The 1,153,433-nt window shown below is 34.3% G+C and overlaps 2 protein-coding genes across 18 annotated transcripts; both read left to right on the top strand.

Annotated features, from left to right (window-relative positions):
- The first annotated feature begins 420,084 nt into the window (after positions 1-420,084).
- PCDH15 (protocadherin related 15) lies at positions 420,085-1,132,494 on the top strand. Of its 17 annotated transcripts, XM_061195791.1 has the most exons (37): positions 420,085-420,175; positions 552,195-552,260; positions 678,251-678,411; positions 692,034-692,189; positions 723,986-724,105; positions 736,012-736,122; positions 754,373-754,543; positions 818,430-818,538; positions 827,336-827,448; positions 844,267-844,473; positions 853,466-853,600; positions 855,075-855,224; positions 865,266-865,459; positions 873,571-873,703; positions 904,718-904,797; positions 914,364-914,457; positions 919,588-919,716; positions 962,710-963,015; positions 965,841-966,065; positions 978,551-978,667; positions 996,698-996,838; positions 998,556-998,668; positions 1,022,112-1,022,221; positions 1,024,172-1,024,312; positions 1,044,598-1,044,725; positions 1,068,489-1,068,704; positions 1,078,281-1,078,369; positions 1,091,507-1,091,683; positions 1,107,619-1,107,837; positions 1,110,024-1,110,032; positions 1,110,905-1,111,057; positions 1,118,037-1,118,102; positions 1,120,680-1,120,698; positions 1,122,362-1,122,400; positions 1,127,498-1,127,568; positions 1,128,435-1,128,543; positions 1,131,946-1,132,494. In XM_061195791.1, exons 1-37 carry the CDS (start codon positions 420,085-420,087, stop codon positions 1,132,492-1,132,494), a joined length of 5,217 nt encoding a protein of 1,738 aa, XP_061051774.1. The 17 variants fall into 17 exon arrangements, with proteins under 17 accessions (XP_061051774.1, XP_061051782.1, XP_061051766.1 ...); XM_061195799.1 differs by lacking the exon at positions 1,118,037-1,118,102; XM_061195783.1 differs by lacking the exons at positions 1,118,037-1,118,102; positions 1,120,680-1,120,698; positions 1,122,362-1,122,400; positions 1,127,498-1,127,568; positions 1,131,946-1,132,494 and adding exons at positions 551,665-551,679; positions 849,706-849,726; positions 1,113,261-1,113,266; positions 1,129,558-1,130,418.
- Positions 682,434-683,021, top strand: LOC133094940 (myeloid leukemia factor 1-like). Its single transcript, XM_061195683.1, has one exon. The coding sequence runs from the start codon at positions 682,434-682,436 to the stop codon at positions 683,019-683,021; it is 588 nt and encodes a 195-aa protein (XP_061051666.1).
- Positions 1,132,495-1,153,433: the final 20,939 nt, after the last annotated feature.

The raw sequence follows: 1,153,433 nt of genomic DNA, 5'->3' as shown, positions 1-1,153,433 counted from the left end.
TTTACAAAGTAGGTCATCAAAGGCTCAAATATTTCTAACATCTGATTAATGAGGAGCTGCAAAAAGACAATGTGTGTACCACCTAGACATTTGTCTCAAAAATGTGTAGTCATTATCTCATTTAATCTGAATACGATACCATGCTTCATGAATTATATGTAAATACACCTTATTGCATCTTATGCAGCTGCATGTGTTAAATCTTTGTTTTAGGGCATAATCTTATTAGTATAGCTATTCACTTCTGTAATTAGTGCTACTGCTTCTTTAGCAATTTTATCTTCTACTTTGCATGCAGCCAATGATAAAATACAGTAAATGCCAACAAACACTGTATGCAAATGACATCAACTTTCTTGGGAAATGAACATCTAGTTCCTTTTCATTACATATGTACTTTCGGGGGGTTGGGCTGTTCATTGCTGCAGAAAGGATTTCTGGTTAAAAATTAAATAAACACTAAAATACTAAATCAATAAATGAACATTCATTGTAGATTTACACCAAACCATAAATGACAAGTCTTGTGCAGTAAGAAGCCTCAGGCTACTCTCTATATGCTCTATGGCAGGACCGTTGCATCTGTATTTCCCATGCTTATTTCACATCTACCAAAACTATAATTCTCTCATTTTCCCACTAACCCCACCTACTACCAACTGTGCCTTGCGATTTCATGTATCTCACAGACTATGGCAGAGCCCATGTCCCAACTGCCCAGTCAACTAAGTGGGGGGCCTTGGATAATATCTTTGAAGACTTCTCCCACTATATTCTTTATACCAGTGGAGGGCTGTATGTGCTGTCTGTGAAATATTGGTTGGAGTTACCTTGTCTGGAAAGGACCAGGAAAAGAGAGATGTGTCTTATAGCTTATTAATTATTTTTTTAACCATAGTTAAAGTGAGAACATTGCTCTTCACCCATTTGTGTTTTCGCAGCTGGCAGTACAAAGTTGGGATCTATCAAAATAATCCTGACATGTTTTTATATATATACTAATAGTAGCATTTTGTTAAATAATGAGAAATCTGGGACAAAGGCTAAACAAAAGTGATGCAAGAAAAATAGGGGACTAGGACTGACCAGGACAAACAGAATGTGTGGTCTTCCCAGATATAATATACTTCACTAGATACCAAGAATGTCTTAACCATTCATGTGATACTATAGATCACATTTTTTCCAATTAGAAAAGAAAAATATAAATTTAGATTTTGCTATTATTACCTTTTTTTTCCTGAAAGAGAGCACTGTAAAGGTTTGGTTTTAGTATTAGTTTTTGAGTTTAACTTGTTTTCTTTAGCTAACTTATTAGGTGTTCATAGCACTTTGTTTTAAAAACTACATGGTATACATGTTTCAGGGATATTTCTGTGACTTGTCTCAGATTTCTCATTTCATCGATGATAACTTAAAATGCGTATCAAGATTTGGAAATACCTACTACAATTCTTATCAATGTATAGTCTTAATCACAGTGTTATCGCTGCTCCTTAAAACATTTGACAATATTTCTTAAATGAAACATTCATAATAAATGGTATAATGCAAAATGTGCTATATTAAGAATGTGAAGAATTGGGTTCTAATACTAATTCTATAACTGAAAAGATTTTCACATTAGGTAAGTTATTTTTCTAAAAGCAATTATAAAGATGCAATGTATAATATAATAACAATGACAATAATACAATTTACAATAATAATACAAATACATACTACATCTATATCGCACAATGCATTTGGCCATCAGATGAGAATAAAAATAGGCAAGTATGACGAAGGAGCCCATATTTAGATCAATCAAAGGTAGCACCTGTACACTTCTCTCTGGGCTACGTAGTTTCTGCTCACCTGGGTTAGATGCAAACCAAGTTTGCTTTCTTTTGAGAGTGGATGAAAATTTAATACTTATAAACATTACAAATGGTAGGTGTAAATTGGAAGTGACCCCCTGTCACTGGGAATGGCAGAAGAGACCCGGGTCAGCAGGAGGCAGCTGCTGTAAACACACACTGAAGGCACTCACACAAGGGAAGGCCAGGTGCTCTGGGCAGTGGTTCATCACATGGTCTCATTTCAACCTCAGGGCAGCCCTAAGAGGTAGGTGTCTTATTTCATCTTACACATGGGGAAATAGACCCAGAGAGATCAGCACAGCAAAGAGCTAACACAGAGGCAGAGGGACAGAGCTAGGATTCAAACCCAAGTGCTGCCACGTGCACTGATCCCTGGGGCCCAGCTCTGTCCGTGCTCACTGGGCCCGGCGAGGGTAAGGCTCACACTCCCTGCCCTGGGTTGAGTATCAGAAGCACATGGAGAGCTCGGGAATAGGCCCCACCCCATGCCCAGGATGAAGGCAACCAAGTAAAGCGAGTCACCCACCCCCAGCACAGGGGAGGACAGTGGAGGCAGCAGGAAGAACAGATAGAAGGAGCTGAAAAGCCAGGTCAAGGGGCCTCTGAGTGACAAGCCCTGAGATTCTCATTCCCACACCCAGATGTGGCCTTCAGACATGCATTAGCCATCATCAGACATCATCAGACAGTAAGTTGTTTTTGTTTGGTTTTTTTAACTTCTTTATTGGAGTATAATTGCTTTACAATGGTGTGTTAGTTTCTGCTTTATAACAAAGTGAATCAGCTATACATATACCTATGTTCCCATATCTCTTCCCTCTTGCATCTCCCTCCCACCCTCCCTATCCCACCCCTCTAGGTGGTCACAAAGCACCAAGCTGATCTCCCTGTGCTATGCGGCTGCTTCCCACTAGCTATCTGTTTTACGTTTGGAAGTGTATATATGTCCATGCCACTCTCTCACTTTATCACAGCTTACCATTCCCCCTCCCCATATCCTCAAGTCCATTCTCTAGTAGGTCTGTGTCTTTATTCCCGTCTTGCCCCTAGGTTCTTCATGACCATTTTTTTTTTCTTAGATTCCCTATATATGTGTTAGCATACGGTATTTGTTTTTCTCTTTCTGACTTACTTCACTCTGTATGACAGACTCTAGGTCCATCCACCTCACTACAAATAACTCAATTTTGTTTCTTTTTATGGCTGAGTAATACTCCAAAATTTACAAGCAGCTCATGCAGCTCAATATCAAAAAAACAAACAACCCAATCCCAAAATGGGCAGAAGACCTAAATAGACATTTCTCCAGAGAAGATATACAGATTGCCAAGAAACACATGAAAGAATGCTCAACATCATTAATCATTAGAGAAATGCAAATCAAAACTACAATGAGATATCATCTCACACTGGTCAGAATGGCCATCATCAAAAACTCTACAAACAATAAATGCTGGAGAGGGTGTGGAGAAAATGGAACCCTCTTGTACTGTTGGTGGGAATGTAAATTGATACAGCCACTATGGAGAACAGTACGGAGGTTCCTTAAAAAAACTAAAAATAGAACTACCATACGACCCAGCAATCCCACTACTGGGCATATACCCTGAGAAAACCATAATTCAAAAAGAGTCATGTACCAAAATGTTCCTTACAGCTCTATTTACAATAGACAGGATGTGGAAGCAACCTAAGGGTCCATCGACAGATGAATGGACAAAGAAGATGTGGCACATGTATACATCAGACAGTAAGTTTTGACAATGACATAGGAGAACAGCCAGGCATATAGGCACCTTTCCTGAGCCTGCACAATGGTGGGGCGGGGCTGCTACTGGCAGGCCCTCCCTGGGGTGGTCGGGGAGAAGGCCTGCCCTGCAGACTTCAACTCCCTGCTCCCTCTTCTCCAGGAGCCCTCCGGGATTTCTACCCAGGGTTGAGTACAATCTGCAGCTGTACTCCCATCACAGCACTGTCCTGTCACCTTGACCATCTCTCTCACTAGTCCATGATCTTCACCAATCATGAGGATACATCTTATGCCCCTTTGCAGTCCTAGTTCTAGGGCCCAACAAAACTCCCCTAACCAGGGCACAACCCAGAATCAGAGGAGCCAGTAAGTGGCAGTGCTCCAGAATGGGTGCTCTGGTTGTCCTCACTGGTAGCTCATCGACCTGCCACAGGTGGACCTGGATCTTGCCAATGGTCCTGCTCAGAAGAACCCTGGGGAGTGTGAGTGAGGTGAGTGGCTCACAAGCTGGGACAAGGAAGAAACAAGGCTAGCTTTCATCGGCTCTGAAGCCACATCTGAAGATCTCTCAGGAAGGAGCATGAAGAAAGGGCAATCCTTACAAAACACCAGCTGGCCTCCTGAAGGGTCTGCTCTGAAAGGGGCACATTTACAGGTGGGTCAAGATGCATTTTCTTGAGAAAGAATTAACTTCTCTTATGTTGGACCCTGTCTGGGATCTGCTGGAAGCCTGGGGAAGCTGCCCAAGTTTGGGGAAGGGGAATTCTTCAGAACGCTGAATCTGCTTCCACTACTTAAATTTCAGCTGAGGAGACCAAAGAGACCAAGGAGAAGGGACAAGCCCAAAGTCTCAGGCGGTAAAAAGTACAGGCCAGCACTGCTTACCCACCGTACCCCAGCTGCCCAATTTTCAGAGCAGCACATGGGCTTGGAGATTCTACCAGTGGTGGCACTGTTCTCCCACTCTTGTCAGCGAGTCCGGATCTAACACTACCCACAGGGACGATTGCGGGAGAGTTAGGCATGGACCCACTCTCCCTAACCATTCCCACCATTCCAAAAGCCTGTCCCTGGAAAGAGGTCCCAAACTTGACTTTGAAGGTTCCTCCCAGGAGAGGCCAGCTCTAAGTTGCCTGCTCCTTCCAGAGAGGTCCTGGCATCCCAAACTTGGGCTGTGGCATCGTCACCTCTGAGCCAGCAGTTAGGGGAACAGCTAAGCTGAGACAGGACAGGTCCAACCAGCCTAGTCTGGGCAGGGGCTGATTCCCAGCTGTGCCAGGCTTTACCTGTCAGCTGGTTCCTGCCTGTACGAGTGGCCCTCTGGGTTTCTTGGTGGCGTCCTGAGCTTTCACGGATGTTCCTGCTTGACCTTTTTGCAACTGAGTCTGCGCACACAGCAGTGCGGTGAGGGAGGATATCCTCTGGGATAGCTATCCTCTGGGATAGCAGGACTTCCTGGGTAAGGCTCAGCTTGGGTTTTCCATAGATGCTGCTGCTTCCCCAGACCCGTGGCCGGCCCTTTGCTCAGGTGGCACGGTCAGAGGAGCCGACCCCCGAGAAGTCCAGGTAGCTCCATGGTAGTTGCAGTGGCCGTGTAGTCGGGTGTTTGCACTGCAGGGACTCCGTCTTTGCCGTCACTGGCTGGTCCAGTTGTCTGCATCTTCCAGTGGTCCTACTGGTAGGGCTTCCTCCTGGAGCTTCTGCTTCTCCTCCGCCGTGCTTGACCGCCTCCGCCGTTGCTTGACGTCCTGCAGGGCTGCCGTCTTCCGCTCTCTCTTCGGCGTGGGGAAGCCTGGCAGGTGCACCCGCCGCTCCTCCGCGTGGATGCTGAGCGCTTGCCACTTGCCGTGCGGGGGTCCCAGCATCGCTGTCCCGCTGCTTCCGCTCTGGCCGGAGATACTGCCCCGTGGCGTTCCTGGCCTCCCGGACGTGCCTCACAGCTGTGCTCCTGCTTACTTTGCCTTTAAAGTCACAAAAAGTGAAATGCTTTTTAGTCTCTTTCTCGCTGTCTTGTCTGCTTTCTGATACACAGTCTTGCTGCATGATTTCCTAACTTGACTGAACTCAATACATTTCTACTAACGAAAGTTAAATCATTCTTTTCCTCCCAGTAAAACCCCAGTGATCTCCTGATTTCTCTCCCAAGACTTTCTGCTGCTATGTATTAAAATAGTAGTGGTAATGATATCCTTTAACATTTGCTTAGCCATTACTATTTATGAGGCACTGTTCTAGGTGATTTCCATATACCAATTCATTTAATTCTACAGCAATGTGCGTTGTACAGCTTTACAGATCTGTTTATGGATGAGGAAAGTGAAGACAGAGAGGTTAAATGACCTGCCCAAGTTTACAACTATTCAGGGACAGAGCCAAGATTTATTCCAGGTAGTCCGATTCAAGAATCTGTGTTATTAAGCACTATATGTTGTGTACATGTGTAAGCATACGTGTATATGAGGGTGTGTGTATGTGCGTGTTTAGGTGGTAAGAGAATGTGTGTATCTTAATGGTAGATTCAGAGAAGGAAGACATAGGTAATTTTACATTCTAAGTCAGGTTTAATTTTTGTGTAGTCATTTTTATTCACTAGATATTGGTATAATTTTGTTTCCACATATGTAAAAATAAAATACCTCAAATGGTAGGGTTACTAACTTTCCTTAGAGCCTACGTATAAAATAAGTGTCCCCATGCTAGAAAAGTATTTGAACCTCATAATGGCAGAGATTATCTGTCTTTAACCAGATTTCGTTATGTGTTACATAAGACCCACTTGATCAGGCCAAAATTCTGGACCCTCCCCTCAGACAACAAAGAATTCTGAGGGAAGGACAATCCTTCCAAAGAAAGTGAGATGATAATAAATTTAAGTCCAGTGAGGGGCAGATAGTACACATGTAATAATATTATATTCCAAAAATTTTATTATGATGTCTAAAATTTGTAAATGATAGAATACTATTTAAATACCTATTTAATGAAAATTATTTTCTTTCATAAGAAAAAAGACTTAGAAGAATATTTAGCTTCAAAAATTATAAAATCATTTTTAAACTAATTTTCATGCAACCTGTCCTTAAATGGTTCTACAGGAAATATAATATAAAAATAATTATAATGCCCTGTATACATTTATAGTACAAAATAACATTTGGATTCATGTAGGGTCCTTAAATTTTAGCCTTCTGAAATTTAAAAAAATGTTTGTACTCTCAGACAATTATTGTCAATAAATTTAAAATAGTCCTTAAACATTGACATATGAAAAAGGTTAATGATTAAGGTCTTGTTAACCAGGACTTATATGCAGACAAATGCACAGTCTGATATAATTATGATTCAAGGTCCCAATTTTGTCCTAATGCATAACTAAGGCCCACAATGCAGTAACACCATAAATAGAAAAGAATCATCAATTAGTATGTTTTAATAAGAGCATGCAAATTAAACACACAGTTTAAATGGAACTCAGTAAATTACTGTGGAAAACCCATTTGTTTAATGATCGTAAGATAGAGTCTGGTTAACTCAATATTGTCAACTATTAATATCTTACATACACAAAATTAATATAAAATACCACTTAGAAACTAATTACTAGAATAGAAAGCATGTTATTTTTTGAAGTATGTTACCATTTTTGTTTTCTATCTTGTTTTTGTAAATACATTTTAGAAACCTCGTCTTATCAGGTTTCTCTGTTTCAAAGACTAGCTGCCAAGAAACTATGATATAAAACATTTTTGAAACCATTCTTTCAAAATGATTTTAAACTTTCAGTATTAAAAATAAATGCAAACAATTATTTAAATGTGCTTACCAAAATCAGTGAATCATAAAGCATAGAATTTGAGACTATTTTTTTTTACAGCATGGTTTTAACTTGTCTTATTCTCGTTGCCTGAACTGCTCTTTCTCTTAGATGTCTATCATCTTCACATACTTGAGGCCTCAGTTTAAATATCACTTCACCAGACTACTCATCCTTGACATATTATCTAAAGTAAGTCCCAGTTCCCAACCGGAATCTCTATCTTAGGCCCTAGTACAATCTCTTAAAAGCCAATTTCCTTCAAAGTTTATAAATGGTGTTTTCTCTATTTTTTTTCTGACAGAGTATGTTTCCCCCCACTAGATAAGTACTCAAGAATAGTTACACAATAATGTTCCATTAGCATCCAAGCAACAAAATGTTCCCCGTGGGCTAATATAAATCTGGAACAGAATAATTTCCATATGAATGTTTACTGAAAACAAATTAAAATTTTTTTAAGTACCTGGAAAGGGTAGAGAGGGGCCTCTTATCAATACTGTAAGACAGAGTGAGAAAAACTTGAATAATTTGCCCATTTGTTTATGATGTAATTAGTCTTATTTATCCACAGGGATTTTTGGTATTTTAGGGAAGTAAACCCTGGAACTGAAATATGAGTTGTACATATTTTTTGCAGCATGGCATTTGATTTACTTTCAAGATGTTTTACCCATGAAGCCAATTTTATAAATGTGCACCCAAATTTACAAACTGTTATTTTATGCTTTCTTTGTGCTTTTGTTGTTGTTGTTGTCATATTAGAAAAACATCTTCACATCCCATTTATGACAGGTAAATCTTAACAAGTTATTGCAGTCTATTAATTTCTGTGGGTGCAAACTCAGAACAATGCTTAGTTTATAGCAGGTACTTAATAAATCACTGCTGAATGGATGAACAAGTGAATAAATGGATGAATGAATGCAATTGCCTCTGAACTGTTCTCCCCTTTTATAATAAATTTGCTTTTCTGCTAATAACTTAATTTCCCGGTTCAATACTGATCGATCTCTTATCGGAAGCAATCAACTTAAAATCTTCCATCTCAAAGTTATAGGATCCAGGTTCTTAGGGCATTGCAGGTAGGCCTTTTATGATCTGTCCCCCAAACTTTCTACAACCTGTACAGCTGGAGTGAAACCACATTATTTGAGAATTATTAAATAGGTCTCAAATTTTCCTGGCTTTGGTGTTTATTGATTCTTATTTCCTCTTTCTTTACTGCTCTTGTGAATCTTACCATCTGCCAAAGTCGTGTCCAACGTCTCAGTGTTCTTTGAAGCCATCTCATGACTTCTTCCTGACCATTTCCCTCCCTGATTCTCTTCAGCGGTCAAGTGTTCTAATTATTTATCGTAGTCTGCCTTAAATTATAAATATATGTGGGCAAGAGCCTACTGATCTCCTCAATTGGTAAACTCTCCAAGAACAGGGATTTGTGTCTCTGATTCTTTATATCTTAGCTGAGCTTTAGATATTTGAAGGATTTTGACTGGCAATATCTAATTCAAATTGGTAGCACTTTTCATATCTAATAACAAACTAAAATGTACCCTCTAAAAATAACAATAAGCAAGGATCAATTTTAAAGTAGATTTATTGTCATGGTAGTCAAGAGTAGTTTCACAGTAATATTCCATTAGCAAAGATTTGAGAATACAATTCTACTTTTCTAACAAAGATCAAAATATTTGTCTGTGAAATTGGTTGTTAAGGTTTCCATGATGAGTTGGCGAATTATAGTGCAACGTGTGAAGGAAGAAAATTTTGAATGTAATAATTCATACTTTTGCACCCATCAACACCTTACATCAAAATCAATTTCAGATGTATTAAACAATTTGGTATAAACTTTTCTAATATAAAAATAAATAGAAGTGAACATCAGATTTCTGTACTAAATAAGTTTTTAGTTTGAAGGAAGAAAATGAATGCAAATATTTTCAGTGTATAATCATTTAACATCTATGTCAAATGCTATAAGATGAAGGTGTAGGGGAGGCAAATTTTTGCATCTACCTTCTTAGGGTTATTCTCCTCGGCAAAACTTACATGCCTTTATAGTAGGTTGAACAAAGAGAGGCATGTGTGAAAAAGTAACTAAACCATGTGGAGAGGCTAAAGGAAGATAAGAATTATTTTTTTTCAAATTGTACACTTTATTTTTTTCTGGGTTATTCAGTAGCTTTTCATTTTTTTAAAATTTTATTTTATTTTATATTAGAGTATAGTTGATTTACAATGTTATGTTAGTTTCAGGTGTACAGCAAAGTGATTCAGTTATACATATATCCCTTCTTTTTCAGGTCCTTTTCCCATATAAGTTATTACAGAATATTTTGTAGAGTTCCCTATGCTATACAGTAGGCCCTTGTTATCTATTTTGTATATAGTAGTGTGTATATGTTAATCCCAAACTCCTAATTTAGGAGATAAGAATTATTTTAACAAGGTCGTTTTGTATAGAATTCTCTTGGTCTCAACTTCTCTCTTTTGATAATAAGAATGTTACATTCTTATTATGTAACATTCTTATGGAAAGCAAGAATGTTTTTCACATGGGAATTTTGTCTCTTGTGTTTAAGAAAAAGAAGAAAGATTAGAGTGTTCTTATATTTGCAGTTTTTCTTAGTGCCTTTAGCTCAAAAGTGGCATATCTTGAGGTGGTGTATTCTGCCACCTTCAAAGGCATGCTATGAACTGAGAAAATGAATTTACAAAAAAATATAACCAATATAATATGGTTAGTGCATAAAAAAGTTATAAAATAGATAAAAGCAATGGATAGAAGACAATTTTAAGAAGGAATCTAAAAAAAGAAAAAATGGTTCTGATGAACCTAGGGGCAGGACAGGAATAAAGACACAGACGTAGAGAATGGACTTGAGGACACGGGGAGGGGGAAGGGTAAGCTGGGACGAAGTGAGAGAATAAAACTGACATATAAACACTACCAAATGTAAAACAGATAGCTAGTGGGAAGCAGCTGCATAGCCCAGGGAGATCAGCTCAGTGCTTTTTGACCACCTAGAGGGGTGGGATAAGGAGGGTGGGAGGGAGACGCAAGAGGGAGGGGATATGGGGATATCCGTATGCATATAGCTGATTCACTTTGTTATACAGCAGAAACTAACACAACACTGTAAAGCAATTATGCTCCAATAAAGATGTTAAAGGAAAAATGAAAAAATAAAACAAGCTAATTAAAACCTTCAACTACTTATGTATTTTAAAAATACAAATTAAAAAATGTCATGAGTTTTTTAAAAAAATAAACTGAGGAATATTAAATTTTTAAAAAATTTATTTGAGCATTTATTGATTCACATAGGGCAACACCAAACTGGAAATGGTTAGGAACATTCCACTAACAGGAGCTTGAGGAGAGAATTTTATGGAGGAAAGACATATGCAATGTAAGGACATTATTGATTGGCTATAGCTTAAAACCTCATTGGCTGTTTGTGATTGGTTATCCTTAGCGTTTTGATTTTGTAACCTTGAGGCATTTGCAGGCTTAGATTTTGGTTTGCTTATAAGCTGCCTCAGCATTAGAGCCATATCAGTCTCAGTCTAATGGCTTCCTTGTTTAATTAATTTAACAATTTTCACCTATGAATTTAATTATGCTTTTCTATGAGACTAGCTAAATCTAGGAAGGCTGGAAAACAGTGGATGGCATGTAAGTTATCACAATTGTTTAAGATATTCATATATACAGTCTCCTTCACCGATATCACTTTACCTACACATAGTCATACACATACTCAAACATATGATCTTTCTAACACAGAAGCAAACTTGATGCCTATATTGTCATCTTACCCCCATAACATAAAATATTATAGTTCACTAAGGTCTTACTAGAGCTTTGCCAATTTAAATACAGAGATTCATTGGACCACTGGAGATAAAGAAAAACATTAAAAAGGTAGCTAGGAATTCGACAGTGTTTTTTCTGTTGTTGTTGTTTGGGGGTTTTTTTTGTTTGTTTTTTCTTTGCCAGTTATAAAGCATAATCAATTATCTACAGGAATTCTTACTTTTCCCCAGCATTTGTCAAATGTAATTATATGGCTGTTTGTATGATAAAGTATGAACTGGAATCTGAGTGAAAGTAAGCAGCTACTGGTCTCTGCAATATGTCTCAGCTGACTTTTGCTTAAGTTTGCATAAGATAAATCTTTTTTGTAGATCTTTGTGTTTAAAAGGTTTCTGGAACTGTGAAGCTGTTTCCATCTTGCAAAAAACAATGCCTCTTTCTAATAAAAGCTCTCTTAAGCAAAGGCAATCTAAAAGAAAAATGTCTTTTAATATTATGTATGTTTAAATCCTGCCTTTGTTTTAATATACATAAACTTGATTTCTCCTTCTTGCACCTTTGAATTTTTTCTTACATTCTAATGATACCATAAATATTCTATAAAATGTAATTTGAAAAATGGTGTGTTCTGTGTGAGCTCTCTCAGCAGGAAAAAGTAACGACGAGATGCACACTCTTGAACCATGCCAAAAATAATTTCATGGAGTTATTGTAGCATGCTGAGTATTCAGAGGCCTTTTAGATTTCAAATTGGTATTGTAATGATTTATAATATCCAAATGCTCTGAAGTGGCCATTCATTGAACATCTTGTTATGCAAAATAGTCACTAAGCTTTCTGCAAAGACATAAACTAATCACTTTGGTCACAAACGTAACCCTGTTCACTTAGCAGCTGTTTCTAGGATTCTATGCCTATCTTTGACTAAGTTAAAACTATAAAAAAAAAAATTAAAAACCATGCCTTCATTTGAACATATTTGTGTTCCTATTTTGAAAGGAAAAAGATCAGAATATTTTGATTAGATATGTCCTTAGGTTTAAAAATGACCTTGATAAATATAGTGACTAAGAATTTCTTTTTTTTAAGAATTTCATAAAAAGTATTATTTTTTTGTCCATTCAACTTCTCTATTATAAGCTGGCATTTTTTTCTGAAATATAAATTTATTCTTCTGATTAACAATACCTATTTTATATTTCTTATGTCACTAAAAATACATTTTTCTAAGGGCTTTTAAGGAAAATAAGTGCAATATTTTAGATTTTTTTTTGAGAATCTCTAGATTTTTAAGCAGGTAAATGGTCATGAAATCCATTCCATGACAACCAGGAAGAATTTATGTTATCTTCTCTAAAAGGTTTGATATGTAATATTCAAAATAGTTCTCCAATTTAAATGACTTCTATCACTTGGATTCAAGAAGGTCTTTTCTATTACTGCGAGATTCTTTAACATTTTCTTTTTCTTTCTGGTTAAATCTACTGCAGATGTGACAATTTTGTGACACAGATCACCACTACTCAGCCATTCCACATCCTGAACACAGCATCCTTTCCCAGATCAGTAATCAAGTCCTCATTCACATAAAAATCCACTACCAAATGACTGCTATTAATTCTTGAGTTGAAGCCAGTGTCCACTTCTGATTTTAAATTGCATGGTCTTGAATCACAGATCTGTATGACATGTTAGAAATCATCAGATCCAACATACCGACTTTATAAATTAATAAATTAGAGTATAGCAGCAAAGAACTTTGTCAAATGCCAAATAGCAAAGTGAGCTGACACCCTCCCTCCTTTTTTTAAACTATAGGCACCTCCATTGTATTACTCTGCTTTACTATATCATGGCTTAAAATATGCGGAGATTTTCTAAAGCTGGATGGAGTTGTTAGGGTGATGGTAAGAAAAATGAAACAATGACATAATTTCATATTTTTGTCAATTTACACTTCTTTACTGTTTATAGTGGATTCAAAATTCAAAATATCACCCTATTGTGAATGATGTTTTCAGAGACTGAAATTCCATTCTTGAAACATGAAGTCTTTTACCTTAATAAATCTCAAACCACTTCCTTTTCAGGTATTGTCAAGGTGGAGTGGTTGCTTAATTAGATCACACCATAAATCTATGGTTGTACATTTAATAGCACTGTTAAAGAGCTGAAGTGCGGTTAAACTATCTCATTGATTAAACACTGCATTACTACATCGTAGAAGTCAATCATGAATAAGATTTTATAAAGCAAACAATTTTTGTAGCTAGTGATTCTAACATTAGTTTGAGTTCATCAGATAACACATTTCCAAAGAGCTATGTGGAGTGGCGTGGGGTAAATAAATAGAATCTCTGCTTATGTTACTTATTCTAGCTAATATTGGGGCAGTTAGAAAAGCTTGGGTTTACTCTTGGTACTACACAGCACTCTAGAGGAGGTACTGTTGAAGTATCAATCTAGAAAATTAGGTTTCTCAAAAATTTAATAGTCAAAATAAATGAAATACCTCAGGAGTTGGTATTAACCTCAGATGTCACCTTTATCCTACCTCTCAATTTTTGTAAACATATAAACTGTTTTTTGAAATCCTTCACTCTGGATATAAGTTCTGATTTCTAACTTCCCAAATCTAGGATTGATGATATGTGTTAAAAAAAAAAAAAAAAAGTAAAAATTTAAGTCATTATTTGGTCTTTGAAAGTATAATGATAATGTATACGTACAGTCACATAAAATTAAGTTTTTTTACATACAATTTACATTGCTGAAATTGTACAAACTTCTGTTTCATTCATCTTTCATTCCGTCAGTCTTGAGGCATTAAATACCCTAAATATTAATTTGCAAATCTTCTGCAGTTTCTTTTATATTTTATAACGTGTAATCATTACTCGGAGATCATGGTGAGTAACCCCACTGTATTACCAAATAGACCCAAAGTACAGTGCAATGTGGCTTATTTAGAATGGAATTAATTGAGGGTTCAGCACTATTCAGAAATGTAGAGAACCCCTAGAGAAAATCTAGCCATTTCTCTTCTTTGGAGCTATACTCAGAGCCCATGTACTTTCAGGAAGTCACTAGAATAATTGTCCTCTTATTATGGTCAATGTTGATTAAATCAAATACAGTACCATATCCTTTTTTATAGTTGTTATTAAAGTCTGTGAAGAAATTATCTATGTCAGGAGTTTCCAAAATGTGTTCTATGAGACCGTAGAGTTTTAAAAAAATGTCCTTGATGCTACCAAAGGGCCGGAGTGGGCCTGACAGGTAGTGGTATAAATTTTGAAGATCTTATCAAGCCCCATCCATAATTTGACTATAAAGATTCAACTGATATGTTTTATATATTGATGTTAAGCTTACATTTTATTGTGGAAAAAAGTGAATATGCTGCTTAATTAAAAATGATTAAAACTGTCCTATTTATTTTTTCCTTAAAGTTAGATATTTCCTAGTCCCTAAAGAGCTATAAAAATTCACTTTTATGCATTTCTTTTTATTTTGTATATAAATCTTAATATATTCATGTAAACATACTATTTTCAAATTTTCAGTTGTGTGTTCTAAATTTTTATAAAGAATTATCTCCTTTTTCATGATGTTATTCTCTTTCTGCTATTTAATGTAGATCATTTTAGAAGTACTGTTTTAAAATATAATTTTTGTATATTTATCTCTACTTACTCAGTAGTTCACAAGCAAAGTTTAGTTTTGAGAAACAAATGACTATTTTTGTTTTTCATAAGTTAAGTGCATCTGTCAACCTCATATATTCTACAGAGCTTCAAGGGAACATGTTTAGGTGTTTGAAACAAACTATAGCTATTTCCATCTGTATCTGTATGTATTTCCTGATATGTATATACTCAACGCAGCACTAACTAATAGAACTATAAGAATTATGAGTAATTAAGACAGAGTGTTCAATTTTGAGGAAGATTAAAACCTAGTAGCAGTAATAGCAATACCTAAATTGTCTTAGGATTTTTTATTACATTATCATAAAATTATCCATTTCTCCTTTGATAAAGCATAGGGGCAAAATTTGTGAACCTAAGGAAATAATGGTATGGTATAACATTCTGAAGGCTAAAATTGCTATAGACTCAAAAGTAACCTTCAATCTATATAGTTGTCCTTAATTGTCTTGAATCTATTTAACATATTATAAAACACCATATTTTTAAAGTATCATTGAAGGAGACTTTATACTGTGCTTCCTTGTTAACACTCTGGTCAAATGACATAAAAATTTGCAGGTGGTAGTGAAATTTTGTTTTCTAAGTAAAGAACATTCATGGAGCATTTATGATGGTATGCATCCTGGGAGTTAAGTTTTCCATCAGAATATGTTGCTTCCATAACTTACAGTTATGATTGCAAGATTTGCTTTTCAGAATTTGCATTAAATCATTGTAAGCATAAGTATAATCTATAAGAAAATGAATTGCTTCTATGTTCTGCACCTGAACAAAGTGTTTGCTTTTGACGTGGCATTGATGAATAACTCTGTTCTATAGGAAAATGGAAGCATCATTCACTACAAACAGTTGAAGTTGCCGGAACCACTGGTTGACAGAGGGACAAGACACAAGGGTGAGTAATGTTTATGTTTTTCTTAAAATTGTGTCCTTCATATAATATTTTTTTTTCTCCTTTGGAGAAAAACAATACATAGCATCTGTATTTTATGTTAAGTTCATTACCTATATATGGAGTTTAACTTCCAGGCATTGCTCAACTTCTTTAAGCGGATATATGTAGGTCTGATTCATCTAAGCCAGAAAGAGAGAAAAGAGTTAATCACAGAGTTTATAAAAGTCTTTCCCCAAAGAAGTGAAATACCAGTATTTTCTCTTTTAATACATTTAAAACAAGCAAACCATCAGTCCAGTTTAGATTTATTATTCGTCATTGATTGTCTCATTCTCTTGGAGGACATTCTGGCAGTAAAGCAGTAGACACATTGCATCCATCATCATGTGTCAAAGGGCCATCAGGTTGATGTCTCTTTTTGAACTTTGCTGTTTCACAAAACCATAGCTGAGTATTATAGGCAGAAGTTTGACATTTTCAGGATGAAAATCAATTTTCTTTTATGTATTTGTGAAGTGAGACTTGTGCTTTGATTGCAGAAGAAATGGCTTTTGGAACTTTGGAGTAACAAAATAAGAATTAAGATAAAATTTGGCTAATAATAGCTTCAATGAAAGCAAGGAGAAGTATATTTTGTGGTCTAATAATATTTTAAATCCATGGAAATAGAACCAGAAATGGAAACTTATGGAAATAGGCACAGAAATACGTAATTTCTTCCAAATTGAGATAGCAATGGGTGAAATTTATATTTAAGGAGCTCACTTAAAAGTGGAACATGATGTTTCAGAAAAACAAATGCTTTTAAAGAAGAAATACATAATTGTAATCTGCAATTCATAAAAGAAAATAGTGTGTATATACATGCCTGCTTAGTTTTGAATTCCTCTCACTCCTAGCAGAATGTAGGCTCCTGAAAGATAAAGAACCTGTCTCTTTTGTCCACCATTGTACTTAAAGTATCTATCTTAATGCTGTGGCATAGTAGACACTGCATAAATATTTGCTATCTCAATATTTTAAAATATTAAAAATAATATATTTACAATGGTATATTTTTATTATATAACTATAAATGTGACATAAAAAGCAGCTTTGTGGGGGATTTATAGAATTTTGAAAATAAACAGTTGAAGTAATTTTCTCTTGTCAGTAATTACGAATTCATGTTTTAAAATATCTACTTAAGTTTTAAAAGTGCTACTCTAGGTATTTTTTTGTATACATAAGATATGTCTGTGTAAGTGTATTTAAATATACATGAGGCATTGTAATTCCAACAATAACTTTATTCCTCATATATGCATATTTAAATTCCTGTGGAACAATGTATTTCAGATAATATATTTTTCATACAAAGGAACATGTACATTTAAAAAAAAATCATGATTGCATTTTGTTGATGAGTTCATAAAAGCATGAAAATAATAATTGAAAAGAGATTAATTTCCTGTCCTAAAGTTTCTTGCTGTTTATAGTTCAAGATAAATTCCGATGAATTTTCTCTGACTATTGAAAGAAAATGTGTAAATAGCTTATTATTGCAGAATTATTTTTAACATATGTTATTAACATACCAATTCATGTGTTTGCATATGTGCGTAAGTAAAAATAGATAGACAGATAGTCTTAGAGCAGGATCAACGTTTCCAGCACAAACACTCTCATATGCAACATTTCTCAGTTCACCACCTTTCAGTAAAATAAATTCCTTGAAGCCTGAGAATAATTATGCTTGATGTGCACCTCCCTACCCCATTTGTATAGTAAGAGTGTGTTCAAATATTGAATAATAAAAATGAGGCCATTATAACTCTATTTTACTAGAGGTAAAAAGAGTATCCTTGAAAAATATAGTAAAATATAGTATATTTTTGCTTTGCCTTTTTGAGATTTTAGGGAAATTCTTTCTTTGTGTGTGTATGTGTCCTGACCTTAGTATAAAGAATATCTGTTTCTCTTCTTGGGTAGTCGATACACTGTTGGCACTGTTACGTAACAAATTACCAAGAAAACAATCAAGTTGGAAAGGAATTTAGTAATTTTGCAGAAACATCCTCAATATGTATTTCAACTACTTAAGTTTTATAAGCTGTTACCTTCCCTATGCTCTGATTTTACTACTTAATATTTTATCTTAAAGCATTGTGTGAACCTATTTCAAATCATTTTTGCAATTAAGTATCATATCAAATAAATATATTTAACAGCTAAAGTATCAAAGAAATATTTACATTTATAGGTATTATTAATAGTGTTCTCAGTTGTACTAATAGGGCAAGGAAACAAAACATTGACCAAAGAGAGTATTTTAGAGACCATCAATGAAGGAACTTTATGAGGAATAGGTGAAGTCAAATAATACCACTGCCAAACTGTGGGATAAAGTTCCCTGAGTACATTAGTACTGAGTGCCTAAGTACTCAGGCTTTACTTGTCAGTTGATTTTTGCTCACTTAAAAGCTTAAGTTGGAAGGACAGAGGAACTGAGGCTCAAACCGGGGTCTGACTCTAAAACCGGAAGAGTGTCTACTACACCTTGCTGTCTCTCCTTTGATAATCGGAAGGCATCTGGTCTGGTTTAGAGTAAATGAGTTGCACGATTTATAAATCCGAGGCCGTGGATCTTTATATATTGAATTTACCTTTGTGAGATAATCCTAGATAGTCTCTTTGGAGTATACATGTGTCAACTTAATTATAATTATTTTTGTATCGACTATTAGATTAAATGAATGGAATAACTAAATAAACTGTGCACATTTCTAAGCCTTTGGGAAAATAATGTATTTTGAGTTAGCATCTCTTTACATCATCAACATCTTTACTTCAGTTGAAGAAAAAACGTCTAAAGGAATATAAGTGAGGCAAACTATATTTTCTAAGGGAAGAATTGAGATTGAAGAAAGCAGTAATATAAGAACTAATAAGAAAACACAAAGTAGTTTCTACGTCTAATGGGGCTATTGATTGTGTAGTCAATCACATTAATGTACCTACACCTGGTATTACTGGCTCCATTTATATTAGATTAAATAATTTTAAACCTGAGATCGAAGATTTTCCCCTCAAGTACATTTGCAGCTGTTTCGATATTTAATTATCCATGTCACTGAGATAATTACTGCCTTACTTGTTTATAGTACGAGGCATGTTTTAACTTTTACCTGAAGGAAGCTTAAGTGGTCCTTTTATCAAGGGTCAGGGAAGTTTGCTAAGGGGCTTAATTATATTAGAAAAAATCACTAGAAGAATAAGTGAATTCACAGAGAGTTAAATATTATCAGATGAGGGCAATACTTTAATGGAAAAACTGCAATTCAGTTTTTTTCTTTTTTTTCTTGCACTTCCCTAAAGCAGCATTAGCCAAACTGATGATCCTCAGGTAACTGGGCCTGAGATACAGTCCATTAAAAGAAATTCCATTGATCAAAAATACTTGGGAAGTCAGAGAAATGACATGAAAATTAGTAATACATAATAGGAATACAAGTAATATTTAATAGGAATCACAGGTTCAGAGAAGGTCTGCCTTATGAAAACTGTTAAATTTTATTTCTCTAACTTATTTGACCATTGAATTATTGTTGCTTTTGACTATTTTAATAACAAGATTTAAGCAAACTTTTCTGTAAGGGGCCAGATAGTAAATATCGGTGGCTTTGTGGGCTTATATATAATATATGGTCTCTGGGGTAACTACTCAGCCTTTGTAGTACAAAAGTGGCCTTAGCTCATACATGAACAAATCAGCCTGGACGTGTTCCAACGCAACTTCACCAAAAGAGCCAGTGGGCTGGATTTGGCCTGTGTGCAGTAGTTTGCCAACCCTGCTAAAGATACGCAGGGGTTCCTTTTGGGAATCTTTATTCTTGAGATCCTTCTTTATTTATAAAAACAAAACTCTCTAAATATTAAGATTCAAGGAGATAACTCATCCTCTCTTCTGACTATAATTTTTGACAAGTATGTAGCAGTAAAGAAGGACATCATGAAGATAATCACTTTTTATAGAGAAATCAACTCTATCAACCCCTGGTATCCGTGGCTATCACACCAATATCAGGATCTGTGCCAGGTACTGTGTGGCTAAGGAAAATGAATCACATACTCTCCCTGCCCTCAAGGAGCTTTATGCTCTACTGGGAGTGATGGTGATAATTTTGCAGAGGGCAGGGAATGGAACTAGTACACTCAAAAAATTAATAATGTGTGTAATATAAATGTCACATGAGAAGTAAAACGTTTTCCAAGGAGATTAAAAGGAAAAAAATGGTTTGGTTATAGGTATAAGGCAGGCTCTGTATAAGAGATATTGTTTCAGACAAGCTTGAAAGACTGTAACCAGACTTCAACAGGCAGTGTTACGGAAGAGAGGATAATGAGAAGGCGTTGTTGCTAGATGGAAGGGCGTGAATAAGGGAAAGGTGGTGGCAGTGGGGAAAGCGAGTTACTTTTGCAGCAAATATTCAGGAGGCAGGAGTATATGACATAAGCCTGAAAAGTAAGTCTTCATCAACAAGATACTTAATCCAACAGAAATGCCAACCCCCTGAAGGATGTTAGCATGGTAGAGACAAATTTGTTCTTTGATTAAGGGGTACCTATGTGCCCTCAGGCAAATGTGTATGATGAATATGTGTATACTGCCTAATGATGCTGCTTAGACTGTCTGTTCTAAATTGTGACATAAAGCATACTTAACATGCTTTAAGTAGTTTTGAGGGTTTCAGGGACCAAAAAACATTATCTGGATATTTCAAGATTGATTGCTGCTGTGTTTGCAGTCATTGTACCCAAAGTTAAAGCAAGAAGGGAAAAGATGCACCAAATGTGGTAACTCTCTTTACTGGGGGGAAGTCAAACTTTCCAGAAGCACCAACCAGATTTTTCCACTTATATTTTGTGACCCAGAAATGGATCAAATGGCCACTCCTTGATCTAAGGGATATGGGGAAAACAACTATTTGGCTTTTCTAACTTTCATGTAGGAAGTGAAGGGGTATCAGAGGATTTAGAGTAGCTTTAAAGATGCGCACAGAGTCAGCTATAGGAATTCTTAAGTATTTTATAAGAATTTTCAAAAGATGATTTTAGCCAAACTATACCTTATAGCTATTTCCAAGAGTAATCAATATAATCTGATAAATTTATTGAGAGAGAAAGGGAAAACAGTCTTTTGAAATAAGAAGGTAAGCAAAGATACATCAGAGCCAAGCAATAGAGCTGAAACCTGTTAGACTAGGATATGACAAAATATTCAAAGCTTTTCCATTTGAAATTATATTAGCATCTTCTTAGACTTAATACTTATTTGTGGTTTATGAGTGGTGTATTATAATGTAGAATTGGTATAAAACTTCTGAGGATTTGCCGTCAGAAGATCTGAAATATAATCCCAAGTCTACCATCTACTAGCTATTTGGCTGTACTAAAGTCATTTAGCCACACAGGACATCAGCCTCCCTTTCATCATTTCTAAAATGAGGATGATAATAATTGCCTTTCACACCATGTAGGTTTGTTGCAAAACCCAAATGAGGTGATATTTTTTAAATTGCTTCATCAGCAGCAAAACACGCTAAGGCTTCTCTCTCTCTCTCTCTCTCGATCTGTCGCTCCCTTTTTTCCTCTCTCCCACTCACATATATTCATACATAAAACTCTCCCCCTTAAAATCTTGAGATTATAAATGCCATCATAGAGATATATTCAGTGCATCTCCAATAGCTTCTGTCACTCCATTTGTTTTTTTCTGATTAGACCAAATTGAATCATGCTATTAGGTGCTCCTTCTTTAATGATTACGTCTATTTCTCACTTCAAATGCTTTTATCTCTGACCCCAGCCCCTCTGAAAGCCTGTCAGATATAAACAGCTATTATTCTGTTTGTTTGTACATTGAGGTTCATATATCAAGAATAGGGAAGCTGGTAGTGGAGGCACTTCTGTCTTGGAATATCATTAATGGCTGGCATGATTTTGAATCATTAAGAATGAGGAGAGTTTCCTTCTTCAAGGTAACTGAGGACTCGTGAACCTTTGAAATGTGTAAGGTCAATGATATTTCCTCTTCTCCACAATTACTCCTGTCTTATATCTGTTTATCACATCAGTAAAATCCCACAGAATTTGTATTCACATATCAGACCAGAAATCCAAACCTAGCACTCATCACCACTAGTTGTATTAAAAGCTTTAAAAATTATTGAGTGTACTCTCTAGAAGACAATAAGAAATATATACACTTATTTATATATGATTTTAAATATAAGTGCTTTTAAAGTGATAGACTATGATTAATTTACAAAAAATTTTGTGTAATATTTATGTGTAATAAGTTTTTAATGATTTTCTATACACACATCCCTGTCTATAATTATGAATACCTTCACATATGTGTTAAGATTCTTTATAGTGAAAGTAACAAAAAATACAACTCAAATTAGCATAAACAAAGTAAGTTTATTGACTTATGAATCTGAAATTCTAGAATTCATCTTTAGGCTTCAGGAAAGGATTGATCCAAGAGCTTAGTAATTTTAAGCTTAAATTTCAAGCTTTGATTTTAAGCTTAGTGATTTTTCAGCTTTAATTTCATTGGTGATAACTTCATTTTAAGACAGGCTTTCCTTATATCTCAGTCTAACCTATCTATTCTCCATGTTCTGTATGCTTCCAAATTAATATCTGTAGCATTCCCCCCAAAGTCACTAATCCCTTCTGTTTAGCCCATTTTGTCACATGCCCACCTCTGAGCCAACCAATCACTGTGGCCAGTGCTTACTGCCTTAGCTTAGGTTATAAACTCCACCTCTGGAATAAGGTAACTGTCAGCATGCCCAGATCACAGAAATAGAAACTCTTGAAAACAGAAAGAAGGATGCCAGGGTGCCAATAAACAAAGTGCACTCTACTTCCATGATAAGAGAGTCAATTTTAACTATGCATATAGGTATATTTAGTGTCTGGATTCTAACTCCTGATATAAAGAATAAAGACAGATATTCTCCCAGAAGGATAGGAAATAATTTTGTTATCATGAACTATTAAGTTGAACGACATAATATCGCCACTTGGAGGGGTCAAAATGGTAAAAATCAGCGACTTCGTATAGATTAACAAATATCAGCTTTAATGGAAAACTGGGCATGATTGCCTCAGCTATTCCAAAGATCACAATCATTAGTCAGTACATATTATATAATATCTTCCAGTGTTTAACTAGCTTATTTATTAGTATATCTTTGCAGTAATGAATTTCATTAAGTTTCCTAGAGGTATATATTTTCTCAATTTATTTAAAAATTTCAGCAAGACTGGAACTTCTTAAGCTTAGATATTCATTGGATACTGTAATGGAATATTTGAAGCTCAAAAATGACCTATAGTATAATTATCTTTAAATATATATCCAAGATAGAAATGATTTGGCTGTGTTCATGAATTGGAGTGTGGATCCCTGATCTTCTATTTTTATATGCATGAAATAAACCACTTTATTTGTAGAGAAGCATTTACTCTCTTCATGGGTTTCCTGGATTTGTATGTTTTTTATATCTATGCATGAGTCCTCTCTGGACACCTCTTGATGAGTCAGTCTTGACTTTGTCTTGGTTAACTGCTGAACCATTGGGATGGGGCCTTACTGAAAAGTATCTATGTTCAGATCCTTGTCAGAAAGCAATAATATCTGATCTTTATTCACAAATACATATCAAAACTTGCTTTTACAAAGCATTCTTTAAGGACTTTTGCCTCTTCATTTTATAGGCATACTAAGTGCACTGTGGCAACAGCTCATGCCCTCAGGGAATTGGTGGGAATTGCCACCATCCTTGAAATACCTACATGTGGAGAAGTTCTTGAAGGAAAAAACTCCAAAATCACGTTACTGTTTCTACCAAAGGGAAGTTGTTAAAAATGTTAGTTACAACACAACCTTAAACGACCTCACTGAGAAATATTTTTCTTTGCCCTCTGAGGCCTAAAATAAGTTTTGTGTTTTTGATCAGTGATTTTCTTGATTATTAAATACACATAACTAAAATTGTTACATCTTGTTTTTGCTAATTGCTAGAAAACTCAGAGCCAAATCTGTGGTCACTCTCTTAGAATGCCATGCGAGACCTTTGGTGTTCATTTAATTTTGCCCATCCTTCTCCACCCTCTTCCTAAATTTTTGGCCAAAATAACACTTTTCTTAATAACCAAAATGAGAATTAAATGTAGAACATAAAAAACAATAAAATTATATATCAAAAGAAAGAAAAACATGAATAAAAATTAAATAGAGACAATGCCTATAGTCATACTCCACTACAATAACCACTTTTAACATCTCTAGTGTCTCACTTATCATTTTATTTATCATTTACAAATTGGACCATGTCACTGTAAGCTTCCTAGAATCCTCTTTGGAACGACATGGTATCTATCTGCACTTCTATATTTATCAACATCTATACGTTGACATTCCATCTTTCCGCTCTATACTGCCTAAAGAAACTTGCCCCTCCTTTGGTGGCTGTAAGAAATAAGGACAGGTGTGTTACAGCAGCAGGCTGTCACTACCACAACAAGCTCAATTCAAATCCTAAGCATGTCAAGGAAGTGAAGTCCCTCATTGTGCAATCTGAGAACCACTTCCTCAATGATACTGAGGGGTACAGGAGGAGGCAAAGCAGGTATCACCATTAGTTCAGGCTGATTTACCTGATTTATTTAGATTTAGTGGAGGAGAATTGGTCAGAAGTAGAAAGAAGATGTCAGTGATATCCTAGAAGTTCTTAACATGCATGCTTCAATTTCTGTATTTATATGGGATGAAAAAATCCCTCCTTTCTATATTTCCTTTTATGCTCTATCTAATTATCCACTAAGTATCTTCCTCATAGCGGTCGACAGCAATTTCTGAGGGATTCCTGAGTGCTGCTTACTTCCTAAAAGGGGGAAGTAGTGTGGTATTCTAGACTTTCTCTTTGAAGCTGCTGCACACCTCCCTAAGTGATAACTTTAATAATAGTTGCTTTACTTCGAACCAAGTGCTAAGCAGTTTAAGCTTCTGTAATCTAAAATTTGCAAAAAATAATACACTGATTTTTATTATTTTAAATTAAAAGTCTATTTTTTTGGTGTGAATCTATTTTTACTAGTTTTTGAAAACCTTTTCTCTAAGGTACCATTAGTCTCCTTGTACATTTTATTCTGTATTTTCCTCATTATACTCTTCATATGCGTATATACACACATATAAATGTAGACCTTATATGTACATACAAATGCACATGGAACTTTGCAACTGTGTATTTTTAAAGTTGATTTGCTTTGACTAATACTGCACTTGTTTTCACTTTAATATGAAATATACGTATATCTATCTATCTATCCCTAGAGGATTTCTGGATAACTTGAAACACTGACACTTGAAAGGTTTTCACAGTTATTAAAAATAACTCTTACTTAGTAAATGCAAGAAAACCTTTAAGGTCTTTATTTCTCATAGACATGCTATTTTAATTTTAAAGTGACTTCTAACACCCTGAAAAATAAAATTTATATTTTCTTATGTACTTAGGTGCTATGAAAATTTTCTTCATATTAACATTTCTGTTTAACTCCTAGTGGTCTCATTTTTTTCTGAGCATATATAACAAATAATATACTTCAAACCCAAGCCAGAAATTAGGCTGTATTAAAGGAAAATGTATACAGTAATGACCCATATAATGAGTTTTTACATTGTAATTTCTCACTCTGTGTGTACAAATTGAATTATAGATTTAGTCATTTTCAGAACATAACTCAGTTTGTAAATGTTTGAATGTGCTTCTCTCTATAAGGATTTGACAACTTCTGGCTTAAGTCCGTAGTCACAGCAGTTCTTCTGATGACTTGTTGGAGCAGAACCTGACTCCTTATCTTCAATGTGTGTACATCTTGCCTGAGGGCAACACTTAGGCTATAACGTGGCAGATCCAGAGATGTTTATGTTCTTGAACCTCAAGAAGCAATGCCCATGTAGGTTTCACTACATGAAACCAGTTAGGTGGAAGATAAATTAGAAAGGAGTGGTTCTTGATATAGTTAAATCTGATACGACAGTAAGCAGGTGAAGGGTGACTTAGCACAAGGCTAACTCTAGGTACTGGCACAGAGGGTCCTTTGAGAATTTGTAAAAGATCCTTCTCTGAGAAGAAAACTTAATCTCCCTCACCCCAGTAATGATTACAAAAATTCAATCACTGTGCAGAAAACAATTTAGAGAGGTGAACGCTTACTCCAGACTGACGTAGCCCATGCCAAGGTGTACAGCCTGATGAAAGAAAGAGCAGACTGGATTTTGGCCTTCCACTTGGGTAATCTTCTGGGGGCACTGATGGGCAGGATGCAGTGTGGGCAGCCTTAGGATAGTCTCTGTGTTTAGGTCCTCAATCTCATTCTGTATATCTGGACTAATTTTTTTTTACTGATAGAGACATTTCAGATATATGAGACATATATGTGGGTAATCAGATAAAGTTGATCATTTAGATGATACAGATGAAAGATAACTATGCTTTCAAAGCAAAGTATTAAAGTCATTCATTATTTTTGATTTTAATCTTATTTTGTATTTTTTAAAAGATCACTTGTATTTTGACTATCACTATATGCTCCTCTAATCATAAGGTTAAATATTTCAATTAAAATAAAGAAATCATGGTGATGGGAGGAAAGTGTATAACTCTGACCCTAAACAGCTCACGGAATTTATATAAGTATTGCATGCATGTATATGTATATGTATACAGAAACACACAGGCATACACTCCACACACACACACACACACACACACACACACACACATACACACATATATAAAATTAGGAAGACCATGCACTTTTTATTTTATAATATAGTCCTTTTATTTAAGTTAAAATATTGCAATTATTTTTTCCCATTCAAATACTAACTGCTTTCTTAGGGCAAGTGTGAATTGCTCTTTAAAAAATCTAATTAAGATATTCAACTCTTCTTATTTCTTTGAACCTGTCTTCTCTGTCATAGTTCAAGTTTTCATCATCTTTGATTGGAATTGTTTCCCCTAAATATCTTTCAGCTTTTAGGTAGTCCTTCATATATGACCAGGGTCATTTAGCAGGGAAGATGGACCTGAGTGTTAATCTCATTCATTTTCAAATCTTTGCTCTAACATCTATGAGCTTTATGATCTCTAACCTCTGCTATACCCTCCAACTTATCTGTTGCAATTCCCTCTTTATTCCCTTATAAATTATCACCAATTAAGCATGAATTGAAGAATTATAGGTTTGCAGTCCCTTATTTACAATTTTAAAATTTAAAGACATCCTGAACAATTAATTTTTTTGTAGTTCATCAGGTGACAAAACCAATCCTGATCTGTTGTGAGGCTCATATTGACTCTATGTACCCACTTAATGTAGATATTCATATTTCACTATAGAAATATTAATGTATTTGATTATGAGATGCAGCCCCAGACCCCAATGAAATGTTGCATAATCTTCTATATATGGACTAAACTACTTATTATAAAAAAATCTGTATTTTAACACCCACCTGTTGGCAAGGTTTTCAGAGAAAAGATGTGAATTTATAATTGCAGCAACACCTGGTATAGCCAAGCCTTTGTGTACTTGTCCATTGTTGGAATGGTTCTACCACAACCGTACCCTCTTTGTACAATTGACCCTTGAACTATACAGTTTGAACTGTGTGAATCCACTTATACATGGATTTTTTTTCAATAAAGATATTGAAACACTCTTTGGAGATTTCTAAAAATTTGAAAAAAACTTGCAGATGAACCGTGTAGCCTAGACATATTGAAAAAAATTAAGAAAAAGTTGTGTCATGAATGCATAAAGTATATATAGATACTAGTCTGTCTTTACATAGGCATAAGGTGAGTGATATTTAATATAAAATTAATAGTGTATTTGTTTTCTTACTGTTTTATAACTTTGGTTTCAAAGAATTACAGTACTATACAGTATAACTCTCATAATTGGAGAAAATGCATATAAGCCTATCATCACAGATAAGAGGTTTTTTAAAAAAAGTAACAGTTTCCAATACTGCATTGTAAATATGACTGTAATACTGTATGCCATAAAAATTTTATAATGATTTATTCATTAGTGTAGAGGGTGAGGCTGTTGTGAAGCAATTGTATGGATTACACTAGGCTACCATAAAGCAATCATATGTCTGTTTCTTTGTTGTCAGTGCATAGATCATCAGACCTGTAAATAAATACAAATTTTGCTTATCACATTGTCTTATTTTTTATGCCTAGTGTTAGTAATATGTATAATATCTACAGTGTTTTATATCTTATAAGACAATATTGATGTAAACATTGACAGACAATTCTTGTAAACAGATGGTGTAAACTTACCTTATTGATAAATACAGTATAGTACTGGAAATGTATTTTCTCTTCCTTATGATTTTCTTAACATTTTCTTTTCTCTAGCTTACTTTATTGTAAGAATATAGTGTGGAATGCATGTGTTAATTGCCTATGTTATTGGTAAGGCTTCCAGTCAACAGTAATCTATTAATAGTTAAGTTTTGGAGGAGTCAAAAGTTATACTCAGATTTTCAACTGCATGGGGGTCAGGGCCCCTAACCTCCACATTGTTCAAGAGTCAACTGTACTCCCTTCTCTCCCATCCTCTTACAAAAATCCCATATATCCCTCAAAATCCATCTTAGTCATTACTTCCCTGACTCACCTCTCATCCTTGTTGATTATTGAAAGACATCGTTTCTATACCCTGTCTTTATTCTTGCCACCCAGTATTGTGCTTACCTATTTACATGTGTCATTTCTACTAAATCCTAAAATATGTGAGAATTAGAACTGTGGCTTTTTTGTCTTTATATCATTAGTTCTTATCATTATCTTAATAAATAGCAGGGTCAAAAAATGTTGGGTTAATGCTTATTGAAAAATACTTATGGGAAATAATCTTAGCAAGAATAGAAGTCTAATTTTCCCCCCCAAATATTTAACCACATTGTCCTCTGAGACAGGGCTCTGTGGGGTCACTAACAAATTTTTACGTCAGGCTATCCCAGAATAAATTTAAAACAAATAAATAAATTTAAAACGTTCTTGTTGAATGCCTAACATATATTTTGACTGCTTATTAACTGCTACCTAACTCACCCACACGGAAAGAGTGAATAACTATTATTCACATCCTCATGTATTTTTAGATAACTAGCATTTATTAGTCATAACAATAATATGAACAAGAGACTAAATTTTTAATACTCATTAAAATTGTTTAACAGAATACTTACTCTCACATCTCTGCCTTCTTTTTAATTTTGAGAATACTTAGCGTACTCAAATTTTTTGAAGAAAGTAGTCAATTGCATTTTTCTGTCACTTGAAGGAAAAAAATGCTACTATCCTTAAGTATTTAAATGTAAATTATCAGTGGTATCAAAGTGCATATCTTCTAGATTTGCTATATGATAGGAATTACTCACTACCATATAAGGCAACTGAGAGAGAAGAATTTCGCCCAGTTTGACATTTGTTTCTCCTTCTGAGTTTTCTACTTAAAAAGATATGCTAGGATCTTATGGAAGGCAAAATGGCATGTATGTATCTTTGCTGAAAAGGTAGATGCTTGGCTTTGTTCAAAAGCACTATCCTACTGTTAACTGTGATATTCAATTTATCTGCTTCAGAAGGATGAAGAGATAAATTGACTGCAAATGTAAAATTGTAATTCTGAAGAGCCTCAGTTACCATCCAAACATACATTGCATTTGATTTTCTTATTTTAATATTCAACAACTTCAGAATATAACTGAGAGCTCTTGGCTTTTTATTCCTGCTGTGTGAAGCATTAGCAATATTGCATTCACTGCTTGTATTTTTTTCTGAACAACTATTAGTAAAACTTGAATACCAGTGATAGTTAACATTTTTGAAAGATACTTTTCTACCATCAAGGAGTTACCCTATTTAAGTGAAATATCATGACATTCTCATTTTTAAGATTTATACTCTCTTTTCAATATTATGTGGCTATGTAAGCTGGTTAACAGGCTATGTAATCCCCAATTTGTGATATCATATCAAATATATAGCTTTGTTATGTGCATTAATTGAATCATTTGCCTATGGCATGTTTTTGTGCAAATAGACTGTAACTATAAAATAGGAGCAGTATATTTCTTTGGGAACACTTTTATATCTATATTTTGAGATTTAAATGATTAAGTTTTCAGCTACTGTTTATCTTGACTTTGCTGCTGCCAAAGAGCAAACAACTTAAAAATTAGAGGTAAGGTTAATAGTATTTTAACTTTCAGAAATTTTAACTTTCTTGAACTTTCAGAAATTTTGTTTTAGCAGGCCTTTTAGTTTGTGTAGAATTGCCTTTAAATTGTGTAAAATTGGGTAAAGTTCCAGTAACTAAAACATTTTTGTCATTAAAATACTTTCTTTTTTGTTCTAAATGCCTGTGGATTGGCAGGTTTTAGTAAATATCTATAGCCTCTCCAGCATCCATTCAGCTCCTTTTCTCTTTTCCTCTCTCCTGCCCTGCCAAAATTGAACTCAGCTTTTCCAGCATGTACTTTGGGTGAGAATGCTCCCAATGTTTTGTGTGGGCTCTGAGTAGTTTAACCACTTAGAGTAATTCAATATGTGCCCAACATCCTCTTGGCCATAATTCAAGAATGAGAACATGAGGCCTTTCAGGTCAGTCAGAACCAACTGGACTCAATTCTGGGGCTTTGAATCTAGAACAGAATGTAAAAGTAACTCAAGGAACTGTCAAAGTCCTTTTTGGATGTTAATACTACAGAAGCAGATCTGAAAAAAAAAGAGAAATGTACTTTTCCTGGGTCACAACTTGAAACTACTTGATAAATAGTAATCTGATAACTTGTATCTGGAACCTTTAATTATGTGAAACTATAAGTGGCTGTCCAAACCAATTTGAATTGTTTCTTTCTGTCACTTTCAATATAGATTTCTAACTATTACAGAGCGTATTGAGTTTTTATTGCCTAATAATGTTTTTCTTATCAGAAAGTATTCATAAAATGATTTTACTTTATAGCTGTACTTTGTAGCTTCTGACACTTAACTTGAAAATTAATATAAGTGTGTACCTGTTGATATGTTATACCGTGTCTTTAACCAGGATTTTAAGACTTTCATTGAGTACAGATAAATTAATTTTTTACAAGAAAAGTATTGAATAAGTACTAGAATTGTTTTTAGTATTTTTGAATTTATTTACATTTAGTTTCAATCAATTAAGAAATACTCTTGAGAGGCTGCTCCATTTTAATACTTTCAAATGATCATGAGTTTTTCTGCCATTTAAATTAGTATAAACTAATTAAATACACTGAAATATGTTTAAGCAATATTGCCTATTTTTTAAGCATCATATTTTATATTTGTATGTATTACTTCTAGTCTGAGAAAATTAAGGTCAAAAACTAAAGTGAACCCTGTATTCCCATCAAGAGATAATAAAGCTCATATTAATGTGATGATAACAGACACATTTCCCTAAGTTTTATTCTTATTTAGTTCCTAAAATTTAATCATAACTTATCTTAAAATTCTGTCATTAACTGCACTTGAGCTTTTCAAGAATTCTTGTTGAGAACCCATTGTGTATGTCTTAGTAGAAACTTATTGAAAGAGGCTGCTTTATAAATATTAGTTCATGTTTTGTGTATATTATATGACTTTTGAAGATTTGCTTAAGAAAAATAAAGGCTAAAGTGAAATCTTAAGAGGGGATATTATTTCTCTGCCCTTCAGACAATTTTCTGAAATTGATTTTCCAATAAAATGCTGGAAAACATTTTCAATAGTGAAACTTTATATGCTAACCAAATTTAAGGGCTGTAATTTACTTTTAATTGTAGATCTAAAAGGTTAAATTTTTTTTCCTAATTAAATTCATATTTATTTATTTATTTGTAATAGATTTTTATTGGAGCATAATTGCTTCACAATACTGTGTTAGTTTCTGTTGGACAACAGAGCGAATTAGCCATATGCATACACATGTCCCCATATCCCCTCCCTCCCATCCTCCCTATCCTCCCTATCCTACCCCTCTAGGTCGTCGCAAAGCACAGAGCTGATCTCTCTGTGCTATGCTGCTGCTTCCCACCAGCCAACTATTTTACATTCGGTAGTGTATATATGTCGATGCTACTCTCACTTCACCCCAGCTTCGCCCTCCCATCCCATGTCCTCAAGTCCAGTAATTTTAATACTAATCTTAACCAGGTACTGTGAAATCATGGGGTTGATCCTGCCAAGAAGGTCAACTTTTCCTTGGGTTATAAATTGAAATGTTCTCCATTAATTTAAATGAATTAATATGATGTTATATATCTCTTGAGTAATGGATGTATCCTGTAGGAACTAGTTCACCATATCTGAAAAATATTAATACTTTTGTCACTGTGATTTAATCTTTATTTGATTAATATAACTCATTTTTGGGTTCATTTGTGATTTACTATTTTCTGGGTTAGTTCATATATGCTCTTATTACATTTTGACATAATCTCAATTTGTTAAACATTATGACCTCACCTCAGATACCAACACCTCACCTCAAATGAAGCATTTTGTCATTATTTTCCTAAAATTTAGTAAAGAATTGTCTTTGGGAGGATGTTGAAGCTGAAGACACAGGGATAATAAGTAGCATTTTCAGTAATATTTGCAGAGTGGGAGTGGAAAAGCCCATCATTATCTGTAGGAAACAGAGTATTATTTCTGTCAAGATACTTTCTTTAGCTTTAAACATTTTAAAAGGGTGAGAGTAAATGGAACGTAAGAGGACACAGGTAGACTTGGAGAAGAAACTTTATTTTTTTTCCCTTTGGGAAATTATATGTCAGAAAGCAGTAATTACTTTACTAGTTCTGAGTTACCAAGGGAGAAGCAAATGAAAATCTTCTCTTAAAGTTAAAGAGCATCTCATGAAAGAGAGAGACAAAGACAGAGACAGACACAGAAAGAGAGAAAAAGATGGAAGAGGATGAGAAAGAAAATAAGAAAGAAAAAGAGAGATGGGGAGGAAAGGAAGGTTAGACAAACGAGGGAAAGAGAGGAGGGAGGAAAGGAAGAGGAAGTATATGAATTTATTTGAATCTGTCTACATCACCTAGAAACAACATTTTTCTAGCACTTTGTATTTTCTAGCTAAATGCAAAATATTTTTATCCTTAACATAAAGTTATTTTATTTTGAAATTAGATGCTATTTAAAATTATAGAAAATATAATATTTAACATCTGTACATGATACATTTTATTACAATTAATATTTTATTGTCTATTTTTCCTCTTTTATACAATGGTGTAAATCATTATGTGAAGTTTTTACTCTGTAATAACTATCATGAAAATTCCTTATTTCTTTTGATCTTTTTATTTGTCAAATGAATAGGCCATGGATTACTTATCCTCAACTGATAGCAAAACAAAAAGGTGCAATTTACCACTGTTTATTTAAAAAGTGTAGATATATCAATCATATAATATCTTCTGTTAAATGTTTTCTTTTAATTCTATAATTAATTTTATTTTCACTTAAATTTAAATTGATAAAAAACAATTGTTAAATAATATACAATTAGATAACAAATATATTTATTAGAAGGTTCTCAAAATATTTCAGATAAAAACCTTACAAACCAGAATTCATAGCATTTGAATACCCAAGCACAAACGCTTTATAAGTATCTTGGTTTAAAAGGTATTTGTGTGTGTGTGTGTGTGTGTGTGTGTGTGTGTGTGTGTGTAAATGCTGAGAGGAAAAAAACCCCAGTAAACTGAACTTTTCCTTGAATGCTATTTAGTTAAATTGAGTACATACATTATTATAAACTAATATTTATTATTCGCTTTCCAAAAGAGATTTTCTTTTTACCAAAAAAGGCTTTTCAAAATTTTGACTTTATTAAATATATACCAAGTATTAAGTGAAAATTATGCATCTAATTTGAAATGATGTACCTAGAACACTAGTTAACTTTCTCTCTCTACAAATGTATACATTTGGTAGACATCTTTTCAAGTATTTTGTTATTCTTACAATAGTATTTTTATATTATTTAAATTTGTTATAATTACATGTTACATTTCATTAGGTCAAAGTAATTTACATGGCTATTGTGATTCAAACAGTGTCCATAAGTAAAATAGCAGAGACTGAGAAGGCCCATAACAAATCATTTGAGATAAGAATAGTTTCTTGAATGGACAAATTATTAGAAGGTATAACCTTCTAAGACTGAACCAGGAAGAAATAGAAAATATGAACAAACCAATCACAAGTAATGAAATTGAAACAGTGATTAAAAATCTTCCAACAAAAAAAAAAAAAAAAAAAAATCTTCCAACACACAAAAGTCCAGGACCAGATGGCTTCACAGGTGAATTCTATGAAACATTTAGAGAAGAGCTGACACCCATCCTTCTCAAACTCTTCCAAAAAATTGCAGAGGAAGGAACACTCCGAAAAAGCATTCTATGAGGCCACAATCACCCTGATACCAAAACCAGAAAAAGATACTACAAAAAAAGAAAATTAGAGACCAATATCACTGATGAATATAGATGCAAAAATCCTCAACAAAATACCAGCAAACAGAATCCAACAACACATTAAAAGCATCATACACCATGATCAAGTGGGATTTATCCCAGGATGCAAGGATTCTTTAATACATGCAAATCAATCAATGTGATACAGCATATTAACAAATTGAAGAATAAAAACCATATGATCATCTCAATAGATGCAGAAAAAGCATTTGACAAAATTCAACACCAATTTATGATAAAAGCTCTCCAGAAAGTGGGCATAGAGGGAACCTACCTCAACATAATAAAGGCCATATATGCCAAACCCACAGCAAACATCATTCTCAATGGTGAAAAACTGAAACCATTTCCTCTAAGATCAGGAACAAGACAAGGATGTCCACTCTCACCACTATTATTCAACATAGTTTTGGAAGTCCTAGCCACGGCAATCAGAGAAGAAAAAGAAATAAAAGGAATACAAATTGGAAAAGAAGAAGTAAAACTGTCACTGTTTGCAGATGACATGATACTATACGTAGAGAATCCTAAAGATGCTACCAGAAAACTACTGGAGCTAATCAATGAATTTGGTAAAGTTGCCGGATACAAAATTAATGCACAGAAATCTCTTGCATTCCTATACACTAATGATGAAAAATCTGAAAGAGAAATTCAGGAAACACTCCCATTTACCATTGAAACAAAAAGAATAAAATACCTAGGAATAAACCTACCTAGGGAGAGAAAAGACCTGTATGCAGAAAACTATAAGACACTGATGAAATTAGAGATGATATAAACAGATGGAGAGATATACCATGTTCTTGGATTGGAAGAATCAATATTGTGAAAATGACTATACTACCCAAAGCAATCTACAGATTCAATGCAATCCCTATCAAACTACCAGTGGCATTTTTCACAGAACTAGAACAAAAAATCTTAAAATTTGTATGGAGACACAAAAGACCCCGAATAGCCAAAGCAGTCTTGAGAAAGAAAAACAGAGCTGGAGGAATCATATTCCCTGACTTCTGACTCTACTACAAATCTACTACTTGATTACTACAGTAATCAAGACAATATGGTACTGGCGCAAAAACAGAAATATAGATCAATGGAACCGGTTAGAAAGCCCAGAGATAAAACCATGCACCTATGGTCAACTAATCTATGACAAAGGAGAAAAAGATATACAATGGAGAAAAGACAGTCTCTTCAATAAGTGGTGCCAGGAAAACTGGACAACTACATGTAAAAGAATGAAATTAGAACACTTCCTAACACCATACACAAAAATAAACTCAAAATGGATTAGAGACCTAAATATAAGACCGAACACTATAAAACTCTTTGAGGAAAGCATAGGAAGAACACTTTGACATAAATCACAGCAGGATCTTTTTTGATCCACCTCATAGAGTAATGGAAATAAAAACAAAAATAAACAAATGGGACCTAATGAAACTTCAAAGCTTTTGCACAGCAAAGGAAACTACAAACAAGATGAAAAGACAACCCTCAGAATGGGAGAAAATATTTGCAAATGAATCAACAGACAAAGGATTAATCTCCAAAATATATAAACAGCTTATGCAGCTCAATATTAAAAAAACAAACAACCCAATCCGAAAATGGGCAGAAAACCTAAATAGACATTTCTCCAAAGAAGACATACAGATGACCAAGAAGCCCATGAAAAGCTGCTCAACATCACTAATTATTAGAGAAATGCAACTCAAAACTACAATGAGGTATCACCTCACACCAGTTCGAATGGGCATCATCAGGAAATCTACAAACAACAAATGCTGGAGAGGGTGTGGAGAAAAGGGAAACCTCTTGCACTGTTGGTGGGAATGTAAATTGATACAGCCACTATGGAGAACAGTATGGAGGTTCCTTCAAAAACTAAAAATAGAATTACCATATGACCCAGCAATCCCATTACTGGGCGTATGCCCAAAGAAAACCATAACTCAAAAAGACAAATGCACCCCAATGTTCATTGCAGCACTATCAACAATACCCAGGTCATGGAAGCAACGTAAATGCCCATCGACAGACGAATGGATAAAGAAAATGTGGTCCACATATACAATGGAATATTACTCAGCCATAAAAAGGAACGAAATTGGGTCATTTGTAGAGACGTGGATGGATCTAGAGACTGTCATACAGAGTGAAGTAAGTCAGAAAGAGAAAAACAAATATTGTATATTAACGCATTTATGTGGAACCTAGAAAAATGGTACAGATGAACTGGTTTGCAAGGCAGAAATAGAGACACAGATGTAGAGAACCAATGCATGGACACAAAGGGGGTAAGTGGTGGGGGTGGTGGTAGTGGTGTGATGAATTGGGAGATTGGGATTGACATATATACACTAATATCTATAAAATGGATAACTAATAAGAACCCGCTGTATAAAAAAATAAATAAAATTCAAGAAAAAGTAGTTTCTTGGAGTGGAGGAGAAAATATCAAAAAAGAATAAATTGATTGAATTAAATAATATATTTCTAACTGGAAATGTTGGTAGACAAAGTGGACCACATTAATTAAAATGCCACATTCTTCTTACATGTGGAATTTAAATATATTGTAATAAGAAATATACTTGCTTAGAGGTACTAACTTCTAGTTATAAAATGAATAAGTCATGGGTATGTAATGTACAGCATGGTGACTATAGTTAATACTGTATTGCATATTTGAAAGTTGCTAAGAGAGTAGATTGTAAAAGTTCTCATTACGTACACACACAATATTGGTAACTATGTATGGTGACAAATGTTAACTAGACTTGTTGTTGTGATCATTTCACAGTATACATAAATATTGAATCATTGTGTTGTATACCTGAAACTAATGTTATATATCAATTACACCTCAATAAAAATGTATATTTGCTTCTATGTGAAATTAAAAATATTCACAAATATTTTTAAAGTATAATTTTTATTACAAAATGTATTGTGCTAAATATTCATTTATAAAGAGATAAATCCACTATAAATGTCCTTCCAACATAACAGATTGACTTCTATAGGTTTCTCTTTGATTTTAATGTTTTTCCATTCTGATACTGTTATTCAGATATGACAACATAGGTAGGTCATAATTTTGAAAATGGAATGTAATTCTAGACTTCTTTTTTTAACTTGTGTGTAATTTCAGAGTTTACTTGTTTCTTCTGCTTTTATTTTCCATATTTGCAACTGAATCCAGAGCAAGTGTGCCTGACAGAGTCAACAGTCAGGTAGTTGTAGAATTAGGACTAGAATTCAAAACTACTGATTTCCAACTAATTACCTCCCAGTGATCTAATTGATGTCCTCATTGAGATGTATAATTGATTGTTATCACCAATTTTGGGACTTTATATTATTGTTTAATTAGACTTTTTGCTTTCTCAAAACAAATGTTGGAGATAATATTAAAAATCCTTTGAAATACCGGGCAATATCATTTAAATCTTTAGTCTCTTGATACTGAATGGTATACATTTTAATACATATTTAAAGAAAATAATCTTTAGTGTAATTTAGTTTCTTATAATAGTTAAATTTGCATACCCAGATATATGTGGTTAAATGTTTGCATTTAGGTAGTTGATAAATAGATAGATAGACAGACAGAGATATGCAGTAGTCTTTCCTTATGTGTGGTTTCACTTTCCATGGTTTTGGTTACAGTCAACCACAGTCTAAAAATATTAAACAGAAAGTTGCAGAAGTAACCAGTGCATAAGTTTTAACTTGAGCACTGTTCTGGGTAGCACAATGAAATCTCCTGCTGTCTAGGGATATGAGTCATCCCTTTGTCCATCCTATTCAGGCTGTATAGGCTACCAACCTGTTAGTCATTTAGTAGCCATCTTGGTTATTAGATCAACTGTCATGGTATTGCAGTGCTTGTGTTCAAATAACCCTTATTCTACTTAATAATGGCCCCAAAGCACAAGAGTAGTGTTGCTGGCAATTCAGATATGCCAAAGAGCAGCTATTAAGTGCTTTCTTTAAGTGAAGAGGTGAAAGTTCTCCACTTAATAAGGAAAGAAAAAAATTAAATGCCGAGGTTGCTAAGATTAACAATAAGAACGAATCTTCTATCTGTGAAATTGTGAAGAAGGAAAAAGAAATTTGTCCTAGTTTTGCTGTCACATCTCCAACTACAAAAGTTAGAGCCACAGTGCATGATAAGTGCTTAGTTAAGATGGAAAAGACATTAAATTTATGGGTGGAAGTCATGAACAGAAAATATACTCCGACTGATAAGAAAGTGTTGTGCCAGAAAGAATGGAGCCTTTAGAAGGTTCAGCAAGACATTCCCCTGAAGCAAGTGGCACCAAGCCATTTACTGCAAACCATAACATAGGTATGTATGTACAGGAAAAAACATAGTATGTATAAGGCTTGGTACTATCCTTGGTTTCAAGTCATCTACTGGGGGTCTTGGAATGTAAACCCTGTGGATAAGAGGAGGCTGCTGTGTGTGTGTGTTTGTGTGTGTGTGTGTGTATGTATCTTCTGTGAAAGATCCACCGATATAAGAAAAAAATGGTACAGTAACATTTTGAAATCTCCTAACAATCTATAATGCGTAACATAGGGTAGTTTTCTATCTGTCAGTGAAGTGCATTGGTAGAAATAATGGTGCCACACTGTACCAGTTGGTCAGGGTTTCTTAACCTTGACAGTGTTTACATTTTGAGCCAGATAATCTTTGTTGTGGGAAGATGTCTTGCATATTATAGGATGCTTAGCAGTATCCCTGGCCTGTGGTCATTAGTTGCCTGTAGCATAATACCCTTTCCCTAAGTGAGACAAACAAAATATCACCAGATATTGTAAGATGTCTTCTGGGGAACACAATCATCTCCAGTTGACAGTGACAACAACAGGTGGAAGGAGGTAATCTATCTTCCAAGGTACATTTGTATTACATTAAGACAACAGAGATCCAAATTGCTTTTAAAATGAAAAACTGCTTAGTTTTAATAAGGGCCCTGGAGTATGAAATACAAATTTTGTTAGAAATAAGCAAAAGTGTGTATTTAATATGAATCTTGTAATAACAGTGGCCTTTGCTTTTTATGAACAAATACTATTAGGTAATAAAGTATATTATTTAAAAAATATTTTTCCTAATATAGTTGTTTTTCATTTTAGCTATTGACTCATTTGTGTTTAGCGTACATATGTTTGTTTAATTTTTTTTGTGTGTGTGGTGAAGGAGGGTGCGGGGTTTATTGCAGGGCACCAAGCAAGGAGTCCAGGCAGCTAGTTCTTAAAAGACCTGAACTCCTGGGTGGCATTCAGAGAAAGGTTTTCAAAGACAGGGTGAGGGAGAGGGGGGTTGTAGGGTATGTGATCAGCTCGTGGACATTCTTCTGATTGGTTGGTGGTGAGGTAGTCAACATCATCACCTTCTGGTTCCAGCTGGTCTGCGGCAGCATACAGTTAACTTCTTCCACCGGTGGGGGTTTCACTCTCTGAAAAACAGCTCAAAGGATATGGCTCAGAGTATTGTCTATAGCCCTTGAGGAGGAACTGAAAATAAGCCATATATTGTTTTCGCACCTGGGGAAATGGTCAAGGTAAAAATTGAAACAAAAGTTTGAATAGATCAAAAAGATAACCATTAACAGCATTCTGTAGTTTCTGTCACTGTATTTTTCTTTTTTAAAATTTAATGTGTATTTTCTATACAGTGAAATACTCAGGCTCTAAGTAGACAGTTTGTACAGTTTTGATAATTGCATCACCCCTAAAACTCATGCCACTACCAAGATATAGAACATCACCATGTCAATACTCTCCTCTTGCCAGGTAGCACCTATTGTGATTTCTTCATATTGTATAAGTTTTGCCTGTATTAGAATGATGTATAAATGCAAACATTTAGTATATACTAATTCTGGTCTGAATTATCTCAGCATGCTTTTTGAGATTCATTCATCTTGTTTTATGTATCAGTCATCCCTTCCTTTTATATGGCTGTATATTATTTCTGTTGTATCAACATACCACAGTTTGTTTATACATTCTCAGGTTGATGGACATTATGGTTTTTCCAGTTTGAGACTATTACAAATATTGGTGTAGAACAGTCATGAATAAGTCTTTAGATGGTCAATTTTTTCCAATTTCTCTTGAATTGTTGTGTCATAAGGTATGTTTAAATTTATGAAAATGGTTAAGTTTCCAAAGTGGTTGTACCATTTTATATTCCCATCACGAGTGTATGAGAGTTCAGGTTGCTACATATCTCTGCCAGAAAATTAATTTGGTCAGTCTTTTTAATTGTAGCCATTCTAATGACTGTGTAGTGTAATCACATTATATTTTTAATTTGCGTTTCCCCAGTGACTAAAGATGTTGACCACTGTTTCATGTTTATTAATCATTAACATATATTCTTTGTGAAGTGCCTGTTAATGCCAAGCCCATTTCTAACTGTTTCTTTTTTCTTTTTTATTATTGATTTGAATGGGTTGTGTACATAACCTAGATATAAATCTTTTGCCAGGTATATGTGCTAAGAAAATTTTCTCCTGGTTTGTGTCTTACTTATGCACATTTTCAAACTTGCTCTTCATGCAACTTCCTTCTCTCTTGTACCTGCAAATTTCAGCCTTCTTCCCCTGGAACCCTAATTCCTACCTCATCAAATTACCCAGCCCCTCCCCACTGTGCTTTCTTTGAGCACCCTCTCCCTATATCCCAGTCTGGAACGAATGTACCTCCAGGCAGAAAATTAGCGTATTGTGTGGTTCATCTCATTTGTTTTTCTTTTCTTAATGTTCACAATGTGTGCTGCAGCTGCCTTGCCTTTTGGTGAGAAGTAGTCATTTGACAATTTTTTCTTATTTTATAATTGTCCAGGGCAGACAGGCTATCTGGTATGAGGTTCTCCTTAATAACTAAAAGCAGAAATTCCCTTTTATTTTTATCCTGGTATTTTTGAATAGATTAATTTCAAAAGTGATTGCATGAAGGAATGAATTAAGTCAGTATTTTTAAAGAATTGTATTTACTTTAAAATACACATGTTGTTCAAGTGCAGATTTAATTAGATAGTGATGATGCAGAATGTTCTCATGTATTAATACTTGGGAATTCATTAGAATTACCATGAAAATTATTTTAGGCATCAATAAATCACAGGAAAAAAATTAACTTTCTGTAGACTCTAGAGACCTATACTGTGAATAAAAATAGAAAAATTAAACTCATCTTTTATCTTGTTCAATTTTTATGACAGAAATATACCAATAATTCCATAAGAGAAATTCAGTCTATTTGTGGATTCTCTGGTAGAATGATTTCCAAATTCGGAAATCATTCTACCAGAATGAGAAAAATTTCAGAATTTTAAACCATTCCATAGTTTACTGGAATGAATTGATATAACTGGAATGCTTGATATTTAAAGTGTATGAAGGCTTACTTGATTCAGGTTTGTCATAGAATAGAGCTTGAATTCTAAGTATTGTATAATTAGAGCTGCTATTTGAATTCTCTGTACAGAAAAATAAATTTTATTTTCAAAATAAAAATTATTAAAAATATGATTTTTTCATAGGTAGGTTAATATAGGAGTTGATTATAAGTACATGATTCTTATATTATTATTTTATGGGCATAATTATATTTAAACCATTGAACATAAAGAATTTTTAAGATGACAAAATTGATGCTTTTTAAAAGAGATTGTTTCTTTTGTTTTCTGGACTTTTTTTTTTTCTCCAAGTAGCTTGGAAGAATGACTTTAAATTCCTATTTAAAATACTGTTCATATCATCTTCTAATTATAATGAATACATATGTACACTTGATCCTTTGGGATAATTGCTTATTTGTAGGTTTTCTTTAGCCACTGATAAATTGCTTAGAATATTTATACATCTTATGTTATAAACACAGTATAAAATTTAGTAAAAATATGGCTTTATTTTAATAACAGTTGTTTATGATCCTTTCATTTAGTTAAAAATATACAGAAATTAAAGTGCACTTTTGACCAATATGCCATATTATTGGGGTACCTTTTTGTGGTTTTAATTTACATTTCTTTAAACTTCCATTGTGTTTATTAGCATTCATGTATCTTTTCTGATGACATGCCTACTCAAATATTTTGATAGTTGATAAACTCAAGATGCTTAATGTACAACTTAATACAAGTATTGTTCTGTTAAAAGTCTTATTACAAATTACCACTGTGTTACAGATCACTGAGTTCAGGGACTAAACTGAGTATAAATTAAAAAGAGTTTGTGCTCTTTTTTTTTCCCTCAAGTAGCAAGACACCTAAATGTAGACTGCCACTGAGAACCCATACTCCTTCTCCCTTTGGCTCTCCCACCGTTAGTGTGTACCTTTTTTTTCAGATTCACAAGATACCTTCTGTACTATGAAGTGTTACTTGTGAATTCTAGATATAAAGAAAAGCAAAAGTAAAAAGGCAAAATCTTCCTGCCGGCTGAGCCCATCTCTTTTATTGAAAAACAGCAGTATTCAAAAGGACTTCTGCTTAGAACTCATTGACCGGGTGAGTCTTTTGGCTAAACTAGTTGCAAGTAGTCTAGTTTGTTAGTGCTGTTAACCAGGTGGGCGCCACATATAAAAGCAAGGTTACATTAATAAGTACAAGTTGTATAATGGATAATGGTTAGAAAAGAGTATGTCTGCCACAGAGAGCCAAAAAAAAGTGAACTTTGCTGTGAATCCTTTCTGTGTCAAGTGGTTACACAGAGAAAGATGAGTTAGATATTTTATTTAGTTTGCTAAGGGAAATAAAAAAGATATTCCTGTCTATGGTGTTATGATTTGTAGCTACTCTATATTTCTCTTTCTTCTTTGGTCAGTATGTTTTGTTTAGTCTATGTCTTTCCATTTTGCTGTGTGATGACAGGGTGATTTACAGTCTTAAGGTTTTGCAAGACTGCATACTTAACCAGGTTATTTTTTTTTTTTAATTTCTTAAAATATCAGTGGTTAATGTTATAAAGAAAGTAGAAAAACTGTATATTCTGTCCCCATTTAGAAAATTGTCGATATCTTGGCTAAGATATTTAATCATTTACTGGAATTATATATATATTAGCAATTTAAAAAAAAATTTTTTTTATTTATTTATGGCTGTGTTGGGTCTTCGTTTCTGTGCGAGGGCTTTCTCTAGTTGCGGCAAGTGGGGGCCACTCTTCATCGCGGTGCGCGGGCCTCTCATCATCGCGGCCTCTCTTGTTGCGGAGCACAGGCTCCAGACGCGCAGGCTCAGCAATTGTGGCTCACGGGCCTAGCTGCTCCGCGGCACGTGGGATCTTCCCAGACCAGGGCTCGAACCCGTGTCCTCTGCACTGGCAGGCAGACTCTCAACCACTGCGCCACCAGGGAAGCCCCAATTAGCAATTTTATTTAAGGAGATTACTAATATAATTGTCTACCAATACTCCAGGAGACAAAGGATGTCATTTGTTTCCAAAACACAAAACAGTTTGGTTCCCCTTCAGCAGAGATACATTTTTCTCTATATTTATAAATTTGAGAGGGTTTATAACCCCAAGATTATTACTCTACATACAGTTCTATCAAAATTAAAGAACATACTATAATAACTAATATGCAATTTCATAATGAGCATGCTCCCTTAAATACCATGAAAGGGATACACAATCACCTGCAATACTTTTTTTTAGATCCCATTTTTTTCTCCTATCTATCATATAAACTCCAACCATTTTATTCAAAATCCCTAAGGAAAGTTCTTCGTGAGCCCTAGCCTGCTTGCTTCAGGGATACCCTCTCCCTTTCCTCCTGAGTCTGCATCTGCTTATCTGCATATTCAGTGAGGTACCTGGTATTCCTCTGAGCAGTTGATGGCAGATGGTGTTTTCAGGTTGGGGATTAGAGAAGGGACTGAATCTAAATATGCTTTACATGTCCAGAAGAGGAAATAAGCCAGGAATGGTCATATGTTAAAATGTCTTAGTGTATTATAATTTGTCCAAGGTCAGTTGTTTTGCAGCTCTCCACAAAGAGAGGCCAACTATTAATATGTGCCATTTCAAAATAGGATTCTTCTGCTTATTATCAAAATACATTTTTTTCTTTTTTTCTTCATTTACTAAGAATGGGTCTAATTTTTCTCACATGCCTCTACATATACTTTTGGGGAAAGAAATGTTGAGTCTATTATGTGCTCTTCTTGTCAAACTTGGAGTACTGTAATGAATGCCCGAATTAGAAATCACTTAAGCAGCATAGTTAATATGAATTGTGGCAAATAAAAATGTTTGAGACAAGTAACTATTTATATATCCTTCTCTGTCAAAATTAAAGCATGTAAGAATGTCGACAACCTCCCAAAGATTTGAATTTTGTTACATTTATAGTAGGATCTGCAAAAAGACAATGACTGAGTAATCATTGACTATAGCAATTGGTCTTAGGATCTATATTACACAATATTAACCCCAAAACCTATTCTGGTTCTGGCGCTCTTCTCCAAGTAGACTGATTCCAGGAGAGGAGCCATATCTGCAATCATCCTGTTTTTATTTGCTTTTTTTTTTTCAAGTTGTTTTCCTCTAGAAAGGTAAGAATCTGATTAGGTCCTCCTGTGGATAAATAGATTCATCTTCACCTTAAATTTAGTCCCAATAAGACTTCCCAATAGTGAGATTGCAGAGTAGCAAAAATTTTACTAGCATTTGCCAATTCTAGATTTTATATCACTCCCATTCAGACAAGGTTTGGATGCTTTTGAGCTTTAAGGACTTGTTATATGATTTCTCTTCACAGAACGTCTATTGTAATAGATTTTTTTTTCCCAGTCATAATAGAAAAAGCAGAATTTTCCATATTGGATGTTAATCATTTCCCAAGTTTGCATATATCCATTCTTAGGTTGTGAGTCAGTCCAACACACACAAAAAAATCAGATACCTTGTCTTTGACTACCTACAGTTGGAGACTTGAAAATTGTCTTATGCGTAACGATATTTCTTGGCCTGTGCATGTGCCCATGCATCTATCATCCCCATGGAATGCTGTATCTGCAACACAGAGTTTTTTGTTTGTTTGTTTGTTTGTTTCCCCTACCTCCAAGACAGAACTCTAGGCAATTTCTCTAGCTCCTAGTGAAAATTTGTGTCACTAGTTCAAATATTGATATTTGTTTTACTTTAAGTCATCAATAAGGCCCAAGTTCGCAGAAACACTGGTTTAAATGTGTGGAATATGAAAAATTTTTGAATTAATTCCAACATATCTAAACTAGTATCTCCTCACCTACCCACCAGATAGGACTTTAAATTCTTAACAAATTGGGTTTGATTCAGGATTAAAAAGAAATATCCAGCTGAAAAATTTAGTGTTCTGCTTAGTAGGCTACAGTTAGTGAACTCCAAAATGCCATGTAATTATTGTTCTCTATCTGAAAAATACAGCTGTCACATCTGTAGTCTTCTCAAAAACAAAATTCCAATATCAATGTGATCTCCATATTTTCTCTTTGCCAATGCATTTTTATTTTAAAACATCATGATAAATTACCAGTCATGGTGAGAATGAATTACCAATACAAAAGTAAATGTTAATAGAAAATATTGATAGATGGATGAGTTATGGTACTATTTGAGTGTGTCAAGAAAAAAATTCAGTAAGCAGAAACTAACTCATGTTATTCAGTAACCCAAAATAATTCAGGTTTCTAAAAAATATTCATGAAAGTAGAACTTCATCTCTAATATGTCTTTAAATCATTCTTTTGCTCTTCTATCAAGCATGCATGCATGTATCCTGCACTTTCACTCTCACTTTGCTTTTCTTCCTTCTCAGTTACACTTTCTTCACTCCCACTCTCACACCTCTTTTCCTTCTCCCATACACACAAAAGATTTGGCATACCAACAAACTAAAAGAAAGCAAGATGCTTCTCAGATGGTTGATAGGTTAAGAGACTTGAGTATGCCAAGCCTAAGTCCTTTTCATTGGGCAAGTTGACAAAAATCTCTAGAAACATTCACATGTTAATAATATAAAATTATCTTTGTCCATTTACTGATATATTTATGTGTTAGCACTTACATAATTATGAAACTGAGTATAAATCTACAAATACATAAGCATTACTATATACACACAATGTAATCATCTACAAAATTATAAATCTTTACAATTACATTATCAGCATTTTAAATAACTGTTAAGAATATGTGCACATATATATATATCTAACTTACATGTGCATGCATCCTCATCTATATTGCTGTCCATGTATCTACCTATTTGTTTAATTTATTATTTATTAATAATTATGGGAGAAGATATACTCTGTATTTGATAGAGTCTAAAATAAGAATATATTTTTATTTATTTGGAAGCCTATCTAAAATGTGAATGTTATCCATTGCTAGCAATGACTCTGGGTCTAGTGGATTCAGTAGTATCTGTTCCCCTCATCTCTATGATAAGATAGAGTGACAGTTAGAAGGATGGGAAGTAGGTGAGATGGGGAACGAATCAGTCAGTAAGGTCTAAGATAAAAATAATGAGACAAAGATAATAATTGCTTTGCTAATGGTTTCTTTTTGCATTCATTGCTCTGGACGTAGTTACAGTGAGTGTTTCCAAACAGTGATCTTATTCTCATAACTCTAACAAAAACAGTATGCCATTTCTCATGTTTATCATGAAGTTTTAGGTTTATGTGCATAGAGTAAACCCTCTGAATACAATAAAAGGTCAGAGTGTGGCCTTCTTGAGTAATTGCTTCCCTGTGTGATGCTATTAAAACTGGATTTGTTGTTCACAAAAATGCATGTCCTGAAAAAATATTAGGGAATATAACGAAACCATAGATCTTTTGCTGTGAAGAGCAGGTTTCTCCTCTAAGTTGAATACCGTTTTTTTTTAATGAGTTTAGCTTTGCTCAAAGGCATTTCCTTTTTGCAATTTACATAACCACTTATTTCTTCCTTTTAATGTTGAATGACTTACAAAAAAATTAATCCAGTGTATTAACAGTTAAGGTGCATTTATTTTATTAGTTATTTTATTTTTAGAATCTGTATTAAAATACAGAAGTCATTTCACTGTCTCATACTGGAAGAACTTTTTAAACTTTCCAGGTAAATGACAGTGATATCCAGCATTGTAATTTGAAATTATTTTGATGAGTATTATAAAACACTAACAATAAAAAACATTTTTCTGCTTATGCCAAAGCTGGGTTCAGCAAAAGTCACTGTGGAAGAGAGAAATCTTCTAAGTCACTTCTTAAGATTCTTAAAAAAAAAAAAAATAAGTCACCTCTTAAGGGAGAAAATGTCTACAATACCTGCTTTTTATAACAATTTGACCCTAACTTGTTTCTTTTTGTTTATCTGTTTGATTTCTGGTTTTCTGGGTTTTGTTTTCATTTGGCATCGTTCTGCAGGGAGTTCTAATGTCATTCAGCAGTTCATAAAGGTCATATTTTAGCATTAGAAAAATAGTTATAAACATGAGAACACTAAATAAAGCCTCAGCAGTTTAGCCCCTATGTTTTGGCAGTATTTTTTACTTAGTATAAAACCTAGCATATGACTGGTTTATCAGAATAGGAAATATTAAGAGTACCTTTGTATATTTATTTTAATAAATATTCCAATTAGAGTACATTATAAAGAAATTCAGAATCCAGAATATGAAGCAAAAATATTTATTAAGTAGTACCATGAGGTTGTCTTTCATCCTATAAAGACTTCAACCATAAAAAAGAAGGAAATTGTGCCATTTGCGTCGACGTGGATGGATCTTGAGGGCATTATGCTTAGTGAAATAAGTCAAACAGAGAAAGACAAATACTGTATGATCTCACTTATATGTGGGACTAAAAAAATCAAACTCATAGAAACAGATCAGATTTGTAGTTATCAGAGGTGGAGGGTGGACAAAATGGGTGAAGGTGGTCAAAAGGTGCAAACTTCAATTATAAATGAGTTCTGGGGATGTAATGTATGATATGATGACTATTGTTTATTGTATATTTGAAAGCTGCTAAGAGTTGATTTTGTAAGATCCTATAATGAGGAAAAAACTTGTTACTAGGTGAGGTGATGGATGTTAACTAATATTGTGGTAATCATTTTGCAACATATTCATATATCCAATCATTATGTAAGACATCTTAACTCTATACGATGTACTATGTCAATTGTATCTCAGTAAAACTAGAGAAAGACTTCTCAGAAAGATACGCAAAATGCCCATGGCCATCCTTCATAGACCATATCTTCCATCTTCTTCCCTCTGTGATCTAGTACTTCTATTTCCCTCTATGGTTTTGGCCTTTGAACTTACTCACCCTTTTATTCTGAGACTTCCATGATCGTATTTCTATCAGGCTGGCACAATCCTCCATCAGTGGGTCCTTGAATTATTGAGAATGGAGGAAATAAATCTGTCTAGTTAATATTGACTATTAATGAGTTAATTTGAGTTAACAATTGCTAACTCAAAATGGAGCATGGACTGATAGACAACTTCATATCCAACACAAGATTAATACCTAGAATATGTTAAAACATCTCAAAACTCAACAGTTAAAAAATAAATATTCTAATTAAAAAATGAGGAAAATACATGAAGAGGCATTTCATTGAAAAAGATATAGATGGCAAATAAGAACACGAGAAGATGTTCAACAGCATGAGCCCCTAGGAAAAGGCAAACTAAAATTACAATCAAATATCACTACATACCTGTCAGAATAGCTAAAATTAATAAAAAAAAAAAAATCAAATGCTCTGAGGATACAGAGAAATTGGAAAACTCATTTATTACTGATGAGAATGTTAAACGGCACAGCCACTCTGGGTAATAGTTTGACAGTTTAAAAACAAAAACAAAAACAAAAACAACTAAACCTATAATGATGCTATGATCCAGAAATTACACTGTTGGATATTTATCCCAGATAAATGAAAACCTACGTTCACATAAAAATCTGAACATGAATGTTTATAGAAGCTCTGTTCATAAAAACAACCAAGATCTCTTTCAACAAGTGACTGGTTACGCAAAGTGTGGTATATCCATACTAAGGAATACTACTCTGAGATGAAAAGGAATGAACTATTGCTACGCACAATGACCTGGATGAATCTCCAGATTCACTGAGTGAAAAAAAGCCAATATCAAAAATTACACTGTAGAATTCCATTTAAACATTCTTGAAATAATAAAATTAGAGCAATTGAGGAGAGAATAGTATTTACCAGGAAGGGGTGGGGACAAGGTCAAAGTGGATATGTCTATAAAAGAGCAAATTGAGGGATCTTTGTAGGGATGGAAATAGCTCCTCATCACTTAGAATGAAATCCAGAATTCTCACGAGGCCTGGAAACTGATGTTATATGCCCTAGATTCCCTCAGTCACCTCATTTATCACAACACCCACCTTCTCCTCTCTTCTTTTAGCCCGTGTTCTTGCTGTTTTCTTTGAACATATAAAGCTTGTTCCTACCTCAAGGTGTACTCACTTGCCATTCTTTCAGTGAATTACATATATTATTTTCTTATCTTCAGCACATAAAACCATATTAGATTTGTATAAGCTAATTAGTACATGCTTGTTGATTGAATGTATCCATTTTTCCATTTATATTCCTTAGGATAAGCCATTAATGAGAACTTCTAAGTCCTTGAATCCATTAATTATAAAATTAATTTTAAAAATGTCTTTGGACTTTGAGAGTATTTTTTAACAAGAAGCAAAGTTTTGTTTGTTAGTTTTCACATTTTCTAAAAGACTTTGGAGAACTAAATGCAACAATTATTAAGATTTCAGCAAAAGTTGTGTATTAATTCTTACAAATACAGTCAAGGCTTCAAGATGGCTCACTTTATTTTTTAAACCATGCTGACATTTTTCTGAAGATCTGAGGGGTTTTGCAGAACTTCATGAAGGAAAGTGAGTCTCTGACCATCTTCTCCAGTTTTCTTATTAAATGTTTACTTGTTTAATTTAGCTTGTATAAAAACTTTCTGTAAAGAAAGATGTGACTTGTTGAATTGATTACAATTTTGCTTGAATCATTATATTTTTCTTCCAGTGTTTTGCCTTTAGATTAAAATATTTCTTAGTTTCTTTCAAGTGCTGGAGTTTTTCTTGATATTGGGCTTATAGGATTAGCTGAAGCACTTAGTTATAAGTTGAATTCCTTTTAAACTTGTAAGTCTGAATGCCAACTAGGAACTTACTTATCTCACTTATTTCCTCTAGTCCTTTTTGATTTGTTGTATATCCAACTCAATCTGGTTCAGTAACATATTAAACTACCTATTTTGTAAACTAGATAGAACATCTTCTATAGTATTCTTTCTCCTTTGGAAAGGAAATACCACCCTCATTCTTTTTTTTTTTAAATTTTATTGTATTATAGTTGATTTACAATGTTGTGTTAGTTTCAGGTGTACAGCAAAGTGAATTAGTTATACATATATACACATCCACTCTTTTTTTAGATTCTTTTCCCATATAGGCCATTGCAGAGTATTGAATAGAGTTCCCTGTGTTATACACTAGGTCCTTATTAGTTATCTATTTTATATATAGTAGTGTGTATATGTTAATCCCAATCTCCCAATTTATCCCTCTCCCCCCTTATCCCCTGGTAACCGTAAGTTTGTTTTCTACATCTGTGACTCTACTTCCCTTTTGTAAATAAGTTCATTTGTACCTTTTTTAGTTTCCACATGTAAGCGATGTCATATGATATTTGTCTTTCTCTGTCTGATTTACTTCACTCAGTATGACAATCTAGGTCCATCCATGTTGCTGCAAATGACATTATTTCATTCTTTTGTATGGCTGAGTAACATTCCATTGTACATATGTATCTTTATCTTCTTTATCCATTCCTCTGTTGATGGACATTTTGGTTGCTTCCATATCTTGGCTATGGTAAATAGTGCTGCAATGAACATTGGGGTAAATGTGTCTTTTTGAATTGTGGTTTTCTCCGGGTATATACCTAGGAGTGGGATTGCTTGGTCATATAGTAGTTCTATTTTTAGTTTTTTAAGGAAACTCCATATTGTTCTCCATAGTGGCTGTACCAGTTTACATTCCTACCAACAGCATAAGAAGGTTCCCTTTTCTCCACACCCTCTCCAGCCTTTATTGTTTATAGATTTTTTGATGATGGCCATTTTGACCACTGTGAGGTGATACTTCATTGTAGTTTTGATTTGCATTTCTCTAATAATTAGTGATGTTGAGCATCTTTTCATGTGCTTTTTGGCCATCTGTATGTCTTCTTTGTAGAATTGTCTTTTTAGATCTTCTACCCATTTTCTGATTGGGTTGTTTATTTTTTTGATATTGAGCTGCATGAGCTGTTTGTATATTTTGGAGATTAATCCCTTGTCAGTTGCTTCATTTGCACCACCCTCATTCTTTAGAAATTTGTCTTTTCTCAATATCCATGGCCAAGAGTATTTTCATTGTCAGTATTGCAGGAGGTTTTTGGTTTTTTTTTTTTAAAGTGTTCTCCTTGAAAATAAAAAGCACATCTTCAAATTGTAAGATTGAAAAGAAACTCGGTATTAGTTCGGTCCCTTGTTTAACAGAAAACAAAACATTTGCTAGCATATGTAGTACCTTGCCCAGATCACATAGCTATTTAGTGACAGACAGGTTTTTTGACTTACAGCCTGCTGATCCTTCTACTATAACAGAATGATGCTAATTTATTATATTTACATAAATGCATTTATGTGTTATGTTAGAATTATTATTTTCATATCACTCATTCATTTTTGGTTTGCTTTGTGGTTGTTACTAACTTAAAAGCTCAGATATGAAATTCACCAAGAGCATTTTCTTGTACTTCACTATTGTGCATTTTGCCTCCTGTTGTGGTCATGCTGTGAAGAAGGGATAGACTTGGACACCCCTACCCCAATTTTGTTCAGATTTTGAGATGCTATGCCTTTACTAAAAAAAAAAAATATGAAGAAGGCTTATTAATAGCACAAAAATAGGTTTCTGGGGAGAACAGGACAGCCTCCCAAGCAGGCAGGTCTGAAAAATGGCTTGAGAGAACAGGGAAAGAAGACTGACTTCGTTTTTACTGTGCTTAGGGAAGGGGCTGGGGTGAGGATTCCTACCTGCATGTGGGCCAGGGCTTTCATAGTTTGAAATTAATACCAGATATAGTAAGGCTTGCCCAGATATAAGGCAGAAAGAAAAGGTAGAGTGGAGGGGCAGTGAAACATCAAACATGGAGTCACATCCTTTATTAAACCTCTGATTATATTCTTTATAATCATTAATATTACAGTACTAGTTGTTCAGTCTTTAAGATAATATAACAATATTTAAATAATGGATATTTTAGTAATGTATTGTAAAGTAAATTAGTAGGCTACAAAGGATGAAACTCAGTGGTTGTTCCATATGTTAGGTGTCTATTCAAAATAACAATGTCTTTTTTTCCATGTGACACAAGTTATTGTATATACTGTATATTTAAGCATAGTTTAATGTACATTTTTAAACCTTTGAACATCTCCATTATAGACTTTAGCTAATACTGTTTTTTTCTTGATTTCTAAATACTTTATTGTCAAACAGTATAATGATGACATTAAATAATATTGAAAAGAAAACACAATACCCATATTAAAATGACCTTTTTAAGTTTTGTTCATTTCTTTATTCCCCCACAGATAAGGAACTTTATTACTCACAGCAGAAAAAGCAGCAAAAACTTCATGTACTTGCCAATTCTCCTTGCCCCCCAAGACAACGAATTGTTATTGTTAATGTGTTAAATCTAAAAGAACAAAGAGAAAAATTTCCTGATGGCACTTATTTAGGAGCGACCACATAAATAACTACTGTGTAAAGCTAAGATCTTGTCCCTTAATTAACAACATGTAGAAACTCATACTCCTTATTAAGCTTTCTAAAGAGGCTGGTAAACGTGCTAAATCTACCTTACTTAAGATTCTGCAGTTGTATTATAAGTGTCATACCTGAGAGCTTTAGAAATCCTACCTGTGGTCTTCTCAGCACAAGTTACATTCTAAGGGTGATTGTTCTAAAATTAAAAATGAGCACAGACAGAAACAGTCTCTCAATCACTAGGCTGATCATGGAAAGCTCTTTTGAACTAAGGTTAAGTCTAGCTAACAGTTTTTTTTTTTTTTTAAATAAATTTATTTATTTACTTATTTATTTTTGGCTGTATTGGGTCTTTGTTGCTGTGTGTGGGCTTTCTCTAGTTGCGGTGAGTGAGGGCTACTCTTCGTTGCAGTGTGCGGGATTCTCATTGCAGTGGCTTCTCTTGTTGCGGAGCATGGGCTCTGGGCACGCAGGCTTCAGTAGTTGCAGCACGTGGGCTCAGTAGTTGTGGCTCACAGGCCCTAGTGCGCTGGCTCAGTAACTGTGGCACAAGGGCTTAGTTGCTCCACGACATGTGGGATCTTCCCGGACCAGGGCTCGACCCGTGTCCCCTGCATTGGCAGGCAGATTCTTTACCACTGCACCACCAGGGAAGTCTTAGCTAACAGTTTTTAAATTCTCACAAAACATAAATATCAAATGATAACCTACCTAATGCTACCTGTAAATTAAATAAAATACCAAATCAGAGAACAACAGATGACCAAGAACCAGAGGATCAAACTATATTTAGAAAAATGACATTAATCTTAGTTAGAGAGGACATGCCAAGATCCCAGGTGCATGATGATTAAAAAATAAGTAGGCACAATATACTGAGTCTGAGACAACAGATATTTCCTTTCTACAACCATGATAGGTATCACTAATAATTTTTCCTTTGAAAGCATGACTTGGCAACTCATAATAATGAGTAAATGATCTGCTATGAGGTAAATGCTATGAAAAGAGAAAGAGTAAAGCAGGATATATGAGATCAGGCATGGGTAGAACGTGGGGGTGGAGGTGATTTATTTGTGTCATTAAGAAATTAACATTTAGGCCAAGACTTGAAGGAATGGAGGGAATTAACTGTACAGGTATCTGGAGAAAGAGCTTTCAGGAAGAGTGAACAACCAGTTCAACATCTTTGAGGTTGGAATGTGAACTGGTGTTTTAGAGGACTATTAGAAGGCCTTGCAGCTGGAGTATTGTTAAGTGTCTGGGATAGTAGTAGAGGAAAGACAGAAAGGAATGTGAGAAAGTATCATGTAGGAATTTATAGACCATTAATGGAATTTGTCTTTATTCTTACAGAAATGGGGATGTATTGCAGGATACACAGTAGAGGAGTGACATGATCTTATGTTGATTTTTAAAGCATTACTTTAATTGCTGTGTTGATAATATACTGTAAGGAAACAAGGGCAGAAGCAGGGAAACCTGATGAGAAGTTAATGCTTAAATCCATAGGAACCATGATGCTGGTTGGATAGGAGGTCAGTACTGCAGGGGCTAAGAAGTGGTAAGATTCCAGATAACTTTGAAGATAGAGCCAATGGGCTCTATCAGGATTTCTTGATGAATTAGATGTGGTATGTAAAAAACAAAACCCAAAACAAAGAATGACCAAGCTCTAAGGTTTTGCACTGAGCAACTAAGGGATTAAAGTTGCCAAAAACTAAGATGGTTAAGGCGGTAGGTGGAGCATGTTTGAGGGAAGAATGTCCATAATTCAGTTTTTGATAATATTAAGTTTTAGCCACCTACTGGATATCTATTAGACATTAAAGTGGACATGACTAAAAGTTAGTGGTATATATGGATCTAGAGTTTGGGGAAGAGGTCAGGGCTGGAAATTTAGGGTGAATTTAGGGTTCATCAGTATAGAGCTGTGAATGCAGATAGAGAATAGCAGAGAAACTCTTTGTCAGGGAGATAAAACACCAGAAAAGAAGTCTTGGAAGGAGTGGTCAGTTAACTAGGGGAACATAAAGAGGGTATGGTATCTTGGAATCCTAATAAAGAAGAGGTTTCACAGAGGCAGGAGTGATCAACTGTATCAAAAGTCACTGATACTTCAAATACGATGAAGACTGAGTATTTACCCTTCCATTTGGCAACAGGAAAGTAATTGATAACCTTGACAAGAACAGTGACCTTGACCAGAGCTGCTTTTCTGTACATTACCTCATTTGATCTTTCCAACAACTGTTACTGTTAATTCAACTTAAACTCCAGTGGCTTAAGGTTCTTTTTCAAGGCTACAGAGTGATTACATGATTAAGCATCAATTTAATCCAGATCTGTGTGTTCCCAAAGCCCATGCTTTTCTCATATGCCAAATTCTCTCCTAAGAGTAGCAGAGTATTTTACATCTTATTTTTCCCAAGTATGTTTTTATAATATATTATGTTACTTGTCAACATTTGGCTTAAAGAAAAACAGCAATGAAACAATAAAATCAGCCTAAGACATTTAAAAGTATCTTGTAGTCTCCCTCCAGACGGCATTAACTCTCCTGGCCTCACTCTGGAAAGTAAATGCTTACAGTCTTAACCTAATTACATGTGAAATGAAGATGAATAGAATATGTCAGAGCATTATTTATCAGTAGAATTTAGTACATCTATCTATTGATACTTCAGTATAACTAGGAAATAATTTGTATGGATATATTGTCACATACACTGAGGTACTATCAATCTTTATATGAAATACTATAATGATCCAAATTTCCATTTTCCTTCTGTTTATTTTTATAATATCTATTTTAAGAAAAACTTTTAAAATATGGACCTCATTTTTCAAACTGGCGTAGAAATTTATAAGTATGAAATTGTGGATGCTAATGCTGTAGATTTCCAAGCTGTGTAAGAGGGTGGTTTTGCAGGAAACTGCCTGAGTGCTCTGTTACAGTAATCAGTAGGCATTATGTGTGTGTGTGTGTGTTTTTTTTCTTTTAAAATTTAAAATGCTACTGCTCTCTTGCATTAGGCAATGGTGGAAATTACTTTTCTACGGAAAGCAGAACGACATTTCTTCTGGTGGCACTTCACCTCCTCACTTATAGTCATCAAGGGATATAGTATTCTTTTCTGCCAATGTTTCCAAACATGTAATGCAAAAAATCAGTTTTATGAGTATGCAGTATAATAGAGCCCCTTTGGTTGTTCTGGAAACAAGTAAGGGTAAAAATTTAGTCAGATATATGATCAAGCAATTGTGTTTCTTGGAATTTACCCTATGAGCTGAAAATATATTTCTACACAAAAACCTGCATGTGAATGTTTATAGCAGCTTTATTCATAATTGCCCAAGCTTGGAAGCAACCAAGCTGTCCTTTGCTGGGTGAATGGACAAATAAACCATGGTACATCCTTAAAGTGGAATATCATTCAGCGCTAAAAACAAATGAGTTATCAAGTCATGAAAAACATGGAGAAACCCTAAATTCATATTACTAAGTGAAAAGCCATACTGGAAAGGCTACATACTGTATGACTGCAACTATGTAATGTTCTGGAAAAGGCAAAAATATGGTGACAGTAAAAAAGTTCAATTGTTGATGGGGATTAGGGAGGAGGGAGGGATGAAAAGGCAGAACACTGAGGATTTTTAGGGCAGTGAAACTATTCTGTATGATATACTGTACTAGTGGATATGTTTCCTTTTACATTTGTTCAAACCATAGAATATACAACATCAATAGTGAACTCTAATGCAAACTAGGGATTTGGGGTAATTTTAAATAAATTTAGTTAAGAAATAAGGCTGTTGTTATAAATTAACTTTCTCATAACTGTCTTTGAAAGAGTAAGTATGAATTTTCTTTGCAGAGTTGAATTCACTTAGGCTGGTCCAATATAAAATCTATATTTAGAAGTCAGTTAAGGTTTCTTTATAATCATTCCTTCTCCTCTCCCATAAAGAATAAATCTATTTTTAAACTTATTTTTGACTAGTTTGAACCGTACAAAAGAGCCTGTCAATGACTACAATTATATCTATAAAAAACTTATATATATTTATATAAGGGCTAATATCTATATATTTATTGAAGTATAGTTGATTTATAATATTGTGTTAGTTTCAGGTGTACAACAAAGTGATTCAGTTATATATATTTTTTCAGATTATTTTCCATTATAAGTTATTACCAGATACTGCATGTAGTTCCCTGTGCTATACAGTAAATACTTGTTGCTTATCAATTTTATGTAAAGTAGTTTGTATCTGTTAATCCCATACACCTAATTTATCCCTTCCCTTCCTCTCTTTTCCCTTTGGTAACCATAAGTTTGTTTTCTATGCCTGTGAGTCTGTTTCTGTTTTTGTATACAGATTCATTTGCTATTTTTTAGATTCCACATACAGGTGATATCATATAGTATTTGTCTGATTTACTTCACTTAGTATGATATTCTCTGGGTCTATATATGTTCTTCAAATGGCAATATTTCATTCTTTTTATGGCTGAATAATATTCTATTGTATATATAGACCACATCTTTTTACCAGTCGTCTGTTGATGGACACTTGGGTTGTTTCCATGTCTTGGCTCTTGCAAATAGTGCTGCTATGAATATTGGGTGCATGCATCTTTTAGAATTAGAGTTTTCATTTTTTCCAGATATATGCCCAGGAGTGGGATTGCTGGATCATATGGTAGCTCTATTTTTAGTTTTTTAAGAAACTTCCATACTGTTTTCCATAGTGGCTGCACCAATTTATTCCCACCAAGTGCAGGAGGGTTCCCTTTTCTCCACACCCTCTCCAGCATTTATTATTTGTAGACTTTTTGATGATAGTCACTGTGCCTAGTGTGAGGTGATACCTCATTGTGGTTAGTTTTGATTTGCATTTCTCTAATGAGCAATGTTGAGCATCTTTTCATGTGCCTGTTGGCTATCAGTATGTCTTCTTTGAAGAGATGTTTGTTTAGGTCTTCTCATTTTTTGATTGGTTTTTTTTTTTTTTTGATACTGAGTTATATACACTGTGTATTTTGGATATTAACCCCTTGTCGGTTGCATCATTTGCAAATATTTTCTCCCATTCTGTAGGTTGTCTTTTTATTTTGTTGATGGTTTCCTTTGCTGTGTAAAAGCTTATAAGTTTGATTAGGTCCCATTTGTATATTTTTGCTCTTATTTATTTTGCCTTGGGAGACTGATTCTAAGAAAACATTGTTATGATTTATGTCTGAGAGTGTTTTGCCCATGTTCTCTTTTATGAGTTTTATGGCGTCATGTCTTAAATTTAGGCCTTTTAACCATTTGGAGCTTATTTTTGTATATGGTGTGAGAGAGTGTTCTAATTTCATTGATTTACATGTAACTGTCCAACTTTCCCAGCACCACTTGCTGAAAAGACTGTCTTTTCTCCATTGTATATTCTTGCCTCCTTTGTCATAGATTAATTTGACCTTAGGTGTGTGGGTTTATTTCTGGAATTTCTATTCTGTTCCATTGATCTACATAAGACTAATATATTTTTTTAAATGTTTTTTCATCACCCACTTTTAGCAGTGCTTAGGTATGGCTCCTCATGTGTGTATATATGTGTATATGTGATTTTACACATATGTGTAGTTTCAAATACACATATGCAATATTATGCATAATATATATTAAATTATATATATATATTTTAACTTTTATTGATGTTGGCTATCTGGTCAATGATCCATTTGATGATTTTAACTTCTAAAATATCTGTACCCACCTACTAATTATAGAATTAACCAATTAAATGAAATCCATTTGACAATTTTTTTTCAAAATTATTTTTTTACCTTCTTTTAAACACACTACTACTGTTGTCCTAACTTTAAGGTTTTTAAAGCTTGATAGTATAAACACACCAAATATAGGGGAATCTTTATATTATCGTATTTCCATTTGACCTGTAAAGGTGCTGATGTGAAATGTTGTCTTTCCCAAGTTCTAGAAGGTCCTTTAGGATCTGGCTCTTGGATATTAATTATCATAACTTTCACTGAGGACATATATACCACAACCTTGTTTAAAGGACAAGACATGAATGAATTAATTTAATCCTCTCAATAGCCCAAAGATTTAGGTACCTTTTTTATGTCCACCTTGCATATGAGGATATTACATCACAAAGAGGTTATTTTCCCAACATTATGCTCTATAAACTGACAAAGCTGGGCTTTCACCTCAGGCAGTCTATCTCCAAAAGCCGTGACTACTAATCAATACTATTTCACGTGACTTACTCTTTTATCTTCTTACCTCTGTCATAACTAGCCACAGTGGCCTCTTTGCTCTTTCTCCTATATTTTTAGCAACCTTTGTGTTGAAGGCTTTGCTTTCACTGTTTGCCTTAGGACTTGACTGCTCCTTTTCAGATATGAGCATGACTGGCACATTTATATCCTTTCAAAATTCTTGTATTTCATGTTTCCCTTGACCACCTACCTAAAATAACATACACCCCCATCCACAAACATGCCAACCACTCCTTACCTTCCCCAAAGTGCTTGGTTTTTCTTCATAATACTTACTGCAATGGTTCTCAACCCTCACCTACAGCTTGATAAAATGGCAAAATTATGCACAGTCAAACCCAGAGATGCCAAATTATTTACTTTAGGATGGTGTCTGAACAGATGGAATTTTTTTGAGTCACCTGTAATTCCAATTTTCAGCTAGGAATGCCCCTCACCTTTATTGTATATCATATAACATTATACATGTATTTGTATATTGTCTGTCACCCCAGTGGGTATATGAACTCTAGGTATAGAAGATATTGTTTTACGCACTTTTATGTTACCAGTTCCTGGATCCAAGTTGGACACATAAATATCTGTTAAACGAATGAATACATATTTATTATATAAATAAGTAAACAGTGCACAAGAAAATCAACTACAGCACCATTAGCATAAGTCTTCTTTAAAAATGTCAGATGTGACAATACTTCAAAGAAACACCCTAACTTGCAGGAGGAGGTGAAATATTTTATGGGACTTTAGCAGGAGGGGTACCATCAAAATAAGCTCAGTTTGGAAAAAAAATTAGGTAAGGATTATTCTCAGAAGAGGGAAGAATTGACTGTGCAGATTTGCCGCCTTTGATTGGTCAATTTGAATTTTATCAGGAGAGATGAGAGGATGTGTTAGAAGGTAAAGTCATGTGCAGGAGGGGTTAGGGGAAGAGTTGAAATGCTAAGGATATGTGGAGATCACCATGGAAAATTCTCAGTCCTTCATTGTCTCTCACAGTCCTTTTCTCAGTCATCAGGGAAAGTGAGTCTCATTATGTGACCTCCATCTCAATTTGTTCAGTTCTCTAGATTTACACCTCTCATGTCTGTGAAGAGACAATTCTTCATCAGTTTCTCCTGCTTCTGTACATCTTACAAGTCAAGTATTGAATGCATTTGTTCTGGACAATCTTTTAAAGAATGTTTGTACAGAAAATAGCACTGGAAGAGAGGGATAGTGTTTCCTTTTGGAGCAAAGAGCAAGCATGCTTACCATCCATTTGTAAAAGATGAGGACTCCCTAATCTGAGGTTTCTTCTCTTGTAATGGAACTATTAATCGTGCAAACTTCCATGTGAGCCCATCTGCCTTGATCCCATGGGACCTGGGGCAAGAGGAACTGACTTGAATATCCTGATATGCAGACTACTGCTATTGATTTAAGTAATAAACTGTCCTTTCTTCCTGACCCAGGAGTTTTGTGTTTTCTGTCATCATTCTTGACACTGTGACAGGCTAACTTGTAAGCTTGTAAGTAGGGTAGAGTCTCATACCCTTCAAAATTCTTGAAAGTGTTGGTTGCAGTCTTAGACTCTTTAGTGATGACTTCTACCACAGCATCCCATGAATTTTGCCTTTATAACTGAATGTAAATGATTTGTCAAGTGAGTGGCTGCACACACGCATTTACAATTCTATAGACAACAGAGTTTAAACGAGATCAGAGTGAGACAAGGAAAATTCTGAATAAGTGTATGACAGTCATTGAGGTTTCCGTCTTTTGGGAGATGGAAGAAAAATAGCAGTTTAAGATATTGCAATGATAGATATAAATATACATGAGTGAAAAAAGAAGTATTTCACAGGCCATTTTAGAAGCATAAAAATGGTAGATGTTTCTAGTCAAAAGTAAGGTCTAACCCACATGAGGGACGTTGAGGTTAAGCAGGAATTAAGTACACAGAGACTTCAGTTAACTCTGCTGTTGCTACGGCTGCTGCCCCTGATAGCAAACAAATAACGTAGTCTTTTATTGCAGGATCAAGTGAGAGACTGGGACCCATAAGCATTGGGTCTGTGATGTCCACTGTGCTGTTGAATTAGAATCCCCAAAGCTTGTCCTGATCTTAAATATCTTTTGATGTTTTTGAAAAACTTGGGAGGTAGGTGCACGCACCTCCCACACAGTGGAAAACTCATTACTCTCAGTGAATAACTTTTGACTCACCCAAAACTTAACTGCTAGCAACCTACTGTTGATCAGAAGCCTTAACAATAACATGAACAATCGATTAATACATATTTTGTATGATATGTGTATTACATACTGTATTCCTACAATAAAGTAAGCTACAGAAAAAAGATGTTATTAAGAAAATTATAAGGAAGCGAACGTACATTTACAGTACTGTACTGTATTTATTGATACCCTAAGTTTATGTTGTCTGTTTACAAGATGAATTGTCTGTCAGTACTATATCATTATTATCATATATGATACAAAACACTGTGGTTGTTACATGTGTTACTAACACTAGACATCAAAAATGAAAAGATAATGTGAAAGAGAAATTATTATTTATTTACAGATATGATTCATGCATTGATAATAAAGAAGCAGCATTATGATTGCTTTATGGCAGCCTACCCTATACAGGAATCATTATAAAAATTTTATGGCATACAGTATTATAGTTATATTCATAATACAGTATTGGAAACATTGTTGCATTTTGAAAAAAAGCACTTACCTGTGATGACAGGCTGATATGCAGTTGCTCCAATTATAAGAGAGAGACATACTATATGGTAATGTAATTCTTTGAAAGCAAAGTTGTAAAACAGTAAGAAAACTAACACATTATTAATTTTAGATTTAATATCACTCACCTTATACCTATGTAAGGATAGACTTGTATCTACATATATTTTATGCATATGACATATCTAACATTTTCTTAATTTTTAAAATATTTTTAGGCTACACAGTTCATCTTCCAGTTTTTTTAAGATTGTCACAAATATCCAAAAAAAATTGTCCATTGTATTTATTAAAAACAAAATCTGTGTATAAGTGAACCTGCACAGTTCAAACCCTTGTTGTTCAAGGGTCAAAAGTGTAAATAGAAAGAAAGGTGGATGGTAGTTAGAGCGTCTAAGTATATGGTGTGGGGTGAGGGTTGAGGGCGGCAGCTTTAAGTTCAGAAGACAGTGTTAGTGCATCTGTCAAGGGCAAGGTATAAGTAAGAATGTATGTAATTTTGTATGTTAATTTTGTCAGCAAATAGCGGGAATCAAGTCTGCAAGATTTTCAGACTGGAGAGTATAATGGAAGATCATTGTAAGCCTGACAATTGGCTTTTCTTTTCCTAATACAAGTACCTGATTTAAACTTTGATTTCCCAGGCATCCACTTCAAAGATGGTTATCTCTGATAAACACACTGCCAGCCACAGACTCAATAAAGAGCCAGGCTTCAACCTCCCTCCCCACCAGGCTCCTTTGTTTCTTAGAGATCTTGGTTAATTTCACTAACTGACAATTTGAGCTGCTTGTATTTTTTCTCTTCCACACTTTAAATTTCCCCGCTTATATTTGAAATTCACCAATCAAGAGTGAGCCCCTGAAACCTTAGGCCCCCACTCTGGACCTCAATAAAAGCAGAACTTCTGGCCTGCGTGTCCCCACTCCCCACCCCCCAAACCCAGGATGCCATGTAATTTCCAGGACCTGTAGTTAATAAACCTTTTGTTTTTTTCAGTTTCCTGATGGTTATTGCTGAGGGTGTGTTGCAACCATAATAAGAATCACAAGGGCCAATCCAGCCACAATATTGGTTATCTATAGGCTGAGACTGGCACAAAACAATCATCCACATATTGTATGAGATTGGCATCGTAAACAACAAATTTAATGTTTCTAAGGCCATGGTTAAATAATTGCAAGAAGTAAGAGGGCATGTTTGTAAAACTTTAAGAGCATAAATATCCAATTGATTTTCTCAACTGAAGATAAATATATATTACAGTCTGTATGCAAGAGAATATATACCATGTAGATCTGCCACTATTTCTGAGGATGAAGATAGGAAGCTATTAGGGAGACTACGCAGAAATGAGGAAGAGTGATCTTTTCAATGGGCCTTAAATTTTGTACAAAGCAGTAGCAGTGACTATCTTTTTGATGGGTAGAAGGGCTGTTCCAGTCAGTCAATAGAGGATAATGAATGCATTTGAAAATATGTAAACAGGTGGCAACAGTTTTTTAAGAAACTCATTTTTCTTGGGTTTGGGGATAGTTGTACTAAGAGCATACCCAGTCACCTGGTTCAGCCTCCACCATGTGTCCCATATCTGCAATATATTCGGCCCAGAGTAAATAAGGAGCCACTTAGAGGTATAAAATGTTGATAGGGGAAGCACCAGGTAGTGGTTAATTAATCTGTGTCATCATCAAATTATAATTTTTTCTGGAAGTGCCAGAAACAGGATGTTCTGACTATATCTAAGGCTAGCATCCCATCTACAAGGTATATCTTGCTTCAATTGATTCCCTGGAATGGCATAACCAAGCAGGAAAGCATGTGAATAATGAGAGTGTTGAGTAGTGATGAAGAAGCTAAGACAAAGGCATAGTCAGAGTGTCATTTGAAATGCCCACCACTTAATTTTTTTGATACCTGAAAGGAGGAAGGAATGGTGGAAAGGTGACTGTTGGAAGTGTAGCCCTGGTATCAACTAGATACTAGTTGATCTACTACAATGTATACTAGAAATAATACATTTCTTTGCAGTTGCATGAAAATTTCTCCCTTTTGTGTTAAGGGAAATTGCAGGAAAACCACAGTGGATAGATTTACTCAGAGGGATGCCATGTCATGTAAAGTTTGTCTTTTGCATTTTAGATGACATATTTTCTAACTGAAGCAGGATAATTATTCTTCTGATTTTCCTTTTTTTCCAATATCAACAGGTATCTTTGTCTAGACATATCGTTCTTCTTTATCTTGAACTTATCTATTTGTCTAATCCAAGGAGGTATTAATTTGGTCTACAATTTTTCTTAATTTTGGTCAAAGTATCTTCCATTTTCTCAGCAAGTTCTTTGAATTTAGAGATTCCTCAGTCTGCCATTCTATTTTCTGTTTTCTAAATAAATGTGTTATTTCACATTTAAGACTATCGATAAAGGAGGACGATAAGACTGTGCTAGCTTCACCTATATGGAGACCTGAGTATTTTTGGAAGTTTCTTGTTAAGCAGTTTCTGCAATCAGTGATAGGGTCATTTTTTCCAGTTTGCAGGATTGGATTCCTCACCAATCAGTCTTGAAGGAAAGTCTTCAGGAATAGCTGCTAAGAAATTTTGTCCTACCTTTATACTCTTTTGTTACGCAAATGTGATCTTGACCAAGGTTTGTAGGCAATAAGACGATTAGGTTGTTCATCATCACTACCTACTTTACAAAACTTTAGGAGGGAATTTTGTCCAGTGAGAAGGATGTGTTTAGGAGGGGGTGGAGGGAAGAAAGGGAAGAGGGTCCTGTGAAGCTGTAAGAGGAGAGGGAGTGAGTAGGAAAAGAGAGGAAATCAAGGTACAAGGGACCAGAATGGAAGTTGACAGGGAAAGGGAAAGAGAGAGATTAGATTTTTTTCATATCGAGGCAAAGATGACCATGTTTAGAATACAGGGTCTTCATTAGGATACCTCTTCCCTTGCTCAGAAGTCTTGGTCAATGAAAAAAAACACTTCAACTCAATAAAGAAAGAACCTCTAAGCATATTGTGTGAATTGAGATTTGGGTCATGATACTAGGTAAAGAACACCTTCTAGCCAAGGTACTGGTCTAGAGGAACAGGAGATGTGTGGTAGAATATGGAAACTATGCCTACCAACCTAAACCATGTAACAAGCTGTGGAAGCAGAGATTGTAGCAGTTATGCTTCATTAATTATGGTGACTTCTAATCTTCCATTTCCTCCCTGCTATTCTTAAAGCCAAACAAACAATAACATGACGTTTTAGTTTTCAGGGGTGAGAATGAGATATAACCAAATTAACACCACGATGACATGGTAGCTGTTGGATTTTGTTTGTCTTCTTTGTTGGAGGACACAAACTTTTCATCCAAAAGAAAAGAGCACTGGTCAATACTGGACAGCATCTGTGACTCCTCCAGATACGTTCTACAAGCCTTTTCCATTCTTCTCAGGAAGCTAATCTGTTTGGGTTACACCATCAGGTTCCCTTGCCTTCTGACTGCCACTTGTGTTGGAAAATGGGAAGACTTTGCAGGTGATTAGAAGAATTTCTGAGAAATTCAGAAATTCAGGAATTTCTGAGAAATACTGAGAAATTTTGAATTGAGTACTTTCCTGAGGAAGGGGTGTCATCATGGTCTGATGTGTGTCCCTCTAGCTAATATCCTAACTCTTCACACATTCTGTCTGCTTTGGGATTTCAGTAACTATTACCTTTAATAACTTCTGGTGTAGTAATGGTGCTTGGGGTACTATATTATTTCTTGTGGATAACTATACTTTGCCTAACACATATTTTTAAATCATCCCATTAAAAAAAAATTTTTTTTAAAGTATACTAATTTGATTTTGCCATCTGTTTCCTGCTGAGAAATTGGCTGATATTGTGATAGCCATAGCTATGTCTAAAGTTAGTTCCCTTAGTCTCACTTCTAGAATCTGTCGGTTATTTGAGCCAATAATTCCCTTTCTTATGTAAAGGGTTTTAAATAGGCTTTTGTGTCACATGCAACCCTGGAGTCCTAATTCAAATACCTTTTAATGAAGAAATATGAATTATTTTGGAGATCAGTCTCCATTGTGCTAATTACTTTTGACCTGTCACTCAATCTCTGTAAACCTCAATTTCTTCATCTGCAAATTGCCACAACTGAAATATATCCTGTCCAAAGATAGAGAGAGTTTTAACAATGATTTACCATGTTAGGCATTTTGGAGCAGATAAAATAAACTGAAAATTTCTCTTAATTCTTTAGACTATTATCTCTAATAGTATTTGAGGTCTAGCAACTTAGTTATTATTTCTTACACGTTTTTGCCCTAAATATTAGGGAAGCTGCTGACAGAAAAGAAGGTGATGCTCTGATGAAAAGAACCTATGTCTTTTGAAATTTTAGACAAAATAAGGAAAGGATCAGAGTTGAAAGAGAAAATGATCAGTGTCAAAAGTCCTTATTACAGGTCACAATGTTATTTTAAGTGGTATGAGTTTAGCTCTGTTTTATTAAAGAAAAACAATTTTAATACATAAAATATGTGCATTTTAACACAATTCAAAATAATAAACTATTTTACTTTGTAGATCTTTACACTGTAGATCATTAAGACTCTATCTTCATATAACCTGTGAATGGCTATCATATCCATCCTAGCTTAGTAGGATCCAGAACATCAAGTAATCTGTGACCAGGAGAGACACTGTAATCCTTGTAATCCTGTGCCTTTATTAAAACTGCTCCTGTGAGAAAAGGGCCGAATATAAAGTAGCCATTTCAAATAGAACACATTTTATTAAAATGTCTATTTTAATATTTGTGTGTCATTTGCATATTTGGATTCATCTTTGGAAATGGTGGCTAATAATAGTCCCCAGTTATGATTTGTATCAGTATCATCAGGGATAAAAAAAAAGCCAACCATGACCAATTTATGTAAGAGGTACAAAGATCATCTCTTATCCTAGACACTGCTATGGTTATATGTTCTGCAGTCTCCAGTCGGCTCCAGGCTCTATGCCTTTCTTCCTGTCCAGGGCTTCTCTGTTGATGCCAAAAGGAAACTCACTTTTGGGATGCCAAGTCCATACCTAGAGGTCAGAAGTGTTAATAATCTGTTGAATGAAATTTTGACCAATGAAGATCAGGAGTTAATAACTGTTCCTCCCTTAATTTCCCCGGAAAGAAGGTTCTGAAACATATTTCATCTGGCTCTGTGTGTGTTCTAAGGGGTTGATCTAGCAGGCATTCCTATTGATGTCCAACTCAGTAATGCATCTTTGATTGGCTCCCCTCCTTCTCTGCTTAGCTCTCCACCCTACACTCCATCTCTCAGAATCCTATTCCCCAAAATAAAACATTAGCCGTTCAGCATTTACCTCAGGTTCTAGGGCAGGGGGCTTTAAAGTTATCCATGAACAGAGTCTCTTCTTTTGATTATAACGATATAAAATGCAGTCAAATATATATACTTACAATACTCTGTTCAGTTGATGGGGAAACATTTTTTTATAAGGACAATTTTGAGCCTTAGTTAAAACTACTTTTTCTCACTGTGTAGTATTTTCTGTACTAAAGTTACCAGATTCTAAAATTCATATTCAGGAGAGAGGAAGGTCCCTAAAAAAAAAAAAAAAAAAAAAAGAAATGTTGAGAAAAAGGAATATATATTAATTCCTATTATTATAAATATAATGCATGCTTATAATTTGAATAATATGAAATATAAGGCAGGAAAAATTTTCTATTTTAACCAAAGATAAAGTATATTTAATTTTATATTTTACTTTAAATATATTTTTAAAAAATGAAACATTGTTTGTGCCCATAGGTATCCTGCCTTTTCCCACATTTCATCCATGAGCATTTTCTCCTTTTGTAGAATAGTATAGAAAAATGTGATTTTTAAAAAAATGGTAAAAAATCATATGATTATATGATTTTATCAAAGTTTATTTCATTAGTTCATTTTTGATGAATATTTAAGTTTATGTGCTTTTCTAGGTATTTTCTTATAATTTTCTGGAAGTTGAGGTACTCTACCAAGGTCTAAGCATCTTTTATTTTGTATGCATGTGTATTTCTCACCTATTCTTTTTCAAAAATTATAGTTTCTCTTTGCATGCATTTAAGAATTGTTCAGCTACCAACAAGTACCCTATTGTTATCATCCACCTAACTTTTGTGATTCTACTTGTTCATGGATAATTTTAACACATGACACTCTCCCTTTATTTTCACCATTTTTTCCTATCATTGACTTTATTGATTTCAATGTTCCTGAAGATCATACATTCATAAACTTATCAATTCACAGTATTTATTTTCATTCTCTGCAATACTCAGTCCTACATAATGACCTTCAACTCTCAATTGTATGTTTATTTTAATACTGAAATCCAGCCCAGTCAATTTACCCAATTATACTTTTACACTCAGTAATCCTCATCATGCCTGTACTTCTGTCCTTACTCAGCTTTACCTATTAACTATCTCCTTTTGGGAAAAGTCACTTGAACATCAGAATTTCTTATACAAACTTCTCGCAGGAAACTGGACTTCACAAGGCCTATATTTGCATAACTAAAGGAAACTACTCAAGGCACTTTTTTTTTCAGCATTAAGAAACACTGGGGAAATCTGCTGCAAAGTGATTTTTCTGTTCCTTCTTAGACATAGATCCAGCTGAGCACTTGTCCTACCAGATGAGACAAAAAATCAAAGTTGACCCTGTAGAGCAACCCATTTATGGCACCCTATTATGGTATTTTAATGCTTCTTCAGCTTTTGATGCCCTATTCGTTTAGTTTTTCCGTGTTTGTTAGGTTCTACTGCCTAACAGCCTTTACAAATTAGCTCCTTTACCTCCTTAGAAACTCTTTCTGGTGTCAGGTACTGATGTTTGTGCCAGACTGATTCTTGAGTCTGAATGGTGGGAAAAACATTTTGTTTCCCTCAGGACATTGAGCTTCAAATGAGGACACTGCCAGAATGAAACTGGACAAGCTATTCACACCTCCTAGGAAATGAGAGGACTTTGCTTTTTGGAGCCCAGAAAATAGTACCTCTATGCCACAGTAATTGGTCTATAACTTCAAGGACCCTTGTTTTCTTTTGTCCTTTAGAGCAAAACATTGGGTATTTTGGTTGACAAATTGAGGCTAATAGCTTTTGCCTGTTTAAAAAAAATACTACAGATACTGTTAAAGATTTGTAGGACTTAGCTGCTTTTTCTGTTGACTACCATAGAAGGCTAGATTCTCTGCAGATTCACCACAATAACAATGATGATTTTTTATTAAATAAAGGAGAACCTGCATTTTCCTTTTCCATAATTCTATTTTGACAGCTAGTGAGAATATCTACAGCAGAATTACTACAATATGTATTTGGTCTGTACCATGCCTCTTTGTCCACAACCAATTCTTTTTCATTATCACCTTGACTTTTACCTTCTCTTTATGCGTGCCTTTCCACTTTTCCCCTGAACTTTGGTACTGAATCTTTGCAGTGTACCAATAGATTATTAGACACATTAGAATAAATTTAGGGATTAGAAGAGAAAGATTTTGCTTGCATATTAGATTGACCCATGCGAAACTCCTAGTATTTGAATATTTTGGCATTCAAAAATGACATTTAGGGCTTCTCTGGTGGCGCAGTGGTTGAGAATCTGCCTGCTAATGCAGGGGACACGGGTTCGAGCCCTGGTCTGGGAAGATCCCACATGCCACGGAGCAACTAGGCCCGTGAGCCACAATTACTGAGCCTGCGCATCTGGAGCCTGTGCTCCGCAACAAGAGAGGCCGCAATAGTGAGAGGCCCGCGCACCGCAATGAAGAGTGGCCCCCACTTGCCGCAACTAGAGAAAGCCCTCGCACAGAAACGAAGACCCAACACAGCCATAAATAAATAAATAAATATTTAAAAAAAAAAAAAAAAAATGACATTTAAGTATTGACCAAATAAGCAAACAAATAAATAAATAACATATTCTATTGTAAAGAATCTTACTAGATTTTAGCTACTGAATTGAGGATAGATAAAGGGTTATTTTTCGTTAAATAAAATAATAATAATATGTAAGGCATTATTTATTTATCCACATATCTTAGTCACTTGGTTATATTTTGGCTCACAATCCTATAGCTACTTCATTTGTCCATCATATCTTTTTTGATTATCTTTTCATTAAGTCAGTGGCCCTGACCAATAGAATCCTTTAGATTGTAACTTCTGCTAATTATATTTAAATAGGGCAGAGGTTAGCGTACTGTATCTGGCTTTGGATACTTTCTACGTTGAATGGATACTGTTACCTGTAAGAATCTTTTCTGAGAATCTGAGTGCATTTGGGAATATGAATTGGATATGGGATCTAGTAAAATTAGGCTACTCTGCATATACTTGAGCTTAAAGGGAGAATGGAGTTGCTGGATTTAGGCCATTTAGTCTACTACATGATCACTTTTTTAATTCCCACAACTCTTTAAGAATGTGATAAAACTCAAAAAATATAATTGGATTGCTTTTGAAAACTAGAAAAAGGACTGATATTCCTCGTATGGTGACATGGCAGATGGAAGATTAAGTCATAGAAGCAGAGTAGGCTCAGTATTATATGTCCCTAGAAACAAGTAGATGATGGGGCTTTGCACAGCCAATAGAATTGGGTTTTCCATCTCTCCAGGGAGTAGGACCCCCCTAACTGATACTTGAGTTACACAACCCATTAAGTAGCCTCAGGGATGATGCCAATATCAGACTAACAAAGAATTTTTTGGTGATCCAGCTGCAATACACAGTCAAAATACACAGTCTATCAAATAGTTATGCACAAAAATACCCTCCATTTTTATGCTCATTGTTCCAAGGCTGAATTCTTTCAACTATTGCTATATATGTGAAAAGTAAATATTTAATGAAGTAACAGGAGATTTTTTATTCCAGACTGCATAGATTCTTTCAGTTTTGAAGGTCTTTTCTTCTAAGAGTATCTCTTGTCTTAAGATCTTTTTTTCTAAGAGTATCTTTTACTTTAAGTAAGATAATGGCTTAGAGTAAGGTACTTTCAAGTTAATTCCAAAAATCAAGGCATTTTTGGAATCCATTTCAAAATAAATCTGTATTTTATACATTTATAGTTAACAATAAGAGAAAAATAACAAATAATTCAAGTATAAACTTCCTCACTTGTAGGAATAGATGTATGAAGTTCTACATAAAATCAATTTTTCAAAGCTTTTCAATTGAGCACTCCAAAATAAGTGATATTGATACAACTTAACATTAACTATTCCATTTTTGGCAATATTCTAGTACTTTCAAATCTAATCTTTTTCATTAGTGCATTTAAAATTTGAATTTCTAACCATTTAGTTTTGTACTGTATCAGTTATGGTACATGATAAATTATTATTATAACAGAGACTCAAGATTATAAGGGTGTTAATAATATCAAAGTTTACTTCTTTCATTTATTTATTTATTTATTTAATTTATTTAGGCTGCACCACGTGGCACGTGGGATCTTAGTTCCCTGACCAGGGATCAAACCCATGCCCATGCATTGAAATCACAGTCTTAACCACTGGATCACCAGGGAAGTCCCTACTTCTTTCCTTTACAATGGCCCAGCAGTCAGTAGTATAGGGCAGATGGGATAAGCTCTGCTCCATGAGGTTATTGAGAGATCCAGATCACTTGCATCCTGTTACTCTTCCATCTCCTAGATTTGTGGCATTCATATTGAGTGCAGTGAGTGAGCTCATAAGCCCATGGAAAGGAGAAGGAATACACCTAAGCATGAATTTGAAGGAGGTGACCTAGAAGTTATTTCAACATTACTTCCTTTCACATCACATTGGCCTGACTTAGTCATATTGCTTTACCTAGCTTCAAGGGGGCTGGAACATACAGACCCTAGCTGGGTAGCTGTGTGTTCTGCTGAAATTCGAGATGTTTTCTTACTATATGGAGGGAGAGAATGTAAATGAGGGACAGCTAGTGGCCTTTGCCACCCTAATCATTCTTTCTTACTTGTTGGAAGTATTAGTATATTAGCTTGGGGATTTGGGTACAACCTTCTTCCATGTCTTTCAGTTATTTTGCATAAGAAAGGAGAATATAAGCCTTCATGTTTTTTAGCATACAACTCACATGTAAAATGTGGGGCCTTAAAACTAAACGTGCATCACAAGCAAGAGGAGCCTAAGGAGACGTGATGACTAAATGTAATAAAGTGTCCTGAATATAATCCAGGAAGAGAAGAATGACAATAAGAAGAATAGGAAAGAATAGGGGAAGAATAGAAAATACGAATAATGTATGGAGTAATAATAGTGTACAATATTGGTTCATTAATTGTGACAATGTGCAATACTAAATGACTAAGATGTCAATAATAGGTAAACAGAGTATGTGGTAACACAGTAAATCTCTGTACTATCTTTGCATTATTCTATAAATCTAAAAAAGTTCTAAAATAAAAAGTTTATTAATAAAAAATAAATGTGTATTATTGTATACTAAATGACTATTTACATACTTTATCAAATGCAGGACATAAGCACAGGTAACAGTGAAACAGCAATTTGAGAAAGAACTAGTTTTAGATAATATTCCTGGACTCCAAATTGAGTTAAGTATAAAATAGCAAAGGATAAAATGAAGTGAAGATTTCATACAATGATGAAGTACCAATTGATTGTTAGCCTGAGTTTCCCCTTCAAATCAGTTTGCTTTATTCACCTGTGCTATATTGGGGACAGGAGTTTATTTTGCTCATTTGTGTTAGTAAGAAAGTCTGTCTTTATTTAAAAGTTGTGTGGTTAAAATATACTTCCTCCATTAAACTAGATGTAAATTATCTAATTTGTTGTAAGAAGACTTGCAGTTTGCTTTAATAGCTATTAATTCTTCTGTACCACCTTCCTAAGATGACTATAGAGTCACATATATATGAAGAAAAAAATTGCCAAAGTGCTCAATTACTTTCTTATTCTAGTGGATCAAGTGAACTTTCAAATGTCGCATATTAGGAGCAAGAGATTTTTATTTCGTGAAATCATTTTAGAAATGAAGAGACTATGTTTTACATTAATTTTATTACCCCATTTAAGATAAAAAATTTGAATCCATTTAAATTTAAATTAGATTTAGATTTAAATCTAATCACCATAAGAAAAGCAAACTAAATTTTGTTAGATCAAAATGATATGGAGTGGGTTACCTTAAATAAATAAGGAAAGAATCCAGGACCTGCAACAGCACTCATAATTAGAGAAGGGAATTTCTGACAGTAACTTATATATTCTCTACATGCCGTTCATTTTCTTTTCCAAGTTATTTTCTCATTTCTTGGAGCAGTAATGGCATGTATTTTCTTCAAATGAATGACATCAAATCCTTACTGAACTCTTTTTAGGTAAGGATTACATTTTGGTTAAGCTGTTTTTGGTTTTAAGAAACAGAAGCTCTTTAAAGTTATCTTATTTAATTGAGGGTATATTGATAGATATAAATATATTCTAGACCTCACACAAGAGCAATTAACTTGACCATTCAAAGTTTAGAACCATAGATAAATCTAATTGTCATGGAATTAGAACTGTTTGCAAGCAAGCCTTGAAGACCTTAGAATCAAATTATGTGGGACTCAGTTCTAGCAAACATGCAATAAGGCAACTAGCTGTTTATACTAGCTCACTCTCACTAATGCCACTCAGCTATCATTTATTAAATGTTCACAATGTGCCAGACTCTGTTCTAATATACACTAAGTATCTAATTAAAACTTCACAAACCCCTATAAGTTAAGTCCCCGTATTATTATTGTGATTTCTGTGCCACTGTAAATTGTATTAACTTGCCCGAGGCAACTGAGTATGGAAGAAGGTAGAGTCAGGACAGGAAACCATAAAGTCCTTATTCTCTACACTCTGCTGGTCCCTTAAGGAATTAAGAAATTTTGTCAAATATCTTGTAATGTTATGCAGGCACTGGAAATGTTATTTAAAATATTTAATGATAGAAAATGTATGCTATAATGTTAATGAAGAAGTACAGTTAATATATTGAATAAAATATGTACATCTGTATGCATAGATTAAATGTGTGAAAGAACTGCATTAAATGTTTACAGTACCTATGTCTTGATAATTGATGTGAAAGTGCTTATTTTTTTCCTGCTTATTTGATTTTGGTGGAATTTTCCTTCTTTATATTAAGTATGTAATTTTGTAAAATTGGGAAAAATATAATAATTATAAAACACAATCTGCTTTTTTATTTAAAAAATTTTATTGAAATATAGTCAATGTACAATATTATATAAGTTACAGATGTATAATACAGTGATTCAAAATTTAAGATTATATTCCATTTATAGTTATTATAAAATATTGGCTATATTCCCTGTGTTGTACAATATTTCCTTGTAGCTTATTTTATACATAATAGTTTGTACCTACTAATCCCCTCCCACTATATTGCCCTTTCCCCCTTCCCTCTCCTCTTGGTAACCACTAGTTTGTTCTCTACTTCTGTGAATCTGTTTCTTTTTTGTTATATTACAAAAAATATAATTTGTTGTATTTTTTAGATTCTACATATAAGTGGTATCATACAGTATTCATCTTTCTCCATCTGACTTATTTCACTTAGCATAATATCCTTCAGGTCCATCCCTGTGTTTTTTATTTTTATGGATATATATTTAGAATATTTTATGGATACACACATACACACACACACACACACGTATATGCAAATAATTATTTCTCCTGAAGGTCTATACTACTGAATGAATTAGAGATGGAAAGAACTTCAAGAATTCTCTACTTTAAAGCAATAGCATTAACCTGGAAAGCTGAAGGAAAAGGAAGACACGTATTTATTAGATAGTGAAAAATGGTTTAGGATTTTCACTAACCTCATAACCTTTCACTGTTTGAGGTAGAGTCAGATTATTTTTGTAGTAGAATTGAGGGGAAATGAGCAACCTTCTATCCATTCCAGTGAGATATTTTTGTTGTCAATATTGATTTTCTTTTTTTTTTTAAAGTTAGCTGATATGTCTGAAAATGTATCTCTAGATTTGTAAGCAATGGAGTTGAAAAAATAATGTGGAATGTTTCCAGTCGTAATCACTTATCATGCTTCAATCATGTTTATTTTAGAATTAAATAGGAGTCAGTTCAAAGTAACAAGATATGTTTTATTGTGTGAAATTGGACCCTGTGAAGAAGTTATAAATGCAAGCTATTAATAAGCAAATGTTTAAATATGTAAGAAATTTGCAAAGCAAATATTTCGGAGATAAAAGTACTTCTGCAAACTACAGATTCTCTGATAAACTCTATGAAGTAGCATGAATCTTAGTCCATAAGCACCAGTATTCAATGAATAACACATTCATTTTTTAAAACAAATTATTTAAATCTGAGTGAAGCTAACTATCATTCTTGGCTCATGGAAAATTCAGTCTCACTCATTCCACACAATTTTGAATATGGGCTCTGGAGTATTAAGTATGCAACAAAGCATCAGATGTCACTGGTCTTTGTTTATTGATTAACACACTGAAAATCATAGTCTGTTCATGTCAAAGATTCTGCTGCTTCTGTGAGGCACTTGAATATGGAAATCATCATAATAGGGACCTCTGTCTATCTTCTAAAATTCATTCTTTCCTCTTTTCTAATAATGTAATTATAGCTGGGGACATTGCAAAATTTCCAGACATTCTTTGAATATATGTATGACTATATGACTAAGCTCTCTTCAATGGAATGGGAAAGGAAGTAATATTTTAGTTCTGTACTTACGGATTGATGATGATTTCTCATTACCAACATTTAACTGGTATTTCAGTAGAAAACTTAGGCAATTAAAAATGCTTTACATTTATCGATATAATAATTTGAAAAATACTGAAAATTTAACTTTACCTATAGTTTATAAAGTTTAATTCCCAGTTTCTTTGGTTTAAAAAAATTATGTACAGCAGTAAAGTATATTTTCAGAAGAAAAAAATCACACCTGACTGCAACATCTTAATACTATCCTCAGTATAGCAAAATGTCCTTCTAGCCCATGTCCCTATTAAACAAATTGAATAGGAAAAGTGTAATCAGAAAGCAAATTTCTTTTTTCACATCACTGTGAAACATGAAACATTAACTTTTCTCTATACCTCTGGATATTTGTGGTAAAAATCCATAGTTTATCTGGCCTTACACAAATATTGTAAAAATTTCTCATGTATGATCTAATAAAGTATCCTGATAAGCCTATTACCAATGTTTCGGTCTCTTTTCCAACCATGCCTCTCTCTGTCATCTAATCAACCATCAGCAGACTGAAGTTTGGCACTCATACTCTTAGAGAACCCAACATTGATAATTAGGCCTGTATTTAATCAACAATCAAGGTAATCTCCAGGCTTTCAAATTCAAACAAGCAGCAAGTATTTTAATGCTAATGGGCTGCAGCCTATAAAAGAGAATCCTTTCTGATGCACTACTGAGGGGTGGCCATGGAATATACCTGATAAGAGATACCTTTCTAGGAAGCAAACCTGAGCAGTGAAATTGACTCAAAATCCATTGCAGAAGGCAGAGGGTAGGTGCTTTCTATGTTTAAAAGCAATCAGTCTGTTTTATGGACTAGAGATTACTCTATGTGCTTTTAACTTCTGTTCTTTACTACATGTATGTACTAACATTTTCCATTTCCCCCTACCGTCTCTTACTGAATTTGTTGGGGTAAATTAAATTGATCAGTTAACCACAATGAGCTAAATCCATACTTGACTAAAAGGAATTCACAAAGAAATCCTAGTCTTGGAGTTAGATTTAATAATAGGATAAGACTCTGGAATGTTCTCTTTTTGTGGAGGGAATTAGTATGCTTTTTTTGTACTTTGGACAATTGCATTATAGTTGAGAAGGCTTTTTAAACAATTTGTATGTGGAATATATGTTCATGTTTGTCTCACTTCTCTTTATCATATAGTTTAATTATGTCTGTAGTTTCCCTGTAGTTTAATTTTTTGTCTAACAACAAAAACCTTTACTCTGTTTTTTGTGTGGACATATTAATCAGGGCTGATTTGTGGCATTTACTGATACACAGGTGGTGAAATTGTCCCACCATGGCTGATTCCAAGTTAATAAGGTTTTAATAACAAGTGTGCAAAATTCCTGAAAACTTACCAGTCAGCTCTTAAAAATCAGCACTCACCCAGGGTTCCTAGGATTTCTTCTTTTCATATCCTTCAGAGAATGTCCATTCAACAAAAATCATTCTTTCATGGGTTGATTGTATTTCAGCTAAAAAATGACAAACTGCTTCACGTTATCCAATATTAAATTTCCTGTTACATATGCAGATAAGCATACAACAAAAGGAGATCCCTATTCTATTTAGTAGATCCATAATAGATAAAATATTACTAGGCTTTCTGCCCATTTTTGGACTGGGTTGTCTGTTTTTCTGATATTGAGCTGCATGAGCTGCTTGTAAATTTTGGAGATTAATCCTTTGTCAGTTGCTTCATTTGCAAATATTTTCTCCCATTCTGAGGGTTGTCTTTTCGTCTTGTTTATGGTTTCCTTTGCTGTGCAAAAGCTTTTAAGTTTCATTAGGTCCCACTTGTTTATTTTTGTTTTTATTTCCATTTCTCTAGGAGGTGGGTCAAAAAGGATCTTGCTGTGATTTATGTCATAGAGTGTTCTGCCTATGTTTTCCTCTAAGAGTTTGATAGTGTCTGGCCTTACATTTAGGTCATTAATCCATTTTGAGTTTATTTTTGTGTATGGTGTTAGGGAGTGTTCTAATTTCATTGTTTTACATGTAGCAGTCCAGTTTTCACAACACCACTTATTGAAGAAGCTGTCTTTTCTCCAATGTATGGTCCTGCTTCCTATATCAAAGATAAGGTGACCATATGTGCATGGGTTTATCTCTGGGCTTTCTATCCTGTTCCATTGATCTATATTTCTGTTTTGTGCCAGTACCATACTGTCTTGATTACTGTAGCTTTCTAATGTAGTCTGAAGTCCGGGAGCCTGATTGCTCCAGCTCCTTTTTTCTTTCTCAAGATTGCTTTGGCTATTCCGGATCTTCTGTGTTCCCATACAAATTGTGAAATTTTTTGTTCTAGTTCTGTGAAAAATGCCATTGGTAGGTTGATAGGGATTGCATTGAATCTGTAGATTGCTTTGGGTAGTATAGTCATTTTCACAATGTTTATTCTTCCAATCCAAGAACATGGTATATCTCTCCATCTGTTTGTATCATGTTTAGTTTCATTCATCAGTGTTTTATAGTTTTCTGAGTACAAGTCTTTTGCCTCCTCAGGTAGGTTTATTCCTAGGTATTTTATTCTTTTTGTTGCAGTGGTAAATGGGAGTGTTTCCTTAATTTCTCTTTCAGATTTTTCATCATTAGTGTATAGGGATGCAAGAGATTTCTGTGCATTAATTTTGTATCCTGCTACTCTACCAAATTCATTGATTAGCTCTAGTAGTTTTCTGGTAGCATCTTTAGGATTCTCTGTGTATAGTATCATGTCACCTGCAAACAGTGACAGCTTTACTTCTTCTTTTCCAATTTGTATTCCTTTTATTTCTTTTTCTTCTCTGATTGATGTAGCTAAAACTTCCAAAACTATGTTGAATAACAGTGGTGAGAGTGGGCAACCTTGTCTTGTTACTGATCTTAGTGGAAATGGTTTCAGTTTCTCACCATTGGGAATGATGTTGGATGTGGGTTTGTCATATATGGCCTTTATTATGTTGAGGTAAGTTCCCTCTATGCCTACTTTCTGCAGGGTTTTTATCATAAATGTGTGTTGAATTTTGTCAAAAGCTTGCTCTGCATCTATTGAGATGATCATATGGTTTTTCTCCTTCAATTTATTAATATGGTTTATCACATTGATTGACTTGCGAATATTGGAGAATCCTTGCATTCCTGGGATAAACCCCACTTGATCATGGTGTATGATCCTTTTAATGTGCTGTTGGCTTCTGTTTGCTAGTATTTTGTTGAGGATTTTTGCATCTATGTTCATCAGGGACATTGGCCTGTAGTTTTCTTTCTTTGTGACCTCTTTGTCTGGTTTTGGTATCATGGTAATGGTGGCCTCATAGAATGAGTTTGGGAGTGTTCCTCCCTCTGCTATGTTTTGGAAGAGTTTGAGAAGGATAGGTGTTAGCTCTTCTCTAAATGTTTGATAGAATTCGCCTGTGAAGCCATCTGGTCCTGGGCTTTTGTTTGTTGGAAGATTTTTAATCACAGTCTCAATTTCAATGCTTGTGATTAGTCTGTTTATATTTTCGATTTCTTCCTGGTTCAGTCTTGGAACTTTGTGGTTTTCTAAGAATTCGTCCATTTCTTCCAGGTTGTCCATTTTATTGGCATATTGTAGTAATGTCTCATGATCCTTTGTATTTCTGCAGTGTCAGTTGTTACTTCTCCTTTTTCATTTCTAATTCTATTGATTTGAGTCTTCTCCCTTTTTTTCTTGATGAGTCTGGCTTGGTTTATCAATTTTGTTTATCTTCTAAAAGAACCAGCTTTTAGTTTTATTGATCTTTGCTATTGTTTCCTTCATTTCTTTTTCATTTATTTCTGCTCTGATCTTTCCATTTCTCTCCTTCTGCTAACTTTGGGGGTTTTTTGTTCTTCTTTCTCTAATTGCTTTAGGAATAAGGTTAGGTTGTTTATTTGAGATGTTTCTTGTTTCTTAAGGTAGGATTGTATTGCTATAAACTTCCTTCTTAGAACTGCTTTTGCTGCATCCCATAGGTTTTGGGTCATTGTGTTTTCATTGTCATTTGTTTCTAGGTATTTTTTGATTTCCTCTTTGATTTCTCCATTGATCTCTTGGTTATTTAGTAGTGTTTTGTTTAGCCTCCATGTGTTTGTATTTCTTACAGGTTTATTCCTTAATTGATATCTAGTCTCATAGCATTGTGGTCAGAAAAGATACTTGATATGATTTCAATTTTCTTAAATTTGCCAACAAACACATGCAAGGATGCTCAACATCACTAATCGTTAGAGAAATGCACATCAAAACTACAGTGAGGTATCACCTCACACCAGTCAGAATGGCCATGATCAAAAAATCTACAAACAATAAATGCTGGAGAGGGTGTGGAGAAAAGGGAACCCTCTTGCACTGTTGGTGGGAATGTAAATTGATACAGCCACTATGGAGAACAGTATGGAGGTTCCTTAAAAAACTAAAAATAGAACTACCATATGACCCAGCAATCCCACTACTGGGCATATACCCTGAGAAAACCATAATTCAAAAAGAGTCATGTACCATAATGTTCATTGCAGCTCTATTTACAATAACCAGGACATGGAAGCAACCTAAGTGTCCATCAACAGATGAATGGGTTAAGAGGATTGTAGCTTATATATACAATGGAATATTACTCAGCCATAAAAAGAAACAAAATTGAGTTATTTATAGTGAGGTGGATGGACCTACAGACTGTCATACAGAGTGAAGTAAGTCAGAAAGAGAAAAACAAATACCATATGTTAACACATATATATGGAATCTAAAAAATAAAAATAAAAAAATAATGATTCTGAAGAACCTAGGGGCAGGTCAGGAATAAAGATGTAGACACAGAGAATGGACTTGAGGACACGGGGAGGGGGAAGGGTAAGCTGGGATGAAGTGAGAGAGTGGCATGGACATATACACACTACCAAATGTAAAATAGATAGCTAGTGGGAAGCAGCCGCATAGCACAGGGAGATCAGCTTGGTGCTTTGTGACCACCTAGAGGGGTGGGATAGGGAGGGTGGGAGGGAGATGCAAGAGGGAAGAGATATGGGGATATATGTATATGTATAGCTGATTCACTTTGTTATAAAGCAGAAACAAATACACCATTGTAAAGCAAAGCAATTATACCCCAATAAAGATGTTAAACAAAAAAAAAATTAGTAGGCAATGGGCATTTTGTTGTGAGCTTCGGAAATTAAAAATGCCTCCTGCCTAAAACTTGAATTAAGTTTTCCCAAACAGCCAGATGGCCTGAAGAGAATCCATTTTCCTTGTTAATGGAAATTAGCAGATTAATACTGATACTACGTACTAAATACTCATAAGGCATTTAAAAATATTCTGCAACAAAAGCAAATGTGGACTTTATACTCATGATGCAAAACATCTTAATTTTTTCATCAGGTAACATTTATTTTTTAATTTTGTGTTATTTTTATACAATTTTAAAGGTTATTTTCCATTTATAGTTATTACAAAATATTGGCTATATTCTCTGTGTTGTACAATATATCCTTGAGCCTATCTACACCCAGTAGATTGTACCTCCTACTTCTTCACCCCTATTCTGCCCCCTCCCTCCTCCCCACTGGTAACCACTAGCTTGTTCTCTATATCTGTGAGTCTACTTCTTTTATCTTATATTCACTAGTTGGCTGTATTTTTTAGATTCCACATATCAGTGGTATCTTACTGTATTTTTCTTTGTCTGGCTTCTTGCACTTAGCATAATGCCCTCCAAGTCCATCCATGTTGCTGCAAATGGCAAAATTTCATTCATTTTTATGGCTGAGTAGTATTCCATTGTATTTATATACCATATCTTCTTTATCCATTCATCTGTTGATGGACCCTTAGGTTATTTCCATGTCTTGGCAATTGTAAATAATGCTGCTATGAACACTAGGGTGCAGGTATTGATATCTTTTCGAATTAGTGTTTTTGTTTTTTTCCCATATATACATGGGAGTGGAATTGCTGGGTCATACGATAGTTATATTTTTAGTTTATTGAGAAACTGCCATGCTATTTTCCACAGTGGTTGCATCAGTTTACATTCCCATCAACACAAGTGTTCCCTTTTCTCCACATCCTTGCCAGTATTTGTTATCTGTGTTCTTTTTGATCATATCCATTCTGATAGGTGAGAGGTGATATCTCATTGTGATTTTGAGTTGCATTTCCCTGAAATTAGGGATGGTGAGCATCTTTTCATGTGCCTGTTGGCCATCTGCATTTTCTCTTTAGAAAAAGTCTATTCAGTTCTTCTGCCCATCTTTAATCGGGTTGTTTGTTTTGCAAAATTCTTATTTTTATTAGTATTTACTATAGTAGAAAATAAATGCTTGGCTTGTATAAAAAGTCTAGAAGTAACTAAAATAAGTGAACACAACTGAAATGCAAAGTCAACGGCTAAGATGTTTATGGTCGAGACAGATAATTTTAAGTGAATATCCAAGGAAATATTTTTTTAATTAAAAAATTAAAAATTAAAACCCCTGAATTTCAACATGAAGAAAAAAAAATATTGAAAACAACAATTGTTGAATTGATAATGTAAACTATTAAGAAAAATTAGAAAAATATATATGTTTAATTATGCTTTTAAAATGATTTATAAACATGACATCATAAAATGCCATGCTCTACAAAATTATGTTAAAGTATAACATAGAGAAGATAAAACTAACATTATAAGAATGTAAAAGCAATTGAGTAAGAAACTTCATATTCGTAAATTGAATATATAAAAATAAATAGATGTATACCATTTTATGGTACATTTCATACTAAAAATGTAAATATTATTTAATATTAATAAAGCTAACTATATAAATAACTACATAACTTGCTCTAAGAAAAAGGTAGATCTACTCCAAAGATGGTGAAAATACGTTTAGTAAGGTAAAATAGTTCTGTGTGTCCTAGTAAGTGGAATAAAGTGTGAAAAGTAATAGAAAAACTGTAAAAATATATATATACACTTCACTGTTACAGTATATTGTGTTGTTTTAACAAAAGAAACTCTGGGAATCAAGTTTATCTTTTTAAACAAGAGCTAAAGTTTAATATCCAGAATTTAAAAAATTTTTAAGGAAGTGCTAAATATACCAATTCACAATCCCTTTATTTTATATCAATTTTGATGGCAAAGACTGAGAATTTGCTGTAGCCTGTTGGCCTTTTTTGTGTGGCCGTGGAGGAGGTATATTCATTAAATATCACTCATGTGTTTTAGTGGATGAAAGGAGTGACATGTAAGCATGATTTTAATCCCAATATTTGAGTCATAAATTAAAAACTTAAGAAAACAAATTGAACAGAGGTGATGATTAGCAAAACTTTCAAAACTCTCAGACTGAAGAGACTTTCAATTCCTAGGAAAAAGATACATAATACACCAAGGGAAAGGAGGTAGTTTCTTTTTTATGAGTTACCATGAATTATGCTTTTTTGTCCCACCTCCCTTATCCCAGATCATGATTTCCTTCTGCTTTTACAGAAGGGAAGATCCTTTAAAATTGTAGTTCCAAGAGTACGGTAATAATTGAATTAAAAACACCAGGTAGGAGTCATGTCTTTGAATAAACACTTATCACTCAATGTTTAAACATTCTTAAAATATGTATTTAACATCTAAAGAGACTTCCATTTAATTATATTAACTTTTTTGAAAAATATAGAAACGTTGTTCAGGGTCTCTAAAACCCATGACTAAGAAGGGACCTAAGTCATTTTGCATGCAACTTTCTCATTTGAAAATATATGTTGAATAAGAGTGTAAAGTAGATCATATTTAGATAATAGCTCTTTATGAAGCACAGTGTCTATTTATCATTGTATTTTCTATCTAAATGCTCTTAAATATTCATTAGGCATATAGTAAATTAATTTAGGGGAAATTGTGTTGAATCTGTGTTCTTTGCCTGTCATTAAGGACAGCACACTTTGCTCAAGGGGTTGTAAATTGAGGAATGTGAATTTTACCTGGCAAGTCATTTCAGAATATTTGAGGAAAATGATAAATTGTCTTTGCTATTTGGTTTACATTTCACTTAGGATTTGCTCCTAAGGGGTTTGTGTATATCTACTGTTATGAGTAACTGAAGAAAGTTGATAATGAGAAAGATAATAATAATCATGTGTTTCTTTCAGCACTTAAAGCTTATTTGCCTTGTTCTTCTCTTGCTTCCCACTTTATCAGCTGGAAAAGCAACTTTTCTCATGAACACATTTTTCACAGTAAGCAAACAAATATTATGGATATTGCAGACATAGTTCTGTTAAGCTGCATGCATGTTACCAGGGGATATAAGTAGGAAGTATTCTAATTTTTATATGTTGTAATGAAGATATATCATTCAAAAGTTGATGCCTGCTGTGATTGAAATATATTGTAATCACATGATGATACAGTAATAATTCACCAAGTGATGAGGCATATTGTACAATTAAAATTCTTCATTGTTTTCCTATGACACTACCTGTTCAGTTCAGAATCTTTTGTAATTGTATGTTAGTAGCAGCTGCTTATGATAGACAAGTCCAATTTCTTAAATCTACACTCTTTCCCCAAATGCCTACAGATATCCATAACAAACATTTTCCACTTGTGTGTGTTTTAGACAATCATAAATTTGGAATATGAGGAATGAGAAATATGTACATAGACTTACTTAACAATTAATGAATGGCCATTTATGGCAGGTTTTCTGCATAGAAGAAGGCAGCATAAAGTAGCTGTTAAGAATTCTTGAAGTTGAATCTTGGTTCTGCCACTTAACGGCATATGGCATTCGACAAATTACATAAACTCTATGTATCTCAATTTCCTCATCTGGAAATGAGGATTATAATATCTTCCTCAGATTTTTGTGAGGATTAAATTAGTTACATAAGCCATTCTTAGTACACAGTGAATCTTATATATGTGTTTGTTAAGTAATATATAGATGTGGTATCAGTGTAACCCATAAAAATCATGTAATGATTTTTTCCTTCCAGTTCTTCCTCTCTGTAAAATCCTTTGTCATGAATGACCAGGCAGTGCCTCTATTCTTTTCTTGGCACTTCCTTTTCTGCTTTCATCATCTTGTTCTGCTTTTAAGAGTGATGTCGAATACTCAGGTCATATCTAGGGTGTTGCAAGTACACATATTACCAAGAACTCCATTTCTCTGTAAATAATGGAGGTCAGTTTTTAAAGTACAGAGTGCCTCTCTCCCAACTACAAGTTCAATAACCACTATTTTCTATTCAAGATCCTGTCTAGCAGAAAAATTTTGGATGTGACTCTTCCACATCCTGCTATACTTCATTTCTTTTTTTTGAGACTACTCATCTCTTCTGCAAAGTGGAATCTTAAATGTGCTCTGGATTTTGTATTATAGAAAGGAAACTTCTGGCAGAGTCCTGTAAGAGATGTGTCTTTTGTTAGTTATCCTGTAATTTATAGAATATTATCTTTTCTCACTACAAAATCCCTGCTGCAGGGGACTAACAACTCAGAGGCTGTGCCATGGCTTGATCTCAGCATGGGCTTGTATTTACAGTTTAATGGTTCAGTGTTGTGCACTGTGTCTGGAGTCTAAGAATTCACTTTCACTTCCCAGCTCCGCTGCATCCCAGTTGTATAACTTTGGGCAGGTTACTTACTTCTTAATCTCTAGTTTCTCATCAAGCATAGTGATTTAAAAAATATCTGGCCTCATAGTGTTATTATTTGAATTACGTTGCACGTAACACTTAGCATATTGATAGTATATAGCAAAAGCAAAATAATTTATACTATTAATTTAGAATTAAAATCATATGGTTTACACTTCTTTAGTATATGCACATCTTATTTCTAGACTATGCATGTGGATTACTTTAATGGTTCATTTTATTTAGCACAGTATTGGGCACATAATAAAACTTTACACAACACTAGTTGACTTAATTTTTCTAAGAGATATAATGAAAATGCCTAGTTTACTCATCCCTTACAGTAGAACACCTAATGGCTTAGTTTTTAGTGAAATAGTAATGAGATGTGTATTATCTTCTGAGAGAATACTTAAAATATCACCTTTCAACATTGACTTGAGATATATGAGCTGTATGGTTGAAATATTCATTGTATTTACATGTATAAATTAAACAGATATTGAAAGTTAGCTAATATTCTACAATTTATATGTTTTTAAAGTACTAGACAGAAAAAGGCAAGAGATTTAAAAGAAATAAATTTTAAAACTATATTTGTTGAGTATAACTAGTATATAGCCAAAGAGCTAAACTGAAACAAAAGAGTGGAATTCACAAAGATTGATTTTAATTAAGAAAATACATGTGAATTATAAGAGTTGTTGGAAAACAACTGCTTTTCTCCATGGGATGGAGGTTTCCTGTCACTTGAAGTGTTCGGTCAGGATGGAAATTTCTATCAAGTTATCCTAGTTTGATATGAGGTTCGATATGAGTCGAACCTAGTTGATGTCTAAAATCAGATCCAAGATTTAACGCAAAAATAAAAAGAGGCACATGACATTAGCACTAGCTAAAAGAGTTTCATAGATACTAAAAACACTGAAATGTATTACAGCTTGCTAATATATATAAGCCATCATTTAAAACTTTTGTTAACTGTAATATAAAACATACTTATTTCCCTCTTTCCAATACTACCTAATTTAATTTTTAGTGTCTTCTAACATCTTGACTAAAACTTTTCATTTGATTTTTAGGCAAAGTGTAAAACAAAAGAAAACTATTCATGATTGTAATTTGCCATACATTGTACTGTAGTAGGGTCACCAGATAAAATACAGGATGTCCAGTTGAATTTAAATTTCAGATAAACAACAAATATTTTTAGTATACGTATATCCATAGTATTGTTTGAGGTTTTTATTTGTTAAATCTGGCAGTCCTAACTATAGTGTATATTATATATATATCCTTCGTATTTGAAGATGGTTGAATATCTCACATTTTTACATTTGTGTAGTATATAAAAAAAATTTTTAGCAAGATTTTCTTTAGTACCACAGTTTATCCTCCTTGGGTTGTCTAACTGTAAGATTATGTTTGCTAATAGCATGTGCTATCCAAAGAATGCTTTGTTATTATTTTAAAATTTTTAATTCTCTATATTAAGACATGTATCAACATATTAGCAGTGAATACATCTGCATGGAGAAGAGAATGCTTTTCCCAGTACCTAGCTTATGTATGTGTACCTGTGTGTGTGTGTGTGTGTGTGTTGTTGTTGTTGTTTTAATATATGACTTGACTTTATTCATTTTTATTACGTGAACATGTTTTCTAAACTTAGAGTACTGATATGTGTAAATACACAGCCCAATAAGCATGTTTCCTAAAACAAATCTTCGCTTTAGATTTTTTATTGGTGCATTCTAATGTGTATTTTATCATTGATTTCTTTTGTTTTCTTGTCAGTTAATCTCCTGTTGAACCATTTTCTTCTAAGATAAAACAGACAGTTAATTCAAAATGCTTATATAACTTTCTGAACACTTCTATTATTACTACACTACTACTATGACTGTCTAAATATGTCAGTCATATTTTATGCACTATTGATTTAGAATTCAGATTTGCTTTTTAAGATATATCTGATATTAATATATAATTCCTTAAAGAATAGCATGTTTTCTTCCAGTTTTTGTGAAAGTTAAGTGAATTCTCACAACTACTTATTAAAAAAGTTAGTGTATAGGGTTTCTACAGAATCCTGAGAAGACACAGGTTTATCATCCCTGGTTATGAAGCTGTGCTGTATTTGATTGTTAAAGGCAATGGTGTTACGTTGTGAGGGGTGTGTTTATATGGAGGGAAGGGTATTTTCATTTTTTGTCGGCATAATCTCTTTTGGGTTTAATATTAATGCAAGGAAAATTAAGATAAAATTAGGCTGTACTGGTGATATACATTCCAATTTTAGTAACTGTGCTTTTCCAAAGATTACATGCAGTGGAAAATTTTATTTATCTGTACTCTGATAAGCCATATTAAAACATAATGCTCTAAAATATGGGGGAAAGTATAATGACATAAAATTATTTTCATATTTGAGTATCGAATTACAACGTAGTAAAACTAAACACTTTGTTCTGGCTTGCTGTCTCTCATGCGCTGACAACGACCCCTAGTGGTAAAATATAGACTGTCCATTAGGCATTCATTTCTCTTCTCAGCTATTTTTTAAAAAACTAAGGATTTGAATCATAATTAGAGGAGTAATAAGCAAATTAGGTTATTAAATGAGAAAGCGAAACAAGAATTTTAAGAATTAAATTTTGTTTATGTTGCTTAGTATCCCTGAAGAAATATGTAGTAAAAGTAACTGACAAAATTGCTGAGTGAGCAAATTAGTCTGTACAGCCAATACAAAAAATAGCATAAATACTTCTATTTTCCTACTTTCATGTAAGCAGGGAAATTTTAAAAGACTTAGCACTTGAAGCTGTCATTTGAAATGAAGTTATATTTGCTTTAGTGATTGTACCCTTTGCAGTTTATTTTAACTCTCAAAAGATATGCACCACTGAGTGCTTAATCTACTAAGTCATTACCCATAAGGATTAATTCACTTTATTTATTTATTTATTTTTTCATCCCACCACCCCCCCCACCCCCCCCCCCCGCTTTACCCCCTTGGTGTCCATACGTTTGTTCGCTACATCTGTGTCTCTATTTCTGCCTTGCAAACCGGTTCATCTGTACCATTTTTCTACATTCCACATATATGTATTAATATACGATATTTGTTTTTCTCTTTCTGACTTACTTCACTCTGTATGACAGTCTCTAGGTCCATCCACATCTCTACAAATGACCCAATTTCATTCCTTTTTATGGCTGAATTATATTCCATTGTATATATGTACCACATCTTCTTTATCCATTCATCTGTCGATGGACACTTAGGTTGCTTCCATGACCTGGCTATTGTAAATAGTGCTGCAATGAACATTGGGGTGCATGTGTCTTTTTGATTTATGGTTTTCTCTGGGTATATGCACAGTAGTGGGATTGCTGGGTCATATGGTAATTCTGTTTTTAGTTTTTTAAGGAACCTCCATACTGTTCTCCATAGTGGCTGTATCAATTTACATTCCCACCAACAGTGCAAGAGGGTTCCCTTTTCTCCACACCCTCTCCAGCATTTGTTGTTTGTAGATTTTCTGATGATGTGCATTCTAACTGGTGTGAGGTGATACCTCATTGTAGTTTTGATTTACATTTCTCTAATAATTAGTCATGTGAGCAGCTTTTCATGTGCCTCTTGGCCATCTGTATATCTTCTTTGAAGAAATGTCTATTTAGATTTTCTGCTTATTTTTCGATTGGGTTGTTTGTTTTTTCAATATTGAGCTGCATGAGCTGTTTATATATTTCGGACATTAATCCTTTGTCCGTTGATTTGTTTGCAAATATTTTCTCCCATTCTGAGGATTGGCTTTTCGTCTTGTTTATAGTTTCCTTTGCTGTGCAAAAGCTTTTAAGTTTCATTAGGTCCCATTTGTTTATTTTTGTTTTTATTTCCATTTCTCTAGGAGGTGGATCAAAAGGATCTTGCTGTGATTTATGTCATAGAGTGTTCTGCCTATATTTTCCTCTAGGAGTTTTATAACGTCTAGCCTTACATTTAGGTCTTTAGTCCATTTTGAGTTTATTATTGTCTGTGGTGTTAGGGAGTGTTCTAATTTCATTCTTTTACATGTAGCTGTCCAGTTTTCCAAGCACCACTTATTGAAGAGACTGTCTTTTCTTCATTGTATATTCTTGCCTCCTTTGTCATAGATTAGTTGATCATAGGTGCATGGGTTTACCTCTGGGCTTTCTATCCTGTTCCATTGATTTATGTTTCTGTTTTTTTTGCCAGTACCATATTGTCTTGATTACTGTAGCTCTGTAGTATAGTCTGAAGTTAGGGAGCCTGATTCCTCCAGCTCCATTTGTTTTCCCTCAAGATTGCTTTGGCTATTTGAGGTCTTTTGTGTCTCCATACAAATTTTAAGATTTTTGTACTAGTTCTGTAAAAAATGCCATTGGTAATTTGATAGGGATTGCATTGAATCTGAAGATTGCTTTGGGTAGTATAGTCATTTTCACAATATTGATTCTTCCAATCCAAGAACATAGTATATCTCTCCATCTGTTTTTGTCGTCTTTGATTTCTTTCATCAGTGTCTTATAGTTTCTTGAGTACAGGTCTTTTGTCTCCTTAGGTAGGTTTATTCCTAGGTATTTTATTCTTTTTGGTGGTAAATGGGAGTGTTTCCTTAATTTCTCTTTCAGACTTTTCGTCATTAGTGTATAGGAATGCAAGAGATTTCTGTGCATTAATTTTGTATCCTGCAACTTTAGCAAATTTATTGATTAGCTCTAGTAGTTTTCTGGTAACATCTTTAGGATTCTCTATATATAATATCATGTCATCTGCAAACAGTGGCAGTTTTACTTCTTCTTTTCCAATTTGGATTCTTTTATTTCTTTTTCTTCTCTGATTGCCATGGCTAGGACTTCCAAAACTATGTTGAATAATAGCGGTGAGAGTGGACATCCTTGTCTTGTTCCTGATCTTAGAGGAAGTGGTTTCAGTTTTTCACCATTGAGAATGATGTTTGCTGTGGGTTTGTTGTATATGGCCTTTATTATATTGAGGTAGGTTCCCTCTATGCCTACTTTCTGGAGAGTTTTTATCATAAATGTGTGTTGAATTTTGTCAAAAGCTTTTTCTGCATCTATTGAGATGATCATATGCTTTTTATCTTCAATTTGTTAATATGGTGTATCACATTGATTGATTTGCATATATTGAAGAATCCTTGCATCCTTGGGAAAAATCCCACTTGATCACGGTGTATGATGCTTTTAATGTGTTGTTGGATTCTGTTTGCTAGTATTTTGTTGAGGATTTTTGCATCTATATTCATCAGTGATATTGGTCTGTAATTTCTTTTTTTGTAATATCTTTGTCTGGGTTTTGTATCAGGGTGATGGTGGCCTCGTAGAATGAGTTTGGGAGTGTTCCTCCCTCTGCAATTTTTTGGAAGAGTTTGAGAAGGATGGGTGTTAGCTCTTCTCTAAATGTTTGATAGAATTCACCTGTGAAGCCATCTGGTCCTGGGCTTTTGTTTGTTGGAAGATTTTTTATCAGCGTTTCAATTTCATTACTTGTGATTGGTCTGTTCATATTTTCTATTTCTTCCTGGTTCAGTCTTGGAAGGTTATACCTTTCTAAGAATTTGTCCATTTCTTCCAGGTTGTCCATTTTATTGGTATAGAGTTGCTTGTAGTATTCTCTTATGATGTTTTGTATTTCTGTGGTGTCCATTGTAACTTCTCCTTTTTCATTTCTAATTTTATTGATTTGAGTCCTCTCCCTCTTTTTCTTGATGAGTCTGGCCAAAGGTTTATCAATTTTGTTTATCTTCTCCAAGAACCAGCTTTTAGTTTTATTGATCTTTGCTACTGTCTTCTTTGTTTCTATTTCATTTATTTTGCCTCTGATCTTTATGGCTTCTTTCCTTCTACTAACTTTGGGTTTTGTTTGTTCTTCTTTCTCTAGTTCCTTTAGGTGTAAAGTTAGATTGTTTATTTTAGATATTTCTTGTTTCTTGAAGTAGGCTTGTATTGCTATAAACTTCCCTCTTAGAACTGCTTTTGCTGCATCCCATAGGTTTTGGATCATCGTGTTTTCATTGTCCTTTGTCTCCAGGTATTTTTTGATTTCCTGTTTGATTTCTTCAGTGATCTCTTGGTTATTTAGTAACGTATTGTTTAGCCTCCATGTGTTTTTGCTTTTTACATTTTTTTCCCTGTAATTGATTTCTAATCTCATAGCATTGTGGTTAGAAAAGATGCTTGATATGATTTCAGTTTTCTTAAATTTACAAAGCCTTGATTTGTGATCAGGATGTGATCTATCCTGGAGAATGTTCCATGTGCACTTGAGAAGGAAGTGTAATCTGCTGTTTTCAGATAGGATGTCCTATAAATATCAATTAAATCTATCTGGTCTGTTGTGTCATTTAAAGCTTGCATTTCCATATTAATTTTCTGTCTGGATGATCTGTCCATTGGTGTAAGTGAGGTGTTAAAGTACCCACTATTATTGTGTTACTCTCAATTTCCTCTTTTATAGTTGTTAGCATTTGCCTTATGTATTGAGGTGCTCCAATGTTGGGTGCATATATATTTATAAATGTTATATCTTCTTCTTGGATTGATCATTTGATCATTATGTAGTGTCCTTCCTCGTCTCTTGTAACATTGTTTATTTTAAAGTTCATTTTATCTGATATGAGTATTGCTACTCCAGCTTTCTTTTGATTTCCATTTGCATGGAATATCTTTTTCCGTCCCCTCACTTTCAGTCTGTATGTGTCCCTAGGTCTGAAGTGGGTCTCTTACAGACAGCATATATATGCGTCTTGTTTTTATATCCATTCAGCAAGCCTGTGTCTTTTGGTTGGAGCATTTAATCCATTCACATTTAAGGTAATTATCGATATGTATGTTCCTGTTACCATTTTCTTAATTGTTTTTGTAGGTCCTTTTCTTCTCTTGTGTTTCCCACTTAGAGAAGTTCCTTTAGGTTCTGAATTCTCTTAGCCTTTGCTTGTCTGTAAAGCTTTTGATTTCTTCATCAAATCTGAATGAGATCCTTGCTGGGTAGAGTAATCTTGGTTGTACGTTCTTCCCTTTCATCACTTTAAATATATCTTGCCATTCCTTTCTGACTTGTAGAGTTTCTGCTGAGAAATCAGCTGTTAACCTTATGGGAGTTCCCTTGTATGTTATTTGTCGTTTTTCCCCTGTTGCTTTTAATAATTTTTCTTTGTCTTTAATTTTTGCCAATTTGATTACTATGTATCTTGATGTGTTTCTCTTGGGTTTATCCTGCCTGGGACTCTCTGTGCCTCCTGGACTTGGATGGCTATTTCCTTTCCCATGGTAGGGAAGTTTTCGACTATAATCTCTTTAAATATTTTCTCGGGTCCTTTCTTTCTCTCTTCTCCTTCTGGGACCCCTATAATGTGAATGTTCGTGCATTTAATGTTGTCCCAGAGGTCTCTTCAGCTGTCTTCATTTCTTTTCATTCTCTTTTCTTTATTCTGTTCCATGGCAGTCAATTCCAACATTCTGTCTTCCAGGTCACTTATCCGTTCTTCTGCCTCAGTTATTCTGCTGTTGATTCCTTCTAGTATATTTTTCATTTCAGTTATTGTATTGTTCATCTCTGTTTGTTCTTTAATTCTTCTAGGTCTTTGTTAGACATTTCTTGCACCTTCTCAATCTTCACCTCCATTTTTTTTTTCCGAGGTCCTGGATCATCTTCACTATCATTATTCTGAATTCTTTTTCTGGAAGGTTGCCTATCTCCACTTCATTTAGTTGTTTTTCTGGGGTTTTATCTTGTTCCTTCATCTGGTACATAGTCCTTTGCTGTTTCATTTTGTCTGTCTTTCTGTGAATATGGTTTTTGTTCCACAGGCTGCAAGATTGTAGTTCTTCTTGCTTCTGCTCTCTGCCCTCTGGTGGATGAGCCTATCTAAGGGGCTTGTACAAGCTTCCTGATCAGAGGGACTGGTTGTGGGTATAGCTGGGTGTTGCTCTGGTGGGCAGATCTCAGTCAAACTTTAACCCACTTGTCTGCTGATGATGGGGCTGAGTTCTCTCCCTGTTGGTTGTTTGGCCTGAGGCCGCCCAGCACTGGAGCCTAGAAGCTCTTGGGTGGGGCTAATGGTGGACTCCGGGAGGACTCATGCTAAGGAGTACTTCCCAGAACTTCCACTGTCAGTGTCCTTGTCCCTGCGGTGAGCCACAGCCACCCCCCCCCACGCCTCTGCAGGAGACCCTCCAACACTAGCAGGTAGTTTGGTGCAGTCTCCTATGGGGTCACTGCTGCTCCCCCTGGGTCCTGATGCACACGCTACTTTGTGTGTGCCCTCCAAGAGTGGAGTCTCTATTTCCCGCAGTCCTGTTGAAGTCCTGCCATCAAATCCCGCTAGCCTTCAAAGTCTGATTCTCTGGGAATTCCTCCTCCCATTGCTGGACCCCCAGGTTGGGAAGTCTGACGTGGGGCTTAGAACCTTCACTCCAGTGGGTGGGCTTCTGTGGTATAATTGTTCTCCAGTTTGTGAGTCACCCACCCAACGATTATGGGATTTGACTTTATTGTGATTGTGCCCCTCCTGCCATCTCATTAAGACTTTTCCTTTGTCTTTGCATGTGGGGTTTCTTTTTTGGTGAGTTCCAGTGTCATCTTGTCGATGATTGTTCAACAGTTAGTTGTGATTCCAGTGCTCTTGCAAGAAGAGGGAGTGAGTGCACATCCTTCTACTCTGACACCTTGAACCAATCCAGGATTAATTCACTTTAGACCTCTGTAGCATTAGCATTTTTTAAAAGTACATTGTAAGACTTTCTGTATGGGAGCACTATAGGAAATTGTAACAGATGTTATCAACAAACTATATAGAATACGAAACTAAGCTTATTTTTTCCCTTTCTGCTTTCACTTTAGAAACCCTAGATTGAAATCCTAGATTGTCTCTTTCGAATTATACATAACATGAGATTTGTCAATATTCAGTGCAATAAACAACAGTCATGTAAATAAAACTTAAGATCATTAGCTTTTTTATCCACTTAAAGTATAATTGAGGGTCATTATGTTTTATTACAATATCCTGGCCTGCTATGACTCTTTCTGAAAGAACATTGTAATACTATTTCATTGTTTAAAAATATCCACTGCATTTAAGTTATGAGACCATAGTAGGAAGAATTAATACCATACATTGTAAAGAAAATATTATCTATGATGATCTCAGAGATTGTTCCATGGAGAGCAGGTCTGTGGGATGCTATTAGGTGTTCCCACTATGAAGGAGTGTATTAGTAAAAAAAAAAAAAAAAAAAAAAAAAGAGAGAGAGAGAAATATTAGATTTAAAATGGTTGAAAAGGTTTCTTTATTATAGATGCCTTAATGTCTGACTCTCTGAGAAAGGGTTATAGAATACAGTGTTTTCCAAATTAATTTAATGCAGACATTTTGCATGCAGAGTATAGTTGAAATAATGTGGAAAATGCTGACCTCTGTGTTTCTTCAGATTCTTCAAATGTTTTATTCTCTGCATTGGTTTTTTGTTGATATATATGTACAGAAGTGTGTAAGGTCAAAGAGCTGGATGTGGGAATAGAATAAGGCAGTTTTTTTTCCCCCCAATTACATAAAATGGGAGGATCTCTCCTTGAAGGTGGATAGTTCTCATCTCCTACAGTTTATGGAAGACATTTATATCACTTTAATGTGCCCCTTTAAGCTGCTACCTACAGTCACAAAAATTTTACCTGGTGTTAAATACAGATATAGCTCCAGGGCAGCATCTGAGGGAGAGTGTGATCCTAGCCCTCTAGGGCACAAGATGTCATTCTTTTTTGTTAAATGGCAACAAAAATATATGACTTTATTATTACAGAACTTCTCCCTAAACCTCTACTCTCTTCTGAAATGAATGTTGCACTTCTTTTTATATATTTTTTAGTTGGATATCCCAGACTCCAGTAACTGATAAAAAAAATTTAAAAGCTGATGCTTTTCTATGGCAACTAATGAAAGTTTCATCATTCCTATACCATTTATTTTTTATATTGGAAGTATTTTTCAAATGAATTAAGCCAAAATAATTATTCAGAATATCAGAGCTCAGCATTACTTACATAATCTGCTTGCAGAAATTATTAGTTATTTTTCTAAAAAAAAATTAATGATTTTTTTCATGCCTTTAACAGCAATATACCCTTACAGTTTTACCCTCTAATAAGATAATGACCTACATTATTAAATATGGGATTTACTTTCCATCTTCCATTGATAGGAGTTTATTAAACGTTTGAATAGTTACTTCCAGAGTTGTGCTGTGAAAAAAGAAATGTTTATTATTTTTAGATTATCAGTAATAACATTAACTTTCTGAATAAATATACTTTCAGGGAACTGATCCCTTGGAAATGCATGGGACTTTCTTCTTTGGTGAGCTAAAGACTTTGCCATTAAGGCAGGGGTCCCCAACCACTGGGCCACGGACCAGTATCACTCCATGGCCTGTTAGGAACCGAGGTGCACAGCAGGAGGTGAGCGGCGGCGAGCGAGTGAAGCTTCATCTGTATTTACAGCCACTCCCCATCACTCACATTACCGCCTGAGCTCCGCCTCCTATCAGATCAGCGATGGCATTGGATTCTCATAGGAGAACCCTACTGTGAACTGCACATGCGAGGGATCTAGGTTGTATGCTCCTTATGAGAATCTAATGCCTGATGATCTGAGGTGGAGCTGAGGCGGTGATGCTAGTGCTAGGGAGCAGCTGCAAATACAGATTATCATTAGCAGAGAGGTTTGACTGTGCAGAGACCATAATAAATCAATTGCTTGCAGACTCATATCAAAACCCCATCAGTGAGTGGCAAGTGACAATTAAGCTGCATCTTACAGAGTAGATTGAACATAAGCAACACACTTTGGGTGTCACTGTCTGTCATCTCCCCCAGATGGGACCATCTAGGTGCAGGAAAACAAGCTCAGGGCTCTGACTGATTCTACATTATGGTGACTTGAATAATTATTTCATTATATATAACAATGTAATAATAATAGAAAAAAAGTGCACAGTAAATGCAATGCACTTGAATCATCCTGGAACCATCCCCGCCTCTGGTCCATGGAAAAATTGTCTTCCACAAAACCGGTCCCTGGTGCCAAAAAGGTTGGGGACCGCTGCAGTAAGGTATAGACTAGAGCTCAGTTTATAGTTCTGTTCTGCAGACTCTGCACTAAAATTACTGTGTTTTCCAAAGGTTTTGTTTAAATATTCTCTTATTTTATTTTCACAGAAACGCAGTGAGGAAAGTAGACTCCCAGTTGCTTTTGATTTGGAATAGTATAAATTCTTCCAATTATATTTAAGGGGTAGGATTTGTTTATTTTATTCAAAATCCTCAATCCTGGGGAAATACAAAAAAAAAAAAAAAAAAATATTCTAGAGCCATAGGGTTATTTTCAGACTTCAGATTGTAGCTGTGTGTTTTTGCTTTTGTTTTTAATTGGAACTTTTGCTAGACACTTGGAAAAAGTCAGTGTGGTAACATTACTTCAGGGGAATATTAAGAAGAAAAAGTATAATTTTCCTCATGTTTTGTTTTATTTTATTTATTAGTGTAATTAATGTCATTTAACTTACTGTTAATATTAAAAAGTGACAAAAGAGTTGACTTTAAGTCTCATAGGACTGTATGTTTCTCTTTCATAAATTATTTTTTAATTAGGTTCATGTTTTATTTAATTGATTCTAGTTTCAAAATAATGTACTTTAACACTTAGACATTCAAATCTTATGAAATGAAGAGAGTCTTTGCCTTTGTGAAGGACTAAACTAGTGGGCAACATAAAAAGACTAGAAGAGAATTGACATTTTAGTCATATAATCTTATTCAAGGTCCTTAACCTCTTTACTCTTCTTTCCCCAGGATAAATACCTAATTGGAGTAAAATAATCTTCTTTTTAACTGAAGAGTTATCAATTTCCCTAAATATATATCTTTCAAAAATACAAACTTAATAAACGATTTAAGGTTTGCATACAAATTCAAAAATACTTGTTTTAGGGTTCTAAATATTTAAAATTCAAACTGATATGAATATTAATAAGCTGACTTCTAAGTGGAAAGTGATCCCCTTTGAGAAATTGGACATAAAAACCATTAGAGTTCTTTTGGACATTATACATCTATGCATGTATTCTTTAAGTTGTGTGTTTATATATTAAACACTAAATAGACTCATATAAGTTAAATGTATAATATAATGGATATATAAACATACACACATATGTGTGTATATATATATGTTATATATATGTATAAATTACAGTTTTACATTACTCTTGTTTTGTGGCAGTCTTCTTCAGTATCTCACCATCTATACAAAATCATTTTAAAATGTATGCTTCTGCAGCAGTTTTATCAATTTACACCACATCATTTATTTGTGTAATGATAATGAAATGTGTCATTACAGTGAGCTGAAATAGCTCAGATACATTTGTGTATGTAGGTACATGTGCACATAACTCATGTACTTTATCAGATTTTTTTAAAATTTATTTATTTATGTTTGGCTGCGTTGGGTCTTCATTGCTGAGCCCAGGCTTTTTCTAGTTGCGGCGAGCAGGGGCTACTGTTTGTTGCAGTGCGTGGGCTTCTCATTGCGGTGGCTTCTCTTGTTGTGGAGCACAGGCTCTAGGCGGGCGGGCTTCAGTAGTTGCAGCACGTGGGCTCAGTAATTGTGGCTCGTGGGCTCTAGAGCTCAGGCTCAGTATTTGTGGTGCACGGGCTTAGTTGCTCCGTGGCATGTCGGATCTTCCCGGACCAGGGATCGAACCCATGTCCCCTGCATTGGCAGGAGGATTCTTAACCACTGTGCCACCAGGGAAGTCCCTAGATTTTTTAAATTAGACATGGCAAGTGGAATTACTCCTTGAATTTGTTCATTTTTCCTACAACTGTAAAGTATTTCTGGAGTGATAGACTATGTTCTGATTTCCAGGGTTCAGATATCCTGTTGTGATCTACTTACACTTCAGCTCAGTCATCAATATCTTCTAGTTCTATCATTGAAGGATTGAAAATTTACTCTTTCTTTTCCCTTTGAGAGCCATTACCACCTGCTTTCATCTCCCCGTTATCTGTTTACCATAACTGACTCTAACTGTTCTCTTCATTAGTCATGTTAACAGTAATTAAACAAGCCTACATGCAGCAGAATAAAAATGTCATTCCCTTACTAAAACACTTTCCTATTAGTGGTCTCCAAACTCTGCATAAACAATGCCTCTTCATCTGTCTCTTCCATTGCATCTCACTAAAAACAGCCCCTGACAAGTTGGTATGTCTCAAAGTTATCTGACCAGTCTGCCAAGCATTTGACATTTTTAACTTCTGTTCCTTTATTTATGCATATATTTGTTCTTTCTTTCAAGTTATCCTTAAAGGCATAGATCAACTAATTCCCTTCAGAAATCCTGATTAATTGTCTTCAGCTATGGTTCAGGGTGTTAAACCAGTGTATAATTTTATGTGTGTACAAATTATTGACTTAATATTTTACTGTTTTATAAATGAAGATACTACAACTCAGGGAAGAGCAATAAAGGTATTCATCCAAAGTCTCATACACCATCTAAAATAATTTGCATTGTTTTAATAAGTATATTTTTAATAGAATTAGTATTCAAATAATTTACTAACATATATTACACGGGACCCCAAAGAATATTTTAACCACTTGAGGAATAAGTTTGTTTCTGGTTGGTAAAATCTTTAATTTCCTAATGACCTAAAACTACTTAGAACAGTACAAAGAACATTTTTATTTCTGAACTGTTTAAGAAGTTGCCACACAATGTCCCCTTACCCTAGGATACTTAGAAGGTATTTTCTATAAACAAGTACATTCTTATGCATAACTACCAAAAGACCCACCAAGGTTAGGAAATGAATATTGATATATTACAACCATCTAAACATCAGACTTCTATTTATAAGATATATAATATGTATTTATTTTTCTAAATTAAATTAAGTGTGACCTAGTCTTGCATTCACTAAGGATAGCAGGAAATTGGATGTCAGATATTTTAGAAAAGACCCGCTCCATCTTCACAGCATCCCATTTGAGTCTAGGACCTTTCAGTTAGCCTTAAAAAATTCTTGGTCTTTGACTTTTCTCAGTGTTCTTTCTCCTGGCTTCAGCCTTTGAAGGCTTACTGCTTCATCACACAGTGGGTTTAGGGTTTGTGTTGGTTCACTCAATGGCAAATTCGTCCATAGCCAAGTGTAGTTGAATATTTACCTTAGAATATGCAAGCTTAGGGGAAAAATGGGGAAGGGAACCTAAATTATTGGACAGTGCCACCTTTTGACTATGGAAAATTAACTTTATATTTCTTACTTATCTATCACACTTTCCTGATCATAGTACTATGCAAGCAGCAAGAACTTAATACATTCTTATATATGCTTATTTTCTTATATATGTTGTACAAATGTTTACAGGATATTTAAAAATAGTTTTCATCCAAAAATGGGTTAAATTATACTTCAAAATATGACAGTGATTATGAGCTAAGTACAATGCAATAATTGTTTCTCAGAGTTTTACCCCTGATGTTCTCCTAGATAAGTAAGTTAAATCAGAACTTTTATGATCTCTAGTAATGCTTGGGGGAAATATCTTCCAACTTCTTCTTTAAGAAAAAAAAGAAAAAAATAACATTAACTCTTCCCCCCAAAATTATAATTTTGGTAGATTACATATTTGCATAATTTAAGAATGTTTGCATATTAATAGGCAAGGCTAACAAGTAATAGTCACATTTCTTGACAGATAATATAAGAATAAATATTTATGTTTACTCATATTAGTAAACATATATGTATTCATTGTTATATGTATGTTATATATGTATCTTTAGTCATATAAATTATTTCAATCTTTATGTGTAATTATCTGATTTTAATTAACATTTGATATAATTGTAATAGATTGTCAACTGAATTCAGTGGTATATATAAATAGGAAAATGATAGACTTTTCATCCATAACTGCTTCCAAACTTGCTCTCACTTTGCTCTGATTTTTCCCACATAATTTGACAAATCTATCTCATAGATTTCTGATGACTTTCAACTATAAGAACAGTTTCAATTTGATCATTAAAACTATCTTTTCTGTATTCATAAATCCAATCTGGTAGTTCCGTCTTGCATTCATTTATTGATTCTCTTCTTCTTCTACTGCAGACCTCATCCATGGCCCAGAGACCAGCTGTGGAAATTTTGTCATGATCTCTTTTTTTCTTTTCCGTTAATATTTTGTTTCTGAGCCTCCTTGATTATGGCCAGGGGAATGGGATGAGATGAAGAGGGACTAGGTGCAGTTGTATTCTGGCTCTCGGTGCCTCTTTTATGGCAGGTATCCATTATAAAATGTGATAGAGAGCATTGCATAAGAAATTTATGTATAGTGCTACCTCTAATCAGAAGCACATACCTAATTTTAAAAGAATAACTAAATATATTATCTTCACATTCATATAAAGAGCTTAGAAAATAAAACAATCCCAAGAGAACAGAGAAAATTTGGGTTAAAAAAAAAAAAAGAGAAATCAATTAATTAGGAAGGAAACAGAATGGATTAATCCAAGAAATGATGCTTTGGTCAAAATTTAAAATAAAATGGCACACTTCTAGTCTGATCAAAGAAAGAGATATTAAAGGACACATAAGAGAGAAACACTCTTAAGAACATCTCTAAAAAACAAAAATGCCCTTCATGCTAATTCATAATAAAATGGTGACTTTGTGATAGGTAAATTGCATATAAATAAAACTAAAAAACTTTGCTGACAAATATAAGTGAAAACTGACAAATCATGAAAAATACTGTTTTTGAATATTCATATGTATAGGTGACCTTTTTCTCTCACAAATCAATCAATAATAGTAACAGAAATTGAATAACAATCACAATGGAGTTGTTTTTAACCTTAATTTGATCAAACTATTCTTAATCAATCTGAAATAACATATGCTTGGGAGTAATCTAGAGAATTTAAGGATTAAGAATGAGAGGAAAGAGCTGAAGAATTAATAGAAAACTAAATAAATAGCATAGACTGTAAAGAAACTAACGTAAATGTCCTAATGGAGCTTTAATTTTTGTTAGCAGCAGGCTAAGAATTTACTGTTTTTATTTCACTTGCTTAACTAACATTTTTGAGTTCCTATAAGTACCAGGGACTCTTCTAGGTGATAGTCAGAGAGAGCAGGTAAAGCCCCTGCTCTCTTGGGTTTTAAAGGACAGTGGTGAAACAGCTAATAGACAAATGAACAGATACAAGTGGTCTTGAAGAAAGATAAATCATAGGGATACATATGAGAGAGAGTGACTGGAAAGCACTGGGGTCACTTTAGCATTGAGTTATCAACATGACCTTTTTGTGGAGGTGATATTGGAGCTAAAACCTGAATGATATGATGTCAGCCTTAGCAAGATTGGGGAGAGTAGTGGACATTATGCTTTCCAGTAAGAGGAAAAGGGAAAAAGAGCTTGACATACTTGAGGGACAATTCACGCCAGTATGGCTAGAGATGAATGAATGGGAAATGGAGTTGGATGGTAGGAGGTATGGTCAGAGTTATAGGGAATTTTAGGAGTAGATAGGGAATTTGAACTTAGTTAAATACAGCAAGAAACCAGAAACCTGGGGAGTGACATGATTTGACTTGTATTTTTAAATTACTATTCTTGTTTGTTTGATGTCTCACGTTTTTATCTATAGACATATCCAGTTGCTAAGCTTCCTATGGACAGTCCTTTCAATTAGCTTCCTGAATATTTTCACTTTGCATCCAGATGCCTTGCTATTGGCATGCAGGGAGAAGATGGATGATAGAGGAAAATATAACTCCTTGAGATATTTTTTAAATTTCTGTTTATTCTGAGGATAATTTGGGAGTCTGTTAAAAGCCATCCAAAAATAAGCACTGTACTTGTGCTATCTCAAATGAGAATAATTTAGCACTTTTGTTATTTTCACTCACAGTTAAAATGTCTGTTTTCATTTGTTTCACAAGTATAAATTGGTACTATGAAAATTATCATAAAGCTTTGTTGCTGAATAGAATCAGAAGTAAATGAAAACTCGTGACTGTATTGTGCTTGATTGCTTTTGACATCCCAGGTCTTTTGGATCATAGTATATTTTGGAGAAAAATATGCTCTTAACAGCTTTAGGTTGTATTTTAATACTACTAGGTATCTACTCAGTGGAAAAGGCTCTATTTTAGGAAATAGACACCTAGAAGCTAAGCACTTGTTAACCAAATTATACTGAACTTAATTTTTTTCTCAATTGTATGAAAGGGATTATATGATCCAGCTTTGTGTGTTCGTGTGTGTGTGTACACATAGGTGATTTTCATTGTGCCTGTGCATGCTTGCAAACATGGTATTTGAAGCAGACAATGCAATTGTCTACAGAACAGGAGGTAGTCTTGTAACTCTGTATAAAGAAAAATTAGTCCATTAAGTCCTTTAGAAGGATAAGTCCAGTCACCTAAGTAAGTATTATTTTTTAATTACTCCTGTCATGCCCTAGAAAGAGTCAAAGAGAATCTCTGATGGAGTCCTTACTTTCGAGTATCTTTCTATAATATGCATAATGTGTATGTTTATGGTGACCTACCATATTCTTAGTGGTTTCTCAAAATGCTCCTCTACTTGGATCTTACCACTTTAGAAAGTTGGTAAGATAGGAACTATTACTTGCACATGGCGTGATCACCATGTTGCATCACTTAATTCTGGATTGCATCATCTAAAATGTGTGAAACTTAGACTATTTAAATATTAAAATATCCTGACTTGTTTCCAGCAAAACATGAAATATTCAAGCCAACAGCCTTTTGTGAAAAATAGCACGTTTTTATCAGTTGTTTACTTTCTAATATCTTTGAAGTCCCAGAAGCATGACTCTTTCTGTTTGAGTGTCAGATTATGAAGTATGTGTGAATATAGAAATAATTTGGACAGCTTTACGGGGAGCTTGACTTGTAATGTCATAAAATGAAATAAACAGGTTGATTTGAACACTTTTAAAGTGATTTATAATGTTTATACACATCTGTTGGTTCTGCTTTTCAGTAAACCTGCCAATTAATTTTTGTAATATAAGAAATATGACCTCTTCAAAAGAAGCATATGCACCCATTTATATTACACAGAAAAAAGGTAATTCTCCCCATCTTAATTCTTTGGTGCCTTGTAACTAGTACAAGAGAAACAATGGCACAATAAAATTCTATTGAGTAGAGTTCTCAGCGTTGTTAGGAAATTATATTCTCACTACCAACATGACATGTGCCGGATATATTGCTTCAGAATTGAAATATGAAAGGAAAGGACAGAAGAATTAGGGATGTCCAGACATACTGTGGTATCACTTATAATAATGAGTTTACTGGCTAGGAGAAAGGATGTATTTATAGCACACCTGGATCTCTTGAGTTGTAGACAGTATTATTCAGAAAATTATTAGGATTGACTATTGCTATACCTTCTTACTTAATAAATAAATATATACCGACGTGGTAAATCATAATTAAAAGTATGGACTTTGCAGTCACACAGGCCAGGTTTCAATTGACAGTTTACTAAGTGTGCTCTTGCACAATTTAAATAAACACTTTGAACCTTGGGTATTATAACTTTAATATTGGGCTCATAATTATGGGGTTCATGGTAGTGTGCACTTCATTGGGTTGTTTTGAGGATCAAAGAGATTAGGCACATAAATATCTTACTACAGTGTCCACAAATATTGGCTATTATTTTATGAAAGAAACAAGTTATTAAATATTCTTAGTCCATCAGAAAGCTCTTGGCTTCCAAAATCTTGTTTCTAAAAACAGTTGTTAGCCCACAATTTCCTTATTATTTTTTACTTCCCCTATTTTCCATTTTTCTCGTCAAATTTATTCATTAAATCCATTTTTGCTGGTATTTTTGTGCAGATGTATGTGGAATTCAGAGAAGTATGAATTATCTGTATTTTCTAAATTTTCACACTCCATATTGTATATGTGTACATATTAAAAATATTTAAATAGCAGATGGCCCTTTTACAGCATTATCTCATTTGACTTTGAATATAAACCTGAACTATATTTTGTTTTGCATTTCTGTTTACTGATGTGGAAACTAAGATATTGTCTTAGGTTATGCAGATAATAAGTGGGCCATAATCAGAGTAGGGCTTCAGATTTCAAATCCAAGGCCTTTCTAACATTACAAACCAAGTCAGTATAGGAAAAATGCTATTTGAGTAATGAAGTCAATAAATACTTGCATGTACCTTGAATAGAGTAATGATTCATACATGCCTGTGCTTTTGTTACCTCTCCTTATACAGATCGATTAACTGAGATGATTTAATACTGTAATGTTTGAGAAAATTGAAAAGGAAATTTCCAAAAATCTTGATATCTCTAGTAATCAAGTGAGACTATTAATGCTTCATTTTATGGGTATTCTATTATTTTTATTATTACATTAAGCTCTGTGGTAATACAATGTGCAATAGAGCTGAAGACTGGAAATATGGAATAAAGGAATAAATTGTTCGAATTTACCTAATTGTTTTTCACTTTATTGTATGGCACTAAACTCAAAAAACGTCTGCTTTACAGAATAAAATTTGAGCAATAGTTTCATGATGATTATTATTGTTCTATTCTTTTATCTTTTATTGTAGACATCATTTCAAAATGCAGTTACTTTAGATTTATATGCAATATTATTATTATAAGTATATCAACAAAAACATTAAATATCATTTATTAGGTGCTTATTGTGTGTCCAGCAGCATTTATTAGGTGTGAATATGTGAGTAGTTAAGCATTTTACATACATTCTTCATCCTCGGTATAGCCCTCTTGGATATAGATTATTGTCATTTATTACTAAAAATACAAGCAAGAAAATTTGAGACCTAAGCAAGTTATCTAGCAGTCCCAAGGTCCTCACACAGCTGCTCAGAGACATAATCTAGCCTTAAGCCTTCTATATAACTTTGAATATTTAGATTTTAACCAGTTCATCTCTTATACATGTGACCCTCTTCCTTCCTCATCATGTATCTCATTTAGCACGGTTGGTGCTGAGTAGGCAACTATAGTGGATTAAAATTCAACTAACAGCATACTATGATTCATTCTTTTGTCAGATAATAATTTAGCACCTATTATATTTTATGCATAGACTTAGTTCAGTGGCAGATAAAAAAAAGAAACATGCATAAATACTGTTTTTGAGAAACTTTTAGTATTAAAGCAGAGATAAAATATGTACATTAAAAGTGACAATATAAAATTTACAGTGGTAAGTTTCTTCATAATTACATGGGTGAATAGGAAGATTTCCGAAGTACTGTGGACTCCTTTCATCAGTGTGGCCATGTTGCCCTCAGCCACACCTTTCAGAACTCCCCATACATAACTCTTAAAAGGCTTTTAACTCGGGGAAATCCAGTGTTGACTTTATTCCTGTATTCCCGTGACCCTTTGGCAGCAGTAGCCACAGAAAGCAGTAACTTTCTCCAGCTCAGGCACATGATTTCAAAGGGCAAGATTTAACTACCTTCTGGAAACTCCTCTACTCTGTGGATTTATGCGATTCAAGTACCAGATTCAGTATGTGATTTATATTCCCCAGGTCAAATGTTCTCATAGGCAGGCTGTTCTAGGAGACAAACATCTATCACAAAGTTAATCTTGTGTACAACTAGAGGAAAAAGCCTGAAATTGTGTAAGACTGAGGATTTTGTGAGGTTAAATCCATCCAATATGGGGCTAAAAGAGTGTTCGTCTCATGCTTCCCAAAATGAATACTGGTTCCCATGGGTGACCTTTCTAGAACATACTTATGAAAACAATACAACATAGGAGATACGTTCTTCATTTTAAGGCCTGCCCAATGTGATAAGATCATGTGATAAAATTAGTAACCATGTGATAAAATGAGTACGAATTTGTTTGAAATGTATATAACTACACAACAAGAAGATATACAAATATATATCATGTGTGCATATGTACTCTTTGAGTTGCATTTGTGGGTGTGTGTAAGTTGCAATATATTATGTAGGATACATTGGAATAAAGAAATAGTGATAAGTGGATGGTCAAAGTTTAAAATAGACTAAATAGAATACAATAGGATAAAAGAAAGTTGTTAAAAAACAAAATTACACCCACAGGCATTTGAATAGATATAAGGCTATACATACAGATATAGATACAGATATCTGTATCTGTATATATAGATATACAGTTATCTGGCATCATTCTGAATGCTTTCTATAAATATTAATATGTTTGAATGATTAAAATATTAAAATGTATAGAACACCAAAGATAAAAAATAAAGATATAATTAAGATAGAGGAGATGTAAGATCCAAGTTAATAAAACATTTAAAACTCAATAATTAAAATGTAAAGTTTAAGAATCTGTAGGTAATGAGATACAAAAATGTATAAATGTTAAAGAATGAAAGATCATTTAAAAATGGAAAAAAAAATAAGAATAAAGTAGGATTAAAATAAGGTGAGGGAAGATAAATATAACCAGTGAATACAATTTTAGTTCTTTTGGCTTGAGTCTCTACAGTAGGAGCATTGGAAAAGAAAAGGATAATAAATGTAAGTTAGCTTGCAGAGGTAGGACAAGGCTTTAACTTCATGACTGGAGGCAAAGGGGGTGGAGAAGAAAGGGAATCTAGAGCTTGGGAAGGTGGAAATGGTTAGGAAGAGAAAGAGCTGGCCTTCAGGCCTGAGAACAAGTCTACCATCCTCTCCGTATTCTAGCCTTCGTTTTCTCACAGCTGCTTTTAAGGTCAGCTGTCAGGAACTGTGGAAGAAAATCAGGGCTCATCTTGTCGCTTGGGTAAATCAAATTCCTAACAAACATAAGAAAAACTGCTCAGCCTCATTAATAACTTGAAAAATGGGAATAAAAATAATGACAAAATTCAGATTTAACCCCAACTAGTAGTATTGTAAGTACAAAAATACCTGTTTGGTGGTTGTTTTGGGGGGTATTGTTTGTTTATTTTGTTTTTGATTTGGACTTAACAATTTCATGGCATACCAGAATACAGAAATAATGGAAAGGGAGCTGCAATTACTAAAGAAAAGAAACAGTTCAAAGGTTAGAGACTAAATGGTGAATTAGAACAGGAATGATCTGGGACCTTGTTTGGAACCAGAACTCTCCACAATGCAGGACTTTATCTAATGATAACACAGGGTAGAGAACAATATAAAATCTATTTATCTTTTACTCATTTCTGTCAGACCCATCTGTTTATTTCATTCATTTGACAATATGTTAATTGAGCCTTACTGAGCAACTGTGATCAAGTACAGGGAGATAGTGTGGTGAACGCAAGGAATCAGATGATAAACAGTTTCTTGTATAGATATGATCATTTCACATAGTGATAAAAAACAATGTAGGAGATAAAGTAGAATCTTGTTGGGATGGACAGAGAAGGGAAAATTATATGGTGAAGTCAGGAAAAGTTTTATGAGGATCACCTACTTAAACTGCTAAGTGATGATTAAGAGTCAATCATGGGAATTTGGTGGGGGGGGGGATTTTTATAGCATAGAAAAAGTATACAGGCTTAGAAGCTGGTGTGAGGAATGGAAAGGTCTGTTTGGCTGGATTATAATGATTATAATGGAATATAACAAACTAGGAGGAGAGCGGTATGAGATGAGATCAACTAAATAGAAAGGGATTGATACCAATAGGGTTTTGAAAACCTATGATTTAGAAATGGTTTCATCTACAGTGGCATTATTAAAACAAAAATATATTTACTAGTCTATATTTTAGTTCTGAGCCAACCTCCTTTCATGCAAGAATAAGACTGTACAGTGTATTCTACCAAAATGTGTACTGACGCTAAGCAGGTAACTGTATATAAGGTTTCATATAATTCTCTTTCCAAACAGCAGGGGTCGCTCTTGTGTAAGTCCTCTTTACTGTCCAGTAAATAATGTTATCCAGTGACCTGTCCTTCTGCAAGTATACATTAGTCTGGCAACTGACTTCCTCCTGCTGCATACATCTTCATGAACTGAGCGAGTGATCATAAACCACTAGAAGCTTTATTTTTTTCCCTCACTGCTTGTCGTGTTTAATTTTGTCTCCTTTTCTGCAAAGATTAGAAAAACAAACAAACAAAAAATCCAGGTAAATCGAGAAACAAAGAACTTCTGAACAGAAACAATGATTCTTCCTTTTACTTGAAATTGTTAAACATCTTTATCATAATAGTTAATCTGTGCTGAGCACCAACTCTGCTTGCAGAGCCCTTTGCGTGTGCTTTCTTATTTAGCCCTCATCAACTTGTGATTACCTGTACTGTGAACATAAAGAAACTGAGGCCAAGAGTGATTAAAAACCTGTCAGTTGATCAAACACCTAATAAAAAAGCCAAAATTCAAATGCAAATGAACTGTAATACAAAGCCAGTGGGCTAGAGTCCATGGCATCATCATGTGAGAACTCAGTACTTTAAGTATTTATAATGTAGTTTCTGTTAATACACATGCATATGATTGCAGCATTTCTCTTTCTTAACAAAGACATTTCTGTCCTTCACCTCATGTTAATGTTGAAGTCAAATGCCTTCCACACATACTTTGAATCTGTCTCCTGTCAGAGGGTTTATTTGAATCCTACTCATGTACTGTCTTGATGTAGCTCTACTTCTGTCAGTGCTGGATTAGCACGCTTTTATACAAGAGGAATTGAAAATGAAATGCTATGAAATTGATAGACCTTCTAGACCTGCAGAGCACTGCTTTGTACTAAGATATCTATCAGATGAACTTCTATGGTAGTATCCATTTAGACTGGCAGTCAAGTGTGAGCTCTTGAATAAAAAATCATGTTGAAAAGATTTTTTTATCATGTTAGGTTATATAGTTCAGAAAGGTTTGGAATTTGTTAGCCATTTATAATAGGATTATAATGCCCTTTGGTGAGTGTTGTTTGAAAGCTAGGTTATCATCGTGTACCATTAGAGATGAGGGTCCTTGTACCTCTGACCAACTTGAGAGTTTACATTTAAACAATGTCAAAATTTATAAATAGCCCCCTCCCTAAAATATTCAACTTAAATCTTTGCTGCCTTATGTAAATTTCATCCTTTGTCAGTTGAGACTAGCCTGAGAACACAATGCTCTTTCTATTCAGGCAAATGCTCCCATAGTTACTCATAGCTTTGTCAACATTAAAAGAATTGTGCTCTTTTCTGAGGTTGAAATCACTACAGTTAAACAGGCTAAATGTTATTTGGGATGAACCACTACAGACTTTATCTTGGAAACTGTTTTTTCAATATGTTTTGTAAACCCAACTTATTTTGATAAAGTCACTATTCATTTCTCCAGTGACTTTTTTTTCTTTTTTAACGTGATTTTTTTCTCTTACACTATAGAGTATCCTCACATTTACCTTTCCATTTGATCCTCTCAATCACTATAAATCTCTGAAGCAAACTGACTGAAGCAATAGGCTATTTCCTTAAGGCTAAAAAGATAATAAGAAACCAGACGAGTACTAGAACCCAAGTATGCTGGGTGTGTGTTCATATGCTTAAATCCTTCTTATTGTTAATGAAATGATCACACCCAAGCATAAAAAATAACTGAATATGTCTACAGGAAAAGCTTGGAGCTTTGTTGGCAGTTGACTTTAGGCAGTACACTCCATAGCTGGGACTCAGGGATAGGAGAGATTAATTTTGAATTTAATACTCAGTATCATTCTGTACCTTGTACAGATGGGTGAAATTATTTAAGTTATAATGATTTAAAAACAAAGAGACTGGTAGAAAGAAAGAATGGTATTACTACTTTTTTCCATATTAAAAAATATCATTGCAGTCACGAGAGTTTTCATGAATTTGATTCTCTGATTTGACTAAATACTTCTACATTAAAGATAGCTATTTCATTGCTCTCATGCTTTTATGCAATGAAATAGGTATCCTCTTTAATGTGTAAGTGTTTAAACAATTGAGCTTTAAAGAAGATAATTATTTCTTAAATTATTTTGTTTGTATTATTAAGTATGGCATTATTTAATATGTATAAGTAAGGTTACCATCAATTTATTGTTCAACTCACAATATTATTGGTAGGTAATTAGATTGTATCGGTGATACACATATGATTTCAAGCAGACTAGGATGTATGATCATTATAAATTTATTGAGTATTATATTCAATTAATGATAAAGAGTTACTTGGCATAAAGTTCTAGTATTGTGCCTTTTCTTGGAGTGAAGATTACTGAACAAAATTACTGAATAAAACACTTCTTAATATCACTGGAAACATTGCTTATGATTAAAGCATTACATGTTGGCAATAATACAAATATTAATGGCTAACAGAGTAAATAGACTAATCCCTCCCCCCTCGTGAATTTACAATTTGAAAAGTTCTTGAAAACTTGGATTTATTTGAATCCTTAAGATTTTCAGATTGCCTATTTAAGGTCTGCTAGTCATTCCTTCTGGCAATATTTAGAAGAAATAATAAGGGATTTGAAAGAAAAATAAGTAAAGCAAAAAGCAGACTAAATGTAGAGGATTTGACAATGCAGCTTTGGGAGAAAAATGGGGAAATAAAACTCCTAGTACAGTGTGTTTTGCTTTGTTATGATATACTTTTACATAAATTTATCATAACTAATATTAATAAAAATTACTAACATGCATCGGAAACTTAATGTGCAAGGTACTTTGCTATGCACTTTACCTGGGTTATCATATTAGAACATCTAATTAGATACATTTATAATTCTTATTTTATAGTTAAGGTGACTAAAACACAGAACAATTATGAAAGTTGGCCAAAGTCTCACAGCTTGTAAGTGGCTATGCTGAGAATCAAACCTAGGACATCTAACCCTGACCTCTTACTAATTACTTTGATGTCATATTGTCCCTATATATGTTAACTGTATATCCCCATGCATTGGAGAATGGTTTGTTAAATATTCTTTATTGCTGTAAAGTGTTCTCCTTCAATTATGCCAAACTGAATAGACTAAATAAAGTTTACACAAACATTTTGTTTCCCAAATATTGGGTAAATAGCCGTATCTGAATCATTGTTGGGAAGTAGGTCAACAATTGTAAGGCATATATTCAAAAGTCATTAAAAGTTCCAACTAAAATTCAAAGGGAGCGATAAAGAGTTTTTATCATAAGTGGTTCAAAGCAAAATAATCCTAACTGCTCTGTGTAAAACTGACAGGGATGTGGGCATGTCAACAGATTTTCTGGTTGATGGAAAACAGTTTTACAATTAATATTGTTAATTATTCAAGATACTCAAATGTTATTAACATTCTCTTTATTAAATATTCTTTTAAGTATCGTTTTTTATTTTATTGTAAGGTAAATTTTAAGTTATGGCAACACTTTTTCATAGGTTGACTAAACTGTAAGTTTTAGGAGTACAGACATCATGTCTGCTTTGCTCAAGTTGTTATCTCATTACCTAGTATAGTACCTGCCAAATAGCTGGGAATCAATAGTTGTGGTTCAATGAATGGATGAATGAGTGAATGAGAGAATTGTCTATTCATGTCCTTTCTCAACCCTTTATTTTCCTCCATGAGATTTTAAATTATATGAGGAATAGTTATAATCTTAAAATTAATTTTGTCATGAAAACAACTTGCATAATCATGAAATAATTATGCTATTGCTTTTTATTTCCTGAAAAAGAAATACAGCTCAGCAGTGGTTTTTCTCCTCTATCTCTGAGAAGGAAATGCCTAAGCTTTCATATTTTCTAAAGGTACAGTCTCAATAAATGAAGTATACTTTTTACACTGTGTTCAAGAAAGTGAAATACACAAAGAAACCAGTACCTCAATGCCCCCGTTACATAGGAAAACCAGGATTCTTAGTGCTCTGTTAGAATTTACTTTGCAACTCACAGACAGAACAACAGCTTGGGTTCTTTGAAGATATAAACAGCATCAAAAATGTAAGACTTTGTGACCACAGGACTAAGAGATTCATTTGAAAATTCATTCTGATCATTTGAAAAGTAACTCTCAAAAGAATGAGGGAGTGATTGGGTGAGTGAAGGGAAGGCTTCCATCTTATGCTGTTTGTCAGCACTAAGGGTAGCATGGCAGCATGTAGCAGGTGTTCAAAGTTATTTGTTAAACTGCTGAAAGAGAAAACAGAATCACAATGTATGCAGATAAGGTAGAATGGAAATTTCTATTTATAGCCTCCAAGATCTGGTTATTTGCCTTATGTATTAAAGGAATCTTTCTCTGCTGAGCTGAATAAACACTAAGCTGTACCAAAACTGAATTAATGAAAGTGTTGGAAGGTAAAATAAATACCAGCTCTAAGTTTAAAGACATTTCTATGAAAATAAGTCAGTACAATGATAAAAATTATACTAATGAATAGAGACATGTTATAGCATGAAAAGGGTGATTTCTAGAGTGGGCTTGTTGTGCATACCTTATGGAGTTGACTGTTTTGAGACCCATATGCTTTAGATCAGTGTTTCTCAAACGTTAGCTTGCGTAAGAATTACATGCATACTTACTGAAACACAGATTCATATTTCTACCTCCAGAGATTCCAATTCAGTAGTTTTGAGGCAGGGGTGAGATGTTGCATTTCTCAGAAGCTCTCAGTTGATGTTGATCATGCCAGTTTGAAGACAAGACTGTGATTAATGCTACTTTAGATAATTTTAGACTCTTCAAATGTCTACTTTATTGCAAATTCACATGTTATAGATGTGGTGTGTGTGTGTATAATTTTTTCCTATAAAACAAATTTTCTTTTTTCTCTTACAGTTTTTTCTGTGAAGAGGGTAGCTTTGTTCCTCTTAGAATTAGGTAATAATAGGCATTTTAAAGTAAACACAATAGAATGATTCCTTCTTAAAATGGAAGCAAAATTTTTTTTGTTTTTTTAAAAAGGTCTTTTCTCACATCCAATAGATATCTTAAACTGCCGACTTAGGCAATGTTATGAAGTAGAAAATAGTCACAAAGTGGCAATATGGTATGTTTGTGTATATATAAACAGTTTATTCAGAAGTGACACATTTTATTGGCCAAAGCAAGTCTTATGGCCACTTCTGACATAACTGGTAGAAACATATCACTTGCCCATAGGGAGAGGCATCACAAGCCACTAGCCAAGCCAGACGTCAACTGAACAAGGATGTAAAATTCTCCCATGGGGAAGGACAGTTGATATTTCTAATGCTTCTCTTATTGGAACAAATACTGAACAATTAGTTACTTATCACCTCTGTTTTTTAACCTCTCACTACAGAATTTGAATCGTATATAAATATTTACCAAAGAGGAGTCATACTTAAGTATGACTGACATCTTTGCAAATAATCTTTCCCAAAGATCAGATATTTATATTTAAAAGATATATTAAGTTTGCTTGAAAACCATGCTCTTTATTTTCCTAGATTTATTGGGAAGAAGAGAATGCTAAGCTTGGAGTCAAAGACCTGGATTTGATTTTGATTCTAATACATAGTGTCTCTGTGACTGTAAGGGAGCTAATTAACTCAGTTTCTGCTTTTGTTTAATATGATAACTAATAAATTCCTCAGTGTGGGGCAGCTAACACAGAAATAAAGGAGACGATATAAATCACATCACAAACATTAATGACAATATAAATTCTGGGTCTGATTAAGATTGTTGCTTTGTAATGTCTGATGATTTTCAAAAATCACTAGTTACTGAAACTTCAACTTAGATTTCTTAGGAGTTTTAATGAATCTTGAACACTACGGAAAGTAAAGTATAAAAACACTGATTTAAATTAAAAACACTTAAGGTTTAGTTCATTAAAATGTCTGGGAATATGATTTTTAAATATAATTAATTAGGAAAAGGACAGGTTTGACTTAAAAATGGCCATGTCACACTATTTGACAGTTCATAATATGAAATTATGATACTTTACATTCTGGGTTACAATGTTGTGTAACTAGTCTTTATAAAATCAGTGTTATGAGAGGCATGAATTTTGCTATAAAGTGTTTGCTCCATTGAACATTTTATTTTATCATATCATATCTATCTATCTCTGTATTTTTTGTTTTCTTAGAGTTCTTTCTTCAAGTATTTGTTTGCCCTGGGTATTTATTTCTACTGAACAGAACTCAAGTTGAATATTTAGTGCTTTGGACCACGTGTTTACTTATTTATCTTTAAACTGTTACCATTTTCAAAGCTCTCTTGTGGAAGAGTGATTTCTGCTTTTCATAATTCTCACCATTCTTTTTTTTTTTTTCAATTAATTATTTATTTATTCATTTATTTATGGCTGTGTTGGGTCTTCGTTTCCGTGCGAGGGCTTTCTCTAGTTGCGGCAAGTGGGGGCCACTCTTCATCGCGGTGCGCGGGCCTCTCACTATCGCGGCCTCTCTTGTTGCGGAGCACAGGCTCCAGACGCGCAGGCTCAGCAATTGTGGCTCACGGGCCTAGTTGCTCCGCGGCATGTGGGATCTTCCCAGACCAGGGCTCGAACCCATGTCCCCTGCATTGGCAGGCAGATTCTCAACCACTGCGCCACCAGGGAAGCCCCTCACCCTTCTTAAGTATGCTAAAAGTATCAGGGCATTCAGAAGGCTAGTGAAAATGACCACCTGTTGTTTAGTGTACTTTTCTTCAATTAATGTGTGAAATATTCTTATTTGTCCAATAACCCTGTGTAATACTGATAAATCTGTACTTTTAAGATGAAGATTTATCCATTACTTACCACTTTTCAACTTGGTAACACAATAAATATATTGTTTACTAATTAAACTCTTGCCCAAATTCATGTTTCTAATATGAGAGAAAATAAGTCTCCTACTAAATTTCTCTGATAGCTGAAATTATGATGAACCTTCAATGTAAAACTGTAAACCTGAAAAGTGAGGTAAAATACAGGTTTAGAATAGATTCCATTAAAAAATGAGGAGGAAAACGTTTCTTTTTTGAAGGATAGGGGTATTATATGCAAAAAATTGTGACCTATGATTCATTTTTCCTCAGTCTAATTCTCCATGAATATTTTCTTAACCATGTACCTCCCTGGATCTCTCAAAACCTTGTGGAAATCACTTTTTTTCCCTTGATTCCCAAAGGACATTATATATGCAACTAATATTACATTTTCTAGCTATATTTTAATTAGTTGTTTATTCGTCCTTCTTCCCACTTTACTGAGTTCTCCAAAAGTAGGAATGACTCTCATTCATATAAGAAAATATCTGAAATACAATAAATAATATGTAAATTCAAGGTATAATCTGGTGTAGTTAAGATATAATCTGATGAGGTTAATTCAGACTGATCATAGTATTTATATTTAAGCAATAGTTCTGAAACATTCACAAATTTTCATTATTAAGAAACAGTGTAATGGACATTTTTTGCTATACTTGTGATACTTCAACTCATAGATAATTTTAATAGTTCTGAGTAATCAAATTCATTTGTATTTAATGTCTCTTTCCTTTTACTGTATACGAATGAATCTGTGATATGTATTTGTAAGATAACAGCATTTTTCAAGTATTTCAACTAATAAAGCTCTAGCTTCTCAAAGTTTAAAGACAATGGAGCGTCACACTTTTGATGAATATTTATCATATAACATTTTGTTCCTTCATGTAATTTACTAAACCATTTCTAATCAATCTTAAATATTCAACTGAAGCAGGAGACTGTCTAGAAGGTAAAGGAGGGAGAAAACAATGCTGCAAGCTGTCATGGTTTTACTAACAAGAACAACATGGAATATGGATGACATTGTAATTTTAAAAGAGCCATTTTTCTTTGCTTTCAACCTTATTACTTAAACTAATAACGTTTGGGGATGTAATTTATATTACCCTAGTCATTTAAGACATCAGGAAATCACAGTGATGTGGTGCTTTAGGAAGGTGATGAGGCCATGTGATAAAACTGTAAAAAAGCTGACTTTATGCACTGCTTCTTCACATTATCTTCACTTCTGTAACTTTTTAAATTAAATTTCAACAAAAATGTCAAATCCAAAGTGGTTTCCAGTTCCTCATCTGCCTTTTATAAAATGATTCAGTCTGTGTGCTTTGGGAACTACTTATTACAGTATGCTGCTGAGTCTGCAACTCCAATGCAGTCAACAGTCTGGAAATTTTCTCAGATCTAGATCATTTAACGTAATGTTTTTTGCCTTTTCATAGCCCTATTTTTTATTAAGTGATTGCTAAACTTTTTAGAAGCCAGTTAAAAGGGGGTTCTATTATAATTTGTTCTCTATTTAAAACAGTAGTACACACCACTTAGATATTGCCCAATGGGGTTTGTGAAATTTCCGAGAAATGTTTTTATTTTTCATATATCTGAGCAGCTTTGAAGCTCCTGTTTTTGGCCTGATAAACACAGAATTTTCCTCACAAACAGGTTTTTCCTCTTAAGGAGGGTAGCCTGCTTATTCTAAACTCTCTTACGGCAAAAATGAAAATGATTATCTATATGAGCATAATAAAAACTCTGTTACTTCAGAGGTGGTTCAAGATGGCAATGTGCCTAAGGAGGCACTCCCAGCGAAAGGAAGCAGGGAGACACCATGCTTGAGCACCCCGTTGGCCTTGCTACAGTTCAACAAGACTCCTCAGAAAGGGAAGCCCACATTTGTGCAACTATCACCCAGGGGGCACATCCAGATCTGGTCTGGAGGCCAGTGGGAATTATGACTGTGGCCCCACAGGACGGTATATATCTGCAAACTTTTAAAGCTGCTGCCTCCTGAGGATCTGGCATTCAGTCAGCCTGAAACTAGGTGTTAAATGAGATTCCTCCCTTTGGACCACTGACAGGTCTTGGCACACCCTCAACAATAAGGCCATACCAAGAATAAATCATGTATTATAGACAACCAAAAAGATTCAGGAGATAACCAAGAGCTAGGGCAGGGTTGATCAAGAAGGATCATCACCTACACAAGGCCACTCCTAAAGACTGAGAAAGATAGCAGTTTTGCCTAATATACAGAAACAAACACAGAGAGCCAAGCAAAATGAGGAAAAAGAGAAATAGTTTCCAAACAAATGAATAAGACTAAACCTCAGAAAAAGACCTTTTTTTAAAAATTAATTAATTTTTTTATTGGAATATAGTTGATTTACAATGTTGTGTTAGTTTCTGCTGTATAGCAAAGTGAGTCAGTTATACATACACATATATCCACTCTTTTTTAGATTCTATTCCCATATAGGTCATTACAGAGAATTGAATAGAGTTCCCTGTGCTATTCAGTAGGTTCTTATTAGTTATGTATTCTATATATAGTATTGTGTATGTGTCAATCCCAATCTCCCAATTTATCCCTCCCTGCTTTTCCCCCCGGTAACCACAAGTTGGTTTCCTACATCTGTGACTCAACTCCTGTTTTGTAAATAGGTTCATTTGTACCATTTCTTTAGATTCCACATATAAGGGATATCATATGATATTTCTCTTTCTCTGACTTACTTCACTCAGTATGGCAGTCTCTAGGTCCACCCATGTCACTGCAAATGGCATTTTTTCGTTCTTTTTTATGGCTGAGTAATATTCCATTGTATATATGTACTGCATCTTCTTTATCCATTCCTCTGTTGATGAACATTTAGGTTGCTTCCATGTCCTGGTTATTGTAAATAGTGCTGCAGTGAACATTGAGGTGCATGTATCTTTTTGAATTATGGTTTTCTTCAGACATATGCCCAGGAGTGGGATTGCTGGATCATATGTTAGCTCTATTTTTAGTTTTTTAAGGAATCTACATATTGTTCTCCATAGTGGCTGTACTAGTTCACATTCCCACCAATAGGGTAGGAGGGTTCCCTTTTCTCCACACCCTCTCCAGCATTTATTGTTTGCAGATTTTTTGATGATAGCCATTCTAACTGGTGTGAGTTGATACCTCATTGTAGTTTTGATAGAAAAAGATCTTAATGATATGGAGATAAATTACCTACCAGATAAAGAATTCAAAGTAATGGTCAAATCTCCTTACCAAACTTGGGAGTAGAATGGATGAACATGGTGGGAACTTCAACAGAGAGTTAGAAAATATAAGAAAGAACCAATGAAAGCTGAAGAATACAATAACTGAAATAGAAATACACTAGAGGGAATCAACAGCAGATTAGATCATAGAGAAGATTAGATCGTGATCTGAAACAGTGGATAGCAGAAATCACCCAATTGGAGTACAAAAAGAAAACCAATTTAAATAAGGATAGCATAAGGGACCTTGGAGACAGCATTAAGCATACTAGCATTTGCATTATAGGGGTCCCAGAAGGAGAGGAAAGAAAGAAAGGAGTAGAAAACTTATTTGGAAAAATAATGGTTGAAAACTTCCCTAACCAAGGAAGGAAACAGACATCCAGGTCCAGGAAGCACAGAGAGTCCCAAACATGATGAACCCAAAAAGAACCACATCAAGACACATTATAATTGAAGTGTCAGAACTTGAAGAGAGAATTTTAAAAGCAGCATGAGAAAAAAAGCTAGTTACATATAAGGGAACCACCATAAGATTATCAGAGGATTGTTTTTCACACTTTATTGGAGTATAATTGCTTTACAATGTTGTGTTAGTTTCTGCTGTACAACAAAATGAATCAGCTATATGTATACATATATCCCCATATCCCCTCCCTCTTGAGCCTCCCTCCCACCCTCCCTATCCCACCCCTCTAGGTTGTCACAAAGCATCGAGGTGATCGCCCTGTCCTATGCAGCAGCTTACCACTGTATGACAGACTCTAGGTCCATCCACTTCACTACAAAGAGCTCAATTTTGTTCCTTTTTATGGCTGAGTAATATTACATTGTATATATGTGCCACATCTTCTTTATCCATTCATCTGTTGATAGACACTTAGGTTGCTTCCATGTCTTGGCTATTGTAAATAGTGCTGCAGTGAACATTGTGGTACATGTCTTTTTTTGAATTATGGTTTTCTCAGGGTATATGCCCTGAGAAATCCCAGTAGTGGGATTTCTGGGTCATATGGTAGTTCTATTTTCAGTTTTTTAAGGAACCTCCATACTGTTCTCCATAGTGACTGTATCAATTTACATTCCCACCAACAGTGCAAGAGGGTTCCCTTTTCTCCAAACCCTCTCCAGCATTTATTGTTTCTAGATTTTTTGATGATGGCCATTCTGACCAGTGTGAGGTGATATCTCATTGTAGTTTTGATTTGTATTTCTCTAATAATTAGTGATGTTGAGCATCTTTTCATGTGTTATTGTCCGTCTGTATGTCTTCTTTGGAGAAACGTCTATTTAGGTCTTCCACCCATTTTTGGATTGGGTTGTTTGTTTTTTTGATATTGAGCTGCATGAGCTGCTTGTATATTTTGGAGATTAATCCTTTGTCCGTTGCTTTTTTTGCATATGTTTTCTCCCATTTGGAGGGTTATCTTTTCGTCTTGCTTATGGTTTCCTTTGTTGTGCAAAAGCTTCTAAGTTTCATTAGGTCCCATTTGTTTACTTTTGTTTTATTTCCATTACTCTAGGAGGTAGGTCAAAAAGGATCTTGCTGTGATTTATGTCATTGAGTGTTCTACCTATGATTTCCTCTAAGAGTTTTATAGTATCTGGCCTTATATTTAGGTCTTTAATCCATTTTAAGTTTATTTTTGTGTATGGTTAGGAAGTGGTCTAATTTCACTCTTTTACATATAGCTGTCCAGTTTTCCCAGCACCACTTATTGAAGAGGCTGTCTTTTCTCCATTGTATATTCTTGCCTCCTTTGTCAAAGATAAGGTGACCATATGTGTGTGAGTTTATCTTTGGACTTTCTATCCTGTTCTATTGATCTATATTTCTGTTTTTGTGCCAGTACCATACTGTCTTGATTACTATAGCTTCGTAGTATAGTCTGAAGTCTGGGAGCATGATTCCCCCAGCTCCGTTTTTCTTTCTCAAGATTGCTTTGGCTATTCCGGATCTTTTGTGTTCCCATACAAATTGTAAAATTTCTTGTTCTTGTTCTGTGAGAAATACCATTGGTAGTTTAATAGGGATTGCATTGAATCTGTAGATTGCTTTGGGTAGTATAGTCATTTTCACAATGTTGATTCTTGCAATCCAAGAACATGGTATATCTCTCCATCTGTTTGTATCATCTTCGATTTCTTTTATAAGTGTCTTATAGTTTTCTGCATACAGGTCTTTTGCCTCCTTAGGTAGGATTATTCCTAGGTATTTTATTCTTTTTGTTGCAATGGTAAATGAGACTGTTTCCTTAATTTCTCTTTCTGATTTTTGTTGTTATTGTATAGGAATGCAAGAGATTTCTGTGCATTAATTTGTATCCTGCTACTTTACCAAATTCATTGATTAGCTCTACCTAGTAGTATTTTGGTGGCATCTTTAGGATTGTCTATGTATAGTATCATGTCATCTGCAAACAGTGACAGTTTTACTTCTTCTTTTCCAAATTTTATTCCTTTTATTTCTTTTTCTTCTCTGATTGCTGTGACTAAAACTTCCAAAATTATATTGAAAAACAGTGGTGCGAGTGCACACCCTTGTCTTGTTCCTGATCTTAGAGGAAATGGTTTCAGTTTTTCACCATTGAGAATGATGTTGGCTGTGGGTTTGTCACATATGGCTTTTATTATGTTGAGTTAGGTTCCCTCTATGCCCACTTTCTGGAGAGTTTTTATGATAAATGGGTGTTGAATTTTGTCAGAAGCTTTTTCCTGCCTCTATTGAGATGATCATATGGTTTTTCTCCTTCAATTTGTTAATATGGTGTATCACATTGATTGATTTGCATATATCAAAGAATCCTTGCATTCCTGGGATAAATCCCAGTTGATCATGGTGTATGATCCTTTTAATGTGCTGTTGGATTCTGTTTGCTAGTATTTTGTGGAGGATTTTTGCACCTATGTTTATCACTGCTCTTCACCTGTAGTTTTCTTTTTTTATGACATTTTTGTCTGGTTTTGGTATCAGGGTGATGGTGGCCTCGAAGAATGAGTTTGGGAGTGTTCCTCCCTCTGCTGTATTTTAGAAGAGTTTGAGAAGGATAGGTGTTAGCTCTTCTTAAATGTTTGATAGAATTCACCTGTGAAGCCATCTGGCCCTGGGCTTTTGTTTGTTGGAAGATTTTTAATCACAGTCTCACTTTCAGCTCTTGTGATTAGTCTGTTCATATTTTCTATTTCTTCCTGTTTCAGTCTTCAAAGTTTGGTCTTTTCTAAGAATTTGTCCATTTCTTCCAGGTTGTCCATTTTATTGGCATATAGTTGCTTGTAGTAGTGTCTCATGATCCTTTGTATTTCTGTGGTGTCATTTGTTTCTTCTCCTTTTTCATTTCTAATTCTGTTGATTTGAGTCTACTCCCTTTTTTCCTTATGCGTCTGGCTAATGGGTTATCAATTTTGTTATCTTCACAAAGAACCAGCTTTTAGTTTTATTGATCTTTGCTATTGTTTCCTTTCTTTCTTTTTCATTTATTTCTGATCTAATCTTTATGATTTCTTTCCTTCTAACTTTGGGTTTATTTTTGTTCTTCTTTCTCTAATTGCTTTAGGTGTAAGGTTAGGTTGTTTATTTGAGAATTTTCTTGTTTCTTGAGATAGGATTGTATTGCTATAAACTTCCCTCTTAGAGCTGATTTTGCTGCATCCCATATGTTTTGGGTCTTCATGTTTTCATTGTCATTTGTTTCTAGGTATTTTCTGATTTCCTCTTCGATTTCTTCAGTGATCTCTTGGTTGTTTAGTAGCATATTGTTTAGCCTCCATGTGTTTGTATTTTTTGTATTTTTTACAGTTTTTTTCCTGTAATTGATATCTAGTCTCATAGCATTGTGGCCAGAAAAGAGGCTTGATACACTTCATTTTTCTTAAATTTACCAAGGCTTGATTTGTGACCCAAGATGTGATCTATCCTGGAGAATGTTCTGTGTGAACTTGAGAATGTGTAATCAGTTGTTTTTGGATGGAATGTCCTGTAAATATCAATTAAGTCCATCTGGCCTAATGTGTCACTTAAAGCTTGTGTTTCCTTATTGATTTGTTGTCTGGATTATCTGTCCATTTGTGTAAGTGGGGTGTTAAAGTCCCCCACTATGGTTGTGTTACTGTTGATTTCCCCTTTTATGGCTGTTAGCGTTTGCGTTATGTATTGAGGTGCTCCTATGTTTGGTGCATAGATATTTACAATTGTTATATCTTCTTCTTGGATTGATCCCTTGATCATTATGTAATGTTCTTCCTTGTCTCTTGTAACATTCTTTATTTTAAAGTCTGTTTTATCTGATATGAGTATTACTACTCCAGCTTTCTTTTGATTTCCATTTGCATGGAATATTTTTTTCTATCCTTTCACTTTCAGTCTGTATGTGTCCCTAGGTCTGATGTGGGTCTCTTGTAGACAGCATATAGATGGGTTCTGTTTTTCTATCCATTCACCTAGTCTGTGTCTTTGGTTTGGAGCACTTAATCCATTTACATTTAAGGTAATTATCAATATGTATGTTCCTATTACCATTTTCTTAATTGTTTTGGGTTTGTTTTTGTAGGTCTTTTCCTTCTCTTGTGTTTCCTGTCTAGAGGAGTTCCTTTAGCATTTGTTATAAAGCTGGTTTGGTGGTGCTGAATTCTCTTAACTTTCGCTTGTCTGTACAGCTTTTGATTTCTCCATTGAATATGAGTGAGATCCTGCTGGGTAGAGTAATATTGTTTGTAGGTTTTTCCCTTTCATCACTTTAAATATATCCTGTCACTCCCTTCTCGCCTGCAGAGTTTCTGTTGAAAGTTCAGCTGATAACCTTATGGGGATTCAGTTGTATGTTATTGTTGCTTTTCTCTTGCTGCTTTTAATATGTTTTCTTTGTGTTTAACTTTTGTTAGTTTGATTAATATGTGTCTCAGCATGTTTCTCCTTGGGTTTATCCTATGTGGGACTTTCTGTGCTTTCTGGACTTGATTGACTATTTCCTTTCCCATGTTGGGGAAGTTTTCAACTATAATCTCTTCAAATATTTTCTCAGACCCTTTCTTCTTCTTCTTCTTCTTCTTCTGAGATGCCTATAATTCGAATGTTGGTGCATTTAATGTTGTCCCAGAGGTCTCTGAGACTGTCCTTCATTCTTTATTCTTCTTTGAGGCAGTTATTCCCACCATTCTGTCTTCCAGCTCACTTATTGTTCTTCTCCCTGTTATTCTGCTGCTGATTCCTTCTAGAGTATTTTTAATTTCAGTTATTGTGTTATTCATTACTGTTTGTTTGCTCTTTAGTTCTTCTAGGTCCTTGTTAAATGTTTCTTGTATTTTCTCTATTCTATTTTCAAGAGTTTGGATCATCTTTACTATCATGACTCTGAATTCTTTTTCAGGTAGTTTGCCTATTTCCTCTTCATTTATTTGGTCTTCTGGGTTTTTATTTGGCTCCTTTGCCTGCAAGGTATTTCTCTGTCTTCTAATTTTGTCTAATTTACAGTATTTGAGGTCCCTTTTCCCTAGGCTGCAGGGTCGTAGTTCCTCTTGTTTCTGTTCTCTGCCCCCAGTGGTGGGGTGTGTCCAGTGTCCTGTGTAGGCTTCCTGATGGGAGGGACTGGTGCCTGCATTCTGGTGGGTGGAGCTGAGCCTTTTCCCTCTGATGAGCAGGGCCATGTCAGGTAGTATGTTTTGGAGTGTCTGTGAGCTTAATATGACTTTAGGTAGTCTGTGTGCTGATGTGTGGGTTTGTGTTCCTGTCTTGTTTTTTGTTTGGTGTGAGGTGTCCAGCACCGGGAGCTGCAGGCAGTTGGGTGGAGCTGGGTCTTAGATTCAGATAGAGGCCTCTGTGAGAGCTCTTGGTGATTTATCTTCCCTGGCGCAGGAATTCTCTAGTGGTCTAGCATCCTGGATTCGGTGCTCCCACCCCAGAGCCTCAGGCCTGACTTCCGATCAAGGAACCAAGACCCCGCTAGTTGCTCGTCCTGGCAATAAAGGGGATTAAAAAAAAAAAAAAGAAGACTAACAAAACCCCTGAAAATGGTAAAAAGTAAAATCAAACAAAAAAAGAAACATGGAAACACACACACACACCCACACACACACACAAAAGAAATCAACAAAATGATTAAAAGCAAAAAAAGAAAAAGAGAAAGGGGAAAGAAGACAGAACAACAGAAAAGTAATATAGAAATAGAAATATAAAAAAGTAAAATAAAAAATATATTAAAAAAAGAAAAAGAAAAAAAGGAAGACAAACAAAACTCCAGAGAAATGGTAAAAACAAAATCAAACAAACAAAAACAGAAACAAGGAAACACACACACACACAAAAGAAACAGAAACAGAACAAAATAAAACAAAAAGCAAGAGAACAACCAGACAAACAGAAGAACCCCAAAATAAAATCAAACAATTAGAATCTGAACGAAGAAAAACAGAAAACCTAAAAACAAAACCAAAGCAGTGTGCCAAATGAAAAATTGAAGCAAGGAAGCAGTACAAACTGATTAAAAAATATTTAAAAATAAAATAAAAGAAAAAGAAAAAAACCAGAGAACAGAAAAACAAGGTAGAAATGGAAATATAAAAAAATATTTTAAAGATAAAGAAGAAGAAAAAAATAAGGGAAAAGAACACAGAACAAGAGAAAAGCAAAGTAAAAATAGAAATATGTAAAAAAAATAAAAAATAAAAAAAGTTATAAAACAGGAAGATCACAATAGACTAAAAAGAAATACTAAAACAAGAACAACAACAAACAAACAAACAAAAAGCTAGAACCAACAACAGAATGAATCAAACATAATAAAATTAATAGTCATAATTATGCTTTCCTGGGGTCTCAGCTTTAAGTGTGCTTGCACACACCATGAGCCACAACCCCCCTCTACCTCCCCAAGAGGCCCTCCTCTGCCTCTGGGCTGGTCTCTGGACCTGCTGAGGGCCCTGTGGGGATCACTCAGACCCTGATCTGGCCCAATTCCCGCATGTGTTTACCCGCAAAGTCCACAGCTGCCAGAGCTAGACCGTTTTCTTTCTTTTTTTTTTTTTTTTTAATTTAATTAATTTATTTATTTATTTATGGCTGTGTTGGGTCTTCGTTTCTGTGCGAGGGCTTTCTCTAGTTGCGGCGAGCGGGGGCCACTCTTCATCGCGGTGTGCGGGCCTCATCGCGGCCCCTCTTGTTGCGGAGCACAGGCTCCAGACACACAGGCTCAGTAGTTGTGGCTCACGGGCTTAGTTGCTCCGCGGCATGTGGGATCTTCCCAGACCAGGGCTCGAACCCGTGTCCCCTGCATTGGCAGGCAGGTTCTCAACCACTGTGCCACCAGGGAAGCCCCTAGACCGTTTTCATTTGTGGAAACACTCATTGTCTACTCAGACACTCCATAGATGCAGGGTCTACCTAGCTGATCATGGGGATTTAATCTGCAGCTTGTACACCTGATGGAAAGATTTGCAGTCCTCTTCCTTAGTCACCCCGTCCCTGGGGTTCAGCTTTGGTTTTATCCCCACCTCTTCATGTGTTCCACCCAGAGGAGTCTGGTCCTGAGGTTGCCTTGGAGCTCTTGGGTGTGTCCCAGTGAGGACCGGACGCAGAGGTGGTATGACTGCTTGGATCGCAGGAACCCCAGCAGTGACAAATGTGCAGGGAAGCCAGTGGCCATGGGCGCAAGAGATATGGCCCTACTGAGGGCCTTTTCTGGCACCTGGCATAAGGTGCATGAGAGCCAGCACTGGCCAGGCTTTTTCTGGCACCCGGCAGCCGGCATGTGGGGACCAGCCCTGAGAGGCCTTTTTTTTTAATTGCCCTGCAGCTGGCACATGAGGGCCAGCCCTGAGGGAGCTTTTTTTTATGCCTGGCGACCAGCGTGTGAGAGCCAGCCCTGAGAGGGTTTCTTTCATTGTTCTTCGGCAGGCACCAGCGTGTGGGGAGAGAGAGGCTACAATAGTGGCCCCTCCCCCAACGTGTGACTCTGCAGTAGTGCTCTGCTTCCATGGCAGTCCAGTCTTCTTCTGTAGGCATTCCCTGCTGTGAATTTCCTCTCTCCTGTCCCCTCAGTCTGTCTCCCCACAACCGACAGCAGTTCTCACTCTGGGCCTGTTCTCCAATCCCCACACTCCAGCTCCCATGCCCCTTGCAACTTGTAAACACACGTCCCAGTGCAGGACACGTAGGGCCAAGGTACGGACAACTGTGTATTTCTCACTCTGTCCTGTCTGCCACAGATTGGCCACTTTGCCCTCTTCCAAAAGCCTCAAATGTTTCCCTTCTGTCCCAATTGATTTCCCCGTCAGAGAGGGGGTTTCCCCAAATTCCAGAATCTCTCCTCTGCTTCAGCTCCCCGCCCCCCACCCCCAGGGTTCAGGTTCCGTCCTGCTTCCTCTCCTCCACCTTCTCCCTTCTTTTTTTGTCCTACCCAGTTATGCAGGGATCTTTATAGTCCTTTCTGGTGTCCAAGGTCTTCTGCTAGTGTTCAGCTGGTGTTCTGTGAGGATTGTTGCACCTATAGATGTATTCCTAATGCAACCGTGGAGAGAGATGCACTCCACATCCTCCTACTCCTCCACCATCTTAACTCTATTCAAGGATTTTTCAGCAGAAACTTTGCAGGACAGAAGGGAGTGGCATGATATATTAAAAGTGCTGAAAGGAAATAAAAACCTACAACTTAGGATAGTCTATATGGTCAGGGTATCATTCAGATTTGAAGGAGAGGTAGTTTCCCAGATAAGCAATTCACTACTAAACCAGCTTTACAAAAAATGTTTAAGGGACTTCTTTAAGTAGAAAAGAAAAGTCCATTACTAGAAATAAGACAATATATGAAAGAAAAAATCTCACTAGTAAAGACAAATATATAATAAAGGTAGTGGATCAACCCCTTATAAAGCTTGTATGAAGGTTAAAAGACAAAAATAGTAAAATCAACTATAACTACAATAAAGTAAGATGTACATAAAATAAAAAGATGTAAAATATATCAGAAACATAAAATGGCGAGGCTGAGTAAATACAATGCTTTTAGAATGAGTATGAATTTAAGTGACTTACCTATTAACTTAAACTGTTTTATATATAAATTGTTATATATAAACCTCATGGTAACCATAAACCAAAACCTATAATAGATACATAAAAAATAAAAAGAAAGGATTCCAAACATGACACTAAATAAAATCATTAAACCATAAGTGAAGAGAAAAAGAGAAGAAAGGGATAGACAAAAACTGCAGAAACAACCAGAAAACAATTACACTATGGCAATAAGTATATAACTATCAATAATAACTTTAAATATAAATGGATTCAATTCTCCAATCAAAAGACATAGGAGTGGCTGAGTAGATAAAATGCCAAGATTCATCTAAATGCTGCTTATGGGAGACTCACTTCAGATCTAAAGACACACACTGAAGGTGAGGGAATGGAAAAAGATATTTTATGCAAACAGAAATGAAAAGAAAGCTGGGGTACCAATACTTACATCAGACAAAATAGACTTTAAAACAAAAACTAACAAAAGACAAATAAGGACATTACATAATGATAAAGGGATCACTCCAACAAGACGATGTAACACTTGAAATATTTATGCACCCAACATAGGATCATCTAAATATATAAATCAAATATTAACAGGCCTAAAGGGAGAAGTTGACAGAAATACAATAATAGTAGGCAAACCTAATATTCCAATTACATAAATGGATACATCACCCAGAAATAAAATCAATGAAGAAACATTGCCCTTAAATGACATATTTGATCAGATTAATTTAATAGATATATACAGAACATTCCAAAAACAGCAGAATACAAATTATTTTCAAGTGCACATGGAACATTCATCAGGATAGATCACATGCTAGGCCACAAAAATATTTCAGTAAATTTAAAAATACTGACATCATATCAAGTATCTTTTCTGACCACAAAGGTATAAAACTAGAAATCAATTTTAGGAAGTAAACTGGAAAAAAATCACAAACATGTGGATACTAAATAACATGCTCCTAAATCCATCAATGGGTACATGAAGAAATCAAAGAGGAAATCAAAAAAGTACCTTGAAACAAATGAAAATGGAAACACAACTTTCCAAAATCAATGGGACATAGCAAACAGAGTTCTAAGAGGGAAGTTTGTAGTGACACCTCTGAAGAGAATGAAAACACTAACTCAAAAAGATATATGCACCGTATGTTCATTGCAGCATTACTTGCAGTAACCAAGATATGGAGGCAACCTAAGTGTCCATCAACAGATGAATGGATAAAGAAAATATGTTGTGTATGTATTTCACACACAATGAAATATTAGCCATAAAATGATGAAATCTTGCCATTTACAAAACTAAGGATGGACCTAGATTGCATTATGCTAAGTGAAATAAGTCATAGAAATAAATATACCATATGGTTTCACTTATCTGTGGAATCTACAAAAGAAAGCAAATGAACAAACTAAACAAAACAAAAACAGGCTCGTAAATACTGAAAGCAAACTGGTGGTTGCCAGAGGGAAGGGGGGTTGGGGAGTTGGGCAAAATAGGTGAAGATGATTAAGAGATATAAACTTCCAGTTATAAAATAAATAGGTCATGGGGATGTAATGCACAGCATAGGAATATAGTCAATAATACTATAATAATTTTGTATGGTGTAATAACTTTGTATGGTAATAAGTTTGATAGTAACTTTTTGTGGTGACCATTTCAAAATGTATATAAATATCAAATCACTATAATGTATACATGAAACTAATATGATACTGTGTGTCAATTATATTTCAATAACAAGACAAAATGAAAACCATAAAACTCTATTGCTTAATTTCAGGCAGCTATAATGAGAAAATCCCTCCCTGTGCTTAGAAATATTAAACAGAATCTAGTAGAATTTGTGGATAAAGGTTACACACAAGTACTTCACAAATATTAAATATACTGTTTGATGCAGCAATATAAAAGTTACCTGTCTGGGAAAGTTGCACGCATATTTTGACATATCTTATTGGAATGCAGTATTTTACAATAATCTTGTGTATTTTATCTTTTTCTAAGAGAAAGGAAGAAAAAACACATTACTATTAAGGTAACAGGGTATTACAGGCTTATAGAGAGAAATTATAGCCAGTGTTCCCCTGAATAGTTCTCCACTTTCAACTGAAGTTAATGGAGGTTACTTTTTCTGCAGAGTGCTCTAACATCAGCTGTTCTGCATATTAACATGCATTAATTTTGTCATTCATTCATTCATTCATTTGTATGTGCCATGTTGACACAGTTTTGTTCTCCCAAGGAGTTTATTTGAATAAAATAAAAAGATATATCATAATTGCCTACTCGCAAGGAGCTGGTGACTCTGATCAACTTCTGAAAGAATTAAAAGCTTCTCCTCTTCCTTATATTTCTATGGCCTTATTATGGTACCTAGGACATGAAGTTATTTGATTTATTATTATAGATGATATGAACATAGCAAGGAAGCATAGATTTTTCAACAACACCTGACACTTATATCTAAGAAAATATTTGTTGAATGGAATGAATAAATGTAGAACAAAATCAATGGTGCAATATATATTGAGTTACCTAAGTTCTATATGATGTGAGGCTAGGTGCAAAGGAAATGTAAAGATTAATCGAGCATCAACTATGCCTTTGAAATACAGTCAAAATTGGGAAGGGACTAAACTAAATATACAAATAACCATTTTATCAGAAAATTAAAGGCAAAATATTATATGGTTTTACATTTGAGTGGCATTGTATCTAGTAGATAGAGTACTGAACAGATTTTGTTAAAAATGTGTCGCTTGAGATGTGTTTAAAGAATGAATATTATTTGTAAGTCAATATAGGGCAGGTGGGCCTGCTGAGAGAAAAATGTATTGTCTTCCTAGTAAAGTTCTGCTGCCTGACACTGATAAGGGTGGAGCTGCAGTAGCTCCCCAGTGTTACTATTGGAGGATGAATCCAATGAGGGCCAGCACTGTGACTGTCTTGCTCCCTATATTTCTAGACCACTGCATAATACTTGGCATGTGCCAGGCCCTCAGGGAATATTTGTTTAATGATGAAATGGATAAAATGTTGGGAAATTTATAACAGCAATTCAAAAAGTGTAGTTGGAAGGATCCAAATATAGAATCATATATGTGAAAAATAGTGAGCAATAGACGTAACATAATTATGTTCTCAAGTATATAATGCGATTATATAGAAGGAGATCTTTCAGTGTAGATCTCCTGGGAATTGAGCCTTTTCAAGTGGCTCAGAGTATAGAGAAAGGGGAGGCAGGCATTCCTATGAATTGATATAAAATGGAAAATATAATTATTTAGTAGGTTTTTGGTGTGAATTGCTAGACTGAAATAAATCAGTTCATTTTTGAAATACTGGAATGCAAATGGAGGCACAATTTGGAAGACTTTGAATGTCAATATATAGGTAAGGTATTCTATCTAATAATAGGAGTGTAGTGTAAATTGTTCAAAGGAGAATAACACATTGAAATATGCATATATTTCAGATTAGAAAAGTTTAAGACAAGTTAGGTAAAAATTAAGGACACCAGAAAGTAAGAATACAGTGTTTCTGGTAACTATGCAGCCGTGGTGGATCCCCACAGTTGCTCTGGGGAGATTGTCAAATACTTCTGGACATTGCCACCTTGTTTAGGGGACAAGATTTCCTTTCATGTCCATCCCTATGTAAGGTACTGAAGTCCTACACTGATCAGGGGTACTTTTAAGTATCATAGCTGATGGATCATAGGTTGTCCACATGGATTAGTTACTGGAACATCTGTATTCTGAGTCTCTTTCATTCTCATCTCTGGTCTTCAAATCAGTCATTCTTACCCTTTGTTTTTTGATATACCTTATCTCTTTATGCTTTTCTAACTCATTCAATATCATCTTTTACCACCTCTTTTTCTGCCCCCCCCCACCCCCATGCTATTATTCTTCGGTAGCAGAGCAACTGGCTCCATATGCAACCATCCAAATATTCTTTGACCTGAAGGCAAGAGGTTCCTTTGAGGTTTATTTATTTATTTTTCTCCTTTTCATGTAACCAGAAGAAGATACCCTTAAGGGATTGGTGAGAGAGCAGAGAAGTGAAGTAGTCAGAAAACAGATTAATGCTTCCAGATATAATCCTACAAGTCATCTATGAAAAAGCATAGGTGACTTCAAGATATAAACCCTGTAGATATATTAAGATAAGATTTTAATGAAGAAAGAGAAGGAATTTGGGTGGAAATTTGGGAGGAAAATATATTGGCTCACATGTGAAATTCTATTCCCCTTTCCCCCCAGAAAAAGAGAAGAGAAAAAAAACTCTGCTTCCCCCAGAAATGTTCTGAAAACTCTGCCAGAGCAACACATAGGATATTTCAGATCACCAGCAAAGAGGTTAGAGAATGAGAATGCAATACAAAACAAACAGAAACATAAAACAACTTACTTTTAGCTTATGCATATAGACCCACCACAAATTTAACTTTCATACAAATTAAATATGGCTTCTAGTAGTCTTCAGGAATCAAACTGCAATTAGTAAATTCATACTGAAACACTAGGAGGTAGGCTGCACCTTGATTTGTACAATTATATCAAACCATGGTTGGCTTCTACTCTGGCACTGTCTTGACCTAGCGCTTCATTTTCTCATCTAGCTATTGTTTATGCATGAATTCCCTGAGAGACATGGCTTTGAATGACTTAATTTAATAAAATTAAGTCTTTGACTTTTTTTGGTCAAAACAACTACCATTAGCACTAATGCATTTTGAATTACTATGTGGGAGTGTGCCCTAGTGTTACATGACTAAAAAGCATGCCTCAGTACATAAGTAAATAAATAATCTTGCTTTTACTCTGTGTATACAAAATAAATCTGTTGGAATAAAATGTGTATCACTAACTCTTCCTCTCTGTTATGTAATTTCTCAGTATTGATGGCAGTGATCTCACTGTGGCCTATATGATAGTCCGTTCTCAACAGCCACTTTATTATTACTTTTTCTTAAGCACCATTTTCAGTTGCCATTCCTACCAAGACTTTTCATTTACTAGCTTCTATTTCGTACTTCCCTAATTTTTCAAGACCCTCCCCAAGCAGCCCACTCTCTATGTTTACAATATAATTTTCTCCTGCTTTGTGGAGCCAATGTTGTCACCATCTCACAAACTCAGTATGCTCATTTCTGCCTGGAGAGATTTATAAGCTTATTTTCCTTTGCTCTGAATTCCCAAGAGCCTTACCTTCATGTTTATGAATCTTACCACTTTTTAATACCTAGCTCAATTCTTATCTCAAATACTCAAAGGGAGCTTTGGCTTACCACACTAGCTATAGTAACTTTCTCTTCTGTCTCCAAATAAGCAAACTATAGAGGAAGGGCCAAATTTAATAATGACTGGTCATACAGTGTGTACTGTTATTTTGGGTGTATTAGTTTAGCTTGTTCATTGGATGTGACAGTCTTGGGTAAGGACCAAGATTTATATATTTTGCTTTCTATTTAGGGCCTGAGGAATGAGTGCTCACTATCTGCTCAGTTCCTGTGTGGAACATGCTTATAATTTAAAAGGGAAGAAGGGTAGAATATGGTTTCCTGTAAGAGTTCTCTTCTTCTGAATTCCAACAGAAGCAAAATTATTTTGGAACAACACAGAATTAATCCAACTTGTTTATATTCTCAGACAAGATGATAGATCTTTAGACAAAGAGTTTTGTTTAACCAAAACACCAGGCTCAAATGAACAATAACAAAATCCATGTTGCTATTCTGTTTAGAATAGATTTGCGTGCTGTCATTCCTAAACATCCGTGATTAGGAACACTGAAAGAAAAATAAAATGCAGGACGTTTCACAAAATTGTAATGGGTTAATATCAGAAAGCATAAGAATTCTATTTCTCCTGTTGCTTTTGGAAGTAGGGTGTTGAACACAGCCAAAGCAATTTCAGTTGCATTTAGAGTCAGAACCATTTAGATTACTCTTATATTTTGCTAAATGTTAGCTCTGGTCACAAAACTACATGGAAACTTCCTTGAAAGAAAGAAGTGGATGTATTTTTTACTTTTTTTACTAAAACTTTTGGCACTGTTCCTGATAAGTATTAAGATTTTCAGTATAGATTGATGGTGGCTGCTTGCTTCACTATCTTTCTGTTAGGTTCAAAACAGTGAGAACACATAAAGTTTTACTTAAGATATTAACAAGTTAAATAGAAATACCTTTAATCATATTGGTTTCTATAGGATGGTAGACTTAGTGTTAGGGTTAAATATTAGTAGAACAAAACATTTAAAACTATATTATACATTTTTTAACATCCAGCACAAATATTTAAAACTAGGTTTAACACTGTGAAAATAATGTTTATGTAGTAATCACTAGATTGCTAATTAATATGATCAGGTAATCTACTGGCATTTGTTCTCTATGTGTTATTTTGAATTTCTTATTTCAAATTCATAATGTAAAGAACATGGTCATTGTTTCACAACATTGATCCAGTCATTTCTCTATGAAGATACAAATAGAGTAGAAGTAGAATGGGGAGAAAAATTCATATAAATAAGATGATACAGAGAATAATATTTAATTTTCCTTTACACAACATGAAATTAAAATGAAACTATGTGTTGAGCTTTTGAAATATTTTTCCTTAAGATATTATTGTCTAAAGGAGTTTTTTTTGTCTTTAAGAGTAGCATTGTTCTTAAAGATTATGTGTATGTAAGTGCACATGTAAATGTTTAAACCGTAATTTTCAAGGGTATATAATATGACTTGACTCTTTTTCTATGGAAAACAAAATAAGAAGAATGGTGTGCTAATTCCTCTTATTCTTTCTTTCCTCCTAAACTTTTTTTTTGCATCTATATTATTCACCTGCTTCTCAAATCTCTGCACTGGAAGGTTTCACTCTTTCTTAGACATTTAAAAATAAAAGAAGGAAGAAAAGTCGGTACTGCATTTCCAATTCAACCTCATTAGAACCACCAAGAGAGTGTACTCACCATTTGCATCCTTGTGGATGCCCTTCTGTTTCCTTTATACATGGACACAGCTTGGATGTGTATAATATTCTTCAGTTATATATTAGACTTATATTGCTGCCATAACAAATTACAGCCAATATAGTGGCTTTAAAGAGTAATATTTATTATGTTACAGTTCTGTAAGTCAAATACTCAGTGTTGGTCTCACGGGGCTAAAAATCAAGATGTTGACAGGAAAGTTTGTATTTTTCATTTCCTTGTTCCTTCTGGTGTTGGCAGAATTTAGTTCTCTAAGACTAAAAGACTAAGGTTTCTGGTTTCCTTGATGGCTCTCAGCTTGGGGTCCACTTACCTCCTAGAGGCCTGTCTCTACTTTTTGTACATTTTCCCCAACATCTCAGAATTGGCAATGGGGCATTAAATGCTTCTCCTGCTGGCATCTCTCTGACTCATTCTTCTTGCCTTCTTTCATTTTTAAGGGCTCATGATTAGATGTTGCTCACACGGATAATCCAAAATAATCTCCCCATATCATAGTCCTTAATTTAATCCTGTCTACAAAGCCCTTTTTGCCATGTAAGGTAGCATATTCATAGTTTCTGGGGATTAGGGCATGGACATCATTGAGGGGCCATTATTTTCATTCCCAAAGGTTATATTTTCAATTCTACAAAACTTGGGGACATTGTTCCAATGTTTCATATTATTGAATATTGCTGTGGCGATCTTGAGAACACCTTGATTTTCTTACTCTTGAAAGATTTGTTTTTTCAATCAGGATTCTCATAGAATTATTTCTTCATATTTTAGTTTTCCTAAATTTGAAATTATCATATTTTAGCTATTTTCCATAAAATTCTATCTGTCTATTGACCCATCTATTATCTAAGTTTTGGACATTGTATGAAATTTTCCAACATTTCAGGAAAATTTTTTATTATATATTTGGATATATTTTGTATTTCACTTGTTGAATTTTCTAACTTCAGATCACCATTATTTTTATTTTGTATTATTATTGTCCTCAGATCTTACCTTCTAACAGTTGTTTTCAACCGTAGTAAGTATAATGATGTAGAAACAAGAAATAATTATTAAGAGAATGAATATGACCATTATAATCATTCCTTACCTTCATTAATACGTCTATTATGTCATGCACTGTGACCAAATAATTATAAAAATACATTGGATATAAAAACACTAGCTACCACCTTTGTCCATTAGTTTCCTCTTCTGTTTTGTTTTTATTGCCATACATGTGCATACAATATATTAAAAACTTTCTCTGTGATGTCCCTGCTCAACCAAAGTTTATGTAATGCCTTTGATTGTTTGCATAATTATTCATGCGTCATTAATTGAATATGCATTTATTGAGCATCTACTCTTTTCCAAGTAGTCTGTGAGATAAAAAGAATGCAAAAGCAAATGTAATCTTGCTCCTGGATTTTGTCTCAAGGAGCTCAGAAAGTAGAAGAGAAAATGGACCATTAACAGCTAACTCTGTCATAAAATGATGCATGGTATAGTAGCATTAATGAACATGTTGGAGGGAGCAGTGATTTTTATTTGGGTTACAAGAGAAGTCTTTACAGACTGCATAATATGAACTGGGCCTTTAATCAATAGGAATTCAAAAGATAGAAAAGAGCCAGAAGGACATTCCAGAAAAATGGATCACTAAGGAAAGACAGGACAGTGTATATCCAGCAAGTTTTTATTGGATGGCGGAGTGTTGGTTGGGGGAATAGCGTGAAGTATAGTCTAATTTTAAAATGGAATGCTAATGGTGTGCAGGAATAACGCTATGAGCACTTAATTCAATTATTTTTCTTCCGTATCAACTAGGCATGCCCATGTTTATCATGCATTTTGAAATTAGGTTTCAATCAAGACCTTCTGACTTAAAGCAGAAATTCTTCTGGATAGTATATCTTGATCATTATATTAAGATTTCCTTTGTTGCAATTAATTTATAATTTCTAATAGATGGTATCTATATTCTGTGTAAAGATATGTAAAGACATTTCTTTTTTCAAGAAACTAGACATTAAGGCTTTGTGACTAAAGGAAAGAAAATGTATCCTCCTAGTTCTCGTCTCCAATGCAACTATTATTTTCAATCAGCCTCTTTGTTCATACTCCTCTCTCCAATATCCTTTTCATTATAGTGGGTTTAATTTAGACTCTAAAAGTTAGATCATTATACATAGTACTAAATTTAATTCACATGTATATACACTAGTAAATATGAACATTTCTTTGAAAAGTATGTTTATCAAAGTGACATAGTACAGGTTTCATAAAATATAATTTTGAGTTTTCTGTAGTCTTCTGTAAAAAACTTTCTTTGGAAACTGTGTTTCATTCTAGAAATAAAATGTAAATGCGCGGTTTTATTTATTCTAGTTGATTTTACATTCTTGTCAACTTCTAAACATTGCAGACAGGAATTGACCTACTCAGTCCTTATCTTCAATGCCCACTTGAGTTTATACCTAAATATAAATGTCTTCATAATGGTTGGTGTATAATGGGTAGTCAATGAATATTTGCTTGGTAAATAATAGATTATGACGGAAAGAAAAAAATATCCCAAAGTAATCTAAGAAGATTGCTATACATTTCTCAAGTTCTTAAGTTCTTAAATCTGCTACAGTATCTGCAATTGGTAACTTTAACAGTGTCAATGGCAAGGGATGTACTACCTCTCTACTTCATGAAACAGCATTTCAATTGTTAGAAAAGCTATAGAAATGCTTTTTCATTCAGCGAAAATAAATCTCTCTCTGTCGCTCTCTCACACACAGACACACACACACACACACACATATACACAGACACACACACACAAGCAAAACAAAAACCCCAGATCATTTTTATGCATTACAATCCTTCATTGTTGGTCCCTGGGTAAGTCCCTTGCTTCCCCAAAAAGTAGTTTAAGAAAAAGTCTAATTCTTTCTGTGGACACATATTTCCTGAAATTGACACCAAGTCCTAAAGTAGCCCTTTTAATGCCCGTCTGACTCATACCTACAAATCTGAAAGACTGACTTTTGATGAGATTTTTGAAACAACCAATTTTTATACCAACCATTCCTGAAGGCTACCCTGTTTCCAGTTTTATGAGATAATGGCTTCTGTATATTTTGCACTAATTTTGTCAATTCATTCTCTTACTTTTCACCTGGATTATTCTAGCTAATATAACATCTATCAAATCCAATTTATTTAGATCTTGAGTTTATACACAGAGTTATAAAATGTATACCAGTGTATTTCTGGACAAATCTTTAAACATTTTTTTTCCTGATGTGGAAGATTATGATAAATGTACCCATTCAGGATCCAGTGTCCATATGAAATACTAGACTAAAAAATAGATTTGGTGGTGCAGTGGTTGAGAATCTGCCTGCCAATGAAGGGGACACGGGTTCGAGCCCTGGTCTGGGAGGATCCCGCGTGCCTCGGAGCGGCTGGGCCCGTGAGCCACAACTACTGAGCCTGCGCGTCTGGAGCCTGTGCTCCGCAACAAGAAAGGCCGCGATAGTGAGAGGCCCGCGCACCGCGATGAAGAGTGGCCCCCGCTTGCCGCAACTAGAGAAAGCCCTCGCACAGAAACGAAGACCCAACACAGCCAAAAATAAATAATAAATAAATAATAAATTAAAAAATTAAAAAAAAGTAGAGATAGACTTCAAACCCAAGTCTCTCTGCCTTTAACCTCTGTAGATGGCAAGTATAAACAATTCTTATCACTTCATCAGTTTGTTTAAAATGCAGGACCTCCACTAGACAAGGCCTTAATGTGTCTACTTTGAGTCATTTTATGTGGCTGAAAAAAAAACCTGTATTTCTTTTAAAGGTATGGTATATGTTAGAGTTTCCTCTAATTTTCACTGGCCTTATCATAAATTATATTCATTCAGTGTATTTTTGCATTATCTTGGAAGTTTAAATTTATAATTTACCTTTTGTTCTAATGGTCATTTTCTATACACATGTATATAGTTCTGTCTTCTTCAACTTCTGCAAACACTACAATTCTAATCCACCCATTTGATTTGCTTCCATTACTTCTAATGGAGTTATTCTATCCCTGTGGGAAAAAAAAGAGCAGGACATTGTTTTTTATGCTGCCTATGGCAATTAGTGATTTATTTCAAACAATGTTTATAAAAAAAAGGAAAAACAGAACTCTCTAAGTTTCTGATATGATGGTTTATTTTAAAATATAAAATTGAGAATTATAGTGTTTCTAGGTTAGTTGATTGATCTTTTTTCCTTAAAGATTTTCTTCAAATGGTTCTTTAATGTCTTTTCTGGTTTTTTTCTGAGCTCAAAGTTCAACTTGTTTCTCTTAAGTCATTACTTGATTTGCTAAGCCCTATATTACTCAGGTGTCCTTTGTGCCTCATTTTAATCTTTGGAATGTTTTGAATTCTGGAGTTATTCCTGAAGATACCCCTCAACACAGTGGTGAAACTAGAAATCTCTAAGAGAAAGTGAAACAGAAGGGTGATTTGAGGAACCCACAGTCCTGCTCTCTGTATCAGTCCTGAACCCTCTTGCACCATTTGCAAACCTGCACATGGTGAGAATGACTGCTCTGTGGTTCTCCTTTGCAATAAGTACAGCATTGCAACGTAAAAAGAGGCACATGTTGACACCCACCTGCCGGTTTGTACCAGCTGCCTACGTATTCACTTTATATTTTTGGAAGGAAGCTTAATTCCTCTGTGATGAAAACACTGCCAAATCGTAACCAGCTTATCAGCCTAATTTCTGTAAGACAACATATTTTCAACTCACAGTCCCTCACTATTTCTAGTAGAATGGTTGAACAAAAAAATAAAATTATACTTGGATGCAGACTTTTAGTCACTTGTTTGGAATCTTATGTGTAACTCAGTTACCATCCTCCTGTTCTAGGATTAAGAAAATTCACTTTTGTTTCAGGTGTTAATCATTACTGGCAGTCTTTTCTTACCAGGAGCCAAGTTCTTTTAGACCTTGGGGCACTAGCTGCTTCAGCTGTTGCTGTTCTTTAGCTAGTCTCTCATCTTTCCTCAGCCACATTCCCTTAACCCCCATTGTCTTCAAAGAGGTGGCAAGAATAAAGATAGGGGAAACCTTGTGCAGCACTTATCTGAATTACAAGTACACAAAAACAATGGGCAACAAGAATACAAGAAAGGCAATTACGATTTATGATTGAATGATGCCCTATGAGTGTGCTTTCTAGTAATTAGGGTTTTTTCCTTAATGTTCTTTAACAAAGTTTTCTCCATCTCTCCAGTATTTCCTCTGTTGTTTTTATCTCTATCTACTCCACTTCATCCCAGCACAGAAGTATTATTTTTGAGTCTAGCATGCATACAGATAACTTATTCAAGTACGCTTACCTTCAGACTACTGTGCACCATTTATTAAAACCTGATTCCTAGCACCACTCTAGATTTGCTGAAACAAAATTACCAGTGGATAGGACAATTCAACGTACACACACACACACACACACAATTTAACATGCCAGACACTATTGTAGTATTTGAAATACATAAAGGAACAGTCCAACATCCTTATCCAGTGGATCTTTGTTCTAGGGACAGGGACAGGAAACTGGTTGGAAATTCTATTTGGAGAACACTACTGGAAGTAAGAATGCTGACCCAAAACAATTTATTATTAATTGCAGCTCTCAATTTTCAAAACTTGGATGGCTTAGAGGAAGTTACTCATACACTCAATGCTTAGAGGAAGTTACTCATACACTCAAAGTCTCAGGTCCTTATCAATACAATGCAACTTTAATTATACCATCCTAATTACTTTACAAGTACTTGTGAAGATTAAGAAAAAAAAAAAAAACTTGAATAGAACTTTAAAACTGTTAAGTACTATACTTTACCATGACCACATGAAAAAGAACAAGTTTGTCAAAAGAGAATTTGGATTTATGTTTCATAGTGTAAACAAATATGTTAGATGAAAGTTGTGGTAATGGAGGCAGATATAGCTAGAAGCAGATTAACAGGTGGGTTCTTGTTTTGAAGTTTCATGGAGCTCAGGATACCAGATAAAAAGAAGGTAAAGGCAATTTTTCAGAGGATCTTAAACATGGATATGGTTACATTTGCATGCATTGTCGATCCCTTTTACGTTCAGATGAACAGTAGGGAGTGATCTTCAATGATTACAATTTCAAGAAAAGAAATGGGAGTCATGATATTGGTTAGCCTATATGTTTAATACTTTTTGCTTTTATATCTAAAATTAAATGTAGCACTTTTTATAAGGTCATGATAAGTTGTTGAACTTCCAGATGCTCAACTTTGTCTTTCATATACATATAAATGCTTTGTTTTTCAGGCAGTGTGAGTGTGTGTATCTGAGGGCATTTTGTTTGTTCACTTGCTTTTAGTTTTAGATATGTGGTTGAGCTCAGATATTATCTTTCTTCTGAGGCATTATTTTTTTTTCTCTCCTTAGCTTTCTTTACCTTTCATTTTCTTAAGTATTAAATACCTGTTTTGGACTTACAAAGACCTTGGTTCAAGCTGGTTCTATCATTTTTAGCCTTGAGCAATTACCATCTTTATGTTGGTTTCCTCATCTATAAATTGGGTAAAATAATAGTACTACCTACTAAGTTTAGCCTGAGAATTAAATGAGGGACTGGATGGGAACAATTAGCTGAAAATATGTCAAGTCAGTGATCAATAAATGAGTTCAATTACCTTTGTAAATATTGGTCTTTGCTTGGAGTTTTTTTTTTTTTTTAACATCTTTATTGGAGTATAATTGCTTTACAATGGTGTGTTAGTTTCTGCTTTATAACAAAGTGAATCAGTTATACATATACATATGTTCCCATATCTCTTCCTTCTTGCATATCCCTCCCTCTCGCCCTCCCTATCCCACACCTCTAGGTGGTCACAAAGCACAGAGCTGATCTCCCTGTGCTATGCGGTTGCTTCCCACTAGCTATCTATTTTACATTTGGTAGTGTATATATGTCCATGCCACTCTCTCTCTTTGTCACATCTTACCCTTCCCCCTCCCCATATCCTCAAGTCCATTCTCTAGTAGGTCTGTGTCTTTATTCCCGTCTTGCCACTAGGTTCTTCATGACCTTTTTTTTTTTTTCCTTAGATTCCATATATATGTGTTAGCATACTGTATTTGTTTTTCTCTTTCTGACTTACTTCACTCTGTATGACAGACTCTAACTCCGTCCACCGCACTACAAATAACTCCATTTTGTTTCTTTTTATGGCTGAGTAATATTCCATTGTATATATGTGCCACATCTTCTTTATCCATTCATCCGATGATGGACACTTAGGTTGCTTCCATGTCCTGGCTATTGTAAATAGAGCTGCAATGAACATTTTGGTGCATGACTCTTCTTGAATTATGGTTTTCTCAGGGTATATGCCCAGTAGTGGGATTGCTGGGTCATATGGTAGTTCTATTTTTAGTTTTTTAAGGAACCTCCATACTGTTCTCCATAGTGGCTGTATCAATTTACATTCCCACCAACAGTGCAAGAGTGTTCCCTTTTCTCCACACCCTCTCCAGCATTTATTGTTTCTAGATTTTTCGATTGCTTGGAGTTTTTAAGTAAAATCCGGCACAAATTGAGTTTTTTGAGGTTGCGTATAAAACTGATATTTATAATCATTGTGAGATGTCAGACATCCTGCTTTTTCATTCCCAATACTTAATAAAGTATTGGATGCAAAGAAATGCATTCAATAATTATTTGCTGAAAGATCAGTAAATTGAAAATATATATGAAAATATTGACAAAATATTATCCTACGTCAACTTCTTGGATGATAAAGATATTATGGTAAATGGAAAATTAAATCTATTTGAGCAAGAATTATTAATACAAAAGTATACACCCTAGTGTTAGTTAAAAAGTACTTTCCTCAAATAGAGTCCTATCACTATTATAACCATGATCCATACGTGTTGAATACCTAAAATGACTTGGGAGAGAAATTATGAGACTCTACTATATCATATTGCTGAGCTCATCTCTGAAGACTCCTTTCTACATTTCTTATAATGCCTCTTACAAATCTTTTCTACCCTACATAAGCCCTGATGACAGTCCAGCTCCATCTTCTCTTCTTATTTCCAAAAATTCTGCCTAAGTTGGTGATGACATTCAACAGGTGTGTCTCTGCATTCCTCCCTTGTCCTGATATATCTTTGACTATACTCTTTTTGTTTCAGAAAATGAAATTGAGCATTTGTTTAAATCAAGACACATTGACTCTGCTCTTAATCTCACCCACTTCTCTTCTGGGATCTTGCTCTCCCAATTCTCTATTATTTCTCTCTTTGCATTTTTAATATTCTCATTACCAATTTATTATTTTTGTAACCATAAAAATATGCCCACATCCCTATCTTATACTGAAAAAAATAAAAGGGAAAAAAACCTCCCTCAAACATTTTTATCTCTAAAGTTACTATATTATTTCTTTTTTTTTTCATGATTTAAAGAATTCTTAAAAGTGTTCTGCTATATCTGTTTCACTACTATCACTTAGCCTTTAACCCATTGTATAATGACTTGCCTTTCAGCTTCCTCTATCTTTCTCTCTCCCATTCTTCAAATTCAGATGTTCCTCAGTAATCTGTCTTTGGTCCATACCTGTTTTGTTATATGCTCCCTCTCATAGACTACAATAGCTTTAATTAACATCCCAATATTTATACTTCCTAAATCAAAGTCTGTAATAGTAACCTGTCATTCCTTTCCTTTCAATCCTATCATCTTCCACATCTTTAAATTCAGGTATCATATTGTAAAACTCTTCTACCTGGATATTCTTTTGGCATTTTAAACTGAAAATTAGTCATGCCATCTTTCTTTTCACAAAAATATTCTCCAGATTTAATTCCCTCTCCTTCAAGCTTCAGGCATCAAATCCTCCCCTCATTTTCTTGCTTTAAAGCCACCAATAACCAAGTTTTATCACTTTTATCATCTATTAAATCTCGTCCATTCCTAAGGTTATTTTTGTAGCCCAGGGTTTACATTGCTTGGGCTATTATTATACCCATGCTCCCCACTATATTTCTATTCATATTTTTGTATTTGAGTTCCAGACAAGTTGCAAAGTTGCTGTGTGAACTTGTCGATAATCCAGCTAATTCAGTGTTCTATCTGAAAACCAGTGAGAAAACACTAATTCTTAGGGACTTTTAAATAATATATATTATTATATAATATATGTCATATAATATATATACTATAATGTATGTGTCTCAGGCAGTATATATTATATATATTTTAGCATACTGCATATGGCATACTTATGCATTTGATAAATGTTATTACTTGTTATTATCACAGAATAATTATAGAATAATTATCAGTCACATCCATAAATCTGCAATCTATTTTATACATAATTTATGGGTTTCATTTTCCTATAATACAATGTTAATTTTGTCATTCAATAATTGAAAATATTGATGTGGTTTATATTGTTCTATAGAATAGTGTAAAAGCTTATTAGTTTGAAATTCCAAGTCCTCTATAATTTGATTTTTCACAAATTACCAGCTTATCTCCTACTTTTAATTTTTTCCCTCAAATTTTATTCAAAATGAATTAGTGATAATTCTGTACTTTGTATTATGTTTTATCACTTCAAAGGAAATGTTTTGCTCAGGCATTCCTTCCATTTAGATATTCTACCAGTCTAACAAAGACCTGTTGAAATGTAAAAGAAGGCAAGGAAAGAAGGAAGGGAGGCAGGGAGGGTGGGAGGGAGAGAGGGAGGAAGGAAGGAAGGAAAGGAGGGAAAGGAAGGAAGGAAGGAAGGAAGGAAGAGAAAGAAAGAAAGAAAGAAAGAAAGAAAGAAAGAAAGAAAGAGAAAAAAGAAAGAAAGAAACTAGATGTAATCTATATTGACTAAATTCCCATTACAATTGATTTGTACCTCTATTGTGTAAATTTTTCTGTTATGTCGCAGAGCACTTATTTAAGATATACTAAACATCAAAACATGAATTTTAAATTCTAATTACATTGTATTGGATAAAATATATTAATGAAACTCTTTAATAAAAGCATAAATAAATCATATTTGGCTGCTATTGAACTATGTGGTATTTAATAAAAGATATATCTTATGACTCTTCTAAAGACGTACAAATAAGTGATAATAAGCTATGATTAACCTACATATTTTGTTTCAAAGTCAATATTTATTCACTGATGAATTATGTTTGATTGTAAAATAAGAACCTTGAAATTCTACAAGTAGCCAACTACAGTAATTTCCAAACAAACAAAAGTTAATTTTTATATGATCTTAAAGGAGGGCTCTAAAATATGTGAGTTGAACTTTATGATTAAAAAAATAAAGTAGTTTAGAAATAGTTCTTGAGCTGTGTAAGTTTATATATATACATATATATGTATATATAATTTCTTTTTTTTCAGCTTGTAAAACTAACATAGTTTTTGTAGAAATTTTGAAAAACAGGAGGGAACACAAAAAAAGAAAGTAAAAGTCACCAGAAATCTCATGAGCCAGATAAAACTACAGTGACGTTTTGGTGTCTGTGATTGTCCATGTCTCTTCTCTTTCTCTTTCTCTGTATCTTTCCATCTCTCTTTCTCTGTTACTTTCACTTTCTCTCAACACACAGATGCAAATACACACACACAGGAAACTATGGAATTACTAAAACTGGGATATGACTAGAGCATAAAATATGAAAAGTGGCATTGTCAAGAGAATTTGCAGATTTAGGGAGGGAGGCTTACATGCTTCCTAAAGAGTTTACATTTTTCCTCCATGGACACTGGGGATTTTCAGTAGAGAATAACATAATCTGATTCTGCTGTCAAAAAGGCGTTTCAAAACTCCCATATTGATATTTGCAAAAAAAAAAAAAAAAAAGTGTTGCCACAGCCTGGGGAGTGAATTGAACAGGAACAGTAGTGACTGTTGGCAGGCAGCCAAGTTAGAGGTTGTCACTGCAATCTAGAATAGGAATAATGAAAGCCTGGAATAAAGCAGAGTTAGTGATAGTGGGGATGGCAGGAGGGAATCACATTTGTGAATTTATAAAAGTAGACCTAATGGGATTAGATGCCTATGAGATGTGATCTATAAGAAATATTAGGAAGTTCAGACAATTGCCAGAATTCTGGATCAGTTGACTGAATAGATGATAATGTCACTTAAGATGGGGTACATAGAGGAAGAAAGAAAGAGGAAGATGAGTTCAGTTCTAAACCTGTTGAATTGTATGTGCCTGTGAGATAAATAATGATGATACAAATTTGGATATGTGGATCTGTCATTTATGTCTGATTCATAGACTAAGACTACACCACATGCATACACACACACACTATTTTATATATAATGTATATATTGGTTCCAAATATATACACACACACAGAATACTTGGAACTAAGTCCGTGAATGCAGTTAACCAGAGAATATTCTGGTTAATATTGTATTCCTTGTAACAATAACTAAATAGCTTTCTAGAAGGCAGGAAACAAATAGGTCTTCCATTTCAAATAAAGAGATCTATATAGCAAAAGTATTACCTTTCATCTTAGCACTTGATAGTGTGTGTGTTCGAGAAGGGAGTGAGTAATAGTTTACTTAGTTTTTTTATCCTAGATGTTTACATTACAGCATCTTTAAAGAATATATTCTCATTTGTTGTAATCGTGAAATATATTTACCCTTTATATGTAGAAATGCAATATTTCAAAAAGAGTATTTTGTGTCAAAATAAAATATTAAAATGTCCTTAAATGGTCTTAGATTGCAATTGGAATTTTATGCATGATGATTTTGATTTGAATATTAGTTCCCTTCACAAAATTAGTGGTATGTACTTAGTTATCATTTAGAAATTTATTAAAGTTATAACCATTATCGAAATGAATTGTCACTTTAAGCCATCAAATCTCCTATTAAAATGTGGATAATTTTTTCTAAGCTTTGAAAAATATTCTTAGGAACATCTTGGGAACATCTTAGGATGTTCCTTCTCCTTGAGTTATTGATTTTAAAATATGTTCTAAATGGACTTGGTTTAAACTAATTTACTGTAATATAAGAACAATTAGAAGATCTATAGACTTATTACTTCTAAATGTACTTTTCTTCACATGTGATAGTTATTTTTAAAAGCATTGTAGATGTTTAATATATTTACAGAAATGTACACAGATTTATGTAGTTTACTGAGTTTTCACAAACTGAACATGCCCATAAACTCAACACCCACATTACTAAACAGAACATTTATGTTTTTATTTTGAAAAAAGAATCTGATACTTTAATTTGATATATATTTTTAATTTTATCATATTCTGCCAGTAGTTTTAAAGGAAAGAGGACTTCTTTCAGGGGTAATCAAGAAAAGTTCCACTGAGAACACTTGAAAAAAGGTCAAATTCTGAAAGATGGTGTTGGAGAGAAGTCTCCCCAAACACATCCTGTATTTCATCCTTATGGCTTGTTCCCCTCAGTCCGTTCTTATCTCCACTCCATCTTCTAATTTATTCATCTTATTCAGTGACTTTGTGATGGGAAATAACAGGAATTAATGTTAGAAAGGTAGGGAGGAAAGTAATTTTTGGGGGTTCTAAATGTCCCTCTAAAGAGAGTAAAGTGTCTGTCATTTGAGAAGGACCGTTTTAAGGTTTCAAGGAGAAAAATAATACCAAAAGCTGTAGTTCAGGAAAATGAATTTAGTGCAGTAGTATAAGATTAAACTGAACAAAGGGGATTAGATATAAAGAATGGCCAATTAAAACATTGTTGATATTATCCAAGGATAAAATAAAAAATGGAGAATGGAGAATCAAGCATATCCTCTGGCCTTAGATTGGTGTTTCCCTTTCTGTCCCATGTCTCTTTCTCTCTTATTACGCCAATCTCATTTGATTATCTAACCAATGCTTTCAAAGCTCACCTCAAAAATTACTACCTATATTCCAGTTGAAATCCAGTCTTCTCTTTCTGCATCCTCATTGCTTAATATTTATGTCTCATGTTAGCACTTATTATACTGTGTATTTCAGTTAATCTTTAATACATGCCTGAATCCCCTCATCAGGTGCTTGAAGGCAGGAATTGTCTGTTATCTTTGTTCTCCTAGGTCATTTGCATGGAATATATTGCATAGTAAAGTTTCAGTAAAAGCGCTTGAATTAAATGTTTATTCAAATTAATGTATTAAATACTATAATATAGGGTAGAATGGAAAAGATTATGGAAGAAAGAAAAAAGGAAGGAAGGGAGGGAGAAATTAAGTACCTGACTGGACTATGGTACAAATGAAAGTTGAATATTGTTGGTGTCATGGTGTCATGCATCATTTAATGTATATACTAATGAACAAGACTGGTCATATCAAAATACAATTTTATTTTACTCTCATCAGTTCTTTAAAATTTGTTCATTAGAACATGACCGTTTGATATCCTTAGATAAAACTGGCAGGCCCATTCATTTTCTTGAAGCCATTAGGTAAAAACTTTCTTGTGCTTTCAAGTCATGAATGTGATTTTAATTTGAAATTAAGAATATCCGATACTGTGTCATAATTTTTAAATATAAAATTTAAATTAACATTAAATCTCCCTCCCCTCTTGCCTCTTCTACTGCCAAATTGGATGCTCTCTCAACCAGAGATGTTAACTTAAAACGAAAGCTCAGCCCTCATTATTTTCTTTCTGTCTTGCATCCCTCTAAAATGATTGCAACTTCAGCCCCTTTGGAGATGCATGAAGGGAGAAGGAAGGGAAAAAGTGATAAGGAACATTCTTCCTTGCTGACAGCTGGGTCTGGGTCTCAAGGAGGTTTGTATGGTTTCTTCCTTTCTTTCGTGGGACACTTTTGTGAATTATTTAGAGATTCTCATCACAGGAGATTCTGAAACGCTAACTCTCATGGTTCTATTGTTGCATCCCTTTCCTGTGACTGGATTTGCACCCTCACATTTGGTTCACTGGTGATCTATCCCACAAAGGCTCTCATTGTGTCAGTCCTTTATCTGCCCAGAAAGTTTTGTTGGGAAATGTTTAATTAAAATATATGCAATCTGACTTCCTCTTTCAAGAGGTCCAATTTTGATTCATGAGAAGTAGGCAATTGTCTCCACAACTCCAGAAGTACAGCACTTACTTTCCTCTGCCAAACAAACAGTTAGTCAACCAGCTTCTCAGCTGATTTCAGATGTCTTCTGAGGAAGGGGTCAGACACCTTCTGAGAGTGTTCCTAAGAAAATCCAAACAACCATGTTTACAATAGCCTTGAATTAGAAGGTAGCAATGCACTACCCTTTTCTTTGAGGCAAAGGAAGGATTATTAGAATTGCTTTCTCTAAGGAAGTCTTCCACAAATCTTCCACATTGCTTTTTGGTAACCACTTTATATATCCTTAATTTGGCTGGGGTCCAAGAAAAGTGGAAAAGGTTCTCTGACTTCTCTCCTGGTTATGCATTTAATGTTCAGCTTACAGTTATTTTGGTCCTTAATATCTATTTTATTGACATTGCACTGAATATCAGAGCAGGCATTATTCCACTTCAACATGCTATTACAGATAACTTTAGTTTTAAGATTATAAGACTGGATTGATTTAGGGAAGTGAGGAGATGTGCGAAGAACTGTGAAGGGTCTGAGGTAACACACTGCTTTCGAGCTAATAAGTTTGTCAGCCCTAGCTTCATGGGTGCTGGTAATAGACACAGGATCTCTAGGTCAGAGACTAAGGGTGGTTTATCACTCACTATGGCAATAGTAACAGCATCAGAATTTTTGTGCTAGTTTCCCAAACCCCAGTTTCCAAAGGGTGACACAAATGGCCAGATAGCACTTGCACACATAATGGGTTATATTATAGAAGATGAACAGGGAGTTAAGGGAACCCATATCTTTTATAACTGGCAGTAGGCATGTTTGTCATCTGCTCTAGAGGGAGATACTATCACTACTATACTGGCAAGTAAACATGTCTGCCTATTGTCACAGAGCTATTTGTTATGCAAACCAACCTGAAAAATAGTGAGGATGAAAGGGCAGTCAGTGCCCATTTGCAAGTTATGCAAATTACAAGAGAGCCATGGAGAATTATCTCCTAAAAGATAAAGGAGGTTTGTACAAAAATATGAATTCAATTTTTGTATTATATTTGAATTGGCAGTTAAATACCTAGATGTAAATTCTGTGTAAGCAATTCGAAATTTTACAATTAGAGTTTATTGCATCAACTTATTTATATAATTTAACTTCAGTAGAAATCAATTTATCAGTCTTTAATAGCAAGGACTTGGTCCTTAGGTCATATATAAGTTTAAAATTTCATGATTCTGTGTTAGTGACAGATAACATAATATTATAATAAAAGGAATATTTGGAACATTTCTTTTAAGGTGATAAAGACATGAAATAAGTTTTTTAATTAAGGGGATAAAATTACTTATGGGATCTTGTGCATCAATAATAACATTGTGGGTTTTGTATAATACTTGGTAACTGACATTTTCTGCTGAGTAAGAAAAATATTAAATTATGTCATGTTTTTGTTCTAAAATACACTTAGAGAAATCCACAGTGTTCCATTCAATATGAAGTCTATATTTTATCACTGAGATAAAATACTTTGGAAATTCCACAAAGTTTAGCATCACTAGCCACAAAATGTTCTGAGTTCTCTTGAAAAACAAATTACATTTATCATTGTATTCTAATGGCTATTTTGGAAAAGAATTTAACTTCCAAGTCTGAACTCTTTAGAGATAACAACTGTTTCATTTCTTTAAAGATTGCCTTGAAATCATGCTACCTTCCACTTCCCCCATTTCATTCTCATTCAGGCACATTTATTTCCTTATTCATAGACTATTATAATAATTTCCTAACTGTTCATCACCGATAAACTTTTTCTCATGGATTTTTTCACCTTACACTACACTGTCAAATCAGTCTTAAAATATCACTGGCCCCCAACTTCAGTGACTTAATGGATCAAAGAAAACCCCTATTTTTTCATTCTTCTATGAAGTGAGGCTATGTCATCAACTTCCCTTTGCCTCTGTCTTTCCTGGGGTGCATTGGAACCTGATCACTTAAAATTTTATCCCTTACTATTCAAAATGAATTTCTATTCACCTCAGGTTTACTTCAGTATAAGTTGCCAGTTTTCCAGGTTCTCCTCTGTACTGTTCATTTGGAGTACAAACATAAGTGCTACATTGATGTTTCCTTCAACGTTTGTCTTTTGTATACATTATTTTGGCAATTAAAAGTTACATTAAAAGTGCTAATAGATATCAGCTAACTCAATGTTGACTGTCAGCTAAGTACTGAAGTATAATTAAAATTTGATAATTGCTATGACATTTTCTTCCTCCTCTATCAAATCACTGAACTATCAGCCTAAAGACCACTCAGTGCTTATTTACTTCAAATTGGCCTTTGGGGTACACTATTCTGCTATAATTTTCCTCTTAAAATTTTCATAATGTTACACTTTTTTGATTCTCCCCCAATACCGAGATACATGTTATAATTACTGAATAATTATTTGTTGATTATTTAATGTTCCAGAAACACCTTATTAGCTAATTTCTCTTGGTCATAATAGAGAATGGTCTGTTGTTGAACATGGTTATTCAGTAATACTTATGATTTTCATATATGTATTTAAACACCCAGATATCATGCTGTCAGGCAACAAAATGTGTTTTTTATATCAGAAAAGTTTCCAGTTATTATGTTAGTTAGCACTATTTTCTTCTGCAGTCTCTAGAGAATATCAAATTTTAGTCTATTGAAAAAACATCGGAAAAAGATGTTCGATATATATAGATGAGAGGATCTATGTGCCAGTTTTCCAAAACTGCATTTTAGACAGATACTACATTCTTCTTAGGGTCATCATCTAAGTTAAACCAATTTGGAGAATTAGAGGGAAAATGGAGCAATGGGAGAGATTAGAATGAGACATAATGGATTTTGGTATGGAATATAGGTTCTCCTTTGTGCTGAAGGTGTTTTATTTGCACCTTTGCTCTGTGGCTAACTGCACAAATGGGTCCTCTTGCCTTTTGGAATTCAGTTTTCTGAGACAGAAGAGAGTGAAGTTGAGGTGTCTATTTCCCTTTTCCTCTTGGAGGCAGACTCAGGCTCATGCCTCCTTTGATTAAATATTAGGGCTTCTATCTAACAGTTTTAGGCACCCAGTTCTCTCTCTCTGTGAGTTCTTGTAGCTGTTCTCTTTTCTTACATTTTAGAGCCCCTGAGTGTATCTTAGTTTTGTTTCTCCCACAAAGACGTGAGTTAAGGGCTTGGGTATAGGTAATTTAATCAGGAGTTATCCTCAAATCATCAGGGCAAGACAGGAGGAAAATTCCAAAAGTATATTATTGAGTTTGTTAAAACTTTGAGCAACTGAGTGGGGCTCAAGCCTGGTGGAGACTAACTAAGGAACTATGTAGAATGTTCCTCAGGATTTTCTCCCTGAAGATCGGAGAGCTTGGATACCTATCCATAAATTCCCACTCCAACTTCATTGCTCCTAGAATGTGAACTCCCCTGCACTTCTATGCAGTTTCTACCCACACAGGCCACCTGTGACTTTAGAAGAAAAAATCTGGAAGCACCAAAGAAGAATGGCTGGCAGTGTGCACAAAACTGTCCACCATACCTGGGTTGAAATCAAAGGTAGGCTAAGGTGATGTAAAACAAGGAACCAAGCACATCTGCTGCAGGATGATGAGAACTGGGCCACTGTTACCAGCTTTGGGGCATAACACCTACCCCTGTGGTTTCCTTACTCTTTTCCCATATCTTTTAAATAGTATCCTTATTACACTTTTCTCAAATTATCCAATTTGAGTGTACTCTTTGTTTCCTGTCAGGACCCTGCCAGATACTCCCTTTGTCAGTAGTGGTTGCCATAGGACAGTGTTGCCAAATAGCCAGCAGTCAGTCTGTTTTTCCTCACTTTTGACCAGACTTCCCATGTTGTATCAAACAACATTCAGTACTCAAATCCACCTCCTAAACCCACTACTGAAAAAAGTGGGTTGATTATATATATTTCATTGAAGTATATCTGTATTTGCCAGGTTTTATGTCTCTATAAGGGATAAATAATGTAGATGTGTTTAGTGGAGCACTGAGATAAAGTAAGCCCCTCTAGGAGGAGAAAGACAGAAATAAATATCCTCTACAGAGCACTCTGGCCAAGAAGAAATGGATAGACAATTTATCTCTGACACTGTACAACTGAGGACATGAAACATAATAGTTTTAAGTATTTCTTGTAATAGCAAAATTTTATATAGTATGGTTTTTGGAGGTCTAATTTCAATTATAAAAGCATTTCTAAAGTTGTGTAGTTATTAAACATAGCAAAGTACTATACATCTCTGTCAAGTTATCTGATCAAAGTGTCTTGAAGAAAGATCTTTTAAATAAAATCAACATGAGGATTGCTTTGTTATTGAATGAATTACAAAGGACAGGACTACAAATTGTGTACGGTAGTTTGTGGCAAAGAAAATATAACATTATATTGAAAATAAATTCATTCTGTCACTGATATTTTTTATTTTTGTCACTGTAGAAAAATGCTATTCACTAAAAGAGTAATTTATTAGAGAGTAGATACTTGGTTTGGTTTTATAAGCATAATTTCTTTATATATTTTATAAACAAGAGCAGAACATATTTGCAGTATGAATTTTTCCCATAGAGATGGAGTGAGAGACCCATAGATCATAATGGTAAATATTGTAAGGGTGGGGACACAATTACCAAAGCTGAGGAAATAAGTTACATTGCACCATACTTTTTTTTCCTGTGTTATAAACAAGTATTTATTTTTCTTTTAAGCAAGTTCTAGCACAAGTTATTGGTGTTAAAAATTTTCTTCATAATAGAATAAAATCTTATCTCAAGTTGTTTTTCCCCTTTGGGAGGGCTAGTAGTATCCAATCAACTTTTAACATACTGAATTACTCTCTCATTTATGCAAAAATGGAAATGTATTTTAATGGGTTATATCCATTTTTTTATTGAATTATAGTTGATTTACAATATTGTGTTAGTTTCAGGTGTACAGCAAAGTGACTCAGTTATACACATATATGTGTTTCTTCAAATTTTTTTCCATTATAAGTTATTACAGCATATTGACTATAGTTCCCTGTGCTATACAGTAAATCCTTGTTGTTTATCTATTTTATGTATAATGGTGTGTATCTGTTAATCCTATTTATCCCTTTCACCCTACTTTCTCCTTTGGAAACTGTAAGTTTGTTTTTTATGTCTGTGAGTCTGTTTCTGTTTTTTAAATAAGTTCATTTGCATCATTTTTTTAGATTTCACATATGTGATATCATATGATATTTGTCTTTTTCTGTCTGACTTACTGCACTCAGTATAATCTCTATGTCCATCCATCCAATTCTTTTTTACTTTTGTATTTTGCTTTAAGTGATTTTACATTATAAGCTCTTAGGTTTATTTCCATATCATAATATCTAAATGAGTACTAAAATCTGAAAGAAAATTAAGTGGTGAGACTAAATTCATAGAGGATAGAAGATTCAGTGAGATTTAAGCAGCCAAAATTTTAGAAATATAATGAATAGGTTTACATTGTTCTAAGGTTGAAATCTGATGTTCTTTCATCCAATGTCTCATTCCTTCACATACTCATTGATTCAAAAATATTTGAGCCCTTATTTTGAGCCAAGCACTCTACTAGTTGCTAAGGATGCAAAAATTGATCAGACCTTGTGAATCTGACCTCAGGGACCTTGCAATTTAGTAAGGAAGACTGATTTTAATCAAATAATAATCTAACTATTTAATTACACATTAATAATTTCTTTATAATAGTATAAGAAAACATGCTACAAGGAGGATTGAAATTCTCTATGGGATCGATGAGCTGAGATCAGGTGGGCTAGTACTGTAGTTAACTAAGCAAAGGGAGTGGGAACAAAGTTGCTGAAATATTCTAATTTAAGGAAAAGATTTATGAAAATATTCTGATGTGTGAAGAATCATCATCACAATGTTGGGAGTGTAGAGATTGACAAGAAAAGGTTCAAAGTACCTGGAGAAGTAACCAGGTGCTGATTCTTATAGAAACTTTAGATTCTGATAAGAATTATATTCTTTATCTTAAGAAAAATTAGGATGACATAACCAAATTTGCATTTTCAAAGATTTATTTTAGGCCCTATGTGCTGACCCATTTGGAGGGGCCAATAGAGGATGAATATTTGTCCATTATGGTGCAGTTTCTGGACCATGTGGAAGGCCACATCCAGATGGAAAATCAAGACAGAGGCTACAAGATTGGATTTGTGAGATACAGTTAGGAAGTAAAATCAAAGGGACCTAGTGATTAATTATATAAAGAAGAAATCAAATGTGATTCCTGCCTTTTCATTTTGGGGAAAATAAACCCATCCTGACTCTATATATTAAGTTAAAGAACACTTGGAGATGATTCAGTTCTTGGAAGGGGATGAATTATATGTTTAATTTAGGACACACTGAGTTTGAAGACATTTTAACAAGTGCAAAGAGATGTTTAATAGCAGTTGGTTATATTGGTCCTTAGTTTAAAAGTCTGGGCTAAGTCCATATACTGAAAAGATATCCATGGAAATATTACCATTGTGGATAATTTTTTCTATGGAGAGAGTCTGGAGAGGAAGGACAAAGAAGTTTTTCACTGTTTCTTGAGCTATGTCAACATTTAACTGCTGATAGAGGTAAATGAGTCTTTAAAGAACCAGAAACTTGAGAGGAATTAAAAAAAGACATGATTTAGCAGAATCGAAGGAAAGTGTTTCAGAAAGGAGTAAGTGATTGGCTCTGACAAACATTGAATGAAGCACAAGATGACAATATTTAAAAACACCATTGAATTTAAAAACACAGAGGCCATTGATGACATTGGCAAGAAGCGTTTCCATTGGGTCTAATAAGTTACCAACTACATTGGAGCTGAAGAAATGAAATCACTAATTACCAAGAAATCTTTTAATATTTGGATCTATAGAGAAAAGATATACTTGGATGGCTAAATTACATTTGACAGATACTTGAATGGCTAAATTACATTTGACAACAGTACCTTTCAAAACAACTCTTATCATAAAAAAGGACTTCTATAATTTAAAAATTCAGTTATAGCCACATTCCCTAATTTTGAACATTTTTGGGAAAAAATATATTGTAATATTGTATTCCCAAAATATGTGTGACTGAGTTATTATATGACTGTATATAATTTTTGACCTCACAGCTTTTTCAACCATAAGCACAACTTATAACTATAAATAATAATGCAAGGAATAAAATAGTTAACAGATATCAAGCTATTTTTTAGATAAAAGAGGAACTGATACAATACAAAGTAACTTTCATAAAAATCAAGGTGTCCAAGGAAGATGGGGGTTTTTCAAATCTAGTTTCAGAAATATACTTTGTGCCAAGGGAGAAATAGTTTTGAAGAGGCAATTTGTAATTGGCTTTTCCTGTTGTCAGTAATGGGCCAAAATATTCAGTGTTGTTTGGAAGTTCTAGAAGTGTCCAACGTTGATTTCTCACCTTAGTTTTGAGTGCCACATCTGTTTTAGTGTGTTTTTCATACACAATGGTTAAGACTCTAATCATACCACTTCTTTGAGTTAATCTCTAATATGATTCTCCATTCTACACTAGTATCATTTTCTTGATCTCTATCATTCTTCATTTTATTTCAGATTATGTTCTTTCCTCCCTTCCCATCCTCCCTCCTTGAGGTCATGATCTGTCTTTACTAATATAGCTCTAATTCTTCCTTATTACTTTCTAAGTATTATGTTTGTTTTGTTTTAATTGAAAAATTGAAAGAAAAGGAAGAATAATTAATTCTTAAGCTTTAAGGAGTTTTTCAGTTTTAAACCATGCATTATTTAAACTATTTAGCATTTTAAGATAAACTTGAAGTCTCTCTATATAAATCTCTATAATGATTTAGAGTACCAAAATCATTACAATTAGAAGAGATATTAGTTTTCTATATATCAAGAAAAATAATTCATAGCTCTACTTATTAACTAATCTGCACGTTTAAGTATATTTACATTTAGAAATTTCTTCCATATTTGAAATTCATAATTTCTCAAGCAGTTTTGTTCTAAGATTATATACTATCTCAAGTTGAGAAATAGAAGCATTGATTATCTATACAATATCTCTTCAGGTCTGAGATCTTATTTTCACATTTCCTAACAATGTCTTCTCTACTTTTCATACTCCTAATAAATTGAAAAATGTTTTCATTAAGCCTGCTCTTGCATCTTTTTCTATATCCTAAATTAGTCATATGGTAGTTCCCTAAAATATACGTGTACACGTGTGTGTGTGGCAAGAAAATCTATTGAGATATTTGATTGTGTTGTCTTCTGTTGTATTCCCTCCTTCCCCTAATTTGCTCTTTCAAAAATTGTGTAGGCGTTTTGCATGTTGTTGATTCAAGGGAAGAATATCCTTTAGTGTTGAAGGTATTCACCTTCCATTCCTTGCTTTTGTTTCCTTTGAAGGCTGAGTATTTTGTATGGATTTTGCTCTAGAAGAGAGAACTAAGTAAGCTCTTTGAGGAACAGCCTAAAAGAAAGGAAGATCCCTGAAGCCTAGAGAGGAGACGCAGGTCTGATACTTTGAGATGGATGGTGATATAAGCTTCACTCTTTTGCTGAGTTCCAAAGAGTTAAAGGCATCTAGGGCCAGTGTCATCAGGTGGCTACAGAATATCTAGGGAGCTTATAACCTAGGCACTGGTTTTCCAGGCTTGGCAAAGATACCCATGCCTTTATATGGCAAAGAAACAAGTCACTAGACCTCAAGGGGCCGTCTGCAACTTGAACAGGGGGCAACTCAGTGGGAACCACTGAGAACCCACCTTTAGGAACCTCACTGAATGTATTGGACACCTCAATATTGATAGAGTGAATTTTTCATCAGCCAAGTGAAATGGAGGACAGGGAGTCACATTTAATTACAGTTAATTTTTGAAAAGTTAAGTGTTAGCTACTATACTTATAATATTTTAAAGAAAGTAATAGATGGATTGACAACATAATATTGATTAGATAATTATGAGTCCTCTTCCTCTCATTTGCCATGCATCAGCAAGATTACCCTCCTTCTGTTCTGATTTTCACTAAGATTGTTTCTGCATTAAGCCTGTGTACTTACTGTCCCCTCAACCTTAATGGGTTAATTGGAGGCCTAAATGCCTGTCTCCACTGGCTTACTAGTTATTAGGGATATTATGCTATAAGTCAGATATCAGATGGCATTTTACAGTGACAGGTTTGGGATAGTTACTCTGTCATACTGCATTACTGCAGCTAGCAGGACTGACTCAATAATTAAATCATGGCATCTCATAAAGATCAAGATAGATCTTCCTTGAAGCTATAGTGAGAGAACAGAGAAATACAGAGGATTGCACAAACATCCAGATGACCTATAACTGTATCAGGTCATTAACATACAGTCGAAGGGAAGAGAGAACCAGTATATTCTTGTGACTCTCCACAGGAAACTATCCAGTTGATCTGAAGGTCCTGCCCACAAATTCTACCTCATGGTAGTTCTAATACTAAGCCTATTACTGACTTGAGCCCATAGAGTTACATATCAAAAGACTGTGAACATTGTTTCTAAGAGATTTATCTATAGCACAATTCAGAATATATCAGCAGAATATCCATGCTTAAATTATCTGATTCCTCAAGTAGAATATTGACCTAAGTATTCCAAATTTAGAAACTTAGTCTTTAAGAAATTTACAGTTATTTAAAATCAGCAGACTTTTAGACTTTCAAATCTATGGCAAATATTCCTTCAGGTAATACAGTGTTTTGCTAATATTAAGAAATTTTGGAAAGTAGTTATAACTTTAAATATCACCATTTTTGAAAATGGGGAATGCTTACTTTAGAATCAGTAAAAGTATTCTAAAATGTCTTTTAAAGTTTTAAAAAAAAAATAATGAAGCACAGTCTAATCTCATAGATACAATCCGGGTTCATGTATGACATATAGTTTTATCTCTTTAGTCCCATGCCATTTACTTTTTGAAGAAAGAAGCCCAGTTGTCTTTTAGAACATCCCATATTTTAAATTTGTGTAATTGCTTTCTTGTAGGATTTTTCAACTTGTTCCTTCAGAACAAGGGCCAGTAAACTATGACCTGTGTGTCAAATCCATCCTGTGACTCAATTTTATATGGCATTCTAGCTAAGAATGGGCTTTAATAAAGGTTACTGTTAAAACTGAATGAAGAAACAAACAAATAAGAAAAAGAATATGCAATAGAGGTAATATGTGGCCCAAAAGCCTAGAATAGTTACTATGTACCCTTTAGGCAAGAATGTTGCTGACCAATCCCTGCTTATATAATTATGTAAAACATTATGACAAGATTAGTTTATTAGTTAGATGGGCACTGTACATTATATTACCTCAGAAACCAAAGTTGTCCCACTATGAAATATGCTATTTCTGAGAATTTGGTTAATTTATCTTCTTTGAATTAAGAAGTCTTTTGATGGTTGATTTGGATGGCTTAAAATAATATCTAGGGAAATTTAAGTTAACTATATTTTCCCCAATAAATTCCCTATGGTAAAAATAGAGATTCTTAATCTTTCTCTGTTTTTTCTTTTCAAAAATCCTTTGCAGAATCTTTTACTGGAAAGTGTTAGAATTTGATTTCATTGAGGTGTATGAACAGTTTTAAGACATTAGACATGTCACTTAAAGTCTATAAATTCAGTAGGTAAAGCATTGAGTTAAAATAGGTGTTGCTAAATAAGCAATTCTGGATGAGGAGAATTACAAAATACAAAAAGAGCAAAGAAGTTCCACTGTAGTTGCCATTTTTTTTTTTTTTTTCCTCTGTGACTAGTCAAGCTAGATTTTAAAGTTGTGGTAAAAATCTTAGTCTTTGTTTCTGATTGAATTGGAATCTGTTTCCTTGTTGAGTTATCACGTATGACACAGCTTTAGAAATGATGTTATGATATTTAGCAGGAAAGATGATTAAATCAGCATTAATGACACAGGGTGTTTAATAAGGAATGAAATAAGTAAAGAATTGAAGATAAAGAAAAAAAGAAAAGAGAAAAAATTTGGGAGTCAGAGTAGAGAATTAAAATGCAGTTGGAGTAGCTGGGCAACTGGGAAAGAATAAATCCGTGAACTAATTAGAGATAAGGCCCTCCGGGAATGGTTTGACTCTAGGAATCAATCAATAAGAGATGCATATCCAAGTATATACTAAATGGATCTCAGAATGAATTCCTTAATAAACACAAATTTAAGGATCCCAAAGTTACTAGAATTTTTATCTTCTGTTGAAATAATTCAAATTTATCTTACTCTGAATTAAAATAATTGACTTATTTTGAAAATGTGATAATCTACTATGGGAGAGAATTTCTCTAAAAACATGATTCCCTTGAATCAGAGAGTGGTAGTCATATAGTAATGGGCAATTTGGGATAGTGTGGGATAGAAATACAGTTCTAACAAGAAGCTCCACTCATTATTATTGATGAACCTGAAAAGTGGCTTCCACACTATCTTCTTCATTGACCTGTTATCAGTTCTGAAAATTCCAGTATTTCTATGATTCAAAGGTTGTATAATGTGGAAATACCAATATGTTCATTGTGAGGGTCAACAAATTTAAACTTCACCACCCATCCTGACATAAAAATACTGCCTCATTTTGCTATAAAAGCCTGGATGATGCTTATACTCTAACTTCAAAATTGATGTCCCTAGTATACAGGGATAATGAAAATTAAGACTGACATCATTTAGCTAGCAGAATATTAGAAGGTTATCATGGGCCCCATGGCGCTTCCTAAACTGTGAGATTTGTGCGATATACCAGGTCAAAAATCTCTAAAATCTTCACAAAGATTTTATCCTTTACAAAATTAAGATAATTACTAAACCTCTTTCCCACGGTATTCTATAACAGTAGAGCCTACAGAACTCTAACCATCTACACCATTATATCTTCAGATGTGGGTCATTGAAAGCCTACCCAACCTTAATTTTTGCTTAGTTCATAGAAAAAATATATGAGCTTGAATATAATTTACACAATTACTCTTTTATTTCTAAATGATTAATTTATATTGCAACACATTGAAATACCAGTCATCACATATAATCTATAGAAATTAAATCCAAGAAATGAAATGAGAAAGACAGTATAAGAGGGTCAAACACCAAAGCTTATATAATGGTTACAGCTTACATTTTTTTCCTTCTTAAAAAATATGTACCAAATAAATGATTATTATAAATGTGCTTAGAGTGATAATGGCTGTCCCCCCAAAGAAAATTTTATGTATGCTTATAGGTTGGTGTGAAATACCAGTTGTAATAATAATTGGGCTCATGTAAATTCTATTTTTCACAATCTTAAAATAAGGAAATGAATAAATTTGTAAGAACTCATAGAGATCTTCACTAATTTTAAAGTATTCATAAACTATGAAGAATATTTATACTTTATATTTTCTATATAATTTTTCTAATGTTTTTATTTTATAGAAAAAAGTCAGTCTGTTTTTAAGGGTTCTTTGTGTCTACTGCTTTGTAGATGCCAGAATGCTATTTTTGACATCTGAAGTTAAGGCCCCAAATTCACAGTTTAAAGAAATGTACTTGCTTTTATAGGTTTGCCTTTGAAAAAATGAAATTCGTTGTGCATATTTCCACGTAATTAAAAATAACAAAGGGTCAGGTGAAGCCACATCGGGTAATAAAATATTCTTATGAATAAAGAGAAAACAGGTTTTTTTAAAGCTACATATTTTTATATTTTGAAAAAACCCAACATCAGAGGGTTCTTTGTTTTTTTTTAAACATCTTTATTGGAGTATAACTGCTTTGCAATGGTGTGTTAGTTTCTGCTTTATAACAAAGTGAATCAGCTATACGTATACATATATCCCCATATCTCCTCCCTCTTGTGTCTCTCTCCCATCCTCCCTATCCCACCCCTCTAGGTGGTCACAAAGTACTGAATTCAAATTTCTTTGAAATTTGGTATATTTTTGACATTTATGTTTATAACTTTGCTCCTTTCAAGTGAATGTGAATTTAATAACAGCAAAATTATATAGAAGAGGCCAGTTAGATTTCAGATGGAAGTGTTTGAAAAAATGTTATTTTCAGAATACCTATAAGTAAGCAACATTTTTCAGTTATTGCTATAAGTTCTGATTAATTTTGTTGAATGAGGGATGGTTGATATTTTCATGACATTAAAGTAAAATTTATCTTATTCATTTACAAAATTCAATATATTTTTTATGTAGATTCTCTCATTTTTGTGTTACTGATCTCTCCCTACTTGACCATTCCCAGCTGCTTTCAAGCATGTTCTTATTCCTCACATTTTAAAGGCTCCAGCCTCTCTTCTCTTTTTACCTTCATGGCACAACTCTTCAAATGTGTTTTGTGTATTGCCTATCACCACTTTCTTACCTCTGGTTCATTCTTCAGGAACTCAAATCTGGTGTCAGTGCCATTTTCCCAGTTATGTCTATATTGTCAAATACATGAGACACTCCTCTGACTCCTTACTGGAACTCTCAACAGAATTTGACAGAATTGGTCACACTTTACTTCTTTAAACACTGTCTTATAATGGTTTCCATAACACCAGGTATTCCTGGTTTTCTTTCTCTGTTGCTGATAAAAATTAGTCTTCTACACTACCTTAATTATTACAATTCATCAAGGTTTTTTCCTAGACTCTCTTATCTGTTCCTTTGAATTCTTATTATTCTAGTGTTCTTTTGTTCCCTTTGAGACATAGACATTCATACAAACATATCTAGCTATGTCTTTATCAATTGATTGATCAACTATTTAATTTCCAGTTCTCAAACGTAAATTCCTCCCCATTGTTAAACTTACTCCTTTATGTGGTTACAATATCTTCTGTATGTGCAGTGGAGACCATTTTCCATGATAGTCTTCTGGTTCTTAGACTGTGGACAGATGACCTTTGAAAGTAATTTTGATTTGCCTTAGAAAGTCACAGCAGGAATTCATTGATCCAGGACAAGTTTTTATATGGAGCTTGTATTCCCTAGATTTATACTTTATTTCCAGGAGTGAAAGAGGCATGGAATTCCTCTGCAGAGAGGAATCACTCTATTTTTACATGATTCCTTCATACTTTCCTATGCTAGTAGGCAGAATGTATCAAGACTCTACTTCACAGGAGACAAAGACAAGCAGCCATTCATTGCATCTGCCTTATTGTAGATCATTCAGTTCCAACTCTCATGTAAGGTTGTTAAAAGATAACAGTTTTATTTTCAGCTCTACTGCTAAACAAGTCATGTAATTTTAGGCAAGGCTCCTCAACTATCTGATCTAACACCTGTTGTTTGTCCCTAATAGATATATTGGGAAGGTCAACATACATATTACAGCTACTTTTTTTTAAATGAAATAATGCCTGAGACATGTAAAACATTAGTATCATTGTGATGAAAAAGCACAGGACAGGAAACCGAAAACCCATCTTCTGATCAATCATCTTTTAATTAGGTCTGTGACCCTGTGTATACGAAATTAGTAATTATTTGCAAGGCCAAGATAATCTTCAATTTCAATTTTTAAGTCAGTTTACTTTCTATTGACCCATTAAACTAAAAATATTTGCTTATATATAGTAGTCAGTATGCCTGCCTTTTTTCTTTTTGCAATGACTTTCGATTCTAAGACTGTGAAAAGAACTTTCCCTGGTATAATTATATCTATCTACTCAATGAGTGGAATAATGTATTATATGAATCCAGTTATCATTGTTACATTAAGTTAATGCTCTTGAAGACAAATTGCACCCATTTGTTGATAATAATTTTTTTGTGCAATGAATTAGCACTTTTAGAAAGAGAATGGCCGATATTACTGATTAAACAACATATTCACAAATAATCATCCATGTTGAGCATGCATTCAGTACAGTGTCTTTCCAAATCATGTTCAGTAGCATTTAAAATGCAAAATAAATGAAAATAAATTGAGACTTCAAAGCAAGAAATAGAAACTTACAAAGAGTATTGTGAAGCTTTCTTATTTCACAAATGATTATTGCTAGGAATTGGAGTTTGTTTTTCTTTTAAAATTTTATTCAGGAAGCTTTGAATTGCCATAATAGTTTAGAGCAGGCAACTGGAACCACCTAATGTTCTTTCTTAAATTACCACACACACACACACAAAAATTAAACAATACTGCTATCCCTAGGGGATTTTTTTCCCTTTCTATTTAATATTCAGATCTAAACATTTGTCATTCACTTGACTGGAGATCAATCCAGTGTAACACTAAAAGGATGAAGAGAGTTTTAAATATTGCCAGGAACCTTGAACAACTTGACTAAAATGGTAACAGATTGGAACATAAACATCATGTTTATCGTCTCAAAATTTCTAATTAGTAATGATGGTTTATGTAAATATGTACTATGTGTTACCTAATTTTTAAGATATTTTTTCACAAACAATACTGATTAAAAAAAATTCAGAGGAGGAAGAAAGAAAGAAGCTTATAAAACAGACTAAATGGAAAAGTCATAAAAGGAACTAATGAACTAAATTCATGAGTTTATGACTAATTACAATAAATGCTACCTTTATGATGTTTTAAAAAGACTTTCATAAACCTGAGGGCACAAATTGTAAACAATAGAATAGGCAATGATATTTTATGCAAATACTAGAAGCAATCTGCTTTAGCCATGTAATATCAGAAAATATATATTTAAAACAAATATATGTACACATATTGCCTTCTTTAAATATTGTACATAGGTCCTTGCTCTCATAACATGAAAATAAACAAATGAGAGGGGAAAAAAGGCTTGATAAGCTATATACCAATAGTATAATGGTTAAGAGCATGGGAATTTGAGTAAGAAAATTTAATACTTGCCTTTGTCATTCATTAGTTGTATGACATTATGCAAATCACTTAATCTCCCTGTATCACCTCAATCCAATTATTAAATAAGATCCATAATAGTAAGTACTTGATAAGGTGACCAAGTGTTCCATTATGTCCTACTTAGAAGTTTCCTGGAATGTAGGATGTTCAGGGCTAACACCAGGACAATCTGGGGAAAAGTGAGAAATTTAGTCACTGTAACTGAGGAATAAATAATTTAAAGCACCTTAAAGTCTTCACATATTTTTTTGGCAGAATGAGTAGTTCTTATTACTACAAACAACGATGTAAACATTTGAGTTCTTATATTTTCATTCATTCATCTAGTCATTGATCATTTATTAAAAATATATCATATCCTATATCCAAATGTAACAAATTTTAGATTGTCAAACTTGGATTTCTATTCAATTCTGTTTTCTTATTATCTCCTGCCGAAATCTCTTTGAGATCGTCTACTTGTTTTTCTGGTTCACTATAATGTATCTAGGTGGGGAAGTATTTATACTTATTTTGTCAAAAAGATGAATAATGGAGGATTCTTAGTTGAAGAAAACAGATATATTAACAAGTACATACAGTAAATTGTTTATGCTGTTATGCATATTGCAGAGGAGTAACCTACATGGAAAAAGGGAATTGCCAATTATGTCTGTGTATATTGTCATGAGGGTAAGGAAGTGTTCAGGGAGAAAACAAAAATCCTCATATGTAAATTAAAACTTGAAACATTTGAATGATGTGTAGCCTTTAGCCAGTTGAATTGGATGGAGAAGTCCTTAGGAAGAGGAAACATCTTGAACAAGCTGTGATCTTCCACAAGATTCCAGCTTCTTAGTTATCTCCATTCCAAATCTCTTGAACAGAGAAACAAACAAATGCTATTTTAGAAGCTTAGCTTCCATTACACTTTTATTGCATAGACCTGACCTGAGTATGTGTTTGCAGGGAGGGTTTTGATGTCCAGATGTTTAAATTGAGTTTTCTAGTTACCCAGAATTCATAAGATCAAAGAAGAGGATTTGGTTCCTATTCTCCAAAACCAGCTTTTGTCATCCAAGAGGTGAAAGCAAAGAAAAACGCAGTAGATTCAAGCACAGAATTGACAAAGGGATACAAAATGTAATTAATTTCACTAAAGCTTATGGGCCAGTTCCCATATGGGCCAAGATTGTTGAGTGATTGAATATTAATTATTTGATATTTTTGGTTACCTGAAAACAGTAATAAAAAACCAAAGAGTATTGAGTCTATGCCAAAATACATTCCAAAACACATTTAAATGATATGAGCTTAGAAGTAAGAACATACTACTTTCTCCATGTTCTTTTCACAACTGTGCAAGTAGCTAGCTCCATGTTTAACGTGTTGCTTGCAGGTTCAAATAACGTAACCTCTCATAGTCTTAATTTCTGATCTAAATTGGGAATACCAAAGATGTTTCATGTTATTGTGAGGCTCAGAATAATAACATATGTGAAGTCATTTTCTTGGACTAGATCAATAGTTTTCCACTGAAAACTTTTAAGATTTGCTAGAAGTACCTAAAAGGAATGGAAGGGATAGAATTCAGATTTCTTCCACTCCCTATTATTTTCCACCAGGACAGTTGATTCTTACTTTATTTTTTAAAGAGTTTTTGGCAAGTATTTTAAAAAAGAAAATTTCAGAATCTATGGTCCATATCTCTGTATTAAATACTAATTAATTAATTAATTGTTGAATTAGCATGGCTATAACTTCTCTTCTCCAAAGAAACATAATAAATCTAAAATGATGCAAATGACTGTTAGACAAATTTACTAAGAAGCACCATATGCTCTGAAAAATATATCCAGTTTGCTCTGCTGGAAATCAGTTAGAATTGGATTTCAGGGGAGTTGTACCATATTGTATGGAACCTTTTTCCCAATTCAGAAAATAATATAAACAACTGTGAACTTTACTATGGGTTTTTTTCCTTAAACACACACACACACACACACACACACACTCTTTAAAGAAATATAGCTGTAAAACAAAATGTCTCAACATTCCTTCTGGCCAATTTTTATAAACATTAAAGTTCTGTAAACAGTAGATTTACGTTATCAATTATTGAGTAGCTCATTATTGAATTGAAAACATGTTTTTCACAATATCTATTTAGTTCTTAGACTTCTTACAAAAACATTGCAAATGCTTATCCAACCTTTGCTAAGCTCCCATGCTTGGTCCACCCTAAGTCCAATGGGTCAAAGTGCTGCTTCTGATTAAATCTGCCTTGCTGCCTTGTAGGCTGTTTCATGTCAGTAGTTAGGTTGCTTGATGTTCACTATCTAACAAGAATAGACATATGTCCTAGTGTATTTGAGTTTTTAAAAATTGTTTCCCCATGAAAATCTAATTTTGAATGAATTATCTCTTCATTGTGGTAGAGGAGAAGTTAAAATGTGAATGGAAGTTTTGTTTTCAGAAGAAGATAGATTGCCCCATTTTAAAAAAATTATGTAAATTTGAAACCTCAGGCCCATATCATTCAAATTAAATTTTATAACTGAACTGTATTGAAATGCATTTTTCTTTCATCTGTTTGTGTTTTCCAACTGCAATACATTGTAGTTTACTTATGTATTTTTAGAGAGTCTACCTTTTAGGTATTTTGGGTGTTTTGTTTAATCTTTTCCTTCAACTGCATTAATAGCTTCCTCTCTGCAATATTTTGTTAATGAATGCGAAACAAGATCTCATAACAATAAAATTGATATGTATTATATAATCTCAATGATTTGAAAGTTGTCTGTTTTCCATAAATTATGGTAATTTAAATGCTGGTTAGGTCAGCATTAATTTAAAAAGGGAAATTTGATTTACATAAGGGGAAACTATATTTTAATTTCTCATAATCAAAAGGAAAACAAAATAAACCTTTACTCATATAATCTCTTTCTGTATTTACTTGGCTGATTCTTGATTGTTGTCTTTCTTTCCTACCAATCAGTGAATTCCTTCATTACAGCTTTCTCAGCAAATAGTACATTATTTTACAAATAGTAACTACTCAGTGAATATTTTTGAATATTGGGAAGAAGGAGGAAAGGAAGATGGGAAGGTTGGAAGGCCAGTCTTGAGATTTTATAGGTCTATGAAACATGCCAGTGAAGGATCAAAATACTTTTTTTGTAACTACACAGATGATGTAATTAACTGAATTAGAGGCTTTGTGTTTTATTTATCTTCAGTTCCAATTTAGCATTCTAGTACAGAATAACATTCTAGTATTAAATTAGTTTATTTTTTTAATTGACTAATCTTTGATCCAATTTAGACAGTATTTCAAGGCTGAGATTCTCGTATATAAAGAACATTAAATTGGCCCTTTAAAATGCATTGTTAATAACCTTGTTGTGGCAATCATTTTGCGTTAAATATGCATACCAAATCATCTTCTTGTACACATTAAGCTTATATAATGTTATATGTTAGTTATACATCGATAAAGTTGAAAAATTTTTAAATGCATTAGTAAAGTTTTTTTTTGCATTGAACATATATAATGAAATTGCTTGATATTAAGATGAGGCCAGCTCCATTTCTCAAATTTTTTAAAATATTAAGCCTTCAGTACCCTTAGTGTTTCTTTTCACACTTATGGTTGCAAATAGTGTAAGACCCAACAAATAGGTTTAAAAAAAAAAATTACATTGATTCAGACAATTGTAAAGGTCCAGAATTTGGGTAGATTTCAGAGACCGCTCGATTAAGGATCTGACTCAAAATCTCTGAGTTTTTCTTGGTTATACCTTTTCTGGGAGCTCACTTTGACATCAGGCTACCTTCCTTCATGTAGAAAAATGGCAGTGTTAGTTTCAGAGTCATATCTGTCCACCAGAAGTTCAATTGGAGAATCAAGAAAGACTATATATGTTCCTGACTTTTCAGCAAAAGTCCAAAACACACTCTAAGTAGACTGAGATCATGTGATCATTGTGACAGGAGAACAGCATGTACTGATTAGCTGAGCATCGTTTATTCATTTATCTAGAACTGGATGTGGTACATACCTCTCCCAATACTCATGATACCAAAGAGAAATCAGGGTCCTGGGGAAAAGTCAAATTGGAATTGATACTGAGGACACAGAAAATGTGGACAACATGCTCATAACTTGTTTCCTCTCATGTTTTGAATATTTCCATACGGTAAATCCTTCCATATTTTCAGTGCTTCCATACATTGAATCTTTTTATAATCTTAAAAGCTTCAGAGACACACATAAATGTGTGATTAGTACAACGGTGAAAATAATGTTTCAAAAATAATGAAAAATATGAATTATTATATAGGCAAAAGGAAGATAGCTGTGTAAACAAACCCAGGTCATTCGTATGTAGATTCAGAAAACTGAGAAGTGATAAGATCTCTTTGCAGAAAACAAAACAAAAATACTATCATGACTAATTTTCAAACAGTTTCTACATTTCTGGGATAGGGTGGTAAAATTTTTGAGAATTTTCAATTCGTTGCTTACCCCTTTTACATGCATACATATGTGTATATTGAATGAACCATACATATGTATATTATATAACATATATACCTAATATATATGTATGTAAACACACACACATACATATGTGTCTCCCTTGAGATATAAATACTTCTAGGGGAATTACAGCTTGTTGCTTTCTAGCTCTAGGGATGGCAAGTCTTACTACTTGAATTTGACATCTGTATGAGAAAAATACAGTCTATTATTCAGGCACTTCAATAAGATGTTATGAAGCAGTAGTTATAAGCAAAACTCTGGATTTCAACTGCTCAGGATAAAAACCCAGCTTCATCGCTTCTTATCCATGTTACTTTGCCTAGGTTTTTTGAGCTTCAGTCTCCTTACCCATGAAATTAACATAATCATGATACCTTTCTCACATGATTTTTGTCTTCACAACAATTAAGACAAGTTATCAGTTAAGATAACTCATGTGCACCTAAACTTTATCTACTGTATATAATTGCTCAACATATTTAGCCCATTCTATATTTATTAATATGATTATGAATTTATCACCCCAACAGTGATATTGAAACAGACTCTCACTCCTAAATTCGGATGTATTTTGAATTTTCAGAGTTTTGTCTAGTAAGAAAATTCAATGGAGAAAGAAAAGTACAAAATCAGGTATAAATAATATACTAACTTTCATGTTTTCCCTCTGGAATTCTACTTTTAAAAACATATTTCATATTAATTTTCTCAATAACGGGTGCCTGATGAATTTGTGGCTGTATTTTGCTCTTGTGCAGTATTATCTATCTCAGGTTTTGCCAGTTTACTTATCTGGCTTGGCAGAAAGCAACACTGTAACCCCTGAGAGTCCCTGAGAGCAAAGCCTCTCCCCCTCACACTTTCCCTTGATGCCTTTCTTCAGCTAGGGCTAGAGGAACGTGTGGTCCAAGGTTGCACTCTTTTAAAAAGAGCATACAGAGCATCGCCTGTAAGCATAAGACAAAAAGATGTTCTTCCAAATCTCTTCTTCCCACCTGTCAAACCACTGAGGAAAAGAAATTCCACAGAGGATTTTAAAAATAGGTAGCTGCAAACCACAGATTGAATTTTGCCTTATGTTATTTTAAATCAGTTGCTCCTAAGACCTAACTAACATCATCTAGAGTCAAACTTTAATGAATATTCAAATAAGGCATTTCCTGTCTTTTAAGTTGTGAGATGGTGAATGAGTACCCACTCTATTATTTTTAAAATGTAAATATACTATTTATATGTGTGTGAAATCCACTACACATTAAATATGTATATGTATACGCACACATATATATGTATATGTATGTATCAAGCTTCTATCCCCATTTATCGGAGGCCCTTACCTCCTTTCAATTCCTTAAAAGGTCATTGAGCTTCACAAATTGTATATAGATGCCATAATTTACTAAAGGCATGGGAGTAATGACAACAATCTAATATTGAACATCAATTTATTAGGTTAAGTCATTTAAAATTGCTAGTTTTGGAAGTCAAAATATAGTTGAATATCTGCTATTTTATGTAGTTCAGTCTAATGTTTAGGTACTGTGTTGTTGGTAAAAGCCTCTTTATAGCAACTGATTCTAGGCACGTTCCAAAGTCTCCACTTTTAATCTCCTCTCTTATTTCTCTTTTTTTTCCCACTTTCTAGGCACCTTCTTCCCACTTGCTCCGTCCTTGGGCTTCCAGGAACCCATGAGCAAATGGCATTTCTGCTACTTTCTTACGTGGCATACTTTGGAGTACTTTTTATGAATTTTCTTCTCTCCCTTTATACAGGGCATGGGGAGAGGGTAGGGAGTTGTAGGGATGTTTAGGGGGAGATGCACCTTTTCATAATTTATAGCCAAACTCGCTCCCCAGAGGGATTTGATCTAAACCAAAGTATCATCTTCCTACCTGAAATCAGTCCAGATGATCAACACCAGCCGGCATTAGTAGCATTTTTCCCAAATTACATTATAACTAAGAATTACATTAACATGAACTGCAGATGTTATAATTTAGTGAAATTAACAATAAATTCAGAATTTTTTATTGAGATGAATTCAGGGATAGAAACTAAATTTATTGAGTGACCCCAGGTTACTGTATTTATTCACACCTGGTTATTCCAAGAACACTGAATTAGTTTTCAGGACAAATGCTTTGCTAAGTTTAATTCCCTCCTGCCTCATTTATTATAAAATCACAAGACAGTCACCATGCACAGTGTTTATTCTTTAATAAGTATTATCAGGATCTTCTCAAAATATCTTCTTTGTGAAAAGTTTTTCACATCATTACTGTCTTCAAATTATTTCAACCTTGACATAGAACCGAACCATCATATTGTTCAGAAATAACAAGCTCAATCTACGAACTGCCTGATTGTATTTTTATTCTTGTCTAATTATTCTAAGGTGAGAACTACCTAACAACAGTTGCAATAATAGTAGCCCTAAATTTTAACAAGATTTGATATGTAAATCAAGTGTTAATATTTATAATACTTAAATTAGTTTTAGCATATATTTAAATAGGTCTTCTATTGGTTGCATTTTTTTTTTTTGATGGACACCTAGTCAGGAGAGCTTAATTCATAGCTTGGTTGTTCAAAATATGATTTGTTAAATCAGACTGACTATTGTAATTTGACTTGACAACATAGAAGTCTTGTGATCTGGGGCCAAATTACAGCTTGAGCTGCTGGAGTCTTTGTTTCTCTATCTGTAAAATGGGGATAATAAAATCTAGCTCTAGGGATTTGGAGAAGATTGAGTTAGATAATGTGTCGATATTCAGCACATATTTATTGGTACCTATTAGATATTATCATTGGTATGCTTAAATTTTGCGGGGAAAAATAAGCTGGTTGACCAAAGATACAAATTATTCCTCAATTAAATAATTGCCATAAGCAAAATTCATGCAGACAACCATAGATTATTACTGAATAATTTTAAGAAAATAGATTTTTTCCTGAATTTCGTTAAAGCCCCAATTCTTCTTCCTTCTTACCTCCGTATTTTTAGAAACTTCTCCCCACATTTTTATTATTGTCTTTTTAGGATCTCACCAAAGCACTAGGAATTTTCTCATATATTTTCAAGTGATACCCTGATTTCCAATCATTATCAGAATGTAATTAATACATTGCATTTCTCTCTTCTGAAGCACATTTCCTTTGATTCCCATCTGTTTAAATAATATTCCTTCTTTAAGGTTTATCTCAAATGAAATATGTTTCAATGATGTGCTTAATTTACAAATGATATAGAGTTTGTCTCTTTTTGAAGTTGTATTGTTTTGGAATTATGCTATTTATAAGCTTTAGTTAATTATAATTTTCTGTGTATTGTTCCGTCTATCCACCCTGCTTTTTAAGTGCCCTAACACTAGGACTATGTCTACAGTGCCTTTAATGTTTGAACAATTATCTTGTACATATGAGGAGTACAATAATGTTCAAGGTTATCATGATTTTATGGCTTTTTATTGAAACATATCCTCTGCATACCTATGCCATGAGTTTATTTATTTATTTTTTTGAAACAGCACTGAAGTAAGGAGAAGTCCATTTGTGGCAAAAAGGCTGGGCAAATTGAATAAATGTATAAGCAAACAATTACAGACAAACTCCAAAACTTTTCACCAATTGCAGTATTATACCTCATGATTCTGTGGGAAGAATGGAGAATTTATTGACACAAGAAATATTTCTTACAGTTAGAGCGGGTTTCCAAAAATGAGCCTTTTGTTTTATATCTCTTAGTTATCAATTATTTTGGTATTCTGGCTTGTTCTAGAATAAGCCCTATCACTTAGAAACTTTAGCGTGTATTGCTTTGGCAGATACTGACTTGTGTGTCTCTCTCTAACTAGTAAGAATATTATAGCTATTTTCAGGGCATAAAAATAGCTGAATTCCTCGTGGTAACTTGCAAGTACCTGTTATAGAGATTTATAAGGTAAAGAATGTTATCCATCCGAATTTGCCAGGCAGTGGGGTAGTGGCAAGGTGAATGAGAGTAGAGGCATATATACATCATAATTTAGGTGAAATAGTGTGGCAAAGAACAAAGGAATTTAACTCGTGAACGACACATCCAGAAAGGGACTCCATTGATGACAGTAGGAGAGGAATCTGAGATTTCCCCACCTGCTATGAGTAGGAAAGTTTGGAAAGAGGACATATATGTAAAGAAGTTTTGTTTGAAGTTTTTATTTGATACATTGTATAATTTCCTTTCTGTTCCCCATTGAGGACACCTATAATGTAGATACATTTTTTTCTTCAAGGTATTAAATATATTTTATTATTTATGTTTTGAAAACCTAGATGGACAGAAACATGTTTTAAGAAGGTCCAACTGGATTTGGGTTATAATTAGAGATACAAGTTTCATTTCGTATTTGAAGAGAGTTTACTTTGTTTCTATGAGTCCAGTAGATTTTCACTTATTGGAATATATTATTTCCTTACTCTGAAAAAGCAAACTCAAGGCCCTTATGGTATGTCATAGTAGAATTTTAATATGCATAAATTATATAAATTACCTGTTAAATAGGCAGCTTAAAAGTGTTGCAAAACACAAAAGACTGAAAGAGAGAGGAAAATACAGAGAATAAATAAGAATTTTCTTTCTTTAGGGCTAACTCATATTTCATGATGAGATGTGGAATAGAATATGGAATGTTCTGCTTGGTAATTTTTTTTAAACAAAAAAAGAGCATGAATTCTTTATCTTCATTAGCTGAATTGAAAGTACATCAAGTAAAATTAGATGTAGATATATGCAAATATTACACTTAGAGCATGCTAATTGGCTTTTTGAGCACTTAAATATCCCTTTTGAAATGGATTGCCAGTTGGTATTAAGGTTTCAGATCCATAATGGATGACCATATTATCACCCATTTAGAGGCTAAGGAGAGCAATTATGGATGTTCACAAACATTAAATATACTACAAAAATATTGTCACTATTATTGAAGATGCATTTATCTACACTTCATCCCCTGAACTCTGTAATTCTGTAATTTTATGTATCATTAACCAAAACCCATCTTAGGTAGCTATTACATTATAAAGTCTTTGTTTTTGTTTGTGTTAAAAATATACCTCTTTCTGTGTCCTAGTATTCCCTTGGTGCCCTAGAAACAAGTCCAGCCTCTTTCCCAAGAGACCTATTCAGAGTTTGAAGTCAGTTATGTACTTCAGTAATTTCTTCTATAAGGTTTTATCTCAATTTCAAGTATCAATCCCTCATTTAACATTGTTATCACCATAGCCTATCACTCCTGAATTCTCCTTTTACCTTTTAAAAATGTAGTGTCCTGCTTAAGAGTAGTAATTTTGGAGTCAAATTGTTCTGTCAGTTATTAACATGTGATTTTGGGCTGTTATTTAATCTCTTTGTGCCTGTTTCTTCCACTGTAAAATGGGAATAATAATAATAATTACATCATAAAGTTGTTGTGAAGATTAAATAGGTTAATTTTACTATGGTACTTAGGCAAGTGTCAGGCATTATTGTTATTATTATAAAAAGTATTATTATACTAAAATTATCTTCACCTTCATTCTAAATACTCATTTAGCATGCAAGATTTTCATCCATTATAATACATAGTTAACTCGTTGACTATTACTGAAATGCCAACTTGAATTTACATTCTTACTTCACAGGCACAATTGCTAATCCAGGATTCCCTTATGCACTTCCCTTATGCACTTATTGAGCTGAGTGTGGAACTTTACATTGGTCTGTATTACATTTAATTTTATTAGTTTCAGCCTATTGTTACCTTAGCAAATTTGGTTGGATCCTGACTTCATCATTTAATGTGTTTAGGTTTTTAAAAAATATTTTATCAAAATACATTCACATATATGATTAATATGCTTTCTAAATTTTAATTCAGGTCATAGGTAACAAAAGTTGAGAAGAACTAAGCTAAGGAGATAAATTTAGTAAATGCCATGAGAGGCTTCTCTACAGATTGAAGTACATTTTTTAGATACTTTTAGATATTGTCCTCCTGAAAATTATTGATCTAAATGTCCTTGCGCTAGCCAACATGTACCTATACAATTATCATGTTTCTGTAAGAATTTTTCAAATACCTTTATGATAAATACACCATTATGAATATCATATACATAAGAACCATTGTACTCACATCATCTTCAGATCTCTTAACCCTATTTAAGAAATAAATGAGTTCATTCTGTAGTAACTTATTCTTAATGAAGCGGTGCAAGTTCTCAGTGAATATTTTTCTGGACAGTCATTTAATATCTCTTAAACAAATATTTCTAGAACCAATAGTGGGAGTGATTTTAAGACTAGCTTTGGTATGTGGGCTTCTTTTGTTGAAAGTCATAATATTTGCCATTTCCAGTATTCTGGCACTTTTATTCTAATTCCTCAACTATCAATATTAGTTATTTAGTAAAATTCTGACAGAGTTTTCCCAGACTCTGAAAAGATAATGACTGGGTTAGCAGACTGCTCAATTCAAAGGAACTGGGTATTTTTGTACACTTCAGGAGTTCTCAGGTGCAGTTTGAGATGGAAGGAATGGGTTTGGAGATACAGAATTATCATGTACAACTGACTTCAACTTAAAGACAATGTCATTCCAGAAAACTTGGATTCTAAGCCCTGTATCTGACAACATAACCAATTTTAGTAATTTGGAGATCCCCAAGGTGCTAAATTGCAAGGTATACAAATCTCAAACTAATTCATGATAGAGCCATATTGTTTTGTATATATTTTCCATTTATCTGCTCTGCACAGTGTTTTCCAAGCCATACTAAACTTTCAGATTAATTCTCCTACATATGTTATATACCATATTTCAAATAAGTAAGAGACTTTGCCATACTGTTTCTTGTTCCTCTTTTTAAAGGAAATTCTTCTCCCTCTTCCTCTCTTCTTCCTCTCCCTTTCCATTTACCTTACTAACTTCTAGTTATCTTTAATGTTTATCTCTTAAGTCAGTTAGTTTAGGAAGCCTTCTCTTTTTTTTAAAGAAAGAAATGGAACATTTTATTTTTTTAAATTGAAGTGTAGTTAATTTACACTGTTCTGTTAGTTTCAAGTGTACAGCAAAGTGTTTCAGATTCTTTTCTATTACAGGTTATTATAAGATATTAAGTATAGCTCCCTATGCTATATAGCAGGTCTTTATTGTTTACCTATTTTATATAAGTAATGTGTATATGTTAATCCCAAATTCCTAATTTATCTCTCCCCCCACCCCTGCTATCCACTTTTGTAACCATAAGTTTGCTTTCTATGTCTGTGAGTCTATTTCTATTTTGCAAATAAATTCATCTATATCATTTTTTTAGATTCCACATATAAGTGATATCATGATATTTGTTTTTCTCTGACTTACTTCACTTAATATGATAATCTCTAGGTCTATCCATGTTGCTGCAGATGGAATTATTTCATTTTTTATAGCTGAGTAATATTCCATTGTGTAAATATACCACATTTTCTTTATCCATTCATCTGTCAATGGACATTTAGGTTGCTCCTATGTCTTGGTTAGGAAACCTTCTCTTACACCACAACTTTTCATCCCTCCATCCACCTAACCTCTATTAACTGTCACTGCTATGTGCTACCATAGCTCTCTGTTTGACTTATATAAAACACTTATTACACACTATTTTAATAGCTAGTTCACACATCTGTAACTCCACTGGATCCTAACAACAGTAAGAAAAATAATAGCTATGAGTTATTAAGTGCTTATTATGTACAAATATACATATAAACATATATATAAATGTATATTTATGTATTGATATACAGATATAGATATGTATCCATTTAACATCATCTATATGAAAGAGTTATATAAAAATAATTGAAACAGTTTAAGTAACTTGTGCAAGCTCGCACTACTATCAACCCAGAATTTTCTGCTGTGGGTACCTAGTATTAATATAAATTAGTATAAATTAATATCTTTAAAAATATCAAATGAAAAGAAGTTCCCAAAATATTAAGATATGAAATAACAATACCCCCTTTTGCAATTATTTTCTGAACAAGAAGCAAATAGACCCAATGATAATATACTGGAGACATTGCTAATTTTCACACAAAAACTCACTGTTGTATGCCCAGAGGAAAATGCCCACATGTACTGGGTGCTCAAAATATTTGTTGATGAAATTAGTCATTTTTAGGGGATATCCAAAGGAAGAACTTGCACTTGAGGAATTGCGTGTTTTGCTTGCCTTGTGAGGTTTGAGCTGATGTCTCACTTAGCTGTTCTCTGACACTGCATACCTCTATTTTGGCTGTAGGGGTAATTTTATCAAACCTTAAAACCCCTATAAAAACAAGGATTAGGATTTACCTGAAAACCAAATAAATATGCATGAAAAGATCTCTCAAATTCATATTTACTTTCCATATGCATTAAGAGTACAGCATTAACTTTAGTATTTCTAGGACAGTGCATTACATGGTAAAGGTAAAACTACATGAAAGGATATGTTTTTGGTGGTGGCTCAGAATTCTGAACTTATTCAACCTTTTACAACTCTGAAGAATTTTGATGGGAATATATATTTATATTAGTGCATTCAAAAGAATAATTTTATTAGGAATAGAAGGCCAGGGTATTTCAGTGTTACAAAAGAAATAGGGTACATGGAAATATTATTTATGTACTGTTTGAGTATAAAATATTTTCAGGTTTTATATATATTATATATACATATATACACACATATACGTATGTATATGTATATAAAATATATATATTTCACACTAAAATATCTACAAATTTTGCATACATAAAGTATCAATATCCATGGAGTTTTCCTAGTTGAATATGCTACGCTGAATTGTATAATACTTCTTTAGCTGGATTGCATTCACTGAGTTTTACCAAAGATTGTTAAATCAGCATGTGTGATTTTAATTTGAAAGATTCGTTCTAATCTCATAGGCTATGCCATTGTCCTTTTATTACGTGTGTGTGTGAGAGAGAGAGAGAGAAATTTAGGAATTTCTCTAGTATATTATCATTGGGTCTATTTGCTTTATTTTCTGGTTTAGAAGGTAAGTGCAAAAGTGGCATATTTATCTCATAACTTCATCTGTTGGGGACTGGTTCTCATTATGGATTCTTAGAGATATTAGTTTAGTCACTAGGGGTATTTAGTGTGTTTTTACAAATATATATGTGTTGTGTGTGTGTGTGTATCCCTCAAGCCAGGATAGTGTGTATGTGTGTTTACCTGTTTGAACTATTTGTTCCACTATAGAGTGTGCTTCTCTCTTCAAGATCTAGCTTGGTGATCTAAAGCTACTCACTCCCTTAAATAATTGTAACTGTCATGATGTCAGTAAAGCTCATACTTCCTTCACATGAGGCATGACACACATTTCATTTAAATTAGTCCTAATCCTGTCACTTCAGCGGTCTGTTCATGTAAGCAGTGGTGAAGCTTGGCTAGTCACCCTTGTTTCCTACACTTACACTGAGCAGTTCTGAAACTACTGTCAGTAGACATGATAAGAGCATGCTGAAATAGGAACATCAAATAAGGATATTTCAAAGCCCTCAAGAGATAACTATACAAAATAGTAACAAATTACCAGAGTGTTCCTTATGTCACAAGCATATATGCAAATTAAAACACCCTTGGGTTACAAATGTGAATAGTTTCATATAACCTAGACAAAAATTTAATATTTAATTTCATACATAAACAAAGCATTTGAGAGAGATTTTGAGGAGTGAAAACTGATTTCTTATATCTGAAAATACGACCCAATTAAACCCAGCTTTAAAATATATATATTTGATGTAAAAACAGCATTTTTTCATAGCAACTCCTTATCTAAAATGTATTTGTCTATAAAGAATTGTTCACCATCTACTCACCTTATCACAGTCTTTTTCATTTTTCTACACTTTTTTTGAATTCTTACTCATGTGCAAACATATTTTAGCATAGCATCATAAATTCATTTTCATATTCTGTACATTTTTACTCAGTTTATTAATCACAACCTTTTTCCATGTGGCTGCAAAGAATTTACAATTATAATTTTAATAATGGAATACTATTCTATTACAAATTCTATCATTTTTAATTTATCATTTTTAATTCTATCATTTTTAATTTATACCAATTTTTTTTGGATCTGTCTCCTAAGGCAAAAGGAATAAAAGCAAAAATAAATAGGACCTAATTAAATTTAAAAGCTTTTCACAGCAAAGGAGACTCTCAACAAAATGAAAAGACAACCTATGGAATGGGAGAAAATATTTGCAAATTATATGACCAATAAGGGGTTAATATCCAACATATATAAACAGTTCATATGACTCAATATCAAAAAAACAAACAACCTGATTAAAAAGTGGGCAGAAAAACTGAGTAGATATTTTTCCAAAGAAGACATACACATGGCCAACAGGCACATGAAGAGATGTTCAACATCACTAATTATCAAGGACATGCAAATCAAAACCATGTAAGATATTATCTCAGACCTGTCAGAATGGCTATTAATTAAAAAGTCTACAAAGAACAGTGTTGGCAAGGATGTGAAGAAAAGGGAACTCTAGTACACTGTTGGTGGGAATATAAATTGGTGTAGCCACTGTGGAAAACAGTATGGAGGCTTCTCAAAAAAACTGAAAATAGAATTACCATATGATCCAGCAATTCCACTCCTAGGTATGTGTCCTTAAAATGAAAACCCTAATTTGAAAACATACATACACCCCAATGTTCATAGCAGCATTATTTATAATAGCCAAAATATGGACGCAACCCAAGTGTCCATCAACAGATGAATGGATTAAGAAGATGTGGTATATATACACAATGGAATATTATTCAGCCATAAAAAAAAGAATGAAATTCTGCAATTTGCAACATTGTGGATGGACCTGAAGAGTATTATGCTTAGTGAAATAAATCAGTCAGAGAAAGACAAATACTGTATGATATCACTTACATGTGGAATCTAAAAAATAAAACTATTGAATGTATATAACAAAACAGAAATAGACTCCCAGATACAGAAAACAAACTAGTGGATACCAGGGGGGAGAGGGAAGGAGAGTGAGGCAAAATAGGGGTATAGGGTTAAGAGATACAAATCACTCTGTATAAAATAGATAAGCAACAAGGATGTATCATACAGCACAAGGAATTATAGCCATTATTATGTAATAACTTTAGATGGAGTATTATATATAATATTGAATTACTATTTTGTATACCTGAAACTAATATAATATTGTAAATCAACTATAATTCAATGAAAAAAAGATTTAAGTTGTGTGAAATCATGTTAATTAGTTTATTTTACTGTAGATTCACAGGAAAAGTTGTTTTTAATTAGGACTCCCCAGTAAGGAAACTTTTTAAATTGAAATGCGGTTGTGTTAGGGAGCAACATTTGTGTGGCTTTACAAAAGACACAGCAAACCAATGTACAGGTGTATGTAAATGGAGCAAAATTTCACAAAACCATAGTGTGTGAGTTGCATGCTGATATTTTCTATCTTAGTGTATAATATTTTGTTCAAAAATACAGTAAATTGATTCCTTGTTCACTAATGGGTCAGTGAATATGCTGAGATTTATTTGTACATATTTCATATGTGTGCTAATAGCTGGTATTCTCTTGGCTAGACCTCTAGCCCAACTTGACTTTATCAAATATAGCTGAGATGTTACTTCAAATATTCCTAATCTACAAATAAATAACACCTTTCCTATGTGTTTGCAAAAGCTACAAAAATTATAACAGATTGTCTCAGAGTTGGCTGTTCATTCTGACTACTGGGAATAAATTATCATTCATTAGTGCCTTCCTAGTGGTCTCCAAGGCTGTTAAAACTTTTCTCACCTTGTGGTTAAAGGGAATGGGAATTAAAGGCTTTACTTCCTGTCAGAACTTGACCTCAACAGAAAAATAATGTAACTTTAAGCCCTGGAGGAAATGCTCTTACTTTCCAAATTCCCTTGCAAATCCTATCAATGATATTATTATCATGATTTTGTCTTCTACATGTTTCAAAGCATTTTATACACTTTCGTATATTTGCAGTGTGATGGATTAGAAAGGGACCAGGCCCTCTTTGTTTCTAGATCTTCATGTGGACACAGTGAGGCCACATCCTTTCTAAAATCTTTGGAATATGTAGTTTAGTAATGAGTATGTGGTGTCATGGGGACCACTGAAAAACCTGCATATTTTTCTGGACCGACATCATTCCCCTCTGCAAAAGTGTTCTCATAAAAGCAAAGCGGAAAAAAAAAAATAAAGTCACATACTTTCTAAGTGTTTTGGGGGCCTGAGGGTCAAAGATTCACTGACATTCTAATTTTTTTTCCTGTTCTTCTGTGCTACTAAACATTTAGAGCTAGCATTGCTGGCACTTCATCCTACACACACATTAATGAAGGATCAGATCCAAAAAAGTGCAGTATGAAAAGATAAACTCATCTGTATAGGAGAATTAGAAGAGTATTAAATTGGAAAGGGAAATTCTAGCAGCCCAAATAGATTGGGATTCTACAGAGAAGTGGCTGGTGATGACCTTAACTGGTAGCTAAAGGATTTTTTTTTAAAATTTATTTATTTATGTATTTATTTTTGGCTGTTTTGTGTCTTCGTTTCTGTGCGAGGGCTTTCTCTAGTTGCGGCAAGCGGGGGCCACTCCTCATCGCGGTGCATGGGCCTCTCACTATCGCAGCCTCTCTTGTTGCGGAGCACAGGCTCCAGACGTGCAGGCTCAGTAGTTGTGGCTCACGGGCCCAGTTGCTCCGCGGCATGTGGGATCTTCCCAGACCAGGGCTCGAACCCGTGTGCCCTGCATTAGCAGGCAGATTCTCAACCACTGCGCCGCCAGGGAAGCCCTAGCTGAAGGATTTTTAAATACAATGTTGCTGGGGCTTCCCTGGTGGCGCAGTGGTTGAGAATCTGCCTGCCAATGCAGGTTAAACAGGTTCGAGCCCTGGTCTGGGAAGATCCCACATACCGCGGAGCAACTGGGCCCGTGAGCCGCAATTACTGAGCCTGCGCGTCTGGAGCCTGTGCTCCGCAACAAGAGAGGCCACGATAGTGAGAAGCCCGCGCACAGCGATGAAGAGTGGCCCCCGCTTGCCACAACTGGAGAAAGTCCTCGCACAGAAACAAAGACCCAACACAGCCACAAATAAATAGATAAATTAAAAAAAAAAAAATACAGTGGTGCTTAATATTCACTTTTATATTGTTTCTTGTGTTGCATGGTAATCAAGTCCTTTACCTGAAAGTGTTGAGTCAAATACCTTGCATGAATTGTTTTTGGGAAAAACGATGAATATTGGTTATTTTCCACAAAGAGTTGCCACAGAATAAAAGAAAGAAAATATTGTGGGAGGTAAAATGTTAGGGAGATCTAGAAACTCAGAGCAAACATGTCCATTTAAAGGTAATATTGGAATAATATGCAGGAATTTTAGTGAGAATATGGGATAAGGAATTCAACCCAGTCTATTTCAGTTAAAATGCTCAGGAAAACACTATTTTATATCTGGATTAGTATATATGTATTTTACTAATGACTTACACTTCAGTCCCGTATGTGGCTTGCCAAAATAGCAAATCTCAGATGAGAAAATGAATAGCATCGAAATCCCATAATCACTTTCTACTTCTGCCCTAGCCAGCACAAACATCTTGGTCAATGGCATTCCTTTCTCCTTTCCTGCTCAGTGCCAGGGTGGATATGCTGATATTCTAACCCTTTCTTGCCCCTGGAGCTTTCCAGTAAGATTTGCTTCTCTAACCTAAAACCATTGGAAATAGAGGTTGGAATTAGGGTGGCAGCCAAGGAAGGAAGTGATGTCAAAAATATCAAGGCTGAAAAAAATATTCTGAGAACATCCTTAAAATACTAGATTCCTCAGACATTATCTTGATTCCAAATAAGCCAGGACCTCCACTGAAAATCACTAGTTAGATTTGCTGAGTACTGGGAGCTACAATTTACCACAAAATTCAGAGAATCTATTTCATAAATTACATGGTAATCACTATAGGGTGAAAAAAAGGTGGTGTTTACAACCTCCCTTCCCTAGATTTGTGACATAAAATTAGAGTTGTCATCCTAGGGTAAAAATGCACATTCAGAAGTATTTGTTCTGGAATTTAATATTTCAAGTCCAGATCTCTCTCAGATGTTCAAGCATGCATTTTTTTATGGACAAACATCAGTTTGATTTTTTTTCCCTGTAACTTTGATACATTATTATATTTTTTGTTATTTTTACTCTTCTTTTGTTGATTTGTTTTAAGCACAAGCATATCATCAGAATCAGGGCTGTTTTGAATTCCAGGTGACTAGCCTGAAATGTGTGTGCCTTTGTTTTGTAGGATGCTCTGTGGTCTGTTATTCTCAAATGCACCAGCCTGTAGATATATAGCCTCATAGATATAGCCATCTTTTCTGTACATACCCAGGAAAATTGGCTCCATATACGTTTTTAATTTTATGATAACTGAAATTACTGTAAAGGAGCAAAGGTTTTTAAAAAGCATTCAGTCTTGTATTTCTACTGCAGATACAAGGTTCAACTGTACAGTTATTTTTCTGAAGCTATTTTGTCATTGCCAATAACATCATTCTAATAGTGGGTTGCCAAAAGACATTTCTTTTTTATTATTTAATTTACTTACGGGGGGAAAAAACAGGCTGGGTGTTACTTATCTTCCTTGATTATGCACATATTTACTCAAACTGGAACCACAAATTACAGTGGAACTCAAGAAAATAGCATGGGTTGCAAGTTCAACAATATTAATTTTGTTTATTAGCCCTCTGTAGAGGTAGTTTGCTTATTGGCACCTTTGTGAAATAGTGTCTACCTCAATGAGCGAAATTTATAAATCCATATGCCTAAAGGACCACTGAGTAAATTATCTTAAGTACCTTATTCTACAGATGTCATAACCTTTCATATATTCCCTTATTCGTTTATTAGAATAGACTTATGAGATAGATTAGTCTGGTATTTTTATTCCTACACTATAAGTAATAGGACTAACACACACATTAAATTACTGGGCAAAGTTTGCCTAGCTAGTCACCGACAGAGATGATATTAGAATTTAATGATGTTTAGGTGAATAGTCAAATGTGTAAATAAAAAATTCAGAATCATTCATATTCAAGGAATCAATTAAGTATAAGAATGGAACATTTTCCAGAGGAAGTGGAATGAAAGAAGAGCAAAGGTCATGGAACTATGCACTGCGAAATTTGGGTCAAAAGAAGTAAACAACCAATACCAAAGAAAACAGACTACCATGGTCATCCCAGCCTTTTTATACTCATTGTCTCCAAATATCATTCATTGCTCACCTCTTGGCCTGAACTAATACATATCAGGAACAGAATCAACAAATTTGTATGATGTCTTCTCTTTAGCCTCTTGTTTTAAAGCAATATCTTCACTTAATTTTTCCATGACATTTTCACAAGACTACCAGGCAGTTTTTCCTGTAGGATACTTTTTATTTGTCTGTCATGTTTGTCTATCAAGTTCCTTTATTTTCTGTGTTTTCTATTGTTGGAAGATAGGTCTACAAGCTAGATTAGACTCAGATTAAGCTTTTTTGGGAAAAGCTATTTCATAAATCATATACACACTTCATAATTCATCTCATTAATGGGCACATAATATTACATTGTCCCACTCTTAGTGATGTTAATTTTCATTACTTGCTTAAGAAAGTATTATGAGACATGTCCATTTTAAAGATAAGTTTTCCCATAGATATTAGCAAGTAGCCTGTGCTGTTTTATTTTGTCACCTTATAATTGTCCTACTCCAAAAGTTAATAGATGTGATATCCGTTAGTGACTCTCACTTGAATCATTTACTTGATCACTGGTTACAAAATGGTGATTTGTCTAATTCTATCATTCCTTCTAATATGTTAGTTGACATTCTTCTGAGAAGTATTTTCTCTCATTAACTAGGGATAAAACAAAGTTCTTCCAAAAAAGACACAGTAAATGCTTAATTCTTTCCCATTAATTATCCATTTTTCTGTTAAATGGTTAGAAAAATAGTCACCTCCAGCGGTGGCAAATCTGGTTTTTGTTTTCTTCTTCTACCTCCTCCTCCTCCTCTTCTTCTTCCCCGATCATGTTTTAATATTATCACTATGAACTCATGGATTTGTATTTATCCAGTGCTTTACACTCATTTACAGTTATTATTTTGTTCAAGTTTTTCCAATCTATTCTTCATTGAATAAAATGTATCCTTTAGTTAACTCCTTTAGAGGACCTCCTGTATGTACAGTATTTTCCCATGTTACTGTTCATTTATAACTTTTTTCTATAACCAGTAGAGTTATGTCTAGGTATAAACTATTTTGGATCCATTTGACCAGGAACATAGTGTATCATTTTAATATGCCTATCCAGAACATCTTTTTTATCATGAAAATTTTCTGGAATTTAGCTTTTAAGATTTTTTTATATTGGAGTATAGTTGATTGACAATGTTGTGTTAGTTTCAGGTGTACAGCAAAGTGATTTAGTTATACATATACATACATCTAGTCTTTTTCAGATTCTTTCCCCATATAGGTTATTAAAGAATATTGAGTAGAGTTCCCTTACAGTGGGTCCTTGTTGATTATCTATTTTATATATAATAGTGTGTGTATGTTAATCCCAAACTTCTAATTTATCCCTCTCCCCCACCTTTCCCCTTTGGTAACTATAAATTTGTTTTCTAAATCTGTGAGTCTGTTTCTCCTTTGTAAATAAGTTCATTTGTGTCATTTTTTAGATTCCACATATAAATAATATCATATGATATTTATCTTTCTCTGCGGAATTTAGTTTTAAGTCTGTTCCTTTTGGGGGTTGGGAAATTTTCTTCGTGCTTTTCACTGACTCCTTTTATCACATGCTTTGTTTCATTTTCATGGTGTTGGCTCTATTCTTTTTTGTACATCCGGTTGTACTATTCTTGACAACTTTGTAGTTTCGTCATAAATTCTGAGTTGATAATATCTTTTCCTTCAGTGTCCTCAACGTTTGTTTAGCTTCCACTTCTAATCTTCCTATTGTTTGTTTGTTTCTATTTTCAATATTTAAATGTTTGGTTTATAACCACAAATGCTTTCTATAGTTACCTTAATTCATGTGGGAGAGTCCTGTGACAGTTTTCTTCTGTTTTATTATTTTGTTTTGGGGTGGTTTTTGTCTGCTTGAAGTTTAATTTTTATATCCTACTTTCTTCTTAAGGTAACTTTGTATGTATTTGTTTTACCACGTTATGGTTACGTTTGATTTTTTTTTCCCTTGAATTCCAGGAGACACCCTGATATATTTATCATGTATAAATGATAAATACCTTTTTTTTTACCTTTTTTTACTTATGCAAGCCTAAAGTGGCTTCTGACTGTCGGATCCGTTGGAGATCTAACTCAAATACATTTCCTCATTTTGATCCTTGTGCTTTCTGGCCTTTCCCTTCTTTTTATGGAGAGAACTCCTATTCCACAACTTTTCCATTTGAACTTTGTGTGCCAGATGCAATATTTCTTTCCTGTTTCTGTGTTTTAATGATGTCGTCCTCAAGACTTCAATATTGTGACTGCAATATTGTGACTGCTAATGCCACTTTCAGGGGTTTCTGCTCTTTATGCCCCCTGAAATGCTACTCAGCCACTTTGTTACTGCTCTAAAGCAGCTCTGTTGAAGTGGAGGGAGAAACCTTTTATACTACTAAACACATTTCTTTGAAATACTCTCTTTCATATTGAACTCAAGGAAGAGTTCAAGCCTTGTGCTTTCCAGATCTTAAATAAATTGACTGTTATACGAATACCACTCTTTCAATTTCCGCTTGCATTTTCCTCAGTGGGATTCTACTAACCTCAATGCCACCCTCTTTTCTTTAGTACTGCTTCTCCTCTTGCCAAAATCCTTCTCCTGCCTCTCAGTTCATCTACTCTGTGTACACGAGGCATGTGCTTTACTTTGAAGTTTCCTCTGCATTTTCATATATCTGTGAAGTAGTGAACATAGGGGTAATTGTCCCCACAGGATAGTTGAAGGGACTGAAAGTTACAGATGTTAAATGACTCATTAATTGAAATAATTATTAGTTTGAGCCATAAAAAATTCCTGAAATTCAACTGTTTTTACCTAACTAATGGCAAATATATGGTGCGTTCTAAATATTCAATGTGTGCTGGGTGTTATTATCAAATGATCTTAGGTCATTGCTGAATAAGAGTATGCTAATGCTAACAACTTTTAAGAAGATTTCCATCTCTTAGATAAAGAAACAGGACAAAGTGTTATAAAATAGCATTAGTTTTTATATATCATTATTAAACATACCTCATTCTTTCCATTTAAGACACTATCTTCTTTGGAAAAGTAGAATTTTCTATCTTTTACTCTTTACAATGGAATATGATCTGTGATAATATGAATATTCCTAGTGCTTTTAATATTTTAAGTGTATTTAAATGCATTTGGAGTTGTTATGAGTTTGTAAATTTGAAAGTCAGTGCTATTTCTTGGATTATTTATTGATGTAAATGAATCTCCCACTCAAGAGAGAAAAAACATTAGTTATAAAGTACATTGCTTACCACATACTATAGCTTACCCATGATTTTGCTCTGATTTCAGCAAATTTGAAATAGGAAAGCCCTGACCAAGAAACAATTTCTGATGGGCTTTACAATTTTAAATATTATTTACTATTATTATATTATATACTATTATTATATATTATATATTATTATATATTAGTATTATTATATACTATTACTATTATTTACTATTATAATATTATTATTTATTATTATTTTAAATATTATTATTGAATATGGGGCATGTCTACCTATATCAGAGGCCAGGTCAGCAAAACTTTTCTGTAGAAGAATAAATGGTAAATTGTTTTTTGGAGGGGGGGGGGATGGGCTCTATCATGATATTTTTAGAGCCAAAACTGCCATTGATTATATTTAAAAGAATGGTTGTGGCTGTTTACTTACCAACCAGGCAACCAGCTAGATTTGCTACACAGGTCACGATTTGTAGACCCCTGGAGAGAGAGGAAAGGTTCCATCTCTTTGGATGAGAGCTGATAAAGATAATAACCTGTATGGACTGTGAAACTAAGGAGGGTAAAAGTATGGGAGTAGCTAGGAACTTAGTGACACTTTAGGTAGGAAAAGCACTAGAGAACAAGTGTATGTAAGGGGCATCCATCGTCGGTAGAAACTCTACATAATTTTGGTGATGGAATGGGGTGAAGCACATGCGTGGCATGAGGCTTTCAGAAATCAGAGTAAACTTGCCTATTTAAGGAATGTGCTTGAGTCTTCATTTAGTTAGAGTATGTTGCTCACATAGTCAAGGTCATAAATGTGCTTCTGGAAGCATCATCTGTATACAACTCTTGAAAATCCACAGGTTTAGTTTCAAGATGTAAGAATGATTTTATATTGTAACTGATGTATAAAATTAGATAAGAAAAATCATTTTATTTCATAACTGACCTATAAAATTACATTTTACTTACAAGGTTACATGCTATATGAAAAGGAGAAAATCAAATTGATTTTATAGATATGAGCACATATTCTATAAATGGTTCAAGATATTTTTTCTCTTTCCCATTTAACACAGCTACATTTGGAAAGGAGCACTATGTAAGTGAATATGGGACTAACAGACCTTGTCTGTTGGCATTTTTAATCTATTTTTCTTTACTAGAACAATGTGAAAATCAGTTTAAAAGTTTTAAAATTGTATATAAACAAAGCAATCACTCTTTGTAGAAATAATTACAAAAACCAAAATACTTTTTAAAAAATATCTGAGATAATAATGGTTTGAAAATATTGGTAAAATTTTGTTATAAGGGAAAAGGAAAACATAAAAGAAGAAAAAAATCTCTTTTTTTAAAATTCTATAAATTGTGGCACAATAGGATTCTTTGATATGTTAATTATACCTCTATGTTTCAGCATTCAAGGTTCCCAGTAATTTGTTAAGTATTATTTTAATCAATTCAAACAGCTCTAGTGCCAGTGTTTGATTTGGTTCCTGTTGCCAGTAAGTTTCTGAAACTAATTAATGCTGAGAATTCTTTATTAAACAATAAAGAAAGGAATGAATAATATTAATAGTTTATAAAATTTGAAAATGATTCCAAACCAGAATCCACATGACTTTTCTGGAGCATCTTTCATGCATATCATTAAATTAGGTAGGTCCATGTGTTTATATATGTATAAAACATATGCAGAAAACACATATATACTTTTAAGTGTATTATCCTCTAAATTAGTAATTAATTAGTGATTAATTAGTGATTCCTAACTGCGGCTTTAAGGATCTGTCCAATGTAATTGCCCCATGAAGTAGTAAAATCACCTATAAAGTGCTTAAATTTACTAAAGAAGTCATTATTTAAAGGTAGCGTATACTGAATCATTCTTCAAATTTAAGAATCACTTTTGTATTTAGGCATTTATCCTATAAACCAGCAGTTTAAATTTTGGGAGATAAGTTGATTTTCCTGATGGCTGGTCACAGCTGTGTTTCTAAAGTGACCCATTGATCACAGTTACATAGCTATTGGTAATTTTTTGTGTCACAAATGTAAAAATGTAATTCTAGAGTGTTGTTCTTTCCCTGTGTTCTTTATCCCAAGGAGCCCCATGAAGGAGTGAGGAGACTCCAACTTTGGGATCATTGTTTAACTAGGGAAAAAATGCAAATGACTAAAGCATTAATGTAAGAGCAAGAGAAGTAAAACTTGAAAGGGAATACCCAATGTCATCCAGAAAAAGAGAACTTAGATGTGGACTATGGCATTGTTCATCATATTCCACTGATATCACAGTTTTTGGAGATGAATTCATTTTTCATCATCCATGAGGTCTTTAGTCATTTAATTTATGTAATGAATTTCCCTTACTGTGATTCTATACTCACTAAAAACATTTTCAATAATAATATTGGCTTCCTATATAGTTGGTACTGAGAGAGAATTGGGTAATCAGAGGAGACTTGGGTAATGTATTTCTCAAGGTAAACTAATGAATTGGCATTTTGCTATTTATTCAGTATGTCTGACTAATTCATGAACTGAGGAAATTGAAGCACACATTATACTTACTTGAAAGGCAGAGGTCAGGCATTAAACCAAAGAGTCACTTTGTTCTGCCATTGCTTTATAATGAGTCTTTAGGTGACAATACTTGCTGACATTCTTAGTCTCATCCATATGAACCTAATGCAGCCACTGGATGAGGTAAAGTTGAATCCTAGAAAATGGATGAATAATGGCGCTTTTGGCATCTTACAGACTCTAATGGCTGCTTGGATGGCCATTTTTAGAAAGTCTAGTGTTCAGAGTAGAAAAAATTCTTAGCAATAATATAGCAATAAAGTTCTGTTTGATAACATAGTACTCAAATTATAACTGTTGATATTTACCAGCAAGATTATATATTTATATTTTTGTCAAATAACAGTCAATAGAATTTCTCAGGCAGAGGGAAAACTGAAGCACAACATTAGAAAAATCTCACAGTAAACTTTGCCAGGTTTTTACAAGTGAGGAAGGCATTGCCCAGTTGTCTGACTTAGTCTAGTTCTTTTCTGGGTTTTTTTTTTTTTCCTTCTTTTCTTTTCTCTTTTCGTCTTATCTTTATGTTAAATGTCTAAGAACAAAGATAAGACAACCCCTTTCATTGTTTTAACTCAATGTTTTGTTGCTTGAATAGTTGTTCAGTCTTTTCTTCCTTTTGAAATGCTTTCATTGTTATTATCACACTTCCCTGGTAATGGAGAAATATGGGAAAATATTTCTTTTCTATATACTTTTAAACAAAAATGCAGTAAAACTTCGTGCTGCAATAAAACTGAAAAGAAAGGAATCCAAGGAAGGTTCTACTGATGCACAATATGTTAGAAGCATTGCGTCTCACGCAGCCAGGTGTCAGACTTTACAGTGATACAGACGTGAAAAAAGTAACCTTTTCTGTTTTCCATGAATGAGCTTATCTATCTCTAATGCCCCAGATCTGATAAACAGTGTAAAAGTAAAAATAAACACAAATATAATAAATAAACTTATCCATTCAAGTTATCTCAGTCTTTTCTAGTTTAACATGGTCTTTTTAAGGTAAACTCAGTTTCATTTAGATAAATGATTAAGCTTTCAAGGTTTCTCTATTCAGTCCCTTCCACCATAACCACCCCTCTCCCTACATGCACACGTCCTAGTCCCACCTACACCACATCAATGATTTTTTTCCCTCACCTAATAGTGCATGGACCCAAGGGAAGCTCATATTACAACCTGAGCAGGGAAAACAGGGATTTTTATTGATGTTTTTTGCTGGCTTCTGCTGACCTCTGATTGAAATGTGGACTTGTGTTTAGTCAACAGCTTATCTGTGTTCATGGATTAGCTACTAAAAAGGCATAGTGAGTATCAACTGTGTAGTCTCTGCTTATACAACTCCTGGCTTTTCATCCCATAAAGCTGGACTGTTCCTCTGCCTGGCCTTCAGCTGGTTCGGCTGATCCTATGCTTCTCAACCAAGTCATGCCCATTGCTTTTAACTTATACTTACTATGGGCTTGCTATCAGTTTGCCTCTTAATACGGGAAGTCTGGTGACAAATAATTCACAGAAACCTTTTGCATCCCACAGTGAACATAGGAGCATATGGATTTTTATCAGTGTCACACGCTGGCTACAGGGGAACAGACTTGACATTCTATCAGGCTGCTTCTCAGCCTAAACAAATGATACCACATTTATACTCTGCCAAATCACCTCACGTGGTCATAGAACATTCTAGAAGATTAGAGATTTAAATTTTTTTTTGTTATTGTCAACCACCTCTTTCACTTGTGTGGCTCTCTTTAGACCTTGGCCTAGTTGGGTAGGTAATAGATTCTTCTCAGAAACATAGGCAGAATTTTCACCCTGGTTTTATCCCCTCTGAATATTTCCTTTTGGCTAAACTACCCACTGTCCAGAAAGGTTTTGCTTGTTGCTGTGGAATAGTAACTCCCTTTACACCATACCCTTTACCCCCTCTATGCCAGGGCTTATAGTAAAGTGCTTTACTCAGACTTCTATGTTTCCCTCTTTTCTAGGCAAGGGAAACTCTTTGGAATTTAGAGAAATTATTTTATTCTCAGAGAAGCCTGGTTCTCAAGATTGTGCTCTTGCTTAAGATTCAAAACATCTGATTTGAATCTCAACCTGAGTAATTATGCTTTTATTCTAAATTGTAGTTATTTCCATAAAATGATGACTGTCAGTGATACAAAGAATGTTGAGTCACAGACAAGCAAGATTTACAGGATAATAAAAATATACTGGCTTTATATTTCAAATGCATGATACCTACTACAATATTCTTTCACCTACTCTATAGTCATATGATGGCAGTTTTCCCAGTAGCATTTGATATCTAATTATCTGATTTGTCATTGGATGAAAAGCATATATTTTCAAGTTGTGCCATACCACAGGCAAATCATTAAACATCTCTGAGCTACGATTTTGTTATGGATTAAATGAATATAAAGATAGTACATACCTCCTATGATTTTTGTAAGGATTACATGAAATAATTTATGGAAAAAAATAACATATTTCATGCCACATATTTCTCAATTAAAAAGGTACCAGTTTTACTGGTTAGAGGTGATAATGATGATGATGGTGATTACATAAAACAAACCCTGAATCATTATGAATTATATTTGTCGAGATGGTGGAACTTAATTAAGAGACGATTTAATTTTATTTTTTTCGCAGAAGTCGCATTCAACAAAGTGGTTTAATCGAATCATGGAGAAAAATCTGTGAATGCACTAATTTGTGCAAGACTCTGAAAATGGCAAAATGTAGAGTCATAGCCAACTAATTCTAATTTAATGTAGGGATAGAAAAATATTTCAAATAATGATTCATCTGACAATGTTCACTAAAGCAAGCTTAAAATCCAGAAGTTAAAGTACATTAGGAACTCTAGACATTTGAAAAAATATTGACAAACTCTTGTAAAAATTTTATTTATGATATTTATAATATCTACCTGCAGAATTATTATGCTAAGAATAACTTAATTACAGTACTATCAAATCTATAGGTGAAATCTAGAATCCAGGACAAATTTCCCTCATTTTTAACACGATGGAACAACAAGTTCAACATAACACAATTTCTAGAGTATCTGAAGTAGGCAGAATAATGGCCTCCAAAAGATGTCCCATAGCCTAATCCCTGGAATCTGTGAATATGTCACCTTATAAAAGAAACAGGAATTAATCTTGGAGACAGAACTAAGGTTGCAGGTCAGCTGACCCTAAAATAAGGAGATTATCCTAGATTAATTAAGTGGGCCCAAGGTAATCACAAGGGACTAAAAGTTGGAAGAGAGTAACAGAAGAAAATGTTAGAGTGATATGATATGAGAAGGATTTCACCTGATGTTGCTGATATTGAAAATGTATTCTGTCAGCCAAGGAATACAGGAAACTTGCAAAAGTGAGGAATGGCAATTAAATAGATTTTTCTCTTGAGCTTCCAGAGAAGAACACAGCCTTCTCTGATGACAACTTGAGCCCAGTAAGACCACTGTTTGACTTCTAACCAACAGAATTATAAGATAAATATGTACCATTTTAAACCACTAAATTTGTGACTTTTTTTTTTACAACAGTAATAGGAAAATAACACAGTATCTGAATCATGGAACATGGTGAGCAATATTCTCCCTCAGGAACTTTGTTTTACTCTCTTAGTGACTCAAAGAATCAATTTAACTCATTCTGACAAATAAGGCACCACATCATGCATTGTCATACAGTATCTTTGACACTCTTTAATATGCTTCACAAAGTAAAGTTTCCAGTTGGGTGTTTGCTGATGACAATAGTGACAGCAATATTTTTGCTTGACTCACATTTTATTCAGTGGTTCCCTGACATTCTATTAAACTGAATTGACAATAAATTGCAATAATGATTAGAAATTCTCTTTGAGGGCTCAGCCACTCTTTAAGAAACCAGGAAATTGTTCCTATGCTATACATTTACCTTTGATCCTGTGCTACACATTAACTGATAAAACACGCATTGAGGTGTTATTGTGTGCAAAGCACTATGGTAAGTCTTCCAGGTGTAAAAAATACAATTAAGGCATAGTAGCCACCCTTAAAATGCTTATAGTATCCAAAGATCTGTGTAACAACAAGGAGGTTTAAAATGTGTTATGAAAAATCTATGAGAAATGACTTCTGGAATAGTGTTGTGAGGAGCTTGATGGATCTGGTCCCCAGCAAATCAACCCTAACTCATGAAAATTATTAAAAACAAAATCAAAATCAGTCATTTAAAGTCTCAGGAAATTTTTCAAAGGGCATTAAACACACAGAAAAATAAATTAAGAAAATCTACTAACTATTGATAAGAACAGCAAAAGTCTGTGACATTTGAGCCACAATGTGCACACACCCCTGACCCCAGTGGGACAAAGTTCTGCTTTGGATGGATGCAGAACTCAGAGTTCTTGCTCTCCAGTCTAGGGTATGGTATTCCTTAGGAAAGGCACACTGTCAGCATTTCCATCCCGTTCTGCTCCATGTTGCAGAAGCTGTATTCCAGCCAAGAGTAATGAGAGGACTGGGATTTCCTTCCTTCACCAAGCCTGCATTTTTGGGTGTAAGCTCTATCCTAGGTATGACAAAATGAAGATACTGAGCTCTGATTGTCCTCACCCCTGGTGCTGGAATGGTAGAAGTCTCATGCTGTGTTGCAGTCTGGAAAGACCAGAGGATAACACCACTACTCAGCACACCATCCATAAAACAGAAGAGGAACAATGTCCATGTCTGTGGTTTCTGAGCAGTGACATAGAGGCTGGTTAAAACAAAGAGCTTTGTATATCATCCCAAGGGAATTGAATTTATTTGGTGCAAAATGTATGGAAGTTCAAGCCTAAGAGCACTGTCAAAACAATGGAGATTTTGGCGGTAAGCAGTTAAAAGGGGGCTAGTAGCTCCATGAGAGCAACAAGTTAAACCATAGACCAGCTAAAAGTTTATTAGAGAGATAAAGGAAAAGAAAAAGCTAAAAAAAGCCTTCCTAGTGTCAGAAACAAGCATCAGCTTGCCTTGACTGCCCAAGAGTGGCCTGAATCTAATTGAGTCAAACCATGATGCAATATCAACTCTTAGAGTATTGCCCAAAAAAACAGAGTAATCAGGTAAGAATTAGTTGCAAGATAACTATTGGATGTGATGCCTACATTAGAAGACAGATTAATGGAGAAATCAGGGAAAGAGACAATCAAAGAGAGCCTGACTAAAACATTGCAACCCAGAGTGACTATGTGCATTCCCAGGACTGCATCATTTGAGGATCAGTATCAAAGAGTATATACTATGGAGGAAATAATCTTCACTAAAGTAGTAAATCCAAATCAGTAAAGAAATAAATATGCAGACAACAAAAATAAAGCCTAGTAAGCAGCAGGGAATCAGTGTCCAGGTTTGTTATAATATATTATTTAAATTCTTCAGTTTTTAACAAAAATCTTACAAGATACGCAAATAAACAATACAATATGACCAAACAAAGGTTAAAAGAAAAAAATCAAGCACAGAAACTACTTTGAGAAGCCCCAGATGTTGGATTTAGCAGATAACATCTTCAAAGTATCTGTTATAAATATGTTCAAAGGACTAAAAAAACCCATATTTCACAAACTAAGTATAGTAGGTTGACAATATCTCATCAAAGAGAATGCCACTAAAGAGATAAAATTTATTTTTAAAAGAACCGAACAGAAATTCTGGAATTGAAAAATAAAAAATTGAAATGAAACATTCAGTAGAAAGTCTCAACAGTAGATTTGAGCTGCTAACAGAATCAGGGAACCTGAAGATAGATTGGTAGAGATTGTGCTATGTGAGAAACAGAGGAAAAAAAAAAAGAATTAAGGAAATTAACAGAACTTCACAGAAATGGGGTTAAAGAAAACAACATAAACGTATGGAAGTGCCTATAGGAGAGGAGAGAGAGAAAAATAGCAGGGGGTGAAAAAAAAGAAATAATGACTGAAAACTAATCAGATGAAATGAAAACATTAATCTATATATCCAAAAGGCTTAAAAACTGCAAGTGAATAAACACAAAGAGATCCATACTCAGTTGCATCATAGTAAAAATGTCTGAAGTCAAAGATAGAGAAAATATTGAGAACATCAAGATAAAATGACTTGGTATATGCAAAGGAACCAGATTAAATTAATGGTTGACATCATCAAACACAGTGGAGGTCAGAAAATAATGGGATACCATATTCAAGGTGCTGTAAGAAAAGAAAAAGTCAACCAAGTAGCTTATATCCAACAAAACTACTTTCTAAAATTCAGGAAAAATAAGGATAGTTTGAGACAAACAAAAAAATGAGATAATTCCTCACTAGCAGATCTGCCTCACAAGAAACATTAAAGGACGTTTATCAAAGGAAATTCATCAGGTTGACAGAAAAAGACCTCAGATCGTAATTCAGATACACACACACACACAAAATGCCAGTAAAGTAATCATATAGGTAATTATAAAAGACTTTGGTTGCTTATTTCATCTTCCTTCCCTTAACTGATTTAAAAAGCAATCATATGTCAAATATGTATATAAAGGTATTTTGGGTCTATAAATTATAGAAATATAATATATTTGTAATAAGAGCACAAAGGAGGTAGGTGGAGTGAAGCTGTACCAGATGATGATTCAAATCCATAGGAATAAATAATCAAAATGTTAAATAAGACAGTTAACAAAACATACTCTATAAATATTTTCTTGCTCTAGTTTCTTCACTCAGCTTCTTGAAAAGTAAGACACTTCTATAAAGTAATGATTATAATTAACAATTTTTAACTTTAAAAATTATAATGCAATAAGTATAACAATGTGTTAAAGGGTACTAACATATGTATATGTAATATATGACAATAATTGCACAAAAAAGGAGTGGAGAAAATAGGGCTATATGGAGTAATGTTGCTATATTTCACTGGAGATAAGTTAATATAAAGCTGAAGCAGTGTCTAATAAAATAAGATGTATATTATCAGTACTAGATTGATCACTAAGAAAAATTTTAAAATATAGTGTACATATCATTAAAACATTGAAATATGGTTCAACCAGTGGATCAAAAGAGACATCAAAAGGGAAACAAAAAATCTGTTGTGACAAACAAAAATGAAAACACAACATAATAAAATTTATGTGAAGCAGCAAAAACAGTTCTAAGAGGAAAGTTTATATTTGCAAACCATTTATCTGGTAAGGGGTTAATACAACTCAATAGCAAAACAAAAACGAAAGAATGCAAAATCCAACAGACCCAAATACTCAAATTAAGAATGGGCAGAGTATCTGAAGAGACATTTTTCTAATGACAACGTACAAATGGCCAACAGGTATGTGATAATGTTCTCAGCATCACTAATCATCAGAAGAATGCAAATCAAAAACCATAGTGAGTTATCACTTCACACCTGTTAGAATGACTATTATCAGAAAGATAAAAGATGTCAAGTGTTGACCAGGATCTGGAGTAAAGGAAACTCTTGTGCACTGTTGGTATGAATATAAATTTGTACAGCCATTACAGAAAACATTATGCAGGTTCCTCAAAACTTAAAATAGAGCTACCATATGATCCAACAATCCAACAGAAAACATGAACAAAAAATAATAGATACATCATACTTCATCAAAATTAAAACTTTTGTGCTTTAAAGGACATCAGCAAGAAAGTGGAAGCACAACAACAGATTGGAGAAAATATTTGCAAATCATATGTATGATGAAAGATGTATACTGAGTACATAGTAAAGAACTCAGCTCAATAATACAAAGAAAATAGCTCTATTAAAAATATGCAAAGGAAAAGTAGACATTTCTCCAAAGGAAAATAAATGAAATGTTTAAGAAAAACTAAAAATGACCAAGAAACTCATAATAATATTCTCATAATTAGCCATTAGGAAAGGCAAATAAAAACCACAGTAAGATACAACTTCATATACACTAGGAATGCTATAATCAAAAAGAAAGATTGAAAGCAATATTGGTGAGGATGTGAAGAAATTAGAACCCCCATACATTGCTAGTAGGAATGTAAAATGGGGCAGACATTCTAGAAAACATTTTGGCTGTTACTCAAAATTTTAAACTAAGAGTTACCATATGATTTAGCAATTCCATTCAGGTATATATCCAAGAGAAAGAAAACCATATGACTATACGAAAACTTGTACACATTATTATTATTCATAATAACCCCAAATGGAAACAAGCCAAATGTCTATCAACTAATAAATAGACAGATGTAATGTGGTATATCCACACAAGGAATATAATATAGCAATAAAATAGATGAATATGCATGCTACAACATGAATACATCTTTAAAACATTATGCTAAGTGAAAAAAGCCAGTCATAAAAGACCACATATTGTATGAGTCCACTTATATGCCATGTCCTGACTAGGCAAGTCCATAGAAGCAGAAAGTAGATTTGAGGTTGCCTGAAACTGAAGGAGGTGAGGGGGGATAAGGAATGACTGCTAATGGGTATGAAATTTCTTTTGGGAATGAAAAAAGTGTTATAAAATTGATTGTGATAATGGGTGCAGACCTCATGAATATACTAAAAAACATTGAATTTTTATATCTATAAATCTGTTTAAAATGCTCTGAGAACATAAAAGGAGTAGTTTTATCTTTTTGGGGGTATGGGATTTAAGAATAATTTAATTTAACTTAATAATTTTAATTCTAGTTACATTAAATAATATGAGCCAAAATGTAGAGGTGATAATGAGCAGGAATTATGTGCTAAGTAGTGCGCAATCCTGATGAGAGAAGGTAGGAGACATGAAGGAAAATAGTGAAATATAAGTTCAAGAAGTTAATATGTGAGTAAAATTTGGATAAAGCTGCCAAGGTGAAAGAGTTAATGTTATAATGTGTGCATAATTTGGAGCAAGCAAAGGTTTCTGAGGAGAGAAAAATGGTGGTAGCAGATGTGAACACTCTAGTGACTTTCAGAATCCAATTCAGTTTTAATAACGCTAATGCATTTGAAGGTTGTATTTTAAGCAACTAAACTCTTATAAAATCCATCACCCAAAGTGGTCTTAATGTCTGGAAACATAGGCAGATATAGCTAATGAATGGCTCACAATAAAAGATTCGGTTGATGTATTGTCCCTTGGCACCAACACATAGTTTAGTGTACTCGCAAAAGTTACATTGAACATAGTGCATTAATGCAGGATTTTCATCTATCTCTGTGTAAACATCTGTCATACATTACCTAAGATGATTTTTGTCTTTGATTTTTACTGAATTCACTGTATATTTAACATATCCCAGAAGGAATGAGGAGAGTTCAAAAAGTTTTTCTACATTTCTAGACTTTGTAGCCACCCGTTCAATAACATATCACTATTAATATAATCTCTTCATATAGCTCTTCATATATCTCTTCACACAACTATTTTATGATTCTCTCACACCCTGTATTTTTAAAATTATTTTTAAATTTGAGATAAGTTTAAGTTCATATGAAGACAAAATCTGTGTCCTTAGTAACAGACATACAAGGAAACCATAAAGAACAGATAATGGAACAGAAAATATCTCACAAACCTTTAAATACTATAAATATCACATTGCAAGTTTATTTACTAGTGGCAAATTGATTACCTAAAAATCACTTACCGTTCTTTGCTGTAAAATCATATTTTGATTGTCTTTGATTGTCTTTTAATTCTTTGCGTTCAGGGTACATTGGAGTAAGAATGCAAATAAATGGACCTTATAATTTATATTCACAATGAGTAATATTAGCCTAACCTTGATACTTCCTGAACACAAGAACAAGTGCTAAAGTAATTGTCTATGGATAAGGATTTAATTTTACTTTACATAGTTTTCAGAGTTATTAACAGAGTCAATTTAAAAGTAACAGTGCTACAATATAATAATAGTTGTTCACTGATGAATCCATAATTGAAATATCCAATTAATATTTCAGTACATGAGTTTAAAAGAGGCTAGCTTTGTAAAGGATTTTATCAAGATTTCCTTAGCAGGAAAAGGGTACTAATTAAGGGAAGCAAGTAGGTTTGTTAAATCTGAAGCTGGCAATTGGCTTGATGCTGATGAATTCCTATATCAGAAAATTTTTCAGGAATAGAACAGTGTGATACCTTCTTTTCTCTTTTCTTTTCATGTGTCAGGTTGTGGGAGATGAACTTGAATCTTTCTAATCCACCCCTCAAGAATAATCAAGTTTTTCTATTTCATACCTGCTGTTCTTAGTAATTGGTGGGAAAAAGAAAAGGAGAGATGTCAGGACCAGAAAGCAACATAAAACATTTTATATAAACATTGCTACTATCACCAAATACATTAAAAACTTCAATTCACAACCACTTGGAATTACTCAGCTTTTTGTGAGCTTTTTATATACAGTTAAAGTTGAGTGTGAAGGCAGAGTGATCTTTAAGGTGCTGCATTTCCTGTCCCAAGACTTGGACTGCAAATCCTAATTTGCTCTGTACTGAAAGATACTGGACAATGTCTTAAGCCTCTTTGAACTAGGGAAAACAAATGAGACAAGATACATTAACTGCTTTCTGAAATTACAAAGCACAATGCAAGTTTATGTGTTACTATGATACTTGCAAAAAATGTAAATGCTGTATAATCACCCAAAATGGGAATTTCCTAACAGTTGCATCTTTATTTCTCTCTCAATGTCAGTGCTTCTCAAAACCTGGGAATCGATAACAGTGATTCTCATCCACTTAGAGATTGTGGTATACATAGAAATGATACTATTTGTAAGGCATGTTGAAGTAAGTGAGCAAGGTTGCTTATACCCAAGTTGACTATCTGCTCTGGGAAATTGAGGGGATTAACAATTCAGCACAGCTAGAATCCATTTGTGACCCACTAGTGTGAGGCAGAAAACTCTCCCTGTGTAGAAAAATATCCTGGGTATCCTAATTTTACATATTTATTGTAGGGACCAGAAACCTGCACTTCTAGTGTTACTCCATGGCGTTTGAAACAATATTTCAAGGGACATATGTGCTGACCTAATTGTTCCTACTTAATTAAAGAACAAAGAGTAGAGTTCTTTTTGGAACCCAGTTAAGAAAGTAGTTCCAGACTAATCATGGTTGAGAACAGTCATTTGTCAATATCAAGTTAGAGTAGTATGCAAAAAGGAATAGCAACTTTAAGGTCAGAAGACCTGGTTTACTTCCCCGTTGCGAAAATTACTATGACCATAGGAAAATCATTTAACCTGTTTTTGCCTTAGCTTCCTTGACCATCACAATGGGGATAATTTAAATCCTTCGAAGGGTCTTGGTGAAGATCAAGAGAGAGAATATTTGTGCAAACACGTAAGCCACTCAATTCTTTACAGCTGTCAGAAGTTGTATTATTCTTATTATTATTGCATTTACTTTGTAATGTAGAGATTAATTTCTTATCTGAGTTTTGGTGATTATTTTAAAAGTAACTGCAAAGTTACACAATGATTCACTTGAAATAAATGACTTGTTTCTGCTCAACAGAATGTCTTCCATAAAACATTTGCAAAATGGCAAGCAGAAATCTATCAGGAAGATTGAAGTCATAGGATAATATAGCTCATCACTGTAACTTTTCATAACACTTTTCAAATACTCATAAGTGTGATTTTGAAATAATATTATGTATATAAAATAAACATTAAATTGTGATTTGATAAAGCAGACCTGTAGTTTGAAAATAAAATACTACAGGAAAATGGAATGCCGTTCCAAAGGAAGTTAAGTAAATATATCATCTATCCATCTTGCCAATAGTGTTGCTAATTCATAATTCTGACAGCAACACATTACAAGTTATTCCTAAGGGAAAAAATTGCCAAAACCTTCTATTGCTCAATTAAAGAATCTATATACAATTGATTACATCTGTCTTATTAAATGTCTTTTTAGAAGATTTGTTCATTCAATCATACAACAAATATTAATTGAAACCCTACTCTTTATCAGGCGTATGGAGGATAAAGAGGAACTCAGGCTAGGACCTCAGAAAGCCTGCTGTATTGATGGAAGATTAATATAAGAATAATAATCTGTAAATATAATATAAAATATGATAATTGCAAGATAAATTTCTATGAGAATGATAAATAATGTACTAGATACAGAGTCATGAAGAGGACATTTAAACCAAGTGAGGGGGATCAGGGTAGGCTTGCCAAAGAGGTCAAACTTGTGTTGAATTCAGAACTTCCAATAAAAGGAAGACCAAGAATGGACGAATGGTGGAGCAAGCCAGAAATTGGAAAGGAATGCATGGGGCAGGCCAGATATTGGAAAGTAGAAGTGTTTGAAACTGTGGTGAACTGAAGAGTGGTTTCCTCACGCAGCTCCAGGTGATTGTTGCCATGTAAGTTTTCAAAACCAGTAACATTATATATTCTTTGATTTTCCAGAAAAGCCAGATAGATATTCAGAGTTTTGTGTAAAATTTCCATATAAAATATGGCAACTAATCTAATTATTTTATTAATCATTTTAAAAGGGCCACACAAGACATACCTGCTGACCAAATTTGGCCCGTGGGCCACACTTTTCAATCTCCCGTAGTCATAAGTCATGATGAATCAAAGAATGTATATAATAGTTTGGGATATAAAACCAATCAGAAATTCTAAATTGATTATATAACTATTAAAAACTCATGTCTATACTAAAATCTCTCTCCAACTTCAGGAAATCAAAAGTGTATTTAAGAAAAAAAAATACATGAGGTTATATGTTTGGGGTATAAAACTAAGAAAGAAACATAAAAGTTAACTGAAAGGATAACATGAATTTGAAAACCCCAGTACTCAAAACGGCAAATAAAATTGAGAAGGGTTAGGTACAAATATTAAACTTCTCTAAGTTATGGATAGGAGTTCTTTAAAACTTAGAAATATAGAAAGGGTCATCCACTGCAACATGAATCTCAACACAAGGTTTAAATTACACATAAACATATTAAATGAGGGGCATAACAGAAAAGGAAACATCACAGATCCACTCATGAGAATAATGAGACTTCAGTGGCAGGCAGCATGCTTTTAAGGCACTTATATTGGTATTATTGATGATATGATAGTCATCATTAAATAGACTGTGAGCTACTTAATCAAAAAGTAATTTACCATTGAATTGGCAAAGATAATGCCCCATATCTGCTTGTCAGTTTTCAACCACCTCGTGTTTGGAGGACAATTCTATATGTTCCATTCTGGTAAAACTGTGCACTTACTAATAGATACACTGGGTTTACTCTGAGACTCTTACTTATCAAACTTGTTTCCAAAGTAGAAATTCACTATTGTCAACTCACATTTGTTAGTGAAAACTTGTCTGATGGACTTTGCAGGGTGTGTACTTCGTTTCCTTGTTGAAATAAATAAAATTTCAAGGGTGTAATTCTTTGAGAAGACCAATACTGATTCTAATTTGCATAAAGCTCTTTTTAGTAATGCCAAAGTCACACATCCTTATTTTGTTAATATGGATGCTCCCATCATCTAATACATATATACACTGAGGGAATTTTTACTTTATTTTCCATTGTCATGTTAGTCTGAAGGAATGGGTGACTTTAAAAAATTGGGGAGAGGGTAGAAAAGATGAGAAAAAGACAAATACTTTATTTAAATAAAAAAATGAGAAGAGTATCGATGTTTGCTAATTGTGGATTAGGTGGGGGAATATATACATTTACTCCTTCATATACTTCTAAAGAATTAGGGCTAGTTTTTCCCTTAAGAAAGACAAGGGTGAAAATAGTGCTGGTGATAACAAGAATCAGAATGAACTGTTAAATATTTCAGGAATTTTATTTTCTTTTTGAAGTTTGTAGAGTTTATGAGCATTCCAGTGGTATCCCCAATTGTACAAAATTTGTAACCCTGCCTGTTTTTCTGGAGGAAAATATTAGTTCACATTTCACAAAAAGTAATGTTTCAACTTGAAACTATTGGGTTACATATACTTGAGGGGACTCACCAGAGAGAAATGTAAACATGTCTGCAGTCTAAAGTTATGTCCAGGCTATTCAGCCAGCATGTATTGGGTGCTTTCTAAGTATCAACAGTATAGACACAGAAAGACACAGAAAACGAAATAGAGAATTGTACTGTAATGTGGTAAAAGTAAAGATGAACATACACATGAGGTACTCTATAAAACTTGGAGAGATTTTTTATTTAAGGGTTCATATTTTGTGGTTCATAGAAAGTGCTTTAAAGACAGTATGGTTTGAAGTTGTTCTTAAAGAAGAACTGAAAGTAAATCAGGCACAGAAGGTGAGTGAAATTATTCCAGGTTACCAGAATTTACTTCAAAATGGAGCAAACATTTTCCATAAAAGAATGTTCAGGGAATATGGATTTATAGACGAGAACAAAAGGTTCACACTGAAATATATTTGAAAAGGTGACTGTTAAGGAAAAGAATTATACACATTCTATATACTCATAAAATGCAAGTATATTTATTTTGCCTTTTATAAAGAGGGGAGAATATTGGAATATAAGAGAACAATGTATCTACATATCATTAGAAGCAAAGGCTGAATATGGATCATACCAGAGTTAGTTCAATGACCATATTAAAAACAGAGAGTAACACTCTCCACCAAAAAACCAGGATACTGAAGTTCAGATACATCACTTGTTAAATGAAAGTGTTGATCTTGACTCTAAATTATTTGATAAATTTAACATTCTATAAATCTTTCTTTATTGAAGTATAGTTGATTTACTCTATGATTCTTTATAGCAGTCCCCCCCACCCCAACCCCAAGCAGAATAGCTCTCCATTGTAAGATATCCTTAAAGGGAACTTTAAAAACCCTGTAATTTAGACTATGCTAATATTTTCTGTAACTTCTCCTGGCTCGTCTTACCTGACATCCCCTGAAGGGATATGACAGATCTGATTTTCTGTTTAATTTCAGATAATGTCATTTCACTGCTTTCCACTCATAGACGGGTCAAGGTCTTGAAGACTTGAAGCAGAATCAGTAGAAGTACGGTGGTACTTCCTCAAAATAAAGGCCTGAAAATCTACGAAAGTTAGAAAGTAAATATGAATTTTGAATAGCCATTTTTTGGATCTTATGGCCTTTAGTGTAAATAATGAACAAACCAGAATCTTAAAAATGTAGGACTTCCCTGGCAGTCCAGTGGTTAAGACTCCACTTCCAATGCAGGAGACGAGGGTTTGATCCCTGGTCAGTGAATTAAGATCCCACATGCGGTGTGGCACAGCCAAACTTTTTTTAAAAAGTCTTTAAATAAAAGTGTAGAAGAAGAGAAATTTTTTGAGTAAAACAAGGGAGAAGATCAGCATCATGGGTGAGAAAGTTTTAAGTATAAGTTTGCCCCCGCAAAAGCCATAGATATATAATAACCTCGTGGAAATGTGTACTGAGGAAATTAGTATTGATATCAGCCTCCATACATAAGAGTGAAAATTTATCACATTATTTTTAAAACCATTTGAATATGCCTCAGCTCACCATTCTGTCAAAGAAACAAAGACTCAGTCACATTCAAAGAGAACACTCCCCATTTTCATGATATTCTATAGGAACCTTGAATTTACATCATTCAAAAATTTGGGAAACCACCTCTCATGTTTAGTTCTTCATCATATCAGGTTCTGATGTTCCTTGTTCTTTACAGGCAAGCTTGGACACACTGAGTATTCAAGTCATCAAGTACAGTATAGTTCTAGCCTTCCCGGAAGCTATCTTACTTGAGCTACATTCTTTATTTGTGCTTGACCCAATAGTGCAAAATACAGAGACAGCAATCATGGCACACTAATCAAGTGAGTTCAATTTCAGGTTATGACGTGATGAATTTGTATGTGGTTTGTTTTACTATTTATTACGTTGTTGGTATGAGGAAGGAGTCTCTTAATGAAGTCATCTAGGAATGAAAGATGTCCTTGCCATTCTGTTCTTAGTAGAAATATTTGCCTATTTGTTCAGAATTCAGTTATGTTCTTTGCACAATTAACTCTTACAGTTTCAGGAAGGTAGATTCTTCCTTGTATCTTGTCTTCATAACAAGGAAATTACTTGCTAAATCATCTAAATTGATATATTGTGTGTCTAATAAATTAAGAAAGTATTTCCTCCCATGCATATATAACTTCTTGATTATACCTTACACAGCTCCCGGTCAAATGCATGTTATATACTTATTGTCAACCAAACACATTAACCTTGTCCAGTAGAATAGGCTTTCTTTCTGATCAGTTCTGTTCACCACTCTTCCACTGGCAGCATGAATCTTCAAAATATCTTACGTCCTGATTGAAAAGAAGCCCACTCTATACTTAACCTCTTTCTACTTTTCTGGTTATCACTTCCTGTCACACACAGTCATCCTATCAAGACTCACCTATGTGATAACAAGCAGGATGCAAGCCATCTACCAGTCCCATCACTTGAGAAAAATCTCAAGAATCACTCCTTATCCAGTTTTAGCAAATAGAATAAATCAGGGGGTTCTGGCACTCTCCATTCAACCAGATGACCAATTTTCATCTTCTTTTCACTTGGCAAAAACAAGTTTGAATCCTGTCCATGAACTTAAAACAAATTAATTACATATTCGGAGGAGAAATGGCACATATATGACTCATAAGGTAATCTGAGATTTTTAAGATATATAATGATGACTTCTGCTCCTCAGAATGGAAGAAGAGAGGTAAAATGGATGAATTATTCTTCCTTTATAGATTACTGCCGTGGCTTCCAAAAAATAGACTTTTTTAAAAAAATAAATCACCCTATGAAACTTGTTATTCACTTAAGGCAAACAAGAGATTTGGTAGAGATAGCTGTTTATATAGCTATCAGTTGAGGAATGGTATTACACTCTATCCTTATTTGAACTAGAACTCCACTTTTGCTATAGTACCTGTATACCAAAAAATGTATGAAAAAAGAGGAAGTTTATAGAGGCAAAATTGTTTAGTAATTCTGTAAGTGCACTTTTGGGGAAAGAATAAATGTTTTTAGCTAAATGCGAATGAATGAAAAATTGGTAGTCTCAAGGTATTTAATGTATACAGATTCTAGCACCTTGAAAAATGATTTAGAGTGATTCAGGACGGGATAGAAATACTGATAATGCAGGTAATTTTGGCTGAAAGAAGAAAATTTCCTGCTGGGTTTTGAGGCAACTTGTCCTTGAAATATATTTCCAAAATGTATTCCAATTACATATTTTCTGTATAAAATTTTCTATCAGTGTGTACACTTTATGTAGACACTAGTCTACAATTCTGTTAGACTTTAGTAGATCACAGTTTCCTACTGGTCAGTGTTTCTCAAAATGAGACTCTCAAACCCACCTGCAACAGTACTACCTACCAACATATCAAGGAAGATGTGTTTTTACAGAGCCCACTGCTTCATACATTATGGATTCTCGTTTTCTATGTAACCTATGATTTAATTAATGAGTGCAAGATATCCCGTTCTCTGGCAGAAGAGAAACTTCAAAGTTTCACATAAGATCTGTATCTGTGAAAGCCTTCTTCTGTCTGATGGACTCCTTTATTCTATTCAGTTTTAAAGGTTTTTTCTTACACATATTTACATCCTTAATATCTGAAACAGAGTCTGGATCCACAAAACTTTGTTGACAAAATAAATAGATTAAAATGAAAACGTGAAATGACAGTGGAGAAATTTAATGATTAACTTTTTATAATTATGTGAGAAAAATACAGATTGGGTGACATGTTGAGTTGGATGTGTTATCAAATTAAGCATTATTAAAAGTCCAGCGATCAGTTCTTCTGCAAATCTAATACATGATTTTCCAGTATCTGTTTGATTATTTCTGGTTGTACCTTACAACTTCACAAGACAGACAATTCAATGGTAGAGCATGTCTCTTAAAATTTTTCTTCCTTATAGTTAGGTTAAATTTACTGCATGATATCTAATTTTCTTCTACAGAGTGACACAAAGTAACTCTTCATTCTTTTGACAATATTGCAGACATTTGGAAACACCTGTCATGAGTTTTCATATTATTCTATCTATCTAGGTATTCCTAATGCTTTAATTATCAGTTATATTAGCAAATCAAAATGCCTAAAGACTGTCTAGTCTTACATGTGACTAGTCTCAGAGAAGATAAATAATAATTTGCTGCTATTTATATACCTAAATAGTAAGAGTTGAAATTAGAAACCAGGTTATATCCTTCAGGAATAGCTTTAACTGAAAAAAAAAAAATCTCTTATCTCTGTCTCTATGTATGTTAACTACAGTGCCTTAAATATTCTAGAGTTAGACAGTTGCTGGCATTGGCTTGTGTCTCTAATATGAGGGCTGAAGCTTGCATGATTCTTTCGGTTTTTATTTCATGGATACAAGATGACTGTTACAGCTTCTACCGTTAAATCTACATTTAAGAGAAAGTTGTAGGAAGGAGAGAGGATCTTGCCTATGAAAAGAAATAAAAGGCTCACTCAGGAATCACGAAGAAGCCTTCCACTTACTTACCATTTTCACTGAAAATTGGAGCTGTGGAGTGAGTGGGTTATTGGTCAGTTGACCACCCTTGTATGCCACATGTATCTTCAGATCTTAGACATGAACCCTGTTTATGAAAACATTCTGTTCAATTTATTCCTTATATGTAATGCATTCCTGAGTGATAAGCATTCTGGTCATCTTTTTATGCACATAATTCTATATTAACAATAAAAATGATAACAATTGAATACTGATAAACTGTATAATTGTTTCATATTATTTGATGATCATGCTTGTGACATCTGGCTTGTCTAAATGTCTTGCTTTGGCCAGTGATATGGGGTCAAAAGTGACAAATGCTATATCCAAGAAAGCCATCATAAGGTCCCATCTTTACTTTTCTTCCTGTGCTACAAGAATGGCATGTCCCAAATAAGGACTGCTCTGCCAGCATGATCCCTGAATGAAGACAACAGACGGAGAAAAACAGCAGTCAGTATCTGTTAACAAGTATCATGAATGACATATCTTTGTTGTCATAAGTTCCTGAGATTTGAGGGGTTTTAGTTATCCCTCAAAATCTGGGAAAAGCTGGCTATTCTATGAATAGTTTAATAGGTACTTCATATAGTTTTTCTAATGTGATATTCAGCATAGATCTATGAAGTAAGCCTAGTTTTTGTGTGAGACTCGGAGAGATTTAATCCATTTCCTAATAGTCCTACAGTGGATAATTAAGCCTCCAGAATAAGACCCACTATTCCAGATGTGTTCTTACTATTAAGAAGCTCCATGGAAAATAAGCAACTTTGATCTTGATTGTATAGATGTACTATGGAAATCTCAGATTGAATCGCTACTTTTTTACCACATAATTGGCTCAGATGGAGGTAAAATAAAACTTTCTTGTCTTTTCAACATAAATATTTTCAAACTATGACATCATAGTAAAATAAGTAAAGCAATAAATATCTTTTAAATTAGATGGCATCAATTTCTTTAATTCTACCACATAGATTTTCTAAAATAGTTTATTACCAAATTTGAGTTTCTGCTCTAAAAGCTACTATTTCTTTCAATCTATTTTATAGTCAGAAGGTATGCAGATAAAAATTTAATAGAAATTGATACACCTTTGTATCAATTCAATTAAAGGAAATTTTACACACAGTGCACTTTCTCAGAGAAATATAAATTTTCTTTGTAATTGCTCATATTTGGATTTCCCAAATGTGCCAGTGAAAGGGCCTATCACTGTGACACTAATTCATACTTTAACATGTTTTTCTGTAAATCAAATGTTATACTCAATAGTTTGGAAGGTTTCTTAGACAAGTGGAATGCTCCAGAGTTTCTGAATGTACTCTTAACTGTGATTAGTGGAAGGAAGATGATATAAGTGCTTCAGAGAACAGACATGGATCATGTGCTGTTTAATAAATTTTATTTTCACTGCCTAATTAAAAGCTGCTGTGAACAGCATGGGGCTCCTACCCCCTCAATTTTCTCCATTAATTTCTGGTCATTGAATATAAAACTATTACAAAAGATGGGGATACGTATCCTCTGTTTCCCATAATTTGCAGTTCTCTCACCCGGATTCTACCCCAGGGCAATGTGATTATAGAATTGTCTAATTGAGACAGCCAATTTAAGGATGATGAAATACAGAGAATAATTATAAGCAGGATTCATTAGACAAAATTCAGGCAGGGTCTACAGTAAATCTCATCCCCTACATAGCATTTGACTTTTGAGACTATTTTTATGGATTTTTAACTGCCATATATTTTCCTCCAGTGCTTTATTAGAGCATAGGACTTTCCAGTGATGCTTACAACAAAGATCATTCAAAAGTAAACTGATAAATCCTCTCTAGATTAGGAATCTTGTCAAAGATAGGAAGCTTATCAATGTTTCTACTCAGCAGACCTGAATTCTTTATCTAGGTACGCACATTCTCTCTCATTCTCTCTTCTGGCTCTCTCCCTGCCTCTCTCTCTCTTTCTCTCTCTGTCTTTGTGTCTCTCTGTCTGTCTCTCTCTCTCTCTCTCTCTCACACACACATAGACATACACACACATACAGACACAAAACCAAAATGAAACTCACCACACATAACAGTGCTCCACCTCAAATGTTGCCTAATCTCATTTAAGAATTAAAAACTCGGTGTATTGATATTCAAATAATGGGAAGGAAATAGTGTGCAGATAGGTAAGCTAAGATGCTAGATAGAATTAGATTTTTAAGTTTACATATGTAACAATTCATCTGCATTCTTCATGTATTAGAAAACCATCTCATAACCTTAATCTCCTCAAAGTGGACAAATTTTTTAGGGATAACAATGGGCAGACGTTTTTCTGCATCTCTAAATTTATTGAATTGTGTTTGTTGGCTTTTGTAAGCAATAATTATCTTTTTATAAATAATGTGGTAAAGCCCCTTGTTTTACAAATAGCATTTTAATGCAATATTTTAAAAATCAGTATTAATGAAGAATATCCACAATGAGCAAATTATCAAATTTTAAACAAAGAGAGGACTGTGTGACTTACTTGTTCTATTATGTCAGGCACCAGTCTCAGCATGGCACTGTTTTTGTGTTTTGTTTTTGAAAACCTATTGGACTTTTTTGTGGTTCTTATCTTTTTCTGCCAGCTTTATTGAGATACAACTGACAAATAAGGTTGTGTATGTTTAAGGCATACAATGTAACTCAACTTTTTGAATCATTTTTAAATACATATTTTTAACTAATATAGCATTTCTGTTATAATGTTTAAACATATTACGATGAAAACCCTTAAAATTTTAGTGCCATGCAATGGTACTCAATGGATCATGACAGACAAAACAGGAACTCAGAAGGGGCCTGGACAAAAATAAAAAGAAATTAATGTTTTAAAAACTTAGTGTCAATACATCTTGTGTTCTCTTCACATCCTGCACTAATTTAATTAATAATAATTTTAAAAAATCATTGCTTGCTACAGTTAAAGATCTATGGATGATAGAGTAAAATCTGGCAGAATTTGGCAAAAACATTTAAAATTTGTTTTTATTATATTCTTATTTTTAAATATTATAATTAATTAAGATATTATAAAATTTCACTCTGTCTCCCTCTAGCTACTATGCTTCTTCTTTTATTTACTGTATTTGAATTAAACTCTTTATACTCATTGTGTATATTTATTTTTGTAGTTTATTGGCTTGCAGATATTCTTCACTCAAGATACTGTCTCTAATCTTTTCTGAAACCTCACTTACTAAATATACTGAAGCCTTCTTTGAGCTTTGGCTTCTGAGGTATCATCTTGCTTTGTCTTATTTGTCTCTGGCTATTGTTCTTAGTTAGAGTATTTCCTTTCCTCTGACTCCAAATTTCATAATCAGTTCCCTCTAGTTCCATCCTTGATCATTTATGTTTATTTTTAGTTCCTCAAGATATTGTGGACTGGATTATTTTTGTGCTGTGACCCTCCTTTTTTTCCCATAAGAAAATATATAGAATCAAGCACAGAATAATTAGAATAATTGGGAAGTACAATTGTAGGATGTAGTGAGAGGAGGAAGGGGTTAAATTTTTCTCACCAGAGGAGGTAATGACTGATGTCTGAAGGTAAATGTTTCTACGGTGGGGAATACCATGATCATTCTTGTGTTTTATTTCCTATAATCACATTTTCTCCATGTCCTCATTTCTATTACTCATTTCTCTTATTTTTGTTTCATGTCCTTCCTCTAACCCCTTAGTAAACTTAAGGTGATATAACTGAAAGAATGAGTAGGGATTTGTAGAAAGCTCTACATTTCACTTCTGGCTCATGTAGTAATTATGCAAGTCAGAGCAGTGGGGTGGTTTAAAGACTGTACTCTGATTTGAATCTTGGCTCTGCCATTTTCAAGCTGAGTAATGCTGCCTAACTTAACCTATCTGTTCTTAATTTTCGTCCACCTATGAAATGGGAATGTAAATTATAATTATCTTACAGTTTTATAGAGAATATTTTAAAGTTCATGTCTGAAATTCCCAATATTTTTCTCTCTTCTGGCCCTCTTTCAATTGTTAGTATTTTCTCCAAGGGGAGTAGAGTAACCAACACCTGGTATTATCTTTTGAAACTGTATCTCTAGCTATGTCTCGACTTTTATTTATATTCATCAATCAATCTCTTAAGTCAGTATCATTTTAGGATTACTATAACTTATAACAGAAACTAGTCCTAGCTGATACTAGATCAGCTGAAGTCTAGCTTCATTAGACAGTTTTCCTTTTCCTCCAAAAGTAACCATGTTGAGAAATGCGGTCCTTTTATAAAATCTGTGCTTATCCAGTGGAACTGTACCATAAACCTGAATGATCTGCCTCAGAATGGAGCTGCCAGAAAAAAAAAAACAAAAAAAAAACTGGAAAAGTAACTTGATAATTAAAGGTACTAAAGCAGATGTTTTACTTCATCCTTCCCTGATACACCTTTTTTTTTTTTTCTTCATTTCATGTCACTTAACCAGTCCTGTCCTATTACCTGAGCATTCTTCCCATCCCTGTCAAGTCTTTGTGTTTCCTTCTCTCTGACTGGCCTGATTCACCCTGTAATAATTAGTGTTTGCTGACTGGCCCCAATTTCCCCTGGACTATGAAGTTTGGTGAACCCTGCTCATATAACGCAACCACATTTATTACTGAGAACCGACCTCCAAGAATCCTTTCTTTGTTGTTACTATTTTATTACTTGTTTTATTACATTCACTTATTTCTTCAATAGATAGTTAATAGTTTATTCATTTATTTATTCAATAAATATTTAATAAAGACCTGTTCTTTTGCATGCCCTGTGCTAGATACTGAGAACAAAATCAGCAAAAAGAATGACATGGTACCTACTATCAAAAGGGTTCTAGTAAAATGGAGGGACAGTCAACTAATGGGGATAAACATAAGGTCCACAGGAAGCACGTAGAATACTGATCTCAATCCTGAGGGTCAGGATTGGATTGTCAAAGGTGACATCTCTCTTAGTCTGATCAAAGAGTAATTTATTACTTTCAGTGATGAAACTAAGAAAAATTTCATGTTTTTCTAAGCAAGCAGACTATTTAAGCAGAGAACCTATATGTGTGAATACGAGGAAAACAGAAGATACTTATACTGTCACCTTCTCCTGACCTTCAGAACTACAGTAAATGAAAAGTGAATCAAGGACTTTTCTCAAGAAGGTACAACTCTCCACACTTGGTGCAGGGGAGACTATGCTGATGACAGAGGCAGGCATTAGGGATATCTTCGTAGCCTTCGGATCCTTGAGGAATTCTGGATCTGCCTCTTCTAGGCAGGGGGAAGAATAATTCTGTGAGAGAATCCTAGCAATGCAACAGCAGGCTTCTCCAGAAAGAGGATTCAGGGTCCTTCACTTCATGAAGCTAGCTCAGGGGTGTCCTGCCTTTCATTGAGAATGCCCAGTTCTCATAGGGTGTGATATAAATATACAAATTCCTCATCGAGTCTTGAAAATTATGTCATTCTGAATTCAACAATTTTTATAATATAAAAAGCAATTGTACCTAAATCATACTATTGCATAATCGTAAATACACACAATTGTTTGAGTTATTACAATTTGGGGAGCAAAGCGTGTAAATTTCATATTCTCTTGAGGGGCACCAATTCCACAGAAGCAAGTGTTCCCAGGGTGCCTTAACAATAATCATAACAACAACCAAAACAATGGTGAGTGTTCATGTGCACCAAAGGGCAGAGACCAGTAGACCAGATAGTGAAAACACAGGTAAAGACTTTGAATAAAGATTGAGTTTGGTATCTGAAGTCTTTATCATATGACAATGCATTGTGGAAGTAATTGACAAAAGTGAAAATGCCAAAAAGTGTTTGGAGGGGGGGATTTAGTGTGTGTGGAGGAAGGGTTGTTTCCTCATTCATTTTCTTCTCAATATATTACAGAGAATGAAAGAAAAAGGAGAAAGACATGAGAGTTAGTCTTTCAGAAACATACTTGGAATATATGCAGAATATATTTAGCATGCTATATAATAATTCTAATAAATTTGGGATTTTGTTTGGTAATTATATTCTATTTTACACAGAGAAAAATATTACTTATATTATAATTGAGTAGCCAATGTTATACCAATGTACACTCATAGGAGAGAGTCATCTTTTCTCTTTTTTCTATGCCTTTTGCCATGAAGTAGGAATACAGAGTGATGGTGTACCTATAAAAAGCAGAACATGAAAGGCTACATGGTCCCCTGTGGATCCATTACATTTGTGGCCTATATATTGCAATTGTACTCATATTTATTGGATACTTGCTATTTTCTAGGTGTATGACAGGTTCTGAGGAGATAAAGATTATTTAGGGCATGCCCTCTGCACCTTAAGACCTAAGAATTTTATGAGGATACAGATAATCCTATAACTTACTGCCTGCTTTACTGGAAATATAACCTAGAGTACAAGATCCTGCTTCAGAGATGGAAGGATTAATGGTGGGATTTTGAACATATCTCAGCAAAAAGAAAAGTAGGCATTTGAATTTTTCTTATGTATATACACAATATTCTGTCCTCCAAAGGAAAAATTATCTAATAACATTATTCTAAGTAAAGTTATCGATCACTTCATTCTTGCTGTCTAGTATTATATGATATCAGCGTGTGCCTTTATAAATCAATGCTCTTTATATTTTGTATTTCCAAAAATGTTTCGCACTCTCTCTAACTTTTCAAGTTATTTGCCAAGCAAACTGATAAGGAGATGATGAAGTAAGATCATCTTTGAGAATTAGTTCAGCGCCTATCACTGTGCTAAATATTTTATGTACATTATCTCTCACAATTCTCACACAAATCCAGTAATCTTAATTCTGAAATCAAGCAAGGAAAAAGCCAAAATAAAATTCGGTCTTTGATCTCTGTTTTATATGTATACATATACATTTGTACAGGCATGTGTTTATTTACTTTAACTTGATCTTGGTAAAAGTACTATGTTTTAAAATGGAAGTATATTTTAATTGTTGCAGTTGAAACTAAGGTGGAAAGGAAACTAAAATGATCTAATCAATTTCTGCCCCCTCTATACAGGGTTGTATTTAAAGAGCATGTCCAGAAGGTATAGACCCCTAAGTCCTCCACTGTTGATAATTCTTGTGCAGACTTCAGTGATGTAGCTAATAGTCTGGCACTATTTAACAACAAATTGGGCATTGGATTCTCTTTGCTAACTGTGAAATTCCTGTACTACCAGCTTTTGATTTCTCTCCCCTGTTGCTTAAGGAGTATCAGGTTTAATTCTTTGGTAGTTTAATGCTGGTAGAAGCTTAGTCTAACCTTATCGTGAAGTAAAATATTTTGCGTCTCATATCTTTGTCTTTATTAGAGACTTGCCTCTGTGTAAACCTCTGGATTGTACATTGTTACCACGTGAAACAGAATGGGATTAACCAAATTAGCTTAATCTGAGGTATATTTAGAAAGTAAATCTGAGTATATCTAGAAAGTAAATCTGAGCATATTTAGAAAGTAAATCTGTTAATCTCCTCCATTAAAAGTGGCTTATTATATTCAAAATGAAATGTGAAGAGGGAGCAAATTCTGTATTCATGATACACATGCAACATAGTTTTAACAGAACAGCTTTGCCTCAGCCAGAGATTGCCACACATTACTTCCTATAGTGTGGAATTGAGCTTCATATTCATGTAGGAAAAGGCAACCCTATCCAGCTTCTAAGGATTATAGTAATACTCTTTCATGACCTAGTTTCCTTGAAAAGCCTTGCCTTCTCAGATTTCCTGTAACTGTCCTAGGACCTGGCATTTATTATGTTTGCAAGTAATCTGATATTGTATGAACCATTGCAAACCTTCAGAAATGATCCAGAAATCAACTAATTAACTTGTTGCATTAGAAATGAAGGATGATGTGGAAGAATTTATAAAAGCATGATTTTCTTTCTTTGGCAGCATGTTTGGAAACTGCATTAGCTGTGTTCATATCATAATTTCTCAGCTGAATTCATAGGTTATGCTAAGATTTTATGCATTTTTGGTGAAAGGAATACAACATTATTTGTAGACATTTATGATGATAAAATAATGGCTAACAGAATTTAAGTGATTAAAGCCTGTGCCCAACTTCTGATGTTAACTGTTTGTTAAATCATTGCTTGAGGAAAAGGAAAAAGAAATACTTCTGATATTGTTCTTCTGTTTTAGTGTGTCAACATCTTTATAATGTAACACTGTACAACTGAGAAAAGAACCTGGACTTCAAGGCCAAATCTGGGCTTCACCATTTATTCATTAACTGTGAGACCTTGAACAATTTCTGTGAGATAGTTTGAAAGGGTGTTAGCAATTTCTACTTCCTAATTGTGGAGCCAAAACCAAAATAGGCACCACACTGTGCTTAATATATAATAGACGTTCAATAAGCAAAAGCTAATTTAAAATATAAATGTATTTTCCCCATATTTTATTTTAATCCTCTTTGTATTTTTTTCCTTCACACCCACCCTCTTGCCTTGTCTCCACTCTTTACCTCTTGTGCTTCTGAGACACAATACACAAAATGGTACATAGAAATTTATCAGAGCTAAGAAAGTGGTATGTGGCTGGAGTGGTATGATAAAATGTGAGAATTGCTAGAAAATCAGTTTTTGTTTGTTCATTTGCCTGATTGGTAGTTTATTTTCATTGTTTTTTTAATTTTTAATTCTTTAAAAATGTTAAAACACCTCAGTGCCATGGCCTGCTTTGATGATGGAGAAGGACAAAGAACCTATCTATGTTCTGATCCATTATGCTGTTATACAGCTATATCATTGTACATATAGCTTCATAGAAGTTATACATAATTGGAATATTTATGAATCTATTTTGCCAACCCATTATGTAGGTTTTGTTTCAACCTGTGATTTTTAAAAAATTCGCCATATTATTAAACCTAAACCACATAAATTTAGGAGGGGAAAATATTTAGAATAGACAAAAAAATAAATTTCTGGCTACTACAATCAAAGATACAAGTAATTAGGTAGTATCTTCTTCTCTGATTATATTTCAGTGGAATATAAAATTCTGTTGGATACGTTGTCTAAAGTATAACCTTACATGAAAGGACAGAGTCAATTTTTTCAGTTTCTTTCTACCTTAAGATTTAAAATTAAAATATAATAATTCTAAGAAAATAACATTAAATATACTTCCATTGCAGATCATCTGCTAATTTTCAAAGCTTAAGTTATAAAGAAGAAGAAAAAAGCTCCAAAGGGCAAGAATTTCTAGTTTTGCTTTGCCTTTATCTTTAATTTCAGAGCATGAAATTACTTTTTGACATATATCAAATACATAAAAGTGATAAACTGAGGTCATCAATTGCTTGTTAAAAGAAATAGAATAATATCATAATTAAAACCAGACAAAACATATGTTTAAAAAAAGGCAATTATTATTTGTGCCATAATAGTACTACTATTTGATTGGCTAAAGTGTACTGAGAATAAATAACTCTCGTGTTACCAATTATACACGTTGACTTGGTGGCCTGTTGTTTTATTGACATCATGGGAGGGACCAAGTTCTTCATATTGTCCTGGCAAATGAACCATATTGTTCAAATAACTGATGAAACACTGCCATAAAATGAAGAGGTACAGAATGTTGTGTTTATGCAAACATGACTTTGCACAAAATCTTTTTTGTTTTTTGTTTTTATTTTTATTTTTAGATTTCATTTTTATTTTTGCAGTAACAGTACCATATTTAGCCTATTCAGAGAAACAGGGAGAAAACAAGCTGATCATTATATTCTTAGCTGCTTTGTTTGGAAGTCTGAATGGTCATGAATTCTATACATTTTCATTAACCAGTGAATAAAGAAGTTAGCTTCAGCTTACATACAGGTAATGAGTAATGCCCTGCAAGCACCTAGTTAAACACTTGGAAGATGATAGAATTTGACATTTTACTTTCAGAAGGGTCACATCTTCAGTTGTTTGATGATGTAGCCATTTCCCTCTCAAGATACACTGTAGTGTTCATTTTATTGCCGGTGATACTCCTTCTTTCACACCCATTCCTCTTCCTTTGTACCACCTACCAGTATCTTTGGGAAGGACAATTTTTTTTTTTCTGCATCTGAGTAAGGGAAGGGCAATGAAAATACTTATTTAAATATTTGGCCAACAAGAGAACAAAGTATAATTTGAAAAATAAGAGATACAAGTTGTTACTGTTGAGTGAGCCAGGCTCTGTATTACATGTGTTGCAAAGATAATCCCCTTAATAGAGAAAAAGGGACCTTCTACTCAACAAGGTGAAATAGTTCACCCAAGTGCACAAAGACAAGTGACTACACAAAAGTGTCCATCTGTGGTTGTCTTTAAAGCCCAAGCTTCCTTTCCCTCCCTCTCCTCCATTTATGGAAATAAATATATAGTTAATGATAAAGTACAGCTGAGCTCAGACATGCAAGAAACTTATAATGTTATATATTAAGAGGAGATTACAACCATTTTGGGTGGGGTGGGGAACTATGCTTGCCCGGGAATGGCATTTGATATTTTACTGTGGAAGTGCTGCATCTCCTGGTTTGTGGTGTCACTGTATCAGATCCTACAAATAAGATAAAATAGCATGCATCCACATTTGTTTTTCTTACACTACATGATGCTGCATGAAAACAAGTTTGAAGTTTATTGATTAAGCCCAGCAACTCAATATTAAGATATAAAACATAATCTATTTCTGGGATATAAATGAGAGAGGCATTTTCTGTTTGTTTGTTTCAGTTACATTAAACAGTTGTTGGTGACTTTGTGACTGGGATTTTATCAGCTTTTTGGAGAATGTGCAGTATTATGCTATCAAAAAGATTTTGTCTGTGTTTATTAATATGGATATCTGGTAAATTTTTTTAACAAATACTTATCTTGAAGATCTTCTGATACATAATTATAAAATTATAACTTGTTGCTGAGAAGAAATTGTTATTCCTTCTTAAAAAAATTAAATATTTTCTAAGTATGTTTTATATAATTTATTCCTGGAACTTTTGATTATACATATATTAGATGTAAAGAAATGACTATAAATATTTACTCTTACTTGCTGAAACCAATTCATTAGAAAAGGTGATAAGGATCTTTATGTATATGACAAATATTATCAAGTCATTTTCAGTGAGATTTTCCTGCAGAAGCAAAAGTAATGATATCAGTCATATAAAACTTCATAAGAGCTTCAATGTAGGTGTCAGGTAAATTACAATGACTAGATTTTAAAAAAAATATGACATTTAAGGAGGAAAGAATGTCTAAGATTATGTGCTCACAAAATACATAATATGTGTATGTGTATGTGTTAATTGCTGAAAAGTGAGGGAATGATATTATAATCTACATTCTTGAATAAATCAGATTATTGGCATGAACGTTATCATTAGATGATGAAATTATCTCTCTTATAAACACCAAAATCTAGATTCAAAAGCAGAACCAGAGATATTTCATAGAATCTTGATACTGATTGATGAGACTCTGCAATAAAATTTTTACAAAATAAACAATTCAAGAAAAATTCAACTTTGATGCATTTATTTTGTTCTCTTTTAATATCTACTTGATGGTTATAATCAAAGGACCTAGAGCACAAATGATATCTTAGTGGATGCCAAAATCTAGTGCTGTGTCTTTTAATAATTAATCCCTAAAGCAAGCAGAATATTACCTGATGACGGATACCATTCTAATTCCCTCATTACAAGATAAGGGGAGTACTTTTCAGGAGCTTTGCTTGGTTTTTCTCAAAGCAAAATGTTTTCTGAATGGAACTTTTCCACACTGGGCCTGACACGAACTGAGGCACTTATACTCAAATTCTATTCTGTTTTTATACAGCGGTGAATCTGATACATAGAGCAATTTGTTGTCATTTTATCCCCTTCCGTATGTGCCTTTTTTTGTTAAAGCAGATGGGGATATATCTTGGTAATGTGTCTATGTTTAAAAAAAAAGTGACAGCCTTGTTTTTAATGTCGAAAGCAATCCGTTGGAAGTCTGTAGAATGCAAAGTATCCAGATATTTCTAAGTGCAAAAGTAATGAAACAAACTTAATTTCTTCCTTTCGAAATTCAAGCAAATTCAGTTTTTTCACTAATTTTGATATTGCCTTAACTAAAAGCTAATAGACGTAATCATAGACTCTAGATAAATTAGACAAAAATTATTAAGACTTTGTTCAAATTTTCCTTTGGTTTACCCTGTTCAATACCACAAGCTGGTACTATCCTACTCACAACCCCCTTTCCCTCCCCTGACCATTTTTCACCCTTGAAACTTACCACCTTCTAACATTATATATGATTTACTTGTTTTGTGCTTATTGTGTATTGATTATTTTCTGTGTATTGCTATATTGTAATTGCCAGAATAAAAGTTTAGTAATTTATATATTGATATGGTCCAGGTGCCTAGAAAAATGCCAATTTACAAAAGAGAAAGAGTGATCAATAAATGTGTATCAAATGAAATAAAATGTTTAAACAGTGAGCAACAACACAAAAATCTTAAGAAACTGAAATTTGTCTATTTTCAATCAGATTACATATTTGAAATATATGTCACTCCTTTGACAAAAAATTATAAGACAAGTACAAATAGATAATATATTGTCTCTAATCATGAACTGAAAGTAAAACAATTCCAGTGATAGATTTATAACCTTATTAATCTATTTTCTCACTCTTAGTTGCAGCTGAAGAACAAAGATAGCACCATTGAATCACAGATAAACATTTATTTTTGTAACCTTGTGATGAATAATAAAATTGGAAAATATTAAGCTAAAAGTTAAAGATATTAAAAACATCTTAAGGGGGAACAATTTAAACATCAGATCTTTGCAGCATCTTAGCATATTAGGACATAAATGAGATTCACTTCATATGCATCTGATTTCCACAAATAAATATTCTCTAAGTCCATCAAGTGAATTATTTATAGGAACCTCATACAGTTGAATTTCTTTGCATGTAATTTTTTTTAAGTGACCGTGGTTTCTTTTATGATGGGTTCTAATGTCAGTCCTGTGCAAATGTGCTGCATGACCTTAAATGGTACACTGTCTTACAGGACATCATTTTATACCCCCAAAATGTGGGGTTCAATATACATGACCTCCAAGTTTCCTTCTGCTTCTATGATTGTGGGCCTTTGTGTCTTCCGTTTCTGTGATAGTGTGTCTCTTCTTACTTCCCTATATGTGATTTTGTTTTTATGTTAAAACACTTATTATTTACAAATATATCTGGATCTACTTTTAATTTACCATTTTCACATTAAAAAAAAAAGTGAACATGTTATACTGAAGCAATGGTTAGTTTTAGAATTAGAGTATCTTATGCTATATATTATCTACATATTAAAGATATACTATATTATACTATGCTATACACTAAAGATATTTTTATAAAATATATTTTATGTCTATAAATACAAATTTTATATATTAAAGATAGAAAATATTTCTGTTATGTTTTCCTTGGAACTATAATTTAAAAAAGAAAGTGCTCTCGTATTTATCAGGAGTCTGCCTTTTTCTAGGTACTGAATTAGGTATTTTACTTCTACTACCTCACTTACTTAGAGAAGTTACAGTTGCTAAAAAAGAAACCTGACAAGTTTAAAGACAATATAGTGTTAACAGACAGGCAATTTATAAAATTACATCAGTATCAGAATTTATAAGGAAATATTTGATAGTTAGATTTCCCTTAATTACAAAACTGTTGCTCAGATTCAAATTTGAAAATGCATTTGACTCATCACTTCTTTTTATTTACAGGAATTTGCAATGATATTTCTGATTACCATGCACAAGACCTACAAATAAGGTATAGGGTATTTTATTTTATATTGAACTTTACATTTCAGCCTCATGTCAATAGTAACCAAGAGTTGTGTCTCATAAAGAAAATCATAAGTAAATTCTTGATCTTGAGATCCAACTTACAACCATCATCTTATGTTGACAATTACCTTGTGATTGTTCTTTTGTTTTGTTAAAAACCCTCTTGTATGGAGAATATGATGCTTTTTTCAAGTATTGGTTGTTTGCAACAAAATACAAATGTTTGATTGACTTAGCTTCTCTGCCATCCAACAAAGATGTTTCTTTCTAAACATCATGAAGCAACTGTGACACTGCAATTGATCCACTGAAAGGACCTCATATAGAAACATTTGTCCAAGTCCAACTACCACAAGGACAAAATCATGGGAAGCTTGAATTTATCAATGTCAGGGAAAACATAAAATCAAAAATCTGAGTGTGGAGAGATGTTAAGAGACTAAAAGAGTCCTTTTTAAAAAAAATACATAGCTCTTTATTCTCTTCATACAATGCTTTATCTGAGTCATTAAAAAGCAGCTAATGTTAAATTGAATTTGCATATTGTCTGAGACTGTAAAATAATGGTAGAAATATTGTTTATTATTACTGCATATATTCTGGGGGAAAATTTTGTGTTTAACAACAAAAGCATCTTGATATGCAAATCAATTTACTTGCAGTTCTTTTTCTCCCCGAAGAGACTCTTCTCAATGTATTTTTGGCTGAGTGCTCCTTAAAAGGAAGGAAGGAGGGTAGGAAGGGCAAAGATGTTAAAATATGAAAAGTAAATGCCAATCCTCAAGGCCCTGGTTTTTAGGAAAGTTGAATGACAGGAAACACATTTTTTAAAAGGTCTTATTGGAGTGACTTGAGGTTCAAATTACAAAGAAAAATCTAGTTCAAGGAGGTGAGCTGCTTTTTTGTTAAGAAAGCTAATTACTTCTTAGTCTAGGAAATAAACCAAGGAACAAGAATCACGTTTCATTATTTTAGTCGTGTTTTCATTCTTAGTTTCTCACCAGAACTTTGAAAAAAGTCAACAGCTGTGTAGAAGAATTTGGAATCTTTTCAAGCTTCATATTTCTCAGCTGTTTCTCCTCTGGTTTTGGAAGAAGGCAAAATCAGATGTGAATGCGTTATGAGTATAGCTCTAAATGTGTATTTCTAATTGAAAATAGTAAAATAAACTTAAAGTTAAATGACAACTGATTTGCATTTATACTCCACTGTTTTGTTTCTTAAAAAAATACCCTTTGATACCCTTAGATACTTTTCAATTAATTTATCACTGATGGTAATACAAACTTTAAAATAACAGATTAACATGTGTGATTAAAAAATATCCCTGAACATATTCAGCTTGTCTTTTCTAGTGAAATATACCTCAAAATAATAGTAATTTATCATTCCTTTAATCCCTGACATAATTGATAACAAAATTAGAAAAACATTTTCAATAAAACAATCCCAAATTAACCAAAATAAGGTTTTACAGAAAAAAAGTCTTGTCTTCTTTAGGAATCCTATTACTTGGCATAAGACAGTGAAATTAAAAAAAAAAGAAATGACTACTGTGAAATACAGCAAGTAATGCAAAGTGGTAAAACCCTCTTCTCTAATATGTTATTCAGAGAACAGTAGTTATAAAAGTACAGTAGTGATAAAAAGAATTTACTCAAATACTGAACTTTTCCCTTGTCTTTGAAGTATTTGTCTGAGTACAATAAAGGCTCACTGGGACAGTCAGCTCAAGAATTGCTATGATTTCAAAAGTCTTCTGTGTGTTTGAACTAATATTCCCAGTGCCTGAGTGGCAGTAAGGTATGAGTAATCTGTAGGATTATAATGACCTAGACAGTATATCTAAGATATCTTATAGATGGGCTCTTTGTTACTGACTTTTAGGAGAAGAATGAGGAATTAAGAATATCCACAACCCAAATGATCAATTTGTACCATTTTTCTATGCTTATCAGGGTAAAAATGAAGATACTCTGTGCTTATTTTTACTGTTCATTATAAGAAGCTGTCTTTGTATGTCTATTTTTATGTATGTCCCATATTTAAAAGATAAAGCAATGCACATCTTGTTTTCTTATCTGAATTTTTATTCTTGATTCTGCTGTCAGAGTGATGAATATATATAGATAGACACATAGCAAGAGAACTTCTGAAAGTGATGGAGATAAGAAAATACTGAGAATAGTATTCTCAGTAGCAGATAAATGAAAAGAAAATCTGTTGGTTACATATGGTATTCAATTCTTTTAATCAGTCCTTGTAAGGCAGGCTTACAGAGCTTTTTAAAATATTTCACATTCGCTACTTCTTACATACAAGCCCATAAGATGTTAATAAAACAGAAGATGACTGCTTTGTTTAAATTTATCCCATTTCTATAATGCTTTATTATAAACAGCTTCCTTCATCCAGGTGTCATATATTTTATTTTTTATAGACCTTGGTTTCTTGTTGGCTGTTAGGATAACTGGATTTTTAACATAGAAATAAAAATCATCATTTCATGTGAGTTACAAGTTACAGTACAATCAAATACCAGATATTGAACTCCATAATGTTTTGACTTTGCAGTTTAACTTTCAAGTTAATCTGAATTACCTGTTGATTCTGTGTCTCATTTTTCCTGTGTTTTATCCTCTACCTCTAAGTCTGGCTAGCCCACATTACCTTTGCTTTGGCTTACGTTGTTTATATTGTGACTTCTAGATTCCTCTATACCTACACTACCCATTACTTAAGGCTTCGTTCAAGCCTGACTCCTATAAATTCTTCCCTACACATTATAGCTTTGCTAACCCACAGTAATTTTACGCTTACCTTATATGTATACTGTATAAATAACCGCACATTATAAATCCCTTGTCTTCTAATAGCACTGAATAATATATTACTTTATTAATGCACAGTACTGTTCGTTGACTTCATATTGTATTAGTGTTGTTTCCCCAGCTAAATTGCAAGTTTCTGGTGGGATTGGCCATGTTTATATGAGAAGAGAGAGATGCAATAAAAATGCTTTTGAATCCAAATAATCAAAATGGCTATGTCATATGCATATGTTTTACAAAACTAGTTGTTAAGAAATTATTTGATAATTTATGAAAAGGAGTGTCTTCTAATGAGAAGCAGAGGTTTTCATAAATGTTGCTTTTGCAGTGAATATGCAAGACTATAGTGAGAGGAGAAATGTTTGACATACCACAACAAAATAACTTATTTATACTTCTTTTTTTTTTTTTTTTAATTTATGGCTGTGTTGGGTCTTCGTTTCTGTGCGAGGGCTTTCTCTAGTTGCGGCAAGTGGAGGCCACTCTTCATCACGGCCTCTCTTGTTGCGGAGCACAGGCTCCAGACGCGCAGGCTCAGTAATTGTGGCTCACGGGCCCAGTTGCTCCGCGGCATGTGGGATCTTCCCAGACCAGGGCTCGAACCCGTGTCCCCTGCATTAGCAGGCAGATTCTCAACCACTGCGCCACCAGGGAAGCCCTATTTATACTTTTTAAATTGGTTCTCTTCTCCACAAAGTTACATTCTAAGCATCTGTCAAGAATAAGGTTTGGGGACTTCCCTGGTGGCTCAGTGTTTAAGAATCTGCCTGCCAAAGCAGGGGACACGGGTTCGAGCCCTAGTCTGGGAAGATCCCACATGCCGCGGGGCCACTAAGCCCACGTGCCACAACTACTGAGCATTTGCGCCGCAGCTACTGAAGCCCACGCACTGTAGGGTTCGCGTGTCGCAACTACTGAGCCCGTGTGCCGCAACTACTGAGCCCGCATGCTGCAACTGTTGAGGCCTGCACACCTAGAGCCTGTGCTCCACAACAAGAGAAGCCCCCGCAACGAGAAGCCTGTACACCACAACAAAGAGTAGTCCCCGCTCGCCACAACTAGAGAAAGCCTGTACACAGTAACAAAGACCCAATGCAGCCAAATAAATAAAAAAAAATAAGGTTTGACTGCTTGTTTGGAACTGTATTCATATTTAGAAATTCCATAACGTTTTTATCTGTAAAAATATGGATTATTATATTTTATATAAACAAGAAAAATTTTCACTCGTTACTTGATAAGATGAAGAATAGAGACTGTCTACTGCACTCCTTCCTAGTTTTTAGAATTTTGAGATTATAAACTTCATTTTTTCTTCTAATATTTATAATTTTTTTCATAGAAATACACACATACATACATACACACACACACACACACACACACACACACACACACACACTAACCAAAGAAAGTTATGCTGCTCAAGGAGACATAACATCTGTTAAGTCATCAGTGAGAATATTGGGATAGAAATTGGGGGCAAAGATATTTACCACACACAAATGATCTACAGAGTAACTATATTTTTATAATGAAAGAGCTTGACAAAATGTCTAGCACTTAGTAAATGCTTGATATAAAATATATTCAATTAATAGCAATCACAGAAATATTAATTGTTAAAATTCTCATTTTCAGTGCATTTATAATACCTATTTTCTAATTAGTTTAGAATTCGTGATTATTATTTATCTTTCTTGATCTTCATGTGGATTTTTTAGAAAGGAAACCTTGTTTTTGTATTCTCTGTGTCCTTGTATATCTCAAAATGTCTTTCTCTAAGAGTATAAAAATATATTTGTTGGATTAGGATACATAAGAACATATTTGTTGGAATAAAATTTTTAAGCTGAAATGTTTTTCCCTTATGATTTCTGTAGGTGGTGGCCTAATATGTTTCAGTGTTTACTGATGTAGACAGCTTAGAGGCCAATCTAATTCTTATATCTTTGGGTGTTTTTCCCTCTCAAGCTTCTATCTTTGTCATTAACATTTGAAAATTCCAGGAGATTGTGTCTCATGTAACACTTTTTATTAAGTTTGTCTGGAAACTCTCAATTTTTAAAATGTGATCTTTAAATGAGGAAAATTTTCTTTTATAATTATTATTTTCTCCATGCTCTTTCTGTACTTCTCTCTTTTCCTTTGCTTTCTTTAATTCATAGATTGAAACTTTCAGATTCTTCCATCTCATGATTTTTTATTTATTGGTTTATTCTCTACCCTTTTCCATTGAATTTCTGGGAAATTTCAGTGCATTATGATTGTGTCCCTTCTACCAACTGCTCTTCATTGCTTTTTTTATTTTTAATTTGACAATCTTGTTTTTTTTTGTCCCACTATACTTCATGAGTTTACATTATTCTTATAACTAGATCACACAATTTTATTGACAAAATTAAACCTTGTATCTACAGAGAAAATCACATTTCTTCTCTTTAGTCTGTAACTAGTCTTACCTACATCTCAAGCCTCCATAATCTTGTTAGCTAGAGGGAAGAAATAGATAAATAAACCAGTTCAAATTGTATTAGCCTAACTATGTAGCATTCAGTCTCTCTTGGATATTAAAAAACAAAACAAAACAAAAAAAACTCAGTGTTTTGGTGATGCCAATTCCTCCTCTTACTTCACCCCAATTCCTCCTCTTCACCCAGACACTTCACTAAAGAAGTGTCTCGGTGTGCATATATGTGATGGTGTGTGGGACGACAAGTGTGGAGAATAGTGTAACTGAAAAGATCTCATGATGTTAAAAAAAAAACTGTGGCTTTAAGGACTCTGCTTTCTGTAGTCTTTGATATGGCTTTCCTTGTGTCCCTGGGTCTTTTCATCTGAAGTCTGAATCTCTGTATGGTTTGGGGTCCTGATTAGGGCCCGTAGTGACCTCCACCTTGCTCTGTGATGAAGTCATGCTCTGAGTTTCATTGGCTATGATGAATGAGACACACTCTATAGAAATAGACTCACAGATACAGAGAACAAGCTAGTGGTTGCCGTGGGAGAGTGGGGGCGAGGGGATGGGTGAAATAGGTGTAAAGGATCAAAAGGGACAAACTACCAGTTATAAAATAAATGTTACAGGGATGTAATGTACAGCACAGGGAATATAGTCAAGAATATTATAATAACTTTGTATGGTATGTAATCTATAAAAATATAGAATCACTATGTTGCACACCTCAAACTAACATAATACGTCAACTATACGTTAATTTAAAAAAATCTATCTGGGATAATTGCAGTCACCAAAGGCAACATTTCATTCAGTTTAGATGATCACTTGTGCCAGGCCAAGCACTTTATATTTTGTATAATGCTGGGGGATTATGAATATTTTTGATGGATAAAGACAAATGATATCTCAAGTAGTATGTTACCTCCAATCTATCTTATGGTCTTTTGAGGTGTTCTGTTCTTTGTCCTTGACTTCATAAGGATCTGTGATGTTCAGCTGTGTAACCTGAGAGAAATGTTCTCTCAATAAGCAGTATTGTACATAGATCCTCAAAGCCTGCCTCTAATGCTTTCCCCATCCTCATAATAACCAGCAGAAATTCCATTCATATGTGTTAAGAGGATATTGCCATCCATAAATTAAGCTCTAATGTACAATTTTCATCTTTATTGAATTTTATATTTTATTTATATATTTTTTTGCTTTGTTTGTTTTGTATTACTTGCCAAACTCAGTGTTAAGCTCAGTAAGGTATCTCACAGTTCTTGAACATTTTTGGAATTCTATGACCTTCATCATACTTCTTAAACATTTATGTTTAGAAATATATCAGTTTTCCTCTTTTGAGCTCTATTTATATAAAGCTGTTAAATTTTTTCCAGGCTCACTTAATAATGGGCAACATTATTTTTATTTTGAAATTCTCTACTAAGGATTCATAATCACATTTAGTGTATATCATCTAAGTTTATCAAAGTGATCTTCCCAATTCAAAGACCAGAGTCTGCCTTGAGCTGAGTTTGTGCAGTATCCGAGTATATGGCACATTTCTCTGAGTATGTGCATTCTCTCAATGTAAACAATATTGCCAAGGGCAATATTTCTAAAATGAAATTTTTCCACTTTAATAAATTGTTTAATAAATGAAGGGTTAAAAATGATGTGACCTGGGCTCAAAAGTTAATCTTTTTCTAATTTTGTTTGAAGATACTCTGGGTGCTGTGAAGTTTGGCTATGAAGTACTTTGCCCATATATATATATATATATATATATATATATATATATATATATATATATATATAGTATTTCAAAACTTTAGCAATTTTCCTCTCATAATAAGTAAAAGTGATTTTTCATACCGCATTCTCTTTAAAAAATTGTAGGAACTATTCATTCAATATAGTTAATATATTGAAACCTTACCTATGCTGTCTCTTATATTTGCCTCTCAGGTTTATCAGGATCATGTTCTATGACTACATTATTGCAGATAATATATCACAGAATTTTTAGAGTCCTTGACAATCTCAAGTAGTCATATTTATATGCTAGGGTGGATGGACTTATTAGGCTTTTCTCTCATATGTAGGAAGAGGGTTAGGGTGTCCCTATGCTATCCTGATTTGATATACCCAGATCATGGCTGAGCTCCACAATCAGCTATTCAAGATACTTTGACATTCACATCTGTCTGACTTGTATTTTCTTATATGAATTCTTTCTTTGTGTGTGTATGTTTGGGGCAGGGGTGAAATTTCAATATCATCATCAATATGCTATTGATAATAGTACGTATTGAATACTTACACACATTACATTATTCAGTTCTTCTAAGAATACATAAAAGAGGCATTATTTCTCCTTCTAGGCATGTGAAAATAGTACACAGAATTGTACATCATTAGCAGAACTGATGTTGCACAAAGGTCTGTCTCACATCAAGGACCATTTCTCCCCAATTTTACTTTGCTGCTGATTAACTGTACTAGCAGTAAAAATATGGGCGTTCTTAGATTTTGAGAGTCATCAGTTTTTCAGTGAGCCAGTCATTGATGCATATTACACATAACTTGGCTTCTCTTTTTGATGTAGTTATATTAATATGTATAGTTTATTGGAAACATATTGTGTCAAGTGCACCACGTGGAACATTTAACAAGATAGACAATATTCTAATTATATTCTCACAATACAATTAAAAGGATTCAACTCAAGCCAGAGTCTGGAAGAAATTATTTTCACATTACACATCTGATAAAGGACATGTATTCAGAATATATAAAGAAGTATCAAAACTCAATAATAAGAAAACAACCCAATGAAATAAAAACAAAATATTTGAACAAATACTTCATCCCAGAAGATATACAGATGGTAAATAAGAACATGAAAAGATGCTCAACGTCATTAGGGAAATGCAAATTAAAACCACAATGAGGTCACACTACACACATATTAGAAAGTCTAAAATTAATAAAATGGTACAACTGTTTTTGGAATCGGCGTGACAGTTTTTTGAAATCATTACATATACAACCACCACATGACCCTGTCATTTTATTCATAAATATTTACCTAAAAGAAATAAAAGCATATGTTCATGCAAAGATTTGTATGTGAATGTTCTGAAATAGCATCAAACTAAACCAGCCCAAATGTCCATCAACAGATGAACATATAAACAAATTGTGGCATATCAATGCAATGAAATATTCAACAATAAAAGAGAATGAAATATTGATATAACCAACAACATGGATACACCTCAAAATAATCAGGCAGAGTGGGTGAAGCCAGACAAAAATAAAGTGCATACTCTGTGTCCCAGTGGAGCATATAATTCCAGAAATTACAAACTAATCTGTAGTGACAGAAAGGAGATCAATGTTTGGGAAGGGAGAGGGCAGAGAGGATAAGAAGGAGGGAGGGGTTACACAGAAGTATGAGGAAACTTCTAGGCGTAATGGCTATGTTCATCTTCTGGGTATGATGATAATTTTGCAGTGTTCATATAGTTAAGCTTGTCAAATTATGTACTTTACAAAAGTGAAATACACTGTATGTCGATTAAAACTGAGCAAAGCTGTTTAAAAAGATTTCATTGTGGACAGTGTTTAAAGAATCAGTGACAGCAACAAAATCTCTGAAATGGAATCTTGGTTTTTTTTTTTTCCAAAAATGGAACTTTTGAATACCAAATCTTATTAGTAGGAGAGCAGAATATGATTTCTAGTTGGTAATTTAAAAAATATATAAGATAAAGCAAAAATTATTTATCTCCCATTGTTGAATGGAAACAAGTTGCCATTTGCCTAGAATATGTAGTTTTATTTTCTTTCTATAGTTCACTGAAGAAAAACCTAACACTGAAACCAAAAATAAGAAGACCAGCCCCTTTATTCTTATATATGAAATCCATCACTTTTAAATAGAATAGCATGATAAGAATTGTAAATATTCAAATGAAACTATTAATTTCTCCCAAATGAATGACTTCTTAGTTATGTTTAATATTTAGACAGAATTTTATAATTTATTTCCATTTAATTTAAAATTATATTGCATTATATTTTTGATCTATATTTTCTTTATATTCTGTTAAAATAGTGTTGGCTTGGGGATGATCAGAACTGATTGTAAATGGATTTGCATATGAATCAATTGGGGGTGAAAGAGGGATGTAGTTGGTTGGAATTTCAACTTTTAAACTTAAACCCTTTATCTCAAGTTCTTTAATGTAAAGCTATGCACAATAAGAACCGTAGATATGTATATTTAAAAAAAGCTATCTCTTCACCATAAAAATGTTCACATGATTTCATTAATAATTACAAAGACCTGTTGATGTGATCTGTTCCCAAAAGAGACAGTAGAGCAGGTATACAGCCTTCTGATTCATCAATTTTAGATGTTTTAGCACACAATTGGATTCAGTCCTTAGTTCAAATGAAATGGCATCCTAATTGACTTTCTGCCTATTTCTAGTTGTCTGTTACCTCTCAGTCAGATGTGAAGATTGGCTGAGCTCTACCCCATCCTACTGCCTTCATAGGTCTTCTTGGGAATTTTGTTAGCGATTTGACGTTACAAACTAACAAGTGCAGTACAAAGTACATCTGTACTTTTTAATAGAGCAAACTTTTTAAAAAGTCTTGTTCAAGAGATTTATAAATATATATGAATATTTTATAATCTAGAATACATAAAATTATATGTTTTTGTACATACAGAATTCAGCATTTAAGATACACAATTTCCTGTTACTTTAGAAATGTAGACAGAAATAGAAAAAACCTGTTTATTGTCCCAAAAGATCTGTCTTTCCAAAGTTAGTAGAATATAGAAGAAGGAAAACTGGCAAATATAATAGCCACATCATTCTTGAGGTAAATAGGTTACTGGAAGAAGTAACTGCAAACTATCCAATAATTCTTAGATATCTTTTCTGCTACAGAACACTAAAAAACAGAGTTTGATATTTCTCTTAAGTCAGATATTAGACAATTAGAAAAGTCAAGTGTTAATTCTATAAGCATAGAAATCAATTTATTTAGAACTTTTCATGGATGATGAAAAATTTTAAAAGTAAAATAAAATTAAGGAATATGCCACATTATTAACTATTAGTGAATTGTCATATTATGTAGAACTTTTAATATAATAGCATTCATGTGAGTTTCACTTAACTTACAGTGTAATGACCTGTCTCTCTGCAATATATAAAAACAGTGACAGAGAATGTAACTCATTAAACTATTTATTCTGAAAATAACTTCTTAGTAAATTAAACACACTGATTATGATAGCAAGAACAAGAGATTGAGGTTGATTGGGTGTATGTATTCTTTTCTTGGGTATGTTCAGGTGAATTTAGTCAAGTCTCTCAAACACTCTAAACTGTCGATAATTTACGAGTCTGACATTTCTTTTCGCTATTTATAAGGTAACTATAACTAGAAGTTCCAGCCTTACCAGCCAGAGAGAAAAATTACATTTCCTTTAACACCCAAACTATTATTTCCTTGAGATCTTATTGTTCCTTTAAGTAGGAACTTAGTCTTCGCTGGGGTTCTTTCTCTGAGTTTTTCTCACAGGATCCTACTGTCAATATACAGAATGCACGGAATAGTGGGAACAAAACCCACTACAAAAAGAACTCTATCTCTGTCTTGTACATAGCAAAATACAAACACATTTAGTGTTGAGATGAGCATGCAATTATTTTAAAATTTTATTATTTATATATTATTATTTTTACTGTGTTTTTAATACCTTCATAAAGTACCTGGAACGGTCTTTTTCATGACTTCTCCCACTCCTCTCTCCTTTTTTCCCTCCCTGCTGGGTTCTGTTTTCATTTTGCCTATTTTCTTGTGACCAAAGCTAGCAAAATTCCATATATTCTAAACCATCACTTTCATCCCAGTGGAACAGTTACAAAACAAATATGTCTTTTCTCTGCTAATATTGATAGCTCCTTACAGCATGATTTTGGTGTGGCAGTATTACATTGTGGTAAAATTCAAGTTTTCCAAATAGCCTTTGTTGTTCCTATCAAGATTTCAGTGATTTCAGTGCTGCATGAGAGTCAAGCACTCAAATTCAAGTTAATTTTCCCTCCTCTTTCTTGAAGCCCTTGCAAGTATGAAATTTCTCTCCAGCACCTAACCCAGGAATAGGACCATTACTGGCCTAGTGCATTATTCTGCTGTTAGTCCAAATATCAGTGGCTTTTCCTTGGTGATATCCACTCACCTATTTATTTCCAGTTAATTCATTCATTTTTTATGTCAGTTGCTGGCAGTAAGTTTCTAAGTAAAACAAATAGAATCCGTGCTCTTAAGGGATTGTCATTCTCAGAGGGAAGGGAGTAAAACAATCAATCAGTGTCATAATATGTATGTATATATACATATACATAAAACATTCATATATAAAAATATTCATATGTGTGTGTGTATATATATATATATATATATATATATATATATATATATATATATATATATATACAAAATATATATAATTATGAGAGCTATTAGGGCAAATAAACAAAGTAGATAGAGACCAAAGGGTGCTATTTGGCATTAAATTGGAGGTGATCAATACTTCATTTTAAACCAAATTGAATCAAGACTCTTCAATATATATGTAAGAACACTGGAAGGGAAAAATGGTAAAATAACTCTATTGATATGCAAATAACATGATTTTGCTTTAGTTCTTAAAGTACCAAAATTGTATTTATTTAAAATTCTTATTACACTGAGAAAACTCTTACTTTCAAGACATTTCAAATAATTTGGTTAATAACTTCAGTGCATCTCTTTGTAGTCCCACAAGCTCTCATTAAATCCTGTTTCTCTCTTCAAACTGTTTGAAACGTGGAATTTTTAAACCTTGGCCCATCACTGATTTGGATCTATGGAGGTAATTTATTCTCTTGAGATTATGGTCTTCAGGGATTAAGTATGTCTAAGGACTTTCTGATAAAAGTCATAAATATTCACACACACAAATGCCCATTTTAATATTCTATCCATTATGGCTCTTTATATTTGTTTGTTTGTTTGTTTTTATTTCTACTGTTTGTATTAAGCAAAGTTATAAAAATCACTGGCACTTTATTGGTTTCGGCTTTCTTCCTCCAAACCTCATTATAAGGTAGAATATGGATTAGTGTGGTTATTTGATTTAATGTGTCTCTTTACATTTAGTGTCAAGCCTTTCTTTCTTTATTTTTTTTTCAGATTGTCATTTACCCCTCACACCAGCAATGTACTTATCTGCCACCTAATTGCTTAACATTCTAACATAGGAAATTTCATAGATATAAGAATACTACTCATGAAAAAAAAGTGGTTTTCAGGACATCTTTTCCTGCTGTTTTCTTGTCATTCGTAGACTTAGGACCCCAAAGTTCAAGCTGTGATCATAGTAACAAAACTGCTTTGAGTTTCAGTTATACCTTTTGAGCCACACAAGATAATAAATCACTTAATGCTATCTCATATTTAATCCAAATAATGTGTAACCAGATTATCCATTTTATTTTTTCTAGTAATTAGTAATTTTCTTCAAGGTAATAAATTAAGCTGAAACAAAATAATTTTCCACCAATCAGGACCACTTCTTACACATTTTCCACTTATATAAAATCATTATGCTTAAAACAGAACCATATTGATAATTTACTTGTTTTGTGCTTCCTTTTAGAATCCACAAATATGAAAAATTGGCAGTCAGTTTTATTGATTGCTGGAGAAAGTCATGGTTAGGAAAAATAATTTGAAAGTTGTATGTAACATTCTATTTTAAAAACATTTCTTTTCCAAATTGAGAATTTCTATGGTATAATGAGATTCCTTCAATAACACATTAAAATGCTAGAATCCATGCTTTATCCATTACTCTTTCCCTTCACCTGAAAGTAATTTTCTCAAAGGTATATATGTGGTAGGATACATAAATATGCAGGTAATGGTCTTTACATAGCCGTATTTTCTTCAGGATACCTTCTGTCATCCAAGTATAAAGTTTAGATTGAAAACATTATTCCTCTTTTTCATATTGCCTAGAGAAAACCCTCCAAATTTAACTAGATTAGATTCCAGTGTACTTACACTAAAATCTTAGAATATATACATTGAGAGCATTCATCTTATAAAAGGATTCAGTAGAAATTTATTCTAAGATTCCTTTTCTTTAGAATAGTAATAAAATGTGTATGATAGAAATTCTGAAATTGATTTTGCTTCTATTTGAAGTAATATTTTGAAATATTTATTTTATTCCAAAGCTTTTCATCAAATGAAGCTTAAGTGTTTCTTAAGGGCTGTAGTTTAGTTTTAGAGCCAGAATAAATTCAAGAAGGTAACTGTTAGCTTCAGTCTTCCCTGATGAATATTTGATTGAAAGATAATTTTGGGTACTGATAGAAAAAACAATTTCTTTGTAGCCTTAAATTCCAACTTAGAAAGTCAAAATATATCACAGAGGGAATTCCCCTGCCAGCATCATTTGCAGCTGGTTTTCTGTGGGTTCCCTTGCATCTCAATGAACTAGATTATACATTATATCAATTTGGCATGAACTACATTCACTCTGAGGACAGCGGTGCTCTGAAGCTCATACTCTGGTTAAACATGTAAATTGATTACCTATGGCTGTGATGACAGTACATCCTACTAATTCACTTTCAGTTCCATCGTCCTCTTATGGCACTAACTGCCAAGACTGCAACAAGAGATCTTTAGGTTGCTGTATTTGTAATTAGCTAGCTGATCATCTCACTGTCCTGAACAGGATTGTTTCTTGAGGACTTTGCTTTACATTTTGACTGTAAAGCAATAAAATGGGAAACTTAGTATAGTTGCTGAACAACAGATTCTTAAACCCATTTTACATCTATTTTTAATAAAAGAAAATCTTATCAGAAGTATTTGAAATATAATTATAGATAATATATCACTGGAAAGAATATGATTCCTAATACTAGATTGCTTATATGAAAGTCTAATCATTTTTTGGAATAGTGATGGGATTTTCTTTTATTCCTTGCCTTCTTGAGACATTCGGAGAAATTTGAAGTTTTGCAGTTTTTTGTTGTTTTTAAAAAGTAGATTTTTTGGATCCTTTTCTGGCTTTTTAAAACATCACTTAAGAATGTTAACTGAGGGGATGTAGAATTTATGAGACTATGGGAAAAATTCAACATTTAAAACATGGCTCCTATAATATTACTTTTAAAGGTAAAAATAAGAAACTATAATAGGCTATATGAAACAATTTTTAATTATATTAGTTGAAAAATATAAAAATAATTATCTAGTATATCTATTTGCAACACTTAGAAAGGTGATATTGTTGAAAGTCCATTTCTTAAATCTATTACTAATGAAGACATAAGACCCTTTCTCTCTTCTTTAATTATTTAAAAATTCTTTTTAATGCTAAAATTAAACTTTGTTTTGTAGGTTTGGTATCAAAATAATGCAGATTCAGTCATTCTACAAGTGAACACTGCTAGGGGCCAGGCACTGTTCTGGACTCTGATGATATAGTCATGAACAAAACAGAAAAGAAACTTAGTCTCATGGCACTTATATTTAAGCAATACTGATATTTTCTAATTTACATTACTAATGTATTTATCTAATTAAAAACATTTAACTGGTAATATTTTCTATTACTTCAAAACACCTTTGAGAGAACTTTTACAAGTAAAATGATATATTATTTTTAAAACGTTGGCTTTAAGACAGAGAGGTAAAAAAACACCGCCAATCAGTTGACTTAGAATTTACATTATACTGATAATTCAAATTAATCTTTAAAAATCGAGGTGAAGCCTAATCCATTTCTATTATTGGTTATTAGGCTTGTATTTACACTGGCTTTTGACGTGGAAAATATCATCTATCACTATAGGTTTTTCATGGTGTTAATTATGGTGCCTCATTTAGTGAACTAACATTGAAGTCTTTCTATCAGGAACCCAAATTTGGGAGGTAAGAGATAAGAAGAATTTATAAAAAGAGAGAAAAAGGAGGGAAAAAAAGTTATTTTGCTAAACAGTATTTGAGACTCTTTATGCTATTTCTATACCCTAATATGTGTGAAGCCCTCAAATTATTTTATTAATAAAGAAAAGAGAAGCATACCCTTTAAGATTAACTCAGTAACTCAATACGCATGCTTCATGAACTCAAAATTGAAAGCGAATCAAATATTGCTTCTGAAAAACTTTATAGAGACCATATTCCTATGCCTTAAGGCTTAGAGGAGGCAAAACCACCTCCTTAATTTATTCTCCCAGAGGGGATGCGACTCTATTTGTCACTCCTCTTTGATTCCTCCTGACCCTGCTGAGTTATTCCTCAAAGTGCCCCCGCTATGAAGTTTCTCAGCCCACATGGCAACCAAACTATGTTCTCATTTTACCCTGGAGAAAAAGCAAAAGTATCAAAGACCTTTAAAATCATCACAAATCTCAGAGACCTTCCTTCTTCATTATTCAAGTGCCCTTAAAAGTCAGAAAAGATGCTGGAAGTCAATGCTGTATTTAAATTCCACCCTGCCTATGTATCTCCATCTGAAATCTCAGTGGCACTTTTATCTCAGATACGAAATATCTGGTTCTTGGTGAGAACCTAGAGGATTTTTCTGTTTTCTTCAGATATAACATCTTTAAATTACATACAGAAAAAATATAATTTTACAGCATCAACAGGAAGTCAACCAAATGTGACATATTTTTAATTATGTATTTTATCCCATTAAAGACTAAAAATTTTCATGTATGTCATTTTAACATCAATATTACTAAAGTCTAGTATGCACCTTTCCAATTCCTTATATGGAAATGTATAGTTTAACATTTTTCCTCTTGATTTAGGGCCATCATTACAAATTTTGATAATTGTACCCAATTTTAATCTGTGAGATAAGAAAAGATAAGCCAGTCTATTCAACACAGCCATGTAAGTAGCAGTTTGAGGATCTTCTCACTGCACCTTCTGTTTTAGCTGCTCTTGGTTGCTGGTTATGAGAGGTGCCGTATCCGAGGTATTTAATATGGAATCTGGGTCTAAAAATATTGAATAAGGATTTGGTATTTATCCTAAATGTACATGGATCTACTTCGTACATTAAACTTCAGGAAAGGGGTGATCACTGGAGAGATGAAGAAGTGAAACTTTAGCTGAGTCCGTAATGTTTTCTTTGCTTCTTTCTTTTGTTTTTAATGATATCTGAATTCAATTTGTAAAATGTTCACATTAAGAAATCATGGTGTCTATAATAGTAATCTGCAAACTTTTCTCAAAGAGCTATTGAAACTCTATAGCTTTAAATTTAAAATCAGTATATTCATATTCATTAATGGTTTTGTACAAGTAGATATTAGCCATGTTGGATATATATAATAAGGTATAAATCTTCATTTCCTTATGAATTATATTGTATAAGTTAAAATATTAAGATAATTAATTAAATGTTTTATATTAAAGATGATACCAACATTTAGTTCAATTTTTTTCCAGCATCAACTTCTATAAATCACTCCAATAGCACTTTTCTATTATAGTTTATGTCACTATATATTGTACTACAGTTTTCTGTTTTCATATTTTATTGACTAAAACATATCTTTAAGGACCAGATGGCTGTTAGTTTGAACACAGTCTTTACCACTTTGTAAGTATGTGTCACTGAAAGAGCCAGTTAAGCTTGGTGAGCTTCAGTTCCTTCAGGTGTAAGATAGGGTGTGGTAATATCTACAGGACTTTTTGTTGAAGTGTTTTGGAGATATTCTAAATAAAATGCCAAGAACATACATGTAATATATCTTGAAAAATGAGGAGTTATTGCTACTCTCTCTAATGAATGTTTCCATTACACCTGAATGCAACCTAACCACACACGTACATGCATATATGTATGTAGCCTGCTCTTTGCTTTGTACCCTAATATAAATGAAGTTGTTTAAGTAAGTACATTTGAATCCAAAATTCTTAATCAGAGACTCTTTTATTGTGATTATAAAATATTAATATAATGCTATAATCTGTTTGTCCTTCCTCATCATCACCTGTCATTTTGATGTTAGGATGTAGTTTTACAATAAAAAGAATATTGATTCAGAGTAAAATAATAGAAACACATTAAGCATTTAATGTGTGTGAGGCTCAGTAATTATGAATGCATAGTTTTACCTACAACTCACATCTCTATGATGTAGGCACTATTTTCATAAACATTTTAGAAAAGAGGAATCTAAGAAATAGGAAATTTGAGTAATTACCCAAAGTCAAAACTGTGGTTTTAAAGACTTGAGGGATTCTTTAATCCCCCAAAATGGCAGCAATGGAATGAGATCTTCTAGCATAAATAGAAATGGAGGATAGTCCTAGGCTGATCAATTCATGTAGTTTCTGACTCTCTCCCTATGGAACATCTTTGTACTTGTAAATATCCATAGGGACCAATACAAGGTACAAGTGATCAGTGTGTCTAGATGGTAAACATTTTCTTAATCATTTTGCCCCTAAAATTGCTTGATTAAAAGCTCTCTGAGGTAAAGATTCAGTATTTTATTTCATTATTTTCTCTCTCACAGAATAAATGCTGCTCACTATGTTTTGGTTCTTACACATCACTTTAAAAGTTGTTGGTATAATTCGCAAGAAACTATTACAATGTTGCCTTTGAGGAAGGAGCTGGTGGCTGAAAGGCTGTGAATGATTTTGTCTGTTGGTCAAAATATAGATGTCTTCTCCAATACTTCTCCCCCACACCCTGTGTTTGAATTAAAAATGCACGTTTCATGTAAACTGGTTTGTACATAAGTATATGCTGCTATCTTTATCGAGTAGTAATACATTGTGTTTTTTTTGAAATGCTGAGTGTTTAATAGTGCAGGAAATTGTGTTATTGAAAATTTCAATCATATTTTGATCTCATGGATATAATTCATCAGGCAGAGGTTCTTTAGCAGCAAGTAAATTGGTTAAAAGACTAGACATTATATCCATGGGCTAATATCATAGAACTTATATTTTAATTGGTTTTATAGAAGTTTGATAATTGTAACCTTTATCTACAGGTAGATAATTTTCATTAGGTGCTAAATTTGAAAATATGTAGGCTATAAATCAGCTTTATTATCAGTTAGCTATTTGCAAATCTGACTATAATATCAAATTGAGTACCTAACCAGAAATTTTCAAGTCCATTTCAATAAACAATGAGATTTCTCACAGCTGTGGTTTTATGAGGAGGGTAAAACATAAATCATATAAATAAATTATTTCAAACTGTAAAACATCAATTGATAAGTGGCTAAGGCTGTGAATAAATTGTTTAAGTAAAATAATACACTGAAAATGTGGATGATCACTATTTCTATTAGATGATGATTTTATTGTCTAAGATACTTTGATTTTCATTTTAAATCTTAAAATTTCCGGTAACATTTTCTTCTTTTTTTCTCTAGTCATTTTATTTAAAGATAACAACACAGTGAGGTTATAATTTATTTATTGGCATAAAATTTTCAAATTTATTTATTGCCTAAAATGTGCAGATGATCACTTGGCTAATACGTCAAATGCCCACTCAGTTAACAATTGTTCTTTTACTTGTATCAGCAGAGACAGCTTATATTAGAACAAATTAAGAGGGTTTTCTTTACACTTCCATCAGAAAACTATCACCTCAAGATAATTTGCAGGGAACATATGGGAGGATTATACATTTTGTAGAAACTACTTAACACAATTACATTTAGTCCTTGAAACGATTTACTAAACTATTTCACAAGGTAGTCTTTGTTTAGGTAGACTCCATTGATTGGTTATCCCCATTAAAAGTTTATAAATACTCATGACCTCCTTAGGTGATAATATAAATATACAATGATTTTAGACATTACCAAAATATTCAAAAATATTATAAAAATCTGCACATTTATATAAAATGTATACCTTAAAAAAGTGTTTAAATTCATTTCAGAGTTTGTAGAGTTTATAATCCCTAAAAGGTCAAATTTACCATTTGTTCCAGACAAAGCTGCCCAGAAAATTGTTGTAAGTTATGGATTTCCTCACCTTTAGAAAATTGTTTCATTCTTTTTTTAATGGTTAGTAGCTTTTAGAATTTGTAGAATGGTCCTGGAACATTTCCAAAGTGACAGGTTTATCTTTTGACACCTTTGTTTGGTTCCTCAACACTGTGAGCTCTGCTTGGCTAGGAATGAATTCTAAAGTGTTTCTCTTCCATAGAGTTCTTAGAGATTAGACATCAAAGATGAAATTTTATAGACTGTACTTTCTTGGGTATATCTGACCTGTTAGAGATTGATGTCTTGCTCCTGTGATTGTTTTCTAATCCCAATAGTTGCAAGACACTTTGTGACTCCAAGACTAGTCCACCAGTAACACATTCTAATAATCTAACTATACCTACCATGATGCAAAGATATTTGTTGATGAGAGAATCATAGTTTGTACCATCTTTATCATAAGGTTAAAATGGTGAGTGTTAAAACCTCTTCAGGAAGCTCTAAGTAGTATTCCTCAAAATATCAGATGATTAGTCAAAGTATCAATATCACTTAATCAGATGAAATGCTCTAGAACAAATGAATGGAGAGTTATATTAAAATACAAATTTTCATTATGCCAAAATACTCCATATAGAAATCTACAAATACCCCCAAATTACTTATTCACTGAATATATTTTGACAAATAGATCAAGTAGATATAGACTGGCTTAAGGTACATTGAGTAGATATAGATTATCTTTGAAAATTTTACTTGTAACCTCTGCTTTCAGAATGTTTCTATGTGGTCATCCAGGTGAAGTTTCTCTGAGATAAAGTGGGTCTTTTCCTTGTAATTAGAAGAAATTAATGAAAACATTAGACAATTGCTTTCTTACCATATATGACAAACATTTATTTCTCCCCCTTCTGCTTATTGATTAAAACTAGTAAATAATCATGTATTGTTCTGGGTAAAAAGTAAAATTATGTAAGAATAACAACTTCTAAAATAGATAAAAGATTTAAAGACAGTTTATTTCAAACCTTCCTAAACTTTATTGGAACTATTAGATTGGGGCTCTAATAGTTCTTCCTGACACACAGCCATGCCCACGTCTTGCTTACTGCAGTTTGTTGGAGCAAGATCAATTCTCTTCTCATCCGTCTTACCTTGAAACTGCTGTACTCAGAGTAGTTTATCACTAGCTCTTTTTTCTATTCAGGTGCTCTCATGGAAAGACATGCAAGGATATATGTGGGCCCTGGGGTCATTTTTCAATCATGATAGACTTAACTGTTTAATCATTCTGAGGATGAAAATATGTAGTTAAAAGTAGGAACTAAAAATGATTTATAAGTCTGGGTCTCACTGATTATCACAAGGCAATATTGATTCATTTAATAAGAACGATTTATTTTAAGCCAAAATGTATTCAGTATCTAAATCTCAACATATGGAATATGACTTTTTTTTTAAAAAGAAGTTTCCTATTTTAACTTTTTTTTTCTGTTAGAGGAGAGGTCTCAGGCAGCCTAGAGCTCTGTTGAAGTTTCTCTTTTTCAACATCTGCTCCCATTCTTCATGGGATGTTAAGCTTTTCTATGAGGGTTATAGCATTTTCATCCTCATAGACTTCTTCTGTAGTAGGCCACTTTTGCCCAATCCTTTGTTTCTGAAATTTGGAGTGAACACGAGCTGCTAATCTCATTGTCTACAGTCTCATGCTTATACACCTACTCTGTGAAGACTCCTGATGTTATATAAGTTCCAGAAAACCAGATGGTTCAGAATCACAGGGATTTTCTTCTTATTGTCAGGCAGAGATATTGGTCACATAGCCTCTGATAAATCTTCAGTTCAAGCAGTGGTTCTCAACCCTGGCTGCACGTTAGAATGAATTTAGAACTCCCTATGCCCTGGGACTGAACCAGAAAGTCTGATTTAATTTGTTTGAGGTGTGGATATTTTAAAGCTCTACACGTAATTCTAATGTGTAGCAATGGCTAAGAGCCAACCTTAAAATGGGGCTTCAGAAGCTAGAGCAGATCCTAAGATTGCCATGTAACTACAAGTAAAACCCTGAGCTTAGAGGTTTATCTCCAAATTATACTTTTTGCAAAGTAACCATGTGGATAACAGTTTGAGGACCTTTTGGAGGTATATCTAATTTAACTAAATGGGGGATGGGAATGTAAGAGTGGTATGTGTGATATTTTTATGTGGACTTTTGATCTAAGAACTTGAAACCAAAATGGGTGATGTTAGGTATTAATACCTTCATATATTTTTCGAAAATATCCCTAAAGCAAAACTGTTAGGTTCCAAGTAGATGACTATTTCGTACAGACCAGTCTTTCTCAAAATGTGACTTCTAGACTACCTGCAACAATATTACCTGGGGAACATGTTGAAATCTCAGATTTCTGGGTCCCAACTCTGACTTTATGAATTGCAGACACTTGAGGCTGGGAGCTGGGCTTTCCAGGTGATTACTAGATACACTTGGTTTAGGAAACACTGATATCAATCAGCTCAAGCTCTGATGGCCACTGGAGAACTCTTCCTGCTTCTTTATCGTAACATCTCTGAGTAATGGTAGCTTATAGATCCTAATTTTGTGTAATTTTTTTTTCCTGTTTGATAAATAATTGAGATTCAATTGTTTGCAAGGCAGTGTGCTCACTGGGCACATGCCCATATAGATCAGAAAAATAAACAAATCTTGTGAATTTAATGGTGGTGTTACTGCAAAGGGAAAAAAAGGTGAAAAAAAGTTATTAACTTCCCTCCAAGCCCATTCATATATGATGTATTATGTAACTTCCCATTTTCAAGACAGAGTGTTGCTGGACAGAATTATATGCATCTGGGCAGTGCTGCAATGCTGGCTGTTGGGGCAACTTGATGTGAAAATGTGTCAGTGTGCAGAGCAGCATGCTCATATCAGAGGTGCCAGCTATTCTGTGGGAGGCAGCAAAGAAACTCATTGGTTACCTTTTATATCTTAAGTGTTACTTCACTGTGTGTGCCTCTGACCTTTAGGGGCACTCTTATGGGGTCATTATATTTGAATAAATCTACAGGTAATAGTTACAGAACTCCTACAATATGCCAGACAATGTGACATGTGCTTCATGTGCATTATCATGTTTTCATGCTATAAATGAAGATACAATTTTTATTTCATTTTTCACAGGAGGAAATTAAGATTGATGAGGATAAATAACTTGCCCAAAGCCACAGTACTTGGTGGTACAGCAGAGACATAAGCCCTTTTTGATTCAGAATGTGAACCCCTGTCATTTAGATATTCTATATACTCTTCAGTATAGAATGATTCGTGACACTTGTATTAGTTTCCTAGGGCTGCTGTAACAAACTCCTGGCTTTAAGCTACAGAAATTGATTCTCTCATAGATCTAGAGGCTAGAAGTTTGAAATCAAGGTGTTGGCAAGACGATGTTCTCTCTGAAGCCTATAGGAGAGGATCCTTCTTTGCTTCTTCCAGAGTTTGGTAATTTACTGACAATTTTTGGCATTCCTTGGTTTGTAGCTGCATAATTTCAATCTCTGCCTTCACCATCACATGGAATTTTCCATGTGTTTCTATCTGTGTCAAATTTTCCCTTTTATTATAAGAATGCTAATCATTGGATTAGGGCCCACCCTAATATACTATGACCACATTTTAACTTGGTTACATATGCAAAGAACCTATTTCCAAATAAGGTCACGTTCATAATTTTTTATGGGAGAAAGAGGGCAGGAGGGATACTGTTCAACCCAGTAGATCATTTGTCAATGCCTTGTGGAAACACAAGCCAAATGACAACATATTTTGGAATTATCATGATGAGTGGACTTACATTTCTCCTACTCACCCTTAGCTCCAATTTCACATTTCCATTGAAATCTTGGTCTTTTTTCCATGCCATGCCTCCCATGATTTCTGTCACATTTTTAGGGGGAAAGGAGTGGGGATCACTCACTGTATATTAGAATATGTCTCAATTCTTTTACATCTTATAGATCTACCATGGCAAGGAAGTTCTGTATGGCAGACTTTCACTAACAGTTCTAATTAATAGTATAGACAGTAATAACATTGATTGTGCAATAGCTGTTTCCTGAATTCCTGTTCAAGTTTTTCTACTAAGCCATGCTGCCTCTGTGATGCACTGATAGTGATAAAAATACGGGGAATAATTTTGCTGAGTAAGAAAAATTTGGAGAAATTTTGGAGAAAAGGGTGGCCTGATTTACTGTATAAAGGAAGAGAAGACAGTCTGATTTACAATTTTGGGTGGAGAATTGAAAGATGGTGAGGTGAAGTGGAGAGGGAACGGAATCAAAATGGTTCAAAGTTGGTCTAGAATGTGGAATGTGATCTGATGAAGAAACTGGGGTTTTAACACCCCGACATGGAAAGAAGGAGAAAGGCTACAGCTCATCTAGAAGCAAGGGACAGAGGGAGAGGGAGAAAATTCAAGGAAAATGGAATTAAATTATTTCTCCAAAGATGTTACTTATCTAAGAAAAAAGTAGTCTAGGTGCTTTAGAGGAAAATGAGTCTGTGCATAGTCCTCAACACCTGAAGACTGCAAGTGAACTGCAGTGATGCTAGGTGTTCAGGTACATTGGAAAATGTTGGAATAACGTACATTTATAAGTTGGGAATTAAGAGCTTTGAGGAACGTAGATGAAGATGGCCATTTGCAGTGTACACCATACTCTTGAGCTAGAGGACAAGTGTGTTAGTCTAGCCAGTAATATAGCTATTAGTGTGCAAACTAGAGAAAAAATAGCTTAGTTATTTTTTCTTTTGTACTTTGTTCCACAGTCTAGTATGTTTGGTCAGGAATGAGTAGGGAGATATAATTAACTGTAATATATAAAAAATACCTGGTATTGTATTAATAACCATTATATTTATCCCTATTAGAGTTAATGTGCTACGTAAAGTCCACATATCCTTGGGAATAAACTATTTAAAGTTAAATTCAGACTCCCCTTGCTATACTCTGTTTAGATCATTGTCAAAAATGAGTGTGTCTATTAGATAACATCAAATAAGATGAGGGTAAACTACAGCACAGCAAAATGTGAGATGCCTGGAATTGAGATGCATCTATTGTAGTAATATGCACATAGTAGACCTCCAATAACTGTTTGTTGAATGGTTGAAAGCAATCTGAAGTTAAACAATCACTGACAGAACAGCAAACATGAGGGCCACTAGTGATAGTGTTTGGAGAGATGACAGTTCAAATTCTCCAGAGGTTGAATCCCAATGCCCAGAACTGTACCAAGCAAGCCTGAAGTGCTTTGGAAAGCATGCTGTTTATTTTCATTCCCACATTGCCATCAGAATTGGGTCCCCAATATTTCCCCAGCTCAGTATTTTGCCTCTTATATTAATACCAGGGAATTAATAGTGGGTAGCTGCAGTTGTTGCTTGATGCTATATCATATTCCACAATTTATTTTTGATAGGCAGAATGCCTGAACTCTGAAGATATCACAGTTACTGAAATAAGTGTTTATTTTTGTCTTTCCACAAACAGAAAGCAAAATGACACTGTGTTCATTTCTTGTCAAACAAGAAATATTCCTAAGAGACCTTTTCCTTGTTCAGTGCAATCTCTAATAAAATTTGACAGCAAAGAATGTTTTTCTTTGGGTAAATGTTTGGCAGTAAGTAGATACCTGCTACAGATGCCAAGTTGTTAATGTCATACCACCAATCTACTGTCTTTCCATTGTTGAATTTCTTTCTCTATTTAAAGGTTAAAGGGATGTAACATAATTTTTCTGTCTTGCAAGAAAAGAGAAAAAACTCTTAATACATCTAGGGCTCTATTCAATATTTTTCCTTCTAGAATTAGTGATAAAGAGAAGGAAAGATAAGTAACTTTAAATAAAAATTCTGGGTTTTGGCAAAATTGAGAATTCATGAGGTATTTTCATCTTAGACCAAAATTATTCTGAAAGTATTATAATAACATTAATAATTAGAAAAGAATTAGCCATCTTTGGTGTTGAGCACATCCTTTGGCTAATAACACAGTACTTACAGCTTTTCTAAAGCATTATATGCAAACATGACGAAATCCAGCGGAAGAAGACACATCTTGTTTTTCCCACTGACTCTCTCTCAGAAAAGAAAAGGTCTGTTCCAGATGACTGCAGTAGACTTCCCACAAATCATTCTCCAAAAATGGATCATAACCCAGTCCTGAACTGATTGTCAGCAAAGGAGTTTGGAGTTATGATAATTGGCTTAAATTAATCCACTGTAATAATGGATGTTAGGAAGTTGAACACAATGTCTTCTTTAATAACACTCCTCTGAATTAATGTTCTAATTAAATGAGAAGCCTAAAATATTCAAAACTATGCCTGGAACCTCAGGGCTCATGCGTCAGGTCTCAATGCATGACATGTAGTCTTAAAAATGTTCTTTGATTCCCAAAATTCATATCTCATTGACTGCCAACTTCTGTCTTATTGACTCATATTTTGAGAGAAGTTTCTTATTTATCAGAATCTTCATTAATATCCTGATCATATCCAGTTTGTCCTACTTTAGTTTTTTATTCACTGTCTTCCTACTTCCAGTTTCAAGCCTTGTTTCATTAAACAGAAGTGTTATTGTTTTACAAAAATTCTTTTCCCTTGCCTCACAAGTATGCAGTGACATTACCTTTCATTGGTTACTTCAGAATAACTCTAAATTTTCTTCTTTCCTTATCCCATGTGTCTGACACATGACATTATTGGACTGAATCTACTTAGCTTTCAGTTTACTTTTCTAATTTAACATTCATTATTCTCTCATGTGCTACCCACATTAATATATTTACTTCCTTCCCTATCTTTGGTTCTCCCCTTAGTTTTAGTGATTAGATTGTCTATAGTATAATTCAGAGATACTTACTAATGTCTATCATGAAAGGCAGCTCTATGATAGCTCCTTATGATCCCTGTCTCGTGTACTTACACTATGTTTAATTCCTTCCTCTTGGATGTAAGCTGGACGTATTGAATTGATTCTAATGAACAGAATACAACTGAAGTGATGGAATGTCCTTTTTGAGATTAGTTTATAAATGGACCATGGCATCCTTCTTGGGCTCACTCACTCTCTTGCTCTTTCTCAAATTGCTCACTCTGCGAGAAGTCAGCTGATATGTTGTGAAGCAGCACAGTAGAGCAGCACAGATGGTAAGAGAACAAGACCAATAATGTGAGTTTAGAAGCATCCTCTCCACCACCACCACCAATCAAGCCTTCAGATGAGACTGCAGCCATAGTCAACAGCTAGACTGCAACCTCCTGAGAAATCTTGATACAGATTTACCCATCTAAGGATTCCTGGTCAGCAGAAACTGTGAGATAACAAAAGTTTGTCATTGTTAAAGTCACTAAGTTTTGGGGTAATTTGTTACATAGCAGTAGACAATTAGTACAACTATCCTTGCCATAGAGTTTCCATGTATTTTTTTCTGTAGCATCTCCATATTTAAATCCATTTTTTTCATTTCTATTTATGTTAGTCTAGAGTTGAAAAGCACTTTATACTTTCCTTCAGCAATTCTATATATGATGTTTCATATGAAATCTGTCTTTCTGTTAGGGAAAAAAAAATGATTTAGGCTTTCTCTCTTTATTGTCCTTGGTCTACTTTCTCCTAAATGCCACTTCATACTCTGCAGTCACCTATATTTTCTCCTATTTGCAAGACCACTAATTTTGTGAGCTATTAGGTTTTCTTTCTGATATGTTTATACCTTATATGCAAAAAACTTCACATGTGTGAAAGTATCATGGGCAAGCCATTTCTTTGTATTTCTAAATAGCCTCATATATTACTGAATGTCTGAAACTTTCCTTTGTTAGACTTTATGGAAGTTGCCAACTCCTCTAAATAATCTTTTCTGTGGATTTGCTCTGATTTATATGGCATGATAGATTTTTAAAAAGACTTCATTAAGAAGAGTTTTAAATATGATAGCTTCTTTAACCGATTAAGTCCAATTAGGCAAGTGTTCAAACATAACTGCTACATATTTGACATCATTAAAAATTATTACATTTGAGGCACTATCACTCAAAACTTAGTTATATCCTGCATACAGCCTCCCTAAGCAACTTCATGGCTTTCCTTTTGACTGGAGTTTTGATTGGAGGTTCCATACCTATTCTAACCCTGACTCTGACATAGCCCATCAAAAATAATGAAGCTTGACAGATACAGCTTCAAATCTCCCTCTTCTCTTCCTACAGTATTTGCAGCTCCAATGCTTCAGTCTCCTCTAGATATAAACAGCAGCTATTCTCTACTCTGGCTCTTAGTTTCTGATTAAGGAAAAGGGATCATTCACTTGTATAACTTATATAAAAACATTCAATGAAATATGATACTTTTATAAATATAAATTTAAAAAACGGGGACTCTTTTTCAATGTCAGCCAGCTATTGATAATAGGAAAACAATATTATTGTAAAATTAGTGAGAGAAATATTATTATAACTTTGATCATCTATAAAAAATTAAAACAGGATGAAATTTTTCTGAAATATGTGGCTTAAGCATGTCTTCATGAACATTTATGATAAGAATATGGGAAATTAGAATTTTTAAAAAATAAGTGAAATACTTCAGATATTTCTATTATAATGTATATATAATTACTATAATCAATACAAGCTTATTTCTGCCCTTATCAAAAATGGCTGAATATAATTAAAATGGGCATAAAAATTACTCATACCTTCTCATCTGAAATAAAAGTTTTCTCCCCTAAATTTTCGCCTCCTTTCTATTGACAAGTAATTTGAGCCTGAAATTTCTATTGTACTTTACTTGTTATTTTTAGCCTTTTACCAACATATGCTATAAACTTTCAAATTATTTTAAATCTTGCAGTTCCATCTACTCATGACAAAAAAGAAAAAAATTAATCAAATATTTTCTAGAAATAGTCATGGATGCTGATCCCAATACTTGCATTTTCACTGTACTTGTCTGTAATTATCTATACTTATTGTTTAAATCCTAATTTCTCACAAAAGCAAATGAATTATATAAAGACATATTACTGGTACAGAATTTTTTACATGTTCTATCTCTGAAGATTCCTTAAAATTTGTTACATATTTAGTTTTTGGGCAAACTGACACCCTAAGCTACTTGACACTCATATAAGTTACTGTTAATGTAGCCTATCAGGGTTATTCCTGAAGTTAACTAAAAGTGTATTTAACTAGTAGCTCCGTGTGATATCCTAGAGATCCACACTAAAATCTCATTTCCTGAGAGGAGAAACTGCAAAGAATGTTTAAATCTGCCTTCGCTTCAATTCTATACATCTGTTCCTCCAGAATACCAGGAGTTGAAGATTATAGGGGAGGATTAGTTTCAAATACTTTAAGGAAAAATAATATTAAAATTATAGTTATTTCAGTCATTTTCTCTATATTAAGGAGAAGGGAAACACAAAATTTTCAATAAATATTATAAAATAAACAAATCAGATTGATCAAATTTGATTATAATGTTAGAATATAACACTTAAGTGACAAAAAAATCATTAGATAGAAGATTCTATATTTGTGCCTAATAAATCATTTCTTTATGGAAAAGACTAGGGAGAATTGTTTTAATAATCATTTATGTGATAAAAATACCCAGAAAATTCAGTTACTCATAGGTTAATGTAAAGAAATAATGTTATGAGTCTGCAAATAATCACTATATTAGACAAAATATCAATATTTTGACAAAATAAAGCACTAGGTGAAATTGATAAAATCTGTTTCAAACAAGGAGCAAGGTGAGAAAAAATAATGGCAAATATATAAATAAATGTATATTATCCAAAACTAGTGAGGAAACACATGTTATTTATGCCCTGCCCTGATCAGATCATAGAGTCATGTGTTTTGTCTGAGGTGTCATAGTTTATAAATCTTGCGAAGAGTATGACCAGTTTAGAAAAAATCCAGACAATCACATTAGTTGGGACTTAAAAAACTGAGACCTTTACATAAAAAAGAGAGATAAATATGAATAACGTTACAGCTTTATGTTACTGTATTCAGTATTTAGACATTTGTTGGTCAGGAAAACTTGAACAAAATACTTAACCTTTCTGAGGTTTCGAATTACTTAACCTTTCTTCATAAAATGAATATGTCTGCCTCACAAGTACGTGAGAGACAAAACTGTAGCTCAGTAAATGTTATGTCCTCTATATTAGATTGAAATATGAAACTACTAATATTGAGAACTAGATAAGATGGAGGAGGGAGGTGAACTGCAAAGGAATACTGTGGAACTTGGCAAATTGTTTTTCAGTTACGTTCACCTACAAAATGAGATGAATTTTAACTAAAAGTGTTTTAGGGAAAAAAGACAACTCTCACAAGGGTTGAAAAGAGTTTTCAGAAAGAAAATGGAAGTCTTATAAGAAGAAATTTAAACTCTGTATCTAGGGACAAGAATGCTGATGGAATGGAAAGGAGAAGACATAAAAAGTGTGGTTGAGAAAGACAAATATGGAAGGATTATGCTCATTGTAATGGAAATGAACTATTACTAGTTAGATGTGGAATTTATGAATATTAATGTGGAGGAAAGTAAGATATATAAACAAAAGTTACTAAGGTGTCTTTATAAACAGAAGTAGTTTCATGTTTCTTCCCTTGTAAGAAAAATGAGGAGGCGAGGGAGAGCCATAAAGAGAAAATGTGGGGATATGAATTCAGTTGACACTTAGCTAGAAAAGGATAATAAAAAGAGGGCTTTACTCTTAGGAATAACGATACACTCCCAACCTGTGGCCGTGCTGATTTAACTACCATATTAATATCACATAATACATAAAGCTGCATGTATATATCTCTTTTAAAACTAAGGGGAAAATCCTGAAAGAGGAATTATCCAATTATGGGCCTTTAATTTTCTTTTCTTATTCAGTGTATGTGAAGTTCTCCCGTAATTATTGTTTTCAGGTAAGCTGTTCCATTCTGAAATTAAAATCCATGGAATAATGTCATGCCACTCACCACAAAAGATGTTTTTATCTACTGCAAATTATATATTTAAACAGACATTTATGTACATATACATAATTATTTTATCAAAAAGGGTTAAAGAACTAAACTAAGTATAATAAATATATATATGTGCATATATACATATATATATATATATATATATATATATATATATATATATATATATAGTTTGTAAAAGAATAACAATGTGAGGATTACATATACACCTGTTAGTTCCAGTATCTGTTGCCATCACAGTCCCAAGCTGATGTTCCGAGAAGGGCTTCCATTCAATCAAGGGAACTATAATCCTATAGAACATCAAAAAGTAAACTTTAAAAGTACACTGGAGCTTAGAAAAATTGTTGAAATTTGCTGGGCATCCCCATTTTCAGAGCCCAAACTCATATCTGAAAACTAGGGCACTAAAGAAAGGGACAGAAAGTGGATAAGTGGATTTAAAATGGTTTCATGATAGCAATATGAATAAGGAAAAGCAAGTATGCTCTCAGAGTGAAAGAATTATTTGTAAAATAGAACGTGAAAAGATATTTATATCAAATAAAATAATCAACATTTTATGAGGAATCACTAGAGTTAAGATTTAGAAATTTTTAGATTATAACCCTGATTCAGCTGGGTTATTTGCAGAAGGCGCCTATCTATTAAGATGTTATAATTTTTTATTTTCTGTGCAATTCAGGGGTTGGATTAGCTTATATCCATGATTTCATTTGGCTTTAATAGTATTATGATTCTAAAAACTGTTTTCATGACTTCTTTTTTATCTAGCAAATTTCTAGTGCTTATTTGGCAGATGATAATGTAAGTGATAGCGATGCAGAGGGGAATTCATTGTCCACTAAACTCACAGTGCAGAGGCAGTGAGTGGGTGACAAGCATTGTACAGAAATTGCACACTTCACATCTGGTGATTAGACCTGCCATCCCTCCCCTGGTAAAGTCCTCTGAGGGTTCTGTCAGCATCTTTCTTCAGATTCAAGGATGAGAAGGGAACATTCAGAATTAGGAAAAAAAAAACTTTAAGAGAAGATGTTATTCAAACCCATTAGGATAAAGTCCAGGTTCTGCCACAGCCATTCTTACCATTATTTCTTGGGATGTTGATCATTCTTATGATAGAGACACCTAGGTGTTGTAATACATCACAAAGGTCCAAAAACACCACTTTCAGACACTTGAAACTTGTGAAAGTATGCATAGGATCACCAGATGGGCATTTGATGAAGCTGCTATTAGTCCTAGAACTAGGAATCAGAATTCTGCAATCAAAATCATATGGATTTGTTAGGGATGAAAGGAAAGAACAACCTGGGGTGGAAGGTCAAGGGTCAATGCAAAGAGATCAGTAAGGATATTGGCATAAACTGTGAGGCAAATTATGTTGTCAGGTCTCAACTGCTCATGTTATTATTATTTTTAAATGTGTTTCCAGGGAAAACTAGATGTGCTGTGAACAAAGGCTCTGGTTCCTACAGGGTTGAAGAGTAAGGAAGCTAGGAACTAAGGGCAAAATCTTCTATAATTGCCACTTATGACCATATCATTTTTAAAATATATTTTGAAGCTCTGTAAAGCCCATTTGGGTTTGAATCTTTGGGATATTTTCTATCAGTTTTACAGGGATGAAGTTTTAGTTTAGGTTTTAAGCAAATAATCTTGTGTGCTATTCTGTATAGGTGCCTGCCCTGCACTGCCTCCTGAGTTAGAGTTAAGATGTTGATGTGCCTTTTCTACTGAAAAATATTGATGTCAAAAGACCTCTCTGCCCCCAATCCTCATTTAACAAAGTCCCAAATCATTGCATATGAATATCAATTACTCTGTTCTGAAAAAATTCATGAAGCAGTTTATTTGCCTAGAAAAAATACCACTCTTACAGGGGAGCAATATTTTTTTCCCAGAAAATAGTCATTACTTAATATTGACATATCTACACTCAGTATGTCCAGGGTTCATGTCTCCTTTCAAGAGCCATATATTGATTCAGATATTGAGAAGTATGTATAAGAATGTACCCTATGCCAGGCTATGCAGTAAACAGAAGGAAATAGACCAAGAAGCCTTGGTTAAATTTACATGTTAATGTTCTGGGCCTGTCTCAGTGGAATATATTTCTCAGAGTGGAAGATTTATTCTTAGAATGAAGTTTTAAATTCTTTATGTCTCTTACTGCAACAATCAAAAGTCAGGGCTAATGATTTGCAATAAAAAGATCCTCAGATAGTAATATTTGTGCTATTTCATTTGAATTAGTCTCAGAGTAATTTAGGAATTCTGTGGGCTGGAAACTCAGTTGAGCCCATCATGCTTCAGCACATTTGAGAAAATATTTTGGTAGAAGATAAAGATGACAAAGGGTGCTTTGAAGCAGGATGCTGTGGTGTCATACAAGTCTATAATCTCTTATCTTAAACATTTGCTGCCAAAACTCAGACTTAGGCAAAAATTGTAAAGGAAACATGATGTATATCCAATAAATTATGTAATGCCCTTGGTGGGTTCTAGACAAATATTCCATCATCAAACACATTAATATTTTTCCAAAAAACATATCTATTTAGTTCAAGTTCTGCTGCCAAATGCATTTAAAACAATCTTAGTGAAAAATGAAAACTTGATTTTTCAGAGATTTTTAGATTTCAAGAACAGAAATAAGGTATTATTGTTATAGTGGCATCATTATGATTTTTATTTATCTATATACTAAGTTTTCTAAAATTCATGAAACTAAAAACTTATTTTGAACACTTCATCACAATATTTTTTCATATTTTTTTGATAGGAATTATAATGGAAAGCTCAAGCATCATTTTCTCTAGGAAACCGTCCCTATAACATCAGTGTATAGCCTGGGGTAATTTCACCTCCTCTGTGTTCTCATATCCTCCCTCTGAGGCACTTTTCACCTTCTGTCATAGAAGTCTCTTTATGTTTGTGTCTCTCCGGACTGTGTTGCTGAAGGGTCACAGTTTGGGGAGGGGATGAGTCATCACCATGTCAATCAGTTGATAGACGTTTCCTTGAGAACTATTAAGCAAGGGCAGACCGTTAGCAACAATTTGCTTAACACAAATGATATGCTTTTTCATTCACAATTTGTGATCTCACTAGAAACCAGAAACAATTCAGTGATCATTTCTCTTTGTATTTATGACTGCTGGCCTACAGTGCTTATTTTTCTACATCTGCTAATATAATAGAGCTCTGGAAAAGAGTAAAATAAATGACCACCAGATTAACAGCAATGCATGTATTCCATTTAAGCTCTTGTTATATGCTGCATTAAAAAGGGGAATTAGCTCAGTATGAGAGCAGGCCAATTCACAAAATGACCAATTTACCAATTTTCCAAAAAAAGTGGAATATTAAAATATTCATTTTGGTTGCCACAATTTGTGTTAAATGTATATAATACTCAGAAAAATATATTGTGTAATCATTAATAAAATAAATTCAGAATATCATAAGGGAATATGTTAGTTTTCATTGATTATTATTAAATAATCTCTAAAGACAGTTTCTATAATCCTATTTTATGCTTTTTTTCTGTTATACCAAGGATTCTTTTGCCAATTTCTCAAACAGCATATCAATCTTAATTTGTCTTTTATAATAACTAGTAGTCAAAATTTACTATGATATTCCTCTTGTCATTTTCTAATTTAACTTGCCTTTTTCTTGTATTTTCAGCATTCTTATCCTACTTAATTTTTGATTCTTGCATCATAAGATTATATTTATGCATGATATATTACAGATTATAAAGTAATACTTTCTAGATTTTCTCACTTCTTTTTTTCTGCTTTGATCATCTTACCTTTCATGCTAAATTCTGCAGTTAGCTACCAGGGGCAATATATTCCAATTGCTCCTTGTTAAAAATCAACATTTTAGCATTTCATCTGACATAGGGTTGTTTCAGCCACTTCTGCTTTTTTCAGATGTTTTTGAATATCATTTTCTTGGAATCTAAATGTAACCACTTATATCGTACTTTGCCAAATCCTCAAGTAGCGTATCTGCCTTAATTTTATACTTCTAGAGATGAGTAACCAAACATGGCATTTCAATTTGATATGGTGATGATGGAGCCTTTTTGGTTTTATATTTTTACTTTCTTATATTTTCTCTCTCTTTGTGGAAATTCTCACTTTGTTCATGCATTGTTCTCCTGACCTTGGGGAACATCCTTAAGAGCATTATTTTGAACTGTTTATCAGGTAAATCACTTATCTTCATTTCATTAAGGTCTGTTTCTGGAGTCTTGTCTTGTTTTTTTGTTTGGAAAATATTCCTCTGTTTCTTCCTTTTTCTTGACACTCTTTGTTGGTTTCTGGCATTAGATAAAACAGTCTCTTCCAATCGTCACAGAGTGGTCTCATGTAGAAGATGAACCTAACCATTCAGCCAGACCCTAGCTCTTGGTTGTGTCTCAACCCTTTGTGATTGTCCAAGATGCCTTCTTTGTTCTTAGTGGCTCCCAGCAGTGGTGGGGCAGAGTCCCAAAGGGGAGGTCTCAGTCGGCACCTAGTTGCAGGCTGATTGGAAGCCAGATCCTCAGGCAGCAGCTTTTAAAGTATGCACATAGACCTCTTTCAGGGAAAGACTGGGAGCTGGGTGTTTCTGTTGCTCCTTTTATGCTGACTCCTAGGGACATAGCTGGTTAACAACCGTTTCTTTGTTTGCTACACTCCTGCGGGACTCACGAGCTCAAGTCCCACTCGCCAAAAGAGCCAGGCAATCTTAGGGTTCATCCCCTGGTGAAAGCCTCAAAAGTCTGAATGCCAGATGCACCTATGCAGGAGATACTGGTGATTTGGAGTGGGCTACAGGGAAAATACAGAGATGGTGTCTGCTGGCTTCCAGGTCCCGAGGAGGACTGGGAGAATCACAGTTTGTCTCTAGATGCACAGTCTGCAACTTTTAAGATATACAAATAAGCCTCTGTCAGGAAAAGGCTGGAAGACAAGCATCTCTGTCTGCTCCCTCCAGGCTGAGCCCTGGGGTGTTAGACACAGTGAGTCCTCAGAAGCCAGCCAAGAACTTTTTCTTTCTATAATCTTGTGGGTCTCATAAATATAAACCCTGTTGGCTTTCAGAGGTAGGTGTTTTGGTTGCAGAAGTCTTAAGTGTTGGGGTGCTAGATGTTGGGTCTAAACCCTTATCTCCTCAGGGAGAAGCTGGCAGTTGTGAGTTTCTTTCCAATTGTGTATTGCTATGCCAGGGGTGGGCTTAAGGTGAGAATGTGTCTCAGTCTTTCCTACTCATTTCATTGTGGGTATTTTCTTGTTCACTGGATGTGTAGGAGTCGCTCATGGATGCCTTTCAGAGACAATTTAACCCATGTGTAGTTGTAGATTCAGTGTGTCCATGGCGGGAGGTGAGTTCAGGGGTCTCCTATGTCACCATCTGGACCAGAATCTGTCTCTTCAGTTTTATATTTATAACAAATATATCCAATTTGGGGGGGGTGCCAATCTTACACAGAATTTTTGGTTACACACATTATGAAATATACATTCTCAAATATTAAATATATTTATAAGAAAACTAAACCACCTCATGATTTTTATTGTTCCACAAATGGACTATTCATACAAATGCTGCTAAGAAGATTAAATAAAATCTTGTCAACAATAAATTGATAGATACTATTAAAAACCATTTAAACCATTTTATGCCACAGGAATTAGTTTACATTTTCAAGCACTTAAAATATAGTTTTGGAAAATTGATAAATTTTGAACATTTAAAGAATTTACTATCTACGGATTTTTAGCTAATTGGCCTAGAATTCCTAGGAACGTCTTTTATTCTCTTAGTATTTGATACCTCTCCCAATTCTACCATATATTTTAACCTAACACAGACCATGTCATGATAAGTCCTATAAAATTGTCATAGAATCATTTAGTAATTAAGGATATCAAATGATATTAATTGAAATAAAAACACATCACTTCAACCACATTATAAATATTTGATAAATGTTAGTGATACAAAGATATGTGAATTAAGGCTCCTACTTTTGAAGAACTTATAGTCAACTTCATTTCTATCCCAACTAATATGATTTGAAAGGTGTCTGACTTTAAGTGAAAATGTATACACACATGATCTAAAGCAGTAATTAAAAAGTCATTTTTACTTTTAGTATTATATGGATGGCCAATGAATCAAAAGATACAACTGATATAGCACAGATTTTTTGGAAAATATCCAATTGGAGAAAGGGCAGAACAACCCTGCCAAGTGACGACTTAGTAGGTGCATTGGCTATTACTAATGGCCTAAATTAAAGCTTCACATTTAGTCACAGAAGGAACAGAGAGTAACAGCCAAGAGACTTGGCGAGAGGTTGGGGAAGATATAACGGAAGCAGATAAGATAATTAAGCCACCATTTCTTATAGAGACTTGACTCAAACAGTTCAGATCCCAGGGCTCAAATGTAAGCAGAAGACATAGAAAGATCTGTGTGAGGATTTAAGTGCTTGCTAAAGACCAAGAATTTCCAAGGTGGAAATTAAGCAAGTGCAGTTTTTCTCATTAAAAAAAGAAGGTAAAATTTACTAAGCTTTACTATACATTTCACTGAGCATCATATTAAAAACAACAACAAAAAGGCACTCCTTAATGTACCTATTAATATGCAAAGGAAAATATGTAATTTTGCAAAATAAATTACCCAACATAATTTGGATTTTTTAAAAAATTGTAGATAACAGCAAATTAGGATATTTAGGTAGTAAAAAAAAATTTATACTCTGGAGGTATCAATGTCATATGACTCATTAAATAGCTTTTATTCTCTCACGGAAATATATTTCTCAGTTTTCTTCAGTCTTGCCTTGGCTAAATCCTAACAGTGCTTTGGAACTCAGCTTAAATCTTACCTTTTCAGCAAGATCTCCTCTAACCTCTCTGTCTAAATTAGTCCTGATGTCTCAGTTTTACAACAGATTTCTGAAGCCTGAATGAGAAAAATGTATTTGAGGTTTGTGGGATCATGCAAGCACAGAATGGGTGCTAAAAGCATTTTGTTTGCAGTAGTAGTTTTGTTATCAGGATCAGCATTGTATCATATAAAGTACATGGCTTTGGTATCAGTAGTGTATTCAAATCTTGACTGCCATGGGTTAGCAATCTGCCACTTGAGCAAGTTTCTTGAATTTTCTGAACATTAGAGTTCGCGTCTGTAAAGGACTCAGGGAAATTATACCTAATTCTACAAGGCTTAAATTAAAGTGGAAGAAATAAATGTAGGTGCTTAATAAATATTTATTCACACACACCCTTCTGCTAGTCATCTCTACCATTTGCTTAAATGGTTTCTTTTGTGTAATTTGTTGCAGGAGAGTAAAGATTAATATACTTTTGGTATGCAACTTACTAAGAAGTGGAAATAAGAGTATACGTGAGCATGTTTTATGGTGTTCAATGTTTATAACACCTTGCATATTCAATTTCATTCCAGGTAAATTACCATCTGTTCCTCAGATTTCAGGTAGAGGGTATGAACTTGTAGAACAGGGTAACTCTGAGTGTAGTTTTAACTCTTTAGAGTGAAAGTAAACTGCAAAAACAAGATTGGTCTTAATGGAAAAGAGAAGATAAAATGTTAATAAAATTGGGCAGCTACATGTAAAAGAATGAAATTAGAACACTCCCTAACACCATACACAAAAATAAACTCAAAATGGATTAAAGACCTAAATATAAGGCCAGACACTATAAAACTCTTAGAGGAAAACATAGGCAGAACACTCTATGACATAAATCACAGCAAGATCCTTTTTGACCCACCTCCTAGAGAAATGGAAATAAAAACAAAAATAAACAAATGGGACCTAATGAAACTTAAAAGCTTTTGCACAGCAAAGGAAACCATAAACAAGACGAAAAGACAATCCTCAGAATGGGAGAAAATATTTGCAAATGAAGCAACTGACAAAGGATTAATCTCCAAAATTTACAAGCAGCTCATGCAGCTCAATATCAAAGAAACAAACAACCCAATCCAAAAATGGGCAGAAGACCTAAACAGACATTTCTCCAAAGAAGATATACAGATTGCCAACAAACACATGAAAGAATGCTCAACATCACTAATCATCAGAGAAATGCAAATCAAAACGACAATGAGGTATCACCTCACACCAGTCGGAATGGCCATCGTCAAAAAATCTAGAAACAATAAATGCTGGAGAGGGTGTGGAGAAAAGGGAACCCTCTTGCACTGTTGGTGATAATGTAAATTGATACAGCCACTATGGAGAACAGTATGGAGGTGCCTTAAAAAACTAAAAATAGAACTACCATACGACCCAGCAATCCCACTACTGGGCATATACCCTGAGAAAACCATAATTCAAAAAGAGTCATGTACCACAATGTTCACTGCAGCTGTATTTACAATAGCCAAGACATGGAAGCAACTTAAGTGTCCATCAATGGATGAATGGCTGAAGAAGATGTGGCACATATATACAATGGAATATTACTCAGACATAAAAAGAAATGAAATTGAGTTATTTGTAGTGAGGTGGATGGACCTAAAGTCTCTCATACAGATTGAAGTAAGTCAGAAAGAGAAAAACAAATACCGTATGCTAACACATATATATGGAATCTAAGGAAAAAAAGAATGGTCATGAAGAACCTAGGGGCAAGACGGGAATAAAGACGCAGACCTACTAGAGAATGGACTTGAGGACACGAGAAGGGGGAAGGGTAAGCTGGGACAAAGTGAGAGAGTGGCATGGACATATATACACTACCAAATGTAAAATAGATAGCTAGTGGGAAGCAGCCGCATAGCAAAGGGAGATCAGCTCCGGTGCTTTGTGACCACCTAGAGGGGTGGGATAGGGAGGGCGGGAGGGAGCGAGACGCAAGAGGGAAGAGATATGGGGATATATGTATATGTATAACTGATTCACTTTGTTATAAAGCATAAACTAACACACCATTGTAAAGCAATTATACTCCAATAAAGGTGTTAAAAATAAATAAATGAAAATAAAATAAGAAGACTCAAAAAAATGTTAATAAAAGAACACAATATAATTGTAGAAAATAAATTCAAATATAAGACATTGAAAATATGTATTAAAGCTATAATGTACATGTGAAATAATACATCAAAATAATGCATTATTGCAACACTTTTTGTAAGACTACATTTAGAAAATGTAAAGTTTTGGTTCCAGACATTGCTTAGATTAAAAGTATAGCAGAAGGCAAACAAATTGATTTAGTTTTCATGATTATGAATCATGAAGGTCAAGTAAAGTCTCTGCATTTTTAACAGATTCAAAAAAATCAGAGGTGGGGAGCAGTTAGTAAAATCCTGAAAGGGTAGATCAATGACAAATCTATTTAGGAATATTCGCTAATCTGAAGATGAGACTGTAAATTTTAAGCAATAAACTTTACACAAATTATCTTTCAAACAGTTAACTTTAATGTGGAGTAGGATAAATGATTAAGGTGATAAGTTAAATGAAGTATTGCATAATATATAGGTGGTATTCACCTTAAGTATTATATCAGACCTGAATGCCCTGTAGCATCCACAACTGTTCTGGTAACTTTTAACTTAATTTTATATCTTTTTTTTTTTTTTATCCTAGAGGGGGTAGTCAGGTTGGGCAGGGATCATTTAACAGACCTGTCACCTAAAGCAATTAGTGTATTGGCAGGGAAGGGGTTTTGGCTTAATAATTGGACACAGGTAGAAGAGAAGTAATACCAAGGTCGATTCATTACAGTGACAATATATCCTTGCACAGCTCTTCTTTCCTTGCAACCCCTATTTAAAAAGAAAAAAAAGAAAAGAAAAACCTACACTGTTAGAAACCAAATGATAAGCAAAATCATATTTTTCATATTTTGAAAAGAAAGTTGAGTTTGGAATGATGACCTGGTGTCAGATTGCTGGAGATTACTTTCTTGCTAATCTTTTCTTCCCCTCCTGTCTCAATGACCCTCCTCGTAAAAAAATACGAAAGAATTAGATCCTAATATAAGTGAAGTGCACCGTTACCTTCAAGTTGGAACAGAAATGTTCTTTCATTCATCATTCATTCATTCATTAAAGCGTTAGCAAACCCTGAGGAATCTGCAGTTGAACAGGCCACCAACACACACAAACACACGTTTACATATTTTAAATAGTTGACCTTGCAAACTTTCTCTATTTGACTGTCATACATTTCTTTCAACATCAGAGTAATGAAAGAGAAAATGTCAATAACACGTATAGTCTGGATTTAAGTATATTGCAGCTTTATATTACAGTATGTCAGGTTGAGGTAGTGCTGGTATTATAGATGCAGTTAATAACAGCATCAACAGTCAAATTAGAGGAAGGAACATTTTCAGCCATGACTAGATTTTCTTTGGTGTTGACACATACTATGCAGTAAAAATAAATTAGTATAATATATTATTCTACAATATACAGAACTGTGTAGAATGTTTCTTAGAAAATATATTATGTGCTTGATTGTTTATGTGACTGCTACACAGTCACTGACCTCCAAATACATTTTAGGTAAGATTTCTGCGGTCTGGGAAAATTCCTGTTTCAAGTTGCTTACCTGGTACTTAGGCATTGGAAGAGGTTAAAATATAATATCGAGGAAGTTAATTGTTTCAGGTCAATTTCCAGTCATTTTGAACTTTCAAAAAGATATTGTGTTAAAGACAGTAACATATACCCTTTATTCTTAGACTCTGTGCTGTTTGTCTCATTTTTCTCATGGTTTACATTCTACCCCTTTTACTTTTTGTGTTGTACTTTGCTCCATCCACCTGAATGTGAACTCCAGCAGAGAGAGAGTCTTTCTCTCTATTCAACATTTCATTCTGGGCAGCCACATAGAATTCTTTTGAGACTTCATAAAGAATGCAAACACAATAAATAATAAATCCTCTCATAAGGTCCTGGCTATTCAATAACCCCTCATATGCAGAATTTTGACCACATTATTCAGTACAGCATTTAGCATCAATAGCACTTTTGGTTAAATTTCAGAAAGGCAAACCTTTGGTTAGACCAAAATACAAAAATGCTCCAGTCTCTAACTTGACTCATCCTTGATGCAGGGAGCAAGCACTGGGGAGTGGACTTCCATTTAAATTTCAGTATGTGCTTGCCCTCTCAGCCAGTCCTTGTTTGGTACACACACTGCCCTACACACACCAGAGAATCCTTGTTTTCCTCACAGGTGTTGTATGGCAATTCGGAAATAGTTACTCCATTTTGTGTCTATTATTTTCTTGCCACAATGAGTCAAACATCATTTAAAACTATAAAATTAACAAAATACACATTCTAGGAGGTAATTAAGCACACTGGGGAAAAAAAAAAGATTTTTTCCCTTTTCTAAAATATTTGATTCAAAGAATCCCTTAAAAAAACCCTATTCAATGTGATTTTAAATTAAGAATATAAATCTTTTCCAAATATTTTTTAATTAAAAATAATACACAGAAGCAGACAAAATAAGAGAAGAGTAGTAATTTGAACCCTACTCTTCATCCTGTTCTTTGAGGCTAAAAACTAAAAGAATCACCCTGACACATTTAAATTCGGCTAAGTTTAAAACAATAATTATTATTTTAACACAATTTTCTGGAACACATCAAGTGCATTAAATGATAGTCATTAGGCTCATAGTGAAAAATTTTTGAAAAGTTTCCATGGAATTTATAAACTTTGTTGAGTATTTTAATAATTAACACTGATGCAATAAGATTGAAATTTATTTCTTAACTTTCTAATGTTAATAGTGTTCTCACTATTCCTGGAGGTGGGTATGTCTTTCTACAGATGTTACAAATATTCCTCAAAAAAATCATAAGGAAGCCTTTGTCTAGCCACAGATGCTTCCACCAGAGGGAGAATCAGTGAAAGCAAAGGTGGGTAGGCATTATGAAGACACATGTCTGAATTTCTGTTAAAAGAATAAGGAGAGTAGTATATAAATGGAGGGCTCCAGTTCATAAGAGATATTATTCTTGAGTTCCATTATCTCCTCAGACTGATTTTAACATCTTGACTTCAACCAAAACAGTTTGTTTTCTCTCTGCCCTGCATTGCCTTCCCTCTCTCTCTCTCTCCACACACACACGCACACACACACACACACACACACACACACTTCATAAAAATTAAGATTTCTGACACATACACACACACATCAAAACAATTAAGATTTCTGACAACACTATTGTAGCTCTCTAAGTCATCTAAATTATATAACACCTCTTCTAACCTAAGTTCATTATATGTGGATGCCAGATGGAACTGACACTTTATATAGAATGCTTCATCATGTATCAGCTCTTCTTAGTGGCAAATGGTTGAATATATAGACTTACTTTTACTTCTTTTAAATTGTGCCTTTCTTATCTCAGTGGAGTAACATTGAAATATATATGAATGGTTACCTCAGCCATACTCTGTATTATGTTATGAAACAAGCATACTAGATTCTGTACTAAAACAATGTTCTTGTTTTCATAGTCACAAGACATACTAAATTTTTTTTTTTTTTTTTTTTTTGCTTATCCTCGCTTTAAGTGTATTTTCAAATTAGGAACTCATAACCCTGATCCTCTTGTTTTGAGTCAGTGATGCATCAGGGAATATTTCTGAAACTTCAGTTGCTTATCAGGTAATTTTACTACATTTACTGAAGCAAATTTGTTTAAGAAGCTTTGTCCTTTCAACAATCCTCACAATATTTTAATGAAATTCACTCTATGTTACAGAAATGCTAAAATATAGGGATTAAGTAAGTGTATATATACAGAAAAGCCTACTAACTATTAGAATAGTATAAAATTGATAAGCAAAACCTTCCATTTGACTTATATCTTTCAGGACATAAAAATAATGTTAAGCCAGTGAAAGAGTAAGTAAAGATCAAGTGTCACCCTGTCAGACACCTATAAATCACAATTAAGTTGCTTTTTAATTATAAATGCATTTATTGGCATTCAACTCCATCTCTAGCATGTCAGAAAGAAATGTTAATATTCTGACCCAGAGGTCTGGCAGCATTAGGCTTGCCTGATTGCTAAGCTTACATATTAATGTAGGATGTACCTTTGTTTGGCTCAGATTCATCTCCCTTGAAGCACGATGCCAATTATTTTCCTTGCCATTTTTTTCAACTGGCAGGACACAACTCTACTTGTTCAGTTCTCCCTGAAGTTCATGAAGCCAAACAATGCAAAAACAGTGAAAGGAAGGCTTTATTTAGACTACCTGTAAGGGCCTTCTGGATATTGCTGAGGAGATAGGCTCCAGTATTACATTTCAAAAGCTATTTGAAATGTATGTTAGATTTCCCTGGCTCTGTAAGGATTATAAAAATTGGTAATGAACTATCTTTCAGCTATGCTATCTGTGTTCCTCTTTCCAATTATCAATTTTCATTAAATTTACATGTCAAGTCATAGCACTTGTTTTTTGTTTGTTTATTTTTGTTTGTTTTTTCCCCAATAGTGTCTGCCTTCCTATTTCTTTAGCAATATCAAACCTCATTTACTCTGGAATTTCCAGATGACAACTGCTGGCTGTAAAATAGTTAAAATACTCTACATCCTCTGGACTCATTCTGTACTATGAAAAGTAAAAGAGTTTAATTTATCCAAAAGAAGCTTTAGTCTGTTTTAAAGATATTTGTTTAGATAACATCATATAAAATAAAATTTAATTTTACTGATTATATACAGAAATAAACAAGAGATTCTTTTGATGTAGTTATAGAAATTGGGTCAGGGATTATAAACAGGCTCACAACTGCAAAGTCCATATGTATATTAAGATCAGTTTGATTTCATATATAGTTATAGCACTTCACATTATTCCTAATCTTTGCTGACATCAAAAATCTAAAAAGAGATATCTTCGTTGAATTCCATAACATATATTTTAAAACTAGAACCTTAGATGAGTCCTTACAGGACTTCATGACTAAATTTTCTCCTGGGGTTTGAACCTTAATGCATTAGCAAAAATTCATTGCTTTAAGACGTGCAAATAAAGGGCAGACCACAAATTACTAAGCATGAGTTACTAGAACCAGAGACAATTATGTTCAGAAAGGCACCTGAAGAAAAGGTATCTTGTAGAAGGAGAGGATGCTAAGAATAGGCCTGGATGGAGAGAAACTATAAAATTAAATGATTCTCGTTTGTTCATTCTCACTCTTTCTGCCTCTCTTTGTGTCTCTCTGTTTCTGTCTGTCCTTACCTCTCTCTCTCCCTCTCTCTCTCTCTCTCTCTCACACACACACACACACACACACACACACACGCAATTCTCTGTTCTCTTTTTGGCTGCATTAGAAATTTGAAATTACCAAGAAAGTTCATGAATTTTGTAGTAACATAAAGAGATTAAGTCCAAGTTCCTTGGTATAATTAAAGCTCTTCACCTGTGACATGATTTATTCTCTTAATTCTGACCTTCTCCCTGTGGTAAAAATTATATATGCTCATTAAAATGAGGTCAAGCAATGCAGAGCTAATGTACCATCATATCAAAATAAACATGGTTTACATCAGATAATTTTCAGTCTAGATATCTCTATAGTTATATATGCAGGTAGAAAAAGAGATGGCTACAAGATTAGCTGGTTAACTAGAGTGACAAATATGTTTTTGAAAATGCTTATAATATGCATTCTATATTTAATTAAAATATTAAATTTAATTCTGTTTTTATTTAAGAAAAAAAGGAAGTTAAATGAAAATTGAAGCAATGATGAACTTGAGATAATAGTTAGGATTCATTTAATATTGATAAGAAGATTGCAAAAGTATTATTAAGTTAAAACCATTGTGTTTTGAATTACATTTTAATATTACATAGTATAGATTGACTCCTTGATATGAAAATTTGAGAAGGTAGTCAATTATCATTTCTCCTAATTTTGTGAAGCACATTATTTTTTAAAAGTGTTGTAACAGTTTGCAATAATTACCCTCAGTTTTTTAATCATATTCCCACAGTTTTCACTCTTATTTAATTGCATTCAATTCTCACTTCTCATTCTTTATACACAGTTCTTCCAATACTGCCTGAGTTCCTTATTTTTCTTAATTTTTAATTGATTCAGTGTTTGTGTGTGTGTGTGTGTGTGTGTGTGTATGAAAGACTCATGGTAGTTGTATTAGCTAGTTTTTTTTTTTTTTTTCAAGTCTAAGAATGTTTTCATTGTTTTTGTTTTGTTTATACATAAATAGTATCTTGGCTAGGTATATTTTTAGGGCATACTTTCTTTCCTTTAGAAATTTGTAGACATTTTCTGCTAACTTCTAGTTTTGATTGTCACTTTGGAAAACTCAAAAGCTGGTTAAATTTCCTTTTCTTAGGGAGTTTGATTTTTCAGCCTGGATAAGTGAAAAAAATTACCTTTTATCCTTGATGTTTAATAACTTAATGTGGATATGTTGTTGTACTGGTCATTTATATCTACTTTGTCCAGAATATGATTTGTCTTTTCAAACCTTATATTCATTCTTTTCAGAAAATTTTCCCTGAAATATTTTGACCATCTTTTTGATTTATGTTTAAGAGTTTTTAACCTATGTGATAGCAATTATTCTTATATTGGACTATCATTGTCCTATATCTATTATATTTCCTCTAAGTTTTTGACATTCTATTTTACATTCACTTTGATTATCTCAAACTTTTACTCTATCAGTAATTTAATTTTCAGTTTGCCATACTGTTTATTAATTATTAGTCCTGCAATAGTATCATTTTAGCCATTTATTAGCTCTTAAATTCCCTCTTTATTGCAATCTCTTGTTATTATTTTTCAGTTGATTTATTTAATTCATGATATTACTAAGTTGGTCAGTAATGTGAAAAATACTGGTGAGATAATTTCTTTTGTCCCAAGAATAATGTTTTATTCTGTACTGGATTCCTCATATGTCTCTTGAGATACATATATCATTTTCAAGGCTTTTATTTCATTGCTTATATATCACCAGTGTCTAACTGCTCTCATATAGGGTAGATTACTTTTCCTGTTCAACAAATATGAAATATGTCTTCTCTATTTTGGAGATAAAGTTCACCTGTAACTGTGCAGTTTGGTGTGTGTGTGTGTGTGTGTGTGTGTGTGTGTGTGTGTGTGACAGAGAGAGAGAGAAGGATCATGTTTCTTTTCTTTCTTTTAAGATTTTATTACATGTACTATAAAAAGTTCCTCTCAACCTTGGCATTTATTCTACCCAGTTTGGGAATACCCTCCATTTCTGATCATTCGGTCAATTGAGTTTGAAGCCATGGAATTTTTAAATATGTCAGACTGAGTCAACCACTCAAACTGTTCTTTAATTTTCACTTTAATTATCCCTCCCCATGAACTCTAATTTCCTTCTCTCCAGATTTGAGGAGATTGGTAATGAATCTCAGAAATTATTTGAATTTACCAGAATTATTTCTGAGAAGTATGAATGGAATTCAAAGCTTCTTGTGCTCCCCAAACATCCTTAGTTTCTTGCACCAATCGATTCCTCTGTTTCTTTGAAGAATATCACATTAGCTTATAATCTTGCCTTTGTGGGCTGTCCCTGATGGATTTTAAAGAGGTTTTGGTTTATTTAGTTCTTCTTTTTTTTTTTTCCACTCTATTTTTCTTCTCTTTTAAGTGACAGTTTATTTCACCATGTATAGGGGAAGAAGATTCTATGACCTACCTACATTCAAGCATCTTTACTCAAAATTTTCTTCCAGGTGATTTAAAAATATGCGTGTGATTTTTATATAGAATTCTATGATAACAGTATCTTGATGAGTTTTGTATGAATGCTGAAATGTTGTGATTCCTTTATAATTCCTTCTGCTTTGTAGTGAGTGGGGGCTATGTGAGCATTGGGGTATGTGTGCATGACAGGTGTTCATGTTGGTAAAGATGTGTGTGTTGTTGGCGTTATGTGTAACTTGGGGATAAGTATGGGGGAAGTTTCTTTGTGTGTGGGAGGATATGTATATTTGTATGGGAACTATGTGTGCATATGCATACACAGCTATGTGTATGTGGAAGATTGTGTATGTGTCTGTATGTGAGAGACAGAGAGAAATTCTGTGTGAATGGGAGCTTCTAATATAGGCAAAACCAAAGAAGATTGAGAGGCAAATTTCATGTCATAAATGTTGGATTTATAGGTTTGGAGATAAATGTTGATGCTTTTAACAATGCTAGTATTAGCTTAAGAGGTAGTTAATTTTGACCATGAAGATATCCTTGTTTCCCTTTTGCAATGTAAGTCTACTGATAGTGATCTTTGAATTTCTTATTGTCTCTGTTCAACATAATATTATAATTCGGTAGCTGACTAAGCTATCATTCTTTTTGCTCTTTAGACTGTAGTAGCACTGAACATCACCAAGATAGTTATTCTCTCCTAGTTGTATCTTAGCATCTTCAGTAAGAAGCCACTGGGCATGAACAATGCAGTTAATTGATCTTCAACTCCCACTTCATGTGCTGCATGAAATAAAGGTCCTCGGCAGATTTTTTAAAAGTTGAAAATACAACGGGTTTTCTATCAGCATGAACCTAATATGATCAGAGGTTAACATAATACATGCTAGAATAGAAAAAATCAAGCACTTGTAGAACCAACACTGCAGTTTTTAAAAAGTTCATTTTCACAAATAAGCAGGACAAATGCTATAGTATCATATTTTCAATGTTTCAATCATTATTGATCACTAAATACTGTCTAAACAGCATATAAGCTAAGCCATTTTATACATGCATACAGCCTATTGTATATAGCCTTTGTTTCAATATAACTCCTTAGAAATGCTAAATATCAATATTCTCTCTCTAAGAACATATAAGGACAGAGAATCCAGTTTAGTGTTTAGATTTTTCCTAAATTAACTCTCTTTATTTCTTCCTTCCTTCCTTCCTTTCTTTCTTTCTTTCTTTCTTCTCTCTCTCTCTCTCTCTCTCTCTCTCTCTCTCTCTCTCTCTCTCTCTCTCTCTCTCTCTCTCTCTCTCTCTCTCTCTCTCTCTCTCTCTCCTCTCTTTCTCTTTCTCTCTTTCATTCTTTTTCTTTCTTTTCTTTCAAGAGCTACCGTGCATATTGTAAAGAATATGAGTTTGGGGAATTATTAAGAATCTGAGTTCTTGAACTTTAGATGGACAGTAGGTACTGTGTTAAGCACTGGATATCCATTATAGTATTTAATATATGAGTGTTATTAATATCTCCATCTTATAAATAAAGAAATTAAGACTCCAAGAGGTTAAGTAACCTGACCAATAAGTGGCAATTGAAGAGTAAAAGCAGGTTTTTCTCATTCCAGAGCCAGAGATTCTAACAATTTGGTATATTGATTATTAAAAGATTTTAGTACTAATTAACAAATAGTTAATTCTCCAGGACCTCAAGAACACCCAGTCTCTGCACAATCAAACACTAAATGGGGTAGGTCTGTTCTGAAAGGAAGTCTTCAGGAGTCTCATGAACTAAGCCTGGAGTCCATTCTGATTAGTTGGTGCCCACAATACATTGATTGCTACTAATTTTATATTACCCTGTGTAGTAGTCGGGGTTCTCTAGAGGAGAAGAGACAATAGGAGGAAGGGAGGGAGGGGGAGAGAGAGATTGAGATTGAGATTGACTTTAAGGAATTGGCTTCTGTGATTATGGGGGCTGGAAAGTCCAAAAAATAAAGGGCAGGTCAGTAGGTTGGAAATTCAGATAAGAGTTGATGTTGCAGTCTTGAGTCTGGAAACCAAGCACAGGCCAGCAGGTTAGAAACTCAAGCAGGATTTCTCTATTGTAGTCTTGAGGCAGAATTCCTTCTTCTTTGGGAAAGCTCAGTCTGTGTTCTTAAGGCTTTCAACTGCTTGGATGAAGCCACTCACATTATGCAGGGTAATCTGCTTTACTCAAAGTCTGCTGATTATAGTTATTAATGGCATCTAAAAAATACCTTTGCAGCTACATCTAGAGTAACAACTGGGCAGCGTAGCCCAGCCAAATTGACACATGAACAGTACTACTTTGTAATATCTGCATTTTAATAATGATGCAACCTTGAGACAGTTATTTATCACTTCTGAGGCTCTGTTTCCTATCAATAATGTGGGGCTAATGACACATGTTTCATAGCATATATACTATATATACATATATATATATATAGTTTCTTATTCCATTTTTCTTGTGTGAATATAGAACTTCCACTCATTAGCTGTGAAATCCTAGTAATTTTCCTTTATTAATCTTCATTTTACTCACCTGTAAAATGTAGCACATTGGGGTAGAAGTTCTTGAGTTCTTTTCCAGCTGTAAAGTTTAATCAGCCTATGATGTCACCACTTCAGTGACATTTGTTTATCTCATCATTTGTAAAACTCGTAAGTGATCTCTATGTTTATCTGTAGAGAGAAGGAATGTTGCCATCATATAGCACTAATGATCAAACAAAAGAAGGTCCTTATTTTTCTATTAGTGAGAATAGTTTTGAGCTGGACCATTCACATTTTCTTGTCTGTTTGCCCTGGTGACCAAAGTCATACATTTGTAGTAAATGAGGTCAGTACCCAGGGAACACACTTTTTTATTTCAGTGCAAATGTACTGGCCAGGATTGGGACTGAGTAGTATATTATCCCTTTAGGATGGGATGTATCTGGGCATGGAAATGTATAAATAACAGGAAAATAAGCTAAATCTTTCATAACAGTATTATATTGCCAATGCAGTGGTATACCACTTCTAGTGTTTTCATTTTGCTGGTGAAAGCATATCCATACAATCTCTCCTAATTTATATGTCTAAATAAAATTGGCATTGGAAATAAATATGTTACAAAAAATGCCAAGTGGTGCCTAATTTGCATATTCCATTGACTATTTGTGCTTAGAATTAATTCAGGTCTGACTAGTCCACTGTGACCGATTCAGATGGGCAGTAGTGGAATTTCATTGCCAAAGCTTCTCCTGGGGTTCCTCAGCCTGTTCCAAATCAGTCTCTTTATGTTCACAGCCAAAAGGGACATCAGCTGTGTGAACAGGTTCTTCGTGAGCCAGCTTTGGCATCAAGTTAGAGAATGGGAACATAAAAGAAGCTTTAGAAACATAGATACTTCAATAGCAATAAAATCTGTAAGTAAGTTCAAATTTCCTGAATTAAGAGATTTACATCCTGAGGAAAATACACCTAAATGAACATACAAATATCCACGCTTCATTTTGTGCATTAGATAACTGTTTTGGGTTTTTTTTCCCCCAGCCAATATAAGTTAATGTATCTGTCGTAGCTTTGAAGTTCTCTAGGAAAATCCTTATACTTTGTCTTTTGTCTGTTAATGGGGTTTAGTGAAATACTACACCTGGTTGACTGCTTAATAAAATAGTTGTTTTATGATCATAGAAGTCCCCAAATCTTCAAACTAAGAACATTTAATTTCACTTTTCTTTCAAATGTAGGATGTCCCCGGAAGTGAAAACATATCCATTGACATGTGGAGTTCAAGATCATTTCCCTTTTGTGTGATTTAGCTTTTGATTATATGCTGTGTTCCCAGAATGCCAGTTTGCTTCTTAACCAGCAATTCTGTTTCTAAATCTACAGTATATGGTTCACAAAAGCATTGAAAATTTTAGTTGTGAATAGACCAGATCTTCACTCAGAACAAGTTGTAAAATTATTCTCACAAGCTAGCAGACATCACCCTGTGAAAAACTGGTAAAATGGAAAAAAAGTGGCTGTTTAAAAATCATCCAGGGGGTGGGCCTTCAAGATGGTGGAGGAGTAAGATGTGGAGTTCACCTTCCTCCCCACAAATACATCAAAAATACATCTACATGTGGAACAACTCCTACAGAACACCTACTAAACGCTGGCAGAAGACCTCAGACTTCCCAAAAGGCAAGAAACTCCCGATGTACCTGGGTAGGGTGGAAGAAAAAAGAAAAAACAGAGACAAAAGAATAGGGACAGGACCTGCACCAGTGGGAGGGAGCTGTGAAGGACGAAAGGTTTCCACACACTAGGAAGCCCCTTCACAGGCGGAGACGGGGAGTGGGTGGGGGGGGGAAGCTTCGGAGCCACGGAGGAGAGCGCAGCAACAGTGGTGCGGAGGGCAAAGTGGAGAGATTCCCGCACAGAGGATCGGTGCTGACCAGCACTCACCAGCCCGAGAGGCTTGTCTGCTCACCCGCCGGGGCGGGCGGGGGCTGGGAGCTGGGGCTCGGGCTTCGGTCGGATCCCAGGGAGAGGACTGGGGTTGGCGGCGTGAACACAGCCTGAAGGGGGCTAGTGCGCCACAGCTAGCCGGGAAGGAGTCCGGGAAAAACTCTGGACCTGCCTAAGAGGCAAGAGACTGTTGTTTCAGGGCGCGCAAGGAGAGGGGATTCAGAGCGCTGCCTAAACGAACTCCAGAGACGGGTGTGAGCCGCGGTTATCAGCGCGGACCCCAGAGACGGGCATGAAACGCTAAGGCTGCTGCTGCCGCCACCAAGAATCCTGTGTGCAAGCACAGGTCACTCTCCACGCCTCCCCTCCCGGGAGCCTGTGCAGCCCAACACTGCCAGGGTCCCGTGATCCAGGGACAACTTCCCCGGAAGAACACACGGCGCGCCTCAGGCTGGTGCAACATCACTTCAGTCTCTGCCGCCGCAGGCTCGCCCTGCATTCCGTACCCCTCCCTCCCCCCCGCCTGAGTGAGCCAGAGCCCCCGAATCAGCTGGTGCTTTAACCCCATCCTGTCTGGGTGGGAACAGAAGCCTGAGGGCAACCTACACGCAGAGTCAGGGCCAAAACCAAAGCTGAACCCCAGGAGCTGTGCGAACAAAGAAGAGAAAGGGAAATTTCTCTGTGCAGCCTCAGGAGCAGCGGATTAAATCCCCACAGACAATTTGAAGTACCCTGCATCTGTGGAATACCTGAATAGACAACGAATCAACCCAAAATTGAGGCAGTGGACTTTAGGAGCAACTGAAGAATTGGGGTTTGCTGTCTGTGACTGACTTGTTTCTGATTTTTATGTTTATCTTAGTATAGTTTTTAGCACTTGTTATCATTGATGGATTTGTTTATTGGTTTGGTTGCTCTCTTTTTTTTAATTATATTTTTATTTTTTTATTTTAATATTTTTTTTTAATTTTAATTATTTTATTTTATTTATTTATTTTCTTTCTTTTTTTCTCCCTTTTCTTCTGAGCCATGTGGCTAACAGGGCCTTGGTGCTCTGGCCTGGTGTCAGGCCTGAGCCTCTGAGGTGGGATGGCCAAGTCTAGGACACTGGACCACCAGAGACCTCCCAGTCCCACATAACATCAATCAGCGAGAGCTCTCCCAGAGATCTCTGTCTCGATGCTAAGACCCAGCTCCACCCAACTGCCAGCAGGCTCCAGTGCTGGGTGTCCCATGCCAAACAACTAGCAAGACAGGCACACAACCCCACCAATTAGCACAGAGGCTGCCTAAAATCATACTAAGTTCACAGACACCCCAAAACATAACATTGGATGCAGCCCTGCCCACTAGAAAGACAAGATCCAGCCCCACCTATCAGAACACAGACACCAGTTCTCTCCACCAGGAAGCCTACACAACCCACTTAAACAACCTTAGCCACTGGGGGCAGACACCAAAAACAACAGGAACTACGAACCTGTAGCCTGCAAAAAGGAGATCCCAAATTGCAACACTCTTTACAATAGCCAGGAGATGGAATCAACCTAAGTGTCCATTGACAGATGAATGGATAAAGAAGATGTGGCACATATATACAATGGAATATTACTCAGCCATAAAAAGAAACGAAATTGAGTTATTTGTAGTGAGGTGGATGGACCTAGAGTCTGTCATACAGAGTAAAGTATGTCAGAAAGAGAAAAACAAATACCATATGCTAACACATGTACATGGAATCTAAAAAAATGGTTCAGATGAACCTAGGGGCAGGACAGGAATAAAGACACAGACATAGAGCATGGACTTGAGGACATGGGGAGGGGAAAGGGGAATAGTAGTTGGGGTGAAGTGAGAGAGTAGCATTGACATATATACACTACCAAATGTAAAATAGATAGCTAGTGGGAAGCAGCTGCATAGCACAGGGAGATCAGCTCGGTGCTTTGTGACCACCTAGAGGGGTGGGATAGGGAGGGTGGGAGGGAGGTGCAAGAGGGAGGGGATATGGGGATATATGTATACATATAGCTGATTTACTTTGTTATACTGCAGACAGTAACAAAACTTTGTAAAGCAATTATACTCCAATAAAGATGTTAAAAAAAAATCATCCAAAGCTATACTTTATTGAACTTACCAAGATGTTGGTGGTTCTTTGAAATGTATTTGTTATTTGAACTGCATGAATTATTTCAAGTGTTGAAAATATCTTTGGTATCATTTCATAATCTTTTGTGTTCCCAGAAATCTCACAAAAAATAAAATCTTAAGAGCATGAAAAATGTCAACATAAATAATTTTTATTAGCTCAGGAATTTTTAAAAAATACATTACAGTTATCTTTTATCCCAAATGTCTATTGTCAGGAATTCAAATAAAAGTGCTCTGTGAAGGGTTATATTTATTAGAATTTACTAAAGTAAACACTGGGTACATATGCATAGTGATAACCTACTTCTTCTAAGAATAAATTAGCTTTCCATAAGGACAGTCACCTTCTGGAAAGGTATATAGATTTTTTCATATTTGTGCATGATTATATTGATTTTGTTGGTAGCTGCTCAATTACTCGGCCCTTGCCTATTCATTTTGTGATGTATTAGAAATTGAGGAAAAGCTGGCAGTTTATTTGCTGGATTTATTCCCATTATTAGAGAATATTTTTAGGTGTGTGTGTGCTGATATGTACAGCAAAACTTGCTGTTTGCTTTGAACATTTTTTTCTGAGGTAATAAGCATTATTATAATTTAGAAGCAGAATAGATTTCAGTGTTTCAATGTTGATAGCAGAATTGGATGACCTGAATTAAACTGATAAAAGTATCTCCCTGAGAGCCTCTATCTATGCGGCACTACAGATGCTGGAGCAAAGTAACAAAGGAATGTCTGCAGATAAATGGAGAGATTTCTCCACTTTTAGAAGGTACACTAATAGGTGTACTCCATCTTTTGATGGAACAATACACAACTGAAAGTAAAAAGCATCTGGCAGCTTTGGATACAGTGGCTATATAATTTAGGATCAAGTTGGATATTTTTGAGAAGAAAGGGAAGGCTTTGTTAATAATTGGGAATAAACCAGGACTGCACAACTTGTCTATATTGACTTCTTTGCTTTAGACAACTAAGAAACACATGGACATTTGGAAGTCTGGTGATGAGATGCACAGGCAGCATTTTGTATCAGAGACTAAGTGCTCAGTTCATGCCTTTTGAGTTGAGCACAGAAATTTAATTTGGGTTGCCTAAATTTAATTTCTGGTTCCACCACTTATTAGATATTCAACTCTGGACAAGTTATTAATGTCTTTGTCCTTCAAACTTCTCATTGAATAATGGGGATAAGAATAGTACCCATCTCCTGGTATCATGGGGTAGTTTCATAAGATTTAACACATAAAGCACTTAGAACAGGGCAAAGCATCAGTTATTTGAGTAACTATATTTCCTTTTACCAGAAAAAAATTTTGGTGGTGTTATTACTGTTGGTTACAGTTGTGTAATTAGAGATTTAGTCTGAGAATCTAGGTTACAAATTGACCTCACAAGTTTCTCTGATTTCACTTTTACCACTATTACTATTCCACTATTATTCACTAGGACTTGCTTTTCACTGCAAAACAGACAGAATAATTCTCTTACAACCTTCCAATGCCTATCCATCATATTGAAGTAAAACCTGTATTTTTACCTACAAGGCCTGTGTACAAAAGTTATCCTTGGAAATCTAATTTCTAATCCTTCTTTCTGTTGTTCGTCTCTGCACATAATACCTTGTCTTCTTGCTTTTTTTTTTAAAAAAAAAAAAAAAAAAACATGCTATATTCAAAGACCTTCAGGGCTTTTGCACTTGAAGTTTTCTCAGACAGGGATTCTCTTCATCAATTCTCCAAACTGGTCAGTACATTCATGTCTCTGCTTAAATCCCCATCTGAGAAAGAACTTCTCTGACTCCCTTCTGATCACCCTCTGTTTCTTTACCTTGCTTTATTTTTCCTTGTAGCACATGCCACTATCCAATTTTATGTCTATTTTCTGTTTCTACCATTTAGAATATAAGTTTCAATATGTCACATATGTTTTAATGTTGTATCCCAAGACACAGAACTGAGTCTGGTAAATAGGAGTTACTGAAAGGAATTGTTTGTTTAATGAAGGCCTGAATGAATAATGAATTAAATAACTGAATGAATGAATGCATTCATAGAACTCATGTTAAAATTTGCTTAAACAGATGAAAAGGATAGAAAATACATTATCACCAGCAGTTCCATTAATGACTAGACGGTTTTCAGGAGGAAATATATATTTATATTTATTTATATACATACACATGCATATTTTATGCAACATCAGTAAGAATAGTCGATGGAGTAGTTAGATTCTAACTTGAGAAGAAAATTTTTTTCAACTAAAATCTATAATTATAAGTAAGTAGAAGTTAAGTATATGCTGAAAGTCAGAATGTAGGTCAAGTGCAATAAACCTATAGAACTCACAAACTGAATTATAATGGATTTATAAGCTTGGCAGTACAGATTATCAGGATCCTAAATTCTAGTCCTAGTTCTGCCATTACTTGTTTTGAGTGCCCCTGGGACGGCTGTCTCCTTTCTCTAGGTCTTTTCAATTGTAGAATATTATTTTTGGACTTTATGATCTGCCTCACATACTCTATGAATAGATAGAGTCCAAGCCAAGATATGTTAATGCTTCTAATATACTAAATATTTTACTGAGAACTGTATCTAAAACCTGCATCTTTCTGAAAACTAATTGATATTTAATCCAAGGCATCATTACCAAAGGTAGTTGCCCACGCAAGCCACAGCATTTAAGAAATATCCAGAACACAATAAAGTTAGTTTAGGATTCCAGATAAGCTATTCAGTTTTACAAATGCACCCCCCCACACACACACACATATGCATATCTATATTCTTTAAAAATGTAGCTTATTTGGGGGAAGTATAATTAATTCATATGAAAGCTTCTTTCATCACCTGCAGCAAAGTTGTTTGAATCCACATTCCAAATCACTCATATTGAAAATTTGCATTCTTATACATTGTTGAGCATTAATGTTTAGAGAGCGTGGAACATGGTAGATACAGTAAATATCTGTTGTCTTTGCCAACTAAATGAAAATTGCGATTAGATCTATAATCATTTTAAAGGTTTAAATAAGCCCAACAGGCAATTTAATAAGACGCAGTTGTTTTCGGCCAGGTCTTCCGTGCTGAAAATCAGGACTCTGATCCCAGTGGAGAGAAAAGGAGTGAAATGTAGTTGATTTAAATGTCCGTGTACTGAAAATTGCTTTTCCTCTCACTATCTTGCAGGCAAGATAATTAAATAATTAAAGCTAAAAAGTGCATTATTGCAGATATAACAGAATGAAGACACTATTAAGACCACAACTCAGGAAACGAATAATGAGATTTTCAATGGGTCATCTTCTAGTCACTGGTTCAAACACTGCCCAGTTTAGGATCATTGGATGTTACCATCTGTTGTTTGTTTAACAGTTCATAAAAAAAAAAGAAGTGTTCACTTTACTGTTTCTTGAGTAAACATTTGAAAACCAATATAAATATTTGTATTCTGGCTAGTGGACTTGAGAGAGACTGCAACACTTTCGTACTGAGTAGCTGTTTTTTCAGAGAGTACTTGAGCTCTATCAATGGCATTGCTAGTTATAGACGTCACTCTCCTACTAGAGAAGTCACTGTCATCCAGAGGTGAATTGGCTATCTGGCCATATGCTACCATAAGACATTTTCTGGTGTCCATTCCTCACAACACATATGTATTCCCATATGTGCACTTGGAACCCAGTTCTGAGTGTGCCCAGAAGTCCAACCAGAGTCTTCTTAGTTTGTTTTCAGTAGGAAAAGCAAATAGTTTTCATCTCAAGAGACAAGTTCTAGTGATTGCTTGTGTTTGTGTAGAGTGCTGTGTCCTGTGTCCAAAATCCTGAGTCTGCATCTAAGCTCAGTAGAAAAGAATGCTAGAGTTAATTAGTCACATCTTTTCGGGAGGGAAGAGTGCTCATCTACTTGCTCTATATCTACCTTCTCTGGTATAGGTTATCCTATCTTTTTAGGATTAGCAAATGAGGAAAATGAGGACCTTTTAATGCCTCCTTTTTTCACTGATTAATTTTTTGATTCAGTAGTCAAAATTTTTCCTCTTTGCAGTTTTTTTAAAAAATTTTTATTGAAATATAGTTGATTTACAATGTTATGTTAGTTTCAGGTGTATAGCAAAGTGAATCTGTTGTACGTATACATATATCCATTATTTTTTAGATTATTTCCCATATAGGCCATTACAGAGTATTGAGTAGAGTTCCCTGTGCTATGCAGTAGGTCCTTATTAGTTATCTATTTTATATATAGTAGTGTGGATGTGTCAATCCCAATCTTCCAATTTATCCCTCCCCCCTCTTACCCCCTGATAACCATAAGTTTATTTTCTACATCTGTAACTCTATTTGTTTGGTAGATAAGTTCATTTGTAGCCATTTTTTAGATTGTATATGTAAGCGATATCCTATGATATTTGTCTTTCTCCGTCTGACTTACTTCACTCAGTCTGACAATCTCTAGGACGATCCATGTTGCTGTAAATGGCATTATTTCATCCTCTTTTATGGCTGAGTAATATTCCATTGTATATATGTACCACATCTTCTTTATCCATTCCTCTGTTGGACATTTCAGTCTCTTTGCAGTTTTTTTTAATTGTCAACTTTTTCCAGTTTTATTGAGAAATAATTGTCATACATCACTGTATAAGTTTAAGACGTACAGCCTGATGGCTTGATTTACATATATTGTGACATGATTACCTCAACAGGTTCAGCTAACATCCATCTTCTCACATAGATACAATAAAAGGAAAAGAAGGAAAAAGGAAAAAAGATTAAAAAAAAGCTATCCTTGTGATGAGAACTCAGGATTTAGTCTCTTAAGAACTTTCCTATATATCATAAAGTAGTGTTAGCTGTAGTCATCATGTTGTACATTACATCCCTAATACCTATTTATCGTTTAACTGGAAGTTTGTACCTCTTGACCACCTTCCTCTATTTCCCCCTCCTCCAACCCTCTGCCTCTGGTAACCACAAGTTTGATCTCTTTTTTATGAGTTGTTTGTTTTTGTTTTTAATAGATTACACATATAACCGAGATCTTTCAGTATTTGTCTTTCTCTGTCTGACTTATTTCACTTAGTATAATACCTTCAAAGTCCATCTGTGTTGTGGCAAATGGTAGGATTTCTTCATTTTATGGCTGAATATATATGCCACAGTTTCTTAATCCATTAATCCATTAATGGACACTTAGGTTGTTTCCATGTCTTGGCTGTTATAAATAATGCTGCTATAAGCATGGAGGTGCATATATCTTTTTGAGTTAGTGTTTTTGTTTTTTTCTGGGTCTAGTCCCAGAAGTGAAATTGCTGAAGCAAATTAAAGCCACAGTGATATATCACCTCATACCTGTTAGAAAGGCCATCAACAAAAGACAAGAGGTAAATGCTGGTGTCGATGTGGAGAAAAAGGAATCCTTGTGCACTGCTGGTAGGATTATAAATTGGTACAGCCACTATGGAAAACCATATAGAGGATATTCAAAAAATTAAAAATAGAGCTACCATATGATTCAGTAATGCCTCACTCTTATATTTCTAGTGTGGATTTTTTTAAAGTGTCTTGACCTGCTTAAAATTTTGTAGGGTATTTGTATGATACAATTTAAAATTATGACTCATTGCTTACTTGTTTTTATCCCAACATAGCAATTTTGTTTTTAAGTGTAAATCAAATTTGATTTTACAATCCTTTTTTTTTCCACTTTCCTTATACGTGCTTCATAATTTGTCGTAGTGTTTTAATAGATCTACAGATTATTTGGGGGGAGTGGGCTAATCTCATTTCAGATTTTGTTTCAGCTGTCTTCCCATTTTATATTCTCCTCACATACCTGCCATTCTATGTTGAGCATAATTAACTCTGATGTGATTAACCATACTTTTATTAAACTCTCTGAATGTCAGGAAGAATTTCCACAAAGCAATCTAGGCTGAATAAAAGTTCCTAGATATCATATTTACAGATTGATTGATTAGCTTATTCAGTCAAAAAACATTAATGGAGTCTCTAATAATGAAATTAGACCCTTTTCTAGGTTCCTATGATACAAATAAAAGGATAAGGTCTCTACCATGTAAGGGGTAAAGATTTCATACAGTAACATAGAGCATTCAGAAAGAATCATCTGTAACTCCATCTGAAGGCATTAGGCAATGTTTTACTGGAGAGAACTACTCTGCCATGGAATAGAATTTTTATTTAAGAGCTGTGAGTACTCAAACATTTTAAACTGATGCCATGATGGACTTAACATGTGGAAATCATTCAATATTAGAGGCTATAAGAACAGGCTCAGTGCTTAGTGAATATATTATGGAGAATATGGTGTTTCCTGATGTTTTGTATGTTCAGTGCCCTATGTATCATGCCTGCAACATCATTGATTAATTCCATGTTCTAGTACAAAAAAGAACATATTAAGTGATAGTTGCTTATTAGTCAAGAAGGAGGGGGTTAGGATCTTACAAGACAGGAAGAACATTTAAATTATATAAATAGAGTATTAAACATAAAAAAAGTAATGTTTTTAAGGTTTGAGGGGAAAAACATGTGATATTATTTCCACCCATATATTCCCTCCCTATGGATTTTCTCTGAGATTTGTAGTTAAATGAAGATCTATTGTTTGTTTGTTTCTGATGGAGACAAATAAAAGCCTATCTGAGCTGCTAGAACATGGTCAGTTATGTCCACAAGGCCAGGTAAGGAAGGCAGAACCACATTTGATACCTTCTTACCTCCCACATCTTCTCTTTCCCATTTCTTCCTATTCTAAGAACTGTCAGTTGACACACATGATAGGAAATATTGGAGGCCTTTGGGGCCTCGTTCTTTAGACCAGAGATCACAGTAATGGGTGGAGAGTGCCTCCTGAGGTACATGTGAGGCCACGTTGTTCTTGTTCTTTCTTCAAGGTAACAGGTGGGAAAAAGCCCAGTTAACCATGGTAGGCACTTAGCTGCCTGCCCTATTTTCCACAGTTGTTGCTGTTGTTCTTTTTTCTTCTCTGATGGACCTTGAAAAATGACAGTAACTGGGATCATGCAAGAATGTTTCCTTCTGGTTTCTTGCTCATTATATCAATTACAATTTAACAATCCCTGCAATAGTGGGCTTTACTACATGTATCCATATCACACATTTTTTTAAAATTAATTAATTAATTTATTTATTTTTGGCTATGTTGGGTCTTCGTTTCTGTGCGAGGGCTTTCTCTAGTTGTGGCAAGCGGGGGCCACTCTTCATCGCGGTGCGCGGGCCTCTCACTATCGTGGCTTCTCTTGTTGTGGAGCACAGGCTCCAGACGCGCAGGCTCAGTAGTTGTGGCTCACGGGCCTAGTTGCTCCGCGGCATGTGGGATCTTCTCAGACCAGGGCTCGAACCCGTGTCCCCTGCATTAGCAGGCAGATTCTCAACCACTGCGCCACCAGGGAAGCCCCCATATCACACATTTAAATCCTGCAGCAACACTTTGGAATCCATAAACAAATGATAAATTTATACATGGACTGAGAGAATTGGAAAAAGGAAATAAAACCTCTTGAGTTTTATGATGGCATAATGGAAACTGTGGAAACTCTTCTACAGGCACTTACACAGAAGATGTATGGTTTTCCTTGGAAACCTGGGAACAATAAGAAATAGTACTAATATACTTTGATAGTAGGAATATGGTGGGACTTGATAGTATGCTAGACAAACTGTAGATTTATAAGCATGTAAGTAAATTCTTTTGTCTTTTCTGTTATAACCCTGGAAATGTAGGGAAGAAAAATTGCACAGACCGTTCAAAAAAGATTCTACAAAATCTAAATCAAATATCATTTCTTTGGTTGTATGAAGCTCTTTCAAGGAAAAAAAAGTTATTTTTAATCTTTTATCTGAAACATAAACAACTTGTGTTAGATTTTTCTAATTTTAAAATTATATGCAAGAGTAAGCTTCCATTGCATAAAATGAGGTAGAATAGTAAAATTTGGTCCAAGATTTGTTATCATGTGGCTTAGTTTTCACTGGAAAGATAGATTATTAAGATAACAGGATAGTATAGCGATTAGTGGCTCTGGTTTTAAGATCAGAGAAAACTGGACTCAAGTCTAATATTTTCTACCTATGATTACTCAGTCCCTTCTATGCTTTATTTAATCTAACATAAAAAATGAATATAAAAGGTACTTACTTCATGGTGGTGTTGTAGGAAGTGGTGCAAAACAGCTCTGAAGTGCTTAGAATAGAGTTGGAATGTTACTGGTGTTATTAGCTTTTACGATTACTTAACCACTCTGTTTCTCAGCTATAAAATAAATATAGCAATATTATCTCTTCAGAGGTATGTTTAACAAGAGGCTACCGAAGGTGAGATGTCAGAGCATCTTATTCTTATGTAGTGCCATGCCAAACCACATTGGTTTCTGAGGTAAAATGAAAATGTGTGTATGTGCACACACCTATCTGGTTTTTAAAAATGTTGTATTTAAATATGGTTATCTTATTATTTGTCTCAGCTAGTGAATTATTTGAGGGCTCTCAAATTTTATGCTCAAGGCAAGCTGCACTTGCTTCACCTACTCGAGGCCCTAATCTCATGGACCCTTCCAGGGATTGTAGAAAATGGTTGATGGATATCAATAATTCAACAAATATTTAAGATTAATTATCATGCCAAAAAACCCACTTTAAATGCCCTAAAATCTTAAAATACCTTCAAAATAGAAACTTGATAGAGAATTTACCAAATCTGACAATACTCAAAATTTATAGCTGTGAATCTAAGGAAACTTCTAAGCTATCAATAATAACAGCAAAAAGATAAATTGTATTAGCTACAAGAGCAAATTATCTTCCAATTATCACTTGAGATATTAATATTACAAAATTGCTATCCTATTACGAAGAAGTCAAAGATGATGAAGCCAAAACATGTAAGAGAAATAAGCATTATAGTTGTGTATCGTGTGTGCTCATTTATTTTGAAAAAAAATTTTTTTCTGGATATTATAATGCTAGTGGTATATGTCAACTATTAAAAAATCTAATGAGTTATGGTTTATTTTCTAATGTTAAGGGAATGTTCACTTTTGCTTTTAATTTTACATTTGTAAACTTGTATTATTTTTCTTAAAGAGAGTTATAAAATTGTACAATATTTAGACCCTACAAAAATGGAACTATCACACTGAGGTTCTAATGTACCTTCTTAGGACAGTGTTTGACACAGGGTTGTGCTCAACAGACAACACATTTTGATATTCAGCAGTAACTTTGATTCTTAGTCTAGAAATCCAATGTAAATACTTACAGATAAAACTTGAAAATACTGAATATGGCCTAGTCTTCCTCACAGATCGGCAGTAGTCAGGCTTCTTACATGGCTGTTCAGAATTCTAAGTGAGCATCTCAAGGGAACTTGTATAGCCTTTTATCACCTAGTTTCAGAACTCACATAGTGCCATTTCCACTGGAGCCAGAGTAACAGACCAGCATAGATTCAAAGGGAGAGATCATTCACTCAACCTCTTAGTAGGAAGAGGTCCAAAGACATATTATATGAGGAACATGTGTGATGAAAGATACTGATGTGTCCATTACTAATTTGCCACAGTTAGTAAGCATTAATAATTTTACTGAGCAGACCCTAATAGTCAATCTTATTCTCTTCCTAAACAAATAAAACCTTTCCCTTTAAAATGTTCCATTATAAATGGAGACTCTGTCACATTAACTTTTAAGCTAGGTATTAATCAATGCATTATGATGGATACGTAGAGTAAACTAAACAGAAATAATCTAGACTACATGGATAGATGGATGGGTGAAAAAATGAAGAAGAGGAGAAAAAGAATTATGGGATGTGAATTAAAGATTTTGATATGCCAAACTTTGGAGTAGCAACTATATACTACGCTGTATGCTAGGAAATAACATGATATAAATAATAATGAAGCATGGTCCTTTCCTTAAAATAGTTTATCATCCTCTGAGGCATTTAGGCACATAAATAATTATAATTCAAGAGAGAATGAAATGTATACTTTTATTTATCTTTTTTTGAAGTTTATTTTATTTATTTTTTTATACAGCAGGTTATTAGTCACCCATTTTATACACATCAGTGTATACATGTCAATCCCAATCTCCCAGTTCATCACACCACCACCCCCACCCCCCAACCCCAGCTGCTTTGCCCCCTTGGTGTCCATACGTTTGTTCTCTACAACTGTGTCTCTATTTCTGCCCTGCAAACTGGTTCATCTGTACCATTTTTCTAGGTTCCACATATATGCGTTAATATACAATATTTGTTTTTCTCTTTCTGACTTACTTCACTCTGTATGACAGTCTCTAGATGCATCCACGTCTCTACAAAAGACCCAATTTCGTTCCTTTTTATGGCTGAGTAATATTCCCTTGTACATATGTACCACATCTTCTTTATCCATTCATCTGTCGATGGGCATTTAGGTTGCTTCCGTGCCCTGGCTATTGTAAATAGTGCTGCAATGAACATTGGGGTGCATGTGTCTTTTTGAATTATGGTTTTCTCTGGGTATATGCCCAGTAGTGGGATTGCTGGAGCATATGCTAATTCTATTTTTAGTTTTTTAAGGAACCTCCATACTGATCTCCATAGTGGCTGTATCAATTTACATTCCCACCAAAAGTGCAAGACAGTTCCCTTTTCTCCACACCCTCTCCAGCATTTGTTGTTTGTAGATTTTCTGATGATGTGCATTCTAACTGGTGTGAGGTGATACCTCATTGTAGTTTTGATTTGCATTTCTCTAATAATTAGTGATGTTGAGCAGATTTTGATGTGCTTCTTGGCCATCTGTATGTCTTCTTTGGAGAAATGTCTATTTAGGTCTTCTGCCCATTTTTGGATTGGGTTGTTTGTTTTTTTACTATTGAGCTGCATGAGCTGTTTATATATTTTGGAGATTAATCCTTTGTCCATTGATTCATTTGCAAATATTTTTTCCCATTCTGAGGGTTGTCTTTTCATCTTGTTTGTAGTTTCCTTTGCTTTGCAAAAGCTTTTAAGTTTCATTAGGTCCCATTTGTTTATTTTTGTTTTTATTTCCATTACTCTAGGAAGTGGATCAAAAAAGATCTTGCTGTGATTTATGTCAAAGAGTGTTCTTCCTGTGTTTTCCTCTAAGAGTTTTATAGTGTCCAGTCTTACATTTAGGTCTCTAATCCATTTTGAGTTTATTTTTGTGTATTGTGTTAGGGTGTGTTCTAATTTCATTCTTTTACATGTAGCTGTCCAGTTTTCCCAGCACCACTTATTGAAGAGATTGTCTTTTCTCCATTCTATATCCTTGGCTCCTTTGTCATAGATTAGTTGACCATAGGTGTGTGGGTTTATCTCTGGGCTTTCTATCCTGTTCCGTTGATCTATATTTCTGTTTTTGTGCCAGTACCATATTGTCTTGATTACTGTAGCTTTGTAGTATAGTCTGAAGTCAGGGAGTCTGATTCCTCCAGCTCCGTTTTTTTCCCTCAAGATTGCATTGGCTATTCGGGGTCTTTTGTGTTTCCATACAAATTTGAAGATTTTTTGTTCTAGTTCTGTAAAAAATGCCATTGGTAATTTGATAGGGATTGCATTGAATCTGTAGATTGCTTTGGGTGGTATAGTCATTTTCACAATATTGATTCTTCCAATCCAAGCACATGATATATCTCTCCATCTGTTTGTATCATCTTTAATTTCTTTCATCAGTGTCTTATAGTTTTCTGCATACAGGTCTTTTGTCTCCCTAGGTAGGTTTATTCCTAGGTATTTTATTCTTTTTGTTGCAGTGGTAAATGGGAGTGTTTCCTTAATTTCTCTGTCAGACTTTTCATCATTAGGGTATAGGAGTGCAAGATATTTCTGTGCATTAATTTTGTATCCTCCAACTTTACCAGATTCATTGATTAGCTTTCATAGTTTTCTGGTGACATCTTTAGGATTCTCTATGTATAGTATCATGTCATCTGCAAACAGTAACAGTTTTACTTCTTCTTTTCCAATTTGTATTCATTTTATTTCTTTTTCTTCTCTGATTGCCGAGGCTAGGACTTCCAAAACTATGTTGAATAATAGTGGCAAGAGTGGACATCCTTGTCTTGTTCCTGATCTTAGAGGAAATGCTTTCAGTTTTTCACCATTGAGAATGATGTTTGCTGTGGGTTTGTCATATATGGCCTTTATTATGTTGAGGTAGGTTCCCACTATGCCCACTTTCTGGAGAGTTTTTATCATAAATCAGTGTTGAATTTTGTCAAAAGCTTTTTCTGCATCTATTGAGATGACCATATGTTTTTTTTTCTTCAATATGTTAATATGGTGTATCACATTGATTGATTTGCATATATTGAAGAATCCTTGCATCCCTGGGATAAATCCCACTTGATCATGGTGTATGATCCTTTTAATGTGTTCTTGGATTCTGTTTGCTAGTATTTTGTTGCGAATTTTTACATCTATATTCATCAGTGATATTGGTCTGTAATTGTCTTTTTTTGTAGTATCTTTGTCTGGTTTTGGTATCAGGGTGATGGTGGCCTCATAGAATGAGTTTGGGAGTGTTCCTTCCTCTGCAATTTTTTGGAAGAATTTGAGAAGGATGGGTGTTAGCTCTTCTCTAAATGTTTGATTGAATTCACCTGTGAAGCCATCTGGTCCTGGGCTTTTGTTTGTTGGAAGATTTTTAATCACAGTTTCAATTTCATTACTTGGATTGGTCTGTTCATATTTTCTGTTTCTTCCTGGTTCAGTCTTGGAAGGTTATACCTTTCTAAGAATTTGTCCATTTCTTTGTGATTGGCCATTTTATTGGCATAGTGTTGCTTGTAGTAGTCTCTTAGGATGCTTTGTATTTCTGTGGTGTCTCTTGTAACTTCTCCTATTTCATTTCTAATTTTATTGATTTCAGTCCTCTCCCTCTTTTTCTTGATGAGCCTGGCTAATGGTTTATCAATTTTGTTTATCTTCTCCAAGAACCAGCTTTTAGTTTAATTGATCTTTGCTATTGTTTTCTTTGTTTCTGTTTCATTTATTTCTGCTCTGATCTCTATGATTTCTTTCCTTCTGCTAACTTTGGGTTTTGTTTGTTCTTCTTTCTCTAGTTCCATTAGGTGTAAGATTAGATTGTTTATTTGAGATTTTTCTTGTTTCTTGAGGTAGGCTTGTATAGCTATAAACTTCCCTCTTAAAAGTGCTTTTGCTGCATCCCATAGGTTTTGGATCGTCGTGTTTTCATTGTCATTTGTCTCTAGGTATTTTTTGATTTCCTGTTTGATTTCATCAGTGATCTCTTGGTTATTTAGTAATGTATTGTTTAGCCTCCATGTTTGTGTTTTTTACGTTTTTTTCCCTGTAGTTCATTTCTAATCTCGTAGCATTGTGGTCAGAAAAGATGCTTGATATGATTTCAGTTTTCTTAAATTTACTGAGGCTTGATTTGTGACCCAAGATGTGGTCTATCCTGGAGAATGTTCTGTGCACACTTGAGAAGAAAGTGTAATCTGCTGTTTTTAGATGGAATGTCCTATAAATATCAATTAAATCTATCTGGTCTATTGTGTCATTTAAAGCTTGTGTTTCCTTAATTTTCTGTTTGGATGATCTGTCCATTAGTGTAATTGAGGTGTTAAGGTCCCCCACTGTTATTGTGTTACTGTCGATTTCCTCTTTTATAGCTGTTAGCAGTTGCCTTATGTATTGAGGGGCTCCTATGTTGGGTGCATAAATATTTACAATTGCTATATCTTCTTCTTGGATTGATCCGTTAATCATTATTTAGTGTCCTTCCTTGTCTCTTGTAACATTCTTTATTTTAAAGTCTATTTTATCTGATATGACTATTGCTACTCCAGCTCTCTTTTGATTTCCATTGGCATGGAATATTTTTTCCATCCCCTCACTTTCAGTCTGAATGTGTCCCTAGGTCTGAAGTGGGTCTCTTGTAGACAGCATGTATATGGGTCTTGTTTTTGTGTCCATTCAGCAAGCCTGTTTCTTTTGGTTGGAGCATTTCATCCATTCACGTTTAAGGTAATTATCGATATGTATGTTCCTATGACCATTTTCTTAATTGTTTTGGGTTTGTTTTTGTAAGTCCGTTTTTTCTCTTTTTTTTCCCACTTAGAGAATTTCCTTTAGCAATTGTTGTAGAGCTGGTTTGGTGGTGGTGAATTCTCTTAGCTTTTGCTTGTCTGTAAAGCTTTTGATTTCTCCATCCAATCTGAATGAGATCCTTGCTGAGTAATCTTGGTTGTATTTTCTTCCCTTTCATCACTTTAAGTATATCATGACACTCCCTTCTGGCTTGTAGAGTTTCTGCTGAGAAATCAGCTGTTAACCTTATGGGAGTTCCCTTGTATGTTATTTGTCGTTTTTCCCTTGCTGCTTTCAATAATTTTTCTTTGTCTTTAATTTTTGCCAATTTGATTACTATGTGTCTCGGCGTGTTTCTCTTTGGGTTTATCCTCTACGGGATTCGCTGTGCTTCCTGGATTTGGGTGGCTATTTCCTTTCCCATGTTAGGGAAGTTTTCGACTATAATCTCTTCAAATATTTTCTCGGGTCCTTTCTCTGTCTCTCCTCCTTCTGAGACCCCTATAATGTGAATGTTGTTGCGTTTAATGTTGTCCCAGAGGTCTCTTAAGCTGTCTTCATTTCTTTTCATTTTTTTTTCTTTATTCTGTTCCACAGCAGTGATTCCACCATTCTGTCTTCCAGGTCACTTATCCATTCTTCTGCCTCAGTTATTCTGCTACTGATTCCTTCTAGTGTAGTTTTCATTTCAGTTATTGTAGTGTTCATCTCTGTTTGTTTGTTCTTTAATTCTTCTAGGTCTTTGTTAAACATTTCTTGCATCTTCTCGATCTTTGCCTCCATTCTTTTTCTGAGGTCCTAGATCATCTTCACTATCATTATTCTGAATTCTTTTTCTGGAAGGTTGCCTAACTCCACTTCATTTAGCTGTTTTTCTGGGGTTTTATCTTGTTCCTTCATCTGGTACATAGCCCTCTGCCTTTTCATCTTGTCTATCTTTCTGCTAATGTGGTTTTTGTTCCACAGGCTGCAGGATTGTAGTTCTTCTTGCTTCTGTTGTCTGCTCTCTGAAATGTATACTTTTAATATGTATATGAATATAAGATGGATTATAATATTAGTAAAAGATGTAAATAAGTTTGGTAAAATGAAAACACCTTCCAGTTGTCAGTGTCATTGTGTCAGTGTTTTAACACTTGGTGACTTTAGTGTTTCATATATGAAAATGGGATGATAAACATGTTTATAAAAATACATTGTGTAAATGGTATATATGTGCCTCATAGTAACCCCAAAGGCATAATGTATAATTCATTTTAAGATGGATTCAGTGCAAATGAATTGATTGAAATTGCCATAAGTCTCTCATGTTAGCACTATTTCACTCCTAATTTTACTGATAGAATTATCTTGGTAAAGATCCAAGACAGCAATGTTGAAGTGATATGCTGGACCAAGGGATTTATCTTTCCCTTTTTGACAAATGAACACTCATTTTGTATTTCTTTAACATTGAGGCAATTAATAGAGATGATTAAGAATGTGGGTTATAGAGACAGGCATATTGATTATCTTGTTCTGCCTTTTAGAAGCCATGTGATTCCAGGAAGTTATCTTAGCATCATTAAGGCTCAATTTCCTCATTCTTAGATTGGAAGTGATAATATTTACTTAAAAGGATTCATGGTAATTGTTCTATGCAAGGTAACTCTGCCATTATTATTATAGCTTCTAAGACTATTCTTCAAAGGTAGTATACTATGAATATTTTCACCCAACAAAGTTTCATTACATTTTATTCTTAGATTATTTTTTCTGGAAGTTCCTTTTAACATATTCCAAATATTTACTGTTAGGACTTTAATATAATTTCATAGTATATTAAATAGTAATTTAATGAGGTAGATCACAACAAAGCCTGGTTCAAAGCTAAGATTGAATGATAGCCAAGGGTTAGGTTGTTTTTGCTTTAGTTAAGTACAGAGGAAGCAACAAGTTAATTGGAAGAATACACAGAAGGAATGGCTTACTTATATTAAGATAAAAGTAAATGTATGATCTTCCCTTGAGTAGCACTGCATCCCAGGAAGTAGGAGGAGGGACCTGTAAGGTCAGGGTAGCTCAGAACTATCAAATTACTACATTTTCTGTCATTTGATTACAGTAAAGCCATGTAGAGGCAGGGACGTCATTATTTAAGAATCCCTTCTGTAACAATATAAGGAATATTTCTGGACCTTTGCTGTATATTTCTGATTCTATTTTTTATTGCAGCATTGGTCCTACAGCAGATCTGCTTAAGTCTACCCTATGCAGAGGTATTCAGATTTACTTATAATTAATTTCATGTTTTATTTTTTATTTCATTAATTTTGGACTAATAGAAGTGAATAACTTTGGCTTTTTAAATTTTCTCAGGAATGACCAAATAGATTGTTGAGTTAAAAACACATTTTTGCTGCCCACATAAAGGGCAGAAAAATACCTTTGTTTCTCATTTCCCTTTGGAAAACGTTTTCCACAAGCATGGCTGGAGTTTTGACACCAGCATCAGTGAGCATCAGTTCAGAAAGGTGCACAGGAGGAGCATGAAAATGTCATAATTTTTACTGTCGCTGAGATGGAGAATAAAGGATAGCTTTGAGATATGCTTATGAGTTACAGTTAATAACATATGTGTGTTTGGAAGTGAGGTGAGAGAGTATTAGGTATCAAGAATGGCTCTCAGATTTTCAGTTCAAGCAGATGTGTAAGTGGGAGTATCTTTTGTGGAAAGGAAGAACACTGGACCACATGAACATTGTAAGAGATAGTGAAGGAGGAATTTCAAACTTCTTTTGAATTTTTGGCACATCCAAATGGAGACATCTAATAAGCAGATGGTGTATAGGAAGGGAGTTCTGCATTAGAGATGAAAACTTGGGGGTCATTTGCTTCACTGGTAAAATCATTTACTGGAATGGAACAGAGGCCTGTGGGGGCGTGGGGGGGGGGTGGAGATGAGCTTCAGTACATTGACAAGAGTGCCTAGGATAGAATCTAAGTGTTTTCAAACTTTAAAGAAACTAGAGAAAGAAGAGCTACTAAAAGAGACTAAAAAGTAACAGTCACAGGTAGAGGAGAAAACCAGGAGAGTGTGTTTTCTGGCAATCCAAGAGAATAGACTCTAGTAAGAGAGATTGTCAAAGGTTCTGAAAAGTATTGAAAGGGCAAGCAAAGGGAAGATTGAAGACTAAGGCACCTCTGAGATACAGTGAGATGTTTGGTTGGTTATGGAATCCACATTCAAGTGTTTGAGCAGTAAGTGGGAGGTAAGGACAATCTTCTTGAAAGAAGTTTGATATTTAAGGAGAGGAAGGAGAGAGTGATAGCTGGAAGAAACCAATTTTTTTTGTCATATATTTTTGTTTGTTTTGGGTATTTTGGTATTGGGAGAGAATTTGTAGATTGAGAGAGAAAACATATTCTTCTTGGCTGAGTACTGTTGTTGATATTTGGGACTGTGTTATGGAAACATTTTATAACTGATTTCTCATAACATTTTCATCATTTCTGTTAGTTACCTACCTTACAGCCTTAATGAATTAAGAATTGTGAAGATGTACTTCATCTTTGGAGAAGGACTTATAGTTAAGCTACCTTAGCAATTTGGAGTCTGTTGAAGTATGTTTATAAATGCCAGACAAGATTGGAGGTGAAGTTTTTTAAAACTGAAAAAAAAAAATCCTATTCTGAAGAGATCATGGTTTCTGAAACTACCATTTTGAAAGCAGCTCATTGCTTTCATCTCTTTCAACTCATACAACTATCAAGATTAGTTATTTTTTACTGAGATAACTCTGAGTACCAATAAATTTTTAAAATTCAATCATTTGGCTATCACTGAGTTCTTACTGAATGCACAGTTTCAAAAAAAATTGGCAACCTAGCAAATGTTAAAACAGAACTGCACAGTTAAAGGATCTCAGAATCAAATTTTAGTTGATGAAATCAACTACACTAAACACCCCATCAATGTTTGGGCCCCTGGACAATATATATGTGTTTTTTCTCCCCATGAGTGTTTCTCAGGTAAAAATATAATTTCATTTAATTAAGTTAGAATGTTATTAGAAACAAATCTCTGGAGAAAATGTTCAGATTTGTTTATGTTGCACTTTTTCTATATATATTTTTATGTTTGACAGTTCCAGTGTATTTCAGAAATTCCACTTATTAAAAAAAAGACATGGAGCAACTGCGAGGGAAATTTTTATAGAAAAAATAGCTTTCAAACTTGTAACTATAAATGCACAGTTGAGTAGCCCTGCTTATGTATTACTACAGATTCTTTTTTTTTTTTTTTTTTTGATTTTCTATTCCTTATTGCCTTACGCTACAAAGTTATAATCTTATTAAGAATGGTCAGGCTAATTTTATATTGTCTTTAGGATTAAAAAGAATTATTAAGGTAGAAGATCACCCACAATTTACATTAGCCAGATCTATTTTCTCAGTAATTGACCTGCATTTTGAAAAAATAACATATGTGATTCAGGGTTTAGTTTGGTTGAAAATTCAAAATTTAGTTATATTATTACAATTCTAATTTCTGTTAACAGTGCAAAAAGAAAATCAACTCTCATGCATATTCTCATATTAATGTCTTTATTAATACAGGTTTCCAAAACGTATTCATTGTCATTCTGGGGCTGACCCATGATTATTTTCCTTGATGCTGTTTGACTTGGTTGAAGGTAAAATTAGAGAAGAAAATGTTAGGCTCAATTCAAGAAATTTGGGTGCCAACAAAGTTAATAAAATTATATGATTTATTATGGCATATTTTAATATATAAATCATGTGATATATTATGTATTTGTTCCTTCAGAATGGGGGATTGATTGAATATGTATTAATGAGCCTCTTCTAATAATGACAAATGCTGATCAAATATATTTTTAACACGTGTAGGAATCTGATTCTAGATCATGTACCAGAATTGTGATAATAGGTGGACTAATTCTCAGGTATGTGAAGTAAGAAATAAAAAAAATAACAATAATGCTTCTAAGATGAAGGATGATGATCTGAGACTTATTATGCCTCAGTAGTGCACACAGATCTTTTTCTCACAGGAGGTCCCGGGAGTGATAATGAAGGGAATCCATATCTGTGTTCATCATTCATGTTTGAAAATTGATTAGAGGTTCCTAAGTGCCCATTTTTGGGTGGAGCATTTTGGGATTATTTAAAAGCACACAGATTGGGAAAACTTTCAACAAATTGTTACTCTTCAGTAGAAAAAATATATATTATATATTTGATCAGATTGAGACTGAGAAAGATATCTGCTCTGAATATGAGTTGTCTCCCTCAAACTGTATTTTCAAGTCTTACAACTACTAATGGTTGGAGTTAACATTTTCTCTCTAACAGCAGAAGTGACTGATTGTAAAATTGTCCCAACTTGTTCTAACTATTCAAAGGGAGAATTCTGGCTTGAGCAAACTGACAATATCATCAACTTCCTTGTCTACCATATTCCCTTCTTTTCTTTTCCTCTTTCTGTGACCCAGACACATTTTGATAATATCTGCTCTTTTATACGCTTTGTGCATGCCAGTCTTAGTTACTACTGTGTTGCCAGTTCCTGTAGCTTTGCCTGGCACACTGTTGGCACTCAATATTGAGTAAATAAATGTACAGCACTGCTTCTTCAGATAAAGTATCTCTGGATTAAGAGATGAGAGTTTTGAAAATGAAACGATAATACTATGTAAATATAGTGTCCAGTAAACATACCTTCATACAGAAGACTGGATTCTCACTATAATTTTATTGAAGTGTGTTTGCTGAGCTTACAATTTCTTATTGACTACGTTGGCATTTATCATAGCACAGAGTGGGAGACCCACTTGTTCTGTAGGATAATGGGAGAAAAGAGAGGACAGTGGGGACCTGAGATAATTATGCAGGAGGAGTGTTGGGTAATTGAAGACAAGTCGAGTTGCAGTTTAAGTATTGGAGGGGGCAGTGTGGGGATCTAGCAATTTGGTCATTAGTAAGCAGTGATTAATTGGTTCACTTTTGCATACCAATTCAACACTAAGTATTGCAGCATTCACATATTTTCATTGCTTGAAAGTCCCTTATGAACTTCCCCAGAACTGTCATTCATTAATTCATTCAGAATTGTGTGAAAATTACAGAGGGAATCAATGAAGTTAGATTAGATTTTATATTTCTTTTATTTTCACCTATCAGTTTAAGTAGAGACAAATCTAGGAAGATGTTACTAACGGAGAATGTTGATAAAAACTCGATTAAGATTGCAGCATTCTCTGACTGTTCTAGAATCTAAGAGCTTGCCGAACATGCTACAGCAAGAGACTCTGTGGTCAAATAACTTACAAATAATATTCCACCTTAACAATGTGCAGAGTATTTCCCAGTGTAATTTATGCTTTTTTTTACTATGGTCATACTTGTATCAGTTTTTATCATCTAGATCAGGAAGAAAAACATTGTTTCTCAGGCTGTCAGTGTTAGTATTTTTTAATACAATTTGTTTGTTTTTCAATCCCTTAAATTCTCTTTAGGGCTGAATCAACATAAAAGTGAACATGAGTATAGTTAAAGGCATATGCGTCTTGGAAAGTATCCCTGCTTCTGTATTTCTACATGTTTCCACTAACTGCAGAATTATCCAGTCATATCACTTTGTGTCTGGAGTGGAACTTGGCCGTGTTCCAAAATATGTGACATGATAATCTGTTGCTCTAGAAACTATGAAGCTCTTCTAAATGAAGCTACAAAGCAGTTATAAATTCCTTCAGTCCAGCAGGATATGGAGTTGAAGGAAGACTATACATTTTGGAGAGATTTGAATAATTGCCAAGAAATAAATCAACTGTCCATAATCCTTTAAGATCCAGGTGGTGGCTCTAAGAGCTGGCAGTTGGAGCTACAAGATGAGACTGCCTGGGCTATTGACTTGTTGATACAGTGCAAGTGAACAAAATGCCTGCCTCTCTCCCACACTTTTTAACTCATTTCAATCTGCTCTGCCATGTGAAGAAGAAGCCTGCTCGGCTCCTAAGTAACTCAGACTCTGTGTTCCCTCTGTGTGTCGGGTTTTGTTTGGAAAAGCCTGGCAGAGGTACTTTCTGCTTTGAATGAATGGTAGCTTTCCTTCAACACACTGGTCTATGACTGCTTTTGGAGGAAAAGGCAAGTGGCAGAGAAGGACAGAGTAAATTGATTTACAAATTTGGGGGACAAGTTTGTCTCCCCATTTTCTGCTCTTTGAAATGAACTACAATAGTGATTATTGAGTCAAGAGAAACCAGTATAAATCAAAAAGTCAAGTAATATAAGTCTCAGTTATGGTAGACATGGGTGATTTGTCTTATTTCATCTGAAAATGCATTTAGAGTCTGGTATAGAAAGTGCCAACTAATACTTGCCGAAACTGGGGTTCTAGGAGGACTGTAAATTTGTATAAAATTCAGAGTTATGATTTTAGAATTAGAGATAACTGAGGGCATTTTAAATCCAGCAAAATATTATGTTGAGGATTTCTTCATAAGTCCTCAATGTAGCAGAGTGATGAAGGTGATTCATAAAACTCTTTTTTCTTCGTTACCTAATTCTAATAATGAAAGCTCTAAATGACCAAAGTAATTCCACCATTTACCTATTAAATAGCTCTGTGTGTGTTTATATGTGCATTTATATAAATAAACATATTTTTAAATATATATTAAAATAAATATATATGTCTATATTTGTTTATATTTATATAGATACATATATACATATCTTTCTCTCTTATATATATATATATATACATATGCATATATATATATATATGAAACCTGTGTTTAGTAATAGGCTTTAGGCTCAAGAAATCTAAGATATTTTCTTGGTAATCTTTCCTGGGTTTTTTTATTAAAGTCAGGAGACAACACAAAACTGGATCAAATTTTATTTTACACACTAATAAAAAAAAAGTCCTCAATCTTTAGAAATTTATATAAAAGTACAATTCATAGTAGGCACTATCCTACAATATGTGATCCCTAAGTACCTCTGGTGGATATAGCTTAAGGTTACATTGAGATTTTTTAAACTTTTTCCTGTATATTTTTTGAAATATTTTCCTCAACTGCTCTGGTTTTAAGTATGTCAACTAATTAATCAGAGTGCTTGTAGCTTTAGTGAGAGTTTCATCATTATTTTTTTTTCTGTAATGAAATAATGTGTAATTTTACATATAAAAAGTTCTATAAGGTTTTCAAACATATTGAAAACAAGTTTTGATTGTTCAGAATCTTCAACCTTATTAAATTCCTGTTTATGCATAGATAGATATAATTTGGTGTCTAACTGAATATATTAAATACATCAGGAGTTAATCCAGTGTGGAAGGCAGATTTCTAAAATAGCCCCATGACCCTGCCACCTGGTGTTATGTCCTGCATCATCCTCTCCCCTTGAATGTGGAAGCAACCAGTAACTTGCTATAACCAATGGAATATGGCAAAGGTTGTGGGATACCAAGGTTGTGATTACGTCACAAGAGAGATGTAAGATTTTGTTTTCCTGGTACACATGGACAGCTTCTCCTGCTGGCCTTGAAGAAGTAAACAGCCACGTTGTAAACTAAGAGGAGGGTCATGAGACAGAGAGAACGATGAGCAGCCTCTAGCACCTGAAGACAACCACAAGCCAGTGGTCAGTAAGAGGTAAAGCTAGGTCCTGGGCCCTCAGTCATAGAGTCACAACCAAATGCAATCACCTGAATGAGCTTGGAAATGGATTCTTTCCTAATCAAACCTCCAGAATAGAACTCAGCCCAGCCATCACAACCTTGATTACAGCTTTGTGGAGTCCTGACTCGAATCTGTGACCCACAAAACTATGAGATAGTAAATGTGTGTTATTTTAAGCTGCTAATTTGTGGTGATTTGTTGCACAATAATGCAACTAATACATCCAGCAGATAAGAATTAGAATTGAGAAGAGGTAGCATAAGTGATACTTTTTTAAATATTTAAACTAATTAAACTATTTTGTAAGGTCTAAATTTCTCCCTTTAGGACAAAAAAAGTATCCCTAAGGCAACTATGAAATAGCTAAAGATTAAGCATGGGATTTGGAAAATATTTTATAACAATTATTATCTATATTTCTTCTTAGTTTTATTTTCCTAGGTCAAAAGATTTTAGATTATATGAAAGAGACAAATAATTTGACTTTTTAATGTTTAATCTCATCCAAACTTAAAAATAGTTCCTGGATTTCAAAATCTGTCAGATAAATTTCTCATTGTAAATTCAATACTCTTTAAGAATTAAATTTTTAAAAATGGTGTGCATAGTTCAGCATCTTCACATATTTTACTTAGTCACATTGTATATGTACATACGTAACTATATGTTTATAAAATTATTTATTCCTCTCACATTGTCCTCAAACTACTGTATGATATCCCCAAACTGCTCTTCTAAATAATAGTCTGCCTGTTTTGATACCTCAGCACAGCTAAGTATTAAATGAAGATTATGCTATCCCTTATTTCCAAAGCTGTCACTATAAAACAGGCAAGTGCTGGGTTAAAAAAAAAAAAAAATATATATATATATATATATATATATATATATATCTGGCAAAAAAAACCTGTGTTAACTATAGCTGCCTTGAATCCTGACAATAAAGAGGTGTCAGAATCAAAAATAAAGTCATTCTACATGAAATCACGACAAAGACTTATTAATGCGAATGCAGATGACTCTCCAGCCCCAGGTCCCTGATTGAGGTATTATTGCATAGTTATACCCAACAGCTTTGAATCTCAACTCTAAATGACCACTGACAATAACAAGCCTAGAAAGGCTTGATCCCAGGCAACTTGGTGAGACACTGCCTGTAATGAGCAAGGCTATTTTGATATGTTGAGAAAGCTTTTGCTCACTAAAGCTTTAATCTGGGTTAAAAAAAAATGCCTTCTCTGCTTCTTTACTTCATGGTTTCTACTGACTCAAGGACTCCGTCCTCATTCTGGAAGGATAGACAAAAATCCTCTTATGTCTTGCTTTCTCAATGAGATATATTTGACAGTAATATATGGGTTAGTATTGGTTTGCTTAACTTAAATCAGATCCTCTGAAATTCTTCCTACCAGCAGACTGGAGTCTAAAGCCCATAGGAAACATTCTATTTAGTTAGTATAAATTTGCCAGAGATAGTGATTGGAGTAAGCAGCATTTTAAGTCTCTTGCTAACAAGAGAAGTAGCTTTGTATTATAAGCCTACTGTCTGTAAGTATAATATAAACCTATTGTTAAAATAAGTCAAGATTTCAAAAATTAACTACAGAAAATAAAATTTGTATTTTTGACCAGCTGTTTGCTTTTTATTGTTCATTAAACACCAGTGCACAGATGAACTGGCATGAATACAAAAGTTTATGGTAATCTTCACAACTGTATGTAGGATGTAGCTGATTTTTGGCATACAGCTAAAACATTATGTGTTTCTATTCCATTGCTCTGTAAAATGTGTAAAATTCATTTTTATGAAAAATGTCACAAAATGCTAAAGAATTAGTTTTATGAAGGTTTAGAATAACACACAATATACACATTTTTGCACAAGCACAAACAAAAATACATGTTAAACATATTCAAATGGTTATCTATGAAAGGGGGAGAATGAGAATAAGAGGTGCTAAAAAAAGAATTTAAGAAATAAAAATACATTGAAAGAGACCTGGGGGTGGGGAGAAATCCACCACTGTCTCTGCAGTGATAGTCACCAAATTTATATTCTCCATGATATTGCCAGTATAGGTTTGAATACAGTCTTTAAGACAGTATGAATACTATTTTTCTTCAGCTTTAAATATTTGCCATTTTGCCATGTTTTGTTTTTAAATAATTTCATGATTAGTACTGTAAAGGCTGCATAACTGTCCTTAAAGTTACTTAATGTAATTTACATATCCACTTCCCTATTATTGATAGACTTTATACTTAATGATTCATTTCTTAACTGTATATATGACGCTTTTCCCTTTTATAAAATAAATGAAATCCTAAGCTTTCATGTTTAAATGTTTTTAAATGTTAAAAATGTTTTCAATGTTTAAAATCTTTCTAAAGCATCTAATGTAACCAATTTCTTCTTTAAAGTAAACCAGTTTCACATATGTGTCATTGACTGCTATGCTTTAAAGAATACATCTTCTTTGTTAGACTTTGTGCTATGCACTTTATATATTGTATCATATTGGATCATATAACTCCAGCACAAGCAGGATATCTAGCCCACTAATACCTCCATGAGATTTAAAAAAAGGTACCTTTGTGTAGATGTGGACTGTGGATAACACAGTGTTGCCTTTGTGGGAAGAAAAATGTGCCTCTTCTTCTAGATAGACACAGCCCCAAACCAGAACACAAGGGCTCACAAACTGAGCACATTGAATTTTGCCTCAAATGACTCCTCTTCAGGCACCTTTACCCATGACCTTGGTTAAAGATAGTAAAATGGAAGCTCAGGAAGTTGTGTCCAACCAGGAATCAAAACCAAATCTCTTTAACCTTTAAGACTCTTTTCTTTTCCCTATTCCAAGGAAAGATTTTCATCACTATATGATTAACATTTAATGGGCACTTCTATGCTTTATATGCACACAATATATGCAAGACATCCCATAAAGTAATGCCTTATATGCACATTCTATTTAATCACCAATTACTAATCCTGTTACTGTTTTACATATGAGAAAATTAAAGCTTAGAAATCAAGCAGCTTGGGTAAGATTAACTGACTGGTAAATGTCAGAATGGACTTTCCAGTTCCTATGGTCAGTTTCAAAGCACAACTGCTTGACCACGGCATTGTGTGGCATCACTGTGAACCTCGTGAGCTGGGGTTGTGAACCAGGGGTCTTGCTGTACTACCGTGACATAGACTTAGCTTCAGTTGGCCATTCCCAGGCCCACTCCAGATCTTTTGATTCAGAGTCTCCCCAGGAACCTTTATTTTAACAATCACCCTATAACCCTTAGGCAAATAAAAACTTAGAACACATGACATAACTGATTACAGGACCTCCTGGACTGAAATTCTATAGTGACATGATAAAAATCAAACTTTAAAGCTTTACATTACAAGGGTTTGCTTTATCTGGAACTCGTCTATGTATGTTGGCTCTTTCTTGTTTGCACCTATAACCTAATCATATCAAACTTTATGTTAAAAATGATAGTACTAATACCTAAAAATTACCAAATATATACAATATTCCTTTACTGTTTTAAGTATTTGTAAAAATATGTCACATTTAAATATTGCAATAAGTGTGGCTAGTTGTTATTACTATATTAATATCCAGATTAAAAATTAAACTCTCATAGAGGTTAAAGAATTAGTTCAAGGTCATATAATTAGATCTCAGGCACTTGCATGCCAGCTCCAGCACTTAACATGCATGCTGATATGTCTCCCAAATTACAGACATGATCACAGAAGCATGAGAAAGTATAGTGTGTTTACAAGAATAGCAAACTCTTTAGTAACATAATTCTCTGTGATTTTTTGTTCACTATAAATAAGGATCCTGACTGAGACTTAAATAAGTCAGCTTATTTGCCTAGCTAGAACAAGCAGAGCCAGAAATCAAACCCATAGCCCCCAGCCTCTCCATTTTAGGTTCTTGACACAGCCTAGTACCACTCAGTCCACTTTGCTGGAAATCTCCTCTTTTGAATGAGTTACATGTTTCCATGGTAGTGTTCTAATCCTGAGGTTTATCCTAAATCACAGTTAAACTGTGAAAATACATTTATCTGAAGTATAAATATTTTTTTATCCTTTTTGGATTCTCCTGATAGTAACTGGTGCCTAATCCATAATGATTCTTGTTTCCACGTAGATCTCTCCCTCAGTCTTAATTTTCACGGACTCTCTTGTTCTCTATTTTGAGAGCTCTGTCTGGTCTTCTCTTGCTTGTCCTGGATTATTGTTTCTGGCCCTTTAAAATATGCCTCCTTCAATCTCTGTCCACCATGAGCGCCACCATTCTTTTAAATATTTGTAATGAAAGGGGAAGATTCATATTCTGTATTATGGAAGGAGTATTTTATAGTGTTTAAAATCATTTTATTTCAAGGGCATATTAGGCAAACAAGGTATTGGAGCTGTATGTGTGTACTTTGTCAATAGAACAATTCATTAAACATGTACTTTATATGTGAGACTCTTGGCTACAGGCAGTAAGGCATACAAAGATAAATTAAACACGGCCCTGCTGTTATGGAACTTATATTATTAGGGATACTAAGACACACACCAAAAATCATCAAATGTCATCTGTGAGTTTACCTGATAATAATGAAAGATCAACTCCCTTAGACCAATTATTTCTATTCCTAGAAAGTTATGCTGATAACTAGAATAGAATAAAATATATTTCTACAAATATATTAAAATTAGAAACTACCTAAATTTCAAAATATAACTTTTGGTAAATAAATTGTATATATGTACATATGATGAAACATAATAACAATCATTTAAATCTAGATTTATTGACAGAAAGAATGTCCGTGATATTTTGTTAAAAGAAAAAGGAAGTTGAAATGTAGTGTGTAGAGCAAAAATCAATTTGGCTTTAAAATGTAAGTGGGGGAGAGAGATCTAAAGAAGTCTAGAGTATTATACACCGTATTTTTAACAGAAGTTATCTCAAGATTTTTTAGTGACTTTTTCTCTTTTGTTTATTGTGTTTTTAAATTGGTCCCCTACAATTCACCTATACTTATCTTATAGTATATAGGGTTTTTTGCATCTTATTAAATATATATTTTCCCAAAATCTAAATATGGAGATTTCTTTTAAAAAAGAAAGAAAAGCAGCTATTGTCATCTACAAGAGTTCAATTGATAATGATCTAATTTCTCATAGGACATGAGGAAGGGATGAAATTTTCTGCATTCTAGCTATCATTCTGATGTGTCATCAAAATTATAATTGGACATCACCAGAAATGAGGCTGACTTTGTCTTTAATAAAAATTACGTTTAATAATTCCTATTGGTACTGGAACAGTCTTCATAATGCCAGATACTTTATTTAACCAACAATATCAATGTATGAATTATTCCATATGTGTGCTATTTCCTGAAGTGAAAAAAAGTCTTCTCAAACTAAATATACACAACTTTGTTTAAATGTTTATTGGTAAAGGCATCTTTATTAACATATCAATGTTTAAACTTTTAAAACATCAGTTCTTACAACTATAAAATGCATCTGTCTCCTATAAATTCTCACCCCCAGTCTTTGTTTTGAAAGATGCAAATGCTTTCATTTGTTTGAGTTGTATATAAAATAAGGGCAACGAGGTTCTGACTGAAGGTTCTAAGGGTTCACCTATTATTTATCTATGGTTTACCTGCACACATTTTACTGCTTGACACTTATGACACATTTGACTGACCCTGGATTATTTACACATTCTTCAAAATTTTTCCCTCTCTGGCAAATTGAACTTGCAAGATAAGTGACTTTTGTACTAAATGAGATGTTACTCCCTGAGAATGAATGTGTATAAATATGGCAACACTCTAGAGGCATTGAGTGTTATTTTCTTTTCTTAAATAGGATGAGTGTATTATGATAAATAATCCACCTTAGCTATGAGGAAGACATTGCTGGATTTTGTCTGTGTACTCTTCATCTTGTCACTCTTAACCAACTTCAGGCTGTTTGCTCTGTCACAACCACCCTTCTGAAATTGCTTTCATTTTTCGATTCTTCCTTCTCAGAGCCTCAGATGAACATGTGGGCAAAATTTGATATGAACTTGCATAAATCCTAGGCAAGAAATGGTATACTTGATTTAGATAACAAATAACTGTTTTTTCACTGGTTTATGTGTTCATTTGCAAAATGTTGTTGTGAGGTTCTCATATATCACAATATTTAAGAAATAGGCTGTATCTTTTCTTATAGTATGTTTCTGTATAACACCGTCAATGAGTCATATGTGCCTATAAGAACCTAGAAAAAAATTTTTTAGCTTCTATAGAATGTGTGAAGTTTCCTTATGCCCAAAAGATATGAAGATGTGGTGGGCTTGATATAAAAGGGTGGAATTAAAGGGGAGAGAGAGAGAGAGAAAGAAATATGAAAGGAGATTAAGAGATTATTTTGACTTGTCAGTAATACTGTCACTGAATGTAAGCTGCTAAACTTCTTAGTACTGATGAGGTAAGACAGTAAAAACAACCACACAAAAGAGAACAGAGAATCAACAGACAGGCTGACAGGACACAGTACAGTAAAGTAGCCAGCCAACACCGATGATCAGTGGGGCATCAATTTTTCTAGCGGGATGTAGCACCTGCTACTAATTGGTGCAAAGAGCTCCCCAGTCGCTGTGTGGGTTAGCGCATTCAGCTCTTCCCTGCAAGTGCTGGAGCAGGACAGCTAATTGATGTTGCTTCAGTGCCAGCGAATCAACATGCTGAGCTAATAGCGACAGATAGAGGGCAGGCAGATTCCTGCTAGCAGCTCAGAGTTAGTTGCTTGTGATAACTAAGGCAGTTGGCATATATCTCAGAACGGGGAGAAGGATAGTATGCCTTCTGGGTTAATACGCTGAGGTGTTTTTGTTTTTTTTTTAAATCTCTAGTAACATTTTCTTGATGATGTGAAACTGGATATTAATGCCTCCCAGAAACAAGAAGTATGGCGTGAGAACAAATCGTCTTGGACCTAGATTATGAGCATTGGTTGTTTTGAAAGGAATGTGCAGGAGGCAGCCTTGGCAAGAAAACTTGCTGCATGATCTTACATGGGCTAAAGATGAAACTTTAAACCGGCAAGTAAGTTCTTTTATTTCCCCATGCCCCCCCCCCACCTTGATCTTTCAAATTTAAGGCAACAGTGAAGTACAGAGAAAGTTAAGACTTTGTTTCAGTACAGAGGGTCTCTGTCATGGTATCACTTTCTGTCATGCATGTTCAAAGACTAGAGCAGTAGTTATGTACACATAATTTTCTGCTAGAAGAATAAGCACAACCCCTTGTCCCCTCAGCCTTCCGGGTTGCTGTGTGGTATTGTAATTTTGTTGAGAAGTCAGTGTAATGTTTAGAAAGACACGTGCTTTTGAATTATGACTCTGTGTGGTTTGTCATTTTTAAAAATTATAATCTTCAGCCGCTTCTTTTGCTTCCCTCTCCCTGACAAAATATAGGAAAAGGGTGTCAGTACTGACATGGTATGTTCGGTTTTTGCATGTTCAAGTATGCCTGCGTGAGGTTTTGTTTTCTGTGTGATAGCTGCAGGAGGTTAGAGTTACTGGGTAAGTTACGTGGCTAACTGTTTCACAATTATATTTTGTGTTTTGTAGTCATATAGAGTATCCTGCTGTTTACACATAGATGTTTTAGTGTATTAGAATATCTGCTCCTTTACAAAAGTATCAGGAGCATTAACCATTTAGAATTTGAGTTCAGATGGACTTTATCCTTGTAATACAGAATTAGTACTAGATAGTACTAACAGCTTTCCTGCTTCGTGGTGTGGCCTTTACAGTAAAAACATAGTTTGGTAACTATACAGAAGGTGGGCCTGAGTAGCAAGTCTCAGACCCAGTCTGCTGGTCCTCTCATGTGTGTCTCTAGCATGCACAGATGGTCATCGATGTGATGGAGTTGTAGCACGGATGCAGAGACCCATTGTTAACTAGAGTATAATGTGACAGCCTCATGTAAGGTTAACTCCAACTCCATACTCATTTGATTTCACAAATAGAGCTAATTGTCAAGTCTGGTAACCAAATACTTAAGGCATAGAGTTATTGTGTTGCTTAACATCAGAGAAGCAAATACTTTGTGAAAGAAGCACATTTTAAACATAGAATGCTTCCTGTAGTTTTCACACCTAGTTTGAAACTTTTTATGCATGCTCATGGGAACTTATTTTTCACCGCAAATGGTTCCTCTGTTAGTTTCTTTAGTTTTCTTTAGTTGTGGATAAGTGTGAGTCTGTGCATTGATCTGTACGTGTGAGTCTTCAAATTTCAGCAACTTGATCCCCCTTGACTGTGGACTCATTCTCCTATGAAATAGAAGTGCAATTGAATGTGTGCCCCGTTGCACTGAGTGGGGACATCCTAATCTCTCAGATGTTGCAATGATGTGCATGTGAAACAGGGAATGTGAATCTCCATCACTTTGCCACAAAAATGACCCCTAAACATTAACCATTCAGGGACTTGAACAGATCAGAGTGTGTGCTATCTTACTGTTAGCTGCTTGTGTGGAATATTATGGGGTAAAGTTCTGAGTATTCTTTATAAAGAGGTTTCAAACCTTTCACTTTCTAAGAGATTTTTTAAATTATAATATATCCATTTATGAGATTATTTGATGAGCTCAGTGAGTGCCTGAACTATAAAAGTAGTTTAAAAATAAACACTAATAATTATAATTTTAAGAAGAAAAAGCTCAAGTTAAATGTTCATTACAGACTTTGTTTCTTAGTCTTTCCACATTTAAATTTTGCATAATATGCATTGTGCCTTTTCATCATCCAACTTTAAAGGCAGACAGGCAGAAATAAATTGAAGCCCTTTGCAAAAATTCCCCAATGTTTTGGTACACAGCTCAAGTTTGAAGTTAAAAGGTAATTATTATTTTTCTTGTCAAAGGAAATCACAATTTTTCTTTGATCGCAAAATGTGTGTCAAGCAAATGTACATTGAGTAATTAATGGTTCTTTTCTGTACTCACTTGATCATGTGGGCTTTTACTTACTGAATAAATAATGAGCCTTTACAATAGCAGTACAAAGTAAAATAAAAAAAATAAGGTAATCCCCTAAATGTGAATATTTTTAAGGATAGATCAGTATATTTCCTCTGTTGTAAATGTACAGATATAATTTCAGACAATAGGAACTTTTGTTCCTATTTACATGTGTAAAATAATACAAAACTTCTCTCATAAACCAGCTGTTACCTCAACTTTTTTCCTAGCGCTGTATACATTTACATTTTATTGTAGCCTTAACACTGGGGAGAAGTATATGGTTTTAAGTTTTACTCAGGGTCCCAACCTAAGAATAAATTCAAGCTGGCAGAAATAATAATCTCAACAAAGAGACCATATACTTTCTAAACGGAGTGGATGTGTCTATTGTCTAAAAGTTTAATTTTGCTTGGGATTCTAAGAGTTGGTTATAGTCATTTTATTTTTTTCTTTTTCTACTTTTTTAAGGGTTGTTCTTACTGTTGGGATCACTGGTGTCTTTGAACCATTTTGTCAGTCTCTGTAGCTTCCACATGTGTCCATGGGGAAGGCTGTACAATTGTATAATATGGGAAAAAATAGTGTTACTCAACCAGGGTGATTTTCTAAAACTATTTTTATTACTTTTAACTAAAACTTTGTTTGGATATAGATATGTTTTCTTTTGTAATGGGATTTTTATTTGTTATTAGTTTATAATACGGCAGACTGTTGATTCCAAACTAATGATGACATATGGGGCTTCATATATTAGTTTCATACTCAAATATCACTGGTTGCATGAGGAGATATTGGAAGGAAATGTGGGAATTCATTAGTGCTCACAGTCAGTTTTGAGTGAGAAAAAGAGCTACTGTGAGTAATTTATGGCAAAATTATGTTCTCTTGGTAGAGTCTACATACAGATTCCAAAGGTTCAGAGCACTCAGACGCTGAATTAATGTGTAACTTTTATTTGAATTGAATACTAGAGCCACTTAGATTGAAATGGTGATGGAACCAGAGAATATACACAGAAATTCAAAATGTAACCATTACTTTCTTGCACATATGAGTGTGTGAGGGGAGGAAGAATGAAGAGGTAGTTTTGAATGTGAGTATGAACAGTATGGCCTTGAAGTAGAATCGCCACCTGCGACGTATAAACAGTGCCAGATTTTCAGGACTGTTAAATGAATGTGATTTGGTCTCAGCCTGCAAATAAGTCAGGCACTAATGAGCAAGATAGTCTCTCTCTCCCTCTCTTTCTTAATTGATATAAGGAGCACAGAAACCTCAGATTCTAGCACAAAGACAGCAATAATTTTCCTTGGAAGCCTTGGCACATTCCCTAAACATATGTAAAACTTAGCCTATCAGAGTTTTTGTAAGGATCAGCCACGGTAATGAATAAGAAACCTCTATGTTGCTAAATAATCTAAACTAATCAATTAACTGTTAATGATTCTGATTTTCTACCAATTCCTCAAGATGTTCATATCTGTGTGTGTGTATATATCTATCAACAAGCAGTAACAGCAGTGAGATAATTTCCACTCGAAAGAGTAAAATTTTCTACCTGAGCAATGTAATGGACAGATTTCCTTTTAGCTCACAAGCTGTTTATAGGTTGTACTCCACCTTTAATATCAGATCATGGCTATTGAAGCTATAAATGTAAAAGGCAAAAGCAGTCATTATTTCAAGAAACTAAAGAAACTAAAGCCTTTCTTTCTTTCGGACTGGCAAATGGAAAAATTCAAAGCTTGTTTATTGTGCTTCTTGATGGATAAGAAATTGACAGGAGGTATACATTTCTTTATGGCTTTTAGAGTGTAAGCAGTCGCAGGCCATGGCAGATGTGTAGTTCCTATTACTTTGAAAAGTCATTCATTCTAATGCCTAGTGGAAGGGCGGGTTTCAGACAGAATTAAGTTGTTTCCTGAAAGGGGGAGGACAGCGGTGTGTGCGATGAAGTGCATCATTCAGAGGGGAGCCCAGCTAATGAATGCTCTCCCTGTTATTTTCATGGAGGTGTCAGAATGAGCCTTTTCCGATTCTGCATCACTGAATCCTTATGGAAATGCAAATTGTTTATCCAAGGACAGTGACTTTCCTTTTTGCTTTATCCTTTAAGGGACTGAGTTCGTCAACTTTGTAGCGCATCACTGGAATCCAGAGAAGGTTCATTAAAACTGAATGAGAGGTTGTTATTTCTTTAGAACCTTAAGTCACTGTCTGAGAGACAGACAGAGACACAGAGAAGTCACCAAGAGATACTCATAGAGGTACACGCACAAAGAGAGACACAGAGATAGCTACATGAAAAACAAGAGAAACAGAGAGACTCACTAAAAGAGAGATAAAGTAAGTTAGAGGCACAGAGTGAAAGATGGGCAAAAAAAGAATGGGGGCTGAGAGAGAAACTGAAATACACAGTGAGGAAAGAACAGAGAGAGAGGTGGAGAGAGAGAGAGAGGTAGAGGTAGAAACAATGAAGGAGCAAGACGGAGAGAAATGGACAGAAAAATACAAACTGTCTGAAAGGCAAATGGTAAAAAATAAAAGAAAGATGTATAGTGAAAGGGGAATAGAAACAAAAGTCTAAAAACAGAGGCAGAAAGGGAGATTGAGACAGGCAGACAGAGAAAAAGAGACAGACAGATAGACAGACAGTGAGAGAGAAAAACTGAAAGAAAAAGAGAGCCTTTGATCCAGAGATGTAGAAATGAGACAGACAGAAAGAATGGTGAGGAGAACAGATGGAACTGAGCTTTAATTCTGCTCCAGTCCCTTACTAGTGATGAGCTTGCTGTCTCGCTACTCAGCCTTGTCTGTAAAAGGCTGACAAAAAGGATGTAATTCACATATGTAAAGCATCCCAGCCAAGGACCTGCAACCAAGGAATGTCTCAGTAAATGGAGATTGATATTTATCACCATCATCACCATTTAGGTAGAATTTGGACAGTAAAGGCTTTGGAGTCAGAGCTCAAATCAAATCCTTTCTCATTCTTATTCTGCAGGTAAATAGTTTAACGTTGATAAGCTACAGTTGCTTCACCTGTAAAACTCTGATATTATTTTCTACCTCATAGTCTTGCTCTGTGAATTAAATGAAAAGAGCATATTTCATTTGGGGCTTTGCTTTGCACAACGTATTTTAGTAGTTCCACTAACTAGCTCAGTGTCCAGAATTTAGTAAGTGCTCAGTAAATATTTAATCAACGAATGCATATTTGCTCTGAATATTACTTTCCAGAGTAAGGAAAAGTTGAAATGATGTTTTGGAGTTTCAGTATGAAACACTGCAATAAAGTGGTCTCCTCCTATCTGCTTTGCAGAGACTGGTGGTATTGATTTGCACAATCGCTATAGTAGAGGTCTCCCTGTGTCCATTCTACTTTCTTAAGAACAATTAAAATAATAGTCGTGACCATGAACATTTGTCTCGTCCTGGTGATGGCTTTTGGTATTTATTTATTTATTTATTTATTTATTATTTATTTATTTATTTCAAGGACTATTTGTAGAAAAGCGGTAGGAACTTAGAAAAAAAGTGAGTGAATGTTTGCATTAAGAAGAGTAAAGATGGGCTAGGGACAAGAGAAGGGGACACTTAATTTAGAAAAAAGCATAAAACTGAGAAGTGAGAAGGAGAATTTTGTAAAAATGAGATAAACATGTGCTTACTTTTCTGAACTCCAAGAAGAGATGGGAGAAAGGAGCATGAAAAAGAATGTCTATGATTTAAAAATGAAAATGTATACTCTAAAAGCGCTAAAGTTATTCCTAGCTATAGGGTAGATTATCAGAAAATTAAGTACTTGGCCAGAAAATAATTGAAGTGCTCAAAATTTTAATTTCCATTTTATGTTTTCTCTTAACTTTTCTTTAATTCTTGAATTTTTAAATATTGAGCTCTCTTCTCTAAATAAAATTCTTATGCATGACTATTTTTGGAGGAAAGCAGTCTGAGAATGTATGCAGGAGTTTGATTTCACTGCTTTTTCTCTGTTTTCTTTGATGTGATGTTAAATTTGTTTGATAAATAAATGAAGAAAACAATAAATATTGAGTGCCTACTGTGTGCCAGGAACTATTCCTGGTGGTTTTGTCATCTATTTAACCTCTGCAAGGTAGATAATGTAGAACAGATTTTCCCTCCCTGTTTAATTTTATTTCTGAGTATCTCTGCATGAGTCCCTTCATGTAAGCCTCGTTGACAGTCTGTTAAACAGCCGTACTTTCTGATACTGTGAGCATGAACCAGAGTGCTCTGTTTTGGAACGTTAGCTATTGTTACATTGGTGTGCTAATATTTTACAGAAAATGATAGTTAGCAAGAATTTTAGACATCTTTATAAGGTTTATTGAGAAATTTTCACTCAGGATATACTGAGTTCTGAATAGTATACATTATATAAATTCTATTTTGTAATCATAAATCAGGGTTAAGAATAGAATAAAATTCAACAGAGCTTCAGGTAATAAGGCTTCGCTTTATTGTAGTTGAAAATAATTTTTTCAAATGATCGTAACTTCAGTGGAAAATTTTGTGTGAATGAGAAAGCACTAAAGCAAAGAGCATTTCTAGTATTTATGGAGAATTATACATACTTTGTAAACAGCTGCCATCTGGATGTAGATTACTTTTCCTTCTCAGTTTTTCATACACACACACACACACATACACATACACACATGTGTGTATGTATGTTTATGTACACATACATAAATCAAAGCAATTTCTTAGAGCTCATGTTTATTTTAATCAAAGCTGTAGGTGTGCATGGTTAAAAAAATCAAACTGTGTATATAATTAAATATTAGTTCCTGCTTCTGTAGTTAAGTCTCCTTACACAACTTTGTTCAACCCTCTATTTTGGGGGTGTTTCTTCTTTATTTATATCTACATTTCTAAATAATATCCTTATGATTCTATCTCTTCATTGATTATTTATCTCCTATTATAGTAGTTAAACATTTAGCTGCTTTATACCATCACCATCTTTTTTCACCATCTTTTTATCCTCTCCCAAGTTCCAAATAGAGTAATAGATCAATATTATAAATTCTAGTAACTTTAGTATGCTAATGATATACCAACAATAGGCTGTGATTTTATTGTCCAATTTTTGTCTTTCCATCGTGAATACATTGCATTTTTGTGCTTACTTTTCTGAATCTATCTTTATTTTTTTGCAAAACATTCCACAGATCATGGCAGTCAATAAATCTTCCCAAGTCTTCAGAGACATTGGTCTCTTGGTTCCATTTTTTTTCCAAGATGGCAGCCCTCCTTTCAATTATATTCAGACACAGACTTATACTGCCTCATTGCCTCTGAGTGGGGTATAAGATCACACTGGGATCCCACAGTCACTCAGATAGGGGGCCTGGGGAAGTAGAGGTCAGTTTCACACCAAGTTGTTGTTGTAGGCTCAGGATGGAGGCTCAGCTCCGTGGAGCCCTGCTGACTGTGGGTTGGGCAGGGAGGTGGGAGAGTGAAGTCTACAGGTTACAAGCTCAGCCTAACACTGCCTCCCTAATTAAGTCTGCCTGTTTCTGGTTCACAGTGGAGGCTCACCTGGCTTGCCTGGTGGAGGATCCCTCTGGCAGCATGCTGGGGGTGAGACTGGGGGAATCAGAACACCTCCAGCTTCTGTCTGATGGTGAATAGAAGATGAGCTCCTCACTCCACCAGGACTCAACCTGGCTAACACTACTGTATTAGTCAATGTTCTCTAGAGAAGCAGAACCAATGGAAGATATATGTATCTTCTACTGAGAGAGAAAGATTGCATATATATATATATATATATAATAGATATTATAAATATATAAAGATAATATAAAGATATTTTATTTATATATACATGGAATTAGCTCTTGCAATTATGGAGCCTGAGAAACCCCAAGACTGCAGTCAGCAAGCTGTAGACCCAGGAGACCCAATGATGTAAGTTCCAGTTCTAGTCTGAGTCCAAAGGCAGACAAGACCAATACCCAACTGGAAGACAGTGAGGCAGAGAGAGCCAATTCTCCCTTATTATTTTTGTTCTTCTGACCTTCAGTGGGTTGGATGAGGCTTACCCACATTAGGGAGGACAATCTACTTTACCCAGACTGCAAATTCCAATGTTAGTCTCATCAAGAAGCACCCTCACAGGCACCGAATAATGTTTGACCAAATATCTGAATACCATAGGGCCCAGCCAAGTTGACACACAAAATTAACCATCATGACTAGGGAAATTGGATGGTAGCTACCTTCTTCTCTGGGGAGGAACAGGGTTGTTAGTGGTGGGAAATCAACTTCCTACTTGACCCCACTGAAACCCCTGGGGAGAAAGAAGGGTTGCAATTTTTCCCCTGGTGTTTGGTTGGAGTAGGGCAGGTATTGCCAAAATGTTTATCTGTTGTACAGCCATCCTTTTCCCAGTGCTTTAGCTAGGAGGAAGAGACTCTACTTGGAGCTGTTTGGGTCTTCGTCTGTTGGCAATTCCATGTTGGAGGCTTTTCCCAGATATGTGGGACACAATAAGGAAATCTAGAGGATTCACTATCGGTTTATCTGCCTTGAGGATGCTGTGTGAAAATAGCCTACAGGTAAGCAAGAGCAGAAGCAAGGAATTAAGGTGCCAAAGCAATAATCCAGGCAAGAGGAAATGGTGGCTCAGACTAAGGTATTAGCAGTATGAGTGGTCAAAAGTGGTTTATTTTGGATATATTGTAAAGATAGAACCAACATAAATGTATTGATGGCTTGAATGTGGTGTGTGAAAGAAAGAGAGGGAACTTCTTGGATGAGTCCAAGATTTTTGGAGTTGTCACTGATATGAGTAAGCCTGAAATGTGTTTAGAAAGGCAAATCAATATTTGATTTTTCAGCATGTCATACTTGAGATGAATATAGTATATTCAAATTAGATGACTCTGCAAGTTTAGAGCTCAGAGACAATGTTGGGCCTGGATATAAACTTGTAAGAGAAGACGTCTGAGGATTGTGCTCTGGGGCCTTGGGAAGCCTAGAAGAAGGATCCATGTATTAAAGGCCATTGCTGATTCCAGGAAGATACGAACTGAGAAACATTGATTTCAAAAATTGGAGGTCATTAATGACCATGACAAGCAGTCTGGGTACTATGGTATTGATTAAAAGATAATTGGCCTGGAAGTATTTTGGTCATTGTTACTATTATCTTTTCCTGTTTGTTTTAATATTTCACACTTTTAAGAACTCCTTCTTGTTCACTGTTACTTCAGTCGCTTTTTAATGAACATATTCTCTTATCTCTGTGAGGATATTAATTATAGCTTTGCTTATTTATTTAAGTTTTGCTTGGCTCCTTCTGTAATATTTTCTTTCCCCATCCCCACCTTTTATTATGTGTGCTGCTTTGTTTTCCCTTTTTCATGTTCCAGGTTTTCCTCCAAGAGACTGGTTGATTGATTATTTATGCCTCTCCAATCACATCTAAAAATTTATTAGTTAGGTTATGTAGGCCATGGAAGTAAATATACTCTCACATGTAATTGCTCCATGTTTATTTTTTTGCTTATGTAACTGTCTGCAGGTGGTTTTATGTCAGTAGTATGTAAGGAGTCTGGGGAGTGATATTCAACCTATGGCTTCCAAATTCTCTCTGAGGGTTTGTTATCCAGACAACCTTCTGTGGAAAACAAATAGCATGCAAGGTGGGGATTATGTACTGGACTGGATGAGGCACATGTGACTTCCTCTCACACCCCTTTGCCTAGAACTCAGTCACATGGCCACTTTTAACTACAAGGGAGATTGGGACATGTAATCATGATGTGTATCCAGACAGAAGAGGGGAGTGAAATTTTGGAACAGATAAGTGTCTGTGTCACTAATGGCACGACACAGAAATGCTCTTTCATCACCCTCTGTGTATGACAGGCATAGGGCTTGTCAACAGGTGGGCTTTACTGTGATGTATTCAAGCAAAGAAGTGGACTTGTGTTTGATGACTCAGAGTGTGGGAGCTCTGTGACAGTGTCTCAGAAAACACTCTAATCTCTAAGCTGTGTGACAAGAGAAGACTTGAGGAAGACTGCTCAGAACCTAGTTATTTAACCAGGACCCTTGTGTAAGGTCTCTGAGCTAACACCAATACCCTCCCCTGTTTTTCATGTTATCTCCATTTACTGAGCTTTTCCTATGTTCTGCGGAGTCAATTGGCTGTTTTTTATTACCATGATCTCTCCACTTTTGCCATTTGCAATGTAATTATCTGTACTCAGCTAAATAAGTTACTTGTCTTCCATTTTCAAACTTCAACAAATTTGTTGAGAGCATGCATTTTCTTTTGCCACTTCTGTGTCCTTGTTGGCTAATATTTCTTTTAATTCCTATGGTGGAGGATAACAGATAAGTACTTTTGATCAAATTGCATCTCATTATTCAAATTTAAGTTAAGAAAAGGTGTTTTGTGGAATGATTGGTTAGTAAAGAATGTGTTTAAACATGGAATCTAAAAAATGTTCATTGAATATTTTTTCTTAATCATAAGATATCAGAAACATATCAATTGCTTTCTGTAAGATGGTGATTATTATAATTGCTTCTTTGGAAAAATTTGGTTCTGAATCTATTAAGTATATGTTAATTCCTTGTCAGTAAATTGTATTTGCAGCTATTAAGTCACCTCAAGCCTCTATCTTTTGCTTAAAGCATGTGTGTGTGTGCACATGCCCACTCATGCACACACACACACACACACACACACACACTCTGGGCCAGGCTTACTATCACACTTAATTTCTGCTTCAGTGCAATTTAATGTTGAACATGGATGTTGAAGACATAGCAGGAGGAAGGAATAAGCTGTTACCACAGCTCATCTGGAAATTCTCCTGCAGCTTTTCAGCAAGTCACACGGTGGGAATTTAACAAGGAACAAAATAGAAACAAGATTTTTGGATAAAGTACAGCTTTCATACAAAAAAATATGTCATAGGGTGGGTTTTTTTTTTTTTTTTTTTGGTCATAGCAAAGAGATTCTTGTAACTGTTATAAAATATCCTGGTTGTCAAATAAATTTTAAGTTACGAATGTTTCTGAAGCCACATACTATGTTAGAAGTCTTTATTTTGTCATTTAGGAAAACTCAGCCATAATTCCTGAGTCAGTCAATATTGCCTTCTATCCTGTGTAGTTAGGATTCTTCTTATGGGGAAAGTGATGTTTTTTAATGAGAGTCTCATATAGGAAATGACCAAGTTTCCAGGGGTCTTTGATTCTATAAAGAATTATATTTGGAAGTTTGAATTCAACTTTAAATTCATTGACCCTTTAAGTGAATTATTAAAGCAGTTTCACTGTTCCTATTGCAATCAGGCTCCCAGTCCCACTACTTACCTGAAATACCTAATGCCAACATCAGCAGTGACCTCCTATTTGCTAAATTCCATGGAAGATTTCAAGCCTTGTCTTACATTCATTTATCTGCATTATTCAGTTTTGCTGACTAATCCTTGATCTTTGAACTTCTTACTCTTTTCCCCTGGCACTTTTGTTTTATTGTTGTTGTTGTTTATTTTTAATATATTATTTCTCAAGACACGTTTCAGATTCATTTTCAGGCAATTCTTTTCCTATGCAGGTCTTAGATGCTAGTGTGCTCAGATGTACTTCCTTATATTTTTTTCTCTTCTCTTCTTTCATATTACTTCTGATTTAGTTCATCCACTATTAAATTCTTAACTAATTTCTGTTTGCAGATGGCAGCTAAAATTGTAACTCTAACATCTCCGAATTTCACTCCAAAGCTCAGATTTGCAAAACCAGCTGCCTCCTGGAACTTCCATTTGGATATTCCATGGGTACTTAAAATTCATTAAGTGTGAAACTAAGTTCATGATCTGTTGCCCACCTCTGCTTCCTAACCTCTCCTTTTTCTTCACCAAATTCTTATTTCAGTGACTGATGACAACCAACATCAAATTGCACCAGTTCAGAAACCTGTATATCAGCCTTTGATTTTTCCCTCTTCCTTTCTGCTCATATTTCACGAACTGCCACAATTTTCCTGTCAGTTCTACCTCCTTAATAGCTTTAGAATCAAACCCTCCTCCCGTCCTTTCCTTAAGGTCCTCATCATTTCTCACCTGATGTTCAACTTATCTGTTTCCCCTTTCTCCATTTTCTGTGCCACTCTCCTTCCTTCTCCTGCCTTCTTTTTTTCTCTACAAACTGCCAGTCTCATCATATCACTGCCTTGCAAAGATATTTCAATGTGTTCTCATTCTATTTATGCAAGCTCTCCCTTGGAGCCCCTCTCTCTCTGTCTCTCTCTCTCTCTGCCTAATCAGTTTTCTTCAAAATAAAGTAAAGGAAATGTACTGTTCTATGTAATTAAATGCCCAGATATGTAGATCTGACTTGCCACAAGGATTTAAGGCTCAAATATGGCTTTGAGATACATCTCTTCATTTGCTTTCTTTGCTAGTTGAACCCATTCTCAAAATCCATCTATTGGCTATTGGCAGCTTTGAGCTCATACCATTACAGCACCTAGTACTAGAGAAAATAAAGTTCATGCTCTGGTAATTGAACCCCATATCTCTATATTAGGTCTGCTTGGCTCTGATTTACCTGAATTGATTCATCTACCTTATGAGGGGAGGGTGAAAAATATAGACTGGCTCATTCTAAGTCATGCACTATACTCTTGCTTCCTGGAGAAGGGTCAGTTCTAGATAGCATAGACATAATATGACTTGGTTTGCAAAAGAGAATACTTGAAAATAGCTGAAGTGATAAACATTTTAATCACCCCTTACATTGAACCAAATTATTTAGTTTTTTGACACTGTGTTGGCTAACGCATAATTATGTGTGAGTCCTTAGATATGTTCTCTAAAATTTCAAATGCAAAAATTAAAAAATACATACTTTTTAAGCAAAGAACTGCACCATGCATCATACTTATCTATATAACAATCACAAATGGCATACATTAATAAGTATGTTATAGACTCATGTTTAATCATTCAGATTCTTGTGAAATAGATTGTTTTTGTTTTTTATCTTTATGTAGAATATTTTTGAAATCTTTTATACTTTGGTATATGATTTATAAGCTGCTTTTAGCATGTATTTGTCATCAGTTCTTTACTTTTTCTCATTTTAAAAAATACAGTTTAATTAACCAATTAATATGGTATGATTCACTTGTAAATGGGAGATTGAGTATTACTTTTTACATCAAAATTGACATTCTGTCTGAAAGTGAGATCTTCAAAGGCAATTTAAGGGCATCAGTTTTTGACGTTATTCTTCTAGGCTAGACAAGCAAAATCTAGAACAAACAATCCCAGTGATGTTACATAACAACATCAATATCTTTTCATAGTTAATCTTGAAAGGAGTTAGCAAAGATAATTTCAATGGGTACAAACTATAAAAGCACAATTTTAGTGATAAGATAGTATCAGGGCACGCCATCATTGTTTTAAAATAGTAATTGTTATCTTGGTAACAAATATATGGTAAGGGGAAGAAAATACCAAAGTCACACAGTAAAGAATAAATGATAAGAAATTATGGTTTGTCATTTCATTGTTTTGACATAGACTCATTAAGTTATAACTCATCATATTCTTAGAGTACCCTCCCGATTGGAAATTTTGCTACTCTATTTGTATTTTTCCTATTTATCTTCCCAACACCAGTGACTTGTATGGTGCCAACAAATGTTTGTTAAATGAATAAACCAGATTTGTTTTTCAAGACAACCTTTTCTTGTGACTAATCTATAATTTGTATCTTTGATTTCTATAAATGAGAGCATTATTATAGACATTTGAAACCCGACTTGCCTGAATTCTTGGAAAATATTTTTGAGACTATTTTGTCTATGTTTTCATCTGGTCTTTTGAAAGAGTCTTGTATGACGGAAGATATTTCTCTAGAAGCTCTTAGCTTAATTGGTGGCACATAGTGAAGCAATATCATAATCAAGTGCCTATTCTTGGTGATTACACATGTCATACGTGATTCATGCCAAAGCTACATTAGAAGGTTTAACCGTGGACTCTCAAATGATGTGATCCTCTTAAAATATCTCCTAATGCTGATATACTGATGAGAGCATGAGAGTCATGTTCTCATCTAGTTGCCAGTTTTGCTTCATACGTTTTAAAATCACAGAATGATGACTGATGGTGATGATGAGATTTTCACTTCCTGTAATCCCAGAAATCAGTCATTTTTTTTATGTTAATGTACTTAGAGGCATAAAAGAGCATATTATGTCATAAGGGTGACCACTCAGGACATCTGCTGAATGAATATATGAATAAATGTAGAACCTACAATAAGCCCTTCAGTCTACATGTCTAGGAACTCAAGAACAAAAAATAAATAGATAAGGAAGGAAATCTTTAACAATGTATTATCTACTTTTTACATATATTTCAATACTTTTTTTTTTTTTTTTTAAGTAGAGGGAAGGATTTTTTATTTATTTATTTTTGGCTGTGTTGGGTCTTCGTTTCGTGCAAGGGCTTTCTCTAGTTGCAGCAAGCGGGGGCCACTCTTCATCGCGGTGCGCGGGCCTTCCACTGTCGCGGCCTCTCCCGTTGCGGGGCATAGGCTCCAGACGCGCAGGCTCAGTAGTTGTGGCTCACGGGCCCAGTTGCTCCGCGGCATGTGGGATCCTCTCAGACCAGGGCTCGAACCCGTGTCCCCTGCATTGGCAGGCAGATTCTCAACCACTGCGCCACCAGGGAAGCCCTAAATACTATTTTTTTTTTTTTACTTCAATTAAAGTTTGAAGTTTTATTATTTATGGCCAATATTTATTAATATTAAAATATATCATTTTTTGTTTTACTGAATCAAAAATATAAGTATATATTTAAGAAGTGCTGTATAAATCACTGGAAAAGTTTGGGAAATTTACTTACTATTTTGATGTCTTTAGAAATACTGAATAGATGTAAGCATCTAAGGTAAGATGTCCTTATTGTGCAGTAGTACTTAAAAAAGGATCTTCATTAACAAGTTTAAAAATATATACTTTTTTTTCTGAGTCTCCTAGGTATGATAACTGAATGAATCTAATCTTTTCTAACCCACAAAAACATGGACAATCCATTTAAATGAGAATGATCTAATTTATTTCTCCCTATTTTACTGCTTTGCCTGCAGAAAATTCACCAAAGCCCAGATCAGACTTGTCTGGTGAAAATTCTCAAAGGAAAAACTGGGTTTTCTGTGTATATTCTGTTAATAATTTTCTTTGTAGATATGAGAAAAATAAGTATGAATAATATGCATCTCTATGTGAATGGAGATACTTATATTTACTGCAGCCAGTGATCATTTTATAATATCTATTAGCATTTTGGTTATTAGCATTATCATATGACTATGTCGAAATGAAAAAGTAAACAAATCTTGCCATAAATATGCTCCTAACTTCATTTGTTTACCCTGAATAATGTATAGAGTTAATACCCACAAACTTAACAAGTAATGGTTTCAGCTATAATTACTTGTCTTTATTCATTTTATCATTATACTGTTGTTTTCCTGTTTATGTATATTAATGTATTTAGATGGATAATTGCACACAATAGCTGGTTCTTTATATTTTCAACACATTTTTGGAGATTTTGACTTAACATGGTAATCAGTTGTCATTTTAAGGACTGTGGACACTGAAGTGAGATGGGTGATCAGATATTAAAAATCCATGTATGACTCATGTATAAATCATCTGTTGCTAAAATAATGCCATGTAACAAATGACCTGAAAACCTCAGTGTCATGAAAAAATAAGCAATTATTGCTTGGGCATGTGAGATAGTCAGCGTGGCAGGTCTGTTGACAAGACTGGACTCACCCTTATCTTAGTGTTGGCCATCTGTTGGCTGATGTAGACTGCATTTAGCTGAATATACTGGGGCTGCTTGGCTATGCTTCATATCTCTCTTATCCTCTAGGCCATCTGGCATGTTATCAGGTTGATTTTAAAAAAGGCACAAAACACAGGGCAAGTTCAAACGCTTGAGGGTTCTTCAGCATTTTCATCTGTTAAAGCAAGTCACATGGCTGAACCTGGAGTCGGAGTGGTAGGAGACTGCAAAGTTACACAGCAAAAGGAGAGGACACAGGGAATGGTGAAGAATAGGGGCCATTTGGGCAGTTTATTTTTACAAAAACATGTGGCTCTGGTTACCTCAAAATATCCCTATTAGAAGACTATTATAAAATTGTTTCAGAGGCTTATATGGTATTTTCATTCCTGGATCAAAGAAAGGAAATTCAAATGGTGGTTCATACTTGAAAGCCAGGTGCATAAAATGTCTAAGAAATCTCTCTGTGAGTGGAAGGACCCCAATAACTGTAGTTATTGGAATGAATGAAGTTCAGGATCTCATTCTGAAGGAGATACACTGTATGACCACTAGATGGAATTAGGGGCAAAGTGGCATTCTGGTACTCCAGAGTAGCCACCAGGAACTGGAGAACATGGAGAGGTAGATGTGGATTGCCAGAGACCACTCACACTGCTAGTGCCATGAGATCCAATTTCAGCAAGGAAAATTGAGGACAAATTAAGCATCTTGTCAGTTGTGACTCTGCCACCAGATTCTGGGGTGGAATGGGAAATTGATATCTAAACCCATGAGGGAGCCAAGGCTGTTGCTTTCTGTTGGGGTGATTTTAGTCTAGAATAATGGTGAATCATGTAGGACCCTTTTCCTGACTCACAAAAGGAATTGGGAGAGGGTGTGGTAGATGTTAAATTTACAGATAGGACAGGTAAGATTCCTTCAGAGTTTTGTCCCCATGTTGTTACCATTTCAGCTGTCTCTAGGTCCCTAATCACAGGAGGAAAATGTCTAATGTCTCCCCTTGAGATGGAAATGGAGAAATAAAAATGAAGATTTCTCCAGAGAACAATGTTGTTTTTTTTGGTTTTTTTTCTTGCATCAGCCTGAACTTACAAAGGAGTGGAATAGAGAGATTTGAAAGATGAGCAGCCATTTACATTTAGGTTGACACTCAAGCTGATTACACAGAGGAATTGTGAGATTCTGTCTTGAGGGATAAAGAACAGTGGGGAACCAGCACTTCTTAGGAACATTTGTTCAAACCAACAGGGGACCCAGTTACACTTATCACAAGTGTGCAGGGCATAATCCTGTCAGTTTCTTAAATAGCCTCTCAGGTAGGGTATAGGGTGCTTATTAGGCATTGCCATATCTGGGAACTTATTAAGGTGCTAGAAAATGAAGGTAGGAAAGGGGAAGGGAGTCAGGGGAGAAAGAAAAAACACTTTTTATTCAGGTATTAATTCTGAGGTATGGGGTTAGATAGAACAATAAAGAGGAAGAGATTGAGGCAGGCTCCTGTGGATCAGAAAAGATTAAACAGTTATTTTTCTAGCACGAAGGTTCTAGAATAAGCAGTTATTTCCCAAGGGGAATAAATAAGAGAAAAAGACACTTTTATAGAGTAGAACTAGCTTCATGCTGTCTTTGCTTCTTTTTTGTTTTTTTTTCCTTCTCTGGGTCTTTCTCTGACCTGATTTTTGGGTCACGTTTAGGTAGCTGAAGATTTGTTCTGTTCTGAAATGCAGACATATTTCTTTTTTTGGTCAGAGTTGTCTCAGGGCTTAGAGAAGGATTGACAACCAATGGGACAGGTGGAAAGTCATTAATGAATTCAGCATGGGGTTGGGAGGGAGCTGGATGAAGTCAGAGGCAGCAAATTAAAATAATATGTCAAGTAAAAAATTAATTCATTCACCTATTATCGGCTTCTAATTATCCAAGGCCAAAACCAGTCTGGTATAAGGATATAAGGAAAGTAATAAGCAATGCCATGTTCTAGTGTATACTTATACATGTTTATACACATACATTTCTACTACTTTTTGCCCTGTATCCATTTTCTCCTTCTGGTAGTAGCCTCCCAATTTTCCTTGGGAGATACCCCTCTCCCACCATTAATTATAATTCATATAGTTTCATTGGTGATATCCCACCCAACTGTTCCGTGTATGAACACAGGAACAGGCATGATGAAGCAGAAACACAGTGATTGGTCAGCACAGGTCATGTGTCCTAATTCAGGCTAAATAGAGCCAATGCGTATCACACCTGGGAATTTTGCTGTAACTGTCAGGAGGATGTCACTCTATTTCTACTGTAATAAATGCACATATATACCTGCATATACCATGTTTTTAAAAAAAATAATGTTTGCATTCTCTGTGCATAGTTATTTATTTTAAAATGTGTCAGAGCAGGGTTAAATTTGGTTAGATACAGTGCAACCAAGGTCAATGTCATAAACTCAGTATGTGTCCCCTATATGTGTCCATTAAATTTATGTTTTTCTTTGCCTAATCGTAAAGAGAACATAAGTCTGAGTTCATAAAGTTAGAACTAGATTTATTCCAGGTCTCCTGAGGCTGCCTTGGTCCTTAGGGATAGCTGAGTGTAGGTCTGAAAGAGAAGCACTAAGAATTGTAATTGTGAAGTCCAACATGGGACACTCTTGGAATAAATTGGAATTGAGAAAATGGGCTTTTTGTCCTTCAGAGAAAACTGGAGGTCCTTCCAGAGAACCGGACATCTGAAGCATCTTCCTAGAGTAGGCCAGCATCATCTTATCAGACCACGGTGCTCATCTCTGCTCGGGTGTAGGAGTTAGACAAATTCTCTTTTGGATTGCCTGAACTTCCAGGAGACTGGGAAAAATCCAGCAGGAAGGGGGAGACCAAATGAGGGATACCAGACCTCGCTGCTACTAGTGTTGATAAATTCTTCTGTAACTACTTGGAAATAGAAGAGGTTTGATGGTTTAGTACTCTTTCATCTTACTTTGTTTGACTTATATTAATTGAACAAAGATCTTTGCGAGATGATGGGAAAAAATGGCGATCATTTGGAGATTACAGTTCTGAGCATTTCACAAAATGCTTAAATAGGCATTATTAGCCTAATACTAAATATGTAGTACCTGAGGCTCACACAATTTAAGAAAGTGAAATACAGAGAAGGTAAATTGTGGAGTCAGAACTATAGCTCAGATATGTCTGGCTGCAAAGTCCACACTTTTTCACAGTATCATACTACTAGAGCATGCCATCATATGACATCCTCAAAACTGACCCTTGCACTGACTGTATAATCACTAGTACTGAGAGAGTATCAATAGTTCTTTTCACAGCAGGTGACTAAATCATCTGTCCTATACATAATACTTCCAAAGGCTGGTCCATTCTGTTTCATAGATTTGTTCCATAACTTCACTGGCTAAACACTCAATTTTGGTTTTCAAAACCCCTCATCTTTGAGACTTACAAGCTTGTTTGAATTATTTGTCAGTATGTTTTTCCTGCACTGCGACAAATCTAAATAACTTGAAGTTGCACAGTGTATCCTTGTAAGGTTTCTTCGGTATAAATGTAAACACACAACGCCAGCTGTTGAGAATTGAAAGAATGAATCTTGTGTTTGAAACATTTCTTCATATGGGTAATATTCTTTCAAAGCATTATCTTCCTTCTAGAAGAAAGTACATGTCCAGAGGAAGCAGATGGTAAAGATGTTTAGTGAGCTATCATATTTAAATCCAGTGGGAAATATAAAGATTTAGAGAGCTGATATCCAATAGTTCAAATATAGAAAAATAAGTAAAGTTTATTTGAAACAACTGATAATTTTTGTTCATAAATATGGTCCCTTGTGGGGATCAGAAATTCATACTCCATTTATTGGAAAATATGTTAGTGTGATTGCTCCATAAATATTACTTCATTTCAGTGAATAACTTTTCATTAGTTGTAAAATACAGTATCATTACAGGGAAAAATAAACTTACATTCAATGTAAATGTACTATGATAAGTACATCATTATTACAAATACATTTAAATAAGAAAGGGTCGCATTTTATTTTCAAAGAATTATGGTCAGATTTTTCCTATAGTTGATAACTATCTATATAGAATGTGTTAATTTTTGTGAGTGAAGTGTATGTCATGTAAATATGTTTGGCACTTCCCATATGGCCTAGATCCCAAATGTATTATATTGTAAACTACTGATAGCATTTATTTAAAAAGAGTCTCAGTTAGAAGCGAAGGAGAAAGTAGGATCTGAGGTGACTTTTCCACATTGCAGCTGTCACTATCCTTTACCATAAAGAGGCATGTGGAGTTCTCTCCTCCTGTATTTCTATATTTGGAACATTATGGCAGTGCTGCTTTTCTAAGGACTGTTCCATTTTGCTGCAGCATTTGGGGTTTCTGCTTTGACTTTGATCTATGTTGCCAATCAAGCATCTGTATCTTTCCGTGCTACTGTGATTAATCAGCTACCAAATGTCTCCAAATAGTTGGTTTTTATTTGTTAAAAGATATCTTACATTCCAGAATGTTCTTTTGCAATTGCCTTATCAACTCATGAATACAAATGAGGCCACATTTTTCCCAGCTTTGTTGACATATAATTGACATACAACATTGTATGTAAATTTAAGGTGTACAATGTATTGATTTATATACTATATATATTGGAAAATGATGATCACCATAGCATTAATTAGCACTTTCATTCCATCACATAATTGTCATTTCTTTTTTGTGGTTAGCATTTAAGATCTACTTTCTTAGCAACTTTCAAGTATATAATATAGTATTATTAGCTATACTCACCACGCTGTACGTTAGATCCCTAGAACTTGTTAATCTTATAACTGGAAGCTTGTACCATTTGACCCATATCTCCCCATTTCCCTCCATCCCCACAACGTCCCTGGTTACACTACTATGCTCTGTTTGTCTGAGTTTGGCTTTTTTAGATTCCATGTACAGTATTTGTCTTTCTTGGTCGGACTCAGTATTTGTATTTCACTTAGCATAGTGTCTTCAAGATTCATCCAAGTTGTCACAAACAACAGGATTTCCTTCTTGCTCGTGGCTGAATAATATTCCGTTGTGTGTAGAAATAACATATGTGTATAAAATATACACACATATATACACATATTTATGTATATATATATTATATATATATTATCTTCTTTATCCGTTGATTCACTGATGGACATAAAGAGATGTCTGCAGTTCCATGTTCATGGCAGCATTATTCACCATAGCTAAGACATGGAAAAGAGGCCACATTTTTGTTTACATCTCAGTTCCTGGTACCTCAAGCCCCTCTCCTTGACTAAAAGCTTCATAGTATTTTTCATAGGTTTCCTTCCTCAAAATATTTTCAAGAATACCTGATATCATAAGAAGAGCTCACCTTTGTCAGATTATGTTGATTATGATATGAAATTTCACACAGTTTATTAGCAAAGAGTTTAAGAATAATGCACATACACACACACACACACACACACACTTCTCAACAGAGATATTTTGGATTTCACGTCCCCCTGGTTCTCAACACTTACAGATTTTGCAGTAGATAATTGACGTGCAATCAGCTAATGGTGAGATTTCACCATGTCTCAAAGATTTCTATATTTACAGTGGAGATCAGATTGATAACTCTCCATTACATTCAAGCTATAACAACTGACTTACATTACCTCTATGTAGAGTGTGTTCACTTTTTCAAAAAATTTTTATTGTAGTATAGTTGCTTTACAATGTTGTGTTAGTTTCTACTATACAGCAAAGTGAATCAGCTATGCATATACATGTATCCCCTCTTTTTTGGATTTCCATCCCATTTAGGTCACCACAGAGCACTGAGTAGGTTCTCATTAGTTATCTATTGACATATATACACTATTGATAGTAAGTGTGTTCACTCTTTGGTAAGGGCTTTCTTGCTGTTGCTCAAAAATGATCAAGTATTTTTCTAGAACTAGTTTGTGGCACCTTAAGCTAAGGTCTTTCTTACCTATTACATAGATGACAGCATATCTGAGAACTACTTTGGTGAACAGGTCATAAATTTATTATTGAAATGAAGCAAAATGCAGTAAAGGGCTAAACAATTTATTTTTTCCGACTGCTGTGTATGAGAATAGTTGCAAATGTTTCTCATACTCTTGGTATACTCTGTTAATTATGATTATTTGGGGGCACTAACAAAACAGCACTAGCCAGTTTAATCATAAAAGGAACTTATTTGAAAGATATTAGTCCACAATTGATAGGAAGGCTTGAGAATAAAACTATTATATGAAAATGCAATAAATCCACAAGAATCTAAATAGCAAAAACACATTGACAGAGCACCACCAATTGAATGAATGAAGTCCATTCATTTTTCTGATTCCTGTGTGATTTCACTCCTAATTTAAATTATGGGGAATGAGAATAGGATCTACGTAAACTCTGCTAATTATCTGCTGTGTCCATCTTTTGGCTCGGTGAGGGCAGGCCTCTGGATTTATGTTGCAGCCAGATCATGACAGAGCAGAAGAGAGTCGGGGTGCTGTTATCAACAGAAAGTAGAAGAAATGTTAGTGTAGCAAAAAAGAAATGTTAATTACAGTTAAGTGTGATTGTGCTTATGACTGAATCCTGGTCCTAGTTGCTACCAACCCTGGCAGAGTTGAGATTTTAAAGTATGTAGCTTTATCTTTGATGTAGAGTTCTGCTCACCAGCTGAGGCTCCTTGTTTCTTCACTGTAAACTTTGGCTCCAGAGCACAGTTATCCTGTCCTAAATATGGGTTTAGGAAGCTGCAATGAGGTCTGTATTATTTTTAGAGTCCTGCCAGCCACTTAAAAGAGATTGGAATTTTCTATCTCTCCTGAATGAGTAGTTGCACATATGTAAGAATAGGGGGCATCTCTCCACACACCAGCAGCATATAAGACCCTTAAAACCGTTAAGTACACTGAGAGGCAAAGAGAGGATGAAACCCATCTACCTCTGGGTTACACCACTGGCATTGGCAATGTACTCTTTACATGCAGTTTTTCATTCTGATGTCTCAACTTAATATGAATCAAACGTTAGAGTCTTTGACCTCTTTATAAATTGAGCCAATTGTGACTATGTATTTGGTCTGCAATTATCAAGGACCTTTAAATGTATTTCAGTAATTAATAGGAAATTCAATCTGACCAATCAAGAGTAGAGAAATTTTAAGGAGAATTTCTTTTAGAACCATACTTAATGAAACCTGAAATAATTAATATACCTGGACGTATCCTAATTTTAAGGAGGATTATGTATTATTCCAAATTTAGGGTTAAAGCACCAAGCAAAAACCAAAGCATGAAGGAAATGAAACCTGACCTTACAACCTTTATAAAAGTAAACAAACCTAAGCTGTTCACATACTTTGAGGTTTCTTTATTCCATCATGCTTCCATATAGCAGAAAAATTTTAATGATACTTATCCAGGGAGACAATAGCTGCTAAACCTCCATGGAACTATTAAAGGGTTTTGAGACTGACATTTAATGGAACCACGATATCCTCAAAATACTTGGCTAATGTAATATAAATAGGGAATCTGCAGAAAATACCTGTCTCTCTACACTAGAAATTTACGCTGGTAAAGGGAATTCACCAGTATATCACCCCGAGATCAAATCCCCATGTTGAACTTACCCACACAAATACATGGCATTTGTGTTAGCAACACTTACACTTGCTTCGCCTAGTGTCAGTAGATCACTGCCAAAATCTATGGAAGGGAACTTATATCTTGCATATGGCAATTGAGGTGTTTCTAATGACTCCATCCTTATTTCACAGTGACTTGCCAGTATCTTCTGATCTTGTCAGTATGCAGATATAATTAGTAACTCTTTTCAGGGTTTTCCTTCTTCTCCTAGCTCAACTCTACCAATCTCCTGAACCGACTCCTTACTTCTAGCAAGATTGATTGCAATAAAGAAAAGATCTAAAACCCCATGCTACTAGCTGACACACTTTGGAAAACTCTTAAGGGACCCTCATTTCTAGCTTTGCTATAAATTACCTATATCTTATTTTGGCAGAAAAAAATGTTTTAATTTTCTCAGTTTTTTCCTTTTCAATTATGCTTCAAATAAGTGTAAAAAAGAGTTACAGAAATTATTTAAAATTAGAAATTCTGAATGAGAGCGTACGTGGAAATGAGCAATAGTAGAGGACAAAGAGCGCTTTGAAGCTGCGAAAGGATAAGTGTACTTAAAGTGTGTGTATGCTTAAACTGAAACAATTCAACTACCTTCGCTGTGTCTGCTTTATCATGAGGAAAGCCTTTATATCCTTGAAATTCTCCTCTAATCCAGATGAGGTGACCCTCTTTCAGACAGTCTTAACTCTTGCTTCAACACTACCTTGAGGTTCTGCTTGACCTTTTGTGATGGATACCTCCAAGATTGCTCTTTTTTTTAATTGAAATGTATTTGGCATATAACATTATATAAGTTTAAGGTGTACAACATGTTGATTTGATACATTAATATATTGCACTATGATTGCCATTGTAATGTTAACTAACAACTCTATCACATCACATAATTATCACTTTTTTGTAGTGGGAATAATTGAGATCTAGTCTTTTAGCATGTTTGATGTTTATAGTACAGTATTGTTGTCTATACTATGCGTTGGATCTTTGGGACTTATTTATCTACTAGATGCAAATGCATACCCTTAAACAATATCCCTTCTCTTCCGGACACCCCTGCCTCTGGTAACCACCATTCTACTCTCTGTTTTTATGAGTTTGGCTTTTTTAGATTCCACATATGAGTGCTATCATACAGAATTTGTCTTCCTTTGTCTGACTTATCTCACTTAGCATGATGTCCTCAAGGTGCATCCGTGTTGTCACAAATGGCAGAATTGTCTTCTTTCTCCTGACTGAATAATATTCTATCTTTTTTATCCATTCATCCATTGGTGAACACTTAGGTTTTTTTATAGACACATAGACCAGTGGGATAGACTAGAGAGCCAGGAATTAAACCCCCACATACATGATCAACTAATATTTACAATGGAGCCAAGAACACCCACTGGAGAAAGGATAATTTCTTCAACAAATTGTATTGGAAAAACAAGATGACCACATGCGGAAAAATGAAATTCAATCCCTATCTTACACCACTCACAAAAATTAACCCAAAACAGATCAAAGATTTAAACATAAGACCTGATACCATAAAACTCCAGGAAGAAAACACAGGAAAGAAGCTCTTCAACATTGGTCTTGGCAGTGATATTTTGGATATAACAATAAAAGCACAAGCAACAAAAGCAAAAATCAACCAGTGAGACTACATCAGACTTAAAAGCTCTGCACAGCAAAAGAAACAATCAACAAGATTGTTCTTTCATTCTCCTAAACTGTCAGCAGTGTCAACTGCTAACAGCTCTCGACTTATTCCTAGTCTAGAAACTGTCATCAGTTGAAGAGAGCTGCTGTGACCAAGATCACACCCACACCTGCCCAGCATCCAGCATCCAAGGACTGGTCTGGTTGTCCCACTGGGATGAGGTAGAAGGTGTTATATAAAGATCAGCAACAATTGCCTCAAGTTGAGACAACTCGTAGGTATTCGTTCTGAAATGATTGCAGGCAAATAGCTATCTTACAGTCTGTTTCCAGGGCAATCAAACTAAGTCATCTTTCATGGTATCTTCCAAAGCAAATCTAACACATCAACCAGAAAATGATATTTTTGTGAAGTTAAGCAAAAAGATTGAGATGAGGATTTATATCATACTTACACAGCATAAAGTTTAAACAAAGAAAATATTTATTTTAAAATATATTTCTTCTTTTTACTCCATTTCTTCTTTCTCACTATAGACCTCCTTTGGACATCTGTATCTCTCACACTGCCTCCAAACTCCCTCTATTGTTATAATGGGACTGTCTTCTGCTCCTCACCATGTCTGGTGGTAGCCTTACCTACCCATACCTGCAAGAGACGTATGAAAGAAACAACAGAACCTAGGAAATCAAGCCTAACATCTAACAATGTCAAGCCTTCTTTTAGGGGAAAATTCTGCTTGTAGGAATGTTTTGGCTTCTCCCCTTTTTTTGCATTCAGTTTAGCCTGAACTGAAAACTGAAACTTTCCATGAGGTATCCTCTCATGATTTTTCTCCACCAGAGGCTCTTCTTCTTCCCCACATGTACTCTCTCATCAGTGTTTATCATCATGCAGATGCTTTTTAAATTATTGGTAGAAAACCATTGTCCTAATATTTAACTAGAGTCTCTGCTGAAGTCTATGGCTTGAGGCTATGAGCTGCGATTGAATCTTTTTTCTTTTTTGATAGCATGATTGTAATCTTGTCCAACAGTAGGTAAATGAACTGTGCTCCTACATCCCAGATAACTTAAGCTGGGACTAGTCAATTTTATCAACCAGTTTGATGAGTCATCTCCTTGAGTTAAAATGTCAGTCGATGAAATAATTTCATTGTGTTGAGATCCTGTAGACTGAAATTGCAATAAAACCTCAGAATATAAAGTCCTTAATCTTGTTAGGATAAAAATATAATAATCATAGTAAATTAAATTATTTCTAGGATTACCCTTCTGCCCAAGACTTTGTCAGCTATTTATTATCAGGTTTTAGAGGCATTACTCTCCCTTGGATTCTCATAGGTTAAATGATGTATTTTTTTTACTAGACAGTAACAACATCTGTATATTTCCCACATAATTAAATTATACTTTTGTCCTGTTGAATTGCATTCAGGTTTTAATAATACATTAATGACACAGTCCAATTGCCTTTACTTATTACATAAAGGGCATATTACAAAGGTGATGCTTGGGTTTAAGTAAGCCTCAAAGAAAAAAAAAGCACTGTTTTCTTTATTAAATAGATTATCTTCAAAGCAGGAGGATATTTAATAAGAAATAAAACTAATATGAAAAAAGTAGTAAATGTCAGATACTGAAAGCAGTAAGCCTCTAATAATGACTTACCTAAGATTTCAAAAGCTGTGGTTTCTAATATTTATCCACTCATTAAACACCGTGCTAAGTTTTGACATTTAGATTTTGCCTACTAGTGGAATTTAAATAAAAATAATGGTCTCTGAGGCTTAGTAAGTAATACTGTGTGGAATATCTAACTATTGGTGAATTTAAGTATGTAAGGTCTGCTAAACAAAGGTTTCATTTAACATTAATTTATACGTGTGTATACATAAATATGCCTGTGTGTGCGTAGGGGGATGTATTATTCTTGGAGAAATGTGTATTTAAAATTTTGATTCTTGTTTCTCCTTCGTTTTTAGTTTCATGGTAAGATAGATACAGATAAGCTTATTATTCTAGATTTCAATCCGTCAGTTTATAGTAAACCCTGATTGTTTTTACTACCCTTAATGACAGTAATGTATCTGTAAGACTATGAAGAATGCCAGTTCATCTAGAGTTGACTTTTATGAAGCAGCAGGTGTTAAGGAACAGATGCCGGAGATAAGAAGTGGCTCTTCCACAGTTACAAACCTGACTCCATAAGAAATCAGCTTATTCGTATTATGTGATGTTCTTAGATTTTTTTCCCCATAGACATTTTTGCCAGAATTACATGTATTTTCTTGGTATTTTTGAAAGTGAAAACAGCTAGAAACAATCAGCAAAGAACTTTGCAAAACAGCATTTCAAATCAGAGGTGAGAAGGACAAGTTATTGACCTATTAGTAATTATCTAGCATATTTATAGAAGAATCGAGAACATGTTTTTATGTGACAATTATCCCTGCCATCTCCAAAACATTCATAGTTAAAAGATTGAACTAGATCTCTCTTGTCCTGGTATGACACTGAAAATGATTGAGGGTTGAGACTGCATCTGCAGATGTGGGTGATTAAAGACAAAATCCACTGAGGTGCTAGCAGCCAGGTGTTAGGGACATGGATGTTTAGCTGTACCTGCTTTGTGAAGAGGAAAAATTAAAATCTTTCGTTTATATTTTTTTGTGGCCTACATGTGCTGATTAGCACAGTTCTAATCTATAAGGGGAAAAAAATGCAGATTAGGAGAACTGAGCCTTTACGTACATTTGTATTTCATTTGTAATCCATGGCTCCTTTAAATCTAGTTTTTCCAAGACAAAATTTCTAAGCTATAATCATATTATACATTCTGAATGTAGTTATAAATACAAGGGATGCTTTAAATTATTTATTTCAGGAAGTAAATCTTTAATTATTAGAAAATATGCTTGAACAGGGACATTATGAAAAGTAAAGTATTCTTGAGAATGTGCATTTAATGTCTCATCGTAAATAAACTTGCTTAAGTTGTGGAATGTAGCTGAAAGACAGGTAAATTAAAAGTTACTACTTAAATTTAAATAATATGTAGCTATAAAAACATGTTGGATGTTTCATCGTTTCAAGTTCTTAAACTTCTATTTTTTTGTAATATTCCTCAAATATAAAACAGAGGAAAATACACTATTTGAATAGACTAACGGTGGCTTTTTCTGTTAGATGCTTTACATTTAACAGCTGACATTCATAGCATGGTTTGTACTGTGACACTTAATTCCACCAAATACTTCATATGCAGAATCCAAACCCCCTCTCTTTTGTAGTGTGGTGTGATAGGGAAGATTTTTAGATGTAACTTTGCCTGAATTTACATAAACCGATATTTTTCACTTATTAACTTATATTCATATGGTGACATAGACCAGTCTATATGTGTAAGTAAGGAGAAGGTGCATTTTGTAAACGTTTTAAGATGGATGTGTGAATTTAAATTAAACCTCAACCCTTCCTCTGTATCCTGAGTCTAAATGTCAGTATTGCGAATATTTATAATTATGCCTAATTTGTATCTATCAAAATAAATGTCAACTTGTTTGGTGTTATTTCACACTGACAATTTTGTTAATCTCTAAGCCCTTTTGAGTTTGTGGAATTATTGTTAGCACATCAAATTTCTCATAATGTGTGAACCAATTCAAGCCTATTGGTAAAATTTACTTACACACTAAGCCCTATAATTTCATCACTCCATCCTGATTAGTTTAAACCATTAGGTTTTAGAGTGATTTATAAGTTTTATGATAATAACCTTGAAAAGATAGTTCAGGAAAACATATTATCAAATGTCTAACTTAAAGGTATTGGATCACATGCTGATACAGAAAATGAGTTAATTATATGTTTTCTCCAAACTGATCACTTTGACAACATGGTTTCTTTAAAATCTCCAACAAATTTGACAAGGTGAATCTATCTAAAACAGTAGTTTCTTTTCCTGCCTTCTCTTTGCCAGCATCTCTCATAGCATGAACAGATAGACTTTTAACTTCAAATAGAGTTAACAGATGTGAGGAGATTAAAGCAATATTCTGGCAGAAGCAGGCAGAACTATGGTGGATAAATCATTCCTAAACAGCTGAATTCAAAGTACCTGTCTGAGCCATGGTGGGTGTTAACAACAGTGTGTGAAGCTACCATGGCAAAGGGCAAGGAAGCATGAATGGCATTTCAAAATCAAGTAGACATCCCAAATAGATTTCAACATGGGTACATCAATATTTAGGGCTCCCTCCAGCCCTAAGTACTTTCTCATAAACCAATGGCTATCTTTGAAGAAAAATTTTAAAAAAAAATAGAAACTTACAGGAAGACACACATTGAAAAAGAAGGTTAAATAATCAAATTATAGGAAGGACAAAGTGAGAACAAGTCTGGGGATCTAGAAAAGAGGAACAAATGAGGATTTGTTTCTGGTAACTGCGGTTGTAGTGAATTAATTCCATTTAATTATGCTCTTTGTGGTAAATTCCTGCAGCATAATCCAGTTGGTTAGCTTGTTTCCAAATTCAAGCACTAGACCAGGGGAGGGTAGGTAAGGCAGCTTGATTGACAGAAGAACAAAGGTTACAGAAACAAGGGGGATTTTAAATAATGGAGGGCCCTTAGCAAAAAGGAGAAGTGTATGCTAGGCAGGTACAAACAGTAAATGACCACCTCACACTGTATTTTAGGCATCATGAAACCAAAATGAACACTCAAACATAAGCCTAACATATCTTCTTAAAAGGATGAGTATCTTAGTGTCAGCCTTTAAATTTTACTAATGGAGTTTAAAATCATTCATGAGGAGGTAGCTGGGAGGAAGCCTTCAATGTTTGGTAATGAGTGCTAATGAGATTTGATTTTTGTTACTCTAAAATGAAGTGAGCCCTGTATCTAATTTGATCACTTGTAATCTCACTAGCAAAATCAAATAGAATAATGGAGTGAAGGATGAATATAATATCACATGGTATCAAGGTCATAACTTGAAATTGTTAACAGAATCAATCAACCCATTAAGAAAGGCTTCTCTAATCTAAATGTAGTCACTTATGTCCTAGTTAAGTTGTCTGTGTCTCAAAGCAGTGCTGACAATAGAACTTTCTTCAATGATGGAAATATTCTTTCTATCTGTGTTGTCAGATATGATAACTACTAGCTATGTGTGGTTATTCAACTCTTAAAATGTGTCTAATGTGACTGAAGAAATTCATTTTTAATTTTATTTAATTTTAATGAGTTTAACTTATGTAGCTACATTTGTATATTTCCTACAATATTGGAAGGCAGAGACTTTGAGTCTTTACTTCCATCTGAAAAGCAAACCAAAAGTAGAGACCAAAATAGAAGAAACTGTATTTGCTAAGGAATTCAAAAAATATATTCCTGGGATAAGAGAAGGACTATATCTGTCAGTGTTCTGAGTTGCAAACAATAGATTTCACTCTTATTAGATTATACAGGAAAAAAATATTATTGAGGGATACAGACACCACAGCTTGACTGCTGACTCTTGGGCACTGGACTCTAGAAACTTTGTCACAACTGCTTCCCAAAGGGGCATGCTTCTGCTGTCACCTTCACCAGAATGGATTCTGTACAGAACGTGCTTTCTCATGCCATTTTGTATTGCTATCTCCTGTGAATATGCCACATTTTTGGATCCCAGGTTGCATGCTAGCATCCTTCCTATAAAGAAATCTAGGTAATTGTGTTTATATCCTCTGTCTCTGGATACACAGACTCATAAGGCTCATTTACAAAGGGTGCTGGGTTTCTCAAACTTATTAATGTTCATAGCATAAGAATGAGTAAAACTTCATTATAACATCAATCACCATATTCTGAGAAACATCCCTACACATGTTGCAAGCAACTGTTAACTTACCAAAAAAAGTTCAATTATATATGCTTGGAAAAAAAGAAAAAGTAGTAGGGGATTTATATATGTATATATATATTACATATTCTGTTCACAAATGTGCCTGTCATTCTGTTCAAAAGTGTACATGCCCTGGAATGACTGGCAATATAAATCCACTGTTATCTTTATCTATGACTGTTTCCTGTAGCTCTCAATGTAAATAAAGTATCTTACAAATTTGATTATGACTAGTGTTTAAAAATAGATATTTTAAAAATTCCACTTGGTTCCTATACAGGAGCTAACTACTCACAGAAATTTCATTTATCTTTAAATCATTTGGTTGATTGAGAAAAATGATGAATTTGTCATTTCTCCAGGCTCAGATGATACAGGTAATCTGGGGAATTAAAATTAACAAATGTTTCCATACCAAGTCTCAAAGTTTCATCTTTTCCCAGCCAGAGTCCCATTCTTGGTATAGCAGATGATCTAGGATTCAAATTTTACCTTCTCTGGAGTTCTGGAGTTTTAAGATTAAATCCTAGTCCTGGTCTTTAACTTTCTCTGCTTTCTGGCTACAGGAGATGAACTCTTCTTTATATGCTTTCCGGAGGTTATCACACATGGTCTTTAGTCTTAAACGGATAATCATCTTCAGCCTGTCATTATAGTTCTCAATGCACTAGTTACTCCAGCAAGAACCATCTAGTTTCATTGTTCTTGTAGTTACTATTCTCACATGATTCCCAAACACTTGATTCACACCACCTTTGAGGGCATGTCCTTCCGCTAGTACCTTATCAGAGTTCACTACCGCCAGTGAAAATTTTACAATCATAAGCTACCTTGTTCCATGGGTTCTCTGTAATCTACACCCCAGTGATTGGGTCCTCATTGCCTGACAGACAACAGGTAACCCAGCTCCGGAATCTCATCTTCATGTCATTTTTCCCAGGCCATTTGTGTCCTCAGTAATGCTAACTTGGGTTCTCCTTAAAGAAGACTCTGTAATGGAAGTTGTCTTAGAGGATGTGTATTATTAGGAAGTGCTTCCAGGACCAATATTTATATTTGTTGGTCTATATCTGACTATCTTTGTTTGTTTTTGTTAGGTTGTCTTTTCTCCTCATGTGCCTGAGATGTGTGTGTGTGGATGACATAATAATTGTGAAACTGTTGTAGAGAGAAATTGAGGCTTAGAAAGATGATATTTGCCTCCAGAGAGAATTTACCTTTGCTTCTGCTAGTAAAATGAGACACTAGCAATCCAGGATCACATCAATCTAGTTTCTGGAATTGACAGAATTAACAGCTGAACTGCAGACTGTATGCAGTGCTCTATACCTCCATTTCACTCTACTTCGTGGGTGGGAACATTCAGATTCCCAGCTGAAAATAAAGAGTTCATCAGTTCCTGTTTATCAGGCTATGGGCTGCAATTTTTTCTCCCTAGATCCACAAGAATGATAAATCGCTCATTTCATCCTTTCAGCCTCTCAGTGCTCTCTGTGGAATCAGGAAATGTCCTCAGGAGTTGAGGACTGTCTCTCAGCTCACCTCTTTGGATTTCTATCCTACTTCATGGTCCCCAAATCCTAGCCTGGCAATTCTTCACCCTTTTATTAACTCTATGATGTCTTCAAGAAGATTTTTTAAATGTTTTTTCCAACTTTTAAAATAATTCTCAGAAAACAGGTTTGTGCAAATTATTTAATACACCATTAACAACAGTCCAATTTGGTATCTTTCTAAGTACCTTGTAACTGACCTTATGGGCACTAATCTTAAGAATTTTTAGATGAAAATATGTTGTATTTGTTACACAAACATTATAATGAGACAGTACAGATGTGAAGACATGCAAATTCCAAAGATTACAATCTGTACTGTACATAGTACAACTTTTCCTGGAACATTGTATGCACATATGTTTAATAATATCTAGTCAGAAAAGAAAAATATGTGAAACACGTATCTTACATGTATGTGAGATAACTATGATATAGCTATAGTTTGTTTTAGAAAACTAAATTGTGTTTGAATAGTTGAAAGAGATTTTGAGGAAGTCCAAAGCAAATAATAAGCAAATAATAAAAAGAGCTAGTAGGGAATTATCGCTCTCATGTAATGTTTTTCTCCATAAGAATGTAATGTGTTTCCCTCCCTGGATTAAGCTGAGGAGTGTTGTCTCTGTGAAATCAGTACAGGAAACATTATCAGTGGCATTTCTATCTTTCTTTGGTGCATAAAGAAAAAATATTTTGCTGACTTAAGGACAAGTTTTTGCTTTCAACTAATCTCTCTTACCTAATTCCTTCATTGAAACGGAATTTGAGATACAACCAAAGAAAGCTATATTTGGCTTGTAGGTCATAGGAAGGAAAAGGTCAATGAAAGTATAACCTTTGAGGAAGAACAAGACAAAGAATTAAACAGAAAATGTGTTCATTTAACTTCTGTGGTATGTGCTAGTTCCTGTTTGGTATAGTTCCAGAGAGGCTAAATAATGTAGATACTTGAAAGACACAAAGATTTAGAAAATGATAATATGAATGTATCACAGCATGATAGAGAGAGGGGGAAATCTCCATGTTTATCTATCTATCTAATATCCTATTCATCATGACTTCCTCCTTTGTGCCTCCCGTTTCTTTTTTTACATTAGATTTTGTAGGATAAACTCCCTCAGTTCAACTCTAACAAATATTTATTGTGCACATATATGTGTTCAGCAGACAAGTACAATAAAATAAACTTAGGGTCAGACAACCTGATTTTAATTCATAACTCAAATGCAGTGCATGACAGAAAAGCAGGCACCCAAGAAGAGAAGTCATTCTCAATCTTCCTCACCATCACTATTATCATCATCATTATCATTTGCTAGGTGTTGATTTAGATGTAAAGATTAATATCACAGGGTCCCTTTCATCAAAGGGGGAGAAGGAAGTTAGCCAGTTTGCAATGATGGATGCATTGCCTGACCACTGTGAGAGGCTAAATGAAGGTATTCTGTGCTCTTGATGGGAGGAAATACTAAAGGAAGGAAAGGGATTTTCAAAATGACAAAGTATCTAACATTATAGTTTATGCAGCGAACTTAAAGCAGCTCACAACTGCACTAGTGTAAATCAGTTCTTTGGCAGCATGACATGGGTTTGTGTGGTTGACAAGGGCAGGGTCGGGAAAGGTTGGGTATATCATTCAAGGAACTTAGATTTGGTACTATAGGTGATAATAAAGTGTTGAGGGATTTGAAGGAATGGTTTATCTCTGTCAAAACCTGAAACTCTGAAGTAATATGAGAAATTAATGTAAGAGTCAGATTCCAATTATTTTGGATATCGGGTGCCCTTCATCCATTATCCATCAGTTTTTCAAAGCGGTCCTTCAGTGTCACCACTTCTTAATTCTTTCATAAAGCTGATTTTTCTTGTCCGCAGAATATAAACACACAGAATATGACCTTAGCCTTTAGCTCTATTCCTAAATTTGATTTGTTTGGTTTCATTGTTGACAAGTATCCTTCTTTTATGGAGGTTATAATGTCTCCGAGGGTTACATTGTTTTATGGATACATTAATAGAATAGAGCTAGGTGGGGCTTTAGAACTCTTATAATTCTGTTCATTCATTTCAGAGCACAGGGGACTAAAGGGATTAAATGACTTATCTAAAAGTACACAAGCATTTTGTGGCAGAGCAAAAAAGAGAATGACTGCTTGTCACATTCTCTAGACTGTGCACTTTGTACTCTTTCCATGTCCCCCTGTTGTTATGCACCCCCATGTTGTTATGAGCTAACCACACTCATATTTAGAGTCACATCATATGAAGGCTACATACTGTCAACATGATTTATGACTGTTGATATCGACCTTGATCACCTGACTGAAGTAGTGTTTGTCAGAGTTCTCCACTGTAAAGTCACTCTTTTTTTACCCCTTTCCATACTGTACTCTGGAAGGAAGTACTGTACTGTACACTCACCATAGAGTGTACACTTAAGAATTGGGAGTTATACTCTTCTTCCTTTAGCATGGGCCATCTGCATAAATATTTGGAATTCTTCTTAGTGGGAAATTTGTCTCTTCTCCCAATTTATTAATTTATTCAATCACTTATTTATATCAGTATAGGCTGATATAAATCAGTATATCAGTATGAACTAATATAAATAAATATATGGATATTCATTTTATACTTTGGATTATCATACAATGTTAATAGGTTCTTTTTTGTTTTACTATTAGAATTAAAAGAATTTCCCCTAGTCCATTTTAATATCTAAAATAATTATTTTCAATTTTCTAAATTTTTATTCAATATTTTAAAATATTTTAGCATTTTTAGTGAATTTTGAGCCAATTAATTACATATTTTTCAAAAGCATGAAAAGATGTCTGCAGATCAGAGAACATGAAGGCATCATCATGTGTCTTGTTTAAGTAACAATGCTATTAAATCTAAAATGTTAAAAAATAGCGTTTATCTTCGCAAAAGTTAGTAAATATGATTACATGTTGGCAGGAAGTTTATATTAAGAACAAATATATTGTGTAATGGATAGATTTTTAAGTATGTTTTATAACCTTAAAATTAAATGATTTGTAGCAATTTAAAACATATTACTGATCCAGCAAATATTCATTAAATGCTCCGTATGGTACTTACTCTTGAAAAGTATAAGTATAGAGAGACCTAAAATAAATAACTTTTTATAGTGTGATAAATGCTGTAATAGAAAGATATTCGAAATCCCTGCTAAAAATGTTTAAACTTCTTTAAGCTGGGTACAGAGAATACATTAAGAAAACGAAATGTTATAAATGTCTGAAAATGATTTTAATCAAAGCAAAAGAGATTTGTTGTTACTTTTTTTCTTCTAAGTAGAACACAGATTATTTTAAATATTTGATCATTCTTCCATCAGTGAATAAGTGGATCGATGGGTCTTCATGCAATTGCATGCTGGATTTCAACTACAGTTAAAAATCGCAGTATATATAAAAGGCAATTGGCTGAAGAGCACACTAAATGCTTACATAGTAGTTTTCTGAAGTTTTTTTTTTTTTTTAACCTAACTTACTTAGCTCAGTTCTTTTGCTATTTTAAAATATTTTCCCCAAGACTACTTAATTAAAGCACTCTTCATTAATCCTTCAAACTCTCATACACACACACAGGAGGATTTAATCTTTGTAGTTCTCATTAAAATAAAAAAATTACAAGGAGATCTCATACTGTGTAATAATTTTTAACTTTAATTACAACCATGTATATAAATGATAACACACAAGATAATTGAGAGCCGAAGGGGATGTAAAGGAATTTATAATTTTATCTGGTATCACAGATCAGATAACAGCTGAGTAGGACTCTTATTTCACAGAGTTGACTGTTTCAGATAATAAAGCATGTTAATTTATCACATAATATGGTTTTAAACCCTGAGAAACCTTTTTTATATTTTAACCAAAATAACACAAAGAACAAAGATTATATAAAGATCCGTTTGCATACATATTTAACAAAAGTGCATGTATATTATTTTAAACAATGTATAAAGTAATGCATTTCACCATGCTGATTCAAGCAGAATTCCATCTTTCTAGGTACAAAATGAAAATCTTTTGTTATTCATATTTCCTGATCTACCACTGCAGATCACACAGAGGCTTACGTACTTTGTGAAATCTCCTTTAAAAATAGCAAGGTGATGTCATCCTAATTACTTTGAGACATGACATTATGGATTATTTACCTGTGTGATTATGGAATTAACTTCAGTTTGAAGTTTAAGTAAGATGTTTAAAATCCCAATAATATGTGTGTGTACCTGATTTCTATTGGCTTTCTTTTAAGAAGTATGGTATAGTGTTGAAATTATTGTCATGAAGGCCAAAAGAATTTCCAATTTTCTTATTAAATGAGAAAAGTTTCTTTGCTCAATACAAATATGAATCCAAGCTCCCTCTCTCACCTGGCTAGCACAGAACTACAGTAGGCACCAGAATAGGTGTCTAGAACTAAGCGTGGCAATGCCAGGGACAAAACTCAAATGGAATGGCCAGTCATGCCAGATTCACAGTCTAAGTTTCAATAATGGAGATACGATAATATTGCTATTGTTTTATTAGTAGTAGCCATTGCCATAACTTAATGATAGGAGTTAATATGTACTTAATGATAGCAGTTAATATGTACTTAATGATAGGAGTTAATATGTACTTAATGATAGGAGCTAGGTAGCCATTGCCATAACTTAATGATAGGAGAAAGTATTATGCATCAGGTACTTAGTTTTATTAAGAATTTTTAAGGCAATGTGATAAGGGACCTCACGCTCATTATCTCAGCTCCAAACAACCCTGGTAAATAGGGTGTGTTACCCCTAAACAATGGTGGATTTGAATATTTGATTTTTGTTTGGCCCTTCATAGCAGGCTGGGAATTCTCTCAGCTTTCTGAACTCTAAAATGGGGGAGATTTATGGATTAATGTAAATCAATGCTTGTTAGCTCAATTAATAATAACAGCTATTGTTATTGTTGAGAAAACTGAGGCTCAGAGAAGACAAGCAACATGCCTAAGATCACATAGCTATTAAGTGCCAGGGCTGAGATTTGAACATACCTATCTTCTAGGTCCAAAGTTAAATCCAAAGGACTCAAATACAAAGACCAAGTTTAAAATGAGAATGTCATAAACAAGAGTTGGAATCGAGGGTAAGAATTGTTTCGGGAACTTAATTGCTTGGGCCATGGTTAATCTGAGAAAGTAGAGTCAAAATCTGAACCAATGCATTTCCAGTAGGATTCTTTTCTAACTTATACTTGATACTCAGCAAGATACAGAAACTTTGAGAAGTTTAACATAAAGGAAAAAAAAAAATATTCTGTAATACAATATTTAAATTAAGATTTTAAAAGAAAATATTTTAAACTGTTTTTTACAGACAGTGTGATATTTCACAGTAGTAGCTGAATGAATTATTTTTAAGCTGTTTTAGAAAGTACATGCTCTCCAAAAGGCTTGTTAAGCTATCAGTCCATTGGGAATGTTTTTCTAATCATTGCTTGCTTACATATATTACAACAAATTACAATGTGTGTTAGTAAAAAATGAAAAGTAAAACTACCATAGTAGATTAGTATATAGATAGATTATATGATCTTTTATCTTTGCAAGTATCATACTGCTCATTTATATTTTATGTTTGTAGAATAATAATTTACAGTAACTGAGATTATTTTAAATTTATTATATAATTTCCTCATATACTTAATACATTTCCCTTCTCTTTTACTCATATTTTCATGATTTGCTTTACATGATTCCTTGGGAGTAATGCAGAATTATATTAAATTATTGAGAAAAGAATAGATTCCACTGGCAAAAATTCTCAAGTTGTTTAATTCAATGCGATTTATATTCTATGCAGTCAACAATACAAAAATGCACATGTTGAAAATCAATCTGTAGTGCTTGGATTTACTCCTAAAAGGATTATCAACACAGATTGTGTGTCCCTAAAGTCATTAACCATAAATCATTTGGGGAGAATTATTTGTAATACATTTTGGATTGATAAGCACACAAAGAACAAAAAGGAGAAGATGAATAGATTAATGATAGAATTAGTCAGTGTTCATTTTAATTTTGTTTTAATATTTTTGAAATTGTTATGAATCCTATCATTATTAGGAATATTTTGAAATTCCCAAGATTGGATATAGCAATGTGATATGGGGAATCAATACTCCTCTAAGATATCCACACCTTAAACCCCAGAAGCTGTAAATATATTACCTTACATAGCAAAAGGAATTTTGCAGGTGTAATTCAAGTTACAGACCTCAAATTAGGGAGATTATTCTGAGTTATCTGGGTTAAATCAATCTGATCACATGAGCCCTTAAAAGCAGAAGAATTTATCTGGCTGGGAGCAAAGGAGCTGTGGCAGAAAAAGAAATCAGAGAGATTCCAGTGTCAAGAGGATTCACTATGCTTGTTCTGAGATATAGGAGAACATGTGTAGGGACCGAAAAGGAGTCTCTAGGAGCTAAGGGCAGTCCCTGGGGACAGCCAGCAAGAAAACAGAGACCTCAGATCTACAATAAGAAGCTGAATTCTGCCAACAACCTGAATGAGCTTGAAAGCAGATTCTTCCCAGTGCCTCCTGGTAGGAGCCCTGCTGGCCAACACTTTAGTGTCAGCTTTGCGAAACCCAGAGAAGAAAAATAGGTAAATCTAACCCAAACACCTGACCTTCAGTACTGTTATATAATAAAAAATGTGTTGTAAGCCACTAAGTGTTTAGTAATTTGTTACAGCAGCAGGAGAAATGGAGGTAGCAAACTGCTTTAATGGAGGTGGCATCTACCTACCACCATTAAATCAGTAAGGTATAGTTACTCTTTTCAAAAGTTCCCTTCAAACAATCCCAAATGAATATATACTGTGGGCTATTTCATTTTTGTAATATGAGATAGAGAACACTTAAGTTATTGTGCAAATAAAATACATTTTTCAAAATTCAAACTTAAAATTCTGAAATAAAAATTACACACTCAATTGTCCATACTATCCAAATTACATACTCAATTATGTACCCAACTGCATATTCAATTGTACTTACTACCCAAAGCGATCTACAGATTCAATGCAATCACTATCAAAATTACAAGGTGTTCTTCACAGAAATAGAACAAATAATCCTAAAATTTGTATGGATCCACAAATGACCCTATATATCTAAAGAAATCTTGAGAAAGAAGAACAAAGCTGGGGCATTATGGTCCCTGATTTCAAGCTATATTACAGAGCTATAGTTGTCAAAATAGTATGGTATTAGCATAAAAACAGACATATAGATCAATGGAACAGAATAAACATCCCAGAAATAAACCCATCATTGTATGGTCAATTAATGTATGACAAAGGAGTCAAGAATATTCAATGGGGAAAGGATAATCTCTTCAATAAATGGTGTTGGGAAAACTGGACAGCCACAGGCAAAAGGATGAAACAGACAACTTTCTTATGCCATACACAGATGGATTGAAGACTTGAATGTAAGATCTGAAACCATAAAACTCCTAGAAGAAAATATGGACAGTAAGCTCCTTGATGTTGATCCTGGTGATAATTTTTTGGATTTGACACCAAAAGCAAATGCAACAAAAGCAAAAATTAACAAGTGGGGCTACATCAAACTAAACAGCCAGTTTGGGCAGGTACTTCGGTGATTTTTCTTTCTACTAAATAAGAGAAAAGTGAAATCCAGTATTTTACTTCAACACTATACAGCAATCTGTGCTAAATAGTTTTGATTTAGAATTGTTATTTCATTTAAAAAATCACATAATACTATTTCCAGTTTTGTATGCATCTGTGAAGTATTCATTTTTTTATATAAAAAAACATCTTTTTTTCCTGCATACTTGTGTGACAGGTATTATTTTAAGTTTGAGCACATGACAGTGAAAAAATAAGCAAAAAATACCCCACATAGAGTTTATATTCAACTCTGGGTCTGGTATGAAGTGGTAGACAAACAAATTAACAAGTAAAATATATAGTAGGTCATATGGTAGCAGGTGGTACAAAGAGAAGCAGAGCAGATAAAGTGTGGTGAATAGGATGCTATTTAAAATGTTGAAGTCAAATAAGACTTTAATAGTGAGGTGCCATTTGAGCAGATACCTGAAGAAGGTAAGGGATTGAGCCATGTTGATGTCTAGAGTATGTTGTAAGAGCTTTCTAAGAAAAGGGAAGAGAGGAAAAAAAAACAAAAAATGGTCCTGCGGTCTGAATATACATGGAATGTTTGAGAGGACATCAAAAAGACCATGTGGTTGTATCAGAGTATGATCTGACTTGTTTTAACAGAATTACTATGGATACTGTGTTGTGAAGAAAACTCTATGGATGGCAAAGGTAGAAGGATAGCTATAAAAAAAATTAATCCTAAGGGGAGGTCAGAAGATGTCATATGACTTGAGCCAGGGTGATGGTGGTGGTGGTGGGAGTGATGAAATGTGGTCAATTCATTGTAATTAAAGAGAGATTCATTTAAATTAAAGAGAAAACCAACAGTGTATCATTATGGATAGGATACAACATAAGAGAATGAAAGAAATCAAGGATGACTCCATGAATTTTAGCCTTAGCAACTTAAAAATTGTGTTGCCTTTGAGTAATATGAAGAAGATGACAGAAGGAACTGGTTTGAAGGAGATGATGAGGAGTTTGGTATCAGACATTATGCTTGAGATCTCTTTGGACATCCAAATGGAAATGAGAAGTAGAGTGTGAGTGTGAGTATTGACTTCACAGGAGAAGTTCAGATTGGAAACACAACCTTGGTAATCTTTAGATTATAAATGAGATTTAAATTCATAGGACAGGATGATATTATAAAGAGAGGGAGTGATACAGATAGAGAAAAGAATAAATCTAAGCACTGAACCCTTTGTACCCAATGTTTAGAGAGCAGAGACAGGACGGAATACCAGCAAAAGAGACTCAGAAGTTAGGTAGAAGGAAATTCTGGAGAGTGTTGAAGCTTGGAAGTACAATGAAGATTTTTTGTGTGTGTGCAGTTTCAGGAGTGTGATAGAGATAAGAGACTGATTAGAATGGTTTCAAGTGTGAATGAGTTGAGAAATATAGTATAGAGAGCTCTTGAAAAAAATATTATAGATAAGTTGTAGAGGTTGCTATAAATAGATTCTACGAAGTTTTCATGGGAATAAAGATATGAGACTGTATGTCAACAAATATGGTAGAATAGAGAAGGGGCATGTTATGCTGAGAGAGAGGAACAATTGCTGGAGTAGTGTCTTTGAATAGGTAAAAGTGATGTTAACTATAAGATCATTTGGAATAACTTCATATAAAATAATAAAAGACCAGAAAGTCCCCTATCCCTTCTTGCCAATTTTTTGTTCACTGTAAATTTAGCAGAGCAAATGTTTTGATTCATCTTAGTCTTCTCAATTTGAGTAAATCCAGCTTTTTAAAATTTCTTAGAAAAAGATTAATTTGGATTTTTTTCAAAAAATATAAAGCAAAGTACTTTCTTTAACTTTGACTGAGTCCATTTATAATGTGTGAAAAGCTTTTATGGTTGCGTGTTTCATTTGTATATAAAGAGACATCTTTTTTCTAGATTAGCAATATCAGTTTGCATTAATCACATTGAACTGGGTAATAGAAATTTATACTTAGCTTTTATGCTTGACAAGATGCTAACACTGTCAACAATTTACAAACTAACTAGTAATATGTTTTAAAAGGTAGTTAAGCCTTGAAATAATTGAAAGCAAAATCAAATCAAAGGATAATTCAATTCAGAATACTCTTTAACTCTTTAGTGTAAAAGTAAAAAAATATTTCACAGAATGCAGTGCTCTCAAAGTGAAACCCTTCCTTTACCTTATTTCATTACATTGAGATGTCTCTCGATAGATAGATACATGATTGATTGATAGATAGGTAGATCATTACGTTCCCACACACATCTTTTTTCCGTACTCCATCTCTCTTTCACCTGCTGTCTTTTGCACCTTTTTTCTGGCAATGGAAACTTTAACATATTGCTCATTTTTATTCTCCTATTTTTTATTGTTGACATAATTTTTCTTATTATTCCAGGTATATCACATGATTATTTTCCTTCAACTGGGAGATATACAAGGTGTACAGACTATATTTCACACAAAGACACTGCACATACCATTGCAGAGAGAAAGTAATGATTCTTGAATTACTATTTAGACAACAGACCATAGAGTACTGAGCATAAAGTTATGAATCCTAAAAGTGAAGTTCAGAATTTTCTTGCCATGTGAAGCATGGAAGGTAATGTGAACATGGCCTTCTCATGTCTTCCATGAAATTGTGCATTTCCATTTGCACTGTTTTCTCGGTACCATCACCCTCCGAGTAATGCAAAGATTCTGTACTTTGTACAGGATAGGGTTTGTACTTTGAAGTCAGCATGGCTTTGGACAACTTACTTAATGTATCAGAAACTCCAATTTCTCTTTTATAAAATGAGGTTAAAACCACCTTTCTCAGAGGTTTTCATAGTAAGTACACAGGCTAATCTGTATAAAATACTTTGCACAGAGAAAGCAGGTAGTACAACGTCATTAGGTAATGTATTCACTCTAATACAAGTTATTTTCAATCTTTTAAAAATTGTTCAGTCATTTGATAAATCTATTGAGTACTTAACTGTGCAAACATAATTCTGAGTAGTAGGGACACAGTGGTTAAAAAAGGCAAAATTTCTGCTTTCATGGAGCTTATATTCCAGTTTTTTTCTTCACATCATTTTGAATTTGCCCTTCTTTCAATTCTATTTGTGATTATTATCTCTGATCCTTTTAATTTTTAATCTTTTAAGTCATTTTTTGCTAAACAGGTTTGACAGTAGTTCATAGAAGTCATTATTACTCAGGGGTGTGTAATGAATTCTGAAGGAAAATAGATGAAAAAAAGCTTGCCAGTGGATTTAATATACCACAGCCCTGCATCTCCTCTTCCACTTATGTGTTCTTCTCATTCTTCTGTTTTGCATTAGCAAATCTCAAAAGTTCTGTATCTGTCATGGCAAGCTCACCCAGTGAATAATTTTTTGATTTGTCTGTACCTGGAACAAAGCTAGGTACTATGGATAACAAAGTCCATGAAATGCTTTGAAAATTTACTTATTTATTTTCCTTTGCCTTATTTTCCATTCCAGTTTGCTTTAATCATTCTGTGTTGAGGCAGGGCAAGGAAATCCTGGTAGAGGTTCTCTTTCTTCTTCAGGTTGATTTTAAAAACTCAATATTCACTTTTAAAAGTCAATAGGCCACCATGCAGCTTCCCAAGGAAATGTACAGTTTCTCTTGAAACTTAGAAAAAGGCTAAATATTCTGTATTAACATTTAAATTTAAATGCCACCCATTCACGTAATTACTTCCAAGAGCTCTTCCCTGCAGTTAGCAAAGTAAGCACAGGCACTTTGAGAAAGGGAGGATTTCATGGTAGTATTAGATTTTCTTTATTAAAATTTGAAACATCTTAACATCTGTGTTTTGAGTGTCTCATGGAATCTGAGCTACAAAATGTGAATCATATTCTGGCTTTGTACACATATATGACATAGGGATCTCAGTGGTTGCCACCTGTCGTAGTGCACAGCGATATTGCAAAGGTTTGCTGGCAAAGCCTAGGGTTTTTTCCCTCCAGTATCATTCTTTGTGTTTATCTGTACCAACCACCTGGCACTCTCCAGCTTTCACAAAAAGCCAGGGTGGGCCCTTCTTCAAAATGAGTCTCCCTATTCCCTGAGAGACAGATGAAATAACGTCCTCTCACAGATGGTCTATGGTATATACCTTAGTTGAATATCTAATCATGACAAGTAGTCAGAGATTAAAGGCAAGTTGCTAGCATCAACTTAAATTGTGACACCAACCTATACTCTAAAAGCATAGAGCAGGCGAGATTATTTCAAGATGACAACAGCGTTGGCAACTATACTCTATTTAAAATGTGTGTTTAGCAATTGCATTTCATTTCACTGCAGAACGTCTAAACAGCTCAAATTGTGTGAAGTGCAATTGAAAAATATGCCTGTTCCGTTATAAAACATTAGTTTGCATGATTGTACTTTTTTTTTTTTTGATTGTACTTTTTTTAAATGCTAGTTACAATGCTTAAGGCTTTCATAAATGCTTACTTTAAGAGGAACATTTTAACTATTAGGATGGTTTTGTATATATATTTTATATATATATACACATATGTATTTATATATATATATAATATATTTTTCTAAGGATTTCTTTTAAACCAGACAAACATAAACTTATAGCTAATATCTCAGAAGTATAGTGTTTGATTTGAGAGATTCAAGAAAGTTTTTGTTTTTGTTTTACTGAATGATCCATCATCTATGCCATGATACATAGAAATATCAACAGTTGGATTTGTGCTGTAGGGAAGGAATAAGTTTTCCTTAACCCTCTTAAGGTCCCTGGCTGGGTCTGAAAATAAACTGACAAAGAGAGAAAAGCATACAAACATGTCCAATATAAGTTTTACGTGACATGGGAGTCTTCATGAGAAAATGAAGACTTGAAGAAATGGACCTGAGTATTTTAATGCTAGGTTTGATGAAAAGTGGATAGTCATGAAGAAATATGATATAGGTCAAGGAGTATGGAGGTAAATGTAGTAAACTGGGAGAAAGTTAGCAAGGCCTGTTTGTTAGGGTTCTTCTCAGAATCTTTTTGTCTTCAGAGATAAGGACTCTCTGGGTATGGAAAGTATACCTCTCATATTAGGGTTTTATGACCTGTTTCAGGAGAGAAGAGTGGGGGAAGAATAATCTTCCTTCTTTTGCTGTTCACACAGACTCCTTCAGTTTGAAATATTCAGTGTGCCAAGGAGCTATACTTTGGATTATTTTGTTCTGACCCCCATCACTGAGAACATTTTAATGTCTTCATTGTCATCAGATAGCACTCAAGAGGTTATAATCTGACTTTTCTTTCAAGACTACCCTACTCATAACCATGTTCAACTCAGCCTAGACCAAATTCTTGCATTGTTTCGTGTTTTTTGTTTGTTTGTTTGTTTTGTTTTTTGAGGCAGGGGAGAGGGCAGGGAGTGTAACATGTTCTGCTAATATCTCCAGCAATAATTTTTCTTGAATTTAATTTACATGTAAATACTTTTTCAAGATGAATTTTACTCTAATTAGCATTTCAGCAGCCTAAAAGCAACAAGCTATGAAAGATTGGTCTCCTAACTACGGTCAAGCCCTGCCGTCAGTGGTGTGAACACTGTTTGGACCAGAATTAGAATATATCAATACATATTTTGTCATCATTGCCTGGCCTTCCATTTCCTTAACTGTTACTACTGTCTAGTTCCTGGAATGCTCCAATGGCTTATGAAGGATGTTCTCTGATAACTGTGACTAGTTTATGTCATAAACATGACCCAGGCTAGGAAAAATTAGAGTCAGTCTTAAGAGTTTTACTGGAAATGCCTGGAAAGTAGATCCTGTTTTGGAAGGCCATGGGAGGAAGGACAGGAGGTGAAGGATGTCAGTTTTGATGATCATCTTTGCCACCATTATTGGGAAAGCCAACCTGGAAATTAAGCCATTACGGCAGAGGCCAGAGAAATAGGCATGCTTTTTACTATATCTTAGCACTCATAAATTTGAACTTAGGTAGTTTCCCACCTTCCCCCACCACTTCTATTTTGTCTGGGAAAGAGAACTTATATTAACAAAGAGATCATAGGTACATGAGAATTACGCTTAGCAATTTTATGTAACTTTGCATTTTTCTGCCATCTAAACTCAACATTTAATACTAAACATCTTAAATTGTTTATGATGTTCACAGTCCTGATAAATAAACACAAAGGATAAATCATTGAATTCAGTAACTTCAAAGACAGAAAATGATCAAGAGTGTCAGCACCATCAAACACTGCTATTAAAAACGCAGGCTCAGGCAGCAGTTTGTGAATTGCTTGGATACTTCCACATTTACACTCCAATCTAAGTTAATTTGAATACTATATCTAGTAGTCACTTCTGCTCTTCTCATTATCCAACAAAGTGTTAAGACATAGATGAGGCAGGAGGTAGTATGTGTGAGAGGAGATGTTCCTCACATCAACAAGGTTATTGATTGAATATACATGTATATATCAACATATATACACATATATATGTATATTTATAAAAATTATATTGTTATTCATGTGTTCATCCCACCTGTTTTAAAACAGTTTTTCAAAGAGGCAATGAAAAATAGAACTTCAAAGAACTAGCAAGGTAAACTCACAGAGAAATGTGGTCAGTTATCCACTTCGGTAACTTATAAAGGATATTCTGGGAAAACAGATCAAGGTATTGTTCCCTTGATAAATTGTATATTAGCATTTAACAGTTCACAAATTATGATCAAGGTTTTTAAAACTCTCTAAGTGTGTACTCATGAAACCTCCTGAAAGTAAATACAGGCACTGGTCTTTTGGAGCGTTTTTTAGTAAATATATATTAGGCCCTGTAAGCCAAGTATCTATTTGTCTTGCTAACTCCTGAGCTCAGTGTGAACTGACTACCCTTCCTTGCCCTACATGTGTGAGGAGGTCATGAAATGAGGAGGGTCTCCTTTCAAAGAGGGAGTAGAGGAGAAGGCATTTTTTTATTCCTATAACTTAGGGATGTCTTTGCTTGGAGCATAGTAGTGAAAGGATCATTCTGGATGTAGCTACACAGAGGCATCCATATCCGCAACATATTCAAGCCCAAAATGAGATAAGTGAAAGACATATGAGGAAAAACTAAGCACAAATCTATTCCCTGGAAAAAATGTTAGGGTTTTTCAAAAAGTTGGGGGAAGTTTTATGTCTTAGTGGTTTGTATTATTGCTTGAAGGTGAGCACACATCTTAGATAGAATGTTGTCTATTTCTTCCTTTGTAGAGACTACAAAAATACACTGCCAAGAGACATATGATGTCCTAATTATGTTTCTAGGCATGGCCTTAGTGTTTTCTAAGTTAAGACAGAGAGAATGGGGTGATATATGGTTAAGGAATTTAAATGCATACAAATAAAATACATGTAAATTGTCTCTATACTTAGGGAGAAAGCAGAAATATCAAAGGGAAGTATGGAAATGCAAATTTCTTTAAGCATTTATATATTTTATGAAAGACCTGGATCTTTATTTCATATATCAATTTTATTAAACCAATTCATATTAATTCCTATTAAATTATTCATTCTTATTTTGAAAATTATGTTCTGTTTTATTGCTAAATTGACAGCAAATTGGGAAAACTCCCATTCTGCAACCTGAACAAAGGAAAATTCAGGTATTTACTTGATAGTATTTGAGTGGAATTGAACACTTCTAGAAATAATTTACTTTGAATATCCCGTATCATATTCTTCACTGTAAAGAAAATAATGGTAATAGCTTTTAAATGCCTACTTAAAATCTAATTTATTATATCAAGTGATTTTATTCTGTTTGTCTAAGTGTGCTGATAAGAAGCAAGATAGATGAAGGGAGAGGGAAAGATGGGTCAGTAATACAAGTAAAAGGAAAATGATAAGCAGTGAAAGAGATGCATGCCATGGAGATAAAAAAAGAGGAGAGTCAGTGGGAGATCAGAAAATGAGAGGGCAGAGGAAGCCAGACCTAGAGGAGGCAAGGATGAAAGAAAATTCAGGCACAAGTCAGGAAACTTGGGAGGATAAAATCATGCAGAGAAATAATATAACTAGGAAAGCCTCAGCCGAAGAGAAGACAAAGAATATAATCTAATATTTACCAGATTAAAATATATACATACATATATGTATATATTTTGTATATATATATATATATATATATATATATATATATATATATATGCATTATGTTATTGAAAAAAGAAGTTCAAAGCTCAAGCCAAAATTTCAATGGTTAGGTTTTTATTTGGATTTCCTTTGTAATATCATTCAAGCTTTGCTACAATTTGAATCTATTGATTCTGCTTACTTTATAAAGGAGAAAAGCATCCAAAATTTAAGTATAAAAGAAAGGTTTACATTATTATATGCAGACATTCAAAATTGAATGATTAAGAAATTTTTATTTGAGGAACTTTTAATGGACTTTATATTATATAAATTATAGATTAAATATTGCAATTAAGCACATTTGTATCAAAAACATATCCATGTTTTTATTTTACATATATATCCTCATCAATATTCTACTCAACTAGTATTCATTAGAGCGCCTTTGGTTGTAAGAGAAAGAAAACCAGCTCAAATAAGCTTAAGCAATAAAGAATGTTACAGGGAGTTCTTCAGCCATGACTACATCCAGGGACTCAAACAGATTTCTCTTTTGATGTCTTTTTTTCATGTGTCTCATGGTGTTGGGCTTTTATTCTTAGTCAAGTTTGGTCTACCCAGATGTGTGTTAAGGCTGCTGATAGCCCAATACTTAGACTCATGACTGCCGTTACTAAGGAAAGGAGGCCTTCTCTCTCCTGGCATGCATAAATAAAACTTCAGGGGATAATCTAATTTATCCTGTTCAGGTCCTTTAGTTGTTATTGGTGATAGGTATGGTACTGCAACTACCACAAAGAGGGCAAAGGAAGTGGTTGCCCCCCAAAATCAATTTAAAAAAGAAGGGATGCTAGGCAAGGAAAAAACAACAGATGATACATACATCTCAATTCTTGACCGCCTGGTTACATACACACACACACACACACACACACACACACATATACATATATATGTATGTATATATATACATATACATGTATATATATGTATATATATATATATGTTTCTAATAGAGACAATTTCAAATTGCCTCCTCCATACCTAATATAACACAACTATTCCAACTGTAAATCAAATTATCCTTGCCCAGAAGAACATTTAAAGTTGTGGTTTATACTTCTCATTTCTCTCTCATGTTATCTAAAAGACATTTGCCATCATGTTTATTGAGACTGAAAGTAATTCTATTGAATGAAATTTGCTTAATATAGCCAATACTTACCAAAGTATTCTGTCTCCACACAAAATAAAAGGAAGTCCAAATACTCAACACATTGAAACATCCCTCACTCCTGTTTATAAATTTTATTTTTTGTTAACCTAAATTTCACAATGCAAATATGAAAGAACAACTCAGAGACAATTAGTTAAAATGCTGAATATGTACTTATGTATACATGGGAAAACTGACTATGAAGTTTTTTGCCCTATCAAAGGCAAAGCTGGGTCTTACAAAGACAAAATCCAAAAAGTATCACACACAAAAAAGTGACTGCTTTGTTTAGGCAAATCATTGGTTTGTCAGATGAGTTGCATTGGAGCTCTGTATAAGCTCTTTACTGTTCCACCAATTCCATTAAACTGTGATTTCTTTCTAAGACCTGTGTGAATCCATCTGGCCCACTAGGCTGTAGGTTTTTAGTTTAGTTGTTGTTTTGTTTGTTTGTTTTGTTTTTAACATCAATAGCTTGTTCTCAACTTATGGCACAAAAAGTAAAATTGGAGCACTGAGTCAAACAAACCCAGAATCCAGTGCTGCAATCACGACCTTCCTCTGTATCTACATATTCAAAAAATGACTGTTGATGCTCTCCTATTATGTACCTGACACTATGTAAGGATGTAAGGGATGGGTACTAATAAGTAATAAGGTAGCTTTTCTTCTGGCACTCATGGAGTTTACAAAACAGGAGGGAGCAAGTAACATTAATTTAGCATCCACTATGTTCTATGCACAGTACTAAGTAAACACTTTACATGCATTTGTTATTATGAATAGTATACTAGTATGAATGATAACTCAATAAGGAAAACATTGCATTATCCTGATGAGCCAACAGACATCTTTACTTCATTCTTATTTATCTTATGCAGTAGATTATATAACTAACTTAACTGGTTTAAAATGAAAAATACACAGCTGGATCTTTATGTATGGGGCTATGTTTATACTGACTCATAAATCATGCGTACGTTTGATATGGTATCAGTAAGACCTATAATATCTTACCATATTTGTATCTTAATACCATATATCTTCCTCTTCCCTGTTTTTTTCATTCATATTTCTTTTTCTAAAATATGTCTGGGATTTTAAGTAATTTTATTCTCCAATTATTGTACTCTGCTCTAACGTATGACTAACTAAGGGATATGACTGGAGCTGGATGGAGCCTTAAGCATTTTAAGAGTGAAGCATATTAACTCAAGTAAATTTATGCAGTATTTTAGTTTGAATAAATTTGATTTATTTCACTCTCTAGACAAATCCATATACTATTTAGTTGTGTTTTTAACAAAAATTTCTATTAATCATTTCCTGTACTTGGTACCTCATGAGAAAATTAAATCAACATTGACATTACTTTCTACATAAAGAGAAAATATAAGCATGAACATGACAAATAATTTTACTTAATATATGAAAATATTGAAGATTGTAGCTTGAATCCGGGAAGAAGATACATAAATGAATTGTGTAATTTTTCCTGCATGTTTATAACAATCCAATTATTGTGTGAACACTACACTATAATTGGTTATTTTAATCAATGTTTTTGTTTCTTTAAAGAATTTTGAAAAGAGCTGAAATATCCATATGGAATACTATCTTTGAATTGAAATCTAAATTAATCAAATCTGATAAATATAACTTCTTGAAATTTGATAAACTGATAATAATTAAATGATGCACTATACATCAATGTCAAGATTTCTTTAGATTTTTTTCTAGTGAAAATGTATTTCTGTATTACCAAGCAAAAAAATAAGATACAGTTATTCTTTTGAAACAATTTGATGTGTATCATATTAATGGGGTATATTATTTTTAGTCTACCAAGATTTAATAAGAATTTAATTTTGATTAAATCATTAATTAGGATTTAAGACTGATTTAATTTTGAGCATCCTTGGCTCAAATTATATTTAGTTTGATATGATATTGCATATTTTTAATATAAATTGGAAGCCATGGGAAGAAAGAGTACATCCATTATTTGCCAAACAGTATTTACCAAGAATAACAATAATGCATCCTTGGCTCAATGTTTGTTGATTGCACTATCTCAATCCACTAGAATATCACTCTTAAACTAGAGTTTAAAATGTTTATAAGGAATTAGCAATTTCCTGGTAATTTTAACCTAAAGAATTTAACCCAAAGATTCTATCTTAATGAAGTTTGATGACCAGTCTTGTCCAAAACCACTAGTAAGTTACTCAATCTGCCACTTTGCTTGACAGTAAAGATCCACATAATAAAGTTCAAGTACAACAATTTAGGGAAGTGAGCCAGCACTCCACAGTGCCGAGGTCACCTTTCTGTGCTCAGGGAACAAGAGAGACCATTTTAGCCTCTTCTTAGTCTGAAGTGTATTAGTTTATTGTTTCTTGCTTTTAGGAGAGCTTTCACAAACATTACAGCATTTAATCCTTAAAATAGCTCAGTAGGAAAGACAAATACTGTTCTTAAGTCATGGTTAAGAAAGAGAAAATGAAGGCACAGAGATTAAGTGACTTGGTAAGATCAAATAAGTAGTTGGGGTAATAATGAAATTCAAGAAATATTTGAATCCATGCCTCTGTTTTATTAATTTATACCAACAAACATTCTCTGGTGCTAGATGTATCTGTGTAATATGTATTCTGTATATTTAACAGACATGGGTGAAATATTTATGTGGGTAACTCCTTAAATATCTGTATCTCTACTATTAATATTAGTCAGCATATGGCTGCTGAATTAAAAACGGGATTATCAGTGTTATTTATGTGATAGATTTTTCAAGATTCTTCTTCTTTCTCTATTCAGTTATCTCTGTTGCTAATTTATTTGAACCCAAAAGGTGGGCTTATTTTTATACAAATCACTGAGTTTCACATTGTTTCACATGTTCAGACTATGCACCATCCTTCATGTATTTCAACTGTGTACACCATTGATTACAAGGGATGATAGCTGGGAGAATCTAAAAGAATGCAAATCCCTCATGAATGATAAGCCAGCAGGACCATGCTTTCCTGTCTGTTAGCTATATAACATTTTCAATGTTTACAAATCCTAAATGTATATTGGCATCATTTTTTAGGAGCATAGAAAACACCAAAGAATGTAATAGAATCAGCCAGTTCAATGCATTCATTCAGGGACTTATATACCCCATAAAGACTGTAAAGCCAAAGGGATTTGTATGACACATAGAAAAGATTGTTTTATTCTTCAAAGTGTTTAAAATGGCATTAGCTGTATACAGCTTCTGCAACGATTGTTAGTTGTTAGTTGTTACATATTCCTGATAATACAGATATAGCTTGCAAAGCAAATTAGAAGTACTAGAAATGTTCTTTAATCTCCATTCATTTGGATAAAATATTTTGAATAATAGCTTCAAAATAAAACAAGCTTTTTCTAGGCATTTTATTAATTATCGATTTTGAAAGAGGCTCATGAGACTTATTGGTGCTAGATTTTTTTCTTAATAGAACTAACTATAAATGTATCATGATATCCTTCTTAAAATATTGGGAAAGACATTTAGACAAAAAGTTTTATAAATAAATGTTACCACTTTTTAAAAGTTTTTGCTAAGACCATGGGAGGTGATAACGGTATTGAATAGTCTGAATATTTTCTTATTTTTTTAATCGAGAATTAGCCTCTTTCAACTTTTAGATTGGGAAAAGAAACATTGTAAATATTATAACTATATATCAACATTCAGCTCTCTTCGCCCAAGTTTAACACAGAGTGCTGGACTAGACTGGTTTTTAAGGTTCTTACTAGGTGCAATATATTATGTTGCAAATTTCCATGCTCTTTGTGCTGGATACTCTTGAGTATTTGAAAATATCAGGATATTATTGTCAGTTATATGTTTAGCAGGTGCCATCTGTTTGTGCATATTTTATAAGCAATTTTAAAAACACACCTGTTTGAACAACAGCAAGATATACTGGAACAATCATGGACTTAGAATAACACAAACCTAATTACGGATCCTGGCCCTCCTACCAACTAGTTAAATGTATCAGGCAAATTTTTAACCACACTTAACCTCAGTTTTAATTCTTCAGCATAGTAGGGATAGTATTTTTTATCTGGCAGAGTTGTAAAGAAAAAATGAGCTAGTGTGTATAGTACTTATACTTGAAATACTTCCTACTAATTCTGAATGATGCTTTGAAAACTATCTATCTAATATAAATCTAAATAAATGTATGATATCTTAATATTATTAATATTCATGGTTTTCAAAAGTACGTAGTATAATATATAATAGAGACTGCATGCCCACTAAATGTTATTATCTTTCTTGGTATTTCTCTTCAATATACTTTTAATTCATATTTATTATAAAGGCATAAATTTTTTTACCACTATTGCCATTGCATGTAGTGCTGGTATTACTAAACAAATATAACCTAGATATAACCACCATCAATAAAATTGAGAAATTACTAAATTTTTATTGCTGGTGATGATGTTTGAGTTAGGAAGAACATTTTGAATTTTAGGTATCATTGAATTTGCTGCTGGCAATTCTTAAACAACTTTTTGTTCTGTAAACTGCCAAAAATTTAGATACAAATTTTTACCTGTGAAACAAATATAAGTCTGTAATATTTTTACCAAATTGCCTTATCTATTTGCACTTTATTCTGAGTACAAAAATATGAAATCTGCATTAAGTGCAGAAGAATAAGTGTATTATTGATTTAAAATAACATTAGAAAGATGGTAATTTATACAAAAGAATGTTTGACTTGTCTTCAAAAATTGTTTTCAAAGAAATTGAAATTAAAATATTAAAAAAATTAAAAATTTGAGGATGGATTAGATGACACAGTGAAATAAATTCTTTATGACTTGATTCATCACAGTAAAAATAGATTAACACTCTCATTACCAAATCTTTGCCCTAATTGGCCTGTATTAATTGAGGAGACTTTCCTTTTGTTGGTTTACTAGAGTGTTTAAAGAGGAAAAACTATAGCTATGGTGATTAGTTATTTACTCTATCTTTAACTTTTTTTAATCCTGTGGATAAGTTAAGAATTTCACATTAACAATATAAGTTATCTCTCTGAAATTTACCAATTGGCCAGTCTCTCAAAATTTACCAATCTCTCTCAAATTTACTCAAAACTCTTTTAGAATAAAATAGTTTTTAAAAGAGTGAAAATGAATAATTGTAAAAAGAGATGTAATAAAATTAGACTTGGGAGAACAATGAAATTAATTTCTCCAACTCTATTTTAAGTTAACCTCAAATAAAGGAAGACAGAAGAAAGGAAGGAAGAAGGGAGGAAGGAAAGAAGAACGGGAGGGAGGGAGGATATTACATCATTCTTAGTAGTAGGATCCTTGACAATGAGGTAATAATATTACTGATGAGAGCACTAACACCCTGTACTTCCCAACACACACAAACACACATACACACACACACACACACACACACACACAACTCTCTTTAATGTATGAGGAAACAGAACAGAGAAATTTTAAAAAGATGTTCAAAGTCATTAGTCTCATGTAGTGATAAAATCAGCATTCAAACCAAGATCTGTTACTCCAGAGCCCAAGTTCTTAACTGTATAGTGCAAGCTGGGTAAGTAGTCATTTACTTCAAGGAAAACAAAACCCCAAGCAAACACCTACATTTTTAACTTCAAACTCTGCTACCACACATTTGACTTTTCAATTGCATTGACCTTTGTGACCTTTGCTTAAAGGTACAATAAAATTGAATAATAAGCAAAAGTACTTGGAAGAAAGGAACTGGCTGATTTCTGTTTATATCTAAGAAGAATGTATGAAGCTAATTTGAAGAGCTTCCAAAAAATATACTATTAAGTGAGTAAATGGAGCTCTGGATTTTATAAAAGGAACTAAAGATGCTATAATATTAAAATATTTCAAGTATAAATTATCTACTTGTAATCAGGCCAAAGAATAGCTAGAATTTTGGATTCTTGTAATATGCTCCTTAGTGTTAATGAGGTGAACTTTTATCATCATTCAGGATCCATGAAACAGTTTATTTAAAACCAACTCCTTTATAATGTATTTCTTCTTAGTTCTGAAAGTAACAGGTTCTGCAAATTGTCATCATTATTAAATATATGTTTATACTGCCATGAAACTATTACATTTAGTTTAAATGTCTTGAATAAAACATTGTTATCTGAGTAGTCACTGAAGCACCTTTGCATATGGCAGCAAAACTTTGGTCTGGGAACTAGAAGGTTGGTTTTTATTGGCACAGCTAACTAGTCCTTACTTCCCGGAGCATTATCAAGTATGTTATGTTAACTCTGTGATCTCAGTCAAGGTACCCTTCCAGATATAAGCACTTGCTGATCCCTTTTCACCTTTTGGAAAATAATGGGTATGGAATATTTCCCTTAAGTTACAAATTTTCACAAAGAAACAAAACATAGCTAGCTCAACAGAGAGAGGAAGTTAGAAGGAATAATGTACAAACAAACTCATGGCCAGGGGCATGGGGCAGATGCATCTTATCTGTCTAACCAGGAATAATGGCACATTAAAAGGAACAGGGGCAGCATTTAAAAGCAAAATACTACATCTAATGAATGTTTTTCAACCCTGTTCTCAAAAATTGCACACACAAAAAATGATAATATTTGTATGGCACACGGTGGAAAATGTTTGTGCCTGTTTATGTCAGAGGGGTCTGGTACAGTGTTTCGGCAATCTAAGGCCTTACCAAGCCCCCAAGCCCTATTTAGAATCTTCTGAATGGTATCAAGGTCCACCCATTTTCCGTACACCTTAGAATCAAAGAAACAAATCCTATAAGGCATTCGGTTTTGTCTTTATGATGCCTTGTTTTTATTTTGTTGTTGTTGTTTATTTAATTCTGTTTGCCTTGACACTAAGTACCCAAAACACCCTGGGAACACATGGACTCTGGATCATGATCCTTATACATTTTTATTTTTAAATTTTCTTTTGGTAAATATTTGTTAAATATTATTTGCAACATTCTGTGCAAGGTGCTGGGAAGACACTGAGGAAAAAAAAAGAGCAAGAACTTTCTTCTTACTAGAGATTATATTCGCAGTGGAGGGGGGTGATGATCAGACAATAATCCAGTAATAAAACCTAAACTAACCCTTTGGACAAGTTATAAGGTGATGGGAGGTGTTTTGCCATTCATTATCATGAAAAGAGCAGTGTATTCTATTTTTTTTTAATTAGATGAAGCTAATTTTCTCAAACCATCCTGTTAATCTAGAACAGTTTGAACTGAAAAACAGTAGACAACTCAGTTATTTCCAAAAAAGAATGTAACCATTGAGGGATTTTATCTTTAAAACTGGCACAGGTTTCTTAGCAGAAAATGGTGGTTTATGTAGCCTTAGAGTCAATGTAAATTCTTCATTCTCTTAGTGGTTGCACTTGGAAATTATATGACTAGAATATTACCATATGCCATTTCCTTTTCACTGAAAATGGATTCCTCTGTGGCATATTGAATTGTTTGAAAAGTTTCTGGAAATGCATCTCATGTCTGGCACAATTACATTAACTAAAATCTTTTATTTAATTCTAAAATTTGTGATTATCCTTCATTGCCAGAAACATTTCCATCTATTTAGGGCTAAGAATCTCTAGGAACAATAATCTAAATAGGGAATTTAATGTATTCTTATGGAAAATATGATAGATTGATTACTTACTTCACTCACTTTTTCATTCTATAAGTCTTTAGGTGCCTAAAATGTAGTTGACCCTTTGCAAAACTTTGTGTAGGGAAGTGTGCAGAAAGGGTTAATCTTGCAGGCCTGAGACCACTATCCTTCGAAAGACCTGTTTTCAAGGTTGACCCCTGACTGGCATTTGGGAACTTGGATTTCTTGAGGATTTCCATCATTATCAACTGCGTGTGGCTCATGCTACATAAATTATTTGTAAAAAAAAACATGAATTTGGCTAAGTACCTGCTTCCCTTCTCAGAGTCTGGGATTTTCATACATGCTAGGCAATCAACATTAAGTCTCTAATGAGCTTCTCTGATGCACAACATTTTACACCTATTGTTACAATTCACTGCTGGAGGAATTTCTTGCATCTGTGTGACTCCAATGGGAAAGGGCTTCTGGAAGCTGGCACCTGGTTTCCTCTGGGCTTTGTCTCATGTGTCTTTTCCCTTTGCTGATTTTGCTTTGTATCCTTCTACTGTAATAAATCATAGCTGTTAATATGTCTATATGCTGAGTTCTGTGAGTCCTTCTAATGAATCATTAAACCTGAGAGTGATCTTGGGGAACCCTGTGACTCAGGAAGGATAATATATATATATATATATATATATATATATATATATATATATATATATATATATATATATATATATATATATATATATATATATACACACACACACACACACACACACACACACACACACACACACTAATTGTGATCTCTAAGATCAAAATCTTATTTGTACATGAGATAAATTTGTACATGAAAACCTTTTAGATCAGTGGTTTTCAACCAATGGTGATTTTGCCCAAAGGAGGCTGTTTGGCAAGGTCTGGAGACATTTTTGGTTGTCACAACTAGGGGAAGGGGAGTTATCCAGTGGGTAGAGAGAGGTCAGGGATGCTGTTGAACATTCTACAATGTATAGGACATCCCCCACTGCAGTGAATTATCTGGCCCAAAAGGTCAATAATTCTATGCTTAAGAAACCCTATACAAGAGTACAAGATTATATTGAATCAAATATCAAAACAAAGAATGTAGAAAATATGTATTAAAGCAGAATGCCACAAAGGAGAAATAATTTAACCTGAATTGAAGTTGCTACCAAGCCTAAACTTAGAATGCTTATGAAACTCATGGAGACTAAAAGACTCATATTCCTTTCCAGTAGTTTGTGTATCCACACCATCCCCAGTGTTTAATGAATAGATTGAAAAATAGAATATTGTTTTCAATAAGAACAGCATCAGAATTCCTTTCTTGCCAGATGTGTACAACTCCACTACTTTAAATGTATAATATGTAAATATTATGCATATATCCTATTGTTGCTACCAGGAAATGGATTTGGAACACAGAGTTTCAGATATCTATTATCTCTGCTGGAATTCTGGCTGTGCTTCTATAAATTATACTCCTAGTATTAACAAGAAATGGGCAATAAAAAGCTTACTTTATATTGGTCCTTCACTTCTTAAAATAAATTCTTACATTCTGTGGAGATAACAATGTAAATGATAATGGCAGCACTATGGGTTAAATAAATAAATGAGTCATTTAAACTTCAATCATGCCCACAAACTGAGACTATTCTCACTATATCAGTATGGTGAGTTTAGAGAGATAAGAAAGTGAGGTAAGGCTTCAGGGGGGCTTCCAGTTCAATAAGAACTTGGGCTTTATTGTTAAGCTAGCTAGATAGATGACAGGCAAATCTTAAGAAAATAGAAGGGAATAGGAATGCCTAGCACCAGCCATGGTTTTTCTCAAATAACTCTTGATATATAATATATATGAGCATTTGGGGGTATATATGTATCTCCATCCTATGGGTAATGAAATTGTGTCAAATTAACCTTGGGATCCATCCAGGGTATGGGAGAGCAGCATTATGTAAACTTGGTACTAGTCCAGGGTGAATTAGGCATTCTGGAATCAGATCTGGAGTCAAATTCCAGTGATCCTATTTATTGATTGTGTGACTTGAAGTAAATTATTTAACTTTATTGAATCTTCTAAAATTTTGGTGCAATTATGATATAAGCTTGATGTGGAGCTCAAAGTAAATGCTTAATTTTATGTTTAGCTATTGTTCTTGTGGTGACTTTTTCCTCCCAGAAGATGCACCGGAATGAAGGGAGCACTTCCTGGCAAACTGAGTTGGATGATTTATCTTTGTGGACACATGGGAGGGTGAGGACATGGCGTACAATGACATGAGGGTAACAGAAGCTGACAAAGACAGAAAGATAACATGTGGCCACCCCCAGTCACTCTTGTAGGTAGATTCCTCACCTAGAATGAGTGATGTGTTGAAATAGTCAAAGGTAGGATGGAAGCACTTGGTTTCCAAGAATCACTGTTTTCAGTAACTGAAAGCAGCACAGTCCTCTCCATTGCTGGAAATTAAGGACTCCATGAAATATTCCTAAATTAAGTTTTCTTTCATGTGGTATAGAGCTAACTAGTTTAAGTTTGAGGTTAAAGTGCTGAAAGGCCAATTTGAAGCTTAACATGTAAAAGAATATGCAACATGGTAGTTGGGGCACATTTTGAAAATGTTAAAAAGTAATAGTGACTTAATAGTGAAGAGTTTAAAGAGGAGGATTTAGTGTACGTGGAGCTATTTACCTCACTGTTCAGAGGAGAGGCTATTCTGACAACTATTTCAATCAGTTACATTCCTATTACCTAAAATAATACCTTGCTAGACTACCACAACTCCAAGAAAATAGTCCATAACAATAACTTCTATAATGTCTGGCTCACTCAACAGTATTGTAACTAGTGATTAAGCTTCCCAGACATGTGGAAACTGTTAAAGAAATGTGCTGGCCCATATTTGAAACCACTTGGGCCATCACAGCTGATTGATTTTACATTCTGTTTGTATGTATTAGCCAGTTTTTAAATCAGCAAGTTCTGCTCACCACCCCCATTTTTTTTTTAACCTAAACGGTCCTGTATTAACTGACAAAAAATAAGTTTCCGAACGTGCCAAGAGCATGGAAATCCCATGAAGTAATAGCACTATGTGGAATCCAGCCAGAAACCTCCTGCCAATCTTACTGATTTCAAGTTGAATGCCAGATTTGGTGTGCTGTGAAAGCAGCACATTCATCCAGCATGTGTCAATAGACACTTGCCCACTTAGAGAACTCGTTTACCCTTATGAGATATATTATATACTTGTTGATTCTTTTTGTTTATTTTGTGCAGTGCTTCTGATTAGATCACTTTCTTTTTTATGTTTTTTCACTATGTATAAAAATGAATTTGGTTTTTGTTTCACCATTCTTTGAATAGTATTTCCTATGGTTAAAGGCAATCAGCAATCTAAGTTTCATCTAAGCTCCAATCACATGCAATTTATAAAATCTTAGAAGAACACAGGCAGGTACTAAGTAGTGATCAACTTACTTTTGGAAGAACAATTTGATTTTTTTATTATCTGCAACAGTCATAAGCCCAGTGAGTTGATTTAAATCATTGAGGTATGATTGCTTTTGCAAGACTTGATTTTACCTCTTCTCCTGAAGTACTTATTAACAACAACAAAAAAAGTCTATTCAAAAATTAACATAATTCCATGTCACGAAGGAAATTTTACTTACAAAATTTAGTTAGTGATCAAATAAAAAAGGCTTTGTGAGGAATAGAGAACTTTGCAATTTGTTGGAAACATTCACAGAAGAAACATTTGTAAGCAAAGAAGTACTGAGGGATTATCATTTCCTATCCCTCATTAAGGAATAGGTGTCTGTTCACCTGGACTGTGTCTGTTGCTTAGACCTGCCACAAATTTGTTGCTCAGACATTTATTTATTATAATATATTATTAGACAAATAATTACTGACATAGAAGGAGATATATATATTTGGAACCTTTTACATTTTCTTTAGAAATATAAATTCTGACTTTGAATCTTTAAATATATATTTTTTATAACCACCTTCCATAGCCTCCCTGTTGTCTCTGTTTTTCTTAACTTCATAGTCTACAGGTTTCTGGAACATTCTAGTTTTCTATTTGAGTGTTTAACTAATTATAAGGAAAAGATACTTTATGATTTTTCACATGTTGTAATCAAATAATATGTTGAACTTTGATAGTTTATGGTCACTACATCTAGTTCCTGCATCTAGTTTTTTTTCCTCAAAAACTGTGTTCTCTCTTGTGTGTATATTTTTGTGCATTAGTTATATATTTCTGTTTAACACATTATCCCAAATCTTAGTTAATAAAGCAACAAATATTTATTATCTCACAGTGCTTAAACTAAGTCCTCTGGGTGTGAATACCTCACGAAGCTACAATCAAGGTCTCATTGAGGCTGTAGTCATCCCAAGACTCCATCAGGGAATGAGTGGGTCCTCTTCCACAGTCACTCAAGTGGTTGTTGTCAGGATTCAGTTCATCCCAGTCTATTGGAATGAGGACCTCAGTTCCTTGCTGGCTATTGGCCAGAGGCTTCCTTCACTATCCTGTCATGTGAATCTTCTTTATTCAGCAACTCACAACATGGAAATTGGCTTCAACAGACGAAGCAAGTAAGAGGGCAAGAAAGAATGAGCAAGAAAAAAGTCACAGTCTTTTGTTATCTAATCTTGGAAGCTATTAATCTCCAGCATGATTAATCTCAAACCCACTATCAAGGGGAGGGGACAGGACATGAATATCAGGAGGAAGAGATCACTGAGGGTCATTTCAGAAACTGCCTACCACGATGTGTGTGCGTTTGTGTATGTGTGTGTGTGTCTTTTATGGAATAAAGATTTCTTCTCTTAAAGCAACTTAATTTTACTTTCTTTGATTTTCTTATACACCAAATATTCTAGAACGCAACACAAGAGGATAAAGACAAATTCTAGCATGTACTTAGTCACTTGAAATATTTAGGAACAATATTTATGAGCACAGCATAAAGTATGTTATGTTAAGGATGCTACTTTTGCCCTATATTATTTTGGAAAGGATATATTCATCTCTCCTCCTTTTTCTCTCAAGTGCTAGTGATTTATAATGACTAGATTAAAGTATACTTAGAAACCAGATTAAGGGCTGTACTTTAGGGTATTTGTATAAGCTTATTAAAGTGTGAATAAGTGGTCCTGTGTGAATTTTCATAATCTTTAAACTTTTTTTCCCTGTTGTGTCATCTGTTTGTATTTGCATGAACCAGATGTGGCTTTTGAAATAGGATCTTCTGGATAAAATACGAATCAATAGTAGCATGCCACTATAAAGGAGTCATATAGCAACATGTAGGGAAGGGGGTTCGATTGCAAGACAAGCCCTAAATAAACTTTTAAGTCCTTCCAAAGTTGTATACCTTCTCCTTATATATCCAGCACATATGTCTCAGATTTCACTAATCTGAAATCATATTTTCCTCCAATGCCTGACTAAATAGCCTGACCCCAATATTACTTGATTTTATGTAAGAATTTAATCATTTACCGGGTATCCAGAGATTTCCAGGGACATGTATCTGTTCCAAAATCTTTTCTGGTTTTAACTTGCCACCTCTATTTGCCATCTTGTTCCAGATCAGAACCTCTAACCACTTTTCTGCAGGTTACCCATTTCTGATTTTTGTCATACTCAAGTAGCTCTTTTCTCAACACTTCAACTGAGTTGTGAACACCTATCCATCCTTTCTGGAAATGTAGTGAGAGGAAAGGCAAGTTTGTAATTTTTAACAAAATTATGCTGAAGATTTATGATAGTGATGAAAATGTTGACACAAAGACATTTAAAATTTAGTAGGCAATATGACTGTTGTCAAAGAACATAAATCCATAATCTCTATAGTTGTTCACCACTGGGTAATGTATAATCTGTGAAAGAGGTAGACTTCTTACCTAACTCCAGGCTGCCATCCTAATACAGGAGCTAGTGTACCACCCTACTATGAAAATGTCCTTGGGCATTTATCTCCTATCTAGAAAGCAGGCCTTAAATACAAGTCTCTGAGGAAAGAATATGTTTAGATCTCACCCCAGCATAAGGCCAGCCTCCCCAGCCTCATGTAGAAATCTACAGCAGACATTTACAATCTCTTCAGGAGAAAACCAGTGTTCCAGGACCATGGGTGGATAACCTTTCTCTGTGTCCCTCAACATGGCAAGGTCTTCAACATTCAATGCTTTGTATATTAGAATATTTTCCAAGTCTATCTTCTTCAGTCTTGAGTAACATCATCGTTCCTTTTAAGTAGGGACTTTTATCAGTTTATCGTCTAATGAGTGGTAGCAACTAGGCTTGCACACAACCTGTCTTTATGTTCTCTGTTCCCAATTTCCCTAGTCATCTTCTGAAAAATATCTCACACACATACACAATCTAAGGATGAGCAATATTAAACAGGTATTGGATATTCTAGGTTCATAATTTGGAAAGTTTCTTGCATAGACAGCTTCTTTCATGATCACACAGAGAAATGCGGTGATAAGGGTAGAGTGTTAGAATGTTAGTTGTTTTCTGTAAAGATCCAATGACTTTATAAAAAAATAATTTTGAGTGGAATACTCTTAAAATAAGTGGTCACATATACACTGCTACATACATTCAGATTGATTCTAACAAGTTATGATGAAAGGGCAAGATTTATTTAGCTTCCATCACCTTAAACCTATCCCACCATTTGTGGTAGGCAGAGTATTGGGCCCCCAAAGATGTTAATGTCCTATCGCCCAAGTCTCTGAATATGTTAAGGAACATGGCAACTGGAAATTAAGGTTGTTAATCAGATGACATTGAAATGGGGAAATTATCCTGGATTATCAAGGCAGGCCCAATGTAATTGCAAGGATCCTTTAAAGTGGAAGAGAGAGGCAGAATAAGTCAGTGCCAGAGAAGCTCATATTGAAAAAGACTCAACTGGCCATTGCTGGTTTTCAGAATAGAAGGGGGCCACAAGCCAAGGAAGAGGACCAGCCTCTAGAAGGTAAAAAGGCAAGGGAATAGATTCTCCCCTCGTGTCTACAGAAGGAGCACAGCTCTGCCAACATTTTTCTTTTAGCTCAGCGAGATATATTTTTCACTTCTTACCTCCAGACTAAAAGATAATAAATGTGTGCTGTTTTAAGCCCCCAGTTTTGTAGTAACTTATTACAGCAGCAATAGGAAACTAATATATCATTCTTCATATTTCTGCACTACCAATGATTATACCTCCTCCAATATGTAAGTCTTCTCTTTCAATTTCTATGTAACTTGACCATGTGACCTCCTCTGTTAATGGGGCCATTAATGATCTCATGACATTGTGAAGAATATATAATATTTGGACAGAATATTTTAGTAAATAATACAAAAATATATATAGTCCTAGTTCATCTCTCTTTCTTTTCTTTTCCTCATATTACTTACAGCCAAATGTCACTTGTCTGTAATAGTGGCATTTTAATTCTGGATCTCTGCAGAAAGTGATGTGGGCATCTAATCTAGTTTAAGATAGGTAGATCTTTTTAGCCACTCTGATGGTCACAACATAAAAAACCTAAATTAAAATATGTGGAGTCATTACCATCATTTCAGCCAGGTTATTAATTGTACAGACATTATTTTCAGATGTATCTTTTAGAAACTATTGTTTCCATATTCCTGTTTACCTCCTTGCCCCATGATAATCTATTCTAGCATAGCAACCAAAGAGATCCTTTTAAAAGCCCAGGTCAAACCACATCATTTCTCTCCTCAAAAATCCTCAATGACTCCCCATTTCATTCTGAATAAAAGCCAAATTTCTTAAATGTCCTGCGGGTGCTACATGGTCTGACCTCTTCTTAACTCTCTGGCATCATCCCCATAATAGTCTCCACTTCCATCACATGGCTCAGGTCACAGAGTTTATTATTTTCCTGGAACATGTGATATCTATTCCCTCTCAGGACACTTGCACTGTTCTCTCTACCTAGGATGCTCCTCCCTTATTATCCATTTGGTTGGATCTCTCACCTCAGCTTTTCAGAGGGACCTACCCTGGACACCATATTTAATACTGTAACCCACCTCTCTGGCCTCCTTATACACCTTCCCTTCTTTTTTCTCTGTAACTGATCACCTTCTAACGTACTATTCACTTATTTATTGTGCTTTGTGATTCCCTGCACTAGGATTTAAACATCAATGTGGCAGTTTATAAGTCTCTTTTGTTCATTACTGTGCCTTGTTAGCAAAAAGAGAGGTGCCTAGCACATTTCTGCTCATTAATATTTATTAAATTAACCTTTAATTACTAATTTGCCATAGATTCAAGATCTTAAACATAACAGTTTCGGAGTTTGGGAAAAAATCTAAGATGTCATCAAATTCATTCCTTTGACTTCACAGATGGAATAAATGAGGCCCAGAGAGATTTCACAGCTATTTTCACCAAAAGTAGAAACAGAAAGCTGCCCTGATTTTCTTAACTATTTAACAAAACTGAGTACAAGTCATTTACATAACTTTGTACTTACAGTAGTAGCAGCCTAAAACTCCTTCCAATCTTAAAGATTTAGAAATGACTAACCTATTGTGTCCACTGTAGTTTATTTTACTCTTAATGGAATTGTTCACTTCTAATATGACATTCACTCTTATCTTTCCAACACACTTTCTTAACACTGTTATTTATTCAGTAAGTATTTTAATAGCCATGATGTGTAAAATACTCCTGTACTACAGTGAGTTTTTCAAAGATGGATTGCAGTGAGTGTTTCAAAGGTCTATGATTGCAGCTTCATGATATGTACATACTAAATCAGACATCTCTTATGTGCCAGCTAAGATCCTTTCAGTCTCACCTGTCTCTAGGACAGATGGCCATTGGACAACAACTCTGGGTAGTCTTTGACCAGTTTCACAGGTGCAGCACCGACAGGGGCTCACTTTATGTCCTTGCTGTGCTTCTCTCACCTCCCCCTGAAGGGCTTCAGTGTTACCACTGAGGCATGTGATGCTTTGGGACCCTCTTAGCACCCATATGTATGCAGCTTAGTTGCATAGGGAGTTGTTGCTCCATTGAATAAACATTTGATCAGTGGGGAACAGGAGCTTGCCTATGATTTTGTCCTCCTGGAAAGAGTTTTTTTGACCTCTCTGAAGACAGTCCTTCAAAACTGAGTGTTCCATCACCCGTGACACCAGCAGTGACCAGCTCAGTAACAGGCTGTAATATTGGCTCTGCTCTTCCTTGCCTCACTCCCCTTTTCCCTCACTCCTGACTCTCTGGGGCTGTACTCTTAACAAAATTGTGGGACACTAACTTTTGTCTCAGGCTTATCTTTTTGGGAAAGGCTGACACACTGCCTTTAAGGACCTTGATACCTAGTAAGAGAAGGTCAATTCAGACCTACATAACTACTATAAAAAACCTTGTGATATATCTTACTAAACACACACTAAGGACTACACAAGTTCAGAGGAATGAGAGCTCTTTTTTTGACAGAGATATGGAAGGATGTTTGCTAAGAAAGTAAACTTAATTAGGTATTAAATTATAAGCTACCTTTTGCTAGAAAGAGAATGATGAGGACAACAAAATATATAGTGCTGGTAATGGTCATAGCATGTCCAGGATGTAAGTGCATGTGTTAAAAGTAGTTAAGTCTGATTACATTTCTAGATGCAGAAAGGTGTGTGTGTGTGAAATATGTTGAAATCATCTTCCAAAAGCTACTTTGTAGAGAATAATTCTAATGGATATTGATCATTTGAAATTTTAGATTGATAAAGTTACAACCCTGACTCTGAAGTGTGAATTTTATCCTCTACTAAATTAGGGATGACAGCTTTTATCAAGACAAGTGGCCACACTTTAGAGAAATAATGCAGTGATACCATTGCATAGGTTTCCATGCTACAGAGCTAGGTGCAATCCCCAGTGTGTCAATATCCAGGATTGTTGTGAGTTCTATAGACTCAAGGGAGATAATCTTAAAATGAAGTTTGACTTGGAAACTCAAGATCCTGACATTCAGAAAGCATGGTTCTGAATTTATGTTTATTTCTGCTACAGTATTCAATTGTATATTCAGTACTTCAAACAGAATTTTAAAAAAGGAAAACAAAAATAAGCAAACTTAACAGTCAGTAAGTCAGATAAGCCCTTTAATGCACTCCAATCAAATTGGACTGATTGCCATTCTCATATCTTTTAGTGGCTGACAAACCCATATCAATAATTGATTTTAAAGACTCTGAGGTCTGATGAACGAATGACTCTACTTAGACGTATGAGTAGATTTTCTTTATTAAATATGTTTGAAAAAACACTATAGGTATTTTCTTAAGAGATAGCTACATTGCTATTTTGATTCTCATTTCTGATTTACATGGTTTTTGTAGATCAATGCAACTTCATATTACTTTTGAATTTTATGTTCTGTCTCATTAATTTCTTATTTTTACATTATTTAACATTAAAGTGACTATGTCACATTCTGATTAAAAAGAGTCTTACCTTACAAACTTTCTAAAATTTCATCTTGAATTTTAAAATTTGAATAGTTGGAAGAATGAATAATTTATGGGTAAAAATCTCAGGAGAACTTTCAACCCATGTTATTTAAACTGAACCATTTGACTATTTTAATGAAAAGAGGCAAGAATCAGAATGGTTGCCCAAAGTAAGGTTTTAAAATGCTGCAAGTAGGTACATACATCTGTTAACTACGTTTAACATTGTCTTGAAATTCATACATTCTCTCAAAATCAGATCTGGGATTTTTGAATTACATTCTTACAATGTGCCCCTCTTAACCTCCTCCTTGCCAAAGTGTCTCTCCATTAATTGAGTGTGGAGATGAAGAAAACTAGTGGTGGATGAGAAAGTGATAATTTTATAGGCTGCTTGTTATGTTGTTATGGGCAAGCTACATTTCACATTATAGCTTTGGAAACAAGATAAGAATGATAGTATTTTTTTAGCTTATTTTATTTATCCAAAATCTTTACCATCTCTCCATTGTTCCCACCCCACCAAGCGTATACACTGCATACTCCTAGGATTTAAATCAATCAAAATATTTAAATATTTTTCACAACCTCTCAGTGATTCCATAAGACTATGGATGGAAGGATGTTGATGACATGTTGTATAACAGATACTTCTACTTCTGTAAAGTGAAACCAGATAAATAATTTCATAACATGGAAATCAGAAGAGATAGTGGGAAGAAAATTTTTTTGTTTTTCCGAAAATCAGGTGATAGTAAAATGCCCACCTAATAAAGGTACAGACAATCTGTGGGTGGCTTTCATGGGTTTGGTTCAATTTTAGTTGCATTATTCATATTATCTCATATAATCTCTGCTTCAATTCTCTATGATATGTGACATTATTACCATTTTACAGACTTGCTCAAAGCTAACTCAAGGCTAACTAGTTAATAAGTGGCAGAACTAGTTTAAAAACTAAGTCCATCTGAAAACCGTATCCATTCCATTCAAAATGCAATGAAAATCAGAGTATGGGAAAAAAATATAAATTTCTTCTTGTGTTTTTTTAAAAGTAATATTTGTCAATATATGTGTGGCTGTAAATAGTACTATTTTTAACTTAATTTAATTTTTTTTTACCTTTTAATTTTTTAAATGTGATTTATTGATAGTTCTCTTGAACATTCTCTGGGAATTTCCCTCCAAAAAAATATAGGGGACCTGAAGCCTACAAAGAATCATTAAGTGTTTATCCATATGACAAAATCTATTTTTTCTTGTAGATTTTTCTATACCCAAAACTTACATAGATTTTAACACAAAAATCCCTCAAAGAGGTAGTATAATAAAGTAGCTAACAATATATCAGACGTTTTTTAAAAGTCAGTTGTATTGAGGTATAATTTATATGTAATAAAAATTATTATTCTTAGATGTACGGTTAGATATACAGTTCTTTTAAATTGTGTTTTTAATTTTCATACAGTAAAATTCACACTTTTGTGTGAGGAATATTATGAGGTTTGACAAACACATAGAGTTTTGTACCTACCACCACAAAAAAGATACTGAAGTAGTTCCAGTACTCCAAAGAAACTATTCCATGCAGCTGCTTTGTAGCAAAACTCTCTCTTCCCTTATAGTTTTGGCTTTTCTTGAGTGTTACATAAATGGAATCATAAAGTATGAGCAACCGTTTGAGTCTGACTTCTTTCATTTAGGATAATGCATTTGATATTCATCCATGTGGGTAGGGTGTATAAATGGTTTATTCCTTTTTATTGCCAAATAATACTCCATTGTATGGATTACCATAGTTCATCTATCTGCTCACTAGTTGAGCATTTTGATTATTTCCATTTTGTCACCATTATGAATAAGGGCGTTATAGACGTTTGCGTACAGATTTCTGAGTGAACATAAGTTTTTATTTATTCTGGGTAAATACCTACAAGTAGGGATGCGAGGTCATTTTGTAATTAAATAATTCCCTTATAAGAAACTGCCAAACTCCTTTCCAAAGATGCTGTATCATTTTGTACTTCCACAAGCAATGCGTAAGTGTCAGTCGCTCTACATCCTCACCAGGAATTAGTGGTATCAGGTTTTTTTGTTTTTAAATTTTACCCTTTTTAATAGATATGTAATGCTATCACATTGTGGTTTAATTTGCATTTCCTTAATGATTTTTGTTGTTGAGCACCTTCTTATCTGCTTAATTGTCATTTATGTGTATTCTTTCATGAAATGTCTGTTTAAGACTTTGCCTGAATTTTTTTTCTTATTACTGAGTTTTGATAGCTCTTTACCTATCCTGGATGCAAGTATGTTGTCATATCAGTGACTGGCAAATATTTTCTGCCATTCTGTGGCTTGTTTTTTACTTTTTAAATAATTTCTTATACAGAGCATTTAAAATTTTTTTCATAAAGTATATTTTATCATTTTTTTTCTTTTAGTGTTTATCTATGAAATCTATGCTCTTTCCTAAATGACTGGTTTTCTTTGATGTTTTCTTCTAAATGTCTTATAGTTTTACATTTTACATTTAGGTAGAGGATTCATTTAAAGTTAAATTTTGTATAAATGAGAAGTATAGGTCAAGGGTTTTTTTGGGGTTTTTTTTTGGAATAAGGATGTTCAATTTTTCTGGCACCATTTATTGAAAATTAATTATTTTCCTATTAATTGCCTTTATATCATCTTCTTAAAAAATAAACATATTTTTGTGAGTCTATTTCTGTGCTATCTATTCTGTTGTGTGCCTATCCTTTAGCAACAAAACACTGTTCTGATTAGTGTAACTTTCTAATGTCTTAAAATCAAATTTCATGAGGCCTTGAAATATAACCATTTTCAAAATGTTTTGGTCATTCCAACTTTTTTCCTTTCTACAGGTTCAATTAAGAATGTGTAGAATATATAGATTAATTTAAGAAGAACTGATGTCTTAATAATTATGAGTCTTCCTGTCCAAGAACACAGTATATATACCCATTATTTAGACCTCCTTTTGTTTCTTGTCTTTGTGTTTTTATTTTTTCAGCATATGTCTCATGTACATATTTTGTTAGATTTAAATCTAAATAATTCATTTTTGTTGATATTGTACATGAAATCATTTAAAATTTTTGATTTATAGACATTCATTGCTAAGGTACAGAGATACAATTGAATTTTGTATATTGTCCTTGTATCCTGTGATTTACTACACTCCTTTATTATTCTAGGAGCTTTTAAAAATGTATTTATTTTTGTAGATTCCATGTGATTTTCTTTATAGACAGTCATGTCCTCTTTGAATAGAAAGAGTTTTATTTCTTTCTTTCTGAGCTGGAGTATTTTATTGATTTCTCTTGCCTTATTTTACTTGTTAGGACTTCCAATACAATGTTAGGTAGTATTAGTAAGAAAAAACATTCTTACTTTTTTCAGTCTTTCACCTATGGTATTAGCTGTAAGTTTTTATAGGTGACCTTTATCACATTAAGGAAGTATCTTATTTTGCTGAAAGTTTTCATCGTAAATGAATGTTGAATTTTATCCAATGTGTTTCTGTAGATCAATTGATTGTTCTTCTTATTATGATAATATCAATAATTATGTAGTCTGAATTTCTGATGTTAAAACAAGCTCACATTACTGAAATGAACTCCACCTGGCTGTGATGTATCAAATTTTGTATATGTTGCTGGGCTCATTTGGCTAATATTTTGCTAAGAAATTTTGCATCTATATTCATGAGGAGTTTTGATTTGGTGTTTTCTTTTTTCATAGAGTCTTTGTCTGACTTTGGTATAAGGACAACACTGGCCTTATAAAATCAAGTGGGAGGTATTTCTTCCTCTTTGATTTTCTGGAAGAGGTTGCATAGAATTGTTATTTCTTCTTTAAATATTTGGTAGAATTCCCCAGTGAATCCATCCAGACTAAAATTTGATTTGTTGGAAGGTGTTTTAACTCTGAATTTAATTTCTTGACTAAATGTAGGGTATATCTTAAGTTATCTATTTTCTTCTTGAGTGAGTTTGGCAGTTTTGTGTTTTTCAAGGAATTGGTCTATTTTATATTTTTGTTGAATTTATGAATGTAGAGGTTTTTCTTAGTATTTCCTTATCATGCTCTCAATATTTGTTGGTTCTATTGTTATATCCTCTCTTTCATCATGATATTCACCTCTTTCTTTCCCTCTCATCAGTCTGCCTGAAGGTTAATCATTTTTATTCATTTAATATGCTCCAGATCATTTAGCTAGATTTCAGCTGATAGGAATTTCAACTTAGGTTTGTCTGCTTTCTTAATCCATGCTGTCTGTAATATACTGTGCTGCTTCCTTAAATGTCTACTGTTTTACTTTAAACATAAATTCTGAAACCCCAACACTTTCTGTAGCATTTTTTCTTATCTACTTTTATATTGATTTCTTTCTATAGCTATTCATTGAATTCAAACACACACCTACATGTTATTACCTACATGGTAATAATAGTATAACAATAATGAGATTGATTTTGAGGAATGGTCTGTAGAATCAAGCTCATTATATTATAAGCATATCATATGCTTATCTCTTTTTTTAATAAGTGCTTACCTCTAAGAGTACTTATTTTCTTGGGAGATTAAACGAAATTGTTCTGTAGCATTTGCTTTCTTATTAGGTATTTCTGAGTTTTGTAGTCTGTTGTGTTTTTTTTTTTTTTTTCCTGTCTTAGAAAGGGATGTAAAAGGCTTTCAATATTGCCTTTCACCTCTACCCCTACAAAAGAATGATACAAAAAAGTGTTCAAAGATTGATAAGCTAGAAAGCTCTCATTCTGTAGCCTGATCTCGGGCAAGTGCTTTTTAAAAAGGGAGAATGATGCCCCGAGGTTTGGATGATTGTATTTTTTACTGTTGCCTACATGAGTTCAGACAGATTTCTGTTTAAGTCTCCTTTAGTTCACATGCTGACCTGTGACAGCAAGTCAGTGCATATTAGTAGTATTTGCTACCAAAATTGAATTCTGACATGCAACTCCTCGATTGAAAACAGTTGCCTCAGTATTCTAAGCCCAACCTTTTGTGTTTGTCTTTACTGCCAACTATTATTAAGCTCAGCCACTCACATGGATGCTAGCTATTATTCCCTCTTTCTCGGTTTTAGCTTAAGGCTGCTCTTTTGTGCAAGGAAAAAAAAAAAAAAAGCTATTAAAAAATACAATTTTCAAGTTCCTAAATAACTTCTTAACTGACATACAGTGAAGTATAAGCTTTAGACTATTTCTTTGTGAACGAGGCAGCTGCGTTGCCCTCTTAATTACATTTCTCCTTACATCAGAGAAATGAGCTGCTAAATTATAACTTTGAATAAAACTTCAATCCATTGCTTTGTCATAGTCCATTTAGCTCATCACTTCATAATTTAAACCTTTATTCATTTTCTCAGAACATACGCATCCTCTTCAATGTTTTTCACCTTAGAAGTATCTCCTTGCACTTTTATAATTTAAATACATGTTTGTAAATAAGTAATCCTCATTTATAGGGATTTTTATTAACAATGGTTAAAGTAGTAGTATCCATTATTTCTGTGATCTGTTTTTCACAATGAATCCCAACAGTTGGAATGTTCGGCAACTCAATGTGATGTGTCTTATTTTGACAGTCAAAGCACATAAAAATCATTTTTGTGTTTGTAGCTAGTGGGAGGCGGGGAGAGAGAGAGAGAGGAAGAGAGAGAGAGTAGTTTTCTTGTGAGTCCCCAGTCTTATTTTTTCTCTCTATAGTTTATTAAACCATATAAATTTTACCTATAATCTTTCAGTGAAGGTATACTACTGTCTACAACCAATAGTAATTTATTAATGGATAGGAAAGTCAAATCTATTCAAATAATTTATATAGTCACCCTATGGAAAGATAATTATTTTAATTAAAATTTAAATCAAGCATTGTACTAGGGAGAAAGTGGTGAACTAAAACAGTTATATGTCCTGATCCTGTGAGCTTCACGGGGACAGACCTAGAAAAAAATGGTTGGATTGCAACATTTTTCTTTAAAAATGTGCTTAATAATTTCTGTTATCTGAACCATGAAACATTGGGGTATTAACTTTTTAAGAAAATGTCTTCTCCCTAAAAATTGAATATAGAAGAATGCACTACAGAAATGATTTTAACATTTTTTTCAGACTTGAATGCATTTGTTTACATCACAAATGTAACAGTTACAAAAATGTAACAATAACTGAACAGAAAATATGAACACACATAAAAAGTTAATGTGTGTGACCTAGCAAGGTCATGGTTTGGGAATGATAAGAGGACATTCCTGCTATTGAAGAGGTGTCAAATGATTGCCTTGAAGGTTAACCCGCTTTGACATGGGCTTGAAGAATTAAACATCCCAAATCCTATATCTGATTAATGAAGCCAAGGTATGAAATGTAATGCTGTCTTTAATGAATTTCTTGTTATTTGAGAAACCTCCAAGATCTTTTTATTACATACTTGGAAAAATCTACTCAGTCAAAATGCACTTTCTCAAAAGTTCTGATTTCTATACTGCAATTAGATCATAATGCTATTAAATTCAGTGATTAAGGCTCTTGAGAAATGATTTGTTGAGTCTTATTGAGGATAAAGATTATGTATTTTACAAGATATATGTGTACACATCTGAACCTATACATAGCACATTGAATGCAAACACAGTCTGAGTGTATTCTATAAGTTATGTTATTTCATGTACCTGTCTCTCTGCTTGCCTCTCCACCACTGAAAAAGGCTGCCATTTGGTTGTGACTGGAGAAGCTATTTACAGACACGGGTGATGTTTGCGATAGACAGTTCACCCTCACAGGATACCTGACACCTGTCTCAAAAAGAGATCTCCTTCTCTGAGTACAGTGCTGTGTCCCACTTTACTGTCTGACATTATTCTTTCTAAATAACGTATAGCTGTGAAGTTGCAAAAGAAAATATAAGTGAAGAATGAAAGGACTGCTAAGTGGTCAGTTTCTGATGCGAAAATTGAAGCTCAGAGGAATTAAGTAACTACAGTCAGAGACATTAGCAACTTCACGGCCTCTATTCTATTCATCACACTATATTACTTCATTGACAAGCGTCAGACACAGAATTAAGATGACTGCTTGGTTCTTCTGGGGAACCAAAGCACAAAATATTGTTCCAAAGTTCATCAAATCAAAAGTCAAATTAGAGTTGGTAGGAAAAGAGCTTAATATTTTTGATAAATTTATTATGTTTTGCTTCTTTGAGTCTAGGGAAATATATTTGTTTGGCAAATATTTTTTAGTTAATTTCTTAATGTATATAAATAAAATTCTTATAGAATAGAATACAACCTGATAGATATATGGCCAAATAAAATTAAATGTTCTTAGAGCTTTATCAGGAAGTATTTGTTTCATAATAAAGTTTTTAGGCATGCTGATACTTTGCACAGAGACTGTATTCATGAGCTAAAATATGTACTGGGTTTTTAAATCTTCCATGGTCAGTAGAATTCTGAATAGTTAGTCAGTCCAGATTGTATTTAAACTGTCACTTCCTCAATTTTAGGAAGGCCACAACAAAGCAGATAGAAAGAATTAGCATACACTAGCAATCTGAGCAATACTTACTGTGCTGGTATACAAAACAGAAACAGTTTTTCACCCAATACCAGTCTTATTTACCTAAATACCCTGGTCTTCTGCTTCCATCCAGAGTGTTAACCTGCAGAATGACGTGTGTGACTAGTTTTGGAATTTTAACTGTGTTGAAATTTTTTCTTTGATGTGGACTACTAAATGCAAACAACTTTAAATTATTCCCTTTGTTTTTTTGAAATTTTATTCAGTTACAAATGGCTATGTCTAAGCACACATGCCAGATTGAATGAATTCATAAAACAAAATCTAAACAAACAACTGTTCTAAATGTACTCCAGTGCATTGAGGGAATGTTCAAATATATTTGTTATATTGCCAGTGGTTTATGTTACCCACTAACTAGGGGCATAAAGAGATAATCTCTTTAAATTTCGAGGTGGGAACTGAAAGCTATCTTTATACCTCTTATCCATGTTAACTTCTATCATACACATATTACATATTTTAAGCACAGAGTGCTAAAATCTGTTTTACTACATAGTGAAGTTCAAAGTTCATCTAAAATTCCCATCTATTTTATAATTATCATGATAAGTAAATTTAAGGATGTGAATTGTGATACAATATAACACAGAAAAATGATTAATTCTGTGTAATGTTTCAGTTTAGACCTATATTAATCCCCAACCCACTTGGTTAACTATCTCTATTCTCACCATTTTACTGGTGAGAAATAAATTACTAAATTTATTTACTAAATTACTGCTCCTTCAGATTTGTAACCCCAAAGCCCCAGTGAAACCTCTCCCAGCCATACAACATGTGCCACCCATCAACCTTGTTCTCCCTTATTTTTGCACTGACATACAGAGGTCTTTCTTTCCTCTACTATAAATATGAGATATTTTCTGGGATATTGTCTATAGTATTTGAACTTTTTCAAAACATCCCTGCTTATTGTAAGCCTTCTTAAAACACATCTTTTCCCCATCAGTTTCTCTTCCATCAATATAATATTTCTTTATATGTTTCTTCCACTGTCTGTTGTGTCTAAGCTGTTATAATTTTATCATTTTATTTAGCAATCCTGAATTGACATTTAAAACAATAAGTTTTAAAATCTTTTTTTGAACTTGAAGGACAGATTTTTTTTTTCTCTAAGCTTAAATGTTCAACAAAGATTTTAGCTCTTTTTTTCATTTTCCTACTGATAGGTTCTGGGTTATGCAGGCACAGTGTATTTTCTTTATGTCCTCTAAGACCTATGTAACAAATTGAAGAATGAGTGGAAAATATAACGGTTGATTTCATAATATCATGTAAAGAAAAAAAACCTAATTTCTATTCTCTCAACATTCAAATTAATGAGTGCCTCAGAAGACCTAATTATTCTGACAGTATATAGCGGAAATATCTGTAGGTATTTCAGGATTCAGCAATGTTTAACACATGCTTTCATAATCAAGGGCAGAAAAGCCAGAACCAGTTAAATATCATACAAATCTAAACACCATTAATGATGAAAGATCTGGAAATTAAACTATGAGAAATAATTATAGAAATGGGATATTGTATATGAAAAAAGACAGTTTATTGAAAATTTAGTTGTTTCCAATTCTAGAAGGTTAATTATTTTTTAATTATTTTTTACTGCATAGCCACAGACATTGGAACGCAGGTTGAAAAAATCACATATATTTGGGTTTTAATAAAGTTAAACTACATAATTCATAAATGTGTATATTTTTAATTGGGATTTCTTTTTAGGAAGTGATCTGATATTTCTGGACATTTATAAGCAGAGAAATCTTACTAGAAATCATGGATATTGTAGAGGTAATATTTTTAGTGTAATGTTGGCTATATAATAGATGTTTAGGTTTATACCTACTCAAAATTATTTGGTCCTTTAGTTTTCATACATGTAATAGCTGAGAGGTTTTGATTCTTTGTGTTTTCCTTATGTTATTGCCCTGGGAATGGATCTCTATGGCTTGTAGAAGGCCATATGAGTTCAAGAAATTCATAGTGACAATTTATTCCATTTCAATAAAGAAAGTGACTTGTTTCCAAGTGTTAAAAGTACATGTTTGTCAAATTAAATGTCTGAAAGGGAATGTCGCTAGACCTAGTCACACTGTCAGTATTCAAAAAAATGGTATTAGGGCGCCCTTCATGCTGCTTCGATAATATGTTGCAATGACTTGAAGTATCAAAGGAAAGGTGTTTTCTTTCTTTGGAGTGATAAATAGATTAATCAATGGGCCTGAACTCCTCTTGACTAGTTGTTCAGTTCCAGCAGGAGTTGTGACAACAGGCAGACTCTTATCTGTTTAGCAGGCACAATAAGTAGATGAGTCAAGGACGTGAGCTTTAAAAGAATCCTAAGGCTCTTCTGAATACAGTAGGTGCACACTGTCAAACACTGGAATGTAGTTCCTCAGGTACAGGTGATCCAATGTCCTGGTTTTCCCACATCAGGCATAGTTACACCTGCTCTACAATTATTCACAGCATCCCATTTCACTCTCAAAAGTATTCTAATTTGGAAAAAATTAAACAGCCATCCTACTGCTAATCATAAAATTTGAAATGAAAATAATTAGGTGGTAGATTAAGAAAACTGAAAAACCAGGTCATTGAGTAAAGAAGTAAGAGAAATAAGATTAAAACTTTTTGCTTTGTGTTTTTTATTGTTTGTTTTTTTTTTCAGCTCACATAAATGAAAGTTTCATTTTGTTCTAGACTAAGTATATCTTGCAACACCAGTCAGAAAAATACTTCTGCGTCTTCTACTTTGTGGCAGCAAGTTATGGCAGGGTGGGAGCAGAAGCTAGAGAGGAGGTATAATTCAAAATCTTTTTGACACAACATGTTGAACTTAGTCTGTGGCCATTACAGAGGCTGCTATTTTCTAGAGCAGCCAATAGATAATGAACAGGCTAATAATAACATAATATAGTCCTATTCCAAAGGTCTGAGTGGTGGGTAATATAGTCTTGAGAGAGGAATGTTTCACTCAGAAATTTAACCAACAGTGAGAATCAAATCATCATTGTTATTAAATAACATTAAACATGATTAATTTTGAAACTAGCAGTATCCATCACAATACCTTTCCAGTGCTATTTATTGATTTATCGGTGTTTGTAACTCTTAGAGGCAAGCTCTTGTCACTAGATAACTGATGTTTCATTTACTGGTTTTATAAAGAATCATCTCACGATCCTCCTCTGGAGTGGGTACTGACAGCATCGATTGGAATTAGTGCAATCAGAGGAAGAAGAATTACTCAGACTTTTGCTTGGTGGGGTCATGTTAATGTCTTTATGAATTGCTGTCTTATGCAAGATGTAATACTCAATTAGGGATTGTTAGTAATTGCTAAGACTTCTTGAATGTTTCCTTGTGACAAGCATATCACTAAGGGTTCTTTCTCATTTAATCCTCTAACAATAGAAGGTAGATACTATTATTTTTATTGTAATTATTATTATTCTTGTATCCATTTTACAGAAAATAAAATTGAGACCTAAAAAGATTAAGCAATGTTTCTTTTGAAGGAAATATGTATTTATTTCCTAATTTATAATAATGTATGGAGTAGGCTTGTTTCCCTCTCTCCTCTATCCATCCAAGAGTAAGTGCAGAATATTGGAATCAAGCATAACGTTCTTTATTTACTATAAACAAGCAAACAAAAAACAAGCTGTTTCTATAGCATGTGATTAAATTTCAGGCACCATGAGGAATATTTGCAAAGATCTTGTTTTACTGGTTAAGCAACTGGTTTCTAATTGGAGAGAAGGGTAACTTCCACATAGTGAATCGTTTGCCTTCTTCTTCTCTGGAGTAAAAGAAGATACTCAGTGACTGTGAGAATTTAAGGCAAAAATCTATAGCCATGTCTCCATAGTCAGCATAGAGTTATTCCTCCCCAAAACCATGGCACTTCACACCAGGATGTCTAGCTCAAGAGGTGAAAATTTAAAACTCAGGAAATTGTAAGAACAAGTGTTTATTTCAGAGATTTTGTTCCTATTTTTTCAGTGATCTTTAGAATTATTACAGTTCATTATCTGAGAGAACAGTTATGAGATTCCGTTCAAGAATGGAAGGTAACTTCACACACACACACACACACACACACACACACACACACACACACACACACGCTTTATTCTGGCCTCTATGGGGGTTGTTCTGACTGTCTTTAAAAGGTGTGTGATCAGGGGTTAAATATTTGAAGTAGTCCAGTTTTGAGCCCAGGAGGAAGCCAATACTATTAGAATTAGCAAAATAAGAGCTGAGAGACAATCTGGATACTGAAGCAAAATACTGATGATGGAAAAAGAAAAAGAAGAGAGAAATTTAAACCAATAGCAGCAAAATTCACAGGGCTGGCAGAATATCAGAAAGCAGAGGCAATAAGAATGAGCAACAAGTATATTAATAGTGGGAAGGAAAATTAGTTTTACATCTGAAACCTCCTTCAAAATATTTTAGATCTGAATTTTTTAAATGTGGATGCCCCCTAACTCTAGTTAAATATAAAAAATGAAATACATATATTGTCACCATTATTTTATTATACTACTAAAATTAATTAAGTAGACAGTCGTTTCTCAGAAATATTACCAAACTACTTTATTCCAAAGCTACTGACATTTCCACATCCATATCTTAATTATTACCTTGGTTTTACATGTTTTAATTTACTTGCAAGGTTAACTTTTACAGTTTTGATTAATTCTCTGTGAAATTTTAAGGTGTTGGTACATAATAAACATTTCTTTGGATGCAAACAAAACTCTTTCCTTGTCCAAAGAAATTCCACTCCAAGAATGAAGGTGACACATCACAGATACACACACATGCATGCACACTTTATTCTAGTAAATTACTTAAGAGGAAAAGAAAACAACTAGAAATTTGGTTGAAACACAATCTTGATTTAAGCAATCCTTTTTTTCTGTATAAACTCCTTGTAAGCTCTTTTTCAACATCAACCTCTTTTTCTGCATTTTGTATGTATTTATATAGATGATATTTATGCTATTTAATAAGTTATATATCATAGCATCTCAGTGAAAACTACTCAACTCTGTAAGATTCAGCATATTTGTCACATTTTAACCCAGGCTTACTCCCTTATTGGATGTAAATTGAATAGCATATATAAGCTATGTCCCTTGGCTTTATACCTTGCGTCCCTGAAAGCCACTCTGCACTGTTGCCAAGGTGATTTATCTACAATATAAAATTGAACTTACCCTTTCTGTTTAGCTTGTCTATGGCTCTATTGTGATCATCTATATGGCATACAACATGTCCTTTATATCACAGTCCTGGTCTGTTTCCCTGGCCTTATTCTCTAGCATGCCCCAACTTAATGTTCATGTTACAATAATATAGAACTGTTATTCGTTCCTCAAACACATCTATGTCTTTTACAATTGCCCGCATTCGCTTATACTTTTCCCTTGCCTAAAACATGATAGCCCCTAACACTTACTTATCTAGCTCATTACCTACATTGAAGGTTTATGTTAGTGTGTCCTCCAAAAAGACATTCTTGACCCACTGGGCTAGGATGAGTGCCCTTGCTCTTAGTTTATATCATGTTACTGCTTACCTTTCTCAGAATTATCTGTTTGTGTGTTTCTTTATTCCGTTAGATCGCAGATTCCTTGATGGTAGAGCACATGTGTTCTTCATCTTTGCATGGTCATTACTGAACATTGTAACATTGTATCTGGCAGACTTGGCGGTAAGCATATTTATTGAAATGAAGTAGCCAACATTTTCCATGAAATCAGAATCAGAATTTTGTCTCAAACCTGTATAGAGTACCTTGCTTTCAGCGGCTCCCTCACACTTTACACAACAATCAAGTCCAGGTGGTTTGTAGACTTAATAAGAATTCTGGAAGATACCGTAATAGAGTATCCTCATAAACTTGGGTAAAGAGTGATTTCTTATATGGGAGACTAAAGCACTAACCATGATGAAAAGATAGGTAAATTGTTCTACATTAAAATTTTAAATGCTCATCGCAATACATAATTAAGATAGTGAGAAGGCAATTCATAGAGTAGAAGGTTATATTTGTAACACATATAACTAAAAAAGAGCTAGTAGACATTATGCTTTTCTTGTTGATTTAGTGGAGTTTCCTACATATACCCCTGGAGAATAACAGGCAAGAGGCTTCAACTAGAACCTCACAAGGAGGCTAACCCAAGGGGCAGTAAACTTACGAAAAGGAGTCCAATTTTATGAGGAAAATGCAAATTAAAATTGCAACTAGGTACTTCTACACACCCATGAGAAGGACTAAAATTGAAATGAAAGGAACCCAAAGTAGTTGCAAGAGTATGAATCATCCAGGGTTTTCAAAGACTGCTTCTGGTATAAATATGTGAAATAACCTTAAAACATAGTTTGACATTATCTTCTAAATTAAATTAATACATAAACTGTGATCTCAAAATTTCCCTCCTACAAATATTGTCATCAGAATTGAACTATTTAAATACTGCTGCTAAGAGCATGCCCCAAACTGGACACAACTCGAATGAACATCAACAATAGAATAAATTGAATAAATTATGGTAAATGAATAATATATAGCCACAGATTACAGTATATAGCCACAGATTACAATATATAGCCACATATTACACAGATTACAATAATATATAGCCACAATACAATACAACTGCATTAATGTTTTACATCCTCCTGCAAGAATATGAATTGATCTAACAAATGTTGAGCAACATTAGCTGCCCCCTGCCTGCCACACACACAAATACTGTTTTATACCATTTTCATGACATTAAATAACAGACAAAATGGATTTTTGCTATTAGAAGCCAAAGGGAAGGAGGTGTGGCAGAGGTTTCTAATGATATTATTTTTCTTTACCAGCATGATGTTTTCATGGGTATGTTCATGCTGTGTTAATTTACTGACCTGTACTATTAAATTTGTACATTTTTGTGAAGTATGGTGTATTCATCAGAGTTCTCCAGAGAAACAGAACCAATAGGAAACATACACACACACACACACACACACACACACACTCACACACACATATGGGGAGAGAGGGAGGGGGAGAGAGGGAGAGAGAGAGAGAGAGAGAGATGCATAGGAGATTTATTATAGGAGTTGACTCACAAGGATATGGAGGCCAAGAAATCCTACAATCTATTGTCTGCAAGCTGGAGAACCAGGAAAGTCAGTGGTATAATTCAGTCAGAGTCCAAAGACCTAAGAATTGAGGGGGCAATAGTGTAAGTTCCAGTCTGAGTCTAAAGGCCCAAGAATCAGGAGTGCCAATGTCTGAGGGCAGGAGAAGATGGATGTACCAGCTCAATCAGAGAGTAAATTGCCCCTTACTCCATCTTTGTCTTCTATTCCGGCCCTCAGAGGTTTGGATGATGGCCACTGCACTGACCATCGTAGACTTTACTTAGTGTACTGACTTAAATGCTAATCTCTTCCAGAGACAACCTCACTGACACACCCAGAAAAGAATGTTTTACCAATTATATGGGCATCTCTTACCCCAGTCAAGTTGATATACAATTAACCATCACATATACTATACTTAAAATATGTAATATTTAAAATATTTTAGGGTCCAGTGGAACCAATATTATTACATGTAGTTATTATGATTTTTTTAATTTAATTTTTTTTTACATTTTATTTTATATTGGAGTTTAGCCAATTAACAATGTTGTGATAGTTTCAGGTGCCCAGCAAAGTGACTCAGCCATACATTTACGTGTATCCATTCTCCCCCAAACTCCCCTCCTGTCCAGGCTGTCACATAACATTGAGCAAAGTGCTATACAGTAGGTCCTTGTTGGTTATCCATTTTAAATATGGCAGTGTGTACATGTCGATACCAAACTCCCTAACTCTCCCTCCCCCCACCCTTCCCCCTGGTAACCATAAGTTCGTTCTCTAGGTCTGTGAGTCTGTTTCTGTTTTGTAAATAAAAGTTCATTTGTATCATTTCTTTTTAGATTCCACATATAAGGGATATCATATGATGAATTTAAGTTGGTAAGAATATTTATGAAGGGAAACTATGTCATGTGTATAATGAGTATAGAAATAGTATAAATAAATTCTACTAAGAATTTATCTAAAGGAAATGATCATTGCTATACTATTTATGACTAAGAATGTACATCACAGTATTACTTTATAGAGGTAAACATTCCCATCTTTAAAAATGACACCGTTGCCCACCTGGATTTCAAACTCTATACCTATCAATTTTTCAGTATCCCTCTCCTTCCATTAATCTCACATCTGATTCAATCCCAGAATTAGTCATTTTTTTTAACTGTACTTCTCGTTCACTACTCCAGTCTCTCATTCAAACTTCTCTGCTTCCACTCAACTTCTTAATATCCGTTCTTCAGAAAAAAGGTCTTTAAAAAGATGCATTAGATTATATCACTTTCCTTCATATATTCCTTTGAGTGAAAGGAGGGGGCTACAATTGAAAATAACCTTCTAGACACTCTCAATCACAGTGTCCTTATGTCTCTTATAGGACTTATTACTATCTGGATATTTATTTTTTATCTGATTTCTATTTCTGTAATAGAACATAGGCTCCATGAGAAGAGTATCATCCCAGTGCAATAAAATAGAGAGAAAAGATGAAAGTGACTTTAGAACAAATCTGAATGTCCAAACACAGTGTATTTAAAGTATTATGTAGCCATTAAAAAATATTGAAGTTGAACGTTTCTTCGCACAGAAAATGATTCAATGTATTATTTTCCTCTCTAAACCAAGATGGAAATTTAATTATTTAAGGCACTTACTGAGCATCAGTTGAAAGAATATATTTAAAAGTAACCTTAAAAGTAAAAACATATACCAAATAATCATTAAGGCATAGCTGATTTTTATACATTCATGTTGTCCATTTGTTTTCAACTATATAATGACTAATTTGCCAGTAAAATACCTTTATGAAATATTAAAAGGACAAAGAAATTGATGCATTTACCTCCATTAAGATGTTAAACTGTGTAACATTCCAAGTATATTATTAGAATACATTAAAATATACATATATGTGTATTTTCCCCTAGTTTTCAACACAGGGAATGCTAGATAAAATGATAGTATGATGAAAATTAAATCCCACTGCTTTTATTTCTAAGGCTGACATTCTCCCATCATTTTCCTGTCACCCCTCCACCTGCTTTGCTCTTGGTTACACATTAGAAGATGCAGAGAACTACTGAATTGTAGTTTCAAAGGTGAGATGGGACTGCAAAGTTATCATTATCATCATAATACAGTAAAAATTGTTTGCTAACCACACAGAAATCATGTAGAAATCCTTTTCTTCAGAACTCTTGTTACTACTATTTATATTCACTTAAGATAGGGCCTTAATAAAGAAATTTACATGGCATTCAGTTTATATCATGTTGATGACTTTTATTTCAAAACATGGCAACCTTTTTCTTCTGTGACATGATTTGATGGAGATATAGTGTACTAATTTTTCTTTTACATGTAACCTATATTTCAGAATTTTCAAATCTATTACAGAACCCTCACCTTTTAAAGGTGACAACATCATGGATAAAGATTTTGAAATATCATATAAATGTAATATATTGTCTGAAGCTTATTTTTTAAATCATTTGTCAACATGCAGTTACCACTTCAGACATCAGATCTTTGTCCTCTAAAGAGAAAGAAATCTTGAGCAAGCTTAGGCTCTTTTTTTTCCTTTCTGAGGAGGAAGATCTTCCTTCCATAAACATACTCACTTGATTAATATTGACTTTCCCTTTTAAATATGAAAGAGGGAGAGGAATTTTTCTGTTTATTTCTTTAGCCAAGGAGTCCTTTCTTGAGAACATGGAAAAATCACCACAATTATCAAAGGTGGCTTCAGTAAGAAACCTGTACATAAATGACAGTAGCAACAGTTAAAGAATGACTGCTCTCTGTATGCAAAAGATAAGATGGCTCAATTGTTGTGCAAGGAATAATAATAAAAGGTACTCCGTAAATGTTGGCAATTATGTGCCAGGCACCATGTTAGCATATTTATTTGTTTGTGATTTCTGAATTCACTGTATCTAGTCAGAGGAGCTATTATTATCTTCATTTTTCAAATGATAAAATTGAGAGTAAAGAATTAGAGAGGTTAGGTAATTGATCAAAGTTATACAGCTTTGACTTAGAGGAGATTTAAACCAGGTTCTGGCAGGCATCACAGCTGAGGATCTTTGGATGACAAAAATGACTTGGATGACAAATATCCCATTTCCCTCCCTTTCCTCTGGCAGATATAGCAAATAATTCATAACTTTTGTTTCTGCTCAGCAATACACACCCTTTAAATCCTTCTAAACACAGAAACTATGTAGCACTTACCTATTGAGATTTGACACCATGATAGAACCAAAGGAAACATTCTGTCCAAATGTGCCAAGTAGTCTGTTCTAATTTTCCTTGGGTGGCCCCATGTTACTGTATCTGAGTGACCTTGTAACTGTTTCAAGAGACTCATTTACATATTGCTTTATCCCAACCCTTCAAATATTCTATTCCCTACTAGTTTCCAGATTTGTTAAATTTTCTTCTAGCCCATGAAATCAAGCTGTCTGGGAGTGATTTCTAGCCAAATGAATGCCAACTCTGTTTTCTCACAATTTTCTATTTGGATGACTTACCCTTTCTTTAGACGGCTGTGACTAGGTTGAATTAAAGGATGATTGTTCCAGATAAACATGGACCTGTTTTTCCTCTTGATTCCCTCATCACTTATAAGCAGCACCCATCTCATATATTAAGGCATTCTCTCCAGATAAGTATTGATTTAGGAGTCTCCCTGCCAATTGTAAAGAGAGGTGCAGAATGCCACTCAATAGAGAATTTAGCAAGTGACTAAATTATATCTCAGTGTCTTACAGAATAAAAAAAAAAAGACCAATAAATTGAAGAGGATTTTTATATAAAAAACCCACCTCCCTCCCTCCCTCCTTCCCTTCCTTCCTTCCTTCCTTCCATGATATATCTTGAGAGCTTATAAATGGAATGAGCAAAATTAAGCGTAAACATTTATAGAGGGGTTGAAAATTGCAAGTGAGGGATAGTTATAGAAGGAAAAATTGAGGCAAAATAAAAATATAAGGAGTGACCATGCTGAAGTAGAATTTAAAGTAGAAATTTAGTGTAGAAATTAAAATACCTTAATAGTTATTTACCAGAAATAATCTGTTAGATCAGAAATGAGTAATGGGAAGGTTTTAGCTTTTAGCTACTGATGTTATTTTTCTTCTTACTTTTTTCTAACACCCATACCAGATTTAAAATGTTTTAATACAAATGTGTAATGTTTTGTAGCTAACTAATAAAGAGTATATGTTCTTGTAACTTACTTTATCTTAAAAATAATATATAGCATTTATTGTTAATATAACCTATTTGACAATTATACAGGTTGTTCTTAATGATAATTGTTTTCTCATTTTGAACTATTCTATTCATTTATTTTTAGTTAGTTAGATTTGGGCACACTCCTCCTCAGTCCATTTTCCTCACTTTGGGACAGAAACCACGTCCTCTTATAATGCTTAGCTCATATAACATAGTAGGTTTATTAATTGATTTTGAGGAGTCATTTAAAGTGACTCCACAGATTTAAGTTTCATTTAAAGTTGATTCCACAGATTTTGTAAACAAAAGAAATTTTCTTAGAACTTGAGTAAAATGTTGAGTATTATCTTGTCCCATTCACTCTTGACACTGTCATATTAAATTTTATAATTTGAAGTTATTATTTGACATCTTTATAGTGCATCTTGACATTTGACTGTTTCTATACCTTATTTGAAACAAATTCCTTCCAAAATTGACCACACTGTTTATTTCTATTCAGGTAATTTTTTAGTTGTAGTCTTAAAGCCTATCACAATAATGATATTAACACAAAAGTTAACTCTTATTGAGATCCTACGTGCTAAAAGACTTATGTGTATCATTTCATTTTAATCCTTTAACGGTTACAATTACCCATGATTTTATAGGTGAGACAGCTGAGAATAGGAGAGCTTATATTATTCACAATGGAAAATCCTGGACTGAAGCTCAGGCCTAGCTGCATCTAAATTCATGCTTTTAAACACCTTTCTTGGGGAAAAAGAATTCTTCTATTTTTTTCTTGCCTCTCTCATCAATCTCTGATAACCATAGACATTTCACTCCATAAATGGTGTAAGCTGACTGACAATCACTGAAGTGTGAAACTTACCCCCCTGGTAATTATTTTAGCATTAACTCCTATTCTTTTGAACATGGTCCCTCTTTCATCCAAGACTCTCTAATCTGGTCAATTCTAGATTTAAAATTTACACAATATTTCCCTATCCATTTGAAAATACTTCTTTAGGGAAAGGTGAGTGATATAAAATCATATATTTCACTGAGAGTTAAGTTACTGGAAAAGAATGCACTTTTGAAGCCTATTTTTCCTTCAGAAATCGAATTAGAGAGTCAGTAGCTCAACACAGCTCTGAAGTTTCCACTACTCTTAATACAATAGTGTCAGAAAAAATATTTATTTGTTTCTGCTCAAAAGATTAAGAAATCCAGATCTCAAAACTGCCACCAATTTAGGATGTGATCATTGCTTCTTAACATGTATGTTAGTTAATTCTATTTTATTATGTAGCGATAATCTTTTAGAACTTCAATGGCACACTTCATATCAAGAGCTCATTTATTTATATAAAGGAAGGTGTAACTAACTATAAGGAAAGAAACATAAAAAGAATCTCAATTGTCAAGATTATTATCATTCTTTCCAGTGCAAAAGAGAGATAAGGAGAAATGTCATGATGAGAATGACTATCATTTATCCGAATACTTATTTTGTGCCTGTACTTATGTTCAGCATGTGGCATCATTATCTCATTTAATCTTTACCATAACTGTTTTCATTTTGTTGGTGCTGTACCTGAGATTGGAGTTCTCACCTGAATGACAAGCTTATTATTCTGAGTTCTTTATCAGAGATGTTTGGAATTATTCTGTTTTAGGTTTAAGAGTAACTTAGGCATATGAATTAGTTTAGAAAACCATGGAACTTATATTTCTAGATCTTACGTAACTGAAATCACAAGCTTTAAACATTTTTTAATTTGTGGGCTATTTTCTATGCATGAGCTGGTTCAGGAAAGGGTAAATCAGAGAACAAAATGTTTAACCCAGTTAGATTTCATCTACAAAGCATCTGACTCAAGAAGAAATCAAAACTTAAATGCATGAGAAATTATATTGATTTTGAGAGTTTAAGCAGTAAGAGATAATTTAAATCTCTGAATTAAAATCCTGCTGGAAACAAATGTATACAAGTTTACGAGTTAAAAAGCAGTGACAGGTTCTATAGATCGATTGAATATATGATTGCTTTTTACCATATATAATACATATATAATATGACTATATTGGGCACAAAGAAGATATCACAGAGTAGATATGATCTTGCTTTTGAGGTATTCTTCATATATATATATATATGAATACTGAATATACAGTGAATATATTTAGCTTTATAAGAGGATGCACAGGTAAGAATTGGAAATATATCTCTTTATAAGTGACATATCCTGTGAGCTTGATCTAAATGAAGAAAGTAGCCTGTAAGTTCAGTTCAACGTATGCAAATGAAAATAATAAAGCTAAAAGATACTATGAACCATGTTTTATAATTAATATTGTTATTTTTCTCACAGAAGCACTTAATTTGGGAACAAGTAAAAATTATTGGAGACATTTTAAATTATCAGCTCTGAAATATAGTTATAATTAAATATTACCTTGAATTTCATAGGAATTTAAAAATATATCCTTTCTTTTTTTCCTGTAAAATGGCTGAAGAATTACTATTGTGCCCTAATTATGTGAAAGAAACTGTGATTTCTATCTCTAAAATTTGGTGGTGTCTCTGTTCCCTTCCCCCACACCCCAAAAAAGAGATTATAATGTCAGTAAGGCTAACTTTCTGAGTGACTTAAACTCCATAAGTAGAAAGCCTACAGAAGGCATAGGATGTTCTCTCCAAAGCTGTCAAACTGTTTCTGTAAGTCACATGTAAGGATCACAGGCAAGATATAAAGACAGTTCTTATTCAGAAATCCAATTTCCTTGAAGAATGATGATATCTACAGTGTTTGTACAATACAAAAATTCAGATGAAAGTGTGGTTGAAAAGCTTAGTGTTGTCATTAGCTGTTGTTTCAGTGCTCTCACTTCCATGTCTGAAAGCGTACTTTCCCAGCTTCTGCAGCAGAGAGCTTTCACAATTAATAGGTTGTTTCAAAAGATCATTCTTAACTCTAAATTTGCCAGTCATGAGGTTCATAATAGTTTAAACTGAGGCCGTGGTATTGAAGCAGAATTGTAGGAACACAATGGGTTCCCAGCTAAGGGGTTTTATAGCTGGAAAGTTACATCAGGAGAATTTCATGGTGAAAGCTTCTAGTGGCTATGGACTATACCAACCCCATCTAAAACTTCACACAGTAATGAAATATATAGTAGATCACCACTCGTTAACTATTTTTAGTAAACATAATTTTTTTGTAGGCTTCTCCTAATTACAAATAAAATAAAACATAAAAACAGGGAATTTAGTGTTTTCAGAGACATATCTACAAATCTAGACACTGAAGTGACTGCTTTTTCAACAAAGATACAATTTCTTTGTGGGTTCTTATATCTGAAATTTCTATTAAGAATATGTTGTTAATAAAAATTGATTAGAAGAGTTTGAGAAGGATAGGGAAATGCAAGAGGGAGGAGATATGGGGGTATATGTATATGTATAGCTGATTTACTTTGTTATAAAGCAGAAACTAAAACACCATTGTAAAGCAATTATACTCCAATAAAGATGTTAAAAAAATGATTAGAAAAACAGATTTCCCTCCATTATGCACTTTTATGAGTCTGCTGTACACAGTCATGAATTATTTTGTTCTTTCACTTTCACCATTCCATATACCAGCTCTCTTGGGACCGTATGCAAACCATAAGCATAGATCCCACCCTACCTGCTTAGAGGAACTCTCTCTCAGGGCATAATCTTGAGGAAAAATCCTGGCATTTTCTCACTGACCTTTGTCCCTTAAACCTATTATAATATTCTATAAAAGGTAATATCTTATATACCTATTGTAGTACTTGCTTTTCTAGGGAAACTGAGGTAATGAGCAGAGCTTCAAACATAATAGGTGATTTTAAAAGTTAGTGAATGATGTTAACAGACCTGAAGAACTTTAGCTGATCTATCATTATTATCATTATTATTATTATTAATAGTTTAGAGACTTCTCATAGCTTAAAATGCAAAATTCTGATACTCTGGCTTAGACCGTAACACTTTGATATTAGACCCCAGCACCATCTCCCCAAACTATTCCCCCACAGCTCCAGCCATGCACGCACACACACACACACACACACATACAAATTTTGGTACCATGAGTGAACAAAGCTGTTTCATGACTGCTTTTAACCACGTGTTTCACTTAAACCCCTGTATTAATGCTCTATTGCAAATTACCCCAAACATAGCAGCCTAAAAAGCAAACATGTATTCCCTCAAATATGCCATGATAGGAATTCTAGGAGGGGCCTAACTGTCAGGCTCTGGCTCAAGGTTTCTGACAAGGCTGCAGTCAATCTGTCAGTTGTGTCACTGGAGTAAGGTCTGCTTCCAGGCTCACTCAGGTGACTGTTGGCAGGCCTCAGAAATCTGCTTCCAGGCTCCTTTACTAGCTTACGGCACGGCACGCCTTAGTCCATTGCTGTGTGGGCCTTTCCACAAGCTGCCTCATGACATGGCAGCTGGCTTGGAACATAGTTTAAAAAATGAATTTTGTGTTTTGAGAAATTTCTCAGTAACTGTCTTCTCATTTCCATATATTATGATCTGGCCTCAACCTGCTCACAGCCAAATATCCTAAAGTTCATTGAAACATACTATTTTTTGATCATCCTGTGTTTTTTACATTTCCATGTTTTTGCATGGCCTACAACCTGTGCCAGGAATGTTGTTCTTTATCTGATGACCTTTCAGTCATCCTTCAAAAATATGCTCCAATACCACCTATTCTGCGAAATCTCTACCTACTGCCCTACCCCCATCCAGAAGAGTTGTTTACATTTTTTCCCGGACCCAAGGGACATCGTACCTCTTTGTATTATCTATTATCACACATACTCCATCACAGTTGATCCTAAGCAAAGAACGTGGGGTTCAGGGTGCTTACCTGAATGTAGTCAAAAATCTGCATACTGCTATCTCTGCTTCAAAAAAAAAACTAACAAAAAAACGGAATTGATAAATAACTCACCCAATGGCAGGAAGCTGAAACAGTTTGGATAGAATCAAGACTCAAACCCTAGTTCTTTTCATTCCATGTATTGTGGTCTCTAATCACACACAAATTTTCTCCCCATTTTTTAAAGATATGTAAAATGAAAATATAGTTACTATATGTATTGAAAAAAATCCACGTATAAGTGAATCCATGCAATTCAAACCCATGTTGTTCAAGGGTCAACTATACATTATTATTTACCTGTTTGCTTGTCTCTGTAGAAGTAAAGAACAACTCAAAAGAAAGAATATATCTTTACTGTTATCTGCTCTGTACCTAACATGGTCATGCAACTAGTATATGATATTTGCTTTTGGGATAGACATCATTATTGAATGTCATTATTTAATAAATGGATGAATGATGATGAAAATGTCAGAGATATCACAAATATGGTATATTTATCTCCTCACTGCTTTCTTCATTACCTAATTGCTAACTTATGTATTTTCCATGTCTGATAAGTTAATAAGGAAAGGGGTTAGAAGCAAAATGTAGGTTTGAACTAGAACTTTTCTCCTATTGTATATGAACATTCATGAATTGATGATAAATTATTGGTTTAGAGACCAACAATTTCTATGAACACTTTACATAATACATAAGCTCTTTGCTTCTGAGAATTTTAGAATTACCATTTCCAAAAGAGAGTGCTTTGTATTTGAATGTTTTAAATGAATAATACAGCATTTCCCATATGTATTTGCAGAATTGCTTATATTATCTTCACTTTGCTCATACTTAAAAATGACCTATTTTATACCTATTTGAATCTATCGATCATATATGTAGATAAAGAAATATAACTACTAATCTTAGCAGGAATTCTTCTATTAAGGTTTTGGTAGCTTTGACTACACAATTGTAATTAAAAATAATAAATGTGATTAGAAGAGAAGAAATATATTTTGAAAATGTTATTTGAGAAAACAGGAACACAATAGAGTAGATATAAAAATATTAAATTGCTCTTTTAGCACTGGAATTTTTAAGCAGCCTGAGATACCTTTATCAAATCATCTAATTTTTTTTTTTTAATTCATTAACTTTACTGTGACTTTATAAATGTTCTTTGTATAAATATTGACTGAACTGGTCCATATTTTCTCATTCACAATGACCAAGAATAAACACAAGCCTTGGTTCTTTTTTCTCTGGAAAGACAACTTGCTACTGCTACGTCAAATTTTTCTCATGAATTTTTCTTATTGAAAAAGTAACTGCCTTTCATAGTTGATTTAGAGATGCTGCTTTTGGAGTTTAACTTCTGTGCAGTTCTTGAGAATTTTAATTTTAATAAGGGTTAGTTTATCTCTGCATTATCACTAAATACCAACTCTAATTTCACATGCCTAGCTTTTCAAAACTAAGATGGAAGGAGAAAACAATGTAAGCACGCTTATCTAAGCACATTCTGACACAATGAGATCTCTATGTGTTTTTCACAAGTGTGTACACTTCATACAATGTAGTATTTATCTTTAACATCTGGGTCTATTAAACTTTGGATTCTGAGATGTAAAGTTTATGCTGTAATTCTACCTGTGTGAAAATGATGAAATTTTTTTTTTTTTACTTATTTATTTATTTATTTTTGGCTGTGTTGGGTCCTCGTTTCTGTGCGAGGGCTTTCTCTAGCTGCGGCAAGTGGGGGCCACTCTTCATCGCGGTGCGCGGGCCTCTCACTATCGCGGCCTCTCTTGTTGCGGAGCACAGGCTCCAGACGCGCAGGCTCAGTAATTGTGGCTCACGGGCCCAGTTGCTCCGCGGCATGTGGGATCTTCCCAGACCAGGGCCCGAACCCGTGTCCCCTGCATTGGCAGGCAGATTCTCAACCACTGCGCCACCAAGGAAGCCCTGAAATTTTATTAAATATTTATTCAGTGTTTAGCCAGAGTCGAATTGAACAGCTACTTGTTAGTAACTTTTAATATTGTCACAATCCTCTTGCTTTAGCATGATTAGCCCAACTCTAAAGGAATAAAATTGAGGCTTAGAGGGCTAGGTAATTTACCCAAACCTACCTAACAAATAATGCAGTTGTGAGGCTTAAACATAAGTTTTATAATTTCAAATTCTATCCTTCCCATTATTTTGCTCTTTCCACATTTATCCTCATTTTTAAAACCATGTCTTCATTGGGCTGACAATTTTCTTTTTTAAGTGTAATTGAAACCTCAGAAATAAATTCAAAATTAGTAATTTTTAATACTATGAAGACTTCTTTTTGCTAAAAAAAAATGGTTTAAAGTAACTCAGTGAACCATTCCCTATTATTTTTTCCTTAAAAAAAAAATCTAAAGCAAAACTCATGACATTAAAATTTTCAGTAATACCCCCAAAAAACTGCTAAAGTATGATTTTTGAAGTATAATTGACATACAATATCATATTAGTTTCATGTGCACATCATAGTGATTTGATATTTATATACATTTCAACATAGTCACCACAGGAGCCTATTATAGCCTATTAATAGTAGATAATTTTGATTTTCTAAACTATATCAACTCTGGGCCATTATTAAAATTGGACACCACCTCTCGGATTTGGATTTCCATACAAGAATTTAAAAAGGAGGGACAGTATAGCTTATGTATATGAAATATATGTATGTACACATACACACACACACAAATATGTATATACATATTTGTGTGTGTGTGTGTATCTGTGTATATATATACACACATATACATACATTCATGGTGGCTTCTTTGGAAATGGAGTAAAGTAGATGAGGCCAAGATGTACTTCCAAGGTGGAAACCACAGAATTTCATAAATAGATTGAATAGAGGGAAAAGATGGAAAGATGGATGCAGGGACATAGGGAGAAAAGAGGACCAAATAGTGAGACATGAATTTACATCCCAGCACTGTGACCAATGCAATCACATTGTAAATAACCGAAATTGTAATTAGCTTTTCCTATCAACTCTGTTGTTTCATGTTGAACAATTTAACATTAACATTTTTCAGTTAAAAAGTGCTATATAATTGTAAGCATAAGAACATGATAAGGGAATTGCTGAATTATTTATGCTGCTACTTTTTATAGAGATAAGATGTATTTTTTCTATTTCTCTGTTTAAGTGTATATTGACATACTATTCTCATACATACTTTCATTCTCTGAGGGAGTGCACTGTGAAAAATATTTGATTTGGGAATAAGGTGTAAATTATTGTTGCTGTTAGATTTTCTATAAAGAAAATGCAAATTTTGAAGATTTAATTTAAATATTCAGGTGGTATTGACCTAAATGATTTCCCTACCTCCTGAATATTTCTTAAGTATAGAAAATGAAACTTGGAGCACCTTTATTACAACTTCATTCTATTAAGTTTGACATGTTCAAAAGCTGCTTTTTCTTATTACATATTCTATGATGTACAGATTAAAGGAAGAAATAAAATTAACTTCTTCTATTATTATGTTGAGATATTAAATGGCATCTGTTCAGAGAATATACATAACGCCTGCTGGTGGAGTGTGAAAGAATTTTTGTTTTAACTGATCAGTGCCTGGCTTTGTAATAATTTCAACTTATGTCATTAAGAAAAAAATACAAATAATTTTTTGTGATTTCAAGTAGAATATCTCATATATGCGTCTATATAGAATAATCATGAAAAGACATATTTATGTATATTTTATCAAGTGGGGCATATAACTGTTATTAGATTATCTACCAAGAAGAGGTAAAACTTGGTCAATTCAACATAAACATCCAGGTTTTATTAAGCTAAGTGATTTCTTTACTTCCCTAACCATATGTCTTTGAAAGTTTTTCTATTTCAGAGTACAAATATGATTCTTTTAAAAAATAGATAGATACATATAATATATTCCAACCATGTTATAGAATTTCATCTATCTATTTATCTATCTATCTAATCCTTATCTGTGTACATTCTAATTGTTTCCAGTCTCTTGGTATTATAAATGATACCTCAGTGAATATCCTCATACCAGAAACAAAGTTATGTGGAAACTTATGTGAGTATATCTGTAGGATAGCTTTTAATATAGAATTACTATCTAACATGTGTATTTTAATATTTGATAGGTATTTCCAAATTATTTTCAATAGAAGTTGTAGCATTTACATTCACGTTAGAAATGTTTGAGAGAGTGCCTGTTTCTCTACACTTTCACCAACATAAATTACCCAATTTTATCTGTGGCGATCTGATTCATGAAAAGTCATATCTTCCGGGTTTATTATGTATCTTTCTCATTAATGGTATATTAGTGTATCTAGATAGATAGACACAGTGTATGCATATATATATATATATATATATATATACACACTATGTATATACATTGTATATATACTATATATCATGTATATATGTGTGTGCATGTGCACACGCACACATGCCTGAACTGAGGAGATTATTAACAAATAATCCCCAAATCAATCACAATGACTTAAAACAATAAAACTTTATTTCTAACACATGCAAAGCATTCTCTGTATCCTGTATCTATGATAGCCATACTTCGTCTAGTGATTCAAGAGACCAGACCTAATTTGATCCTAATGCTTAATATAAAGTTTCTTCCATGATTACCATCTATGGGCAGAGAAAGACTAGAAAGTTCAACTGGGACTTTTTATTTCCTCTGTCCAGAAATGACATATATCACTTCCTCTCATGGTCCCAAACGTCTTACATGGACCTGACAAGTGTGGGAAGCAGAGTATCCCACTTTCCCAAGAAGGAGGAGAAATGTATATTAGTAAATTTGGTATTTTCTACCAAGTTGAATTTTTTGTAACTCAGAAAATACAATCAAACTTATTTTCATAACAGGCCTTTAAAACAACATAGTCAAAGTCAGACTGTTTTGTTGTGGTGGTGGTGGTGGTATATGTATTGTTGGCATTAAAATTAGGTCATCTAAATTCCAGGGAAAGTCTCCATCACCAAATGGTAGCTATTGTAACAAAACTAGATATAAATCTTATAATGTCCTTAGATTTAACATTTTTATCAAAAACAGAAATTCAGTCAATGTACATTTTTCTCTATACAAATTTACATTTGAAAATGGGGTATCATATTTTGTGTTTTGATTATATTTATTCTAACATGAAAAAATAATTATATAGTTGGTAGATTTTTTTTTTTGGTAATACGTCTGAAGAAGATTAACTTTGCCAGTCTTTGATACCAGAATTCACTATCCAGAGGCTTACAACCCCGATTACTACCATGGACATTGTTGGCAAATGACTCTATTATCACTATCTTGAACTTATAAAGTACATAATTACTCACTGATTTAGCCTTTTATGCATATTATACATTAACATGTTAAAAACTCAAACTATAGAAAAAGTATAAAATAAAATGGCTTCCATCTGCAAGGTTGGGTGCCACTAAATATATTAAGTATTATCATTTATTTCATTTTGAAATACAAAAAAATAGTTTATTCAAAATTCTGGAAAAGCATTTTCATTTTGTCATCAATAGTCATTTTTTTTGTAGACCAGAGATTTATAAACTTTATGAATAATGAACACTTCAAAAAATTTATTTTAAAATAAATTAAATATAAAAATAAGCAAAAGAAATTAGTAGCATTTTCCCTACTCTAATCCTGTATCCCAATACCTGAAGGTGGCTAGGCAAAAGAAAGAAAAAACAAACTTCAAATGGTCTGTCGTTTCTGTGCAGTAATTATATTCTATTTTGTCAATTAATTCATGCTATTATTTTCCAAAAGAATACTTTATGCATTCTTTGTTTTCCTCAAACTTCCAACATACTTTTCTCATCCCCCAAATTTCACATATAATGAGCCTTTTCTCTAGAAATAATGAATGAAGTATGCATGTCTACTGGAACTCATTCCCTTTTACAAACAAAAGGTCTTAACTCTAGAAATTATACCCACTCTCACTTCCCTGTTCTGTCTGCACTACCCTCTCCCATGGATTATTCTCACAAGTAATAGCCCTGTCTTTAAATATACAAATGTGCACCCCTGCATCCAGTTCCTTGACTAACCATCACCACTCTTTTCCTGGCTCCACATTTTACTACTCACATGTACAGCAAAAACACCAAAGAATTATCTAAATTCTATTTCTTGAAACTCTCTAGGAAGCCTTCTGTTCCCACTACTCTACTGAAACCACTCTGTTCAGGACACCAGTGACCTCTGATTTGCCAAGTACCCAATGGTCAATTCTCAGTCCTTATCTTCCTTGTCCTATTCGTAGCATTGGACACATTCACATCCTCTTTTTGGACACCCTTTTTCACTTGGCTTCAAGGACTCCTCACTTCTTCTCAGTGGTTTTAGCTAGCTCCCCTTTATTCTTCTGACCACAAAATATTTGCAAGTGCTACTTCTTCTCCCTTTATACTCACTCCATAGATAATCTGTATCAGTTCTGTGATTATTCCATGACTGCCAACTTTATATCTCCCCTGACTTCCAAACTAATTGATATCAGTCTGTGGGACATGTTTATGAGATGATGTAATTGATATTTCAAACTTTCATTTTCCAAGCCAAACTCTTGATTTCGACTTCAAATCTGCTTCTCCTCCAGCATAACACATTCCAGTAAGTGACAGCTCCCCTCTCCTAGTCTCCTGAGGTGGCTTATCTCATCTACTACTAATTCCCACTATTGTGCTATGGTTAAACTGGACTATTTGCTGTTCCTTAACTATGCCTGGCATGCTCCCAGCTCAGAGCCTTTGAAACTGGTATTCCTGCTTCCCAATTGTGGGATTTTCTAGAACATCCCTTGCTTTATTCAGGTCTCAGTTCAAATGTCATTTTATCAAAGAGCTTTCCCTGAGTGATCTAAATAACTAGGAACTCTCTCCCTACTCCAACCTTCTTTCTTTCCCCTTCCATCTGTCTTCAAGACCTAACCCTGCCTACAGTAGATTTGTATATTTTATCTTTTCTCACAAAAACACAAGCTCCGTAAAGGCCTTTTTAAATAATACTGTTCAAACAAGGTGAAAAGAAGTTAAGAAAAAAAGACAAGTATCTGACCATTGTATTTCTAATACTTGATGTAAGAAGAAACACATCTCGGCGTGAGATGGCAAGTGTACACTAAGGTTTGTTTTCATAAGTTGTAGAATTTCACTGAAAAAGGGAAGAAAAATAACCGGAAACACTGAGCCTGAAGAGTAGCCTGAAAAGTATCTCTACAGACACACTGCTGAATTATTGATCTTTTATTTCTATTTTATTAAGGGTATCTCTTTATTTTCATTCATATCCTACCACTACATTTGCCACAGTATACAGGAGAATTAGATAACTCATCACTATTATTCTGCAAGAGGAAACCTAACTTGCTTTTTTCATAAATGAGCAAAATCTCTAGAGAAGGGAATATATTGAATCAAAGTTCAATAACATATGTTTTGATTAGATATACTTTACTTGGTAGTTTGGCATACATATATTAATATATCATGTACACAAATGCATACGTAACACAGATATCTTAGAAAATGTTCTTAATCGATCAATATGTGGTAACCGCAAGAATTAAAATTATATCCAAAATTCAGAAGTTTACAAGTTACTGGAAAATGATTGTCAGTTTAATTTGTTTTTAAGGAACTGAAGTAACAATAATATTTTTTAAAATAACCAACAGGGATTTATTTCAATTTGCAGTAGTATTTTACTTCTGTGTAGAAGTTTAAATAAAACTTTCTTTATCAGACCATTTTCATTCTTTTATTAGTTTTCTGTTTGTTCTATAAATAAATCATTATTGCCAGACTCTCACCCCCTCTGTAATTACTGTTGCTTAAGAAAGTGCCATTCAGAATGAGATTACAAGAAAATTATAGACATCAGCCCAACTTAAAGTTGTGTAATATGTCAGTTAGAATAGCTTTCGGTCTGTATGTGTTTAATTGGCTGGTACATGATACAGATAATACATGCTACAATTTTAGTTCTAACTCAAAGTAGTAAAATTAGTCTACTTCTCATGTGTTTTCAAGAAGTGAATTTTAGAGGCTAATCTCTGTACACAGTATTTCCCACTTTAATTAACGCCATTTCATGAAACAAAGTATGTTTTGCTAGTGCTTTTTGTAAGTATCATGAGATACAAGTTTGTTTTTTTTTTTGTTTTCAATGGAGTACTCTCCAGGGAAATTTTCTTACTAACAAATTTCACTATATCATGTAATTTGTTATCTATCTACTCTATGTTTTGAATTTCACATTTCTGACAAAAATGGTATGCAAATACTTCTGGAATTCCATCTATATCATTAGCGCTTTATTGTTCTTTTAAATTTTATGTCTGTATTATTTTCTCCATATTTAGATATTATTATTTTCAAAAAGTTATACTTTCCCCAAGTATAATACTATATATGCCTTCTCCTTCCATCTCCATGGTCACATACAAGATAACCTTCAAGGTTTTTGTTTTTAATTTTTTACTGAAGTATAGTTGATGTACAATATTATTTGTTACACGTGTACAATACAGGGATTCACAATTTTTAAATATTATACATTTATGGTTTTTATAAAATATTGACTATATTCTCCTTTTGTACAATATATCCTTGTAGCTTACTTTCAAGGTGGTTTTGATAGCAGTCTGAAACTCATTTAGGAAGCCTTCCTTTTAATCTAATTTATAGAAAAATAGAAAAAAAACTGCAGGGAACAAGTCTTATGATCACAATCATTTACTTCATTTTTTTCTTTTTTTCTGAGTGGAGGAGCAATATGTATAAACATAGAATCAAATATGGTCTCTCATTGGAAGTTGAAATGCCAGTATTAGTTACATTCACAAAAAGACAAGCAGCAGATACCAAGAGCAGGTTTAAATGATTGTCTAGAACCATTCTTCAACCTTCAAAAGAATATAAAAAGCATAGATAAATATCATCAATAGGCGTTTCATCTGGAATTTTGTATGATTTTTAAAATTGCTCACATGATTACCAAATGTAGAGCATAAATCAACAACTGAGGAAAGAATAAAATTTGCAATGATGATGACTGTACTTTAAAGGCATACTTACTTTGGTAAGTTAGATGTGAATTAAAAAAAAAACTTGTGAATATATGTGTGTATTACTTTTTAAAGTACCTTCCTCGCATTTCTGAAAATTCCTTTAGAGAAAATTCTGACAAAAGCAGTACTAAAATTTCTGCCTAGGAGAATCTGGGTATCCTGACACATCATCTTTATAGTTATTGCATGTATTACTGAGGCAGGTTTTTTTCCAGGCAGAAAGATACTCTGAACTGTTATAATTCTCAAAGAATGTGACTATGAAAAGGCATTTTGTGGAACATGATGATAGTACTGTAGTCCTATATTCACAGAGGGAGCTGTGATTATATATAACTGGCTGTCCATGACAGTCTCTAAAACCTGAGGGTTCAAATTGTTGCACCATGGTTGGACAGCACAAACACTTATATTTTCTTTGACTGATACCATATGTTAAAGATAGTTTAATTAAAACAATTTAATACTGCATAATTCACACTAAAATCTAGACATTCTGCTTTATCGAAAAAGTTGTAAGATAACACCAAAAACTGGGTCTGTACTTCTGCAAAGTAGCTAGTATCAGTTTAAATTCAGCAAAGTCTCCAGCTCCCCATTTTCTCTCTGCCAGTTTCACTTATTCATAGTATCTTCCTTAACCTTATAGTGTTACTCATTTGTGATCCTTTCTCTAAACAATTGTGGCTACTTACACTTAATAATGCATGCAGCCTAAAACACACATACACACACACACACACACACCTTCTTTCTCCAGTTTCTCTTTTCTACAACTTAACACACTTCTTCATCCCACCACAACTATATCTGATTATCTTTTAATCGTCATGTACCCACTGTTTACAAGCTATTAGCAAAATATACTTTTGACATGCTGACGGATTAGTGGGTATGGACAGAGGGATGAAATTTGGTTCTTCTTCGACTCTTCATTTCACTCTACCCTTATCATTATTAAAACTGCAGCTTCAAAATCATCCGTAATATCTGATTTCATCTTTGCCCATGGGCATCACATTAATAAGTTTCTAATCTTAAGACCTCTACTTCCTTTCATCCACAAAAGATTCCTGATTCTGATTTATTCAGCCATCTCTGAAACTGGAAAGTGGGAACACAAAAAGTTTCTAGCCATTAATTTACATAAAAGTTAGTACTCTTTAATGATATTTTCTCTAAAAGGAATATCTTGCTGATTCATGTTAAATAGGAGAGTTTTCATAGTTTTGAAAGTTACACTGCATGCTTTATGAGTAGCAACTAAAAACTTGAAACTTTGAACTTCAGCAATAATTCTAAGGGTAAAAATGTTACTTTATAAAGTGATTATTGTTTAATTGGACAAGAATGCTAATTAGGTAGAAAAACTATAGTTTATATTTATACATGCTTTGTTCTTTGTTTTTATTTTCTGAAAATTCTTCTTGAAACATTTTTCATTTTCCATTACTTTTGCCATTTCAAAAAAATATTAAAATAGTATTATATGGCTTATGTTCACTTCCTTTTAGGGATTTTTATATGAAAACTCATTAAAAATAGACATTACGATAGTTTATTGAACGCTCTGCTAATATCAGTGTATTCAGACATGGTAAAATTGGCTTATTTTATTACTCATAAAGTATAACCTGTATGAATAAAAGAAAATTATTTAAATTGTGTTTGCCTCTCAAACATAAAGAATGTAATAATTGTATTGAGTTGCCAGTGATAGATAGGAAAGAATTTTACAATTATAATACTCGTTATCTTTTATAAGGAATGCTCTAAGACCAGCTAATGTTGTTCCTGTTTTATCTGTCCTGCAAATATTAAGCAACTCTGCTAGATGTATTTAAACAGAGAATAAAACTGAAATAATTATAACATTCAATAGCACTTAGTCTGTCATTCACCTTTTCCACTCAAATCCATTCTACATACTTCTACCAAGTAAATCTACTTATCCTCTTCACAAGTCTTCTTTTTAAACATGTCAGTAGGTCACTATTACTATTAAAAAACAAAAACAAAAAACACAAAAAATTTGTCAGCCTAGATTTTCCAGTCTCATGTGATTTGATTAGTGATACATACTTTCAACTTGTCACCTGATACTCTGCTATGTAGACTCTATCTCTAGGTAAGGTTTATGTTTAATCCTTTTTCCTCTAATTTTGAACCTTATTTCTCCTACTTGAGTGATTTTGTCCCCTTCCTTTTTCCCATCTAGATCTTATTCAGACTTCAGTGCCCTGTGGAAGTTCCATTATATTCGTGAAATAATATTTGACACTTCAGTCATCAGTGACATTCCCACCCATACTCCAGTTGAAGAACCATCTTTACTCCTTTTCTATACTACATACTATTGTTTATGTTTTGATTTGCATATACTTTATTCTCCAACCTAGTCATTCTTAAATGGCCATCATTAAAAATAATCTGCCACAGTGCCTTAATGACCGTTAAAGAATTTACAATGTATGGATTGATTGAAAATACAATATTATTTCCTCTTGACAAAGTCTTTTCATAGTTGTAATTTAATTTGTATTCATTTTGTTTTCAACACAATAGTTAAATATGCAAAACTTAATATTCTCAACTCAATGCTGTGATTTGTAAACATCCAAATATACAAAATATTTTAAATCTTATATCTCTTTTCAACTCTTTGAGCCACATATAAATTCACTATATTTTGATATAAAATCGTAACATGATTATTTTTCTAGTCTCTAGAGAAATTGCTGCTTACCAGAGCTTCTGTACGATTAAATAAAACACAGCATTACATCGAAGTATTGTCTCTTTAGGAAAGATCATAATAACCTTGATGAATTTATAGCATAAATGAAGGACTTACATGACTCTTACATAATCAGTTATTTTTCTAAGTCAAATTATTCATCTTCACACTTATGCCAGTCGAGAAGATTGAGCACTTCTTTAATCATATAGATTTATAACATAAATAGTAAAAGCTTAAAATAATTGCATCAAAACAAAGCTTAGAGATATTTAAAAATACTTTCTTAGCTGTATGTCTTCCCCTATTAAACTATTATTTTACTGATTATTTTTGGGATGATATTTCTGCAAATACCCCAAACTATAAATTTCGCTTATAATTTCTTAGCACAAATAAGAAAAGCACAAAGTGAAATTAAACAGAACAATCTACCATTTGTTTATCTAAATTAGTACAGTATTTCTAATGGTTTTAATAACAGTGATATCTACAATACCCCAAATATTGATCTTTAAAAACATTTTTATTAGCATTAAACTTATAGATTTAGTCCTTAACAGAATATTCCATTTTTTAAAATTATGACACATGAAGTATTTTCAGTTCAGTTTGCTGAGGACCTTACTTAAAAATTCCTGCAAAGACAATACAAAGTAATTTATATTTAGTTTCTGTACCTGCATTAATATAGTATGCAAGTTTATGATCCCTGGTTAGCATGCTTATAATGTGAACTATAAAAAGAAGCCTAGAATTGGTGCAACCTTTAAGTCCATTATGGTAAGAAGAGAGACAATGGAAGATGAACTTAGTTTCATTTGTTCTACGTGTATTTAACTTAGCAAATTATTTAAAAGATGCCTTATCTAACCCATCCACATTAAACAAAAGCTATAAATAAATTTTATAAAGTATATATTGCAGCTACATAGTAAATAAAACATTTTATTAATTAGAAGTCCGGTTGTCCAATCAGTGTATATTCTGTTATCTCTTATATACATCTTAATATTCAAGTAAATATTACAAATGATGTTTCCTATTTTCATCAACTATATGTAATAAAAATGGCATGCTTTATTAATTGATTTTCCATGCAGATTTAGAAGAACAAATGAAAAATTTAAAGACTACCATTTGACATGTCATTACACACTTGCAATTATCTCTTAAAATTAGAACTGTTAGGAATCTTTCATCCTAAATCTGTCACTTACTTAAAAGACTATTATTTAATACCATATTTCCTACCAAGCCCTAGCAATAGCAAAAGCAAGTAAAATACTATGACTGGATTCTAGGACAAACTTTTTTCAATTAAAACAGAGGAAAATAGAGAGATTTATCAGGAATAAATGAATTTTATGTGTAATTGATTATATCTAAAATAATTAAAATATCATTTCAGTATTTAAATTTTTAAACTACATTACAACATACGACATGATTTTTAAAATATTAAGAATTACTTTAATTTTGTAATTTCCAACTTTATTTTCGTTCATAGTTACATTTAGTAACCATATCCGATTTTACCTATCTAAATAAAACATTAGTTTTTTTTTTTAATGGATAACCATTTTTATGTCTTATTTATTATTTTCTTTTTTTTCACACACACACACTGTATTTTATTTTTACAAGAGATAAATCAACTGACACCAAGCATTGTAAATGGATGACCACAACAAAAGCAACAATGATTACAATTACCGAACATGAAACACACTCATACTATGTCATAATATTGACATTCAGTCCAGTAATCCTCCACTGTAACAGCTCCTTTACTTTGCAGCGAAAATTGATTTGTATATTTTTTGCCTCTGAGTCCTTGTGGGATATTTTTTTTTTATTCAAACAGAAAGTCACAAAAATTATAATCATCCTCATCAGTTCACTCAGTCCCATGTAATTAATTTTTTTTCATCTTGATCTTTTGTTAGCACTTTTATGAATTCATCAGTTTTCCATTAGAGTTCTGAAAATGCTTATTCATTCAGTTCAGCAGTATAGTCAGTTACCAGAAAAGTTCTTTGTTTTTTAAAAGCAAACTGGATGCTCATTCAATAATCCAAAACACAATAGTAATTTCCATGCATTTTTTGGTCTAACCTTTTAGTTATGGCATATAGCTGTTCTTTGTAACTCTAGCACTAGGGAACATATTTGTGCTTCCTATTTTTTATACCTATAAATTTGTTTATGCTATCATTATAATTGTTATTATGCTAGTAATGTAAGTACAATTAAAATACATTTTACTGAGGGCTGAGGGCTGTTGTATGGAGGCCGCCTTCAGGAACAAGAGGTTACTCATAGATCCCTGGCATATGTTCCTCTCCATAGGCAGTTTACAACGTAAATAGTTGCTTCTTTTTTTAATTATTTTTTTTTTATTTTTTTAATGGTTGCTTCTGAAAGCTCAAATGGAAAACGTCCCTCTCCACTGTGCTAAGCGTGAGTCTTATATAACTTAACTGAATCAAGGAGATGACATCGCATTATCTTTGCAATATTCTATTGTTAAAAACAAGTCACTGATTTCACCTGCACTCTCTGAGGGGGAAGGATTGTATAAGTGCATGGTTTATTGTGGGGCACCTTAGGGTGTGACTCACACATCCTGTTAGACTAACAATTCCACATACACCTTCCTCCCTCCTGCCCTCTCTCCCTCCCTCCCTCCTTCCCTTCCTTCCTTCATTATTCAACCCTTCATTTTTTTCTCACACTACTGTAGTCTCCGTATCTTATAAAATGCACTTCCCAGAATCAGCACTCAGTAAACAGTTAGGCAGTGAATTTTAAAAATGAATATTCTTTAGTACTCCTATTATTTTTTTATTGTTCAAGTTTTCATCTGTCGACTATAGCAGAATGAGATGGATTTTATTATCCTAATTTTAAGTGGAGTCTCACAAGTTTTTACTAGTTTACCATTCATATGACAAAGAAGTGACAGAGCTAGGAATGCATCATAAGTCTCTCTCATCCCAAGTCAGGACTTTTATAATAATACATCAAAATTCACTGGCATTTTTACACTTTCAACTGCAATCTCTCTTGACTGGCTTAATATTTTTATTTTTGTTAATGGATTTACTCTAAGAAAAAAAGAATCTGTTCATTAATTTATTTGTGTTTCTTGGGATATTTAACATTCATCAAACAAGAATATTAGTCATAATCTGTTTTCTATGCAAGAGAATGCTATTACATAGAACTCTCCTGCAAGTTTCCTTTTAAAATCATGCATACTCTTGCCTGAGCTATAAAACTCAGTTTTAAACTTACTTGGTTATATTTTTAAGTTAAACATTCTACAGATAAAATAATGCTTGGGCTTTTTCCATTTCTTGGTGCTCATACCTCTCAAACTAAACTTTTTCCTGTTATTTTTCTAAGAAAGCTTCTAAACTAAGCTTTTTCCTGTTATTTTTCTTAGAAATTATATTTCTAAGAGATATATTTCAGGGAAATATATTTATGTCTAAGACTAGTATTTAGATGATACTGCAGAAAACACAGATTGAATGCAAATCCCTTACAACTAGAAATTAAAATTTAATATTCCCCTAATTTGGAATCATTTTACTAAAGTACTTTGAAATGATATATTAAATTAAAAATATGAAATATGGTGCTTGCTCAATAGCAAAGTCATTGTGAGAAAACTAAATTGATTTATTTCTTCAGTAGAAGCAGAGTGTCTGACATGCAATAAATATACAATAAATCCTTATTGAGTAAATGCGTGTATAAACACTAAAAAGAATGTCTAGTATGATAGCAGTAATGAACATAGGTATCGAAATCTACTCCCTTTTTAAAATTTGACTTATTCACATTTTATTAACCCAGCTAGATATGGCTAGATTATTATGACATATGTTTTATACCTGTTATGGATTAAATTGAATATTGGCTTTTTCTAATAGGATACAATCTTTAAATTTAAATTGAATAGGCTAGCTGTATTTCTCAGTAATTTGTTTCCTTGATGAGGCGTATTACCCAAAAAGGAAACCTGTGTCCCTCCTTCCTTCATTTAGAGTTTTATGATTAAAACTACCGTTTAAAAAGGATAAACCCCTACAGACATGTTAAGGTCCTGACTGAATTTTCCAAATGTCCATCAAAGTTTGTAGAAGAAGAATGTCTAAACTTAGACTTTCCTTATGTGTATCATGTGGTTTCAGGAAATGTATTTTGAATTAAACCAGGATCATTGAATATTTACAATTGTTGAGTATATATTTAAAATGTTTAAAACTGAAATGCAACACATCTTCTATAAACAATTACAGTGTTGGCAAGATAAGTTTGTATGCATTTCTTCTCTTCCTCACTTTTGAATTTATTTTTATCAACTTTGTTTGATTCCACCATATTGAAAATGTATTATACATATTGTGATGTAGAGAGAAAGAGGGAAGGAGGGAGAGAGGGAGGAGTTTTATATATATATGTGTGTGTGTGTGTGTGTATTATAAAACCTATACACACACACACAAAGAGAGTGTACACAAACAAATATACATTTTAAAGTAACAGCAGTGAAGGTACACTCAGACATTGTGGCATGTCAACAAACTGTAAGCTCCAGAAAAGATTAGGTAAGCCCGGTGTGTCTGAGCCATGCTGGAGAGGTGCCTTAGATCTCACAGTGCCCGATGAAAACATAGGTTACTTTGCTGCCCTCACTTAGAATTAGCTGCAATCTGGCCATTTCTATCCTTGAAACAGAACTCAGCTCATGAATAAAAAAAGATATAACTAGGACATAACATTAATATTCATCTATATGTACAGTATAAATTTAAATAAAATATATATTTACATAGATTTTATGAATAAAAATGTAATATGAAGTAATATAAATACAAATATCTCATATTTTATATTCTACATAAAATAAATTTTATATTTTACATAAATATATATTTTATTATACTTTCATATTATAAGGATAGTGTATTTTATAAATATGACATATTAATATGTAATATAAAATTATCTGTAAACATAAGTATATTTTTATATATATTTAATGAAATTATAAATTATAATAAGAGAAAAATATAACATGATCTAGAAAGAGGGTATAGATCATAAAGCCTCTCTGAAATTTTTTCTTGAAGTACATATTACAAAGAAAAAAGAAATAAAAGATGATTCATCAGGTCATGCTTATGAGTGATAACTATCCTCTGTGGTGATGAAAACCTTCTCGATGATTCCCCCTATGGTGAAGTAGAAGAGAGGTTTCCAAGCAGTCAATTAAGGAAATTCATATTTGGTGTGGTGAGATGTGGTGACTTTGGAAAACCTCATGTTTTCAATTTCATACTTGAAGCTGCTTTGAAAGAGAGTTTGTTTTTATTTTAGCAAGTTAATAGTATATATTTCTTGTAAGGAGTACAAGCGGTGTCAAGCCTTATTTTTATAGCTCTACCTAGATGTTGTCAGAGATAGGAAAGTACCAGAGTTTGACTGAGCAGACTGTTGAAGGGCAGATGCTTATGTACAGCTCCCAGTTTACCGAGAGATTCCAGTTTGCTTCCTGACCCAGTGTTGATATGGGATTTCTCATCAAGGTATTGGCAGTAGACTCCACACTTTGATACATCAAAGAAATTAATAGTCTTTCACGTAGCAGTCAGGGACAGAGCCTAAAAAAAAAAAAAAAAAAAAAAAAGGAAAAAAGGAGTTGACATTGTCAAAAATGTACCAGAGGGAAAACTGCTGTGATGTCAACCTTGGCTGCTTTTGCCATGTGTCACCACAACCAACCCAGACACAGGAAGCAGGGATCAACAGTTAAAGAGTAGAGCTTTGTGTATTGACAGGCTTTGGATTTATACTTGATTGTGAAAGGCCTTTTATGTATTCTCCCTCTAAGAGATGAACAGCAATCTGTTCTCAAGGCAGTAGATACCATTGAGGGTGCTTTCAGCTAGGGTTATTGGAATAGCTGTGCTTTCCTTGTCAAGTTCTTCTCTAGTTATGTTGCCAGAATGCATTTGGTTGCTTCATATAACCCTACTACATTTTCTGAACATAAGGCTCATGAAAGCAGAGATGTGAGTGAGTTTTTTTCATTGATATGTTCCAACTGCCTAGAAGAGTGAGTGGTACCTCATAGACCCTCCATAAATGCTTGTTGAATAAGTGAATTTCTGAGAACATTCAATGCCAGATAAATGAATATGAGCTTTATCTGGTAGCTTTATCATACAAATGATGTGAAATTCAAAATCAGTATATTGTGTCTTGAGTAATAGTAGTAAAATATTCTAAAGCTGGAAAATATAGAGTAAATATCATGAAACTCAAACCACTTATGTGTGAGATTATAACATAATTGGGAAAACTGCTTTTTTTCCCAATATTATTGACAGTAGAATACTACAATTGACCCTTGAACAACATGGGTTTGAACTACACAGGTTCCCTTTTATGTGGATCTTTTGTTCAATAAATATAGTACCTGTAATTTCATTTTACAAATCTTTAACTAAGCATGGGAAAAACTTTGTGTTTGATTAGGGATCACAATATATGGAATCAAAACAACTACAGTCTTGATTCTATCCAAACTGTTTCAGCTTCCTGCTTTCGGGTTAGTCATTGCCAAATCTTTTGTTTTTGATGCAGAGATAACAGTACTCAGATTTTTGGTTGGAGGGAGGCAGGTGATTGGTGCCCCTAAGCCCCGAGTTGTTCAAAGGTCAACTGTATTTCCAAATCACTATTGCAAAACCTTATCTTTATTAACTATACCAGAGTGTTGAATATGTCAATAAATTATCTCTGAAAAAACAAGTACAATGACCTTATTTATAGGTCAACTACATGTCTTTTTAGACATGCTCTAGGTTGCTAGAGCATAGCATTATTGGCCAAGGAGGTCTGGAGGGAAATTTTGTACTCAGAGAACAAGGAAGAGTTTAATATGGAATTTATAATAAAGGTACAATACCATGTTAGAGGTGTTGTTTGAAGGCATCTATAAGAACTTTGCCTGCAATTCTAGAGATTGTAAAACTAGTAATGAAAATGGATATTGCTGTTTAAAACGTTTTTTCTAATATCCTTTAAGTGTTTTCTCTTCGTTTTTAAATTGTAAAGACTACTTTCTGTTTAATGTTGTAACATTTCTTTAAAAAAAGAAAGAAAGAGGAATTGAAGCCATTATTTCCATAAATCTTAATAGGGCTATACTCCAGGTATGGGAAGAGGGATGCAATATTTCTCCTTAGGATATAGGAGAGAAATGCAGCAAGCTATTATGGGCCTCCATATACCTTGAAACCTGAACCAAATACTCTCTTGGAAATTTTCTTGTCCTTTTTTGTAATGGAATGAGCAGAAGTTTCAGACTTACAAACCACACCACTACTTCAGCCACTCATAAGTTTGTAACCTTGAGCCAGTGAGCATGACCTTTCCTCCAGAGTAGAGATGATAATACCTACCTTAGAGGTTATACTAAAGATGGATTGAGGAAATGTATGTTTAAGCCCTTTGAAGACTTCATAGATGCCAAGTCAGATATACTCATATTAAGCTTTATGGAGCCCTCCCTCTTAGGTACTCTTCTAAGCGTGCATTTGTAGCCATTTACCTAATCCTCAAAATAAATTTATGAGGTAGGTACTGTTGTATCTCATGTTAATGATGAGGAAAGTGAGACAGAGATGTTATTTAATTTGGTCAAAGTCCTAACTGGGAAGTTGAAAAACTTCAATTTAAAAAGAAGCCACACTCTAATCAACTGCTCTTAAAACTCCTAACATTAGTCAATTTTATTTTTTCCTTCCCTGCAATAAACATGTACCGTTATATTCTCTTGATATCTAATGATGGGCTCTTCTTTGAGCTATCTGTGCCTAGAAGTTATAAAAGCAGAGGCTGAGTTGTTTACCAGTTAGAAGGGGAAAATGTGTGAGGGCTAGATAAAAAGAAGCCTCCTTTTTATTTTAAGATAAAGAAACACAAGAAGAATAGATTCCATTTTTAAATATCTGTGATCTGGTGCAGTGACTTGAAATTTAAGGACTGTGTATCCTGTGATAAAAAATTTTGAGCTTGCACCTTTAATATACTTTTAAATAAATTATATATTTGTATATGCTATTGTGCAAATAAACTGTATAAAACACACAAAAATAAAACAGAAAGATAGATGAAACAAAATATATGTAAAAGCAGAATTCAAATTATTTCCTTTGTACATTCTGAAGAAGCTTACCCATGACTAGTTTAGCAGAGGGAATCCCAGGCAGGAGTTGTAAACTGGAGGGCCTCAGAGGACAATATGACCTGCCAGAAGCATTTAGTCTATAAGAGGGTTGGACAATTATCTAAACACTAGGCAGTCTCACGTGGAAATTTGGATTTCTACCATATTCTGGAAAATCAGAAAACTCAGTAATACTGGTTTGCATTCCCACATGACAACCTTGATGGAAGTCAAATACTGGGCTGGTTTCTTCAGACAAACCCTACACTTCACAATTTGTCACAGCCTTCACTGTCCCTATTGCGCCTTTAGGCAAATTCACTTTTTTCTTTTGGAACCTCTGATGTAGAGAAATGAAGTTCCAATCCCTGTTCTACATGATCTATATTCAGCGTAATTTGGAACAATTCCATGTGAATAATTTCTTCAGTTTACAAAGAAACTGAGAACATCATTTTTTCAGTAAGAAAAAATGCTCTGGTGTGCTCACAGGCCACTAATACCTCATCCAGTTTCTTTACTTACTGGGAGATTGCAAAGAAGAACAAAGGAATTAAAATGAAATTCATCCAAATGCTTCCAAAGACAGACGTGGTAAAAAAAATCATGGGTTAAAAAAAAAAAAGATGGGTTATCCTTAGTCTTACATGACATAGTTAAGTCAATCTCTTGTCCCTCTACTAAAAAGGAATTTGTGTTTTGATGATGGATTTTTCTACTTAATTCTGTTAGACAAATGTCCATTGAAATTTTCATGTAGGATACTAACAGTTGGTTTAACATCTTAAATTGTTGCAAAAGCTTACTCTTTATAATTGAACTATTCTATACATAAGATAAATTTAGTGAGTTAAACTGATTGGCATTTGATTCACTCACAGGGTCTCAATTTTAAAGCTGTGGTTCTGGTGTCATTAGTATGTTAAGTTCTCAACTTACTTGCTTACAAAGTAAATAACAGAAAAGATGTCTTTCCTTAGAGACTTGTCTGCAAATTCATGTAGATAAGTTCCAGCACATTAAACAAGTATGTTACTTTGTTAAAGGATAGTGTGGCACAGGTAATTAACTATGAAGTCGTTAAGGCTTTTCTATGCTGTGACAGTTGTGTTTACCTATAACAGATTAATGAACTTGTCAAATGTTCCTTTTTCCTCTTGTTATTTCAGCTCAGCCTTGAGCGGAATTTGACTGAAGATGTTCCAACAGTTTTATCTCTGGAAATGGTTAGCTTCAGGGATTATCTTTTGCTGTCTCTTCACAGTCTGCTTGGGCCAATATGATGATGGTAAGGATGTTTTTACTTTGACCTTTAGAGTTGGCCAGAATTTCAAAGGAACGTGAAACACACCATAGAAATGCGTAATACTAATTTGTAGTTCATTTTTAAAGGTTGGCGACTCTGTGCAATAATTTTCCTTAATTAAAATAATCTTACAAAAGTAGCACTCGAAAAGTAGCACTTTGTTTTTTAATAAGGATTGCAGTATGGTAGAAAATCCAGTGCTAGGCCTCTAAATGAACATTTACTTATACTCACTAAACATATGCTTAATTGTTATAAAAAAAATTCAATTCTATTTGCTAATCGTTGAACAAACACAAACAGTAGCCTTAGGTAAATCTTAGGAATGTAAAAGATACCAAAATTTCCTATGAGAAAAAAATCTCTGAAGGGGTCAAAGGTAGATGTCATAAGTGATTTTAGTGTTAGCACTTTAATTGGGGATTGCATTATTTCATCCCCCACTATTTTATTTAGAAAGAGTGAAAAAAATGTAAAAAACTTGGCATTAGATTTTCTAAGTCATTTCTTAATAGTAAATCAGTCAGTTGAGAAAGATATATTAGTCATCAAGCTCTGTAGGGACCATTTAACATGTTATATCTGCAGTGGCCCAAATGTGCCTGTCTTAGATATTTCAATATTGGAGGAATCTGTCTTTGAGTACGACATAATGCAAGTGTGGAGCATATGTATATATTATATATATACTACATAATGAAAGTATATATGTAATACTTTCAGTTTAAGAGAAGAAAAATGGATAAATTTTTCCCACCCTAGAAGTTGGTTATTCAAGAAAAATGAGTTTGTTCTTTTATTATTATTAATTTATTAATTTATTACATTTTATTATTTTTACTCGACATTTGTTCAGCATTCAGGGTACACAGGAGAGCAACCATCTCCTTACCCTTGTTGCCATGTTACCTACTTGCTCTTAGAGGCAACAAAGATTGTGAATTTTGTGTGTGTGTGCTTTGCTTGGCTAAACTGAATGATCTGAAGATAGATGGATTAATTTGACTTTTTCCCAGTGTTCAAATTGTGTACATATTAAGACATTCTCAGTCCTCCATAGTTAGGATATCATGCCTCTTTGGGGATTTGCAGAATAATTTACAATAGCAGCTATTTTCATAAAGTCACCAGCCTAAACCCTTGAAAAGTTCTGCTAATTAGCACAGTGTTTACTTCAAGTGCATCTGGATTTAATGTTCATGTCATCGCCATTTATGGAGATTGTGAATCTCCAGTCTAACAACAAATTTAAAAGTGCAGTAAGAAATAAATAATGTAACTGCTACTTTGAAGCAAAAATAAGAATCAGTGGAACTTAAAAGAGCATGACTTTAAATTAAAAGAATGCATTTTAAATTGTGCCCCAAGAATAGATGACAAATCAGTGTGTTGGTATTTCTTTATGCCATAAGGCATTCTATGTTTATTCATATTTAGTGTTCACACTGAGAGGGAAGGATTCACTGTCATTGCTCACATTAGACTTTCACAAACCCTGTACTTTTTAGCAATGCAATTTAGGTTATCAGAGGAAATCACTCCTGATTTAACCTGTAAAGCTATAAATTAGTTTCTTTAATAAGCTCATTACAGCTCTTGGTCTCTCTAAATGTGCTTGAATAGATAGCCTCCAAAATAAGATTATCAGGTCACTGTTGGCCATCAAGTAGTTACTTTCTGAAGCACAGTGCAACTTCACAACTGCCAAGTTACATTTTATAGTAAGGCTGCCCCCTCACTGAGCTCATGGAAGACCTCCTTCCAGCCACCGTTAGAAAGCCTTTTCAGTTCTCTCCTCCTGGAGAGAGGTTGCTCAGTACTTAGGAAGACTGAAGGGACTGGAACTGTGGCAAAGAAACAAAAATTTTGTGTAGTTTTTATAGAGATTTCTTAACTTTATATGCTTTTCAGCATTCCTTCCATACTTGCGTCCTCCAACGAGCGTGCCCCAGAGGTAATAACACATTCCCCTAGGTTGCCCTCAGGTCTTTACTTCTCTCTGGTCTCCTTCAATTAGGGACTCTGACATCACTTTTATTCTATTGTTCATGAAAATGGTTTTCATAGTTACTATTTTTTTTAAATCCATATAAAAGTTGAGCCTACATTATGAAGGAATTAAATCAGGAGTAAGCAAAGCCTGGCTAAAACACAAAATAACACTTAACTGGAATACGTGATATGAATTTCTTGAAACAATTTTTTTATCCAAATGTTTGGGGATGCAGGTATGGGTTAGACTGAAGGAAGACAATGGTGATAATCATAATCATGATAGAAATATGTGAAAAAAAGGAAAAATAAAAGCAGTTTTGCCATAGGTAATCCACTGGTTGGATTAGCCCATTTGATAGTTGACGACTGATTTCCATACATAGTTAGAAGCTTCGGATAGAGGAAAATGAAGGAGAAAAAATTGAAACTACGCTAAGGCTATTAGTATAACAGTTTAGGTCACTGTTATGTTAAAACACAGAATTCTCCTGGACTTGCAATTAAAAACAGTTTCCTGTGTTTTTCTATGCATTTCCTTGCTTAGGCATAAGGCAGTTGGAAGGGAAAAATACTGTTTATTCAATAAAAATTTTAACCTGAAATGAAATATTCTAGTATTACCCAAATGTGTGAATCTGCTTCTAAGAAAAGTATATTGCATAATTGTTATTTTCAATATTTTACAACTAATTTTTTTACTTGGGAACTTGGGCTAAATTTTGAGTCTTTTGATATTTCTCATTCAAATTGCTGGGGTAAGGTTTTAGGTTCAGTAATAAAATTCGCATATGGTCTATTCCTTAATGAGCATTTCATTTGTTTGATGACTACATATTTAAGCATGGATTAATAACATGAGATTGATAGTATGATATTACATTTTAAAAGTCAGAATTTAGCTAACCGACAGAATATTGGAAAACATAATTGATTTGTAGTTTATAGTAGCTACCCTCTTCCCAATAAGAGAGCATTAGGACTGATATTTTAGCTTATAGTTTAATGCATTATCAATCCTGACAACTTTATTGGAATGGGAACATGTGCCCTGATCCCACATTGAGTGTGGGGAGCCTGAAAAGGAGGTGCCATGGGAAGCAGAGGAAGCAAGGCTATCTGCTAAATTGTATGTTGTGTGGGATAAAAGATATAAAAAACATATTCCTTGTTCTACCATATTATTCACAGTGAGGTAAAGAAACCAAGTTGTCCACAGGGTTTGTGTTTTTGTTTATTTTGTTTTGATTTTGAGTTCATGAATAATTGATAAATGGGAGGCAAAGGGAGGAAGAAAGGAAAATGTTATATAGTTAAGGGGTATGTTTTATTTTCATTTTTTATTATTTCCTCTGCATTTTCAAATTGCCATATTGAGTAGATATTACTTCCATAAGCAGATAGGAGAAGTATTTATTTAAAAACAAAAACCAAAAATCAGTGTATCGTAACATTATAACTAACTTGGAACCAGAGCGTTAGAGTATTAGAGGAGTTTTAAAAGGGTATGTGTGCCAATGAGTGTGTGTGTATGTGTGTGTTACAGAGAGAGAGAAATTCCCTTGTGTGTGCAGATCATGAAAGCCAGTATCAGTTTTTTTAAAGAAAGGGTTCTCCCTGGCTGCTCAAGCATTCAGCCTGGAAGGCAAAAATCTTTCCTCTCGCCCTTGAGCTATTATGTAAACTAGCATATATCTATGATGTGAATGGAACACTTATATAGCGCACAACCAGAACAACTTTCTGAAGGGATCCTGTTTATAAGCTCAGAAAGTCACGAAACTTCCTTAGGCTCAGTTTCCTTATTAATGATAACACTCTGAAACTCAGTTTTATGCAGTTTTGCACAGTACCTGACATATGATCAAGGTTCACTAAAACTGCTTTTTATCTTTATTGCTATTATTACTTCTTATTTATAAATAATTATGCTTCTTTTTATAAATTTATGTGCAAATTACAATGAGTACTTTGTGCTCTTGTGCACTATATATACGTTCTTTCTTTATATCTCTCCAAATTTACTGAACACCTTGAAGATTTAACTTTGTTACATTATGTTTTATTCTTAAAAGTATTAATGACTGTATTCTTTCCTTGGAGAGTTTACTGATTCAAATGAAACTATAAGTGAAGTTTGAGGAACATTTCCAGGTGTATTTTCAAGCTTGTTAGGTAATCTATTAATCCATGGAAGGTCAGTGATGAGATAGACATGTCAATCAATTAAGGGTATAGCCATGTTATAAGGTCTGAGACTAAAATCTTCTGAGATCTGACACTAAAGCCTGGAAACTTCATTTTTAGCAAGTGCATCCAGAGGTCATAAAGTAGAATGCCACTAGGTTAATACTAATTAAACTTAAAAGAGAGCGACATGCAAATTACAATGCTAATAATAGCATTATAAGGAAAATGTAACTGCCCAATGAGCTGAAACACTTGTGTTTCCAAGAAAGATGTTCCCCCCCTTTAGATACCTTAAAAAGAAATAGTTATGTAAACTTAACAGCTCTGTGAGAAGAGTTAAATGATCTTAATGGTTCATGTGTCCAGACTATGATGGACTGTCACATAGGGCACTGTTATAGCAATATCCTTGCCTCATGGACTGCAATACTTTATTTGTGGGACACTCACGGTCTCCCCAGGATCATGCTGGGAATGTCTGTAGAATTTCTTATTTTTTGAGTTTGTTATTTCAAAGCTTAGTGCAGGTCATCTTCCTCTTGTTAACATTATATTTCTCTGAACATAGTACAATGCAGAAGTTTCTTTTGAGTCTGTTTCAGTTATAATTAAATTAAAGGTGATTATTGGAGACTATACCTAAGTAATTTTCAATGAACTTAATTGTCTCTGAAACTTCTCAATCCTTCATTTAAATATGATTTCTTAAGGCAGCACACATCGAGAGATATAGAGCAATATACATGTACACACTCATACGTAATAGATAGATAACACACATTTTAGACAAAAATAAAACCACATATAGCATATATTTTATGCAAATTTTAATCTTAATATAATATGGACATCTTTCCTTGTCTGCCCCTTTCACTTATTCCATCTTACAGAGTGTATTTTTATTCTGAGAGGTTAAATTCAAGTTTTAAGAGTAACTTTGTTGTTTTCCCTACAGGCTGATTTAAAATCCTGAGTATTTGTCTTTTTTTTTTTCTTGAAGCTTTATAAGCTATTAGATTTATATAAACTGTCTAGATTATATTATTATGGAACATTTAGAATGGTATGACAAGAAAGAGCACCTTCAACGCTTACTCCAGTAAAATTTTCCTAAACATTCTAAATTTCATCTCCAGATGAAAGCTTAGCTGTGTCCTCATTTTTAGATTGTATCCACACTTGAATTTCCTGTTTCCTCTTTTCCAAAGGTGAGTAATCTTGTGGATCCTGTAGCCCCAAAATGGATTTGTTTCAGAGCAGAGGTTTGAAAAAGCATATGTCTTTTCTTGTTTTGGCAGCAAGAAGTTTTTTTGACTTTTCTAGGCTCTGAACTTGGGCCTAGAAGGATTACTTCAGTAGCTTTTGTGTACTCTACTAATAGGCTCCCATAAAGCCGATCTGTACACCCTGGAAGGCCAGAGAGCTGAAGAGTCCAAAAAGTAAATAAATAAACTCTGAGAAACAGAAGACCAATTATTGTACTTAGAAGATTCTCTCTCTGCTAACACACCCACACCCACACCCATACCCCCCAAAAAGTTTATTTCCAAGGTAACTTAGAATACCTAAGTACTGATATTTCAGATACTCTCATTTGTCTCGTTGAGACAGGGAAAGAAGTAAAAGTTCTAATTCACTATCCAAGTGATGCAATACAATTAATAACTAGTAAGGTGGATGCTTCCCTCTCTGGTTCTAACAACCTAACATTTTTGAACCACTTGAAAAGAAAAATGCTCACATCCTAATTGTGTGAAAAGGCAGAATTCATTTTAAATGTTTTTAATAGAAATTGGAATTGAGCAAAAATGTAATTATAATCTTGCCTGGCTCTGAGTCATCAATGACTTATACAACTCATAATAGAATTGCTTTTCTTAGTTGGATCTTTTCCTGTTAAATCTTTGTGCTTGTTACCACCACTTCTTCACCAATTCCCTTAAGCTCTGCAATTTGGGTTTTCTCACATCTGTACTGATACTGCACTCTCTAAGGTCTCCAATGACTACTTTCTTGGACAAATCCTATAATTTTCTAGCGTTTCAGCAAACAACATTATTGATCTACTTTTCTTTCAACTTTTTTTTCCCCAGTGTTTCTTTGAACTGACTTTTCTGATTGTCTATATATCAGACATCGTCTTGCTGGTGAATATTCTACATTTTTCTATTCTGTGATTTTGAAATTGCCCACTCTTGTTTATATTTACATAAGGAGTCATTCTATAATGAGCCAATTTGGATATTTTCTGACAATTAAACAAGGTCCTCTCCTTGGTCATGTTCTATTTTCTCTAACTTCCCTTTCACAGTGCTTTCATCTAACTGCATATCCACTGCACATACTATCACTTTTTCTCTAGTCCACATTTTCACTTTTCTATAGAACATTTATTTGGTTTGCATTTTATTGAACATCAACTCCAGGAAAGATATTAGGGAAACAAAAATGAGGCAGTTGCTTCATTCAAGTATAAAAGTGAGGTATATAGTCAGTACAATGTAATTTATATAATAATAGAATTATGTATAGCATATGTGTTTTGGGAGGATACAAATGGAAAAACTGCTAAAGAATTTGGGGTGGAGAAAGTTGGAAAATGTTTGTAGGATGAATTTTGATTTTTCAAGGTAGAGATCTGGAAATTTCAGAAAAACTGAAGAATACTCAATTGGTGTTCTGATTTAAGAGGCACACAGATATCTCTGTGTAGAACTGAGGATTGCATATGCTGTTTTATGACATTGTTCAGGGAAGGTTAGATATTAAAGTATCCAAAGGTAACAAAACAACATGTACTTGGTTGTGTTCACCATCTATCCAAGGCTTATTTATAATTTCATCTCCTTCATAGAACTCCAGTTAACAGCATCTCTCTCTCTCTCTTTCTCCGATTCTTAAAAGCTATTTCTTGATTGCTTGTAGTTCTCAGTTTTTGTAATGAATTGTCTCTAACGCTTTCTTATATACTATTAAGAAGTGTTCCTACAAATTCACAGACATCATTTCTACAAGTTTCTTGAAATCGTAAATCGTATTGTTATGTATTTTATGTGTAAACAGCCTCTCTTTACAGTAAGCACTAACATTCATTTAGCATTTATTAACAAAGCCCTTCATATAGATTATTTTATTTAATCTTCACAAGAACTCCATGAGGTCCTTGTGATTGTCATAATGATCACATACCATTGCACTACTATTATGCCTCATATATAGATCAGGAAACTACAGAGGCACAGAAGGGTTAAATTGCTTTCCCAGTGTGATATTACTCCCACTACTGAGTGGCAAAGCTGAAACCAACCCATTATCTCAGCTCTACATGCAATAATTACATGCTGTGCTATTATATTATGACATCAAAATCTTAACCTTTCCTGAAGATTTTACTCAAATTCTACTTATTCCTTGATACTAAATTATTCATTATTCTTTGATGTTGTTACTAATGATATTCATTCAAAATTAAGTGCGGAGAGGTCGGTAAAAGGGTACAAACATCTAGTTTTAAGATGAATAAGTTCTGGGGATCTAATGTACAACATGGTGGCTATATTTAGTAATACTGTATTGTGTATTGTATACTTGAAATTTGCTAAGAGAGTAGATCTTAAGTGTTCTCACCACACTAAAAAAAAAAAAAAAAAAGGAACTATGTGAGGTGATGGATATGTTCATTAACCTGGTTGTGGCAATCATTTTACAGTGTGTTAAATATCAAGCCATATACTGTGCACCTTAAATATGTACAGTTTTTGTTTGTCAGTTAGACCTTAATGAAGCTGGAAAAACTTAATATCCACCTTCCCCTTTATATTATGTCATATAATGTTTGTTTTTATGTTTAGATTATAAATTCCTGAAGACAGAGACTGTCTAATTTACTTTTGTTTCCCTCAGCACCTGGCAAAATGACCCAGTTAGTGGTTATTTAAATAAGTAAGCCTTGTATAAAGAAAAATAGAATTGAGAGATGAAGTGTTTTTTTTAACAATATAGTAGCAAGTAGGTAAGCTTTGAGGATAGTAGTTGGAGTTCAAACAGCAATTCAAAAACATATTTAGTGAGAGTTTGATTTATACGATACTGCTCAACATTAACATAGGGACCAAAGCAATCAATAAATTACCTGTGCTATGGACGTATTACACACAGCATCCTTTTTAGCATTCTGCTGGAAAACAGAGTTTAGGTAAATTATATATAAATTTTTTTTTAGAAACTCAATATTTATCCCATTATAGGGCAGCATTTAGAAAAGTCTTTGTAGAAAACTCAAATTGAATCTGTCCTCTCTTCAGGTGTGTTTTCTGTCTTTTTCTGATTATTAGCTGCTGTTCTGGGCATTTTGTTCAAAATTTTGGTGGATCACACTGCAGCAATTGTTCCTGACATCAGCCGCTCTGTTCGAGATACTAATCTTTCCTACTCTTGTAGGATCCCATACTGCCCCTCAGGGCTGCTCAATTAGACTGCTCAGTGATGACTGTTCAGCTACTCTGAGTTTATTAAGTGTCTTTATTGAACGGTTGGAATACTGATGAGAGCTGTTCAGGCTTAGACTTAGATAATGTGTAAAAAGGACAATACTAACTCAGTCATCAATATTTTATGTGGTTATATCCAGGATTTGGCCATTGTTGGTCTGCTGGATACCTAGAATGCAATTCTGATGGTATCCCCATAGGGGGAAAACTACAGCATTTTAAGGTAACATGAATAATACATTATGCTGATTATTTTTATTCATTCATTCTTCAGGTACAGTAAGCATATGTAATGTCTATTATGTACACATAAATTTTCTAACAGTTATAGCTAATATTTATTGAGTTATTTCTATGTGCCAAATAGCTTACATATAGTACACACTCTCCTCTACTCACATTGTATATTTATACATAATATACATGATATATGTATCATTGCATTTCAGTTACACAAGCTTACATAGTTTTATACAAATATTTTTAAGTGGCCACTAGGTGTCAAGCCTTGTTCTATGTATATAGCAAACAATAAAATAGACAAAAAAAAAAATCCTTATTTTTATGGGGTTTGCTTTACATTGGAGGGAGACAGAAAATAATCCAAATCACTAAGAAAATTATATAGTATGTTAGTATGTGAAAGGAGTTATATCAAAAAATAAAGCAGGGAAAAGGGATACTTAGGGGAATACAATTTTAAATAGGAAAGTATGGGAAGAACTTACTGAGAAGTACCCTTGGAGCAAAGTTTTGAAGAGGATTATGGGAAATCTATGTAGATTCCTAGAAGAGCATTGAAAACAGAGGGAACACTGAGTGAAAGGGACTTGAGATGGGGACATGCCTAATGTGTTTGAAGAACACAATTGCAAGCAAGCTATGGTGGGTGACATGTTGAGCAGAGTGAGGGAGAGGGGACAGAGATAAGATCAGAAAGGTAGGGCTTCCCTGGTGGCGCAGTGGTTAAGAATCCGCCTGCCAATGCAGGGGACACGGGTTCGAGCCCTGATCTGGGAAGATCCCACATGCTGAGGAGCAACTAAGCCCGTGTGCCACAACTACTGAGCCTGCGCTCTAGAGCCCGCGAGCCACAACTACTGAGCCCGTGTGCTGCAATTACTGAAGCCCACGCGCCTAGAGCCCGTGCTCCGCAACAAGAGAAGGCACCGCAGTGAGAAGCCCGTGCACAGCAACGAAGAGTAGCCCCCGCTCACCGCAACTAGAGAAAGCCCTTGTGCAGCAACGAAGACCCAACGCAGCCAAAAAAAAAAAAAAAGATCAGAGAGGTTAGATGGGTGGAGGCAGATTGCACAGGCCTTGTGGGCAATTGTAAGGACATTGTCTTTTTCCTCTGAGTGAGAAGGAAAGCTACTGGAGTGTTTCAAGCAGGGGAGTGAAATGATTTCACACAAGTTTTAACAAAACTGCTTTGACCCTTATGTTGAGAATCATCAGTTAAGTTCAGTGTGACCAGTGAGAAATGTATTAACAATATTCCAGGCAGAAAATAAAGATAGCTTAGACCAGGTTTTCATGACAGAAGTGGTAAAAATGGTTGACTATGAATGCATTTTTAAGGTATAACCAACAGAGTTTGCTGGTGTGTTGGATATAGAGAAGACGAAAAAGATAACATTTAAAGTTTGATATCAATATATTTGGTCTAACCATCAGGAGAGACTGAATGACTGACCTCATCAAAGGAATAAATGTGGCTAGAAATGAGCCATAAAAACAATGATCATACAGTCCAGGAAGGTGAGGTAGAACCATCATCTTAGATGAGGAAGAATATTAATATAGAGAGACAGTTAATGAGAAGAAAACCAGAAGAGAGTGGTTTACTAAAAGCCAAAGGAAGAAGGCATCTAAAGGAGAAAGTGATCAGCTGTGTCAAGTCTGATCAAGTAAGGTGAAGTATGAGAACTGATTATCAAATTAGCAATGTGATGTTCATTCATGGCATTGACAGGAATAGTTTGGTGCAATGTTGCAGGCGAAAGTTTGGAGTGGTTTTAAGAGAGAGTGGAGGAAGAAGAAATGCAGGGAGTTTGAAGATATATAGTTTCTTTTTTCCTTTCTTTTTTTTTCTTTCTTCTTCTCTTTTTAATAGGGTGGCAGTAGTAATAGGGAAATAGGAATAAGTTTCAAGAACACATGCCCCACCTCAGGTCCTAGTGATATAAGGATATGATAAAACAGCCACCACCCCTGTGAGGCCCTGAGAGACCTACAGAAAAATAGCATCTTCTGGGAAGACCCAGATTTCTAGCAGAGCAAGAAGAAAAGAATGTTCAGCAAAGTATGTATTATCTTATTTAATCTATTTAATCTTCAGTAAAACCCCGTGAGATAAATTCTATTATTATTCCTGTTTTCCAGATGAAGAAACTGAAGCTTTAAAGATATCAAGCTATCTTGCTTAATGTCACACAGCTCCTGCGTCTAAGAGCCATGATCCTAGCTCAGGCAGCCTGGCTCAAGCTGCCATACTCTTAACCACTGTATTTTATAGCCTTAGTACAAAGTGCTACAGGACTCATGAAAGTACAGTAATATGGACCCAATCCATGGAACCTTAGGAGAATGATGGAAGCTTTGATCAATTTCTATTATATATTCAATTATTCAATATATATTTATTAGCATTTACCATATGCCAGTTTTGTGCTAAATTTGGGGGTTGAAAATATGACTAAGATACATTTCTTGACCTCATGAATGTTACTGCCTAGTTCATATGAAACGTCAGCAAAAGGGATTACAAGTATAAATCAGTGTACTGTATATAGATTGTGAGAGGCTGAAGTTAAAAGAATGGCATTTATGCTGCCTGCCTAGAAGTGTGCTAAAGTCTGTATCAATTGTAGTTAGTGGAAGAAAGATTTATAAGATGAGATATTTTGAGCTACTTAGAAAATGAATGAGGAGCTTTGATAGATTTAAATCTGATACATATAAATTCATATGCACAGTCAAAGCAAAAGGGAACATGAGAGGATTAATAGATGATAAAGCATTGGTAGTATGTGGATATGAAAGATTATCTATGGCACAATAGTTAAAGCATGAGCTTTGGAATCAGACCTTGTTCAAATCCTGGCAAAATCAGTATATGATTTTTGGTAAGTTATATAATCTCTCTATGACTTAGATCTCCATCTGTTAAAGAAGGATAATAGCAACTCTGATTTGATTGCTATTAGGATTAACTGATGGTATGTATGTCAATTGTTTAGCATGCTTTCTAGCATATAGGAAATGATAAAAACATATTTTTGGTATATTATAATAATTATTACTATTTTCAAATTAAAGTAAGATAGACAATGTTACATCATCATTAATCAATATTTCTTTAGGTTTCCTTTATCTGAAAACATTTACACAAACACACACACACAATCACACACTGTATACTAAACTGACAACTTCTTAGAACAATCACTATAACCTCTACATACTTATTCTGCGTACTATAATTCTTTGTATGATTTTCTGCCCACTTAGTCTGTGAAATTTTCAGCTGCATTTATTAATGGTGTCTGGCATAGAAAAGAAGCTCAGTAACCGTTTGGAATCTATACCTTTTCCGTTTTCTCCTATCTCTTATTTTCTCTACCTCCTTCAAGTTTTTCTCAATTTATATTAGTTTCACTTTTTTACAAAGGAACTTCCTTTAATTCCTTCTTATTTCTCTTTCTTCACTTATATGTGGATGCTTCTCTAATCACTTTATTCCTCTCATTTTTTAATATGTTTCACCCAACTCTGTCTTTCGTTCTAATTTTTATCTCTCTCTCCTGTTTCTTTGTCTTGTCTTCTCTCTGTCTCTCTGCCTCTCAACACTTGCTCAACTTTTGTTATCTTTCTACCTCGCTTTAGCTAATTTAAATTCTAGAAAGCACAATAAACATCTTCTTGGCTCTAGTTACTTCATATTTCTAACTAATGGGTCTACTTTAAAAAAGTAATCTTAACTGGACTTTTAGCCTCCCTGGTTACAGAAAAGAATTGGGATAGTATTGTAGAAAAAAGGAAAAAAATTTCCAGAGTGCATTTTCATTCTCATAATATAAAAATTACCAGAATGCACACACATATTTTAAAACCTCTAAATCTTCCTTCTATTATCAGATGAGGAACATTTTAAAGGAGATACCATCCGATTTCCTTCCCAATGATAGTGAACTTGGAAAAAAATTTCAGTTTATTCTCTAAATTTCTAAGATTGAAATTCAAACTAAGATCTTTGTTAGAGATCATTTATTAAATATCAATTCTATGGGAGTTCTTTTGAATATACAAATTGAGATATATTCCCAGAAAAAGAAAACTAGAAGGAATATCGTCCAATGATACTCAAGACTCAACTTAGAACTATTCTTTAAAAAAACAATTTAATGTGGCTAATTCCAGAATGATTTAGTTAGCTAGTCTGTGTTCTCATAATATTCTGTGAATGCCACTTTGACAGCCTTATGAGTTTTCATGTCTATGTCTATAACTATGCTGTAAAATATTTAAAGGATGTGTTAGTTTTCTATTGCTGTTGTAACAAATCACCACAAAATATGTGGCATAAAACAACACAACTTTATTCTTATAGTTCTGTATGACACAAATCTCATTGACCTAAAATCAAGGTGTGGACAAGGCTGTGTTTTTTTCCTGAGGTCTAAGGGAGAATACATTTTCTTATCTTTTCTATCTTCTAGAAACTGCCCACTTTCCTTGGCTCATGGTCTTTCCTCCACCTTTAAAATTAGTAAGAGTCAGATGAGTTCCTCTTACAGCACATCACTCTCACTTCTTCCATAATCACATTTCCCTCTGACTCTAAATTATTCTGCTTTAGGTTTCCATTTTTTAAGGACCCTAAATAATCTGGATAATCCAGGATAATCTCTTTATCTTAAAGTCAGATGATGAGCTAACAATTTTATTTGAAATATTAATTGTCCCTTGTCATGTAGTGTAATATATTCATAGGTTCTGAGAATTGAGATGTGGGAATCTTTTGGGAGCTATTATACTGTTTATCCCAAGGGGTATAGTAAATTATCTGGTGTGTGTCATGAGCTCAATAAATATGATATTGAAACAATCAAGTTTCAGGACATATTTAGCCTGGTTTTTTTTTTTCAGCACCACGGACAGCACAGGGAATATTAAATTTTTGAATGTCTGAAGCAGATGAGGACCTGGTATGTGGACAACGTATAGGTTTACTTGACTAATAAGTTTAGTACAAGAATCTCTTATTAAAGAATTCCTTTAAAGTTTTTTCTTTTTATGTAAGAGATGAGGGAACTCTGTCCCAGATAGTGGGAGTAAATTTCTCTTCAGCTTGTTGGTAGAATAGCTGAAGTTTATGTCCTCTCAAATTTTAGCCCTGCCATTCCTGGGATATCCTTCTCACAAAATAATCTTATATAACTGATCTCACTTATTGATCCTCTGCTCTCAAAGTCGCATCACAGTCCTACAGTTGTCAGGAAGTACTGTGTGTCATTGATACCCATGTCTTGAATAGGAGTAGGATAGACAGAGGCATATATGACAGAAGGAAGAAAAATAGCACAAAGGAAATAGCAGATGCTATGACATTAAGTTTTGAAAGACTTTTATATACTTGGGAGGGCCACAGTTTAATGAAGTCCTCATGTTTTACCATCAGTATGTCTCAATATAGCCATGGTTTATTTTTTACATGATTTTGGATGAAACAAACAGAAACATACATAGCCCTGCTTCCTAATATTAGAAAACAATAGGACTATAACATTTGGGGACTTAAGTTTCTTATTACCAAGTTATACAACTGAGGGCTTTAAAAATATTACATTGTATAGATTTGGGCCTCCTTGTATCTTTCTATCATTCCAGTTATTAATTCTAAAAGGTTGAATAGTGATGCTAGGCTGTAACCTGGCAACCTTACCCAGGTTCATCTATCAGATTTGCTCTTTTCCCTCTTCTTCCTGTTTTGTACATTTCAAAACATTTCACTGTGTAAAAATCTTTAAGCACACTGTAGACACTGTATTTTTTACCACATGTGACTTCTTGATAATATGTGGTTAAGATATCTTCATGATTTGCCAACATTATTCATAACATAAATTTCAGATCCCGAGGGAAAATGTGATATATCCAAATTAAACGCAATTTAGTTATACTGTGTGCAGAAAAGTGACCTGAGACTGCTGTCCTTGAAAAGGTCTGCTTATAAGGATGACCTTGTCTGGCATCTGAGAGAGTGATTACCTCTGGGGGTGGAGAGGCAGGGGGATGAGAAACTAGAGAGGTGTGTGCAGATGCAGTTTAATTGGTAATACTGTAGTTCTTGGATTAGGCAAATTGGTAATGTTTATTACATTATATAAATAAAAACCTTTTAAGAAAAGCACCATTAACTTGCTAATGATGATAGAGTATAATAAACTATTTATGATTAGTTTAATAAAGTACCTTTAAGATCCAATTAAAAATGTTAACAATGGGGGAAAAGGGCTTTGGAAACAGATTAGTATTTGATTCTTAGAATTACTGGTTTAATGACTTTATGTCAATTAACTTTTATCTCTTTGAGCTTCGGTTTCCCTGTTTCACAAATGGTAATAATGACTCTCTCAAACTCTTTTTTCCAGAGAGGTTAATCATTAGATCTATTACCAAATATTTCTTGTTCTTAGAGGTACAATATAGGATTGCACTTCTGTGAGGTTTTTGTTTTTTAAGTGATGCACAACTATGTTATTTGTAATTTAAAGTGAAGTTATGCAGGCCGCCTCTGAATGAAAACTTTAAGAGCCAGTGTATAATTCACCACATTTTCTTCTCTCTGCTGAGTGTGTCATCATTCACCACTGCCAACCTGCTTTCCTGGGCAGGTATGCTAAAAGAATCATTTGGACATGGAGAATGACCAAGAATATATACATTTTGTTGTCTTAAGCCTCTTATATTTTTTATTTGTTACCACAGCATACCTTTTCCTATTCTAACTAATAAAACTTTTATTAAATGAGATATAATATGTGATTTCAAATAATAGTACTTATATTTAAATGAATTCTACTTGTGTAACATAGCTGTGACAGAATACCACATAGAATGGGTAAATTTTAGTGAGAGAAAGATTAGAAAATTTCCCAGTATATGGAGATATATATGTTTCAGAATGATAAATCCAGAGACATTAAACATAAACTCTTCATGGTTTTTTGCCTGGAACTGTTTCTTATTACTTGAATTGTTAAAGGAAAGCTCAGCTAAATAAGTATAGTTTTACATGAATTTCTTTTTTTTTATTTATTTATTTATTTATTTATTTATTTATTTATTTATTTATTTTTTAAACATCTTTATTGAAGTATAATTGCTTTACAATGGTGTGCTAGCTTCTGCTTTACAACAAAGTGAATCAGTTACACATATACATATGTTGCCATATCTCTTCCCTCTTGCATCTCCCTCCCTCCCACCCTCCCTATCCCACCCCTCTAGGTGGTCACAAAGCACCGAGCTGATCTCCCTGTGCTATGCGGCTGCTTCCCACTAGTTATCTATTTTACATTTAGTAGTGTATATATGTCCATGACACTCTCTCACCCTGTCACATCTCACCCCTCCCCCTCCCCATATCCTCAAGTCCATTCTCTAGTAGGTCTGTGTCTTTATTCCCATCTTGCCACTAGGTTCTTCATGACCTCTTTTTTTTTTTTTTTTTCCCCTTAGATTCCATATATATGTGTTAGCATACTGTATTTGTTTTTCTCTTTCTGACTTACTTCACTCTGTATGACAGACTCTAACTCCATCCACCTCATTACAAACACCTCCATTTCATTTCTTTTTATGGCTGAGTAATATTCCATTGTATATATGTGCCACATCTTCTTTATCCATTCATCCGATGATGGACACCTAGGTTGCTTCCATGTCCTGGCTATTGTAAACAGAGCTGCAATGAATATTTTGGTACATGACTCTTTCTGAATTATGGTTTTCTCAGGGTATATGCCCAGTAGTGGGATTGCTGGGTCATATGGTAGTTCTATTTTTAGTTTTTTAAGGAACCTCCATACTGTTCTCCATAGTGGCTGTATCAATTTACATTCCCACCAACAGTGCAAGAGTGTTCCCTTTTCTCCACACCCTCTCCAGCATTTATTGTTTCTAGATTTTTTGATGATGGCCATTCTGACCAGTGTGAGATGATACCTCATTGTAGTTTTGATTTGCATTTCTCTAATGATTAATGATGTTGAGCATTCTTTCATGTGTCTGTTGGCAATCTGTATCTCTTCTTTGGAGAAATGTCTATTTAGGTCTTCTGCCCATTTTTGGATTGGGTTGTTTGTTTTTTTGTTATTGAGCTGCATGAGCTGCTTGTAAATCTTGGAGATTAATCCTTTGTCCGTTGCTTCATTTGCAAATATTTTCTCCCATTCTGAGGGTTGTCTTTTGGTCTTGTTTATGGTTTCCTTTGCTGTGCAAAAGCTTTTAAGTTTCATTAGGTCCCATTTGTTTATTTGTGTTTTTATTTCCATTTCTCTAGGACCTGGGTCAAAAAGGATCTTGCTGTGACTTATGTCATACAGTGTTCTGCCTATGTTTTCCTCTAAGAGTTTGATAGTGTCTGGCCTTACACTTAGGTCTTTAATCCATTTTGAGTTTATTTTTGTGTATGGTGTTAGGGAGTGTTCTAATTTCATACTTTTACATGTACCTGTCCAATTTTCCCAGCACCACTTATTGAAGAGGCTGTCTTTTCTCCACTGTATATGCTTGCCTCCTTTATCAAAGATAAGGTGACCATATGTGCGTGGGCTTATCTCTGGGCTTTCTATCCTGTTCCATTGATCTATATTTCTGTTTTTGTGCCAGTACCAAACTGTCTTGATTACTGTAGCTTTGTAATATAGTCTGAAGTCAGGGAGCCTGATTCCTCCAGCTCCATTTTTCTTTCTCAAGATTGCTTTGGCTATTCGGGGTCTTTTGTGTTTCCATACAAATTGTGAAATTTTTTGTTCTAGTTCTGTGAAAAATGCCAGTGGTAGTTTGATAGGGATTGCATTGAATCTGTAGATTGCTTTGGGTAGCAGAGTCATTTTCACAACGTTGATTCTTCCAATCCAAGAACATGGTATATCTCTCCATCTATTTGTATCATCTTTAATTTCTTTCATCAGTGTCCTATAATTTTCTGCATACAGGTCTTTTGTCTCCTTAGGTAGGTTTATTCCTAGGTATTTTATTCTTTTTGTTGCAATGGTAAACGGGAGTGTTTTCTTAATTTCACTTTCAGATTTTTCATCATTAGTATACAGGAATGCAAGAGATTTCTGTGCATTAATTTTGTATCCTGCTACTTTACCAAATTCATTGATTAGCTCTAGTAGTTTTCTGGTAGCATCTTTTGGATTCTCTATGTATAGTATCATGTCATCTGCAAACAGTGACAGCTTTACTTCTTCTTTTCCGATTTGGATTCCTTTTATTTCTTTTTCGTCTCTGATTGCTGTGGCTAACACTTCCAAAACTATGTTGAATAATAGTGGTGAGAGTGGGCAACCTTGTCTTGTTCCTGATCTTAGTGGAAATGGTTTCAGTTTTTCACCATTGAGGACAATGTTGGCTGTGGGTTTGTCATATACGGCCTTTATTATGTTGAGGAAAGTTCCCTCTATGCCTACTTTCTGCAGGACTTTTATCATAAATGGGTGTTGAATTTTGTCGAAAGCTTTCTCTGCATCTATTGAGATGATCATATGGTTTTTCTCCTTCAATTTGTTAATATGATGTATCACGTTGATTGATTTGCGTATATTGAAGAATCCTTGCATTCCTGGAATAAACCCCACTTGATCATGGTGTATGATCCTTTTAATGTGCTGTTGGATTCTGTTTGCTAGTATTTTGTTGAGGATTTTTGCATCTATGTTCATCAGTGATATTGGCCTGTAGTTTTCTTTCTTTGTGACATCTTTGCCTGGTTTTGGTATCAGGGTGATGGTGGCCTCGTAGAATGAGTTGGGGAGTGTTCCTCCCTCTGCAATATTTTGGAAGAGTTTGAGAAGGATAGGTGTTAGCTCTTCTCTAAATGTTTGATAGAATTCGCCTGTGAAGCCATCTGGTCCTGGGCTTTTGTGTGTTGGAAGATTTTTAATCACAGTTTCAATTTCAGTGCTTGTGATTGGTCTGTTCATATTTTCTATTTCTTCCTGGTTCAGTCTCGGCAGGTTGTGCATTTCTAAGAATCTGTCCATTTCTTCCAGGTTGTCCATTTTATTAGCATAGAGTTGCTTGTAGTAATTTCTTATGATCGTTTGTATTTCTGCAGTGTCAGTGGTTACTTCTCCTTTTTCATTTCTAATTCTATTAATTTGAGTCTTCTCCTTTTTTCTCTTGATGAGTCTGGCTAATGGTTTATCAATTTTGTTTATCTTCTCAAAGAACCAGCTTTTAGTTCCCCGGCGGCTGAGCAGACAAGCCTCTCGGGCTGGTGAGTGCTGGTCGGCACCGCTCCTCTGTGCGGGAATCTCCGCTTTGCCCTCCGCACCACTGTGGCTGCGCTCTCCTCCGTGGCTCCGAAGCTTCCCCCCTCTGCTACCCGCAGTCTCTGCCCACGAAGGGGCTTCCTAGTGTGTGGAAACCTTTCCTCCTTCACAGCTCCCTCCCACTGGTGCAGGTCCCGTTGCTATTCTTTTGTCTCTGTTATTTCTTTTTTCTTTTGCCCTACCCAAGTACGTGGGGATTTTCTTGCCTTTTGGGAGGTCTGACGTCTTCTGCCAGCGTTCAGTGGGTGTTCTGTAGGAGCAGTTCCACGTGTAGATGTATTTCTCATGTATCTGTGGGGAGGAAGGTGATCTCCGCGTCTTACTCTTCCGCCATCTTGCCCCTCCCTCATGAATTTCTTAAATAATTGTTTTCTTTCCAGCTTTGCCTTCCCTATGAATCAGAGAAGCAAGTCCTGGAATGATTTATTTCTTTATAAGATCATTTTTATGTATTTTAAAAACAGGCAAAACTAAATAGTTTATTGTTTAGGCACACATGTGATTGACTGATAGATTTTAGCAAGGAAAAGATAATTGTAAAATTCTGGTGAATGATTACATCTACCCATGAGTTCAGTGGTGAGTTCATGGCTAGAAATCTCTATCTGCTTAAAGAGGCACATACACTTAGGAATCCACTTAAAAAAAAAATTCTCTGTTTTGGGCTTCTTATCGAAAGTAGTGATGCAAGGTATTACACGGTATTTTAGGAGTGTAGAGAAGAATGAACTGCAGTTTTATAATTGTAAAGAAGCCTAATCATGTGTCTTTTCTATTTCACTGAAGTTCAAATGTTTGTTTTAGTATATCCACAGCGGAAGCAGTTGGGAATTGTCATATATGCAAAAGCATCTTTCAAATTAACTGTCTTAATTACCAAAGTTAAAACCAAACATATAAATTTTCTTTTTAGTCTCTTTTCCTGCTTTTCATTTTGATTTCCATTCTCCTCATCCTCTTTTAAGAAACTTTATAGAGCCCTAGCTCATACACTGAGAACACAGCCATCTCTTATATTAATGGATAAATAATTCTCCATTTTCCAAATGAAATTGTATATTTTTGGATAAAATGAAATAATTCCAGGGACTTATATAACCTTCAAGAAGTAAAATTAGTAAAATATTCTTTATTTTCCATAGCTATAACAAAGTGGAACTGCTGTTGACATCTGTGAAGGAACATTTTGAGATTTTAATTGTTTACATTTTTTTAATTTTGCTATTCGACAGAGCATATAAATAGCATTCCTAAGTATAGAAACAGTGTCCAGGTCTCATAGTTTCATTTGCAAAAAATTCCATTCTCTTGAAATGCAGTATTGTTTTTGTCCTTGATAACAAATGTTGCTCCTGACACAAATGTCTGAGAGTGAGGAGCCCTCATGAATTAATCTTAGTCATTTGGCTGTGGACATCAGGACAGTAAAAGTGTGGAAGGGATCTGTGATTCTGAGGAATGGCTCTCAGAGCAGGAGACAGATGCATGGCTGGTGTGTGAGTGTCTTGGAATATCAGAGGATGCATAGACTCATGGATTGTCTGGCTGTTTGCTTTTAAATTTTCATAAACTCTCTCTACGTGCCTAAACTCTTTTTTGTGATTTAGATTCCGTTTTTCTTTATTGTCGAGAGGTCTCCTCACAGTGAATATATTCATTAGCCTTGGGTGAGAGACATAATTGATTTATATATAATTCTTATTTTCTAAAACCTTGGAGATCACAGAGACTCCAAGGAGTCTAAACTCAGGCTTCAGTCTGGTAAGAAGAGCTTCTCATGGGGTTGTAATTTTATCTCTACAATTGAGAATATACTTTTCATTCCCTGCTTCCTTTTCAATATTCCCATTAGTGAGAGTACAGGCCATCTAGTGCCTATCCTAGTTGACCTATAAGTATACACACCTCCCCCAAAAAACTGTATTAATATTTTTTCTTGGAACGTAACAGACCAAATCCTTTTGAGGCGGGATCCAGGTCTGATTTTAGAATCTGTGGCATATTTTTGGATTTGGAAATTTCAGCTAAGTGATTAATAAACCTGTGACTACTCTCCTATTGATTTGGTTTTGGGGCAGCCCCTTAAATGCCTGTCTGAGAAAGCTCAACACTGCTGAAAGAATTTATTGTTTGTTCCAGCCAAAACCTGACTAAAGGTGCCTGACCTATCTCTTCTTAGATCATTTACTTTAGAAAACATGCAATTGTAAATACTTTTCTGTCCCTTTGAGATACATCTTCTACAACCTAGGAATATCATTCTCAAGGACCCTTTGAAATTTGATCATCAAGAAAGATAGGGGCCCTGTCTCCTAGGCTCTCCTGGAGGGTAGGAGCCTGACTTTGATAAGTGCCAGTTAACAAACACAGGTGGCCTAGACACATTGGCCACCCCTTTAAAGTCCTTCGGTATTTTTCCTTTAGCACACCTCAGCATTGAAAAAGCCTCCTGCCTTTTGTTTCAGCAGACTTGAGCCCAGTTTCTGAGGTCTTTCTCCCATACTGCAGTAGTCTGAATAAAATCTGTCTGGTCCTTTTAAACATGTCCAGCTTTGTTTCCTTTAACACTTTTAATGTCTGTAATTTGTCATCAGATAACAAACTCAAGATCACCAGCAGTTTTTTGTTTTGTAATATTTTTAATACTTACACTTTTAAAATATCAAGTAAACTCTAGACAAATCTTTCTAAATCTTTTCACCATATTTCTCTTCTCTCTTTTGTTCCTTCACTGTAAACCCCGGGTTTGAAAGTTGGCTTATGCCAAATCACATTTAGAGAATTATAATTAATTTATTTATCCTGTTTTAAGCAGCCAAACATCTACACAAATATCTCTATAGAGAAACAGTATTATAAAATTAACATATTTCCAGCAAAAAAAAAAAAATCTTTATCACCTTCTGGCTCTTCATATTCTAAACATTTTAATTTTAATTAGGCTTTTAAAAAAATTTTTAAATGCCTTAAACATGCACCCAACTTTTTGTCTTTGCAATCACTGTAATAGCTCCAGGCAAATTATTTTTCAAATAATTTAATTTCACAAGATATTACTTTGTACAATCAATGTATAAACCACAGATTGTTTCTAAATTTTCCTGTGTTTATGACAGCGAATACCAGAACAGGTAGCTAGTGGAACCCAGTGTATAACTATGAATCAACTGTACCAGCAATAAATGCTTTCACAGAAAATTGTTCATGAAGATTTTAATGGTTTAGAAACTAAAATATCTCAGCTTCATCCTGATTAAGAAGATGGATTTTTAATGTAGTTCACATTTTAACTAATGAGGGTCAACTCATGCATTTTAGTGTTCTAGAGAATAGAGGCTTAGTTTTAAGAGCCCAAAATATGGCATTGTTTATTTCTAACTAAAGAAATAAATGAGTCAACATTTTTCCACACTAATGTTAAATAAAATTTAATTATAATAAAATTATATACTATTATCTAAGACAGTATTACACACCCAATTAGATATAGTATAAATGAAGACAAAATAAAATTATGATTTTACTTTTAACCTGCTTCTTTGAGGTGGATGAGAAATTAATAATTGAAGAAAAGAATAATGGAAGAATTTGTGTCAGATGAATTTATAGGTGTGCAAGAAGAAAATACATGTGAATCCTCAAAAGGAACTTCCACATAATATTTTCTCTTTATCACTTAAATATGCAGACTTAAAGCCCTGCTTTGAAAGGTTAGTGTGCCTAATGCTCAGTTATTGAGTTCAGAATATTCATTCCCCATTGCTCATAACTCGTACATAACGCTGTGATAGACGGGGGCAAGCCAGTCATAATGGTATGACAGCCACTAGCAAAAATGTATGTAATTTTATGCCTCTTTTAGCTTGAATTCCCACAATAATATCATGAGTGAACCTTTTCTAATTATTTGAGTATGTTAAAATTTAGTTGTACCGAATGTTGTTTATCTATCGACCATATAATTTTTCTTTGACTGAATGCACATGTAAATAACTGATAAAGTAATATGGAACATTATATTTTTAGTTGTTTTCTTAGAACAGGTAATATGGCAGTACTTATCCACTCTAGTGATAGTTTCAATTCCTTGAAGTCAAAATAAATTATGGAATATGACAGAAAATTGAAGAAATACAGTGAAAATTGAAGGAATACAATCAATACAATTGATAGACAACCCATTAAAAAGCTTTGTGAATTGAGTGTATTAGACTTTTTTAATGTAAAATTATTTCTGCTTATTTTTGACCATTTGAAATTGTTTGTCCTATAGGTATTCAATCTAATCTATAAAATTAAATAATCATTATTCCCCCCCACACTCCCTTATCTATCCACCTTCTACCTAATTGCTCAAGCCAAATTTTGAGAAGCAACCTGGATTTCCTTTCTCTACTATCTCTCATATATTTATACCTATTCTGTATATTAGTTCTATTGATTCTACTCGTTAGTTCCTTTCTCTATACACCTTGCTATTTTATTAGTTAACATTTTCATGTTCTATTAAAATGACAACTATAGTAGTCTTTCCATATCCATGGGGGAATTGGTTCCAGGAGCCCCCACATATACCAAAATTCACAGATGCTCAGTCCCATAGTTGGCCCTGCATATCTGCAGTTCCACACCCAAGGATTCAACCAACCTCGGATTATGTAGTACTGTAACTATTTATTGAAGAAAATCAACGTATAAGTGGACCCACACAATTTAAACCCATGTTTTCCAAGGATCAACTGTACAGTGGTCTCCTAAATGATCTCACTGCCTCATTAAACTTGCACTTTTTCTTAGAGTACTCTTTTGGAAAATAAGGAAACACTAAAAAAGTAATTTTATTTTTTTTATTTATTTTTTAATTTTTATTGGAGTACAGTTAATTTACAATGTTGTTAGTTTCTACTGTACGGTAAAGTGAATCAGTTATACATATACATATATCCACTCTTTTTTAGATGCTATTTCCATATAAGTCATTACAGAGTATTGAGTAGAATTCCCTGTGCTATACATTAGGTTCTTATTAGTTATCTATTTTATATATAGTAGTGTGTATATGTCAGTCTCGATCCCCCAGTTTATCCCTCCCCCCTTTTTCCCCCTTAGTAACAATAAGTTTGTTTTTTACATCTGTGACTCTATTTCTGTTTTGTAAATAAGTCCATTTGTACAATTTTTTTTATCAATAGATTCCACATATAAGTGATATCCTGTGATATTTGTCTTTCTCTGTCTGACTTACTTCACTCAATGACAATCTCTAGGTCCATCCATGTCGCTGCAAATGACATTATTTTGTTCTTTTCTATGGCTGAGTAATATTCCATTGTATATATGTACCACATCTTTTTTATCCATTCCTCTGTTGATGGACATTTAGGTTGCTTCCATGTCCTGGCTATTGTAAATAGCGCTGCAATGAACATTGGGGTACATGTATCTTTTTGAATCATGGTTTTCTCCAGATATATGCCCAGGAGTGGGATTGCTGGACATATGGTAGTTCTAGTTTAAGCTCCTTAAAGAATCTCCATACTGTTCTCCATAGTGGCTGTACCAATTTACATTCCCACCAACAGTGTAGGAGGGTTCTCTTTTCTCCATACCCTCTCCAGCTTTTATCATCTGTAGATTTTTTGATGATGGCCATTCTGACTGGTGTGAGGGGGTACCTCATTGTAGTTTTGATTTGCATTTCTCTAATGATTAGTGATGTTGAGCATCTTTTCATGTGCCTCTAGGCCATCTGTATGTCTTCTTTGGAGAAATGTCTGTTTAGATCTTCTGCCCATTTTTTGATTGGTTTTTTTTTTTGATATTAAGCTGCATGAGCTGTTTATATATTTTGGAGATTAATCCCTTGTCAGTCACTTCATTTGCAAATATATTCTCCCATTCTGCATATTGTCTATTCATTTTGTTTATGGCTTCCTTTTCTGTGCAAAAGGTTTTAAGTTTAATTAGGTCCTATTTGTTTATTTTTGTTTTTATTTTCATTACTCTAGGGGATGGATCAAAAAAGATCTTGCTGTGATTTATGTCAGAGAGTGTTCTGCCTATGTTTTCCTCTAAGAGTTTCATAGTATCCGGTCTTACATTTAGGTCATTAATCCATTTTGAGTTTATATTTGTGTATGGTGTTAGAGAATGTTCTAATTTTAAAATGATTAAATCTTTTAGCCCAGCCTACAAAGTGCTCCATAATTCATCCTGCCTTCCTTATTCAAGCTCACCTACTCAACTTTTACCTGATTAACAACATGCCAAACAACTTAGATTTACTGAAACAAAACATAGATTTTATGCCTCAGTATCTTTCTCAGAGTTTGTCCAATATCTTACCTGTACATCTTCTCCTCATCCTTGAAAAACCAGCTGAAGCATCATTCTCTAGAAGCTTCTTTCCACCTTTATACCTGGTAGAGTCATTCACTCTCTGCTGTATGTGCTCTTGGTTCACAAACTGACCTCCATACAAGGAGGGCAGAGAGAGACCCAAGAAAGAGACAGACCACTCCAGATTGGTAGGTGGCAGGATTAATAAGCAAGGGGGAACTTATATATGAGGCTTATCTTGGGTGGTTGCAAGACAAGTAGATCTTCACACCTGTCCACGAGAATCTTAACATCTATGTAGAGCCTTAACTTGGCTCAATCATGTGTACTGTCCAGATGGTCTCAAAAACACCTTACTCTCTTGAGGTTATGTCCTTGGAACAGCTCCCACTGGGAGAATGGTGGGCATAACATGCATTCCAAAGACAGGGGAGGGGATGAAGAGCCCCTTGGAAAAGCCAGGGACATCAGATACCTAACTTCCCCTCCACACACACCTCACCATGCACTCATACACACACACATACACACATAAACTTCCTCCAGTAGAAACACACAGCATTGGCCCTGACCCCTATATACCCCCTTACAAACATAAAGAGTAATCTATCTCTTTTCAACAGAAAGATTACTCTATAATATTCTCCTTTTTCATCTACATATGTTTCCTATCCCTCTGAACAGAATCTTATCCTTATTTAGTCCAAATCATTTACCTTACAAGAAGGACTAGTGACTCAGTAAACAAATGATCACATAGAAAACTTAAATCCTCATTCCAAACTAAAGACTAACTTTCAGAGTTCAAAATGACTCCCCTTATGCAAGTGAAGAAACTATATCTCCTTTCTCTTTCCCTTACAGCATTTGACACCATCAACCAATCCCCTTCTCTAATTTCACTCTCCTTGGTTGTACCCGTTCCTTTCTTAAGGAATATTCCTTCCCTTCTCCTTCCCTCCCCCTACAATTTAGCATTCATTAAGTTTTCTGCATGAATCTTCTTCATTTATTGAGTCATCAGTCTTTCTTATAGGGTAGGTGATTCCAGGTAAGAAAGGATGAGATTGCTCAGAGAAGATTGGGATTTGAGGAGAAAAGATAAGAAGTTTGAAAACAAAAACAATGCTTAAGGACTATACTCTTAAAAAGAAAATATTCTTATTTTTAGGTTAAAAGTAAGACAAATGGTTAGGGAATGAGTTTTCACAGGCAGAAAAAATAGAAGATATTGACAACTTTTTTTATTTCTGGATAAGGTAGGTGGGATTACCTACTTAAAATGTCTGACTTTAGGCAGATAAGAGAACTCAGAAAAATAGGCCTCTATGAACTTCATATTTTGTGAAGTCCTAGTAAACTTACTGTTTGCATATATCATATTGATATTCTCTTATAAAGTAAACTTTTCTTACAAAATAATCTTGGAGAGATATGCAGAGATCAACATATTTAATAAATTGAAACACTTATGTACTGGGGAGGATTTTTTTATTAATAATAGTAATTATTGCTGCTAGCACAGGTTTGGAAGGTCTCTAATCAATAGATGTTCATTTATTTGACATAAAAGAATCCTAGCATTAATCCATTTTAAGATGAATGTTGTTTTTGTTATATAAATAATTACAGCCAAATTTAGCCTTTATGGGTGAATCAGATTTATGTCCACAAGGTTTATTTAAAATAAACTACAACTGTATTACTTAAATAATAATTTTCCCTACCTACACAGTAAACCTTAGGGGACAGGTTATACTTAAATCTGTTATTGTGGTGTTCTCCAAAGAGGAATGTATTTTCTCTTCATTAAAATTTTAAAGATTGGATATTTTTATTCTTACTTATTCAGAAAACAGTATTAGATCTTTTATATATTTTTTAGGAAAGCATGGTAGGGTGTTTTATGAACAGTCTTCCAGTAGCAGGGAATAATAGAAGCATCATATGGATAATATTTCCCTTGGAATGGCAATGTCATTAGTGTAGACTGCTTCTTTGTCTTTTGCAAACAGAATTCTATTCAAAATACAGGCAATCCTACAGGATATGTAGGAGAAATATATATATATAATAATTTTATAACAAAAGCTATTCTGTTATGATTGTTCTAATTATATACTAATAAGAACAATTTCTGCCTTAATTTCTCAGTGGCATCTATCATAAAATGTAGTTTTCAGCTTTCCTGAGAAAGCAGACAATGATGACATTCAAAGATTTAAATGTGCTGATATAGGCCTCTTTCTGAAGGTTCCCTGACATACTCATTGTCCTTGACTTTCACAGAAGAGTAAAAGGAATCAATTTCAGAACCCAACCCATATAATTTGTTTTACATCACCATTTTCCCTAAAAGCTTTATTTTGGCTCAGTTTATAAGACTAGAAATATCAGAATTCTTTCATCACTCTAATTCCTGCCTAATAGAATACTCCCACCTAATAGAATAAATCCATTGTTTCAGATTTTTCCTATATGGTATGTCATTGTAATGTAGCAAATGCATATTTTATCAAACTTTGCCTCAATAACTTTCCCATTATTCTATAATTATATCATAGGTTCACAATATGATTTTTCCCTCAATATATACAAATCTATGCATATCCAAAATAATGTCCTAGATCAAGGGTCAGCAAACATTTTCTATAAAGACCAGAGAGTAAATAATTTGCTTTGTGGTCCAGATTGTCTCAGTTGCAACTATTCTACTCTGTCATTGTAGCATGAAAAACATCACCAATATGTAAAGAAATGGACAAGACTGTGAACATTGAAATTTGACATTTATATAATTTTCACATGTCAATAAATAGTATTCTTCCTTTGAATTTTTCTCATTTTAAAAATGTAAAAATCCTTCTTATCCTATTGATTGTGCAAATATCAGGTGGTAGGCTAGATTTGTCCAGTGGGCATTAGTTTGCTCACCCTGTCCTAGATGGCACAATCAGCAAACCTACTCTTAGAAGTCCAGTCATGGCTTTAGAAGGATACAAATTTAGAAATGTAGAAGAATACAAAGATGAAGTAGGAGAATACTGTAAACTTGTTCCACACAGCAATGGCTCCAAAATTTCCATGAAGGGAAGAGCCTTAATTGTGTCAATCTAGAAGATTAAATATGGAAATCTACTTAGAAAAGGAGTATAATGGTATTAATGGCAGCTAGATCCTTGTTTTGGAGCCACTTTTACAAAGTACGCATACTTATTTACTTAGATCCTATGTTTGTTTAAGCTGTCTTTGGTGGAGGCCAATCCCTCTTCCTCATCATCCTTGGCCCCCCTCATTCCCCACTCCAAGTACTTACTTAAACATGATCAATCTGTTACAAGAGTACACAAGAAAGGAAAACTAAGGGGGAAACTGTGTATTTCTCGCTTCATTATGTGTAATAATTGTGTTAAATTCCTCAACCTCCAAGACTTATCTCAATGCCACTATGAAACCATCCCTGTTTCTCTTTCATTTTTTCTCTTAACCCAATCCATGAATCATCAACCCTCCTTCCTTTAAATATTTAAAAGTTTTTGGTCCTTATTAACAGATGCTAATTAGCAGTCTGCCATGCAAGAGAGTTGAGGACTTTTTATTTTAAGTCTCTTTAAATCCATAGATTCTGAGGAGATAGGACCCATCTTAGTACTCTCACGAGTTTCTCCAGGAGAGGGCTTCATTTTTCATTGTCGTTAAACACTGTATTTTTTAACTGAATTCTACCTGTAAGATAAAATGTGAAATTTTTTCAGGCTCTTAACAATTAATTTTGAAGATCAGTGCTTGGATTTCTTTTCTCTATGCAAAAGGGAACATTTCATTAAAAATAGTAGTAATAATTAAAAGTGATCAAAGTCAAGTTTTAAATTTTCATATTAAATATTTCCTTTTATTAAAACAACCATTTGATATTTTGATATCTTCCTGTAATACCCTTTTATCTACAGATTTTTTTTTCATGTAGAATAACATGCTACTGATATTTCCATACAAAGCAACCTCTGTGTATCTTCATATACAATTCCTTTAAAATGAGGTTATTTTAACACAAAAGACCTGAGGGTTTTTTTTTTTTAATTTTGTTAAGGCACATGCTTTTATAATGATAATTCAGCATAACCATGTATTCTAATTGTAGAAATAGATAACATGAGGCAACTCATGATTTTGCCCAGTCCACATCTGCGTGTATGCACACACATGCTCAAGTGGATGAAATTTATGTTATTAGAATATATATGTTTATTTACATACAGGGATAGCCAATGAAATAATATTAATGATAATCATCATAATCATAGTAATACGTTTGTTAAATTCTTTCTCTGTGCCAGACATTTTATTATGTACTCTACTTGCAATTTTCTTCTTTGGTACTCCCAAGAATCTTGTTGATGAAACATAACTTCATAATCATTGCTTCATTGCCATTAGGAATGACTTTACCTGAAATATTTCCCTGGTTCTTCCTCACGATATACGTTCTAGTACGAGGCTAGCCGGCCATGAATATCTGTATACAGGAAATGTACAAAATGAGGAAAAATCTGAACTCAATAGGATATTATTATAGCCTAAATATCACTTTATGAAGAATGGGTATGATCATTGCTTCAGCCAAACCGATACTTATGCTGTTATTTTGATAAATACATTTCAACCTCAAAAACTCATGTATTTTGTTAATATACATAATCTGCCTATAGCAAAACTAGAGATATCAAGATATATGTTACCTCTTCTCATACTATGCTAATATGTCAGGAGTTTCCCATATTTATACTGGGAAATAGCTTATACAGATGAACACTTGATCTTTTAATACCTCCTGAAAACTAAAAGTTAGAGTTGGGCTGAAAACTATCATTTCAGATGCTTCTTTAGATGATCTATAGCCCTTCTTCTAGCTCCCCATCCTTTTTTTTTCTCCTTCCCTTCCTCTTCTTGTTTTTCTCGTAATTCTGCTTTATTATAAATAATAATGGCAAGTGACATTGTATAGTGCATTGCTTAACAGTGACATAGGTTTATAATCTTAGACCATTCATAACTTCCATCAAATATTCATGTTTTTAAACTTGCAGTGAAATTGAATTTGCATTACTGATGTATCCTTATGAACTAAGTTTTCTTTTTTTTATGCTGAATTTTCTTTTTTTTCCTTTTAGGGATTAACAAAAACTAAAATTTAATTATTTAAAAAACATAAATTTGACATACCACTGCCAAATCTGTTTAAGAATGTCAAAAGTGAGGGAAGACACAAACCAAAGGGGAAATAACTAGATACAAAATATCATAAATGCCAATAAAGTTGAAAACTCAGATGAAGTGTAAAATGTCTGGGAAACCATCAAATACCAAAATTAGCCTGAGAAAAAAATAGAAAAATTGAATAATCGAATAAGCATTCAAAAAATCGAAATGGCAATTTCCCATATATACAAAAAAAAAGAGAGCCTAGATGATTTTAGAGGTAACATTTTACCAAATCTTTAAAGAAAAGAATAGTATTATCTCATACAAGTTTTTCTTTCTTTTTTAATTTTTGAATTTTATTTATTTTTTTATACAGCCGGTTCTTATTAGTCATCAATCTTATACACATCAGTGTATACATGTCAATCCCAATCACCCAATTCATCACACCACCACCCCAACCCCCCCACGGCTTTCCCCTCTTGGTGCCCATACGTTTGTTCTCTACATCTGTGTCTCAATTTCTGCCCTGCAAACCGGTTCATCTGTAGCATTTTTCTAGGTTCCACATATATGCATTAATATGCGATATTTGTTTTTCTCTTTCTGACTTACTTCACTCTGTATGACAGTCTCTAGATTCATCCACGTCTCTACAAATGACCCAATTTCGTTCCTTTATATGGCTGAGTAATACTCCATTGTATATATGTACCACATCTTCTTTATCCATTCGTCTGTTGATGAGCATTGAGGTTGCTTCCATGACCTGGCTATTGTAAATAGTGCTGCAATGAACATTGGGGTGCATGTGTCTTTTTGAATTATGGTTTTCTCTGGGTATATGCCCAGTAGTGGGATTGCTGGGTCATATGGTAATTCTATTTTTAGATTTTAAAGAACCTCCAAACTGTTCTCCATAGTGGCTGTATCAATTTACATTCCCACCAACAGTGCAAGAGGGGTCCCTTTTCTCCACACCCTCTCCAGCATTTGTTGTTTGTAGATTTTCTGACGATGCCCATTCTAACTGGTGTGAGGTGATACCTCACTGTAGTTTTGATTTGCATTTCTCTAATAATTAGTGATGTTGAGCAGCTTTTCATGTGCTTCTCGGCCATCTGTATGGCCTCTTTGGAGAAGTGTCTATTTAGGTCTTCTGCCCATTTTTGGATTGGGTTGTTTGTTTTTTTAATATTGAGCTGCATAAGCTGTTTATATATTTTGGAAATTAATCCTTTGTCCGTTGATTCATTTGCAAATATTTTCTCCCATTCTGAGGGTTGTCTTTTCGTCTTGTTTATGGTTTCCCTTGCTGTGCAAAAGCTTTTAGGTTTCATTACGTCCCATTTGTTTATATTTGTTTTTATTTCCATTACTCTAGGAGGTGGATCAAAAAAGATATTGCTGTGATTTATGACAAAGAGTGTTCTTCCTATGTTTTCCTCTAAGAGTTTTATAGTGTCCGGTCTTACATTTAGGTCTCTAATCCATTTTGAGTTTATTTTTGTGTATGGTGTTAGGGAGGGTTCTAATTTCATTCTTTTACATGTAGCTGTCCAGTTTTCCCAGCACCACTTATTGAAGAGACTGTCTTTTCTCCATTGTATATCCTTGCCTCCTTTGTCATAGATTAGTTGGCCATAGGTGCGTGGGTTTACCTCTGGGCTTTCTGTCTTGTTCCATTGATCTATGTTTCTGTTTTTGTGCCAGTACCATATTATCTTGATTACTGTAGCTTTGTAGTATAGTCTGAAGTCAGGGAGTCTGATTCCTCCAGCTCCGCTTTTTCCCCTCAAGACTGCTTTGGCTATTTGGGGTCTTTTGTGTCTCCATACAAATTTTAAGATTTTTTGTTCTAGTTCTGTAAAAAATGGCATTGGTAATTTGATGGGATTGCATTGAATCTGTAGATTGCTTTGGGTAGTATAGTCATTTTCACAATATTGATTCTTCCAATCCAAGAACATGGTATATCTCTCCATCTGTTGATATCATCTTTAATTTCTTTCATCAGTGTCTTACAGTTTTCTGCACACAGGTCTTTTGTCTCCCTAGGTAGGTTTATTCCTAGGTATTTTATTCTTTTTGTTGCAGTGGTAAATAGGAGTGTTTCCTTAATTTCTCTTTCAGATTTTTCATCATAAGTGTATAGGAATGCAAGAGATTTCTGTGCATTAATTTTCTGTCATACAACTTTACCAAATTCATTGATTAGCTCTAGTAGTGTTCTGGTGGCATCTTTAGGATTCTCTATGTATAGTATCATGTCATCTGAAAACAGTGACAGTTTTACTTCTTCTTTTCCAATTTGTATTCCTTTTATTTCTTTTTCTTCTCTGATTGCCATGGCTAGGACTTCCAAAACTATGTTGAATAATAGTGGTGAGAGTGGACATCCTTGTCTTATTCCTGATCTTAGAGGAAATGCTTTCCGTTTTTCACCATTGAGAATGATGTTTGCTGTGGTTTTGTCTTGTGTGGCCTTCATTATGTTGAGGTAGGTTCCCTCTGTGCCCACTTTCTGGAGAGTTTTTATCATAAATGGGTGTTGAATTTTGTCAAAAGCTTTTTCTGCATCTATTGAGATGATCATATGGTTTTTATTCTTCAATAAGTTAATATGGCATATCACTGATTGATTTGCGTATATTGAAGAATATTTGCATCCCTGGGATAAATCCCACTTGATCATGGTGTATGATCCTTTTAATGTGTTGTTGGATTCTGTTTGCTAGTATTTTGTTGAGGATTTTTGCATCTACGTTCATCTGTGATATTGGTCTGTAAATTTCTTTTTTTGTAGTATCTTTGTCTGGTTTTGATATCAGGGTGATGGTGGCCTCATAGAATGCATTTGGGAGTGTTCCTCCCTCTGCAATTTTTTGGAAGAGTTGAGAAGGATGGGTGTTAGCTCTTCTCTAAATGTTTGATTGAATTCACCTGTGAAGCCATCTGGTCCGGATTTTCGTTTGTTGGAAGATTTTTTATCACAGTTTCAATTTCATGACTTGTGATTGGTCTGTCCTTATTTTCTGTTTCTTCCTGGTTCAGTCTTGGAAGGTTATACCTTTCTAAGAATTTGTCCATTTCTTGCAGGTTGTCCATTTGATTGGCATAGAGTTGCTTATAGTAGTGTCTTAGGATGCTTTGTATTTCTGCGGTGTCTGTTGTAACTTCTCCTTTTTCATTTCTAATTTTACTGATTTGAGTCCTCTCCCTCTTTTTCTTGATGAGTCTGGCTAATGGTTTATCAATTTTGTTTATCTTCTCAAAGAACCAGCTTATAGTTTTATTGATCTTTGCTATTGTTTTCTTTGTTTCTATTTCATTTATTTCTGCTCTGGTCATTATGATTTCTTTCCTTCTGCTAACTTTGGGTTTTGTTTGTTCTTCTTTCTCTAGTTCCTTTAGGTGTAAGGTTAGATTGTTTATTTGAGATTTTTCCTGTTTCTTGAGGTAGGCTTGTATAGCTAGAAACTTCCCTCTTGGAACTGCTTTTGCTGCATCCCATAGGTTTTGGATCATCGTGTTTTCTCTGTCATTTGTCTCTAGGAATTTTTTGATTTCCTCTTTCATTTCTTCAGTTATCCCTTGGTTATTTAGTAACATATTTTTTAGCCTCCATGTGTTTATGTTTTTTACGGTTTTTTCCCCCTGTAATTGATTTCTAATCTCATAGCGTTGTGGTCAGAAAAGATGCTTGATATGATTTCAATTTTCTTAAATTTACTTAGGCTTGACTTGTGACCCAAGATGTGATCTATCCTGGAGAATGTTCCGTGTGCACTTGAGAAGAAAGTGTAGTCTGCTGTTTTTGGATGGAATGTCCTATAAATATCAATTAAATCTATCTGGTCTATTGTGTCATTTAAAGCTTCTGTTTCCTTATTTATTTTCATTTTGGATGATCTGTCCATTGGTGTAAGTGAGGTGTTAAATCCCCCACTATTATTGTGTTATTGTCGATTTCCTCTTTTATAGCTGTTAGCAGTTGCCTTATGTATTGAGGTGCTCCTATGTTGGGTGCATATATATTTATAATTGTTATATCTTCTTCTTGGATTGATCCCTTGATCATTATGTAGTGTCCTTCCTTGTCTCCTGTAACATTTTTTATTTTAAAGTCTATTTTATCTGATATGAGTATTGCTACTCCAGCTTTCTTTTGATTTCCATTTGCATGGAATATCTTTTTCCATCCCCTCACTTTCAGTCTGATTGTGTCCCTAGGTCTGAGGTGGGTCTCTTGTAAACAGCATATATATGGGTCTTGTTTTTGTATCCATTCAGCAAGCCTGTGTCTTTTGGTTGGAGCATTTAACCCATTCACGTTTCAGGTAATTATCGATATGTATGTTCCTATTACCATTTTCTTAATTGTTTTGGGTTTGTTTTTGTAGGTCCTTTTCTTCTCTTGTGTTTCCCACTTAGAGAAGTTCCTTTATCATTTGTTGTAGAGCTGGTTTGGTGGTGCTGAATTCTCTTAGCTTTTGCTTGCCTGTAAAACTTTTGATTTCTCCATCGAATCTGAATGAGATTCTTGCCGGATAGAGTAATCTTGGTTGTAGGTTCTTCCCTTTCATCACTTTAAGTATATCATGCCACTCCCTTCTGGCTTGTAGAGTTTCTGCTGAGAAATCAACTGTTAACCTTATGGGAGTTCCCTTGTATGTTATTTGTCATTTTTCCCTTGCTGTTTTCAATAATTTTTCTTTGTCTTTAATTTTTGCCAATTTGATTACTATGTGTCTCGGTGTGTTTCTCCTTGGGTTTATCCTCTATGGGACTCGCTGTGCTTCCTGGAGTTGGGTGGCTATTTCCTTTCCCATGTTAGGGAAGTTTTCGACTATAATCTCTTCAAATATTTTCTCGAGTCCTTTCTCTCTCTCTTCTCCTTCTGGGACCCCTATAATGCGAATGTTGGTGCATTTAATGTTGTCCCAGAGGTCTCTTAGGCTGTGTTCATTTCTTTTCATTCTTTTTTCTTTAGTTTGTTCTGCAGCAGTGAATTCCACCATTCTGTCTTCCATTCTTCTGCCTCCGTTTTTCTGCTATTGATTCCTTCTAGTGTAGTTTTCGTTTCAGTTATTGTATTGTTCATCTCTGTTTGTTTGTTCTTTAATTCTTCTAGGTCTTTGTTAAACATTTCTTGCATCTTCTCGATCTTTGCCTCTGTTCTTTTTCCGAGGTCCTGGATCATCTTCACTATCGTTATTCTGAATTCTTTTTCCAGAAGGTTACCTATCTCCACTTCATTTAGTTGTTTTTCTGGGGTTTTATCTTGTTCCTTCATCTGGTACATAACCCTCTGCCTTTTCATTTTGTCTATCTTTCTGTGAATGCGGCTATTGTTCCACAGGCTGCAGGATTGTATTTCTTGCTTCTGCTGTCTGCCCTCTGGTGGATGAGGCTACGTAAGAGGCTTGTGCAGGTTTCCTGATGGAGGGACTGGTGGTGGGTAGAGCTGACTGTTGCTCTGGTGGGCAGAGCTCAGTAAAACCTTAATCTGCTTGACTGCTGATGGGTGGGGCTGGGTTCCCTCCCTGTTGGTTGTTTGGCCTGAGGCAACCCAACCCTGGAGGCTACCTGGGCTCTTTGATAGGGCTAACGGCAGACTCAGGAAGGGCTCACGCCAAGGAGTACTTCCCAGAACTTCTGCTGCCAGTGTTCTTGTCCCCACGGTGAGCCACCCGCCACCCCACCTTTGCAGGAGACCCTCCAACACTAGCAGGTAGGTCTGGTTCAGTCTCCCCTGGGGTCACTGCTCCTTCCCCTGGGTCCGGATGTGCACACTACTTTGTGTGTGCCCTCCAAGAGTGGAGTCTCTGTTTCCCCCAGTCCTGTCAAAGTCCTGCAATCAAATCCCACTAGCCTTCAAAGTCTGATTCTCTAGGAATTCCTCCTCCCATTGCCGGACCCCCAGGTTGGGAAGCCTGACGTGGAGCTCAGAACCTTCACTCCAGTGGGTGGACTTCTGTGGTATAAGTGTTCTCCAGTTTGTGAGTCACCCATCCAGCAGTTATGGGATTTGATTTTACCGTGATTGTGCCCCTCCCACCGTTTCATTGTGGCTTCTCCTTTGTCTTTGGATGTGTGGTATCTTTTTTGGTGAGTTCCAGTGTCTTCCTGTCGATGATTGTCCAGCAGCTAGTTGTGATTCTGGTGTTCTCACAAGAGGGAATGAGAGCACGTCCTTCTACTTGCCATCTTGGGGAGATAATCTTTATGCTGAATTTAAACAAACTATAGGTCTAGAATGCCATTTTACAAATATATACTTGCAAATTACCAGTTTTATGCATAAAAATGAGAATCCAAGAAACATTGAAAGTAAGAATGAAAACTATAACACAATAAAAGATAGGCTTCGTGCATCTGAACACACATTAAGGTCATCTAGTTAAGCTTGTTATAGATATAGATCTCTTATGTCCCTGTCCCTGGATTCCAGTGAGTCTACATGGGGTTCAGAATCTCTAATTAAACAAGTGTCTTTGGTGGCTGATCTGTGGATCAGTGTTGAGGAGGCTGTGAATCCAGTTATATAATTCCAAACGTTTACTTTGTATTAAAAGTAAGTAAGTATACTTATTTAAAAATCCATATTTCTGTGCCCAAGCAAAAATATTCAATTCTGTAAATCTGGAGTGGTATTCAGAAACATACATTTTAACAAATGCACCAGGAGATTCCACTATTGGGAATCCATAGACATACTCTGACAAATAGGCTTATTCATTAGGACACACTTGGACAGACTTTTACTCAGTCTCAACCAGATTAAAATTAAAGGTTTTCCCAAGAAGAAGTTCTATGATTTCACACATTTAAAAGATTATTGTTTATCTAGGAATACTTCCTTTATTATTGACTTAATTTTGCATAGGAAATTTAAGGAGAGTTTCTCTTTCTCAGTGTTCTTTCTATTCTTTCAAATTTTTTATGGTTTCCACAAAGCTCTCCTGCACACTTCCCTTTTGTATTATAATTCCTTTAATTCAGGATCAAATACTGGAATCCTTGAAGTTAATTCTACCTATAGACATAGCTTTTTTAAATTTTTTAACATCTTTATTGGAGTATAATTGCTTTACAATGGTGTGTTAATTTCAGCTTTATAACAAAGTGAATCAGTTATACGTATACATATATCCTCATATCTCTTCCCTCTTGCGTCTCCCTCCCTCTCCCCCTCCCTACCCGACCCCTCTAGATGGTCACAAAGCACCAAGCTGATCTCCCTGTGCTATGCGGCTGCTTCCTACTAGCTATCTATTTTACATTTGGTGGTGTATATATGTCCATGCCACTCTCTCACTTTGTCCCAGCTTACCCTTCCCCCTCCCCATATCCTCAAGTCCATTCTCTAGTAGGTCTGTGTCTTTATTCCCATCTTGCCCCTAGGTTCTTCATGCTTTAGGATTTTTAAATTTTTATTTTTAAAGTTTTGCCTATTCAGTGTTTGTGTTTAAATTGAACCAACCATTAAATCCTTTGCACACACACAAAAATTCTAGCTTTATTTCCCCTCTTAAAAAATATGAGATAATTTGGCAATGCTGAGCCTGTAGTTGTATATGGCAATAATTTATGAGTAGAAGTCATCTGCTTTAAATAGAGTGTGATATATCTAGTTTACCATGATCTCTACCACTCCTTGTAATTTCTCTGACACTGAGACCAAATATCCAAGGCCATTTTTCATTGGGAATATTTTTTTGTTATTGAGAAACTTCTCTCTATACTCATGTTTCTATAAAAAATCATAGGCCATAAAACTGGGCAGAAAAGGCTGCATATTTCAAGATAGATGAGGGAGATCATTTTTTATAAAAGTAACAATATTTTACGTGTTTATTTTATAAACCTGAAATGCTTCACACATTTTGTTACCAGAGGCATCTGAGTTTGTAATTCCTAGTTTATATATGTTCTCTCTCACTAGAATGAAAGTCTGTGATATTTTTATGCAGATTCAGATTATCTCTTATTCATCTTGGTGCCCCAAGCATCAAGCTAACTATGAAGTACTTGGCTTAGAATAGATGTACATATTGTGTTTCACTGATTAATATCATTGTTTTTTAAACTTTTAATTAACATTATAGGTTGCCTAAGTCCAATTATTTTATTATTTCATGGCCATATTTTCCAATATATTGCACACCTCTTAGATTGTATTTAGAATGTTCTACTCTTTCTAGTCCTTATCCCATTCCATAATTTCCACGTATTTTTTAATTAGAGTCACACAGATTAAAAAAAAAAAAAAACTAAGTCCAGTATACTTCCACATGAAACAGTGTATCAAGCACATAAAAGTTACCTCATGTTCCACATACTCTAGGCTTATGGCTACCAATGGAAATCACCTACCTCCCATTTTCTACTTTAGGTACTCAATTTGTAGTATTTTACCACTTATCTAGTGCAAGTTTATTCTCACTTCATTCATGTTATCTAATTACTCACTGAATGCATGACTTATTCTTTTAGATAATAGCCACCTTCCAGTGTACTTTTATCCATACCTTTAGCAGGCATGATGAACACTTAGAAAACACTGTGTGAACGGATAAATACATATCCGGCACCCAATAAAAAATTAATTAAAATCCAAGCCCAAGTGAGCAATAGCAAAAACTATCACCATTTTCTGAGTACTTATATGTTAGGCATGAGAAATTTCTGCACAATATCTCATTTGATCCTCACTACAACTCCTTGACATGATTATTTCTCTTTAACTGAGGAGAAAAAAAAACACAGATTCAAGGAAGAGGTAATGACTGTCCGAGCCAGGAATGGAATGGCAGACTCTTAGATCCTAAACACTTGGCCCATAGTACTGTGCAGTGTGACTTGGCCTCCTGGTGGCAATGCCTGTGGAAAAGCATGGAGGAGGTCAGAAGACACCAGGAGAAAGTGGAGGGATGAGAAGAGACCCCTGACAGGATGTTCATTTGTAGAGACAGAGCACTTCATCAGTGCTCATTCTGTTTACAGCTTCAATATTTAGGTCAGATAGTGCCAAGTAAAATGGGAATGTAAAATCATTGTTTTGTGGTTATTTTGTTCATGAAAAGTATTGAAGTTTAAATTGCTTAAAACTTCCAAAAGGATAAAATTTTGACTTTGAAAAGCCTTAAAATTTAAGCTATTAAAATTTCTTTAAAGAGCAATAGTGCCTTAATAAAATTTTCTTAAAAATGAATAAAACTTTCTACATTTCCAACAGCTTTTACATATGTTTTTTAAATTCTGGGAAGAAGCAGATAGCATAGATTTGCTGCTAGCAGGAAGCTGTGAAATGCTTGAATGACCCAACAGATGGTAAAACTCAAAATCTCTTATGACCTCATAGCCCCACAGGCTAGTGATGCCTCAGTATTTTTTTGGTGACATTTGAGATATTTCAAGAATTGTTTTCTGTTATAATAATATATAGTTATAGTAATGTACATATAGTTGTATATTACTGTGTGTGTTGCTATATACTGCTCACTAATTCTTGTGCCAACGTCTTGTTATCCACTTTGTCTTTATGTATTGTTAGCATAGTTCTCTTTATTAAAAAAAAACCATCCTTCTTAAGAAAAAATAAATAAGCTGAAAACTGTTTAAAAACTATATAATCTTAAAGTTGGGAGTGGTCTTGGATTTTCTTATCTTTCCCATTGTAGGACTAATTTTTGCAATATTCATAGAAAGTCATTTAAGGTTGAGGCACTCACAAACTCACTTGTAAATCTGGATCATTGACATTTTTCTGCAGGACAGTTGCCAATAATCAATCAAGCCATTTTCCTCTCCTGTATCTTTTTTTGGAGGGGGGTGGTGCATGATCAGAATAAAACTCCTGCTTGTCTTCTTTCCTTTTAATCCTAGTTGAACTATGTTAATCTGCTGAAACATATATTAAAATTACCACAAATTTGCTCAGTTAGGTATCTTCTCAGATTATTTTAGAAAGCATCATACACAGAGACTCTCAGCTATAGTACTACACATTTCTCCCAGACTCAATTACCTTGTGTGTGTGTGTGTGTGTGTGTGCGTGTGTGTGTGAGAGAGAGAGCAAGAGAGACAGACAGACAGACAGACAGACAGGCAGATAGGGACAGAGAGACTGACTGGAGCTTTATATTTCTTCTTGAAATTGTGGTAGCACATTTCCCTGTTACTTATGCCACAAAGTAAATCACATTTGCTGTGAAATCATTGTTATACCACAAAAATAGACTCCTCAGAAAATAGTCTTTCTTTTTCCTTGTTCACATACTCCACAGATTTTAAACTTTGCCTTTAGGAGGTGGTAAACTTTCTTCTTCTTGAACTGACTGTGCTTTAGGGACATAGCAATTCCATGTTTACCTAAAACAAGCAATACAAAATAAAAATATTGTTTCTAGCTTTAAATCAGTATTTTTGTCTGATCATCTGCATTTCCTTAGTTTTCCCAAATATTTTGACTTCTTTACATAAAAATGTAAAATTATACCACACCTTTTACATGTTTAAAGTGTAATTAAAGGAAAACATACACTTTTTGTCTAATAGTGGTATTTTTATGTAACTGAGGAACATATAAGAAGCTAAAAAAGATTTAAATAGATTCATTTGATTTTTAAGTATCTGCTGCCATTTTTAAGGAAGCAACTAAGAGTAAATTAATAAATATTATCTCCAGGTGACTTTGTTAATAGCTAAATAGGATTAAATCCTTAACATAGAAATCTGATCATTTTGCATAGAACAGGTATTGTAGTTAAAGAGTAAATAAATATATATTCCTCATTGACTTATTTAATTAATTTGTATGAGCAACATTATTCTAGATATTAGGGATAGAGCAATGAATCTGACAAAATCTCCTGCCCTTTTTGGGCCAAAGAGCTGGAGTTTCATTTATTATTCTATAATGTGTTTGTCTATTCATGCAATTGCCTTTGAGGGTCAGAAAATTATTGCTAAATAGAAATATTAAAAACATGAATATCAAGATGGACATTGCAAAGTAAATCTAATTAATAGCAATAAGAAACTTGCTTGGAACTCATAACAGGCTTTTATTCTGTATAAATGAATACTTTAAAGCCCATCTCAGTACAACTTTTGCCAAACTGTTAGGTCATACCATACATAATATTAAAGTGTATTTCTGCAACCAGTTTTATTTACTTCACAGAAGTTAAGTTAAAGGCAAAAAATTCTTCTTATAGTTTAGAACATAAAAAGAACCACAATCTATATATTTTGCTGTTTGTTTTTCAAGTTTTTAAATTATGATTTTCTCTAAAGATTGCTCTCAGACAGTATCATTTATCCCCCCAGCCCAACTTGTTCTAAAATTATTCTAGCTAAATAGTCATTTTATTTGAAGGAAGAACAATAATTAGAAGTTTAACAATGCAAAGAGAAGAGTAGTTTTTCTGTTTTGTTAGTGAATAGCTGAGTTTAAGTACTTTTTCCCACACTACTCTCTTTAATACCAATTTATTTTAATAAATTAATAGAGCTTTAGAAATATATCCCTTCTTTCCTTTTTTTAAAATTGTTATTGGAGTATAGTTGATTTACATCCCTTATTTCATTATACACAAAAGGCCTTCACAAGGTAGTTATTTTTTGCTAAACAGGATTTTTTATTTTATTTCATTTGTTCATTTTATTTCATTTTTTGCCTATTCTGCTTTAGGAATTATGTAATTCTTCATCTCTGCTTAAAAAGTGATTGCTTTTAAACAAGGTGATATTCCCACTCTTCCAAAAACCACTAGAGCCACTGCATAGAAACAGCCAAAGTGTTTTAAGACCTGTACACTTTAAGAAAAGAAATTTAATAAAGGAATGGAATATTATTCAGCCATAAAAAGGAACGAAACTGGGTCATTTGTAGAGATGTGGATGGATCTAAAGACTATCATACAGAGTAAAGTAAGTCAGAAAGAGAAAAATAAATATCATATATTAACACATATGTGGAATCTAGAAAAATGGTATAGATGAACCTATTTGCAAGGCAGAAATAGAGACACAGATGCAGAGAGCAAGCGTATGGACACCAAGAGGGGAAAGTGGTGGAGGGGGTGGTGGTGGGATGAATTGGGAGATTAGGATTGACATATATACACTAATATGTATAAAATAGATAACTAATAAGAACCTGCTGTATAAAAAATTAATTAAATTTTAAAAAATTTAATAATGGAAGATGGAATTTATTTTTATTGATTTTAGTTTTTGTGTTTGTTTTTGTGGTTGTTTATACTTTTAGGAGAGTAGAATACTATAGAAGAGGGACATGAAGAAGAGGGATTATTAATCATATAATACCTTCTTTGGTCATTTTCTTCTTACTCTCCTCTTTATCGTTGGAGAAAGTTTTAAGCACAAAAGGAGTAGGATTGTGGCTAATCTAGGGAGGCTGATGGCAAATACACAAGCTAAGATGCTGATTTACTAGGCTAGCTAGGCTATTCATAAATCTGCTTTGAGTATAGTCTGGATTGCTGCTAAAGTGCTTGGATTAAATGCAGAGTAATTAAAGCCTTATCTGTTGGCTCTCCTACATTTATTTCATTGTCTCTTCAGATACCCAACTGCCTCCTGTGATCTATCACTGTGCAAAAGGTCTAGACCCCTCAAACTCTCTTCTCATTTACATATTTGTTCCTCATTGGCTAGTGTCCCATCATCTCAGCTTACAGAGTCAGCTGTTGCTCTAATTATTTGGGCAAAATAATTTTCCCAAGTTATGAATAAGCTACATGTCTAATGGTAATTTTTATTTTAAAGATGACTTTTGAAGTATATGCTAACAGAATTCTAAAGTAATCAGAGAAGATAGTTTTGAGGATACGTACTTCTGTATCCTTTGTTTCTATTTCAGTCACTCTCATTCCTTTGACTTAAATTACCTAGAATTTTTTTTAAAAACATAAAAACATCAATATTCCTGATACGTATCATCACTTCCTTGCTAATGTTTGCAAAGGGACCCCATAGTGTCTATAGACACATGACTTGAGAGAAAATGGGAGTTAGCACAGAGAATTACAAACATTCAAAGTGAGAATCACAAATATTCAAAATCAATTTTTCATCTCTTAATTTTAAGAAAAAATGTGATATTTGTTTTGTTTTGAATTTTATGCACTGTCCTTTACTGTGGTCACCTGTGTCTTATAGCTGCAGTTGTTTAGTCCATTTAGATATTTTATTAAAATGATATTTACAAAGATCTACTTAGAAGTCATGCATCCATGTTGTTCTATTCTGGAGCAATGTTTCTATTATCAAAGCAAACAGCTATGACAAAAAGCAGAAACAAAATGAAACAAAACAAAAAAAATAATAATATCGTGTATTTTACATGTATTTTTCCATTATTAACAGCAGGATACATGGTCTTAAAATATGCCTTTTTCATTTCTTTGTCATTTACTGACTGCTATCTTAACCCATTTTCTTCAATCCAACTCATCTTCAGAAAGTCTTCTCCCAGATCCCAAATCTGACTGCCTCTCATTCTTCTTATACTCCCCTTTTACTACTATGTATATTATTACAAAAGCCCAAAAGAACCAGTATAACAAAACATAACTCTACTCAGAGGGCAAAAGAATGGAAAGGTTAAATAGGCTAAACCAGAATATTTTACAGAGAGAGGAAGAAGAAAATCTGGGAGTGTTCTTGGCTAAAGAGACTAAAAAATGAGGCTAGGACAAGTATACAGTTAACAATATAAATTTTGGAATTAACACATACCTGAGTTTGAATACCTTACAATACACTAGCTATGTGACCTTGGAAAAGTTAGTTAACCTCTTAAATCTATTTTTTTTAAAAAAACATAAAATGGTTAAAATGTACCTATCTCATGGGATTGGTATACAGATGGAAGGAGATAATGTGAGTAAAAGGCTTAGACAGTGCACTGTATTATACACTCATCATAAGAAAATATTTTTGAGATACCAATTTTTTTAAAGGCAAGTTCAAATGTTAAAACATTGGTTAAATGCAAAGCCTATAGTTTTTAAGGCATCAGAGCTAATACCTAGCATTTCTGAAGAGATTCTTTGGAAGAACCAGGATCTGTCCTAATGGACAGAGCCCTGTTAGCTTCTAGGCTATGATCTGACCAGGTTATATTTACATTCCCTGGAAGGAGGAGCAATGACATTGATGGCTATGTTGATAACAAAACTGATGGAATAAGATAAATATGGCAATTTTATCCATGACACACCCTCAGTATCACTGATGGAACTATCAATAAATTCAAATTAAAATAAAGGTTTTAAAACAACATTTAGAGAAATTGTTTTAATGACATAAGTATATGAAAGTAATCAAACTACATAGGAAGTGTTAAACCAATATTTAGCTATCTAATAAATATAAATAGCTCTTCCTTTATGCACATTCTTTGTAGGGAACAAATAGAGTTATTTACGTTCTATAGAGATTCAGTGTTCTTCAAAGTGTCTTTCTTATAAAAATGTTAAATTAATTATGGGGCGGGTGAGGGAGAGGCTGTTAAGAAAACACACTGCTTTATACCAGCACATGTAACTATGTGATTTATATAATAAACACAACCACAGCGGCAGTATATTTTCTGGATGTTAATAGCCTGAAATTCCTTTCAGTGGCAGCATTAATCAGTCAAGGATGGGTTATTTTATGGTCTTTAATGGCCTTTGTTGATAGATGGAGATTTTATTTACAGATTATTCTTCACTGAACCACCATACATTGCAAGCTATGATTCTTAAGAGATGTTCTCAAAATACAAATTGAATTGCTGAGAAATCTGTTCACAGCTAAATTAAATTAGATAGCTGCATTCTTTATGAAGCATAGGTAATGGAGCAGTATGCTAAAAATGCCTTTTCCTGAGACATTAGTGAGGAATGTCTTAAACATACAATTTTTCCTTAAGAAATATTTCTCTGCTTGAGTGCAAGTTTATGAGCCAACTTGTTGCTCCAGAGTAATTTATGTAGAATACATAACACTTGAAGTTTACTTTATGATGCTTGGCTATTATAATGAATATCTGCCTTCAGGTCAGACATTACCAACAATTTTCATTTTTAAAAAATGAACAAAAACAGAAGTGCCCATTTATATTTTCCAAATGTTTTAATAATGCCGGATATATTGAGTGCAGTGGTGAGAGTTTTAATAATTGTCGCAATGTTTTGTTTCACAGAGAATAATTGTTTATTGTACCTTGTAATACATGACTATTGTTCATCTTGGTTCTAATAATATTTTGCTCACATAAGTCATATGGATTGAGTACAGAGTCTAAAAGTTTGGGTATGATTATATTACTTCAGAATACATTTTTATTTCCCAAGCATTATTGACTTTTAAAATCTCTACCTAGGGATTTAGTGTGTTTTTTGTTCATTTTGTTGTTGTTGTTGGGTTTTTTTCTTTATTGAAAGCAATACCTGTGGAAACAAATGGTTGTGTCTGACTGAACTACACTAAATAATTTAATTCAATGTAGCAGTTGGGTTTTTAAGAGAATTTAAATTCCTGGCTTCCTAAAGCATGCCATTTGACTAGATGACATCATTTTATTTGATGACTTCCTCCTTTTATTTTGAGTGACATTTTACATACAGTCCCTCACAGACCAGAGCTGTACTTGTCCCTCTTTTCACCTATATCATTTTTACACTATTGGTCAAAGAAAAATATTTCAACTTAATTTTATTTTGAAAATGACAATGTTTTTGCAAGTCTTCTCACAGAAAACAAATATAAGCAAAGCCTTTCCAAAGAGACATATGGAGTGCAGAAATAGCATGGTTACCAGTGTCTTGCCTCACTTAGTCAGTAGGCCCTATGGCAATGCATTTTTTTCTCCACCATCATTCCTAAATATCTGTAAGGATTCTTCACCCTCGACAGTAAAAACTTTTTAAAGTTACTATTGATTTATTGAGATGATCAATATTAATTCTAATATATAGTAAGATAATATAAATTTGAAAAGCTCTATTACCCTCTAGTCCATTGTATTTCCTTACTAAATTAAATGTTTTTATGCTAAGGCAATTCTAATGCTAGGGATCAGAAATTTTGTTTTGTTTTGTTTTGTTTTTTATTCTGAGCCTGAAATTGGAATAAATTTGGCATGCAGACAGATTGGCAAGTTGTGTAAAAAGTAAGCATATGCTAGGAATTGAGAGGTCCTTGAAGATAGGGATCTGCATTTCATGTATGTTTTCCAACTTTCTTCTCCCCATACCACTTATGCCATGCTCCTACACTTTTCTCATATTTAATAATTTCACGCACTATTATATATTATGTGGGGGGCAGGGGTACAAGGAGGATCAGAAAATTTGTCCCAGGATCCTCAATTTAAAAAAATTAATAAATTTAGATAAATTTGTATAGTTATATCCCATCATCACTAGTATAACACGTCATACACGTAAATTCTGTAATTAAATTCTGTAATTATATTGTGACTACCTCAGTTACATTGTATCATGTTTTATGATTTGCTGTATATAAAAATGTTAATTTATTAAGTATAAACTTTTATAACTCATTTTCACAAATATTTTTCAGCATAATTTTCATTTTTAAAAATTGCACTAAATCTTAAAAATATAAATATCCCCAACAGCTGAAAGACCCTATTACTGATTTTTCTCTTTTTTTAATTGACATATAGTTGATGTATAATATTATATGTTACAGGTGTACAATATAGTAAGTCACAAATTTTAAAGGTTATACTCTATTTATAGTTATAAAATACTGGCTATGTTCCCTGTGTTGTACAATATATCCTTGTAGCTTATTTTATTTTATTTTTTTAAATTTACTTATTTGTTTATTTTTGTCTGTGTTGGGTCTTCGTGGCTGCGTGCAGGCTTTCTCTAGTTGCGGCGAGTGAGGGCTACTCTTCGTTGCAGTGCATGGGCTTCTCATCGCAGTGGGTTTTCTTGTTGCGGAGCACGGGCTCTAGGCACATGGGTTTCAGTAGTTGTGGTACACGGGCTTAGTTGCTCAGCGGTATGTGGGATCCTCCTGGACCAGGGATTGAACCCGTGTCCCCTGAATTGGCAGGAGAATTCTTAACCACTGTGCCACCAGGGAAACCCCGTTGTAGCTTATTTTATACCTAATAGTTTGTACCTCTTACTTCCCTATCCCTATATTGCCCCCTCCCCCCTTCCCTCTCCCCACTGGTAACCATTAGTTTGTTCTCTATATCTGTGAGTCTATTTCTTTTTTGTTATATCCACTAGTTTGTTGTATTTTTTAGATTCCACATGCAAGTGATATCATACAGTATTTGTCTTTCTCTGACTTATTTCACTTAGTATAATACCAAGTCCATCCATGTTGTTGCAAATGGCAAAATTCTGTTCTTTTTTATGGCGGAGTACTATTCCATTGTATGTATGTATGTGTGTACACACACACACACACCCCCCACATATTCTTTATCCGTTCATCTGTTGATGGACACTGGACACTTAGGTCGCTTCCATATCTTGGCAATTGTAAATAATGCTTCTGTGAACATTGGGGTGCATGTATCTTTCCAAATTAGTGTTTTTGCTTCTTTTGGATATATACACAGGAGTGGGATTGCTGGATCATATGGTAACTCTATTTTTAGTTTTTTTTAAGGAATCTCCATACTGTTCTCCATAGTGGCTACGCCAATTTACATTCCCACCAACAGTGTAGGATTGTTCTCTTTTCTCCACATCCTCACCAATGTTTGTTATTTGTGTTCTTTTTGACAGTAGCCATTCTGACAGGTTTGAGGTGACCTAAATAAATCTTTCTAACTCACATTGGTATAATCTCTCTCTCTTTTTTTAATTCACTGTCTTTTCATAGGTATTTGCAACCACCCACCATTTAGCCACAGTGTGATGACACCTGAGAATTGTGAATTAAAAGCTTTAGACTAGTAGAATACAGCAGAAGACTGTAGAGGAGGTTTTTCTCTCATATCTATGTTCCTCTCTCCCCTTCACTTAGGAATCCTGCCCTACTCTTGGTTTTTAATTGGCTGAGATGTTACTTTACCTTGAGTTTTGACCATCCTTTCATAATCTATCTGTATTTTCCGCTCCATACTTTCTGAGGAGGAAGAAGTCTAACCTGACTTCGCTGCTTGCCTGATTTCTGATCCCTTCTCCTCAGCTTAGGCTCTTAGTTGCTGATTCTATTTGAGGGCATTCCTGATTTTCCTCTCTCAGATCTAAATCTGGTCTCCCCCCATAATCTTGATCCTGACCCATTGCTTGTATGTTTAAGGTAGCATAGAGGAACAAAAACGTTTCTTGTTACCTTCTGTCTTCCTGATAGCAACACCTACTAGGGAAGCATCTCTAGGCAGTATGTGAGTGTTGTCCAAGAGAGTTGTAATTACATATATCCTCTGTAATTACATGTATTCTCAGGTATCTCAAAATTGAAGATGATTCTTATACTCTGTAAAGGGTTTCTGTTAGTGGCTTTTAGAGTTTTCAGTTTGTCTTTCTTTATCTCCCCATCCATGGCAGGCATTCTCTGGCAGCAGTCTCTACCTGTCAGGAATTAAAACTGTCACACCTATGATCAGCTCCTGTGCAAATAAGCTAGGGCACATCAAGAATAAATCCCGCAAAAAAAAACACGAACTGCAAAATGAAATGAATACTCTTCTTTCTATGCTTTTGTGTTTTTAACTACCATCCTGAATATCATCCTTGATGTTTATTCATCATCCCTTCCTATCAACAATAGAAGAAAATAATTCACAATGTGCACAGTATTGTAAATTATATACTCCCCACTGTGTTCACAAATATTAAGATGCTGCCATGAGGATTTGATTCTCTTTAGAGTAGGCTCAAGTTCAGGTCATAGCTCTCTGTTTGAATATTCATTGTCATTGTACAGTCTGTGAAGCGTATGCTGTTAGATTTAAATTGGGTTCTGCGTTTTGTTGAGTACAGCTGGGACTGAGACATACTGATATCACTTTTTATAAGGATATAATGGTAGGTTAAAAATGTTACTTTCGGGTGAATGATGACTTGATAAGCTATTTGTTTCTTCATGTTTTTGAGGGTAGGATACTAATCTTCACTGCATTTTAAAATAATTCAAATTTCTTAAATTCTTAATAGAAAAAACCCTCTAAATATTTTATTTTTGTCAATTTTTTTTGTTTTTATACATCAGATTTAGCATGTTTTGTATTCTTTAATTTATTTAAAAACTATTCCCTAGCTTAGATTAATTATCTATTGTTGCTGTAGTAAATTACCACAAATTTAGTGGCTTAAAAGAACACAAATGTCTGTCCGTCACATGTTTGACACAGGTTGCAGGGGGCTAACATCAAGTTGTTAGCAAGGATGTGTTCCTTTCTGGAGGCTCTAGAAAGAATCTGTGTTCTTGGCTTTTCCAGCTTCAAGAGGCTATCCACATTTCTTGGCTCCAGCCCTCCTTCCTCCAATTTCCAAACCAGTAATATTAGATTGTCCTATTATTCTTCCACAGTTTACCTCTTCCTCTCTTACCACAGCCAGGAAAGGCTTACTACGTTTTGAGACTCATGTGATTAGATTGGGCCCACCCAGATAATCCGGGAAAATCTCCCCATCTCAAGGTTCTTAACCTGAATCATACCTGCAGAGTCCTTTTTGCCATGTAAGGTAACATATTCATGGGTTCCAGGGATTAAGGCATAGACATTTGGAGACCATTATGTGCCTACCACACTAGACATGTGGGTTCCAGAGCATTTAGGCAACTACCTAGTGGCTGGCTCCTAGGGCTGAAATAGAGATGAATACAGTACGTGGGCATATATGTATGTATGTATGTATGTATGTATGTATGTATAAATAAATAAATAAATAAATAAATTCCCCTCTATCAGCGAGATATAAAACTATCCACTGGTTATGCCATTGAATATTTACCAACTATGTATATCCATAAATACTATTCTTTCTAAGTTTTCAGCTATCTTCCCAAATGTAATAAGAGAAAGATGTTTTATGTTGTTTTTGTTTTTAGTTTTGTTTTTGTTTTTTATTACTGTATAGTCACATGGAAATATATGGCTGTACTGGGTGCAAAGTGCTTTCATGTAAATTAACTCATCAGATTCTTACAACAATACCTTGAGGTAGGCAAAGTAAGATTTAAAGTTTTATTGTGCTCTCCTCTCTGTCTTTAACAGATCAGGATCTCAACATATCTTTAACAGATCAGGAAATATAACTTAGAGTGACATAGCATCTAATGTTGTGGGACTTTTCACTGCTATCATTATATTGTAGCTAATTAAATTTCTTGGGAGAGACGACTTTCCAAAGATATTTGGCTGCCAGAAATATTTGAGCCATTTTTATAATGGTGACCCTGAATACCTGTAAATCTCTATGCTCTAAATAATAATCCTTTGTATATCAGAGCTAATGAATGATGGAACCAAAAAAATTACCAAAGTCACCCAAAATACCTAATTTAAGCAGAAGGTAATTTTTGGATCAATATAGCAAATCTAACAGATATTGAGACATGATGGAATCAGACCAAATTTTGGAGTCAGACAAATGTATTTCAATTTACGGTTCTATCACTTCTTATGTGAATTTGTGCAAGTCAATTATATTGTTTTTGACTGAATTTTTTATTAATAAGTTGGGTATGATAATATTTGGTATATGAACAAAATATAGTAAGTAAAGGCATTTGATTTTTTAAAATGTACCCTAAATGGCAAAAATTATTAAAATAATGCTTAATAACACTTAATGACATTTTTATCTGAAAATAAATAAATAATAACCAAACCAAATGGGAAAAGTGAATAGCAGCCGTTGCTGTTTTAGGACCCTTCTCATCATTTAGGAATGTATAACTACTGGCAACTGAGATAATAAAAAATGCGCTTTGCCATGGCATGTGTATTATTCTAATACGCAGAATTTCACCTCAAAGGCATGCTCCTTTGTTCCTTCATTCATACTATTGAATATTTGCTATATGTTGGAAACTTTTCTGTAATCTTGGAATGTTAGTGAAAGATACAGAAAAAGAAATCTGGCATCTTAGAGTCTACATTCTATTGAGAAACCTGGATAGTAAACACTAAAGATAATAAATGAGATAATTTAATAAGCAAAGAGCTTATATAAGATGCTAAGAGGTGATAGATGCTATGGATAAAACAAAAAGGAATGACCCAATGGGAATTGGGAGAGGGGGTAGGGCAAACTGGAACATTAGGTAAGGATTATCAGCTAGCCCTCTGTGAGAGTGAGATGTTTAAGTGCTGACTTGGAGGAATTGAAGAAATTAACTAATTTGATTTCTTGCAGAAATTTGTTTCCAGGGAGAGGGAACAGCAATATAAAGGTTTTAAAGTGTTTGTTGTGTTTGATGAAGAGCAAAGAAATAAGAATGACTAAAATAGAGGGAGTGAAGGGTAGACTGCTAGGAGATGAGATCAGAGAGAAATTAAAGGTGGAATCTTTGAGATAGTGGGGTATATCATATCTCAGTTTCCTTCAAATCATTCATTCAAAAAAATATGTATTGAGTACATAGGTTTGGGATATACCAGTGAGCAAAACAAAGATTCTACTACTTTCTCAGACTCTTGAAATGCATCTGAAAATAGTCCCAGGTTTCTAATATCATGATTTTCTCCCACTGGCAAGCAGCCATTCTCAGTTTTAAGAAATTGCTGATTCTTAAAGACATAGCCATATATTGCCTTCAAAATTCCCAATTTTAAACTTCTATGTTATAGAAAATGCCTACATTACTTGTGCAAATTAATATGAAATATGTATCTTAACGTATGATTACAAGAACACTGGTAAGATGACTTTAATCATGTAAGACTTTACAACAAGAACACATGGTAAGGTGAACAATGTAGCCCTACGTAACATATTTTAGTAATGTTTAAATCAACTAATAAATACACTGAGTCATTACTTTTACTGACAATGATTATATTCATCTCTGCTGGGATGACTTTTCCATGAACATTTCTAGCAAGATGATAGAAAAACATATATAATAAAAATCTTATCTTAGAATTAATTTTGTATTGAAGTCTTAAGTAATATTCTCCTACTGATACTAAACAGTGTGTCTTTCACGGTAAATAAACAGATAGAAATTTATTCTGGCAGTCCTCACTTTGTGTAGTAGTGTGAGACACAAAAATGACAATATAAGCTAAAACTGTGCAAAGTGATCTTAATAATTAATGGGGGAAATTAGATTGTTCCATGGCCTTTATTTTTTTTAATTAATTAATTTATTTATTTTTGGCTGTGTTGGGTCTTTGTTGCTGCGCGCAGGCTTTCTCTAGTTGTGGTGAGTGGAGGCTACTCTTCATTGCAGTGCGCGGGCTTCTCATTGCGGTGGCTTCTCTCTGCTGCGGAGCACAGGCTCTAGGGGCGTGGGCTTCAGTAGTTGTGGTTCGCGGGCTCTAGAGCGCAGGCTCAGTAGTTGTGGCACCCAGGCTTAGTTGCTCCGTGGCATATGGGATCTTCCTGGACCAGGGCTCAAACCCATGTCCCCTGCATTGGCATGCAGATTCTTAACCACTGCACCACCAGGGAAGTACGACCTTTAATTTTTTGTCTAAATATTAAAATATCTTTAATCATAAGTTGCAGAATTATAGTAAAATTTTTAAGTAGTATATTTAATATTCATTTAGCACGCTGTAATTTACATTGAGAATTAAAGAGTTAAAGTCTGCTATTGTTTCTATAACTTTATGTTCAACTCAAATTTTACTTCCAGCATTATTATTAGCATTATTATTCTTCATGTCTCTGCTACACTTTCATGTTTGCTGGCTAGTTCTCTCTTTTGATTACGTTGAAATGAAAGAATTAAAGTTTATTTGTAAAAAACATATTAAGAGCAGTTTGGATAGGGCTTGCATTCTTCTCTTATAGCTTATTATATGGAGTGAGCATCTTTTCTACGCTTTGACAAATTGTCATAATCGTTAAGTTTGGATCAGCTTTCTAAACTTACCTTTTGTTCTTTCAATGTTATGAAGTATCGCTGTGATTTCTTTTAATGTAAAGTTATTGATTTTTGTTTGGTTTTTTTGGTGTGTGCTGGCATCCTTTATCTGGTACATCTTCATCCTTTTATCACAAGCCCTTTCTTCATTTTATGCTGATAAGTTTGTCTTCACTAAGTTTCTCTTGCTTCAAATCTAGGGTCTCTAGAATGGCAGCAGTGTCAACATTCCCATGTCAACTGTTTTTCCTATAATTCTGTGTTCATTCTACTGAACTTCTATCTCCTTCATTATCATTTTTTGTCTTATCATATTTTGCTGTAATTTCATCTTCTCTAATTATATTAATTATTCATTTTTGAGCAATGTCACTTGGGTTTAGCAGTGGAAGACAATGAGACAGCATAACTGCACACTTCTCTGTGCATGAACTGAATAACAGATGTGCAATAATCAATCACAGTCTGATTTTGAAAGAAACGGCAGGATTAGTCACTGATCATGTGGCACTTCTCTTGTTTTCATGGTGATTTGGGGCTAAAGACCAAAGAGCAAACGTTGCACTTTATGTAATTACTCGCAGTTAATATACTGTAATAACTGAAATTTGAACTTTGTTACTAGGGAACTGGTGTAATCGAACTAAATCATGGTGCTTTAGTCAGCTTGAGCTGCCTTAACAAAATATCATAGAGATGGTGGTTTAAACAACTAAATTTATTTTTTCAAAGTACTGGAAAGTGTAAGTGAAACATCAAGGTGCCAGCAGGGTCAGGGTCTGATAAGAGCTCTCTTCTTGGGTTGCAGGTGGCTTTCCTCTTGCTGCATCCTCACATGGCCTGTCCTCTGTGCTCTCACAGGGAGAGAGGGAGGGAAAGGAACCAATCTCTCTAGTGTTTCTCATAAGAGATGCTAATTCCATCAATAGGGCCCTATTCTCTTCATTAGGGCCCCACAGGCCTCATCTAAACCTATTACCTCCCAAAGGTCCCATCTCCAAATACCATTATATTGGGAGCGACAGCTTCAACATATGAATGTGGAGGTAACAAAATTCAGTTCCTGGCTCATAGTAACTGAAATTTGCATTTATAGGAACTGTGAAAAGTAAGGACTACCTGTAGTTAGGAGCTCATGCTAAAGAGTCAGATCCTGTTCAAACCTTTAGCATTAACTACTTATGAGACATCAGGAAGAAACATAATCTTTCTAAGCCTTAGTTTACACACCTGTAACACGGAAAAAATATGGACTTTATTATAAGATTGTTAAAAAGATTATGTAAGGTGATGCATATAGAGCAAGCACTTAATAGGCACAGAATAAATATCTAATATATGTTAGTTCTTTTGACTACTGTATTCTCATTACGTAGCACAAGGGCTAAAATACAGTAGTTACTCAGTCAAGCTATTTTAAATGAATGAAACTTAGTTTCTTCAGTCTTGGAACAATACCATCAATAAATGAAACTACGTGACACTTTCTTTTCTTATCCTGTCAATTTCTTTTCAGGAAAATTTCAAAATGTATTGCACTCTCTTCCCTCCCCCAAATCCAATATGTAATGGAACAGCAATAACTGTTCTTTTTTAAATGAAAATTATATGACATGTGTGAGCATAATAGATACTACAAAACTGTGTCAATTTTCTTGAAAATTAGCTTTAAAGGAAAAACTGGGAGTAATTTTGTTTACCACAGGATTTAGCAATCAGTTTTATTAATCCTATTCTCCCTTCTTGGTAGGGCTATCTTTGCACAGATATATTGGGCTTTTCCAGATACCATCAGATTAACTCACATGTGCCTTTGAGGCAGAGATGAAGTGACTATTTTTCAAATCTCAAGTGTTCTACCCACAGGAAAGCAATATTATTTTTCATTTAATGAGCTTTAGAACATGAACAATTAAGAAGACATAATTGAATGAAGCTAGTCAGAAAAAGGCAAGAGCTTGCCTCTGGGAAGCTGCTGAAGTTGACTGCAGCTCTTATCTGTGGTGTTATCTGTTAAGCTGACAGTACCAATTGGTAGAAAAGTACTGACAGTAATTGTACAGTTTTGGTGCCCCCATGTTTTAAAATTGCTTTTTAAAAATACATATTGCTAGGAGGACTCATGGTGCTGATAATAAGAGAATGCCTACAACTGTCAGATTGCTATTAAAGAAGGAAATTTAAAAAAAAAAAGCTTTATCTGGTTATTAACAACTGCTCTGAGCTTTAATTACTGTAAGAAAACTTTCCTTATTCTAAGGTAGGGGGTAAGCCATTTAATAAAGTATAGATTGATTAGAAGTTTTATTAAAAACTTTAATAAAGGCTGAGTTTTAAGACATTCAGCTCTCTTTGTAGGCACATGGTAATTCATAAGGAATTGCTATATTGGGAGTGCCAAAATCAAGAACTGGAAAACCTCACAGGATTGATGTCCCAATTAAAGTAGTTGAGCTCACAACTGAGGTGTACACTGGGAGGCTTATTTAAACTAAACCTTTAGGGCAGCCAATTTCTTTGGGTCATTTATAGTTTTTAAGAGACTTAGAGAACCTATATATTTAGAGTTCCTGAAAAGTGGCTTTCTTCAACCAGGCCTTAGATTAAAGCGTATTTGCATGTTGTTCTTGAGATATTTTGCACAGTTTGCTATATTTTATATTTAGATGCTATAAAACTGCTCATTAGATTTTCATATAATGGAAGCAAACCTACCATTTGGTCAATACATTCTTCTATTTGTAACATTTCCCTTTTTGTATTCTTTTTTTTGTTGTTTTACTTTGTTGTTTGCAAATAAAATAATTAATTGGTAAAAGAAAAAAAGATACAAAAATACCTTATTGTGGATAATATATATCCCATGATAATAGATTTAGGGGATAATTTTATCAATATTGTAGCATTTTTAATAATTGTTCCATGTATCCTACTTCGAGAAAATACCATTAAGAGTGTTTGAAACCTTTTTAACAGGAGCAATTCTGCTTTTAAAAGCATTTCTAGTGTAATAATAGTGAGGTGATTGATAGACCATTAAACGTAGAAGCCTTTTTTTCTATTCTAAAAGTGTGTATCTTTATGTTTATGTGTTTATTTGAATATCTTTATATCCTAAAAAGAAGCACATATGATATACTGATATCTTAAGATCAAATAGCTTCCTATTGACAATTTAGTTGTCAATTTAAAATGATAAAATAGGTACTTACATTTAGGTGACAGTTTTTGTCTACCATTTTAATTTCAAGTAAATAGTTGTAGCTAAATAGATCTACCTTTGAATGGTTATTGTGCAAGTGTTGAATATACTTTAAGGAGTGTCTATTTTCACAATCCACTATGATAGCAGAAAAAATAAATTTCTTTTTCTTCCAGACTTGTAGATTGAGGTTTGTAATCAAAGTAACTGATGTGCTTAATTAGCATATGGAATTTTTTTTTTAGATAGTATTTGAGAGCTGATAATCTTACCTGCCATATGTGTTAGAATTTCTGTATGTGTGGATACTATTACACATATAGTTTTGCATGTCCCTTTCTCATCTGTAGGTCAGATGATTACACTGTAACTGTGAAATATCTTTAATTTTGACCTGACTGTGAAAAGGTAACATAAAAGAGTATTCCAATTAATGAAGTAAAATGGAGGAAAAGAGCAATGATCCACATAGCACAGTAAAAAATAAACAAAAGAAATTCTAGATAACATTTGCATTCTTTAACTGTTTGATATAATATCCTTTATATTACCCATTGGGTCAAATTATTAATTGTATAGATCGAATATTTCATATCAGAGTGTTTGGTCTGTTTGATCTACCAAAAGCATGATTTCTCTTATATAATGTCAAAAAAGCAAAACTAGCACATATATTGTTTGGGGATGCATACATTGTAGTATATCTATCAACTGACGCAAGTGATAAATAAAATGAAATTCAGGATAGTGTAGGAAAGGGTATGAGAGATTCTAAACTACCAGTACTGTTCTATTTCTTAAGTTGGGTGGCATAAGATATACATTTTATAATTTGATTTTTATTATTTAAATAGTAAATAGAAATATATAGCTTTATGTGTTTTTTTTTCACAAGAAAAAGTGTGATTAAAAGAGTGTATATAATTATGACAAGAAAAGTAATGTCTTGGTTGTCACTTGATGTCATATAGATCCCTAATCGGGATTCAGGTTTACTACTTAATCATTTCACATCTGATCAAAGGGAATTTAACAGTCTTTATGGGCATGAAATAGTGTCGTTTTATATGATTGTAAGGATATGCCTATATAATAATAAGCATTCTCTTTTTTTTATGAAGATAGAAAACAGAAAATGTATATTTTTAAAAGCAAACCCCTTTTTAAAAAATAATTTTAAGATATACTATAAACCACAAAATATGTAAGGAAAAATAAAATAATTGGAAAATACCCTAAGTAATGAGGTTTGTTAACATTATCTAAGTAGTTTGTAGTTCATCACTCTGCATGTGTGTATATGTATATATTATTAATGCTAAGATCAATACAGTATATCTTTTATAGATAAATCTTTTAATCCTTATTGCACAGATGACAAAACTGAGGTGAAGTGAACACCCTGCTATATATTGCAGGTAAATGGCATAATTTGAATGTAAAAAGTATTTCTGATTTCAAGTATGTTAGTCTTCAGAACACAATGATAAAAAAATATAATTAGCAAGTAATCTTTGAGTAACAGAATAAATGTTTACTAGACTTATTTATCTCCTTATATCTAAAATGAAGATCCTATACTTTAAAAGAATATAGAAATAAAATTTGAAATTACATGTTTTCATCTAACCAACCAAATCCCATCTATTTAACTCCACCTATCCCAAAACACAGACACTAGATTTCACAATGCTGTCTTAGATTCCAGTTTTTATAAGGAGATGTATTTTTCCTTAAAAACCCCTTGAGCCCCTTCATAGATGTAGATAGACCTTGCTATGTCTTTTGGAGAGATTACTGTTATAGTTTCAGTTGTGGTTGTTTTAATCTGACAACTCTAGACAGAAAACTTTTTAATACTGAACTATGACTCTTTTGATACCACCTTTTCAAAGATTAATTTATTTCCTTCTATGATGATTTATGTGCACAAACTAAGGATACTGTGGTCTTTGGGTGTTTGCTTTAGTTACTCGTTTATTTTATTAACTCTCATTTTCTAAACAATGGAGAGAATGGGAAAAATATAAAAAGACCAAATTGTGGCAATAGAGATGACTCCCAAACTGTTTAAGTCTCAAGATAAAGCAAGAATATAAACTCTGTAAAGGCAAGGATTTTTTCCCAGAACTTTATCTATAAGGGCTAGAATAGTAGGCATGCAATAAATATGTATTGAGTGAATTAATGTATAAACTAGATTAAATTATTCCTGAAAATGCAGTTAACTTTAGGTTTTCAAGAATTCATGAAAATTAATGAAATCATAAAGGCATTTTATTTTAAAGGCATTCCCTAGGTGATTTTTTTGTACTCACTCTCCTGAGTCAGACATGAAAAAAGTGAATTAAAGTTGTACAGAGAGATGAGGCCATTTGAGAACAAGAACTTGGGAATTGAAAGAGACCCGTACACTTCTCACATTTCACAATATATCTTCAATCATTAGAACTAATTTTTGTTTTCTGAAATCCAAACAAAAATGAGAAACATGTAATCAGTTTCTTTTAAAGAGAAAGTTCAGAAATTACTTTTTAACAGCTCTTTGTGAGGAGATAGTAGCTAAAAATAAAATAACTTTACATGTGTTTCAAATATGTTGTTTTCTGTATCATGACCAGTGTGCTATAAACTTCACTTTCCTCTAGTCTTTTCTATTTTAGTTCTTCGTGGTTCACTTAGAGGAAAAGAATAGTAAGATATAGCTGTGCATTGTTTACAAATGAGATCTTGGGTTATTACACTTTGACATTATTTTAAAAATAAATAAATATGTGTAGAGCAGCTAATAAAGCTCTAAGTGCATTTTCCTCCATAACTATTGCTTAGCATTTTTATACTACCAAAACAAGTTTGTGGAAAAGTATGACTATGATAGCGGCTAGAAGTCCCTGGGTACTTATGCTAAGATGGGTTGAGTAGCACCTAGGGACATTTTTGTTTCCGTCCTATATTTTTCAAGTAGATCAGCAATTTTGTAGTTACGTTTTTATGATTATACTATCAGAGAAGTCAACATTTATTAAAACTGCAGAATAGCAGTCAGTCGACTTTGTAAAATCCAATGTATCAACAGCAGGGCTATTCGTAGGGGGAGACAGAGGCAATATGATGCAATGTGAGGGTACATGTTCAGCCTCCCAGCTTCTGATTTCTCTCTTTGGCAGGTTATCTACTGCTCAATATTAACATTTTATTTCTTAATGTCTCATTGTTTCCTCAGGGTTCCCTGAAAATATTCAAATTTCCCTAAACCTTGTTAGTGAATTTTTTAATTGAGATTACTTTGTCATTCATCCATTCCTTAATTCACTCATCCATCTATTCGTATTTGAAAGGTGTTGGTCTGCTAGTAAGTGGTGAATTTGATTCATATATCAAGTCTTAGCTGAGTCATCTCTGTTGTGAAACCTTCTAAAGCTACCACTTTTCAATCTCAATGCCCCTTGAATAATCAATTAGTACCAGTACTATTTATAATGAGTTGAGTTTATATTTAAGTTTTCCTACTATTCACACTGTATTAAATTATTTGCTTACTTGTCTTTCTCCTTCAATAGAATTCAGTCTCTTCAAGGATTATGCCAGTGTCCATCTAGGTCATCTACAATATAATCTAACCAATGTAGTGCCTAGCACCTTGTGTTAATTGTTAAATGCTTGCTGATTAGCAAAATAAATGTATGAATAATTAATAAAAGATGAGTGATAGGTTATCTGCCTTAAAGGCACTGCTTTCAAGACAAAGACTTATTTCATCTTTGATTAGAACTTTAGTCAACAGAAAGTGAATCACATTGTTCAATAATATTTTCCAAAATAGGAATAGAATTGACTAGACAAATGGATTTATTACGGTCATTCAACTTTTTACGGCACTTAAAGTTCTCATTTTTGTATTTCCGAGTCATTAATGCCATTCTAATTTTGTAGAGAGGAGGGGAGGATAAATAGGATTTTTTTTAATGGTTTAGGTGAAGTTAAAAGAGTTTAACTGCTTCTCCTTAGCCTTCAACAGCTGAAGGAGCTACATAATCCTATTTATACACATTCATCTTTCTGACCAGAAAACCAACACCAACTGACTGGTTTGGAAGAACAAAATAAATTTGTTTCTTGGTTTGAACACTCAGTGTTTACTATTAATATTTTTAACCATGCAGGTTATTTCTTAAAACTCAGGTGACTATCCAATCTTCCAAATATCAGAATGTCATAAACAGATTTTTTTTTTTGTTCTTTTGTTTTTTTTCTTATTAATCAAGGGTTTGATATTCACATTTAGAGAAATGATTGATGGCATCACGTTAATCAGAGTAAAGGCTGATTTGTATGCCCACGACCAGTGTCTCTCAGTCTTTGGTGGGGGTAAAAAAACTGCTTTTAGAGATTTTTTATGAAACAATGCTCAAGTTTACTTCAGAGATTCAGAAAGCACTTCAGAAAGCACAAGAAACATAGGAATCAATACTTTAAAAATTTCCAGAGGTTTCTAATATGCACTAAGGTTGAGAATCATTGTGACCAAGTATAAAACTTTCCAAAGTGTCTATAAATCAGCCAAGGTAATGGATGAATCAATGTTGTACAATTTTAGTTTCTATTAATTTAATTTGGCTAAACTTAATTTAATTATAACCTGCTTTTCATAAGAACTCATCAGGGTTATGGGTAAACTGCTAGAAGACTCTTGAAAGAGGAATTGTTCTTGAGGCCAAAAGCCAAAGAATCCTTTCACCCACTGGAGCTCTTCTGAGTGTGTACCAGTACCCGGAGGAGAGGGCCTTATGCAAAAGCTGTGTCAGGATGCGTATGAGCTGTGTAATCTAATCTGTTTATTGGTTCCTGTAAGGCTATAACCAATAACTTGATTATGATGAGAAATCATTATAGGAATGGCTGGCCTTAAACTTCATCTCTGTTGAGAGTTCTATTATGGAATAATGATTGAGTTCTTGGCTTTCATGGAATAATGATATATGATGGATTAATCTCGACATTATTTCTGTGTTCCCTCCAGCATAAGCATATTATGATCAGAGGATACCTCAAAACACTTTTTGAGCACTGAGTTTCTAACAAGAGAACTCTTAACATTGCATTTTAACTTATCTCCACGTTAATCTTGAAAGCACTGAAATGCTTTAAACCAAGGAACAAGAGTGAAGAAAATGAACATTTTTCTTCAGATCTTCTAGGTTTTCTTTCTTTGTCCCCTTCTATCTTAGCTGCATCTCAGTCTCCCAGGTTTTCAAGCATCAATCCAGGTCAAAGATTTGTATGTATTGATAATTTGGAAATTAGCCATTGACTGGGATAATGAATTGACTCTTGCTCCTGCAGAAATGCTGGATTGATGACCAGGGGCAAAACTGTGTAGTTACTCTCTAACAAGTCCCATTAAAATCAGTGCTATGTAAATGTGTCACAGAAACTTGTGTCATTGCTCCAGGGCCAACCTCATGTTAAAATAAGCAAGTCTCATGTGGAATTTTCTGAGAACTACTTAGGAATTCTTAATGTAAGCAAGCAGCTGATGTCTTTTTTCAGTTTTTCTTTCTTTTTTTTTCTCTTTTTTCCTTTTTTTCTACTTAGGGATTATCAATAGACATAAAGATATTTGAGAGTAAACAAAACATAGCAAGGCATTTAAGGTGACTCTTTAAAACATTAGGGGAAATAGAAGCACCTAGATATTGTTCAGAAATAGATGAAAAAGATTTCACTTTCCAAGATATATTACTAAATCTCATCACCACAAGCATGAATAGAATACAGTTTCTTTATATATCATATTTTTAAATTATGCCCAAATATTGAGGCCAAGAATTTTTGGCTATAACATTTATTTTCAATAAAATAAAATAACTTGGTTAATATTTAGGAATTAGTTATAATGAGATTTGATCTAGGCTATTATGTCAGACAAAGATTTGACAGGAGAGATGAAATAATAAAACACGACAATTTAGGATATTTAAAGGGGGATTATTTACCTATTTATTTATAAGTAAGGATTTATTTATAGGTAAGGATAGAGTTTAGGGACCACTACAAAGGATGCTTCCATCAGTACCTGAGGCTACTGTTAGCAGGACACTGGTGCCATCCTTTAATCCCAGACTGTAATACAGAGAGGGAGTGGTTACCAGAATCTGGAGTCAGACAAAGCTATAAGGACAGAGCTACCTAATAGGTGCCATGACCTAGATATTGACCTACATGTTAACGAAGGCTGTGTTTACAGTGTTTTTACATGCCTTTTTAATTTAGAGAAATTCACTGTATGGCAGAGAATTAGGAACTATTTTTGAGCAAAAGTCTCAAAAATCAGAATTCACCTTCAGGGAATATGAACCAATGGACATTTTCCAAATTATGTGCTTTGTTAGATACAGAAAACAAACATTAATACTGAATATTGTATCTTTGTGGGCACCAAATTGGTATTACTTAACCTTATTTTTTTCCTTCTAAATGTGTGTGTGTGTGTGTGTGTTTGATGGTAGAGGAGAGATAGAAGAAACATAGCTTATTATATACCCAGCCTCAGCACTCATATTAAGTGTTTTTTATTAAAAATCATGACAAATAAATGAGATATATATATATATATAGCATTGGTTTTTACTAAACTAATGCTATGATTTCTTAAATTTGGAGTCTCTGGGGAAGTATTTTGGGAGGAGATTTAGCAAGAATATGGGTCAGGTTCCTTATTTATCCACTCTTCCTAAAACTGGGGGAAAATTTTATATATATATATATATATATATATATATATAATTATAACCTACACACATATGTGTGTGTATATATATATATACACATATACACTTAAAATATATATGTGTGTATGTGTGTATATATACACAATTATATATACATAATTCCAGCAGATGCAAGGCATGGTATAATTTGAAGAAAATGTAAGTAAATAAAATATTGATACATAAATATAGCCAAGTAGAATGTGATGTTGTAATTTTAGTCTTTGATTTGCAGATGAAGAATTTAAATGAAGAATTAAAACTTGAAAAGTTGTGTGATTTCCTCAAGGGTACAAAATTAGCACAAGGATTTAGCCTTTACCTGCCTCTTCTAGTTCTGCTGGGTCTAATCCCATGTACAGGAAAGATAGAAATTACAATAGAGAAGTGAGTACTTCTTTCTCTCTCTTACTTCTCTGGTTATTTGCTTGAACTCATTTTTTCTTCATTGTGAATTTTCAGAATGTTTCCCACCAGCCAGGGAGTAAAACTCATTAATTTATTAAGTAGTAAAGGAACTAGAACTCATTGTAATAATACTTGAATCAGCAGCATAATGGATTCCATTTGGAAGTGCCTACTAGGATCACTGTCATTATCAAAAACACATTTAGTTTGCTTCCTTAGGCAGTGCTGACCTCCAGGAGTCTACCTCTACTCATAGTTAAAGAGAACTTGACAAGATTAAGTATTTGTACAGGGAATGACCTCCATTTTTTTGCTTCCCTCTTTTTGCTTCCCTTTCAAATGTTATTTCATTTGTAAATATCTAAAAGTAAGACATTGAATCCTTTCATCTACTCTATAGAGATTAGGATTAATGCTGCTCTACTGTTTCTAGAAAGTGAACTATGAGATAGAGTCAGCTCTCTGTGACTTTCCTAGTCTTTGATGTTATTAACACCATTAGTAATTATAGCTAACGCCTTCTAGAATGTAAGTGCCAAAAGAGCAATGGTTTTGGCTTGGTTTTTTAGTGTTTTACCTTAATACATAACAGGCACTCAATAAATAATTGTCAATAAATAAATAAATTGATCACACCTTCCTATTTGACAGACATGACATTTTGTCATTTAATTTTCATAATAAACCTGAATAGCATTACTTTGCCACAGTTATTGATGAACAAAGGTTTCAGGAGTTGAAGTAACTTGTCCAAATTCCCCAAATAATGTTTCAGAAACTATTTGAGACTGGTGTGTCTTATTCCAAAGTCTTTGTTCTCAACCACTCTTCTTCAGCTCACACCCTCTGTTTTCCTATCTGCTGAGAAGTCATACCATCATTCACTCAGGAAGTTTTCAGACTTTTGATTCTTAAAATTGGTACATGGGTCCAGATCCTAAGAATTTTTGTCTGATCTAATACAACAGCAACTGTTGAGGCCAGAACCTGTAAAACGTGAACAAGGTGAAGTATTTAGAAAACTGTACCTTTTTATTTGGTAACAAGCTTACCCTCCATCTCCTTGAACCTGGCTATTAATGAATCCCATTTTATTTCTCACCCTCTGAAAAGATTTTTTTCAGAGCGTCCATTATTTCTCATTTCAGCATTTTTTTTTTTTTTTTTTTTTTTTTTTTTTTGCTCAGTCTAGGTCACTAAACCATACTGATGAGTTGAGTACTAATGGGTTAGTATGTTGCCTTTCCAGATGTTATAATTGTATTTTAATGAGGATATTGTGAAGGTTATATATTAATCTTCTGTATTACTTTTAATAATGAGATTCATCAGACACTAAAATATTTAGCAGAAAACCCATTGTATTTATTATAATCATGCTTTCCCCAGGAAACCACTTCTCTGCAGTTCTTTCAAATTTTGATTATTCTTTCACACCTCCTGCATCTCAGAGCCAGAAGGTCAAACTGGTATCCTTCTCCTCTACCTATTTGCTAAAATTCTCAATTTTTTAAGCCCTATGTTCCTCCATCCCTTGTTGTTGTGAGCATCTTCCAACTTCCCAGTAGTCCTTCTCACAGTTCTTCTCAAACTTCATCCTCTCTTCCTCAAATTCTCGCATAATGCTGATACCTTTACTATCTACATGGATAACCTGTAGCATTGGGCTCTCAGTTTCCTGATTTTATTCTGATGGCCTTCACTGATGGTACCCACAATTCAAAGTCAAACCTTAGAACTCATCACCAAGGTTGAAATTAGGGTGAGACAAATGAGGGGCCAATTTTAGATGCAAAATTAAGGGATGCCAATAAAACTCAATAATCAAGATAAATTATATTTTAATGAAGTATTTTTAAAAGTTTAAAAGCGCTGTACCAATTCCATAAGAAACAACTTATCAAAATATTAAAGTCAAGATCAATAAATTGAAGTTAATTAAAAGTTATTTAAGATCTTGGTTAAGAGAAATTGTCAAACATAGCAACTCTCAATTGAAAATGAGATTAGTAAGAGTAGATTTTGAAAATATTATTTATGAGTTTGCTTTCATGAGAGTCAGAAAGGTGAGATTAAAATATATCCTGACTTTGGTATAAGTAAAATATTTAAACTTAAAAATGATATTGTATGTTTCAATTTTTCATTATTTTTTCAACTATTTTAATGTTTTAGAAAAAGCAACCATTAAAAAACACACAAAAACTTGTGTATGGCAGCACATTTTTTTCTTTTACCTCTGGCTCTGATATAGTTGTACATGGCACTACCAAATACCATTTTTAATTACTCCATCATGTCTATGGATTTCTACCTTTTGGAAATCCATTGCCCACTCATGAGGTAGTGAGATACACACATAAACACAAAGAAACCCTTGTTGGATAGCAAAGAGATTCTATTGTTTATGAAAGATTAGCCAGACTGGGCCCTCATCTCCATGTAGTAGTCTGAATTACTACTCTTGAATTCTAGATCTGATCTAAAAACCCTAATGTTAGAACCAGCATAATCTCTGACTCCTAGTATGTATTGAGGTCACCAACTACAAGAAATCTTATAGGAAAAATTTTATGTGTCTTAACTTCTAGGGCAAAAAAGCTCTGAAAGAATCTTGTGTGTTGCAAAGTATTTCATGGCATAACTCTCTCATTTCCTCTGGTAGGTTTCTTATTTCAGTGTTACCAGCATATTGGTGTTCCCAGGAAGTAGAAATTATTCCAATCAGAACTATTGCCCAAGTCTTTGGCTTCTAACATGGTCTGGAAACCCCCAAAATCTAACTCTGGGCTAGAACAGTTACTGTATTTCCTTTTTTAAAAACTGCATTAACAGTTTATTTTGGCACACTTATCTACCCCAATTCCAACTTTCCCAACATCTGCTTACTGGAATGGAACACTTTAAAATAAATTAACTAAAATAATAATCATTCTTGTGTGCTATTGATATTAATGTGCTTGAACAATAAATCTTTTTTTTTTTTTTTACAAACATGCAAGAAATATTGACTTTAGGGAGTTTTGAGCCACAAAATTTTCCTATGAATTTGATAGATGAAAATTTGTATGACAATCGAGATCAAATAAAAATGAAATTAAAAACCACAGCTAATTGAATGGACTATTGTGCATGAATATTGCTGACAGGGGGAGGGAGGGTTTTCAGGGTCCCTACTGCTTCCTTTGTCTGCACTCTGTGGCCTATGACAGCATGAGGTCTTAGCGGAGGGCAGATCAAGGCAGCCAGAGGCAGAGGGGCCCTGGAACAGACTGAGCACAGCAGACCCCTCCAGCATGCCATCTTCCCACAGTGGCAGCCTCCAGGGGAAGCCAGATCCAGTTAGGAGGTAACTGGAAGGTGGTTGTGACTTTGAGGAGAGTCAACCATCTTTCCTCAGCATGTATGTATAGATTTTCTTCACAATGTAATTTTTAGTATATTTTCTGGTATTTTATATATATATAAATTTTTCAGCACTGTAGCAAATTATTCAACTCTACCTCAGCACATGTAGTGTTGTTTTTTTTTTTTTATTTTAGGATTAAAGCATGCTAAAGCATGTTATTTTCTACAAACATCATGATCATTCCAATATAAAAAGCAACTTAGAATTATAATAGAGGAATATGTTTTTACAGATTATTCTTTGAAACCCAAATTTCAAATCTGAGTCCCACGTGAAGGAAAAAAATATGTATTGCAAAATATAAAATTTCAATAGACATTTTTTAAAATGGTTTATGAAGTTTACTAAGATTTTAACTTGCATTGATGGTTGAGTTCTACAGTTTAGTGTAATAATGATGACTTTAAAGTATTCTATTTGCTTTTCTAGATCTCTAATTAAAATAGAAAATAGTATCAATAGAGGATATACATGTAGCAGAAACAGAACACATTGAACAAACTGTAAAATTCCATTGATATGAAGTTCTGCAACAGGCAAAAAGACTCTACAGTGAAATAAATCATATTAGTGGTATGCCTCTGTAAGTAGGGGGAGATATTGACTGGGGAGGAGCATGAGTGAAACTGCTGGGATAATGGATGTGCTCTGGGTCTTCCTAGTGCAGTGAGTTCCTCAGGTGTACTCATTTGTCAGAACTGTTGGACTGTAATAGTTAAGATCAGTGTACTTTATTGATTATTATAATATACAATAAAAGTAAGTAAATAAAACATACTCTTAGTTTAAGACTGTTTTACTGATATTTTTAGGTCTAAAAGTCCAAATTTGAATAAACAAACTAATATGTAATATTCAGGCAGTTATATGTAGTAGTAAATAAAACAGGAGGAGGATAAAACCTGAAAGAATGGGTAGTGGGCTATTTTAGACAGGGTGGCAAAATAGGCTTCTTTGAGAAAGTGACATTTGAGTAGAGACAGGAAGTAAACGAGGCCCTGAGGCTGGTAAGCACCTGGAAGAAAAGCATTTCAGGCAAAGAGAAATACAAAGGCCAGACTAAGATCATGCTTAAATGATAGCAAAATAGCTGAAGCCAAGAGAGCAAGAGGGGAAAAAAATGAGCTAAGTTTTGAAAATGTGTTTTTAAATGTAACACAGTATCTTATGAACCAAGGTGTACACATTAGCTATTAGATTTTAGCTTTCTAAATGGACACAAGGGTCTATTTCTTATGTGTGCTTATGTATTCAGATAAATGTATGTAACAGAGTTGGTTTTAACAACACAGAATCACTCAAAGTAGTTTCCGCAGATGCTAGAAACTGTGCAGGATGAAGACTTCTCTTCTGCTGAAAACACAGCAGGACTGCCTTTCATGATATAACTCTACAACTTCATCTTCTTCTACTGGTTGCCTCTTTATATCTTACTAAAATTACTTATATATCTTGATCTATTTTATCTTCCTTATTATTACCTCTAGAAAGGTATATAAGTAAAGTATGAAAAATCTTTTTGGAATAATTAGAAAATTCTGTAGTAAAATAGCAGTTTTGATATTAAAATGCTTAATTATAGTGTATAAAGTCTTTGAACTATTAAAATAGATACAAAAGGTTATGCTACTTCACTGTAGGATATTTTTAGATTTGCCATTGTGTTATAAAATCATTTGATTTTATAACACAATAGAAATAAGACCGCTTCAAAATTGTTTGGAAGAATTAAAAGCATTGATAGAAAATGTGAAATGAGAAATTATACAGTACATTTAATTATATTTCTCTTTCAAAAGCATTATGTTTATTAAAAACAATTATACTACAAATTACATAGTTTTTCTCCAAATCTTCAACAAACCATTTTATTTATGCATAAGAAATACTTTAGATTTCTCTACTGAATGAAGCTATTGAGGCATAGTTTAAAAAAATAAAATGCAAGAGATTTTTTCAATTTTATGTGTTTTGACAACTGCATATACCTGTGTAAATACTACGCCAAAGAAGGAATAAAACATTTTCATTCCAGAAAGTAGCATCATGCCCCTTCCCAAACAATTTTCTCTTCTATTATTATCATTACTATCATCATCATCCTAATCATTCAGAAATCTGTTACACAGCCATACTGATACTCAGTTTCTGTTTCAGAAACTTTTTTCAACCTATAGACATAGAGCTGCAATTAGAAAGACTGGCTACAGATGCTCTCTAGGAAGGCTAGGTGACTGTTCAGGCCAGGCCTCAATGAATGGAAGCCCCTAGGTGGGGAAATCAAGGACCAGAGGCTGAACCACATATCTAGAAATACAATTTTGGTCTGCATACGTAGTCATAATTGGACTCAGGGGAAGAGATCACATTAGCCAAACCCATTCCAGACGGATCCATGCGATAAAATGCCAATTTGTTGATCACAATAAGAGACATAACTGACAAAGGGGCTGGGATGTTTGAATCTATTAGATAGTACACTTTCTTCCTGTAGAAGCAGAGAGATGGGAAGCACAATTTCAACCCCCCAAACTGCAATTAGAATCAGAGTAGGTGAAATGAGTTTAATGTTGATGATGGTTTGGGTTCATGAAAGTTTGCTAGCGCAGTGAATGCATCCACTTGTGTTACAGGAATAGACATCTCAAGTTTTTTTCTTTAAAGCATCCTTTCTCTTGACAGTGCTGAAGACAGAGTGACATGTTCTTTCTCTTACATCTTTGTAGCTTTTTTCAAATATGTGGCATTTCTGTTAATATACAATATCCACATTAAAAAAATTTAATGTATAGTAATAAGTGACATTTGTAATAATATAGAAATAATGATGTGTAGCATGTTTTCTTTGTACTTGGTTCTATGCTAAGGACTTTCCATACATTAACTTAATCTTCCTGACAACCCAAAGAGATAGAAATATATTCCCATTTAGGTAACTAATGCAATATTTGCCAATCTTGCCCTAAGATATACTGAATATTCATTTTTCTAGATTTTACTGGCATCTAACTTTCTTGCTAAAAAGTAAAAATGAAAATAAATATTGGCTACCTAATTCCATATTGCGAGTCACAACCTCAATATGCAAGTAAGACTGGTAAATATAGGCGGTACGCTGGACTATAGCTTCTATAAAAATTAAAGTTTACTATCATTTTAGTCAGAACACTTTTTTGAAATAGGCTCTATCTATTATACTGAAGGTAAATATCTATTATACTGAAGGTAAATCTGGAAATAGCTTTCAAAAGATTGTCTTCTGCTATTTTTAACATGGCATAATTTTAATATAATTGTGTTAATGTAAAGATTATGCCAACTTTACACTCTTTGCTATTTAGCCATACTCTTGAGTCCTCTCGAGGTGATGCAAAACTCCACATTTGCCTTAAATTGAATATTATAGTTCTTTCAGATATAAATGTATAACTCAATTTAATATCTGTTTGGAATCTTTTCTGATACATATTTGAAATGAATAGATTAAAAAATAGCAAGCTTTAAGATTTGGGTGATAATTTTGGTGGATTCAATAGCATGTAGATACATATTAACTATACAAATTACTGTCAGTGTTTTCTTGTGGGTGACTCAGCATTAATTTGGTATTAGGCAATAGTACTCTTGTCCTCTCTATCATTTACTCTCTGTGTTCTTGAAAACAAGCCAATTAGCCTCTCTTGGGGTTTTTCATTTGTTTGGTTTTGCTTTTATTTATTTATTTTTCTTGTAAAGTAACTAACTGAATATTTGTTTCCCTCAACACTGACCAGAGGAAAAAGATCTGTTACACATTTAATTTCTTAGGGTGAAGGTAGCATTTTAAAGTATTTTGCTTTTGTAGGGCTGTGTTGCTTTTAATGTTGCAATACACACACCAGAACAGGAGGTGGATCTTATAGCTGCCACATTATCAACTCTCAAGCTGGAGCCCCAGTTTGACAGATAACTCTCTTGCTGGAGCACCTGATACTCTGTCTTTTCAAAGGTATTGCTAATTGAGCTGCATCTCACTGATGCAGTGACACCATCCTACAATTATGTCAAGAGAACTTTTGTCTGAGACTTTATCTACACTATTCAATTAATCTGTTACTCTTGCCAACTGAGCAAAAACTTGAACTGTAGCAGGCAGCCTGGTATCTCATTGGCCTAAGTATTTTCTTTGGCCGAAAAAGTAGCACTGTACTTTGAGCAGATTTTCATTTGGATTTGTTGTCACTGATACCTGGCAACTTCAGATCCTAATGCAATTACAAAAGGAAATCCATGGTTTTGTTCGACTGAAAGTAGAACCCCACCAGAATAAAGTGCTACGAAAGTAGAATTACCCCACGCCAGAGAATTGCAGGTCTGTGGCTTTATGTCCACAGTAGACCCAGCCTTAAGCTGGTGACATTAACAGTACCTGGGCTTACTTCAAAACCTGGGCAATGACAGGAGTTAAAAAATAATAATTTTTTAAAGAAATGTACAGATGATAAAAGAGGTATCACAATGGTAACCAATACGTAAATTGCTTTAAAATACATTTTGGTAGAACTTTCTTTGTTCATATAATTTGTCAATTTTGATAAATATCTTTAAGCTCAAAAGTGAGTTTCTAAACCCTCTGAGACCTAATTCATTAATCTTGTCTCTCTGACACAGGAGTAAATAATTCCTGTTAAGAGATATGCTGGTCAGTATCCCATGACCTTGCACACCATGAGAAACTTTTTGTAAAAGTAATCATTGTCTTCATCATACATGGTGTTGCATTTTTTTCTCATTTTTTGACATACAATAATGAATTCCTGGATTCCATTCTAATGCATCTCACTGAATCTTTACAATTTTTACAAGATTCATTGAAATGATATAATCTTTATATGATGCAATAAAAAAATTACCATCATTACCATCAAATAGATTTTTTTAAATCAATGATGTTTATTTGGAAAATGGATCACTGACCAAAGATTGACAAATACTTGATAATAAATACCAAACAATTTACTTATTATTTAATTTACTGCATAAAATGTGAATAAATTTTCAATTTAAATTGAGTGCCTTTATAGAGATGATAAAACCTAGCAAGTGAAATAATATTCATTTTGAAGAAACTTTTCTTCCACCCATTCTTTTTACCAAAGTTATCACCATAATCACTGCTCATTGGCATGTATATGGGGGTATAAATCAAAAACAAAACAATACTCTTAGATTCCCATGAATCTGATTCAATCTGACAAGCTGCTTTCCTTCTTTAAGCCAGATGTCCCTGCTTAACTAAAATAGTCTTTGCCACCAGATCTTTTCATTTTATTGATAAAGATTACATATCCTGCTTGTTTCAGGCCTTACATGCTTTTGATTCTTGGTCATTATTAGATTGCATTTCTACAATTATCGTTTTATAATATATAAATATTTTCAAGTTGCAAAATCCCACTTGGAAAATCATGGCCTTTTTTTCAAATGATGGCATGAAAATTGCATTGGGAATTATGACAGTAAACTTCGTGGTGACTTGATATTATGAGTGACCTCACTGATTATTCTCTGGTTTGTTTCTGTATTGACACATGGTGAGCAGCTAAAACAGGCCAGTTGGAATTTTAGTTAAGGTTTTTGAGCATCTTTAAATTTTTTTTCATAAAACTTAGCTTGTCGATTTATTTTCATAGGTTATTTACTTTTATCTTCTTACTTTTTACTAGCTCTTAGGTTCATTTACTAGCTCACATTGTCAGGGTTTCTAAACCAGTGAGGGAAAAAGTGATTCCAACAGTAGCTTATTCAAAAGCATTGTGTAGAAGATAATGGCTTTAGAGATTTTCCAGTATATTTACTAGTTGGCAGGGACACATAGGTAAGCCATCCAATGTCTTTAAATGGAAGCTCATGTGAATCAGTTTTAAAAATACAACATCCCTTGCTTATTTGGGGAATAAAAGAGATGGAAGTGATTTTAATTAGCATCCTAACATGTAAATTTTAAATTAAATATACAAGGCATATTCTTTCTAGCAATAAGTTAGAGCAAGTTTTTTTTTTATAGCATGAAAGAGTGAAAACTATAAAGTAAGTGTTTGTCTTCATTTAAATGGTTATGAAAATATAGGTGACACTTTCACACATTTATGAAAAATTAAATACGTCCATCCTTTTGAGAGGGAAATTTAGAAGATTTTAACAAAATTTATACCTATATGTTATTTGACATAAATAGCCCAGTTCTAAGAGTCTTTATTACAGAAATGCTTTCATATGATCATAAAGTATACATAACATATACTCCTTGCAACATTGTTTTAGTGAATAATCTGAAAAAACCTAAATACCCATCAATAGGAAAATAGTTCAATATTATGCAATGATTTTAAAGAATGAGCTTTATATCTACGTACTTTGCAAAGTATCATCCAAAACACTTAAGAACACTCACTTTTAGAAATCCCTGTCTAAGCCAAGAAATGGAAACAACATTAATCATACTTAAGACTTTGGAGAGGACATTGTGATAACAAGTGTTTTCTTATGGAGATTACTCCTCAGGTCATCCTGTGCAAAAATACTTTATGGCAGAAATCAGGACTATTTGAAGAGAAACTAGAGAAGAGGCCCAAAGAAGGTCACAATAGGTTACATGATGAGTCAGCCCAAATTCTAAAAGCTCAAGGCCACCAATTTCTAGCTCGAATGCAGTAATGCACTCACTTAAAGGTGACAAATTGAGTTACATAAGTGGATTTCTTCAATGGACATTATGACATAAATAATAACATACACGCAGTATTGCATAGAGTGACAAAACATTGCTTATGGAATTAATTGAACTTGCCTTAACACCATGGAATGAGAGAGTAAACAACAATTTTTCACTCTAAGACAACTAAGAATGTTGAGTAAACTTACTGCAGCAGGGACATAATTTTCATCTAAGACAATCATCTCTAATTCTGTCATCTAATTCTGTTATTCATGCTTGTTTTGTTTTGTTTTCAAGAAGAGGTCATCATTAAAATATGCAATATAAAGTGGTATTTCTCACTGGTGGTCTTGAAGGACATTCATTGTTAGACCAAATCCACATTAGTTTAGTCACTGAGGGCTTTAGGTGGAAAAAAAATTTTCTAATCTTATATTTCATTCTCTGAAAGGGATTCAGAAAATATGATCTCTATAATTTATCTTCAGAGTAATAATCAGACCACATACACAAACACATACTCAATGCCTTTCACTTGGCATGTTAAGAGCTATGACCTGTTCTTACTGAAGATGCATCATTCAATTTTTGTCAAATATTTTCAAAACATGACCTCTGCAGGTGGTTTCATTTATACAGAGATTATTTATCCATCTGGGCTCACAGGTGTATTAATATCAATAAAAGATTAATAGCTATGTTTAAGAGAGTACCTACTAGGAGCTGTAAACATTATCCTTTGGCCTCAGAGGAGCATTATGAAGTAATAAGGACTATTCTTGAGCACTTAGGATGTTTCAGGTCCTGTGCTAAGCTCTATCCTTGTTACATATTTTAAATTTCACATGTAATCTGTGTAGTAGATGGTAAAAATTCAAAGAAAAATGGAAAATTTCAAAGAACAAATGGACTAAATAAGCAAGTGAAAAAAGAAAATTTTATCTAAAATAGCATATGAAAATATAACCAAAAGAAAATAAAAGTATGGGGTCTTTGGAAATGTATGTAAATGAGAGAAACACTGCAGTTTTAGTGAGTAAAATATATAGAGTTTATTTTTTCTCACATTTTCCCAAAATAGTAAATGATGGAGAAATACCATAGTGCTGGTAATAAAAATAGAAATAATAACAACTATTTGTGTTTACTTTGAGGCAGAAACCATGCTAAGAAAATATAAATTTATTGGAACTTACTGTAATGGGCGTAAACACTACCCTGACAAAAGTTTACCAGTATCTCAGAAAGGGGAAGTCAGAAGTGAGATACTTGTGAGCTTTGAGGATTGGGCTAAAGTGATTTAATCCAGGTCAGTTGACTCAGGGAACTAACTAAGTTCATGATGTAATGCTTTAAGATTGGTGGGCACAGTGAGATCAGGGCCTTGGTAAGTAAATTTTTGTTGGATAAATAAGCTAATTATTTAGACTAGCAGAATGCTGTCTACAGAAAAAGAATCTCTGAGAATTTCCTAAAGCAAATAGTAAAGCAAAAAGTAAAGTAATAGTAAAGTGGATTATGATCTTATCTTTCCACGGAAATGTATTTTTCTGAATCAAAACAAACAAAGTTATGTTAACATAGATGATCTCTTGTTTCTCAGACTTTTATCTGGTCCAGTCTAAGCTAGAGGACAAACTATTTATCATCCAAACAATCAATCAAGATCCACACCACTGTTTGAAGGATCATGATTGCATATCAGGTTTCAGGCAGGGAACATTTCAACCATGATGTATATCTGATATTTCTGTTCTTTTGCTTTGTGATCATTTGTTGGATCATATATGGCACAGTGGTTACACAGAAACATTAAGACCATGGAGATCACAAATGTGAACGCTGAATTACAGATACGAACAGAAGGGTTATGAACAAAGTACTTTATACTTCTAAGCCAAGAGTGTCCAAATTAAAACAAGAGATATGAGGATACTAGCCAAATTATCTAATTTTATTATTCACTTTTCTTTATTGAAGTATAGCTGATTTATAATGTGTTTATATATACACACACACATTCGTTTTTATATTCTTTTCCATTATGGTTTATCACAGGATACTGAATATAGTTCCCTGTGCTATACAGTAGGACCTTGTTGTTTATTTCAGTTTTTATTCCTCATGTGTTTGTTAGTAGTTTAAAAGATGCCAGAAAGATCTCTGGGATGTGAGTACAATATTCTTGCCCTAAAATGCCTCACATTTCATCCTGACAGGCTGATGTTTCTGGGACTGCTCTGTTTTGAAGCATCACCTGCCCAATATTATGAAATTCTTAGATGATGAGTTCTATGTCCTTACTAATACTGTCCCGTGCCCCTGACAAAATCTGAGCCATAGCATGGTTTAAAGACAGAACAAAATTGTTCAGAATTATATATGAACTTTTTAATGAGATTCTACCTTTATGATACCCAAATTCTTAAGACATTTATTAAGCTGTTGATTACTTTTAGTTGGGTTTTCTGTTGAGGTCAAAAGTCCTGCTGTTTCCATAGCATTCCAAAATCATGGACTATCCCAAAGATATAACTGTATACTTTCTTAGCACTTGCTGACAAGTTCAGGTTGGTAACAGAATAAGTTCTGCACCTGAGGTGATTTTTATTTCTGATTGTTCAAGGCAAAGTCAGCTTTCGGACACACATGGACAATCAGGGAATTCCCCTTCTTGAAGGTGAATAGAGTAAGTAGCAGGATGTTCAATATTAGTGATGACTAAGCAGGGAAAAATTCATTAAAAGTTCATAGAAGGTAAGCCTGCATGGTGAAAAATGTACATTTTCAGAAAAAAAAAAAAGTATTTCAGAGCAAGAGAAATCAAGTCAGTAGAAGTCTCTGGTAGGATGGTTGCCTACATTATTGCCCTTAGATAAGGTGAGTAGACTTTTGCCACTAAGTCTAGGGAAAGGTTGTAGTAAATAATTGGTCTTTAAAAATCCTGATAAGGTTAAGTCAGGACACCAATGGCTTGTCCAGATTGCCCATGTACAAATTGGTAAAAAGATTCAAGGTAATTAGGAAGGCCAAAGAGCTAATTTTAAATTGAATGCGTATGTGTGTGCACACACACACACAGATCATGTTAGATCCAGGGAAGAAATTCAGTTACCAAAGGCTAAGTTAAACTTTGTAGGTATGGCAATTCCCAAAATGTTGGGAACCTATTGCATGTGCTATGAGATCCAAAAAAACCTCTTTAAAAAGAGTATTTTCTTAACAATTGCAGGAAAGTTTTAAATGGTTTGTAGTATCTTAAGAGTAATGGATTTATTACTCTGGGGTAAATTATTTCTTAGACATTCCATTTTCTTCCAACAAAAATGTACTTTTTCTTCAGAAATTTTATATGCTTTCTGAGCTATACATAGTAGTTGGAATCAGCCTCAAAGCTCTGTCATCCTTAGAACACAGCAAAAGTTTGCCTGCTTATTGATTAAGGGTAGAATTACAGAGAGATTCAAGGACCTTTAAATTCTGGCTAAGGACTTGTGAAAAATAGAAGGGTGCCCCAGTACATCCCTGGACTATAGGTGTATTATTGATTTTCCCAGGAAAAGACAAAATACATAAACTCAGGTGGCATGGAAATCAAAATAGTAATAGGGATTTGCTGTCAACAGAGGAATAAAAATGACTGTTTTATTCACAATCCCAAGGTCCTAAATGAATGGGTACCCCAGTCCTTTAGATTTTTTGGCTGGGAGAAGAGGACTGCTACAAGGTATGCTTAATTCTTTCTCTATTAGACTTGTACGTAGAGATTTAGATGGGTCATTTAGAATGTGATGGGTTCTTCCTCAATTATTCTGCCAATGTCAGTAGATTTTTCTTTGCCCACAAATAGTTGAAACCTCCTGGAGAAATTCAATTTGGGCTTGATTTAGACACAAAGCTACTGGTAAGCCATTGTCCAAATTAGGTATGCTCTGCTTGTGAATAGGTGATCATCTGGGCTCTCAAGACCAAGGTCCTCTGGAAAGCATTTAAGTTGATAATTCCATTTAAATAGTACATTCCTACGCATGAAAGACTAGGTGTTCTGTCACAAAGGATGAAATGATGTTAAAGGTATGAAGGTAAAAGGTATAGATTGACAGGGCAAGTGTTTGTGGATTTTTGGACATGCCCATCTATGTACCTCATTGACTCTGAAGGAGAGATTGTGAAACTGTAACAGGGTTTGTGGATTATATTTCTGAGCCTGAATCAATCAACTTCAAAACTGTCTTTTAATAGGTAAAGAAGTTTGTCCTTTTAAGTATAAGATGGGAAATCAGGCACATAATTACCCCTCAGATCAGCATCAGTTTCCTTAATCACGTCCTTTTTGTTTGTTTTCCTTTATTTTCACAGTTAGTACAGAATAACTTTTTTTTTTTTCAATGTCCTTTCTGCTTACAGTATCTACCAATGCCTTTATTCAGGAGGCTTCCTCCTCTGGTGCTTGATGAATTGGGTGGAAATGTCTAGTTGTTTTATCTGTAAGACTATTAATTTATTCTGAGTAGAATTCTGCTTTTGTTCCAAGGCTTTTTCAAAAGGTTGAGGAACTGGAGTTCTATCTTTCAGTGGGGCCACTTCCCATTCCAGTTGTTCTTGTATATTACATATCCTAATTTTGGCTTAGGTCTCTTTACAAAAGTTAAGGAGAGAATTGAAGTCTCATCTCTTTCAAGATCTATTTTCTAATGGTATTAAAGAAAGAGTCTATTCCTAAAATTTCCAATGGACTCATCCTTTCTTTTTTTTAGGACTAAATGAGAATCCAATTTATTTTCACAGGAAATTCTTGGAGGGAAACTCCAAAATATTTTCTTTTCAATGTACAGAAGTCCTATATAGTTCTTCTATAAAATTTAGGATCTTTCAGTCTCCTTAGGATTATCCTGACTCCATTTTTTCATACAATATTTTTTAACATCTAATTTTCTTACTGACATATTAAGCATTTATATAGATCTGGGAGCTGTAGAGTATATGTTGTTAGAACTATTCTAAATTTCTCTGTAAATTTTTATGAATCTTGTCTAGCCTTTCACAATGATTCTTAGTTCAGACTGAGATGAAAGCTAAAAATAAACTGTCAGGGGCTTGCCCATTTCTGAAGAAGATTTAACTTTAAGAGGAAATTAATATTTATGAATTTCAGCCTGGCCAGAAGGTAAGGGAGCAGGTCAGGAAAGGGGGTAAACGCAGCAGATGAGGAGGAACAAAGAATAGGAAAGATGAAAAGTAGGGGAAAGGCCACTGAGTTCAAGTTTACAAAGGAAACCAAAGTTCTGATCATTTCTAACATACTTCTCCATTTAACAATTTTGTTTATATCAAAGTTTGCAGAGTGACCTCTGTAATTTTAAATTGTCCTTGGTGAAATTATGCCTTTTAAAAAATAGTCTTGGGAATTAGATTTATAATGTAATACATGTAAAAAGGGTCCAGCATGCAGAAGGCAAAATTTTTAGATTTAGAAAGAGACAAAGCCATGAGAATTTGGCAACAGTTTGTTTAAAGTCTTTATTTTGCACCTTGTTCCTAAGGCACCCAAGTTAATGGCTGACTTTTTAAAAATCCCAGACCCAGTGATCTGAGATTATTGGTGAACAGAAACTTTTTACAAGATATTTCACATAGAACAAGACTCTCACAGACTAAATAAGATTCAGGAACATTCACATAGGTTTTGAAAAGTGACCCCAGGCAAAGTTTGTCCAAAAGATATCAGTCTGAAAAGGAATCTTCTGAACTTGTCTGCTGTAGGGCTGGCTCTAGGAACCAATTTATCAGGGTAAATGTCTGGCCAAAACTTCCTCTTATAGACATAAAAGTGATGAGGACAAGAGACAATGAGTGATGTTGGTAATAAGACAGATTTCCATCAAACATGAACATTTTTAAACTTGATCAGATTACCCAAGATGTCCTAAAATAGATCTTATTTCCTAATAGACAAAATTATCATTTAGAAACCTGATGAAAGCAAATCAGACTCAATATCAATATTTATACTCCACTGTTACGGTAAAAGAGATTTCCCCAAGGATTCCCCAGTGGAGCATGGTATTTCCAAGTTAAGGGTCAAGGGCCACAATAGAGAGGGGATCTCAACTGGATCACAGCCATGCTTCCAGGTTATTGATCTCAAATATCAGCAGATAATCTGTTTGTTAGTAAAGCCAAATCTAAATTTATTAGAATTTATAGTAATCAGAGAGAACATCACCTTGAAAGAATCTTAGCAATGTCTCAGAAGGGTAAGTCAAAGTAGGATATTAATGGAGCTTTGGGGTAAGGGCTGAAGTGATTTAACACAAGTCTTTGAAGGTTAGGAACTAATTGCTATTAGGAAAAGTTGACATAATAGTTTAGGATTGGTGGACCTGAGGCAATAAACTATGAACTGTTTGCTCAGATGAACAGACTATTATCTACAATAAACTGATCTGTAGGAATGTCAGGAAAAAATAAACAGTGAAGTTATTTATTGGTTTAAAATAAGTTTGTGGAAAATGTTTTCCTAACAACAACTAAATCACTGTCACACATACTTACCTGAGTAATGTTGACATAACTGATCAGCTGACCTCAACCCTCATAGTCTTATAAAATAGATATGAATAGTTAATACTTACATGGCACTTAGTTTGTGCCAGGTATTGTTCTCCCTGCTTCACAATTACATCACTTAACACTTGAAGCAATTCTATGAGGTAGGTTCATTTTTTTTTTAAATTGGAGTATAGTTGATTTATAATGTTAATTTCTGCTGTACAGCAAAGTGATTCAGTTGTACACACACACACACACACACACACACATATATATATATATATATATATATATATATATATATACACATTCTTTTTTATGTTCTTTTCCATTATGGTTTATCACAGGAGTTAAATATAGTTCACTGTGCTATATAGTAGGACTTTGTTGTTTATTCTATATATAATAGCTTGCATCTACTAACCCCACTCCATCCTTCCCCCCACACCCTTGGCAACCACAAGTCTTTTCTTTATGTCTGTGATTCTCTTTCTCTATTGTAGATAGGTTCATTTCTGTTATATTTTAGATTCCACATATAAGTGATATCATATGGTATTTGTCTTCCTCTTTCTGACTTAGTATGATAATCTTCAGGTCCATCCATGCTGCTGCAAATAGCATTATTTCATTCTTTTTCATGGCTGGGTAATATTCCACTGTATATATACATATATATATATATATATATATGTATATATACACACACACACATACACACCACATTGTCTTTATCCATTTATCTGTTGGAGGACGTTTAGGTTGTTTCCATGTCTTTGCTAATGTAAATAGTGCTGCTATGAACATAGGGGTGAATGTATTTTTTGAATTATAGTTTTGTCTGGGTATATGTCCAGGAGTGGGATTGCTGAATCATATGTCAACCCTATTTTTAGTTCTTTGAGGAACCTCCATACTGTTTTCCATAGTGACTGCACCAACTTACATTCCCACCAACAGTGTAGAAGGGTTCCTTTTTCTCCACACCCCCTCCAGCATTTGGTATTTGTGGGCTTTTTAATGAAGGCCATTCTGACTGTATGAGGTGGTGCCTCATTGTAGTTTTGATTTGCATTTCTCTAATAATTAGCAAGGTTGAGCATCTTATCATGTGCCTATTGGCCATCTGGATGTCTTCTTTGGAAAAATGTCTATTTAGGTCTTCTGCCCATTTTTAGATTGGATCGTTTGTTTTTTTGTTGTTGAGTTGTATGAGCTGTTTGTATATTTTGTAGATTAAGCTCTTGTCGGCCACATCATTTGCAAATATTTCCTTCCCGTCTGCTGGTTGTCTTTTCATTTTGTTTATGGTGTCTTTTGCTGTGCAAAAGCTTGTAAGTTTGATTAGGTCCCATTTGTTCATTTTTGTTTTTATTTCTATTGCCTTGGGAGACTTACCTAAGAAAACACTGGTACGATTTACGTCAGTGAACATTTTGCCTATGATCTCTTCTAGGAGTTTTATGGTTTCATATCTTATGTTTAAGTCTTTAAGCCACTTTGAGTTTATTATTCTGTGTGGTGTGAGGCTGTGTTCTAACTTCATTGACTTATATGCAGCTGTCCAACTTTCCCAACAACACTTGCTGAAGACACTTTTCCCCATTGTATATTCTTGTCTCCTTTGTCAAACATTAATTGACCATAGATGTGTGGGTTTATTTCTGGGATCTCTGTTCTGTTCCACTGATTTGTCTGTTTTTGTGCCAATACCACACTGTTTTGATTACTGTAGCTTTGTAGTACTGTCTGAAATCTGAGAGGGTTATGCCTCCTGTTTGTTCTTTTCCTTCAGGATTGCTTTGGCAATTCTGGGTCTTTTATGGTTCCATAAAAATTTTAGGATTATTCTAGGTCTGTGAAAAATGTCTTGGGTAATTTGATAGGGATCATGTTAAATCTGTAGATTGCTTTGGGTAATATGACCATTTTAACAATATAAATTCTTTCAATCCAAAAGCATGTGATATCTTTCCATTTTTTGAATCATTTTAAATTTCCTTTATTTAATGTTTTATAGTCCTCAGCATATAAATCTTTCACCTCCTTGGTGAGGTTTATTCCCAAGTATTTTATTTTTTTGGTGCTACTTTAAAAGGGATTGTTTACATTCCCTTTCTGATATTTCATTGTGTAAAGAAATGCAACTGATTTTTGTATGCTAATCTTGTATTCTGCTACCTTGCTGAATTTGTTTATGAGTTCTAGTAGTTTTTGTGTGTCTTTAGTTTTGTGTGGAGTCTTTATAATGATAATTTTACCTCTTACTTTCCAAGTTGGATACCTTTTTCTGTGTGTGTGTCTGATTGCTGTGAATAGGACTTCCATACTACGTTGAAGAGAAGTGGTGAGAGTGGGCATCCTTGTCTTGTTCCAGATTTTAGTGGGAAGGCTTTTAGCTTTTCACTGTTGAATATTATATTTTGGCTGTGGGTTTGACATAAATCACTTTTATTAAGTTGAGATATGTTTCCTCTGTACCCACTTTGGTAAGAATTTTTATCATTAATGGATGTCAATTCTGTCAGATGCTTTTTCTGAATCTATTGAGATGATCATGTGGGTTTTGTCCTTTTTTTGTTGATGTGGTGTATCACACTGATTGATTTGCGTATGCTGAACCATCCTTGTGAACTTGGGATGAATCCCACTTGGTCGTGGTGTATGATCTTTATAATGTGTTGTTGGGTTCGGTTTGCTAATAGTTTGTTGAGAATTTTTACATTTATATTCAAAGGTATTGGCCTGTAATTTTCTTTTTTGGTGGTATCTCTGTCTGGTTTTGGTATCATGGTGATGTTGGCTTCATAGAATGTGTTTCGGAGTGTTCCCTTCTCTTCAATCTTTTGGAAGGATTAGTATAAGTTCTTTGTATGTTTGGTACAATCAGCCTTGAAGCCATCTGGTCTTAAACTTTTGTTTATAGGGATTTTTTTATATCACAGATTCTGTTTCACTTCTAGTGATTTGTCTGTTCCTTATTATCTATTATCTATCTTTTGGGTTCTCTCTTTTCTTCTTGGTGAGCCTGGCCAGAGGTTTATCTATTTTGTTTACCCTTTCAAAGAACCAGCTCTTGGTTTTATTGATTTTTTTCTATTGTTTTTAAACCTCTATTTTATTTATTTCCTCTCTGATATTTATTATTTCCTTCCTTCTGCTGACTTGAGGTTTTGTCTGTTCTTCTATTTTCTAATTCTATTAAGTGGTAAATTAGGTTGTTTGAGATTTTTCTTGTTTATTGTGGAAGGCCTGTATCACTATTTGAAGCTGAGCTTCTTTTGCTGCATCGTATAGATTTTGTATGGTTGCATTTTCATTGTCATTTGTCTCAAGGTATTTTTAAATTTCCTCTTTGATTTCATCATTGCCCCATTGGTATTTTTAGTAGCATGTTGTTTAGTCTCCATGTAATCATTTTTTTTCTCATTACTTTTCCTGTAGTTGATTTTAGTTTCATGCTTTTGTGGTCAGAAAAGATGCTTGAGATTAATTTCTATACTCAAGTTTGCTGAGGCTTGTTTTGTGCCCTAGTATATGGTCAATCCTAGAGGATATTCCATGTGCACTTGAAAAGAATATGTATTTTTTGAATGTAATATTCTGAAAATATCAATTAAGTCTAACTGTTCTATTTTATCATTTAGGATCTCTGTTGCCTTATTTTCTGTCTAGGAGATCTGTTCATTGATGTGAGTGGGGTGTTAAAGTCTCCTACTATTATTGTATTCCTGTCAGTTTCTCCCTTTACATCTGTATTTGTTGTATGTATTTGGGTGCTCCTATATTAGGTGCATGTAGGTTGACAAGTGTAAAATCATCTTCTTGTATTTGTATTTATCCTTTAATCATTACATAGTGTCCTTCTTTATCTTTCTTTAAGGACTTTGTTTTAAAGTCTGTTTTGTCTGATATGAGTACTGCTTTATTTCCATTTACATGAAATATAATTTTCCACCCCCTCACTTTCAATCTGTGTGTGTCCTTTGCCCTAAAGTGGGTCTCTTGTAGGCAGCATGTTGTAAGCTCGTGTGTGTGTGTGTGTGTTTTTTTAATCCAATCTGCCACTCTGTGTCTTTTGATTGGAGAATTTAGTTCATTGAAATTTAGGGTAATTATTGATAGGTATGTATTTATTGCCATTTTAAACCTTGTTTTCCCATTGATTCTGTGTTTCTTCCTTTTTCCTTTTGTGGTTTGATGATTTCCTTTTATTTTATGCTTATGTCTTTTTTTTCAGTTTTTGTGAATCTATTGTATGTTTTTGATTTGCGGTTACCCTGTTTTTTAAGTATGTTAGCCCCTTCTTATATCTACTTGCTTTAGACTGATAGTCATATGGGCTCAAACACATTCTAAAAATGAATCTACATTTTCTCACTCTCCTCCCTCACATTTTATGATTCTGATGTCCTCTTTTACATCTTCAGGTTCATCCTTTTGCTGTTTATCGTGGTTATCATTGTTTTCACCTGCATACTTGGCTTAGTTAAGTGATTTACTTTCCAATAGTGATTTATTATTTCTTCTTATAAATTCTTTTATATTTAGAGAAGACCTTTCAATATTTCATTTAGGATAGGTTTAGTATTGATGTATTATTTTAGTTTTTACTTGTCTGAGAAATTCTTTCTCTCTCCTATTATAAGTGATAATCTTGTTAGGTAGAGCATTCTAGGTTGCAGATTTTTCCATTTCAAGATTTTGATTTTGAATATATCTTGCCACTCTCTTATTTCTGTAGAGAAATCAACTGATGATAGCCTTATGGGGGTTCCCTGGTAATTACCTCTTTGTTTTTCTCTTGTTGCCTGTAGGAGCCTCTCTTTAACTTTTTCCATTTTAATTATAATATGTCTGTCTTAGTGTGACTCTGTTTGGGTTCACCTTTTTTGGGACCTTCTGTGCTTCCTGTAGCTGGATATCTGTTTCCTTCTTTAGTTTTGTGACATTTTCAGCCACAATTTCTTCAAATACATTTTCAATCCCCTTCTTCTCCTTATGGAATCCCTATTATGCATAGATTGGCACACTATATATTATCCCATAGGTCTCTTATAGTCTCATTTTTTTCATTTGGGTTTTTGTCTACTCTTCTGATTGATTGGGTGATTTCCATTATTCTATCTCCAGATCACTTATTCAGTCTTCTGCATTATTCATTCTGCTTTTCATTGCCTTTAGTTCAGCTTTTGTGCTGCAAATGAGGTTTTTAAATTTTTTTGGCTCCTCTTTATAGTTCCTTTTTGAACTTACTTGGTGTCTATTAGACTGGAGAGGTGTGTGTGTTTCATTGTTCATTCTTTTAGGGGAATTCTTGGTTTTTTAACTGGGAGTGGTTCCTCTGCTTTCTCATTTTACTTATATTTCTCTTACTCTGTAAGTTTAGGAGTGATGACTATCTACTGTGGTCTTGGAGGGCTATTTATATGTGGGAGTATCCCTGTGTACCTTGTCTGGGTTTAATATTTTTTGGTGTGAGGGCTGCTTTTAGTATGGGTGCCTGCCGCCACTTTCCTCAGTGTGTGCTGTTCATTATCCCCTTGACAGGGGTTGGGCAGATGTGGCAGCTGGTGCCAAGAACCTGGGGTTCTTGGCAGTGGCAGCTTGTGACTGCTCCCAGAGCTCATGTAGGTGGTGTCATGTCACCTGAAAGTGCACATGGCAAGAGAGGTTGCTATGGCGGGTGCCAACCCTCCCCTTACATGCCCCCCAACAATGGCACCTCACCTTTAAGGTGGGCCTGGCATTCTTCCACATAAAACCTCAGTTGTAGTCACACCAGACTCCAGCCCGTCTCTATGTAGCCAACCCCAGGCCTCTCCCCTGGTCTGATCTCCGAACTCCAAGGTTTAGCACCCAGCCCCGGCGTGCACTGACCAGTTGTGCAGGCCTCTCTCCATTCTGTCTGCTGCAAACCAGTTGCTGTGCTCTCTTCTGAGGCTCTGAAGCTCCCCCTCTGTCCCTGCTGATCTCCTTACTGGTGAGAGGACTTCCCAGGGTGTGGTATACTTTCTTCTTTCAGAGCTCCCTCCCAGGAGTGCAGGACCACCGTCCTGAGTTCTTTCTTTCTTTTTACCAGGTTACATGGAGATTTTCTTGCCCTTTCAGAAGTCTGAGGTGTTCTGCCAGCACTCAGTAGATATTCTGTGAGACTCATTCCACATGAAGATGTATTTTTGATCTATTTGTGGGAGGAGGTGAGCCCCATGTCCTACTACTCCACCATCTTGATTGGTCCCCCTGAGGTAGATACTCTTATTTTCCCCTTTTTACAATAAGGAAGCTGAGACCCAGAATACCTAAGTAACTTGCCCAAGACAAAACGAGGAGTAAGTAAGTAATCAGCTGAACTTCAAATCCAAGCAAACTAGTACAGAGACTGTGTTCTTTATTAATATGGTTTAATGCCTGTAATATATTAATAATTACAGAAAAAAGTTTTTGAAATAGAGAACTGATAATGTCAGTAAAGGGTTTCTTGAGAGAGCATAGACACATATGTCAGATAGAGGCTTGACTTCTCACTCTGCCATTTACAATCATTGTAACAATGGAAAATTTGCTTCATGTGTATAAGCTGCCTTCTCTTGAACTATAAATTAAAAATAATAGTTTACTTTTCTCCAATTGTGAAAGGTTTTAAAATGGAGCTAGTACATAAAGAATAGACAGTTGCATTCTCTTATAGAGAGTAGAGGCGAGAACATTCTACAAGGAAAGAGTTTAATCAAATACCCAGAATTGTATACAAGCCAGAATCTTCAAAAGATTCTGAAGTATTTCTAACTTTAATAAAATATTTGTACTGGGGAATATGGGAGAATAGTAGTTGGTGTCAAAGTAGTCAAGTTACATGAGTCCTGAAATGATTTATTGGAAGCTCTAATTTATGTGGCTGAAAGGGAAAGTACAAATGATATTTTGTAACATTTCTTTCAACTTGTAAGCATACTTTATCTTTAATAGTATGCTGTGCAGGATTTGACAGAAATTTACAAATATTGAAATAAGTGAGTTCCTAATTTCTATTTGTGGGCAGTAGGTCAGCTCAAATTATTTTTGAGGTTCAAAATACATTTGTACTATATTCTTCTAGGAAACATACTATTTCTGAAGTGCCTGTAAATGAGGGAAATTGAAAGATATTCCTGACAATGGGGATGAAATATTTTTTAAAATCTAATTGAAGTACACACAGTAGTGAAAATCATAGCCTGCTGTGCTTTAAAGTCAAAGTCAATCAGTTAATGAACACTTTATAAGCAAGAGAAAGTGATTTGTGTTACTCAGGATGTTGAAGCATTGCAGTATACCAAAGTAAAAATTGAATTTTGGTGGCAAGATTTTCTAAAAGCTAGGTATTATATTTTGTCCCCAAGTTATTCTTTTAAGCCATCCTCTAATTGTTTTGTTTTAATTCATTTCAATGTTTCTCTATGGTTATGATTTCTAAACATTAACTTTATGCAATCATGCACAAAGCATAAATATATTAAAAGTAGCTGATATTTGATTTCTAGATTAACATCCTATTTATTTGGTTTAGTACATCTTTTTTGCAAACACAGTGCAAATTCTTTTATTCAACATGGATTCAAATTTGTCCCCACACTTCCTGTTTATATTTGTGTCCATATGTTGTTTTTTCTTTAGCATTTAGAGACTTTTGATGTTTACTACCTCTGTAATGTTAAAAACATTTTTGAGGACTAATGTTAACTTGTTCTAAACAGATAAATTTTGAATTTTCTCTTAAAACATGAATTTAATTGTACCACCCAAAACAAATTAGAGGCCGCATGTAAATTTGCATTGTATTTAAAGATGACTAGCATTATCCTTATTAAAACTTCATATACTTGAAAAAATGCTGATTTTTTTCTTAAATTCTAGGATAATTCAGCTATCCTATATTTTTAGGTACTGTCATAGAAAATTGATGTACTGAGCAATCTGTCTTTGCATCACATCATTAAGTAACTTTTACATAAGGCCATTTTCAAGTTTAGTTGCAGTTCAACAGAAAACAAACAAAAACACTGGGTACTGGCAGCCCCCCCCCCCCCCACACACACACACAAGGTGGATTGAGGTGGGGCTGAGAGCAGTATGAACAACAGTGTACTTTTGAGCCCACACAACAGGTGAAAGCTGACACAACAGAGCACACCCACAGGTGAACTGCTCCAGTGGAGGCATACTCAGTGGTTCCTCTCCCAGTAGGAGTGCTCCAATCCTGGTGACCTCGTACCACAGATCATAAACACAGCTCAGAAAGGGAGCTGGGGGCTCTACTCCAACAACTAGGGAGCAAACCCTGCCCTGGACAGGACAGTGATGATAACCATAGAGCAAAGAGGAGGCCCCACTCAATATCTAGTGCAGGCTCAGGTCACCACAACATCAGTCACACCTCTTATCAAGGGGATAATGGTCAGCATACACAGAGAAAAGAGTTGGTAGAGAAAATGTAATTTTTTTTTCTAGAATATGTTTGTTTGAGCCTATATGACTACCAGTCCAAAACAAGTAGATACAGGAAGGGGTTAACATACTTGAAAAATAGGGCAACCACAAATCAAAAGCATACAATTGATTCACAGAAATCAAAAAGAAGAAAACATAAGCATAATACAATTGAAAATCATCAAACCACAAAAGGAAAACAGGAAAAGGAGAAATATAAAATCAATGGGAAAACAAGGTGTAAAATGGCAATGAATACATGTCTATCAATAATTACCTTAAATGTCAATGGACTAAATGCTCCAATCAAAAGACAAAGAGTGGCAGATTGGATTAAAAAGAAAAAAAAAACAAGAGCCTACACTATGCTGCCTACAAGAGACCCCCTATAGGCCAAAGGACACACATAGATTAAAAGTGAGGAGATGGAGAAAGATACTTCATGCAAATGGAAATGACAAGAAAGCAGGGGTCGCAATACTCATATCAGAAAGTAGACCTTAAAACAAAGGCTATAAAGAAAGATAAAGAAGGACACTATATAATGATAAAAAGATCAATACAAGGGGAGGATATTACACTTGTCAACATATATGCACCCAAATACATAAGACAAAAACTAACAGACACAAAGGGAGAAACTGACAGGAATACAATAATAGTAGGAAACTTTATCACCCCACTCATCAGTGCATAGATCTTCTAGACAGAAAATCAATAAGGCAACAGAGATCCTAAATGATAAAATAGAACAGTTAGACTTAATTGATATTTTCAGAATATTACATTCAAAAAATACATATTCTTTTCAAGTACACATGGAATATCCTCTAGGATTGACCATATACTAGGGCACAAAACAAGCCTCAGCAAATTTAAGAGTATAGAAATTAATCTCAAGCATCTTTTCTGACTACAAAAGCATGAAACTAAAATCAACTACAGGAAAAGTAATGAGGAAAAAAATGATTACATGGAGACTAAACAACATGCTACTAAAAACACAATGGGTCAGTGATGAAATCAAAGAAGAAATTTTAAAATACCTTGAGGCAAATGACAATGAAAACACAACCATACAAAATCTATGGGATGCAGCAAAAGCAATTTTTAGAGGGAAGGTCATAGTGATACAGGTCTTCCTTAAGAAACAAGAAAAATCTCAAGTAAAATACTAACCCACCACCTAAAAGAATTAGAAAAAGAAGAACAAACAAAACCTCAAGTCAGGAGAAGGAAGGATATAATAAAGATCAGAGAGGAAATAAATAAAATAGAGATTTGAAAAAAATCAATAAAACCAAGAGCTTGTTCTTTAAAAGAGTAAATAAAGTTGAACAAACCTCTGGCCAGGCTCACCAAGAAGAAAAGAGAGAAGAACCAAATAAACAAAATAAGAAATGAAAGAGGAGAAATCAGAACAGATACCACAGAAATACAAAAAAAAAGACAGTATTATGAACAATTATATGGCAACAAATTTGACAATCTTCAAGAAATGGACTTTTTAGAAATATACAGCACACCAAAACTTAATGAAGAAGAAATAGATAACTTGAACAGACCAATCACTAGAAATGACACAGAATCTGGAATTAGGGGGGGAAAAAAACAATAGCCACCTCCTTACAAACAAAATTCCAGGACCAGATGTCTGTTCACTGGAGAATTCTACCAAACATACAAAGAAGAACTTACACCAATCCTTATACACAGATGAGATGTCCTTATACGCAGATGAGATGTCATTATACGCAGATGAGATGTCATTATATGCAGATGAGATAATATATAGAGAGAAAACTCTAAAGACTCCACACAAAAACTACCAGAACTCATAAACAAATTCAACAAGGTAGCAGGATACAAGATTAACATACAAAAATTGGTTGCATTTCTTTACACTAACAATGAAATATCAGAAAGGGAATGTAAACAATCCCTTTTAAAGTAGCACCAGAAAAATAAAATACTTGGGAATAAACCTCACCAAGGAGGTGAAAGATTTATATGCTGAGGACTATAAAACATTAAATAAAGGAAATTAAAGATGATTCAAAAAATGGAAAGATATCACATGCTCTTGGATTGAAAGAATTTATATTGTTAAAATGGTCATATTACCCAAAGCAATCTACAGATTTAACATGATCCCTATCAAATTACCCAAGACATTTTTCACAGACCTAGAATAATCCTAAATTTTTTATGGAACCATAAAAGATCCAGAATTGCCAAAGCAATCCTGAAGGAAAAGAACAAACAGGAGGCATAACCCTCTCAGATTTCAGACAGTACTACAAAGCTACAGTAATCAAACAGTGTGGTATTGGCACAAAAACAGACAAATCAGTGGAACAGAATAGAGATCCCAGAAATAAACTCACACACCTATGGTCAATTAATGTTTGACAAAGGAGGCAAGAATATACAATGGGGAAAAGTGTCTTCAGCAAGTGTTGTTGGGAAAGTTGGACAGCTGCATGTAAGTCAATGAAGTTAGAACACACCCTCACACCATACAGAAAAATAAACTCAAAGTGGCTTAAAGACTTAAACATAAGATATGAAACCATAAAACTCCTAGAAGAGATCATAGGCAAAACGTTCACTGACGTAAATCGTACCAGTGTTTTCTTAGGTCAGCCTCTCAAGGCAATAGAAATAAAAACAAAAACAAATGGGACCTAATCAAACTTACAAGCTTTTGCACAGCAAAAGACACCATAAACAAAATGAAAAGACAACCAGCAGACTGGGAGGAAATATTTGCAAATGATGCAGCCAATAAGAGCTTAATTTACAAAATATACAAACAGCTCATACAACTCAACAACAAAAAAACAAACGATCTAATCTAAAAATGGGCAGAAGACCTAAATAGATATTTCTCCAAAGAAGACATCCAGATGGCCAATAGGCACATGATAAGATGCTCAACGTTACTAATTATTAGAGAAATTCAAATCAAAACTACATTGAGGCACCACCTCATACAGTCAGAATGGCCTTCATTAAAAAGCCCACAAATACCAAATGCTGGAGGGGGTGTGGAGAGAAAGGAACCCTTCTACACTGTTGTTGGGAATGTAAGTTGGTGCAGCCACTATGGAAAACAGTATGGAGGTTCCTCAAAGAACTAAAAATAGGGTTGACATATGATTCAGCAATCCCACTCCTGGGCATATACCCAGACAAAATTATAATTCAAAAAATACATTCACCCCTATGTTCATAGCAGCACTATTTACATTGGCAAAGACATGGAAACAACCTAAATGTCCTTCGACAGATGAATGGATAAAGAAGATGTGGTATATATATACAGTGGAATATTACCCAGCCATAAAAAAGAAATAATGCTATTTGCAGCAACATGGATGGACCTAGAGATTATCATACTAAGTGAAGTAAGTCAGAAAGAGAAAGACAAATACCATATGATATCACTTATATGTGGAATCTAAAATATGACATAAATCAACATATCTACATAACCAAAACAGACTCACAGATATAGATAAATGACTTGTGGTTGCCGGGGGTGGGGGTGGGGGTGCTGGGTAGAGGCAGGAAGCACTGGGAGTTTGGCATTAGCAGAGGCAAAGTATTATATATAAGATGAATAAATAGCAAGATCCTATTGTATAGCACAGCGAACTATATTCAATATCCTGTGACAAATCATCATGGAAAAGAAAATGAAAAAGAATGTGTGTGTGTGTTCATATGTCAGTTTGTTGTACAGAAGAAATTAACACAATGTTGTAAATCAACTATAATTCAATAATTTTTTTTTAATTCATATACTTGAAAAATGGTGAGTTTTTTTCTTAAAAATTCTTGGATAATTCAGCTATCCTACATTTTTAGGTATTGTCATAGAAAATTGATGTAGCAAGCAATCTGTCTTGGCTTTGCATCATTAAGTAACTTTTACATAAGGCCATTTTCAAGTTTAGTTGCAGTTCAACAGAAAACAAACAAAAACACTGAGTGCTGGCACCCTCCACCCACCACCACACACACACATACGTACTCAAGGCAAGAAAAAGAGAAAGAGATCACTGGTTCTAAAGGAAAATGGCAAAAGAGAGTTTTCCAAATCTAAGTTATACATAATCTAATTGAATGCAACTGGCTTAACAGAAATAAGGTTTATATTCTAATACCTACAAATACTCTTTTTCTAGCTACAGAGAGTTCATATTGGAAACTGTAATAAATAACAGGGAGCTTTCTATTTCCAGGATTGTGGTTGACTGGAATTTCAGAACACTACTCAGTAAAAATGCTGATAACAAAAATGAAACAAAACTTTTTAAAAATGTGATAACATGAAGGAATAGATAAAATCACCCTAAGGCCAGATAAAATAAGAAAACACTGAGTCTACTAATGTAACCAACTTTGAAGTCCACATTTATTTTGGAGTAACTGCCAATGGTCTGGATTATGTGTTTTAAGATTTTAAGACTTTTGAGCATGGAGTTCAAGATGGCAGAGTAGGAGGCCATTGAGCTCACGTCCCCCTCCAAATACCAAAAATTACATCTACATGTAAGACAATTCTCATAGAAAACAAGCCAGAAACTGGCAGAAGATCTCTTATACAAACAAAGCTGCAAGCAAGATCCCCACATAACTGGGTAGGATAAAAAAAAAAAAAAAAGGCATCAGGATGGGACTGGCACCCCTGGGAGTGGTCTGTAAGAAGGGAGTATCCACATCAGCAGACCCTTCCTCTGTGAAACCCCCCTGTCTGCCAGAGGCTCCATGAAAGTGTATAGGGAGTGTATAGGGAGAGGCCTGGACTCCGCTTCTGAGGAGTGTGTGTGTCCTGGCTTGCTAGCAATCATGGTAGAAAGAGATGAGCACTGACAGCTTCCACCTCGCTGCACTTCCCAGACTAAAACACATGCCAGGCGGGGCTGCTAGTATGCACAGCAGCTAGGCACTGAAACTCGAGCAGAGGAGCCCTGGGAGAGAACTCAATCTAGCTTCACAATGGGAGCCCAGAGGGCCTGGAGTATGGTCCCGGTTGCCATTGTTAGTGCACTCAGGGCAGGGTGCAGGTCCACCATAGAAGACCCATTGTCAGTGTGCTCACTGCAAGGGCTTGGCTCTGGGGTGGGACTCATGTCTGAATCCATAATCATCCCACCCACAGTGGGGGCAAGTCCTGCAGTGGCAGACATTGTTGGCTCCCACACCAGGTGGTGGGCAGCATCACAGAATTGTACATCCTGGCAGCAGCACCTGGGGAGGAGTAAGCAGTTGTTCCTTTCCCAGTGGTAGCATTCCTGTTCCATGCACCTTACACCACAGCTTGAAGCCCAATCTGAGGTGGAAAGGCAACACAGCCACATTGATTCCTGCAGCCACAATACCTTGGCCCTCAGCGCCAGCCATGCACTAGATCTGGGATGAATACAGCAGAGAAAGGAACACAACCATGAGGTGCTTTCTGGGCAAAACCATGGTTGCCTGCGTGGGCAGCACATAGGTTCCCTGTGACAACACAGGCCTCACTTGGTTCAGAGCTCACCTCCTTGGAGACAGAGCATACACTTAAGAGCAATGGAGACTCATCAAACTTGACCCTCAAGGCTTCTACTCCAACAACTGGAGAGCATGAACATACCCTGCCCTTGATAAGGCTGCGACAGCCAAAGAACAAAGAGGAGGCCTCACCTAACAGCCAGGGCAGTCTCTGGACACACAACACCCTCTATATCAAGGGGATGATGGCCAGCACACTAAGAGGAAAGATATGGCAGGCATTCATACCAAAAACAGACTTCATATCAAAAATATTGGGCTTGGAAAAAAAAAAAAATATTGGGCTTGTCCTATATCTTGATTGTAGTGGTGGTTACACAACTGTACACAACTGAAATTTGTCAAATTTCATAGAATTGTACACAAAAAGGTAAATTTAACTGTATATTAAAAAATGTATCTTAATAAACTTTAGTAAAATGAAAAAATGTATATATTGGGCTCATACAGTCTACCCAGGGACCCTTCCACAAAAAAACACCCATTTAAGACCACAGTAGATAACTGTTTCTCCTAAATTCATAGACACAGAGAAATTTAAGTAAAGTGCAAAAGCAGAGGAACTACACCCAATTAAAAGAACAAGAGGAATACCCTGAAAGAATAAACAATGAAACAGGCCTCTCCAGTCTACTAGACCCCAAGTTCAAAAAGGAGGTAATAAAAATGCTAAAAAAAATTAAGAAAGACTGTTGAAAGAAATGCAAATCACTCTAGCAAGGAACTAGAAAATATAAAGAGGAATCAATCAAAATCAGACAACTCAATTGCTGAGATACAAACCAATCTAAAAGCAATGAATACAATACAGAAGAATGAATAAGTGATCTGGAAGATAAAACAATGGGAATCACATAATCAGCAACAGAGAGAAAGACAAATTAAAAAAAAATGAACACAACATATGAGATCTATTGGATAATATAAAACATACCAACCTATGAACAGGGGTTCCAGAAGGAGAAGAAAAAGGGAAGGGGTTCAAAAACATATTTGGGAACCTCCCTGGTGGCGCAGTGGTTAAGAATCCACCTGCCAATGCAGGGGACACGTGTTCGAGCCCTGGTCCGGGAAGATCCCACATGCCGCGGAGCAACTAAGCCCATGCACCACAACTACTGAGCCTGCACTCTAGAGCCTGCGAGCCACAACTACTGAAGCCCACATGCCTAGAGCCCATGCTCCGCAACAAGAGAAGCCACCACAATGAGAAGTCCGTGCACCACAACGAAGAGTAGCCCACACTCACTGCAACTAGAGAAAGCCTGCACACAGCAACAAAGACCCAATGCAGTCAAATAAATTAAATTAATTAATTAATTAAACAAAAATGTATTTGAAGAAATTGTGGCTGAAAACTTCCCCAACCTAAAGGAGGAAACATATCCAGCTACAGGTAGCACAGAGGGTCCCAAAAAAGAAGAATCTAAACAGACCCACACCAAGACATATCATAATTAAAACAGCAAAAGTGAAAGAGAATATTCTAAAGGCAGTAAAAGAAAAAGAGTCAGTTACTAGGGAACCCACACAAGACTATCAGCTGTTTTCTCTACAGAAATATTGCAGGGCAGAAGGGAGTGGCAAAATATATTCAAAGTCCTCAAAGGGAAAAACCTGCAACCCAGGATATTCTACCCAGCAAGATTGTCATTTACAATTGAAAGAGAGATAAAGAATGTCTTAGACAAGCAAAACTAAAATAATACATCAATACTAAACCTATCGTAAAAGAAATATTGAAAGGTCTTCTCTAAATATAAAAGAAGAATCTATAGGAAAGAGAATATCACAATAGGAATGGCACATATATAAAAGGATTGAAGGTGACTTAAATAAGCCAGTACATAGATTTTAAAAAATCAAACAATTTTTTTTGTAAAAGCATTTATGACTGCAATTAACAGCAAAAGGATAAACAAGAACATGTAAAATAGAACATCAAAACCACAAAATGTGGGGGAGGGGAGTAAAAAAATGTAGATCTTTTAGAATGTGTTTGAATTTATATGACTATCAGTCTAAAGCTAGTAGACGTAGTTATGGGTTAACATACTTGAAAACCAGGGTAACCACAAATCAAAATAGATATACAAAAAACAAAAAGAAAAGAATGCAAGCATAATACAAAAGAAAACCATCAGACTACAAAAGGAAAACAAAAGGAAGACATAAACAAAGGAGAACTACAAAATCAACTGGAAAACAAGGTTTAAAATGGCAATAAATACATACTAATAATTACTTTAAATGTCAATGGACTAAATGCTCTGATCAAAGACAGAGTGGCACATTAGATTACAAGAAATAAACAAGAATGTACAATATGCCCCCTACAACAGACTCACTTTAGGGCAAAAGACACATATAGGTGGAAAGTGAGAGGATGGAAAAAGATATTTTGTGCAAATGGAAATGACAAGAAAGCAGGGATAGTGATACTCATATCAGATAAGATAGACTTTAAAACAAAGCCCATAAAGACAAGGAAGTACACTAATATAATAAAGGGATCAATACAAGAACAGGATATTACACTCATTAACATATATACATCCAATATAGGAGCACCTAAATATATAAAACCAATAAAGGGAGAAATTGACAGGAATACAATACTAGTAGGAGACTTTAATACACCTCTGACATCAATGGACAGATCTTCCAAACAGAAAATCAACAATGCAAGAGAGATCCTAAATGGCACAATAGTACAGTTGGGTTTAATTGATATGTATGTGACACTACATCCAAAAAAAAACCCAAAAAACAAAAAAACAAAACCAGAATACACATTCTTATCGAATGCACATGGAACATTATCTAGGATAGACCGCATACCAGGACACAAAACAAGCCTCAACAAATTTAAGAGGATAGAAATTATTTCAAGCATCTTTTCCAATCACGTTGGTATGAAACTAGAAATAAACCACAGAAAGAACACAGGAAAAAAATTATCTCATAGAGACTAAACAATATGCTACTAAGAAACCAATGGGTCAACAATGAAATCAAAGAGGAAATCTGAATATACCTCAAGACAAATGACAATGAAAACACGACCTTACAAAATTTATGGGATGCAGCAAAAGCAGTTCTAAGAGGGAAGTTCATAGAGATACAGACCTTCCTCATAAAACAAGAAGAATCTCAAACAACCTAATCAACCACCAAAAAGAACTAAAAAAAAGAATGAACAAAACACAAAATCAGCAGAAGGAAGGAAATAATAAAGATCAGAGAGGAAATAAAATAGGGATAAAAAAAAAAGGTCAATAAAAAAAGAAGAGCTGCTTTTTGATAAGATAAATAAAATGGACAAACCTCTAGCCAGGCTCACCAAGAAGAAGAGAGAGAGGACCCAAATAAAATAAGACATGAAAGAAGAGAGATAACAACTGATACAACAAAAATAGAAAAAAAATTATAAGAAAATACTATGAACAGTTGTATGCTAACCAATTAAACAACTTAGAAGAAATGGACAATTTTCTATAAACATACAGCCTGCCAAAGTTTAGTCAAGAAGAAACAGATAATTTGATCAGATTGATCACTAGAAGTGAAATAGAATCAGTAATTTAAAAAAAAAAAAAAAAAACCTCCCTGCAAACCAAAGTCCACAATCAGACAGATTCACTGGGGAATTCTACCAAACATACAAGGAACTTATACCAATCCTTCTCAAACTATTCCAAAAGATTGAAGAGGAGGAAAAACTCCCAAAGTCATTCTATGAAGCCACTATCACCCTGATTTCAAAACCAGAAAAAGACACACACACACACACACAAAATTACACGCCAATATCTTATAGATGCAAAAATCCTCAACAAAATATTAGCAAACTGAATCCACCATACATAAAAAGAATCATACACCATGATCAAATTGGATTCATTCCAGGGTCACAATAATGGTTCAACATACACAAATCAATCTATGTAATACACCACATTAACAAAAGGAAAAACAAAAACCACATGAACATCTCAATAGATGCATAAAAAGCATTTGACAAATTTCAACATCCATATATGATAAAAACTCTCACCAAAGTGGATATAGAGAGAACATATTTCAACATAATAAAGCTATTTATGGCAAACCCACAGCCAACATAATACTCAATGGTGAAAAGCTGAATGTTTTCCCACTAAATTCAGGACAAGGACAAGGATGTTCACTCTCAAAACTTCTATTCAACATAGTATTAGAAGTCCTAGCCACAACAACAACACAAGAAAAAGGGGAAAAATTATCTAAATTGGAAGGAATGAGGTAAAAATGTCACTATTTGCAGATGACTTGATATTCTATATAGAGAGCCCTAAAGTCTCCACACAAAAACTAGTGGAATACATGAATTCATCAAGGTAGCAGGATACAAGATTACTATACAGAAGTCTGATGCATTGCTTTACACTAACAATGAAATATCAGGAAGGGAATGTTAAATATATATATACATTTTAAAATCAAATACTTAAAATAAAATATTTAGGAATAAACTTAACCAAGGTGGTGAAAGACCTATACACCGAGAACTATAAAACACTAATAAAGGAAACCACAGATTATTCAAAGTGGAAAGATATCCCATGCTTTGGCATGGCAAGAATTAATATTGTTAAAATGGCTATACTATCAAAAGCAATCTACAGATTTAACATGATCCTTATCAAAATATCTATGATATTTTTCACAGAACTAGAACAAATAATCCTAAAATTTATATGGAACCACAAAAGGCCCAGAATTCCTGAGGAAAAAGAACATAGCAGGAGGCATAACCCTTCCAGACTTCAGACAATACTACATAGATACAGTATTCCAAACAGCATGGCATTGGCACAAAAACAGACAAATCAATGGAACACAATAGAGATCCCAGAAATAAACCCACACATCTATGGTCAGTTAATGTTTGACAAAGGAGGCAAGAATGTACAATGGAGAAAAGTCTCTTCAGCAAATGGTGTTGGGAAAGCTGGACAGCTGCATGTAAATCAGTGAAATTAGAACACTTCCTCATACCATATACAAAAATGAACTCGAAATGCTTTAAAGACCTAAATATAAGACATGACACCATAAAACTCCCAGAAGAGAACGTAGGCAAAACATTCTCCGACATAAATTGTAGCAATATTTTCTCAGATCAGTCTCCCAAGGCAAAAGAAATAAAAGCAAAAATAAACAAACGGGACCTAATCAAACTTAAAAGCCTTTGCACAGCAAAGGAAACCATTGACAAAATGAAAAGACAACCTATGGAATGGGAGAAAGCATTTGCCAACTATGCAATCATCAGGGGGTTAATAGCCAAAATATACAAACAGCTTATACAACTCAATATCAAAAAAAAAAAAAATCAAAAAATGAGAAGACCTAAAGAGAAGACATATGGATGACCAACAGGCACATGAAAAGATGCTCAACATTGCTAATTATCAGAGAAATTTAAATCAAAACCACAATGATGTATCACTTCACACCAGGCAGGATGGTTATCATCAAACAGTCTACAAACAGTGAATGCAGGAGAGTGTACGGAGAAAAGAGAACCCTCCTACACTATTGGTGGGAATGTAAATTATCACAGCCACTATGGAAAACAATATGGAGGTTCCTTAAAAAACTAAAAATAAAGCTACCATATGATCTGGCAATCCCACTCCTGGGCATATATCTGGAGGAAACTAGAATTCGAAAAGATACATGCAACCCTGATGTTCATGACAGCACTGTTCACAATACCCAAGACATGGAAACAACCCTGTGCCCATCAACAGATGAATGGTTTGAGAAGATGTGGTATATATATTATAATATATACACACACACACACATACATATATATATATTCACACACACAATGTAATAGTACTCTGCCATTAAAAAGAATGAAATATTGCCATTTGCAGCAACATAGATGGACCTAGAGAATATTATACTTAGTGAAGTGAGTCAGAGAAAGACAAATACTATATGATATCAATTTTATGTGGAATCTAAAAATTAATACTAATGAATCTATATGCAAAATGGAAAGACTCACAGACACAGAAAACAAACTTGTCATAACCAAAGGGGAGAGGAGGAGGGGAGGGACAAATTAGGGGTATAGGATTAACAGATACAAACTACTATACATAAAAATAGATGAGCAATAAGGATTTACTGTATAGCAAAGGATATTATATTCAATATCTTGTAATAACCTATAATGGAATATAATCTGAAAACAAATAACTGAATCACTATGTTGTACATCTGAAACTAACACATTTTAAATCAACTATACATCAAGGTTTTTTTTTAAAAATGGAAAAAATAAATAAACCAGCACATTTGTAATCTGCACTACACAATTTAGCACATACCCTTTTGTATATTTCATTATTGTTTTTCCTCCCGACTAGATTGTGACTACTTGGGAAGTATGAATCGTGAATTATACTTCATATCCACCACAGAATTTAACACTGTGTTGGATATGGTAGGTAATAAAATACTTACTGGTATATTGACCTATGCTAAAATTAAGGTTTTCAAGTTTCCATAGGTATTTAGTTGTTCTAGTATTTCAAGATTTGATGACATACTGTTTACCTAAGTGCCCATCAACAGATGAATGGATAAAGAATGGAATACTACTCAGCCATAAAAATGAATGAAACATTACCATATGCAGTAACATGGATGGACCTAGAGAATATCATACTAAACAAAGGAAGCCAGACCAAGAAAGACAAATATTGTATGATATCTATTATATGTAATGATATCTCTTATTTGCAGAGTCTAAAAAATAATACAAATGAATCTATATACAAAACAGAAATAGAATCACAGACATAGAAAACAAATTTATGGTTACTAAAGGAGAAAGGGAGGGGGTTGGGCTAAATTAGGAGTATGGGATTAATATATACAAACCATTATACATAAAATTGATAAGCAACAATGGTTTACTGTATAACATGGGGACCTATATTCAATATTTAATAACTATCATGGAAAATACCTGAAGAAAAAATATATACATATGTATGTATATACATATATACACACACACATACATCTATATCTGAATCATTTTGCTGTACAAATGACATTAACACAATAATGTAAATCAACTATACTTCAATTAAAAAATAAAGATTTAAAGAGTTTTAAGTGCTTATAGGAGTCAGAAGATAAAATCTGGTGTTGACTAAGTTATGAAGCATTAGGCAAAAATATATTAGCCATAAAGATGGCCACTATAGAGTGATTTGAAATATACAACTTGATTGTCATAATCATTTCACACTGATAGTATACTAAATCATCATGTTTCACACTCTAAATATATACAATTTTAACTTGTCGACTATACCTCAATAAAGCTGGGGGAAAAAAGTTCAATATACTATGAAGGTGTAGCAATTCTAAACATGCATGAACTTAACTGCATGGCTCAAAAATATATAAAGAGGGACTTCCCTGGTGGCACAATGTTTAAGAATCCGCCTGCCAGTGCAGGGGACATGGGTTTGAGCCCTGGTCCGGTAAGATCCCACATGCCGTGAAGCAACTAAGCCCGTGCGCCACAACTACTGACCCTGTGCTCTAGAGCCCGCGAGTCACAACTACTGAGCCCACGCACCACAACTACTGAAGCCCACACACCTAGAGCACATGCTCCACAACAAGAGAAGGCACCACAATGAGAAGCCTGCACACCGCAATGAAGAGTAGCCCCTGCTCGCCACAACTAGAGAAAGCCTGTGCACAGCAACAAAGACCCAACACAGCCAAAAAAAAGAAAAAAAATTAAAAATTAAAAAAATATACATATATAAAGAAAATACAGAGAAACACAAAAAGAAATGAACAAACTGACCATCATAGTAAGAGATTTAAACACATACCTATTAATAATTGATAGATCAATTCACACTCTATCAATAGGATATAGAATATTTTAACAACATAAATGTCTAATGAACATTTAGAAGAGGCTGCACCCAGAGTTGTAGAACATATGCTATTTTTAATAATCCATGAAATTAAAATTAAAAATTGTCCATGTGCTAGGCATTAAAGCACGTCTCAATAAACTAAAATAAAATCTATTAGTATATCCACACTCTCTGACATCAACAAAAAATTTCATAATTCAGTAACAAAAGTAATGTAAATTAAATACACTTGTAAATTTTTAACCTATCTTCTAAATAATCCATGGGTAAAGAAGAGATCATAATTAGAGGATAATTACAACTAAATGATAACAAAACTTAATTTTCAAAACTTTTGGAATATAGTTTTAAAAGTATGTAGAGGGCAATTTATATACTTAAATACTTATCTTTGAAATTAAGAACATCAGAAAATCTGATGGTCTGAAAATGAATTAAGCATTCATCTGAAATAATGTGGGTGTATGTGTGTGTGTAATTGAGAATATTGCCAAAGAAAATAGAAATTTAAAAGACCAGAAAATACCAAAATAATAAGCCAAAAGTTAGTTATTTGATCAATTTATGACCAAAATGAGCAAGAAAAAAAATAAAGAGAAACAAAAGAGAAGGCAAATAATTAATAGCAAGAATTGTATGGGAGAAACTGTACTTTCAAGGGATATTAAAAGATTTTTAATTGAGGATATTATGAAAAATTTATGTTATTAATTTGAGAACATTGGGGGAATAGGTACATTTCTAGAAAAATATTAATTATAGATAGCAACATATGACAAAGTAGAAAACTTGAATTCTAGAACCAGCAGTTAAAACTGCCCTATGCAGAAAACCTCAGGCTCAAATAGTTTTATAGATGAGATGGAAGAAATATGTAGGGAAAAGAATATTACTGTGTGACACCAGTTCTGAAAGACACAGGAAAATATTATCACCAAATTCTTAAAAAGGCAGTATGAGAGAGAAAAAAATTAAAGACCAATCTCACAAAGAAAGAAATGAAAATTTTCTAACAAGATAATAATAAATGGAATCCAGCAATGGTAAAAAGAACAAAAAAAAACAAAAAGAAATCTGGACAAAGTTTGGTTTATTTAAGGGAGATATGTCATTTCATTATAAGACAATCTATCAACATAATATCTCACATTAATCAGTTAAAGAAAAAACATTGCTTATCCCAAAAGCTATAGTGAATGTCCTTGAAATAATTTAACCACTATTCAAAACCACACCAGGAATGAACAAACCGAAAAACTCTTAAGATAGAAAGGAACTTCCTTAACTTGATAACAAAGAGCCTAAATCAATGTAAGAATTATCCTCAAAATCAGGATGAAGAATAGGATGGCAACTCACTACTTTCATTCAACATTTTATTGGCAGCTAAGCTAGCACATAAAAGCAAGAAAAATCTAATAATTTGGTTTAAAAAGGAAGAGTAACTACTGACTTTTGCAGGTATTTTAAAAAACAGTAATTTACAAATTATAAGAATTAACAAACATGTGAAGCAAGGTTTCTGGGGAGAAAATCAATATGATAAATTCAATTGTTTGTGTTTTTTTACAGCAGCAACAAATATAACATGTAATAATAAGGATTACATTTAAAATACCAACCAAAGTATGAGTTACCAAAAAATAATCTAAGAAAATATAAGCAAGATCATTATTTGGAAATTAATAATGTTTATTGAAAGACATTATAGACGACTTAAATGGAGTATGAAGAGACGTACATAATATTTATACTGTCTAGGAAAAACTGATAGCTATCAGTGTAGAAAGGAATCTATAAATAAATTACAATTACAATCCAAATTCCAATAGCTATTTTTTCTGTAACTTGACAACCTGATTCTTAAATGTATTAGATAGAGGGGGAAAACAATCAAGATCCATCAAGAAATTTCTAAGGAAGAAAAATAAGATGGGCAGATTTTACCTACCAGTCATTTTTAAAGCTATAGTAAATAAAACAATGTGATATTCGTGCAGGGAAAGACCAAAAAGAAACCAAATGAAAGGTGCAAAAACTAAACCACACATTTACCATGAATAAATAAAGGTATAAACAGAGGTGGCATTTGCGTATCAATAGGATGTGATTAACTCTTCCATAAATTATTACAAATAATTGATTTCTCATATAGAAAATGAAAATTGTTCAACTTTTGTTAAACAATTACAAGAGTCAGTTCCAAATATATCCATTATTTATATGTGAAAGGCGAATATCTAAAACTGTTTGAAGAAATTTTAGGAAAATAACCTTGTGTTCTTATGATCAGGAAGGTTTTCTTAAGCCACATAGAGGAAAAGTGTATAAGTAAAATAGATTAAAAATAAGAATAAAAGCATATGATCATCCCAATAGATGCAAAAACACTTTGAACAGAATTCAACACCCATTTATGATTAAAAAAAAAAAAAACTCTCTAGAAAGTGGGCACAGAGGAAACATACCTCAACATAATAAAGGCTGTATATGACAAACCCACAGCTAACATCATACTCAGCAGTGAAAAGCTATCAGCATTTCCTCTAAGATCAGGAACAAGACAAGGATGTCTACTCTCACCACTTGTATTCAACATCGTTTTGTAAGTCCTAGACACAAAAATGAGAGATGAAAAAAATAAATAAAAGGAATCAAAATTGGAAAGGAAGAAGTAAAACTGTCACTGTTTGCAGATGACATGATACTATACATAGAAAACCCTAAAGATGCTACCAGAAAACTGCTAGAGCTCATCAATGAATTCCATAAGTTGCAGGATACAAAATTAATACACAGAAATCTGTTGCGTTTCTATACATTAACAACAAAAGATCAGAAAGAAATTAAGGAAACAATCCCACTTACCACTGCATCAAAAAGAATAAAATACCTAGGAATAAACCTACCCAAAGAGGCAAAAGACCTGTACTCTGAAAACTACAAGATGCTGATGAAAGAAATCAAAGATGACACAAACAAATGGAAAGATATACCATGTTCTTGGAATGGAAGAATCAATACTGTAAAACTGACTATACCACCCAAGGCAATCTACAGATTCAATGCAATCCTTATCAAATTACCAATGGGATTTTTCACAGAACTAGAAAAAATATTAAATTTGTATGGAAACACAAAAGACACCAAATAGCCAAAGCAATCTTGAGAAAGAAAAACGGAGCTGGAGGAATCAGGTTCTCTGACTTCACACTCTACCTCAAAGCCATAGTCACCAAAGCAGTATGGTACTGGCTCAAAAACAGAAATTTAGATCAATGGAACAGGATAGAAAGCCCACAAATAAACCCATGCACCCATGGTTAGTTAATCCATGAAAAAGGAGGCAAGAATACACAATGGAAAAAATAGTCTCTTCAATAAGTGGTGTTGGGAAAACTGGAGAGCTACATGTAAAAGAATGAAATTAGAACAGTCTCTAAAACCATACACAAAAATTAACTCAAAATGAACTAAAGACCTAAATGTAAAACCGGATACTATAAAATTCTTAGAGGAAAACATAGGCAGAACACTCCTTGACATAAATCACAGCAATATCTTTTTGGATCCACTTCCTAGAGTCATGAAAATAAAAACTGAAATAAACAAATGGGACCTAATTAAACTCAAAAGCTTTTGCTCAGCAAAGGAAACCATAAACAAAACGAAAAGACAACCCACAGGATAGGAGAAAATATCTGCAAATGAAGTGATCAACAAGGGATTAATCTCCAAAATATACAAACAGCTCATGCAGATCAGTAACAAGAAAACAAACAACCCAATCAAAAAATGGGCAGAAGATCTAAATAGACATTTCTCCAAAGAAGACATACAGATGGCCAAAAGGCACATGAAAATATGCTCAATGTTGCTAATTATTAGAGAAATGCAAATCAAAACTACAATGAGATATTACCTCACATCAGTCAGAATGGCCATCATCAAAAAATATACAAACAATAAATACTGGAGAGGGTGTGGAAAAAAGGGAACCCTCCTTCACTGTTGGTGGGAATGTAAATTGGTACAGCCACTATGGAGAACACTATGGAGGTTCCTTAAAAAATTAAAAATAGAGCTATCATATGATCCAGCAATCCCACTCCTGGGCATATCTTCAGAGAAAATCATAATTCAAAAAGATACATGCACCCCAATGTTCACTGCAGCACTATTTACAATAGCCAAGACATGGAAGCCACCGAAATGTCCATAGACAGATGAATGGATAAAGAAGATGTGGTATACATATACAATGGAATATCACTTAGCCATAAAAAAAAAACAAAACAAAATGATGTCATTTGCAGCAACATGGATGGACCCGGAGATTATAATACTAATTGAATTAGACAGAGAAAGACATATATCATATGATATCACTTATATGTGGAATCTAAAAAATGATACAAATGAACTTATTTACAAAACAGAAACAGACTCAGAGACTTAGAAAACAAACTTATGGTTACCAAAGGGGAAAGATGGGCTGGGGAGGGATAAATTAGGAGTTTGGGATTAAACATATACACGCCACTATATATAAAATAGATAATCAACATGGACCTACTATATAGCACAGGAAACTCTACTCAATATTTTGTAATCACCTAAATGGGAAAATAATCTGAAAAAGAATAGATATATGTATAACTGAATCACTTTGCTGTACACCTAAAACTAACACAACATTGTAAACCAACAATACTCCAATTTAAATAAAAATTTTAAAAATAAAATTTTAAAAAATCTTCTTTATCAAAAGATCCAAAAGAGGATGGTAGTATATTACATAATAGATAAGAGATATTTTCAACACATGTAACAATAATCAATTAGTTACCAGAATACATCAATTAAGAAAACAATATACTCCAATAAAGATGTTAAAAACAAAAGAAAACAAGATAAGCAATGCAACATGAAATTGAATATGCATTTCATAGAAGAGGAGACACTCATGTTCAGTAAAATGAACATTTGCCAAGTAGTCAAAAAAAATGTAAATGTCAGCACATGAAACACTGTCACAGCAGTCAAAATGACAAAAATTGAATATCAAGTGTTGTGGAGACAGGAGAAAGAGGAACTCTGAAATTTCTGGTAACTGAGGAAATGGTACAGCAATTTAGGAAAATAATTTGAGATAACTTAGTAAATTTAAATACACACCATATTTATGACCCAGCACTTCTGTACCTAAGAATATGCCCCCAAATCCTGTTCCAATTGCAAACCAAGAGAAATATGCCATAATATGCATTGGGACTTTGTTCCTAACATGCAAACAAAAAACTGTATCACAATAATAATCCTACAAATAGGATAACAGGTAAATGGAGTGTAATCTAGTTGTACAATGGAGTAGTCTTTAGCATCAAGTCCATAAAAGGTACTTGCATCAGTATGGATTCATCTCAAAAAAATAGTATAATATTTCAAGGGAAGAGGCAAGTTTCAGGATACATGCAATGTAATTCTATTATGCAAAGCACAAAAACTTGCAAAATTCTACCATAAGGCACAAAGAAGATTTATGAGGTGCTAGTAATATTTTCTTACTGTGGGTGGTGGGGACATAAATATTCATTTTATTGTAATATTATTGATTTTTAAATTCTAAAAATATATTAAGTACCATTTATTGTGTGTCTGGTTTATTAAACATTTCTATAAAAGGAAAACCAAAATAGTAAACAAAGAGAACAGTGACAGAAGATGGATGGCAAGATGGCTTGCTGTGTAAATAAAACATTTTGCTTGAGAAACATTAAGTAGTGATAAATGTCATGTTAAACTGCATGGTCAACAAATTTATTTTCTCTTTCAAAAATATTATTAGCTTACTCTGTTCACAGTGTGCATATCTCACTACACAATAAGTAGAAGAAAAACAGAATAGGAGTAGATGGAGAGTTGAATTGTTTGGAACAGAGTGAGTGCCAACATGTATTGAATGGATGATGGCTTTTCCCTGCTGTGTACTTGCCTTTGATCTGAATGTGAATCTCCTGCCTGTAGCTTTCTTACTACATCATGACAGCCTTCATGGAGCAGGGGACTAGCTTGGTTCCCTAAGTGAACACGAATTCACTGACACTTTGAGACCCTATCTGTCATGCTGCCATCAGTGCCATGTGCCAAATTTCAAAATCTGAGTTGACAGGGATAATGCTGAGTTAAAGGAGGCATTAGGGAATGACTATCTCTCTTGTAGCAGGTAAAATGGCAGCTTCCAGTGGTCTTCAGTGTGGCAAGATGACAAGAAGGCATCTCTCATGGCCTTAATGAATTTTAAATTTAAATGTGTTCTAATACAACAGATTTTGCCACATTATAGTGTTCTGCATTTTATATTACTTATAGGATTATTCATTCTATTTAGAATTTTTGTGTTATTTCCCATAAGTATTTTTCTAGATAAGTGCAGTTCCTTATTTTACGTTCCAAATTGTATTTATCATGTTTTCTTATTGTAAAAACAACAGATGAACAAATTTAGAAATTTTAAGCAGTAAGAAAGCACTAATAGCAAGAATAATAAAAATGGTCATTTATTAGCTTTTAATATTGAACATTTTTATATATACCAACTTAAAAATAAGATCAGAATTTACATACAGCTCTAAAACCTGCTTTTTAACTTCTTGTGATCATTGCTCATGACATCAGAATTTCTTCAACAACACGAATATATTTTTTGATGGCTAATTTCAAATTGTCAGATTTTATAGTACAAATGATAGAATCCAGATGGCCACTTTCATCTGAAATTGATTAACATGTATCAAGTGACTTAGAAGTAAAAGAAACTTAAGCTACATTGCTACAGAGGCAAGATATAGAAAGCCAGAGAAACACTCAACTGTAACTCTGAACTTGCTAGTGAAACCTCAGTGGTGCACCACCCAGCATGGCACCTAGGATACCCTGGGCCTGACACTAATTTATCTACCACAACTGACCTCAAAGGACCACACACTTCTTGTATTATGCTTACCGGAGTTCCCTTTGGCTCACTCAGTCCTTTTTTCCTTTAAGTGTCATGAGAGTGTGTTCTATTTAGCAGGTTATGAGGAAAGCCCATCTGCAAATGAGTCTGGGAAGGCAGTTTTAAGCTTCATAGCCTCTATGGTATAAAAAATCATGCTAAAAAGGGAATTGGAGTGGGTGGACCAGTCTACAATATCTGCCACATCTGTAGAGTATGCTCAAAGAATAATAGTTTAACAAAATTACATAATGTATTACTAGTACATGTACTTTTAGTATTAATGTGTCCATGTCTGATTATTTCTATATTACTGTATTCCCCAAAGTAAAATGTCCCTGTCAAATGGCACTTTCTCAAAATTGAAAGGCCTAATTGCCTTTCAATTTTTTCTTTCTTAAATACACACACATACACACACACAATTTATAGCCCCACCAAAATCACCTAATAATTTTTATTTTCGTACTCTCTAACTGAATCTGGCTATTATCTTTTTAATAAAATTTTTGACAATTTAATAGAACAAAAATATCTCATTTTAGTTAGCGTTTGTTTTTATTATAAGCCCCATGGATTTAAATCTTTCTAAATTATATATTGTATGTTTGCCATTATTTAAAGAGTTTACATAAATTAAATAATATGGTGCTGAGTTAAGATCATTAATATAATTCTTAATTAGCACAAAGTGTCATAAAGCCATGCTGGAGCTATTTTAGTACAGAAGGACATCATTTGCTCTAGACAACTATGCTTGGTAAGTTCTTGTATCTACTTTTTAAATAATTTTTACTCTCTCTTCTCTTGCTCTCCAACTGAAATTGTGCATTCCTTTAGACATGTCTCTTTTCCCTCACACCTTCTCTACTTTTATTAATGTTTTATAATCCATTTTGGATTAGGAAAGAAGAAAACAAATTTTATTATAATAGTATGGAAAAGAAAAGTAGGTTCGATTCTGAGTGAACATCTAGGGCTTTCTCTAACTGTCAAGTTTATGAGCATTAGTGTATAGACATTTGGGATATAGGGGAATGTGCTTATCTCATTATCTGGTTCTTGACTGATTATGATAATTGGAATTTTAAAAAATTACCTCCTGATAATAGGAATATTACCAAACTTTGTGGGGTAAAAATCTAAAAACAGAATAAGAAGTCCACTATCATATTCAAGTAAACTAATCTGAGGAGAGGTATAATAAGATGCTCTTAATGTAACAGAAATTCTGAAAAGATTGATTTCCTCTATTTGTAGCACTGTCCTGTTTTTTGAATATCATATAGAAAACTGCTATGTGTGTACCATTAGACATACAATACTGAGAATGGAAAGATGATTGTAAAATAAGAAACCATGTATCTTGGAAAGCAGTTATAACAATAAAGTGTTTTTTTTGGGCTCACTGCTGCAAAATGTGTTATAGGAGCAAACACAAAGATATAAAATATGGAATCCTACCCTTGAGAAGTTCTTTTAAATGGCAGCAGATCTTCAAAACCACAGGCATCTATATAGCGGATTGTCTAAAAATGAATCAACAAGTGGTAAACTCTGCAGGACATAAAACTTTCTTCCTCATATGTTGTACATGTGGATAGCAAACTGTCAGAAACATCATCTCTAAATGTCAAGGGTGGTAAAATACTTGGCTTCAGTTCTTTATTATTTTCAGTTTTTGAGAACTCTAAAGAAAACTTCTGCACCAAAAAAAAATCAATTTTTTCAATAATGTATTTTTATTTTTATGGCCATGGTCAAAACTGTAATCCTAGCTTCTGCAAATCCAGGCACTGGGTGGGCACCCACAAACCAAAGCTCCTGGTCAGGCCCAACACCAGGACAACTATCACAGACCCATATTTTTGACCCAGCCCAGTGCCAGATCAGCCTCCATGGATGTAGAATCCAGATCAGATTCAGTAAACCCAGGCTTCCAGACCACCCTAACACTGGGCTCCATTGCCTCAGCTTCCAGGCTAACACCCATAAAACTAGGTTCCTACCTCATTCCAGTGCTGGACTGGACCCTGTTGATCCAAAAGATATGCCCACACCAGTGATAACTAGCACCTGGTTAGCCCCTGTGGACCCAGAATCCAGGTCCACCCACACAGACCCAAATCCCAGGCTATCATTGAAGACTCAGGGGTCAGGCCTACCCCAGTAAACCTACACTCCAGCTTGCTCCCACAGCAAGAGGCACAAGGCTGGTCCCCATGTACCCAAAGGCCAGGCCTTCCCACCTGCTGACCCAGGTACCACTAGTGCCTATTTAATGACTCTAACAGCAAGCTTTCTTACAGACACTGCTAGACAGACCTGTCAGAATCTCTGGATGGGCTGACGTGTAAAGGGCTTTGTCTTACAAAGCCAGTATGCAACTAATAGAAGAAGTGCTTACTTCCCAAATGCACAGACACTAACCTAAGGTCACAGGAATCATGAATATGAAGAAAACATGAAACTACCAAAGGAAACTAATAAAACACGAATGACTGACCCTAAAGAAATGGAGGTCTATGAATAGTCTGACAAAGAATTCAGAATAACCCTCTTAAAGAAATTCAGCAAACTACAAGGAAACACACAGAGACAAGTAAATTAAATTAGAAAAATAATACACGAACAAAACGAGAAATTCAAGAAACAGAAATCATTAAAAAAAATAGAAGAGAGGGCAGACAGCAGAAGCAAGAAGAACTACAATCCCGCAGCCTGTGGAACAAAAACCACATACACAGAAAGATAGACAAGATGAAAAGGCAGAGGGCTATGTACCAGATGAAGGAACAAGATAAAACCCCAGAAAAACAACTAAATGAAGTGGAGATAGGCAACCCTCCAGAAAAAGAATTCAGAATAATTAGTGAAGATGATCCAGGACCTCGGAAAAACAATGGAGGCAGAGATCAAGAAGATGCAAGAAATGTTTAACAAAGACCTAGAAGAATTAAAGAACAAACAGAGATGAACAATACAATAACTGAAATGGAAAATACACCAGAAGGAATCAATAGCAGAACAACTGAGGCAGAAGAACGGATAAGTGACCTGGAAGACAGAATGGTGGAATTCACTAATGCGGAACAGACTAAAGAAAAAAGAATGAAAAGAAATGAAGACAGCCTAAGAGACCTCTGGGACAAAATTAAACACAACAAAATTCGCATTATAGGGATCCCAGAAGGAGAAAAGAGAGATAAAGAAACCAAGAAAATATTTGAAGAGATTACAGTTGAAAACTTCCCTAAAGGGAAAGGAAATAGCCACCCAAGTCCAGGAAGCGCAGCGAGTCCCATACAGGATAAACCCAAGGAGAAACACACCGAGACACATAGTAATCAAATTGGCAAAAATTAAAGGCAAAGAAAAATTATTGAAAGCAGCAAGGGAAAAATGACAAATAACATACAAGGGAACTCCCATAAGGTTAACAGCTGATTTCTCAGCAGAAACTCAACAAGCCAGAAGGGAGTGGCATGATATACTTAAAGTGATGAAAGGGAAGAACCTACGACGAAGATTACTCTACCCAGCAAGGATCTCATTCAGATTCGATGAAGAAGTCAAAAGTTTTAGAGACAAGCAAAAGCTAAGCGAATTCAGCACCACCAAACCAGCTCTACAACAAATGCTAAAGGAACTTCTCTAAGTGGGAAAAACAAGAGAAGAAAAGGACCTATAAAAACAAACCCAAAACAATTAAGAAAATGGTCATAGGAACATACATATCGATAATTACCTTAAACGTGAATGGAATAATGCTCCAACCGAAAGACACAGGCTTGCTGAATGCATACAAAAACAAGACCCATATATATGCTGTCTACAAGAGACCCACTTCAGACCTAGGGACACATACAGACTGAAAGTGAGGGGATGGAAAAAGATATTCCATGCAAATGGAAATCAAAAGAAAGCTGGAGTAGCAATACTCATATCAGATAAAAGAGACTTTAAAATAAAGAATGTTACAAGAGACAAGGAAGGACACTAGGTAATGATCAAGGGGTCAATCCAAGAGGAAGATATAACAATTATAAATATATATACACCCAACATAGGAGTGCCTCAATACATAAGGCAACAGCTAACAGCTATAAAAGAAGAAATCGACAGTAACACAATAACAGTGGGGGACTTTAACACCTCACTTACACCAATGGACACATCATCCAAACAGAAAATAAGGAAACACAAGCTTTAAATGACACAATAGACCAGACAGATTTAATTGATATTTATAGGACATACCATCCAAAAACAGCAGATTACACTTTCTTCTCAAGTGCACATGGAACATTCTCCAGGATAGATCACATCTTGAATCACAAATCAAGCCTCAGTAAATTTTAAAAAATTGAAATCATATCAAGCATCTTTTCTGACCACAACGCTATGAGATTAGAAATCAATTATGGGGGGAAAAACCATAAAAAACACAAACACATGGAGGCTAAAAAATATGTTACTAAATAACCAAGAGATAACTGAAGAAATGAAAGAGGAAATCAAAAAATACCTAGAGACAAATGACAATGAAAACACGATGATCCAAAACCTATGGGATGCAGCAAAAGCAGTTCTAAGAAGGAAGTTTATAGCTATACAAGCCTACCTCAAGAAACAGGAAAAATCTCAAATAAACAATCTAACGTTACACCTAAAGGAACTAGAGACAGAAGAACAAACAAAACCCAAAGTTAGCAGAAGGAAAGAAATCATAATGATCAGAGCAGAAATAAATGAAATAGAAACAAAGAAAACAATAGCAAAGATCAATAAAACTAAAAGCTGGTTCTTTGAGAAGATAAACAAAATTGATAAACCATTAGCCAGACTCAACAAGAAAAAGAGGGAGAGGACTCAAATCAATAAAATCAGAAATGAAAAAGGAGAAGTTACAACAGACACTGCAGAAATACAAAGCATTCTAAGAGACTACTATAAGCAACTCTATGCCAATAAAATGGACAACTGCAAGAAATGGACAAATTCTTAGAAAGGTATAACCTTCCAAGACTGAACCAGGAAGAAATAGAAAATAAGAACAGACCAATCACAAGTCATGAAATTGAAACTGTGATAAAAAATCTTCCAACAAACAAAAATCCGGACCAGATGGCTTCACAGGTGAATTCTATCAAACATTTAAAGAGCTAACACCCATCCTTCTCAACTCTTCCAAAAAACTGAAGAGGGAGGAACACTCCCAAACTCATTCTATGAGGCCACCATCACCCTGATATCAAAACCAGACAAAGATACTACAAAAAAAAGAAATTTACAGACCAATATGACAGATGAACGTAGATGCAAAAATCCTCAACAAAATACTAGCAAACAAAAATCCAACAACACATTAAAAGGATCATACACCATGATCAAGTGGGATTTATCCCAGGGATGCAAGGATTCTTCAGTATACACAAATCAATCAATGTGATACACCATATTAACATATTGAAGAAGAAAAACCATATGATAATCTCAATAGACACAGAAAAAGCTTTTGACAAAATTCAACACCAATTTATAATAAAAACTATTCAGAAAGTGCGTATAGAGAGAACCTACCTCAACATAATAAAGGTCATATACAACAACCCACAGCAAACATCATTCTCAATGGTGAAAAACTGAAAGCATTTCCTCTAAGATCAGGAAAAAGACAAGGATGTCCATTCTCGCCACTATTATTCAACATTGTTTTGGAAGTCCTAGTCACAGCAACAGAGAAGAAAAAGAAATAAAAGGAATACAAATTGGAAAAGAAGAAGTAAAACTGTCACTGTTTGCAGATGACATGATACTATACGTAGAGAATCTTAAGATGCCACCAGAAAACTACTAGAGCTAATCAATGAATTTGGTAAAGTTGCAGGATACAAAATTAATGCACAGAAATCTCTTGCATTCCTATACACTAATGATGAAAAATCTGCAAGAGAAATTAAGGTTACACTCCCATTTACCATTGCAACAAAAAGAATAAAATACCTAGTAATAAACCTACCTAGGGAGACAAAAGACCTGTATGACGAAAACTATAAGACACTGTTGAAAGAAATTAAAGATGATACCAACAGATGGAGAGATATACCATGTTCTTGGATTGGAAAAATCAATACTGTGAAAATGACTATACTACCCTAAGCAATGTACAGATTCAATGCAATCCCTATCAAATTACCAATGGCATTTTTTACAGAAGTAGAACAAAAAATCTTCAAATTTGTATGGAGACACAAATGACCCCAAATAGCCAAAGCAGTCTTGAGGGAAAAAAACGGAGCTGGAGGAATCAAACGCCCTGACTCCAGACTATACTACAAAGCTACAGAAATCAAGACAATATGGTAGTGGCACTAAAACAGAAATATAGATCAATGGAACAGGATAGGAAGCCCAGAGATAAACCCACACACTTATGGTCAACTAATCTATGACAAGGAGGCAAGGATATACAATGGAGAAAAGACAGCCTCTTCAATAAGTGGTGCTGGGAAAACTGGACAGCTACATGTAAAAGAATGGAATTAGAACACTCCCTAACACCATACACAAAAATAAACTCAAAATGGATTAAAGACCTAAGTGTAAGACCAGACACTATAAAACTCTTAGAGGAAAACATAGGAAGAACACACTTTAACATAAATCACAGAAAGATCTTTTTTGATCCACCTCATAGAGTAATGGAAATAAAAGCAAAAATAAACAAATGGGACCTAATGAAACTTAAAATCTTTTGTAAAGCAAAGGAAACTACAAACAAGACAAAAAGACAACCCTCAGAATGGGAAAAAAATATTTGCAAATGAATGAACAGCCCAGTGATTAATCTCCAATATATATAAATAGTTCATGCAGCTTCATATTAAAAAAACAAACAATCCAATCAAAAAATGGGCAGAAGACCTAAATAGACACTTCTCCAAAGAAGATATACAGATTGCCAACAGACACATGAAAGAATGCTCAACGGCACTAATTATTAGAGAAATGCAAATCAGAACTACAATGAGGTATCACCTCACACCAGTTAGAATGGGCATCATCAGAAAATGTACAAACAACAAGTGCTGGAGAGAGTGTGGAGAAAAGGGAACCCTCTTGCACTGTTGGTGGGAATGTAAATTGAAACAGACACTATGTAGAACAGTATAGAGGTTCCTTAAAAAACTAAAAATAGAATTACCATATGACCCAGCAATCCCACTACTGGGCATATATCCAGGGAAAACCACAATTCAAAAAGACACATGCACCCAATGTTCATTGCAGCACTATTTACAATAGCCAGGTCATGGAAGCAATCTCAATGCTCATCGACAGATGAATGGATAAAGAAGATGTGGTACATATATATAGAAGGGAATATTACTCAGCCATATAAAGGAACGAAATTAGGTCATTTGTAGAGACGTGGATGCATCTAGAGACTGTCATACAGAGTGAAGTAAGTCAGAAAGAGAAAAACAAATATCACGTATTAATGCATATATGTGGAACCTAGAAAAATGGTACAGATGAACTGGTTTGCAGGGCAGAAATTGAGACACAGATGCAGAGAACAAACGTATGGACACCAAGGGGGGAAAGCAGCAGCAGTGGGGTTGGTGGTGTGATGAATTGGGAGATTGGGTTTGACATTTATACACTGATGTGTATACAATGGATGACTAATAAGTACCTGCTGTATAAAAAAAATAAAATAAAATTCAAAAGAAAAAAAAATAGAAGAAACCCTAGATTTGAAGAATGCAATGATTGAACTGAAGATATTCAATAGAGAGCTTCAATAGTAGACTCAACCAAGCAGAAGAAAGAATTAATAAACTGGAAGACAGTTTATTTGGAATCATTCAGTCAGAGGAGAACAAGAACAACAAAAACTGGAAATTAAAAAGAGTGAAGAAATCCTAAGTGAATTATGCAGTACCCTTAAAAGAAACAATCTATGCGTTATCGGAGTCCCCAGAAGGAGGAAAGGGAGAAGGTGGCACAAAGCTTATTTTAAAAAGTAAGGGCTGGGAATGTTCCAAATCTAGGGGAGATTTATATATTGATGTTCAAGAAGTTAATAAATCACCCCCAAAATTTCAACCCAAAACATTCTTTCAAAAGACACATTATAATAAAACCATCTAAAATCAAAGACAAAGAGAATTTTAAAAACAGAAAAAAAAATATTTCTCACATATAGGGTAAATCCCTTAAGACTATAGATGGATTTATCAGCAGAAAATGTATAGGACAGGACAGAGAGGGATGATATATTCACAGTGCTTAAAGAAAAAACATGCTAACCAATAATACTTACATGGCAAAGTCTTTCAGAAATGAAGGAGAGACCACTACACCTACTTTACAAGAAATGCTGCAAGGAATTATTTGAACTGACACAAAAGGATAAATAATAATAAAACATAAATATTTTAAAACATGAGGTAAAGGTAAATATATAGTCAACTTCAGATTATTCTAATGCTGTAATATGGTGGTTTGATAATCACTTAACTCTAGTATAAACATTAAAGGACAAAAGTATTAAAAATAACTATAGCTACAATAATTAGTTAATGGATACACAATACAAAAATGTAAATTGTAACACAAAAAATGTAAAATTGTGGGGGTGGGAGAGTAAACATGTAGAGTGTATGCAATTGAAGGTAAGTTGTTATCATCTTAAAATAGACTGCTATATCTATAAGATGCTTTCTGTAAGCCCCATGATAACTGAAAAGTAAAAACTTTCAGTAGATATACAAAAGGCAAAGAGAAGGGAAGCAAAACACATCATTAGAGAAAATCAATAAATCACAAGAAAGGCAGCAAAGAGGAAAAAAGGAGCAAGGGAACTACAAAGCAGCCAAAAAACAATAAATGAGATAGAATTAGTAAGTCCTTACCCATCAATAGTTACTGTAAATCTAAATGGACTAAATTATCAAATCAGAAAGCACAGAGTGGCTGAGTGATTTAAAAAGCAAGACCGAACTATACACTACATACAAAAGACTCAGTTCAGCTTTAAGGACATATAGAAGCTCAAAATGAAGGCATTTCCATGCAAATGGAAACCAAAAGAGATCATGAGTAGCTATGAGAGCATGAATAGCTATACTTATGTTGAACAAAGTTGACTTTAAGTAGAAAACTCTAACAAGAAACAAAAGAGATTATATAATAAAAAGGGGGGCAATTCAAAAGGAAGATATAAAAATCCTAAATATATATGTACCCAAAATCAGAGTACCTAAATATATTAAGCAAATACTAGCAGATCTGAAGTGAGAAATAGATAACAATACAATAATAGTAGGGGACCACAGTGCTCCACTTTCAACAATGAATATCTCATCCAACCAAAATATTAATAAGGAAACATTGAATTTGAATTATATGTTACACTAAATGGCCCTAACACAAACATACAGTACATTCCACTTAACAGCAGCAGCATACACATTTTTTCAAGTGCGCACAGAACATTCTCCAGGGTAGATTATTCATTAAATCACAAAACAAATGTTAGCAAATGTAAGAAGCTGAAGTCATACCAAGTATCTTTTCTGACCACAATGTTATAAAACAAGAAATCAGTAATAGGAGGAAACTGGAAAAATTACAGATGTGTGGAAATTAAAACAACACTTGCCAGAACATCAATGGCTCAAAGAATAAGTCAAAAGAGAAATTTTTAAAAGTATCTTGAAGTAAATGAAAATGGGAACACAATATATCAAAACTTATGGGATGCAGTAAAAGCAATGCAACAGGGAAGGCTATAGCAATTAATTAATTATTAATTAATTAATGTTTAAAAGCCTACATTAAGAAAAAAGATCACAAATAAACAACCTAACTGTACATTTCAAGGGACTAGAAGAAGCCCAAAGTTAGCACAAAGAAGGAAATAACAAAGATCAGAGCAGAAATAGATGATACAGAGAACAGGAAAAAATAGAAAAGATCAATGCAACTAAGAGCTATCTTTTTTTTAAATCTAACAAAATTGACCAACATTTTACTAGACTAAGAAAGAAGAGAGAAGATTCAAATAAATATATCATAAATAAAAGAGGACACATTACTACTGACACCGCAGAAATACAAAGGATCATAGGCAGTTACACTGAACAATTATACACCAAGAAATTGGATAACCTAGAAGAAGCAGATAAACTCCTAGCAATACAATCTACTAAGACTGAATCATGAAGAAGTAGGAAATTTGAACATATCAATAATGAGTAAGGAAACTGAACCAGTCACCAAAACATCCCCACAAAGAAAAGCCCAGGACTAACCAGATGGTTTCACTGAATTCTATCAAATATTTAAGAAGAATTAATGTCAGTCCTTCTCAAACTCTTCCAAAAAATTGAAGAGGAAGAAACACTGCCAAACTCATTATATGAGGGCATCATTATTCTGTTACCAAAGCCAGAAAAGTACGCTACACAAGAAGAAAACTACAGACCAATATCCTTGGTGAGTACAGAGGCAAAAATTCTCAAGAAAATGCTAGCAAACTAAAATCAGCAGCAAATTAAAAGGATCATATATCACCATCGAGTGGGATTTATTCCTGGGATGCAGCATGGTTCAACATATGCAAATTATGAGATGGAGATGACCTAAGTGTCCATTGACAGATTAATGAAGAAAATGTAGTATATGTACAAAATGGAATATTATTCAGCCATAAAAATGAAGGAAATCTTGCCTGTTGCAAAAACATGATAGACTTTGAGGGCATCATGCTAAGTGAAATAAGTCAGAGTAAGTCAAATACATATCTTCTCACTTATACGTGGAATCCAAAAAAGCTGAACTCATAGAAACTTATGGTTGCCAGTGGCTGGTGGATGGGGAAAATGGAGAGATGTTGGCCAAAGGGTACAATATTCCAGCTCTAAAATGAATAAATTCTGAGGATTTAATGTACAGCACAGTGACTATAATTAACAATATTATATCAATATTATATACTTGAAAGTTGTTAAGAGAGTAGATCTCAAATGTTATCACCTCACACAAAAATGGGTAATTATACGAGAGTATGGAGGTGTTAAATAAACTTATTGTGGTAATCACTTTACAATATATACGTGTATCAAGTCATCATGCTGTATACCTTAAACTTACATATATGTCAATAATATCTTAATAAAACTGGAAGATGTAGGAAAACAGATGTGATGTTTACATGGATATGGTCTTTAATGTTATGAGTAATAAAATGCTTAAAATGTTTTCCTTATAATTTAGTCCACAGAGTTTGCTTTTTTACTGACAGTTTAGATACTCATAAGTGGATTGTAGCAAAGAACTTGATTTAAAGAGGCAAAGCAGACTGTATACAAAGAATTATTAAAAATCTTTGTTTGAAGAATGCAGTTTTAAACAGTGATGTTGATGCTGCAGCTTTTAGCTTTTGACCTCGTTGAGCATCTTATTAAGAATCGTGATTGAGAATTTCCTCTGAGCTACCTCATTAAGAGTAATTAGAAAATATTTGCAAATGAAGCAACTGACAAAGGATTAATCTCCAAAATTTACAAGCAGCTCAATATCAAAAAAACGAAAAACCCTATCCAAAAATGGGCAGAAGACCTAAATTGACATTTCTCCAAAGAAGATATACAGATTGCCAACAAACACATGAAAGAATGCTCAACATCATTAATCATTAGAGAAATGCAAATCAAAACTACAATGAGGTATCACCTCACACTGGTCAGAATGGCCATCATCAAAAAATCTACAAACAATAAATGCTGGAGAGGGTGTGGAGAAAAGGGAACCCTCTTGCACTGTTGGTGGGAATGTAAATTGATACAGCCACTATGGAGAACAGTATGGAGGTTCCTTAAAAAACTAAAAATAGAACTACCATACGACCCAGCAATCCCACTACTGGGCATATACCCTGAGAAAACCATAATTCAAAAAAGAGTCATGTTACTCAGCCATAATGAAATGGAGGTGTTTGTAATGAGGTGGATGGAGTTAGAGTCTGTCATACAGAGTGAAGTAAGTCAGAAAGAGAAAAAGAAATACAGTATGCTAACACATATATATGGAATCTAAGGAAAAAAAAAAAAAGGTCATGAAGAACCTAGTGGCAAGATGGGAATAAAGACACAGACCTACTAGAGAATGGACTTGAGGATATGGGGAGGGGGAGGGGTGAGATGTGACAGGGTGAGAGAGTGGCATGGACATATATACACTACCAAATGTAAAGTAGATAGCTAGTGGGAAGCAGCCACATAGCACAGGGAGATCAGCCCGGTGCTTTGTGACCACCTAGAGGGGTGGGATAGAGAGGGTGGGAGGGAGGGAGATGCAAGAGGGAAGAGATATGGGAACATATGTATATGTATAACTGATTCACTTTGTTATAAAGCAGAAGCTAACACACCATTGTAAAGCAATTATACTTCAATAAAGATGTTTAAAAAAAAAAAAAAGAGTCATGTACCACAATGTTCATTGCAGCTCTATTTACAATAGCCAGGACATGGAAGCAACCTAAGTGTCCATCGACAGATGAATGGATAAAGAAGATGTGGCACATATATACAATGGAATATTACTCAGCAATAAAAAGAAACAAAATTGAGTTATTTGTAGTGAGGTGGATGGACCTAAAGTCTCTCATACAGAGTGAAGTAAGTCAGAAAGAGAAAAATAAATACTGTATGCTAACACATATATATGGAATCTAAAAAGAAAAAAAAAATGGTTATGAAGAACCTAGGGGCAGGATGGGAATAAAGATGTAGACCTACTAGAGAATGGACTTGAGGACACGGGGAGGGGGAAGGGTAAGCTGGGACAAAGTGAGAGAGCGGCATGGACATATATACACTACCAAATGTAAAATTGATAGCTAGTGGGAAGCAGCTGCGTAGCACAGGGAGGTCAGCTCGGTGCTTTGTGACCACCTAGAGGGGTGGGATAGGGAAGGTGGGAGGGAGGGAGATGCAAGAGGGAAGAGATATGGGGATATATGTATAGCTGATTCACTTTGTTATAAAGCAGAAACTAACACACCATTGTAAAGCAATTATACTCCAATAAAGATGTTTTAAAAAAAAAGTAATTAGAAAATACAATAAATTAGCTTTCAGAAATATGAATGTAAATTCTTTAACTGCTTTTCATAAAGTGTTTTTTTTGTATAATTTTGTTTTCCTCATTGACACAAATCTTTATCCCTTTCTTTTTCCTTTATATGTTAATTGTAAAACATAAAGACAAATTAGATAATACGGTAAAACAAGCCAATGGAAAAAGCCTTTTAGGAAGAGTTTTGGAGTAACAGAAAGCAAGATCTTGTGAAGAGCTTTTAGGAGTACAAAATCCACTTTACATTAGATTACCAAAGCAGATTTTTTATTTTTATTTTAGTTATAAGCATTCCTGTGGTAATTTTAGAAAGGAGATCTTTTGCATGATTCAGCTATAACTACGTATCCTTAGCAATCTGTGGCCATATAATTAAATGTATTGTTGCTATTCCAGTACATTAAATGCACACAAAAAAAATGCTAACATATATGAAGCCTATTTTGTTCTGCTAATAAAATATGGCTTTCCTTTGACTGTTGAAAAATTTAAGAATCTACTTCTTAATTAAAAATATGTAAAAGTCACTGCTTTTAAAATGTAGATATACAAATTTTGTATGGGATTAGCTCATTTGTTTAAAATAGAATTTACCTAACAATAACTTATAAAGCACTTCCATATGCCAATCACTATTCCATACAATAATTTCAGTTTTACAACTAATGCAACTGAGCTACAGAGAGTTTAAGTCACTTTCAAAGATCTTAAAAGCTAACAAGTGCTAAAATGTGGCTAGTATTGAACCTAGGCAGTCTGTTTCCCAAGGCTATGTCCATAACCACAATACCATGCTGCTTCTTCTGATGTCAGTGGTGACATAATACCTTGGACCAAGAACTATTTCATTCATGTCAAATTCCTCAAACGTAGTTATGATTCTGTTTCGGAAGTTTATATGAGTAAGGAAAAACTGTCGCTATCAATGGAAAGAAAACTCAAAGAGCTTCTAACTCATGCAGTGTGAATTAAGTAAGAACATTACACTTGGGTACAAATACTAACATATTTGACAATGCATTTACATGAAATTATAAAATAGTGAATTATAGTAATATTCCCAGTGAACAAAAATAATTTTAAAAGTATTACTTGATCTTCTGATCAGACTCCTGGCAATTCAGTTCCTGTACTGCCTTCTTCCTGCAGCCCTTTACTTATCTTTCTTTTTATTACTTAGATCCATTAACTTCTTAAGAATGAGAATGGGTTTCTCTCACCAAATGCCAACCATGTAAAAATCTTAAATCTTACTGTTGTTGATAGACCAATTAGAATATGAAATAAACAGTAACTTTTGAAAAAAAATGTAGAGATTGAGGGAGCCATGGCCTCTATGATAAATCGTCCTAATGAAAGCAGTGATGTAGAACAATAATCATTAATGACTTCAGTGGGCATTACTAGACCATATTGTTGGAACATCATAATCAAATTATATAATCCAATTAATGATGACACTAAGGCATCATAAAATACACCTTCCTTCCTCCATGGTAATATTTGAAATCTATTAATGCTAATATCTTACTCTTGAATTGAAAATGACTTACTTGTAATGTCCTTTAGCTTACTCAGTTCATTTTGTTTTTCAGTTATGGTCTATTTGTTGACTGCAGTTTTACAACTTATAGTTCTATTGATCTTATAAATTTCAAGGTCAAACTCCTTTTCTTTTGGATGAGAGAGTCAAAATGTAAAACAAGGAGTTTTTGTATTAAGATTTCACTCCTATGTGTATTTTCCAGGAAATGAATATTCCAAAGATCAACAGAAAAATATAAGAATAGTCTCTCTGCTACTGCTTGTGACAAGCAAATTGAAAATAAAATGTTTGTGCAGCCAGAAATTTTGAGAGCGCAGTACTCCTTTGAATGAGAGGCCAAATTGCTTTGAACTAAGTGACTGATCCAGAGGGAGAGGGAGAAGGGAGAGAAAATGTGTGTGTGTGTGTGTGTGTGTGTGTGTGTGTGTGTGTGTGTGAGAGAGAAAATGAAAGCTTCTAGATAAGAAACACCAGATGACTTTGAATATCCAAAGTGATAATAGAGGAATGTTGAAAAGAGTAGAGTTTTCAGAAAATCTGTGACCCTTTCATGATCTTTCTACTTGATCACAGACCATCAGTGACATGTCATGTGGCTGCTTTTATTCTTAATGAGAATGCACTTCACAACCACATATGTAATAAGATCAGCCCTCACTGAGAATTTAGGGAAATCCAAGGGATTCTCTGCCACCTTTTGGTCAAAGGGAAAAAAATAGGAACGATTTTCCAAATACATTCCTTAAAATAATGATACTGTACAAATTAAGGTGCATCTATTCTGCCTGTACATTTTGCCAGGCAAAATGAAGTTATCATAGATTATCTCATTTATACTTGTAATAAATCTATGAAGTAGTTATACTTACTATTACACCTATTTACCTAAACTGAGGTATAAGAAGTTAATAATCTACTTAATTTACACAGCTATTAAAAGCCAAGGTTAGGATGTAAAAATTGGTTTTCTGACTCCAAAGCACATGTTCTTAAGCTCTATACTGTACTAGGAATCAATTCCTTTAACACTTTAAACACTCCCCAAAAGATCTGAAATGATGAATAATAATGATTTAATTGGTTATTTGTTTTATTCCTTTACCATGGAGGAAGATGTTCCCTAGTTCAACAAATATATTGAATGACTATAGTATGTCAAATACTCTGCTAAGTGCTAGAATAATTCACTGATAATCATAGGGAGCTGGTAAAGAAATGGCCGAGTAAAATTTCTAAAAGACTGACACGAAAGTATTTGTGATCTTTGATATCATGAGAGCTTTGATATCTGAGGTCTTGGAGTTTTATTTCTTTAAGATGCAATTTGATAAAATCATGAAGGAACTTGGAATGCATCCTTGCCATTAATAGGATATTGGAGTAAGTTTGCTCCGTAATAGTTCTTCAGTTCAGTCAGTTGGATGATCAGAGTGTAGAATTCTAATAGAAACTATAAATAATTGGAAACAAGTGAAAAATTTCTCCTTCTCTTTTCATTATTCCTCTTTATAATTCTGAGCTCTCTATGATCTTTCATAACTAATCCCTCAAAATCCTGAATTCCTACAAAAACTGTCTCTTTCTTTACTTGAATAGTGGCTTTTTCCTCATAGGGAAGGAAAAATTTTTCTTCTACATTTCTAGGTTCTTGACTGAGACCTCCCTGTAATAGAACAATTAACAGGGGAAAAACAAATTTAATCATGTACAAAAATATGAGACTCAAACACAACCAGGCAATTGAGGCTTAAATACCATCCTGAGCTAAGGAAAGGGATAAGTGGTCTGAGACTTCAAAGGGAAAGAGGGAGTTCACAGGAAGATGAGAAAAGGAAATGTTCAGTAAACAAATGTTTGCCCTGCATGCAGATACTTCTCTCAGATGAAAAAATTATCTCTAGTAATAGCTCTCTTCCTGGTACAGGCCCCCTTTCTAAATTCTTTTAGGCTGTTAAAAAGGAGGAGGAAAAAAAAAAAAAAAAAGGCTTTTGCTGAGTCTGCTGGGTCTTTACTGCCTTCAGCTCCACATGCCAAATTGACATATTTTCAGGTGGCATGCGGTGCTACCCTTCGCATTTCTGCTGAGGTAGTATCAGTGGTCCTGTCTTTTAATAACTAATTTGTTACACATTCTTTCCCCATTATTTTTATATGAAAATGACATTTCAAACATTAAAAAGAAAAAAGACTAAGTTATAGAGGGCTTTTTAAAAATTGTTGCAAATTTGGTCGAGGCTCTTCATTTTTGCATTCAAGAAATAGTTGCTGACAACTATGTGGCAGGAACTTTGCCCTGGGACCACAACTCTGAGGAACAGAAACAAGATCTAGATTATCACTGCATTTTCTGTCAGTGAGGAGTCAGATATTCATAACTTGATGTTAGAAGGCAGAATTAACTGAGTATATATCAGGGAACCTGGGGATTGGAAATGATTTCTTCGGAAAAGCGAAGCACAAGTTAAAATCTAAAGAATATATAAGTGAATAATGGGTTGAGTGTGAAGATTAGAAATGAGAAATAATGCAATCTGGAAAGATCTTTAGGTAGCTCAGGACAAAAGATAGCATGATTAAAGAAAAGAAAAGAAAAACCTGTCTGGAATGCAGAGAGCAAGTGAGAACATGGAAATAGATGAGACTGGAGAGGAAGAAGAAGGCGGTATCATGCAGGACCTTGTAGGCCATATATTTTGGTTTTCATTCTAAAATCATACTATACAGAGGATTGTAGACCATGAGAATTTTGTTTTAACATAAAAGCAATGGTACATCATTAACTGGTAAGCATGTTTTAATTTGTAAAAGATCACTGCGGTTAAAGATAGAAATTAAAAGAGTGGGGCAAGATTGACTGTAGGGTGAACAGTTAGGAAAACCTGTTAGACTAGGTAAGAGATTGGATTAGCATAGTGACATCAGATTGAAAGTTGTAGGTGGATATGAGAAGTTTTTCTGTAGTAATGAAAGTCAAGATTTATTGAGGGATTCAACATAGAAAAGCAAGGGTGATGGGCAGGCTCAAAGGTGACCCCCTGGTTTCTGGTTTATGCAACTTAGTGCAAAATTGTGCTATTCACTGAAATAGTACATACTGGAAGAGGCCAGGTATGGTCTGGGGGTAGCAACTAGAATCCATTTCGGAGTGTTACATTTAAGGCACCTTTGAAATTGCAAGTACAGATGTTGTCTGAGCTGCAGGACCCAGACTCAGAGGAGAGGTCTAGGCAGGAAATATGCTAGTCGTTGGACATATTGATGGCAATCGCCATGTTAATATAAGAAAAAAGTCAATATATTTGAAATTTTATTGAAAAGACACTGTTTGAACTTAAATGGAAGTTTTGAGAATAGGCTAAGGTGGAAATAGGGTCGACCTAGCTGTTCTCTCTTCCTAGTAAGGAATGAACATATTTGGACAATTCTGGATATTCCCTTTGTAGAGTAACATGATCTTAAGCTTCAGGTCATAATAAGAACAGCATATTACAGGTTCATTTCATTTGAAACCAGTCATTCCATATCTTGCTAATGCAGTTTTAGGTTTTAAATCTGACTTGTTGCATGAAATTTAAAAATATACAGAAAAAATATATGGCTTATTTTTAGCTTGATGACAAATTTGCGGAAATAAATCACACTGGGCATTCAGCTATTTGTATTCATATCCTGCACTTTACAACAAATTGGATATGGGAATCAGGTAGGGGCCTGAGAGGTTAGAAATCTGAGGCACGAAAAACAATGAATTTGTGATTTAACCTGGACAGTCAAGGGTGAAATTAAATAGATTACAGAAGTTTGTTCCAAGGCACAGGCATCATCAGCTAACCTGTCTTTCCTTGGCAGACAGATTATCCAAAGACCGTAGAGAACAGGATCACCCAGTCCCCAAATTGCTTTCTAGTTTTCACTTTGATCTCCATTTGGATATTTTGCATACATAATACATCCTGGTTACTCCATCCAAAATTACTTTCTTTCAAGACAGTTCTGAATATACCTGTCATTAAAAATATTTTTGTGCATTTCAAAACTAACTATACTTTCATGAACACATCATTCCAAAGCAAACACTTAGGCTGTTGTGAACCATGTTATTAATAGATTACTTTTATGTATCTGACTAACCTCTCTTCATTAGTGTTGTGAGTCAAAATTTTTTAATCATTTTTGTTTTGATTCAGAATAAAGAAAGTTTATTGGTTGGGCATGAAAAATATCTTATTGTGGGGTTTTGGAAGCTGCTAAAAGAATAAAGCTGAGTGAAAGTCATCTAAAGGGGTCTGACTGGGAGGAACTGTAGCTGCACCTATATTCCTGGGCTGTTTCTGTTGGCGAGGACATAATGAGAACAGTGACTTCCGAGCAGCATTCATGGAGGAATGTTCAATGAGAGACTGCAGCTGGGCTGACTGCAGTTCAGAAAAATTCAACAAACATTCTTTCAGGATCAACTCTAGTCTGATTCTGAGGTTACTTAGATATATGAATGTGACACAGACTTGGTCTGAAGGAGCTTTTATGAGAAGAAAATACTAATATATTTTTTATGAAGTAATTTTTCCAGTGGAATACAGTATATATTGAAGGAATGCAGAGAAGAGGCATTTAATCTAGACAACAACAAGGAAGATTTTCTAGAAGATGTGATGCCTTGCCAGGTTCTTGAAAGAGAAATAGAAGTTAACCAGGGGTAGAAGAGGAGGAAGGGCATTTTGGCAGATGGCACAGCAAACATAAATTTGGTTTGTTATGACTAAAGAATGAACTGAGAATGGGAAGGGTAAGGGAGGGAGGTAGGGCTGGAATATGGGGAGTCGTACTTGACTTAGATGTGTAGAAAAAGTCTACCCATAAATGTAATAGTAACCAAATGGTGAGAGGTTTTTGTATATGTATGCCTAGCTTTCTCCTTCTTTCCTTTCCCTTTATGCTGCCTGCCTATAAAGTTATTGATTAAATATCTAGTCCTCTATCAATATTCACATTCAGATTCACCACACTTTTTCTCTACTTTGCAGCTATGAGGATCTTAACTAAGGCAGTGACCTCATATATAAATATTATATATATATTATATGGAGGTAGGGAGGGAGGGAGGGAGAAAGAGAAGGAGAGTGAAGAGAAAGAAAATAGTATTGAAAGGTAACTACTCTTTGAAATACAAACAGAAGGCATGTTGGTAATCCAAGAATTGCATCCTGTAAGAACTGGTCATGTTTCCTTTATTCTTTCCACAGATTGCCTCTGCCTTCTTGTGTATCCCATTTCCACTCCCAGCAGGCATTCTCTGTATTTTAATTGTTTGTGTTGTTAATGAATTTATTAAAGAATTGACTCACATAGACCACACTGTGCCATACCTATGTGGTTGTTTATGAGTCTTTCTTTTATCTGATCACTCAGATCCATGAAGAAAGAAGTTGTTGGTTTTTAATTCCCATGTTCAGCACGTAGTAAGTTATCTACAAATTTGACTGAATAATTTTTGAATGCATAGATGAATAAAAAACTAGATGAACAAAGTATTATGAGAACATGGAGGTAAAAGATAAATTCTGACTGGGGAAATAGACAAGTTTCCGTGGAATAGGTGAAATCTAGTTCTACCAAGAGAAGCAGAGACTTGCCAGGCAGGAGTAGAGGCAGAAATGAATTTAGGTAACAAAACTTCCTTAATAATGCAAGATACGTTCTAGCAAGAGTAAGGGCTCTGATGTGACTGAAGGGCACAGTGCTTAATTCTAAGTAAACAATGTTAAGACCATGACATCCTTTGAATGATATCCTAAGACAATTTTCTTCACTCCAAAGGAAACTTAAGTTCTTTGGGCAGAGAAATGCCATAATTTTACCTTTGATTTGGGTGCATAAAATAATTCTCATGAAATGAATAAATGAATGCAGGATGAGAACAAAGCTTCTAGGAGATCAGTGAGGAAACCACTGCAAAAGTAGAGGTGACAAATAGTGAGGATCTGTGCTATGTCAGGGGGTATAGGAAGGAGAGGATGAAGTGTAATGAGGTATTTTAGATCTAAAAATGCTGTGACCTGAAACTCCTTGAATACTGACCAGGATGAAGAGAGAAAAACTGGAGATTTCTGATATTTTAAGCTTCATATGGGAGAGCATATATCTTACAATATAGAACACTGCTTGCCAAAGCCTTTTTTATTCATGCCCATGAACATAATAGCAGAATTTTAATAGATAAATAGTAAACCTTGAAATCATCTTCCAAATAGCACACATACTTGGACGGCTTTAAGCCAATTTATGTTGCAGTCACAGGACTGTGCCATGTACATTTAACTGTGTGACACAGCCCTATCAGGCTGACCAAGTACCTCCTGGGAGAGTGCTTTATGTCTCAGAAGTGTACTTTTGACATCTTCCAGGCAAAACCTTCACATTTTAATTATCATGGATGTTATAGCTCATGATACTATTTATATGTTCATTATCATGAGATACTTCGGTATTAGCATTGTTTGAAATAACAAATTAATCACTACTGATTGACAGGCACTATTCTTAAGGTTTGTTCAACACAGGGATAATAGACAATTCATAAGTAATTTTATTTACCTTTTCATAGGACACATAGGTGTACTGTATGTTATGTTCGAGTTGATCTATAATTTTTAAGATGTTAGTGACATACATTATCAAGTTAACTTGTTACTACTGTGTTAGAATTACAAAAATCTAAGGATTTTATATATTTCATTTCCAGAAATCATTAGGTGATTTATCTGTTATTGTATAATGCTATTTATGTCTTTAAATCCTCGCTAAATATACACATGTATTCTTTCTTCCTTTCTTTCATTTTTCTGATCTGCTTCCATTGATGACTCTATACTTTTGACTCCAGACTGGCAATATGAGGGTAAGATGACAAAAATAAAATCTCAAACAACCTCATGAACATTGCTTGTCTGTCTTTGTTTTATTCTCTTTAGAACATTATTAAAGATCTATTCACTCTTTTTAATTAGACCCTTTATCACAATTAAAGGCCAATTATGTTTGTTTCTGTTGTGATGCTTTAATTACAATTTATCCTTGTTAATCATCCCTTTATGTTATTTTTATCGGTTAAATTACCATCCCGTTATCTCTGTCCTGAAGGACCTCTGCTCTCCAGTGGTCTCTGCTGGTGTTTTCCAGTAAGATTTGAACAGTTTCATGGTATACAAAGTGTCTTTGTTACGATGTGGTAAGGAATCCATATAGCTCTTACGAGAATTTTTTAAAAATAAAAAATTGTTAAAAGTAATGATGCATATTAATTTGATTGTAGGATTTTTCTTTTTAAATATCAATATACATCTCAATGAATTTAATCTCAGGGTGAGTGCTCCTGCAGTAGCTACTTCTTACTTTGTCTTGTTTTCTCTTTAGATTGCAAACTAGCTAGGGGGGGACCACCAGCCACCATAGTTGCCATTGATGAAGAGAGTCAGAATGGTGAGTAAGCTATGTGTTTTAAAAATGACTTAATCTAAGAGGGATTTCTCATTTCAAACCTAGATTTGATATGTGTGGAAGTACTAAATGAAAGCTTCAAAGCAAATCCACTGAGAGTTCCTCTTTTATTTCTTCCCTGTATGAGTTTAAATTAGGACATTAACTGGAAATACTTTATTTGGATTACATTATGAGAGACTTAATGAATAGAATAGTTTAATGAATAGTTTTGATTGCAGAGAAGTCATCTGATTCACGATCAGTCTAAGAATGCATCTAGATACTGGCTAGAACTTTTCTTTGTCAATAGGTAGAGTTGACTATCACACATACTGTTACCTAGTGTATTTCTCCAAAAGAAATGGACCACAAGGTAAACTCTGCACTGCTAATTTAAATTTGCTACAATCTGGTAAGGATTAAGATCCATAATCTATTAGACATGGTGATTTAAGAATAGTTACTAGGGGGACTTCCCTGGTGGTCCAGTGGTTAAGACTTTGCCTTCCAATGCAGGGGGTGCAGGTTTGATCCCTGGTCACGGAGCTAAGATCCCACATGCCTCGTGGCCAAAAAAATCCAAAAAACATAAAACAGAAGCAATATTGTAAGAAATTCAATAAGGACTTTTAAAATGGTCCACATCAAAAAAAATAAAAAATCTTAAAAAAAAAAAAAGTTACTAGGAAAACAAAGTGTTTGGGAACAGAAAATTGACAAAAGGTCTAGAGCAGAGGAGGAAATCTGAATTTTCACTCAGTCTATCTGCCATAATTAACAACTAATTCCTAATTTATATTACAATCTTCAAAAATTTAATTTTCCTTAACAAAAAATTGGCACTTTTGTTCCCCAACACTCTCCTAGTCTCTCTAAACTTTACAGATATTTAGAGATTCTCCTCCTCTATTAGGTAACAATAAAGTGGAAATCCCTTGGGTCTTGGTTTCTATTTCAAACTATTCTAAATATGAGAATGTTCTGTGGCTCATTTTGTCTACTAATTCTGTAACAGACTTTCCACTGGGTTTGATTTGTACTTTCTGTCTAGGCTCAACACTGTTTTGCCAGATTGATGTCTTTTGAAAAAAGAATGTCAAGTGGTTTATTGGAAAGTGACTTTTCCCTGAAATTCAACCTACGTGTATTTTGAAAATTTCTATAGTACACATAATACCTGTGTTGGTTCACTTTATCATGTATCAGTATTTATTATGCTGTACTAGAAACATTTCTTTTACTTCTTAGAATAATTGGCATAAATTTTTATTCTTGAACATCTTTCACTTCTTTGGAATCAGCCAAAAATGTCCACAACACTGCTGGCCTTTGTTTAAACAAATTTAAGTGTTTATACTAAATTATAGAAATATTATAAAAATTACACAGGTTTGTTTATTTTTAAAAAGTCCCTATTGAGCTTGAAAGTATATGAAGATAATGAGTTATTAGGATGCATTTAAATAAATTAGAAATAAGTCCTATATGTATCTGCAGAAAAATATATATATAAAAATACTATACCAGAAAAATTTCATCTCACATGTAAGATTATGGTTTATCGTTAACTACTTTCCTGTCAACAAATCTGTTTTCTAAATGTCCTACAATAAAAAGTTTGCTTTTTAACCAGAGACAAAAAAATAAACGTGATAGAAAACCAATCTATATTTTCTCATTGTTCACCAATTCCCTTGAGCATATAAGCTGAGCTGAACTAAAGCATTTAATTTTACTAAATAGTTATTTTAACATGTAATTCTATACAGAGCTTATTTTGCCAACCAGATAATTATAGCCACAATAATGATATTTTACCTTTCCTTGTGTTGATTAGATCCCACTTTTTAAAGGAGCTCAGGAAGTCTACAAAGATGTTGTCATAGCAGTTCTGCAATGATGGCATGTGGTGAAAGTTCAATATTTATATTTTAGAAGAATGTGACATGATGTAGTTGCTGTGCTCTTTAATTGGCATATTTTGTAGAAACTGCCAACTACTCAGAATGCTGCCAAAGTTATTTGAGTGTCATCATAAGGAGTATAAATACCAATCTAGAGATTAAATGTTTTACATTTCTCTTTCACATTAAATTTCTAAAAATATGGTGATCAAATGAACCTCTGCCAGATATTACAATGTAGTGTGCAATCATTCTTGCCTTAAAAGTCTAAAGGAAACAATCCATGAAAGTGTTTTCATATTTTTCTTTAGGCAATCTAGGAAACTTCCCAATAGGACAGTTAATTCTAGTCTGGCTCTTAAACTCTTGGTTTCTTTTTTCTTGCATCTTTTTAATTGGTAGTAACAAAACATGTGGGTATCCTATTTTACCAGAAAAATAAGCACCTATTTTTAAATGTTCTGTGGCTTCTTAAAAGTAAGGCATAGCAAATCCTTTATTAAGCCAAACTAGTAAGTTTGGGTGTCAACTTGCTTTCGGCTTACTTTATTGATGTCTACAGCTGAACAATCTCCATTGCCAAATACATCCTCTACTATACTACTATAGTATAGCTTTTAAATAACTTGGGTATTTTTTTTTAACTCAGGTATTTTAAAATATATACTTAATTTTCTTATATAAGTCACTAAGGTACATTCATAGAATGTCCATTATTTGTCACATGCATCTGCATATTTCAAGATTTTTATACTCTGTGGGATGGAAATATTTCCTTTTTATGAATATATATGCTAAATTAATTTGCACATCTGTATATGTTTGAAAGAATTAAAAATTTAACAGGTAGAGATCCATAAACTTCTTTCTCACCCTGGGACCTGTTAGATTGTTCCTCTCTTTGGTCCTTGTCCTCAGTAGTATATTGATAACAGATTCATTATATCACCCTCGATCTGAACCAGGAGTTTATTTTCATCACAACTACCAGAAAATCAAGCTTACGTGGTAAGAACACAAAGTCAACCCATTAAGAGAATCACATTGGTTCCTGACCACCGCCAGAAAGCTCTAGAACTAGTATGTAGAAAATGTTTAATGAGTATTTGCATTTAGAGAGGAGAATGTGTACCAAGAAACAGATTATTTTAAAATATCTAAAAATTTTTTCCAGAAAAGCTTATGTATACACAAAAACCTGCACATGGACATTTATAGCAGCTTAATTCATAATTGCCCAAACTTGGAAGCAAGCAAGATGTCTTTAGTAAGTGAATAGATAAGTAAACTATGTACATCCAGACAAATACAGACTAAAAAGAAATGAGCTATCAAGCCATGAAAAGACATGGAGGAGACTTAGGTGCATTTTACTAAGTGAAAGAAGCCAATCCGAAGGAAACATGTACTGTACGATTTCAACTATGACATTCTGGAAAAGATAAAAATATGGGGAAAATTAAAATATCAGTAGTTTCCAGGGGTGAGTGGGGGAAAGATAGGCAGAGAAAAGAGGATTTTTAGGGCAGTGAAAACACTCTGCATGATATTCTAAGGATGGATATATGTCATAATACATTTGTCCAAACCAATAGAATGTACAACACCAAAAGGAAACCTAAAGTAAACTGTGGACTTTGGCTGATTATGATGTGTCAATGTAGGTTCATCCTTGGTTAAAAAAAAAAAAAATGTACCATTCTAGTGAATGATGTTGATAATGGGGAAGGCTATGCATGTTGGGGGGAAGGGGACCAAGGGGTATATGGGAAAACTCTATCTCCCTCTCCTTTTCACTGTGAACTTAAAACACTGCTCTAAAAAAACTAAGTTTTAAAAAAATATTTCTGGAAATACATTTTTAGATTCACTGGACTCAGAGTTGCCTAATGGCATTGAGTCCTTACTGGAAGGAGTGAGGTCAGGAACAGTTACACTGGAACTATTTAAAGCTTGCCTCTGGGTGCCAGCCAAGTCAGGGCCCTGGCTGCTTTACAACAACTATGGAATGGCATTCAAAAAGACTTTGGGGGCTTCCCTGGTGGCGCAGGGGTTGAGAATCTGCCTGCCAATGCAGCGGACATGGGTTCGAGCCCTCGTCTGGGAAGATCCCACATGCCGCGGAGCAACTTGGCCCATGAGCCACAACTGCTGAGCCTGCGCGTCTGGAGCCTGTGCTCCGCAACGAGAGAGGCCGCGATAGTGAGAGGCCCGCGCACCGTGATGAAGAGTGGCCCCCACTTGCCACAACTAGAGAAAGCCCTCGCAAAGAAAAAAAAAAAAAAAAAAAAAAAGACTTTGGAACAACTGGTTCAGACTAATTCTTAGAAACTGGGTAAATACATAGGCACTTCTGAGTCAAGGGGACAAGAAAATGATTTGAAGTCATGGCTTGAACATAACACCATAATTGTACAAAAATAAACAGGCTCAGAGGCAAAAGGATATCACTATGTAGGTGAGAGATTAGGAGGCTCATCCTAAATGTTCTTTATGGCTTTCCAGTTAAGATATTGTGGGCTCACAGCAAATTTGAGAAATGAAAGATGATGGAGTGTCTTCACATTATGAAAGGAGCTGCCAACAGAGGATGCCACAGCTGATTCAATGAGAATGTGTCCTGGTCAGGGCACATGGCAGAACCAGGTGTGAACTGGGTTGAGTATTACAGACCCTCCTGTACTTCTAGGGAGGTAGAGGAGGTTATAGAAAGGAACAATGAATTCAGTTGGTCACTCCTTCTGTGGGGTTTCTCTGGCCCAAGCATGGAGCTAGGGGAGCGAAGGGAAGTTGATTCTTCATTAGAAACAATTATGTTGTTGAGGGGCATTTGCAAGTTGCTCGTCATCATCCTTTTCCTTTCATTGTCAAAAATCACTAAGCTTGGAAGAGTAGAAGATTAAAGTTTTATGTTGATGTTCTTCTTTCCTTATAGTTGCCAATTACATATCTTAGATTTATAGCAAGGGAGTTCGCCAAACTCTGCCTTACACACCTCCAAAGGGTTGCAAGTAGAGTTTCACATACTCCTAGTAAAACAGGTCTTGCATTCATGGAAAGAAAAGTCTTAAATAACCGATGTTTCTTTATGAATATTCCCAACGTTTAAACAAAGTGTAAAAAAAAATTAAAAGTGTAATGTGTTTTTTTTTGTTTTTTTTACATCCAAGGGTTCAGAACCCTCCCTTTTTGCCTATTTATCTTCATTCTTCTCTTTCATTCTCTAAAGAGAGCAATGTCTAAACTGGCGGAAAATTTTTGCAAGAACAACTATAGTGGAATAAGAATAAACTCTGTAGAGTACCTCATAGTAGATGATGACTAGAACCCCAGATGAGAGACTGCACAAGATGCTGAGAAGAGAGCAAACTGAGAAACCAAGATGGCAAGTTATCAGGCAGACTGGATGACAATGTTCTATTGGGATAAACTGAAAGTGGTTGAAGATGCCACCAAGAGGTTAAAGGTGCTAGAAATTATATAGTAGGTGGAAAAATGTTTCAATATAGTTGCCATAGACAGAGTCCTCAGCTCATGTAAATGTTTGGGAGAAATGTTATTAAAGATAGAAATCCTTATCTGGGCCTATTCTTAGGCCATGTTTCTTTCAATGTGTCAGGACAAAGATACAGCTTAAGATCTGGATTTAATTCTCTCTCTGTTCTATGATAACGATCCTGGTTATTTCAAATATGACATATAACAAAGTGTTGCCAACATAATTTACATATTAAATGAAACCTGAAGTATAGAACATGTTCTTAGATATTAAGCTTTTGAAAATTTGTATAGAGCTTTACTCATGAAAATAAAAGCGAGAGAGGGATCTAGTATATATGTCCTATGGGAGGGATAGTTCTAAGGATTTGGTTTTAAACAGTTACTTTCTAAAGCACTTTTATCCTACCTCTATTCTGCATTGTTGCCTTATCACTTAGGTAAATAGTGTTTGTCTCTCTAGTGGTTTTCATCAACAAATCCTAGAATTCTATTTGAAACAATAATTTTAAAAAAATAAGTGTATAGTCTGCTGCATAAAGCCTTATGAAACACAGCAACTCTAACAATAGAAGTTCTATACAGATGAAGGTAGATTAATAGATGACTGTACAAGCTGTTGAAGTATTAAGACTAAAACTTTGTTCGGGTTATACAAGATCATCCGCATGGACATCAAGCAAATGACCTTTAGTGCAATATGAGAGTTTTGTTTTTCTGGATAAATAGGGAAAAATATATTCCCATTGTTCTATAATTTTATAACATCCAAACTTGATTCTTAACTGCCAAAATATTAAATATTTTTATAAGACATTAGTGGTCTTCTGGCTAGATTGCTGTGGATGTTGCATAGCCCCAAAATCATGATTACAAATTTCTTTGCTATTCTATTCTTTACTTTTCCCAGTCATCATTAAGTCATTCTGAGTTCTTTCTAGTGAAAGGCATACACATTGATGAGGAAATTTAACTTTTTGTAAGTTTTGAAGAAGTTAAATGAAACTATCCAAAATACACTTGTCAATATTAGACCTAAGTTGATGTAAAAAAATCATGTCCAATTCCTCATGTATTTTAATCCTCTTGTTACAGTGACTAAGACAATTGTCCTAGAAGAAAACAATTTGGCTCTGCTCATTACTGCTGGAGGAGCTACATATGCAATGCTGCATTTGCTTCTTTTCATTTGTGCCAAAGTATTATTTTATGAAAGGTCAGCAGCTGCAAGCTTCTGAATATATAACTGTGAAATAAGTAAATTGAAAACTTTCTAAGAATTAGGGAAATAGGTTATTTATCTCAAGTTATCTAAAATTATATTGACATTTAATCATATTTCATTTTTGATATTCCTTTTCTCATTTGTTTACTCTATAGCACCTAATAACAATGGTATTGCTGGATCTAATGAAATGATCATAAAATAAGGGACAGGAGAAGTACACAAAGCAGACAGAAGTCAAAAATTATACAAAGCAGACAGAAGTCAAAAAGGGCAGCAAGCTAGGGTGTTTTATACAAGGAAAACAACTCTGTTCAAGATAGTGGCTCTCGTTTACTGTTTAAGTTTCAGAATGCTAATGTTAATGATGATGAAAAGATTAAGTTGTGCAAAGTAACCCTTGGCTTCTAAGGAAATGAAAAACACACTTAAGAAAAGAACATTCTATTCTATTTTTCCTTTTTCTTTAAATCCTTTATTTTAATCTCATGTCTAATAGAAATAAATCTGAATAATATAGAATTAAATTATGCCACACATACACACACTTAATCCCAAATGATGCTGTTATAATGAACAATTTTTCTGTAGAGAGAGTATCTAAATCCTGTCACTAGGGCAGACAATTGAAGCTAGTATTGGTTTCATCTGTATAGACTATTGGAAGATGGACCATGGGTCTTGGTGGGCAATAAGAATGGGCCTGTGTGCTGCAAGAAAGGAAGACCTATTAGGTTCTCTCTACTCATAACCACGTAGAAAGAAACCTTCAATTTTTTTTCAGAATAGGAAATTCTGTGTATTAAAGATAAGTCATTCTAATTTAAATTGTGATTCCTATTATTAGCCAAACAAAATATATCTGTGTGGCTCCTGTGGCTTGCAAGCCACCAATATTTTGACTCCTAATTTAGGCAACAAAGATGAGAGAAGTGCACGGTGGAAAGGACATCCATAAGATGACATTGTTTTGGGAAGGGCGTGAAGGGACTTTGCTTTGAGTTTTCTTTGCATATCCAGCACACTGTTTACACTTACGTTGTATAATTTGAGTTTAGTTGAGGAGTGAGTCTCTGATAGAAGTTTAGGAACTCGGGGATGGGAGAAGCACCAAAGTTCAATTGCTTGTTTTAACATCAAGCTCCTGGAGATTCTGTCTACAACTGCTCTTTCTTATGCATGATCTTAGATTCCACTAAGATCCTGTCCCCAATGACTCTTTCCCCAATTCCTGTTTATCATGAGTGGTTTTTCACTTCTGTTCCTCATGATCAAATATTGGCTGCTAGATTATTGATCTTTGTTGTCAGGCAACAAAGGTATGACTTTTCTGTTAGGACACTGGAAATCTGAAATGGAAATCTGAAATGGACCACTACTGTCACTTTTGACTATAGTAAACAATGGTGTAAATGTTCTCAGCAATCCCTGGATGAGAACCATAACCCTCAGATGATTTGAAACTGTTCTTGGACTTAAAATACCTCCTACAGCAGCTTTCAAAACAAAGGGTCAAATGCCACATATTTCCACCTGGAATTGCTAATGTAATTCAACTAAATATGCTTAAGTATGCCATATGGATTAACGAATATGAAAGTACTTGGTATCCCTTCATCTATCGCTACTTCATGAAACTGAAGGATGCACTAAAGCTAGATTTTGTATTCATATCAGATGGTACAATTTCAGTAAATAGTATATATTTATTCCTTAGAATAAAAATGAATCTCTTAACTGTACTCAATAATAAAAGTTTTGTGGAATTGTCATAGCTACATACCATTGAAGTACATTCAGCTTGGTTAAAATACAAATGGGTTTACTTAAGTAGACTATGGAGATATAATATATTGTAGTGTTCCTTTTAACCTACCCAAACCACTTGCCACTGGTGACCACAGGCAAGGTTTTTTTGTTTGTGTGGTTTTTTTGTTTGTTTGTTTAGTATCAGTCCTCATTTTTGTTTTCTAGATTCTGAGTTTTGTCTAACAGTAATTCTTAATTCAAGTCTCAAGTGCTGGCTGCTTAGCACAGAACACTTTATTAACTCAGGACCCCTCAGAAACAAGGTTCTTTTCATTATAAGAGCATTAAACAATCTCCTTTTACCTGTTCTTGCTTTTGATGGTATATTTTCCTTGTTTGTCTGCCTCCAAAAATTTACAAGTCTACAAAACGTTTATTTGAATTGTCAGACCTGTGTGTAGTTGAGAGGGTTGCTTCTTAAAATGGTTTTGAGTAGGAAAGGAATAGCTACCAGTTAAGGTATACTAGAAAAACTAGAAAAAAAGAAAAACCAATGCCCTCCAGGTGGCAGAAGCAGGACCTCTAGGGAAAAAATTAAAGCAGATCAAGACAACAGGGAGTGATAGGCAAGTGGGGAGGCAGTGGTGCTATTTCAGGTGTCTGTCTAAGGAGACCACATTTGAGCAGAGCCCTGACCAAAACTGACTGAAGATGTGAGCCATGCATTTAGCTGGGAAATTTACATTTCAGACAGGAAAATTAAAATTCAAAGGCTACAAGGAAAAATATCGTTGGTCAGTTTAAGGTAGGGCAGAAAAATTGGCTGGAGAAAATGAGTGATAACAAATGTGGCTGAAGCAGAGAAGATGGATGTTGATTGAATATATGTAAACTACTCAGAATGTTTTTGGTTTGCCAACAAATCAGTTGATAGTGAACTATAGGTTGCTAGATGAAATCACTAAGGATAATTCTCCTTCCTGTCCCTCACTCGATATCTTAGTTTAGATACTTCAAAATTTGAATAAGCAACTGGGTGTGTATGTATTTATAATCTCAGGTAATTTTACCCTTTAAAAAATGTCTGCTAAAAAAAATCAGAAAATACATTAATTTGCTCAGTTTGGCTTGGTGGTATCACTCCCTCATTTAACACATAATAGAGGATTACTGCAACCATTCCAAAGGTAAACGTGAATATGATAGTTACATAAATACTGAGTGTCTGAAAGTTTGATAGTGTGGTACCATCAAAATTATAACCAGAGATCTTTGTTATATTACATTGTCTTCAAAACACCATTAATATAAAAGGGAAGATTGAGTGCTAGTGGAGTCACATTTCAGAAAAAATATTTGTAAAACCGTTCACTTTGCTTAATAACATGATCATATTTATAGAAGCATGTTTTGGTGAAAATGCTGAATAATATGCTTTGTTTTATCTTAATCTTTAGGACAGGCAGGATGTGGGCATTATTAGTAAGGAATTAGCCACCCATCAATCTCTACAGGGTTCATTTATTATCCTTAAAAGTGTTTTTTTAGGGATGTGAGGACTTTTATAGACAAGAGTCAGACTAAAGGTTATACGTGAATTAACAGAGTGAATAATTTAAATGCTACCTTTGAAAAATTGTCCCAAGTCTTAGAAAGAATTTAAGATTCCTTTGTAGTGAATAAGCTTTATGGAACATTGTTCAAAGCAAAGCTTTTCATTCTAATTTTGTATTACTAATGACCAGTTAATACCTCTACATTTCCATCCTGTAATGAATAGCAAGTATGAAAGTGAACGTTTTATTTATATTATTTGCACATTCTTTCGACATCTTGAATTTTGATGTCTCTCAAATGTTCTACAATGAATAGATTCTTGTCAGTTAATACCATTTGTTTTTTGAAATCTATTGTATATCCCAAAAGAAAATTATTTCAGTTTGATTTTAGTTTGTTTCAAAATGTCAGCTAAGTCTCACAAAATATTTTCTCTGTACTTTTTCATTCTCCAGAATAGGCTACTTTCTTTTATTTTTTCATTTAGTTGAAGCAAAACTAAATGAGTAAGTAAACTGACACTTGACTTTGAGTAGACTAAAAGCAATTTGAAATTGAATAAACTATCTTCACATATAATCCTAAATAAGATTCTAAACTTGTGTATTTTTGATTGGAAATTCCTATTTGGTATATAAAAACTTTTATCATTGTAGGCATTGATAGGATACCACAGAGACATTCGTATTACTATATTTTTTAGAAGGCTTCAGAGATCATCTTTTGGGCTTTGGTTATATAAAAGCATGCTACTTAAGTTAATATCTTTGAAGTGTTTTGTTGTATTTTAAGTATCACTGTGAATTCAACATTCTCCTCCATGGTATGTTTACCTGTAACTTCAAATTTTTAAATTGTTGACTATTAGTTAAATTAAGGCTCTAGGAAGATGTACCTTTATTCTGTGACACAGTCATTTAGAGATGGCACAAATATTCCTGGTATGTGACAAATATCTTCTGTAGGTCATACTACATGAGTAAGACAATTGTATTTATATTAATAATAGTTGAAAAAAGAAGAATCTACTGTAAATAACAGAGTTCAGTTGGCCTATAAATATAGAGTCATGCTTTAAGAGAAAGGCAAGCTGGAAGGCAAACATGTAAGTCTGTGGCTAGTATTTTTTCTGCCAACAACTGATGGTACCTTTTATCTCAAAATGGGAAGTACATATTAGGATCATTATGTTAGATTGCAAAATTCATGAGAGCAAAGACTATCTGCTTTGAGTCATTGCTGTAACCCCAGAAGGTAGTGAAATGCCTGGTATGTAGCAGGCATTCAAAAAACTTGTTTGATTCAAGTAAATCATCAACATGAATCCCACAAACAAACTACCATCTGAGTTAAATGGCACATATATGTCTATTTAGAATAGTTTGAAGTGTTATTATTAAAATTTCTCAATATAATAAATGTTTAATCAAAATTCACTGTGCACATAAAATAATTTATAAATTTCAAGTGTTTTCTGCCTGCATGAAAATGTCTGCAATAATCAGATAATTTTTGTTCAATAGAGCATTTTGAAAGAGGAAGTATTTATGATAATACTAAAAATAGGGAGTGCTGTTGAATATGCATAAATATAACCATATTATTACTTTAAATCTAAGAAAAAATAAATATAATTTTAAAATGTTTCAAAAGGCTATATTATGGCATCTTAAAATATGAAATACATATTTCATGTATTCATACTTTTTACTTTTTGCATATTTAAAAGTATTTCATAAAATAATCTGATCTAAATAAATTTACAAAAATATATTTTATTTTAATTTTTGGTGTTATAATTTTGAGTATCTGAAAATATCAACCTAATGATTTGATATGATATCAAGGTATCTATGTAAAACTACTGTCTAACTTTAGAAAAATGTTATGTCTCAGTTTTTAGGTCTATTAGCCTTTTGTAGTTTCTCTAAGAAACTAGAAATAAGAAATTCCAAAAATTGTCATGTGAGTTTGCATTCATTAAATGGGAAAAATAATCTCCATTTGCAATTTTACATTTCCAGTTATTTAACAGAGAAATTTTAATTCCAGAAATAACTGATTTTTGATATCCCATTTCTTCAGTAACATAAGATTAAATTTAAATGCTGTCTTTGTAGGATAGCAACATACGATATATACAGAAAAGGGATATATATACATAACCTACCAATGTCACTTGTGCACATACTCACACACAATACCAGAAATGTGCCATATTTTGAAGAAATGTTTTAAGATATTTAGGCTATGATAGGCTTCCTGAATCCTTGCATATCTACCAGTGAAGGAAAAGTACTCTATATTCTAATAGATCTCTTAAAGTTTTAGTAATCAGCCTTAAAAGCATATTATGGAAACTCTGTCTTACTGGTGAAGAGAAATTTAGAGAACAAAAAGCCTCAAAAGGAATTTCTCATTTAAAGTAGTTTACTTTAAAGATTAAAAACAATAGCAGAGGTCCACCTGGAATTAGAAAAATGACGTAGACCTCTGAGTTTTCACCCATTGAGATTGATTAGCAAGTATTAGTTCTTCTATATATTCAAGATAATATTTATCATGATATAGCTTCTTAAAGATGTGATTAGAATCTATTGTTAGCTTTAAAATTCATCTGACCCTGCAGCCAGACTCCAGGATGGCTTTGGCTGCCAGTAGTCAGGCACTAACCCCAGGACCCGGCTTCACTCACTAGTGGGCTGGTAACCCTGACTCTCCTCACTAGTAAGCCAGCCCTGGAGCCCCCTGGGGTTCTGTAGTCAGCTGCCTTGTGACCAAGCCCCACAAACCAACAGCCTCCACAAGAGTCCTGACTGTTGGGTCTCACAACCAACCAGACTAGGAGCCAGTCAGGCCTACCAGACCACCCACATAGTCAGCCTGCCACAAGAAAGGATCCATGCAGCCCTCATGAGGGAAACCCCAGAATAGATAGCTCAGTTGACAAGAGGGGAGTGTGCTGCTGTGATGCATAGGATGTCTGCTAGAGAAGGCCACTAGTTCAAGGTCAGAAAACCTACCAGATATCCAGAAATACTAACACCAACTTAGGCAAAACAAGGCAGCAGAGGAACATGTTTCAAATGAAGTAACAAGATAAAGCCCCAGAAGAACAACTAAGTGAAGTGGAGTTAGGCAATCTATCTGAGAAAGAGTTCAAGGTAACTATCATAAAGATGATCAAAAATCAAAGAGCTCAGAAGAATGGATGCACAGAGTGAGAAGTTAGATGTTTTCAACAGAAAGAAAACATACAGAACCACCAAACAGATGTAGAATAGCTGAAGTGAAAAATATACTAGAAGGAATGAATAGTAGACTAAATGATACAAAGGAATGGATCAGTGAGCTGGAAGACAGCAGTGGAGATAACTAACACTGAACAGAAAAAGGAAAAAAGAAAAAACATGAGGACAGTTTAAGAAACTTCTGGGACAACATCAAGTGCACTAACAATCTCATAATAGGGGTACCAGAGGTAGAAGAGAGGGAAAGGCACTGAGAACATATTTGAAGACAAAAGAGCTGAAAAATTCCCTAACCTGGGAAATGAAACAGTTACCCAAGTCCAGGCAGCACAGACAGTCCCATACAGGATTAACACAAAGAAGAAAATACAAAAAGACATATTTTAATTTTTGTCATTTAATTATAGAGAAAATGTTAAAAGCAGCACGACAAAAGCAAATAACATACAAGTGAATTCCCATAAGGCTATCAGCTGATTTTTCAGCAGAAACTTTGCAGGCCAGAACAGAGTGACATCATATATTTAAACTGATGAAAGAGAAAAAGCCTACAACTAAGAATACTCTACCCAGCAAGGCTCTCATTCAGATTTGATGGAGATATCAAAAGCTTTACAGACAAACAAAATCCAAGAGAATTCAGCACCACCAAACTAGCTTTACAACAAATGTTAAAGGAACTTCTCTAGGCAAAAAAGAAAAGGCCAAAACTAGAAATAAGAATTATGCAATGAAAAAGCTCACCAATAGAGGTAAACACACAGTAAAGATAGGAAATCATCTTCACACAAAGCTAGTAGGAAGGTTAAAAGACAAAAGTAAAATCTATATCCACAATCAGCGGTTAAGGGATTCACAAAACAATTGGATGTAAAATATGATATTGAAAACAGTAATCATGGAGCAGAGGAGAGTGCAGATGCGGGTTTTTTTTTTTTTTTAATACATTTGAAATTAAGAGATCAGCAACTTAAGTTTTGTGTGTGTGTGTGTGTGTGTGTGTACAGTCTATATATACATAGACTGCTATGTAAAAACCTGATGGCAACCACAAACCCAAAATATTGATATACATATACACACAAAAAAATAAAAAGGAATCCAAACACAACACTAAAGATAGACATCAAATCACAAGAGAAAAAAACAAAAACAAAAAAAACCTACTAAAACAATTAACAAAATGGCAATAAGAACACGCATATCAATAATTACCTTAAATGTAAATGGACTGAATGCTCCAATCAGAAGACAGAGTGGCTGAAGGGATACAAAAATAAGACCTATATATATGCTGCCTATTAGAGACTCACTTCAGATCTAAAGACACACAGAGACTGAAAGTGAGGGGTTGAGAATAATTACTCCATGCAAATGGAAATCAAAAGAAAGCTGGAACAGCAATACTTATCAGACAAAATAGACTTTAAAGCAAACTGTTACAAGAGACAAAGAAGGATACTGCATAATGCCCAAGTGATCAATCCAAAAATGTATAACAATTAGAAATACATATGCACCCAACATAGGAGCACCTCAATACATAAGGCAAATATTAACAGACATAAAAGGAGAAATCAACAATAACACAATAATAGAAGACTTTAACACCCCACTTACATCAATGAACAGATTATCCAGATAGAAAATCAATAAGGAAACACTGGCCTTAAATTACACTTTAGACCAGATGGACTTAATTGATATACATGGAGAGCATTCTACCTGAAAACAGCGGAATACAGATTCTTTAAGTGCACATGGGACATTCTGCAGGGTAGATCACATGCTAGGCCACAAAACAAACCTCAGTAAATTTAAGAAAATTGAAATCATATCAAGCATGTTTTCCTACCACAATACTATGAGACTAGAAATCAACTATAATAAAAAGATTGTAAAAAACACAAACACATGGAAGCTAAACAGTATGCTACTAAACAACCAATGGATCACTGAAGAAATCAAAGAGGAAATCAAAAATTACCTAGAGACAAATGAAAACAAAAAACACAATGATCCAAACCTGTGAGATGCAACAAAAGCAGTTCTAAGAGGGAAGTTTATGGCAATACAAGCATACCTCAGGAAACAAGAAAAACCTCAAACAATCTACCCTTATATCTAAAGGAACTAGAGAAATAAACAAAACCCAAAGTTAGAAGGAAAGAAATGAAAGATGAGAACAGAAATATGTGAAACCGAGACAAGGTAGAAAAAAATCAATGAAACCAAAAACTAGTTCTTTGAAAAGATAAACAAAATTGATAAACTTTAGCCAGACTCACCAAGAAAAGAAGGGAAAGGGCCCAAATCAATAAGATCAGAAATGAAAAAGAAGTTACAACCAACACTACAGAAATACAAAGGATCATAAGACACTACTGCAAACAACTATATGCCAATAAAATGGACAACCTAAAAGAAATGGACAAATTCTTAGAAATGTATAATCTCCCAAGACTGAACCAGGAACAGAAAATATCAACAGACCAATTTACAGTAATGAAATTGAATCAGTGATTTAAAAACTCCAACACACAGAAGTCCAGGACCAGATGACTTCACAGGCAAATTCTCCCAAACATTTAGAGAAGAGTTTATACCTATCCTTCTTAAACTATTCTAAAGAATTGCAGAGGAAGGAACACTCCTGAACTCATTCTATGGGGCCAGCATTGCCCTGATAGCACACAAAAAAAGGAAAATTACAGGCCAGTATCACTGAGGAACACAGATACAAAAATCCTCAACAAAATATAAAACTGAATCCAACAATACATTAAAAGGATCATATACCTTGATCAAGTGGGATTTATTCCAGGGATAAAGGAGGGTTCAGCATCTGCAAGTTAGTCAGTGTGATATTGAAGAATAACCATAGGATCATCTTAATAGATGCAGAAAAAGCTTTTGACAAAATTTAACGTCCATTTATGAGCCTCCTTTTGGGAGGAGGAAGAAGAGATCCATAGCCCTGCCATGCTCCTAGGCCCCGAATTGAGCCACGGTGGGTGGGAGCTATCCTTTTGTGATTAGGAAGTTTTGAGAAGCAGGCATCAATCATCAGAGTGGAGAAAGTGGGGACAGGGTGAGTAGGGGGCAGCTGGCACTGCCATGTATCTCAGGCCGGAGTCCACAGCATCACCCCCTCTTCCCTCTTGGTCGGGGGAAGGAAAAGGGACTCCAGTCATGTCCTATCCAAATGCACATGAGGCTTTGGAGGGAAACCCTTCCTGCATGCTTCATCTGAGTTGCCCCCCGCCCCGCCCCATCCCCAGAATCTCCAGCTTTGGAAGTGGCCTGGATAGGGAAGTTGTTTTACTCTTAAAGAAGGATATGGAATAATATGTCCCATGGCAGAGTGAATAGATTAAGCATGAGATCAGATTGATGGATCCAACCTATAAGCTACTGTATTTTGTGGGATGGAATATCTCAGGAGTAAGGAAGGGTTTTCCACATCTTGTCCCCTCATAACCCCCTCTTGGGATAAGGTGCTGAGAACAGTCCCAAGCAGTGGGTTGTGATGCTGGGCAAAAGAGGTGATTGAGAGAACGGCTGCAGACCTGCTGCTTTTAAGCTCACTCCCACCCCATTTTGGGCCAATACAATTTTATTTATTTGCTCCCTTGGATGACTCTACCTTGGTTCCCACTTTCTTCAGGATGCCAATTGCACTAGCTGTGGGCGAATGACATATCTTGTGCATTTCAACTTTTTTTTCCCCATAATATTCTGGTTTTGTATTTTTGTATATTTTAATCTAAGGCCCTCATTCCTGAACTGTGTTCTCAGGTACGTGAACAATCTCAGGGATAAGTTGGCAGCAGCTCCAGGTCTGCATAGCAGGAATTCCTTTCATTGCTGTATCACCAGAGAGAACAACTATTTGGAGTGTGTAGTCTATTGAGCTACCTCAATTTTGTCAATTAGAGGTGGCTTTTCTGCCATAGTGTCCTCTTGAAACCCCTCCCTCTTCAGTGTTTCATGGGAGACTACATTTGAACTGGGTCGCCCCATGACTTGGTCTCCTACTGAAAGATTGGAAATTGGTCTGAACAGAAAAGGTGGTGCAGAGAGGTTAGGAGAGTTTTGTTTGGAATCAGAGCATAAGCAAAAACAGTAAAATTAAATTTCAGTGTATCAATTTTATAAAGCAGTTTAGGTTATGGTGATTTAGCAGAACACAGGAAAGCAAGAAAATGTGTCACACTTATACCAAATTAAGGATGCTGAGTTATGCTACTTATGTATGCAACTTTAATTTTGTTTAACACTCTCTGCCAAAATAAACTTTATTCCCTATAACTTAAAATGTGTGTATATTATATATATATGTGTGTGTGTGTATATGTGTGTATATATATAATAGTTTATTATGTACAGTTAATTCCACTGTTTTGGCTGCAATAAAATCAATTTTTAAAAAGTGAAAAGAAAAAAAAAAGGTGCAGAGAGGGGAAGCGAAAGTTAGGTGAAGGTCATCTGTATGTGTGATAAAGGATTTCTGTTCCAGACCTCCAATTCCAGGGCACAGGACTCACTTTATATACCAGATCCTTCACTGGATTGGGCTAGGCCTACCATGCACAACAGGGTGTATGTGGGTGTTTTTTGTAAAAAATGTGAGTTGGTAAGAATAGGTTTTAAGAATGATGCCTCTGTACCCATCTTGAGCTGCCCAGGGATGGATATATGAAGCAAGGACAAAATCCTTAACTTTTAACAATTCTGCGCTTTTCCTCCTTGGCTTCCAGAGAGATCATCAGCAATGGCTTCTTTGTGGTTCCCAAAGTCAGTGTCCTGCCCTGCTGCAGCAGTGATAAGTGCCATGGTAGCTAAAGGAGAAAAGGTTTTTGTTTTGTTTTGTTTTGTTTTGTTTTTACAGGCTGTGAGATCACTGCAAACCTACCTCAATGTGTTGTAATGGGGCAAATGCAATAGAACACACTGGGGGATGTGTGTCTGATGCTGGCTTCTTGTCACCCCCAATTGCTGCCCCGCTCTAATTATTGGATTTGTCTGGGCTTTGTAGGACTTCACAAGTAATTGATTTGGTGATTGCTAGGTGGCCTAGTTTGTGTAAATATGATGTGTTGCTCTTCTCCATGTTCTTTTGGGGTTTTATTGTTTATAAACTTTTTTATGTTGAGAAAAATAGGCAAAGAATCTTTGACAAAGTGTTCTGCACCAGGCAAAAAAACTCTGAAAGATAAGCATGGGGGCCCCTCTTCTTGAACTGAGGGTCTTGAACCATATTTCTTTTGTGTCCCTCTTCCCCTATTTTCTATTTTGAACAAGATCTTCTGTCCTAAAAACTAGATTTCTACCCCCTCCTCTATTTCCCCCTTCTCCCCCCTTTAAAAAAAAGACCATACATCTATACATTTAATTTGTGGGGTGTCTGCAATTCTTAAATGATTTGTGCAAAAATCCTGAAGAAGCTAAGAACCCTCCTCTCTTGTTCCCAATGTCCTGAATCAAGACCATTCCTTGATGCTATTCATGCCAGACAAACTGCTGTCTTTGGATGGATTAAAACCTACTTTAGTCCTTAATCCTAGGGTAGAGAGAAGCAACGAGGGGGCCCTTCCATGTAGAAAGTGGGCTTGGGAGACCAAGAAAGGAAAGATGAATGTATATCCAAGTCACTCAAGAACTTTTATGCATGTGCAAGAAACTTATGTCAAAGTGGCTACAAGATTATTTCAATAGGAGATGGAAGAATGTAACTCCATGTTTACTGCTAGAAACCAAAGCTTTGTGTGAAATCTTGAATTTATGGGGAGGGAGGGAGGGTAGGAAAGCAGGTGCCTGTTTGTTCTTTCCTTCATCCTGAACTGCAGGAGGCTGAGACCCCTTGGGCTTTGACGACCACATCTGGGGAGTGTTTATTTGATGGTTGATTTTGCTGTGTCAGGTACTTCCTTTCCTGTTTGGTATCACTTTGTAACACACATGCTGACCCTTTTCCCTTTCCCTTCTTTTCTCTGGGAAAATACAATGAATAAAGACTTATTGGCACTGAAAAAAAAAAAAAAGTGACCATACTACCCAAGGCAATCTACAGATTCAATGCAATCCCTATCAAATTACCAATGACATTTTTCACAGAACTAGAATAATTTTAAGCTTTGTATGGAAACACAAAAGACCCTCAATACCCAAAACAATCTTGAGAAAGAAGAACAGAGCTGGAGGAATTACACTCCCTGTCTTCAGACTATACTACAAAGCTACAGTAATCAAAGCAGTATGGTATTGGCACAAAAAGAGACACATAGATCACTAGAACAGAGTAGAGATCCCAGAAATAAACCCACACACTTATGGTCAAATGATCTATGACAAAGGAGCCAAAAAAATACAATGGAGGCAAGACAGTCTCTTCAATCAGTGGTGCTGGGAAAACTGGACAGCTACACATAAAATAATGAAATTAGAACATTCTCTAACACCATATACAGAAATAAACTCAAAATGGATTAAAGACCTAAATTTAAGGTCAGATACTATAAAACTCCTAGAGGAAAACATAGGCAGCACAATCTTTGATATAAATCACAGTAGTATTTTTTTGGAAACTTTTCCTAGAGCAAAGGAAACAAAAGCAAAAAAAAAAAAACAAATGGGACCTAATTAAACTTACAAGCTTTTGCACAGCAAAGGAAAGCATCAACAAAAAGACAACCTACTGAATATTTTCTTATTCAGTAGGTTGATATCATTTGCATATCATTGCAAATGATATGACTGATGGGGGTTATTACCCAACATATATAAACAGCTCATACAACTCACCAAAAAAAAAATTTTTTTAATGGGCAGAAGACCTGAATAGACATTTCTCTAAAGAAGCCAGACAGATTGCCAACAGTCACACAGTTAAGATGCTCAACATCATCAATCATCAGGGAAATGATGAGGTATCACTACATACCTCTCAGAATGGTTATCACCAAAAAGAACACAGATAACAAGCGTTGGTGAGGATGTGAAGAAAAGGGAACCCTCATGTCCTGTTGATGGGAATGTAAATCGGTGCAGCCACTGTGGAAAACAGTATGGAGGTTTTTCAAAAAACTAAAAATAGAACTACCATATGACCCAGCAATTCCATTCCTGGGGAATTATCCGAAACAAAAATACTAGTTCGAAAATATACATGCACCACGATGTTCATAGCAGCATTATTTACAATTGCCAAGATATGGAAGCAACCTAAGTGCCCATCAACAGAGGAATGGATAAAGAAGATGTGGTGTGTGTGTATATATATGTGTGTGTGCGTGTGTGTGTGTATGGTATACTAAGCCACAAAAAAATGAAATTTTTCCATGTACAACAATATGGATGGACTTGTAGGGTATTATGATAAATAAAATAAGTCAGAGAAAGACAAATACTGTATGATATCACTTATATGTATAATCTGAAAAAATACAACCAAATAGTGAATATAATGAAGAAGCAGACACACATATAAAGAACTAGTGGTTACCAGTAGGGAGAAAGAAGGGGGGTGTGGGCATTATAGGCTTAGGAGACTAAGAAGTGCAAACTATTAAGTATAAAATAAGCTACAAGGATATGTTGTACAACACAAGGAATATAGCCAACATTTTATAATAACTATAAAAAGAGTATAACCTTTAAAAAATTATCACTGTATTGTACACCTGTAACATGTAATATTGTACATCAACTATACTTCAAGAAATTCATTTGAGAACACTCTCCAAAAGGAAAAACTTAAGCCCTCCCATACTTCATAATTTCATAGCACTTGGGGATCACAGTATATAAATCTATACACTTGTGTTAAATATTGCTATTAAAAAGAGATTATTTGCACCTGAGATAATAGATGTATTTCAATCGTATGTTAAAAAGTGAGGCTAAATATGTACTTGGATATTTGACTCTCAGTCACAAATCAAGGAGTTTAAAGCCCTTTTCAAATTTCATGTGATCACCTGATATGGATTATATATAAAGTGACCTTTTATATACAGACTGAGTGTATCAATTGGAGTTTGATAGAGAAGCCAAATAGTCAGTATGGAATAAGATTTCTCATAGGTAATAGACTTTATCAAACTATAGGTTCTGGTGAGGAAATCTGTGAAAGAATGTCACCTCTGCATCTGGTGTTAGGCATGAAAAATCTACAGGTAATCTAGGTTCTCCATTGGGAAGAAAACCTGGAAATGAAGCAGAGGAGAACTTGGAGAAACTGGTACCCATAAGGACAAATGAGATTCCATGAGGACAAAAGTGCGAACGCACTCTGTCACCACATTTAACGATTCAAATGACCTACAGAAGCAACATATGCTCTTTGCCACAGTGTTCAACATACATTCACCCAGGACTCAAGCTGAATGAGGAGACACAGTGGGACCTGGAGAGGTTGCATGTCTGACAACTCCCTCATGCTAACAAGGCGAGTCAATGTGTTGTCAACAGCATGCATGAGGGGCAGCAGGAATGTACCCTACACCAACCTTCAGGTTGGCTAGCTGCTGTTTCATTTTTAGCTTCCAAGTTTTTCTGACTGCCAACCTTAACAGGAAAAAGCATTATTTTGACATTCAGATCCAATATAGTCTACCCCTCAAACTGACATCAGTACATTTCTTTTTAAATCATGTTTATATTCCAAATAAAAGCCTAACATGATACATCTATCCCTCTAGTAAAGTACACTAAACCTTTCTCCAGAGTAGATAAACTCACCTAGGTCACTTTATTCACCTTTGAGAGGTGTTCATTCCTCTTCTGAGACACCCTTTCCCCCTTTAACTTAAATACAGAGATATAAAGATTATTATTAACACATGTTAGTAGAGAAATGGGAAAAGGGAAAATTTAAAGTAATCTTTTTCAAATATATTCCTACCAAAGTAGGGAAGAAATACTCATAGCTATTACAATCCTCGTTTCTACAACCAGTCACATGGTCATAGCTGATTTATAACTCCCTCCTTGTCCTACCCATTCTGTTGTCTCCTTATTTGCAATAAGCACTGCTGGTGGTCATGGCTCCTTTCCTGGTAGAATAACCAAAAACTTCATCCCTAAAGAATCTGGGCCATTAGAAATTCTGCCTGTGTTAGATAATTGTAGTTTTCCATTAACTTTGATCACAGGACAAGAGAGTACTAAGAGGACCCCCAGGGGGTGTCCTACTATTCAGGCAAAGAGTAGCTGGGGAAATGGGCTGATGCATGTCCCCAAAATTGGTCATCTTGCCTATCTGATGATGTCACTCTTCAATTAGCATCCACATGCAACAATTATCTTCAGACTCCATACCTAATTTAAGAGGTTGACACACCTTCAGACTTCCTTATCACAAATGCACCAACTGTGTTCATTTCAAGTCCAGACTATATAATCGAACCATTAGCTGTTCCCAATGAATCAGTGTAAATGTGTTCTTTGGCTCTCTCTCCTTTCAGGAAAGATGAAAAACTAGACATGATGCTTGAAGTTCTCACTTTCAGGGTTTGCCTTCCCCACTATCTCAGAGCCACTTCTGATTTTATAGTGTTGTACTTGTCTACTTTCAGATGGTACCAGTATGTCATACAGAATTATCTCTAAAACAAGCAGTTTTAAAATATTCTTCAGTCAACTGGTTACAAGAGACTCTATGTGAGGCCACAGATGCTGATTAAGACAGAATAGGAAATGCAGGAATAGGGACTATAGTTATGAGCAACTTACTCATGCAATTTATATCTGCCTTAAAAACCTACTTGAGCCCAATATTACATATCACCATTTCTGTTTGGTGGTAGAGAGCTTCTGTGCACATCCAACTTTATTGGGTGGGTCACACAACACTTTGTGGATGATGGGCCACTCATGTCCCATAGGAATTTGATAACCTGTGGTCAAACGTACACCTTTTCTAGGGTCCAGTGCAAGCCAGAAGCTCTCTCAAAATGAGAATAGTTTTCTGTATAGCATGGAAGAACTTGGTTATAAACTTCTAAGGTTCTGTCCTATGAATTATTTATAGGGACTTGCCAAAGGGATATCTGTCAAATATAACACTGTTGAATCTGCTGGTACAAATACACCACATGGGAATACTTTTGAGCACAAAGGACCATTAATATAAAATTATGCCAGGAATATAGAAAAACTGAATGGCAAACCAGAATGTTTGGCATCCCTAATATTACATTTGAGATCTAATTTTCAGTCATTTATAACTACATTTTGTAAAATGTGTTGAAAGTCACAATAAAGTACACACTATTCATTTCTATAGTTTTAATGGTTATGAGGGATCTGCAGAAAGGCAGTAAAAGTGAGAAACAAAAATTAATCTAAAAACTAGTAATTCACATGCACTATATATAGGGTACCTCAGTTTCCACCTGCTGTTTTACTTACAAATTTACAAATCAATACTTTAAGTACTAATCAGTTATCAAGCTGGATGGCTGACATAATCCTTCACATTTTAGAGGCTATTTAGAAAATTATCCTCTTATTATACTATACTTTGGGTCCCAAGAAGAACAATATTCCTCAAAAACATACTTGAACACTTTTGGTTGAGTTCTGGTAGTCTATGGATATTTTTGATCACAGATAGTTATTTTTTCCTGAAGTGCAATATAGGCTAGGCAATGTATTTCTGTGAAGGGATAGCATAAGTTAGAGAATTTTCCTAATGTCTCTTAGAATTCTTTATTAATTTGTTCAATAAACACTTATTTTTGTCTCTGTTTTGACTTGAGCACTACATTAGGAACAGTGAACAAAATCATTTAAGAAATGGTCCTTTCCCTCAGATGGATAGAAGAATCAGAGAGCAAATTACAGTGTGGTATTAAAATATAACAGATATGGACAAAATGTTATGAAAACAAAAAGAATGAAGAAACTCTGCCTGGAAAGACTTAGAAAGAAATCACCATCCATACCAGACTTCCAGGAGAGATCCACAGAGACGGCTATTGCTGTATGAAAGATGAAGGCAGGAGTGATGTCAGCAACATGGCGGCATAAGATGGTCTTCCTTTCCATATTCCTTTTTAATCAATGAATGAGATATCCATATACAAACAAAGGCACTTTTGTGGGTGTTTTTAGACCTAGCACTTTACTAAGGAAGAATCTTGGTCACCTGTGCAGCCAGTAAGATACAAACAACTATCTGTATGGGCTGCAGAACCAGTGGAGCCAATGAAACTGCCTAGACTCCTCTTGCCACTTTTGGGCAAAACATTGGGCTGGTGTTGTCGCAGGCAGGCACTCACCCATGAGTGAGAACTTGCAGAGGTCCAGCCTTCCCAAAGGGAGACTCCAAATACAACATTTAAGAAAAGAAAAATGTGAATTTGGTCCAAACAGAGGCAGTAAAACCGTCCCAGCACTGCCCTTTCCTTGAGGGAGCACTGAATGGGGCCGATTTATCCAGCAGAGGCAACCTCTTCCACAGGGGGAAAAGGAAAGTAGTGAGTGACAACCCAGCTACCCCAGTTGGATAGGAGAAACCCAATTTTGGGGGAAATGTATAAGCAGAAATATGTAACTATAAGCAATATGAAAACTCAATGTAGTATGGCATCACAAAAAGAAATTATTCCAATTTTCCCCAGCAGCACCCAGAATACTAGGGTGGGAGCTCTATAGCTGGAGGGAGGGAGATATTGGAAAAGAGGCAGATGAGAATTTCAAATGGTGTTGGAGGGACTGTGCTCAGCAGAAAGTCCACCCATGTTCCTCTGGGGGAAACACCACCAGAGATCTCCCTTCTGGTCCATGGAACTCCCCAATGCACTGAGTACTAAACCCATACTTCCCTACCCCCACTCTCTTGTTGGCTCCCAGTGCATGCTTGTGTGCCCAAGAGAATGAGCCCAAGAAAATAGGGAAAGTCCTAAGAAAACAGGCCACAGTTGGTGGGCAAGGGATAAACTAAAACTTGAACTACAGCTTCACCTTCTGGAGAACAAAAGAAAAGTTTCCAATAACCAGCCAGGTGAGAAGTATAAATATAAAAGCTTATATATTCACCTATAAGAAGTAACAAGAAGCGTGGAGCAAATACACTTTTACAATGACAAAAATTAAACAAACAAACAAAACCCTCAGATAATCGCAGTATGGAATATGACATTTTATCTGCCAAAGACAATGGACAAAGAGTTAAGGAAGTGTCAACTATTTCAAATGTATAAGCAGAAACATGTAACTATAAGCAATATGAAAACCCAACGTAGTATGGCATCACAAAAAGAAATTATTCTAAATAGCCATTATAAAGAAACTCCTTGAGTTACAAGAAAACTCAGAAAGATGATTCTATGAAATCAAGAATGAGAAACTGGGGAACTCGCTGGCAGTTCAGTGGTTAAGACTCAGCACTTTCACTACAGTGGCCTGTGTTCAGTCCCTGGCCCTGGAACTAAGATCCTGCAAGCCACGCAGCACAGCAAAAAAAAAAAAAAAAAAAAAAAAAAAGGAAGAAAGACTCCAATTGAGATGAGGGAGGAGGAAGACACAAAACTCAACTCCCCCCAAAACCCATTAAAAATACATCTACCTGTGGAACAATTCTCACTAAAAACTAACTGGAAATGGATAGAAAGACTTCTACAACCAAGCTTGCAACAAAGATCCACATGCAATCAGGTAGGAAAGGAATAGTAGAAGTGATCAGGTTGGGACCTGTGCCCCCGGGAGAAGACTCGGAGGAAAAGGGAGATTACATGGGTGGAGATCTTCCCTGGGGAGTGAGCAGTTTGAGACACATATTGGGTGCCCCAGACCTGAGATCTGACAAAGGGAAGATGACCCTGCCCCACCCCTGCCTTTGGCTGGTTGGAGGGCCAGTAGACCTAATAAGAAGGCTGTGGGAAACCTGGACTCTGCTCATGAGGCACACAAAAATGCCTGCTTGCTTTTCAGGCAGGGCAAAAAGGAGTGGTTTGAGAATGTGCTGGTGGCTGGCTGGTTTCCTGTGACCATCCTGTGTTCACCACTACAGTATGAGACTAGGAATCATTTACAGGAAGGAAACGGCAACAAAACACAAAGACATAGAGACTAACTGCTGCTAAAAAAAAAAAATGGATTAAAGACCTAAGTGTAAGGCTGGATACTATAAAACTCTTAGAGGAAAACATAGAACACTCTCTGACATAAATCGCAGCAAGATCTTTTTTGACCCACCTCCTAGAGTAATGAAAATAAAAACAAAAATAAACAAATGGGACCTAATTAAACTTAAAAGCTTTTGCACAACAAAGGAAACCATAAAACAAAACGGAAAGGCAACCCACAGAATGGGAGAAAATATTTGCAAATGAAACAACCGACAAGGGATTAATTTCCAAAATATACAAACAGCTCATGCAGATCAATGACAAACAAACAAACAACCCAATCAAAAAATGGGTGGAAGATCTAAATAGACATTTCTCCAAAGAAGACATACAGATAGCTAAAAAGCACATGAAAAGATGCTCAACATCACTAATTATTAGAGAATTGCAAATCAAAACTGCAATGAGGTATCACCTCACACCAGTTAGAATGGGCATCATCAAAAAATCTACAAACAGTAAATGCTGGTGAGGGTGTGGAGAAAAGGGAACCCTCCTACATTGTTGGTGGGAATGTAAATTGGTACAGCCACTATGAAGAACAGTATGGAGGTTCCTTAAAAAATTAAAAATAGAATTACCATATGACCCAGCAATCCCACTACTGAGCATATACCCAGAGAAAACCATAATTCAAAAAGACACATGCACCCCAATGTTCATTGCAGCACTATTTACAATAGCCAGGTCTTGGAAGCAACCTAAATGCCCATCAACAGATGAATGGATAAATAAGACGTGGTACATATATACAATGGAATATTACTCAGCCATAAAAAGGAACGAAGTTGGGTCATTTGTAGGGACGTGGATGGAATTAGAAAACCACAAAACCCAATGTCAACAAAACAAAGGAAATAAAGATTAGAGATAAAGGAGACTAAAAATATAAATAAAGTTGAAATTGAGCTTTTTTTTTTTCTTCTTTGAAAAGATAAACAGAATTGATAAATCTTTAGTCAGGTTCATCAAGAAGAGAGAGGACCCAAATAAACAAAATAGGAAATTAAAGAGCAGAAACCACCATGGATACCTCAGAGATATGCCAAAAAAAAAAAAAATCCACAAGAGAATTCTATGAACAGTTACATGCCAACAAATTGGAAAACCTAGAAGAAAATGGACAAATTTCTAAAAACATACAATCTTCTGAAACTGAATCAAGAAGAAATAGACTATCTGAACAGACTGATCACTAGTAGTAAAATTGATTTTGTAATTTAAAAACCCAGCAAACAAAAGTCCAAGACCAGACGGCTTCACAGGAAAATTCTACCAAACATGTGAAGAGCTGACATCTATCCTTCTTAAACCAATCTAAAAAATTGAAAGGGATGGAATACTCTCAAATTCATCCTATGAGGCCCACCATTAGTCTGGTATCAAAACCAGACAAAAACACTACAAAGATTTAGTACAGCCACTGTAGAAAATAGTATGGGGTTTCCTCAAAAAAACTAAAAATAAAGCTGCCATATGAGTCATCAATTCCACTCCTGGGTATATATCTGAAAAACACTAATGTGAAAAGATATATGCACCCCAATATACATGCACCCCAATGTTCATAGTTTATTTACAATAGCCAAGGTAGAGAAACAACCTAAGTGACCATTAACAGAGGAATGGATAAAGATGTGGTATATAAACAATGGAATTCTACTCAGCCATAAAGAATGAAAGTCTGCCATTTGCAACAATGTGGATGGACAGAGTATTGTGTTTAGTGAAAGAAGCCTGACAGAAAGACAGATACTCTATGTTGTCACTTATATGTGGAATCTAAAAAACAAATGGATGTGTATAACAGAAACAGACTCACAGACATAGAGAAAAAACCAGTGGTTATCAATGGGGAGAGGGAAGTGGGGAGGGGCAAGGTAGGGATATGGGATTAAGAGACACAAACTACTATGTATAAAATAAGCAACAAAGCTATATTGAACAAATTGACTTCTTTACCACAGAGACTAAAAAGTTAAAAAAAGAACCAAACAAATTCTGGCACTGACAAATTCAATGAATATGGTGAAGAATGCAATAAGATATCAGTAACAGGGCAGACTAGATGGAAGAAAGGATAAATGACCTGGAGGATAGGAATTCTGAACACAGAAGATAAAAGGGAATTAAGACTTTAAAAGAGTCAACAAAGCCCATGAGAGTTATTAAAATCCAGCAGAACAAACAAGTATCAGAACTCATACTTTAAAAGCATAAAGGATGGGGCAGTTTATTTAAAGAAATAGCTGAGAACTTCCCAAACCTACAGAAAGACTTGGACATAGAAGTCCATGAAACTAATAGAACACCCTATTATCTCAATGCTAAAAGACCTCCAAGACACATTATAATGAAATGGTCAAAACAAAAAAAGAAACAATGGGGTGGGGGGAAAGATATAACCTACAAAGTAACCCCTTTAGTCTATCAGTGGATTTCTCAGCACAAACCCTACAGGCTAGGAGAGAATGGAATGACATACTCAAAGTGTCAAAAGAAAAATTGCCAGTAAAGAATATTTTACTAAACAGAGCTATCCTTCAGATATGAAGGACAAATAAAGTCTTTACAGACAAACAAAAGTTGAAGCAGGTCAACATTAGACCTTCCTTGCAAGAAATGCCAGAGTTTAAGTTGAAAAGATGCTAATCAGCAACGTGAAAACAAAACATTGATAAAGGTATGCTGTCAGACTTATAAAAATTTAAATCTAAATTAGGATAGTGCATTAACCACTGAAGGAGCATAAAGGTTAAAGGTAAAAGGTTAAAAGAAAAAAAAGAGTAGGAAAAACTATAGCTACTCTAAATTGTTACTAAACAAAGAGGTAAATTGTGACATCAGTAATATAAAAAGGAAGGAGTAAAAGGCTGAAGCCTTTATAGGGGAAGAAATTATAAGTTGCTATCTCCTAAAATAGACTGTTTTATCTCTAAGATGTCTTATAGAAACCCCATGGTAACCACACACATGAAAAGAAAAACCTAGAGTAAATCCACAAAAGACAAAGGGAAACAGCATACCACCACAGGAAATAACTAATCTCCAATGGTAGGCAGAAACAGGAATAAAAGGTTGGAAATACAGAACCAGAAAGCAATTGAATTCAATCAAAAGGCACAGAGTACCTGGATGGATAAAAAACAAGACCCAACCATATGCTGCCTATAAGAGACCCATTTTAGATTTAAGTATGCACAAAGACTTTAAGTGGAGGGGATGGAAAAAGATATTCCATACAAGTGAAAACCAAAGCAAGCAAGGGTAGCTGTGCTTATCAGACAAAATAGACTATGCCAAAAGCAACAACAAGGGATAAGGAAGGTCATTATAATTATAAAGGATCAATTCTTCAAGATTTAACAATCGTAAATACATATGCACCCAACATTGGAACACCTAAATATATGAAGCAAATACTAACAGATATGAGAGACATAGGCAAGAATGCAATAGGGGACTATCCTACTTTCAATAATGGATAGATTATCCAGACAGAAAAAAAAACAAAACAAATAAACGAGGACTTGAACCATACATTAGACCAGATGGACCCAATAAACATCTTTAGAATACTCCTTGCAACAGCAGCAGAATACACATTTGAGTGAACATGGAATATTCAAGCATAGATCACGTAGCAGGACACAAAATAGGTCTCAAATTTAAAAGGACTGATATCCTACCAATTATCTATTTCAACCACAATGGCATGAAACCAGAAAACATAAAGAAAGCTAGAAAATCTACATGTAGATGCAAAACACACTCCTGAACAACCAGTGGGTCAAAGAAGAAATCAAAAGAAATAAAAGTATCTAGAAGAAAATAAAGTGGAAACATGAATACCAAAATCTGTGAGCCACTGCAAAAGCAGTTCAGAGAGGGAAGTTAACAGTGATAAATATATTAAATTAGAAAGATAACCAACCTAATCTTATGCCAAGGAACTAGAAAAAGAACAACTTAAACTCAAAGTCAGCAGAAGGAAGGAAAGAAGCTCAGAGTAGAAATAACTGATATAAAGACCAGAAAAAAAAAAAGCTTTTTTTAAAAAATAAAATTGACACTAAGAAAAAGATTTGAATAATCAGAAATGAAAAAGACATTAAAACTGACAATACAGAATAAAAAGGTTCATAAGAGACTCCTATGAACAATTACATGCCAACAAATTAGGTAACTAGAGGAAATCAATAGTTCCCTAGAACCATGTAATCTTCCAGGACTGAATCAGGAAGAAATAGAAAGTCTGAACTAACCAATAATGAAAACCTTTTAAAACAGAAAACCCTAGGACCAGATGGCTTCACTGGAAAATTCTAACCAAACTTTTAAGATTTAACACCAATCCTTCTCAAACTCTTCCAGAATACTGAGGAATGAATACTTCCAAACTCAATGACACCAGCATTGCCCTAATACCAAAGCCAGATAAGAACGCAAGAAAATTATGGACCAATATCCCTGACGAACATAGATGCAAAAATTCTCAAAATATTGAAAAACAAATACCATATGCTAACACATATATATGGAATCTAAAAAAAAAAAAAAAAAGGTTCTGAAGAACCTAGGGGCAGGACAGGAATAAAGACGCAGATGTAGAGAATGGACTTGAGGACACGGGGAGGGGGAAGGGTAAGCTGGGACAAAGTGAGAGAGTGGCATTGATATATATACACTACCAAGTGTAAAATAGATAGCTAGTGGGAAGCAGCCACATAGCACAGGGAGATCAGCTCCGTGCTTTGTGACCATCTGGAGGGGTGGGATAGGGAGTGTGGGAGGGAGATGCAAGAAGGAAGGGATATGGGGATATATGTATACGTATAGCTGATTCACTTTGTTATACAGCAGAAACTAACACAACATTGTAAAGCAATTATACTCCAATAAAGATGCTAAAAAAAAATTCTCAAAATACTGGCAAATCAAATTCAAGAACTAATTGAGAGGATTATACACCATGACCAATTGGGATTTATCTCTGGGATAAAAGGATGTTCCAACATATGCAGAATGATATATGTGGTATAATGATATACCACATTAAAAGAATGAGTGATCAATAGATACAGAAAAAGTGTTTGACAAAATACAACATTGTTTCCTGATTAAAAAAAACCTCTATAGCTTGCATATAGGAGGAACATACCTCAACATCATAAAATCCATATATGACAAACCCACAGCTAACATGCTCAGAGAAATATTGGACACTTTCTCTAAAATCAGGAATAAATGTGCCCACTCTCACCACTTTTATTCCACATAGTACTGGAAGTTCTAGCTAGAGCCATCAGTCAAGACAAAAGTCATCTAAGAAAGGAAGTAGTAAAACTATTCTTTGCAGATTACATGATCGTATTAAAAATACCAAAGACTCAACTAAAAATCTTTTAGATCTCAATAAATTCAGTAAAGTTGCAGGATATAAAATACAGTAATCAGTTGCATTTTATGTACAATGAAATATCTGAATAAGAAAGAAAACTGGGCTTCCCTGGTGGTGCAGTGGATAAGAATCTGCCTGCCAACACAGGGGACACAGGTTCAATCCCTGGTCTGAGAAGATCCCACATGCTGCGGAGCTACTAAGCTCGTGCACCACAATTACTGAGCCTGTGCTCTAGAGCCCACGGGCCACAACTGCTGAGCCCGTGGACAACAACTACTGAAGCCCGCGTGCCTAGAGCCCATGATCCGCAACAAGAGAAGCCACCATGAGAAGCCTGCACACCGCAACGAAGAGTAGGCCGCGCTCACCACAACTAGAGAAAGCCCGCGTGCAGCAACGAAGACCCAACACAGCCAAAAATAAATTTAAAAAATTAAAAAAAAAAAAATTAAAATTAAAGAAAGAAAACTATGTCACAATAGCATCAAAACCAATGAAACACATAGGAATAAGTTTAACAAAAGAAGTGAAAAATCTGTGCAATGAAAACTTACAAGACTTCGTTGAAAGAAATTTTTAAAAAGACAAATAAATGGAAGGACTTCCCACATTTATGGCTGAGAAAAGTTAATATTGTTAAAATGTCAATGCTATTTAAGCTATCCATATCAAATGTGTAGATTCAATGCAATCCATATCAAAATTTCTTAGCATTTTTCACAGATATAGGGAAAAAAATCATGAAATGTGTGAAACCACAGTAGACCCCAAATAGCTAAAGGAATCCTAAGAACAAACCAGAGGCATCATATCTCTGTTTGTGATTTCAAACTACACTGCAAAGCTATAGTAGTTAAAACAGTATGGTACTGACATAAAAAGACACATAGATCAATGGACCTTAATAGAGAGCCCAGAATTAAACCCTTGCATATACAGTCAACAAACATTTGGTAAGGTAGCCATGAACATCCAGTGGGAAAGGATAGTCTCTTCAACTAATGGTGTTAGAAGAACTAGATAACCACAGGCAGAAAGATGAAATTTGACCCCTATTTTCTGCTATTTGCAAAAATTAACCTGAAATGATCAAAGACTTAAACATAAGTCCTGAAGCTATAAAACTCCTAGAAGAAAACATAGGGGAGAAGCTCAATATTGGCCTTAGCAATGATTTTTTTGGAAATGACACCAACAGCACAACCAAGAGAAAAATACAAGCAGGACTACTAACTTAAAAGCTTCTGCAGAGCACAAGAAATAATCAACAAAATGAAAAGGCAATCCACAGAAAAGGCAACCAACAGAATGGGGGAAGATAGTTGCAAATAATGTGTCAGATAAGGTGTTAATGTACAAAATTTATGAAGAACCCATACAACTTCATTAAAAAAAAAAAAAAACTGACTAGAAAAATAATGGGAAAGGAACTGAAGAGACAATTTTCCAAAGAAGACATCTAAATGGCCAGCAGGTATGTGAAAAGGTGTTCAACATCACTAACCAGGGAAATGCAAATAAAAGTCACAATAAGATATCATCTTAGACCTTTAATAATTGTTATCAAAAAGACAAGCGATAACAAGTGTTGGCAAGGATGTGAGTAAAGGAAATCTTTGTACACTCTTGGTGGGAATTTACAGTGGTTTAGCCACTATGGAGAGCAGTATGGAGGTTCCTCAAAAAATTAAAACAGGACTACTGTATTTCCCAACAATCTTATTTCTGAATATATGTACCCAAAGGAAGTTAAAACTAATTTCGATACATGCACTCCCATGTTGATTGCAGCATTATTAACAATAGTTAGATGTGGAAACAACCTAAGTGTCTATCAACGGGTGAGTGGATAAAAGCATGCTATATACACAACCGAACACTATTCACCCATGAGAAAAAAGGACATCCTGCCATTTGCAACAACATGGGTGGACCTTGAGGACATTATGCTGAGTGATATAAGTCAGAGAGAGAAAGACAAATACTGTATGATACCTCATATGTGGAAGCTAAAAAAAAACCCTTCAGCTTATAAAACAGTGGAATGGTGGTTACCAGGAGCTAAGGGAGGGGAGGTGGGGTGGAAAATGGGGAAGATGCTGTTACAGGATACATGCTTACAGCTTGCAGATAAATAAGTCCCACAGATCTAATACACAGTTCAGTGATTATAAACAAAATGGTTTTATCAACATTAAACTTGCTAAGGAACTAGATCTTAATTGTTTGAACTAGAAGAAAAAAGAAAATTGAGTCAGATACAATAGGATATTAATCCCAGGTATTCTATTTCCTAGTTGAATGATCTTGGGAAAGTTACTTCATCTTTCTGATACTTAATTTTACCAATTAAGTAATCAGATATGATATTTGCCTTGGAGGATTATTATGAGGATTAGAGGAACTACAGACATACCTCAGAGATATTCGGTTCTAGACCATTGCAATAAACTGATTTTGCAATAAAGTGAGTCACACAATTTTTGGTTTCACAGGACATATAAAAGTTATGTTTATATTATACTGTAGTGTATTAAAGTGTGCAATAGCATTTTGTCTAAAAAACAACATATGTACCTTAATTAAAACATGCTTTATTGCTAAAAATACTAACAATCTGACCGTTCAGGGTAGACACAAGTCTTCAATTTGTAAAAAATGCACTATCCATGAAGCACAATAAAGCAAAGTGCAATAAAACAAGGTACGCCTGCAATGCCCAGTGTTTCTGATACACAGTGGGTGATCAGTAAATGGAAACTTATTAGCACCACTATTCCTACTACTAAGACCACTACTGTGGGGCTGCACCCCACAGGCCTGCAAGCCTTGTACTTGCCCAGCCTCAAGACTGAAGAAAGAGCCCACGGACAATGGCAGACATCAGTGGTTTAGTAGATGGGGGAGCTTACCTCTGAAGCAAGGTCCCAGAGCTACACCCCACTGTGTGGGGCGGACAGATAACAGGACGCAGCCGTCTTTGCTCCCAAGGGAGAAGGAGGCTAATGTTTAGAGGGCAATTGATATCAGCTTGGCTCATCAGCTACCAGGGAAACAAGCCCCTGGGGCACGTTGCTCGCAGCCCCTCAGGTTAACGAGTATCACAAGGGCAGATATTTCCCTTTAATAAAGTAGCAGGTGGAGCCATTCTGGCCTAAGGGGCAGGGGGCAAGCACATTCATGTGAGCAGGGTGTAGGGGAAGCAGGGGCTGGTCGGGCAGGGGATGTACAGAGAGCAAGAGAACAGCCATCTTGAGTGACCTGACCAAACACTCCACCCGAACAGACCCTGCACGACCCTTACCTCTTGGGCTGCCCCTCTTCCTCCATATCCCTGGGCTCAGGTATGTAGGGGTGGACTGCAGCCAAATACCACAAATGCAATACACACAACAGCAGCTAAAGAGTATCAAGAATCCAAGAGGCGGGCAAACTTTGGGGTCAAATTTTCATGGAAGTCCAGAAGAGGACAGCAAAAGCATCTGGCTGTAGACCCAGCGGTCAAACTCATTTCACAGTGAGGCTACTGTTGTCCCCCAGCCCAAGAACAGATCCCTTCTGCTGAGACTAGAGAGGAAATGTGAGCTGTTTAAAGGCACAGTACAGGGAAGGTCATGACCAGTAAGCAAAATGCAAGCAGTGATAGCATTCTGAGGTAACACCACCCCCGCCTGAGGTTTTCGGCCCTGGCCTTTAGGACCAAACTGCCTGTCCACCCTCAGTCCCCACAGCAGGTGACAAATACTGGAGCAGCAGTGTAACAACAGACAGTTAATATAACGGTGCCTTTCTTCTGTAAGCCACTGTTGTAAAGCACTGTAGACTGCATAGCTGTGTTCCCTTATGGTTGCTCTGCCCCCTTCCATAGCTGAGACCAGCAGCCCCAGGGTACTCTTTCATCATTTTGCTTTGCCACAGTCCCCGGCCAAACCCTTCTGGGTAACTGGCCACGTCCAATTCGCAAGCCTGCCCCTGAGTTAATATCCCTAAAGCCTGTGTCTGTAATCGTTTAGGGGTGATGGGTCTGGGGGTATGTTTGTATTTTGTAGATAATCCAGGTCCTTGCATTTTGTATTCACCAGTCACCCCCATGCAATCAGATGAGCCACGATTACAGAGCTGCTACTTTTAAACTGGAAAGAGACTCTGAGGTGAACAGGATATCATTAGTGTAACAGCAAGAGAAAGTCATCTCTCGTGGTAGACAGCTGCCACGGGGTCTCACATGTTAGTGTATGGCCACCTCGCAATTACACCCAGAGCTTTCCGTTCCCGTCCTCACTTCCCCACATCTCAGCACTCACAGGAGTTTCCTCGGCCTCCTGGCTGGCTCAACAGTTGTTGCGCTACACCCCACAGGCCTGCACGTCTTGTAGCTGCCCAGCCTCAAGACTGAAGAAAGAGCCCACAGACGATGGCAGACATCAGTGGTTTAGTAGAAGGAGGATCTTACCCATCTGAAGGTCCTGGAGAGACACGCCGCTGTGTGCGGCAGACAGGGAGCAGGACGCAGCAGCAGTCTTCTCTACCCGAGGAGAAGGAGGCTATGGTTTAGAGGGGAACTGATATCAGCTTGGCTCATCAGCTACCAGGGAAACAAGCCCCTGGGGCATGTTGCTCGCAGCCCCTCAGGTTAATGACCATCAGGAGGGCATATGTTTCCCTTTAATAAACTAGCAGGTGGAGCCATTCTGGCCTAAGCGGCAGAGGGCAATTATGTTCATGTGAGCAGGGTGTAGGGGAAGCAGGGGCTGGTCGGAAAGGGGATGTACAGAGAGCAAGAGAGCAGCCATCTTGAGTGGACTGACCATACACCTACTATACATCTTGACAGAATGTTTGTGCTGTGCACTTAAAGTTGCAACACTCCTACCTAAATTTTCTTAGGAGGAACCTGAGGCTCAGTGACTTTCACAGGTGAAAATGATAATTAGTCGCCAAACTAACACTGTGGGGAGTTAACCCAGTGTTTAAAGAACCAGACTCTAGAGATGCATTTTCATGATTCAAATCTTGGCTCTTTCACTTGATTACCTTCTTGGGAAACTTCCTCTCTTTGTGCCTCAATATCCTTACCTGTAAAATGGGAAAAAAATATATATCCACATTAAAGAGTTGATATGAGGGATCATGAGTATAAGGCATGTAAATGTATTATATACTTTATGAAGTGTAATAAATATTAGCTATCAGTGTTGTCAGCTTCTCATGTTTTCATTCTACATATCTTTGACAAAGCAGTGATCATAAAATAAAATTCTAATAAGAACAAATATAAAATTATTAAATTATATATACACACACATACATCTTATCATATGCATTCATAAGTGTATATGTGGAGAAACAATGACTTTTTTTTAATTCTTACTTAAATGGCACTGTGTAAAATGAAAAAGCAAGAGACTTACCTCAAAAGTACATCGGGTTTCCCAACAATGTGAGATTATTAAAGTACTTTGTAAGTGTAAATTGCAAAAAAAAAAGAAAGAAAGAAAAAAACAACAAAAAAGGCATTCAATAATACCCTGAAATGTTCTCATAGGAACAACTTGGTATCTTCTTTATATATGCATGAGGATAAACAATAGTTTATTAGCCATGTAATTATTAAAGAGATCCTAAAGGCATGCATATAATTAGGTCCTGGTTAAGAAAAACGTACAGTTGTTCAGAAATAACCATTGCTTTTTTTCTTTTTTTAAGATCAGTTTAAAAAACATGTTTTGGACTTTAAAATCTGTCTACTGAATTTATGTCTATATATTTATTAGTTTCCAAATGTTGTGATGTCCTAGTACATATGCACAGTCATTAGAATAAAAAACAGGAACTTTTATGTACTTGATTAATTTTTTAAATTTTTCTCCTACCATTGGAAAGTATTGCTGCAGAATACTGATGATTTAATAATTGGACGTAATTTTTACATCCACTTTACTCACTTGCAAAAATTGTTTTTATAGTCCAACTTTTGCAGGCAATTTAGTATCAACTCACAGTTTGGTAGATTGGAAATATCTTAAGAGTGTTTCTACTTTGTTATTCTACTAAACTCAAAGGTATTAACCTTCAGCCTTTAAACTTTAAGCTTCAGGGCAGACAAATGGCCATTTATTACAGGATTACAACTCTATTTTAAAAATTACTTATTAGGTATAAGGACAAGCATTCTTTACATTTTGGGATGTATGGTTCCAAGTTGTTTTTTTTTTTTTAACCCAAACATCAATACTCTCTCACATACATCCTAATGTAACATGGAAATTATTTGATTTCTTTTTAGTATCTCAAAGAACAGCTCACTTAAAATTTTGAACTTGAGATGCCCAATGTAATCATATTTTCTTCCTAATGTAGTCCTTAATATTCCTATTATATAAGGTGCATTCCCTTTGACTTACTCACCAAAACACTAACTTTATAGAAATGATTTTTTTAAGTCAGGCTGCATATTTTCAATATGGTTTATTTAGATTGAAAGAAAATAATAATAATCAGTGTGTTATAGTCTCACTATTCTCTCAAATCTCCAAGTGGCTTAAATGTGGTTCTCCCACACACAGGTCTTACGTTTAATAAATACTGATTAATTGACTATTTAAAAGAGCTGATTTGAGCCATGAACTGTGCATTGGACACAGCAAATAATGTGATGAACAGTATAAGATGAAAAATATCTAATGATATATTCTACACATTGGTATTTAGTGTCAGTAAACTTTTTCCAAATGGTAGTCCAAATATGCTTTATACCTAACTGCTATTACCACTAAACAATGATTCTGTTAAATAATACAGGAGAAGGAAGACCTCCCATGTCATTGAGAATTCTATTTTAGTTTCAGTTTAGTTAGGTCAACTTTCGCAATTTTATTTTGTACCTCCTTAAAAAAAATTTTCAATCCAGAAAATATCAGTTCTCTTTTTAGTATGCATAAAAACATTCTCAAATTATTTGAATTATATTTGTATGGCTAAACTACATAGGACTTAGAAGGGAAATGTATTGGCATATGATGAAAATTTATCTGCGCAGTATATAAAGATTTGCATGTAATACATGTGTAAATGGGTTTTATACTTATGACCAAGGGAAATATCACCTTACTTCCTTTCACTTCATTTTATATATGTGTATGTATAGATATGTATATATATGTATACTTCATATGTATACATATACATATGTATATACTTCATTTTATATATAAAATGAAGTGAAAGGAAGGAAGATTATATATATAGAGAGAGAGAGAGAGAAAGAGAACTGAAGGGAACTTTGGAATATATGTGTAGTTCCTTTGATAAAGGGTGTATGACCTTGGATAAGGGAGAGAGATAAGGATTTTCTTAAAGCAACCCATTTTAGAGTGTGGCTACAAGTACTCAATTTGAAGGTACTGGGTTATCATATATGACTCTATGGTTTTGTTCATGTCAACCTTAAATAGAGCAAAGAACAACTTTATTTAAGCAAAAATGAGTTTATTTAGGAATAGCACAGGAATTGCAATTTGGGACAAGCAAACTATGGTGAACCATAAGCAAGTCCAGAGAGCAAAGGAGGAGGGTGTATTTTCACAGAGGAAAGGAGGAAGTTGGAGGAGTTGCTTTGAACAGACGTCATTGGAGAAAATTGAGTGTTCAATGTGGTGGTGGCTTCTCATTGGCTGCAGAGGAGGGCAACTTCCTGTTGCCAGGTGAAAAGAGGAACTGTTTCTTCTTCCTGCTGAACTATGCAAGCTGTAAGGAGTGGCACTCCCTTCATGGCTTCCCGACTTCAATTTTGAATTAGGTTTCCTTAATACATTTTCACAGGGATGATGGCTAGGGAGTGGTAGAGATTTAGGAAAAATAGCGAGGCATAAAAATAGATTTTTTTTTTTAAATTTTAAAGGCATCTTCATTTCTGTGATCCTGCAATTCACCAAGCAGCCTTCCCTCTCCCTCTTTTTTAATTTCCAAGTTAACTCCCCTATTTGAAATGAAGTATCCAGAGTATAAGGTAATAATTTATTTTACATTATAAATCAGTTTATCATGTGATTTTTTCCAGCCCAATTTATTTATTGATGGTGAAAATCTAGACTTACATTTTCTAGATTAAAAAATCATGGAGTGCAGAGAGACAATGGTACCTCTAACTTTCTAACCATCCAAGCCCTCTCTCCTTTCTACAACTTAGGACTTGGGTTAAGAGAACCCTACCCAGAAAGTGATATATGTGATAGGGATGAAAAAATTTTTTAAACCAAGACTTGCACTTTACTCTTGGGATCAGCATAAGAGATGCTGAGGTTCAGTAATCATTTATTATTTACTTAACATGTGCCAAGCACTGTGCCAAACACTGAGAATACAAAAAGTGATTAAGACATCATATCAACACTTCAAGAGTTTATACTTTAGTTGTGAAGATAACAATAAAGAGACAATATGAAAGTATTAAGATACGTAACTGCAAGACACAATTAATACAGAGGAGAGACTGATCAACCATCTGGTAGAGGAGTTGACTAAAATAAAAATGCACAACATGAGAGTGGTGAATTAAGCTATATTTGAGGCAAAACGAGGACTATAGCCTGGGAGACAGCATCTCAGATAGCTCTGAGGAATCAGTATTATATGTGATTTTGGTGAAGGGGGATCCGTGAAATCAAGCACACATTATGTCAGAAGGTTACTGCTAGTCTCATGAAAGTTGCTGCTAGTCACGAGGAGCAGATGTCTCCATTAATGATTTTAGTGCTTTTCTAGATATGGGGAGATGCAAGAATTTGGGCTCATAAAATCTTCTCCTGAAAATATCTAACTATCTGGAGGCCTGTTCTGCCAGTTTTTTCCAGAGCACAGAGTGCCTCATTCCTGATCTCCACCCTGAACTCCTTTCAGGATGTGTTGAAGGTCAGCGACTACAGTGGCTAGTGACTTAATCCTTGTAGAGGCAGATAGCAAGTGCCAATTCTTAGTTGGCAGAGGGAAGGAAGAGTATAGGAAAACTTGGTGAGGAGGGTAATACCTTAGCAACTCCTGAGCAGGATTGTGAAGAATTTATAGCATTTTCCCAAGACAAGATGATTGAGTGGGAAGGGAAGATATTCTAGGCAAATAGTCATGAAATAGCATGGTGTTTAAGGAACATGGCAGTTCTGCATGCTAAATGGTACTTGATCTCACTTTCTGAGGCATGTATTACAAATTAAATCGCTAGGTCCCTTCCCAGAACTATAGAAATCAAATCTTTGAGACCCAAAGATGCACATTTTACAAGCTTCCTGAGTGACACTGTGTATTTGAAAGTTGGAGGACAACTATGAATATGTGAGTGGCCAAAGATAAATGTGATGAGAGCTAACTGACTGCTCTCACCAGGAACCTGCAGTGTGACTAAGCAGTGGAGTGCCATGGTCAGCTTGCACTTAAGAGGATCATTCCGGAGACTGTGGATTGGCCTCTGGAGTCAGGAGGATGCTGTTTTGATCCAAGAGATAAATGATGAGGATTTGGACTACGTCCATTGCAGTAGGAATGGAGAGAAAGGGACAGACATCCCAGATTTTTAGGTATTAAAACACATGATTGAAAAATGTTTTACCTCTTGTTGTCTCACATTTTACACGGTCTTCCTTCATTTCTCTCTAGCCTTGATATAAGAAGGGGCTAATTATCAGTGTCATGTATTCCACAAACCATAGTTTTGTCAGCCTGATTATTTAAGAGTGCATGTTATATATAGCTAGGAACATTCTTGTGTGTCTTGAGAGAAAAAAAAATTTAGAGATCTCTTGGTTCAGTTTCACCTCAGTACAGCAATCTGAGTCAAGCTTATTACAAGCACTAGCTTTCTAGATTTTTCAAAAATTCTCTCTACTCTGTTTCTATCCATGTCTATTTCTGGCTAGAATATCCCACTTACATCCCCTTGGTCATCATAGGCCCAGCACACCACCTGCCCTAGTTTCCCTTACTTGGCAAACCACAGCTGTCTCCTGCCTCTGAATTGCTGTAGCATTAATATGTTCTCTTCCCATTGTCTTCTGACTTTCACTTCCTTGCCTGATCCGCTATGCAGATTGAGATTCAGAAATCATTGATGTCCCCTAGAGTGCCATCGACATTCTTTGCATACCTGTTGAGAAATTAATTTTAACTACGAGCACCTACACAAACAATATTTTATAGTAAGCTTAGAAAAAGTCATTTTTATGTATATCATACAGGAGGCATAAGCATAAACCCATGAAGGAGAATCATTACTAACAACAAATGCTTATTGTGTACTTATTGTGAGCTAAGTGTTATTATATAAACTACAGACAGTAAAATGCATGATTTGAAGACTTACAATCCCATTGAAAAGTCTGAATGTGTGCATAATAAAAAAAATAAATAACATTTGAGAAACAGTGGAAAGAACACTTGACATAGAGGAAGGAAAATTGGATTCAAGCCCAATTCAACAGCTTACTATAACATTCAAGAAAGAATTTACCCTCACTTTCACTATTTTCAAAATTGAGGAAATAATACCTATCTGTATAGGTCACTCTGAGGCTAAATATAAAATGAAATCATTCATTCATTTAACAAGTACATGTTAAACAAGAGACTCTGTCTCATACATGATATTAGAGAATAGAGGTGCAGTGTAGAAAAAGAAAATCCAGATTCCCACTTTCTTAGAGTTTATATCTCAGTGGGCAAGATGAGGGGGGAGGAAAAGGTGCATAACTAAATAGATGATAAAATTCCAAAGAGTGAGACCACCAGTGCTAAGGCTCCAAGAAAAAGCTTGGCCTGTTTAAGGTACAGAGAGAAACCCCATGTGGCTGAAATACTGTGATCCAGATGAAAAATGTAACAAGAAAATCTGGAAAGGTGAGCAGGGGACAGTTAATATCAGCTTATGTTGCTTAAATTTTCTTTTTACCAGATAGTGTATTAAGCACCTTTTGTATATTAATACTCTTAATACAATAACCTTAAAATGTTGAAACTACTATTCTCATTTTACAAGTAAGGAAATGGTGTCTTGCTCTAGGCTACCTATATATTTGGTGGACCCAAGATTCTAATTTAAGCATTTTGATTCCAAACTTGATGTTAACTCGAGGAAGGAGGAGTTCAATTACAGAAAATTAAGGTGGAGAAGCCAAGGAGGAGGAGACAGAGGAGGAAGGGGAGGGAAAGGAGAAGGAGGAGAGGGAGGAGGAAGACGGAATGAAAACAGTTAAAAGATTACATTAAGAAAACCCTTTCTAGCATGTATCATACACTCCAATTCATGCAAAATTATATATAGACATGTATGCATGCAGAAACTGGAAAATATAAACATTTGCTTACCTTGAGATAACTGTTACATATTTTTAAAAAGCAAGTCATAGACAAATATGTATAGAATGATTTTTAGTTAAAAAATATCATATATAGATTTGTACTTATTGTATATACATGAATAGGTATAATCATGGAGATATGAACACATCAAATTTAATAACTGGATACGTTTACAGAAGGAGTTGAAATACACCATACTAATATAGAAATTAAAACTAGAAAAATGGAAGAGTGGAAGGGAGAATGTAAAACACAAGTGACCTTTCTTTTCATCTGTCATTGGGTCTGTGTATAAAATATATGGTGGATCAAAAAATAAAAGCATAAGGATTTTGGCATGAGACTCTTTTCAAGGTTGTAGGTTAAACACTGTGCAAAGTAATTATCACTTTAGATGGAATAATGTGGCATTTACTTTATTAGTTGTATTAATTGTTAACAAAGCACTATTAATTTGCAGATTGCTACAGGCAAATTAGGGAGTTATTTTTAATCCATTCTGAACATCATTTCTTTTGTAACTTCCCACTACTCTTAAATCTTCTTCATCCCTAAGCCTTTGGATAACCAATGTGCAGTTCTTCCATTATAACTCTCTTTGCTTTGAGTTTTGCCTGTACCGTATGGCAGTTTCTCTGGGTGCAGGAGGGTGAGAGGAGTCATCATTTTATCTAAGATTCTGTCCTCTCCCAGGTGACAGTAAGTGACTTTTGGGTTAATTGCTAAGTGTTCCTTGCTAATCTGTTTATTGCTAATACATACATTTTTCTAAGTAAAATGATACTGTATTCAATTTTGCACTTTTAAGATAAACCATTTCTGATCTGCTTAGAAAAGAAAACCGGTGGTGAGAGTGGGAGCAGAATGGGTGAAGTTATGGACAAAATGATAATGAGTTGATCATCCTGAAGCTGGGTAATGGATAAATGGGAGCATATTACAGTATCTGCTGCTTTTGTATATGTTTGATTATTTTTTCTTATAAAAAATTAGAAAGAGAAAGTGGCAGAAGTATTGAGACTGAGACAAAATCTTACAAATTTAAAGTTTTCATCATCATGGTGTTCAGGGCAGAGCTTACTAGAAATGTTGGAGAAAAGCTGAGCAGAATTATCAGTGTCTCTTGGTGTTTTGATAAAATACATGAACAGAAAACCTCCAGAAATAACGACTTAATGAAATAAAGCATTATCTTTTAGCAGGTGAAAAAAGTCTGGAGGTGGGCAGCTGAGGGCTGTTGCAGTGGCCCCATGATACCACAATGTCCTAGTCTACTTCCCTCTTTGTACTCTGCTATCCTTAATGTGTGTCTGTTGTCATCATGGTCATAAGATAGTTCCTATATCTCAAAGCACCACAATCACATTTCAGGCATTAAGAGGAAGAATGTGATAAGAAAAAGAAAAGAGTAATGCCCGCCTAAGGAAAACAAAGCTCTCCCTAGCAGATTTCCTCTCCAGGTTCATTGTCCAGAATTGTGTCACGTGGAAACTCTTAGTTGCAAGGGAATCTAAGAAATTTAATTTTAAGCTGGAAACACTGCCACTTCCCATCCCAAATCAGAGTAACACCAGTGAGGAAGATAAAGAGAATGTACATAGGATAGGCAGGTAACAATGCCTGCCAGAGTCTACCTCTTTGGCTATACAACATCCTTAGGCAAACTTCTTCCCAAATTTAGAGCATAATCCCTCCTTCTCACCTCTCCTGTGAGTGACAAGAGCCTGAAATCTAATCTAGTTTTTATATCTCATGCAAAGTCCAGAATTTTACCTTTATCTGAAACAGAATCCGACTGTTAAGATTCCTGCAATAATTAAGTTAAGATAATAGGGAATGTTCACAGGTTACTGTTAAGAGTGAGCACGTTCAGAGGAGTGTGTAGAAGAAAAACCTGATTTGTAAAGGACCAAGTAGCAGGCTACTGAAAAATCCAGATGAGAGACAGGTAATGTGAGTGTGAACCGAAAGAGCAGAATGTTAAAGAAAATTTTTGGATAGAGACCTCACTAGATCTAATAAATATTGAATGGATGGCAGGAGGTCAGGTGGTTAAAGAGAGAGAAATCAGAGGTGATGCCAAGGCTTAAATATGTGAGGAATAGTTAAAAGAAAGCTCCCCATCTCTATAACTTCTCTTATCTCTGTAGAAGGAACAGAGATTATAATGTGCATTCTTCTCAAGGTAATAATAATATACTCTCTTACTTCTGAATGCTACTCTTCAATTTACAAAGATATTAATGATAATAAATATTATTTATTCAGTGCTTATTATGGGCCAAGTTTCATGCAAACCACTGCAGCAGTTATCTCATTTAATCATCCCAACAATCTAATAAGAAAAGACATACATATTCTCTTCTTACAGATGCAGAAGTTATCTTAGTAAAGATCACACAGCTGGGATTTAAACTCAAATTTGCATTGCTACAAAGGACATGTCCTTCTTTCTTTATTATACTGCTTCACATACATTATCATTCATATCCACATATATTTGCATTTTTTGTAGATGAGCTTTTAAACATAGAAACATCTCTAAGTTTTAACATGGATGTAGAAAGTGTATTGGAAGAGAAATTCCTTTCTAGGGAGATTTGACTACTATTACCACTTCCCCCCATCCCCCAGCCCCCACTCATACTCTCTGTATTGAAAGGAATCCACTCTCTGGATTGAAAGGAATTTCAATACATGACATTAAAATTCTGGAAAGTTTCAGACCTCAAATACAAAATATTGTCAGTACTGCCAGAGAAAGCAGAGAGCTGGGAAGAGGGTGACTGGTGGAGGTAAAAGCTATTGAACTATGAATCCATTGCTTAGGTCAAAGGTTGTGGATTAGCTTCAGGAACTAGGGCTTCAGGAACTGAAGCTTGGATTTAGTACAGCCAAGACAGGCCCTCCTTTTACTTCTTAACCTTACGTGCCTCTGCTTTTCCTTGACAGTGGCCTTCATTCTCTGGCAAACAAAGAAGAAATCAGGACTTCATAAGGAGAGACTTTATTCAAAATGATTTTGCAAGGAGAGGAAAGGAACTATGGCAACAGGGAGAATGCTTTGACCATAAGATCTTCGAGCCTCACAAGATAAAAAGAATTTTTACCTAAATTATGTTGGAAGTGGAATGAAAGGGTGGCATGGTTGGATAGTAGATCAGAGAAAGTTTTACCCTGAGTCCTGCCTATTCACAGGAGGTGTTGTGTACTGGAACAGGCTGAAGGTGGGTCAAAGTTCAGGGGTCTGGGGGAAGGAGAGAAATTTAATCAAAGTTTGGTTAACAAGCATTTTGCTTCAACTGATCAGTGGGGATAAAACAGTTCAACTAATTATGTGTGAGGCAGAGAATACGAATTTGGAGGCCTTAGCATAGGGAAGCAAGGGAGGTACCCAGGATTCTTATCTAAGTCATGCGGAAGCGTGGTTCTTTGCAGTGAATCATTCCCTGGAACACAAAGTGATGAATGTGTTTCTTAACCTTCACTATTTTCCAGGGTCACAGTACTTGGGTAAAGTTCAATGTTGTCTCCTATTCCAGACAAGTTTTCTCTTTGTAGCTGTTCTTCCCAGGCACACACCTTTAAAGTTAGCTTTAAAGAGCAAAAGAGATATATCATTCTTTTCTAATTTAGAAAATTCTAGTCTGGGATTCCAAGATGCCAAATGCCAATATCTGTGCTCAGTGATGATAAGGAGCTATGATGTAAAATGCTGCTCCACGTGGGTGGGTAGAAGTGGGAGGTGTCATAATTCATCCTTCATCCTTTCTAGGACTACACTTCTAGTGTAGTCCACCATGCTTTTTTTCTTTATGAGCATTTTGTAAATTTTACTTTGAATCATGTACAACTGGGAAATGATTTACTAAGACCTGAAGACTCATAGGATCTGCCTCAACAGCAAAGTATCTTTGACACTTGAATGCCTCCACATATCTCTCCATTGGGAATGGTAGAAGTCTTTGTAACTCTCACTTCAGTGTGCATAGAGATGAATGTCTGTTCATGTTGACTTAGCTTGCCTCTTCCATTATTCAAGGGGGCTCTGTGTGATACTGACATTTTAAGCTAGTCCATGAAATAATAGAGTTCAATCTGAAGTCTTATATTTCCTTTAAGACATACAACTTTGATGTTATTGTAGCTACCCTGTGCCTAATGGGAACAGAAACAGTTATTACTGAAGAACTGTAACACTAGATATGAGAGTAATAAATGATATATCATCAATCAGGGCATGTGTAATATAAGCATGGCTTATGTTAGTACTTTTGTAACTAACCTTTTTCAAACATGTAAAATTAGATTCTCAATTGATTATAAGAGATTTCTCAATGAGATTTTTTCATTCTCATTTTGCAGAGATATTAGTAATGAATGCATAGGGACACTTTAAAAATAGATCTCTAAAAGTGAAAGCAAACCCAGAATTTTGGCTTTTCAGAAAACATCGTAAACATTATGACAGGGTCACTTCTTTGATTTTTACAGATGAACTTAATCAAATTCACTGAACTGGATTTTGAGGTTTAATTATTTTCAAATGAGCATCTGGAGACTTGGGATCTTTAAGAAACGGCCTTTTTATTTATTTTTTAAAGGTTTATTTTTTAGCAAAGTGGGTTCTAAAGTAGTAAAAGCCAGTCACTAATAAAAAATGTACTTGTTGAATCTCTGCATTGCTCTTGAGACTGAAAAATGAAAATAAAAAGTTATACCTAGTTCTAACTACAGGAAATTATCACCAACGCTTCCCATATTTTTCCCCTAGCAGTATTAAAGGAATGTGATAACTTTCTTTACTTAACCTTTTAAGAACTTATTACTTCATAAGCATCTACTCTATAAACATAATGTGGGGGGGGGGATTACTAGGTCTTAGTTTCGATTTTTTTTAAACTATGTAGGTTGTTGAAGAAAGAGCTCAAAACTTGAAAAAAAAAATTAAGTTTAAATCCTGAATTTACCAATTGCTGTGTGAACTTGCACAAATTTCTTAGGGATTTTTTTTTTTTTTTTTTTTTTTGATCCAGCATGTGGGGATAATACTTACCCAATGGAGTTTGTTAAAAAATTTTAAAATATACAAAGAGCCTGGCACGGTAGCCTAATAGTTACTTGGTAACTATTAAAATTCCATCTTCAGTTTTGAATTTTTCCTGCAAAGTGCCCTCCCCCCCCTTTTTAATGACTTTTAAGTGATCTCTTAACTGCTACCACTCTGGAATTTTATTTTATTTTAATCAATTAATTTTTAATTGGAGTAGAGTTGATTTACAATGCTGTGCCAGTCTCTGCTGTACAGCAAAGTGATTCAGTTATACACATATAGACATTATTTTTTTGAAATATTCTTTTCTTAAGGTTTATCCCAGGAGACTGGATATAGTTCCCTGTGCTATACAGTAGGACCTTGTTGTTTATCCATTCTAAATGTAATAGTTTGCATCTACCAACCCCAAACTCCCAGTCCATCCCTCTCCCTCCTCTCCTCCCCCTTGGCAAACACAAGTCTTATCTCTATGTCTGTGTTCCACTTTGGAATTTTACTGTGGCTAACTGAATTTGCTATATGTACCTCCATAGAAGAGACTGATTGCTGAGAGCTGCCTTCTTTTACATGTACATGTATTTCCTAAAGCTCACACCTTGATGAAGACCAGACTGTTGTCACTAAGGAAATACATCCTGGCCAGGATGGGCTAAAAATAAATCCACCACCCAGTGCTGCTGAAGGTGAACCATCTGGAATATCATGCAGTTCTTGAGTTGTGGGGCTTCACTTCTTGTCTCTGAGAAAAGTGCCATCTTTGGAGCAGCTGGGTAAAATATTTTCTCCTGATTTTATGTGTTCACAAACTCACTTGTTTAGTAAAGCCAGAAAATGAGTAAATTGACAAAGAATTCTTTCTACGAAATCTTCAGTAAATGTGATCAGTCTTTCAACTTTTACTACTCTTTGAATTCTTTGGTGGAGATTTGTAAAAATATTCTACTTCAGACATTCTGATTCAGCAGATCTCTACTTTTAAAATGCCACAGCTGATTTTGGTATTCATCAGAATTTAAAGGCTCTTATTATTACATCTTCAACATAAAATTGAAGAGGTATGCTGACTTTTTAAAGGAATTAGAAAGTAAAGATGCACAACTACAAAGATGCCCAAGTATTAAAATTTTAATATTAACAGTCAGGTTTGTTCCTTGGGCTCTTGACCACTCAATGTTTCTCCATAATTAAGTGTAAATAGTATTAAACGTATCAGAATAGCTGAGATATAATCCTAATACTCTCCCATTTTCAATTTCCTTTTTAGGGTAAGATTTATAATTTATTTAATTCTTATCACATGTCAGTTATCAAACTAAACATTTTACACAGATTACCTGGGATGCTAATTTTCCTCATCTGATACCTAAGGAAAGTGAAGCTGGTAGGGTTAGTTGAGGATTGTTGACAGAATGCCCAAATTCATATTCATTAACAAGGTGCAGAAGAAGGATATTAGCCTGATTCCAGCCAATTCCAAATCTTGACCTCCCTCCTCTAAACTTCTCATCCTCTTCAGGGGTCAAGTGAAAACTAAATCTGACTTTTAGCTCTCTGTTCTCTCTGTCTAATTTCCAGCATTCTTCTTTTCTGTTTTTTCCACTGAGGTCCTAAAACTATCCTTCTTTGTTGAAGGTCCAATTTCTAGCCTATTGCTTTTAACAGAGCTTTCAGGCAAGCATGAAAAGAAAGCAAAACTTACCTGTTGGAGACAGCATGAAACAGCTGTGGTACATTTATTAGAGGACAAAACGTATCAGAATGGAGAATAATAAAATCTTCTATTAGGGTATAATTTATAAGAATTTGTAATAGTGTTTCCCTGAGGTTAGGAGTACACAGCAGTAGTACTTATAAATCTCCAGAGTACACAGTCTCTGGAATATGTATATTTCTTTATATTTATATATCTCTCAAACATGTGTGTGTATGTATGTGTAATGTATGTATTTCAGAAATTATATATTCTGGAAATTTATAAATATACATTTTATTTGAACAAAATTATCTTAGGAAAGGCTTTTATTTGACAAGTTGTCTCTCACAATAGTGCTGAACTGTGTAAGAAATGTGGAGCATTTCAAACAAGGATAATTATTTTTAGCACTACTTTTTTATAGAGTAAAAGAACAAACATTTGTGATTTTTCTGTGGCCATTTGAGACATCACAAAAATAGTATTAGGTATAAAAGACACCCTGAAAAGTGTATTTTCTAAATGTTAGGACCTAATCTTGGGAAGACATCAAAAGAGTTATTTGGATGAGATTTATTCACTTGATTAGTATATGAGCATCAATATCTGAGAACAATGAAAGGTTGTAGCTTGATGACCTGTTGATCAAGAGACAATGTGATATGTTAAATAAACATAAAAAATAGGAATACAATTTAAAGTATTTTAGCTCTTTCAGAAGTGAAGGAATAATCCAGGGGATGACAAATTTGGCGCAACACATAGGAAGCTATTCTGGTAAACTACAGAATCTCTGCCATTTGAGTAGATTACATGGAAAATAAAGAATAAGCTCTTCTTATTTCTTGTTAAGATCAGCCCAAGCATAGCTTAATAGAAAAAAACATCTAGTTTTGCACTGTTAATATTTGGCAGTAAAAGATTCACAAGTTTCTTTAATATTTTCAATCTTAACAGACCAACCACCAAAACTGACCCAATCTTAGCAACATTTTAACAAATTCCTCTTTTTTTTTTCTGGATTCATTATTTGCAGAGATTATAATCTTAGATAATTAAATTTTCTTTTCACAAACCTACAACTTTCTATTTTATCATTCATGATTCAATTTTACATTTTGAAAACATCAGATGCTTTAGGATAAAATGACTCTCTTTTACTCTTTAAAAAAGAACATTCTCTTTCTTTGCATACACATTTTTTGTTTTCTGCTAATACTGATCCTAATATACTTTAAATCACCCATATTAACATGACTTTTGGTAACTAACTTCTACTTTACAGAGTGAAATGAGACTTAGGTCTGTGTGACACACCAGCAAAGCTAACGAGTACTAATAATATTATGCCCAGCACCCATACACATTCTTTTTATGACTTCTTAAAAAGGCAAAAATGAAGATATTTGCAAACATGGCCCAAAGATATAGCTAGCTACTCTATAACATATAAAAATAAGAATCAAAGGAATATGTATTAAAGCTATGTTTGATAACCATATTTCAGTTTTCTACCTTTGTTAAAAATAGTCCAAGTAACCAGATAATTAACTTGATTTAATATTAGTTCAAAATTATGTTCTATTAATATAAAAATGGTTGTCAGAAATACAATTTTTTCTAATTGAACATATACTTTTACACTTTTTATAATTCTATGTGGGAATAATGTTAGCCTAGTTTATTAGTAAAAGTATAAAAAGTGTAGGAATTTCACATTAACTAATCCTTTAGAGATAAAAATACAGATTTTTTTAAAAAATAAAATAAAATGTACAATAATATGCTGTACTCCTAAAATCAGGGAAGATAGCTATGTTAAAACCTAAATTATCAAAATAGTCTGATTTGTCCAAGGATTTGCTTTATGTGACCTTTGTTTATTTTTAAATATGCTTATCATCTGGAATTTTCAGTAAGAAAAGGTTTTTGTGTGTATATACATTTTTGTTGTTTTCCCAAAAAGGCTAGCAGGTTAAAGTTTAAGAAGTTCAGTTTCTTTATTTTCTGGATTCAGTCTGCAAAACCATATTATATATTTATACACCCAGCACCTTCTAGCAACATTTGACCATGATTTTAAGAGGGGATGGAGACTTTGATTAATATGTGGATTCTTTTACAAACTTGACTAGTCAATTACCTTTAAAAATAATACATATAATTTCTTTTGTAATTAATTTGACTGAAAGGCACCACTTCATGTGTATTTAAGTAACCCTTATAAGGCTAATAAAGTAAAAGTTGTTGTGATTTTTTAAGACCTTTGAAATGTTCTGACTTGTAATATAAACTAATTTAACATATGGCTTAGCTTCATGGAACAGAAAATCCCAAAATAATAACTTAAGTAAGAATGGCAGTTTGCTTCCTATAAAGGAGGCCTGGATTTAGTAAGCAAGCAGCTAATCCTGCAGCTCTCTGAGGTTCTCACTAACTCAGGCTCCTCCCAGTTTACCGTTCCTCTAACGTCTGACCCTTATTCTCCTGGTCTTCAATGGCTGCTTGAACTAGAGTCACCACACTGAATTCCAGGAAAGAGAATGGAGAGAAGAAGAAAAACAGCAAACTCTCTGTGTCTCCAAAGACACTTTCTGCAAGTTTTACACAGCACAACGCTTACATCTAAGTAGTTAAAACTTGACCCCAATGTCACAAATAACTGGAACAGGGAATGGAGGGTTATATGGTCTTTTAGACTTATAAAATCAGTTTTTACTGCTAAGAAAAAAGGAGAAATGGACAATTTGGTAGCAACTAGTGGCCTCTATCACATGTAATTACCTATGTTAAATCTAAGTTTAACATCATGAATGTAAGCCAATTACTTAATTATACATTTTAAATTTGAATTACAACGTAGAAATGTTACTCTAAAAGGCCAAATTTTCTTAAATATTTTAAGAACATAAAATAGAAAATATTTATAGATTCCATTCGTTACTACTCTAATACGTTTCTCTTCAATATCTACATGCATGGTTCTAAATCTTTCCAGGGTAAAGAACACATACTCATTAAGGGAACCTTTTTGTATCATGTGTTTTCAATCACCTCCCAAGGCCATGTTTGCTGTTGCCTTCTTGCTTGATGGAGCTCTAATGAGGGGCAAGGACCTGACCAGATTGCTGACCAGATTCTTGTCTGTGACATGGATGGGACTCACTGAGCCTCGTTTTATTGCTCCAATGTTACTGTGGCCTCACATGCTGTATTGCTTAGATTCAGATTACTAACTACCTGATTGGTCTGACCACTCATGGAAGTTGAAAGTCAGTTAACTCCACCCATGGTGCTGATCAATGACTAAACCTTACAATTCGCTTGACTGATAAGATATTTAATGCCTTCTCATATAACCAATAACGATCTATTTCTCTCATGGCTTTGTCTTTGTCCCAACCTTTAACGTCATTGAACTACAAGAGAGTTTTAAGAGTTATTTCATGCTCCTGGTTGCCAGGGCATACCTCAAGAATGTTTTGGCCAAATTTATGGAGAAACAGTCTTGTTTCAGAACTGAATGTGAATTGCACACACGCATATGGATGTTCCCTGCTGAGAAGTGGACTTTTGAAAAATAAATGGCTGAAAAACTCATGGTCTATAAAAAGGTAAAAAAGCAACTCCATCTGTTCTATTTACTTCAGTCTGCAATTCTCCAGCTTGTTTCTTCTCATGAATATATCACAGGTGAAGCCTAGCAAGTGGTTGACATATAACATCATGAGAAAAAGAACCAAGTGGCTTGTCATTTTTATTTTTCAGGGGACAGAGACAAAGTTTCTCTCTCCTAGAAAGAGACAAGTATAAAATGTAGCAAGCAGTATGAAATTTTACTTTATTTTCTCCCTAAACATTAGATATAATTGACTCCATCACTTCTTTCTCAATATTCAGCTTTGGCCTTACTTCAATATGCTGCTTATAAAATGAAAAGAGGTCCAGTTGCTTGGCTGAGGAACTAGACTCCCATATAAAATATTTTGTAAACCCTTTCTAGGAACGCATTTTCAGTTAATGGGGTCCTTTGATTTCCTAGGATAACAAGGAAAATGAAAGATTCTGGCATACAGAAATGTAGAAGAATTTTATTAGTCAAAAATTCTGACTGTCATGAGCATTACTGGCAGGACTTACTTCTATTCCATTCTAAAAATGGATATTCTGAGCAAAATTTATGAGATTAAAAGGTCTCCTATTGTGGAATCTGATCCCATCCCTGATTCAGCTTCACCTGATAATTATTACAATTAAGGGTCTCTTCAGAGGAGGAGTCTTGCTTTCCCTGTGGTCTTGACTTTTATATCTAAGATGTTTGGCCTGAGAATCACTATTTACACACATTCATCTTTACTATCATCAAATACTCTTTGAGTGGCCACATACAACTACAGTGTTTTATGGGATATTGGTAAAAGCTTTACTGATGTGTTCATCATGGATGAAGTTAGCACCATCAATAATCACTTCTTGGAACTTAGAGATTGTTGAAGTATAGAGGTATATATATATTTTTCTCTTGGTTTTTATTTTTGTTTTTCTAATTTCCTACATTGTTATGTAATTTCTGGTTATGAATCTATTCTTTTATTGATTTTAAATTTAACCCAAGATTAAAAGAAACCCTCTCTTCCTCCTGAGGAGCTGGAATTGATTTTATCTCACACATCTCAATTTATTAATGTGACTTTTATCTAATTTATGGCTACTGTTCCCTCTTTTGCTCAGTGCCTTCCTGACTGCTACTACTTGTGAATTTCCCATTCGAGATCTTCCAGATTTCCTTTGAAAATTCTTCCAATTCATGTGAACAATAAAAAAAAAAAAAGTATTTGTAGAGGCTGCAGCTGGAGCCTCTACCCAGGCAAGTGAAAGCACTCTAACTGGGGAATTCCATTAGGAATGCATTAAAGGTTGAAAAGCACTATTAGGTGTTTGAGTGAGTCTCGAGAGAGTGAGAAGGAAAAGCAATCTCCTTGCTTCCTTCTCAAAAAAGGACACTTCAGTGCCTCTCTACACAGATACTGTCAAACAGCCAATTTGCAAAACTGTCACATATTATGCTCTGTTCACATGCTAGAGGTGTTCTTTCTTTCTTTTTTTCCCTCTCTCTCAAAAAAAAAAGAAAAGAAAAAAAAATCATTACTGCCTTTCTGTTCAATTCAAAGAGCTAGCATCACTTGTTGGATTACATTACAACAGCAAAATTGCAATTTTTGATCGTCTAAGCTATTTTTCCTCTTTAAAGGAGAGAGGAAACATTTCTGAAGATTGTGGATAACATAAAAAGAAAAAAAAACAGGTTTTGGACATTAAGGAGAATCATCTAAAATCTAAAACGGTATGTCAGAAAGAGCACAGTTTTACAAATGAGTCAGATTCAAGTTTGTATACCAGCTATGCTACTTACTAGCTACATAATTGAACAATTGAATGCCAATTTCTTTCTCTGTCAAAACAGATTCATAATATTTATTTGATAGTGTGGATGTTAGGATTAAACTGAAAATGTTTTTTGAGTACCTGGCATAAAACAGAAACTAAAATAATAAATAATTTATTCCCTTCCCCACATTTTTGGAATTAGAAAGGTACTTTTCAAGAGAAAAAGTGGGGAAAAAAATAGAAAAACTGGAGAGAATGAAAATATAGCTTCCAGTTGTTTTATTTTTCTGTTTGTTTTATTTGTTTGCATCATCTTTCCTGCAGTCCTGTCGTCTTCTCCTGGTAGACATCACAGTTTGCTTGTGGAGCTGTTCCTCCTTCCCACCAGTGTGACCCTAGTGGGACTCCCAATTGCAATGCCATCTTGGAATTTAGTTAAGAAATAAAGTCATAAAGAATGGAAGGAATTACGAGCTGACAAAACCCAGTGGAAGCACCTAAAAAGTAAAATCCATAAATTCCTGCAAATGGGAAGATTTAACTGAAATTTAATATTCAGTCCTCTCCCTTCAGAAAAAGTGTTGCTCAAAATCCCACATCAATGTAATTTGTTCTTTGTCCATCAAACATGATCTCTAGGCATTTGACTCTGTCTACATTTCAGTTCAAAATTCACTTGACCCCAAACAGATCCTATGAATAACATTTTCTAAGGCTGCTCTTTCTCATAACTCTGTGTTCCTACTGACTATTTTTTAGAGTCAAGAATCATGTAATATAATTCTTCTATTACTTTCTTTTCATTAAGAGTTTGTTTCATAGGTGGGAATCTAAAATATGTTGCTGGAAGAAATAGGATCATTTCTTATTTTTAGATTCTCTTTATGGTATTTGATTGCTGATGCTTTTATTAATTCACCTGCATTTCCATCTTGAATGTCTGTTATGCATGTTTCTGAGAGCTAGTAAATATGTAGCAGCTTATAATTGTTTTGATACTGGCACCTGCCTAGCAATTCATATTTTACTCTTTTGTGCAGTACCCCTGTCAGCCAATCTCCAAGCTTTATTCTCTCGTCCATTTCCTACATTTCTGATTCTGGGTCACAAATGTTTGGAGAATCAGGTGAGTCCATGTGAAGTTCGATCACAAACATATGCTGTTCCAATAAACCCAGACCTTCTGCTTCCAGATAATCATTGTGTTCATTTATTCTAAATGCTTTGATGAACTCCATTTTGTTTCTGCTTTATCCAGAAACGTGGGGCCATGTCCTAAAGCCTGTGCTTGAAAGACATAGCAAAAAGTAATATAATTTTGAAGCAGCGGCATAGTTTGGGTCTCTTACATACTAGTTAGGTAATCTAGAGCAAGTTATTTAACCTTCCTGAGCTTTTGTTTTCTCATCTGTGAATCATGAGTAACCATACAACTTTCTTGTTATAACCTCATAATGATGCCAAAAATTCAGCCTCTATGCACTAGTGCCTCCTAATTGAATCTCAGAGACAGAGTTTTGCTTCAGTTGTTGATTGAGATTATTTTTATTATCTACTTGTACTTTATTATGAGAAAATAATTGTTATAAATTTACTGGGTTTTTTTTTGTTTGTTTTATAAACAAAGAAACATTTGAGATAAAAGGTAGAGTACACTGTACATTTCTACCAAACTGAAATTTGCTTTGTGCTCCAGAATATATATAGAATCTTAACACTGGTTATTAAAATTTTGTGATGCTGAATTTTTTTCCAGGTGAGTGGTTTGTATTCTTATTATAATTTTTGAGTCATAGTGAATATTAAATGGCATGCATTGCTACAAGGACACCAGTGGGGTGCATCTGAATAAATACACTCTCTGCTTCTCTACTTATAATAAGCTTAGGGAAATATCCTTTTTTTATTGGAAATTATGCTAATTTTCAGGGCAATCTTGTAATTTACCTGGGGCATCAATCTTTATCTCTTGAACCTCATTTACATGTCTGGAATATAACATCTGTTCTTATGATGTATTCAACATTGCACTTGCCTCCCTTTTTCAACATTATTTTGTTACTGAAGAGAGAATTTCAACTTTGAGTGAGACTCTTCTGGTAATGATTTCCAAATAACTCAAAAAAGCATAATGTTAGATTTCCAACCAAAAATTCCAAAATTTTTAAATAGCATTTTTTCTTTAACAAGTATTAGAAGTTCAATTTGATTGCCACATTTTTTTTTTTTAACTCAAATGTGCATGCATCGTGTTGCCAAAAATAGGTTTATTCCCAATGAGGTATACTCTGGAAAATAGCTATTTTGCTGTTTGTTTTCTGCAGTGCAGTGGTGATCTTTCTGATACCATATGAGATTTGGAGTCTGGTCCTAAATAGGATGTTTCATTTTTTTTTCCATATTAACATTTGCCTCTGCATTAAATTCCAATTGATGGAACTTTTTATATGTGTAATACAGACTAACTCGTTTTAGGCATTCAAATCTTAACAACTCTTTGGAAGTGCTATTACTAAGGTAACAAAGCTTGTATAAAAATTAACAACTATTGAATGATAAAAACACAAGAGAAATAAGATAATTTACTTTTTATAATGTGTTAAATTCATATTTTAAAATGCATTCATTGTAGAAAAATAAAATCCCATGCAGTTGCATCATCCAGAAATTTCCGGTGTTAATATATGGACAATCTTTCAGTACGTTGGCAGCTAGTAGAGTGAGCTCTAGATTAGTGAGCACTCATTAAAATGTATTATTTTAGCTATTATTTCTAGCTGCAATTTTTGGTACAAAAATGTACAATATCATAATAGTATTGTAAATGTTTATAATTAGTTGTATTTATTTCATTTTCTTAATGTATTTTTAATAATTTTGTTAATCAAAATTTTATGGTATATGTATATATGAGCAGCATTTCTTTATATAAAAACCATTGTTCGCTTAGGCAGATTACTATTATTGATTGTTAATTTTCATTCAATTTGAAATGAAACAATTCCTTGTAAAGCCAGATAAATACAGAGTGCAATGAATATATATTTAGATAAAAATATACAATATAAGAAATTTTGTGCAACAAAAGGTTTCTTCAAAAAATATTTAGGCCAATGTTAACTTGGTTCAAGCATGAGCTACATGATTACTTTATTCTGTTTATATAGAAGGAAATCAAGTATTGAATGAGTGGATCTTCAGGAAACTGTAAAATTCCTTTACATTTAGAGATTCTGTGATACTAAAATCTAAGTTTAATATCAAATTATAGAGTCATACATTATTAGAGTTGAAAAGAACATAAACATTTATGTAAGGAATGTTGGTCTCCAGATAATAGACAATATAGTGCTCTTATACCTCTATCTAATTTTTGCACTGTCAGGAGGAAAAGTTTAAAATCACTGTCTAGTATTTTCTAAATATTTACTAGAAACACATCTCCTCATGCTTAACAAATACTTTTGATGTTTCTCTGAATAAAGAATGTTCATCTTCAGAATAGTCATGGTTTTAATTTTACTTTTTACTCTATTAAGTTGTTGAACAATTACTTGTCCCAGAAAACTTTAGGAAAGACCCCTGTACCTAATAATAATTTGAAGTTCCAGTCCTTATCTTTGAATTCCTCTATTTAGGTTTGATAATGGGCATGGGAAACAACCAAAAATAACCACTCTCATTGCATTCATGTAAGTTTTGACTCTGTAAAGGTTTGGCAAGTGTAACACATTTTGCCCTGGGATAAGATCTCTTCTCTTTGTATATTTCAAAGAGAATCTGTTTGGATTTTGAGTAGTACTTTCATTTAGGCTCAGGATCTTTGATTTAAGTAAGATGATGTTACAGCCCAGCTGAGCTCCCAACAGAATGTAGTTAAATGAATGACCTAGTCAACACCATATTGAAGAGAAGAACCACCCACCAGAGCTCAGCGTACACACATAACCTTAAGAAAAACTAAATTGTTGTTTTAAGCCAGAAAAAAAAAAAAAAAGGCATCCAGTTACCTGGTCGCTATTTTATCAAGTAGCTAGCAAAACAGCTGTGCTTTACAACAGTATGTGGACTTATTCATTTTGCTCTTAGAGCTGATTTTAATAGTGACTTTTGTTCTGACTACTAATGAAAGTTTCACAGTTATACTTTGAGCCCAAGAATTTCACACCCACTGTCTTAGTTTGGGCTGCTATAACATAAATGCCATAGATTGGGTGGCTTAAATAACAACCATTTATTTCTCATAGTTTGGAGGATGGGAAGTCCAAGACCAAGGCACTAGCAAAGCTGGTGTCCCGCGAGGATCTACTTCCTGGCTTGTAGACAGCCACCTTCTCTTACGTGGCCAAGAGAAAGACCATCTCTTTTGTGTCTCTTCTTAAAAGGGCATAATTTCATTCCCTTATAATAGGCATATAATGAGGGTGCCACCTCATGATTTAATGACCTCTCAAAGACCCCGTTTCCAAATACCATTATACTGGGGATTAAGGGGTTTCAACATATAAGTTTTGGAGGAATGCAAACAGTCAGTCCATAGCACCTACCTAAACCAGTTCACTAAAACAGAGACTCAAAATTTTTTTGGAGACTGGTACTGATTCTGTAAGTTGCAGTGGCTGATATAGTAAATTGTGGTTAGGAGGTATACTGTGATATCATTTATAACCACAGTTGTAAGAAAATGCTTATTACTATGTATTTAAATAATTTAAGAGATTTTTATGTTGTTGGTGTTGTTGTTTTTGCTGTTTTTCAAATTCTTTCTGATCAGGAGAGTTGAGGTCTTTTTCTTGCTGTTGTTCATGAAGGGAAGTTGGAAATTTTAGTGAGGGAATTGCAAAGTTGCATGCCAAAGGGTGTGAGTAGCAGGAGAGTGAATAGAGCCAGTAATTTTACCAAAAATACATGGTTTAGACATATTTTATTTTTTACTTCTTGTTTTCTTTTGTAGGGAGAGGGGAATCTTTTACTTTTTCATGTGAAAAATTAGTTATTATTATAGAGAGAAATCCTTCTGGATTACGACCCAAAACAAACTCAGGCATTTAGTGAGTTACATAATTCTATATTAATCACACACCAATTTGGTGATTAATAAAGTATATCATTAGTGACATTATATTGAATTATTTATTCAGTAAATTATATAAGGAATAAAATAAGGAAGTTCATCTATGAATAGCTTTAGGTTAGAATTTAACTAGGTCCATTCAAACTAGTAAATTCACTAAATTTTAATGGATTGTTAAAAATCTCACAATCAAAAAAACATTTTACAGGCCCATATTGATATAAAAGAAATTTTTCTTTGATTAAAATTTTAATAAGAAATCCAATTAGTATACAATGTCTTTCCAAATTTATTACCAAATCAAAATTAAAATGTTGCTGTTTCTCCATTTATGTTGCTTGCACAATTTTCCTTTTTTATCCGTCTCTCTCTTTTTACCCCTAGTCTTTCTTCAGGTAGAGCATATTGTGCTAATTTTGTGAGAGTGGATTTCAGTGTGACATACATGATAACTCTGAATTTATATTGCATCTGTTATTTCTATTTTGCCTCTAGACTTGACTGTGATCCCAAGCAACACAATATGTTACCATTTAATTTTATAATATGCCATTTGCACAGCTTTTTCTCTCTCTTTTTTATTTTTTTGCAATAGTTATACTAATGGAACTGCTAGAATAAGTCTGAAGACAGACACAAAAGGAAAATGACACATCGATGAGGATTTAATTCTTCAATTATTTAAAAATTGCTTGTTAGGTTTGCTCTTAGATGGAAAAGATGAAATGATGGAAAGAGAATGTGGAGTCAAACATCACTTATACTAATTACTTAATGTACTCTCCTGAAATTTGGCTAATGCTCATTTTTATGTTAAATATGGGCTTTGTGTTACTTCCTTTTGAAGATGAAATTCTTTTTCTTGTGAAGATTTGGCTTAAAGGAATGAGCTAGATCTCTACATTTCAAACTTGAAAATACATACTTTTAATATTTTTCCTTTCTGGAAAAAATAATTGTAAATAACAAACTAGATTTTGGTGCTACTAGCTTTCGTTACAACTTTTGGGCATTTAACTTTCGGAGTTTACTAGCTTGCTAGTTTCCATGTTTTTCTTCGTAGGACATGATTTACTTTCTCTCTGCAGATCTAATACTTTAAAATGTTTTATTTTATTCTTTCAAATTTTTTCAAATCTACATGCCTGCCAATCAGAATTTCTTATCAAAATGAGACAATCAGTAGCATTGCTATAAGCAAAGAAGCTGGATGTTTTTGTTGATCTGTGTAACTTTGGGTGAGCAGTGGGGAGTGGTTGGTAAATAAATGGTCAATATCTTTAGGATTTTGTAAAATGCTGGAAATATTTTTAAGGTGACTGGATATTTGGACGTTTTGAACCTGCCCACCTCTAATGTCCCTTACAGAAATAAAAATTCAGAAATCTATGATAATGAACTTCAGTATCCAAAATTAGCCTCAGGCTTTAAGGAAGCTATGACTGTATAAAAGTAGTGATCTTTGCCAAGTGAACATTTCATTTTTTTCCTGTATTTTACTTGTTCATTCATTCAATACAAGTACTTTATAAGCATCTAGTATGCAAATGGCTCTAGGCTACACTCCATGAGCAAAACATTTAGTCACTGTTCTCAAAGATCTGTGTTTAATGATAAACACATGTGTTAAGATGCAATTAAGCACATTCGATGAGTGCTATTACAGGAATAGTAATACTAAAAATAAAAGGAACACCTAATAGAAACAATGGACCCAGACTTGGAAGGCTTCCTGAGAGAAGTGATTTCTCACCTGAGAAGTGCAGGTCATGTAGGAGTTTGCCAAAGAGGTGTGTGAGGAAGGGGAAAAGGGAGGAAGTTTTCAGAAAAATGGAACAGAAAGTGCTTTGAGAAAAATGCAGACTGTAATGTAGTATTTAAATGCATAAACTGTGAAGATAAGAATAGAGTAATAAGTTAGAATTGAATCATGAAGGGCCCCACCTTATCGTGAAAGTAACCAGGCAAAGGGTTTAGCAGGGGTTAGCGTGACCCTATTTGTGAATTTGAAGGCTCAGAGAGCACTAAGGAGAACAGATTAAATGAGTTAGGCTAGAGGCAAGGGAAAATGTCAGAGTCTATTACAGAAACTAGGGCAAGAGAAATAGTGTCTGAAATAAATTAATGACAGTGCGAGGGTAGAAAGAAGTATGCAAATTTAACATATATTAATATGTCGGATTTGATGATAGACTGAAGATGGGAGAGAAGAGTGATGACGGAACCAAGATCACAGGTTCAGCACCACCGTGCACCTGTAGGCTTGTTCATTCATAGATGGCCACAGACCAGTTGATAAATAGAGATGACCTTGAAAAGAACCTGAATTGTTGAAAAACATTGGAGTCTACCACAAGAAGGAAGAAAAATTTTCCTCTTGATCCCTTAGACCATCCATTGGTTTCAGAATACAAAGACAAAAGAACTAGGGACACAGTCCAATACGGTGTATTGTGTATGTACCGTGGAGTCAGACAGCCTACTTATGAAATCATTCTGCTACGCATCTTGGATCAATTCCTTAAGCACTTCATTGTCTAAGTAGGGACAATAGCTTCCTCATAGTATTATGTAAAGAACATATAATACATTATGATTGAAAGCATTAAAGCATTTAGCACAGACCTTGGAAGTGCCCTAAAAATTTTATCACTTTGTGTATATCACTATGTTAAGACATGCCTTGAGGGAACTTGTTGACAGTGTACGCACAGATGGATCAATGAAAGTTCATTACCACTTTTGAAATAATTCCCATGATAGTCCCTGACAATAATAATCATCTTTACTTGCATCTATGCACACAAATTTCACAGACACCAGTTGTTTATTAGTAGTCTCTTCTTCTCTGAAGCAATGCAGAAACGGTAATTAATTACTGTGTTTTTGTTTTTGCTAATTGATTTACATTTGCTTATCTACGTATGTATAAATAAAATACATTTCAGGAAAAAATACTGTGTAATTGCTATGATGTTTTAATGTCTCTATAGGTCCAGCAAAATGGAATGCAAGTGAATTAAGATTTATTGAGTATCTACTATGTGCCAAACACCTCACTAGGTGCTTTACATGTATTCTCTGTAATGTATGTAAGGATCTTGCAGGTAGGAATTCTTCTCAGAATTGTAAAGATAAAGATATTAGGGTTTAATGATATTAAATTGTCTAAATATATACAATAAAATAATGATGATTTAGGAAGTAAATTTAGATAGCTGGTCACATCTTTAGATGAAGTTTAGGTTCCAATTAAAAGAAATGGTGCATATTGCAATAATTTATTTTTTGCAACTTCCATACAGTACAATAATCATTGACATTAATGGTTATTGAAATATCAAATAAATAGAATCAATGGTTCCAAGCTAACTTAATTGCTGAAATACAGCTTAAATCTACATGATGAAACTAAATAACATTTACACCAAATATTTGAAAAACAAAATATGGTAAAACATTGTGTTCCTTGCTGTAAGTATTCCAATCCAAAATGTAAATACTATATATTTAAAACATTCTAAAAGTTATTTAAAGTTGTGAAAACATACTAGTCTAAGATTAATTTTATACTGTCCTCCATGTAAAGAGGTTGGGCTTACCTGAAAAAAGAAATTAAATTCATTTTTACACTTTTAAATAATTTATTTCACTGATGAAGAACTGGGGACACTATAAAAATCAGCATTAACTGTTCTGTAATCTATTTTATAAAGTTTGTCAGAATTTCAGTTATCTGTCATTTGTAGCTTGAGAGGTGTTTATATTTCATTTTGTGTTTTTGTTAATAAATGATTTATTTCCAGAAGAAATACCTGAGGATAATATTTGGTTCATTATATCATTCAGTCTTGGAATGTTCTTCCTTCTTGCCTGCCTTTAAATCTGCCTTTAAATCAGCAGCCTATCCTGAGAACCTGTTATGTGCTCAACCCTGTCCTTGAAAGGAGAATATCTTGAAGGGTTGGTTTGATTTAACAAGCTTGGTGATCATGTGAAAAATTATATAGAGTCATCTTTCATATAGTCATCTTTCATATAGATGACTCAGTGACCCAGGAGAAGCTTGCTCTAGTGGCTTTAGTACAGGATTTGATACCAGAAACACCAGTCCTTGTTCTGATCCTGAAATTACTACCAGGGTACCCTTGGGCAAATCACTTAATCTTTTTGATCCAGTTTTTCCTCATCTGTGAAACAGATTGATTTGAGACTATTTTTTTCCTTGACTTCTAAGAATCTAAGTTTTGGTACATCATTAATGCCACCACCATCTAGCTCCTCGAGCCAGAAAGATGAAAGTCATTTCTGACACCTCCCATTCTCTCATCTCCCACATTAAATACATTAGGACATTTTGTCTATTATACCTACTATGTCTTGCTCAATGCTTTCTTTCTCTTCTGCCACAACCAGGATTCAAGCATCATGTTTTGACGAACAGCACAGCTGGGCATATCCAAGTGTTTCGTAAAAAATTATTAAACAAATGAATGCATGAATCTAGTCACGAAATCACAATTCCCAAACAGTTCAGTGTGGAATCATTAGTGTCTTATTAGGCTGCCTCATACCCCATTTTATTCCTCTATTTTAGTTCAATCGGTGTCTCCCTCAATATTGAAATTAGACTGTATTATTCTACCTTTGTTATTTCCCAAGCCATCTATGGAAAAGGAACAACTCTTCAATGTTTTAATTTTGAAAGATTTCAATGCAGGCTTATAATATACATGTAAAATAAAGAGATAAATGGAGATAGCTAAACCAAGTGGCCAAGGAAATGTCATAAAATGCCCCAAAATATTAATAGTAAGATTTGCCATAAATAAAAAATATTTCAGATTTTAGTCAAGGATAATACTAATACTTTAGTCAAGTCTGGGTGAAGAGACCACTGAAATAGGGACTTAATCCTAAATTAGCTTCTAAACTTTTTGTGTGTCAATATAGCGCTTAAGTTTCTTCATCAACAGATTAGAAACAGTTTTGCATGAAATCTCTCTAATACTGGAATTCTATAACCACTTACAAAAGGATTATTCTCTCATAGAAATAATGTTTACTATATTTCTTTCCCTTATTTCAATCCTGTCCCTCACTCCTTGTTTCCAGGAATAATCCTCATGAAACGTTGACTACATGTCAGTCTCAGTTCTAAGATCTTTACATACATTAAGTCATTTATTCCTCACAATAACCTAAAGAAGTATGTGTTACTATAAGTATGTCATTGAGTAAACTAAGGCACTGAAAGGTTAATTAATTTTTCCAGGGTCAGCACAGCTAGTACTGGCCCTGGGACTCAAAGGCAGAAATCTTGGCTTGAGAATGTGTTATCCTAACCACTAGGCAACACTCCCTGTTGAGTTCAGGAACTGAAGTATGCCTTGAAGGGAGTCAGAGGGAGGGATGTATGGTGGATGCCGGACATCAAGGGTAAGTCCTGCATGTAAATAAATAAAAATTAAAAACATGAATAATCTACGATAAAATATGTTTATATAAAGCACTAGATAGTGAGAGAAGATTCACTCTGCAAGCATCAGAGAGAATGTTGTCAAAGAGATGACATTTGAACCAACTATCAAATCTAAGTACAAGATAGAGAAACCCTGACAGATGGAGTAAAAGTCATGAGAAGTCAAGGAGCCATGAAGGGATATGAAATGTTAGGTTTTTATTTGTATGTTTGTTTAAATTTATTTTATTGAAGTATAGTTGATTTACAATGTTGTGTTAGTTTCTGGTGTACAGCAAGGTGATTCAGTTATACATACCCACAATAGTTTCCACTGAAATGTTAGGTTTTGAGGTTGCGTGAATAGTATGGGAAGAAGAAAGTTTGTATTAAGGTAGAGTGTGAAAGGCTTCATATATCAGGCCAGATGTTTAATCTTAATGCCAGAGACATTTAATAGTCTGGAATTATTGAAGTTTTCTAACCACTACACTCATACATTTGGGATTTTTCAAGACAATAACTTTTATGGCAGTGTGGAAGAAAGTAATTGTCCATGGACTAAGGGTTGTGGTTGGACCTACCTTAATTCCAACACTGGCTGGTAAGAAACAGATGGAGAAAGTCTACAGAGTAAACAATAAAATGTGGTTGTCCAAAAGTAAAGGAGAACAGAATTTACAATTCTAATAAGAGACAAGCATATGGGAAGATACATCCTTTAAATAACAGAAGTACATAAAACACACATAAGAAGCACACATACTATTGTCAAACTAAAGTCTTATTTGGCAGTACCTGTTACAAGCATGCCTTCGTCAAAACAGAATGTGAGTTTCAGTTTTATTCTGTGCCCGTTGATATGTGGTAACAATATCCCATATACACCCAGACTACTCATATGCTTTATGCTCGTGCATAAAACTGTGGTGAATGCATAGTAGGTTTTTATATATAGGTTTTATAGACTTTGTAGAGTGTTTGAGAACTTTTATATTCCTTTTTTCCCTGTAGCACACACTTTTGTGTTCATAATTATCATTTTGATACTATTTCATTTTGTATGCTTACAACTATAATTTATCATTAAACTTTAAATAGTTTTTAAATGTTTATCAGTTTTAGTTGTGGTTGTATAATTTTTTTGCTTAGAATTTTCCGTTGAAACACATTGCAAATTAGCTTTTAGTTACCAGAAGAAAAAAATAAAATTTTAGATAAACCAGTTTTCTCTAAACATGAGCCGAGAGCAACAGTAGGTAGTCCACGCACTGTGGAATAATCTGATAGTATCCCAAAGGTAAGATAGGAAATACTGAAATGGTGCAATATAGCAATGGGGTATGAAGGCTGAGGAGAGCTTAATGGTTCAACACACGTTCATCTCCTTTTGAAAAGAAAAGAAGACAGAAAAGTTAGCTGAAGAGTAAAGTATCTAGAGGTAACCGAAAGGAGAGGACGTCATAAGTCCTTGACTGCCACCCGTTACATCACATTAAGGTTTTCAATCTTCCTAATATTACTCATTGTTTAGTTGTTACTGTTTGTCAGTAACATAGTGCATACATTTGTGAGGAAGGCTGACTTTGATAGGTCATTTTCTTGTCACTTTGACAGTTGGAGTTGAAATCAGTCATCTGCAATAGATCGCTTTGTACCATGCACAATATTGTGGTCTGAATTAGCTGCTGAATTCATGATTTATTTAAGTCTTTGCAAGGGTGATTTACACTTCGTTATTTTTACCTTGACTTGAATTGCATTCCTAAGAAATAAAAGCTGAGAAAGATAGGGATAAAAATTGTCAAAGTATACTAAAATACTTTAAAACTACTGAAATGCAGCCAAGATATTCTTGCAAGGTATTGCTTGAAAGAGTCAGATGACCAAAGAAAGTAAATGTGTTATAATAGTTCTCTTTGCACCTAGAATTGTGTTTGCTTGGTTTTCTTTTTAGAAAGCAAGAGGATTTCATTTCAACATAAATATATACTCTTTTTACCTGGCAATGGTAGGCTAATAGTAAAGCACCATATTGAAACACATATGTACATGTATGTCTACACATGTACACTTTTAAAAATACCTCAAAGGAATAACCTATACAAATATTCCTTAAATCTTGGTTGAATTAAATTCTGAATATATTAAATGTGAGGCGTCACCTTTATTAAATATTTTTAAATGTTACAATGTGCTATTTTCTCTTTTGCAATTCATGCTTTAGAATTTGAGAATTCTAAATTCTAAATAGTATTTTACATTTTTCATATGCAGACAGAAATACCTTTTAAAAATAAAAACCTAGATTTCAATAATGTTGAATATGGAGGTAAACAGTAATACATTAAAGTGTGACAATAAAATCTTACATTTTATATTGTAGGGATGAATAAGTTCAAACAAGAAATGTCCCATAATAATGTTTGAATAGTAGTACGCTATTTTGAAAAGGTTTTTATGTAATTGTCCACAGAAACTATAACCTATAAATGAACAGCAGTATCCTTATTGTACAAAAGATAAATAAATAATATTATCCTATTTGGTCATTGTGCTTGGCTTTATTAATTGGGATTCCTTTTGAAAAAAAAAATTAGTAACTCAAAAATTAAATTTATACATTTATATTTACAGAAATGTTAAATATATTTATATGTATGTTCACATTTTTATGAATATACATATGAGCTCCTTAAGTCCAATATTTTGGAATGAACAATACTGTCTGTATGAATTTTCTAGGGCTGTCATAACTAATTATCATAAAACTGGCAGCTTAAAACAACAGAAATTTGTTGTCTCAGTTCCATAGGCTAGAAGTCTAAAATCAAAGTGTTGGCAGGTCCATATTCCCTCTGAGGGCTCTAAGGGAGGAAACTTTCTTGCCTTTTCTGAGCTCCTCGTAGCTCCTAGAAATCCTTGGTTTTTCTTTGACTCGTAGCTGCATTGCTTCAATCTGTCTCTGTCTTCACACGGCCTTCTTCTCTGCATATTTCTGTGTTTCCATGTCTGAATTTCCCTCTCCTTTCTCTTATGAAACACCTGTCATTGGATTTAGGGCCCACCCTAGTTAAATATAATTCCCTCTTAACCAATTGCATCTGCAAAGTCCTGTTTCCAAATAAGGTCACATTCTGAGGTTCTAGATGGACATGAATTTTAGGGGGATAATATTCAACCTGGTACACCATCTAAATGAGTGTATGTGGTACATGTTATTATGTAATCATGACTCAAATAATCTAGTCCCAGTCTGCATTCTAGTCTCTTTCCTTATTTCTACTTTGGTACCTAGAAAAGAATTGAACCCTTGAAAAATCCTGGCCCTTTCATATCTTCAGTGCTTCTATACACAAGAGCTTTTGGGAGGACTCCAGGAAAATCTGTTCAACAGTTCGAAGCATTCCTGTGCATCAACCTTAGAGTAGAAGATAAAAAGTGAAAGGAAAAATGGGGAGTAAAGGAGTTTTGGGCAACAGACTTTGTTCCTAGGAGTTTATTGATCATGTGGTCTTAGGAGTATATATAAATTCTTTAAAAATATAGCTGGTTAATTCATTTATTGTCACAAAATATGAGGTAAATTCTATTAATCATAACAAAAGAAACAAAGAAAGCCAATGTCTAGGTGGAAAAAATTGCTGAATCTAACAAGAGGTAAAAGGTAAATGTGAAATTCTTCCTGTAAACGCAAAATTTGGATATTTCAAGTACAGTGTGGAGGAGAATCATTTTACAGGGGCACCTCTGAAAATTACTCAGGTATTTTCTTTGGCTGAAAGATAAACAAGAGTCAACAGTGCATGTCCATGTGTCCTCTCCCCACATAAAAAATATGTTTTGGTTATTTTAATGCAAGAAGAATGTTAAACTTGACTGTGTGCCTGCCAAGTTAGAATATGCTTCAAAACTGAGTGCCAAAAATTGAACTGTGAGGTTTATATTAAAATAGACATTAGTAAAATGAGTTCTACATAATTTAGAGCTCTTGACATTAAGCATCTAACAAGTACTTAAAGGAAATAAAGGTATCTAATCTAGACAGGAAAACTCTTAAAGGCACACTTGGTAGTTATTCTTAAATATCAGAATGACTATCATAAATTACATTGATTGGACTTGCTCTAGACCTATGAATATGTTGAAGAATCAGTTTCCAATTAGATATAAAGTGATGGGGAACATTCCTATTGAAATCCCTTCCAAAGTCTAAAGTAGATTTTTAGACAAAATACATGCAAAGATAACATCTAAGTGATATATTTGTATTTGTATCATGGAACTCTGGAGTAGGAATAACTTTATATTTTCCATTAATTCTTCTTAACTATTAAACATTGGTGAGGATGGGTTAAAAATCTACAGGTGGAAGAGATATTCAAATTTATTTTGAACATCTCTGGTATCCCCATCCGTTCTATTTAAGGTCAACTTAATAGAGTTACCTAGTTCCCAACCTACAGGGGAAAGTGGGAAAATGATTTCTGGTTTAACTTTCCAAAACACAGATGTTAATTGTATAAGTAAAACTCTTTTCAAATCATTTGACCAGAATTCATAAAACAGAAACATCTGTTGTTCAGATTCATCCAAGTTATACCTTATTCTGTATTCTGTATTTATAAATCACAAAAGATAATGCACACTAGATGTTGAAATCTATAGACTTTCATGCATTATTTATAAAGTCAGTAAAAATTGCAGCTATTTACATAATAATTGATGTTAGCAGTAAGAGTATGAGGCTATAAATAGTTCCTAAGTGCCAATAAATACCAATGGTGGAGATAAATAGAAAAAGGTGATTTTATCACAGCTGATTTAATGCTGTTTTTCTTTTATATTTTTACAAAGCCAGCGGGATCTTGGCAATGAAAAAGATAAGTAGGAACAATGTTTACATTGTTAGAAGTAACATTTAAATTATATTTGTGTATGTGAGCATTGTGCAGATAATGAGTATAAGAATTCTAGGTTTTTGAGGTATCAGGTAAATTTAGGTACCTTTTGAATAATTTAAGCTTATTGACAAAATTTTGTGTATTCGCTCAAGGAAAGCATCACATTGGATTGCTCATTTTTCTTAACTCTTTAGTAAATCCAGCTGAGAACTTTGGAATGCACATTTTGGCAGACATGTATTGCTATTGTTGAATTGTATTGAAGAGGTCCCAAAGGCATTTTGTTTACAGAGAATTAGTAAAACAAAATACGTGATTGAATATGTGGGTAATTGAGTTTATTTTGTTTTCCTTTGAATGTGGAGAAGACGGAAGTAAATATCATAGACTCCATAGGATTTGTTCTTTTATTGAAACTAGTAAGATCCCTTTGTTAGGGATAACTCTATAGATCTGAGCAAAGTTATTCTTTAACTTTATTCAGAACTTTGTAAGTTGGTTATGATTACCTACAAGTATCTAGTTGTCTAAATGACTAACTTTCTTTAGAAGATAGTTCATATAGGTTAAAACAAAAGAAAACAAACAACAAACAAAAAACCAAAAATAATTTTAAAGTAACACTGATTTCATAGTACCTTTTCACTCCTTGGTCCAGTCTTCAATGCCTCTCTGCAATGACACATTACCTGACAGGAAGCCGAGGAAACTTTTTCAGTAGAGAAAGGAGCAGTCATCTGTCACTTCAAACTTGCTTTTAAAATGAGAATATTTGTCCCTAGAGGTTTTCTTCTCTTTTCTCCATTTGTGATTTTTGTATCTTGTTATCTCCAGCACCTATTCAAATATTGGGAGGATCTAGGCATTTTAAGACTCTCAACACCCAGGGAATAGAACTTCATCTTCCTTAAATCAGCAAAAATAGGTAAAATAAGTGATACAGTTTTGTGGATTCTACATGTTTACTGCCCCCCCCCCAAAAAAAGCAACAACTCTTTGTATGACCAAAAGGAAACATTTCCCTAGGTTTCTGTGTATGCGTGCCTGTTTTTTATTTGCTGGATGCTGGGCACCCTCACCCTCCTCACTATGCCTAGGAATTTATTGCTGTCAAAATGAATGACTCAAAGGAAACAATGGATCTGAAATAAATTTATTACTCATATTGTATTACATAGTAAACAGCAAAAGGATTTTTTCAATGAAAAAAAGGGCTCAGGTTCAATGAGAAGTGAAACATAACAGGGTGTATGGTTCTGGTATTTAATGTAGTTAAGGGATGGGCTCGAGTTACTCCCTCTGCCTACCCCTCTCCCCCACGATGGGCTGGGTTTGCATGACTTGAGCCTCCCTATCATAGTCAAGAGAGGGAAATACTGGGTTTTCTCATCACTCACCTAGATGTGAGGCCAAGGGGAAAGGGGTAGGGGAGGGCTTGAAAGTTGTTATCAGTTAACATCAACAATGCAGTAAGACTCTTTATCACAGTGTGAGAAAAACTCTGAGAGGAAAAATAAGAAATATGGTCTCTAGACACTTAAGAATTTCACATTGTTCCAGAGAAACTAAGCATCCATTCACTGATCAGTTACAGAGGAATAGAAATTGGGTTTGGTTAACTGATAGTATGTGAGTGCTACATATAAGACATCTGCTAGCCTTTCAGAGAAAAAAGAGTGCATAAAAAGATTGTTACTATCCCTGTTTGCCTTTGAAGATTAAAGAGGATTACAGTCAGCATGCAGAGATAATATTGTTGTAACACAGTTTTAACAAAAAAATTCTGTGGTTAAAACTTCCTCTCTTTTTTTAAATTTTTTTTGTTAATTTTTAAATTTTTTTAATGTAAGAGAGTTCCTAAGATTTTGATTATTGTTTAACATAAGAACCTTAAAACTTGTTTTCCATTAGGTTCTTCCTAATTATGGACACTAGGAGGGGCTAGAGGTGATTTTATTAATCTGCTCTAAAATTTATCTGCCCCTACCCCCCAATTTAAAAATTGAATGTTTGATTACTGGCATGTATATAATTCTATGATATTGGCAACCCTACAACTTGCTTGAGAAAGTAATAAAGTGATTAAACATCTAAGTCTTTTAATGGGCACTCCAGAACCTGGTTTCTTCTCTTCCCTCCTCTGATTACCTTCCTCTGGGCATGTCACATCTCATAACTGACTTAGAGGATAGAAGAGATAATTAACCCACAATAATGTTTCAAAACAGTTTTTTACCTGTTTCAGTCCATAGTTTGAGTTTAGGTTGAGGAGGTAGATGCCACTCTTAAAAGGAGAAATAATAAATGATATGTTTTAATTATGCATGTTTTCCATGTGGCCCAATTATCATGAGCAGTAGAAGACAGTATTCTTTGAAGGTCAGAGAAATTTTGTATATTAGAGAGGAGATACTTTAACGTTACAAAACTGAATAAAATCTAATTTTCTCAAGGAGAAAGATTTTATACTCAAATATAATTAGTTACTATATATGGGATATCTGTAGAAAGAAATTGAATAATGTACTTTCTCAAAGTTTTAATTTAAGGATATATCTTTCCATATCAGGTCGTTCATGAATAATAGTGGTTTTGTCCTTATAGTGTTTATTTTTCAAATCAAAAATCATTCAGAAATTCATGTGGAATATTTTTTGACTATTCTTCTATGATTTGATGAAATCTAAGTAACCAAGAGCTCAAGACGAGAAGACTTTGAGTGATATTATCTGTATGTGTAATGCTAAGAAATAATATTATATTAAATCCATTTTGTAGACTATTACTACCATTTGGCCCTTTATAAGCTGTCATGTTTCTGATTTATTCAAATGGCATATAACTGTCCAATGATTACCTCAGTAACAGCTTTATAAAACGTTAATGGGAAGAATCTCAAAGCTGAGATAACAGGAAATGGTGAATAAAGAAGAGAAAAAAGTCAAATATGGTTTAAAACAGTTAAATATAAATAACTGAATAAACAGTGGTATCTTTTGTAGGATCTTGAAAGTTGACAAAGGAAAAAGGTTTAGAGGAAAATAAATAATCTGGTTTTGTAAATATTGACCTAGAAATACAACAGGAAATAGTTCAGTGTATATTTGGATATAAACGGATGTAGCTCAATATCAGTTTACAAACTGAATTTTGAAGTATTGACACGTAGTTAATAGTCATGTTACCAAGGGCAAGTCTGTGTACCTGAAGCACAGTGAGGCCTAACGATACCAAAATGCTGGAGTTTGGAGCAGAGAAAGGTTTATCACAGGGCCATGCAAGGAGACAGGTGGCTCATGCCTTAAAAGCCCCAAACTCCCCAAAAGCTTTCAGCAAAGCCCTTTTATAGGAAAGGTAAAGGAGGGGCGTGGTTAGTTGTTGCAAACTTCTTGGTGTCAGATCCTCCTCTATTCTTTTTTTTTATTTTAATTTTTTAATTAATTAATTAATTAATGGCTGTGTTGGGTCTTCGTTTCTGTGCGAGGGCTTTCTCTAGTTGTGGCAAGCGGGGGCCACTCTTCATCGCGGTGCGCGGGCCTCTCACTATCGTGGCCTCTCTTGTTGCGGAGCACAGGCTCCAGGCGCGCAGGCTCAGTAATTGTGGCTCACGGGCCCAGTTGCTCTGCGGCATGTGGGATCCTCCCAGACCAGGGCTCGAACCCGTGTCCCCTGCATTGGCAGGCAGACTCTCAACCACTGCACCACCAGGGAAGCCCCCTCCTCTATTCTTGAGGTCAGGTCATGATGTTCCTGTAAACCTCCACCAAAACGAATGTTATTCTCTGTTCTGATGAGAAAGGGCAAGGTCCCAAGGCTCAACTTTCATCCTCTGAGGTCCAGGCCCTGGCTAAGAGGAGGGGTCCCTGCGTGAGCTGGTTACACTGCCCGGGAGCATTGGTCCATCACCCAGTCTGGGTCCTCCCGCTAGTACCCAAGTCCGGCTGAAGAGGCAGATCTCAGCTGGCGGTGTCCTCAGGGCCAGGTCTCCAGACCCTGCCCAGCATCATCACTGAGGGAGCCAGGCGCTCAGGACCCAGCCACACCTCAGGCTCCTCAGGCCACCTAAACAGAGGCCAGGTTCCACGGACTGTGGCCCATGGAGACTGCCACCGCCATTAGGTCCGGGAGGTGGGGATGGGGGAGAGGTTTGGCCCTGCTTCAAGGCCTGGGCCCCGCCAGTGGGCGGCCCTGGCGAGGGCTCTGGAGCTCTGCAGGACACAACCCTCAGCCTGTCCCTGGACCCCCAGCTCCCCTGGCAGCCTGAGTCCGTAGGGCCTGGAGGGTCCCGGGAGAAGGCGAAGATCCGCCGCTCGCGGTACTCTCTGCCGGGAGGATCACCGCGAGACCGACTGTGGGTGGAGCAGGACCTCTAATGGTCTCGCGATAACAATTTCGCGCTACGGGAAGCGTGCTAGAGGTCCCGTGCTCACGGCTGCGTGCCAGCCCTACCCTTATTACAGTCAAGCACTTAGTAACAGGCAATTTCTCTAGAAGAAAAGTATAGCTAGAAAAGAGCTGAAAACTGACATTTGTATCATTATACCTAATACTTTATGTCCTAGCTTATTTATGGAAATATAGGGCCTAAGAAGAATCAGAGAAAAACAAATGAAGCCTCCTCATTTAATCCAGGTAAGAAGACGCTTTCTTTTTTTTTTTTTTAATTTTATTTATTTATTTATTTATTTATGGCTGTGTTGGGTCCTCGTTTCTGCGCGAGGGCCTCCTCCAGTTGCGGCAAGTGGGGGGCCACTCTTCATCGCGGTGCGCGGGCCTCTCACTATCGCGGCCTCTCTTGTTGCGGAGCACAGGCTCCAGACGCGCAGGCTCAGCAATTGTGGCTCACGGGCCCAGTCGCTCCGCGGCATGCGGGATCCTCCCAAACCAGGGCTTGAACCCGTGTGCCCTGCATTGGCAGGCAGACTCTCAACCACTGCGCCACCAGGGAAACCCGAAGACGCTTTCTTTATCATGGGTCGCAAGGAAACAGATTTCCAAAAAAGGAAGGATATGTGACCATCAAATTATATATGGTATGAAAGCTTAAGTAGTAAAAGATATTTTTGTAAAAAACACTGAAGAAACTGGAAGTCAACTTCTCGATAATGAAGGTAGATAGAAGAGATATGAAATAAGTTGCATGGAGGGAAGAAACACAATAAAAGGATTTTAAGGAAAAAGCTAAGAAAGAAAATAAGGTTAGGTAAAATTATCCTTGAAGTTAAATAATGGACACCAAGTACATGGGTTTTAAGACTTAGGTGAGGGAAGAGTGTAGGGAAGTAATTAATAAGATTCTATAAAAGTAAACATGCAGACATACAGCAATATTTCATGGTTTAATATCATAGGAAAAGTATTAGGTATTTGTTAGAGAATATGTTTATAAGGAAAACGAGAGACTAGAGAGAAGCTTTAGCTTTATTCAACTTTAATAATTATGGTACATTGGATTATGAAAGAGTTTTTTTTAAATTTATTTATTTTATTTATTTATTTTTGGCTGTGTTGGGTCTTCGTTGCTGCACACGGGCTTTCTCGAGTTGCAGCGAGCAGGGGCTACTCTTCGTTGCGGTGCGCAGGCCTCTCATTGCGGTGGCTTCTCTTGTTGCAGAGCTCGGGCTCTAGGCGCATGGCCTTCAGTAGTTGTGGCTCGCGGGCTCTAAAGCGCAGGCTCAGTAGTTGTGGTGCATGGACTTAGTTGCTCTGCGGCATGTGGGATCATCCCAGACCAGGGCTTGAACCTGTGTCCCCTGCATTGGCAGGTGGATTCTTAACCACTGTGACATCAGGGAAGCCTGAAAGAGATTTTTTTTTGAACCAGAGCACTTTATTTATTTATTTCAAAAGAGATGTTTTAATGACAAAAGTAATAATGATATTTTTCAGAAAGTAATCTAGCTTAAAGCATATCATCCACCGCTATCTCTTACATTACCTTTAAAATCTCTAGTTGTATACCATTGCAAATTCATAAATAGACACATATGGTTTTCCCCCCAGACTTTGGGCATTCAGGAGCAAATTGTGCTATCAGCCTCATGATTAGATTTCCTGTTTTCACTCTAAACAAAATTTTAGTCCTACTGCCTACAAAGAGAAATCTGCTTATGTTCAGTTCCTGCATGGTTTGGCGTATGAATGAAGAGCAAATATAAGATAAAAGATGGGTAAATTTTTACTTGCACTCTTGTAGATGTATAAGGTTAAAATAATAAAGAAAAGCAAACAAAGAAAACAGAATACCACATACACACACAAATCAATCGACAAGTAAAAGACCAAGGTCCCTGACTCAGAGAAGATGAATACTGAAGTGAGAATCCTCATGAGACGTGGAAAGATGGAACCCAGGGCACAGACTAGACAATAGCCAGTTGAGAAAAGGAGAAACATCTCCATGGAGAAGGCAGAGAAGGATTCTTTCCTTGACCTAAGGAAAAGAAAGCTACGTACGTTCTGGCACATTAAATATGGATTCCTGTGGGTATGTGGAGACATATAACGCAATATGAGAAAGAATACTTCTTGCAAGTAGCTAAACATGGAAAACTTTGCTAATCAAAAGCATGCCAAGAGCTAAACTTGCTTCCTAAATTTAGGAAAGGAAATCAAATGACCCTATTAAATGCCAGCTGCTACACTAAACCAAGGCCCTCAAGTTGTCACTGGCACAAAGTAAGCTCATACTCATCTCAAATAAATAAAAGATGAATAATGTTTTAGGAGAGAGTGAATATATGACTTAGATAAATGGCTAACATTTTAGTGCTATGACAAGCTTCTGTGCCTAGTTTTAGAGTCTCTTTTAGCTTAGGGAGACAAAGTTAGGTCAGTCTGTCAGGTGCTTCCCAAAGTTGAAATTGTATGAAATTAACATAATCAAATTTCAGAGAAATATGTATAGTGTGATACTACAGAATAAAATCCTTCTATCTGAAGGAATATAAAATGGAAATGTCTAGACAATAGGCTGTAAAGAAAGATATTAAATTAATACTATACTTTTTATTTGGTTGCTGATAAGGGAGCAGGGACCATCTGTATGTGTATCTACAAAGAGGGGAAGGCAGATACGATGCTGGGATGCACAACTTTTGCTTGTGCTATTCATATCGTAGTCTGTGTGAATGGTGCTCCTTGGAATTATGCAATGCACAACCTGTCTTTTTGGAGGTGCAATGGGTAATGGTTAAGATTTGAAGGCAGCCTTTTTCATCGCATCTTCTATATTATATATACATATATTTACAACAAGCTTTCATTCATGTAAACTTTTGTGACTGAAAATGATTTTGAGAGAAAGAATTATCAGTTAAATATTTTCCTACTTTCTGCTTGTTGCAGAGTGTTAATGAGTTACCTAGACAGGCTGAAATGGTTGTGAGAACATGTAAAGATTTTATTCTCAGGATGCTATTATTTCAAGGAGGAAGACACATGAGGACTTTGTGTATAGGTTCAAAGAAAAGGTTTTTAACATGGGCATGTATATTTGACAGACATGAGCCACTTGTATCTGGAGAGATGAGTAGCACATAGTAAAGATGAGTTGAGTAGCACATAGCAAAGGTGTAACAGAGCTTAGAGCCCTATACAAGAAAATCCTGAGCTGGGGGCAAGAGGCAGTGGTGAACTGAAGGAAAGCAGTACAGCCAGTATAATTAGGACTATCAACAAACGCTTGAACAAAAATAAACAAGAAGGTAATCCTGGAGATTACTGAAATAGAAGTCAAGAAGTCACTGACTATAACAAAATTGACAGATTTTGATATGAAAATTAGAAGTAGGAGAGAAAGGAGCCTCTTATGGAAAAGAGAAAGAGCTTTTAGTCAAACAGATGGAAGTTTAATTTTTTTTTTTTTTTTGCCTGTGTCGGGTCTTAGTTGCAGCACGCAGGATCTTTGTTGCGGCGCTCAGGCTTCTCTCTAGTTCCGGTGTGCGGGTTTTCTCTCTCTAGTTGTGGTGCGCGGGCTCCAGAGTGCGTGGGTTCTGTAGTTGAGACGCTCGGGCTCGGTAGTTGTGGCCTGCAGGCTTAGTTGCCCCGTGGCATGTGGGATCTTAGTTCCCCGACCAGGGATCTAACCCGTGTCCCTTGCATTGGAAGGCGGATTCTTTACCACTGGACCACCGGGGAAGTCCCTGGAATTCTTGAGTTCTCTATTGGTAAGCCTAGTTTATCTTCCTTTCTGAATCTCAGTCTTCTCTTCCACAAAAGGGGTTTAATAATAATTATTTCATGTAGGATTTTTGCTGTGTTGTTGATGCATCTGTGTGGTTACGTGAATAGTGTATGTAAGTATCCTGGCTCATAGATGTTCATAAATTATAGTTCTCTGTTTTTTCCACCATCAAATCCGGAAAAAATCCCATTTCCCAAGGTACTTCAAATGATGAGTATGAAGTCATTTAGAGCTAGGAGTATGTATCAGGCAGGCAAAATTATATCAGAAAAATATCCCACAGCATATATTTCAAGTAAAAAAAGGTGTTTAATATAGGGATTTGGAATCTTAACTAATGATTGGAAGGTCTATGTGGGTGAAGAAAGGAAAAAAATTCTGTTATTTTCATGAAACCAGAAATGCAAGAATTGTAGGGAAGTTGCTACCAATGATTTCAGGTACCTGTCAAACCCAACAGGAGATTACTAGAAAAATGCCTTAACCCTCTTATCTATGCCTCAGGCATCTCAGTTAGAGCTCCTCATTAGCATAATCTCTCCTGGAACTGTTGCCTTGAGATCCTAGGAAATGTAGTTGCCATGTTTCTCCCTTACAGTTCAAGAATACTTTAGAAGTTGGAAGAGATGAGCTGATAACAGGCAACCTGGTGCAGGATAAAACTTGGGAATAGTATTTCGCTACTACAAATTTGGTGGAAAAAATAAAAAGAAGAGCAAAGACAAAAACTGATAAACTGGGCTTTCTCTTTTTGGTAGTTACCACAGGAACAGTTAAATACTTAATTGTGCAATTCTTTGCTTAATGTCCAAGTCTCTTACTAGACATTTAAACTCTATGAGAACAGAGACTAGGTGTGTTTTTCATTATTGTTTAGGCCTCCAACACTGTAGTTAGCCAAAGAACAAAACACATTCTGTTTTTCTAAAATAAAACAATCTGCAGAGAGGCAACTCCATTCTGAAGGCAGGCAACTATATCCATAATTATGATGAAATTCCTTGTCCCAGAATTGGGTTATTACTATTCCTTTCCATAAACAAATGATCTTTAAAGTACTTTTTAAAAAGAGTATCATACCTTCAAAAGTGAGTTGTAGCTTCTACCTATTGTATAACCAAGACTTTCTGTAGTGTGAATGCATTATTTTCCCCCAAGATTTCAAAGATCCCAAGTCCAATGTAGTCAAATCTTAAGATCAAATAACCTGGTTTTCTTCCTTACCCGACCCCTTAATTTCCACAGTCCACCAGATACCACACCCCAGAAATTTCTGCTAGAAAAATAATTTACCTAAGTACATGGCCATGAAATCTGATATAGCAGTGAGACAGACAAACATGCAGGAAAATTTAATACCACTTTTTAGGGTAACCCCTCTTTACTTGTTGTTATTATTGATATTTTTGCTATGACCTGAGAAGTCATCATTTTAATAAATTTTCCATGATAGATTAATATATTCATCATTGAATATAATATTAATTCCCTTGATGGTGAAAGTAAATGGAGGGAAATATGTTTCTCTCTCTTGAACCCCCTCTGTGCTCTCATTTAAGCTTTAATCACCTTCTACCTCAAGCTTATTTCTTTAATCAATAAATCTACTCTTGCTTCTGTGTCTCTAGGTTTCCCTGTCTGTCAGTCACTGTTGCTTATTATTTCTTATCTTTCCATTATAAAACATATCCTGCAAACTCAATAAATATGTGTTGAGTAGAAAAGGATTCTCAAATTTGTAAAGCATGGAATGCTAAGATTACAAATTTCAATTTAGCAAGTGTTTATTGATACAGGTCTTTTTTTTACTTAGTTTACCTCACTGAATTTTGTGGGCAGATTTCTGTGGGTTAATAACTTGCTGAATTGTGAATTGCAATGCCAGGAATTTTTAAACCGTGCTCCAATGGCTCATCCACAGCTGTTTCTCACATATCAAGATAGAACTCAATTAGAAGGTTGAGAATCTGTGACTGTAGAAGGCTGGCCAGAGGGTCAGAGGAGCTGACTCATGACCATTCTCATTGTAGATAAAGGACACATTGAGTTTGATAGTAGTCTTATGTCTTTAGTTTCTTAAAAATAGCAGTGCTGGTATTGTCATGATTTAGTTGAATTTATTGTTAATTGGGGTATAGTGGAAGAAGCAGTGCAATGAAAATAGCTTTAATGTCCTTTGCCCTGTTGAAGTGATTCATGAATGAGAAAATTTGAATTACTACACATTGATATTCTTTGCCAGCCTCCATGAGTCTTGGGGAAAACAGGGAAGTGAAAAGAGATTGAGAATACAACACTGTCTCAGAATATGATTAGACAGTTGTGTATTGTTAAATGATTAATTATTTCAAAATGTTTCAGATAAAATTAAAACATATTTCATGAGTTACATGTTTAATTTTATAGTCAGAGTTGTTAGAGCTAGAATACCTCTTAGTAGCAAATTTTTTTTACAAGTAATGAGAGAGAGGTTAAAAAACAGGGGTGAGATATGTCTAAGGCCACAAGGAGAGTAGATGTCACAGCTGGGTATTTGGCAATGGTCTTGTGATGCTGGTCATCCCTGTATGTGTGTGTGTGGTTTTTTTTTTCAACATAAACTTCCCTTAACTATTCTTTCCTGGTGTAGAACAATGTTATGACTAGGTCTTTATTTTTCAAAATGTGATATTTTTGTTTATTGAATAGATTAATAAACAAAAGCATGGGCCAAAATGATAATCAGTGTTTATAAATATTTATAAACATGGGATTTTTAAAAAATGGATAACCTATATAAAAGGAATATAGGGGGGAAAAAGTATGGCTCAAGAAGGGTATTTCAAATTAAAAGCTTAACGCCATTTTAAGAATTTGATTCTCTAAATTAAAGAAGGTAGATGCAATTTGACACCACATTAGAGAAATAGATGCTAAAGAAATATATCTAGAATCACCTAGAATTTCCTAATTATTGATCAAATCGAAAGGGGAAGAATTTTCATAGCAACTGAAGTATTAAAGGTTAAGTGACTTGGTATTCAGTTTACTTGGGAAATAGCATAATAAACTTTAAGCAGGTTTTCCTGGCTGTTAATTTTTAAGCACAGAAAAACTTGACCCAGTTTTTTAATGATATTTTATCTCCTGTCTAAAAGCCACCTGCAAATGGCTTATTTGCATCTGGAAAAAATGCAAAGGCATTCATCTTCCTTTTACTTATTACTGGTATAACAAACCTCCGTTCATGAACTACAGCATCGTTTTTGTTGTAAATGAAGAAGAATCAGCCAACTTTCTGCCACGTCTGGCTGCTGATCTATAACATTTGAATAAACAGTAGACATTCAATTGCCAGCATCCATTCTTTTAAAATATCAGAGTTTTTTTTCTCCCCAGTCAAATGGCCCTTTACTATAATTACACCTTATCTTTGAGAACAACCAAGACTTTAAAAACAGGTCAGGTTTTATGGTGCAGGGTGGAAAACATTTTTTAGATAATCTAAGAACAAGTCTATTTGTGGTTCATATACTAAATCTTTTCCCGATGTCCAATTACCCATAAAAAGTAAAATGATTACTATAGGCAGAATATTTTTACTGTATCAAAACTAGCATTTGCATCTAAAAGTAAATTCTACTTCTTTTTGAGACACACTGTAAAGTTATTAATTTTATGTACAATCTAGAATCAACCTCAGTGAAATCTTAATAGCTATCCACTGGACAAAGAGGATGAAGGCAGTTTAAACAAAACAGCTAAAAAGCATGGTATTTTAAAAGTATATTTAATTGAAAAATAAAGAACAACTATTGCATCCATAAAATTCAAAGCCCAGCATTAACATTTTCCCCCCTCTGCTTCCAAATTGACCTCATTCTCCTTACCTTAAACCTTCAAAACAGTTGCCTATAAATATAGTTATTAGTCACAGATGTATGGAAATATCTTTCAGTGTAGGTACAAGAAAATTCACTAGAGCAGAGACTAGCAAACTCTCTTTGTAATGTAATAGATAGCAGTACCTCATAAAAATACTTCACCAGATTGGAGGCAACTATAAAATATAACAAGACGGTTTGTTCTCACTATTTATTTGTTTATATTAATAGAACCTCATAATATGAGAGTTTGTTTTTTTAGCAGCTATTTCAAACTGTTGACCCCAATTGTACTTGTAACTTAATAACACATATATACCTTTGTCCCTAGTCTTCTTTGAGTCGTTCCCATTCCACTGTTAAACTTCCTCAAGTTTGTTTAGGCCCTTGTTTTAAACTGAGATTATGTTGAATTTTTATACCTATTTATAATATTGTCTATCACTCCCAGTTTAGTGTCATCTGAAGATTGATATTGACTCCTTTTATAATTGATCAATTTTTTCTTTCTATAATTTATAATTTTCATAGGAGATATGCAGAATGTTTTCTCATGTCTCAGAATTTTTAATTCCATATAAATGATGGATATGCCTAGATTTTTAAAAGTGGACAAGTCTTTGTAGGATTTAATAGAAAAATCCCCAGATGAATTCTGTGATTCCTAAATGTTCACCGACCTCAACTGTGCTCTCATGTAAAGAGAGGACCAGATATTCAAAGAGGAATCATATAGAAAGTAAGTTGTTTGCCCTAATGAGAGTGCTTTTAATCATTTCATCCTTTGGAGGGAGAACTAAACTTCCATTCATTGGCCAGGTAAGAAGAGAGTTCAAAGAAATTAGAGTGACTTCAAGGAGAGAGTGAGGTATCACTCTCCTGTTGAATTGTAGAACTTAACAGTGGAACCATACATGATGAGATGGTTTTAGGAAAGTTTGATATGTGTCCTCAAGAGTTTGACGATGAAACCAAACATAGCCAGATCAGTCTTGGTACCTGATTCTTGCTTTCAAAATTCTGAAGGCTGTTGAGATAGTTTGTGATGGCAGGGCCAGGAGAGATAAAAGCTGTCAGATTGCACTAGCGCATTTTGGATGAGCAAATATTGTGTAGGTCAAGTAGATGCTATAGATGTAAGAAGCTTGTATCCTCAGCTTGAATCCAGTGGCAGGCAGTTGCAAGAAGTCAGCTGGAGAACAAATTGTCCAGGTTAGAGAATAGGTAGGCACTGAGTTCCAAAGAACTTAACAAATGTGCTCTGACAAAACCAGAATTTGGGAGTCTGCCTCTCAAGAAAGCAAAGATCATATTACGTAAAAAGCTTTCTGCTCTTTTCATTCTTTCTGCTATGATCTTCCTGTTATTCTTGCTACGATCCTAAGGAAACAATAAACAACAAAAGAAAAAGTGCTGGATAAGCAAGGAACAGTGGCAGAATAGACCACATCTCTTCCTGTTGCATATCAGTTCTGAGCTACAGGGGCCATAGTGAGGAGGGAGAATGTTTTGATTTGGTTTTGAGAGTGCAGTTTTGATGTACATTCAACCAGATGTTTTAAAACCTGAAAGTACATTTACCCAAGTTAAATTTGTTTAACTTAAAATTTTGTTTAAAAATCTTTTGAAAATTATTACCTAGCTGGAGATTAGCTGAAGTTACTGTCAAGGAGTGGGGAAAAGATAGCCCAATGATCATGTTTGAAGGCAGTGATGGGGAAGGGGGTTATTTCTTCCTTTGCACCAATAAGTTCAGACTGACTGATAAACCTCTTAAAGAAGAGTTAGGAAAATCTTCAACTAGTACTCATTTGCTTCTTTAGTCATGTTTCTTTCTCAAACATCTTCCTGTTGACAACATTATTTGAAATTTGGTTATATCTTCTTTCTCACATAGTAGGATGATCTGCCTTATGTGTGTGTATTTGTGTGTATATATACATACGTATATACATATATATATATATATACATTTTGTCCCATCTGTATAGTAAGAGTATAGCCTGAGTTTCCTTCTTATAGATGGCAAATGATAAAGATCATAAGATACCTACTTTCAGAAGAAAGTCTTAAGATAATTAAAGGGAAGTGGGAAAACAAACAGAATGGAGTATCCTCAAACTTGGATTTGGATATGACTTCAATTCATCTCTCCAGGCTAAAACAAATCTCCATTTTCCTCAAATATACTGTTTATTTTCAGGATTGGGATGTTATATTTGTTTGATATCTGTGTGCTTGTATGGATGTATGTAAATGCATTTGTTGTTATAATTTATGGTTTGTAGAATTAAACTACTTTGGGAGATAAGTCCTCCAGAAAGATAGGTACAAGGTTTATTTCGCCTATTGAGTTAAGGAAATAATTTGTTGATTGTTGTTTCCAAGTTGATTATACAGAGGACACGATCATTTCAAAAAATAAAAGAAATTAAAATTTGCTTCTACTCTGGATGTGAATATATGATGCTTACAAAGAGATCCAGATTATACTAATGAAAAAGATGCCTCTATTCTCTGTAGCTTTATTCATTTCTCTTCCCTCTGTTGCCTCTTCATCAAATAACTATCCCAGGAATTGCCCTGGAAGTATTATGAAATAGATAAACAGAAGTGCAAGGAAATTTTGGGTTCTGAGAGCAAAATACTAATTGGCTGAAAAATGAAAATTGGCACTAGAAAATGAGAGTTGGGTTGTTTGGAAAAGCAAGAGAGAAAACAAATCAAAGTAGGCTTTTTTTTTTTTTTTTCAGTAAGATAAAATGAAAATAACCCTCCCACTAAAAATAAAGATAATAAAGCTATACCTTTTTTAATGCTCATTAGTTTTTCCTTGAATTTTCTAAAGAAAAAAAAAACTAATTGTAAAATCTTGTTCCTTATTCCATCTCTTTACACTGAGTGACCCTAAGGTATTTCACTTTTTCTTTCCCTTGTGTTTGTTTATTAAATGGGAAGGTATTATTTCTTACCAGGCTGTCAAAGTTCTTAAAACATTTAACTGGCATATGTATATAGGATTTTGCTAATTAAAACTTGTACAAATGTAAAGCATTTTTCCCTTTTTTTTTGGCTTTATTTATTTATTTTTGGCTGAGTTGGGTCTTTGTTGCTGTGTGTGGGCTTTCTCTAGTTGCAGCAAGCAGGGGTTACTCTTTGCTGCGGTACACGGGCTTCTCACTGTGGTGGCTTCTCTTGTTGCGTAGCATGGGCTCCAGGCGTGCGAGCTTCAGCAGTTGTGGCTTGCAGGCTCTAGAGCGCAGGCTCAGCAGCTGTGGCACATGGGCCCGGCTAATCTGCGGCATGTGGGATCTTCCTGGACCAGGGATCAAACCCGTGTCCCCTGCATTGGCAGGCGGATTCTTAACCACTGCGCCACCAGGGAAGCCCATCCCTTTACATTTTACTCATACCACAACTTTACTCTCTCACGTCCCTTGTTTCATGATCATTCTTTCGGTATGTCCCTTTCCTGACCCTTTTTGGTATGTCTGTTGAGGGCAAAGCCATGTAGCTGGCATGCATAGAAACTTGATCAAGAAGCAAATTATAATTAAAAGGCATGCTGGAGCAGAACACTTGAAAAATTAAACTCAGAAGAAAAAAAAGAGAGAAATACCTTTACATATGAATGTCCACAGTAACAACAACAACCATAACCAAAAAAATAGCAGTCTTATTTACTTTTAATTTTGGAACTTATAGCATATTTTCCAGTTCTAGACAGAGTCAAGTGTTCTTTATTTTTCTTTGAATGGACTGTTTTATAAAACAAGCGGCTAGTTTTCATTTTCTCATTTTCTGTTAGCTCGTTCTGTGTAACTGGCCCACAAAGCTAAGAGTGACCCCTCACCACTAAAGGAAAGCTGAATGTCAGCTCTGGTATCAAATCATATTTCTCGATAATAAGTAATTAAACATTTTTGAAAGGGAAATATTTTTTCCTTTAGTAACTAATGTGTTACTTTTGGGGCTGTTTTTATAATGAAATGGTAAATTTACTCTTTGAGATTATACAGTATTGGAATAATTATTAACAAGTACATTATAGGAAGTTCCCTGGTGGTCTAGTGGTTAGGATTCAGCACTTTCACTGCTGTGGCCCGGGTTCAGTCCCTGGTCAGGGAACTGAGATCCCTCAAGCTGTAAGGTGCGGACAAAATTAAAAAAAAAAAAAAAAAAAGAGTACATTGTAATAAAAGATGTCTTTTACTAGATTTCTAATAGATCATTTTTAACTTTTTTCTTAACAGTCTTATATTAAAAATATAGACTTACTGGATATTCTTAATCAGGTAAAAAGACATAAGAGTCATGAAAATTATACAGCAATTGCATGGAAACTACTTAAATATATTTCCCAATCTGCTCTTCAATTTTTCTAAGAACTTGAGGGCGTTTCAGCACCAGAGGCAGATTAAATCATATTGCTTTGTTCAAGGAGAGTATGTGGAAAGATATGACATATAAAACAGAAGAAAATCCAAGACTAAGAAACAGATTTATGTTAATTGTACGTAAAAAAGCATCGTCTTTTGATGATTTTGACGATTGGTTTGCACTATCTTCTGATAGTCACTGTTTTAGGCACTTTGTTTCTGTATTTATGTTGCCTCCTTGACACTCCAAGACTCAAAGTGTTCTCATTGGTCAAGTTCAGGAAGAACCCCAAAGATTAAGTTTTTCAGATATGAAGACATTGATTATAAAGCCCATTGAGGAAAAAGTAGTGCATCATTAGAACAGTCTTGACAAATAGATTTTACTCCATGAGACTATGCTTTTTGACAGAGACTTATTTAAATCTCTATGTTGAAAAGGATTCTGATGCTCTGTCCAGACTCAGACTGTCACAGGCAAGAGATGGCACCTATGTGCCATCTAGTAAATATAGACCTGTGTGTCTATATTTACTCATTTGAAAATGGGGTGAATAATAGATACCTGTTTCAGTATTGACTAAGTTAATATATGCAAAGTTGCTCAGAAGAATGTCAGTATCTAGTAAGTACACAATAAGTGTCATCTGGTAGTAGTAATAGGAGTAGCAGTAGTAACAGCAGCAGCAGTAGTAGTAATAGCAGTATCCTGTCACTTTTGGACAATAAAGCCTACATCTATATAAGGATAATATTATAAACGGCACTCAATCTTTACATTATTTTGACAATTCAAACCCTCTCAGCTTATGTTGTCTTCTCCCCAAAAGTGCCTCTAATACTAAGCTAGGCATGATTTTAATCAGGCATACAATTAAATTTAATAAGATCCAACCATTTTACAGTTTCAGATAGGAGTCCATGTACAGTTGTCAAATGAGATTTTCAGAATAAGGGAAAAAATGTTGCATATTTGGAAAACAATGGATTTTAGTTAGCATCTAAAACATCAATTAGAGCAGTTTTTCTCTATCCACAAGCAGAAGCCATTTGTTAGCCATTTGTGACATTGAAGTAACTAATAATGTACAGAGTTGCTAAAGATATTGTCAAATTTTAGAGTTTATTGTTTTGGTGAGTTTTTTTTTTTTTCAATGTCGTGCATTTTGAAAATTGTTTTTTGTTCAAGGCAAAAGAGAGAAAGCTTATTTTATGGACCAGTGAGGAATTTGCTGAAAGCGAACAACTAGATGTATTAGGGTGATTTGATTAGGATATTACACATTAAAGCAGTGGTTCAGGTCTGTAACATTCTCCCCTTATCTGGTCTGAGAGAAAATATGTGCATTCACAACATAACCTGCAGATGATTTTGTTCAGCATCTTGGCTGAATGTTCTTGGTTTGATGTTTAATGATTTGTGTCATCCTCTCAGTTAGCAATTCCTGTGTCCTTTGCTTCAGGTGACTATCAACTCTGCAGGATATGTGTAGAAATTTCACTTACTCTCCCAGTGAAAGAAAAGGGATCTTGTTCCAAGTGAAGATTATTCATTTTTGTGATTGCTGAAAAAGGCCTTGAATTGTTACAGGACCAACAAAATTCTGTTTCAGCCTTCCCTCCTCAATTTGGAGCCCATGTTATCTAGCTAGGAAGGAGAAGAGACATATTGTTCAAATTTCTAATGTCTTAAATCAAGACTTATGGGTTTTGAAATCATTGTTCTCTGATTCACTTTTAATAATCATTCTCTGTTGATCAAGTAGCAACCCAAGTCTCCTAGTGCAAACCAGGTCTGGGAGTTGGGAGTTGCAGCAGAGACAGAGGTATGCATTGTTTAATATCTTAAATTATTAGACTACCATACTTTGTTCCACAAATGATAAGAGATTTTGAATTATGGGTTTGCATTAGGTTATCTATTTATTCATTAAGACAGGTGTAGTAAGTACCAAAAGTGTTTTCTGGACCTTAATATATACTTAATAAATTTATTTCTTTTATGTTTGGGAAACAAAATATATTTGAGTTTTTCCTTTTTCATTATAGCATATTTGGTGTGTAGGTTAAGGAAAGTCAGAACTAGCATAAACAGTAAAAACATGCATAAAAATCAATTAAATGAACTACTTTGTATGCTCGAAATGTTAATGAATCCTTAAAGAGTTTCTGGAGCCATAATGGCCCTTGGACTAAAATTTCTCAAATCATTTCTTATTGGTATATATGCCTTAACTTATTGATATTTCAGAGAACCATGCTGTTAAGCTTTACTAGGTTTTCCTATATGTTCTTTATTTTTTTAGATTTTTATTTTGTTCATTAACAAAATATTTTATCTGACTAGTACCAAAACATATTGTATATAAAGGTCACTGCCTTGTTTTTTGTTATAATATCTAACTTTATTATAAACCAGTATGACTTACTTTCTCTAATTAAACTTACAAAAAAAAAATTCAACAACTACCAAAAAACCTCATTAAATCAGGATGTGTGTTCTTTTTGAGTTTGCATTCTAATTCATTTTTTGACTGACTTTCTTTTTCACTGCTGTACCTAATTCTAATATTCCCTTTCTACTTTATATCTATTTGTAGCTTCTAGTTTGCCTCAGGTTAGAAAATCTGAAAAATGAACTTGGAAAAATAGTGTGTTTCTCAGAGTTAATGAAACCCAGAGTAGAGGTCTAAAATAAAGACTCCTTTAGGCTTTCAGTAGATATTTGTACTTTGGAACCTGTCCTTTGTAGCTTAGAATATAATGCAGACAACATAATGGCTGATCACAGTGCTGAGAAGTCCTAGAGATGCTATGAGACCTAACCTAATCAAGTTCATGTGATGAAGCTTTTTAAGAGAAGGAACATATTAGTTGAGATTAAAAAAATAAATAAAAATTAGATAGAAGAAGAACAATAGGGACAGCAAATTCCCAGAGGGAATCATGGTTAAAGACTGTGATGCATAAAAAGACCTCTAAGAAGGCTGGTATGGCTAGACATAGAGGGCCAAGAGATATATGGCATGAGATGGAGCTAGAGAGGTAGGAAAGGAGAGAAATTACATAAGTTACTCACAAATATGTAGTCCATGGAAAAGACTTATATTTAATTCTAAAATCATTGAGAAATTTTAAAGAGTTTTTAAAAGAGGAAGAATAGCCTATAAATTTTAAAAAGCAGAGGGAATGCAAATAAATACATGTATTGTTTCTTACTAAACCCCTTTCCTAGATCCAATACTCCTATTGAAGATATTTTTAATTGTTTACATGGGTTTTGTTCTACTAAAAACAGATATGTTCTCAAGTGTCTTACATGTGGCATCACAAGCAATACCAATTGATTGCAGTAGGTAACAAGAAGAAATATATTTTCTATATTTGACCTAAAAGTAAAACATGCAAGGGAATTGTGATATAATGTTTATGTAAATAAATCCTTTTTCACACTGATAACTTCAGAACTTTGTTCTAGACAGTGAATTTGTCAGAAGGCTGATTTTGGATAAGTAAGGTGGTGTGATACACATGTGTTAGGGGTAGATGTGTATATGTATATATACATATATATATATATATATATATATACACATATATATATATATATGTACAACCAAATTCAGCATTGTTTTTATTAGTCTAATTCTTACTTCATTTTTAAGAAAGAGGAAATAATATTTTATGAGTAAGTCTTAGAGCATCAGTATTTGAATTATAGCTTATGCTATCACTTAAGGCTAATTAATGCAATTAAAATGGAAGCATAAGAGCAGATGTTAGTTCAAAATAAATGTATAAAAAGTCTTCATTTGAGCAGTATTGGGAAATATTCCTGTCTTACACTGAGTTCCTTTGAAATAGGCTCTGGGATAGAAAAGTGCAAAATGTTTACTGGAATGCTCTTGGGATACTCACCTATAAGGAAGTGAGGAAGGCAGAACTGGCAGAGGGCTATGCTTACCTACAATGTGGATGCAACTTAGATACAGTGCTACATCTAACCAAACAAACAAACAAAAACAAAAACTAGGATTCTCTGTTGAATTTGAATTTCAAATATACAGTGAACAGTATTAAGTAGAAGTAATTCCCAAGTATTTCCCTGGGAAATATGTTAAAAGCATATTTGTTGTTTACCTGTAATTCACATTCAACTGGGCATGCTGTATTTTATCTGTCAACACTAAAATGAGTCCTTTGCCAGTCCTACTGAGAACCATTTTGCCAAAATGAGGCAAAGATAGTGCCTTTGTATCCTTATATTAGCCAATCATAGGCCAACGATTGCCCTCTTGATGGAGGCAAAACCTTGGGAGAGTTAGTTCCTCTTAGGTTGCCTAAGGGCAATGCTTAGTGAAGGGTACAGATGTGAACAGTCAACTACTGATATTCCTTATGATTATGAGATGGGTGTGCTCCTATGAAGGGGCAGTCTGGATGTGAATCTCACTACCTAATACAGTAATTTCTCTTATGTCTGTCGCCAGAGTGATGTTTAGATAATATTTCTATATCATTGTTTTGTTTTGTAGTTGCTGTGACTTTGTTCTCTTAATAATTAATTTTCTGCCTTTGTGTCCCTTATAGAAAACTAAGGAATTACAGCTCCAGATGACGATTACAATTTAGAGGAAAGAAAATTTGTGCTTTTTTACTTGTAGGATTCCTCTCTTTAGCTTTTATCAAGACAGAAAAAAAAGAGCAGTAAAAATGTATACATATGTGCAATTTCAGTCTATTGAATTTCTTGGTAAAGTAAAAGGTATTATAATTGTTGCCTGTTTTATTGTCAAAGAGGATAGAGAAAATTAAAATTCACTATTTCTTTTAACAAAAAAGTTTTTGAAATGACTCTAGCCTCTTTTACATAAATGGCTTAATTTGACTTCTCCTTAGAAATAAGAGAGAACAAGTCTAAAGAAATAAGGAGTAGGAGAAGGAGAGTAGCTTACTTGAGAAAGAAAATAAGCAAAAAACAAAGAAAAAACCTTGATAGATGTGAAATGTAATAGATACTTCATAAAAGGAATACCCAGATTTAATGAGATTCTATAGAGCAACAAAGGTCTAATTTCAAAAAATTCTAATTTCTTATAAAATCAAACCATATCCTTATAGTGTTATTAATTTTAAAGGATGGAACTTTTTAAAGATCTTTTATTTAGTCAAAGATTTGCTTAAGCAAAGCACATTGCACAGTGCTGGCATTTTTAAACTCTCAACAAAGGCTGCTTTTATTGTTCCTTGTATTGTTATTTATGGTCATGTGGAAAAACTGCTATTTTAAATATTCTGTAATTGGTTGCTATGTTTTATCAAGTTAAAGTATCTAAAAGTAAATATATTTTGATATTGAAGATAAAATAATTGCCCTGAAACAGGAGATGTGAATTCAAAGTCAACATCCTCCAGGGCCAGACAGATAAACACAGAAGACAATAGCAACTATGATGAAGTGGAGGCTACATACTCAACATAAAGATGTTGAAATTCAATTATAAAATTAAAAATCTTCTTCCCAGTAGCCAGACTTTAATTGAGACAAGCAATGAATCAGTTGATCACTCTTGAAAGAAAGACTATCAGAGACCTAGTATCACTACCAGCTTGGAAATGTTATAGTGTAAAACATAGTTAAAGCAGTCATGAGAAATGAAGATGTCTTACGTATCATTTTCTTATGAGAGAAAATTCTTTAAATAATAAATATTATTAAAATAGTAAATATTATTGGAATAGTAAAAACGGGTTCAACTGAGAGGATAAAATAATTTCTTGGACTCCTAGGAAATGGAAAAATCATTAGGTAGGTGCTCCTTTTTCTCTATTTATGGGTCTACATGGTTTCTAGTCTCTATTCATCTGTTCTACTATCCTCTCTGAGACAGGACTCCTATACAAGGCTCTTAGTATTTACTCCCCTAATGTTAAGTTGACTCATGACTGGGTTGCCATGGCGCCACTCCTGGACCCCTGCTCCTAGTAGACTCCTAGTTTAAATGCCTATAATTAACACACTAGACTATCTGGTCTCCTAAATCAAATTCTTGAGAAAAAGTTGGTCTATTATTTGCTTCTCCTTGAGCCAGGCTTCCATTCCTTTTTTTACTGAGCTGTAATCAGAAAGCAAGGTCATGGGGCACAAATAGGACCCACTTTAAGCTGTCTGCTTTATGACAATGACAGATTAAGACATTTAAAGACTCTGTGTACTGAAAAGGTTATGATGTCCGTTCATTATGTAATTCAAAACCAAAATAATTTGAAACTATAAAATACACACTTGGACTTCCCTGGTGGCGCAGTGGTTAAGAATCCGCCTGCCAACGCAGGGGACACGGGTTCAAGCCCTGGTCCGGGAAGATCCCACATGCCACGGAGCAACTAAGCCCGTGCACCACAACTACTGAGCCTGCGCTCTAGAGCCCACGAGCCACAACTACTGAGCCCGTGTGCCACAACTACTTGAAGCCCACACACCTAGAGCCCATGCTCCACAACAGGAGAAGGCACTGCAATGAGAAGCCTGCGCACCACGACAAAGAGTAGCCCCCGCTTGCCACAACTAGAGAAAGCCCGCGTGCAGCAACAGAGACCCAACACAGCCAAAAATAAAATTAATTAATTAATTAATTAAGCAAATAAATAACTTAAAAAAATAAAAATAAAATACACACTTGCTGAAGCTAAATAGCTAATTCTAGTTTACAAAGTTCTGGATAAGACCATGAAAGTTGAATCTTTCTATTTTCTGGTATGTGTGTGTACATTTGGTACACTAAATATTGAAGCACATTTCAGCAATCCAGCATAGGTTGATTACTTGCTCAGGTCTACTCTCACTCTGTCTCTCAACCCAGATCATCCCTCTGCTAACAAACAAAGATTTGTAGGTATTTCCTTCCCCAGAGGTAGGGTGAGGTAGCTTCCTTGGGGAGAGATCAGAGTACAAACGGATTCAGTACTTGCATTGTGTTCTGTTTGCTTCAGACTGAGGTTCTAACAAACTCAGGCTCCTTGTGACCACCTCACTAGGGACAGTCATTAGGAATGATCCATCTTCTTCCCCATGTTCCTTCCTGTAGGCCTTCTTTCTATCTTCCCCCCAAATTTCTTCACCTATTTCCATTCTGTCTCCTCTTACCTCCTTACTTTAGCAAATTATATTAATGTCAGATTCCTAATTCATTCAAAGGGGATAACAGTAAAGAATAAGGACACTATTAGGTAAATACTGAACTGTGCTGTCCTTCTTTTCCCCTTTTCTTAGCTGAGAATCCTTGGCTAATTTAGTAACCGAGGAAAATGTGTGTAATGTCTCCTAGTGATCTGGTGAGTGGCAGGGTAGCATCTGGCCTGAGTGAGTCAGACCCTAAATTTACAAATACCACCTGGTGAATAAGATACTATCAGTAATTTCAACCTGCTGTTGGTTTCTGAAGCTTTATAGAAACTTAGAAGAGTCATAAGCCACCACCTTAGAACCTTACACAGAAGAAACATTAGGCTTAGAGAAAAAAAGTGCTCTCACCAGAAGTGAAGCCAAACAGACATATAACAAAACAGGACTGAAAAAGAGGAAATTATGTGAACAGAATCTATGTTCCTAAGTTTCTTATGGTTAATTGCTCCAAGCCGCTGTTTAATGAAAATTTCCAATTTTTTAAGAAATTGAATGCAAAATATCAATGTTTTGATAATACTGTAGATTATTCACGCATGTGCAGGTTTTACCAAACTGGAAGTCTCTTCTTCCCTTACTAGAAGTGGAAAAATCAAGTCTAAAAGCTTAAGCTTATGCTTGTTCAGTAACGCTAGGCAAATTCACTCAAATGTTTGATGTGACCTCTGAATGGTTACTTTAAATCCAGTGGTTCTCAACTAGGGACTTGCCAGGGGATATTTGGCAATGTCTAGAGGCATTTGTGATTGTCACAAGTTTCAGGGGGACAATACTTGCATCTAGTAGGTAGAGGCCAGAAGTGCTGCTAAACATCCTATGATGCATAAGACAACTCCCTGCAGTAAGGAATTATCTGTGCCCAAAATGTTACTAGTGCCAGGGTTGAGAAGTGATACTCTAAATAGTTCTTACTTCATTATTCAATCAATAATATGTGTGAAGTGACTGTCATATAACTAATAGTAAACAATATTTTACTGAGCATTTATTATGTCATTCTAAGTACTTTACATGCATTAACTCAATTTATCCTCTCTTCATTATAAAATAAGTCATGCTATAATCCCCATTTTACAGATAAGGAAACAGACACAGAAGAGGTAACTCGCTAATGATCACATAGCTAGTAAATGATAGACCTGGGATTCAAACCAGGCAGTGGCAGTTTGGCTCCAGAACCCCACTCTTAGCCACTGCAGTAAAGGGAATCAAATTCTTCTTCTTATTTCCCTTCACTTCTCTCTATGCTCTTACAACTTGAAGAAGAAGACCTCTGCAAATCTCAAGCTACAGAAGAATGCCTAATTCTGGGTCTCAGAAAAAAGAGCTTTATGCAGTATGCAGTGTTCCACCATAGTTGTACTAAACTTTATCTGCAAAGTTAATTTTTTTTAATTGAAGGATAACTGATTCATATTCTCAAGTCCAGATTAATTCAGATTTTGAATAATATGATTAAAAAAGAAAATATAACCTCTAGCTCAAATCATTAAAGTTTAAATTCCACAGGTCAAAAATTTAGGTATGGGTATTATAGACATTTTACACTAATAATCTAACATTTACTTCTTTTGAATTTTATTGCAGTATTTGTTACTATATTTATTTTATAATATCATATATAAAAATTAAATAGTAATGTAATAGAATTTATTTTATATAGCTTAGTATTTTAATTTACCTTAATGCCTAAATGATAATATTAAGCTATTTATTTTGTTTTATAATTTTTAGATGCAAATTCCAGCCAGCATCCAAATCTTGATTTCATATGTTACGGCACTTAAAAACTATAGTCAGAGACTATTTCTAAATATTTTGCTTATAGTTTCATCCAATCTAAATCTTTTTAACATTTTAGTATTTTTTTTCTTTGGTAATAATGATCTCATTTTTTTAAAGGAAAAAAAAGAAAAAACGAGAATTTTATTTCCCTTTACACAGCGTATTTTTGTTCAAAGCTTCAATAATAATTAGTACAGATATAATATTTCCCAACTGACAACACTCTTACTTAGTGAGGCAAAACATAAAATTAAGTAACTGGAAATGGCAGAAAAGTACAGGCTACAGTAATAATGCAGCATGAGATCATTATTACCAAATTTTGCCCAAAATGCTTTATTTCAGAAAATACCAATCTTAAAAAAAAAAAAAAATGAAAAGTTTCTTGGAGTTTCTATTCTACTTCTGAGAGATACCAAGAAGACTTCATTTAAGCTGAAACTTCAAGGGGAGTTAGCCAGAAGATTTGGAAAAACAATGTTTCTGGCAGAGGACAGAGCTAGTGTCAATGTGCAAAGGCAAGACTGAGCCCAAGATGTTTGAGGAACAATAAACAAAGACCACTTTGCTGGAGAAAAGTGAATCAGGAGTAGAGGCTGAGTGATGGGATCTGCCAGAAACAGAAGTAGAATACAAAGTCTAAGAAACTTTTTTTTTTTTTTAAGATTGGTATTTTCTGAAGTAAAGCATTTTGGGCAAAATATTATGTGATTAAGATATGAAAGGAAAACTATACATGTTTTAATTTTACATCTTTCCTGCAATTATTTTCTGTGTACCTATCACCTATCATTTGCTAGAAGCTTCTCAAAATTTCCATGTAAACAACATGCATATTGAGTTTATTCCTCCTGGTCAGATTCTGTTCATACCTTTAATTTTATAACTCAGAGTAATTGACTTACACGTTTTATTCCCTTAGGGTCCTAGAGAAATAGCTGCAAAGAATCGCACTCTTCGGACCCCCCTGAACACACACCTCTGCTCCCTCCCTCCTTACAGCCACAGGAGGGCCTTTCCACATTTGTTCTACCTCAGATTCCTGTTTCTCTTCCGAGGCTTTAGGGTAAAAATCTGCACGCCTGCTCTGCCGTCTGCTTTTACTATTCTTTTCTTTATTCATCCCCCTATCGCCACTTTTACTGATTATCCCCAGCAAGATAAAGCTGTTTTCACAGTTCTGCTTAAGGGGAATTGATGGTTGGGGAGAAATTACTGCAGTGTTGATAGTATTTATCAGAATGCAAATCTATTGTATTAAAGGAGAGAAACTCATTACTAAATAGAATATCTTGAGTCAGGGATTTAGCAAGTTTTGGGAAACACTTTCATGATATAGAATGGGAATTCACATTTAAATTCTTGAACCCATAAGATTGATTTGAGCAAAGTAAACAGAGTTTGAACAAGTAAAGCAATGAGTCTGGTCAAGATATTTCAGGCATCACATACTATTTGCTCCATATAAGAGCTCAAAAGCAAAAGCAAGTGCAAATGAAGGATTTAAAGGTAGAGCTACATGTACAATTGCTGACTCAATATTGGAGAAAAGAAGATTTGACAGAAATTTGTATATTGCACAAAGCATGACTTCTGAAAGGATTGGGGTTGGAGTTGAGTTGTTGATGCGTGTGTATGTATATATATATTATATGCATATATATGCATATGTATATGTATGTGTATGTGTGTTCTAGAGGTCAGGGGTGGGGTCTGGAGTCCCAGAAATCTGAAATTTTATGTAGCAACCCAGGTGACCTTTGATCAAACAGTTCTTGGGCTTCACTTTGAGAAACGTTGGCCTCAAACTTGCAGAACAATAGTTACGAAGAGCCTCAATAGCTCAATAGCTAACCATTATGTATTATTTCTCATTTGAATGGGAAGACCCTAGTTATTTTTCTATTAACAATGCTGTTTGCTGTTGGCTTAGAGAAATATGCTATATTGTATTAAGACCATTCATTCATTCAGCAAATAATTAGAATACATAATGTGTTCCAGGCAGTGTGTTAAGCTCCAAGTTTCCTGGTGATTATATACCCAATGTTCCTGCTCTCATGGAACTCACAGTCAGTTAGCAAGTATGTAGGCCATGACCAGCTCTGAGTTTCTTATTTCCTCCTTGGCCTGGAACATATAGTGCATGTCAACAGGTTGTGCATCCTTATGTACATTCAGTATGCTGGCACATTAAGTGTGGCCTAGTCCTTATAATGTAGCTGTGGACAATATAACAAGACAGTGTTGGCAGCTGGAACGTGGACAAAGTAGGTGAAGTGGCTTGATAAAGGCAGTTTTCTCCATAATAGGCACTAATAGTAGTTTTACAGTTCTATGTTTGAGGGTATCAGAGAATAGGTAATCTGAGAACTGAAAGGAACTCATCCTGGACAGTCAAAATGCCAACCATCGCAACTAACTTCAGCACATGTCTCTTGAGGAGTTTGGGAAAACTGAGATGTCTTGCTAATCCAAATCCCCCAGCTTGAAATTCTCTGGACTACTTTGCTGAGTATTAGTCTTTGGACATTTTAGAGAAATCTTTAATAGCACAGATCAATTTTTCTGTGGGACAACTCTGGTGAAGATCATTTTAAAGATGTGATTTTAAAGCAGACCCACAAAGGTGGAAGTTCATTTAGTAACTCCTATTTCACTTAAGAGATGTATACATACTGTGTATGTTTATTATTATATATACTACATATAAGATATACATAAATACTTAAATTAGAGATTTATTTTGAATTTTATCAAATACCTTCACTTACTTTCATTCTTCAGTTCAGTTACTAACCTTTAACTATCTGAGTTTCTCAGTCTCTTTTGCCAATCACATGCCTTCAATCCCCAGTAAACACTCTTCTGCTTACCACCTTAGAGCTTTCTTTCTTTAATCATTTCAGTCATGCCTGTTGGCCACCATTAGAAATGAATAAATGAAAGGTTTGGCCCCAAAGAACTGAGAGTATTTTTTCTGCATTGAGAGGTCAATGCAGAATACTAACTCTACTATCATTAACCTAAGTAGAATTAGAAAATAAACAATAGATTTAGCCCCAAGTGGCTGAAAGGCCAATGCAGCACACTCCTTTGTTACCATTCGCTAAAGTAGAAGCAGAAGACAGTAAAAGAGAATAAAATAAATGGTGTAATCAAAGTAAACTGAGGCTATGGCCATAGTGGACTCAATAATATTGGTCTCTTTAATGAGTCATATCAATTCAGCTAAGCTTTTTGTGTGGCTGCTGTATGACAGACATTTTCTTGGATACTGGGGATCCAGAGGTGAATAAGTCACAGCAGTTCTTGTAATTGAGGAACTTAATGTCTAGTCTTGTATGAAAACTTTTGGTAGTTATCCAGAAATATACTGATCATTATGATATGAACAGCCTACATTTACTGTGTTGTTCCAGACATAGTGCCAAGAGATGGACCTATATGTATGATATTATGATTTTCAGTTTATAAATCTGGACACCATGGGTAGAGAGATTAAGTAACCTACTGAGGATCATATTGCTAGTGATTAATAGAGTTGTGATTCAAGCCCAGCACTCTGAATCTAGATCTTAAAGACTTACTATTTTCTAAACTATGCCCTACAGTTTTATTGTTCTTTTTTTTTAATTAATGAGGCTATAGTAGTCATTTATATTTCTTTCAATTTTGATTTTGTGACTAAATATGATTCTGCATATATCAGAAACTGGTGTTTAAAATTTGCCAAAAGAGAGCGTCTGGTACATCAATTCAGAAGTGTAGTGGGCCCTATCTGTAATTGGAATACAAACATGTTTATGGTTAAATATTCTATTATTAATGACCCACAGCCTGCACAAACAGCATGGATCAACTTGGATCATCCACTTCATGATAAGGCCAGGAACTTTTCCTTTGAATGACTTTCAAAGTTTTTCATAGTGCATGCATGCCCCTGCGTGCACACACACACATACATACACTTAGACTCTATATATCATTTCTTTGCAAGTTCTACTAGTTGTATTGTAGGGCAGCACTAATCCAGCCATTCCTATAATTGTAGCCTGCAGAGTCAACTGTTGAGCAGCGAATCAGAGCCCTGTTTCAACAATGCCAGCTCAGCCAGACTTATTATCTTCTCTCTTTTACTCCCAGTGGGTCTGTCGTTTTTGAAAGTGACTGTTGCCTTTGCATTTCTAAGAGAATCCTCACTAAAATTTACATTTTAGCCTAACTTGCAGGAGCCTACCTTCAGGGTTTGAAAGTAAAGGTAATCATATTATATCTTCAGGAGGCTTCCTGTTTCCATTTTCCTTAGAAAATTTGTATATTGTGAGTTTCATCAAAAACTGAGCGAGACTACTTGGAAATAGATAAAAACAGCACTCTGAATAATTTATTCCAAAAGAAACATGTTTCTGTGCAATTATTTACATAAACACTAGCATTTTTAAAGCTTTTATAGGGCTTCCCTGGTGGCGCAGTGGTTGAGAGTCTGCCTGCCAATGCAGGGGACGCGGATTCAAGCCCTGGTCTGGGAGGATCCCACGTGCCGCGGAGCGACTCGGCCCGTGAGCCACAATTATTGAGCCTGCGCGTCTGGAGCCTGTGCTCGGCAACGAGAGGCCGCGATAGTGAGAGGCCCACGCACCGCGATGAAGAGTGGCCCCCGCTTGCCACAACTAGAGAAAGCCCTCGCACAGAAACGAAGACCCAACACAGCCATACATACATACATACATACATAAATAAAAAGAATGTAAGCAGACAAGAATAGCACTAAAAAAAAAAAAAAAAGCTTTTATAATATCTACAAGAATTATTAAGCCCATCGGTTTCTGTTAGAATATTCCCAACTAAGTAATTTCTTTGAACACATGATTGCCTTTGAACTCTAGCTCCCCAGAGCTTCACAGTCAAGGAAAGGCTAAAAGAAATAAATGAAACATTATGGCCAAATTCAAAGCCATGATCATTCTGCATCCTGACTTATTTTGGTAAGAAAGGTAAGTCAGAGAGCTGGGATGTGATTTTAAGCAATCAAAAAGGAAAGGCAAGCCCAATTTTCCCCCTCAGGTTTGTGTGTGTATTAGCATGAACTAGATATGCAGGCAGAAAACTTTTCTTCAGACTCATTCCTTCCTAGATTCTCAGAGGCAGCAAAGTTTATGACCTCATTATTAAAGCAGCCCTGTTCTCCTGGTTGCTTTAATAGCTGGAATTTTGTCTAAATTCTATTGAAATTCCTTATGAAGGATGATTATAGTTGTGGGATTCCCACAAGGTGTAGACAAAAATGGGTATGAGATGGGAGATGGTGTCACTATGACTAAGAAAATAGTTGAACATATTACAAGGGGTTGTAGCAGTAGATACTATTATAGTATTTTGAGTGTAAGATTGGTATGTATACAGCAGGGGCCAGCTACCTCTGGGAATCAAGTACTTTGCCAAGATTGCTGGTTTTGTTTCATATCATATGTTACTGTGGAAAGACTCTTCTACCTCTACTCATCTTCAATGAAATGATTTTGTGTGAAGTCTGTAATATTGGTCAGGGACCTTGGTTACAAAAAAACACAAAACAAACAAAAAACAAAACAAAACAAAACAAAAACAGAATCCACTCTAGTTTCTTTAAACAGAAGGAAATTATTCAATGGTTGAAATAGCTCACATATGATAATTGAAAGGGCGGAAGAGGTAGAATCTGTTTTGGCCTTTTAGGAACAAGTTGCAAAACTAGGACTACTATGGAAAATTCTGCCTTTACCATGGTCCAGAAAAGTGGAGTCAGAAAGTTGCTGCCACAGTTGCTAACTCTAGAACCACACACTTCTGCTTTAGTCCATACCTGCAAAAACGAATGTCTAACACCTGCTTTCCCCATATAATTCATTCCGAATGATGTCTCATGCAAAAAGCATCTTGTCAGAGTAACCTAATCATACATAGAATTCTAGCTGCAATTGAATCTTTGAAGTGTAGTTTTTAGCTTCCCAGATTATACATTTCAGGAATATATGCAAAGAAGGTGGTTAAAATAACTATTGTGTGATATGGCTGTGTGCATCAGCCACATCTGTCACAGGCTGGCATGTTGTCATCTGTCTCATATATGGTGATATAAGTGGAGTCCAAATAACATGCCACAGTGTGTTAAAACTCATGGAAATTACAGATTTCCGTTTCAAAATCACTTTGGACTGTGAAATATATTAGGTAAATTATTAACATTAAATTTATAACCTTTGTTTTTAAACCAAATCATGCCAGTGCATATTTTACAGAAATGGGGTAATCATTTTTATGAGTTCTAATGAGATTATATATTCATCACTATATATTTAGATATTATGTGATACTCATCTCTATAACAGTATTTTTAAAAGAGGAAATTGTACTATTGTGGGAAAACATTGTCATCTTGTAAACATCATTAAAACCTCTACATTATGTATCTCCATATATAAAGAAAACAAGCATGTATGAGTTATTTTTAAACATAGCTAGTTATGTTCCAAAACACAGTGAAGGTCACTACTCAGGGTTATCCTCTAGAAAGTAAGTTTTCTGTTTTCTTTGCTCTTTGACCCCTTGTCTTCTTTAGCAAAATAAATTGGAAGCTAATTTAATGTTCAGGAAAGTAAAAAATAATCCTGGATCATCTGTTTCCCTTAGTGACACAAGTGGATAATTGCAGTCCCATTTTTCTAGAAGAAAGATAAATCACCTTTATGTCTTTTTAATAGAGTGAGAATTCAAGAGGCTCCAGTTTTCTAGCAGAAGTGTGTAACAAATACTTCTCAAATGAGGAGTCTTAAAACTTCAAATATAAATATAAATATAATATAAATTGAATGTCATATTGAACCCTCATCTACCCAGTGTTTGGCTTCAACAATGATCAATGTTCTACTATTTTTTTTCAACTATACCTCCACGTATTCCCCATCCCTCATGTGATTATTATTTTTGTGGCAATTTGAGGTTAAATTTATTCCATTGAAATGTCTAAACATTACATTTTGATAAATATAAAATCTGTAACTACTACCCCAATCAAGACACAGAATATTTAAATTATGGTAAAGAATTCCCATGTACTCCTTTGCAGTCATTCCTCCCCACACCCTTCCCCAAGTAACCACTGATTGGCTTTGTATTACTGTACATTAACTTTGCTTCTTTAAGAATTTCATATCAGACATAAATCACAGCAAGATCCTTTTCGACCCACCTCTTAGAGAAATGGAAATAAAAGCAAAAATACACAAATGGGACCTAATGAAACTTAAAAGCTTTTGCACAGCAAAGGAAACCATAAACAAGATGAAAAGACAACCCTCAGAATGGGAGAAAATATTTGCAAATGAAGCAACTGACAAAGGATTAATCTCCACAATTTACAAGCAGCTCATGCAGCTCAGTATCAAAAAAACAAACAACCCAATCCAAAAATGGGCAGAAGACCTAAATAGACATTTCTCCAAAGAAGATATACAGATTGCCAACAAACACACGAAAGAATGCTCAACATCACTAATCATTAGAGAAATGCAAATCGAAACTAAAATGAGGTATCACCTCACACCAGTCAGAATGGCCATCATCAAAAAATCTAGAAACAATAAATGCTGGAGAGAGTGTGGAGAAAAGGGACCCCTCTTGGACTGTTGGTGGGAATGTAAATTGATACAGCCACTATGGAGAACAGTATGGAGGTTCCTTAAAAAACTAAAAATAGAACTACCATACTACCCAGCAACCCCACTACTGGGCATATACCCTGAGAAAACCATAATTCAAAAAGAGTCATGTACCACAATGTTTATTGCAGCTCTATTTACAATAGCCAGGACATGAAAGCAACCGAAGTGTCTATCGAGAGATGAATGGATAAAGAAGATATGGCACATATATACAATGGAATATTAGCCATACAAAGAAATGAAATTGAGTTATTTGTAGTGAGGTGGATGGACCTAGAGTCTGTCATACAGAGTGAAGTAAGTCAGAAAGAGAAAAACAAATACCGTGTGCTAACACATATATACGGAATCTAAAAAAAAAAAAAGGTTCTGAAGAACCTAGGGGCAGGACAGGAATAAAGCCTCAGACATAGAGAATGGACTTGAGGATGTGGGGAAAGGCAAGGGTAAGCTGGGACAAAGTGAGAGAGTGGCATGGACTTATATATACTACCAAGTGTAAAATGGATAACTAGTGGGAAGCAGCCGCATTGCACAGGGAGATCAGCTCATTGCTTTGTGACCACCTAGAAGGGTGGGATAGGGAGGGTGGGAGGGAGACGCAAGAGGGAGGAGATATGGGGATATATGTAAATGTATAGCTGATTCACTATGTTGTAAAGCAGAAAATAACACACCACTGTAAAGCAATTATACTCAAAGATATTAAAAATTGAAAAAAAAAAGAATTTCATATTAATGGATATTGAGCAATTCATATGGTTATTAGCCATTCATACATCTCCCTTCATGAAGTTTCTATCAAATCTTTATTCTGTTTAAAAAGTTTTTGTATTATTGAGTTTCATATTATCAAATATATATATGTATTCCAGATACAAGTTCTTTGTTAGATATGTTTTGCAATTATTTCCTCCCAGTATATGGTTTATAGAGAGATGTCTTTCGAAGAACATAAGTTTTAAATTTTGATGGAAGTGTAATTTATCAAAGTTTCCTTTTATGGTTGTTGCTACTGTATCCTTCCTAAAAATTGTTGTCTCAGGATGCAAAGATACTCTCCTCTGTTTTCCTCTAAATGCTTTGTAGTTTCTTTCGGTTTTTATGCTTAGGCCTTGACCCTTCATATATTAATTCTTGTATTTGGAAGAGGTACGGGTTGAGGTTAAATTTTGTTTTTCATATGGATACCCAGTTGTTCCAGAACTATTTGCTTAAAAGATTTTCCTTGCTCCACTGAATTCTTCTGATGTATTTGTCAAATAGCAACTGTGGGTATATTTCTTGGCTCTATTCCAGGAATTGCCAGACTATGACTCATGGCTTATTTATGTATGACCCACAAGCTGATAATGGTTGATTCATATTTAAAATATTGTCAAATGAAAAGAAGAAGCAGCAACAGATATCCCATAAGTGGGCCACAAAGCCTAAAATATTTACTATCTACCTATTTACAGACTAAGTTGGTCAATCTTTGATCTAGTGTATCCCACTGATTTATAGGTCTACTCCTTTGCCAGTCTCTATTTCTGTTGCTTTATGGTACATATTAAAATCAGATAGTGTAAGGCCTTCAGCTTTAATCTTCCTTTTCACGATTGTTCTATTTTAGGTCATTTGCATATCCGTATAAATTTTTGAGTCAGTTTACTAATTTCTATAAAATATTGCTGAGATTACAATTAAGATTTCATTGAATCTATAAATACATGGATTACATTGCCATCTTAACAATATTAAATATTCTAAACCATGAACCTGGCATATCTCCCTATTTATGTAGATCTTCTTTATTTCAGCAATATTTTGTAATTTTCAATATTAAGGTTCTATCAGTCCTTTGCTGAACATGTTCCTAAGTATTATGTGGTTTTGGTGCCACTGTAAATGAAATTTTTTATACTTTAATTGTCATTTCTTTCTATTTGTAACCTTTCCTCATCTTATACTTTTGAGTATTTAACTTGTGTCTTGATACCGTGATAAAATTACTTATAAATTCTAGTACAGGCATACCTCAGAGATCATGCGGGTTTGGTTCCAGACCACCACAATAAGGTGAATATCCCAATAAAGCAAGTCACTCACATCTTTTGGTTTCCTGGTACATATAAAAGTTATGTTTATACTAAACTGTAGTCTCTTAAGTGTGCAATAGCATTATATCTAAATAAAAAATGTACATACCTTAATTAAAAATATTTTATTGCTAAAAATTGCTAACAATCATCTGAACCTTCTACAAGTTATAATCTTTTTGATGGTAGAGGGTTTGAAACATTGTGAAAATTATCAAAATGTAACACAAAGACACGAAATAAGCAGATGCTGTTGGAAAAATGGCACCTATAAACTTGTTGAATGCAGGGTTGCCACAAACCTTCAGTTTGTAAAAAATGCAGCATCTGTGAAGCTCAATAAAGTAAAGCACAGTAGAACAAGGTATGTCTGCAATTATTAATTTATTTTAATTTTAATGTTTTTCTTCCAGTGTTACTGAGATATAATTGACATATAGCACTGTATATGTTTAAAGTGTACAGCATAATAATTTGACTTCCATACACCATGAAATATCATCACAGTAAGTTTAATGAACATCCATCATTTCATACAAAGTTAAAGAAATATAAAAAAAAAATTTCCTTGTTTTGAGAACTCTTAGTATTTACTCTCTTAACAGCTTTCATATGTAAGATACAGCAGTGTTAATTATACTTATCATGTTGTACATTATATCCCTAGTACTTATTTATCTTGTAACTGGAAGTTTGTGCCTTTTGACTGCCTTCCTCCATTTCCCCTTCTCCCAATCCCCTGCCTCTGGTAACCACAAATCTGATCCCTTTTTCTGTGAGTTTGTTTGTTTGTGTGTTTTTGAAGTATGATTGTCCTGCAATACTATGTTAGTTTCTGTTACACAACATAGTGATTTGATATTTCTATACATTTCAAATTGATCACCATGATAAGTCTAGTTACAATCTGTCACCATAAAAGACTGTTACATAATTATAGAATATATTCCACATACTATACATTGCATATCCGTGACTCATTTATTTTGCAACTGCAAATTTGTACTTTTAAATCTCCCTCACCTATTTCTTTTTTCTCCCCACCCTGTCTGTAGTTATTTTGATGATTCTTTAAGATTATGTATAAAAATAACCATGTGTCTATAAATAGCAGTAGTTTGCTTCTTACTTTTTAACCTAGTGTCTTTTGTTCCTTCTGTTATTGCACTAGCTAGGATTTCTAGCCACTGTGCTGAATAGAAGTGATAAGACTGGATACCCTTGCCATCTTGTAGGTATTAGTTGTAGTTATTGTCACTGTTGTTTTAGATGTTGCTTATCAGATTGAGGAAGTTACCTTTTATTTCTAGTTTGCTGAATTTGTTTTATATTGAATGGGTGTCTGATTTTAATAAATTTTCTATGTTGTTTGAGTTATTTTTTCTTCTTCATTCTGTTAATAGGATTTAATTTATTGTAAATTTTAAACTGACCTTGCATTTCTGGTATAAAAACAACTTCGTCATGAGGTATTATCCATTTTATATATAGCTGGGTGTGATTTGCTAATGTTTTTCTAATAATTTTATTATTAAGTATATTTGCCCCTGAGGTAATGAGGATGTTATTCTATACTTATCTTTTCTTGATGTATCTTTATCATAAAACAAGAAGGGATATGTTTCATTCCCCTCCATTTTTAAAAAGTTCGTTTAAGATTGTTTCTTCTTAACCAGTCAAGAATTCTATTTTTATGTTTGATAAAATTAACCAGTAAAGTCCTCTAGACTGGGAGTTTTCTTTGTGGAGTAATTTTAGGTAAAAAATCTAATTTCCTTGAAAAATATAGAGCTATTCAGATATCCTGTTTTAACTTGTCTTTTTTGGTAAATTTTGTTGTTTGAGTTAGATATATTGGTGGAAAGTTGTTCATGACAGTCTCTTGTTATTCTTTTAATGTTTATAGGAGCTCTAGTAATGTCACCTTTTTCATTCATGACAGAAGTAATTTGTGTTTATGTTTTTATCTCCCTTACTAGTGGTTTATCAATATTATTTTGTTTTTAACTAATCAAAATTTTTTTTGTCATAACTGTTCATTTTATATTACGTTAATTTCTGTTCTTAGGTAAAGGTACTTCTGAGCACTCATGATAGCAACGTTTAGACCTTTCTAGCCTAGTACTCAAAAGGCATGCTTGTGCACTGAGTAATGACTTTGAACATGAATTAAAAGAACTGATTGCTAAGATTTTGAGCTGAGACCAATTAAGATATTAGAGCCCTGTTATTAAGGTTGATCTTGAGTGTTCATAGTTCTCTAAGAAACACTCCAAAATAGCTTTTCGTGGAAGTCAGATTACATCAGAGGCTTTGCCTTAACGACTAAACTCAAGAATGGAAATAGGGACTGCTTGGCTGCTCTTTGTTTCCCAATGACTTTCATTTTCTACCTGAAATTTAAGTTTTCCCATGGTTTTGAGAGAAGCCTTCCTTCCCCCCTCCCCGCCCTGACCCCCACAGTGGACTTAGGTGTGATCTTGCCTCTTGCCCTGTAGGTGTGATCTTGTAGTTGAATAGCCCAGGCTGGTACCTGCGAATACTACAGGAAGCATGGACTTCATTAAGGTTACATGCTTCAGATACGTAACTCAGGAGTGTCAATTTTCACTTAAAAGACAGCCTACTTTACCACTGTCCAGACTGTTCATATCATACCTATATGCCAAATAGGCAAGGATTAGAGATGTAGGTGGAATATTTAGGTATTCTCTATCTCCAGCGTTATTGGTAAGAGGGGAATCAGGTTGAATTGAAGCATGTTACTTCAAAGATTCAGTCAGCAAATATTTATGGAACACCTATCCTGTGCAAGCTTTTCTGAGAGGATGTAATTAGGGAATAAATTAATGGATAGTTACATGATTGTTGGCAATAGTCTATCACCTAAAATTTGAGTGATATATTATAAAATAAATTTGTTTTATCCTATGTATTTTACCTCTTTTCCCCTTGTTTCATTTCCAACATATATACAAATCCATTCTTAGCTTTGTAACCGCTATAATCATGTAACTTGTTTTTCCATCCTATAATTGTGGTCTAAAAATATGTGACTTATTGTTCAGGTCATTATTTCATATATCACCATATTACTATTTATTGAACTAAATCACATATAATTTATTGTAACGGCGATAGCAGATCCAAGACATTACATTTTTGTTCTTTCTTAAACTTGTCTTAACTTTTAAAAAATTACTGAATTTTAGCCTATATATGAACAAATGCAAAAAACTCAATGAGTTTTTATAAAATGTACATAACTTTGTAACCTCATCCATATCAGGAAGTAGATAAAAGTCCTGCTCATGCTGTGCCCAAATGTTCACTCTTTCTGCCTCAGAGTTAACCACTGTCCTGATTCCTAATCCGTTATATTACACAAATGGAATCATATGTTCTCTGTGTCTACCTTCTTTTGCTCAAAATTATGTTTGTGAGATTTATATAAATGTGTATAACTCTGCATTCATTTCCTTGTTGTATAAAATCCTGCTGAATGATTATAAAAATGAATGTATCCATTCTACTAATGATGTTTAAGTTGTTCCCCACTTGGGACAAATATAAGTAATGATGCTATGAACATCCTTGTACATGACTTTTGGTATACATGCCACTTATTTCATTTGGGTATATACCTGACACTAAAATGCATGTGTCATTAGATTTGCCTATGTACAAACTTAGTAGTTAAAACCATGCTGTGTCTCAGAATACTTTTACAAATATACACTCTCATTAGTAGTATATAAGCGTACCATTCTTATCAGTATGTGCTATAATGTCTTTTTAATGCTAGCCATTTTGATAGGTGTTTGCAGTATATTATTGTGAATTTAATTTGCATTTCTATGATTGAAAAACAGGCAGAATATCTTTGTATATGTTTATTGACAATGTAGATATTCTCTTTTGTAACATGTTTGTTAAGGTCTTTTTCCATTTTTAAAAATTGCCTGTGGTTTATTTTACTTTATTTTTCTTACTGAATTTAATTCTTTATGTTCTCTGGACATAGGATTTTGTCCAATATATGTATCATCCCATACTCTGTAGTTTGATTTTTTTTAAATTTTCATAGTGTAATCTTTTGATAGCATTATCATTTATTGATAAGTTCTTTATTTTAATACAGTGCAATTTATCTATCTTTTCCTTAAATTTAGTGCCTTTTCTTTTCTGCTTAGGGAACTCTTACCTCTCCCAAGATCTTGAAAATATTCTCTTAAATTATCACCTAGAAGTGTTATTATTTTCTTTTCTACAATTTAACACTGTTTTGTGCTTTTGTGAAGTAGCAAATTTCATTTATTTTAAATATGCATATTCAATTGGCTCAGCATCATGAATCTTTTATGAGTGAATCTCTTTCTAGACTATATTTTGTTCCACTTGACTATTTGTCAAGATTGCATCAATACCATGTTGCCTTGATTACTGCAGTTTTATAATACATATTGATATCTAATAGTTCAGCCCTCCAATGTAGTTTGTTTTCTTCAAGCTGATCTTAGATGTACTTGGCACTTTGAAATTTTATACAAACTTTAGGGTGAAATCTTCAGTTTCTTCAAAATTTCTGGGATATTTATTGGTTTGCATCAAATGTATTAATTAATTTGATGAGATTTTAACAACTTTAAAATATTCAGTTTTCTAATCTGTTAATATTAACATATCCCTCCAATTTTTTAAAGATTTCTTTAATTTCTCTCATACACATTTTATTTAATTATTGTTATCTGTACTTTGTTTAGAGGTATTAAATATATATATTTTTAAATTTATTCTAGGTATTTGATGTTTTTTGATGCTATTATGATTATCATCAGTGTTAGCATTCAATTTTTCTCTTTGTTATTAGAATAAGGAGTTATTTTTATGAGGCTACTTAATGCCTGTATTTATGGTTTTGTAACTCTTGTTGACACACTGAAAATATAATTAACCTAAAATGTCTTTTTTCCTGAATATATGACTTCCTTATTTTTCTTGCCACAAATCTCTCATTTTCCCCCAAAGTTCATATACAAATTTTTCTTGTAAGGTGATGTTCAAGTCATTATTCTGTAATTCTATAACACTAACACAGAAAAACCTTCAAGGGAAATGACCATCTGGAATTCAAGTTATTTTTATACAAAGTAAGGCTTTAGCATAGAATAGAGGTGAAAGGAATCTACAAAAGTCAGGAAATATCTCTGAGAATTAAAAACACTTTAATATTTTCCTTCTACTTTTCACAATTATGACTAAATGAATTTAACTACTTAATTATCAATTGTTTCAGCTATACATGTCTTGCACTGAAAATCACTGAATACTTTTAAACACCAAATTCTCATTAATGGATGTTCCCTGTGTATAGCCATTACATTCACTACAAGCTTGAAAAATAAATACATAATCTCTATAAAAATAGGTGGAGGATTTAACTCACTTTTATTTGTGTGGGACGTGTTTTCTCGCTCTCATTTTTTATTTTTCGTGATTTTTTTGCTGGCAGATACCTGGAAGAAATGTGGAATCAAATGCAATTTTGTTTGTTTTCATGCAGTCTTTGTCATGGGAATAATACTTTGATGATGAATAAATAATTATTTTTATTAATTTTTACTCTGCAAGAATAGCAAATTATATTAGATTCCTACTACAGCCTTATTGAAGGAGCTGGAATAATACATATTATTCAGAATATTAATGTCTGATGCATATCCATAGCCTAATTGTATATTGATCAAAATTTTGATTTTAACCAAGGATTACTTATATAGTCATCTTTTATGATATATATGACATGATGAAAATATATTCATCTCTTTAAGGGAAAGCATTTTCTTTTTTTTTTTTTTTTGCCTTTTAAATCTCTTTTAATCTATAGTTACTGTGGCTTTATAATAACATTTTCTTTATTCACTTTGCACTGTTTGCTTTTGCCAAGCTATGTTTTTAGGTGTCAATTTACTTTGACAGGGGATATAGGCTTGCCATTTCAAAATAAGATTTTTAAGATTCACACAGTGGAAAGTTTTCATATTGAAATATACCAAATATTTTTCTCATAAACCCTTTACACCACCCATGCAGATACACTAAGAATCTTCAAGCTGGCAAGAAATTTCACTGACCCATATTTACCATTATCGTAACTGTATTGTGAGTGACCATTGGACAGAAAAAAATAAAATTTTGTTATATATATTTATAATATTCCCATGGTCTTTCTTAAATTTTTATTTAAATATTGTGTCATTTGTTTTAGACCCTGGGTCCATGGAAAACATTTTCTTCAAAATAAAATTATGTTTATATAGTTACATATAACTCAGCTCTTTTGAAACAGAAGACAAGAGGGCTTTTTTTGGGTTTTTTTGGTTTTTCTTTTTTACACTATGGGATTTAAGTAGTGTGAAAATACTGAAGAAAGTTGGGGGGAGGCATTGCATGTGATTAAGTCACTCTGTTTGCTAACTGTTGTCTTTAGGAGTTAGGTTCCTATCTTCCCACAAGACTAGGAGAGAGGGGCACTGTCTTTCTTGATGATTACATTTCAAAAGGATGGCTACTAGGTCCTCAAGAAAGATTTTCCTGCGTTGTAAAACTGGTAAGATGCTCTGAGATAAAATTTACATGTCAAAGAGGCAGAGAAAGAATTCACAATGGAAAGTTTTTCTAAAGTAAACACTCTAAGAAAAGGGAGATCTGCAGGGATCTGCAGTTAGGAAGAAATGTGTCTATGGTTTACTCAACCTGGGGGAAATAGGTATATTAAAGCTATCTTGGTCAGTTTGACTTTTCTTTGTGATTCAGAAGCAATTATTGAGGAATGCAAAGATACACACAATATTGCAGAATAAAATTATTTAAAAATATGTAAGAAAAATAATGAGGCCAAAGAAAATAGTGCATAAATTCTTTTCCTTCAACTTTTATTTGTATGAGCACCTTCCACTATGGGAATATATGAAAAGAACATATTGTAAAAGAGGCCTGTCATAACCATACTTGGATTCAAATTCTCTTTTAATTAAAATCATATTTTGAGCCCTGAACATCAGTCTAAGTATTCCTTAATGCTTACATTTTATTAGGATATATCTGTGTTTGACATGAAAAATATTTCAAGATATATCCCTGCTTTTTCTTACTTTGTACATTAATTTCAAGAATTTAAAAAGTGGCTTTTCCCCACATATTTCATGTCAACTTCTAATAGGGACACTGACTTTAAGAATGAAAATCAAATGTACCAAAAGAACAGTGCTAAAAAGAGAATGAAATGTGAAGTCTATGTTAATACAATTGCTCTCTCAGCAGGAAAATACTAAATATATATATTGGCTCAGTAAGAGCCTTTTTAAAAATGACTTCTCTCACCACACATACACACACACACACACACACACTTTCATATAATCCATCTATAGCCATTTATATGCATTTATATGCTAAAAGGTATTAGGTTGAAATTTATATGCTAAAAGGTTGTAGGTATCCTTAACGGACTTTATGTATCACATCCTAAGCATAATTACATGCATTGAAAGTGGGGTATTCATATATCATTAAAAGATAGAAAACATATTATAAGACAGTATATTTTGTATAACTATATCCTCAAATATAGCTGTGTCTGTGATAGTCACCAAAAAGTTAAAAGCATTTTTTTCCTTTTATTTGTGTATCTTCTAAGAACTATGCATTTCATATAATGTAATATATATTGTAATAGCATATATTGAAATAAGAATGTAAAGATGAATGTAATTTATGGCAGTAATCTGTGTCTTAACACCAGACTTAGTTTCTACACAGGCTAAAATTATGGCAAAATTATTATATATTTTTTTAAAATTTTCTTTATAATCTGTTCATTTGTTATCATTGTTTGCTGCACCTATGTTCTGTTGCTGAGCTGTAGTATATCAAGGTTCTAGACTTGCTTATCCATATTTTTATTTCCTTTTTAAAAAAATCCTTCTTTCCTCTGCCTACTTCTTCCTTCCTCCCTCCCTCCCTCCCTTCCTTTCTTCTTTCCTTCCTTCCTTCCTTCCTTGCTTGCTTCCTCTTTACTTGTTTTCCCATTCTAGAACATGCATTAAACCATACTGTACAAGTGTAATACTAGGTGATATGAAGAATACAAAAACTAATTTCAGAACAGCTCTGCCCATCAAAATTGTACAACCTAGGAATTGAAATCACGTGCATATTAATAGGTATAGGTTTGTATATAATAAGAGCATTAAGAATCATTTTGATGGGTTATTTGTGTCTTCGAAGAAGTGAGAGAGCTCTTTATACTGAAAATATGAGGCAAAGCTTGATGAAGAAAGGGGCACTTGTGTGGATCACAAATGGTGGATATTGTTCCAAGGTCTTGAGATAAGAAACACAGCTGTTCAAATGATAGGCATTTCAACTTTTTAGTACAACAGTTAAGGAGGTTGTTATATTGCCCCATTCAGTAACTTTATAAGTTGACTACTTAGAAAATTGTTCTGACTTTGTAGTTCTAGTGTAATTAGAGCAGAGAGTTGGCTCCCAATTTGCATGCAGTGAGGCTGATTTTATATACATTTTAAATATACAGATTAAACCAGGCTTTCAGAGTGCCTGAATCTAAATTCAAATGGAAATTAGCCAAACATCTTAAATTATTAATTAAAATGCTCTCAGAACTTAAAACTTATGTTAAGAATTTCAATCACATATTGATGATAAAAAGTTATGATACACTTGTCTTAGGTGTACTCTGGCTGGATCAGAAGCTTTCTCATTTTGCAACAATGCAATTTTTTGATAGACATCTGATTACATTTTATAAGGACACAGGAACAAGAGAAATGACTTAGTATGCTGTCATTATTTTTTATATTTAAAAAAACTCAATTTGGGAAACGTGAGATTACAGAACTAGGGAAGATTAATATTTTTATAAAGTTGTTGTTTTATAAAGTTACTTTTATAAATTTTTAAAAGTTTTATTTATATAAAAAATAAAAACTTTTTATAAAGTTTTTTTCATACAGAAATAAAAGATATCTTCATTTTTACCGACTGATGTTTCCTCCTTCACACAGTAAGATACCATCTCTGCCTAGTCAAAACTTTTTTTTTTTTTTTAAGTTTTATTTATTTATTTATTTATGGCTGTGTTGGGTCTTCGTTTTCTGCGCGAGGGCTGTCTCTAGTTGCGGCAAGCGGGGGCCACTCTTAATCGCGGTGCGCGGGCCTCTCACTATCGCGGCCTCTTTCGTTGCGGAGCACGGGCTCCAGACGCGCAGGCTCAGTAGTTGTGGCTCACGGGCCTAGTTGCTCCGCGGCATGTAGGATCTTCCCAGACCAGGGCTCGAACCCGTGTCCCCTGCATTGGCAGGCAGATTCTCAACCACTGCGCCACCAGGGAAGCCCCAAAACTTTTAAGGTAACAGTGAGATTAGCAACATACCGTGAATCTTCACTATTATGTTGAGGACGTAAGAACTTCATTCATGTCTTTTCATGAAGACTGCTTTTCTCAGTCACATTGCCATTCCATGCTGGCATTCACAGCTCATAATACTTACTTGTAATGAAAAGAAATTTAGGTTTCTTCATTTGTCAGTGCTCTCTTTCACTCTCTCTCTCTCTCTTTCCATATGCATTTGTCTGAATGTTTGTGTGTTTGTATATATATCAGCTGTGACACATGTAGCTTCATTATGTGATATAATTAAAACATTTCATGTTCAGGTATAGGTTTAAGGCTTAGAAGGAATTTAGTATTGTTAATATTAGAGTTTTTCATTACTGGATGAGTTATTTAGCTTGAAGGGAAAGGAGAAGTGGTTTAAAAATGGAATGGAATAGAAGGCACAGTGATGTTCATTCATACCTCAAATGTTAAGCAGAGACAAGAAATGAGGAAAATATGTCAAATTTAAGAGTAGTAGAGGAGTGATTATCATTGAATATCCCCAAAGCAAATGAGAGAGAAACACTTACCATGTATAATTAGTTCCCAACATCTGTTCCATGAGCTTCTATTTCTTTGCTATACTGGAATCATTGTTCGAGCAAACTATGCTTAGCCTGAGGGTAAGGAACATAAATTATGCATAATGTGAATAGTCTTGGGTAACATCTTTTACTTACTATTCCTGAATCCTGTATGCTCCTCCTGTTGATAAAGCTAATAAAGAAATGCCAGTGTGGCTCAGTATGTACTTCTCTCATTCATCTTACTGATGTTTTTCCTCATATAATTACTAGTGGACATATAGCATTATATAAATGAATTTTCAAATAAAGTTAGCTAAATATACTTACAAATATACAACCTCTAGCTTAATGTATACTACAAAAGTAATATTTTAAAATTATTTCATAAATATTAAAATATTTCCTTGGGGGTATATAAGCACACATATGCCTAAGTTATGAGAGTGTGGTGGAAAGAAATATCCTGTGAAATAACCTAGCCCTGAAAATGAATAACACAAACTACAGTCTCAAACACTCTTAGGACCTCCTTTCTCATCTACACTGCTTAGTACTGTTCTATGTTTACTATCACACCCTCCTGTGCATATCAGCTTTTGTTTCCTATCCTTTAAAATAAGTTTCTTCAAAAGGAGGAAACCTGAGCTTTATATTTAAACTGCAGCCACATAAAAAAGAACAGACCTTTCTTTCTGGAACTAAAGTTCACAATTCTAGGACAGAGCTCTCTGATTGCTAACACTATGGTAGATGCCCAGATGAGTCCATGAATATCGGACCAAACTGTTTAAAATGGCTGCTCCCGGACAACTATAAAGACATGGGAGAGAAATATTACTCAATGTTAAATTTATTCTATTGCTAAATTCTATGTTCCAAACAGAAAAAGCTATCTGTGAACATAAATATGTTAGTATGTGCACGTTCATTTTCCTCAAACCTCAGAGATAAGTTGTTTTCCCTCCATGTTTGGCTCTCTCTTTGTTCTATACACACACATACACACATGTCCTCTGATATACATGAGCAGGAATTTCTCTTCAGTCTGAACCTAGGAATAAAATTGTTAGGTCACAGAAAGAGATGATAAGTTTTAGTAACTGTTTCTTGGTACACATGGAGCCCTTAGTGCAAGGACATTTCTAACAGAGACCTCTGAACAGATACAAGATATATCTTGCTGTACTAAATACTAATTCTTAGAGCAGGTGAGAAAATAAGATGACTTTGGCACATAACAGTATTTGAGAAGATCTTTTAATTGCTTTGTACTTATTATAATTTTGCTTTCTGAAAAGGCTAATAACATATCTGGGGCCATAGCCCCAAAAAAAACAACAAAAGAAAAGGAAACAATGCATTTGTCTAATTGTTTTCATATATTTATTCACAGTTCTTCTGGATACTTTTTAAACGTATAAAATATTATATAATATTATGAATGAAAATGGAGATAAAAGAAGAAAATAAAGATGGGGATAAAATACCTGAGGCTAAAAAATGCATGTTACAATAATATATTCACCCATCAGTGATGAGGTATGCTTTTAAATCTAAGCTTTCTGATAGCTAGTGAAAAAAAAAAGAACTATTTCCAGCCACAAATTTCAAAATATCTATAAGCTTAAAATAAATCCATTACTTAAGAGAACTACAGTTCCTAATGGATCATGTAGGAGTTAATCTGGAGTGGGGAGATGCTTGCTGGAGGGAATAGGAAAATATAAATGATATGTTGTATATGGTATGTCAGGTCATTAAATAGAGTGATTAGAGAAGGCTTCATTGAAGAAGCGATATTAGAGTACAAAGCAGAAGGTAGTAAAAGAGCAGATTTTGTGTCTTTCTGGGGAGGGAGATCCTAGGTAGAGGACATAAGGCAAATGTACTAAGTTTGGAGTGTGTTTGGTCTGTTGGAGAAATAGTTTGTAGGCTAGTGGCTAAAAGAACAGAATCAAAACAGGCATTTTAGAATAATATAAGAAATTGGCTTTTATTTTCAGGGAGATGGGGAGCCACTAGAAAGTTGTAAGCTGACATATTTTAGAAGGGTAACTCTGTCTATTGTGTTGAAAATGGACTGAGACAGAGCAAGGTCTGAAACAGAAAGATCATTTGGGACATTATTGCTGTACTCTGGTCAAGAGATAATGTTGACATAGACCAAGTTGATAACAATAAAGGTAGTAAAGCAAAAAGGTCAAATCTGGTTATATTCTGTATATAATAGTATTTTCTCAGAAACTGGATATGGGACATGAGAGACAGTGAGTCAACAATGACTAATAAAATTTCTTCCTGGAAAAATTGCAAAGAAAGAGTTTCCTTTTTCTGATGTGAGAGAGACACCATGAGGAATAGGCATAGATGTGTGTGGGAAGATCCAAAGCTCATTATGATGAGATCTCAATTTGATTTGCTTATTCCACATATGAGTGGAGATGTGGAGGAGGCAGTTAGGATGTGTGTTTTTGGTCCAGAGAAGAGGAAAAAGAGATCTGGACTGGAGATTTATATTTGGGAGTCATGAGTCAAGAATATATATAAGCCTGGATGAGACAATCAAAAAAGAAAAAAAAATGCAGAATATATACAAAGAATAAAGTCATGGAGACAAGTATGAATAAGCAGGGGAGACCATGAGGGAACAAACAATGATGTGAACTAAGTCAGAAAAATAAGGTGTTCTGAAAGGTAAGTGAAAAGAGGTATATGAAGGAGAAGGTGATTAACTATGTGAAATGTTAGTGATAAAGTTGAAGATTGAGAACCAACTACCGAATTTAAGAACGTGGAGGCTCTTAATAAGAACTAGACAAAAACTTTTCTGGTGGGACATCGGGTTGAAAGCCTCACTGGAATATTTTCAAAAACATGTAAGTTGAGGTGTGGCAGAGGGAGTATGAGCTACTCTTTTGAGGAGTTGTGCTGTGAAGCAAAAACTCTTCATTTACTAACACAACAATGTCATATAACAGACATTCGGTCTTGAATGTGCTTTCATTAGATGAACGTCATTTTTCATCAGCTTTGAGAGCAGGGGATCTTTATGGGATCACTCAATAAGGTTGTATAGGGATTTGTTTAAACCGAGAGAAAAGATTTCTTAAGGTGGAGAGAACAGCAACTGCCCGGTGGGAGGAAATAGGGGATCTGGCTCAATTTTTTAACTGCCATTCTATAATCATTATGTTTTTTAAAAAGTGTATGGTATGGTCTGTTTGTTTATTTCAATTGCATCAGTTTGATGGTCTGAAAATAAAATCTTGCAGTATTCTGAGAGTCTGAACCTTCATCATTTTCATATGCCTGTGAATTGGATATAGTATAATTCACTTAGCGTTTATATTTTATCATTTAGCCCAGCTGATAGAGTAAGTAAATGCTGATAAGCATTTTAACCTCAGTAATATGACCTCCCTTACTTGCTAGCTTGTTCACTTTTATTTACGCCAGGAAGAAATGGCCTTTGCTTCATGACAAATTCTCAGTGATAACTGTGAATAAACTGTTGCCCCTCCCACTTTTATTTTCTGTTATGCATATGCACAATCTTCTCTTTTCTTCTGTTGGGTTTCATGTATGCTTCTTCTATCTCAGTTAAAAAAGTGATATTATATTTTAAAATGTGTGGCTAGTGTTCCAAATTTAATGAAGTAGTATGAATAACACCTTTATATGCTTCAATCCATACAAACTCCCATCCCAGTGACAGTGAGATGAAAAGTATTATTTATTAACTATGTGCCTTTACTTACATCCATTACTTTAGTTTTCATAACAATGCATATTGCTGATTACAAGAATCTGGGGAACTTGCCTAAGATCACAGATTTAGTAAGTAGTGGTGCCAAGATTTTGAACATAGATCTTTTGGCTTTAGGGCTGTCTTAGCTGTCTAATGCTGCATAACAATATTGAAATAAACAGTATTTTACAACAACACACATTTATCATTTCACAATTACTTTGGGCCTGGAGTCCAGGCATATCGTAACCAGGTTCTCTACTTACGGTGTCAACAAGACTATAATCAAGGTGTTGTCAAGGCTACAGTCTCAGCTGAGACTTGACTAGGGAAGCATCTGCTTCCAAGGTAACTCAGGCTTGGCAAAATCACCTTCCTTGTGGTTGTAGGACTGAAGTCTTCTGTATCTGACTGCCTGTCATCTGACTACCCTCAGCTCTTAAAGGCTGCCATCGTTCCTTGCCATGTGGGCCTCCCAACATGGCTAATTGTTTTGTCAAATCCAGCAAGGGAAAGAGAGAGAAAGAGCTTCAACAAGATAGTCACTAGACTCTCATGTAACATAACCACATAATGTACATGTAAATATAACTTCCCATTACCTTTGTCATATTATTTTGATTATAAGCAAGTCATAGGTCCCACCCACACTCGGGAAGGGAATCACATAAAACCAGGAGCCAGGCATATGGGGGTACCTTAAGAGTCTGTCAACCATGGAGCCATTTTAGCTTCTGTAAGCTCAGGATCCAGCTTCTTTCTTCAGAATTCTTCCCTCTGCCACAGTGGAAAGAAGGTACAATATTTGTCCCAGGGGATTCTAGGCTAGTATGTTCATTTCTTAAACTGATACTCCAAGTCTGACCTGAAGTTTTATTGGGTTATCCTTAATGTCAACTATCTATTCTCTTTTATGAGTTGTTAGCTATAAGGTCAGAGACTATATCTATATCTATTATTATGGCTATAATTTAGGAAAATTAGTTCTAAGTTCAGGTAGTTGATAATTACATTGTACTATTCTCCCTGTATCTTACTTTAGAATTGTTTCCATTTTAACCCTTTAAATGTTGTCAGAAAATTGTAGGGCACAAAAATCCAAATAATGAATTTATACATCAACTGGATTTTTGTGTGAGTTTCCCATGAACTCAAAACAAAACTAACAAGGTTTTCATAATTTCACATTTTTTTAAAGATTTATTTATTATTTATTTTATTTATGGCTGCATCGGGTCTTAGTTGTGGCACGCGGGATCTTTGTTGAAGTGTGCAGGATCTTTCATTACGGTGTGTAGGCTCTTTGTTGCAGCGCGTGGGCTTCTCTCTAGTTGTGGCACACAGGCTCCAGGGTTCGTGGGCTCTCTAGTTGTAGCATGTGGGTTCCAGAGCGTGTGGGCTCTATAGTTTGCGGCACGCAGTCTCTCTAGTTGAGGCATGTGAGCTCAGTAGTTGTGGTGTGTGGGCTTAGTTACCCCGCGCCATGTGGGATCTTAGTTCCCTGACCAGGGATCGAACCCGCGTCCCCTGCATTGTAAGGCAGATTCTTTACCACTGGACCACCAGGGAAGTCCCCGTAATTTCATATTTAAATTAAAAAGTTTGTGTATTTCCAAGGTGATCACAAGATACAGGGAAAGGATATCTAAACTATGAATTAGTAAACCTGGGATTTGGTCTTGGATATGGTTTTATTAGCTATGCCACCTTGGTCGGGTTATTTCAATGCTCAGGGTAGGGAAATTTAGAGATACCAGAGGTTTGGCTTCATTTTCTATATATATATGATATATATATGAGATGGTAGGTTCTTTTCTAATTCTAAAATTCTATGATCTTATTTTTAGTTGAGCAAATGAACATGCCTTCTACATCAAAATGCATAACATACATACATTTACTTAATACTTTATTTACAACAGAATAGAGATACTAGCAATTGTCTAAATGTCAAGATATTTGTATCAATTTCTAAGGAAAAGGTTAAGAATAGAAGGGAAAAAAAATCCCTTTATTCTTAAAGTTTTATACTTGTATGCCTATGCCATACTTGATATATCACCTGTCATGCATCATGAAGTAAAATATAAGTAAATAAAAGGTATTGTTACTTAAGTAATATGAGTGAAGTACACTCAAACAAAGCTGCCCATTTTGTAATGGTTTGTTCTTTTGAAGTAAATAAAATATAAATTTTAAAGACTAACATAGTTTTGCAAAGAAGTTTGCTTTTAGTTTTTGTAAGTTTTAGTTTCATCACTATTGACTTGATTGGTATCATTTTCCATCTTTAGCAAATATTGTATGTGGCTAATATATCCCCAGCATTCAAACACAGCCCAATTAATATTGCTATTTTCTTTATGAAGTTGCTGGATACACATATATTTCTTTCCCTTTTACCAAGTAGTTATCTAGATATGATATGAACATAGGCTTAGCTAAAATGTGTAGTTTATATAATTGTAAACCAAGAAGTGTGAAAAATCAAGAAAAGTCCAGGAAAGTTTCAACAAAGATGAGGATTTGAGCATAAGAAGAGTTTTACTTAGCCTGATAATCTTGGAATCTAGATTTTACTCAGTAAACAACTACATAATGGCCATGCTTACTGTTTAACCTCACTGAAAAACTATATATTAGCTATAATTTCACTTTTTAAAAAACTTTGTTTTAATCAAATAATGTACATTTGGAAGCTTTCTTTATGGTTTCATTTGCAAGGAGTAATATACAAGAAAAAGCAACGGATGCTTCTGCCTATATGATGTAGCTGAACATTCTTCTAGTTGACTTAACCTGGGGGAAGATTGTTGGGAGAGATTTTATGCAATTAATATTGGTTATACACCTTTGCATAATTAATTGTTTTCTAGCAAGTAGTGTGTTCTGTGCAAAGAGTGATTTTCTTATTTTAATGTTTGGAATGAACCCAAACAGTCAATTACTCTTTCCCTGTAGAACTTACTCTTTCAGAGTCATTGAATTAGGTTAATTAGAAAGGCAATGGACCCCTCTCCTCACTGCCACCGCCATAGCATTTTTAGAGAGTAACCCACTTGTGTTATAACTGCCTATTTAAAGAAGCAAATACAATTTTCAGGAAAATATTAAATATCCAGTTATGATTTAGTTCCTATAATAAACGTGTGTGTGGGTGTGTGGGTGTGTGTGTGTTTAGTCCCTAATAGAACCAAATGTGTGCTGGGGATGAGTAAAAAGTGTTCAAGCTAAAGATCACTACTACTATGAATTTGTTGAATAAGATCCTTTTCTTGCCATCAAATCTAATTTTAGTTTCTATGAGCAAAATCAAAATTGAAGTTAGAAAGTGGTAAGAGTGGGTCACTCCCTAGTGATAGCAGGGATTGCCTATCAATCCTTGGATGGATTGCCATCCACCAGAGACAAAGAGTTATCTTTACAAGTTTACCTAGAGTGAGCATTCTCTCCCTGCCTTCTAACTTCCCAGAGTGATTACTTTGCATTCAAATCTTTTGGACCCCTATAAATTCTTCAGATGGCTTGTCACACATGCCTTAGCTTTGTGACATGAAGAGTAGACTTGGTTTGTAAAAACTTCTGGGACATAAAATAAGTCATTTTGCTTTAGTTTCAAATGCTTTTGCTTCCAAAATGGAGTTAATATAATATAATTAATATACAATATAAATATATATAATATAATTAATAACATTAACAACAATAAACATAATTCACATTTGTCAAATGCTTATTCTGTACCAGGGACTGCAATCAGTACTTCACATGCATTATCTCATTTAGTCATCAGATCAACCCAACAGCTCTTCTTTGATGCAAATTATCTTATACACATTGGTAAATAGGGGAATGGAGTTGGTATAAGGAAGCGATTTTATTGATTCATATGTTATTTTACAGTATATTTATGTTTTAACGTATTCTGGGCACATTTTTATCATAGTTAAAAATAAATAGCTATGTAAGCAGATCTTAAGAAAAAAGCTGAAAATCTGCAGCACCTTTATTTAATGCAAGTAGAGTTTACATTAGTGGTTATGATTGATAATATGTTAATATGGAGAAGCTGTGGGTACAGATGAAGGAGGTGTGAAATTATTTTTCTGAGTTTAAAACAGTAGATTAATGAAGAAAGCTAAATGCTAGATCGAATTTTCAATTTCATTGAAAAAAATCTGCATTTAGAAGCAAATGACCCTCAATACCTACTTCTTGAAGGAAGAAGCATAAACCCCAATATTTAAGGCTGTAAATATTGACTATGATGTTTGAAGAAAATATCATTAAATATTTAACTGTGCTAGTATTTTGACTGTGACTGTTTCAGCTTTCGTTAGTGCTTTCGATACAAGAATACAAGTTTTTTTTCCAAGTACATATATATGGTGCTAGTATTTTGACTGTGACTGTTTCAGCTTTCGTTAGTGCTTTCGATACAAGAATAAAAGTTTTTTTTTCAAGTACATACATATGGTACTATAATAAAAAATACCTCTTCTATTGTGGTATTGATTTTTGATTTTGTAGAAGAGAGAAATTGAAGGTGAGTAGTTACATAATCTGTCCACTTTCACATGGCTCTTAAATGGTGGATCCAGGATTAGATTCTAACTCTGTCAGTTCCAGGGCCAGCTCTTTTCACTTCTATGACATGAGTGTCAAACTAAGTGAATTCCTTTTTCCTGATTTCAACCATTGTTTATTATGCCTTCCCTTCGTGTACCTGCATAGAGTGTATGTACACTAGAGAAAGACCTGCTATTACTGCTGTTATGCATTATGAGTCAAGGCATAAATGTTAATGTTAGTTGACCTACTTATTATACTTCATTTTTTTCTTAATCAGAAAATATCCCCTTTAATTTCTTAATTGCATATTGAAAACACAGACCAAAATATTTTTCAAAGGTTAGTTGTGTGAAGTATTTGTAAAAGAGTGTATACTCAGGCCTAGAACATATTTGTAGACCAGAAAATGCCATCATTGTCTGATCTGTACTTTTGGATGTAATATCTGTAGATTATATATTTGCTAGTTGAGTAAAAAAATAGCAGGATCAGTTTCACTCATATATTTACATACATGTGTACTAGTATGTGAAAAAGTAGAAGTAAATAATCTGCCATTTAGAAAAGTATGTGTGTGAGTGTGTATTTAAACATTATTTAGATATATTGTTATAAAAGAATGGTTCATTTCGACATTCCCTAGTGAGATAAAGCTCATTAGTAATAACATGATAAAGAAATATAGATTATTATTACTATTAACTTGCTGAGAAAAATCTTCCAGAGACCCCCCTTTTATTTGTAATTATGCAATGATATAACATTGAAGCCAATTTTGTGCCTTATGAAAATGCAGCGATACATATTACATTATTATTCTTCAAGCTAGATTCATATTTATAGATTATCTATATATTCTTGTATGCTATCCTAAGGCAATGAATTTTCTAGATATGTGCCATTTATTCTAATGTCCTTAGGAGGGTACATTTTATTTGCATGACCACATCTCTTCTTTATGCCATAAGTTTAATAAAATGGATCAGCTGAAAATGATTGCTGTAAGCTATAGTGCATTATTGTTTGTCAAAGGGATCATTGCAGCATGGGAAAAAAGAGGGGATTTGAATTGCATCAGTGCTGTTTGCATTCAATTTTTAAAACAGATGGAATCTTTAACGGAGTTGGAGAGATTAGAGATCTCTCGCTTCAGCTCTTACTCAACAAATGTCTACAGTTCAGCCCACTGAAAGAATAATAAGAAAGCAAACATTGAAATGTTACATTAAAATAGTATGTTGTTCTAGTTGAGTACCCCAGACATGTCTTAGAGAAGAATGGCTTCTATTGTGTATCTGAACACTAGTTTTGTCTTTCACATTAAGATTTATGGTTTATGGATTTGCTCTAAGATAAAAGATAAAGAAGCAGTTCTCACCATGGGAGTCTCTGCTACTTCTTTATCTCTTCCTTATTCTTCCTTTCTCTTATTTTCAGGATATCTCTTTTCATATCAGAAGTCTTACTGGGTGAATTGAAGTATCAGCCTCTGTTATTATAGGCTTTCCTTTTGTTCAGGATAAAATTCAGTGATAACTCCTGTGAGAAGTGATGGACAGGGCGGGGAACAGATTCATGCTGTTAAAAGGATACAAGAAATAGATGATGAGACTCACCAAGTGTTTGAATCTGTCTCCCACCTCATCTCCCAAAAATATCATTTATAAATAGCATTATAAAGGTATTTTTGCCTTTTTGAAGCAGGACATTTTCTATATCATGGCAGATATAAAGTCGAATATCTTCTGTTTTGAAACAGATTTGCAAGTCAGCTGGGGTTTAAGCGTATGATCTTTGTTAAAGAATGCATACAGGTAGAATATATTTTCAAGTAACTCTCTTTGGTTTGCAGGTACTATTCTGGTGGATAACATGCTGATCAAAGGGACTGCTGGAGGACCAGACCCAACCATAGAACTCTCTTTAAAGGACAACATGGATTACTGGGTATTGTTGGATCCTGTTAAACAAATGCTTTTCCTGAACAGCACGGGCAGAGTTCTGGATAGAGATGTTAGTACATTTTTTTTCTTTGTCCCTCTGTTACAACTTTATCATCATTTAAATATCTGCATGTATTTGTTGATATATCAAATTTTTGTTATATAATTTGAGTTTATTTTCTGTGTTCATACACAAAAACATTTTTTTTAACTTCTTGAAAGAAGAATAAGAAAGGAAGAGGGACCATCTGTGTCTGAGAGAACCATTGTGTTTCTCTTCTGACATCCTGGAAGCTTGTCGACTTCTGAATAAGGAGAGAACAGAGTGCTCAGAATAAAGGGGTGGTAACCTTGGAAGAGCAAGATAAGCACAGCCCAATTCATGGCAGAATTTGAGAATACAACTACATGTTGGCTTGAGGACAGAAACTTTAGTTGAACTACTAACAGGAGGATGCTCTTCAAGCAGTAAGCATTCATTGAGAGATGAATGGCAATGTGCTTATAGAGCTGAAAAAACTTAAAAGAAGGTGAGCAGAAGTTTCCTGGCAATGCCCCAATCCAGATGCTCTCAGGCAGTATGACCTAAGTATTTAGGTATTAATAATACCTAAATAACCAAAGTTAAATGTCTTCTTTCTGAAAAAGTTAAAAAACTTGAGTAGATTTAAGTAGCTCTGTAATGTAACTTTAGTCTCACTTATTTGCATTCTAGTCTTGAGTGCAGAGAAAAGTGTGTGTATGTATGTGTGCGGGTGTTATAACCAGTAATTGTACAGGACCTTGGGAAAACTTGAGAAGTACATCTAAACATGCCTACTCTCAAATTTCCACTTTATAAAATCGAAATGTCAGATATTCAACCTAGTGAACCTGAATCATATCACTACAGTGTTCGGGGTTTATGATCCACTTTAAATATGTGTGAGGTAGATGATCCCTAATCTATTTCACATCTAAAATTCAGAGTCTTTAAGAGCTTTGTGTTGAGGTGGGCAGTAATAGGACTCTTCCACCAGGATGGGCTGCCCTTGTACACTGGGGGAGACCCATAATTCAGCTGACTGAGCAGAGGGGACAGATGTGAGAGGAGGATATCAGTGGAGAATAGGAATGCGTTGGCTCAACCTAGGGGGGAAAAGGTCATCCTTGATGCTGTTCCCATCTCCACCATTGCCCTCACTCACTATGTCCTTTCATCATGGCAACATTTTTCACACCCCACAATTTACAGTTTTGTCTGGGTGGTTAAGAAGGCGTAAAACGGAATAAGGACAGTTGTTATCTTAGAATTTATCTTGCCTTATCTTATCTTATAATAAGTCTGGCTTTTATGAAAGCAATTTGGATAATGGCACAAACTTGCAAGCTGCAAGAGTCTCCCCAAGCTGTGTTACTCACAGGCATCCTTCTTTTTTTAAATTACATTATACTATATTATATTACACCTGGTTTCAGGTGTACAGCATTATAGTTCAAAATCTGTTTACACTACAGAGTGATCACCACCACAAGTCTAGTTATCATCCATCATCGTATGGTTGACCCCCTTTACTTATTTTGCCCACTCCCCACAAGGCATCCTTTACTGGCTTTAAGTAGGAACACTCATATCCAAGTCATATGAATTTTATAATGTAACATGTTTGGAGAATTATAGAATATTTATCTATTTTAGGCCACTGTCATTTTATATTTTGTTTCCTTTTTTAAAATCACCTATGATTATGATAATTTACTTGTTTACTGGTAAATTACTTTCTTTTTGGAATCAGTTTTTTTTCCTCAATTTGATATTAAAAAGCACAAGTTCTAGGTCTGATTTATGAGTCAAAGGAAAAGATAACCTTCAGTATTCATAAAATGCACTTCATCTCTCCAACCTACAACATTGTTTTAATTTTAATTACTTACCAAAAATTATCTTCACTTTTTAAGATACTTGTCTGTTTCCTTGGTATTATTGTTTTTTTTAATTTCTGATAAGGGCAGCATTTATTGGACATTGGGTAAACTGAAATAGTATCATGGGAATACACTTAAAAATTGATTTGACCTGAAAGAAGTAATTACAAAAATGTGCATACGTATCATTTAAAGAACAGTCCAGGCTTGTTCTTTAACACAATAATCAAAAATAATTTCCTTTCCATTTAAAATGTTCTTTTGGATTAGAAATGCTATGGTTAAGTTAAACTTGAAAAGATGTTTTATAAATTAAAGTGTTGTCATTGGACACCTACCTGAAATTAGCTAAAGATGCTGGAGAATAGGACACCTAAAGAATATTAAATGTTAAATGAATATGGCAGAGGGAAATCTGTAAAGAAAAACAAAAGAAAACAAAAATATGCTTACATATTTGCAATGTATTTACCATTCGGCAAATCAACTTATTGAAATAATGACAAAATAGTAAATAAAAGATGTTCTAAACATTTATCTAATTATTTAGATAATTTATTTATAATTATATCTAATTATCTAGATAAATAATTATATAATTATTTATCTAAGTGAATTCAAGCCTGTATAGTTAAAGAATGTCATGACAAAGATCTAACATTGCCATTTTGTACAAGTACTCTCATAGGGTGGTGGGACTTACAAAACCTGAATTAAAATAGACACAGGACTTGAGCCTTCTATGAGTAGGGGCACTTTGCAGCTTTTTTTTTTTTTTCCAGATAGAATTTGTGACCATAGAAGGAGTGACAGATAAATAATAAGACATTATGCCTTTATTTTCTTTCCTGGCAGCATTAGTTGAGAAAGATTGATGAGGAAAATTCTTTCAGTTCAGGGTAAAAAATAATAATGTTAATTAAGAATGTCCTCAATCCAGAAAATCAAAGTGTGAGATTAAATGGTTTCTGTTACAAAATTAAGATGGTGGAGCCCTCACTGACAGAGAAATCAGGAAGAAGAGAGGAAAAGCCAGATAGTAATACCAAACGTAAGATCAAGGCAAGATTAACTAGATAGAGCACATATTTTTAATATAGTATCATTTAAAGTAAGCTGAGTATAGATGCTTTACAGAATTATTGAATGTTAGAGCTGAAAGGAAACAAAGTTTTGCTAATTCAATATTTTCTTTCATAAACTACTGTGCAGTAGATTTAGAGATAAATATATAGGTAAAGGGCCAGTCTTTAAAATTTAGCACTTGTCTATGGTAAAATGAGAAAAATGAAGCAAAATAAAACAGAGGAGTGATTTTATTTTTTCCCAAAGTTAAGTGTATTCATTTTATTCTGATATCATCCCCTTTTTACATTTTTAGATTATTTGTTTTAGTTCTGTGAAAAATGCCATGATTATTTTGATAGGGATTGTATTGAATCTGTAGATTGCTTTAGATAGTATGGGCATTTTAACAATATTAATTATTCCAATCCACAAAAAAGGTATATCCTTCCATTTATTTGTGTCATCTTCCATTTCTTTCATCAACGTCTTAGAGTTCTCAGAGTACAGATCTTTTATCTCCTTGGTTAAATTTATTCCTAGGTATTTATTCTGTTTAATGCAGTTGTGAATAGGATTGTTTACTTGATTTCTCTTTCTGATAGTTCATTATTAATGTATAGAAATGCAACAGAGTTCTGTATATTAAATTTGTTGTATCCTGAAACTGTACTGAATTTATTTATTAGTTATAGTAATTTTTTGGTGAAGTCTTTAGTGTTTTCTACATATAGTATTATGTCATCTGCAAATAGTGACAGTTTTACTTCTTCCCTTCCAATTTGGATATCTTTTATTTATTTTATCTTGTCTAGTTGCTGGCACTAGGACTTGCAATACTATGGTGAACAAAAGTGCTGAGAGTAGCATCCTTGTCTTATTCTTGATCTTAGAGGAAAAGCTTTCAGCTTTTCACCATTAGGTATGATGTTAGCTGTGAGTTTGTCATAAATGGCCATTATTGAACAGGCTGGCTCAGGCTGCGGCCGTGGCAAGTTGCATCGTTTCCCAGTCTGTCTGAACGTCGCCACCTGAGACAGAGCCAGGATGTTCGGGATGCTGAGCAGCAACTTTGAGGATGATCCCTTCTTCTCTGATTCATTTATGGCACACTGAGAAAGTATGCGACAGATGATGAGAAATTTTTCTGAACCTTTTGGAAGAGACATGTTCAGCATCTCTGATTGTAGAGGAAGAGCTTGTAACCATACGAGACATGAGGATGGAGAAAACTCCTTGACTTGTACAGATGTCAACCCTCTTCAGGCAATGGACCAAATAATGTTAAATATACAAAACAGTATGCAGGAATTACAAAGAAACTTTGGTCACTTTTCAATGGATCCAAATGGACATTTGTTTAGTTCTTCCTCAATTATGACTTATTCCAAAGTAGGAGATGAACAACCAAAGGTTTTCCAGACCTCAACTCAAACTCGCAGGGCTCCAGGAGGAATAAAGGAAAGTAGGAGAGCACTGAGAGATTCTGAGAGTGGACTAGAAAAAATGGCTGTTGGTCATCACCTTCATGACCGAGCTCATGTCATTAAAAAGTCAAAGAACAGCAAGACTGGAGATGAAGAGGTCAATCAAGAGTTCATCAATATGAATGAAAGTGATGCTCATGCTTTTGATGATGAGTGGCAAAATGAGATTCTGAAGTACAAACCAAGTGGACAATGGCTCAATCTAGAAAACTCTGGGATGTGAAGCATTGGTCATGAGAATTCAGAATCCCAAGAACTTAAAAGAAGGGAGAAATTTCATCAAAGTCCAGCCATTGAACGTGGGAGAAGATCAAATGTTTCTGTGGACAAACTCAACATCAAAGGATCACCTGTGAAAATCAACAAAAAATGAATAGCATTGCATTTGATTTGTTTAGTTTTGGTTGTTTGAACAGAGAAAGTAGTGGTGCATAGTAATACACATAAGACCAATCGCTTGTTGTTAATACTATGTTCTTAGCAAAAAAAAAAAAAATTTGCCATTATGTTGAGCTATATTCCCTCTCTACCAACTTTGTTGAGAGTCTTTTTTTTTAATCATGAATGGATGTTGAATTTTGTCAAATCCTTTTTTTGTATCTATTGAGATGATCATATGATTTTTATCCTTCATTTGGTAATGTGGTGTATAATTTGGATTGATTTGCAAATATTGAACCATCCTTGCATCCCTGGAATAAATCCCACTTGATCATGATGTATGAACCTTTTAATGTTTGTTGAATTCAGTTTGCTAATATTTTGATAAGAATTTTTGCATCTGTGTTCATCAGGAATATTGGCCTCTAATTTTCTCTTTTTATAATGTCTTTGTCTGGTTTTGATATCAAGGTAATGCTGGCCTCATAGAGTGAGTTTGGAAGCATTCCTTTCATTTATATTTTGCCTTGGAATAGTTTGAGAAGGATAGGTATGAACTCTTTAAATGTTTGGTAGAATTCCCTTGTGAAGCTTTCTGGTTCTATACTTTTGTTTGTTGGGAGTTTATTGATTATTGGTTTAATTTCATCACGAATAATTTATCTGTTCATATTTTCTATTTCTTCCTTATTCAGTCTTGGAAGATTGTATGTTTCTAATTTGTTTATATCTTCTAGGTTGTCCAGTTTTTGACATATACTTGTCTGTAGTAGTCTCTTATCATTGTTTGTATTTCTTATGATATTAGTTGTAAATTCTCCTCTTTCATTTCTAATTTACTTTATTTGGGCCCTCTCTCTTTTTCTCTTGGTGAGTCTGGCTAAAGATCAATTTTGTTTATCTTTTCAAAAAACAGCTCTTAGTTTCATTATTCTTTCTATTGCTCTTTAGTCTCTATTTCATTTATTTCCACTCTGATCTTTATCATTTCCTTTCGTCTAATAATTTCGGGCTTTGTTTGTTCTTTTTCTAATTCCTTTAGGTGTAAAACTAGGTGGTTTATTTGATATTTTTCTGTATCAATATAAATTTCCCTCTTAGAACTGTTTTTATTGTGTCCCATAGATTTTGGAAAGTTGTGTTTATATTTTCATTCTTCTCAAGGTATTTTTTTAAATTTCCTCTTTGATTTCTTTGTTGACCCATTGCTTATTTTTTTAGTACCATGTTGTTGTCTCCACATGCTTGTATTTTCTGCAGTTTTCTTCCTGTAATTGATTTCTAGTTTCATACAATTGTTGTGGGAAAACAACTCAATATGATTTCAGTAATATTAAATTTATTGAGACTTGATTTTGGCTAACATGTGATCTATTATGGGGAATGTTCCATGCGGACTTGAAAAGAATAAGTAATTCTGCTCCTTTGGATGGGATGTTCTGTTGATACCTATCTAGTCCATGTGATACAATGTGTCATTTAAGGTCAACGTTTCCTTTTTGAATTTCTGTCTGGATGATCTATCCATTTGATATAAATGGGGAATTAAAGTCCCCTACTATTATTGTATTAGTGTTAATTTATCTATGCCTTTTAATATTTGCTTTATATATTTAGGCACTCTTATGTTAGGTATATATATGTTTAAAAATGTTATATCTTATTTAAGATATAACCTAACATAAAAAGGGAATCTCTTTATCATCATGTAATGCCCTTATTTGTCTTTTGTTATACTCTTTGTTTTAAAGTCTGTTAATTTAAAGTCTATAATTATTGTCTCATGAGCAATATTCTCTAATCACTATTGGACATAGGGTAATAGTGGTCACAATAAAATCAATAATTCAAATTGCAATAAAAAAATATAATTCTGGCACAGTCCTGTTATACTTATCTCAAAACTTTGGGCAAACTTTTAAAAGATTTGAATAGTGAAAAATTGTGTTCATAACAATCCCAGCATTTTTTAAAATTTATTGAAGTATAGCATAGTTGATTTACAATGTTGTGTTAATTTCTGTTGTACAGCAAAGTGACTCAGTTTTACATATATATATTCTTTTTCATATTCTTTTCCATTCTGGTTTATCACAGGATATTGAATATAGTTCCCTGTGCTATACAGTCAAACCTTGTTGTTTATCCATCCTTTATATACTAGTTTGCATCTGCTAATCCCAAACTCCCAATCCTTCCCTCCACCACCTCTCTCTCTCCCCCTTGGCAACCACAAGTCTGTTCTCTATGTCTGTGAGTCTGTTTCTGTTTCATAGATATGTTCATTTTTGTTGTACTTTAGATTCCACATATAAGTGATATCATATGGTATTTGTCTTTCTCTTTCTGGCTTACTTTACTTAGTATGATAATTTCTAGGTCCATACATGTTGCTGCAAATGACATTGTTTCATTCTTTTTAATGGCTGAATAATATTCCATTGTGTGTGTGTGTGTGTATATATATACACACACACACACACACACACAACTTTATCCATTTATCTGTCGATGGACATTTAGGTTGTTTCCATGTCTTGGCTATTGTATATAGTGCTGCTATGAACATAGGGGTGCATGTATATTTTAGAATTATAGTTTTGTCTGGATATATGCCTAGGAGTGGGATTGCTAAATCATATGGCAACTCTATTTTTAGTTTTTTGAGGAACCCTCTATATTCTTTTCCATAATGGCTGTACCAATTTACATTCCCATCAACAGTGTAAGAGGGTTCCTTTTTTTCCACACCCTCTCCAACATTTATTATTTGTAGACTTTTTAATGATACCTATTCTGACCAGTGTGAGGTGGTACCTCATTGTAGTTTTGATTTGCATTTCTCTAATAATTAGTGATGCTGAGCATCTTTTTATGTGTCTATTGGCCATCTGGATGTCTTCTTTGGAGAAATGTCTATTTAGTCTTCTGCCCATTTTTCAATTGAGTTGTTCTTTTTGTTGTTGTTGAGTTGTATGATCTGTTTGTATATTTTGGAAATTAAGCCCTTGTCTGTCACATTATTTGCAAATATTTTCTCCCGGTCTGTAGGTTGTCTTTTCATTTTGTTTATGGTTTTCCTTGCTGTACAGAAGCTTGCAAGTTTGATTAGGTCCCATCTGTTTATTTTTGCTTTTATTTCTATTGCCTTGGGAGACTGACCTAAGAAAACATTGGTACAATTTATGTCAGAGAATGTTTTGCCTATGTTCTCTTCTAGGAGTTTTATAGTGTCATGTCTTATATTTAAGTCTTTAAGGCTTTTTCAGTTTATTTTTCTGTATGGTGTGAGGGGGTGTTCTAACTTCATTGATTTACATGCGGCTGTCCAACTTCCCCAACACCACTTGCTAAAGAGACTCTTTTCCCCATTGTATATTCTTGCCTTCTTTGTTGAAGATTAATTGTCCGTAGGTGTGTGGGTTTATTTCTGGTCTCTCTATTCTGTTCCATTGATCCATATGTCTGTTTTTGTGTCAATACCATGCTGTTTTGATTATTGTAGCTTGGTAGTATTGTCTGAAGTCTGGGTGGGTTATGCCTCCTGCTTTGTTCTTTTTCCTAAGAATTGCTTTGGCAATTCTGGGTCATTTATGGTTCCATATTAATTTTAGGATTATTTGTTCTAGTTCTGTGAAAAATGTCGTGGGTAATTTCATAGGGATCACAATAAACCTGTAGATTGCTTTGGGTAGTATGGCCATTTTAACTATATTAATTCTTACAATCCAAGAGCATGGAACATGCTGAATATCTTAACATCTCTTCTTTTGGATTTTAAGTTGGTAAATGCACAAAGAGCTTTGACCTCTATTCCCAGGCCAATATCCATTTAACTACTAAGTTTTGTACTTTGATCTCCACAGTATGTCTTGCATTTGCATCCATCAGCATAACTCCAGGACAAGCCCTCTTAATTCTCACTTGACTTTGGAACAGTCTCCTAATAGTTCTCCTTACTATATTTCACGATTCAACCTTCTCCAGTTTTAGTGTCTCAAAGCACAGTTCTGACCTTGTTGGTAGATGAATTCTCATTGCAAACTGTCCCTTGAGGTTTCCTAGATTCAAGCTGCAGCCTATCTCTTTTCCTTTTATTTAGAAACATATATTCTCTAATCTAGGAAAACTGAACTAATTGCTGTTCCCTCAATATAATCTAACTTTTTCTTATCATGCCTACCCTGATACTCTTTTGAACCTATACTTTGAAATTACCTTTATCCATTACCATCAGTTGAATGTTATCTACTACCAAAACATGTCTTAAATTTCTACTCTGTTCATAAAATATTTCCTAATAGTAACGCTGGTACATAATTTCTTACTCCAAACTCCTAAGCCTTCAAAACTCTTTTTTTTTTGGGGGGGGTGTGCCATGCAGCTTGTTGGATCTTAGTTCTCCAACCAGGGGATTGTATTCAGGCCACGGCAGTGAAGGCACCAAGTCCTAACCACTGGACTGCCAGGGAATTCCCTCAGAACTCTTTTTTGACTCCCATTATAGTTATCTATATTCATCTCATGTCAGTTTTACAGGATTTGCTTAATGTAAAAGGGCAATGTCATATTAATCCCAACCCATGTTGAACTTTGCATAAAATAAGTACAATTAAATAAACTTAATGTCCTTAATAACTGATTGTGAAAAACCTGCACATTTCTAAATATTACATATACCTAACAATATTTTCAAATCAGTACTTTCTTCTTTAGGCAACTTCTTTAAATATACCATTTATTTTGAAAGTTTAATTTATGAAGTACACTTATAACTCTGACCAGCCATTTATGTTAACTTTTGTTTCATTATTTAAAGAGCATTTCTACAACACGCTGGGTCTTATTTCTTTTCACTGTCCTCCAGTTTATTTTTAAAGTAATGAAGATTTTTTATTTTGTAAAAACAGTATTTATATAGGAAGAAAAATCATGATAAAAAACTTTCATTCCTGTGAGGAGTGAATAACATTTGCCTTTGCTTTATGAAAAATAAAATCAGTTCTTATTCAGGTTTGCTAAACATTTATTTATTAAGCAGTCCAAATAATGTAGTTTCTAGAAAAAAACTCAGTTCTCCTTAGACTGAATATGTATGCTATAATCTACACTGTTCACATCAATAAATTATTTATAAAAGCTTCACTTTGCGTGTTGCAACTTAAGTGATTGAAAAATGTAATAAATTTTTTTCAAATTAAAAAATTCATACATATTTATTGGAAAAAATTCTTCACTTACTTTTTACTCTTGACCTTACTTTTCAAAGATAACCTTCATCAACGGTTGGTACATATCATTCCTGAACTTTATCTATGTATGTCAAAATGTATTCACACATGTGTACTAACATACAGATAGCAAATATACATTCAGAGTACTGTGCTGAACAATTGTTTTTAAATTTGGAAAATAGTTTGCATGTCTAGGTGTATATGAATGGTAATCACCCTAAATAATTACCCCCAAACAGTTTATACACAGCATTTTTTTTCTGATTTGTTTCATGAATGAAGCAATTTAAGAGAATCAGAGAAGATAGAATTGCCATGACTTATTTTTGCCACCTAGTTATTAAAAATAAACCAAAACTTCCCTAACACATTCCTAAGCATTTTGGATTCCCTAAACTCTCACTAATAGACTTGGTGGAACTGTATTTGGTATATTTATGACCTTCCTACAGAGCAGAATAGAATCTATTCCAACGTGAGATTACAGTGAATGCTGTATATTAGCCACAGGGAATTCTTGCCTTCATCATGATCCATTATGGTTGGAATTTATTGCAAGCTAAGTTCTATCCATGCTACTAACAGTTGCATAAGGGACTAAAGTTGACAGTGACGAGTTCCAGGTGACCTGGTTATATCTAATCTATGGGCACTTAGTGCGACTAAGTGGCACTAAGTCGCAGCACACTACATCTGATCCTCTACTTACAAAGATTGTGACCTTTCTGTCACAGTGTTAACACTTACTATAGAATTAGAAGTTGCTATGGAATGGTTTTATAGGTCTCTCTCACAATATTTATAAGATAAATAACTTTAGAAGAACATAAATTTTCACCTGATTGTCTTCTGAGAGGTGTGCCAAGGGCTAATAGTACAAGTATTTATTCTGTTTTTACTTTACAATTGAAATATGGAGTACTTTTCTTAAAAAGCCTATTAAAGCAAAGACTTTAAAACTGGTAGTAAAAATGCAGGTCATATAATTTAAATTCTTTCCAGAATATTTCTAAGACCTGGTCTTTTAAAGTTATCTTTTAGTCTCAAGCTTGCAGATTTTTAGTGATAGGGCTTAATTTTTTGGACAGTCCATTCTATTCTGTCCCACTTTGGATTAATAGAAAATCTCTACTTATATTGAAAACATATGCTTTGTAATACTTTTTATTTATTATTCTTATTTCTGCACTCTGAGACTACAGTGAATAAACTAATTTATCTTTTCATAACAACCATTCAGATGTCTGATGAATCTTGTGATTTTTAGTTTAAACATCTCAAATTTTATCACACATTCTCAGGATGATTAGACTTCACATCCTATTTGCCCATAAAATGGTGCTTATTGTAATCCGCCTATCTCTTCATCTATTATTAATGCATATGAAGTAGTTTGTAGTATTATTCTAGTAGTCCATTTACAGTGTTGGCATGTAAACTCATCTTCACATGCCAACTCAAAATTTTGTAAAACTCAAAATTTTACAATTATATTTTCATATTAATGTTTGTAGCCACTTATTATTATATTTGGGCAATTAACTTTTTTTCTAATACAAATAAGATTATTTTAATTTATTATTGTAAAAGTGTAGATTTTTGATACTTATTATTCTGATAAAATGATTTTGAACCTTGTCTTTTATCATTAAATGTAGTATATATCCTTCTGAACTTTGTAGCATTCACAGATTTTACACACATGGCTTTAATACATTTATATATGTCAGTGATTAGAAGTGAATTGGGGCAGACATTAGAACTCAGATCTGTATGGTACTTCACTAGAGACCTTCCTCCATATGATAATGATGCTTCAAGTTATTCTTTCTAGATACAATTATTCAGCCAGGTACAATACAATTCAATTGCATTTCTCTTTATTGGCCATAAAAATATCTTGATATTAAACAATGTTTTCTTCAGGTTAGGTAGTTTCTACAACATTCTTCTCATTAGAAATGTGACATTTTTAATGAACCTATCCTAAGTTCCAGTAATCATTGCTATATCTTTAAATTGGTTTCAATCCAAATATTTAATAATTTGTTTTATAATTCAAGATTGTCAGTTTGTATTTTTTTAGATTCATGTTTTTTTACTTTTTTGGAGATTTAGCTTTTTGTAAGTAAAAAATAGTTTACATCTGTTGTGTTAATATGTGCCTAGCACAGGGTAAGCTCATATAGTACTTATGATGATTATGTCATATCAGTGTTTAGTATTATCCCCATTTTTAGAGATGAATAAACTAAGCACAGAGAGAGTTTGCATCTAGATCATACAATTAGTAGGTTATGGAACTAAGGCTAGAAGCACAGCAGTACAACTCGGGTAGTACTCAGTCATCTGTTCTAGACACTGTGCTAGTTACTAGGTAGACAGATTTAGTCATGACCAAAATAACACCCCAGGCTTTATGAAGCTTCCAGTATAGTAAAGGGAGACAAACTCAAACAAATATATAAAATGTGTAATATGCCATGTGATGCATGAGAAATGCAGTCAAAACAGTAAATGAATAGGGGGAAAGTTGAAAGGACAGAGCAGACTGGAGGCATGGCATTCTAAACAGGGTAGTCAGAATAGGTCATACTGATAAAATTATATCAAAGAAATAAAATTTTAGAAACTCAAAAAGATTTTAAAAATCACAAAGAAATATTCTTTGGCATTAAACACTTTAACTCTAGAGTCAGAGATGTGTGTATCCCACTTCTGCAAGCCCTTTGTCATAGCACCTGAGTAATAAATGCCCCCTTGATGACAATTCTCCCCTTATAAGAATTTATCATAAAAAATAATTAAAGTTAGCACATATTTATGTACAGTATGTTTATCGAGGTATAATCATTTTGCTTGTAATGACAAAAATTGACAATAATAAACATCTCATTATAAGTTTTTACTTAGACCAACTATGCTATAGACTTATGATGGAATACATAATATAGCTTCATAGTAGTATACATCATAGTGCTATAGAAAATCTATATGTGCAAACATGGGATGATATTCACGTGTGTGTGTGTGTGTGTGTGTATAAAACATGTATATTTGGAAAGAGGGAAAGATTAGCAAAATAAACCTTTAACTATATAGAATTAGGAAGTTTGATTGGGTTGTGAATGGATTCTCTTCTTTTGGTTATCTATATTTTAGTTTTTATCAGATATGAACATTTAATATTTTAGCAAAAATATAGATTTAAACAAATGATATACCATGTTATACAATCTATCTATCCTATGTATATTATCATTAATACATTGTTTTTATAAATTAGAAGTTTATGTCATTGCTTCTTTGACTTTTGGAAGGACAAAATTTGTGGCATCCCATCAAATATCAGACATTAATTTTGTGATTGTGTTCATCACCAGTCCTCTAATTATGAACATAATGCTACCTCAGACCCTATATTTTGAAAATTAAACAATGAAATAGTCATGATTGTCTTCACTTTTCCTTAAAATAATGCAAAATGGATCAATTTTTATAGATTACTATCATTTAATAGTGAATAAACATAGAAGATTTTATTAAACAAATACTTTGACAGTAATGAGATGCTTCAGTTTCAATTGTTTTTTTAAAAAGATGCAATTTCTGTGTTGCAGCCACCAATGAACATACACTCCATCGTGGTACAAGTTCAGTGCATCAACAAAAAAGTGGGTACTGTTATCTACCATGAAGTTCGAATCGTGGTGAGAGATAGAAATGACAACTCACCCACATTCAAGCATGAAAACTACTACGCCACAGTGAATGAGGTCAGTTCCTATCCACCACTCTCTGCTTCCTTTTTATTGATATATGTAATTGACTGTATATTTTAAATATTTTGAAATTATTCCTCTGTAATAACAATCTTAACTGTTTAAAAATATCAAGAAAACATTTTAAAAAATAGTGCTGTAGAAGAAATAAGGTCTGAGTGACGTCTGATACGATTTCAGGAATTCACTTTGCTACAGGAAAAAAATTGATTTATTTATAATAATGGCCAAAATATTGGCATTTTAAAATCATCTTCAACAATTTAATGCCTGAATCTAAATACATACATGCTTACTGAGGCTCAACAGGTGCTATTTATTCTCATTGTAAAATGAGACAGATTTTTTTTTTTTGTATCTCTGAGATGGTAGCAGTAATTCAATACTAGAAGAAAATATGTATTTGAGATTTTATTAATTTAAAGTTATTTCCTCAATTTTAAAATCAAGTTCTGGCATATTAAAAATATTTAAATATAAATCAAAGCTAAATTCTTATAAGAAAATCCTTATCAAACTATTTAAAAATATTTTTAAAGTAGTAGTATTGCTTTTATTAGAACATGCTTTTTTGTTGTTTCTTGTTTTACTTTGTTTTGTTTTCCCTTTGAACCAAAATCCATGGGCCAAGAACCCTTTTTATGTTATTTTTTAAAAATAGTGCTTACTCTATTAATTTTTTGTAGAAAAAATATAAAATGTTATAAAAAAATTATAAAATATTTCTAAAGTATCTCTAATATCATCAATATGTGTACTTTAGACACACAAAAAATGAACTATATTTTTAATAGCCTATACTTTAGCAAATCATCTTTGCCTCCATGATGTCTTTTTTTTTAATCTTAAAAAAATATGTACCTACTTTATAGGAGGAAATCAGTGTAATTTGGGTATTAAACACAGCATTGGGCCTATAACTTCTACATGCTTTTTTTTTTTTTTTTAATACATGATTGATTTAAACTTCTAGATTGAGTTTCTTTTTTTTCTTAAATTTATTTTATTTTATTTATTTATTTTTGGCTGTGTTGGGTCTTCGTTTCTGTGCGAGGGCTTTCTCTAGTTGTGGCGAGTGGGGGCCACTCTTAATCGCGGTGCGCAGGCCTCTCACTGTCGCGGCCTCTCTTGTTGCGGAGCACAGGCTCCAGACTCGCAGGCTCAGCAGTTGTGGCTCACGGGCCCAGTTGCCCCGCGGCATGGGGGATCTTCCCAGACCAGGGCCCGAACCCGTGTCCCCTGCATTGGCAGGCAGATTCTCAACCACTGTGCCACTAGGGAAGCCCTTCTACATGCTTTTTGAAATTATTTAAAATGTATCTTATTTACCTCAACACTCTTCTATTCACTAAAAATTGAAGAAATGATGTTTCCCGTAATCTGAGACTTTCTAGATTGTATTACTAAAAACAAAATAATAAATAAAAGAAATAAAAGCTTTTTAAAGTTTAATAGGCGAAATTACTGGTTAGTTAATGCTCGACCTTTCTGAGCTACCTTTTACTTAATAGGCTTCTGCTAAAACAGACAAATGCTAATTAATGTAATTAATCATGTTACATGATTAATTATTTTAGCATCTGAAGTATGCTTTTTGAATGAGATTTTGCTTTTTTTGTTTGAGTGCTAGCTTTGAGTATAAACTGATAGATGAGTTATCTTAGGCAACATATCTAATTTTAAAATCCATTCCTGTACCATGTTAACTGTTGTTGGATACATGTCTTTAGTTCATTTATCATAAAGAAATTTATAATGTTCAATTTGAATTCAGAGTATCCTATGTAATTTGACTACTTCTACTCCCCCCTCCAATTTTTTTCAGCACCTTGCTGGAAACTAACCTTTTCAAATACTGTTTTACTTGTGTCACTCTCCTATTCAAAAATTGTGTAATTTCTCATTATTATCAGGAAAAATGTCATCTATCTCCACTGACTGATTTTCAAGGCCTTCCATAATCTGACCTTTTGTCAATGTATTCTTAACTTCAATTTCTCTCTGATATTGCCTCATTCTGTTCAGATTAACTTCCTCATGTCTTACAAATATATTCATTTCTTTGGCTTTCTTTGCTCACACTGTTCAGTTTACTTAGAATTGAGTCTTCCCTACCTTGCAAGTCTCCAAGTTTTATTCATCTTTTAAAATTTAACTCATGATCCATTTCCATTTCCTATTTCTATACTCATCCCCAGCTATACACATTGATCAATCTTTAGTTTCTCCAGACTCTAAACTCCTATGTCATCTGGATAAATGTTAATTAGAGTGATACAATTTATAGAAACATTAAACATTTTATCTTAAACATTATTTGGAGAGGCAAGATTTCTTTACAAAGCTACCTAATTATGGTTTTCTCTCAATGCATTTCCTAAAGCCAACTGAGGCAATCCTATCCCACTGTTACTATGGTCATATATTCTATGGTTTGATTATGTAGAATGCGTGTAATTGATGATATTTTCCTCCATTGATTTTGCTCATACTCTCTCATATCTATTTTCTTGTAAAGAATCCAAAGTTTATTTAAACATCAAAACATAATTATAAGAAAAAATGAAATTTAGCTATTTTTCTCATCCTTCATTTATCTGAGTAGTTCTTAGTTTAATTGGCTTGAATGGGTTTATCTTTATATCTATATCCATATCTCTTCACTGGGAAAATACATTGCAATTTTATATATACCCATATGTATATATGTGTATGTATATATGTATGTGTGTGTGTGTATATATACATATGTATGTGTGTGTGTGTGTGTGTGTGTATATATATATACATATACAATGCAACTACAGTGCTGCCTGTAAAATAAAATTAAATAAAATACATTTTACTCTGTGCAAGATTGCAAGATATTTTCCATGCTATTTCTTCTTTTAGTATAAGACATGCAGTTAATGCAGTTAAGACTAGAATGATCTAAATGCTTTTCCAAAAAAAAAAAAAAATCATTCAGGGTTTAAGAGATTGTTGGCGTCAAAATATTTTACACTTCATCAGAATCCAAAAGATAGGTATAAAGTCATCATCACAGATTTATAAAAGAAGCTTCTAAAATTAAAGTCCTGATTAGTCACTCTCCTTATTAACTGTGAGAAAACCGAGACCTGGAGCAGCACATGAATTGGCCACCAACGTTTAAAATTCTTTCCTTGTGAGACATAAAGCATTGCAAGTATTTTTTTTCTCTCTGGGTAACTGGAAACTCTCAATTAATTTTGGATAATTGTATCATTAAGTACTTAGTCTGGTTGGTTCGAAGAACAAATTGCAAAGTCTAATTGCTGCTGATCATTCTTAAGTAATTTTTGGAAGATAAATATTTTCTGGCAGTGATGTCTTTGATAACACATGCATCCCATTTCAAAGAATTCCTTTTGACATAATAAAAAGTAAACAAGGGCAAGTCAAGGCAGACGTAGTGTTTTCTTGTGCCTGTGAAGAATTAATCTCAGGATAATATAGAGGTTATATTTGTCCTGGTCTTTAATGATCTCATTACAGACAGGCAATTTTTTAGTCAATATTAATTTGTTCTTTTTGTCACCTTGAATATCACCCTAAATGTACTTTGCTGCTGTGACATGACGTGATTTATTGGAGATAATTTGTTGGCACTTTTTGAAAGAATGTTTCCTTGCATTTCTCTTGACAGGTAGATGGTTTACAGTCAGAAAGAAAGAAAGGAAGGAAGGGAGGAAGGAACCATATATTGTGTAGTAATATAGTATTTACTGTTGAAAAAATCTGCATATAAGTGGACCTGTACCGTTCAAACACATGTTGTTCAAGGGTCAAGGGTATATATAAAAATTCTGAACTTTATTTCTTTGTTCCTAGAAACTTGGAGAAATAGAGTTCAGATGTAATTATAAGGTTGGACTCAAGGAAATTGTCAATGTTCAACTATTTTTGATGTATAAAAATGGCAATTCAATAATATTCTATAAATAAAAAAGTGTCTTAAATAAAATTTCATGCCACTGTATTATGGTAATGTTTCTATTTTGGCCTTATACTAATCAAAAATACATACTTCATGTCTATTGTCAGCACTGTTGTCTCCTGATGGTGTTTTGAATTTATTTGGTGAACTGTTTCTACTATCACTTAAGTTTTGTTTAACTTAGTAGACCTTATTTTCATGGATTGCTACTGACTTAAATATAAGGAGTTCTGTATAACAAGCTTAAATTAAGAAAGGATAGAATGGAAGGAGATGAAACTGAAGAACAAGTTGGGGTCAGATCCTGAAAGGCACCATCAGTTATAAAGAGGATCTTTAGGCAATAAGGGACCAATAAATGGCTTAGCAATATAAGTGCATTCAGATTTGCCATTTTATGATATCATTCCCACAGCTGGATGGAGAATTTTTTGAAGAGGTGAGCTGAAAAGAGATGCAAGGTAAAAATCTTGAACTGAATAAAAATGGAAAAAGAGGGTGTATAGGAAAAGTATTAGGTGGATAACTTCATGAGAAAAGATGACCTGTAATTGCAGAGGGTAAAGGAAAAAAGTGTAGACACTACATATTGTTTAGATTACCTTTGAGATTCTGGCTTAAAATATAGCAGGATCCTACTGAGAGAATATATTAGAGATGAACACTTTTGGGAAGATTTACAATCTGAGGAGAATATCAGTTGTTGCAACCCAGCATGGAATGTCTTTAGATCTCGGATAGTCCATGTCAAATAGACATAAAGATTTGTGAACCACAGTGAGTAAACCTAAATTAAGATTGCCTAAGTGAGGTGTTTTGCTTTGTTTGTTTGTTTTTGATTTTGTAGAATATGACAGATAGTAGGTATCAAGAAAAATCAAAGTAGTAAGAGAGTGAGGGGGTATTGACGCAAAAGATATATACATATCTTGTTTTAAGTATATATCTTTACATGATATGTATGTATATCTTTATATAATCATGTAAAGATATATACTTAAAACATAAGAACAGATATATACTTAAAACATAAGAACACTAATTATAAACCAGGAGATAACCGACAACTATAGTCTAATGTTTTTGTTGTATAGAACATGAATGAAATAATGAATAATATACATATTAATCAAACAAAATAAAGAAAGGGAACAAGCAAAAAAGAATGTAGAATAGGTAGGAAAAATATTAACACTTACTGAGAGTATTCAAAATAAAAGTGTTCATCTTGTACAAAAATTACATTAAAAGTAAAGGGGAAAATACTCAAATTGAAAAACAAAGTTTTCAGACTAGATTAAAAAATAATGTCAAGGATTGGTTCAAGATGGTGGAGTAGAAGGACATGCTCTCACTCTCTCTTTCAAGACCAACGGAATCACAACTAATTGCTGAACAATCATTGACAGGAAGACACTGGAACTCACCAAAAAAGATACCCCACATCCAAAGACAAAGGAGAAGCCAAAATGAGACGGTAGGAGGGGCGCAATCACAGTAAAGTAAAATCCCATAACTGCTGGGTGAGTGACTCACAAACTGAAGAACACTTCTACCACAGAAGTCCACCCACTGGAGTGAAGGTTCTGAGCCCCACGTCAGGCTTCCAAACCTGGGGGTCCGGCAATGGGAGGAGGAATTCCTAGAGAATCAGACTTTGAAGGCTAGCGGGATTTGATTGCAGGACATTGACAGGACTGGGGGAAACAGAGACTCCACTCTTAGAGGCAACACACAAAGCAGTGTGTGCACTGGGACCCAGGGGAAGGAGCAGTGACCCAATAGGAGACTGAACCAGACCTACCTTCTAGTGTTGGAGGGTCTCCTGCAGAGGTGGAGGGTGGCTGTGCCTCACCGTGAGGAAAAGGACACTGGCAACAGAAGTTCTGGGAAGTACTCCTTGACGTGAGCCCTTCCAGAGTCCGCCATTAGCCCCACCAAAGCGACCAGGTAGGCTCCAATGTTGGGTCACCTCAGGCCAAACAACCAACAGGGAGGGAACCCAGCCCCCCCCATCAACAGACAAGCGGATTAAAGTTTTACTGAGCTCTGCCCACCGGAGCAACAGCCAGCTCTGCCCACCACCAGTCCCTCCCATCAGGAAACTTGCACAAGCCTCTTATGTAGCCTCATCCACCAGAGGGAAGACAGCAGAAGCAAGAATAAGTACAATCCTGCAGCCCGTGGAACCACATTCAGAGAAAGAGGGACAAGATGAAAAGGCAGAGGGCTATGTACCAAATGAAGGAACAAGATAAAACCCCAGAAAAACAAATAAATGAAGTGGAGATAGGCAAGCTTCCAGAAAAAGAATTCAGAATAATGATAGTGAAGATGATCCAGGACCTTGGAAAAAGAATGGAGGCAAAGATCAAGAAGACGCAAGAAATGTTTAACAAAGATCTAGAAGAATTAAAGAACAAACAACAGAGATGAACAATACAATAATTGAAATGAAAAATACACTAGAAGGAATCAATAGCAGAATAACTGAGGCAGAAGAACGGATAAGTGACCTGGAAGACAAAATGGTGGAATTCACTGCTGCGGAACAAAATAAAGAAAAAAAAAGTAAAGAAACGAAGACAGCCTAAGAGATATCTGGGATAACATTAAATGCCACAACATTCGCATTATAGGGGTCCCAGAAGGAGAAGAGAGAGAGAAAGGACACGAGAAAATATTTGAAGAGATTATAGTTGAAAACTTCCCTAACGTGGGACAGGAAATAGCCACCCAAGTCCAGGAAGCGCAGAGAGTCCCATACAGGATAAACCCAAAGAGAAACACGCCGAGACACACAGTAATCAAATTGCCAAAAATTAAAGACAGAGTAAAATTATTGAAAGCAGCAAGGGAAAAATGACAAATAACATACAAGGGAACTCCCATAAGGTAAACAGCTAATTTCTCAGCAGAAATTCTACAAGCCAGAAGGGAGTGGCATGATATATTTAAAGTGATGAAAGGGAAGAACCTACAACCAAGATTACTCTACCCGGCAAGGATCTCATGCAGATTCAATGGAGAAATCAAAAGCTTTACAGACAAGCAAAAGCTAAGCGAATTCAGCACCACCAAACCAGCTTTACAATAAATGCTAAAGGAACTCTCAAATTGTGAAACACAGGAGAAGAAAACGAGCTACAAAAACAAACCCAAAACAATTAAGAAAATGGTAATAGGAACATACATATCGATAATTACCTTAAAGGAAAATGGATTAAATGCTCCAACCGAAAGACATAGGCTTGCTGAATGGATACAAAAACATGACCCATATGTATGCTGTCTACAAGAGACCTACCTCAGACCTAGGGACACATACAGACTGAAAGTGAGGGGAAGGAAAAAGATATTCCATGCAAATGGAAGTCAAAAGAAAGCTGGAATAGCAATGCTCGTATCAGATAAAATAGAATTTAAAATAAAGACTGTTACAAGAGGCAAGGAAGGACACTACATAATGATCAGGGATCAATCCAAGAAGAAGATATAACAATTATAAATATATATGAACCCAACATAGGAGCTCCTCAATACATAAGGCAACTGCTAACAGCTATAAAAGAGAAAATTGACAGTAACACAATAATAGTGGGGGATTTTAACACCTCACTTACACCAAGGGACAGATCATCCAAACAGAAAATTAATAAGGAAACACAAGCTTTAAATGACACAATAGACCAGATAGATTTAATTGATATTTATAGGACATTCCATCCAAAAACAGCAGATTACACTTTCTTCTCAAGTGCGCACCGAACATTCTCCAGGATAGATCACATCTTGGGTCACAAATCAAACCTCAGTAAATTTAAGAAAATTGAAATCATATTGAGCATCTTTTCTGACCACAACATTATGAGATTAGAAATCAATTACAGGGAAAAAAACGTAAAAAACACAAACACATGGAGGCTAAACAATACGTTAGTAAATAACAAAGAGATCATTGAGGAAATCAAAGAGGAAATCAAAAAATACCTAGAGACAAATGACAATGAATATACGACAATCCAAAATCTATGGGATGCTGCGAAAGTAGTTCTAAGAGGGAATTTTATAGCTATGGAAGCCTACCTCAAGAAACAAGAAAAATCTCAAATAAACAATCTAACTTTACACCTAAAGGAACTAGAGAAAAAAGAACAAACAAAACCCAAAGTTAGCAGAAGGAAAGAAATCATAAAGATCAGAGCAGAAATAAATGAAATCGAAACAAAGAAAACAGTAGCAAAGATCAATAAAACTATAAGCTGGTTCTTTGAGAAGATAAACAAAATTGATAAACCATTAGCCAGACTCATCAAGAAAAAGAGGGAGAGGACTCAAATCAATGAAATTAGAAATGGAAAAGGAGAAGTTACAACAGATACCACAGAAGTACAAGCCATGCTAAGAGACGAGTACAAGCAACTCTATGCCAATAAAATGGACAACCTGGAAGAAATGGACAAATTCGTAGAAAGGTATAACCTTCCAAGACTGAACCAGGAAGAAATAGAAAATATGAACAGACCAATCACAAGTAATGAAATTGAAACTGTGATTAAAAATCTTCCAACAAACAAAAGTCCAGGACCAGATGGCTTCACAGGTGAATTCTATCAAACATTTAGAGAAGAGCTAACACCCATCCTTCTCAAACTCTTCCAGAAAATTACAGAGGAAGGAAAACTCCCAAACTCATTCTATGAGGCCACCATCACCCTGATACCAAACCCAGACAAAGATACTACAAAAAAAGAAAATTACAGAGCAATATCACTGACGAATATAGATGCAAAAATCCTCAACAAAATACTAGCAAACAGAATCCAACAATACATTAAAACAATCATACACCATGATCAAGTGGGATTTATCCCAGATGTGCAAGGATTCAGTATATGCAAATCAATCAATGTGATACACCATATTAAAAAACTGAAGAATAAAAACCATATGATCTCAATAGATGCAGAAAAAGCTTTTGACAAAATTCAACACCCGTTTATTATAAACTCCAAGAAGTGGGCATAGAGGGAACCTGCTTCTACATTATAAAGGCCATATACGACAAACCCAGAGCAAACATCATTCTCAATGCTGAAAATCTGAGAGCATTTCCTCTAAGATCAGGAACAAGACAAGTATGTCCACTCTCACCACTATTATTCAGCATAGTTTTGGAAGTCCTAGCCACGGCCATCAGAGAAGAAAAAGAAATAAAAGGAATACAAATTGGAAAAGAAGAAGTAAAACTGTCACTGTTTGCAGATGACATGATAGTATACATAGAGAATCGTAAAGATGCCACTAGAAAACTACTAGAGCTAATCAATGAATTTGGTAAAGTTGCAGGATGCAAAATTAATGCACAGAAATCTCTTGCATTCCCATACACTAATGATGAAATATCTGAAAGAGAAGTTAAGAAAACACTCCCATTTACTATTGCAACAAAAGGAATAAAATACCTAGGAATAAACCTACCTAGGGAGACAAAAGACCTATATGCGGAAAACTATAAGACACTGATGAAAGAAATTAAAAGTTATACCAACAGATGGAGAGATATACCATGTTCTTGGATTGGAAGAACCAACATTGTGAAAATGACTATACTACCCAAAGCAATCTACAGATTCAATGCAATCCCTATCAAATTACCAATGGCATTTTTTATGGAACTAGAACAAAAAATCTGAAAATTTGTATGAAACACAAAAGACCCCGAATAGCCAAAACAGTCTTGAGGGGAAAAAACGGAGCTGGAAGAATCAGACTCCCTGACTTCAGACTATACTACAAAGCTACAGTAATCAAGACAATATTGTCCTGGCACAAAAGCAGAAATATAGATCAATGGAACAGGATAGAAAGCCCAGAGGTAAACCCACGCACATATGGTCAACTAATCTATAATGAAGGAGGCAAGGATATACAATGGAGAAAAGACAGTCTCCTCAATAAGTGGTGCTGGGAAAACTGGACAGCTACGTGTAAAAGAATGAAATTAGAACACTCCCTAACACCATATACAAAAATAAACTCAAAATAGATTAGAGACCTAAATGTAAGACCAGACACTGGAAGTCTTAAAGGAAAACATAGGAAGAACACTCTTTGATGTAAATCACAGCAAGATCTCTTTTGACCCACCTCCTAGAGTAATGGAAATAAAAACAAAAGTAAACAAATGGGACCTAATGAAACTTAAAAGCTTTTGCACAGCAAAGGAAACCATAAACAAGATGAAAAGACAACCTCAGAATGGAGAAAATATTTACAAACGAATCATTGGACAAAGGATTAATCTCCAGAATATATAAACAGCTCATGCAGCTCAATATTAAGAAAACAAACAACCCAATCAAAAAATAGGCAGAAGACTTAAATAGACATTTCTCCAAAGAAGACGTACAGATGGCCAAGAAGCACATGAAAAGCTGCTCAGCATCACTAATTATTAGAGAAATGCAAATCAAAACTACAATGAGGTTTCACCTCACACCAGGTAGAATGGCCATCATCAGAAAATCTACAAATAACAAATGCTGGAGAGGGTGTGGCGAAAAGGGAACCCTCTTGCACTGTTGGTGGGAATGTAAATTGATACAGCCACTTTGGAGAACAGTATGGAGATTCCTTAAAAAACTAAAAATAGAATTACCATATGACCCAGCAATCCCACTACTGGGCATATAACCAGAGAAAACCATAATTCAAAAAGACACATGCACCCCAATGTTCATTGATGAGCTATTTACAATAACCAGGTCATAGAAGAAACCTAAATGCCCATCAACAGACGAATGGATAAAGAAGATGTGGTACATATATACAACGGTATATTACTCAGCCATAAATAGGAATGAAATTGGGTCACTTGTAGAGACGTGGATGCCTCTAGAGACTGTCATACAGAGTGAAGTAAGTCAGAAAGAGAAAAACAGATATCTTATATTAACGCATATATATGGAACCTAGCAAATGGTACAGAAGAACTGGTTTGCTGGGTACTAATTGAGACACAGAAGTAGAGAAAAAATATATGGACACCAAGGGGGGAAAGCGGTCGGGTGTGGGGTTGGTGGTGTGAATAATTGGGAGATTGGGATTGACATGTATGCACTGATGTGTATAAAATTGAATACTAATAAGAACCTGCTGTATAAAAAAATAAATAAAATAAAAAAACATGTCAAATGTAGGCTGTTGACATTAAACACAATTAAATGTAAGGATTCAGAAGTCTTATATATGGAGAGAGGAACTGCAAGATGGCCGAGGAATAAGATGTGTGATCACCTTCCTCACCACAAATACATCCAAAATACATCTACATGTGGAACAACTCCTACAGAACACCTAGTGAATTCTCGCAGAAGACCTTAGACTTCCCCAAAGGCAAGAAAATCCCCACGTACCTGGGTAGGGCAAAAGAAAATAAACAACAAAGACAAAAGAATAGGGACAGGATCTGCACCTCTGGGAGGGAGCTATGAAGGATGAAAAGTGTCCACACACTAGGAAGACCCTTCACTGGCAGAGACAGGGGTTGGGTGGGGGGGAACCTTCGGAGCCACGGAGGAGAGCTCAGTAACAGGGTTTTCAGGGGGAAAAGCAGAGAGATTCCCGCACAGAGGATGGGTGCCGACCAGAACTCACTGGCCTGAGAGGCTTGTCTGCTCACCCGCTGGGGCATGTGGGGGCTGGGAGCTGAGGCTCAGCCTTCAGGGGTCAGATCCCAGGGAGAGGACTGGGGTTGGCTGCATGAACACAGCCTGAAGGGGGCTAGTGCGCCACAGCTAGCCAGAAAGGAGTCTGGGAAAATGTCTGGAACTGCCTAAGAGGCAAGAGACCATTATTTCAGGGTGCACGAGGAGAGGGGATTCCTTCCCTGTCTGCACACAGAAGGCAGAGCACCACCTAAACAAGTTCCAGAGATGGGCACGAGCCTCTGCTATCAGCTCGGACTCCAGAGATGGGCATGAAATGGTAACGCTGCTGCTGTAGCCACCAAGAATCCTGTGTGCAAGCACAGGTCACTATCCACACACCCACAGGAGCCTGGGCAGCCCGCCACTGCCAAGGTCCCATCATCCAGGGACAAGATCCCTGGGAGAACACACGGTGCACCTCAGGCTGTTGCAATGTCACACCGGCCTCTGCTGCTGCAGGCTCACCCCTCATTCCAATTTTATCTACCGTACCCCTCCTTCCCCCTGGTATGAGTGAGCCAGAGCCCCCTAATCAGCTGCTGCTTTAACCCTGTTCTGTCTGGGTGGGAACAGATGCCTGAGGGAGACCTACATGCAGAGGTGGGGACAAAACCAAAGCTGAACCCCAGGAGCTGTGCCAACAAAGAAGAGAAAGGGAAATATCTCCCAGCAGCCTCAGGAGCAGCGGATTAAATCCCCGCAAACAACTTGATGTACCCCGCATCTGTGCAATACCCGAATAGACAACGAATCATCCCAAAATTGAGATGGTGGACACTGGGAGCAACTGTAGGCTTGGGGTTTGCTGTCTGTGACTAATTTGTTTCTGATTTTTATGTAAGATTTTAGTACTTGTTATAACTGGTGGATTTGTTTGTTGGTTTGGTTGCTCTCTTCTTTTATTCTTATTCTTATTTTTTATTTTTTTATTTTAATAATTTTTAAAAATATTTTTAATATTTATTATTATTTTTTATTCTTTTTCTTTCTTTTTTTCTCCCTTTTTTTCTGAGCCATGTGGCTGACAGTGTCTTGTTGCTCCAGCCTGGTGTCAGGCCTGAGCCTCTGAGGTGGAGGAGCCGAGTTCATAACATTGGACCACCAGAGACCTCCCAGCCCCATGTAATATCAATCGGCAAGAGCTCTCCCATAGATCTCCATTTCAATGCTAAGACCCGTCTCCACCCAGCAGCCAGCAAGCTCCAGTGCTGGACGCCTCATGCCAAACAACTAGCAAGACAGGAACACAACCCCACCTATTAACAGAGAGGCTGCCTAAAATCATACTAAGTTCACAGACACCCCAAGACACAACACCGGACGCAGCCCTGCCCACCAGAAAGACAAGATCCAGTGCCACCCACCGGAACACAGGCACAAGTCCCCTCCACCAGGAAGCCTACACAAGCCACTGAACCAACCTTACCCACTGGGGACATCCACCAAAATCAATGGGAACTACGAACCTACAGCCTATGAAAAGGAGACTCCGAGCACAGTAAGGTAAACAAAATGAGAAGACAGAGAAACACACAGCAGATGAAGGAACAAGGTAAAAACCCACCAGACCAAACAAATGAAGAGGAAATAGGCCGTCTACCTGAAAAAGAATTCAGAGTAATGATACTAAAGATGAGCCAAAATCTTGGAAACAGAATGGAGAAAATACAAGAAACGTTTAACTAGGACCTAGAAGAACTGAAGAGAAAACAAACAATGATGAACAACACAATAAATGAAATTTAAAATTCTCTGGAAGGAATCAATAGCAGAATAACTGAGGCAGAAGAACAGATAAGTGACCTGGAAGATAAAATAGTGGAAATAACTACTGCAGAGCAGAATAATGAAAAAAGAATGAAAAGAATTGAGGACAGTCTCAGAGACCTCTGGGACAATATTAAACATACCAACATTCAAATTATAGGGGTCCCAGAAGAAGAAGAGAAAAAGAAAGGGACTGAGAAAATATTTGAAGCGTTTATAGTTGAAAACTTCCCTAATATGGGAGAGGAAATAGTTGATCAAGTGCAGGAAACGCAGAGAGTCCCATATGGGATAAATCCAAGGAGAAATACGCCAAGATGTATATTAATCAAACTATCAAAAATTAAATACAATGAAAAAATATTAAAAGCAGAAAAGAAAAAGCAACAAATAACATACAAGGGAATCCCCATAAGGTTGACAGTTGATTTTTCAGAAGAAACTGTGCAAGCCAGAAGGGAGTGGCAGGACATATTTAAAGAGATGAAAGGGAAAAACCTACAACCAAGATTACTCTACCCAGCAAAGATCTCATTCAGATTCGACAGAGAAATTAAAATCTTTACAGACAAGCGAAAGCTAAGAGAATTCAGCACCACCAAACCAGCTTTACAGCAAATGCTAAAGTAACTTCTCTAAGCAGGAAACACAAGAGCAGGAAAAGACCTACAATAACAAACCTAAAACAATTAAGAAAATTGTAATAGGAACATATCGATAATTACCTTAAATGTAAATGGATTAAAAGCCCCAACCAAAAAGCATAGACTGGCTGGATACAAAAACAAGACCCGTATATATGCTGTCTACAAGAGACCCACTTCAGACCTAGGGACACATACAGACTGAAAGGGAGAGGATGGAAAAGGATATTCCATGCAAATGGAAATCAAAAGAAAGCTGGAGTAGCAATTCTCATATCAGACAAAATAGACTTTAAAATAAAGACTATTACAAGAGACAAAGAAGGACACTACATAATGATCAAGGGATCAATCCAAGAATAAGGTATAACAATTGTAAATATTTATGCACCCAACATAGGAGCACCTCAATACATAAGGCAAATGCTAACAGCCATAAAAGGGGAAATCAACAGTAACACAATCATAGTAGGGGACTTAATACCCCACTTTCACCAATGGACAGATCATCCAAAATGAAAATAAATAAGAAAACACAAGCTTTAAATGACACATTAAACAAGATGGACTTAATTGATATTTATAGGACATTCCATCCAAAAACAACAGAATACACTTTCTTCTCAAGTGCTCATGGAACATTCTCCAGGATATATCATATCTTGGGTTACAAATCAAGCCTTGGTAATTTAAGAATATTGAAATCGTATCAAGTATCTTTTCTGACCACAACGCTATGAGACTAGATATCAATTACAGAAAAAAAATACTGTAAAAAATGCAAACGTATGGAGGCGAAACAATACACTAAATAACCAAGAGATCACTGAAGAAATCAACGAGGAAATCAAAAATTACCTAGAAACAAATGACAATGAAAACACGGCAACCCAAAACCTATGGGATGCAGCAAAAGCAGTTCTAAGAGGGAAGTTGATAGTAATACAGTCCTACCTCAAGAAACAAGAAAAATCTCAAATCAACAACCTAACCTTACACCTAAAGCAGTTAGAGAAAGAAGAACCAAAACCCCCAAAGTTAGCAGAAGGAAGAAAAAGAAATAAAAGGAATCCTAATTGGAAAAGAAGTAAAACTGTCATTCTTTGCAGATGACATGATATTATACATAGAGAATACTAAAGATGCTGCCAGAAAACTACTAGAACTAATCAGTGAATTTGGTAATGTAGCAGGATACAAAATAAATGCACGGAAATCTCTTGCATTCCTATACACTAATGATGAAAAATCAGAGAGAGAAATTGAGGAAACACTCCCATTTACCATTGCAACAAAAAGAATAAATTACCTAGGTATAAACGTACCTAAGGGGACAAAAGACCTGTATGCAGAAAACTATAAGACACTGATGAGAGAAATCAAAGATGACACAAACAGATGGAGAGATATACCATGTTCTTGGATTGGAAGAATCAACATTGTGAAAACGACTATACTACCCAAAGCAATCTACAGATTCACTGCAATCCCTATCAAACTACCAATGGCATTTTTCACAGAACTGGAACAAAAAAATTCACAATTTGTGTGGAAACCAAAAGACCCTGAATAGCCAAAGCAATCTTGAGAAAGAAAAACAGAGCTGGAGGAATCAGGTTCCCTGACTTTAGACTATACTACAGAAGGGAACCCTCTTGCACTCTTAGTGGGAATGTAAATCGATACAGCCACTATGGAGAACAGTATGGAGGTTCCTTAAAATCTAAAAATAGAACTGCCATATGACCCAGCAATCCCACTACTGGGCATATACCCTGAGAAAACCATAATTCAAAAAGAGTCACGTACCACAATGTTTATTGCAGCTCTGTTTACAATAGCCAGGACATGAAAGCAACCAAAGTGTCCATTGACAGATGAATGGATAAAGAAGATGTGGCACATATATACAATGGAATATTACTCAGCCATTAAAAGAAATGAAATTGAACTATTTGTAGTGAGGTGGATGGACCTAGAGTCTGTCATACAGAATGAAGTAAGTCAGAAAGAGAAAAACAAATACCGTATGCTAACACATATATACGCAATCTACAAAAAAAAAGAAATGGTTCTGATGAACCTAGGGGCAGGACAGGAATAAAGATGCAGACATAGAGAATGGACCTGAGGACTCGGGGAAGGGGAAGAGTAAGCTGGGACGAAGTGAGAGAGTAGCATTGACATATATACACTACCAAATGTAAAATAGATAGCTAGTGGGAAGCATCCGCATAGCACAGGGAGATCAGCTCGGTGCTTTGTGACCACCTGGAGCAGTGGGATAGGGTGGGTGGGAGGGGACATGCAAGAGGGAGGGGATATGGGGATTTTATGTGTACGTATAGCTGATTCACTTTGTTATACAGCAGAAACTAACACAACATTGTAAAGCAGTTATACTCCAATAAAGATGTTAAGAAAAAAAAGAAAGGTAAACATGCAGATACCCTGTGACTCAGCAGTTCTGCTCTTGTGGTACATATGTCCACCAGATAGCATGTATAAGGAGATTTGTTGATGATATTTCCATAATAATCAAAAACTGGAGACACCTCAAGTGTCCAACTATGATAGAGCCAGCTTACCATTTTTTAAATTGCATTTATCTTTAACAAAATTAAAATTTCTCTGTGTTTCAGTTTCCTCATGTAAAAACTGGGAATGAAAATATTAGAAACCTACCTTATAGGGTTTAATGAATATATGTAATAAGTCAAAATAGGAAAGAAAAAAAAGTCCACAAATTTTAGTGTATAGCACCTCACCTATATATTTTATAATTAATTTAAAAGGACAATCTGAAATTAGTTGATCACTTATTTAAACCTGATATTATATATGGATATATATGCATATATGTGTGTGTGTGTGTATATTTGTGTATATATATATATATGTTTATTTTATATCTACCCTGTTAGAATTGAATCACTATTAGAGTTAGCACTTTGTTTTGTTATTTGAGTAGAACAGTACCTGACACATTTTAGGAGTTCTATAAATCAACTTCTCAATGAAGCAGAAATGGAACAGTCATGAAACAGGAAAGTATTATTTAACATATATGTTCACTTTGATTTTTCCTGAGATAAGAATGATTTGGAAAGTAAGAGTTTGTTTTGAGTTAAATTTGAGAAGCTTATACATGGGAAGTATTTTAGAAGGGAGTAAAAGCTTTCCAGATGATTGTGATAAATTATATAGGGTGACACAACAGTGATGACAAAAAAAGAAACCCAGTTTTTTGTTTTTTCTTTTAACCTGGTAAATATGAGCTATTTGAATTATAGTACTGTTTACATAGCTCTAGGGGGACGTTACGTATTTATGTGAATTATAGCCCTTTTTTTCATAACTCTAGGGCAAATTATGTATTTATTTGGATATGACTATTACGCTGCTTAAGAATCTTTACCATACTTTTCATGTCCCAGAAAAACTAGTCATATTTATTAAGTAAAATTAATATGACTCCCCTTAGTCCAAATGTCTTTTTTTCTCAACAAGATTTTTCTACATGCACAGTTTTATGAAGGTCAAATGCAAGGGGTACCAAAAGAATCACAGTCAATTTAATAAATTGTGTTTGATCAAGTTCTCTAAGTTCTTAATAATAGGAAACTTTAAAGGATGCTTCATAAATCTAAATTTAAAATGCCATTTACAATTTAGGAAGGTAAAGGTTAGCAGTTGAAACAACCTTGGGTTTCAGGAACAGTCAAGTTGTTTCATAACTGTTGATGTTACAAGTATATCACAAACTATGTCCTGGTTAACATCTTAGAAGTCTGTAAACTTTAGATTTTGAATAATTTTAGTATTTATTTTTCTTCTTTGATTTTTTCACATGCTCATTAGGAACTAACTTGACACCAGATTAATTTTAAATTTGTTCTTATCTAAAATTAGTTCACACATTTCTGCATAGATCTTTTGCCAATTTAGTAGCATCATATCTCCTGATGTTGAATGGAATCAGGACAGATTACAACAGTATTGACAGATTAATTCTAACAATTATCATTTATGAATGCTAAGTGTTTTCCATGAAACATCTTATTTAAAACTTACTTGTACCTACACACAGACTCAAATTATTTGTGTGTATTGTTTTCACTTTACACAATAAGATGAAAAAGTACTAAGACAGAAAAGCATTTATTAATTTGCCCAAGATCTCATGGCTACTAAGTGGCAGATCTAAGTGAGAAACTGAGGCAGTCTCGCTCCAAAACCAAGTGCTTGATCACCACATTGTACAAATGCATCAGGCAAGAGAATGACAGAGCTCAGATACATAAAGGAAGAGTAAGGAGTAAATAATACCATTAATCTGAAGAGTATTATTACTAATTTGAAAAAAGTTACACTTGCTTCTTTGGTCTAAATTATCATCTCGATTCACAATTTAGTAAATAATCATGTGCTAGGTAGAGTTTTAAGAGAAAGGAACACAGCCTTTGGAATATATATGCTACTTTTTATAGAATGATTTTAAGTTCATGAAGAATTATAAAAAGTAACCCAATGATGAGTATATCAAGATGAACATCTTGCGCAACTACATGTAGATTAGTGGGCATACCCTAGAGGGTATTTCGTGGTAACTGGTATCATATGCTGGTTTAATTAGAATTTTTATTTTACTTCAGATGTTGTTATATCTCTTTCTCCTGATGCGGCATGATCATGTCTTTCAACAATACCTGTTAATAAGGTTAATATGCTGGTTAATTTTTTTAAAAAGGGGGCTCTGAAATGTTTTGATTTTTTTCCTAAGGTTTCAGTGAATGATTAAAAACATTTTAATGATCAAACCCATCAGCAGGAACCCAAAGCTGAACTTCAGCCAAATTAAACCATAGGAAAAGATGAGAACCTCTCTCTTGCTCTATTTTGTTCTCTCTTTTGTTCTTTCTCTCCTTCTCTCCGTCCCTCTCTCTCTCTTTCTGTCTCCCTTATTTTTTGACTAACAGTTGCCTCAAGTGTATGTTATATATTTATAAGAACTAAATGTAATATAAAGTTTTATTATCCTTAAATATATTTTTATAGTAAATGATACGTTTAAGTCTTAGACTTTATTATAATGAAAATGATTATGGAAATGGTCTGTTTATGTTCACATTTTCTACCATTTTTGTAAACAACATCAGAAATAATTAGTCCTAAATAACATTTTAATAGAAGTAATGGAGTTCCATATAACCCATATCCAAATTCCCCAATTCTTAATATCTTTCATTAGTATGCTACATATTTTAACAACTACTGAACCAACAGTGAAACATTGCTGTTAACTCAAATCCATATTTTATTTAGATTTCCTTAGTTTTACTAGTCTTTTTTCTTGTCCCAGGACCCCATTTATGATACCATACTACCATCAGTCATCGTGTCTCTTTAGTCTTCTCTAGACTGTATCTGTTTTTACTTTCTTTGTTTTTGATGACAGTTTTGAAGAGTACTGGTCAGATAATCTTTCTTTCTAATAGATAAATGAACAGATAAATAGAGATGTGTGTGTATACACATACATGCATATACACATATATATAAATGTCATACAGTATATTGCTTATTTGTATATGACAATATAGTCAAATATATAATATATCATATATAGATATATAACTATTTTTTAAAGTAAATTTATTTATTTATTTTTGGCTGCGTTGGGTCTTCATTGCTACACGCAGGCTTTCTCTAGTTGTGGCGAGTGGGGGCTACTCTTCACTGTGGTGGGCGTGCTTCTCATTGTGGTGGCTTCTTTTGTTGTGGAACACGGGCTCTAGGCACACAGGCTTCAGTAGTTGTGGCATGCAGGCTCAGTAGTTGTGGCTTGCAGGCTCTAGAGCACAGGCTCAGTAGTTGTGGCGCACGGGCTTAGTTGCTCCACAGCATGTGGGATTGAACCAGTGTCCCCTGCATTGGCAGGTGAATTCTTAACCACTGCGCCACCAGGGAAGTCCCAGCTATTTTTCTATACCAATGAAGAGTAAGTTGCACATATGAAACCCCTTAAATTCTTAACATTTCATTGTGTATTTCCTAAAAACACAGATACTCATCTATATAACTACAGTATAACCATCAAAATCAGGAAATTACATTAATGCAATATTAGTATGTAATCTACAGATGCCAAATATTGCTGATTTTTTTTCCAGTAAAGTCCTTTATAGGTCAGAGATTCAACCTAAGGTAACACATTGCATTTAGTTGCCATGTCTTTCTAGTCTCAATCTTAGTTCCTTAATATTTCCTTGACTTTAATGACCTTAATAATTTCCAGGAGTGGGACAGTTTATAGAATATTTCTCAATTTAGAATTACCTGGTATTTCCTCATGATTATAGATTTTGTTCAGAAATACCACAAAAGTGATAGCATGTTCTTCATAGTATGTAACAAAAGAGACTCACAATATCAGTGTGTCCCATTTCTGGTAATGATAGCTTTTATCATGTTGGAAAGACAGTGTTTGCCAGGTTTTTCTACTGTATTTATTCTTTTTTTGTACTTAATAATTAATAAGTAATTAAAACTATTTTGTGGAAAATGACTTTAAGACTTTGTAAATATCCTGTTCCTCATCAAACCTTCACCTAACATTTTTATTAGTGATTTATGAAACATTGATTTGTTGAAAACCATTGATGAAAATGCAAATTACTGTGGTTGGATATATTTTCTTCCTTCTTCTCTTTGCCCCTTGAGCATTTACTGAGTGCTTTTTCAGACGTTATGCAATACACTAGCAATAAAGTTTTGATTACTAATGAAAAGGTTAGCATGCTGAAATGGTGAATTTGGGGATTCCTGAAATAATTTACTTGCTGAGAACCAACCTGTTTTCAATAGCAGTAATTATTTAATACAAGTTTTCTGAAACACAGGCACAAGCTAAATTGGATTTCTTTGTCTTTCTGTAAAATATCTCAAAAGTATTTTTCCTTAGGGCCAAACATAAATTATCTTTGATGTACTACATCATCCAAATTGTATCATTTCGGATTACTGTATATCTTGGTTCTGTTATGTGCCAAATTATATTTATTTCCTCTTTCATTTCCTTTTCTTCTCAAAAGTTCCTTAATAGCAAATTGCAAAATTTTTGAAATAATATATTTCACAGTGCTTGAGAATTAACACTTTGAAGCCAGACAATCTGTGTTGCAGTCCTTATCTACCAAATATTAGAAGTATGACATCAGGCAGAAGCTCTCTTAGCCTAGGATTCCTTAACTGTAAAATAAATATAACAAAAAATACTGTTAAAAAGTTGTGTTGAGGATTATAAGAGATAATGCTTTTAAAATACTTAGTATAGGTTCTGGCCATCTTACAAGTCAACTCTGCCTTGGAAATATGCTTTTTAGAAATAGTTATATTTCTATAACTATTTTTTAAAACCAAGGGGGTCTTCAAAATGAAATGCAAAAATAAATTTGTAAACAGGCAGTAATTAGTGGAACATTATTGAGAACTTCAGCTTTTTCTCACAATGGTGAAATGTCTCTGAATCTGTTCAATTTGAGCTTTCACTTTCCTGCTCAAATTTTTAGTTCTGTGCTATTCTTTCTCGTTTCATTGTGACTATATCATCTCTTTCCATTTAATATATGTATTTTTGAACATCTGTTCTTCTCAGAGCCATTCTGGTAGATCTAAATGCACAGATGGTCTCCATGATGAAGCATAACAGAGAGATTCCATATATAGTTAAGAATATTTTCTACACATTTTATATCTGTTTTCTTTACAATTTCTAGATATAATAAGGTGATTTTTTTAACCAGGAAAGGTTTATTTTATTTTAATATATAAATAGTTTCGAACTTACAGAAACATTATAAGAATAATACAAGCTTTTTCTCCAAACTATTTGAGAGTGTTACTGAAAAGAGTCCTTCTTACCCCCAAATACTTTAGTGTGTATTTCTGACACATAAGGATATTCTCCCACATAACAGTACAGCCATCAGAAATCAGGAAATGAACACTGATACATTACTACTTCTGATCCATAGTTACCATTCCAGCTCCATCGGTTATCCATATAATGTCTTTCTTTTTTTCCACAATGCATTAGTTATAAACATTTATTGAATTCATATTCTATGAAGATATCGTCCTTGGCCTCAAGGAGTCGACTATATTAGTAGTTTATAATCTTTTATTTTTGGTTTATAACATTATATAGTTCATGTGTACAATGTTATATTTCGACTTCTGTATACACTACAGTGTGCTCACCACCTAAAGTTTAGTTTCCATCCATCACCGTACTATTGACCCCCTTTATCAATTTTGCCCTCTCTCTATCCCCTTTTTCCTTTGGTAACCATGACTCTGTTCTCTATATCTATGTGTTTGTTCTTGTTTGGTTTGTTCATTTTAAATTTTTCTTTAATATTTCATAATGTGATTTTTTATATAAGTAAAACAAATCTTTTTTTTAGAAATATGGTTCATGGTATTGGAAACTTGACAAATATCTTTAACTACTCAAGGAATAAAAATCATGGACCTTTAGAGCCATTCGCATTCACAGAGTTTCTTTAAATAGAGAGTACTAGCATTTAATCTACAGCACACAAAAGCTTCTGAAGAACGAAAGACTAAGCCCTTGTTCCTTTTACTTGTCTCTATTTTCCTCCTCCAAGGAATTAGGCACATTCTGGGAGGCAGGAGACGGGTAACAGAGAAAAAAAGGAGGATATTCAGGGAAGAGAAAAAGCACATAAAAATACATTTTCTACTTTAAGCATGTAAATGGGAATCAATCTTTCACCTGTTTTAAAATATTCAAGTATTCAACTATTCGACAACTTTCAATTTAATAAGTTCTTTCATATATATATTCTCTCTCTCTGTATGTATATATCAATACATATGCACACATATGTATTCAATTTAAGCTTAATTCAATTTAAGTGTAATTGCTCTTCAGATTTTAGTAAAGATGACTAGAGCTACTTATCACTCTCTCTAATAATTATCCTTACTCTTATCTTAAAGATACTTATCTACATGAATATTTTTAAAATTAAAAAAACAATATTTTTAATATAGTTGTTTTACAATGTTGTGTTAGTTTCTTCTGTACAGCGAAGTGGAGTTCCCTGTGCTATACAGCAGGTTCTTACAAGTTATCTATTTTTTACATATTAGTGTATATATGTCAATCCCAATCTCCCAGTTCATCCCACCCCCCAACCGCTGCTTCCCCCCCTTGGTGTCCATACATTTGTTCTCTACATGTGTGTCTCTATTTCTGCCTTGTAAACCAGTTCATCTGTACCATTTTTCTAGATTCCACATATATATGTTAATATACGATATTTGTTTTTCTCTTCCTGACTTACTTCACTCTGTATGACAGTCTCTAGGTCCATCCACGTTTCTACAAATAACCCAATTTCGTTCCTTTTTATGGCTGAGTAATATTCCATTGTATATATGTGCCACATCTTCTTTATCCATTCGTCTGTCGATGGGCATTTAGGTTGCTTCCATGACCTAGCTATTGTAAATGGTGCTGCAATGAACATTGGGGTGCATGTGTCTTTCTGAATTATGGTTTTCTCTGGTTCTATGCCCAGTAGTGGGATTGCTGGGTTATATGGTATTTCTACTTTTAGTTTTCTAAGGAACCTCCATACTGTTCTCCATAGTGGCTGTATCAATTTACATTCCCACCAACAGTACAAGAGGGTTCCTTTTTCTCCACACCCTCTCCAGCATTTATTGTTTGTAGATTTTCTGATGATGCCCATTCTAACTGATGTGAAGTGATACCTCACTGTAGTTTTGATTTGCATTTCTCTAATAATTAGTGATGTTGAGCAGCTTTTCATGTGCCTCTTGGCCATCTGTACGTCTTCCTTGGAGAAATGTTTATTTAAGTCTTCTGCCCAGTTTTTTTTTTTTTTTAACATCTTTATTAGAGTATAATTGCTTTACAATGCTGTGTCAGTTTCTGCTTTATAACAAAGTGAATCAGTTATACATATACATATGTCCCCATATCTCTTCCCTCTTGCATCTCCCTCCCTCCCACCCTCCCTATCCCACCCCTCTAGGTGGTCACAAAGCACTGAGCTGATCTCCCTGTGCTATGCGTTCTGCCCAGTTTTTGATTGGGTTGTTTGTTGTTTTGATATTGAGCTGCATGAGCTGTTTATATATTTTGGAGATTAATCCTTTGTCTGTTGATTCATTTGCAAATATTTTCTCCCATTCCCAGGGTTGTCTTTTTGTCTTGTTTATGGTTTCCTTTGCTGTGCAAAAGCTTTTTTTTTTTTTTTTTTTTAAAGTTTTATTGATTGATTGATTGCTTGATTGCTATGTTGGGTCTTCGTTTCTGTGCTAGGGCTTTCTCCAGTTGTGGCAAGCGGGGGCCACTCTTCATCGCGGTGCGCGGGCCTCTCACCATCGTGGCCTCTCCTGTTGCGGAGCACAGGCTCCAGACGCACAGGCTCAGCAGTTGTGGCTCACGGGTCCAGCTGCTCCGCGGCATGTGGGATCCTCCCAGACCAGGGCGCGAACCCGTGACCCCTGCATTAGCAGGCAGACTCTCAACCACTGCGCCACCAGGAAGCCTGTGCAAAAGCTTTTAAGTTTCACTAGGTCCCATTTGTTTATTTTTGTTTTTATTTCCATTACTCTAGGAGGTGGGTCAAAAAAGTTCTTGCTATGATTTATGTCATATGTTCTTCCTATGTTTTCCTCTAAGAGTTTTATAGTGTCTGGTCTTACATTTGTCTTTAACCCATTTTGAGTTTATTTTTGTGTATGGTGTTAGGGACTGTTCTAATTTCATTCTTTTACATGTAGCTGTCCAGTTTTCCCAGCACCACTTATCGAAGAGGCTGTCTTTTCTCCATTGTATATCCTTGCCTCCTTTGTCATAGATTAGTTGACCATAGGTGCATGGGTTTATCTCAGGGTTTTCTATCCTGTTCCATTGATCTATATTTCTGTTTTTGTGCCAGTACCATATTGTCTTGATTATCTACATGAATTTATTTTTAAAAATTTATTCAGAGGAAATGATTTTCAATATTAATTATCTAGCTTTCATGATAAAAACAGTCAAGATTTTATACACAGGTGCAAAAGCTATATTACGTTAAAGGGAAAATGAAGAACATATGTAATTCCTTTATTATATTTTTCTTTTTGATTTCAGTAAATCACTGCAAGATAATACCCACTGAATGTGAATTCAAGAATGTGTACTATTTTGTACTGATTCTGTAAGTTTTAAGATAAACTTCAAATAGACATTTGATTTGGTTGAATTTTTGAATAAAACAAATGTTATATTAATGAGTTAATATAAAACCAACATAAATGTCATAGAAACAGTGATTTGGCCCATAATAAACTCTCAATAAATAATCACAGATTCAGAGATAATGTAATGCAATTGTGAGAAAAAGCTGAAGTTCTCAGTAATATGCACCTGTTTACAAATTCATCACTCCATTTCATTTGTTGGACCCCATTGGTTTTTAAGTATATTACTATTTCTGAAGCATATTTGTAAGGCAGGGATGACATGCAAGAGAGATTCATAAAATTACTTTTTCAGAGAAGGAGGTTAAAGGCTGAATTATAGCCAAAGCATGAATGACTTCTAATTTGGAAAGATTATTTTTGTGGAAGATGATCCTTAGATCATGCAGTATAATTGAGAAGAGCCTGAAAATAAGTGCAGGGGCAGAAGAAGACAGTAACTAATCATTTTAAAATAGGTGTATCTTCCAGGACAACATAAGTTAGAGTTCAGGTATTTACAGTATCTTGTATAGATGACTATGGAAGCACTGAAATAATCTTCAAAGGATCATGGAGTATGATCAAAGTGCCAAAAGATATTATGGCCCCTGTTGCAGTTAAATCAGCAATTGTTCTATAAAGTGCTACACAGTAGCCATATAGACCTTGATGAATTAGAAAATGGGAGATGAATCTTTACCTGTGCAAAATCAAATACTCAATTTTATTTGTTCACTGTTGAGAAACTGGATCAGGAGTGTATTAGTCAACAGAACTGAGAGATACATAGATGATAGATTAGATAGATAGATAGATAGGCTGATTGATTTAGGGTTATAGCAAGGGAGATTGATTATAAGGAATTGGCTCACAAGATTATGGAGGCTGAGTGATTCTAAGATTAGCAGTTGTCAAGCTGAAGACCCAGCTGGTATAGTTCTAGTCCAAGACCAATATCTGAGAAACAAGAGAATTGATTGTCTAAATTCCAATCTGAGTCCAAGTCTGAAGGCAAGAGAAGGCAGATGTCCTAACTTGAAGACAGTCAGGAACAGAGAGTGAATTCTTCCTTACTCAGCTTTTTGTCCTATTCAGGTCTTCAATGGATTAGATGAGGCCCACCCATGTTTGGGAGGGCAATCTGTTTTACTCAGTCTACCAATTCAAATGTTAATCTCATCCAGAAACACCCTCACAGACACACCTAGAATAATATTTAACCAAATATCTGGGCACCTCATGGCCCAGTTAAGTTGACACATAAAATTAACAATTACAAGGAGGATGGATTCATGCTACAAAAATATAGGAGAAAATCATATGTGTTTGTTCTTAAGAGAATAATTGGTGCGAAATGGCTGTCTAGTACACAGTAAATCAGATTACAATATTTGTAACTGAAAATAAACATGTATTAGTCCAATATAGACTTATACATAATCTTGCTCCACTAAAGACAATGTTTCTGTTTTGATAATGTCTATGAGTAGAAATAGAGCACCCACTACCATTGTTGGTGTTCTGTCATTAAATGATTATTATATGTAAATCATCATATAGTGAATTCTAGTTCAGCTTATTTAATGTCCATGACCCTTCAGAAGTTCTATCCTTTTTAGAGGGGAGGAGAAAACTAAACACTTGGATTCTTGATGAAGTATGTAAGAAAGTAATATCACATCAATTGCATTTTAAATTATTCCTTTGGGGTGCCTTTTTCTTGAGAAGGTTTTCAAAACTGGATAATATCATCATTTGTATCAGTTATTTCCCAGTTCAAGTGGTGTTATTTTAGTTGTGCTTATTATAAAAAATATTTTTTTCTTCTGGACTCTTGTACATTTTCTCTTTAATCATTAAAGCCATTGAAGTCTATCGGAAGGCATTGGTTTAAAATATGTATAAAAAAACTATTTTAGATATTCAGAAATTATATATTTTAGCATTTTATTTCTACCAAAATGTCAATTTTCATGTAAATATATTACATGAGACTACAAGAAATATTCAATAGATATAAATGTCAGGAGATTATTGTTACCTATCAATACAAGGACATTGATGCCAGTGGCATTATCCTATCACTAAATATGTACATTTAACACAATATTATGATTTATGGAGTGCTTTCCAAGATTCATCCTTCTCAATATTTTCTTCAAAATGAACAACATACCATTTCTTTGCTGAATATAAAGTTGGCCTAGAGTGACATCAACATTATGGTAGTGTAAGATGTGCCTTCTTTAAGTCCCCGCTTTGAACAAATAAAAATTAGCATCTATCTGTGAACAAAAGTACCTCTGATGTAGTTGTGGGATCCAACACCATATGCAAAGAGACCTGGAAGTAGTTCTGCCCACCTGTGCATTGGGTAACAGGCAGAGAGACCTTGGTTTGGAATTTGAACTAGCAGAAGCCATTGAACTGGCTGAGCAGTGAGCTGGCCCCAACTCCTCTGGGTCATGGTCTGGGGAAACCTGGGTAATACTGACTTGGGCAGACACCCATGGATGAAAGAGACTTTGTAAAAGTCCATTCCTCTCGAGGAGAGATTCCAGCCCTCTGTTGGAGCAACATGTGCGGAGCAGGTGTATTCATACAAGGTTGAAGAAAACCCCAGATGTAAGTGGGACCAAGAAAAATATCTGCAACTCAATGACAATTACAAAAGATTTGAGGAGGTATCTGCTACATCAAATGAGAAAGCAGCCAACGCAAATCTCCAGGAAACATAAAGAATCAAAGAAATACGTCATCGCCAAAAGATAACAATTACCCTACAGTAATCGAACTCCAAAACATGGAACTTGGTGATTTACCTGATAAAGAATTCAAAATAACTGTTTTGAGAAAACTAAATGAGCTACAAGAAAGCACAGAAAGACAATTCAGTGAAATTAGGAAAACAAGACATGAACAAAATGAGAAATTTAACAAACAGATAGAAATCATAAAAAAAAGAACCGAACAAATTCTGGAGCTGAATAATTCAATTAATAAAATGAAAAGTGCAATATAGAGCATCTATAGTAGAATAGACCAAACATATTAAATAAAGTGTTTTTAAACAGAAACAACCATAAAACAAGGTTATGTATTGATTTGTTGATGAAAATATTGTAACCAGAGGCTTGCGGGAACTTAATCCTGTATTCCCCTCAGCAACGTAATAACCTTGAATTCCCCCTAGGAGCATTGGTTCAGTATTTGTTAATTCAGTGTTCATGGTGTCTTTATAGTACAGAACTACCATGGATGATGAGAATCAACTATATTTATATGAAACTGTGAATACAATGCTTCTGTGGAGAAATATTGCAAGTAAGATTAGTAAGGAAAATTTTCTCTTTTTTTAGGTTGGCTCAAGCAGCTGTGGCTCACAGGATAATCAATTAACTGAGAACTGCTCACCTTTTACATTCAAATTTCTCTTATGCATCTTCTTGAAATATTGAATTTTCTGGCTTTATTTTCTTTAACTTATGTGTGCATTTATGCATTTTTCTGTATTTTCCCAGTAGTTGTATAAAATCATTTGTGGAAAAAGACATGAACTAAATAAGTAAGTGACACCCTCAGGCAGGTGCCCAAGCTGATAATCATCCCATGAATAGAATGCCCTTCAGAAAACCAAATTTATATTTCCGAGACTTGTTGAAATGTTAAAGGACACAGGGCATGACCATCTGTATGGCAGATGTGCCCTGAAAACTGTGAATAATAATGTATAGGGCAACACAGGTAGAACAAACAACCTGACTGTCCTCTGAAGATTTTCAACCTCCACATAATATTTAGAAATTCGGAAAGCACTAGAGTGCCATGTCTCTGTAATAAGAAGAATAAGTAACAGTGATATGTGTGTATTTATATATGTGATATGTGTATGTGTACATAGATATGTACATATTTTTGTTGGGTGTATATATATATATATATATATATATATATATATAAAGAAAATGAATGAAATAAGTTGCTGAAATCTATTTGTTAAAACCATTTTGCATGCTCTCTCTTTTGCTTGTTTGCATCTGGTATAGGCCATTTCATTGCACCCATTTTACTCTTGCCAGACCTTCCATATTAAAACAAAATGCCTTAATCCTCTTTTTTCTTAGCTATTTCTCTTATATTAGCTTCAAAGATTCTAAACGCTAGCCTATATCTGAACAGGTCCACCATCCGCGTGGTAGATAATGAATAAATGTGTGTAGCTCAATTACGGATCCATTTTAACGTTGCATTTGACATGTGTATGTCTGTGTGTAGATGTTTACTTATTCCAGTAGTGAAAATGAACAATCTGTGCTAAGATGTTTGGCCTAAGTGTACAACATTTGTACATGTGGAAGGGAGCAAAACTCACTATAAAATGCTGAACTAATAACTTGATATAGTACTTGAGTCCTTTGCTGTCAACAGCTAAATACCACATTTTTAAAGTTGGGGCAGAAGTCTATTTTCAAAAATTTCAGACACCTATTGTTCAAGTTTTTTGGTTTGTTTCCTTTTGTCTTTTGCTTGGTTTTAATTTTTTAATTCAACTCTGTGGCACAGTTATTTACTTTGGCAACAAAGATCTTTAAATACTCTAAGTTTGTTTTATTAGATATCTGGAAACAACTTGTTGCCATTTAATTTTAAATTTTCATAATTTAAAAACCAAGGCACAACTACATAGGAGTGGGTGAATTTTTATAAGAGAGAATGATGTCTCTGGGGACAGGGATTATATTAAAAAAATATTAAAATGTTGGCTTGGAAGCCTTTTTGTTAACTAACATTTCCAGAGGTGTGCCCGTGTTCGTATATGTGCTATTAAAACCATCTCCTCTCACTTTATCCTCAGTTCTCTTTGAGCTGCAGAAAGTCAGTTTGCCTTTAAAAGCTTCCTGCCAGGAGAGCTGACTTTATAAATACGCTACTTTGTACTCACGGTTCCCCAAAGCATGGGCTCCCCAAAGCACAGTTTTAAAATCACTTCTTTAATCATAATTGTGTTATTTTTCTAAATCAGAGGTTGCAAACTCCTGTGGTTGCTGTGCCAAAGGATGTATGGGGGGGCATTAAATTCATAGTTTAATTCTCTAAAACCTGTTGCTGACTTTAGAACCAAGAGATTTCTTATAAAATTAGAACATTAGAAGATGTAACAACATTGGCTCCATATTTCATTATGGCAAGAATTTGCTGAGGCTGAGTAGCAGCTACCATTTTAGATGGGGAAGTGTTCCCCAGTTGCCACCATTCCCATGAGGTTTGCTTCACTCTTTTACATTGCCTGACATCCCTACAGATATCTGGGTCTGTAGCCCTTGAAAATAGAAGTAAATGAGGTAACTCCTTCTTTTTCTCTCTGAAACTATTTCTCCATGAAGGAATCCCATTTAAAACCTAACAAAACATATCTCAGAATAAAATTTAAAAGTCTATGTTCTGTAGAGGCACAAAGCTTATGTTTATTGACTAAATTCATTTACTCATTGTGACAGTGTGATGATTAAGGAAGTAAAGTATAAAATATAAGAGTAACGAAAAGGGTGCCATGTTCTGACGTGGGGTAGGGAAATTCTGTCAGGAATGGTTTAGAAGAAAGCAATACTTAATTAAGTTGAAATGTAACTAATGAGAAGGATCCCAGCTAAAGCTTGAAGACTGGGGACTCTGGATGTAGGAATACAAAGACCTACAAGTAAGAGAAAACAACAGCGATTCTCTGTTGGAGATCAATAAGAAATAAAGCTAGATGCTCAGGCCAAATGTGAAATCATGGTCTTATATGCCATTTTATGTTTTGTTGTTGTTTTAATCCAAAATGAAAAGATATTACCATCTCTCCAATTCTGTCACACGATGGCTTTCTACTTAACCGATACTACAAGCACTAAAGAAAATCCCAGCTTTCTCTCTCCTCTGATAGACAGGGAATCCATTGTCTCCAGCTCTCTTCCTTAAATTTGCCACTTGCATGTAATTACCAACTGGATTTCATTGATCTCTCTGAAATGGTTTTTGATTTTAAAATAAAGTAACTAATTCCTTCTTACAGTTTAAATCCTAGTTTGTAGATAACTTAATGCATCAAGGTTTTTTTAAGGAGGAACAGCAGATGCATTTCTCCATAGGAGCTAAGATGCTAATGATCATAAATTGGTCCAAATGCGCGCTTCACACTGAATCAGGGCCTTCTGTTTCTTTATCCAAAGCAAGGACCATGACGTTGGAAATTTCGGACTTTATAGGAACTCATGTGTTTGCAAGTGTTCTTTTGAAATGCTTCAGATCTCTGGTTGTGGGCAGCTGCCTGCTTTTTTCCTTTGTGTAATAAATGTCTGGTTTTTGTGCCAGAACACTTCTGGTGTGCTGTTGATCAAATGAGAATTGACAATTTTTCTTTTGTTTTCTTTTCAGCTCACTCCAGTTGGCACCACAGTATTTACGGGATTTTCAGGAGACAATGGAGCTACAGACATAGATGATGGCCCAAATGGACAGATAGAATATGTTATTCAATATAATCCAGATGATCCGGTATGTAAATATCTACTTGCAATGTGAGTTCACTATAAGGAATAAAATTAATATTTACTTCAGCTGATATTTATTATATTTCTCTATTGCTCAGCTCCTGGAACCACATTAGTAATTATACTATTATTAATAACTATCTCAAAATTATATTTTAAAAAATATTTGTGCTATACTTATAAAAGCTAGTTTTTGGTGAGTTTTGTAGGTAAAAGTTTAAAATGTATTCATAGGTATAATATGTCATTTTAATTAAATTTCCATTATGTTAGTGGACTCCTAAGCATTCTAAGTAAATCATTGGAGATGATATTACCAATGTGATGCGTATGCTTTATGGAACTTGCAAATTAATACCACCACTGCCCCTTCTCCACCAATGAAACCTGAGGTAGAGAAGAGGGCAAAGCCTCCAGCAATAGGTTTTTCAGTTTTTGGTTTTATTGCATTAGACAGTGGGGCTTCTACATTGTGCCTTAGGCTGTGAAATTATTTTTCCCAATGATATAGTATATGTAACACAAATAAAATAAGAATTGTCTTCTTGAAGCTAGAGCTGGAAGTCCTGCCTGCCATCTTTCCCTTCCTCTTTTCCCAGAGGCAGCTTCTCAGAACACCAAGGGCTCCCCAAAGCATAGTTTTAAAATCACTTAAGTGACTTTTTAAATTAATGCTTCTCCTTTAGGTTTAATATTAGGAATATAAAAGTGGTGAAGTTAACATTGTATCTTTGTTTTTAAATTATATATTTCTTATATAAGCTTTAAACAATCAAAAAAAACCTGTTGAACTTGCAGAGACTAAGAGCTCTCAATAAGATCTACCTCACAAATTGACTGTGAGAACTAAGTGAATTGTGAATGCATTTCCTCATCTTATTCTCACAAATCGATTAGTTAGTAGTAGTATCTCTATCACATAGGAGTGAACACAGGTTCATAGGTGACGTGACTTGCCTGGCAACACACACCCTCCTCTAAGCTGGAGAGTCAGGACTCGATTTCAGAGTAATATGTGCTCCACTCTTCCTCTGTTGTGCTCTAAGAAAATAGTTGCAGCACTTGAGTTAAAATTTTCAAACAAATTTTAAAAACAAAACAAAAGGCCCATGGGTATAGCAGGGTCAAGGGAAGATTTGGGGGGATTTTGTTTTTGTTTTTGTTTTTCCCCTAAAATGTATGCCTCCACATGTTTATAGACAGAGGTAATGAAACCAAGAGATGGGGAGATGATGAGAATGTGACAGAAAAGGACAATAAGTATGAGGGGTTACACAAGTTGAATGGAAAAGGTCAAAGAAACAGCAGAAGGGAAAAGGGCAAGAGAAACATTTTTTTTTAAGTAGAAATAGGCAGCTGACTATACAGAATATTTCTAAACCATTTATTTTCTTTACTATTTAGATTTTTTAAATAATTAATTGTATGTGTGTGTCATGTATCTAGCTTACATTTTATGAAGGTCATTTCCTAATCTTTACTCCTCAAGCTGTAAAAATGAAACTCCAAGAAAGTATAGAATGACCAGGCCATGTATTTTAGGGGAATATTTATTACATGGCATTAAAAAAAAAAAAAAAACCTACCCAAGGATTAGATATAGTGGGAGACAGAAATGTATTACTTGGAATGTATCTTTTAGAAGTTTTGTGAGGCTGAAATTCCTTGTTAGCTATGCAGTAATTCCTTTGGAATGCTTCCCCCTTTCAGGGATTTCTGGGCTTGGCATGAAATATAATATGTACCTTTTACTACCTACAGATTGAATAAACCAATCATTCACATGCAGTTTCCAAATTGCAAAAAAAGAAAAAAAAATGTACTTTAGCAAGCTAGCGCTACTATGGAATAACGAAAGAAATTCTCTGGGCATGGTTCTAATTCAATGAGGCAAAAGAATAAGACATCATGACGGCACTTAAATTAGGGTATATTGGAAGAGAAAGCATTAACCAAGTCACATCCTTACAGAGAGAATCCATCTTTAATCATCATAGAGAGTTAATGCAAACCTCAATGCCAGTTTCTTCTCTTATAAAATCTCTGAGAAAGAGCTATCTGATGATTTTTATATTCTTAAATTGTTAAATCTCTAGAAATTCTGCTTATAATTAATAGCATCATAATATTATCCTGCTTATTTCTTAGAGTCAAAACAAACTTGTATGTATTACAAATATATGTAACCTGAAAATGTGGCCCCCTCTGGCTTTTGCAACCACAATTAAAAATTTCTTTAAAATTAGTCTCACACTGTATGGTAAATAGTAAAAGGTGTAGTAAAAGGTCTGTTCTACTTAAAAATCTCAGGGTATTTTTTTTTTTCCCAGGGTATTTTTTGTTTTGTTTGTTTTCCATCTGATGCTACGTTATTCATTAGCAGAAATCACAAATTAGTGACCTGGAGTTTCATTCAACTCACAAAATTTTGTTTGGCCACAAATTATTTTAAATAATTTCTGAGCCAAAATTTAAAAATCATGAAATTTCACATTCAAATTTAGTTTTCTCTTCTCTCTTAAGAAATAGATGTATGACAACCCTGGTCCTGATTTCCAATAAGACAGCATCAGCTAGAGTTGAATTAACGTTTTCCCGTTAAGCAAACTTCTATCACTTAGACAATATATGTATATCCATTTTTACCCTCATCACTTCACTCATTTACATTATCCAAGTCATCCTTGTAGAAATTTACAAATGTAACGTCTGCCTTACTGTTATACAAAGTATGTTTTAATTCTTCCCATCACTTTAAACACTGGCCTCTGGTGTTTCTGGTAAGAGAAGACAATGGAAATTTGAATTATGTTTCCAGTATGTAATGTGCCATTTTTCTTTGACTGTTTTCAAGATTTTTATTTTAATTTTGAGTGCTTGGCAACTTGACCATGGGAGCATGCCAGTGTATAGTTTTCTTTGTAATTGTCTTTTTTAAGGAGTTTTGCTGAACTCTAATCTCTGAATTTGTCTTTCACCAATTAAAGAAATTATCAGACACTATTGTTTAATATTTTCATGCCATTTCCCTGACTCTTCTCCCTCTGAGACTCCAATTACAGGCATATTAGGCATTTAAATACTGTTCCACAGGTACAGGCTCTGTTCATATATTTTCAACATATTTTAATCACTTGGTTGCAAGCTGGGTGTTTAGTATTGATCTATATTCAAAGTTACAGTGTTCTCTGCCATCTCCATTCTACTCTTAAAACTATCCAATGTATCCAATTGTCTTTTTTTATTTATTATTTTTTAAATTTCAGATAGTATAATCTTCAGGTCTAAATTTTCCATATTTTTACAGTTTTTATAGTTTGTAATTTTTGGTGAGTTTCCCATCTTTTGATTTATAGTGAGCCTATTGTTTTTACGCCTCTAAACATAGACATTGTTATAATAGCCGCTTTAAAAATCCTTGTCTGCCTGTCTAACTTTGGTCTTCCATTGATTTTCTCTCTTCTTGAAAAGAGATCACATTTTCTTGTTCATTATATGTCAAATTGTTCTGGACTCTATCCTGGATACTGTGAATGTTGTATTGTGGAGAGACTCTTGATTCTATTATACTACTCTGAGGAGATTTGTTTGTTTTTAATTTTAGCAGAGAACTTGGTTGCATTCAAACTGAAAACTCTTTCTCTTGGGTGCAGTTCAATTTTCAATTCAGTATATGTATTTTTTCTTAGTTGATCTGCTTGTAGTCGACCCCATACAGGTGTGGTTTCAAGATCAACTAGAGATCTGGACATAACTTATGCATGAAATTTTGTTCCTTCCCTTTCTGGCTCTCTCCTTTATAATATCCATCCCCCCTCACTTTCTGTCAGCTTTGGTTGTCCCAGAATCTATCCCTTTAGGTCAGAAAGACTTCAGGCTTTCTATCAGTTTTAACTGCCCGCTTGAGGTGCTAAATCAGCCTTCCCTCAGGCCAGCTACCATAAAACAGGAAACTCACCCATGTTGTCTTTTCTTTCAAGTGTCTAATCTCCTCCAGAATATGCCTGCTTTTCTTATCTCTCCAGGGATGCAGGGATGTCAGGTATTTTTGTTTGTTTGTTTTGTATTTTGTCCAGAGTTCACAGGTGTTATTTGTGGGAAGATTTAGTCCAGTGGGTCTTAGTCAGCCATATAGAAACAGAACACTTTATACCCAGTGAGTTTCTTTCTTCAATATACCTTTAGAAGACTAGTACTCTTACTCATTTTTGCTTCTGAACCACATTTAGGGCTTTCCTAAATATTACGCAATAGCAGCAATGATAGAAGTATTTCAAAGTTTTAACAGCAAAATAAGAACATACATTTATTTATTCCATGATTGTGCATCTACAGTGATAAATTGTCGGCTAGTTTTCCACCAGCACTATTTTGTAACCAGAAACACTGACATTTCAAATCAACTTCAGGATGGTTTCATTTATCTCTCTCCTTTAAAAAAGAGGATAACTCTTTCCAACAAAAGAACATAAGTGAGGATACCCTCATATTAATGTGTTCCTAAATATCAGAGAAGTAAAAATATAATATCACTTAAAATTATTGACTCATCAAATGTAGTAGTTACCAATTACCAGTACTATATGTCACCACCAATCCTTTAGACAAGGCTTGGTGATTAGCATAATGTATTAGTTATCTACTGTTGGATGACAAGCTTAGTGGTTTAAAACACACTTTCATTTTGTTCAGTTTCTGTGGCTTAAGAGTCTGGACACAGCTAAGCTGAACAGCTTAGGTTCTCATGTGGTTACAATCTACATGTTGCCCAGATTAGTTCTCATTGGAGGTTTGAGTAGGGAAGAATCCCCTACCAGGTAAACTCAGACTGCTGTTAGAATTAATTCCTTTATTGTTGTAGGACAGAGGGCCTTGGCCTCTTGCTATATGTTGGCTGGAGGCTGCTCTCAACTCTTAGAAACCACCCTTAGTTCCTTGACTGCTTACTTCCTTAAACCTGCAAGGAGAGTATCTAGAGCTAGTCTGCAAGATGGAGTCTTATATGACATAAGGCAATCACAAGAGTGACAGTTTATCACCTGTGCCATATCCTGTTGGTTAGAAGCAAGTCAGAGGTCCTTCCCACGCTCAAGGGGAGGGGATTACACAAAGGTATGAGTTGCTTATCAGCAAGTGGGGATAGAGAGGGCTCCCTTAAGAATCTGTCATACCTACTATAATGTTCAGCATTATTATCATCATTTTGAATGTCGTATAAACTGATCTACTTTGGAAAAGCACTTTTGAGTCTTTTTGTTTAAGTTTGTGGAAAAAAAAAATAGAGGAAATGATGGTTCTATTCTGGTTTTAATAGAGGATAAATTGAAAATAATCATTTGCATTATTAGGATCTTTTTTACCATACCTGTATTTCCTTTATGATATAGATGAACAATTATACTAGGAGATGTGGAATAAATAAGAATCAGACACTTTTACTCTCCAAAATAAAATTTAAAAAATTAAATTGCCAAATGTTGTAAACTCTTCACTGAAACAAAGCACTTTTATTTAACCTATTAAGAAAATCAGAAGAGTTTAAATTGCACTTTGTTTTGCCATTGTTTTTATTGAATTTTATCTAGAATAAAGAAAGAAGAAGTTTGGGGATGAAGAACTGCTTAACTGATTAACCAAATTTAAAGTGAAAGCATTTGTGTTATTTTCCAAAACTTTCTGGCTCTTCCTCTTTTTGGAGACGTGCCAGAAGTGAACTTTTTTGGGTTGGAGAAAATTACTTGCTCTGGCTAATGAGATACGGGCCCAAAGAATCAAATACAAGTCACCATTTCCCCTCCCACTGCTGCAGTGATTGGAGAAAAACATGTTGAGGTGAAACATGCATTAGCCCGAGTCCCTGAATGAAAACATAAACAGAGCCCACTTGCTGACATGTGTTAGTGTAGATATGTAGAATGGGTAAGAAATAAAAAGTTCTTATGTTAAAAAATTCTATTAATTTGGGGGTTTTATTCTTGCGTCATAACCTATCCTTTCTTGTCTGATATTTTCAGATGAAAATAATTTAGTAAATACCTCATTATTGGCATCCGCTAGAGAGTGAACTAAGAGGATTTGTACTATGCTCATCACAGTTACTGTAAAATACTATTTTTTTGTGCCTTCATTGTAATAAAAAGTAAGGCCATCTATAATACACTGAACAAATTATATTTTAAAACATGAAAAGAAAAGAAAAGAAAGGAAAAAGAAAGATTCAGGAAAAAAAAGGAGAATAAATTGTCATCACGTATTGTGTGGAATTTTTCATTTTGGGGAGTTTATCTTATTTGGAAAAAGGAAATTATTAATATAATAGGTATCATTTGGATATTTTATTTTTTAAATTTATTTAACACCTTTATTGGAGTATAAATGTTTTACAATGTTGTGTTAGTTTCTGCTTTATAACAAAGTGAATCAATTATACGTATACATATATCCCCACGTCTCTTCCCTCTTGTGTCTCCCTCCCTCCCTTCCCATCTCACCCCTCTAGGTGGTCACAAAGCATGAGCTTTGTGAACACTTGTGTTTAATTAGGTCATTGCCTAAAGTCCTTCTTTGTGTAAAACTTTGAACCCAGGTTGTTTAACTGTGAGTCTGTGACATTTTAAGTTTACAACATATGTACTTTTGAAGCCAAATAGAAACTTCTAAATACAATTTCCTATGAAATTGGTTAGAAGAAGGTGACATGAACTGCATTGTAATCTTTCCTTTACCCCTAAATGTGCATATACATATCTGTGTGTGTTTATGTGGCAGGGAGGAATGAGTGTGTATGAAGTAGAGAAACAATTATCAGAGTGTCGGTATTCTACTAGGAGCAAACTAATGTTGCTGCTCAAATCATAGTCCCTTTTGAGTAGACAAGGGCTACATGATCTTACTTAATCCTCCACTTTTCTCTTCAGGTAATTCAGATTAGGGGAGTCACACCAAACTATGGATGGTTCAGCAGCTAATGGCGTGGTGGCCTGATTAATCCGTGACAAGCTTAAGACCAGATAGAGACTGATTAGGACACAGAGTTGGTGCTGTTTATCCAAACTAAGAGATAAAGTCACAGTCCTGTTCAACATGAACAAATGGGGAAAGTCTGAAGAGAGAGAGAGATTAGAGGTGATGAAGGAAGAGAGAGAGGGGAGAGAGAGATTCCAAAAAAATGTAGAAAAACAATAATAAGAGAACTTAACAGCCTCTGAGAGACTGAGAGATGTTTTCCTTGTTACCTAAGTTCCCACCACTTCCCAGTTGCAGGCCAGTAAAGCATATTTGTACCTTGGTTCTGTCATTAGATAACCAGGAAATAGATATACACGTATATGTGTATGTGTGTGTCTGTGTGTGTGCAGGTCTCAAAAATAAATCTCTCTTCTTTTGAACTGAATTTCTAGTCCTTACAGTTGAACGGATAATATCAAAAACAATATTTGTAAATATAGCATAGGTATGAGAAGCCAAACAGAATCTTTTCTGCTTATTAGAAAATGATGAATTACCAGGGTTCTCAGCTGAGAACAAATAACGCTAAGTACCTCATATTCCATTTCCAGATCATCTCCAACTGTGGGGCCCAACACCTCCTTACAGGACTAGCAGAGAGGTGTCATTTTATCTACATTGGTACTGATTCAGCTTCCCACAGGTTAATAAAGAGGGCTGTGGGGGGATGGAATCAACTCTGGAGAAACACGGAATTGTTAGTGTCAACATTCCATCTCCCTTCTTTGCTTAAGTCAGTGTGAGTGTGTGTGTAAAGGGTGGGCATTACACATGCCTCCTATACTTTTTCTCATCCTTCCAACAGTGATAAAATCATTTAAACTGCCCTATGCCCTCATTTACTAAATGGAGAATTGCCCCTTGTCTGACAGTTACTGAGACACCAAACTGCCAGGGAGTTGTGAGTGGACCTTTCCTGATGCAGAGCAGATGTTTGGGGTCTGTGGGTATTAAGAGGCTTAGTCATTATTGGAATGACCTGATTAACACTGGGCAGGTAGAGGTCAGCATTTAAATTCAGCATTTAAATTCTCATCACCCAAAGAAACAAGTGCTAGTTTGTGCTTTACAGAGCAGTGTCCAAAATTAACAGAAAGAGGGCCAGGGCCTTATTTCCAAAAAATGTAGGTTGCTTAAGAAGAAGGATCTGACTGTGTTCCTACACCCCTCTCCTTTGTTGATGAATCAAATCTCTAAGGATGAGAGGAGAGGAAAATAAATGGTAGAGGAAGGGAGGGTGCAGACTCTACCTCCCTTTCCACCTCAAACAGTTCTTTGACAAGGGTATAAGACTGAGATACTCTTGATACACTGATACACACGCACACTCACACACACAGATATATCTATATCAGAGTTATGGGATCCTTCTGACATATTATTAAAGGAATCAGATTGAATTAGAAAAGCACAATTTTAGTAATTACTAAAATCGCAAAATATTCAATGCTCAACATGTTATTACCTTTGAGAGTCTTCACTCAAATTATATTTAAAAGTTCATTCCAATCTAACATCAAGTCAATTTGTTAACCTAACACAACTAGCTCCAAAATAAAGAAAAATGAAATAATTATCCATCCTAAAAATGTATTATAGGAGCTTATTATTGAGTTGAGATCACAAGCAAATGCTGAAACTCTTATATGCTTAACTTGGTCCTTTCTATCTTCTAGTCTAGTGTTTCTCAAAGTAAAACCTAAACTTTCTACATGAGAATCACCCAAGAGTTTTGTTAGAAATATAGACTTCTGAGAATTTCTGGAATTTGGAGGAATAGACTTGGAATCTGCAATCTAAGTGATACATTTCTATGATCCTTATATACTCTAAACTTTGAAAATCATTGTCACATTGCCTTATCATATAATAATTTAAAAAAACAACTATATTTTCTTACTAAATTTTGCTCTTTTTTTCCTCCTTAGGTAGAGCTTTAGAAATAGCATTACAGCAGGGCATTTACTTTGAGTTGATCTGATCCAGTATTCTTTTTGCTAGAGGAAAAATAAAGAGCACCCTAAACATTTATCCACATTTTGTTTCTAATTTTTCTCATGATTATTATTCTGTTTTTTCAAGACAGAATGGATACTTTATAAATACTTGTTTCATTAATAAATTAGTTAATTTTAACACAAAGGCTTTTCATATGCAATAATTTATAAACAACATTGATCATAAAGCAGATATTCTCCTTATGTTTCTTGGAACATAAGTATTTATGAAACTCCTAGCAAAATGAAAATCTCAGATATCTATAAAAGATGGACTTAGCTAATAAGAATTAGATTTAATTAAAAAATGTTCTTAAGAACAATATAATCCTTAATTACTAACTACAATGCTTATAATAATTCTACAAATATCCAATGAAAATTATCAACTAAAATAGGATCACAAACATCCATTACGTTACTTGGTTAGAAACATAAATGTAAGTATTTCCACATCATAGACTGAGATCCTTGAGAAATCTGTGAGGGAAAGCAGAAAATACACAAATAACAAATGCTGTTTGGAAAAAATAATGTAACATAAGAGCAAAGATTTAATCCTAAATTGGATGACAAAGAAGATTTTACCGAATAAGATTTGCAGGATTTATAATCCAGAGAAATGAGGGATAGAATGTTTAGGCAGGAGAAAATTAAAAGCAGATGTCACCTGCAAAGAGTCATGGCATAAATGGAAAAGAGAGGGGACTACATGATGAGGACACATAGGCAGGAGATAATCATGTATCAAAGTGCTTTCAGCTGCAAATAATAGAAAACTGAATTTAAAGTGACTTTGCCAACAAAGTCATGTATTATCTCTTGTAACAGGTTGTTCAGAGAAGGGGAGGTATCAGGATTTGTTAAGCAACTCAGAGATATCACAGAGCCAGCTTCTTTCCATTTTCTGCTCTTCCATTTTCAGCATTTTGTTTACTTCTAGATTAACTGTTTCAGTAGTTCCAAAATGGCTGCTGACGGTTCCAGGTTTTACATCCTTATAGAAGCATCTGTAAGCAGAAAAGGGAACACTTTTTTTCTTGTCTCTCTCTCTCTCTTTACAATTAAGAAAAATTCTTCAGATTATTTAGAATTAGATCTCACGTACATTTCCAAAACAATCACTGGCAAGGAGTGTGGATTTTCAATGCTAGGATTAGATTTGTCAAAACTCACCCCACTTAGGGGCATAGCCTCCCCTAAAGCACAAAGCCACCAATTATCTGAACTCATTTGGAGTTCTGACTCCAAGGATGAGGTGGCATTTTGGTAAGCAACCCGCCGTATATTTCATAAATATGCTAGAATTGATATATGTCTCTACAGTTATTGAGTCTTTGAAAGTTAACAACCCTATAACAACACACTGAATTGTGTTTTACAGTGTATATGGCAATTATTAACTAAAGTATTCCCCATAACTAACTTAGATATTTAGATTAAACAATTTTTACTCTCCCTGGCATAGTTTAGAGTCCCGCAGGGTTTAAATAGGCAAAAATTTAGGGAAAATGTCAAACGCCTGTTTTTAATTGTAAATATCTTTTATGGTACATTTTCTATATTTATGTTTTAAAATGTTACTTTTTAAATGACTGAATCCAAGAAAGACCTGCAAAGCCAATTGCATGAACACAGAATAAATCATTAAAAAATATCTATCAATTGTATACTCTGTGTGTGTGTACAAGAAAGAGAGGGGGTCATGGAAGGAGGGAGAAAAAGATGGAGAGGGAGAGATCACAACTCTAGATATTGAAGGTTAATTTGCCCACATTTCCCCAAATGAACTTGAGATAGAAGATTTGAGTCAGCTGTTCTCTCATTAACTCTGTTTCTAAGTAACTCCCCTTGTGTCAGCTGAGTGTATAAACACAGACACACACAGACAGGCATGCACACACTCTTTCTTCCTTCCCTTCCCCTCTTCTTCTGCTTTCCTCCTCCTGCTTTGCCTCTGCCCCACCTCCTCCTCCTTTTTCTGAAGTAAGAATCTAAATATTTCATCTGCTGCCCACGATCACATGCACGCGTACCACTGCACAAAACAATCAACCAAAAAAGTTCCAATATTAAAAGTAAAACTGATTTGTTGTCATAATTTAAAGACTATTTTATCAGTCTTCAAAATGGCACTAAAACACAAAAGTGATGTAAGGTCTTTTTAAGGCTGAGAGACAGAGCTTATAAATTATATTCCCTTGAGGAATGACTATACTGTCTTACAGTGAGGGCTGCTCATGCCAAAGCAGTATTGCTGGAAGGCACTTTGGAAGTTGCCCTTATAACCTGCATGTTGCCAAGAAGAAACTCAACCCCTGTCAGGATAGGAGACTTAACTAATGAACAGCAGTTTTGAGGCTTGGAAAAACAAACAAAACAAAACAAACAAACAAACAAAAAACAACCTACAGCACATTCTTTTTCACAAAAACACAAACTTTCAAGTTAATAGTTGTATTTAATACAGTACTTGAAAATACTGAGAATACAGAATGGGCACCAATGTCAAAAAGGGATATTATGTAGAAATCACAAATTGCAATCTTTGAACTCTTTGGTGATTAAAAAAAAAATTGTGAAAAGATAATATGGTAATAGGAAAGATTTTTCAGATATCTGGGCTTAGAAGTATCCCAGGACTGTTGATGGGTAACCCTAATAATATATGAAAAACTTACAAGAAGTAAGTTTCCTGGTTATCATTATCAAAAGTGAGACCTATTGATCAGAGTGACAAGTTTTTGGAAATAAGAATATTAAATCTGAAGCTTACACTCACATCCTGTTTTCAGATGATGAACATGTTGTCTATAACTTTCAAGGGGACTAAACTGAAATATAAGATTGTCTAATTCATCTTATGTTCAGATGATCTCAAATGTGTATCTTTACCTATTTGCAGACGTCCAATGACACCTTTGAAATTCCCCTTATGTTGACCGGAAATGTAGTGTTAAGGAAGAGGCTCAACTACGAAGACAAGACTCGCTACTTTGTCATCATCCAAGCTAATGTGAGTGTTTAATTTCTCTTACTTTCCTCTTCTGAATTTATGAAGTACAGAACTTGCCCAGAATGTATGTGCTCACTGTAATTTGCGGCCTCAACAGGGTAGCCCTGCGCTCAGTGTAATTTGTATATTATAGTCTTCTGAATAGGAAATGGGATGGAATGGGGTAGGAAGATTATTCCCACTCACTGTATTCTTCACTCTTTGAATCACTCATACACTTCAATAATTTGTTTTTAGCTCATACTGAAGTATTTCTCAAAGCATGATCCACCGAATGACTGCAGCAGAATCACCTTGGGAGTGTGTAAAAAATGCAGATTCCTGGACACAATCTCAGACCCTCTGAATAAAAATTTCAGAAGGTAGAAGTGGAATACCTGCATTTTTTATTAGCTCCCCAGGGGACTTCAAAGTACACTAAAGGTAGAGAACTGTTGAATCATTTATTGAATCATTTATCTTTTATTGAGTAGTTGCTCACTACATATAAGCTACTATGATCATAACCCACATATATGGACAGCAGTAACAGAAAACCTGAAAAACAATTGCTTGTATAACATTATTATTATTATTGTCATTATCATTATTATTTTAATAAAATTCTTAGATTTATGTGGTTCAAGAGTTGATTTGATAGTTCAGGTATATCACCAAAGACTCAGGTTCCTTCTGTCCTTAAAATCCGTCCTTCCCTGAAATTTGGTTGTTTTTCCAATGCCTTATCTCCCATTTGCAGTTGTGATGCTTATGGCTCTGGTGCTAGTGAATACCAGCACCATAAGCATCACGACTGCAATTCAAGTCTGAGTATAAGGGTGGTAAAACTAGGACTTCTTATGTTCATTGATTCTGTCTGCTTTTATCTGAGAGGAAGCTCTTTCCCACCCAGCTTCCCCACACAGAACAGGAATATGAGTCAGCATAGCAGACGGTAAAGTTAAGGAAGTCTGTAGGTGGTAAAGGGGAATGAGACAATCATCTCTGGATGACAAGCAAGTATGGGTCATCTCCTGGGGCTGGGCATATTGAAATAAAAATAATAATTTGTTAGGAAGGAGGAGAGTTGGGCTAGCATTTTAGTAAAAAAAATCTAACAAGGCTGGCGACAGATAGCATCTAACATTGAAAAAATTCCTATAATAAGTGGCAGGGCCATGTTCTGAAAAGGTAGTTAGACTCTGAAGCCAGCCTGTACCTTTAATAACCCCTAAGCATTGTAATCATATTTTTATAGCTGAACAGAAAGACAGGAGGGAGTGGCAAAAGGAAATATCCTCCATCAGCTGTTCTGAACAAGTTTATATGCAAGAAATTATCGCTAAGTGGCCATGTTTTGTCTTTTTTAGAGATATTTCAGCAGAAAGGACACGCATGTTTACATATATAGTATATGTGTGTGGGTAGATATAGATAGAAATCTAGTTTTTTGAAGACAGATTTCTAGACTTTCATTCAAAATACTTGTTTTGTTTTGTTTCTTTTTTTCCAATTCAATGTGGGTTGTCTTAGGGCTCAGTAGCAGAGACTAGAGTAGAAACTGTGGACCTAGGAAAAAGTAAAATCTCTTAAAGAGGGCCCCTCATAATTCCTCAAAAACACTGAACCCCTTTTTTTCCTATGTAAATGAAAATGTGGTGAAAAGGTACAATTTTCCTTTCTGACTCAGAATCTCTAATAAAATTTACAGAAAAGTCAGATTGCTATGGAATGTATTTGAAAGCTAATTTTTATTGTGCTATTTAAAATGAGGTTTTTTTTTTTAAAGAAATGTAAAATAAAATAAATCTTCTGACTTGCCATCTACTTTAAACTATTTATAAAGACATCTGGGACAATTCGAATCCAATTTGCTAGACTACTCATAACTGGGGAAAGACTGATAAGATTTTAGCATTTCAAGGATAAAATTATAAAATAACAGGATATACGTGGATCCTCAAAAGGAAGGAATGGAATTGGTGAGAAATTGAATGAAGACTTGAATTTATCTGTAATAGTAATTTTTATATAAATGTAAATTATGCAATACAAAATGTGAATGCTAAATATAGGAAGTTATAAGATTTTTAGTGTTTTTAAAAGTTTTCAGATTATATCCTTTTAAAAGTTATATAATATACCAAAATTAGGATATATCACAATTTATTCAACTATACTTAAGGTTTTTTTGGTTTTTGGCACAGAACTGATAGCTAATCTCATGATTCTCCTGAGAGGCAGGGAGTATAGTATAGTGGTAAAAGCATGAATTCTAGAACCACATTGCCCAAATTCAAATCCTAGTTCTGCCATTTCCTAGCGTGTGACTTTTGGTATACTCTGTATGTCAGTTTTCTAAGTAGTAAAATGGGGATATTAATGAAATATACCACATAGGGTTCTTGTGAGGATTAGCAAGTTAGCAAACAAAAATGTACTTAAACTAATGCTTGGAATATATTCTGATACCATTACAATATTACATCAACCTCTTAAGTACCAGTACTTGTTCATGAATAGATAATTAAAAGATAAAGTTACTATGAGAAAAATTGTATATATTCATGTATATATGTATATACATACATATATATACATAAACTTTTCATCTTAGTAGGTAATGCCATATTATCTTCCAAATTGTTGCAGCACATCACATTCCCACAAGTTATAAAGAAAAATGCCTATTTCCTCTACATTTTAGATATATAACTTACTTAAGACAGTGGCTTGCTGGAGCTGAGAAGATGGCTCATGCTTGTTTTGAGGGCCAATTTTGGGCATCTCTTTCCAACTCCAAGTACAGTGACCTCATTTGTGGCCATGGTGGGAGATATTTACAGTATGGAAAGTGACAAATGCTCCAAGTCATGTTCTTGGGGGTCCTGTGGTATGGCCATGGCTGCGGCAGCTTGGCACGGGATCTCAGTTCCCCGATCAGGGATTCAACCCTGGCTGCAGCACTGCCCTGGCTTTTGTTCCCTTTGGAAAGGAATTTCAGTAAAGAGACGGAAAATAGTGAAGTAGGTAAAGTGTTTATTAAGAGAGGAATATTGTGGATAGACACATGGGCAGGCTCAGTAAGAGTCATATCTTTGGGAAGTTTAAATCATTTATAAGGGGGCAGGCTTCCAGGTCTTTGTTTTCCTCTGACCAGTCGTCTTGCTTTTACCGCTGTCTGATTTGTCTCAGGGCCCTCCCCATGTGCCTTCGCCTGCTTTAGTCAAGATGGATTTCAGTGTGAGGGGCTCTGGGAAGTTAGCAAAACTTACTGTGGTCTGGCACCCCCTCTCCTGAGGAAACTTTCTGTGCAAGTGTAATTTGGGAGGTCTCCCTGACCCCAAGAATAAGGAATTTGTGACCTCCTTATCTTTTACCCCAGGAAGACTTAGCCCCTCCCTCCCCTGCCATTACTGTTATCTTACAGTGTCCACAGGAGACAAAGTCCAGCTATTCATCCTGTTCCTGTTGTTATTTCTATCTCAAAGTATAAACAGGAGGCTAGTTGTAAATGTCTTGCCTGGGACCCATCTATCTCATGCATGCCTCAGTCAGGACTTCTTGTCTCAGTTGGCTGTTAAACATTTACTGCCTCATATGTATCAATATCTATACAATTTATATTCTTATATTTATATAGAATAATGATACCCATATATTAAAATATCTTTTAATTATTATTTTATATTGTTCTTTGTAGTTATTATTATTTTATTGATGGTACGTAAACCAATGTACAATGTAAACTATGTCAATTAAAAACCTACTTATTATCTTGGAGTCATAAGAAGAGCTGAAATATAAGCAATCAATTTGGACTTGAAAGTAGATGGTTTCTAAGAAGCTAGAGGTCTGATGATAAATTACTGAACATTACTCAGATTTGGCCTGGCTTTGCTTAGAGTACAAAGATTTGATTGATTTGCAAAAGGAATCATTCAAATTTCATGTAGTTGTGAGCATGTTATGATTTTTTATCCATGTGAACATGTTATGATTCTTAAATAAATTGGAAGAGTTTTGGGTGACCCACATTAGAAAACTTGTCACTTATTTCCTTTAGAATTTTTGCAACAGTATTACCCACACCATTTTTAAAAAAATATGAATAGCCAATAAGGCAATGAAATTCCAGAAAAAAGGAGAAAAAAATCTAAGAAAGGAAGTTCAGAGAAGTGCAAAAGTCAGGGGTTTCCTTTTGTTGAAACTTCTGATACATTCTGTCACCACAAACTCCAATTTTGATGTTACCCTAAATCATAAAAAAATCAAACCCATCTCTATACATCGATATCTTCAAGCCAACTCTTTCTGTATTACCGTTATCCTGAGGGAAATCCTAAGGGCTCTTAACTACTCAAGAGCCCTTAAATAATTGTCAGAAAGAAAAGATTTACATTTCATTAAGACTCATAGCAAGAATACTTTTTGAATTATTCTATCAATTAGCAGTGCTATTCCATATTTTCACAAACATCAAAAATCTAGAGGAGGGACATAACTATCTTTCATAACAAGATACTGTATTTAAAAAATATATGATACTATATCTTTCTCAGCTCTCTCTTTTCTCTTAATGGACTCGAATATGCAAAAAAAGTGTGTAAACTGTAGGGATGAAAAACATTTTCCTTCTTCCCTTCCAGTTTCTGTTGACCTAAAATAAATAGACTGCCAGTTATTTCTCCAGCAAAAATGGGTTTATTTGGGATAAGAAGGGAATTGCAATTTGGGGTCTACAACCACGGTGAGCCATGTGCAAGTCCCTACAAAACAAGAGAAGGAGAGAAAGGGGGAGATAAGAAGTTGGGAGAGCTATAGTAAACAGAGACCATGGCTTTTCATTAGCTGAGCTGTTGTAAGGATGGAAGAGGAGGCATTCTTCTTCCTGTTGAGCTGTGCTGTCCTTGCAAGGTGTGAGAGCTCCCCCTTCTGGTCTCCTGACTCTATTTAACTGAAGTTTCTTGAATTTTTTACAGTTCTTTGGCTGGCCTAAAAATTAAATTAACATAACACAGATTAACAAGAGAAAAACAAATTTAATAATGTATGTGTAGGAGCTCCATAAAAAAATATGAGACTGAAAAAAGTGACCAAAGCAGGCTGTTTTTTTGACAAGGAAACTACAAATTTGTGAAGAATTTGCAAGGCAAAGAGGTTTGGGCTCATGGTATCAAATTAGAAGGTACAGTGGTACTTTCACACAGCCTCTTGGCCCTAAGTTCCCTATTTCTGGTGATAATGATGCCCTCTATTCTCCTGGCACAGGGAGAGTCCTTTTCACATGGAAGATCTATGTCCTGCTTTCAGGGGGACAAAGGATGATCAAAACGTCCTCCTTGCACTGGCTGTTTCTTAAGAAACTTTAATGTAAAATACTCAGTATGCCAATGTAGCATATTTTGGGGTGGCATATTCTGCTCTTCTTCAAAACATTGCAGTTATATAAGTTTGGATATAAAAATTACTTTCTATACTTTCATATTTCAAACTATATAAACCACTTTTCAGAATAACCCCTATCCTGACCTTTCCTCATATCTACCTCCTACTGATATGTGGAATAAGTGCTAATATTACAACCATTGTTTTTAGTTTTGCCAGTTTCTTGGGCATATTCTGGAGAGTAAGACTGAAATAGGAGGATAGTTGTTGATGGTTTAAGAACTATTTATAAAATTTTCAAGTAATGAAGATATTGCTTGAAAATTTTATAAGTAAGCAAAACGATACTATTCTGTTTACTAGTATGCATAAAAACTAAGGAAAATCAGTTAAGCAAAAAAGACACTTTCAAGAAAAAAAAAAAGAAAAGAAAAAAAAGAACACACTTCTAAAGTGATTTAGACCCAGGCAAACTTGTTGCTGTTATTTTCTTTTTTGAATAAAGAAATCTAACAGCATCAAGTTACTAGGGTAAGTTTTAAAATTTCAGTTTGTGATAGTCCATCTTTCATTGGTGAACAGAAGCAAGACAGATACCTCCAAGGTCTTAGGTAACTGAGTTAGAGTCAAAAGACTCAAGGCAACTCTAATTATGTTGCCTTTTTTTTTTTTTTCTTTCTCTACTGCAAATACCAGATAAGGTAATGAAAGAGTATTTAATATATGTATCTATGAGTGAGTCTGGTAGATGCCTTTAGCCATTTTGTTAACTACAAACTACTTGAATACTAAGCATGTAAGTGTTAGAAGTCTCTTTATTCCAAGGCTCCTATGACATTGCCTCAAAAATAAATCTGAACATCAGCATTTTTGTCTCATACTCATTTTAAAACCAGGTTTCATATAATTTCACAGTATTTGTTAGAGTCCAGATTTTTCCTGGCTCCGCTCCACATAACCAATATTTGACTTAATACAGTTCTAAATATAGAGCAGATACTGAATGAATTAAAAATCAGCATTTATCTCTAGTTTGATCAGAGAATAGTACGCAATTAAACTATTTTATAGCAAGAAAGCCTTTCCATTGAGATGAAGGAATTGAAGTCTTATCAGTTGATGGTTAGAGGTGTTTTATTTCTCTAACATTTTCATAGTTGAAATATTTGCAGTTTTATAAAAATGTGCTTTGTAAAAAGAGTGGATTGTGACAATGAGTTAGTTGTCTCTGAGCTACTTATAAAACTAACTTTCTTTGAAATTCTACTAGGCACAGATCTCTTTTTCTGAAACAAATAAACAAAAAAGTAATTCTTCCTTACAGTATATTGATGAAATTTTCTACTTATTTATTAAATAATTAATTTTAAAAAATGCATGTCTTTGATATGTCAGATATCATGTTATAATATTGTATTGTGATGTTATGAGACCAGGTGATTGGAGGCTTTGAATAAAGATGCTAAGTATTCAGTGATTCAGTGACAAGGTCAATACCACTTCCTTATGAGGCGTTGAGAGAATGTTCCAGCTAGGTCAAATCTCACACTCTGATGCATATTCCTTGTGGCTCTTTTGAGTCTATGTTGTAGTTATCTCTGTGCTTTTAAATTCCTGCATGTCAGTTTTTATACTGGATTATTCTTTGTATCACCTGCAATTACTTGCATAACTATACTCACAATGGTTATGGAAGCTAAATAAAGTTTTCATATAATTAAATGTTTAATGTTAGCAAATATATCAATGATATGTGAAATAATAATGCACATTGAGAAAATACAAATGAAACAGTCAAACTTGGTTAACTTTGAAAGAGATACATTCTTGCTTGCCAGTTACAGTCACAGTTTCCTAAATTAATGATATCTTATTTTTAAATGTCTAAAATTTTAAAGTGTTACCTTATTTTTAAAATGATAGAAAAGAAATGAGGAAGGAAAATAGAAGAGGAGAAGGAAGGATTTGGGGGATTAGTTTTTGATATGTACTGGATTTTCACATAGCAATGAATGCAAATGTAAATTTAATGAAATCATATAAAATATTTATGTAAATAATTATGTTTTATTTATACCACTCCCAATTTAAAATGTTATTTCCTTTATTCAGAAGAGTTGTGAGCAGCAGCATTATACTAGAAAGAGCAAAATATTCCTTTCTTTTCGGTTTTTATTAATTGTCAGGGGCTTTGTTTTAGACAATATTTTAAGATCAAATTTGGTTCTGAACTGGAAAAAGAGCATCATGGATTAACAACACCTTCCAGAGGCTTGCAAGTTAGGAATGTGCATGAGGCCTATTTTCATATTTCATTGTAACATGTTATATTTATTGGTGGCAAATTCTGGGGAATCTCCATGTACACATAAACCATGTTGGTAGTTTTTGTTACTATATCTCTGCTCCTAGTAGTGAAGGGGAGCAGAATGTGTCACCCTAAAATATGCCTCTTTAGCATGCTGACAAAAAAATTAATCAATCGATCTACGAAAGTTATGGAAAATTTTATTTGAGCCAAACTGAGGATTATAACTCAGGAACAACCTCTCAGAGACCTTGCAGAACTGTTCTGCCCATTAGAGGTCAAAGCACAGTTATATAGGTTTTTGAGACAGAGGGCTGTACATTAAATGACATATTTTACACAGTTTACACAACCTAGATCTACAGGTACAAAGAGTAGTGGGTCATGGGTCATCATGACTCCTTACAAGATTAAGAAGGAAGGTTATCTCCTAAGGAGTTGTGACCATTGATGGGATTAGAAGGAATATTTTTTCCTAAGGAGGTCTGAATAATGCAGATGTGCAATACACACTAAAGGGGAGGGAATTATCTCATCTTGCCATAAATTATGAATTTTATTTCAGCAAGCATAAGAATTATTTTAGGCTAAGTAATAAAAAACAAAAAACCAAAACAAACAAAAAATCCCAGCAGACAGAAAAGAAGCTCTGAAAACCAGTAGAAGCAATTTACATTTACAAGGGACATCTCCAATTATAAGGGTGTCTTTCTGTCTGTACCAGGAAGACAAGGATGGCTAAATCTCTAGAAACTCTTATCAATGGAGAAGGCTTAGATTTAAATCTGCATAACAAACATACCTTTTGTTTACTGTGCTTTGACTAAAAATTTGGCTTTCCCCTCCCAACATGTTTTGTCTTTAGCTGAAGATGGTATTCAAGGTGGTGATTTGGGCCATTTTGGGGAGTTACTCAGTTTTCCTGGTTATCTCCCCTGTATACAGGAAGTATACATGTTATTAAACTGTTTGTTTTACTCCTGTTAATCTGTCTTTTACTACTGAGGGGTTTTATCTAAGAACCTAAAAGGGTAGAGGAAAATTATTTTTTCCCCTCCACAGTAGGTTATCTGATCTTTTTTGTTTGTTTGTTTCCACTTAAAAATTCACATTTTATAGATCAACACTTTGTAAGCAATTTCTTTTCCCAGTATAAGACAAAAGATTATATTGTGTATTTTGGTAAATATGCACCCTCTCTAATGCAATTGTATCCATTTTATGGAGTGGCAACAATAACCGAAAGAAGCAGAGAATAGTGATAGATTTGTTGCTGACAAACTGAGAGACTTAGGATAGAAAACATTCTACTTTGTCTATTACAGTGACTTGGTTGTAACAAATGAGAGGTAAGGTTGAGTGACATGCAAGTACAGAAATACTGCTTCTGGGATATTACAAACTTTTTTGCCACATCTGTTAGGTAGGTAGTCAGACTTGAGAGGGTCCCATCCCATCCTGGATGGGGTCTTCTTTCCCTCCCCATGTGGACGCTGGTAATCAGAGCATGCCCAGAGATCTTCCCTCTTCTAGTCAAGGACCATCGCTAAGTTTCCAGCCATATCAGGACCAAGCAAGATAAACCTGCCAGCACAGGTTGTCACAGGTGCACCAAGACCTAAAAGGTGACTCAAGGTAATCCAGGGTTCACTGTGCCATATTTGTAATAAATTAGTATTGTGGTTTTTGCCGCCCCCCCACCCCCGTGGGTTTTGCTTGGGTGCTTATGGGTAAGCACCTGCACACTAGGAGAAAAGTTATATAACTTAAAGCTGTCAATCAACTTGTCAGGCAAATGATGCAGGACACAGGAGGGACCACCACTCTAAAAATCCCAACCCTGCCCCATTGCGAGACTGCTTCTGGTTTCCAGACAGCCCACTCTCATCCTTTCTCAGGAGTGTACTTTCGCTCTGCTTAATAAAACTCTTGCTACTTAAAACTGCTCTATGCCTCTAGACTGAATTGTTTCTCTTGAGAAGGGCAAGAACTGAGGAAATCGCCATTCTGCCAGTGACACATCCAATATCACATAAAATGGTATGCATTCAATATTTTTCTTAAACTTTAGATTGATGCAGTCTTTTTAAAAAAGTACATCCTAAGCAGTTGTAGGGGTGGGAAATTTTTCCCTTCTACCCTTCTAGATTCTTTGGCTGGTCTAATAATCACATTGATATAAAACAGATTAACAGAAGAAACACAAACAAAAGTTTCATCACATATATACCTTCTGTATACATGGGAGAGACTCAGGAAAATAGGGTGACTTTCCTCCAAAATGGCAGAAGCCCTCACCTTAATTATCATCTTCAGCTAAACACAAAAGAAGATGTTGAGGGTAGAAGGTCAGTTATGGGAGGTTACCTGGAAGAGCTCCTTAAACAAGGGTAAAGTTGATATGAAGATTTAAATTGTTGCCATCTGCATGATAAGTTTCTAGAGATAAGTTCATCTCCCTCTTCCTGGTACAGCCAGAGAGAAACCTTTACAAATGGAGATTTCCCTAGTACATGTAAATGACTCATACAAAATGGTAGCTTTTACGCAGTTTTCAAAGCTTCTTCTGTGTCTGCAGTTTATTAAAAATAATCAGCCTGAAATAATACTATGCCAAAGAGACATATTTGGGGGTGGTAAATTCTGCTCCCCTACACAATCATAATCTTAAGATAGTACGTTTGATGAACCAGTTGTGTTTTCTAAAAAATTTATGTTAAATTAAGAGTCTTCTATATATACTCAATTCATACATTTAAAGTATAATTTTAAAAATTTATTTGTGGACCACCAAAATTGTCTCATGTGTCATTTGCTACTCCTACTATACTTTCAACTGTACTAGATATAATAAACAGACATGGAAAATTTAGAACAATTAAAGAAGGATTTAAAAAAAAAATCTTTATACCCTATAAATTTAACCAATCAGGGGAATTCCCTGGCAGTCCAGGGGTTAAGACTCTGTGCTCTCACTGCCCAGAGCCCGGGATCAATCCCTGGTCAGGGAACTAAGATCCCACAAGCTGTGCATTGAGGCCAAAAATAAATAAATAAATAATAAAGTAAAATAGAATAGAATAGAATAAAATAAAATAAAAGTTAACCAATCATAATTATCAGTGTAATCTTGATTATGTTTATTCCCTTCTTGAGAAGGAAAAATGTTTTTCTCTGCCCTCTTAGATTTACTAATTGGCGACTTTCAAATTAAACTGACCAAAAACTAAACAAAACAAAACAAAACAAAAACCCCAAAAACAGTTTAACAGGAGAAAGAATAAAATATTTCATTAAGTATTTTAGAAAGAATAAAGTATATGCGTATGAGAGCAAACAAAAGAAGTTGCTCCGTGAGCAGCTAAAGATGAGGGTTTATATAGCTCACTTCATGCGCAAGGAGGGAGAAAATACTTCTTTGGGAACAAGGAGCGGGTTTCTAGGGAGAGTAAACAGGAGACAAAGAAAGTTTGTGGTAATGTGTGTTTATGTAGATGCTAGTGTTTTTCTTCTTCTTCTTCTTTTTTTTTTTTCTCCTTTTCTCATGGCTATAAAACTCTCCCCGGGAAGAGATTCATGGCAGCTTCACTTGCGAAAGTTTCTGCTTTTAATAAGATAAGGGAAACTCCGAAAAGACTTCTTTCTGTGTATGTTCAATCTCTAATGTCTTTAATTTAAAATAATTTGTATATGAACTCTGAGGGTCTAGTGAATCCCCACACTTTGGAAATTTAAACTTTTTTCCCATGTTTTGACCACAGTCTGTCTTATAATGGATCTAAACATCAAAGAATACTAGAGTTGTTGCCAAACTCAGGTACTGCTGCTCGCCACTTGAAAGCTAATACTCAAGAGGCAATTGTTGGTTGAAAAGGAAAGGTTGCTTTATTCAGGAGGCTGGCAACCTGGAGAAGGTGGACTCGTGTCCAAGAACCAAATCTAAAGGTTCTGCTTGACCATGAAAGTTTTTAAAGGGGGAAAGGGGAAGTTAATCACATGAATCATTTGGGGAGGGGGCGGTCAGAGTCTTTGTTATCTTCCACTGTGTGCAGACTTCCTTCTGATTGGTTGGTGGTGAGGTAACGGGGCAGTGTTTCAGGAATCTTATACTCACCCTGAAGTTACCATCCTCCACCTGGGTGGGGGCCTTAGTTCCTGCAGAAGAACTCAAAGATATGTTTACATATATTCCTTGAGGAGGAACCAGGGTCCTGCTTTATCACCGCAGGATTGTTTCTTTTTTTCTATTTTTTTATTTATTCATCAAGCCAATTTTTACTGACTTATTTTTTCTTTTTTTAATTTTTGAATTTTATTTTATTTATTTTCTTATACAGGAGGTTCTTATTAGTCATCAATTTTATACACATCAGTGTATACATGTCAATCCCAATTGCCCAATTCATCACACCACCATCCCCACCCCCCTGTGGCTTTCCCCCTTTGGTGTCCATACGTTTGTCCTCTACATCTGTGTCTCAACTTCTGCCCTGCAAACCAGTTCATCTGTACCATTTTTCTAGGTTCCAGATACATGTGTTAATATATGATATTTGTTTTTCTCTTTCTGACTTACTGCACTCTGTATGACAGTCTCTAGATCTATCCATGTCTCAACAAATGACCCAAATTCGTTCCGTTTTATGGCTGAGTAATATTCCATTGTATATATGTACCACATCTTCTTTATCCATTCGTCTGTTGATGGGCATTTAGGTTGCTTCCATGACCTGGCTATTGCAAATAGTGCTGCAATGAATGTTGGGGTGCATGTGTCCTTTTGAATTGTGGTTTTTTCTGTGTATACGCCCAGTAGTGGGATTGCTGGGTCATATGGTAATTCTCTTTTTAGTTTTTTAAGGAACCTCCATACTGTTCTCCATAGTGGCTGTATCAATTTACATTCCCACCAACAATGCAAGAGGGTTCCCTTTTCTCCACACCCTCACCAGCATTTGTTGTTTGTAGATTTTATGATGAAGCCCATTCTAACTGGTGTGAGGTGATACCTCATTGTAGTTTTGATTTGCATTTCTCTAATAATTACTGATGTTGAGTAGCTTTTCATGTGATTCTTGGCCACCTGTATGTCTTCTTTGGAGAAATGTCTATTTAGGTCTTTTGTCCATTTTTGGATTGGGTTGTTTGTTTTTTTCATATTGAGCTGCATGAGCTGTTTATATATTTTGGAGATTAATCCTTTGTCCATTGATTTGTTTGCAAATATTTTCTCCCATTCTGAGGGTTGTCTTTTCGTCTTGCTTATGGTTTCCTTTGCTGTGCAAAAGCTTTGAAGTTTCATTAGGTCCCATTTGTTTATTTTTGTTTTTATTTCCATTACTCTAGGAGGTGAATCAAAAAAGATCTTGCTGTGATTTACGTCAAAGAGTGTTCTTCCTATGTTTCCTCTATGAGTTTTATAGTGCCTGGCCTTACATTTAGGTCTTGAATCCATTTTGAGTTTATTTTTGTGTATGGTGTTAAGGAGTGTTCTAATTTCATTCTTTTACATGTAGCTGTCCAGTTTTCCCAGCACCACTTATTGAAGACACTGTCTATTCTCCATTGTATGTCCTTGCATCCTTTGTCATAGATTAGTTGACCATAGGTGCGTGGGTTTACCTCTGGGCTTTCTATCTTGTTCCATTGATCTATGTTTCTGTTTTTGTGTCAGTACCATGTTGTCTTGATTACTATAGCTTTGTAGTATAGTCTGAAGTCAGGGAGTCTGATTCCTCCAGCTCCATTTTTTTCCCTCAAGACTGCTTTGGCTATTCGGGATCTTTTGTGTCTCCATACAAATTTTAAGATTTTTTGTTCTAGTTACGTTAAAAAATGCCATTGGTAATTTGATAGGGATTGCATTGAATCTGTAGATTGCTTTTGGTAGTATAGTCATTTTCACAATATTGATTCTTCCAATCCAAGAACATGGTATATCTCTACATCTGTTGGTATCATCTTTAATTTCTTTCATCAGTGTCTTATAGTTTTCTGCATACAGGTCTTTTGTCTCCCTAGGTAGGTTTATTCCTAGGTATTTTATTCTTTTTCTTGCAATGGTAAATGGGAGTGTTTCCTAAATTTCTCTTTCAGATTTTTCATCATAAGTGTATAGGAATGCAAGAGATTTCTGTGCGTCAATTTTGTATCTTGCGATTTTACCAAATTCATTGATTAGCTCTACTAGTTTTCTGGTGGCATTTTTATGATTCTCTATGTATACTATCATGTCATCTGCAAACAGTGACAGTTTTACTTCTTCTTTTCCAATTTGTATTCCTTTTATTTCTTTTTCTTCTCTGATTGCCGAAGCTAGGGCTTCCAAACCTATGTTGAATAATAGTGGTGAGAGTTGATATCCTTGTCTTGTTCCTGATCTTAGAGGAAATGCTTTCAGTTTTTCACCATTGAGAATGATGTTTGCTGTGGGTTTGTCATATATGGCCTTTATTATATTGAAGTAGGTTCCCTCTGTGCCCACTTTCTGGAAAGTTTTTATCATAAATAGGTATTGAATTTTGTCAAAAGCTTTTTCTGCATCTATTGAGATGATCATATGGTTTTTCTTCTTCAATTTGTTAATATGGTGTATCACATTGATTGATTTGCATATATTGAAGAATCCTTGCATCCCTGGGATAAATCCCACTTGATCAGGGTGTATGATCCTTTTAATATGTTGTTGGATTCTGTTTGCTAGTATTTTGTTGAGGATATTTGCATCTATATTCATCAGTGATATTGGTCTGTAGTTTTCTTTTTTTGTAGTATCTTTGTGTGGGTTTGGTATCAGGGTGATGGTGGCCTCATAGAATGAGTTTGGGAGTGTTCCTTCCTCTGCAGTTTTTTGGAAGAGTTTGAGAAGGTTGGGTGTTAGCTCTTCTTGAAATGTTTGATAGAATTCACCTGTGAAGCCATCTGGTCCTGGACTTTTGTTTGTTGGAAGATTTTTAATCACAGTTTCAATTTCATTACTTGTGATTCATCTGTTCGTATTTTCTATTTCTTCCTGGTTCAGTCTTGGAAGGTTATACCTTTCTAAGAATTTGTCCATTTCTTCCAGGTTGTCCATTTTATTGGCATAGAGTTGCTTGTACTCGTCTCTTAGCATGGTTTGTATTTCTGCGGTGCATGTTGTAAGTTCTCCTTTTTCATTTCTAATTTTATTGATTTGAGTCCTCTCCCTCTTTTTCTTGATGAGTCTGACTAATGGTTTATCAATTTTGTTTATCTTCTCAAAGAACCACCTTATAGTTTTATTGATCTTTGCTATTGTTTTCTTTGTTTCTATTTCATTTATTTCTGCTCTGATCTTTATGATTTCTTTCCTTCTGCTAACTTTGGGTTTTGTTTGTTCTTCTTTCTCTAGTTCCTTTAGGTGTAAGGTTAGATTGATTATTTGAGATTTTTCTTGTTTCTTGAGATAGGCTTGTATAGCTATACACTTCCCTCTTAGAACTGCTTTTGCTGCATCCAGTAGGTTTTGGATCATCGTGTTTTCATTGTCATTTGTCTCTAGGTATTTTTTGATTTCCTCTTTGATTTCTTCAGTGATCTCTTGGTTATTTAGTAAGGTATTGTTTAGCCTCCATGTGTTTGCGTTTTTTACGGTTTTTTCCCTGTTATTCATTTCTAATCTCATAGCATTGTGGTCAGAAAAGATGCTTGATATGATTTCAGTTTTCTTAAATTTACTGAGGCTTGATTTGTGACCCAAGATGTGATCTATCCTGGAGAATGTTCGATGCGCACTTGAGAAGAAAGTGTAATCTGCTGTTATTAGATGGAATGTCCTATAAATATCAATTAAATCTATCTGGTCTATTTTGTCATTTAAAGCTTGTGTTTCCTTATTTATTTTCATTTTGGATGATCTGTCCATTGGTATAAGTGAGGTGTTAAAGTCCCCCACTATTATTGTGTTACTGTCGATTTCCTCTTTTACAGCTGTTAGCAGTTGCCTTATGTATTGAGGTGCTCCTTTGTTGGGTGCATATATATTTATAATTGTTATATCTTCTTCTTGGATTGATCCCTTGATCATTACCTAGTGTCCTTCCTTGTCTCTTGTAACATTCTTTATTTTAAAATCTCTTTTATCTGATATGAGTATTGCTACTCCAGCTTTCTTTTGATTTCCATTTGCATGGAATATCTTTTTCCATCCCCTCACTTTCAGTTTGTATGTGTCCCTAGGTCAGAAGTGGGTCTCTTGTAGACAGCATATATATGGGTCTTGTTTTTGTATGCATTCAGCAAGCCTGTGTCTTTTGGTTGGAGCATTTAACCCATTCACGTTTAAGGTAATTATATATATGTATGTTCCTATGACCATTTTCTTAATTGTTTTGGGTTTGCTTTTGTAGGTCCTTTTCTTCTCTTGTGTTTCCCACTTAGAGAAGTTCCTTTAGCATTTGTTGTAGAGCTGGTTTGGTGGTGCTGAATTCGCTTAGCTTTTGCTTGTCTGTAAAGCTTTTGATTTCTCCATCGAATCTGAATGAGATCCTTGCCGGGTAGAGTAATCTTCATTGTAGGTTCTTCCCTTTCATCACTTTAAGTATATCATGCCACTCCCTACTGGCTTGTAGAGTTTCTGCTGAGAAATCAGCTGTTAACCTTATGGGAGTTCCCTTGTATGTTATTTGTCGTCTTTCCCTTGCTGCTTTCAGTAATTTTTCTTTGTCTTTAATTTTTGCCAATTTTATTACTATGTGTCTCAGCGTGTTTCTCCTTGGGTTTATCCTGTATGGGACTCACTGCGTTTCCTGGACTTGGGTGGCTATTTCCTTTCCCATGTTAGGGAAGTTTTCAACTATAATCTCTTCAAATATATTTTCAGGTCCTTTCTCTCTCTCTTCTCCTTCTGGGACCCCTATAATGCGAATGTTGTTGTGTTTAATGTTGTCCCAGAGGTCTCTTAGGCTGTCTTCATTTCTTTTCATTCTGTTTTCTTTATTCTGTTCCACAGCAGTGAATTCCACCATTCTGTCTTCCAGGTCACTTATCTGTTCTTCTCCCTCAGTTATTCTGCTATTGATTCCTTCTAGCATGGTTTTCATTTCAGTTATTGTATTTTTCGTCTCTGTTTGTTCTTTAATTCTTTTAGGTCTTTGTTAAACATTTCTTGCATCTTCTCCATTTTTCCCTTCATTCTTTTTCCAAGGTCCTGGATCATCTTCACTATCATCATTCTGAATTCTTTTTCTGGGAGGTTGCCTATCTCCACTTCATTTAGTTGTTTTTCTGGGGTTTTATCTTGTTCCTTCATCTGGTACATAGCCCTCTGCCTTTTCATCTTGTCTATCTTTCTGTGAATGTGATTTTTTTCCACAGGCTGCAGGATTGTAGTTCTTCTTGCTTCTACTCGCAGGATTGTTTCTTGATTGCTCCTCCTTTGTTTCTGCATTCCCTCACTTTCCTGGTTAACAACTGTTTGAATCTGCCCTTTGGAACTAAGTGAAGGTCAAGGAGGCTGGATGAAACCTACAAACAAGAAATGGGGAACACGGAAAGGATTTGTACCTGGGAGGGCCCTACAGGGTCCTGCTTTGTTTCAGAGTCACATAGTTATTGCATTACAGAAAGGTTGCACTTGCAAAATTCCATCAATAGAGATTTCTGGTTTCTGAGATCTTGCCTTAGAACACTTCTTTACAACCAGTAAAAATAGAAAAACAAAACAAAACCAAAAAACAGGAAAAAATAAAAAGCTGTGCTCTCTTGGCAATATTGTGGCTAGTGGAAAAGAGAAAAAGTGGAAACATAATTCCCTTTACTGTTACAAGGGCACTCTTCTCAGAAATTGTAGCTTTTTAGAGTCCCAAAGTATGAAGAAATAAAACAATTCTCATTTAGAAACTTGGAAACAGGTTATTTTAGTGATGCCAGCAGGCTACATGGAGACAAGGAAGGCTCTCAAAATACTTTGTAATAGGCAATCTTATGTGAGACAAACAAAAGCATTTCTCCAATAAGAGTATAGCAGATCTGGTGGGTTTTCTTTCTTTTATTTACCCCTTCATTTTTTTTTTTTCTTTCTTTTTTTTCCCCAAATAACCAATATTTATCTCATAAACTTAAATTTGTTGAAGCATTATCAAAAACAAAAAAAAAAATGCTGGGGTAGGGGAAGGAGTGAAGGAATCAAGAGTCATCTTTGTTTGTTAACTGGCCTTCTCAAAGAAAAGTAAAGATTCCTGTATCTTCATGATGGGAGATAGTTTCACAACTTGGAGAAAGCCTTCTATGGAAGTTAGGCTCCTACCCTCCCACAGGCACTGGGAGATAGAAGCTCTATCTTCCTTGATTAATTATTACATTTCAATGGGATGATTCCTAGGTCCTGGAGAAAGAGTCCTGGGTTATAAAACTGGCAAAAGTTTGAGCTGGGAGAAGGTTGACATCTCAAAGCTGTGGAGAAAGTATTTACAATTGGAAGTTTTCTAAAGTAAATGCTCTGAGAAAAGTAAGGTCAGATGCCTACACTCTGGAAGAAACCTGTCTACAGTTTAGTCAAGCTAGAGGGATCATTGCATCCATCTCGTGTTCTTTTTCTTTTTTCCTCTCTCACAGGACCGTGCACAAAACCTGAATGAACGGCGAACCACTACCACCACCCTCACAGTGGATGTTCTAGATGGAGATGACCTGGGTCCAATGTTTCTTCCTTGTGTCCTTGTGCCAAACACTCATGACTGTCGCCCACTCACCTATCAAGCTGCCATACCTGAGTTGAGAACTCCGGTAAGCATACTCCCATCTTTTCTTCTTCACTTCCACCTCTCTAACCCCAGTGGGATCCTGTTCAAGTGTTTTGAACACATATTTAGTGAAAATAGCAAACTTCACTAGATTGGTATTGAAAAATATGTATGTCCAAAACCATTTTGAGACAGTATGGGTAAATTTTTGGTCATAATGCATAATTACATCATTTACAAAGTTGAAAGTATGTCATGAAGCAACAGCCCCTTTGACTCTGATTATTTTATTTTTTTTCGATGTGTAAAGCATAACAAATTTCAGTTGCCAACATGTACTGGGAAACCCCAAGAAATGACTCCAGCATTTCCTTAAATTCACATGTAAACATGCAGCCCTAAGTTAGAGGACACACAAGTCAACAGTATACTCTCTTGTCTCTTAGAGTCCTGAAATATTATTGGAGATTTTGCTTGGCTGTTTGGAGGTGGGAGCTAATGAATCCTGAATTCAAATATTCAATATTTATTAGTTAAAGATGTATTTTAAAGAAACAAAAAGTTAAGGCATGAGTACATATTTTCTACACTCAATTCTGCATTTGTTTTTTACAATTCTGATAAATCTTAACTCGCTGTCAGCCTGGAATTCATACCTTAGACCTGCCTGGATGATAAATATACATACCTAAGAATAAAACTTATAAGGCTAACAGATATCCTGCTTAAGCTAAAATATCAATTTCTCCCTTAAAAGTAAAAAAAAAAAAGAAAAAAATGAATTCTCTTTTAGAGCAGTCAAATTCCTAGGAGTGAACTATTTGATTAATGTCTTTGCTGTTCCTCTGGAAAGCATTCAGCCTTCTGGGTTAGTAACATGGCTGATGATGTCAGAATTTGTTGCAAGGTATTTGAATTTTTTTCTCAAACATTTGAGAACTGTGGTTTGGGGGTCCTCTCTGCATACGAAATTTTTTAAAAGAATAGAACAGAAATCCCTTCTCCTAAGTGTAAATTACACTGCATTCCAGTCACTTCAAAGAATTCTTATCCTATATTTTACCAATTACTTTATCCAATGTTTTACCTGCTAGCTTTACTAACAGTAGCTCTTAAATGGTTGAAAATCACTTTTGTGTCTGTTGGCATAAATGTTTACTGGTCTAGTTGGCTTGTATGAAAAAAATAAGCTGGAAAAAAAAGAATAAATGTTATGTGCATTGAGTGAAGAAAATAATATAAATTTTCAGCTAAATGGAGTAATTTTGCAGACAAAAAAGCTAATGTAGAGATTGTCTAGACAAACATTCATAGGTTACCTAAAGTTATATGTCATGATATTATTTTTGTTGAATATCAGTGAGAAACCTTAATGATGTGAACATTGAACTTTTCTTTGAAAGGCTTAATTGAAATCATGACAAAAAATATTTTTAGTATTAATTTATTTTTGAGTTAATTTGTGTAGCTGGTGTACCAGTGAGATCCCAAGAGAAGGGGAATACTGATATAATAAGACTAAAATCAATGAACCAGTACTTGATGTACTGAGAGAAGTAAATAAAGACAGAGGTTACTGCTTGAGAAGCAAAGTGTATTGACTTTATAAAGGATCTTTGAGTATCCCTTCCTCTCTGCTCCAGATTACAGACTAAGCATCTCTCTCATTCCTAGACAGTTTCATGTTAGAGACAAAGTCATGCTCCAGATTTGGGGTAAATGACAATAATGACTAATGGTTATAAGATTGTTCAGTTTGTCATGAACTGTGCTAAATTCTACAAAAATACTAACTTAAATCCTTGTGGATAATTACCACTATTATGGTTTTTTATAGATGAGATCTCTGGGGTACAGAGTTTAAGTAACTTAACCTTATAGCTAATAAGTAAAAAGTGTTTTCTTTTAAAATCATGTATCTTAAATTAAATGGTATGCTATAAATTCCAGAATGATCAAACTGGAATGCTTCGTCATCATTTTTAAACATATCAACCCATTCTTTAACATTCGGTGAAACAAAGAGAATTTTAGTTTTACAGATTTAAATATTTATGGCAAGTATTTATTTGTTAAGCATTATATTTTTATTGCCATGTAGAAAAAAATTAAATATGTTTACTTGCAAAATTAGGCAATTGTTCTGATTATCAGTCACTGCATAACACATCACCAAAACTTAGTGGCTTCAAATTACAATCTTTAAATTTGTTCATAAAACTGCACTTTTGGCAGACTTGAGGGAACACCTCATCCCTACTCTACACAGCATCAGCTAGGGCACGTTGACTAAGGGCTGGGGGGCACTTTGACTAAGGGCTGGGTACCACTTTCCAAATGGTAAACTTAGCAAGTTGATTCTGGCTGTTGGTTCCAGCTTAGTGAGGGCTGTGAGCTGGAGACTTCATTTCTACTCCATGTAGGTCTTTCCTGGGCTATTTGGGCTTCCTCACATCAAAGCGTTGGGTTCTAAAAGCAAGATTTCCCAAAGAATTGGACAGAACTTTTATGAACTAGCCTTGTAATTTTCAGTGTCACTTCAGCTATAGTCATACCTCTGCCAGATTCAAGGAGTAGAAGTATATACCATCTCCTGAAGGGAGGAGTGTAGGAGTCACATTGTACGAAGAACATAAGGGGAAGGAAATTTTATTGTGGCCATCATAGGAAAACAAAATCAGCTGTAGTAGTGGCATCAGGTTTCCATGTGCTCTTTTACATGCCATTTCAGATCCCCTCTGGATCACTAGGGTTAAGAAGTGTAGCTAGTTTTTAAGATTCACATTCAAATTGCTGTGTTTATGGGTCTTTTTTAAATTTTTCTTTTCTTTTTTTCTATTTTCCTTTGCTATTTCCATACTTTGCTAAAATTTCTGGAAATTTCAATAAATAAGATCTTGTATTCAGAGCAAGAGAACTAGCCATTTATGTCAGCTAAACAGGGTATGATGACTCTAATTACATACTTGCTGATCCTTTCCTGACTAATTTTTCAAATTTTGAGAGCTTTGACACCTGCTCACCTTCTGGGTTGATGTGAAATTTTCCACCAATTACCTCAGTGATATTCTTGACTTGAGATACCATCCTTAGTTCTACCACAATGCATGCAGAATTTATCAGCTCAGAAAATCTTTAAAAGGTAGTCTAGTACAGTGTTTAACCCATGAACCAAGATATAATAAAAATAATATAATATAAATCTGATATAAATCTGGTATCTCAGGGGCACTAAAGCAATTTGTAGCCCTGTGCTAATTATTGTGTATTTATTAATTTGGTAAATAGCCACTGGACCCTAGTATATGTTGAACTGTATGTTAATAGAGGAGACTTGTCAACCTGGATGAGATAAAATTCTTCTGATATATTGTGTAAATTTATTCTCACTTTCTGACTCTCTTAAAGTTGTTATGCCTATCTAGTTGAAGATTTCTAGTATTATAGAAAACTTCTGTAGAATTTGGAGAGTATAGGGTCCATGGTTCTATTTTCTCGATTTCCTATTAAAGGCAAAGACAGTAAATACTTATGTATTTTTTTCAGTGTTGAACAGTTGCATACTGTTTGGCTAGTTGGATTTACTGCTGAGTAAATTGTCCCTGGTTAGAAACACCATAGTATTAATATGATAATATTGACATATTAGCTATGCATTTACTATATATATATTTTCCTATATTTATTGTGCCATGCAGTTTTCAGTATTTTGGCATTAGTTGCTTACCAGACATGGCCATCTAGTAGCTAGAATCCATGCTCTAATGAATTCTTCCCCAGCCCTGTTTAAAGCCTTGGGTTAGTTCCCAAGACTATCTTGCCACAAATGCCCCCACTATAATCTTTGTCATAAAGAACTCTAGTTTTCAGGTAGCTATCAAAGAGAGTTCGTCTGCTTTATTTATGCTGCTCTCTCCTTCCAGGGAAACTTTCTCAATTATTACAAGGGTGGTGATGATTTCCAGTGATGCATGACATTTATAATTTCCTCTTGGCTCATACTCATTAAATGTGTTACAATCTGGGAACTCTCTCCTCTCTTGTCTTTTATGAAACTACTGGTTCTTCTCCTCCCCTTGATGGCCCTGTGTTTCTCCTCTTAAATCTTTGATGGCCTTTTATTATTTCTTTTTTCTTTGGTAAAGGGTATCCCCGTTCTTGGATTGATTGATTGATTGATTGATTCTTATTCTTATTCTTAAATCTTAGGGATTTTCCAGACTTCTATCTTTTGAAGCTTTTTTTTTTTCCTTTTCACTATATTTTTCACCAAGATTCATCAAACCTACATAATGTGTTCCTTTTTCACCAAATAAGGATGATCTGTATGTTGTAGAAGTGTTTTCTGACCTGAAATCTCTCCTGACTTCCAAGCTTACAATTCTCAATTTTTCTAGGTAGTTTTCTTATACTCCCCACAGACACCTCATTATCCTTTCTAATATATTCTGATGCATCCATGTCCACTCTCATGTTACCTTTGTTACCTTTGGGGTCTTGGTTGATTTGGACCTAGATTTCAATGACCCCCGCCATCTCAAACTCAGTCAATCTCCAAAGACATTCTCTGCATTATCTATGAAATGTTACTCAAATATGTTTGATGCCTATTTTACTGCCCAAATACCTGCTTAGAGATATACCCTCAACTCTGGACCCCTAGAATTGGAATACAATTCTGATCTGATCTTTCACTGTCAAAGTTTCAGTATTTCCCATCATATACCAAATAAGTTTCAAAACTCTGAGCATATCACTTAGAGTAATTTTATATCTGACCATTTTTCAGTCTCATCTCTTTTAACTTGCATAAAGCAACTTCTCTAGAAACAGAGCTTTGCATATGTACCTGGCCTTCTCTGAGAATTACCCTCCCTTTTCTCTACTTTGTTTCATATATTAAGCTTATGGTTTTTATTCAAGCTTCATCTTGGTAATATGAAATGATAGGCCCTTAAAATTAAGTTTTTCTATGTTATCTGCATGAATTTCTACTATAAGCACTGAACTCCCTGTTGTATTGCAGTCATTTACCCATTTCTCTTTCACTAGACTATTAGTTCTTTAATTTCCTGCTTGTCATTATGTCTTAATGTATAACCCATTCGCTTCATGTAGTAAATGTTCAGAAACTATTGAATTGTATTAAATTGAATTGAATTAAAATTTCAAGAAATACATATTGTACACTGAGATACTACATATAAATATGAATAAGCATGGCTCATGCCTTCTCACTCACAATGAGAGTTTATTTATCATAAACATGCATATGTAAAGAATATATATGTATAATTATTTATTATAAGTATGTATTATCCAAATATTAGCCATGATATATATATATATGTATATGTATATGTGTATACATATATATAAAACATTTTAACACACTTTTAGTGTTTTCCAATTAGAATTGCAAGGACTACCATACGTGGCATCTAGTCAAGAATAACCTTCAAATAGGAGTCTAATAGGTAGTCTGGATAAAGTATGCATATTTCCCAATTACCATAGAGAGTCCCAGTTTATAATTGTTGTCCCAGCACATTGTTTGCAATGCCTCCTTCTCCTTTCAATAATGTTTCAAATATTAAATTATATCCTTCTTTAGTCGTTAGGCCAATTATTTTCAAAATGTGTCCTGCGGAGCTCTTTTTGGGCCAGCAAAGTGATAAATAAGAAGGAAACAACTGGCAACTCTCAAACTGCCTATAACCTTTTAGTGAGAAGACTGTCAAAGTAGGTTGAAGGGAAAAATGATAAATAATATATCTAGAGTCAATATATTACATTTTCTACCAATTTTTTTCCTGCCACAAACAGTCACACCTACAGGCCATCAGCAGCAAATGATCACAGAAACTTCAGAATTAAGTTGGGGAAACAAAAGCTAAACACCAAACAAACAAACAAAAACTGGAATTCAGCAAATATTGCCTACAATGTGAAATTGTATTACAGTAATTCTGAAACGAGTATGTGAAATTATCAGAGAAAAGGAATCATTCATTTTTTTTCCCCTTGGTCAAACTTTATGTTGAATAGACTCAACTATATTATATCTCCATTTATAGACAATGTGAAAATAATTTTAATTGTGGAACAATTAAAGGATAAGAAATAATCGGAGGAATTGAGTTTATTAACATTAAAGGGACAAAGTCACAATTCTTCTCAGTAATAAGACAGAAGTCTAACTTTTCTTGTTGAAGAGTTTGTTTAAAATATTATTTTAAATTAGCATTGGAGGTATGTTTTCCTATGAAACACAGATAAAGAGAAAAGACACAAGGTCATTTGACTTGGACTCGATGTTGATAACTTCATAAACATTTATTCTTGAACTCTCTGATGGCTTACTAAATTATGTAGGAACATTTTGCAAAGGTGTTTCTTATCACAATATAAGGGAGTTTGTAAGAACTCAGAGTCCAGGCTGAAACCTGTGTGATGTTGGGAATGTTGCTTAATGTCTCTAAACCTCAGTTTAGGTTTGTCATCTGTGAAATGGGGATAATACAGTCTAATATATGGGAATTTTGTGAGTACTGCAAAAGAAGATTCATGAAACACACTTAACTTGTTCCTAGCAAATACTAAGGATTTAATAATATTAGCTATTTCTATTATTATTATCATTTCCTGTGGAATTTCTTCATCTGTCTGGATATTTACTCAGAGACTCATGGGAGGAAGTAGCTAATTCAAATTGGTTGTTAAATATCTAGCTATTTTTAATCAAAATTTCAGCTTTAAAAACTGAGTTGTATATGTTGATAAGCCTAATTTATTCTGATTTTGCTATTCCTAATTAATTCAGTATGACTTTGGTTCTTTAAAAAAATGCAATACCTGGAATTCCCTGGAAGTCCAGTGGTTAGGACTCAGCATTTTCACTGCAAGAGGCACAGGTTCAATCCCTGGTCGGGGAACTAAGATCCCACAAGGCGTTTGGTGCGGTCAAGAAAACAAAAACAAAATAAAACAAAACAAAAAAATGCAATACCTTTATTAAGAAGAACCGTAGGGTCATTTTTAAAAAAATAAACAGATTTAGTATACTCACGGCTTGTGCCAAATTAATTATGCAATATATTATTGCTTTGGGAAGAGGGAGCAGCTGATGCAAAATGTGAGCCAAAAATATATCAATGAATCAAATTTTAAACGTCCACTGGGGAAGTAAGTGTCCTGCTCCCTTTCTCTCTTTTTTTTTGTAAATACAAAAACAATGATTTCAATAAAGTTTTTCAAATTGTCCCACAAAACCTCCAGTTCTACAGAGGCACCTCTGGGGCTTCTACTTCAGTTAAAGTTAGAACTTCTGCTTTGTATAATATTTAAAATTCTGCTTTTTTCCCACTTGCTAATTTAGAAAATTTTTTGTTATTTACTTTAATTTAAAAAAAAGATTAGCTTCTAATTGTAAATTATACAGAAAAAAATTTTTAATTATGCACATTAAAAATTGGAAACCTTCAATCCTCAGAGCCCAATCTCCAGGAGAACCATCAGATCTTAATTTGATGCATATCTTTCCAAATATCTGGATCCTGGGGAGCCTGAACCAAGATGGCGGAGTAGAAGGACGTGCTCTCACTCCCTCTTGTGAGAACACCAGAATCACAACTAGCTGCTGGACAATCATCGACAGGAGGACACTGGAACTCACCAAAAAAGATACCCCACATCCAAAGACAAAGGAGAAGCCACAATGAGACAGTAGGAGGGGTGCAATCACAGCAAAATCAAATCCCATAACTGCTGGGTGGGTGACTCACAGACTGGAGAACATTTATACCGCAGAAGTCCACCCACTGGAGTGAAGGTTCTGAGCCCCACGTCAGGCTTCCCAACCTGGGCGTCCGGCAACAGGAGGAGGAATTCCTAGAGAATCAGACTTTGAAGGCTATTGGGATTTGATTGCAGGATTTCGACAGGACTGGGGGAAACAGAGACTCCACTCCTGGAGGGCACACACAAAGTAGTCTGCGCATCGAGACCCAGGGGAAGAAGTGAACCCAGGGGAGACTGAACCAGACCTGCCTGCTAGTGTTGGAGGGTCTCCTGCAGAGGCGGGGGGTGGCTGTGGCTCACCGTGGGGACAAGAACACTGGCAGCAGAAGTTCTGGGAAGTACTCCTTGGCGTGAGCCCTCCCAGAGTCCGCCATTAGCACCACCAAAGAGCCCAGGTAGGCTCCAGTGTTGGGTTGCCTCAGGCCAAACAAACAACAGGGAGGGAACCCAGCCCCACCCATCAGCAGTCAAGCAGATTAAAGTTTTACTGAGCTCTGCCCCCCAGAGCAACAGCCAGCTCTAGCCACCACCAGTCCCTCCCATCAGGAAACTTACACAAGCCTCTTAGATAGCCTCATCCACCAGAGGGCAGACAGCAGAGGCAAGAAGAACTACAATCCTGCAGCCTGTGGAACAAAAACCACATTCACAGAAAGATAGACAAGATGAAAAGGCAGAGGGCTATGTACCAGATGAAGGAACAAGATAAAACCCCAGAAAAACAACTAAATGAAGTGGAGATAGGCAACCTTCCAGAAAAAGAATTCAGAATAATGATAGTGAAGATAATCCAGGACCTCGGAAAAACAATGGAGGCAGAGATCAAGAAGATGCAAGAAATGTTTAACAAAGACCTGGAAGAATTAAAGAACAAAGAAAACCCTATGGGATTTTGATTCATATGTCCAGGATGAGGCCTAATAATTTGTATTTTTTTTCTTTAACACAGGAATTTTCAAAAATATACAAAAATAGTAAGAAGAGTGTCATGAACTCCCACGAACTCATTACTCAGTTATAAATTCGTGAGCATTCTCTTGGTTCAACTATATCTCCTCTCACCATTCTCTCCCACATTATTTGAAGCACATCTCAGATATCACATCATTTTATCTAAATATGTTAATAGGTATATCTTGAAATGATAGGTCATACCACAATACCATAAAAGAAATTAAAGTTAGGAATTTGTATTTTTTTATTTTTAAATTTTTTAATGCCATTTAAGGTTTATTTTCCATTTACAGTTATTACAAAACATTGACTATTTTCCCCGTGTTGTACAATACAACCTTGAGCCTATCTTGCACCCAGTAGTTTATAGCGCCCACTCCTCTATCCCTGTATTGTCCCCCCCAACCACTAGTTTGTTCTTTGTATCTGTGAGTCTGCTTCTTTCTTGTTCTAGTCACTATTTTGTTGTATTTTTTTTAGATTCCACATATAAGTGGTATCATACAATATTTGTCTTTTTCTGTCTGACTTATTTCACTTAGCATAATACCCTCTAAGTCCACCCATATTGCTACAAATGGCAATATTCTGTTCTTTATGGCTGAGTAGTATTCCATTGTATCCACATACACATCTTCTTTATCCATTCATCTGTTGATGGACACCTAGGTTGCTTCCATATCTTAGCAATTGTAAATAATGCTACTATGAACATAGGGGTGCATGTATTTTTCAAATTAGTGTTTTTGTTTTTTTCAGATATAAACCCAGGAGTGGAATTTCTGGGTCGTATGGTAGTTCTGTTTTTAGTTTTATGAGAAACTTCCATATTGTTAGTGGCTGCACCTATTTACATTCCCACCAACAGTGTATGAGGGTTCCCTTTTCTCCACATCCTTGCCAACATTTGTTATTTGTGTTCTTTTTGATGATAGCTGTTCTGACAGGTGTGAGGTGATATCTCAGTGTGGTTTTGATTTGCATTCCCCTGATGATTAGCAAGCATCTTTTCATGTGCCTTTTGCCCATCTGCATGCCCTCTTTGGAAAAATGTCTATTCAGTTCTGCCCATTTTTTTGGCTTGTTTTTGTTTTTGATATTGAATTGTATGAGCTGTTTATATATGTTGGATATTAATTCCTTATCGGTCATATCATTTGCAAATATTCTTTCCCATTCTATAGATTGTCTCTTTGTTTTGTCAATAGTTTCCTTCACAGTGCAAAAGCTTTTAAGTTTAATTAGGTACCATTTGTTTATTTTGCTTTAATAGTCTTTACTTTAGGGGATGGATCCCAAAAAATATTGTTGTGATTTACGTCAAAGAGTGTCCTGCCTATGTTTTCTTCTAGCAGTTTTAAAGTATCCAGTCTTACATTTAGGTCTTTAATCCATTTTGAGTTTATTTTTGTATATGGTGTTAGAGAATGTTCTAAATTCATACTTTTACATGTAACTGTCTAGTTTTCCCAGCACCATTTATTGAAGAGACTGTCTTTTCCCATTGTATATTCATGCCTCCTTTGTCGTAGATTAATTGACCATAAGTTTATTTATTTCTGAGTTATTTAAGACTATGTGGTTTAACACCTTTGCAAAACTGAATTATACTCTATTTTGGCTGACATGGGAATATGTTATTGCTTTTATTACCTTGACAACAGAATATTTTTGATGAGTTACTAGATAATTTATTTTTTTAACACCCACAATATTACTTTGAATTAAGGGACTGATAGTTACCTGCAATTACATAATGTTATGTGTTGGCATGGGCAAGAGTTACAGTTTTATTATAGAACACCATCTTTCCAGATTTATTAGTTTCTTTTATAGATAGTGGTACTAAAATTATCCTTCCTGGTGTACAGTTATCTTGGCACTTGTTATAGCTAACTATGATTTTAAAATACTACACTGAAGAATATTATAAAATAAATTGTAAAACAAAAGGTCAGCTTTTCCTAGAGGCAGATTCTGCTCCCATTGTGCACCCCGAATACATTTAGTTATGAATTAATGTTGTTACTGATGACATGGAGTTCATTCTTAGAGAATGCTTCAAAGATAATTTTACTTTAAAAGAGTGTTTTAAATGTTCAAGAAAGGATATTCATAGAATCAATGTTTATGTTTTCATTTAGTTAAGTTTTGCAAAAAATAGAGAGCATAAATTAAGTTTTGGAAGCAAAGAGAATCATTGCCTTATTCATAAACTGTTTCTATCTTACTTTCATATATTTTTAGTCACAATTCGAGAATTTTTATCTTTTTAAAAACAAACTTTAACAAATTGATTTATTTATTTATTTTAAGAAAGACCTTTTTTTTTTAAATTTAATTTAATTTTTTTTTTTACAGCAGGTTCTTATTAGTTATTTATTTTATATATATTAGTGTATATATGTCAATCCCAATCTCCCAATTCATCCCACCACCACACCCCACCCCTCTTTCCTCCCTTGGTGTCCATATGTTTCTTCTCTACATCCTTTTCTCTATTTCTGCCTTGCAAACCAGTTCATCTATACCACTTTTCTAGATTCCACATTTATGCGTTAATATACGATATTTGTTTTTCTCTTTCTTGCTTACTTCACTCTGTATGACAGTCTCTAGGTCCATCCACGTTTCTACAAATGACCCAGTTTCGTTCCTTTTTATGGCTGAGTAATATTCCATTGTATATATGTACCACAACTTCTTTATCCATTCGTCTGTCAACGGGCACTTAGGTTGCTTTCATGACCTAGCTATTGTAAATAGTGCTGCAATGAGCATTGGGGTGCATGTATCTTTTTGAATTATGGTTTTCTCTGGGTATATGCTCAGTAGTGGGATTTCTGGGTCATATGGTAATTCTCTTTTTAGTTTTTTAAGGAACCTCCATACTGTTCTCCATAGTGGCTGTATCAATTTACATTCCCACTAACAGTGCAAGAGGGTTCCCCTTTTTACACACCCTCTCCAGCATTTGTTGTTTGTAGATTTTCTGATGATGCCCATTCTAATTGGTATGAGGTGATACCTCATTGTAGTTTTGATTTGCATTTCTCTAATAATTAGTGATGTTGACCAGCTTTTGATGTGCCTCTTGGCCATCTGTATGTCTTCCTTGGAGAAATGTCTATTTAGGTCTTCTGCACGTTTTTTGATTGGGTTGTTTGTTTTTTTTAACACTGAGCTGCATGAGCTGCTTATATATTTTGGAGTTTAATCCTTTGTCCGTTGATTCATTTGCAAATATTTTCTCCCATTCTGAGGATTGTCTTTTCGTCTTGTTTATAGTTTCCTTTGCTTTGCAAAAGCTTTTAAGTTTCATTAGGTCCCATTTGTTTATTTTTATTTCCATTACTCTAAGAGGTGGGTCAAAAAAGATATTGCTGTGACTTATATCAAAGAGTGTTCTTCCTATGTTTTCCACTAAGAGTTTTATAGTGTCCAGTCTTAGATTTAGGTCTTTAATCCAATTGGAGTGTATTTTTGTGTATGGTGTTAGGGAGTGTTCTAATTTCATTCTTTTACATGTAGCTGTCCAGTTTGCCCAGCACCGCTGATTGAAGAGGCTGTCTGTAGGTGCGTGGGTTTATCTCTGGGTTTCTCTCCTGTTCGACTGATCTATATTTCTGTTTTTGTGCCAGTACCATATTGTCTTGATTACTGTAGCTTTATAGTATAGTCTGAAGTCAGGGAGTCTGATTCCTCCAGCTCCATTTTTTCCCTCAATATTGTTTTGGCTATTTGTCTTTTGTGTTCCATACAAATTTTAAGATTTTTTGTTTTAGTTTTGTAAAAAATGCCATTGGTAATTTGATAGGGATTGCATTGAGTCTGCAGATTGCTTTGGGTAGTATAGTCATTTTCACAATATTGATTCTTCCAGTCCAAGAACATGATATATCTCTCCATCTGTTTGTGTCATCTTTGGTTTCTTTCATCAGTGTCTTATAGTTTTCTGATTACAGGTCCTTTACCTCCTTAGGTAGGTTTATTCCCAGGTATTTTATTGTTTTTGTTGCAGTGGTGAATGGGATTGTTTCCTTAATTTCTCTTTCTGATCTTTCATGGTTAGTGTATAGGAATGCAAGAGATTTCTGTGCATTAATTTTGCATCCTGCAACTTTACCAAATTCATTGATTAGCTCTAGTAGTTTCCTGGTAGCCTCTTTAGGATTATCTATGTATAGCATCATGTCATCCGCAAACAGTGACAGTTTTACTTCTTTTCCAAATTGTATTTCTTTTCTTTTTCCTCTCTGATTTCCGTGGCTAGGACTTCCAAAACTATGTTGAATAATAGTGGTGAGAGTGGACATGCTTGTCTTGTTCCTGATCTTAGAGGAAATGCTTTCAGTTTTTCACCATTGAGAATGATGTTTGCTGTGGGTTTGTCTTATATGGCCTTTATTATGTTGAGGTAGGTCCCCTCTGTGTTCGCTTTCTGGAGAGTTTTTATCATAAGTGGGTGTTAAATCTTGTCAAAAGCTTCTTCCGCATCTATAAAGATGATCATATGGTTTTTATTCTTCACTTTGTTAATATGGTATATCACATTGATTTCTGTATATTGAAGAATCCTTGCATCCCTTGGGTAAATCCTACTTGATCAGGGTGTATGATCCTTTTAATATGTTGTTGGATTCTGTTTGCTAGTATTTTGTTGAGGATTTTTGCATTTATATTCATCAGTGATATTGGTCTGTAATTTTCTTTTTTTGTAGTGTCTTTGTCTGGTTTTGTTATTAGGGTGATGGTGGCCACGGAGAATGAGTTTGGGAGTGTTCCTTCCTCTACAATTTTTTGGAAGAGTTTTGAGAAGGTTGGGTGTTAGCTCTTCTCCAAATGTTTGATAGAATTCACCTGTGAAGCCATCTGGTCCTGGACTTTTGTTTGTTGGAAGATTGTTAATCACAGTTTCAATTTCATTACTTGTGATTGGTCCATTCGTATTTTCTATTTCTTCCTGGTTCAGTCATGGAAGGTTATACCTTTCTAAGAATTTGTCCATTTCTTCCAGGTTGTCCATTTTATTGGCATAGAGGTGATTGTAGTAGTCTGTTAGGATGCTTTGTATTTCTGTGGTGTCCCTTGTAACTTCTCCTTTTTTATTTCTAATTTTATTGATTTGAGTCCTCTCCCTCTTTTTCTTGATGAGTCTGGCTAAAGTTTTATCGATTTTGTTTATCTTCTCAAAGAACCAGCTTTTAGTTTTATTGATCTTTGCTATTGTTTTCTTTGTTTCTTTTTTTTTTTTTTTTTTTTACTTTGCAGTGAAAATTGATTTGTATATTTTTTGCCTCTGAGTCCTTGTGGGATTTTTTTTTTTATTCAAACAGAAAGTCACAAAAATTATAATCATCCTCATCAGTTCACTCAGTCCCATGTAATTAAGTTTTTTTTTCATCTTGATCTTTTGTTAGCACTTTTATGAATTCATTAGTTTTCCATTAGAATTCTGAAAATGCTTATTCATTCAGTTCAGCAGTATAGTCAGTTACCAGAAACCTGTACTTGTCAGAGTCTTTTCCATGAATTCCTTGAAGATGAAACCCTTTTATAGGAACATTTTTGCAAAAGCATCAGAGTACACCCAGAACTGTCTGTAAATGACAAAAGACTTAAAAATGACCACAGTTAAAGATTTGATGAAAGTTCATAATAATGCAATTGAAAAGGAAATTTAGTTATTTCTGAGATAAACATTTTAAAGTAATAACTAGAATTATGACTTATAACATAATACCAGAACAGTTTTCTTTGTTTCTATTTCATTTATTTCTGCTCTGATCTTTGTGGTTTCTTTCCTTCTACTAACTTTGGGTTTTGTTTGTTCTTCTTTCTCTAATTGCTTTAGTTGTAAGGTTAGGTTGTTTATTTGAGATTTTTCTTGTTTCTTGAGGTAGGATTGTATTGCTATAAACTTCCCTCTTAGAACTGCTTTTGCTGCATCCGTAGGTTTTGGATCATTGTGTTTTCATTGTCATTTGTCTCTAGGTATTTTTTGATTTCCTCTTTGTTTTCTTCAGTGATCTCTTGGTTATTTAGTAATGTATTGTTTAGCTTCCATGTGTTTTTTTTTTTTACTTTTTTTTCCCCCTGTAATTGATTTCTAATCTCATAGTGTTGTGGTCTGAAAAGATGCTTGATATGATTTCAATTTTCTTAAATTTACTGAGGCTTGATTTGTGACGTAAGATGTGATCTATCCTGGAGAATGTTCCATGTGCACTTGAGAAGAAAGTGTAATCTGCTCTTTTTGGTTGGAATGTCCTATAAATATCAATTAAATCTGTCTGGTATATTGTGCCATTTAAAGCTTGTGTTTCCTTATTAATTTTCTGTCTGGATGATCTTTCCATTGGTGTAAATGAGGTGTTAAAGTCCCACACTATTATTGTGTTACTATTAATTTCCTCTTTTAAAGCTGTTAGGATTTGCCTTAGGTATTGAGGGGCTCCTATGTTGGGTGCATATTTATTTATAATTGTTATATCTTTTTCTTGGATTGATCCCTTGATCATTATGTAGTGTCCCTCCTTGTCTCTTATAACATTCTTTATTTTAAAGTCTATTTTATCTGATGTGAGTATTGCTACTCCAGCTTTCTTTTGATTTCTATTTGCATGTAATATCTTTTTCCATCCCTTCACTTTCAGTCTGTATGTGTCCCTAGGCCTGAAGTGGGTCTCCTGTAGACAGCATATAGATGGGTCTTGCTTTTGTATCCATTCAGCAAGCCTGTGTCTTTTGGTTGGAACATTTAATCCATTTAAATTTATAGTAATTATTGATATGTATGTTCCTATTACCATTTTCTTAACTGTTTGGGTTTTGTTTGTGTAGGTCCTTTTCTTCTCTTGTGTTTCCTGCCTAGAGAAGTTCCTTTAGCATTTGTTGCAGAGCTGGTTTGGTGGTGCTGAATTCTCTTAGTTTTTGCTTGTCTGTAAATCTTTTGATTTCTCTGTCGAATCTGAATGAGACCCTTGCTGGGTAGAGTAATCTTGGTTGTAGTTTCTAGCTTTCATCACTTTAAATATATCGTGCCACTCCCTTCTAGCTTGTAGAGTTTCTGCTAAGAAATCAGCTGTTAACTTTATGGGAGTTCCCTTGTATGTTGTTTGTCGTTTTTCCCTTGTTGCTTTTAATTATTTTTCTTTGTCTTTAATTTTTGTCAGTTTGATTACTATGTATCTCACCATGTTTCTCCTTGGGTTTAGCCTGCCTGGGACTCTATGGGCCTCCTGGACTTGCGTGCCTATTTCCTTTCCCATGTTAGGGAAGTTTTCCACTATAATCTCTTCAAATATATTCTCGGGTCCTTTCTCTCTCTTCTCCTTCTCGGACCCCTATAAATGTGAATGTTGGTGCATTTAATGTTCTCCCAGAGGTCTCTTAGGCTGTCTTCATTTCTTTTTATTCTTTTTTCTTTATCCTGTTCCAGAGCAGTGAATTCCACCATTCTTTCTTCCAGGTCACTTATCCGTTCTTCTGCCTCAGTTATTCTGCTATTGATTCCTTATAGTGTATTTTTCATTTCAGTTATTGTATTGTTCATCTCTGTTTTTTTTTTTTTCTTTAATTTTTCTAGGTGCTTGTTCTTTAAATCTTCTCGTTCTTTGTTAAACATTTCTTGCATCTTCTCGATCTTTGCCTCCATTCTTTTTCCGAGGTCTTGGATCATCTTCACTATCATTATTCTGAATTATTTTTCTGGAGGGTTGCCTATCTCCACTTCATTTAATTGTTTTTCTGCGGCTTTATCTTGTTCCCTCATCTGGTACATAGTCCTCTGCCTTTTCATATTGTCTTTCTGTGAATGTGTTTTTCGTTCCACAGGCTGCAGGATTGTAGTTCTTCTTGCTTCTGCACTAGGTGGCACCAGTGAGCCTCTCCCCTTCCCCATTGTGGAGTCTGGAGCAGTGGTGGATTTCAGTTCACCTTTTTTTCCTTTGTGTTTCATCTAATTTCACTTGCTCGTAGGATACTGCATGCAGAGGCCTCACACCTGGCATTTCAGACCAGAGTTCTCAGGGCCCAGGTGGTGTTTTTTAATTGTGGGTGTTTCTGGAATTTTTGTTGTCTTACTTTTCACGCTGTGGAAAATATGAAATTAGATGTTATAGCCAATTTCTTTAAGAAGATTACATACCTCTTGTTAATATAAAAAATTTAGACCTTACTCCACAACCTGGGAGCAATTCATTTAAGTAGGCTGAGAATTCCTCTACCCAGTTGAAGAGAAGTCTGTGCTCCTTCATATAATGAACTATAAGTCAAGTTTTGGGAAACTTGACATAACAGCAAGGTAAAAATCTGCATGAGGCATCCAGTAATTTATAAACACATATTTTTAAAGTTAGAAAACCAACCACTCTTGTTTTAGGCAAAGGCATTTTTAAAACTTTTTAATATTTCACTTAACTTTTGGGGTCATATTAAGATTCAGTTAGGCAAACATTGTGTTTTTATAGACAAAGCATTTATTATACTTGCTATGATTACTTTTATATTTGCTATATCTATAGGCCAGCAAAAATTGAGAAACAGGAAAATTACTTAATCTAAGAAGCCGAATGCAGGACCCCCTTCCAGCAGGAGCATCTACAAAACAGACAATGACAATTCCTTGAGGGAGATAAGGGAATGAACAATAGAGCTGAGTACTATATAAAATGCAAATATATAGGAAGTTGAAAAGAAATGTAAGAAAAGAAGAAAGAAACCATATGTATGAAGGTAATATATAACTTCAAAGCAGAGACGGGCTTGGAGGTACAGACAAGAGTTGGAAAGGATGAAGGCATTATCATAGACCACTCATCCCACCATTTAGCAGTAAAAGAAAGAAGTTTGAAAATCAAGGTGAAGATTGACATCATGGGTCAGAAATAAGGGTTTGGTGATGACAGTAGAGATAAAGGAGAGAAGGATATGTGGAACAGAGACTTGATAACTATCTTAAGATGCCTGGTCATGGTTAAAGGCATAGCTTAGAAAAGGTCTTTTATTTCAGTGAGCTGCTGTAGGAGTAAAAAAAAGCTAGAAACATTGCTAATTAATTTCTAACAAAATTTTTTATCCACATGAATAGACAATCAATTCATTCCTGAAATGCAAACATATTTAGAAGAAAGTCAAATAGAGAGTTATACTAAATCCTGTGACCATGTGGTGACCTTGATTTTATTATTTTGAATTTTGAATGGCTATAATCTGCAAAGTTCCTTATCACAATTAAAAGGTATGGGAATGGGAACTTTGAACACATTTTTAATGTAAATGTGTAACAGGTGATGTGATGGCTTAATGACAACAGTGATCATGCATTAATATCATTGTAATGACATACTTCTTTCAGCCATGTGAAAACAAGTTTTGATGAGCTAATAATTTCTAGAAAAATCTCAAAATACCATTGAAAGCTTAATACCCTATATTCCCCCCCTTTTGATAAATTACATGTCTACTATATGCAGTTACCTGATAAATGTTTTAAATAAATGTCACTGTAAACAAGTGAAGCATAAAAAGTTTAAAATTATAAAGATGTTAGTTCTAGGTGATTAATTTTTATATATCTGAGACTGCTCTAAGAAGGGCAGTGATAATTAAAAGAAACTACTGCTAATTATAATGGGAAATTAAGTGAGATTTGAGAAGGCAATCAGTATCACATCCTGTTTAAGAAATGTGTGTTTTATCTGGAAATACTTATTAGGAATGAGAGCTATCTTCATGCTGTACCATATTGGGACAGGAAATAAATAGAATGTTAATTTAAAATAGTAAAATAATTTTCTTTTTATTTAAAACTGATAATATTCAATACCCTTCTCCACTATAGAGCCCTCCCACAACTAGAACCATTTTTTTTGAAGTTGTGAGTTTCCAAAGTTATTTAATTATGAATGTCACACAAAACTATATATTCTGTGCTTTATTGGGAGAGATGAAATATAATTTAAAATAAATATTTTAGAACATATTTAGAGGGCTTCCCTGGTGGTGCAGTGGTTAAGAATCTGCCTGCCAATGCAGGGGACATGGGTTCGAGCCCTGGTCTGGGAAGATCCCACATGCCGTGGAGCAACTAAGCCCGTGCACCACAACTACTGAGCCTGCACTCTAGAGCCTGTGAGCCACAACTACTGAGCCCATGTGCCACAACTACTGAAGCCCACATGCCTAGAGTCCGTGCTCCACAGCAAGAGAAGCCACCACAATGAGAAGCCCGCTCAAGGAAGAGTAGCCCCCGCTTGCCACAGCTAGAAAAAAGCCTGCACACAGCAACGAAGACCCAACACAGCAAAAAATAAATAAATAAATTTATTTAAAAAAAACAAAAAACATATTTAGATGTTGGAATCATCTTCATATCAATATACTTAATTTTGTCATACAAACAAGGAATGATTCTACCAACAGAATATGCTGCTATATTATGGAATTTAAAGTTGAAATCATAAGTGTTTGTTTATAAAAAGCTGCCCAACTTAGCATGCCTGGCTATTTTTAACATTCATTTATTTGTATTATTTATACTTATTATAATTATTGAATTGATGTCTAATCAGTATTTTATATTAATGTTAATTTGTTATTTTTGTTTATTTTGCCATCCATTAATACTCATTAGCAGAGAGAGGATAGGGATATATTTAAACAGTAGGACTTAGAAGCAAGTTCAAAACTGTGTCTTACTGTATTATATTCCTGGAGATATAACAGGTGAATGCAGAAAACTATGAATGAGGTATGTTGAAATGGGTCTCAAACTAAAAAGAATTTAGTGAAAATTTTTGAAGTAGGAAAGAGATCTTGTAGCATTCTAAGCAAATAGAATAATATGAGAAAAGGTACATAGATGGAAATTAATTCATTCTAAGATGCATGCAGTCAGCAAGTTACCACCCTCCTCTGAACATACATATATATGACATATATATTCTGACATTCTTGCCCAAAATATAGTGCTATAGTTGATAAAAATGATCTCAACTCTCTTTCATCCCAGTATCTCTTCAGAGGTCCACAGGCTGATGATGTCTCAGTTGTGCTTCTTAGTCAAGTTATGTTACTCCATCTTACTTTTTTTCCTGCACTTTCAGGACCATGATCTCTAGGGCTGCTAATTTATCATCAAATTGGTAGTGAGATATGAGGAGAGATGAGCTAATTTACCCCTTTCTATACCCTAAACTTGGTGGAGGTTCTTTAAATACTCACCATTAGTACAAGTCCATCAAGAGTAAAATTTTTATAAGATGTTATTAAGGGTCCGTGGATAGTGAAAGAGAATGACAACAAATGAAAGAAATTTACAGTATTAAGGACTATGGCAGGGTTCACTGACTAGACAATTGCTAAAAATTATGTTAGAGATCAGAGCAATTAACACAGATCAAGGATAAGTTGAGTCCCACTTTCTAAAATGATATTTTAAATAATGTAATCATAATAGAACCAATATTGTAGGGTTGTTATAGGGATCAAATGAGTTAGATAAAACATTTAAATCAAAGACACACATAACAAATTATATATAGGTATTAGCTTGTACTATTATTTTATCTTTATCATCTTAGTATCCTATCATCTGTATGCTAACAATGTCCACATACATGTTTTCAATTTGAACCTCTCCTGAACCCCAGACCTATATATCCAGGCCTCTATTTGATATCCCCAGTTAGATGAACATCTCAAATTAAATGTCTACAGTTTTCTTCATCTCATATTATAGATATTCCATCTTTCCCATTCTTCAAGCCATAAACTGATGCTATCTTGGGTTCCTGTATATTCCTCACACTCCGCAATCCTTTGTGAAATCTGGTTAACTCTTCCTCCAACATTTACCCATCTAAACCACTGTTACCTAGATCTAAGCCACTATCCTCATCTGTAATATTTCCATAGCCTTGTATATTCAATAGCTTCTTTATTTTCAAATAGCCACCAATGTGATCCTTTAAAAGCATAATTCAACACAGTTCAAATTTTTCAATGATTTTCCATCTCATTAGAGAAAATCCTGTTTGAAAAATGACTAGTGTTTTGCCCCCTTCCTCTCTGACTTCATGGTCCCTCATAGAATCTTGTCAAATAACTTTAACAATAACAAAGAGAGATTACTATGTTTCTATTTTACAACGTCTTTCCCTTGATAGAGTTGCCAGGTAAAATATGAGACTCTCATTGGAATTTGAATTTCAGATAAACAACATTTTTTTTCCTTTAGTATAAGTATGTACAAATTATTTAATATAATATTGCATGGAGCACGCATGAAAACATTATTTATTGTTTATCTGAAATTAAAATTTAACTAGGTGCCCTGAATTTTTATTTGCCAATTCTGGCAATCCTACTCCTGGAATTACAAGTTTATTAGGGACGTTATTTGCCTTCCATATTCTTGTAGGTGAAAGTCCTATCAAATATTTTGATACCACAGAACGTGAATCATACTTCCAGCCTCAATAACTGTTGCTTTGACACTCATCAAACGACCATGAAGGCCATGCCACATATTTTAGGACTTGTGGTAGGAATTTTAGTATTGGTCAGGATATGCTAGGTTATATACCATGGTGATGAAACCTCTTAAATCTCAGTGGCTTAAAACAATTCAACCTTGTTTTTAGTCATGCTGTTGTCCACTGCCAGGTCAGGTAGAGAGTATTTCTCTATGTTTTACCCCCTGTGTTATCTGGGGCCCAGGAGGAGAGAGACATCTCTCTATACATCCATGCTTGCTGAAGCAAGAAAAAAAAAAATGTGCTGAATTTCAACTAGCTCTTAAATTTTTGAATCAGATCATTTTAATTTTTAAGAGAATAATTACAGAAATGTTTGTATTTCCCATCATGCTGTCTGCCCAATCCCGTTTTCTGCTTTCAGCTGTGAGAGACAACTGTCTTGAAATTGGTGTGTATTTTTCCTTTGCATGTTTATACTTTTATGGTTCATTCACATATCCATAAAAATATTATAATATTTATTTTGTTAATTTGTATAAATGATATACTGAACATGTCTACTGCAACTTGCTTTCTTTACTCAACATTATTATTATTTAAAAAAAATTTTTTTTAATTTATTTATTTTTATTTTTGGCTGCCTTGGGTCTTTGTTGCTGCGCGTGGGCTATTCTTCGTTGCGGTTCCCGGGCTTCTCATTGTGGTGGCTTCTCTTGTTGCAGAGCACGGGCTCTAGGCACGCAGGCTTCAGTAGTTGTGGCACTCGGGCTCAGTAGTTGTGGCTCGCGGGCTCTAGAGCGCAGGCTCAGTAGTTGTGGCGCACGGGCTTAGTTGCTCCGCGGCATGTGGGACCTTCCCGGACCAGGGCTCGAACCCGCGTCCCATGCACTGGCAGGCAGATTGTTAACCACTGCGCCACCAGCGAAGTCCCAACGTTATATTTTTGTGATCTAACAAGTTTATTGATTTCTACTGTATGCATGTATTTAAAATCTGTCCATTTCTTTGTTTTGAAACATTTAAAGTTTATCTAATCCTCCATTTAATTAAAAAATGCTGCAATATATATTCTTATAAAGATTCTATCGTGCACATGTACAAGAGTTTTTCTAGGATAAATACTTAGTTGTGGAATTCCTTGGTCCTCAACCATGTACATCTTCAAATCTATTGCATGCTGTCAGTTGCTGTCCAAATGAATATGTGGTCATTTTCTGACATTCTCACTACCATCTGGTATTCAGAATTTTTAACTGTTTCCAATATGATGGGAATAAAATGTTTTCTATTGACTTTTTTTTTTTTTTTTTTTGGCCCTGCCATGTGGCTTGCCAGATCTTAGTTCCCTGACCAGGGATTGAACCCACACCCTTGGCAATGAAAGCTCGGAGTCCTAACCACTGGACTGCCAGGGAATTCCCATCTATTGGCATTTAAATTTTTATTGCTTTTAAAATTTGATAGTTGAACACCTTTATGTATTTTCTTTATGAATTCTGAACACAAAATCTTAGCTAGTTACATATGATAGCATTTTATACCACTTCTCTGAAGCTTCCTTTTCATTTTGCTTTTGATGTTATTTCATATAAGGAAGTTTTTAATTTGAGTATCATCAAAAGTATCTGTTTTTACTTTCATGGCTTTCACTTTTTTGCGTCTTAAGAAGTATGGTTTATTTAGATACCATAAAGATAGTTCCCTATATTTTCTTATAAGTATTTTGAAGTTTTACTTTTTTGTATTATGGTTTTAAGTCCACCTGGAACTGAATTTTGTGTACTGTCTGAGGTAATGATCCAACTTTATTTTTTTTCCACATAAACAATCAATTGTCCCTACTGTTTTATATTTCTTCACTTCCTCTGCAAATTTTTTATGCCACTTCTTTCATAAAACAAATTTCCTTATGTGGGTCTGTTTGTGTCTGAGCATTTTTTGACATGTACTGGCCTGTTTCACAGTTCTAGATCCAATCCAGCATTTTAGTAAGACTATTTTTGTTGCAGTAAATCTTTGTGTTAAGAAGGGAGATACACTGTTCTTTATTTTTCTTCAAAATACTGTCGGATTTTCTTGCACATTACTTTTAGAATCAGCTTACAATGTTCTTGAGACTTTTGGTTGTAATAATATCACATTTTAACATTAATTTGGGGAACATTACTCTTTATGAACTGACATTTCCCATCCATGCACTAATTTAAATATTTTTTTATTTTAAGTTCTTGCACAACGTTTATTCATGGTATCTAGAGACATAGCATATTGTTATGTATATGAGCACATATTCTGGATCTAGACTGTTGTCTTTGAATCCCAACTATGCCACTTGCTACCTTTTACCTTATACAAGTCAATTACTCTGTGTGCTTCAGTCTCCTGATTTATTAAAAGGAAATAATATGGAATCTACCTCATAGGGTCACAAGGAAGATTAAATGAGTTAACATTTGTATAACACTTCAGCCAGAGTCTGGCACATAATAAGCACTATGTATGTACACTTTATTTTTTCTTTTTAATTTTTTTTATTGAGGTATAATTGACAAAGTCATATATATTTAAAGTGTACAACATGATGGTTTTATATACATATACATTGTGAAATGATTACCAAAATCAAACTAATTAACCTGTCCATCACCTCACATAGTTACCTTTTCTGGGGAAGGGAGAGAACACTTACGACCAACTGTCAGAAACATTTTACTACAGAATAGAGTATTATTAGCTAAAATCACCATACTGTATATTAGATCCTCAGGACTTATTTATCTTATGACAGAAACTTTGTTCTCTATGACCCCTACCTCCTAGGCTCTGGCAACCATCATTTTTGTTTTTAGATTTCACATATAAGTTATACCATACAGTATTTGTCTTTCTCTGTCTGGCTTACTTCACTTAGCATAATGACCTCAAGTTTCATCTATGTAGTCATGAGTGGGAGCATTTCCTTCTTTAATAAGCTTAAACAAAGATTCTATTATGTATAGTAGAATATACTAATTATATATATATATGTATATATATATATTTTCAACCATTGACAGACATGACAGACACTTAGGTTGCTTACATATCATGACTATTGTAAATAATGCTGCAATGAACATGAGAGCATGGGAGTGCACATATCCCTTCTAGATACTGATTTCACTTACTTTGGATGTATTCCTGGAAGTGGGATTAGTGGATCATAAAGTAGTTCTATTTTTAATTTTTTGAGGCACCTCCATACTGTTTTCCATAGCAGCTGTACCAATTTACATTCCTAACAACAGTGCCCAAGAGTTCCCTTTTCCCTGTATCATCACAAGCGTTTATCTCTTGTCTCTTTGGTAATATACATCAAACAAGTGTGAAATGATATCTCATTGTGGTTTTGATATGCATTCCCTGATGAATAGTGATACTGAGCAACTTTTCATGTAGCTGATGGCCATTTGTATATCTTCTTTGAAAAAAAAAGTCTATTCAGATCATTCACCCATTTTTTAATTGGGTTATTGGGTTTTTGCTGTTGATTTTTAGGAGTTCATTATAGATTTTAGATATTAACCTTTTATCAGATACATGGTTTGCAAATATTTTCTCCCATTCTATAAGTTGTATTTCCATTTTGTTTATCGTTTCCTTTACTGTGTAGAATGATTTTAGTTTGATGTCCCACTTACATATTTTTGCTTTTGTTGCCTATGCTTTGGTGTCATATTCAAAAATCACTGTGAAGTTCAATGCGTAGGAGTGTCTATGTTTTCTTCTAGGAATTTAATAGTTTCAGGTCTTACATTTAAGTTTTTATATGGATTTTGAGTTAATTTTTGTGAGTGTTGTGAGATATGGGTCCTGTTTCATTCTTTTGCATGTGGCTGTCCAGTTTTCCCAACACCATTTATTGAAGAGACTATCAACTCCCCAAGGGAGTTCTTAACTCCCTTGTTGAAGATTAACTGACCATATATATGTGGGTTTGCATCCAGGCTCTCTGTTCTGTTCCACTGGTCTGTGTGTCTGTTTTTATGCCAATGCCATACTGATTTTATTACTGTAGCTTAATAGTATAGTTTGAAATTAGGAAGTGTACTGGCTCCAACTTTTTTTTTTCCTACTCAAGATTATTTTGGCTATTTGAAGTCTTTTGTGGTTCCATAAGAATTTTAGAATTTTTTTTCTATTTCTTTAAAAATTGGCAGTGAAATTTGGATAGGGATTGCAATAAATCCTAGATGGCTGTGGGTATGAACATTTTAACAATATTAATTTTTCCAATCCAAGAACATGGGTTATATTCCCATTTATTTGTGTCTTCTTCAATTTCTTTAATCAATGCCTTATACTTTTCAGTGTATAGGTCTGTCACCTGCTTGGTTCAACTTATCCTAAGTATTCTGTTCTTTTTGATGCAAGTGTAAATGGGATTATTTTCTTAAATTTTCTTTTAGATAGTTTGTTGTTAGAGTACAGAAACACAATTGATTTTTGTATGTTAATTTTGTATCCTGAAACTTTGCTGAATTCATTTATTGGTTTGAATGGTTTTTTGGTGAAGTCTTTAGGATTTTCTATTTATAAGATTATATCATCTGTAAACAGAGATTTTTTACTTCTTTCTTTCTGATTTAGATAACTTTTATTTCTTTATCTATCCTAATTGTTCTAGCTAGTATTTTCAATATGTTGAAAAGAAGGGGCAGGGGCGGACATCCTTGTCCTAATCTTAGAGGAAAAGGTTTTGTTTTTTCACTTTTGATTATGATGTTAGCTATGGGCTTGTCAAATATGGCTTTTGTTATAATGAGGTACATTTCTTCTACACCAAATTTGTTTTGAGTTTTTAATCATGAAAGGATGCTAACTTTTTTCAAATGACGTTTCTGTGTCTATTGAGATGGTTATATGATTTTTATCATTATTGTCTTAATGTGGTGTATCACATTTACTGATTTGCATATGTTAAACCATCCTGGCATCCCAGGAATAAATCATACTTGACTGTCGTGTATGATTCTTTTAACGTGTTGTTGAATTTGGTTTGCTAGTGTTTTGCTGATGATTTTTACATCTATGTTCATTAGGGATATTGACTTGTAATTTTCGTTTCTTAATAGTGTCCTTATCTAGTTTTGGTATTGGCGTAATGCTGGACTTATGAAATGAGTTTGGAAGTGTTCCTTCCTCTTCAGACTTTTGGAAAGTTTAAGAGGATTGGTATTAATTCTTTAAATGTTTAGTAGAATTCACCAAAGAAACCATCTTATCTTGGGCTTTTATTTGTTGGTCCTGGGCTTTTCTTTATTAGGAGATTTTTTTATTACTGATTCAGTCTTCTTACTAATTCTTGACTGTTCAGATTTTATCTTTTTTTTTTCCTATTTCTTTATGATTCAGTCTTGTTAGGTTGTATATTCCTAGGAATCTATCCATTTCTCCTAGTTTATCCAAATTGTTGGAGTATAATTTTTCATGTAGTTTCTTATGATTCTTAGTTTTTCTTTGGTATGTTGTAATGCCTCTGCTTTCATTTCTGAATTTATTTGAGTATTCTCTCTCTTTTTTTTTCTTTCCTTAGTTAGTCTAGCTAAAGGTTTGACAGTTTTGTTTACGTTTTCAAAAAATTAGCTCCTAGTTTTGCTGAATTTTCTATTGTTTGTCTGGTCTCTGTTTCATTTATTTCTACTCTGATATGATTTCCTTTCTTCTGCAAACATTGGGCTTAATTTGTTCTTCAAGTGTAAAGTTTGGTTGTTTTTATAAGATCTTGCTTTCTTCCTTAAATTAGGCACTTATCACTATAAACTTTCCTCTTAGAACAACTTTTGCTGAATCCCATTGGTCTTGGTGTGTTGTGTGTCCGTTATTATTTTTCTCAAGATATTTTTGAACATTTTCTTTTTGATTTCTTCTTTGATTCATTGATTATTCAGGAAAGTATTGTTTAATTTCTATATATTTGTGAATTTTTCATTTTTCCAGCTTACAGGCACCCTGAAAATAGTGGTGGTGATACTGGAAAAGCTTTATCAAAAGTTCAGGCTCTTGTTCAACTTGTCTAAAAAGAATTTGGGAGAAGAACACAAAGGAAAAAAACAAAAACAAAGCCAAAGACAACAACAACAAAACACTGAGGCTGAGGATCAAAGAGAATAAAGAAGCAGTCTATTGAGGCAAAAGTGAAAGGACACACTCAGAGATGAGTGTGGGCATCCTTGCTAGTGAGGGGCATCCTGCAGGGTTTTTTGATCCCCCTTTTTATCTTAATTTTAGCCCTTTGAATGGTTGGGGGTCTTTTTGATTAGGGGTGGAGTATTCACTGAGGAGAAGATTGAGGTGTGGACTGGATTACACCAGGTTGTATCAGCTCCCGGTTGTGTGCATTTGTCTCCTGCAGCCACCTTACATGTGCTCTAAGAGCTGTTTTCCCTTAAAATTTCCCTTAATAGTCAAGTGCCACATGTGGAAGGTTATACAGCGGTCATCAGCAACCTGTGCATTTTTATTGCACATGCTCCACTGTTTTCATAATCAGAGTTACTTGTTCAGGTGCTACAAAGTTTCTGTTTTAGATGCCATTCCTCCATGCATCATGGCCTCATTAAGTGCAAAGCAAGGAGGTGGTTTTGCCTTCTGCCTAATGCCTGTACATGAGGAGGCTGTCCTTGGGCCTGGCCCTATCTTTCTTGCCTCAGTGGCACTGGTTCTGATGCATGGTGCCTGTGATGCAGCCACAGAACCAGGGACTAGAGAATGGGCGTTTGCAGAGCCATAACAGCCCTGAGGTCACAACAGCTGGCCCTCAGTGGTGATAGGTCCAGTGCCTGAGGTATGAGTGCATACAGAGCAGCCATGGTGCTGGGGACTGGTGCAACAGTGCTTGTGGAGTGACAGAAGTTCCAGGGTTCAGGGCCCTGACTCGCCCACAGTAAACAGTGAGAGACATGGGTACACATGGGTACACATAGAGTGACAGACAGCTGCTCTGGTGCCAGGGGCAGTGGATAGCCTGCAGCAGCTTTGGCTCCTGTACCTGCAACTCGGGTACTTGCAAAGCAGCCACAGAGCTGGAGTCTGAAGCACAAGGACACCTAGAGTGGCTGCAGAGCCAGGGTCTGGAGCACGGGCACGCACTGAGAGGCCTTGAGGTCAGGATCTGAAGTGTAGCATGTAAGGAATAGCCATAGCTCTGTGGTCTTGGGCATGTGTGGGGCAGTGGGGGCTGGCAGCCCTGATCCCGTGGCAGTACAATAGCAGCTCCTTCTGAGGGAGGTGCAGCAGTGTCTCCTTCCCAGGGGTCTTCAGTAGCTTTTTCTATGGCAAAAGCTTTTACTGTCTTTTGGAGAGCAGACCCTGAGGTCCATGCTGATGAATACTATGGATGAATACTATGGGATTCTTCTCTGTGAAAGCTGCCTTTAAATATTAAATTGTAAATATCCATAGCTGTTATGGAGGCTGTTGAGGTCCTCAGCAGCAAAGGCTGCCAGGAACCTCCACAGAGTAGGCTCCTGGGGACTGAGATGGCACCACCTTGTGGCTGACATTCATAGCCCCCATCCTTCTGTGTTCCTCCTCCTTTGCTGTTACTGACGTCTCAGCCATGCCAGTTTCCCCAGCCATACATCCCATGGGTTATTCTTCATGTTTTGCCCCATTGTGTTGCTATAGGCTCTTAACTGGACTCCTGAGCCCTCCAAGAGCTGTATTTGTTTGTGGATAGCTATTATGTTTTGTGGGGGAGATAAAGGCTGGTATCTCCTGCTCTACCATCTTGCTGATGTCACTTTGTACATTTTAAATTAAAAAAAAATTGTTTCTTCTCAATGTTAATTTTTAATAGTTACTGCAGAGTCATAGAAACACTGACAATTTTTTTTTAATAGTAATCTTTTATTTATTTATTTATTTTTATATTTATTTTTGGCTGTGTTGGGTCTTCGTTTCTGTGCGAGGGCTTTCTCTAGTTGCGGCAAGCGGGGGCCACTGTTCATCGCGGTGAGCGGGCCTCTTCACTGTCGCGGCCTCTCTTGTTGCGGAGCACAGGCTCCAGACGCGCAGGCTCAGTAGTTGTGGCTCACGGGCCTAGCTGCTCCGCGGCATGTAGGATCTTCCCAGACCAGGGCTCGAACCCGTGTCCCCTGCATTGGCAGGCAGATTCTCAACCACTGTGCCACCAGGGAAGCCCAACACTGACAATTTTTACACGTCTATTTTGTTTTCACCAAACTTGCTGAGGTCTCTTCTTGACTGTAATACTTTGTAATTTATTTTGTAATCTCTCTGTTGAGAACTTTATTGCCTATAAATAATGACATTTTATATTTTCTTTCTGATCCATATGTCTTTTATTTCTTTGTATGGTTAATGTCCTTAATACTATACTATCTGAAAAAGAGTCATATCGCCAGTCATCTTTGCCTTGTTCTTTATTTTAAAGGGAGTGTTTCTAATATTTAATTTTTAAGTATGACATTTACTATAGGTTTTATAAATACTTTAAAAGCAATTATTAAAATGTCATTTATTTCTAATTTGCTAAGAAGCTTATCATAAGTAAATATAAATGCTTCAAAGCTTTTTCTGTGTTTACTGAGAAGGTTTAGGGGTTAGATCCCATATCTGTGAATATGGAGAAGTACATTAATACGTTGTATAATATTAACACACCACTCATTCCTGGAATACAAGTGTGTGCTTATGGTGACTTTCTACACACATACATACACATACACATACAAATAAGCACATATTACTGAATTGAGTTTGCTAATTTTTTTTTTTTTAAAGTATACAATTCCCTATCCTCTCTCAGGTGGTTTGTTTCGTTTTGTTTCAAGGAAATTTCTATATCCTACTCCAGACCTGATACGTTGGACCTTCAGGGAATAGACTCTAGGAGTCTGTATTTTTATTTATTTATTTACTTACTTACTTATGGCTGTGTTGAGTCTTCGTTTCTGTGCGAGGGCTTTCTCTAGTTGCGGCAAGTGGGGGCCACTCTTCATCGCGGTGCGCGGGCCTCTCACTATCGCGACCTTTCTTGTTGCGGAGCACAGGCTCCAGACGCACAGGCTCAGTAGTTGTGGCTCACGGGCCTAGTTGCTCCGCGGCATGTGGGATCTTCCCAGACCAGGGCTCGAACCCGTGTCTCCTGCATTGGCAGGCAGACTCTCAACCACTGCGCCACCAGGGAAGCCCCAGAGTTTGCTAATATTTTATTAAATATTTTATACTTATAAACTCAAATAAAAAATTGGCCTATAATTTAATTTCTTTACCACCTGCTTCAAGTTTGGAATCTAAGGTATGCATGCTCATCAAAAAATAATCAGCATGTAATACTGACTGCTTATTATGTCCTGAATCCTCTTCTAAGCTCTGGAAATCAAGAAGGCTTGGGGGAACCGGGGAAAATGACAGAACACTAGATGAGTGGTCATGGTAAACTTCATTGAGAATGTGACAAACAAACAAAGTTTAGAGATGGAAGAAAAAGGATGTTCCAGAGGGAACAGCCATTGTAAAGTTCTGAGTCAGTAGTGTAGCTGGTGTATTCTAAAATGGCAAGCACTTACAATTGAGAGTTCTTACTTAACATGTGGTTTGTGTTCACCTGTCAAACTTTCCAGGCCTATACTTTTGGAAGGATAGACATTGACTATCTATTCATTCATTCATTCATTCATTATATTGATGATCTGTGTATGGTAATTTTTTTTTTTTATACTTCTTGAGTCACTTTTGTTCAATTGTTTTTGTGTAAAAATGTCATTTATCTATATATTCAAAAGTTGGTTGATGATAAAATATTTTCATATCTTTTTTTTAATCTGCTATACCTATAGTTATGGCTCTCATTTCATTAATCATTTTATGTCCTGCTGTGTGTCTTTCTCTCCTTTTTCTTTTGTCTTAATAGTCGGTTTGACTAGAAGCTTGTCTATTTAATTCGTGTTTTTAGAGAATCACTTTGTTTTTTAAATGTACTATTTTATTTTTCTCTTTCGTTTATTTCTGCTCCTACATTATTTTCACCTATTTTGTGTATTTATATTTCCTATATAATTTCAGTTTTCTCTGTATTCAACAGGTTTTTCCTTTTTTATGTGGCATTTTCAATAATATTCAGTTCTAATTATAACATTATTACCATTGTAATTTTTCTTTGAACTATAATAACATACAAGTGTCTTAAGTTAACAAATATAGCTTTACTTAACTCCCTCTTCTTATTGGCTTTTAACTGTTTTACACTTGGATTAGAGAATATGTTTATGTAAAATAGTTTCATTAACCTGTAAACTTTTTGCTAAATTCACTAACTTAATACATTCTAATGATCAATTCACTAGCCAAAATATTTTCCCTTATGTACTACAATTTGTCTCTTCTCTGGTCAATATTCTCAAAAATAGTTTTCAATAATACTTTTTATTAACATTTTATAGAAATTTAAAAGTACTAAATGAACTTGTATCTAATTATACTACATTATTAAGTATGGTTTTGTGATGGCAGATAAATTGAGATTAATAATTGCTTCCTGAGAATGTAGAAATTTCCTATTTTCTATAAGGCCGCCAAGGGAAGAGCTTGGTGTGCTTTTGCATGCATGATAGTAAGAAAAACCATGATTATCTCTATGCCCCACTTTGAAAAACCTATCTCGTTTTTAAAAACTTAAATCATTTACTGCATTATCAAATTATTTTAATTTTAGATTCTATCTCCCATAGGGGTCTGCATTGTGTTTACTTGATAACATTTGTTGAATAATCAAGTTAACAAAAAGTCTCCTCTTCTCAAACTATTCCCCCTCTCATACACTTGTCTATTGTCAATGACAATAACTTGAAATCATACCAGGTGCATAGTGCATACCCAAAAATAATTTCAGAATAATTTCCAAGAAAGATATGGTGTGTCTTTAGTTGATTTTGTAAGAGTCAGTCATCCAATTGTATGGAAATGGAGATTTGTCTTAAAATATTCAATGAAATCCTACTTGCTACTTTCATCCATAAATGATATTTTAAGATTTAAAGGATTATATTTAAAAACATTTTTACAGTAACAACTTATCTATTGATTTTACTTTAGGAATGTATCATTGTCATCATATTATCATATCTGATAGAAATAATTTTAATATTAATTGCTAGAATATTCATTTAGACCACAAATAGTTGCATATATACAGTGATGAAAGGATTTCCCACTGTTGTGAAACAGTGAGAGCCTTGAATGATTTGATATCTGTATAATTAATCAAATAATAGGCTGCCTAATTGAATCTGAGTGAGCTATAAATAGAAAATATATATGTAAATAGCTATAAACAAAATTAAAATTATAACCTAAGTGTCCCTGGGACCTTAAATGCTATGATGACCAGCAGGCATGATTTCAAACGATGATTCACATTTCTTTGCTACTGGGTAGGAGGTGTGGTAGCGTGTTTCCTTTCCTACATGGGAGTAAGAGTGGTACAGTCTGGCTTTAAGGATGATAATCAGATTGTGTGGTGGGCATCTGTCAGAGCTATGGTTTTTATTTCTATTGGCATGTGTCCCCAGAATATACTACAACAAAGATGTATTTATATTTAAACTCTTGAATGATTTGAGAGCAAATAGTGAGTGTGAGGATCATTGCATTTTATTAATTTGTATCTTATAAACTTCCTCTATTGGTTAAGTAGGTAAAGACAAGGAACTGCTAAATAATGCTTGCTAAGTCCAATGCTTGACTAAAATTAAAGGCCTGTACCCATGCGAAAAAATATAACGCTTGTGGTGGGGAGAAGGGAATATGATCAGTATCTTATATTTATATGTAAGAACATCACATGTTAATGTGAATGAAATATAAACATTAAAAATTTTATATTAAATAAATAGTTGCAGTTTTTAAAAAGGGTCAAATTAAAATCCATTGTCTGACTAGTCTTTCCTCAAAGTCTCACTTTTTGGAAAAACTTAGCTGTTTGCATGAACTTCACTGATAAATATTTTTGACTCTTATTTCTTTCCTTAATATAGAGGGCATTTTAATCATATATAGTGATTTAGAACCAAATATACACAAGTCAGCCAATTCATATATTCATTGTCCATGTGAGTAATTAGAACCAAAAATATATAATAGCATTATCAAGAAAATATCAGTATAAAGAATGAAATTATATCAAATTGTAGTTTTACTTTTTTAAAAAAACTACATCTAAATGGTGTTCCTTTTAGTATCATCTGTTAACTTTTAGGGATCACCGGAAATGAATTTATATTCAACTTGAATATTCAGGTGAATTGAAAAGATTGCAGATTATGAAATAAAATGCTGGGAAAGAAAATTTAATTATCCAGTGGAAATGTTAGAAAAAAGAAGAAATGTACACAGATGTTGTAAATAATCATAAACGGCATGCACTCAGCTTAAGTGTTAATTGAAGGAGTAAATATGCTATGGACCAAATTATGTCCCCTACAAAACTCATACCTTGAAATCCTAATCCCCAATGTAATAGCATTTGGAGATGGGGTCTTTGGGAGGTACTTAGGTTTAAATGAGGTCATGAGGGTGGAGCCCTATGATGCACTAAGTGTCTTTACAAAAAGAAAAAGAAAGACCAAAGGTCTTTCTCTCTTCTACCATGTGAGGACGCAGTGAGAAGGTGGCCATCTATAAGCCAGGAAAAGGGCCCTCACCAGGAATCAAATCTGCCAGCCCCTTGATCTTGTGCTTTTCAGACTCTAGAACTGTGAAAATAAACATCTGTTTTTTATTTTTTATTTATTTTTGCTTTTTTTAACATCTGTTTTTTAAACCACTCAATCTATGGTGTTTTGATATGGCAGCCTGAGCTGACAAAATGCATGTCCTTGAGTGGGGGTTTTGCACTAAGGACTCCACCCAGGTACATCACAAGAGAGAACTCTTAGTCAGTGCAGGGCGCATGTGATTCTCTGCAAGATCTATTAAGCCAGATATTTTAAACATTGTTAATTAAATCTTATGAGGAATCCCTGGCATAAAGCAGAATAAAATGGAGCTACTCTGGATGAAGCAGAAGTGGCCTAGGTTATTGGGAGTATCCCTCTTTCCAATCATCATGACTACTGGCAAAAATCTTATTACTTCTCAGAGAATAGTTAGAAAAACACTGTTGTAGGCCATTAATCTTAGGTGGTTGAGAGCTAATTAGAAATTCAGTGTATAGTTTCTGATCAAATCTTTATACTAACACTCTCAGTCCTCATATATTCAGGAGTGAAATAGTATGTATAAAATCCTGTCATGGTACCTGACATACAGGATGTCGCCAGTAAATGATGTGTTCATAATCTGTCCTTCCTCTCTTCCTCTCTCTCTCTCTGGCACTTTTTTTTTTTAAAACGTGGATTTTTTTTTCCAGTTTTATTGAGATGCAATTGACATTTAACACTGTGTAAGTTTAGGGTGTACAGCATAATGACTTGACATATGTATATATTGCAAAATGACTACCATAGTAAGTTTAGTTCAGCCAAACCTAATTTCTGTCCTTGTTCTACTTTTTAGCTGTAAACTTAGGCAAATTTTCTTAACCATTATAATTCTCTGCTTTATCATACATAGTGTGAAAATTATACTACCACTGATCTGTCACATAGGTTTTATATGAGAATTAAATGTCATGATATATGTAAACATCAGTACATAGTGATTGCACTGTAGATGTTGTGTTTTTTGTCAAAACATTAGCTAGGAATGCTTGGTGATATATATGCAAGTTTTAAGTATTAGCCCATCTGCATGGAAACAAGAGTCATTGGAGAGTCCACCAGTTGGAGACTATAATCATACACCATTTCTAGAGAGACTGCAATTTTGCTTTACTAGGAATTCTCAGCTTCTTCTGCACAAGAGGGCTTACCATCTGCTCCTAAACTCAGATACTCCAGGAGCTTGACTGTGGCTACCTATGACCTCATCTCCTGTGATTCGCCTGTCATTGTTCTTTCTACTCAAGCCACATACCTTGCTGTTGCTCAAGCATAGCATGTGTGCTTCCTCTCAGGCCCTTTGTCTGATGTTCCTTCTGTTTGGTACTCCCTTTCTCAGGGTATTCCCCATGGCTGGCTCTCTCACTTTCTTCAGAACTTTCTCAAATGTTAACTTTACAAAAAACCTTTTTATGACCAACCTATATAAAACAACAATCTTTCACTTTCCAGGATGCCCTTCACCTCTGACACTCATTTTTTTTTCTTCTACAGCACTCATTAACATCTAACATATGTTTATTTTTTTTGTTTGCTGTTTTCTGACTTCATTTATAAAATTCATTAACATGAACTTTTTATTAGTGCAGGGCCTACTGTACTCACTATTATAGCCCAAGTGCCTGAAACATTTCCTGACACTAAGTAGTCACCAGGTAATTCTTTATTGAGTTATGATTATTAGCAGGAAAGGAGAAAGCAAAGTCAAATCCTTTACAATGTCCATTTTTCTTACAAAATGATACAATGAAATTTATTATTATTATTATGCACCACATAAGTTAGAATCATTGTGGAAAATCAAGTTGATACAATTCTTATTATACTATAGTTAAAGTTCCTTTAAAAATAAACAACAATGAAGATATTCTGATTGAAGTTTTGGGAGGGAAAATAGTGCCTTTATAGCTTCAGCTCCCCACTGATACTTACTCTCTTCCAAAAAATTCCTAGGGCTACTAAGAAAATAGCTGACATAATTCAGAAAGTGATTTTTTAAAAACAGACATCAAGAATGATGACTGTCAAAATTTTGAATTTGTTCATTTATTTGATAGACAATAACCAAACACCTACTATGTTCTGGGCAATGTGCTGGTTGCTGTAGTGGATACAATGATAGAGAGAAAGCCCTCCCTTTCTCAACGGAATAACAATCTTATGAGGAATATAAGACCAAAGGTAAATGACTATCCAATAAGCCACTTTATTTGATTACTTCACAATACAATGTGTTAAAAGAATTCAAAGATAGAATGAACATTTCTAAGACAAAATGTACAATAATTCACTTTAGGTGACATATTTTAAAATTACTGTTATAATAATAATGATCATTCCCAAATTTATTATATGTATCATTTAAAAATCTCTATAGAACATATTGAATTTTTAATATATTTATGGGCCTTGATAAAATGAAGTGGTTCTCCAGAAATAGTTGATTATAGGTTTCTTATCCCTAAAAAAATGAAACCCAACATTGATATGTAACCCCATAGTTAAGAGGAAAGAAAACTATAGAAATTGCAGTAGTCTGCTTTTGTGAAGGAAAAATGAAATGTCAAAGAGAAAATTTTTATGGTTCTTTAATCACAATCATCAAATTGTAAAAAATGGAACTTTCAATTGAATTCTTCACTTTTGCCTGAATTGCATATGAGATTATACCTGCATACCAAATGAACAATCATATTTCATAATGCATTTCATATGGCTTTCACCAAAGTTACTCTGTTGGAGACAATTCTGTAAAGCTTGACATATATAGAGAAAGCAATTTTAATAAACACCATGATCAGATACCTATGCAATTCTTTTCATCTTTTTTAAAAACTTTCAGTGCCTAGAATATTATTGCCAGAATAAAGTATGTTATACCCTCTTCTCTCTGATTCATTAAATGGTATTCATTGTTCTTTTCAAAGCTGTTTTGATACACCTCACTATCAATTTGAGGAAAAGGTCGGTTGCTTTTGTTCAGTAGAAAACACATGCTTTTTAATAATATTGTTTCTCAAAAAACACATATTGAATTGTTTTCTTTCAGTTTCTCATTCATCTTCATTAGTTCACCTTCACTGAAAGCTGAACATATGCTGTTTAACAGCTTGAACTAATTGAATGTTTCTTACATATACTCCAAATTAAATTTCCAGTTGCTCACTTTTTCATCATTATGATATTGAGAGAATGCAGCTATACTTGCTAGAATAAGAAAAATTACTGAGAGGTACTCAGATTTAGTGCAGGTTATATTCTAAGGATCTTGGGAATAGAGAAAGTGTCAAGTATGCTATTGTAGCCAAAGCAGGTGAGGAAATACCCTTAAAAAATAAGTCACAGACATTCTTCCCCTACTAGTTTTTGGAAAATACTATTAATCAAGGAATAGCTTAATCAATGAAGATGCCCTTGACCACAAGACAGAATCAGTGGTCTTCATAACTCTTTCACTCTATAAAACATAAGTGCTGAGAAGCTGGGGCATATGTTAAAGATTTTTCATGTATCCTAACTTCCAGGCCAGTAATAAGTATGCTAGATTCCAACAAATGTTTATTCAGTGAGTGAATCAGGAACTCAGTTTTAGGAACTAAATTCCCTCTCTTGTGTAAAATCTCCTATAAAATATTCCACTCTCCCCCTAGCATGGTTTGGGAAACTACGAATAGAAAATGAGAGAGCCTCCATCAGCCTGAGTCATTGAATGAGACCTTACACTTTCTCTGAGTGAGAAATTAACATCTATTATTCTGGGCCACAGAAATTTGGATATTCATCTTTTATAGCAGTGAACATTAACTTAACCAACACAGGGTACTTATTAGATTTATAGATAAGAAAGAAGAAAAAAATATCAATGACACTAATTTCCCATGCCACCTCCACCTCCTTTGATTTTCACTAGATTGGCAGCATTGAAAAACATAAATCAGTGGTCTCCGTGGCTTGTGGCTCAGTTGAGTGGGGTTTATTTTCAACACCCAGCATCCTGACAAGATAAATGTAGGAACGGTTCCCAAGCCAGTATCAACATTCTGACCAGTTGAATACCATGCTAAATACAACAATAAACAATGTGAAAAAATCTCAGTCTGTTTCTAAGACCCAGACCATGCAAAGTATTTATCTGCCTCTCGTCTATAAGAGAAGAATCACCTTTTCATCATTTTTTTCCCTACCCATACCCAAAGACGTTAGATAAAGGCCAGGGTAATGAGAAGGGGAAGGCATGCTTTACTGTCATTGGCATATGGGTTCTTAAGATCCATGAAGAAGATAGTGGGTAAATAACTTTGATTTATTTGAGAAAATAAATACTTTGTTATTTGTTTTTTATTAAAATTATACTTATTGTAATGTATTCAGTTATAAGGAAGGAAATAAAAATTTCTTTACATCCTACCATATAGTGATAGCTATTTTTAAATTCATTTATTTCTGCGTATAAAGTTAGATAATTTCCCACATACTCATACCTGCTGTTTTATTCATGGAAATCTTTTTTTGTGCTTATTTTCCCTCTTTGCTTTCTGTACTCCTTCTTTCTTCTCTTCCCCCAACAGTGACTGATACGTACTCTAACATTCAATTCTTAATACTTACATAATAAAATGTTTAATATGTGTATGTATGTGTTTCTTCAGAATAGAAATATTATATACACCTTTCTAGGTATTTTGCTTTTCTTTTCAGAAAATACCAGTTGGAAATACCTAAAGATCCTGAGGTATCGGTTGAATACATTTTTTAAAATAGTTTCATTCATTACATTCAAAAATCTAATGAATCTGAACATTTTTTCAAATGTTTATAGGCCATATGATTAACCCATCTGTGATTTGTCTATTCATAATTTTGTCAATTTTCCCAATTGGTCATTTTCTTTTTCTTATCTATTTGAAGCAGTATTATTATTATTAAGATTATATTAGTATTATTTTAAGTATTAGGCTTTATTCTGATAGATGGCAATATATTTCCATAATCTATGTTATTCACTAATTGTATTAATATCTTTTTTATACAGATGTTTAAAGCGTTAATGTAATTGAAAATCTCTCTACCTTTTTGATAGCTAATGGTTATCCTAATATAGGTAAGATCTCATAGATTTTCTATTCTGTATGTAGTGATCTACATTTCCTTCTAAAGTTGCAATTCTTTATGGTTTTTCTCTAAATGGTTTGCAAATATTTTGTAGATGTTGTGTCCCTAAAAGTTTAAGACCAATTAATAGTCAACATTTAGATAGAAAGCATGCTCATAAGTAAAATAACTGCTTAAATGCTATGAAGGTTATCTGGCAAAACCAACAGTAGAAATCATTGTAAACAATAAAGCCTAAACCATTTAAAAACGTAAGAACATAAGAATCAACACAGAGATGCCCATTAAAACGATTGTTATGAATGTTTTGGATGTTCGTATGAATTTACTAAGATAAAAAAAATTAAAATAATTCTTCTAAACATTGAGAAAAGAGAGCTAAATCTCGGCAACGGTATTATGGTATACCTGAATATCCAAAATATTATATTAAATAAAAAACTACCAAAATTAATGAGTGCAGTGACCTTATTTTGGTAACCCTTGGCTGTATACAAATTGAATATTAAAAAAAAATTAATAGGCTTTCTACCATCTTTCCTAGGAAGGGGCATGTATGTAAATCATAATAGTGACAAAACTATAATTAATTTTTACAGTTAATCTAATATATCATAATCTGGTATTCATTGTATTTTAAAATATTATTTTATTCTTCAGTATTTGTTTAAAAGTATATTGTGATTTTATATTACTTATAAACATCATTACTCTCACTACGTAAGTAATGATTCTTCAATATAAAGTTCATGGTTTCCTTCTTTCCTAAGATCTCCCTTACTTCTAGTGGCATAAACTGAGCAGCCATGCTCCTGACACTGTCATAAAAAACTCCATCTTAATCTTTACAATTCTTAGGAAAGTTTTTTTTTTATTTTAGTCTAGATTAAAGTCACATTTATATTTTATACAGAAGGAATCATCATTTCCATTTCCTTGATCTCTCTTCTGGAAGGACTGAGGCTTTTTTGTTGTTAAGTTCATTGCCCCTTGGCCCGGGGATTTCTGAAAGTGGTAAAGAGTTTACAAGAAAGCAACACACAGAATGAGTTTCTAGGACTAAATTGAGTCTATAGCCTACAGATTTCTCTAGGTTTCAGGAAGCACCCAAAGAAGAATCAATCTGTAGCAATGTCCTTGTCCATATCACTTTGGCTTATTTAAATGGCCCACCACAGTAGTGGAAAGTCATAAGGATTACAAATAAACATTGCTGAAATTTACTCAGGGACTGCTCCATGCTGCTGCCTCTCTGCTTGCTTTCTACTGCTTCTCATCTCCTCTCTGTCTCTATCTCATTTGACTTTGTGTGACCACTACTCTCCCGATATAGCCTAGTTGAAATTGGTTGCATTCACTACACCCTTACTTTGATTTGACTCTCCTATACCATCCGTGATAATTTCTTCTCATCTCCTTATGCTGCCACCACAAACAAGGTACATTCTGATTCTGATCCCATTCAGGGCTCTCAGGACACAGCTCCAGCTAAATCTTAGGCAACCTCTGATAGGGGCAAGCAGAAGAATTCAATACATTGGCAAGAGGGTCAATGTTGAAAGTCATTTTCTTTCCAAGGCTGTGGCCTATTTAGTCAAGGCCTATTAAACGCCGTGCAATTTGTTATTTTCTAAAAGTGAAACTTTTAGCCCTCCTGCAGCATTCCATTATGGTGAAGATTACTTTTAAGTAATTCTAGGTCACTGTCTCCTCAAATGCTGAAGTTGTATAATTTTTCAAGAAAGTTTTCTATAATACATTTTATAAGATTGAAAGTGAATAAGAAAGCTTTAAAGAATGCAGAAAGTGTCATTTTAATTTGCTCATGTTAGAGCGCACAGATTTCTTATTTCAAGTCGAAATAAAAAACACAAATGCTAAATAGAAAATAAAAAAGGTTTTAGTTTTATATCAAGATTTTATATTGTGAGCTACAGCATTAAAATTAGTGTTTCATAATAGTATTTGCTAGACAAGATTTTTGGAGAAGTATGGCTATCAGAGTTATTGAAAAATATTGTTCCTATTGAGACTTAATTCATACTGGTTATTATTTTATTGTCTTTATTTCTTATTATCAAGTTATTTTATTTTGTTAGAAAAAAGTTAATTGCATAAACAGGTGTTTCAAAATTAGATTTAAGGAAATACCTTTTTACACAAAGGTTGTTTTTATGTAGTGAGCTCAGGACTTAGCTCCACTGTATTTCTAGCTTTGCCCCTAAGCCAGTGTTATGATGTCATTCTGCTTGACCTTTAGCAGTTATTTATATTTATGGTTAGTGTGGGATTTTTCCTCAGTTGAAACTATCACTCGACCCATTTTGGCAGAAGAAATAGTAAATGTTTTGGTTCACAGCCTCTCAACTCTAAGTGGATTATTACTATAATAATATCCACTGTTTCTTTTCCTGATATCTATTATTTTTGGTGAATTTCATTCTATAGCAAAAATAGTGTATCTTCCCTTCCTTGACTGTCCATATTTTCCTACTTCATCAGCAAAACAAATAAATTCTGCTTTTAAACAAGAGCAAGACATCAATCTAATTCACTCTTTGACCTTCAGATTCCCCTTGGCTATACAGGATTTGTTGTATCTAAGCAACCACATCTGTAGTTTTTCATCACTGACAGAAATGGGTCTGGAATATTGGGTAAAAATCAGACCACAGGAGGATGTCCCCCAAAAAAGAAAAGAATCATTGAGAGATTGTGAATTTACCAATTTACCAATTATCCTTTACATGTGAAACATCTGAGATTGTTTTCATCTCTAGGCTCTGAACAGGTGCCATCTAATAGGTCAGTTCTGGGCCAGGCCTCATGCACGGAACTATGCATATAGAAGCCGTTTTCAACACCTTTTAGTTGATTATCTGTACATATAAAATGGGCAAATATAAATTTCTTCCATGTGATGTTAGTTTCACAAGTATGTTTCTTGAAAACAGATGTTTCCATTGTATGAGTTTATTTGAAACCAGTGGCTAAACATATTTATATGACATCTTACTCTAGCTCCATTGATTTACTGGAATATACTGAAACCATATCCGTATAAACTCCTATACATATAAAAACAAATTTCTTATTTTGGGAAATGAATCTATGATGTTTTTAACAAACTAAATATCAAAAAATATCATACGTGTCCTAATAGTAGCAGGTTTTTTATTTTTAGCTCCTCATTTGATGTACTTTTCCCAATTGAGTATTTCTGTATTTCTGAAAAATAAACAAAAGGAGGTAATATCTTCCACAAGTTCTGTCTTCTTTAGGGAGCCTTATTTTACCGCTGGATTTGTGCATTTAATATCCTTTAACCTCTCTGTAAAAACATTGGCTAATTTGCTGTATATCACACTGCTTCTGTGAAACTCAAATAACATAAAATATATGATAGGCTGTAACACTCTGCAGAAATAGGAAGTAATATTCACATTCCTTAGGTTCATAGTCATCACCAACCTCTGCCTTCCGAATAATTTAGTAGAAAGTTCCACACGTATGCACTGCTTTTAATTGTTAGGTGTACTGTATAGTAACTGATCTTGTCTTACAGTTATATTTTAAGCTCCTTAACAAGAAAAACCTTATCTTATTTTTTTCACTCAAAAAAGATTCAGTTCATTAGTTATAGATAGGTACATTCTATCTATCTATCTATCAATCATCTATCTATCATCAGAAAGAGAGTGAGGGAGAGAATGAGGGGGGGAGAGACAGAGAGAAAGAGAGAGGGAGGGAGGGAGGGAGGGAGAGGGAATGAGAGAGACTTTTATTTCAAGACAGTGTTTTCAGTACTAGGGATATAGGGATTGTGATCATATACCTTCAGGGAGAGTACCTTTTAGTGTAGAGAGACAGAAAATTAAAATTTCAATAAATAATTTCAGGCACTGATACATAATATGGTAAATGCAATGTATAGTGAGTAATATGAATGCAAATGAATGAAGGGGTTTTGTTAGCTAGAGTGGTCAAGGGAAGGCTTCCCTGAGGAAGGAGCATTCGAGTTGAGACCTGAGTCATGAGATGGAAGACTAAAGAAATAGCAAATGTAAAAACACTGGAAACAGAAAAGTTTGGCACATTTTTATAAGAGAAATAAAAAATGTGGAAAACTCCTATCTAACTGCTTCAGGAACTTTTTGTTTCAGTGCTCTCCTTCCTTGTACTTTTATGGATGATTGAGTGACATTAATTCTTGTGGTTTATATGCACTTATATTAATTATATCTGTCAGAGAAACAGCTCATGTCATGTGAATAAATCGAAGGAATTTAATACAGGGAGCTAGTTACAAATGGATTGGAAGTGAAACAGGGGAGGGGGAAGCAACTCAGAATAGAGCATCAGCAGGAAGCTTAACATGAATCATTCTTCCTCTGTGTTCAATCTTGAATTCTACAATTTTCTCTTGAACATCTGTTCATGCTATATACTGAGAGAAGTACCAAAATGAACAAACCATAGTACTTGTGCTCTAGAATCTGAGTCTAGTATGAGAAATAAAACATGTACAAGTGATCTGAAACTGGCAACACCTGTCCTATGAGTTTTCAAAGGAATAAAGGGGCAATTCCAGCTGGAGTTTCAGGAATAAACTTAAAAAAGGAGGTGTCATTTGAGCAGAACCTGGAACTACTTTGATATTGAGAGCTCATGTTGTGAGCAGCATGAATAAAGGGGCAGATCTGGGGAAATGTAGGTGGTTTACAGTTAATGATAAGTATTTTAGTTTGACTGGAGTAGTATGTAATGGAAGTAGCGGGAAATAGGATGGAAAGGTAGTAAATTGTAGCCAAATCTTGGAAAACCTTTGAATCCTATCCTTCAGAATATAGACTTCAGGAATTGAGCCATGGGTTGCAAACCATGACCCACAGACCAAATCTGGACGGATGTTTGTTTTCGTTAGGCTCATGAGAAAAGAATGGTTTTTACAGATAAACATTTGCAATCTATTTGATGATGTAGAACACTAACTTTAAACTCCAATTAAGCAAAACCTTACCTTCCCCCTAAAAAGAATTCCATTCTCCTCCTTAGTAGACCTATATTACCAAAAGTACTCTTATTATTATATATTGAATTTTGTCAATAAAATTTTGTAGAAAAATCAGAAGAATAAAGCCAGATGTGCTCGAGTTCAGGGAATGAGAAATACAGTAGTGGGAGGTGTGGTCGGACAGGTACGGGAGGACCAGAAACACTGGCCTTACCCACATAATGATGGAAAATCAAAGAGCTCCAAAAAGCAAGGCTTTAGAGTCAGATTTTGATTCAAACTATACCACTTGTCAAGGCTTTCGACAGATTTTATAACAATGGTGTTCTGACAATTAAATATATAGAATCAGGCACAAGTAGAATATCAATAAATTTTATTCTACTTCCCATCTTTTTTACTTTCTTTCAGTATGTAACTGAGGGTTAATTGATTAGTATAAGCTATATCAAATATTTTCTAAGTAGACAAAGCTGACCATCTGATTCCCCTTTTCTTAAAAAAAGTACTTAATTATTAATTTCCTTGTTCTTTATTACATCATTGTTGGATAGTGCAAATGCATTTCCATTTGAAACTCCACTTTTCCCCCATATTTAATTACCAGCCTACTTGTAGTTGTGCTTGTTCATTAGTTAACTTAATTCAGTTGAAACATAACATATACATTCAGTTAAGTTGTGTGTCTGTGAATGTCTTACACTACCTTTCTACTAGTTTGAATACTTTACTTTTGACTGGTTTTTTTGGGTGTAAACTTAGCAATAGGATTCTGAAAGTGGGCTGCCCAGTTGTTCAAATTTTGTTATTTAGAAACATTTTATCACAAGAGTACAATCACAGTTTTCAACAATAGGAATCAAAAGAACAACTAAGGATGTCCTAAGTCATGAGAGTTGGCCAGTACAATGTAGGCTCAAATGTAATATAAGGAGTTATCTCAGTAAAGTTACAAAGGAAGTAACATGCAATTGCTACATCCATTAAGACATTGCCCATGTCTCTTTTTTAGAGTATGGAGAGAGAAATACAGGTCTGGAAGTGGGGAAAATTGTCAGAAAGGGCTAGAAGAGTATAAAATTTTTTGCATATATCCTTATTGTACATAAAAATTTCCTGAGGAGCTTTTTCAAAATGCAGATTATCTAAAGCTGTCCTCACACATCATGATTATATTTGTTTTCTGAGGTCGGACCCAACAGCTGTGATTTTTTTTTTAATCAAACACTTCTTATGCAAGTGTGATGGTATCACACTTTGAAAAATTTCAATAGTAGGAAATAAGTACATCTTACGTGGAAGACATACTTGCTACCAAAGCAGGAATGGGAGAGAAAAAACTATTACGTTGAACTTCTGAAGCAAAATTGAAAAGTTTAGTGAATGCTTCCAGAGGCCCTGTGGGCAGATATCAAGAATGGCATTTGGAAAAGATTTATGAATCATCTATCAGTGCCCTGCAGGCATCAGCATCCAGAGTTATCAACAGCTCCCCTGTTGTGGTTTAAAATAGTAGTCTTTATTGCAAGGACAAAATAGAAGTCTGAAAACAGGCCCAGGTCATACTTTTTCAAACATTAAAACTAAATGTTTCAGTTTGTGCTTCCACAAAAAGAGCCAAATTCTTCCGGAGTCCTTCAGTATGCTGAGGATTTAAAGGTCAGCAATGGTTTAGTTTGGGGGGAAGTTCCCATTCTCTTTGTGATTCAGACACTATCTGTGGGAGTTGGGTAAGAGCGCATGGGAAACCATGCTCTAGGCTGTTCTTATACATGGTCTGCCAAGTGTCATATACTATTTAGTGAGGCAAACATAAGCCCACCAGGCCTATCTATCAAAAAATGAACATTTATAAAGCATTAGAAACTTTCTTTTTTTTAGAACCTTATTGTACTAGTGTATTCTGGTGTACATTTCCATTTTAGTGTTCTTTTATACATTTTCTATTTGTCAAGAGGAAACTTGCATAATCTTTACAAGTTCTTCTCCTTGCCGGTTAAGTCATGCAGAATAAACTTGGGGTGAGATGGTGGGTATTTTTGTTAACAAGAGATGCTTCTTTTTCTTCACCCAACTTTCAATAACAAGAAACAGATCAAAAGTTTAAGGTGTTTTGTTTTCCAAATCAACATCAAGTAGGATAAGTTCAGTCTTTTCAATGCCTGGGATATTTTTATAGGTAGATAGATAGATAGATAGATACTGGATATCCAAAGTTACTAATTTATATTCCCCATTTTATTAATTTCAGGAATGTTTGTACAAAGCAAAATGAAATGTGGGTATAATTACTGCTAGTATACATTTCGTAAGCTTATACAAAAATGGATTCTATGTTTAAAAATTTCAATATATCAGATTAAATATAACTGGAAAATACCATTAACATCTTTTTCTCTAGCTAGTATTAAATGTCTATATGGTCTATTAAATTAAAAATACAGTATTCCATATCTAAAATCCAGGTTAAAAAGCACTAAAACAATATTTTTCAAACCAGTTATGAAAAGGAAAATTTATTTATATTATTTAATTTGAAACATAATTTAATTATGAATATTTTAATATAAAGATGGTAAAGTGACAAAATTATTTCAATAAATATATATAAAATCAAGCCACTAACCACTAATACTTCTTCATTGGTCCAGATTTACAAGACAACAAAAATAATTCATTAATATTTCTGTTTTTAATTAATAAAATAGTTTATTGATGTTCTTGAGAACATTTGACAATAGCTTGTAGAAAGGAATATTTAGGGCTCGAATGTCTAACTAATGCTCTAAATTATTATACTTAATAAATGTTCTACAGAAAATATATCCATCTTCTTAGAAACATGATTATGAAATTCTTTTTGATTGAAATCTGAGTTTCCATTACAACTTCAAATTCACAATAGCATTTTTTAACAGTAGAATTTGAAAACAAGGGGAACAAACACAGAAGTTAAATGCTGCTATATATCATTGTTCATATTTGTGGCAAAGTTCAGAAATGATTCCATCAATGACACTGTAAAAATGCTATTACTTCATACATCAGAAGAGTGTATGTTGTGGAACAATTATTATATGGTCTGTACTATGCATTATATATTATAGAATTATCAATCAATAAAGGGGTTGATTCTCTGCTGCCACAAAATTCTAACAATTCTCAGTGTCCACAAATCATCTGCAATGCGCCAGTCAATATGCTTAGTGAAATTTATTATTATTATTATCACTATTAGTAGTAGTATATTAATATGCTGACTGTAAAGGCTACATTGTGTTAGTTTAGTATTATAAGACATATTCAAAATGATGCAGGAAAATGCAATAATTATTTTCATATTCTTATATAGAATAAAGGTCTAATCGATATCTAAAAATTAATATAAAAACTAAATTAATTCCACTTAATTTTTTAAAAAATTCTTATTTTTTTTTCTAGCTCTGAATTATGAATTTAAAATTCATTTTTCTCCAGTAAACCCAATCCCCAATAAAATTTATCAGCAGTCATTTTTTTCCTAAGGTTTGTCTCTTTCTTTGGATTTTCCTATTAGATTTATTTTCCTGTAATTATTTTACTCCCAGAATTCATTCAATAGCCAAACACTTAGTTTTCTCATTGAGTAAATGGTACTTGAGTATCTGCAATGTGGAAGACACAAATTAAGGCTCTAACAATGAAAGAAATAGTAATGGTCCTTCTCTTAGAGGTATTATATTCTACATCAGGAAGAAATCCATGCATAAATAATAAGACATTTAAAAACTAATATTTATTTAATGTTAGCCTGGGACAGTCACTGCAAAGGACAGCAAAAGTTACTTTCTTTTTTAAGCCGAGAGAAGGTCTAAGATTAAATTGATATAACATTAATTGACATAATTTGATGTAATTTAATGTTACTATTATACACTTAGAAGGCTGAATTTCAGAAAGAGTAAGTATTCATGTCACATTTTGCACCACAGTTTCAGACCTTGGTCTTTCTAGCTCTGATGGCAGCATGCTTTCCTCTGGACTGCACTGCTCCGTAATGCACGATGAACTAGGAAGGTGAGAGTTCTGAGCAATAGTCTACGGCAGGTTAAAACTGTAGCCATGATGACAGTGAGGAAAGAACAATTACGTTTCTATTTGGGAAGTTAGAGAAGAAGGCTTTCTCTCAAAGTGTCAAACTTATTCACAGGTGATAACATAGTTTTTTCTAACACCTCTTTTATCTTGTCATTTTCCTTCTCATAAACCTATAGTAGAAAGGTCTGGATTGAAATGGCAGGTAGCTTTGGGTACCTGATTTATCTTTACCCATGGCCATACTGAAATACTTATAGAGACATAAAAAGAAATGGAAAGTGGCATCAACACTGGAAGCAAGGAATCTAAGTCAGATTTGTGCCAGGATGACTATAAGACTGCTACTGTCTTGAAAGAGAGAGTGAAAAAAACTACAGACAGGGGTAAAAATAGAGATTCAGGTTCCCACCACAGAAATATGGGAACTTTACAGTCACAAAGGCATCAATCAATCAATACACTGGTTCAAACACATGTGAATCCCATGAAAGATTCTGCAACATTAGAGGAGAAGAATATTTTATATTCAAGATAAAAAGAAAAAAAAGTTATTAAGAAGAGGTATTAGAAGTTATTTAAGTTATTACAAGTTATTTATTTAAAAGTTTTGAATTTCAAATAAAACTTAATAAAGAATTAAATATATAAAACATGAGATTAAAGGTGAAATAAAGATACGGATAGAGAAGAGAACAGAACTGAAATAATAAAACTAAAGAAATTAAAGACAAAATATACAGCTGAAGATGCAGAAAAAAATATGCAATATTGTTAATAACATAATACCTAATACTTATTTAAAACTTGCTGGGAGGACTGTGATAAGTATTTTACAAGCGTTTCTTCAGTTAATTATCAAACCTCATAGTAAAAGATGTAATATTACTCTATTTTATAAGCCAGTACAGGGTGAAGCTCACAGAAGCTAGCTAAATTGAGAGGCAAGACTCAGTCTGTATTTTCCTAGTTAATAAAAGAATACTCTTACCATCTTACAGTACTCTTCATTATGTTTGAGAAATCTTCCAGACTACAGAGGAATTAACAAGGAGAATAAGAAAATAAAGATCAGATGGCCAAATAAAAATATAATCAATTTGTGTTGATTAAAAAAACCAGGTAAAGTAAGCAAGTACAATAACAAAGATACAGTAGAAATAAAGAAAAAAAAAAAAAAACCTCCAGGATTTTATTAAGTATCTGTATTTGCAGATTGAAAGTTTTCGAAGCATGAAACACAGTTAAGATACCACGGAGACATTGTGGGTTTGGTTCCATAACAAAACATACATCACAATAAAGAGAGTTGCACGAGTTTTTTGGTTTCCCGGTTCATTTACAAGTTATGTTTACGCTATTAAATGTGCAATAGTATTGTGTCTACAAAAACAGTGTACATACCTTAATTAAAAAATACTTTATTGCTAACCAGTGCTAACCATTATCTGACGCTTCAGGGAGTTGTAATCTTTTTGCTGGTAGAAAGCCTCGCCTTGATGTTGATGGCTGCTGACTGATCGGGTGGTAGTTCCTGAAGGTTAGGGTGACTGTCGCAATTTTTAATAATAAGACAAGAGTGAAGTTTGCTGCATCGATTGACTCTTCCTTTCAGGAACTATTTCTCTGTAGCAAGCAATGCCATTTGATAACATTTTAACCACAGTAGAACTTCTTTCAAAATTGGAGCCAATCCTCTCAAACACTGCTGCTGTTTTTCAACGAATTTATGTAATATTCTAAATCCTTTGTTGTCATTTCAACAGTCTTCACACCGTCTTCACCAGGAGTAGATTCCATCTTAAGAAACCACTTCCTTTGCTTATCCATAAGAAGCAACTCCTCATTTGTTGTAGCTGGTTTAATCTTCTATCCAGATCACTAAAACTTTCTCCATATCAGCAATAAGGCTGTTTTGCTTTCTTATCATTTGTGTGTTCACTGGCTTAGCACTTTTAATTTCCTTCAAGAACTTTTCCTTTGCATTCACAACATGGCTAACTGTTTGGCTGAAGAAGGCTTGCTTTCAGCCTTTCTTGGCTTTCCACCCTCACTAAGTATAATCATTTCTAGCTTTTGTTTTAAAGTGAGAGACTACTACTCTTCCTTTCACTTGAACACTTAGAAACCATTGTAGGGTTATTAGCTGGCCTAATTTCAACAATGTTGTGTCTCAGAGAATTGGGAGGCCCAAGGTGAGGGAGAAAGATGGGAGAACAGCCAGTTGTGGAGTGGTCAGAACACACATGACAATTATTAAGTTTGCCATCTGTTATATGGGCACAGTTCCTGGTGCTTCAAAACAATTGTAATAGTAACCTCAAAGATCACTGATTGCAGATCACTGTAACAAACATAATGATGACAAAAATGTCTGAAATACTGTGAGAATTACCAAAATGTGACACAGAGACACAAAGTGAACAAATGCTTTTGGAAGAATGGTGCATGCTGATAGACTTGCTTGACACAGGGTTGCTACAAACTTTCAATTTGTAAAAATTCAGTATCTGTGAAATACAGTAAAGCAAAGTGCAATAAAATTTGATAGCCTTTACTCGGAAAATTTCTGGTATATTATTTTACTTCCAGATAAAAGCAAATTTCTACAAGACCAATAAAGAAGAAAACATAAAGGAACCACATATTAGGTAGAGCTCAGATTTCTGCTCCGTAGAAACAAAACTGGAAGACAATGGAGGAAAGTTTGTAAATAGAGGAAAAGTTTGTGAAATAGAGAACCTAATATTTGGTCAAATTTTCATTCAGGTATAAAGCCATTTACATTCTCATATATACAAGTACTTATATTTTTTAACTGAAAAAAACATTCAAGGACATATTTCAGTTGACTGTTGAATAAAAATAAAGAATTTAAAAATAAGTAAATCATGATATAAATATTTAGATATCAGTATTAAAACCAATAAAACAAAATAAAATCTAAATATAAACCAAGAAAACTTTAATTAATTTAATATTTACAAATATATATACACATATATACGTATATATATTGTAACTGAATGCAGGAATATAAAATAATTCTTAAAGGAAATGTAACATGAAAAAAATTATAGTGTAGTTCTCAATTCTCAAATTTCATTAACAGGAGCAGCAATTGTGTGTGTGTGTGTGTGTGTGTGTGTGTTTGTTTGGGACTGGGAAGAAGATTTGTGACAAATTAGAGACATTAACCAATGCAATTAGATGGCATTTTCTTGTTTGGCATTTTATCAACTTCATCTCCCATCAATTTTGTTGTTACTTTTCTATAAATCTAGATTATTTGGAGCCTAATTCCTTTTTTAAAATCACTGTGTGTCTTTCCAATATCTAGTTTTCACATGCACACATGCACACACACACACACACACAATTTTAAACCTCATCAACCTTATATAATAGAGGAACTCTCAATTTCTATTTTAAATCATTACAGACATGGATAAATTAAGATATTAAAGCAGTGTAATAGAATATGACAGAAACATAGGATCAATAGGTTTTCAAAGGCGATTAAATTTTATATAGATGTCTATTTAAGACAGAGAAAAGGGGGAAAGCAAAGAGTTTTTAAAACTAGTTTCACTTCTGTTAAAAAAAAATAGATTAAAATTCCAGCCACAGTTTGGTGAATATTGTCTTTACTATTCAGATGTCTTGATAGACTGAAGAATTAAATTTAAAATGTTGAAACCATAATAACTGAAAATAAATATAATTCAGCATTTATATGACTTTCAGATGGTGAAGGACTATCTAAGCAGAAATCAAAAAGGGAAAAAGGGATATATTTCAATACATAAAAACGCCAAGCTTCTAGATCTCAAAAACAAATAATATTAAAAGGCAAATAACATACTGAAAATATTTTTAAGACTGATGACGAAGTGTTGATTTTTGTGCTATTCACATATGCCGTGGAAATAAAATTTTAAAATACCAAATTTAAAAAAGAAAATAGACAAAGTAAATGAACAGAAGAAACACAGATATATATATCAAATAAATTATGCTATCAAAGAAATGTAAAATTTAACTTTATATTTATTAACAATATTTCAGATATATATCACCCTCAGTATCGACAAGTATGTGCTGTTATAAACACACACTACTGAGGAGGAAATAAATCATTACAATCTTTCTGGAAAGCCATCTGGCAGTTTGTCTGAAAGAGTTCAACATGCTCTCATTTCTTGATCCAGAAATTCTACATCCAGGAGTTTAACCTAGGAATATAATTAAAGACACAGCGCAGTAATGGATACATTATATGTGTTGTTAAACAATATAAGCATCTTAAATGTACAACTATACAGCCTAATTATAACATTAGTGGAGGTTGCACGTTATTGCAAATTGTGTTTTTGAAAAGCAGATGCATTGACTTAGAACAGTGGTTATAATATGTGAGATAAAAATAATCAACAAAATTTATATATGCAAAGTGGTGAAATATCACTGTGTAAACAGACAGGTAGATAGATGATACATAGAAAGTAAATACCGATAGAAAATACCTCAAAATATTAACAGTGGCTATTACTGGGTTGTACAGTTTTAAATATTTTTTCTTTATGTTATTCTGTACCTACAAGACACTCTAGGATGATTTTTTTCATCAGAATGATAAAAATACATTTGCTATTCACCTGTAGAAGTTTTCCGTTGCCAACTATATGAAAATTAAACTGCACTGTTTTTAAGGCACTTAAATGACTCTCCTCAAAATAGCCCTAGATTATCTATCTATCTATCTATCTATATCATCAATTGTGTGTGTGTGTGTTTTTAAAAATTATTTATTTATTTCTTGGCTGCATTGGGTCTTCGTTGCTGAACGGGGGCTTTCTCTAGTTGCAGCAAGCGGGGGCTACTCTTTGTTGTGGTGCGCGGGTTTCTCATTGTGGTGGCTTCTCTTGTTGCAGAGCACGGGCTCTAGGCACGCGGGCTCAGTAGTCGTGGCTCGCGGGCTCTAGAGTGCAGGCTTAGTAGTTGTGGCGCACGGGCTTGGTTGCTTCACGGCACGTGGGATCTTCCTGGACCAGGGCTCAAACCCGTGTCCCCTGGATTGGCAGGCGGACTCTTAATCACTGCACCACCAGGGAAGCCCCCTGTGTGTGTGTGTTTTTAAACTCCCTTATCCAGCCTGTATCAAATGCAGGCATATTTTTTATCTTTATTAATCTCACCTTTGATATACGAATCAAAATTTGCTTTATTTAAGCTGCACGTGTTTGAATATCTCTGATTCTTGTTATTTGGACTAATTCACTCATAATACTTGATCATATGAGTTTTCTGTCAGAGCTCTCTTTTAATATTTATTGATAAATGTCTTTATAATTTTTTTTTCTAAATTGTGTTCATGTACTTTGAGTCCCCATCCTCATGACTGTGAGCTCCTTCATAGTCCCAGAACTCTTACCTATTTTTTAACACTACTTGAACAATTAGTGGAGTTCTTTGCACACAGCAAGTGCTTGATACATTTCTATAACTCATCAGAATATTTATAAATCAAAGAGTTATCACAAATTTCTTTAATCAAAGCGTGGGGAATGAGTTTTTAAATTGGATGTGAAACTGTAATGTGTCTGAGTCTATAGAAAAAGAATATCACTGAAGCTTCCTTTTAGTAAAGTAAAATGAAATGTTCATTTTAAGTGAACATTCAACTCCCTGATACACTATCTTAAAATTGTGTTTGAGTATAATCATTAAATAATTTGCTTTGCAGGTTTTACATCCAAATATCTGTTTAAAATTAAATAGTAATGATAGATAGTCCCCCTTCATTCCCTGAAACATTTGATCAATTTTGTAATCCTAAATAAAACCTTCAAGATTCATGTCAGTGTCATGTTTTCAGGAAAATATGCAAGATCTGGTTTCAAATAAGCTTCCAGCTTGAAATTAAAAATTTCCATCTCTTTCTCTTCTTATAGTTTGGAGGCAAGTTTAATGTCAATATTACACAATTAAAAATAATATTAATTTTAATAATACTAATAATTTCCATATATTAAGTATGCCACTTACTGTTTTACATACATTCTTTGATGAATCCTCACATTAATTATGAAATATAGATATTATTAACCTCACTTTGAAAATTAGGATTCAAGCTCTGAGGAATTAAATAGCTTATTGAAAACTTACTAGCAAGTTTGGTATGTTTTGTTGTAGGATACAGACGTTCACCACTCAATCTACTGGAATGTTTATGAGACTACTTACTGTAACACCCAAAAGGCCATCTCAATGAAAAACTCTGAGCCCATATCTGTGCATTTTGATCCACTCCCATGGCCACATTATTTTTCCTTCCAGTAGGGTGCAATAACTTCGTGAGCACAAAGATCTGGGAGTTATGATACTTATCAAATGTCAGTGTGTGTATTTGGATGTCCCACAGGAACCCAGAGAGAAAGGCAAGGATCCATGGGGTCAAGAATACTCTAACTAATCTGGAGCTGAGAAGCCGTTTATTCAACAGTTCTTGAGTGTCTGTGTGCCCCATACGTTTCTGGTGCTACAGATATAAAAGTAAATCAGCCTTACCCCTGCTCTCAAGAAAGTTATAGGCAAGGAAACTCAGATGTACAGTCAGCAAGAATGTTCAATAAATTTTGATATGGATGAGCACAATAGTCTCTGTATAGATGCAGATAAGGGAAAATTATCAGCTGTTCCTCAGGTGGTCAGATTATGTGTGCAGGTAGAGGAAATCGCCAAGTATAAATGAAAAGAGAAAGGAATGTATAGGACTATGTGAAAATTAGTAGCTTTTCTTCAGTGAGACAATATTAATAGGGTCTAAATGTAAGGCAGAGTGATATATGTTTAAAACATTAAGGTGACCAAAAAAAAAAAGCCTTATGTATCAAGGTCAAATATGCAATTGAAAGGATATTCAAATGCACATTTTGGATACAACAGTCAGTCACAATTTGTAAGGTAAAAAATATACCTGAAAAATTTTCAGATACATATTGGAATACATGGAAATAATAAAACAAGAGTATTTTTTGTTAGTTCCTTGAGGTGTTTTCGTTTGTTTGTTTGTTTTAATATGTGCATAAAGTTCCAGTGATCAGGCAGAAACTGATGTGATTTTCATGAGCCATGGCTGTATGAGTATTTCACATGTGTGCTCTTTGCTCCCCCATTTTAAGGAAGAAAATTATCAAAGCAAAGACGTACTGTATAGCACAGAGAAATATCCTCATATTTTATAATAACCTATAAGAGGAAAGAATCTGAAAAAAAATAGATCTGTATGTGAGTATAACTGAATCACTTTGCTGTACACCTGAAACTAATACAACATTGTAAATCAACTATACTTCAATAAAAAATAAATAAATTTTAAAAATTAAAAAAAAAGAAAATTATCAATACTGTTTGGAAGGTTTTGAAAAAAACCAGACATCATATATTTTGTAGTATATAAGCTTCAAAGATATATGTGACTGTTCCACTTGTGTTTCTTCTATGATCACATAAAAAGTTGAAAGTAATCAGCTTGACCCATGCCACCCACCCTAATATTACATTTTTGAAATGTTCACAAGGGAAAATATTTCAAAATGTATGATACTTTTTCAAACAATTTGATATTTCTGCCACTTGAAATAAAGCAAAACTAATCAAAGAAAAATAGAAATGGTAGTTTGGCCTCATCAGAATATATGTTAAGTATATATGTGTCTAAATAAGAGTATTGTGAACATGTTAGATTTGTTTTTCCTTTCTGTGTTAGTTAACATATAGAAACAGACAGGAGTCTGGCTAAATATTTTCAGAAGCTTCTGGGAAATAGTATACTTACAATATAACATGAGATGAGAATAACAGTGTCCACAAATTGACATTGACAAATTGTTACTGACAATTGTGCAGCAAATTTTCTTTCATGTAGTCTAAATTTTTTTTTTTTTGTTAAAGGGAGATTATAATAGATTTTAAATACCAAATGTATATATATATATATAATTTTTAACATCTTTATTGGAGTATAATTGTTTTACAATGGTGTGTTAGTTTCTGCTTTATAACAAAGTGAATCAGTTATACATATACATATGTTCCCATATCTCTTCCCTCTTGCGTCTCCCTTCCTCCCACCCTCCCTATCGCACCCCTCGAGGTGGTCACAAAGCACCGAGCTGATCTCCCTGTGCTATGCGGCTGCTTCCCACTAGCTATCTATTTTACGTTTGGTAGTGTATATATGTCCATGCCACTCTCTCACTTTGTCACAGCTTACCCTCCCCCTCCCCATATCCTCAAGTCCATTCTCTAGTAGGTCTGTGTCTTTATTCCCGTCTTGCCCCTAGGTTCTTCATGACCTTTTTTTTTCTTTTTCTTAGATTCCATATATATGTGTTAGCATACGGTATTTCTTTTTCTCTTTCTGAACTTACTTCACTCTGTATGACAGACTCTAGGTCCATCCACCTCACTACAAATAACTCAGTTTCGTTTCTTTTTATGGCTGAGTAATATTCCATTGTATATATTTGCCACATCTTTATCCATTCATCTGTTGATGGACACTTAGGTTGCTTCCATGTCCTGGCCACTGCAAATAGAGCTGCAATGAACATTTTGGTACATCACTCTTCTTGAATTCTGGTTTTCTCAGGGTATATGCCCAGTAGTGGGATTGCTGGGTCGTATGGTAGTTCTATTTTTAGTTTTTTAGTAACCTCCATACTGTTCTCCATAGTGGCTGTATCAATTTATATTCCCACCAACAGTGCAAGAGTGTTCCCTTTTCTCACCACCCTCTCCAGCATTTATTGTTTCTAGATTTTTTAATGATGGCCATTCTGACCGGTGTGAGATGATATCTCATTGTAGTTTTGATTTGCATTTCTCTAATGATTAATGATGTTGAGCATTCTTTCATGTGTTTGTTGGCAATCTGTGTATCTTCTTTGGAGAAATGTCTATTTAGGTCTTCTGCCCATTTTTGGATTGGGTTGTTTGTTTTTTTGATATTGAGCTGCATGAGCTGCTTGTAAATTGTGGAGATTAATCCTTTGTCAGTTGCTTCATTTGCAAATATTTTCTCCCATTCTCAGGGTTGTCTTTTGGTCTTGTTTATGGTTTCCTTTGCTGTGCAAAAGCTTTTAAGTTTCATTAGGTCCCATCTGTTTATTTTTGTTTTTATTTCCATTTTTCTAGGAGGTGGGTCAAAAAGGATCTTGCTGTGATTTATGTCATAGAGTGTTCTGCCTATGTTTTCCTCTAAGAGTTTGATAGTGTCTGGCCTTACATTTAGGTCTTTAATCCACTTTCAGTTTATTTTTGTGTACAGTGTTAGGGAGTGTTCTAATTTCATACTTTTACATGTACCTGTCCAGTTTTCCCAGCACCACTTATTGAAGAGGCTGTCTTTTCTCTCCTGTATATTCTTGCCTCCTTATCAAAGATAAGGTGACCATATGTGCGTGGGTTTATCTCTGGGCTTTCTATCCTGTTCCATTGATCTATATTTCTGTTTTTGTGCCAGTACCATACTGTCTTGATTACTGTAGCTTTGTAGTATAGTCTGAAGTCAGGGAGCCTGATTCCTCCAGCTCCATTTTTCTTTCTCAATATTGCTTTGGCTATTCGGGGTCTTTTGTGTTTCCATACAAATTGTGAAATTTTTTGTTCTAGTTCTGTGAAAAATGCCAGTGGTAGTTTGATAGGGATTGCATCAAATCTGTAGATTGCTTTGGGTAGTAGATTCATTTTCACAATGTTGATTCTTCCAATCCCAGAACATAGTATATCTCTCCATCTATTTGATCATCTTTAATTTCTTTCATCAGTGTCTTATAATTTTCTGCATACAGGTCTTTTGTCTCCTTAGGTAGGTTTATTCCTAGATATTTTATTCTTTTTGTTGCAATGGTAAATGGGAGTGTTTTCTTAATTTCACTTTCAGATTTTTCATCATTAGTGTATAGGAATGCCAGAGATTTCTGTGTATTAATTTTGTATCCTGCTACTTTACCAAATTCATTGATTAGCTCTAGTAGTTTTCTGGTAGCATCTTTAGGATTCTCTATGTATAGTATCATGTTATCTGCAAACAGTGACAGCTTTACTTCTTCTTTTCCAATTTGGATTCCTTTTATTTCTTTTTCTTCTTTGATTGCTGTGGCTAAAACCTCCAAAACTATGTTGAATAATAGTGGTGAGATTGGGCAACCTTGTCTTGTTCCTGATCTTGGTGGAAATGGTTTCAGTTTCTCACCATTGAGGATGATGTTGGCTGTGGGTTTGTCATATATGGCCTTTATTATGTTGAGGAAAGTTCCCTCTATGCCTACTTTCTGCAGGGTTTTTATCATAAATGGGTGTTGAATTTTGTCAAAAGCTTTCTCTGCATCGATTGAGATGATCATATGGTTTTTCTCCTTCAATTTGTTAATATGGTGTATCACATTGATTGATTTGCATATATTGAAGAATCCTTGCATTCCTGGAATAAACCCCACTTGATCATGGTGTATGATCCTTTTAATGTGCTGTTGGATTCTGTTTGCTAGTATTTTGTTGAGGATTTTTGTATCTATGTTCATCAGTGATATTGGCCTGTAGTTTTCTTTCTTTGTGACATCTTTGTCTGGTTTTGGTATCAGGGTGATGGTGGCATTGTAGAATGAGTTTGGGAGTGTTCCTCCCTTTGCTATATTGTGGAAGAGTTTGAGAAGGATAGGTGTTAGCTCTTCTCTAAATGTTTGATAGAATTCTCCTGTGAAGCCATCTGGTCCTGGGCTTTTGTGTGTTGGAAGATTTTTAATCACAGTTTCAATTTCAGTGCTTGTGATTGGTCTGTTCATATTTTCTATTTCTTCCTGGTTCAATCTCTGCAGGTTGTGCATTTTTAAGAATTTGTCCATTTCTTCCAGGTTGTCCATTATATTGGCATAGAGTTGCTTGTAGTAATCTCTCATGATCCTTTGTATTTCTGCAGTGTCAGTTGTTACTTCTCCTTTTTCATTTCTAATTCTATTGATTTGAGTCTTCTCCCTTTTTTTCTTGATGAGTCTGGCTAATGGTTTATCAATTTTGTCTTCTCAAAGAACCAGCTTTTAGTTTTATTGATCTTTGCCATCGTTTCCTTCATTTCTTTTTCATTTATTTCTGATCTGATCTTTATGATTTCTTTCCTTCTGCTAACTTTGGGGTTTTTTTGTTCTTCTTTCTCTAATTGCTTTAGGTGCAAAGTTAGGTTTTTTGAGATGTTTCCTGTTTCTTAAGGTAGGATTTTATTGCTATAAACTTCCCTCTTAGAACTGCTTTTGCTGCATCCCATAGGTTTTGTGTCATCGTGTCTCCATTGTTATTTGTTTCTAGGTATTTTTTGATTTCCTCTTTGATTTCTTCAGTGATCACTTGATTATTAAGTAGTGTATTGTTTAGCCTCCATGTGTTTGTATTTTTTACAGATCTTTTCCTGTAATTGATATCAAGTCTCATAGCGATGTGGTCGGAAAGGATACTTGATATCATTTCAATTTTCTTAAATTTACCAAGGCTTGATTTGTTACCCAAGGTATGATCTATCCTGGAGAATGTTCCATGAGCACTTGAGAAGAATGTGTATTCTGTTGTTTTTGGGTGGAATGTCCTATAAATATCGATTAAGTCCATCTTGTTTAATGTATCATTTAAAGCTTGTGTTTCCTTATTTATTTTCATTTTGGATGATCTGTCCATTGTTGAGAGTGGGGTGTTAAAGTCCCCTACTATGATTGTGTTACTGTCGATTTCCCCTTTTATAGCTGTTAGTACTTGCCTTATGTATTGAGGTGCTCCTATGTTGGGTGCATAAATATTTACAATTGTTATATCTTCTTCTTGGATCGATCCCTTGATCATTATGTAGTGTCCTTCTTTGTCTCTTGTAATAGTCTTTATTTTAAAGTCTATTTTGTCTGATATGAGAATTGCTACTCCAGCTTTCTTTTGATTTCCATTTGCATGGAATATCTTTTTCCATCCCCTCACTTTCAGTCTGTATGTGTCCCTAGGTCTGAAGTGGGTCTCCTGTAGACAGCATATATACAGGTCTTGTTTTTGTATCCATTCAGCGAGTCTGTCTTTTGATGGGAGCATTTAATCCATGTACATTTAAGGTAATTATCGATATGTATGTTCCTATTACCATTTTCTTAATTGTTTTGGGTTTGTTATTGTAGGTTTGTTATTGTTTGTTATTTTCCTTTTCTTGTGTTTCCTGCCTAGAGAAGTTCCTTTAGCATTTGTTGTAAAGCTGGTTTGGTGGTGCTGAACTCTCTCAGCTTTTGCTTGTCTGTAAAGGTTTTAATTTCTCCATCAAATCTGAGTGAGATCCATGCTGGGTAGAGTAATCTTGGTTGTAGGTTTTTCTCCTTCATCACTTTAAATATATCCTGCCACTCCCTTCTGGCTTGCAGAGTTTCTGCTGAAAGATCAGCTGTTAACCTTATGGGGATTCCCTTGTGTGTTATTTTTTGTTTTCCCTTGCTGCTTTTAATATGTTTTCTTTGTATTTAATTTTTGATAGTTTGATTAATATGTGTCTTGGTGTGTTTCTCCTTGGATTTATCCTGTATGGGACTCTCTGTGCTTCCTGGACTTGATTAACTATTTCCTTTCCCATATTAGGGAAGTTTTCAACTATAATCTCTTCAAATATTTTCTCAGTCCCTTTCTTTTTCTCTTCTTCTTCTCGGACCCCTATATTTCGAATGTTGGTGTGTTTTATGTTGTCCCAGAGGTCTCTGAGATGGTCCTCAGTTCTTTTCATTCTTTTTTCTTTATTCTGCTCTGCAGTAGTTATTTACACTATTTTATCTTCCAGGTCACTTATCCATTCTTCTGCCTCAGTTATTCTGCTATTGATCCCTTCTAGATAATTTTTAATTTCATTTATTGTGTTGTTCATCATTGTTTGTTTGCTCTTTCGTTCTTCTAGATCCTTGTTAAACGTTTCTTGTATTTATTCCATTTCCAAGATTTTGGATCATCTTTACTATCATTATTCTGAATTCTTTTTCAGGTAGACTGCCTATTTCCTCTTCATTTGTTTGGTCTGCTGGGTTTTTACCTTGCTCCTTCATCAGCTGTGTGTTTTTCTGTCTTCTCATTTTGCGTATCTTACTGTGTTTGGGGTCTCCTTTTCGCAGACTGCAGGTTCGTAGTTCCTGTTGTTTTTGGTGTCTGTCCCCAGTGGCTAAGGTTGGTTCAGTGGGTTGTGTAGGCTTCCTGGTGGAGGGCAGTAGTGCCTGTGTTCTGGTGGATGAGGCTGGATCTTGTCTTTCTCGTGGGCAGGTCCACGTCTGGTGGTGTGTTTTGGGGTGTCTGTGGCCTTATTATGATTTTAGGCAGCCTCTCTGCTAATGGATGGGGCTGTGTTCCTGTCTTGCTAGTTGTTTGGCATAGGGTGTCCAGCACTGTAGCTTGCTGGTCGTTGAGTGGAGCTGGGTCTTGGCGTTGAGATGGAGATCTCTGGGAGATTTCGCCGTTTGATATTACGTGGAGCTGGGAGGTCTCTTGTGGACCAGTGTCCTGATGTTGGCTGTCCCACCTCAGAGGCACAGCACTGACTCCTAGCTGGAGCACCAAGAGCCTTTCATCCACACGGCTCAGAATAAAAGGGAGAAGAAATAGAAAGAAAGAAAGAAAGAAAGAGGATAAAATAAAATAAAATAAAATAAAGTTATTAAAATAAAAAATAAAAAATAAGTATTAAGAAAAAAAATTTTTAAAGTAAAAAAAAAACGGACGGACAGAACCCTAGGACGAATGGTGAAAGCAAAGCTATACAGACAAAATCACACACAGAAGCATACACATACACACTCACAAAAAGAGAAAAAGGGGAACAAATAATATATCTTTTGCTCCCAAAGTCCACCTCCTCAATTTGTGATGATTCATTGTCTCTTCAGGTATTCCACAGATGCAGGGTACATCAAGTTGACTGTGGAGATTTCATCCGCTGCTCCTGACGCTGCTGGGAGATATTTCCCTTTCTCTTCTTTGTTCGCACAGCTCCCGGGGTTCAGCTTTGGATTTGGCCCCGCCTCTGCGTGTAGGTCGCCTGAGGGCGTCTGTTCTTCGCTCAGACAGGACGGGGTTAAAGAAGCAGCTGCTTTGGGGGCTCTGGCCAGGGGGAGGGAGGGGTACGTATGCGGGCGAGCCTGCGGCAGCAGAGCCCAGCATGACATTGCACCAGCCTGAGGCGCGCCGTGCGTTCTCCCGGGGAAATTGTCCCTGGATTACGGAACCCTGGCAGTGGTGGGCTGCACAGGCTCCCAGGAGGGGCCGTGTGGATAGTGACCTGTGCTGGCACACAGGCTTCTTGGTGGTGGCAGCAGCAGCCTCAGCGTCTCATGCCCGTCTCTGGGGTCCGCGCTGATAGCCGCGGCTCGCGCCCATCTCTGGAGCTCCTTTAAGCAGCGCTCTTAATCCCCTCTCCTCGCACACCAGGAAACAAAGAGGCAAGAAAAAGTCTCTTGCCTCTTCGGCAGTTCCAGACCTTTTTCCGGACTCCCTCCCGGCTAGCTGTGGCGCACTAGCCCCCTTCAGGCTGTGTTCACGCCGCCAACCCCAGTCCTCTCCCTGCGATCCGACCGAAGCCCGAGCCTCAGCTCCCAGCCCCCGCCCGCCCCCGGCGGCTGAGCAGACAAGCCTCTCGGGCTGGTGAGTGCTGCTCGGCACCGATCCTCTGTGCGGGAATCTCTCCGCTTTGCCCTCACACCCCTGTTGCTGCGCTCTCCTCCGTGGCTCCGAAGCTTCCCCCCTCCGCCACCCGCAGTCTCCGCCTGCAAAGGGGCTTCCTAGTGTGTGGAAACCTTTCCTCCTTCACAGCTCCTTCCCACTGGATAGAGGTGTTTTCTTTTTTCTTTTGCCCTACCCAGGTACGTGGGCAGTTTCTTGCCTTTTGGGAGGTCTGACGTCTTCTGCCAGCGTTCAGTACATGTTCTATAGGAGCAGTTCCACCTGTAGATGTATTTCTGATGTATCTGTGGGGAGGAAGGTGATCTCCGCATCTTACTCTTCCGCCATCTTGAAGCTGCTCCCCAAATGTATATTAAGTGGGTTTTTAAAAAGATATTGAAAAAGAGAAGTTTCTAAGTGTAAACAACACATAAAATGTAATGAAAGTAATTTAATAATTGATAAGTTCAATTATTTAGGTATTAAATTATAGTTTGCTAAAATTTCAAATCAGTTAATTATCAGTGCTAGAATATATTTATAGTTGATGATGAAGTTTTTACTATTTTAACATAACTGTTCTCTTTCCAAATGCTATAAAATTATTCGATTAAAATACAGACCACAAATCCAAGCAATGATGAGTCCAGTATTATATACAGAGAAGGGTAGATATTAGAATCAGTTAAAATTAAGAATTATAATAATTGAAGATAATATGCCAGATATACCAGTCATTCTGAGCTCAGTTTACCTTTCTAGGGTTGTCTCTGAATATATTTGTTTGTATTTTTTCCACGATAATAGGCAAGGCCACTCTTGGAGATTATTATAATGTCTGTCCTTCTTCAGATTCAAAATTAACTAGTCTATGGTGTTCAACCACAAATCTTGAAATCTGAGTCTAACTACTGGCTCAGGTGTTATCTAGCTGTCCAGACTACAATATCTGCGTGTCAATTCTTTCTGAGGTAATGAAGCTGAACTAAACTCTCTGATTTTTTTTTCCAGGAAGAATTGAACCCCATCATTGTTACCCCACCGATCCAAGCCATTGATCAGGACCGGAATATTCAGCCACCATCAGATAGGCCAGGCATCCTCTATTCCATCCTTGTTGGTTTGTATCTGCTAACATTTTGCACTCTCAGTTATAGCTCTAGAATCATGTAGGGAAAAAATATGTTTCAAATTAAAAAAAAAACTTTAATAACAAAGATTTTCTTTTTAGAAATTATTTTTTAAAAATTTTATTGAAATTATTTTTTATGTATAAATAAATTTTAAAATAACCATTTAAAAATAACCATTTTTCTTCTTTAGTATTAGTCTCAGTGAAATTTGTAGAACAACAAGTAGAAACACTTTTATTGAGGAAGCAAAACAACTTCAAAAATAGAATTTAATCTACCTATTGGTAGTTTCCTCTGTATCACCTCATAAAGAATTCTCTAAGAAAAAATTGAAAATCAATTGAAAAACTTACACTGTTTGCTCTACTAGTACTTTATCATTGGTTGGATACCATTACATAATTCTAAAAATATGTGGCAATTAAATAAGAGCTATCGGAGCCAAAAAGAAAGAGAAAGATCATGTTACCCCAAGGAAACATTATACCCTTGGTTAATTTTTCCTTGAACAAGTTCACAGAAGCCATTTTAATCCATTCTTGTGCATATCTGCCAGTTCTACCAAAAGCAAAAATGAGAATCTGATCATGTCACTCTTCTTAAATTGCTTTTGCTAAAATATGGATGTTGCTGCTTTGCATGATTTATAGTCTCTAGAGAGACAGATATATGTAAAAGAGACCGTACATCTCTTAATGAAGAAAGTCACTTCTGAAGTATGCTTGAAAATAACTATTCAATGGAATTTAACTTTACCCTTAACCCCTTCCCACCCCATGTACACATATATAACAACACAACCACCTAGAGACGTTAGACAGATTTCAAAATATGATGCTATATCCTACTTAGAAATGCTGTCTGTAAAGAAAATTCAAGTAATTCTGTTTCAAGCCTTTGGTGTCTAGAACTACATACGTATTATAAGTCAGTTGTATAGATTAGACTATTAAACTTTTAAAAAGCGCTTATGAACATAAACAGAAGTCTCTTTTAAGTCTGTAGGGGGTTTGGTATACATAAAAGGAAATAGTCATTGTTTATTTTATTAACTGAGGGCTTGACAATATGTCAATTACTATGCTAGATGCTATAGGTACAAAGATGAGGGATAAATGTTCTAGGTTAGGGAGGGGTAGAGTCTATGCATAGAAACATGCCAACAAATAAATTAAAATACATGGTTTTAAGTACTACAAATAAAGTATGAGCCACATATCATGTGGTCTCATGGGAGGAAAATACTAAGGATTTCTAAGAAAATTGCTTAGACAGAGTTATTTTAGCAAAAAGAGAGGGGTTTTCAAGTATAAAGTGGGATAAAAATTATTTAGATAGATGATGCAGCCTGTGCAAAGTCCAAAGCATTACATTTAAAGATAGTCTTGGGGAACCATGTTACTCAGAATGGGATAGTATCCACGGATATTCATGTTTCTTTCACTTTAAAAAATTTAATCTCTTTCAATAAATGAGTGCTTACTCTGTTGAGCAAGACAGATTCCTCACTTTGTAGCACTGGTTTTCGGGCCGCAGAAACAGGCAATAAACAATTAATGTGGTAAATAAATGTATTTATTATACAAAATAAATGGTAGTCAGTGCTATGAGAAAAATCGAGCTAATGAATGGGATTGGACGTACAGAAGGGGTGTTGCAGTATTAAATAGGATTGATCAGGATATGTCTCATTGAAAAGGTAAGATTTGAGTAAAATCCTATAGAACTTGAAGGAGTTAACCATGTTGATATCTGGGAAAAGAGTTTCTAGGCAGAGATAAAAGCAGGAGTTTGCCTGATGAGTTTCAGAAACATCAATGAGGCCAGTAGCACTGGAGAGGAGTCAGTGAGGGGGAAGTAGAAGAAAGAGGGTATGAGAAATAAGGGGGGGGCAGGAAACATAGTCTTGTATACTGTTGAGCTTTGTTGGCTTTTACTCTGAGTGAAATGTGGAACCAATGCAGCAATTAGAGTAGAAAAATGACGTAATGACGTTAAGTTTCATCAACCTCCAACATTAGGATAATGGATAGTACTACATAATATATATAACCTCTATCATTAACTTTGCTTTCACAGCTAAGTTAAATAAATTGATATATTTTCATAGTATGTACATTTCTAAAAGACAGAGAGGACATTGTAAGTGTTGAGAGCATAGCCTCTGGAATTGTACTATCCATGTTTAAATCCTGACTTCAACCCTTACTATTCATATAATGTTAGGCGAGTTACTTAATCTCTCTGTCTCAGATTGTTCCTCTTTAAAATAGACCTTTGATAAAAGGATTGCTCAAAATAGACTTTTCTATAAAAGTGTTTTGAGAATTTGATCTAATGCATGTAAATATTAGTGCCTGGAAAAAAGCACTCAATAAATGTTAGTTGATGTTGTTATTACCATTAGAAAGAAAAAGAAAGTATGTTTCCTAAGTCGTGCAAAACTGTTAAGAATAGAAGCACAAACCCTTTCCCTCTGCCACTAGACAGTGTTCCCATGGCTCTGATTTTACCTACTTTTCCAGAACTCTTAGTTTCCCTTATGCCCATCCAGATAATTCTGAATGTATGTGTTCTTCAGAGCTTGTTTTCCCAGTTGCTAGGTGGCAAGCTCTTCTACTTTCACACATTATTGATAGTCGGTTTACTAGACTTGAGGATGTGGATGCTGATGTGTGTAAAAAGGTTATCCAGGGACTATTGCCAACCCCTTCACTGGTCCTACCATCATTATCATCAATGGGGGAATTACTGCCACCTCTAATGATTACCCACAGTAGCCTGAGCCAATTCTATGTCATCTTAATAGAGAATATCAACAAAAAGATGGAAATTATAAAAAGGAAACAAGTTTTGGAGTTGAAAAGTATAACAACTGAAATTAAAAATTCAGTAGCAGGGCTCAGTGAAGATTCAAGCAGGAAGAAGAAAGAATCAGCAAACTTGAAGAGAGGTCAATTGAATTACCAAATCTGAGAAGATGAAAGAGAAAAAGAGTGAAGAAAGGCAAAGAGAGCTTCAGAGACCTAAAAAATACCATTCTGTAGACCAATTTATGCATAACAGGAGTCCCAGAAGGAGAGAACAGAAAGGGGCAGAAAGAATATAGGAATAAGTAATGATCAAAAACTAAATTTGAGGAAAACAATCTATACCTCCAAGAAGCTAATTGAACTCCCCCAAAGGATAGACCTACAATAAATCCACACTTAGACACATCCCAATCAAACTGTCAAATGACACAGACAAAAAATAATTCAAAAGTAACAAAAAAGAGGTGACTTTATAATAGAAATTGATTCTCAATAAAATTATAACCCGACTTCTCATCAGGAAACATGGATACTGGAATACGTTAGTATGACATGTTCAGAGAACTGAAAGAAAAAAAAAATGTTCATTAATAGTTCTAAATACAGCAAATATATCCTTCAAAAATAAATGAGAAATTAAGATATTCCCAGATAATCTGAGAATTTATCAGTAGCACACCTTTGCTACAAGAAATACTGAAGGGTAGAGACCTAAGGCTGAAATGAAAGCACAATAGAAAGTATCTCAGTTCTACATGAAGAAATAAAGAACACTGGTAAAAATAACTACATAGTTAAGTATAAAAGACATTTTTTATATATATATATATATATATACACACACACACACATACATGCTAGTAATTCTTTCTCTTATTTGATTTAAAGAAAATATCATAAATCAATAATTATACATCTATATTGATGGACAAAGTAGAAACATGTAACTTGTGATAATAACAGCAAAGAGCAAAGGTAAAATAGAGTTATATAGGAGTAAAATTTTTATACACTATTGAAGTTAAGTTGTTATTAGTCCAAATTAGATTGCCATAAATTAAGACATCAATCTTAATACCAAGATAGCCACTAGGAGAACAGTTTAACAATTTAATTGTTTACATAATTTGAAGATTCATAGTAACACACAAAACAAAGGAATTTAAACAGTACATATGAAAAATAAGGCAGTAATGGAACAATAGAGGAACAAAAAGAACATAAGATATATAGAAGACAGATAGCAAAATGGCAGAGGTAAATACCATCTTTTTTAGTAATCACAATCAATGTAAATGGATTCAATGTTCCAATTAAAAGACTCAGATTGGCACAATGCATAAAAAAGAGAAAAAGAAAAACATGATCTTACTACATGCTATCTATAAGAAACACATTTTAGATTAAAGACATAACTAGTTGGAGCATAAAAGGATGTAAAAAGGTAGTTTATGCGAATAATAACTAAAAGTGAGCTGAAGTAGCACTACTAATGTTAGATAAAATAGACTGTAAAATAAAATTTTTCACTTGAGACAAATATGGACATCTTATACTGATAAAAGGGTCAATCCATCAAGAAGGTATAACAATTATAAGCATATATGCATCTAACAATAGAGCCCAGAAGTGAAACAAAAACTGGCACACTTGAAGGGGGAAATAGACAATTCAAGCACAGTAGTTAAATACTTCAATACTATACTTTCAGTAATGGATTAAAAACTAGACAGAAGATCAACAAGGCAAAAGAAGAATTGAACAACATTATAAACCAACAAGATCCTATAGACATCAATATAATGCTCAACCCAAAAACAATAGCATATACATTCTTCTCAAGAATATTCTCTAGTATAGACCATATGCTAGGTTGTAAAACAGGTCTCATTAAACTGAAAATGGTTGAAATCATACAAACTATATCCTCTGACCACAAAGGAATGAAATTAGAGGTGAATAACAAAGGAAATTTTGCAGATTCACAAATTAAACAACAACTACTAAATAACAAATGGCTCAAATAAGAAATTACAAAGGAAATTAGAAAAATACTTTGAGATAAATAAAAATGAAAATACGTTATACCAGAACTTATAGGATGCAGCTTAAGTGACAGTCAGAAGGAGGTGTATAGCTGTACATGCCAACATTGAAAAAGAAGAAAAATTCTTAATCAGCAATGTAATTGTTCACACTAAAACCCTGGAAAAGGAAACTAAAATAAAGAAAGCATAGGCATAGAAATAATAAAGACCAGAGTGGAAATTAATCAAATGGAGAATAGAAAAATAATAGATAAAGTCAATGAAACTAAAAATTGATTATTTGAAAGAAGCAGTAAAACTGACAAACTTCTAGCTATATTGACTAGGAATAAAATAGAGAAGAAGCAATTTACTAACTCTAGAATGAGAGGAACAAAAAAGCTTCTGCATAGTGAAGGAAATCATGATCAAAATGAAAAGGCAAGGTATTTGCAAATCATATATTCTATAAGGGGTTAATATCCAAAATATATAAAGAACTCATACAACTCAACAGCAAAATAAAAAACAAACAACATGATTTAAAAATGAGCAGGGGATCTGAATAGACATTTTTCCAAAGAAGACATACAGATGGCCAACATTCACATGAAAAAGTTTTCAGCATTACTAATCAACAGGTAAATGCAAATGTAAATCACATTGAAATATCACCTCATACCTGTTAGAATAAGTATTATCAAATTGACAAGGAATAACAAATGTTGGAGATAATGTGGAGAAAAGAGAATCCTTGCACACTGCTGGTGGGACTGTAAATTGGTGCAGCCACTTTGGAACAATATGGAGAGTCCTCAAAAAATTAAGTATAGAACTATCATATGACCCAACTATTCCTCTTCTGAGTATTAATGCAAATAACACAAAAACACTAACTTGAAAGATATATGTGTCCCTGTGTTCACTGCAGCATTATTTATCTAATAGCCTAGATATGGAAACAACTTAAGTGTCCAGTGATGGATGAATGGATAAAGAAGTGGTATATATATAAAAATATATATATATATACCACTGTATATATGTGTGTGTGTGTGTATATATATATATATATATACACACACACACATATATACATATATGTATGTACACACCCAATGGAATAGTATTTGGCCATAAAAAAGAATGAAATCCTGCCATTTGTAGCCATATGGATGGACCTTGTGGGTATTATGCTAAGTGAAGTAAATCAAATGGAGAAAGACAGATATTGTATGATTTCATTCATATGTGGAATATAAAAAAAAACAAACAATGAACTAATAAAAGAAAACTTATAGATACGGAGAACAGATAAGTGTTTACTGGAGGGGAATGAGGCTGAGGTGTGGACGAAATGGGTGAAGAGGGTATAATGCTGGATGGTAACTAGACTTGTGGTGGTGATCACTCTGTAGTGTATACAAATATTTAACTATAATGCTGTACACCAGACAATTATATAATAATAAAAATGGAAACACAACACACCAAACTAAAATGGAAACACAACACACCAAAACTTATGTGATGCAGCAAAAGCAGTTCTAAGAGGAAAGTTTACAGTGAGAAATGCCTACATTAAGAAAAATAAAATCAGAAATAAACAACCTAACTCTACACCTGAAAGAACTGGAAAAATGAAAACAAATTAAGCCCAAAGTTAGCAATGGAAAGAAATAATGAATATTAGAGCAGAAATAAATAAAACAGAAACAAGAAAGAGAAATAGAATAGATCAATAGAAAAGATCAATAAAACTAAAAGCTGTTTTTTTTGAAAATGTGAACAAAATTGACAAACCTTTAGCTAGACTAAAAAGAAAGATGACTCAAATTTATAAAATTATAAATGGAAGAGGAGATATTACAACTGATATCATAGAAATTCAAGAGGTTTGATATTTTTTCCTCAATCCTACTTTGGGGATCACCACAGTAAACAATAAGTAAAAATTGTATCTAGCTAACTGGGAGAGTAAAATGGCATTTATTTCAAGTAAAGTTTATTTCAGTGATTATAAGTAAATGGGATGTTAGAAGATTTAGGAGGCTATCACAGTGGTAGAAGAATGAAATGACAAGACTGAATGAGAGGCTAACACTATATAAGTGAAACCCACTGGAGAGAATGACAGACAAGGAAGAATCATTTGGAAAATATATGCAGAGTTGTATTAGAGGAATAAGGAGATTTGAACCAGTATAGTGAGAAAAATGGTGGTATCGTTAGCAAAAATTCAGTTCATGGATTTTGGCATCCACCTTGGACCATTGCTAACTGAGCAAGAGAGAAATAGAATCTCAGTGTAGTTTTAATTTGAGTTTTTCTTCTTATGTATAAAGGTGAATATCTTTGTGTGCGGTCAAGAGTCATCTGCCTTTCTCTTTCTGTGAACTATCTGTTCATTCTCTATCCCAAAACTTTTTTTTAAATATATTGCTGATCTTTTACTTTTCTAGTTTGCAAATCTACATATGTTAGGGATATGAGCCTTTGTCTCTGACGTAAATACAAATATTTCCCTGGTTTGTCACCTGCAGTTTTATTTTGTTTATTGTGTTTTGCCATGCAATTTGTAATGCCATTAATTTATCACTCTTTTTCCTTATTGATTCTTTATTTTGAGCCATAGGTAGGAAGGTTATGCCCACTCTCACATTAGAATAGAATTCATCCGTGTTTTCATCTATTACTAGCTCTTGTGTTGTTTTATTGCTTATTGTGCATGAATATCTTCTCCATTTGGGGTTTACTCTAGTATATTGTATGAAGAATAGACACAATTTTATCATTTTCTGTCTCTCCTATTAGGTTAATGCTCCTATTCAAAAATCCATTTTCCCCTATTATTTTGAGATGACTCCTTTATCATAAGCTCAATTTTCATATGCACTTTTGACTATTTCTGGATTTTTAAGTCTATTTTACTGGCATACATTTTCTCCCCTCACATAATGCCCAGGAAAATTTTCTTTCTTGTCTCATAGTTGAAGCAAAAGAGTATAGCAATTAACGCAGTTTTGGATATGTTTGGCGTCTGTCAACCTGGATTTGAATGCAAGTTCTGTCTGACATTGTCTCTTTGACTTTGGACAAAATACTTAATATTGCAAATCTCCTAAGTTCTCCTGTGTAAAATGGGAGTGATTTACAGAGTTACCAATGATTACTTATATAAAGCATTTAGTACAGTGTAGGATTCAATAATTGGCAGCTGTGTTATTTTATTCTTATTATTGTTATGCTAAATGCATATATCCCACAGTTATATGATTTGACTTCCACTTTATCTTCACTTTGGAAAAAAGAATGTTGTAGTATACAAAGGAAGATGATACAATTCAAGGAAATTTCAACTCACTAAAATGGCTGCATTTAAGAAATATCCTCTCTAGACACTGAGTAATTCAAAATATTTTATTTAATATTTGAATATTTTTATTTCATATGATTGATATATTTAGCTGAATACTTATCTTAAGAAAAATAATTGCCCAGCTAGACAGAATATTCTCATTTTAATTTCCAAGCAACTTGATATTTGGTACAAATTACTAGTCATTGTTATAAGATATGGTGAAAGACCATGCAGATTATAATTAATATTTATGTACCACTAAAATACAATTTTATAATTCAAAATTTGTTCTCGATACACTTTATATCTCTTTTATGTGATGAAGTTTCAAATTAATTAAAGCGCTCACTTAATAAAAGATATTTGGAAAATCATCCAAACAAGTATTTTCACCCTCTTACTCATAAACTAATGAATGATATACCACATTTGCATCTGCTTTCCCTAGACTGTATAATTTTGAAACTTAATTTACTAATAAAATTATGATTTTGTTCCTCAGTTAATGAAGGGGAATAGATATAGCAAATACACATATTACTTATTGTTCTCAATCAAGTGCTGAAATGTCAATGTCTTTCAGGGACTCCTGAGGATTACCCACGATTTTTTCATATGCATCCCAGGACTGCAGAACTTAGTCTCCTGGAGCCAGTAAATAGAGACTTTCACCAGAAGTTTGATTTGGTTATTAAGGTAAATTTAACTAATTGCTTAACGTTCTTGGGTTTATAAATATAGCTAATGTTCTAATGTTCTTGTGTTTATCAATGAATCCTCTAGAGGCTACTGTAGGGACTTTTAAGCTATAAAAATTAAAATTAACTTGAACTGCAGTTAGCCAATTTTTCTTTAAAAAGGTGAAGTGCAACAGTTCTAATACATCGTGTTGCTTTTCTTTAACATAACTTTTTATATTACAATGCTATTCAAATACTGAATATTTTTATATGTAATAAATGCCTTGGTCAAATGTATGTAATTCTACATACTATAGTTTATTACATCTTCCAACATTTAGTTTAGGTTTTGTTTTCTGTTTGTTTGTTTTTTACCAAGTGGATTTAATTTTTGACCACAAAAGCTTAACCAATGAATGTATTTAAAAAGTGCCTGGATTTATATATATTTTTATTTTAATAATGTATTATGTTTTTTAATGTTATTGCTTTTTCAAAACTAAAAAGAAAAGATCTTGCTTGTCCAGAAATTATTTTAGTATATGTTTCATTATTTCTTTATTTTGAAAGATGTTCTTCAACCACAAAAATTTTCAAAGCTAAGGGAATCCATTTGGCATTACAATTTTGATTTAATAATATATAATATATTGTAATAAAATCATTGCAAAGGTATTGTGGAAACCTAGATGATCTATCCGTTAATTCTTAGAGACTTTACTGAGAAGGTAAGATTTGAGCTGAGCAGTGAAGGAAGAGTATGAATTTACCAAGTAGAGATCGGAGCTAGGAGAAAAGCATTTTAAGTAAAAGAACAGAAATAAGCAAGGACACACAGTATGTCTAGTGTGTACTGTCTGACTTTTTCATATCTAAACATATAAAAAATAGATATAGATATGCAGCCCTATGGCATTTTTTTTTAAATTTAGAAGTGTTAAAGGAAAAGGAAGTAAGGTAAGGAAGCTTACTGAGCATGTACATTGTACAAGGTGTTTTATGTATATTTTATAGCCACAACCTTAGTACTTAGTACTATGCTTATGGGTACAAATGTCAAAACTAAAGTTCAGATAGGGCAAGTGATTGAATCAGAGTTACATCACTAATAAGCAGCAGAATTGAAATTCAAATTTAAGTTTATCTAAGCTAAAGCCATACTTATTTCACTTCACCAAGATGCAATTCCTTAGAAAGGGTTTTCTGGTTTAATTATCTGTCAGTGCAACTGCAAACAATAATACATCGATACATTTAATTTTAGCTCAAATTAAGACATATTTTGTTAGCACCGATTATGTTATACACGCTAGATTCTATATTTATTTAGTGTTTCTTTGTCCTTGAAGAATGTATAGTCTAGAAGGAGAAAGAATCACATAAGCTGGTAAATCAAATACAACATATCAACTGCTAACAGGAAGGCAATGTAAAAGCTCTAATGAAGCACAGATTAAGGACATTTAAATTAATCTGGGACTCAGGGAAGATTTTCTGGGGATTATCCCAAGCTCAGTGTTGTTGCATTGGATGGCTTTGGCTAATGAATGAAAGCAGGAAATATGTTTGACCATAAGGAAGAACAGAAGCAAAAGCTTGGAGGCATGATGTACCAGGCTACAAGCAGTTAACAGGGAAATGAGATATAGAGCCAGACCTTGGAGAGAGCCTTATGTTCGACTGCAATTTCCTTGGATTTCATTCAGTAGGGGTTTGGGAGTCATTCAACAAAGAAAGGCTCTTTTTACCATTTATGTAAAATAGCCACGCATGAGATTCATCTTGCACGGTTTTATTTTAATTATCATTGGACTATATAAAACTCCAAAATGTGTTTCCATTGTCTCCTGTGGATCTACCTGGAGCCCTGTGGTGCTACACTCTGTGGGAGTTAAGAAACTTGACAAAGCACTGTTTCCAAACTGCCCCACTTGAAATATGAAATCAATTATTTTTCTTTATTATCAGTCATTTGTCCTGGTGTACCCAGGTATAGTGAAACTCAGTCTATCAATTATAGAAACAAAAATCAATTGGGACAGGCCACAGATAATTTTTTTTTGTTTTAATAACACTTTATATTATTAATGGAAGTTTTTACCGACATTATTAGATTCAAATTATTGTGTTTTGTGTGCAGTCAAGGGGATAATAAGCAAAGGTATCCATCTGTAAGAATAATAATGTGCCACTTGCTTGAATATTAGCTGAGTATTGTGTCTTTGTATAAGGATCCATTGAAGTGCTACAATCTGGTAGTTCTCTGCAGTAAGTCTTTCAAATTCTTCCCTTTTTCTTATTTTAATAATGCTTCATTTTACATTGGCCATAATTTTTTTTTTAATTGGACTTGATCCCAATTTCTGTTCTGGAAGCTAAGGAAAAATAAAATAAAATGAAGTATCCTCTTCTAGACTTTGAAGAAGAATTCTGCTTTAAAAAGCTGTATGCACATTTAACAGCTGGTGTCACAAATTAGAAATTTATCATCTTCATTTTATCTATTTCTGCCAGTTATTTACTAAGTATACTGACAAATAAAAATGTAAAGGTGAAATTAGGAAGGCAAAATGGAGTAGTTCACCAACTTTAGAATATTAAAGGATTAAAACACATCTAATTAAAAGAGAAAAGTGTGTTCCATTTCAAAACACTATTCCAAATTTTACATAATTGCAATCATTTAAGCACACTTTAAAATGAAACACACATTTTGAATAAGAATCATAGCCAGTCCTGGGTTTGCCCAGGACAGTTCATATTTATGCCTATTGTCCTTGTGTAATTATTCATAAAACATCTTTCACCCTCAAAAATGTCCCAGTTTGGATGAAAGTTTATGCGATCACCATAGTTATACAGCAAAAAACAATTATGCAATAGAAATATGAAAGCACAGTTCAGATTCTAGATGATGATGAATTAGTTCATGCATGGAATGTCTCTAACAAAGTCCAGAACATTCACCTTCATTATTAGAAGTGCAGTATTTTTTAAAAAATATTAATAATTTATATATTTATACTCTGGGCATCTAATACAAGCGTTAAATGGATAAATTATCAATAATTCACTGTCTTTCAGTTGCTCAAACATAATTTTTTTGTCTAAATCTCTCTTTTTTTAACATTTATTTCTTTTATTTCTTTATTTTTGGCTGCGTAGGGTCTTCATTGCTGTGCGCGGGCTACTCTTTGTTGCACTGTGCGTGCTTCTCATTGCGGTGGCTTCTCTTGTTGTGGAGCACGGGCTCTAGGCGCACGGGCTTCAGTAGTTGTGGCATGAGGGCTCAGCAGTTGTGGCTTGCAGGCTCTAGAGCACAGGCTCAGTAGTTGTGGCGCACGGGCTTAGTTGCTCCACGGCATGTGGGATCTTCCTGGACCAGGGCTCGAACCCGTGCCCCCTGTATTGGCAGGCGGATTCTTAACGACTGTGCCACCAGGGAAGTACCTGTCTAAATCTCTTTAATTAACAACTAATAGCAAGGGTCGCAGTGATACCACAAATATCACTGTATCATGGTCCCTCTGATTTTCATGTTGTTATTCATTGACCTACTTATACTGCCTAGCAGGCTGACCTTTAACATCTTTTCTTTCCACATAATGGGCATAATTAACCCTAAGCTCTCATCAGTCACCCTGCATACTTTCTGTGCCAGCCATACTAAACGACTTGCACTGCCTTAAACTCACCATGCTCTTTCTAGCCTGCAGGCATTTGCTGTTCTTCCTGAATCATTCCTCCTTTTTTTTTTAATCAACAGTCTAATTCACACTGATATTTCATTGATGCTTCATATGCTAAGACAGACAGTTCCTCTGGAAAGGCATGACCACTGATCGGAAGCCCCTCCTTGCATCTCACTAGTCCCTGTGGTGGCTTTGATCATTCTGTATAGAATTTGCCTGTTTATTTTCCCCTGACCTTTATAGGAGGGAGGGCAGATTGTAATACATTTCTTCAACATTTTGGCCCAAGCCCATACCCCTATCCATGTACAATGTATAAAAATGCTCAATACATATTTCTTGTAATGGCTTTCTCCCTGGCACAGTAAATCTTTTAAGGCTGCTGGATTTGGGTACTGCATCTTCACTGCATTTAAATACATATATTTGAAAGTGCATGTATTTGATAGAATTTTATCCTGTCTCTGCCCAGAATAAAGGTGCAAGGAACTTCTCAAATAAATTCAATGCCTGGAAAAAAGCCATACCTATATTAAGACAGTTTAAAGCTATTTATGACTGTATTTAAACAAACAAACAAAAAATTCTCCTTCTAAAGAAAAGATACATATTTTACACAGAAAATGAGCCACAGAATTGAAGCTGGTGAGCTTGAATAGTAGAGTTAATTTGCTAGTTCTCCTGGCGAGTTACTTTGCTTTAGTAATTTGAGAGTCACAGGACAACAGCGTGCAAGAAATGATTGAGGCCTACAAGAACAGCGACTACAGCCCTTGATCCTACACATGAATCTCTAATGCCACAACCCTAGAAAATATTTGGCCTCTATTTGAATAACGATATCAATTTTACTTTACTGCTTAGGAATTCAATGGGTAACTAGGATTCACTATCTTTAAGCCATATGACATTTGCTAGTTTTCAATTTGCCAAATCCTTTCTGAGTGCCTATTAAGTGCCTGATATTTTGCTTGGTGTTGAGGAGACAGAAATGTATGAAAGCTCTGCCTCAAGGAAGAGGTATGGAAAGTATGGAAATTGTGCTTTTAGACATATTTCCCTTCTGATTTCTACATCTGTATTTCCAAGTACTGGCTGAATAACTACTCCTAGTATTTTGCAATTGATCAAATTAGCGTAGTAAACTATATACATCCGTTTGAAACCTCAGCTTCTTTCTTTCAATTAATAATATTACAATCAGCTTGTCACCCAAGCTAGGAGTTCCCAGTTCTTCTGAGACACCAGCTCCTGTATGGCCCTATCCAGTCACTTTTCAAGTCCTATCCAGATACATCTGGAATTTCTCTTGAATGTCTCCCGCAACTCTCCATGCCCACTGCAGTTCTCTAGGTTTCATCCTCGAGGCCCATCATCTCACACAAGTGATCTCTAAGATTTTAGCCTCTTTTTCATGCATCCTGTCCATCTCCCCACATTGCCAATAGATATTGCTAACACAAAAAAATAGATGATGCTGCTCCATATTGCCTTCAGGCCAGTTGACAAATTGCCCACTACATGAAATTCCAACAGAAAACTTTGTTGATTTGAAAGATCAGGTATTAGGGGCAGACAGACAGAGTAAGAAGTCACAGATCATCAGTCATCACTTCTCAAAATAAAAAGGAAGGCATCCCCCATGAACATGAGAGAGCTATCAAAATTCATTAAATCTGTTTTGGAGAATGTGAAGTATAAGTTACTATCATTCTGCTGTGGTGTATGGATTGTCAGTTTATCAAAAAAAAAAAAAAAGAGAGACACACACAAATAGAGAAATTAAAAGGAGAGAAGAAGGGCTTAGATGCTCCCTTTGAGAAAGATTGAATAGGATCTTTCAGTGAGCCAGGGTTATGATATGAAAAAAAAAAAAGAGCTGATGTTGTCCAGCCATAGGAAGAAAGACAAATTCTATAAATGACATACTTTCATAATTCTGGAAATATTCTAGCCATATATGCCTCTCCCTATTCTTATGGATTCCCATTGAAAGAATAAAATACACATATCTCACATCTTAGTTCAGCAGTTAAGTGAAAAGTAAGCTCACTTCCTCTGCCCAATAGCAAGATCTATAAGGTAAAGAAGTTTAAGTCCATTAAGAGTGAAAGTCTTTTATACGTTTTAGGGAAAATTATCCCACAGAAATTTCAGGTATTAGTTCTTATCAGTAATGAAACAACAATCCCTCCATTGATGTCTTAATGAATAATACACTTTTAGAAATCCACTGACATATTTGATACATTTGCTAGATGTTCATCTTTTAATTTTATGTTCTATTTTTTTTCAATTTAGTAGATTGTCACATAAAACATTGTTTGTTTCTTCAAAAAGAACACTGTATCCTTTTATTTACTCCTGCTTGTTCACATTTCTAAAAATTCTAAGTACTAGGCTAAATTAATTGACATTATGACAATTATGGAAATTAATACAAGGAAAGAATATATGGTGTCCTCTTTTCTCATGTTGTTATTCATCCTGCTAGGTTAGTTAGAACAGAAATAGAATACAGCAGTTGAATATAGTGGCTGTCCAAATGTGCAAGCTGACAAAAGACACACAGAAGTGATATTTTACTTGGCCTCTTTCCTTCTTCACAAGGTGACCTGCAACTGCTTGGAAGAAGAGAAGCAATTTATCCATTCTCATCGCAGTCCCTTGATTTTGGCAAGGCCCTCTTGTCTGCAAAGGTCATTGTAAGAGTACAACAGCAAGTCTAAATATTGTAGAATGTTCACATGAAAGACACTCTGAGCAGACCTTGCCATATCTCCCCACTACACACCTCTTCACACACAGAAACTACCTTAACCCTCCTACATGAATGTTCTCAAGTAATCTTTCTTCATAGGCTTCTTGGTTGTTGCATAGAAAATGAAATTAAAAGGGTATATCTAAAGACTTGAAAGCTAAACAGGTCTTCTCACTAGTTTTTTCTTAAGAACAGACTAGTGCATAGGAGAAACTCCCATTCTCATTACCTTCCAGGCTCTGAAAAATAACCCACTTAGAGACAGACTTTTTTTGTATACTGATGATTTTTTGAAATTCCAGGATGGACTATTCCAGTCAACCAGTTCACAAAGGCACCTTAGGAGAGAGCTTTCTCCTAGTGGAGAGAATACTCTGTGGGAATGGAATCAGAATCCAGCATAGACGTCTATTTGCTGGATGAGGAAGTGAAGGGCAGGGCAAAATAAGAGGACTACAACATGAATTAGAAGCACTCCAGAAAAAAGTTACTACACCATCACGATCATAATTTTGTCTCTGGCTCACTGTGCTATTTATAGCCAAGATGATTCTCATGTTCAAACCACCAGCCAAATAGTGTGATATATCTGTGCTTGGCGGGAGTTTTCTGAATCTGTGGTCTCTCTGGGAGCAACTGGGTTTTTCTTCTTTAAATCATTCAAAATTGCCTTAGTCATTCTAGTGTCAGTTTATATCTCAAGCTCTAAGCAAAGAGAAAGATTTTTATTATTGAAAAATATACAGAAGCTCCAAGGATTCATGTTTTCACTGCAATAAGTTATAAACACAGTGGGCATATTCTTAACATCAAATGAAGATAGAATGTACTTTAAAAATATTTTCTAGATGGGAAGTGTGTCAGTATTATTTTGTTGTCATATTATAAACCCCTTTGGGAGTGCATTGTTTATAGTCTGCCTAGTAAAGATATCTTTTCTTTTTTCTCAAACAGAAAATGTTTTTATTTCCAAACAGAAATGCACTCTTTCGCTATGCTTACGGCATTACAAACAAATCAGTTGTATAAGATACAAAACAATTCTTTGTGTTTTATCTGATAAATTATTTTATGGTTTTGCAAGTTCTTAAATATTTTTAGTAATTGTCATAAATAGACTGTTGTCAGACTATGTATTCTTTAATTTTTAGAGTAGTAAAGTTTAAATAAAGAAGTTTCTGTAGGTTGTAAAGCAATATAATAGTATAAGAAGGGTCAAGAAGCAATAGAATGCACTTATTTTAATTATTAATTAGTCGGCAATATTAATATGATCTTTGATCCAGGGAACACAGGCTTACCACAGCCATCTCTCCCTAAGACGTTCCAAAAGAAAAATGTATGTACAAAGAAGGGAAATGTAACCTTTTACAGTCACTGGGGCTTCAACCCCCAGCCCTTGTAGAGTTTAGTGAGCTGAACAGGATCCTGTGGAGAACTCCCTTATATACGTGAGGTTCCTCCACTTTTACTTCCCACCCTCAGGTCCAAACTGAAATTTGAGACTTTACTTAAAGGCTGAAAACAGTAGCAGCTTGCATAAGAGGCTAGAGCAGAATTGACCTAAGGTGTTCCACCTTGGCTTTTTTTGAGTGTAACAGCTGCCTACAAACATGTGTGAGAGGAGTCAAAATGGTAGACAGCAATTGTTTCTCAAAGGTCTATTGATTGGACATGTTAGGATCATGTGATGTGCTTGTTTTTGAAAGGAAGATTTTAGGGCTGTATCCACTGAATCAAGATGCCCATGTGATTTTCAGGGAACTTAAATTTGAGATATAGCCATATTTTAAAATCACTTGGGAACTTCATAAGGCAGTATAAAATTAAAATAGTAATTAAAGAAACAGACAAATAAGTAAATAAATACATGTCAGAGGTCCTGATTGAGCCTGCAGTTGTAGAAGTTTCCATAAAGATTAAATGAAGATTTTCCCTGTAGTACTTTTCCATCAGACACCAGAACTTTCGGTCTTATTTTCATTGGAGTATGGTGAAATGTGAGATAAAATTTATAGGTCCACATACACAAATGAATATTCCCTAGATCTTATAGATCTTAAAACCCTAACTTAGTCAACTAACCTAGTCAAAGACCTTACCAGTGTTTCCAGGTGGAGAACTGGATGGAAGGTTTTGTCAATATTCCCACTTCTTAGGTTTTCTTAGAAAACATGGAAGAATCTTTCATTTGAGAGCAACATAATCAGAAATATGTACATACATATGTGTGTGTGTGCATAGAATAATCCGTAATTAAATTTGTACGTACATATGTGTGTGTGCCTAGAATAATCCATAATTAAATTTCAATTAATTAAGAACAATGAAATGTCAAGAAGATTTGATCTTGACATATGAACAGTAACAGACTGAATTTATTATGTGCAGAATATTCGCATTTATATACATGCAATCCTTTGTTATGCTACAATCATAAAACATTTTTAGTGGCGCTCAACCTGCCCATTTGATAGTAGTAGTATATGTAGCATCAATTACCAGAAGCTAGCTAAGTCTGCTACATGACACCAGTGTGTTTTTGGATATACAGTATTGTCATGGAGCCTTACTGGTCATATTTGCTAACCAATAAGACTACAAAGAAAGATTTTCCAGAAATTCGAGTGTGGGCATAGCTCAAGCATGAAGTAGCCAGACCCAGAAGGGTGTCTCTCAAAGTACTCACATTATAACCACCCAAGGAGTTTGATAAAAAGGGAGATTTCTTATCCCTCTCCAAGATATATGAATCAGAATCTTTGTGGGGAGGATGTGGGAATATGCTTTATAATAGGCTTTCCTGCTGAGTCTTATGTAAACTAAAGTTTGAGAACCACTGCCCTATCTGTTTGCCATAATTTTTGAAAGTTACCTGTCATTTACTTCTGGTATATAGGGAAATGGCTTTGCCATTTGTTTTCCTTCCCTCCTCCTTTCATCCATACTTTGTTCCTTGTTTCTCTTCTCCCCTCCCCTCGCCTCCCCACCATCCCCCTTCCTTCCTAAGGTATCTGATGTTTGTGAAAATTGGTCAAACAGGTCCTAAGAACTAGAGATTAAAGACTATAGTTTAATAGGAGAGACAGGCAAGAAAACTGGCAAATAAAAAAGTGTGTTAATGCACTATAAGAGTATACTCAGTCAGAACCTTGCTAAAGTAATCAATTTGCCTCAGTCTGACAAGAAAATGTGTCTAAGTCATGCGCTAAGTGAAAAACAAAGCAAATCAGAGCAAACATCTCTTTGTTTAAACCACTGCCCATTTTAAAAACCTCCCCATATCTTAAAATATATATCAGCTTATTTATATGCGTATTATAGGTAAATGTTGATAAATTCTGGAAGACTGTAGATCACCTATTCACAGCCCTCATTCCTATTAACAGGGAACCGCAACTGGTGAGTGAGGAGGATAGGTTGTGGCCCTTTATATATCTTTATATGACTGGCAGGAATGCATATCAGTACCAATTATCTGTAGGTAAGCTTGGTTAGATATGAAAAACCTTTAAAATGCGCAAATAAAGATGGCATTCACCTAACTTAAGGTGTTCATGTTATACATTCACAAAAATTTATTTCTGCTTCATTTTAATGTCCAAAACAACCCCTCCATAAATATCTATAAAATGGGGATTAAAATCATGGCACATTCATTTTATTTGTAGAAAATATTTATGTAAAGCAAAGATATACATAGCCTATTGAAATTGAAAATACACAAAATTCACAACAAACCTATTTTTGAATTCTTCCATATACCAGGAACTGACCAAACATTTAGCAATATATGAAACAGACAAATTTACAGTGTTTACCCTCTCATAGAATTTAAAGGTCTAGTGAAGAATGATGCTCAGACATTTGTTGCAATAAAGGGTTAGGTTTACAGACGCATAGAGAAAGGACTTTTTTTTTTTACGTACAATATAATTCCATTTTTATTTTTAAATATTATAAATATAGGAAAAATGCAAAATTATCAGACTTATCAAGACTAAAGTGTGGTTTTACCTTTTTAGTTGCAACATTTAATTTACATTTTAAAATAAAACTACAACTAATTACATTGACATAAGACTTGTTTTTTCTTCTTAAGTTTGATGACATGAAATATTTCTTGGAGTATAAAATCCATTGATTATATATTATCAAATGAGAAGATGGAAACACAAATTATTAATTTTTAAAAAACTTTTAAATTTTTTCCCCATCTATCACTCCAAGCAGGAGATTTTCTTTAAACTATTTTTAATAACAATAATACAACTAACAGTTATTGAGCAAGACATTTTCTTGCAAGGCATTTTTGAATTAAGTATTTAAGTATTAAGTATTTTGAATATATTGTATCACACAATTGAATGTATTTGAATTGAATTTGAATGTATTGTTATCACACAATCAAGATGTCTTGTAAATTGTCATTTACTGTGATTAAGGGAGGGTAAGGGACTTAACAGGTGTTGTGAAGTTGGTTAGATATAGACTGGGAGACAAATATCACTCTGCTAAGCCACCTTTTCATTACAGCATCATTTGCTTTTGCAGTAGTGTGTGACTTTCTTACCAAAAGAACATTTATTCATTCAGTACTTATTGACAGACTATTCAATGTTAGCTACTACAATAAGCCTGGGAAGTCAACATTAACAGAATAGTCACACATCCGTGATATCTTGAAAGTTATATTCTAGTGGAATAATTCTGACAATAAATTACAAGTATAATAAATAAACAAATTTTGAAATATTTTATCTGTTAAGTGCTATAAAAAAAGCAAATTACATTGTGAATTCCAGTGCTGGGGATATAATTTAAATGAGGTGGTCAATGTAGGTCATGTGGGAAAAGATATGTGATTCATGTCGACATTTGTGGGAATAGCATTTGAGGTAGAGGGAACAGCCAATGCAAAGGTTCTGAGGTAAGAATATGCCTGATTTTTAGTGGAGCAGCATATAGAATGGTCAGAGCATATTTAGTGAGAAGGAGAATATGATAAAAGCAATAAGAGGTCAGATCCCATAGGCTTGAGTCAAATTGGAAATCATTGAGAGGTTTTAATGAGAGAAGTGACTTGATCTGACTAATATTTAACAAAATCACTGAGCTGCACATAAAAGAATGGGCTACTGGCAAGGGTAGAAGCTGATGGAGAAGTTTAAATCATCCAGGTGGCAGATGATGGTAGGTTGACCCCTACCAGGGTGGTAACAGTGGAGGAGATGAGAAGTAGTCAGATCCTGCATATATTTTGAAGTTATAGTCAATAAAATTTCCTCATAGATTAGATGTGAAGTGTGAAAAGAACCAAGGAGTAAAGGTGACTCCAAGGTTCTTGGCCTGAGCAACTGGAAGAATGGAGCTGCTATTAAAGTGGAAAAGACTGTTTGTGGAGTAGGTTTGTGAGGTGGGAGATGAGAATTTCATTTTTTCAACGGTTACATTTGAAATGTTTATTAGATATCAGGTATCTAATAAACATATTATTTAATAGTTATTTTAAAATAATTATTACTGTAGTTACATAATAACTATAATAATTAGATAATAACTATCTTTATAGTTATTATTTAAGCAGAGTTATTACATATACAGTTGTGTATAGATTCTGGACTTTCAGAGCTCCAAGCTGGAGATAGAAATTGGGAGTCATTATATAACTGACATTTAAAAAAATTTTTTATTGGAGTATAGTTGCTTTACAATGTTGTGTTAGTTTCTGCTGTACAGCAAAGTGAATTAGTTATACATATACATATATCCCCTCTTTTTTAGATTTCCTTCCCATTTAGGTCACCATAGAGCATTGAGTAGAGTTCCCTGTGCTATACAGTAGGTTCTCATTAGTTATCTATTTTATAAATAGTAGTGTATATATGTCAATTCTAATCTCCCAATTCATCCCACCCCCTCCCTTCCCCCCTTGGTATCCGTAAGTTTGTTCTCTACATCTGTGTCTATTTCTGCTTTAAATATAAGTTCATCTGTACCATTTTTCCAGATTCCACATATAAGCGATGTTTTACGATATTTGTTTTTCTATTTCTGACTTACTTCACTCTGTATGACAATCTCTAGGTCTATCCACATCTCTGCAAATGACACTATTTCATTCCTTTTTATGGCTGAGTAATATTCCATTGTATATATGTACCACATCTTCATTGTCCATTCCTCTGTTGATGGACATTTAGGTTGCTTCCATGTCCTGGCTACTGTAAATAGTGCTGCAATGAACACTGGGGTGCATATATCTTTTTGAATTATGGTTTTCTCCAGTTATATGCCCAGGAGTGGGATTGCTGGGTCATATGGTAGTTCTGTTTTTAGTTTTTTGAGGAACCTCCATACTGTTCTCCATAGTGGCTGTACCAATTTACATTCCCACCAACGGTGTAGGAGGGTTCCCTTTTCTCCACATCCTCTCCAGCATTTATTGTTTGTAGATTTTTTAATGATGGCCATTCTGACCAGTGTGAGATGATACCTCACTGTAGTTTTGATTTGCATTTCTCTAATAATTAGTGATGTTGAGCATATTTTCAAGCATTTGTTGGCCATCTGTATGTCTTCTTTGGAGAAATGTCTATTTAGGGTTAGTTACTGAGATTTTTAAAACCATGAGATTAGACTAGATTAGCAAGGAAGTGAATAAGAAGAAGAGAAGATGACTAAGACCTGACTCCAGGGCCACCCCAATTTTAAGTTGGAGAAGAAAGGAGAAACCAGAAAATGAGAATGAGAAGAAACGGATAGTAGTATTGGAAGAAAACCAAGAGAGAGTGTTGTCTTGAAAGACTAGTGAATAATGTTTTAAATGCTGAAGGTAGGTTAAGTAAGATATGGATTAAAAATAAACATTGCTTTTAGCAATGTAGGAATTACTGGTAATTTTGACAAGAACAGCTGTATTTGAGTGGTGGGGGCGAAAGCCTAACTGAAGTGGGCTTAGGAAAAATTGGGAAGAATGAGTGTAGACAATAGCAAACACAAAAATGTAAGAACTGGACACTATAGATGCATAATAAATAATTCCTGACTTTCCAGGAAAAAAGTTATTTATTTCTTCTTTCCTAGAATGTATTTAAATGTCTTGATAATCTTTCTTATTTTCTTTTTTTCCCCTAAATTGTTGTATCTACTTTAAAGGGTTCATACTAGAGATCATGGAATTTGTTACATTGCTTGCCACAAGCCAGTAGGACAAAAGTTAGTCTGTATTCTCTGGTTCAAGGAGCTAAGAGGTTATCAATATTTGCTTGTCTTAATATTGAAAATGGAGTAGCTTGTTTATTTTAATGTTTTGCTCTCCAAAGTAACTAAATAGTATATTTTGTATACTTCTCCCATTTTGGCTTTAGTTTTACTTTGGTCTCATTACTGAAAATGGGACTCATGCCCAGAAATTCTCCAAGCAAAACCTGGCTTTTAAATATAATGTTTAATTTGTAAGTACAGACTTTGTAGATAAAAATAAGGTTGTCTTATGGGATTAGATGATTTTTTAAATACTACCTTGTTTCACTTGACCTGCTTTTTTATGCTTCTCATCTCATTTACTAGCGACTACAGGGGAACAGAATAAGTAAGACTTTTGAGAATTCCTATTTATATTATACAGAAGAGAGGATTGGATGATAGGTTTTGTGCATGAACCTTCTAAAGAGAAAAGCATGATAATTTGTTTTAAGTGATATATTTTATCTCTAATTCAATCTGGAATATCTACTTTACTAATTTTCTTTCCTGCCACTAATTTTTCCCATCAATCTTATATTTGGATGTTCATTTGCATTCTCTAAATTAGAGAATCATGTGGTGAATTTCCCTGTGTAGGCTCTCATAAATCAGGAGACCTGAGTCTGGGCCCTACTCTGTCTGTGACTTACATGTGGTGTGGCCTTAAACATAAAACTGACGTTTTTATTTTTGCATCAACACAAAAGTATATGTTTTCATATTTAGAGGGGCAAAATAGCATAGAGATTAAGAATATGGACTTTGGGGACAGATACGTGGTTAGCACATACAAAACACCCCAAAGAGGACAAAATATGTAGTAGCAATCCAAAAATATTACTCATATTAACAACAAACTAATGTTAGGGAAATAATAGACAGAGTCTTCACATGTTATTTTTAAAGATATGGGCAAATCAACTGTTTCCATAGATCTAATTTGAGTTTTCTTTCTCTTTTTGTTGGATCACTTTGTTTCCATCATGCAAATAATAACATGTTTTCCTGGCTTCCCAGCTTGCAGTAAAAATTAACAACATATGAGCTGAATGTAAAATAAAAGCTTCTTTCATTGTTACACAATTTGCTTTTTGTTTTCCTCTCACCATCCATAAATTGCGTGTGTTTATTGGAGGAAGGGGACAAATGATAAAATCTGTGACTTTTCATAGCATTATTAGTATGTCCAGGACATAACATAATGACTTTCAGAACAATTAGATACAAAATAAAGGGAGAGAGAAAAAGTCCTGTTCAAAATGACTAGCATGTGTGAACTGTTCCTGATTCAATTAGATCCAGGTCATTGGGCTGGAACCCCTTATGGACCAATTAGTTTCCTACAGTGAAAGATGATGTTTTCTAGTCATGGACTGTACCTTTTCCCCTGGTCAACTGTGTCCAGAAAGCCTACTCTATGTCACAGAGGGGACTCCTAGAAGCACATCCATGTCTCAGCACAAATTAATCACAACCACTGGATACAGAAACAGCTTATCCATGCTGATGGTCAGGAGCACATATGGTTATGAGTGAAGGATACAAAGTTACAGAGAAGGCTACACATTATTCCAGGACTATTGTCTTTAATGCAGAGCAGGGGCTCATAAACATTTTGTACCATTAACCACTCTAGCAATCTGTTCTCAGATGAAAATTTAAATGCATAAAATAAACTATATAACATTATAAAGGAAATCTAATATATTGAAATAGAGTTATCAAAATATTTAAAAAACAAAGATAAGTAGTTTTTTTCTAAACAATGCTTTATATAATATTATTTAACAATGGGTTTATTAATTACCATAATTTCAATGCAGTAATTAGCATAAATTATATCTCAAATCTTTTTTAAATATTACTAATAACATGAAGTGATTTTTCTTGGTGCAAACTCACTGGTTCTGCCAAACATTACTGTGATTTGTAACATACCCTCTCAATTGATAGAAACACTAAAAATTACAACTAGAAAAAAGTGAAAAATTATCTTCCAGAAGCCCAATAGTGAACAATCAGAGATATCTATCTGAACTGCTTATAAACCTTCATGGCCAAATGTCACTGCTTCATGTAGGAAAGCACTCCAGGATTTAAAATAAAATATTTAACTTTTAGTTGATTTCAAAATACAACTATTGCAGCAATGGGGGAACATATCAATTAAAAAAATGACAGATTTTGAATCTATTTTTATATATATATATATATATACTATTGAATTATGTTAATGATTTCTTCTAAAGTTTGGAAGAGATTTTCTAGAAATCAGTTGTGATAAAATCTTCCCTTAAATAAAATTTTTGGATTGCTATACAGTAAGATGCATTTTTTCAAAAACAGAAAGTCAAGAGTTGGTGTTAAGGGTTGGTGTTCACCCATTCATAGCATGACCATGTGGAGATTTACTAAGAAAATTTATTGGAAATATAAATTGTCATCAAATTTTTAAACTGAATAGGAGGAAAAAAACAAGAAAACAAACATACTCCTACTACAGGAATATTAATTTTACTTGAATAACATATTTATGGTTAAATAATGTTTACATTTCCATTTCTACTAAAAAGAATTTATTGAAATTTTCTCTGTCCCATTTAAGAGTCTTTAGAGGACTTTTCGTAGGCAACAAATGTAGCTTTAATCTATTAATTGTATGTAGAATTATGAATTATTTGGGGATTTAACTACTACTGTGGAACAAGAAGGCGTGGAAGAGGCAAAAATAAACACAATGCGTTATTTGAGTTATGAATATTTGTCTCTGTCTTTTATTTAAATTATCAGCAATTCACTCAATTATCTTCGCTTCTCAATTTTCTATCTAAATGTATTTAAGTGCTGTTATTTCTTCTAATAATATGCCATGACAGATACAAAAGTTTATTGCAATGATTTTTTTTTTTTTTTTTTAAATATACACTGGGTTTGAGTACAGGAAAGCAAAAATTGATGAAGCCTCTCTGGACTTTTATTTCCTCATGTTTTCTAAGGGTCCTTTACTTTAAAGTAGTTCTTCTTTCTGTAATGATACCAGATTAAAAGAGAATTCCTACATATAGTATGAAAAATAACACCCCAGAAGGATTCCATAACATACAATGTTTTAATCTTTTATATTCTTTTTTAGGCTGAACAGGACAATGGTCATCCTCTTCCTGCTTTTGCCAGTCTGCATATTGAAATACTGGATGAAAACAATCAGAGCCCATATTTCACAATGCCCAGTTATCAAGGCTATATTCTGGAATCTGCCCCAGTTGGAACAACTATTTCTGACAGTGTGAATTTGACCACCCCTCTAAGAATTGTAGCTCTGGACAAGGATATAGAAGATGTAAGTTAAATATAATATTTGCTCTTATTCTGCTAACACATCTCTTGTTATATTTATGCCAGTGGGAGATATTACAAAGACATGGTTGCATGAGCTATAGAACAGAGAAAAAAGTCAGTATAAATGATAGTCTTAGGGTTGTAATTTAATTCCATATCAAGGTTATTATAAGAAAAAGTAAATTTGAATTCAGCAACTTCTTTTTCAGTTTACAGATATTCAGTATAAGGAAGAAAGTGAATGTTTCACTTGCAGTTTGCTGAAGTACGAGGGTAGTCTTTTTAATTAACATTGGCTTTAAACTATGTAATACTAATAGGAAAAAATAATGGCATTACACGATAAGTATAAAAAATCATGAAGGTAGCTCTGGAGTGTGATTTGGGAGACTTTTCTGACATTATGTTATTAAAGAACACACATTTTGGGGCAGCTGACCCGCTCACACTTTTGCCAGTGGCTATGGTGATACTAACACTCTTCCACTCCACACATCATTGTCCTCTGATTTTCTGGTACTGACACTCACTAAAGGAGTGGGAAATTGTCCAGATTGGGCAGATCAGAGTATTTTACCTCCTTAGCTAGAGTGATTGCTACAAAGAGTAGACAGAAAATTTTTACCAGTCCAGTCAAAGTCCTCCCAGGAATTGAACGGAAAACAAAATTGGAGCTGGAAGACTTTGGCATCATGTATTAAAGAAGTGGAAATGAATCTGAAGCCATTGTAACCAAGTTTGCTGACATCATAGAGAAAGCCCATTGTCATTGGGAGAGGATGAAGCCTGACAGAGACATACAGAGAGGAGTCCTACTGAGTCCCAATTTTTTAGGCTGTAATATCCCCAGATCTATATTAATCCCTAAAGATTTTCCTTTTAGTCTCTGACCTACCACAGTATTTCCCCAAATATCTTTTTTTTGTTTTAACATACATTAAGTCTGATTTCTGTCACTTGCAACTTACGAAGTCCTGACCCAGAAGTGTCTCCCATTTCGATAGCATCTGATAAAACTTTGTGATTGTGGAAATATTCTGTAGCTATTCTGTCCAACACGGTAGCCACTAACCCTGTGTGGCTATGGAGCACTTGAAATGTAACTAGACTGAAAACATAATTTTAACATTTTGTTTAATTTGAATTATTTTAAATGTGAATAGTCACATGTCGCTAATTAGACAGCACAGCTCTAGAACATCCCCCAAAATCTCATTACATGGAATTTTGTCATCAGTTTAGTAAATTACATGGGCACTTCCAGATTTTTTTTTTTCTTTCTAGAAAAATTTTGTAACCCTTAGCAGAGGCTGTGATAACTCTTGTGTGCACTCCACTTCTTCTCACCAGGTGTTTTATTTTACTCTTTATATCTTTCTCTGCTTTCTTTTTTTTTCCTCATCCTACCTTTTTTGCCCTTCTTAGTCTCTCCCATTTTCTTTCATCATGTGTTTTAACAATAGCTAACTCACACTGAGTTCTTAATACCTGCCAGATAATATAGTAAATGCTTTATCTTTCATTAATTCCCTTAAATTTCACAGCAAACATAATAGATGCAATTTTGCATATTGCAGAAAGGGAAATTTAAATGCAATTTAAGTGCCTTAAATTTGAAGCAATTTTAAATGCCTTACTCTGATCACAGAATTAGTAAATGGTGGAGTTAGACCTTGAGCCAAGGTCTAATGGAAATAAAGTCATTGATTTTAATCACTAGTCTAGATAGCTCCTTTCTATTTTATACAGTCTGACTGTAGTCTGACTATGATAACAGCTGTTAATGCTATAGACTTTCTTCCTAGAAAAGTACGTATACATACACAATTTCACATACCACATCACAGAGTGTTTAGGGATTTCCTGAAGTTTAATGTGTTTCATGAGTCACAGGTCATTTAGTGAATACTCACTAGAAAATTCACAGAACCACCTTAAGAAGTTTTATCCTGGCTAAGCTAATATATTTTGTAGGCCCAGTTATGTCCCACAAATTTTGGTGTGGATTTTATTTCATGTTTTTAATTTAAATGCATAATCATATTTTAAGCAGTGACTGGTCAGTTTGGAAATTTCTAATAGTTTAAGTCACACCTTCATGAACACAGTGGTTGGCACAAGCTAAATCCTAAAAAAAAAAAAATGTAGTTTTAGTTTTTCCATAATGGCAAAATTTATGTATTTGTACTTTCTTGGTGCATTTATATTGTTTAGTGGTTGCATACTAAGCCCTATGTTTGCTTGCATACATTCTTACTTTTCTGGTTTGTCTTTCACTTTAAAATTACAAATGTTAAAATTGCATTCTAAGGGACTTTGTAAAGGATAGTGGGACTTCAAGGTATTACTGAGTTAGGGTGGAGAGAGCTCCTGGGTCTGAAACCTTTGGAAAACACTACCTAGAATTCTGCTCTTGAAGATTTACAATTCAGTTAGCCTATTAAATACTCTAAATGTTTCCAAGGGATGGGACAGCACATTGTGGTTCTTAAGAGTTTGTGCTTTGGAGTTCGCTTACCTGGGCTTGACTGTTGGTTCTACCCTGTGATAGCTGCATAGCACTGTGAGCCTTATATTTACCAGTTGCAGCCTTTTGTTCAAATGCCAGTGACCCAAAAAGATATATGGTAGCAATCACTTCCACCTTGGCCTGCTCCTTCACTTGGGGCTGGTGGGCATGGGGAGGGAGAGAAAATTTCCCTTAGATAAAGCCATGTGCGTGGAGAGTGGCATAATTACTATGTTTTATAGAAATGTCAAGTGATTAAACAATGTCTATCTGGCCATTTGTTTATTATTTAGGTCCATCCTCTTTCTAAAATCATCTGCAGTGAGTGATTGTCATTAGGTGCCTAGAAACTGCACAAGTATATCTAATCCCTAGTGGCAAATTTTTCTAAAATATCATATACAACTTCGATAAATCTATACTTTAAATAAGTCCATAGAATGTTAAACATCATTTAATCCAACTTCCTATACTATGTGAAATGTTATATTAAAATCCATTCTTCAGGAATTGATGTTACACTTCATTGTGCCACTCAAGCTTGAAACCTAGGAGGCATCCTTGATTTTTTTGTTTACTCAAGACAATTAAGAAATCTTTAAATTCTTCCTGTTTTGTCCTCTGAATATTTCTTGACTCTCTTTTTCTCTCTTCACTCTTACAACCTATTTGCCTTTTATTAAATTGCCTCCTAATCTTCTTGCTCCCATTTTTTTTTCTTACTCAAAACCATCTTTCACTCAGCCACTAGAGTGATTTATTCAAAGCTCAAATCTTACTATATCACACTTCTACCTAATATACTTTCATGACTTGCTGCAGAAGAAATTTCAAGCCTATGTGCATGGTTTTCTGCTACTTGATACCTGAACATTTATGCAGCCCCGTTTTCTGAAAATTTCTGCTTCACCTATTACATTTAGCAACTACTTGTAGTTTCATGCGTTACACCAAACTACTGCTTATCTAATTACCTTTGTTTGTTACATTTTCTTCTCTGAAATCTTTCATCTTCCATTACATGAACTGGCTTGAATAACATGCTCAGTGTTTGGAATTCAGCTCAGGCATACCCTCATTTAAGAATCTTTTCTAGATTACGTATTCTCTCAGTTGAGTTGCATGTCTCTTTTTGGTGAATTTCTCTAAAGTTATATTTACATCATTGTGTGTGTCTTTCTCCCTCAGTGAATTTAAATCCCTTGAGGATAGGTCCTAGATCTTAATAACTTTTGTATCATGAAGATCTAATACAGTTCCCAGAACTTAGTATGTTCTAGTAATTGTTTAATAAACTAATAAGTTCAGGCACAAGTAAAGGAATGAGAATATCTGGCATATGTATCAACAGTTCTAATGGTATTGAATTAACTGTTTCACAATATGGCCCATTCCATGGTTGGAGAACCAATTACTAGAAAGCTCTTCTTCACATTAAGTTGAAACCAGCATTCTTGTAACTCAACCATTATTCTTTATATCTTCCATTTGCCAGTATACAGAATAAATCTTTAAATTAGTCATTGATGTGTTTGAAGATGAATTTATGTCCTTCTGAATCATATTTTTTTTCCAGGCCAAGTGCTCTTTACTTCTCAAAAGTAAAATATGTTCATTGCTAGGTTATTTTAAGATCTGTATTAACAAAAGAAAACTTCAAGGCCCTTTTAGTTTGCAGGCAAGAATTATACTACATGGTAAATTCTAGTAGTTTTTGAATGTCAGAATTAGTGATATTAATCAACATAAGGATAAAGGATTTAAGAATAAGGACAAAGACACATCACCTCATACAGGTATTACCAACAGAAATGGAGATAAAGCATCAGGCATGAAAAGAGAAGTAGTCATTCCAGGAGTTGGTTTTCTTGAGCACAGCTAAGCCACAGGGCAGATGCCAAGAAGGGGACAGACTTGGATCTGTTTATCCAAAAATGAAGTTGTTTTCTTCCTTCAATTCAGTAGAAAGTAAGACAAAGTTTTAGGAACTAGTAGCAGAGATTGGTGACTTGCGGTGTTATTAGCAGTTTAGAATTTGAGTCAGAAGGAATATTAAGGGTCGCAGTAAAACTGAAAAAGAAAGTAGACAAAAATATTTGTACTAATGTTCCTTCCTATAGATATATAGATATTAATATATATTTATACATGTATATGTAATATATATATGAATCATATTTATAATTTTTTTCAACCATTCTTACTTCACAGTTTCATAATAGTCCAGAATATACATAGAGCAGGTAACGCAAAAGAGGCTTGCCTGAAACCACCAGGTTTTCAGTGGCAGAACCACTAAAAGCTGCTTATTGAATTCTAGTTATAAAAAAATAACAGGGAATAATAATCAACAGAGGTTATTCATTTGGCTTGCAGAAAGGCAATGATCCACTTATAATTCCAAGTCAGTTTGCATCCCTATATAGTGCTGTGTTTCAAAATAAAGGTATCCTTGAAATTTAATACAATACACTTGTAAAGGTATAATGTACTTATATGCTTTATAAATATTGTTATACTATCATATATATGCTATGATGTGTCAAAATACTAAGAAAAAAATACACCTTCGAAAAAGTTGTTAGTTTAAATGAACTGGAAAAGGTTTTTGTTTGTTTGTTTTGTGGTTCATTGGTGTTTTACTAGTGTACACTTGTATGCCATATATATATTTGTGGTCATTTATTTTTACATTTTTTAATTTAACGTTTAATTTGCATATAGGTTCCACCTGGTGGAGTTCCTGTAGGTACTAGGTGTTAATTTTGTGTTTGCTCTTTTGTTAATTGCTGTGGTTCATTTCCTTGTTCTTTTTCCTTTCTACTAAAAAAAAAAAAAAAAAAATAGGCAATTACTTCATTATCACTTATAAAGACCTAAAACTATTAAAATATATATGTAATTTAAATTTATTACATCATATTATTGGTTATAGTAGTATGAAATTGTGGAGAATCCAAACTGCATGTGAACTTAAACAAACATTATTTAATTATTAATTTTTTTAGCCCATGAAGCATTAATAATTCATCATCGCATTCTTTTAGAAAAATTCTAATCTTAGGGTCGAAACCTTTTGAACAAGGTACTTCAGAGAACTACTGTCAACTAATTCAAATTGGCAGATGAGATTAATTTTTTTGTCATTTTCTTGTTATGCTTTGTAATTTATATTTATGCGCATAAGTATGCATATGTATGTATGTGCACATATACTTTTCTGTGTTGTATGTGCATATATATGAGGATGCATATAATCTTGTGTGTGTATGTATGTGTGATGTCATCTTTTGAGTCTCATTGGAAACCCAAAATTGGTTTTAAATCCAATAGACTGTCATATTTGAATATATTTCTTCTATATGATGAGATTTTTAAATTTTACATTCATGTGTTAGTTTACCTTTGTGTTTGTATATGTGTTTACTTTTGCATTCACTTTATTTGTGCTGTGAATAAATATCAGAGTTTGTTTTACACTCCCAGAAAATAATACACAAATTAACAAAGTAATATATTTTGCTTTTGGTATATACTGAATGTATACTTTAGAGTAAAATAATATTTCCTTATGTTGGGGAAAAGGATTGTTATATTAATCAGCCCTCTGTGTATATTTTGATTTAGAAAACTAATATTTATTTAAAATAAATTTATAGACACAAGGACTACATAAAATATACTGTCCCTATCAGAATAATAAGCCAGAGCATTATCTTCCATTTACACTCATAGTACACCACACCTGAAACTAGTATTATCCTTACAAATGAATCTAAGGTATTAAACTTTGAGTGATAACCGGCTGAACATTTCCAAATCTGCCTTCTTAAATTCTTATACTTAAATACCCAGACATTTACAAATAGCATCTATGCATGCTATATACATATATAAATTTTAGAAGGTTATTATTTTAAATATTAGTAAACTTCAAAAGTTATATTTTAATCAGAAATTAACTGTGCAAGGCAGATTGGAATAAGCTGTAAGATGCCATGTACAATACTAACATTATGCATTATGTTATTTTTTTTACATAAAACAGCCTGCAGTTCTGGGCTGTTATTTTAGTCCCTAACTAGTTTTTATAAAAGGACTTGAAATGGAGACAATTAAATTATCAAAAGGACTTTAGTATTTCTGGTTATCAAATATGAGAGAGCCTGTTTATGAAGTCCTGGTGTGTATATCATCTTTGAATGGGAATCGCTTGGCAATGAAAATCTTGTCACTTTCATAAATTTGTGAAATAGTGTGGTTTGTGACACAATCATACTACAGTCACATATACATACATTGGTTTACAACCCAACACTCATTACAGTATTGCACTATCTCAGTACCTGACATTAAAAAAATTCTTAAAACGTGGTGAGTATATGAATGAATATATCTAACAAATTTACTAACAGAAGCTACAGTTGAAAGGAAGAGGAGAAATTGAGAGAGGATTAGTCATAAAGGAAGTAGAGAATGACTGAAGGATTTGAACAAAAGGAAAGAAGTAACTATTTGGCAAGCAAATCACATAGCAAAACTTGCTCAGCTTGGATTACTCGTAGTATAACCATATGAGTAAAAGAAGCTGTGTTTGTTGGCACCATTGTTGGTACATTCAGAGAACAGAAAAAAATACATGAATTTAAAAGCCTAGTGATTTTACCTTGATAGGTAAAATCGAGGGTAAACACTAAAAAGGCAGACGCTCATATTTATTTAGGTTTTTTAAAATTAATTGATACTGTATGCTAACATTTGTGATCATTTAAAAATAATAATTGAATTAGATTACAATTGGCTCTAAAGTATAACAAAATAAGAATTCCAAAAATGTGGTTTAAAAATATGTTTTAATGTGTATTTTATAATTTACTTTTTAAAAGAACTTAACTTTTTATTAACTAACATATTTGATTAACCAAAATACCCCACTTCCTAGCCATGCTGAGAAACTGGGGTCATGACACTGAAATGAAAACAGCTGAATGCCCATTGGAAAATATCAGTGTGAAGCCTCTTGATTTTTTTACAACTCTTAACAACTTTGATTATTTTATAATAAGTGGACCAATGGAAATTATTATCTATAGTATTAATTTTTTTAGTGTTCTGAGATAAATGTAGCACATTGACCTTATATCAAAATCATGGACAAGGAAGCTGCCATGATATAGCTAAATAATATCTCCTAATAAGATATTGCAAATACAGAACTTGTGTCAGGTTCAAATGAAAGCATTCATTCCAAGGTTATTTGAAGTATACACATATTGAAACTTTAGGTAGATGTAAAGTATCTTGTGGATCAAATCATGCCAACCTTTTAATATAGTAGCGTGCATTTCAACTTTCTCACTTCTACATAGAAATTTTTAAAATATGAGTTCTAATTTTTTTTTCTTTTTAATCGACAACGTGTTTAACAATTCCTGGCTCTCTACTCCGCCCTCAGCCTTTGATATCAGACTTAGAAATCTGTGATATTAAATCACATTTCACACCATAATATTTTAAAAGTTGCCATAATCTGTAAAACACCTTACCTCGCTGTATCATCCCTGTTCCTATTTTTTCATAGCCTTCCTGGTAGTCCACTCTCTCTCAACATTCCCATTTTATTTGCTGCACCTTCCTTGCTATTCCACTATGCAGACGCCAATCCAAGCCTTCCCATTTTATGTCTTTGTTCTTTCTCTGAATTGCAGAGATTAATACCTTATCTTTCAGAGATGGCAATAAGATTGTGAAGGATTTCCAAGGCCTAGTTAATTACCTGTGTTTTGAACATTTGCAATCACTTCCTTTTTATGTATATATCATTTTTTCTAAACCCTTTTTTCAGACATATGTGTCAATTCATATATTTTGAATCTAATCATCTGAAATGTTTTAATTAAAATCATATTATGTTTCCCCTTGGAGAATCTTTACAACATTAAAATAAGAAAGAGCAAGCACAATATTGATAGGTAATGAATTATACATAACCAATTTTATTTCTATTTTACATTAAACATGAGAACAGGATAATAATATGCATGTGTGCAGTTTATTACTACAAATGAAGTAATTGTAAAATTCTACAGCTAAAATTCTTGGCTCCAATTTCCTTTTCTTGCATTTATTTCTTATTTCTCGAGTCCAATGAAGTTCTGGAAAATATTGATATTAAATAATCAATAAGAATATATTCAAATGGACTGTTTTCTATCTTATTCTTCTTCCTACTATTTTTCCTTTTATTCACATTAATTATACTAGTACTTATTTAAGTATTTTATTTTCCACAAAGTGAGTAATTGTCTTTGGATAGTTTTGCGCAATTATGAGTAAATTTCTAGTTAACTCTTCCTTTTCTTTAGAAATTCTTAATACAGTTATATATTTTTGTAATAAATTTTAAAAATTAATTTCCAGGTAATGAACTAATAAATGCATTGTTTATTAACATTATAAATAATGGCATTTTTTTTTTTTAAAGATGAAAGACCCAGAGCTTCACCTTTTTCTGAATGATTATACTTCAGTCTTCACTGTCACGCAGACTGGAATCACTCGCTACCTCACCTTACTTCAACCAGTGGACAGGGAAGAACAGCAAACTTACACCTTTTCGGTAAAGAGATTTCATATATATGTATATATATATATATATGTATATATATATATATATATATATATATATACGTATATAAATATATATACATACAAAACTAAAAAGGTCAATGATTTGAAAGGAAAAATGCAATATTTTCAAGTAATAACATAGAGAATATAAATAATAAAAAATTCTTCACATGTATTTCTCTTTTTTCTGTTTGTAAGTTTGTGTAGTTTATTACCATTCTTTCCAACAGAAGAAAGACAAATTTTGAAATGAAAACAAGAAAATGGGAATCTCACTCTTCACCATACACTCATGATTGACTTAAATTGAGATATTATAAAGTAGAGTCAACAAAATAAAAAAATTATTTTCTAACATTTATTTATTTATTTATTGTTATTGCATTTTTAACTTTGTCATAGGGTTAGGCCAGTGGTTCTCACTGGGGATGATTCCTGCACCCACCACCCTCCCCATCCTGCCCTTCCCCAGGACCCATTTGCAATTTCTGGAAACTATTTTGAGTGTTACTCTTACGAAGAGGTGCTATTGGCATCTGGTGGGTAGACACTGAAGATGCTGATAAACCTTTTATAATACACAGGACAGCCTCCCACAACAAGAATTTGTAGGTTAGGTTAGTGAAGAGAGAGAGAGAGAGAAAAGTTGACAGCTGAATAGAGGTAAAAAGGAAGTTCTATTCATTATCCAAATTTCTGAGCTAGATTTTATTCAAATATAGGGGGGAAATGAGCTGATAGAAAAGTGTAGGTAATGGAATTTATATAAGGAGTTTTTTTTTTCTGGAAAAGCTTACACAGCAAACTCAGAGCTTTCAGAAAACCTAAAGTCCCCAGTTAAAACTTAGATACAGAGTGGATTTCAGAAGTCATTCAGAACAAGGATGGTAGTGTTATAGCACTGTTTTTTTGGTGAGACCTTCTTTAAAAGTTAATAATGTAATTAAGATATCACTCTAAAATTCCAATGGGTCCTTTAAAAATTGTGATTTTGTGAATTATTAGAAAATGATATTACATGTTTAGGGCACCTATTTTCTTGACTGATATAAGCATGTTGGCTGTAAAAGCAACTGTTGCATTGTAAACAAAACATGTAGAAGTGAACAGTATTTTACTATTAATTTTTTAGAGGTTAAATAGTAGTTAACTCCTAAGAATTAGCAATGTTATTGACCATTTCAAGCCTCTAAGACATTTTACATATCAGCTTCTTTAAAACGTGCTTGCATTCAATACATTAAAAACAAAGCAGAATCCTCCATAATTGCTTCTTAGCACATTAAAACACTTTGATTATATGTACTATTATAGTTTTATTACTTCCTTTTATCAGCAAACATTTTAGCACCCTTTTAAAACTGTAAATTACATATGAGAAACTTCTTAAATTGTAGGAGTTAATTCTGTACTGCTTATGTTTGCATGAATTCTCTATTAAATGTATTTTTCTACCCCTAAAGATAACGGCATTTGATGGTGTTCAAGAAAGTGAGCCAGTTATTGTCAATATTCGGGTGATGGATGCAAACGATAACACCCCAACCTTCCCTGAAATATCCTATGATGTCTATGTTTATACAGATATGAACCCTGGGGACAGTGTCATACAGGTGAGGATATTTGAAGCAATTATTTCCTTGGGCATCATACAATGCATTGGTGAAGACATTGCTGAAGAAATGAAAGTGAATTTCAGACTTATTGTATGGCATAATTTAGTTTAAAAAGCTTTAAATTTATGTTTACTTTTTGAATGAAAGTATATCTACATGGACTTCAAGCTAGAATTAACTAGATGTACACATAGCTGTTTGACCTTTTATACTTGATTTTTAAAATTAATATATTGAACATATTTAATTAATATAATGAATATATTTAATATACTGAAGTTTCAAGCATTAAACATGTAGCTTAAAACTTCAAATTATTTTGAACTCTTGTAGAAATGGGTTAAATTTCCTTTGCGGATAAATACAAAGCACTGTATTAATAAATTGCTGGGTACTACTATTAGACATTGATTACCTGGACATAAAATAGAATCATTACAATGGGAAAAATTAAGATTAGATAGTAAATCGTATCTTTGAAAACACAGAAATCTGGCAAAATCTTTATCCTTGATTTATTTTATTTTTATCATTAGCTGTACTTATTACATTTAAATAAATTGCAAGTTATCTCAAAATCTTTTTTGTGCTCTGTATATAAATCATAAAGAAGTAATAATATTCTTCCTTGAGGATTTTTAGAAATCTGGTTGACTCTAGTACTTTCCAAACTGGCTGTACATCATAATTATCTAGGGAGCTGTTGAGAAATACAGATGAGCAAGATTCACTTCAGCTTTCCTGTATCTGAAGCTCTATAAGTAATACTTAAGTAATCAATATAACAAACAAACCCAAAAGGTTTAAGTTGCCCAGTCATGTAAAGACCACTGATATATATTTTCCTCTACATCTGAGAGTCAGATTTAATAATTTGAAATTACTCTTAAGCCAGGAAGGTCATGATTCTTTATACTTTTTAGAGTATTAGAAAGGCTCCTAATTATTACTAAAGTTTATATATAATATATATTATATAACATAAAATATATAATAATATAGAATATAATCTAATATATAATAGTATAGTATATAATGAATACTAATAAATTTGTATACCTATATATTTTAGTATTAGATAAATAGTTCAGAGTAGTAAAAAAGCATTCCAAATGCCTCAACAGTGTACTTAAGTCTTTATGTTATGGTTGCTTTTCTCTCCAGCTTCATCTTTGGCCTTCTATTTCTATATGTTTGTTTCAGTCCTACTGAACTATCATTTCCAGTTACCTGAATGTACCTTGCTCTTTCCCATTTTCTCTAATTATCTCCTTTACCTTGACCTCTTTCCCTTCTATTTATAGCTTGATTACTTTCTCCTATTCTTTAGACTTTTTACTTTCTGAGGAAACACTCCTTGGTAGTTTTCAGTAGATAATTCCTAGTAATCCTTCTTCCTTAATAGTTCCTGTTCTTGCAACCCACCAATAACAGTAGTTTCTAGCCAAGATATTATGATACAGTGGTGTGTCTTCATCAGTGTGAAATGTATGGGAAGAAATAGTTAACAATATGTCTCATGGCTTTTGTATACTATTTTCTGTTAACCAAGAACACTTCTCATCTGATCTTTTACAAGGCTAACTCACTCTCATCATTCAGTACCCAGCTGAAAATATCACCTCCTCAGAGAAAACTTTCCTAACAGCTTAGTGTCAATAGCCTCCCAGCATACACACATACATATACACACCCTGTCAAACATTCTTATTGTATAACTTTCTCTCATCACTTTCATAGCCAATATGACCAACTAAAATTATCTTCTTTTCTTCTTGTCCCCCCCCCAAACTAAAAACTCCATCAGTGACCATCTGCCTTGTTTGCTACTCTAATACCAACACATGCCAGACATACTAACCATGCAGTAAATATTTGTTCAAAGGATGAATTATTACCTATTTTGCATGATATAATTGTTAATATAAATTAGAAATAATTCAATGCTACCCCTATTTTATTTATTGGATTAAGATGTGCTTTCTTCAGTGATATAGGAAGGGTTAACATTATAGACTGAGCACTGAAAATTCACCTAAAAGTGCATCCATGTGAATGTCCTCTTCCGTGTATGTGGGTAGTGGGGAAAAGGTTTCAAACAGCCACAGTACATTTTATTCATATCGTGGTTATGGCACTTGCCACATTGATGAAATCCACCTTTTTTACCCATTTGTCTTGAGGGCAGAACTATAATTTGTTTCTGTATCCATAGTCTGTGTATCCATAGTGCCTGGCATATAGTAGATGCCTAAACTAGTAGATGCTTAATAAATGTTTATTTGAGGATGAAAGAAAGAAAGATCTGTAAACAAGTAGATCTGAATGAATGGGGAGGAATAAGTGTATTGGTCTTTATTTCTAGTGAATTGATGGACCTAGAGATCTACATTTATCTTTACTGAGGCACTCTTTCATAGGGAGTAAAATTATGGTTTATACAGATAAAGGAATGAAAATTATTGTCATGTTCATATTTAATTAGATCTGATTCTCATCCCTATAATAACATAATTGGAAATAAAAGTAAGTTTATACAGAAAAACCACCAGCAGGGAACTGGAAAGTGTAACTAAGAAAACGATAGCAATTATGTGGTGGAACCGTATCTCAAAAATGTTTGCCTTGGGGGATCAAAAGCTTATTTCTGGCATTTGCAGTCTACAAGAGTTAATTTCCCTTATGTATCTCTTTATAAAACACTTTTTGCCTTGCCTTTAAAGAGTCATATTTTATATATTTCCCTTTGAAAATCTATTTGAACATAGATTGTTGTTTTTGTCTATGTGCCTCTGATTTCTTAACTTATTTAAATGCCAAGAAATGAAGCTTTTTAATTAGTATTTTTAATGTTATTCTGGTATGTGGTAAAAGAGTGGTGTGCCTATAAAACATCCTGCAAGGGCCTAGAAATAAAAGGAAATAGATTTCCCAGTGAGAGAAAAAATTTAAAACAGAGCAAAGTAATTCAGAACTGTGATCTGCAACTGCATTTTAAGGGTCATAAAATGGGTTCTTATGCGCCATTCACCACTAACCGTTCAATAACCTGGCTTTCCTCACTAACTCCACAGAAGATCAACTGGTTTCCTCTTTGGTTAGTAATCTGTTGTCAAAAAGAGTGAAAGTGTTAGAAACAAAGGAGACAATGAACATTCTCCAGCAAAGAGAGCCTTGGAAAACAGATTTTAAGTATTATAATCAGATCATTTTCAATGTAGACATGAGACTATCTTGGCCTGATGTAAGTACATAATTATTTGAGTCCACTGTCTTCTTATTATGAGGTAGCTGTCCTTGTCCACAAGCGTGGATTGGTTGGTCATAAAAATGTGAGTACTACCCAGGTTCTTGTTAAAAGTTCTCAGTTATAAACTTGCCTTCTGACTATATCTATTATGCTTGCTTATTGTAAAAAGGAACAGGGTGAGTCTGACGTGTATGGTTCATGAAATACACTTATGGGAGCACTGCCATAAAACAGCAACTGCATCTTTCACAACTGAAAATTAAGTGTAATCAGATTATGAGCACATCTTGTGTTAAGAGAGAAATTACTGGCATGAGTGAGTATGATTCTTTTCTTCAGTTCATGCAGTGTATTTTTTGCTGCACAAAAGACAATTTTGTAGGCCATCAATGAAATCTTCCAGGTTGACTCTAAATGATATCTCACTCTGTTGTCTTAAGGTCTCATTCACACATTACTAGTTTTCTTCAAAAACCAATTGCTCTATATTAGAGACATAGATTTTTATATATAATATTAATATTTTAAAGATGTAGATTTTAATATTTGTAGTTAGCTATCCTGTCTGTACTCCAAAGATGCTATTCCTAGACTTTTACAATTCTCTTAAATCTATGATTCTTAGTCCTGAGTATTAGAGTTCTACCTGAGAAACTTTAAAAATATTGATGCCTGGACTACACCCTGAAATATTTTTATTTAAATGATATGTTAACATATAGTAGAGTCACTTGGAGAGATTTTATTTAATAAAACAAAGCAGCTCTAATATGTAGCTAATTTTGAGAAAAACTGCCTTAAACCTTAACAATATTTTTGTACCCTCTGAAAAATGGAATCTTAATTTATTAAGATGGAGTCCCTCATGGAGCTGAGTCCTTTGATTGTCACCCCCACCTCTTCCCATTTTTCTTGTTTTTCAGTTCTTACTTTCTTTTTTCATGTTTCTTACTCCTCTTCACTGCTTTAAAGTCCACCCCTTCCCCTCACCTTCACCTGTGCTCACTAGTTATTCCATTCTTTCAATTTTATTTTACTACAATAATCTCTTCCTCTCTATTGATTCTTTCCCTTTGGCCTATAAGCATTTTTAAATCCTCCCATGCCGTGGTCTGAACACTCTTTCCAGATAAGATTTCATGCTACTCTCTAACTCTGATATTCCAACTCTGATGTATTTAAGCATTTGGATTGATAAATCTAGATAATTTATTATTTTATTATATATTTATGCATAATTAATACATAGTTATAAATCTGGCCTTTGCTCACATCATACTACCAAAATCATATAAAATCATAATTCTAATGAGTCAAATACAGAAGTAAATATTTCTCAGTACTTAATCTATGTAAAACTCTCAAATTTACCCTTTTATGGAAAACCTCCCTGGTTCTCATCCTAGCTGTCTGGTGACTGAGGGACTTTCTTGCTGGCTTCAAGCACTTTTGTTTCATCTCATGCTACATCTCTCCATGTAACCAACTTTGAGATTATATAGAGGGTTTGTTGCATTTAATTTCAGCATAGAATATCCTTTCTGTTCTATGCCTATTGATGTCTCTCTCAGGTTTTAAAATTTAATCCAAATTATACCTTTTTTCATTCTTTTACACACAGTTCAAATGTTATTTTTTAAATAAAGTCTTTATTTTCATAGCAAGTCAGAATTCATTGTTCTTTCCATCATACGCCCACATATCTAGGTGGCAATTCTATTTCCCATACATTTTACTGTGCCTTGCATTAAAGTTAGCTTTTACATCTCTGTCTAACCTACTGAACCATATATTACTTTCAGTGATCTCTAACCACCAGTGGTCAACACAATGACTTCCACACAGTAGGGATTCACCAAATATCCATTGAATTTATTCCCTCAATTAATTTGCTCTCAATTAGTTTAGAAAGAGTCTCATTCTAGAAATGCGTTCTATTTGGCTTAAGAATTCTCTCTGCCACACACTAAGTGTTATCTCCCATAGCCCTTTCTCAAAACGGTCTCTAACTTCTTAGCCTCAGCCAGGCTATCCCTTTACTGCTCTTAATATGGAAAAATACATTACATTGAAAATATTCCTGATTACTAATGCTGTGTCACAAGTCATTGAATATTAGAGCTAGAAATTACTATGAAAATATTCCTTGTTCACAGACTGATTTTATAAAGAATTTGAGCTAGTACACTGATAAAAATTGGTCCAAATCCACAAAGTTTGTAAGTGGCAAAGTTGATGTTAAATCCAATTTAAAGATAATAGTATCTGTTACCAACATTTTAAATCAAGTATACTCCAATAAAAATTTTTTAAAAACACAAAAACAATTTTTTAAATAAGGATAATAGTATCTGGAACCAGACTAACCAGTTGTGTCCCTTTCTGTCACTTTGTACCCTATGTGACCTTGCACAAATAGCTTATCCTTCTGTACTTCAGTGTTCTAATCTTTAAAATGTTGCTACTAATAGTACCAGCTGTATTAAATTGGTTATATGAACTACTTCCATATGTGCATTGTAAATGATAAATCTTGTATAAAGTCATCCAGTTATTATCAATTCATTCTCGTGAATTATATAAAGCATTTATGATAATTAATATCCTTTACTGCCTTATCTGTGTATATCTCTGTGTGCCCTGTATATTATTTAGTACCCTGAGGAGGATGTATAAACATTACGTATAGAATTATATGTTGAAATTATTTTTGTAATTTCCAATATTATAAACAACATTAGGATAAGTCTATGTAGTATTTTAATGACTTTGACAATTTATTGTGTGTCAAATAATGATATTGGTAAGTATATGTGTGTACATATATGTGTGTTTGTGATATCATGATTAAAGTTTGAGGGGTATATTTATTTAAGGTCTTAGTGGGGTTTAGTATTTTAAGCAAATACTAGATAAAGATTTGATGAGCAAACCTTTCAAAATTGTAAATATACGCTTACATTTGTACATAATTTTATGTCTTATATTGAAACAATTTAACTTTACTAAAGATCATACAATTTCTTACCTAAACCCGTTTGCATTAGAATCAAAACTTATAACCAAACTAATGATTCTGAAAATATATAGTTTACTCACTCGTGTTGCAGACTTTAATTATATTTGAAGTTTTATTATATTAAACATATTTTGTTGAAATGGCTGATATTCATTAAATTCTGAATACAGGCCCCTTATAAGCTATATGATTTGCAAATATTTTCTATTTTTGTGTGTCATGCTGTTAGTGTCACATCTAAGAAACTTTTGCCAACAAGAGTTCACGAAGATTTTCTCCTATATCACCTGCTATGAGTTTTATAGTTTTAGCTTTTACATTTTACATTTAGATGATCCATTTTTAATTAATATTGCATATGCTGTGAGATAAAGGTCTCTGTTCATTTAAAAAAATCTTTTGCATATAAATATCTCAGCAGGTTTTATTCAAAAAACTATCTTTTCCCCATAAATTACCTTGGTATCTTTGTTGTAAGTCAGTTAGCTATAAATGTAAGAGGTTACTTCTGGACTTCTGTTAATCTGTATGTCTAACTAATGTCAAAACTACATCTTGATTGCTGTGGGTAGATAGTGTGTTTTCAAATTGATAGTGTAATTCCTTCTTCATTGTTTTTCTTTTCTAAAATGGTGGCTATTCTAGGTCCCTTGTATTTCCATATAATTTTGGGATTAACTTGACAATTTCCACCAAAAAGCCTGATAGAATTTTGATAGGGGTTACACTGAATCTATAAATCAAATAAATTTAAAGAATTTCCATCTTAAAATATTGAGTCTTTATATCCATGAACATGGACTGTCTTTCCACATACTTTTAAATTTCTCTCAATAATGTTGTAGATTTTTTTTTTTTGAACGTCCTAGTTTTAATTCATGTTGATTCCTGTAAACATTTGACTGTCTCCAGTATTTCCCCCAGAATGTTTTCAAGAAACGGATGTCATTTGGCTGATGTCTGCTTAGTGACTCCAGGCTGCTTAATTTATTGGACAGAGGGTAGTAATTTATTTTAAAGATAACGTGATTAGTGGGGAAATTTATACAGCTAAATATTATATATTTTATTTTTCATGCATGTTTGAAGTGCAAATCTGTGGATATTCCATTTGTGGGACCAAGTCAGCATGCCCATCCTAACACTGTATGCTATAAGAACTCTTCTGATGCTGGAAGTTTGATTAAAATGCAATGGAAGATAAAAAACAAACAAACAAACAAATTAAATTAAAGCGTTTTTATCTGCGGGGCAGATTTTCCCACTAAATTAGGAACGGGCTTCATATACCTATAATCTCATAGACCACTGATCACAAGATCATCGAGTTGTTTTTGAATTAAATCCCCACCATAGTTTAGTTTCAGGGTTTTTCACAAGATGTTACCATTTTCAGGGTATTCTGAGTCAGTGTCTCAGCTCTCTTTTCTAATCTTGGCCCACCAATAATTCCTTTAAAATATTTTTGTTTGCATGTATAGGGACTCAATTAAGTGGATTCTTGACCTACTCTTTTATTACTTAGTGTTGAAAGTCTGAAAATTTGTATAAAGCTATTTGGGTAACAAACATAGAATTCATTTTTTGGCTTATTTGTTAAACTTCCTACTTGCTAATGATTTCTGTGACACTAGTTGTGTTCCCTGAATATATTATCTTATCTGTGGTTGGCTGCCTCTGCAGTTTTGGGGTTGTTTCTATCACCTGTGCTTTGCAGTACTGTTTGGTATTTACAGCACCTCCCAGACGGGTGCCTTTTTCAATTTAATTATCATCCAGCTTTCTCTTTTCCAATATCATTTATGGAAATGTTAAATAAGACCAACCATAATACCTATATCCCTTAAGCACGTTTCTCAACACTTCTTCTTAACTTGATGCATTGCTATTTATCACTAAATTCCTTTAGCCAATTTAAGTCCCTGGAAGAATGTTAATATTGAATCCAATTTGAGCTAAATTTTAATTAAGATTGCCTGAGACACTGTGTTAAGTGATTTACTATAATCAAAATTGATATCTCCTCTGCTACCCCTGTCCTCTAATTTTCTAATTTTATCCACACACAAAAGAGAATGAGTTTGTCTGGCTTGAATAGTTCTCCATAAATATATATCATTCATTCTGACTGTTTCTGCAAATTGTTTCCTTCTCCTTTGCCTTTATGACTATGTCTGTCATCCTCACGTAAGTCCCAAAATCATTTCATGAAATGCCTTTCCTTCTGGCAGCCACATCTGTTCACCCCCAAATACCCAATCTCAGACTTAGCTGAATGTATGCCTCTCTTTCAAATTTCCTTTTTTTCTCTCAATTATTTTTGTCGCTGCTATTTCTATGCACATTATCATTCTAAATGCAGTGTATAATAAAAATCGAAATAAGCTATGCACAGTATATCCCCTTAAGCATGATGAGGTGCATAAAGTACTTTGTTTACATTTCATTAGGCTAGTTAACATGATCCTTTGAATGGGCCGTTAATTAACACAGCATTTCTGAAATTGAATTTAAGTTTCAAGGTAAATGTGTACACTTGCATTTTATCTAAGAAAGTGCACCAAAGTGTCCAATAGCCGCCCAAAGAAGTCTGTGGATGACAAAGAACTGCTACTTTATAGAAGTGAAACTCATGGATAAGAAATACATAATGTCAATAAATAAGAAAATTGTTTTCTGCAACTTTATTTATTACAACCCTGTGTGTTTTCTTTATTAACAGGAAATTTTTGCTTTCCTCTTATGTGTAAACTGAGGCCAGCTTTCTTTTCTTTATCTGTCAAAGGATGAAAACAGAAAATTCTGTGACTCTTTGTAAAATGCGTATTATAAGATTTCCCAGTAGAATCTTTTTTTTTTTTTTTTGCCCCCTTAAGTAAATTTATATTTGTCAGGAAGTCAAGGAGGCTTATTTAACATATTAAATCATAATGACCTTAATTTGGCTTTATGAAATTAATAATGTTCATTCTCTTTTCATATATAACGACCCAAAATAGTCTTTAACTATTGTGTATCATTTGCTCCAAAATGATTATGAATATGTGCAAATTAGCCTTACAGATGCTCATGTGGTATTATGTCAGGGACTCTGAATTGAATCCCTTTTCTCAAAAAAAATATTTCTTGGGCTTGATATTCTAATTTTCTGATTAGATATTCTACAATTGGAGATGCATTTGTTTGCTTTTGAAAAGGTAATACTCTAAGCCTTATCAATCCTTTATAAGTCATTGTGAACAAGACTATAAGAATTTTTGCTAAAGCCATGTGTAAGTAAAAAGAATTACAGGACAAGAGAATCTCTGGGAGATGGGAAGGAAAACATTAAGACTGGAAAAAATTAGAGCAAAAGGAAGGATGGGAATAATAAAAGCAATTAATTTTTTCCAGGCCTCTGTCCTTATTAATATGTGTTTATGTGTCAAGAACAGGTGATAAGACAGAGAAAAAAAAATTCCTATAGGGACAGGCTTTCCTTTTTTTTTTTTTTTTTTTTTTTGCTTTAGGAAATTAAAATAGTCTTCAAGATTCAAAATCTTTTATCACTCTCACAAGAACAAAAACATCTTTCCTGATGTGATTGCTTCAGCATTAGAACACAGTAGCCTCAATTCCAGAAAACAAGAGTGTACATGTTGAGAGAACTTTTTTTACTTACTTTGTGTGTGTGTGTTTGAAAGCAAGCTTCTTTTGTTGGGGGGAAAAAATGACACAGTGGTGAAAAGTTGAGTCCCAAGAGGATTTATGTTGTTATTTTCAATTCCAGCTCACTGCAGTCGACGCAGACGAAGGGTCAAACGGGGAGATCACATATGAAATACTGGTTGGGGCTCAGGGAGACTTCATCATCAATAAAACAACAGGGCTTATCACCATCGCTCCGGGGGTGGAATTGATAGTTGGGCAGACTTATGCGCTCACCGTCCAAGCAGCGGATAATGCTCCTCCAGCAGAGAGAAGGTAATTTATATCAGAAGCAATGCAGTCTTTTCATCGCTCCAGTTTAAACCCCATAATTAAGTTTAAGATGCGCCACAAGCATTCTTTTATCTTATAAACATCTAAATTAGATCAGAAAATCAGAGAGACTGGATTCTCAGGAACTGCATATTCTTCTTTGGTCAAATTGTGGGAAAAGTACAATAAAGTCAAGATTAAACCACAAAATAATTAACTGATTTCACAGATGTGAAGGATGCAAGTCTCTGTTGGGAGGGGGAGTGGGAACTGGGAAATACCAGAGGCATGTGTCCGCTTTATTAGTGAAAAGCAAGGCTGCTCATAGTGAGAGGTCACAGATAACATGTAACACGTGATGCCTCAGGGTTTTGAGGCCATCTCTCAGTGTCAGAGTAATTATTTTTAAAATTTTTATACACATATACAATCTATCTAGAAAATCTATATATTTATGTATATGTAATATAATCTCATAGATATATATGAGAGAGAGACAGTGAGAGAGAAAAAAGTAAAAAAGACTTCCAACTATTACAACTACATCTATCTGCCCCCCCCAAGATATATCCCTGAGATATCCCTTTTATTGATTTCTTGTTTGTTTCCAGATTTTCAGTATGCATTTTAAGAAAATATGAAGTTAATATTAATACATTGCTGAACCTTGCTGGTTTATTTTTCACCCTCACAATGTATCTTAGGGTTCTTTCCAGATGAATACTGGATAATTCCCTTAAAACTTTTTGTCACAGCTACATAATATTCCTTCATATATATGTAATACTGTTTAAGAAACCCACTGTTGATAGACTTTACGTGTCAGTCTCTCTTTAACAGACAATGAAGAAATAAGTAACACCGAGCACGCATCGTTTTGAATGTGTGCCAGTATATCAATAAAGTAAATTCCCAGAAGTTAGACCAAAGGGTACATACAATTGTAAGTTTTAGAGAGAACTGCCAAATTGTATTCTATGGGTCTTATAACAATTTGCAATTCTAACTGCCAGGTCTGAGTATGGCTAATTCTAAACAGTCTCCCTAGTGTGTGTCATATCAAACTTCTGGATTTTTGCCAGCCTGATAGGTTAAAAAAATAGTATTTATTTTTTTATCCATTTGCTTATGAGTGAGTTTGAGTATATTTCCTATGTTTTCCACTTTTATTACCTTTTCTGTGAATTCTGTGTTCACAATCTTTGCCCATCTTTCTGTTGATTTGTTAAACCCAGGTTACAATTATTCTGTGTTTTCTACTAGTGACTTTGTGGATTCATATTGTATGTTTAAATCTTTGTTGCATTTGGGATTTATCCTACTGTACAATAGGAGGTATTGATCCAGCAGTATTTTTTTTGTTCAGGCAACTATGCCATTTTTCACATAATATATCGGATGGTTCATCTTTTTACTCATTAATTTGAGATGTTACATTTATTATATCTTTACTTATGTATTTGAATGTGATTCTAGACTTTCTCCACTATTCCATTAGTTCAGCTATTTTTTTATGAGCTATTATCACACAATCTTAATTGTTAAGATTTTAAACTATGCTTTATAACACAGTGGTGTGAACTTAACTCATTGATTTTCTTCCTTAAAAATTTGCTGGTTACTCTTTCTGTTAATTTTTTTCTTTGACTTTATAAAAGCTACTTAAGTATGTTTTTTTTACCATATTTTTATTAGCAACACATTAAATTTATAAATTAATTACTTAGGGTTAAATTATACATTGTTGGTGTTGAATCTTTCTATCTAAGAACTTTCTGTCTCTTCATTTGTCCATGTTTTCTTTTGTGTCCTTTAGTAGATTTTATTTTAAAAATATTTTCTTTATATATGTCCTATACATTTTTTTGTTGGGTTGTTTCTCATCTTTTGTTGTTATTGTAAATAGACTCCTTCTTCCTCATTCTTCTAATTGGTTGACACATATGTAAAAGCTGTTAATCTATATTAATTTTAACCCACTTTCTTATTTAATTCTCTTATGTTTTTGTAGTTTTCCAGTTCATGTTCCTACGTTATCCAAGAATATATTTTATAAGTAGTGATAGTTTGATGTCTTTCTATTTTTTTTCTTCCCTTTAATTTCATTTGCTAGTACTTCCAATAAAAATGCTTGTCTTGACTTTGATTCAAGTGGGAGTACCTCCTACATTTCCCTATTATATTGGTTTATGGTTAAAAAACATATTTTATTATGTTAAGAAAGCATTCTTCTATTCTTATTTTATTGACTTTTTAAAAATAAGAATGGTCATTTATTCAAATCAAATAAATATCCATCAGCTATGAAGACAATAATGAATTTTCTTTTTGAGCCAATGCTAGGATGATTGATCTTAATACAGTTCCTATAATAAATCTATTTTTCATTCCTGATATAAATCCAAGTAGGCCTTAGTATTTTAATCTTGAAATAAACTGCTGGATTATATTTGTTGGTATTTTATTTAGTGAAATTAGTCCATGCTTTTCTTTTTGAGAAACTTTTGTGAAGGCTTTATATAGTTGTTATGATACTTCATAAGTGAAATAAACAAAAACCACAAAGAAACACGAAAATGAATTAATAAGTTTGACGACTATGAATTAGTTGTAAACAGCTGTAAAGCCAATAAATCAAATTTGGTTCTTTGAAATATAAATAAATAAAAACATAAATAAATTTATAAACTTTCAGCTAAACTAATCAAAAAAAGTGGGAGAAAGTGCAACTTTACCTAATAAATTCTGAGAGGGAAATAACATAGAAACAGAAGAAATTGAAAGAATCATTAAAAGACCACTTTGCTTTAATAGCTGTAAAAGCTTGAAAAGATGGATGAAATGGATAGTTTTTCAAGAAAATATGATTTACCAAAATCAATCCCAAAGATTAAGAATTCTTAAGAGATCAATAGTATTTTCCTCTATAGAGCAAAATACTACTCCAAACTATAGCAGGGCCAGGCAGTTTGACAGAAGATCTGTAACAAACCCATTAACCATTAAAACCTTCTCCAGAGCAGAGAAAAGGACATTGTTTCCCCTGCAGCACACCCACATGAGAGATTTTTCTCTTCACACCCCTCTTATCATTAATCATAGAGATTTGGCAGGACCCTGTAGTTCCTCATTGATATTTCTAGACTATTCTTTCTCCTTCTCCTTGATATTTTCTCTTTAATTTCATTACATAAGAATGTACATAAGAATGTACTATCCAGTACTCCCTGCTACTATCATCTGCAGATGACAGGTCCCTCCCCCATTTTCTCCTCTTATCTCTAACCTCATCTCCCACTGTCATCTACAGACCTGCAGGTCACTGCGGAAGAGTTTAGTTCTAGTCTGCTTGGCATTCATTTCAACAGTATGTTTGTCAAAATGCTTGGTGACTTCAATGTCCAATATGTGGTATAAAGCATCTCCAAACTTGCAGTCACTTTGGCCAAAGATCCCTGGAGCCATCCTCAATGCTTATCTTTCATTCAAACTCCAAATGTAATCTTGAGCAACAACTCTAAGCTCTACTCTAAAAACATACTCAGAAACCAACAAATCCCCCTACTTTCATTATTAACATAGCAGTCCAAGCCACTGTTCTCTCTAGTGTTGAAAACCTCTTCTAATTAGAAGTCTAGTTAGACTTCTGCCTGTGCTCCCTTCAGTCTCCTCTCAACACCATGTACCTAAGTACATCTTGTCCCTGTAACTTCCCCTGAGAAATTTCTCTGACGTCTAATTTAGCTTTAAATATGAAATTTTTGTTCCTATGGATTTCTGTATGTACTTCCAAAACAGTAAAGTAGAACCTGTGAACACTGAAATGTAAATATAGCTTTTTTAGTGTGATGTTGGTGGGAGACAAAGGAAGAAAAGATAAGGTTTTTGTCTTAAGTCTACTAGTGAAAGCAATATAAATACCTAGAACCTTCATCTTAGAGACAACGTAGAAATATAGTTACAAATAGACACCCGGTAGCATATGTTGACACATTTAAAAGAAAATTACCATACAGATTGTGCAATCCTCTAAATGTCAAGGACATCACCTCAGTACCGCTGAGTACTATTGTCATATCCAAAAAATTTGACTTTTTATCTTTTTAAAAATTATACCATTTCTGAAGTTAAAGCTTCTTAGGTCTATCTTCATAACCTCTTTTTATTCATATTTTATTTTGTTCTTAAAAACACAGTGTTATGGATGAAGTTTTATTCATGATATAAATAATTAAAATTGATTGTAATATTATAGCCTGATCCAAAGACTTGAAATTTGTGATTTCCTGTGAGATAACATCCTTCATTGCAAACCAAGGATGTTTTATACTCCCCACAGAAACACACACACACACACACACATCAGATAACTAAAATGTCTTCAATTTACCTCGCACTTTTGTTCTTGTAGGATGTGGGGAGAAAGGACAGGCAGATTTTGAATTCAGAAGCCTTGCCTTTTAGTTTATCTGCTGTTGCTAATTAACTTCATAACCTTGAATCTGTCACTTAATCTTTCTGATTTTCTAATCCTCTTTTGTAAAATGGGAGTTAAACTAGATGGTTTCTAGGGTCTTTTAAAATCATACGATTATCTGAGAAGTTACATCACCTCTCTTGTTCTACTTTGACCTCATTACCAAATGCGAAATAAAAACTTTATGATTTTTATGTTTAGAAATAGTTATCTACATTATATTGGCTATATTACAAAAATAAAATTGGTATTATATAGATTCTCAGTTTTATGCATTTAAGACTAGCTATAAAATATAATACAAAGTGTTCACATAGAATTTATTATAATTTATTATTTACTTCATGACTGTCCTGTTTTATTATGTGCTTGATCAATGCTGTTGAATTACTACTATTTAGTACAGCATTAATGATATCATTTTATTGTTAATACTCTTGGCATTTTGTTTTAGGAAAGCTAACTCTGACACTATGCTGACATCAGGGATAAAAAGGAGATAGCATTTTAGAAGGCAATAGCTATCAAGAAGGTTAGTGCTTATTTAAACACATTGTAGGGAAGTGTCAAGATGTTAAAGATGAAAAATGCAAGACCTTGAATTATGATCTTCCCCAAATGACTCTAAGATCCAAGAGTGTGTGTTTGTGGGGGTGGGGGACATGATTAGCAATTCTAGCATTTGAATTACTGTGGAAAGGAGCAAAGGAAGCAAAGGAGTAAGGGCAGATGAAGGAGACGGTCATGTTGGACCATAGTTGTTCACTGTCTTCTGCCTTGGGGAATAGTCTTTTTTGTTTTGCATTAAAAATTTTTCTTCTCTGTGGCAAAGACACAAGCTTCATCTGAGTTAGAGGTCCTTATTGTAGTGCTGTGGATATAAACAGTTTAGCCCTCTAAAATGGGAAAATATTCAAAGGGGGAAAAATAAGGAAATATACAAAGTACAGTAAGTTTAGTACAAATGATAGTTTTAAGAGCAGAAAGAGACCCATATTCTGGTAAAGATTTTATAAAGTACTCCACACCAGTAAGCTGAAGCTCTAAATATCAAAAGCAGGAAGGCTGTAACTTTTTGAAAAGAAGCTTTGAATTTGGGGTACAGGTGTGTTCTAGGTCAAAAAGAAAATGTTAATCAGTGAGGGAATCTCTTGCCTCCAAGCTTATTAAGGAGAGTTTTAGGGCAGTTTGTAGAGGAATCCCCTGGGCTGCTAACTTAAAAAGCAGGTGAGTCTACATGCTATACTCCCCATGAACTTCTGGGACAGTGGTCTTCTGAATCAAGCGTGTGTGAGAAAAACCTTGTATATCCATGGAAAATGTAGATTTGTGGTCCCACAACAAAAGATTCTGATCCAATATGTCCGAACCCTAACACTAACACACTCCACTCTGGGGAAGCGAGAGGGGATACTGTGCCTGTAGGTTTTTAGCCAAGAAAAGTAAAAAGATGCGATTAAAATGTCTAAAATATTTTAAGGGATGAGAATAAGGTAAATGTAAACTTATTTAGTTCATTCCACGGAATAGAATAAGAAGCCTTATTTTGAACAGTTAACAATAATAACTGATAAATTTGTTTTTCTATGTGTGTATATACTTATATATATACACACACATGTGCATACACATACATACCATACATATAATCTTATTTAATCCTTATGCTAATCTTAATGTTATTATTATTTTTAATTATCAGATGGAAATAGTGAAACTGAAAGAAGTCAGTTGCCTATGATCACATGTGGTAGCGTAAAAATTCTAACCCAGGAATGTGTGGTTACGAATCCAGTGCTCATCGTCACTCAGCTAGGGTTATTACCAATGTGGTATAGGGTAAATGTTATAAGACTTATGCATAGAGAATGTGCTGGCAGCAAAAAGGAGATTTATGAAATGTTTAAATCAATTGATAAATAACAGACACTAAAAAAAGTCAGGATTATGAAGGGTAATATCAGCAATAGTGTATATCTTGGGATGGCTGTTGGAACCACCAGATCACCACCTGGGAGGCTAATAGGCCCACCTCATATTGACAATTAATGTATTCCTACAATATGAGAGTGGGACTCTTTGCACACTAAATTTATAACTTGCTGATATTTTTCTTTTTCATCTAGCCATTATAGTACCTACAAGTTAAACTTAATACCTCTAAGTTTATAAGCAGCATTTCATCATCCATTTTAATCTACTTTAAACATTTTATCCTTAAAGCACAAGTTGTAAAACAAAATTGAAAAGAAAAGCAATTATATTTTGGTTAATTTTATTGGCAAATTTTAATAATGAGATAAAATCAGAGCAAGAAAGAATGCAGATACTTTGATTATGAAGTCTAAGAGATTTTAATTTAAAATGAGATTACTTTGGAACAATATTGTGATAAATTTAAGTATGAAATTTTTTTGAAGCTGCAGCTTTTTAGCTGCAGCTTTTTAGAGGTGCTTAGTATTCTATAGGTATCTATTCTACTGAGAACATGTTCAGAAACAATTTGGACTTAGGCATAATATAAGGTGATAAGCTAGAAAATCATTTTCAGTGCCTATGATCTGTATTTCTCTTAAGGGCTTTTCAAAGTAAACTACTATAGAATAATAATCTCAGAAAAATGTTTTTGGTGACCATGTCTTTTAATTGATGCACTTAATGCAAAGAGCTTTGGGCTACTTTAAGAAAATTCTAGCCCCCAAATAGAAATTGTAAGAAATGTGTTTTGAATAAAAAGGCATGATTTTGTTAAAATAAATTTAAAGCATACAACTCAGGCAGTGGTGGTATGTTCTTCAAGACAGAAGAATAACTTTGTAAATTCGCATGTCTCATTGATATATTTTTGCCAGTGTTTCTTCTGTACCAACCTTGAACATCTTCTTCAGCTTTTGCTGTGTAAAGAAATGTCAGAGTTTAGACATATCAAAAAAGGTGATTATGTCAATGCTAATGTTTTTGTCCTTATAATAACAGAATATACTTTTATCCCTCAAAAACAATGCCCATCAATCTAAGGCTTCAATTAAATCTAGTTTCTAAATTTTTATATTATACTCTTTAAAGAAGACTTAAAAACAGATTTGGTTTTGTTTGCAACTATTTTACACAATGATTACTTTATGATACTGACTCTTGATATGCATTTCATTAAGCCATTGATGTCAGCAACAAAACTAAGAAAACACAGCCCATATTTTGTTTTGTGTGTTATTTTAATCAATACTCTCTCTGCTGGTTTAATAGGAAGAGAGCCCCAAGACCAGCTCTTATTACCAGATATTTATAGAATATTTTTTTGCTATTAGAGAAGCATTACAAAATAAAGTCAGAAGTCAAGTTAATTTATTAGCTTTATTTGTACAGCTATTCCTTTTTAATTCACACTATTAATCTAAGTAGGAAAAATATGTACCTGAGGCATTTTTTTTTCCTTTTACTAAGATAATTTCATAAAAACATCATCTTTTGGTGGTAGCTTTATTTTTCCATCCTTCCATTCTGAATTATTTTATTATTTCCTATAAAAATTCAGAATTTCCTCTCCTGTAAACCCAATAACAGAATATCAAATTCAGTCTGTCATTAAATGTGATGTAGATTTTTACCCCTCTTGTTTGCTTCTCTTTCTCTGCAGGCACTCCATCTGCACTGTATACATTGAAGTGCTTCCTCCAAATAATCAAAGCCCTCCTCGCTTCCCACAGCTGATGTATAGCCTTGAAATCAGTGAGGCCATGAGGATCGGCGCTGTTTTATTAAATCTACAGGTATGCTCCTTAGTATACGTATAAAATTCTAGCGACAGCCTTGAAGGCTAATGGGTTTATATCTGTGCATGGCGGGGGAGAAAAGCTCACATGTCTGCTTACACTCTAGTGAATGAAAATTCCATCTGGAAAGGAAAGCAGGGATAATATGAATGGAGGGTTTCCACAGCTAATCTATTCTATTGATTGCCACTGTTGAAGAACTAACGTTAGCTGGCAGGGATTAGCTGCAATCATTACAAGAGATAATGAAGGGATTGGAAACATGCACTTGAATATTTTGTACTTTGCATCCAAAGAGTCTGCAGCTGACTATTATTTTCTGTCTTGGATTCCTTTGCCCCAGCAGGATTTATTTTTGCTGCAGTGTTCTGTATAGAAAATGACTTTAGATTCACCGGCTGATGGTAGGCATTCTAATGCTGAGGCAGACAATTTTATTCTGTGCCCATGGGCAAATCTTGTAATTGCTGTGCCTCGGTTTATTTGTTTCGATGAAGGGGGTAGCTTTAGGTGATATTTCCATTTGCAGCTCTAGATTCATGGGCATATGAGTTACTTGCAGAATCATAGCTTGATTTTCACAATTTATACATTCCTAACTAAAGCACATTTGGCCAGAAAATGCTGTATTTTCAACTGAATCTACAGCTTCAAGTTGGGCTACATGTGGTGTTGATAATAACTGTCACTTACCATAAAAATCATAAGGACCATAACATGACATATTATTTTACCTATGGGTGTTCAGAGGACGGAGGATTTATCATCTCCTGGTGTGATATGGAAATGGCAGGAGGTGCTGACATGAGAATTCAGGAAGCTGGCCTTGAAGGTTAGGAGAGATTTTAAATGTGATGACTTAGGAAAATCCCAGCATCGATCTTTACCATCAAATGAGGTGACACGAGGCATCTTGCTCAATGCCATTTGAATACAGACACCCTCTCACTCAAACCCTGATGATATAAAAGTGAAGATTCCATAGAATGTTTGTACTAGAAAGAATGTAAAAAATAATGAAACATATCAACCTCATTATCTAGATGTGGAAAGTGAACCTTACAGAAATTAAATGAGGCCTAACTCAGCTGATTGAATTATCATTATTTCCAAAACAAGGTTCATTCCATTATATCCCACTCATTATCTGAGGCTGCCAAAAATTTGGTTGACATTACCAGATACTTCTCTTCGCCTCTGCTCTCGTATTTATTTTGTTGCTTTTTTCCAGGCAACTAGAGAGAATTTGCTTTTGTTGTTCATTTACTATTAAAAGATGGGAAACAAAATTATACGAAAGTAGACATATTAGTAATAAGGAAATTTGGGGGATTTTAATGGACAAAATAAAAGAAAAAAACCTATAGTTTCTTTAGGAGGAAGAAAACATTTAGTTAAGTCATGAAAATGAAAAAATATGGAAAACCAAATATGAAGACAAGTAACTTTATGGAATAATGAAAATCCTTCTTTACATATATGGGGATTTATTTTGTTTAAACAAGAAGAAAAGAAAAATAAATCTTAGATTTGTAAGTTCAGGCCAAGAAATTTTACATGTTTTACGTTTAAATATTTCTTAAAAATGTGCCTTTGTATAATTTAACTTTCTATGAGTAAGATATAATTTTACCTGTAAGATGGCTCAGGTTTTGTTTCAATAAATCCCAGAAATATCTAGGTACCATATTATAGGAGAATAATTCTACCTGTGAGTTAAAGATGAAAAGGAGTTGGCCTTTTTCATATCTCAAATCTCTCTAGTACAAAATCTGAGAAAATACTTGAAATGACATTTCTATTCACCCTTTGTGCTTCTGGTAGAAGCAAAATAAAGGGTGCCAATTACAGTGGCAGTCTCTATTAGAAAGAACTAGGGTGACACCATCGAGGCATTTTTCATAGGCCACCAACCATACACTTTTGCTAGTGATCAACTGAGACTGAATTTAAACTAGTGACCTAAAAGTTGAAAAGCTTCCATCAAATTACTCTTCCAAAGACTTGTAATAACAGAATGCATTAGAGGTACTTCTGGCTACATCCTCTCTTTTTCACACACGGCACTACCCACTGCTGACTCATAGCTCAATTTAGAAAGACAAGATTTGTGGGGAAATATATTTTCGAAGATAACAGTGGACTGACTTCAAAATAATCTGTTTTGACTGAGATCAAAGTGGTTTCTTTTCAGAGAATAACCCTTGTTCACCCCCCACTTCCTTTCCCCTTGTAGGTATTTTCCTTTCATTCTATCTAAAAGTTGTTTGGGAGGCTGTGATTTTCCTCAGCCTGTTAAGGCTGTTTTGCCTGGCTGCTGTATTGATGGCATTTAGTGGAGGAAAATGTTACCCAGAACTCTTAATTTTCGAACTTATGCTGATCAGGGTTAGTATTAGGTGGGTGTTTTCTTCCAGAGTTGGTCAGATCTTGCTCTTAAGCATGCTCCTCCTTTGTAATTCTGACCTGCCAGTGAAGCCTGTAAGACTGGTGTGCTGGAGCCAGAGCGGGCACTGAGATCGTGACAGCAAGTTGTGTGCATTTCTCCCCAGCTTCGTGTTGAGTTGTGTCACATTGCTAGCTTGCAGTTGGCCATGGTGGGTGTATTTATGCCACAGAAATTAGCAAATGCAACAAATCAGTACCCTCCAGTCCAGAGCCAGTTGTTAAACTTTTACCATAATACCCCTCTATATGGAGCCAATTTCCTCCAAGATTTAAATCGCTAAAATGTGTTGACTCCAACAGCTTCCTGCATCTTTGTCCCTTGAAATTTTGATCTACTTTTCATCACTCTAAAGATGAGCCAATGCCACCAAATAGGACTATGTATTATACCCAAATACAATTAAGTCTCAGCTTTTTATTTATCCTTACAAGAGCATTGTTTCCATCCAAATTACCCTTATAATTTATGGCTCACATTCTCTTTGAGTGTTTGACTCAGCCCTATTACCATTAGAATAATCCTCCTTTCTTACATACAGAATCTTCTTATACCATCACTATCGTTCTCATACTCATATGATAATAATAGTTATATAATAACACTTAAGTGTAACTTAATGGGGCAGGCACTATTTAAGTTCTTTCCTTATTGTCTCGGTAAGGACAGCTAGGTTTATATTATGCACACACACTCACACTCAAAATTTCAACAATTTATAACTGAAAAGTTTATTTTCTACTCACACTGTTATGTCCGTCATGAATCAGTTCCAGCTCTGTTCATCATTTTCACTCAACTTCAGCCTTTATCTGTGGCAATGTTGTTCTTTTGACAGAGTGAAAAAAGAGGCACAATAAACCATACGCCCTCTCATAATGTTTCTCCCAGAAGTGACACAGGACCCTTCTGCCCACATTTCATCCACCAAACCAAGTCACAAGGCTGCTAGTGGGTTAATCATGTGTAATCCTTCCACTAGACGCAGACACTAATTACATGGTTAAGTCTGATGTCAAGAGCCATGACTTCCTTTCGTACAGCTTTTGCTTTCCAAGTTACTGCAAACAGCAGTTTTGCTAAATGATTCATTACTGCCTAACATGATTTCCCATCCTTACAGCATCCAATAACAGTTTCCTCACCACCTTCCTCTCTCTTGATGTCACTGCTATTTATTTTTTGGGTGTTTGTTATGGCACACTCCACTTTTAAGTACTAAATTGTGAATCAGTTAAAATAGCTAGGTTTTTGTTGCCAAATTTCAGATTCTGTGCCCATCACTAGTTGGCAGTGACTGTTACATGCCACAACTCAGACTGATGAAACAGCCTCTGTCTAGAATTTTACTGATCTCTTGACTGAGGGCAGTGCTTGCTGTGGAAAACAGAACACAACACAACAGAATAAAAAACAAAACCTAGTTATTTGCTGTTACCCAGGAGTGATGCATGTAATATCTACCCATATATTTTCTCCCCATAGCCAAAGAAATTCACATGGATACTTCTGAGTTAATAGGTCAAGAATGTATAATCTTCACATAGGCAAATAATTCCACAAGTTCATGGTAAAATTCAGTGAGGCAGGGATGTCTTATTTTCCCTAAGAAGGGACTGCCAATGTTTTCAAAATATATAAATAAACAAATAAATATATATACTTTAGCACGCATGTTTTCCCATTTAATTCTTATAAAAACCCAAAGCAATTGGATCTATTGTTATCATAACTTTACAAATGCAGAAACTGAGCCACAAAAAGTAAATGGCTCTTTTTCCAAGCTCATTGTGCTAAGAAGTTGTAAAGAAAGGACAAAATCCTAAGCATTATGGTTAAACATTTATGTGCTTACCCACTGTGCCTATGTACTTGAAGTATCCCTGCAAGTTCTCCATTTTCTGTTCTTTATCCTACTCAAGCTGTTAGGGGACAGGTACTCTTTCCACACTGAGGCCACTTTATGGTTTGGCTGATAACCATTGTTCAACATTCAGAAGTCTCCATCTATTAATCACCCTCACCCCTACCCCGACTGCAGAGTATTGCCTATTTCACTTTCCGGACAAAGAGAAAATATATATGCTCCTTAAAATCAGCTTACTGATAAACAATCTTTTTAGAAGTAGTTGATTTGTGCATATTTCATATAGTCCGTTCTTAAAGATGGAAGGTTAAAAGTTAATTGTCCAAATACCAAATCCTGTGCACGTCTATTGTTTTAAATAACAAACTAAAACATACATTTAAAAAATTGTGGTTGATTCAGTAGAATTTGACAAATCAGAATGTTTTATAAGTTCTCTTAATTCAACTTATTAATTGTCCTTGTTTTCTACCATAATATTTCTCAATAATTTATTTGCTTTTATTTTTAAGTTTTTGCTTATAAGTTGTGATTAATTATTGAAAGTCAGTTACCTTAACCTGCTAAAAAAGTTATATCTCTTCAACATATGTATAATGCATCATGTCATTTGGTCATGTTGGAGAGGAAGAAATTTTCTTTTACCATTCCAGTTCCTTCTGGCTGGTCTGAGAGTTAAATTGACATGAGACAGATTAATGGGAGGGAATCAAAAAAAAATTTTAATAACACTTATACATGGAAGAGACCCAGGAAAACTGAGTAACTCACCAAAATAGCTGAAACCCTCATCTTAAATACCGTCTTCAGCTAATGACAAAAGAAAATGTTGGGGGTAGTGGTTTGGGACTTCAAAGAGGAGGAAGGCAATACACATGGATATGGAAGAGCAAATGTTTGGTAAATAAATGTTTGCTGGATGAGGCAGAGACAATGGGACACAGAGAGGAATTTTAACAGGCTTTGCTATGTTCGTCCCTGTCTACACACCTAGTTCATACTATAGTTATTGATGGGGGTAGTAGCTTCCATCCTGGAACAGGTCCTCTATCTACATTCTTCTAGGCAGTTAGAGGGAAGGTCAAAGGCTCTTCCTGAGTTTTTTGGGCCTTAAAAGTAATCAACCTAAATTAATACTCATGCCCAAAGAGACACACTCTGGAGTGACAAATTTTGCTCACCTATAGCCATCACCCTGACCCTAATAAATAGGCCAATATTATTAGATATTATTATCTTCATTATCTGGCAAATGAGGAAACTGCAACTCAGAAACAGCAAGATTTGTGAGCCAGAGTATTTTTTTCTGTTTTAGCTCTATCTACTATATCACAATATTGTGGGTTAGGCTATAGAAAAACTTAAATTTTATTTTTTTCCCATTTTTTAGGGGGTGGATATGTTTTATATTACATTAGGTCTGTGTTTTCTGAAGGTCAATTTTATGGTGTTATATGAGGGTAAAAGATACTAAAGGTTGAGAGAAGATATGATTTAGTATAATGGTCTCAGGAAGAAGTAGTTAAAGGAAAAAGTAATTGACTGTTATTATCCTTTCTAACATAGAGGATATAGAATAGAATTTAGATTATAACCTGGATAAAGCACATTTGAGTAAAAAAAAAAAAAAAATTAAATTCCTAGATTCTACTTCAAAGAATTCTTGGTTCTTGGTAGAATACTCTCCAAGGGTAGGTAGGAGATACCCCAACAGTCTTGGAAAACTTCACCATAGAAGTAGATGAGGATAAATTTTTTGGTGCTCCAGTGTTTGGTAATTCAGTGTTTCTCCTAGTCTTAGACTAAGAGAAGAAAATCCAGAAGAAAGAAAGGGAGATTGACATCCAGTTCTCTAATTGAATGGCTGATTAGACTTGAGTCAGTGCATTTACAAGGGAAAGGGCATTGGAAAGAGATGTCACGATGGAGTGGGCAGTCAGCAAGAGGGCATGAACTGCTCCCTTGAAGACTTTTTCCAGCGTTGTAGGTAAGATGGATCCTGCCTAGGTCCACAGATTTCAGAGTTGAGGCTTTTAAGTGTAAATAAAAACTAAGGGGACTGCAGCATGTGGAGAAAAAAGCCATATACACCAAGATATACAGCAAGAAGCCACCAACTGTGCGTTCTGTAGAAGATATGGAAGAATTTCTCAAGGTATGACCAATTCCTAAGATGGCTGCTTGGGGCTGTGTCCCTTAACAGTGGAGTCTGTTGGCAGCAGTCCACAATAATTTGGTGCAATCCAATACAGGCGATTCTTTTATTTCCCTCTCTAACCTTTCTATTCCCTCATCAGAGTGATATTGAAAGGAAGAAAAATGAATGAGTGAGAAGATCACATTCTCCTCACTCCAAGTCCCCAGAAACATAATTTGTTTTAAAATAAAGAGGAATGCATCATACAAATAAAAATGAGACAGTTTTGCTAAGTAAGAGTTATAGATTTAATTGAGACATTATTGATGAAGTCAGCTACACACCAGAAATGGAGGTGATCAATGCAATACCCTGATAGCATCCTGGAAGAAATAAAACCAGTTAAATTGTTACCCAAAAGTTGAAATTCCTTATTAGATTTGAGTATAAGGATCATGCAAGTCTTAACTTTTGCACCTACAATGAAAGAACAGGGGAAAAATATATCTAGGAGAGATCATGGAGGTGCAAACCTGTAGCATTTGGCATTTAAAACAATCAACTCTGGACCTGCCTCATTCCATTCCTAGATTCCTAGTTGTGATACTCTCCTGCATTACTAGTTGAGCAAAATGATAAAGTGTATTATTTTCAAGGCCTTGACATTGCTTCTAACGTGGCTTATTCAAGATGGAAAACCTAGTTTCTTTCATACTTCTACCAATAATCAAAATATCCATTTATCAGTAGTAAGCTTATGCCTGACTATAGAGAACAAATCTTAGTTATGAACAAGTTTGAATCAAATGATCCATTCACCTGTTGCTGGTAAGGTCATACCAAAGGAAAGTTCAACTACACTTTGCAAAATGGATAACAAACATATATATGGGAAATGGAGTAAAGATAAGACCCTCTTTGCACACATCATGTTCCTGTAAGGGTGAAGGGTTGGGATTAGAGGAAAATAAGTGCTGGCAGTTGTTCCTTGATTTAAAACGTCTTTCTCCTTGCCCTCTCTTTTTTTGCTACCAATTCTCTATTTTATTGGCACATGGACATATTTCTGAAAATGAGCGGTGGTAGAAAAATAAATGACTTGAAGTGATGACAGTGTTTGATTTTTTCAAAAATAAAGAACAGATATAGTAGAGCACAGGTTGACAAACTACAGCCTCTGGGCAAAGTGGCCTGTTTGTATGCCTGGTAAACTGAGAATGGTTTTTATAGTTTTTATATTTTTAAAAGTTTGTTAATAAAATATAAACAAATAAAAATGAAACAAGAAAACAAAAAAATAAAGAATAATATGAAGAGACCACAGGTGGCCTACAAGCATTTTAATGACTTAAGGGAAAAAAAAGGTTTCTGACCCTGGTAATACACAATTGAGTATCATTCAAAAACAAAACAAGCAAACAAATTAACAAAAAGTCCATTATGTTTAAATAAAGTATAAAAAAGAAAAAAAATGTAAAAAATATTTTGCACCCCCTAAGACTTAGTGTTAGTTTGGTATATTAAATTGAAATAAAGGATCATTTATTTAAACTGTGTCAAAATTCTCTGTTATCTGCTCTGGGTCTCACATTAGCTAGTTGAAAACAGAAGCAACATTAGTATTAAGGTATAGTTCATATATATAAGTACATATATTAGGTCAATACATATTTATTAAATAAAATAACAAGGACTAACTTATCCTTTGGTATAATCAAAAAACAGAATTTTAAGAGCTTGGGAAACGGGGGAGGTTGTTGTCTTTTGGGTAGGGAAGCAAATATTAAATGAGATAGCATGTAAGCATGTGAATTGCATAACTCAGTACCTAAAATGGAAAAAAAAAAAGTTCTTAACTAATAGTATTTTTATTCCTATTCTCCAAGAGGAATGAACATTGCCATTTTTGTTTTTCAGTTAACTCATACTAAGATTTAAGATTTAAGATGGTAAAAGTGAGCAAGAAGGTACTGAACACTTGGAATAATGGATAGAAAAGTGAAATATCAAATGTGGAGGAATGGATATGTTACCAAACTTGTCACCTGCACAGGTGCTGGGGGTCCTAGCCCAGCTGAGACCCCTTGTCTCGCCAGAGAGGTTCTTTTTCTGATCAGATTGGCATAGCCAGTAAAGAAAACAAAGCTGAGACTGGAACAGCACAAGCTTTATTCAATGGCCAAAGAATGGAGAAGGGAGAACTTAGTTTGCAAATCAATTTCTCAAGCCAATTTGAGCAGAGACACCATATATATTGGAGGGTCGAGGTAAAAGGTAGGGAAATGGAAAGAGTGGGAGGAATATTCATGACTTATCCAAGAACAGGGTGGTGGTTTGGACCTGGAACTGACGCAATACTCCTTTTAAGTCCTTGTATGGGCTCTTCCAGTCATTGTCATGGCAATTGTCTACTGTCATGGCGCTGATGAGTGTGTCATTTACCATGCTAATGTATTACAATGAGACTCAAAGTCTACTGAAAGTCAAGTCTTCTACCATTTGGGGCCTAGCTGATTCTAAGCAGTTCTTGTTTTGCTCTTTGCAGCTTCCTCCTGAAACTTAGATAAGAGCAATTGGTTTCCATTCAAGGGAGGGGCAGGGGTATGATTCTGGGGCAACAGCTTTGGTAACAGATACAATCCAAAGAATATATTCACCTACTTTATGATTTTACTAGTTCCTCCATTGAGAAGGAATGATCACTTGTGTTTGAGAACGAAGTGAAACTTAGAAAGCCCAAGAGATGGCTAAGACATCAATATTAATAATAATAGCATCAACATCTACTTTTAACTGAGTGCTACTATCAGGCAGGAACTACGCCAAGCACTTGAAAGCTTCCTCATCTTTTATACTCCCAACAAAGCAGTAACTTTTCCAATGTCAAGCAGAACCCTGTTGCTGAGTGGGGATTCCATCTCTTCTGATCTAGAGGCCATGTACTGTTATTCATTATTCTATTCCACCTTTCCTAGAGATTGAAGTTAATTTATTTCTTTCAGTTGTACGCAGACTTACAAACAATCCCTTTAATAGCAGAGTAGATCTACCCACAATGCTAATCATTCTTTTCTTTCTAAGGTGTGCTTGATCAGCCTTGATTTTATTTTCTTCTCTTTGCTTCTTGATTCTTTACAAAAGTGAAGGAAAATATTATACATGTAATGTCCATTGACACTGGGAAAACTTAATTTAACCACTGCTTTAAACTTCTGGTTCCACTTACCAGTGAGCTGACTGGCTCTGGCAGCTTGAACCACTTTTCCTGGCTTCTCCTTCCTGAAGACTGCAAAGCAGGTAAAACAGCTCAGACACAAATAGTAGGAAAACAGTAGAAAGTGGTGTGAAGCAGACCAAAAAGTAAGATGTTGCCACCTCTGATCATCTGAGAAAAAAAACATACATTTTACTAATGAAACTACTTGGATATAAGTGCAAGATGGTGCTTTGGTCAGCTTGCAACACGCATTTTCTTTTCATCTTTATCCATTTTTCTCATTTTTAAAATAGTTTCAAAAAGCTGTAGAATTTAAACTATATGCTTCAAAGAATTAGTAAATTCATCCTGAAGGAAAATTCATGCTGCCTTGATCTCACTACAGAATTGATCCATTTCCAGAACAGTATGAATGAAATGCAAGCCATCCCTCTGCATTAACAGGTCCTGTAACAGGTGCTAATTTGTTTTTCTGATATCTTTGAAGCATTCTAGAAGTTTTGAGAGTTTTTTCTTCTTTTTGTCCTTTTATTGATGAATATTTCTTGTAAAATAGGATATATTTTTCCCTTGAAAATGATGCAGGAGTTTATGATTCATGAATGTGTTGCAGCCAAATGTGCATGAATCATAAGCCCTGTGCTGTAGATTTTGCAGTGTCATTTATATTATGAGGATCACTTTGGAAACATTATCTGGAGATTTGCTCTTCTGTCATCAAAGAAGCTTTTCTTTGAACACTGATGTGTTACTATATAGATTAACACTGGAGATTGTACTGAAAGATGACTATTTTCCCTTCAATTTCATAATATATGACTTATTCTATTTAATAGGTTGCCCTGATTTTGCTAAGTGTGAGGAATAAAAAGCTCATTCATTTTCCCCTATATTTTCATTTCATATAGTAGAAAATACATTTTTTTTATCTTTCCTTGTACTAGATTTCAGAGGGCTCTTTCATCATTAACATTATCTCTAAAGAATAATGTCATAGAAGTTGAAATACTTTGAACACTGATATTGGTTACCTGATTCCAAAGTATAATTTATAGTTTATATGGAGGATAGCATACATAAATAGATAGGAGATAGTTAATATATATTTTAGAGAGAGAGAGAGAGATGTCTCAATGCCAAGCAACCACTTTTTGCAGAAATTAAATCTGATTTCTAGTGTAAATTTTTCTCCTTTAAAGCAGATGTTCTGATATGTCTAAGTTTCAAAAAAAAAGTTTGATGTCCTTGACACTATGGTATGTCTATTATCTAGGGATGATTTTTCATCTCTAGGCATTCAAAGCTGCCAAAAGTGAGGAAAATGCATTTTTTTATGTATTCTCTATTCACATATGTATCTTTCTCTTCCCAAGGCATAACTTAGCCTCGTGTAAATCTTCCATAGACAACAATATGCTCATAGGCATGAAGCCAGAGAAGTGTCAGGAGGCTAGGTGAAGGAGAATCCTAGGTCTGATATATTTAAATAGCTATTTTCTAAATCATTTTTTCTTTGATCCTTCCTTGCTTAAGAAAGAAATAAGCATGATAAAAAAAAATGTGAGATTTTGCCCCAGAAGAGATTAGGTTATGACTTAAATTTATATTTTCAGTGGAGTTAGACTTGACTTCTTTCTCTGACTTACACTCTAACAGGAAGTAGGGTACATAGGAAACGGGTAAAAATTATCTTATTTTCTGCTCAAAGAGGACTGGTATCTTATAAAACTTGTTATGGTGCAAGAAATAAAGTCATATTCTCAAGTTCTTTTGAAAGTAATTAAGGACCTAAAATAAATTAATAAGATGAAATAGTCTTGTCTGATATCACCGAGCTTAATTAAGCAGAAGTGCTGTGGATGGTGGGACAGGTGGACGCAGGTGATGATCTGTGGTTTGTATTCAGCCTGGAGGCAAAGATTCACGGGCAAGGAGAACAGCTGTATTTTGGCACCTCTCCTGCTCCGTATTTTCATCAAACACTTGGATGAAGACTTTTACAGCCTTTTATCACCCCATCTACCAACCTCTTTGCACCTGTATTCCTATGTTTTGTTTTTAATCCTGTAATTAAAAATGAACACTCCTTCTTCCTATCTAAACCGTTTCCTTCACTTGCATCCTATATCAATGCTTCTAAAGCCTCTGTAATGAAAGATGCATTTAAATAAATTATTTTAAAAATGAAAAAAAATATAAGTAGCAAAGAATACATACAGCCTTTTTTTTTTTTTTTTTTTTTAATTAGATTCAACAGATAGCAAATCACCTGGGCAAATCACTTAAAATTTTTCTAAACTACTCTAAATTTTACTCTGGAGAAATTTATTCTACCTTTTTTGTATCATCATGATCCCCAGTAAGCACTTTGCAGAATGACACTGCTCCATGGACCATGCTTTGAGTAGGACCGGCTACAGTTTGCAAGGCCCAGTGCAAAATAAAAACACAGCACCTTTTAAGTGTGCGTCCTTTGTGCTGACCTGAAAGCACTCCACTAGACCATGTCCACGCTGGCCTGCTCAAGGATATTGCTCAAGAATCATCTATTTACCTTGCTGCATCGTAAGAGTCTCTTACTCTATCTGATCATTTTCACTAACATGAAAATCTGATACAGTATCTCCCAATTAAAGACAAAGCAACAACAAAAAATGTCCTTGATAAACCAGTCTAGCCACTTACCCATTTCTGTGTTTCCCTTCCCTGCAGAAACTTCTCAAATATGGTATCCATACTTGCCTGGAGAAAGTCGTCATCATTTTCTATCTATCCTCTCTTGACCCCATTATAATCAGAATTTTAATAACACCAATCCAGTGATATGGCTCTTTTTGTGGTATCAATGCTTATTCCATTGTCAAATCAATTCCTCATCTTACTCTATCCATCAATAAGATGTGATAGAGTTAATAATTCCTTTCTTATTTAAAAACTTATTTATTTGACTTCCAGTACACCAGTCTCCTGGGATTTTTCCCCACCTTCCCTGGCTGCTGTATCCCAGTCTATTTTGATGGTTCCTCTTCATTACCCTGACTCTTAAAAGTTGACATGCCTCAGGGCTCAAACTTCTAACCGCCTCTTTTCCTATTTATAGTCACACCTAAGGTTATCTCATCTGTTCTAACGGGTTTAAATTGTTATATGCTCATAAATTCTAATTCATATCTCCAGCTTAGCTCACTGCTCTAAAACTCTAGACCCATGTCCAACTATAAGATCAATATATATATATATTAGATATTAAATAAGAATCTCTCTTAGGTTGAGTTTCCAGAGAAGCAGACTTTGAGATAAAGATTCAGTTGTAGGATGTTTATTGGTTTGGAATTAACTCCTGTGGAAAGGAGAGGAAGAAAGCAGAATTAGGTTTAGGGAGAAGTTGAGCTTCAATGCAGTCCCAATAAAGACTTCCACTGACCCCCCTGGAAAGCTCTAGAGCTGATATTGTCCTTAATATAAAGGTAGGCCTTTTATATACTTACATTAGTCAGATACAGGTTGCCTCAGAAAGCAATCTGACCTTGGGCAAGGAAGCTCTCTTCAGAAAAGGCATTGTTGGAAAAGAATATAAAAAAAGAATGTGTGTGTATATATGTGTGTGTGTGTGTGTGTGTGTGTATCTATATATCGGAATCACTTTGCTGTATAGCAGAAATTAACACAACATTGTAAATCAACTATACTTCAATTAAATAAAAGAAGAAAAAGCAAAGGTATTCTCTGAATAGGACCGACAGCTGAAGCTTCTCAGTAGGCAACATTTCCAACATATAGGGGAATAATTTCTTTTTTCTTTGAAGGGAGATTTGAGAGGCATATCATACTGTTATCACAGCATCTCAAAATTAATGTATTCTCTACTCAACACCTGGTGCTCTTTCATTTTTCCTTCTCAGTAAATTGCAACCTCAGTTGTCCAAAATCTCAGGCCAAAACCCTTCAAGTCATCTCTGACTTTTCTCTTTCTCCATAGCCCTCTCTTATTTCCAGTCAATCCCAAAATATCTCCAGAGTTTCACTATTTGTTTTCACTCTTACCGCTTTCTTCCTGATACTAGCCACCATCAACTTCTGCCTAGATTATTGCAATAGATTTCTACTGGACTTTAATCTCACCCCTCTCTGGTCTATTACTCACACAACAGACAGAGTAATTGTTTGAAAAAATTACCTAAAATAGCTTCACTTCTTTGTGAACATCATCCAATGGATTCCCAAATGACCCAGGATAAAAGACGATGTCCCTGTGACACCTACCTGACCTGATTTGCTACTTCTCATCCTCTCAGCAATTCTATTCCGGTCTCATTGACCTCCTTGCACACTGCCTGATTCCTGCCTCAGGGCCCATTCACTTACTGTTTCCACTGTCTGAAGTTCTCTTTTCCCAGACATTCACATTCTTCCCTTCCTGTATGTTTCCGCTTGATTCTCCCTTAGCAGAATGGTCTTACTTGACCACCTTACAGAAAATAACAATAACCGTCTCACTGTGCTTCATATCCACTTTACCCCATTTGCTTTCACTCTACTTGCACTCTTACTTATTTATTATGTCAACTGTGCCAAATATTATATTAGGTCCACAATGACAGACTCTGTTTTATTCACTGTTGTATCCTCCGTAACTAGAACAGTGCTTGGGATATATACTATGTAATCAATGAAAGTCTGTGGAATGTCAGGTGGATCTGATTTCAAGAAAGGCTAGAACCAAGGTTTCAGACAAGTGTTAACAGTCTCTGGTAGTTTTGCCCCTCTTTGTATTGCTTAACTCTGTGTAGACTTTATTTTCAGGCAGTCTGTAATTAGGGCATAGAGATGATAAAAAAAATCTTATTCTTGATTAATTCTGAAATGAGGATTTGGGGCATTGCAGCCTCAAGATGAGGTAAAGGGGAATAAGTGGATAAAGAGTTTTCTGAAAGAAAAGATACTGAAGTAATGAAATGCAATATACATCCCCTAGAAATTCCAAAAACATTAAAACATAATTTTTAAAAAAAACCTGCTTGAATATATTTAGAAATGGAGGGTCAAATTTCAAGAAGATTCATTTTAGCATTTCCTCCAGAGATTTTTTTGCTGGTTCCAATAATTGTATGCCTTTATGATTGGTTTACTGCTATGCTTTTCTAAACCAAGATGTGAGTGGCAGAGTAATGCAGAATTAACCAGCCCAAGATTTTAGGGTTGCCAAAACTGAGAAACTCTGGCTTAGAGGAATATGGTCACCAAAGCAATAAAGTAGAATATGAGATCTTTATCTTTAATGGAATTTTATGGACAACCATAAAACCACTGAGTGCAGTAATAAAGCCACATTTTGGAGAGCTGGGCAAGAGACATTTCAAATTGATCTTTTTTCCCTATTTACAGCTATATTTCTAATCTTTACTCTTATTTCTATCATGTCTTTTCTTAAAGCCATGGAGGACTTTCTAGTTTTCTAGGTAACAGTCAACTGATACTCCTTGGTCTCTTTTAATCGTATTTTATAGAAATGGTGAAGACCTACATTCATCAACAACTTCTTATAGACAATTTTTAAACGATAGTTTATAACTGTAATAGAAAGTGATTTTCATTTACTTCATGCCGGAAGACTCTTGTATGATCCAAAGAAAAGTTTGCAATTTCTAAACCTGCTTGATAAAAAGAGGGGTTTTTTGTTTCTTATTTTTTGTTTTTCTTTTTAATTAACCAGAAGTAAACCATTCTGCTCTTCCTAAGAGTTAAATTAAAAAAGGACTAATTTGAAATCTGGGCTTGAATGTGGAATACTTGCTTGGGCAACTATTTGAAAGCTACTGGTATATTAATAGCAGTAATCAGTATTACCTTTAGTAACTTGGCAATAAATGATTCTCTGTGCTGTTTCTTAAATAAACCTCAGTTTATTGCATGCCTTGAAGCTGTTTATTGCTTCACATACTAACAGCTGTTGTTGATTAAGGCTTAAGTATGTAAATGCTGTTATTTTCCTGAGATTTTGATAAATAGAAAGGAACAAAAACAGTGTTCCTGAGATATACTCAATAAACAGCTAATAGGTGTCAGTTTTCTAGGAGAAACAACAGGAGATCCAATTGATGTTGAGAAGTGCCTATGGTGATTCTATGCTTAACTACCAGGAATTGGTTGATTTGGAGCTAAGAAAACAATTTATTTTAGGTTAAAAAAAAAAAGAGTATTTGTATTAGAATAGTTAAGAAAACTGAAGAATTCAGTATCTCCTGTTCTAGTTTTGAATACTTTCTATTTCACATGGATTCACAAAATCCCATAACAGTTTTAAAAAGGAAAGAAAAAGTCTTCATTTCTGCAGTCTTCTCCACTTACACACCTGCCTCACTCACACAAAAGAAAAAAAGTTAAAATAAAAATTCCAGATTAAGAAACATCTTTCAGAGATAGAGGCAGAATTATTTAGTAATAAAAGTATGCTTTGCAAAAGACTTATTCCCTACAACCTATCCCCAAATAAAAGTAGTTCAATTTTGATTTTGATAAACTAATGGTTAGACAGAGCAGCAAAATTTGATTGCCACTACAATTCTCCTAACTTAACCAGCATGTGCTGGGTGATTTTGAATAGAAGTCGCCTTTGTGAATCAAAAAGAAAAATTCAAAGGTGTGCTAAAAACAGCAAGTGGAAATGCCCCAGATGTTTATGCTTCCTTTTCCCTTGTTTAGTTTTATTTGTACAATTAATATGCATATATTCATAAATGCAATCATATCCACACATTATATTATTTCTTTTCATGGCAGCTTTCTTTTATATTTTCTATTTTTGCTTTACTTTCCATTCTCTGTTTCCTTTCCCCCAGTTAGCTCTCCAGCACTTCCTCATCATATAAATCATTTTAACTGGTATGTGTCGATATTTTTCCATCATATCATGGTCATATATAATTATATAAAGCACAAATGTGTGTATTCATATGTTTACATATTCACACATAAACTACATACATAATACACATATATGTGTTTTGCCATTGTCGTAAGTATGTGTATATTTTAAGTTTTCTTTTAAAATAATAAACACAGAAAAAAATGTAAGAATGGTACAAAAACATTTGAGACTGTTACCAGCATGATGTCCTATGACCACCAAACACAACTTCTAATTTCTATAAAAAGCATAGTCTCTTATATATAACCACAACAGAACCATTAAAATTAGGGAGTAATTTTGATACCTTACTGCAATCTAACCCTCTGACTCCATTCAACTTTTGCCAGTTGCCCTAATAATGTCCTTTTTAGCAAAATGATCCAATCCAGGATCACAGGTGACCTTTAGTTGCCATGCCTCTTCACTCTCCTTAATCTGAAACAATCCTTCCTTGATGCTTTTGAAGATTACAGTACACTTATTTTGTACAGTTTCCCTCAATTTGGGTTCATTGATGCTTCTCCATGAATAGGTTTAAGTTATGAATTTTTTTGGTAAGAATATCACCGAGAAGAGATGCTGCATCCATCTCACTGAATCCTATAAAAAAATAGTTTACATGTGGCCCATTACTGGTAATGTTACTCCTGAAAACTTGATCAAAGTTGCATCCGCCTTAAAGTATGTTGATGACTTACCTTAAGACTATATAAATGTTCTTTCCTCATTCATTTTCACCCATTATTTTAAAAAACCATTGATGTTCTTTAGCTGAATTATTTTTCCAACTGTTGGCAAATTATGATTTTATAATACCATGATGTCTTCTACATTTATGAGTTGGCATTCTACTATATACAAAAGCTTTCTTTTCCCCGCATGTATTTATTAATTTATTTATTGATATAAATATGAACTCATAGATTTCTGTTTTATTCGAGGAGTATAATCATTACTGTAATTATTTATTTTGGTGCTCAAATTATTCCAGAATTAGTCTTGATGAGCCCATTTAAGCAGGCTTTTGTGTTCTTTTAACATATCCACATCATTCTTTGAGCACTTAGCTATTTTCTAGCACAGCAAGATGTTCCAGACTCATTTTATACTTTTCTTATACCAGTACTGGATTTAACCATTTCTCTAAAAAGCTCTGGTTCCTTTAAGTGGGAAATAGCATTTAGAAACTAAGTACTGGGTGCACAGAATATTCTATGAGTTGTTATTGGGTATCTCTGCTTCCAGGCCCCACTCAATGGACAGAGCAAGGCAATATATGTATGTATATAAGACTGCATGTATGTATATGCTCAAAAAATATATATACATGAATGTGTATATATATATATATAATATATGTATGCACACACAAGTGTGTGTGATATATGCACCATACTCATTTGCATCTATGTTAATTTTATATTTACTATATGTGTATATACATACATATATACATGTTATATGTAATATGTATTATAAATTTTATAGATTATAAAATATATATATCCATTAGTTCACACTAATAACTCTCTGAAAATGGGAAGCCTGGCTCTTATTACCTTCCGTACATTACTTACTGAATGTAACCAGTCTTCTGTTTCTGACCCTCATTCTGATGCTCTCCTCACCCTTTCACGTTCTGACATCACCTGCCTGCCATTCCTCTCCTTCCAACAATTCTCATCCTGCTTGGATTCTGAAATCCTGTACAGGGCCATGCAAACACCCTCCTTCCTGAGTTCAAGCTTCAACACTTCACACCATCACTTCACAAGACCTGCAGCTACCACCATCCACTGAACTATTGCCTTCTTCATTCCACTTATGTTGACATCCCACTGTAGACTGACGTCCCACTGTGTCCTTTTGTGCTTACAGCACCATAACCCTACAACACAGTCTCCCACAACAGGCCATGCAAATGCTCTAATAACCCTCTTTGGGTTTTGCAACCACACCGGGCCACCACTCCCACACTGACCCTCTCACAGAAGCACTGCTAATTTCCCTTGGGCTCTGACATCCCATTCCAGCTGTTTGAATGCCTTCCTTTGCCCCACTTGGGTTTGCCCCAAGCCTATACCAGGCTGCTGTGACAACCCTTTAACAAGAAATGTTCCCTTTGCTCTATTTAACTTCCAACACCGCACTCAATCTCTGACTCCCCACGTCGGTCACTGCCAACGATGTTTTGTTGTTCTCAGGTGACAGCTTTTCTACTTCCCTTGTTAAATTTATTCCTAAGTATTTTATTTTATTTTTAATTTTATTAAGTAGAATTTTTCCCTTAATTTCATTGTTGATTGTTCATCATTGGTGTATAGAAATACTGTGGATTTTTTTTATTGATCTTGTATCCTACATCCTTACTGAACTCATTATTAGTCTAATAGTTGTTTTAGTGGATTCTATAGGATTATCTATTTAAAAGATCCTGTCATCAGCAAATGGAGATAGTTGTACTTCTTCCTTTATGGATGACTTTTATTTCTTTTTCTCGCCTAATTACTCTAGCTAGTACTTTCAGTACATTGTTATATAAAAATTTTGAGTAGAAATCTTTGTCTTATTACTGATTGTAGGGGGAAAGCTTTTAGTCTTTCAACATTGATGCTAGTTGGTAGTTTTCCTTAGTTGTCCTTTATCAGGTTGAGGAAGTTCCCATATATCCCTAGTTTATTAAGTGTTTTTATCACAAAAAGGTATTGGATTTTGTCATTCTTTCTCTGATCCTTCTGATATGATAATTTTTTCTTTATTTTATCTGTGTATTACATTAATTGGTTTTCTTGTGTTGAAACAACTTTGTATACCTGTGATAAATCCTATTTGGCCATTGTGTATAATCATTTTTATGTATTGCTGAATTTGAATTGCTAGTATTTTGTTAACAGTTTTTACTTCTGTTTTCATCAGCTACACTGATCTGTGGCTTTCTTTTCTTCAGGTACCTCTGTTTGGTTTTGGTATCAGGGTACTATAAACTTTATATAATTAGTTAGAAAGTGTTTCCTCTGTTATATTTTGGAAGAGATTGTGACGATTGTGTGACTTCTTTAGATCATTGGTAGAATTTACTAATATAGTCAGTTGGGCCTGGTCTTTTCTTTATGGGAAGTGTCTTTTTTTTTTTCTTTTTTAAATTACTAATCCAATCTTTTTACTTGTTTTTAGGTCTATTCAGATTTCCTTTATCATCTTGAATCAGTTTTGGTAATTGTGTATTCCTAGGAGTTTGTTCATTTCATCTAAGTTATTTAATATGCTGGTAAAATTTTTCATAGCATTCCCTTAAAATCTGTTTTATTGCTGTAAAGTCAGAAATGATGCCCCCTCTTTCATTTCTGTTATTAGTAATTTGAGTCTTCTCTCTTTTTTCTTAATCAATCTGACTAGAGGCTTGTCAATTTTGATCTTTTCAAAATACCAACTTTTGATTTCATTGGTTTTTTTTCTGTCATTTTCCTATTTTTATTTCATTAATTGCCACTCTAGTTTTTATTATTTCTTGTCCTCTGTTTGCTTTAGTTTTATTATGCTCTCTTTTTTCACTGTCTTAAGATGAAAAGTTATTGATTTGAGAACTTTTCGCTTTTTAGATACAGATGTTTATAGCTCTGAAATTTTCTCTAAGAACTGCCTTATAGTATTGCTTAAGTTTTAGTGTGGTTGTCTTTTTTTTTTTTTTCCCATTCATTTACAAGTGTTTTCTAATTTTCTTTGTATTTTCTATTTTACCCACTGGATATTTAGGAGTCCCTTGTTTAATTTTCACATATTTGTGAATTTTGAAATTTTCTTTGTGTTATTGATTTCTAATTTCATTCCAATGTGGACAGAAAGAAATGTCAGGCTTCTCAGATGCTGGGCTTCTGCAACATGGAGCTGGAGTTGGCTGGTACCTCTAGGGCAGACACCATAATCTTAGGCTGGATCTCTGGGGGAGAAGGAGTCCTAGGATCCTGGCTGCACCTCCAAGAAGTAGAGCTCCCATGATGCAGTGCTGGCTGGGGGTTGCAAGGAAACAGCTTATTGCTCAAATGCCACAGACTTGTCCTTCTTACTGAGATTTAATGGATTTTCTTAAAGCAGTGTTTCTCCAGATACTGTATACTTTTAGAACAATTTCCAAAAACTTTAATTTTTACAGCTATTTTTTTTTTAGTAGTTAGAGTTTTCTTAGTGGAATAGGGTTCACAGAGCTCCTCATTCTGTCATTCCAGAAATGTCACCATTGTGTACTCCATTCTCGCTCATTTTTTAATGAAAATATCAACAGCAGAAATATATTAAGAGGATAATCTTGACAATATATTTATGGGCTTAGAATAATGCATATTGGATATTGTTTTTTATGAATCATGGATTCCACTGAATTTGTCCTTTTTCACTCTAAGTGTTGATGACTGATTTTTTCATCATTTCTTATGCCCCAGCCGCAAGCCTGTCCTTGATCCTCCATGATCAATTGATTAATTAACAAAGATCGAACATTCTGATACATTTTTCAAACATTTACTGGAGATTTATTTTGCTATTTAGTAAGACGTAAAATGGATGAGAGAGAGAACAATCAGTGCTAAAGTCGCCATGCAATATTGTAGATGACAAATTTTGTAGGTAAGACCACGAAAAAAATGAATCTTCAGGTAGTTAGGGAGAAATTTTGTTTTACCTGTTTGCTGATATGGTAACATACCATGTGTCCTACATTGTCAAGTCATCCATAGGAATGAATCCTACTGATACCTGAAGGGTATGCTCTTTGAAGAACAACACTTTACAGATTTTTTTCTAAATTGTATTATGTGTTTTTCATCTTTCTAAATATTAACATCAATAGTAAGTATTTATTAAGTACATGCTACGCACTAAGCTGCATTCTAGATGTGGGCTATTTCATTTAATCAACACGGCAACCCTGAGTTAGATGCCATTTTATTTCAATATCGTACATGGAGTCACTGAGACATAAACAGGTTTAGTGACTTGCCCCAAATTATGTAGCTAATAAGTGACAGATTTCATTCCTAATTTTTTCTACTCCAAATCCCAAGATCTTAGCTAAAACTTAAATTAATTCCTTAAGCAATACTTTTTATCTGAATAGAATTCTAGAATTTTCTAAATGTCTGTTGCTTCATTTGATTCTACATCAACTATATAGAATATGTATTTCAAGTGTTATTTATTCCTATTATATTTTATGGTTGAGAATATAGGTCCAATGACACACCCCAGTTCAGGTAGTTAAAAGTGAGATAATTAGAACTAGACCCTTAATCTTATGATTACTGACTCTGGTTTATTTTTACAAGTGTATGCTTAACCAAAGTATACTAAACATTTTTAACTCTCAGTATTTATGTCACAAATGATAAGAATTTTCTCAAAGGTGGGGACTTTATTGAATAACTTATATTATCCCTGATTCCTAGCATTGAGTATTTTGTTTATAATAGTTGCCCAAAACTTTTTTTGGGGGCTTATTGAACTCAAGATACTGTGACTAGTTCCTAAATTAGATTCCATATTTATATCAACAGATGGTACTGTGATATTTGAGGCTTAATTGTTAATTAACAATTGACCTCTGACCCCATGCTAATTTATCATATCTTTTTTAAGGTAGATTTTTCTGCTTGTTCCCCTCAATACTGTCACACCATTAGCTATATGCTTACTTCATTCAGTTTGCCTGGGTCTATTAACACTATTATTTTGAAAATAAATCTGGTTTTAACATACTGAAGTCTGGGAAAACTAGCTAGTTAGAATTGTACGTAGGTTCTGAGGTTGGACTTGAGAAACCCTGGCACTAAAGTGCAAAAGTTTAAGTGTAGGATTTGTAGGTCTCTGGACCTTTATAAGCCTGAAAAAGACAACAACAACAACAAAAGCACTTCAATTTATTTAAAACTGAACAATAGCCACCTTATAGAAAGATATATTTTAGCTTTTAAAATGTTGTTTCTGAATTGTATCTATTCAGTGTATTACCAAGTGTTGAATGTTGTAAACTGACCAGAGCCAAATGTCTTTATACAATAATTAGATTATTCTTGACTATTATTAAATAGCTACCAATAGGTGGTGGTAAAATATGATTAGTGTTCTCTGTCACAACTTTGCTACTGCTTAGAAAAGTATGTCTCAGGCCAAATACTACTACACATGTACATTTTTTTAGCAAGTAAGATTTTCCTTTCATGTATCTGAAAACATCTTACAATTAAGTTCACTTTAGGCAAATGGAACAGTATTTTAGAAACAGAACTCAGTTAATGTTTAGTTAGTATCAGGCAATAAGAAACTCTGAATCATTAGGTGGAACTCATGGAATCAACTTTTGGGTTCTGTTCCAAAAGACAAAGGACTCCTTGGGTCCTTACACTTTGTTCATACAATCCACATTATCCTTAACCTCTCATTTCAGCACTTATTATTCATGTGGAACATTTATTAATGTAGTAAGGAAATCTTCTGGTGGTTAGAGGTAAAGATGTGTGAAATACTAGTTTGCTCTAATGAAATGTTCGCTAATACCCCTTTGGAATATGTTTTGACATAAGGCATTTATTCTTAAGATGTAGAATAAAAGTAACATGCACACACACATTCACACACACACACACACACATACACCTCTCTTTTCTGTCTTTTGAACAGTTTGGAAGAAATTGAGAGAGACAGACAGAGTGTGTAAGATGGATATCAAAGCAAGATATATTTTCTAACTGTAAATATAGTTGAGTGAAGTATAAGACAAAACTGGGCACTACACTTCCTACTTCCTTCATTGCACTAAATTTATCCTCCCAGGCACAGGAAGTGCAAAGGTGGGCCCACACTGTAAGTACTAAGGCATATCAGTAACAAAGCAGAAAGCATATCTGCCTTCATGGAGCTTACATTCTAGTAGGAGAAGAAAATTCACAAAATACATAAATGAGTTATATAGAATTTAACTCAGGAAAAATACAGGAGGGAAAGTGGTGAGGGAGTACATGGGGGATTGCAGTTTGATCAGTGATGATTTCACTGACGTGACATTAGCAAAGAGCTGAAGAAGGTGAGAGAGGTTGAACCACCTGGTTATCTGGGGAGAGTATTTCAGGTGCAAGTGCAAAGACCCTGAAGTTCAGGCCTGCCTGCCGTGCTTGAGGAAGAGCAAAGATACTAGTGGGACTGGAATAAAGTAAGTGAGAAGGAAAATAGTAGAAATGAAACCATCAGGTAATTGGGAAGGTGTGGAGATAACTACTCTGAGTGAAATCAAGTACTAATGGCAGAATTTGAGTAGAGCAATGGCAAGAATACACTTAAAATTTTAAAGGAACATTCTAGATTCTCTATCGAGAATAGTCCATGGTGCAGGCATGTAAGAAATTATGGAAATTAGTTTAAATTTTATTTCAGTAGTCCAGACTAGGCTTGGAGTGATATTTCTGGAAATGGTGAGAAGAGGTTTCAACCTCGCTGTATTTTGCAGGTAGAAACTACAGGATTCATTGATGATTGGATGTGGAAGGAAGACATAAGTTAACAAGGCTACTAATATATGGCTTGAGCAACTAGAAGGATTGATTTTCCATTAACCAGAATAAAAAAAGTGTCAAAGGAGTAATTCAGTTTTGGACATGTTAAATTTGAAATGTCTTTTGACATGTAATTGAAGCTATTGAGTAGAGAGTTGGGTATGATTTTAGGGAAGAGATACGGACTAAAAATATACATTTGAAGTCTTGAGCTTTTTAAATACTGTGTAAAACTTTGAGATTGGATGAGATTCTTAAAGGAGTGAATGTAAAAGACATCCAAAGACTAATTTTGCTGTGGAGAAGAGGACCAGGAATGGAGACCCAGAGGAAGGTGTGTCCTGGAAACTAAGGGTAGAAATTGTATCAGGGAGAAGGGAGAGATCAGTTGTGTCTGATCTAATGTCTATGCTACTGATAGGTCCAATGAAAAATAAGCCAACAAAGCTAAGAAACAAGCAAAAACAAGGATTGTGAATTGATCAGTGGTTTTACTAATAAGGAATTTATTGGTGATGTTGAAAAGAGCAGTTTCAGTGCAGTAGTTGTGGGAGGTTTAGAACTATGATCGAAATGTTTTTAGAGAGGATGAGAAGAGAACAATTAGAAAAAGTAGAATGCAAAACTCTTTCCCCATATCTTGCCCTAGATGGGAGATCAGACAGTACATTATCAGTAATAGGAGGAAAGATGTAGTGTATAGTTACAGGATTGTATATATATACATATATATATATAATTTGGAGTGCTTGCAGAAAATTGCTTCAATTTTCTCAGTGAAACAGTAATCAGGATCACCAGCTGAGAATAAAGATGGGGTAGGATAAGCTGGAGACCTGAGAAGACAGTGTTAATAATCATAATCATATAGGAAGAGAGACAGTGAATGAAGTAGCAAAATATAGTATAATAAATGGACAGGATGAAAGGTCTTAAGGGATGCTCATGTAATACAGTGTCATTCTAGATTAGCTGCATTTTTAAGTTTCAGATGTGCTATATTTGCATATTATTTACTTTTTTAAAAAAAAATTGAATAAACTGACTTTTTTACATAAATGAACTTATCTCAAAAAGGAAATTTTATATCAGAATCATAAATGACAAAACACTACTTGACATAAAAATGTAAAGATTAAGTCATATTGAAATATATTCATAAACATTATTACTTTGTTAAAAGACCAATAATTTGGGCTTCCCTGGTGGCGCAGTGGTTGAGAGTCTGCCTGCCAGTGCAGGGGACACGGGTTCGAGCCCTGGTCTGGGAGGATCCCACATGCCGCGGAGCGGCTAGGCCCGTGAGCCACAACTACTGAGCCTGCGTGTCTGGAGCCTGTGCTCCGCCAACAAGAAAGGCCGCGACGGTGACAGGCCCGCGCACCGCGATGAAGAGTGGCACCCGCTTGCCGCAGCTGGAGAAAGCCCTCGCACAGAAATGAAGAACCAACACAGCCAAAAATAAATAAATAAATAAATAAGTAAGTAAAAAAAAAAAAAAGACCAATAATTTAATCCCAGGAGTGCACACACATTTTTGGAAAAACTGCTGTCCTGAATTGAAAGCTTCAGTTCCTGCTCTCAAGCAGTTTAATAACATAAATCAGAACTTGTTTGCCTAAGTGAGGAAAGAAAAGACCATCTAAATATGTTGATTTTATCTATTTTAGAATCCCTATGGGCAAGTACTTTGTCTTAACGTCCTGTGAAATGTGTAGAATCATTCTGTGTGCATAAAGTGCACTCTACCAGATGGTATTTGATGGTTGTGTTCATCTTTAACATGAACAGAATATTAGTTTAGAAAAGATTTGTTTTCTTTTTCAAAATTCCTATTTTCCAGCCTCTAAGCACACTGCTTATTTAGATAAATCCTTTTGGGTTCCTGTTGGTGCTTCTGAAAAATGGGTGACTTGAATTTAGATGCAGTGGGTAATCTGCTTGAGCAGACTAGAAGGAAGAAAGAGTTGCTTCAGTCTTTAAAGATACTCTTTGTCAAGCAAAAATAAAGGAAAAACTTGCTTTATTTTAGTTCACATGCTGTTAAACATGTATCAGCAAACCGATGAGTCAGTTGCGTTACTTGCTAGCTATCCAAAGTGAGCATCATTCAATCATTTAACCTGAGGTTAAATAACTCAGGTTGTTTACCTGAGGCCAAGCAAAACCTGAGCAAGTCTTCCAGGTGCTTGCTCTTCCTCAAACTCATTAGGCATGTATCCACCTCAAGGCCTTTAAACTTGCTCTGCCCTCCACCTGGAGGGTCCTTCCCCACACGACTTGCTCTCTCACCTTTTACAAACGTTTGCCAATTTTTTTTTTTAACATCTTTATTGGAGTATAATTGCTTTACAATGTTGTGTTAGTTGCTGCTGTACAGCAAAGTGAATCAGCTGTGCGTATACATATATCCCCGTATCCCCTCCCTCTTGTGTCTCCCTCCCACCCTCCCTATTCCACCCCTCTAGGTGGTCACAAAGCACCTAGCTGATCTCCCTGTGCTATGCAGCTGCTTCCCACTGCTATCAATTTTACATTTGGTAGTGTATATATGTCCATGCTACTCTCTTACCTCGTCCCAGCTTACCCTTCCCCCTCTCTGTGTCCTCAAGTCCATTCTCTATGTCTATGTCTTTATTCCTGTCCTGCCAAATTTTTACATTTTTCTGATAGCTTTCCTGATAACCTCTTTGTAAGTGCAAACTCTCACCCTGCCCTCCCATATGTCCTTCCTGAATTATTTTATATTTTTGTAGCACTTATATGGATCTGAAAACCATATTATATGAATATATGTTAATTATATATATACTATTTTATATATAAATTATATATAACTATAATATATATTCTATATAAATAATTATATATAATATATTCTATATAAATACCTATAAATCAATTAATTATTTTATTTTTTCTCTGTCTCCCACACTACAATGTAAGCTGCACAAAGGAAACATTTTTGTATGTGTTGTTCTCTGCTGAAGTCCCAGTGCTTAACACAGTGTAGATATTCAATAAATATTTGTTGAATTAATAAGTGAATATTGTTGTTAATATTGAAGTTAGGTATCTTGCCTGAGAGATAGTAGTATAACCAGGTCTGGAACCCAGGTGCTTGGCTCCAGAGCCTACCCAGTAAACTCTATGATAAGCCCAGGGAAGATGACTACTGTTACACTTCTCTCAGATCTTGAATAACGGGCTCGTATCGGAATTGACTGATCAAAAATAAAGGCATAAGAAATGTCTTTGTACTAAGGCTGAGTAATTCCTATCTGTTATATTATGGAAAATATTAACTAATAGTAGACTCTCCTTTTTAAAGATGAAACAGTCACTATTATCTCTAGATTAAAAAAAAAAGGTGTATCTTCCAATTAATTATACAGAACTCTAATTGGAATGGTGACAGAGAGAGTAATAGAATTGAAGTCATCTGCATTTCCCTTTCGACTATAAGGTTATTGCAAGGCTTAAAAGAGATAAGGCGTGCAAACATAATGTCTGACATCTAGTAAGCAGTCAGAAAATTTTAACTTAAGGATTCACTATTCTATATCATATATAAATCTCTGCCCATCATGTAGAGAAGGCTGGCTAGACTCATATATAGAAAAAAAACTATTTTAAAAATGTTTTTAGAAATATATTTTAGGTCACACATATGCACATTATCAAATCTTAATACTCCAAGAATTATTGTTTCTGCTGATTTTTCCAATTATTTCTCCCTTTTGATGTTGGTACATAGAGATACATGGTATTTAAACAAGTGCTAACACATGCAATGGATAGATTTCAGAACTCTGATCTAGACAGCACAATTCCCCCTTGTTTAGTTGACTGAGAAATTATGAATCCTCCCTAATTACTACACTGTTTGCCACAGATCCTGAAACAACAACAAAGGATTGGCTAAGAGGATAAAAAGAAGAAAACAATCAAATAGGATTATCTTCTAAATCCTGGGTCTTCAAAGTTTCCAGTAAGGGCACAACCTCACATATGAATGAAATAGGCTAATTATTGGCTCTAACAATCCTTAAAAGTTTGAGGTATTTAAATGGTCAAACAAAACTGAAGAAATATTCCACAGTACCTCAGGGATTGAAAGTAATTAATTGGGCTGAAAAAAACATTGAGAGTCCTCTAGGAATTCCTCTCTATTGTTATTTTAGTAACTTAACAAAATAATGACTTGTATAAACAAAGTAACACAGCATTCACAGTGTTCTCATCCCATGAAAATAATATTAAATATTAGAGTAGATCTGATACATTAGAAGAAAGGTTTAACATTAATCTGGATTTAAAGTTGTTTACCCAAAGTTATCTTGCTTCAGAATCTATTTCTTCTGGCTTTTATGAAAACACAAGACAATAAATTTTCTCTCAAAAACAACAATAACCACATACCAAAAACAAACAAAAAGAAATTGATAATATCTATAACAATATGACATTAAAATGACTGATTGAAAGAGGAAAACAACAGAAAACATTTAGTGTGAACTTTTTAGTGATAAAATGTAGTCTCCAGATACAGCATAATTCTGTGTTTCTCCAGGAAGTTAACCGAGTATCATTATTTGTAGTTCCATTTTATCTTTTTTACTAATACTTGTCTGGAAAAGGACAAAAAACAAGGGGAAAATATCAACCATGTACTATTAATCCCATTGATTGTGTGTAGATGTTTAACTATTTTGTTTCTTACTCTTTGCCCTTGCACTTACATTATAATTAATTTAATGAAATTTAAAATTTTAGATTTAATTGGAATGTTTCAAAGGTATTATCATAAGTAGTTTATTATTTCATTGTATTTTAGTATTTTGTTTTATTCCATTTTGTGTGTGTGTGTGTGTGTGTATGTAATAATGCATAATAATGCCATAGCCTTACTAAAAAATAAAATAAAATCTTGGCCTGGGAAAAATGGTCACTTTGCTTAATTAAAAATGGACTGTGGTGAAGGTGCAAAGGAGAAAGCAGGAGCACTAGTCAGATGGTTATTACATAATCCATGAGGGAGACGGTATTTGGAGTTCAGAGACAGCCAGATAACTGCAGATATTCTAAATATAGACCCAATGGAATTTGACGACGGATTACACTGGGGAGTAAGAATGTTCAGTTAAGGTCAAGCAAGTAGAAGGATGTAGTTTCTGCTATTTACTGAGATAATGAATACTGAAAGCAGCAGGTTGTTGTCTTCTTGAGCAGTGGGAGAGTAGCAGAGAGAGATCAGGATTGGGGAGTTTTAACATTTTAAATTGGGGGTGTTTATAATTCATCTAATTGGGGATCAAACAGGCAATTGGATATAGGTCTGAAATTCAGAGGACAGGGCTGGTTTAGAGATATGAGAGTCTTCAACATAGAAAGAGTTTTAAAGCTCTGCAGTTGGATGAGGTGACAAAGTAAGTGAAGTCCAAGAACAAACCTTTGGAGTATCCTATGTAAATATGTCTTATAGATGAGGAAAAATCAGCCAAGGAAAAGAGGTAGTAGCTGATAAGGTAGAATTAAAAGCAGGAGAATATGATGTTATGGAAGCCATGTGAAGGAATTGTTTTATGGAGGAGACACTTTTAACTAATCCTACAAAGCTTCTCCCACAAAACCTGGCATTTAGTAAATATTACGTTATTATTCAGTTGTCCCTGGACTCTGGAGTTTATGTGGTCCAAGAGAGGTTTCTGGCCACCCATCCATTGTGGTAGCTGATAGGGCTGTCCCATGACCAGGGCTCTGAAATCCATGTCAAAGCCATCTAATCTACCTGCAGAAACAGTGCTCCCTGTTGGTCTGGACATGGGATTTCATAATCAGCCTCTTATGGCTGGGACGGTTATTGTCCGGTGTTTGAAAAGACCCAACATAACCACCACTTTTGTAGGTCCTGCCAACTTCAGGGCAGTGCCTGCCAGTCAGAGAGGTTGGTATCTCTGCCAGCCGAGTAACTTATAAATAAACAATATTTCCCCTCCCCCTGGGGTCATGCTTAGGCAGATCCCTCGCCCATCCCTTTTATATCATCCAGATTTCTTTCTTCACCCAAGTCTTCCATAAGGGGACTTAATGGATAATTGAAAAGGAAATTATTGGATATTTTAGATGGTAAAATCCCAGACTCCAGTGCCACAATATAGAGTGTGTATCTTTATTTTGGGTAAGAGAAACTCAGAACTCAAAGTCAGAAGCTGTAGATTTTTTCTACTATGACTTGAGTGAAGAAGGGAAAAAAAGGTTAATATTTACTGAAACTTACAATATGCCAGATTTAGCCTGTGTGTTTTAATATAGATTATTTCACTTAAAACTCTCAACATCTATTAACTTTTGTATTGTTATAGTTCTCATTTTACAAATGAAGAAATTAAGAAACAATCACACAATTAGTAAATGGAGCCCAATTTTTTACTCAGGCTCTCTGGCTCCAGATTCAGAATTCTTAACCATAAAGCTTTGTAGACAATATATTCTGAGCAGAAAAAGAAAAAAAATAGTGCATTAAATAATTTCTTGACACTGTAAACATTTATGTAGATTCCAACACATTTGTTTGAATTATTCATATAAAATTAAATAAGTAAACCATAGGAAAATCATTATTGTATTTCCCTACCAGATAAGATTATGTATACATTCAGGAGATATTATTCTTATTCATTGTTACAACTTTCAGATGACATGAAATGACAGAAATGCTGGGATCAGATATGAAATTCTTTATTTAACGTCTAGTCATTCACCCGTGTTTTAATCTTTATACTTTAAGGTATCATGGATCTTCTGTGCTATTAATTTCAAGTTTCTATATTACACTGTACTGAATGGAAGACATATCAATTACTTGATAATTAAAGTATGTTTTCTCTCTGAAGGCAACTGATCGAGAGGGAGATCCAATAACATATGCCATTGAGAATGGAGATCCACAGCGAGTTTTTAATCTTTCAGAAACGTAAGTTAAAAATAATTTCTAAATTTATTTTTCTTTTTAAAATGTTAAACAATGTACTGGTAGCAAGAGGACAGACTTCTAATCAGAGACTTTCAGCTGTTTGTAGTTTTACTTTACTTTTTTTTTCTACAAGTGTTAATGAGAGCTGCGGGGGATAATTCTGAATCCAGAAATCATACCCAGGAGACTGTTTATTTATTTTAAAAATTTTTACTAGGTAAAATCCACTGAGGTGGAAACAGTTCATTTGCAGGTATAACCTGGGATTAATTAGATCCCTTTAAAATTGTCAGCTACTCATAATAACAAGGATATTTCTACAAAGAGTAACTTGGCACTAAATTGTTCAAAGGTAATTTTGTAAGAAAAAGTGTAATTCAGATGCATTTAAGGTGCCACCAAAGTCCATCCTTCAATTTTTGAGTAATATAGGTATACTCTAAAAAAGCTAAGATAAAAATATTTCATGCCCATATCTAAGCCCCTTTGAGGTCTATGTCCATGTCATTCTACTCACCTCTCTGAACATATCAGAGATAATGTCAGTCATAACTATTGAGGAAACTGACAGCAGGCATTGAAGAAGGCATTGACGTTAGCTTTGTTTCTCTTCTTCAACAACAAAGTAGCTGCTCTGTTGTTGCGTGTGGCTGGTTGTCAAAGAGATGTTCTTGCTATCTCTCTGATGTTTTCTGCGTGGTCCTGAGTGGTTTTACTCCCTAAAAGGATGGAAATCTAAATGTAGCCCATGAGTATAAAGTGAAAAATTTGACAAATTAGCCAGGCTCTGCTTCAGTCTCAGGAACATGTGGTACACAATGCCAAATCAAGAGAACCCTGTGTGGTCACTTGATCTTGTAAGAAAAAAACACCTGCAACTTTGCATTGACGAGGATGGTACAACCATGAGTTTGTATGCCTGGATACAATATTTCCCAGATTTTTAGATTTCACAGATGAATAAACTTCCATTTAAAAAATGGAGAGATTTACTATTTTGAATTTTATTATCATAAAATTATCATAAGTAATTATAATTTACAATCATTCTTAAAGAAAGAGAACTTTGTAAAAGGGACACTTTAACAGTAATCAGGGCTGTGTGGTACTGGTATAAGAATAGATGTCTGGATTACTAGGATAAACTTCAGAATCCAAAAATAACCCCTAATATTTATGGTCCATTGATTTCCCAAAAAAAAAAAAAAAAAAAAGGGCTAAGACAACCTAATTAGGAAAGAATAATTTCAATAAATGAAGCTGGGACAGCATGCAAAGGAATGAAGTTGGGTCTTTACCTCACACCATCTGTAAAAATTAACTCAAAGTGAATCACAGACCTAAATATAAGAGATTAAACTATATAATGTAGAAGAAAATACAGATGTAAATCGTGATTTGGGTTAGGCAGTGATTTCTTAGATATGATACAAAAAGCAAAAGTGATTAAGAAAAAGACTAATAAGTTGTACCTCATCAAAATTTGAAAAAATGTGATTCAAATGGCACCATCAAGAAAGTGAAAGACAACCCCACAGACTGAAAGAAAATATTTTAAATATATGAAGAGTATGTAAAGAACTAGTATATCTCAAAAATAAGCAGATAAATAATCTAAGTAAAAATGAACAAGAATTTAAATAGACATTTCTTCAAAGATATATGAATGGCCAATAAGCATGTGGAAATATGCTCATAATCACTAGTCATTAGGGAAATCAAATTACAATCATGAAATACCACTTCACGTCCTCTTATAATAGCTATAATGAAAAACAAAGGAAATAGCATACATGGGTGAAGATGTGGAAGTATCAGAATTCTCATATATTTCTGGTGGGAATGTAAAATGTACACTCTGGAAAACTATTTCTCATTTCCTCTAAATGTTAAACATAGAGTTACCATATAACTCAGCAATTCCACTTGTGTCTATTCAAGAGAAATGAAAATGTTATGTCCACGTAAAAAGTTGCACAGAAATGTTTATAACAGAATTATTTACAATGGCAAAATGTGGAAAACAACCCAAATGTCTGTCTACAGATGAAATGAATTAACAAAATGTGTATCCATACAGTGGAATATTATTCAGCAATAAAGGAGAATTAAGTACTGAAACATGCATGAACCTTGAAAACATACTAAATGAAAGAAGTCATTCACAAAAGACCACATTTGGTATGATCCCATTTGTATTAAATGTCCAGAATAGGCCAATCTATAGAGACAGAAAGTAGACTATTGGTTGCCTGAGGCTGGGGGCTGACAGAGAATAGGGAATGACTGCTAATGGGTACAGTGGTGAAAATATTCTAAAATTGATTGTGGTGATGGTTGAACTACTCTGCAAATACGCTAAAATTTATTGAATTGTACACTTTAAATGGGTGAATTCAATGATATGTGAATTATATGTTAATAAAACTGATAAAAATAAGAAAACAATGAAGTTTTCACCTGTCCTGGTCTTACTTTCTCTGTTAAAGATTTCCATTCCTGTGTTTATCTGTTTTTCTGTTGATGCTGAAGGATTTTAAAACTGCTGGCTGTGAAATCTAATGAGCTACCAGTTTTATCAGACATTCTCACTCGTGCTGCTACCCTAGCAAGTGTTTGTCTACTACTCTCTAATTTATGCTTTTGAAACCAAACAGACACACCTAGTTGGTTACAGAGGTCTTTAAAGTGTGAAATATGTCAATGCAGCATCCTCTTTGTCTGAATTGACCTAAACAGACAGAAATATCCTTAAATGCAAACTTCTTCCAGACAGCTAGAGTAGGACAGGACTCTGTGATGATTGTATGGTCTCTGTTGATGATCATTCAGGGTCCAGTACACTGCGCTCATTGCCTTTTATCTTATGGTAATTTTATTTCAGCCACTTCATTGCTGTTCTTCCCATTGATAATTATAGGCTAGCCTAGACCCTTAGCAATATATTTCAACACATTTGAAATGGGGGAAAAATTGATATTTTAATCCCTTCCCTCTTTGAAACTTCTGAGATACTTGTGCAAATTTGCATCACCACTTCTATGTAAGTTTTAAGGATTTGAATAATTCAGATGCTGTCTCAAAAAATAATAGAAAAGAAATCATGTTCTGTCTTATCAGATGCTTCAGTTCATCTAAATAGTGATTTTGGTTACATTTTCCTTCTTAAAACAACAAAAAAAGTACTTGCTCACTGTTTACATTAAATATTATTTTATGCTATAATGCGAATTTTAACAATAATCATTACAATACCATTACCTTACCCTTTTTTTCCATTGAAATACAAATATACCAAAACATTTTTATAATTCTTTAAAAAATATTAGTTGTAATGAATATTCATTTCAATGCTAGTGTGGATTTACCAAGTGCTGAATTGTTATATGCATTTTTTTTCAGTGTCATAGCTTTATTTTTTTTTTAACATCTTTATTGGAGTATAATTTCTTTACAATGTTGTGTTAGTTTCTGCTGTATAACAAAGTGAATCAGCTATATGTGTATATATGTCCCCATTATCAACTCCCTCTTGCGTCTCCTTCCCACCCTCCCTATTCCACCCCTCTAGGTGGTCACAAAGCACCTAGCTGATCTCCCTGTGCTATGCAGCTGCTTCCCACTAGCTATCTATTTTACATTTGGTAGTGTATATATGTCAGTGCTACTCTCTCACTTCGTCCCAGCTTACCCTTCCCCCTCCCCACATCCTCAAGTCCATTCTTTATGTCTGTGTCTTTATTCCTGTCCTGCCCCTAGGTTCATCAGACCCCTTTTTTTTTTTTGGATTCCATATATATGTGTTAGCATACGGTATTTGTTTTTCTCTTTCTGTTCACACTGTATGACATTTTAATGAATTGGATTAGTCATATGGCCAGGAAAGAAACTTATTCTTTAAAGAAAAATGCTTGTTCCTTAAAGATCACAATCATTCATTATGTAAATCAGTTAATATTATGTATTAAATGGCCAGATCTTTATGGTTCTGTAGTGTAATGCATTATTTTAATAACTTTTTATGTCTGTGCTAATAGTTGTATATGATTCAGCAAATATTTATTCAGCAAACATTCATTTATAAGTAAATATTTAAGCAAGATGTAAAGAAACTTCCTCTGCAAGTATTATGGCAAAATATTTGTTATTTATTGCAGGAAATTGAGGAATTCTTATTGATGTCATCATTGTAGCATAAGGCATGTGATGTAACACTTAAAGGCTAAGTGCTAAATAAAAGAACCTCAGAGTTATTTCTGCCCCTTGTTAGAACTTTATTTGAAAATTTTATATCTTCACTGGCATTTTTATTTCTATGTGACTAAATTAATTTTGACACTAAATTTAAAGCTTATGTTTTTCATATCAGTTTGAACTACACTGAATATTAACATGTAAGAAAGATGATATACATTTTTTTCTGTAAGCTCTACTCTCAAAATATATGCTCAGATCACCCTTCTCACACAGCTGGTTCATGCCTCCATCATCTTTTACCTGAATGGCTACCAATATCTAACTTTTTGTATTGGTCTGTGTTTGTTAATCACTAATTACTGTTCAACATGGAATGCCATATCAAACTAGAAGCAATCACACATTTTGAGGTACACTCTACCCTCTCTAAATATCATTTTAAGGCCTGAAAAATGATGCCCAAATCAGCAAGATAAATCTGCCAAAGACTCAGACACTTGTAAGTATAAATGATGTTAATCACAGCCAGTCGAAGGTATTGAAAAAGATTAATGGAAGAATACAAAGCATGAAACCTGTGAGATAATCTCTTTCAGTGCATAATTATGCTGCTGCAATATTTCCTAACAAATGATGCAGTTTGGGAAAATGAACACTTAAATAGAAGGTTGGTTTGTTTGGAAGTAGATACCCTCTACTACTTTTTATCTACATTGTTTAAACAACTTTTGAACACCATTTTTATGGCTTGGCAAACCAACTCATTGTATAAAAGAGCTTGATTTTGTCAATCACAATACATTTCAGGAATATAGCCTCAGTGTTTGGTGAGGGAATTCTGTGCAATATAATTAATATAATTGAGGTTAAATTCACGTAGCATAAAATTAACCATTTTAAAGTCAACAATTCAGTGGCATTTAGTAGACTCACAATGTTGTACGACTATCACTTCTATCTAGTTCCAGAACATCGTCATCATTCCAAAAGGAAACACAAACCCGTTAAGCAGTTACTCCCTACTTGCCCTTCCCCTCCGCCACTGACAACCACCAAGTTGTGTTCTGCCTCTGTGGATTTATTTATTTTGGATATTTTCTATAAATAGAATGGCACAGTATGTGACCTTTTGTGTCTGGCTTTTTTCACTTAGCCTAATGTTTCAGAGTTCTTCCATGTTGAAGCATATCTCAGTACTTCTTTCCTTTTTATAACTGCATAATATTCTGTTACATGTGTACACAGCAGTTTGTTTATCCATTCATACATTGATGGAAATTTGGGCTGTTTTTCTGTTTTGGTCATTGTGGATACGGCTAATATCCACACACACATACACACACACACATAGATACATGTATTTAAGCACACACAAATATAGATGTATTTAAGCACCTGTTTTCAATTCTTTTGAATATATACCCAGAATTGGAATTGCTGGGTCATACTGTAATCATTTACTTTTTGAGCAACTGCCAAACTGTTTTCCATAGTGATTGAACCATTTTACATTCCCACCAGCAATGTACAAGTGTTTCAATACCTCCGTGTTTTCATCAACACGTTATTTTCCCATCTGTTTTGTTAATTACTGTAGTGAGTATGAAGTACTATTTCATTGTAGCTTTGATTTGTATTCCCCTGATGACTAATGATGTTGAGCATGTTTTCATGTGCTAATTTGCCATTTGTATATCTTCTTTGGAGAAGTATCTATTCAAGTTCTTTGCCTATTTTTTAATTGGGTTGTTTGTCCTTTTTGCTGTTGAGTTGTATGGAGTCCTTTATATATTTGGAGAACCAGACCCTTATCAGATATCTGATTTGCAAATATTTTCTCCCATCTTGTAGGGTTTTTTTTACTTTCTTGATACTGTACTTTGATGCACAAAAAATTTTTAATTTGAGGAAGATCAATATATCTATTTTTCTTTTTTTTTAAAATACATATACTATTGCTATTCTGTTTATTTATTTATTTTTAATTTATTTTATTTATTTACTTTTGGCTGTGTTGGGTCTTTGTTGCTGTGCACGGGCTTTCTCTAGTTGCGGCAAGCGGGGGGCTACTCTTTGTTGCAGTGCGCAGGCTTCTCATTGCGGTGGCTTCTCTTGTTGTGGAGCATGGGCTCTAGGCGCACAGGCTTCAGTAGTTGTGGCACGCGGGCTTCAGTAGCTGTGGCTCGCAGGCTCTAGAGCACAGGCTCAGTAGTTGTAGCACACGGGCTTAGTTGCTCCGTGGCATGTGGGATCTTCCCGGACCAGGGCTCGAACACGTGTCCCCTGCACTGTTAGGCAGATTCCTAACTGCTGCGCCACCAGGGAAGCCCTCTCTATTTTTCTTTGTGCTGTTCATGCTGTTATTATCATATTTAAGAATACATTATCAAACCCCAAATCATAAAGATTTAGCCCTATGCTTTTGTCTAAGAGTTTTATGGTTTCAATACTCACATATAGATTTTTGATCCATTTTGAGTTATATTTTGTGTATGGTATGAGATAGTCCAATTACATTCCTTTGCATGTAGATCTCCAATTGCCCAGCACCGTTCGTTGAAGAGACTGTTCTTTCCCTATTGAATGATCTTGGCCTTCTTATTGAAAATCAACTGGCCACAGACGTATGGATTCATTTCTGGACTCTCAATTCTATTCACCAGTATACGTGGGCACTTCTGAATGCCCTAATTTTCCAAGAAACTCTCTACGCAGTTTTTCCTGCCAGGCTTTTGGTGTTCCACTGTATGCCTCAAACATAAACTATTGCCTCAAATGGCTGCAGGTTGCTCCCTGACTTACACTGTTTTCCAGGAATACCCACTGCTTTTCCACCTTGAGTGAATTCTGAGTTAGGCAAAACAAGACAACAACCATGTATTATTCCTTCAGGCAGCCTCCAGACCAGTCGGAATAGATAAACACAATTCTTTGTGAATAAGGATAGTTTCGCTGCCTTCAGAAACAAGGACCAGAGTATCACACTGGGAATGTTGACCACCATCTTTAAGACCACTCTAAGCCAGGAAGGGCTGGGGCAAGGACAAGTAAAAATGGAACAAATCTTTACTTCAATTTTTAAGTTGCCTTTTTCTTAATTCTACCTTCATTTGGGTGCTGTCAACCTTTGACTGTTTTCCACAGCCCTATCAAAGTTGTTTCTGGTTTTTCCTGCTTCATTTTTCGATGCTTCTGTGGAGAGACCATCTCTTCAAGCTGTCTACGTCACCATTTTCACTGACATCACTGCTGTGCAATATATTTTCAATTATGTAAAATTTAAGTAGCACTATTATTGATGTTTTATCAGGAGTCATTCTTACGTATTTTTAGTATATGGACTGATAAGATTTACTGCATTTCTAAATGCAGTCTAATGTATACTGCTCTATAGCTTCCATTCAGCTGGTAGCAAGAGTCTTCCTTTCCAATTATTTCTGGAATTTTGTGGAAGGATGCTTGTGTGTACTCATAAGCTAGTCTTTCAGCTATGAATACCAAAAGACAGTACCTATTTTTTCTCTCTTTTTCCATTTCCCAAATATCCTGTCTAACTGTCTACTACATTGGGACACAAGGCACACATCATCTTAAGCAAAGAACTATTTCCATAATAATCACCAGACTATGAAAAATAAGCTATTTATGTATAATATGGCTCTAAATTCTAATACAGTATAAATTTCTAGTGATTTTCTAATTTAGTATACAAGGCATAATATAGAGTCGAAGCTTAAACTGAGGAGAAAAATGGAAAACAATAACTGAATTTTCTTCTTTCTTTCATTTTACTATGGATAGATTTTCAGATTTCTTATTTCTTAAGTTACTTGTGAATAAGTCTCAGAAACAATAAATGATTTACTTTTCTCTTTGAATGTCATTTTAGAATGGGGTTATCTGAACCATCTGCAGTATGGGAAGTTGATCCAAATCTGATTGTTACAAACTACTCTGGGAATTGGTTTTCAGTTATTTGGACAAAACATTTTAAAATGTACAAGGAGCAAAGTCAGTTTTTCATAGTCATACCATATGTTTAGAACTTTTTTTTTTAGTCCATATCAATAACAACAATAAAATAAAACAAACAGAGTAACTGTGACTCTGATTTTGATTCCTTGGCATTGACTTTCTGTACTCAACTACCATATGTGGTGTGGATTGCTTAAATTCCACTATAACAACAAAAGCACTTGCATTAAAATGAAAGCCTTTTATCTATCAGAAACAAATTATGCTTTTATACTTGATAAATATTTTAATGTTTTGTTAAATTAATGTAACCTCTCCTTCACAGTAGATACTTGTTAGACCTTAATTAAAATGCCATGTACAACGTCAGATTGTAATATCTAAGACATAAATGTAGAACTTGTTTTAGAGAACATAATAAGCGACCAAAGTGTTATAAAACAAGTTATATGGGAGAATAAAAGCTTAAATATTTGAAAGTATGTATTCTAAACAGTGAAAAGGTTAAGAATTAGTATTAAAAATATTCTAAGTATGAGAATTTTCCCAAAGGCTGTTCATCTCCCATTATACATAATACTTAAGAAATATCTAAATTTCAAGAGAATAACAAAATGGTAAAATTGTTAGTGTATCGACAAAAGAGTTTGTTTTTATAAATTGTAAAATGAGAGAACGAATGTTCATAAAATTATATTATCTTGAAAAGAATGTAAAATATGCAGCCTGAGTGCTCTTTTGAAAGCAATTATAATGTATTTAAATATGGTTATAATAGAGAATAAAAAGAAATATTAAAAAAACCCATAATATCTATGAAAGTTTTAATATTCCACTGTATATTTTCTAATTTTCTACAGTAAGACTCAGTTATTTTGAAATTTGGAAAGAAGAAAAAATATATTTTAATCTGTATGGTTTAATCAAAGATGAAATTTAGATGTTTGCATTTCCATAGTGGTCACATATGAGACAATGAATGGGAGTGGTGATATAGATTAAAGAAATCACTTTTTTACTCAAAGCATTATGAAACTGCTAAAGATTAATGGACTCTTTTACCTTTGAAATAATCACAAACAAGATAGATATCTTTCTTCCTGGAATGAATTAAGCATAGTTTTTTTTTTTTTCCTTGGAGGCTACAGAATCAACTCACTTATCTCATTCAGTTTGGCAATTTTTCATTATTGCTAAGAGGCTCAACAGCCTTAAAAGCCTTTTTCAATTTTCAGCATGAATCCTAGAATCATACATGTTAAATACTCAAGCTGTGTTTGTTGAAAGGAAAAAAAAAAAACAACTATCAAAAGTAGTTCACAATAGTAGAAAGACTCCCTGTGACATAATATCTTTTTCTGTCTCATTTGTTTGTTTGTTTTCTCTGTCACTAGTACTGGGATTCTAACCTTAGGGAAAGCACTGGACAGGGAAAGCACTGATCGCTACATTCTGATCGTCACTGCTTCTGATGGCAGGCCAGATGGGGTGAGTACTCTCTTTGAGAAAAGGTTTTAAAAATAGTCCTAAAGAAACTGAGAGAACCTTGTAGTTTACACTCTAAAACGATTTATTACAATCATGAATTCATGAATTAATCTCTTTTTCATTTGGAGCAACTACTTAAAATTACTCAAAGTGCTTTTTTCTCCAATGGGCTCTTTGAATCAATGAACCTATATTCTGAATTTGTTATGGAGCTGCAACTTTGACTTGACAGAATAGATACGTGGAATTTGCTCTCTTACCTAATTTATGGGGAAAATGAAATCTAACTTAGTCTAAGAAGTATTTCATTATGTCCATCACCAGCACAGCACTGGCAGTTGTGGCAGTTTTACCATGTTGGAATCTATTTCCTTTAAAGTCACTTTTTTGAGGGTGGGGGACAGTGGACAGAAGGGAATTTGTGCATAAATACCTTGAAGCACGTAGGAAACCAAGTTGACTGATTCTACAGGTTATTTGTAAGCAGCGCTCGGAATCTTGACTAATCCTTGATGATTGAAATGGTTTAAAAGGGCCCATAATTCTAGAGAAGATAAATTTTATTTCCTCTGCACCTAAAAATTAGTATTAAAAATAAATAAATTGTTTAGTTATGTAGGTGTGTTTTAAAATCTTTTGATTGTATTCTTCAATCTACCCATCCACAACTACCACTATTCTGATTTTTAAGCACTGTAACAATGCATTCATTGGCAATGCTTTATTAGACTGTTTTTTTCACCATTTCTATGCCACAAAGTAGCTTTTGTCTTTAGTCTAGTGCATATGGGCCAACTCAGCACTGTTCTCTAGAAATAATTTCAAATTCAGTATAAGTGTCTAGAAGACTCACCCAATTCAAATAGCAATGTATCTCCAGTTTACTTGAAATGACTTCTTTGATCAAAAAATAGACTGGATGGGGGTATATAGTGCTCTCCTCACGCTTTTTGAGGAGGATTGCTGTAGAAAATTTACCATACAAAATTGATACTAGACAGTTTTATCATCTTAATTGAAAATTAGAAAAATAGATAAGGATAATTACTTAAATTTGGTAAACAATCTGCCCATAATAAGCTATTTGCCACTTTTCAAACATTAGATAAACAGCTATATGTGGAAAATAAAATATACAAAACAGTTTTAGTAAATAGTGAGGCCAAGAGAAGGCACTTAGAGATTAGACGAGTCAATAAAAATAAAATCTAAGATTACTTTTTACATATGCAATCCCCTTAATTAATATAGTGTGCCTGTATAAGATATATGTAAAGATGTCAGTGAGAATCTCAAGAAGAAAATAATTGAGAACTTGACTTATGATGAAAGTTTAATCTGTAACTTGGCTAGAAAATAACTGAGGGGGAAAATTCTAAGGAAAAGGGAATTATTAAGCATGGAGTAAGGGGTATAATTAGAGTGAAGTAAAATGAATAAGGAGGTTTTAGGTCAACCATTTGAGATAGGTCACATGATGAATCAGAAATTAATGGAAGTAATATTAGCTAGGACCTTTTACCTCTGGCCTTAAAAGTAAGATTTCTTAGACAACAGTAAAGATGGAAAAGAAATAGCGTATTAAGCTATCTGGCATAGTCTCAGTCTACTAATTATGGCTTTGGCCACATAAAAAACTGAAAATAAGTTCTGGGCTAACATTAGTGGTTTAGTTCTTTCTAGAGCTTTTTTTTTTTTTTTTTTTTTTCCAGTTATTTACTTGTTAATTTCAATTCTCCTTGGCCAGGTCACTTAGCATTTCTAGTTCCCTCAATTTTTCTTTCTTTAAGAATGAATAAGGTCTCATTCAGCTTTAAAATGATGATCCTTTTAAGCAAATTTGTTTCATTTTCAAAAGTTTGTACTGAGAATATCACTAGGGAAAGAAACATTTAGATTTCAAACAAAAGCTTCTTCAGTTAGTTTCATCATTTATATAATTCTAGGGATCGACTTATACATGTGCACATACAGTGGGGTGTTGAAGAAGAAAGTAATTACAAAATAATAATAGTCTCATATTTTGATAGCACTTATCTAAATATTTAAACTTATGTCCTTTGTAGAATTATAGTAAAATTAACCCTTTAGCCTTAATAATCATAGGTTTTAAGAAAGACATTTAATAAGAACACAGGTGGATGGACTTTTCTTAAATAAAAAGATTACCAGCAATTTATGTGAAACAAATTGCAAAGATATAATTTGAATATTGCAGAATAGAGTCAATAGTTCTAATGTGTAGCCCAGAAATCTGCAGTTTTAATGATAATCCAAGTGATTCTGATGCAAGTGATCTTCAGACCACTTTCCAAGAAATATATAAGCTGGAAGTTATTCTATGTGTGTTTATTACTTTACATTTCTGCCAGAGAAATGGATATTCTTTATTTCATATACTATCTCTAAGATATGGATAAATACATCTATATGGTCTATAAATTTCAGCCCCTATTAGCACAGGAATGGTGGACTTGTTATTTACTTCTTAGTTCGCCTAGTGATCCAGTTCTCATCTATACCACCCAGTTACAGACCACAGCCTTTGAGGACCCAGTATAGTCTGAAATCATCCCACTCCATAGTATCAAGAATGGGAATTTTAAAGAATAGGATGGACACCAGTAAGGGAAATACAGGTAGGCTGGCACTTTATGCAAGCAGTTAGAAGGAAGGTCAGCAAACTCTAGCATGGCTACTCTTAGATTTTGGCTCCCAGCTGTCCATTTTAATGTCTCCTTCACCCTCAGTCAAATTGGGAACTACTGCTACTATAAAGGCACATCTTTTTACTAGCTTTAAATCTTTTTACTAGCTTTAACTCTAACACAACTTTTAAAGAAATACCATTTGTTAAACTGATTTTTGTTATTAAAGCAATGTAGCTCTCTTAGAGAAAATTTGGAAAATATATAAAAGTTAAAAGGAGAAAATAACATGACCTGTATTTCATCTAATCAGATGACATTTAAATTTATACATATCCATATACATCTACACACAAGCGTATGTTGATGTGCATGCATTCTTTAAATTAAATGATTTCATGGAGAGATGCACACAGAAGAGTGCACAAACCATAACTGTGCAGCTTAATGAATTTTCACATAGTGAAAATACTTGTATAATCACTATTCAGAACAAGAAACAGAAATTAATTAGCACTCCAGAAGCCCAGCCTTACAATCGTGCCAGTTTCTACTCTACCTTCTTCACAAAAGTGATCCCTATCCTGACTTCTATCACAATGGAGTATTTCTGCCAATCTTTGAAATTTATATACTTGGAATCATGTAGTGTGTACTGTGTTGTGTCTGACTTCGTACACTCAGCCTTACATTCATGAAATTCATTGAGGTGAATGTAGTCTGTACATTCTTAGTATCACATGTTATTCCGTTGTGTGCAAAAAACACAATCTATTATATAACATCTACTATTGGTGGGCATTTAGGTTGTTTCCCGGCTTTGACTAAACAACACTGTTCTGCTTGTCTTTGACATTTCTTTAAATAAAATTTTTATTGGAGTTTTAAATACAGAAATATATACAAATCATACTGAATAGCTGTATAAATTTTCACAAAATAAGCCCATCAATGTAGCTAGTACACAAATAAAGAAATAAGCCATTATCAATACCCAAGAATTCCCTGCTATGCCTGGTAATATTTTTAATGACCACTGGACATTATATATGAAAAATTATAAAGGCTTGGAATAAAATTATATTGCTCAAAAGAAGATTTAATATATGTCTGTTAAAATAAGGACAGATCACCTTAATCCAACCAAAATTTGACTATTGAGTTTTAATCTGAGTAAGGCCTGGTCTAGACCTTATGCAGCATTACTTATAGAGTATAGAACTTCAGTGATCCCAACAAACCATGTGCTATATTCAGTCTTTGATTAGACAGAGCAGTTTCCAGCTTGTGTCACGTATGAAGATGTTCCTTGATTTTGCAACAGAAAGGATAGTGTATTTACCAGGACTTCTCCTCCTTAGTAGCTAGGAAGTCCAGTTTTTGACCCCTCGGGCCCATGACCGCTGCAAAATTTCTTCAGATTCACTTCCTCTAAGTCACTTCTTTATGCTCAGCTTTTTAGCCTCTCACCCCACATCACTTACAGATTAGGACAAATCCTGTTTGTCTTTTTTAAAAAGAAAGTTAAGTAATTCTCTCATGACAGTACCATCCTGCTTTTTCCTCCCACTTTTTATTTGCATGTTATTAAATATTTAATATCATAGCATAATGGATTTTTCATTTTCCAGCCTAGAATACTTTCGTTCTCTAATTTTGGTCTCAGCCTTCTGTGATCTGCCCCTCACTGTGACAGAGCTGGGTGGAGGGCATGTGCTGTACTCAGGCTTTGATTAGACAGAGCAGTTTCCAGCTTGAGTCATGTATGATGTTCCTTGATTGTGCAAAAGTCATTGACCTACATTATGTTCTTGAGTTGCAGCAGGCTGGGATTTTACCTTTTAACCAGGTAGCACGTACTACTGGTAGGATTACCCACTTACCATTTCCTTAGGCTGTATAACCATAAGGCTGTTTGTGTGTGTGTGTGTTTGTTTTTTATGATTAGTGGTGTATGGTCCTCAAACTCTTAGTTTAGATGTGAACCTAGAAAATTACTAATATAGTATTTTCTGGTAGTATTTGCTTACCTGAAAATACCCATTTGACATACCATGCTATTTTATAGTGTACTAGTTATATTTTTAAACAGTACAACATATAAGTGGTAAAAACTGCAGAAATGTTACATTTCAGAGAAAAAGGGGTACAAGTGTCTATAAACAAAAACTTACCACCCACAAAATGTGAACAAGATAAAGGTAAAACACTTTCTAAAAGTAAGCCTCCAGGAAATACTTGACATTTTCAAGAAGATGTTTGCCCTTTAATATCATTTGTTTTTTCCATCTGTTTTTTGAGGTGTTTGAAAATTGCGAGCTTCCTCTTTTTTTTTTTTCCTTGTCTTTTTTGGAAAGCTAAGGAATAGGAATAGTAATGAGATGTCTTTCATACAGACAAATGCCAGTATGACCAATTAACTGACATCAAAATAAAAATAACTCCTGTCACATTTAATCCCCCCCCATCTTTTTTCTTTAAGACCTCAACTGCTACAGTAAATGTGGTGGTGACAGATGTCAATGACAATGCTCCAGTGTTTGATCCCTATCTGCTCAGAAATCTATCAGTGGTGGAAGAGGAAGCCAATGCGTTTGTGGGTCAAGTAAGGGTAAGTGGAGTATTTATGTGTATCTTAAATGTATTTTTTAAAAGTGAGTAATTTTCTTACATTTTAATTTGAAAAGAGATTCAGCTAATGCCATGTGTTAAATGATAGAACATCAGAATTATCTGAAAGCAATAAGCAAGATCACTTGGGTATAAGACAAGATGGTAATAAAGTGCATTCATTCTTGATCACTGTGCTGGATAACCTTCAAGATTTTTTTTTTATAAATCATACTGTGTCCATTTAGATTTAAGTTGTTAAGCTCACTGATTTATATTTTATGACCATTGTATAATTTAAACATTGATTCATTTGAGAGTATTATTTTCTTATTTAATATATATTTACTTTCTGGAATTACAATAAAGTATTTTTAGAGAAGTATGTAATTATCTATACCATTAAGCATAAATTTGGAAATGCATACCTCAAAACACAAATGCTTAGATGTAATGTCATTTGCTTGTGTAAACATATCTTTAGCATCTCCTGTGTACCTTATATTTCAGTTGCATCCCTGTCCAACATACTCAACATTCATTTCTAGGTATGCTCTCTCTAACTGGAAATATTAGCCAGTGTCTGTTACTCTTTTGATGAATAATCCCATTTTTCTTAAATCAGAGACAATACTTTTTTCAATTAGGCCATGCCTGGTCTTGAACATAGGGGTCTAGAAACCATAAGATGAGGGAAATTTTTGAGGAATGTACATATATCTTGAAGTGTTGGCCTCAGATGATGCATCTATGTGGTCTCCAGGCAAGGAAAGACTCCTCCAGCAAGAGTGAGTCAACCTGGTACCTCAAGTCCAGGTTTCAGGGTCCTACATCTTTCCTGTTAAGGCCTGGAGTTTTAAATAAGAGGTTTGCCGGTGCTTTGCAGTAAATCTTCTCTACAATTCAACTACTATTACAATCAAAAAAAGGGTCTGTTTTTCAGTTCAATCTTCTCTCTGGCTTTAAAAGAGGAGGGTTTCTTTAAATGCTGTCAGCGAGACCCCTCTGACTTGAGCTTGAGCTCATCAGGTTTTTTCCTGAGAGCACTGACAATACTTGCAACAACTGTTAACTCCATAGTCATTGTCATTATCATTGTCACTATCTTTCTCAAATCCTGGAGAAATTGATAAGATATACATCCCCTTATGCCTTTTTACCATCCCAATTCACCACAAGAGAGAGTCTTGTAATTATTCTGTTACAACATGCCAAGTGGTCTTGATGCCATGTGGCCAGCAAGACATTCAACTCCAGAACCCCACACAGTACCTCTGGTATCAAAAGTTTTACTGTAGATTCTACAAGAAAAAACCTGGATACAAAAGAGTCAAGTATAAATAGTTTTTCTGAGAAGTTAAAGTAATACTAATAGGGCAGTGAGGAAGTGATGCAGAGAAGAGAAGGCAGACAATAAAGGGATTGCAGTTAACCAGCTGTCCTTAAGAGAAATGGAGCTTAATCTGAAGGGCAAATTCTGGGAAGTGACACAAAATACATTCCCCAGAATTAATGATCCTGAAAAGTGATGGAACTGGTAAATTCACACACTAACACCTGAGAGTTCTTGGTCAGCGCTGCTGTGGATGAGGGCACATTTTCAACACTTCCTGCCTCCAAGCAAGCATCCAGCTCTCTGCAATTCTGATATAAGGGCTTTCAGTGAGACTGCAGTTACTAGCAGATGGAAGTTGGCCAGAAACTATACATGCTCTGAGAGACATGCATGCGGCACTGACAGTTTCTGTTACACCAAGCAAAGAAGGTGATTAAATCTATAAGAGGGGCATGTTCTGAAAACAGAGAAAGGGGGCAATGTTGAAGCTGATTCATGAAGGATGAATACTGGTGAGAAGGAAGTTGAAAGGGGTTAGAAACTGTCTAAGGAAAGGTGATTGCATGGATAAAAGCATAGACAAATGACAGCATGTGACATATCATAATTACATTAAATAAGATGTGCCATATCATAAATGTTTCTCTTTGCCATGTTGTAGAAGGTGCTGGGGGGACCTCTAGAGGCTCTGAGGTGCTGGTATCATTAGATTTTTATTTTATGAACATTGCTGCTAAGTAGATTGTAATGGGAGATTATAAATCCAGAAAGCTGAATTAGAAGGCAATTATAATAGCCCAGACATTGAAACTTGAACTAATGTAATAGTTTAATCATAATAGTTAAATTATATTACAGTTGTCACTCTAGGATGACACTTTGATGAAAACTGAAAATTATTTTAATCATATCTATCAAGTAGTCAGATAAAATAAAGAGGTATTGGAAATTTAGGAAAATTATCTTTCCCATTTCTTTTAATTTACTTAGCATTGGAGACATACAGCCCATAGGGAACATACAGCTCATAACACCTACATAGACATTAGCATGCTGATTGATTTTTAGTTTTATTTTTCCTTTCTCTTAACTTATCTTTGCCACTTTTCCTAGTGATTCTTTGTCTTTGAAAGAATTACAGCATTAACTTTTATTTATTGTCTCCTAGTTCTTAAATTTGATGAGAAACATTCTCTATAATTTCTCAGCATTAAAAATTGAAATGTAGACTTTAGCACTCATAATTTGATAAAGGAATAATTGTCCTGGTCTTTAGGCAATAACATGTTTTCATAAAAACCAAAATGAGTTTGAAAGTACAAAGGAGAAGGAAAACATCCAAAGCAGGTGCATCCCACTGATTCAGCACAGTTCCAGTTCATAGAATGGAACCTTGATGCATCACGATGGTCTCCTATTGCTACCTAATGATAACTATGTAATATATTAATTTCACTAAATGACTCATGCTCCACTTATAAAATTTAATTTTAACTGTCACCAAAAACTATTAAGACACACTTAAAACCAAAATATGTATGGTTAGTTATTGTATTCAATTTGAGTTACCAACTTCGCGTTTTTGTTCTAATGACGTTTTAGTACGAATAAACCAATATTTGAATTCAAATGCTGAAGGAACCTTGTATTTCCTTTTCATTTATTTAGGTAGTGTTGTAGTATCAAACTTTACTTACTAGGTAATACTTCTGAAGCAGTATTTCTGGATTATACAGAGCAAAAAGTTTTATTAGCATATTAAAAATAAACTTTAAAAAAATTTGAAGTATAGTTGATTTACAATGTTGTGTTAGTTTCAGGTATACAGTAAAGTGATATGGTTATGCATATATATTTTTTCAGATTATTTTTGTAATAGGGCTAGAGTGGGCATGCAGCCATTAGTATTATATACGACCATTAACACGCGACTCTTAGCGCGGTTAGAGGTCCCGCTCAGTCAGCCTTATTGTGGTCCTCGGGGCAGAGTGTGGGGAGAGGCAGATGGAGGCCTTCTCCCCAGGGCCCTCCAGGCCCTGCAGCCTCAGGCCGCTGGGTGAGCTGGGGGCCCAGGGAGAGGCTGAAGGCTGTGTCCTGTAGAGCTCCAGAGCCCTCGCCAGGGCCGCCCACTGGCCAGGCCCAGGCCTTGAAGCAGCTGCGAACCTCTTCCCCATCCCGGCTTTCGTGACCTAATGGTGGCGGCGGTCTCCATGGGCCATAGTCTGTGGAGGCCTCGGCAACTGGACTACATGGACACTGCCATTAAGGTAGCAGCTTCAACCAGCTTCAGTCTCTCCATTCAAATTCAAAAATTGGTACAGCTTAGTTCAGTTATCTACCCCTAGGAGGTGGCCAGAGGTCAGGGTTCGATAACATTTTCCCTTATAGGTTATTACAAAATGTTGCGTATAGTTCCCTGTGCTATACAGTAGGTCCTTGTTGGTTATCTATTTTAGATATAATAGTGTGTTTATGTTAATCCCAACCTCCTAATTTATCCGCCCCCCTTTCCCCTTTGGTAACTATAGTTTGTTTTCTATGTCTATGAGTCTGTTTCTGTTTTGTAAAAAGTTCACTTGTATCTTTTTTTTTTTTTTTAGATTCCACATATAAGCGATATCATATATTTGTCTTTCTCTGTCTGCCTTACTTCACTTAGTGTGATGATCTCTAGATCCATCCATATTGCTGCAAATGGCATTATTTCATTCTTTTTTATGGTTGAGTAATAGTCTGGCTAAACTTGTTTTTTAATGTAGAAGTTACTATACACAGATATAGTATACCACACTTAAATTTGAGAATCTTTTCCATATTCTCAAAACACAAGCAGTAGCAGTATAGTTGGGGGAAAGATGTGCATAGAATAAAACCTAGCAAACACAGTAAGAATAGATTGTGTCTCTATGTCAAATGTCAAATGTGTCATACTGATTATTTACTAAAAGGAATGAAAAACACCACAAAGGACTAAGGTAGCTCTGTCAGGATTCATGGGAAAAATGTATCATCTGCAGTAACTTAACAAATTAGTAAGATTCTAGGTTAAAAAAAAAAAAAAAAAGAAATAGTTATACCAGGTGGATGTGATACAAGACAGAATTGAGCCAAAAAGGCAATGTGAGAAAAAGTCAATTGTCTGTCAATAATGGAAGATTTGCTTAGAGAAGTTCTAGAAAATTGGTTAATACATGTTGAGTTCAGATGGGGTAGGCCAGGAAGGCCTAATGAAATAGCCACTGATAAAAAGACTTTACTTGTCAGTGTAATGTTTTGTTTAGTACCCTTCACAGTATTTCACAGGAGATAAAAAATCATGATGCTTAGTTCAGTATGGTGTGTGTCATTTTCATTTGTTTTCTCAACTAATGTCTCATAGATTCAATCTTGAGTCTGGGTTGGAGAGTGAGGGGAAGATAAAAGAAGATCTTTTAATAAACACAGTCTTAGATACAGGGTCACAAGAGAACTTCTTTGTACTTTTCTAACAGAGTCTAGCTTATCAAGGAGAATGAGAGGGTGTTTTTACTTAGACACACTTGCTGCTGTAGGTGCTTCAGCGCATCACTCTGTGTGCATGTTTCAGGTCTGTGGATACTGAAGGGAGAGCAGCAGAGAGAAACCTTGGAGCTCATGTCAAAGATGTCTAGCCTTCATGATAGCATCTCTTTGAGGAGTTTCTTAGGGGCCAGAATTCTTTTTCAGTTCTTCATCTCAGTTTTCAGAGTAGCCCTGGGCATGCATGCGTGCACAGATTCATCAGGGAAGGCATATTTGGAAACAACACTGCCTGTTAAGGTTAAAAAAGGTTCTCAGCATTATATACAATACAGAGTGAACCTCTTCCCATCAAAGTTCCAGTTAATACCTTGTAGAATTTCTTATGCTGAACTGACTTCTTTTAGCTCTAAGTAACAAAAATAGAGCTCTGAGTCAACAAAATGTTCTTCCAGTTCTAAAATAAAAGAGGCTGAATTTATTTAACCTGAAACAAATGTATTCCCATTGTGAGATCTGCATGCTAAATCTCAGCTGGCATGAGGTGGTAGTGATTCAGGTTTAAACCCTTAAAGCAGTTTTAAAATCATTAGTAAACTGCAGTGTTTAGAAGGGTAGTGATGGTGCCATTTTAAAAAGAAATTGATATCTCCTTCAACTATACAATTTAATATTAAACAAAATAAATCTGAACCTCAGTGGTCTGTCTCTGATTAATGTAGTTGTCTTCTCCCTCTGTGGGGTTCTAAAAATGAAATGAAGGTGGGGAGCTTTACGGTGTTTCATTTAGCTTTTGTAGCTCAGCATGATGTTCAACAGTGCCTAAAACTATAATACTTCTTTTTTAAGTGGGCCACAAGTGTGAATATTTATGGGTTCTCTTGTCAAATCAAACAATATAATGCAAAAACTGTACTCAGTCAAGTAAAGAAAAGAAGCCCACACAATTTGAAAACTTAATGATGTCCATTTTAATGCTGCTACCTAAAAATATTTATAATGGAGATTTATCTATTGCTTGTGAGTATTTTTGAAGCTTGGTGATCTTTCAGATGTTCAATTAGTGGTTCATAAATAGATTAGAAAATTTTATGCATATATTTTTATAATATTTACTTGGGATATATCCTTTCGCCAGTTTTTAGTCTTACTATCAGCTATTATAATAGATACATGTACATGTGCATACGTGTGTGTGTATAAATATTCACAGTTGTATAATCCCAGATGCATAATGAATGATATCCATCCTCAACCCCATAGTAACCAATGACCTCTTTATTGCTAAATGTCATCTTTATCTGAATAACTTCACTGCTGCATTTGAGATGGATCTCACACTCTCCTTTATGAGACTCTATTACCTGTTTGCTCCTGGTTTTCATGTTTAAGCCTGTCTGATTCTTTTTGTCTTCCCTTTATCTGTTTCTTCATAAACCTTCTTTAAAAAATATTGTATTAGTCCTTTTTCTCCTAGCTCTATTGAGGTAAAACTGGTATACAAAAAGGGACAGATAATTAATGTATGTGTTTGGTGACTTTGAGTTGGGAAATATACGTGTACACTTGTGTTACCATCACCACAATCAAGGTAATAACCATATTCATCACCTCCAAAACAAACTTTAGATATTGGAACTGTCTTCTCATTTGTTTTAATTCTACACATTTTGGGGGGAAATTCCACTGACATTAAAAACCACTGTTTTAATTACATTTGGATGCTGATGTCTTCCACAGCTATATCTATAACCGCTTCTGCTCCTTCAGCCTACAGCCTCAAATAGACATTTATCTGTAAAACAAACCCTCTTGAATGTCCTACAGGTACCTCAAATTCAACATGTTTAAGATTGAACCCTTATTTTCATCTTCCTCAGAAAGGGCTTCTTCTCCTGAATTCTGCATCTCAGTTTATTATTCCCAAGCCAAACTGGAGAGCCATCTCAGTCTTCTCTTTCTCCCTCACCGTCCGTATCCAGTCAGTCACCAATCTTGATAATTTTACATGCTTCAAATAGTTTTCAGATTTTCTCCTCTCTCCAAAACAACAACAGTCAGGCTCTCATTATATGTCTCCTGACCTGTTGTTACAACCTTCTAATACATTATCCTATCATTAATCTTAAACCTCATACTTATCCTTAATGTAACTGCTGGGGATGTTTCTAACAAACATAGTTCAATAGTAGAAAGTAACCCTCAATGCAGCAAACAAGGCACACTTCCCATTACTGTTTTACAACTTCACCTCCAGGAATACTAACCTGCTTGAGATTACTAATGCATGTTCTCAGAACTCTCCCATGTCTGTTTGCCTCTGCTCATGCCCTCTGCCCTCATTTCTTCATTCTCCATTTTTTGTTTAGATATCTCATCCTTGGAAATTTTAGTCAAACATAATCTTTTCCAGAAAAGCTTTTTCTGAACTTTTCTGTGTCCTAAATGGCCCATCTCATACTGTGCACAACTTTTTGGTAGTGCTTACCAAAGTCTATTGAAAGTTTCCATTTACTCAAATTTCTTGAAAGCAGAGACTGTGTCATATTGATCTTAGAAACCTCACTACCCAGCCCAATATTTGGGTCTTATAAGATGCTAAATTAAACTAGACCTAATGGGTTAAAATGATCTGAAAGTACATTTTTCCACTGAAGATTCATGAACGTTGTAGAAAGAGAAATATATGTCAACAACTAAAATACCTATTTGGCTTACCTCACACACATACACGTGCAAGTAAATAAGTAGTCTTGATAAATGGAGAAAAACTGTTGATACTGGAAATCTGTCTACTTTTAGAATTTCAACATGTAGAATAGTATACATAGGGTTGATTTAAAAAGTAGTATTGGAGACCTTCAAGATGGCGGAAGAGTAAGACGTGGAGATCACCTTCCTCCCCACAAATACGTCAGAAATACATCTACATGTGGAACAACTCCTACAGAACACCTACTGAACGCTGGCAGAAGACCTCAGACTTCCCAAAAGGCAAGAAACTCCCCACGTACCTGGGTAGGGCAAAAGAAAAAACAGACAAAAGAATAGGGATGGGACCTGCACCAGTGGGAGGGAGCTGTGAAGGAGGAAAGATTTCCACACACTAGGAAGCCCCTTCGCTGGCGGAGACTGTGGGTGGCGCAGTGGGGAGCTCCGGTGCCGCAGAGGAGAGCGCAGCCACAGGGGTGCAGAGGGCAAAGCGGGGAGATTCCCGCACAGAGGATCGGTGCCGAGCAGCACTCACCAGCCCGAGAGGCTTGTCTGCTCACCTGCCGGGATGGGCGGGGGCTGGGAGCTGAGCCTCGGGCTTCGGTCGGATCCCAGGGAGAGGACTGGGGTTGGCTGCGTGAACACAGCCTGAAGGGGTTAGTGCACCACAGCTAGCCGGGAGGGAGTCCGGGAAAAAGTCTGCAGCTGCCGAAGAGGCAACAGACTTTTTCTTGCCTCTTTGTTTTGTGGTGCACAGGAGAGGGGATTAAGAGCGCCGCTTAAAGGAGCTCCAGAGACGGGCGCAAGCCGCAGCTATCAGCGCGGACCCCAGAGACGGGCATGAGACACTAAGGCTGCTACTGCAGCCACCAAGAAGCCTGTGTGCAAGCACAGGTCACTCTCCACACCTCCCATCCTGGGACCCTGTGCAGCCCGCCACTACCAGGGTCCTGTGATCCAGGGACAACTTCCCCGGGAGAATGCATGGCGCGCCTCGGGTTGGTGCAACGTCACGTCGGCCTCTGCCACCGCAGGCTCACCCCACACTCCGTACCCCTCCCTCCCTCTCCCAGGCCTGAGTGAGCCAGAGCCCCAAATCAGCTGCTCCTTTAACCCCGTCCTATGTGAGCGAAGAAAAGACGCCCTCAGGCGACCTACACGCAGAGGCGGGTCCAAATCCAAAGCTGAACCCCAGGAGCTGTGCCAACAAAGAAGAGAAAGGGAAATTTCTCCCAGCAGCCTCAGAAGCAGCGGATTAAATCTCCACAATCAACTTTATGTTCCCTGCATCTGTGGAATACCTGAATAGACAACGAATCATCCCAAATTGAGGTGGTGGACTTTGGGAGCAACGATATATATATATTTTTTCCTTTTTCCCTTTTGTGAGTGTGTATGTGTATGCTTCTGTGTGTGATTTTGTCTGTATAGCATTGCTTTTACCATTTGTCCTAGGCTTCTGTGGGTTTGTTTTTGTTTTTTTTTTAGTATACTTTTTAGTGCTTGTTATCATTGCTGGATTTGTTTTTTGCTTTGGTTGCTCTCTTCTTTCTTTCTGTCTTTCTCTTTTTTTAATTACTTTTTAATTTGTTCATTTTTAATAATTATTTTTTATTTTAAAAACTTTATTTTATTTTATTTATTTATTTTTCTTTCTTTCTTTCTTTTTTTCTCCCTTTTATTCTGAGCTGTGTGGATGACAGGGTGTTGGTGCTCCGGCTGGGTGTCAGGCCTGTGCCTCTGAGGTGGGAGAGCCGAGTTCAGGACATTGGTCCACCAGAGACCTCCCAGCTCCACGTAATATCAAACGGCGAAAATCTCCCAGAGATCTCCATCTCAATGCCAAGACCCAGCTCCACTCAACAACCAGCAAGCTACAGTGCTGGACACCCTATGCCAAACAACTATCAAGACAGGAAGACAACACCACCAATTAGCAGAGAGGTTGCCTAAAATCATAATAAGGTCACAGACACCCCAAAACACACCACCAGACGAGAACATGCACACCAGAAAGACAAGATCCAGCCTAGAACACAGGCACTAGTCCCCTCCAACAGGAAGCCTACACAATGCACTGAACCAAACTTAGCCACTGGGGGCAGACAACAAAAACAACAGAAACTATGAACCTGCAGCCTGCGAAAGGGAGACCCCAAACATAGTAAGTTAAGAAAAATGAGAAGACAGAGAAACATACAGCAGATGAAGGAGCAAGGTAAAAACCCACTAGACCAACAAATGAAGAGGAAATAGGCAGTCTACCTGTAAAAGAATTCAGAGTAATGATAGTAAAGGTGATCCAAAATCTTGGAAATAGAATGGAGAAAATACAAGAAATGTTTAACACGGACCTAGAAGAACTAAAGAGCAAACAGACAATGATGAACAACACAATAAATGAAATTCTCTAGAAGGAATCAATAGCAGAATAACTGAGGCAGAAGACCGGATAAGTGACCTGGAAGATGAAATAGTGGAAATAACTACTGCAGAGCAGAATAAAGAAAAAAGAATGAAAAGAATTGAGGACAGTCTCAGAGACTTCTGGGGCAACATTAAACACACCAGCATTGGAATTATAAGGGTCCCAGAAGAAGAGGAAAAAAAGAAAGGGACTGAAAAAATATTTGAAGTGATTATAGTAGAAAACTTCCCTAATATGGTAAAGGAAATAGTTAATCAAGTCCAGGAAGCGCAGAGAGTCCCATACAGGATAAATCCAAGGAGAAACACGCCAAGACACATATTAATCAAACTATCAAAAATTAAATACAGAGAAAAATATTAAAAGCAACAAGGGAAAAACAACAAATAACATACAAGGGAATCCCCATAAGGTTAACAGCTGATCTTTCAGCAGAAGATCTACAAGCCAGAAGGGAGTGGCAGGACATATTTAAAGTGATAAAAGGGGAAAACCTACAACCAAGATTACTCTACGCCTAAAGGATTTCATTCAGATTCGACGGAGAAATTAAAATCTTTACAGACGAGCAAGAGCAAAGAGAATTCAGCATCACCAAGCCAGCTTTACAACAAATGCTAAAGGAACTTCACTAGGCAGGAAACACAAGAGAAGGAAAAGACCTACAACAACAAACCCAAAACAATTAAGAAAATGGTAATAGGAACATACATATCGATAATTAACTTAAACGTAAAAGGATTAAATGCTCCAACCAAAAGACATAGACTGGCTAAATGGATACAAAAACAAGACCCATATATATGCTGTCTACAAGAGACTGACTTCTGACCCTGGGACACGTACAGAATGAAAGTGAGGGGATGGAAAAAGATATTCCATGGAAATGGAAATCAAAAGAAAGCTGGGGTAGCAATTCTCATATCAGACAAAATAGACTTTAAAGACTATTACACGAGGCAAGGAAGGACGCTACATAATGATCAAGGGAGCAATCCAAGAAGAAGATATAACAATTGTAAATATTTATGTACCCAGCATAGGAGCACCTCAATATATAAGGCAAATGCTAACAGCCATAAAAGGGGAAATTGACAGTAACACAATCATAGTAGGGAAGTTTAACACCCCACTTTCACCAACGGACAGATCATCAAAATGAAAAATAAGGAAACACAAGCTTTACATGATACATTAAACAAGATGGATTTAATTGATATTTATAGGACATTCCATCCAAAAACAACAGGATACACTTTCTTCTCAAGTGCTCATGGAACATTTTCCATGGTCTATCATATCTTGGGTCACAAATCAAGCCTTGGTAAATTTAAGAAAATTGAAATTGTATCAAGTATCTTTTCCGACCACAGTGCTATGAGACTAGATACCAATTACAGGAAAAAATCTGTAAAAAATACAAACACATGGGGCTAAACAATACACTACTTAATAACCAAGAGATCACTGAAGAAATCAAAGAGGAAATCAAAAAATACCTAGAAACAAATGACAATGAAAACATGATGACCCAAAACCTATGGGATGCAGCAAAAGCAGTTCTAAGAGGGAAGTTTAGAGCAATACAGTCCTACCTTAAGAAACAGGAAACATTTCAAATAAACAAAAAAAATCCAAAGTTAACAGACGGAAAGAAATCATAAAGATCCGATCAGAAATAAATGAAAAAGAAATGAAGAAAACAATAGCAAAGATCAATAAAAGTGAAAGCTGGTTCTTTGAGAAGATAAACAAAATTGATAAACCATTAGCCAGATTCATCAGGAAAAAAAGGGAGAAGACTGAAATCAAAAGAATTAGAGGGCTTCCCTGGTGGCGCAGTGGTTGAGAATCTGCCTGCCAATGCAGGGGACATGGGTTCGAGCCCTGGTCTGGGAAGATCCCACATGCCACGGAGCAACTAAGCCCGTGAGCCACAACTACTGAGCCTGCGTGTCTGGAGCCTGTGCTCCGCCACAAGAGAGACCGCGATAGTGAGAGGCCCGCGCACCGCGATGAAGAGTGGCCCCCACTTGCTGCAACTAGAGAAAGCCCTCGCACAGAAACGAAGACCCAACACAGCCATAAATAAATAATAAATAAATAAAATTTTTAAAAAAAGAAATGAAAAAGGCGAAGTAACAACTGACACTGCAGAAATACAAAGGGTCATGAGAGATTACTACAAGCAACTATATGCCAATAAAATGGACAACCTGGAAGAAATGGACAAATTCTTAGAAAAGCACAACCTTCCAAGACTGAACCAGGAAGAAATAGAAAATATAAACAGACTAATCACAAGCACTGAAATCGAAACTGTGATTAAAAACCTTCCAACAAACAAAAGCCCAGGACCAGATGGCTTCACAGGCGAATTCTATCACACATTTAGGGAAGAGCTAACACCTATCCTTCTCAAACTCTTCCAGAATAGAGCAGAGGGAGGAACACTCCCAAACTCATTCTACGAGGCCACCATCAACCTGATACCAAAACCAGACAAAGAGGTCACAAAGAAAGAAAACTACAGGCCAATATCACTGATGAACATAGATGCAAAAATCCTCAACAAAATACTAGCAAATCCAACAGCACATTAAAAGGATCATACACTATGATCAAGTGGGGTTTATTCCAGGAATGCAAGGATTCTTCAATATAGGCAAATTAATCAATGTGATACACCATATTAACAAATTGAAGGAGAAAAACCATATGATCATCTCAATAGATGCAGAAAAAGCTTTCGACAAAATTCAACACCCATTTATGATAAAAACCCTCCAGAGAGTAAGCATAGAGGGAACTTATCTCAACATAATAAAGACCATATATGACAAACCCACAGCCAACAACGTTCTCAACGGTGAAAACCTGAGACCATTTCCAGTAAGATCAGGAACAAGACAAGGTTGTCCCCTCTCACCACTGTTATTCAACATTGTTTTTGAAGTTTTAGCCACAGCAGTCAGAGAAGAAAAAGAAATAAAAGGAATCCAAATTGGAAAAGAAGAAGTAAAGCTGTCAGTGTTTGCAGATGCCATGATACTGTACATAGAGAATCCTAAAGACTCTACCAGAAAACTACTAGAACTAATCAATGAATTTGGTAAAGTAGCAGGATACAAAATTAATGCACAGAAATCTCTTGCATTCCTATACCCTAATGATGAAAAGTCTGAAAGAGAAATTAAGGAAACATTCCCATTTACCACTGCAATAAAAAGATTAAAATACCTAGGAATAAACCTACCTAAGGAGACAAAAGAACTGTATTCAGAAAACTATAAGACACTGATGAAAGAAATTAAAGATGATACAAACAGATGGAGAGATATACCATGTTCTTGGATTGGAAGAATCAACATTGTGAAAATGACTATACTACCTAAAGCAATCTACAGATTCAGTGCAATCCCTATCAAACTACCAATGGCATTTTTCACAGAACTAGAACAAAAAATTTCACAATTTGTATGGAAACACAAAAGACCCCGAATAGCCAAAGCAATATTGAGAAATCAGGCTCCCTGACTTCAGACTATACTACAAAGCTACAGTAATCAAGACAGTTTGGTACTGGCACAAAAACAGAAATATAGATCAATGGAACAGGATAGAAAGCCCAGAGATAAACCCACGCACATATGGTCACCTTATTTTTGATAAAGGAGGCAATAATATACAATGGCGAAAAGACAGCCTCTTGAATAAGTGGTGCTGGGAAAACTGGACAGCTACATGTAAAAGAATGAAATTAGAACACTCCCTAACACCATACACAAAAGTAAACTCAAAATGGATTAAAGACCTAAATGTAAGGCCAGACACTATCAAACTCTTAGAGGAAAACATAGGCAGAACACTGTATGACATAAATCACAGCAAGATCCTTTTTGACCTGCCTCCTAGAGAAATGGAAATAAAAACAAAAATAAACAAATGGGACCTGATGAAACTTAAAAGCTTTTGCACAGCAAAAGAAACCATAAACAAGATGAAAAGACAACCCTCAGAATGGGAGAAAATATTTGCGAACATAGCAACTGACAAAGGATTAATCTCCAAAATTTACAAGCAGCTCAACAACCCAATCCAAAAATGGGCAGAAGACCTAAATAGATATTTCTCCAAAGAAGATACACAGATTGCCAACAAACACGTGAAAGAATGCTCAACATCATTAATCATTAGAGAAATGCAAATCAAAACTACAATGAGGTATCACCTCACACCAGTCACAATGGCCATCATCAAAAAATCTACAAATGATAAATGCTGGAGAGGTTGGGGAGAAGAAGGAACCCTCTTGCACTGTTGGTGGGAATGTAAATTGATACAGCCACTATGGAGAACAGTATGGAGGTTCCTTAAAAAATAAAACTAGAACTACCATACGACCCAGCAATCCCACTACTGGGCACATACCCTGAGAAAACCATAATTCAAAAAGAGACATGTATCACAATGTTCATTGCAGCACTATTTACAGTCACCAGGACGTGGAAGCAACCTAAGTGTCCATCGACAGATGAATGGATAAAGCAGATGGGGCACACATATGCAATGGAGTATTACTCAGCCATAAAAAGAAATGAAATTGAGTTATTTGTAGTGAGATGGATGGACCTAGAATCTGTCATACAGAATGAAGTAAGTCGGAAAGAGAAAAACAAATACGTATGCTAATATATATGGAATCTTAAAAAAAAAAAAAAAAAGGGTTATGAAGAACCTAGGGGCAGGATGGGAATAAAGATGCAGACCTACTAGAGAATGGACTTGAGGACCCAGGAAGGCGTTAGGGTAAGCTGGGACGAAGTGAGGGAGTGGCATGGACTTATATATACTACCAAATGTAAAATAGATAGCTAGTGGGAAGCAGCCACTTAGCACAGGCGGATCAGCTGGGTGCTTTGTGACCACCTAGAGGGGTGGGAAAGGGAGGGTGGGAGGGAAATGCAAGAGGGAAGAGATATGGGGATATATGTATATGTATAACTGATTCACTTTGTTATAAAGCAGAAACTAACACACCATTGTAAAGGAATTATACTCCAATAAAGATGTTTAAAAAAAAAAGCACTGTTAATGCAAAGAAAAATTGAAATTTATATTTAGTACAGGACAACATATTTACCACCTGAGAGAACAGGAAATGATAATGAGGGATATATCCAGGTGTAAGAAGATTACAAAGAGAAGAACTGTAACCAGCCTGTTCAGTCACACATTTGGAAATGTGTTTTTCACTCACCCATTTAAAATATATACACATTTAAATTATTTAATATTTGCCTAAGAAGAAACACCCACCATTTTTTGCCTCACAAACTCCTGCTCTATTCATCTTGCTGTGCCTTTTAATGCTACATTACTTATTTATGAGATCCAACTTTATACAAATTGTACTTCTGTTTTATAGACTGATGAGGATTCATGGCCTATTCACTTTAGTTGGATTCAGCTATCCTTCTCCACAAACATTATAGCTCACCACAATTACTTACGCTGACTTTACTGCCTCACTGAGGATGAAGTTTGGCAATAAATTTTTGGTTTTACAGGAAGGATTGCAACTGTTTCTGAAACCTTTTATTAAGAACAAATCTTGTCCTTTAAACTTTAAGAAAGAATGTGTAATATATAGACAGTGATTAAGCATGAATGCACAGTTTAATAAATTATTATAAAGTAAACATAAATGCAAGTATATCCCAAGTATATAATGCATCACCAGGAAAGCCCCCTGGGTGCTTCTTCCTAGTCCTAATCACCTTCCTCCACTTACAATTAACCACTGTGACAGTTTATTTCTTTCTATTGTAGATTTACCAACTAAATAAGCATCCATAAATAATATAGTTTACTTTTGTCTATTTTTAATGTGTATATACAGAATTACAGTGTATGTATGTTTTAGCATGTGCCTTCTTTCATTCATCTTTATCTTTTTCAAGATTCAACCACATTTCTGCTGTTTATTCATGTATTTTATTTTCTATGTGTATCTATGCCACAATTCATTTTCACATTCCACTATTCATGAATATTTGAGTGGTTTCTAGTTTGGGGCTATTATAATCAATCCTGCTGTGAATATTTTTATATGATTTCTCCTGGTGCACAGAGAATGTGCCTGAGTTTCTCTATGAGTATAAGCATAGTTAACTTTATTGAAAATGTGAAGTTGCTTTTCATAGTGACTGTGTCAAGAATTCTCTGAGTTAGTGATGGTCCCCATCTGCATCCTTGATGTGTCAGTCTTTCTAATTTAGATCAATGTGGTATAATTTTAGTGGTATCACATTGTGGTCTTGATCGGCATTTCCAAAATGAGATTGAACATTTCATATATTTATTTCAAATTTTTTTTTCCAAAGTGCCTATGTAAATCTCTTATCCCTTTATCCAAAGGATTGCCAATGATTTTTCTTCTTGAGTGTTCTTTTTCATTGGTGGGAGATCTTTATTTATTCAAGATATTGCTCCCTCCTTGTTACATGTATTTCAAACATGTTCTTCAATGTTGGGGCTTTCATTTCACTTCCTTAATTGTGTCTTTTGATACACAGAGATTTTAATTTTAAGATAGCCAATTTTATTCATCATTTTTCAGTTGTTGCTTGCCATCCTCAGATCATGAAGATAGTCTCCTATATTATTTTAAGATACCTTTTTGTTTTGTTATTTATATTGTCTGTCATCTGAATTTTATTTTCGTGTATGATGTGACATACAAGCCCGCTTTCATTTTCTTTTATACAAATATTTATTTATTCTCTTTATATTTTATTTTAGGAGTGTTATAATTTCAGGTCTTATAAGTCTTTAATCCATTTTGAGTTGATCTTTTTGTATGGTGTAAGATGTGTCCCCTTTCATTCTTTTGCATGTGGATATCCAGTTTTCCCAATACCATTTGTTGAAGATTTTATTTTTTCCTCATTGTGTAGTCTTGGCTCCCTTGTCAAAGATCAGTTAACTGTATAGGTGTGGGCTTATTTTGGGGCTCCTTAGTCTGTTACCTTGGTCTATATTTCTCTTTTTAGGCCAGTATCATACTGTTTTAATTACTGTAGCTTGGTAATGTATTTTGATATCAGGACATGCAATGCCTCAATTCTGTTCTTTTTTCTCAAGATTACTTTGTCTCTTTAAGGTCTTTTGTGGCTCCATACAAATTTTAGCATTGCTTTTCTATTTCCATAAAAAATACCATTGTGATTTTGATAGGGATTTCATTGAATCTTTAATTGCTCTGGGAAGTATGGATATTTTAATATTAATTCTTTACATTCATGAACATGAGAGTTTTTCCATTTATTTATGTCTTCTTTAATTTCTTTCATCAATGTTTGTCTTTTTCATCAGTGTTTCGTCTATCACAGGAGACAGAGAAGATCATTATACAGTGATTAAAAGGATCAATTCATTAGAAAGATATAATAATTATGAATTTATATGTATGCAGTATCATATCACCTAAATATATAAGCAGACATTGACAGACCTGACGTGAGAATTAGGGAACTCCAGGGTAATAGTAGGAGACTTCAGTACCCCACTTTCAATAATGAATAGAACATCTAGACAGAAAATCAATAAGGAAACAGCAGACTTGAACAACACTATAGATCTACTGTTCCTAACAGATATATACAGAATATTCTACCCAAGAGCAGCAGAAAACACATACTTCTTGAGTGTATATGGAACATTCTCCAGGATAGATCACATACTAGGTCACAAAACAAGTCCCAGCAAATTTTAGAAGATTGTACCTCTTCCTGGGACACTTCTCTCTAACTCTTCACATGATTTACTCCTTCATTCAAGTTTTAGAGATCTTTACTGGAGGATTTATTTATTATTTTAAGGTTCTGTATTACATATTGGACTACCTATATTTTTTCCCAAGGAAGAGATTTATAGTACCTTTTATTATTTCTCTCTTCTACTACTAAACATTTACTGTTTGCATTAAAAAAAAATTCATTGACTTCTTGCTAGATTAATTTCTGGTTCACTCTATGTCAATCTATCTTTCACAAAAAAACTCCACTGCTTACCATAGAAGAGCATTATCAGTCAGGAAGTCTGTTTTATAGCAAGTAGATTTCAGATAAGCTTCAAAGCCATGTGGATAAATAGGAATTTCTGAACACAAATGATATATTTTCCACAAATAACATGTATATATAAATATATTTTAATATATTACTTGGGGTCACTAAGCTTCTCAATATATAACCAAGATTGAATGAAACCTCAGATTTCTGGGTGGAGTCAGCCTGTTAGAGGAAGGTATACGTATACTCATGGGCCAATTCTATGTCTAAGTTCCTGCTCCAGTGAATAGTCTCTCCATTTCATACCTTGAAATTGTATATGTAAAATTTAATCCCTGCAGTGATCAGTTTTGCTGTAATAATGCTGTGTAACAAGCAACAGAAAATCTTCATGACACAACAGTGAATATTCATTTTTCTCACTCTTGAGTCTGTGCGTAGGTAGGGGTTGTACTGGGGTTTGGCTGATCTCCATTGGCCTCAGATGGGTGTGGCCCCAGGGCAGAGCTCAGGTTTAGGCCTACTTCATAAGTGTCTTATTCTCTCTGCACCAGTACCATGTTTTTGTTATGAAGGTCAAGAGTGTAAGAGGCCATGCCTAATCTCACATGTGTAAAGTCTTTTCTAATGGTAGTTACTGCAATGTCACTTGGCAAAGGCAATGTGGTAAACAATTCAATAGCAGGGAGAAAGTGGAAAACTGCACACAATAATTCAATTTACCATAATCCTTTTTTGATTTTTACTAAAATCTATTTATACAAATTATTCATCAGAATGTTGATTATACTAGGAAGATTATATGGTAGAAACATTCAGAAACTACAGATAACTTCTTACTGTTCAATTATGTTCTTTAAATTCTGTTGACTATCCCAATACTAATGATTTTTTCATTCTACTCTCAACCTATATTACACACAGCCCTCCCTAAGCCCCGTTTTCTGACTTTTCTCCATCTCTTTTATTACTTCTTCTTCTCGCTAAGGAGTAAAAGAGATAGCTTTTCTTTTAACTATTCAACAGTTTAATGATTATTTTTTGTTTAGACTCTTGTAAACATTTATGCCTTCTGTTCCTCATTTTTAACCCAAGGAGTAGCAAATCAATGTATTTTCCTCTAGGGAAAAATTTATTTCCTTCCTGAGAGTCATTCTTGTAGAAGTTGTAAAAGATATTTTATGAAACTGTCTATATATACCATTATAAAATTGTGGAATGTAATTTTAAGCCCCTTCCTTAATTATGCAAGGGAAAAAATATTTTAAAGTATACTGTTGGAAAATATTCACAAAAATGCTTTTACTTTAAAATACGTTTTGCTTGTTATTTTTACTTCTCTTACCATCTATTTGCATTGTATACCACAGTTGACCAAAGATTTAAAACATGAATGTGGATGAATAAATGAACATTCATTAGTACATTTTTTCTCAGAGTACAGCGAAGGAAGTCGCACCAATAATATTGCCCCATTTTACAGATAAGGTAACAGGGTATCAGAAAAGTTATGTGACTTTCCTATTTTCATACATTTATTTATTGATTCAGTTACTACTTGAAGTTGGGTATAGCTACTCCCAAAGCCAATTATACTGTTCTATCACACTGCATGCCTTTATTGAAAACGTTTACATCTAATCACATCCAATGGAAAAGAATTTTTTAAAAAATTAATTAACTTATTTATTTTTGGCTGCCTTGGGTCTTTGTTGCTGCATGTGGGCTTTCTCTAGTTGCGGCGAGCAGGTGCTACTCTTTGTTGCGGTGCGTGGGCTTCTCATTACGGTGGCTTCTCTTGTTGTGGAGCATGGGCTCTAGGCACGTGGGCTTCCGTAGTTGTGGCACATGAGCTCAGTAGTTGTGGCTTGTGGGCTCTAGAGCATAGGCTCAGTAGTTGTGGCGCACGGGCTTAGTTGTTCCGTGGCTTTGAGAAATAAAGAAAACTTCTTCTGGTTAAGGATGTGAAAAGGATTCTTAAAATATATTTTAAAAAAACATTTCTTTAAGGCAAGTAAATATGTACAAGGTTGTTTTAAATTTGATTTACTTTTATACTTATTTTCAGTTGTATGTATGTATTGATCATGTTTCACTCTGATCCTTTTAGAAGAAAAATGTCCAATCATGAAAACTTATGATATGAAATAACAACTAAAGAGGAAATTAAGGCAGCTTTTAATAAGTCCATTCATAATATCATATTTTACTTAAATAAACATATATTTCACATTTATGCCATTTTTTAAAATAAAGAGCTGTTGCTCATGTAGCAAAAAATCATGTCTAACCTTTATCTATCCAGACTTTCTATTGTTCCTCTAACAAATCTTCTATCAGGATTGTATCATCATTTGTTTGGTTTAATAAAAATATAGCATCTAAAATAAATTATAAAAGCATACAATTTTAAAGGTGGAAAACACCATTCAAATAACTTCTCTAAGAAAATCTTTTAATTTTAAGAATTAGGAGAATAAATACCAAAGACCATACAGTTAGCATGTTAGAAGGAGGGCTCAAACTAAGCTCATTCACTTCTACATATAATGTCCTTTCAACTACATCGCATAGAATAATCTATCCACTTTTCCAGTGCCCAGTAGGAATCTTCTGATAGATCTTCACAGAATACTGTGTATTAGATATCTAAACTCTGTCTGATCCTGTAAATCCAATTATACTAGATTGCATTGTAATAATAACATTTATTTTTTTACACTTAAAATTCATAATATGTTATTGTAATGGTAAAACTCATATATACAAAAGAAAATCTGATTTACTTCTATACTTTATCTTTACCAATATTTACCAATTTAAATCTTAAAAGAAAAAATATAATTACATTTTTTGTGAGGATCTCTAATCTGACATTGACATTGTAACAAAGAAATTTTCTTAAGCAAAACTTCAAAATACAAATTACCATAAACTGTCTAAGAACGTTTATTTTTAAAATGCTGAACGTATGTATGATGAACGAATTGGCCAAATCATTTAAGGTGATAATTTAGATGTTACTATAAAGCAGGCTGAAGTTTTCTATGTGTAACTCTTTTCTTTTTTCAGTTTTACTGAGGTATAAGTGACAAATAAAATTATAAGGTATTTAGTATATAATGCTATCGTTTGGTATATGTATACATTGTGAAAGGATTACCCCCATCAATGTGTAGCTCACTTTTGAAACTTACCAAAAAAAATTCCACAAAGGGGAAAAAATGATTATTGCTGATAAAATAGCTTAAAATGGCATGAGATGTCAATGTTACTGAGCTTATTAGGTTCATTTCACAACAATTTAAATTTTAGAGGAAATTAAAAAAATATCCTGGGTTAACTGGTTGGCTATTTTTAATTCTATATTGTGTAGCCCAGTAAGCTTCAAATTATGTCCCTTTGGAGCTGAATTTAGTCTTTCTCTCTGGAAGCACGAAATTTGCTGTGATTGTTTACCACCTGGCCATTATTTTTATAGCTAAAACTATGCATCAGGAGATCATCTATTTCTCTTTCTTTGACTTTCCTTATTATTTAGTTATACAGTCAATATTCCATGGGATGTAAAAGAAACATAATAAACAGGAAAAAATAGTGAATTTAAGGGAAACCAGCAGAATCATGGTATGACTAAAAACACATTTGGAGAAATTTATCAAAACTAGATACTTCTTACCGTTTCACTGTATATAAAAATTAAGCATAGAACAGTAAAATAAAATTACCACAAAATTGGTTATTTATGAATTGCTTCACTTTCATTTAATTGAGCTCTTCATCAAGCTGTGTGGTACCAAACAATTTCTTGTTCACAGGACTTTTTTTTTTTTTTTTTTTTTGAGCAGTGGAAAGTTTAATGTTGATAGAAGAAATGTAGGAGGTACAAAGGTAAAGACTTGGGAGGGTAGTGGTAGAGAAATCAAGGTAATATAAAAAAAATAGAAAGGTAAGAAGATGCCAGTAAGCAGGTTCTACTTTGCCCTTTCAAATAAGGATTTTTTTTTTTTAAATTCCAACGAAGATGAGAATAGCTACCTTCCCCCCTGAAATCTGGATTGTGGACCATACCTTCCTCTAACTAACGAGGCATGTATTTCAGATGAAAATATTCATACCTAGAAAATTTTATATTCAATTTATGGTCTCACTAAAAATTGCAGGTAGCCTGGGTCCTGAAGTGTCTAAAAGTCAGTATTAGTGCATCAAAATAACGTCATTCACAGGAAGAACTTAATGAATTAACACAGCTCAGCAGTTTCATCAGTTACGTAAATGTAGTTGACTTTTCTAAGCAAGTTTGCCTTTATGATTTTTCAGTTTGATTATCACTCAATTAGAAATCACAAATCCCATGAGCTAAAGAATAATTCACAAGTGCATAAAATCTTCCACAGACTTAATGTGGATCACTTGGTATTTCAATTTTTATTTTAAAGAGATGCACATGTCATTCCCAATTGACATGTACACACTGCTATATTTAAAATAGAGAACCAACAAGGACCTACTGTGAAGAATAAATAAATAAAATTTAAAAAATAAAGAGATGCTACAGATAAAAATATTTAGAGAAAATGTTTTAGAGCAATAGCACCATATATCTTTTACTATTTTATTTTTTTCCTTTATTTGGCTTACTGTCAGATTTTGAAATAAGAGTAGGTGAGAAGACTATCTGGGACCTTGTGAAAATTTATTGAAAATTAAACAAATGACAATGAATGAGTGCTAAATAAATTGAGAGATTATAATTTTTGAGAGATTATCTCAATTCCACACAGATCTGTAGGCATTTAGCCATGGTTATAAACCTAGGAAGACATTTATTATAAAATTTTTAAAATAATATTAGCATTATTAACTAACGTATATTGCTTGTTTGCTACATGCCAGATACAGTTCCAAGTGCTTTCTGTGTATTAGTTCATTCAATAACCATAAAATCTAATTTGGTAGGTACTAATATTTTCTCTACACCTGCAGACTCTAAGAGGTGAATTTCTTTGCCAAGACTGTATAACTGGCAAATGGCAGAATCAGTGACATCAAGCTGTGAAATCCTAAAGAACTTGTAATTACCTTGGTTGGAAGAAGCATAAAATTCTGGATAAGAGCACTAGTCTTGGCATTAGACAGTCTCAGTTTTGAATTCTAGCTTTATTACCTAGCAACTCTATGACTTTGGCAAATGACCTACTTGAAACTCAGTTTCCTTGTCTACAAAATGGAGAGAGTAGGTCTAGTTTATAGACTCCCCTAAGGCTTGAAGGAGGGGAGTCACAATTGCCTAAGCACAATAAGAACTCTAACAGCTAATGTGATAGTAGTGGCAGCAGTAACATTTTATACTCTTGAATTTTGAGACCTACATTGAGATATATCTTAATTTTGATTCAACCACCTATGGTATGAACCATTTTGCTAAGATTCCTACTATGAATACATTTCAAAATCATATCCTTTATGCTTTCATAAAAATGGCTGACATTGTGGAGCCGGTTATTAATTACTAAGAAGCTTGCAGGTTGCCATCAGAGTCTTGTCAAGTTTGAAGTCCAACTTGGGGATGATTCTTCACTGAGCTCCCAATCTAAATCATTTTGTCATCATCTAGGAAACATTTTTTCCCCTATTTTAACAACTAAAATGGAATTTTAAAAGTTTCAAGAACTTTACTGAAATCAAGACGTACTGTATCTATGGCCATTTTTCCTAAGGGGAAAAAACAGTGATTTTGTCATGAGTTGTACTTAGTATAAGTAATGTGAAAGTCATCCTGAGGATTCCTGACCTTATTAAACCTACAGTTTAGGGGTGATGGATGTGAGCTGAATGCCATTTGCTTTCTTGGCCCCACAAAACTGGATTAAGTGCCTCTATTTATGTGCTCTCATACCTCGCTATACTTTTTTTCATAATATTCATTAATATTTGAAATTGTTTATTTGTGTATCTTTTTTTTTAACTTTATCTTCCCTATTAGAATGTAATTTCCAGGAAGGCAGGTTAGAAGCTCTGTTAGATGCTGTAATTGTGCAGTGTATCTTTATCACTGGAGGTTATTACTCTAATAATTTTTCAAGACAATTATTGTTTAATATCTACCTTTTTCACTATGGTTCAAGTGACATTAGATCAAAGAGCACTTTGCTCTTACCCTTCTTTACAGTCCCAGCACCTCAAATGCTGTTCAGCACAAATTTGACAGTAAATACATGTAAATAAATGAATGCATGAAAGCATATATGACTGATTTCAAACCAAATTTAAAAATTAGTATTTTGTATTTTATGCATTGATATATTTTTTCTAATATAGGAGTGGGAAAAATAACACAATTCAAAAAAATTCAGCTAATATTTACTGAGATGGAAACTCAGTTCTACACTAGAGCATTAATGTGAACAAAGCACATTCTCTCTTTTAGAATTTACATTAGATAGCAGAGGTATAAATGCAAATAATTATATACATGCAATATGAAAAGTGCTGAGACAGGCATGTACAAAGTGCTATGGGATCAGAGAAAAGTGGAAACTAATTTAACTCTAGCATTTAAATGATTATATAAATATACATTTTTATTTATCTTTGTTCTTTTGGTTTGATTTGATAAAAAATAACATTAGTTCTGTGTCTACACAAACATGTTTTTGAAGAATCCTCCACTGAAAAAATATTCTTTGTTTGTAACATGCTTTCCTGAAAGGAAAAAAGGATTTCCTGTGTCTTTATCCCTTTAGTGTTTATTTCTCCTCTCTATATATTCAAGCATAGTTTAGTATTAAGTGTATCCCTTTAGTGCAAGCCTTCTTTAAATAGATTTCTTTTGCCTGTTTCGATTTGTATGATATCCCAGAAGGCCTAGTTAAAAGTTAACCTGCAACAACAGAACCTCACTTAAGTTTTAGAGCTAGTAATTACATCCAAATCTTCATATGTTGACCCACTCAGCGTTTATGAAGTCTGCCATTATAACCGGACAAACCACATGCTGTATATAGATCATTAAAAATTTTATATAGAATTCAAAATCCATATTTGAAATGTGACTGTTTGCCTAGTGGTATGTTTTTCCATCATCTCTCTGAACCCTGCAGTACACCCTGACAGGCCACGCTTTGTATGCTGTTTACATAAAATCAATTATGGCAAAAAAGATGAGATTATCTTGGTTTATTTTAGATGCAATAGTATTCTTTTGGGGACAGATTAAGATTAATTTTACTTTATATTTGATACTAATGTTCATTATCTTATTAGTTGAGCAAAGTTTATAATTATTTTCATGTTTATATCACTTTTTAATGAAGTTAATTTTAGGTAATGCGAGCAGATTGGCATGAAAGGTGAGATTTGAGGCATGTATGGTATGGTATTGTACATTTCTTAGTGTATTAATTACCATGTAGATTTGCATATGTTACTACAATGAATAGAGAGAACAAGAGAAAGTGAGGGGGAAGAAAGTTGATGTAGTAGGAAAAGCAAAAGTTTTATAGTGGAGTATGTGGGCTGGAATTTTAGTTCTGCTATTTATTAGCTGTACAAAATGGTCAATCTGTTTAAGTTAATATAACATCAGTAAAATGAAGGTGATCATAATAACTTCTTTACAGTTTTGATATGATAATTAAGAGATAATGTACATAAAAGCAGCTTTCAAAATAGAAAGTACTAGACAGATATCAATTACTATGTATATATACACATATATGCATAATTATGTCTAATTGGCATGTAGCACTTTATTAGCATCTGCACTCAACATCCAACTTTATTCACAGAGCACGTTTACTAACTGAATATAGCAAAAACTTGACATAATTCTTTGTTTTTTAGTTTTATTTTTTAAATAAGTAATTCTGGCATCTTTAAGAGCAATTAAGTATCTGGTATTAGGGAACATATCTGATGCTTCTGTATATCTAGAACCAAGCATAGCACCTGGCGAATATTACATGTTTTAATATATGCTGGTTAAATGAATGATTAACAGTTCTGATTTTAAGAACAAAGAGCAGGGTAACAGCTTTCAGTCCCCATCAATTAGGTTAAGAATTGCCTTTTCTAAATTTGCAGTTTAATTGCCAACAATGATTTGTAGAAGATAAGTGTTTAGAGCACTTTAAAGCCTGAATTACTTTCCCACTTCACTGGCATGGCATCTCAGCTAGAAGTAAATGAGTGGGAACTGTAACACAGCTTATGAATAAAATAACAGAATACCAAAAGGGATTTTTTTAGACCAAAAGTTTAGTATTATTTTAAATGCAGTATACTAAGATAAAAACTTAGAGGCTGCAAGAATATCATGATCAGAATACTGTTCCTCAACCAACACCAAAGACAACATTCACAGGTGCTTCTGATGGTAAATAATAACTTCCTCTGCCTCTTCTTGAAGAGTTAGATTCTCTCTCCCATTTAAAAAGGAGGAAATAGTAGTATTTTGTCAATATGTTTTTCTACTCAGTATACTACCTTGCACTGATATATTTTCAAATTTAGTTGGATGGTTATGATCTGTTTTATCTTTCATTTATCCATTCCTTGAATGAATATTTATAAGGTGTCTATTATGTGTAGAGCACTGGACTCACAGTGCTGGAACAAACAGAAGGGTCTCTGCTGTCATGGATCTCACAGACCAGTGAAGTGTCAGCCATTAAATACATAAACACACCATTAGATACAAAAGTAAAAATTGTCATGAGCACTGTGAGGGAAGATAGTGAGTACTCTGAGTGTATCCTCCCGTGTGCTGAGAGGCTCTGGAAAGTCTTCTGTGAGGGAAAGCTATGTAAGCTGAGAACTGAAGGAAAGGTAGACTACTGTGAAGACTACTCCAAGTAGAAGAAAATGAAAAGGCTAAAATGGAAAAAGAATAGTTTGGCTTGACTGAATAACTAAATAAATAACTCATTAAGGAATGAGTGCAGCAATGGAGATAATGTAAGTTGACCTTTTTTTCCCCCTAGAAGATTGGGATGTGAAGGAATTGTAGCAAGATAACAGACATAGTAGGATGTGATTATTTTTTACTTCTTCATTCTTTTTTTTTTTGTAATGATAAAATGAAGGCTAATGGAAATAGGTTCAGTAAAGAGGGATGTGGAAGATGCTGGAAAGAGAGGCAACATAGTCCCAAGAGCATAGCCCCCCAGAACATAGGAGGGGATTGAATCCACTGATGGAGAGTCTCCTCAATTTCAGTAGCAGGAGAATGGAGAAGACAGGAATAGATGTTGGATGGTTTATAGATTTATTTTGAAATGACTACCTTCATGTTTCAAAATGATCAGCAAAATTCATAGCTCTGAGTACATTGTATATTGTATTTCCCAGGATTTGATGCAGTGACTTCCGTTGACTTCACTGAATTATTTTTTTCCCTCTGATATCAGTCCAGACTAGCTTGAGGCAGAGCAAGGAATAATATGAGGGGAACCACTGACAATTTTCTGTAACCTAGGTTTTTATTTTTCTCATTGAATGCATGTAAATTCTGAGCTACTCTGTAATAATAATCTTCAAGGTGTGGATTTCTGTGATACGGCTCTTCATTTCCATAATTAGAATAAGTAAACTATTTCAGAGTGAATTCTAAAATGTTTCCAAGTCATCTTACTACTTACCTCTGGGCTCCAATCTATCATGCAGGTAGAATAATTTATGATGCTGCACCAATTACAACAGCCTCCCTCCCTGAACAAGGATCACAAGCAGATGATATATTAATGTCCTAAATTCAAATCCAGGTTCTCTTATTTGCTAGGTATAAGAACCTGAACAAGTTTCTTAGCTTTTCTGCAATATTCTCATCTATAAAATGTGGACAAAAAAACTGTCTTGCTGGGTGTTTGTAAGAACCAAAAGATAGAAAAGATGTAAAGCTCACCATCTAGGATTTCTGCTCTTAAAGGAGAATTAAATTCAAAAAGAAAATATGAACCATATCTCTGAGTACAAGAGTAGAAATAGGTCATTGTTAGCTTGGGTCAGCACAATCAAACCGGAGGGTTTTGTAACTTTGAAGTCATTCTGTAGCTCTGGAGCTGATTATTTCATTTGAAAACAGTGAATGACTGACATTGGAATGATTCTAAGTATGTGTGTGTGTGTGTGTGTGTGTGTGTGTGTGAGAGAGATTTATTATGTTTTGTTAAGTGAGGAGTTTGTAATCTAATGAAAAGACAGTACAGATATTGGCTTGTGATGGAGATTGAGATGCACCTCCCAGATTCCCCTTCAAAGAAGGACATTCTGTCTTCTGGGAGTGATGTAGGAAGATATCCTTTAGCTGCCAACCAGGGTTACTTCCAGGGTTACCTCAGTTGCAGAGAGAGAAGGGTCACACCTTTCTCAATGTAGTCCACTGACTGATGGCCAAGTGCAAAGGCCTGGTCATTTTAGCACAACTGGGAATAACTCTAATTCCACAGCTTCTTCCAGAATTGGCCAAGACTGTTGTTGGCCCTGGCTAGTTAGATTTTTCTCTTACTACAGTCCTGCTTCTTTTGTCTTCTTTCCACATGCATGGATCCAAAAGGTACACTTGCAACTAATTGCTGTCTCATCATCTGCTTCATAGGGAATCCAACGTGCAAACAAAGACCCTTATATATCACAGTATTTTCCCTCAAGTCATACAAGAATCCAAGATAGGAGGCTCATTTTTTAAAAATCTAGATTCAGTCTACAAAATAAATAAGAGCAGGCAATATTTCTTTGGCTTGTTTTCTCACTCCTTAGTTTATGATATCTCAGAAAGATTAGTTCATTGGGATTCTGAAACCCAGGACTGGAAATATTCCCTATGGGTATCATAATTCACGATGTGGATATGTAGCAAATACAGTCTCTTTTTCACTGTCTTATTCTTTCAATCTCAACATTTTTATGAGGAGCTCCTCTGAGCCTACAGTCTTCTCTAATGGTTTTATGATTCCTCAGTATCATACTCATCCAAGTCTGCACAGACAGATTTCTGTCAAAAGCGATCAGTCTTTATGAAAGTAGCAAGAGTAATGCTTCCTCTGGGCAAACGAAATCAAAGTCGTTCACACCTGTCATGCTGGATGGTAGCTTCAGTCTCCACTTAAAGTCTTTCGACTTTAAGTTTGAAATAAGTCAATAACTTTCTTCTTTATAATCTGCAAAGATTCTTGATAGATTATAGAGTTTCAATTTCTCAGAATAATACGTTTCATTTTAACTTATGATTTTTATCTATTTTTTATGCCAGTCTCCACTTCTTTTATTGACTTAATTATATTGACTAGACCACTTCTAACCATCAACATAATTCAATAGAATAAAAACCATTACTCTGAGGGAAATTTTCTGCTAGCCCAATTGATATGAAAATCTTCTTATTATTGAGAATGTGCTAACAATAAAAGAATATAAGTTCAAAAGAAGTTTTTTTCCCCACTTTTTTTTTTTTTTATCTCCAATTGGGCTTATTTTCTCTCATTTAATCAGAAAAGCTTAAGAATGTTGGTAAAATATCTGGGTCTTTTATAAATCTATAACTTAAAAAACTATGCATATTTCTAATATTAAGGTGAGCAGCAGTAGCATTTTACACCAGAATTTAAGGAAACAAACAAAAAGCACCTTGCAGAATGCCTGCCTCATAGTAATCATTCTAAAATAGTTACCAACTGTTTACACAGTCAGTGGCACATAGAGATGTGCTCTGAAAGTATATTGGAAGGAAAGCAACTAGAAAAGGAATAGCAAGCAGAATTTAAAATTTCTGATTCAAAAGGCAGTTCTACATTTTGTACATCTTAGCTCTTTTCCCCTGCCCATGAATGCAGACCTAGGGAGTAAATATGAAAAGATAAGTTATTCCTTCCAATTAATTCCATTCCACTAATTTAAATGAATATGTTAGACAAAACCATAGAAAATGTAATCTTCTGTTACTTCAGTGCATTGTTGGCACAGGAATGAATATAAAACATACATTTCCAAGTCAACCAATTTGGTGACATCCCAGATTGGGGAAATGGAACATAACTAAAAATTGCTAAATTTTAAGCTTACCTCCAGGGATGATGGATGATAAAATAAAACCGAGAGTTCAGAATCTGTATCCTGCTCTACCCCAGTGAATATATCAGGGTAGGTGACTATGATAAGATTGTGACACTATGTATAAAATGGAGAAAGTCCTTTTAATTTTATGGTTGTCATTTGGGAAACAATGTGTGCTTATATCAAGCAAAAATCATTATTCATAGGAGATATTTTTCTCTCCTTAAATGGATATCATATTGGCCAAAGGCCTTTTCATTTCTTTTGTCTTAGATATGTATCTGATAATCTAATATTTGGATATTCTGCAGAAAATGCAATTATGGAGAATTTCATAGAGAATCCAACCTGGCTGTCACATTTTTTCCACTTTCTAGTTATGATTTTCTTCTGCCACTGATACAAGCAAATCATTTGTGAGAGCTATAATAGCAAAAGATCTGTGATAGATAGAAGGACAATACTTAGGGCATAGATCATTCTTGGCTCTTTAGAGAAATATATGGGAATATGTATATTTAATACAAAAAATACTGGATAAAAATAAAATTAAAACTTGAGATTAGCAGAGAGGATCATAAAGACATCAGATAAACAAACATTACATCTTTAATAAGCATAGAGGAAACTGTTTAAAATACAAAAAAACAGAAAACAATACCTAGTGTCAGAACTTGACAGACAAGGTAAGCACAAATATAAAAGAAACACCTGAGCCAAGCAGATTATTACATAAAATGTCATCTATGATGATGGTAGTTTTCTCTTACTTCATTCTTAAAAACTGATGACTGTTGACTGCAGCTCCAGAGGTGCCCTGAAATAGTTACCTTACATAATAGTTTGGGCATGTATTCTGAAAGTGATGCTATTGTAATGAGTGTTGAAGGAACAATGCTTACATTAAAATGTTTATTTATAGTATATTAGGAAGTTACAGAAGGCTTTCTTTTGACTAGAGCATTCATTCTTAACAGGGACATATCACCCCCAAAATGGAAAAGGTCAGTTTTTGAAAGGCAAAAAATATATACTCTTTATATATATAAAACACAAATAAACATATACATAAACAGATATGCAACAAATCTGTGGTAATAAAATTTCATAGAGGTGCAATTAGGAAGAAAAAATATCTAGAAAGCCTATTGAAGGGGGGTATAATGAAAAAAGTTGGAGCAACCCTGGAATAGAGTATTGAAAAATAAAACTACTGTATTTAATTCCACAAAAAATTGAAGATATACTTACAACACTTATTTTCAAACTGAACTACAAATAGATTTTCTTATAGGATTTTAGCTGACTTGAAATAAAAGAAAGCAGTAAAACAATAGCATAAGGACAAAATTCAGGAATAAACAATTATTGATATGATCGCTCACTTAATTCTCCTCTAAAATGGAAAACATGTGTTACATCTCATCTAATAAAACGAAAAAATATTAGCTTTTTAAAAAGAATTATACATACTAAATGATATTTTATTTTTTTCATGTGATTGGCTATTTGGGGTAGGAAGGATATGTAACTGCATCATGGAAATAGCTTCAGATAAAATGTTTGCAGAAAACTTTTATCTGCTGCCTGTCAATGCGAAGAACAGGCATGGTTCAGATATGAACAAGCCAGCCTGCTCTTGAGAAACTCTTAATTTTGTGGGGGCTATAAAAAAAGTAATAAGGCCTTTGGTAAAGGAGTATACAATGAGCTTAAGGAACATAGAGATAAGACTTTTAACTTAGGTGTTTCTGAGAGAAGTGACATATGGGCTGAAGAATAATCAGTTTGTGAAGTAGGGGGAGGACTTCAAGCTAGAATAAAGCAGGCATGAGACAGCATGGTTAGTTTGGCAAAATGCACTTAGATTTAAGGCCTAGAACATGTTTGTCCATAGAAAAGAGATGGGACTGAAGATGTTGGAGAAGTTAAGTAGGAAGAAGGGAGTAAAAATAAAATATAATTTTATTTTATGACCTTGCACCATCAACAAAATGATACTATATACGCCAAACCCACAGTGCAAATATATCAAATATAAAGCAATAAGAGAAAAAATGAAAATCATGGAATGAGTTGTCCCATATTTTCTCATGCCCTTCTGGTATTGAATACTATAGGGAATATTAGAGAAAGGGAAAAGACAACCTCACTATAAAACTATATAAAGACATTAATGAACATGAAACATTTTGTTTGTTTGTTGTGCAAATATGAACCTGACAACTCTTTTCCTAAAACATCAAGGTCCTAATTTCTGAGTGTTTACCATTACCTGATGAATGAGTATGTAAAAAATTTTAGTACAGGGCTGCATGGCTTCTTCCTAATGCTTCCTTTTTCAATCACTTGGAGTTAATTTATATTCTGTCGTTAACAGAACTATAGGCTACGTTGTAACCGCCTAAACTGGCTTGCTTAATTTGACACTTATTTTATTTCTTTAAATATAACCCAGATCAAGGAAGGTACTTTATTTCCATTTGCTTGCTGTCTATAGCTTTTACTTCCCTTCCTTATTTCCATCCTTGTACCACCTTCGCACTTCTCATACGTTGTACCTTCTGTTGCCAAACATTTCACAGATTTTTTCCCTGATGGTTTCTCCCATTATGTAATGTATGTATGAGCTCTGACTTTTAGGCCTAATATTTAATTGCACAACATAAAAATACAGAAAGTGGTTTGTGCCAAGTGCAAGAAGGATCAGAAGGCTGGATGGAAAGAAGAGGTTTCCCAGAAGGAAGATGAGTGAAACTGGAGGTAAGTTTTGAAGAATTAGATACGATTTAAAAACAGAAGGCTAGCAGGGAAGAGGTAAGAGAGATCTTGGTGCATCTGAAGGACAGTGAGGGTGGTAGACTGTATTATTGTTTCCAATTTTTTGCTGTCCCACACTGTGAGAGGATGCTACTTCCCCACCTTATGACATCAGCCATGGTGATGTAAGATTTGTAGGTGATACGTTCCACTTCCAAGCAGAAGCTTTAAGAACTCTGGCTTGGTAATCTCGTCTCTTTTTTTACCTTGGTCACATGAATGCCATGTTCCAATAGAGCCTGCCCCTTCAGACTCCTTCCTGGACTAAAGACAATACAGGGTAGAGCTGCAGGGAATCCACAATGGGTTACTGCACGGGAGAGAAATAAACATCAGTGACAGCAAACCACTGCGATTTTGGAGTTGTTTGAAAGCTCACTGATATAATAAATAAACTCTTTTCACTAAAACATAGAGTTTATGTCAAAGAGTTAGTTATGAGATGTAAGTGCATAAGGGTAGGTTTGAAAAAGATCATGTAGAGACTTGAATGTTAGAATAAAATGTAGTTTATTGTGTAACTAGAAGTAATTGCTTTGACTATTCGTCAATTCAAGCAAACTTTCATTTAAGGCACCTACTGCTTCATAAAAGGCAGTCCTTAATGCAACATTGATTCAGCAAATATTCACTGAACATTAATGAAGAAAAGGTATTAGAAATTCAGCTATGAGCAATGCATTTTTTTTTTTTTGTCCTCAGTTTGCAGGAAGGATAGTATAGGAGCCAAGCAGGTAAGCAGGCAACTATATTATGTTACAGAGCTAAATAAAAACAAAATGACAGGGAGTCTCAGTGGAAGGACAGCTGTCTTGACTTCGGGAAAGCATCCTAGAGAAACATCCAAGCCCTTAAAGACAGTTTAATAGAGGTTTGCTCCATGGTAGAATAGAAAGAATTTAAGAACACTAAAAAAAAGACATAGCTTTGGACAAAAATATGGGCAGCTGTCAAACCTTTTCTGTGGGGTAATACTATTTACTGAGTTCTCTGGGTAGAAGTTATCTTTTCAGATTTGGAAGGATGGCCTGCAGTAGTTATGACAAGTAAAGAAATGTTTAGTGTAAAATAACTCTTATACCCCTTTTAGCTCTCACTATAATGATTTTAAGAGCCTCACAATTTATGATCAGGTCAAGACTACTCATCTGTTGTCACACATTTGTTTCCCAACCCATGATAAAATTACTTTAAAATGTAACTGGAAGTTACCTTTTCTTCTACTTTCAAATGGAATACATTTTTGATTTTTAAACATTCAACATTTTTCTCAGGCCAGACATAACAAACGTTTCTCAAAATGTGACAATGTCCATAAAATCATCAGACATACTTTTTCATAGAAATTTCTCTATAATGTGTCTAATACTACCTGAATTCATGCCTCAAAGACCTTAAATCTTCATTATTGTTTCTTGTAATAACTAAAGTGCTCTTTCCTTTTTGTTACATATCATCTGGTCATACAAGTTTTCCTTATATTTTTGTTTGTTACACTAAAACCACATATGAACAGGTTTTATGATCTTTCACATACGAATTCTTTAAGACACCCAAATTCTCAGAACATCTTGATAAAAACAAAGTTAATGGAACCTAATGGACTCACTATACCAGGTTAAATGTGATCCTAAGGAAAATGAAGTGTATAAATAAACCAAATAAAAATAGACTGATTTATTCTTCAAAAAAATATTTTTAAGAACTTTAGGTCAGAATTGAGCTTTCTTTAATAGTTTCTAATTAGATGTTGAAAACCTCAATAACAATAAACTTACCTAACTTTTAATTGATTACTTAATATGCTCTAAGCATGCTGCTAAGTGTGGTCAATCCTCATAGTAGGTAGTGAGATAAATACTTACTATCATCATCATTTTACAAATGAAGGATGGACGCTTAGAGTGACTAACTCACCCAAGGCCATAGAGTTAGTGTGGGAAAGAGCTGGTCTTTTAACCTAGAGCTTAAGCCCTTAAGGAATCTCTAATTTATATATGGGTTTTCTAGATTCCTAGGGATTAAATATTTGAGAGTTCCAATATTTGATTTAAAAAACTATTTACTCTCATTATGTTTTTAGTGATTTGAACTCAAATACGCTTGTTACCTTCTAGCCAGTAAGTCTGTTTGCCATTGTTCAGTAATGAATAGGTGTGGAGAGAGGAAACATTTACCAGCATCAAGGGTCACTAAATTGCTTCTCCCCTTTTACACTGATAATCACAGCCCTTGAAATAGCTCAGCTTCTTTAAAGAAATAAAGATGACAACTATTTTATGCCTTTTTGAAGTTGGCAGGTAATTTAAAAAATGTACTTCTACTAGTAATGTCATTAAGGATGCACTTCCCAACCTCTCCCTCTGACCTCCCTGCTCAACATCTTTTATGGTTCCCGCTTCAAGGTGAGAAAGGAGTGCACAGCCTCAAAAATTGCTGTGAAGGACAAGCAAAAACTAAGGGAGCTAAGCTCCCTCTCAGCTTCACACTGGGCTAATTAGGTGCTACATGGTAGTTCACACCTTTCTAATAGCTATTCTTTCTGTTTGTCCTCAAAGTTCTTTGCATAGACCTGATTTTTATGAGAATAAACAGAAGTTATTTTATATCTAGATAATCTGAATAGATATGAGTATAAAACATATTTTAAATTAGAATTAATCATTGAAAAAATAATAAGTAATCTACCCAGAGACTTCTCAACGGAAGGGGTGCAGACAGCAGACTCTCCTTTGAGGTCTTATCCCAGTATATTCCACCCATAAAGACATACTTTTAAATCTCTATAGAATTTGTAACTCCCAGTGTAGGTATCCCAGTAATGGGCTTCCACGTTTATTGATGGGAAAGCATGTATAGTAGACCACTCTAAAATTTAATGAGGGAACAAAAGGGGTAAATATAATGTGTAAGAAATATTTTTCCCTGCTTCCTTTTCAAGTGATATGCTATAAAATGGTGCTCAAGGAATAGTCAATAAATGCCCTTATACATGATCTGTTGTCTTTATTAAGTAATAATTATTTGGTTGTCTGTAATGTATTCTAACTTTGATTTTAGTGATTAAGATTTTCCAGAAGTTTTTCTAGCAAATATTCAAAGTTTTGTCTAGTGAGGTCTTTATTTGACTACAGACTATTAGCCAATTTCCCAACAATACTCATTCACAAGTAAGTAGCCACAAGTCAGGCCCCATGGTAAGGTGTATATTACAAAATGCGTTAACCATGGACAGATGATTATAAAGTTGCAGCTATTACTGTTTTTTGCTTTGATGTAGTACAAGGGGAGAAGAGATGTGTAATTTTTCTTATTAACAATTTTAATTAACTTTTAATTGATTTCTAGGAAGATAAATGTTTTCATTACAGCATCACACACTGAGCTCCTTGGTTAGATATTAAACATCAGTGCAAACTTCTTGACAGTATTGCTGATAATAAGGGATTTTATGTTTGGTTATCTTTTCTAACATGTACATACTCATCTATAATACTAAGTAAATGAAACTACCTTGCTTAGCCAGCCCATATCACTTAACTTACATGACCTTATTTATGTCCCTCAATTAATTAGGAGACAGAAAAGGAAGCAAATAATCCTGCATTTTACAAACATTCTAGTTCCTTTGTCTCTATTAGATGTATGTCTGAGTTACCTTAAATTTTTTAGAGCACTTTCTTATAGAATGTTAGTCTTTTATTCCGTGAGCATCAAATATACCTCCTTTCATGGAAGCTAGACATTCAGTGAATTAAGTTGTAGTTAATCGGGTCAAAACATATGTGTGTGTGTGTGTGTGTGTGTGTGTGTGTGTGTGCTTGACTTTGAATATATTATTTACACTTTATACTTAAGCTGACTTAAAATTATGAAACGCTATTAATAAAAATGCCGCATCTAATATTTATTTTTAGTCCCCTTGTTGAATATGTGTTTGGATATTTTCTCTCAACAAATTATCCTACTGTACGATAAAGATTGCTGTACATTTGAAAAATTCAGTAAATGAAGAGTTATGAGATATGCTTCTATTCTCAAAGGACTTATGGCTGTGGGGAAAAGGTGTAAATAAAAAGTAATGCGGGCTTCCCTGGTGGTCCAGTGGTTAAGACTCCACGCTTCCAGTGTAGGGGGCACAGGATCCCTGGGCGGGGAAGTTCCCGCACGCCGCGTGGTGCGGCCAAAAAAAAAAAAGTAATGTTACAAAGCATTTGTCAAGCCTAAAATTCTAATTTATAAAATGATCTATCTCTAAATGCTAGACATTTTCCTAGGAGAGATTGAATTGGGGTTGGGATTTTAAGACTGGATGAAGGATTGGAATTTCAGAGGTGAATAAGGAATCACCAATGCAAGGCTTGAAGAAAATGTCAAAAAGTGTATGCTGAGTCCTAAGGAAATGTAGAAAATTGCTTAGACTTGAGCAGAGTGTTTATACAGGACGGTGAATAGTAAGAGAATGCTGAAAATGTAAGTTGGAGTTAATTCATGCATAGGAGTTTGGACTTCTGTCTATAGTTCAGTTGAAAGGATTTCTATTACTCAGGGTTTTTAAATCTGGTGCATACATTACTCCCCTTGAGAACTTTGCCTTGCTCATTAAAATATTAATGACACTTGAAAAGTTCTGAAATAATGAAAAATTTTAAATTTTCTTTAATCCCAATTTCCCAAATTTATTTATTTGAACAGAGACCTCCCCTTCTCTCTCCGTCTCCCCTCACTTTTTCCTGGCCTCATAAGAGACGTTAACTAACATTCCATGAAATGTAGCACCTAAAGTTAGTTTATCAAAACCATGACTAAAATTCAATGTTTACTTCTCCTTCCATGGCCTTTTCTATCAATTTAAGCCATTTAAAAAAAAATTTCTCATTGGACCTCTTGAAAGCATATATTTTTCTGATTATCTTTTCTCTGCCATTTATTATTTTACTGTAGACTCTGTTAAGGACCCTGACATGTTTGAGAGTAGGCACCATTGATTCTATTAACTTAAGGTAGTTAGTTTCAAGTGATGGGTCATGGGGAACAGAAAGTATCAAGTGGAAATATTGTGTGAAAATATCATGGACAGATTATTAAAAGAAGGCCTTATTCCCAGTGTTGCTCATTGAATTATAACAGTATTTAAAAAACTGTATGTCCCTCAAGATATTAGTAAATATTTTGCTAAACAAACAACAATGAAAAAGAGTCTATGACTAAATTTGTTTGGGAACTGTGGTATAAACACCCCTGGGGTTTGGGACTATCAGTAACTAACATCCTATACTTTGCCCAGGTTCAAACCAATTCAGTGAGAGACATGAAATTCTGGCAAATAGGTGAAACTGATATTGAAAGGAAGGAGGTTTAGTAATGAGAGACAAATGGGTTGGTAAATGCTACCCCATGATTAAACTTACCTACACAGCCTCAGGCAGAACTGAAATTGTAGGTCTTATTCATAGGGAAAGAGCTCATATAGCAAAACCAGCAAATCATATGACATCCTTATAAACATCAGATGTTAAAGGAGGCAGTGTGTTTACCCATTTCTTTCCATCAAATTCACCACTCATGAGTGAGGGAGGGAGCAGAGAGAGCAGTTTTCTTGCTAAAATGTCCTTCCTCTTGGCAAGTTGAAGCCTGAAGAGGGGAAGTTCCCATTCAACAATCCTCAGTGAAAGAGGATCTTTTAATGCAACACTTCTCTGAGCTACTGTGTATTGGGAAACTCACAAGGGAAAACATGATTAATGCAGCAGTTTGGGAAATACCAACATGATGCAAGCACTGTAGGTGACTCATTCTGAAATTAAGTTTGTTTTTATATCTTAATGTCCTGTTAGAGCAAGTTTCCTTTAACAATCCTCTAGCCCAGTAGTTTGCAAACATGGGTTGTTCTGATCAAATGTGAGGTCTTTTCCAAGTCATTTGTTACCAACGTAGGTACTACATTTGCATTGTTCTAATACTAGTTATTGGCTTATATCATCTATAACAATGCTGATTCACTTAAATTTTTATATATTTTATTCAGTGGAACAGAATAATGGCTTTGCAACTAGATTGCAGAGAATTATGCAACAGCTATCTTCTTATTCACGTTATAATTGATGATCTGTGCCATGTTTGTGAATTTCATCTCTGACATGTATAATGGTAGCAAAAGAGATTCAAAACTGCTATTCCACTTCGCATCTTTTATTTTATAGTTGAGATATCTGAGACCTAGAGGGAACAAGTGACATACCAATGTTAATGATATCGAAAAATATAGATAGTGGAAACACTGAAACTAAACAGCACTTCTATAAGGTAGCAATTTCTTTTTATATATCAAGGTCATTCGCCATCTTAACCTACATAGTCCCTCTTTGTCACTCTACAAAATATTAAAAATACAAAGATATTTACTTATTATCATACTCTTATCTAGGTCATAACAAAATACTACTTTGTACTTTATAAAAATGATATTTTTCAGTATAGATCTGGATTCAGTAGTTCCGCCAAGATGATCACAGTCTTCCCACTTGTAAGAAGGGAGACAAGTGTTACACAAATAATCACATTAATAAGTCTATAATTTAAATCTAGTAAAAGTGATATAAATTACAGGTATATGGAGTTCTTGCCATGTATAACAGGAGGGTCTCATTTACATTTCAGGAGTCAGAGAAGACTGCTTTGAGGAAGTGATGTTTAAATGGACATTTGAAAGATGAGTGGGTATTAGCCTAGCGAATAATAGTGGAAGCCCTCTAGGCAGAGGCTTTGGAGAAATTTTGAGGTTGGAGAGATTTGCATTATTCCAGAACACAGTGAAAGTAACATTTAGTAGGAGAACTCTTGGTTATGGTAAACCTTTGAATGGTGCTGAAGGCAGTGGAAATCACTGAAGGATATTAAGAGGAATGATGTCATTTATCTATTATAAAAGATCTCTCTGAAAGGAAATAACTGAAAAGAAAATAAAGACATAATCTAGCAATCTAAGCCACAGTTGATGGTGGCTTGGGCCAAGATGGTTAGGATTGAGATATTGCATACATTGGAATCAATGTATTATAAATGGAATAGGGATTTTTCTGTAAATGCCATATCTTAGACCTTGTTACCTAATATACCAATGTATCTCACAGCTTGGAGCTGAGCCTCATACATAGTATTAAATAAGCTTTTCTGAAATTATTAAATAAATAATTGAGAATAAGCTTTTCTGAAATTATTGAATAAATAAATAAGCTTTTCTGAAATTACTGAATTTCAGAAAAGCTTTAAAATAAGCTTTTCTGAAATTATTGAAGAAATAAATAATTGAGAAGGTAGAAGAAGTAGATCTCAGGAACATCTTCTTTATTTCTTATGTAATCTGTTGGTCAATGGAAGAACCATTTAGCGAAATAGGGGAATTAGAGATGACAAAGATTTGGAATAGAAATAATCAAAACTTCAATTAGAAACATGTTAAGCTTCTGATTCTATGGTAGACAGAACTATGATCCCCCAAATACATCCCATGTGTGAATATGTTACCTTACATAACAAAATTAACTCTGTAGATGTGATAAGGTTAAGAACCTTGAGATGGGAGGATTACCCTGGATTGTCCAGGTGGGCCCGTTGTAGCCATCTAAGCCCTTAATAGTGGAAGAGGATGATAGAAGAGTGGATCAGAGAGATGAGATAGAAGAAGGAGAGATTCAAAAAGTGTGAGAGGGACTTGACCCACCATTGCTAACTTTGAAGATGGAAGAAGTGTGCTATGAGCCAAGAGAAAAGGTATGTGGGTGGCCTTTAGAAGCTGGGAATTGTGCTTACATGACAAGTAAAAAGGGAGTGGGGATCTCAGTCCTACAACCTCAAGGAACTGTATTCTGTCAATAACTGGAATGGGCAAAGAAATGGATCTTTTCCTACAGCCTCCAGAAAGGAATACAGACCTATGCATACCTTGGTTTTAGCCAGGTGAGACCCATGTTGAACTTCTGATTTATAGAACTATAAAATAATAAACTCGCAATGTGTAAACAACTAAATTTGTGGTAATTTGTTATGGCAACAATAGAAAACTCATATAATATGCATAAGGTGTCCTAGTAGAGATATTAGTTAAGTAGCTGGACATACATAGTATGATACATGCCTAACATTCCCCTCCCCCCACACATATACATACACAGCCATATTAATCAAATTAAATCATTCTATCATAATAAATCTTCTAATATGGGGATAAATAAGAATATATCTTGAGCAAGAATCATTTAAATTATGGATTACATAAAAATACCCACAGACAGAAAAAGTCCCTGAAATTTTTGAGTGTTGGTTTAATGAAATAAGACCTACTTACATTATTGGATTGTATTTTTCTATTTACTTAAGCAGTGATTTAAGACAAAAAATTACATTTTTTGTTTGGGTTTTTTTTGTAAGGGATGTGGCAGTATTATTGTTTGTTTTTTCCACTAAGATGACCAGCTTGACTAATATGTCAATAATCTGTAAGACAAATTCTAGGAAAAATGTAAAAGTAGAAGAAAATATGTCTATGGCAACTCTTCAACTCTCTTACAGTATTTTTGTCCTCTTCAGACATTCCTGCAATTACTCTTCTATCCTTTCTCAGGCTTAAAACTCCAGAGGTAATGCCCTCCCAGGGGCATTTGTGTTTTGATGAATAAAAGGGACAAATCCTGCTGGAATGTCTGGCATTATGACAGTCAGAAGGAGCGCAGTTATGGACATCTTGGGCTTTATCATTTCAAACAAGGCACAAGTGTTCAGCAAACCCACCCCACATGCTTCCCCAGTGTTTGTAAAGGTGGATATACATCTGTTCATGTGCTGTTCAAAATACATCATATTGCATCCCAGGCTTTGTAGATATTAAGTGATTATTGTGTCCCTGGCTCATAATGCAGCCAAATGTCTTGTTTTCCTTCCTTTCCTTAGTGAAGTTTGGGGCATAATTATGTAACATTTTATACATGCTAAGATTCATTCCAATTTCTTTGAGAAACAATAACATAGAACTGTCTAGCACAAAATGCACCGTATTTGATAATGAAATGTCATAATTTATATTCCAATTAATTGAGTTTTAGATTATTTTAATTCTCATAACACTCTAATTCTCATAACACTCCATCAGAAGAATAGTCACTCAAAATTTACCCATTTTATTTGATGCAAAGTGATTTAATATTACATAAAATTTTCAGTTACAATAGGTTTATTATAGCATCAACAATTCTGTTATCATTTGGAGATTGTATTCTAATATTAAAGAAGAGCCCTTTTCAGTTGCTTTACAGTTACTATACTTTCACTTCTATTTGGGTTTTGGAACATGTTTAGTTTTAAATCTCAGTTCCTTGCATTAATTTATTCTAACATTCATTAATTCCACAAATATTTATTAAGTAGTTTTATATGCAAGACATTATACTAAGAACTGGGGCACTGAGATATTTATTTCTTGTGTAATTCTAAGCAAGATAATTAAAGTACATAAGCCACAGCTTTCTTGTTTGTAGAATGGGACCAATGATATTTATTCATAAGAACATCAGGCAGATTAAATGCAGTTATATATATATATGGTGCTTATACATATATATACACACATATATATACACATATAGTGCTTGAATTTAAAAAGCTGTAAAATCTTAAGTTAGTTGTCAGTTATGTTTAATTAAAAACTAAGTGTGTTTTTTTAAATTTTAGAATTCAAAATCTATTAAAGAAATGATAATACAGGAAAAATTCAGTATTTTTGAAATGTGTATTTTCTGTCAAAATATAATATTGTTATTTCTACTGATTATCAAATTATGTTCATTTTGAATGAAGAATATCAATTAAACTATAGTATATTTCTTTTCATGTTCTAGACTTTTGTACTACATTGTCATTATCTTTTTAATTTTCTCCCTAGAGAAAAAAATATTTGGTTAGAAATATGCCATAATTCTTTAACTATCCCCTTCTGGCAGGGCAACATTACAAAATGTAATGTGAAAAAATCATAACAAAGAGTACTATGTGAATTCCTTTGTTTTTAATTTTATTTAGGCAACAGACCCTGATGCTGGAATAAATGGCCAAGTACACTACAGTTTGGGTAACTTCAATAATCTTTTTCGTATCACATCCAATGGGAGCATTTACACAGCAGTGAAGCTTAACAGAGAAGTCAGGGACTACTATGAACTTGTTGTTGTGGCAACTGATGGAGCGGTACACCCTCGTCATTCAACTCTAACACTGGCCATCAAGGTTTTGGATATTGATGATAATAGTCCTGTGTTCACCAATTCAACATATACTGTCATCGTTGAAGAGAATCTGCCAGCCGGGACCACTTTCCTTCAAATAGAGGTGTGTGGAAGAAGCAATTATTTCATGAATTCTGTATAAGATTTGACATTCTGTAGGGCTGCAGTAGGGCTGCCAGACTTAGGAAATTAAAAAAAAAAACAAAAAACATGCAGCCAAATTTCAATTTCAGATAAACGGGTAAATTTGAATATAAGCATCTCTCAAATATTACATATTGTGCTTTATCTAACAACCCTATTTTAGAGATATACCAAAATTTAAAGGGAGAAAAGTTGCCTTTGTGAGAAATTGAATAACACTTCTTAACAGATTTCTTTTTAATTTACAAAAGTAATGCTAAATATTTATTGCAACAATTGATAATACGAGGCTATTTAAAAAAAAAACTTAATAGTCTCTCACCTTGTACCTCCAAAGTTACTCAGTATTAAATTTTATGTGTATTCTGTTACATTTATGTTTGTGCTCACACAAATATCAAATAACTATTTACATATATATATAAATATACATGTATGCAGGTGTGTACATATATATATACATTCATATGCGTATATATATGTATAGAATTGCATCATATTTTACAGAAATAGGATATTGCTGTACCGATTATTTTGTAATATCTTCTTCACTTTCCGTACACAACTGGCATCCTTCCAGAAGTCTCACTCTCCTTTTTATTAGTGTCTTCATAGCTAAGCCTCTTTTTTTCAGTCCTCAAATAAATTATTACCAGAAACTCTGGACATTCTGATTCAGTAGGTTAGATTGGCCTGGAGATCTGCATTTTAAGCACAACCTCTTTAATTCTGACATAGGTGGTCTATGAAGTGTATTTTGTAAGAAAAAAATGTAGTCCTTTCTCAACCTGCAATCTACAACTTGAATTTTGTTAGTATGCATTTTAAGAACTTGTGTTTCTTCCATAATTCAACTCAATATGTGTTTACTTAGTCAGTAAACATTAACACATCTAAAAAAGGCAGATGCTGACCAAGGGGAGGGCCATTATTTCTCCATTTATTCTTCTATTCATCTATTCATTCACTCATTCCTTTATTCAACAAGCATATTTTCAGTGCTTACTGCATGCCAAGTCCTCTGCTAGACTCTGGGGATTCAAACATGAACAAGACAGATTTCCTGCCTTCATCGAATTTTCAGTCTGGTGTAGCGAACAGACAAGTAACTGGTAATTAATATAGAGGTCCTCAATGCAAGGAACCTGGGAGATCACAGGTGGAGCTCTTTAACCTAAACTTGAGAACAAAGAGAATGTTTCCTGGAGAAAGTTTATTTCTAAATTGTGAACTGAGGGGCAAGGGGAAGAAAGAATATTCAAGGCAGCGGAAGAACCTGCTCAAAATCCTGGAGGAGAGGAGAGAGTGAGGAGCTAAAGGTCTGGAAAATATATGTGTCCTTCTCACCATGTTAAGGAGATTGGAGTTGATCCAAAATGAAATGGAAAACAAGAAGAATTTTTAGGCAGGAAGGTGACATCATAAAATCTGTGCTTTAACAGTAGTATCTTTCCCATTGTGATGTTGATAACTGTTTGGAGGGGGCCAAGACTGACATTCACAAAGATGTTTGCTTTACTGCATGCATTTTTTAACAAACCCTGACCTTCCCCACTCTATCCTTGCTGCATCCCATTTCCTCTACCAGAGTTGCCTTTGCCAGTCTCTACTACTGAATGAAAGAGTCATCTATGAGACTTCCCATTGAAACCTGTTTTTTCAGCTGTTTTTTGTTTGTTTTTTGTTTTGCTTTAATGATTGGGAAACTTTATTTTTGGAAATGAGAATTTTTTTAAAAATTTTATTGGAGTATAGTTGATTTACAATGTTCTGTTAGATTCTGCTGTACAGCAAAGAGAATCAGTTATACATATACATATATCCACTCTTTTTTAGATTCTTTTCCCATATAGGTCATTACAGAGTATTGAGTAGAGACCTGTGCTGTACAGTAGGTCCTTATTAGTTATCTATTTTATATATAGTAGTGTGTATATGTCAATTCCAATCTCCCAATCTATCCTTCCCCAACCTTTCCCCCGGTAACCATAAGTTTGTTTTCTACATCTGTGACTCTATTTCTGTTTTGTAAATAAGTTCATTTGTACCATTTTTTTAGATTCCACATATAAGTGATATCATATGATACTTGTCTTTCTCTCTCTGATTTACTTTATTCAGTATGACAGTCTCTAGGTCCATCCATGTATCCCTTTTATTTTGGTATTTCTGTCTTATTTCTTCTTTGAGACAGTAATCTGGAGGGTAGGTATCTTGTTTTTATTCATCTTGTGCATCTCTATAGCACCTTGTGCACACTCAATAAGTATTAGTTAAAAGAAGGGAGGTATAATAGAGTGATCTCTAGAAATGTATTATAGGATCTTTGTGAGAAGACATATTTCCTTAGTTTTCATATAGCCCTTTAATAACCTGTTATGTTTATGGAAAGAACACACTAATATTTATTTTTATTTAAGGTATTATTTTTCATGGTTATACAATCATCAGGAAATAATAAGCAATCATTTATGACAATATTTATTTCTTTACTGTGGTATGATCCTTTTAATTAGTGATTTCTTCAAATAAAATAGATACAGTAACGAGATCAACAATGACAAAACCTCATGGGTCTCTGTCTCTGACTTGGTCTCTTTCTTTCTCTCCCTCTCCCTCTATCTGGTAAATTACTTTAAAAAATGTTTCTCTCTGAAACATGCCTTTTGATCATCATTCATTTCATGCTATTCTAGGTACTGACACATGACTTCCATCAGTCCTGCATTTCTTTATTTTGGCAATGGCAGTGATATAACCATTCTTCTTCTTAATTTGTTACAGGCCAAAGATGTTGACCTCGGAGCAAATGTATCTTATCGGATAAGAAGTCCGGAAGTGAAGCACTTTTTTGCACTACATCCATTTACAGGAGAACTCTCCCTTTTAAGGAGTTTGGACTATGAGGCATTTCCAGACCAGGAAGCAAGTATCACTTTTCTTGTGGAGGCCTTTGATATTTATGGAACAATGCCACCTGGTATTGCTACTGTCACAGTGATAGTAAAGGTAAGGAATATAGATGACTTCTGGTTGCCTACTTTGTACTCTCTACATGTAGTTTCTGTTTTGTTTTGTTTTTTTAAATCCACACTATAGTATAATATTTGGGGGCAGGATTCATAATTATATGTGGTACCAGAGCCAGAACATAAAATTTTGAATGTACAGTATTTACCAAGACTTGAGAAATAACTATATTATTTAACTTATAAAAAATAAGTTTGAAAGAACCACTAAATAAGAGTTCAAACACTGTGTACTCCCTGGGTCCACCATTAGCTCTGTGACTTCAGTCAAGTCATAATTTCTCTAGACTACACTTTAGTCCAAATTCCACAGCACCGGGGATAATAACTTCATCCAAATCCTTCAACTTAAAAAAATAAAAATTAAAAAAAAACATAAGAGTATTCTGAAAGTTTAAGAGTTCTAAGCCCCCAAGAACTAGTTAGTTTAGTTTAGTTTGGAACCCAAGATTCTGGAATGAAACAAGCTTTGGAGTCAGATGGAATTGGGGTTAATTTCTTGCTCAACCATTTTCAAGTTCTATGACCTTGGGGACTCTCTCAACCTCTCTAGATTTGCCTTCTAGGTTAATAAAACACCCTGCACCAATTGATTGCCTAGAAAAGCATTTCATCTTCCACCTTTAGGGTTTCTTGTGATTGTTAAGGTGTGTATTTAAAAGAAGACATGAGGAAAGATTCATCAGTTCTCACATGTTAGTGTATATAAAGGTCATCTGAGCAGCATACCGAACTTTCAGGTCCCTCTGCTCCTTCCCAAAGGGACACCTTTCCCATAGGAGCATCTGAGACATCAGGATATTAGAAGAGTAAACAGATGATTCTTACACAGGTTGTGTGAGTATCAGATGTTGAAAAATATACTTCAGTTACAAATACACACATACAAGTGATCCTCGAGCTGCTTTATTAAAGGTGTTTAGTACTAAAAAATGACTTCAAATGACCTTTATTTCTTTGGTGACATAAAATAAAAGTGCTTTGATAAACATGTTTCGTATGATTTTTGGTCAGGGGAAGAAAGTACAAATTTGAAACTACCCTCTTCACATGTTTTCTCTGATACCCGACTGGAGTTTGAATGGTTAAAAAGACAGAGCTAGTCAGAAAGAAATAGATTCACACAGAGTGAGAGCAAAAGAGTGAGAGGGGAGAGAAGGAAAAGGAAAAAGGGAGAGTGACAAGGATACAGAAGATCTATACGATAAATGGAGACTTTACAAGGAAGCTTATAGAAAGTTTCAATAAGTCCATGAATGAAAGACGTGAATAATTGGGTAAACAATTTAAGTTCACTTTAATATAGATATTTTAATTCATATTATATTCACAAATGTATATGTTCTACAAAAAATATATGATTTATGATTATGACTCAGATTTTGCCCGGTAACCATTGAGACCAAGTTTCCATGTTAAAAAAATAAAATCTATGAAATTAGACAGAAGAAAACATGGAAGTATGTGTAAATTTTGAATTAATGTTTAGTTATAGATGGTAGAACTGCAATACAAATTTGGCAACCACACATTGGTCTGCTATGCAGCAGGACTATTTGTACTTCTTGCCGTCACCTTACATCACTAGAAATGTATCCTAACTGAATGGGATCAAGTTATTTGACTCACCAGTTCTGTTAGGTTGTCTGATCCTAGAGATCATTCAGAAAACCATAGGAACCTATGTTCATTTAAAGTTTGCCGCTTGAGATGCCTAGAATTACAATCTGTAATGTGTTTGAGGTAAATTGTTTAGCAGAATTCACCTATGATAAATTACTCAGGATTTTATACCATCTGGTTCTAGTTGGCAACCCAAAGCATGTGGAAAGTTCTGGGAATGACTTCAATTCTTGAAAGCAGCTTTCCATAGAGGGCTGTATGTACACAGGTTATAAGGCACAAAAGGTCATTGGCAGCTTTTGTACAATGTTCATTCTTAAAGGGCACTGCCAGGTATAAATGATGGTACAAGAAATCATCACTTTTGTTGCATTTTTGTTTGATTGTTTAACTGATAAATAAGTAAGGTATGCAATTGGTTTTCTTAGACAATATAATATTGATATGAAAACATAGAAGATTGTTAAAGATTTCACCAATATATGATTAACATAACTATATTTATCATATAGGTAAATGCTCTAATGCTCTTGACTGTAAGATCTTTGAGTGTGGATTTTCTTGTGTGTTTTGCTGTTGTTGTTAAGATAATCCTGCAGTCAGGGTGGGATGTGGGGATTATTCCATTGCCTTTACTTTACACTTGAATTAAGCTTATCTGCTGGTACACACATGATGTCACTTCTTCCCTGGAGTCCTGCTGTCTTCTCTAAACTATTGGGTTGGCCAAAAAGTTCCTTCAGTTTTTAAGGAAAAATAAAAGACACATTTTTCATTTTCACCAAGAACTTTATTGAACAATGTGTTCACCGTTTTGCCCCACTACCTTCTGCCATTTTTCAGGCAATTTCGTAATTCCATCTTCGCAAAACATTTTATCTTTTTGAGCAAAGAACTGTTCCAGGTGCCTTTTACAGTCTTCCAGGGAATTGAAATTTTTTCCATTAAGAGAATTTTGTAAATACCAAAATAAATGGAAATCTGAAGGTGCAACGTCTGGTGAGTAGGACGGATGAATCAGAACTTCCCAGCCAAGCTGTAACAGTTTTTGCCTTGTCATAAAGAAACATGTGGTCTTGCATTACCTGATGGTAACAAGTGTTGCTTTCAGTTGGTCTCACTGGGAGCAGCACTTGTTGGAATTAATTGTTTGGTTTTCCAGAAGGAGCTCATAATAGAGGACTCCCTTCCAATCCCACCATATACACAACCTCACCTTCTTTGGATGAAAATGAGCCTTTGGTGTGGTTGGTGGTGGTTCATGTCGCTTGCCCCATGATCTCTTCTGTTCCACATTATTGTACAGTAACCACTTTTCATCGCCCATCACAATTTGTTTTAAAAACAGAACATTTCTGTTACGTTTAAGAAGAGAATCCCATGTGGAAATATGGTCAAGAAGGTTTTTTCTCTTAACTTACGTGGAACCCAAACATCAAAGTGATCAACATAACCAAGCTGGTGTAAATGATTTTCCAACACTTGATTTGGATATTTTGAGTATGTCGGCTGCCCTCCTGCGTGGTATAACGTTGATTGTTCTCAATTAATGTCTCAATTTGATTGCTATCTACTTCAACTGGTCTACGCGACCATGGAGCATCATCCAGCGAGAAATCTCCAGCACGAAACTTCGCAAACCACTTTTGACACATTCGATCAGTCACAGAACCTTCTCCATACACTGCACAAATCTTTTTTTTTTTTTGCGTTTCAGTTGCATTTTTACCTTTCTTAAAATAATAAAGCATAACATGCCGAAAATGTTGCTTTTTTCTTCCATCTTCAATATTACAATGGCTACACAAAAATTCACCAGTTTTGATGTGTTTTTTTTTTAAATGCACGCTGATATGGCAGCTGTCACAATACATTCTAACAAAATTTTTTCGAATGAAGTTAGCTACTAGAGCCACCGTATGGAAAAAACTGAACGAACTTTTTGGCCAACCCCAATACGTTGGAAAGGGAAACACGAGTCCTTTCCATTCTCAGATGCCCTAAAGCTATCTGGAGTGTTTTATTAGGGTCTGGGTTCCTTCTTTCTCTGGGGTCCACAATGATTCTGTATCTACTCCTTCCATTTTGTGTTTCTCTATCCTAAGAATTTTATCTGTTTCAGGGAGTTATAAATGTATCATTTCAGGGACTTAAAATTTTATTCAGCATTAAGTTCTCTTTGGGAATAGCAATGTGAACTATCAAAATCTTTTCTTGGGTAAGCTGCTTTTCTATTTGCATCTCTCTTTCCTGAGACAATGATTTTCAGTGCTCTAGTAGTCTAGGGAAGGATCAAGGGACAATACAAAATCATCGAGGGCCTGAGGGGCTTCGATGCATATTTAGAAATATTATTTTGCCACACTATTATGATATGACTTTTAGAAATTTAGAAATCTGCTTACAAAAATTTTAGGAACATGATAATATTGGTGGTTATGAAGATGCCATGATAGGTAAAGACGTGAAAAAGACTAAAAGATGAGACTGATCTAAATGAACTAAATGAGCAAAATGGCTTCTGGACCATCTACCTGGTTTTGCCTACCCATATGCTTTGATGGTGTTGAACACTAAAAACATTTTAAATAGAAAAAATGGTCCATCTATTGGCTGTTCTGGACAATAAGGGAAGAAAAGATTTGCTACTAAGGACCTTCACCCTATAATTCCCAGATTCAAAGATGGATGCTCAAGTGGTATGTAGCCTTCTCTCTCAGGATAGATGTGGTTGATAATGGAGAGTTATAATCCCTCATAGACTCTAGCTTGGCTGCTCTAATTTCAGTTTAGACTTATTTGCTTGGATTTTTTTTTTTTTTTTTTTTTTTTTTTAATGGAAGAAGTCATTGGTGTCAAACTGAGTCCCAAACTATCATCTGAACAAGCAGGATGTGCACTAAATAAGCCTCATTCTCTATCTGGGACTTAAGTCTCTTAAAATGCCTTCCACATTCCCTAACCACCCCTTTATTTTAATACAGGGGATTCACTCAAGGATTCTACATCAGCTTGTGTGAAATGTTGCTCATTGATGGGCTACTTCTTTATTTAGAAATAAAAGAGTGTTGATCTAAATTTTATTGTCTCAGTTGCTCTGTCTTATTTAGACAAGTCAAACCATTTCATCAGTCAAGGGTTCCTGACCTATACAAAGTTATTTCTGGATTATTGTACATTTAAAACAAAACTTAATATTTAATTCTAGACATTTTTCAGTGCCACTTTGTTTTCTTTTTCAAGGTTATTTAAGCCTAATAAAATTTGCTGAACATTTCTCCAAATGCAGGCTGACACTTGCTTTCCTTTCTCCTGATCACTCAGGATAAGATTATCACAAAGAGAATTTTAAAACTGTATTGTATACTATTGGGGCCCATAAAAATATCATATTAGTTTGTTTTGAAGAGAAGAGTGGAATACAATTCTCATTACTCTACAAATGTAAATCTTTCCCAAGCTTGCAAATTTTCTGCTGTTGGTCTGTTTACTTGCAGTACTGACAAGCTGTTTTACTGACAACATAATTGCATGGGATTTGCCAAGAGATATTTATACCCAAAACAGTCAGTCACCAAGGGGAAAGCATCTTGAAGATCTCTCTTTGAAAATGAGCAGAAACATAATTTCTTTTGTAAAGAAGGAAAAAAAGAAAGATCAAGTGCTTCATATCTAGTCCATCAAACTTATTTAAAATTGAAGTGATAATGGGGAAATTGAAGTATTTGAAATAATTGAAATAATATTTATTTCAAAGGAAAAATATTTTCACAGTAGAAGGAAAATGGAATTTTATCACAGACACCTGCAAAGAGCTTTCTTAGTGTCAAATTTCAAGGATCCAAAACAAAACTAATCATGATCGTACAAATAATATGTATTTTTGTTGCAAAGGTTTTGCAGAACATTGATAAGACAAGGCCTTTTTCATTGTGTATTTATTGAATATCTATAAGAATTGAATCTGTGATGATAGTAAATTACATGATATGGGTAAATCTCTGGAAAATATAGATAAAATTCTAAATAGTTTTACACATAAAATCCAGAGAAAAATCTGCCCTTACAAACTGAGTTATAATAATATAATATAGAAAATACACGGAAAGAGAAGATCTGTTTTCTATAGTAAGCCAAAAGCTGAATACAAGCCAGAAAGGTTGAAATATTTAAATGTGTATATAATTCTGGGTAGCATTAAAAGGAATGTAAAGAACTTGTCCAAGATAAACAGATGACTTAAGTCATTTGCTGATTGTAATTTTAGATAGAATGGCTGCATGAGAGTAGGAGAGAGAGTGAGGGAGATGCTTCTCTGAAGGAAGGAGACTGAATTCACCCCTGGTTGTGTTTACCTGTAAAAGATGGTGCAGGTATGGGAGTAGGCTGAGATAGATGGAGGGACCAGAAATGAAAGACCATGTAGAAGGGCTGAGGTTATTAGGAAATACAGTGAGTCTTGGAAGATAGAGCTAGCATTTTCATCTTTCAGAGTGGTTTCTTCTTGTGGGAAGGAAAGGAATGTTCCTACCCCCAAAGTGTATAGGAAAGAAGATAGACAGAAACTCAATGCCCAGTACCAAGCTGGCATTTGCCAAACTATGGACACCTGACAGGCAGTGATTTGCCGCTGATGTTCTGTGGTGACAGTATTAGTAGAGTCCTTGTTTTGATTTGGTCAAAGGAGCTGTGGTTTGAGAGACAAGGAGGTAATCCAGGATTCGAACAAATCAGAAACTCTGGACATTTCAATATTTATATCATCTTTCCTTCCCTTGCTCTGGAGGGAGGAGACTGAGTAAAAGATATCTTCAATGGACCAACTAGTGGGAGTATGGTCTAATAGATTGATCATTATTTTTTTTTTATTAAAGTATAGTTGATTTACAATATTGTTAGTTTTAGGTGTACAGCAAAGTGAGTCAATTATACATACATATATTTTTTTTCTGACTCTTTTCCATTTTAGATTACTATAAGATACTGAATATAGTTCCCTATGCCACACAGTAAATCCTTGCTGTTTATCTATTTTATATATAGTGGTGTGTATCTGTTAATCCCATACTTCTAATTTAACCCTCCTCCCTCCTCCTGATTGATCATTATTTTTTATGACTTGCTGCTTTTCACCTTGAGGTTGGTTCACCTGGAGAAAATACCCATTTAGGACTATGGCCTTCAAATATTACCCTCTGTTCTATTCTGTGCTATCAGATTCTTAAGAGTATATTCTTTCTAATATATTCACCTCCGTGTTTAAAGAATATGAATACATCAAGGAGGGCGTGTCATAGGGCTGATTCAGATGGTTTCTTAAAGTATCTGCCTATTCTGCTATTTCTACAGCTTTACAACGAAGATGTAACATATTTTCACTAAAGAACCAAACCAGAGGAAACAAAAATGTACAAGCCCAGAGATAACATAATATCTCAAACAGGAATAATTTATATTGCTATGGCTCCCCATATATCACCCACTGATTTCTGGGAGTGCCAAGAAAATGCTTTACTTATAGAGTATACACAATTAAGTAATTTTACCCTTCAGTGATTATCACATTCTTCCCTGCCTGCCAAGGCAAATGAGACCAGGCTTGCCTTACCACAGCTCTCCCAGTGGGGACAATAGATGTTGATAAGCCTTGTTGATACTAGTTACTGCTAAGCATTGGTACCATTTTCCAATCCCATCATGACTATAGCTGCGATCTCTACCCCAGTGAATTGGCTGCCTCATACTGGGGGGCACTCTTGATATGTTGGTGTCCTCAGTATGTACTCTGAGAACTTGACTTCACCAAAGTCATACAGTATTCCAAACAGTAATAATTTGTGCCTTCAATATATTATTATCATCAGGGTCTCTCATGATATACTTCATAGAGCACTAGCTCCTCAATATGGTACTGGGTGTCTCATACACAAAGAATTACATAGACAAGTGGATTTGGGAAACACTGGTATATGTAAAAATAAACAGATTTCTATGCTGTAGGCCTTTATATAGGAGCCTTAAATATGCTAGTGTGTGTTGTGAATCTCAAAAAAATAAAATGTGATTTCCCACAATTGATCATGGAATTTCTTTTTATTTGTAAAGCTTTTGATAGGACTAATTTTCCAAAGAATGCAATTTGGAAAAAACTTTATTAGGTTTTAGTGAAAGTAACTATTTGTAGGGCTAAATATTGAATAAGTTGTTTAAAATGTACAAATACGACTGCTGGAAGTCTCTTTTTACCAAAAAAAAAGCTTCATAAATAATTATAAAAATTATCTTCAGGGAAATAGATTAGAATTATGCAGTGTTTAGAAGCTTGCAATGTTGCCAAGATAAAATTGTAGTAACTAGTTAGAAGAATTCTTAAAAATGTAAAATATTTTTGGAAAGAGGTATTTAAAATTTTATGTGTGGAATTTTAATGAAAATCCTACTCAAGTCATTTTATGTATAATCTTCTGATGACTTTGCCAGTTCCCTTTCTCCTCACCTCCAAGTAGCAGAATGATGCCTTTAGGATCCGACATACCAGAATTAAATCTTAGCTCTACACTTTATTAGCTGGATAATCATGAGCAACTTAATTTCTCTAAGCTTCAGTTTCCTTATTCTAAAAGTAGGAACAATAATAATAATAGCTAACATCTATTTTAGGCAAATTAATTGAGATGATAAATTTAACACAACTAGCATAATGTCTGATATAGAGTAAAAATAAACCATATACATACACACATACATACATATAATTATGATGCACTTTTGAGAAAGTCTGAAATAGGGTGACGTTATTTGAATTGATGCTCAAATATTCAAGCTTAGAATGTGCACATATTCTCCCAATTGACCACAGTGTCATGGCTTGGAAAAAAATCCAAAAACCTATCAACTGCCTTCCCCCTGTATTACCATTCCAGTTCAGAGAAACTAGATGGGAATGGAATTTTCTTTAAATTAGTGGGTTTGTCAACATTACACAGTGCTAACCTCTTCTAATTTAACCATCAATCTTGAAGGACTGTTTTACCTGCCAGAGTGCATGAGTGATGAGGCAGGTGCTGAGGTAACAGAGATGCATCCCATGTGAAATTTAGTTAAACTCCTTACTGTAGATTCCCATCACATCCTTATATTTCCTCTTTCATAACGTCCATCACACTTGCTAATATTTATTTATTTTTTGCTTTCCACACTAAACTGTAAGCTCAGTACCAGCAGGCACTGTATATTTCTTGGTGGTAACCATATCCCCAGCACCTAAAGTACTACCTAATGCACAGTGGGCGCTCCATCAATATTTGTGATACTGAGAGCTATAGTGTACATTTTGCTACTTGTGGCAAAGTGTAACATTGATTACCTTACATTAGGGATAATACTATCCCCCAAGAATCCAGAAAAGCTTCAAACTCAGAAATAAAACCAAACCAAAACAAAAAACAAATTTAGGCAGCTAAGAAAGAATCTTCCCAGTACAGGTTTGTGTTTGGAGATAGGGCCTTTATGACCCTATGTCGCAGAATCACAAGAGAAGGTAGAGAAGTCAGAAAAGACAGAAAGGCAAGTAAAGAAACCAAGAGGGAAGAAACAGCAGAAGGTAGATAATATAAAAAAGAACAACTGAAACAGCAAATAGAGGATGTCTGGTAGTGCAAAACAGAACTGGTAACAGGCAGAGGAAAAAATCAACTGTGTCGTCTGCCAAGGAAGAGGAGGCATCAGCTCCATAAGCCTTAAGGGATTTCAGAGGGCAGGGCAGCCAGCGGTTCTATGTGGCTAGTGATAACGCTGGACGGTACTGTAGGAGCCATTCCACCCACTGGCGCACACCATCTGGTCTCCTCACAGAGCATGCACGAGAGCTTAAGATGAGGGCTGACATTCTCTATATTTTCATCATTTAAAGAAAGATGATCGGAATATAATAAATTAGTACTCTTCTGTCAGGAAAAAAGCCTCTTATCCAGAACAGCTTTTAACCTATGATTCCAGAAATTAAAAATTCTGTCATCTATTTCTCATCGCTTTCAATAGAGAACGTGCCGTTAATTTGTAAATTCACCAGCAAGTTCCTGTCTTCCTGGTATGCTCATTAAAAAGGGTTCCTTAAATCTACTCTGTGGTGTCAAAGCAGAAATGGTTTCTGTGATTGTTTTAGACTTGAGTTTAGAAAATAAATAAATGAAACTCATATTTTCTTCCTCTTAGACAACTATCTTCAGGTGCAGTTTTCGTTGCTTGATACATGGAAACTAATTATGCTTACTTGTACAACACTCTTTTTTTCTAAGAAGATCAAGGCTTAGTTCCAGTTGAGAACCATAGTAATATTCAGAATACTCTTTAGAAACATGAAAAGTAATTTTTGTTCAGACCAACAAAAAGTATAGCCACAGAAAGGAAACTTAATGATAAAATTGTTAACAAGAGAATAGAAAATGAAATTTTCTTTCTGTCAATACTGCTCTCTAGTGGAACAATTGGCAACAGAATAGGGCTTGCATTTGGAGAGTGGAGTTTATCCTTAATTTGCTGCATAGTAGAGCATTTGTACAGAAGCAGATTTATGTACATTTTTCTTCAGACATCCCTGGAGAATAAATATAATGAAGTATTGATTATGCTCTTTGGCATTGCATTTCAGTAAATTCTCTAATCTGAAATAATGCATCATGCAAGAACTGTGTGCAACTGGCTACACAGTTTAGCCACAGTGAAAGATTGTAACCTCAAAATATGTACAATGTACCAGAAAAAGAAACACAGCTACAATAACTGTACTGATTTATTCTTTATAAAAATGTCCACTGTGCATTCAGTTAGAAGGTGATCGGTGACTACTTTCCCGGCCAAAAAATAAAAAGGCTACTGTACTCAACACTGTCAGCGGCTGTATTGACATAACTGGGAAATCACATATTATTTTTTTCCCTGAAGAATTAAGATTATATTAAGATTTTTAATGTCCCCTGGGGGGGGGCGGGAGAAGAAAATTCATAGGAATATATTGAGTTTATGTGATTTGGGAAACTCATGTAGAGAAAGTCACGAGGTTGGGCTCCTTTTCTAACCTTCAGAAGTTACAATTTAGGAGTGCCAGAGGAGTTCTACACCTTTGGTTACAAGACTCACTTGTTAAAATAATTGGCACTCTTGAAAGCAGGAAGAAGTGTGCATGCAAATGTTTTATATATTTACCCCCTGCCTGGAACCTCAAGATCAATACCCTCCACTCTCCTCATTATAGAGAACCAGTGCTTCCTAGGTTTATTTACTTGTTCAGATTCTAAAGCTCATCATTTATAAAGGAAGTCTTTTTCATGTAGAGGCTGTGAATGTTACATGTCAAAACAGAGAAAATGATGTTTTTTATTTTTCAGTTTTGCTTACAGCTCAAGATCTCCAATTTTTACTAGAATCTACAGGGTTTTTCAGATTCACGACTCAGAAGTCAGCTCTATTGTGAACATAAAAGCAAGCTTGATTTGATTGTAATAGTTAATTATCCTGACCTCTTTGCAAAAAGAGGTGTTTATAATCAGTTAATTTGTGTGTTTCCAATCTACATTGTACAAAAAAATTGTTGTATCAGAGCAAATATCAAAGACTGTGTAGAATAATTTTCTTCTTCTGTGTTTAACATCAAGTGAGAAAAAGATGACCGGGAGAATAAGGTAACTAACAAATTTAGTTTGGGGCTCAAATATGTTTCACCAAAAGTACCCAAAAAAATGCAGGGTGCAATGATTATTTTTAAAAAAAGTAAATTTAAGAAAGATAAATCAGCCAGGTTAATAAACATTATTTTCGAGAAAAAAAAATGATTTGAAATTCTCCATCAAAGATAAAATGTTTGAGAAAAAAATGGTCTTGCTCTCAGGAGACCAGACTAATTAGTGGTTTTGCCAAATAAGTAGATTAATTTAGGCGACGTTGCTAAGCTATCTGCAGAATCAGTAACTTTACCTGTCAAATAGCAGTTAAGTGACAAATTCAGGAACATCTTTTCTTGAGCCACCACAGTGTCCCCAGAGCCTAGCATTGGGTCATAAAAATGGGAGGAACCTGATAAATATCATTTAATGAATAAACATAATAGCAATGCATTTATATCATTGAATTGTGAAAATTTAAAGGATGCATATAAATCACTTTGAAAAATCTTTAAATAAATTAAAATTGTTTTCTGACTGAGAACATCTAATCCTATGTGTCATTATTGTAGTGTGGTACAGGGAAAACATCCTTTAATCATTTTATGTTTGTAAAAATGTAAGATGGCATCAATGGATATTTCACAATTTGCATTTGAAATGTTCTAATCATACTATTATGCTAAGTATATATATAAAGAATTTGCAATTGCAACAGAAACACTAAAGAGCTTTCTTTAAAAGCAACAACAACAAAACAAACAAACAAAAATAGTGTCTGCTATACCTGTCTCATAGAAGGGCACCTTTTATGAATGTTTTCCTACTTTTCCAAGTTTAAAACTACATCATACCATTAGAAGTACCTTTAGAGAAAATCTCACACATCACTCCGAATATCTGAAAGATGTGTTTGGAGGAGCACAGGGTGTGTGACAGACTCTTTACTTGAGTAGAATGGCCTTTGGTAGAATGGGGTAGGTATCACACACATTAATATTGTATAGGAACTCTGGCAATTTCCTCTGGGGTGCCATTCTGAAGTGAGTGTAATGGAATTGAGAGGATGGAAGGCTGACAGTGGCAAACGGGTTGTGTGATATGAAGAGATGGAGCCGGTCTAGTCACTGTGTACCTCACCTGCTTTCAACAGAAACACTAAACTCGTAATTGTGTTTTACAGGATATGAATGATTATCCTCCAGTATTTAGTAAGCAGATCTACAAAGGGATGGTGGCTCCAGATGCCGTCAAGGGTACACCTATCACGACCGTTTATGCTGAAGATGCAGACCCTCCTGTAAGTAGAAGACGTTGATTAACACCCTGAACTACAGTGAGAAAAATCTTTAACACTTATAAATGACCCAGTTCCCAAGACAGTGCAGTGAGTCTGTGTGAGTTCCACTCTATTCACTCACATACGTTTGATGTACTCTTGCCTGTTGCATCCACAGGTACAGACTGTATGTCAAGTGATTATTATTGAATTTAAACAATTAGGGATATGGTTTTTGTTTTACTGGGATTCAACATTTACTGTTTATCAATTTATCTAGTACTAATGATAAATATGTATAGAAAGAATTGTCTACATTTGTAATCAGTATCATTCAGGTTCTTTATTTAGAATATTGTAAGCTTAATTTAGCCTGGATAAGTTTTATCCTTAGGTATTTTACATTTTATTCATATTTTGTTAGCAAACACTAAATCAATATATGACATAATATTATATTGAATGTATTAATTTTGGTAAACTAAAGTTGTATTGCTTTTACAACATATTTAATAGATTCTTTTATTATCCAGAATTTCAGGGCATGTTTTGAGATGCCCTAAATTGTCTTTCAAGATAGAGGGTTCCTAATTAAAATATTATTTTAGCAGAAATGAGGTAAATTTTCCTTAATATTGTTTCTTAATGTATTAAAAATAGCATATAAAACTAATAGTACCAGTATAAAAATGCTTTCTGTAAATAACTTGAGGGTGTTATAGGTATTAACTATTTATTCTCATAATAGCTGAATGATGAAGATTTGAATTTTTTACCTTGGGTGAGCTTGAAGTACAAGTCAGTGGCTGATATATTCTAGAAAAATGTTAAAAGTGTTAAATAAACCATTTTAGAAAAGTAAGAAAATAGAAAAAGACCTCAATTTTATAAGTGATTTAAAAGTTCAGTTTTGTGTTGCTAATATAAACAATATTTATGTAATGCTATTTATTTAATAAAATATGAATGGCAGTCATAACATTTTTCAGCTTCAGTTGTGACAAGCCATATAAAGTCTTTTGTGACTATGACGTCTTGAAAAATAATGTTAACATGAAAGCAATGACCTTTCACTCAGAAGTTCCCTTTCTCAAGTGTGTTAAAATGTCTTTGAAACTGATTTATTGCATCTTGGGAAATACGACAGGCAAAATTTCATAGCCTTGAACATACCAATAGAGATGGTGGATGTGAAATTGGTGTTTTGTCTGCTTTTTAAGTAAACTGTCAGAGGTACAAAATACTTTGAAATTAAGACTACAATTCAATTCTATTCAAGATGTGTTTTGAGCACCAACTCCATAGTAATCACTGTGCTAACCAGGTTTTGCTCTCCAGAAACTGACAGTCTCATAGGAAAAGCAGAACTGCACATAGAAGCTAAAAAGCACTGTATTGAATGAGCATACATGTAGGGGAGGAAGACTTTTCCTTTCTTCCCCTCTAGGTTCTCTGGCTGGTCTAATAATTAAATTGACATAAGACAGATTAACAGGAGAAAAAATTTAAATTTGTACGAGAGCTCATGAAAATATTATGCTCAAAGAAGTGACTAAAGCAGGCAGCTTTTATACCTTTTAGACCAAGAAACAATACATTTGTGAAGAACCGACAAGATGAAGGGGTTTGGGCTTGGGGTAGTATTTTAGTAAAGAAGTAACAAGGTTTGCTTACACGGCCTTCTTGTCTTTGAATTCCCTATCTCTGGTAGTAAGGATTTCTCTCTTTCTCCTGGGGCAGGCAGGATACCTTTCACATGGGAGATTTATTTCCTGCTTTCAGGGGGACAAAGAGGAGTCAGAGTGTCCATCTTATACTGACTGTTTCTTAAGTAACTTTAATTCAAAATAATCAATATGCCCAAGTGGCATATTTTGGGCAGACTGCCATGAACCCTGTCATAAGCAAATACAGCATCTTAAAATACTAATATTTCTGAGAAATTTTCATTAGCACAGAATTTAAGATAGTGTTAAGCTTAATGACATTAATGATGAGAGACTAAAAGTAGGCCTGCTGTTTACCTATGTGGGATAGACCTCAAAGTCTTAGGATGGATGGCAATATCCTCACTTCACATGTGACACCGTGACCTTAGTACCTGGTTTGACATTCAGTCACTGCACTGATGTGAAAGAAGCTGTCTTGGTCTGTTGTCTGTTTTCTAAGCAATAAGTTATATTACTTCTCTACAGTATTTACCTAGAGAGGAGGCCTCCTTTTTACCCCCTAAGCCCGTTTACAGAAACTTAGCAGGCTCAAATGCCATATTTCTTTGGAAGAAGCTCTTAGGTTTGCATTCCTAATGGTATTTTTTTTAACATTTAATGTCTAATGCTGGCTTTTCCGTATATGAAAGGTGAATGCCAGTCATTCAACTGGAATACTGAGCATGCTTATTTCAGCTAACAAATATAAATTTTATCAGACTCAGTTTCGATCCTTGAAACACTAGCAATCCTTTGGCATAACTCGTATTCAGCATTGAGTTTTCCATCATTGCTGCAAATTGTGTCCCTTAAATTAGCGTAGTTACAATTTGGGTGCACCTACATCAATCTGAAATAAAAGCTCAATTCCATGAAATTTTTAAGAAAATAAAAATTATACAACTTTCAAAATGTTATGACTGAGTTCACTTTTATTATTTTATGTAAGTACCATAAATCAAAATAAGTATTTTTTGGATGAGCTTGCCAAGTGTTTTCTATTCTGTTACTATCGTAAATATTTATTAATTAGAAGAAGATAGTTTCAATTTCATATCCTTCAGGGCTCTTATGTCAGTTCCACTATTTAGGGCTGTGAGTATCTATGGGTAACACTATGTTTATTTAATGGTCTCTCTTTCAAACTAGAAGGTAATGTCCTTGAGGGCAAGAATCCAAACTTATTCCAGTTTGTTTTCCCACATCTAATTATGTTTGGTACTTAGTAGCAAATGCTTGTTGAATAACTGAATAAATGAATAAATAAGCAGTTATTTCTATGCTCTTTAGAATTGTCAAAATGTGCCAGATCTTCAGAAATTTAGTTATTTGTGACCCTGGGCAAGTTTCTTACTGTCTCCAAGCCTAGGTATGGCCATTGGAGGGCTGTAAGAATTAACTGGAGTGATATATATATATAATGCTTGGCGCTGCTTCTGTTCCCTCATATAAGTAGGTATTGTTACAATCCTGCAATAATAATGTGCATCTCTAGAGGTTGGTCACATCTTTTTCAAGGCATCATGTTTCTTGTGAATGAAATGAGAACCACCCATTTTAAACTAGAAAATTGCAACCACAAAATATCAGATGGAGAAATCGGTAAGGTCTTAAAGCCAGAGAGAACATTCTTGCCAAACATAAATTAAGAATTATAAAATGCATGATGTGTAAACCTAAAGTGATCTAGAGGGAGAAAAACATCTTCCAGGGATTTTTTTCCCCCTGAATTAAAGCTATTAGGACTTTCCTTTTCTGCCTTGCTTTTGTGACAGCATTGACATTATGTAGTTCACCGGAGACGTGTATAGTGAATGACTGATCATTTTGGATATTAAAAACTGCTAACCTTTTCTTTCTGCTCACTAGAGACTTTTCACTCCAAACTTTCACAAAACAAAACTGCAAGTATAATTTTCCATTTGCATATTTTTATTCTTTCTGAAGCTGTGGCCAAACCCCATGATACAAGAGGTCTCTTTGTGGGCAGGGTAAATGCCTCACAGAATAGTGTCCTTCGTGAGCATGTAGATGTGGAAAAATTTGGATAAATAAATGAAGCTTACATTTTGCTAATTTCCAAGAAGTTATGAGGAACCCACGGAGGAATACCTTCTCATTGTTGTGTCATTCTTTCCATTTAATGCATTTGAGGAATTTATAAGATTCTTGTTTAAAGTAAGTCAGTAGTTGGAGCATGTTTAATATTAGCAATTTTAACAAACTTTCTTATTTGCATATATTCGTGTGAGAAATATTTATATATTGAAGACTTCTTTTTTAGGTTTCAGTATCAATTTATGAAGTGAATATGCTCCATGAAAAAGATCTTGTAAGTTCTCAATAGTAACTGGCTTTAAACATCAATGAGTATTCTCACTACACTTTTTTTTTCAGAAAGTATTTTCATAAAGGCATAATAATTGCAGCTGTGAGGTAATTTTTTTCCCCTCTGCTGAGATTTTGAGAGCTATACTATCCTTTCAGAGTTCAGACAAGCTACCTGAGGAATTAATTTTTAAAATGATTTCACAGGTGGCTTTAACATCCTTTTTCTGTCGTTTGAGGACACTTTTGTTGATCTCTAGAGAGTAAAAAAGATGGTCAGTTTTTCTTTTCTATGATACATGACTTAAAATGTCATGATGTCACCAAATAATGCAAGGTAATTATGGCGATCTTCTCAAAATGCTTAACCCTCTGCCTAGTCATTCTGTTGCAATCTATTAGCAGAGGGCATAACAGTAGAATTAAAACAGCAATTGTCTTTATCCATGATTTGCTGTTTGCTTTGTGTGCAATAGTTAAAACTGTTCAGGGCTAGGAGTGTTGTAAGATTGTATTTTTATCTCCAGATAATATGGCTGTTCTGTATCATTTTCCATTGATATATCTGCAGATCTTGTTTTCATCACTCATCACATACTGGTTTGTGTTGTTTTGCTCTATTGATTTAGGTTATTGCTAGCAATGTAGTGTAAACTCTTGTTTTAAAGATCAGTGCCTAATAACCACATTTGCTGACCCTGGAGCATGTGGGGGGAATGTACGCAGCTCAGTGGGTTTTTTCCTTCACATCAAAGCTGTTAGGGAAATAATCAAGAACTATTTTCATGAATCATGTCTGCTTGTGAATATTGAAATGAGGTAGCCCAGCCTGAGTCCCTTTGGTCTCGCATGCTTAATTAGAAAAAATTCACACAGTGAAACAGTTGGGACTTGATCTTTAGAATGACAATGGGTTATAATTAGATTTGAAAGTGTAAATGAATACAAAAGACAAGGTTTTATGAGACAGTTTATACATGATTAATGTCTAGAAAAGGCTTATCTAAGTGTTTTAAAGAATCTGTGTCATTTTCTTTTGTTTTGTGGCTTATAGATTCTTTTCAAGAACAAATATACTGTTAACATTACTTGAGATCAATATTAGATTTAACTGTTTCAGATGCAAATATTTTTCTTCTAATTCAGAAACTGCAATGCCTACCAGGGCTAACAGGGTGTTTTTCTTTTAAGCAGTAACGTCTATAAAATTTAGGGTTTTTTTAACCTTTACAAAAGTGTCATCCAGTGATATATCTTTTTTTTTTTTTGGTGAGAATAAACCTCATGGGATTAGGATCCCAATACATTGCAACAAGAGAGGTTTCCCAGGGAATTGAGTGAAATATAACAAGCTCCCTCTGGGGCTCACTCATAGGTCTCCCTTATGGCTTAAGTAATGTGCTTTATTTTGAATTTCTTGCCAGAGGAAATGGGAAGAGACCCTCTGAAAGAGTATCTTGGCTTCTTATAATCTGGATTCTTGGCTTTAACACCCTCAAAGCCATCCTACTGTTATCTTCAGGTCTTATCATTACCCACTTCACAGTTCTTCCGTTTCCTTGAATGCGTGGGCAGTAGACCAGCAGTCAAACATGTGCTTGGTGCAACATAGACACTTCGTAATACTGTTGAATCAATCAGCCAATAAGAAAACATTTATGGTGGACTTAAAAATAAGAATATGACACGATAGAGCCATGATAGTGTGTAAGAAAGGTGCCAAGAATAGGCAAGTGAATGTGTCCTGGTGTAGTCTGAGCCTGCTGTGGACAGGAACTCCACTTTTTCAGAGTGTAGGAGATTCATTTATGTGCGGGTAGAAGAAACTAGCAGAGGAAATATATTCAAAAATTACAGAGTCGAAAATATTCATCATGTGTTCATAAATTTGAGTACCATGATTTGAACTATGTCTGATTCAATTAATATTAGCTACTTTTTGTAGCTACAATCATTTGTAGATGGGAAATGCAACAGATATGGTTTTACAAACCCATTTTATTATATAGAAAGTGGAAGCTTACTAAAGACTTACAAACAGGGCAATGACAAAATCAAAGCTACATATTAGAACATTTATTTCCTGCGATATGTAGTCTTCATTGGATGAGATAATAAATGAAAACCAGAAGATAAGTTAGCAGCTATAGCTTTCATTTAAGTATGAAAAAAACAAGGTGGACAATGGAAATGGAGAAAACAGAAATACTTAAAAGCCATTGAAATGGAAAAATTAATAGTGACTGAGCCGGATGGTTGAAGATCACAGACAATAAAAGCACAATCAAAAGTGAATGAAGAGTTTCTAGCTGGAGTGATAAAGATATTCATGATCTTAGTTGATAGAAATAAGATAGATAGAAAAGAAAGCTATTTAAGGAGAAAATAATGAGATCAAACTAGGACAAATTAAATTTTAAATGATTTCAAAATATCTAAGTGCAATCATGTACAGAATGATAGAAGTTGTCTGATTTCCTTCCTTGAGCAAGGAGGCTCAGAGGACTAAGTCAGGACCTGACTAGTGAAGGAGTAATACTCACCAGATCTACCCAGGAATCATAGTGCCAGAGCTGGCAGGAAGCTTATGTCTTTCCCAGAGTTATAGGTTCCTCAAACTATACAAAGAACACATAGCATCTAGTGCTGACAGGAGGCTGGAGGCAGATGGCAGGATGGTGCCAAGATTCCTTTGCACAGATGAACAATATGAAGAAGTCCATGAAGAAGTCCTGAGGCAGATACTGGGTTGCCACAGCTGCTTTGATCTGATGCCAGGATGGATCAGGTAGAAAACATGGGAGGAGGAGCACAGGAAAAAATGCGGAAGAGGAGACACCTAAATGCAAGCTGAAGCTATGAGAGTAAATAACATGCTCCAAGAGAGAAAGCATAATCAGATAAAACAAACACTTGGAAATAAATCCTCAGGTTATGCCCTTTTGAGGATGGGCCAGGAGCTGAAGTGTGGAAAGAGTGAGAGAAAAGAAAGACTAAGAGCATAGAAGAGCAGTCTGCCAGTGATGTGGTTCAGGAGAAAAGAAGAAATTTTCAATGCAGAGAAAGAAAATAAATGGTAAAGGGTTTTTTTTGTTTTCTTTTGTTTTCTTTTTTTTTCCAGACAAGGCAAGGAGAGTGAAATCAAGCTAAGTGAAGGACCATTGTTCTGTTGATTAGAAACTCATGAGTAACCTTCGTGGTAAATTGGCCTCTGCTCTCCTGCAGTTTGCTTACCCTTTTATTTTTCATGCATCTGAGTTATTTTGGAGTGTAACATTTATATATACGTCATTTTTGTTTTTGTTTTTGAGACTATCAGTTTATTATTTACATTTTCTTTGAAGAATTCCTTATGTGCATTCTCTATAGAAATTATTTATGGAATTTAAATTATATTTCTTGGACATGTTTACAACTATTTGTATGTATTTCTGTATTTAAGTCTATATATGGTTTATGCCATTCCTTTCATATTCTGACTTATCCATTTTTAAGTTCTTCATTTTGCTGCATCCCTTGGTTTACTCATATGTGTCTTCAATTTTTTAGAAAGATATATACCATGTGAGTTTTTATACATATGAAATTAATTTGCTTATACATAGAACATAAAACTTGACAAACTATTAGAGTCTTGGGTTCAAACTTTTGCCCTTTAAAACCATACTTAGGCTTTTCCACTATTTTCTGGTTTTTAACACTGTAGAAGTATTAGGCTATATATATTTTTTAATTTTTAGGTTTTGTTTGTTTGTTTGTTTCTGCTTATAAGACTCCCTATTCCAGAACTTAAATGTTTTCACTAGTAAATATTTAGATATTCCTTGCTCTGTATTAATGTGTCTGGTATATGATGGCCCCTTGCAATCTGCAAACTTGTGTACGTAGTTCATCAGCCCAGGAAAGATTTACATGGCTTCAACAGTAAGGGTTTTGCAGTGAGACTGGCTGGTTTCTACTCCTAAAGTTCCTACTGACTGTTCTTGTGGCCCTGGACAATTTGCTTAGTCACTCTGCTCCTTGGTTCTCACATTTATAAAATGAGAACAAAAATAACATAAATGAAACTTTATACCCTTTGAACAGCAACTCTGCATTCCCCCCTTCCCCCAAGTAACCACAATTCTATTGTTAGCTTTTTTCAGTTTATTTTAAATACCTCATCTAAATGGAATCATGCAGTTATGTGCCATTCTGTGACTGGCTTATTTCACTTAGCATAATATCCACAAGGTTCACCCATGTTGTCACAAATTGCAGAACTTTATTATTTTTTAAGGCTGCATAATATTCCATTGTATGTATATGACACATTTTCTTTATCTACTCATCCACTGATGGACAGTTAGGTTATTTCCTTATCTTGGCTATTGTGAATAATGCTTCAATAAACATTGTAGTGCAAATACCTCTTCAAGATTCTGATTTCAGTTATTTTTAGATATATGCCTAGAAGTGGGAAGTATCCTGTGAACTTCTAGCAAAGCAGGATTTTATGAACACATAGCAATGAGAATGGAATATAAGAACCTAATACTTAGTGAAAACAGTGAGAAAAAGAAAATAACACATTATGTAAAGTTAAAAAAAAAACAGAAAACAAAAATGCACACAATAACATTAACTAGGTTTTCTTACTAAAATTCTGCATAGTTAACAATACCAAAATACCACTCATTCACTCTAAAAATGATTTATATTTTTATTCATGGATCTTTGAGGCAGCTAGGGATTGGCTGACCTTGGTTTCGGGCTGAAGGTTGGGTTGGACTCATGTCAATTCCACATGCCTCCTCCTTCAGGAATACATGACTAAGTAGGTCTGCTCTTCACACAGTGAAGGACAGGAACACAAGAGAACTTTCCTAACCACATGATCACACGTAAAGCTTCTGGTTGTGTATCACAATTCTTCACATCCCACTGACCAAAGCAAGTCTCATGACCAAGAGCAAAGTCAATGGGGCATGAAGTAGAGGAAAAAGAAGTGGATATTGCTGAACAATGATACCACAACAGTCTAGTTAAAAGACAATCTTTAAATGCATTACAATGATTTCCTTTGAAGGGAAAAGGAGGTTGAATTGAGGTGTGAGCATGAAAGGAGACAGGGAAATGAGAGGTAAATATGCCTAGCAGATCCATTGATAAAAATGCTCCATAACTCCATGTCCTGTGTTTCTAAGTATTTTTTGATTTCATCTTTGATTTCCTCATTGAGCTCTTGGTTATTTAGTAGTGTATTGTTTAGGCTCCATGTGTTTGTAATTTTTACAGTTTTTTTTCCTCTAATTGTTCTCTAGTCTCATAGTGTTGTGGTCAGAAAAGATACTTGATATGATTTCAATTTTCTTAAATTTATGAAAGGTTGCTTTGTGACCCAAGATATGGTCTATCCTGGAGAATGTTCCATGAGCACTTGAGAGGAAAGTGTATTCTGTTGTTTTTTGATGGAGTGTCCTATAAATATCAATTAAGTCCATCTTATTTAATGTGTCATTTAAAGCTTTTGTTTCCTTATTTATTTTCATTTTGGATGATCTGTCCACTGGTGAAAGTGGGGTGTTAAAGTCCCCTACTATTATTGTGTTACTGTCAATTTCCCCTTTTACAGCTGTTAGCATTTGCCTTATGTATTGTGGTGCTCCTATGTTGGGTTCATAAATATTTACAATTGTTATATCTTCTTCTTGAATTGATCCCTTGATCATTATGTAGCATCCTTCTTTGTCTCTTGTAATAGTCTTTATTTTAAAGTCTATTTTGTCTGATATGAGAATTGCTACTCCAGCTTTCTTTTGATTTCCATTTGCATGGAATATCTTTTTCCATCCCCTCACTTTCAGTCTGTATGTATCCCTAGGTCTGAAGTGGGTCTCTTGTAGACAGCACATACACGGGTCTTGTTTTTGTATCCATTCAGCCAGTCTATGTCTTTTGCTTGGAGCATTTAATCCATTTACATTTAAGGTAATTATCGATATGTATGTTCCTATTACCATTTTCTTAATTGTTTTGTGTTTGTTATTGTAGTTCTTTTCCTTCTTTTGTGTCTCCTGCCTAGAGAAGTTACTTTAGCATTTGTTGTAAAGCTGGTTTGGAGGTGCTGAATTCTCTTAACTTTTGCTTATTTGTAAAGTTTTTAATTTCTCCATCGAATCTGAATGAGATCCTTGCTGGGTTGTATGTTTTTCCATTTCATCGCTTTAACTATGTCCTGCCACTCCCTTCTGGCTTTCAGAGTTTCTGCTGAAAGATCAGGTGTTAACCTTATGGGGATTCCCTTATATGTTATTTGTTGCTTTTCCCTTTCTGCTTTCAATATTTTTCTTTGTATTTAATTTTTGATAGTTTGATTAATATGTGTCTCAGTGTGTTTCTCTTTGGGTTTATCCTGTATGGTACTCTCTGTGCTTCCTGGGCTTGATGGACTATTTCCTTTCCCATGTTAGGGAAGTTTTCAACTATAATCTCTTCAAATATTTTCTCAGACCCTTTCTTTTTCTCTTCTTCTTCTGGGACCCCTACAGTTCGAATGTTGGTGTGTTTAATGTTTTCCCCGATGTCTCTGAGAGTGTCCTCAATTCTTTTCATTCTTTTTTTCTTTATTCTGCTCCCTAGCAGTTATTTCCACCTTTTCATATCCCATCTCACTTACCGGTTCTTCTGCCTCAGTTAATCTGTTACTGATTCCTTCTAGAGTATTTTTTAATTTCAGTAATTGTGTTGTTCATCACTGTTTGTTTGCTCTTTAGTTCTTCTAGAGCCTTGTTAAATGTTTTTTGTATTTTCTCCATTCTGTTTCCGAGATTTTGGATCATCTTTACTATCCTTACTCTGAATTCTTTTTCAGGTAGGTTGCCTATTTCATCTTCATTTATTTGGTCTTGTAAGTTTTTACCTTGCTCCTTCATCTGTAACAAATTTATTTATCATTTCATTTTTTGTTGTTGTTGTTGGGTGGTGCTGTATTCCTGTCTTACTGGTTGTTTGGCCTGAGACATCCAGCACTGTAATTTTCAGGCATTTGGATAGAGCTGGGTCTTGGTGCTGAGATGAGGACCTCCAGTAGGCCTCACTCCATTGATATTCCCTGGGGTCTGAAGTTCTCTGTTAGTCCAGTGGTTTGGACTCTGAGCTCCCACCGCAGGAGCTCGGGCCCGACCTCCGGCCTGGGAACCACGATCCCGCAGGCCGGTTGCTGGGGTTTCCTCCCGTTCCCTTGAGTGTCCGTGGTCCCCCACTGGGTGGCAGGCAGATTCTTATCCACTGCACCACCAGGGAAGTCCCTTGAAAAGACATCATAGAGGCTTGAGGTGTAGGTCTGCCTCCTCAGTTCTTTGTGGCTGGCCATTTAGCTGTGCCTTCCCTGTTCTCAGTTTTTTAAGTCAGAGAGTCCAGGTAAGATGGTAAATGCACAAAATAATCCACCTTGCTACTCTAAAGGGCTGCTAAACCTGCAGGAAGCGCTGGGTGGCTACTTTTATCTTTTTGAGTTTAAGATAAATTGTCCAAAATCTTCACACATAAATTAAATATTAGTTTTCCATTTTAATACTCAAATTACATGCCAGATTGGACTCCACATATAACACAATTGCAACAATCTTATAAATCGAATACATTTTAAAGCACATCAGATTTTCATATGTAAGCACCTACACAGTGAGGTATAAAGTCCACTTGACTGTAAATCTGAAGGTCTTTGCTCTAGTTCTCAAACCTTTATTTGGTAATGCTCATGTTTCTCCTTTATAGCTCTTATCAGAAATGTTAGTAGTTTATTATGTTTATCTGTGTACCTTCTGTCTCCCCCATCTGACTGATTATGAGGCCCTAAGTACAAAAGCACTGTCTCTAATTATTGGCCTGTGATCATGAGAGATGAATATGAGTAGCTATGGATAAGTATCTATGAACATATATTGGTGGGTATTAAACTGAAAACTTGCCAACAATTTAGCCATATTCTGAGGTAAGTAAATTCTTAGAGGTCCTCTAAACCATATAGAAAATTACCTATGTAGCTATGATGCTTGCAGTTACCAAATGTATACTCAGAAATCTCAATCTTGTTCAACATTAGTTTAACCCACTATGTAACTCTGATTTTACACCTTGTATAGTGTAGTTGGTGTAAGAAAACATCTATATCCTATTAATATAGATCACATGAGGATTAATTTATTAGAAAAATCCAGAGGATTAAGTCATTATTTTAAAGGATTGACGTAACAACAGAATGTATTAGATATAATTAGGGAAGTAACATAGAATAGAAGGACAGAGGCTGAGAAGTAGGAGAGATAGTACATAATATTCAGTCAGTCCAGAAAAAAAGGGAAGGACTTTCCTAATGATACATGGTTTTATTTCTCCAAAACTTTTCTCAGGAATCTTTTTGAAAGACTATTTATTCTCCTTCAATCTTCTACTTGTTTGGAACTCTGTTTTCATAAGTTCTATTATCATCTCTTTTGTGAAAGCTCTTCCCCAACAAAAGTCACTGATGTAATTTTTCTTTCTTCTTTGTTCTTAAAAAATACACATGGAGCCACTGAAAACAGGAACACAGGATATATACATTTTTAGCAGGGGGTTTTAGCAGGGAAGGCCGGGGGTTACACAGGCAGCCATTCCCATCATATCTGTATATGTGATCCCCCCTAGAGTTGTTCATCCTGGCAGCCCAGCCCAGGATCCACATATACATGAGCACTGCTTGTATTATACGTATTTACTTAACAAGTTATTGTTGACCTCTTAAATAATGCCAAGCCAAAATAAGTGTCTTCTCTAATGGAGCTCACAGTCAAGGAACAGAGATAGACTACAAACCCACAGACAAGTAAATATGTAACATAAATTCACATAAGGATACATACTATAAAGGAAATAAAAAGATTTGACTCAGAGTGGTTTATGGGTGGGTATAGGCAAAAGAGGTATCATTTGAGACCTGGATGCCAGAAGGAACTAGCCACACACAAGAGTATTGCAGGAAGAACAAACAGCAGATGGAAAAGTGCTGAGGTAGGAGTGAGCTTGGTGTTTTATAAGGCCAATCTGGCTGAATTATTGTTAATGAATATCAGGAAGGAGGTGATATAAGATGAACTCCTCACCTAGGCTGTGAGTTTGTTCATCTGTGTACTCTCAGGACTCAGCAGTGTCCATTTAATGTGTTGAATGAATAAACAAATAGATGAATGAATGAATGAATCCCACATACAATGAATTAAACTTTGTACTATAAAACAGTAAAATGATAAGTGTTAGGGAATAAATAATCTATAAAATTTTCAATTGCCAATATTTTATACAATTTATACATCTCTCTCTTAAAAATATGCCATATATGAAATAAATGTATAATGATTTAGTTCTATAATTCTATTTTTTTAACTGAGTTAAATATTTTTTATCTAATGGCAAACAAAAAGTCCTTTGGAATTTGTTCTAAATTGTGGTTAATTTCAATTAACCAAATTAAGGTTAATTAACTTATTAACCTTAACTTGATGCCAAGTTAAGGTTTTCAGCACCCCTTGAATGATTAAGCTGCCAGTCATATCATGTTTCTATTTTGAACATTTCGTTTAGGGAAATATATCCCTCTAAAAGTGAGTGTGTCACTTATTTGAAAATTCAGGGAAAGTATCGAAGAATATTTTGGTGAATGGAAGTTGACATTAAGAAGGATTCCTGTGCCAGCACCTCATTAATCTTTTAAAATTATGGTTATCAGAAGTAACGCTTGCTCCAATAATGAGGTCAGCTGGATTTATAGAAATAGCTGTCAAAATGAGGAGGCTTCAAAAAAGCTGTCGTGCTATGCTTCTCACATGTCCTCAGTTTCCATAAAAATTTAAAGAAGAAACTCATTGTACTTACCATCAAAAGACTTCAGGAGGCATAATGATAGGAAACTCTATTTTTGCCACCACTGCCTGATGAGAAGAGAATCTTTGCAGACAATTTCATCACTTTACTATTAAATTAATATTTATGCCTTGGTTAATTCTATCTTCATTTCTTGCCTTTGTTAATGCCTCTTCATAGTGGCTAGGTAAATAGAGCAAAATTCCAAAATAACTTAAATAGTCTTCTTTTTTATGTGATATTACATGTATTATGGGATTACCTACTAATGTGTCATAAATTGTGTTGGATCAAAGTCCATTTTATAGTCTCCTTGTGAAATTTTACATGTCCTGAAGTGGCAAAATACATTTTACCACGTGAGATTAAAATATCTGTACTAAGAAAGAGACGTGATTTAGCCATTGAACTAAAGAATAAAATTAAATGGATTCCAATAGGTGGATATCGAAGTATTTTTTTCCTTGATGGTGACCTAAAACAATCAGATAATATGTTTTATTCTCTTGAATCCACAGTTTGAGTACATTTCCTAAACAACTATGGTAGGTTAAAAGGTCATGGAGAAAAGATATAAAAGCAAGAACAGAATGCCTAGGATGATACAAAAACAATTAGAAATATCTATCCTAATAAAGCGAGGCTCAGGGGTAAAACATTGGTCTTCAAAACTATGAAGAATTTTATTCCCCTGAAAAAAAGAAAACACTGTGTTTCATCACTGCTGAGGAAAAAATGAGGTTTGGTTTTAGCAAGTGTTTCAAAGAGGGAGAGCCTTTAGTGTCTGAAGATAGGAAGCTAACTAATGACCTCCTAAGATTTTTTTGGTCCTAAATAAAGACAAATAAATTTTGCTGATCAGAGTGTAGCACCAAGGGGTCATTTGCTCATCATTTATAAATTAAACCACAGCCTAGTTTTAGTTTAGTATGAACTTTAAGACAGCAATTTTTGTGAACTACTTTTAGTGTTACTATTAGATTGATTTTGTGATAATTTGGAAATGCTATAGAAAAGGAGTCTATTGCCATAGTAATACAAATTTTAAAGACTGACTTTTTTTTGTAAAAAGAGGGCTCTTTTTTCAATATTGAAGGTCCAAAATGTCCCTCTTAATACACATATAAATTCATATATGTAAAGATAAAATATAATCTATATACTATATTATCATAAATTGAAGTAGAAAGTAATGATTATTTCATCTCAATTTTAAGTATGTTTTTATAGATTAGTTTACTTTAAAAAATAAATATGATTAACTAATGTATTCAACTGGAAGAAATATCAACTTATTGGAAATATGTAAGAGTAAAGAAAGATCACTCTATTTCTAGTACAATTTAAAATAAAAGACCAAATATTTGGTAAATTTTTATTATCTAGATGGTAATTTGAATATTTATATGTCATCTCATAATTATCAAAATGTATAATTTATAAACTCAGTAGACTGTTTTTAAAAATATAATGAATGAATTTTGTACATTATAATACTGTGATCATATCTATTAAATTTTTAATATGATCAGGTATTAAATAATGTTTAATAAATAGTAATGATAAATAATTTTAAGAGATAAAGCTTATGATGATCTTTTTTTTTTAGTTGTGTCATACATCTGGATTGCACATTATTTTCCAGATTAAAGCCATAATAATTTTAATTTTTATGAATTTATAAAAACCATGCATTTGACCTGATTCATGTTGTAAATGTCCCAGGGACAATGTAAGGCAAGTTAATTGAAGCTGTTTCCCAAAGCCAGTTACCTTCACCTATTACATAGTTTTATTATTTAACTATAAAAGCAAGACTATTTTTTTAAAGACTTTGGAAAGAAAATTAGGAAGGGAGGGAAGGAAACAGGGAGGAAAAGGGGAAGGAAACAGGGAGGAAAAGGGAAAGGAAGGGGAAAATAGAGGGAGGAAGAGAAGGAGGGTGGGAGAAGAGAGGGAGGGTAGGAGAAGAGAAGGAGGGTGGGAGGGAAAGAAAGAGGAAAAAATTTTTGAGTATATTCAAAAGAACATCTAAATCAAGGTATTTAGTTGTATCGTGTTATATGAAATAAAATGTGGTGCCTTGATAACAAGGGTGATGGAAGAAACAATTAAAATGTCTTTTGTGGGCTAACAATGTCATCTCAGGGCCACTTTTTTTTATGTGCTAGCAATCTGTAGAATAACAAATCAGAATAAAAAGCTTACTGATACAGCTAAATATAATGTAAATGTTCTTATACATACAATCTTATCTGTAACAATCCTCCAAGAAGATTATAGGGTGTTCTGGATAGCAAAGTGTTTTAGGCATCTACAAGATAACACTCCGCAACACCAAAACATTTTTCTCTTTTATCAGTTAAAGGTATAATTCCAAATGTATCATTAATACCTTGGCGTTATCAAAGATAACATGCTAAGTGTAACTGACATATTCTAAGTTTCTTTAAGTTTCTTGATAACTGATTCATGATAGTCATAAAAATTTTAATTCTATACTACAGACTGAATGGGTATTGATGCCAGCAGAGCCTGAAAATTTGTTCTTGAAATGGTTTTTGCTGTAGTTTTGCTCTAGTGACAAAAGAGCCAAAAATTTAAATTTAGGATTTATGAACAAATAAGAGATACTTAAAGCCATGGAACTTGAGCAGAGGTAGAGAAGACAAAAGTGCCTGTGACAGAGCCTTGGGAAACTCCAAGAAGATTGGGAACAAGCAGAGTCTGACCCAGAGCCTCCAGATAGGAAGAAGGAAAGGCAAAAGAGTGAAAAGAGTTACATAAAGTATTCAAGGAAGTAGTGATAAACTGAGGTGTCATGAATGAAAGGACTGGACTTACAGATAATAATTAGGGAATTATACAAGTCCTGAAGGCTAACATGTTTGTCCTATAGCCCAAATGTGACTCAGGAACAAACACGGAGCAGCACATTCCGTTCAAGGACAGTCATGAAGAAACTCAACAATACAGAGAACAATGTTCTCAGAACCATCCTTCCCCAAAGCACCATTAACCAGTTCAGGCTATGGGCATAACATGGGGGTAATATCCTGCTTCTCCCACATCAGAATAGTGTCAAATAGAGGTGTTCTTCTCTAAAGAGTTTTGTGGTATAATATAGTGTCTGTTAGGGTTTGAGATCAAACTCAACCACATACTAGCTCTGAGTCTGAGGTGTTTATTTTATTGTACTTCTAGGACTGACTTAAGAGACTTACAGGCCTTAAGCACTTAAAAAGATTAGCGTGCCCACCCCAGTGTCACCCTATATAATTAAAAATAAAACCAATCTTACCCCTAATATAAGTGAGGATGTTCAATACATTTTGACTGTTCTCATTATAGTCTCTTTTTCAAAATTATCGAATGCTAATTTTTCTTTAAAAATGAATTTTTTGTTTGCTATTCCAACTTATCTTGGTGTATGTCTGGGACATTTCAACATTTTTAAACTCCCTATAAGCTTCAAGTTCATTAACTAAAAAATGTGTGGTAGACTATATATGTATCATTTTTAGTATGGTTCTCACACATAATAAACTTTCAACAAATGTTAACTATCATTATTTTACTGTTATTACTATCAACATTAGTAGTAATGTTATCCTAAAGGATTGTGGTGAGAATTTATTTATTTATGAAAAAACCTAGCCTGGTAAACAGCACAGAACAGATGGTAAATAATGTTTCCTTTACTTCCATACCCACTCCTCCACTTTACCTCAATCCTCCACACTTTATCTTATCTGAGTATCACAGAGTTCAAATAAATATAATAAAGAAAATAACTTATAATGGTCTCAGAATATAAAATATTAAACACAGTGATCAAGGAAGAAGGTGAGATTCATATAATTAAAGAAATGTGGAAGGGAAGACACCCGAGGAAAGTACTGATTTATTCTTTCACATAAATGATTTTAAATAACATGTAGTAAAGACACTTCACTGATTCAGATTGTTATTCTAAAGAAATAAAGATTCTGCTACATTTTAAACCTGAAAGTATGAAAAGTTAAAAAATATGATTTTTCATTTTTAAAAGACTATTTATTTTACAAATCAATTTTATATTATCATTAACCTTTGTTTTCATTTTGTGAAATAATATATAATTTTATTTTAGGGATTACCTGCAAGTCGTGTGAGATATAGAGTAGATGATGTCCAGTTTCCTTATCCGGCCAGTATTTTTGATGTAGAAGAAGATACTGGAAGAGTAATAACTCGAGTTAATCTTAATGAAGAACCTACAACAATTTTTAAGGTCAGCGCAGTGTTTTCTCTATGGTGTCTATTTGATGTTTAACTTTTGAGAGTTTGGTTTAACAAATAACCGTACATCTTTCCATTTTTCTCCTTTTTAGTATTTTAAAATTACAAAACAGTACATTTTTACTGCATAGACACTTAGAAAATACAGTTAAGTAAAAGGAAAAAAAAACACTTGATATTTCACATTTTGGAGATTAAAATTTACCATTTTAATCTCCATCCTTATGATAACATTCCCTGCAAATAAAAGTATACAAATATATATTTTAAAATAACATGATTGTATGATTGTATTATTCATACTGCTCTTTAAAATTTAGGTATATTTAAATACTATTAATGCTATTATTTAAATGGTTGTGTGATGTTCTATTGTATAAATATACTATTTTTTTTTTTTGTCCAATACCCTGTTGTTGGATAATTAGTCGTTTCCAATTTTTGTTATAACCACCTTTGCTGTCATGAAACTCCTTGTGCAGATATTATTTGCCACTTGCTATTTTTTTTCCTCAAGATAAGTACCTAGAGGCAATTGCTGGTTCAAGTTTATGTACTCTTGATATGTTATACTTTTAGAAAATTTGAAATAATACTACCCTTCACTATTATCATAAATAATCCATTTTATTGAATGTTTGACTGTTTCCATTTTCTGTAATTACTTAGAAAAATTTTGGTCCCTGGGAATAAAGCCTTTGACCGTACATTGGGGAAATACCGTCACCAGTTAACCCTGTGAATATCAATGAGCACTCTGTCTCACTTAATTTTATCTCTGTTTGAAATAATTGTTCTGTTTGTAAAGTATTAACCCGAAGGCAGATTGTGGCTCTCAGGATGACCCTTGGTTGTGGTTACGTGATCTAGGTTGAATTAGTTTAGATTAGTCACCTGCAGCTTCCAAAATTATATACAATCTAGAGAAACACATAGTTTTGAAACTTAACATTTCTTAAGATAAACATTAGAATTCTTGACATCATGTAGGTTATCAAAGAAAATGATCAATTATAAAAGCTATTTTAGTAATAAATAATATATAGAAATTACATCTTAAGACTAAAGCTTTTCTTTAGTTTGCATCATTTGAACATTTTCTGTTCTACAGTATGAACTTGATTTTATATAATTTAATTGTTTTTAAGAGAGTGTATATCAAAGTGTGTTAAACTATAAAGATTTCCAATTTTATCCTCCAGAGTGAAGTATTTCTGCCCTATGATCTTGCAGACAATTAATTCACTGGAAAAATTAATTTCTTTTTATTAGCAAGCTAATTAGCTTTTGCTATCCATGTGACTGAATTTAACGCTTTTGAAATAAGTGTTGGCACTTATAAAGTTTCATGTTTTTACTGTAGGCACCAGTGGGATTGTGAAAGAGAATAGAGTTTATAATTGGAGAGATGTAGTATCAGATATCTGTTTTACCGGTAGTTTTTTTTTTTTTTTTTTTTATCATAGAGTTATTAACTGAACGTCTTTGAGTTTCCTCACCTGGCAAATGGAAATAATAATATCTACCTGGTGGGATTGTTATGAATATCCTAGCACAGTCTCTGCTACCTGGTAGGCAATGAGGAAATGATCACTGCTCCCCTTTTTGGAAACAGGCAGTCCAATAATTAAAAACATTCATAGAAAAATGATGCTTTTATTTTCTTCTTTTAAATCATCTTTATCTTGAATATTTTTTTACTTTTTAAGTTGGTGGTTGTTGCTTTTGACGATGGTGAGCCTGTGATGTCCAGCAGTGCCACTGTGAAAATTCTTGTCTTACATCCTGGAGAAATCCCACGCTTCACACAAGAGGAATACAGGTATTGATTCCTATCAGGTTTTGTAACATATGAAGGTTTTTATTTTGTTGTTTTTTTTTTTTCTTTTGGTCTCTCAAAATTGATGTGATATGAATTTTCCAGTGAAGCAGGCTTCTAATTCTAGTTTAAGCTTTTTTAAATTAACATAACATTATATTTATTTTAAAAGTTAATATGGTTAAAATGACAATTTAGTGTAAAATATCAGTTTTAGTAATGCTTTGATGAATAATGGATCCTTTAAAAATACTTAAAGCTAGGTTTGAAAAATACAACATTATGTTTGGGGGTTTAAATTGCAACTGGTTAATGATCTCAATGGTACGAAGTAGACATTTAGTTTCTTGTTACTTCCAGATACATTATGTCATTTAATTTTGAGGTGTACCTGAAATGATATTTCCTATATAATCAGTGACAGAGAGAGAAAGAGAGAGAGTTTATGTTTATGTGTATAATATATATTAGAGCTGTAAAGTTAGTATATATACCATCTTAGGTTAGGCTGTCATAACAAAATTCAAGGACTAAGTGGTTTAAACAACAGACACTTATTTTCTCACAGCTCTGGAGGCTGGAAGTCCAAGATCAGGCTTTCAGCATGGTCAGGTTCTGGTGAGAGGTCTCTTCCTGACTTGCAGACTGCTGCCTTCTCGCTATAACCTGACACAAAGGAAAGTGAAAGAAAGCAAGCTCTCTGGTGTCTTTTCTTATAAAGGCACTAATCCCAAGAGAAGGGCTCCACTTTTATGACCTCATGTAAACCTAATTACCTCCCAAGGGTCCTATCTCCAAATACCATCCCATTGAGGATGGGCCTCAAAATATGAATTTTAGGGAACACAGTTCAGTCCATAGTGTGTGTGTGTATATTAGAAAGTGAAGTATTTATTGAAAAAATAATGAAACTAAAATCACTGTATGTTCATGATTGCTTCATTATTGGATATAAGTGAAAGAATGTTTTATAATGCTCTTCTGCAAATATAGCAGAATTTTCATTCATGGTTTTTTAATCTCAATTAAATTAAAACATTATGTACTTTTATTAGTATGTTAGGACCCATTGGAGATAGTTTTCTCACAAACATTTGAAGGAGGCTCATTATATACCGTATTTTACTATTTACTTGTTCTGGACATAGCATTAAAAGGCAGCCAGTCATTACACTCCAGAGGCTCACAGCCATGGGTTGGAAACAAAGAACTATGTGAAAAATACAATACACTATAAAAACACAATAATAGAAGCTCAGAGTACTGAGGAAGCATGTTGGAGACACACTTAACTGTGTCTGAACATGATCAGCAAAGTTTTGAGCTGTTTCTTGAAGGAAAAATAGAGTTAAGCCACTCCACAAAAATGTGGAAGAATGCTCCATGCCAAAGAATCAGAATATACAGAAGTATAAATAAGGGATATGGGAGAATGTATTGAATAACAGAATATTTTACTTACATCTATCTAAAGAAAATTAGAAGTTAAACAATTATATTAATTGAAGCTCAAGAAAAATGAAGATTTCATATAATAGAACATTTTATCATATTCTACAGTTTGGATTTTATTCTTCTCATAATTTCAAAGAACAACCTAAGAATTTTAAGCTGAAGCAGTGACTAAGATACTGAGGGAAGAACTAGATGATGCATCTGGCAACATCTACCACATTAAACCAAGAAGTTTTCACCTTTCATAAAAAGCTATCTTGACAATATTCAAGGACTAAATTAAATTATGCAATATCATTATAAGAAAATGCTATACAACACATATGTAAACCATTGAGATGTAAAATATATTTAAAACAATAAGAATTCTTGGTCAATCTGTGTTAAAGGTCATTTTCTTCCTTATGTCCATTACCTATTTTCTTTCCTTTTGTGTTGACTTGATAATCTGTGGACTCCAATTCTTTGCTATGGGACATACAGTTTTCTGTTTTTTTGATAACTTCCCTGAACGTGTTTATTTCAATCTTCTCAAGAACCAAGATGGATGTAAACTCACTTGTGTTTCTCACCAACTTGTCTAGATCAAATTCTTACAAAAATTGTACCCATTATTTGAGGTGGATTCAAAAATCCCTCAGCTTCAGCCCAACAAAATTCCCACCTTTGTTCCCTTAAACTTCTCACCCCAAGTCTAGTCATTCCTTGGAAGTCCCAAAAGAAGAAAAAAGTGGTGTCCTGCATAACACTTCCCATTTAAATAAACTTAAGAAATGATGTCCCTTTTTTCTGTGCTTTCATTTGAAGCCCTTTCTTTAGCAATAGACATTTGCCTCCAGACCTCTCTATCACAGTGCTCGTTAACTCTTTTAGCTAAAATATTGTGGCATTAAGGCCAAAGTCATGGATCTCATTGGGGCATTGCTCATTTAGATTTCTTTTTTTAAGTGTCTTTATTTAATGTCACTTTAAAAAAATAAAGATGTTTTGTTCAATGAATAATTTACCATTATATTCTCTGCATAGAACTACTAACTGCAAATAGATTCTATTAATAAAGTTGTTAACTTAGAGAAGAAAAAAGCTAGCCAATTATTTGGTGCTAAAATTAAAAGCAGTCACATGAGCACAGGTGGAAGAATTTTTTGACCTTGTGGAAGCACATTTCTAACAATTGCAAACAGCACCCTTGACTATCCAAGTTCATTTGTTATTCTGGCACATAAAGGCATTTGGGTAATCTTGTTGCATCCTACAGTTTATGAAGAAAATCCTACGTAAGAATCAGTATAACTGCCATAACAGATTTAGTAGTACTTAGATATTGACCAGCATTTTTCTGTTTTCTATCAGACAACCAGAAAACTTAGATAATACAAAAGTCACGTAAAATATTGATAGAAGACACTGCTTTATGAATAAATGTAAATTATTGAACTTAAATAAATTTGATGTAAAACATAGAAAGAACTATTAAAAAAGAAAAAAGAAACCTAAGGCTGATGATTATCTTCTTCATCAATCATCTCTCCATTCTTTTGAAGACTTTTGGAAAAGTGCAGAGCAGAGAGTGCCTGGATGCCTCCTAAATCCTTTCCTCTTCCTCCTGGGCATACAGCTAGAGTACTTTTCCTAGCCTCACTTGCTCAGTGGAACCCTGTGACTGAGTTCTGGCCAATAAAATGTGGAACAATATGGTCTGCACCATTTCTTGGCCTGACTTAACCTTTTCCCCTTGAATGGGTGAAATGGAAAAAATACCCAGGGAACCTTGGAACCTGTATGTTGACAATTGTGGAAATAAAAGATAAAAAGGGGCCTAGGCCTCTGAATCACAGCTCGGAGGAGAGCTACCTACCTAGGAAGACCCTCAATGAACTGTCACGTGAGCAAGAAATTTAGGGGCTTGCCTATTATATTAGCTAGTAGTTACAACTAATAAAGTTGGTCAACATTGTATTAGTACAAAACAACTAATCTCATAATATATTAATCATTTTAGAAACTTTTTTCGTTATATATTGCAATATTTTCCAGTTTGTCATTTTAAAAACAGTATTTGTGAAGAATATTTTTGTTCATGTTTGGTATTTTCTTTTTATATGTTCAACCAGTATCTTTGTCAAAATGCCTGCAGTGTTTCAAATTGCTATGAAGGGCAACACAGTTTCCCTCCGTAAAAGAAAGAAAGAAAGAGAGAGAGAGAGAAACAAGAAGTAAGAGGAGGAGGAGGAAGAGAAGGAGAAGAAAGAAGGAAGAAAGGGAGGAAGGGAGAAAGGTTGTTGTTAACCTCATATGTCCCCTTCCCTCTTTTATTTTTCTTTCAAATTCATTTACTGCCTCAGCTGAATGCATAAAACTTCCAGGGACACTAAACAATCTTATTAATCCTTGATTTTCAGGATGATGCCTTGTGTTGGAATAAAGAATGGCAGAATATGCCACCCGAAAATATGTCACTTTGGCATAGGTTTATTTTGAGCTGAGAGCACTTAAAAAAACAGTAGATGCAAGAAGGGCATTCTAATCTCACCTTTTATTCCTGAAAACAGGAGATTAAAAACCCCCAGTGTGAAAGATGCCCTCCCTGTACTAGGAAAAAAGAAACATTCTTTAATGGGGAGTGAAACTCAAGATAATTCTATACAAACAGACCTTGATAAAATAATTTATATCTTCCTTTAGCCTCATCACATAGTTTAGTTACTTTTCCACTATTGCCTCTCTTTGTTCATCCTAATATAAACGTATGTAGGTTTCACCATTTCTTTGAGTCTTCGTTTCTTTATGAGGACTCCCATGCCACATGAAACTTATACGAATGTGTATGCTTTCTCTTGTTACTCTGTTTTATGTTAGCTTAATACTTGGGCTCAGCCTAAAAAACCTAAGAAGCTAGAGATAAAATTTTACCTCCACTACAGAATTGCTCCTGGTGGAAAATCTTCAACTTCACCTGATCAAATTTCAGGGAATCACAAAATGATAATGCAAGATTTCCAATCTTTGTAGGGTGTGGGGAGGAGGATGCTTATAGGTTACAAATAGAAAGCAGTAATCCAAGATAACTAGCATTGCAAGTTGAGGTATATTTGGTTTTTACATCTTAGGAATGTCTTCATTCCAATATTGACTTCTGAATTCCTTAGGAAATTCAGAAGTGTTAAAGAGAGGTCCTAAAGATAAAATACTCATTTGTTTTAGAATTTTGAACCTGACCTCCCTCCCCTGGCCCAGTTATTTTTAGAATGGTCAGTCATGAAATCTTTAAATCTCAGGATAATAAGATTAGTTAGGGTAGGTTGCGCTGCTGTAAAAAGAATCCCCTAAAGTTCAATGATAAAAATGCATGTGTTTTGGCTCATGTGAGAGTCTGAAGTGAGTGTTTTAGGTTGGCAGTAGCTCTTCTTCTTACAGTTCCTCCATGCGGTCATTCAGGCACCCAGGCCAAGTTATGGTCTTCCATCTGTAACATTCTGTTTCAAAATAATACCAACTATTGCCATCTCAGTCCATAGAAAGGGAGCAGGGGCAGAAATCCACATCTAGGGATTTCCTAAATCAAGGGAGGTAGGAGTTGCAAACTTCACAACAGCTCACATCCCATCTTGAAAATCCAGGCAAATGTTTATACATAGCCACAAAAGAGTGGAGAAATACTTCTCCTTGCTAGGCAGCTATGTCCTAGTTCCACTTCTATTATTGAGAAAAAAGGGAAAATGGTGTTTGTGGAGAACTAGCACATTTAACATGTAATTTTAGACAAATTATAGATTTTAATTGCAGTAAGTCATTTTAAAATCACTTAGTTTCTATTAAGAATATATAATGTTGGGTACATGAACCAATGATGTAATAGTATAGAAACATTTTTATTTTTAAATATGTATTGGTGAAATAGATTACATTCTTCTTAAAATCGTAAAAGAATACTTTTTTTAAATTCAAAGCAAATCTCATATGAACATTTTCGGGTGTTTTAAATTATTCTAAATTATTTAAACTTATCAAGTATTAATATTATATATTCCAAATCAAACCTTACTGGACTTCAAGCTAAAGTTAAATTATAATTTACTATTGTTGCTTTACTCTTTGGTTACAATTAACTACTTTCTCCATTTTCCTAAGAAGTCTAATTGTCTTCATCACAAAAGTAAAGCAAAAAGAAAATGAAAAAGAAACCATTATGGCAGAGTGTAAATGAGAGTCATGAGCTGTAGACTAGCTTTGTGGAGATCATCAAAAAAACTTGAGATTTGGCATTTACTATTTGATGAAACTTTTTCCAGTGTACTGGTTTTACCTAGACAGGGAAACAAAATTCATTATTCTTTTTATGGAATTAAAAACATTTACATGTTGAACTACTGGTAATAACTTGGTTGCTGGAGTATAACAATTATTTTTTCTAAAATTATAAAAGTAAAAATAGCAATAAGAAATTCATAAACATCATCATAAACAGTTTAATATTTACTAAAGGAAAAACCTACTAGATTGGCAGCTAAATTTTTTTGTTTGTTTTTAAGCTATGTAATTTTTATTTTTTTAAAATTTTTTATTGAAGTATAGTTGATTTTAAATGTTGTGTTAGTTTCAGGTGTACAGCAAAGTGATTCAGTTATATAATATATATGTATATATTTGTATATATGTAAATATATATGTATATATTCTTTTTCAGATTCTTTTCCTTTATGGGTTATTACAAAATATTGAGTATAGTTCCCTGTGCTATTCTGTAGATCCTTGTTGGCTATCTATTTTATATATAGTAGTGTGTATATGTTAATCCCAAACTCCTAATTTATCCCTCCCCACCCTTTTCCTCTTTGGTAACCATAAGTTTATTTTCTATGTCTGTGGGTCTATTTCTGCTCTGTATATAAGTTCATTTGTATCATGTTTTTTAGATTTCATATATAAGTGATATCATAGGATATTTGTCTTTCCCTGTCTGGCTTACTTCACTTAATATGATAATCTCTGGGTCCCTCCATTTTGCTGCAAATGGCATTGTTTCATTCTTTTTTATGGCTGAGTAATATTCCATTGTATATATGTATACCACATCTTCTTTATCCATTCATCTGTTGATGGACATTTAGGTTGCTTCCATGTCTTGGCTATTGTAAATAGCGCTGCTATGAACATTGGGGTGCCTGTATCTTTTTGGATTATGGTTTTCTCTGGATATATGCCTAGGAGTGGGATTGTAGTATCATATGGTAGCTCTGTTTTTGATGACAGATACTTAGTAGGTTAGCTGATTAATGTAAAAGTGGCAATATAACAAAAAGTCAAACCCTTCTTTCGCATACTTATGTTATGCCTCTGTTTCCTATTCATAATTTAAAAGTTCCTTACTTTCTGCTAATGATTCTTTGAAAAAGGAATAAGGAAAATTGTTCAAAATTATTCAAGGATTTTATAGACCACACTATATTATTGAAATAATTTAGCTTATCAAAATTAGAAGAGGAATTTCTCACATTATTTTCTTCTTTATAATTTATAATATGGAGATAATTTTTATGTGTTGGAAAAAATTTTGATTTTGTCTTTCCTCAAATCCTGTGAACTGAAGTTGTTTCCGGATGGTCTGGCTTCAAATATTTTTTAAGGGTGGGAGGAATCTAAAAATGAGAATGCAATTTGCCCCATACTGATATATGTTTACTTTTATAATGGCCAGATTTACAGTTATTCTTAAGTATGCACTAGATTCTCTTTGGTCCCTCAAGCAGTTGTAATACTTAAAACAGACTCATTTTGTTAATTTCATGACCTCTTCAAACCAATCTTTCTTTGAGTCATTGAATTAGGTTAAATGGAGGATCAAGACATCATCTACTTCATCTATTTGTCATTAGATGAACATCTACTTTTTCCAGAAAACACTGAGTTCTTCTTAAAACTTTTGAAAAGTATGTAACTCTTCAGACTGTATATTTATTTTTATAATTGTAAATAAGCAATCGTGTTGTTTGGAAGCATGTATACAATCAAAATTTTCAAAAGTGTAACAAATTTCCATTTTCCTGCATCATTCTTGTTTTATTTGATTCTTTCAGTTTCTCTTTTTGACAGAGAAAGACATATCAATAATTTAAGTGTCTTAGAGTCTGCGTGCCCCAAATCATCCTTCTTTATTCTCCCTGTCCTCCCTTTCTTTGAAATAATTTCTTAAAGAATTAATGGCATTTCTTTATCTTTGGTTGTCAAAGCAACACTCCCTTCTTAAAAGTCATCTCCAGCTGGCTTCACTTATTTTTTTTTCTTTTTTTTGCGATGAATAAGTCCAAGTATTAGACCCTACCTTATACAAATAATCATAAATTTTGAGTTATTACCATTCAGGCAATTAAGAAGTTTCTCTCTATCCATATTCAATCTTATATCTTAATTTAAACCATTTTTCACAATTTGATTTTCATTGGAAGTAGAGAAAAATAGGTAATCATACTCATAAAAATTCTGTTCTCAAAGTTATACCATGCAATGGATGAAATAGACCATAAAGACCATTTATTCAGCCTAATAATTTAATACTTGATTTCTCCAATGTCCTTGCCACAAAGTTGACTACACTCTTTTAAAAACCTTACAGTTGTGAGAAACTCACTCCTTCAATCTTTGGATAGCTGTGAATATTGGGAAGTCATTCCTCATGCTTAGGTTATTATTGGTACATTTACTCTTCTAAATTATTTTTTATGCATTTTTCTCTGAGCCTTCATCAATTTTAGCATTTACTCATTTCAAGTAGTGTAAATGTAGGGGAGGAAAAATAACTTTTCTTGTCCCCCTCAGATTTATTAACTGAGATCCCTGTCATAAAAGACAGATTAACAAGAGAAAAACAAACAAGTTTATTAACAAACAAGAAAAACAAACAAGTTTATTATGTATACATGAGAGATACACAGGGTGATGAGTAACACAAATAGGTGGCTTCAGAATACAGGATTAAATACCATCTTAATAGGAAATGGGGAGGAAGGATGTAGGTCTCTTGGAAGAGAGTAAATAATAATTTTAAGAAAGATGAAGGTCCCTGGAATAGATGGAAAGTATGATAGTTTGGGAGAAAGTTTGCCTGGCTGTGCTATCCACTTCTAGTCTCCTCTCCTGTGAAAAGAGTCAATCTTTCCTGGTCGATGAAACTCCTGGAAAGAGAATCCATGATGACTGAGTTCCTTTTGGAGGATTTGTCTTTAGGTAGATAAGGGAACTCGGAGAAAGCCTTTCCCTGCATTTGCTGTTTTCTAAGTACCTACTGCTCAAAATAATCAGTATACCAAAGCAGCTTATTTTGGGGTGACATATTTTGCTACCCTTTAATTGAAACTGAGCTAAACTTCTTACTTAAGACAGGTGTGACAAATAATACTCTCCTATTAATAATGAGCAGGTATCTTGATAAGGGTTGTGCTTATTGGGAAAGAGAAATCTGCATACCTGGTAATATCTGCCATTAATATGGAACAGATAAAGTGATAGTAGCCATGAAGTTGCCGAATTGAAAGAATATTAATTCCAGTTTCTCGTACTGGTTTAATACATCCATATGGCAAACTCTTCTACATTGTTATAATATTTAATAATGGTTAACTATCACAATCAAGGCTTTCTTTTTGTCTCCACATAAATTAATATATATTAAGTCTATTCAATTTATTCATCTTCATTTTAATATATCAATATATATTAATACTTATTTTAATATATATTAAAGTTCTATATTAATATCTTTTAAAGTTTTTCATCTTTATTTTCCTAGAACTATTTTTCTAAATGTTCATGAATATTTTGTATTTAATTTATATCTTTCAAAATACTAATACTCCTTTTGAATTTAATCCCCTAAGGTACTGTATTAGTTCATGTTCATCCTCTGATAATTAGACATCAAGATGAGATTTAACAAGCAAGTATTTTATCAGGGGAAATACCTATGGGAGAGAAATGAGGAGAAAGCAGGGTAAGGCTAGGAGAACTTTAAAGCACATGCATTCTGACCCCAAGTGAAGAACAGGGAGAAAAGCTCATATATAAACATCCTAGCCTACTGTGTCATTTGAGTGACTAATGTGTCATTTCAGTAAGTTTCTGCATGATGATTGGGGAGTCAAACCATAGTCCGATGTCAGGGATATATCCTATGTTTCCCAGGAAGGGACCTACCTTAACATCTCTGCTTTTCTTAATCACTATCTGAAAGCAGTCCCTAGGAACATGACCTTCATATAAACACAGAAATATACTTCAGAGCACAGCAACTGGAACCTTGGTCAAGCATGCTTCCTATAGTTGGAGATCTGAGAGGCACACTCTCATTGCTGCCTCATGTCTTCATATCCAATAAGAGGTTTTCAGTCAATTATCTACTTCGATCTTCTGGAAAATAGTTACACTCTCATAGTCAGAAAATACATTTTATGTATCTTTCATTTAATCCAGACAGAAATATCAAAATCCCAATAGTAGTTCAAACACATAATATTACTTGAGAATAGATTGACTCCTGTAGGTCAAGTGAGTTATCATTCGGAAGAATGACATTTGGCCTTCATCTCAAGATGATGGACTAATACTTAAACACACTGGGATTCACTAGTCATGAGTTTTAGAGGTAAATATCATGGAAAGGTCAACGTGTCTGGAACAGATCATAGAGTCTAAATGTGAATATTGATTTTGAGTGGGAAATGCAGTATCTTATACAATTTATCAAAAATTTTACCAGAGATAATTATTTACAAATTTTCTAAACAAATATGTTACCAATATAGACATACCTTGGTATTTATTTAAAATGGAAGTGTATCAACATTGATTATTAAACTTTGCATGATTTAATGCCACATTTATATTAATTTTTAAGGATTCATGTATTCTAAAATGTAATTTTCATAAACATAGAAACTCAAAATTTATATTTGTATATATAGAAAAGAGAAGGGGCAAATATTCGTAAGGTATTTTTATTAACCTCTGGAACAAGTTGTTATTTTGCTAACTCTTAGAAAAATGTCGTAAGTCATTTTCAATTTCTAGCATTATTCAAATTTAATATATTTAATCCAAAATAAGAATAACATACATATACATATCTTGACTTTTTAAAAAATTCAAATACACTTGAATGAAGAAAATAATCTTGTCAGTTTTCCTATTAAAGTGAAAAATTGATACTTTGCTGATTAATGTGCATTAATCTTGTAACAAATGACAATGCAAAAATTTTGTACAATTTATATTCAAAATAAGTTTCTCAAATGGTTTTATACTGAATAATAAAAATAGAGTAGATTTTATAAAGAACTCCAAAAAATAAACAGTCTACCTCCTGATATACAAAAACAGAGAAAAAGCATAATTTAAAATCCAGAAATCCATTTTTGTATACTATGAAAAATGAAAACAATGTTATCACAATGGCCAAGGAAATGATGAGTGAGCAGTTCTAGTTAACATTTCATTATTCAAGAGAATTAAAATTACCTTATGTTGAGGAACATTGCCATTATTCTTATATAAACCATACAAGTTTGGATTTGTGAATTTTGAGAAGAGATTTTTAATCAATAAGTACAGTAGTTTAGGAGGAATTATTGGTCTTGATTTCGAAGAATGAAAAAGAAAAAGAAAGCTATGTGAAAACTAGAAGTATAAAATAAACCCACATGCAGAGAGCATCACTTGATTGCTAAAGTTGTTTTCTATTTTAATTTAGATTTATTGTTCAATGTAAGAGCTGACTTTACTTGAAGATAACCTTTCCTGTCTTTTTTTGGCACTACTAAAATATTGCCTCAAAGATAATAGATTTTGCCTCTTTCACTATTGAAAGAGTGACCCTGACAATCCTTCATTTCAGCTTTCATAGGCTTTCTCTGTATCCACATGGAATTTAATTTCTCCTTCACATGTTCAAGGTTATGTATAGTTTTTGACATTTGCTCACAGAGCAGAGTGAAGCAAGTCTTCCAACAACAAAGGACTCAAGTTCTAACAGTTCATTTTAAATCCACTGTTTAGAATTTAAAACAAATTTTTCCATACGAAGAGTTATTATAGATTCTGTTCTTTCATTGCATTCTCTCTATGAGAAATTTTAGTTCAAGTACAACATATAGTACATTACTTTTATTTTGTTAATAGTTAATGTAAACTTTTTTTTTGAGGCAAAATAACATAATAGTGTCCTAAAGTTTAAATCCTGGCTCCACCTTTTATCAGCTGTTGGTTGAATTTTGGCAAGTAACCTAAGCTCCCTGAGGCCAACTTCCCTAGGGATCCGATACTTACTTTATATACAAAAGAAAGGACTTTGTAAAGTGCTAGGTACAGAAAACATGCTTAAGAAAGTAGTTGTGATATTCTTATTTAATTGGCTTATGCCAGGTGTTGGCCATGCAAAGATTTTTTTAAAATGTAGTTTTTGTTTTCAAGGAGTTTATACAGAGGAAGGAAAGAAGCAATCCTAATTGCCTGACTTCTGGCTGCCCCCATGTGATGAGATGAAAAGCCTCTGTTTCTGTGTTTGGAAGAATAGCACACATTTACCATATTTTCAAAGCAAGATAAGTGGGAATAAATAATTGCCTAAAAGTAAATAAAGATATGAGGAAGAAAAAGTAGATACTAAGCAAAACAAAATGTCACAAGTTAATTTCTCTACCCTCATTGGTTAAGAGATCTTCAGCAGTTTTTGATTTTAAAAAATTCTAGGGAAATATCACTCTAGTTGCAAGGTGGGGAATGAATTTCTATGAAATTTGAATGTTAGTTTAAATAATAATGCCTTGAATATATATGTGATGGTTAAAGATATATGGTTCTCATTACCAAATGTGGTTTGTTATTCTTGATATCATCTTCTAATCATCTTCATAAACAAAATAGCTCCTTCAACGATTGTCATATAGAGGGATATTCCCACACTTGAGAGTCAAGTTCCTGATGTCCAGGATGAACAGGGCCCCTTACAGAATTGTTTGTAAAGCGTATTTCTATCTCACTGATGCTATATTTTACTTATCTTTTTACCAAAGTTCTCAGAATGTTCTGTGAGCTGTGAATTTCAGTTCAGGGTAGGATGAAAAAGATGAAGCAGGAAAATTAAAGTTATTTTTCCTTAAATTTTGCTAATTCATCCAGCATCTTTGTCCACTAATTTATGTAACAATTTTTAAAAATATAGGCACAGGGCTTCCCTGGTGGCGCAGTGGTTAAGAATCTGCCTGCCAATGCAGGGGACATGGGTTTGAGCCCTGGTCCAGGACGATCCCACATGCCGCAGAGCAACTAAGCCCGTGAGCCACAACTACTGAGCCTTCGTGCTGCAACTACTGAGCCCGTGTGCTGCAACTACTGAGCCCGCGTGCCTAGAGCCCGTGCTCCGCAACAAGAGAAGCCATTGCAAAGAGAAGCCTGCACACCGCAACGAAGAGTAGCCCCCGCTCGCCGCAACGAAGACCCAACGCAAACAAAAATAAATAAATTAAATAAATAAATTTTTAAAAATATATATAGGCACAATGCTATGTACAGAGTATAAAATAGAACAGTTAATAGGGAACACATGGTCTCTCTAAAGTGTATAATTCATAAGAGAAGACAAACATTGAAAATGTTTACAAATGAGGTAAAATGGCTGCTATATTCAAGTGGCATTAGTTTGTTTCCTCATCCTATCAATATTTATTGAACACATAACTGCACTAGAAATAATAACACTGAACAAAATATACATGGTTCCTACCCTCAGAGATCTTATAATATATGTAGTAGACAGAAATTAATCAAATGATCATAAGAAACATTATAATTACAGACTTATAAGTGATATAGAAGAAAGGAAAAGAAAAGAACAGAAAAGAAAGTGCTTTATGAGCACTTATAACAAAGCACACAACAGCAGCAGTGGGGGATATTAAAGCAAATTTCTTTGAAAAAAACAGGAGTTGAGATGTCAATAAGTAGTAATTAGACTTGTAGGTGAAGGAATATAGTGGACTCAGGAATTGGAAGGAAATTGATTGCATAAAAATCCTAAATTGGAAAGGAGAAGACACATTCCAAGATGTAATGAAGGTCAGTATGGTTGAGGAAGAGAGAATGAACGTAAACTACTGTAAGATGAGGCAGAAATTTGGGGCATATTAGAGATTTGAGTTTTATTCTTTGAGCACTGGGAAGCCATTGAAACATGGTAAGCATGTAGTGGGCTAAGAAAGCTCAGATCGATAGTGATGTAAGTACATGTGAACTTTAAAAAGATGACTGACCACTCTGTGGAAGTCAGACAGGAAAGGAGTCAAAATGGATAAATATGGACTGGTCAAAAAAAACTATAGTATTTTAAGCAAAGAACAATGACAGTTGGCCTAGAGTAGGATGGTGGCGAAGGAAAATTGATGAGACCTAAAAGAAAATCTCCTAGACAAAGCAATGTTAAAGTGGAAACCTAAAGAAGTGCCTAAAGAACTCATCAGGGGAAGATTGTGCTAGGAAGAGAGAGCAGCATACATAACGGCCCAGAGAGAGAAGAATTGTAAAATGTTCTAAGAATTCAAAGCCTAGTATAGACCACAGAAATCTCTGGGAGAGAGTAGTTGGTGATGAGAAGGGAGACATAAGTAGAGTCAGATTTTGAGGGTATTTATGAGCCATACTAAAGGCATTGTTCATTTTCAAGAAGAAATTTGAGGACACTGAAGGAATTATCTGTAATTTTAATCCATCACACCATGCCAATATTCTCCTATCTTCCTCAGCAAAAAGTGGAAGAACAGTTAGATTAGAAGAGTAAAATATCTTATGCAAATATTTAATGAGGTAAATGCCACATTTTGAATGATATAAAAACAGTAGCATTTTAAAAAATGTATTCAAAATGTCACACATTATTTCTAATTTTATAACATTTACATCTCAAACTAAAAAATTATTCCAGGATTAAGGGGTTTTACATGATTATTTTATTTCTTTATTTTCATTTCTCAGTGTATCAAGTAGGTATTATAGAAAAAAAGAGGGAAAAATCAAATTGCCAATCAGACATAGTAAGCATAATGAATCTGTTTTTGGTAAATGGACATTTAAAATCTTTATCTAATGGATTCTAAATAATAAATTACCATATTTAAGGGGAAATGTTGATAAACATTTGTTTGTTAAACAACCTCTTGTTTGTTAAAACAACCTCTCAGGCTTTTCAAAGTTTAATAATTAGGGATGCCGTATGGATAAAGGAACTGGGTAGGGGATATCTAGCTATAAATTTTTTTCCAGTTTTATTGACATATAATTGACATGCAATATTGTATTCATTTAAAGTGCACAACATAATAACTTGATATATGCATGTATTACAAAATAACTACTACAATAAGTTTAGTTAACATTCATCACCTCATATAGTTACAATTTTCGTTCTTATGATGAAGACTTTTAAGATCTACTCTTTTAGCAACTTTCAAACATACAATATAGTATTTTTCACTGTAGTTGCCATGCTGTACCTTCATTCCCAGAACTTACTTGTCTTATAACTGGAAGCTTGTACCTTTTGACCACCTTCACCCAGTTCCCTCACCCCCCACCTCCCACTTCCCACTTCTGGCAGCCACCAATCTGTTCCCTGTTTCTGTGAGTTTGTTTTTTTTTTTTTTTAGTTTCCACATATAAGTGAGATCATACAGTATTTGTCTTTTTCTGATTTATTCCACTTAGCATAATGCTCTCTGGGTCCATCCATGTTGTCACAAATGGCAGGATCCCCTTCTTTTTTATGACTGAGTAATACTTCACATATTTACATATATATATAAAATATATATCATGATAAAAACTAAATCTAGAGTTAATGTATTAAGTGCAACTTCTTTAGCAAAAACTTAAATGAAAATGAAATACCCCCACTTCCTAAAATAATGTTGAATTTATCTATCTTAAGGTATTGAATACTTAATCCATCTTAAGATATATATCCTCCTACCTAGATGGCATGATTGTAAATGTTTACTGTCTTTCTAGGGTATGAATAACACAATGAAAAATGATTTATCTCTTTCTTTCTTAGAAATTCTAGCAGAATTTGAACGTCTATTTTTATTATGCTATTTTTGAGGTAGTACATTCATTCAACTGTTAAAAGTAGAATTGAATTGAAATATTAAATGCTCTACCAGAGTATCTATTTTTCTTTTTTGATGTTATGTGTATGACTACACTAATATATTTCAAGATTCTATGGTGATTTCTCATCTTTCCTTGACTATTTCTTACCTAACAGCATGGAGTCTAGTGGAATCAATAGAAAACAACAAATAAAAGCATTAGAGAGCCTGTTTCAAAAGTTTACTGTCATGCCCTTCAAAAAGTCCAAATGTACAGATTCATCTATAAAGGAGAAAAGAAACACTTTTTTTTTTTAACATCTTTATTGAGGTATAATTGCTTTACATTGTTGTGTTAGTTGCTGCTGTATAACAAAGTGAATCAGTTATATGTATACATATATCCCCATATCTCCCTCCCTCTTGCGTCTCCCTCCCACCCTCCCTATCTCACCCCTCTAGGTGGTCACAAAGCACCGAGCTGATAAATAAGCCAAAATACAAAACTGTTTTCTCAGAGGTCGTTACTAAGTATATAAAGACCTACATCATAGCCTATTTTTAGTAAGTAAATCAATTAGCCAGAAATGAATATGCCTGGTCCAGTCATTTCATCAAACCATGCAGCCCGCTGATTCCACTTACAGATACTTTGTTGGTATTTGGGGAATATAAAATATAAATGGTGCATGCCATGTTTACTACTGAACTTTTAACCAGATATCTGGTATTAATGTATTTACTACATTTTACTGTAACTGTTTACACAACTATCTGGTTTGCTTGTGAAGCTATAAACTCCATGACTGCACAATTCACTTCCTCTATCCTGTCTTTGTGTCTTTATTGCCTATTGGATGTCAGGCACGTGGTATATGTTCAGTAAATATTTATTGAATGAATGAGTAAGCCTCTATGCATAAAATCATTACATTTTAAGTGATTTTGTTGTTGTTGTTTTTAAGTTTCAGAGCCAGCCTATACCAATCCCACCCCATAGTAGTTGTTTTTGAATGAAACCCCAAAAAGTCTATGAATTTAAAGCTGTAAAGATAGTAAAAAGAAAAATATTATCCCCATTTCAGATATAAAATTGATGTGATTGAGAACTGAAAAGGGAAAATCAGAGTGCATAAAACATAGTCTACAATATTAGCCAAGATAGATATTAATAAGTATTCCAGTTTTATTTTTATTGTGTCTACTGTCTATGAGACAAAGCTACACATCATTGTAATATTTAAGCTAAACTTCCAGAAGCGTAGCTTATAAAGTGATATACTAACAATGGCTATAATTTATGGAGTACCTACCATATGCTAGGTGTAAGGAAAACTTTTTGTATGCATTATATCCTTTAGTGAACTCAACAATCTTCTGATCTAGTTAATGTCCCCATTTTACAAATAAAGAAATAAGATCAGGGAAGGTAAGAATTTTCCCCAGGTCACATAGCTAGTAAATATGAGAGCCATAATTCAAACTCAGCTATTAGAACCTGAGGAGAGTGTCCGTAGCTTAATTCTAGTCTGTGAAAGGACACTCACTGCTGTAGAAGTGAGCACTAAAGCTTGGGGAGTAGAATGAGGGAAGCAAAAGACAGAGGAAAGCAGCAGGGAGAAAGCCCATTATTCCCCAAAGATGTGATTTCAAACCACTCCTATCTGAATCACCTGGGGACCTTTTATAAATGATATTCCTGGATCTGACTCTGTGGACCTACTAAATGGGAATCTTTAGGCATGATGCAAAAGTCTGAAACTTTAATAAGTTATTCAGCTTATTTTTACAGTTTAAAGTTTTAGAGCCAATGACTAAGAAAGATTAAACTCTATTAATTCAAACAATCAATCAATCAAACAGATTGCAGATTTAGCTTTCAAGTAGTTTTCTGAACTTGAGAAAGTGCTTACTACTCAGGACCTTAGTTTTCTTGTCTTCCAGATGGGGTCGCTTCATGGATCTGAATAGAAGCAAAACTCTTAACAATAGTAAGTTCACTTCAGAAAAGATGTAATAAACAGTGTCTAACCATTGGTCTTTCATTCATTTTCTTATCTACAATCCATCCTAAGAACTGTAGGAAAGCTGGCGTCTCTCTCCTGATCCACGTCTTTTTAAAACTGTTTTTCTCAGTTAAATATGTAAAATTAGATCACCCTGATGCAATTACTCCAAGGTTACAAATAACAGGAGTTCCAGTGGGTGTTTTTTTTTCCTTCCCATTTTCATTAAATTCCCTCATAGTAGATATAAAAACAGTTCCTTAATTGGCACTGATTTGCAAATATATTGAATTCAAACATGTCAAAATAAATTAATTTGTCTCTCAGTAGAAAGAAAGCAATAGAGCCAGATTGAATCCCAGTGAAATTTTATAGCACTTATTTACAAACACTTTTATATCCTAAACTGCACAGCATTTAAAATAATTAGGAGCTTTATGCAGCACATATAACATTTACTTTTACTTCTTAAAACCAACGATAAAAGTAAATTTTAAATTGTAGAATAATTTTTTCATTTTATATTTATACTGTAAAACTGGGGCTAACATTTGGAAACCACACATTCCGTTATTTTAATATTGTCATTATTCAGATGACTCAGATATATTAAAATATTTAATTTAGAGATTTATTGTAATCTATATTTTCCAAAAAATCAATTTTAAATGTTAAACAAATATCTATGAATTAGTTTATACATTCATAAGAAAATTATGGTGTATGTGTTTTGCATATAAATTCTGTAGCAGTTAACTTTTCTAGGTCACACTTACTTTATTTGCAAAAATGTATTTCTAAACAACAGATTTGGAGTTATTTTGATCAACTTTCTTCTTACTAAAGTGCACCTATTTGTAGTACATTTATGATTCAGCAATAAAACATATCAAACCACAAAAAGACATGGGGGGAAGCTTAAGTACATATTGCTAAGGAAAGAAGTCAGACCCCAAAGACTACATACTATATGATCCCAACTATATAACCTTCTGGAAAAGGCAAAAGTATACAGACAATAAAAAGATCAGTGGTTGCCAGGTATTTGGGTGGGGGTAGGGGGACAAATAGATGAGGAACAGGAGATTTTCCGTCACTGAAACGATATTCTGTATGATACTGTAATGGTGGATATATGACATTATACCTCTGTCCAAACCCATAGAACATAAAGAATGAAACCTCATGTAAACTATGACCAAAGTTTTGCCTTTGAGGGATAAATAGGAGCCAGTGCTGCCATCTGGAATATGTCAGGACATGTAGGCATTAAACCCAATTCAGATCAAGCTTTGTCAAAGAACCTTTAGTGAAGGTCCTTCCTTAAGGCATTTTAAAAATGTAAAACCGTCAGTCACTCCAGGGCTCAAAAGTCCATGTCTGTTTAAAATATACCATTTTCTTTAGCATCCTCTTAGCAACCCTTTTCTGGGGAAAGGGAATCCAGTTGGTCTTTTGACTCTTAAGCTTCATCAGTAAGGCTATATATTTTCACTATTGAGCCCTAGCTCTTTCAAGTGTCTTTTATTGTAAGAGGACTTTTTCTCAATTATATTGGCAGTAAATCTGGCTTTAAAAAGTAGAATTCTTGAATTTCACATTCCAAACAACTATTAGTTTCGAATTAGTTGTTAAAAAGTTAAATTGGAAGAGGGTTAATGATACATTGTTTATTATAAAATGGATGAAGTGCAACTACAATTATGTGAATTGGTAGTAGCAAGAGAAAAAAATTGTTTAAAAAAAGTGGATTATGAGGAATCATTTATTTGGCTATAAAATTCTTTGCTTCTGAAATTAATGAATAGATTTTGATTGTATTCTACAGGAAGAAGAAGGGGAATGGTAAATCTCAGACTCAGAATGGTAGAACTGGAAAATACCTTACAAATAGTTTACTGTAAATATCATAAATTGTCAGCCCATAGATCAAACCAAGTCAGGTGATGCTTTAAAAAATAAATTTCGTTGGATGCCAAAATGTAAAAGTTCATAGAATTTACATAAAAATTTGAATTTCCTTTTTCCATTTTAAAATCACTCTGGACTTGCATTATTGAATGCTGATTATCCTTATTAAATAGAGTATGTAGTGTCCAATTCCTTTCCACTCCTTTCCCCATTAATTTATTCCCAACCCATTTTATTTAACTTTCTTATCTTTTTATCCTCTATAACATCTGATTTTATGGATCCTGATTTACACCAACTCCTTCATCTTATATTCAAGTTATATGTGACTCCAAAGGGAATATGTAATTTGCCCCATCATGTAACTTGTACTTTCCAGGGCATAAAACAAAAATAAAATGGGCCCTCCCTGGCAATAAAATAGAAAAGAGTTGAAATTTTGTAATCTAATGCTCATTATCATAAAGGTTCATTTAATTCTAGCCAGGAGAAAATTGCATTTTTATGGTGTGTTTTGATTTTGGTAGAAGTGTGTTAGAACAATTAAGACAAAGGTTAATGAGGAGATATTTTGTCTAGAAGTAAATCTGTTTTAAACATTTACTAACAAATAGAAGTTTAAGTGTTTTTAGTGGTGAGCATAGGATTTGAATTCCTTCTTAAACTAGGTCAGTTACTTTTTCCAGTATTAATCATTTTCATCCTGGTAGTACAAAAATATGCATAAAATATTTTATTTTTAAAGTTTGAAATGAAAGATGGCATTTTTATAATGTTAAAGCTGAAGGCATATTAGCTGCAGACTTTATATTTCTATACTTTATAAGGATCAAGAATTCATTATGAAATAATTATGGAAAGTATAAAATTTAGCTCTTATCTCACATAGTAACAAGATAGATGAGTAAACAATTTAAACAGCTTCTATTTCTACAAAAAGAAATTCAGTATATGAAAATCATCACAGAATATGACTAACATATGTTTTCTTATATCAAATTTAAGTTGTATGAAATTTGATCTGTCGTAAGTTAACAATTCATTGCTCTAATATCCAAGCCATGTGTATTAGTTGTCTATTGCACCATAATAATACTACTGCAAATGTAATGAGTTAAAACAACACACTTATCATCTTGAAGTTTCTGTAGGTCAGGAATTTGTTGGCTGTGTCCTCTGTTTCATAGTCTCACACAGGTTTTAGTCAAGATGTTAGCCAGGGCTAGAATCTCACTTGAGGCTTGACCAGAGAAGGATCTACCTCCAAGCTCATGTGGTTGTTGCTAGGATTCAGTTCCATGTGGGATGTTGGACTGAGGGCCTCAGTTGCTTGCTTATTGTTGGTCAGAACTCACTATTCCACATCTCCACTCACTTCATTAAATCCAGCAAGGGAGGTAGTCAGAGTCCGCTAGCAAGAAGTTACAAGTTATAATCTAATATAACATAATCACTGAAGTGACATCCCATCTTGTTTGCTGTATTCTGTCCGTTGGAAACAAGTCACAGTCTGCCCCTCTTACAAGAGGAGATACACAAGGGTAGGAATACCAAGGTGAGGATCCTACTGTGTTTCCGTAACTCTTTAATTTTAACCCTTTCCAGGTTTAATGATTTCACAATCACCAAGGTCAACCACTAGCCAATATTGCAAACAACAATTAGTCTTAATGTCTGTTTATAATCTAAAATATCATAGAAAAAGATATCTATTCATAATCCATCAAAACTAACCTTAGTGTCACTTTTCTAAGTGCCTTCCTTTTTGTGGTAGTCTACTGTCATTTTAGGTTCAAGATTACCAAAGGCATCCTTATTTCACTAAACTGACACTGTGACGATGCCTAGGTAAATTGTTTATAAAATATAACTGTGTTACCTCAGATATCTTTCTTTAGAAGTGCCTACTTAGGTAAATGTATCCTTTTCTTATCTAAACATTTTTTAAATTCGTTGGGGCTCTTTTGATTGCAAGTGATTGAAATACTAGATAAAGGAGAATTTGTTTTAGTAACTGAAATGAGTTTACCTAGCTTCAAGTATAACAGCATTTAGATTACTAGTCAAAGTGTACAGGATATATTTTCAACCTTTAGTTATTTCATTTGTGTTGGTATTATTATCAGTAAGAACCCCCTCATAGGGAGAAACATTAATATTCTAGTCAACAACAACAAAAAAACTTTTTTTTGGTTACAGTAACATTATTGGACAAGACTATCATTGGGTTTGCATGAAACATTTACCACACATGAACATAGAGCAAAGCAAAATAAAGTGCCCTCATTGGCCAGAGCTGGGTAATGTGTCTATCTATATACCTGGGGGATTGGGTCAGTTCTACCCAAACCAGTTAGACTTACAATTAAGGAGGTATGGTTATCCAAAGCAATATCTGGATGCTATTAACAAAAGAAGGCAGAAAATATTCAGAGAAGTAAAATTAAACAAACAAATAGATAAATAAATAGATAGATAAATACTTTATAATTTTCATTAAAAAATTATACAGGTTAGTTCTTACTCTTTATCAAGAAATGGTTATTGACCATGCACTGGAGATATGGACCACCATTAGGTGCTATAGCATCTGTCTGTAAGATAGATCATTTTACCTTTAGGTAATGTTAGTCTATCAAGTATATGGAGTACAGTGGCAAAGAACATAGCATTTTGGACAAGATGTTTAAGAAGGATTGTATGTAATTAATTTTTCAGACTGTATTTGTAGCTCAGGATTTGTTATAAAAGGCTTCATGTAAGCACAATATAATTCTGTAATGTAATCTAGATTAGAAGAACTGAGAAGATGGAGATAAAAATGAAGGGTAATATTAAAAGAGTAAGTATTGAAAGATTAAAGGCCATGTGAAAGAGTGTCAGTAGGATTTATCAGTTTGAGGAAAGAGGTTAAAGCTTATAGAAATCAGATGGGTTAGATAGATTGGACTATAAAAATATTTGGAGATGTTAAAACTTTATATTTAAGAATTTTCTAAATCTGTTGGAGTTGGATGATGTAAGTATTTGTGAATTGTAAGAGTGAGATTGTTTGCATTAGTTTATGAAGATAAAGTTACAATAGCCTAGTCACAGTGACCAATATTGTAAAATAAAATAGAGATTTTGAGAATGAGATACTGTGTTGTTGAAAATATATTTTTAAAATTAAACAAGTATCATGCAAACTATTATATATAGGATGGATAAACAACAAGGTCCTACTGTATAGCACAGGGAACTATATTCAACATCTGTGATAAACCATAATGGAAAAGAATATGAAAAAGGCTATATATGTATAACTGAGTTACTTTGCTGTATAGCAGAAATTAACATAACATTGTAAATCAACTATAATTTAATAAAAATTTTAAAATAAATCAATAAATAAAATTAAGGATCATAGTACTGGGGGCATAATATGGTTACAGTTAAGTAAAATAAGTGAATTCAAAAGAAATATTAATTTTGTGATGCCATCCATTCAAATACGTTTAGTACAGTTAAAGTTTAAAGTAGAGCAGGGTAAGGACTAGACTAGAAAGAGACATCTGGAGGCCATTTGCTTAAATATGCTAATGTTACCAACATAAAAGCAATATTTTTCTTTAGCAACTTGAGATAGCAAATTGTATCTACCTATTGCATTCTGTCCAGAAGTTGTTTGAGACAAGTAAAATGAATTTTATACAATTTTTGGCAGATAATAAAGTAGTAATATACAGGTGACAAGACATTCTTAACAAAGAACATTTGCATAATTTTGAACATAGTTTGTTAGGGCTGGAGTCTGAATGTGTTACTTTGTTGAAAAGTTCAAAAAATAGTATTATTCAAATAAACATACATGCACAAAACTAACATATTCTATTGTTAAATTCAAAACTCCATCATGACAAAATGGACAAGAAAAATAAATTATCTTCTCTAAACCTGCAGACCGCCTCCAGTAAGTGAACTTGCAACCAGAGGGACTGTGGTTGGTGTAATTTCTGCTGCAGCCATCAATCAGAGTATTGTGTACTCCGTTGTTGCAGGAAATGAAGAGGGTGAGTATATGTTTAGTCTGTGTTTTCATCATAAAACAATAAACTTAGATTTGGAATAAATTTCAGATTTAATTACTCTTTACCCTATTTTTCTAGTAAGATGTGTCTGACTTAAATGTAACTATGTGCTGAATCTGATTAAAAATCCAGTTATATTGACAAATGCTACTTATTTCCCCTAGGAAATACTCAATATCCAATTCTGAAAGCGTTCCCCTCCCCCTGAATTAGGGATATTTTAATAATGTGTTCAAAATTAATGCATACTTTCAGCTTTTGGTCATAATCATAGCCTACAGTAGTCACTTGCCACTGTTCTGTGCCATCCACAGCCCTTACCCCATGTCATACATTAACTAATCCTGAAGAAATTTTAGGAACAGAAATAACTGTGAATGCCCAAAGAGCCACATCCATGATAAAAGCCATGTACCTTTTGTATGAGTCCTCAAACTGTCAAATCAAACATATAATCAACAGTTGTAAGTAAATAAATAATTTGAGTTTTGTCTACCATCACTCTTCACTGAGAATGGAATGGTTTGCTAACCTGTGGGAATAAGTTCATAACTCAGTTTTTCAATTAGCATATTGATTCTTTGTTTCACCTATCACCCACAGGTTAGTTGTCCTTTGGTTTTCCCTTTTTATGAGTTAAATGGTCTGGCATGTTGTAAGTGGTAAACAAACAAACAAACTAAAAACCCAGTTAATATACATTTAAAAATCACATGCATATTCAATATTAAACAAATGAACGAATGTTAATGTTGTAAAGCAGTTTGCAAGGAAATTATAAAAGCTGTTTTCAAGTATTTCAGTGACCAACCATTACTGGAAATTACTGCCCCTGAAGCAAGTGCTCAATGTAGTACTTTTCTTATTGTCTTTCTTTGTTTCTCCTGTGCTGTTATGCCTCCTCTCCAAATATTACTGACTTTCCTTTTTCCTTGAACTTACAACATCTGACTGAAGCTATGATTTCTGAATCTGTTCTTATAATTTTTTCTGTGATTCTATCTGTTCTTTTCCTTGAAGTTAGCAAAGTGGCTCTACTTATTACCCACACTCCACCACAATGATTCTTTTTACATTCAATTCATTTGCTTATCAATTTATTCAACTAATATTTATTGAGCATCTATCATGTACTCAGTACCTTCTGGCTACTTAGGATAGAGCAGTGAACATAATAGACAGATCCTTGCCCTCATAGAATTTATCAATCCAATAAGAGGAGATAGTAACAATTATTAAACAATTATTAAGCTAATAAACATATAGTGTTTAGGTAGTGATAAATGCTGTGGAGAAAACCAAAGTGAGGAAAAGACAGAGAGAGTGAAAGAGGTGGGATATTACAAAGTTTGCCAATGTGCCCTGCCCTTCACTCAAATATATATGACCAAATTTATTTTAATAAATAGACTTCAGGGCAAAATATTTTAAGATATTTAGAATAATAAATAATATTTTTTAAATAATCAACATATTAAATTATCTGTTTGTTCCCTCTCACATTCTTAGCAAAACACTAAATCTGCAGGATAATAAGATGCATTAAATCATAAAAAGTATAATAATCCAATAAGGTCATAAAATAATTGCTTAAAATTAAATGGATTTCTTTAAAACAAAATTTCTAGAAGCATTTAGTATGGTAGAAGATTATGTGTATCTACGGTGAGGGAAATAGTATGCATTGTTTCCCAGATTTAATTGACCATAGAAACATCAATTACCAGGAGGATCTCAAAAAAACTTGAATTTCAAAGCATGCATTTAGGGAAACACTGATGTTGATAATTTCGAGAACTGGAACAGAGTTTCCAAAGCCAGCATTTTGTAACTCTTATTATATGTGTTTTAAAATTCACAGTGCTTTTTAAAGAGAATTATTTTCCCTTATAGTGTGAAGAGAGTAACCAAGGAATTGTGTTTTAATTCTAGATAAGTTTGGAATTAATAACATCACGGGTGTAATCTATGTGAATGCCCATCTGGATTATGAGACAAGGACAAGCTATGTACTTCGAGTCCAAGCTGATTCCCTGGAAGTGGTCCTCGCCAACCTACGTGTTCCTTCAAAAAGTAAGTTGTATTACTTAAGGATTTTACAAGAATTTTATGGTGTTTTTACTTATTTTCTAATGAAATACATATGTCTAAATAAAATCCTCAGTGGAGAACGTAGAAAGATCATTAATACTCAAAGATGATTGCCCATTCATTTTAAGATCTGATATATGACAATGCAGAGAATGACTTCATACTTCTTAAATGTCAAGGTAATAACACAATGTTTTCAAATTTTGTGCACAATCTTACTGGAATGCCATCATTATCGGTGTATGTTACATAGAAAACCTTATTCTTAATCACACTGGGTAGTTATGGCTAACCCCTTGGAATGTATATTGTTAAGGGGCACATGATTACCATACATGTCCTGAATTGTGTGGCTTCTGGTACTTTGTATTTTCTTAGAGCAGAGGAAAATGCATCTTAAAAAGAGTGACTAACATTTATCATAATGTTAGCATTATATTTAATTCACACCCATTTCTAGGAAATGAGATTTATTATCCCCATTTTACGAAGACAAGAAAAGATTAAGTGATTTTTTTTAAAAATGTCACTGTCAGTAAATGAAAAGTGGGAGATTTAAGCTATCTTTTGACTCCAAAATGTTTCTTCAACATTTCGGTGTAGTGCAGTTTACCCATACAGCGAACCAAGTAAAAGCCAATTTGTGAAGGGGGCCAGCATAGATTCTGAGAGATGTTACTGATAATGGGATAAACACTGTTCCTTTCCATCCATTGAGATAATACTCCTTTGCACGTTAAGCAATCCATCTTTTTGTAACTTAACATTGTCATATATCAGCTGTTATAATGAATGGGAAATTTTTTAAAATCAGGAAAACCTGATTTAATTTAACTACTAGCAGAATAGAGGCCCAGAGAAAGTGTAAATTACAAAACAGAGTATGAAACATTTATATTTTACTCTGGGCCCATTTCTGGACATACTCTCACAGCACTCCATCAATCAGCATCTTTAAAACAGGAAAGAGGAAAAAAGAAGAGATGCTGAGAGCCAGAGCAAGAGTACCCATATGAATGCCAGAGAGAGAGAGCACCCCAGCAGGATAAGAGAAGAGTGAGCAAGGTGGGAGTGAGAGGCAAAAGATGTGCTACAGAGTTTTCTGTATCAGTTCAGCAACTGATGATCATAAAAATAAATCACTTCTGTTCATGTATTTCAAATCTCACTTACGGATCTAATGTAGAGACCTGCACAGTTGTTTGTAAAAGCACAACCAAATCATTGGAAAAATCAGATTATATACAGTGTGTCTTTGGAATTAAAAGAATTAAATTGTCTTCAGTGATTATGCATCACTTACATAATTGTTTAAAAATAGCAGACCAGTTATTTGAGGTTTTAAAATCTTTAAACTGCAAGCAATTACGTTTTTATAAAATATAGAGGACGCTTACAATTTACAATTCAATTGTAAATTGAATTGACTAAACCAGGAGTTGAAAGGTTAGAGTAGTTCTAAATTACATAATGTAAACTACCTTATTGCAAATAAAAATAAATGTAAAAGTTAATTGAAAACCATTTGTCATCTTTCTTTGAAACAAACGGAAAGTTAGAATTAGAAAAAAAAATTTGCCAAATATTTAAGTTGTAGACCCTAGCATTTTTCAAGAAGTAGCTCTGATTTCTAGGCATAAAGACATACTGATGTTTCATATGTGAGTATAGTAAACTAGTTCTCACTGTAATTTAAATGTAAATCTGAGGCTAATAAAAGTTTAGCTAATACACCCATATATACTTACATGTGCCTTAGTATGCATGCACAGTGAGACCAGTTAGCAAATTCATGAATTATCCTCTCAGAAATGTGTGAAGCTGAAAAGCTAAATGTTAGTTTGTTTAATGCCTAATGCTTTGACTATTTGTTATTATCGGGTTGGCCAAAAAGTTCGTTCGGGTTTTTTCCATATCGGGTTGGCCAAAAAGTTCGTTCGGGTTTTTCCATAAGATCTTATGAAAAACCCGAACGAACTTTTTGGCCAACCCAATAACATTTCATGACTGACTTTTTTTTTTTTTTAACATCTTTATTGGCGTATAATTGATTTACAATGGTGTGTTATTTTCTGCTTTATAACAAAGTGAATCAGCTCTACATATACATATATCCCCATATCTCCTCCCTCTTGCATCTCCCTCCCACCCTCCCTATCCCACCCCTCTAGGTGGACACAAAGCACTGAGCTGATCCCCCTGTGCTATGCGGCTGCTTCCCACTAGCTATCTATTTTACATTCGGTAGTGTACATATGTCTATGCCACTCTCTCACTTGGTCCCGGCTTACCCTTCCCACTCCCCGTGTCCTCAAGTCCATTCTCTATGTCTGTGTCATGACTAACCTTTGCTTCTTGAGTCTGAAATACAAACCCATGTAGTATTTCTAACACAGTTTCACTTATTAATGACTGTTAATGGCCTATGATCAAATCCTACCCATTAGCTATGCAAATAATAAGACCGTTATGTAAATTGAGGTTAATTCATTGTTTAAAGTTTCATTCCTTCTTCAGAATTAGCTACCCTATGATCTTTAGCTCTATCACATATCATATGAATAAAGGTAATAAACAGAATAAATTTAATTCATTAAAGGATTTTATTATAATTTCTTTACCAAGAATTTATTAATGAAATCATTTTCAAAGTAAGTTTTACAACTATGCTGTAACTGAATTTAATATTTAAAGCAAATTAATAATTAAAATAGAAAAAAATTACAGCACATTTCCAAAATTTGATATTAGCTGTGTTTGAGACATTTTAATCTTTTAGCAGGGAACATTTCAAACGTAAATAAAATTACAGACTATTATAATGAACCTCTATGTATCAACTACCCAACTTCGTTGAGTCCTGGGAAATCTTTCATTTACAGTCTCACTCCATTATTTTGAAACAGGACAGAGACATAATATTTCATCTGTAAGTATTTCAATATATATCTCTTAAAGATAGACTCTTAAAACTTAATCAGAATACCATTATTACTCTCCCCAAATTAACAAAAATTCCTCAGTATCAACAGATATCCATTTGATACTTGTACTAAAAATTTATTCACATTGGAATCCAAATAAGTTCATATACTGCAATTGGCTGACAGCTCTTTAAGTCTCTTTTAATCTGTAGGCTTCACCATTGTCACTCCTTTTTATCCATCTTCTTATTTATTTGTTTGAGAAATCAGATCTCTGAAACCTGGATTTCGACAACTGTATCTTCAGTGGGTCACTTCATATTTTTCTCTGTCTTCTTTATTTCCTATAAATTGTCATTAGAGCCAGAGTCTTGATTAGATCCAGTTTTTTTGTTTGTTTGTTTGTTTTTAAGAAATAAATCATAGGTGATACTCACTACTTCTTTAAGGAGGTACACCAAGTCTCTTTGGCTCTCTCCTCCTGTGATAATAGCAGCCACTGTTAATCATTTCCTAACTATTAATTTCTTCCTTTTATTTCTTCTATATGTATTAGCCAAAATATTTCTATAAAAACTCTCTCAATATCAAATATTTGATTACTCTGAGGTCCAACTCCTATAGGAAAGGCAGAAGAAAGGGTTTCTATTATTTTGCTCACTGTTCTCTTTTTACTTTGTGGCTTTCACCATGATCTTTTTCTATCTTTCATGTTTCTCTTTCTACCTTCTGTCTTTTTAATCTTTCAGGGTAATTTCAGGAATGCTTTTCTAATTCACAGCTGTAGAGTACCTGTTTCAGTTATTTTCATAATGTGTTAAAAATTATTCTTCAGCTTTTAGAAATCTGCTTGCTTTCCTCTGCACTCCCATTTTTCTTGGAGACGTTTTCTTTGCTTTTCCCCTATTGTACCTGTCCTGCTCAATTTATATTCTGCTTTCACTGTTTTTTCCTTTCTCCTTAGTGTGGAGTTTTGTCCTGCTACTGCGTTCATATTAACTTAGTAGCTTCTTCATTTAGTGTGTGCTGGAAACTTTGAGGTTCACCAGCTCTCAGGGCCAACAGAAACCCTTAGCCCTCTCTGAACTCCCTTAAAAGCAGTTGTTATCACACTTGCAGTTAATACAGAGATCTGGTTTATGTCATTTGTTTTCCTCAGAAGTTCATACTCTGTGATCTGGAGGCTAGCTTGTTGCCTTATTTAGTTGTAGATATTATCTGTAGGTTTTTGGTTTGATGCTAGGATGTTATCCTACTTAAAACTTGATAGTGGGGAGGAGACATAAAAGCAGGAGAATACCCACGAGAATAACTACATGGGTTAATAATTTAACCAATAAAGTTCTATGGATGTTGATACAAGATAAAAAAATAAACTTCTGGGTCAGATGCAAGGACCCTATTACTCACTACAAAAGTATTAGCAGGAGTATCAGCTTAGCAATCAGCATAGCAATGCAGCTCCCTAAACTCCAAACCTCATAGGCAGTGTAGGGCCGTAAGACCTGCACATGAGTCGATTGCACCACAGGAGGGAACTTAGAGGGTCTGCCGCTTTTATAGCAAGTGATAGCAAGTCTTTGTCAAAAGGGAGGCATTCCTGCAAGACATTGTCTCGCTTTTTAGAATTGCCAATTGCATGGTATTTTTTCTCCCAATATTTTGCTATCCAAATCTCTGTCTTTTAGTAATGAGGAGGATTCAGGAAGGTTCAAATATTACATTGTCACCTTAGTCGTTTTCCTCAAATCCCTAAACACATTATCTTAATCCAAGGATATTCGAAATATTTGTTGAATCAGGGGAATTTTTTTCACAGTTGATGAATTTAAGGTAATAGGAACTATACAGCCCTCTCAGGTCTTTGCACTGTGCTGTTACCGAGTTTAGGATTAAATTTTCCCTCAGGTGCTTTAGATTTTTCACCCAGGGCTTCTAGATATATTTTTTCCCTCTCTTAACTACTAACTTTTACCTTTTAAGCTTCATTAGTCTTCTTTGGAAGTAGTGGGTAATATAATAAATATATGATCAAGTGAATGAATAAATGATGAATAAAATAATCCAAATTAACAGAAAACATTTGTTAAACAGCAAATTCAACCAACCTTGGACAGTATAGTACTGTAGTATTTACTATTACAAAATATCTATTATGAAAACTAAGTGGACCCGTGCAGTTCCAACCCGTGTTGTTCAAAGGTCAACTGTAATTGAAAAGCACTTCCAAAATAAAGTTGCAGCAGGAGAGATCACCAATGCTGAAAGTGCCCCATTGACAAAGTCTGTTTTAAACACAGGTCTGGCCCAAAAGTGTTCAACCATTTCACAATAATGATTAAGTTGAAACTTTACGGCCTACCTTACCAATCTTTCCTCCTCAATCTCTAATACCAGAGGATGGCAACCTGAGTGTTAAACAAACAGCTGCTAGTAAATAGGTGAAGAGGTAATTAACAAAGAAAAAAGAAATCTCTTACAATCTCTTCTCCAAAGACAGGATACTTTCCAGGAACACATCTTAACTGGGAAGGAAGAAAAAGTTTTACCTTTAAATGAAATTTGAAGTATTGATTAATATATTGAACTAGAGAATCTTTTTAAAAAATCAGTATGATCATAGTACTTTCTATTAACTAAATCTGATTATTTTTTTAAATTATGGAATATCTTGAGGTTTTATTCAACAGCAGGAAAAAGATTACCTCAAATCAGCAGGATGAAAGGGAGAGCAGAAAAGAAAAAACAGTCTTTTACAATTAAATTCCATATGCCCATATTAAGCTCACCATTTCAGTGTGGCTGGAGAGCAGAATGTAGTTGAAACATTTTTTTTTCTTTCAGTTTTATTGAGATAAAATTGACATATAGCATTGTAATAAATTCTCTATCTCCCCTGAACAACTCAATCTCTCCTGGGTCTTCAGGATGAAAGTTATTGGTCCCAAAGAGATTTCAAGGAGCCTATGTCCACGAGAAATTCCACAGAGACTTATATCAATGTTTCTGCCACAAAGTCATCACCATTTTTTATCTTATATAAAACAAAAGCAGTAATAGATAATGTGCAATTCTATTAGAGCTCAGTTTGATATATGGAATTTCACAATTGAAGTGCAATTTTTCTTTTACAGTAAAATTATAATTATCTTTAAGTGTGGAAGAAAAAACATAGCTTTGTATAAATATATCATTGTGTTTTGATGCAATAACTAGCCTTTCAATCAGGAATAAATGACAGGACAATTAAGATAAACCTTAAACTGGTATTAAAACAACTCAAATGATATTGATTTCATTTTATGGTTTTGCTTTAGGGTACAAGCTTGTAATACATCTCATTTCCCTGGCTTTTCTGGCTCCAAACAGAAGGTCTGTGACAAATAATGTTAATGACTCTTTACTCATGATTGACTGACTTACAAAAGCATTCCTGATATAACTTAGGTAACAGCACTGCAGCATGTTACATGTTATTTTTTCAGTCCTAAAATCCCAGGTATGTTCAAGGCCTTATATTTGTACTATAAATATATGACCACAGTTTTAGAAACTGTATTCATACTTTATTACTTTAAAACTTGAGGACTACTATATGAAAACTAATACCATAAATCCTTTATGGTATTTTTGTCTCAAACACTCTAAGCATTTTATACAAATACACAGTTGAGACAACTACATTTTTAAAGAAAAAAAAATCTATCTGTCCAAGAAAACAATTTAATTGTGCAAAAAGCTTTGCTTGGAAATGTGATTTTAAAATGGTTATAGAATTTTATTAATACATTTCTGAAGTTAAGTGCATTGAGGCAATGTTCTTCCATTGATCCCAAAAGTGGTTTGTTGAACCGATGACAAAGATGTACAGTTAACCTTTCTAAATTACAGTGTAGATTATAATATGTATTTCTTCACATGTGTTATGCAGAAAAAATCATGTTTCATGAGGAAAACATTTTATATTGCTTCTACTGGCAATTAAAATTAAAATATTTAATAGTCCAAGAGTGCATAAAATGGTTCTCCTTAACCTACATCTAAGATTAAGTGCCAAGACTTAAAAACAGGAGGTATAATTTTCTTTATTCATGAGAACGTCTGTTTAATTATTACAGTTAATTAATTATTTATTTATTTTGCCTTTTTAGTCTGAATTTCAATTGGGATTGGTCTGAATTTAAAATGGGAGACCATTCACTCATTCACAAATATTTTTACCTTATATTCTATTTCTGGGAGCAGAAGTCATTTGATTAATAATGAAGTCCCAAAACTATGCAATAGAAACTCCATGCCTTTTGTTTCAAAAATATCCACAATTTCAATAGTGGCAAACTAAGCCATATTAAATGCACATGAAACTGTGCACAGAAGTGATATCTGTTAAGTCATATGTATTATAGAAATATCAATGTTTCCAGAAATGGAAAGCTTGAGCCACTATCTATACAACATAAAGTTCATTTTAGTCATTAAAAATATGGGAAATAACAGAACATTATGAATCAACTATGTTTCAATAAAAATCTAAAATATGGGAAAAATTATCAGGATTTGCTGCTAAATACATTGTCTTCATTTTGTTTATGAGTACAGTTATTGGCCCTCTACACTCTGTTGTTATATAATTGAGGTCAGATCTTCTCTACAGGTTAAGACAGCACAAGTCTTTTTAATATTTTGCTAAAGATTTAGATAGCTGTTGGATTGATTTTATTTATTTTTATCTCTTATAAAAAATGAAAACCTTCTTTTCTTTTGGTGACATGTTCTATTTTGCCGAGTTTAACAAGAAGCCAAACTTACTGGTTGATTATTTTGAGGAAAAAAAAAAGCTTCCCATCCATTAACTAGACAAAAGTAAATTTCAGCATTATGTTTAAATAATAGAAAGAAATATGGGAGAGAGTGTCACATAGGAAGATTGTAAATAGGTTGAACCTTCAGAAGTTTTCACTGTCTCAACCTCAGTGGGGTTCTCAGTCCTGCTTGGCCTTTCCTAGGTCAAGCTAAACCAGATACAGTGACCTCATTATTTGTTAATCTGGCAAAAGAGGAGAATTAATGACCCTCCAGGCCATCTGGCCTTGTCTCTCTGAGAGACTGGCAGAAGAAAAGAGCAAAAGACTGAGTTTGAGGGAGGCCATTTATTTAGTGAGTGAGAGAAAGGAATAGCCAAAAGAGGCCATGGAAAAAAGGAGTAAAATTTGTGTAGTGATGATCGGTTAGTCAAACGAAAGAAGGCATTTCAAGAAAGGTAGAAAATGGCAAAAACTGCAAACATTACAGATATTCAAGGAAATTTATGACTAATAAAAATATGTTGCATGACACTTACTTGGGATACACAGTGATATAGCTAATGCCAAATAAATAGAGAAGACCTGCATGTGGATGAAAAGGAAACTATAATAGATCAAGGATTTCTTGGTTAAATCTACACAATGGACACGATTTAAAAATTTAGTGTATTCTTATTAATACTTATATTTTATGAGACATGCATTTCAGTTTAATTTACATACTATATAAATGTAAAAGCAGAAACAGAATTTTATGTTTCAGACATAAGAAACATAAATTTAGCCTGTCATTCTTTTTAACCATTATTCAAAACAAGTCTAGTAGTCAATTCTTCTCCTGAAGCTAATTAATTTTTTTTATTCCCAGGAACTTTTATAAGTTCAATTAATCAGTCTCGTTCCTGTTTTTCTCCCTCTTGGTATCTTGTACCTAATTAGTTCCCTATGTAATATCTTAAAAATAATTACAGACAAACAATTTAAGGGAAATCATTATTTTAAATGCTGTCACTTTCAATTTTGAAAGTCTGTTGCCAGTTATTAATTTACAGCGTATTCTTGCCATCAAGATTTCCTGATAGAGATTGCTATGTTTATATTTTATTAAAATGCGCAAGACAGATACTCTATCCAGTCCAGCAGCTCAGTTTCATTTATGGAAGATTTCTACTAGATGATATTCCATAAATGTTAAGATATACATGAGATTAAAAGAGGTAAATGGAAATTCTGTAAAAAATATTTATTAAGAAAAATATTGTAATTCAGAAGATTTACCAATGAAACATCTCAAGATAAAAAATAACCTTAATAGAACAGCAGAGAAAAAGGCAGATATCTAAAAATCTAATATAATAAATTGTTTAAGATTCCTGAATTTGGTATCAGGCAGGCCTGGGTTCCAGATGCATCTTTGATTTTTACTAACCTTTCTAAGCTTTAGAATCTTCAAGATTATATCAAAATAAATATGTCTATACCTCTTAGGGTGTTTGAGAATTTTAAGCAAAATGATGCCTGCAAAGCACTTACCTTATTAGAACACTGTAGACATCCAATAAAAAAGCTATAATAATAATTATTATTATTGTTTTATTATTATTACTAGCTGTGATATGTTTGAGTGACACTTAAAAATATAGCAATCACATACTAAAAATGCTTCATTTATTCCTGTAGATTATTGTATACAAAGGAGTCCACATGTTTCTAAGCTCTTTGTGTAAACAATGGTTGTGGGCTGTGACATGTTAGGAACACAGTCATGACATCTTTTGGAGTCTTTAGATTTGAGTACCATTATCTTGATTGACAGCCAGATAATGTAAGTACAAAAATAGACAACATTTTTCCCAAAAAGAATGGTCAAAATAATGTAATCATCCATGACAACATAGGGGGAAATATGCTAAAATATAATACTTAAGTTTTGCAACGCTAAACAGAAAATTTGCAGTTTATAATGTCTTTTGGTACCTTGGGATGCAAAATCCAAACTTTTTCTGTAGGTAGGGAGATATGTTCCCCATTCTCTGATGTGGACTAAATTGGTCTTTCCACCTGTACTTGGAACAGTTATTTGGTTGGAAGCAACAGGAACCACCTCTGACTGATTTATACTAAAAAGAACTTCTCAGTAGAATACTCTGTGACTTGTAGAATCAAAGCAGAAGCTGAATAAGATCTAAGAAAGGACAAGAAAAGAGATAAGCTTCAGCAATCTTAGAAACTCAAAACACTGCTTTTGGGGGCAGTATCATCAAGACAGCTGGGATCATGGACTTTGAAGCTCAAAGGTCAAGTGTCTGAGGGGGAGAATCTAATTAGCCTGGGTTGAGACATGTACCCCTGGCCAAGTGTGGAATGCAGAGCCCTGTGATTGACAGTTCCACTAAGAGCACATGGAGTATGGAGGTACAGTAACCCAAGGGGAAAAAGATGGAGTTCAGTGTTCAAAATAAGAGAGGAAGGGATGTTGGGCAGACAAATCAAGGAAATTCTACTTTACCTTTTCAAAAATCAATTTAGGGCCCAAATGTGGTTGAATGAAATGCTAAGGTGGGCACTGTGGGGACAGGTGTAGAGGAGTGGCATATTACTTGAAATTTATAGTGCTAGATTTCATGTTCTGTCATAATGAAAATTTATTTTCAATTTTTACTATGACTGATGCTTAAAAATTTAAGTATCTGATTACTTGAATTTTTGAAGATTCACAAATTTATGTTGCAGCAAAAAATTATTTTTTTCTTATCATGTTTTGGAGAAGATTAAATATAACACTTGAATTTAGTGACATATTGCAAGAACTATGAACCTCTACTTGACACATTTTCATTAACTACTTTCTAAGGACTAAATTTAGCCTGTTCATTGCACTAAATTGCTGTAGTTAAATTGCTTCATCTTGTATCGCCTCTACAATTTCTGCAAAAATCTAATTATTAAATATGTTGTGTACCAGATGACTAATGAACTAAGCAAAGATATACAGATAAAGAATAATTAGATTGTGTATTGCAAGGTCACTTTTCTCTTTAATCATTCCTTTTTTGTTAAGTCTTCACAACTAAATTACATAATGCCTGGGGAAATACCTTCTTACAGATAAGCAAGCAAACAAATAAGCAAATTCATTTGAATTTAGGGGGGAAAATATAGGGTTAACTAGCATCATCCAGGGCTTGTTTATGCAGAAAAAGTAGAGTCACATGGTGTCTCTCCAGACTTTTTAGATACAAGAGATGGCATTATAGAAAATGCATAGAAAGGAACCAATGAAGTTTATTTCAATTTTATTTTTCATTTTTGTGTATATGATGCTTTAGGTTCCAAGCTTCTATTCATGGCTTGGTCTTTCTGGTGACCAGCGTCCATCCAGGAGCCCGCCAAGAGTCACCTCATTAGAACCAACAGACATTCCTATCACTCATCACTCAGGAAATTACAAGGGTCTTAGGAGCTGTGTGTCAGGAACTAAGGTCAAAGACAAAATGTTAGAACAAAAGATTCTCCTAGTACCTCTACTTACAAGGGGTATTAGGAGCTCTGTGTCAAGAACCAGACACAGATATATATATATATATATATATATATAATATATAAAATAAGAATATATACATAATACTATTATATATATTATATAATAGTATTATATATATAATAGTTTTATAAATATATATAATAGTATTATATATATATATATATATATATATATATATAGTGTACTATTATATACACTTTTACATAGTTTGCTCACTTTGCAAATGTTTTGAAAATAGCATGTATGCCAAAACACTTTTTAATTTTTATGGACAACAGCTCTAATGCTTTACATTTTTACGGTGATGATAGGCACATATCTGTTCATTATACCATTTAATCACCAAAATAATCCTATCGTTTTTCAACAGATTATAGATAAAGAAGCAGGCCTTTGTCCTTGTCCAAAATCAGTCCCAAAGTACTCAAGTATGTGGAAAAAAATTTTCTCATTTTGAATCCATGGTGTTTCTACTTTGCCTCAAGCTCTCATGAAGTAGGGATGTAGGATATTTTCAGCGAGGGATATATAGAAAGACTTAATTGAGCAGTTTTAATCTAAACAGGATTATCTACATAGTCTTTCAACCATTTTCCTGGTACAGCTGAGAAGTTGGCTTGATTGCCCTGGCCCCATTCCATCACTCTATATTCTCAGCCTCCAGGGCACTTATTAAAATTTAGAAAGCTTTAGAAATCCCCTAGTAAAATGTTAGTTTCTTGTGGTTTTAGTCATAGAAGTATATCTAAACACCTAATACCTAAATATAAATTAAAATTTTATGCTAGTTGACACAAACTGTCCTGCCCCACTCCCCACAAATCACAAACTTTAGAGAGGCTTAAAGATTATGTTGGATTTTTAAAATTACCCAAACTGAAGGAAGGCCTTAAAGTGAAATGGTTAAGAATATGTATTGTCATAGTTTGGGTGAGAATCTTCTGCCTTTTCCTACTTGTGTAATCTTAGACACGTCATTTAATCTCTCCAATCTCTGTTATCTTCATCGATAAAATGTGGATAATCAATAACAGTATGTTTTTATGGGGATAAATTGAAATAATGCACAGAAAGCATTTAGCTCACTCTATTATTAAGTAATTGGTATTATCATTGTATTAGTCTCCTTGGGATGCCATAAGGAAATACCATAGACTACGTAGTTTAAGCAAAAGAAATTTTTTTCTCACAGTTCTAGAGGCTAGAAGTTCAAGATCAAGGTGTATCAGGGTTGGTTTCTGGTGATACCTCTCTTCCTGGATGGTAAATGACTGCCTTCTCACAGTATCCTCACAGAGGCAGTTGGGTAGAGATAGAGAAACAGAGACAGGGACAGAGACAGAGAGGGACAGGGAGAGAAAGTACTAGCTTTCTGATGTGTCTTCATAGAAGGACACTAGTCCTTTTGGATCAGGGCCCCACACTTATGACCTCATTTAACCTGAATTACTTCCATAATGGTCCTGTCTCAAATTAGGGGCTAGAGCCTCAACATATGAATGTGGGGGAGACACAATTCAGCCCGTAACAACCATTAGTGATCAGAGTCAGTAATGTTGTTTGTACATAAAAGAAAACTACAAAAACTCCAATGTTTGCAATATCACAGAATTTTGCTTTTCCTAAATTTGTCATCCGTGAGCACCCTAAAACTTTTCTGTCTTCTCTGCATTTTATGTTTTTTAACAAGAGCAGTAATATGCCTGTTGTAGGCAGAAAAAATAATCTTCCCTTCTCCAAGAGATGCCCATGTCCTAACCTTTGGAGTTTATTGAATATGTCACCTTTCATGGCCAAAGGACTTCCCAGGTGTGACTAAATTAAGGATTTGAGATGCTGTAGTTATCTTGGGTTATCTAAGTGGCCCCAATGTAATTATGAAAGTCCTTATAAGTGAAATAAGATAGGGCAGTCAGTGTCTAAGTGATGCAGAAGGAGAAGGACTCAATCAGCCATTGCTAGCTTTGAAGATGGAAGGGGACTATGAACCAAGGAATGCAGGCAGGCAAATTCTAGAAGCTAGAAAAGGCAACAAAACAGATATACCCCTAGAGCCTCCAGAAAAGAATGTAGACCTGCTCACATCTTCATTTTAGCCCAGTGATACCCCTCTGCCCTACAGAACTCTAAGATAACACATTTATATTGTTTAAGCCACTAATTTACAGAAGCAATAGGAAACTAATATGATGCTCATATTTTCTTTGCATTAAAGAGAAGAATCTTCTACCTGTACTGCTATTAAATACTTTAACGTATTATTCAAAATACTATTTTTTTCTCTTCCTTCAGCAATGCTGTAGGCATTTATAAATCCTTCAAGTCATTACTCATTACTCAGACTGATAACCAAATATAGAAGGGGTGACTGCAATAGTCTGCCCTTAGAATTATCTCTTTATTCAGAAACATTTTATTTGGTTTCTACTGTTTGCTTGCCTGTATTCTAGAAACTGGTGGGAACTGATCTCTGGTCTTTAATGGACAGTTATCTTGTTTTTATTACAAATCTTATTTTTATTATGAAGAGAGACTTGAGGATGAATTTTAGCCATGTCTGGATATAAAGTCTGGCTCTTCCTTATAATAGTGACTTAATTTCTTTGTCTTAATATCTTTATCTGAAAAGCAGAAATGACAATCTACTTCATGGATCATTTAAAAGGTTTTAAAGAGATACTGTAAACAAAAAAGCCAATACAAAGACTGTTACAGAGAAACTATTCAAAAAAGAGCAATGCATCTTCCTTTTCTTCTGTCAAAATATGGTAAACCAGAGTTGGCTTATTAATTTCTTCTTGATGGATTCTTTTCTACCTTTTTGGACAAAGCTCCTTTATAGTCTCAAGAAAGAAGAACGTAATGTTTCTTTCTGTTGTGTGTTTTTGTGTGGGAGGGGGTGTCTATGTGTGTTTAGGGACAGGTATGACAATTCAAGACTACCTATGTGACATTAGTCTCTACAGTCAGTGTACATTTTCAAGTGCTTAGCAAATTGCATTTTCAAGACACAGTCTTTTTGTTTGTTGGCTTGGCTTTTTGTTTGTTTATTTATATAATTTACCAAATTTATCAATCATCATTTCTGTTTAAATAAAACAACTTTGGGCTTAAATATATACTTTTGTTTATGACTATGTGTCAAAAATACAAAGTTCATTTAACGTTCTATTCAAACATAATTATTTTCTCTCAGCTATGATTCTGAATTTTAGGATAAAATGATTCTTTATAGGCTTGTAATGTCCACAGAATATTTTTACATCAAATACTGTATAGTGTGTGTCTTTCTCAAAGACTGTTGACTTTTTAAAATAAGTTCTTCATAAATTTGTAGTCTTGTCATGTAAACAAAAGTATGGATAATTAATATAGTACTTTTACTGTCTTCCAACAGTATTTCATACTATTTAAATTCTTCTATTTGCAGTAAAAATATATGTATTTTTCCACTACATTATTTGATATTCCATATATAATATCCCACATGAAAAAAATTTCTTTTATAATTCAATGCTAGAAATTATTATTTTTTTAAATTTCATGGTATTAATATTCTTCCTCATTCAGATAAAAAAAATAATAATAATATTTCTCTCTCCTACCTCGAGAGTCAGGAAGCTCTGAGACATATTTGAAATAGTGATGCCATCATGTACTGTATTTAGTGCTTTACATTTATTCATTCATTTTACCATGTTGTTGTTGAGAAACTTTAACTCACAAAGGGTAAGTAACCCATGTAAGGTCACACCATGTACATGGAGTATTACTGGCCTTTAACCCAGGCTCTGGCTCCATAGCTTGTGCTTAAATTTGTTTATTTCCCAGTTTACAACTACAGCAGTTTTATTGGTCCTTATGGCTCCTGTATTAAACTGCTTTTGTGGAAAGAGATGGAGTTTAATAGATACAAATGAATTAAAATAGTGTTTGTTTATTCTGAATGGAAACATACTGAGCTAAAAGACATCATCGTTCCCGTTGCAAATGCCTCTAAATGCATCAATGTGGTCTCATAGCATTAGCACAAAATGCTAGCAATGCCAGTAAAAAGAAATAATATTGCATTCTTAGCTTCTGTTTTGTTGGTTACTGTTTACAGGGAAACTTAGTTTATTAAATTTTCCTAATGGGAAAAATACGTTAATATAGACACAAAGCCAAACTTTAATTAATATTTAGAATATTACTCCCCTGATTATCTCCTCATCACTATAGTTGTAAAGTTGTCAATGTCATCATTTTCTTCACTAAAAGACTTAGCTAAATATCAAGTGTATATTATAGTAATCTGAGTGTAAGTTTTTGAAGCCAGTAGTTACATGCAGTTATTTCTTTAATTCAGTTATTAACCTTTCAGCCAACACATATACAAAAATGTATGTTTTAGATACAAGCAATTAAAATCATGCAAAAACTAATTAAATCAACGTCAAAGCTAAATTAGAAAACTACTAAAATGAACCTCAAAATATTGTCTCTCTTGCTGCCTAACTACTTAAAATAAGCATTGTATATAAATATGACTAAGTACAATTCCTGCAGAGCAAAAAGCTGAGAGATAAGAAACAGTGACTTTTCTCATTCTAACATACTTAATAACTTATTTTTCAGAAGATAATGTAAATATATTATATTCCTAATTCCATCTAATGAACACACTATAACACATTTCTTCTATACTTTTTTTTCAAACTCTATTTTCTTAGTGAATAACTGTCTATAAACCCTTTGGTAAGATCAGATTACATGCTTATCTCAGATGATCCTTTTGTTCTTAAACATTACTTTATCTATAGAAATAGTCATTTATCTGGCATATAAACTAAGGCAGAGGAACAGAGAGGAAGTTAACAATAGTGTAAGTACCAAGAATCTTCAGGGTAATTCCAGACAGCCCACGGAATTATGAATGGTTTTAGATTTAGTATTTTCCTAATATTAAACTTTAAAAAAAAGTCTGTTATCTTTAAGAAAGATATCCTTACTCTTAAAAACAGCATGCGGTTGCTTGGCACTATGATTTTTTAAGGGCTTAAATATGTATCATCTCATTTCATTTATGGGGATAAAATACAGTGATTCATTCTATTTAAGCGAATATCGGGTAGGGGAGTGGTAGCAATTTTAGTCTAATTCAACATTTATTAAACACCTACTGTGTAGAAGTCATGGTGCTTCTAAAATTTAGTTTGCCAGTAAAGCACATACAAAAATAGTATTAAAGGAAAAATAGCATAAAAGATATTTGTGTGTGTGTGTGTATGTGCACTTTAAACAGGATCTAACTTTGATCTCTTGGCACCAGCAAAGTAACAAATACGTAACTCTGGTATTCCAAGCATTTTTTTGAAAGTTCTGTGCAATAGAACCACATTATGATACAATTCAAAAAAAAAAATCTATGTAATGTGTTAGACCACAAAGAATATTTAACAATAAGAAAAACACCGTCCTTGGCTTCAAGGTTTTACAGTCTAATCTAGTGTATGTTTTCTATCAGACTAAGCTCCTGTATTCCCAAGTATTACAGTCAATATTTCTTTGATGTTTATATGCTAGTGATAATTAGAGATATGGTTGGAGTTCACAGCATACGGGTTGAGGGAATGTCAGGAACAGATGCCAACAGGCAGTGACAGGGGTGGAGGTGAATGGGATTGAACCCCTGACTTTAAAGAACGCAGTGAAGATGGCGATGACCAGTGTTTGATCAAATAATTGCAGCCCATTTTGATTGAGTCCCATATCGAAGGCATGTGCACGTAAATGGGCTCAGGAGAGGGCATTGTTATATATTTACACACACTTTCCATTTTATCTTTATTCCTCTAGCCATCTCTCTCTCTCTCTCTCTCTCTCTCTCTCTCTCTCTCTCTCTCTCATTTTAACCAGGGTTTTTCAACCTCATCACTATTGACATTTTGGGCTGGATAATTTTTTGTCATAGGGGCTTGTCCTGTTCATCACTGGATGTTTCTCAGCATCTCTGGCCTCTACCAACTAAATTCCAGTAGCACTCCCCGCACTGCCCCACCCTCTGTAGTTATTACTACCAGAAATGTCTCTGGATGGGCAAAATCAATCATGGTCTAGAACCATTGCTTTAACTCCTTGGAACATTATTCAGAATGTATTTTATGAGAACCTGATGCAAGGCAGGCAGTAGGTTGGTCATGTGGATAGAAGAAACAGATTCACCTTGAGAATAATAAGGGTTGCCTAAGAAGAGAAAACTAACCGTACAGAATTAATTATTAAAAGTAAAGGAAAGGGAAAAATATCCAAACCAAATTTCGTCTTGAAAAACATAGTCAAGTTAAAGTTAATGGTATTTTGACTATCAGTTACTCTTCTGAACATTCTTCACCTTGTTTAGGATGTCTAACATAGAACAGAAGATCTATTCAAGGAGTTTTATACCCTGACTTGTATTTCCTTTTCTGAGCTTTACTTCTTAATAGTTCTATTTTCTCTTTCTTTACACTAGTAAGTCCCAGGAACGTAGCTCACATTTCCTTGCCTCAAGGGTCACTTCTGGAACTTCCTGACTCAACCCAAAGGTACTGCCCAAAGAGAAGTTTCTCTCATACAAAACTGGAGAAAAAGAATGTCAGTGAAGGAAGGGAAATGAGGCACTGGGCCCCAAAGTGCATAGAAGGATACAATGTCTTTTAACCAAGACACTTGCCAAGCAATCTTTCATCCAGTTAATAATTTCCTTCATCCCCTGTGGTTCTCCTTGGAAGGCTGTCATTGTCTCACCCAACCATAAGGGAGACTGCAAGAGGGTATTAGGTCATCAAGCACTTGTGTTGTCCTTCTCACAGTATTCTCTTATCCATTTTATCAACACCACTTTCCTTTCTCCCCCACCCACCCTGCATCTTTCTATCTTGTTCTATGCTTCATAACTACCTTTAAAAATGATATAATATGGAGGGAAACAAAAGATTCTGCAAATACTCAAGGAGGTAAATAGTAGATTCCCTTAAATGAATTTAAATGAGAGTTGCTTCCAAGTTTCTGCCTTAGAAATAATCGAAACCCAAATTAGGTGAAAGATCATGATATAGTCCTTAGTCCTTACATACACCTAGTGAAAGTGTATGAGCCTCAGAAATCTATGGTGTCATGGACATTGTATGTTAATGAATCAGAAAATCTAAGTGAATGCTATTCTAGTGATTAAACTATAGGGGTACTTTAATTATTTTTGGACTGGCCAACATTTATTTTATGTTCCTTAATTAGATACATCACAATTTCCACCCTCCTGCTTTATTCAAGTACAATTGACAAACTGTATATATTTAAGTTGTACAATGTGGTGTTTTGATATGCATATATATTGTGAAATGATTACCACAAGTTAGTTTTCACATCCATCAACTCACATTTGTGTCCTGTTGTGTGTGTGTGTGTGTGTGTGTTTGGTGAGAACATTTTAAATCTATTCTCTTAGCAGATTTAAGTACATAGTACAGTATTATTAACTATCATCACCATGCTGTGCTTTAGATCCTCAGTTTTAGTTTGACTTAATTTTTTAAAAAGATTATCAAATTAGCTCCTTTGATTCCAGAAGTTAAAAATTGCTACTAAGATGAAAATGGGTTTCAATTTGGATGAACTCTGCTGGTGGCTGACCAGGGTGCAATTTGAAGCCCTGGTACTGTAGGATAGAGAAGCATAGTCTATCATTAACCTTACTTCCCTGCTGGTACGCTTCTTTGTTGACCCAGTAAGTTTTTCTTTTTGATTCTAGCTTCTCCAGTTCAGGAATGGTGGGAAAGAGACCAATAGGGGAGAAACTAAATGAGTAGCAGTAGGACAGGTGTAAAACCTTGTGGTTAACTCTCTTGTCTCACTGACCTTTCCCAAGTTAAACAAAAAGGAGCCTTTTTCTAAATTCTTACTAGGACAATGAAGATTATTCATTCATTTAATCAACACATATATTATACACCCATGATCCACCCACTGTGCTAGTAGGTTGGTGTTAATTAGTTATAGCTGAGGATACGATAAAGCAATAACATCTGGGTGTGCCTGATAGTTTGTAGATCAATTGCCGTATATTTGATCCTATTTGAAATGCATGAGAAAAGTTTACTTAGATAATACATCAAAATACTTATGCAATTTGAATCTACTTTTTGCAAAACGTTTACCACTTATTCCTCATTTTATCTGGTTTGTAAGTTATTTTCATTTATCAGATTCTTTGTAAAGGGTTATTCGTGGACTAGTAAAAAGTACTACATTTTTCCTTAAAAGTGTGATGATTGAGGGAGTGAGATTTTAACATGTGGTGGTGAAATGTATTCTTTGTGGTATATTTAATGTGGTTTAAATTATAAAACCCAGTATTTATAAGTCATACAATAATCATCTCTCCAATTACATGTTCTCCAGTGAATGCTAGATAGCCTCTAACGCACGATAAAATTTGTTTTCCCTTTGTGCAAATAAGCACCTCACCCAAACATTGTTTACTTCTAACCTTAATATATATATATATATATATAATACTACATGTTAAGCTAAGAGAATATCATTGCTAGTTTTATACTTAAGAATAAAAATATTTTTAAATTTATGGCAGACTATTATCACATAAGGTGTTTTATATATTCGTGTCACTTTGGTGTAATTTGTAATGTGTGTGAAGTATTTGTAAATATGAAAGGTTGAATTGTTTTATTAAAATTAGCAGAACACAATACTTTAGTGTCTATTAAATCAAGTAAGATGAATTAACAAGACATTATAATTAAAAGAAATAGCAGCAACTTAACATTATGTTGCCAGAAACATCATTATCAATGTCCTCTTTGGGTATGGGGTATTAAGCATGCCAATTAGGAATGACTTTCTGATTTAAGTTTCTTCCACTGTTCAAAAGAAAGTACAATAATTATTTACTCCAGTCCATCTTTTTCTAATGAATGACCATCAATAAAAAATATATTATTTCTTTTCCTCCAGGCAATACAGCTAAAGTGTATATTGAGATTCAGGATGAAAATGATCATCCCCCAGTGTTTCAGAAAAAATTCTACATTGGAGGTGTATCTGAAGATGCAAGAATGTTTGCTTCTGTGCTCAGAGTTAAGGTATGAGAACATTTATTAAGATACAGAACTAAAAAGTAAAAACAAAGAGATCATATTTTGTAGATAAACTATAACCATGTAATTTATATTAACTGAGTACATATTCATAGTTTAAACAAAAGTCTGAAGCAAATATATGAGTTTAATTAGTCAAACTAAATACAGATTAATTATGAGGTGAATACTAAGCAACTTTCTGTGCTTTATTTTTACTATAAAAATAGGAACAAATTATTTATGATGTTTTACATTGAATAAGATATTAAAATGTCTGTTTTCCTAGTAGATTTGTATGCCTTTAATATTCAGGTTTAATTTACAATAACTCCAAAGATTCTCAAAATGGAGTTTCTTGTAGCAAATATAAAATTACTATTTCCTGATTGAAGAAATAATGTAATAAATTTTGTAATTCTTTTTTCTGCAATAATTTTTTAAAATTCAAGATGCTAGTTAAATCAATGTAAAAAATAACACTACTAACACTACTAACATTAGTACTTTAGTAAAGATTTTTTAAAACCTTCATGTCAGAAATATTAGAATTTAAAAACACAATATCATAGACTAAAGTTGATAATTTTCAATTTTTCTTTAGTTAATTATCAAATATGTTTTCAGATTTTTTCAATAGTACATAAAGTTGAAATAGTTTTATAACTAAAAAATAAATTTGTAAATATTGCATTACACTGAGGAAATTTTATAGGCTATGGGATTTTAGATTATTAATTACAGAGTTATATTTCTGAAGCTATTTTAATAATCAATTTTTATAATAGCTATTAGCATATAAACATAAAACCTAAATATTTCTAAGCAAATCCAGCTATTCATTGCCTCTAGTTTTGCACATGAGTAGTTGCCTTTCTTTCCCTATTACCAGGAGCACCATGATTGAGCTCTTCTTACATATGATTTTATCACCTTAACATCCTTAAGTAAGAAAGAGAAAAATCAACCAAGCAAATAAAGCATGTGTGTTGTACTTGCAAAATAGCTCTTCCACAGTGCCAAATTCTGACTCCTGATTTGAATCACCAGTTGCAACTAAAATTGGTGTACAAATTTATGTCAATTACATTATATCCAACTTGCATTATGATTTACAGGTAACAGTTCTTTGTAGTTGATTTTTATCTTATTTTACATTTTAGTCCTATTAACGATTGATTCAGTTTATTCATTTAGTTGGTAAATAATTTTTGAGTGTTTATAGTGTGAGTTGGTCTAGAAGTTGGACATAGAGCAACTGAAAAATAATCAAACAAAAAACCCCCAAACTTCCCACCCTAGTAATGCAAACAAACTAATAGAAGAAACAAATTGTATATCAAGAAAACAAGAGCTATTAACATAAAGTCATGTGGTCAAGAGAGAGACTTGTCTATTTCTAGGTAAGGAGCATTCTGGGCATTCCAATATAAAGTCTCTAAACTTGGAGGGAATTTGGGGAGGTCAGTGTGACTGAAAAAGACTGGCTGGGGATGAGACTGGAAATGCAGCCCAGGACTAGAATATGGGATTTATTCTAGATGTGCTTAGAAGGAAAGTCTTTGAATGGTTTTGTCTAGAAGTGTGACATAATCCAATATAAAGGGATTATTCTGGATGTTGTGCAGGGTGGGATGTGGGGGTAGGTACACAGTGTTTTTAGACAAGAGTAGAGACAGAGCCCAATGCATCACTAGTCCAGGCAAGATTTGGTAGTGGCTTGAACCATGGTGTAGAATGGGGAGATGATAAGGAAGTAAAAAGGAAGCCAAAAGGATTTGCTGATGGATTATATGTGGGGCATTAGAGAAAATCAAGGATGACTCTGAGGGTTTTGTTCTGAATGGGTCCCCATCGCTCCCTCGGGAATTATGGTGCAAAAATCAAGAGTTCACTTCTGGATATTTCATGTTTGTGAGGCATTTTCAATATGCAAACATAATTCTTGGCAAGATGGTTACAGATGTTGATTTAGATTCAGGAAAGAAATTTCAGACCAGGATGAAATCATGATATTAAGAAAATGGGTGTAGGTAGAAAAGTTCAGGGACTTCCCTGGCGGTCCAGTGGTTAAGACTTCGCCTTTCGATGCAGGGTCTGCGGGTTCGATCCCTGGTTGGGGAGCTAAGATCCCACATGCCTCGCGGCCAAAAAGCAAAACATAAAACAGAAGCAATATTGTAACAAATTCAGTAAAGACTTGAAAAATGGTCCACATCAAAAAAAAAAAATCTTAAAAAAAAGTCCAAAGACTAAGCCTTAGGAACTCAATACTTAGAGATCAGGAAGAGGATTCATCAAATGATGCTGAGAAATTGCTGCCATGAGGTAGCAAGAATACTAGGAAAATGTATAATAGGGTCCCTGAGACTCGTAAGAACTAGATTGATGAAAGAGGGAGTGATCAACTGTCAAGCGCTGCTGTGAATAGAATGCCCCTGTGGATTTTTACATGACCACTCATGCTAATAGAAGTAATATTGTAGTGGAGAAAAAAAATAAGCTACATGCTAAAATATTCCATTAATAAAGGGGATTATTCAAGAAACCTGTAGATGACGGCAGTAAGAGAATTTAATGGGTGATATTATCTGATGATGGCATTTACTTCAGAAGAATTGGGAGAAGGTGGCAAAGGAGATGGAATAATGTTCTAGAAGCAGTGATTCAGAGACAGGACACGTGCCACCTATCTACCTCTAGGCATTGTGCTATGTCAAATATGGGAGCCACTTTTTGAGTCAGCCTTAGAAAGCAGTATCGTACGTAGGGGAGAGGACCAGGGTGGGAAGAGTAAAAAAGTAATGGTAATATTCAAAGGGAAGGCTGAATATTTAGGGGATATTGCTGATGATGGACTATGAATTCCAAGGTATCCTGGTGAAAGGTTGGTGGTGGAAGTAAAGGTGAAGTGGGAAACTGAATCACATTAGGGTGTGCGAAGAGCTACATGGGAAGAAATATCTGGGAGGTGAGAGATGCATCGGAGAGAAGCCATGGACTACTTTTGATGATGTAGAGAGGGATGGGATTGATTGTTTCTCCAGGACTACCAAGAATTCTATAGGACAGTCCTTTCTTCAGTCGATCAGTGGGTTATTCAGGCTAGGGAGAGGGGTCCTTTTCAGGAAACCAATTTCATGCCATATAATATTCTATGTAGGAGGGGAGACAGAGAGAGAGAGAGAGAAAGGATGTGAGAAAAAGCATAGCAATGTATTGATGCAAGTATATGCTGTTATGATTAATTCAGTTAGGAAAGCACAAATTGTTATGTGGATTCAAGGGAAGGAGACATTTTCATTGGTAAAGAACATAAATATTTTCCTGGGGGTGAAGAATTTGAGTGACACTGAAGAGCCATTAGACTTTCTCAAAGTGAAATAAACGAGAATAGTCTAAGCAGAGGAAACACAAAGCCAAACCCAGAAAAAACAAAGTGCAGAGTGTGTTTGTGGAACAGTGATAGGAGGCAAGGACCTTAGGAAGTGATGGGGGTAATAAATCTTCAGTGGTGAACATTTTCAAATGCTGCCTTTAGCCTTGAAGACTGGAAGCTTCTCCTTTCCAAATTTAATCGGAGTGAAAGTGAGTTAAGCAGGTCTTTTCAATTCATACTTAGGGCAGCAAAAAATGTTATTAGAAATAGCCCTGGATCAGGGCCAGCCAAGCCCTGATCCTGGCAGATGATTTAAAAAACAGGGAAGCAGCCTACGATTGTGAAAGAGGCTTTTTACCACTTACTGTATAATATTGGGGTAATGTTAGATTTTATCCACCATACACGCAAGTTAAATTTTTTTAGTCCATCATGAAATCATAAAGATAATTTTTTTTTTTTTTTTTTTTTTTTTGCAAGGGCTTTCTCTAGTTGTGGCAAGTGGGGGCCACTCTTCATCACGGTGCGCGGGCCTCTCACTATCGCGGCCTCTCTCGTTGCGGAGCACAGGCTCCAGATGCGCAGGCTCAGCAGTTGTGGCTCATGGGCCAAGTTGCTCCGCGGCACGTGGGATCTTCCCAGACCAGGGCTCGAACCCGTGTCCGCTGCATTGGCAGGCAGATTCTCAACCACTGCGCCACCAGGGAAGCCCAAGATAAATTTTTAAAAGTTGTGTTATGTGTAGGAAGGGGAAGAGGAAACATATTACAGGATTTACTAAGAAATATGAGACTAAAATATCAATGAATAAAACAATACTTACTATTTTCAAATATGGACAGTGGATTAAAGGCATTACTAAAAGTATGTTAGGAGAAAGCCAACACAATGAGAGCATTATTGAAATTAATTATCCAATATAAGTGATAGTAAAAGAAGGAAAATTTTGTATATATATATATGTTTGTGTGTGGGTGCGCTCTGAAATGGTATACCTAATATACTTAGAGACCTATTTAAAGTTCTTTTTTTTTTTTTAGAAAATATACATTGTATACCTAGTGTGTGTTGAAAATACAGAGACAAACAAAACAGACTGTCCTTCTGCCTTTATATAGTTAGCATTCTAATAAACTAGACCAAAAAAGCAAGTAATTACTAAGGCTTTTATTTAAGCACACATGTAAAGATTTGGATTCTGGCTCAATGATATGAATGTTCATATCATGTTAAAGTAATTGCTGGATTGTGTCAAAGGACACAGAACAAGAGAATTAGGGACTATCTGCTACATTTGCTATGGTTTAATGCTGATAACTCTGTCACAACTGATTCTTCAAAACTGATTTCCATTGATCACACCAATCAGTCATTTTAATTGCAGGGAGAGAGAGAAGAAAATCAACTTGTAATTTTTCTCTTCAGTCTTTAATACAAGAATTAATGTCCCTTAAAAGTATCACCCTTCGCATATACCCAAAAGAATTGAAAGCAGGGACTCAAACAGGTATTTGTATATCAGTGTTCATAGCAGCATTTATTCACAGTAGCTAAAAGGTGGAAACAACCCATATGTCCAGTAATGGATGAATGGATAAACAAAGTGATTGCTTTACAATGTTGTGTTAGTTTCTGCTGTAAAATGAAGTGAATCAGCTATATGTATACATATATCCCCTTCCTCTTGGACCTCCCTCCCCACCCCCATCCCACCCATCTGTGTCATCACAGAGCACCAAGCTGAGCTCCCTGTGCTTTATAGCAGGTTCTCAGTAGCTATCTATATTACATATGGTAGTGTATTTATGTCAAACCAAATCTCCCAATTCATCCCACCCTCCCCTTCTCCCACTGTGTCCACATGTCCATTCTCTACATCTGTGTCTCTATTCCTGCCCTGCAGACAGGTTCATCTGTACCATTTTTCAAGATTCCACATATATGCATTAATATATGATATTTGTTTTTCTCTTTCTGACTTACTTCACTCTGTATGACAGACTCTAGGTCCATCCACATCTCTACAAATGACCCAATTTCATTCCTTTTTATGGCCGAGTAATATTCCATTATATATGTACCACATCTTCTTTATCTGTTCATCTGTCAATGGACAGTTAGGTTATTTCCATGTCCTGGCTATTGTAAATAATGCTGCAATGAACATTGCGGTACATGTGACTTTTTGAATTATGGTTTTCTCAGGGTATATGCCCAGTAGTGGGATTGCTGGGTCATATGGTAGTTCTATTTTTAGCTTTTTAAGGAACCTCCATACTATTCTCCACAGTGGCTGTATCAATTTACATTCCCACCAACAGTGCAAGAGGCTTCCCTTTTCTCCACACCCTCTCCAGCATTTATTGTTTGTAGATTTTTTGATGATGGCCATTCTGACAAGTGTGTGATGATACCTCATTATAGTTTTGATTTGCATTTCTCTAATAATTAGTGATATTGAGCATCTTTTCATGTGCCTCTTGGATGTCTTCTTTAGAGAAATGTCTATTTAGGTCTTCCACCCATTTTTGGATTGGGTTATTTGGTTTTTTGATGTTGAGCTGCATAAGCTGTTTATGTATTTTGGAGATTAATCCTTTGTCCATTGCTTCATTTGCAAATATTTTCTCCCATTCTGAGGGTTGTATTTTTGTCTTGTTTATGGTTTTCTTTGCTGTGCAAAAGCTTTTAAGTTTAATTAGGCCCCATTTGCTTGTTTTTGTTTTTATTTTCATTACTATAGGAGGTGGGTCAAAAAAGATCTTGCTGTGATTATGTCAAAGAGTGTTCTTCCTATGTTTTCCTCTAAGAGTTTTATAGTGTCTGGTCTTACATTTAGGTCTTTAATCCATTTTGTGTTTATTTTTGTGTATGGTATTAGGGAGTGTTCTAATTTCATTCTTTTACATATAGCTTTCCAGTTTTCCCAGCACCACTTATTGAAGAGACTATCTTTTCCCCATTGTATATTCTTGTCTCCTTTGTCATGGATTAGGTGACCATAGGGGTGTGGGTTTATCTCTGGGCTTTCTATCCTGTACCATTGATCTATATTTCCATTTTTGTGCCAGTACCATACTGTCTTGATGACTGTAGCTTTGTAGTATAGTCTGAAGTCTGGGATCCTGATTCCTCCAGCTCCGTTTTTCTTTCTCAAGACTGCTTTGGCTATTTGAGGTCTATTGTGTTTCCATACAAATTGTAAAATATTTTGTTTTAATTCTGTGAAAAATGCCATTGGTGATTTGATAAGGATTGCATTGAATCTGTAGATTGCTTTGGGTAGTATAGTCATTTTCACAATATTGATTCTTCCAATCCAAGAATATGATATATCTCTCCACCTCTTTGTGTCATCTTTAATTTCCTTCATCAGTGTTTTATAGTTTTCTGAGTACAAGTCTTTTGCCTCCTCAGGTAGGTTTATTCCTAGGTATTTTATTCTTTTTGTTGCAATGGTAAATGGTATTGTTTCTTTAATTTCTCTTTCTGATATTTCGTTGTTAGTGTATTAGAATGCAAGAGATTTCTGTGTATTAATTTTGTATCCTGCAACTTTACTAAATTCATTGATGAGCTCTAGTTTTCTGGTGGCATCTTTAGGATTATCTATGTATAGTATCATGTCATCTGCAAACAGTGACAGTTTTACTTCTTCTTTGCCAGTTTGTATTCCTTTTATTTCTTTTTATTCTCTGATTGCTGTGGCTCGAATTTCCAAAACTATGTTGAATAATAGTGGTGATTGTGGACATCCTTCTCTTGTTCCTGATCTTAGAGGAAATGCTTTCAGTTTTTCACCATTGAGAATGATGTTTGCTGTGGGCTTGTCGTAGAGGGCCTTTATTATGTTGAGGTAGGTTTCCTCTATGCCTAGTTTCTGGAGAGTTTTTATCATAAATGGGTGTTGAATTTTGTCAAAAGCTTTTTCTGCATTTATTGAGATGATCATATAGTTTTTAGTCTTTAATTTGTTAATATGTTGTATCACATTGATTGATTTGCATATATTGAAGAAGCCTTGCATCCCTGGGATAAATTCCACTTGATCATGTGTATGATCCTTTTAATGTATTGTTAGATTCTGTTTGCTAGTATTTTGTTGAGGATTTTTGCCTCTATGTTCATCAGTGATATTGGTCTGTAATTTTCTTTTTTTGTTGAACATTGATAACTGAAATATGCTAATGAAAAACGACTGATAAATTTCATGACATCAGAATAACAGACTACAATGACAAAGACCGTATAAAAGATTAAAATACAAGCAATTATTTACAACATATATTTAAAAAAAAAAAAACTCAAAGAAACAGTTTCTAGAATATAGAAAGAACTTTAAAACAGCAACTATTTATCCAATAAAAACAAGGTTGAAAAGTCATGAATATTTGTCATATTATTCAAAAATTTCTGTGTGAGGTAAGAAAGATTAAGCTAGACCTTTGAATATTAACTTTTTTGTTCCTCTTGGGCTGTTGGAAAATACCAGTCAGTGAATATTATTTGTTAATAACAATAGCTGCCATTTATTTGTTTTTATTACTTTTCTGAGAACTGTGAAAACCTCTTTATTTTAGCCTACCGAAAGTGTTTAAATAAAGAGGCAAATGAATAAAACAAACAAATAAACACACTTACCTATAAAGTAGATGCAATTATTCCTTGTTTTATTGTTGGAAAAGTTGAAGATTAGTAATGTTATATAGCTTTCCAAGTATTATTCAGCCAATAACCAATGAAGTCAGAATTAAAAGTTTAAGTTTACCTTAGTTCAAGGCCTTTTCTTGTAATCTCTATATCACATTGCTTTCTATGGGAAGTGAGGGGTAGTATCTTGTCAGGGGTAGAATGTTGGCAGAAAATAACATATTAAGTTCCTATGAAAAACTTGGAGATAATTAACATGGCAACTAACTGCTGCTCAAATTGAGATGACCTCTGTGAATTATGACCCCCTCTATTAAGGTAACAAGTCAGATCTGGTTTTAGAAACACTTTTCAATTTATTAGCTAATTTGTCTAGTTTATTGCATGTCTTTTTTTTTTTTTTTTTTTGCATGTCTTTTTAACTGCCACTGATAGCCTAATTTAATACAAATATAGGGACAAGTTAAATGTGATCAAGAATAATTTAAATCTTTCTGAAGTATGAAGATATTTTCCAGAAGTTAATGCAATAAGGATTAATCCCTCCTTATAAGTTGCAGATATGAAAAATTCAGTGTCAGAAAAATTGAATTAAAATGTAGACTTGATTTCTACTGAAAGTCAAAAAGACCGTGAACATTACATCTTCGAGTTAATAAAGAAGCCAGATTCAAGAAATTTATGGACTGAAAGAAAGTAATATTTCAAAAAAGCATCAGGAAAGGGAGCATTCTGACCAATCTCTAATTCTTTATTACATTGCCTAAATAAGCTTGGAATGACAGCGAGAGATTTTAGCAGAATGACGCTGGTGAGAGAAAAAAAACCACAGCCATGGTTGGCACAATGCTCTGCCACCTCCCAGGTAGAACAGCGCCGGGCTGGAATCAAATCACTTGGATTCAGTCCCAGATCTGCTCTTAACTCTCTATGGAACATTACACTTCATCACTCTGGACCATAGTTGTCTTCTCTTATGCAAATACTGCTTTAGAACTAGGTGCCCTTAAACGTCTATAACCGTTTCTGATGGTTTGCATGTTATTTACCTTAGGAAGATTACAGTGTGGGGGGAAAAAAGCCAAGTACCCTAAGAGAATTGTTATATTTGAGAACTACATTTTAAAGGTCAAATTCTGAAATCCAAAGCACCACTTATTTTTCACAGTTTTTATGGTTTATGTCACTTGAAGCTGGTGGATTATTTTATGACAATTTCTCCCTAGTTGCTCTATATAACAAAGATGTAAACAAGTACCAGTCTGAAATTCCCATGAACTAGTAATTTTGATTCCCCTTTGCCAACTCTGGGAAACCCAGCTTTATACAAACACTACTTATTGTTTCAAGAGTGATGTTTCTTGGGAGATCGTACCATTGGTTTCCTTCATGATTAGCATGCCATCTAACCTTCTGTGGTTTGTACCTTGAACAAAGTGAATGCACATAGGTGCCTGAGGGCTCATTGCCTTCTTGGCTATAACCCTATAACTGAATTATTATCTATCTATCTATCTATCTATATAATTTAGATATTATATTGTTATCATGTATCTATGTGCTTGTTTTCTCTACTAGAATTCAAATTTCATCTAAGCAAGTATCATGCTTTCTCACAAACTTAATGACATTATAGATACATTGGGCTTAACATCTTAAAGTGGTGTTAGAAATTTTATTTATTTTTACATGTAGTTATGCCTTTAAATATGTTTAATCCAGACTTTCCATGTAATACTTGAATGAATTATTGACTTTCAGATAAGTAAAATACACTTTAAATTAAACTCTCTTGGGCCTGGTTACAGCACTGAGAGTGACAGGACCTATCATTTCTCTGGTAATTTCCCTTCTTGTCAAAATTAGGAGCTTAGATTTGGTGATATCTTTATGAATCTATCACGGTTTTCCATTGAATTAACCGCTCTGGAGAAACCAAATGTCAAGAAAATTAGTTTTTCCTAACAACTGGTGTATTTTTGTTATATATTATTGTATCTTATGTATTTTTGGAAAAGACCTCATGTCTATTTTTGAATTCCATGGAGTATATGCAAACAGATGGTTACTAACCACTCTGTGTCTAAGAGTCTATACATCCTAAGCCTGTATTTTCCCCTGTACAAGTTGAGAGATACGAACGTAGCACCATCACCAGTTTCTGATGCATAACATTTGCCTCTTTTGGTCAGAACAAGCAGAAAATTATAGTTTTGTTGCTAGTATTATACATGGACAAGACCACATCTATCTTCGTAGCCACAAATGGAGTTTCCAGATAAAATAATTCCACATATATGTTTTACTCTCTTTCTCTTCCCCTTCTCTGCAAAAATCTATCTTTTTATTGTCCAGAAGAGAGATCTAAAATCATTTCATTTACATAGTAGTAACTCAATTTACAATTGTTGGTTTGAATGTAACTTAAGAATTGCCTTAATTTTTATTGCTTAAAATAGGAATGGGACTATTTTTTTACAGGCTATAAATGTCTGAAGAATGACAAATTTTGGGTCCTTAAAAGTAGAGGAAAATAGCTCTCATAACTGGAAATTACCGAGAGTTTGAGAACTTTTTATGGGTTTCAAGCCATCAGGCATGTACATGAAGAAAAAGTCGTTTATTTGGTGAATGTCTGAATCATTTAACCTTCCCTAAATTAATTGGTGGCCCATATATTTCAAAGTCTGATCACACTTTAGTGAGATTAGAAATGTATTTAATGCTTGCATGTCTTTCAGATGATTAAATGTCTAACAATCCAAGGTATGGATGTGGAATATTATCTTTTGAATCAAGCTTGCATTTCTTGTAGAAGATTTTATATGTTGTTGAGCGGTGATGGTTATATATACATTCCTATATTATGTTTCAAGGACCGTATCTTCCACCACCTGGTAGGAATATTGACAATCAGAATTCTTCTGAAATTTTCTGAAAATTCTTCTGAAATTTTTTAAACCTCCATTTAACTTTGTGCTGTACTGAACTGACACAGGAGACCTATAACACCAATCTTAGCAAAAATGATAAAAGTGAGCTTTTTAAAAGGTTTTTATTCATACTTCTCTAAATACACTTTATTTTTGAATTGCCTATTAGTACTGCCAATGAGAAGAGTAAAGTACTAGATTTCCCTAAAATGTATTTTGAAGAAAATTCATTTCTAAAAAAGTCATAAAGAATGGATGACTCTCCCTAGTAATTCTAATGAATTTACATTAATGAAAACCAGCAGGCCTGGAGCAAGACTATGTACATAAAGAGAATATAATTTACATCGGTTAGTTAATAAGTCACTGTATATCTGAGAATTACAAAGAGACTTTTCCAATTTTTTTCAAAAACAGACACAGAAATGTCTGCAATCACAAAAATGCATTCTAATGAATAGGAATAGTAAAACTCTAGAAATTCTCATCAAGTAGATCCTGAAACTTTATGTGGTTGCTACACTAATTTTTGTAAATTTATATCTCTTTTTATAGTGCCTCATTTTATTTGTTCCCAGGATTTTCTTTTTTTCCTAGCAGTCATGGCCTCTTACAATCCCAGTGATCCATAAAAAGACAAAGTCAATGAGTTTCATAGTAATTTGAAAGACTTTATTCCCACCTGAAGCCAATAGACCCGAAGATATGCTACAAGACAATATCAAAGATCTCCAATTCAGAGTATATAAGAACTCTAACAAACTGAGGAGTGAAAACAAAACAAAACAAAGAGCTCAAGATAAAAAGATAGGAATCAGACTGGAATAGACCACGCATAAAGATATAAAAATTGGCAAAAAAATGTATAAAGAGGAATTCAACTTTATTAACTACTAGGGAATTACAAAATAAACCATAAGAAATCACCACATGTTCATCAGGATAGCTAAAATAAAAAAGACAAAACCAAATTTCAAAACAACTGAAGTTCTCAGATATTGCCGAAGGGTTATAAATTGGAACAATATTTTGGAAAACAGTTTGACATCATCTACTAAGTGTGAACATATGCATATCCCCTAATTCATAATTTCTACCCCTAAGTTTTTACCCAACAAAAATGAATACATATGCTCATAAGAGATATGTACAAAAAATCCACTATTTGTAAATACGTTAACTGTCTGTAAAATCAAAAAGCTGCAAACAACCTCAATGTCCAGCAACAGTACATACATTAATATATGTGAGCAAATGAATTCAGACAAAAAATACAAATTTCTTTAAGTCCCTTTATATAAAGTCCCAAAACAGGAAAAACTAATCTAATCAGAATAGTTGTTATTCTTAGGGGGAGACTGATAATGTGCTATTTCTTGATCTAGATGCTGGATATGTCTAGAGATACAATTTGAAAAATAAAAATAAAAATTTTAAATGTTTAAACAGTGCTAAATTCATAAAAACAAAAGGTGGAAGGTTATTCAACTTTCTGGTAATTCAAGCTATTTTTCTTGGAAGGTGTAAAATAATTCTGACCAAAGTAGAGGAGTTCATATTTTTCTTATTAGCCCTCTGTGTAGTTAATATTAAGGAATTATCTATTTTTAATTCTTAGTGAAACAATGCCACATAGTTTTCTTTTGATTTTTAGCAAGAAAGCATGTTTTGGGAAGATGGGACACTATGTTATTGGTGGCTGTGACTGAGAAATGCCAGTAATCAAGCATGGTAGGTTGAATCTGGAAGATGGTATTGGTAGAGAGAATGCAAGTTGGTATGAACAAACACATGGGATTATCTGGTTCTTGGTTTCAGAATCCAAAATTGTAAGCCAGAGAGATAAGATTTGGACCTAAAAATTGTGTAATCGTATCCACAGGTTAGAAACAGATTGCTAAGTCCTTGCAAGACACATGAGCACAGGCAAAAGCCTTGCTGCTATGTTATGATATAGAGCACTGACCAAGAATCTGAGCTGAGTAGGAAGAATAAGTGAGAGGGAACGGATTGGAGTTTTAGAAGAACCAGGTGAAAGAAGGATTTAGGTACTCAGCAGAGAACAAGCATCACAGGAAACGTATAGTGTGCCTTCCAGACCTAGAAAGCCCCGGAGGTGAGCTCAGAACACACTCACTGCAGGGTTCAGTAACAAGGGCAAGGCCAGGTGATACTGAGACAACCACTTTTGAGGGAGGGGCTTTTTGTGGGTTTACAATTCTGGGTTAGCGCTAAAGTTAGAGAGTGGGATGAGACTGAGACCAAAAGTACAAAAAAAGTACTTCTGTAGGCAGGAAATGAATAGAACAGGAATGCCTCTGCTCCTTCTATGACAGCAGGAATGACTTAGGGAACTAGGGAACTTTTCATTTAAGTCGACATTGATTAAAGTTTAATCAAATATTATGAATATGCTAAATCCCAAGACTATGAAATATCAGGTAAATGAATAAAAAACATAAAGGCCATAAAAATGAAGTTTTGATATTTAAATCTATATCTTTTCCAAAAACATAACGAAGAACACAAATCTGGATTTTTATCCTTTGGGCTACTACTGGGCTGTGTAACCTTGGACAAATTTCTTAATTTCTCTAAGCATCATATCTACAAGTGATGGCAGTACTATCTAACAAATTTCTTATGTTATAAATTTTAAAAATGCATAAAAAGCATGAACACAGTGCCTGGCTCCCAGAAATCTCTCAATAAATATTCACAGTCATTATTAGTTATTTTATCTGAGTAGTTATTTTTACCTATAAGATAATCATAATCTCAGACTCCAAATGTTCTTAATTCAGCATGCACAGTGCATATAAGTTATTAAAAACACAATTCTATTGAATGCTCAGGTATTTTATCATTGCCCTTGAAACCAAATAGTGGGCCTATCTTTCTAGAACTCACCTTTAGCATCAGTATGGACTACTAATTTTTCTTCTTACCTTAATGGTAGAATAAAGAATAATTATAAAAGCTGAAAGTTAATATTAAGATATTATCCCAATGAGAAGTAATCAGTATAACTTTTTCAACTTACATATTTTAAATGAGGTGGTCAGTTCTCTTACATAAGCAATGATCATATTGATATTTTTGAAACATATTTATAAGTTTTAAATGAGTAGTATTATCTTAACACTGCATTATGAAGTATTTTTGTATATATTTTATTTATCAGTAATTGTCGATGGCTTGATATTTCCCTTTTAGGAAGCCATAGCAAATTTAAGAAAAAAAAAATCTCTATATATACAGGCGTGAGGTTTGAGAAACAAAGCCTAACAGCACAGCTAGGAGAAATTTCAGCCTTCAGATAGTACCAGTATCAACTTATCCAGAGAACAGTTTTAAAAAGAATATTTTTTAAAAAGGGCATATTGGGTTTTTTTTTTTTGGTCCTTATCATACCATACCATAGCAAACCACAAAATTGGGTGAGGTTATCTTCAGTAACTAACATATGTCTGAGAAGTAGAAAAAAATCTTGAAGTTCTTTTAACTAAAATAGAAATGTAATTAAGATATCTGTAAAATTTCTTAAATAGGCTTTTTCAGAAAGAAGGTACTAAAGCCATATTAAAAAAGTAATCCCAAATTGGAAAAGTCCAGCAATTTAAGATGTTAAAGACATCCCTTAAATTCCCCCCTTGTAGATAGACGTGGTGAAAAATACCATTTCTCCAAGAAAGAGTATGAATAGAAAATTCTGAACAGCAAAAAATTTATCTTTCAAGTTTATAAAATGAACTATCTGTTAAAAAGTTGAAAAATGAAGCAGTCCTTTCTCTGGCTTTAATGAATCACAGCATGACACTTCATCTTTCCTGGCACCTCCTGAGCATATTAACGTTATGTTAATAATCATCATGAAAATTAGGGATAACTAATGAGAAAAGGAAAAGAACACAGTGAAAATGTGTAATCTCACATACATTTATAAGGGTCTGATTAGCACTAAATGCAATTAAAATATTGAATTCTCTTTCAACATGTCATTTAATGGAGCAGCATGACCAGGATAAGGGTATAAACAACTCTATTTCCTGCCAGTGTTTGTGTTCTGCTTTGTCCTGAAAGAGAGATGTGGAGATGAAGCTACTTGTCTTAATTTAATTCCTACTGAACTCTGATAGTATCTGCACAGAAGGAAAAAAATGAGAAATATTAAAGTGCAATTTTTAATGAAATCTGTCGGCTTAGTACAGGGGCTATCTCTCTCTGAAGCAGGGAGCCTGGGAATAATCTTCACCCCACCAAAGACTTCTCTAGGCACAATAAGTCTGTTGGCAAATACTGCATGGGCCTTAAAGTCAAAGATTAAAAGCTCTGCTCACCAACTGTGTGATTTGGGGTCGTTTACCGAGTTCTCCACAGTTTGGAATACCATTTACAGAATGGCTTTAGTTCCTTCTACCCACCCCAGAGTTAAGAAAATTAAATGATACTCTATTCATAAAGTGCTTAGCCCAATGCAGGACACTGTTTATACCTTCAGATTATCTCTGATGTTTTCCCAGATCTTTCCTGATTATAATCTTCTATGTATTACTCTTTTTCAGTGCTGACATCAACCTACATTTAATTATTTCAATCATTGTCAGTGCCAATTCTTCATTGGCTGAAGAACTATTTAGATTAGAGCAAGTTAGCCAAAGGCAATTAGGTTAAAGACAGGCTGGCCAATGCTATGCTTTGGCCAAAACAAAACAAACATACAAACACACAAATAAAAACTAGCAATTTTATTACATATAAATGCTATCTAGTAACTGTCTTTCAAGCTTTAACTCTGATGTTCTGTGGGGTGGTTTTACAAAATTTACAGCTTTTTTTTCTGTTTGTAAATAATTTTACTTGATTGTCATAATTTTTTATCCTACTCTTAATGCTATGTACTATCTGAAATGGAAATATACTCTCTTTTGTTTGAAATAAACAAAATTCTCAATGGCTGATTAATGACTGAGAATACTAGTTATAAAGTCATAAAGCTGACATGATCTTGATTGTTTGTGCGAGGCACTCCATTTCACACCTCAGTGAATATTCACAGCCACCCTATTCAGCATGTCCTATTTTCCTCATTTTACAATGAGGAACTAAGCCCTAGAGAGTTATTTGCCCACGCTCATATAGCTAATAAGCGGTAGACTCAAGCTCACATCCATCACTTCTAAATATTGATCTCTGGTATTCTTCTACTGACATTTCAGCCAAACATTATTTGACCACTTGCTGGACATGATACTAGAATAAAAGATATGAATAGAAACACACTTTATGTGTAATAAAGACACTTAAATATTGTAATATGCAAAGGTAAATGCTATACTAAAAATAATGTAAAATATACTACTGGAAACATGTAGGTGGAAGCAGCACTCCCTAGGGGAGTCAGGCCAGCCTTCAGAAAAGTAGTAATTTAAGCTGAGGTTTTAGTGCCTTAATTCTACATTGCATATATTCAATGTGTGTGTGCACACACGCATGCCATAGTATAGTCCAGGAGTGAGTATCATGTGGCCTAGCAGACAAGAGACATTTTAAGAGAGAAGAAGCCATGTGTGCAAAGGCCTGGAATCATGAAAGAACATAGATTGTTCAGGGAAAAAAAAGTAGGTAATGTGATTGGTTTTGGAGAAATATAAATAGAGTAAATGTAGGGCAAGAAATTGAAATGTTAAACTAGGATCAGATTGCGAATATTTCACGGACTTGTCTTAAAGTTCATCTTCTGGGAGGTGTGAGTTATCAGTCATTTTTAAGCTATTGCTGAATTTAAAAATGTGATAGGAGAGCCTGATTTTGGGCAACACCAGCTTGATGAATAGTCACTGAAGTGAGAAGTATTTCAGAGTAGAACTCAGAGGGCTTGCTGATGGACTGAGAGTAGAAAGGCAAGGGGTGAGATAAGGCAGTTGAAGTGTCTACTGAGACTTTTAGCTCAGTTCAATCCATAGCTACTGATGCCCTTACCAGGCAAAGAGAAGACAGAAGGAAGATCAAGTATGGTAGCCAGAAGAAGGACTAGGAGGGTGGGAGATGAGAAGAAACTAAAATTGGTTTGGATAGATCAAATGTAATGTAACTAAGGAAGAACCAGAAAGTTAGAGACAATGAATACGTCATTTAATTTCTTTTGAATACGGAAAGATTTAGGATTTGTAACTACAGAATTTCTGCAAAAGTACAAATTTCTTAAACATTTTAATATAAGTAAGTTTTCAGTAAAAATCCATAATATTTTATGATCCAAAATCAACTTTAAAAACTAGTTTCCTCTCTCAAAGAGAGGACTGAAATTGTGCCTGTGTTTTCTTTTCATACTATGTCTACTGAATAGAGTGCAGTTTCTTTCTTTCCCATATGGATGAGAAGTTAGAACAAATGATTTCAGAGTTCATTTCAAAGCATCATTGAAGAATATATGATCACATTATATTAGCAATGATGAAAAGAATAAATTATTTTTTGAGATAATATTTATTTTTGAATACATTTTACAAGGAAATGGAAATAAAACTAAAAAAAATGTTTCAGTTATTACATAAATGCAGGACTTGCTTATTTTGAACTCTCATGCCTTCTGTAATACAGAATGTTTCAATGTATAACTTTAAAAAAATTTTAAAAGGAATATTTTGCTAATCTTCAGGTCAGTTTCTCTCTTTAATTTTTCAAATAGATACTATTGTGTGATATTTGCCTCCACTCTTTAACTTAAGAGTAAACTTTGGCAAATTCTAACTAGGATAAAATAATAATAAAACCCCTGAAAATTCTGTAATTATGTGTTGCATGATCTTACAAACCATTATTAAATTGTTGTTTCTACATCAAGTTGTGTTTTACTCATTAGAATATCTCTAAATTACATTAGACTTTTACTTAACTATAGTTAAGTAAATGATTAATGGGCATATTGAAATTAGGGATTATTTTTATTGGACTGTGGTCTTTTTTTTTTGATGTTCTTATAAAAATTAAATACTAAGATTTCTTATTTAAAATGTTTCTTTCCTCTTTTTTTGTTTTTGTGTTTACAGAAGTCTTGAATAGCCTTCTAACTAGATCAATATACCTGACACTTTCCTTATTTATATTTTATTATATGTTGGACATATTGCCTTTAAGGGCTTTAAAATGAAGGTTTCTTTGTAGTTCCTAAAAACGCAAGAGCCATTTTGCCCCTTACAAACACAGCTTGACATACTGACATTAGTCGTGGTAATGTGAGATTTGAGAACTTTTACCCCGACATTCTAAAATATTTACACTCTATTTCAGGGAGAGTGAGGCTTCAGTGCTGTTAACTGTTAAAATGGGGTCTAATTGAGAAGCAAAAGTTAAAGTTAGCATTATTGGACTTTAATGGGCTTTGGAAGTTCTTTGGATATCACTAATTATCCCACTAATATTTCTGCATCCATAGTATTCATTTAGGCAACAAAGGGGAACAGTTATTTAGGCTGTGAGAAAATTAATGGGCTCACCTACTCCCCTGTATGATAGAAGCAATTATTTGGTGATTTTCTCTTAATGTTGGGCACCTGTGTGCATTAAAATTTCCAGATGAGGTCTTAGAAATGCGTAAGTGGTTTCCTGTGTCTTAGCCTTCATTTAAAAATATAATTACAGCAAGTATAATTATAATATTCATTTCTGACTTTCATTTTTTAAAAACAACTCTAGACATAACTTTCCTGATTTTGCTCACTAAGAGAAACTCACAAAAGTCAGTGAGTCAGATCTTCCAGTCACCTCTTCTACATAATAATGGCTGTGTCAGGAACCCAGTATAAAGTTTTGATTATAAAGAAGCTGATGTTATAAATAAAGTGACATTGATTCTTTAGTAAGTTTGATTCATTTAGAGTTTTCATGATCAGTTTTAATTTTTAGACATTCATTTAGCCAAACTTGTTAGATGTCCCCATATTACTATCTAAAAAATGATGGAATAGATTTATAATTTTTATTTTTTTCCCTTTCATAGAATATCTCTATGAATGTTTTCCAATTTTTAAGGAAACAATGCAGGTTATATACACATAGTTTATTTATTTAAGAAAATACACCTCTTGGCTCTTTTGCTCTATTCATGCTTGAGTTCACTAATGACATTTTAGGCAAAGCTTTTCCTTCCAAACTGGTACTTAGCCACCCAGAATGCAGCAGGCCTAACTTTTGCTCTGTCATTTAGTTCACTAATACTCTTGTGCCCTATGCCTAACCTTGTAACAACTTCATTTATGAGCTTTTTATTTCAATTATTATTTTTTTCATTTCTAGAAAATACATTTTACTTAAGTTCAACTATTCTCATTTTATTTATATTTTAAAGATCTCTATTATTTAGTGAAACATATTGTTCATTTACTTTATGCTCTCTGTCCACTAATTCAAATATCTAAAGCCTCTGTGGGTACGACTTTGATTTTTTATCACAACAGACTCTTTTTTCGTGGTATTTTGTTTCTTGTTCATTTTGAGAATTATTTGACTCTAAGTTTTCATCTTTCTTGCAACTTATTTGTTAGAATTATTTGAGGCATATGTTGGAGGTAGGTTTTTTGAAAAAGTGCTTGCTTCTGTGAGGAGGCTAGGCCATTGTCAGTCAAAGACCAGTTTCTCAAATTCTCAGTTGTGGGTTTTCTGTTCATTCAGGTAGAGCTCAGGACCACTGAATTTACAAATTGAGAATATTATGGTTTATCCTTGAGTTGAGGAAATTGGTAGTGTGTGAATAAAGGCTGCAAACTCCGATGAAGGCTTGTGTTGGTTATGGATTGAGTCTCAAGGAAGTTTTGGGGTTTTTTTGTTTTTTGTTGTTGTTGTTTGGTTGTTTCTTTGTTTGTTTTTTCTGCACTGCATTCAACATCAAGGTTTAAACCAGGCAGTTTTCTTTTTAGTTTTGGGTGGTAGTGGCAGTGGTGGCTGGAAAGGAGAGATGACTTTCTCATTCACCCTTAAAGTGAGAATTTAGCATTCTTGAGAGTGGAGTCTTATTAGACTCACTTCTATGAGTGGGCCTTCGGTCTTGCCTCCTATTCTCTGAGTCACTCAAGACCTCATAAATTAAATTTTAAGTTCACCTAGATCAGAGGAAACCCTCTAGGTGAAACTACCATCAGTACTAAGCTGTTTGTATTCTTGCTTTCTCTTAGTTGTTGACCTGCATATTTATTATTGTCTTTCTATCTCCTTGATATGTCTAGGAAAAATTCTGAAGATCATTTATCTAGCATTTAATGTTGTTTTCACTGGGATTTTAGTCCTGGTACTTATTCTGACATATTGAATGTAGTGGTTATAGTATAGGTTTTAGAATGAGACTTACCCAACTTTGCTATCAACTATCTTTGTGATTATGAGCAAGTTACTAATCTCTCTGTGCCTCCATCTCTTCACCTATAAAATAATAACAATAAAACTTACTCAAAAGAAAGGATGGCATGAGATTATGTATGAAAAGTATTTACATAGCACCTGGAAAATCATAATAGCTCAATAAAAGTTAGCTCGCCACAGCAGCTATAACATAACATTACACAAATAATGTAAATGGACTTTGTGGTTTAAAGATGTGGTTTAAAGAGCGCTTGACAGGTTGTTGACCTGAGACTGACCCAGCCTCAGTCACTGACTTTAAGTGGACCCTCCACAGTTCAAACCCAGTTGTGCAAGGGTCAACTGCATATAGGTTTTTGTTTTAAATCATGTGTTTATTGAAACTGAATAGACAAAGTTAAACTTAATAATCCTTTACATTGATCATAAGTAGAGTACCTACTGGAATTTTTATCATTCATGTTTTAACTTGCTAGTTTCAACTATACTTGGGAGAGAGGGGGTCGATGTGAAAGAATGCTAATGGTCCTGGCAACTATCCTCATGAGTGTTTTCTGAAATAAGATCTTTTCAAATTCCAAAGAGGATCAAACCTACTCAAAGATTAAAAATTTAAACTGGAGTCATTACTAACAACATACATATGACAGTAAAGTTTTATATATTTGAAAAAAAAATACACAAAAGAAACAGACTCACAGATATAGAGGACAATCTAGTGGTTACCAGTGTAAAGAGGGAAGGGGAGAGGGGCAATACGGGGGTAGGAGAAAAAAAAAGTGGTTATAACGGGATTATATAAAATCATCTGTGTGAAACTTTTGAAAATTGTAAAGCACTATAGAATTTAAGAAATCTTTCATTCAATTAAAAAAAAAAGGTCCAGTAAACATGATTTTTTTAAACCCTGTATCTCATTTTTGACAATTTGCTCCTAATGTACTAGGGAAAATCATTTAAAAAAGATATTTCTGAGTTACCCAAACTTTTGTATTAAATGATTATTTGTTTCAGGAAAAGTATGTTTAAAAACACCTTAATCTGTTAAGGTAAAATATGGCACTTTGTGGTTATAATAATTTAATAAATTAGGAATAGAGCAAAGTGAAATTACTTGTTTATTGAAATTGGAAGTTAATCAGTAAGAACTGTGCGAAGAAGCTTAATATACCAAGCAATCATGATGATTTTACTGTAACTGCCTTTTCTTTTCTAAATGTGATTATGTTGTGTTACAGGGTTTATTTTAAAATATTCAGGTTTAGAATCTTACAACACAAAATTGAGTAGAAGAAGTCAGACAGGAAAAAGGCCATGTATTATGATTCCATCAATATAAAGTTTAAAAATAAGCATAACTAATCAATGGTGTTAGAAATCAGGATAGTGGTTTCTCTGGCGAACTGGGTATGGCTGGAAGGACATGATGGACATTCTGGGATGGTGGTAATGTTTGATTTCTTGATGCAGGTGCTGGTCCGTTGGATGTGTATATTTTGCAAATTTTTATTGAGCTGTGTATTTATGGTTTGTACATTTTTTCTGCCAGTTTCTTATACCTCAATAAAGTTTGCATTAATGGTAAAATGTTTATTTCAGGGGAAATACCTATGTTAATCATAAGTGAAAGGATAATATTCAACGAAATCTTTGACTGATTCAGCATGTCTTAAATTTGCTCACAGTATATGAAAGAAATGTCTTTGATTACTTAATTCAAACTCTGATTTTAATTTTATTTGGGAATGTGCTTTTTATTTCTTACTTTATACTTTGTTAAATGAATAAAAACCTGGATTTAAAGCTTAAAAATAAACACTTTGATAACTATTTTTCTTTCTTTTTTTTTTTCTCTTTAGTGATAATGTGACCTATGTTGGACTCTAATTACTATTCCTCTAATGCAAAAACTAAGCTCTGCCGTTATGTAAAACATATGGAGCATTTAAAGAGATGAGCTGGTAGCTCGAGCTTGTCCTATGCTAAAGCTGAGAATTTTAACTTATGAATTTCAAGAAATATTTTATCCTGAAGCAAAATATCTGGATTTTTTTACTTTAAGTTACCTTGTCTAACAGATAAATTTATCCTGAAATGTTTTAAATGGTTTAGCACATGTATAGAATTTAAAGCTAGGGATTCAAACTTATGCTGAATCTCAACACACATTTGCTATTATTTACTATTATTGTCATTATTTGTAGCCCAACTTTACCACTTACTTTGTAGTCTTTGGCTATTGACATTTAATAAAAAATTCACATTTCACTTCCTTGGTCACATTAGCCTCATTTCAAGTGTTCAGTGGTCATATGTGGCTAGTGACTACTGCATTGGACAGAGGACATGTAGAGCATTTCCATCATTGCAGAAAATTCTATTGGACAGCACTAATTTATGTAACTAGAATAATATATTCCTCAGAGAGTTTTAATTTTGTTAAACAAAATTATTTTTGTAGAATTATTAGCATTGTAATGGTAAATCATAAATGCTTGATATCTGATATTTAACAATAATATTTAATAAAATAAGAAAAACCAGATAATAAAAATAATAACTATAATAATTAAAATATAAATGTTACCTATCTAGTATCATGAATAAAGTTACATAGCCTTGTATAAATTCACTAAAACTATCTTATCCACCATTCCGCTTTCAAATATTTCACTGTGACATAATTCTCAAATTGGCATTCTGAAAAATTCCCCTGAAGTAGAAACCATAGAGCCAGGCTAATATTATTATGCTCACAGCTTTATTTTTAAAAAAGTATTCTAAGCAACTATTTCTTTTAAAATTCTAAATGTGAAGAAACCTCAACATGTAGAACATAAGTACCTACAACCAGGGAAAAAATTGGTTAATCAGGATAGAAGCTGATGAAAAAGGAATCTGGACTGGTATTCTAACCCTCTCTAATTTTGATACGGCACTAACTAATTAGGATCTCTTTATATATATCTAGATTTATTGTTTAAAAGATCTGAACACTGTCCTGTTGTCATTTGAGATATTTTAATACATTATTTTTTTCCCTTTAAGAAGTAGATTAGATCAAAAGCACAATCACATGCTATGCCTATTACACAAGACAATGTTTAGGTAAACAGTTTCATCCTTAAACCATTTTGGATCTCAGCCCAGAGTTGAACCCATCAAATATGCCAATCAAAACACTTGGTTCATCAACTGGACTGAGTTAGTGTCTCTGTCCCTTGTATTCACAGTTTAATAGTCATTATCCTTCTCATAATAGCCATTCAACCCTGTGTACACAAAGTCTATAAATCTATAGAATAGTATCTAGAAAAATATAACCTTAGGAGGGCTTTATTGTGTTATTACTACACAAGAAATACAAACAGTCTTACAAACATAAATAAGCCCTTTAATAAAGGTTATTTTTTTCCTGCTTATTTATAACCTGTGTTTTTTCCCTCCTAGGCTACTGATAAAGATACCGGCAATTATAGTGCCATGGCATACAGACTCATAATACCACCAATTAAAGAGGGAAAAGAAGGATTCGTGGTGGAAACATACACAGGGCTTATCAAAACGGCTATGCTCTTCCATAATATGAGGAGGTCTTACTTCAAGTTTCAAGTCATTGCAACTGACGACTACGGGAAGGGCCTAAGTGGCAAAGCAGATGTTCTTGTGAGTAGATAAAACTTCAGATAGGTGGGCACATGCAAGTACTAACCAGGGGTCAGTGTTTTAACTCCTAGAACTTTTAAATGTTTGAAATAGGTTTTCCAAAACAAGAATGTGATTAATTTTCATCCAGGTTGTTAATATGTATAGTTTAGAATATTAAAAAATACAACTTTATAGGGGTTTATTTTTTCTGACATTTCGGAAATGTACCATATCGTTTTTAAACATGACTATGACAGCAATGTCTTAAGCACTGGTCTTCTGTTTGGTCTACAGATCTCATTTTTAATATGAAGTTGGCTGGAGCTACTTAAAATTTTAAAATGCTTCACAGAGTTGTGCTGTAGAGATTAAAATGTATGAAATTTTTATTACTGTTTAAATTACGTTTAGGCCTTTTGTAATTAAGAAAACAAAAGGAAATGTATTAGAGCAAATTCATGTTCCAGCAGAGGTGACTTCCTTGTTTTACCAAAATCCCCACTGATGACATTGGTGATCCTTGACAGAGTTATATTTGGCTTCAGTCAATAATATCACTTTTCTACTCTGACTTTTTCTTAGGCTGTACACAAGGTCAGTGGTGGGTCATTACCAAGGGCAGTCTGATATTGGCATTTATTCAAAATATTCAACACCAAAGCATTTATCCTATGGAATTGCTACCAACTTTGGAAGTGTGGATTATTTAGACTTTTTTCTGATGAAACTAGTAAAAGTTATAAGTATCATTACTATTGGAAATACTTGTCACATAAAGACAAAATCAAGTATAATTTTTCTTTTCCTGTTTATACCTTACTAAATCTTCAGTTTTCACTGTTCTCCTTATCTAGTTATCAGGACAATATTAGCCATCAAATAGATGCAGACTCAATCAAATATTTTTCTTAGATAATGGTGAAGACCAATCACCATAATTGTGGTGGATATGAAGACCAGAACATTCTCATTTATAACAGTAAAGCTGCAATAGAATAAACAAAGGCCAATGTAAGCCAAAAAGCTTTTGACATAGAAGATATTAAGGTTGGCATAGATTTTTTGATAAAAACAAGATCTGTAAACCTTATATAAAATAATGTCATTTCTCTTCCTGTTATTTAAGATACGCACATTGTGGTCTTTAAGGCTACATAATAAGGATACTACACTATATAATTAAAATATTATATAATTAAAATATTACAATAACATAAACAAAACATAACTATAGGTTATATATGTAATATGTACCTAAGCAATGTGAAGTTTACAGATTTCTCATTTGGACTCTAAACTATTGTGAGGGAATTTAAAAGTATATCTTTAAAATTATCCAAGATATATTTAGAAAGATAAAATTTAAAGTAAACATAATGTGATATATTTATTAACCACAATATGTATATGAGGAACCCTTCCTAGCAAAATGATATTTATTATAAAATCAGAAATCCTTTCAATCAAGAGAAGGGAGACGTAGAGAAATAAGATTTAAGCAGAGGGAACAACACGTGCCAGAACCAAGAAGGAAGGGAAATCATGACAGTTCTGAATGACTGATAGATATTTACTCAGCTTGGGAGAGTGAGGGAGAGAAAGTGAATGAGAGACAGGGCTGGAGATGGAAGTAGGTGGTCCATATATTAATAAAAGATGTAGCCCATATTAAAAATATTAGAACTTTTTCTTAAAATAACGGGAAATCATTGAAAAAATTTTAGTAAAGGTGAGTGAAGATATGATTTTTAATTTAGATAAAACTTTCTTACTTAATGCAAATCTGGTTCTCCCCTGAGGCTACTACTTCTACTGCTGCCTTCTCAAGCAGTAGCTTTTGTTTGTATTCTTTTCTGTTTTTGTTTGTCACAGACTTCATACTATCCACTGGCAGAATAAGATCCTCAATGTACAACATCACTGCTTCTAGACCCTCCTTCCTAGGAATCAGCCTTGATTTTCATCATCTGACTGTCACTCGCTGCCTCACTTTATTGCTGGGATCTCCCAAGCCTTAGGTCAATCCCCAACATATCTCAATGAGTTCCCCTCCTGAGTTACTGTTACTTTCTCCAACAAGCCTCCTGTCCTAAGTTTGAACAATTTCATTATATGCAGAGATGATTCTTCAAATATCCTGAACTCACAATCACTTGAATGCCCTTCCTCCAATGGCTTTACTCTCCATCCTACTGCAACCACTTAAAACCTGAGTTATTTTTGCCATTACCACTTACGGCACCCCCTCTGTAACCTCCATTTCAAACCTCCCATTCTTTGACCATCATACTAGATGTGTTCAGCTAACTCCAGCACTCTTCTATCTCCACCAAGACCTTCAATCTATTTTCTGTTTAGCCTACTATGTTTTCATTTTCCCTCTACCCCTCATGTTTTCTCTTTCCTGCTTGCCAGATTTATAGTGCATTATTAATTATTATAAGCACTCAATCACATAAAAATGCAACTTCCTTGCCCTCTTTCCCTACATCACACTCACTTGGAAAAAACATAACTCTACTTAATTCCAACTTTCTCCTTTCTCCAGACCTATATCCATGCTGGATGCCTGCAAAAACATGTACAATTATATAGTTAGTCTTACTTTAAATTGATGATGAAAGCCCCCAAGTGAACTCTTACCTTGTCCAGTAACCACATTGTATTTCCTGGTCCATTCATGTTCCTTCTCTCCTAGAAGAGCTTCTCTCTCACAATCCTCCAACGCTTCCTCATCCTCACCATTGCCTAATTAACTGGCATCCTATTTCACTGAAAGATAAAAGTTAAAGCATTTAGAAAGATACTTCTACAACTCCTGCAGCTAAATCCGCCTACTTACCAGTATTTTCACCAACATTCTATGCCTTATTTCCTGTTTGTTTAGATGAATTCTCTATGCCTTTTTTTTTTTTTTTTTTTTGGCTGCGTTGGGTCTTCGTTGCTGTGCACGGGCATTCTCTAGTTGTGGTAAGCGGGGGCTACTCTTCATTGCAGTGTTCATTTCAGGGTTCTCATTGTGGTGGCTTCTTTTGTTGCAGAGCATGGGCTCTAGGCGCGTGGGTTTCAGTAGTTGTGGCACACAGGCTCAGTAGTTGTGTCTCGCAAGCTCTAGAACACAGGCTCAGTAGTTGTGGTGCACAGGTTTAGTTGCTCCGTGGCATGTGGGATCTTCCCGGACCAGGGCTCGAACCCTTGTCCCCTGCATAGACAGGCGGATTCTTAACCACTGGGCCACCAGGGAAGCCCAATTCTCTATGCTATTATCTGGAGCCATTACTTCCACATGTGCAACAGATCCAATCCTGCTCACCAGCGCTAGGACACTGTTTCAGCAACTCTCCTACTTCTTTTATACGTTATCAGTAACAATAGCCCCTCTTTATTTGATTATTCCCATAACTGTACTATTTTTCAAAAATTATTAAAAAAACCCTCTTGACCTACATCTCGTACCAGCTACCACTCCATTTCTATGTTCCTCTTTCCAGAAAAATTCATTGTTAGTGCCAACTCTAATTTCTCACCATCTAATCTCTCTTAAACCCTCTTGAATCAAAATTCCTCTCCCCTCACCCAAAATTGCTTATGTCAACATCATCAATGGCTTTCACTTATTAAATGCACTGGTAATTTCAGTCTTCATCTTATTTGAACCGTCAGCAACACTTGATTGATTATTACCTTTCCTAGGCTTTCAAGCCACCATTCTCTTATTTTTCTCTTCCCTCACTCTTCATTCCTTCTCAACCTCTTTTGCTGGTTCATTTTCTTCTCCTGACGTTTTAGTCAATGTTCCTTAGAGCTTGGACATTAATTCTCTTTTCTATCTGCACTCACTGACTCAGTAAACTCATTCAGTCCAACAACTTTAAAATATCGTCTATATATTAGAAAATGTCAAATTTATATCTTCACCCAAAGCTCATTCCTGAACAGCAAATTCATATATCCAAGTGTACATGCAGTGTTACACTTGAATATCTGCTAAAGATCTATTTATGTTTCCTAAGCGGAACTCCTCTTCCTCATCACATCTCTCCCACCTACAATCTTCCCAGTTTCGCTTGATGACCAAATGAACTTTGAATTCCTTAGGCTAAAAATTTCTTAATTCCTTTCTCTACTCAACCACACATTTAATTCCTCAGTAAATAATGTTGTGTATATATATGTACTATAGCATACATATGCTACATATGTGTGTTATCTGCACATTTTCCAAAACTTCTGTTACAATTTGGTTGAACAATCATTGTAACTCACCTGTATCATTGTGCAAACTCACTAACTTGCTCTCATGCTTCCACTCTTGCCCTGCTAAAGTCTGGTTTTAATATAGCAAGTAAAGTGATATCTTAAAATGTAATTCAGGTCCTGTTATTTCTCTGCTCAAAACTTTCTAATATCACCCCAATTCTTTCAGAGAAATTCTTAGATCATTATAGAAGACTATGAGACCCTTGCTAATCTAGTCTCCAATGATCCGTTTTCTACTCTTCTCCCTCTAACTCCTTCAAACCCAATAATGTTGGCCAATTTGCTGTCCTCAAATAGCCAGAAATGCTCTCACTTTAGAGATCTTGCAATGGCTCTACCTAGAATGCTCTTTTGCCAGATGTGTTCAGGACTAGCTCTCTTATCTCTTCTGAATATTTGCAAGAATGTATTTCACAGTGAAGCCTACTCTTACCATCCTAGTTAATATTGCAACATACTGTGTCATTTTACATCTCTTTATTGCTTTCTTTTTTCAAAAGACTTATCATATTCATGTTTTTTCCTCAGAAAAACTCCATGAGGACATGTTATTTATTTATTTATTTATTTATTTATTTATTTAAATCCCTGATGTATCTCAAGCACCTATAATAATTCCTGTCACTGAGTGAGTACTAAATGCCTATGAGTTCAGTGAATGAATGGCCCCTCTCTTACAATACAGGTTAGCAGTTCTCAAAGTGTGGTCCATGAAAACCTGAGGGTCCCCCAAATCATTTCAGGGCCCATGAGATCAAAACTCTTTTAATAAGGATACTAGGACATGATTTGCCTTTTTACCATGTTGCATTTGCCCTGCTGCTGCCATTGTATGCTTCATAGCCATACATAAACAGAAAAAAGGAAGCCTGTTTCAACTAAGAATGCCCTTACTTAAGCAGTAAAACATTAATTTTAAGCAATGTCTACTCTTGACTAAACACTTTTTCAATATTTTCTGTAATGAAATAGGAAGTAGGTATAAAGCACTTCTGGTGTGTATGGAAGTATCATGGTTGTCTGAGAGAAAAGCTCTATGCAAGTTGAATTAGCTGCTTTTTTCAAGGAATAGCTTTTTATTTGAAAAAATAACTTAGAGATAAAATACGGTTATGCAGACTTGAATATTTGATAGGCATTTTCACAAAAATGAATAAGGTGAGACTGTCAATTCAAGGAAAACAACTGACAGTATTTGTTGTTAATGATGACATTCAAGCCTTCAAGCACAAATTAGAATATTGGGAAGCATGTATTCACTACTGTGAACTTGACAGCTTCCCATTACTCAGACTTTTCTGATGAGATCAGTGGTCATATTAAAGAATTTGATTTTTTTTCTTGATATTGAGTAATGAAATGTGTCAACATTTGAAAAATCTGCAGTATTCAGTGAACCAATATTTTCCAAATGACCAATACAAGATGTTAAAAAAAAATTCAAAGATAAAAAATCCATTCAAAGTGCAAGATAGATAAATGTATTTTAGTGTAACGGAACATGGTTTTAGATTTCACATTGGAACTCACCTTGAAGAAACTCCCACTTAAGTTTTGGTGGAGTATTGAAGAAAATATACACAATTATCTTAAAAAAATTCTTAAGATACCTCTTCTTTTCAAGAAGTGAGATGGCACCAGAGACAGTTAGGAGAAATAGTGACCAGTCCAAGCAATAAATTGTGTGGGTCTCTATTCACTGTATAATATGTTAGCTATGTGGCTTCCGAGCACTTGAAATGTGGCTAGGTTGCATTTAGATGTACTGTGTAAAATACACACTGGACTTCAAAGACTTAATATGAAAAAAAAAATGTAAAAAGTCTCCTTAATAAGTTGTTTTAGATTGATTACATGTTGGAATGATAATATATTGAATATATTGAGTTAAATGTATTATTGAATTAATTTCACTAGTTTTTATCTTTCTATTGTGGTTACCAGAAAATTGAAAATTATGTATCTGGCATGTTTTTGTGTCTCACATTATATTTCTATTGGACTGCCTATCTAAACTATATGAGAATGAATAGAAAAAAAGGGAGTTATAAGAGGTTTATGAGAAAGAATTAAAGGGATTTAGAAGTAATAAAGTATATAAATTGATAACCTCTGTTTTTGGAATTATGTGCTGCACAAATGTTACTTTTCTTTTTTCCTTTTGACCATACCTAGTAATTTTAATCCATTACAAAGATCAATCCCAAAAATGATAAAAAATAATTTTTTGGAAAAACTTTCATTAGTAATTAAGGCATAAAGAATTAAGTGAAGCAACTTTAAAGTAGAATTTTTTAAGTGTTTAGTGTAATAAACTGATGTGTATTTCTGAAAGTATTTGCATAAAGGCTATACTAGAAAAATAACGTAAATAAAGTCTAGTAATCTTAAACATATAAATATCTTTGCTATAGATGATATAAGAAACCAACGACTCAGGGACATATAATATTTTTGAAAGATCAAAATTTAAGCTATAATAGCTTATTGTCTTCATCTTCATAGTTAAACTATGTACCCTCTACATGAATAATATGTCAGTACGTTCAGGAGATTTTAAATTAACTATTTATAGGTAAATCTAAGAAAACTACTTTTGTAGTTAAATGCAGTCTGACTTTTGTATCTTATCAGAATTAGAAATACATTATTTTTTTTTTAAGAGTACAAAAGCATGTTTTCAAAATAGTTAACTTCAGAAAATATTTTTGATAAATTGTAAGCTTAATATGTATATATTCCAGATGAGCTTAAATCTTAATTCATTTTGTTTAACAAATTAAAAATTCCTTTTGAAGTAATTTATCCTTCTGAATAAAGAGAAAGTACTGACAGTCCTTTAAAGGCAAATGATAGAGTTACTTATATCTGCAAGGCCAAATTTTGCTTCCAAATAGAGTCTCTAGCACTTGAATTGATTGCATTCCAACAGTTTACTTGTAAATCAACTTCCAAAACTCAGAACTTATGTATACAAAGGGAAATTTTACCATTTCCCTGCACCAAATGTAACTAACATTCTAGTTTTCCGTTGTTCTACAATTAGTGAAAATCTAACAGCTGTGTGTAATAAATCCCTGGGTGTTTGTCTTGGTAGGCTGATTGTGTAACAGAAAGCTCTAAAATTTCAGTGGTTTAAACTAACAAGTTTTATTTTTCTTTCACATGACACAACAATGAGAGCATATACGGTTGGGTGGTGTTCTTGACAGCTCTCTTGCAAATAGAGATTCAGGGACTCAGTTTTCCTTCCATCATGTTTCTGTGCCCTTCTCTATGGCCTCTTTATTCAGATAGAGACTGGGAAAGAAAGGGGAGGTTCACACATGAGACAGATTTAAGAATATTTATTTCTCCCTTTCTACTAACTTTCCATTGGTCAAAACTCCATCATATGGTTCCACCAAACTCCAGAGGAAGCTGAGAAATCAACTCCTGTTGAGAAAACAGTCTATGATTACTATTTGTTCCAGGCTGTTTGCTTTTGACCAGAATTTTTTTTTTAACCTTTCCTGGTCCAATGTTGAAAGGAAGGGAAAAAAAGATAAGGAAGGAAGGAAGAAAAGAAAGAAGAAAGAGAGGAAAGGAAGGAAGAAAGGAAACACATTTTCACAAATCTCATATATATTTTTCTAGAGATTTTTACCATGTATTTTTACTACTAAAAACTAAAACAAAAAACAGAAAACAAAACAAAAAAATAACAAAAAACCTTATATGTAATTTCTGTCTGTTTTTTTATTCAGGACCGATACAAAAGGTAAAAAGACAAAGTTACAGAAAAACTATAATAATCCCTTATTCTAATGAACTTAGATTTTTTTTATGTGTGTGGAGACACAATCAAGATTCATGTACATGTTTAAGGGAAGTTTAAACATTTGATCCCAGATGCCTGTAATGAGTTAGGGATACAGGATTGGAACTGTCAATGTTAGCGATTTGCTCACAGGTGATAATAAGATAGACACCTGGCTTAACATAGTCGGCAGACATGAATTATTAGGCCCACAAAATGATTTGAAAGATTTCAAATTAGTTGTAAATATTTCACACAGTATTTCTTTTCCTGAAAAATGGAAAACTCCAGGAAATCTGCACCTGTTTTCCCACATGGCAACATTCATTAGAGATGAGTAGTAGCTGACCTCTTCAGCGGAGTCGTATGCTCTCTGATTTGAGAGACTTCCAATTCTCCCTATAATTTCGTACTTTTGGCTACTTCACTCATTTAGGTTACCTGCCTGGTCCCTGAAAACATTTGAGTTTGTGACTCCTGATAGGGCATCTATGGGCAACTATATTTGCAGCCTATATCAAAAATATATATAAACATGAAGTTATTCCCTAGTATAAATTATATTCAGATATATGGTGCTAAATCTATCTAATCCAGAGTATTCAATTCATGGTCCTGGTGTACATGCATTTACATAATTTTAATCCTGCATTGTACATGCAGCACAGTGTATAATTTGACTTTACATTTTTTACATCTGTATTGGGTAATAGTAAAGAGCACATATTCTGGAGATTATGCTTATTTGGGCCCAGGTTATTAATGGCTCTTTGTTTTATTAGTTTTCATATTTAAAAATTGGAATGATAGTCATAACTACCTGATATGGGGATTTATAGAATTACATGAGTGTTAATTCCTGTAGAGCATTGAGAAAAACAGTAAATGATACATTGTAAGCAGAGAATAAATGCTATTGTTTTTATTCCATTTTTCTAAATAAGAACATAGAATGGACTCTGTAAATGTTACATGAAAGAGTGGATTCATAAACAGCTGTTAAATTAGTTCATCTTAGTCCTCTCTGTAAGTTTGTATGTATATATCTCTTTATCTGCACAAACATAAAGTTGGCTAAAGCAGACATGAATTCTATATGTGGTGATCTCATGGAATGAATTATTCTAACTATCCATATCCCAGATTCTTAGTCACAATGAATAAATGATCTCTTAGGATTTATAAAATCTAAAAGCTGGGTTTTCCGTTTTGCTGAGTGTTCTTAAATAACCCAATTAAAAAAACATACAAAACCACCTTCGTTTATGCTTTTGTAAAAGCCAAGAAAACAAACGCAAAACCAACAACAGTCGAAGTCACTTAGGGTTCTATAACTTCTAAGTAAACAACTAGTCTGTCATTCTCAACCTGCTCCAACATACCTAGTAGAGATTGTGTAGCTAGAAATATCATTTATTCCTAAATTTATAAATGGGAAACCACTATGCATAGTAGGGAAGGAAAAAATGTTAATTTTTGATTATAGAAAGGCTAATGAGTAAAAGCCAAATGAATTCTGTTTTTTCTTCTTTCAGGTCTCTGTGGTCAATCAGCTGGATATGCAAGTCATTGTTTCTAATGTACCCCCTACTCTAGTGGAAAAAAAGATAGAAGATCTTACAGAGTAATGGTTTTTCTTTACTTATATGTTTATTTTCATATGGCTATAGTTTTTATTGAATTAGGTCATTTTAGTAATTACAATGTTCAGACTAAACATATATTTTATAATACCTTCTTAAAAACAATTTAGCTCACTCTTTTATTGAAATAGGTAGCTTCATTTGGAATATGTGAAGATTCTAAGAGTACGTTCAAATAGGAATGAAAATTAGATGTGAGAAGATCTTATTATTCAGAATGCTTTGACTGATGGGTCAACATAAACTCAAAATGCTGCATATAAGAAATCATAACTTAATTATTTGAGTATATGTCTTGATTTTGTGGCCCCAGATTCTTGAAAAAGCTCATTATCTCAGTAATCCAGCTAGTCTGGGGAATGCTATTTCTCAAAGTGATGTATCGAGATGGCTAAAGCTTATTCTTTTAAAAACTAAGATTGCTAATTCTAAACAACATATATTTAAATTATTCTAAAATGTATGTCATTTCCTTCTGCCTTTTTTTTTAATATAAATTTATTTATTTATTTATTTATTTTTGGTTGTGTTGGGTCTTCGTTTCTGTGCGAGGGCTTTCTCTAGTTGCGGCGAGCGGGGGCCACTCTTCATCGCGGTGCGCGGGCCTCTCACTATCGCGGCCTCTCTTGTTGCGGACCACAGGCTCCAGATGCGCAGGCTCAGTAGTTGTGGCTCACGGGCCCAGTTGCTCCGCGGCATGTGGGATCTTTCCAGACCAGGGCTCGAACCCGTGTCCCCTGCATTGGCAGGCAGATTCTCAACCATTGCACCACCAGGGAAGCCTTCCCTCTGCCTTTTGAACAGTGTACACTGTACATGGCTGAATATGTTATTGTTGACTCAGACAAATTGTGATTATTAATTCACAGTTCTCTAATATTCTAAATGTTATCAAGGATTATTAATTTTAATAATTTCTTTACTATTTCACTCTTAACTACCCTAACCTAGCCTGCCATCATTTAATAATTTTATAGTTGTATTTATTAGTTATTCCTTGTCTTCTACTGAGTTCAGGTTGACAGATGTCAATTACTGTCAATTTGTCTCTTTTGAGCAAAATATCTTACACTTCCAAGTTACCAGAAGAAGCTTCAGATAGTCATACAGCTAACCTTTTAGTAATTATGTGTGAAGTAAAATACAATAGGCACTGATTAAGGCATGAGAGACTCTCCTGTAATAAAAGCACATGTGCTTTGCAACCATTACTTGTTAACGTTTCACAAAATTTAACCTATGAGTGTCACATAAAATGTCCTATGAAAGAGGTGATTATCAACATTTAAGTGTAGAATAGCAATCACACAGTGCCTTGTTTACTTCTGCAAAAGTGGTTTATACATGCTTAACCTTTATTAAAATAATAGCTGATTACACCTGAAAAAAGTTAGAATTATGCCTCTCTTAGCTGCTTTAATGTCATCCATTGAGGCAGGCTTTTCTGATTACCCTATCCAAAATAGATGACACTCTTCTCAACCTCTAACCTTTTGTTCTGCTTTTGTTCAAAGCATTATCTAATGTTTATATTTATATCAATTTAATATAAGCTTCATAAGGATAGGAAATCTACTTTTCACTACCATAGTTCCAGTTATATAGTAAGCATTTGATGCATTTTACTGAATGAAAATGTTATACAAGCAAAATCATGATGCCCTTTTCTTCATATTGAGACAAAATTTATAAAAACTGGAAAAAATGGCAATGTAAAAGTATAATTTCATAGCAATTATATGATTTATTCCTCTTACATGGATATGAAGATATGAAAGAGAAAAATCAGGCATCTTTCAAGTCTTGAGAGAAATATATCACTGTGAAAGGAGCTTTGACTTCATATAATATTGGTTTTGAAACACGAGCTTGGGCAAATAATTTAATCTTCCCCAGACTCAGTTTCACCACTTGTTGACCAGGTAAAACTCCTGTCATAGAATTGTTGTGAGAACTAAATAATATAAGCCATCTAGGACAATGGAAATTGTGAACATTCAATGAATAATAGATATCCTATACAAATGAGGTTAGTGATCCAAAGTCAGTAGGGTAAGGCAGAGAGATGCCAGAGTTTTTGCATGTTCTATTAAAAGAGCATAGTTTAGTAATGGAGCTCAGATTATGGATTCAAATAAACAAGTTTGAATCCTATTATAGCTGTGTGACCTCTGAGAAAGATATTTAACACTTAGGACCACATTTTCTCATCTTGAAAACTGGAATAAGGATGTCAGTCTTGTGTTGCTGTTGATAGAATTAAACATAAATTTGCTAGTACAGTAAGCACAGCAGGCACATGCCAGATTCCCTTTTATAGTTTTTTTTTTTTTTACAATCTATGTTAATTTAGAGATTCTTAAGCACAACAATTTTGGATCCCTTTTTTAAAAAAGAGGCTTTATATTTCAGAGCACTTTTATGTTCATAGGAAAATAGAGTAGAAGATACAGAGAATACCCATATACTTCTTTCCCCCACACATATAGCTTCCCTCACTATCCACATCTTACACCAGAGTAGTGCATTTGTTATAATCAACAAACCTAGTTCGACACGTCATAATCATCCCAAATCCATAATTTGCATAGAGTTCGCTCTTGGTGTTGTACATTCTGTGGTTTGGACTAATGTGTAAAGACATGTATCTATCACTGTAGTATCATACAGAATAGATTCACTGCTCGAAAAAATCCTCCATGCTCCACCTATTCAAACCTCCCTTCCCCACTAACCCCCAGAAATCAGTGATCTTTTTACTATCTCCATAGTTTTAGCTTTTCCAGAACATAATACCCTGGGAATCATATAGTATGTAATCATTATGATTCCTTTTTGAAAGCTACTTTAGTAGATGGAAGATGGAGGTAGAGATAAAGACTATTAGATCTAATCCAGCACCATGAAGCCCAAAACGCTCACTCTCAGTGTCTTGGGGTGGCGGGGAGGGGATGGAGGGCATAATGAAAACATACATATAGCCAAGGTAGACAGCAGAGTACTAATTTATTAATTAAAAATAGGAATGGGATAGGGAGGAAGGGAGGGAGACTCAAGAGGGAGGAGATATGGGGATATATGTATATGTATAGCTGATTCACTTTGTTATAAAGCAGAAAGTAACACACCATTGTAAAGCAATTAAACTCCAATAAAGATGTTTAAAAAATATATAGGAATTTATTGTTCCAGTGACCAGATTAACCAACACATTCATTTCCTGTAGACATTCTTAGATGACAAATCACATCATCATCAAAGCCATTTTCTGTATTTCCTATGAGACTTTCCCTATCTTAAGAAGGGAAAACTTGAACTCCATATGATCATCACTTTTATTTTTTCCTTTAGGTAGACCCATATATGAGGCCATGTATGAGGCCAGATCATAATCCAAAGTTTTTCTGATAAGAAGAAAATCAGTACAAATTGGGAGAGTTGATGAAAGAAAAATGTAATGACCTAATATATCCATTTCACAATGGGGAAGGTTTTTCAGAAGGGGTCAGTATCCTTTGATAGCTAAGAGCACAGTGCCTGGAAAACAGAATGCTCAAAGAGTAAATGTTAGCTGCTATAGGAATGCTAATAATTACTTCCCACTCCCTTGGAACTGGCTGAAATGGCTCTACTGAACAAAATTTTTATTACTTTGTTTTTTAATGCTTATAGAATTAGCCAGTGACCCTTTGTAATGAAACACATATCTTTTTAATTATATTAATGTATTCAGCAAATTCCCCCATAATGCGAAGCTATACCCCTTACAAGTGGCCTCGCATGTGTATGTTTTGAAGTATTTTAGGTTGACCTTAGCGTGTATCTCTTTGTGAGCCTTGTTTTTCTCTTACAAATTCTTGAGATTAAGGAGTAGAAATAGCTGTGAGGATAAGGTTAAGGAGACCTTATTATAACTACAAATGATTGGCAATAATGTCTAAAGAAGCTAAGAAATATTTGCATTTTGTGTCTTCTTCCTTCCTCTTTCCACTTCATCATGAAGCCCAGATAAATAAAAGAAGTTTAGGATTCTAAAATTTAAATCCTTAAGAATCTATGGAAATGACATTTTCAAAAGTGTAAATAAAAGTTTAGAAATATTGTGTTATGAATGAACATAAGTATGAATCAGAATTGATAACTTAGATCTTAGAGTTGATCAAATGCTTCTCTTACTTTCTAAATACAATATGAAAATTCAGTGAAATCAGGACTTTATTGACGTAGTTATTGCTTTGGTTTGGAAGAGTCTATTTCCTAGAATATTTACATAGCATATGAAATGTGTCTGTGTAATTAATTTATAGCTTCTGGAATTAAGGTTCCAAACATACTTTAGAAATCTAGCCAAAATGTGTATTTCTGGGATAAGAATTATAAAGTCTCTTGGGAAGAAAACCTATGAAACAGTAAAAAATAAGTGCCAGCACTTACATTGTCTTAAATCTGCATAATAAAGACTTGGTGTTGAGGGGGAAGGTGAAGTTGAAGGTAAATCAATAAACACATTATCTTTGATCATTTTTACCTACCCTTTGCTTTAGAGTTGAGGAGCTCAGGGAACTTTCTATAAAGGGATATATTAATAGTTTAGTAATTATAAATTTAAAAATAATATTTTTACTTCTAATAATTTTATTTAAATTTTGTTATTTCATTAAATTAATTATTTTATTATAATATTTAAATGTTAACAATAATTAGTAATTTTTATAGCAAACTCCTTTTACAAATAAAACTTTATTTCCAAAATGAGGTAGTAGGCTGGATTTAGCCTGAGGGCTCTAAGTTAGCAACTCCTAATTCAGAGCATTATACTTTGTAGAGAGAAAAGGTTACAATGCATATCTATTCTATTCAAACTCCTATAAGAAAACACTTTGGGGAAAATCTTGTGTGAAATTCCCAAGTAAAATATATTAATAATTTTTCCTAGGAAGGCTGTTCCTTTTGAATGCAGAGGACTTAGGCTCAAGCCCTGGCCCACCAGTGACTAGGAGGTCTTGGGCCAGGAAATTAAACTTTTTGATTCCTAATATCCATATCTTGAAGCTGGCAATTTAGTCATTAAAAAAAGGGTAGTTCCTGGTTGTAAGCACTGTAGATTTAACAGTGAACTAAAGCAAAATCCCTGTTCCCATGATGCCTACATTCTGTTGGGGGAAAACAGCAAATAGAATAAGAATAATAAATTAATTTATAATGTGATGCTAAATAGTGATAACTATGATAAAGACAAATAAAAGTAACAATATAAAAATATGGAAGAGAAGTACTATTTCATATAGGATGATTGAGGAAAACCTTTCTAATAAGGTGAAAGCCAAGCAGAAACCTGAGAGAAGTGAGGGAGAAAGTCATGGGTCTGTGGTGATGTGGGGAGGGTTAGGGGTGGTGGGAGTTATCCCAGAAGGAGGACACCACAGATATGAAAATCAAGATTAAGGGGCATACTGGTCATATCAAGATATAGATGTCAAGGTAGGGAATGAGTTATATAGGATCTCATAGGCCACTTGAAGGATTTAACATTTTACTCTGCATAAAATAGAAAATCCTTATAACTGTCCAATATAGTAGCCACTAGTTCCATGTGGTTACTGAGTGCTTGAAAAGTGACAGGTCCAAATGAGAGGTGCTGTAAGTATAAAATACACACCAGATTTCAAAGACTTAGTACAAAAAAGAAAGTAAAATATCTCCTTAATATTTTTATATGGATTACATACTGAAATGATCATTTTTGGATAGATTTGGTTAAATAAATATATTAAATTGATCTCACCATTTTTATTTTTAATTTTCTAATGTGGCTACAAAAAATTTGAATTTGCATGTGTAACTTGCATTGTATTTCTTTTGGGCAGCATTGCTTTAAATGTTTTGCACAGAGAAATAACATTCTAGCTTAAGTTTTAAAAGGTTGTTGAGTGGGAGATCAGGAGACAAGTTATGGGTCTAGAGCAGTAGTCCAGGAGAGAGATCAGTGTGGCTTGGACTCTTGATAGGTGTGGATATAGGAAGGGGTTAAGTTAAGGGTATATTTTTGAAGGTACAACCTACAGAATTTGTTATGGATTGGATGTATGAGAAAAGGTAAGAAACAATAATGACTCCTAGGTGTTGGGTCTGAGCAAATAAACAAAGTAAAAATAATATTTGCCATACTTGGACACTGAAGAATTTGATAAAATTATACATGGCGAAAGTAACGGTGTGTTCTTAGAGAGGATTTACTTTATTTAGCAATAGTTGATTCACATCCATAAAGGCCCCAGATGTCAGCTTGCACTCTCACCATCACCCTGATGGTTTCCCAACTTGGTGATGGATTAAAACTCCATTATCTATTACCCACAGTCACTTTTTTAGCCGTACATTAAGATTATTTTCTTTTGTCTCATTTATTCCATGTGAACTGAGTATATTATATGTATCAGGTATGGTGCTATCCTATCAAACCAATGAAAATCTGTTAAAAAATATAAGCCCAGCTGGGACATATGAAATATATTATTGAATTGAAAGTTTTGTTGTGTAGCTTTTCTTATCTGCTGTATGCTAAACTGAATTGCTATAAATATTTCCAATCACATGCCAATTTTGTTCAAGTATCCTTAACACAAAGATGTAGTTGAAGTTGAAGAGGTTATCAACAGAGAATGACCATAAATGACCTAATTTTATCAGATAGTAAAGCACAGACATTTCAATAGCATAGCTTTGGAAAGTAACATTTTCTGTAATAGGCATATAATAGCTGTAAAATAAATTGAAACCAGTGATAAAATAAAACATAAACTTGAAATAAAATGAAATCCTACTTGTTAATATTCAAGGCATAAGTTATGATTCTTTTTAAAAAAGATAAGTGTAATTTGGTTTTATTCAAAGTCTAGGTGATTCATTGTTGTGACACAAAAGGGATTCATCTACTGTTTTTCTGAAATACTTAGTTTGGGGCTTTATTTTGATAGAGAAAGAAGTAACTTCCTGCCTTTCCAAGAAGAAATACTTACTTTCAACTAATTATGTTTTAAGAAGTCATAGTTTTTTTACAAAATTAAGATAGCCCAGAATACAATTCGATTTGTACAAAACAGTGTCTGATATTGTTACTCATGTACTTTTCAGAGATAACCAAAAGCAAATTGTCAACTAGATTTTACTTTTTCTTAAGATTCCACTGTATATTGATTTAGTGAAGAGTCATATATGCTGATGTGTTTGCTTTCAATAGGTTTATTTCATATTTTAATGGCCATATTCACCATTGATTAACAAATTTCTGAATGTTTATCAGAACTGTACCAGTTTCCGTTGTGAGAAATAAAAAAGTATTGAAGGATGATAAATAAGCTTTCTCAGTTAATATTTGCCATCTGATATATATGATATAGAAAAATTTAAATACATAATTGTATCCCTCTTCCATTTTTCTCAGCAACGTATATTTTAAAAAAAAGTTTAGCTGTTATATTTAGATGGTGTATTTTGTCAGATTCAGTATTTTTTCTCCTATCTTTTTTTTGTTTTGCTTTTTTTCAGAAACAATGAGAACAAAGCAAAAAACAAACATAATGCTTTTTATAGTTCCATTGAGGATATTTTAATTTTACTTTTATTTAAAAATAAAGTTTGATATATTTGAGCAATTGCTGTTGTTTGCAGGAAGAGATAAGTAGAATCTTTCTTAACTGAAAATAAATATAGTTTAATGGAAGACCAATTTAAAAAACCCTATTTTGTTTTAGTTTTAGAGCAGATAGAGACATTTTTACATTGTCTCTGTTTGCCCTGTAAGAAAAATACAAACATTAAAAAGTAAAGCAGAGTTGGAGCAAGTATTCACTTAAGAAAACAGCAAGCTTAAAGAATAGACTGAGTTAGATTATGGAAAATAAAAATAAATTTAATTCATAAGAGAATTATAATGAAGGTATCAGTATATTGGCTGTAATATTTTTATTTTAACTTATGATTTTTGCTATATATTTCAGAAAAGTTTTAATAAATATTTTAAAACATACAATAGAGGAAAATATTAATTTATACAGGTATATTCTATGCTGTGACTTGAGGGAAAGTGGTTATTCATATTCCAAAGGTAAAATCCATTAACAAAACAGTGAAAAATGGCATTTTCCAGCCCCTTATTATCTTTTTATCAAAAAAAATTTGGAAACACACAGAGAAATTGAAGAGGGAAGCAGAAGAGGTAAAGTGTTATAATCTCTGTTTTACTTTTCCCAAATATTGTATCATTCAGTTCAATTTATTTTTCAGAGCTTTTGCTTGAATCAAAGAGAAAATAACTAGAAAGCAGCTGCAAGATAAAAATAGGATCATGATATATGGTTCCATTAAAACATTTGAATCACAGCTGCTTTATAAAGATTTCCAAAATACATAGTGGGAGTTTATTCCTTTCAAAATGCTTCTTTCTCTCATATTCTTTTAAGTTTTATGGTCCAGAAGTTTTGTCAAATAGAATGGCTTATTATCTTTTATAATTAGTCCCAATCCATGGTACAAGGTAAAAATATCATTTTCTTGTGCAGCCACTCAATTCATATACCTGATCAGCAATGGCCAGTGCCTCTATTCTCTTAATCATATTTATACTTCTCCTCTTAACTTTCTCCAACTTCTACACAATTTACCTTTCTGTGCTGCTGTTTTTTTAACTTGAGAAATAAATTCAACCACATGTTTATATAAGAAAATTCCATTTGTATCAGCAGTAACACAAATGGTATTTTAGATACTTTCACTTATGTCTAAGTTGTAATGGAGGCTACATTTAATTTTTTTTTTTTAATGTTTGACATGATTCAAGGAGAACTTAAGGCAGCTTGTAATGATTCGTACAATGAAACAAGGTAAAATACATTTAACATGAGTCAGAAAAATATGGCAAACAATAGAAAGACATTACAGAAGGAGTCAAAGTGAGACTAGTAATAAAGATGCTACAACGTCCTGCAGAGTCACTAGAAAGTAGGAAACAAAAACTTGGTTTTCATCATTTTAAGGCCAAAGTAAAAAAAAGCAAGCAAACAAACAAACAGAAGAAGAAGAAGAAAAAAGAATCAGTTAAAAAATTCGAAAAACGAAACCACTTCTGGTGGAAAGGCAGAACTATTTCTGAGTGAAATGCCAGATTGGAGGGAAATGTTTTTATCCTGTGGGACATCATGGAGAGGATATCTCCTAATGTCATGAACAAAACGTTCCATGGAAACTGGAACATTGCTGAGGATATGGTCTGGGTAGAGTCTCTACCAGTCTGTATTAACAGAGGAAATAAGTTCACAATATTAGGAAAGCCTGTACTGTGCTGCATATCTCTCCAGCCATCTGCAGTGCCTGTTGATTCTTTTAGCCAGGCTTTTGAAAAAATATTGGCAAGTACCTGGAGTGCAGCTTCCTATGCTGCTAGGTAAATATAAAGCATTTGTTTCAACAAAAGGCTAAGTAGGGTTTACAATCATGAAATCTGAGGAGTTTCTACAACCACCACAACAAATAGCTAATATTTGTGGCACTCGTTTTATTTGTTGGGTTTTGTGCACTTAATGGATGCCATCTAATTAACTTCTCACAGAGACCTTTGAGGTAGATATGATTACTTTCCCCATTGTACAGAAGAGTTCCCTAAAACTCTGAGAGGCTGAGAAATTTCCACAGAGACACAGATAGCCAGTGGTGGAAATTTAATTAGAATCTACATCTATGGGCCAGCGGCAGGCTGGGTTCCTAACCACTCCCTCTTTACAATGCTTCTTAGAAGGCAAACCTCACTAAAAACCCAACCCATTTTTTTCTTGGGAATGAGCTGCTCTAGCACACAAGGCCAGAAACTCTCATCAAATGGTAATTTTATCTTGACTCATTCACACAAATAGGTAATTGAGAAGATGGCTGATGTAATAATTTTAGTGTGAAAATATAAAAGTTAAATCGGCCATAAGCAAATACTTGTTTTAGTTATAAAACTATTTCAGTAAAGCCTCTACACTTATTTTTTTATAAAGCAATTTCTGGTTAAAACTAATTGAAAATGTACATATAGGTAACTGGATAAGTGATGTTGTAAGTTAAAATTTAGGGGAATCAACCAGAAATAACTTGGTTTGGTAATAAATTAGTTAATGAGCCAGTTGTTTATTTGTACCGTTAGTTTGTGATTTTTAAAAAAAAAGCATTTTGAGACTTCCCTGGTGGCGCAGTGGTTAAGCATCCGCCTGCCAATGCAGGGGACACGGGTTCGAGCCCTGGTCTGGGAAGATCCCACATGTCGTGGAGCAACTAAGCCTGTGTGCCACAACTACTGAAGCCCGCGTCCCTAGAGAAAGCCCACACGCAGCAACAAAGACCCAACGCAGCCAAAGATCAATAAATAAATACATTTATTAAAAAAAAACTTAGAATCCTTAAACAAAATGCTATCATTTAAAAAAAAAAAGCGTATTGTGTTTGCATTAAAAAAAGTTTTAGTTAACTTTGCCTTTCAACATTTATCGCAAGAAAGCTATTTAGATTACTAATTTTAGTTTAAATTAGAAACTAGTTTAAATTTTATTTAATTAGTTATCACGTGGTAGCACAGTAAAACGTTCTACATACATATATTTATATGTAAACATATATGTATATATGTATACGTATAATGAAATATGTTAATTATATTAACATATTTCCTCAGTTTAGAGTTTTCGAAACTGTCTAAAGATCACATAATAATATATTACTAAATACTATCAGTATGTTACAGATCTTTTAAACTGAAGTAGAACAATAAACCCTAAATGAAAATTTAATTTTTATTTACTGATTGTAATTATTATACCAATTCATTTGCACTGTATTTACTTTTTTAGAAGATCAGACAGTTCTTTGAGAAATTTTGCCATAATTAAATACTATACTGCCATATATTTGGTTATACTACTTATATTTTCAATTGACATATTGCTTCTAAGAATTTAGATTCAGGGCACTATTAACATTATATAAACGTCATCACAGGCATCTCCCTTGATACAGTGTATGTGTGTGACACAGATATTACAGATTGATAAATATTATAGATCCCTCTTGCGTGTGCGCTCTATGTATGTGTGTATGTATACAAATATATATATTATAAATTATAGAACTTCTTTTATTAAAGTGTTTAAACAAAATATTGTAATACCATAAATTGACAGTGACCTAGTAGCATGCAAATACTTTAGGCTGGTAGACTGGAGAGACATGTTTGCTCTTGATGTAATTATCAATACATGTTGTAAATCCACATGACATTTGATTCCAAAATGTATGTGTGAATTGGCTTTGTATATTAATAAATTAAAGTGAAATAAACATAAGGGCAATTTAAATATTGGCATTAGTTTATATGAACCAATTCAAAGTAAGTAGCTAGAGAGTTATATTTTAAAAAAATATGAGGTAAAAAAAATTTTTGGAAGCAACCATGTACCTATGTACATATGAAGATCAAGGGCTAAGAATCCATTCTTAATGAATGTCATATATATATGTAATGTATATATATGTATACATGTAATGTATATACATATATATTGTAATGGAGACAGAGATAGACATTGTAGAAATGCTTAGGTATATGGACATAGACGAGAAGTGGAAAGATTGATTTTTACAAAATGTGTTCATATTTTAAAACAATTAAATTTAGTTTTACATGCATCTATCAGAAAAAGGTAAAAAAAGGAATTCAAATATGAACACATTCTGCTTTATCATAACAGATCTCTCATCCCAAAATATCTCTAAATGTTTAAGGAGAAAAAAATGTTGATGAGAGAAAAGGAAAAGAATGAGTAGTACTTAAGTAAGAGAAACTTCAACTATGCTCCTCTATACCAATTTAAAAGTAAACAAGAAAACACTTCATTTACGTTGGCGTGTCCCCTGGTGTGCACACCATAGACTTGTGCTCAGGGGTACAGCCATTTCCTCCAAAGTTTCGTATCCTGTTTGTTCTTTAAACAAAGGCAAGCCAAGCACATACCAGACTCTGAAGGCAATTTTTTTTTTTTTTAATAGAGCAGAAAGCAGGTCAGTTTTGGCATCTGAAGTAAAAGTTATTTCCTGTTGTATCAAAGGTCTTTAGAATATATTGCTCCTCCCTCCCCCCAAATGCCACACAGCTTGAACTCCAAAAGGAACATTGAATCTATAGATAAATTTTGAAATATTTGCCATGCATAGTTATTAAAATTAATTCATTTACATATAAATGTCTATAAATATTTAATAATACGCAGTCTAATGTTAATCTTCAAGGATTAATAATATAAAGTTTTTAATAAGGAAAAGAACATTAAGGAAACTGCCATTTGTGGCAATACAGATAACAAATACTTATTTGGCAATAATTTGTACTTTTAATTAAAATCAAGTTATCTAATTAGAAACAAATTGTACCTTACAGAAAATTATCTATGGGTTATCATTATTTCTTTCTTTTCTATTGAACATTACTGATTCTATACTAAATGATGTATCTTTTAGTTGTTTGTATTCTCTTAAATAGCTTCTGAGATTTGCATGCAATATTTTTATCTTAACCTGGTAAACCTGACAAAGCAAAATATCTCTACATTCTCACTGCTATAATGCTCTAAGGGTCTTTACACTCTTAGGAAAAAAGGTATCCTACTGTTGCACCTTGACATATCACAAAATCTGGTGGAAGGTGTAATTTATAACACCAGCCATATGAACTCAAGAGTTCTAAGACCCCATGGCTCCCATAAAGCATAGACAGTTTTATTTGTACAACATAGTTGGCATTTCTCATGAGCCATGTGAAAGCTCAAATAGTATCATAAATTTTAAAAGTCTAGACTTAAATAGGACATGGTTGATGACCTCTTTCTACCTTATTCAGCTTCTAGCATCATTGTGAGTTAAACACTCTAAATATATAGAGAACTTTTTTCAAGAGTTCATATTCAGTAAACATTAACAAAAACCAGGCTGTCATCATTTTTCATTTACTAAATGTCATTTCAGGTTGAAGGTGATTTTTTTCCTCAGCGAGCCTGTCAGAATGTCATGTTTGTGCTTTGTTTGATTTACAGGATTTTGGATCGCTATGTTCAGGAGCAAATTCCTGGTGCCAAGGTTGTGGTAGAGTCCATTGGAGCTCGCCGGCATGGCGATGCCTTTTCTCTAGAAGATTACACGAAGTGTGACTTGACTGTCTATGCAATCGACCCCCAAACCAACAGAGCCATCGACAGAAATGAGCTTTTTAAGTGAGTATTTTTATTGTCTGTAACAGCTTTATGGTTACAGTATCACCCATAGATAATCCTGATTTAAGGCTATAAGTAAATAGTTTAAAACCCATCAAATTTTTCTTGAAAGTGAAGTGTAATCAAAACAAAACAAAACAAAAATCTAAGAAACAATACCTAGGGGGCTCACGCCTAGAATTTTTAAGTCTAAGTAAGAGATAAAGTGACTTTGGGGGATCTGTTCTCCTTGAGATGTCTGAGGATCCATTATGCTTAACAGCAAGAAGCAGTTCACCGAGATCACCTTGCATCGGCTTCCACTCTTGCTCCAAGACCCTGCTCTATGAGAGGAAAGCACAGATCCCTTCTTAAAGTGGCAAGTTGCCTGCAATGATGTCAGTAGGCTTGAATTTTAAGAACAAGCCTAGCTTTCTTCAAGGTCTTATTGAATAGGCAAAAATTAACATCTGATTTTTCCCTTGACTTGGGGGTAGAGAGCAGAGGGGATAATCACTTCCACCTAAGTACATGTGACATTTCATCCAGGTATGAATTTGAATATTTGAGTTTTAAATCCTAAAAATAAGGAATATACACAATCTTAAACAAAACCCTGCTACATATTCTCCTTTGGAAATTATTCTAGAACAGCTTTAGTTGTTGTTGTTAGTTTCTCCTTTACTCTAGTGACATCTAGTGTCCAAAAGATTATTGGCATGTAATTCTTACCTAAAAACATGTTTTATAGTAAAAATACATATTGATATATAATCATATGTATATATTCTAAATATTCAGAGATGTGTGTATATATACACACATAATCTCCAAAATCCATTATTTCAGAATTTAGTCTTTCTTTGTCTCTATATATAATAAACATCATGCAAATAAATATATGCATATACAAATTTACATGCATATATCCATATATGGGTGCATGTTTTTATTTAGTAAACATCTATTTACCCATTTATTTATTAAAACTCATAAATTCTGAATTTAGTTTTACTTTATATCTGTTCATCAACAAAATTTCACTACTACTATTTTAGCAGCAATGAAATAGTGATTTAGTATCAACTTAATTTCTTAAAAATCCAGTTATTAAGTATTAATAAGTATGTATAATCAATTTATATATAATAGATATTTGGGCCATATGCAAGAGAATATACTAATCACTATGAAGAAATACAGATGACTGAAGCAATGGCTTCTTCTCAGGTTTTAGACTCACCATCCAAATGAAGGAGCATTTAGGTCTACTAAGACAATAATTGCTTACTTTATTAATTAAAAAAATTATTTAGAATTATACTTTAAAAGTAATATTTATATTCTTTCTATTAATTGTCATTATTCACATTTATTTAAATCTATCTGCATTGTTTTTTTAAATTTATTCATTTAATTTATTTATTTTTGGCTGTGTTGGGTCTTCGTTGCTGCACGCGGGCTTTCTCTAATTGTGTTGACAGGCTTCTCATTGCGGGGGCTTCTCTTGTTGCGGAGCACGGGCTCTAGGCACATAGGCTTCAGTAGTTGTGGCACGCAGGCTCAGTAGTTGTGGCTCACAGGCTCTAGAGTGCAGGCTCAGTAGTTGTGGCACACGGAGTCAGTAGTTGTGGCTCACAGGCTCTAGAGTGCAGGCTTAGTAGTTGTGGCACACGGCTTAGTTGCTCTGCGGTATGTGGGATCTTCCTGGACCAGGACTCGGACCCGTGTCCCGTGCATTGGCAGGCGGATTCTTAACCACTGCACCACCAGAGAAGCCCTGCATTCTTTTTTATATACACTGGTTTTATTTTAAAATATGATGATAGATTGTTCAAATTTAAGGTGCTTTCCTAAATTTAAAAATATCTGTTTTCTTTAGGCTGACAGCCTGGCTCTAAAGAGTAAAATAATGATGATTATAATTTGAATTGTACTTGTAAATATTTTAGAGATAAAAGATTTGGAAACTGAAGCCAATTTGGTTTCAGCTGACACTGTGAAGTACAAGATAAACATTCTTCATTCTATCAAGTTTTCCAAAACCTAGATTATATTGTGAAAGGTAGAGTTCTAAATTCAACTGAATAACTATTATAGCCAAGAAGAAAGGAAGAAAATATAGAATAACTATAAATTTAAAAAAATTATATTGAGGAGAGGATGGAATAGCCATGAAGTATTAAAATTTTTGCCTTAGCAGTCTTCACCTTGAACTGTTAGCTGAGAACCACTGGTCTAATTTAAACCCTAGAATTGTTCTTTGAAATATTTTGTAACGAAATTATATAGATATATTTCAAAATGCAAGGTTGATATGCATAGATATTATTATCATATATTATTACCTATTCTGAAGTTATAAAAGTTTTTGTATATTTAGTTTTAGCACTGAACAAATATACTAGAACATTGATTGTTGCCTAATGCCCAGACCAGTGGAAATAGGATTATCCTCTCAATTTCTCCTTATGCTAAAATCTAAGCTTCTGAGGCTGTTAGAATTTTTAGGGCAAAGATTTAGAAACAAAAAACATACTTCCTCCAAGGAATTCACTTAGATATTTAAAAATTGATTTAACTATATCAAAAAAATTTTAAAAACTTATAACTGCATAGAGAAGACTGGAATGGCTTTACAACTCATTAATTACATATTTTGTTTCACAAGGTTATGAGTATGTTGATTTTTCTTATTTTGGGATATGTGAATTGCTTAGATTTTCTACAATAAATGTATATTACTTTTATCTTCCTTTTATTCTTCTTGTGGTTCTTTGAGCATCTTTAATCTGCATTTTTGGGGGTTTTTTGTTGTTGTTTTCATTTCTGGAATATTCTTAGACAATATGTATTCAAATATTTCTTATACCCTATTTTTTCTTTATCCTTTTCTGGGAATCAAATTAAAATTTGTTTTTTCTCATAGTTTTTGGATGCTTTGTTCTTATTCCTCTCCCTTCCCCCAACATTCTTATCTCTTTGTGGGTTTTTGTTCAGCTAAAAGTACTATTTTTTTTTTATTGTTTTAATTAATTAATTTATTTTTTAACATCTTTATTGGACTATAATTGCTTTACAATGTTGTGTTAGTTTCTGCTGTATCACAAAGTGAATCAGCTATATGTATACATATCCCCTCCCTCTTGCACCTCCCTTCCACACACCCTATCCCACCCCTCTAGGTGGACACAAAGCACTGAGCTGATCCCCCTGTGCTATGCAGCTGCTTCCCACTAGCTATCTATTTTACATTTGGTAGTGTATATATCTCCATGCCACTCTCTCACTTTGTCCCACCTTACACTTCTCAATCCCCATGTCCTCAAGTCCATTCTCTACGTCTGCGTCTTTATTCTGGTCCTGTCCCTAGGTTCTTCAAAACCATTTTTTTTTTTTTTTTTTTAGATTCCATATATATGTATTTTCATACGGTATTTGTTTTTCTCTTTCTAACTTACTTCACTCTGTATGACAGTCTCTAGGTCCATCCACCTCACTACAGATAACTCAATTTCATATCTTTTTATGGCTGAGTAATAATCCATTGTATATATGGGATACATATATACACATGTATGTATATATGTGCCACATCTTCTTTATCCATTCATCTGTCGATTGACACTTAGGTTGCTTCCATGTCCTGGCTATTGTAAATAGAGCTGCAATGAACATTGTGGTACATGACTCTTCTTAAATGATGGTTTTCTCAGGCTATATGCCCAGTAGTGGGACTGCTGGCTCGTATGGTAGTTCTATTTTGTTTTTTAAGGAACTTCCATACTGTTCTCCATAGTGGCTGTATCAATTTACATTCCCACCAACAGTGCAAGAGGCTTTTCTTTTCTCCACACACTCTCCAGCATTTATGTTTGTAGATTTTTTGATGATGGACATTCTGACTGGTGTGAAGTGATACCTCATTGTAGTTTTGATTTGCATTTCTCTAATGATTAGTGATGTTAACCATCCTTTCATGTGTTTGTTGGCAATCTGTCTCCATTTGTTGGCAATTTGTCTCCATTGGACAAATGTCTATTTAGGTCTTCTGCCCATTTTTGTATTGGGTTGTTTGTTTTTTTGATATTGAGCTGCATGAGCTGCTTGTATATTTTGGAGATTAATCCTTTGGCTGTTGCTTTGTTTGCAAATATTTTCTCTCATTCTGAGCGTTGTCTTTTCATCTTGTTTATGGTTTCCTTTGCTGTGCAAAAGCTTTTAAGTTTCATTAGGTCCCATTTGTTTATTTGTGTTTTTATTTCCATTTCTCTAGGACGTGGGTCAAAAAGGATCTTGCTGTGATTTATGTCATAGAGTGTTCTGCCTATGTTTTCCTCTAAGAGTTTGATGGTGTCTGGCCTTACATTTAGGTCTTTAATCAATTTTGAGTTTATTTTTGTGTATGGTGTATGGGAATGTTGCAATTTCATTCTTTTCCCAGCACCACTTATTGAAGAGGCTGTCTTTTCTCCATTGTGTATTCTTGCCTCCTTTATCAAAGATAAGGTGACCATATGTGCGTGGGTTTATCTCTGTGCTTTCTATCCTGTTCCATTGATCTATATTTCTGATTTTTTGCAAGTACCATACTGTCTTGATTACTGTAGCTTTGTAGTATAGTCTGAAGTCAGGGAGCCTGATTCCTCCAGCTCCGTTTTTCTTTCTCAAGATTGCTTTGGCTATTCGGAGTCTTTTGTGTGTCCATACAAATTGTGAAATTTTTTGTTCTAGTTCTGTGAAAAATGTCATTGGTAGTTTGATAAGGATTGCATTGAATCTGTAAATTGCTTTGGGGAGTATAGTCATTTTCACAAAGATGATACTTCCAATCCAAGAACATGGTATATCTCTCCATCTGTTGGTATCATCTTTCATTTCTTTCAGCAGTGTCTTATAGTTTTCTGCATACAGGTCTTTTGTCTCCTTAAGTAGGTTTATTCCTAGGTATTTTATTCTTTGTGTTGCAATGGTAAATGGGAGTGTTTCCTTAATTTCTCTTTCAGATTTTTCATCATTAGTGTATAGGATTGCAAAAGATTTCTGTGCATTAATTTTGCATGCTGCTACTTTACCAAATTCATTGGTTAGCTCTAGTAGTTTTCTGTTAGAGTCTTTAGGATTCTTTATGTATAGTATCATGTCATCTGCAAACAGGACAGTTTTACTTCTTCTTTTCCAATCTGGACTCCTTTTACTTCTTTTTCTTCTCTGATTACTGTTTGTAAAACTTCCAAAATTATGTTGATAAATAGTGGTGAGAGTGGGCAACCTTGTCTTGTTCCTGATCTTAGTGGAAATGGTTTCAGTTTTTCACCATTGAGGACAATGTTGGCTGTGGGTTTGTCATATATGGCCTTTATTATGTTGAGGTAGGTTCCCTCTATGCCTATTTTCTGGAAGGTTTTTATCTTAAATGGGTGTTGAATTTTGTTGAAAGCTTTTTCTGCATCTATTGAGATGATCATATGATTTTTATCCTTCAGTTTGTTAATATGGTGTATCACATTGATTGATTTGTGTATATTGAAGAATCCTTGCATTCCTGGGATAAAACCCACTTGATCATGGTGTATGATCCTTTTAATGTGCTGTTGGATGCTGTTTGCTAGCATTTTGTTGAGGATTTTTGCATCTATGCTCATCAGTGACATTGGCCTGTAGTTTTCTTTTTTTGTGACATCTTTGTCTGGTTTTGGTATCAGGGTAATGGTGGCCTCATAGAATGAGTTTGGGGGTGTTCCTCCCTCTGCTCTATTTTGGAAGAGTTTGAGAAGAATAGGTGTTAGCTCTTCACTAAATGTTTGATTGAATTCACCTGTGAAGCCATCTGGTCCTGGGCTTGTGTCTGTTGGAAGATTTTTAATCCCAGTTTCAATCTCATTGCTTGTGATTGTTCTGTTTATATTTCCTATTTCTTCCTGGTTCAGTCTCGGAAGGTTGTGCCTTTCTAAGAATTTGTCCATTTCTTCCAGGTTGTCCATTTTATTAGCATATAGTTGCTTGTAATAATCTCTCATGATCCTTTGTATTTCTGCAGTGTCAGTTGTTACTTCTCCCTTTTCATTGCTAATTCTATTGATTTGAGTCTTTTCCCTTTTTTTCTTAATGAGTCTGGCTAATGGTTTATCAATTTTGTTTATCTTCTCAAAGAACCAGCTTTTAGTTTTCTTGATCTTTTCTATCGTTTCCTTCATTTCTTTTCATTTATTTCTGATCTGATCTTTATGATTTCTTTCCTTCTGCTAACTTTGGGGGTTTTTTGTTCTTCTTCCTCTAATTGCTTTAGGTGTAAGTTTAGGTTGTTTATTTGAGATTTTTCTTGTTTCTTGAGGTAGGATTGTATTGCTATAAACTTCCCTCTTAGAACTGCTTTTGCTGCATCCCATAGGTTTTGGGTCATCATGTTTTCATTTTCATTTGTTTCTAGGTATTTTTTGATTTCCTCTTTGATTTCTTCAGTGATCTCTTGGTCATTTAGTAGTGTATTATTTAGCCTCCATGTGTTTGTAGTTTTTACAGATTTTTACCTGTAATTGATATCTAGTCTCATAGTATTGTGGTCAGAAAAGATACTTGATATGACTTCAATTTTCTTAAATTAACTGAGGCTTGATTTATGACCCAAGATATGATCTATCCTATAGAATGTTCCATGAGCAGTTGAAAGTATATTCTGTTGTTTTTGGATGGAATGTCCTATAAATATCAATTAAGTCTGTCTTGTTTAATGTATCATTTAAAGCTTGTGTTTCCTTATTTATTTTCATTTTGGATGATCTGTCCATTGGTGAAAGTGGGGTGTTAAAGTCCCCTGCTATTATTGTGTTACTGTTGATTTCCTCTTTTATGGCTGTTAGCATTTGCCTTATGTATTGAGGTGCTCCTATGTTGGGTTCCTAAATATTTACAATTGTTATATCTTCTTCTTGGACTGATTCCTTGGTCATTATGTAGTGTCCTTCTTTGTCTCTTGTAATAGTCTTTATTTTAAAGTCTATTTTGTCTGATATGAGAATTGCTACTCCAGCTGTCTTTTGATTTCCACTTGCATGGAGTATCTTTTTCCATCCCCTCACTTCCAGTCTGTATGTGTCCTTAGGTATGAAGTGGGTCTCTTGTAGACAGCATATATATATATGGGTCTTGTTTTTGTATCCATTCAGCCAGTCTATGTCTTTTGGTTGGAGCATTTAATCTATTTACATTTAAGGTAGTTATCAATATGTATGTTCCTATTACCATTTTCTTAATTGTTTTGGGTTTGTTATTGTAGGTCTTTTCCTTCACTGGTATTTCCTGCCTAGAGAAGTTCCTTTCACATTTGTTGTAAAGCTGGTTTGGTGGTGTTGAACTCTCTTACCTTTGCTTGTCTGTAAGGGTTTTAATTTCTCCATCAAATCTGAATGAGATCCTTGCTGAGTATAGTAATCTTGGTTGTAGGTTTTTCCTTTTCATCACTTTAAATATGTCCTGCCACTCCCTTCTGGCTTGCAGAGTTTCTGCTGAAAGATCAGCTGTTAACCTTATGGGGATTCCCTTGTATGTTATTTGTTGTTTTTCCCTTGCTGCTTTTAATATTTTTTCTTTGTATTTAATTTTTGATAGTTTGATTAATATGTGTGTTGGCATGTTTCTCCTTGGATTTATCCTGTATTGGACTCTATGCACTTCCTGTGCTTGACTGACTATTTCCTTTCCATATTAGGGAAGTTTTCAACTATAATCTATTCAAATATTTTCTCAGTCCCTTTTGTTTTTTTCTCTTCTTCTTCTGGAACCCCTATTAATCGAATGTTGGTGCGTTTAATGTTGTCCCAGAGGTCTCTGGGACTGTCCTCAATTCTTTTCATTCTTTTTTCTTTATTCTGCTCTGCGGTAGTTATTTCCACTATTTTATCTTCCAGGTCACTTATCTGTTCTTCTGCCTCAGTTATTCTGGTATTGATTGCTTCTAGAGAATTTTTAATTTCATTTATTGCATTGTTCATCATTGTTTGCCCTTTAGTTCTTCTAGGTCCTTGTTAAACGTTTCTTGTATTTTCTCCATTCTATTTCCAAGATTTTGGATCATCTTTACTCTCATTACTCTGAATTCTTTTTCCGGTAGACTGCCTATTTCCTCTTCATTTGTTTGTTATGGTGGGCTTTTACCTTGCTCCTTCATCTGCTGCATGTTTCTCTGTCTTCTCATTTTGCTTAACCTACTATGTTTGGGGTCTCCTTTTTGCAGGCTGCAGGTTCGTAGTTCCCATTGTTTTTGGTGTCTGCCCCCAGTGGGTAAGGTTGGCTCAGTGCGTTGTGTAGGCTTCCTGGTGGAGGGGACTGGTGCCTGTGTTCTGGTCGATGAGGCTGGATCTTGTCTCTCTGGTGGGCAGGACCGCATCTGGTGGTGTGTTTTGGGGTGTCTATGAACTTATTATGATGTTAGGGAGCCTCCCTGCTAATGGGTGGGGTTGTGTTCCTGTGTTGCTAGCTGTTTGGCATAGGGTGTCCAGCACTGTAGCTTGCTGGTCATTGAGTGGAGCTGTGTCTTAGCGTTGAGATGGAGATCTCTGGGAGAGCTTTCACCGTTTGATATTACATGGTGCCAGGAGGTCTCTGGTGGATAAATGTCCTGAATCTGGCTCTCCTACCTCAGAGGCTCAGGCCTGACCCCCAGCCAGAGCACCAAGACCCTGTCAGACACACGACTCAGATGAAAAGGGAGAAAAAAAATGAAGGAAATAAAATGAAATAAAAGTTATTAAAATAAAAAATATTATTAAGAAATAAAAAATAAGTAATAAAAAAAAGAAAGAAGAGAGCAACCAAACCAAAAAACATATTCACCAATGATAACAAGTGCTAAAAACTATACTAAAAAAAAAAGATAGACAGAACCCTAGGACAAATGGTAAAAGCAAAGCTACACAGACCTAATCACACAAAGAAGCATACACATACACACTCACAAAAAGAGAAAAAGGAAAATAAAATATATTTATGTAAAAAAAAGAAGGAAGAGAGCAACCAAATCAATAAACAAATCTACCAATGATAATAAGCTCTAAATACTAAACTAAGATAAACATAAAAACAGAAACACATTAGATGCAGAAAGGAAACCCCAAGTCTCCAGTTGCTCCCAAAGTCCACTGCCTCAATTTTGGGGTGATTCGTTGTCTATTCAGGTATTCCACAGATGCACAGTACATCAAGTTGATTGTGGAGATTTAATCTGCTGCTCCTGAGGCTGCTGGGAGAAATTTCCTTTTCTCTTCTTTGTTTGCACAGCTCCTCGGGTGCAGCTTTGGATTTGGCTCCGCCTCTGCGTGTAGGTCACCTGAGGGCATCTGTTCCCTGCCCAGACAGGACGGGGTTAAAGCAGCAGCTGATTCAGGGGCTCTGGCTCACTCTGGCCGGGGGGAGGGAGGGGTATGGAATGGGGGGTGAGCCTGCGGCGGCAGATGCCAGCATGACATTGCAACAGCCTGAGGAGCTCCGTGTGTTCTCCCAGGGAAGATGTCCCTGGATCACGGGACCCTGGCAGTGGCGGGCTGCACAGGCTCCCAGGACGGGAGGTGTGGATAGTGACCTGTGCTTGCACACAGGCTTCTTGGTGGCTGCAGCAGCAGCCTTAGCATCTCATGCCCGTCTCTGGGGTCCACACTGATAGCTGCAGCTTGCCTCCATCTCTGGAGCTCATTTAGGTGGTGCTCTGAATCCCCCCTCCTCGCGCACCCTGAAACAATGGTTCCTTGCCTCTTAGGGAGTTCCAGACTTTTTCCCGGACTCCCTCCCGGCTAGCTGTGGCGCACTAGCCCCCTTTAGTCTGTGTTCACACAGCCAACCCCAGTCCTCTCCCTGGGGTCTGACGTCCGAAGCCGAGCCTCAGCTCCCAGCCCACACCCGCCCCGGGCGGGTGAGCAGACAAGCCTCTCAGGCTGGTGAGTGCTGGTCGGCACCCATCCTCTGTGCAGGAATCTCTCCGCTTTGCCCTCTGCACCGTTGTTGCTGTGCTCTCCTCTGTGGCTCTGAAGCTTCACTCCCCGCCACCCCCCATCTCCACCAGTGAAGGGCCTTCCTAGTTTGTGGAAACGTTTCCTCCTTCACAGCTCCCTCTCAGAGGTGCAGGTCCCATACCTATTCTTTTGTCTCTGTTTTTCTTTTGCCCTACCCAGGTACCTGGGGATTTTCTTGCCTTTTGGGAAGTCTGAGGTCTTCTGCCAACGTTCAGTAGGTGTTCTGTAGGAGTTGTCCCACATGTAGATGTATTTTTGATGTATTTGTGGGGAGGAAGGTGATCTCCACATCTTACTCCTCCGCCATGTTGAAGGTCCCTCCCTCTTTGTGTTTTAGTTTGAATAATTTCTGCTGCCCTGTTTTCAGGTTCACTGACTCATCTGTTAGCCTACTGATAAGCTCATTGAAGGAATTCTTCATCTTCATATCTTTTTTAAAAATTCTTGCATTTCCATTTGGTTCTTACAGTTTCTACCACTTTACTGAGTTTCTCCATCATTTCAGACATGTTTTCTGCCTTACTACTAGATCCTGTAAAATATTAATCAGAGTTGTATCAAAGTCCCTATGTGACGGTTCCAATATCTGGGTTACCTCTGTGTCTGGTCTATTGCTTTCTTTATCTTTCAGCAGTCCCTGAATGCCTGTGACACAGAAAGGGTTTCTCTCCATTCTCTTAACTCTCCCAATGTAGTAAACAGCTCTTGCTTGTTGCTTGGTTCTACTCTAAAGGTGGGAATGGGACAATGAGAGGTTGGGGGATTCTGTTTTCCTTGTCTAGCCGGTGTGCCTAGGATTTGGGGTGGGGCTTTCTCAGCTTTTCTTCCACGCCTTCCCATGGAATCCATACTCTACTTCATATTTGTGGAGGTTCTTGGGTGTAAGAGAGTTCCCTGCCCCTCCCCAACCAGTAGTAGACCTATGCTTTGCAGGGTCTTAGGCCCAAGAGAGCTCCTTCTCCTCCCCCAGATGGGGTGGATTTTGCTCATAGCTCTTGTCCAGAAGCAGTGGACCTTTACTTGAGCCTTAGGGGTGGGAGTACTTCCTCTCCCTCTATATGGCTCTTGCTTTATGTGAGATACAGGTCCAGAAAATTGCAGAGCACCCCAGCCTTAGCTGATTACTTCCGATATCCCTGCACTATGAAGAGGATTTCTCTGGTCTCCTGCCCTGTACCCAATCTATCTTATGGTGGGCCATGGAAAAGAGTTTGCGAGTGAGTGCAAACCCCCACTTGTGTTTGTGGGTCACTTATTCTATCTAACCTTACATGCTGATACACATTTAGCTTTTAAGCATTTATTAAAAATTTAGCTGGTTTGTTTTATTTGAATTTATGGTACCTACTTTTAGCTTGTTCTGAGAAAGGTGAAACAATACATGGTCTCATCCCACTGTTGGAGGAAATTGCCCCTCTTTGGAATTTGGTTTTATGCTTGCAAAAAAATTTATGATTTTAATGTTATATGACTTTCCCATCATTAGGGTGGGTGCCACATTCTCTTGCGGCTTTCTGCCTTCTGAGCAGAAACAGACTATACTATTTTAAAGCAAAACTTAATTAAATTTAAAAATAAGCAAATACAATTTTAGCTTGTACACTTAATAGTCCAGTCTGCTTAAAATTAGTCTGTCCAGATAGTAAATGAGAGATAAAGAAGAAGGTAGAGAAAGCTGGTATATTTTAGAAACTGCATTTAAAAGTACAATGTTAAAAAAAAATACTTTAAAATGAATCTAACTACCAACCTCTGATAAAACTTCTTTCAACTTCCTAAGTACAGAAAAAAAATTCAAAATACTGAAAATTCAAGTAATTGGAAAACTAAATGTTAGAATCTAGTTAAAATAATTGTGGAACTGTATAGAGGAAATAGTGGTCCACCCTTGATTTCTTTTATTAAGAGGAACAACCTTATCCAAGTGGAATGGATGTGGGCAGATATGTTAACCATTGCCCATTCTGTAAACCTATTTCAGAGACCCACATTATTTACTGACAAAGGAAATAGGCAGTTGCCCCTCCACTGTTTAGGTGTGTGCTTTATTTATTTATTTATTTATTTATGGCTGTGTTGGGCCTTCATTTCTGTGCAAGGGCTTTCTCTAGTTGTGGCAAGCGGGGGCCACTCTTCATCGCGGTGCGCGGGCCTCTCACTATCGCGGCCTCTCTTGTTGCGGAGCACAGGCTGCAGACGCGCAGGCTCAGTAATTGTGGCTCACGCGCCCAGCTGCTCCGCGGCACGTGGGATCTTCCCAGACCAGGGCTCGAACCCGTGTCCCCTGCATTGGCAGGCAGATTCTCAACCCTGCGCCACCAGGGAAGCCCCTAGGTGTGTGCTTTTGTGAAGTACAGAATACACTCTCCTGCTCACCCTCCCCTTTATTTCTACATCCATATGTACATTGCAACACTGAAATCCTCAAGGTAAAATGCAGAGTGGTCTGTAGTTATACATTGTAGTTTGAAAGTTGTGTTCAAGTGAATGGAGCCAGGGATGCCTGTTTGCATGTGCTCCATCAGTTGGGTGAATCAGAAGACATGGAATTGGCTTAGGAATTTACCTCATCTCAGGAAAACAGAGCAGTAATTAATTAATGTTGGCTAAATACTATGAAGGGGTCTGTTCACCTCACCCTTAGACTTGAAAAGCATTTTAACCAGCAGCTAAGTAGACTATGGATGAGAATAAAGAGAAAATCACATTTCTTTATTGATATTGAATCTGACAGCTTTATCTCCTTTCTAACTAAGTAAGAAAGGTGAAAAATGGGATCAGTAATAAATACTGAAAAACAAAATAAAAGAAATAACACCCTGATGACTCAGAGGTAGACTATATCTCTGGAAATAATTCTCTTACAGAAACCACTGGAAAACAGTTTAATATTTTCTGTAGAAAACAAGACCATATAAGACAAATGGTGTATGTGTTTTGCGTGCCCTGAATCCTTACCTGCTTCTGGTAAAAAATGCTCCACAAAAGAATAGTGAGGATTGCCCTTCTCCAACATGGTGGTGGGCTTTTTTTTGTTTTGTTTTGATTTTAGCCATGTGGCATGTAGGATCTTCGTTCCCTGACCAGGGATCGAACCCGTGCCCCCTGCAGTGGAAGTGCGGCGTCTTAACCACTGGACCGCCAGGGAAGTCCCTGGTGGTGGGCTTTGATGAAGTGCTTTCCCCTCAGGCCATTTGGAGTATGCCTTTCCTCTGCTCAAATTGAGTAGGTGTGGGTTAGTGCACATTCGCGAGAAGGTCAATTAGATTTCACCTTCAAGGATTTACATGGATGTTAGGAGACAGTAGAGCTCTTAGTCCTGAAATCAGAAAAAGTATAAAACAAAAGCCTGAAGTTTCTTGGGGCTAATTTTTCGATCTTAGGGAGAAATTCTCCTAAAGTCCATTGACTATCTGGATTCAACCTTGCCTAGAATGAAAAAGCATCTGAAAAATAAATTGGCACAATGAAGTATAAACATAAGAAGCTCACAGCATATTACGGAAAAGAAAAAAAAATCATAAAAGAAGTCAGAATATATTTAGAGGACAATCAAGATACAACCTGATAATTGCATGTATCTCTGAGGTAAAAATGTAATTAAAATATTTCATTACATTACAGGTGAAATCAATGAAAATGTTGTCATATGTCCTCGAAAAGTACCTGAGTATGTTTTAAAACTACTGAAACAAAAATAAAAATGACTTAATCGTAAAGGAACAAAAATTAGATAAGCCTTATACATCCCATCTGCATGATGAAATGCCAAAAATCAATGGGATCAAATCCACAATATTTTAAGGAAAATGTTATGACTCAAGAATCTTGGCCTAGGCAAGTTGTTTCGCATATATACAGAAAAACAGAAAGATATTCTAGATCAGTTATGGATTCAAAAGCTATCAACTCTTCTAGTAAACAATTACTTACGATTACCGAAATTGAGAAATAAACCAAAATGAAGATCTAAATAATGATGTTATTGTAGTGTAAAAAGACTAATAAATCTTCCTTTAGGTGGTTTGGATATCAAGTAGAATCCAGTAGGAATCCAGTAGAATTGTGATCCGTGGATCCACATGATAGGAATAATTTTTCCCTGCGATTAATGATCTTCCTCTGCTTCTGATCCTTCCCAGTCTCTAATGATACAGTTCTTGCGACATAACTCTTAACTGTACTTCATTTGGAATTTCTTACTTTATCTGATAAACAATTGAAACAAAGTGTTTTACAATTCTATTCCAGTCTAGTACTTAGAACAATGTATAAAACTTTATTGTACTTCTTAATGTATCTGAAAATGGCCTAGAAAAATTGATAAAAAAAGTTTATTTTCATCTACAAAAGCATATTTGTTAAAAAAAAACCAAGAAAAGCATCCTTACTGCCTTAAGTTATAGCATGAAAACTTGAATGAAAAACTGTGTAGCTTTAAAACTAAAATAGAGTTTTTTGAGCCATTAGGTTTCCTAAATTGGAACATTAATAAACTATCCAGTGGAATTCATATCTGATACCAAGCATATCTTTATTTTTTCTCTATGGAAACTATGAACAGTGTGTTTAACTAGATTTAAAGTCAGCATGATCACTTGGAAAATTAGAATAAAAAGTATTCAAAGGGATGAAATAGCCTGTAAAATGCACAAGCATAGCATTCTTCGGTTACCATTTGATGGTGAAATTTTGGGCCATTTAAATCTTTTCTTTCACATTTCTTTGTATTTTCCACATCTTCAGCATAAGTATGGTATTTTATATTAAGACATGTATTTCTAAAATATTTTCACTTTGTGTATGCTGTGTAATTACAAGTATATAAAAATGTTTATTAATAGCAAAAAAAAAAAAAAAGATTAGACTTGAGTACACCAAAATATTAGCAGTAGTAATCTTTGCATTGTGGGCATTTGAGTAATTTTGCCTTTTGAACTATTCTGTGTTTTTCAATTTTCTATAGGAAGACATTTCACCTTTATAGATAAAAGTCTTAAAATTTTTAAAAAAATACCTAAGACATATTGTGGCTTTGTGGTTTTAAGAACGTAATTGTTGCTTCAGTATTATAGGATTTGTAAAGGATCATTTAAGTGTTCCTGGGGAATTTTGGGGAAAAAAATTGCCTGCTAATTACAGCATAAAATATGTAAAAAAATTGTTCAGTCTAATAGAGTGAAGTAACAATTATTCCTTAATTCTCCTCCCCAACACAATGCTCATAGTTGGAATTGCATTATTTAGAGAAAGAGTTTGCAAGAACTACTAGATTAAATTGACCACCAATTCCTGTCATCCTGACTACACTGATTTACTACCTGCATCATTTATTTAGTTTTCTCTTTCCAGGAAGAAAAAAGCTCTTTAATTTGTTCACTCTTAGCCCATAAAAGTATTTTGGTTTGAGATTTGAGAGTGTCAGCATTTAAGGTGGTGTGTTGAAACACAAATATACACTATGAAGGCTTGGGTTGGTATCTCAGATTTGTTTCCCTAACTCTGTAGCTTTGTGGTCTGCAGGAAGTCAGTATTAAGGTTCTGTTTTACAGGATTACTTTGAGAACCGAAGGATATATAATGCAGGAATATATTTTTAAACTATACTATATAATTTAGAAGATTATATTTTATCCCACCTGAATAACTTAAAGTAAATAATCTCAACATAGTGATATAAATTTCAATGACATTGGTAATTATTTTCCCCCAGTCTGTAAGTGTATTAAGTAAGAGTCATTGTTATTAGTATCTTTGATATGTGAATATAGAGGCGTTACTCTTCTTTATTGCTCTTGCTTTGTATATATGCTTTTCTTATTCATAATAAGACTTCTGACTTAGCTTATGTTATAATTAAAGAAAATATTAAAAGATATCACAAAAAATATTTTGTTTAAAACAAAAGCCTTTCTCTGTTAACGTCTTTGCTTTTACTGTTTAACAATAAAGATTTTTAGATGGCAAACTCCTCGATATCAATAAAGACTTTCAGCCCTATTATGGGGAAGGAGGACGCATTCTGGAGATCCGGACTCCAGAGGCAGTAACCAGCATTAAGAAGCGAGGAGAAAGTCTAGGCTACACAGAAGGGGCCTTGCTGGCTCTGGCCTTCATCATCATCCTCTGCTGTATTCCTGCCATCTTGGTGGTTTTGGTCAGCTACAGACAGTAAGTATTCATACATGCTGAACGTGGATAGTTCCTCAAGAAGGCATTATCAAAAAACTATCTCTGGTAAAATGGCTTTGTAGCTGTAAAATATTAATGCTGCAGCCATTTTGGGAGTGCTGTATTTTTCTTGTACCAAATGACCTTCCTTTAAGGGAAAACAATACAAACTTTCAAAACATTTGTCACAGATTGCTCAGTGTTCCTGTGCTCCTAAAATATTCTTATCTGTTAGGAATATTAGGTTACCTCCTGTAGCTTTGTTTATGCTCTTCATCAGGTTAAGAGCCTTGGGAGAAAAGGTACGAGGTATCCTGGGGCAAAGGCAGTGGAATGTCATATAGAGATAACCCAGTTCCAAAGGAAGGTCTGTAACCTAAATACATTGTCATGCTAGGTTTTTATCCATATTGTTAAATTTACCTCTATGCAGATGATTACAATGTTTGAAAAAATCATTTAAAAATCATAGCACACAATATGTAATTTTCCATATGGTTTCTTCTTTCCTGGCTAGCCTTGCTAGAGCCTATATTATAACATCTAACAGTATATTTTGGCTGTAGAGGCCTTACATTTCTCTGGTTCCTACAGGCAAATACATCCATTTAAAATATCTATATTTTTCTTCTTTAGGCTCTTCAAAGTAGTCAAGTAAATTTTTCCTAATTTAAACATCTATATTTAAAATAGTCTAGCGAGCTATTCTTTATTTGACACTAGAAATGGGGACCCTTTGTGATACAGGGCTATACTTTAAGTATATCCCTATTGATGATGATTGGTGAAAAAATGGTGGAATAGGTTAAGAAGAGATGTAGCCCTGAAGGTGCCACAAAATGAAAGTAAATAACAGACAGGAATCATAAGCCATATAAATTACTTGACATAACAAACAGTAAGAAATAATGGTAGAACAGCTTACTCACCATTTAAAATACTTACAGGGAAAGAACTGAAAAAGTCCTTATATATTCTTAAACTGTTATCTTTGTTGCCTAACACTGAGAATTTTCTATTGAATTAAATAAGGTAAGGTAATTCCAACCTGAAAGTTAAAAAGTACCCTCTGCATGAAGATACTATAGGAATATTTTCCTTCACAAAAGCAATGTGTAGTTGCAAATATAACATTTAGGTTGATATATTGGAGTTCAACGTGTGTTAATAAATCAGTTGATATGCCAAATCTAAAGCCTGTGCACAAACTTAATAACGGACAAATTTTTAGATTAAGCTATCAATCCAATATTAATTTTCATGTTAAATTTAGTCTATTTACAGTTTTTCTTTTTCATTCAAATATTTCTCAAAGGAGCTTTATTATATTCTGCTAGCATTAAAATCAGTGAGAAAACTTCTTATATTTGGCACACAATGCAGTGATCAAAACTGAAGCACCCTGGATGTTATGCTAAATGGTCTGAATTTTAACAAAAAATTAAGATGCTTAATATTTAAACATTGTAAAGATGCATTATTTAATCTTTTTAGTTCCATAATCAGCCTGACACTCTATGAATGAATTTTGGTAACTCTTTTTTATAGATTAACAGAAGTAAACATGTTTCAAAGTAAAATTCTAATATTTTAAAACCTAACTTTTGTACCTTCATATTCTGCTTATAAATAGATTAGAATGGTTATTCTTTAATACTAAGATGTGTCTTTGAAATTTGCTATGCATGGAAAACTAGGAGGCAAATGTGAAAAAAAGTGTCATAAATTCATTACCCAGGAGTGGCACCTTCCAATTCTAGCTTCAGCTTCAAAGTGAGGCCAAGAGTATAATCAGGGCTTGCTGCCTGACTCCATTCTTTTAATATTGTTCAAGTGTAGTAAACCAAAAAGCTAATTATCAGATCATCTTTAATATTCCATTTCTCTATCAGAGTTGAAATTCACATATGCATGTTTTAATCCAGTTTCTTTTATTCCATTTAGTTAATTTCTTTGTTTTCCTGCAATGAATGTTTTAACAGCTTGTAGGACTGTGACAGTGGTCACCATTTTCACTTTTTGAATTGAAATACTTAGTTCCCCTACTATGTCATTAAGTCTGTGTCATTATGAGTTTAACCCGTAAATTATTCATAATTTAGATTAAATCAAATGTTAAAATATTATGAATGCAGTATTTCTCATGTAGCTTTCTCTTTTTTTTTATTCATTGCTTTCCCAAACAGGTTTAAAGTGTAAGTATAATTACCAATATTTTGCATATGATTTTATGTGATATAAAAAGAAAAAAAAAGAGATAACACTGATAAAGTAGGCAGCCTGCCCTGAACCATGTATTATTTGTCTATTTTGTATTTGTATTTTGTATTTGAACTACTTTTTAGTTCAAATTCCTTTGTGGTTTTGTATATATAGAATTGAGCTAGTTTTAGACAATTGGATACAAGTGGAAGAAATGTGAAAAAGACAGTTTGCCCTTAGAGCCTCCACCCTTTGGGATCTTGATTTTGAGGCAAGAATTAACAATCAGGATCCAAGAAAGTCAAAAAAGAGCAGCTTACCTCCAATGCAAGAATCACAGGCATTCCTAGGAATTCAAAGGAAATAAAAGCTAACCAAATCTCCCTCCTAAATGTGTACATCTACACAGCCCCTGCAAACTAATGTCAAAAATGTTTTAAATCATTTTTAAATAACTTTTCTTTAAATAGATGGAAGACTAATAATAAAGGAAAATTATGTATCTTCTATATGCCTCACATTATGAAAGAGATCCATTAAACAACTACCAATTATCAATCACATTTTTTATAAATATTTTGCCTTCTCCCTTTAATATTATCATTTAACTTAATTTGCAAATTTTTCTACTGAATTCTACCCGTTTTTCAAGGAGTAAATATTTTAAAGAACTAAGGAGAAGGGGTTATACATAAAAGATACTCTGTGGGGATGCTTTTGTAATTTTATCAGTTAATAAGTTCAAATATTTGTGTAAAAATGTTTGAGTTCCTCTGATAACTGGACTTTATTATTGAAAGGTAGCCGATTGATAAGTATATGATTTCTAAAATGAGTTTTACAAAACCTCCTTACTTTACCAAAGACGCCAAGCTGAGTGCACCAAGACAGCCCGAATCCAATCCGCCCTACCTGCAGCGAAACCCGCAGCGCCTGCCCCTGCACCAGTGGCCATGCCCCCGCCACCCCCGCCGCCTCCGGGGGCGCATCTCTATGAAGAACTGGGGGACAGCACGATGTAAGTAGACCTTTCAGGGGCTTTTAGAAGTGGGTTTTGATGGATGCTGTGTGGTGAGTATTTAATTTCAACTTGATGTGGAAATACCTTTTACGGCCTGCTTTATTACATTATTTTAAACAGAAAATTGTTAAGATGAGAACCTAAGAAAAGTTAAATTGAAAAGTAATAACCAAAAAACAAACAAAAGATCATTAAAAAAAACTGAGTAACAGGAAAGAAGTATTCAATTTGAGGAGACATTTGCAGATGAACAGCTTGAGTATCATATTTAATTTCTAAACCTTCAGAATCAGGCATTTTCCCCCAAATTAAAAATTAATTCTGAAGATATATTTTCTCATAAAAAAATGAGGAAAATAAAGCACAATCATAAAATAGTAATTCCTGATTTGGTATCAAAAGCCAACTCCTATTTGGTAAGAAAAAAACAATTCTGTGGTCTAAAATAATAGACTTTTCTAAGATACTACTTTAAGATGTTATAAAATAGAATAATTAAAATCTGAATGAAAATAAAGAATTAATATTAAATATCTAACCACTTAGGAATATTCTTTTCATTATATTCCTCTCTAATGAGACTGCTGTCTTGTTATATATAACTTAATATTTATAACTCTTGTATATATTCTCATATATAACAATATTTCTCTTGCACTATTTGGAATCTCTAAGCAATATTAAATCATCATTTTTGAAAAAGTCTTTTAAATTATTGCTAAAAGACTTCATAGCTTTATAGTTTCTATAATGATGCTACCCTCAAACCCTTATTTCTTTTGGAGATGTTTAACTTGTCTATATTTTTAAAAATTTCAAGAGTAACTATCAACATGAAATGCAGAACAACCAAGGATATTATACAATTTTGAATATGATTAAATTAAATCCAGGAAAATTTTATTAACTGGAATTTGGTGGAATTGAGGGACTAAGACACATTCTACTGTGTTACATTTGTAGTATTTACTAGTAGGAATAAAGCAAGCCTCAAAAATTATGAAATTTACCTTTTAATGGGAAAACTGTTTTTAAACATATATTATAGCTGTATTAATACTATTATACAAGGTTATATTGAAAATAGTTTTTAAAATGTTAAAACTGATTTTAATATATATTTTAATGCTAAAATTGAATTTAAAAGAACTTAATGCCTGGCATGCTACTTCTAGAGTAATAATATAATACAGGATTCATGCTTTAAATATTTTTTTTAAATTTTTTATAAGTTGAAAATGATGGTCTCTTTTTGAATTATTGGTGAATGTAGGAATTGAGCCAATAAGATTTGATTCTCTTTGATTGTGTTAACCACATTTAGCAAAACATGTTTGAACTAAAAAAAGATTTATGTGGAAAGTGGAATGTGTTTTATTTGAAATTAGTGAGGGATATATATTAATATATGTATACTATGACATAATCTGGAATCATATATTTGATGGTGATAATTTTCAAATAGCAACACCTAGGGATTATTTTTATTTGGAAAATTGTGGTAGATAGTAGAGGATTTTGCAATTCTAGTATGTATTTATTGAAGTGTCAAGCTCTACACATTTAATTATCTGACAAATGTTTAAATTATCTATTCAAAAACTTTTTCAAGGATTCTAAGCATAAATTACTAGAAAATAAGCTATCTCCAAATGAATTATTATCAAATATTTTCTTTAAAAAAATCAAGTCATTTTGAAAAAAAAAAAAGCCTTCACAAAATAATTAACAACTTCATGTAGATTCAACAATTACTCTGTAAGAGTCATCATAGTACTTCTATATTCCTTCCAAACAACACTTATGTCTTCTTTATAAATCAATGTGGAGTAACTTTTCACTTAGGACATAGAAGCAATTCTTAGAATCTCATTTAAAATTTCTGTTTTAGAATTGAAGTCATCCACGTTTAATAGAGGTGAATTTTACCTGTGTATAGGAGATAGATAGCTAGGTGTAATTTTATGTGATAAGACAACCAAATAAATGCCGTATGATTTTATCTAAAGCATTATTAAAATTATTCATATGAATAAATACAAAGAAAATATAAGATACATGCATTTTCTTTTTTGGATATGAATATTAAGTGTTTAAAGCAAGTTCCTGTTAATATTTTCATAATCATCTCAATTTAACTATAGTTAAAACTTTTTTTTTTCTATCACATGTTTTCTCTTTCTCACCTGTGGATACATAGGCATAAGTAAGTAAATAATATCATTCTAATACAAGGGTATTAGAGAAAAAAGATGCAATAGAATAGATTAACTGCTGTTTTAGACTATATACAGTAATCTTCATCTTTTACTGTACATTTACTTTTAAAAAGAAAGTTATCTTCTATACCTCATTCCCTCTTGATATCTTGAAATTGCATGAGTTTAAACAAGTGTTCCCACTGATATTACCTGTGCCTAGCAAAAGGAGTTTCAAAATTCTCCTTATTTTTTAATTTGTTAAAAATATTTATGGATATCTTTCCATCAAAAATGATGTGGTATCATTGTATGGACAGTTCTTTCCAAGAAAAAGAAAACCAAGAACAGATCTACACAGAAACAACTGCTATATAATGTCAACCCTGATTTTTAAAAACTACTTTTTAAGGTTTTAAAAGTGATTGCTGTTTATTTAATCCAAGTTGTCTCCACTTTTGAATTATTCAGGAGGTCCTGACCACCTGTAAGAATTCTCTCTTACAGTTTGTATTTTTGCCAAATGCCACAATAATAACTTTGGCTTTATATATCATTTTATTGTCTCACCTCTCATCCTAATTTTTATTAGGATGTGGCTTTGTGTCAATGTGGCTTTTAATTTTTTTTCAAAAAATTTCCCTTTTATTTCATTCATACTATGTTGGTAAATATTAAATAACGAAAATAAATCTGTTACTCTGAGCTTGAGAGCAAAGTCTAATGACAGACTATTTAAAACCATAAGTCCCCAGTCTTTCTGGGGAAGGGGTCCCAATGCTTTCATTAGAGACACTTATTTGTGCCCTTTGACTTATCCAATTTTATCTATGACACACAGCCACTATGACTCAGTGACCACGTCTGAGCAAACCTTTCAGTGATATCAAAACTATGTTATATTAGTATATCTTTTCATTAAAGTGAGTCTTGACTAAAATTTGATCCATATCATGTTCAAAAGAAACACCAGAAGCCCCTCTTCTTATTTGTAATATTTATAGTGTTTTCAAACTATTAAGCATAAAATTGAGGGGCTCTTTCTGTATCCTCTTGCAAGCTCTATCTCAAATAGGAGAGTACTTTTAGCTCCAGGACAGAATTACTAAAATGAGAGATAATGGACAGGTACTGAATCAGATACAGCTAAGGATCCTTTCCTCAAAACAGTCAGCTCTGAGCATCCTTAAACAAGGCAGAGGGTATGAAACCACTAGCCAACATGCTGGTCTGCAATTTGGAGAACTGTGATTTATACACGAGAGAACTGTTATGTGTGGTCATGGAAGCTTCACATGGAAACTCAAAAAAGGAAAAAAAAAAAATCAGTGTGCAGATTGACACATTTTTTTAAAAATGAAAATTTCTCATGCTGCTCACAGCTCTCTAGCTTTTCCTGCCCTGCCTTTTTGAGAACAGAAACATCAAAGTAATGGCTTGCTTCAGTAGATTAGTGTTATTTGGCCTTTTATATTTTGAAGTAGTAATGAGAACCATAAAAACATCTTTCTCTTAAAAGCTATGTCACAACCTGTTTCCTTACATTTCATTATCTTCTTTTCTTTCAAGTCTTTTCCTTCTCTACCATTTCCAACAAAGCAGGGAAAATAAATCAGTCTCAGAAGACAGGAAACATCAGCACTTTTCTTCCAATACTGTTGAGGCTCACAAGCAGACTCATGTAGATGGATCTGTTAAGAACAGCTGGCCCAAGTCTGCAAAAGAATTCACACTGATGTCTGATGACAACGACTTAAATACCCACAGTACCATTTACAAGGAATATACAGATCAAAGACCAACAAATTCAGACTTTTTACTAAGAACAGATTTTGTAGAGTCATTTTTACCCAAAATGCAAGCCAAGAATGAGTTTCTGAGGGGCCCAAGAGAAAAGATTCAGAGGATGTGGAATCGGCCAATGTGCTTACCTAGGAGACCAATGTGGGAACTTCCCAATAGGTCAGAAACCATAGCTCTAAAGCAGAGGCAAAGCAACAGGCAGGAAGCTGAAAATGAAAGTACTGGAACCAATCCAAACAAAAGAGGTAACAATAGACCCTTGCTTACAGCTGAAGACACAAATGTAACAGAAAAAGAGGAAATAAGGCAAAGTGAATCACTGATTATACAAGGAACAGAACAGTTGCAATCTCTGTCTTCAGACTCTTCACTTTCCTCTCCTTGGTCTCACTCCTCATTCTCCACTTTGCCAACCGTTTCAAGACCTGTGGAACTCAAATCAGAACTTAATGTTGTTGTTTCTCCTGCTGACTGTTCCTTGGAACTTTCTCCGTCAATGCCTTGCATTTTAAATTCTGCACTCCTTAGCAGAGAGGCACCCACTTGTATGATGACTTTTGAAACCAAAAGGGACATTTTCGAAAACCTTCCGCATCCACTAAAAATCTCTCCTCCTCCTCCTCCTCCTCCTCCTGTGCCTCTTATCCTTACTCCTTTTGCTCTTTCCAGTCTTCCTCCTTCCCCTCCTTCTAATCCTCCTCTTCTTCCTCCTCCTCCACTTCTTCCACTATCTGTTCCCCCTCCTCCTTCCTCTACTTCTCCTCCACCTTCGCTTTCCTCTCTTCCTCCACCATCTCCTCCTCTTCCTTCTTCACTGCCTCCTTCGACTTCAGTTCCATCCACGAGGTGTGTGTTTACACCAGCTGTTAAACACACTGTCAATGTGACACCAGCCAAGGAAATGAAGTCCACTGTGATACAGCTGTCAACATCAACAACAGTGTGTAATGCAAATCCTCAAAGGGAACCAAAAGGCATCCTCAAGCATATAAAAAACTTAGCAGAACTTGAAAAGTCAGTAGCTAACATGTACAGTCAAATAGAAAAAAATAATCCACAAGCACACCTCTTAAAACTTCAAATGAGTTGCCCTTCAGAGACAACAAATATGGAAATGACATCTGAACAAAACCAGGAGAATTTGCACAATATTGTTGAGGGAAGTGAAAAACAAACTCACAGTCAGTCTACTTCACTGTAATGTTGCTTTTCTGGTTTTAAATGGACAACTCTTTTGTTGACCATAAGCTTCAAGTGGAGGCAAATTTGAACATTAAAGAAGATTCCATTCTTTTACTTGAAACTCAATGAAATGCTGGGTTTTCCTCATTTTTAATTTAAAAGATTATTAATCTCACCATTACTAACTCATATTATAGATTTACCTTAATTTTCTTAACTACGAAGTAGTATTATTTGTCTACATTTATTTAAAAAGTAAGTAATTTCAATCTATTTTTCAATGGGCATATATGGGCATGAAAGTTAGATATCCAACTTAAACCAATGTTTGTTTATCATGTTAAGTTTTACATTTACTTTTTGATCATAGTTTTATATGAGTGTTCCAGGGAAACAGCAGACTGTTACAAGTAAGCTAAAAAATGATATCATATGTTCTGTTATTTCCTTGAAGCCTATGTATTTGGTAAGAAGAAATACTACCAAAGTAAAACGTTATGTATCTAGAAATGTAGGAGATGACAGACATTATGGTATTCCAAAATAAATCTCAGGTGCTATAAGATGTAGACATCTGTTTTCTTATAAGAACACCGTTTACTCTGGCTTGCTTTTATCTTCCTAGTATGCTTATACATTTGATAAATCTTTTATTTTTTTCAATTGCTGTCTTATTCTATTTATTTCTCATTGTGCTTTCTCTTCCCTTCTTTATAATGGAAATAAATCTTGAGTTGCTGACTTCTGTAAGACATTTCATTGTTCCCACAAATGTTTAAAGTGCTCTTTAGTTTTGCTTGTTCGCATTATTATATCATCTCCTTAATTATTATTTTATCATAAGATTCTCCTTCAAAAATAATATTTATCTCCAGTTTAATAAATAAATTCTCATCCGTTTCAGCAAAAGGTTAAGTAAATGCCTACAAAGTTTTATCTAGTGTGAATTTAGTTATTATTTCATTGTTGAAAATTATATCCATTAAGTTAAGTTTATCAATAGTATAAAACGTGCTTATGTATTAAAATTTAGAAAAATGCATTATCAGTTTTATTCCTAGTTACCTTTAATTGCTATGGATAAATCATCCAAATTTAGCCTATAGCATGTAAATGAAATATAAAAATTTCAAATAGAAATCAAGCAGAATATATCTGGTGAACTGTCACCAGTTTTATATATGTTTTTCCTCTTTGGTTTAGGCAAAGAAAATAAAAAATTATACTCTAGGTAGAAATTTCGGTAGTTGTAGTTGTTCTTACATCTTAGAGCTAAACTTGTTAAATTCTTAAAGGCATCAGCTAAGCTAAGTACCATCTTTCTGTCATAATGAAAGCTACACTGGACCATCAAGTAATTACTTTGTTTTTTCCATCTCACACATGGAATAAATTTTGTTTACTGGAAATCCCCACTTTGAATACAAGTGTAATTGTTTATTATACTCTTCAGCTTTAATATTTTAGAAGATATAAGTCTGCACAGAGAAAAACACAATTCCAAAATATAGGGAAAGTCTTGCTTGATAATTGCCATTGTAAGTATATTAATATAGATTCAGAGCCCTACAATGAATGCATCATTTCATTGGTTTTGTTTGACTCATATTATGTGACATTTCTTCAAGAATTTGATCTGGCATCCCCAATTAACAATATCAAATAAAAAATGTAAAGTTAATTATTTTCATTAGTTCCTCTACTTCAGATTCTTTTCATCCAAATCAAGAGTAATTTTTTTTCCTGGGGTTCTTGAACATGAATTTTTTCTCTCTTTCACTGAAAAACTTCAGTTGGAGTTTTTGTTGGCAGCTGGTCATATGCATGAGAACTTGTGCTATTTGGCGGACTCTGACAAGGTATTATTGACAACTGTGTAAGCCTTTAATGTGCAAGTGTGCGTGTGTGTGTGTGTTTATGCTATTTTGTATCAACCTCTTGGAAATGTGAAAGAAATGTCTTCTTGATAATTCCTTAGAATTCTTTGATAATGAAATCTCTAAATAATTACCAAAGAAATATAAGAAATCCAAATAACAATTTTATGTAGGTATGTATAGCCTTATTAAATTGTTACTTTGTCCTTTTTTATAACATTTTTATAATTTAAAAATTTTATTAGTATCTTTTTTTGACTGGGAACTCTTTTTTCTTTCTTTTTTTTTTTTTAAACATCTTTATTGGAGTATAATTGCTTTACAATGGTGTGTTAGTTTCTGCTGTATAACAAAGTGAATCAACTATACGTATACATATATCCCCATACCCCCTCCCTCTTGCACCTTACACTTTTCAAATGAAACGTCCATTGCCATGTTTTATATTTAATCTAGTGTTTTACTGACACATAATATTTAGAGATTCCCTTCATCATAAAAGTCAATTGGAACATCTTCTACATGAGACCTAAAAATATTCTTTGAGTATACAAGCCAAAATATTATTTCTCTCCACAGCTCTTAAGCCCCCATAACCTGACAACCAACCTCTAAAGAAAGAATGCCCTTTTTTCATTCTGCATTTATTATGATCCAATTAGTGCACAAGAAATTATTAGGTACCTTATTAAAAGACATAAACAGGTTACCATACATTATCCTTATTGTTAAAAGTAAACAGTAATATATACAAATGGTGTAAAATGAAAAATTAATACACATTGGATATAAACTACATAACAAGACACATCAATATCATATGAATGGTTTTATAAGGATCAATAGGAAGTCATGTTAATTGAAAGCAGACAGATAACTACACATATTGATTCTGTTGTTTACCTTTTCTGAGTTACTTTTTGCCTTTGAGCTAAGACAAACAATACAAATAACTAAATGCAACAAAAAGGTTCAAAAAGTATAGTTCAACAAAAAGTATAGTTCATCTATTGATATTTTAGTTCCTACGTTATGGAAAATATTGCTAATGAAAAGAAGCAATTTAAATATCCTAGAAAATAAAATATAGGTTTTATTGGATATTTTATATTACATATGTGACTCAGTAGTCATTATTAAAACCTAAATATGAGCTCTCAACTCTACATATCTCTCAAAGATACAAATTGAGTAAAAGCTGAAAATGTCTAAACTTCTAAATGCTTTAGGATTATCATTCCCCTATTGGCAGAACCATATAATATAAGCACCCTGCAACACCCCCAGTGGATGCCTGAAACCTCGGATAGTACCAAACCCTATATATACTTTTCTGTCCTATACTAATGGGTGGGTAGTGTATACAGTATGGATATACTGGAAAAAGGGCCTACTCATATCCTGGGAGGGACAGAGAAGGATGGTGTGAGGTTTCATAATGCTACTCAGATTGGAGTGCAATTTAAAACTTACAAACTTTTTATTTCCAGAACTTTCCATTTAATGTTTTTGGACCATGGTTGACTGCAGGTAGCAGATAGAGATACCACAGATAAGGGAGGACTATTGTAATAAATTGCTGATAGCAATATATGCGTATAAGCATTATATTACCATTATTACCAACCATTTCAATCAACAATGCCTTAACCACTCAAGATGCATTCAAATAAGCAGACTTATTTTTTAAAGTCCTTGAAATATTTTAAATAAATTTTCTACAGATTGTTTTGCTGAACTTTAGAAAGTCTTCATAATAAATCTTCATTGCAATTGTTTATTAATTTCATATAGCATAGTCAACAGCACCAGTTTTATATTTTAGGTCAAGTGTTTAATGAATAATAAATGAAAAATCTTCATAATTAATGACATTCAACACTGAAAAGATTCCATGCTTTTTTCCCTCTCAAGTACAGTCAACTGTTTCACTTACTTGTCCATTTAACTTTATAATCTTTAGGTAATATTGAATGTTTGGCTATTATATCTCTAAAAACTCTTTTACTTCATGTTTAATAATGTAATTGACCTTTAAAGGCTAGTCAATATTTTGCATTTATTATTTTTAGAATAATTTGACACAAAAAAGTCTTACAAACATTTGGAAGAATATGTTCTAGTCATGGAGATATTTTTTTTTTGTCCTGTACCAACATGTTTTTCATGTATGAAGCATATCTTTTCCCCAAATGAGTATCTTACATGTATCAAGACTTGTTTAGGACAGACATGATGTAGAATATTTTTAATACCACTGATCATAACAGAGTCAAAGTATGTTATTATACACCATTGAGATAAAATAGATTGTGAATGGTTTGGTGTTCATATGGAATGAGGGTCTGGAGTGATAATTATTTTTAATAATGCAGGCATGAAACCTTGATTCTCCTGTCTTGATACTGCCACAAAATATATTTCTCACTGAGACAACATTTTAGAAAAATTTACCTTCTCAGTTTTTCTCTGATTTTCTTAAATTACCCTTATCTATAATTCTATTTAATCTGAAAATCCAAGATGTTTAATACTGATTTCTTCGTTTCTGCCTTGCAGGAGAGGTTATACATCAGAGGTAAGGGCTTTATGGTGTTATGTTACATTATAAGCTTATTAGGACAATATTTATGTTATAGGCAGGACTGATTTACATTCTTTCAAAATGAGGGTATTTTCATTTATTTTAACAAAACTTATACGTATGCTTTGCTATTTATTTTCTTGTATATTTGTTGCTTCTTTGTTTTGGGGTTTTATGTCTATTATTCAATGGGTGAACAAAGATAAACTGCCGACCTTTTCAAAGATAAATTTATTTTTTCCTGAATTATTATCTCTCAATATTGTGACATTCCTCCAAATTTATTTTTCTAAGACTATAAATCTAATCTAGAAACTGTTTCTAATTTAGATACTTTTTTTTTTTAATCAGTCCAAGGCTCATTCCTACCATGTTTGAGCTTGAGCTTTTGAAGAGTTAAAAACAAGTCAGACTATTAGAAAGCTGTGGCTTTTCTTTGTGTTAATTTGACTCTCAGTCTACAGAGAAGATACTGGGCATTCTGGCCAATGGTATTTGGTGAATAATACTGTAAGTGGTGCTATCAATGAATCACTGAGAAGTTAGTATGGTTTGGCATACAGCTCTTCAGTTAAGAGAATGAAATAAGCATATGACCTAATTGGCTAACAGTTTAGAATTCATACGACCTAGGTTTTCTGTAAATCAAAATGAATGCATTTAAGAAAAACTGATTTTCAGGAATAATTATAATGGCTAACAGATTGAATCAGAATATCTCTAACTTCAACTTCCTACCCCTTTAAGTGAATACCTTAACTGCACTAACTCATTAACATCTGTATCATGGAAAATCTATCCCTTCAGTCAAATAGTTGTTCTATTGGCCATTTCAAACAGTTGGTTCATTGGTAGGATTATCTCCCTTAACTTCTCTGCCCGCTTTCCCAATGCTTACTTTAAGATTTATGTTGTATAACTATTCCCCTCAAAAGTTGAGAAGCCAAAATTTGAATTGTGTATCTTGTTTTCATCTGGTTAAAGTATAAATTATCATGAAACAGATCAATAGAGACTGTGTTTTTTGAAAAATATGGGTGAAATGGGGGGCAGTGGGAAATGATCTCTGCAAAAACTGAGGAAGGACAATTTCTTTAATCACAAAAGAATTTCTGAAAACGTGCTTAATGCTTGAGTTCAAGCAATCCACATTTTGGTAAAAAGAAAAATGGGGAGCATGTCTTAAATATAATGATGAATATATTACAACCATGTAATTATTTTGTGTGCCCTACCCTTCTTCCTCATGAACCTGATTATATATAATATGACTGGGGAGAAAAAAAGAGGGGCAATTTAAACAAGGTTAAATTTGCTAAAAAGAATTGTGTGATACTTAAAGTGCTTCAGAACCATAAATGACTCTTTGTACTATGAAGCTTAAACCAAAAAATTATTTATAGATTTTTATTTATTAAGGTTATTAGCTTTGATGTTAATTAAAACAATGATGAAATTAAAGCACATTAATTATGTTCTAACATTAATAGTCAAAATGTTATTTAATGCTGTTAGTAGCTATCACATGAATAATAAATCATAACCCAAGGTAACCAGTTTTAAGCTGTGGCCTTTTTTTCTCTCTTTTCAATGATAATCTACTTTTTCCACCTGAATTATTTTCTAAACCTCTTTCTATTTTACTTTCCTTTGGCAGCAACAACAACTGCTGAGGCCTTCTCTCCTTAAACCAGAGGTATCAATTTTTTTTCTTTTCAACCTTCACTGAGTCTTGACAATACTTTATGTGACTTCGAGGCCCATCTAACATGTGGGCAGAGTGGGTGGCTGCCAGTATGGCATAATTTTACAAGGAAGAGAAGAGGTGTTTTTAAATTAAAACAAATAAGCAAATACATAAGCAAGCCAATCACCTCTCTGCTGTTTTCTGGTGACTGAAATTCCAAATTTTTAGCTTCATTCTCTGGGAATTGGATAAATAAGACCTTTGTTCCTATTAAAAACAAGCAATCATTAAATGAAGGGAGTCATGAACCTGATCTGTCAGTTATCTCAGTGAATCTAAATTCATCAGAACTGTTCTTGAGATCAGATTTAGGTTAGGCAAAGTCTGAAGAAAGAATGCTGATTATCTGTGCTGAAATCACAAAGGTAGAAATTGGGTTGTGATAAACAGACTTTAATCATTGAAATGTGATTCAAAATACTGCCTTTGGGCACATGTCTGTTTTAAGATGCCTATGACATTTTCTTCTGCAAGAAGAAAAAAGATATTTGGAGTTATATAATAAATGCATATCATTTTTATTTATTTATTTATTATTTGTATATACTTCCTAAATAAAAAACATATATATTAAAGTTAATTTTAAATATCTCCTTACTTTGGAAAATTTAGTATTTTATAAGCTCCACTTAAAAAAATTATTCCTTTATTCCTATTTCTCAACAACAGAATCTTAACTTTGCTAAAGACAGGCATTTTGTGGTTAGAATTTACTCCCCAAAGTTGAGAGGTTGAGTGACAGGAATATTCAACTTTTATACATTTTATCAAAAATTTCCATGGAGACTTCTCCATAGACTGTTGAATCTGATAACTCAGAGTTAAAATCCAAATGCCAGTTACTGGATGTAAGGCCTTAGTCAAGCTATGTATCCTCCTAAGCATCAATTTCATCTTTTATAGAATGTTGGCAGTAATATTTAATATATAAGCTCCTAGCTCAGCAACTGGAATATAGTGGGAAGAAATTCAGTAAATGGTAGTTATTTTTCTTGTTTTGTTTGCATCAGTATAAACTTTTATACTTTGGTCAATAAGATACTAGGTTAATTCTATGTGTGTGTGGTCAGCAAAAATGAATTTTTAAAATAACATTAAGCATTTGATCTGCCCTAAAAGCACCTTTTAGTAAGCTACTTAGCATGATTTTCTAAACTCTAGGATTTACCTGCTAAGTGGATGGCAACAGGGACTGTGTGGAACAGCAAAAAAGGCCACTATTCCACTATTTTTTCGGGCTGACTTAAGGAGCTTAATGGTCACCAAGTCCTTCCTCCATTTTCTTTTTTTCTGGGTGGTGGACGTATCCAAGACCGACCCTTCAGAGTATTCCTTTCTACTAGCTCCTATCTCTCCCTACAGACTATAGAGTGACAGATTAAATCTATGATTGAGTTTCCTGGGTTCTTCCCCAGTTGCTCTATCCTTCTATTGTATTTTTTAAAGTCATTTGATGCCAGATATATATTGTAGCTAGCAAGAGCTGAGTTTCATTTACTGTTCAGAGAAAAAGTACGTGTCTGTAAAGAAAATTGATTCTTTTAAAATCTGAAATCCACTCAGTTGCATTATGTTTCCATAAATATTTTTCATTATTGCTAAAAGTTATTAGAATTCAACTTCAAAACCTTTGTTTTTTTTTAAATTGTTGTAAGAACACATAACTTGAGCTCTTTCTTCTTAAATTTTTAAGTTCGCAATACAGTATTGTTAGCTATAAGCAGAATGCTGCACAGCAATCTCTAAACTTTTTCATCTTGCTTAATTGAAACTTTAGACCTGTTACATAGCAACTCCACATTTCCCCCTCTCCCCATCCCCTGGCAACCATCATTTTACTTTCTGCTTCTCTGAGATTGACTATTTTAGATACCACATGTAAGTGAAGTCATGCAGCATTTGCCCTTCTGTGACTGGCTTATTTCACTTAGCACAGTGTTCTCAAGGTTCATCCATGTGGTAGCATATGGCAAAAGTTCCTTCTTTTTTTTTTTTTTTGAAGGCTGAATAATACTCCGTTATGTACCACATTTTCTTTATACATTCTTCCATTGATGGACATTTAGGTTTCAACTTCAAAATCATTTGGCAGTCTTTGCTCAGTCTCCCTATGTATTAGATAAAACATGCATTGGTCAAGTAGTTAAGTATTACTTCTGAGACCTATTTGCTTCATTTAAACCAGTATAATTACGTTGGGTTTTGGATGCCTCAAAAGTCTAAGCCTACCAATATGAAACGTGTATTTTTTAAAGTATTTAATTTGAATAAGTCAAATTTAGACTTTAACTTTGTCCCAAGTTCTTATTGGTCTGAATTGGCTTCCTACAATAAACCTTTTCCTACAATAAACATTTTTATTGGAAATAAAACTGCAGACATAAAATCATATAGTGCAGCAAAATGAATCTTTACAGAGTGCTCATGCCCTACTAGCTCTCCAGAAGCCCCTCCATGTTAACACTCAGATATTATTTCTCCTTTCCCTAACCACTCACCTAGCTTCTTTTTTCCCAAGATAAATATTTAATACATATATTTAATTTCAGCTTTATCGAGGTATAAGTGACAAATTAAATTGTAAGATATTTCAAGTGTCCATTGTGGTGATTTGACATATGTATACACTGTGAAAAGACTAACACATGCTTCCTCACATATTTATCTTTTTTTTAATTTTTATTTTTTTGGTGAGAATATTTAAGTTGTACTCTTTCAGCAAATTTCAGTCATACAGTACAGTGTTACCAACTGTAGTCACCATGTTTTATATTAGACGCTCAGACCTTGTTCATCTTATAGCTGAAAATTTGGACACTTTCACTAACCTCTCCCTATTTCCTCCACTCAGCAAGCACTTTTCTACTCTGTTTCTATGAGTTTGGCTTTTAATTTGGTTTTTTATTTTCAGATTCCACATATAAGTAATACCGTACAGTATTTGTATCTCTCTGTCTGGCTTGTTTCACTTAGCATAATGCCTTCAAGGTTCATTTCATGTTGTCATCACAAATGGCATGAGTTCCTTCTAAATAGAGCTGTTTATTGCTCAGTAGCAGCAATATTGTAGCCAATGAGGTTTTCCCAAAGTGTGATTACTGCTAATTGAAAACTTTTTACCTGGCTTCTAACACCTAGATTGGTTTGTCTGTTTCTGAAGTTTATATAAATAGAATAATATAGACTCATGTTTCATTTTGTACCTGACTTCCTTTGCTCATCATTCTGTTGGGGAGATTGATCTCTGCTGTGTGATGTAGTAGTGTGCTTATCTCATGGACTTTTGCATCAGTTTCAGTTTTGGGCTGTTACAAATGATGTATTTTGGTGAACAATTTTACATATATATGTTGGGCACATAGACTGAACTAAATTGAATTTCTGTGAAAAGAGATGCATAGATTTGACTTCGGTATTATTCCCAAACATTTCTCAAATGGTTTTGCTAATTTATAATCCCTCCAGAAGTATATGAGAGCTCCATGTCCCTGACACAACATGGTATTGCTGATCTATTTATCTCTCTATCTATCTATCTATATATATATTTACTTTTAGTTAATCTTGTAAACTGAATCCTTTTTAACATCAAAACTGGATTCCTTTGCAATTAATTCACAAAGTATTTGTAACCACAAATTCATCAGAGAGTACATTTAGTAGAGGAATTGCAAACTTATAAAAATCTAAGGCAGTGATGTAAATGAACAGAGTTTATTCAATGTAAAAAAAAAAAAAGAGCAGATGGGGCATCCTATTTTGACTGGGGGTGTAGATGTAGATGTAAGGTAGTCTGGTTGAGAATACAGCAGTAACCAGGAGAAAACATGATTGCTTTAAGGAGTAGTACCACCAACTAAATTCATGAAGTATAAAAATATGAGCCCAGTGTTGCCATCTTTTTATTTTTTGAGAGAAATCAAAACTCAGATCTTTAATAGCATTTTCTGATTAGCATTTGGGCAACTAATCACTTTTTTAAAATGATATTTGCCAAACAAAGCACAAATGAAGGCTATTGTCCATTTCCATCATGCAGGCTGTGAATTTCCACACTTTTTAAATGATATATTAGTGTCCACAGAGGACTTTTTTTCCTGACTCGTACTATACCTGGATCAACAAAATTAGTTCTTATGAATAGTAGATGATCTTAGAAATAAGTATCCACTGGTTTTCCTGTGGATACCTATACATTTTTCCTTCTTCCCTTTTCTTACTTCATTGCAAATTAATTTGGTTAAACCTTGGCAGTTCAACTTATTTAAATGTTAAAATAGAGTTAAAGAGGGAAATACAGTGAAATTGAATTTAATAGTTATTTAAAGCGAGTTCTATATGTATGTCTCAGGAAAAATATCTTTCCATAAGTGTAGAGTGACAAAAATCAATATTGTCTGGAATTTAGAACTGGAAACCTCGAAAGGGCCTATTGTCTGACAAATTTCTTTAAAAATAAAATTAAATTCAGAATTAGCAGTATGTTTTAAAATGTAAATATCCTTGGGATATATCGCACATTAGCACATTTTTTATTAATGTATAAATGATTATTTTCAGATCCTTTCATAAGAATAGCATTTGATGAATGGAAGAGCTCTAGATACTAGAAAATTGTTATCAGGATGATGAAACAGTGCTGAAGATAATGTTATAATTTTCTTCAAGGCTAAAGTGTATTAGTAATGTGTTAAATAGATTGAAATATTAACTATTGATAGTTTTAAAAATTATCTAAGAACAAATGATATGCTTATCTGTTATCTTTAACAGGTTTACCATTAGACAAAATTTACTTTCCCCCTCCTCAGTTCTAATAGCATAACTTAATTTTGTGTAAAAGAGTTACAGCCAAATATATATATATATATATATATATATATATACATATATATATAATTTGAATATGTTTAACTAACATTTGTAATTAAAGTTATTTTGACAGCAGTGTTTTGAGTCATCGAATACTAGGTCTGGAAATCTGACATTGACCTGAAATGTGATAAGAACTTATTTTCAAATGTGATTTCTCTTTTTGAATAATAGGAGTTATCCATGGAGTCTGGAATTGATCCTGGCCAGGAATATGGACAAGATTATTACAGTTATGAGCATGGGTACATCTTCAGATTTTTTATCCAGTATCTTAATATTTTTATAAATAATAAGGTGTTATTAAATGATTATTATTATTAGCATTTTTATGAGTGTCATTTCATCAGTTTCATTTTTGAAAATGAGTTATGTATCTAGTTTTAGCTTCAATCAAGTTTAACCATGTTTCTATATTGAATTCTGTTTTGATGTTTATATTGATATTGGCTACAACTTGAAAAATGCAATAAAATTATTCAAATTATTTAAATGAGAAATAGATGTCAAACATATTTGCTCAATTCCTGAATTCACCATTTCTTTCATATGAGATATTTAACATTTTATCTAACCAATCAGCCTCAAGATTTGCCCAAGAGAAATGAAGAAGAAAACATACTTTAGAATCCAGTAGTAAGCATTTCGAAAGTCAGTTCTACACACATAAGTTAACTGCTTTCTAAACATACAGTAGAGGAAAATAAAGACCATTACGGATCATATTTGAAGCAGATTTTTACTATAAACTTAGAGAATTTATGTTTTGAATAAGCTATCATACTTTCAGAAAGAACCAATTTGGCGCCCTAAATTCTTCAGTTAGTCAAGGAAAAATATTCCTTTCTCTTCACTCTAGTCTCTCCTAAAACTTAAATCTGAAATAACTGTTTTTCTTGTTATTCCAGGGTACCATTATGGCAAAAGTCATTGATCATCAGGTTGTAGTTCTTTCTCTATGATTTTGTAACTAGTTTACAAGGAGCCCAACAGGTGCTGTATAAATAAATATCTGTTGATTGAATGATGAAGAAAAAGAAGAAAACAGAGATCAGTCATGGTTATACAGATCAAATGAAAAACTGCTTAAAGTTGTAAGTTTCTGTTACAGGTATGAAATGCCTCAATATGGAAGTCGCCGTCGTTTGTTACCACCAACTGGACAAGAGGAATATGGTGAGGTGGTTGGCGAAGCTGAGGAGGAATATGAGGAGGAAGAGGTAATTACTGTAATTTTTTAATGTAATGTTAATATTTCAAGAATAATATTTTTTAGCCCTATTTGAATAGCAGGCTACAAAACATTTCAAAAATCAGAAATCCTATTCACTTAGTAGTTGATTTCCATAGAACAATTTAATAACGCTAACCATTCCATTGCCTTGTCTATAGAAAGAAATTATTTTTATATAAGTTTTATTTATTTCTATAAAACATTAAACACTTGGAATAAAGCCACAATAAAATTTATATTTTATAAAATCCTAAATGTTATTCCATAAAGATAATATTATAATCAAATATGTTAAAAAGTATTTTGCAAAACAAAATGCTCCCACATTGTCTAGCAAACCTAAAAATCATGAAAAAGTGCAATATCAATCTTTTAATTATAAGAGAAAAATAAAACCACCAGTATTCTTAATGGAATTACATCATTTAAGTTTAAATTACCATAATTCATCTATATCAAATTCTTATACTTTGCCTGAAATATTTATTTGGAATACTTATCCAAAAATTTTAAAGAAAAAAGTTTTAATGTCACTGTAGTTTTACCCTGTTCAAAATTTTAAAAATAGTCAGATTTTACATTAGCTATTCAGATAAGCTATCATAAGTTCCTGATTGCTTAAAATTTTGTTAAAGCAAATACATAAAACTATTAATCAAAGTCTAGGGATGGGAGAGGGAAGAGGTAATGATTAATATTTCTTTCTCCTTTGATCTAAGGTGCAAAATAAATTTTGAATAAGAAAAAATGAGAAAGCATTAAATTTTGGTATTATAAGGTATAAGCTAAAATAAAATAATTTACATTTACTTGAACACCTTCTGTCTATATGCAGTGGGGATAAACAGTAGGGAATTGTGTGATTGTTCTGTGAAACCAGTTTTATAACTTGCATGAAGCTGTCAGCCTGCAGATTCACTCTTGCTTAACTTGTGTGAGACACGGTCACATAATAACCATTCCCCAGCTGACACTTCAATTGCATTTTCATGATTTTCAGGAAAAGGCAAAGAAAGTTAAAAAACCAAAAGTTGAAATTAGAGAGCCTAGTGAGGAGGAAGAAGTAGTTGTCACTATTGAAAAGCCACCAGCAGCTGAGCCAACATATACGACGTGGAAGAGAGCCAGGATATTCCCCATGATTTTTAAGAAAGTTAGAGGACTAGCTGATAGAAGAGGCATCATTGACCTTGAGGATGAAGAGTGGCAGAGACGCCTTGAGGCAGAAGATAAAGATTATTTGAAACTAACAGTGGACCAAGAGGAAGCTACAGAAAGCACAGTAGAGTCGGAGGAGGAATCCTCAAGCGACTATACTGAATACAGTGAAGAGGAATCCGAGTTCAGTGAGTCTGAGACGACAGAAGAGGAGTCTGAGACAGAGACACCCTCTGGGGAGGAAGAAAGTTCTACCCCTGAATCAGAAGAATCGGAATCCACGGAGTCAGAAGGAGAAAAGGCAGGGAAGAACATTTTTCTTGCAAGAAGAAGGCCCATTGCTGAAGAGGTCAAGAAAGTCAAAGATAGAAAAGAGGAGCTACCTGAAGAGCCAGAAGAACGGAACGTGGAAGAAGAGGAGGAACGCCCAGCAGAAGAACAGGAAAGTGAGCTGGCCCCTGTGGAAGAGCCCACAGACCTCGAATCTCAAGACATCACTGAGGAGGGCAGTGCAGAATCAGCTTCAGTGGAAGGAGGTGTGGAAAGTGAGGAGGAGTCAGAATCGGGTAGGAGTAGCAGTAGTAGTGAAAGTCAGTCTGGAGGTCCTTGGGGCTTTCAGGTGCCAGAGTATGACCCAAGCAAGCGAGCAAACCAAAAGAAGTCTCCAGGAGCAAGCTCAGAAGGTTACAACACAGCACTTTAAAAGAGATCACAGTAGGTGAAAGTTTTGCAGTGATGAGTGCTCTTGTGTGCAGTGCCTTCTGTGTGTTCTCTGAAATGACATTTGAAGGGGAGGAAATTGATCATGATTCTTATCTGACTTAAGATTTAGAAGCATGCCAGAGAAGTGAATGTATATGCTATCCAAACAGATTTGTATATCAGAATATATTAGGGTAAATCTGACTGATCTTTCCTATATTAGTAATTCAGAAGACATGCAATCAGTTACTCAGTATTTAATATTTCATACTGTGATTTCTGTTAATGCAATGTGGCATTATGTATTGCCAGTGATGCTCTGACTACTGGAATGGACTATATGAATATATATTATATATATATATATATATATATATATATATACACACACATACACAGTGGTTTTGTATCATCCTAAATCCTTAGGACAAGCTGTAACAAATGAGATCTCTACAAGTCTACTTTTGCATATATGTACATTTCAAATGGCAAACATATTATCAAAAATATCATGAACATGTTCAATTAGGTTTATAGCTGGCAGTTTCAAATAAATATTAGAAGTTAAATGATATAAATTTTAAAAAATAAAAGTTATTACCATTTCCTTTCTGTTGTGGATAGGAATTAAAGTGGATTTAGAAAAAAAATTGAATTGTAACAGTTATAAATTTTTTTTCTGGGTAACATAATAATTTTGAAATATATACCTGGAAATCCAAAATCATGGCTTACTTAGTGCAACATGTTGGTACTTCACATATCCCAAAAATGGCAATACTATTTTAAGAATAACCAAGTAGTTTTTCACCTCTGCACCTTGTCATTTCTAATGTGGATTGGTAAAAGAAAAATAAATTTGTGAAAATTTCCATTGTGTTCCAGTTGCTTACTAAAGGAAAATTTACAATCATTAGTTTTCTGTTTTATGTATTACAAAATAAATTGTGCAGGATGGGAAGATATTTTCTTTTAAGTTAACATATATTTAAATGGGATGATCCAGAAAACGAGGACGCTTCAAGTGAATAAATGCATCAAATTATACAAAAAGTTTGGCTAATAATAGAGGATTAATTAAGAATTACAATATTGTAGGTTTAAAAATATCTTTAAAATATTGGGAATGGAAGTATTAGCATGAACAGAATATACTAATAATGCTGGGTTTTCCTTTCAATTTAACTTTCCTGAAAAGTATAGCAACTGTCAAAGAATGGATCGGATTCTTAAATATAACCAATATACTTTTTTTTTTCCACAGTATAGCAATAATTTGATCTAAAATAATACAAGTACTTCCTGAAATGTCTACTTTCCAATCTAGCAACTTTTTTCAGAAGTTAAGCTCTCAAACCAATGAAGAATTTGTGGAAAAGAAACTGATGTTAATAAAAAGGTTCTTCCCTCTACCTCTTGAGTTGTTACTTTTGATAGCTTTCTGTCAAAGGTTTTGAATTTTGCAGGCATTGTAATCTTTACCCTTTTAATTCCTTTGATAATGATTCATGCTTTTTTATTTTGACAGTGGGCAAGAAAAAGAATGATAAAGTTAGTTGTTGATCGAGAGTATGAAAGTAGCTCAGCTGGAGAAGACAGTGCTCCTGAATGTCAGAGAAACCGTCTTCACAATCCTAAAATCCACAGTAATATCAATGGCAATATATACATTGCACAGAATGGCTCTGTGGTGAGAACCCGCCGTGCCTGCCTCACCGATAACTTAAAAGTTACTTCCCCTGTTCGATTGGGGAGGCACTTTAAGAAACTAGACAAGTTGGCAGTGACACATGAGGAGAATGTCCCCTTGAACACATTATCGAAGGGGCCATTTTCTACTGAGAAAATGAACACAAGACCAACTCTGGTTACATTTGCCCCTTGCCACGTGGGGACTGACAGTACAACAGTGAAGCCTTTGGGGAACAGGCTGAAAAGCACAGTTGAACAGGAGTCCATGGTTGACAGTAAGAACATCAAGGAGGTTCTGGATTTCCATAGTGACCACTCGTCAGATGACGAGGAGCTTTGGATGGGTCCCTGGAACAACCTCCATATACCAATGACAAAACTGTGACTGATTTTTTTTTTAAAGTTATTTTAATTTTTACTTCAGTTTTTAATAAACTGCCCTTTTTATTGTCACCGAGAAAACAACGTATGGGATTTATATCGTGCACACAAGCTAAAACATTGAACAACAGGCTTTAAAGTTTAAAAAGAGACAGATTTACACTCACATTTGTATCAACTAATTGTTCTTCCCAAATATCTTTTTGGACAGACTCTCAATTCACTATATAACATCATTTAAACATTTAGCTGTTTTGTTGGGCCTTGAAATTTTTTTCATTTTAATAAAGAAGAAATAATTTACTAAATAATCATTTATATTTTGTTGATTAACATAGATTACTTTTCATCTCTAGCTTCACGGAACTTGTTTTGGTGCATGTAATTTTACTTTTCATAAAAAATGGGAAAAATTTATATTAGAGGATTTTACAGGTAACAGGTTTATACAGTTGCTGTCTATACCATCCTGATTTTTTAAATGAAAGATTGAATTACAAAGAGTGATAGTTAATGTGGGGATCTTCTGTAAATTATGTAGAATCATGGGCCTATTTTCCTTATTGTCCAATAGAAAGTTTTTCAGATTTTTCGTATGTATATGTTGACCTATTAAACAACACTTGAAGTCGTATCTCTTTTAGAAATATCATTTACAATTTTCCCTGGTGTGCACCCCACACTCTGTAAACACTCTAACCATACCAATCATAATAGGCAATTTAGTGTAGCCTTTTGAAGTTAAATAATTATTTGGAGCATCAGAGCAAAAGCTTCCTGAGGCAAGAAAGGGTCAAATAGGCAGTAATGCATCTAGAACCACAATTTCAGTATGGAAAGTACAGTAAGATCAGAGAAGTCTCACATTAATGCCACCGAACATGAATATTTTATTAACTCAGTATAAAGGAATTTGGCAGGATCAAGAATTTATATAATATGTGAAATGCCAATAAAGGCTGTAAATTCATAGCTTCAAACATATTATAGTATTTCACTTTTCCCAGCTCCAGTTTATTCATAAAATATTTTAATGCACATAATGTTTATGTGCATAAAATGCAGACCAGAAAATGATCGCCTGGGTCCATTTTTTTAATCAAAGAACACAGTCTTGATTTTTCACCATTGAACAAAGCATAGTGTTTCACCATTAACAGAAATGAAAAAAAAAATATCCTTTCAGAAAAAAATCCCCCAAACTTGCCTTGTGTGTTGCATTCTCTCCAGATATAAAAAGGATGAAGCAATATAATTTAAGAGAATTCAGAATTTTATTATGGCTTAGTATTTTATAGATGTAGCTCACTTCAAATTTTGCACAGTGTTGACCAAGTTCAGATTTCAATAAAATTCTCTCATGCGAGCATATTATATGGTTGAAAGATTGAATAATGTGTTACTATCTATTTCCCTCCTACATGGTTCATATTTTAAAACTTGTTTATTATAATGCTATTTCCTTATTTCCAAAGTGAACAAATTGTATGTAACTTAACTTACATGAGTAGTATGTTGTTTTAATTTCAAATTTCAAAAAATATTTGAGATCTAATACGGTAACATCTCATTTATCTGACATTACTGGAAATTAATGCATTCTACACTCTTGCCAGAAAAACTATCAGCATTAACTGGGAGCTTATTAGAAATATAGAGTCTTGCCCACACCCCCAGGTCTGCTAAGCAAGAATCCATGTTCTCACAAGATGGCAAGGTGGTTTGTATGCATATTAACTTTTGAGAAGTAATTACCATTAATACCATTAAACTTACTTAGAGGCTTACTCCTTGAAACACCAAAGCAATTGTTTTTAGTATAAAATATTTTGGATAGAAGTTATATTAAGCATATTGTGTTTTCCTACGTGCTCAATCAGAAATCACTAAATATAAGTTAATAATTTCCTTATGTCCCAGGGTCATCTCAATTAGCATCCTGGTATTCTTTCTGCATATAGCTTATGTTGTTTTTTTTTCTTTCTCCAATTTCAGGCTGTGATATTTAACTAATTTTGTCACTGTGCCTCTCTCTAAAACTCATCTTCCAGTTTACTTTGAATCTTCTGGTGAGAAAGTTTGTGTCTTTCTTTGTTTTGCTTGTTATTGAAAAATCATTAAAACCCAAGATAGGGATAAGGTATGTGGATTCAAGCAAAAGTCTTGTGATTCTAAGAAGCTTTTCAGGGTCACTATTGGGATCTGAGCACTGTTCTTGAAATCTGAAAGTTGGCAGAAGACTAATATCCTGATATATGAGATGTCGCTGTATTTTAATGTTCAGTTTTTACAAGGAAATATGCAAAATATTTCCAGCTACTTAGCAGACATATTTCAGCCATTTCAAGTTGACCAGTTCAGTAAAAACAATCATGAAGTTAATATGTCCCTAAGTTAGTGGACATACCTAAAGATAAGCAGTATTTACACAGAGTAGCCAAATCAAATATTTGCTCAGTATATTTTGAGGTAAAGTATACATTGCAGCAAAAGCATTACCAACTAACAGCATAAATCAGGACTGATTGAATAGTAACTTTGATAGGACTTTATTCTATAAAACTCTGACTCAAGATTAAAATTGTGGAATCCAGGGGAGATATTCAAGTATGTTTAAGTTTAAGAATACTTCATGTAAATGATGTTTCTGTGTAAATGTTTATAAAGAAAGTGGTGGTTATTTTTCCTAGATGGGTATAGCAATTTTTTGTGGTGGTTCTTAATCAGCACCAGCTTTCAATCAGTCAGAAGAAACAGCAGATCTTGGCTGGTTAAGATGAGAACAGACTGGTATGACTATAATATTGCTAAACCTGTTGATTTCAAGAGAAGGCCTTGTTGGCATGAAGGGCAAGGCAAGGAAAATGAAAAAATAGATTCGAGGTGACATAGGACATTTGTGACTCAAAGATCATGAAATCACAGAGGCTAATCTCTCTCTCTCAACTTCTCTTTTTCATTAGGTACAAACTGTGAGAGTTGTCATAGAATGATAACTGTAGGCTGGCCAGAAGCATCTTTTTAAATCCAGAAAAAAAAAGTTTGCCTTGAATTTTGTATGTGATATGGCATTCATGTTATTAAACCACGTTGTTAACAGGAATGTTAAAACATGTTATTTATGCTAAGTGGTTCTTCCAAATGGTATATGGTAGCTACTATTAAAATATTGTTAATTACATTTATGTATCATAGAGCCAGAAAAAATTGAATATTGATCCTTGAGGGAAGACATTTTCTTTCTTTTACTTCATGAGCCTTACTTTTTCTCTTGCTCTGCTTCACTTTCTGCACTTTCTGCCATGAGTGGGGCTTATATACCACTAAAATTAATTAGTAAAATAGGCAGAAAGTTCTAATAATCCATTCTCAGGGCAGATGCCCACTGGTGCCTGCAAATAACATAGTGATAAGGCTGAGAGAGAGGTTCAAAATTATATTGAGGACCTCTACTTTTTATTGATAATTTCTTCCTCTACTCAAATGATAACATGGATTCTTTTGCTCTATTTTTTTCCTCTCTTGTTTTTGCATTTGTTGACTTTGATCTTTGGAATAACAATCTTTACTTTTTAGATTGGTGTTTTTTCATTGCAATCCACTTTATATTTATGATAAGTTAAGCACATATATGCAAGGCTTGAACGTTGTCTATAGTTTGGAAAATTATCAACACATTCACTGCTCTCCCAATTTCTTTTATCCAAACACTTTTTTTTAACAAATATTATGTTACTGTATGTAAAATATGAATTAAAAATTTAAGTTAAAAATGCATTGTTACTCACTACACAATGTTTCAAAAATAAATTTCCATTTGAAAAAAATGGCCTCTCTTTCTGTCAGGTGGGGATAAACATCAGTAACGATTTTCCTATTTACATGTTTAGAATTTCAGTTTGATAACACAAAGAAAATCCTGCTCTGCAAACTCTTATCTTTGAACAATCTGGAGAAAGGATGTGTATTTTAAAACTATCATCCTTTCTGATACATTTCATTCATTTATACGTGTTACCAAGTTCTAAGAAGAGTGGGACACTGTGTTTTCTAACATTCCACCTATCCACTTAACTTTTAAAACAATTTTTATAATCACATAAACACTAAGATGTTAATATATAATCCGTCAGCATGTCCATAGAAATGCTAAATGACAGCGTAAATATATCAAGAAGTATAGTCAATATGAAGTTACATTATGCCTTTTTACATGATTGAGTTGGATGTTTCAGGTTCATAATTTGTATATTTATATCTTTATCTATTATTCATCCATCTATCTAGCTATGCTCATATTTCCCTGGATACATGCAGCTTACCTTAACTTTATAATGCAGCTGATGATATAATAACTTCAATCATCCTTTATCTCAAACAATCAGTATAGGGAAGAATAAGTTTTCTAAAACAACTGTCTTGAATACAGAGTAAATTCTTGGCCTTTTGCCCCTTTGCTCTTCATATCATAGAATAGAATTTTATTTATCTTTGTATATCTGGTGCTCACACCAGAAAAATATTGCATTTAATAGAATGAGTTAATTCTAGCCCTGTCACTGCATGACCTTGGGTGGGTCATTTGACAATTTACCCCATTGGGAAATGACAATAATAACGTCCACCTCAAATAAGAGATAAAATCAGAGATTTGATCTGAACATATTTTTCCATCTCTATAATGGTATATAGAGATGGAAAGAGAATAAAAATTAGAAAGTGTTCTTCATATTCTTCACAAATACGGCCAGATTATAATATTTTACTTGCTAAACACCAGTGTAACTTTTACTGACCTATTCCAAGTAGTAGATATTCTAAGTTATAAGAAAATACATCTTTCCCCCAGGTAATGAAAATGGTTTGTATTTTTAAAGAGAAATAAAAGAAACCTATAGGATGTTTCCCCTATGACTTGGGCTTCTGTATAGTAAAAAAAAGTAATGAAGTAAAATAAATAAATAAATAAATAAGCACTGCTAAAGAACATCATGCAATGCCTGAGCTCCAGGAGGACGGTTGAGAGGTTTCATGGGTATGCATGTGAGGGACTCCTGAGCAGTCTCATCTAAAATATGTCCCATTTTAATCTAAATACTTACCCTAAGTACACCTTTTGTGTAGGGTAATCACTGAATTAGCAATGGCTCTTCTGAATTTGTTGTGAAAGAGACAAGATGTTTATCAAAATCTAGCTAAGTTTAGGGCCTTCCCTGGTGGCGCAGTGGTTGAGAATCTGCCTGCCAATGCAGGGGACACGGGTTTGAGCCCTGGTCTGGGAAGATCCCACGTGCCGCGGAGCAACTGGGCCCGTGAGCCACAACTACTGAGCCTGCGCGTCTGGAGCCTATGCTCCGCAACAAGAGAGGCCGCGACAGTGAGAGGCCCGCGCACCGCGATGAAGAGTGGCCCCCACTTGCCGCAACTAGAGAAAGCCCTTGCACAGAAACGAAGACCCAACACAGCCAAAAATAATAAATAAATAATTTTTAAATAAAGGAATTCCTTTAAAAAAAAAATCTAGCTAAGTTGAGCTTAGAAAATTTAAGCTTTTTTCTTAATCTCAACAGCATGATTTACATAAATGAGTGTACTGACAAAAGATGGTTTGGAAATGTAGTATCTGTGACTCAGTGTCCTTACCCCCTTTACTATCTATTCCCCAGCAGATTTCTTTACTTTTGTCATTTCCTACAAAGGATACTGAATTTTCTAACTCTATAAAAATATTGATCATAGTACAATGAGGAGAGAAAACAAAATTTTAGTCAGCTTGAATACATATATATATAAATAGTATAAGCCAACATTCACATATTTAACTTGATACTTTAGTTACATAGACATATTTAATTCATATAATAAAGTCATATCAAAATATTGCTTTTATAGATTCTGATTTGCCATATAATTTTATTTATACTATTGAATTCATCATTAATATCAATCACTAAGGTTTTTTCCAGAGGTACAGGTACTATTCATGTAATAAGACATTTTGGGGCGGGGGGGAGGTAGGAGGAGACTAGAGATGTATATTCCTGATGCAACAAATGTATGCCTTTTAAAAGGAAGGCAAGTATACTGTATGCCTTTTAAAACTAAGCTTTAAAGGTTTACTTACATTAACATGTATAATTGAGATAGCATTACCATAACTTGCTTGATAAGCAATAAGTATAGGCTTGAAATAAGTGTCTAAATAGCATTATTAGGGTTATATCAGGCTCTTTCTACTGAGAGACAAATTCACCCAAAGACCTTAGGGCTGAAATAATTTGGGCCCTAAGCTACCAACATGTCATTATGTAGTCATTTCCCAATGTTTGTGTCTAGGGCGGGGCTTGACAAATAAATTTTGGTTGTAGTCATTCCTTTGTTACTATATTACACTGGTCACATCCCAAACTCTCTAGTTCAGTTTCCATAACTACAATATGAGTTTGGATATAGGATTCCTAGGGCCATTTTGAGTAGAAGCTGAAATAATGGGCACAATATTACCTTGAAACAAGCAAGCCGTATAAATACAACTATGCTTTACAGAACCAGCTGCTGTGCCCATCTCCTGCCTGTGTTATTTATTTATATCCCATTTCAGAAAAAAAGGTCTCATGGTGATTTACAAAAATGCATAGACTACAAGAGGTGAAATACAGTTGAAAGAATGAGACAAAGGGAAATAAAGATAAGGGAAGAATAAATATAGTGCTTAGATTAGCACTCATTATGTGTGCCATGGTTCTATACATTAGTTATTTAAGCCACAAATTTAGTCCTAATCTCTACCAGCTGTCAGATCAAAAAGGAAAGTACAATTAGTTACAAGATTCAGAGTGTGCATAAAGTTAGAAAACAATTATTGAAGAGAAGTCAGCTTTGCTTGTTATCAAGACAGGAGAGAAATTTTTGCTAAGGGACATTATAAAAAGTACACTATATGATATATTGCCTTAGATGTAGTCATGCAAATTTTATTTCTTTGCTTCTCAATTTTCTCTTGCAAAGCTTGCAAACACCAGCCTTCCTTCTAGATCTTAAAGTGTTTAAGTCACTGACTCTGTCACCCTGTTACCAATGTTTCCTACGATGACAGCTGGAAGGGTAGATTGCCAGAATATTTTCTACTTTCACTAGCATCCTTTCTTGACAACAGATTTATATTAATCCCACTTTAATTAAGTCATTAACCAAAAGCCTGGTTGTAAAGTTCTGCAATTGTCACAGCTCTATAGCTGTGCTGTTCGCTGATGATGGCATATATAAACGCTGACCTATTTCTTTATTTCTTCAGAATATAGATTTTCCCCCTTGAAGTTTGAGCCTGAATTTAGGGAACATTGTTTTAGACCAATGAAACCAGCTCTTATAAGGTAGGTAAAAATATGAAGACTATGCTATCACCTTAATTGCTTGAGTAATTTAGCCTAATTATGTCCAGTATATTAGCATTTCATACTCATATATTTGGACAAGGATGGGCGTAGTTAGTGGTATTTTCAGTGATGTCCTGGTAAACCAGCTCTCTAGAAAAAGCAAACAAAAATAAAGCAAATCAAAATGATTTGTTGTGTTTTCAGATTTCTGTGATATAAGTACTCCTACGACAGCCATATCCAGCTAAATTACCAGCTTGGCAAATTCTTGAAATTTTAACAAGCAAGTATGGACTTGTTTTACATGTTTTGTACTACAGCAATTATCAAGAGCACCTACTTTCACTTTTAAAAAGGCAGCAGAAACTTTCCCTGGAAGTCAAGAAAGGCTTTACAGAAGAACCTGCCGGAAAGATAATAGAAAATGATCAAAACAAGTCTTCGTATACAATGGGGGAACAGAATAGAAACAGAAGGACCAGCACCTTCTCTCTAAACAGGAGAGAAGATCTTTCTACCTCCCTCACCTTATCCTGGTCCACATACCTCAGTAAGTCAGTATGGTCACTGAACGTGGCTGTCCTCCCAAAAAGAATCATCTTGGCTGCTTTCTGAGTGATGAACAGAACAAAAGAGGTTGGGCAGGGGGGGGGGAGGTGGGGGGAGGCTACAGAAATCTATTTTAAATTTGGGGATTTTGTCTTGATCTGGAAGAGGGAAGAAACTGTCCTTTAATGAAATACTTAGCATGACTAATTTGAAAGGTGCTAAACACACAATCAGGGACAGATAAATCATACCAAGTAATTTAGAAAAAATATTGAAACAAATTCATATTTTGCACAAAAACTCAAGACAGCCTAAATAAAATGAAAATAATTTTCCCATCCTAGTAAAAGGAATAAAATGATTCTATATTTATTATTGTATCGGCTCTACTGATTTACTTGGTGAGCCCATCATACTTCTCCCCATCAGCAGTGTCTAAGAACTATAATTCTCCATATCCTCTGAAATTTGATATTATCAAACTCTTAAAGTGTTGTCAATCTCTTAGGAGATGAAAGTATCTCATAGTCTTAGATTACCTTTCCCTGTTTTTTATGAGGTTGAGCATTTTTTCATGTCCTTATTGGCAATTTGCATTATTTTCATCTATGGTGTTCCTGTTTATATACTCTGCTAATATTTATGTTAGGTTTCTTTCTTGTATTTTTTAAAGTAAATTTTGTATACTAAGAATGTTAACTCTTTGTAACGTGTGTTGCAAATACCTATTCTAATGTTTAATGTGCCTTTTGATTTTGCTTATGGACTCTTATCATGCAATTTAAAATATTAATTGTTAAGTATATTTATTTCCCCTTATTTTTTGACTTTGCTACAGACGTTTTGCCCTATGCTTAAGTCAAACAAAGATTGTCCTAAATTTTATTCTGATCTTAAAAATTAGATCCATAATACATGTGGTATTTATTTATTTTTTTAATTTTTTTTTCAGAGATGTGCCTCTCTGTAAGAGAGACACAAAAATAATGTGGTCTAGTGGGAACAATATCAACTGTTATCAAAAGACCAGGGTCTAGTTCCAGGCTCTGCTTTTGCTATATGATCTTGGGTGATATCTTTAATTTGGGGGGGGGTTCCTGGTTTGCTAAAATTATTTTTTAATAAGGGATTAAAAATATATGTTATCTTATAACCGTATTAAAAATATGTTATCTCAAATAGGGCTATCCCAAGGGTATGTGCGGGGTGTTCCAGGAATGTATTTATAATGGGAACCCTATCTATGTAAACAATTTGAATCACTCACATCAGCCTGTTAGTAACTACTCTATCCAACCAATCTCATGAGCTCCTTCAGAAGGAATAAGGTGCCATCCCACAGGAAAAATCTGCCATGCGTGTGGGTCCTAGAACTCTTTGGGGCATCTGGTCAAGCCCAAATAGGGGAAGGATAGAGGATCAAAGTGTTCCCTGAAAGGGAGAAATGGGGTCCCAGAGCTGTGGTTTCTGTTTCAGGCTCAAGGTTTCCTGCCAGAAAGGCACTGGTTGTGCCAGAGGGAGACTTGGGAAATTTTAAGGACAGCTCTTCAAAATAAACCTCCGGCCATGTGTATGTCCAAGGGCATTTCCCATCTCAGTGTTGTCACCCATGCAATCCCATATTGAGGGCATTCAGACTAGGAAATGAATGTACATGATTATATTTCTGCATTTAAGAGCTCCTTCTTGATTAGAGACAATATGTTTGTGTGCGTGCAGGTACACACACACACACACACACACATTTTTTTCCATTGGAAATTCTCAGAAACTCCATAGGCTTTGAGTATTTAATGTCATACTGTCTCCTTTTGAGGGGAATCGGTAGAAAAACTTTTTCAGAGAGCCCAGAAAATGTAAATACTGAAACTATTGCTTGATTTATAATTAACAGAAAGGCCACTAGTTATCCCTTTAAAGCAGGGTCTAACCTCACTGAATATTTATTTACCCTAATGACAAATTCATAACACACTGTTTCTAACTGCTCTTAACTAGTAAGACTAGTGGGTTATATTGATGGGAATAGAAGGGATCATTATTTTAAAAATGCTCTGGTTAGTGACTCATGGTATGTTATTCAAAGATATTCAAAATGATTCAAAATGGCAGAAGATATTGAAAATGCATTGCATTGCAAATTTGGAATAATTTCCTCACATACATTTAAGAATTAGCATTATGGCTCTTTATATTTATCATTTTACTAATGTTGTACATAGGGTATATCACAGAGTGAGTTGTACTTCAATGTTCTTTTAAATAAGAATGATAGCAACTGTTACTAATTGATTACTTAATTGTTCCAGGCACTGTCTCAGTTCCCTACATGCAATAATTATCCTCATAAATTAGTAGAAAGAACATGGCTTTGTCATGAGTCTGATTCAAGGGTCTGTCATTACCAGCCAGGTAACTTTGTTCAAATTACCTAACATCATGAGATGGAAATAATAATCTTTATTTTACAAAGTGTGAGTATTAAATGTGGTAATATATTAACGACTAAGTACAGTGCTTAGCACAGAAAAGCACATCTTTCCTCTAACCTCAAAAGATGGAGAATAAACTCTGTACAGAGATACTGGCAATCAGTGGATATATAAAGTATTGAAAATGAAGTGTTACACGTAGTCCATGGTTAGGGTTCAGTGTATAATTTCTGGTATGGGTGGAAGGAAACATTTATGGTTTTTGCTCTTCAGAAGAAAGCTTATTTCAGTAGGATGTGGTGGCTGGGGGCTGCAGGACAGCTAGAAGTCTGGGAAATCTGGAAATGCTGCCAGTTAGAGAGAATCAGCTGCAAGTGACTTTGTGATAGGGACTCAGAATGCAATTACAAAAGACTAAATGGAGGAAGCTGCACTAGAAAATGCTGGTGATGCTTATGACTTCACAAAATAAATTTGCTTTATACACCTTAGAGGGTTTCCGAAAACTAATCACTGAAGTGAGGCGAAGGGAAAGATGGTGTTTAGAGGGTTTTCTAACTTGATTTTGATATTCAAACGAAGGCTTCTGCTTAACTTTGAGGAGCCTTCCAATATGATCATCTGTCTGAGGTTTGATATATTTGTTTTTGCATTCCTTTCTGTTTCCAAATAAATTATTCGCTCTCCCATAGCTAGTCATCCCCTTGGACTCACTTCCCCTAATCAAAATTCTTATGTACATGTTCCTAATAACCACAGTAATTGCCTCCCCACAAAAAAAATTTTTACAATTTGTACTTCAAAAACTACAAACATTTTAATAGTGATTTGGTGTGACTAAGAGCCTTTTCTGTAAAAAATTCAGAAACACATTCTGTCCTGTTTTTTTTCTTATCCAACCAATTGTTTCATTTTCAGGAACTGTAATTCTATTTATGTCCTCTTTGATATATTTTTTAAAAATCAGAGCACTTTTCACCTTCACCAAGCACATTCCAAAATCCACTCAACTTGAATAACATGCTTATTTATCAACTGGGATCCATCATTTAGGTGGTGCAGATAGATAGATTTACAGGTAAAGTGCCAAAAATATGCTGGGTGCTTGATGAAGTGCCAGACTTTCTTGACTGAAAATAATTCAATTGAATAAATCTTTGATTAAAAATAAGCAATTGACTTTTGAATGATCTGTCTCTTAGAGAATCACACTAACCTCTGAGCCATACATTTTATTGTCATGGCAAGAATAAATCCATAGCTGATGATGAGCTCACTTGTAATAGCAAATACTATAGCTTTAAAACCTTCAGATTTCCTTGAAATATTCCCCACAGTATTTGGTGGAGAAAAGGTGGCTTCTGAAAGTGGCACTTGTACCTGCCTCACTTATGGTGCCAGGGTGGCTATTCAGATGGCTTCCTGGATATAACACCTTTAAATAGAATCCAGGGGCAAAGATTCCAGGAAATTTCTGAAGTATAGTAGCTTGTTTACAAATACACTATCTCATTTCTTTCAACAAATCATTTATCTACCAACAAATATCATAGTACTTTGTCTATTCATGATTCCCCTCTTCTGATGGCTTCTCCCATTTATATTTCCTCTACACTCAGGAGTACTTTGCCTCCATAATTATAAGTGTATTCACAGACTGTCCTAGCTTTCGGGGCATGCTAGATTAGTATCTCCCTCTATTGGTCCTTTTTGTTACACTTCAATGGGTTTTCCAGGTCCTGACTTTCCCTTTCTTTCTGATCCCCAAGTTCCACTGTTTCCACATGAATTGTGGTGATCGTTGCTCAGTAAGCCAAATCACCACTGATGACAACGGCTATCACTGATCGGACATACAGTGAACTGCCAGTTACTGCACATCAACATACACAGGTTTTACCACAACTCTATGAAAAAGCTATCTTTATTATTTCTATTTTACAAAGGTGAGTTAAAAGAGGAACACAGAGCGTACATTTTTTACGCAATGTTACACATCTACTGAGTGGTGAAGCAGGATTTGGAGGCAGGTGGTCTGACTCCAGAATCTGAGTTTAACCAATTTGCCAGTAGAGAAAACTACCCTGGGCAGATATGGGGAAGGGAAATCTTCGAATGAGAAATTATAGGTATGTGATGTTAATTCATAGGAGAAGCTGAGTTTCAGGCTCTCTGTACTACCAGTGCAGCTTCAGCTCTGGAGATGGGCTTTCAGCTAGGGATCCGTATCACATACAACCCGTTCTACGTACTGTGGTCATCGGTAAGTAACAGATGTGTGTGTTGATATATACCAAACGCTACTTTAGATTTATTCATAATATACATAAATGTAGTCTACATTAAAGAAAAGTTTCATTGTACCCACTTCAGAAATTTCTGTGAGACTATTAATTGATTCATCAGTTGAGACTAACATATTTTAGATTGCCATTACCATTTTAAAAACAAAATAATATTAGTCAATGTATTGAACTTGTAGATGAGTAATGGTTTAGACCAGTTTGTTGTCTTCCTTATATTATCTTTAAAATGTTTTTCACTCTCATGGTTATAGGAATTAAAATCTCATAAAAACCTACTCTTTCAAATAATACTTTGGTAACATCAGTGCCCTTTGGCTAACAGGTGTGTCAGCCAGAGTACCCCTACCTTCCTAATGGACATCCTGGTCCAGAGATTTCCCTAACTTCACCTAGACCGGCTGCGAAAAGGATAGCCTACTTTAAAAAGGCTAGTTATGCTCGGGCTGACCCCATGAAATGTAAATAAGTAATTATCTGCTTTTGCTTTCTATCTTTTTTTGCATTTGGACATTTACACCCCATTAGGAGACTTGTCAGGTGTATATTTTCACACACTGTAAGGCAGGATATGGCAACTCACACACAAATCTTCAATGAAACAGTTTTGCAAATTGTTCTGTGAAAGCTGGGGTTCACAATGTTAGATTATGCATTCACAAATAAACTGTCAGGAATAAACCCAGGCAAGGAAAAACAGTTACTGACCCTCTAACAAGTTTAGAGTTTATATGTCTCCTGTGGACTGAACCACAAACTTATCTGAATCTTTTTCGTTTCAAACTGGAGAGTGAGGCTAAAATCATTAGCAAATTAGAAGACTCACGGTAAATATTTATTGGTCTATTATATACAAGTCTTTGCATTACACAATGAGAATTTAAAAAAAAATACAATTATTATAGTTCCCTCCTTTTTCTCTCCTTCAGGAATATCTTTAGCTACCCCCTGGTATAGACAGAAGAAGGTAGGAAACACAACCTTATCATTTGTGCACCGGGGGACATCTAAATTGAGTATTTTTGCCATTTACAGTTGTTTCTATGTAGATACCTCCCTGTAGACCACTCTTACACATTCTCTCACTCAATCTTGGAAAAACGGGACAAAATTTCTGGGAGATTGTTATTTTCACTAGTTTCAAGTGTTGATGGAAGTCTCAGTCCTCCCATTCTCTCCTTATTTGCGTTTTTATATTAGTCTCATCATCTCAAAAAGACATTACAGGGCCTCCCTGGTGGCGCAGTGGTTGGGAGTCCGCCTGCCAATGCAGGCGATGTGGGTTCAAGCCCTGGTCCGGGAGGATCCCACATGCCGCGGAGCAACTAGGCCCATGCGCCACAACTATTGAGCCTGCACTCTAGAGCCCGCGAGCCACAAGCCCACATGCCGCAGCTGCTAAGGCCCGCACGCCTAGAGCCCGTGCTCCACAGCGGGAGAGGCCACCGCAATGAGAGGCCTGCGCAGCGCAACGAAGAGTGGCCCCCGCTCACCGAAACTGGAGAGGGCCCGCGCGCAGCAACGAAGACCCAACACAGCCAAAAATAAATAAATTAAATTAATTAATAATTAAAAAAAAAAAAAAGACATTACAGTGTACGGGAGGTTTGATGAGTGTGCTTGCTGATGTTTCTACCATATAGGAAAGTGCCCCCTTTTACCCACTTCCTACTGGTTCTTCAAAGCATCACATCTACTGGAAAGCTTTCTCTGACTCGGAGAAACAGAAAATTGTACTCCCTTAAGAATCTTTCAGACTATATATCATCTTATTTTATAATTATTCCTTTATGTATTGTTTTTTGCTACAAGACTGAGAGCTCTTTCAGGGGATGAATTATGTCATATTAACCTTGCATATATAGTGGGATCTGAAAATATTTTGTTGAATGAATGACTGAACTAATACAAAATTCACTGCAAAATTTAGGAAAGTATTTTGACATTCTTCATATGACATTTTCAGCCACTTGAGATGTGTTTACAAAGCAGCTTTATAATTATGTAAGTGAAATAAAATAATTTAAACTACTTTATTCCAATATGTTATTTAGTGGCTTACTATTATTCCATCTATTTATTTTAAAATACATTTCACTTAAAATAAAGCATTTTTTATAAAACCTCTGGACAAGAAACACAGCACACTCATACACAGTTTCATTCTTTTTTTTTTTATTGTGGTAAAAAGCACATAATATAAAACATACTCTTTTAGTCATATTTAACTGTACAGTTCAGTGGCACTAAGTACATTCACATTGTTGTGCAACTCTCATGAAAACTTCTCTGTAAGCAGAGTTATTAAATGTACGATGGAAGTTAAAGTCTGTCCTCCAATATTAAGTGCCACTCAAATGTCACAAGATAAAGTAATGAACACTTAGTAAATGATGTGAAGCTGAGAAATAAAACCTACTTTTTTCTACATGCTTTCCTTGTGGCCCATTTCTTCAGCAATTCCTGTTTCCTCCCACAATCCATCTAAAAGGGTTGGAGAGGGTTCAGCATAAGAAAAGCCAGAGGCACTTAGAGAAAAATAGCATGAGGTACAGCTAGGATAGTGAGCAAGCCTTATAGTTAGTCAACATGAAACCAATTGAAAGCATCTGAAGAAATAAATGTCCTCATATTTTTCTAAATACTTTCCTTTTGTTTATTATTATTTTTTAAATTTTTAACGTCTTTATTAGAGTATAATTGCTTTACAATGGTGTGTCAGTTTCTGCTTTATAACAAAGTGAATCAGTTATATATATACATATGTCCCCATAACTCTTCCCTCTTGCATCTCCCTCCCTCCCACCCTCCATATCCCACCCCTCTAGGTGGTCACAAAGCACCAAGCTGATCTCCCTGTGTTATGTGGCTGCTTCCCACTAGCTATCTATTTTACGTTTGGTAGTGTATATATGTCCATGCCACTCTCTCACTTTGTCCCATCTTACCCTTCCCCCTCCCCGTATCCTCAAGTCCGTTCTCTAGTAGGTCTGCATCTTTATTCCTATCTTGCCCCTACGTTCTTCTGACCATTTTCTTTTTTTTTAAGATTCCATATATATGTGTTAGCATACGGTATTTGTTTTTCTCTTTCTGACTTACTTCACTCTGTATGACAGTCTCTAGGTCCATCCACCTCACTACAAATAACTCAGTTTCGTTCCTTTTCATGGCTAAGTAATATTCCATTGTATACATGTGCCACATCTTCTTTATCCATTCATCTGTTGATGGACACTTAGGTTGCTTCCGTATCCTGGCTATTGTAAATAGAGCTGCAATGAACATTTAGGTACATGACTCTTTTTGAATTATGGTTTTCTCAGTGTATATGCCCAGTAGTGGGATTGCTGGGTCGTATGGTAGTTCTATTTTTAGTTTTTTAAGGAACCTCTATACTGTTCTCCATAGTGGCTGTATCAATTTACATTCCCACCAACAGTGCAAGAGGGTTCCCTTTTCTCCACACCCTCTCCAGCATTTATTGTTTGTAGATTTTTTGATGATGCCCATTCTGACCCGTGTGAGATGATATCTCATTGTAGTTTTGATTTGCATTTCTCTAATGATTAATGATGTTGTGCATCCTTTCATGTGTTTGATGGCAATCTGTATATCTTCTTTGGAGAAATGTCTATTTAGGTCTTCTGCCCATTTTTGGATTGGGTTGTTTGTTTTTTTGATATTGAGCTGCATGAGTTGCTTGTATGTTTTGGAGATTAATCCTTTGTCAGTTGCTTCACTTGCAAATATTTTCTCCCATTCTGAGGGTTGTCTTTTCATCTTGTTTATGGTTTCCTTTGCTGTGCAAAAGCTTTTAAGTTTCATTAGGTCCCATTTGTTTATTTTTGTTTTTATTTCCATTTCTTTAGGAGGTGGGTCAAAAAGGATCTGGCTGTGATTTATGTCATAGAGTGTTCTGCCTATGTTTTCCTATAAGAGTTTGATGGTGTCTGGCCTTACATTTAGGTCTTTAATCCATTTTGAGTTTATTTTTGTGCATGGTGTTAGGGAGTGTCCTAATTTCATTCTTTTACATGTAGCTGTCCAGTTTTCCCAGCACCGCTTATTGAAGAGGCTGTCTTTTCTCCACTGTATATTCTTGCCTCCTTTTTCAAAGATAAGGTGACCATATGTGCATGGGTTTATCTCTGGGCTTTCTATCCTGTTCCATTGATCTATATTTCTGTTTTTGTGCCAGTACCATACTGTCTTGATTACTGTAGCTTTGTAGTATAGTCTGAAGTCAGGGAGCCTGATTCCTCCAGCTCCGTTTTTCTTTCTCAAGATTGCTTTGGCTATTCAGGGTCTTTTGTGTTTCCAGACAAATTGTGAAATGTTTTGTTCTAGTTCTGTGAAAAATGCCATTGGTAGTTTGATAGGGATTGCATTGAATCTGTAGATTGCTTTGGGTAGTAGAGTCATTTTCACAAAGATGCTACCAGAAAACTACTAGAGCTAATCAATGAATTTGGTAAAGTAGCAGGATACAAAATTAATGCACAGAAATCTCTTGCATTCCTATGCACTAATGATGAAAAATCTGAAAGTGAAATTAAGAAAACACTCCCATTTACCATTGCAACAAAAAGAATAAAATATCTAGGAATAAACCTACCTGAGGAGACAAAAGACCTGTATGCAGAAAATTATAAGACACTGATGAAAGAAATTAAAGATGATACAAATAGATGGAGAGATATGCCATGTTCTTGGATGGGAAGAATCAACATTGTGAAAATGACTCTAAATATTTTCTATGCCTGAAGATCTTCATATGTATGGCCATAGAATTCCAAATCCCATTTGGGTTATCTGTTATTCATGTTAGAATCGCACATTGGTATATTAAGGTAGAGCTTTCAATAACTCAGTACTCATTTTTTAATCAAATTAATTTCCTTCTGATGCCCAATAGTATGATAGGAATTTGGATAAGGGTAATAGAACATGAAATGCTAAGTGTGAAAACATGTCAGCTTGTGCATATAAGTGAGGGTTACTTGAGTTAAAGAGAGAATATGCACCCCAAAATGGAAGAGCAGATGAAAAAAGTGAGACAGGCTGGGACCTGGGCCCTGGACCCTTTGCTGCAGGGCTTCCACCCGGACAAACATCTCCTCGAGCAACAGAATACAAAGAAAATGTAAGGGACTAAAAATAACTGTGTGCATGAGCAGGCAGTTGGGGCAAACTATGGACAACAAGATACAAAAAGACCAAAAGAGGAGGACCTTTAAGATGGCAGAGGAGTAAGATGTGGAGATCACCTTCCTCCCCACAAATACATCAAAAATACATCTACATGCAGAACAACTCCTACAGATCACCTACTGAACGCTGGCAGAAGACCTCAGACTTCCCAAAAGGCAAGAAGCTCCCCACGTACCTGGGTAGGGCAAAAGAAAAATGAAAAAACAGAGAATAGGGATGGGACCTGCACCTCTGGGAGGGAGCTGTGAAGGAAGAAAAGTTTCCAAACACTAGGAAGCCCCTTCACTGGCGGAGACTGGGTATGGGTGGGGGGGAAGCTCCGGAGTCACTGAGGAGAGCGCAGCAACAGGGGTGAAGAGGGCAAAGTGGAGAGATTCCCACACAGAGGATTGGTGCCGGCCAGCACTCACCAGCCTGAGAGGCTTGTCTGCTCACCCGCCAGGGCAGGTGAGGGTTGGGAGCTGAGGCTCGGGCTTCAGAGGTCAGATCCCAGGGAGAGGACTGGGGTTGGTGGCGTGAACACAGCCTGAAGGGGGCTAGTGCTCCACGCTAGCCAGGAGGGAGTCTGGGATAAAGTTTGCAACTGCCTAAGAGTCAAGAGACCATTGTTTCAGGGTGTAGGAGGAGAGGGGATTCAGAGCACTGCCTAAACGAGCTCCAGAGACAGGCACCAGCCGCGGTTATCAGCGCGGACACCAGAGATGGGCAGGAAATGCTAACACTGCTGCTGCAGCCACCAAGAAGCCTGTGTGCAAGCACAGGTCACTATCCACACCTCCCCTTCTGGGAGGCTGTGCAGCCCGCCACTGCCAGGGTCCCGTGATCCAGGGACAAGTTCCCCAGGAGAAAACATAGTGCGCCTCAGGCTGGTGCAACGTCATGCTGGCTTCTGCCGCCGCAGGCTCGCCCCGCATTCCCCCCCCCGTACCCCTCCCTCCCCAAGCCTGAGTGAGCCACAGTCCCCGAATAATCTGCTCCTTTACCCCCGTCCTGTGTGGGTGAAAAACAGATGCCAGAGAGTGACCTACATGCAGAGGCAGGGCCAAACCCAAAGCTGAACCCCAGGAGCTGTGCGAACAGAGAAAAAAAGGGAAATTTCTCTGTGCAGCCTCAGGAGCAGTGGATTAAATCTCCACAATCAACTTGATGTACCCTGCATCTCTGGAATACCTGAATAGACAACGAATCATCCCAACTGAGGCAGTGGACATTGGGAGCAACTGTAGACTTGGGGTTTGCTTTCTGTGTCTAATATGTTTCTAGTTTTATGTTTATCATAGTTTACTATTTAGAGCTTATTATCATTGGTAGATTTGTTTATTGATTTGGTTACTCTCTTCCTTTTTATATATATATATATATTTTTTCATTTTTCTCTTTTTGTGACTGTGTATGTGTAAGCTTCTTTGTGTGATTTTGTCTCTATACGTTTGCTTTTACCATTTGTCCTAGGGTTTTGTCTGTCCATTTTTTTTGTTAGTTTTTAAAACTTATTATCATTGGTGGATTTGTTTTTTGTTTTGGTTGCTCTCTTCTTTCTTTTTAAATTACTTTATTTTTTTATTTTAATAATTTTATTTTTATTTTTTATTTTAATAACTTTATTTTATTTTATTTATTTTCTTTCTTTCTTTCTTTTTTCATTTTCTCCTGAGCCGTGTGGCTGACAGGGTCTTGGTGCTCCAGCCAGGTGTCAGGCCTGGCCTCTGTGGTGGGAGAGCCGAGTTCAGGAATTTGTTACACTAGAGACCTCCCAGCCCCTCATAATATCAATTGGCAAGAGCTCTCCCAGAGATCTCCATCTCAATGCTAAGACCCAGCTCCACTCAATGACCAGCAAGCTACAGTGCTAGACACCCCACGTCAAACAACTAGCAAGACAGGAACACAACTCCACCCATTAGCAGAGAGGCTGCCTAAAATCATAATAAATTCACAGACACCCCAAAACACACCACCAGACGTGGCCCTGCCCACCAGAAAGACAAGATCCAGCCTCATCCAGCAGAATGCAGGCACCAGTCCCCTCCACAAGGAAGCCTACACAACGCACTGAGCCAACCTTACCCACTGGGGGAAGACACCAAAAACAACAGAAACTATGAACCTGCAGCCTGTGAAAAGGAGACCCTAAACACAGTAGGTTAAGCAAAATGAAAAGACAGAGATATATGCAGCAGATGAAGGAGCAAGGTAAAAACCCACCAGACCAAATAAAAGAAGAGGAAACAGGCAGTCTACCTGAAAAAGAATTCAGAGTAATGATAGTAAAGATGATCCAAAATCTTGGAAATAGAGTGGAGAAAATAGAAGAAACATTTAACAAGGAACTAGAAGAACTAAAGAGCAAACAAACAATGATGAACAACACAATAAGTGAAATTAAAAATTCTCTAGAAGAAATCAATAGCAGAATGACTAATGGAGAAGAACAGATAAGTGACCTGGAAGATAAAACAGTGGAAATAACTACCGCAGAGCAGAATAAAGAAAAAAGAATGAAAAGAATTGAGGACAGTCTTAGAGACCTCTGGGACAACATTAAATGCACCAGCATTCAAATTATAGGGGTCCCAGAAAAAGAAGAGAAAAAGAAAGGGACTGAGAAAATATTTGAAGAGATTATAGTTGAAAACTTCCCTAATATGGGAAAGGAAATAGTCAATCAAGTCCAGGAAGTGCAGAGATTTCCATACAGGATAAATCCAAGGAGAAAGATGCCAAGACACATATTAATCAAACTATTAAAAATTAAATACAAAGATGGCGGAAGAGTAAGACGTGGAGATCACCTTCCTCCCCACAGATACATGAGAAATACATCTACACGTGGAACTGCTCCTACAGAACACCCACTGAACGCTGGCAGAAGACGTCAGACCTCCCAAAAGACGCCCTCAGGCGACCTACATGCAGAGGCGGGTCCAAATCCAAAGCTGAACCCCGGGAGCTGTACGAACAAAGAAGAGAAAGGGAAATCTCTCCCAGCAGCCTCAGAAGCAGCGGATTAAAGCTCCACAAACAACTTGATGTGCCTGCATCTGTTGAATACCTGAATAGACAACGAAT

This window comes from Eubalaena glacialis, chromosome 1 (genome assembly GCF_028564815.1).
Source record: "Eubalaena glacialis isolate mEubGla1 chromosome 1, mEubGla1.1.hap2.+ XY, whole genome shotgun sequence".
NCBI classification, from domain to species: domain Eukaryota; kingdom Metazoa; phylum Chordata; class Mammalia; order Artiodactyla; family Balaenidae; genus Eubalaena; species Eubalaena glacialis.
This window is presented reverse-complemented; position numbering and strand designations above follow the sequence as displayed.

What these genes read in the sequence shown, in the direction of transcription:
- PCDH15 (XM_061195725.1), top strand. Translation starts at nt 420,085, where the DNA reads ATGTTCCAACAGTTTTATCTCTGGAAATGGTTAGCTTCAGGGATTATC. An exon ending in AGCAAACTTACACCTTTTCG is followed by an intron (nt 853,601 to 855,074) that starts GTAAAGAGATTT and finishes CTACCCCTAAAG; the next exon opens with ATAACGGCATTTGATGGTGT. An exon ending in CCTACGTGTTCCTTCAAAAA is followed by an intron (nt 1,024,313 to 1,044,597) that starts GTAAGTTGTATT and finishes CTTTTCCTCCAG; the next exon opens with GCAATACAGCTAAAGTGTAT.
- LOC133094940 (XM_061195683.1), top strand. Translation starts at nt 682,434, where the DNA reads ATGCGACAGATGATGAGAAATTTTTCTGAACCTTTTGGAAGAGACATG.